Consider the following 1,153,433-nt stretch of genomic DNA (forward strand, 5'->3'; position numbering starts at 1 on the left):
TGGGACTCCTTCTGGAGGGCACGGACATCTGTTGACGTACCATCGTCAGCAGCACCGTGGCTACCGGAAAGGGCTGTCCTTACCTTGGTCAGAGCAGGACCTGCAAGAATCGAGGTCGTCCTTCTGTTCCAGCTGACAAAGGCCACAAGCGAAGTATGGACCGTGACAGATTCTGGGTCTAAGGCAGCTATTTCATCATCTTCCTCCTCCAGGACCACCAGCCACCGATATTTGGCCTGGATGTTCTCCACCCTTTGCCACCACAGATGGGCCTCTATCTTCTACCTGATTGGTGGTCATCTGCCTGGACTAGCTATATCAAGAAAAACATATAAAAAGCAAAACAAATTGTAAGCAATGCTCTGAACAAAAACGTCTTGAAAAGTAGGTAGTGGGTGGCACAGTAGCACTACATTGCTGGTTCCCTAGGGACATTGAAATTTGATGTGATTATGATTAGGAGAGTCACAGGACCAATTGTATTTGTTTACCCACACATGCCTCAAATTAAAAGCACTGACTGTGTGGTAGAAAAGAATGAAGGCAGAATAACACCAAATAAAAAAAACTGTGGTTTCGTTTTTTTTCTTTTAAAGGTTTTTCTAGTAACTAAACAGACACGTTTATTGGAAAAATAGAAATGAATTACCTTTCATTTATGAGTAAGGCATTATGCACTATGGAGTATAAGTTGTTGTGCCAAATTAATGGAGGCGTGCTAGCCAGTGCTTCATGAACTTTGCTACTGTCTGCAGTTGGGGCAACTGTAGTTATCTATCTTTAATTCCAATAGACCTGCTATTCTCCAAATGCCTTTAACATCATTTCTACCCTGACTCCAAAGAGGCAGATTAATGAATAAGATACGACACACATGTCATGTATAAAATGTGGATATATTTATCCTGTCTGTTGTAAGTGAACAGTGTGGAAACGATGCACTGTACTACAGGGAAAGGAATGGGGTGCAAAGATTGTATTTGGCATGTGTTTTCACAGAGTATCCCTTACACCATAAAGTCAGGCACTTACTAGTTCTACTTTACATACTGGCCTCGCCCACCACCACAAATTATTTCCAACAAAGTAATTCAAGGGAAATTAAACTTGACTTACTCTAATGCAGAGTAAGACAGAGGGATTGTGTGGGTAGGTAGCACTTTTGCTATAGAAGAGAGGGGTGTCACTGATCATCGAATCATTGTGTGCCTAAGCTTTGGCTTATTCAGTCACTGTATAGACTAAAGTATAAAGGGATGAATTTGAATAGTTTTAAAATAAATCTGTTCTGGGAAACCATGAAATATATTTTGGAAACACTTCACATAGCCATAAAAATGTGGCACATGCCAAGAATGGATTTTTCAATTTCTGTAGTAGGCTGTGATGGAAGAACTTAGGAAAGAATAAAGGAGTGAAGTACTAAGTGATGATTGAGTAAGCGAATGGAAAACAACACACCATGCGTGTTTGGTTTGAAAATGAATTAAAAACTTTGCAAATGCCACTGAAGCAGACACACATTGCATGTCCAAAACTGATGTTTCATGTATCATTTGAGTAGTATGTGAGATTGTGTGCAGTGCTGTTGTGCCCCAGGGGTAGGGTGTGTGTTGTGTGATAGGTATGTGTGTGTAGCTGAAATATTAGTGTCATGGTACTGTGTCTGTGGTGTTGTGACTGGAGGTCCCGTGGCCAGAAGCTTCCCCACTCGGCTGTGCCCCCTCTCCGTCACCTGCTGGTGCTGATGCTGAAAACAGATAGTCATCACATTTGCAAGATAGCATTTCCATCATAAATCAGACACCCACCCACCCAGCCACAGCACTATAAAACACCCACCCACATTAAACACAACACTTTACGAACATGAAAAATAGCCAAGAGATAGCCACACAAATCATAGCAACAACTACACACACCACGAACACTCATCCATACATGACGCACCCCACACCCCACCACATTATACAACACCCACTGCACAACACACACCACACAACACCCATGTCCCCACAAAGGCACTCTTGTTTCACAGATAAGGACTTGCGGGTCATGGTGGAGGGAAGAAATAGTCAGGGTAGAGCCACAACTGTTTGGAGCACAGGTACAGCAAATCGTCATTGCAAGGAAGATGGAGCTATGGTGGAGAATCGTGGACAGGGTGAACACCGTGGGACAGCATTCAAGAACAAAGGACGACATCAGGAAGAGGTGGAATGACCTACGGGGGAAGGTACATTCCATGGCAGCATGGCACCAGCTTGCCATCCATAGAATTGGTGGTGGACCCCTACCTCCTCCTCCACAGCTGACAGCATGGGAGGAACAAGTCTTGGCAATACTGCATCATGAGGGACTTACTGGAGTAGCCGGAGGAGTGGACACTGGTGAGTCAAAATGTATTACCTATCCCCCCAGATACCTGCATGCTACCACCACCCCTCACCCTGACACCCACCACTCCACTCCATTCCACACAGTGCACCACCACAATTGACTAACCTCAATGCCAAGCCCTACATTCCATACCCACTGCATGAACATTCCTTCCAGCCCTGCATGTACACACACCACCAATGCATGCACAGCATGGAGAACGAACAATCCCACAATACATCACCATACACAAACAAAGGTGGCAGGGCAATAGCAACGATATAGGGGAAGCTAGGGATGTCGAAAATGTCACAGACATGTAGCATAATATACCACTTACAGCCCCACAGGTGCCCCAGCCAATCGCAGTGATGAGGAGGTGCCACGGCTACCCAGTTTCTCAACAAAAGATGCCCCCAGTGATGACAGTAACTCTGGACTTCTGGATCTGGATGAACTACCGGGCCCATCAGGGACCACTGGTTAGTCGGCAACCCCAGCCCACACCCACTTCACCACAGAGCCCCCCTCTTCAGTATCCAACACCACAGCAGCCACCCAACGTCCCCAAACCTATATCCCCAGGACACCTCAATCAGCAGTGTGCCCCCCCTGTACAGGGACCCCAGTCCACACCTCACAGCCAAGACAATCAGGGTCCTGGGGTCAGTGGCAGTGGGAACACTGTTCAGGGGACACAGCACAGGGGGCCAGGGATGGTCCTGGGGCAGCTGTGCACCAGGGGGAGGACAGGCCCAGGGAACCGACTGGCCAGGAGTCACTCACCAATTTCCTGGGGCCTTACCAACAATCCCAGGACAAGATGGGTCAGATTCTTAACATCATGCAGGAGAGCCAGTGGCTGCAGAAGGTACACCATCAGGAGATCAGGAAAGATTTGCATGCCATCAACACCACCATGGTCTCCATAGCAGGGGTACTGGCAGAAATGGCCAACTTCATGAGGGACTACACAGCACACCAGCAGGCCCCTTCCACTATCCATTCAACTGAACAGCCCTCCACATCTGCTTCAGCTAGTGGACAGGAGGCTCTGCCACAGGACCCACAGGCCACCAGCACCCCTCCCCCTGCAGAAGGTGAACCACCCCACAAACTTTCCCTGCAACTCAGATGCCAGAGACACTTGCCAAGACTAACACCACTGCCAGGAAATGAGACCCTCCTGAATGTCCCCCTTGTGTTCCACTCTGTCAGTCAGTCAGTCAGTCAGTCAAATAACTTTATTCGGCAATTGCCATAAAAGTACAAACCAAGACACATTTCCCAATCTATAAATAGTAAAATAAAACTTTAAAACCATTACTGGAAGCACCAGATGAACATCCAATCTGAAACCCCTTGACATACATAGATAAATATACTAGACATGATTAAAAATCACAAAGTCAGAAAAGTACAAATGTTAGCGTTAAAAAGATATACTATACGTACATAAAATATTTAAAAAGGAGTAGGCCTTTTCCTAATACGTAAAGAAGCTGTGACAAAGTCTAATACATGGTGACAAATTTGGATATTAGGCAATCTCTGAAGGTATAGCAGGGCTTCCTTATAATGAATAGGTCTAAAAAGACGTAACGTGGGTAAAATAAAGGCCCCTCTAGGTGCAGCATATAAAGGGCAAAGAAGAAAAAAATGCAAAGTGCTCTGGGTTGATTTGGAGTCACAGGGACAAAGCGGTAAATCCTTTTTCCAGAAACATGGTTCAGGGAAAGCTACCTTAAAATGAATTAGATTAAGTCTAAAAAGTGTTAAAAAGGAAATTATTTTAAAACTTGAAAACCAAGACAAATAGGGTTCAAGGCATGGAACAGTCACAATCCGAGAATAAGAATCAAAAGATTTCAATTTCAGGGAACTATAAAATCTCAGCTCTGATATGTGCTTGGAATAAGTAGACTTCAAAACAGACCTAGAGTTTGTGGTTAATAGATGGGGATCATCAAACATATATCTAAGCCCTAGGTTCTCAAAGGAGTTTTGCAGAAACATAAGCCAGGGAATCCTATTTGAGTATTCCAATTGAAGACAATCAGTGATACAGTCTTGGACCAAACTTGCCATAGGGTTTGACCGACATTTGATCCACAGCAGTACGGGAGCCATAAAGACCCTGTCCTCCAAAAAGCACTGACCCAGTTCTTCATGGCAGATTATGTTTGCGGTGCATTTTGGAACCAACAATAATCTGCGCAGGAATTTATTTTCTACACTCTGAAGAGACGGTATTTTATTATAGCCCCAGACGCCTGCCCCATAAAGGACTGATGCAGTGCATTTGGAATTATAAAGAGTTTTCAACTGAGCAGGGGGTCTGTGACCTAGTTTATTTGAAAAGCGAAAAATTGCTTCATTGTTCCTTATCAACTGTTGGAGCTTAAAATTAATGTGTGTCTTCCAGGACAAAAAAGAACTCATGTACATGCCTAGATAACAAAATTCTTTGACCTTATTAAGAGTGTGCCCTCCCATAGAAAATAGTTTAGACTTTGTATTGCGTGGGCCACAAGTCATAACAAAAGTCTTTCGGTAATTTACTTTCAGATCCAGATTCAGCATAAAATCGTAAAATACATCCAGTAGTCCCTGTAAACCGTTTGCAGTACGGGCAATTAAAACTGCATCGTCAGCGTATAATAAAACTGGAAGGTGTCTCTGACCCATCTTCGGTATGTCCTTTGCATGTTTTAAAAGTGAATCATAGAGCCCATTTATATAAATCAAAAAGAGAAAAGGGGCTAAGATACATCCCTGCCTTACGCCCCTAGTTGACGGGATGGGGGAGGTTCTCTGCCCATGTGAGCCGACCTGAACAGAAATTGTTAGGTCTGTGTGTAGGCGTTTAATAAGCTCCAATAGAGGCAGATCACAGCCTAAGGCTTCCAAAATTTGCCATAACTTTGACCTATTAACCATATCAAAGGCACTGGTTAGATCAATGAAAGCCATGTGAATAGACTCTTTTTTGACTGTCACATATTTGCTGAGTATCAGCTGCAAGTTTAAAACTTGCTCAACTGTGCCTACACCAGGTCTAAAACCAAATTGAATAGGGGATCAAATCTGGGCCTCGGACACCCAGTCTTCTAACCGGGACAAGATCACACTACCTAAAATCTTTGCCGTCTAATCAATAAGAGAGATTGGTCTGTAACAGGAAGGATCTTGTCTATTACCTTTTTTAAAGATAGGAACAATAATGGCCGATTTCCATGAAAGGGGCACGTTACTGTTTACCACACTATTCAAAACATTTGTAACTAGCGGACCCAAAGATCAATTTCTGATTTAAAAAGATCAGCGGGAACCCCATCGGGCCGGGAGCTTTTCCCTGCCTTGATCTATTAATAGCATTTTTGACCTCGTGGAGGTCAAAAATAATGTTTGGGGCCTTAGTTTTGGAATCTAAATTGAAAAGTGCAGGAGGATTTACATGCGAATTCTCATAGATTCCTGAACAGAAGACTTTCCTAAAATGAGTTAACCAGACATCCTCAGTAATAAGACAGTCATCGGCCAAAGAGTGGTGACCAGAAAAGTATGAGTGATTAATCACTTTCCAAAATTTAGAAGTGTCCTTCTGCTCAGATGCAGCCAAAAGATCGCCCCAGACCCTGGACCTAATTTCTGATTTCCGTTTGTCAATGGCAGCCTTATAATCAACTCTGGCTAATTTAACTAATTGACGGGAGATAGGAACTGCTTTAAGTGCATCTTTGAGTTTTTTGTGGGCAGATGAACACGCGGAGTCGAACCATCTGTGGGCCGCCGGCCCCTTCGCAGGCCTGTCCACCGCCAAGGCGCGTGAAATGTCAGTGCTTAAAAATTAAAATTCACGCACTATGCGGTCAGAATCTAACTGCTGGGAGAGACACATCTGAATCGAGTCCGACCTACTTCTTACAATTTCCTGGTTAAAAAGTTTTGGATCTATTTTGTCCCATTTTAAACGTATGCCACAGTTTGGATTATAAACAGTAGCAGCGCTCAAGCTTTTATTTTTGGGTGCCTGAATAATTTTTAGGTCCAATATAATACTAAGGGGGTTATGATCACTCGCACAGTGGGGCGTAATCTTGAATTCTTGAATTACGTAAAAATCAGAGGAGCTGATAAGTATGAAATCGATAATACTCCCCCTCAAATTCCCTGTAAAGGTTGGTATTTTGCAGGCGTCAGGGGCCAATTTCTCGGTAACATGGACCAAGTCAAATTTACAAGTAAAAAGGTTTAAGGCATCTCCTTCAGATGTATGGTTAAAATGAAATACTGACTCTCTGCCCTCAGCAGGAAAGGCACACAGGTCCATGTGTTCTTTGCTGCACAGAGGAGTGTTGAAATCGCCCACCCATAAAATAATTAGGTCACTATTCTGCAAAGCATGTGAAGAATCTATAAAATCCGTTACCTCTTCCAAATGACCCATAAGGAGGCCCCGAGGGATATTGTTATAAAAGTTTAAAATAAGGATATCCTTTTGGCCGCAAATAGAGACTAGGACAACCATAAAATAAAGGGAAGACCAGATTAAAGACACTTTTAAAAGCGGGAGATGTATGGAAACGAGAACTAAGAGGCCGCCACTAGCTCTCCCCATCTGGGAGGTTAATGCCGGCTTACACAAAGAGGTGAAACCGTTCAGGAGGAACGTATCTTTGGACCAGGTCTCCTGTAGACAGATTATATCGTAGGAGGAAATGAAGCTCTTCCAGTCCGAATTGTCAGATTTAGATCGCAACCCTGCTATGTTCCAGCTAAGCAGAGTTAATGGTCTAGACACAGGACATGGCATTAGAACTTTAGTATTTATAGGAGCTTTTAGGTCCAAATCAGGCTTTCCTGTGTCCCAGATACATTCAGCGTGGACATTCCCAGCCTTTGGTCTCTCCTTTTTAGAAGAACAGGGGTGGGTCACCGATAGTCAATCGTTCACGTCAAGGTGACTGAGAGTCGAGAACCGGTTGCTAGAGGGTACATTTACCTGTAAATGAAGCCTTTCAAAATCTGGTCTGCGAATACTAGAATTAGTGACAATGCGGTTTGGTAGGAGCACAGGGTCGTAAAAATGATACAGGGGATGTATTTGAATCCTGTTAGTTGACATTTTACAGTAGTCCAAATTGGTCAAAAAATTGTCTACTGAACGAGGATTAGCAAAATTTAAATCAACATAGTCTCCCTCCTCCAATACTTTGGAGTGTCCTACCCTCCTCACTCTTCGGGCCATGAGAATCTTATCATTGTGGAAACAATTGGATTTGAAATTGAAGTTCAACCAGTGACCAGCTTTTCTAATTAGGGAGTGGGTATCTTCTTGTTTGGAGCACTCCAGAGGAGGAACATTTGAGAGAACCAGAACGTACGGGTTGCAGGCAGGTGGTAAATGTAAAGAGTCTGCATGGTTAGTAAGTTTAGTAGGATCTTTGTCATGCGTTCTAGAGGAATAAACTTCCCTTACCGGCCCTGATGCAGGGTTGTCAGCGAAAGGTCCTTGACCAGAGACGGTTCGTGGATCAGGCAAAAAATTACTTACTCCTTGGGGTACCAAAGTAGGGGGAGGAGTAGACTGATGTGCTGGTTCGGGGCTATGAAGTATTCCGGTGCATAAAGGACCTGGTTTTAAAAAACTAGATAAAAGCCTGGTCACATCGTTACAAAAGCAATCGAGCTTCCTAGCGATCAAGGTGGAAATTTTTGCCTCAAGAGTTGCGCAAAAGGATTTGAGTGTCAAGTCAATAAAACTAGAAAGATCTTCAGGAGCATCCTTACTCGGAGGGCATTCGGGGAAGGAGACCAGGGGGATTGGGGGTTGGTCACTATGGGCCAGGTAGGTAGGTAGATTCTTATTGGAGCCCAGGGCCTTTTTTGTATTTTTCAGCTTTTTCCCGGCTCTCCTCTTCTTCAAAGGGGGAGAATCGGCCTGAGAGCAAGAGCTTTCAGGAGGAGGAATAGCTAAAAGGAGAGAAGAATTAATTTGGTCAGTAGTGGGGAGTATATCGGCGCCCAACTGGCTGGTATTCAGAGGCGAGATCAGTGATGAAGGACCAGTCCTTGGAAAAGTGGAAATATGGATGGTAGGTTCCAAGGGGGGGTGTTGAACAGTACTTTGGACAGCCCCAATCCTTTCTTCTACATGTTCAAGTTCGGATTCAATGGCCCCCATCACAGAAGATAAATAACTAGTAATGGAGGACTGAAGGGAGCTGGACCCGGCTTCCCCCTTCTGAACATTAGACTTTCTTTTCCCCATATTTGGTAACAAACTCACACAGTATCTGAAACAGCACCCCGATGGAGATTCCACAGGCAGAAGAAGTAGACGTTAGGGGGGGGGCCCAGCCCGGCCTCTTCCGGTTGATGACGGGCGAAGGACGGGCCCGCCCTTGGCCCGGGCTTCGCCCGGGCGCCGCCCGCGCGCTTCCCGCGCAGCGGGAGTGCGGTACAGATTTAAAGGGCTCCTGCCCCTCCTCCGGTCACAGCGCTTCCCGCGACGGCGGGAGCGCGATTTACAAAATTAAAGGGCTCCTGCCCCTCCTCCGGTCACAGCGCTTCCCGCGACGGCGGGAGCGCGATTTACAAAATTAAAGGGCTCCTGCCCCTCCTCCGGTCACAGCGCTTCCCGCGACTGCGGGAGCGCGGTACAGATTTAAAGGGCTCCTGCCCCTCCTCCGGTCACAGCGCTTCCCGCGACGGCGGGAGCGCGATTTACAAAATTAAAGGGCTCCTGCCCCTCCTCCGGTCACAGCGCTTCCCGCGACGGCGGGAGCGCGATTTACAAAATTAAAGGGCTCCTGCCCCTCCTCCGGTCACAGCGCTTCCCGCGACGGCGGGAGCGCGGTACAGATTTAAAGGGCTCCTGCCCCTCCTCCGGTCACAGCGCTTCCCGCGACGGCGGGAGCGCGATTTACAAAATTAAAGGGCTCCTGCCCCTCCTCCGGTCACAGCGCTTCCACTGATGGTTTTGTCCCCACGAGCTGTGAACACCGAACAAGCTATAAATGCTTACGGCCTCATAGCACTCAAAAATTAAATGTATCCCCCTAAACTGTTACCCCACACCCTTTTAGAGGCAGATGACGGACAGCACACCGATCATGTAACTGTGCAACAGGTCCGCATGTGACAAGCTCCTTGACTCCGACCTTCCAAAGATGGCTTCCTTCGGTGTCCACTCTGTCACTTTGTCCACTTTGAACTGCCATTGCTCCCCTTCCTATGGCCCCTTGGACACTAGACCTGTACTACAAACAGACTGGACCACTACCCTGGACTTTCTTCTACCATCACCCCATTCCATTGTACTATTCCTTCTATATTTTTCACTTCAATAAACACCCTTGAACACAACTTGAGCGACAGTGATTTATGTGACAAAAATGTGCAATAATATCAATAGTAACATCTTGTTCAATTGTACTGAACTTTGTGATTGCATACAAATATTGGCCTGTAGCTGTCTGTAGTCATCATATCAGTACACAGTTGTAATAACACCAACATCTGCAAAATGAGAAGGCATAGGTGTCAGTCAGTTGAGATTTAAAGGACGTGACTAACATCATGCTACAGCCTCTGAAAAGATAAATAATCAGAGGAATGGTCAGTTTCACTGTCTTATCTTTGTGTCATTGGAAGTATTGCCGTATTACTGATGTCCTGTTGTCCACATCCCCATCCTCTGCCTCCTCGTCCTCACTGTCTTCAGGGTCCACTGCTGCCAAAAGAACATTTTCACCCTTCTGTAGATAGGGCACATGTCGTCTGACAGCAAGGTTGTGCAACATGCACAATACAATAGCTATCTGGCAGACCTTCTCAGGGGAGTAACACAGGATCCACTTGTCAGATGGAGGCATCTGAACCTGGCCTTCAGGAGGCCGAAGATTCGCTCAATTATCTGCCTGGTTCGCCTATGAGCATCATTAGAACTATTCTCAACCCCTGTCCTGGCATGCCTCACAGGGGTCAGAAGCCAGGACAGGTTTGAGTAGCCGGAGTCACCTGCAAGAATTGAGGTATGTTAAAAATTGGGTCTTTGGTTGACAGTTTGGTTACCCCCGTTCAAGCAAGGACCCTTACTCTAGTCAGAGTAAAAGAGAATCACCCTCAGCAAACCCCTGCTCACCCCTTGGTAGCTTGGCAAAGCAGTAGGCTTAACTTCAGAGTGCTAGGTGTAAAGTATTTGTACCAACACACACAGTAACTTAATGAAAACACTACAAAATGACACAACACAGGTTTAGAAAAATAGGAAATATTTATCTAAACAAAACAAGACCAGAATGACGAAAATGCACAATACACAAGTCAAGTTATCAATAAAAATGCGAAGAGTCTAGTTTTAAACACACACTAACACTGTTAGCGTAAAACAGTACCTTGGGTGCATCAAAAATAACCCTGCACGGCTGAGTGAGCGTCAAAAAGGGCTTGCAATGCGTTGATTGCACTCACAAGTGGGACCTTGCGTTGTTTCTCTTTCGCCGGGTCCGGGTGCGTCGTTTCTTCTCTCAGCAGGAGAGCGATGAGTTGATCCGGTCAGCACTCTCCGGTCCGGGCAGGCCTTGCGTTGTTTTTACACGCCCAGCTGTTTTTACACGCCCAGCGGTGCTTGAGTCGGAAATCCAACCGCACGATGATCTGAAAACCACGCAGCGCAGGTTGAGATCTCTCAACCTCCGTCAGCGATGCTGCGCGTCATTTCTCCTGCTCCGTGCACCGATTCTTCAGTCACGTTTAAGGCAAGCAGCGATTCTTAGTTGCGGAGCCGGCAGCGCATCATTTCTTCAGCCGCAGATCAGAGTCGCGTCGATCTTTTCCCCGCACAGCACTCTGCGCATGGATTTGTTTTTCTTTAGGCTGCCAGCTTCTCCTCTCAGGGACCCAGGAACTGGATGGGCACCACAGGGCAGAGTAGGAGTCTCTCCAGAGACTCCAGGTGCTGGCAGAGGGAAGTCTTTGCTGTCCCTGAGACTTCAAACAACAGGAGGGAAGCTCTAAATCAAGCCCTTGGAGAGTTCTTCTCAAGATGGAAGGCACACAAAGTCCAGTCTTTGCCCTCTTACTCTGGCAGAAGCAGCAACTGCAGGATAGCTCCACAAAGCACAGTCACAGGCAGGGCAGCTCTTCTTCCTCAGCTCTTCTCCAGGCAGAGATTCCTCTTGATTTCCAGAAGTGATCTAAAGTCTGTGGTTTTGGGTGTCCTTCTTCTACCCATGTTGTCCTTTGTAGTTGACTTACTTCAAAGAAAAGTCTCTCTTGTTTGTGAAATCCTGACCAGGCCAGGCCCCAGACACACCAGGAGGTTGGAGACTGCATTGTGTGAGGGAAAGCACAGCCCTTTCAGGTGTGAGTGACCACTCCTCCTCTCTCTCCTAGCACAGAGGGCTCATCAGGATATGCAGGCTAGACTCCACATGTCTATCCGCTCCTAAAGGGAATGTACACTTTAATCATATATAAAAGCAACCCCCATGTTATCCTATGAGAGGGATAGGCCTTGCAACAGTGAAAACCGAATTTAGCAGTATTTAATTGTTAGGACATATAAAACACATTAGTATATGTCCTAACTTAACCATACTCTGCACCCTGCCCAAGGGGATACCTAGGGCCTACCTTAGGGGTGTCTGATATGTAAGAAAAGGGAAAGGTTAGGCCTGGCAAGTGGGTACACTTGCCAAGTCGAATTTGCAGTTTAAAACTGCACACACAGACACTGCAGTGGCAGGTCTGAGACCTGATTACAGGGCTACTCATGTGGGTGGCACATCCAGTGCTGCAGGCCCACTAGTAGCATTTGATTTACAGGCCCTGGGCACCTCTAGTGCACTGTACTAGGGACTTACCAGTAAATCAAATATGCCAATCATGGAGAACCAATTACATACACATTGTATATAGGAGCACTTGCACTTTAGCACTGGATGGCAGTGGTAAAGTGTCCAGAGTAACGAAAACAGCAAAAACAGAGTCCAGCACACATCAACAACCTGGAAAACAGAGACAAAAAGTTAGGGGAGACCACGTCTAGGATGACAAGTCTAACAATCATGGATCTCTGTCGTAAGTTGGAGCCAGATCTGATGCCTGTCATTCATCATCCCAATGGAATACCACCCATTGTCCAAGTCTTGTCAGTGCTGAGCTTTCTGGCCACGGGCTCCTTCCAAAATACAGTGGCCCTACTGCAGAGATGTCCCAGCCTATGTTCAGTCTTGTTTTAAAGGCTGTACTGTCTGTATTGTTAAAACACCTGGACATCTACATCCGATTTCCACAACGTGAACATTTGTCTCATGTGAAGGCTGATTTCCATGGTTTGGCACTTATCCCACAAGTAGTGGGAGCCTTTGATGGTACTCATTTAGCCTTGGTTCCCCCACATGGCAATGAACAGGTCTATCGGAACAGGAAGAACTTCCACTCCATAAATGTCCAAGTAGTCTGTTTGGCGGACCTCTACATTTCCCAAGTATGTGCACGGTACCCAGGTTCAGTCTATGATGCCTTCATCATGTGGAACAGAACTATCACACAGCTGATGACACAACAGTACCCAGAGAAGGCCTGGCTGGTTGGTATGTCACATATGTAATTTGTGTTAGTATGCTATGTCTTCTGCCAAATGTAATTATGCCCTATACTAATGTTTGCACACATGTAACGATTACTTACGGGGGACTCTGGCTACCCAAACTATCCCTGGTTGTTGACACCAGTGAGGTACCCAACCACGCCAGGGGAATTCCACTTCAACAGGGCCCATGGAAGGACCCGGCGTGTCATGGAGTGGGCTTTTGGGCTCCTGAAAGCAAGATTCTGTAGTATTGATAAGTCTAGTGGAGCCCTCCTCTAACCCACCACCAAAGTGTGTCAGATCATTGTGGCCTGCTGCATGCTCCACAACCTCGCCCTGAGGCATCAGATCCCATTCATCCTAGACGAGGGGGAGCAAGCAGAAATGCCAAGTGAGGATAACAGTGATGAGGATGAAGGTGGAGACAGCCGGGCAGATCTCATCAATCAAATCTTCACCTTAGTTTAAGTATGTGATGGTCCTTAATTTGACTGACTCAGCAGGGTAGTGTGGGGGTCAGGAATGTTTGAGAAGGATCTTGTGTGACCATCAGACAGGTTATTTGTTGCTTAGCAGTATACAGCTCAGGTTTTCAGGCAAATTAGGACATGGAGTTGTGACTTTTGTGATAATCTTTGTTATGGGCAGTCAAAATGCACATTCTGAGTAACCATTGTGTTTGGAACATGTATTTCTAGGTCATGTTTGCCTTTACCTGGCTAAACTCTTTGTTCAGGACTATTTCCAACCACATCTCTCGCAATGCCGTCCTTATGTTGACATTTCCGAATTGTGTGATTGGCAGGTGGGTTTAGCTGGTCTGACATGTCATTGACCCAGGAACTGTGTAATATAATTTTGGTGGTGTATGAGTCCAACAACCAGGCTGTCAGGACAGTGGGATGTCAGTGTTGTGTTCTACACAATAGACCTGCTTGCATTGTTATCTGGATCCAATGGTGTCATGCGTATGATCATTTATCTTTCAAACATGTCTTCCAGAGCAGTCCATTCACTCATCCTTATCATTGTTTTGGTAATGATACTATTTGACTTCTATGAAGCTGTCAATGTGTTTCCTTATTGCAGGCCACTGTGCATGTGTATCAAGACTGACATGCGTGAGTAGCATGCCTACAGATACCTGACCATGGTAAGTGGAAGGTTCCCTGACTGGGGATAGTTGTACTGAACTCTCTCTGTATTATGGGGTACGTTGATTTGGTAGGCGTGTATAGGTATGTAATAAGGGTTTAGCTAATGACAATTTCCAATAAACTGTTTGCCTATTCAGATGGACAAAGCTGACATGCCCCTTTCTTCAGTGGTCTATGGGATGTTAGTTACTGACACCTATGCAGACGTAAAAAGGTGTAAAGACTTTCTTTACTATGAGACCCCTGATATTTGACCAGCCCATGTGCAGTACAGTGCAATAAATGGGAATTGATGATTCTCCAGTTGTGTCATTGTGTTTGTATTGATCCCAGGCATGACCGTGCCACCGTACGGTGGGTGTGTTGTGCGGGTGTGGGATGAGTGTTGTGTGAAGTGTGGAGGGCGGCCTAATCTATGGTACTATGTATCTCTGCTTTTTGGCTCTGGCTTCTATGTATTCTTGTTGGAAAGGACAGTGGTGTATGAAGGGGTGTATTTTATAGTGCAGTTTGTAGGTGTGTCAGGTGTGTGGATGTGTGTCAGCTGTGTGGAATTTGAGCTATCCAATGTAGTGTTGTGTATCACTGTGCTGACTGCCGACAGCTGCAGTTTGTACCCTCATTGGTTGTCCACCATGGAAGAACCGCTTTTGTGATTTATGAGTCGTAATAGGTTTGATGGTTGTTTGACGGGCTGGCGGTGCTGGTGGTGGGACCTCATTCCCACCTTCCAGAGTCCTGGCTTTGTTGTTTTTTTGGATGGGTTTTGGCAGTCCTGTCTGTGTAACCCATAATACGGCAGTCTATATGACCGCCAACATGGTGGTCTTTTAGTGGCACTACCATGTCAGTCTGGCTGTCAGACTGCCAAACCTGGAATGAGGCCCTATATGTTTTTTAGATGCCAGGTACACCTTCCCTTAATTTGTTGAATGAAAATAATGCAACCGCAATACATTGTTACAGTTTGGTTACCACTGCAGTATCTTCTATCAAAAATATCACTCTGGGCATTTTGTTGGTTCACAATGTTGAAAAAGCCAGGTAGTCAAGCCAAACAAAAACTTTGTGTAATGGAGGGGCAGAGCTATAGCCTATGATGATGATGACTCAGAATCATTGAAGCTCAATGAAGGGGTGGGATACAAATGGTTAACGAAAGGCAGAAAAAAAGATAATGCAAAGATGACAGGAATTAAACATAAATTGGATAGGGAAGGGAGACAGTATAAAATAAGCATTTCTAATGCAAAAGGTCTTGCATTTATTTTGAGTTAGCGCTATTGGCATTGTAAATTCAGAACTGGACGTTTCTTGCCACATAGATTGGTCAACCCTGTCTCATAATTTCATCTTTTCCTGCCATGTTTTGGTGGTCACTTGTGGCTACTGACATCAGAAATCACAAGCCCTTGAAGAGAGACGAGATTACTGCACTACATCTCGTTGTGTAAACTTCTGAACAGAAATTTGAAAATAAGGCTGGAAAAGTATTTTATTTTTATTTTAACAGAATAAAAAGTCTTGCAAGCATTCTTGCCTCACATTCCAATGAGCTGAGAAGATTTCTGGCCCCAATAAAGGAGATAATCAATGCCTTCTGTGTGATGTCGTGAGTGCTTGCAGGGAGGGACACTGGAGACTCGAGATGGGATGAGAGCCTAAGGAAGTTTCACATCATTGCTTCTAGGTTTAGCTACATTCTACCAGAAGGGGCTTAATGTGGCTTTTGTGAGCAGTGAGCCAGAGGTAAACGAGGACAGGACTGGAATAAAGCTAAAATAAATGTCATTTACATGGGGGAGATGGGAGGAACGGAATGCTGCAATAAAACACATGCAGCTACCATCCTAAAACACTCACAGTGAAAGGGGAGCACTAGAGACATAGTAAAAATAGTCTCACACAGCAACAGAAAAAGAAACCAAAGTGGAATAATACAGTAGTTAGTCACTGCTCTGAAACTGAGAAAGGAGGGAGAAAAAGGCAGAACTGACCACTAGCGAGCAAGAATTTTTAAAGGACACTGCAACCAACAAATTAAATTGCTTTAACCCATAAGAGGTATACTAAAAGTATACATGAGGTTGAATGCTTACGTGTGACCTAAAAAGTAAACAAAGCAAAACTAAAAGTAGTATTATAGTGGGCAGAGGTAAAAGTTAGGGAAATTATAATAATATTAAATAGTAGGACTTACTGGGACGCGCATAGCTCTCAGCATTGGTGCTGGTGTTTGGCGCCTCCTCAGCTCCTTCGGACGCACCTCTGTGTTGCCTCTCTTCTTGCCTTTGAGTGCTGATGTAAGAATTAAAAAAGATAAAAGAAAATAGATTGGTGGTACCTGTAATCTCCACTAAATTATTATATAATAGGCAAATGCAGTAACATTGTACTTAGATCAGATCACCTATGGTACTAGTATGATCGATTTTCGTTGAGTTAGCTATACTCCTAAAATCCCTATTCCAAGTTTCCTTAACAAAAACTTAGGCCCTCATTACAACCCTGGTGGTAAATCCCACTTACCGCCGTGCTGAAGGCCGCCAACATACTGTGGCCGCGGCGGAAATCCGCTACAGGTATTAAGAACTACATCTCGTAATACGCCACAATACAGACACCCACACAAGTCCGCCACACCAAAGGTCAGTGATAAACTGGCAATAGCAAAACACACATCATCACGCCAACAGGAATACGCCCACAGTATCACGACCCACAAATTAATGCAGCGGTCTTTCAACCGCGGTAAACCATTGGCGGTACACACCGCAGCGCTCAAAATACACACACACTTACAAAACACAACCACATTAGACAATTCGAAATACACACACCTGATGCACATACACACACCACACCCACACACTCACACCACTATAAAACACACACCCACATTACCCACAACCCCTTACAAAGACATTTTTCTGAAGAAGCAGAGAGACAGAATAGCAAACTCAACACCAGCATCCACAAGCACACAACACCATCACTCATACAATATCCACGCACCTCAAACAACACACCCCAATACAACACATCACACAGCACAACAAAGATCACCTCACACATTACCCACGCCACATCATGGCACCTCAAAGACACCCCAGGTTTTCTGAGGAGGAGCTCAGGGTCATAGTGGAGGAAATCATCCCAGTAGAGCCACAGCTTTTCGGATCACAGGTACAGCACACCTCCATTGCTAGGAAGATGGAGCCATGACGGAGAATCGTCAACAGGGTCAAACCAGTGGGACAGCACCCCAGAACACGGGATGACATCTGGAAGAGGTGGAATGACCTACGGGGGAAGATGCTTTCTGTGGTATCCAGACGCCAGGTAGCAGTACAGAGTACTGGCGGTGGATCCCCACCTCCTCCCCCACAACTAACAACATGGGAGGAGCAAGTCTTGGCAATACTGCATCCTGAGGGCCTCACAGGAGTAGCAGGAGGACTGGACTCTGGTAAGTAATATCTTTACTACCATATCCCCACCTGCATGCCATCACATACCCCCACCCTCACCCTCCACCATCACAACCCACCCATCCCAATACCAAGCCCTGCATGCACCACCTATGCATGGACACCCATCACCAAAGCATGTCCACTACAGATACCCACACAGCCCCCAAAACACTAATCACACAAGGGCAAACACAATAATGCAAGCACAGGAGTAGAGGGTAACTCACCCATGGCACAAGATGGCACACACAGATACAATAACTATGCATTTACCCCCAACAGGACCCATACCCAACGTCACCTGACAGGAGGTGCCAAACATATCCAGTCCCCCCACAGAAGAGGCCCACAGTGACGACAGCAGCTCTGCACGCCTGGATCTAGATGACCAGCACAGCCCATCAGGGACCTCTGGACAGTCGGTTCCCCTGCCACTGTCACAAACCATCACAGAGCCTCCCCCTCAGGAAACACCACCACAGCACCCACCCAGCGGGCCCATAGCTCTGTCCCCAGGACATGTCAATCAGCAGTGTGTCCACCACTAGAGGGACCCCAGCCAAACCCACCAACCCAAGACAATCAGGGACCTGGGGTCAGTGGGCACACAGTTCAGGGGACAGAGGCATAGGATAACAGGGAAGCTGGGAGGACTGCTGTGCGACAGGGGCAGGACAGGCCCAGGGAACCCACTCTCCACGAGGCACTCTCCAACATCATGGGACCATACAATCATTCCCAGGACACCATGGGCACGGTACTGGCCAAGTTTCAGGAGACCTAGCGGCTGCAGGAGGAACACTACCTGGGGATCAGGGAGGACTTGAAGTCCATCAACAGCACCCTGGTCACCATTGCAGGGGTGCTAGCAGACCTGGCCAACGCCATGAGGGACACAGTGGCATACAAACGGGCCCCTGACACTAGCCTGAACGATGAACAGCCCTCCACTTCCGCTGGCGCTAGTGGACAGGAGGTCCCACCACAGGACCAGCAGGCCACCAGCACCCCACCCCCTGCAAAAGAAGAACCACCCCGCAAATGGTCCCTGAGATCCAGGGAACAGAGAACATTGCCAAGACCCCGCCAGGAAATAACACTCTCCTGATTGTCACCCTTTTGTCCCACTTTGTCGCCCTGACAACTTTGAACTGGCATTACTCCACTTTCTATGCTCCCTTGGACAATGCACCTGTGAGACCAAGAGACTGGACTCTACCATGGACATTCCTCCACCATCACTCCAGCCCATTGCACACACCCCTCCACTTATTTTCATAGAAATAAACACTCTTGAATCACAAATCAATCTGGAGTCAGTCTGTACTTTCACAAATGTGTAATTGCAACCTCTCAGAAATACAGCAATGTCAATGTTCATGTTCACATACCAATGTTACACAGTTGTTGGGCAGCAGTAAACATAGCAGAGGGGACAACGTGGGACGCAGATCTGTGAAATGGAAAGGCAAAGTGACATGCCAGGGTCCATACACAGAGATAAAAAGGCAGATTTATGCAATGTCCTATAGTAGTATTATATGTGAGAAGCAGTGCCTTCCTCTTACCTGTGTCTCACTGGAAGTATTGCACAATGATGTTGTTTCGGTTGTCTATATCTTCTTCTTCTGCCTCCTCTTCTTCACTGTCCACAGGCTCCACAGCTGCCACAAGACCATGATCAGGCCCATCCTCCTGCAGAAAAGACACCTGGTGTCGCAAAGCTAGGTTGTGCAATATACAGCATGCCACGATGATCTGGCACACCTTCTTCGGTGAGTAGTATAGGGAGCCACCTGTCAGATGGAGGCACTGGAATCTGGCCTTCAGGAGGCCGAAGGTGCGCTCTATTATTCTCCTAGTTCGCCCATGTGCCTCATTGTAGAGTTCCTCTGCCCTTGTCCTGGGATTTCTCACTGGGGTCAGTAGCCACGACAGTTTGGGGTAACCAGAGTCACCTGCAAATATCAAGGGAGAACTGTTAGACATCCTCCAACCCTTAGGGACTCTCCCATACCCAGACACCTATGTCAACTGTGTTGGGACCTTGAGATCACCTATTAGCCACACACGGTGCCTCTGGAGTTGCCCCATCACATTACGGATGCTGCTATTCCTCAAAATGTAAGCGTCATGCACTGAGCCAGGATACTTGACATTCAAATGGGAGATGTACTGGTCTGCCAAACACACCATCTGCACATTCAAAGAATGGTAGCTTTTGCGGTTTCTGTACACCTGTTCATTCCTGTGGGGTGGGACAAATGCCACATGTGTCCCATCAATGGCACCAATGATGCTGGGGATATGTCCCAGGGCATAAAAGTCACCTTTCACTGTGGGTAAATCCTCCACCTGAGGGAAAACGATGTAGCTGTGCATGTGTTTCAGCAGGGCATACAACACTCTGGACAACACGTTAGAGAATATTGGCTGTGCCATCCCTGATGCCATGGCCACAGTTGTTTTGAAAGGACCCACTGGTCAGGAAATGGAGTACTGACAGGACCTGCACTAGAGGGGGGATTCCTGTGGGATGGCGGATAGCTGACATCAGGTCTGGCTCCAACTGGGCACACAGTTCCTGGATTGTGGCACGATCAAGTCTGTAGGTGATAGTGATGTGTCTGTCTTTCTTTGTCGACAGGTCCACCACGGGTCTGTACACCGGATGATAACGCCAGCTCATCACTTGCCCCAGCCAACGTGCCATATGGAGGAAAAGGGTGAGCAGAGGGTTATACACCACATCGGTTTCACAAGGGTGTTTAGCAAAATCGTGATATAATCGGTGTGTGGCGCTGTCTGTCTGTATTCCTGGCCAAAAGTCCTCTGAAGCAGTTAGTTGCCCTGCCATGTGCCCCCCTGAAATGGCAGCTGCCCGCCCTGTAAGGAGGAACAAGGGGAAATGAGGTAACTGCGCTGGCATTGTGCAGCGTCGCAGTAGGCGGTCAAAGACTGCGGTGCAATTCAGCATTGGTTATCATTGGGCCCTATGGGTTTCAGGAGCCAATGACAGTGTATGCCGCCGGTGAAGGTACACACCTCCGCGGACGTGACCGCTATTTTCTATCTGTTCACTCACTTGATACCTGACCTTCAACTTGAAGAGGACCTACACTGCAAGTGCTGCTGTGACCTGTGTCTGGAAGCGAAAATGGCTACAGTGTCTGGGGAAAAGGCCCCTGCCTTCACTGCGGAGGAGTTGGAGAAACTGGTGGATGGGGTCCTCCCCCAGTACACGCTACTCTATGGTCCTCCAGACAAACAGGTGAGTAAACTGTGTGCATGGTGGATGGCACATGAATGTATGGAGTGTCGTGGATGGAAGAGACGGGGGCAGAGACCAGCATGTGAGGATGGTGAGTGCATGTTTTTCTGGGCCAGGGTCGGAGGTTTGTGGCAATGAGTAAGAAGAACCAGACAGGGGAGTAACATCCATTCTTACTTCACTATTCCTCTAAGTCAGCGCCCACCAGAAGGAGGGGATTTGGCATGCCATCACCAAGGAAGTGCAGACCCGGGGGGTCTACCATAAACGGAGCACCCACTGCCGCAAAATGTGGGAGGACCTGCGCCCCTGGACCAAGAAGACGGCGAAGGCCCAGCTGGGGATGGCCTCCCAACGTGGAAGGGGTGCCCGTCGCACCATGACCACCCTGATGTACCGGATCCTGGCGGTGGCATATCCTGAGTTGAATGGGCGCTTGAGGGTATCACAGCAGCCACAAGGGGTTGAGTACAGTCTCATTCAGCTGACTCTGCGCGCTTCATGAGGTTCCCGTAGGTCAGGGCAGACGCGCCAAGGTAGATCCATTGTTTTGCAGGCTCACTGCCACTTCAACCCCAAAAGTGGTAGTGGCCCTCTACACCTAGTCAGGCTCCTGTGGGTTCCAGCTGTGCATCAAATGGGTCTAGGCACAGTCCCCCAGGGGCATGTGCTTTTCCCCTGAACTGTTAGTGCCTAGGCTAGTGCCTAGGGCTGCTCCCTGTGTTTGTCACCCTGTCCTTGTGTGCATTAGCATCCTCTGGCGTAGAAGCATTGGCACTGGAGCAGGAGAGAGCTGCAACCCACATGGCCCTGGAGGGTGAATTTATGGAGTCTGAAGGCACCAGTGGGACGGAGGGCGAGGGGAGCTCCATGACGGGGATAGGAGCAGACACCAGCGACAGCGACTCCTCCTCTGGTGGGAGATCCCTTGCGGTGGCGGGCACCTCTGTGCCCACCGCATCAACAGGCACTGCCACCATCCCCCCTATCAGCACGGCCCTCCCAGCAGCCCCTCAGCGTGTTCCCCGAGCTCGCTCACCCAGGAGGGTGGACATTTCCTTCGCCCCAGCAACTCACGCCCTGCCCCAGTCATTCCTGCTGCCCTCAGTGAGGAGGCTATTGACCTCCTGAGATCCCTCACTGTTGGACAATCAACCATTTTGAATGCCATCCAGGGTGTCGAGATGCATTTGCAGCAAACAAATGCATACCTGGAGGGCATTCATTCTGGCATGGCAGCCCATCAGAGAGCATTTCAGGCTCTGGCCTCAGCACTGATGGCAGCCATTGTCTCTGTGTCCAGCCTCCCCCCTCGAACTTCCACTACCCAGACCCAATCCCCTGTACCTCAGCCTATCCCAAGCACACCATCAGACCAGCATGCACACTCATCAACACAGAAGAGTGGACATGGCAAACATAAGCACCACACATCCCACATGCACTTGCACAAGCACTAGACCCATGCAGACACACCATCATCCACTGCCTCCACTGTGTCCCCCTCCTCCACATCCTTCTCCTCCCTCCCAGTCTCGTCTCCATTCACACCTGCATGCACTACATCCTCAGCTACTACCTCCATCCCCAGCACGCCCATCACCACACACCGCTCATGTGCACTCTCCACCCCCACTACCATGCACATGTCCCCTGTCCTCTCCCAGTGTGTCTGTGAGCCCTCCTCCAAAAATTACACAAACGAAGGCACACAGCCACTCAACAGCCATCCACCTCACAATAGAATCCGGCCCATGCACCTTCACCCAAATTCAGCAGATGTACACCTCCTACAACTACTACTTCTTCCTCCACTCCCAAACCCACTCCATCTTCCCGTCCCAGTGTGTCTAAGAAACTTTTCCTGGCTAACATTGACCTCTTCCCTACACCTACCCCCCATCCTTCCCCTACGGCCAGGATGTCCAGATCCCAGCCCAGCACCTCAGCCACCAAATCCTCCAGCACTGTGGCCCCTGCAAGTTCTGTAACCCATCAGGGCTGCCAGTGTGCCACCTAGCAAGGCCAAGGATCAGCCCATTCCGCCACCTGCTATGGTCAAGAATGGGCCCACATGCCATAGAGCAAAGCCGCACCAACCAGCCAGCAAGGCCTCCTCCAAGCCAAAAGGGGACAGTGCCAAGGGCCCAGCAGCGACATCCAAGGTGGGGAAGGTACACAAGGCTAAGGGGAAGTCAGCACAGGGCATGGACCCTCCGACTGAGGGACTGGTGTCACCCCTTCTGGCAAACAGAACAGCAACCTGTACGGCGGTGGACACCGCCACCTGCACGTTTGCTGCCTCAGCAACAGCCCCCAGCATCATCCCCAGTGGGTAGCCATCTGAGGCTGCAGGAGACGTCTTGCTGTCTCCCTCCACAGGTGTTGACACATGCACCACCGGCAGCATCTCCGCCACAGACACCGCCGCAACCCCTGCCACCAGCCCCGCGACGTGCACAGACAGTGCCACCACAGCCGACATGGACAGCATTCCCAGCGGACAGCCGTCCAAGGCTGCAGGGGACGTCCTCGACCCTGCACAGCGTACATGAGGCACCACACCCAGCACTGTTAGTACCAGCAGGCGACAGGCAAAGTCGCAGCAGGGTGGAGTGTATCTCTGATTCCATGGAGTATCATGCTACATGTTCCCAGGCAATCTCTTGGCATGCACACCCAGGTGAGGGAATGGGACCTGACACACAGTATGTGTAGCACTCTAGGGACAAAGCCTCCTCCAGAACCAGTGGAGGAAAGCATCCACTACCCCAGTCCTTGGCAGGATGAAGCACTCTGGGCACAAAGCCCCCTCCAGAAACAGTGGAGAAAAGCATCCACTACCCCAGTCCTTGGCAGGATGAAGCACTTTGGGCACAAAGCCCCCACCAGAACCAGTGGAGAAAAGAATCCACTACCCAGTCCTTGGCAGCATGAAGCACTCTGGGCACAAAACCCCCTCCAGAACCAGTGGAGAAAAGCATCCACTAGCCCAGTCCTTGGCAGCATGAAGCACTCTGGACACAAAGCCCCCTCCAGAACCAGTGGAGAAGAGCATCCACTACCCCAGTCCTTGGCAGGATGAAGCACTATGAGCACAAAGCCTATTCCAGAACCAGTGGAGAAAAGCATCCACTACCCCAGTCCTTGGCAGGATGAAGCACACTGGTCACAAAGCCCACTCCAGAACCAGTCGAAAACCGGCACCCACTAGAGAGTCTGTGGCTTTGTACTCCCAGGACCAAGCAGTGGGCAAACCACCCACTTGAGAGACTGTGGCTTTGCACTCCCCAGGACCAAGAGTGGGCGAACCACCCACTTGAGAGACTTGAGAGACTGTGGCTTTGCACTCCCCAGGATAAAGCAGTGGGCAACCCACCCACTTGAGAGACTGTGGCTTTGCACTCCCGAGGATAAAGCAGTGGGCAAACCACCCATTTGAGAGACTTGAGAGATTGTGGCTTTGCATTCCCCAGGATAAAGCAGTGGGCAAACCACCCACTTGAGAGACTTGAGAGACTGTGACTTTACACTCCCCAGGACCAATCAGTGGGCATGGAGCCCCCTCGTGGAGCAGTGGCGTCGTCCCTTCATCGGGCTGAGGTCTCCCCTCCTCCCCTTCCCCCTGAGGTGCCTGTTTATTTTCAAGCTGATGCCCCAGCGATGTTCTCTCCGTTTAGAGTCAGGTATCATGTGTGGGCTTCGCCCATGCATTTTGGGACCACTGGTCCACGGACAATGATTGGAACACTATCTGGACTTGTGTAGTTACTGTACATATTTGAATATAATGATCAGTTACAGAGCTGTTTCCATATCTTATTTTTCAATGATTACACTTGTTACAATCATTTCATTTTGTACTTGCGTTCTTCCAGGGGGTGACGGGGTGTAAATGTAATGTTGATGCATGTATCTGTGTGTATGTTGTAGGTGAGGGTGGGGTGGGGGTGTTGCGTGTTGCGTGTGTGTGTCAATCTCTCTTTCCTACCCCCTCCCCTGTGTGCTAGGTGCAGTACTCACCGTGGTCATCGCCGCCGTCTTTGCTGCTCCTGGTAGAAGAGGAGGTAAACCAACATTGGTAGCACCTGAAGTTCGGGTTCCATGGCATCCTGGTTCCTCGTTGGGTGTTGAGAGGTGAGTGGTTTCCATTCCATGCTTTTGATGGCATTGGTACCGCCTCGGAAAAGGTGGCGGGTTGGTGCCTTGTAATACAGTGGACGGTACATTGTCTTCCGCCTGTCTTTTGGCGGTTACCGCCGTGGTGTTTGTTTCTGCCCCCGTGGTAGTCGGAGTGTTAAAGTGGCTGTCTGTGTTGGCGGTTTCCGCCATGGTCGTGATTCCCGCCATATGTTTTCCCACCGTATTACCGCCGCTTTAACACCGACCGCCAGGGTTGTAATGAGGGCCTTAATTTGAACTATGCATTGCAATTAATGCTCTTTGATTTTATTCTCATTTCTCAACCCCATAGATGGACCAACTCAGTCTTCCTTTTTTGCAGAGTATAGATGCATACTGGTACTACACATCACTGTAAAATAGTTTGGGACTGTAGAACTACATAAAGAATGTCACAGAAAACACTAAGGGCCAGATGTAGGAACCAGTTTGCGACTCGCAAACAGCAAAAATTGCCGTTTGTGAGTCGCAAACCGGAGTTTCCTATGCAGAAATGCATTTTGTGAGTCAGGACCGACTCGCAAAGTGCATTTCTGACTCGCAAATAGGAAGGGGTGTTCCCTTCCTATTTGCGACTCGCAGTGGTATGCAATTCCATTTGCGACCGCGTATGCGGTTGCAAATGGAGTCGCAGTTACCATCCACTTGAAGTGGATGGTAACCCACTCGCAAATTGGAAGGGGTCCCCATGGGACCCCTTCCCCTTTGTGAATGGACCCCAAAATATTTTTTCAGGGCAGTTAGTGGTCCAAGGGACCACTACCTGCCCTGAAAAAATTCTGAAATAAAAGGTTTTGGATTTTTTTTTAAGTGCAGCTCGTTTTCCTTTAAGGAAAACGGGCTACACTTGAAAAAAAAAAAAACTGCTTTATTTACAAGCAGTCACGGACATGGAGGTCTGCTGACTACAGCAGGCCTCCATGTCAGTGAGTGCCCTGAGTCGCTATGGGGCCGCAATTTGCGACCCACCTCATTAATATTAATGAGGTGGGTCTTTGCGACCCCATAGCGACTCGCAGACGGTGTCTGAGACACCGTTCTGCATAGCAAATTGCGAGTTGCAATTTGCGAGTCGCTCGGACTCGCAAATTGCAAGTCGCAATTTGCTTTGTACCTACATCTGGCCCTAACTCACTGATATCACTAATTCATTATGACAGGAAGACAGGGGAGTCTGCAATTCAAGGGCTTGTTATATTCAGCCAAAGTGAGTGTCTACGAGTATGATGATGTACCACCGAGCACCTGCCTAACTTTAACTGAATCACATAATAAATAATACTCTTAATGTAAGCTAAATATAACTAATCTCTGAAAGTGAGCAGTGTGCTAATCGGAAAAAAAAGTTAGCATTGTTGAACACAAATACAAATAATATAGTTACTACTCATTGAGCCCCGGAATCTCCGTGCCTAGTATGTCAAGCAAGTGCTGCTTGCAGTCGATGACATCCACCCAGCAGTGCGTCAGCTGCTGGGTGCCGATGGGGTGGGGATGCACATAGAAAACCAGTGCTGCCACCTCCTCCTCACAAAAGATGGGCCAGGGATGCACCCCTTGGCAGTGCTACATTCAACAAGCTAGACAGCTGCTGCTGGTTGCCCGGGGGGGCCTGTCATTTCTGTTCCCATGTTCGACGGCGCTGCCCTGCTGTGCCATGGTGCTGGGTGGTGGGTTAAAGTAAAGAAGCATGAGAAGGAGGAAGGAAGGAAGAAATAACTAAGGAAGTAAAGAGCAACTAAACAAAAATACAAAAAATCACTAAAAGCATGACAAAAATGAAAAAAATGTAAAAATGCACAGGCACAAAAAGACACCCTACTTGAATAAATTAAAATGAGTGGTGGGGGGTAAGAGGTGGAGGATTGAAAAGATTATTAAGGGATAAAAAAATAGGCACACCACCATAAACAGAGTGAAAAACAAGATGGGAATACCTATGTGAACCATGTGGTCCTGCATGTGAGCAATTTTGAACGCAAGTACGTACTTCGCATAGTGTTTGACCGAAAACACAATGTGAATGGGTGCAACAAGGAACTCTACTCACCTGCAGAACTCTGTGTAGCGCAGGGGAGTTTTTTTGCCACTCCACAGAGTTTCGCAAAGGGGACCCCAAGCATTCCTCCCAAGCCTACTTTTGGCAAAGGCTTGCATGTACTTTTGGTTCTCCATGCCTCCTTGCTTGCTCTTATTGTTTGTAGGACGATGTGGCCAGCAGCCATTTTGCCATCTAGCCAGTGTCCCTCGTTGTTCGCTGTTGGTGTTTGATTTTTCCATAGGCTTGCATGGATGTGATATTAGTTTAATATTATGCTTGAGTATCATTGTAGTATATGAATATTATGAATATGATTATGATGAACATTGTTTTATATTACATTACATGCATTTGTTTGCCTTTTTCAATTAAACATTCTTGCCTCACAATAGGTTTCTCATACTCTCACACAAACATCAGCAATTAATTATTGTTTTGAAAAAAAAAATGTATTTACATTTTTTAATTTCAATTTTCTATCTTAATTTTATATTTTATTTTACTTTTTGAAAATGTTTATTTTTGAATTACTTTAAATTTATTTTTACATGTATTTACATTTTTGTTCCATTTTCTGTTCTTTCTTTTTTTTGCAGTTTGCTTTGGTCCATCAATCCACCATAAGGGCACAGCTGCACAACAGCATTCATCTTTTTTAGGTTTAATTTATTTTCCTCCTGGACACCCTGCTTGCCATAGAGTAGGTGCACTGCAGACACATTATTCATTTTTTATAACGATTATTCCATTCCCCACCGGACCACTTTATCTGCCATTGGTGCATACTAACCTTCAATTTTTTAGGGATTATTCTATTTACCCTTGCACCTCCCTGACTTCTGACTACCACAGGTGTCTCCTTTAGAAAAGATGCAATAAAGCAAAGGGCTAAATCTGTATGTTAAGTTATCCTGATTGAAAATGAAATTTTTGGTATGGCTATGAAGTTTGACTTTAAAATGGTTGGGTAAATTGTAATTTATTACCTAGGTAGCCAACCACACTAAATTATATTGCCTTTGTCAGTAGTAATTCAAACTGCAACAATGTCACATTTCACTAAATGTTTTTCTTTTGCTTGTTTGCTTTCAGGTGCACAGGGGAAGAAGAGACATCACCCAAAGTACTACTAAACAGAAGGCTTGTGCAAAAAAATGAGACATCACATCAGTCATCCAATCCCTTCCACTTATGCAGCTTAGTGAGAGCTTTAAGTTGGCACCAGAGGAATTTGCTGCTTAGAATGTGGTCAGTGAGAATAAGCTGCTTTCCATCACTGGCATGCCAACTACAACCTTTTTTGGGAGACCTGGGTCTGCCGCACCGGCCTCCAGGAAGCAGCACTCCTGCATTAACAGTACCACCCCAGCCTGAGCCATAGCCCATGTCTGTTAGCGAGGCAGCAACTGCAATCATGGCGATACCAACAAGCACTGACGTTGAATTGTATTTCTCCTTTTCCCAAAGTTGTACCCAAATGTTTCAGGAAACAGAGCAAAGTGGACGGCAGCCACAGCCGGAAATAATAAATATTCCTGAAGATGGAGCTGAACAGGAGGTTGAGCTTCATGCTGAGCAAGAATCTCCTCTTTTAGAATGATTGGCTCCCAGATATCCAGCAAGCAATAAAGAAGGGTACTCCACTATCTTCCCCAAAAACCAATGCTGATGATCGCGACATGGAGTCGATCCCAGAAGACTCTGGGAGACACCAGGAGAGGCAAAGGAAAATAAAAGTTCCTGAAAGCCTTAGAATCATGGAAGGGGTTGATGATGAGGATGACGACGACAAGCCAGTCATTGTGGGAGCTGGCACAAAGGAGTATGACATTACTCCTCCTATTCAACCTTCTCCAAGGGCTGTGACACAGGTAGCACCGCCTGCATTTCAGGAAGGCAATTAACAACACACCCGCCTACCTCCAATTTTTCTTCAGGCATTAGAACTGGCCCACTAAGAATGTACTACACCCCAGTTTGGGACTTTTTTACACTTAGCAAACAGGAGGAGTACATTGCAGTACATTGCAGAACATGAGTGTTCATCGAAGTAAGCCTGGTTAACGTTATGGTACTGGAGGCCAAACAACCCATATAAAAAACATCGTGCAATCCAGTGGGAGGAGCATCTTTAAGAAATTGCTGAACGTGGTGAAGGTGAGGAGCGCTGGGAAACATAAGCTAAAAGTCTAATCACAGTGGGAGGTCATGAGGAAGAAGAGGGTGACTTCTTCATCCAAAGCAGCCCTGACCCAGCAAGGCACCAGAATCACCTGCCTCGGAGACCTCAAAATGGCACAAGACTCAGAGTCATATGGAGACTCCACAGCATACAGTGACTGCCCCAAGACGCACATTGAGTCTACCACCACTTATTTTTTTGAAAGTCACCTCCGTCAGTGCCCCAGAAAAGGAGAAAATCCAGACTACTATTGCAGGCATGTTTAGAAAGGGAGGCATACAACCACAATCACCTAATGGCACCTTTGTACAATGGGAAGATGCAACAATTTAGCACTGGACTTACTCCCTTTTTCTTTTGTGGAAGGAGTGGGATTTTCAGTATTTGTGATAGCCATCTGCCCAAAAGGGAAGGTTCCAAGTCAGACCTATTTTACCAGAGTTGCTATTCGAGCGCTGCATCACAATGTGCTGCAATTGGTTGTACAAGCTTTGCAGCAAAGTGCTGTTCACAGTATACACCTGATGAAGAGACTTGAAGATTACTTGTGCATCACTGTGCACTGGATCTCTTTTGTGTGGGTAAGGCAACAGCTATCTACATCTCTTCGCCCTGAGGAATGTTTTAAGAGTGTTCAGTGACATGCAACAGTAGCCATGTTCGCCATGGAGAAACCACATATAGCTGCAAACATCCTGGACGAATTTAACAGCAAGGTGTCTGAGTGGCTGTGACCCAAAGGTCTCCAAACTGGATTTGTGCCATGAACAAATATATAGTTAAGCAACAGAAAAGCATGATGGACAGAGTGCTGAAATTTTTCAAACACTCACCCCCAGTCACAGATCTGGGTTAAATCCATTGTTGTTTTGCTGACCATGTCACCCCAGTTTAGACACAGCCATGTGAAAATCAAGCTTGATCCTGCTCCATTTGGGAACAGTCCAGCCTGAAGTGCCAGGCCAGGTACTCCATGGGATCAGTTTGGGGGTGTCACCACTCATCAGCCAGGCTAACTTAAATCCAGTGGCATAGCAAGCAAGGGACCCACATCTGGGCATCACCTAGTCACTTAGGGCATTTTTTAAAAACACAAAAGGATGATGGACGGAGTGTTCAAACATTTCAAACACTCACCCCCAGTCACAGATCTGGGTTAAATCCATAATCCTTTTGCTCACAATGCCACGTCCAGTTTGGACCCAGATGTTTCAAATCAGTCCTGACCCAGCTTCTCATGGGAACAGTCCAGCCCGAACTGCCAGGCCTGTCAATAGCCAGACTAGCTTCAATCTAGTGGCACTGTGAGCAAGGGACCCACATCTGGCATACCATAGCCACAGCTAATTTTAGCAACACAAAAGGATGAAGGATTGAAAGCTGAAACTGTTCAAACACTCACCCCCAGTCACAGATCTGAGTTAAGTCCATTGTTCTTTTGCTCAACATGCTGCCCCAGTTTGGACCCAGCCATATACAAATCAGTCCTAACCCTGCCCCCCCCCCCCAGGGAAACAGTCCAGCCTGAACTACCAGGCCAGGTCCTCTCTGGATTGTAAACAAGCATCCTGGGACCTTTTTCAGGGTACCACTTCTCATCAGTCAGGCTAGCTTAAATCTAGAGACACAGTTAGCAAGGGACCCCACGTCTGAGCATACCCTAGCCACTTAGGGCAATTTTAGCAACACAAACAGACCCAGCAATACGCATATCAGTTTTGACTTTCCTCTCCTTGGGAAGAGTTAAGCCCGAAATGCCAGCCCAGGTCCTCCCTGGACCAGAAACAAGCATCATGGGACTAGGCTAGCTTGAACCAAGTGGTACAGAGAGCAACAGACCCACATCTGGGCATATCCTGGCCATTTACAGCACCTTTAGCCCAGAACTTTCCTATTGTGTGACACTCCAGTTGATCATGTCTTATTTAAATGAGGCCTGATGTATGCAACTCTGTACATCTGTACATGGACACTTTCATTAGTGTGGAAATGCAAATCCACACCTGAAGCACAGCTTCTTCTTGCTTAGATATCACTTTGTGTCCTGAAGTCTTTTGTTTCAATTACTCTTCACACTCATGACAAACTCGCTATCGGCACCTGTGGCCTCCATGATGCCAGCTTGAATCTCTGCTCGCTCCTCAGATCTGGCAGCCATCGACACTCACTGCATACTAAGGGCCTCATTAAGAGTTTAGCCATCCTGAGACCACCAAACTCTCAGTGGTGGTCCGATCACCGCAATCCTGGGGGTCCGATTGCCAGATTAGGATCCTGGTGTTCGGACTGCCAGGAGACCGCTGCCTGCTCACGGGATCCTGACGAGTTGGCGGTGGTGAAAGTCGTAGTCAACCACGGTGGTGCTGAGTTCGGAAGTGCAGTGCTGATTAGGACTTTCCTTTCTACCAACATTTCATGGTGGGGTCCCCTCCATGAAAAGGTTGACAGAAAGGTAGAGTTGGGGGCCACTGTGTCTCCGACATTCACAGAAACATACATATCCTTAAATGGGGACCTTTTCTTAGAACATCAACCATTTTATTATAAAAACACTTCTCTGTTCCATACATATTAGAGGGAGATTCCAGTCAGATTCCAGTCAGATGACCACGGATGCATGCTGACCGTTGAGGGTCTTCACTACAGCTGCTTGCTTAGACTGCTGAATCCCTGGCCTACATGGGACAACAGTCTTCCTTGCTCAGGTATGGGGGTTGGTGTCTTCCAAGGGGAGAAACCTGAAGGGCAGATTAGGGCTTATCACGCTGTGCTCTAACATAGCTTATGTAGGAAACAAAATATTATTCCTAGTGATAGTGTGGTAGGACTGTTTTTGTGTTTTACTCTCCTTGTCACAATTTTGATTCTAGTGTTTTTCATCATCCTAGTTATTGCAGTACATGCCATTTTATCTAAGATGCAGTTACTTCAATAAACATTGTTGAACTATACTCTGCTTCTGTTTGTCTTTGTCTGTGTGAGACTAATGTAACTGAGAGAAAGGGATGAGATCACGATTCCCCTAAGGAGTCCTCAAAGTCATGCGCCTGGTTGTCACAATCATCCCCACTCGTGGGTGGAGATGAGGCACTGCTAGTTGGTCAGAAAACCCGGATTAGGCCGACAAGTGTCACATGGTGTGGGATTGTACTCAGTACTCCACAATTCAGGTGATTCTGCCACCCAACACAGTAGTTTTATTAGGATAATGGGAAGCTATGCAAGATTCCGGAGTGCTGGTGTTGTGGGGGGCCTCAGCATTCTCAGACTGCACACTGTCTGCTATGGCAGACAGTGCGCATTCCTAGGGTGCTGAGTCTGAGGGCATTGGCCTTGGCTCCGTGAGGGAGCTGAGGCCAATGCCGCTGCACTATGTCCGCCGGGCTGACCGGCTGGAATCTTGTAATATGACGGTGGTGAGGCTGCCAGCTTGACAGCTGCCTCACCTGTCACTACCATATTAGAGTTCAGCGGTTCAGCCGCTGAACTCATAATTGGCCCCTAAACGTTTCACTCACCATTCTTCATCTGAACGAATTAGACAAGCATCCATCGATCACTCTAAGCCTCATGGCTTCTCCATCATTAAATGCATTGAACCTACACAGTTTGATATGTGAGACAAGCCTTTCCACAAATTCATCAATTATTTTGCCATCTCTTTGATGTTCTTGCCTGAAAACATATTGTTGGATTAAACGTGATATTTAAAGCAATCTTACTCTGACAGTATGTGACTTCTTCATCTGCTCTTGGCATTTTCTTGACTTCTTTCACACCAAGGTTTTTTAGATATTTGATAATCTTCCAGTTATCAGTCTCTTGAAGTGCATTTATGAAATCTTTAAGTGTCTCTATCCATGTAGTCCATCTATTACCAATATTTTGCTTTGTGGCAGTGCTGAATGGCAATGGTGGTTTGAGACAGCATTGTAACTGCTCATGGGAGTGGCTGACATCAAGGGTGGTGCTCTGTCAAACTCTGTCTACTGTCCCTGGGAATTGGCATCATCACTGAGGCCCGATGATGTTTCAGCCTCCAGGTCATCTAAGACAGTCTTTGAAGTTCATCACATATGGAGACCTCTGAAATTGCTCTGAGCCGCCACCGGCAGCTTTGATGGTATGCCGCTTCAGGTATCAGACAGCTCAGTATGAACAATCCAAGTATTTCTTCTTGGGCCCCCCTGCCCGGTGCTGAGTTCATAATGCTCCACTTATTACGACTCAGGTAAGAGTGATAACAGTATGTGCGTTTTTTACTTGTTTTGTCAGACAGCACTATTTGATATCTGATAATTGTCTTTAACTGTGCTTTGTATACCTGATTGAGTTCTCCTTCAGCATTACTGTACTGTATATTGTATAACTTTATTTTGCATGGCAGTGCGGTACACTTTTGTAGGACCTTTGTAGTACTTTCTTGACTAACAATGAATATACTTTTCTGTGAAGCTTTCTTTCCAGTCACTCACCTCACACCAGCTGGAGTTGTGCTTTGACTCCACATAACCCAACCATCGACTTGGCACTTTGACAAAGGCACACGTGGCACGCATGAGCAGTTTGCCTTCACCAATGAAAATGCACCATTAAAGTACTTTCTTCTTTGGTTTACTTGTCCCCTATCTCATCGGCAGTGTCTTCCTCAGCCTGGTACCTACTGAATAACTAGGCCAAACACATAGCTATAAATCACACATCTTTATTCCTCTGCATGTACCTGTGAAATTCCATTCTAAACCAAGCTTTCGCACACTGATATGGAGTCCTTGGGAACCAGAAAGGTTACGTTCTAAATCAGGAAAGACACTAAAGCCCTGACATGCAAGGAGGTTTTTCCTTGGCCCTGGGCCCATTGATAGATTTCCCCTGCCATCACAGCATGGCAGTCATTGGCAGGGGAATTCAATAATGGTCACCCTATCCTACATTGGACAGGGTGACGGACACTATGATCTGGAGTTTCAGTGATGGACAGGCTGCCAGATCAAGGGTTTCCACTGGCAGATACACCTGAGGTTCTAATAGCTTAAACTGATTGTACGACGAAACAACGACTTCAAAAACAACTACTGCCTTAACACCGAGGTCGGAACACCGACCTCGTTGCTACTACTAATGATTTTACCACGAATGCCTTAACAAAGATATTTCGTTGTAAAGGCATTCCTGATAAAATCATTAGCAATAGGCACCATTCACCCTACATCCCTCACCCCACCCCCCCAACCCCACCCCAAAACCTAAAACCACCTGACCCCCCACCCACTACCCAAAACCAAAAACGCCCCACCCCCCCAACCCCACCCTAAAACCTAAAACCCCCTGACCCCCCACCCACTCCCCAAAACCAAAAACGCCACACCCCCCAACCCCACCCTAAAACCTAAAACCCCCTGACCCCCCACCCACTCCCCAAAACCCAAAACGCCCCACCCCCCCAACCCCACCCCAAAACCTAAAACCCCCTGACCCCCCACCCACTCCCCAAAACCAAAAACGCCCCACCCCCCCAACCCCACCCTAAAACCTAAAACCCCCTGACCCCCCACCCACTCCCCAAAACCAAAAACGCCCCATCCCCCCAAACCCCACTCTAAAACCCCCTGACCCCCCACCCACTCCCCAAAACCAAAAACGCCCCACCCTCCCAACCCCACCCCACCCCAAAACCTAAAACCCCCTGACCCCCCACCCCCTCCCCAAAACCTAAACCCACCACTTACCTTCGCCAACTCCCTTCTTTGTACCTTAACCACGCATGTTTGTTGTTCAGAACATACGTAGTTAAGGCACAAAAAACTAGAGTCGTGGTTAAAAAAAGCATTGTTGCGCTTTCGTTAACCACGACTTTCGGAAAAAAAAAGTCGTTAAAAAGGATGTTTCCCGCTTAAACTCACTGCTCTGCCCACTTTTAAATGAGGTAAGTAAACCAAGAGGCAGTTTAGAGGTGGACAGCACTTGGCCAAATTCTAGATGACCCCCTAAATGTCCAATAAAGGATCTTAAGGCAGTATGCTAATATTCTTGTATTGTCCGCAGTAGATGCACAACAATAATGACAATTTTATATATTCAATGCAAAATACAGGCATATACTACATGCATAAGGAGATACATTTGATGGATTTATTGCCTATGTATCAAAGGCTTGCATCACTCTGGCACTTTTTCTCACATAATAATTATACAAAGGGATTTACCCATCTGGTGTAGTTCTGCATAAAAGTGGCTTTACAGAGTTAATGAAGCAGTCTTTTTAGCCTAAAGTAAAAACAAGGGAATGAGGTAATTCTTACTGACAGCTCATAGAGTGAGTTAGGTGAGTTATTGCTTATTAATGGGAGTAATTGCTCCTCATCCTACACTACAGTCCAGAAGAAACACATCCTAAATCGCAGTTTAAATTCTCTAGGAGCTAGTATAAAAATGTTTATGTTTTGAATGTGATTATAGTGATTCTTATTTAGTAAATTGAAGATGTATGCAGCCAGTTTCCTGCAAAAAGGAAAAAAGAGTTTTTGATACGTTCTTTCAGAGAGTTTAAACTTTTTTCATCACCAATCACATTACTATATTGTGGATTCAACTGAAGAAAATGACGAACGGGCTGGAACAGAGTCAATGAATATGGGCGAGAAAGAACCGCTGAAGAAAAACATATGCAGTGTAGAAAAGATAGGAATCAGAGCACCTCAGACAAACTGAAGGTTAAAGGCACTAAGGGCCAGATGTCCGACCGTATGCTTTGCAACTCACAATTTGCGATTCATTTGCCAGTCGCAAATTTCGAGTTGCAAAACCAAATGTACAACAGTGTCAACAACACTGTTTACGATTCCTAATTGGGTCGCAAATGACCTACCTCATCAATATTCATGCGGTAGAGCCCAATTTGTAACCCCATTGGGAATGGCCAAGCTCACAGGGATAGTGGCCTGCTGGGGACAGCAGACAACCATCTCTTTGACTGCTTTTGAAATAAAGCAGTCTTTTTTTTAATACATCCCATCTTCCTTAAAGGAGAACAGTATGTATTTTAAAAAAAAAAAGAAAAGTTTTCTATTCATTTTTTTAACAGTAGGCAGTGGTCTGTGGGACCATTACCTGCTCTGAAAAAATATTTTCTCTTCCATTCGCAAAGGGGAAAGGGTCCCATGGGGACCACTTCCCATTTGGGAATGATTTACCACCAATTTGAAATTTATGGTAACTGCAATTGTTTTGCGACCGCAATCGCGGCCACAAAGCAATCATACATGCCACTGCACATCTCAATTAGGAAGGAGCACCCTTGGAACGTCCCTTCCTAATTGTGAATCACAATCCCTATTTAGCAAGTCAGTATTTGCATGCCGGCTCTCAAAATAGTGATGGCGCATTAGAAAAGACTATTTTGTGGTTGCACAAGACAAAATTTGCATTTTGTGACCGCAATATCATGTCGTACATCAGGCCCTAAATCAGTGAAATACTCATAAAAGGAAAGGGTAGGGAAGAGCGAGAATCAGACGCAAAAAAAGAGAATATGTAAGGATAGTGTGAGAGAAGAAAGAGAAAGAAAAAGGGAAAAATAATCCCTGGAGTTGATAAACAGGATGTGGTGATTAGCGCTAAGTGAGAAGAGAAATAGTGAAAGGGGAGGGCATGTTCAATAAGGACTAAGAGAAGGTAAAGTAAAATAAAAGAAAATAAAGGAGTAGTGTTTGAAAGGCTGACTAGAGAAAACGGGTGACTGTTTGGAAGACTGTGAAAGAAAGAAGGCAATATGGATTTAAAAGAGGAATAAAATCTTTGTAAAATCAGTGAAAAATGTCAGCATGAGAAGGACACTGTCATGAGAGGTGATAGGGAAAAATGAGTGATAGGTAGCAGAGAGAGAGAAATGAATATTTGTTCACATTAATTTCTACTTCAAGTTCGTATTTCAGAACAATTTAGATGCCTCTAGTCAAAAGTACCCCTAGATCACTGACCTAGTGCATTATTAGAGAATCCTTGCTGACCCTAAAGATAGGAAGACCCTAAAATGATCTTTTCGATCCTAGTAACCCCTAAACCTGCTTAGTGACTGGTGGTAGAATATTTATGGTTTTATGGTGACTTTGATGTAGAAAGAGCTCATGACTCATGATCCCCATGTAAATCAGGCCTTGTGACCTCTGATAAAATTGACTCTTTTATTGAAAATTCTATAATCAATGGTAACATCTAGCTTCAGTGAAGCTAGTGCTAGAGTATCTATGCTTGTTCATAAACAACTTATTGTTATATGAAGAGCAAAACAATTATGTCAGAGAATCGCCATATCATCTCAGGCTGCTGGAGTAGGATACAGAAGATTTCATGTGAGGATAGCTCTCTAGATTGTGAACAAATGCCACTTTTTGTTCTGGCTGAATTTTGTTGCTGGTTTCGGACTGCACACTGGGACATTGCTGACCCATGCCCAATGTATGTGCTTTGGCCCCAAAACAGATCAGAATTGGCTTAACCCTAATTGGCCTTTCTTATAACACAATAGTACATGGCGTCCCACAACACTCCCTTGCCATAGAAATATAAATGCCACCTATGAATCATAGCACTGCAGTGCCAATCACTAATGTGACCAGGCATACCTCACTTCGGGCCTGCCACTGCAATCTGGCAACTGCTGTTTAAAAACGGCAGCCTATCCTATCAAAATAAACTCTTTTTGAAAAGAGAAAACCTTTCTTTTAAATTTTGATGACACCTTTATGTAGGCCTTGTAGTCCACAAAGCAGGATACATAGAATTTAAAAGTAGCATTCCCTCATAGTTACAAGCTTCTAAAAGCTATTTTCACTGTACCAAGGATGGATGTCCCAAAAGGAAACTGTGGGATGCATTATTACATTTATTAATGCTATCCTCGGCTAGAAAACACCTGGAAAATGTAATTCATTAACTCATTGTGATATTTATTGAAAGGCCAATTCACTAACGAAGTTGGGTTTTTAAAAATAATAGGGTAAAGGTACTTTTAGGAAGTTACTTTTTCCCTACCTAAAGCCTCTGGAGTCTAATTAGCATTATAATCCAGCTTTAGCCCTTTGAGTGCTACAGATCTGAATGAGGAGTGAATACTGCTCCCAGAGCAGAAACAATGGCCTGTGTGTGGGTAGATGATACTGTTCATAATACAGGATGAGCATTTGAGCAGTGCCCAGGAACTTCAAAAAATGCCTCCACTGTCACAGGTAAATGTTAGCTGACATGTAGGCACATCATTTCAGGCTGGTGGAGTAGGATATACAAGATTTCATCTGAGGACAGCTCTCTGGATTGAGAGAAAACTCTCCTTTTTGTTTTGGCTGAATTTTGTTGCTGGTTGTAGACTGCACACTGGGACATTGCTGACCCGTGCCCAATGCATGTGCTTTGACCGCAAAACAGATCATAATTGGTTTAACCCTAATTGACCTTTCTTTTAACACAAGGTACATGGTGTCGCACTACACTCCCATGCCATGGAAAGGTAAATGCCACCTATGGATCATATCACTACAGTGCCAATCACTAATGTGACCAGGCATACCTCACTTCAGGCCTGACACTGCAAGCTGGCAACTGCTGTTTAAAACGGCAGCCTATCCCATCAAAATAAATTATTTTGACAGGAGAAAACCCAGTCAGGCAAACTTCAGTCTTAGTAGTCCACAAATGAAGGGTTGCTCACTTTTCCTGGCCACAATTATGTGGTAGGCACACATGTTCTGCACAAGGGGAAAACGGTTTCACTAGTTTTGGATTTAGACACAGAGGGGCACAGTGAGATAGTTTAAAGTAGAGCACACAGGAAAAGCTGTAAAACTGGGTATGATAACCCACAGGAAAATATACCCTATTAGTTAGGGAGGAGCCAGGAGTTACCCCATCAACAAGCTGGTGTCAGGCAGGCATAAATTTAGAATCCCTAGTGCCCTCCTCACAACACTCTGGAACTGTGGCACAAGAGAAGATCTGCACATGCTGTTTGAGTCCTGAGAGGAGAACTGAAGTACTGGACCTGCTACCACATGTACCCAGGACAAAGAAGTGAACTCCAAAACTCAGTTGGCTGACCTCCTGTTAAGCTACAGAAACACAAAAAGCTGCAAGAACCTTTTCTTGAAGCAGCCCAGTTGACCAGCTGCAACTGGACCTGCCTGCGCTCTGCTGGTGGCTTCAGCTGGAATGGGTCTTGACCCCAGCTGTTGTCCCTCAGGGCCTAGGAACTTCTGGCATTCTGTAAAACCTGGGATTTAAAAACATTTTGACACAAATGACCTCCGACAGACCAGGACTACCCCCTAAGTCAATCCAAGCAAGGTGCTTTGCCATTGCTCAGAAGATTCAGGTTTCCACCACTCAGCTATTCCAGCAAATGGGTTTCAGCAGGACCTCACAAAGAAGGTATTGGGCCTTGTGGAGGACTCTTCATCTACAGCTTTCAAACTTTCCCTGTTTAAGGAAGCTGAGCTTTATAAAAGTGACTTGACAAGGCGAAGGTAGCAAAAACATCTGTCTGCAAAGAAGACTTTCCTAGGAGCACATTTTGAATTTTCCCTCTCAGAACATTTCCCACATAACCAGTGGCTTCACAAGGACCTCGTCCAATGCTTCTAAAATCGTGGAGCCCTTCTTGATACAGCCTGCTGCCTTGTCCCCCAGATGAACTTTGAATTCTATTTTCAAGACTCAGTCGAAGGGTAAACTACAACCTGGTCAAACCTGGTTGATGTACACAACCCTGGCTCCATCCCGATCAAATCACACATAGGACTTGGTCTACCATGAAAAATTGACCCACATTGGCGTGTAATGATTTTTAGTGCTATGAAACAATGATCTAAAAGTTTAAAAATTAATTATTTGGTTTTTCCTTATTGGAGTTTTGTTGTTCTAGTGTAATTTTGCTCATTCAATATTTCTGTGTTTTCTGAATTGGAGTGGGATTTTTATTGTGTTGTGTTTGCAACGTTTTGAGTGATTTGGTACTTTTAAATGGTTTAAACATGTTTTTTAAGTTAAGCCTGTCTGCTCTGTGCCAGTGTTACCAGCGTTTGAGCTCAGGTTTAAATACTAACATTTCTTGTTACAACCTATTGGTATTGACATCAAAAAACTGGATCAGGAAGTACATATCATGCCACTTGAGTGGTGATACTGAGCTCCAATGCTTTGTGTATTCGTGTGATCCTGGTCCTAACAAAGTAGTCACAATAATAACTGTGGTGGACTCCAATCCACCTCAACTAATAATCCACTTTCTCACACAGTAGTTTTTCTTTGCATGATGAAGTATTAGCACCATTTGCTACAATGCATATTTGAAATAGTACAAGCCTGTTGTCCAGAGTCATCTATATCTCACCAGCAAATGGAATGTGATCCAACCTGAGTCATAAGAATTACAAACTTGAAAGGTGCAACTAAACTGATTAGCAGTCATTTATCACCTAGGCCCCACCACCAGCACTAATAGCCCATCAACTAACCACTGAACCTATTACAAGTTCAAAATTACAGTGGCAGTCATGCTGTGGCGGTCCTTCAATGGCAGTCCGAACCACGGCGGTCCACGGCCACCACAGTAATACACAAGACCGCATTGTATGGTTTTAAAGCAACACTGCTGGCACACATTCACACCCCTGATGCACCTGCAAAAGACACTATAAAACACACCCTTTCACACACCACAATCCTTTGCAACTCGTATGCAAAATACACCATCCAGAGCACCTAAAAAAAGAAAATTTCCAATTTAATTGGCACCCCTCCATCTCTCACTGAGCAAATATCCCACACCCTCAACACACCCACATCACACCTATTTGCACCCCTCCACTCCATTTACTACCTGTCACCTTCTCAATTCCTAGCGCTAATCTTTATTATTGATGATTTCATTTCACCACCATGTCACCCCAGAAAAATTCCCATTGCTCCAAAGATGAGTTAAGAGTCATGGTGGATGAAATCATTAGAGTAGAGCCACATCTATTTTGACCCCAAGTCCAGCACACTACTACCGCAAGGAAAATGGGAATGTGGCAATGGATAGTTGACAGAGTGAATTGTGTAGGCCCCACTCTGCGCACAAATGACAACATCAGGAAGAGGTAGAAAAACCTCAGGGGGAAGGTCCATTCCTTGGCATCCAGGCATCAGGTGCATGTCCAGAAGATTTACAATGGCCCCCACCTCCTCCTTTATAACTCACATCCTGGGAGGAAAAGGTCTTGGCCATCCTGCATCCAGAGGGCTTGAAAGGGAATACCTGGGAGAAAGGAGTCGGATAAGTCACAACAATAAAAATGGCACCAACATGTATTGGCATGCATGCTCACTGCTCACCTTTTGCCACCCTTACTGTCGCCCCACTCAACAGTCCAGTGTCTACCTGTCCGCAGACCCGTCTGTCCTCCAACATGTAAACTAGACTCACCTGGGGGAACTACATCTCGGTATATTGGATTTAGTTCAGGGATTGACAGCGTTACAAATTCCAGCAGGCACTGTTCCAACGTTACTAAAACCAGAACAGTGCAGCTTACTCAAATTTAACAGTTAGTACAAACTCTGCATTGGAGTGTACTCACCTGAGAGGATGGCATCTCTATAGTTTGTGTGTAGGAAAGGCACTGACAGCAATGCTAAGGCCAGTAGGCCCTGCTACTCTCACTCTATTCAGCCACAACACTGTCCTCTGCACTATGACCATTCTCCCTCTACACACCCATTAATCTGTACTCACCTGAGAGGATGTCATCTGTATTGTCTGTGCGTAGGACAGGCACTGAAAGCAATGCTAAGGCCAAGAGACCCTGCTACACTCACTCTACTCAGCCACTATGACCCTTCTCCCTCTACTCAACCATTAAACTGTACTCACCTGAGAGGATCGCTTCTATATAGTCTGTGTGTTGGACAAGTATTGACAGCAATGCTAAGGCCAGGAGGCCCTGCTTCTCTCACTCTACTCAGCCACAACACTGTCCTCTACCACTATGACCCTTCTCCCTCTACTCAACCATTAAACTGTACTCACCTGAGAGGATGGCATCTGTATAGCCTGTGTGTAAGACAGGCAATGCCAAGGTCAGGAGGCACTGTATACCCTAATCCAAAAATCAGCCCACTGTGCATCTTTTCAAGCATCCCTGTACGTGTAATTGCAATGGAACTGTACTCACCTGAGAGTATGACTCACGTATATTGTGTGTATGTCTTGAAGTAACATGACTGTATCTCCAAGTAGGGCCTGTCCCTCTAACTCCAAGAACAAGGCCAGTGTCCATATTACAGTGTGCATCTGCCTGTGAACTCACAGATGAATTATACCCACCTGGGAGGAATTAAGGTACAGATCAGCGTGCACTATATGTTGTGACTAACCACCTAGATCCATCTTGAGCAGCTATGCCAAGATGCCAAAAATGTGGACAGGAAGGACAGCTCAAACTGTGTTCCAAAAACATTAAAGACAGATCAAAGCACCACAATGCATCATCTGAATGGTATTAGCAGTAGACATATTCCAAAACCACTGACCACATGATGACAACTATCACATAAACAACAAGGTTCTGGATCTGCCTGCATGACAGTCAACTAGGTCTTAAGCTGACCTAAATCACATCCTGCCAAGCCACGGTTTTCACTGCAATGCTGGCTAGATATAAATCTATGACCATCCCTCCAAGTGCTAATAAACTCAGACATCCTGAAGTTAGTTGACTGTCATGCAGGCAGACCCACAATAGCAACATGGCCTCTGTAATAGGGGTGCTGAGAGACATCAACATCACCGTGAGCAGGGATTGCCAAAATCAGACCCCTTCCATATGCCAGTCAATTCGAGCCCCTTCTACATCTGTGGCAGCCACTGGAAGGGAGGCTCTGCCAGGGGAAGGGCCTGCCTCAGAAACCCCTGCGTCTGTAGCTGAAGAACCCCCCGCAAGCGGGGACATCCACCCAAGCATCCAGGAGGTATGGATGGCAAGTCACAAGCTACTGACAGGAAGTGAGCCGTTCCTGATGAAATTCTTTGTGTGACACTGATTCACTCTGTTGACTATTCTCCAAACACTTTCCATTTTCCATGCTAGTAGGACACTGGACTTCAAATCTTTTGGCATCTGCTATAATGATTATATCTACTATGACTGTTTCTTTCACTGTCAATTTATTTTTCAGAGTTTCACCTTTATTTCGTGTGCACATGTAAATAAACACACCTAACATTAAAACAATGCCTATTAGTAATTTGACATCATTGTGAGAATGTGAATGTTAAATTCATGTGATGTCAATGATGAATACATAAGTTGCTAATTGAAGGAGGGATATGTCACGGGTAGTGGCATGCAGAGGATTAGTCCCAAAACAATGACACAAGTGACTTAGTCATACCAAACATTTTTATTGCACTGGAAATGACTGGACTGTCATAGCCAAGAATAGCACAACTATGTTAAGTCAGGCTAGATATCTCAAGGTACCGTCCACAGACCACAGAAGAAAGGGATCTGTCAGACCTTGTCCTGTAGAATAGGCTAACAAATTACTGGATGTTTTCACCATCTTGAGTCATACCGCATACCACCATCACACAGACAGAGGATAGTACAACAGTCCCTAATCATAGGACCATACTATTACAATGAACAAGCATCTGGTAGTATGGTGGCACAGACACTTTGGCCTGCAATGAGGAAACACTTCGACAGCTCCATACAGGTCATACAGATCAGAAGATCGCAGAGGCTGGGGCTGTCCTCCCATCATGGGTGGGGTACCCGTTGGACCATGACCACCCTATTGGCTCGCATTCTGCGGTGGCATAACCGAGGCTAGATGGGCTTTTGGGAGCAGAACAGAAGCCTCAAGGGGTAAATTCCCAGAGAATTACTGCTTGTCCTATTGCCAGGCAATTGTGTGGGGTACTGACTGCTCCCCCTTACAATAAGAGATCAGCCATTTGTCACACAGTGTTTGAGAGATTATTGGTATTGACATGCCATGTGCATCTGACTGGTGTGCCTTGCCTTCTGAGCAAGGGACCTAGTACAAACCTCGGGGGAATTCACAAACCACTTACTCTGCAGGGTCCAAAAATGGCTGTGTCCACTCCTCGTTCATGTTATATTTGTTGTTGTAGTGGATGTTAATTGTGAGCCAATAATCACTTCCCCTAAATGTCACAGACAAAAGTTAATTGTATTATGGGTAACTGTCCTCTGCCATGTGGCTGGGCAAATGTGTATGTAGACATCTGACGCTCAACAGCAAGTTATCCTCAGTATATGATGGGTACTGGTGCCTCACTGCACTCTGCTCTGTGCCCATCATATATGTGACATGCCTTACCCAGAGAATTGTTTGCAGATGTAGCAAACCATTTTCCCTTTGTAAGTGGGAAATGTCCATTGGCATGAATCTTGTACTAGGACTGTTGCCCACATTCATTGTGCTTACATGTCAGCAGGTGTCCTTTTCCCTTTAGGAACCATTCATTATCTTAAATGTCAGGCATGTCCTAGCCATATTGATGGTCTGATGTCTGTATTCCCTTACATACATGTGCTATAAAAAATGTTAGTGGAATGGTACATTTACAATGGCGGTACATCCCATGTTGTGTCACAGACAGAAGTGTGTTGTATTGTGTATTGTTTGAAAGATACCTTCATACATCATAGTATATCATTTGGCTTGTAGAACTGCTGTAGTAATGATGGATGAGAGTTGACCCAATCTGTCTTTATCTATGTCCTTGATGTGGCATTATGTTGAAGAGTTTACTGCGCATTGTGTATTGATTGAGGATTGTTCCCTGACTGTTGTCATGCATCATGGAGTGCCTTGCAATGAAGTTGACATCCCATGTGTTTGGGTTGATGCATTCATTCAGAGATAGTTACCATGTTCGGCATGTCCAAGATGTGCGTAGTGATCTTGCTTCTCATTGCACAACAGGATGGAGTCCCTCCATTTGTGACTGTGAGTTATGTGTCTCTACAACATTAAGGGACAGATGAGTATTACTGACACACTCAGATGTTGCCACTATCATGAGTGTCAGACATTAGTGGTGACTATCCTGGGGATTACTGATTCTTTATTGTCTATATCCTTGAGACATTACTCCCTGACATATTGAACCTGATATCAGTGGTGTTCCTTTCATTGACACATGTAAGGCTTCTCTGTGTGACACTGATAGTACCTCCTTGACTCTATTATGACAGGTGTCCCTTGTAGAGCTGTACATTGTTGACATGTCCATTATGACATGTGTATTTCCATTTCAAATACTCTAGGACATTGCACTTTTGTATCAGAGTCACCAGGGTGTCATTGGCTTCATCCCAAATTGTTGGTACATCATGAAAGTGCAAAATGGATGTGTGCACAGACTTGTGTGTGAAAATTGGGTGTGTACTTTCCAATAGGATACTTTTGTTAGCTACAAGTTAACTGCAGTCTGCTGCATGTGGCACTGTATTGGGGATGGAGAGGTCACCTAGTTCAGTATGGTGAAGGGTTTGCCCGACTTCATCCATGCAATTGTAGTAGTCTGACATTCTGATTTTCTTGTGGGTAACTTTGGGAAATCCAGATGGCATGCAGGCATATGTTATGGCATATGTATTTGCCACTTAGGTGTAAGTTGTTGCTGAGTCCTACTTGACCTGCTAGTATTCTTTGTCACTCAGAGTTGTGGTTGAAGTGTTCTCAGGTACATGTTGTGACCCTATTTCTCTTTATTGTTGCAGCAAAGAACACGAAAACAAGCAGAATAAAAACATGAACACATTGTATAATGTGAGCATGGGAAATTACTCACAGCTTTTAAAGTGGCAGTGGCTAATGCTAAACTAAATCCAAGAGGCAAAAAGAAGTTGGTGGTCACTAATGTGACTGTGTGCTGCTAGGCTAAGTGCAACGTGGAGTCAGTGGTCAAAACACAAATATCATTGCACTCCACCCTTTTGACCAATGGCTCATATACACTATACTCCTAAAATCAACTTATTTTTTTTCTTTTAAAACATTACAAGCAAATTAGGTATGCATTGTACACAACAACATAATGAAATGACAAGAGCACATTCAGATATTATAAACATCTAAACCAGGCACACCTACAATAAAAAGACTTAAGCCTAGATACTCTGATTGGGATAATAATTGAATCACAGTCTTCACTTAATTGAATAGTGTCTCTAAGAAAACGAGTTGGTATAGAGTTGGATGGAAACATCATGAGTCCTAATCATGTAAAGGTAAACGGTCCACCTGTAATGTTTGCTGGAATGTAAGTAAAAGTGAGGTTCTCATATGAGAATAGTCAGCCAACTGGCAACTTAAACATGATTAATGTGACTGGCAGCAGTCACCAGGTGATAACAAGCCATGTTATTGGTTCCATTAGAATTGCAATCAAACAGGTTGATAGGACATCCATGGTGCTCTTCATTATTCCAATCAATCAATCAATCAATCAATCACAACATTTGGAAAGCGCACTACGTACCCGTTAGGGTTTCAAGGTGCTGAAAAGGGGGGGGGTGTTGCTACTGGTCGAAGAGCCAGGTCTTAAGAAGTCTCCTGTAGGTGAGAAGGTCCTGGGTCTGTCGCAGGGAGGTCGGGAGGGTGTTGCAGGTCTTGGCGGCGAGGTAGGAGAAGGATCTGCCACCGGAGGTATTGCGCTGGATGCGGGGGACGATGGCAAGGGCGAGGTTGGCGGAGCAGAGTTGGCGGGTGGGGGCGTAAAAGTTGAGTCTGCTGTTCAGGGAGGCTGGTCCGGTGTTGTGGAGTGTCTTGTGGGCGTGGGTGAGGAGTTTGAAGGTGAGCCAGTGGAGGTCTCTCAGGTGGTGGGAGATGTGGCAGCGGTGGGGTACGTTGAGGACCAGTCTGGCGGAGGCGTTTTGGATGCGTTGGAGGCGTTGGATGTCTTTTGCTGGGATGCCTGTGTAGAGTATTCTAGCCGTAGTCTAGTCTGCTGCTGACGAGGGCCTGGGTCACCGTTCTGGTTTCCGATGGGATCCATTTGTAGATTCTGCGGAGCATGCGGAGTGTGTTGTAGCAGGAGGAGGAAACAGCGTTGACCTGCTTGGACATGGTGAGGGCGGAGTCGAGGACGAAGCCCAGGTTGCGTGCGTGGTTGGCTGGCGTTGGCGGGGCTCCCAGCGCGGTGGGCCTCCAGGAGTCGTCCCAGGCGAAGGGGGTGTGTCCGAGGATGAGGACCTCCGTCTTGTCGGAGTTCAACTTCAGGCGGCTGTGTCTCATCCACTCGGCGATGGACTTCATTCCCTCGTGGAGGTTGGCTTTGGCGGTGTGGGGGGCTTTGGTGAGGGAGAGGATGAGCAGGGTGTGGTCGGTGTAAGAGAGAATGTTGAGGTTGTTCTGACGGGCCAGTTGTGCGAGGGGGGCCATGTAGATGTTGACCAGCGTCGGACTCAGTGAGGAGCCTTGGGGTACGCCGCAGATGATGTTGGTGGCTTTGGAGTGGAAAGGAGGGAGGCGGACTCTCTGGGTTCTGCCGGAGAGGAATGAGGAAATCCAGTTGAGGGCTTTTTCTTGTATTCCGGCTTCGTGGAGGCGTGTTAATAGGGTGCGATGGTAGACCGTGTCAAAGGCTGCGGAAAGGTCCAGGAGGATGAGGGCTGATGTTTCGCCGTTGTCCATTTGCTGTCTGATGTCATCTTTGGCGGCGAGGAGTGCTGTCTCGGTGCTGTGGTTGCGTCTGAAACCGGATTGGGAGGGGTCCAGGATGGAGTTGTCCTCGAGGTGGTGGGTAAGCTGGGCGTTGACGATCTTCTCGGTGACCTTCGCCGGGAAAGGGAGCAGGGAAATCGGTCAGAGGTTTTTGAGGTCGTTGGTGTCTGCCTTGGGCTTCTTAAGGAGGGCGTGGATTTCGGCGTGCTTCCAGCTTTCCGGGAAAGTTGCGGTTTCGAAGGATAAGTTGATGACCTTTCGAAGTTGGGGGGCATGATTCCCATGCGTAACCTTGATCTGTGAAGCACAACTTGCACCAAATAGATCCATAGGTATTGCCCTTTCAAAACCAGCATAAGTGTTGCGCAACGTGATTTATCAATCAGGTTCAGGTTGGGAGTGCTGGCCCTCCCGACCGCACACACACACGCCCGATTGGAGACCACTTAGCACACTCATGGTCATAGGCAAATCATAGTATGATCTGTAAAAGAAACAATTATGATCTTTCTTGTAAATAACATTTGTCAGCTGAAATGTGCTGCCATTTTCCTTTCCTAGTTTCATGATCAGCAGGACATTATTAGGGCTCTTGGCTATAATGTCTGCAGGTTCTGGAAGGCCATTTGGGGGATTCCACCCATACCTTAGCACCAGGGTTTTTGTTAGTTGAACCAAAACCTCCCTTTCCTTGTACTGTCACAAGGGCTGGTGAAGTCCCCTTCCAGCCCTCCATACACTGGACTTATGACAAGTTGGGCAATTTTGAAAGCATGTAGGTAATGACTTGCAGATTCTGGTGTGGCTCTGTAAGGAGCTGAAGCTCTAAATTTTATTTCCCAGTACACAATGGTGTTGGTGGCCACGCAAAGTTGTATCAGGAGAGTTTCACAATTTTGTAATGGTCTGTTATTCAGAATGTGGAGGGCTTCATTTAAATGCTCTCTTCTGTTTTTCAGAGTCCCATCAGATAATATTTTAGTCCAGAACCCCAGGGACACTCCTGTTCTTCTCTGCTTTTGCCACCCTCTCCAATCTACACATTGTCCCTGGATAGTTACATACAACACAATGTCTCCTTCCTGCACTGTCCACAAGTCTAAAACCTGTTTAATTATTTATTTTGCTAAATCAAAAGCACACTGCAGCTCTTCACCCCATTTAAACTCATGTTTTTTTCTTGATACTTTGTACCAAAGGGTTAAGATTTTTCTCAGATTAGGGTCATGCTGTCTCCAAAAATCAAACAATCTGAATCGCTGTGTCTCTTGCTTAGTGCGAGGAGTAGCAAACTTCAAAATCTTTTGTTTTACCTGTAGCAACATCTCTCAATGTCCTGGCCACATTTTACTCTGCAAAAGCTCAGTTAACATATAGTTAACATCCTTAACTTCTTGCTAGGTGTAATCTTTTAAAGAATGCATTTCAACTCCTGCCAAAATCTGTGGGCTACTCTGTATTTTTTATCTAAATATTGGCTGAGCACAAACTATGTTCTGCTCATGTAGCTCACACTGGCCTCCACCTTTTATAACCTTCTCATTACTGGAATGTGAAAAATCAGCTTTCCCTGTGATGGCTTGGTAGATATCAGCCTTATCTTGTAATAACTTATTCTGACAAGACAGCATAGCTACAGTATTTATTGTGTCAATAAATTGTTCCTCTAATTTCTTTTTTTCAGCTTCTGTTTACATCTCTCATGCATTTTTCTGTAAGCAGACAAAAGTATCCAAACCCTCCTTCTAAGAACAAAAGGGACATCATTCCATTCAAAACGCACCTATTTAAAACATGTAAAAACATTCAATAATTTTGTTTTATCCAAACACTGATCCCAAGATGTAGAAAGTCTTGATAAACAAGTAAACACATTTGCCAAGACATCATAAGGCATTTTAATTTCACATGCATTAACAGAGAAGGTTTGCGGTGCTTCCTTTAACTCTCTGAATAAAAACGTATTTTCACTTTTAAATCATACACTTTTAACCGCCAACCTCCCTTGTACGACTACCGCAAAATGTTTTGCTTCACTTATGACCAAGATGAAACACTCATGCACTGACAAAAATTCACTTCGCAAGGTTCGTAAAGGAAATTAGCATGCTAAAAGCACACGGTTAAAAATTTTCACAGCAATGAAATGAAAACATGTACAGATGATTCTCCACTGCAGTATACACAGAAAATCTATGTATCACCATGTGTGTGTATATATATATATATATATATATATCCATATATATATATATATATATATATATATGTCACAATGAAAAGCAGATAACCAGAATAAAAAAATATGCATCACCCTGAGGCAAGGGCACATCTGCTTCATCTCCCTCCTCATCAGATCACCAGATCCCAGAATCGATCATGGAGAGAGAGAGATTAATTATCCTCACGGGAAGGATGACACACCTCAGCGTCCTGAGCATGTCTGAGATCTGAATCACTCACTGTCCATCTGGTCTCAGTAGGTCTTATACTTTGAACAAACAAGAGAGGAGCATTCTAGAAACTCCCTCTCATAAGTTTAGCATTAAAAAAATGCTGATTACTTTACGTCAGCTTTGAACAGAACAAGTCAGGACTTGGCCAAAATTCCAAGGTGCCCGGAATCAAAACAAAACCGTTCCCTGCTGTCCTAGTACATTCTTACCAGCCTAAGCCCTTGGTGGGAAAAGAACACGAACAAGCAGCATAAAAACATGAGCACATTGTATAACATGAGCATGGTAATTACTTACAGCTTTTAACGTGGTGGTGGCTAATGCTAAAATAAAGTCAATAGGCAAAATGAAGTTGGTGGTCACTGATGTGATGGTGTGCTGCTAGGCTAAGTGCAACATGGAGTCAGTGGTCAAAACACAAATATCATTCCATGCTCCCATCCCAACTGTTTATGTATTGTTGGTATGATGTACTTTGTCTATTTTATCTATTTGTCTCTGTCTTTTGTGTATGATATTGTGCTTCCATTGTGGTGTGATGTGTGTCCCCAATGCAGGGTTGTTTCATGGTGGTGTTGTATGTATTCAGTGCAACATCAAGTGTGGCCAGTCCCTGGCCAGTGTTGAATGTGCGTGTGTGATTTGTATATGTGCTTTAGGTGCGTTGTTGTTGCTGTGTGGGACTATGTTGTGTGGCCTTCATTGTCTCTGTGTCTCAGCTGTGTGGCCATGTGTATTTGTGTATTGTTGCAGTGCCCTGCGAGTGTGCCTCCCAAAGTGTGCGTATGTAGATAGTGTGTAGATGTCCATGTTGCTGTTTGTCAGTGAGTGTGGGTTACATAAGACGTGTATCTGCTGCCTGTGGCACCCCCTATGATGTGTTTGCCAGCGCTACAAGCTGTTTTCAATGTTAAAGATACCAGTAGGTGCTGTCATCCACGGCGGTGTTGATTTTGTTGTCTTTCGACGAGCATGAGTGGCGGCATAACGTTTCCGAAGGGCTCCATGGTGGCTCCAGATTTGTGAAGCTGTCTTCAGGTGAGTGTATGCCTTTATACTGTCAGTTTCCGCCAGCTTCTTCATGGTAGTTGGACTGCCATGGTTATATTCGGAGGTGTGCAACCTCATTATGACTCCAGCGGAAACATAGGTTACGGTGGCCTGTTTGTACTTCCGGGTGACTGTGGTGGTCTGTGCTGGATGACGGTGCTGGTGGACCGCGGGCAGTCTTCTATTTCTAAGACCATCACTGCCAAAATGGCAGTCACGGGACCGCTAAACTCATAATGAGGCCCTAAGTTTGTTAAAACCACAAGTTAATCTATCTTGACCTTACCAAATGGATGGATAGGCACAGCATAGAAGTAGATTGCCAGCAAGTCAGATCCAGGATGTGAATACATTCCTGTGTTCCTTTAGCTGTCCCTCTGACTTTGTGGGCTCTAGCTAAAGTCCCAGTATGAACACTCAATTAAGGCCTTGGTGTCAAAGTATAGAAACAGAAGCAGTACATTCATCATGTTCCAGTTAGATAACCTCAAATAGTTTGAATAAAAGGAAAAGAGGAAAACAGAGAAAAATAATATATTAGTAATTCCCAAGGTCAAGGTTGTCGATCTTGTCAGAGAAGAGGATACAGTAAAAGCAACTCCATTTACTCGTCCATACGTACCCCAACAGAAAGTGCCACATATGGAAAATATAGGCCTCAGGTAGTCTCCAAACATCTTTAATGCGTATCAGTATCATACGAGTATGTGCTTCAGATCTCCTTGAAGAAGTAAACTTGATTTCAAAATGTGTACATTTTCCATAATAAATGGCCATAGTCCCTTTGTTTCTGTCCATTCCTGCATTGTCAGGGAGAAAAAGACTTCCAGTGCCTCAGTATGCATAGATACGAACTGCAAGGGCCAAATCCAGCCACTTTTTTCCTGTGATTGTTGATGCCCATCACTAGGAATGGGTGGTGAGCTCCAATGGCAGAGTTCATGGAGTTTTTGGCACTCCGTGCTTCTCTTGGAGCATGGAGTTTGGCAAAAACTACTAACCAGGCCTGACCCTGCTTAGCACTTCAGCGATCAGGTGCATTCTGCGCCAGGGTGGTAGGGCAGGTGGCACTCCACACACAGAACACCATGGGATTCCACAGAGTTTTCACCCAATTCCGCCGAATTCCACTGTATAGAGCTCTGTGCGCTCCTCCCACCACTATCAATCACATCTCCAATGTCATGTGAGTTCTAAAGAGGGAGCCTGATCACTTGTTAACCTTAATTGGGACCATATATCATCCCAGAATTTCTTCAGGATTGAGTAGAACCATACGATATGACCCATGCCTCCGATTGGTTGGTTCCATCTCTAGCATCGCAAAGTAGGGGAGAGTTTGGCTCTGTGAAGTTTGTATGGTGATCAGTGCCAGTGTTGGATAGTTTTATAGTAGCTGAATTTTAAGTGGGTCTCTCTCACATTGTTTATGAAATAAATAAGACCATTCATCTTTTGTACATATATTTTTTTTTTTTACTTTGGCTGTCATTTAAGCCATTCCAGCTTCATGGTTGATTTTGAAATAGCCTCATAAAGTCCTGATACAGGTTTGTTTGTCTACCACTCACCTTTTTCCAACTCGGGGGACAACACTGGAGCTGATGTTGGACCTCCACTCCCTCTTAGGAAGACGCAGGACCCAGAGACAGTATACCTAGATCAAGGAGACTTCCAGAGAGGGAAGGTGGAAAGGGACAAAATATTAAAAGAAAACTTGCAGAACAGGTTCTGCTCAGCAATGGTATTTCTCTGCTTAACAGGATTGTGACTCCTGTGACCTTCTGGGTATGCTAAAGTGGACGTTTTAGGGACCAGCACCTCTGGTTTCGTGCAGACACAATGCACTAGGAACCACAAGAAGAGGCAATTACTGTCAATACATCAACATGCCTTCTATGCAGCTTACAATGTAATGCTTCAATAATCAACACTTACAAGTTTCTTCATAATCACAGCATAAGAGCAGAATAACAAGGTACTCAGATGAGAATCTTCTGAGATTCTTGAGGGAGAACTTGAAGTACTAATTGGAATCTATGGCGTTCCCGGGGTAAACTCAGAACAAAGAATAAAGTTACTGGCACTCCCAAGGTTATACTTGATACATGGATTGGAGTCTGGGACACTCCCAGGGGATACTAGAAACAAGGTTGCTCTAGATACATAGGTTAGAATTTACACAAACTCTCAGTTTGAGCTAGAGGCTTAGAACAAGGTTACTCTCAGCACAAGGTCAGAGTTACTGGCACTCTCAAGGTTGTACTCAAAAAATAGTTGGAGTTTGGGACACTTCCAATGTATGCTAGAAACAAGGTTACACTTAATGCACAGGTTGGAGTCAGGGACACTCTCAAGGTATGTTAGAAAACAAAGTTACACTTGGTACATAGGTAGAAGTTACATTATTCATTCAGAATTCAGTCTTTAGTTCATGAGCAACACAGTTCAACCCGCAAGGTATGGAGAGAGGGCTCAAAGCCGGGAGAAGCTAGGAACACTGAAGGAAAATACAGAGAAGGAGCTGGAGCAAAGTCTAGAGTCTTGAAGGGGTTGACAGACAAGTCTGCAACTACCATGAAGGATTAGTGTGCACTAACCTGAAGGGAAAGTAATTAGCCTTGTCTAGTACTTTAACTGGAGTTCAAAGGCAGTAGGCAAGCCGGCATTAAAAGCTCAAGAAGAGGAGGAATCATAGCTCATTCATAAAGGGAGACACTAGAAAAATCGCAGAAGTCAGGATCCCGGAGTCATCAGAAAGGCTTGAAAGACTAGAGCTCTGGGAGTTTCTGGGTGACCGAGGAGATGAATGCAAGGAAGAGGCTTGCGAAGGACTGGAGTGCTGACAGTCTGGATGACTTAGGAGATGAGTTCAGGGGCAAAACTTGTGCTGGACTGGAATGCAAAAAGATCCTTGTGACTCACGAGATGAGTGCAGTGACTTTGATACATAGAACTTTGCTAAGCAGCTACCAAGGGATTTTTTTATACGGGGAACCAAGAGTATTCCAGTAAGGCATGTGTCCCATGTGGAATCATGGAATCTCCCAATAAACCTGGGGAAAATCATGTGTTTCATAGAACAGATTTGAAGCCTAGCAGGCAGCAGGTACAAACAGTAATTGACAACAATAACAAGTACAACGGAAGCCAAGTGCATGATGGTACAATCCAATGGTTCACAGTGGAAACATGACTATCCTAAATAGGCCTGTGATATCTGCAGGTGCTAACAAGCCTAAACATCCATAGCAACAGCACAGAAAGGTCAATGGTTCAGGCTTTCTGGGAGAGGGGAGCCATAGTGTATTAGAGACAGAAAGGTGACAGAGGAGAAGGAATGACATTAGGCCAATGAGTATTACCGACCTCACATAGAGCACAAGATTGGGTTGTGACATTGTATTGCCTTCTCACATCATTAAATAGATGTTTCAGGTAGAGCTCATCAGGTTGGCTATACATCTGCCTACTTTGCTGCACAAGCAATATTTAAAAAGAATACTCTGGCCATGTTGGGATGATCAAGGGCAAATTTTTCTTGCCGCTTTATACAGATTTTAAAAACACCTTCTGAAACTAACTGCTTAAGAGACTTAGGCCCTCATTACAACCCTGGCAGTCGGTGTTAAAGCAGCGGTAAAACCGCCGACAGGCCGGCGGCAAAAAAAAATGGAATCACAACCATGGTGGAAACTGCCAACATAGACAGGCACTTTAACACTCCGACCACCACGGCGGTAGAAACAAACACCGCATCGGTCACCGCCAACAAACAGGCGGAACACAAGGTTCCACCCACTGTAGTACAACACGCATATCCGCCACGTGGTGGTACCAAAGACATCAAGAGCAAAGCGGAAACAGGACTTGGAATGGAAACCACTCACCTTTCAACACTTTACAAACAACCAGGACGCCATGGTGCCCGAACTACAGGTCCTGCCCATGCTGGTCTATCTCCTCTTGTATCAGGAGCAGGAAAGACGCCAGCGACGACCATGGTGAGTAGTGCACCTAGCACACAAGGGAGGGGGGAGGGAAAAGAGAGTGACACATACACGCAACACACCACCCCCACACCCCTCCACCCTCACCCACAACACCATAAACACAAATATATGGAGCAACATTACATATACACCCCGTCACCCCCTGGAAGAACGCAAGGACAAAAGGAAATGATTGTAACAAGTATAATCAATTAAATATCAGATAGGCCAAAATCAAAAATCAGTATATACAAATATGTACACCAACTACACCTGTCCGGATATTAATTAAATAATTGTCCATGGATCAGTGTCCCAAAATGCATGGGCGAAGCCCACACAAGATACCTGACTCCAAACGGAGAGAACGCTGCAGGGGCATCAGATGGAAAATAAACGGGCACCCCAGGGGGTTGGGGGCACCTCAGCCAGATGAAAGGACGATGCCACTGCTCCACGAGGGGGCTCCATGCCCACTGATTGGTCCTGGGGAGTGCAAAGCCACAGTCTCTCAAGTCATTCCAGTGGGTGGTTTGCCCACTGCTTTATCCTGGGGAGTGCAAAGCCACATTCTCTCAAGTATTTCCAGTGGGTGGTTTGCCCACTGCTGTATCCTGGGGAGCGCAAAGTCATGGACTCTCAAGTCTCTCCAGTGGGTGGTTTGCCAACTGCTTTATCCTGGGGAGTGCAAAGCCACAGTCTCTCAAATCTTTCCAGTGGGTGGTTTGCCCACTGCTTTATCCTGGGGAGTGCAAAGCCACAGTCTCTCAAGTCTCTCCAGTGGGTGGTTTACCCACTGCTTTGTCCTGGGGAGTGCAAAGCCACAGTCTCTCAAGTCTTTCTAGTGGATGGGTTGCCCACTGCTTTATCCTGGGGAGTGCGAAGCCACAGTCTCTCAAGTGGATTACAATCTCCACTGGTGTTGGGGGGGGGGCTGTGTGCCCAGTGTACCTCATCCTGCCAAGGACTGAGGTAGTGGATGCCTTTCTACACTGGTTCTGGAGGGGGCTTTGTGCCCAGAGTGCTTCATCCTGCCAAGGACTGGGGTAGTGGATGCTGTTCTCCACTGGTTCTAGAGGGGGCTTTGTGCCCAGAGTGCTTCATCCCGCCAAGGACTGAGGTAGTGGATGCCTTTCTCCACTGGTTCTGGAGGGGGCTTTGTGCCCAGAGTGCTTCATCCTGCCAAGGACTGGGGTAGTGGATGCCTTTCTCCACTGGTTCTGGAGGGGGCTTTGTGCCCAGAGTGCTTCATCCTGCCAAGGACTGAGGTAGTGGATTTGAATCTCCACTGGTTCTGGAGGGGGCTTTGTTCCCAGAGTGCTTCATCCTGCCAAGGACTGGGGTAGTGGATGCCTTTCTCCACTGGTTCTGGAGGGGGCTTTGTGCCCAGAGTGCTTCATCCTGCCAAGGACTGAGGTAGTGGTTGTGAATCTCCACTGGGTCTGGAGGGGGCATTGTGCCCAGAGTGCTTCATCCTGACAAGGACTGAGGTAGTGGATGTGAATCTCCACTGGTTCTGGAGGGGGCATTGTGCCCAGAGTGCATCACACGCAGTGTGGCAGGTCCCATTCCCTCACCTGGGTGTGTGTGTCATGAGATTGCCTGGGAACAGGTTGCATGATACTCCATGGAGGAAGAGACACACTCCACCCTGCTGCGACTTTGCCTGCCACCTGCAGGTACAAACAGTGCTGTGAGTCATGCCTCATGTATGCTGGGCAGGGTCCAGGACGTCTCCTGCAGCCTTGGATGGCTTGCCACTGGTGATCATTGCCATGTCAGCTGTGGTGCGACTGTCTGAGCACGTCGCAGTGCTGGTGGCAGTGCTTGCGGCAGTGTCTGTGGCGGAGGTGCTGGTGGTGGTGCATGTGTCTGCACCTGTTGAGGGACACAGCAGGACGTCTCCTGCAGCCTCGGACGGCTGCCCACTGGGGCTGATGCTGGGGACTGTTGGTGAGACAGCAGACGTGCAGGTGGCGGTGCTGGTGGTTCTGCTGGTGGCGGTGCTGGTGACAGTGCAGGTGGCGGTGCTAGTGGCGGTGTCCACTGCCGTACAGGTTGATGTTCTGGTTGAAAGAAGGGGTGCCTCTGGTCCCTCAGCCGGAGCCACTGTGCCTTCTCCTGACCTGCTCTTCGGCTTGTGTCCCTTCCCCACCTTTGATTTCGCTGCTGGTGCCTTGCCACTGTCCCCTTTTGGCTTGGAGGAGACCTAGCTTGCTGGAAGGTGTGGCTTCTCCCTCCTTCATGTGGGCACCTTCTTCACCTTGGCAGGTGGCCGAATGGCCTGCTCCTTGGCCTCAGTAGGTGACACACTGGCAGCCCTGATGGGTGGCAGCCATGATGTGTGAATGGTAGTGAGGGTGGTGAGTGCACGTGAGCGGTGTGTGGTGATGGGCATGCTGGTGATGGAGGTAATGGATGAAGATGTAGTGCATGCAGATGTGAGTGGAGACGAGACAGGGAGAGAGGAGGAGGACGCGGAGGAGGGGGACACAGTGGAGGCAGTGGATGTGGATGGAGGTAGTGGATGAAGATGTAGTGCATGCAGATGTGAGTGGAGCAAAGGCAGGGAGAGAGGAGGAGGACGCGGAGGAGGGGGACACAGTGGAGGCAGTGGATGTTGGTGTGTCTGCATGGGGATGGTGCTTGTGTGAGTGCCTGTGTGGTGAAGTGTGGTGCTTGTGTTTGCCTGAGCCACTTCTGTGTGTTGATTTGGGTGATTGTTGGTCTGAAGGAGTGCTTGGGATAGGCTGGGGTTGAGGGGATTGGGACTGGGTAGAGGAAGTTGGAGGGGGGAGGCTAGACACAGGGACAATGGCTGCCATCAGTGCTGAGGCCGGAGCCTGAAATGCTCTCTGTTGGGCCGCCTGGACAGAATGAATGCCCTGCAGGTATGCATTTGTTTGCTGCAAATGTCTCTCAACACCCTGGATGGCATTCAAAATGGTAGGTTGCCCAACAGTGAGTGATCTCAGGAGGTCAATAGCCTCCTCACTGAGGGCAGCAGGGCTGACTGGGGCAGGGGCTGAGGTACCTCGGGCGAAAGAGATGCCCACCCTCCTGGGTGAGCGAACACGGAAAACTCAATGAGGGGCCAATGGGAGGGCAGTGCTGGTAGGGGGGGTGACGGCTGTACCTGTTGATGGAGTGGGCACAGAGGTGCCCGCAACCGCAAGGGAGCTCCCATCAGAGGAGGAGTCGCTGTGGGACTATGCCTAACCCCATTTGCTGCACACCTGGAACCCACAGGAGCCTGACTGGTTGTAGATGGGCACTACCACTATTGGGGTTGGAGTGCCACAGAGCCCTCCTAACAAGGGACCTACCCTACCAAGATCGCTCTGGCCCAGGGGAACCCACAGCCCACATCCCCCACCCAGACACCACGTAAAGCGCTCAGAGTCAGCTGAATTAGACTGTACTCACCCCCTTGTGGCCACTGTGATGCCCTCAAGCGCCCATCCAACTCTGGATATGCCACCACCAGGATCCGGTACATCAGGGGGGTCATGGTGCAACGGGCACCCCTTCCGCTTTGGGAGGCCATCCCCAGCTGGGCCTGTAGGAAAGTACCATCTTGCCTGGCATGTTACCCCCATATTTCACTGTATATATGTTGTTTTAGTTGTATGTGTCACTGGGACCCTGCCAGCCAGAGCCCCAGTGCTCATAAGTGTGCCCTGTATGTGTTACCTGTGTTATGACTAACTGTCTCACTGAGGCTCGGCTATCCAGAACCTCAGTGGTTATACTCTCTCATATCTTTCCAAATTGTCACTAACAGGCTAGTGACCAATTTCACCAATTTACATTGGCATACTGGAACACCCTTATAATTCCCTAGTATATGGTACTGAGGTACCCAGGGTATTGGGGTTCCAGGAGATCCCTATGGGCTGCAGCATTTCTTGTGCCACCCATAGGGAGATCTGACAAGTCTTACGCAGGCCTGCCAGTGCAGCCTGAGTGAAATAACGTCCACGTTATTTCACAACCATTTACCACTGCACTTAAGTAACTTATAAGTCACCTATATGTCTAACCTTTACCTGGTAAAGGTTGGGTGCTAAGTTACTTAGTGTGTGGGCACCCTGGCACTAGCCAGGGTGCTCCCACATTGTTCAGGGCAAATTCCCCTGACTTTGTGAGTGCGGGGACACCATTACACGCGTGCACTATACATATGTCACGACATATGTATAGCGTCACAATGGTAACTCCGAACATGGCCATGTAACATGTCTAAGATCATGGAATTGTCACCCCAATGCCATTCTGGCATTGGGGAGACAATTCCATGATCCCCGAGTCTCTAGCTCAGACCCGGGTACTGCCAAACTACCTTTCCCGGGGTTTCACTGCAGCTGCTGCTGCTGCCAACCCCTCAGACAGGTTTCTGCCCTCCTGGGGTCCAGCCAGGCTTGGCCCAGGAAGGCAGAACAAAGGACATCCTCAGAGAAAGGGTGTTACACCCTCTCCCTTTGGAAAAAGGTGTCAGGGCTGGGGAGGAGTAGCCTCCCCCAGCCTCTGGAAATGCTTTGATGGGCACAGATGGTGCCCATCTCTGCATAAGCCAGTCTACACCGGTTCAGGGATCCCCCAGCCCTGCTCTGGCACGAAACTGGACAAAGGAAAGGGGAGTGACCACTCCCCTGACCTGCACCTCCCCTGGTAGGTGCCCAGAGCTCCTCCAGTGTGCTCCAGACCTCTGCCATCTTGGAAACAGAGGTGCTGCTGACACACTGGACTGCTCTGAGTGGCCAGTGCCAGCAGGTGACGTCAAAGACTCCTTCTGATAGGCTCCTTCAAGTGTTGCTAGCCTATCCTCTCTCCTAAGTAGCCAAACCTCCTTTTCTGGCTATTTAGGGTCTCTGCTTTGGGGAATTCTGGAGATAACGAATGCAAGAGCTCATCAGAGTTCCTCTGCATCTCTCTCTTCACCTTCTGCCAAGGAATCGACTGCTGACCGCGCTGGAAGCCTGCAAAACTGCAACAAAGTAGCAAAGACGACTACTGCGACCTTGTAACGCTGATCCTGCCGCCTTCTCAACTGTTTTCCTGGTGGTGCATGCTGTGGGGGTAGTCTGCCTCCTCTCTGCACTAGAAGCTCCGAAGAAATCTCCCGTGGGTCGACGGAATCTTCCCCCTGCAACCACAGGCACCAAAGAACTGCATCAACGGTCCTCTGGGTCTCCTCTCAGCATGACGAGCGAGGTCCCTGGAACTCAGCAACTCTGTCCAAGTGACTCCCACAGTCCAGTGACTCTTCAGTCCAAGTTTGGTGGAGGTAAGTCCTTACCTCACCACGCTAGACTGCATTGCTGGGAACCACGTGTTTTGCAGCTACTCTGGCTCCTGTGCACTCTTCCAGGATTTCCTTTGTGCACAGCCAAGCCTGGGTCCCCGGCACTCTAACCTGCAGTGCACAACCTCCTGAGTTGTCCTCCGGCGTCGGGGGACCCTCTTTTGTGACTTCGGGTGAGCTCCAGTTCACTCCACTTCATAGTGCCTGTTCCGGCACTTCTGCGGGTGCTGCTTGCTTCTGAGTGGGCTCCTTGACTTCCTGGGCGCCCCCTCTGTCTCCTCACGCAATTGGCGACATCCTGGTCCCTCCTGGGCCACAGCAGCATCAAAAAACCCTAACCGCGACCCTTGCAGCTAGCAAGGCTTGTTTGCGGTCTTTCTGCACGGAAACACCTCTGCACAACTCTTCACGACGTGTGACATCCATCCTCCAAAGGGGAAGTTTCTGGCCCTTGTCGTTCTTGCAGAATCCACAGCTTCTACCATCCAGTGGCAGCTTCTTTGCACCCACAGCTGCCATTTCCTGGGCATCTGCCAACTCCCGTCTGATTGTGACTTTTGGACTTGGTCCCCTTGTTCCACAGGTACTCTCGTCAGGAAATCCATTGTTGTTGCATTGCTGGTGTTGGTCTTCCTTGCAGAATTCCCCTATCACGACTTCTGTGCTCTCTGGGGAACTAAGGTGCACTTTGCACCCACTTTTCAGGGTCTTGGGGTGGGCTATTTTTCTAACCCTCACTGTTTTCTTACAGTCCCAGCGACCCTCTACAAGGTCACATAGGTTTGGGGTCCATTCGTGGTTCGCATTCCACTTCTAGAGTATATGGTTTGTGTTGCCCCTATCCCTATGTGCCCCCATTGCATTCTATTGTGACTATACATTGTTTGCACTGTTTTCTATTGCTATTACTGCATATTTTGGTATTGTGTACATATATCTTGTGTATATTTGCTATCCTCATACTGAGGGTGCTCACTGAGATACTTTGGCATATTGTCATAAAAATAAAGTACCTTTATTTTTAGTATATCTGTGTATTGTGTTTTCTTATGATATTGTGCATATGACACTAGTGGTGCTGTAGGAGCTTCACTCGTCTCCTAGTTCAGCCTAACCTGCTCTGCTAAGCTTCCTTTTCTATCAGCCTAAGCTGCTAGACAACCCTCTACACTAATAAGGGATACCTGGACCTGGTGCAAGGTGTAAGTACCCCTTGGTACCCACTACAAGCCAGGCCAGCCTCCTACAGGGCCTCTGCTGTCTTCTTGCTCCAGCGGCACAGGTCCTCCCATCTTTTCCGGCAGTGGGTGCTCCGTCTATGGTAGACCCCAGGGTCCGCACTCCCTTGGCGATGGCACGCCAAATCCCCTTCTTCTGGTGGGCCCTGACCTACAGGAAAAGTGAAGTTATAATGGATGTTACTCTCTTGTACATTTTTTCTCATACATTGCCCACAAACCTCCCACCATGGCCCAGACATACATACACACACCATCCACACATGCTGGCCTGTCCCCCCGTCTCTTCCATCCACAACACTCCATACCATCATGCGCCATCCACCATGCACACAGTGTACTCACCTGTTTGTCTGGAGGACAGTACCGTGGCGTGTACTGGGGGAGGAACCCATCCACCAGTTTCTCCAACTCCTCCGCAGTGAAGGCAGGGGCCCTTTCCCCAGACACTGTTGCCATTGTCGCTTCGAGACACAGGTCACAGCAGCACTTGCAGTGTAGGTCCTCTCCTGTTGAAGGTCAGGTAACAAGTGAGGGAACTGATAGAAAATGGCAGTCACGTCCGCAGCGGTGTGTACCGTCACCACCGGTGTACATCGTCATTGGCTCCTGGAACCCATAGGGCCCAATGATAACCAATGCGGAATTGCGCCGCGGTCTTCGACTGCCTACCGCAGTGTACAACGCCAGCGCAGTTACCTCATTTCCCCTAGTCCCACTTTACAGGTTAGGCAGCCGCCATTTCAGGGGGCCACATGGCAGGCCAAATAACTGCGTCACACCTATTTAGGCCATGAATACGGACAGACAAAGGCACATAGAGAAATTTTAATGTTTGTGCTAAACAGCCTTGTGAAACCTATGTGTTGTATGACCCTCTGCTCACTGTTCTCCTCCATAGGGCACGTCCGCTGGGGCAGGTGATGAGATGGCGGCATCCTCCGGTGTACAGACCCCTGGTGGACCTGTCGACAATGGAAGACATACACATTATTATCACTTACAGACCGGATCGTGCAACAATCCAGGAACTGTGTGCCCAGTTGGAGCCTGACCTGATGTCAGCTATCCGCCATCCCACACGAATACTCCCTCTAGTGCAGGTCCTGTCAGTACTCCATTTCCTGCCCAGTGGGTCTTTTCAAACAACAGTGGCCATGGCATCAGGGATGTCCCAGCCAATGTTCTCTAACGTGTTGTCCAGAGTGTTATCTGCCCTGCTGAAACACATGTGCAGCTACATCATCGTTTTCCCTCAGGTGGAGGATTTGCCCACAGTGAAAGGTGACTTACATGTCCTGGGACATATCCCCAACATCATTGGTGCCATTGATGGTACACATGTGGCATTTGTCCCCCGCCGCAGGAATGAACAGGTATACAGAAACTGGAAAAGCTACTATTCAATGGATGTGCAGATGGTGTGTTTGGCAGACCAGTACATCTCTCATGTGAATGCCAAGTATCCTGGCTCAGTGCATGACGCTTACATTTTGAGGAATAGCAGCATCCCTTATGTGATGGGGCAACTCCAGACGCACTGTGTGTGCCTAATAGGTGAGCCTAAAGTCCCAACACGGTTTCAATTGCTATCTGGGTATGGGAGATTCCCTAATTTTGGGAGGATGTCTAACTGTTGTCCCTTGATATTTGCAGGTGACTGTGGTTACCCCAACCTGTCATGGCTACTGTCCCCAGTGAGGAATCCCAGGACAAGGGCAGAGGAATGCTACAATGAGGAACATGGGCGAAATAGGAGGACAATAGAGCGCACCTTCGGCCTCCTGAAGGCCAGATTCCGGTGCCTCCATTTGACAGGTGGATCCCTATACTACTCACCGAAGAAGGTGTGCCAGATCATCGTGGCCTGCTATGTTTTTACCAGGTGCCTTTTTTGCAGGAGGATGGGCCTGATGGTGGTCTTGCGGCAGCTGTGGAGCCTGTGGACAGTGAAGAAGAGGAGGCAGAAGAAGAAGATTTAGACAACCGAAACAACATCATCATGCAATACTTCCAGTGAGACACAGGTAAGAGGATGGAACTGCTTCCCACATCTCATTCTGTTGTAGGACCTAGCATAAATCTGCCTTTTTACCTCTCTGTATTGACCCTGACTTGTCACGTTGCCCTTCCATTTCACAGATCTGGGTCCCAATTTGTGCCCTCTGCTAAGTTTACTGCTGGCCTACAGCTGTGTAACATTGGTATGTGAACAAGTACATTGACATTGCTATATTTCAGAGATGTTGCAATTACACATTTGTGAAAGCACAGACTGACTCCAGATTGTTTGGTGATTTAAGGGTGTTTATTTCTGTGCTAATAAGTGGAGGGGTGTGTGCAATTGGCTGGGGTGATGGTGGAGGAATGTCCATGGCAGAGTCCAGCATCTTGGTCTCACAGGTGCATTGTCCAATGGGGCGTAGGAAGGGGAGCAATGGCAGTTTAAGGTGGACAGGGTGACAAAGTGGGACAGAAGGGTGACATTCAGGAAGGTCTTATTTCCTGGCGGGGGTCTTGGCAATGTTCTCTGTCTTGTTCCTGGATGTCAGGGACCGTTTGCGGGGTGGTTCTCCTTCTGCAGCGGGTGGGATTCTGGTGGCCTGTTGGTCCTGTGGCGGTGCCTCTTGTCCACTAGTGCTGGTGGAGGTGGAGGGCTGTTCATCGTCCAGGCTAGTGTCAGGGGCCCGTTTGTGTCCCACTGTGTCCCTCTTGGTGATGACAAGGTCTGCCAGCACCCCTGCAATGGTGACCAGGTTGTTGTTAATGGACTTCAAGTCCTCCCTGATCCCCAGGAAGTATTTCTCCAGCAGCCGCTGGGTCTCCTGAAACTTGGCCAGTACCGTGCCCATGGTCTCCTGGGAATGGTGGTATGCTCCCATGATGTTGGAGAGTGCCTCGTGGAGAGTGGGTTCCCTAGGCCTGTCCTCCCCCTGTCGCACAGCAGTCCTCCCAGTTTCCCTGTTCTCGTGTGCCTCTGTCCCCTGAACCGTGTGCCCACTGCCACTGACCCCAGGTCCCTTATTTTCTTGGGTTGGTGGGTTTGCCTGGGTTCCCCGTAGTGGTGGACACACTGCTGATTGACATGTCCTGGGGACAGAGGGATGGACCCGCTGGGTGGGTGCTGTGCTGGTTTTTCCTGAGGGGGAGGTTCTGTGGTGGCTTGTGAAAGTAGCAGGGGAACTGACTGTCCAGAGGTCCCTGATGGGCCGGGTTGGTCATCTTGATCCAGGCATGCAGAGCTGTTGTCATCACTGTGGGCCTCTTCTGTGGGGGGGCTGGATATGTCTGGCACCTCCTGTCTGATGACGTTGGGTATGAGTCCTGTTGGGGTGTAAATGCATAGTTTTAGTATCTGTGTGCCATCTTCTGCTTTGGGTGAGGTACCCTCTATTCCTGTGCTTGCATCATTGTATTTGCCCTTTTGTGATAGTTGGTTTGGGATCTGTGTGGGTATCTGTACTGGACATGCTTTGGTGACGGTGCTCCATGCATAGGTGTTGCATGCAGGGCCTTGGTATTGAGATGTGTGGGTTGTGATAGTGGGACATATGTGAGATGATGGAGTGATGGGAGTTAGGGTGGGGGTATGTGATGGCATGCAGGTGGGGTGAGGGGGTATGGTAATATAGATATGACTTACCAGAGTCCAGTCCTCCTGCTACTCCTGCGAGGCCCTCAGGATGCAGTATTGCCAAGACTTGCTCCTCCCATGTTGTTAGTCGTGGTGGAGGAGGTGGGGGTCCACCGCCAGTCCTCTGTACAGCAATCTGGTGTCTTGAAACCACTGAACGCACCTTCCCCGTAGGTCGTTCCACCTCTTCCTGATGTCATCCAGTGTTCTTGGATGCTGTCCCACTGCGTTGACCCTGTCAACGATTCTCCGCCATAGCTCCATCTTCCTAGCAATGGAGGTATGCTGCACCTGTGATCCGAAAAGCTATGGCTCTACCAGGATGATTTCCTCCACCATGAAAACCTGGGGTGTCTTTGAGGTGCTGTGGGTGATGTGTGAGGTGCTGTCTGTTGTGATGTGCGGGGGGATGTGTAGGTGTGTGTTGTTTGAGGTGCGTGGATGTTGTTTGGGTGAAGGTGTTGTGTACCTGTGGATGCTGGTGTTGTGTTTGTTAATCTCTCTCTTTGGGCTTCTTCAAAAATTGTTTGTTGTAAGGGTTTGTGGGTAATGTGGGTGGGTGTTTTATAGTGGTGTGGGTGTGGTGTGTGTATGTGTGTCAGGTGTGTGTATTTGGAATTGTCCTATGTAGTTGTGTTTTGTAAGTGTGTGTGTGTATTTTGAGCGCGGCAGTGTGTACTACCAATGGATTACCGCGGTTGAAAGACCGCTGCGCTGATTCGTGGCTCGTGATAATGTGGGCGTATTCTTGTTGGCGTGACGGTGTAGGTTTTGCTATCGCCAGTTTATCACTGAACTTTGGTGTGGCGGACTTGTATGGGTGTCTGTATTGTAGCGGACTTCCGAGACGTGGGTCGTAATACGTGTAGCGGAATTCCACCGCCGCCACAGTATGTTGGCGGTCTTCAGCACGGCGGAAAGCGTGATTTACCGCCAGGGTTGTAATGAGGGCCTTAATACTCTTTAGTTCCCAAAAGGACAATTAAGCAGTTCAATTCTGATGCTGAGGTCAATCATTAAGCCATAAGGCAGCTTGCATATACAGATAACCATTTTGTTTTATCGCTATATGGCAATCAAACCAAATCCTGATATAACTGATGCATTTTCCTCAGTTAGAAGTTTGTAAATTGTATGAGAGGCATTTTCACTAGAGGGCAATATTATATATCCAATGGTGAACAGAAATTGCTGTCCTGTTCTGGCCATTTGAGCTAAGGGTTCCACTGCTACTGCAAAGAGGAGGGGAGATAATAGGCAACCCTGTCTGGTGCCCCTACCAACCTGGAAAGGGTCAGACACAGTACTGCCTGTCCTCACTCTCACGGTAGGGTTAGTATACAGCAGTTTTTTCCAGCTTACAAATCCCTCTCCCAGTCCCAACTTTAGCATGACCTATTCCAGATAGTCCCACCTCAGGCTGTCAAAGGCTTTCTCAATGTCTGCTGATATAATCACTGTTTGTGCCATTGTGGGGATATGGAGTGTAGTACTGAAACCAAGCGCCTAATATTTTGAGCTGTACTACGTTGTGGGATGAAGCCTGATTGGTCTTGATGGATTAATGAGGGCATATGAAATAGAAATCTATTAGCTAGTATCCGTTTTAAGATTTTATAATCCATATTAAGCATGGATAGTGGTCGGTAGAAGCAGACATCTGTAGGTGGTCTGTCTGGTTTCAGGAGAGGTACCATGATGGCTTCGTTAGTGGACGGAGGTAGGCTCTTGTTGTTCTATGCTTCTGCGTATAATGCGCAGAGATGTGGGGCTAGTAGATCCTGGTATAGGTTATAGAACTCTAAAGGGAGTCCATCAGCACCCGGGACCTTGCCCTGTGCCATACTTTGAATCGAGGCCTTGATCTCCGCGATTGATATTGGTACAGCCGTGGTCAAAGTCTCCTCATGTCCCAGTTTAGGGAGGGCAAGTTCCTCCAGCTAGTGCAACTGGGAGTTAGTTAGGGTTTCAGAGGGAGGCGCATATAACATAGAATAGTATCTAGCAAACCAAGTGTTTATCTCTTTCTGACTATAGATGCCATTACCTGGGGTTTCTTCAATTTTGACTATGACTGTTTGTTGTTTCGGTGGGTTAGCGAGCCAGGCTAGCAAAGTGTCTGCCTTGTCTCCCTCTGATTGTTGTTTGATTAAGTACTGCTTGTATTCGAAGCGAGTTAGTCTTGTGTTTGTTTCAGTAATTTTAGCTTTGGTTTCAGTTAACAGAGAGGCCACGTCTGGTTGTTCAGGGCACCTACGTTCGATTTCTCTAAGGGAGACTCCAGTCTCCGGAGCTCCAACTCCAGTGACTTTCGAACTCCTATATTCTCGTTAATGCATGTGCCTATGATTACTGTTTTGAACGTTTCCCACTCAATGGATCTAGAGGACGGCGTCTCTGTATTTATTTAAAAAAATTCAACAATGGTTGTATGTAGGAGGTGTTTAAATGCTTCATCATCCAACATTTCCGTCCTAAGGCGTCATGTTGGAATTGTTGGTCTCTCTCTTCCCCAGGTCAGCGAGACTATTAGAGGGTTATGGTCTGAGATTGTGCGGCAAAGGTATTCGGCTGCTATCACATCACTTTGTATTTCTGGGGATGCTAAAACAGTGTCAAGTCTAACATATAAATCGTGTACTGATGAGTAGTATGAGTAATCCCGTGTGTTCGGGTTAAGTTTCCTCCAGCTGTCTCCAAGCTACCAATATTGCTGCCAGTCTGCGAATGATTTGGCAGTTTTTGGGGTCTGGGACTGAGCTAAAGGAGGGTGAGATCTGTCCAGATTACCATTTGCTATGCAATTGAAGACCCCCCAATTAAGTTTGGACCTGCCAAGAGTGGGCCTATTTCCAGGGATAGCTTGTCAAAAAAATTCCCTTGTTCTTGATTTGGTGCGTATATGCCTCCTATAGCTACATCATTTCCCTCCAGTCTCCCAGCTACTATTACGTATCTCCCCTCTTTGTCTACAGTCTTGTGTAGTTTTTGGAAGGACCACTAGGGCGGATCCATAGCATCACTCTAGCGAATGTTGAGTAATTAGTGGCAATAATTTGGCCTCTCCATCTTTTTTTAAGGGCGCTGACTTCCTGCTCCACCAGATGGGTTTCTTGCAATAGAGGTATTTGTATTCCCCTGCGCTTCAATTGGCTATACACCTTGTACCGTTTAGACATATTGTTTAAGCCCCTGACATTCCAGGGGATTATTTTATACTTCGTGGTCATAATCCTGGTTTCGTTGTATGTAGCGGCTGTGGTAAGTGCCCATTCTGGGGTGTTTAGACGTGTGTTTCGTCAGTGTATTTCGAATGCGAGAGCTATCGGTTTCAATAATGGCAAGTGCATGAGCTATTCCCTTTTCTAATTTAATAAACTGAACTCCCAACTCCCTCTCCCCAGGACCGGTGACCAGAACTATCCCCGTCCTAACCATTGTATTATTTCCTAGTGACCTATAGGTGAGAGGCGTGTCAGAGACCAAGAGCAACGCTCTGGGCCATTCCCGGGACCCAGCTCATCTATATTAGCTGCCCATAGAGTCATTATTCCAGTTATGTTGCGTTCAGCAGTTCAAGTGTTTTCTTTTCCTCCCTGTCTTAGCAAGTTGGTGGGGTTCGTATCACAATTCACATGTTTCCAGCTTTACTTTTAACAGGTCATATAATGTCTTCCAATTATCCTGGGGTAACTTCAGGCAGACTGGTGAGGGTATCCCTTGAGGAGATTGAGGAGTTTCCGCAGCTTGAGTCATGGTCCGAGGTATTTCCAGATGCTTGGGACAAGGGAAAGGCTCCTCCGCTCAGTGCTGCCGCATCATCCACTGCTTCGCGCTTTTCTTGGAGGGTTTGGTGCCTCGGGGGCGACCTCCGTGCACCGTTTAGTGGATCTGCTGCGTTTCCTGACGGAAGTGCAAGGAGTTTTGCGATAAGGGTTGGAGGTGGTAAAATTCGAGGAGTCCAGCCATTCCTCGGCTAATTGCGGTGATGTGAAAAAGTGTGTTTTGCTTTCATACTCTACTCTAAGTTTGGCTGGGAAAAACATTGCGTATTTTATTCCATTTTCGCGAAGTATGCATTTGGGGTTGTTGAAAGAGGCCCTTAGTGTTTGCGTTTCTCTTGTGAAATCTGGGAAGATCATGACTCACTGTTTTTTTTAGTGTGATTTCGCCTTTTAAACAGGTTTGAGATAGGATATACTCTCTGTCTTTGAAATGAAGTAGTTTCGCCACTATCGGGCGTGGTCTCATTACAGGGGGAGGGGGTCTGCTGGGTACTCCATGGGCTCTTTCTATTGTAAAGAACGGTGAGAGGCCCTCAGGGACCACAGTTTCTTTGAGCCAGTTTTCCAAGAAAGATTCCATATTTGCTGCCGATATCTCCACCCCCTCCGGGAAGCCGATCAGTCTAAGATTACTCCTGCGGGCGCGGTTTTCGGCGTCCTCAGATCAGGCCTCCAGAGTTTTTACCCGGGAGGTAAGTTCTATGAGTTCGGTGATGGAGGAATTCTGCATTGAAGTTATTTGTTCAAGAGTCTTCTCGTTCATTCCTACTTTTTCCTTAAGTCTACGGTGGTCATCATGCAGCAATGAAAGGTCCACAGTCAGGTTGTCTATTTTTTGCTCGAGGGCTTCGCGTGATTGCCTGATGGCTTGAAGGACCATGTCTAGTGCCGTCTCCCGGTGTGTTGAGCTGTCCTGGGAGGTTAGTGTAGTGGATTGCTCAGGCAGCCTGGTTATTGTAGTTTCTTCCAGGTCTTGCCCATCACGTTTTTTCAGCTTTCCCATTGCTCTGATCTAGTGGGTAATTATAAAGGGAGGTGTATTTGTTTTTACACCAAAGTTTTTCTGCTGGGAGGGCCCCTCTGTTATCCCCGGAATGCACTGCAAGACTCCTAGATGGGAGAGGTTAAAATGCTGCGAGGGTGAACTAGGTGTCTACTTCCCATCCACTTCAGTTGAGTTTCTCTCACAGGTTTGGAGCCCTCAGGTGGGGGGAGAAATATTCAGGGATCCCCAGGGACTCATGTTTCCAGCAGACCGGATGGGGGCAGATCCTCGGTTAACTGGTAGTCGCGCTCCCCCCTCACCCTTATCGGAAGTCTGTATTCCTTAAGATTGCTTTTATTTGAGGGATATGCACGGGAAGGGCGTGGTTTTCGAAGCAGGGCAAGCCTTTTCTCGGGGGCCCCCGCTTATGTTCATGTGGGGAGGGCTGTTCATGGCACTCTCAGTGCTTCATCAACTTGGGATTGCTGGCCATGGTTTTGGCGGTGGTCGGTTAGGTTTTGACTGGGTGGGTCATCCCGCTCCTTCCCGCACGCACCGCCGCCCCCTTCTCTTACCCTGCTCCTCTGTCGTTTTCTCCAGGGGAGGTGAGGGGGCTCGCCGTCAGCGCGGGTCTGCTCCGGTGAACGGGTGCGAGTTCTCCGCGCCCTCAGGTCCTCCGCGCTTGCCTCCCCAGGTACAGCGCTCCGTAAAGCCGGTGCCCAGAAGCAGCCGCCATCTTGTTTTCTCGCAGTCATGGGGAAGATTTCAGATTTCTCCCCGGCCGCAGGTCGATTCTTTTGGGCGTCTTCCCCTCAGGATCTATGGGATTTCCTGGAGCTGGGATGCTGTTGTGAGGCCGGTTCCGGGCTTTTTAATGCTCTTAATTTAGCTGGGCCCCGTTCACCACCTCGGAGCGTTGCGATAGGCGTGCGGCTTCATCGGCTGCAGGCCACACCCCCCATGCACGCATGTACATACAGTCAATCTATGCTGTACGTGTTTGTGGGCCCTTTGCTACTAACTTTATTTTCCAAAATGAACTAGCAGTTTACAGAGTAATTTGAGCAGCTGTAACTTGGATGATGTCATCAATAATATCATCAGCGATGTCATCAATGTCATTTTACATAACATGACATTTGTAGTATGAGAGGTCATAAGTAGTGCATGGGAGGGGTATAAGTTATACTTAGCTCACTGAACTATAGCTGTCAGCTGGTGAATTTCAGTGTTGTCTTGTTTTTGTAAACATTAGATTTCACATTATAACAAGACCTAATTATAATGTTACTTTAACCTTAGTTTTCTTCAGTGAATTTCAAGTTTTTTTTTTAACAAAAAGTAATCTTCTATTGCTATACGTAATGCCAACCCTCACCACAGTGGAGGATTGTCCACAGGTCCTGGGGTCTAGGAAGTAAACCCCATATTGCGCACGGCCTTTGGTTGTGCACAACAGGGGATTGGCAACAGTACCTGCGCTATACGAAGGTCTGTGGCCAACCTTCCTAGAGCCAGCAATGTTTCATACTACTAACATGGAAGAAGCGGGGCCAAACAAGCACAGTTTCTAGGTGATTTTGTGCCTTTGCATAATCAGCAGCAATTAAAAGGGAAAACTGTGTAATTGTAATATTTCTAAAGCATGTTTAAGCAGAAGGCATCTAAGTGCAGAGCTGAAAGAGACTGGGTGAAATATTAATACCCAGAGGAGAGAGAACCAACACAGTCCACCAACTCATAGGACGGGCTAATTAGAGAATAACCAGGTTTTAAAGTGTTTACGGGATATCAGGGATGTCTTTAAGGACCTGATAAGTTTTGGAAGGGAATTTCACAGCCTGGTGGCCACCACTGTGAAAGTGGGTCTCCCCACCTAGCTTTCCTGCACCTAGGAACCACCACCTTCCATTGACCCGCAGATCACAGAGGCCTCCTAGGAAAATACCAATTAAAGGCCTTTCTGAGATAAGACAGCCCCTGCAAGTGAAGAGCCTTGTAGACCAAGCAGAGAACTTTAAAAACCACCTGCTTCTGAACTGGCAGCCAGTGTAGAGACCTCAAACCCTCCTTGACTGAACAATGTTTAGGTACTGCAAGGACCAAGCAAGTGGTTGCATTTTGGATGATTTGAAGCTTGTTTATGGAGAACTGGTTAATATTTAAATACAGGGCATTGTAGTAGTCTAGGCACGAGGTGATAAGCATAATGACCACTGGCACCCTAAGCTCTTTTGGGAGAAACAGCAGAATCTTTCTCAAGATCTTGATCATCCAGAAGCAAGAACTCACAGTTCTATTCATCTGGGTGTCAAAGGTCAAGGTGTTATCAAAAATTATAGCAACACAAATTACCCTCAGGTTTCTGGCCATAGACACCAGGGTAGGTATGGTATCACACAGTTCTAGTCAGCATCTGCTATTCCAAATTAAACTATACCTTCTGAAGACAAAGATCTTGGTTTTCTCCAATTCATTTTAAGCCAGTTCTCCCTCATCCATCTGCTGATCTCCATCATGCAAGTCCTGAACTTGTCCACCATCTCTTCGCAGTTGTCAGAGATGTGAACAATAATCCGAGTGTCATCAGCAGTTAAAGACACCAGAAAACCAAAAGATCAATTTAGCTTCGCCAAGGAGGGTGACATATCAATTAAAACAGATCAGGCTTAAAGAAGACCCTTGTGGGATCCCAGTGTAGCTCTGAAATTCCCATGGTTGACTATAAGCATCGTATCTGACAAGAAGGATTCCAACAAAGTAGGTGCCTTGTCCTTCAACCCAGCCTGACGCAGCCTGATGCACTAACAAAGATGGAGATAAGGAGTCAAAGGCTGCAGACAGGTCTAGCAGCACAAAGATAGCTGCACTACCCTGGTCAACTTTCCTGCAAATAGAGTCAGCAGTTGCTATAAGCGCCAATTCAGTGCTGCGATTTCTCTGTGAGAGTGGTCCAGGAGTTCTTGATCCAGGAGAAACTTGGCTAATTCCAGATTTATGTGCTTCTCTAAGATTTTAGCTCGAGCATGCAGCAACGAAATAGGGTGCAAGTTTTTTAGGTTGCTAGGGTCTCCCCCTGTTTTCCTCTTCAGAGCGATAACAACTGCCTCCTTCCAACCATGCGGGTAAACTCTGGACTCCAGAACCTGCGAATAGACCTTCTTCAGGGACTGGCTGCAGGACACTGGGTGGACAGGCATCGTTCGGTATCCCCGAAGTAGAACCCCTCACCAGAGTCTTATTTTAGGAGCAAGAAGCAGGACAAAACTGGTTAAACATCTGGGGTTAGGTGGTTCAGGAATCACACCTTCCTCTTAGAGAGCTGAGGCCCTCTCCTCACCCTCTTCCAACCTGAGTTACTGGCAGTATCCAGAGGCGAATTCCCAGGACTATCCACAGACTCTGGAAAAGCTGCAAAGATCTTCAAGATCTTACCTTTAAAGAACTCCACAACCTTCTTACAAAAAGCCTGAAGGTTCTCCACTGCCTGGTGGGTGGGAGGCACTATGAGGGCACACATGGTGCTAAAAAGTTATTTTGGGATGTTAATAGCCAACCTGATCCTCTGGGAGAAATACACAGCTTTTGCCTTCTTGATCGCCTGTTTATATTTGATAATGAGCTTCCTATGTTTTGATTAGAAGCCAATCTCCAACTGCATTTCTGCTTCTACACTGTCTTTGAAGCTCTTTCAGCCCGTCAGAGAACTTAGGAGCAGAGGGTTTCTTCCTACCTTTAGGTCAGATTTTGGCTAGAGGGGCAACCTCCTCAATGGTTGACCTCACCAAATTGTTAAACTTCTCTGCCAGTAAACCTGGACACTCAAGGGCTTTCTCTTTACATTTTCACATGTCATATGAGAAATTGCCAGCCATAGTTTTCACCCAATGTCCCATGTGTGCTTGTAACTTACACATACTCTGATCTGACCAACTTAAATGCACAGAATCGCCAAAAGTCAGGGCCCCATGATTACAAAAGATTCTATCCAGCATATATCTGGCTTTGTGATTCAGGGTATTAACCTGCTGACTAAAGCCAAAACTAAGCATGAGGTCAAGTAGTACCCTAGTATCACGGTCACTCTCTTCTTCTAAATGGAAATTGAAATCCCCCAATATGGTAAAACTACCACAGGAGACAAAAGGCTCACATATTTGATGCCAGTTCAAAATGAACTGCTTTTGGGACCTGGCGGATGAAAGAACGCCAAAAACACAGAATGTTTATTTTTAATACTAAATTGCACCACCTCACAATTCGCCCCTGATATTGACATGCTGTAAAGTACAGCTCAAATGTTCCCTAAAAATAATGGCCAAACCTCCACCCCTCCAAACCCTTCTCCCCAGTCTCACCACTGCCAAAACCTGGTGGAGTAGTAACTGCTAAATCCGGGCCAGAATATTCCTTGGTCCATGTCTTTGTAACAAAGAGGTAGTCTAGCTGCTCTGTCCCAGTTCACTACTAATCTCTAGACTATGCATTAATTAATGCACAACGTATGGCCTCTTCTGTCCTCCTTATTCCCCATAATACCCCTCTGTCCTATTTCCTGGGGTAGCCACCTCAGAGGACACCATCTGCCCAAATTTAGCCCTCCCAGCAGTCCAATTACACAAAGGACAATCCCATAGTCCCACCATCCTAGGATCTAACACTTCCCTTTCACCACACCTCACCTTCTGTTTCAAAGTCATAGGAGTCAACATTATGTAGCTCAGCCAATGTTTAGCTGTTCTCAAATCGGCAGCATCCTTGGCCCCTGGTCCCATTCGGGCATGGACGGGCGCAGACCGGCTTGCCTTTGGTGCACCTTTGGTACACAATTGGTGCGCCTGATGTGTGCGTACACTGCACATCTGAGCATCGGGTGTTTAAATCCCTGAGGACAGCACATATTGCAATAGGGAACGTCAAAGAACTAGAACATTTCCTTCTGCAGAACAAAATAGGGTGGTGGCAAACAGAGACGGTTGCCTGAAAAACTAGTGAACCCAGAAGGTGGGCTCTAACAGACCCAATCATATGCTGCCCTAAAAAAGTACAATTGAAAGACAATGGCACAATAAATTTAACTGAGTGAAAATGAAATCTGGTGCTAGCCTGCACTGGCCAACATTGACACCACAGACTCACCATCCATGTGTCTGCACATACGAGCATCAGGGCATATAAATCCCGGAGGCTGGCACATACTGCAAGAGGGAGCTTCAAACAACTAGAACACTTCCTTCTGCAGAACGAAGTAGCATAGTGGCAAACAGAGATGGCCACCAAAGAAACAGTGAACCAAGAAGGTGGGCTTTATCAGACCAGATCCTATGCTGCCCCCTGAAAATACAATTAAAAGACAATGGCCCAGTAAATCATAACAAATGTAGTAACTGACTTCAACTGAGCTAAAATGAAATCTGGTGCTAGTCTGCACTGACCAACACCACAGACTCTCCAGCCATGCATCCGCACATCAGGGTGTTTAAATCCCTGAGGCCAGCACATACTGTAAGAGGGAGCGTCAAAAAACTAGAACGCTTCCCTCTGCAGAATGAATTAGTCTGGTGGCAAACAAATATGGCCACCAGAAAAACAGCAAACCCAGAGGGTGGGCTCTAACAGACCCAAACCCATACTGCTCCCACAAAATACAATTAAAAGACAGTGGCCCTGTAAATAAAAACAAATGCAGTAACTGAAATCAACTGAGTTAAAACTAAATCTGGTGCTGGCTTCCACTGGCTGACACTGACAAAAACAGACTCACAGTGGATTCTGCCCTCTGACCAAGAGACAACAAGAAATAACCCACTCATCTTGGACAGTGACTACTGAAGAGATTGCACTCCAATAACTCAATGATGCATTCACCTCTATCATGGATTTCAGATTGCTTTTTGATGTAAAATTGTAAGGAAAGCATACTGTCCATCAGCCTGAAAAATTATGGGAACATCGTTGCACACTACTAACGTGAATGGTGCCAAATGGAAGAAGTTTGTAGGTTATTTGGCACTTTATTGTTAAAGGGGAGAGGAACCATGCAGCCTCTCTCCCCAAGCCTTCAAAAGGCCCTGGAGACCCTATGCGCTTGGGCTGTTTTTTTTTAGGGGAGGGTAGCAGCAAGGCCCTCTCCCGAGTCTATTATGGTCCTGGTGACCACATCGCCCAGGGCCTCTATTTTAAATTGGTGTGTAACATGGAGCCCACCCAGGGCACCCACCATGCACAACATTGGGAGGACCAGTGACCGCATGGCCCCAGCCAGCTCCCGCCCGCATGGAGCGGCTATTTATGCTGCTTTCTCCAAGTGGAAACAATACATTGATCTGTTTCCCTACCCGTATCAGTGCAGGCAGATAAACACATCAAGAGCTAGCTTCCAGCTGGCAGGAGCATTTTTAAAGCTGGGAGCAGACTTTGGGCCTCATTATGAGTCTGGCCATCTTAGGACCGCCATGTTGGCAGTGACGGTAGTACTGCCAACAGGCTGGCGGAGAAGACCGCCAAATTATGACCATGGCGGTATTCACAACAGAATACAGCTCAACCACTGCCGGCACCGACAGTGCGGTCTAGCCACCACGAATGATGGTAGCCACCTGCAGGCCAGCGGAGACCATGATTCCGCCTGACATATTAAGAGGTTGCACATCGCCAAAGGTTCTTGTGTGATCCACCACCAAGGAAACCCAGGCGGAAACCAACTGTATAAAAGGAGATACTCACCTTCAAGAAGTCATACTCACCCAGAGCTGCCATGGAACCAGAACTACACGTTTTCCCACTGCTTCTGGTCACCCAATACGGAATCTGCGACGACGAAAGCTACCGTGAGTGCACACACTTACTTGTCACTGTTGTAAAATGTCAAAGTACCTACTCACTCACCACAAAACAATCGGGAACGGGGGGACGAGGGCGACACACACAAGTAACCACACACTGACACGCACACTCACAGATAGCCACAAACACACATGCATAAACACAGTAAACACACTACGGCCATCACACACACACACGTCAATAACACACAACTACCCCCCAAAAACACAGCACCAGCACAGTCACACACAACACACAACACCACCAGATGACACTGCAACACCATCAAAGCACTAGCAAGCACCCATAACAGACACTATCCATTGACAAATCACATAGACAATACAACGTACCACGAACAGGGAACGAACACATACTATCACGCAACCAAACAACACAGCATTCGACATACCCTTACACACACAAATCACAATGTATCTGAGATACTATTCACCATACCATATTCACGCACACAGTCCAAGCACACAAAGGCACTCAACACTGCAACAAACACACGTCAACAAAAACACCACTCAATACATCACAACATGTCTCCAACATACACATGGCCGTCACACAACACTCACCCATCACGGGGGGGCAAATGCACTGCACACAACCTCACATGCTACCTAGACAAAACAGGTAGCACAACCACTACTTACACACAAATACTCACACATAATATTAGCCAGGAACAGATATGCCCTAACAAAAGAAATGCAGGACAAAGATGTAACTTCGAAACAACAACTGGTTGATCCAGTTACATAATAAAGGAATAAATCATTTGAAAATGTCCAAGGCTTGAGGCCAGTCAAAAACAGCAATGTGCAACATGCACACAATGCCCATTTGTATGCTCCCAATTTGACTCCTGACTGCCATGTAACCTCCACAGGTAGGGGCATCAAGGGGACAGGCAGGCACCTCAGGGATTGGGGAGGAGCAGGAGAGGGGGTTTGGGCTTTGGTTTGGGAGGGGGACATTTGAGTTGTGGCTTGGGAGGGGGGTGTTTAGGCCTAGGCTTAGGGGACGGTTGGGTACTCTTGGGAGGGGTAGACTGCTTGGTGGGGGGCATGGGTACTTGCAGGGGCGGCAGGGGAGGTCTTGGAGGTGGAAGGGATGGTTCGGGGGGGAAACAGACCCTTTAGGGGTCTCATGGGGAAAGAGGAGTAGAGAAAAGGTCAAAACATGAAAGGAACACTCTTTTACATACACGGGGATGGTCATCAGAAGGGGGTTTGAGAGTGGAGGGTGAGGGTGAGGGAGTGGTTGTCTGAAGCATCGATGTGGGTGTCGTGAGTGCGTGTATATGGGAGGTATGCTTGTGGGTGTCGGTTGGGTGGGTGAGTGACGGCATTTATGTGTACAGGACTGACAGGGTGGAGGTGCTGGGGGATGCTGTGGTGAGTGGGTGACTGTATGTTGGGGTTTTGACTGACGGTATGGTGGATGTGCTGCATGTAGACATGTTAGTGGTTGTGGTATCTGCGGATGTGGTGACTGGGGTGGATGTACCAGGGTCTGCTGTTTTGTGGTCTGTGTGTAAGATAGGTGTAGTGGATGGATCTGTGAAGGATGCTGTGGTGCCCATAGGTGTGTCTGGTGTACCGTCTGTGATGCTGTGGGTGCTGGGGATGTCAGGGCAGGTTGTGACTGTTTCTGTGTCTGCAGGTGTATGCTGTTTATGTACATGTGGTTGTCTTATGCTGCTTGTGATTATCTGAGATACCTTTTAATGTTGAGTTTGATGTATGCTTGTCTGTATGCTTTAGCTGGGCCAGGGAAAATGGGTTTGGGATTGAGAAGAGGAAGATTGGGGGGTGGAAGACAAAGGGTGACTGGCTGCCATCAGTGTGGAGGTCAGAGCCTGAAAGGATCTCTGTAGGTCAGCTAGTGCGCTGTGAATGCCCTCCAGAAATGCATTACTCTTTTGGACTTGAGTTGCTAATCTCTGGATGGCATTCATGATGGTCGACTGACCCACAGAGATTGACCTCATGAGGTTAAAAGCATCCTCACTGAGGGAAGCAGGGTTGACAGAGGCAAGAGTAGAGGTGCCTGCGACAAAGGAGATGCCCACCCTCTTGGGAGAGCGGGCACAAGCCAACAGGGTGGGGAGTTACAGGGAGGGCAGTGGTAGAAAGGGGGTGGCAGACCAGATGGTACTGAGGTGTTCCCAGGTGGGTCCACCACTACCAGGGAGTGTCCACTCGTATGATGTTGATTCTGTCTCCACAGTGGCACTTCCCTTGCCCTTCAGGCCACTGGGTCCCTCGCTGTCAGTGGTCTCAGCACTCCGAGTCCCATGGTCAGCAGCTTCCCCACTCACCTGTGCCTGTCTCCTTTGCCTGCTGATGCTGATGGAGCAGAGAGAGAGGAAAAGAGAGTGAGAGGGTAATTACATTCTTCACACACACAAACATTACAACATGCACAACAGTAGCTATACATCTCCTGCTAGGAAAGGCCCAGTCAAATACCCTTCATAGCCTACATCATGTCACAAGAAGATACTTCCAAATTTCCCATTTGAGAACAGTCTCACCGACAATAGAAGCCAACCATCTGACCACTACTTGACCATCCCATCAAATTACCTGTTACTCAAAATCATCATGCACTAGACGGATTGGCTAAACCAAAACATTTATCCCCATACAGCTTATCACTGTCCATCATAACACCAGTCTAAGGAAATGCATGTAACTGATAACACAATATCATGCCTACTCCGACTCCACACCTGCCCAGTCCAACACCAGAAGTAATGTTCCATGAAAGGTAAGTCATCATACTTCACATACGACACAGCATCTTGTCTTCAATCAAATGTTTAACTGATCATTCTGTGCATTACTTACACAATGGCATACATTTCTGAGGAATACACATGTGTCATTTCCATGCAGTGGGCATCACTAATTCACAGTACATGTCTGGGAAACATCAATCCCAATACTAGCTACAGAAATATCAGGAGTTTCTGCACCCTTTAATCAGATGGAATGTCACATATACAACAACTCAATGTACTGCAATTAGGGGCTACCTAGCACACAGGATACATCCACAAACAACCACAGGGAACATAGTTGCACCAACAAAACTATGGACATCATATATTGTTCTTAAAGGACTTATATCATTCCACCAGACACGCTGAATAGAAGCCTCTATGATAACATAAGAATACCTATATCACTAACAACTGTCCTGTCGTGATCCTCACTACCAAAATACAGAGTTTACACTTACACAACTGATTACTAGTGTACCCAAGAAAGACACATGCACCTAGTGTTGTAAGTATTATTTCACTTACAACATATCCCACAACACCTACAGGTGTATGTGATATGGAACATCTGCTACTCCATTATGTCAGGCAGAAATAAGCATAACCATAACAATGACTATCCAAACAGCCTCAGACCAGCTTAGGTAAGTCTGGGAAAAAGTAGACAACAAAATATAATCAGACACAAAGTATCACTTGCACTCATATAGGTGTGTATTGGAAAATGGGTTATTGGTAAGGGAAGGTAAGTACCTACATTTAGCGATAGGCCACTAAACTTCACTTAGGTCCAGTCAAGTCTCAGTATATTAAACCTAGCTCAACCCTTGGTTAGCTTGACAACGAGCGACAAGACTCAACTTAGGAGACAAAGCGTAAAGCATTCAAATATCACAAAACAGTAATTAAATAAAACACAGGAAACAGTTTAAAATTCCACAATCAATTTATAAAAACAGGAAATATTTTCAGCTTTCAAATGACACCAAAACGAATAAAATCAGATAAGGGAAAAGGAGATATGAATTTGTAAAGAATTATTGTTTTCTAGCGCATAGAAACACAAAGCGCCTATCTGGTCATCTGGTTGCACCTCGATCGGGGCAAAGTCAAAGTTTAAGGCCGACCGCGATGGAGCCTGGCTCGGCAATAGCCAGCGGGAGGCCTTGGTCAAAAGTTTACCTTAGGACTTAGAGGTTTTTCTGAAGATTTTCTTCAATCCAATCCGACCTCCTGGAACTCTTCTTCTGATACACGTCGCGGTAGCCCTCAGTGGAGTTTTTTACCTACGGACTAAGTCATTTTTTTGAGGTAAAAATCTCTCAACCGGGGCAAACCTGAATCTTGATCTGACATCCTTGGAGCCCTCATTGGATATGCTGGCTAGGAGGTCCCGGTCAACTTCCTCCGTTCAGACTTAGGGCCTCATTCTGAGGCCGGCGGGCGGCGGTCGCCGCCCGCCTGGCGGGAACCGCCATATGGCCGCTCCGCGGTCGAAAGACCGCGGAGGCCATTCTGGCTTTCCCGCTGGGCTGGCAGAAGGCCGCCCGCCAGCCCAGTGGGAAACCCCTTCCCACGAGGAAGCCGGCTCCGCATGGAGCCGGCGGAGTGGGAAGGTGCGACGGGTGCAGTTGCACCCGTCGCGAATTTCAGTGTCTGCTAAGCAGACACTGAAATTCTTTGTGGGGCCCTCTTACGGGGGCCCCTGCAGTGCCCATGCCATTGGCATGGGCACAGCAGGGGCCCGCAGGGGCCCCACGACACCCCATACCGCCATCCTGTTCCTGGCGGGCGAACCGCCAGGAACAGGATGGCGGTATGGGGTGTCGGAATCCCCATGGCGGCGCAGCAAGCTGCGCCGCCATGGAGGATTCCTGAGGGCAGTGGAAAACCGGCGGGAGACCGCCGGTTTTCCCTTTCTGACCGCGGCCAAACCGCCGCGGTCAGAATGCCCTTGAGAGCACCGCCAGCCTGTTGGCGGTGCTCTCGTGGTCGTTGACCCTGGCGGTCAATGACCGCCAGGGTCAGAATGACCCCCTTAGTCTCTTTTTTGGAGATTTTCTTCACCAGGACGAACCTGCAAGTCTGGCCGGGTCACGGTTGAGGCAAGCTGGCTACAGTTCCCACGGCAGGTCGGTCCCTCTATGGAGCTTTTTTCAAAAAGTTCTCCAAACTTCTGGATCTTCTTCCAGATGTTCTTTTAAGGTTCTTTTGAGGTCCACAGCTCACCCTAAGGTTCCAGAAGCTCTGAGATGCTCATTGAGGGTGTGTACTACAACTTCCAGAATGCACCTGGCGCAAACTCCTTTTTGGCCACTGGACAGTGGTCAGCTGGTTGGTTTCTTCAGGAGTTGGTGCAGGGTAATCTGGTTTTCAATTTGTCACCTGTAGCAAACAGGGAGTCCCTCCTCGAACCAGTTGAAGCCAGGCAAAGTCCTTCTAGTGGTGAAGCCCAAGTGTGCAGCTGGTGCAGTCCTTTAGAGTGCAGTGTACAGGTGCAAGTCAGGGGTCCAGCAGGGCAGTCCTTCTTCTGTAGTTCTTCGTGGTAGGGATCTGATAGGGAACTGAGGTGTGGGTGCAGGTCTGACAGTTTTATCATTGCTCCTGGGTGAAAAACAGGGGGGTCCAGGTTCTCCAATCAGGGGTATGGTCCTTCTCCCTGTGATGACCACTTCCTGGGAAGTGTGGCAAAAATCAATCCCAGGGAGCAACATTCCTCAAAAATCCATCATGGCTGGAAGTGATTTTTGAAGGTTACATCTGGCTGAGCCCATCCACTGGTGTGGCTAAAAATCCTAAACATACCCCTCTCCTGCCCTTTCCTAATCTAATCAATGGGGCACCTAATTGTGTTTGCAGGATGTGAGGGTGTTGCTGTGTTGCTCCAAATGTCCTTCTCTGCCTTTGAAGACCATTTTGGCAGCCCTCCCTCTTCCTGCTTCCCCATCTGCTGTGGGGAGATCTCCTCCCCCAGGCACATCTCTTTGTGCTGAGCCAGGCCACTTCACATCTCATCAAGGGAGCCTGGCCAGGCTGTCAGAGGCTGGCCAATCAGAGCACAGCAGCAAAAACACTGCAGGTCTGAAGATGGCAACTTTTCAAGTAAAGTTTAAAACTCTTTACCTGAACAAGTTATATTAAATCCAACAACTGGAAGTTGTGGGATTTATTATAACAATTAATTTGAAACCAAACATATGGTATCTGTTACTTAAGGGGACTTTGAAAATTAAAATAAAGTCTCCCCATTCTAGCCTATGGAGGCCATTCACTACAATGAGGGAAAAACGGATTTGGCAGTTTTACCTCACCAGGGCTTACAAAACTATTTGTATAAGGTTCCTGCTTATAGTTACATGGCACCCAGCCCTAGTGGCACATAGGGCACACCTTAGGGGTGACGTATATGAAAAAAATAAGGTAGTTTAAGACTTTGGAACTACTTTTAATTCCAATGTCGAATTTGCATGTAACTTTAATTTAAAAGCAGCCAGCAAGGCAGGCCTGCCTTTAAAATGACACTGGGCATCTTAGCAGTGCACCTGTTGGTGCACTACCTATGCTAGGGTCCCTAAACCTACATGCCCTATCATGTACTAGGGACTTATAGGTAGGTTGACTTAGCCAATTATAATTTGCCAAATTTGCATACTGATTTTACACAGAGCACAGGCCCTAGGACTGGTTAGCAGTACCCAGGGCTCCATCAGAGTCAGGAAAACACCAGCAAAAAGTAGAAAATTGGGGCAAAAAGTTAGGGGGCCTCTGCAATCAGCCCTGTTCTCTCACAGTATGGCATTGGCCTATCTAGAATGGACAATACACATTGGCTGAGAGTTAGGCAGCCTAGCTACATGCCACTACAACAAACACATTGGGATACACGTTCATTTTTAAACATGTTAATGCAATACCTTGAAATGTGAAGGTCTAATGGACTATATGAGGTCCACATTGTAGGATATTCACCCTTATCAAACTTAACATTTCCCTTTGTATGAATATAACATGAAGATGAGGACACCTCAAATCTCATATGGACAGGACTAAGTTGGCCATAACAAAAGCCAGATTTGAATGAAAGCCTCACATGAAGTGTACTAATATTTCAGGACCCAGGATTACTCTGCCCTGTAACTCATCTGTCAGACTCAATGTTGCACATAGAGCAGATCCGGTGAAATAGGAATGGTGAGACACCTTAGAGCAACATGACTTACCATTTGGATGAATGACCCTGGGACCACTAGGTGGGAAGGATGACACAGCAGGGAAGAATTATATATGGCTGAATAGTCACACATATAACTCAGTCACATGTGCATCTCCACATGCAGTCATACCATTTGCTACATACAGGTGATCAACATGTTTCTATGGACATTACAATGGCCACAACTGTGTCTCCATATTGGCTAATCGAGTACCATGTATTCCCAGTAGTCCACATACCTGTAGCACCTACAACATCTTCACAGCTGCAATACTTAGACAGCATACAGTAAAATATCAGTGGAAAGTACATGGGTTCTGTCAGTACTTTCCCCCTTGTGGCTGCTGTGCTGCCCTCAAATACCCATTCACCTCAAGGTAGGCTACCACCAAAATGCGAGCCATTAGGGGGGATCAAGGTCCGACAGGCACCCCTCCCTCATTGGAAGGACATCCCAGCTGGGCCTCAGCAGTATTCTGGGCTCAGCGCCTCAGGTCCTACCACTGCTTCCTACAGTGGGTGCTCCGCTGGCTCTGGACCCCCAGGGTCCGTACTTGATTGGTGAGGGCACACCAGATTCCCTTCTCCTGAGGGGTGTTGACCTGCATGGATGACACAGACAAAAGCAGAAAGCCATGTTCACATGCACCATACCAATAGTAGTGGACAGAACACATCAGTAAAAGCAAGTAGGCACACAACCTAATCCTTTCAGCTCACACTCCCTCTCGAAAGACCATCTGCATACATCAACACCTTCACTCATTTACATAAACAGTACACGTTCATTCACCACACCTATCATACATTTGTATGACATTGGACTCACCTTCTCCTCTGGTGCAGCATATTGCTGTTCATACAGGGGTAGGACCTCCTCTACTAGCTTGTCTAGCACTTCATGGGTAAAGGCAGTGGCCCTGAAAGCTTCCAGAGGCAGTACACAGCAGTTCAGGTAGTGGAGGTCTTGCAGGGAGTAGTGTCAGAAGTGAAGTGAGCAATGCTGCAGAAGATGGCGGTCACACCCCGATGTACATGCAGGTCACCGTCGGCGGACATTGCCACTGGCCCAAATCCGCCAAAGGCAGCAATGTGTTCCAATGGCAAATAACAGCGTGGTTGTGACTTGTAACTGCCTACCACCATGACAACTTCTGCTTACGGACTTAGGTCACTTCCATATGTCCAGCACAGTAGGTCAGGTGACTGCCATTTTGAAAACATTTCATGTATGAAAGTATATATTGATCTGCGTCATTAACTATGACCCATATTGTGCAGTACATCTGTAAGTCCTGCTCTCATGTCTAGGTGACTTTTTGTGCATCTGTGCTATCAATGAAGTGTTGTTGGAGGACATGTGGTGACAGTACTACTCAGAGGTCCCTATGTGTTTCAAAATTGTCGATAATGTCCCAAAATATGTGTGACACATGCCTAAACAATTCGTATTACAAACATGTCCAATACCAGGTGAATTATTAAGTGTAATCCCATATTTAGTTGAGGCAATGTGGACCAAGGAGGGTGTCATCGGATGCATAGCTATGTGCTGTACTGTATATGTCAGAGGTAGTAGCCATACTCGGCAGCTGTTATGTGTGAGTAATGTATTAAACTGTACTTGATGTGTGCATGCAGCATGTCACATACTATGTTTACATGTTTTCCCATAGTTACCCTGCCATGAGGAGAGGTAGATGACCACCACTGTACCGTCCACTAGTAGACCTACACACCATGGAGGAAAGACATTGTATTTAGACATATCTTCTGAATCGTCCTACTATCATGGATCTTTGTAAACAGATGGAGCCAGATCTGTTGCCTACCATTTGCAATCCCAGTAGCATACCTGCCATCATTCAGGTCTTGTCAGTGCTACACCTCCTGGCCACTGGCTCCTTTCAGAATACAGTGGCTCTAACTGCAGGGATGACTCAGCCCATGTTCAGTCTGGTTTTGAAGGATGTACTGTATACATTGTTAAAACGCCTGGACAGCTATATCAGGTTTCTCCAACATGCAGATTTGGCCTATGTGAAGACTGACTTTTATGCAATGGGACACATTTCACATGTGGTTGGAGCCATTAATGGCACGCATGTAGCCTTGGGTCCCCCCAGTGCCAATGAACAGGTATATAAGAACAGGAAAAACTACCACTCCATCAACGTTCAGGTGGTGTGTCTGGCAGACCAGTACATTATACAAGTCACAGCAAAGAATCCAGGATCAGTCCATGTTTCCTTCAACATATGGAATAGCAATGTCCCCCTGCTAATGAGACAACCCTACCCAGAGAGGGCCTGGCTGGTTGCTAAGTTAGAATTGAAATGTGTGTTTGCAATGTGTGTTTCCTGCCACCACAATGTAGCATGTCCTACATACATGCTTGTGTTGTTCTACCATTTTGTTCACTGGGGACTAAGGCTATACACATCTTTCTTGGCTGTTGACACCAGTAAGGTACCCAACCACGCCAGGGGAAGTCTGCTACAATGAGGCCTGCAGGAGGATAAAGCTTGTAATTGAGCAGACGTGTGGGGTCCTGAAGGCAAGATTTAGGTGCTTTGACTTATCAGGAGAAGCCCTCCTCTATTCACCCTCTAAGGTATGTCAAATAATAGCTGCCTGTTGCATGCTCCACAATCTTGCCCTGAGATGTCCGTCCCCATTTATACCAGTTGAAGGGGAGGCAGCAGAACCTGTGGGTGGAAATGTAGGAATGTCAAGTGATGAAGAGCCAGAGGAAGATGAAGCAGGAGACTCTAGGGCAGATCTCATCAATCATTACTTCAACTGACTAATAGGTATGTGAAGTTGACATAATGTTTTGATGTAATTGTGCAAGCAGATGTTGATGGGTAGCACGTCATTTCCTTTCTTGCATCATCTGTGGGGTGCAGTGAGTTCCAATTCCTATGAGTGCGTTGTGAATGCAGACTGAATGTTTGTATCCTGTACAGGACAGAGTGAGCTACAATATCATATTGTAACAGCAGATGCAAATTTACACTTCTGGACATGCCTTCTTTGATGTGAGGATTGTATTGTGCTATGTCCTGTCCCTTTTTCCTTTCACTCACAGATTGCCCTAGATCCAGTTTGCCTCTGCAACCTTGGCTAATGTAAGACAGTGTCAGGAGCAGATAAGAACTGGTGATATTAGTGTTGTGTAAGTGGGGCGTAACCAAGATTGTTATACTGTCCAGACACTGGAATTTCTTTCACCTGTTAGGTACAGGAGGTTGTCAAATGATGTATTTTGTGTCTGGAGGTTTCCTGGTCTGTTGAGGCCCCATCCCCTGGCCCACAGCATTCTTCCCACACACCATACCGCCACGTGCCTATGCCCGTGGCACAGTGTGACCACAGTAAATGGTGACCCAGGTTCATCATTGTCAGAGTGGCATGTTAGACTCAGGTACCTGTACTGTGGGGCACACAATAGTTAATACAGTTCTTGGGACACAGGTTCGAGGAAGAATGGTTGCCTGTGATGTCAATGCAACAGGGCTGGGAAGAGTTATTGTAGGCAGGGTGAGGCTGAGAGTGGTTGATTGACCAGGTGTCCCAGAGCGGCCAGGTTGTTCGTCAGTGTCCAGACATCCAAAGGTGTTGTCCTCACTGGGGCCTTCATCTAGAGCGGGAGTGACAGTCTTTGGTATCCTCTCCATGGTGGCAATGGCAAGGTTACCTGTGGAAAGAGTGAGACACAGAGTTCAAGTTAAAATGGCTGTATTGTTGAATTTGTGTGAGATGTTAAGCATACTTTAGTTGTACATACAGCTCTGTGACTTGATTTCCATACTCCATACTCCATGTAAAGAGTTTGGTAGTGATGGTACTGTAGATATTGTCTGATTATGGATGTGACTGTTCACCTCTGTTACTAGTGAACAGTCAGGCATGCTAGATGGCACAAATAAGAGCTGTACAGTGCAGAATGGTGTCATTGTAGGGCCACAGTATATGAGTAAGCAAGGGACATTGACCTGTATCTGAATGTACTGCATGTGCATGGACTCAGACATCTGACTTTCTAATTCAGGTGAGTCTATCTATAGCTGGGGATCTTTAATCTGTGGCCATTATTAATGGGTATACAGCTATAGCTGTGTTGTGCCTGGGATGCAGGTGTGAGTGAGCCATAGCATTTCTGTCATTGTCATGTACTATTCCACACTAGCACAATCAAGATGGTGTGGATGTTAAATTAGTTATACATGCAGGACATGTGATATTTTGTGCACATTACAGGCGTTCACTATGATAGAATGGTACATTCTGGGAGTTTTAGTGATACGACTGGCCAGTAGTTCACATGCCATTTCCAAAGGTTGTGAGGCCATATGATTTCAGTCGAGAGATGGCATGACAGAAAGGGGTATTAGGTGATTGGACAGAGGTGTAGTGGGTGGATGTTAACTGGAGTGGGTTTAGGTGGTGAGGGAGCATGCAGGAGAGAGAACTATGTGACATGATTGTTGGGGGTACTTACCAGACTCCTCTCAGGCCCTCAGGATGCAAGATGTTCAAGACCTTCTACTCTCATGATGTGAAAGTAGGGGGAGGAGTTGGCAGCCCACCGCCAGTCTTCTGTATGGCTAGCTGGTGCCTGGATGCCATGCAGCAAACCTTCCCCCTGAGGTAATTCCACCTCTTCCTGATGTCCTCCCCTGTGCATGAATGACTGCCTACAGAATTGACCCTGTGGAATATTCCTTGCCACAACTCCATTTTCCTGGCAATAGATGTGTGTTGGACCTGTGCTCTGAACAGGTCTGGCTCTACCTTTACAATTTCATCCACAATGGCCCTCAACTCATCTGTAAAATGTGGGTGTTTTTGTGAGGACATGGTAGTGGCTGTGGAGACGAGGTGTGGGGGTGTTGTAAGTGAAAGGGCGTAGTGTTTGGTAAATGGTGAGGTGTAGGTGCTGTGGTGTGAGTGGGTGAAGGTTGTAGCAGATTGTGTGTGCTAGTGATGCGTGTAATATGATTGTTGTGCTGATGTGGGGTGAGTGCTGACTGATACGTGTATGTGTGCCTATGGTGTAAAAGGCCAAAATCTATATTTTTTCACTTCTCAGTGTATGTGAATGGCGTTCTGGATGCAAAGGATTGTGGGTTGGTTAGGGGTGTGTTTTTATAGTGCAGTGAGTAGGTGTGTCAGGAGTGTGGATGCGTGTCAGGTGTGGGGTATTCAAACTATCCAATATGGTGTTGCCTTCTGACTGAAGTGAGTTGAGTCCGCCGTGGTTCACTCCACCAATGGTTTTCCACCATGGAAGAACCGCTGTTGTGTGTTGTGGATCGTAATTTGATGGGAGGATTTTTTTCAGGCTGGTGGTGCTTGTAGTGGAACTGCCTCTTTTCCATCCTCCAGTGTCCTGGAGGTTTCTGCAGTGTGGCTGTTTTGTGGCAGTGTTCATACTGTGACTCGTAAAATGGCGGTTGTATGACCACTAAGTTGGCAGCCGCCACCACAGCGGTCTTACAGTCAGACCATCAAACTGGTAATGAGGCCCTTTGTGTTTGCTCCTGTTTGAAAGGAATTTTAACATGATTCAGCAAAGCAGGACCAAACACCAGTTTCCCTGCCTGTACCATTGTGAGAAGGGAAACTGCTGTGTCCCGGGTGTGGCCACCCTCCCTTTTAATGTAAATGGTGACCCTGGAGGATGGGGCCCTCAAGGCCTTTTAAAGGCTGAGGGAGAGAGGTCCCCCTCTTATTTTAGAAGTTTGGCCCCAGCTGTGAGCTCTCTCAGGCCTGTATTGGCTTTGGGGGGAGGTGTGCACCCACCTCCTTTTATAAAAGGAGGCCTCAGAGTTGGGCTTCCTAGGGCATTTAATAACTAAGGGAGGTGGGACGTGCCTTCCTCCCCTTATGAAAGGCAGCCCTGAGGTGACCTCTTCAGGGTGCGTGCAATGGCTTGCAAAGCTGTATCCCCCCTTAACTAATGTGGAATAAATATTGTGTTAAAAACTCCCATGGAACATGGGAAACACATGTTTTTAGAACCCCCCTTTTTCTTGGGCACTGGTTGACGGATCACCCCAAAAGTTCCCATGCACAACAAGAATCACAACACTTTTTTGGGAAAATTTCGTGACGATTCATCAAACAGTGCCAATAAGATAGGCAATGGAAACATGGCTGTAACTATGATTACTTATTGGCGAGTAAATTCAGAACCTAACTATAACGTACCTGTAACGTTTGCTTTTCTGTAAATTTCTATCCATACGCTAATCCAACCACTGCTGTGGTTGGCCGCAGGCCCTACACTCAACACCTATAACAACCCGACCCCATGCTGTGCACAGCTGAGTTGGCATCAGGGCCTCACCCGCAGACAGGCCAGTGCAGCCAACTCCTATGATGAGCAGACCCCACACTACACACGCCTATTGGCTGTGCACAGCGGGCATTGGCTGCCAGGCCTGGCCTTTGCACCCACCGCCAAGCTGCACACTGCCTTCAGCCATGTGCAGTATGAGCTCAGATGTAGTGGGTGTTTTTTTTCCCTTTTTTTCTTGATCCGTGGATCCAACTGTGGATTCGCAGATCCACTGATCCAGCCATAGATCCGCAAATCCACAAATTGGGTGGAAAAAAAACAATTGGGCACTTTTTTGCCCACAACCTCTATGTTTCCTTTGTGGTCAGGATTCCTGCATGCTGACCTCCTGTGCATTTTTTCTCTGATCATTTCCCACCCCCAAGCCAATGCAATAAAAGAAAATGGCAGCCGCAACTTTTCAATAACTACCTAGTGGCAACATCCCGCCATTAGGATATATATATATATATATTAGTGGCGGTCACAGCTAGGTAGTTATGGTTAAGTTAAGTTTCTATATAAAAAGCATTTTTTTACTTGCCTATATTTTTGGTGCTGTTTGACAAATCTTGACAAAACTTTCCAATAAATGTGCCAGTCAGCTGCTGCCTGGAAAGTTTCAGGGTGATCCGTCCAGGAAAAGCCGAGAAAAAATGTAGGGTCCAAAACACGTTTTCCCCATTCATTTTTCCATAGGGATTTTGAACAGCGAAAGCACAAAAACTACTGGACGGAAGGTAGGACCTGGTCCAGAAAGAGTGTTTTTTTTTTTGTTTTGGTATAATTCCGTTCAATAGTTTTTGCGAAATTAAGGGGGAAACAAATTTGGATATCTAAGGACGCTAATGATCTTGTGCTGAGATCTGATTGGATGATAACACTTCAACAACAGAAGCTGTTGAAGTGTTGGCAGCCATTTTGGGATTTGGCTTCAGCCAAGTCCCCAAAAAAAGTTTTTAAAAAAACCAAAAGGGACCAGGGTACGAACATCCTCACCCCTTAGCTCTGATGGCGGGGTCCCAAAGCGACCTCCTCAGGGATAAAAAGCCTTTTATTTTTTACTTTACGAGCGGAAACGCGTTAGATCTGCGATTCCACTCGCAAAGTTTTTTAAAAAACAAAGCGTGCTCTCCCACGCTTCTTTAGTCTAATTCCCCTGCGTTGACCAAGTCCTGGGGGCTTTTAAAAAAAAAGCAGGGGGGGCCCTCCTTGCCCCGTCCTGATGCCCCTGGTACTGCCACCTCCTCTGGGATTTTTTTTTTGTATGCAGGGAGGCCTGTGGCCCCCCCGTGCCTTAGGGACTGACACCTCCCCAGGGCTCTCGTAGTGTACGTGAGAGGGCCTCCCAGCCCAAGCCCGCTGCCCCCGGGAACCACCTTCTCCCTGGGGCAAGCTCGTAATTTATGAGGAGGGGTCCCATGTGGCTCACCTGCTGCCCTGGGGACCACCACTCCCAGGGCAACTCTATATTTGGATTGGGGGGCTGCGTAGCCCCCCACTGCCCCGGGGACCACCCCGAGGCAAATGTTTACAAAAACAAAGGGGGTCCCTATACGACCCCGTGCCCGGGGACCACCACTTCCCGGGTCCAAGGTCTTTTTGGAGGGGGCCGTGTGTGAAGGTGACAGACTATGGGGGTTCCATTCAAGATGGAGTCATTGCTTTTTTTTTTATAAAAAAAATAATACTTTAAAAAATATATTAAATACATTTTTTTGTTAAATCCAACAAAAATATCTCACTCTAAGTTTATGAGATATTAAAGCCTAAAACATCTCTCTTTCTCTCTCACTTTCTTTTTGTCTTTCTTTCTCTCTTTCAATCACTTTCTCCCACTCACACACCCACTTAGACACTTACGCACCCATTTACAGACCTACTCAGACATTCACACACCCACTCAGACACTCACTCACTCACAGACCCACTGACACCCTCATGCAGCCACTCACAGACCTGTACACACACACTGAAGCACCTCCTAAAACACTGATGTACACACTCTCACATCCAGACAGACAATCTGACAGCCACTCTCACCCCAAAAACACCCTCTCACATCTATTTTCACACCCAGAGGAGGCGCGGCTAACTCCCGCCATGCACAGCGCTGTGTGCAGAGTGGGTTTGGGAGGAAAGGGGGTGTTGGCCGCAGGGTCTGGCTGCAGGCCAGGTCTTGCGGGCAAACTCCCTGTGCATGGGTGAAGGAAGAGCACGGTTGGGTGCTTATAGGAGGTTGGCCTCAGGCCCTGTGGCCAACCGACACCGTGCACAGCCAAGGGCTGTGAACGGCGGTGGTTGGATTAATGTTTAGTAATAAAAATTACTATTCATTAAAAAAACATAGAAATTCACTTTAAAAACCATAGGTTACAGAGACGTTATAGTTAGGCTCACATTTTAAATGTACAAAACCATAGAAATTCACCAGTTATAGTTATAGTTACCTCAAGTAATTATAAGTCACGCCCTAAGGTAACTATAACTCATGCCTTCGCCATACGATAAATTACACAACCAGTTTAAATTACACACCTGAAAACTTCCAAAAAGCAAGTAAAGAGATGTCCTGAAAAGAACAATATTATTTAGAAAGCGTACATAAAATATTTCAAACATATAACACAACACAGTAGAGAGGAGAAATTAAGACTAATTAGAACTAATATGCAACTTAGAAAGATAAATAGCATTAGTCAACATATAAACATTGCAAACTACATTTACTATCGATACAGCGTATGTTCATCATATAACATTTCTCAAAATCTTTAATTTACAAAGAGTCCTCAGCATCAAGTCCTGCATGAAGAGCCCAGCTGACCAGTGCCCAATGGGAGTAATGACAGTTACTAGTAGGTAATTCAGGCATTATCAACTTTTAGGTCATTCCCCATCTGGCTTCAGTGTGTTCCAATATACTGATTTTTGTCTCCAGTGGATCTTTATTGAGTTTTGTAACAAGATATCACACATTCACTGCATACACCTACATGAGATTCATTACATTTGTGAGAGATTGTCACCATATTGCGTGCCATTTGCCATTTGTTTTCCCATTGTATTCTAATATTGGTGTAAAACAGAAAAAAATATACTGAACCATTATTACAGTGTACCTATTTCTTTCCAAATGAGGAGGTTCTAAAGCAGTTTGTCTTCAAGAGTCTCAATGTGTGAGGAGGGAGGACGCAGGGTAGCCATGTGTACATCCGTTCCAGTATACTGATGTCACCTAATCCTATACATATAAACTGCAAACACAGATTTGATTTAACTAGCATGGTCATTTAAATGAGCTTCTATTTACATTTATTAATGTCACCTGGAGGGTACAGAGTACCACATGTACAAGAATTCTGTTTGCAACTTTCTAATTGCGAATCTTTGAAGGAAGTCACAAAAAGCAATGTACTAAAGTGTAACAGAGAGATTTAGCAATTCCCAGTGTGTCTCAAATGGACCTACCCAATCAATACTCATGAGGTAGTTTGCAATTTTCGACCCATTGGGAATGACCTAAAATCACAGGGCTGGTGGCCTGCTTCAGTCAGGAGACCACCATGTCTGTGAATACATTTTAAATAAAGCATTTTAAAAAAAAATCATTTTTTGAGAGTAGCCTGTAGTTCGTGGGAACACTGCCTGCTCTTTAAAAGTCTTTGTATACACATTCACAAAGGGGAAAGGGTCTCTTGGTGACCACTTCCCGTTTGTAAATGGGTAATCACCAACTTGAAGTTGTGGTAAACTGCAAATGGTTTTCAACTGCATTCCTGTCGCAAAATATTTATACATCCCCCTGCATGTCTCCATCAGGATGGAACACTCTTAAAAGCCCCCCTACTAACAATTAATCGTAATCCCTATTTTGCTATTCGGTTATGGATTACTGAATCACAAAATAGAGTTGGTACATCCAATATTGGTTTTTAGCAGTCACAAGTTGCCTGATTCTGGGAATTAGCAGTACATGGCGAGGACTTGAGTTAATATTACCATAGGGCATGATTTATAGTTACTTGCAATAAATCTAACTACACAAGGGAATCTCTATGGTTTTGTACGTTTAAAATGCGGACCTAACTATAACGGCCCTGTAACCTTTGGTTTTTCAAGTTAATTTCTATGTTTTTTATATTCTATTTCCTAACTATAACGTCCCTGTAACCTTTGTTTTTTTCAGTGAATTTCTAGGTTTTCTTTCAACACAAAGAAATGTTCACTTCTATACATTGATCCAACTATCAACTGCGGCCAGGCACTGTGGCTAAAGTGTTGTAACCACCCTACATTGAGCCATGCAAGGCCTTCAGCCATGTGCAGTGGGGTTGGCCACAGAGCCTGGCCTGTGACCAGACCTTGTGGCCAACACCCCTAACCATCCAACCCCACACTACGCATGGCCTTTGGCTATGTGCAGCGGGAGTTGGCTGCAAGTCAGCATGGCCCCCACCTGGCCTAAACATTTTATTATTTGGAGGGGAGGGGGACTGCAGGCCCCCTCCCCATGCTGATCTCAGCCCTGTGGACCCCATCCCAAAAGGCCTGGTCATGTTCCTGGGTGGCCCCAGGACACCCAGTCACCACCATTGGGGACCACAGGGGGAGAATGAAGGCCCCCGCAGTCCCAGCCGCCCCCCCCTCCTGGTGGAGAAGGTATTGCTGTCACAGACAGGAAGCCGCTAAACATGCAGCTCCCTGTTTGTGAGAGCAACAGTTGATGGTGGGTGGGTGGTGGTCCCCAGGGCTGTGGGTCAGCAATGGACACCCTATCTTATTTAAATTTAGCCCAGGACAGGTGGTGGTTACTGGGACTGTGGAGGGCCCACTTGCATGTTATTATATATTCTGCACTACTGAGGAGGTGGTCCCCGGAGCTGTGGGGGGGGGCTGGGTAGCCCCCCACATTTAATGAAATGTTAGCCACGGGAAGGTGGCGGTCCCTGGGGCTACATGGGGGCTGGGTGGTCCCACGCATTTGATTACATATCCTGTCCTGGGGCAGGGGGTCCCCATATTTAATGCTGTGTTTGGCCCTGGGGAGGTGGCGGTCCCTGGGATTGTGGGGGGAGCCCTAAAACTGTTTGGTCCCAGGAAAGTGGCAGTTCCAGAGGCTGCATCCACCCCATGTTCAAAATTTCAATGTCAATGCCCCTGAGACCTGGTCTATCCGGGGGCTGTTTAAAAAAAAAATGCTTGAGCCTGTTTTTTTTTTTTTGTTTAATTTTTGCCAGATCCACAGATCTGCTGTGACTTCTACTGACATTTTTTTTTTTAAAGCTTTTTTGCTGGGGGGAAAGGTGTACCTACTCCGGTGCATGTTCTTTTTTTAATCTTTTTTTCCTGCATTATGGCTGTCAACACTTCCTTTTTAAAGTGTTGTCAGCCAATCAGATCTCAGCACGAGACTAGGAGAGTTTCTAGTTTATGTCCCTATATATAAAAAAATGTTTTTTCTTTAATTTCTCAAAAAAAAACTGATTTACACCGAATAACTAAAAGAGTGCTTTCTGGACCAAGAGCTACCTTTCAGCCAATTTTGGTGTATTTCCGTCCAGTGGTTTGAGCGCTATTCCTGTTTAAAATCCCTATGAAAAAATGCATGGAGAAACCCCCCTTTTTTCTCAGTCCCTGCTTGATGGATCACCATCTGTCCAGCTTCCAGACAGCTGTTGAAGTAAGTGTCATTTTTTTTAATCTAGAAAAAATCATGAAGACTCATCAAACAGCACCAAAGTTATTAGCAAAATACAAATGCTTTCCATACAAACTAGGACCTAATGATATATATATATATATATATATGTATATATTATATAAAAATATATATAAATATATATATATTATTTTTCATATATATGTGTATATATATACATATATGTATATGATATATAGATTTATATATATATATATATACGTGTGTGTGTTTGTGTGTATATATACAGTATATATATGATATATATTTATATATGTGTGTGTGTGTGTGTAGGGTCATTCCACTCGATATATATAGAGTGAATGACAGATTAGCTACATAGGGAGGGAGGAGAACGAGGACCCTGGGAAGAATGGAAGATCGATTGTTGCAAGATGGGGTAAACATTACTTGAACAGGAATGGAAAGAAGAAGCTGGTCCAAAGAGCATTAGAAATGGTCATAAAAAAACGTACATGCTTGGTGTTCAGAGAGCAGCTCAGGTGGATAAATGGGAGAAAATTATTTAAAGTGGCTGGATAAAAGACTGCATAGAAAAGCAAACATTTTCAATGCAACAGGTCTTGCATGAGCTCGAGTTAGAGCTATTAGCATTGTAAACTCCGAACCGGATTTTTTCTTGCCACATAAATTAAAAGGAAAAAAATGCAGCACGATCGTGCTGGGGTCTACACAGTGCGATCGCACTCGGTTTTTCCGTTTTAAATTTCAGCACGATCGTGCTGCATTTTTTTCCTTTTAATTTATGTGGCAAGAAAAATCCGGTTCAGAGAGATAGAGTAGTCCGGAAACCAGCCTGAGAACATCGAGCCTCATATGTTTTTAGTAGTTTACCGGTGCTGTGTAGATGGGCTAAACACCGGAAAAGGCATGACGTATGCATGCCTTCCACAAATGAAAGCAAGTGGATTTTAAAAGGCAAGCCCACAAACCAATGAAAGTGACTGACGTGACATAGGCGTGGTTGGAAGCCCAAAGAGCGATTACTACAGGGGACGGAGTGCTTTGCGCTCACCCCTAATAAGGGCACAGAGGTATATGATGTGAATTAAAACATAAGCATTGGAAAAGTGCTCTGCATTTTAAAAATGGGGTAGCATTTATAATTAACAATAAAACTTGGGGACAGTTGCTTTGATCAGATCATAAGTTGTTATTCAAGGTATCAAACGTAATTCATGGAAAGGTCACTCCTAAGGCCACTGTAAACATGATTACAGCCCTGTTGTCAGCCCTGTTATATTTACAGACTTACTGCTATTCAACACCATCAAGCTTCATTATCTAGTTCCACCTACTATGCCAAAGGAAGTAATCTATGTTTTTTTGCCACATCATCTAACAAAGATTTACATTTGGAATGTGATGCAATTTTATCAAAAGACTATTGCAGCCATACAGGTATGAAATATATCAGAACAATGTAATCTGCATAAAGGATGTTATGTATCTGGTGTGTTACACACTGGTGGGAATATGTTACCCTTTGAGGTCAATATTCAGGGCACCAACAAATTAGTTGCTTACGAAGGGCTTTATAAAAAAACGGCAGGAACCTCTCTGGAGATACCTTTTAACTTAAGTTATTTCCACAATATGACTGCGCCAAAAACCTGGGAAAATCCATGTATGAAGAGTGCAGTAGCCATCTTTGGTTGTTTTTTATTTTGCTTTAATAAAAATCATTACCAAGTAGCTTCTGTGAACGTGTGCCTGGGCACAGCAGCTAATTTTGACTCATTTCTATTAAGGATTTCCTTAAATGTAACTCAGAATAACAATACTTTTGAAACTACTGTACATTTATGAAGGGAAACGTAACTACTGGCAATAAGGAAAAGGTAAAAATAAAAATGTAAATGTACAAACATTTCCTTTGGAAAGTCTCACTACCCATTGTAAAACAAATGTAGTACTTTTAAATATGAGATCTGTCTGTTAAATGCTTCCTGCACCTCTAAAAACCTACTCAAATACATTTGAATGGAAGATTAGAAACTTTTTTGAGATCTATCAATATGTTGCTATTATAAAATTAGGGAGGTTTTAAGTGACAGGGAAGTTGGGTATGCTGAGTAAATTGAAAGAGATGGTGAACTTAGGTAAGAATCTCTCCCCTTAACCATTTCTAATTACATTGAAAATATATCATGCCTCAAACGACTTCACAGGTTTTTAACCAGCTGATTCATTTATGCATTAAAACCTCAATACTCATTTACTGTAGCCTGTTCAACAGGAAAGGTTTTAAATACAGCCACTCCTTTTCTGAAAAATGGCACTTAGGAGTGACTCCTTTTTGTCTTGAATGCTTTGGTTGTTTATTAGAAATTTGTGGAGAATCTACAGTAGATGGCTGAGAAGTCAACTGAGACTTCTGCTGGTGCTGGATGTGTGTTACACCTTAATTTCTATGCAAAAAGAACCCAACAATGCTGTTCTCTTACTGCTGTCTCTTGCAAACACTCCCGCTTCCGATTCCAACATTGTGACATTCAGGTGTGCCTAATGTTTGTCATGAATGTAACATTTTAGTGCCCTACTTGTTCATTAGTACTCTCTACTAAAGCTACAATCAAATAGTAGGGAATGTCAGTTCTTAAAGCTAAGAATGTAAATAGAGTAATGATTGTACTGAAGACAAGGAAGCCAGCATTAAACAAGGAAGCCAGCATTAAACATTCTTTCTTTTATTTACCACTTTGCAGCTATTCAAAGAGCAATGTAGTGTAGAATCTTCCATGAATGCTCAATAAAACCTGAACACTTCAGCTCCACATAAGACCCTTGTCCTCCATCTTCTTTCTTTTTTTGGTGCTGCTCACAATATATTATGTCATACCGCTTTATACTGCACATGGTTGCCTGGACAAGGTCTTCCAAGTGCTCCTGATGTATTAGTCAATGAACAACGTTCTCCTGCCTAAAACAGCCAGGTCCTTAGTTGTTTTTAAAAACTGAGGTGATTAAATACATTCCTAAGGTGAATCAGAAGATTGTTCCAATGATTAGGTGCCAATACACGAAAGGATGACCTCCCTGTCTATCCAGCTTAAAGCTAGGGGGAGATCAGTGGATCTCAACAGTCTAGATGGGCAGTAAGGGTGAAGCAGTGAAGACAGGCTAGGCACAGTTGCCTTACTGAAGATTCGAAGATCCACGCATAGCACCTTAAATTGGGTACCGTTCTCCAATGGGAGCCAATGTAAGTTGCTGGGTTGCTGAGACACAGAGCAGGTTCTTGGTATCTGTCATAGCAGTCTGGCTGCCTCATTCTGGATAATCTACAGTCTCTTTTTCACATAGCCAGAAGTGCCCAGATACAGAATTTTACAGTAGTTTAGCTGTGAGATGATTAAAGAGTGAATGATCATCTTCTTCATTTATAGGATGAAGAAGCCCAGGATCGTTCTCAAGCTTGTTAAAAAGCCAAAACAGCAAGATGCTAAAGCTTTAACGTGTTGCTCAAAAGAAAGCATACTGTTAGAAATTGGGTGTCTGGTTGGCAGAAGTATATGCCCTGCCCAAGCAGGAACCACAATCCCAGTCAGGGTGAGTCAGACACAAACCATAAATTAACCTGTGCTCACCTTCTGGCAGCTTGGCACAGAGCAGCCAGGCTTAACTTAAGAGGCAATGTATAAAGTGTTTGTGCAACACTTCAAACAGTAACACAAGGAAAACACCACAGAAAGACTCTACACCACGTTAGAATAATAGATTATATTCATATGAATAGAATAAGACCAATACAACAAAAACCCAATAAGTAGAAGTTGAGATATTAATTTTTGAAGAATAGATGTAGTGCTTAAAAGCATAAAAGCGTCAACCGGAGCTATCTGGATGTCCTAGACCTGGTCAAATCTGAAAATTGAGGCGGATCACAATGGAGCAGGATACAGGGACCAGTCTTGACCAGCTGAAACTGTACCTTCATTGAGATTTGAGTCTATGTCGAGAACAAGATGTGAGCAGCAAAGGAGGTGACCCGTCGTCGTTGATCCTTGGATGGAGGTGATGCATCGGCTCCATGTCAGGCAAATTAGGAGATACTTTGGAAATGGAAGTGATGCTCCGTGCATTCAGTGATGAAATGTTCCTGATCCTTGAAGAAGCAACGATGCATTGATGTTGTTTAAGATACACTTGTTCCGAGAAGAGCAGAGGCATCAATACTATGGTTTTGAACTGAGGCAGCACTTTATACCCACTTCCAAGGGCCCAGACTGGAATTACACCATTTGGCAGGCTAGACTCGCAATTGGCAGAGTCCGGGTGCTATAGGTGATGAGTTGGAAGTTTTTTGTGCCCTGAGACTTCAGAAGAACAGGAGGCAAGCTAGCAAGCCCTGGAGTCACTGTGGTTTTGGGATCAAGTGTTGTGGATCCAGTCCTTCTGACCCAGGCAAGTAAAGCAGCAGGTCAGCCCAGCATGAAATCAGTTCAGCCTGAGCAGCAGAGCAGCAATATACCAGTCCCTGTAGAAGCATAGCAGTCCTTCTGCCTGGCAGAGTAAGCACACGACCAGAAGGGTACTGAAGTTGTGGTATTTAAGGTCAAGTATTTATACTTTGGTGCCCTAGCTGTGGAAGGTGGGAGAAGATTCTAGACGGCACCAATGCATCGATGCTTCTTGAAGTACAAGGAATCTATTTCTGCCCTTGCCCTCACACCAAGCTGGCTGGAGTGACAATACAGGGTTGATATTGTGAGGAGACAAGGCACAGCCTATTCAGGTGCAAGTGAGTCTGTGCTTAGCTCCACCCCCAATCAAGCTAGTTAATGGCCCATCAGGGCCCATTAAGTCACACCTAAGTTTCTTTATATGTGGCTGTCTAGAGGGAATGAACAAAGCCCAGCTGTCAACCCACTCTAGACCTGTACTGGGGTCTGGCTGCAGGCACACAGGGCTAAGAGCGGGAAAATGCTCACTTTATCAAAGGGGCATTTTCAAAATTGTAACAGAAAATCTGACTTTACAACAGAAGAGGATTTATCATTACAATTCCTTAGGTACTAAACATGACAGATCTATCCGTTTTTAATAAGGACTCACAGCATAATATATAAAATCCCCAATGTTATCCTATGAGAGTGGTAGGCCTCATAGTAGTGAAAAATGAATTTGGGAGTTTTCATTACCTGGACATGTAAAACGTAAAAGTATATGTCCTCACTTTAAATTACACTGCACCCTGCCCTATGGGCAATGTAGGGCCTAACTTAGGGGTGACATATATATATAATAAAAGGGGTGCTTAATGCTTGGCAAGAGCTTTTAAATGCCAAGTCAACATGGTAGTATAACACTGCATCCAAGCTGCAATAGCAGGCCTGGGACATGTTTTAAAGTGATACTTACATGGGTGGGACACACAGTGCTGCAGACCAACTAGTAGCATTTAATTTACAGGCCCTGGGCACATGTAGTGGATTTTACTAGGGACTGATAAGTAAATAAAATTTGCCAATTGGGTATATTCCAATCAAACCATGTTTTAGGGAGAGAGTACACGCACATTAGCACTGGTTAGCAGTGGAAAAGTGCACAGAGTCCTAAGGCCAACAAAAACGAATTCAACAAAAAGTGGACGTAAAATGCAAAATGTTTGGAGAGGACCCTGCAGAGAGGACAATTTTCAACAGGCAGTTTAGACTAATCATGCAATAGTTGGATAGCTTACTCCCTCTCACCCTTTGGTCCGATCTATTCAATAGGTTAATGTAAAAGCCACAGACAGAAGTGGGAATGTGGGGCATAAGTTAAATAGCTGAGAGGTGGTGTAGTGAAGGCTTTGCATGCCTACACAGGTACAGCCCCTCTCTCCGGGTGCTTTCCGGGCAGGAATTGTCACTGATGATCTTGCTTTTGGTGTGCCTTTGGCTTGGCATCAGAGCATCCATGCAACAACCCATTTATTGATGGCGTATGGGGCTTGTTCATGAGGTTATGTGACAGCACATTAGAGCGCACACCACCAAAACACTCCCATCTCCAGTGGTCCAATCGAAATGGCTTAAATCAGGTAATCTGCCTCTGCAAATGACCGCGGACTGGGGAGAGTTCTATATTACACAAAAATTCTCCAACAGTATAATTTCCTCAGAGCCAGTTAAACAGAAATTCAGTTCAAGTAAAAAAAAAACACTTAAAATTGCCTTTAGACCATAGAAGAATGACTAACACTGAATTAAGCTGAAGCATCTGCCCAATATGAAACATTCAACACATCTTAACCCACTTGTGTTAAGTTACTCGCTTGAAACAATTAATCACTGATTGTCCGAAGCAAACAACCATTACAAAAATTACCCAAGAAACTGATTTTGAAACCACACTCAATGAGAGTGTCCTCATTTTCAAAACATTCATCTTATTGTATTCATCACATTGCAGTTCAAACAAATTCAATAAATATAATTAATACCAGCACTCACCGATTTAACACGCCAAAGGAGAGAGGGTGGGTGAGATAATGACAGCCTTCTTGTCTAGTAATAAAATCAACATTCATTTTACACTGCGAGCTTTGAGAATCAGCATTTCATTGCAAGACATGAGGCCAGAATGGTACATGTTAAAGGTTTTCAAAACAAAGCCTTCCACATCATCCACATGATTCAAATAAAACATTTTAAATAATCTAGCATTTGACCAATCATCTGCCTTCATGTTTTCCAGCCTACCCATGTACAGAAACAATTACTAGCAACAGTGCCTTTTACTGACTGAGCCTTAAACATAGACAAATGTATGCCTGGTTCCTGCATCATTGACATAGCCCATTTTTCAATAGTTGCTGTTGAAATAGGTGTGAATAGCCTTAAATAAAAAGTTAAAGGCCGATGCACTCCTACTCCCCTATTTTCCTTAATTTAACTTTCATGTTCCTTAATACAGCTCACTAGACTCAATTTGGATTCTCGTCAAAACTAGGTTAGAAGACTAACTTTAACATGGTCGTCATCCTCCTTAAAAAACACACAATTTGGTTTGTAATACCTACTTCTTAATTCCGGTGCCTTTACATCAGAAACCTTTTTAAAGGAAAGCAAACAGAGTGTTGCGTTAGAGCCAAATATTAATTTATAAGCCACTCCTTAAACAATCTGAAAATCAATCAATCAAACAAACAATCAGTTTTTGTAAAGTGCGGCTATTCATCCGTGAGGGTCTCAAGGCCCTGGGGGCGGGATGGGGGGGTCAAAGGATAGATCCTCATCCGAAGAGCCATGTCTTGAGGGTCTTCCTGAAGATGGTGAGCGATGAGCTTTGTCAGAGGTATAGGCGCAGGTTGTTCCAGCTCTGTGCTGCGATCTAGGTGTCCTTCAGTGCTGGTTTTTCGAGGGTTGTGGCCAGAGCCAGTTGAGTGTAGCGGAAGGATCTGGTGGGGGTGTGGAAGGAGACGCAGTAGTTCAGGTAGGCTGGTCCGACGCTGTGTGTGGCTTTATCAGTGTGAGTGAGTAGCTTGAAGGTGATTTCTTTTTCTATCGGGAGCCAGTGGAGGGTCCCCAGGTGGTGGGAGATACGTTCTTGGTGTGGGAGGTTTAGTACATGTATGGTGGCGGTGTTCTGCATAAGTTGCAGCTTTTTGATGATTCTCGTCATGGTGCCAGTGTAGAGAGCGTTGCCGTAGCCACGCTTGCTTGTGACTAAGGCGTGGGTGACTGTCCTCCAGCAGTCTGATGGGATCCATTTGAAAATTTTCTAGAGTTTGCAGATGGTGTGCCAGCAGGAGGAGGTGACTGAGTTTATCTGTCAGGTCATAGATAGGGAGGAGTCGATAATGATGCCTAGATTGCGGGCATGCTCAGTCGGTGAAAGCGGGGTGCTCAGAGATGTGGGCCACCTGGAGTCGTCCCATGCTGAGGTGGCGTTTCTGAAAATGATGATCTCTGTCTTGTCAGAGCTGAGCTTGAGGCAGCTTTCTCTAATCCAGGTGGTGACGGCTTCCATTCCTGAGTGGAAATGATGAGTTGTGTGTCATCAGCGTATGACACGATGACCATTTCGTGGCTTCTGACGATGGCAACGAGTTGGGTCATGTATATGTTGAAAAGAGTTGGCCTCAGAGAGGATCCATGGGGGACCCAGGAGCTGACTCCTGTGATGTGTAGGGAGGGAGCCTGACCCTCTGAGTCCTTCCAGAGACGAAGGAGTGGATCCATTTCAGGGCTATTCCGTGGATTCCTATGTCATGGAATCTGGTGCATAGTATGCTGTGAGATACTGTGTTGAGGCCGCTGAGAGGTTGAGGAATATAAATGCTGCTGTGTGGCTGCAGTTTAGAAGTGATCGGATGTCATTGGTGGCTGCAAGAAGAGCTGTCTCTGTGCTGTGGTTGCTGCGAACCCTGGACTGGGATCTGTCCAGAGAGTTATTGACCTCAATGAAATGTCATAGTTGTGTGTTGATGGCTTTCTCCAGTTCTTTGGCTAAGTAGGGTAGCAGCAAGATGGGCCAGAAGTACTTTAGTTCTGATAGGTCAGCCGAGGGTTTCTTCAGGAGGAGGCGTACTTCGTGTGTTTCCAGTCCTCAGGGGAGGTGCCAGTGTTTATTGAGTGGTTTATTGTGTTCCGGAGCTCGGCCAATGGATGTGCTGGCTCTGACATAGATGTGGTGCGAGAAAGGGTTCCTGGGGGCTAAGTAGTGGGTGCTGTTCATGATGCTTTCTGTTTCCTCCATGGTGAGCGTGGACATGCTGAGGATGGTCTGGGTGGGTTCTAGGGGGTGGGGTTGGTTGTAGTTTCTGGTGTTGGGTTGGTTTTCTAGGAGGAAGCTGTTGTAGATGTCTTAGCTCTTGTGGTGGAAGAAGGCAGAGAGTTTGTCGCAGAGATCTTGCAACAGGGGATGCTTGTGGCTTCGGAGGTCGTATTAGTGAATGCGTTGATGACTGAGAAAAGTTCCTTTGTGTTGTGTGTGGAGGAGCTGATGCATTCCCGAAGTGCGTTCTTTCTTGCGTTCTTCATGTGTTTGCGGTAGATGGCGGTTGCGGCTCTGAAGGAGGTGAGGTCTTCACTGGTTTGGCTATGCCTCAATTTTTTCTCTAGGCACCTGTGGGTGCGTTTGGATTCTTGGAGTTCGGTGGCGAACCAGCTGGCTTTGGTTGGTACGCGTTTGGCCGATGTCAGACAAGGAGGCTAGAGTGCCGGCGCATTTGTTGATCCATCTGTTGAGATTGCGTGCTGCGGTGTTGGCATCATCGAGGGAGACGGGAGGGATTTGGCGAGAGTTGTGGTGAGTTGCTCTGTGGGAAGCAAAATTAACATATTCTGATTAACATTAAAATGTACATTTTCTACCAAAGTTCCTGTTATGCACAACTGAGACTCCACTAAACATGCTTCCTGACTCACCATCAAAATATCACGTAAGCAAATTATCAGACTTAATCCACATTCCCATAGATAACCTACCTCAAAACCTGGTCTCAAAAGTTTGGCAAAACACCATGGTGCTAACGGCCAAATGATAAACCATGAAATTCATACAACTGCCCTTTTCACCTGCATTTTATGAACTCCTGATTTGGGCAATTGAAACCATAAAGTAAGCTTCCTTGTGATACAATTTTACCATTCCGTCGACTTCCTGTACAAAATATCTTAGAGGAACACCCTCTATCTTGAAATGGTTTTGAACATAACTTTAACTGCGTTATATGAAGCTTTCGGGTGTAGGGAGTACATTCTGCTTATTGTGGCTGGCACTGAAGTTGCAGTTCCTGCATGAAAAAAGGTCCGTGGGTATCGTTGGGGGATGTGGTGCAGCAGCTGCTGAGATGTCTGGTGTTGAGGCGGTGGAGGGTTACGGTGTCGTAATGGATGATGGCCAGGGGATGGCTCAATGAAGATCCAGAGTTCCTGGTGCTGGGCGCGGTCAGGGGATGGACGGTCGCAGACGGGCTTGCCTTTGGCATGCCAGTGGTGCACCCGCTGCGCACAGCCAAGCTGCGGCCGCCATTAAGAAGGGGAGGGGGCCGGTTAACTGGGAGGCAGGTGGGCGCGAAAGGTGCTTCATGGGGGGACAAGGGCAGGGCCGCAGGGGAGGAACGATGCAGGAGGGTTAAGGAAAGGACAGAAAAAGAGAAAACAAGCCAAAAGTAAAAATAAGTGAAAGATAAGGCAGAAGTATAGAAGCAGGAGTAAAGGAGAGATAGAGAGAGATACTTAATTGTCAATGGCCACTAGACCACCAGGGATGAGACGCAGGCAGGAGCCTGTGGGTTGACGAGTGCCTCGAACTGAGAGTCAGTCAGGCTCTCAGGTTATTCCCAGGCAAGGCAGAGGCAGCAGCAGCCAGAGGAGCTGGGGAGGGCAGCAGACACTAACTTTAACTGCGTTATATGAAGCCCACAACCCTTGCCTTTCTTTTCCCATAAAAACAGTACACTGACAAAACCCTTGCCATTGTTTCTCACCTTGACAACAGCATCCTAGTCTAAATTAATTTTTAATCACCTTCTCCTCTACAATGTACTTCAATTCTTCCCTGAACTCCGAGGTTCTTTTGCTTGCAATGTGATAAATTTGAAGTCTGTCTTGTGATCTTTTACTCCCGTTTTTTCTACCAATTTTCCAGAAATGTCCTCAATCTTCCTCCCACCTTTCCATGGGAAGAACGGAAAATTAGCTTGATACTAACTTCGCCCTTTATTTCTCTGCTTTTCTTACCCTCTAGAAACTTTACTGCTTCCTCTTCTGCCTCTTTGTGGAATGAAATCAGCAGTGTTTTGGAAGCCTCTATAGGAGCATCTCCCTTGGCTGTTCTGGGATTTATAGTATAAGTGGTCAAAAGGTTGCCCTCAAAAAACATTGTTACGGGAGTCCTTCCGCTTCACCTTTTGGGCTTTATCAAGAGTGGCAAATGTTGCTACATATTTCGCATGGGATTTTCCCATCCCTCTCCCCAACTAAGGACCTTTAGCCTCTTTGTCTCCTTGTTCATCTATTTGTTGTCCGAATCACCCAATTTTGGACTTAATCTTAAAAGAATCTACCTTTTTGCGATGTGACCGGCATTAGGGTTACCTATCAAAAATAGCACTCTTTGATGCCACCCTCTTAGTAATAGCAAATCTAGTTTCTCTGCTTTGATATTTGACTCTTCTACCAAGTATACAAGGCAGGCCAACCGTCGAAAGACATCTAAATGTTTATGTTCACATTCTTTTAGTGAAGTTCTGAACCTTTTATAGGACTCCTTCCTAGGTTAAAAAAAGTTATTAATTCTGGATCCAAATTTGTAGTCATATAATCCATGTCTCCAATCACAGGGCATGACCATTTAGCTTTCATCACACCCCTCACTTCCTTTTGCAAATAGATATATTCCATGCTACGAGAATGCCTTATATCGTTTTAATCAAACAAAGCTCTTCCAAAGGATCTGTTACATATTATTGTATTATTATTACCTCATTATCCTTAAATTAGTTCTAGAAGAGGTTTTTTTTAAATGTAAGTCTAAAGCATTATCATCCATTTCTAAATTCAAATAATCTCACACAAAAGCTATCAGAGAAGAAAGATTTTGAATAGTTTTATCCTGCCTTTGAATTTCACTTTGGACAGCCATCCCCATTGAGCCATTAAAGACTCTTCTTTTTCTTCCCTGAAACATCAGGAAAATCCAGATGTTTCCTCTTACTTGAACACTTTTTTCCACAAATCTTCTGTAACCTACCCTCGCCCTTCAATACGGATGAGAACTCCTCATCTTTCTCATTAACCTCTCCCTACTGTTAAAAAGAGTGTTTACCATAGCTTGTACTGATTCTTTAATCCCTTTACTGATTAGTGTCTTAATAATTTTTTTCCAGCACATTTTCCAGAAATAAGACCGTACTACCCTGACACATTTGTATGTATCTTGTAAACCACTGGTCATAAACAATTGAACCATGTCAAAGTGGTTAATGTAGATAATTATAATAATAAATTGGCCACCATAAACTACTCCAATATCACAATAAAAACTATGCTTATTTATGTAAAATATTTAAGAAATCTAATTAGAAAATAACACTGTCTCTAAAGGGCATGGGTTGACGCTAGTAAAGCAGATTGACAACTGACAGTCGTGTGCACCTGCACCCAAACACCGTTGGGAACAAATACTCAACTCCATGCACAACTTGTAAGTGATTACGAACGCCCCGTAATCAAATTAGCGCCTATGGCTTCCCCTGCTGTGCTTAACCAACCCAAAGTGGCAAGACTGGTAGCTGCATGCGAACCTGTGAGCTCCAAATTCAAAATGAGCCCCTCCCTACCAACAGCTGCACCATAGATGCATATAGGAACTTTTACTTTAAAGAAGTATGCACCACACCCCAGGTACACACTCATTCTTAAAGAGTAAATACATCTATTTTGCAGAAATTCTCAAGGTCATTCACATAAACAATGTCTAACTAGTTCACATGCTATAATGCCTCTTAAAGAAGGCATCCTAGCACACGTAAACAACCTTTAAATTGGACGTTTCAACTAATAACGAAAATATTAACAAACTTAAACATACTGTAGATCATTCCAAATAAAACTAGTGGAGGTAAAGTCAAGTGCATACTTATCTTGTTCAGAGTAGCAAACATAAGAGGAATAAGGTATAGGCTAGGGGGATTATGTGGTGCTGCAGTGTTCTGTTTTAATTGTATATTCATTGAAGGTTCTCCATTCCAATGCTCGTTGAACTGCTACAGAATGTTAAATAAAATAAAGTATGCATAATACCAGCTTCCTGTCTTCCCATACAATGAAATGACAGGCTGCTGACTGCTTTTGGAAGTACACGTTTAACTCCGAATGTTCACAGAAGTCAGAATAAGATATTTTGGCATGTATAGAAAACATGTTCTCATTTAAACTTTCAGAGCACCTTTCGCAACTTCTGTGACAAAATGGTTCATTCAATCCTATCAAAGGGTCAGCATTTTGACATGGTAAAAGCACTTGAGCATGATACCAGCATCAAATGATTTATATTGTAACTAATGTCTGTTCTCTTTTTTGTGACCCTCAAAACAAAGCATTAAGTGCATTACAATGGGATAAAAATGATAGAGCCTTATCACAAAAAAATCCAGTAGGTATATTTTACGGTGTGTTCGCCTCAGTAGTTCCATGAAAAATACAGCATCCAACAAATCATTTTTGTGATTTTCATCCCAAATTTTAAGCATCTGTTCTTACAATAGCAATATCATCCAACGGGGAAGTAACTTCCTGGTAGTTATTGACTAGGGTGGAGTATGGACTTTGGCTTCACCTTGAAATTTTCTGACTCTACCCTAGTCAATAACAATGCCGCCCCCCTGGATAATATTGTTAAAATAAAAAGAGTGCACTCAGTCAACAACATTCCAATTTGATTCTAAGTCCCACCTTCTCCAATGAAATATTCAAATTTTAAAAAACAGGTCGACACAAACAGAACCATTTCCTACATGCTAATAAATGCAAATATTTAATTTACATTAAAAAATTGACATTATTTGTAGAATAAAAATACTTCATCCATCTGCACGGGAAGTGACAATACTGGATTTTGCATCATCTATCTGCACAGGAAGTGACATCATGGGTTTCCCATTAAAACGGTCTTTAAAAGAAATCAAGGAAGAGGACTAATTTCCTTTATCTATCTGCACAGAAATTGATATCACCGTGGTGGCCCTAAACTTACAACTTTCACCTTGTTTCGCATGATCCATTCGCACAAGATGTTACATCACTGGATTTCCTTTCTACTTTTGCAGCACAGTCTGCTTGCCTTACTACAAACCATCCTAAAATGTAAGGTTCTGAGTAAAATTCAACATGGCAGCACCCTTGCTTTATTAGATGTTTCTGCAGACTCAGCCAGGGTTGCGTTTGGAGAAACCATACTAAACTAGCTCTAGGGCCAGCTTCAGCTCCCACTGAGCTTATGGCAAACTGGCTATAGTTAGCATAGGAAACAAAGGCATCCCTTCCCCATGTCTCCTTTTACACTTATCTATGAATGAGCATGTCCCACCCTTGTCACTTTAAAACTACTGAAGTTCCTGAACCCTTCCCAACTCCCTTTCCTAGGGTGAGAGGAGTCACAAACACCCAGGTCTTCCTGCCAAAAAGCAAATTACATTACCTCTGTTCTTGGAGCACTGTTACAGATCATTAAGGGGAAGCCCTGACATGGGCCAGTAGATGGCAAGTTAAAGATAGCTAGCCTACTGGAGGTTCATGCAGACAAAAACGTTTCTATTACTAAATATTATTCAAAGGCATGGCTTTTCCAGTGGATTGAACTTCTAATAAATTTAATTTTAATGGTATAATCATCTTTGTAGCTTACCCCAAACCAAAGATATCAGAATTATTATTGTATCTGAACTTTAGTTTTCTTTACATGAGCAGCTATACCTATGCACAGTGAAATAGATTTGGGAGGCTAATATCTATAAGTACACAAGAAAACTATATTCTTGTACGCAAACTGGTTTCCGGAAGGGTTATGGCACAGTGATTAATATCGTCATGTTAAGTGACATCGCCAACCAAGCAAAATACTTAAAGAAAAAGCTACATCTATGCTTCGTGGACTTCAAAAGGGCCTTTGATCAGGTGGACAGAGCAATTCTTTGGAGCAAACTTCAAAGTTAGGGCTTGCAAGAACGGATCCTTAGGAGCATCGAAATGTTATATGACAAAACTTGGGTGCAGGTCAAGGTGGCAGATGGCTCATAAATTTCGTGGAGGATACCAACAAATATAGGTTTAAAACAAGGCTGCGTTCTGGCCCCCGCACCTCTTCAACCTCTTCATGGCGGATCTCTCCCCAAAGCTGGACGCAACCAACTCAAACTCTCTAAGGATGGGAAGTTTGTCTACATCGCATCTTTCGTATGCTGATGATATCATTTTATTGAGCCACACGAAAATAGGGCTGCAGCGACTGGTCAGTACCCTGGGCGACTTTGCAAATACAAATAAACGAGAAATCAACACCATAAAGACTAAAACTATGTCTATAGGATGCCCTTTTAATTTTGCAAACAAAATAAAGTTGAGCGGCATTACTCTTGAAATGACTCGCTGCTACAAATACTTGGGTTTTACTATAGACAACAAAGCCAACCTCGTGCCGCAAAAGCAGTACATTGCACAGAAGTGTAAAGCCCTGGCGTTCGCCTTTTGCGCTCTAGCCAAAAGACTAAAAGGGCATTCGTACAAACCATTACTGTCTGTTATGTCGGCCAAATTCTTTCCAGCTATTAAAAATGGAAGCGCAGCCCTATACAGGAAAGACGCCTTGCTTCTGGATCAAAAACAAATAAAAACTTACAAGCAAGTCTTTAATCTTCCTCATACTGCTTCCCAAGCACAGGTCAGGTTAGAATTTGGTCCCAAACAACAGCAGCTGGACAGGAAATCTCATACATGAAAGACCTGGTATAAAATAAGCAGAAACACAGCTAGCCCTCTAGTTATGGCATTATGGAATTCAGTGAGTAATAACCCAAAGTCAGTATATAATAGGTATCTGCAAAAGTCCCTACAAGAGACACAAATGATGCACCTAAGGGACTCTAATATCTCATATCCCCTCGTGTGCCATGTGTTAAAAAAGGAAATAGACCTGCAATCATTTTTAGACGCTAATACTAAATTTGCGCACCGCTCGCACGTCTGGTTTCTTATGCACACTTATACTACCCTGGCACCATCGCAATACTTGACCTTAACTTTTGCAGTTCACATCAAACATCGCCTGCTAGCGCTTCGTTTAGGCACTTTATCATCTAGAGCGCATCAACCGTCGTGGAAGAATGAAGGTGAGACGTCTTGTAGGTTATGCAATGGTGCCAAGGAGGATATGGTCCACCTGATCTGTATTTGCCCGGCCTTAAAAGAAGCTCGTCGACAACTGTTAAAACCAGTTTTAAGAGGAATGGGATTCATTCTTGTCAGCCAGCAGTGATGTCAATGTTTGACTCAATCGATCCCCAAACAATCTGCAGACTTGTCAAACTTTTGACTGCACATACTACAAGCGTAAATTTGCTATCTGGGATACATATTTAATTGACAAGATCGAAGAGTTTTTTCACTTTAGTTATTTTACTAATTGCTTTATTAATGTTTTAAAATGTTATTTAAAAAAAATATATTATTACAATATTATTGTTCTTTTTTTTGCTAAGATTTTAACCCCTTAGCTGCTGGGCCTTTTCCCCCCCCTAGTGCTGAGCCCTTTTTTGGCTATTTGGGGTAGTTCGCGCTTAGGGCTTCATAACTTTTTGTCCACATAAGCTAACCACGCCAAATTTGCGTCCTTTTTTTCCAACATCCTAGGGATTCTAATGGTACCCAGAGTTTGTGGTTTCCCCTGGAGGAGACCAAGAAAATAACCAAAATACAGTGAAAATTTCGTTTTTTCCCAAAAAATGGGAAAAAAGGGCTGCCGAAGAAGGCTTGTGGTTTTTTCCCTGAAAATGCCATCAACAAAGGGTTTCTGGTGCTGAAATCACTATCTTTCCACCTTTCAGGAACGGGCAGACTTGAATCAGAAAACCACATTTTCCAACACAAATTTGGCATTTTACTGGGACATACCCCATTTTTACTATTTTTGGTGCTTTCAACCTACTTCCAGTTAGTGACAGGAATGGGTGTGAAACCAATGCTGGATCCCGGCAAGCTAAACATTTCTGGAAACTAGACAAAATTCTGAATTCAGCAAGGGGTCATTTGTGTAGATCCTACAAGGTTTTCCTACAGAAAATAACAACTGAAATAAAAAAATATTGAAATTGAGCTGAAAACAACAGCCATTTTTCTTTATGTTTTACTCTGTAACTTTTTCCTGCAATGTCAGATTTCTGAAAGCAATATACTGTTTTGTCTGCTGGACTCTTCTGGTTGCGGGTATATAAAGGGCTTGTAGGTTCATCAAGAACCCTAGGTACCCAGAGCCAATAAATGAGCTGCACCCTGGAGTTGGTTTTCATTCTATACTGGGTATACAGCAATTCATTTGCTGAAATATGAAGAGGGAAAAAGAGATATCAAGAAAACCTTTGCATTTCCAAAATGGGATCAAGATAAGGTTTTGAGGAGCAGTGGTTATTTGCACATCTCTGAATTCCGAGGTGCCCATGCTAGCATGTGAATTGCAGGGCATTTCTCAAATAGACGTCTTTTTTACACACTCTCTTATATTTGGAAGGAAAAAATGTAGAGAAAGATAAGGGGCCCGCTCCAAGGCCTTACATTTGACGGGGGATGATAAAGCACCATCATTAGACATTCGTAGTAATGACCCGAGCGCGGTAGATGCTGGATGCACAACCGTGGTGATAAACCAAGATAAATGTACGTTAGAACTTATGTCATGGAACGTTGCCGGCCTGGCAAAGAAATTAGATGATGGTGAATGGGCCTCTTTTATTAAAAAAATAGACATATGTCTGTTTCAGGAAACTTGGGCGGAGGATGCTACTAATATAGATGGATTTCTATCATTTAGCGCACCTGCTATACCTCCAGAGAAGGGGAGGGGCCGGGCAAAAGGTGGGCTCTTATTACTTGTTAACAAGAATCTGCAGTGTGACTATAAGCTTTTTGAAATTGATTCTGTAGATCTAAAAGCCATGTGTATTACGTTCAACAGAAGATAATCAATTGTTATTGTTAATGCTTATATACGATCGGTCCCATATGGCTCTGAGTCCCATACCCTGGCTATTCTGTCCGAATTTGTAGGAAGCCTCCACCCCTCAACTATTCTAATCATAGCTGGAGATTTTAACTGTACCTTCGAGCCTTCTATTCTCATAAGTGGTTTAACTGATGAAGAAGATGAGCAGTGGGGGATCCCACAATTATCCACTACCCGGCCTTGCAAAAAATCTCGGGTGGCCATGCAATTAGCCACATTATGTTTAAACCATGGGCTTAGGGCCTGTAATGGTAGAACTCCATCTGATATGAACAGCGCACCAACTTTTAAAAGGGGCATGTCTATAAGCACTATTGATTACTTCTTGGTCGATGTTAGGTTCTGGCCCCATTTGGTAGATATGAAAGTAGAAGTGAGATATGATAGTGACCATTTCCCCTTGCTCCCTACCCTTTCTGGAGAAATGTTCAGGAGAACACTTAACAACTATGCTACAATAATTCCGCCACCTTGCTGGAACAACAAATTCACTAAGATTACTTGGCCAAAAGTGATGTCCAACCCTCACCATATTAGAGCAATATATCAAATGTTCTTAAATAGTTTGGCTGAGTACGAAGATCAGGCTGTGGGGAATATTCCGATTCTCAAAATACATGACAGCATGACTACTCAGCTACGGGGGTTCTTTTATAAAACAAGGCGGTCAAAGCCACATGAAGGGAAAGGGGCACGCAAGGGATGGTTTGATGAGAGGTGCTCAAAGGCTAAGTCTGGGTTAAGAGTAGCAGTAATGTCTGGTTCCCAGGGGGAAATTAAACAAGCTAGGTCCTTATACAAAGTAACTTTGTCTAATGCAAAAAAGCGGTGGGAGGATTCCCTGTGGCAGGAATTATTAGATGCTTCCAGAGGGAAGAATAACAAGCGTTTTTGGGAACTTCTGTCTGAAAGAGAAAATGGAGGTGGGAGTTGTCCCAGCAACCAAATTCAACCAGAAAGCTGGGTAGAGCATTTTACTACTCTTTATGCCCTACCAGAGGGCCCAATGGACACCAATGTGGTCCACTCTCCAACAAAACTGTTGGAATCAAATTCCAGCATGGCCCTCCAAGTGGAGGCCCAGTGTGTCCCTGAGGGTTGCCTCATCTTTAAAGTAGAAGAGACCCTTGAGGCTATAAATAGCCTAAAACCTGGCAAAGCACCTGGACCAGACAAGCTTCCTGGAGATCTTTATAGATCGGAACCATATATCTGGTCCTGGTATATTAATGCCATCTCAAATAGCATAGCTGCAGGGGGGCAAATTCCAGGTACATGGAAGGGGGCAGAGATCATACCCATTTACAAAAAAGGAAATGCTAATCTTCCAGCTAACTATAGGCCAATTAGCCTTATAGACAACCTACAAAAGATCTTTGCTAAACAAATTTTTCAGAGGCTAATCAATTGGGTTGAGGAGTACCAAATCCTTTCCCATTTACAGGCAGGGTTTCGTGCAAAAACTAGCACGATAGACCAGGTCTTTCGATTGGCCATATTGCATTGGAAATATGTTCTTGTTGCCAAGCAGTGCTTGTATGTGGTATTTATAGACCTGCGATCGGCTTTTGATCTGGTCCCAAGAGCCAAACTGTGGGAAGTACTGGGTAGATTGGGAGTCCCAGAGGATCTATTACTCCTGTTAAAACGACTACATGAGAACACTTATGCCCAAGTGAGGTGGGGTGAACAAGGCGAACTGACAGAACAGATCCCAATTAGAAGGGGAGTTCGCCAAGGTTGTGTGCTAGCCCCCCTACTGTTTACCATATTTATCAACGAAGTAGTAAAGGCTGTGTCCATAGGCCAGAATGATGCCCCTTCCCTGAATACACAAAAAATCCCCATCCTGCTCTTTGCCGATGATTCACTTCTCATTTCTAAGACACCAATGGGGTTGCAAACCCTTGTTGACCGGTTTAACCAATTTTGTAGCGATCATGGGTTGGAGGTTAATATTAACAAAACAAAACTGATGGTGTTATCCAAGGAACCTAGGAAAAAATGTTCCATTCATATTGAGGGAGTACCGTTGAAGGAAGTAAGCTCTATAGATTACCTGGGAGTTAGGCTAACTAGCAAACTATTATGGGAAGAGCAGATTACAAAAAGTGCAGGGCTCCTACAACACAGAGCCTCATCTATATTGCGTTTCTATCAAAGCACCTCTACAAAAGTTGTTTCCCCAGCAATAAAAATGTATACAGCTAAGGCTCAAAGTGCAGCCCTGTACGGAGCGGAGGTATGGGGTTACGTTAACTGTAACAAGATCAGTGTGGGGGAAAACAATTTTGCAAGGGGTTTAACTGCATGTCCACGCACCACACCCCTGCTTCCATTATTTCTAGATCTGGGGTTAAGCCGAGTAGCAGATCTAGCTACTCTAAGACCTCTCCTTTATTGGATCAGGTTATGGATAACCCCCGAACTAGATATATATAAGACCTCATTACTCGATCTATTGAAATGCCAAAACGCTATTACTCTTCCCTGGATTCGCCATGTGGCCCACTGGCTTCGGCTATTGGGTCTGGGTGATTATTGGGAAAATCCCCATAAATTAGAGAGACGGCATAAAAACGTTTTAAAGTTAACCTATTGGTCTTATGTTAAGGATAACTACATAACCCACAAATCCCATGGTCGCTTTATTAATTCCTTCATTGATATTAAATGGTCCCCAAAGTTTGAATCCTATCTGGATGTTATACCGGATTTGCAGGGCAAGAGCTTATATGCAAGGTTTCGTTTTGGCTCTTTGCCCTTGATGTCATTGATCCATAGCTGGGGGTCGATTAATCTTCCCGATATATGCCCTGCCTGTGGCAGTACTTTCAAAACCATTGAGCATTTCATGTTCTTCTGCCCAGCCTATGCGATTCCGCGATTAAAATGGATTCGCAATATTTGCAGGGACATGGGATTCAAGAACTGCTCTTTGGCTCTACGGGTTCTAAAAAGCCATAATTCAGCCTACGTAATTCTTTCAGTAAGCAAGTATTTAGCAACAGCTTGGCGCATACGATGCCATCTTCAAAAAGTAATTTAAGGTCTCATTTCTTTTATAGATAAGTTTTAGAGTCATATGTGTAATTCAAGTTATTGTTTTAATGTTTTTACACCAATTTATAGATGTGTATTTATTTATTTACTTAGGAATTATTTATTATCTTGTTTTTATGTGCTTTTATGGTCATTGATCGAATAAAGCTGATGATGATGATGATGATGATAAGGGGCAATAACACTTGTTTTGCTATTCTATGTTCCCCCAAGTCTCCCGATAAAAATGATACCTCACTTGTGTGGGTAGGCCTAGCCCCCGCGACAGGAAATGCCCCAAAACACAACGTTGACACATCCAATTTTTTGACAAAATACAGAGCTGTTTTTTGCAAAGTGCCTACCTGTAGATTTTGGCCTCTAGCTCAGCCGGCACATAGGGAAACCTACCAAACCTGTGCATTTTTGAAAACTAGAGACCTAGGGGAATCCAAGATGGGGTGACTCGTGGGGCTCTGACCAGGTTCTGTTACCCAGAATCCTTTGCAAACCTCAAAAAGTGGCTAAAAAAACAAGTTTTCCTCAAATTTCGGTGACAGAAAGTTCTGGAATCTGAGAGGAGTCACAAATTTCCTTCCACCCAGCGTTCCCCCAAGTCTCCTGATAAAAATGATACCTCACTTGTGTGGGTAGGCCTAGCGCCCGCGACAGGAAATGCCCCAAAACACAACGTGGACACATCACATTTTTTCATAGAAAACAGTGCCTAACTGTGGATTTTGGCCTCTAGCTCAGCCGGCACCTGGGGAAACCTAGCAAACCAGCACATTTTTAAAAACTAGAAACCCAGGGGAATCCAAGATGAGGTGACTTGTGGGGCTCTGACCAGGTTCTGTTACCCAGAATCCTTTGCAAACCTCAAAATGTGGCTAAAATAACACGTTTTCCTCACATTTCGTGACAGAAAGTTCTGGAATCTGAGAGGAGCCACAAATTTCCTTCCACCCAGCGTTCCCCCAAGTCTCCCGATAAATATGATACCTCACTTGTGTGGTTAGGCCTGCTGCCCGCGACAGGAATAGATCACACAACGGTCAATGTTGGTCCTTACGTGAGGCAGCTGTTGACCCTGGGGTGATCCATTCCTGACACAGGCACTAGGTGTAGGCACTCAAGTGGGGTAGTGTTTTCATCAGGACAGGTGGGGAGTCACTGGGTGGTAGGAATGTTGTGGATCCCAGCATATTCCTGTAGTTTGTGTGACAGAAATGCAAGAAAAATTGAGTTTTTTTCCAACATTTCAGCTTTGCAGGGAATTCTGGGTAAGAAAACTTTGGGGAATCCACACAAGCCACACCTCTGTGGACTCCCCCGAATGTCTAGTTTCCAGAAATGTTTGGGTTTAGTGTGTTTCTCTATATGACCACCGAATCCAGGACCAAAAACACAGGTGCCTGCCTTACAAAACCAGTTTGTTTTGCCATAGATAATTTTGATGTCTCCACAATATGATTTGGGTAGTGGAATTTGGGGCTGAACTAAATTGGGGAGCTCCCAAGACAGCACTCTCTCTCTCTCTCTCTCTCTCTGCTTGCCGCCGCATTCACCTGCTCTCTGGGTTGGCCTAACCCACTATTACCCAGTTGCACGAACAGCTTGCGAAGGGACAGCAGGACTGTCTTCATCACCTCCCTCATAATGTACTGGAAGAGGAGTTATCGAATGGGACTCCTCTGACTGAAAAATCACTCCCAGAGTCTGCGCCATTGTCCTATCCCTCAGATACTGTCTCAGTATCTGATGTCTCAGTCTCTGATCCTATGTCAGAGCGGTCCTCTATAACCCGAGTGCAGGCAGCAGTCACCAATCAAGATGCCATCTCTGCTATTGGCTAAACTGTTGCTCTAAAACACTAGCCTACGTAGACAGTCACAAAATCAATGGCATGTGTGAGATACGTGCAACAGTAGAGGCCACCTTATCTGCGCTTCTTCCCTCAATCAGCACGTACTTTCAAGACACTCAAAAAACACCTTGTCACATACCATTCGTCACAGTCTTTAGCACCTCCTGCGCCCAGTCCAACAATCATTATTGGTGCTCCCACTCCCTCCTCCTCGGATTCCCTCATTACCACCCAGCAAAAGTGCCCTTCATCTCTCCATAGCCGCCCTCCACCCCGCACATACATTTCATTGGTATTATAGCGCAGGTAATGGCTGACTTTACTAATGTACTCAGCTATTTACATAAAATACAGATTTGCTCTTTGCAGTAGGCATATAAACCTTCTGCGCTTCTTTATGGCACTAAAACTGCCACTAGACAAGTCGGACCCTTTTCCCCCCAGTGAAACCACACACATATTGACAAAAGTGATATATATATGACAGCCAACCACCTGAAACTCAACTCAAGCAAAACCGAAATAATCCTCTTTGGCCCACAAAAAAACACCTGGGACCCCTCATGGTGGCCCACCACGCTAGGCCCTGCACCCACCCCCGCCAACCACGCACGCAACCTCAGCATCATCCTAGACTCCTCCCTCTCAATGACCCAACAAATCAACGCTCTCACCTCCTCATGCTTCAACACACTCCGTATACTGAAAAACATTCAAATGGATCCCCACAGAGACCAGAAAAACTGTCACTCACGCACACATCAGCAGCAGGCTTGATTATGGAAACACCCTCTACGCCGGCACCACTCTAAAACTCAAGCGCAAACTACGCGCATCCAGAACTCAGCAGCACGACTCATCCTCGACCTCCCCCGACACGAACACATCTCTCCACACCTCAAATCCCTCCACTGGCTCCCCACTGACAAAAGGATCACCTTCAAGATCCTCATCCTCGCACACAAATCACTCCACAACACAGGCCCTGCCTACCTCAACAAGAGTCACCTTCCACACCCCCACACGAAACGTCCGCTCAGCTGACCTCTCTCTCGCCTCTGTCCCCCGCATCAAACACACCACCACCGGGGGCAGATCCTTCTCCTACCTTGCACCCAAAACCTGGAACGCCCTCACAACCCACCTTCACAAGACCCAAAACCTACTTCTTTTCAGGAAGGGCCTCAAAACCTGGCTTTTCGAACAGTGAACCTCCTAGCCCCTTTCCCTCCCCCCATCCCCCCTCCAGTGCCTTGAGACCCTCACGGGTGAGTAGCGCGCTTTATAAATCTTTGATTGATATATATAGATCTACCTCTATATATATATATATATCTATCTACATAGATATATCTATAGATATATATCAATGTACATAGATATATCTATCTACATAGATATATATATATAGATCTATATATACATCTATTTTTTTTAGTTGTTGTATGGTTTCCTTGGGGGCCAAAATGGCCCCCAGGGAAACCCTACAACATCTAAAAAAAAAGATATTGCCCCCACAGGGGGTCACCCTGCCCACGGGCGACCCCCTGTCATTTTATTTTTATTTTAGGGGGCACTTACCTTTTTTTTTAATAAAAAATATGCCGGGGGGGGCGGCCCGTTTTCCAAGGGGGCCGCCCCCCAAAGTGAAATCCCTGGCGTCTAGTGGTGTTTCCTGGCCCCCGATCGCAGCTGTGCTGCGATCGGGGGCCAGGAAACACTTTCAGAAGGCCTCGTAAGAAAGGGGAGACTCTCCCCTTTCTTACGAGGCCTTCTGAAACGGAAACCTGAAAGTGTTTCCTGGCCCCCGATCGCAGCACAGCTGCGACCGGGGGCCAGGAAACACTTTCAGGAAGGCCTCGTAAGAAAGGGGAGACTCTCCCCTTTCTTACGAGGCATTCCCGAATGTGGGAAAGGCCGTTTTCCCCATCAAAGCAGGAAGCGGCTGCAAGGCTGCTTCCTGCTTTGATGGGGAAAAGACCTTTGAAACGTCAGCGCGCCTCGCGGCGCGCTGACGTCACAAAGGGGCGGGTGGGGGGTGGGGGGGAGACACGGAAGCTTCCGTGTCTCCCGGTGGAAGGTCAAAAAAAAAAATAATCCTCGGGTGTGACGCACCCGAGGATTTATTAATACCCTTCCTGGTGTCGCCCACTGGTCGTGACCCGCACCAGGGAGGGTGTGTGGGCGTCGGCCACTGGCCAACGCCCGTATCAAAAAGGTTAATTAATCATGCAAATAAACAAATAATTAAGAATTAATTATATACTTTTATGCACCACTTTTAAATACTAGGCACCCTACCTTGTAGGCTGCAATGCTACAGCGTCTTGAGACCCTCACTGGTGAGTAGCCACACTTTACAAATATTGATTGATTGATTGATTGAATGCTTGTTTAAGGGAGACATGTTATATGTTAAAAGGGTTATTTTGACAGGTCGGCTTACATGTGTAAAAGTTGCATCAATCAGGATATATATATATATATATAGGCCTAAAGCCATGATTTGTCAGTTAGGTAGACAGCACAACAGGTGCAGTCCACAGTTAACATTTAGTTTCCAATGCCAGTAGAGTAACTTCCTATACCACTTACTGTGGCATTAATTAAAATCACATTTCTTAATTGGGAGTTAGCAAATGATGTTGTTTTAGGAGTCTGAGCTTTATATACAATGAGTTCTGGATAGCAGTACCACAATATTAGATCGAAAACTAGGAGCATATATCCACATTACACGGGGGTGACCACGTTAAAATAGGTACTTCTCACCACTGCACTGAAAACATATTATTCATTTTTAAGCACTGCAATTACATTTTTGCCACAGACCTTGTTATGTTGTGTTGTGTTGTTTTTCTATGCAGATTCATAGAACACACTCTCACTCAGGAGATAATCCTGGTGCAGAGTAGCTGTGAGTCTAGCCAAACCTGGGGCCTCATGAGACTACTCTAAAAAATATGTCTTCAACTTCTTCTGGTGGCATTCAAGAAGTGAGTGTGTATTAGCAGGCTGCTACATGCTCTAGTACTGATGCAGCAGAAGGCTTGCCCACCTGATCAGGATTTGCATATGCTATGCATGGGATGTATTTAAGTAGGAGCCCGGATTGGCACAGGTGACTTGAAGGTCTGTGAAAGCAGATGTGATTGAGGTATGCTGGACTAGGTTTATGTACTGCCTTAAAAGTGTGGGTGAGGAGTTTGAAATGTGCTCTTTTATGTATGGGGAGCCAGCAGAGCTCTTTCAGGTGTGGTGTGATGTGAGGGTGGTGTGGGAAGTTGTAACTGATTCTGGCTGCTGAGTTCTGAAGGAAAAAGAAAATTGTTGCCCACCTCTACTCTGTACACTTTACCCTTGCTAACTAGTGGTAAAGTGATTATGCTTCCCCTTCAAACATGATGACATTTGTATGCAATGATTGGCATGTTCAACATACTCATATGTCACTAGTATGTATTACAAAATATACGCAGAGCCTTTAAGTTAAATGTCACCAGTGGACTGCAGCACACAGTGTGCCACCCACTGCAGTAGCCCAAGAAACCCAGCCCCAAACTTAACCTTGTAGCTCGTCAAAGCAACATTGAAACTGCAAATTTGACCTGTGACAATAAACCCTGTTCACAGGTCTAAAGATTTCCATTTAAATAATAATAAGTCACTGTGACAAATTGGGTTTTTGGTGGAGGGAGTTGAAACCCTATGCAAGCAACAACAAAATCCTTGTCAGCATGAACCACTAAAAGTACTAAATTAACATGCGTCTCACCCACTGGTAGCCTGGCACAAAAGCAATCAGGCTAAATGTGCAGGCAATTTGTAAAGCACTAATGCAGCACACAAACAATAATAGCATGAAAACACAACATAAGAAAAATCCCAAAACTATTTAGAAAAATAGAGTCAAACCTAGTAAATTATTTGACATAAAAATTACAAAAATCCAATTGGTTCAACTGGAGATATGCAATTGGAAAGATTTAAGGTATGCATAGTGCTACTTGAGGCTATCTAGTCATGCGAGACCAGGTGAAAGTTACAAGTTCAGAGAACCATGATTGAGTGCAGGCTGGATACAGGGACCAGGTTAGTCCTCCTGAAAGAGTTGCCTTCTAAAGTCCAGCACAAAGAGTTTAATTCATGGTGAATGAGCCCGCGAGGAGCAGGGACAGTGTTACAGTTCATTATCACTGGAGAGAGACCATCCTAGAGGGCATTGTGGACGTTGTTGCTGGATATTTGCATTGGCAGTCACCAGGGCTGTTGATGATGTAGCACATAGTGCAGATCTTGTGTTGCTAGTTGTGTTCACCGGAGTTTCATGTTGGTGGTTAGCATAGGCTCAAAGATCTAGGCCTGAACTCGCTAGTTCATGGTAACAAAGAGCCCAAAATTTCAGGATTTCTTCTTTTCTTTCAGGAGGAGCTCAACTGATGCCACAGCATGAGTCCAGGAACTGTGAGGCACCTCTTGGGGATCAGGAACTCACTCCAGCAGAGGCCAGCAGGGCTCGGGGAGGTCCAGGCAGGTCCAGTTACAGCAGTTCAGCTGGCCAGTTGCAGAGAGGCCTCTGGAGCGTGTTGTCTCCATGTAGCTCAGAACAGGAGGTCAGTCATCTGACCCTTAAAGTCAATTCAGCCTGGGATGAAGGGTGCAGGTCCAGTTTTCCTTCTTAGCAAGCATGGCAGGCTTAAGCAGCAGTGCAGCATGCCGTCCTTCTTCTGCAGTATTCACAGATCCAGGAGTGTACTGAAGAGTGGGTCTGAGGGTACCTTTTTTATGCCTGGTGCCAACTTTAAAGTGGGAGAAGCGTCCTGAATTTCCCTTTACAGAGATGTCTGGAATTTCCTGCTCTGCTCCCAGTCTGTCTGGGGCCACAGTAGGCTTGTGTGAAGTCCTTTGTGTGTGAGATGAGCCAGTGTCTTTGAAGTGCAAGTATGGTTGGTGACTGCTCTGTTCCATCCTGCCAGAGATGGCTCATCCAGCCAACTCCTACTCCCCCTATTGTGATACTGAGTGGGAGGAATGCACAAAGGCAAACTGCCAACTACACCTAATCATATGACCCAGGAACAGGCAGCAGGCACCAAAAGTGGCATTTTCAGAATTGTGACTTAATATCCAACTTTACCATTAAAGAGGGTTTTCAATTACAATTCCTCAGACACCAAACACAACTTCTCTACCGGCTCCCAATCAAATGTCATCACTTATTAATTGAAATAAGATAACTCCAATGTTATTCTATGGAAGAAGCAGGCTTTGCAATATTTTATGAATTTGAGAGTTTTTACTACCAGGTCACGTAAAACCTAAAACTGCATGTATTAATGTTTAAATACACAACACCTTGTGCCTTGTTTTGGCATACCCTAGAGGTGACATATATATTAAAAAGGAAGGTTTGGACCTGGAATAAGGTTTAGTTTGCTAGGTTAAATGGCAGTTTAAATTTGCATGCACTGGCTGAGAAGACAGGCCTAGGACATGCTTCAAAAGCCTACTTAAGTGGGTGGCACAATAAGTGCTGCAGGTCCACTAGGGGCATTTAATTTACAGGCAATGGGTACCTGTAGTAGCAATTAGTAAGGGTGTACCAGTAAATTAAATGTGCCAATTGGTTGTAAGCCAATGTCATCATGTTTAAAGCACAAGCATGCAAAATTAAATATTAATACTGTAACTCTGAATTGAGACTAGCTTAAAAAACAACTTTTTAAAAATAGTTATAAAAAATCTAACTCAATGGTGAATTCAGATTTTTCAAGATATTACGGGCAAGTTACTTTTAAAAAGTTACCTTTGCCCTGCCTGAAGTTGGTGGAAGCTAAATCTACACTTTGCTGTCAGGCTTCTAGCAGCTAGTAATTAGCATTTCAATAGGCATGAATAAGGCATTAACTTACCCCAGCCAGGAATGAAAGGCTTGACTGTTGGAAGATGTTGTGCCCTTGACACGATGGCCTGTGGACTGGAACCAAGGACTTGAACTTAAAAGAGTCCTATCCTGTCAGAAGCAGATGTGGTTAACACCCTGGCCAGCATCCTTATTTTATCCCCCCATGCCAGACTGACCTCCCTCATAGTGGGTCTCTTGTTGATATAACAGTGACAGATCCTGCTGCAGGGTCAAGACCAGCTTGACAGGTCTGCTGGGATTTTTCATATGACATTTGGTGTGCACTTTAAATGAGGGAAAAAGAATGGCAAAAGCATGTGTCTATCCACTGTCAGGTTACTGGCAGCTCAGCTTTGGTTTGTCAAACCTTTGTCCCTGAGCTGATTAGAGGTAGAGAAGCTGCCTGTAACTGGATTTTAGAGCTCCATGAAGGAATAAACTAGGAATATCCTAATACACCCCCACACACCCATATCCTCAGATCCCAAGTTTAATGTGGCTGAAGACTTTGGCCATTTTAAAAATACCCAAAGTGGCTAGGGTTAGTCCTGGGAACTTCACCCCATTGGTTTGGATGACATCAGTGGTCACTCCTACCTACAAGCTTATATCAGGCATCAATGTGGTATCTCAAGGCACCAAAATATGAACACTCTTGAACCTGTTGGAGATTATGAGAGAAGTAAAGCTGCTGTCTGAGACCAGAGAAGAGCCTGGAAGAATGGACCTGCTCTCCACCTTGTACCCAGGACAAGGAATTGTCAATGTTTCATTAGGCTACCCCCTGTAACAGTGTTAGGGACACCATAAGCTACAAAAGGCCTTTTCCTTCAACTCTGCAGCTACCCAGGGCAACTGGACCCTCTCATGTGCCACTGTGAGTATCTCTAAGTGCCTTCTGTGAGGTCCTCAGGATCTTTATTGTAATCCTGTGTTTGATTGGGACTTGAAAGACTAACTTTTGAAGGTAAATTGATTGACCACAATGAAGCTGGTTTGTGTATTCAAGCTTGGCCCATCGTGGTCATCCTCAAATTGTGGCTAGGTTCCAGGCGACGATGACCATTGACTATGATTTTCACTTCATAATTGTTGGTGCTGGTACTACTTGAGACTTTAAAAATTCATATCTCTGGTTCCCCTTATAGGAATTCTGTCATTTTGGCATAATTTCAATTATAACATTTTGCACTATTTTAAAAAAATTGTTTTGATATTTGTATTGTTTCGCATTTTGGCTCAAGTACTGTTTTAGCACTGTATAAATGCTTTATATACTGCCTCTACATTAAGCCTGTCTGTTCTGTGCCATTGTTGCACATGGGTGGATTTCAGATTTATTTAGGGATTGTGATTATTTCTTGAGGTGGGGACTTATCTCTTTAACTGCAACCCAATTTCGTACCCAGAAATCAGAGGCCAGGACAGCTTTTATGCTTTTTAATGTCCTCTTGTTCCATGGTGCTCTCTTTGCACTCTATGGACCTTTATTTTGTACGAGCAGAAGCACTGAATATGCCATACTGCTATCATGCTGCACCAAAACCTCATGAACCCCTGCCAGGGTAATCTGCATTAAAATCTGTTTCTTAGAAAAAGTCCAACTTGCATATGAATGACAAACAAGTAAAACTTTACCAATTGTGCCTCAACTGTGAGGTGATGGGTTCTGCCCATCAAGTCCACCCAGAGTGTTTGCATTTTGAACACTCAGTTTCTGAATGTTTTACTATGGATTAGCCTCACGACTGCTGACTTACCCATGGTGAACTTACAGTCAATTGATTGCTCATGTTATGTTGCCTCCAATGTCTGCCTTTTAAGAGAAGGCTTCTGCATAATCATTGTATGAGGCGAGATTTATTTGAACGTTTTACTTTTAATGTGCCTTGCTTAGAAAATCTACCACAAACTCGGAAAAAAATATATCTGCATTTGAGTTTAATTGTTGCTCATTGTTAGACTGCATCGCCCCAATAGTAAATATAACTCCTTCCAGTGGGGGGAATGCTACACACCTTCATACCCCATGTTCTACATCTAGCTGTCTAGCTTCAGTCATGATTATATAATTGTTAGGAAATCGGCCATAATTTGTATGTCCTGCACAAGTAATGTATCCAAGTTTGCCATCCACTGGGAACCAAACACCGTATTGTAGTGCTTGACTCTCACAGGGTAACAGAGCAGTGCAGTCCAAGGCCTACTCAAGGGAGGAGGTATTGGCTAGTAATCACATTTCACTGCCACTCTACTCAATAATAACACTCAATAAATAATTGCCCAGTCTGTGCTTTTTCTTTTGAAAAAGAAAAAGTACATTTATTACACACACAATTCAATATTATGCAGTAATTTACAAATATATATATATATATATATATATATATATGTATATATATATATATATATATATATATATAGTCAACCATGACCCTCAATGGGCAATATAAACACATCAGATAAGTCTATATTGATCAACAAACCATATATCAAACATCCTTGTTTTAGAAGGAATTGCAGTAATCAGTAATACCCATGTGTAAATGTGCTTAATAATGTTAATTGTATGACAAAAACCCCTTGAGGGGGAAGATGCAATGCCTTTGCAGCCACCCTGCATTCTTTTTTATGTCATTAGTGGTGGCCCCTCTCTCCTAGGGCTACCACAAGCAACAGAAATGGGACTGGCCTGCCACAGATGGTGGGACTGTGGTAGCACTCCCCCTTCCTCCTTTTACTTGTCATGGCCCAGAGTTGGGGATCCTGGGCCCCTCCTCCAATCCTCAGGGGGCACAATGGCACACCCTGCATTCAGTACAGTGGTGAGGACCCAGAATTAGAGGACCAGGTCCCTGTGTGTGTAATCTGACCCAGGGTTTGGGATCCACTTGTCCTTTGAAGTCTGGAGAGCGGGCCTTATGCGCATACCCTCCCAGGATTAGCGTCAACACCCGAGGCCTGGCTGGGCAGTGGAGCTCTATGCACTTTGGGATCACACTGGGGGACAAAGGTCAAAACCTTCTCCTCCTTACATCTCGGGCCCTATTGGGCTGTTTTCTGTATTCCTGGGCTGATTTCTATCTTTGTAGTGAGCCCTTGATGCCTGAATTGGTTTCCTCAGGTCTTCTGGCCTCTAAGGTAGCAAACTGGGAAGGGACCTGGTTCCAGTGGGTCACTGAACCAGCCTTTTTCTGGAACCTCTCTCCTCCTTGGGGCAAAGGTCTAGACTTTCCTCGAGCTAGTCCTTGGTGGGTGACCAGCTTCCCTTGTCATGGGGCGAGACACAATGGTCCTGTGGTCAACTGCCATCAGAGTCCTTATTCTAGTAGGGCATCAGGGGGTTACTTCGTCCAGTTGTCCATGGCTGCTGCCTCCAGTCCAAGTGTCCACCAGATAAACACAATCAGGAGAAAGCATGCCCCCTTGTGCAAGACCTTTTAAGTGGGGGCAAAAGGTTCTAGAAGCTAGGCACCTCTGGCCTATCCTGGGGTGCCACATCACCTCACCGCCCCGTCCCATTCCTTTTGCATGTCATGCTGGGGCAAGTCAAATCGCCTCTGTGCACCTCAACTTTGCCCCTCACTGACACTACTCACAGTGCCTTTCCCCCTAAGACTTCAAAGGGAAGCCCCCTACTGGGTTGGACATAGGCTGGCCCATTCATGGTTCAGAGTGACAGTTGATTGATTGATGCAGATCCTTCATTCACACCCCCTTGTTTCTCAGGACCTGAGCAAAGCAATAGAGCACCCTTTGTTCCAGGCTTCCTGTGTGCAGTTGCCAGGCTGTGCACGACAGACATGTAGCCCTCATACTTGCTCACATGTAACCAGACATGTTCCCCTTACTTTTGCTGTGTCACAGTGGCCTTATCTTAAAAGGAATGCACTGGTGGTAACGTGCAGTCACTTAATGTAAATGTACTGTGGACGAATCACCAGTTATGAGGCTAATCCACAGTAAAATCTGGGCAGAACCTCACAGGTTTGTCATGATAAGTGTATTTGTATAGTGCATTGCCACCATTTTTATGATTCCATCATGTTTGCAGAAGTTGGAGCCCTTTGCTGTTTTCGGATTCTTACTCACTAGACACAAAGTTGACTGTTGAACTTGTGTTTGTATATGTAGGAAGTTGCCTCTGTATATACTATTTCAAAGTAAGAGATAGTGTGCACAGAGTCCAAGAGTTCCCATTAGAGGTAAGATAGTGGCAAAATTAGATAATTCTAATGCTCTATTTTGTGGTAGTGTGGTTGAGCAGTAGGCTTATCAGAGGGTAGTGTTAAGCATTTGTTGTACACACACATGCAATAAATGAGGAACACACACTGAAAGACTTAACTCAAGGTAAATCATTTTTGTGGTAGTGTGGTCGAGCAGTAGGCTTATCAGAGGGTAGTGTTAAGCATTTGTTGTACACACACATGCAATAAATGAGGAACACACACTGAAAGACTTAACTCAAGGTAAATAGTTTTTATATAGAAAGATGTATTTTCTTAATTTGTTTTAGAACCACAAGATTCAAGATTTGAAGTAAAGACATAAAATGCAAGGTACTCCACACAGGTAAGTAAGGAACTTTGAATTAGAGCAGTATCATACACAGTTTTAGTTAAAATGGCAATAAGCTATTTTAAAAGTGGACACACTGCAAAAACCAACAGTTCCTGGGGGAGGTAAGTATTGGTTAGTTTTTCAGGTAAGTAAGTCACTTACAAGTTCAAGTTCCTGGGCATAGGCAGCCCACTGTTGGGGGTTCAAGGCAACCCCAAAGTCACTGCACCAGCAACACAGGGCTGGTCAGGTGCAGAGGTCAAAGGAGGACCCAAAACACACAGGTGCCTATGAAGAACAGGTATGCTCCGGTTCCAGTCTGCCAACAGGAAAGTACCTATGTCTTCGGAGGGCAGACCAGGGGGGTTTGTAGAGCATTGGGGGGTAAACAAGTAGGCACACAAAATACACCCTCAATGGCACAGGGGCAGCCGGGTGCAGTGTGCAAAGCAGGCGTCTGGTTTTGAAGAGGAATCAATGGAGAGACCTGGGGGTCACTCTAGCGGTGCAGGCAGGGCACAGGGGGGCTTTTTGGGCCAGCCACCGAATGGGCTAAGCAGAGGGTCACCTGGGGGTCACTCCTGCACTGAAGTTTGGTTCCTTCTGGTCCTGGGGGCTGCGGCCGGAGTGCTTCGTCCAGGCCTTGGGTTCCTTGGTTCAGGTAGTCGCGGTAAGGGGGAGCCTCTGGATTCTCTCAGCATGCGTCGCTGTGGGGGTCCAGGGAGGTCATCTCACGTTCCTCACGAGGTTGCAGTCCCCTGGGTGTCCTCCCTGTAGTGTTGGTTCTCTAGATCTCGAGCCGGCGGCGTCTGGTGTAGAGTGTGAAGTCTCACGCCTCCAGTGGGAAAAGTGAGTTCTTTCAAAGTTGCAGGAAAGTTGCAAAGTTGTTGCTGTTTCTGAACAGTGCTGCTGTTCTCTGGAGTTGCTTGGTCCTTCGGGTTCAGGGCAGTCCTCTGAGGCTTCAGAGGTTGCTGGTCCCTGTTGAATGCATCGCTGTGCAGGTTCTTTGAGTCTGGAGACAGGCCGGTAGGCTGTGGCCAAGTCAGTTGTCGTCTCCGTTGTCTCTGCAGGGCTTTTAGGTCAGCAGTCCTTCTTCATGCTTGTAGGTTGCAGGAACCTGATTTCCTGGGTTCTGGGTTGCCCTTAAATACTCAATTAAGGGGTGTGTTTAGGTCTGGGGGACAGTAGTCTGGGGTCCTGGCTACTATCCTGGAGGGTGGCTACATCCTTTATGTGCCCCCTCCCTGAGGGGAGGTGGGCACATCCCTAATCCTATTGGGGGAATCCTCCAAAATCAAGATGGAGGATTTCTAAAGTCAGGGGTCACCTCAGCTCAGGACAGCTTAGGGGCTGTCCTGACTGGTGGGTGACTCCTCCATGTTTTTCTCAATATCCTATCCTGCCTTGCCGCCAAAAGTGGGGGCAGTGGCCAGAGGGGCAGACATCTCCAGCAGCTGGGCTGCCCTGGGGTGCTGTAACAAAAGGCATGAGCCTTTGAGGATCACCGCCAGGTGTTACAGTTCCTGCAGGGGGAGGTGAGAAGCACCTCCACCCAGTGCAGGCTTTGTTTCTGTCCTCAGAGAGCACAAAGGCTTTCACCCCAGGGGGGCAGAAACTCATCTCAGTGGCAGGCTGGCACGGACCAGTCAGTCCTGCACTGAAGGACTGGATAAAATACAGGGGGCATCTTCTAAGATGCCCTCTGTGTGCTTTTTGTAATAAATCCAAAACTGGAACAGTGTGGGTTTATTATTCTGAGAAGTTTGATACCAAACTTCCCAGTATTCAGTTTAGCCATTATGGAGCTGTGGAGTTTGTTTTGACAAACTTCCAGACCATATACTTTATATGGCTACACTGTAAACAATGTCTAACAATAGACTTAGACACTGTAGGGGCATATTGCTCATGCAGCTATGCCCTCACCTGTGGTATAGGGCACCCTTCCTTAGGGCTGTAAGGCCTGCTAGAGGGGTGACTTACCTATGCCACAGGCAGTATTTTGTGTGTATGGCATCCTGAGGGGGATGCCATGTCGACTTTGCCTTTTTCTCCCCACCAACACACACAATCAACAATGGCAGTGTTATGTGTAGGTGAGGGGTATCGTAGGGTGGCACAACATGTGCTGCAGCCCTTAGTGACCGTCATTGGTCACAGGGCCCTTGGTACCACTGGTACCTTTTACAAGGGACTTATCTGTGTGCCAGGGATGTGCCAATTGTGGAAACAATGGTACATATTTAGAGAAAGAACACTGGTGCTGGGGCCTGGTTAGTAGGGTCCCAGCACACTTCTCAGTCAAGTCAGCATCAATATCAGGCCAAATGTGGGGGGTAACTGCAACAGGGAGCCATTTTCCTACACAAGCGCCTCCCCCCCAGCCCACAGGCCAGGAGACTCAGCCAAAGCTAGGGGAATCTTCCTAGTCTGTCAGGTGAGGAAGAATAGGGAAAAGAGGCTGGTTTGTTGCAGGACCTGCTCTGCCTTACATCCTCCTGTTCAGGTAATTCCCTCCGGGGAACTGACCTACTTCCAGTGATAGGACCTAGTCTGAATTGCCCCTTGTCTGTGTTTTTAATGTCTTCACCCGTTCTCTCTATTTTGGGGTTAGAGGTATCCACCTCTGCTAATCTTTTCTTAGCCGGGGTCACCCCTAGCTTACCCAAAGAGGTTACCCATAGCTGGAGTAACCCCACCATGACCAACAGGGTCAGGGGGCCTAACTTTCTATTTGGCATGGGGTCAGACCACCATGCCAAGGACAGTGCAGCCATAAAGGCTAACACCCAGCAGAGGCCACTGACAGCTGTCAGTGCCCAGAACCACATCTTTAGCTCTTCACCTACAAGTGAAGGGGCTAAATACAGGCTTGTTTGGGTTTAGGGTGCCTGTCTGCTGTGTTAGAGTGGGGGGTTACTACATCTTGTAGTAAACATCCTCCTTCTACTATTTCTTCTGTTAGCTGAGGAGCCAACCACTCATGCTTAACAGATACCTGACTAGCCAGGACTTCTTGTGGGTCAGGTTGGACTTTACCAGGGCCACTTTTGGAGTTCCCCATTCTGGAACAGGATCTCCCTGGCTTGCTGGAACCTTGGCTAAAGGTTGTCCACCTGCCCTGCTCTGTTTCTTTTCTTTTTCTTCTGGGGCCTACTTGCAGTTACTGCAGGGGTAGCACCTCCAGAATCCTTGGGAGAGGACTGGCACTGGACCAGTTCCTCTCTTGGGCTCTGACTAACCTCTGGCTAGTCATTTCCAAGGAGACAATCAAGGGGGAGGTCTGTACTGACTACCTTCTCCAGCTAAAAGTCCCACCCACGTCTAAGGCACAAAAGCAATAGGACTATCAGTGACCCTGTCTGGGCTAACTCTTACTCTGGCAGTCTCACCTGGGATGTACTGGTTTGAGAACTCCAGCCTGTCATTCACAATAGTGTGACTGGCATAAGTGTCTCTCAGGGCAGTGGCTGGGATTCCATTCACCAGTAGGTGGTGAAAGTGTCTTCTTCCCTTTGGAATCTCCAACTCACCTGTTGGGCCCTTTTTCCAGTTGAAGGCTATGAAGTCCTCCTCATCTGAGGAGTCATCCCCAATGGCTACACTGGTCACCCCTGGGATTTTGCTAGGGGGTTTGTTTTTGGGACAAGACGTGTCCTTGGTGTGGTGCCCTGTCTGTCTACAGTTTTGGCACCATGTCTTAGTGGCATCCCAGTTCTTACCCTGGTACCCACCTTTGTTTGGGGGTTTGTCTTGGGGCCAGCCCACCTGGTCTGGTTTTTGGGGGCCTACAGAGGACTCTTTTTCTTTGTTTATAGTGCCACCCACTTTCTCCTGGGGAGGCTTTGTAACCCCTTTCTTCTGGTCACCCCAGTGGGAGTTTTGGTTACCCTAGTCTTGACCCAGTGGTCTGCCTTCTTTCCCAATTCTTGGAGAGAAATTGGACCTAGGTCTACCAGATATTGATGCAACCTTTCATTGAAGCAGTTACTTAAAATGTGTTCCTTCATAAACCAATTATAAAGCCCATTATAGTCATGCACTTCATTTCAAGTTACCCAACCATCCAGTGCTTTTACTGAGTAGTCTACAAAATCAACCAAGGTCTGGCTCGAGGATTTTTGAGCCCCCTGAACCTAATCCTGTACTCTTCAGTTGAGAATCCAAAGCCCTCAATCAGGGTAGCCTTCATGAGCTCATAGGATTCTGCATCTTTACCAGATAATGAGGAGTCTATCCCTACACTTTCCAGTGGCATTTCCCAAAGGAGAGCACCCCAGTGAGGTTTCTTTACTTTTCTGGTTGCACAAGCCCTCTCAAAAGCTGTGAACCATTTGGTGATGTCATTACCATCTTCATATTTTGTTACAATCCCTTTGGGGATTTTTAGGATGTCAGTATTCTCTCTGACCCTATTTAAGTTGCTGCCACCATAGATGGGAGCTAAACCCATCTTTTGTCTTTCCCTTTCTATGGCCAGGAGCTGTCTCTCCAAAGCCAATCTTTTTGCCATCCTGGCTAACATGAGGTAATCTTCATTTAGGCTGCCCTCAATGCTTCCAGGTCTCCCCTGTGGAAGAACCAGTCTCCCTGGCCTATGCTTGTGGAGTCAGGGTTTGAGAGACCCTGTTCTCCCTAATTAGGACAGGAGGGAGGGAATCATCCTCCTGGTCACTAATTTCCCCATCTGTAGGAATATCCTCAGAGGGGTGGTCCTTTGCAAACTCTGCCAAAACCTCCTGGAGCTTTACCTTGGTAGGGTTGGGTCCAGTTTTTATATTTTTGAGCTTACAGAGAGTCCTTAACTCTGACATCCCTAGATGCAGGTAAGGGGTGAGGTTGAGTTCCACCACCAGCTCATCTGTGCTAGACATTATTTCTCTAAAAGATGGTATAACTTCTTAAGAATCTAAAAACGACTTCTAGAACTTAAACCCAAACTTTAGCAAACTTTTAAACTCTAAAAGAAATGCTAACAGGGACTTACAGAAGAAGACCCTAGCAGGACTTTTAAAATTTTAGAAAAATAGCTCACATTTAAAAAATCTGTTTCTAATGACAATCTTTGGAATTTAGTTGTGTGATCAGGTATTGGCTGAGTAGTCCAGCAAATGCAAAGTCTTAGACCCCACCGCTGATCCACCAATTTAGGAAGTTGGCTCTGTATATACTATCTCAAAGTAAGAGATAGTGTGCACAGACTACTAGAGTTCCCCTTAGAGGTAAGATAGTGGCAAAATTAGATAATTCTAATGCTCTATTTTGTGGTAATGTGGTAGTGTGGTCGAACAGTAGGCTTATCAGAGGGTAGTGTTAAGCATTTTTTGTACACACACAGGCAATAAATGAGGAACACACACTGAAAGACTTAACTCCAGGCCAATAGTTTTTATTTAGAAAAATATACTTTCTTAATTTATTTTAGAACCCCAAGTTTCAGGTTTGAAGTAAATACATAAAATGCAAGGTACTCCACACAGGTAAGTAAGGAATTTTGAATTAGAGCAGTAACATACACAGTTTTAGTTAAAATGGCAATAAGCTATTTCAAAAGTGGACACAGTGCAAAAATCAACAGTTCCTGAGGGAGGTAAGTATTGGTTATTTTTTCAGGTAAGTAAGGCACTTACAAGGTCAAGTTCCTGGGCATAGGCAGCCCACTATTGGAGGTTCAAGGAAACCCCAAAGTCAATGCACCAGCAACACAGGGCCAGTCAGTTGCAGAGGTCAAAGGAGGGCCCAAAACACATAGGCGCCTATGAAGAACAGGGGTGCTCCGGTTCCAGTCTGCCAACAGGTAAGTACCTGCGTCTTCGGAGGGCAGACCAGGGGGGGTTTGTAGAGCACAGGGGGGGACACAAGTAGGCACACAAAACACATCCTCAGTGACATAGGGGCGGCCGGGTGCAGTGTGCAAAGCAGGTGTTGGGTTTTGAAAAGGAATCAATGGCGGGACACAGGGGTCACTCTAGTGGTGCATGCAGGGCACAAGGGGGCTTCTCTGGCCAGCCACCGACCGGGCTAGGCAGAGGGTCACCAGAGGGTCACTCCTGCACTGGAGTTCGGTTCCTTCTGGTCCTGGGGGCTGCAGGTGCAGTCCTTGGTCCAGGCGTCGAGTTCCTTGGTCACGGTTGGGGGAGCCTCTGGATTCTCTCTGCAGGCGTCGCTGTGGGGGTCCACGGGGGTCGTCTCAGGTTACTCACGAGGTCACAGTCACCTGGGAGTCCTCCATGTAGTGTTGGTTCTCTGGATCTCGAGCCGGGGGCGTCTGGTGCAGTGAATGAAGTCTCACGCTTCCGGCAGGAAGAGTGAGTTCTTTCAAAGTTGCAGGAAATTTGCAAGGTTGTTGCTGTTTTTGGACAGTGCCGCTATTCTCTGGAGTTTCTTGGTCCTTTGGGTTCAGGGCAGTCCTCTGAGGCTTCAGAGGTCGCTGGTCCCTGTCGGATGCGTCGCTGTGCAGTTTCTTTGAGTCTGTTGACAGGCCGGTAGGGCTGGGGCCAAGTCAGTTGTCGTCTACGTTGTCTCTGCAGGGCTTTCAGGTCAGAAGTCCTTCTTCTTGTTGTAGGTTGCAGGAATCTGATTTCCTTGGTTCTGGGTCACCCCTAAATACTCAATTAAGGGGTGTGTTTAGGTCTGGTGGGCAGTAGCCAATGGCTACTGCCCTGGAGGGTGGCTACACCCTCTTTGTGCCTCCTCCCTGAGGGGAGGGGGGGCACATCCCTAATCCTATTGGGGGAATCCTCCAAAACCAAGATGGAGGATTTCTAAGGCAGGGGTCACCTCAGTTCAGGCCACCTTAGGGGCTGTCCTTACTGTTGGGTGACTCCTCCTTGTTTTTCTCATTATCCTCTCCTGCCTTTCAGCCAAGAGTGGGGGCAGTGGCCAGAGGGGCGGACATCTCCACCAGCTGGGATGTCCTGGGGTGCTGTAACAAAAGGCATGAGCCTTTGAGGCTCACCTCCAGGTGTTACAGTTCCTGCAGGGGGAGATGAGAAGCACCTCCACCCAGTGCAGGCTTTGTTTCTGTCCTCAGAGAGCACAAAGGCTCGCACCCCAGGGGGACAGAAACTCATCTCAGTGGCAGACTGGCACAGACCAGTCAATCCTGCACTGATTGACTGGATATAATACAGGGTGCATCTTCTGAGATGCCCTCTGTGTGCATTTTGTAATAAATCCAACACTGGCATCAGTGTGGGTTTATTATTCTGAGAAGTTTGATACCAAACTTCCCAGTATTCAGTGTAGCTCCCAGACCATATACTTAATACACTGTACTTACAATGTCTAACAATAGACTTAGTGGGTCATACCGACCCCGGCGGGCGAAAAGGCCGCCCGCCGGGCCAGCGGGAAAGACCCAGCAACGATGAAGCCGGCTCCGAATGGAGCCGGCGGAGTTGCTGGGGTGCGACGGGTGCAGTGGCACCCGTCGCGATTTTCAGTGTCTGCCAAGCAGACACTGAAAATCTTGCTGGGGCCCTGTTAGGGGGCCCCACGACACCCGTTCCCGTCAGCCTCTTCCTGGCGGGAAGGGGGTCGGAATCCCCATGGCGGCGCTGCTTGCAGCGCCGCCATGGAGGATTCCTTTGGCCAGGGGAAAACCGGCGGTAAACCACTGGTTTCCCTTTTCTGACCGTGGCTTTACCGCCGCGGTCAGAGTTGGCCAGGAAGCACCGCCAGCCTGTTGGCGGTGCTTCCGTGGTCGTTGGTCAGAATGACCCCCTTAGACACTGTAGGGGCATATTGCTCATACAGCTATGCCCTCACCTGTGGTATAGGGCACCCTGCCTTAGGGCTGTAAGGTCTGCTAGGGGGGTGACTTACCTATTCCACAGGCGGTATTTTGTGTGTATGGCATCCTGAGGGGAATGACATGTCGACTTTGCCTTTTTCTCCCCACCAACACACACAATCTACAATGGCAGTGTGCATGTGTTAGGTGAGGGGTCTCTTAGGGTAGCACAACATGTGCTGCAGCCCTTCTGGATCTTCCTTGGTCACAGGGTCCTTGGTACCACTGGTACCTTTTACAAGGGACTTATCAGGGATATGCCAATTGTGGAAACATTGGCACATTTTTAGTGAAAGAGCACTGGTGCTGGGGCCTGGTTAGCAGGGTCCCAGCACACTTCTCAGTCAAGTCAGCATCAGTATCAGGCAAAAAGTGGGGTGTAACTGCAACAGGGAGCCATTTTCCTACAGTATATCATACTTTTTTAATGGTAACTGATATTAGACAGTAGTCCACAAGTTAAAGGTAGATAAATATATATTTTTAGTGATTGATTGGAATAGATAGAGGCAGTACAGGTCTTGTTATTGTTCTATATGGAGTGTTATGTGAATTGCTATGCATACAAAAGATGGAAACAATACCAAATTATACCAAAGTCATATTTCCTTTTTCTGCTAGAGTATTTGGTTGTCTACTGCTTGGATTCAGATAACTGAGAAGTTTGAAGGCATTCTTGCACATTGCATACCATTCCATATGCATGTGTGTTTGGTAGGTTTCTATCTTCTTAAGGATAGTTAATATGTTGTCAGGATTAGCATAATTAAGTTTCTATCTCCTTATTGATAGTTAATATGTTGTCAGTATTAGCAAATTTATGCTGAATTCTCATTATGAATTCCAAAAATTCAGTTCACACTATAATACTCCAGCGGCATAAGACAACCTGCACAGTGAGGAAATTGTTTTTCAGTTTATATTCTTGTAATACTAGTATATAAAATGCAATTTTACACATAAACCCTCATATATAAACAAAAGTATTATAATTGCAAACAAAATTAATTTCATATGATGTAAAGAAGTGAAGGAATTAACGTGTTTTAGTTAGGCAACATGTCTGTATTAATCTTCATTTTGAACAAGATGGATTCTATCTCTGTCCTTGCCCACTTCTACACACATATCTCCCCACAGGCTTTGCAGAGCACGCAATTTTGCTGATGATGTGATTGTTTATTTCTCTTGCACTTGTTGCTTTCCTAGTGTTAAAGTTGTTATGGTGAAGGTGTACTTTTTCAGCAAGTATCTATCTCATTCATTTTCTTCACTGGGTTCATTCACTTCGAGAACTTTATATTGTGTGAATGTTTCATATCTATTTAAACATCTCTGAATGAAATTAGCTTAGAGAGTGTTGAATAGGTTTTTTAGAATTGTGATGGTGCTTGTGTGTTGAGGTAATGATGTGTATTATTCCTGTGTTTTGATTTGCTGATGAAATTACAGTAGACTTTTACTCACACCATGATGGGCCTGCAGTATTGCTAATATTCTATGAAAGAACTGTGTATAAAAACCCTTTGTTTTGGGGGTGAGCCAGAGATTTTCCTGAGCTCTTCCATGCTGCTAAGGATACTGCTTGATTCTCCTATGATTTTGCTGCCCTTTGAAACTTTGAATATTTTGTGATTTTTACACACTCTGTATAACTTTGCATCTGAGAGCCTCGATGGCATTGACCCGGTACCGATTATTTTGAATTTTTGTAAAAAAACAACAACTCTTGAACACTCTTTGATCTAGAACTCAATTATTGAGTGTACCCGTTAACTTACTGAACTGTGTTGCTCATCTAATAGATGTTTGGGGAAGGCCCTTAACGCAGGGGTACATTGCCTCATGAAATTAAGGTTTATCACTATCTCTGATACAGTAAAGTCTGGGAGAAATGAATGAGGCAAATTTTAGGGTAGCCCAAATACCGGATACAATTTTGCTCCTACAACAGGGTATGGCAAGCAGGGAAGAATTAGAAATTGGGTAGCAAAAACACTAATCGCTGGAAAAGGTATTAGCCAGCCCATAATATGTGCTACTAATAAGCACCTTGAAACCATGGCTAAATACTGAATATTGATCCTCATTCCATTCCCCAAGAAAGGCAGGGTATGTTATAGGTTTGACCAACTGTGCCTCTTGCTGGCTATCTCCTACTGTACCCATGATCTTGGCATGGACAAGGGACCTAGTAGAATGGGCCCGGGCGCAACTGAGACATATGAGAGAAGTTTGTATGGACCAGCAGCTGGAGGATGATTACATCAAGAGTACGACAGTATGGTGCATGAAGCAGCTGAAGGAAAGGAGAAGGTGCCGACAGCTGAGGCACCAGATAAAGCGCTACAAGCCCTGTAACAGGGCTAGTAGAGGCATCCATTGTAGTGTCATAAAAGAGTTCATGACAGAACTCTTTTGGCTCCTGAAAGACCTGGTAAAGTAATGACACGTGCTAGATCGTGGTGAAGTTAATGCAGGTTTAGAATGCTGAGTTTGTGGTCAAAAGCAGATGAATAAAGACATGTAATGCATAGCTCCATGTGTGGCCTATTCATTGGTGGGTACCCATGCAGGGGAGGACACTACAAATTGGTGATGAGATAGGGGATAAGTAACCTGAAGATCGACATTGCTCTACCAGAGAGTTAGCAGTAGTCCAAGCAAACTGCTCGTACGTGCCATGTATGTCTTCGTCAAAGTGCAGAAGATTAATAGCTGGTGCATGTGGAGTCAAAGCACAAATCCAGCTGGTGTGAAGCATTTGAAGATGAAGAAGGCTTTACTGAGAAGCCTACGTGTTGATGGGCAAGAAAATAATCGCAAGGCCATACAGAAAGGCACCACGCAACTAAGCAATATAAAGCTATTCAGTGCATGGAGTGATAACAAAAAGGCGTCCATAACCAGATAAAGAAAATAGCACTAGCTGACTGAACAACAGATAATCAAGCATACTGTTGACACAATTACTAGAGCCTCAAGCAGAAGAACTCCACAACCTCAGTGGCAGGTGAGAAGACCCAAGAAGAAGCACAGGGGTTGTGCTTACTGCGTTGTCTAATACCTAAGGAGACACACCACCATTACTACTGGATGGTGACTCAGCACAACTCCAAAAGTCTCCAGAATGTAAAGGGTTTCAATTGAGACCAAGAAAGAGGTTACATTTATATGGTTTGTTCAAGATGATCTAGCCACCAGTATGTCACAAGGCCTTAGAAACCGTGTGCACCAACCAATTCACCAAAAACACCAGGTGGAGCTGGAGAGAGGTCAGGTTGCAGTGTCAACCAATCCAAGGAACAGTTATAATACTGCCGCCTTCCTGAAATCACCACCACCCTTTGATACTGCAAAAAGCAAAATATTGGTGAGAGATGGAAGGCCTGTTTAGAGATGTATGATGATTTCAGTGACGCACAAGAAGAAACAGCTAAAACAAAGATTATCATATACCTCAAGAATCTTGCTTGTGATGGTGTAAAAAAGTCATAAAGAAAATGCTGCAAGCTGATGACGTTACCTACTGTCAACTGTCAAATTAAAGAAGCCATGAATCTTGAATTCAATCCAATGCTGAATGGAGATTACGAAAGATGCATTTTCAGTCAACAATGACAAAGAGTTGTTGAAATCATAGATGAATTTGTTGAGAGACTGGATACACTCATAAAACACTGAAGATTCAATTAATTTAATGACGAAGAAGCAATACGTCTTGGATGTATTGGGGGATGCCTGTCAGGTTCATGCAGATGACGAATGCTGAGAGAAACTCTTATGGCCTGATTTAGAGTTTGGTGGAGGGTTGGCTCCATCACAACAGTGATTGATATCACTCCTATCAAAATTTAAATCCCATAGGATATAATGTGATTTATATTTTGGTGAATGTGATATCCATCACCGTTGTGACGGAGTAATGCCTCTGCCAAAGTCTAAATCAAGCCCTTAGTCTGGAGCGAGCTCTCATGGCTGCTAAAGAGCGTACCGATCGACAAGCTGCTGACGTGGCAGCATGAGGTACCCAAAGGAAGTCAGTCATGAACATGAAAAGCAATCAAAAATGCAAACCTGAGGGACACAAGGTGATGTCTCCACAGAAAAATAAGTTGTGTTTCAGATGTGGGTTCTCATTTCCACATCAAGGTAAATGTCCTACCATTGGAAAGATATGCAAAGGCTGTGGTAAAGAGAAGCAGTTTGTGATGGTTTGCAAGGCAAAGAAATAAGTAAGTGTGTCACAGGGAGAAGACAAAATGGCTGACCGAATATTCCAGAAACTATGCTTGACGTGCACCAATATGGCCAAGCAACAACATCAGTTGAGACAAATTGACACAAAACGAATCCGATCATCATGTAAATCATAGCCAATAAGTTAATTTGTATCAATATCAAGTGAAAGTGAAGACGATGGTTGCGCAATGTCTATGTTTACCTCAGAAAATGTGCACATGTTGGACTAGCTGCATGCAAAGAAAAACACCAGACAGAGACAAGTTGTCATGAAAAAGCATCAGTCATTCCAACATTGTCCAGAGATTAAGCTGAAAATAAATGGTTGTTCCATACCTTTCATCGTAGACAGTGGTGCATCAATAAATATTATGCGTGAGGAGAAATATATTTCTATTACAACGACTGACGCCAAAGAAAACCAAGGTATACGCATGGACTACATCAATACCCTTGAAAAGTGAAGGTTCATTCGTAGCGACTATGAAACACAAGAAAATAAAAAAAGTGCAAGTGCCCATTCATGTACTTCAGGGTACAACGTCATGTGCCTGTTTACTCTAATATCAGTGATCTACAATATGAATGCTCATCAAAAAATATTAAGTCAGTTCACTTCATTATTTAATGGATCCGGAAAACTTAAGACTCAGAAAGTATAATTGAATATCAGTGAGGATGTTCATCCTGTTGCTCAAAGACACAGATGAATTGTGTTTCATTACCAAAAGCCATTGAAAAGGAATTTGAATCATTACATAAGTATGATACCATTGAGCGTTCTACTGGTTTGACGCCATGGGTTTCTCCAACAGTGGTAGTACCAATAAAGGACAGTTCTGGAGCTGTATGCATCTGCATGAATAAGCATTAAACAAACAAGGCAATTGAAAAAGAACAACATACAGGTCCACACATTGCTGACATGATAACACAATTGACTAGTGCGAAGATCTTATCTCACCTTGATTTAAATAAATGATATTGTCCATCGGAACACAAGAAGAGAATTGTAGGCACATTACAACCTTTCCTACACATATTGGTATGTTTCAATACAAAACACTATGTTTCATTGTGTCATCAGCTGCAGAGATTTTTCTAGTTGTCATCAGACCTATCATACATCCTATTGTTAAATGCTTTCAACTATAGCGATGACATATTAGTTTTTGGAGCTCCACAGTAGGAACAAGACAAAGCTCTCAGGAAAGTGTGTTGTTCACTTGTTGGTACAGGTTTTTCGTTAAATGCTGAGAAACGATCATTCAATAAGAGAAAACTAAAATTCTTTGGCCATGTCTTTTCTGATGGAGGCATGACACCAGATCCAGCCAAAGTTCAAGTGCTGTCAACTGCCAGCCACCCACAAGATGTTTCTGTGTTACATTCATTCCTTGGCATGAACAGTTACTGTTCCAGATGTATACAAGATTTTGCTGCTGTGAATACTCCATTGAGAGAGTTGCCGAAAAATAATGTTTCATTTCACTGGCCACATGAACGGGATCACAATTTTAAGAGAATCAAACAAGCTGTTGGAAATGCTATTGAAATGTCATATTTCAATTCAAAGCTACATACAGAAGTTAGGCGCAATCCTTGCACAGCACAGTGGTCATTCAAATACTCTGACATATTGTGGCTTATGCAATAAAAGGTTTGTTTGAGACTGATTGTGCTTACTCACAACCTAAAAAATAAAGTTTAGCAGTGGTTTGGGCTTATGAACATTTCCACATGCTCCTGTACAGAAAACTTTACACGTTTGTGATAGATTATCATGCATTGCTGACCATCTTTGGCCAGCTAATGGCCAAGATGCCTCCACGCATTGAAAGGTGGGGCTCTATGATTACAAGAATACAAATGCACAGATGTACATCATCCAGGAAAAGATCAAAGCCTTGCCAACTACTTCTCTAGAGTGCCTATATAGTGTCAAGGTACCAAATCTAAGACAACTGAGGCCTAAATAAACTTCACTGTGAAGTCAAACACATTAGATGCAATTTTGTTGGAAAATATTGTCACTGCCATGAGTCACGATAGTGACATATTAAAACTGAAAGACATTATCACACATCAGTCATGGAACCAACATACTCAACCTCTTACCAATGACAGCCAGTACCAGAAGTATAAAAATGTCAAAGATGAACTGTCTGTAACACAAGAAGGAATTATCCTGATGGGTTCAAGAATTGTTATTCCAGAGAGTCTGCGACAACAGATAATCAAAGTAGCCTATGAAGGACATCGTAGAATTGCTGCCGCTAAACTAGATCTCAGAGATCGAGTCTGGTTTCCTCATCTCTATGAATGCATTGAAAGACATTTAAAGGCCTGTCAGCTATGCAACTGCCTGTCATCAACAACCACTCAGCACCCCTTAAATATGTCAGAGTTGCCAAAGCATGCATCGAAAAGAATAAATTTTGACTTTTTTCAGTCCACTTGACAATGGACCTCACCTGATGGTGATTGTGAATGAACACTCTTGATTCCTATTAACTGAAGATCTCTCATCTATCACTTAGGAAAGAATCATTGAGAGATTAGATGGCATCTTTGTGACATGGGGCATTCCTACAATTTTAAAATCTGACAATGGCCCACCTTTCAATAGTCAAGAATTCAAGACTTTGGGGGTCATTCCAACTCTGGCGGGCGGCGGAGGCCGCCCGCCAGAGTTCCCCCGACAGAACACCGCTCCGCGGTCTAAAGACCGCTGCAGTGATTCTGTGATTCCCGCTGGGCTGGCGGGCGACCGCCAGAAGGCCGCCCGCCAGCCCAGCGGGAAACCCCTTCCCACGAGGAAGCCGGCTCCGAATGGAGCCGGTGGAGTGGGAAGGTGCGACGGGTGCAGTTGCACCCGTCGCGAATTTCAGTGTCTGCTAGGCAGACACTGAAATTCTTTGTGGGGCCCTCTTACGGGGGCCCCTGTCAATCTGCTTACTGTGAAGTATCAGAAGGACACACCTCTTTAGCCACAGGCTGGGGAGGATGCTACATCCATTCTAGTGAGACAATGCCAGAACTGTGGAGTATAAGACTACAGATATGGGGAGAGCCATACGATTGGTGATGGCGCTGGATGGAGCCCTGTCCATGGGCCTGAAGCAGGAGATTGAGACACTGGGGGCCTGATTTAAGAAAAGGGGTGCTGCATTCATAGAAGCACCACTTTTCTTGCGCCCCTTAGCGCCCCCTAACGGCACCATGTGTGCACTGTATTTCACATATGGCGGTAGTTAGGGAACTAGCATCAAAATCTTTGAAGCTAGTTTGTCGCTTTGCAAGATTAGCGTCAAAAATGTTGACGCTAATCCTGCAAAGCACATTGAGGCTCATTGTACACAATGGTGTGCATCCTTTAAATACCTGCTCTGTGCAGGCATTAAAAATGCTGCAAAAAATGTCACAAAGAAATATTTTAGATTTCTTTGCTCCATTTTTTCCAGCCCCTCTAAAGGGGAAACTCCCCCTCGCATATATAATGCCTGGCACAGGCATAATGTGGCACAAGGGGTTACAAAGTGGCACTATGCATGCATTGCACCACTTTGTAAATCTGGTGCTGCAATTTTGTCCTCGTTTGGCCACATTAATGTAAAAGAAAATTACGTTAATGTGGTGCAAGGAGGCGCTAGGCCCTTTTAAATCTGGGCTGATGTGCCCCGCTGGGGATGTGATGGACAAGGGACAGTGACCAAGACCTATAAGACCATATTATGGGAGTAGAGAATCCAACCGCTCCCCCTGGTAAAAATATGAAGGTGGCTGGAAATAATGGCACTACACATACATTGGCACGGCTGATAGTTATATGTTATTGTGTTATTAACAGTGATTATTTAAGTTCAGATGCATATGTGTGTTACATGATTAACCTTAAAAATAAAGGTGTTAAACATTTGCTGCATTTACTTACATTAGGCATCATTCAAAATAGTACAGGCACTTGCCAATATCCTTCAGTTGTGGGTTCAAGTGAAACATGATTCATTAGCCTTCCAAGTGCATTATGGTTACTGTGGTCCATTGATCAGTATAGGGAAAGGTGTGGAAGACATTGTGACGCGAAGGGTTAATTAGCTTGAGCAGTGTAGATGAGTGTAAGGCCTGTTGAAACCCCCCCGCCAAACATTGTGGAAAAGTTCATGATATTATTTTCAAGCTTGTTTGTGTAGAAGACTCTGTCTCAACCTTGAGAACGAGAGTACAGGGCGAAGATGGAATGAAAACAAAGGCTGGAGAAGGGCAGAGCAGCCAAGTGCTGATAACATAGCTAGAAACTGCCAGAAAGAGATAGAATCCAAGCTTCGAGTTATTTAAGCACTGAAGTGTGGGTGAGGGATTTGAAGATCGATGATGGAGTTGTGAAAGCTCCCATGGCCCAGAGCTGCCTCCCTGTTTGCTGACCGTGATGCTTGAGGGGGAGAGAGGACCAAGCAGGCGGTAGAGGGCTTCCCAGCATTACGTGGACTAAGTTAAGTTCCACACAGGGATGAAAGGCCTTTGTTTCTCTGCTCTATTATTATGACTGATTATTTATGCTTGCACTGTGTTTATAACCTGAAGTATTCAGCTCGTTTAAATTTTTCCTTTCTAAACCTCGTAGTGTGAACCTGCTATAATAACTGAAACATGCATTTTGGTGTGCAGTAAATTAAAGCTTATCTGAAGTATTCAACTCATTTATATTCTGCTTCCTGAATATCTTAGTGTGATGCATTTTGGTATACAGTTAATCAAAACTTATATCTGTCAATGAACTCTTTGCTTATATATATATATATATATATATATATATATATATATATATATATATATATATATATATGCATAGATGCTCTTTGTAGTGTACTTATATATATATATAGATGCTTTTCATTGCTATTCTTATTCTACTATTGTTAATGTGCTAAATGCCTACATTTACCTGCACTTCTAGTAAAGCTAAATTGTATTTATAATTGGTGTGTGGTCCTTCATTGAGCGTCCTTATTGACTTATACTGAATAGGTGTCAACCAGTCACCTGGATAAGACATTTGGTACCAGAAGTGGGGCAAAAGTCAATAATGCCTCTTTGGGGATGTAAGAAAAGTGAGGCAGAGAGCGGAAGGCAACATGGGGCAGAAGCCGGATCCATTCCCGGGTGGTTAGCAACTGACCCGTTCTCTGGTGTGGCAGGACTCCTGAACCGGTGGGCAGCGCCGGTGTTATGGGAGACATTAGATGAGAAAGTGACTCCTCTCTTAGTGGAAAATGCGGTTGAGAGTGTGAAGCTAAGAGGGGCGAAGCTGGAGCTGAAAGCAGCAGGGCAAGTGGGATGGCTTTTCCTGTCTGTGCTCCGTACGGTATACAGGAAAACATTAACACAAGATGCAGAGATAAGAAAACTGCGGGATGAGGTTGCAGCCTTACAGGAAAGGCAGTTACTTATGAAAGAGACCATAGAAAGTGCAGTGACCCGGGGTGATCAAATGGAGGCAAGGTGCACGGCATTAGCAGTACGAGTAGCAAAACAGAAGAGTAGGCAGAAGCCTAAAATGCCCTCAACTGTGCAAGTGAGGGCGCTGATACGCAAACAGAAGAGTAGGCAGAAGCCTAAAATACCCTCAACTGTACAAGTAAGGGCATTGGTACGCAAAGAAAATTGGGAACCATATACTTGGGATGAAACAGTCTTAGATAATGATGACTGGAATTGGGAGGATGAGGTGGAAGTATGTGTAACAGAACTAGGTGGAGTTGAAAGTGGAGAACGATGTGTAGGTGAAATTGAAGGTGAAAAGGGAGTGAATGGTGGGCAAATACAGAATTCTCGTTTGGTAAGAGATTATACGCAGAGCGAGTTGTTGGAAAGAACCCGTATGTTTAGGCAGATGCCTTCAGAGCCTTTGTTTAAATGGTTGGTGAGACCGTGGGACATTGGAGCAAAAGATGCACTACAGAATCCTTTTACGGTAGGTCCCATCACAGAAGGAGACCCGTTTGAGCTGGACATGATAGTACAGGATGATGTAGATGATGTAGTGATGTGGAGCCTATGGCAGAGGCAGGGAAAAAAGAGGGTGCCACAAGATTGGGCCTTATTGGAAATAGAACGCATAACTGATGATCGGCCGGTCACTTTAAAAACATGGGTCCCCTTACTAGGTTGGACAAGAGAAGGAGGGGTTGGCAATAAAGTAGGCAGAGCGCAGGAGTTTGCCATTGTGAAGTGGAAATGGTATCTGCAGCAGAGGGCAAAACCAGGACCAGCAGGAGTGTCGAAGTTACAAGAAGATAAGCTGGGGGCAGTGGACTTGCGGGCAATGGCCCCTGCGCCAGATCCCTCTGAAATGGAATCCTCACCATTTAAGACAGTCCCGCCTTTTGAACAACTCACCAAAGAAGAACGGCAAAATGCAAGGGTCACAGATGGTACCGCCCGGTACTACCGGTACTATCAAGGAAAAAGACAATGACAAACAGTCATCTGCTGCGAGGAGGGGATAATGAATCAAGCCAGCTTGCAGAACTGCAGGGGGTAGCAGCAGTGATCGAACAAGTCCCCATCGGAGAGAAAACATTTGTGTACACTGACAATCGGGCCACTTACCAAGGACTAGTAAGCTGGGCCCGACTTGGTGCAAGGATGGATGGAAAATTAAAGGCACCCCCATTTAGGGAGGCGAGCAGCTATGGGAAGAAATGTGGGAGAAAGGGCAAAAATGTCAAATCTATGTGGGACATGTGGATACCCATTGCCCATCGGACACCTCACTTGCATCTCTATTCGACAACACCGCAGATCAGATGGCCAAAACACGAACAGTGGTCATCAATGAGGAGGCTGAAGCTGCTCTAGCAAACTGGGCCCATGCAACATCTGGACATCTAGGAGAGAATGGCACTTATGCATGGGTACAGCAACAACAGATTCCAGTTACTAAAGAACAGGTACAACAAGCAGTAAAAGAGTGCCCCACATGCAACCAGATAAGACAAATGCCCCTGCAAAAGAAGCCTAGCGACCATATCAGAAGAGGAACCACAGCTGCTACAGTGTGGCAATTGGACTATATTGGGCCGCTACCAAAGGAAGGAGGAAACAACTACGTATTGACCATGGTGGACACCTACTCTGGCCTTATGTTGGGTATGCCCTGTAAGTCTGCAGACAAAAAGTCTACTTTGCAAGGGCTAAACTACCTGATAAAACATTATGGGGTACCTGATGAAATCCAAACAGATAGGGGCACACACTTTTCAGATAAAACAGTGCAGGATTGGGCACAGGAACAGGGAATTCTGTGGATTTTACACCTTAGTTATTATCCACAAGCTGCAGGCATGATTGAGAGATATAACGGATTGTTGAAAGAACAGCTAACAAAGTTATCTGCACATCAGACTCTAAAAGGATGGAGTAGTAATTTAGACAAAGCCTTGTTCGAATTGAACAATAGACCAGTTGGGCAGCAGACTCCTTTCATTCGGATGACAGGGCATGATAAAGAAATCACCCACACAATGATTTTCTGGAAAACAGACCCTCGAGCTTGATTACCTTTACAGGCTACTTCTGGCAGTATAGGACTGGACCTGTTTGCTCCAGAGGATGGAGAAATTCCCGAAGGACAGGTGAAAACTGTTCCATTAGGAATAGGAGTAAGAGTAACACCTGGAACATATGGTAGAATTGCCCCTCGATCCAGCCTAGCCATCAAGGGAGTGTCGGTGCTAGGGGGAGTCATAGACCCAGATTTTAGAGGAGAGGTTGAAGTAGTATTACTGAACCAAGGAGATGTTACTGTATCTTATCAAGCACATGACAGACTTGCTCAATTGATTTGTGAACAAGCATATACCCCCCACATTGAAGAAAGATCTGCCCCCGATAACACCCAGAGAGGTGAGGGAGGATTTGGAAGCACAGGAAGAAGAGTATGGGTGCATCATCCAGGGAAAAAGCCAGAGGCAGGAGAGATATTGAGTCAAGGGGTGGGGAGTACGTATATTGTACTTTTAAAGAACTCTAATGTACCTGTATTTGTACCTTCAGTGAGACTTACCCCACGGTCATAAACGATGACATCTGCATTGATGATAGCAGAGAATGCCGTTACGGACCTTCATGTCACTTGTGCACCTCAAGCCGCTAACGTAACTGATGACCGGGGAAATGTTTCACTTTGCAACGTGGAGGTACCTGGAGGCAAGTGGATGGCTGCCAAAGCTGTGACCTGGAAGGTAACTGGACAGCAAATCTGACATGCCAACGGACTGAACAAGGTGAAGGAGACGCCAGCAACAGTACAGGCTTTGAGTTATATGCTAAACCTGATATGTAAATATTGTGATACCAGGACACATGGCGGTTGTTACAATGAACAATAGAACACCAGCCTTCATGTTTTATGTAACCGAAAGACGCATGGTTAACAACTTAAGCAACGTTTCTATAGTGCGATATAGAATAGGATGTAAGCAAGTTCTGCATGCAAGCATAATTAATCGTATTGTGTTACAGATAAATATTGCCAAGGGGAATGTCTCAAAGTATGGTCCATTATGTGCACCATGGATACCACAGTTATGGCCCTTGCCAAAGTTACGCAATAGAAGTGATCTAGGGTCCTTGATAGCTGGGGCCACCGGAATCGGGGTAGGAGCCCTGAATTCTTTTGATGTTGAAGCCATTAGGAATAAGCTATCTTCTACGGGATATAGTACAGGAGAGGCCATAAAAGTAATTTCTCAATGGGGGCCCACACACTCACAAGAAGTATGGAAAGTCCTGCGTGGGTTGTATCGCGATTGGCAATGGCATAATTTCACTTATGAACAATTCAAAAAAAAAAAAAAAGATTTTAAAACCGACAAGCAGCGTCCAAGGGCATCCAGTGCATACTATGGCAAAGCATTGTTAATCTACAGTATTGTCAACACCGGAGCAGTGCGCGTGCTGTTGGCGACAGAAATGCAGAGACCCAGCAATCTCAAAACAAAGTAGTTTATGCATTGTGCTGATATGTTGTGGTTTAGCCTTTTGCATTGCAGAGTTCGATCCTGAGAACTTATTTTTATTATGCTTGCAAGTGCTGTTCCTTTGCAATGTATTGCTGCAGGTTTTCAGAGTGTGTTGGGGTGTGGCCCCTTTCCGGGGCCTTCCGGGGACTTTCCCTGCAGCGTGCCTGGGCTTGGTTCTGGGCTGGGCCAAGACTCTGTGGGGGGGGGGGGCGGCCCTGCTCCCGGTGCTCGTTGTTCAGAGGTCCCGGTGCAGAGCAGCAGCTTCTTCTCGAGCTCCTGTCCCTGCGGCCTATTTGGATCTTCCAGTCTTCTGCCCTTAATCCTTCATTGGTGATCATTGTTCCAGGCGGTAAGATGGTTGTTGCACTGTCCGGACACCGTTATTGAGAATTTTCATATTCTTGATTTAATTCTTAAATGAGTAACAGATTACTTGCGCGCTACCATTTCTTGACATTTATATGGTAGTTTACAAATAGACAAGACGCGCGATTTGTTTCATAAATGTTTGACTTTGTTATTCATTGCGTGCTACCATTTCTTGACATTGGCATGGTGGCTTAAGAATCGGCAAGACACGCAATTCGTTTTATGGTGTTTAAACATTGTTGTCCATTGAGCGCTACTATTTCTTGACATTTAGATGATGTTTAATGAATTGGTAAGAGGCGCAACTTGTTTCATGAGGATTTAACTTTGTTGTTCATTGCGTGCTACCATTTCTTGACATTTACATGGTGGCTTAAGAATCGGCAAAAGAAGCGCGATTCGTTTCATTGCACTTTGATCTTGTTATTTATTGTGAGCTGTTATTTCTTGACATTTACATTGTGTTTTACGAATCGGCAAGATGCGCAATTCGATTAATGATGATTTGACTTTGATATTCATTGCATGCTATCATTTCTTGGTATTTTACATGGTAACACTCGAATCGGCAAGACGTATGATTCTCTCCTCAAGTTTATTTCATGTTGTTTATTGTATGCCACTATTCTAAGATATTTATTATGTAATATTCCAGTTGACAAGTTATGTGATTTGTTTCCTGAATCCATATTGTGTTATTCATGGTGCTTACTATATATATATATATGTATATATATATATATATATATATCTGCAATATGCGCAATTTGTGTTGAAACATTTTAAGAGTACAGAGAAGGCCAGAGTTTCTAGATGCAATATTGTATGGTCCTAGTATACATTCTCAAAACAGGATTTATATGACTGGTTTAAAATTTAGTCAGAATGTTTTTCTGATTCTCATGTAAAGGAAAATACTTGAATAAGAAAGTTTTCATTTAATTCATCTTGATTCCCCTACAGGTATCCGGCCATCTTAAAACTTAGTAATTTTAAACTTAACTCTTATATTGTTCACGTTTTCAGACTGACTAGGCTTAGAATCATAGTCTAATATTGATTTCAGGAGATATAATTTTCATATTGTGTGTTCTAACCTTTTTCTTACTACAGGTCTCCTTCCCAGCTGTTCCCTTCCTAATTCCCTCTTCCCCTCTTGAACTCTCTCAGTCTCTGTGATTTATCTATCAGAGTCTTGGAGCTGTTCAATGGTGGACGTGTTGGGAACGTGCACAGACCCCGAGGATCTGGTGACTCTGACAGAATAGTGAGCCCACGAATTAATGTCCTCCTGGCTTGTGTATGTTCTCAGCATGGCCACAGTAGACGAGTTAGTCAAGGCTATCACCCAGCTCCAAGGAGAGGTGGTATCATCCAAAGAATTGACAACTAGCTTAGCAAAGAGAGTGAGTCAGTTGCAAGATAAGGTAGAGAAGAAGGAACAAAGTCCCACAGGTGTGTCTTGGCCAGTTACTTCTTCTCAAGCATCTGGAAGTAATCTGATTTCCCTAAATGTTCCTTCTGCAATTCCTTTAGCTCCCCCAGAATGTTTCTTAGGTGACCCTTTGAAAGCACAATCTTTCCTGGTTCAAGTGGAACTACACTTCACCTGCAGACCAAATACTTTCCCCGATGCCCAGTCCAAAGTAGCTTTCTTGTTATCATATCTGTCTGGGGATGCAGCTACTTGGGCAATTCCTCTTGTGCGTAAAAATAGTCCCTTGTTGTACAACTGGAGAAATTTTGTTCGTGAATTTGAGAGAGTTTTTGATTGTAGAACTGTAACATAGTCAGCAGATCGTGAATTATTAGATTTACGCCAAGGGAATCAAGACCTAGTGTTGTATTTAGCCAACTTTAACCGGCTGGTTGCTGAGACATCCTGGCCTGAAGAAAAGCAAGTGGCCTCCTTTTCAAAGGCCTCAAAGAGGAACTAAAAGATATCTTAGCGCAAATCGACCCACAACCTACAGACTGTCAAGAATTAACAAATCTTGTCTTGAGACTTGATCATCGTTTAGCAGAACGTAAAGGAACGCGCAAAAAGATTGAAAAATATTCATGGCGCGTTCATGATAACAGAGACTCAAGAACTCTGAAAGAAAGAACGCCGAACCAATGGAAATTGGAACCATCAGAAGACCTTTGACCGAAGATGAAAAGGACCTATGCAGAAAAAATGGACAATGTCTTTATTGTGGGCGAAAAGGTCATTTTGCCAAAAATTGTCCAATCAAATCAAAGAACAAGCAAGGTCCAGTTCAGAAGGTCGCAGCCAAAGCACCAGTCGAGTTGGAAAACTAAAACACCCAAGATGCAGAGAAGGGTTGCTCTTGGGTGTCACCGTGGACCCTTCACAATCTAGACATCTTAAACTGGAAATAAAAGTTCAGGTCAAGAAAAAGATCTATTTCAAGAAGGCTCTAGTCGATTCTGGGGCTAGTGGGAACTTTGTTGATGTCCAATTGGTTCGTGCATGGGGGATCCCATGTATTGAAAAGAAGACCCCAGAAATCATCCAGGCAGTCGATGGAAAACTCTTGACTGGAGGTCCGGTAACTCTTCAGACTATCCCCTTGTCAATGATTTGTGAAGATAAGAATCAAAGAAAGAAACATAAAGAGAAAATCATCCTTGACGTGATCCATGCTCCCCAATATGGGATTATCCTCGGCTTGCCATGGTTAACTCATCAAAATCCGGAGATCAGTTGGGCAGAATGAAAAATTGTGTTCTCATCTGCGCTATGTAACGAACAATGTCTCCAAAAGATTCAAGTACCAAAAGTTTGCAACTCTTACATAGCTACTGCCGCGGAGAAAGAACTTCAGCTGCCCAAACAATATTCATCTTACAAAGATGTATTTGATGAGAAAGGAGCAGAGACTCTAACTCCTCATAGATCCTATGACTGTCGAATTGATATAGCCCCAGGTGCGATACTTCCCAACTGTCGTGTATATGCCCTGTCAGAACATGAAAATCAACATTTACGTAAATACCTAGATCAATGTTTGGAGAATGGCTTCATTCGCCCCTCTAAGTCTCCTGCAGGTTCGCCTTTGTTTTTTGTTCCAAAAGCTAATGGAGAACTTTGAACTTGCATCGACTATAGGTGTTTGAACAAAGTCACCATCAAGAATAAATATCCTTTACCCCTAATTCCGGTCTTATTGGAACAAGTAAAGAGAGCAAAAATCTACACGAAGCTTGACCTTCGAGGTGCTTCTCATTTGGTCAGAATGAGAGAGGGTGACAAATGGAAAACAGCGTTTAAGACAAGATATGGCCTTTTTTAATACACTGTCATGCCTTTTGGTCTGTGTAATGCTCCGGCAGCATTTACATTTTTCTTGAATGACGTTCTTAGAGAGTACCTCGACATATTTGCCACAGTGTACATCGATGACATTTTGATCTACTCAGACAATGAAAATGAACATGTCCAATATGTCAAGAAAATTCTTGCTGCCCTTCGAAAACATCATTTATATTGTAAACTAACCAAGTGTGAGTTTCATGTTACCACAGTTGATTTGTTAGAGGTTATTCTTACCCCTCAAGGTATGGTGATGACAGAAAAGAAAGTAAAAGCCGTATCTGATTGGCCCACCCCAAAGACTGTTTGTGATGTACAATGTTTCCTGGGGTTTGCAAATTTTTACCGGAGGTTCATAAATCATTTCTCCCAGACAGTGGCTCCAATCACTAAGCTACTAAGAAAGAAAGAAAAGCTTGTATGGTCCCCAGAAGCTGATCAAGCCTTCTCGACTTTGAAGGAAGCTTTCTCCACTGCCCCAGTCTTGACCCATCCTGATGTGAATCAACCTTTCATAGTGGAAGCTGATGCTTCAGATGTAGCAATAGGAGCCGTCTTATCACAACGAAATAAAGACACTGGTCAACTTCATCCTGTAGCTTATATGTCTTGGAAGTTGAACGAAGCTGAACAGAACTATGTCATTGCTGAAAAAGAGCTTCTGGCAATTCGTGACGCCTTTAAAGAATGGAGACATCATTTGTTGGGTGCCAAATACACTGTCACAGTATATACTGATCATCGTAATCTTCAATTCATGAGTTCCGCCAGACTTTTGACCCCTCGGCAATTACGCTGGATGCTTTTTTTTGCCAAATTTTATTTTGTAGTAAACTTCTGGCCTGGTAAAGATAATTGCAAGGCTGACGCCTTGTCCCGTCAAGAGTCTACCACGTTGCCTGCATTTCAAGCCTCCAGAGCTATCATTGCTCCTGACAAGGTTCTATGTATCATAAAAACTGAAGATTTCTTTGAAGAAATTTGCAACTCTTTTACTGTTGAAAAATGGCAAACATGGGCCCAAGCAGATCCCAAAAGGTCAGTCAATCAAGGTTTACCCTTTCATGACGCTCGTTTGTTCGTACCCACTACCTAAACTTTGCAAGATAGTGTTTCATTGGTTGCATGTTATACCTACGGCAGGTCACCCAGGTGCTCCTAAAACTCTTGAACTGATCCAACGCTATTTTTGGTGGCCTACCCTAACAAAAGATGTAAAAACAATGGTAAACAACTGTGAAGTTTGTGCTCGCATTAAAACAAGTCATTCAAAACCAAAAGGGTTGTTACATCCACTTCCAACCCAAAGTCGTCCATGGGAGCACATTTCTTTAGAATTTATTACCGGTCTGCCAGTGGTTCAACAGCATTCAGTAATTCTGGTGGTAGTAGTTAGTCTCACGAAATATGGACATTTCATCGCCTGTAAAAAATTTCCCACTTCTAGTGAATTGGCAACTATTTTACTGAACAGAGTGGTTCGTTATCATGGACTGCCAAAGGTTATCCTCTCCGATCGGGGTCACAATTTTCTGCCAATTTCTGGAAGACATGGTGTAAAACACTCCAAGTGACATCTACGCTATCTACTAGTCACCATCCTCAAACAGATGGTCAAACGGAGAGACTAAGGGGGTCATTACAACCCTGGCTGACGGTGTTAAAGCAGCGGTAATACCGCAAACAGGCCGGCGGACAAAAAAAGGGAATTATGACTCTGGCGGAAACCGCCAACATAGACAGCCACTTTAACACTCCGACCGCCACGGCGGTACAGACAAGCAGCGCAGCGGTCACCGCCAACAGACAGGCGGGAGACAATGTACCGCCCATAGTATCACAACACGCCAATCCGCCACCTTTTCGGGGGCGGATTCTCCGTGGATAAAAACACGGCGGAAACAATTGCTGCAATGGGAAAATGCTCACCTGAACACATCCCACGAGGAAGGAGGATAGCATGGAGCCGGAACTCCAAATCCTACCGGCCCTTGTATTCCTACTCATATACGAAGACCAATGGCTGCGCCGGCGACGACAACGGTGAGTACTGCACCTATGACATAGGGGAGGGGGGAGGCAAAAGTTAGGGACACACACACGCAACACCCCCACCCCCACCCTCGCATATTACAACACACACCCCAATGCATTCACAAAAATCACAGTAACAACCCACAACCCCCCCGGAAGAATGCAAAGACAAAACAAAATCAGTCCAAACATTGTAATGTATCAATATACATGTCTCAAAAATATACAGATATATTAAAAAATCATACAAAAGTATATACAGTACGAGAAGTAGTTCAGATATGCACATAGAAATGTCAGTGCACCACAAGTCCAAAAATGCATGGGCGAGGCCCACAATAGATACCTGTCCACACACGGAGAGAACACTGCCGGGGCATCAGATAGAAATACTACAGGCACCTCAGGGGGAAGGGAAGGGGGGGCACCTCAGCCGGAGGAGTGCAAAGCCAGATCCACGACGGGGCTCCATGCCCATTGATGTATCCTGGGGAGTGCAAAGCCACAGTCTCTCAAGTCTCTACAGTGGGTGGGTTGCCCACTGTACCATCCTGGGGAGTGCAAAGCCACAGTCTCTCAAGTCTCTACAGTGGGTGGGTTGCCCACTGTACCATCCTTGGGAGTGCAAAACCACAGTCTCTCAAGTCTCTACAGTGGGTTGTTTGCCCACTGTACCATCCTGGGGAGTGCAAAGCCACAGTCTCTCAAGTCTCTACAGTGGGTGGTTTGCCCACTGTACCATCCTGGGGAGTGCAAAGCCGCAGTCTCTCAAGTCTCTACAGTGGGTGGGTTGCCCACTGTTCCATCCTGGGGAGTGCAAAGCCACAGTCTCTCAAGTCTCTACAGTGGGTGGGTTGCAAACTGTACCATCCTGGGGAGTGCAAAGCCACAGTCTCTCAAGTCTCTACAGTGGGTGGGTTGCCCACTGTTCCATCCTGGGGAGTGCAAAGCCACAGTTTCGCAAGTAGATAACAGCCTCCACTGGTTCTGGAGGGGGACTGGTGCCCAGACTGGATTAGTCTCCCCGTGGAAGTTCCTGTCCCGTCACTGTCTCACCTGCACATGGGATAACGATGCTTGATGTGGCGGCCTTTTCATTCTTACCCGGTGCATACCCTGTTTAGCGGTGCTTTGCCATGGCGGTGCATGCCCTGTTCAGCGGTGCTTTGCCATGGCGGTCTCTGGTCTCTTCAGCGGTGCTTTGCCTTGGCGGTTCAGGACTCTTCAGCGGTGCTTTGCCATGGCGGTCTCTGGTTTCTTTAGCGGTGCTTTACCTTGGCGGTTCAGGACTCTTCAGCGGTGCTTTGCCATGGCGGTCCAGGACTCTTCAGCGGTGCTTTGCCTTGGCGGTTCAGGACTCTTCAGCAGTGCTTTGCTATGGCGGTCTCTGGTCTCTTCAGCGGTGCTTTGCCTTGGCCGTTCAGGACTCTTCAGCGGTGCTTTGCCATGGCGGTTCAGGACTCTTCAGCGGTGCTTTGCCATGGCGGTTCAGGACTCTTCTACGGTGCTTTGCCATGGCGGTGCATACCCTGTTCAGCGGTGCTTTGCCATGGCGTTCTCTGGTCTCTTCAGCGGTGCTTTGCCATGGCGGTTCAGGACTCTTCAGCGGTGCTTTGCAATGGTGGTGTCTGGACTGGGCATTGGTGTGTGGCATGATGTTCTCTGGACTGGGCATTGGTGTGTGGCATGACGTTCCCTCATTGCCCAGCAGGGCTGTGGCAGCCGGGGCCCTCCAGGGCACTGACTCCGGTGGTGGTCTCCTGACCAGTGATGATACTTGGGCCGTCCTGGGCACTGACTCTGGCGGTGGTCTCCTGACCAGTGACGATACTTGGGCCCTCCTGGGCAATGACTCTGGCGGTGGCCTCCTGACCAGTGACGATACTTGGGCCCTCCTGGGCAATGACTCCGGCGGTGGTCTCCTGGCCAGTGACGATACTTGGGCCCTCCTGGGCACTGACTTCCTGGGCACTGACTCTGGCGGTGGTCTCCTGACCAGTGACGATACTTGGGCCCTCCTGGGCACTGACTCCGGCGGTGGTCTCCTGACCAGTGACGATACTTGGGCCCTCCTGGGCACTGACTCCGGCGGTGGTCTCCTGACCAGTGACGATACTTGGGCCCTCCTGGGCACTGACCCTGGCGGTGGTCTCCTGACCAGTGACGATACTTGGGCCCTCCTCGGCAATGACTCCGGCAGTGGTCTCCTGACTAGTGACGATAATTGGGCCCTCCTGGGCAATGACTCCGGCGGTGGTCTCCTGACCAGTGACGATACTTGGGCCCTCCTGGGCACTGACTCTGGCGGTGGTCTCCTGACCAGTGACAATACTTGGGCCCTCCTGGGCAATGACTCCGGCGGTGGCCTCCTGACCAGTGACAATACTGGGGCCCTCCTGGGCAATGACTCTGCCGATGGTCTCCTGACCAGTGACGACGGTGCTGGCGGTGGCGTCCCGACCGCCGGGAAGTATACCCCTCTTCTCCGCCGTGCTGCTCACACTAGGCTGTGCAGACTTCCTCTGGCCCTTCCCCACCTTTGGAGGAGTCACAGCTGACTCTGCAATCCCCCTGGAACCCCTGTGAGTTGTTTTGCCTCCAGGAGTCTTCACAGGGTCACGTCGGCCACTTTCCAATTTCAGAGCCTTTACAAGGGGTGAGCTGCCAGTGCATTGGCTCCGGGTCACACTGCCTGCCCTGGTGGCCGGTGCAGTCCACACACCTTGAACAGGCACCACTGGTTTTGGTGGCTTTTTGGCTGAGGCGCTACAACAGGACTGATGAATTGGAGGGGGTGGCAAAAAGGTCAACTTTACACAGGGACAGTTTCTGACGAACACTGGGGTGGGTAGTTGGAGGGGGTCTGGGAGTGGAGGAAGAGGAGGTGGTTGTAGGAGATGTCACTTTAGGTGTTTTGGGTGCAGGTGCAGGTACTGGAGGCTGTCGTGAGGTGGATGGCTGTTGGGTGTGTGGGTGCCCGCGTTTGTGTACTTTCGGAGGGGGCGTCACAGACACACTGGGAGAGGACACAGGGGAAGTGTAAATGGGAGTGGAGGTGGTGAGTGCAGGTGAGCGGGGTGTGGTGCTGGGTGTACTGCTGCAAGTCCTAGTGCCTGTAGATGTAGTGCATGCAGGTGAGGGTGTAGACGACACTGGAAGGGAGGAGGGAGACGACGAGGAGGGGGACACAGTGGAGGCAGTGGATGTTGCAGTGTCTTCATGTGGGTGATGCTTGCGTGTGTGCCTGTGGGTTGTGTGGTACCTATGTTTGCCTGAGCTACTTTTGTGTGTTGAGGTGTGTGCATGCTGGTCTGTAGGTGTGCTTGGGATAGGCTGAGGTACAGGGGATTGGGTCTGGGTGGAGGCTAGATACAGGGACAATGGCTGCCATCAGTGCTGAGGCCAGAGATTGCAGGGTTTGCTGAAGGACAGCCTGACCAGAATGAATGCCCTCCAGGAATGCATTACCGTGTTGCAACTCACTTTCTACACCCTGGATGGCATTCACAATGGTAGACTTCCCAACAGTGAGTGACCTGAGGAGGTCAATGGCCTTCTCACTGAGGGCAGCAGGGGTGACTGGGGCAGGGCCTGAGGTGCCTGGGGCGAAGGTGATACCCACCCTCCTGGGTGAGCGGGCACGGGGCAAACGCTGAGGGGCTGCTGGGAGGGCGATGCTGGTAGGGGAGGTGGCGGCTGTACCTGTAGAAGTGGTGCGCACAGATGGTGCCGCCACCACAAGGGAGCTCCCATCGTCGGACGAGTCCCTGTCGCTGGTTGCTGATCCGGTGGCCGACGTGAAGCTCCCCTCGCCCTCCGTCCCACTGGTGCATTCTGAGTCCTTGGTGTGGCCCTCCATGGCCATGTGGGATGCAGCTCCCTCGTGCTCCGGTGCCACTGTACCTCCGCCTGATGATGCTAATGAACAAAAGAACAAGGAGAGCACAAAAAGGAGGGGGGAAGACAGAAGAAAGACAGGTTGAGTGCATGGCATACCGTGACAGTTGGCGGACAATACAGACACAGCAGCCCCCTGCACTACGCCGTGCTCCTGGCCTCTACAGATGCAATTCCTGGGATATGGCCTACATGGCTATGGTGGACATCTGCACACATGGATGCCACAGGGGCATCTATACCTGTACTTGCAACTCTACTGAGGTGGGGTAGGGTGCCACATGGCCTGCATTATGGAGGGGCCTAGTCTACCTATTTCTGCCTGGCCTAGGTACACCCACAGGCCTCCTCCCCCACCCAGACCCCTCCACTGCATGCAAAGTCAGCAGAATGAGAGTGTACTCACCCCCTTGTGTCTGCTGTGATGCCCTCAAGAACCCATCCAACTCGGGGTAGGCCACCGCCAGGATCCTGAACATCAGGGGGGGTCATGGGGCGACAGACACCTCTCCCACGTTGGGAGGCCATCCCCAGCTGAGCCTCCGCCGTATTCTTGCTCCAGCGGTGAATGTCCTCCCATCGTTTACGGCAGTGGGTGCCCCGTCTCGTGTAGACCCCCAGGGTCCGGACGTCCTTTGCTATGGCACGCCAAATGTCCTTCTTCTGGTGGGCGCTGACCTACATGACATGCACAAGGGAAGAAGAGAAGTCATTAACAACTGCACCGTCAATGTGCGTGGCCCCCCTCCCTACCCTAGCCATGTGGCACATACATTAACATGCATTAATGTTGCCTGAACTCTGCCCCCTTCCCTTTTCCAACCAGCTCTCTCCACCCAGGCCTTCCCCATACAACGTGCTCCCTGTGTACTAACCTGTTGGTCTAGAGGACCGTAGAGTAGCGTGTACTGGGGGAGGACCCCATCTACCAGTTTCTCCAACTCCTGAGCAGTGAAGGCAGGGGCCCTTTCCACAGACACAGCAGCCATCGTCGCTTCCACACTGAGGTCACAGCAGCACTTGCAGTGTAGGTCCTCTCCTGTCGAAGGTCAGGTATCTAGTGATTGAACAGATAGAAAATGGCGGTGACGTCCGTGGCGGTGAAATCCACGTCGGGACGTATCATCACCGCAGGCACACTTCCTCATTGGCTCCTGGGACCCATAGGGTCCAATGTTAACCAATGCAGCATTGCGCCGCGGTCTACGACCGCCTACCGCAACGTGTACAACGCCAGCGCAGTTACCCCACAATCCCATTGCCCCAGTTTAGAGGTCAGGCAGCCGCCATTTCAGGGGACCACATGGCTCCATTTACTTCTGCATCACACATAGCTAGGCCTACACTCAACACACATACAGGAAGGGTTTTGTGTCTGGTGTCGTGTTCTATGTAACTGTGGGTACATACCTGGAAAAAAGTTGACTCGATCCTCGCTGTTGTCCTTCCTAGGCGCCGTCAGCTGGGACATTTGAGACGATGGTGGAATCCTCCGGTGTACCGACCGCTGGTGGACCTGTTGACAATGGAAGAGCGACATTTAATCGTCACTTACAGGTTTGACCGTGCCACAATCCAGGAACTATGTACCCAGTTGGAGCCAGACCTGATGTCACCAATCCGTCATCCCACTGGAATCCCCCCTGACGTGCAGGTGCTGTCAGTGCTCCATTTCCTTGCTAGTGGGTCTTTTCAGACAACAGTGGCCATGGTATCAGGGATGTCCCAGCCTATGTTTTCCAACGTGCTGTCCAGAGTGTTGTCTGCCCTGCTGAAACACGTAAGGAGATACATCATTTTCCCTGAGGTTGAAGATTTGGCTACAGTGAAAGGTGACTTCTATGCCCTTGGACATATCCCCAACATCATAGGTGCTATTGATGGGACCCATGTAGCTCTGCCTCCCCCCACAGGAGTGAACAGCTGTACAGGAACCGGAAGAGTTATCATTCTATGAATGTACAGATGGTATGTTTGGCAGACCAGTACATCTCGCAGGTAAATGCAATGTTCCCTGGCTCAGTGCATGACGCCTACATCCTGCGGAATAGCAGCATCCCTGATATGATGGGTGAACTCCAGAGGCACCGTGTGTGGCTATTAGGGGACTCTGGTTACCCCAACCTTTCCTGGCTATTGACCCGAGTGAGGAATCCCAGGACCAGGGCAGAGGAACGCTACAATGAGGCCCATGGGCGGACTAGGAGGGTGATCGAACGCACCTTCGGCCTCCTGAAGGCCAGGTTCAGGTGCCTCCATATGACAGGTGGATCCCTATTCTACTCACCGAAGAAGGTGTGCCAGATCATCATCGCCTGCTCGATGCTTCACAATCTTGCTTTGCGATGCCAGGTGCCTTTTCTGCAGGAGGATGGTCCAGATGACGATGTTGTGGCAGCTGTGGAGCCTGTGGAGCCTGTGGACAGTGATGAGAAGGAAGCTGAGGAAGAAGACAACGACAACAAGGAGTCAGTCATACAGCAATATTTCCAGTGACACACAGGTGAGAACATTTTCATTTTTAACATTACATTCACTGTCACACGTCTTACTCTATCCTGTGTGTAATTTACTGGGATTATTTTGTAACTGAGTTGTTTCTTTCCATTACGGTTTCACAGGTGTGGTTACCAACGTGTGTCATCTACAAGCATCCTTCAAGGACTTGTGATGTGTGACATTGGTATGTTGTCTTAACAACTATAAACGCTTTTTGACACTGTCATTGTTAATATATTTTACAAAAACAGAGACTGACTCCAGAATGTTTTGTGGTTCAAGGGTGTTTATTTAAGTGCTCAATATTGAAGGGGGGTTGTAAAATGGTGAGGGGTGATGGTGGAGGAATGTCCATGGCAGAGTCCAATCTATTAGTCTCACAGGTGCACTGCCCATCTGGGCATAGGAAGTGGAGCAGGGGAAGTTAAAGTATGGACAGGGTAACAAAGTGGGATGGTGGGGGGACAATCAGGGTGGTCTCATTTCCTGGCGGGGTCTTGCCATCTTGCTCTGTCCTGTTCCTGGATCTCAGGGACCGCTTGCGTGGTGGTTGTCCATCTGCAGGGGGTGGGGTGCTGGTGTGGTGGTCCTGTGGCGTGGCATCCTGTCCACTAGCGCCGGTGGATATGGTGGGCAGTTTATCGTCCATGCTAGTGCCATGGGCCCCTTGGAGTGCCACGGTGTCCCTCAAGGTCTGCTGTATGTCCTTCAGCACCCCTACGATGGTGCCCAGGGCAGAGCTGATGGTCCTGAGCTCCTCCCTGAATCCCAAATACTGTTCCTCCTGCAGGTGCTGGGTCTCCTGAAACTTGACCAGGACCGTCGCCATCGTCTCCTGGGAGTGGTGGTATGCTCCCATGATGGAGGATAGGGCCTCGTGGAGAGTGGGTTCCCTTGGCCTGTCCGCCCCCTGTCGCACAGCATCCCTCCCAGTTCCCCTGTGTTCCTGTGCCTTCGTCCCCTGGACCGTGTGCCCACTACCACTGCCCCCAGGTCCCTGTTGTTGTTGGGGTGGTGGGTTCTCCTGGGTTCCCTGTAGTGGTGGACACACAGCTGATTGACCTGTCCTGGGTACGGAGGTTTGGGCCCGCTGGGTGGGTGCTGTGCTGGTGTTACCAGAGGGTGGAAGGTCAGTGTTGGGCTGTGCCTGTGCAAGGGGAACCGACTGTCCCGAGGCCCACGATGGTCCGGGCTGGTCATCAGGCTTTAGTAGGGCAGAGCTGCTATCGTCACTGTGGGCCTCTTCTGTGGGTGGAGTGGAGATGTCTGGACCCTCCGGTGTGGTGATGGTCCTTCGTGATCCTGCAGGGGCATAGGAGCATGATTATTGCATGTGTGTGTATCATGGTGTGCAATGGTTGGGTGTTTGTGTACCCCAGTGCTAGCATTCCTGTGTGGGGGCTTGTATGATGATGGTTAGGGGGTTGTTCTGGGTATGTGCAGTGAGCATGCTTTGGTGAGGGGTGACCATGCTTAGTTGAGTCATGCAGGGCTTGGTGTTAGGATGAGTGGTTTGTGTTATTAGTACATTAGTGAGGATTTGGGGTGATAGGGGAGGGGGTGAGGGTGGGTGTGTGTGATATCATGCAGGTAGGGTGGGGGATATGATAGTTAAGATTTGACTTACCAGTGTCCATTCCTCCACCGACTCCTCCGAGGCCCTCAGGATGCATGATGGTCAAGACTTGCTCCTCCCATGTTGTTAGTTGTGGGGGAGGAGGTGGGGGTCCGCCGCCAGTCCGCTGTACCGCGATGTTGTGCCTGGAGACCGCTGAACGCACCTTCCCCTGTAGGTCGTTCCACCTCTTCCTGATTTCCTCCCTATTTCTTGGGTCCTGTCCCACAGCGTTGACCCTGTCGACTATTCTGCGCCATAGCTCCATCTTCCTGGCTATGGATGTGTGCTGCACCTGTGAGCCAAATAGCTGTGGCTCTACCCGTACAATTTCCTCCACCTTGACCCTGAGCTCCTCTTTGGAAAAGCGGGTGTGTCTTTGGCGTGCCATGGGGTGGTGTGTGTGATGTGTGAGGTGGTGTATGTGGTGATGAGTGTAGTGATGTGTAGTGGTGTGTGGTGTTTTGTGCGTGGATGTTGTGTGGGTGATGGTGTTGCGTGCCTCTGTGTGGTGGGATTGTCTAATCAGTGCTGTCTCTCTGGCCTTCTTTCAAAATTGTTGTTGTAGGGGTTTGTGGGTGATGTGGGTGTGTGTTTTATATTGTATTGGGTGTGTGGGAGTGGTGTTTGTATGTGTATCAGGTGTGTGTATTTGGAATTGTCCAATGTGGCAGTGTTTTGGAGATGTGTGTGTATTTTGAGCACGGCGGTGTGTACCGCCAATGGAATACCGCGGATGAAAGACCGCCACGTGGATTCGTGGGTCGTAATAGCATGGGCGTGTTTCTGTTGGCGTGGAGGTGGAGGTTTTGTTTTCGCCATTTTAACACTGACCTTTGGTGTGGCGGACTTGTGTGGGTGACTGAATTTCGGCGGATTCCGAAATATGGGTCATAATAGCTGTGGCGGAATTCCGCGGTTGCGGCGGTGTATTGCGGTCTTCTGCACGGTGGTAAGCGGCTTTTACCGCCAATGTTGTAATGACCCCCTAAATCAGACTTTGAAACAATACCTACGTGCCTACGCTGAAAAGGCACTTCATTCTTGGACATCTATGCTCTGGTTAGCTGAGTTAGCTTACAATAACTCATTCCACACTTCTATTGGCGTTACACCCTTTTTTGGTTTATTTAGCTATCATCCTGACACCTTCCCCATCACAATTCCTCAAGAAAGTTCTCTTCCTCCAGCTATGTCAGAACCCATTCAGCATTTACATCAAACCCAGAAACTGATTCAACAGCATTTAGAAAAAGCCAAACAAAAATATAAAAGGCATAATGACAAGAAACATTGTGAGGGACCACAATATCAACCAGGTAACAACGTGTGGCTTTCCACAAAACATATAGACTTCAAGAAGAAGCACATGTTTAACCCCAAATTCATAGGCCCTTATACTGTCCTTCAGCAAATCAATCTGGTGACCTATAAACTACAATTGCCCAGATCCTTACGGATTCATTCAGTGTTCCTCACTTCCCTCTTGAAAAAGGCAGTCCAAAAGGTTCACCCTCATCCAGCTCCTGTTCTAGTACAAGGGGAAGAAGAATACGAAGTCAAGAAAGTGTTGGATTCTAAACTGAGAGGGCGTAATCTATGGTACTTAATCTCATGGAAAGGTTATGGTCCTGAAAGTAACTCATGGGTTTCCGCATCTGATGTTCATGCTCCAGTACTTGTGAGATGCTTTCATCGTCTTAATCCAAGCAAACCAGGCCCTAGAGCGCGTCTGGGAGAGGGGAGTACTGTCAACACCGGAGCAGTGCGCGCTCTGTTGGCGACAGAAACGCAGAGACCCAGCACTCTCAAAACAAAGTAGTTTATGCATTGTGCTGATATGTTGTGGTTTAGCCTTTTGCATTGCAGAGTTCGATCCTGAGAACTTATTTTTAATATGCTTGCAAGTACTGTTCCTTTTCAATGTATTGCTGCGGGTTTTCGGAGTGTGTTAGGGTGTGGCCCCTTTCCGGGGCCTTCTGGGGACTTTCCCTGCAGCGTGCCTGGGCGTGGTTCTGGACTGGGCCAAGACTCTATGGGGGGGGGCGGCCCAACTCCCGGTGCTCGCTGTTCAGAGGTCCCGGTGCAGAGCAGCAGCTTCTTCCTGAACTCCTGTCCCGGCGGCCTATTTGGATCTTCCAGTCTTCTGCCCTTAATCCTTCATTGGTGATCATTGTTCCAGGTGGTAAGACGGTGGTTGGACTGTCCCGACACCGTTATTAAGAATTTTCATATTATTGATTTAATTCTTACATGAGTAACAGATTACTTGCGTGCTATCATTTCTTGACATTTATATGGTAGTTTACAAATAGGCAAGACGTGCGATTTGTTTCATAAATGTTTGACTTTGTTATTCATTGCATGCTACCATTTCTTGACATTGGCATGGTGGCTTAAGAATCAGCAAGACGCACAATTTGTTTTATGGTGTTTAAACATTGTTGTCCATTGCGCACTACTATTTCTTGACATTTAGATGATGTTTTATGAATTGGTAAGACGCGCAACTCATTTCATGAGGATTTAACTTTGTTGTTCATTGCGTGCTACCATTTCTTGACATTTACATGGTGGCTTAAGAATCGGCAAAAGAAGCGTGATTCGTTTCATTGTACTTTGATCTTGTTATTTATTGTGAGCTGTTATTTCTTGACATTTACATCGTGTTTTACGAATCGGCAAGACGCGCAATTCGATTAATGATGATTTGACTTTGATATTCATTGCGTGCTACCATTTCTTGGTATTTTACATGGTGACACTTGAATCGGCAAGACGTATGATTCTCTCCTCGAGTTTATTTCATGTTGTTTATTGTATGCCACTATTCTATATATAAGATATTTATTATGTAATATTCCAGTTGACAAGTTATGTGATTTGTTTCCTGAATCCATATTGTGTTATTCATGGTGCACAATCCTTTGATGGTTTTTACTGTATGTATATATATATATATATATATATATATATGCAATATGCGCAATTTGTGTTGAAACATTTTAGGAGTACACAGAAGGCCAGAGTTTCTAGATTCAATATTGTATGGTCCTAGTAAACATTCTCAAAACAGGATTTATATGACTGGTTTAAAATTTAGTCAGAATGTTTTTATGATTCTCATGTAAAGGAAAATACTTGAATAAGAAAGTTTTCATTTAATTCATCTTGATTCCCCTACAGGTATCCGGCCATCTTAAAACTTAGAAATTTTAAACTTAACTCTTAGATTGTTCATGTTTTCAGAGTGATTAGGCTTAGAATCATAGTCTAGTATTGATTTCAGGAGATATAATTTTCATATTGTGTATTCTAACCTTTTTCTTACTACAGGTCTCCTTCCCAGCTGTTCCCTTCCTAATCCCCTCTTCCCCTCTTGAACTCTCTCAGTCTCTGTGATTTATCTATCAGAGTCTTGGAGCTGTTCAGTGGTGGACGTGTTGGGAACGTGCACAGACCCCGAGGATCTGGTGACTCTGACAAGTATGCTGACTTTAATGCAGAATGGGGACAGCCTCAGGGTGAATATTGGAGACAACAATTGCAGTTGCCTGAAGAAATATAAGTAAAGCCCATACAGTTTCACAGTGAGGAAGAAATGTGTTATGCTCTTTTTGATATAGTAAGAAGTGATTTTCCACCTGACATATGGTGCCCCTTTATATTGCTCCCCGTAGTGATAAGTAAAAGAATAGTGGATACCTCACACTGACAAAAAGTAGATTGATTAAACAAATCACACTGTAGATCCCACTAGATGTGCAGATTGGTCTAAGGGGTGGGTATGTACCCACACTGGACGGGTGCTAGATCCATGTCTTCACACAATACCGGGAGAATGTGAATGGTTACCATATCCTATTAAATGGCACAGACTTATATCAGATAGGGACAGAGAGTATATGTTATGTCATTAATCATCCCTTACTTATTAACTGATTTATACAAACCACCGGAGAGCAAGTAATGTGTATGCGCAATATTACCAGCATTATTGACATAAGCACTCACATCTTGTACCGATCGACTAAGTACACCATAATCACATTACAGATGCAAATGCGTGCGCAGTTAGAGTTGAACATCTCGCTTGTTGTTAAGCTACCCAGTTTAGAGGCAATCAGGCACTACGCACAAGTTACTTTTAGTAAATTTGATATGGCAGATAAATACACCAAGGATACAGCCATACTGATGACCATAAACGCTAAACAGCTTATGCACACTGCTTCATGCATCCAGCAAATAACTGAGCATCATTGGTATGACATCATCTTAGGCTGGCTGGGCACTAGGAGCTATGAAGACGCTAAATATACAACAGCTAATTTGGTTATTGATTGTTTGTGTTACGCTAATGACTATACTATGTAGACTATGGGGGTGATTCCGACCCTGGCGGAGCACCGCCAACAGGCTGGCGGTGCTCCTTTGGGCATTCTGACCGCGGCGGTACAGCCGCTGCTAGAAATGGAAAGTCGGCGGTGTACCGCCGACTTTCCGCTGCCCAGGGGAATCCCCCATGGCGGCGCAGCTTGCTGCGCCGCCATGGGGGATTCCGACCCCCACACCGCCATCCTGTTCCTGGCAGTTTCGACCGCCAGGAACAGGATGGCGGTGAGGGGTGTCGTGGGGCCCCTGGGGGCCCCTGCAGTGCCCATGCCAATGGCATGGGCACTACAGGGGCCCCCGTAAGAGGGCCCCACTTTGAATTTCAGTGTCTGCTTAGCAGACACTGAAATTCACGACGGGTGCTACTGCACCCGTTGCACACCTTCCACTCTGCCGGCTCCCCTCGTGGAAGGGTGTTTCCCACTGGGCTGGCGGGCGGCCTTTTGGCGGTCGCCCGCCAGCCCAGTGGGAAACCCAGAATGACCGCTGCGGTCTTTTGACCGTGGTACGGTCTTCTGGCGGTTCCCGCTTGGCGGGCGGCTCCTGCCGCCCGCCAAGCCTGGAATGACCCCCTATATGTATACACAAAACAGCTTCATACTAAAGATGCAGGCGCTTAGAATAATGCTGACCAGTATTAGTAGCAACCTAGCTAGCGGAATGTCAAAGTAAATGATATCCGTTTCAACATGCATCACGCTCATCTAAGGGGTGGAGTGATCAGCATAGGGAAAGGTGCGGGATACATTGTGACGCGAAGGGTTAATTAGCTTGAGCAGTGTAGATGAGTGTAATGCCTGTTGAAACCCCCCCACTCAAACATCATGGAAAAGTTCATGATATTATTTTCAAGCTTGTTTGTGTAGAAGACTCCGTCTCAACCATGAGAACGAGAGTACAGGGAGAGGATGGAATGAAAACAAAGGCTGGAGAAGGGCAGAGCAGCCAAGTGCTGATAACATAGCTAGAAACTGCCAGATAGAGATAGAATCCAAGCTTCGAGTTATTTAAGCACTGAAGTGTGGGTGAGGGATTTGAAGCTCGCAGATGGAGTTTTGATAGCTCCCATGGCCCAGCGCTGCCTCCCTGTTTGCTGACTGTGATGCTTGAGGGGGAGAGAGGTCCAAGCAGGCGGTAGAGGGCTTCCCAGCATTTCGTGGACTAAATTAAGTTCCACACAGCGATGAAAGGCCTTTGTTTCTCTGCTCTATTATTATGACTGATTATTTATGCTTGCACTGTGTTTATAACCTGAAGTATTCAGCTCGTTTATATTTTTGCTTTCTAAACCTCATAGTGTGAACCTGCTATAATAACTGAAACATGCATTTTAGTGTACAGTAAATCAAAGCTTATCTGAAGTATTCAGTTTGTTTATATTTTGCCTCCTGAACATGGTAGTGAGAGCCTGCTGCAGTAATTGAAACGTGCATTTTGGTGTGCAGTAAATCAAAGCTTATCTGAAGTATTCAACTCATTTATATTCTGCTTACTGAATATCGTAGTGGGATGCATTTTGGTATACAGTTAATCAAAACTTATATCTGTCAATGAACTCTTTGCTTATATATATATATGCATAGATGCTCTTTGTAGTGTACTTATATATAAAAGATGCTTTTCATTGCTATTCTTATTCTACTATTGTTAATGTGCTAAATGCCTACATTTACCTGCAATTCTAGTAAAGCTAAATTGTATTTATAATTGGCGTGTGGTCCTTCATTGAGCGTCCTTATTGACTTATACTGAACAGGTGTCAACCAGTCACCTAGATAAGACATCCATCTATTGCAAAGTTGCAGTTCATCCACTGAAGTAAAGCTTGATAAATATTCATTTATTTCAATATTTTTATTTCTTAACTTGAAAGCTATTCATTTTTAAAAATCTTTAATTTTCTTAGCCCCAGAAACATGTTTCTCTTTTTTGTGGCTCTTTGTTGGAGCACCCCAGGTACTGAGTACCAAAATGATGGCAGCATAACATTTAAAAACCAATGCCTTCTTAGCATTACTTCAAGGGACATATTCCTATTTTTCTACATTGGCAGGAACTGCCATGATGGCTGTCCCTGTCAATGTACAGGATTGTCCACAATGCCAGTGAACAGCATAATCTTTGGCAGTCTGAGCTGTTTTGGGATGACAGACCTATAGTCCTATGCCTTCCGGATTGACATACCTCTTTACTCACAATTGGGTGCTAACATTCGTATTCCCTTAAAATCATCTTCTATTTCACTATCCTCAAAAATTCCTGATAGTGAGATTCAAAAAGTTCTATTATATATACAATAATAATAATATTGTAGAAAGATGGGTTTCTCTATGTAATTGTGCATTTAAAGGTCCTGATATTGGAAAATTAGCCTATTCGAACAGACTGTACCAGTAAAATGGCCAATGTGTAATGTTATGATCTATTTGAATTTGATTCAATTGCTTCACCTAAATATTCAGTTATTTTTTATATGGCCTGCTTGACCACTCACAATCCATACCTCAATTTTACTGCCAAGACATTATTTTTAGGGCCAGAGTATTTCATGCAAAATTGTAATTCAGAAATTTTCACCTTGAAGCACAATCATGATCCATCCTTCCTTTTACAGTAAAAACTAAAGCACAATTATCTTCAATTCTAGGTAAATATCAGGAATTTTATGATTTATTCTCAAAACCAAACAACTCTTTTTACCACCTCATGGGGACTTTGGGCCTTGTCTAGGGTTTGGCGGACTGTTTTTTTGTCCATCAGGATGACAGAGTACTTTTCTCAGGCACACTGACAGGCATTCCATCCACCAAGTTTTGAGAAGCCCATTTGTCCCATGGACATCTCTATCTATTGGCAGGAAACGCCTTCACAACAATTCCTATCAATGTCAGAAAAGTTTATGAATGGCTTCATCAGCATGACAGCCATCTGTCAAACCTTTCCAAAGCTTTACATTTTTCAAAAACAAGCTTCCTTTTGAACAATGTAAAAACGAATGGCCCCCACATCATGGGAGTTTTCACCCAAGTAGTGGGAGTCATATTTTCTTTCTCACTTTCCTAAGATGGTCACCAAAAAAAGCAATTGGACCACCCAGTCGAAATCAAGTGGACAGTTGGATGGCTTGCCTCTGACAGCCCATACTCTGTTGGGCTTTTGGAGGAGTATGTCAGCAATGAAGCCAGAGTTGGTGGATCATCAAGCACTAAATTAGAAAGTCAGACCAAATGTTTGGGAGTGGGGAACTTTGTTACAGTCCCTTTAAATTTAAATTTCAATTAATTCTGGAGATACATGGAAAAAAGCTTACATTATGAATTAAGAGCAACACCATTATGACTCTGCAAAGCCCTAGCATGGATTCATTTCTTCCAATCTACTTTTGCATTCTTTCATAGCTTTTCAAAATTATGTTTTAATGTTCCCTTAATATCCAGTGGATAAGGACAAGAAGGATAAGAAGACTCCAATTTCAAATAAATGACAATGCGCCTTTAGGTTACCAAACACAATTACACAAACTTTGTGATCTCGATTGTTAATTTACTAATGGAAGGGAACACATTTCATATGACTTCAGAAGCCCCTAAAGCTGTTAAAGAACTAAAAGAGAACTTATCCAAGGCACAGGTTTTCCTTCAGCTTGATGCATCCTACCCCTTCTCCACAGGAAAAGATTATTCTAACTAAGCCACAGAAGCAGATCTTGTTTGAAATGATAGAAAATATAAAAGCCTATAGTCTCCTAGTCATGAAAACTCGTTAAATATTAAAGAAACTATTGGGTTTTCAGAATAACAGCTCCTGGCAATGAAAGATCAATTCAAAGAGTGGAGACACTTTTCTTCAGAACACAACGTAGGTAAAGTTCAGAACAGATTAGAGAACTCTTGAATTTCCCTTGCAATAGGAGTGTAGGAGCAATTGGCAGGCCAGAGGGCCTTTCTTTTTCCAAAATTGTTTCGACTATACCCTATTTGAGAGACACCTATTCTTCCATCATCATCTTTAATTACTATTATATTAACATCTGCTCAAGAAAGAAACCCTCCACATGAATAACTATTTCTGTTTTTCTAAAAAATATTTATGAAATTAAATTCAGATTATTTTTGTGAAGATTAAATTACAAAATACATTTCCACCTAAAGTAATGAAACCATTCTTTATTATGCATTAGTATTTATTAGATAGATAGAATTACTTTATTCAGACAATCAAGTCCATCAAAGTGAATGTGAGCAATTTAAGGGAAAAGATGTACAGAACTAACACCTGATTCTTAATTAATTAAAATACGGTAAAAGCTAAATAGGGCTCAATTTAATCACCAATGTAAAGTGTAAATGTCAGTTTGCAGAATCCTGATTGTTTGCATTGAAATATGCCAAAACATATAGGCCCTCATTACAACATTGGCGGTAAATGCTGCTTACTGCCGTGCTGACGGCCGCCAACAGACCATGACCATGGCGGTATACCACTACAGGTATTATGACCCACAAAGAGAAATCCGCCACTATACAGACACCCACACCAGTCCGCCAGACTAAAGGTCAGTGATAAAGTGGCGGTAGCAAAATCCACACCGTTACGCCAACAGAAATACACCCACATCATCATGACCCACGAATCACTGCTGCAGACATTCAACCGCGATAAACCATTGGCGGTACAGACCGCTGCACTCAAAATACACATACACTAACAAAACTACACCACATTGGACAATTCAAACTACACACACCTGACAAACATATGCACATCACACCCACACACCCAATCCGATATAAAACACACACCCACAATACCCACAACCCCTTACAACTAAAATAAATATTGCCAACTGAGAGAGAGACAAGCCAGGAGCACCCACTGAATCTGATCCACATAACACCATCACTCATACACCATTCACGCACCTCACAGCACACACCCCAACACAGCACCCCACAGACCCTCACAAAGCCACTCACACTACACCCATTGCACCACAAAGACACCCCAGGTTCTCAGAGGAGGAGCTAAGGGTCATGGTGGAGGAAATCATCCGGGTAGAGCCAGAGCTATTTGGATCACAGGTGCAGCAGACGTTCATTGCTAGGAAGATGGAGCTATGGCGGAGAGTCATGGACAGGGTCAATGCCGTGGGATAGCACCCAAGAACAAGAGATGACATCAGGAAGAGGTGGAACGACCTACGAGGGAAGGTGCGTTCCGTGGTAGCAAGACACCAGGTAGCTGTACAGAGGACTGGCAGTGAACCCCCACCTCCTCCCCCACAACTAACAATATGGGAGGAGCAAGTCTTGGTGATCATGCATCCTGAGGGCCTCTCAGGAGTAGCAGGAGGACTGGACTCTGGTAAGTCAAACCTTGACTACTTTACCCCCCCACCCTACCTGCATGCCATCACAAACTCATACCCCTACCCTCACCCCCTTTACCACACCACCTCACAAATATCCCACCATCACAACCCACCCATCCCAATACCATGCCGTGCATGCAACACCAATGCATGGACCCCCATCACAGACCTGCATGGACACCCATCACCACAACATGCACACTAGTGACAATCACTTTGACAAACCAAGCATAACTCACACAAGCCAAAGCTGCCTTGCTAATAACAACCATAGAGGGAAACATATCCACGCACAAGTGGCACACGCAGATAAATTAACACTGCATTTACAATCCCACAGGACCCCCACTCAATGTCACTGGAGAGGAGGTGCAAGCCACATCCAGCCCACCCCCCCCGAAGAGGCCCACAATGATGACAGCAGCTCTGCACGCCTGGATCACGATGACCAACGTAGCCCATCAGGGACCTCTGGACAGTAGGTGACCCAGCCACAGTCCCAAACCACCACAGAGCCTCCCCCCTCAGGAAACACCACCACAGCACCCACCCAGCGGGCCCATTCCGCTGTCCCCAGGACACGTGAATCAGCAGTGTGTCCACCACTACAGGGACCCCAGGCAACCCCACAAACACAGGACTATCATGGACCTGGGGTCAGTGGCAGTGGGCACATGGTTCAGGGCACAGAGGCACAGGACAACTGGGAAGCTGAGAGGACTGCTGTGCGACAGGGGGAGGACAGCCCCAGGGAACCAACTCTCCACTAGGCACTCACCAACATCTTAGGAGCATACCACCATTCCCAGCAGACCATGGGCTAGATATTGTACAAGTTGCAGGAGACCCAGCAGCTACAGGAGGAACAGCACCTGGGGATCAGGGAGGACATGAAAGACATCCACACCACCCTGGTCACATTGCAGGGGTGCTGGCAGACATGGCCAACACCATGAGGGAGGCAGTGGCACACCAACGGGCCCCTAACTCTAACAAAACTGAAGAACCGCCCTCCACCTCCGCCAGCGCTAGTGGACAGGAGGCCCGCCACAGGACCAACAGGCCACCAGCACCCCACCCCTGCAGAAGGAGAACCACCCCGCAAACGGTCCCTGTGATCCAGGCAGAAGCCAGAGAACATTGCCAAGACCCCCCCAGGAAATAGGACTCTCCTGATTGTCACCCTTCCGTCTTACTCTGTCACCCTGTCCACCTTGAACTGCCACTGCTCCACTTCCTATGCCCCTTAGGCCAATGCACCTGTGATACAAATAGAATGGACTCTATCTTGGACTTTCCTCCATCAGCAACCCAGCCCATTGAAATACCCCCTACTCCTATTAGCACATAAATAAACACCCTTTGAACAAATTCAAGTATGGAGACTGTGAATTCTATGACAAATGTATTAGTTTCACAAACTGTAAACATTGCAGTGGGCAGCAGTAAACACACCAGGAACCAGAGTGAGCACAGAGATCTGAAAATAGAGATGCCAAAGGGTACAGTAAGTGGCCATGGAAATAGGGAAATTAGGATGCCATGTTCAATGTCAAACACAATACTGCAATGGAAGTTGAAGTTACAGTTTCTTACCTGTGTGCCACTGGAAGTACTGTTGAATGTACTTCTATTGTCCACATCTTCTTCCTCTGCCTCCTCTTTGTCACTGTCCACAGGCTCCATCGCTGCCAGATGACCATCTCCAGGCTCATCCACCTGCAGAAAAGGCACCTGGCGTCTCAAGGGCCAGATTGTGCAACATGTAACATGCAGCGATGATCTGACACACTTTCTTGGGTGAGTAGTACAGGGATCCACCTGTCAGATGGAGGCACCAAAATCTGGCTTTCAGGAGGCCAAAGGTTCTCTCAATGATCCTCCTTGTTCGCCCATGTGCCTCATTGTAACGTTCCTCTGCCCTTGTCCTGGCATTCCTCACTGAGTTCAGTAGCCATGAGAGGTTGGGGTAACCAGAGTCACCTGCAAATATTCAAGGGATACCTGTTAGTCACACACTCACCCTTAGGGCCAAACCCACACCAATATACCGACTGGGTGGGGACCATGGGCTCACCTATTAGCCACACCCGGTGTCTCTGGAGTTGAGACATCACATATGGAATGCTGCTATTTCTCAAGATAGAGGCATCATGCACAGACCCAGAATACTTGGCATTGACATGTGAGATGTACTTGTCCGCCAAACACACCATCTGCACGTTCAGAGAGTAAAAGCTTTTTCTATTTCTAAATCACTTGTTCATTTCTCAGGGGAGGGACAAATGCAATATGTGTACCATCCATGGCACCAATAATGTTGGGGATATGTCCCAGGGCATAAAAGTCAGCCTTCACTGTGGCAAAATCTTCCACCTGGGGGAATACGATGTAGCTGCGCATGTGCTTCAGCAGAGCAGACAACACTCTGGTCAACACGTTTGAGAACATTGGCCATGGCCTGTGCCCCCCTGAAATGGCAGTTGCCTGACCTGTGAGGAGAGACAAGTGGAAATTAGGTAATTCCGCTGGCGTTGTGCCCTATGGGTTCCAGGAGCCAATGGCGATGTACGCCAGCAGTGACGGTACGCACCGCCGCGGACGTGACCGCCATTTTCTATCTGTTCACTCACTTGCTACCTGACCTTCAACAGGAGACGACCTAAACTGCAAGTGCTGCTGTGACCTGTGTCTGGAAGTGACAATGGCTCGAGGTTCTGGGGAAAGGGCCCCCACCTTCACTTTGAAGGAGTTGGAGAGACTGGTGGATTAGGTCCTACCCCAGTACACTGAACTGTATGTTCCTCCAGACAAACAGGTGAGTACACTGTGAGCATGATGTGTGGGTCATGAACGTATGGATTTCTGTGTAAGCCCGTGTAGGGCGGGTATCTGAGGGGTCCAGGGCAGAGTGCTGCATGTATGGTGGGGAATGTATGTGCGTAAGGGGATGGGAGGGATATGGTGGGACATGAGTATGACAGTCCGGACAGTATGACTAATCCCTTTTCTGCTGTATTTTTATTGCAGGTCAGTGCCCATCAGAAAAAGGGTATTGGGCGTGCCATCACCAAGGAGGTGCGGACCCTAGGGGTCTTTGACAGGCAGAGCACCCACTGCTGCAAATGGTGGGAGGACCTGCGCCGCTGGACAAGGAAGACAGCGGAGGCCAAGCTGGGGCTTGCCTCCCAACGAGGAAGGGGTGCCCATCGTACCCTGCCCCCCCTAATGTTCTGCTTCCTGGCAGTGGCCTATCTGGAGTTGGATGGGTGTTTGAAGGCACCACAGCAGCCACAAGGGGGTGAGTAGAGATTCAGAATCATGACTTTGTGCTCGTTAAGGTTTTACCTGGGTGGGGGATGTGGGCTGTGGGTGCCCCTAGGCCAGGGTGAACATGGCAGGGTATGTTCAATGATGGTCAATATCTGATGCATTCCAACCCCAATAGTGTTAGTGGGCATCTACTACTGGACTTGGTCCTGTGGGTTTCAGGTGTGCAGATAATGGCATTAGGCATTGTACCCCATGGGCTGGTGACTAGCATTGTAACTGGTAGTGCATGGCCTAGTGCGTAGGGCTGATCCTGTGTGTTGTGTACGCCAACGGTAGTGTTGTTGCTGGCAGTGACCAAGTGTATCCTCTGTCTCTCCCCCCCTTTTTGTTTTGTCACCCTGTCCTTGTGTGCATTAGCATCATCTGGCAGAGGAGCAGAGGCACCGGCGATGGAGAGAGCTGCATCCCACATGGGCCTGGAGGCTGAATTCATCGATGGTGAGGGCACCAGTGGGACGAAGGGCGAAGGGAGCACCACGATGGAGACAGGAGGGAACACTATCATCAGTGACTCCTCCTCCGAAGGAAGCTCCCTGGCGGTGGCGGACACCTCTGTTCCCACCCCAACAACTTGTATAGCCACCACCCTCCGAACCAGCACCGCCCTCCCAGCAGCCCCTCAGCGTGTTTCATGTGCCCGCTCACCCAGGATGTTGGGCATCTCCTTCGCTCCAGGCACCTCAGGCCTTGCCCCAGTCAGCCCTGCTGCCCTCAGTGAGGAGGCTATTGACCTCCTGAGATCCCTCTCTGTTGGGCAGTCAACCATACTGAATGCCATCCAGGGTGTAGCAGGGCATTTGCAACAAACAAATGCATACCTGAAGGGCATTCACTCTGGTGTGGCGGCCCATCAGAGAGCATTCCAGGCTCTGGCCTCCGCACTGATGGTAGCCATTTTCCCTGTCTCCAGCCTCCCCCCTCCAACCTCCTCTACCCAGTCCCAATACCCACAACCTCAGCCAATCCCAAGCACACCTTCAGACCAGCAATAACCCAAATCAACACACAGAAGTGGTTCAGGCAAACACAAGCACCACACTTCATCTCACAGGCACTCACAAAAGCACCATCCCCATGCAGACAAACCAACATCCACTGCCTCCACTGTATCCCTCTCTTCCACGTCATCCTCCCCCCTCCCAGTAGTGTCTCCACTCATACCTGCATGCACTACATCCTCATCCACTACCTCCATCACCAGCACGCATATCACTACACGCCCCTCACTGGTAGTCACCACCCCCACATCCATGCACACATCCCCTGTGTCCTCTCCCACTGTGTCTGTGACCCCTCATCCCAAAGTACACAGACGCAAGCACACACACACCCAACAGCCATCCACCTCACAACAGCATCCAGCCCATGCACCTGCACCTAAACACAGCAGACTGACACCTTCTACCAACACTCCCTCTTCCTCCACTCCCAAACCTTCACCCTCTTCCAGCCCCAGTGTCCCTGAAAAACTTTTCCTTGCCAACATTGACCTAGGGGCCAGATGTAGCAAGCATTTTGCATGGTGCAAACTGAGAAAATCGCAGTTTGTGCCATGCAAAATGCGAATGCGATGCTCATTCACAATTTGCGAGTCGGTACCGACTCGCAAATTGTGAATGTGACTCGCAAATAGGAAGGGGTGTTCCCTTCCTATTTGCGACTCGCATCGCTATGCTAAATTGTTTTGTGACCGCGAATGCTGTCGCAAAGCAATTCGCAGTTACCACCAGTGTCACACTGGTGGTAACCCATTCGCAAAAGGGAAGGGGTCCCTATGGGACCCCTTCCCCTTTGTGAATGTTGCCAAAAATGGGTTTTCAGAGCAGGTAGTGGTCCAATGGACCACTGCCTACTCTGAAAAACTGAAACCAAATGGTTTCGTTATTTTTTTTATTTTGCAACTAATTTTCCTTTAAAAAAAAAAAAGCTCTATTTAAAAAGCAGTCACAGACATGGAGGTCTGCTGTCTTCAGCTGGCCACCATCCCTGTGAGTGCAGGGACTCGCTATGGGGTCGCAAAATGTGACCCACCTCATTAATATTAATGAGGTGGGTCTTTGCGACCTCATAGCGACTCGCAGACGGTGTCTGAGATACCGTTCTGCATCTGAATCGCAAATTCAGATAATGCTACATCTGGCCCCTATTCCCTACCCCTCCCCCGTCCTGAACCCAGCTCAGCACCTCAGCCACCCAGTCCACGGCCACTGTGGTTTCTGCAGCTGTGAGAGGCTCCAAGGAGGCACCCGTCAGCCCAGCCAGTGTGCCAGTGTAGGAAGGTCCTCCTTTTTGCCCTGGTCACCCGCACACTTTTTGGACAGGTACTGCTGGTTACTGACTCTTGGCTGTGCCCTGGGTACTGCTCACCAGTCCAAGGGCCAGTGCTCTGTGTAAAGTGGATATGCAAATTAGGCTAATTATAATTGGCTAAGTCAGCCTACCTATAAGTCCCTAGTATATGGTAGGGCATGTAGGTTTAGGCACCAGACCGTAGGCAGTGCACCCATAGGTGCACTGCTGAGGTGCCCAGTGTCATTTTAAAGGCAGACCTGCCTCGCTGGCTGCTTTTAAATTAAAGATATATTCAAATTTGGCTTTGGAATTAAAAGTAGTTCCAAAGTCTTAAACTACCTTATATTTACATATAAATCACCCCTAAGGTGTGCCCTATGTGCCCCTAGGGCTGAGTGCCATGTAATTATAAGCAGGGACCTTATCAAAATAGTTTTTAAGCCCTGGTGAGGTAAAAACAGCCAAATTCGTTTTTCCCTCATTGCCCTTCTTAGGCTAGAATGGGGAGACTTTATTTTAATTTTAAAAGTCCCCTTAAGTGACAGATAATAAGAGTTTGGTATCTCATTAATTGTTATAATAAATCCCACAACTTCGAGTTGTTGGATTTAATATAACTTGTTCAGGTAAAGAGTTTTAAACTTTACCTGAAATGTTGCCAACTTCAGTCCTGCATTGTTTTTGCTGCTGTGCTCTGATTGGCCAGCCTCTGGCAGCCTGGCCAGACTGCCTTGATGAGGTGTGAAGTGGCCTGGCTTCGCACAAAGAGATGTGCCTGTGGGAGGAGATCTCCCCTCAGCAAAGGGTGAGGCAGGAAGGGGGAGGGCTGCCAAACTGGTCTTCAAAGGCAGAGAAGGACATTTGGAGCAACCAGCAACACCCCCACATCCTGCAAACCCAGACAACTAGGTGCCCCCTTGATTAGATTAGGAGAGGGCAGGAGAGGGGTGAGTTTAGGATTTTTAGCCACACCAGTGGGTGGGCTCAGCCAGATGTAACCTCCAAAAATCACTTTCAGCCATGATGGATTTTTGAGGAATGTTGCCTCCTGGGATTGAATTTTGCCACACTTCCCAGGAAGTGGTCATCACAGGGGGAAGGACCCTGCACCTGACTGGAGAATCAGGACCCCCTGTTTTTCACCCAGGAGCAAGGATAAAACAGGCAAACCTGCACCCACACCTCAGATCCCCATCAGATTCCAACAAGGAAGAACCAAAGGAGAAGAAGGGCTGCCTGCTGGACCCGTGGCCTGCACCTGGACCCTGCACACTGAAGGACTGCACCAGCTGCATACTTGGGCTTCACCACAAGAAGAACTTTGCCTGGCTTCATCGGGTTCAAGGAGGGACTCCCTGTTTGCTACAGCTGAAAAATTGCTAACCAGAGTCCCCTGCACCAACTCCTGAAGAAATCAACCAGCTGACCACTGCCAGTGGCCAAAAAGGAATTTGCGCCAGGTGAATTCTGGGAGTTGTAGTCCTCACCCCCCAAGGATCATCTGAGAGCTTCTGGAGCCTTGGGGTGAGCTGTGGACCCCAAAAGAACCTTAAAGAACATCTGGGAGAAGACCCAGAAGTTCTGAGAAGTATGGACAACTTTTGAAAAAAAGCTCCATAGAGGGACCGACCTGCCATGGCAACTCTAGCCGGCTTGCCTCAACCGCGACCGGCCTGATTTGCAGGTTCGTCCCAGTGAAGAAAATCTCCAAAAAAGAGACTAAGTCAGAACGTACTAAGTTGACCTGGACCTCCCAGCCAGAGTGTCCGAGGAGGGCTCCAAGGACATCGGATCAAGATCCAGGTTTAACCCAGTCGAAGGATTTTCACCTCGAAAAAACAACTAAGTCCAAAGGTAAAAATCTCCACGAGGGCTCCCGCGATGCGTATCCGGAGAAGAGTTCCAGGAGGTCGGATTGGACTAGCAGGTTTGTCCCGATGAAAAAAATCTTCAGAAAAACGACTAAGTGCGAAGGTAAATGTTTGACCGAGGCCTCCCACTGGCTGTAGCCGAGCCAGGCTCCATTGCAGCCGGCCTTAAACTTTGACTTTGCCCCGGTCGAGGTGCAACCAGATGACCTAATTGGCGCTTTTTGTTTCTAGGCGCTAAAAAATCGATAGTTCTTTAAAAATTCATATCTCTGGTTCCCCTTATCCGATTTTATTCATTTTTGTTTCATTTTAAAAATAAAAATAGAATCTATTTATATAAATTGATTTTGTATTTTTAAACTGTTTCCTGTGTTTTATTTAATTACTGTTTTGTGATATTTGAATGCTTTACACTGTGTCTCCTAAGTTAAGCCTAGTCGCTCATTACCACAGCTACCAAGGGTTGAGCTGGGTTTAATTTACTGAGACCTAACTGGACCTAAGTAGAGGTTAGTGGCCTATTGCTAAGTGTAGGTACTTACCTGCCCTTACCAATAACCCATTTTCCAACATTTTTGGTGCGTAGTGGTGGGATCCTGTACTTGTGTTCAGTATCACATAACAGTTTTAAGTAAAACAAATTAAAAATCCTTAAAATTGTACTAGTGCAAAAATTGTTTTTATTTTTGGATTAATTTCAATTATTGAATTTTTGTGATTTTTTTAAAATTCTTGTTTCCAATTTTTACAAAAAGTTTTTGTTGACACAAAACTAGGGAACCATGAAGCTTGATCTGGCTAGCCTACCCACACTGACAGTAGTCCAGCTTAGGGGGTTGTGTACTGCAACCACTGACCTCAGGAAGCATGTCCTGATCAAATCCCTGACAGCATGGGCTGAGGCCCAAGAGGTAGACTCAGAGGTAGCTCCTGAGGAGGAAGAAGCAGGGGAGGATGCTAGCTCCAACCACTCAGCCTAAGTGAGGAGGAGGAAGACAGGTCCCCACTGAACACAGTTACTAGGGTCATACCCAAAGCTATTTGGGGGAAGGGGGTCCCTTCAGGAGGAGAGACCCTGTCCCTCAAGGAAAGAGAGGTGGAGGCCCAGCTAGCATTTATAGCTTTGGAAGCACAGAAGCTGGCCCTAGAAGAAAAAAAGTGGGCAAGGGAAGAGAAAAGAGATGGTGGCAGCGACAGAGAAGCTGAGGTGTCTATGGGTGGGTTTTTTTACCCAGATTACCCAAGGGGTGGTTCCTGCCTATGTAGAGGGGGATGACATAGATAAATGGCTGGGGGCCTTTGAGAGGGCCCTCAAGAATAGGAGAGTCAAGCCTCAGTACTTGGGTTCACTTATTTGGGAGTTGGTCCCCAACTCTGGGAGGGATAGGCTCCTAACCTTGAGGGGGGAGGTGGCAGATTCATACCCCAGTATGAAGAGATGCTTGGTTAAAAAGTTTGGTCTGACCCCAGAGCAGTAGAGGCTCAAGTTTAGGGACACCCAAAAGACAAGCACCCAGTCCTGGGTGGACTTTGTGGACATCTCAGTTAAAGCACTAAAGGGCTGGATACAGGGCAACAAGGAAAGTACCTTTGAGGGGCTCTAACCAATTGTGTCCAGGAGAAGCTCTGCCAGTATCTAGTTGACTGTAAGTTGACCAACCCCAGAATTAAATGTGGGATGAGTGTGGTGTTACTTATAAGAGAGCTGGGGGAGGCAGCAGATGACTGGTTAAGAACTAGGGTTAACCAGAAACCCTCAGGGGGTGATCAGAAAAAGGGAGGACATGGTTCTTCTCAGGGGAAGAACCAAGGGAAAGATGACAAAAAGCCCAAGGAGTCCTCAAAAGAGTCCCCAAAAACTTCTCAGGGTGGGGGAGCCCGAGCCATTCCACTTCTAAGGGGAAAGGGTATCAGAGGAAGCATTATGATCCTGTTAAAGCAGGAAAGTTTCAGGAGCTTGCTAAAGCCGGCAAGTGTTTTGAATGCCATCAACCTGGACACAAAAGAGGAGACGCTATCTGCTCCAATAAGCACCCCACTGGTGGGCAATCCCAGGGGATTGCTAGCGTAGGGATGGGGTTGGAAGTTGGCCCAGGGCTGGGATCAGGGTACACAGAGGTCACCTTAGTATCCGTGGGTGGGGTGTACATTGCAGCTATGGCCACCTTATCTCCCAGCATGGAGAGGTATAGGCAGAGGCCTAAAGTCAATAGGACTGAGGTGAAAGCTCTGAGAGATACAGGAGCCAGTGTGACAATGGTCACAAAGAAGCTGGTTTCTCCAGAACAGGTCTTACCTGGTGTTTTCCACCAAGTGACTTATGCAGATAGCAGAACCCAACTCCATCCCATGGCCATGGTGAGCCTGGAATGGGGAGGTGTGACTGGCCCTAAGAAGGTAGCTGTAGCTCCTGCCCTCCCAGTAGAGTGTCTGCTGGGAAATGATCTTGAAGCATCTGAGTGGTCAGAGGTGGAGAGAAGGGTCCATGCACAGATGCTGGACCTCCCTGAATGGGTGTGTGCTGTGACCAGGTCACAGGCAGCACAACAGGGAAGTGCTGGACACTTGGACCCTGGAACAATGGGCCAAGCCTCCAAGAAGAAGAGAAAGGGCACTGGGTCTGGTTTGCCAGCCCCCACAAGTACAGAGGATCAGGAGGAATTCAAACCTGAGGGGGAGGATCTGACCTCTGAGGGAGGGCCACTTCCCCTGCAAGCTCTGCTGACTTGGCAGAACTGAAAGGGACAGGTGGGCCCACCAGAGAAGAGTTGTGCCTGGGACAAAGAGAGTGTCTCACTCTTGAGGGCCTAAGGCAGACTGCTGCCAGGGAAGAACAAGGGGATAACAGTGGTACCCATAAGGTTTACTGGGAGGATGGCGTTCTCTACACTGAGGCAAGGGACCCCAAACCAGGGGCAACCAGGAGAGTAGTGGTCCCCAGAGGTATAGAGAATTCCTCCTTACTTTAAGCCATGATATTCCCTTAGCTGGACATTTGGAACAGACCAAGACCTGGAACAGGCTGGTCAACCATTTTTATTGGCCCCAAATGTCAGAAAAAGTCAGGGGGTTTTGCAGCTCCTGTGATACCTTCCAAGCCAGTGGCAAGGCAGGGGCAAGCCAAAGGATCCCTTTATACCACTGCCAGTGTTAGGGACTCCCTTTGAGAGGGTGGGGATTGACATTGTTGGTCCCCTAGATCTACCAACTGCCTCAGGCAACAGGTACATTTTGGTGGTTGTGGACCATGCCACCAGGTACCCTGAGGCAATACCCCTCCGAACAGTCACTGCTCCCACAGTGGCTAGGGCCCTACTTGGTGTGTTCACCAGAGTAGGATTCCCAAAGGAGGTGGTTTCAGATAGGGGCACAAATTTGATGTCTGCCTATCTGAAAGCCATGTGGGATGAGGCTGGTGTTACTTATAAGTTCACAACCCCCTATCATCCACAGACCAATGGTCTGGTGGAAAGATTTAATATGACCCTGAAGGGCATGATCATGGGTTTGTCTGATAAACTCAGGAGGAGATGGGATGTTCTCCTCCCATACCTACTGTTTGCCTACAAAGAGGTGCCACAGAAGGGGGTTGGATCCAGCACCTTAGAGTTACTGTGTGGGCACCCTGTAAGAGGCCCATTGTGCTTGGTGAGAGAGTCTTGGGAGAAGCTTCTCAAAGAGTCCAAGGACAATGTGCTAGATTATGTGCTGGGCCTGCGGTCAGGCATGGATGAGTACATGAAGAAGGCAAGCAGAAACCTGGAGGCCAGCCAAGAGCTCATGAAGCTCTGGCATGATCAGAAGGCTACCATGCCTGAGTATCACCCAGTACAGCTGATGTGGGTTTAGGAGCCCATGGCTCCTAGGGCACTTCAGGCCAAATGGACTGGGCCCTATCCAATTGTGGAGAAAAAGGGTGAGGTCACCTACTTGGTGGACCTTGGCACCCCCAGGAATCCTCATAGGATCCTGCATGTCAACAGATTGAAAACCCATCAGGACAGGGCATACATGACCATGCTGATGGTCACTGATGAAGGGAAGGAGGAGGAGAGTGATACCTCTGCCAGACCTCCTGTCCTCAAATGAACAAGATGGGTCAGTGGAGGGAGTGGAACTCTCTCCCAAGTTGACAGACCAGCAACAAAAAGACTGCAGACAAGTTTTGGAGCACTCTGCTAGTCTGTTCTCCCTGACCCCTGGGCTCACCAATTGGTGTGTCCATGACATTGACACTGGTGACAGCCTACCTGTCAAAAACAAGCTGTACAGGCTGTCTGAGCAAGTCAAGGCCAACATCAAAGCTGAAGTGGCTAGGATGCTGGAGCTCAAGGTAATTGAGCCCTCTGACATTCCTTGGTCCAGTCCAGTGGTATTGGTGTCCAAACCTAATCCCCAAGGTGGGAAGAAGGAATTGAGATTTTGTGTGGACTACAGAGGTCTAAATGCAGTCACTAGGACTGATGCTTACCCCATACCTAGTGCTGATGAGCTCATTGATAGGTTGGGGGCTGCCAAATTCCTGAGCACGTTTGATCTGACCTCAGGATACTGGCAGATTGCCTTGAGTCCAGGAGGTAAGGAGAGGTCAGCATTTTCCACACCAGAGGGCCACTTTCAGTTCAAGGTGATGCCCTTTGGCCTGAAAAATGCTCCTGCCACCTTCCAACTGTTGGTGAATAGAGTCATGTCTGGTTTGGAATCTTTCAGTGCAGCTTATCTGGATGATATAGCTGTATTTAGTTCCACCTGGGAGGACCACCTGGTCCACCTGAAGGAAGTGCTTCAGGGCCTGCTCCAAGCAGGCCTGACTATCAAGGTAAGCAAGTGCCAGATAGGGCAAAGCTCAGTTGTGTACCTGGGCCACCTTGTTGGTGGAGGCCATGTACAACCTCTCCAGCCCAAGATCCAGACTATCCTAGATTGGGAGGCTCCTAAAACCCAGACTCAGGTCATGGCCTTTCTTGGCCTGACTGGGTACTACAGGAGGTTTGTTCAGAATTATGGGACCATAGTGGCCCCTCTGACTGAGCTTACCTCCAAGAAACAGCCCAAGAAGGTCATTTGGACCCCAGAATGTCAGAAAGCTTTTGACACCCTAAAACAGGCTATGTGTTCAGCACCAGTGTTACTGGCCCCTGATTATAGCAAGGAGTTTATAGTGCAAACAGATGCTTCAGAGGACGGGATTGGGGAAGTGTTAGCACAAGTTAATGAAGAGGGCCAAGATCAACCAGTTGCCTTCATCAGCAGGCGACTACTCCCCAGAGAGAAAAGATGGAGTGCCATTGAGAGGGAGGCCTTTGCTGTGGTATGGTCCCTGAAGAAATTGAGGCCATACCTGTTTGGCACTCACTTCCGTGTACAAACTGACCACAGACCTCTCAGATGGTTGATGCAGATGAGGGGGAGAACCCAAAACTGTTAAGGTGGTCCATTTCCCTACAGGGGATGGGCTTCACAGTGGAGCACAGACCTGAGACTGCCCATGCCAATGCAGATGGCCTTTCCAGGTTTTTCCACTTAGCTGATGAGGACTACCAGGGTGTAGGTTAGTATCCATCACCTTTCATCTGGGGGGGGCAGTGTAGGAAAGTGCTCCTTTTTGCCCTGGTCACCCCCACACTTTTTGAACAGGTACTGGTGGTTACTGGCTCTTGGCTGTGCCCTGGGTACTGCTTACCAGTCCCAGGGCCAGTGCTCTGTGTAAAGTGGATATGCAAATTAGGCTAATTATAATTGGCTAAGTCAACCTACTTATAAGTCCCTAGTATATGGTAGGGCATGTAGGTTTAGAGACCACAGCATAGGCAGTGCACCAATAGGTGCAATGCTGAGGTGCCCATTGTCATTTTAAAGGCAGGCCTGCCTTGCTGGCTGCTTTTAAATTAAAGTTATATGCAAATTCGACTTTGGAATTAAAAGTAGTTCCAAAGTCTTAAACTGTCTTTTTTATATATATAAGTCACCCCTAAGGTGTGCCCTATGTGCCCCTAGGGCTGGGTGCCATGTAACTATAAGCAGGAACCTTATAAAAATAGTTTTATAAGCCCTGGTGAGGTAAAAACAGCCAAATGTGTTTTTCCCTCATTGTAGTGAATGGCCTTCACAGGCTAGAATGCAGGGACTTTATTTTAATTTTAAAAGTCCCCTTAAGTGACAGATACAAAGAGTTTTGTATCAAATGAATTGTTATAATAAATCCCACAACTTCCAGTTGTGGGATTTAATTTAACTTGTTCAGGTAAAGAGTTTTAAACTTTACCTGAAAAGTTGCCTACTTCAGCCCTGCATTGTTTTTACTGCTGTGCTCTGATTGGCCAGCCTCTGGCAGCCTGGCCAGGCTGCCTTGAAGAGGTGTGAAGTGGCCTTGCTTCACACAAAGAGATGTGCCTGTGGGAGGAGATCTCCCCTCAGCAGATGGTGAGGCAGGAAAGAGGAGGGCTGCCAAACTGGTCTTCAAAGGCAGAGAAGGACATTTGGAGCAACCCAGCAACACCCCCACATCCTGCAAACCCAGACAACTAGGTGCCCCCTTGATTAGGGTAGGAGAAGGCAGAAGAGGGATGTGTTTAGGATTTTTAGCCACACCAGTGGGTGGGCTCAGCCAGATGTAACCTCCAAAAATCACTTTCAGCCATGATGGATTTTTGAGGAATGTTGCCTCCTGGGATTGAATTTTGCCACACTTCCCAGGAAGTGGTCATCACAGGGGGAAGGACCCTGCACCTGACTGGAGAATCAGGACCCCCTGTTTTTCACCCAGGAGCAAGGATAAAACAGGCAAACCTGCACCCACACCTCAGATCCCCATCAGATTCCAACAAGGAAGAACCAAAGGAGAAGAAGGGCTGCCTGCTGGACCCGTGGCCTGCACCTGGACCCTGCACACTGAAGGACTGCACCAGCTGCATACTTGGGCTTCACCACAAGAAGAACTTTGCCTGGCTTCATCGGGTTCAAGGAGGGACTCCCTGTTTGCTACAGGTGAAAAATTGCTAACCAGAGTCCCCTGCACCAACTCCTGAAGAAATCAACCAGCTGACCACTGCCAGTGGCCAAAAAGGAATTTGCGCCAGGTGAATTCTGGGAGTTGTAGTCCTCACCCCCCAAGGATCATCTGAGAGCTTCTGGAGCCTTGGGGTGAGCTGTGGACCCCAAAAGAACCTTAAAGAACATCTGGGAGAAGACCCAGAAGTTCTGAGAAGTATGGACAACTTTTGAAAAAAAGCTCCATAGAGGGACCGACCTGCCATGGCAACTCTAGCCGGCTTGCCTCAACCGCGACCGGCCTGATTTGCAGGTTCGTCCCAGTGAAGAAAATCTCCAAAAAAGAGACTAAGTCAGAACGTACTAAGTTGACCTGGACCTCCCAGCCAGAGTGTCCGAGGAGGGCTCCAAGGACATCGGATCAAGATCCAGGTTTAACCCAGTCGAAGGATTTTCACCTCGAAAAAACAACTAAGTCCAAAGGTAAAAATCTCCACGAGGGCTCCCGCGATGCGTATCCGGAGAAGAGTTCCAGGAGGTCGGATTGGACTAGCAGGTTTGTCCCGATGAAAAAAATCTTCAGAAAAACGACTAAGTGCGAAGGTAAATCTTTGACCGAGGCCTCCCACTGGCTGTAGCCGAGCCAGGCTCCATTGCAGCCGGCCTTAAACTTTGACTTTGCCCCGGTCGAGGTGCAACCAGATGACCTAATTGGCGCTTTTTGTTTCTAGGCGCTAAAAAATCGATAGTTCTTTAAAAATTCATATCTCTGGTTCCCCTTATCCGATTTTATTCATTTTTGTTTCATTTTAAAAATAAAAATAGAATCTATTTATATAAATTGATTTTGTATTTTTAAACTGTTTCCTGTGTTTTATTTAATTACTGTTTTGTGATATTTGAATGCTTTACACTGTGTCTCCTAAGTTAAGCCTAGTCGCTCATTACCACAGCTACCAAGGGTTGAGCTGGGTTTAATTTACTGAGACCTAACTGGACCTAAGTAGAGGTTAGTGGCCTATTGCTAAGTGTAGGTACTTACCTGCCCTTACCAATAACCCATTTTCCAACATTTTTGGTGCGTAGTGGTGGGATCCTGTACTTGTGTTCAGTATCACATAACAGTTTTAAGTAAAACAAATTAAAAATCCTTAAAATTGTACTAGTGCAAAAATTGTTTTTATTTTTGGATTAATTTCAATTATTGAATTTTTGTGATTTTTTTAAAATTCTTGTTTCCAATTTTTACAAAAAGTTTTTGTTGACACAAAACTAGGGAACCATGAAGCTTGATCTGGCTAGCCTACCCACACTGACAGTAGTCCAGCTTAGGGGGTTGTGTACTGCAACCACTGACCTCAGGAAGCATGTCCTGATCAAATCCCTGACAGCATGGGCTGAGGCCCAAGAGGTAGACTCAGAGGTAGCTCCTGAGGAGGAAGAAGCAGGGGAGGATGCTAGCTCCAACCACTCAGCCTAAGTGAGGAGGAGGAAGACAGGTCCCCACTGAACACAGTTACTAGGGTCATACCCAAAGCTATTTGGGGGAAGGGGGTCCCTTCAGGAGGAGAGACCCTGTCCCTCAAGGAAAGAGAGGTGGAGGCCCAGCTAGCATTTATAGCTTTGGAAGCACAGAAGCTGGCCCTAGAAGAAAAAAAGTGGGCAAGGGAAGAGAAAAGAGATGGTGGCAGCGACAGAGAAGCTGAGGTGTCTATGGGTGGTTTTTTTTACCCAGATTACCCAAGGGGTGGTTCCTGCCTATGTAGAGGGGGATGACATAGATAAATGGCTGGGGGCCTTTGAGAGGGCCCTCAAGAATAGGAGAGTCAAGCCTCAGTACTTGGGTTCACTTATTTGGGAGTTGGTCCCCAACTCTGGGAGGGATAGGCTCCTAACCTTGAGGGGGGAGGTGGCAGATTCATACCCCAGTATGAAGAGATGCTTGGTTAAAAAGTTTGGTCTGACCCCAGAGCAGTAGAGGCTCAAGTTTAGGGACACCCAAAAGACAAGCACCCAGTCCTGGGTGGACTTTGTGGACATCTCAGTTAAAGCACTAAAGGGCTGGATACAGGGCAACAAGGAAAGTACCTTTGAGGGGCTCTAACCAATTGTGTCCAAGAGAAGCTCTGCCAGTATCTAGTTGACTGTAAGTTGACCAACCCCAGAATTAAATGTGGGATGAGTGTGGTGTTACTTATAAGAGAGCTGGGGGAGGCAGCAGATGACTGGTTAAGAACTAGGGTTAACCAGAAACCCTCAGGGGGTGATCAGAAAAAGGGAGGACATGGTTCTTCTCAGGGGAAGAACCAAGGGAAAGATGACAAAAAGCCCAAGGAGTCCTCAAAAGAGTCCCCAAAAACTTCTCAGGGTGGGGGAGCCCGAGCCATTCCACTTCTAAGGGGAAAGGGTATCAGAGGAAGCATTATGATCCTGTTAAAGCAGGAAAGTTTCAGGAGCTTGCTAAAGCCGGCAAGTGTTTTGAATGCCATCAACCTGGACACAAAAGAGGAGACGCTATCTGCTCCAATAAGCACCCCACTGGTGGGCAATCCCAGGGGATTGCTAGCGTAGGGATGGGGTTGGAAGTTGGCCCAGGGCTGGGATCAGGGTACACAGAGGTCACCTTAGTATCCGTGGGTGGGGTGTACATTGCAGCTATGGCCACCTTATCTCCCAGCATGGAGAGGTATAGGCAGAGGCCTAAAGTCAATAGGACTGAGGTGAAAGCTCTGAGAGATACAGGAGCCAGTGTGACAATGGTCACAAAGAAGCTGGTTTCTCCAGAACAGGTCTTACCTGGTGTTTTCCACCAAGTGACTTATGCAGATAGCAGAACCCAACTCCATCCCATGGCCATGGTGAGCCTGGAATGGGGAGGTGTGACTGGCCCTAAGAAGGTAGCTGTAGCTCCTGCCCTCCCAGTAGAGTGTCTGCTGGGAAATGATCTTGAAGCATCTGAGTGGTCAGAGGTGGAGAGAAGGGTCCATGCACAGATGCTGGACCTCCCTGAATGGGTGTGTGCTGTGACCAGGTCACAGGCAGCACAACAGGGAAGTGCTGGACACTTGGACCCTGGAACAATGGGCCAAGCCTCCAAGAAGAAGAGAAAGGGCACTGGGTCTGGTTTGCCAGCCCCCACAAGTACAGAGGATCAGGAGGAATTCAAACCTGAGGGGGAGGATCTGACCTCTGAGGGAGGGCCACTTCCCCTGCAAGCTCTGCTGACTTGGCAGAACTGAAAGGGACAGGTGGGCCCACCAGAGAAGAGTTGTGCCTGGGACAAAGAGAGTGTCTCACTCTTGAGGGCCTAAGGCAGACTGCTGCCAGGGAAGAACAAGGGGATAACAGTGGTACCCATAAGGTTTACTGGGAGGATGGCGTTCTCTACACTGAGGCAAGGGACCCCAAACCAGGGGCAACCAGGAGAGTAGTGGTCCCCAGAGGTATAGAGAATTCCTCCTTACTTTAAGCCATGATATTCCCTTAGCTGGACATTTGGAACAGACCAAGACCTGGAACAGGCTGGTCAACCATTTTTATTGGCCCCAAATGTCAGAAAAAGTCAGGGGGTTTTGCAGCTCCTGTGATACCTTCCAAGCCAGTGGCAAGGCAGGGGCAATCCAAAGGATCCCTTTATACCACTGCCAGTGTTAGGGACTCCCTTTGAGAGGGTGGGGATTGACATTGTTGGTCCCCTAGATCTACCAACTGCCTCAGGCAACAGGTACATTTTGGTGGTTGTGGACCATGCCACCAGGTACCCTGAGGCAATACCCCTCCGAACAGTCACTGCTCCCACAGTGGCTAGGGCCCTACTTGGTGTGTTCACCAGAGTAGGATTCCCAAAGGAGGTGGTTTCAGATAGGGGCACAAATTTGATGTCTGCCTATCTGAAAGCCATGTGGGATGAGGCTGGTGTTACTTATAAGTTCACAACCCCCTATCATCCACAGACCAATGGTCTGGTGGAAAGATTTAATATGACCCTGAAGGGCATGATCATGGGTTTGTCTGATAAACTCAGGAGGAGATGGGATGTTCTCCTCCCATACCTACTGTTTGCCTACAAAGAGGTGCCACAGAAGGGGGTTGGATCCAGCACCTTAGAGTTACTGTGTGGGCACCCTGTAAGAGGCCCATTGTGCTTGGTGAGAGAGTCTTGGGAGAAGCTTCTCAAAGAGTCCAAGGAGAATGTGCTAGATTATGTGCTGGGCCTGCGGTCAGGCATGGATGAGTACATGAAGAAGGCAAGCAGAAACCTGGAGGCCAGCCAAGAGCTCATGAAGCTCTGGCATGATCAGAAGGCTACCATGCCTGAGTATCACCCAGTACAGCTGATGTGGGTTTAGGAGCCCATGGCTCCTAGGGCACTTCAGGCCAAATGGACTGGGCCCTATCCAATTGTGGAGAAAAAGGGTGAGGTCACCTACTTGGTGGACCTTGGCACCCCCAGGAATCCTCATAGGATCCTGCATGTCAACAGATTGAAAACCCATCAGGACAGGGCATACATGACCATGCTGATGGTCACTGATGAAGGGAAGGAGGAGGAGAGTGATACCTCTGCCAGACCTCCTGTCCTCAAATGAACAAGATGGGTCAGTGGAGGGAGTGGAACTCTCTCCCAAGTTGACAGACCAGCAACAAAAAGACTGCAGACAAGTTTTGGAGCACTCTGCTAGTCTGTTCTCCCTGACCCCTGGGCTCACCAATTGGTGTGTCCATGACATTGACACTGGTGACAGCCTACCTGTCAAAAACAAGCTGTACAGGCTGTCTGAGCAAGTCAAGGCCAACATCAAAGCTGAAGTGGCTAGGATGCTGGAGCTCAAGGTAATTGAGCCCTCTGACATTCCTTGGTCCAGTCCAGTGGTATTGGTGTCCAAACCTAATCCCCAAGGTGGGAAGAAGGAATTGAGATTTTGTGTGGACTACAGAGGTCTAAATGCAGTCACTAGGACTGATGCTTACCCCATACCTAGTGCTGATGAGCTCATTGATAGGTTGGGGGCTGCCAAATTCCTGAGCACGTTTGATCTGACCTCAGGATACTGGCAGATTGCCTTGAGTCCAGGAGGTAAGGAGAGGTCAGCATTTTCCACACCAGAGGGCCACTTTCAGTTCAAGGTGATGCCCTTTGGCCTGAAAAATGCTCCTGCCACCTTCCAACTGTTGGTGAATAGAGTCATGTCTGGTTTGGAATCTTTCAGTGCAGCTTATCTGGATGATATAGCTGTATTTAGTTCCACCTGGGAGGACCACCTGGTCCACCTGAAGGAAGTGCTTCAGGGCCTGCTCCAAGCAGGCCTGACTATCAAGGTAAGCAAGTGCCAGATAGGGCAAAGCTCAGTTGTGTACCTGGGCCACCTTGTTGGTGGAGGCCATGTACAACCTCTCCAGCCCAAGATCCAGACTATCCTAGATTGGGAGGCTCCTAAAACCCAGACTCAGGTCATGGCCTTTCTTGGCCTGACTGGGTACTACAGGAGGTTTGTTCAGAATTATGGGACCATAGTGGCCCCTCTGACTGAGCTTACCTCCAAGAAACAGCCCAAGAAGGTCATTTGGACCCCAGAATGTCAGAAAGCTTTTGACACCCTAAAACAGGCTATGTGTTCAGCACCAGTGTTACTGGCCCCTGATTATAGCAAGAAGTTTATAGTGCAAACAGATGCTTCAGAGGACGGGATTGGGGAAGTGTTAGCACAAGTTAATGAAGAGGGCCAAGATCAACCAGTTGCCTTCATCAGCAGGCGACTACTCCCCAGAGAGAAAAGATGGAGTGCCATTGAGAGGGAGGCCTTTGCTGTGGTATGGTCCCTGAAGAAATTGAGGCCATACCTGTTTGGCACTCACTTCCGTGTACAAACTGACCACAGACCTCTCAGATGGTTGATGCAGATGAGGGGGAGAACCCAAAACTGTTAAGGTGGTCCATTTCCCTACAGGGGATGGGCTTCACAGTGGAGCACAGACCTGAGACTGCCCATGCCAATGCAGATGGCCTTTCCAGGTTTTTCCACTTAGCTGATGAGGACTACCAGGGTGTAGGTTAGTATCCATCACCTTTCATCTGGGGGGGGGCAGTGTAGGAAAGTGCTCCTTTTGTGCCCTGGTCACCCCCACACTTTTTGAACAGGTACTGGTGGTTACTGGCTCTTGGCTGTGCCCTGGGTACTGCTTACCAGGCCCAGGGCCAGTGCTCTGTGTAAAGTGGATATGCAAATTAGGCTAATTATAATTGGCTAAGTCAACCTACTTATAAGTCCCTAGTATATGGTAGGGCATGTAGGTTTAGAGACCACAGCATAGGTAGTGCACCAATAGGTGCACTGCTGAGGTGCCCATTGTCATTTTAAAGGCAGGCCTGCCTTGCTGGCTGCTTTTAAATTAAAGTTATATGCAAATTCGACTTTGGAATTAAAAGTAGTTCCAAAGTCTTAAACTGTCTTTTTTATATATATAAGTCACCCCTAAGGTGTGCCCTATGTGCCCCTAGGGCTGGGTGCCATGTAACTATAAGCAGGAACCTTATAAAAATAGTTTTATAAGCCCTGGTGAGGTAAAAACAGCCAAATGTGTTTTTCCCTCATTGTAGTGAATGGCCTTCACAGGCTAGAATGCGGGGACTTTATTTTAATTTTAAAAGTCCCCTTAAGTGACAGATACAAAGAGTTTTGTATCAAATGAATTGTTATAATAAATCCCACAACTTCCAGTTGTGGGATTTAATTTAACTTGTTCAGGTAAAGAGTTTTAAACTTTACCTGAAAAGTTGCCTACTTCAGCCCTGCATTGTTTTTACTGCTGTGCTCTGATTGGCCAGCCTCTGGCAGCCTGGCCAGGCTGCATTGAAGAGGTGTGAAGTGGCCTTGCTTCACACAAAGAGATGTGCCTGTGGGAGGAGATCTCCCCTCAGCAGATGGTGAGGCAGGAAAGGGGAGGGCTGCCAAACTGGTCTTCAAAGGCAGAGAAGGACATTTGGAGCAACCCAGCAACACCCCCACATCCTGCAAACCCAGACAACTAGGTGCCCCCTTGATTAGGGTAGGAGAAGGCAGAAGAGGGATGTGTTTAGGATTTTTAGCCACACCAGTGGGTGGGCTCAGCCAGATGTAACCTCCAATAATCACTTTCAGCCATGATGGATTTTTGAGGAATGTTGCCTCCTGGGATTGACTTTTGCCACACTTCCCAGGTAGTGGTCATCACAGGGGGAAGGACCCTGCACCTGATTGGAAAATCAGGACCCCCCTTTTTTTCACCCAGGAGCAAGGATAAAACTGGCAGACCTGCACCCACACCTCAAATCCCCATCAGATTGCAACAAGGAAGAACCAAAGGAGAAGAAGGACTGCACCAGCTGCACACTTGGGCTTCATCACAAGAAAGACTTTGCCTGGCTTCAACTGGTTCAAGGAGGGACTCCCTGTTTGCTACAGGTGAAAAATTGCTAACCAGAGTCCCCTGCAGCAACTCCTGAAGAAATTAACCAGCTGACCACTGCCCATTGGGCAAAAAGGAATTTGCGCCAGGTGCATTCTGGGAGTTGTAGTCCACCCCCCCAAGGGTCATCTCAGAGCATCTGGAGCCTCGGGGTGAGCTGTGGACCCCAAAAGAACCTTAAAAGAACATCTGGGAGAAGATCCAGAAGTTTGGAGAAGTTTGGAGAACTTTTGAAAAAAAGCTCCATAGAGGGACTGACCCGCCGCGGCAACTCTAGCCAGCTTGCCTCAACCGCGACCCGGCCACATTTGCAGGTTCGTCCCGGTGAAGAAAAACTCCAAAAAAAGAGACTACGTCCGAACGTACTAAGTTGCCCGGGACTTCCCAGCCAGCGTGTCCGAGGAGGGCTCCAAGGACGTCGGATCAAGATCCAGGTTTACCCCAGTCGAAGGATTTTCACCTGGAAAAAACAACTAAGTCCGAAGGTAAAAATCTCCACGAGGGCTCCCGCGATGCGTATCCGGAGAAGAGTTCCAGGAGGTCGGATTGGACTAGCAGGTTTGTCCCGATGAAAAAAATCTTCAGAAAAACGACTAAGTGCGAAGTTAAACCTTTGACCGAGGCCTCCCACTGGCTGTAGCCGAGCCAGGCTCCATTGCAGTCGGCCTTAAACTTTGACTTTGCCCCGGTCGAGGTGCAACCAGATGACCTAATTGGCGCTTTTTGTTTCTAGGCGCTAAAAAATCGATAGGTCTTTAAAAATTCATATCTCTGGTTCCCCTTATCCAATTTTATTCATTTTTGTTTCATTTTAAAAATAAAAATAGAAGCTATTTATATAAATTGATTTTGTATTTTTAAACTGTTTCCTGTGTTTTATTTAATTACTGTTTTGTGATATTTGAATGCTTTACACTGTGTCTCCTAAGTTAAGCCTAGTCGCTCATTACCAAGCTACCAAGGGTTGAGCTGGGTTTAATTTACTGAGACCTAACTGGCCCAAAGTAGAGGTTAGTGGCCTATTGCTAAGTGTAGGTACTTACCTGCCCTTACCAATAACCCATTTTCCAACATTTTTGGTGCGTAGTGGTGGGATCCTGTACTTGTATTCAGTATCACATTACAGTTTTAAGTAAAACAAATAAAAAATCCTTAAAATTGTACTAGTGCAAAAATTGTTTTTATTTTTGGATTAATTTCAATTATTGAATTTTTGTGATTTTTTTAAAATTCTTGTTTCCAATTTTTACAAAAAGTTTTTGTTGACACAAAACTAGGGAACCATGAAGCTTGATCTGGCTAGCCTACCCACACTGACAGTAGTCCAGCTTAGGGGGTTGTGTACTGCAACCACTGACCTCAGGAAGCATGTCCTGATCAAATCCCTGACAGCATGGGCTGAGGCCCAAGAGGTAGACTCAGAGGTAGCTCCTGAGGAGGAAGAAGCAGGGGAGGATGCTAGCTCCAACCACTCAGCCTAAGTGAGGAGGAGGAAGACAGGTCCCCACTGAACACAGTTACTAGGGTCATACCCAAAGCTATTTGGGGGAAGGGGGTCCCTTCAGGAGGAGAGACCCTGTCCCTCAAGGAAAGAGAGGTGGAGGCCCAGCTAGCATTTATAGCTTTGGAAGCACAGAAGCTGGCACTAGAAGAAAAAAAGTGGGCAAGGGAAGAGAAAAGAGATGGTGGCAGCGACAGAGAAGCTGAGGTGTCTATGGGTGGTTTTTTTTACCCAGATTACCCAAGGGGTGGTTCCTGCCTATGTAGAGGGGGATGACATAGATAAATGGCTGGGGGCCTTTGAGAGGGCCCTCAAGAATAGGAGAGTCAAGCCTCAGTACTTGGGTTCACTTATTTGGGAGTTGGTCCCCAACTCTGGGAGGGATAGGCTCCTAACCTTGATGGGGGAGGTGGCAGATTCATACCCCAGTATGAAGAGATGCTTGGTTAAAAAGTTTGGTCTGACCCCAGAGCAGTAGAGGCTCAAGTTTAGGGACACCCAAAAGACAAGCACCCAGTCCTGGGTGGACTTTGTGGACATCTCAGTTAAAGCACTAAAGGGCTGGATACAGGGCAACAAGGAAAGTACCTTTGAGGGGCTCTAACCAATTGTGTCCAAGAGAAGCTCTGCCAGTATCTAGTTGACTGTAAGTTGACCAACCCCAGAATTAAATGTGGGATGAGTGTGGTGTTACTTATAAGAGAGCTGGGGGAGGCAGCAGATGACTGGTTAAGAACTAGGGTTAACCAGAAACCCTCAGGGGGTGATCAGAAAAAGGGAGGACATGGTTCTTCTCAGGGGAAGAACCAAGGGAAAGATGACAAAAAGCCCAAGGAGTCCTCAAAAGAGTCCCCAAAAACTTCTCAGGGTGGGGGAGCCCGAGCCATTCCACTTCTAAGGGGAAAGGGTATCAGAGGAAGCATTATGATCCTGTTAAAGCAGGAAAGTTTCAGGAGCTTGCTAAAGCCGGCAAGTGTTTTGAATGCCATCAACCTGGACACAAAAGAGGAGACGCTATCTGCTCCAATAAGCACCCCACTGGTGGGCAATCCCAGGGGATTGCTAGCGTAGGGATGGGGTTGGAAGTTGGCCCAGGGCTGGGATCAGGGTACACAGAGGTCACCTTAGTATCCGTGGGTGGGGTGTACATTGCAGCTATGGCCACCTTATCTCCCAGCATGGAGAGGTATAGGCAGAGGCCTAAAGTCAATAGGACTGAGGTGAAAGCTCTGAGAGATACAGGAGCCAGTGTGACAATGGTCACAAAGAAGCTGGTTTCTCCAGAACAGGTCTTACCTGGTGTCTTCCACCAAGTGACTTATGCAGATAGCAGAACCCAACTCCATCCCATGGCCATGGTGAGCCTGGAATGGGGAGGTGTGACTGGCCCTAAGAAGGTAGCTGTAGCTCCTGCCCTCCCAGTAGAGTGTCTGCTGGGAAATGATCTTGAAGCATCTGAGTGGTCAGAGGTGGAGAGAAGGGTCCATGCACAGATGCTGGACCTCCCTGAATGGGTGTGTGCTGTGACCAGGTCACAGGCAGCACAACAGGGAAGTGCTGGACACTTGGACCCTGGAACAATGGGCCAAGCCTCCAAGAAGAAGAGAAAGGGCACTGGGTCTGGTTTGCCAGCCCCCACAAGTACAGAGGATCAGGAGGAATCCAAACCTGAGGGGGAGGATCTGACCTCTGAGGGAGGGCCACTTCCCCTGCAAGCTCTGCCTGACTTGGCAGAACTGAAAGGGACAGGTGGGCCCACCAGAGAAGAGTTGTGCCTGGGACAAAGAGAGTGTCTCACTCTTGAGGGCCTAAGGCAGACTGCTGCCAGAGAAGAACAAGGGGATAACAGTGGTACCCATAAGGTTTACAGGGAGGATGGCGTTCTCTACACTGAGGCAAGGGACCCCAAACCAGGGGCAACCAGGAGAGTAGTGGTCCCCAGAAGTATAGAGAATTCCTCCTTACTTTAAGCCATGATATTCCCTTAGCTGGACATTTGGAACAGACCAAGACCTGGAACAGGCTGGTCAACCATTTTTATTGGCCCCAAATGTCAGAAAAAGTCAGGGGGTTTTGCAGCTCCTGTGATACCTTCCAAGCCAGTGGCAAGGCAGGGGCAAGCCAAAGGATCCCTTTATACCACTGCCAGTGTTAGGGACTCCCTTTGAGAGGGTGGGGATTGACATTGTTGGTCCCGTAGATCCACCAACTGCCTCAGGCAACAGGTACATTTTGGTGGTTGTGGACCATGCCACCAGGTACCCTGAGGCAATACCCCTCCGAACAGTCACTGCTCCCACAGTGGCTAGGGCCCTACTTGGTGTGTTCACCAGAGTAGGATTCCCAAAGGAGGTGGTCTCAGATAGGGGCACAAATTTGATGTCTGCCTATCTGAAAGCCATGTGGGATGAGGCTGGTGTTACTTATAAGTTCACAACCCCCTATCATCCACAGACCAATGGTCTGGTGGAAAGATTTAATATGACCCTGAAGGGCATGATCATGGGTTTGTCTGATAAACTCAGGAGGAGATGGGATGTTCTCCTCCCATACCTACTGTTTGCCTACAAAGAGGTGCCACAGAAGGGGGTTGGATCCAGCACCTTAGAGTTACTGTGTGGGCACCCTGTAAGAGGCCCATTGTGCTTGGTGAGAGAGTCTTGGGAGAAGCTTCTCAAAGAGTCCAAGGAGAATGTGCTAGATTATGTGCTGGGCCTGCGGTCAAGCATGGATGAGTACATGAAGAAGGCAAGCAGAAACCTGGAGGCCAGCCAAGAGCTCATGAATCTCTGGCATGATCAGAAGGCTACCATGCCTGAGTATCACCCAGTACAGCTGATGTGGGTTTAGGAGCCCATGGCTCCTAGGGCACTTCAGGCCAAATGGACTGGGCCCTATCCAATTGTGGAGAAAAAGGGTGAGGTCACCTACTTGGTGGACCTTGGCACCCCCAGGAATCCTCATAGGATCCTGCATGTCAACAGATTGAAAACCCATCAGGACAGGGCATACATGACCATGCTGATGGTCACTGATGAAGGGAAGGAGGAGGAGAGTGATACCTCTGCCAGACCTCCTGTCCTCAAATGAACAAGATGGGTCAGTGGAGGGAGTGGAACTCTCTCCCAAGTTGACAGACCAGCAACAAAAAGACTGCAGACAAGTTTTGGAGCACTCTGCTAGTCTGTTCTCCCTGACCCCTGGGCTCACCAATTGGTGTGTCCATGACATTGACACTGGTGACAGCCTACCTGTCAAAAACAAGCTGTACAGGCTGTCTGAGCAAGTCAAGGCCAACATCAAAGCTGAAGTGGCTAGGATGCTGGAGCTCAAGGTAATTGAGCCCTCTGACATTCCTTGGTCCAGTCCAGTGGTATTGGTGTCCAAACCTAATCCCCAAGGTGGGAAGAAGGAATTGAGATTTTGTGTGGACTACAGAGGTCTAAATGCAGTCACTAGGACTGATGCTTACCCCATACCTAGTGCTGATGAGCTCATTGATAGGTTGGGGGCTGCCAAATTCCTGAGCACGTTTGATCTGACCTCAGGATACTGGCAGATTGCCTTGAGTCCTGGAGGTAAGGAGAGGTCAGCATTTTCCACACCAGAGGGCCACTTTCAGTTCAAGGTGATGCCCTTTGGCCTGAAAAATGCTCCTGCCACCTTCCAACTGTTGGTGAATAGAGTCATGTCTGGTTTGGAATCTTTCAGTGCAGCTTATCTGGATGATATAGCTGTATTTAGTTCCACCTGGGAGGACCACCTGGTCCACCTGAAGGAAGTGCTTCAGGGCCTGCTCCAAGCAGGCCTGACTATCAAGGTAAGCAAGTGCCAGATAGGGCAAAGCTCAGTTGTGTACCTGGGCCACCTTGTTGGTGGAGGCCATGTACAACCTCTCCAGCCCAAGATCCAGACTATCCTAGATTGGGAGGCTCCTAAAACCCAGACTCAGGTCAGGGCCTTTCTTGGCCTGACTGGGTACTACAGGAGGTTTGTTCAGAATTATGGGACCATAGTGGCCCCTCTGACTGAGCTTACCTCCAAGAAACAGCCCAAGAAGGTAATTTGGACCCCAGAATGTCAGAAAGCTTTTGACACCCTAAAACAGGCTATGTGTTCAGCACCAGAGTTACTGGCCCCTGATTATAGCAAGGAGTTTATAGTGCAAACAGATGCTTCAGAGGACGGGATTGGGGAAGTGTTAGCACAAGTTAATGAAGAGGGCCAAGATCAACCAGTTGCCTTCATCAGCAGGCGACTACTCCCCAGAGAGAAAAGATGGAGTGCCATTGAGAGGGAGGCCTTTGCTGTGGTATGGTCCCTGAAGAAATTGAGGCCATACCTGTTTGGCACTCACTTCCGTGTACAAACTGACCACAGACCTCTCAGATGGTTGATGCAGATGAGGGGGAGAACCCAAAACTGTTAAGGTGGTCCATTTCCCTACAGGGGATGGGCTTCACAGTGGAGCACAGACCTGAGACTGCCCATGCCAATGCAGATGGCCTTTCCAGGTTTTTCCACTTAGCTGATGAGGACTACCAGGGTGTAGGTTAGTATCCATCACCTTTCATCTGGGGGGGGCAGTGTAGGAAAGTGCTCCTTTTTGCCCTGGTCACCCCCACACTTTTTGAACAGGTACTGGTGGTTACTGGCTCTTGGCTGTGCCCTGGGTACTGCTTACCAGTCCCAGGGCCAGTGCTCTGTGTAAAGTGGATATGCAAATTAGGCTAATTATAATTGGCTAAGTCAACCTACTTATAAGTCCCTAGTATATGGTAGGGCATGTAGGTTTAGAGACCACAGCATAGGCAGTGCACCAATAGGTGCAATGCTGAGGTGCCCATTGTCATTTTAAAGGCAGGCCTGCCTTGCTGGCTGCTTTTAAATTAAAGTTATAAGCAAATTCGACTTTGGAATTAAAAGTAGTTCCAAAGTCTTAAACTGTCTTTTTTTTTATATATAAGTCACCCCTAAGGTGTGCCCTATGTGCCCCTAGGGCTGGGTGCCATGTAACTATACTGTAAGCAGGAACCTTATAAAAATAGTTTTATAAGCCCTGGTGAGGTAAAAACAGCCAAATGTGTTTTTCCCTCATTGTTGTGAATGGCCTTCACAGGCTAGAATGCGGGGACTTTATTTTAATTTTAAAAGTCCCCTTAAGTGACAGATACAAAGAGTTTTGTATCAAATGAATTGTTATAATAAATCCCACAACTTCCAGTTGTGGGATTTAATTGAACTTGTTCAGGTAAAGAGTTTTAAACTTTACCTGAAAAGTTGCCTACTTCAGCCCTGCATTGTTTTTACTGCTGTGCTCTGATTGGCCAGCCTCTGGCAGCCTGGCCAGGCTGCCTTGAAGAGGTGTGAAGTGGCCTTGCTTCACACAAAGAGATGTGCCTGTGGGAGGAGATCTCCCCTCAGCAGATGGTGAGGCAGGAAAGAGGAGGGCTGCCAAACTGGTCTTCAAAGGCAGAGAAGGACATTTGGAGCAACCCAGCAACACCCCCACATCCTGCAAACCCAGACAACTAGGTGCCCCCTTGATTAGGGTAGGAGAAGGCAGAAGAGGGATGTGTTTAGGATTTTTAGCCACACCAGTGGGTGGGCTCAGCCAGATGTAACCTCCAATAATCACTTTCAGCCATGATGGATTTTTGAGGAATGTTGCCTCCTGGGATTGACTTTTGCCACACTTCCCAGGTAGTGGTCATCACAGGGGGAAGGACCCTGCACCTGATTGGAGAATCAGGACCCCCCTTTTTTCACCCAGGAGCAAGGATAAAACTGGCAGACCTGCACCCACACCTCAAATCCCCATCAGATTGCAACAAGGAAGAACCAAAGGAGAAGAAGGACTGCACCAGCTGCACACTTGGGCTTCATCACAAGAAAGACTTTGCCTGGCTTCAACTGGTTCAAGGAGGGACTCCCTGTTTGCTACAGGTGAAAAATTGCTAACCAGAGTCCCCTGCACCAACTCCTGAAGAAATTAACCAGTTGACCACTGCCCATTGGGCAAAAAGGAATTTGCGCCAGGTGCATTCTGGGAGTTGTAGTCCACCCCCCCCAAGGGTCATCTCAGAGCATCTGGAGCCTCGGGGTGAGCTGTGGACCCCAAAAGAACCTTAAAAGAACATCTGGGAGAAGATCCAGAAGTTTGGAGAAGTTTGGAGAACTTTTGAAAAAAAGCTCCATAGAGGGACTGACCCACCGCGGCAACTCTAGCCATCTTGCCTCAACCGCGATCCGGCCACATTTGCAGGTTCGTCCCGGTGAAGAAAAACTCCAAAAAAAGAGACTACGTCCGAACGTACTAAGTTGCCCGGGACTTCCCAGCCAGCGTGTCCGAGGAGGGCTCCAAGGACGTCGGATCAAGATCCAGGTTTACCCCAGTCGAAGGATTTTCACCTCGAAAAAACAACTAAGTCCGAAGGTAAAAATCTCCACGAGGGCTCCCGCGATGCGTATCCGGAGAAGAGTTCCAGGAGGTCGGATTGGACTAGCAGGTTTGTCCCGATGAAAAAAATCTTCAGAAAAACGACTAAGTGCGAAGGTAAACCTTTGACCGAGGCCTCCCACTGGCTGTAGCCGAGCCAGGCTCCATTGCAGTCGGCCTTAAACTTTGACTTTGCCCCGGTCGAGGTGCAACCAGATGACCTAATTGGCGCTTTTTGTTTCTAGGCGCTAAAAAATCGATAGTTCTTTAAAAATTCATATCTCTGGTTCCCCTTATCCGATTTTATTCGTTTTTGTGTCATTTTAAAGATAGAAAATAATATCTATTATATATAAATTGGTTTTGGATTTTTAAACTGTTTCCTGTGTTTTATTTAATAAGCCTTGTCGCTCGTTGCCAAGCTACCAAGGGTTGAGCTGGGTTTAATTTACTGAGACCTAACTGGACCTAAGTGTAGGTTAGTGGCCTATTGCTAAGTGTAGGTATTTACCTGCCCTTACCAATAACCCATTTTCCAACAGCCAGCAACAACTGTGAAGGCCAAGAAGGGTCCACCACCTGGCAAGGGCAAGAAGGGGACAGCAGCTAGCAAGGGGAAGGAGGCAGAACCAGCCAGCAAGGGCAAGTCAAAGACTCCAGCTGGCAGAAGCAAGGAGGCACCACCATCTGCCAAGGGCAGGAAGGCGCACAGAACACTAGCCATGGCACTTCAGCCGTCCGAGGCTACATGTGAAGGCCTGGAGGCTACCACCACCACTGCCAGCACCGCCACCTGCACCGTAGCCAGCACCGCCACCTGCACTCCCGCCAGCAGCACCACTGCCAGCAGCAGCAGCCCCGGGCAGCCATCCGAGGCTACAGGTAAAGGCCTGGAGGCTACCACCACCACTGCCTGCACCAACACCTGCACCGCGGCCAGCACCGCGGCCAGCACTGCTGCCAGCAGCACCACTGCCAGCAGCAGCAGCCCCAGTGGGCAGCCGTCCGAGGATGCAGGTGAAGGCCTGGAGGCTACTACCACCACTGCCCGCACCGCCACCTGCAGCGCAACTGGCATACACTGAGCAGCCGTCACCACTTGAGAGCAGTGTGTAGAGGTGATTACATGGGCTGGAGTGCGTTCTGGCCCCTGCAACACCTGTCAGTGTGACACCCAGGTGAGAGACTGTGACCTTGCCCCATCCAGGATGAAGCACACTGGGCAAAAGGCCCCCTCCAGAACCAGTGGAAGAATGTATCCACTCACTGCATCCTTCCCAGGATGAAGCACACTGGGCACCAGGCCCCCTCCATAACCAGTGGGCAAACCACCCACTTGAGAGACTGTGGCTTTGCACTCCCCAGGACCAATCAGTGGGCAAACCACCCACTTGAGAGACAGTGGCTTTGCACTCCCCAGGACCAAGCAGTGGGCAAACTACCCACTTGAGAGACTGTGGCTTTGCACTCCCCAGGACAAGCAGTGGGCAAACCACCCTCATGAGAGACTGTGGTTTTGCACTCCCCAGGACAAGCAGTGGGCATGGAGCCCCCTCCAGGCCAGTGGATTTGTACTATCTTCCTGCAGAGGTGCCCCCCATTCCCCGTCCCCCTGAGGTGCCTGTGTGTTTTTGACCTGATGCCCCTGCATTGTTCTCTGCGTATTGAGGCAGGAGTCAAGTGTGGCCTTGGCCTATGTGTTTTGGCCCAGTGGACCACGGACATTTTGGAGTGGGAATTGCCCCTCCTTTTGTATATATTGTATATATTGTACATACTGTTTATTTCTTTATGAACGTATTTCTAAAAATTACTAATAGTACATTCATTTTACTCCATTCCTTTTGTCCTTACGTTATTCCAGAGGGTTACAGGGTGTAAATGTAATGTTTTTGCATGTGTTTTTGTGTATAGTGTTGGGGGTGAGGGTGGGGGTGTGTGTGTTGCATGTGTGTCACTCTTTTTTTCCTCCCCCCTCCCCTGCGTGCTAGGTGCAGTACTCACTGTGGTCGTCTTCGCTGGCATCATGTTCCTGGTGTATGAGAAGGTACACCAGCATGGGGAATATCTGCAGTTCGGGCTCTGTGGCACCTCTCGACACTTCCTTGAGTGTCGAGAGGTGAGTCGTTTCCCTACAGAGTACTCTTTCTGCTGTGCTTTTGAGGGCGTTAGTACCACCCCGGAAAAGCTGGCGGACAGGCGTGTTGTAATGCAGAGGATGGTACATTGTCTTCTGCCTTGCTGTTGGTGGTTACTGCTGCGGTGTATGTTGCTACCGCCGTGGCAGTCGGAGTGTTAAAGTGGCTGTCTGTGTTCGTGGTTTCCACCATGGTCATGATTCAATTTTTTTTACCACCGGCCTGTTGGCGGTATTACCACCACTTTATCACCGACCACCAGGGTTGTAATGAGGGCCATAGTCCTTGATATAATTACCAGTATAAAGTGCAAACGAATTTACAGAATTGTAATTATTATAAATCAATAATCAGTGGAAAATTAAGGGGATCCAGTTTTGGCCTATTGTTTCTACTACTGAATGACAACCTTTAAATACTTTTGTCAGCACCTACAAGAAAAAAGCCTGTATAAATGAGCCCTAGGTGTTTAAAATACCACAATGGTATATGAAGTGCTGTGCTGTAAGAGGGTAAAGTGCTACATCTAGTGCCAATATGTAGTATAGTTATGTTTTTTGCAGGACAAGTGACAGCTCTGCATACATAAAGGCTGGAGAATTTAAGAAATTAGATAAATATGTCTTCACAGTGAACAAAATATCTATGCCCTATCCACCACTGATATTGTATAAATAAGAATACTAAATAATTTACACTTAAACAATCTGTGATCATAGCAGAGCGAGGTGGGCTTTTACTACAAAGCGAGAACCAAAAATGTGAAACCTTACAGCTCTAACACAAGCAAACTCAAGGAATGATAATTGGACATACTGCAATAATCAGTTACTAGTCATTATATTCCTAATGGTGTCAGGACAGCATAAGTTGTCCATTTAATACAATCATCAAATGCTGATCAGGATAAAAATGACAACCTTCCTCTAGCAACCTGACCGATGTGTCTGTCAATAGTCCTTTATTCTACAAATGACATCCACACTGGGTGAGCTAGGTTCCTAGGGATACAGCTGATTAAGCTTTGTTCCTTAATGCTTTATCACCTGTGTTCAGGTATTTTATGAGACTTGCACTTACTTGCCCATGTGCCACTCTCAGGAGGAAAACAACAGCTGTCTGAACAGACCATAACCCATGATTAATCAGGGGCCTTCAAAGGTGTATGCAGGTCCTTGATTGTGGAGGGCTTTGTAGGTGTGGATCAGCATCTTAAATTGCCATATTTTCTGAATGGGAAGCCAGTGGAGTTTCTTGTGGTGTGGGGAGGTGTGGGCCTGTTTGGGGAGGTTGAGGATAAGTCTGGTAGATGAATGTTGTATGGTCTGTAATCTTTTCTAGAGGTGAGTGGTGATTCCCATGCAGAATGTGTTGCTGTAGACCAGCTGAACTATATTTTATAAAAATATTATTGTACTTTAACATTTAATGCAACAAAGGTTCAAAAGGTATTTTATTACTGATAAATATCTATGTTTCTACAAAGTTACATTAAATATATTATTCATATTTGTATCTAGCGGGCCCAAAAAGACCATCATGTTGGCGGTATTCCGCCTGTCATATTTAGATGTTACAGTTCTGCATGTGGACTGAATGACAGCGGTTTACTGATAGCAGATGTCGACGAGACTCAATAGACATTGCACAATGGCAGGGGCTATGCAAGGGAGGAAAGTGACACACACATACTATCCCTTAGCTTAGGGGTACCCCGGCTCTACACATTACACAACACAGACACACAATTACCCATTGCCAGTCCGACACATCATAACCCGTACACGCTGAAAACACACATTGAGAAACTTCTGTGCCACAACATACACACACCATTGACACTTCACCCACACACCACACAAACACAACAAACAACACAATTTCACACTGAGCTATGCAAACATACTCAAACACTCATACAACTATAAACATCACAACAATGACCACCACACAACAACACTCACCTGAGTGTAATTCACAGCAACACAACATGCACAACAATATCAGTGACATACATACAGACACAATCACATCACACACACCCGCTCCCCTACCTTAACCAGCCAATTGCATAGCATACAAAAATACATGTCCTGACTAACACACGCAACTCACAGCACAACATGCCAGGTAAAGTTCTCCTGGCAACGTGTACAGATGGACACAGTTGACTGGTGTGACTGTACCATCATTATGGTGACGCATTCATTTGGCAATAAATAATGGCCCCATATTGACAGCTGTGTTTGTGATCTGTGTTGTGTACCAGTGTGTCCCCACCCACGTCTGACCCACTTGAGTCCCCGACATATGGATGCCACAGTGATTAAAGAAAAATTATTGTGACATGTATATGCCTCTTGGGTCCCTTCCGTCGTACAGTGCTCACCCAACATACCCTGGCAATGCGGTATCCCAACTTTTAAGTCCATCGAAGGATAGGTTGTGTTTTCTCCATGGATCAGCAACAGCAGTGATCAATCAATCAATCAATCACAGACATTTATAAAGCGCGCTACTTACCCGTTAGGGTTCCAAGGCGCTGAGGGAGGGGGGGGAGGGGGAGACTGCTACTGCTCGAAGAGCCAGGTCTTGAGGAGTCTTCTGAAGGCGAGTAGGTCTTGAGTCTGTCGGAGGTAGGTAGGGAGCGTGTTCCAGGTCTTGGCAGCGAGGTGGGAGAAGGATCTGCCGCCGGAGGTGGTTCGTTGGATGCGGGGGATGGTGGCGAGGGCGAGGCTCGCGGATCGCAGTTGGCGGGTCGGTGTGTAGAAGTTGAGTCTGTCGTTGAGGTAGGAGGAGCCGGCGTTGTGGAGTGCTTTGTGTGCGTGGGTGAGGACCTTGAAGGTGACCCTTTTGTCGACGGGAAGCCAGTGGAGCTCTTTGAGGTGAGGGGTGATGTGGCTGTGGCGGGGTGCGTTGGTGATGAGTCGGGCTGAGGCGTTTTGGATGCGTTGGAGGTGTTTTGCGGGGATTCCTGCATAGAGTGCGTTGCCGTAGTCCAGTCTGCTGCTGACGAGGGCGTGGATCACTGTCTTCCTGGTGTCGGTCGGGATCCACTTGTAGATCCTGCGGAGGGTGTTGTAGCAGGAGGCGGTGACAGCGCTGACTTGTCTGTCTATGGAGAGTGCGGAGTCGAGGATGAATCCCAAGTTGCGGGCGTGGTCGGTGGGCGTCGGGGCAGTTCCAAGGGTGGTGGGCCACCACGAGTCGTCCCAGGCGGAGGGGGATGTCCCGAGGATGAGGATTTCTGTCTTGTCGGTGTTGAGTTTCAGGCGGCTATTTCTCATCCAGTCGGCGACTGCTTTCATTCCCTCGTGGAGGTTGGCTTTGGCGGTGGCAGGGTCGTTGGTGAGGGAGAGTATGAGCTGGGTGTCGTCGGCGTAGGTGATGATGTTGAGGTCGTAACGGCGGGCCACTTGTGCGAGGGGGGCCATGTAAATGTTGAACAGCTTTGGGCTCAGGGAGGAGCCCTGGGGGACGCCGCAGATGATGTTGTTGGCTTCTGAGCGGAAGGGTGGGAGGCGGATGGTCTGTGTCCTGCCGGAGAGGAAGGATGAGGTCCAGGCTAGGGCTTTTTCCTTGATGCCGGCTTCTTGGAGGCGTGATAGTAGGGTGCGGTGGCAGACCGTGTCGAAGGCCGCGGAGAGGTCTAGGAGAATGAGGGCGGAGGTCTCGCCGCGGTCGAGTTGGCGTCTGATGTCATCTGTGGCAGCGATGAGTGCGGTCTCGGTGCTGTGATTGCGTCTAAATCCGGTTTGTGAGGGGTCGAGGACATTGTTGTCTTCGATGTGGCATGTCAGTTGAAGGTTGACGATCTTTTCTGTGACTTTAGCTGGGTAGGGGAGGAGGGAGATGGGGCGGAAGTTCTTGAGGTCCTTGGGGGTCAGCTTTGGGTTTCTTGAGGAGGGCGTTGATGTCTGCGTGCTTCCAGCTTTCCGGGAAGGTGCCTGTTTCGAAGGAGGAGTTGATGATTTAGCAGAGTTGGGGCGCGATGATAGAGTCAGCTTTGTTGAAGATGTGGTGGGGGCAGGGGTCAGTCGGTGATCCGGAGTGGATGGAGTTCATGATTTTGCGTGTTGCGTCGACGTTGGACCAGGCAGTGATGGGGTTGGCGATGCTTGGGTTCGGGGTGGTGACGGAGGTGGGTGTGGTCGGGGTGTTGAAGCTGCTGTGGATGTCGGCGATCTTGCTGTGGAAAAAAGCGGCGAGGGAGTCGCAAAGTTCCTGAGAGGGCGGGATGTCGTTGACGTTGGCGCTGGGGGTGGATAGTTCCTTCACGATGCGGAAGAGTTCTTTGCTGTCGTGTGCGTTGTTGTCTAGGCGGTCTTTGAAGGAGGACCTCTTGGTGGTCTTGATGAGGTGGTGGTGTCGGCGGGTTGCGTCTTTGAGGGCTGCGTGGTTGTCCGGTGTGCGTTCTTGGAGCCATTTCTTTTCCAGTTTCCTGCAGGCGCGTTTGGAGGCCAGGAGTTCGTCGGTGAACCAGGAGGCTTTCTTGCTGGCGAGGTTGCTGGGGGGTTTCTTCAGTGGGGCGAGGATGTTGGCGCAGTTGTTGATCCATTGTCTGAAGTTGCAGGCCGCGGTGTCTGGATCGGTGGGTTCGTTCGGTGGGTTCTGGGAGAGGGTGCTGAGAAGTTGTTCTTCTGTGACTTTGCCCCAGTTGCGGCGGGGGAGTTGGCGGCTGTGGTGGTGTGCAGTGTTTTTTTTGTAGGTGAAGTGGATGCAGTGGTGGTCGGTCCAGTAGGGTTCGGTGGTGTCGTTGAAGGTAACGTGGTCGCTGGTGGAGAAGATGGCGTCCAGTGTGTGTCTGGCGGCGTGGGTAGGTGACGTGACGAGTTGTCTGAGTCCGAAGTTCGTGAGGTTGCTGATTAGCGTGGTGGAGTTGTGGTCGTTGTTCTCGAGGTGAAAATTTAGGTCCCCGAGGAGGATGTAGTCCGTGGAGGCGAGTGCGTGGGTGCTTGCAAAGTCAGCGATGGCGTCGCAGAACTGGGCTCGTGGTCCGGGGGGTCTGTAGACGAGCGTTCCTCTGAGGGTGGTGTTGGGGTCGGTGTGGATCCGGAAGTGTAGAAGCTCTGCGGTGATGGCAGGTGTTGTCCAGTTATGTCCAGTGGAAGACAGGGATGGAAAGTGGGGAAAAGGTGAGTTTTGGCCCCCTTCTCCCAGTACGCCAACTAAGAAGTGGCGAACGGACCACCACTTTTTTCATGGGAAGGCCCATCAAAATCTGCATGATGGGAAGGCTGGCTGCGGTCCCGCTGACATCTCCTTTTACCTTTCCCGCTGTTCATGGGGGTGGTATATCTTGATGAAACAGTGGTTCGAATGCGGTCTTTTGTCTATGGGACCAACAACATTTAAAGACGGCGGGTGGACTGTGGCGGACGGGTTTCCAGATCTAAATCAGACATCTATACGTTTGTGGGTTGGTACACAACCCTCCCTCAATCACTCCCTAGAACCCTCCCTAAATCCTTCCTTAATCCTTCCCTAACCCTCTGTAACCCCTGCCCAGTCCTCCATTAACCCTCCAAATTAGTGGTGAGTATTCACTATAGTCCAGCAACTCCCCCATCCTTCCACATTTACAATTAAAACATTAACTTAGATGTGTAGAGACTAAGCAGTTGGGGTGGTGATCGCCACACAGAAAAAGATAGGAGAGGCGGCTGTGGAAACGTTTCACGTTTGTTTGTGACTTGCATTTTCTAGAACATTTGTGGAATTGCACAGCATTACAAACCATACTACAAAATTGAGTTTATGAATACCTCCTGTATTTAACCATGTATCATATTTCTATCACGTATTAGATTTTTATCACTCTACCCAAGATATACTTAATAGAGACACCGCCTGACATCCTCATGCGAACAAACTAACACCCTATAATAAGCATAGAAACTCAATAGCACATCCTTACTATCACACAGACCCAACATCTTAGAATCGCTCAGGACAAGCTAGCTTAGGCATACCACACCTGCACAGCATTGCATCAATCCTCTATAGTTGCCTAACAGTGTCAATCAAGGGAATAATTCAATCTGGCTGCGAAATTGCCTGTAGTTTACTGCAGTGAAATGGTTGTTTTCAATGCGTTTTCAATTACATATGTTTTTAGCCATCAATGCATTGGAAGTTATATGAATTGTTTTGATAATCATTTCAAAGCCAATATTGGCATCTTAAGTACTTTAAATAAACTATTGGGGAATATTTATAAGCCCATAGCACAACCTTTGCCACATAACCATCATTTTTTTAACACTGATGTGGCCCAACGAGGCCAAAATCCTCACGCCATATTTACAAAGTGGCACAATGCATGCATTGTTCCACTTTGTAACCCTTTGTGTTACATTATGCCTGCGCCAGGCATAATGTATGGAAAGGGGGAGTTCCCCTGTTGGGGGGGTGTGGTCGAAAAAATGGTGCACGGAAACCTAAAAGATTTCCTTGCTTCATTTTTTACGGCACTTTTAACACCTGCTCTGAGCTGGCATTGAAAGGGGGATTCCATTATTCATAATGTGCCCCTATGTACTCTGCAGGAGTAGCACCAATATTTTGGTGCTACTCATGCAGAGTTCATCAATAGTGTCAATAAAAATGATGCTTTTGCCCCCTACTGTGCGCCATGATGCACAGTATCTTAGAAACGGGGCACACATGGTGGTGGTAGGGGGCCACTGAGGGGCACAAGGAAGGTGGCGCTGTACTAGGTGTAGCGCCACTTTTCTTAAATATGCCCCAGAATGATTTGCTGTCGTACCACACCTGCCTATTCTTGATGATGTAATATCTGGTTTACATTTCACATTTTCTAGGTACAGGAACCATTCAACAGTGCAGATAAACAACTTTTCATTAAAAAAACAATTTACTCCTAGAGCTAACATTAGCTTATTTGTATTTGCTTGAAATTCTACCTAAATTCAGTGATTCACACTGCAGTTGATTTTGTAACATATTTGCTGTCATTGATGTGGGTAGCAAATACCCACTGTTCTAAATTGAATTTTAGTAGACTTTTTCATCAAAGATTCCGACCCCCTTCACCCTATCGCTCCCTCCTGCAAGGACGTGTCTAATCAGCAACTGTTTTCACTGGCCACTCCACATTACTGTACCTGCTGAGTGGATTTGCTGATGTACTTACTTAGAGTTCCTAATTGACATACAGGTTCACTTTGCTGTTGCCTTTTAGGAACATGTCTAGACAGTATCCAAGATCTAAGGGCAAGATTAATTCATTAGGCTAACTGAATAATTTATATCCATTTAAAAAGCAAATGAATGCAAAGGTGTTCTTGTATGATTATTGCTTTCATGGATTTTTCAGTAAGAACCAAGGCATACATTAATAACGGACCAAGTACCTTTAATGACATTTCCAGTGGCTGCCCTGTGGCTATTAAGGCATGCTCCCATTATAAGAAGTATAGATTTTTCCATTGGACAAATTTGTTGGTTAAGTTGTTCGCTACAGCTAGGGTCCACTCAGGGCAGAAAATGGCCATTAATATTATGAATGGTGTGGTCAAACAATTTCGGAGCAGACTGAAAATTCATTGTACCTTGCCTATTGCATTTAAGAAAAACAAATACTTTCAAAGTTGAGCTATTTCAGTTTCAGTTTAAAATGCATAGAAGTTTGTCACACTATACATTTTCAAATATCTTCAATGTCATTTTGTTGCATGTCACTTTTGAAAAAAAAGGTGCTAATATGCTGGTACTAATTTTCTGCCTTCATTTTGATTTGCTTCTCTCAGGACTTTAGCCGAGTGATAGAAATTGTGCCTCTTTCCTGCTGAAACATCTTGTTCCTCCAGCGGCTTTCAATATAATCAACCATGATTTTTTTTTTTTTTGTGTGTGAAATTTTATATACTGCACAGCTTTGTCAAACAAATTCTTCTTCTTATTATTATTAGTATCATTATTATTATTATTATTATTATTATTATTATTAATATTATTAATATTATTATTATTTGAACTCTAAATACCTGTTGTGCGTTTTGCATGCCCTTTGGGTGCCTAGTTAGATATGTTTTATATGTTAGATATGTTTTATGCCTCCTTTTTTAGCCCTGGTGTTAGCCAAGATCTCCTGATTTTACTGATATATGTATACTGCACTTACATAAATGCTCTTTCAGCCACCTCTTTTCATCCATTGGTATGTTGCTGTGTCATTCACATTTTGCTCCCATCCACTGCAGCATACATCATGGGGCAATGGGTCAGCCTACTTCAGCCACTGGTTAACTATACTTTGAATGACAGCATTTTGCTTGTTCACAATGAGCTCATCCACACACAAGATAGTTCCCTTCAGTGCCAGTGCATGTCTTTTACTTTATAATTACTATACTGCTGCCTTGGTGTTTAGAGCCTGAGGTGAAAGTAGGACCTTTCTACCAGATGTGATCATAGGCCCCACTCCATGATTTATCAGCTCCTGTCTCCTGCCAACTCTGTTGTAAACTCCTTTTGAATTGTCCTTTATTTGCATGACTACAGGTATTTCACAGCATAACATATTACTTCCATTTGAAACTGTTCTGTATAAATTTATTGGCCCTCATTACAACCCTGGCAGTAAATGCCACCTACCGCAGTGCAGACGGCCGCCAACATACTGTGACCCCAGCGGTATTCCGCCACTGGTATTATGATCCACATTGAGAATTCCGTCACTATAGAGACACCCACAAAAGTCCACCAGCCCAAGGTCAGTGATAAACTGGCAATAGCAAAACCCACACCGTTACACCAACAGGAATACGCCCGCAGTATCAGGAACCACGAATCCCCGTGGCAGTCTTTCAATCACGGTAAACCATTGGCGGTACACACCGCTGCGCTCAAAATACACACACAGTAACAAAACTATACCACAATGAGCAATTCAAACTACACATACCTGACACACATACACACGCCACACCCACAAACACCCCATCTAATATAAAACACACACCCATATTACCCACAACCCCTTACAGCGAAAAAATAGACAACAGGCAGAGGGAAACAAACCAGAAGCACCCACTCAATCAGAGCCACAGAACACCATCACCCATACACCATTCACGCACATCACAGCATACACCCCAACATATCACCCCACACATCACCCCACACATCCTCACACATATCACACACACCACATCCATGGCACCCCAAAGACACCACCGGTTGTCTGAGGAAGAGTTAAGGGTCATGGTGGAGGAAATCATCCGGGTAGAGCCACAGCTATTCGGATCACAGGTGCAGCAGACGTCCATTGCAAGGAAGATGGAGCTATGGCGGAGGATCGTGGAAAGGGTCAACGCCGTGGGACAGCACCTAAGAATGCGGGATGACATCAGGAAGAGGTGGAACAACCTACGGGGGAAGGTGCGTTCCGTGTTTGAAAGACACCAGGTAGCAGTACAGAGGACTGGCGGTGGACCCCCACCTCCTCCCCCACAACTAACAACATGGGAGGATCAAGTCTTGGCGATCATGCATCTGAGGGCCTCGCAGGAGTAGCAGGAGGATTGGACTCTGGTAAGTCAAATCTTAACTACTTTATCCCCCACACCCTACCTGCATGCCATCACAAACGCATACCCCTACCCTCACCCCATCACTCCACCACCTCACATATACCCCACCATCACAACCCACCCATCCCAATACCAAGCCATGCATGCAACAACAATGCATGGACACCCATCACAGACCTGTATGGACACCCATCACCCTAGCATTGCCAGTAGAGAGACTCACCGAGCCCACAAAATCACCACTCACACAAGGCCAAGCTGACAGGGAAATCACAATCATACAGGGAAACACACCCATGCACAAGATGGCACACGCAGACACATTAACAATGCAGTTGCATTCCCACAGGACCCATACTCCACATCACCGGAGAGGAGGTGCCAGCTACATCCAGTCCCCCACCTGAAGAGGCCCACAATGACGACAGCAGCTCTGCAAGCCTGGATCAGGATGACCAACCCGGCCCCTCTGGAAACTCGGGACAGTCGGTTCCCCTGCCACAGTCCCAACCCACCACAGACCCTCCCCCCTCAGGAAACACCAGCACAGCACCAACCCAACGGGCCCATGCCACTGTCCCCAGGGCACATCAATCAGAAGTGTGACCACCACTACATGGATGTACGCCGGCGGTGACGGTACGCACCGCCGCGGACGTGACCGCCATTTTCTATCTGTTCACTCACTTGCTACCTGACCTTCAACAGGAGAGGACCTACACTGCAAGTTCTGCTGTGACCTGTGTCTGGAAGTGACAATGGCTCATGTGTCCGGGGAAAGGGCCCCTGCCTTCACTGTGGAGGAGTTGGAGAAACTGGTGGATGGGTACACATTACTCTACGGTCCTCCAGACAAACAGGTGAGTACACTGTGAGCATGATGCGTGGGACATGAATGTATGGAATGCTGTGGATGTAAGTCACATGTTGGGGGGTGCTGAGGTGGCCTGGCCAGAGTGCAGCATGTAAGGGGGTCACTGTCTGTGCGTCAGGGGATGGGTGGGAACTGGTGGGCAATGAGTCTGATTGTTCCGGACGGGTGAATAATTCCCTTTTCTGCTGTCTTTTCCCTCCAGTTCAGCACCCACCAGAAAAAGGGTATTTGGCGTGCCATCGCCAAAGAGGTGTGGACGCTGGGGGTCTTTGACAGCCGGAGCACCCGCTGCCGCAAGAGATGGGAGGACCTGCGCCGCTGGGCAAAGAAGATGGCGGAGGCCCCCCTGATGTTCCGCATCCTGCCGGTGGCCTATCCGGAGTTGGATGGGCACTTGAAGGCATCACAGCAGCCACAAGGGGGTGAGTACAGATTCTGAAAGCTGACTTTGCGCGCGTTAGGAGGTACTTGGGTGAGGGATGTGGGCTGTGAGTTCTCCAAGGCCAGGGTGAACATGGACGGGTAGGTCCCTTGTTGGGCAGGCTCTAGAGCACTCCTACCCCATTATGTAAGTGGCCATCTACTACTGGGCAAGGACCTGTGGGTTTCTGGTGTGCAGATGCTGGCATTAGGCATTGTACCCCATGAGCTGGTGACTGTCTTAGTAAATGGTTGGGCATGGCCTAGTGCATAGGGCTGCACCCTGTGTGTTGTATACGCCAACGGTAGTGGTGTTGCTGGCATTGACCAAGTGTGTCTTCTGTCTCTTCCCCCCTTTTTAGGGTAGAGCCTGCGTTGCATGTGCCCGCGCATGCGTATCGCAGCGAGACTCTTTAGAATGCAGAAAAGGGCTCGGACCCTGTCAATGTCACGTCAGTGTTTTTTATTGGTTCGTGGGCTTGCCTAATAAAATCTGCTTGCTTTCATTAGTCGAAGGCACGCATATGTCATGCCTTTTCCGGTGGTTAGCCCTCCTCGAGCGCAGCGACCAAGTACAGAAAACATGCGAGGCTCGCTGTTTTCCATCGGGCTCGTGAACTTCTTTTTCTCTAATTTACGAGCGCGATCTCACTTGGCAGAAGTCGAGCGCTTTACATAGTTAATTGCACTTTTTCGGGTTACGTATATAAATGCACTTTTGCCCGATAGGTGAAAAGTCGGGTTAGTAGTTTACAACGCTATCAGCTCTAACATGAGCAAACGCGAGACCCTTTGCATTGCAAATGCTTGTTTGTTTTGTCACCCTTTCCTTGTTTGCATTAGGATCATCTGGAAGAGGAGCAGAGGCACCGGCAACGGAGGGAGCTGCATCCCACATGGGCCTGGAGGCCGAAACCACCGAGGGTGAGGGCACCAGTGGGACAGAGAGCGAGGGGAGCACCTCGACGGGGACAGGAGGGGAGACCACAGACAGCGACCCCTCCTCTGATGGATGCTCCCTGGCAGTGGCGGACACCTCTGTGCCCACCCCAACAAGAGATACAGCTGCCACCCCCCTGCCAGCATCACCCTCCCAGCAGCCCCTCAGCATGTTTCCCATGCCCGCTCACCCAGGAGGGTGGGCATCTCCTTCGCCCCAGGCACCTCAGGCCCTTCCACAGTCAGCCCTGCTGCCCTCAGTGAGGAGGCTATTGACTGCCTGAGATCCCTCTCTGTTGGGCAGTCAACCATACTGAATGCCATCCATGGTGTAGCAGGGCATTTGCAACAAACAAATGCATACCTGGAGGGCATTCACTCTGGCGTGGTGGCCCAACAGAGAGCATTTCAGGTTCTAGCCTCAGCACTGATGGCAGCCCTTGTCCCTGTGTCTAGCCTCCCCATCCAAATTCCTCTACCCAGACCCAATCCCCTCAACCCCAGCCTATCCCAAGCACACCTTCAGACCAGTATTCACCCAAATCACCACACAAAAGTGGCTCAGGCAAACATAAGAACCACACCCATGCAAACACACCAATGTCCACTGCCTCCACTGTGTCCCCCTCCTCCTCATTGTCCACCTCCCTCCCAGTAGCATCTACACTCGCACCTGCATCCACTACCTCCATCACCAGCACGCCCATCACAAAATGCCCCACACAAGCAGTCACCACCCCCACAACCATGTTGCAGAGAAGCTCAGGGGTCCAGACGGAAAACTTCCTATAAGAAATGCCGTTTTATAAGGCTGTGGGAACTTGTCACCAGAGGGCCTGGGCCCCAGCCCTCCTCAAGCAGAGATACTGTACTATAAGTTGGTGAGATCCCACTTAAACAGTGTCATAAGTCAAGTTCATCATATTGTTTATTATGAAATAAAGAACTTTGGAGTAAATACGAGAATCGTAGTATAATCTTTAATTCAGCCAATGTTCATCGAAGTATCAGCCAACACGTGTTTCGCCCTTTGTTGCGAATACGCCAGGGCTTTCTCAAGGCAAGTCACATAAGGTAGAAAATTCCTCTGATACAAATACCACAAATGTTGATGATAATCTTTTAGAGCACACGCCTTGGAATATCAGTGTTCTCGTATCTTTAAAAGACCCTGGTTTATTCCGGAGAAGTAGTGATATTACAGCTTCATAGGCACCGAGTTGTGTAACACAACGTCAGTTCTCCAAAATCCACCCCCACAACCATGCACACATCCCCTGTGTCCTCTCCCAGTGTGTCTGTGACCCCTCCTCCCAAAGTACACAAACGCAATCACCCACCCACCCAACAGCCATCCACCTCACAACAGCATCCAGCCAGGGTGCCCAGATCCCAGGCCAACACCTCAGCCAACAAGTCTGCGTCCATTGTGGTACCTGCAACTCTCAGAGGATCAAAAGGGGCACCCGTCAGGCCAGGCAGTGTGCCACCGACCCCTGCAAAGGACCAAACCATTCCGCCACCTGCCAAGGTGAAGAAGGGGACAGCATGCAGCAAGGGCAAGGGCAATGAGCACGACCCACCCATCAAGGCCTCCTCCAAAACTCCATCTGCCAGAGCCAAGGTCCCAGCAGCATCTGCCAAGGTGAGGAAGGGTCAGAAAAGCCCAGGCAAGGCACTTTAAGCCTCGGAGGCTCCAGGTGAGGGTCTGGTGCTCACCATCAGAACCGACAGCCCCGCCACCTGTACCGCGGCCAGCACTGCCACAAGCACCGCCACCTGCACCGCCACCTGCCCCTCCACTGCCAAAACTACTGTCAGGAGCAGCATCCCCAGTGGTCAGCCGTCCAAGGCTGCAGGAGACCATCTGGTGCCTCCCTCCACCACTGGCAGCACCGGCACCTGCACCACGGCCAGCACAGCCAGCATCCCCACCGCAAGCACCGCTGCAGGCACCACCACCTGCACCGTTGACAGTAGGACCACTACCAGCAGCAGCAGCCCCAGTGTTCATCCGTCCGAGGCTCCAGGAGATTGCCTGGAGCCTCCCACCACTACTGGAAGGACCCCCACCAGCACCGGCACTACCAGCAATTTGCAGCCTTAGTCGCCGCAGGATGGAGTTCGGCCCTGCCTCCATGGAGTATCATGCTACCTCGTCCATGCAAATCTCGTGCCTCAGACACCCAGGTGAGGGAAGGTGAACTGCCACACCCCAAGTGCTGCATCACTGGGCACAAAGCCCCCTCCAGAACCAGTGGAGAAATGCATCCTCTCACCCTATCCTTGGTAGGATGAAGCACACTGGACACAAAGCCCTCTCTAGAACCAGTGGAGAAATACATCCACTCACCCTATCCTTGGCAGGATGAATCACACTGGGCACAAGGCCCCCTCCAGAACCAGTGGAGAAATGCATCCACTCACCCTATCTTTGACAGGATGAAGCACACTGGGCACAAAGCCCCCTCCAGAACCAGTGGAGAAATGCATCAACTGTACCTATCCTTGGCAGGATGAACCACACTGGGCACAGAGCCCCCTCCAGAACCAGTGGAGAAGCCATCCACTTGATAGACTGTGGCTTTGCACTCCCCAGGACCTAGCAGTGGGCATGGAGCCCCCTCGAGGAGCAGTGGAGTTATTCCATCTTCCGGCTGAGGTGCCCCCCCTTCCCCGTCCTCCTGAGGTGCCTGTGTGTTTTCGACCTGATGCCCCTGTAATGTTCCCTCTGTATTCAGGCAGGAGTCAAGTGTGGGCTTGGCCCATGATTTTTGGACCAGTGGGCCACAGACATTAGCAAAGGATAATGTACGGCCTTCTTTAAAAAAAGAAAAAAAAATGATAAGAGAATATAGGGTGGTACAGAGTATATTTGAACATATCTTCTGGGTGTCACAGTAGATATATAGGTGTGTTTAAACTAAAGAATATTCTGCTAAATAAGCTATGGGATCATGGGTGAATGAATGGAGGGGAGATAGAGAGAGGGGGGTGGGAGAAAAAATTATTCATATGGGGTGTAGAGGAGAAGGAAAAAGGGTGGGGCAAGGGGGAGAGAGAGATTGGGAAGAAGACGGGGTGGGCAGTTTGGGGTCAACACGTCAAGGTTATTAAGGGAGTATATCGATTACTTCCTGTCTGGTGTGAGTTATCATGTAGAGTTGCGTAATGATGTTTGCATGCCTAAGTAGTTTTAGTGGTTTTAGTTTTAGTGTGAGGTATAGGGTCTAGTGTGTAGAGAGGGGTAGAACAGGGGAGGGGGAATCAAGGGGTGTCTGAGTAAGTATCCTTAATGAGTTTTTAATGTTCTAGGGACGAATCCTTCATTTCTGCACTGGGTAGTCAGGAACAAGTTGGATGGGGGAAGGAGAGAATTATTCGGTACGTGATTAAGCATTCTGGGGTGGAGGGTGCTTTCCGAGGCGGATAGTCTGGGAAATGGAGGGGAGGGAAAGAAAGAGAGAGCGGGAGGGAAGAGGGGAAGAGGGGAAGAGGGGAAGAGGGGGGAGAGGGTTCTGGGATAACAGCTGCCGTCTGCCGACTATCCACCAGCTGCCTTATGGTCCTGTCAAGAAAGGGCTCCATACCTCTGTGAACAGAGCTGCTTAATCCTGTAGATTGTAGATTACTCGTTCATGGGTAGCAGTTTGGAACATAGCTGTCATCCATTCTGCCGGGGTTGGGGCGATACTAGAACTCCAGTGTCAGAGTATGCAGATTTTAGCTATAGCAATTGCTGTATGGAGCAGTCGTTTCAGGGGTCGTGTCAGGGAGGGGTATGGGCGCGTGTCGTGAAAAAGGATGAGTGATGGCGGAGTCAGATGTGGTAACTCTATGGAGTCCGCCAGTGTGTGGCACACAGCTTCCCATAGGGGCTGGATTGTTGGGCAGTGGCATAAAATATGTAGTAGGTCGCAATGGAGGTCTGCGCATCGCCAGCACTTCGCATGTGGCATCAGGCCTGCCCTGAAGAGTTTTATGGGGGTCCAATACCAATCTTGGAGAACTTTAAATAGGCAGAATTTCAGTCGGGCCTCACGGATACCCCTATCAGGGGCATCTATTATGTCCGACCATTCTTCTTCAGTGTAAGTGACCTCAAGTCGATCCTGCCACTTTAAGCGCAACCGTTCAAGGAGGGGCTGCGAGTAAAGATGGTTTGTTAGCTCTGCGTATAGGCAGGCCATAACGCCTCTGTGACGACCCCAAGTCTGTAGGTAGGTGACAATGGGCGAGGCTTTGATCGTCCACAGGGGGGTTCCCAGGGCTTTGCGCATGCAATGCTTGAGCTGTATGTATCACCACTCTTGATGTTGTGAATGTCAAACTCTTCCCGTAGAGTGTTGAAGGGTCGGCATCAGTCGCCATCTGTGATTTGGGCTATATTGCGGCTACCGGCGTTGTTCTATTGGGGCCATCTGAGGGTGTTTCCCCCTATTTTTATACTTTTGTTTCCTTCTATAGGGGCCCGGGCGTGTAAGAAGGGGTGTATGCACAAAAGGCGGTGAGCTCTGCACCTTGCTGTGTTTGTTACCATAAGGATAGGGTTGGACAGGTGGGGACAGTCAGCGTATATCCCTCCTAGCTCTAGTTTCTCCATGGCTACCCACTGTGGGGGATCCGGGGTTCCTGGGAGTGTGTAGGCTAGTTGCGATAGTTGCAGGGCTAGTGCGTATTGTTCTACTGAGGGGAGTCCTAAGCCTCCATAGGATTGTCGTGCCAGTATTGTTGCAGGTTTCAACCTTGGGTGTGTAGAGCCCCAGACGAAAGTCCTTATTGAGGCATCGATCATTCGGAGAGAAGAAAGAGGCACTTGTAGAGGGAGCATGTGCGGGAGGGTGACCATCCTGACCACCTGTGTCCTACCCCACATGGATAGGCCCAGTAGTGACAACTTGCCGAAGTCCTGTTTCATCCAGGATATAAGAGGGTTTAGATTATCCTTCACCAGGCCTCGGTTGACATATGTTCCCAAATTTGAGGTGAGCCGGGGTCCATTTGAATGGGAGGCCATGAATTGCGGCTCTCGTTTTTACGCGGGAGAGGGGTAGTGACTCGCTCTTGACCCAGTTTACCCGATATCCGGATAGGGACGCAAAGCGCTCTATGATGGAGAGCAGTAATGACAAGGATCTTTCTTGGTTGGACAGGGTTAGCAAGATGTCGTCAGCGTAAAGGTAGATTTTGGAGGAACCCACAGTTAAAGGGATATCTTTTATCTGTTGGGAGTTCCGTATAGTAGCTGCCAGAGGTTCCATTGCTAGCAGGAATAGGAGCGGTGATGGGGGACAACCCTGTCTTGTGCCTCTTCCAATGGGAATGGATCTGATAGAAAGTCCCCGCAGTTAACTTGCACCGTAGGATGGTCATACAGTAATCGGACTTTGGCGATAAATTGTTCTCTGAGACCAAAATGTTTCATGGTAGCAAACAGGTAGGGCCATTCGATGCGGTCAAATGCTTTCTCTGCGTCGAGGGATAGGGCCAGGGCTTCCTCTGGTAGGTGTAATGATTCAAATAGGGTATAACAGAGAGTGCGCATATGATTTCTGGAGGTGCAGCCTGGTACGAATCCTACCGGAGTGTTATGAATCAGGGACGGTATCACTTTACGTAGCTGTGCCGCTAGGATGCTGACTAGAAGTTTGACATCTCCGTTCAAAAGGGAGATAGGGCGATAGCTGCCACAGAGTAGGGGGTCTCTCCCTGGTTTGGGCAGGACAACAATTGTAGCCTTGTTGGACAGAGCGCCCATGGAGCCTTCCTGACATGCCTCCGTGAGTGCCTCCTGCACTGCAGTGGTTGCCTCTTCCCCTGCCTATCTATAAAATTCCACAGGGAATCCATCCTCTCCCGGGGACTTGTGGTAGGGGAGGTTCGCAATGGCTTGCGTTATTTCTTCCCTGCTTATGTCGCCCTCTACAAGAGCTCGGCCTGCCTCCGAGAGACAGGGTAGATTGGCCGTGGTAAGAAATGCCTCAGTCTGTACGTGGTCGGTCGTTGTTTCAGGGGTATAAAGATGTTGGTAATAAGCGGCAAATTTGTTTACAATGTCTTGCGGGCGGGTTAGTTAGTTAGTACTGCTCCTGAAGAGGACGTTATGGCCAGGATGGCGGAGGCAGCTTCTCTCTGTCGGAGTTGTGCCGCTAGAAGGCGTCCTGCCTTCTCGCCTTGCTCATAGTGGCGACCGCGTAGTCTTTGTAGCGCGGATTCCGCCTGCGATGTATAGAGCTCGTTATGTGCCATTCAGGCCTGTTCGAGGGAGTGACGTAGTGCGGAGGACTGCTGGGCGGTGTATTGTTTGGTGAGGCTCTGGATCGTGTCTTCGAGCTTACGTTGGTGAGTCTCCCTGTCTTTGTTAGCTAGTTCTGCATCACACATCATATTCCCTCTCAAAGTTGACTTTGCCGCTGCTCATAGGACACGTTTGGAAGCCACAGTACCGTTTTTTCGGCCATGTATGTAGACACATGAGTACTAATTTGTTCTTTCCCTTGGGGAGAGCGGTGTCTATGCACCGCAAAGCGCCATGGTTTGCGACCGGGAGAGGCTAGACCTGCTTGGATCAAAAGTAGGATCGGGGAATTATCTGAAAGTCCACTGTCCAGTATGCTGTTGTTTTGTATTTGGGGGATTATGGTGTGTGATACGAAGAAATGGTCCAGGCGAGACTGGGTACCGTGGACAGACGATAGGAAAGTATATTTCTTATCTTTTGGGTGTGTTAGTCTCCAGCAGTCGACTATGCCTGCATCAGTGGTTAGGTCCATCAGCAGTGCTCTATCGTGATTATTACCCGTATCAATGGGGCCTGTCCTGTCAAGTATGGCATCTCGGGAGAGGTTCCAGTCTCCCCCGATAATGTAGCGGGTGGTCCCGATTTCGGTCAGGAGACAATTTAATTGTAGGAAAAAGGAGGGCTTGGTGCCAGTTGGCGCATAAACGGAACCCACACATAGAAAAGTATCTCCTAGCTTTAGTTTGGCGAATATATATCTCCCCTCCGCATCGTTCCATGTTTTAATGATTGTAACCAGGAGGGATTTACGTAGCAGTATCGCTACTCCGTATTTGCGAGGTGTGCCACCGCCGGGCTCCTGGGCTGTTGGGCAGCAGCTAAAGGAGACCCTTCCCACCCAGTCCCGTCTAAGTTTGCTGGACTCCGGGTTGTCAAGGTGTTTCTCTTGGATCAGAGCTGTGTCCGCTCTTTTAGATTGGAGATAGGACAGCAGCTTTTTCCGTTTAATGTAGCTTGTCATGCCGTGCACATTCCAGGAGAGGATTCGTAGTGGGTGTGTCGTGTCATTCCCTGACATGCTTAATGGTAGGGTGAGGTCTCATCGATTCCGAGAGTAGTAGCAGTAGGGAGGGGGGCAGCTTCAGCCGTTGGGGTGGGGGCTATACCTGCTGCGATGTGGTGGCTTGGGAGGAGGGCAGCTGGTGGGGGTCATGTGTTCCTACGGAAGAGAAAGTGGGAATAGGAAAGGTTGAGAGAGAAGGGGGGAGAGAGAAGAGGGGGACAGAGAGGGAGGATAGAGGGGAGGAGAGAGGTTGTTGCCGGTAATATATGGAGTAAAGTAAAATAAAGTAAAGTAAAGAAAGAAAAGAAAGAAAAGAGGGGGAAGGCTAGGGGTCCGATGTCCCCTGAGGATAGATCTGTAAACGGCGAGTCCGATTCCTTTCGGAGCTGCTCCCGGCACCGCCGGTGGGATCTCGCCCGCGGAGGCGGGGGGGGGAAGAGGGTCAGCCACCATCGGCTTATGACAAAAGGTTTCACTAACTCCGGAGGGAAGGGGAAAGCCACGGATATGTTGCAGGGGGAGCTTAAGGGGGGGTAATAGTGATGATAGTAATGATGATCGGGGTTTGTTATCCTGGGTGAAAGTCGGGGGGTGGTGCAAGAGCAGTGGGGACGGCTTAGTGTATAGGGTATCTATGTTTTGCTGGGTGGGTAACATCTTGTTATTATGATGGTAGGTGGGGGGCTGGTGTTCGTATGGGGGGACGTACGGTGTCTAGCACGGTTTGCATGCTCTCAATGGTGGGGTAGTGGGAAATCGTTATACTTGGTTAGTGTTGTCATGTCGGGTCCTGCACCATAGGAATGATTTGATGGGGAGGGGGTGGGGGATGATGTTTATGGGGAAGGGGAGGGGGAAGTTTATGATGATGGGGGAGGGGCAAGAAGAAGGGGGGGTTTGGGGGTATAGGACAGTGTTGGGCCAGGAGGAGGCTTTGAAGTATACTTATGTATAACAGCTTAAATACTTCCAAACTTACATAAAATCACTATAACATGTCGCACAATATCTCAGTAACATGATATAACATAATATCATACCATACTATCGCATTTTCGTCTGTTAGGCTTTGTATCATAAGACATATTTTATCTTATCTTTGGCCTATGGGTAAATAGTGGGAGTTAATAGGTCCTGGTCTAAGTACAGACAGTGTGAACTTCGTGATAGGCTGGATATAACGTGTTGTATTATTGCATCATAATACTGTGCAGTACATTAAAGGGTCGCCAGTTTGTAAGCTAGACATTTGATAATATCATGATAGGGCGGGGCCCTGTCCCATGTGTGAGCTGCGGGTGTCATTGGAGTCTAGTCTGAGTGCAGATATGTGTGCTCGGTATTAGTCTATGAATAATTTATATTATGTTATTGCAGTTTATAGCAGTACATTGTAGGGGGTATGAGTGTGTTAGTCGTCTGTTGGCAAAGGATTTGACAGCTATGAGGAGAACGCAAGTGTGAAGTTCGGGTAAGTATTCATCTATCCGTGAAGTTGATTGCAGTCGTATTCCATAGGACAGTGTTGTGCCAGAAGGCGTCTTTAAGGTATACTTATTTGTGTTATCTTATATTTTATGCTTTCTGTCTTATGTAATATCTTTGTGATATATAACATGATGTATCTTTGACATGGTATCTCTTGTAACAGAGTTTCGTACCGTGCTATCGTACTGTCATGTGTTAGGCTTTGTGTTGCAGAGCATGTTTTAGTTTTGGCCTATGGGTGAGTAGTGGGAGTTAGCAGGTCCTGGCCTAAGTGCTAACAGTATAGACTTCGTGCTAGGTTAGATATAACTTGTGTTGTATCATTGCGGTATAATGCTTTGCAGTACGATAAAGGGGTTTCAGTTTGTTTATTAGATGTTCAGTAACATCGTTATAGAGCAGAGCCCTGTCCTATGTGTAAACTGTGGGTGTCAGCAAGGTCTAGTCTGGGTAATGATATGTGTACTCTGTATTATGCTAGAGGTGGTTTGCGTTACGTTGTTACGATATATAACCTTATATTATATTGTGGAGGGTATCGGTATGCTAGCCGTCTATTGACAATGGTATCAACAGCAATAAGGAAGACACAGATGCAAAGTCCGGGTTAGTACTCATCCATCCGTGGAGTTGTCGGCGATCGTGCTTCGGTGTTCTCGCAGTTGTCTCGCATATGTGCTGCATCAGGTAACCATCTCAGGGGGATGCAGTTGTCGGTTTTAGAGGTGAACAAGATTTGTCTCTTTCCGATAGCTGGGTGTGAACTGCCACAGCGTGCAGGACCTGACCCCTGTCATTGTGCGATCTGGCTGGTCTCTCCAAGTCCCTGCCCCTAGGGCAGTTTCTCCAGTCCTGGGGGAGAGATTCCACTATCATTGTCATCCCCTGAGGTATCTTGTGGTCGGTTTGTGCTAGCAGAGTCCATGGCCTGATGCTGGAAGGAGTCCAGAAAAAGTCTCAGTTCTTCAGGGTTGTAGAAGTCTTTGGATACCCCGTTTTAGGTGACCCACATTCTCGCGGGGTCAAAAAGGCTGTATTTCATCTCCAGTTGGCGAAGCCGGGGTCTTAAGGCTAGAAAGGTCTTTCTGCGTTCGTTTGTGTCTTTAGAATAATCGGCCATTATTCGGATGTCATGTTGGCCTATTCGAAAGGGTCCATGACTTCGTGCCTGGAGTATTTGCCGGGTCTGGTTATGGCGTAGTAGGCATGCGATGATTGGTTGAGGTCTTATCGGGGCGTTTCGGGCCTACTCTATGTGCTCATTGGAATTCCAACGGTGAGTCAAAGGTCAATGAGGTCAGTTTGGGAAGGGTAGTAGCCCAGAAAGGCCTGTATATCTGTTCCCTCTTCGTTTTCCGGAATCCCTCACAGGCGGATGTTGTCTCTTCGGCTTCTGTCCTCCATATCTGTTATTTTGCTCCTGAGGTAGAGGAGATCATGATCTTTGTCCTGGGACGTGGCTACCTGCGTTTCAAGTGTCCCCATACAATGTTCCAATCCTGTCACCTAAGATTGGAAGCCTGCAATGTCTGATCGCATGGATTTGGTCTCCAGGGTCAGTGAAGATATGGAAGCGTCCATCCCCTCTATCCGGCGGCTAACGGCGGTGATCCCCTGTAGTATCCGTTCCATGGTTGTGGACTGTTCTTTGACGGACATCGCAGTGGGCTGGGTTGGGGGTAATGATGCGTGGGGTCCTGTCGTAGTGGAGGTTGGGCGTTTATGGTGGAGTGCCTCTGAAAATAATAGTTGCTGTGCCGGCTTACCAGTAGGTTTATGATTTGGCTTGCCACTGGGCATTGCAGTGCCAGCCTGCAAGAATTGCCCGGTTGAGTCCAAGACCCTCCTCGGGATCCGGTGGGAGTAGGGGTGCAAGGATCAGTCAACACTCATCTCTCCCCTTTTCTTTTTTTTTCTTTTTTTTTCCTCTGTCTTTTCTTTTCTTTTCTTTTCTTTTTTCTTTTCCTCCTTTATTTGTACTGAACTAGTGGACGCTGCGGCATACAGCCATCATCTGTTGTCACCAGGCAGGAGGGTTATGGCGATAAGGGCGCAGGGATGATTAAGCAGGTGTGGGGCCCGGAATAATCCGGGTGTTGAGATGGCATTATCTAGTGCTTGTTGCGCGGCTTTGGAGGGTGCGAGGCATTAATAGGGCAGTGTCCACTGTTTACCTTCGTTGTTAAGCTTCGTTAAGCTTTGGTTTGGCTTGCTGTTGCAGAGCTAGCCTCCAGTTAGGATGCGGGGGGAGTATTGGAGATAGGACGGACAAGTCCCTCTTTATGTTACATTATCACCGGCCCATCTCAGCCAACGGCGTGTACTCCTGGATGTCTTTTCCGATGTTGGAGCCCAGTTGATGCCTGTGGGTGCTGGGGGCCCTTGATGCTGCTCTGGTATCTGGGTAGCCTGGGAGGGGGAGGAAAGCGGCGTTGGTCCCCGCCCCTCTTTGCTTGCTTTTTTCCTCTTCCTTTTTTTTTTTTCCTCTTCTTCTCCCCTCTTGCCTTTTGGGGGGGGGTGCGTAGTGCCTGTCTCTACCCGGTAGCTGGTTTCTCCCTTTTCTTTCTTGTTTTTGTTGGTATATTATTTTTTTGTCCTTTCATTTTTCCCCTCAGAGGAAGGGGGGGAGCGCGATGGTCAGGTGATGGGGTGGCGCAGCGCCTCTTGCCAGTGCTGGGGCGCGAGGGTCAGTACCTGTGGAGCCGGGTGATGCTGTGCCGGTCGAGCCGATCTGCCTCAGGATCTGAGGATGCGACTCCGCCCCCTCGACAGGGCCTCTGATACCGAGACGTGCTGCGGACCCTCTGGTGCACCGCAGCGGGTCTCCTCTGTAGGGGTCGGGGGCTCGACGCACTGGGAAGGTCTCCGAGGCCCTCCGTGTTGGTTTTTCTTTCTCTCAGCGAATCAGCCGCTCCAATCCACCTGGGGCTGCAGAGATGCGACTCCACCCCCCAGTTAGGCCTCCGTTGTCGAGGCGTGCTGCGAGCTGTCGGGTTCATAATGTCGGGCCTCCTTAGCAGGAATCGGGGTCTCGGTGCTTCAGGAAGGGCTCAGGGGTCATTTGAAATGTTTGTTCGGCGGCCGCTAAGCCCCCGCCGCCTCCCCGGGATCGCCCCAGCACGGAGCTCTCGGCTTAGGCGGCCATCTTTCCTCGTGGCCAGGCCACGCCCCAATGTACAGCCTTCAGTACATATTGTCAATATTTGTATATACTGTTTTTCTATTCGTTAGGTATATCTGCCTATTCCTAAAATATCACTGATTTCACTCAATTCCTTTTGTCCTTGCGTTCTTCCAGGGGGTCACGGGGTGTAAATGTACTGTTGTTGCATGTGTTTGTGTGTATGGTGTTGTAGATGAGGGTGAGGATGCGGGTGGGGTGTTGCGTGTGTGTGTCACTCTCTTCCCCCCCCTCCCCTGTGTGATAGGTGCAGTACTCACTGTGGTCGTTGCCGCCGTCTTTGATATTCCTCGTGTATGAGGAGGTAGACCATCGTGGGCATGACCTGTAACTCGGGCTCCATGGCATCCTGGTTCTTCGTTGAGTGTCGAGAGGTGAGTGGTTTCCCTTCCAAACACTGTTTCCGCCGAGCTTTTGATGGCGTTGGTACCACCCCGGAAAAGCTGGCAGATTGGCGGGTTGTAATGGGGTGGGCGGTACATTGTCTTCCGTCTGTCTGTTGGCGGTTACCACCACAGTGTTTGTTGCCACCGCCGTGGCGGTCGGTGTGTTGAAGTGGTTGCCTGTGTTGTCGGTTTCCGCTCTGGTTGTGATCCCATTTTTTTTTACCGCCAGCCTGTTGGCGGTATTACCGCTTTAACACCGACCGCCAAGTTTGTAAAGAGGGCCATTGTCTTTATACTTTGCATGCAGTAAACAAACAGAGTTTCAGTATTATATGTGTGAATTAATAAGAAGTCAATTATTCAGAAAAGGTATACTTTGGACTGAATGTCACCAATTGTTTTTTTAATAAACTTAGCTCAGAAGAACCTACCTGTATAGTGTGTAAATTGCAGTACTTTTTTGAATTATTTACTTCTTACTTTTTTCTTTGTTCTCCTCTTCCTTTGATTCTAGTGTCATTCTTTCTTTGTTTCTTTCTTCTATCCTCTTGCCTTCTTTCGTGCCTTCTACCCTGCCTTCTTCATCTTTCTTTCCTTCTATTCATCCTTCGTCATCTGTCTTTCTTCTTTTCTTTCTTTCTTTCTTTCTTCCTGTCTTTCTTTCTTTCTTTGTTTCTTTCTTTCTTAAACTATGTTACTTATCAAGATTCTCAGCCACATTTTATCCATTTGCCTGTGGTTGTGTCATTCACATTTTTTCCAACTCACTCAAGCATGTATCAAGAGTGTCAGCCCACTTTAGCCATTGCCTAAATTCACCATAATTTACGGCATGGTGTCCATTTAAAATGAGCACATCCACACACAAAGTAGTTCACTTCACTGTCACCGAGTACTATGGTAATGTGTTGGAGTTTTTAGACCAAAAACCATATTTGCCTTTAGTCAATGTTTTTCTTTAGATTGACAAACACCCAACAACTTCCTGAAATAAAAGTTTTGCAAAAGTCAAGACAAAACAAAACAAGATTTGCCAAAACTCAGGCGGACGACATGCAACCTTTTGGCTTTGCCAAAACATGTTACCAAGCTGGTTTAATTGAAGTGGCATCGTGACATTGTAGTTGCCTGCAATTGAGTGTTAGGCCTATAATTTTTCTTGTAATGATAACCATAATAATAATAATAATAATAATAATAATAATAATAATAATAATAATAATAACAAAATGCATTCCACAACTGAAAAGCTGTTATTTTGCATATATGATTAGGAAACAGCCTCATCTGTGAACATTGTATGCAATTCAAATTTGTATTCTGAGAATATGCCTGGCACTTTTAGCTGGCACATGTTTTCTACTTATTTTTGTGACATATGATATTAAAAAAAAATGAATAAACAATCATTGCACCAACTAATTCTCCAAGGCCAAATCTTTTTGCATAGACACGTTTTGATCCTGTACATATGGACATCAAAAAAGAGTCACGCTGTTAGATTCACATGTGTCCATTCCTTCAGTACAGGGAAAATAAAGTCAGAGAATTCGAAAGGCTTTGCACGAGGTCATGGACAAAATGAATGTCAACCATTATTCACAAATAATTTACATTTGAAGTAAGCTTCCAATTTTCAACCCAGGTTTGTTGGTCTATGTGCTCAGTCAGTGCGGCGGGGAGCTGAGGGATGTGGGCCACCAGAAGTTATCCCAAGCTGAGGTGGCGTATCTGAAGATGATGAGCTCAATCTTGTTAGAGTTGAGCTTGAGGCAGCTTTCTCTCATCCAGGTTGCTTCTATTCCTCAGTGGAAGTTCCTTTTGGCCGTGTCTGGGTCTTCACTGAGGGAAATTATGAGTTGTGCGTCATCAGCATATGACACAATGTTCATACCGTGGTTTCTGATGATGGCTGCAGGAGGGGCCATGTATACATTGAACAGTGTGGGACTCAGTGAGGATCCTTGGGGGACTCCACAGATGACGTCTGTTGGTCTGGATGTGTAGGGCAGGAGTCTGACACTGTGGGGGTCATTCTGACCTCAGCGGTAAAAGGCGCTTACCGCCGGTCAGAAGACCGCCATAACACCGCTGCGGTAAACCGCCACGGTCATTCTGACCCGCAACTGGCAAACCGCCAAAAACCCAACATCAACAAAATTCCGCCACAGCAACGGCCAGCGAAAAACTGGCGATGACCAAACCTCCACCGTCACGCCAACAGAAATACGCCCATGCCATTCCGACCCACAAATCCCCGCAGCGGTCTTTCAACCGCGGTATTCCATTGGCGGTACACACCGCCGCGCTCAAAATACACACACCTTTCCAAAACACTACCACATTGGACAATTCAAAATACACACACCTGAGACACATACACACACCACTCCCACACACCCAATACAATATAAAACACACACCCACATCACCCACAAACACTTACGACCACAATTGCGACTGAAGGACAGAGAGAGACAGCACAGAATAGAGTAGACCATCACACAGAGGCAAATCACAACATCACCCACACAATATCCACGCACAAAACACCATACACCACCACACTCACCACACTCTACAACACATACACCACCCCTCACCTCATCCACACCACCCCATGGCACCCCAAAGACACACCAGGTTCTCTGACGCAGAACTCAGGGTCATGGCGGAGGAAATAGTTCGGGTAGAGCCCCAGCTCTTCGGGACACAGGTGCAGCACACCACCATTGCCAGGAAGATGGAGCTATGGCAAAGAATAGTGGACAGGATCAACGCTGTGGGACAGCATCCACGAAATCGGGACGACATCAGGAAGCAGTGGAACGACCTACGGGGGAAGGTGCGTTCCATGGTATCAAGGCACAACATCGCGGTACAGCGGACTGGCGGCGGACCCCCACCTACTCCCCCAGAATTCACAGCATGGGAGGAGGAAGTCTTGCACATCCTGCATCCTGAGGGCCTCGCAGGAGTAGGCGGAGGAATGGACTCTGGTAAGTCAAATCTTCACTACTTCATTCCCCCCACCCCACCTGCATGCCAAATCATACCCCCACCCCCATCACACCAACTCCTTGCAAATGGCTCACCATCACAACCCACCCATCCCAAAACCTAGCCCTGCATGCGTCCCCAAAGCATGGACACCCATCACCAAAGCATGCCCACTGCACATACCCATCTCCCCCACAAGCAACTGTCACAAAAGCCCCCACAAGGGAATGCCAGCACTGGAGACAGTCGGTTCCCCACAGACAGCCACAGGCTACAGCAGACCTAACCCCCTCTGGGAACACCAGCACAGCTCCCACCCAGCGGGCCCATGCCTCTGTCTCCAGGACACGTCAATCAGCGGTGTGTCAACCACTACAGGGCACCCAGGTTGACCCACCACCCCAACAACAGGGACCTGGGGGCAGTGGTAGTGGGCACACGGTCCAGGGGACAGAGGCCCAGGGAAACAGGGGAACTGGGAGGGCTGCTGTGCGACAGGGGGGGACAGGCCCAGGGAACCGACTCTCCAAGAGGCCCTCTCCTCCATCATGGGAGCATACCACCGCTCCCAGGAGACGATGGCTATGGTACTGGCCAGGTTCCAGGAGATCCAGGTACTGCAGGAGGAACAGTACATGGGGTTCAGAGAGGAACTGAGAAACATTAGTTCCGCAATGGGGACCATTGTCGTGGCCCTTAACCAGATAGTCACCACATTGCGGGACCATGTGGCACCACAAAGGGCCCCTGTCACTAGCATGGACCCAGACCAGGCTACCACCTCCGCCTGCGCTAGTGGACAGGAGGCCCCCACACACCGACAGGCCACCAGAACCCCACCTCCTGCAGAAGAAGAACCACCCCGCAAGCGGTACCTGAGATCTCACAAGAAGACAGAGTAGGATGCCAAGACCCCCGCCAGCAAACGATACCCCCTGATGTCATCCCACTGTCCCACATTGTCACCCTGTCCAAACTTAAACTGCCCCTGCTCCATCCTTCCACAGGCATATGGACAATGCACCTGTGAGACTGAAAACTGGACTCTGCCATGGACATTACTCCACCATCACCCATCACCGTTTTACAATCATGTCCCTAAATTTAGCACTTTAATAAAATCACTTATTGCACTTAAAAAATCTGGAGTCTGCTTGTATTTTGAACAAATGTATTAGACATAACGGTGCCAAAATGTTCAGTTACATTGTGATGACAACATACCACTGTCACACAGCTGTAGTCCATGGGCAAACAAAGCAGAGGTCAAGCAGAGGTCACGCAGTGGGGCCCACAGCTCTGAAAACGGAAGGGAAAGTCACAACTCAGTTAACAGGAACTGGGGGGAAACACAGACAGTAGAGAGGCAGGAGACTTTAAGTAAATGTAAAATGGCGGGGTTGATTCGTACCTGTGTGCTACTGAAAATACTGTTGTATCACTGTGTCCCTGTTGTCTGTGTCGTCCCCGTCGTCTTCCTCCTCTTCACTCTCCACAGGCTCCACAGCTGCTACAACACCACCATCTGGACCATCCTCCTGCAGGAAAGGCACCTGGCGTCGCAAAGCCAGGTTGTGAAGCATACAGCAGGCCACGATGATATGGCACACCTTCTTTGGTGAGTACATTAGTGATACACCTGTCATATGCAGGCACCTAAACCTGGCCTTCAGGAGGCCAAAGGTCCGCTCAATCACCCTCCTAGTACGCCCATGGGCCTCATTGTACCGTTCCTCTGCCCTTGTCCTGGGATTCCTCACTGGGGTCAGTAGCCACGACAGGTTGGGGTAACCAGAGTCACCAATTAGCCACACACAGTGTCTCTGTAGCTGTTCCATCACATAAGGGATGCTGCTATTTCGCATGATGTACGCGTCATGCACTGACCCAGGGAACTTGGCAGTTACATGGGAGATGTACTGGTCAGCCAAACAGACCACCTGGACATTCATCGAATGATAACTTTTTCTGTTCCTGTACACCTGCTCACTTTCACTGGGGGGAACCAAAGCCACATGGGTCTCATCAATGGTACCAATGATGTTGGGGATATGTCCAAGGGCATAGAAATCACCCTTCACTGTAGCCAAATCGCCCACCTCAGGGAAAACAATGTAGCTCCGCATGTATTTCATCAGGGCAGACAACACTCTGGACAAAACCTTAGAAAACATAGGCTGAGACATCCCTGATGATATGGCCACTGTTGTTTGGAATGATCCACTTGCCAAAAAATGGAGTACTGACAGAACCTGCACCAGAGGGGGAAACCCTGTGGGTTGGCGAATGGGGGACATCAGGTCTGGCTCCAGCTGGGCACACAGGGGGTCATTCTGACTTTGACGGGCGGCGGAGGCCGCCCGCCAAAGTCCCGCCGGCAGAATACAGCTGCGCGATCAAAAGACCGCCGCGGTAATTCTGAGTTTCCCGCTGGGCTGGCGGGCGACCGCCAGAAGGCCGCCCGCCAGCCCAGCGGGAAACCCCCTTCCATGAGGATGCCGGCTCCGAATTGAGCAGGCGGAGTGGAAGGGGTGCGACGGGTGCAGTTGCACCCATCGCTATTTTCAGTGTCTGCTTGGCAGACACTGAAAATCTTGGTGGGGCCCTGTTAGGGGGCCCCACGACACCTGTTCCCGCCAGCCAGGTTCTGGCCGTCAAAACCGCCAGAGCCAGGCTGGCGGTAAGGGGGTCGGAATCCCCATGGCGGCGCTGCCCGCAGCGCCGCCATGGAGGATTCCCCAGGGCAGCGGGAAACCGGCGGGACAGCGCCAGTTTTCCATTTCTGACCACGGCTGTACCGCCGCGGTCAGAATGCCGATGGGAGCACCGCCAGCCTGTTGGCGGTTCTCCCGCGGTCGTTGGCCCTGGCGGTCCATGACCGCCAGGGTCAGAATGACCCCCACAGTTCCTGTATAGTGGCTCGGTCAAGTCTGTATGTCAGTATGACATGTCTTTCTTCCATTGTCGACAGGTCCACCAGCGGTCTGTACACGGGAACATTCCTCCATCTCCTCGCAAGTCCCAGCGGACGGTGCCTAGGAAGGACAACATGGAGCACAGAGTCAAGCAACCCACAGGTACGTAACCACAGCTTGCACATTACACGATTCGCTATGCATTGAATGGCTTGTATGAGTGGCAATGCAACGCCTAGGCCTGTGTGACGCAGTAGAAATTAAGCCATGTGGGCCCTTGAAATGGCAGCTGCCTGACCTGTGAAGTGTGACAATGGGATGTGAGGTCAATGTGCTGGCGTGGTACACCGTGGTAGTAGGCGGTCGAAGACCGCGGCGCAAAGCAGCATTGGTTAACATTGAACCCTATGGGTCTCAGGAGCCAAAGACGATGTGCGCCGGCGGTCGCGGTACGCACCGCCGCGGTACGCACCGCCGCGGGCGTGACCGCCATTTTCTATCTGCTTAATCACTCGAGACCTGATCATCCACAGGAGAGGACCTATACTGCAAGTGCTGCTGTGACGTCGGTCTGGAAGATACAATGGCTGCTGCGACTGGGGAAAGGGCCCCTGCCTTCACATCTGAGGAATTGGAGAAACTTGTTGATGGGGTCCTCCCCCAGTATGCGCTACTCTACGGTCCTCCAGACCAACAGGTAAGTACACTGGGACCATGCTTTGTGGGCAATGCCTGTGTTGAGTGGGGTGGATGAAAGATGGTGGGCAGGGGAGCGAATGAGGCATGCATCGCACGACAGATGAGAGCATGTGCTATATGGCAAGGTTGGGGAGGGGGGCCACTCACATCGACCATGCAGAAAATGATGATATTTATTTTTCCACCCTGTCCATGTCACATAGGTCAGCGCCCATCAGAAGATCGACATTTGGCGTGCCATCGCCAAGGACGTCCGGACCCTGGGGGTCAACAACAGACGGGGCACCCACTTCCGCAAGAGGTGGGAGGACATCCGCCGCGGGAGCAGGAAGACCGTGGAGGCTCTGCTGGGGATGGCCTCCCAACGTAGGAGGGGTGGCTCCCGTCAATTGACCCCCCTGATGTCCCGGATCCTGGCGGTGGCCTACCCCGATTTGGATGGGCGCGTGAAGACATCACAGCAGACACAAGGGGGTGAGTACCAGCACATTCTGCTATGTTAGCGCACAGTGGAGGTGTCTGGGTGGGGGAGGAGGGCTGTGGGTATCTCTAGGCCAGGGCGATTTCTGTAGGCTGGGCCCCTCCGTAAGGCATGGCCCTGTGCCCCCGCCCCCCACCTCTGTAGGGTGCTAAGTACAGCTATCCATGGCCCTGGGTCACCTATGTGTGCAGTTGTCGTCCATAGGCTTGTAGGCAAAGTCACAATAATTGAGTAGTGTACACCGAGTGCGCGGCGTAGTGCAGGGGGCTTCTGTGTCTGTCCTCTCCGCCAACGGTGTCGCCAATGCATGCACTCAACATGTCATTTTTTCTCCCCCACCCCCCTTTTTTTTGGTCTTCCTGTTCATGTGGCGGAGGAGAAGTGGCATCGGAGCACGAGGGAGCTGCATCTCACATGGCCCCGGAGGGCCATGCAACCGACTCCGAGTTCACCAGTGAGACGGAGGGCGAGGGGAGCTCCACAACGGGGACCCATGGAGACGTCAGCGACACAGACACGTCCTCGGAAAGGAGCTCCCTTGTGGTGGCGGCAACATCCGTGCCCACCGCTACAACAGGTACAGCCGCCACCCAGCACACCAGCTCCGCCCTCCAAGCAGCCCCTCAGCGTTCGCCCCGTGCCCACTCGGCCAGGAAGGCGGGCATCTCCTTCGCCCCAGGCACCTCAGGCCCTGCCCCAGTTACCCCTGCTGCCCTCAGTGAGGAGATCATTGACCTCCTCCAGACACTCATTGTTGGGCAGTCTACCCTTTTGAATGCCATCCAGGGTGTAGAAAGGGAGGTGCACCGGAGCAATGCATACCTGGAGGGCATTCATTCGGGTCAGGCTGCCCATCAGCGATCGTTCAACGCTCTGGCGTCAGCACTGACGGCAGCCATTGTCCATGTCTCCTGCCTCCCCCCTCCAATTTCCTCATCCCAGTCCCACTCCCCTGTTCCTCTGCCTATCCCAGCCACACCTACAGACCAGCCTGCACACACATCAACACCCAAGGGCAGCTCATCCAGACATAAGCACCACAGATCACACAAGCATTCACACATGGAACATCCACATGCAGACATGCCAACAGCCACTGCCTCCTATGTGTCCCCCTCCTCCTCGTCTCCCTCCTCCCTCCCTGTGACGTCTCCACTCACACCTGCATGCACACCACCATCAGCCAGTACGTCCATCACCAGCACACCCACCAGAACACTCCGCACACGTGCAGTCACCACCCCCCCTGCCATTTACACGTCCCCTGTGTCCTCTCCCAGTGTGTCTGTCACCCCCTCCTCCAAACCACACAAACGCATGCAGCCACCCACCCAACAGCCATCCACCTCACGACAGCCTCCGTCACAAGCACCTGCACCCAAAGACAGCACACTTGACTCTCCTACAACCACATCCTCTTCCTCCACTCCCATACCCACTGCACCTACCCTTCCCACTGCTCCTAAAAAGTTTTTCCTCTCCAAAATTAACCTCTTTGCATCACCTGACCCACCCCCTCCATCTCGTAAGAGTCCAAACAGCACCTCAGCCACCACAAGCCCTGCACCTACAAGGACCATAGTCCAGGGTATTGGAGTCCACCAGCTTCTAGGGCAGCAACATCGGCCAGCAGCAAGGGGACAGCCAGCCCACCCCCTGGGAAAAAAACTAAAAAAGGGAAGGGCCGGCGCGAGAGGCCAGAGATGGCAGCCCCCAAAGGCACTACCCTGGCACCGTCACCTGGCACATCCACAAAGGGAGGCAAGGGCCCCAGAGAATCGGCGAAGGAGGGCAAGGGCAGCAGGGCGGACAAGTCCGGCAGCAGGCGAGCTGCCCAGGAGGGCCCCACCAGCCCCATTTCGGGTGTGAAGGAGGACACCCACGGGCCCAGGACTCCAGCACAGGAGGGCCCCGCAAGCGAAAGGTCGGATGGCGACTGATCGGAAAATATTGGCCCAATCTGGTTCCCTGGGAACACATGTCAAGCACCGCTGAACAGGGCCCCGCCGTGACAAGCACCGCCGAACAGGGCCCCGCCGTGACAAGCACCGCCGAGCAGGGCACCGCTGTGACAAGCACCGCCGAACAGGGCCCCCGTGACAAGCACCGCCGAACAGGGCCCCGCCGTGACAAACTCCGCCGAACAGGGCCCCGCCGTGACAAGCACCGCCGAACAGGGCCCCACCGTGACAAGCACTGCTGAACAGGGCCCTTCCTGTCAAGCACCGCTCCGCTGGGCCCTTCCTGTCAAGCACCACTCCGCTGGCCCCTTCCTGTCAAGCACCGCTCAGCTGGGACCTTCCTGTCAAGCACTGCTCCGCTGGGCCCTTCATCTCAAGCACCGCTGCGCTGGGCCCTTCCTGTCAAGCACCACTCCTCTGGGCCCTTCCTGTCAAGCACCGCTCCGCTGGTCCCTTCCTGTCAAGCACCGCTCCGCTGGGCCCTTCCTGTCAAGCACCGCTCCGCTGGGACCTTCATCTCAAGCACCGCTCCGCTGGGCCCTTCCTGTCAAGCACCGCGCCGCTGGGCCCTTCATCTCAAGCACCGCTCCGCTGGGCCCTTCCTGTCAAGCACCGCTCCGCTGGGCCCTTCCTGTCAAGCACGGCTCCGCTGGGCCCTTCATCTCAAGCACCGCTCTGCTGGGCCCTTCCTGTCAAGCACCGCTCCGCTGGGCCCTTCATCTCAAGCACCGCTCCGCTGGGCCCTTCCTGTCAAGCACCGCTCCGCTGGGCCCTTCATCTCAAGCACCGCTCGCCCATTGGCAGGGCCGGATCTGTGTCGGCCAGGGCTTCACAAAGCACTCTGGGCACCATGCCTCCTCCAGAACCAGTGGAGTCTGTAATCCACTTGATGGACTCTGGCTTTGCACTCCCCAGGATGGATCAGTGGGCAACCCACCCACTGTAGAGACTTGTGAGACTGTGGCTTTGCACTCCCCAGGATGGTACAGTGGGCATGGAGGCCCCTCGTGGATCTGGCGTCGTGGACTCAACTGGCTGAGGTGCCCCCCCTTCCCTTCCCCCTGAGGTGCCTGTAGTTTTACTATCTGATGCCCCTGCAGTGTTCTCTCCAATGGAATCGGGTCTCGTGTGTGGGCTTTGCCCATGTGCTTAGGCCCATTGGCCCACGAACAATGGATGATAGCCAATATGGGCCGGACTTTTGACCTATGTATATATTGTTCATGATGTAATATATTTTATTTATGTATTTCATATTTCACTTAACTTCAATTATGCTATAATATACTTCATTTTTAATGATCATTTTATTTTGTCTTTGCATTCTTCCGGGGGGGCTGGGGGGTGTCACTCCGACTTGCTGCTCTGCATTGATGTGTGTGTTGTAGTGGGTGAGGGTGGGGGTGGGTGTGTGGCATATGTGTGTCCCCGTAATTTTTTGCCTCCCCCCTCCCCTGTGTTGTAGGTGCAGTACTCACTGTTGTCTTCTGCGCCGGCGTTCGTGCTCCTGGTAGAGGAGCAGGTAGACAATAGCTGGTAGGAATTGTAGTTCTGATTCCATGCTGTCCAGATTCCTCGTGGAGTGTGTAGAGGTGAGCGTTTTCCCGTTCGTAGTCTGTTTCCACCGTGTTTTTATTGGGGGGCTCCCGCCCTGGAAAAGGGGGAGGATTGGTGAGTTGTGATAGGGTGGGCGGTACATGGTCTGCCGCCTGTCTGTTGACGGTGACCGCCGCGCTGCTTGTCTTTACCGCCGTGGCGGTCGGAGTGTTAAAGTGGCAGGCTGTGTTGGCGGTTCCCGCCAGGGTCGGAATTCCATTTTTTGGGCCGCCTGCCTGTTTGCGGGTTGGCCGCCGCTTTTACACCGACCGCCAGGGTTGGAATGACCCCCTGTGAGTCCTACCAGAGAGGAAGGAGTGGATCTATTCCAGAGCTCTTCCCTGGATTACTATGTTGTGGGGTCTGGTGCGTAGAGTGCTGTGGGAGACCATGTCGAAGGCTGCTGAGAGTTCGAGGAGTATAAGTGCTGCAGTGTGGTCACGGTCTAGGAGTAATCGGATGTCGTCGGTGGCTGCCAGGTGGGCTTTCTTTGTGCTGTGGTAACTGCAGAAACCAGACAGGGAGCTGTCCAGGGAGTTGCTTGCCTCAATGAAGTTCCATAGTTGTGCGTTAATTGCTATCTCAAGTACTTTTGCGGGGTAGGGTAGCAGCGAGATGGGCCGGAAATGCTTTACTTCTGATGGGTCAGCCAAAGGTTTCCTCAGGAGAGGCCATATTTAGGAGTGTTTCCAGTCTTCGGGGACAGTACCAGTGTTATGGGGCATGTCATTGTGTTTCAGAGCTCGGGGGCAATGGATGAGATGGCTCTGATGTACAAGTGGTATGGGCAGGGTTCCATGGGGGCTCCAGAGTGGGTGCTGTTCTTGATGCTGATTGCTCACATGGTGAGCGTGGACCAGCTGTGGATGGCCTGGGTGGGTTCTGAGGGGTGGGATGGTCGCAAGTTCCTGTGCCAAGATTTTCTGAGAGGAAGCTTTTGTATATGTCTTGGATTTTGCAGTAGAAAATGGTTGTGTGTTTGTCGCAGAGGTCCTGCAACGTTGGGATGCTGGTGGCTTTGGAAGGGGAATTTGTGAACTCGTTGATGACTGAGAAGAGTTCCTTAGAGTTGTGAGCAGAAGAGTTGATACAATCGCGGAGTGTGTCATTCCTTGCGCTCTTGATGTGTCGGTGGTGGGTGGCGGTTGTGGCCCTGAAGGAGGTTAGGTCTTTGCTGGTTTGGCTGTTCCTCCATTTTTTCTCTAAGCGTCTGCGGGTATGCTTTGATCCTTGGATTTTGGTGGTGAACCAGCTGGCGTTCCTAGGTACGCGTTTGGCCGATGTCAGCCAGAGGGGGCTAGAGTGTTGGTGCATACGGTGATCCATGCGTTGAGATTGTGCGCGGCTCTGTTGGTGACATCATAGGGAGGGATTTGGTGAGAGATGAGGTGAATTGCTCGTTGGTGATTTTGTTCCATTTCCTGTGATGGGTCCTCGGGGTGAGGCTGCTGGGTGCGGTGATTGTGAAGTGTATGCAACGGTGGTCTGTCCAGTCTGGGGTGGAGATGGTCTCGATGGTGATCTGGTTGCTTGAGGTGAAGATGGGGTCCAGTGTGTATCCTGCGATGTGTGTGGGTGCAGAGATCAACTGTCTGAGGCCGAGGGTGTTGAGGCTGTCGAGTAGATTGGTGGTGAAGTCGAAAAAAGGGGCAATTTGTGGAGCACACGTATATACAGAATTTCTAGCTGTCAAACATACTGGATTCAATAATCTATACACACTGGCAAAAACATATGAAATTACAGTACACACATAAAATTCACACAAAAGACAAAAGCAAATTATCAATTGGTATGTGGTGAATATATATAAATCTATTTAATATACATAGTTGTATCCATTGCAAAATACAATTCTTGACACCCACAGTTCAGCTTATGGTAGTTCAGCTACGAAGCTTGCACTACCCTAACCCCACGAAGAAAACACTACTATTGATGCAGTGAGTAAGGGAACTTGCTCTTTGGATTCAAAGGCTTTTGGAGCAGGATTGCCCTTTGACTTCTCTTAGGCCTAAGGGGGGCTTGAGCAAAGCTATAGAGGCTCTGAGCACTGCTTGTATGTGGGAATGGGCCTGGAGATTCACTCTTTGCTGGACCAAATGAAAATACTACTGACTGTCTTGCCATCATCAGGACCATTAGTGCCACAAAGGGTTGCTGGTGTTACGAAGAGTGGACTGCCCCCCAGAAAAAATAGAAGCTAGTCTCAGCTACACACAACGGGAGGTGCCACATTTGAAGACACCGTGCAAGGCTTCATTTACAGTCCCTTTCTATTTTGAGATGAAAGCATTGGTGTAAAATCCATTTCTGTAAATTTAAATGGAATGGGGTTAAAATTAGTTCAAATATCATGTTGAACTGACTCCATAGACACACAGGAGCAGCCTTACTAAGGCTCATACAGTGCTGCATTGTGTACAGTGCTTAATTTGTAAATAAAAACGTACGGCTGCTGCAATTAAATGTGTGAACACAGAATACTGAGGCAGTAAGCCATCTCGAGCCTCTTCAATCCATTTAAAGCCACTCTCTGCCCATTCAGCTCACTCTTGCAGCGTTCGGCTTCCTCCCATTGTGACGTTTTTCATTTTTCTCTTCGTTTTTCCCACAGCTGCTTTTGCTCGCAGTAAATGCTTGAGGCAGAAAAATAAGTGCCGGTTCTATAAGTGCCGGTGCTCCCCACTAGAACCAACAAGCGAAAATTAAGCACTGATTGTGTAGCATTGCATGAGAAAACGCTGTACTACGTTATGTTGCTTTCGTGCTGCATAGATGCACTCTATTTACAATATGGTACACCAAGACACAAAGACGACGATACCATGACTCAGCATGACACAAAGTTGTTTTTGCGCAACGAGACAGAAAGCAATTCCTATGTGTGTGATGCAAATTTAACCTATGTGCTGCACATCACATTTCTGTGTTGGAAATCAGCTTTCAGACGTGCAAGATCCAATTGAGTCATGCATGACTGTAAACTTCCACCCATTTTCATGCATTAGTTTGTTCATTGTTTCATGGCAAATGTAGAAGGTGCTATCTGTAAGAACTGTCAAAAGAAGGATGAAAGGTCTGTCCTGGAGAGGAGAAGAAAATGGAAATTAACTTACATTAAGAGAAAAGGCAGATTTGATATCCGAAGTTATCAAAAATGAAAAAAAAATGTTTATGACCTCAAAATTTCGATTACCTAAAAATGATGCTTTATAGCAAACAAAAGTGGACAAAATAAATTGTGAAGCACCAACCGGGGGACTGTAGTTGAATGTTAAAAAAGGTGGCATGATCATAAATGCAGGGCTGTAGAGAAACTGGGCAGGAATTTGAAATGACAACCGGAGGTTATTACACCTCTGTTGGATAGGTGCATCCTTTTGACACAAACTCAGGTTTATAAGTCTTTTTAAAATCTGTGTTTGCTTCAAATTAAATGCTGGATGCATGGGCACGCCCATACCTCACCAATGTAATGCTTTATTGATGCAAAGTAGTTCAAGGCAGCGCTATGTGGCATCAAGTGGCACTGTGTGACTTACTAAATGTGAAAAAATATTTTTCACCATGGCTGCCCCATACAGTTGATGCAACCCTCATGCAAAAGCACATTATGTCTCGCCCACAATTATTACCCATAATTTATATTATAAACTGTGTTGCAATTACTATATTTCTGCTCAGATTTAAAGTTTCAGACAATGCACTCCTGTACCCACTGATACTGTGATGTGTTCCATGACCAGTGGGTGGAGGGAAACTGCTGTATTCTCTAAGATATGGGAGTATTCTAATTTCTCCCTATTGCTGCAGCAGAGTTAGACTGCTGTGCACTATATACCCCCACTGCACCATAGTGCAAAGATGTCTGCATGAGTGTAGCATATGTGTTGTCCAACAAGGGTACCCTTCCAGTGCAAAATTGTATTGTTGGCCAAACTTTAGAACTTTTGACACATCGTATGTGTGCTGTATAAGGCAGAACACATCTACATTGTGAAAAGTTCTGAGAACTAAAAGCATTTAATGTATAATTTCAAGTGGTATTAATTATTGTTTAAAAAACTTGTCCACTATTGTTGATAGACAGGGTTTAGCCTAAAACAACATGAATGGTTGCCTGTGAACATCCATGTACCACCCATGGAATAGACTCTTCATGCAGAGTAATGCAAAGCTGCACTTTGCACTGCTTTTCTTCACCTTTTTCTTTCAAATACAATATTTGTAAGTGTCAGGCATTTTCATCTCTCTACCTCTTTAAACATGTCTCAAGCCTGGCATTGAAGCCTGAATGCAGTGTCACACTCCCATGTCGACTTGGCGTTCAATATCCCTTGCTAAGAGTTACACTCTCTTTTATTACATATGAGTCAACCCTAAGGTAGGCCCTAGATAGTCCATATGGCAGGGTGCTATGCAATTAAAAGGTAGGACATGTGCCTTTCAGTTCTATATGTCATGATTGTGAAAAACTCAGAAATGTGTTTTTTCACTATTGTGAAACCTACATCTCTCATATGATAACATTGGGGATTTCTTATTATATTTACTAAGCTGTAATTTCTGATTGGGTGGGGTAGATATGTAATGTTTTGTACCTATTTAATTGTAATGATAAATCTTCTTTAATGGCAAAGTCAGATTTATTATTACAATTTTGGTGACGTGATGAGGAAGAAGAGGAGAATGAACCTCACCCTGACCTCCTGGCCTCCAAGGAGATGGATAAATGAGTGAAAGGTGTAAACCTCTCTCCTACCCTGTCTTAGGAACAGCCGAGGGACTGTTACCCCTTGATGGGACAGTTACCTTCTCTATTTTCTCTCACTCCAGAGTTACACATCTGTGAACCAACAACATTGATACAGGGGACAGCCCCCCTGTCACAAACAAAAGGAAACAGGCTGTCTGACAAAGTGACAGCCAGCATCAAGGAAGAAGTCTCCAAGATGTTAAAGCTATGGGTGATTGAGCCTTCCAGTAGCCCTTTGGTGCTGGTACCAATAGCTGCCCCACCTGGCACTACCCCAGAACTCCAGTTCAGTGTGGATTACAGAGGGCTCAACTGAGCAAGCAAGACTGATACTCATCCCATTTCCCAGGCTGAAGAGCTCATTGATAGGTTAGGGGCTGCCCAATTCCTGAGTACCTTTGATCTGACTTCAGGGTATTGGTAGACTGCGCCAACTGAAGGAGACAAGGGGAGGTCAGCCTTCTCAACTCCAGAGGGCCATTACCAATTCAAAGTGATGCACCTTGGATTAAAGCATGGCCCTGCCACCTTCTAGAGGCTGGTGAACCAGTTTTTGGCTGGCATGGAGGCCATCTGTGCTGCTTACTTGGATGACATAGCTGTTCTGAGTAACAGCTGGATGGACTACCTATTTTACCTTTAAGAAATGCTTCAGGCCTTGTGAAATACAGGTCTGAGTATCAAGGTCAGTAAGTGCCAGGTAAGGCAATGGTTTATGGTGTACTTAGGATTCTAGGTGGGCAGGGGTAAGGTGCAGTCCCTCCAGGTACCCCCAAAGACTTAAAGTGAGGTGAGCTCCTTCCCTGGCCTCACAGGATATTACAGAAAGTTTGTCAAGGGATATGGCACAATTGTTGCCCCCTTGACTGAGCTAACTTCTAAGAAGAAGCCAAGAAATGTGATTTTAACAAAGGCTTGCCAGAAAGAATTTGACTCTCTGAAGCAAGGCATGTGCAGAGCTCATGTGCTCAAGACCCCTGACTTCTCAATTTTTTCAGTACTGGTTTTCATACTATGCAATAAATTCAATTCATACCTTAGACAAAAATCATTTGACAGTCTCTTAAAACCAACCTTTAAGTCACTTTATAACTTTAAGCCTGATTTAGATCTTGGTGGTGAAGGTTCCGCCGTTTACTTTTCAATTGAAAACCCATCTGCCACTGTGACAGTTTGCCAGCTGAATTTAGATGTTGGCAGTCCCATAGTCGAAATACTGCATTTGAACCATCGCCTCTGCCAAGAAACACCACCCACATTGCAGGCAGAAAGGGGAAAAGTGGGTGCTGGTTGGACCCCACCCTTACATTTGGATGTAACTTACTATCAAGTAAAAAGTGGTGGTCCAACCTCAACTTCTGAGTTGGCAGATTGGGGGTAAAAAGAGGTGAAAATGCACCTTTTTTTCCCATTCCGCCTCCATCTTCGACTGGAACAACAGGACAATACCTGCCGACACTGTAGCCACAACCCATGAACAAAGCACAACCTTCCATTGCTGGACTCCAAAGTAGGAATGCTACATTGCCAGGGTGCGTTGGGTGGGCACTACATGGAAGGTCAGGAACACTGAAGGCATTTACATGTTACAGTAATTTCTTAAAATCACTGTGACATGCATATGTCAGGGAGGATGTTGTGTCACACATGTATGGGGTCACACTGGCAAAACACACACATCACACACATACACAACTGTCATTGTGGTGTCATCAGTCATTGCAAAACACTCACACTGGACAATGGTGTTCATGTTTGCGCATTTCAAGTGGACCTGTATGGGTATATTTGTGCTATCTGTTGTGTATGTGAGACAGTATGTATGTGTGAGTGTATGTGTGTGTGTGTGGATTGTCTGTTTGAGAGGGATGTAGCTGGAGTGGGTGGTGTGATTGTGTCTGTATGTGTGTCACTTGCATGTGAGACTAATGTTGCTGTGTATGTTGTGTTGGTGTGTGACACATTCGGGTGAGTGTTGCTGTTGTGTGGTTGATGTTTTTGAGATGTGTGGTTGTGTGTGAATGTTTGTGTAGCTGAGTGTTAAGTTGTGTTGGTTGTTGGGGTTGTGTTATGTGTGGGTGCAGTGTCAATGGTTTGTATATGCTGTGTCTTGGATGTAGGTCAATGTGAGTTTTTGGCATGTATGGGTTGTGTTGTGTTGGAATAGCAATGGACATAAGTGTGTATGTAATGTGCTGTGCAGTGTGTAGTGCAGGAGTACACATATAGATAAGGTACAGTGTGTATGTGTGTTACTTACCTCTGTTCCATAGCCCCTGCCATTGTACGAAGTCAATTGGGTTCTGCCGCCATCTTCCCCTGTCAGCAATTAATCATCAGTCCACCGTTTGCAAACCTGTAATATCTAGATATGGAGGGTGGAATTCAGTTGGTAAAAATCAGGCCCTCTGTAGTGTTCTTGGGGTAGGGCTCAATGTAAGTTTCCAACCACAAAATTGGATCAATGCATGCCAATTGCCTCAAATAGCATAAACATTCATCCAATGTTAGGGTTCTAGTGTTCAACATTCAGATTTGTATCTGCTTTGTAGTTCAAATATGCTTTGTTTACACAATGTTGTTACCCATTTCCTAAAATGAGCATGAAACTGGAATGGTGATTCTGTTATTTTGGACAGAAAGTAGCATGAATCTGCCTAATGTTGTCCAAAAACACCTTCTTTACCAGACTGCCATTGGTAGTGTTTGTCTAGTACTCATTTTTGTCTTTAGTATTATGGAAGTGTTTGACCAATACAGACTCACAAATACAAGAAATAGCCAACAACTGTAAGAAACAAAAACTCTAACATATGTAATGTATCCTCAGACTAATGGTAAATATGTACCTATAAATAAAAATAGTATTCTGAAACACCACAACCTACATATTAGTTCTTCAGAAGGCTGTCAAACTAATGTTTCTTGCTCAGTTCTTCAGTTGAAAGACACTCAGTGAAGAATGTGGTCAATCTACATTGCTGTGAGCTAACATCCAAGCTATGACACACTAGCGTTGGCAGGTTCTCAATGTTATTCAGTGGACTTGTGACATGCAAGTTGGTTCAGTGCTGTAGTGAGCTACTCAGACTCACTTACCCTAAAGCCACATCCGTATATTGGCCAGTCTTACTTGTTTTCAATGAAGTTCATGAACAATATTGTTGGTACTGTGTCAGTTGCTCTCCAGTGAACAAAGTGTGTATGGTATGCCAGAGATGGGGTGCAACTACAGTGATCCTCTTGTCATGTGTGATTTGTTTTCTATAGTCCTGGGCCTAGGAGTCATATTTTATGCCAGGCTACTCCACAGTGATATACAGCTAAAGTTTCTTCACCTCTAGCTCCTCATTGTATAATACATTTTAAGGTACACTTGTGATTTCTTGTTCCTTTCTTTGAAATTTCTCTTTTGATGGTTGTGTACTTTGAAGTGCTTCCTCTTGGGCATGCTCTTCAACAAGACAGCAGTGTGTCACACCAGGGAAGTCTACAAACTGGATATTCCCATCACAGACCATTGTAGTTAGTATAGGTTGATACACGGATGCCCAACTCAGTGACATGTGCACCGCTATATGAATCCCTTACTATCCCATTCCCTTACTTACATGACCCACACAGTTTCACCAGTGACATTCTTGCAGAAACAATGACGTAGAGTGATGGCCATCGCTCTTCTTTCCTCTAGTGTCTGTCATACACATAATTCCACAATGCATCCATTGTCAATTCAGTGTGTTGACCTTATACAAATTGAGATGGAGCTCCACCTACACCCTGAGTGATAGTACATTGGTCACACATGCATCTATTGCATTTAACCTCATAAAGCAATGTAAGTGTCCTAAACCAAGGAGCACCACAAGAGATCCCCAACAGCACATTTACTGATCAAAATATTCACAAAAAGGAGACAACCGCCCAGGACAATGAGATCATCACGGTCAATACATCATGTAATCAATACATCCCCCATTATATATGACAGTGCAATCTTTACCCAACTTAACCTTCATCACCATATAGATGTCCTATCCCTAATTTTCACCAAATGTATCACAATCCAAACTGATCCCAAAAAACATAATGCTTCATTACAAATAATTAGCAACAATATCAAAACTCAAATACTCTATCCCTTTCGTCACTATGTAAGTCACATTCCCTAATCTACGTCCCATGTTGTAACAGGCATTTCACATTTCTACTGGCAAAAGGAGTCTCAGTTGCAAAGCATCCTCTGTGTAAGGGACATCCCTCCCTCTCAAATTCAGTGTGATCAAATCTCCTCTTTTTTCAAAGAGAAAATATTAGCTATCCAATGGGACTTCATAAATATTGTACCCCCATGAATGATACTGTTCTGAATACCTCCTCCAAAGTAGAGACTGAAACTTTGACAGCCCTTCAGGAATTCATATTAGCCCTGTCACTCCAGGCCATTCTGTCCTATAAATCACGATCCCCCAATGACTCCTTTTTCCTTCTCATTTTTCACAAAGTTGTGGACATTGTCAACCTTGTGATTAACAAAATTCTGAATACCTCACTAGCTACCACTGAGGACCCACCAGACTGGAATTTGGCAGTTGTTAAAACTCTCCAAAAAAACCCTGAGCAGACCCCACAATACTGTCCAATTTTTGCCCCATCTCTCTACTTACCGCATTGAGGAAAATGCTTGAAAAATTGGTTAATGGCCAATTAGTTGCCTTTTTAGAAGACATGAATGTACTTCATCCATGACAGTCTGACTTTTGTCCAAGCCATTCCACAAAATCAGCCATGCTGGAATTAGCAGACACCTTAAATTTGACTTTGAATGTGGGAAATAATGCAGTGTTGATTTTATTAGATTTATCTGCTGGATTTGACACCATCTCACACGACATGCTGCTCTAACGTAGAAAGGCCTGTGAGATCTCTCAAATCAGCCAGTCCCAGATTAAAGTCTTCCTAATGGATCATAAACAAGCTGCTTCGTTAGGACCTTTTTTATCCCCAGAAGGAACTGTGACATCAGAATCAGTGATTCCATAGGGCTAATCTCTTAGCCCTGCAATATTTAATATAGATATGACCTCCCTGATTTCTTTGGTCACTTCCTTTGAAATAGAAACCACCTTTTACGCTGGTGATATGCAGCTGATTTTATCTCTGAACAAAGCTTCCATTGGCTCTGTGCTCAATTTTAAAAACTGCCAAAGGTAAGGTTTGGGACCCATTTGCGAATGGGTTACCGTCAATTTGAAATTGGTGGTAACTGCAAATGTTTTGCGACCACATTCATGGTCACAAAACAATCATACATACCTCTATGATTCGATCATAGGAATGGACACCCTTGACACGCCCCTTCCTAATACCGAATCAGTATGTAGTCGTAAATCCAAGTTACCGAATCGCAAATTGGATTTGTTACATACCAAAATGCAGTTTTTGAGATCGCAAAAGGCCCTTTGGGGCATTTGGTATAGCAAAACAGTTTGATACCTCTGGCCCATAGATTCTTCTTTACAGGATATGCAGTGTTGCCTCTGGAAGTTTCTTGACACAAAGCAATTGATAGAAACTCGGGTGCAGTTTAAGTAGGCTACCACACCCAAGATGGCCACCGAGAAACTTGTCTCCATGACTGCACATGGTGTCAAGGGGACAAATACATCACAGCAACAACACAAATGATACAGTATATCTACCATCAATAACAGCTTATACCACTCATAAATCCATAAGCACAAAACATATGTACATAAGTGCGGGTGCATTGGTTGGCGGGTGGTGTTTTACAATGTAATCATAAGCCATGCTTGAATAGGTAGGGCTAGGCAAGTTGAGAACAATGACATTCACACATATTGCATCACTACACATAAAAAAGGCCAAAGGTTTTAATGGCATCCAAGTCTCATGTCCTGGAGTGGAGGTCACACAGCTAGGACACAGTAGATCCTTCAGGGACCTACCCTTCCTAAAGATCGCTCCGGGGTTCCTAAAGATATAATTTTTTTAACCAGGGACTCTTAATAAAAGATGCCAATGCACCTTAAGAATCCTACAAATGTCATATTTATCCATGGTCTATTTAGTAATGAAGGGTGTCCCCCAATGCTTTGAATTCCTACTACCCTCCTTCATTTTCAGTGCCCTCCTTAAAGATCTTCTGTATTTTCCTCTCATCTGCTCTCAGTGTTCTCAGTAGAGCTTGATTGAACTCGCAGAGCTATATAAAGACCAAGCAAGATAATGTGCAGTTCTAACTAAAGAGGTAGCAGTTAATAGCACAAAGACTTCTTCGGCATCTCTCTATACATGTCACTCTCCCTCACACTTCCCTCCTCTCTTGCCGCCCCTGTCTCATATTCATGGCTCCCTGGTTTCCCCCGCCTTCTTCCACAGCTTCTCCTTCCCCTCCACCCTTGTTCTGAATGTGACAGCTCAGCTGATTATGGAGACAGAGGCCCGAGAAGTCTCAACCATGGCATAGGGGTGGCCTTGTCATGCAAAGCAACCATATTTTCAGTTTCTCACCTGTCGTCCACTCCATCAGACAGACCCGTGCCTCAGGCGGCACTGGCAGGTCCCTGGAGAAATGTTAACCACATACAATACAGCCTGCATTCAATAGCCCACCCACATGGGGCCTGCAAGTACTGATGGCTTGTAATAGGAGATGGCAGGGCATCTCAGAAAGCCAAAGCCCAAGTCAACTAAGTGCCGGTTTTGAGTTTGAGCCACATCACAGGCAAGTGACATTGGATCGCCTTAATTATCAAACTCTCATGAAAGGTGAGTGCACTAGTATTGTTGCAATCCCTTCAGTATTACAGTGTCCCCTCAAAAGACTGTTGAAACAAATACAATTCCTGGCAAAAGAAACCTAAAACAAGCCCAACCACACAAAACAGAAAATGGGTTACAAAAATACACAAAAAACATTAGAATTAAAAAATATTCAGCAAGTACAATTTTTATTTCAAGGAATCTGTGGCAGGTGCAGATCACTTAATTGCAGGGTGAGCAACTGTGCATATCACCGAGAAGAGTAGAGCACCCCTTGGGTGACGCTTCACATGGCAGAAGGTGGAGTTTTTGCTAAACTCTGCACTCCATGAGGAAAACTCCACCGGCAGAGAGAAGTTCACCGCCCACTCCTACTCCTACACATCATATCCTCATTTTATGAACATGCACTTGGCACTCATTTTATTGGTCTCAAACCTGATCTGCTCACTGAACTTCTGTCCAATATGGACCATTTTCCCATATGGGATATAGTTGACAAGAGATTTTGGATGGGCACTAGAACCATGCAGAATACTATTGCACCCAGTTGTCTTTCTAAACATCTGGCTGTGCACAACACCATCCTTTACATAGAATTGTAAGTCAAGGAAGTACATTTTTTCTTTATTAAAATTGATTGTTAGTTTGTTATTGAAAGGAGTGTCATTGAGATCCCCAAATTATGTGTATAATTGATCAACCAAATCTGTCCTTAACACAATGATATCATCAATATACCTCCCTAAAAAACTATGGGCCTCATTATGACATTGGTGGTAAATGCCACCTACTGCCACGGCGACGGCTGCCAACATACCGTCGCCATGGCTACCAGCCACCAACCACATTATAACCATAAACGGAATACCACCAGAAGGCTGGGGGTATGCGTCGACAGTCATGGCGGCAGATAGCGGTAAGGTGGTGCTGCTGCCAGCAGCAGCGCCATGCCAGAAAAACACCTCCTACCATATCATGAACGATGATACAGCCTGGCAGTGTTTTGCTGGCGGACAAGGAATTCCCTGGCGCTGATAGTGCCTACCGCCATGGTTTTTGTGGCAGTAAGATTGCAAATGAAAACCATGGCGGTAGGCAGGGTCATAATCCAGAGGGTGGGATTGTGACGGCCGCAGGGCTGGAGAACTAAGTATCTAGCCTGGCAGCTGTTACCACCCTGGCGGACGGAATGGTACATTGGTGGTTTGGTTTGAGCCAAGCCACCAATGTCATAATTTGGGAAAAGGTATCGCCAGCCTGTTGGATGTACCTTTACCTAAATTACCGCTGTCTGCCAGGGTCGTAATGACTTCCTATATACTTAGTCCAGGGGGAGTCCCATCGACTCCATCGACTCCAGGTGCACTCCCGCTCATACCAGCCCATAAAAAGGCTGGCATAATAGGCAGCAAACCTGAAGCCCATCTCCTTACTCTGTAATTGATGGTACCAATGGCTATCATGCATGTTAAGAATCTCCATGATCATCAAATTCTGTTCATAGCAGTCAGCTTTACTGATTATCAAGAATGTATTGACCGACAAAAGTCAAATCTTTCTGAATACATGTATATAGGCTGATTACATCAAATGCCATGAACTTAAAATTTTCATTCCATGACGTGTTGTTAAATTTGTTAAAAATATCCTTTCCATCCTGAGTATAAGAATGAAGGTTACTGACAAAGCCCTGGAGATAAATAGCTACATATTTTGATAACCTTTTAGCTGGAGATCCAGTGCCTAATAAAAATGAATCTTCCAGGTGGAAGCCCCCTCAGTTTTGGGAACTTTGGGGAGTATGCAGTTCCATGGGAATCAGGAACTTCTTACATGTCAGTATTTAAAATCCTTCTCTGATTGCAAACATCTGCCTTTCCAATCACTCAACTTCATATTGGCAAATACAATCAGATCCTTCATTGGTTTGAACTCAATTAATTCATAATACTGTTTGTCATCTAACTGTCTATCCATTTAATTCAAGCAATCCTATTTTTTTAAATCAACAACATTGACTTCCTTCTCAGCCTTGATTGTGTCCACTACCCTCATCAACATTCTCAGCAACATCTAATCTGTTCAATAATGTTTTCATAGTAACACTTTCATCATCCTCTAATAAGAGTAACAATTGCAGATCATGAACAGAACATTAGGAACAGTTTGCACTGGAGGTGGCATTTTAGCAATAACAGAAGGTGGTTTATTGGGACATTGTAGAATTCATTTAATTTTAAAGAACAAGTAAACTTAAAAAGGTCTACATGTATATCAACAGGGTCCCACACTTGCATGTTGCCAGATAGCGTTCTGCCGTGGAGTGCGTTACATGCTGTAACCGTAAGCCCTGAAGAAGTCCGTTAGGATGAAACGCGTTGGCTATGGCTATGGATTAGTTATTATTATTGTGGATGAATAAAGAACAAAAGTTTTTATAAGAACTTTACTGAATTATGTGATTTGTGAAGTTTTGTGGACATTAATGGACACATGGATGTGCTGGGTATTCCTTTCAATGTTATGAGCCTTTGGCTATTTTGAGGTCTAGGTGGATGGCCCTCATGACCCGTGCACCAAAAGTGCCATAAATCGTACACAACGAATATAAGAAGAAGGTGTGGTATCAATTCACCTTGACCCCTAATTTTTTCATTTTAAAGGGTCCCATTCTTGGTAAAGACAAAAACTCCAACCCATACTGATTTCATTTTTTTCATCCTTATCTAAAACTCTGAGGGCCCAAGTCACAATGGTAAACTTAGACTTTTAGTCTACGTTTAGACCATAAGTCTAAGTTTACAACTTTTCAGTATTCACAAAGGTAAGTTGCTAGTAGTATCTTTATGTCCGCACTGAGGGTGGAATCTCTGCACTCAGGCAGAATCTCCGTCCCGAGTGTGGAGATTCCACTCCCCACCTGGATTTTAATCCTTGCACCTGGATTGTACTCTCCACACCTGGAGTGGAATCGCTGCACTCAGGGCAGATATCTGCCCGAAGTGTGGAGATTCCGCCCCAAGTGGAGAAGGAAAAATACTACTGTTACCTTTGTGAATATCAAAAAGTCGTAAACTTAGACTTTTGGTCTAAACATAGACCAAAAGTCTAAATTTACCTTTGTGAATCGGGCCCTGAGAGATTAATAATCCCAAATCTCTTCACGACTTTCAACAACAATGTCTGAGAGATTGAATACATTTGGATTACAGATATCACCATGTGTTTGCACTGCATTGAAACCCAATTCTGTATTTAGGTTTATAGGAGTGGCTTTGAACTCCTGGTTTCACTATTCTTTTCCCCTATCAACCTTCTTTCACATCATCTGGTTTTGTGTCTTTTGTGTGCTGCTTGTTCCCTCTGTGTAAACTCTCTAATTCCCTTAAAAAATAGGAAGGACCTTGTGATGTAGCAGTGTCCTGAGTTTTATTATTTGATGCAACACTATCAGCTGAAGTTAAGGACCTGCTACTTGCTGAACATAGTTCAGTACTTTCGTCATGTCCTCTTTTCCTATCACCAACCACATTGACATCATATTTTCTTGCAAAAGTGTAAATCCTACCCTACCTATAATCACAATCATCTTGTTGTACCTTTCTTAACTTGTTGTCATTCAAACACTCCTGAAGGCCCTGTATTGTCCTTTTCAAAATGTCATAATTCTTATCAATTTCATACTTCAAGTCCGTTTACTCTATGTTGTTTTCCAATTTTTCAATTTCAGACTTTAATTTGGCTATTTGTTTAATTAATAAGCACATCATAGAAAACAAAGCATTTTGTAAATTATTTTCCAGGACATCTAAAAGATCTTCATCAAGATCTTCAAATGTTGGGAAAAACAATACCCGTAAGACCCTCTGGGTCTTTTTATTATCAAAATAATACTGCAATGTAATCCCATCCCGCCATCTTTCAGGCTCCAGTTTCTTTAAAAGTTCTAGTTTCTGAAATGTCACTTTCAGTCCTTCTTTATGATTACCTCTGGTTACTACTGAAGTTGATGTAGTCCCCATTGCAAAATATGTGGTAATTCCTCTTGTGTGCTTAATCTTAGACATGGTAGTGAACCATTCTCACAGTATCAGTGTGATAATCCAGGGAAAGCAAGTGCAATACCACCTGCAGAATTTGCAAACATCCAAGATCAGAGGCCATGCAAACTAGATCGAACTTCCCAAAGCATTCCCTAATGGTAAATTCAGTACACAAATTCCATAGTATCGGAAGCCAAATTATACTACTGCAAAGCATGTCAATATAGAATTGCAAAATTGACGATGCACCCAAAACAAAGAAGTTAAAAGTTCTTATGACTTTAATATATTTCCTCTAACATATTTAATTCCAGATAATTAAAAATGGTTACAGCCAACGCATTTAGTTCAAAATGCAAACTTCTTCAAAGCTGCATTACAATATATAAAACCACATATATAATCATTTATCTCCAAAAACATGGATACACATTAAAAAGAACAAAGATGTTACACTTCATACCCCAACACCACACAACCCCCAAATGTGTGTTATTAGTTAAAAATATTCAGTTAAATTTCTAAAAATTAAGATTTTATACAAAAAACAGTAACATATGAAACATTTAATCCTGTTAATATGATATATATATTACCAAGAACAACAACATTGCATGTCTGACAGACAGAGGACAATATTTCCCTCGTACCCTTGCCTTTCCCTCAAATAAAAAATTGCATAAGGGGGCATCCTTTATTGTAAACCTCACCAGTTGTTTCTTTCAAATAATCATGTCTTCATTAGCCAGTGTAATGCAAAGAATATACTAATCATGCAGTCACATATCAAATTCACTTGCCAATATCTTCAATCTTCTTAATATAATTATGATCTCTATTTTGTGTGGTAGTACTCTGTTTACATCCATATTTTGCAGGTTAATTGTACCCCATGTCAACACCTGATGATTAAAATATGATTTAATTATTTATCAAGATTAAAATTGAATAACTAATCATTAGAAACATGTCCTCATACATTAAACTCCTTACACCATACAGTCCAACTTTGATGTCCCAATAAAAAACACAAAATCCAACGCCTAACCATCATGTTCAATATACCATATTCTCATCAATCGCGTCTAACTCCAAACCCAAGATGAAGCATAAATATAGCAAAGCAAGAGGGCAACACATCTCTACCAGTACATCCACAGCAAGTAGGCAACAGTACAGGACAATATGATCATCAAGGTAAATACATTGCTTAACCCCAAAAAAATCATCCTAAAACATACAACCTGTAGAACACAATCCACACAGGGTCAACCCACCACAACTCCCACATAACTATATGCGCCATATGGGAATGGCCACAAAATAAAACACATACAACCCTTTGGAGCATGTCTGTGAAAATCATGTGTACAGCTGTAGAAGTAGCTGCAATCTCACCATCTGACAAGATAGAGGCCCTCATTATGATCCCGCCATTGATGGTGGTGTGAACCGCCAGACGCCATACTGGCAGGTGGTGGCGGAGGTGGATGCTGCTCCACCCTCACCGCCACATCAGCCAGACACCGCCACGCCTATTATGATGCAGTAATAGGCATGGCGGTGTATGGAGACGAAGCGCTGCCAGGTGAGCAGCATCCAGGGAGCCCGTTCCCTTCCGGAGCAGCGCCACGGGAAAGGGAAGTGCTGTCCGAGAGGGAAGGGGAGTTGGGGTGTGTGTGGATTGATTGAGTGCCTGCATGGGGGTGTGCCTGTGTGTGTGTCTGCATGTATGTATGCGTGTGTGTCTGTCGTGAATGGGTGCATGTGTGATTGTGGGTAGTGGTGCACATGTGTGCATGTGTTCAGATTTGTGCATGTATGCTTGGGGGGGGTGGAGAACGTGTGGGAATGTCAGTATGTGTGTGAATCAGTGTGTGCATGTGTGGATGCTTGCATGTTTTTTGGGGGGAAGGGGTGAGGGGGTCCTGAACTGAGGTGAGGGGTGGGGAATGGTGAGGGGGGTTGGAGAGGGCCTACAGGGAGATCGGGGAGAGGAGGGGTGGGGGTAGGCCTAGAGGTGTGGGGGGATGGGTGGGGGTTGTGGCAGTAGGGGGGCTTGCATGTCACATTCTGGTGACAAGACTGAAAATCCCTGTCACCAGTATGCTTTACAACAGGGATTACCTAGTGGGTTATCCCGCCAGGAAATCCCTTGTGGAAATGGGATCATTATCGCACAGGTGGTCTATGGTCGACCGCCGGGTCGACCTGGCTACCTTCGGCCCAGCGGTCGACTCAGCCCTGGCGGTGGGTGGTAGTGAACTGGCTGCTTGGCTTTTCTGTTAAAGGATGACATTGTTTAAAATCAACTTGGCAGGCTGAGTGAGCAACTCAACCTAGTGGTAGATCAGACCAACTGTCAAACATCTATGACCAGTCAATCACACAAGGGCCCTCATTACAACCCTGGCGGTCAATGGTAAAGCGGCGGCAATACCGCCAACAGGCCGGCGGTTAAAAAAAATGGAATCACGACCATTGCGGAAACCACCAACACAGACAGCCACTTTAACATTCCGACCACCACGGCGGTAGCAACAAACACCGCAGCGGTAACCGCCAACAGACAGGCAGAAGACAATGTACCACCCACACAATTACAAGGCACCAATTCGCCAACTTTTCTGGAGTGGTACTGTTGGAAAATGGGTTATTGGTAAGGGCAGGTAGGTACCTACACTTAGCAATAGGCCACTGATCTCCACTTAGGTCCAGTTAGGTCTCAGTAAATTAAACCCAGCCCAACCCTTGGTAGCTTGGCAACGAACTACAAGGCTTAACTTAGTAGACAGAGTGCAAAGCATTCAAATATCACAAAACAGTAATTAAATAAAACTCAGGAAACAGTTTAAAAATCCATAACCAATTTCATAAAAATAGATTATATTTTTATCTTTAAAATGACTCAAAAACGAATAAAATCGGATAAGGGGAACCGGAGATATGAATTTTTAAAGAATTATTGTTTTCTAGCTCGTAGAAACAAAAAGCGCCCCGGTCGCACCTCGACCGGGGCAAAGTGAAAGTTTAGGGCCGACCGCGATGGAGCCCAGCTCGGCTACAGCCCACAGGAGCCCTCGGTCAAAAGTTTACCTTCGCACTTAGTCCTTTTTCTGAAGATTTTCTTCAGCGGGACGAACCTGCCAGTCCAATCCGACCTCCTGGAACTCTTCTCTGGATACGCGTCACGGGAACCCTCAGTAGATATTTCTACCTTCGGACTTAGTCATTTTTTTGGAGGTGAAAATCCTTCGACCGGGGTAAACCTGGATCTTGATCCGACGTCCTTGGATCCTTCCTCGGATACGCTGGCTGGGAAGTCCCGGTCAACTTCCTACGTTCGGACTTAGGCCCTCATTCTGACCCTGGCGGTCGGTGATAAAGCGGCGGCCAAGCCGCCAACAGGCCGGCGGTCTAAAATATGCAATTCTGACCCTGGCGGGAACCGCCAACACAGCCCGCCGTATTAACACTCCGCCCGCCACGGCGGTACAAACAAACAGCGCGGCGGTCCCCGCCAACAGCCAGGCGGCAGACAATGTACCGCCCACCCTATCACGACCCACCAATCCGCCACCTTTTCCGGGGCGGGAGCACCGCCGATAAGAACACGGCGGAAACAGACTACGAACGGGAAAACGCTCACCTCTACGCACTCCACGCGAGATTCCGGCAGTATGGAACCAGAGTTGCAGGTCATCCCCGCACTCCTATACCTGCTCATATACCAGGAGCACGCCCGGCGGCGCGGAAGACATCGGTGAGTACTGCACCTACGACACAGGGGAGGGAAAAGATTACCGGCACACACCCACCCACCCACACCCACTACAACACACACATCAATGCATTCCCACAGATCACTGTCACAACCCACAAACCCCCCCCCTCCGAAATAATGCAAAGACCAAAAGAAGAGATCATAAACGGGCAGATATATTGAAATATGTACACCAGTAATCCCAATAAATAAATAAACTATGTACAAAATATACACAGCTACTAAATGTAGTCCAACCACTGTCCGTGGATCACAGGGGTCCTGTGCAAAGGGGCAAGGCCCAGTCCCACGACAAGAACTCCACGGAGAGAACACTGCAGGGGCATCAGAAAGAAAATAGGACAGGCACCTCAGGGGGAAGGGAAGGGGGGGCACCTCAGCCACTTGAGTACACGACGCCAGATCCACGAGGGGACTCCATGACCACTGGGCCATCCTGGGGAGTGCAAAGCCACAGTCCAAACAGTCCATACAGTGGGTGGCCTGCCCACTGGGCCATTCTGGGGAGTGCAAAGCCACAGTCCATACAGTCCATACAGTGGGTGGCCTGCCCACTGGGCCATCCTGGGGAGTGCAAAGCCACAGTCCATACAGTCGATACAGTGGGTGGCCTGCCCACTGGGCCATCCTGGGGAGTGCAAAGCCACAGTCCATACAGTCCATACAGTGGGTGGCCTGCCCACTGGGCCATCCTGGGGAGTGCAAAGCCACAGTCCATACAGTCCATACAGTGGGTGGCCTGCCCACTGGGCCATCCTGGGGAGTGCAAAGCCACAGTCCATACAGTCCATACAGTGGGTGGCCTGCCCACTGGGCCATCCTGGGGAGTGCAAAGCCACGGTCCATACAGTCCATACAGTGGGTGGCCTGCCCACTGGGCCATCCTGGGGAGTGCAAAGCCACGGTCCATACAGTCCATAACAGACCCCACTGCCACTGGATGAGGCAAGTTGGCCAGAGGACATCCTGCAGCCCTGCCCGAGATAGATCCTGCCCTGCCACGTCTGCCAAAGGGCCAGCGGTTCTTGCCTTGAAGGGCCCAGTTCAGCGGTTCTTGAGACGGCGGGGCCCAGCGGAGCGGTGCTTGAGACGGCGGGGCCCAGCGGAGCGGTTCTTGAGACGGCGGGGCCCAGTACAGCGGTTCTTGAGACGGCGGGGCCCAGCGGAGCGGTGCTTGAGACGGTGGGGCCCAGTTCAGCGGTCCTTGCCTTGAAGGGCCCAGTTCAGCGGTTCTTGAGACGGCGGGGCCCAGCAGAGCGGTTCTTGAGACGGCGGGGCCCAGCGGAGCGGTTCTTGAGACGGCGGGGCCCAGTACAGCGGTTCTTGAGACGGCGGGGCCCAGCGGAGCGGTGCTTGAGACGGCGGGGCCCAGTTCAGCGGTCCTTGCCTTGAAGGGCCCAATTCAGCGGTTCTTGAGACGGCGGGGCCCAGCGGAGCGGTTCTTGAGACGGCGGGGCCCAGCGGAGCGGTTCTTGAGACGGCGGGGCCCAGTACAGCGATTCTTGAGACGGCGGGGCCCAGCGGAGCGGTGCTTGAGACGGCGGGGCCCAGTTCAGCGGTCCTTGCCTTGAAGGGCCCAGTTCAGCGGGTCTTGAGACGGCGGGGCCCAGCGGAGCGGTGCTTGAGACGGCGGGGCCCAGCGGAGCGGTTCTTGAGACGGCGGGGCCCAGTACAGCGGTTTTTGAGACGGCGGGGCCCAGCGGAGCGGTGCTTGAGACGGCAGGGCCCAGTTCAGCGGTCCTTGCCTTGAAGGGCCCAGTTCAGCGGTTCTTGAGACGGCGGGGCCCAGCGGAGCGGTTCTTGAGACGGCGGGGCCCAGCGGAGCGGTTCTTGAGACGGCGGGGCCCAGTACAGCGGTTCTTGAGACGGCGGGGCCCAGCGGAGCGGTGCTTGAGACGGCGGGGCCCAGTTCAGCGGTCCTTGCCTTGAAGGGCCCAGTTCAGCGGTTCTTGAGACGGCGGGGCCCAGCGGAGCGGTTCTTGAGACGGCGGGGCCCAGCGGAGCGGTTCTTGAGACGGCGGGCCCAGTACAGCGGTTCTTGAGACGGCGGGGCCCAGCGGAGCGGTGCTTGAGACGGCGGGCCCAGTTCAGCGGTCCTTGCCTTGAAGGGCCCAGTTCAGCGGTTCTTGAGACGGCGGGGCCCAGCGGAGCGGTTCTTGAGACGGCGGGGCCCGGCGGGGCCCAGCGGAGCGGTTCTTGAGACGGCGGGGCCCAGTACAGCGGTTCTTGAGACGGCAGGGCCCAGCGGAGCGGTGCTTGAGACGGCGGGGCCCAGTTCAGCGGTCCTTGCCTTGAAGGGCCCAGTTCAGCGGTTCTTGAGACGGCGGGGCCCAGCGGAGCGGTGCTTGAGACGGCGGGGCCCAGCGGAGCGGTTCTTGAGACGGCGGGGCCCAGTACAGCGGTTCTTGAGACGGCGGGGCCCAGCGGAGCGGTGCTTGAGACGGCGGGGCCCAGTTCAGCGGTCCTTGCCTTGAAGGGCCCAGTTCAGCGGTTCTTGAGACGGCGGGGCCCAGTTCAGCGGTCCTTGCCTTGAAGGGCCGAGTTCAGCGGTTCTTGAGACGGCGGGGCCCAGTTCAGCGGTCCTTGCCTTGAAGGGCCCAGTTCAGCGGTTCTTGAGACGGCGGGGCCCAGTTCAGCGGTCCTTGCCTTGAAGGGCCCAGTTCAGCGGTTCTTGAGACGGCGGGGCCCAGCGGAGCGGTTCTTGAGACGGCGGGGCCCAGTTCAGCGGTTCTGGAGACGGCGGCCGGTCTATGGCCAACTGCTCATTGCCTGGTGGTGCCCTCCTGGGCAGCGGGGATGGTGCTCCTTCAATGCCCACCTGGGCTGTGGGTGGTGGGGCCCTCCTGGCCAGCTGGGCTGGGTCCTCCCTGGGCAGCGGCTATGGGGGTGGTGGGCTCTCCCGGGGCAGCTGTGCCGGTTCCTCCCGGGGCAGCGGCCTGCTGCCTGACCTCTCCGACTTGCTGCCCTTGCCCTCCTTAGTCGTGGGCCTGTGGCCCTTTCCTCCCTTTGGAGCTGTGGCTGGTGACTGTCTCTGGGTGGTGTCCGGGGGGGATGTAGAAGGCGGGCTCCTGCGGCGCCCCTTCCGCCTTCTGCTCCTCTTCCCAGGGGGTGGGCTGGCTGTCCCCTTGCTGCTGGGCGAAGATCCAGACATGCGGGCTGGCGGGCTCCAATACCCCTGCACCCTTGTCAAGGGGGCTGCAGGGCTGGTGGTGGCTGAGGTGCTCTTCTTACCCCGACGAGAAGGAGGGGGGGGCTCAGGGTCAGGAAAGAAGTTAGTAGTGGCGAGGAAGAGTTTCTTGGGACAATGGAGAGTGGTAGGTACAGTGGGAATGGGAGTGGAGGGAGAGGATGTGGTTGTAGGTGAGTCACGTTTGCTGTCTTTGGGTGCAGGTGCAGGAGGGATAGGCTGTCGTGAGGTGGATGGCTGTTCGGTGGGTGGGTGGCTGCGTTTGTGTGGTGTGGAAGAGGGGGTGACAGACACAGTGGGAGAGGACACAGGGGACGTGTAAATGGCAGTGGGGGTGGTGACTGCACGTGTGCGGACTGGAGTGGAGGGTGTGCTGGTGATGGAAACACTGGCTGATGGTGAGGTGAATGGAGGTGTGAGTGTAGACGTCACAGGGAGGGAGGAGGGAGACGAGGAGGTGGGGGTCACAGAGGTGGTAGTGACTGTTGGCATGTCTGCATCGGAATGTTGCGTGTGTGAATGTCTGCGTGATCTGTGGTGCTTATGTTTGGATGAGCTTCTCTTGGGTGTTGAGGTGTGTGCAGGCTGGTCTGATGGTGTGGGTGGGACAGGCAGAGGAACAGGAGACTGGGAGGAGGGAGTTAGTAGAGGGAGGCAGGAGACAGGGACAATGGCTGCCGTCAGTGCTGAGGCCAGAGCCTGGAACGATCGCTGATGGGCAGCCTGACCCGAATGAATGCCCTCCAGGTACGCATTGCTGCGATGAACCTCCCTCTCCACCCCCTGGATGGCATTCAAAAGGGTAGTCTGCCCAACAATGAGCGTTCGGAGGAGGTCAATGACCTCCTCACTGAGGGCAGCGGGGGTAACAGGGGCAGGGCCTGAGGTGCCTGGGGCGAAGGAGATGCCCGGCTTCCTGGCAGAGCGGGCACGGGGCGAACGCTGAGGGGCTGCTGGGAGGGCGGAGATGGTGCGCTGGGTGGCGGCTGTACCTGTAATGGCGGGGGCACGGATGGTGCCACCCCCGCAAGGGAGCCCCCTTCCGAGGACGTGTCCGTGTCGCTGCAGGGTCCAGTCGTCCCCGTCGTGGAGCTCCCCTCGCCCTCCGTCTCACTGGTCCAGTCTGACTCTGTGGCATGGCCCTCCTGGGCCATGTGAGATGCAGCTCCCTCCTGCCCCGATGCCACTTCTCCTCCGCCTGATGATGCTGATGCACACAAGCACAGAAAGACAAACAAAAAGGGGGGGGGAGAGAGAAATAAAGGGATATTGAGTACATGGATCTCCGGTACAGTTAGCGGACATGACAGACACAGATGCCCCCTGCACTAAGTTGCGCACTTGGGGTCCGCTACGCATTCCGTGGAACATGCCCTACACGCCTAGAGTTGACAACTGCACCCATGGATGACACGGCCCAGGGATGGCTGTACTGACAAACTACTGAGGGTGGTGGCTGGGGACACAGGGGCTTACGGGGGTGCCCAGCCTACAGATATCGCCCTGGCCTAGGGGGACCCCCAGCCCTCCTCCCCCACCCAGACACCTCCACTGCGCGACAACAGAGTAGATAATGCTTGTACTCACCCCCTTGTGTCTGCTGTGCTGCCCTCACGCGCCCATCCAAATCAGGGTAGGCCACCGCCAGGATCCGGAACATCAGGGGGCTCAGTTGACGGCAGGCACCCCGCCTACGTTGGGAGGCCATCCCCAGCAGAGACTCGGCGGTCTTCTTGGTCCCGCGGCGGATGTCCTCCCACCTCTTGCGGCAGTGGGTGCCCCGTCGATGGTGGACCCCCAGGGTCCGGACTTCCTTGGCGATGGCACGCCAAATCCCGATCTTCTCATGGGCGCGGACCTATGTGACACGTACAGGGAGGGAGAAATACCACGTTCAAGTTTGTCAGCATTTTCCTTGCCAGTGGCCCAACGCCCCCCATCCCCGCCAGGCACCAAGCCAGGCCCCCCGCCATGCCCAACATGCCCCCCATCCCCGCCATGCCCCCCGCCATGCCCCCCGCCAGGCCCAACATGCCCCCCATCCCCGCCATGCCCCCCGCCATGCCCCCCGCCAGGCCCAACATGCCCCCCATCCCCGCCAGGCCCCCCGCCATGCCCCCCGCCAGGCCCAACATGCCCCCCATCCCCGCCATGCCCCCCGCCATGCCCCCCGCCAGGCCCAACATGCCCCCCATCCCCGCCATGCCCCCCGCCAGGCCCAACATGCCCCCCATCCCCGCCATGCCCCCCGCCAGGCCCAACATGCCCCCCATCCCCGCCAGGCCCCCCGCCATGCCCCCCGCCAGGCCCAACATGCCCCCCATCCCCGCCATGCCCCCCGCCATGCCCCCCGCCAGGCCCAACATGCCCCCCATCCCCGCCAGGCCACCCGCCATGCCCCCCGCCAGGCCCAACATGCCCCCCATCCCCGCCAGGCCCCCCGCCAGGCCCCCAAGCCAGCCAGTGGCCCCAAATCCAGATTGAATTAAACTCACTTGTTGGTCTGGAGGACTGTAGAGTAGCGCATACTGGGGGAGGACCCCATCCACAAGTTTCTCCAACTCCTCTCCAGTGAAGGCAGGGGCCCTTTCCCCAGGCGCAGCAGCCATTGTCCCTTCCAGACCGAGGTCACAGCAACACTTGCAGTATAGGTCCTCTCCTGTGAAAGTTCAAGTCGCAAGTGGATAAGTAGATAGAAAATGGCGGTCACGTCCGCAGCGGTGCGTACCGCGGCGGTGCGTCCCGCCACCGCCGGCGCCCTTCGCCATTGGCTCCTGAAACCCATAGGCTTCAATGTTAACCAATGCGGCTTCGCGCCGCGGTCTTCGCCCGCCGCCCGCCGCGGTGTGCCACGCCAGCGCATTGACCTCACATCCCATTGTCACACTTCACAGGTCAGGCAGCCGCCATTTCCAGGGCCCACATGGCTCAATTTAAACTGCGTCACACAGGCCTAGGCCTTGCATAGCCACTCAGACACGCCATTCACTGCATAGAGAATCGTTTACTGTGCTAGCTGTGAGTACGTACCTGTGGGTTGCTTGACTGTGTGCTCCATGTTGTCCTTCCTAGGCACCGTCCGCTGGGTTGGGCGAGGAGACGAATGAATCCTCCCGTGTACCGACCGCTGGTGGACCTGTCGACAATGGAAGAACGCCACATTATCCTGACCTACCGTCTTAACCGTGCCACTATCCATGAACTGTGTGCCCAGCTGGAGCCCGACCTGATGTCCCCCATCCGCCAACCCACAGGGATTCCCCCTCTGGTGCAGGTCATGTCAGTACTCCATTTCTTGGCAAGTGGGTCATTTCAGACAACAGTGGGAATTGCTTCTGGGATGTCTCAGCCCATGTTTTCGAAGGTGTTATCCAGAGTGTTGTCTGCCCTGATGAAATCCGTGAGGAGCTACATCATTTTCCCTGAGGTGGGCGAATTGGCTACAGTGAAGGGTGATTTCTACGCCCTTGGACATATTCCCAACGTCATTGGTGCCATTGATGGGACCCATGTGGCTTTGGTTCCCCCAAGAGACAGGGAGCAGGTGTACAGGAACAGAAAAAGTTACCATTCAATGAACATCCAGGTGGTGTGTTTGGCTGACCAGTACATCTCGCATGTAAATGCCAAATTCCCAGGGTCAGTGCATGACGCCTACATCCTAAGGAATAGCAGCAACCCTTACGTGATGGAACAGCTACAGAGACACCGTGTATGGCTAGTGGGGGACTCTGGGTACCCCAACCTGTCGTGGCTACTGACCCCAGTAAGGAATCCCCAGACCAGGGCAGAGGAACGGTACAATGAGGCCCATGGGCGTACTAGGAGGGTGATCGAACGCACCTTTGGCCTCCTAAAGGCCAGGTTTCGGTGCCTGCATATGACAGGTGGATCCCTAATGTACTCACCTAAGAAGGTGTGTCACATCATCGTGGCCTGCTGCATGCTTCACAACCTGGCTTTGCGCCGCCAGGTGCCTTTCCTGCAGGAGGATGGTCGAGACGGTGGTGTTGTGGCAGCTGTGGAACCTGAGGAGAGTGACGAGGAGGAAGACGACGGGGCTGAAACAGACAACAGGGACAGAATCATTGAACAGTACTTCCAATAGGACACAGGTAACATTTCAAAGATAATTTAGTAAATGTGAACTACTCTCCTGCATCTCTGCTGCCTGTCTATTTGCCCCAGTGTATGATGACTGAGTTGTGGCTTTTCCCTCCCTATTTCAGATCTGGGGTCCCCACTACGAGTCCTGTGCTTCGTTTCCCCATGGACTACAGCTTTGTGGCAGCTGTTTGTTGACTTCACCATGTACAAGGACATTTTTGCACTGTCATGTCAATTACAATATATTGAAATCACAGCCAGACTCCAGATAGTTTTGTGCAAAATAGGTGTTTATTTAAGTGCTCAAAATGGGATGGGTGGTTTCAAGTGGGTGGGGGCTATGGTGAAGGAATGTCCATGGCAGAGTCCAGAGTAACAGTCACACAGGTGCATTGTCCAGAGGCCTGTGGAGAGATGGAGCATGGGCAGTTCAAGGATGGACAGGGTGACAATGTGGGACAGTGGGATGACATCAGGTGGTATCCCTTGCTGGCGGGGGTCTTGACATCCTACTCTGTCTTCTTGCGAGATCTCAGGGCCCTCTTGCGGGGTGGTTCTTCTCCTGCAGGAGGTGGGGGTCTGGTGGGCTGCTGCTGTGCGGGGGCCTCCTGTCCACTAGCGCCGGCGGAGGTGGTTGGCTGTTCTTGGTCCAGGCTAGTGGCAGGGGCCCTTGGGTGTTGTTGAGTGTCCGCCCTGGTGTTGACGAGGTCCTGCAGCAGCCCTACCATGGTAACCAGGGTGGTGTTGAGGGCTCTGATGTCCTCCCTGTACCCCCGATAGTGTTCCTCCTGCAGTACCTGGATCTCCTGGAACCGGGCCAGTACCGTCGCCATCGTCTCCTGGGAGCGGTTGTATGCTCCCATGATGGTGGTGAGGACCTCGTGGAGAGTGGGTTCCCTGGGCCCGTCCCCCCCCTGTCGCACAGCTGCCCTCCGAGTTGCCCTGTTTCCCTGGGCCTCTGCCCCCTGGCCGGTGTGCCCACTACCACTGCCCCCAGGTCCCTGTTGTTGTTGGGGTGGTGGGTTATCCTGGGTGCCCTGTAGTGGTAGACACACCGCAGATTGACGCGCCCTGGAGACAGAGGCATGGGCCTGCTGGGTGGGAGCTGTGCTGGTGTTCCCAGAGGGGTTTGGGTCTGTAGTGGCCTGGGCCTGTGTGAGGGGAACCGACTGTCCAGAGGTCCCCGATGGTCCGGGCTGGTCATCGGTGTCCAGGTCGACAGAGCTGCTGTCATCGCTGACGGCCTCTTGGGTGGGGGGTGTGGAGAATTCTGGCCCCTCCGCCGCGGTGTGTTGACGGTCGGGTCCTGCAGGGGTATAGAGGTATGGTTATAGTTTCAATGTGTGGCATATGGGTGTATCTATGGGTTCTCGTGTCCCCAAGTGCTGGCATTCGTGTGTGGGGGCTTTGGTGAGGGTGGCTTGTGGGGGGGATGTGTATATGCATTGGGCATGCTTTGGTGATGGGTGTCCATGCTTAGTGGACGCATGCAGGCCTAGGTTTTGGGATGTGTGGGTTGTGATGGTGAGACATTGGCGGGGAATAGGTGTGCTGGGGGTGGGGGTGAGGATGGTGGTGGGGGTGAGGATGGTGGTGGGGGTGGGGGTGAGGGTGGGGTTCGAGGATGGGGTTGAGGGTTGGGGTATGATTTGGCATGCAGGTGGGGGGGAAGCAGTAGTGAAGCTTCAACTTACCAGTATCCATTCCTCCGCCGACTCCTGCGAGGCCGTCAGGATGCCGGATGTTCAAGACTTCCTCCTCCCATGATGTGAATTGTGGGGGTTGAGGTGGGGGTCCTCCGCCAGTCTTCTGCACGGCGATGTTGTGCCTGGATACCATGGAACGCACCTTCCCCCGTAGGTCGTTCCATCGCTTCCTGGTGTCTTCCCGATTTCTGGGGTGCTGTCCCACAGCATTGACCCTGTCGACAATCCTCTGCCATAGCTCCGTCCTCCGGGCAATGCTGGTGTATTGTATCTGTGTGCCGAACAGCTGGGGCTCTACCCGAACGATTTCCTCCACCATGACCCTGAGTTCTTCGTCTGTGAAGCGGGGTTGTCTTTGGGGTGCCATGGGGTGGTGTGTATGATGTGTGGGGTGGAGTATGTGTAGTTAAGTGTGTTGAGTGTGGTGGTGTGTGTTGTTTTGTGTGTGGATAGTGTGTGGGTGATGGTGTTGAGTGGCTGTGGCTGCTAGTTTGTGGATGCTGGTGTCTCGCTCAGGCCTTCTTTCAGAATTTTTTGGCATAGGGGTTTGTGGGTGATGTGGGTGTGTGTTTTATATTGTGGGATTCAAATCGTCCAATGTGGCTGAGTTTTGTTCGTTTGTGTGTATTCTGACCGCGGCGGTGTGTCCCGCCAATGGAATACCGCGTTTGAATGACCGCCGCGTGGATTCGTGGGTCGTAATGGCATGGGCGTATTTCTGTTGGCGTGGCGGTGGAGGTTTTGTCACCTCCACCTTTCCGCCGACCGCTGGTCTGGCGGTCGGTTGTGGCTATCGGATTTTCGGAGGTTTGCCTTCTGCGGGTCAGAATGACCGTGGCGGGTTTCCGCGGCCGCGGCGGTGTTATGGCGGTCTTCTGACCGGCGGTAAGTGCATTTTACCGCCGGGGTCAGAATGACCACCCATGTCTCTTTTTTGGAGATTTTCTTCACCGGGATGAACCTGCAAGTCAGGCCAGGTTGCGGTTGAGGCAAGCCGGCTAGAGTTGCTGCGTGAGTCTGTCCCTCTATGGAGCATTTTTTCAAAAGTTCTCCAAACTTCTCCAAACTTCTGGATCTTCTCCCAGATGTTCCTTTAAGGTTCTTTTGGGGTCCACAGCTCACCCCAAGGTTCCAGAAGCTCTGAGATGATCCTTGGGGGTGTGGACTACAACTCCCAGAATGCTCCTGGTGCAAACTCCTTTTTGGCCACTGGACAGTGATCAGCTGGTTGATTTCTTCAGGAGTTGGTGCAGGTGACTCTGGTTAGCAATTTTTCACCTGTAGCAAACAGGGAGTCCCTACTTGAACCAGTTGAAGCCAGGAAAAGTCCGTCTAGTGGTGAAGCCCAAGTGTACAGCTGGTGCAGTCCTTCAAAGTGCAGGGTCCAGGTGCAGGCCAGGGGCCCAGCAGGGCAGTCCTTCTTCTTCTGTGGTTCTTCCTTGTTGGAATCTGATGGGGATCTGAGGTGTGGGTGCAGGTCAGACAGTTTTATCCTTGCTCCTGGGTGAAAAAAAGGGGGGTCCTGATTCTCCAATCAGGTGCATGGTCCTTCCCCTGTGATGACCACTTCCTGGGAAGTGTGGCAAATATCAATCCCAGGGGGCAACATTCCTCAAAAATCCATCATGGCTGAAAGTGATTTTTGGAGGTTACATCTGGCTGAGCCCACCCACTAGTGTGGCTAAAAATCCTAAACACACCCCTCTCCTGCCCTCTCCTAATGTAATCAAGGAGACACCTAGTTGTCTGGGGTTGCAGGATGTGGGGGTGTTTCTGGGTTGCTCCAAATGTCCTTCTCTGCCTTTGAAGACCAGTTTGACAGCCCTCCCCCTTCCTGCCTCACCATCTGTTGAGGGGGGATCCCCTCCCACAGGCACATCTCTTTGTGTGAAGCAAGGACACTTCACACCTCATCAACGCAGCCTGTCCAGGCTGCCAGAGGCTGGGCAATCAGAGCACAGCAGAAAAAATAATGCAGGGCTGAAGTTGGCAACATTTTAGGGAAAGTTTAAAACTCTTTACCTGAACAATTTATATTAAATCCCACAACTGGAAGCTGTGGGATTTATTATAACAATTAATTTGATACTAAACTCTGTGTATCTGTCACTTAAGGGGACTTTTAAAATTAAAATAAAGTCTCCCCATTCTAGCCTATGAAGGCCATTCACTACAATGAGGGAAAAACGAATTTGGCAGTTTTGACCTCACCAGGGCTTATACAACTATTTTATAAGGTCCCTGCTTATAGTTACATGGCACCCAGTCCTAGGGGCACATAGGGCACACCTTAGGGGTGACCTATATGTAAAAATAAGGTTGTTTAAGACTTTGGAACTACTTTTAATTTCAAAGTCAAATTTGCATATAACTTTAATTTAAAAGCAGCCAGGATGGCAGGCCTGCCTTTAAAATGACACTGGACACCTCAGCAGTGCACCTACCTATGCTGTGGTCCCTAAACCTACATGCCCTACCATATACTAGGGACTTATAGGTAGGTTGACTTAGCTAATTATAATTAGCCTAATTTGCATTTCCACTTTACACAGAGCACCAGCCCTGGGACCGGTGAGCAGTACCCAGGGCACAGCCAAGAGTCAGTAACCACTAGCACCCAGCTTCCAAAAAGTGTGGGGGTGATCAGGGCAAAAAGGAGGACTTCCCTACAGGTACCAACGCCATCAAAAGCACGGCGGAAACAGTCTTTGGAATGGAAACCACTCACCTCACGACACTCAACGAGGAACCAGGACGCCATGGAGCCCGAGTTACAGGTCCTGCCCATGTTGGTCTACCTCCTCATCTACCAGGAAAATCAAAGACGGTGGCGACGACCACGGTGAGTACTACACCTAGCACACATGGGAGGGGGGAGGAAAAAGAGAGTGGCACACACTCGCAACACGCAACACCCCCACACTCACCCACAACAGCATACACACTAACAGATCCAACAACATTACACATACACCCCATAAGCTCCTGGAAGAACGCAAGGACCAAATTAAATGAGTTCAATGAGTGTAATAATCAAAAATTCAGATAGTGCAAGATAACTTGAAATAATCAATATATACAAATATTTACAGCAAGTACACAAGTCCGTATACTGTTCCATTAAATATCCGTGGACCAGTGGTCCCAAAAAGCGTGGGCGAAGCCCACACAAGACACCTGCCTCAAAACGGAGAGAACACTGCAGGGGCATCAGGTTGAAAAAAACACAGGCACCTCAGGGGGAAGGGGAGGGGGGCAACTTAGCCGGATGATGGGACGACGCCACTGGTCCTCGAGGGGGCTCCATGCCCACTGCCTGGTCCTGGGGAATGCAAAGCCACAGTCTCTCAAGTGGATGCCCTGCCCACTGCTTGGTTCTGGGGAGTGCAAGGCCACAGTCTCTCAAGTGGGTGGCTTCTCCACTGGTTCTGGACGGGGCTTGGTGCCCAGAGTGCTTCATCCTGCCAAGGACTGGGGTTGTGGATGCTTTTCTCCACTGGTTCTGGAGGGGGCTTGGTGCCCAGAGTGCTTCAACCTGCCAAGGACTGGGGTTGTGGATGCTTTTCTCCACGGGTTCTGGAGGGGGCTTGGTACCCAGTGATGCTGCACCTGGGGTGTGGCAGTTCCCATTCCCTCACCCGGGTGTCTGAGCCATGAGATTTTCAGGGAACAGGTAACATGATAGTCCATGGAGGCAGAGACACACTCCACCCTGCGGCGACTTAGCCTGCCAACTGCTGGTAGTGCCAGTGCTGGTTGTGGTGCCAAATGCAGTGTGTGCAGGGTCCAGTACATCTCCAGCAGCCTTGGACTGCTGCCCACTGGGGATGCTGCTGATGTCCGCTGTAGTGGCACTGGCTGGGCACATCACGGGGAGGTGGCTGCAGCGGTGTCTGCAGCGGAGATGCTGCCGGTGGTGCAGGTGCCTGCACTTGTGGAGGGAGACTCCACGCCATCTCTTGCACTCTCAGAAGGGTGCCCTCTGGGGATCATGCTAGTGACTGTAGTAGAGGCGAAGACATGCAGGTGGCGGTGCAGGTGGCTGTCGTTGCGGCGGTGGCAACCGCCGTACAGGGTGCTGGTCTGTCTAGCAGAAAGGGTGACACCAGTCCCTCACCCGGATGCTCCTTGCCCTGGGCTGACTTCCCTTTGCCCTTGTGTCCCTTCCCCACCTTGGAAGTCGATGCTGGGACCTTGGCATTGTCCTCTTTGGTCCGGGAAGAGGCCTTGCTGGGTGGTTGGTGCAGCTTTTCTCTTTCGGGCCCTTTCTTTACCTTGGCAGGTGGCGGAATAGGGTGGTCCTTGGCCTCACTAGGTGGCACACTGGCAGCCCTGATGGGTGCCGCCTTCGATGTTCCCAGACTTGCAAGGGCCACACTGAACGAGGATTTTGCGGCTGAGGTGCTCAGCTGGGATCTGGACATCCTGGCCCTAGGGGAAGGACTGGGGGAGGTGTAGGGAAGAGGTCAATGGAAGCTAGGAAAAGTTTTTTTGACACACTGGGACAGGAAGATGGAGGGGGTTTGGGAGTGGAGGAAGAGGTAGTTGTTGTAGGAGGTGTACGTCTGCTGAGTTTGGGTGAAGGTGCATGGGCTAAAGGCTGTTGTGAGTTGGGTGGCTGTTGAGTGGGTGTGTTTGCCTGCGTTTGTGTACTTTGGGAGGAGGGCTCACAGACACACTGGGTGGTGATTGCACGTGAGCGGACTGTGGTGATGGGTCTGCTGGTAATGGAGGTAGTGGCTGAAGATGTAGAGTATGCAGGTGTGAGTAGAGACAATACTGGGAGGGAGGTGGAGGACGTGGAGGAGGAGGACACAGTGGAGGCAGTGGATGTTGGTGTGTCTGCATGGGTATGGTGCTTGTGTGAGTGCCTGTGGGATGTGTGTTTGCCAGAGCCACTTTTGTGTGTTGATGTGTGTGCGTGCTGGTCTGATGGTGTGCTTGGGATAGGCTGAGGTAGAGGGGATTGGGTCTGGGTAGTGAAAGTTGGAGGGGAGAGGCTGGACACAGGGACAATGCCTGCCATCAGTGCTGAGGCCAGAACCTGAAATGCTCTCTGTTGGGCCGCCACTCCAGAGTGAATGCCCTCCAGGTATGCATTTGTTTGTTGCAAATGCCTCTCGACACCCTGGATGGCATTCAAAATGGTTGACTGCCCAACAGTGAGGGATCTCAGGAGGTCAATAGCCTCCTCACTGAGGGCAGCAGGACTGACTGGGGCAGGGCCTAAGGTGCCTGGGGCAAAAGAGATGCCCACCCTCCTGGGTGAGCGGGCATGGGCAACACGCTGAGGGGCTGCTGGGAGGGCAGTGTTGGTAGGGGGGTGGTGGCTGTATATGTTGTTGCGGTGGGCACAGAGGTGCCTGCCACCACAAGGGAGCTCCATCAGAGGAGGAGTTGCTGTCGCTGGTGTCACCTCCTGTCCCTGTTGTAGAGCTCCCCTCGCCCTCCATCCCACTGGTGCCTTCAGACTCTGTACATTCACCCTCCTGGGCCATGTGGGTTGCAGCTCACTCCTGCTCCGGTGCCACTGATCGTCCGCCAGATGATGCTAATGCACACAAGGACAGGATGACAAAACAAAAAGGGGGGGAAGACAGAGGAGAAACATGGTCAATGCCAGCAACAATACCACTTATGCCTAAGCCCATTTGCTGCACACCTGGAACCCACAGGAGGCTGATTAGTTGTAGATAGCCACTACCACTATTGGGGTTGGAGTGCCACAGAGCCTGCCTAACAAGGGACCTACCCTACCAAGTTCGCCCAGTCCGATGGGAACCCACAGCCACTTCCCCCACCCAGACACCTCGTAAAGCGTGCAGAGTCTGCTGAATGAGACTGTACTCACCCCCTTGTGGCTGCTGTGATGCCCTCAAGCGCCCATCGAACTCCGGATATGCCACCACCAGGATCCGGTACATCAGGGGGTCATGGTGCGACGGGCACCCCTTCCACGTTGCGGCAGTGGGTGCTCCGTCTATGATAGACCCCCAGGGTCCATACATTAATGTCACATCCACCATGCACACAGTGTACTCACCTGTTAGTCTGGAGGACCGTAGAGTAACGTGTACTGGGGGAGGACCCCATCCACCAGGTTGTCCAACTCCTCCGAAGTGAAGGCAGGGGCCCTTTCACCAGACACTGTTGCCATTGTTCCAGACTCAGGTCACAGCAGCACTTGCAGTGTAGGTCCTCTTCTGTTGAAGGTCAGGTATCAAGTGAGTAAACACACAGAAAATGGCGGTCACGTCCGAGGCGGTGCGGACCGTCACCGCCGGCGTACATCGTCATTGGCTCCTGGAACCCATAGGGCCCAATGATAACCAATGCTGAATTGCGCAGCGGTCTTCGTCTGCCTACCGCAACGCTGCACAGCGCCAGCACAGTTACCTCATTTCCCCTTGTCCCTCCTTACAGGCCAGGCAGCCGCCATTTCAGGGGGGCACATGGCAGGGCACCTAACTGCGTCACAGGAATACGGACAGACAGTGCCACACTCTGATTTAATCACAATAGTGCAAAACACCCTTGTGCTACCTGTTTGGTATATGACCCTCTGCTCACCCTCCTCTTCCATAGGGCACATCCGCTGGGACAGATGATGAGATGGTGTCATCCTCCGGTGTACAGACCCCTGGTGAACCTGTCGACAATAGAAGACAGACACATCATTATCACCTACAGACTTGATCGTGCCACAATCCAAGAACTGTGTGCCCAGTTGGAGCCAGACCTGATGTCAGATATCTGCCAACCCACAGGAATCCCCCCTCTAGTGCAGGTCCTGTCAGTGCTCCATTTCCTGGCCAGTGGTTCCTTTCAAACAACAGTGGCCATGGCATCAGGGATGTCTCAGCCAATGTTCTCTAATGTGTTGTCCAGAGTGTTGTCTGCCCTGCTGAAACACATGCACAGATATATCGTTTTCCCCCAGGTGGAGGATTTGCCCACAATGAAAGGTGACTTCTATGCCCTGGGATATATCCCCAACATCATTGGTGCCATTGATGGAACACTTGTGGCATTTGTCCCACCCCGCAGGGATGAACAGGTGTACAGAAACCTCAAAAGCTACCATTCCATGATTGTGCAGATTTTGAGGAATAGCAGCATCCCTTATGTGATGGGCCAACTCCGGAGGCACTGTGTGTGGCTAATAGGTGAGGCCAAGGTCCCCACACAGTTTGAATAGGTGTCTGTGTATGGAGTAGTCCCTAAGGGTTTGTGTATGTCTAACAGATGCCCCTCGATATTTGCAGGTGACTCTGGTTACCCCAGCCTCTCATGGCTACTGACCCCAGTGAGGAATCCCAGGACAAGGGCAGAGGAATGCTACAATGAGGCGCATGGATGAACTAGGAGGATTATAGAGCGGATTTTCGGCCTCCTGAAGGCCAGGTTCTTGAGCCTCCATCTGACAGTTGGCTCCCTATACTACTCACCGAAGAAGGTGTGCCAGATAATCGTGGCATGCTGTATGTTGCACAACTTGGCTTTGCGATGCAAGGTGCCTTTTCTGCCGGATGATGGGCCTGATGTTGGTCTTGTGGCAGCTGTGGAGCCTGGGGACAGTGAAGAAGAGGAGGCAGAAGAAGAAGATATAGACAACAGAAACAACATCATCATGCAATACTTCCAGGGAGACACAGGTAAGAGACTGGCACTGCTCCTCTCATATCAGACTACCGTATGACATTGCCTAATTCTGCCTTTTACCTCTGTGTATGGACCCTGACAGTTCACTTTGGCTTTCCTTTTCACAGATCTGGGTACCACATTCTGCCTTCTGCTATGTTTACTGCTGCCCAACAACTGTCATTCTTTGGTATGTGAAAATGAACATTGCCATTGATATTTGTTGAAGAAGTTGTAATAAAACATTTGTGAAAGTACAGACTGACTCCAGATTGTTTTGTGATTCAAGGGTGTTTAATTCAGTGCTAATCTGTGGAGGGGTATGTGCAATGGGCTGGGGTGATGGTGGAGGAATGCCCATGGTAGATTCCAGTTTCTTTGTATCACAGGTACATTGTCCAAGGGGGCATAAGAAGTGGAGTAATGGAAGTTCAATTAGGACAGGATGACATAGTGGGACTGAAGGGTGACAATCAGGAGAGTCTTTTTTCCTGGCGGGGGTCTTGGCAATGTTCTCTGTCTTGTGCCTGAATCACAGGGACCATTTGCGGGGTGGTTCTCCTTCTGCAGGGGTGGGGTGCTGGTGGCCTATTGGTCCTGTGGCGGGACCTCCTGTCCACTAGCGCCGGCGGACATGGAGGGCTGTCCATCGTTTGGGCTAGTGTCAGGGGCCCGGTGGTGTGCCACTGTCTCCCTCATGGTGTTGGCCATGTGTGCCAGCGCCCCTGCAATGGTGACCAGGCTGGTGTTAATGGACTTCAAGTCCTCCCTGATCCCCAGGTACTGTTCCTCCTGCAGCCACTGGGTCTCCTGAAACTTGGCCAGTACCGTGCCCATGGTCTCCTGGGAATGGTGGTATGGTCCCATTATGTTGGAGAGTGCCTCATGAAGAGTGGGTTGCCTGTGCCTGTCCTCCCCCTGTCGCACAGCAGTCCTCCGAGTTTCCCTGTTGTCCTGTACCTCTGTCCCCTGAACCGTGTGCCTACTGCCCCTGACCCCAGTTCCCTGATTGTCTTGGATAATGGGTTTGCCTGGCGTCCCTGTAGTGGACACACTGCTGGGGACAGAGGGATGGGCCCGCTGGTTGGGTGCTGTACTGGTGTTTCCGGAGGGGGGAGGTTCAGTGGTGGTTTGGGACTGTGGCAGGAGAACCGACTGTCCAGAGGTCCCTGATGGCCGGGCTGGTCATCTTGACCCAGGCGTGCAGAGCTGCTGTGGTCACTGTGGGCCTCTTCAGTGGGGGGACTGGATATGGCTGGCACCTCCTGTCCAGTGACGTTGGGTAGGGGCCCTGTTGGGGTGTAAATGCATTGTTATTTTATCTGTGTGGGCCATCTCCCTTGGACATGCTTTGGTGATGGGTGTCCATGCAGGTCTGTAATGGGTATCCATGCATTGGCGTTACATGCAGGGCTTGGTATTGGGATGGGTGGGTTGTGATAGTGGGGTAGCTGTGAGGTGTTGGGGTGATGGGTGTGAGGGTAGGGGTAGGAGTTTGTGATGGCATGCAGGTAGGGTGGGGGGATATAGTGGTAAAGATATGCCTTACCAGAGTCCAGGCTTCCTGCTACTCCTGCGAGGCCCTCAAGATGCATGATCGCCGAGACTTGCTCCTCCCATGTGGTTAGTTGTGGGGGAGGAGGTGAGGGTCCACTGCTAGTCCTCTGTACGGCTACCTGTTGTTTGGATACCACGGAACGCACCTTCCCCCGTAGGTCGTTCCACCTTTTCCTGATGCCATCCCGTGTTCTTGGATGCTGTCCCACTGCACTGACCCTGTTGACAATTCTCCACCATAGCTCCATTTTCCTAGCAGTGGATGTCTGCTGCACCTGTGACCCGAATAGCTGTGGCTCTACCCGGATGATTTTCTCCACCATGACCCTGAGCTCCTCCTCAGAAAACCTGGGGTGTCTTTGAGGTGCCATAATGTGGTGTGGGTGATGTGTGAGTTGATGTTTGTTGTGCTGTGTGATGTGTTGTGTTGGGGTGTGTTCTTTGAGGTGCGTGGATGTTGTATGAGTGATGGTGTTGTGTGCCTGTGGATGCTGGTGTTGTGTTTGCTATTCTCTTTATCCCTGCTTCTTCCAAAAAAGTTGTTGTAAGGGGTTGTGGGTAATGTGGGTGTGTGTTTTATAGTGGTGTGAGTGTGTGGGTGTGGTGTGTGTATGTATATCAGGTGTGTGTATTGTGAATTGTCCAATGTGGTTGGGTTTTGTAAATGTGTGTGTATTTTGATCGCGGCAGTGTGTACTGCCAATGGTTTACCACAGTTGAATGACCGCTTCGTTGATTCGTGAGTTGTGATAGTGTGGGCGTATTCCTGTTGGCGTAACGGTGTAGGTTTTGCTATCGCCAGTTTATCACTGACCTTTGGTGTGGCGGACTTGTGTGGGTGTCTGTATGGTGGCGGATTCCGAGATGTTGGTCGTAATACCTGTTGCGGAATTCCACCACGGCCACGGTATGTTGGCGGCTTTCAGCACCACGGTAAGCGGGATTTACTGCCAGGGTTGTAATAAGGGCCATAGTCTCAGATACTGGAGACCCTGGCACCTACAAACCATCACTTTCACAGACATTCCTGTGCTGCTTTTCACTGCACTATATATACATGGCATTGTCATGCATGTGTATTTTAGCTTTACATCTCCATGAACATATGGGACTGCATTACACTGTATACTGCATCTGAGGGCCATGCAATGGTTGTTGCAGTGGTCATCCCATTGTGACAGCCACAGCTTTTGAGCCTGCCCCAGTTGTTGAGGACATCTACCTCATTGTTACCGCAAATAAGCGAAGAACTGCCCAGTGGTTTTGTGAGTTTTCCTGAGTGTTGAGGAATGCTTTGATACATCCTTGTTTGTAACTACTAATATGTGTGTGCCGTAACAAGGCGCACACACGAACAATAATGCCATGGGAGTTTACTTATGTTCATTCAGTTGTACCTACCTGTACACTAACTGATTGAAATTATGGATGTATTAACAATACTGTGTGGCCAACCATTGTTGGCATGGTATCCCAGTATTTGTCCAGTAAGTGATTAGAACATGCACATAGACATATGCCTCAACACAGGCACACTTGTCCTGTGGTCCAAGGATGCGTGTGTTGGTGCAGGTTACTGAGTAGTGTGCCAGTGATGGTGCAGATGCAGGGGAGACCCATACTGTCAGTACGATGTGGCAGGCCCTTGGTACAAAATCAGCACGTGTGTGGGGGTAATAGACAAAGTTAGGAATGTATGTGACACCCAATGTACAGGAAGAAGAAAAGTGCATATTCAAGCTCCCTTACATGGCCTTGGTCAATTACACAAAGGGATGGATTCAAGGAAAATGGTGCTGTACCAAGTGCATTACTACGGTCCTTGTGGCTCTTAGTGCACCCCTTTCCCCCGTCAAGTGTGCACCTATTGAGAAATAAGGCACAGCATGAGGCAGGTAGGGTCCAACTGCATCTATTGCATATGGAGGCAAATTATGTACTCAGCAGCAGTAGCAGCAAAACTGACCATCACGACTTCTGCTAAGTACATAGGGGCCCATCATATACATTGATATGCCCTCTTACAACACCTGCTCTCAGCAGCCACTCAAAGTGGATGAAAAATGTCATTAAGTTATTTCTCATAGTTTCCAGAGACTTGTACATTTTCCCCCCAAACCAGTGCTGGGCCCCCCTCCCGTACATGATTCATGGCGCAGGCCTCATGCTGTGCTGCTCAAAACAGAGGTGCGCTATGCATGCATCACAACACCTTGTTATGGTTGTACAGGGAAGATGGCACTTCTGCCCTGCCTCTGCTTCATAAATGTATATTACAATGGCAGCGCTTATGTGGCGCAGGGGCTCATAATACAGGCAGCATACGACATGTCCAGATCCTTAGACAAAACATGCAGCACTCAACTCTATCAGCACCTGTCATGCACATGCAAATAATGGTGTTGGTATGGAAATGGGATACTTACCAACTGCTCCACCAATCTTAATCCCCAGGTGATCCAGTAAATCTTGCTCCTTAGCGAAAGGGTCAGCCAAATGGTGTTTTAGTTGGTGGTCATTGCATCCGGTGCCAAAAACTCAGGTCAGGTACCTTGTCCCACTGCAGCTTCCTGGCCTCTCTGAGGGAGCCCTGGATTACATGGCCACCAAGGACAAGCATCATAGGGAGGTAATGTTGGACAAGCTAAATGAAGCCGTCCATCTCATCTGCAAATATCTTGCCCATCCTCCTTTTCCCTGACATCATGCAGTGCAAAATAACTGCAAATTAAGTTGCAGGAAAAATAAGAAAACCTAATACTACCCCAACTACCCAAAAAAATATCATACCCCTAGACAAACAGCCAACAATAAAGTGACAGATACGGAACAAATACAACAAAAAAATGATTAGAAGACTAAAAATACACAGCAGCAACAGGACACAGCACAAAAACACTCCAATAGCTCCAAATCCCCAACAGCACCAGCTCCAAACAGCCTAACACAGTTTTTTCATGTGTGCTACTTCTCGCCTTGGTATGTCTTTCCTGTTTTTAGTGTGTGACTATAAGGGGACACTCCTCCTCCCATAGACCTGGGGCAATTAGCCCAGCAGGAATAGGGTAAAATAATTATTTTCCCTCCCCCGCATCTGGGCTTTATACCCCACATATAGTGTAATTTATTTGCATTGTCATTGCATGTTCTTGTGTTTGTTTAAGCATGCTGTGTCACTTTCTCATGTGCTGTGGTTTGCCGTGTTACACCTTGATGAAACTTTATAATTAGTATCGTTTTGTTTTGGTTTTATTTAGTCCCCCATGTTTGAGCTTTCCACATGTAGGATTTCCTCTTTATTAATATTAGAGCACCTCCTAATGAGATAGCCCTACAATACACCTTCCCTCTACAGTTGCATATTTAGGGGCATATTTATACTCTGTTTGCGCCGGAATTGCGTCGTTTTTTTTTACGCAATTCCGACGCAAAACTAACTCCATATTTATACTTTGGAGTTAGACGCGTCTAGCGCCAAAGTCCATGGAGTTTGCGTTATTTTTTAGCGTGGACACCTACTTTGCGTTAATGATATGCAAGGTAGGCGTTCCTGTCTAAAAAATGGACTCCGAGGCATGTGCGCCGTATTTACACTCCCGGGCAAAATTCACGCCCGGGAGTGGGCGGGTCAAAAAAAATGACATCCAGCCTCTTTTGTGCCGTTTTTTAGTGCCTGGTCAGGGCAGGCGTTAAGGGACCTGTGGGCTCGGAAGGAGCCCAGAGGTGCCCTCCCATGCCCCCAGGGACACCCCCTGCCACCCTTGCCCACCCCAGGAGGACACCCAAGGCTGGAGGGACCCATCCCAGGGACATTAAGGTAAGTTCAGGTAAGTATTTTTTTAATTTATTTTTGTGTGGCATAGGGGGGCCTGATTTGTGCCCCCCTACATGCCACTATGCCCAATGACCATGCCCAGGGGACAGAAGTCCCCTGGGCATGGCCATTGGGCAAGGGGGCATGACTCCTGTCTTTGCTAAGACAGGAGTCATTTCAATGGGGGTTGGGAGTCGGAAAAAATGGCGCAAATCGGGTTGAGGCGAAAAATCAGCCTGACTTGCCCCATTTTTTGGCGCCCAAGCTCCATATCCCCCTACGCCGGCGCTGCCTGGTGTACGTCATTTTTTTTCACGCACACCAGGCAGCGCCGGCGGCTAATGCCGGCTAACGTCATTGAATAAATATGGCACCCGCATGGCGCTTCTGAATGGCGTTAGCCGGCACTAATTTTTTTGACGCAAAACTGCGTTAGCGCAGTTTTGCGTCAAAAAGTATAAATATGGCCCTTAGTGTATAAATTTAGGGATCCTATGCCCTGAAGAATGCACCTAGACCTACTTTGGCTCTTGGTAGTAGGCAGAAACATCTTGGCCATTAATTAATAAATAGGTGGCCCTTCGAGCCATTATCCTCAATAGGTGTCCCATCCCTTGTTTTTAGTCTCACCAGCAGTCACCACGAATAAAGGTGTACTATCACACAGGTGACTGACTAGGTGTTTTTATTCTTTCTGTAGCACAACTGGATCCCTTGTTTATCCAGATAACTTTAATCTCAGCACTCCCTCCGAGTTCTATTAACGGTGAGGTTGAGTCCTTCCAGGTGGCATTGCTCTACCCGGAAGGGGCTAGGTGGTCATATGATGAAGCAAGACACTATGGTGGTCATTACAACCCTGGTGGACGGTGTTAAAGCGTCGGTACAACCGCCAACAGGCCGGTGGTAAAAAAATTGGAATTACGACCGTGGCGGAAACTGCCTCCAAAGACAGCCACTTTAACACTCCGACCGCCACGGCGGTACAGACAAACAGCTTGGCGGTCACCGCCAACAGACAGTCGGAAGACAAAGTACTGCCCACAGTATCACAACCTACCAATCCGCCACCTTTTTCAGGGTGGATTCACTGCGGACAAAAACACGGCGGAAACAGGACTTCGAAAGGAAAACGCTCACCTCTACACACCCCACGAGGAATCCAACGCCATGGAACCCGAGCTGCACATCCTGCCAGCCCTCATCTTCTTGCTCGTCTACCAGGAGCACGAACGCCGGCGGCGAAGACAACGGTGAGTACTGCACCTACGACACAGGGGAGGGGGAGGGAAAAAACAGACACACACACACGCAACACCCCCACCCCCACCCTCACCCACTACAACACACACACTAATACATATTTATACATTATAGTTACGCCCCCCGAACCCCCCGGAAGAATGGAAAGACAAAAGGAAATGAGTATCCCCATTGTAATATATTAAAATCAAGTACGCAAAAATATATATATACACCATAAACAAAATATACACCAAGCTTAGTAGTCCAGGTAGTGCTCCAATGAAGTCCGTGGAACACTGGGCCCACACGGTATGGGCGAGGCCCACACAAGATCCCCGACCATGACGGAGAGAACACTGCAGGGGCATCAGACAGCAAGTAAACAGGCACCTCAGGGGGAGGGAAAGGGGGGGCACCTCAGTCGGTTGAGTGCACGACGCCAAATCCACAAGGGGGCCACATGCCCACTGTTCAATCCTGGGGAGGGCAAAGCCAGAGTCTCTCAAGTCTATACAGTGGGTGGGTTGCCCACTGTTCAATCCTGGGGAGTGCAAAGCCACAGTCTCTCAAGTCTAAACAGTGGGTGGGTTGCCCACTGTTCCATCCTGGGAAGTGCAAAGCCACAGTCTCTCAAGTCTATACAGTGGGTGGTTTTCCCACTGTTCAATCCTGGGGAGTGCAAAGCCACAGTTTCTCAAGTCTATACAGTGGATGGCTTGGCCACTGTGCAATCCTGGGGAGTGCAAAGCCACAGTCCCCCAAGTCTCTACAGTGGGTGGTTTGGCCACTGTGCAATCCTGGGGAGTGCAAAGCCACAGTCTCTACAGTGGGTGGTTTGCCCACTGTGCAATCCTGGGGAGTGCAAAGCCACAGTCTCTCAAGTCTCTACAGTGATGGTTTGCCCACTGTTCAAACCTGGGGAGTGCAAAGCCACAGTCTCTCAAGTCTCTACAGTGGGTGGGTTGCCCACTGTGCCATCCTGGGGAGTGCAAAGCCACAGTCTCTCAAGTGGATGACAGTCTACACTGGTTCTGGAGGGGGCATGGTGCCCAGAGTGCTTCATCCTGCTAAGGACAGAGGTAGTGGATGTATCTCTCCACTGGTTCTGGAGGGGGCATGGTGCCTAGAGTGCTTCATCCTGCTAAGGACAGAGGTAGTGGATGGGAATATCCACTGGTTCTGGAGGGGGCTCTGTGCCCAGAGTGCTTCATCCTGCTCGTGACGGACTCAGTAGCGTCAGTGCCCTTGGCGCTCATGGGTCAGCGGTGCTTGTGGCGGCGGTGCCCTGTTCAGCGGTGCTTGTGGTGCCCTGTTCAGCGGTGCTTGAGGCGGCGGTGCCCTGTTCAGCGGTGCTTGAGGCGGTGGTGCCCTGTTCAGCGGACCTTGAGGCGGCGGTGCCCTGTTCAGCGGTGCTTGTAGCGGCGGTGCCCTGTTCAGCAGTGCTTGAGGCGGCGGTGCCCTGTTCAGCGGTACTTGAGGCGGCGGGCTCCTTTGCAGTGACTCAGCTGCTGGCGGTCCTCTCTGTCCCAGCGGGGCTAGTGCTGGAGGTCCTCTATGGCCCAGTGGGGCTGGTGCTGGCGGTTGCCTCCTGGGCAGCGGGGATGATGGTGGTGGCCTCCTGGGCAGCGGGGATGATGGCGGTGGCCTCCTGGGCAGCGGGGATGATGGCAGTCTCCTCCGCCGTGCTGCTCTTCCCAGACTTTCCGGGTTTCTTGTGGCCCTTCCCCACCTTGTAAGGTGTCGCAGCTGACTCCACACTCCCACTGGGACCCCTGGGAGCAGCTTTGGTGGCTGGAGTCTTCCCGCCGGGCACTAGCCAACTTTTGATGCTTGACAGGTGGGGGGCTGTCCGTGCTGTGGCTCCGTGCCACACTGGCTGCCCTGGTGGCCGGTGCACTCCAGATTCCGGTGACTACAGGCACCACTGGTCCCGGAGATGTTGTGGCTGAGGTGCTAGGTTGGGACCTGGAGAGTCGGGCCCTAGGGGACGGACGGGGTGGGGGAGGTGTGGGAAAGAGGTCAAGGTTGGACAGGAAAACTTTTTGGGAGACACTGGGACGGGTAGCTGGAGGGGATTTGGGAGTGGAGGAAGAGGTTGTGGTTGTAGGAGGTGTTCATTTGGTGACTTTGGGTGAAGGTGCATGCGCTGGAGGCTGTCGTGAGGTGGATGGGTGGATGGCTGTCGGGTGGGTGTGTGTATGCATTTGTGTATCTTGGGAGGTGGGTCACCGACACACTGGGAGAAGACACAGGGGACGTGTGAATGGTAGTGGGGGTGGTGTGTGTGCATGCTGGTCTGAAGGTGTGCTTGGGATAGGCTGGGGTACAGGGGATTGGGTCTGGGTGGAGGACGTTGGAGGGGGAGGCTAGACACAGGGACAATGGCTGCCATCAGTGCAGAGGCCAGAGTCTGAAAAGCTTGCTGAAGGGCCACCTGACCAGAATGAATGCCCTCCAGGAATGCATTAGTTTGTTGCAACTGCCTTTCAACACCCTGGATGGCATTCAAAATGGTAGACTTCCCAACAGTGAGGGACCTGAGGAGGTCAATGGCCTCCTCACTGAGGGCAGCAGGGGTGACTGGGGCAGGGCCTGAGGTGCCTGGGGCAAAGGTGATGCCCACCCTTCTGGGTGAGCGGGCACAGGGCAAAGGCTGAGGAGCTGCTGGGACGGCGGTGCTGGTGGGGGGGGGGCGGCTGTACATGTAGATGCGGGGGCCCAGATGTTGCCAAGGGAGCTCCCATCAGAGGACGAGTCCGTGTTGCTTGTGTCAGCTCCTGTCCCCGCCGTGGAGCTCCCCTCGTCCTCCGTCCCACTGGTGAACTCCGAGTCCGTAGTGTCACCCTCCAGGGCCATGTGGGATGCAGCTCCCTCGTGCTCCGATGCCACTGCTCCTCCGCCTGATGATGCTAATGCACACAAGAACAGGGAGAGCACAAAAAGTAGGGGGGAACAGAAGAAAGACATATTCAGTGCATGCATTACCGCTACCGTTGGCGGACACGACAGACACAGAAGCCCCCTGCACTACGCTGCGCTCTTGGGCTCCACTGTTCAATCCCTAGGAAATGGCCTACTAGGCTATGGACGACATCTGCACACATGGATGACACAGGGGCATGACTAGGTGTACTTGCCACTCTACAGAGGTTGGGTGGGGTGCCACATGGCCTGCCTTACGGAGGGACCTTGCCTACTAAACTCGCCCTGGCCTAGGGAAACCCACAGCCCTCCTCCCCCACCCAGACACCTCCACTGCGCGCAAAATCATCAGGATGAGAGTGTACTCACCCCCTTGTGGCTGCTGTGATGCCCTTCCAATGTGAAGGCAGGGGCCCTTTCCCCAGACACTCGAGCCATTGTCTCTTCCAGACCGAGGTCACAGCAGCACTTGCAGTGTAGGTCCTCTCCTGTCGAAGATCAGGTATCGAGTGATTGAACATATAGAAAATGGCGGTCACGTCCGCGGCAGTGCGTACCGTCACCACCGGCGTACATCGTCATTGGCTCCTGGGACCCATGGGGTCCAATGTTAACCAATGCAGCATTGCGCCGTGGTCTTCGACCGCCTACCGCAGCGGTGTACAATGCCGGCACAGTTACCTCACATCCCATTGTCCCACTTTAGAGGTCAGGCAGCCGCCATTTCGGGGGCCCACATGGCTTCATTTTTAACTACATCACACATACCTAGGCCTTGACTCAACACATATACAGGCCACTTTTCGGATTGGGATTTGTGTTCTGTGTAAGATGTGGGTACGTACCTCTGAGTTGTTTGACTCTGTGCTCTCTGTTGTCCTTCATAGGCACCGTCCGCTGGGACATGTGAGGAGATGGTGGCATCATCCGGTGTACAGACCTGTCGACAATGGAGGAAAGACATGTGATCATCACATACACGCTTGACCGTGCCACAATCCAGGAACTATGTACCCAGCTGGAGCCAGACCTGATGTCAGCTATCAGACATCCCACAGGATTCCCCCCTCAAGTGCAGGTGCTGTCAGTGCTCCATTTCCTTGCAAGTGGGTCATTTCAAACAACAGTGGCCATAGCATCAGGGATGTCCCAGCCTATGTTTTCCAACGTGTTGTCCAGAGTGTTGTCTGCCCTGCTGAAACACATGAGGAGCTACATCATTTTCCCTTAGGTGGAGGATTTGCCTACAGCGAAAGGTGATTGCTATGCCCTGGGACATATCCCCAACATCATAGGTGCCATTTATGGGACCAATGTGGCTTTGGTCCCCCCCGCAGGAGTGAACAGGTGTACAGAAACCAGAAGAGTTATCATTCGATGAATTTGCAGATGGTATGTTTGGCAGACCAGTACATCTCCCATGTGAATGCCAAGTTCCCTGGCTCAGTGCATGACGCCTACATCCTGCGGAATAGCAGCATCCCTTATGTGATGGGTCAACTCCAGAGGCACCGTGTGTGGCTATTAGGTAAGCACCTGGAAGCAAGACAGTGGAAATGGTTGTCTGGGTCTGGGGTTATCCCTACAGGTTAGTGTGTATAACAGTTGTCCCTCGCCATTTGCAGGTGACTCTGGTTACCCCAACCAGTCATGGCTACTGACCCCAGTGAGGAATTCCAGGACAAGGGCAGAGGAACGCTACAATGAGGCCCATGGGTGAACAATGCGGATAATCGAGCGGACCCTCGGCCTCCTGAAGGCCAGGTTCAGGTGCCTCCATATGACTGGTGGATCCCTATTTTACTCACTAAAGAAGGTGTGCCAGATCATCGTGGCCTGCTGTATGCTTCACAACTTGGCTTTGCGACGACAGGTGCCTTTTCTGCAGGAGGATGGTCCAGTTGGCGGTGTTGTTGCAGCTGTGGAGCCTGTGGACAGTGAAGAAGAGGAAGCAGAAGAAGAGGACATGGACAACCGGGACTCGGTGATCCTGCAATATTTCCAGTGAGACACAGGTAGGAACACAAACCTGCCTACTACATGTACTTTAACACTACTACCTCTCTACTGTCTGTTGTTTTCACCCAGTGCAGGGTCACTGAGTTGTCACTTTCCCTTATGATTTCACAGATGTGGGTCCCACTGTGTGACATCTGCTTTGATTCCTCATGGACTAGAGCTGTGTGACATAGGTATGTTGACATTACAATTGAAAGAGCTTTTTGCCACAGTAATTGCTAACACACTATTCCGAAATCACAGACTGACTCCAGATTGTTTTGTGCTTTAAGGGTGTTTATTTAAGTGCAAAATATTGGAGGGGGTTGCAAAATGGTGAGGGGTGATGGTGGAGGAATGTCCATGGCAGAGTCCAGTCTATTAGTCTCACAGGTGCATTGCCCAAATGGGCATGAGAAGTGGAGCTGGGGCAGTTTAAGGATGGACAGGGTGACAAAGTGGGACAGAAGGATGACATTCAGGGTGGTCTCATTTCTTGGCGGGGGTCTTGGCATCGTTCTCTGTCTTTGTCCTGGATCTCAGGGACCGTTCGCGGGGTGGTTCTCCCTCTGCAGGGGGTGGGGTGCTGGTGTGGTGGTCCTGTGGCAGTGCCTACTGTCCACTAGTGGTGGGCAGTTCATCGTCCAGGCTAGTGTCAGGGGCCCCTTGATGTGCCACAGTGTCCCTCCTGGTGTTGACTACTTCCTTCAGCACACCTACGATGGTGCCCAGGGTGGAATTGATGGATCTGAGTTCCTCCCTGAAGCCCAAATACTGTTTCACCTGCAGGCGCTGGGTCTCCTGAAACTTGGCCAGTACCGTTGCCATTGTCTCCAATGATGGAGGAGAGGGCCTCGTGGAGAGTGGGTTCCCTTGGCCTGTCCTCCCCCTGTCGCACAGCAGCCCTCCCAGTTCCCCTGTGTTCCTGGGCCTCCGGCCCCTGGACCGTGTGCCCACTACCACTGCCCCCAGGTCCCTGTTGTTGTTGGGGTGGTGGGTTAGCCTGGGTTCCCTGTAGTGGTGGACACACTGCTGATTGACATGTCCTGGGGACAGAGGTATGGGCCCGCTGGGTGGGTGCTGTGCTGGTATGACTGTCACATACAATGGCATACCACTGTGTAGCAGTGTTGCAGTCTGGCATAGATGGCAGCCTAATCTTCATCACTACTGTGGGATTTTTTATGCCAACACAAACCCATGGTTGCATGTGAAGGGGAAGGCTTCAGATTACTCAGTCCACTGTGCACATGCATCAGCCACATACCAATGTCATAAGTTTATGCAGCCAGAGCATTGGTGTTAGGGTGTTTTGAGCAGGGATCTAACCTCTTCATGATTGTTAATCAGCAAAGAAATGCACAGTCCCCTGCATACAGACACATGCACAATTGTGATTTTTTCCTCTGTGGTTCTTGATATCAGCCTTCCCCTATCACGTACAGAGGACTGGCTTCTTGTATGTGTGAGACATGACTCATCATGTGATGTCCTTGGTAATTTCCATAGTCAGCTTGGTTAGGGGTTGTATATTTGTTGTGACTTCTTTTTTGGGAACGTGCCAGGGGACAGATGGTGCTATCATGCCTGTCATGTTGGCATGCAATGGGCAACTACCAGGTGATGGATGTGGCAAAAATGACTGGGTTATGTACTGACCGAGCCACCCTCTCTGTATATATGTTGTATGTTCACATGTAGACATTGATGTGTTGCACAGTCGTTATTGGTCTGTGTGTGTTCCTTCTCCACATTTTCCCGCATTACTTGTAAGGTATATTTTGTGTCCTACATTGCTGCCATTCTGTAGGCTGCTTACACTTTGTACACATCTTCTCCAGCAACATTGTCTGGCCAGACATGGACAGGATGCAACGTGTGACTTGTGTAAATGTTAGATGAACACATCTTCCACTACTGGCGACATGATTGTTACCGTCCCATTGCCGGTATTTTACTGGTGTAATACATGATATTACACCAGCCTCAGGATTTGTGTCGTCTCACAGTGACCCCATGTTGTATTTCAAAGTATCTGTGTGTATCTCTCAGCTGTCCATCCACATTGTCCATTGAACATGGGTATGCATTGACATTTTTGGACATTGCTGGACATAGTTGCACATCCCACCTGATTTCCATGTTGGATCCCAAACCATGTTTGGAATAATTTGTTACTGTTGGTACCTTGCTCTTGGTCTGGCATGTGAGTGACAAAGAGTGGTGTGTATTAGTAAGTGCTGTGTGACGTTGTTATACAGAGCTTACTAGGTAATCATGCTGACACATGTCAACCATTGTTGATACTAGGAAACCCTTTGCTACTTAGGACATACACCACATATCGATCTTCACATGTATATCTGGAATTGCTGTAGACGTGAGTAAAGGCAGCAGATTTGTGTGACAAGTTTGCATCTTATGTTCATAGAGAGTGTAACACACTCTGCCTGCATTCCACCCAGACAATAATTTGGTGGTGCATTGTCCCATTTTATTATTTGATTCTGACAATGGGTCATAGGTTTGGATAGTGAATCAGCACACACTGCTGTTTCATTTGTCTGGCAACCCATTGCGCACTCCACAGCCAACGTATGTGTGGCATTAGTGAGGTACTGCCCAGCATGTGTCAGGGTTGTGCCCAATGGCAGCACCAGGACATAATCCCATAGATACACAGTGCAGGCTCTGCCTCTAACATTGGTTACAAACCGTGTACAGTTACTGAAGGTCCATAGTTACCAATGATGTTCCACCCTTGTCACATATTCACAGTGCAGGCGAAGCAGCAATCCCCCTGAGATGTAACAGTGTTCAGTTCCCACATTACTTAAACACCATTTGATCACTGCCCCTACCTTATGTATGCCTCCTTTGCATACATACCGGAAGGCATGGTGATGATGTGGGGTTAAGGCTAGGAATTAGCACATTGGCCACTTGACGGTACATTATGGGGGTCATTCTGACCTCGGCGGTAAAAGCCGCTTACCGCCGGTCAGAAGGCCGCCACAATACCGCCGCGGCCGCGGTCAGCCGCCACGGACATTCTGACCCACAACTGCAAAACCTCCGAAAATCCGCCCTCCACTGCAGTCCGCCACATCAGCTGCCAGCGGTAAACTGGAGAAGACCAAACCTCCACCGCCATGCCAACAGAAATACGCCCATCCCATTATGACCGGCAAATCGACGCAGCGGTCATTCAACCGCGGTATTCCATTGGCGGTACACACCGCAGCGGTCAAAATACACACACCTTTACAAACCCCTACCACATTGGACAATTTGAAAGGCACACACCTGAAACACATACACACACCACTCCCACACATCCAATACCATATAAAACACACACCCACATCACCCACAAACCCCTACCAACAAAAACCAGAGACGAAGGAGAGAGAGAGACACATCAGAGAATAGAAAGCCAGACACACAGAGGCACACCGCAACATCACACACACCACATAGAAGCACAAAGCACCACACACCAACACACACATCATCACATACACCACCCCACACCTCATACACACCACCCCATGGCACCACAAAGGCACCCACGCTTTTCGGACCAAGAACTCCGGGTCATGGTAGAGGAGATCATAAGAGTGGAACCCCAGCTCTTCGGCTCACAGGTCCAGCACACCACCATAGCAAGGAAGGCGGAGCTCTGGCAGCGGATCGTGGACAGGGTCAACGCGGTGGGACAGCATCCCAGAAATCGAGAGGACATCCGCAAACGATGGAACGACCTACGGGGGAAGGTGCGCTCGATGGTCTCGCGACACAACATCGCAGTGCAGAAGACTGGTGGGGGACCCCCACCCACTCCACCCAAATTCACAACATGGGAGCAAGAGGTACTCAACATCCTGCATCCTGATGGCCTCGCTGGAGTACACGGAGGAATGGACTCTGGTAAGTACAAGGCCAACCACTTCACCCCCCCCCAGCATGCTAACCCCCACCCTCACCCCCAACCCCCCAGCACACATCCTCCCTGAGAATGTCTCCCCAGCACAACCCACCCAACACCAACCCCTGCATGCCACCCCCAAACTATGGACACCCATCACCTAAGCATGACCACTGCACATACCCATCACCCCCCCCAAAAAAAACACCCTCACAACACCTCCCCCAAGGGAATGCCAGCACTGGGGGACAAGGGCACCCATAAAACGCAAGCTAATGCACACACAGAAACAATAACCATACCCTCTTACCCCATGCAGGACCCGAACGACAACACACCGGTCAGGAGGGACCAGAAATGTCCATCCCACCCCCGGAACAGGCCCCTAGTGATGACAGCAGCTCTGTCGACCTGGAACCTGACGACCAGCCCGGACCATCGGGGACCTCTGGGCAGTCGGTTCCCCTCACACAGACACACGCCACTGCAGACCCAACCCCCTCTGGGAACAACAGCACAGCTCCCACCCAGCGGGCCCATGCCTCTGTCTCTAGGACAGGTCAAGCAGCGGTGTGTCTACCACTACAGGGCCCCCAGGGCAACCCACCAACCCAACAACAACAGGGACCTGGGGGCAGTGGGAGTGGGCACACCGTCCAGGGGACAGAGGCCCAGGGAAACAGGGCAACTCGGAGGGCTGCTGTGCGACAGGGGGGGGAGGAGAGGCCCAGGGAACCCACTCTCCAAGAGGCCCTCACCACCATCATGGCTGCCTACCACCACTCACAAGAGACGATGGCGACGGTACTGGCCAGGTTCCAGGAGATCCAGGCACAGCAGGAGCAACGCTACATGGGGTTCAGCGACCAACTCAGCAACATCTCAACCGCTATGGGGAGCATAGTCCAGGTCCTGAACCGCATAGAGGACACGTTTCGGGACCATGTGGCATCACACAGGGCCCCTGTCACTAGCCAGGAACAGGAACAGCCTACCACCTCCGCCGGCGCTAGTGGACAGGAGGCCCCACCACAACGACAGCCCACCAGAACCCCACCTCCTGCTGAACAACAACCGCCCCGCAAAAGGAGCCTGAGATAAAAAAAAACGACAGAGTAGGATGTCAAGTCCCCCGCCAGCATCACATACCCCCTGAAGTCCTCCCACTGTCCCACATTGCCACCCTGTCAAACCTTGAACTGCCCCTGCTCCATCCTGCCACAGGCATATGGACAATGCACCTGTGAGACTGAGAACTGGACTCCGCCATGGACATTACTCCACCCCCACCCATCACTGTTTCACTATCATGTACCAATATCTATGCACTAATAATAAATCACACATTGCACTGAAATCAATCAGGACTCAGCCTGTCTTATTTACAAATGTATGACACATTACATATCAATTACGTATTGTGAACATTGTGAATTACACATACCGAGGTAACTTAGCATTAGTCCATGGGCCAACCAAGCCGAGGTCACGCAGTGGCTCATACAGCACAGAAAAGGGAAGGGAAAATCAAACATCATGTTCATAGGTCTGGGGGGAAACCGACAAAGTTGAGATGCAGGAGGCTTTCAGGAAATGTAAAATGGCATGGGTGATTATTACCTGTGTGCTACTGGAAATACTGTTCTATTACTCTGTCCCTGTTGTCTGTGTCGTCCTCTGAGTCTTCCTCCTCTTCACTCTCCGCAGGCTCCACAGCTACTTCAACACCACCATCTGCACCATCCTCCTGCAGGAAAGGAACCTGACGTCGCAATGCCAGATTGTGAAGCATACAGCAGGCCACGATGATGTGGCACACCTTCTTTGGTGAGTACATCAGGGATCCCCCAGTCATATGCAGGCACCTAAACCTGGCCTTCAGGAGGCCAAAGGTCCTTTCGATGATCCTCCTAGTTCGCCCATGGGCCTCATTGTACCGTTCCTCTGCCCTGGTCCGGGGATTCCTTACTGGGGTCAGTAGCCAAGGCAGGTTGGGGTAACCAGAGTCACCTATTAGCCACACACGTTGTCTCTGTAGCTGCTCCATCACATAGAGGATGCTGCTATTTCGCATCACATACGCGTCATGCACTGACCCTGGGAACTTGGCATTTACATGGGAGATGTACTGGTCAGCCAAACAGACCACCTGGACATTCATCGAATGATAACTTTTTCTGTTTCGGTACACCTGCTCATCGTCTTTTGGGGGTACCAAAGCCACATGGGTCCCATCAATGGCACCAATGATGTTGGGGATATGTCTAAGGGCATAGAAATCACCCTTCACTGTAGGCAAGTCACCCTCCTCTGGGAAAATGATGTAGCTCTGCATGAGTTTCATCAGGGCAGACAACACTCAAAATCTTTGAAAACATAGGCTGAGACATTCCAGATGACATGGCCACTGTGGTCTGGAATGACCCACTTGCCAAAAAATGGAGGACTGACAAAACCTGCACCAGAGGGGGAATCCCTGTGGGTTGGCGGATGGGGGACATCAGGGCTGGCTCCAGCTGGGCACACAGTTCATGGATAGTGGCACGGTCAAGTCTGTATCGAAGTATTATATGGCGTTCTTCCATTGTCGACAGGTCCACCAGCGGTCGGTACACGCGAGGATTCCTCCTTCTCATCCCAAGTCCCAGCGGACGGTGCCTAGGAAGGACAACATGGAGTACAGAGTCAGCCAAACCACAGGTACGTACAGACAGCTTGCACAGTTAAAGAATGGCAATGGGTTGAAAGGCGTGTATGTGTGGCAATGCAAGGCCTAGGCCTGTGTGTCACAGTCAAAATTAAGCCATGTAGGCCCTTGAAATGGCGGCTGCCTGACCTGTGAAGTGGGACAATGGGATGTGAGGTCAATGCGCTGGCGGGGCACACCGTGGCGGTAGGCGGTCGAAGACCGCGGCGCAAAGCCGCATTGGTTAACATTGAAGCCTATGGGTTTCAGGAGCCAATGACGAAGTGCGCCGGCGGTCGCGGTACGCACCGCCGCGGTACGCATCGCCGCGGGCATGACCGCCATTTTCTATCTGCTTAATCACTCGAGACCTGATCCTCCACAGGAGAGGACCTATACTGCAAGTGCTGCTGTGACCTCGGTCTGGAAGATACAATGGCTGCTGCGACTGGGGAAAGGGCCCCTGCCTTCACGTCTGAAGAGTTGGAGAAGCTCGTGGATGGGGTCCTCCCCCAGTATGCGCTACTCTATGGTCCACATGGAATGGGCTATGCCTGTGTGGATTGGGGTGGATGTAAGTTGGTGGGGTGGGGGGCGAATGAGGAGTGCAACGCCCGACAGATGAGAGCATGTGCCATATGGCAAAGTTGGTGGGGGGGCCAATCACATCTAACATGCAGGTCATTGATGATTTCCTCCTTTCCACCCTGTACATGTCAAATAGGTCAGCGCCCATCAGAAGATCGAGATTTGGCGTGCCATCGCCAAGGAAGTCCGGAACTTGGGGGTCCACAACAGACGGGGCACCCACTGCCGCAAGAGGTGGGAGGACATCCGCCGCGGAACAAGGAAGACCGCAGAAACACTGCTGGGGATGGCCTCCCAACCTAGGAGGGGTGCCAGTCGCACCATGACCCCCCTGATGTCCCGGATCCTGGCGGTGGCCTATTCAGAATTGGATGGGCGCTTTAAGACATCACAGCAGACACAAGGGGGTGAGTATCAGCACATTCTCCTATCTTTCTGCGCAGTGGAGGCATCTGGGTGGGGGAGGAGGGCTGTGGGTGACATTAGGCCAGGGCGCTTTCTGTAGTGTAGTCCTCTCCCTTAGGCATGGCCCTGTGCCCCCGGCCCCCACCTCGGTAGGGTGACAAGTACAGCCATTGAAGGTCCAGCATCTCCCATGTGCGCGTTTGACGTCTCTTGGCCTGTTGTCCTAGTCAGTAGTACTGAGTAGTGTACCCTGAATGCGCGGCTTAGTGCATTAGGCTCCTGTGTCTGTCCTCTCCGCCAACGGTGTTGACATTGCATGCACTCAACCTGGTCTTCTTTTTTCTCCCCCACCCTTTTTCTTCATCTTCTTGTGCATGTGTGCATTAGCATCATCAGGCGGAGGAGATTTGGCATCGGAGCACGAGGGAGCTGCAGGACACAAGGCCCCGGTGGGCCCAGGAACAGACACCGAGGGCACCAGTGATCCAGAGGGCGAGGGGAGCACCACGACGGGGACCGCTGGTGAGAGCAGCGAAAGCGACACGTCCTCGGATGGGAGCTCCCTAGCGGTGGCGACAACATCCGTGCCCCCCGCCTCTACAGGTACAGCCGCCACCCAGCGCACCAGCCCCGCCCTCCCAGCAGCCCCTCAGTCTTCGCTCCGTGCCCGTTCGCCCAGGAAGGCGCGCGTCTCCTTCGCCCCAGGCACCTCAGCCCCTGCCCCTGTTGCCCCTGCTGCCCTCAGTGCGGAGCTCATTGACCTGGTAAGGACGCTCATTGTTGGGCAGACGACCCTTTTGAATGCCATCCAGGGTGTGCAAAGGGAGGTGCAACAGAGCAATGCGTACCTGGAAGGCATTCATTCGGGTCAGGCTGCCCATCAACGAGCGTTCACTGCTCTGGCCTCAGCACTGACGGCAGCCATTGTCCCTGTTTCCAGCCTCCCTCTTCTTACTGCCTCCAGCCTTTCTCTGTCTCCTGTTCCTCAGCCTATCCCATCCACACCATCAGACCAGCCTGCACACACCTCAACACCCAAGAGCAGCTCATCCAAACACAAGCACCACAGATCCCACAAACACTCACCCAAGCAACACCCAGATGCAGACATACCAACAGCCACTGCCACCCCTGTGTCCCCCTCCTCCTCGTCTCCCTCCTCCCGCCCTGTGACGTCTACACTCACACCTGCATGCACCCCAACATCAGCCAGTGCTTCCATCACCACCTCACCCTCCAGTACAGTCCACACTCGTGCAGTCACCACCCCCACTGCCATTTACACGTCCCCTGTGTCCTCTCCCACTGTGTCTGTCACCCCTCTTCCAAGACACACAAACGCAGGCAGCCACCCACCCAACAGCCATCCACCTCACGACAGCCTACAGCACCAGCACCTTCACCCAATGACAGCACACCTGACTCTCCTACAACCACCTCCTCTACCTCCACTTCCATCTCCACTTCTCCTACCCTTTACCTTGGCCCTAAAAAACTTTTCATGGCTAACCTTGACCTCTTTCCCCCCGATGAGCTCCCCCATCCATCTTCAAAGAGTCCCAAGAGCACCGCAGCCACCACCAGCCCAGCTTCGGGTGTCACTGTTGTGCATGGGTTTTGGAGCCCACCCTTTGCCAGCAGTGACACATCGATCAGCAGCAAGGACACGTCCAGCCCCCCCCCCGGCAAGAGGACCCGCAAACACAAGGGCCGCCGTGCGAGGACCGACAGGGCTGCCCCCAAGGAGCAATGTGCAGCCACTTCACCACCCACACCATCTAGGGGAGGCAAGGGCCCGAGAGCCCCATCAAAGGAGCGGAAGGGCAGCAGGAGCGCGGAGAAGGTGGACCCCACATGCCACATCCCAGCTGGGAAGGAGGACACTAAGGAGGCCAGGAGTCCGTCCCCGAAGGGTCCAGAAACGTCACGGTCCGAGGGCGACTGAGCAGGGAGTCCAGGCCTGGTCTGGCTCCCTTGACCTGCTGGATGAGCACCGCTGAACAGGGCCCGCGGGGCAGAAGAGCACCGCTGAACAGGGCCCGCCGTGGAGAAGAGCACTGCTGAACAGGGCCCGTGGTGAAGAAGAGCACCGCTGAACTGGGCCCCGCCGTGAAGATAGGCACCGCTGAACAGGGCCCGCCGTGAAGATAGGCACCGCTGAACAGGGCCCCGCCGCGGAGAAGAGCACCGCTGAACAGGGCCCTGCCGTGCAGAAGAGCACCGCTGAACAGGGCCCGCCGTGAAGATAGGCACCGCTGAACAGGGCCCGCGGGGCAGAAGAGCACCGCTGAACAGGGCCCGCCGTGGAGAAAGGCACCGCTGAACAGGGCCCGTGGTGAAGAAAAGCACCGCTGAACAGGGCCCCGCCGTCAAGATAGGCACCGCTGAACAGGGCCCGCCGTGAAGATAGGCACCGCTGAACAGGGCCCCGCCATGCAGAAGAGCACCGCTGAACAGGGCCCGCCGTGAAGATATGCACCGCTGAACAGGGCCCGCGGTGCAGAAGAGCACCGCTGAACAGGGCCCCGCCGTCTCAAGCACTGCTCCGCTGGGCCCTTCTTCTCAAGCACCGCTCCGCTGGGCCCTCCGTCTCAAGCACTGCTCCGCTGGGCCCTTCATCTCAAGCACCGCTCCGCTGGGAACTGCCGTTTCAAGCACTGCTCCGCTGGGCACCGCCGTCTCAAGCACCGCTCCGCTGGGCCCTTCTTCTCAAGCACCGCTCCGCTGGGCCCTTCTTCTCAAGCACCGCTCCGCTGGGCCCTTCTTCTCAAGCACCGCTCCGCTGGGCCCTTCTTCTCAAGCACCGCTCCGCTGGGCACCGCCGTCTCAAACACCGCTCCGCTGGGCCCTTCATCTCAAGCACTGCTCCGCTGGGCACCGCTGTCTCTCCACCTCTCCGCTGGGCCCTTCCTCTCAAGCACCGCTCCGCTGGGCCCTTCTTCTCAAGCACCGCTCCGCTGGGCCCTTCCTCTCAAGCACCGCTCCGCTGGGCCCTTCTTCTCAAGCACCGCTCCGCTGGGCACTGCCGTCTCAAGCACCGCTCCGCTGGGCCCTTCATCTCAAGCACAGCTCCGCTGGGCCCCGCTGTCTCTCCACCTCTCCGCTGGACCCTTCTTCTCAAGCACCGCTCCGCTGGGCCCTTCTTCTCAAGCACCGCTCCGCTGGGCACCGCCATCTCAAGCACCGCACCGCTGGGCACCGCTGTCTCTCCACCTCTCCGCTGGGCCCTTCCTCTCAAGCACCGCTCCGCTGGGCCCTTCTTCTCAAGCACCGCTCCGCTGGGCCCTTCCTCTCAAGCACCGCTCCGCTGGGCTCTTCTTCTCAAGCACCGCTCTGCTGGGCCCTTCTTCTCAAGCACCGCTCCGCTGGGCCCTTCTTCTCAAGCACCGCTCCGCTGGGCACCGCCGTCTCAAACACCGCTCCGCTGGGCCCTTCATCTCAAGCACTGCTCCGCTGGGCACCGCTGTCTCTCCACCTCTCCGCTGGGCCCTTCCTCTCAAGCACCGCTCCGCTGGGCCCTTCTTCTCAAGCACCGCTCCGCTGGGCCCTTCCTCTCAAGCACCGCTCCGCTGGGCCCTTCTCCTCAAGCACCGCTCCGCTGGGCACCGCCGTCTCAAGCACCGCTCCGCTGGGCCCTTCATCTCAAGCACCGCTCCGCTGGGCCCCGATGTCTCTCCACCTCTCCGCTGGGCCCTTCTTCTCAAGCACCGCTCCGCTGGGCCCTTCTTCTCAAGCACCGCTCCGCTGGGCACCGCCATCTCAAGCACCGCTCCGCTGGGCACCGCTGTCTCTCCACCTCTCCGCTGGGCCCTTCCTCTCAAGCACCGCTCCGCTGGGCCCTTCTTCTCAAGCACCGCTCCGCTGGGCCCTTCCTCTCAAGCACCGCTCCGCTGGGCCCTTCCTCTCAAGCACCGCTCCGCTGGGCCCTTCTTCTCAAGCACCGCTCCGCTGGGCCCTTCTTCTCAAGCACCGCTCCGCTGGGCACCGCCGTCTCAAACACCGCTCCGCTGGGCCCTTCATCTCAAGCACTGCTCCGCTGGGCACCGCTGTCTCTCCACCTCTCCGCTGGGCCCTTCCTCTCAAGCACCGCTCCGCTGGGCCCTTCTTCTCAAGCACCGCTCCGCTGGGCCCTTCCTCTCAAGCACCGCTCCGCTGGGCCCTTCTTCTCAAGCACCGCTCCGCTGAGCCCTTCTTCTCAAGCACCGCTCCGCTGGGCCCTTCTTCTCAAGCACCGCTCCGCTGGGCACCGCCGTCTCAAACACCGCTCCGCTGGGCTCTTCATCTCAAGCACTGCTCCGCTGGGCACCGCTGTCTCTCCACCTCTCTGCTGGGCCTTTCCTCTCAAGCACCGCTCCGCTGGGCCCTTCTTCTCAAGCACCGCTCCGCTGGGCCCTTCCTCTCAAGCACCGCTCCTCTGGGCCCTTCTTCTCAAGCACCGCTCCGCTGGGCACCGCCGTCTCAAGCACCACTCCGCTGGGCCCTTCATCTCAAGCACTGCTCCGCTGGGCCCCGCTGTCTCTCCACCTCTCCGCTGGGCCCTTCCTGTCAAGCACCGCTCCGCTGGGCCCTTCCTGTCAAGCACCGCTCCGCTGGGCACCGCCGTCTCAATCACTGTTTATGGTTCACTGTGCCCACCATGCCTCCTCCTTGACCAGTGGAGACTGTCATCCACCTGATGGACTGTGGCTTTGCACTCCCCAGGATGGTACAGTGGGCAGCCCACCCACTGTAGAGACATTGAGAGACTGTGGCTTTGCACTCCCCAGGATGGTACAGTGGGCAGCCCACCCACTGTAGTGACATTGAGGGACTGTGGCTTTGCACTCCCCAGGATGGTACAGTGGGCAGCCCACCCACTGTAGAGACATTGAGAGACTGTGGCTTTGCACTCCCCAGGATGGTACAGTGGGCAGCCCACCCACTGTAGAGACATTGAGAGACTGTGGCTTTGCACTCCCCAGGATGGTACAGTGGGCAGCCCACCCACTGTAGAGACATTGAGAGACTGTGGCTTTGCACTCCCCAGGATGGTACAGTGGGCATGGTGGCTCCTCGTGGATCTGGCGTCGTGGACTCATGTGGCTGTGGTGCCCCCCCCTTCCCTTCCCCCTGAGGTGCCTGTAGTTTTTACATCTGATGCCCCTGCAGTGTTCTCTCCAAAGGACTCAGGTCTCCTGTGTGGGCTTTGCCCTTGTTTCTCAAAACTTTGGCCCACGGACATGATGAATTCGTAGGATGTGCAGGACTTGTTACTTCAGTTATACACTGATGTGTATGTCATTAGTTTTCTTGTGAATATCTTTCATGGTTGTACGATAATTTTCAGGAGCTTTTTGGTACATAAATATTTATTCCAAATTTGATTATGTCCTAGCATTTTTCTGGGGTGTTTGGGTGGTGTCACTGTGACTTGTTGCTCTGCATTGGTGTGTACATAGTTGGGGGGGGGGGTCGCATATGTGTGTGCCCGTAACCTTTCGTCCTCCCCCTTCCCGTGTGTCGTAGGTGCAGTACTCACCGTTGTCGTCTGCGCCGGACTTCGTACTCGTGGTAGATGAGAAGGTAGACGAGAGCAGGTAGGATGTTTAATTCGGGTTCCATGCTGTCCTCCTTCCTCCTGGAGTGCGTAGTGGTGAGCGTTTTCCCGTCCGTAGTCTGTTTCCGCCGTGATTTTATCGGCGGTCCTCCCGCCCCGGAAAAGGTGGCGGATTGGTGAGTTGTGATAGTGTGGGCGGTACATTGTCTGCCACCTGGCTGTTGGCGGTGACCGCCGCGCTGTTTGTTTGTACCGCCGTGGCGGTCGGAGTGTTAAAGTGGCTGTCTGTGTTGGCGGTTCCCGCCAGGGTCAGAATCCCATATTTTTTACCGCCAGCCTGTTGGCGGGTTGGCCGCCGCTTTAACACCGACCGCCAGGGTTAGAATCACCCCCTATATGTTGTGGTGCATGGATCTAGGCCTTTAACAGTCACACGCCTATGAATTGGGTGTCACTGATTTGTGAAATGGAGGCAGTAGACCTTCTTACATCACAAACAATGTTGCTACTATACTTGTAACTATTGTGATTCTTTCCTGCTCTCTGAGGTTTGAGTTACATTCCAATGGTATATGTAGTGGAAAATGAGTAGAACAAGGAGATTCAGGTGCAAAGTATTTTATTGATGCTATTTCAGTGTGATGATGATTGTACAGTCGCTATGTGTAAATGTTCTGCACTATGTGGAGTCTCCTGCAGAAGTGTTATGTAGTTCCCCCTCCAAATGTGCTGCAGCATTGTCATCATTCTCCTCGTTGGGGACTTCACCGAGTTCATCCCAGGAAACATTTGTCCGTATACAGATATTATGCAGGATTGCAAGTCAGTATGATCTTACATACCGGTGGTGGAGCATACAACAGGCTTCCTTCTGTCACGGCCATGCACCTGAGCCTTGACTTCAGAATCCCAAATGTCCCCTCCACCACATTGGGTCTTCTTCTGTGCTTTTCATTATATGCATGCTTTTCCACCGTTGTGAGATTAGCCAATGGAGTCATAACCCATGGCTGTATGCTGCAACTTTTACGGGCTGCAAAGGAATGAGAGAAGATGTGTTGGTAAAGCTTGATAGTGATTTGGAAAATACCATGTCAGTTGTTAGTTCTAAGTGGAGTGGTGACTCAAACTTGCTTCTGGTATGGTGAATGCCCCTGTTTTGTGGAATAATGTAATAGGTCTGTGTTGATGGACATGGCAATCTTGGGCTGTGTCTCAGGGACCTGGGAATTGTCAAATTAAATCCAAACTGATGGTTAAACCATTGCAAAGATGTGTTGTTTGGACTGTATTTGAGGCAGTGTCCTATTGTTGGATGGAACCTACCACCTCCTCACACCACAGTGGTGTCATATGTAGAGACACCATGGTAGCTCTACAATGCCAACCTCTGGCCTCCATGTTACCATGTGGCACTACGCATGCAGTACAAAATTGTGACCCTTTGTGGCAGATGATGGCTGTGCCAGCCATTAAGTGTACAAGGGTGTGAATCACACATTCATAGGATGATCAAATTTGGTGCAGTGGAATCTCCTAGCTTCCAATACATGATTTCCCACAGACTCTTTCAACACATGCATAGTGCAGGCTTTGGGAGGGGAACCCCATTTTTTTTACACGGGTCCCAATGTATGGTGTATAAAAGGTCTAGTATGTCCTCTATACTCCTACAGAGTCCTACTATGGCATCCATTATCTTTACAGTATTGCACAAACTCTGCACCATGGTGGACTGTTTCTTGTATATGGAACACACACTCTGGTGTTAGGTGGTGCTAAGGGGGGTATGTGAGGTGGCACTGGAGTAGGTGCTGCACCATTTCTCATGATTCTGTCCCATGGTTTTTCATGGCAGGTTAATTTGTTTTCCCATGTGACACAATGCAGCAGACAGGTGAATGTGTACACTACAGATATGTCAGGTATGTGTAGGTGATATGTACTTGGTAATGGCACCACTTGGATGGCATTTGATATTGGTGGAGCCAAAGGCTTACCATGATTAATGTGGGACTGTGCCTATATGTGACTTTCTTTACATGGCCATGGCCTATGCTATTCACATAGCTGAGCTATTCATTGTCTGGTGTAATGTGTGTGGGATCTGTACTTAGTTGCCAACCAGTGGACACTTGTAGTGTTTTGTGGCCAGCTTCTGTACGCAAAGGGGACAGAGCTCCACCTGTCCTCACTTGTTGTGCCAGTCATGTTGTGGCTGTGTTATGTACATGTGGGTGTATGTGTGTGTGATGCGCAATGATTGTGGGGTAGTATGGAATGTTCAATATGTGGTGTTGTCTGTACATCTGTGTTCCCCCTGCTCATGTGTATTTAATTTGGTGTATATCTTGTTTGTCCTACATGGTTGTTGTGATATGTGTCTGTATGCGTGTTGTGTGCACTGATTGGTATGGTGGCTTACCTACGAGTAGACCATTGCCATATTGCCCATCCTGGAACCACTCATTGATAGTGGAATGGTGGAATATGTAGGCATCATGGACGCTGCCAGGATATTTAGCTAGGATATAATTGAAGAGGCCACGGTGGCCCACAATGGCCTGCACTTTGATCGTATGGGTGTGCTTGCGGTTCCTGTTTAGATGTTCAGTTGCTGCAAGTGGCATCAGTTCAACATGGGTGCACCCAGCACATGTGGTAACCCAGAAATTAGGTAGAAACAGAAGCAGATGTGGTGGGGTGTGAGGTATATGATTCCGTCTGGACCTTAGAAAGGAAGACCGAGAAGGATGGCTGGGAGATACAACCCACTTGTGCACCCATTGTCTGAGAAGATCCAGACGTCAGCATATGGAGGATAGTGAGGAGTCTGGTCATGGGTGGAAAGGTTCTTGGAGTTTCCACCCTTGCAGTGATGTCTGGTGCAATGTGGTGCAGCAGGCGTACAATGGACTACCGGTTCAGTCAGTAAGTCCTGACCACATCTTGTTCCCAGAGCCCAAGGATGGCTGTACGCTGTGTGAAGATCCTCTCTCACCTTCTGTGCTGCCTTTGTGGCTGTTGTGGTGGTGTTTGGGGTTGCTCCGGTGGTGGGGGCGGGAACTTCTGTCTTCGCTAATGTCTGCGGTGTGTGCTAAGCTTAAGTAGTACCACTTCCATGTTGTCCTGGAGGTTGCAAATGCTCCTTCTAGGTGTTTTCCTTAAGTGGTGGTGTGTGGGGCTCTTTTTAATGTCTGGTTTGACCAGGCACTACATTTTGACGCTAATCGGCCCTTGGCATCGTTTTTGAGGTCCGCTCCCTTGGTGTACATCGTTTTTGCATCTGGAGGTAAATATTTATTTTTTTGACGGAACGCCTGCCTTGCAAATCATTGTCGCAATGTGACGCAAGGTGGGTTGGTGTTTCCAGAAAATGAGCTAACTTATATATTTTGACACTAGACAGGTCTAGCGTCAAAATATAAATGTAGCACCACTTTAGCGTACAAAAATGACACCAAGACGGCACTAACTTTCCATAAATATGGCCCATATTTTTGAGATATATATTCGCTGTAGACATTAGCGAGTTTTAGATGAGGACATTTTGAGGCTCAGTATTATTTGGTTGATGAACTCTACTCCATCAGGGTGGCAGAGTTCAATAGTAATAATCTTTATTGTATATGTTAATTAAAACCTTTAAGCTGTACAGTAATGACAAAAACATTGAGGTTTATATTAGAAAGCAGAGTGCTGGAACATTATAAGAGAAGCGTAGTAAAAAATAATATATGTGTAAATGCAAAATTATCAAAAAGTGCCTTCAAATGCTCACAACACAATAATTTGATCTGGCACATTTAGTAAAGTGTGGGTGCAAACAAATTGCAGCTATCTGCTCATGAAAATAAGTGACATTAACATTATTAAGCACCAAAGTTGCGAAAAGCAACAAACTGGGTATAGATGGGACCTTCACAAAGACAAACATCAGAGCTTTAACCAATAAGTGAGCACACAAGAGACAGCTTTCAGGGTGGCTTCCATGGGAAAAAGGCTTTAAATGTGCTGGTACAGATCATGAGTAACGAGCTGGGTGGCTGCAGGTTATCCGTGAGCCATAATACATGGTACTGCAGAACCACCCGGTAAGCTCTCTGGGCCTTTAAACCTTTTATATGCAAGGATGACAATTTAGTCTCCTGGATATTTGAGGTGGTATTGTCGGGGTTGAGGGCTGCTATCATGCCCTGACGGCAGGTTCATACTCCTAGACTGTTCCACTCGCCCATGGTCTAGTTTTATTCTCATTCAAAAGGGCTCAGCAAAGGTACAGGACATGCTCGAAGGATTCGTCAGGGTGGCCGCAGCCCCTGCATTTGAACCCCTGCTTTGGATGTCAGCAGCGAGATAGATGATTCACAAATAGCCACTCACCTAGCCTGAGAGCCATGAATCTTAGTTTCAGATGGTTAGCATATGTGCAGGCGAGGTCTGGGGAGGGGAATACGGGCTGAAAATGAGTTGATAACTGCCCATGCCTCCTTGCATTTGGGTAATATTGCTCTGTCTGAATGGTAGGACAAGAGGCAGGCATGTTTTGTAATACTCAGTTTAAACACTGATTGACTCTGAGTTATGTCCCAGAGATTGTTTGCAATCAGAACCTGCTTACAGTCCTTTAAAAACTGGTTGTATGATCCACCTGGCCCACTGGTGCTGATGTAGGCCCATAACAGGGCCTCAAGAGAATCAGCTCTGACCCCCACAGCTTGTGCCACAGATTAAACAAGGCTCCAGTGCCAACAGTTGGTTGGTCAAGAAGGCCAAGTTCCAGCCTTATCTTGGCGCCGATGAAGACTTCGGCAGCTTCAGAACACATACTGTATATAAATCCTTGTGATGAGCCTGTTCTGTAAGCTGCTGTCCTTGCCCAAAATTATTTCAGTGCCAAAGGTTAATGTGGGAGAAACCTTTGCTCACATGACTTCTAACAGGGGGAGAAGCTTGGCCCTAACAACAATTTTGAAAGTTTAGATAGAGTCCTCCTGAAGGGTCACTGCCTTTGTTTAGTGAACATATTGAATAGTAAGGGGGCTAGCACACATCCCTGTTTAACATCCTGTGATGTTGGAATTTCCTGGACAAATGAAAACCATCCCCTAACTTGACTCCTAGAGGTTCGAGGGGATTCCCCACTTTTTTAGTTTCACCCAAAGAGCTACTATTTGTACACAGTCCAATGCCACCTTGAAGTTCACAAAGCAGCAATGTAGCAGTGAGTGCAAGGAATTTGCATTTTCTGACAGAATTGATTTAGCTAGCAGGTTAGTTAGTGTACCAGACCTGGCTTTGAAACCTGTTTGATTTTTTGGGACAAGCCCTTGCAGCTCCATCCACAGTTTCAAGTCCTCCAGGAGCAGGCTGGCACAGTACTTGGCCTTGTTGTTGAGTAGCTTAATCAGCTTGTAGTTGCTGGAATGGATTATTGCCCCACGCCACAAGTTGATATGGTTGAGCTCTGCAAGCAGTAGTCAAGGAGCTTGGTTAACCACCCATCCCAAAACAGCGTGTTCAGTTTAAAAAGGCCCTGTGGCAAGCCATTGGGCCAAGAGGCCACATTTGCTACTGCCTTCAATATGACAGAATTCAACCTACTGGTCAAAAGGTGTATTTTGGAAGCAGAAGCGGGATGATGGTCTTGCCCTTGAGACAGATGCTCAGTGGGATTTACAGATGGACTTGCTGTGCCACGAATGGAAGAACAGTCTTTAACTTTGCATGAAAGGAAATGTCTCATAAGAAACGTAGCCTATTCTGACTGTCATGTTCACACTGCCCATCCCACGCATTCCATTCATTTGTTTGTTCACCAGAGCCCAGAAGTTTTTGGAATTGGGCTGTCTATTTGTGCATAAGAGAGTAAATCAATAGTTTTGTAATCGTTTTTGTTTCTCTACATAAATTGCCTGTCTGTAGCTTCTCTGTGCCAACTTGAATGCGTCCATTAACTCTGTGGCCCTTGGTCTCTTCCAAGCATCCCTCAGGGCCTTGTTATGTGCTTTCTTTAGGGCCTGTGTCAGTTCAGAGACAGCGCTTGGTTTTGGGTGAACATGACAGTAGGCTGCCCATTGAAATTTAGCAAGCAATTGTGTAAAGAGACTCGACCATTCCTCTGTAGAGGATCCGGAACATGACTTGGCTCAGACAGTGAACTGTACACACCCTTCCACGATTGTGTTACTGATATAGGAACTCCAACTAGATGTTTTAGGTTTTGGGAGCGAACTCCATCATGCATAACCCTGGATGTGATGTGGTATGCTAGCTTGGGGGCAATGGTGATTATCTAAGGGTGATGCTCACTCTCTGTACAAGGGACAATACAGTAACTTTCAATGAATGTGAGCATTTCCGTATTGCAGATGATGTAGTCTAACTAGCAGCATGTTTTCCTGTCAGTTCTTGTCCAGTTTGATGGCATGTCATGTGGAAACTGGCTGTTCAACACTATGTAGCCAAGACTGTTGAGTTGCAGAACTAAGAATTCAATAAATGCGCTTTGAGAGTGGCCCCTTGGCCCTGATTTCTCCATGGTGTCCTGAGGGTACCCCAATTCGGTACCCGTCAAGGTCCTCAAAGCTCTCCTGAAAGAGATTATTGGTATTGAAGTTCCCCGTAATCAAACTATCAGCTTGGGGGAAGACTCCAACAAGGGCACCTAAAACTGTTATTAAGTGGTTGAGCTTTGACCACTTTTTTTTATTACTGAGGTTGATATAAATGATGATTATCAAGAGGGGCCCTGCAGTCTCCAAGTGGTGATTTGGATTCCTAACAACCAGCTATCTTGAAATCTTAATAAGTCAATGTTGCTTTGAAGATTACATGAGAAGTATAAAGATGGACAACGTTTTGGTCTGCCACACTTGTGCTCTAATTCCAATATTCAATGAAGCCATTTATGGCAAGACACTGCTTGGCCCATGTTTCCTGCAGTGCCAGGATGCTGTGGACTGTTCAAAAAGTGAGTAGATGAGGAGACTACATTTTCTGCAGGAGTCCATTGATTTCCAGGAGCACTATGTTGACGAGACCAACATAGAATGCTTGGATACCAAATCTTCAGGTCAGTCCAAGCATCTGCTGGACAAAGCTGTGAGCAACCAGTTCCAATCATTCTCAAGTAGAGAAGTGGCTGTCGCATTTCATGTTCTGCCATTTGTGACATCCTGGCCTTGGGCACTTTTTAAGACTGAAAATTGTTTTTTTTTACAGCACTCAAGGATGGACTGCAGTTTAACCAACACAACTGGGTAACCAATAATTTTAACCAGGCAGATTCTAATGCCCCATGCAGTAAGAGTCTCTGAACAGGTAAAATAGTTTGGGCCCAGGTAGGTGGGATAAATGTTACAAAGGTGGCTTCTGAAGTTTGAGAAATTCAATTGACATGATGTTGCACGATTCCAGTCCGTCCAACACAGGAGTTACATTTAGTAGTCTTAAAATGTTTTCCCTATTAAAGATGTTGTTGGTCTATGTGCCTAGTCGGTCCTGCAGGTATTTCAAGATTTTGCAGGGTAGTAGCCTGCCTTTGCTCCTTGTCCAGATGCCTTCTGAGGGGAGCCGAGGACAGGGGGCATAAAATGATGTAGGTGGTTTCAGATGCTCCTATGAGTACCTGCTAACCACTCGTTGTCTCACCCTTCTCGCTGGCTACCTATCTTCCTTCTGTGGCAAGCTGCAGCCTCTGTCCTACTTCCTGATGCACTCACTAGCACAGTGTCAGGTGTTGGGCTGCAACGTTGAGCCATAGATGCAGTCGTGGTCACAGATGCAGACAGGGCAGTCGAGGCAGCAATCCAGCAGTGGAGGACTGGAGCCATGGGGCAGACGAGGCACAGACAAGACATGTAAGGTACATGGGGCTGAAGCCAGAGCCGAATGGGGCCTGGCAATAGCACAGCTGACCTGCTCTGAAGACAACTAATTAATTCCCTGGCTCATGAGCTTCAAAGCAATTATCAGTGACAGAGTAAATTACACTGACATCCTGATGGAGTACTCTTCTACCAGATTTAGAAATGCTGTCAGCATGATGGACATCCAGGCAGTTTCTGTGAAGGTTTTGGAACTTTGCTGTATGGTTCTGTACGGCAGGGATTCAGTTTCTTTTATTTTTCAAAAACAAAAACAAAGCCAAAAGTGTGTTTTTGTTTTTGAAAGTAAATGTCAATGGCCTATTCACTATGGGAGCCATCTCCCATGGTGAGAGGGCCTGTTTAGGTGTTTTACTGGCCGTTAAAGCCAGGATTTTCCTGGTGGGGAAGGCAGTAAAAAAACAGCCATATGTCTAAATTGTTGGGAGGACATATAGGGGGTCATTACAACATTGGCGGTAAAAGGCGCTTACCGCCGTTCAGAAAACCGCCAATACACCGGCGCGGCGGCGGTAGTCCGCCACAGCTATTATGAAACACATCTGGGAATCCGCTGAAATTCACACACCCACACAACTCCGCCACACCAAAGGTCAGTGTTAAACTGGCGATAACAAAACCTCCACCTCCATGCCAACAGAAACACACCCATGCTATTACGACCCACGAATCCACGCGGCGGTCTTTCAACTGCGGTATTCCATTGGCGGTACACACCGCCGCGCTCAAAATAAACACACATCTCCAAAACACCGCCACATTGGACAATTCCAAATACACATACCTGATACACATACAAACACCACTCCCACACACCAAACACAATATAAAACACACACCCACATCACCCACAAACCCCTACGACCACAATTTCGAGACGAAGGCCAGAGAGACAGCACAGATTAGACAACACCACCATACAGAGGCACACAACACCATCACCCACACCACATCCACGCACAAAACACCACACACCACTACATATCACTACACACAACAACACTCACACCGCCCCACACATCACACACACCGCCCCATGTCACGCCAAAGACACCCCCGCTTCTCCGAGGAGGAGCTCAGGGTCATGGTGGAGGAAATCATCCAGGTAGAGCCACAGCTATTTGGCTCACAGGTACAGCACACCTCCATAGCCAGGAAGATGGAGCTATGGTGAAGAATAGTCAACAGGGTCAACGCCTTGGGACAGCACCCAAGAAATAGGGAGGACATCAGGAAGAGGTGGAATGACCTATGGGGGAAGGTGCGTTCAACGGTCTCCAGGCACAACATCGCGGTTCAGCGGACTGGCAGCGGACCCCCACCTCCTCCCCCACAACTAACAACATGGGAGGAGCAAGTATTGACCATCATGCATCCAGAGGGCCTTGGAGGAGTCGGTGGAGGATGGGACACTGGTAAGTCAAATCTTAACTATCATATCCACCACCCTACCTGCATGCTCTCACACACCCCCTCCCTCACCCTCTCCCCTATCACTACAACTCCTCACTAATGTACTCATAACACAAACCACACATCCCAACACCAAGCCCTGCATGACACAACTAAGCATGGTCACCCCTCACCAAAGCATGCTCACTGCACATACCAATAAAACCACCCTCAACCATCATCACACAAGCCCCCACACAGGAATGCTTGCACTGGGGTACACGCTCACCCACCCATTGCACACCATTACACACACACATGCAATAATCATGCTCTTATGCCCCTGCAGGAACCCAAAGGACCGTCACCACACCAGAGGGTCCAGACAACACCACTCCACCCCCAGAAGAGGCCCACAGTGACGAGAGCAGCTCTGCCCTACTGGATCCTGATGACCAGCCCGGACCATCGTGGGCCTCGGGACAGTCGGTTCCCCTTGCACAGGCACAGACCAACACCGACCTTCCACCCTCTGGTAACACCAGCACAGCACCCACCCAGCGGGCCCAAACCTCCCTACCCAGGACAGGTCAATCAGCTGTGTGTCCACCACTACAGGGAACCCAGGATAACCCACCACCCCAACAACAACAGGGACCTGGGGGCAGTGGTAGTGGGCACACGTCCTGGGGACGGAGGCACAGGAACACAGGGGAACTGGGAGGGCTGCTGTGCGAAAGGGGGCGGACAGGCCAAGGGAACCCACTCTCCACGAGGCCCTATCCTCCATCATGGGAGCATACCACCACTCCCAGGAGACAATGGCGACGGTCCTGGACAAGTTGCAGGAGTCCCTGCACCTGCAGGAGGAACAGTATTTGGGGTTCAGGGAGGAGCTCAGGACCATCAGCTCCGCCCTGGGCACCATCGTAGGGGTGCTGAAGGACATACAGCACACCTTGAGAGACACCGTGGCACTCCAAGGGGCCCCTCACACTAGCCAGGATGATGAAATGCCCACCACCTCCGCCGGCGCTAGTGCACAGGACACCCGGCCACAGGACCACCACACCAGCACCCCACCCCCTGCAGACGGACAACCACCACGCAAGAGGTCCCTGAGATCCAGGAACAGGACAGAGCAAGATGGCAAGACCCCCGCCAGGAAATGAGACCACCCTCTTTGTCCTTCCACTGTCCCACTTTGTTACCCTGTTCATACTTAAACTGCCCCAGCTCCACTTCCTATGCCCAGATGGGCAGTGCACCTGTGAGACTAATAGACTGGACTTGGACATTCCTCCGCCATCACCCCTCACCATTTTACCACCCCCTCCAATATTTAGCACTTCAATAAACACCCTTGAAACACAAAACAATCTGGAGGAGTCAGTCTGTGATTTAGTAAATATGTATTATCAATGACAGTGTCACAATGCGTTTCCTATTGTAAGGCTAACATACCTATGTCACACATCACAAGTCCTCGAAGGATGCAAGCAGATGACACGTTGGTAACCACACCTGTGAAACCGTAATGGAAAGGTACAACTCAGTTACCAAATACTGCTTGGAATCGACAGACAGGATAGAGGTAGACGTGTGAAAGTTAATGTAATGTAACAAATGAAAATGTTCTCACCTGTGTGTCACTGGAAATATTGCTGTATGACTGACTCCCTGTTGTCGTTGTCTTCTTCCTCAGCTTCCTCCTCATCACTGTCCATAGGCTCCACAGGCTCCACAGATGCTACAACACCGTCATCTGGATCATCCTCCTGCAGAAAAGGCACCTGACGTCGCAAAGCCAAATTATGAAGCATCGAGCAGGCGATGATGATCTGGCACACCTTCTTCGGTGAGTAGAATAGGGAACCACCTGTCATATGGAGGCACCTGAACCTGGCCTTCAGGAGGCCGAAGGTGCGTTTGATCACCCTCCTAGTCCACCCATGGGCCTCATTGTAGCGTTCCTCTGCCCTGGTCCTGGGATTCCTCACTGGGGTCAATAGCCAGGACAGGCTGGGGTAACCAGAGTCCCCCAATAGCCATACACGGTGCCTCTGGAGTTGACCCATCAGATCAGGGACGCTGCTATTCTGCAGGATGTAGGTGTCATGCACTGAGCTAGGGAACATAGCATTAACCTGGGAGATGTACTGGTCTGCCAAACATACCATCTGAACATTCATAGAATGATAATTCTTCCTGTTCCTGTACACCTTTTCACTCCTGTGGGGGGGGAACCAGAGCTACATGGGTCCCATCAATGGCACCTATGACGTTGGGGATATGTCCAAGGGCATAGAAGTCACCTTTAAATGTAGGCAAATCTGCCACCTCAGGGAAAATGATGTATCTCCTTACGTGTTTCAGCAGGGCAGCCAACACTCTGGACAGCACGTTGGAAAACATAGGCTGGGACATCCCTGATGCCATGGCCACTGTTGTCTGAAAAGACCCACTAGCAAGGAAATGGAGCACTGACAGCACCTGCACGTCAGGGGGATTCCAGTCGGATGGCGGATTGGTGACATCAGGTCTGGCTCCAACTGGGTACATAGTTCTTGGATTGTGGCACGGTCAAACTGGTAGGTGACGATGACATGTCGCTCTTCCATTGTCAACAGGTCCACCAGCGGTCGGTACACCGGAGGATTCCGCCATTTTCTCACATGTCCCAGCTGACGGTGCCTACGAAGGACAACAGCGACAAATCAGTCAGTATTCCTCCAGGTATGTACCCACAGTTACACACAAGACTACACCACTCACAAAACCCTTCCTGTATGTGTGTAATGAGTGTAGGCCTAGCTATGTGTGACGCAGAGGTAAATTAAGCCATGTGGGCCCCTGAAATGGCGGCTGCCTGACCTCTAAACTGGGACAATTGGATTGTGGGGTAACTGCGCTGGCGTTGCACACCGTCGCGGTAGGTGGTCGTAGACCGCGGCGCAATGCTGCATTGGTTGACATAGGACCCTATGGGTCCCAGGAGCCAATGAACAGGTGCGCCGGTGGTGATGATGCGCACCGCCGCAGACGTCACCGCCGCGGACGTCACCGCCATTTTCTATCTGTTCACTCACTAGATACCTGACCTTCGACAGGAAAGGACCTACACTGCAAGTGCTGCTGTGACCTCGGTCTGGAAGCGACGATGGCCGCTGCGTCTGGGGAAAGGGCCCCTGCCTTCACTGCACAGGAGTTGGAGAAACTCCTAGACGGGGTCCTCCCCCAGTACACGCTACTCTACGGTCCTCCAGACCAACAGGTTAGTACACAGGGAGCACGTTGTATGGGCTAGACCTGGGTGAAGAGGGCTGGTTGGAAGAGGGAAGGGGGCCGAGTTCATAGAACATTAATGCATGGGAATGAATGGGCCACATGGCCAAAGTAGGGAGGGGGCCACTCACATTGACGGTGCAGTTGGTAATGACTGTTCCTCTTCCCTTGTGCATGTCATGTAGGTCAGCGCCCACCAGAAGAGGGACATCTGGCGTGCCATCGCCAAGGAGGTTCGGACCCTGGGGGCCCACCAGAGATGGGGCACCCACTGCCGGAAGAAATTGGAGGACATTCGCCGCTGCAGCAAGAAGACGGCGGAGGCTCAGCTGGGCATGGCCTCCCAACGTGGGAGGGGTGCCCGTCGCACCATGACCCCCCTGATGTTCCAGATCCTGGCGGTGGCCTACCCAGAGTTGGATGGGCGCTTGAGGGCATCACAGCAGACACAAGGGGGTGAGTACACTCTCATTCTGCTGACGTTGGGTGCAGTGGAGGTGTCTGGGTGGGGGAGGTGGGCTGTGGGTTTCCCTAGGCCAGGGTGAGTTCGGTAGGCAAGGCCCCTCCATAATGCAGGCCATGTGGCACTCTACCCCACCTCAGCAGAGTGACAAGTACAGGTATAGTTGCCCCTGTGGCATCCATGTGTGCAGATGTCCACCATTGCCATGTAGGCCATATCCCAGAAATAACATATGCAGAGGGCAGGAGCACGGCGTAATGCAGGGGGCTGCTGTGTCTGTCTTGTCCGCCAACGGTATCTGTATGCCATGCACTCAAACTCTCTTTCTTCTGTCTCCCCCCCCTTTTTCTGCTCTCCCTGTCCTTCTGTACATCAGCATCATCAGGCGGAGGTACAGTGGCACCAGAGCACGAGGGAGCTGCATCCCACATGGCCATGGAGGGCCACACCACGGACTCTGAATGCAACAGTGGGAGGGAGGGAGAGTGGAACTTCACGTCAGCCACCGGATCACCAAGCAGCGACTCGGACTCGTTCGCCAATGGGGGCTCCCTTGTGGTGGCGGCACCATCTGTGCGCCCCACTTCTACAGGTACAGCCGCCACCTCCCCTACCAGCACCGCCCTCCCAGCAGCCCCTCAGCGTTCGCCCCGTGCCCGCTCACCCAGGAGGGTGGGCATCACCTTCACCCCAGGCACCTCAGGCCCTGCCCCAGTCACCCCTGCTGCCCTCAGTGAGGAGGCCATTGACCTTCTCAGGTCACTCACTGTTGGGCAGTCTACCATTGTGAATGCCATCCAGGGTGTAGAATGCATTCCTGGAGGGCATTCATTCTGGTCAGGCTGTCCTTCAGCGAACCCTGCAATCTCTGGCCTCAGCACTGATGGCAGCCATTGTCCCTGTGTCCAGCCTCCCCCCTCCAACCTCCTCCACCCAGACCCAATCTCCTGTACCCCAGCCCATCCCAAGTACACCTACAGACCAGCATGCACAAAAGTCAGCACACACAAGTAGCTCAAGCAAACATAGGCACCACACAACCCACAGGCACTCACGCAAGCCTCACCCACATACAGACACAGCAACATCCACTGCCTGCACTGTGTCCCCCTCCTTCTCTTCTCCCTCCTCCCTCCCAGTCTCGCCTACACACACACCTGCATGCACCACATCTACAGGCACCATGAATCGCACAAGGAGACCCAGCACCCCAAGCCGCTCACCTGCACTCACCACCTCCACTGCCATTTACACGTCCCCTGTGTCCTCTCCCAGTGTGTCTGTGACGCCCCCTTCACAAACTACACAAACGCCGGCAACCACACACCCAACATCCATCCACCTCACGACAGCCACCAGTACCTGCACCTGCACCCAAAACACCTAAAGTGACACCTCCGACAACCACCTCCTCTTCCTCCACTCCCAGACCCCCTCCAACTACCCATCCCAGTGTACGTCAGAAACTGTCCCTCTGTAAAGTTGACCTTTTTTCCCCCACCACCCCCTCCAATTCATCAGTCCTGTCGTAGCACCTCAGCAAAAAAGCCTCCAATACCAGTGGTGCCTGTTCAAGGTTTGTGGAGTGCACCGGCCACCAGGGCAGGCAGTATCACCCGGAGGCAAGGCACTGGCAGCCCACCCCCTGCAAAGGCTCTAAAATTGGAGAGTGGACGACGGGACCGCGTCAAGACTCCTGGTGGGAAAAAAACTGACATGGGTTCCAAGGGGATTGGAAAGTCAGCTGTGACTCCACCAAAGGTGGGGAAGGGCCAGAGGAAGTCTGCCCAGCCTGTTGTGAGTGTCACGGCGGAGAAGGGCGGCATCATTCCCGGCAGTCGAGACACAACCGCCAGCACCGTCGTCACTGGTCAGGAGACTACCGCCACCGCCAGAGTCATAGCCCAGGAGGGCCCAAGTATCGTCACTGGTCCGGAGACCACCAACACCGCCAGAGTCACAGCCCAGGAGGGCCCAAGTATCGTCACTGGTCCGGAGACCACCGCCAGAGTCACAGCCCAGGAGGGCCCACGTATCGTCACTGGTCAGGAGACCACCGCCATAGTCACAGCCCCGGAGGGCCCAAGTATCGTCAATGGTCCGGAGACCACCGCCGGAGTCAGTGCCCAGGAGGGCCCCGCCAGCCACAGCCCAGGTGGGCTATGGTGGAACGTCATGCCACACACCAATGCCTAGTGTAGGGAACGTCATGCCACACACCAATGTCCGTACCAGAACTGCCATGGTAAAGCACCGCTGAACAGTCCAGGACCGCCATGGCAAAGCACCGCTGAACAGTGCAAAGACCGCCATGGCAAAGCACCGCTGAACAGGGCCAAGACCGCCATGGCAAAGCACCGCTGAACAGGGCAAAGACCGCCATGGCAAAGCACCGCTGAACAGTCCAGAACCGCCATGGCAAAGCACCGCTAAACAGGGCCAAGACCGCCATGGCAAATCACCGCTGAACAGCAAAGACCGCCATGGCAAAGCACCACTGAACAGTCCAGAACCGCCATGGCAAAGCACCACTGAACAGGGCAAAGACCGCCATGGCAAAGCACCGCTGAACAGGGCCAAGACCGCCATGGTGAAGAACGCTGAACAGGGCAATCACCGTGTGGGAATGAATAGACCGCCACATCAGGCATCCTTATCCCATGGGCAGCTGGGACAGTGACAGGACAGGAACTTTCACGGGGAGACTCATCCAGTCTGGGCACCAGTCCACCTCCAGAACCAGTGGAGACATGCATCCACTACCTCAGTCCTGCACAGGATGAAGCACTCTGGGCACCAGTCCCCCCCAGAACCAGTGGAGAATGTTATCCACTTATGAGACTGTGGCTTTGCACTCCCCAGGATGGCACAGTGGGCACCCCACCCACTGTAGAGACTTGAGAGACTGTGGCTTTGCACTCCCCAGGATGGCACAGTGGGCACCCCACCCAATGTAGAGACTTGAGAGACTGTGGCTTTGCACTCCCCAGGATACATCAATGGGCATGGAGCCCCTTCGTGGATCTGTCTTTGCAGTCATCCGACTGAGGTGTCCCCCCTTCTCTTCCCCCTGAGGTGCCTGTAGTATTTCTATCTGATGCCCCGGCAGTGTTCTCTCCGATTGTGGTCAGGTATCTTTTGTGGGCCTCGCCCATGCATTTTTGGACTAGTGGTGCACGGACATTGTTATGTATATATCTGCACTACTTCTCGTAATGTATATATTTCTGACTGAATTTCGTATTTATCTGTATATTTTTGAAAGACATGTATATTGCAACATTACAATGTTTGAACGGATTTCGCTTTGTCTTTTCATTCTTCTGGGGGGATTGTGGGTTTTTACTGTGATTTTTGTGGATGCATTGGTGTGTATGTTGTAATATGCGAGGGTGGGGGCGTTTGGTGGGTGTCCCCCTAACTTTTGCCTCTCCCCTACCCCATGTCGTAGGTGCAGTACTCACCGTTGTCTTCGGCGCCTACGTAGATGGTGGTCGTAGAGGAGCAGAAAGACAAGGGCAGGGAGTATTTGGAGTTCCGGCTCCATGTAGTCCTCGTTCCTCGTGTGATGTGTTGAGGTGAGCATTTTCCCATTGCAGAAACTGTTTCCGCCGTGTTTTTATCCACGGTGAATCCGCCCCGGAAAAGGTGGCGGATTGGCGGGTTGTAATAGGGTGGGCGGTACATTGTCTTCCACCTGTCTGTTGGCGGTGACCGCCACGCTGCTTGTCTGTACCGCCGTGGCGGGCGGTGTGTTAAAGTGGCTGTCTTTGTTGGCGGTTTCCGCCTGGGTCATAATTCCCTTTTTTCATCCGCCGGCCTGTTGGCTTTATTACCGCAGCTTTAACGCCGTCCGCCAGGGTTGTAATGACCCCCATAGTCATTTATCTGACAGCCCTTACTCCCTCGGACAAACAGAGAAGTTTGCAAATGGTGGAGCCAGAGTAGTCTGCCAATGACAAACTATCTTCTGCCTGTGTATAATTTCGGTGGGCAGACCATTATGTTGGTGGTAAGGATACTCCATCACCATTGTGACGGGGTATGCTTACCGCCAACATATGAATCAGGTACTTGGTTTTTATAGATGTGTCTATTAATAGGTAGGGTGTTAGTGTTGTTATGTGTATAAAAAATATGTATGTGTTAATTATAAAGTTAGTTGTTAAATGTGTAGACATCTTTATATGTTTATAGAAACATTTTGAGTGGGTCATAAGTGTGCTCCGGTTGTGAGATTTATTGTTATAAGTAAGATTATTAGATAATGAAGTATTAGTTCGATGTAGTTTAGATTAGGATAGTATTTTGGAAGTGTTTTTGGTGTTAATATTTGATATTTAAGGTTCATATGTTAATAAATGTGAATTCAAACATGTATTGCTTTATTTCAGATTCATTGATGGCATGATTTTACATGATTTTTTAAATTCTTAAAATATACATATATTTGTGTTCTCAGAATTGATACATACAATGTAAGTGACTTGTTATTTAAGACTGGAACATAGCTTGACATGTTAAAGATATTACATCCACATTACCCAATGCTGAATTTTAAGATCTACTATTTTAAAACACACATTGCACACATTTTAAAACACATGGCATATTCACTACATTTTATTATTGATGTCACAGGAGTTTTTTGAGCCTCCACAATTGTAAAATTCAATTTTAATTTACAAAGCCATGCAAACTAATTTAGTAAACCTTTGTGTGAATTGATAAATTAAATGTGACACAACTCAGCACATATGCACCATGTAGTAGTTTCATAGGTGGCACACGTCCATTCACGTGTATACATATCTCAGTTTGACCCGGCACAGCAAACTCAAGCGCTTCAAAATAACTGTGTGCATGTTATAATATGTACAAAATAAGCTATTTAGAATTTACATTTTGACAAATGAATATACCACACACTATGGACATTATGAGGGATAACAGCTAACTACAATACTGAGTCCAAGAATAAAGCACTTTACTATGAACATTTGGTTTTGAAAGGATACATTTAATTGACAACTCATTTTACAAAAAAATATGGAACCACAGCAAACAAGCAAATGTACATCAAATTCTTAATTGTTGTAAAATATATTATAATGAAGAACATAACAAGTTACAAATAATATTGAGCAACATTTTGAAAAACAAATCACAGCATTTGTTATTGAACATTTAGGTTGGCTAAATTAACATTATTACTAATCAAAAAATAAAAATTACTCAGGCACTGACACCGGCTGCAACTCCAGCGGATAGACCAGGTATAGAGAACATGCTGTAACACAGATCACAAAAAAACGGTGAGGGACACACCTATGGGAACCAGGGGGTGTCCTACAAAGTGAGAACAACTGCTTGGCGCAGGAGACCCCAATTGCTACACCTTTCCAGTCATCGAACCCCCAAGTCAAACTGGACTTAATCCTAGGCACAGTGAGTACTTCCCATCAAATAATAGAGAGTAAGATAAATAAAGTCTACATGGACTTGGGTATACTTTGGGATGACCTTCATAAACTAGCGGACAGATTGAAGTGCAATGAGGATATTGAATATGCCGCACAACCTCATCCTCGGAGAGTGCAAACTCTGACAACACAGTACAGGGCTTAACACTTGGGTCCCAGACTGGTTGACCTCTCAGGCTTGGTGGGAATGAGTCGCTACCACCTACGGGATGACACTGCAGTGGAGGTGCATTGAAAGCGCAAAAGGCCATTAATGACTGCCTATGGGCCGGAAGGCGTACCTTCCTGCACAGAAACAATCATTAAATAATGACGATTTACCTCTTTGATGTGTGCTGCATTCTGCAATACACATAGGAGTAACAATTCACTAATATTGATTGTTTATGTGCAGAAAGGAACACCTTCCTGCACATGGACAATCATCCCTGCAACGCAGGCACCCTTGCACTATGGTGCAAGGTTGCCTGCACTGGCGCTAGGAAGCTAAAGTTAGTGTCAGTACTAGGGGAAATACAGGGATGTGCCACATTTTGTAAATACAGTGCATCCCTGTGTTTCTGAAGTGACACATCGCAGCACTGCCAATTTTGATACAACGTTATGCTGTGCCTCTTCCTTGTAAATATACCTTTAAATGTGCTGCTCTGGGAATTGGCATAGAAGAAAACTGTGCATTTCTGCGCACACTTCGGGAGCCTACTAACAAAGGTGGACTAGGAGTCCCAAATTATGAGCTTTATTATTCTGCAGTGCAGCTTCAGTGGTTGGCCAGATGGATGGTAAGATCAGGTTTAGATAAACTGGGATAATTCAGAGAAGCATGCAGGCAGGTTGCGCTTCTGGCGCTGGTCATGGGGTGGTTAAACTTGCCCCAACTTGTAAGGTAAAGCTCCTTCACATTGCTCTCAGCTGCTTGTGGTGGGCACTCCATCGTGTTGGGTCCACCCCCCCCTGTATACCTAGGCAATTGCAGTAGTGGGCCTGCCAGTTCGCAGGTTGTTTTTTTTTGTTGATGATTCAGTTACTTGCGGCCTGGATGGCTGCAGATAAAGTGACCCTGAGCAACTCCTTCTTGAAGGACTCATTCTGCACACTGGAGGAAATTCAAGTTCCTACCCTAAGCACTGTTTGATGCAGACATTGCCCCATCTTTTTGGAGCTCTTTATCCTTAAGTCACATGTTTAAGAAAAATATACATCTTTCTTAGACATGTGAGACTAAAGTCTGACATTCTCAGTAAAACATTTACTTTCAACAGGACCAGCCTGTTAGTTGATTCCCTTGTGTTCTACTCAGTCTCCCAGAGTGATCTAAAGAACAGAGGTAACAGTCTTATTTATGACAAAAATGTAGCTCACGTGAATCCATCTTGATTGAATCAAACTGGTAAAATGTAAAACATTTAATTTAGAAAGGAACAAACTGAGGGGGTCCATTTTGTCAAAGAAATTATGGTCAGTGCCGTAGAAAGAAAAATTAGGACAAGTTTTGCATGAGTTCTCAAATATCTTCAACTTCTAATTCAATCAAACATTTTGACATGAAGACTGAAACATGCACTTCCAAACCAGCAGCAGACTACCAGTAAACTTCTTGATGATCAGCAGCTTTACTACAGTGTCCATAGGAGCCATTAGAGTGCTAACATTCTGAATTTATGTAAAAGGTGTGGCACATCTGAACGCCAACTTGATGGAATCAAAGTGGAAAACTGAAAGCATTTTCTACTAAGGGTACTGCAGTAAATGAGGACATTAAGGAGCTTCACAACAAACAGCTATGAGTAAAAAGAGCCCGAATGTAGCCCAAATATCACCCAAATGTAGCCCAAGTATAACCTAATGACAGAAAAGTGCAAAAGACTTATTTGTTTTTTGTTTTTTTTGCAGTTTTATATGGCGCAGACTTGACCGAAGGTATTGTAGTGCTTTACATGAGCATCAGTTACATTACACAAGAACACATTCATTTTGGTTTTAGACATGGGAAGATTAAGTGATTTGCCCAGAATCACGGGATGTCGAGCCAAAAACGAACCTGGTTCCCTAGTTGCAAAGTCTGCAGCTATGGCCATAACACCCTATCCTCTCCCCTTCCTCTCACTTAAGTGTACCAAATAATCAAGTGATCAGCTGGATAAAAAACATAAAGATGTAAATAATTTAAAAGTGCTTTGTCGCTATTTGAGAACTCAGAAAATGCATGCTAATTTTAGAGCACTAACCATAATTCCTATGGGAATAAGACCCTCTAATTTTTTATTTTCTAAATGAAGTGCTTTAGGTATTACTGTTTTGATGATGATTGCATCATTATGTGAGGTGTGCCACACTTTTGTAACACAAATGTTAAGAATCTAGTTGTTCATTAGACTACTGTGGAGAGGCTGATAGCAGGGGCACGGACTCGGATAATCGAGAGCAGGGAGGAGACTGCAGAGAGGCAAGTTGAGCATGCTGGGTAGAGGCAGCACAAGGGACTATGGATGTCAGGGGAAAGAGGGACAAGGGCATCAAACCCACCATGCAGGGCAGGCAAGAGAGGCTATGGCAATATAGCAGACCACTGGGAGCAAAAGCAAGAGGCTATGGCAGTACAGCCATACATGCCAGCAGAACCGATTCAGGCAGGAGACTCCTAATGTTTTTAAGCCCAAAAGGGCTTTAATTTATCTGTCTCCTACCTAAAATCTCCTATTTTTCAATGGAAGTCAATGCAGAAAATCAATTCCCCAGTTGTTTTTCAAAATCTTTCTTTTATCTGGTTCAAAATGCTAGCAAGTATGGTTATTGGATCACGGATGGCAGGAGGAATGGGGTAGGGACATGGACGTGGATAACAGAGGGCAGGAGGGAGAAGGACTGGGGCACTAAACTGACCCCACAGGGCAGGCGTCAGGTGTTGCAGCAGCACAATACACCACATAGGACAAGCAGAACGGCAGTGCAACACAATGGACCATGCAGTGCAATAGGGAGGGGACAGGGTCATGCACATGGACAACAGAGAGTAAAGGGGAAAGAGTCAAGGGTAGCAAGCTGACCATACTGGACAGACAGGAGTGGACAGTTGCAGCATAACAGATCATGAGGGGCAGAAGGGAGGGGACAGGGGCATGACAAAAGACCAGAAAAGGCAGAAGAAGGGGTTAGGGGCCTGCACATTGGAAACAGAGGGCAGGGGGCAGGAGGGCAGGGCAGGAGCAGCAAGCTGACCATGGAGGCAGACAGGATGGTCAATGGAAGCACAACAAACCATGAAGGGCAAAAGGGAGACTATATTGACATACACCCCCACAATGGAGGGAAGGTGGGAGGATTTCTGGGGCAGCAAACTGACCACACAGGGCAGGTGGGAGGGGCTGCAGCAACACAAAAGACCATATATGGCAAGCAGGAGTTTTATTTGCAGCACAACAGCCATGGTGGGCAAGAGGAAGGGGGCAGGGGCATGCACAAAGAACCATGAAGGACAGGAGGGAGGGGTAGGGGACAAGATAGGCAAGGGAAGTAGCTTCACAACAGGCCAGGAAGGGCAGGTAGGGGGAGCAGTTGCAGAACAGCAGAGCATGGGGGGCAGAAGGAAGTGGCTGCAAAATTGGCCATTGAGGACACGAGGGAGGAGAGAGGGGCAATGAACCCAGGCAGGGTGGAGGTGGCAGGGATAATCAGCCATCTGACCATGCTGGGCAGGTGGGAGGGCAGTGGCAGCCCTACAGAACACTCAGAGTAGATAGGATAGGCAGTGGCAGGCCCATGGACCATGGTGAGCAAAAAGGAGGGAGCAGGGACATGCACACAGACATCAGAGGGCAGGGGAAGGAGGTTAGGGGCAGCATGCTAAGCACAGAGGCTAAGCAGGAGGCTAACTATGGGGAATAGAATAGGGCAACAGTGGGCAAGAGGAGTGGACAGAAACATCAAGCTAAATGGATGGAAGTTGCAGCACATCGGACTAGGAAGGGCAGGAGAAATGGGACTGGTGCATGGAGTCAGACAACAGAGAGTAGGGAGAAGGTGGATGGAGTAGAAAGCTAACTGTTTAGGATGTCAGGAATGGCAGTAGCAGAACAACAGCCAGACAGGACTGCAATGAGAGAGCAGGGGCATGGATTTGGACAATAGATGGCAAGGAGGAAGGGGGAGGAGAGGTAGACTTGGGTGGGAGCAGCAGAATGCCAGGCCAGGCCCTGAGTCCAGCCCTCCACACCACGAATTGTGATGGGCATCGTACCTATCAATAAAAGCCCCAGAAATTCACTGAAAAAAAAACAAAGTATGGAGAGACTTTCTAGTTAGGAAATAGAATTAAAAAACTTAGAAATTCACTAAAAAGTCAGACGTTACAGGGATGTTATAGCTAGGCTCACAATTTACAGGCACAAAAACATTTAAATTCAGCTGTTATAGTTAGAGTTATTACCCCAGATATTACATCACTCAAGACATGTTCTATGACATCATTGATAATGTCACTGTAACATTTGCAGTAATATTTTTTATAAGAAAACTGTATGTGTATATATATATATATATATAAATATATTTATATATATAGCTGTATAAATATATATATATGTATATATATGCACTTAAAAGAAACTGAGGTAACAGGGATGTTATACATTTTAAACGTACAAAACCATTGACACCAGTGATAGTTACTTGAGGTAACTCTAACTATAACTGGTGAATTTCTATGTTTTTGTACATTTAAAATGTGAGCCTAACTATAAAGTCCCCGTCACCTTAGTTTTTTTAAGTGAATTTCTGCTTTTTTTAAATTCTATTTACTAACTATAACGTCCCTGTAACCTCTGTTTTTTTCAGTGAATTGCTGTTTTTTTTTAACGTATAGTAATTTTCATTACTATACGTTAATCCAACCACTGTGGCTAGGCCCTGAGGCCAGTATCCTAGCAATCAAACAATGAAAAAGTGATAAATAAGGCACAGGTGTTCAGGACACTTCTACATTTAGAAGCAAGACCCCTCACACATCCACTGCATGTCATGCCTCCTAGCACCTAACTTTGCACTGTGCACAGCCTTCGCCCATGCACAGCAGAGGTTTCCCGCCAGACCCTGCAGCCAATCCCCCTAATCACCCAACCCCATGCTGTGCATGGCCATTTTGCCATGCACGGCAGGAGTAGGCCGCTGCCTCTCTGTTTGTGAGAATAGGTGTGAGGGAGTGTATCTGGGGGTGAGAGTGGCTGTGAAACTGTATGTCTAGTTGTCAGAGTGCAAACATCAGTGTTTCAGTAGGTGCATGCATATGTGTGTGGGTCTGTGAATAGGTGCATGAGGGTGTCAGTGTATCTGTGAGTGGGTGTGTGAGAGTCTGAGTGGATCTGTGAGTGTGTGCATAACTCCCTGAGTGGGTGTGTGAGTGCGTGCATGAGGGTCTGACTGCGGCTGTGAGTGGATGCACAAGGGTTTGAGTGGGTCTATGAGTGGCTGTGTGAGTGGGAGAAAGAGACTGAAAGAGAAAGATAGAGAGAGAGAGAAAGAGAAAGACAGTGAGAGGAAATAAGATAGAGAGCTTTTTTAGGCTTTAATGGATTACATACTTAGAATGAGATATTTCGGCACAAATTGAAAGCACAAATCTATTTGTCAACCAAAAAGAGTAAGATCACCTTTCAGTATGAACCTTAAACAGTTGAACAGAAAAAAAGAGGGAAACAACCAGGGAGACACCTGGATTCAAACCCTCAATGCTCAGTGTGAAAGTCTGAGACCTTCACACTTGAGCTATTTCGTTTTTTTTTCCTTTTGTTTTAGCCCTTAATAGGTTTCCTTTATTTTGTAATATGTCCTTACGGACTATCAGGGACCATGGGGGAAGCCTCAAGACCTCCCCTGCGGTTCCTCACTATTTAAAAAAAAGTTTTACACTAAGCCCTTTACGGGCTATCTGGGACTGTGAGTGGAGCCTCAAGGCCTCCCCGCTGGTCCCATTGCTCCAGGATTTGTCAAACGTCGCCAAAGATATAGGCCAGTAAAAAAAAACAATTTAATATGAAAATTAGGTCCTAACTATAACTACCTAGTGGTGACCTCCACTAGGTATATATATATGTATATATATAAATATATGTGTATATATATATATATATATATATATATATATATATATATATATATATATATATATATAACTGTCAATACTAACTGGTCAAAACTGAAAAGTACATGTCTTACCTTTAAAGAGAGAATCCCATACCTTTGTTTTTTGTCACTTCTTCGGGGTGAGGTTGAGGTTGGTGTCCAGTGTAAATCTGAGTGATTTGGCATTATGTGAACATTTGGGTTTGAAGCTGTTAAGGTTCATGCCATTGAGCCAGGTTTGTACTGTTTCTTTTTTCTTGTTCTTGGCAAATAACAAAAAATCTGTCTTGGTTGGATTGAGCTACAGGTAGGAGCTGGACATTCAGGTCTGGAAGATTTGTCAGCAGTTTTTGAGGCACCAGCTTGTCTGAAGCAGAAGAGACTTTCAAGTGGAGTAGCTAATATTGGAAAACACGTACAAGAATGGGACATTAATTGGTAGCCTAACATGCGGCAGCTACCTCTGAGCCCACATCAACAATTAAATATTGCGTGTGTGGTTAGATGATTAACTATTCTTTAAGCTAGATATGAAAGCGCGTCGTGTGGAGACTGGTGAGGGCAGGAGCCCTTTAAATTTCAATCGCGCTCCCGCCGTCGCGGGAAGCGTGTCGTGTGGAGACTGGTGAGGGCAGGAGCCCTTTAAATTTCAATCGCGTTCCCGCCGTCACGGGAAGCGCGTCGTGTGGAGACAGGTGAGGGCAGGAGCCCTTTAAATTTCAATCGCGCTCCCGCCGTCTTGGGACACGCGCGGGCGGCGCCCGGGCAAAGCCCGGGCCAAGGGCGGGCCCGTCCTTGCCCGTCATTGCCAGGAAGAGGCAGGGCAGGGCCACCCCCCTGACATTTTTCCTAAAAGACCTTTGGATTTCTGGACTAGGCACCTACAAGCGTAGGGCTGCCTGAAGATACTGTGTTGATTTGTTTGCTCTCCTTTCTTTTTAACCTTCTCTTCCAACTGTCGCGCTGTGTTTTGCTGAGGGGGCAGGAGCCCTCTAAATTTTATCATCTCGATCGGACTGGCCGTGAGGCCTATTTCACGAAGGAAGCTTTTGTCCTTCGCCTGCCATCGACGGGAAGAGGCTGGGCTGGGCCCCCCCTCTCTAACTTCGTGCCCTAAGCTGGTCCCCTAGTGACTAGAACCCCTTTCTTCTTTTGTATTAAGGAAAATGGTTTCATACATACGAATACAGCTCCCTGAGCTACCGGCCATTACGTAAAACATGGGTAGAAGGAAACACTCAAAATTAAATAACTCAACAAATTTAAAAGACAGTTCATCTATATTAAAATACATCTCTGGGGCGATGGGAATGATAGATAAGCAAATCGCCACCGTTGAAGGTAAAATGTCATTATCTAAAGAGCAATCTCGTGATTCATTAGGGTCTGTACCACCGCAACATAACTCCCCATCTAGTGAACTTGGGGATGGACATTCAAAAGTAAGGCTTACAAATGGCTGTATCAAAGACTCTTCGAACTTAATCTATTCCATGGATGAAATATCCCCTGTTGCTAAGCGACCAAGGAAACCGGAGACGGGCCTGGTGGACAAGACCTAAAAAAAACTAGAAACACCAGTGATAGACTTAATAACTACTCCAATTAAAAAACATTCAAAAAAACTAACACGGAAGAAACCCTCAACCTTAGCAGGAGACACTATTCGATCACTCCTTATAAACCTCCACGAGATAGTAAATTCATTGAAATTATCTATCGGAGCCACTCTGGACTCAATGTCGGAGCGCCTAAAGGGGGTGGAGTGTAGTCATGAGGCAGGCCTTGAAACAATAAAGTCCTTACAACGGGAAGACACGCACTTTACAAACAAGGATCCCAGAAATACATTACAGTCCTCAGAACATGAGAATAACACACAATCCATCCCGTACAATAGGCCAATCAGTATACATCGGAACGTTAACTTCCAGAATGAGTCCCAATCTCAACCAATAGCTCCTTCTTTGAACCAATATAACCAACCCTCTTTTTCATCTATTACACCACATAATCTTTCTCCAGATAAAAAAGTTCTAAATCCCACTCTATGTAAGACAGCAAGTAGTGTCATGCGTAGGGCAGTGAATACCTATCCCTATTTAAATCCAGGGAGAAATTCAACTATCAGGCCTAGATCCCCGAATCTCGCTTACCTCCCTAGTGACCTGTTACATCTTCCTCCGGAGGCTACACCATATGTTGTGGGCTTGGCCAATGTCCCACCGATAGATGGTCAACAACGAGAAACATGGACGGCCTTGAGAAACAAGGCCCTCAATTGGATCGGGGCCCGAATGGGCCCTGGAACGGTGAGGACTCTTTTTGATGATATAAAAATGGTCAGAAGAATTAAATGGATAGGAAACAGCAGGAAAGCGCTGACTGGAGATTGTGTGGTCCTTTCTTTTGGTTCACCGAATCTAGTGAATAGGATTATTCATGACTTAGGAGCCAGACAAGTTACCTTACAAGGAATCTCGCTACTACCCCTGGGTTATTTCTATCAAAGACCAGAGGGGAATAACTCCATCTATTCACAGCGAGCTGTAGCACCCTCATCCAGCCCAGACTCATCTATAACGTGCAACAGATTCTATCCTCTTTCAACGCTGGAAAATATAGATTGACTCAATATGAAACAGTTAGCTCTCCATGATAGAGTAGCACAGATAATACATATACCAGGGACGGACCTACAAAAGGAAGGTACACCACATACAACGGTTCCCATAAGGAATGAGATATTACCTCATCTAAGGCAGTGCGATGATGATTCCAGAAATATACCAAATACAACTCATGGCGATATCCCCCCTCCTTCCCCAAAGGACCAGCCCTGCAACTTTAAACAGAATCTTAATCAGAAATCTGAAATAGTCTTACTATTTTGGAATATTGCAGGTCTAGCAAATAAGTTAGGCAATGTTAGGCATGAGTCATTATTAACTTTTATAATAATGTTGCTCCAGGAGAATTCTCCAACATTCTCGTGGAAATGGGAAATGACCTAAAAAAATATATGTGAAAAAAACAACCGCGAGATCCTATTGGTTTGGGGTGGTGATTTTAACGTCCATCCGTGTAAAGAAACTTCAGATAAGATATGTGGTTGGGTCTCGGAAGATGTAGATGCAAGCCTCCATTTTTCTCACAACACTCAAGGAGATTGAATTAATCTATTGGCTCAAACCTATAACCTATCCTTTGTAAATGAATTATTTCTGGATGAACCACAGTTTAAACCAACGTATAATGGAAGGGGCGTAAATACTGTGATCGATTATGTCCTAATGTCAATCCACTTCGCACACTATCTTACAAACTACACCTTGCATGACATCGCAGTTAGTGATCACTACCCCCAGAGTATGAATCTCCTACTATCCCACCTTTTAGCAGCTAGGGAAGATAGTATTACACTGGTAGACGATATTGAACTGGTGCCGCGCAATGGATACACTATGAAGTGGTCACAGACAGACCCCAAGTCTTTGTTGAAACAGAAAATATGCCAATGTAAACACGCTTTCGCAGACTGTTTAAGAGAGAACCCACAACCAGGGCAATGTCTAAGTGCGTTTACGATGATTACTCAAACCATAAAAGAAGCCCTCACTATCAGAAGTGGCAAGATAGGGAAAAAAAGAACGTGCGGATGGTTTGACCATAATTGCACCCAAGCACATAAGAGACTGAAACAGGCTTTAAATGCCCAGAAAAGGTGCTTAAGTGATATCCGTAAACGCAGACAGGAATATAAGACAGCAATAAAGGAAAGGAAACTGACTATGAAAACAACCTTGTGGGAAGCTCTGCATATAGCAAGTCTTAAGAAAGATAACATACTCTTTTGGCAGACAATAAATTCCCCCGTGTAAGGGGAGAAAGACATTCCCAGAATGGAAATCGCCATCTCTGAAGAAGACTTGGTTGCATATTTCTCCAAAATATACTCATTGGCGAGTGATATAACAGACCGTACACATGATCATGATTCACAGGAAGGGCCGCGCCTGGTTATAACCCCCCAATTTAGCCTTCAGGAGGTAGAGGAAGCTATAATAATAAGCAAATCAGGGAAAGCGCCGGGCCCTGATGGTGTTCCGATTGACATATTCAAGGCCAATATAGAGCTGTGGGGGCCTGTACTGACGCAGACATTGAGGGCTATCTGCATATGCGGACCCCTACCATCTTGGAGAGATTCCAACATTATCCCAATATACAAAAAGGGTGACCGCCTTAATCCAGCCTGCTATAGGCCAATCTCCCTGCTGGACACAACAGCTAAATTAGCAGGGAGAATAATACTGAATAGGCTGCAAAAATGGGCGGAAGAAAAGAACGTTTTATCCCCGGTCCAGTATGGATTCAGGAAAGGAATCGGAACAGTGGAGCAAAGTTTAAATTTAAGTCTCATTATTGGAAAGTATACTAAGATCAGAGCAGGCAATCTCCACCTGGCCTTTATTGATTTATCATCAGCTTTCGACTGTGTAATTCATGACAAATTATGGGACATTTTAAATAGCATGGGGGTAGAACCGGCCTTAATTCAATTTATTCGTCAAATGTATACAGGGTGCAGAGCAAGAGTGAGGTATGGCTTAAAAGGGGAATGTACTCGCCCCTTTGGTCTATACAGAGGAGTGCGCCAAGGCTGCGTTCTCGCTCCGCTCCTATTTTCAATATATATAAATAATCTAGATAAAGAATTGGCCACTAAGTGTAAAGATCTACCCCAAATAGACAACCGACCCGTTCCGGCATTACTCTACGCAAACGACGCAGTATTAATGGCCAGGACCCCAATAGATCTCCAGAAACTCCTAATTACCTGCATCACATATATGTCACAGCTGGGTCTTACTGTCAATCGCTCCAAAACTTTTATCATGAACTGTGGAGGGAAGCGCGGTAAGACTTATAACATCACTATTGCAGAAAGCAAGGTCGAAACCGCGCAAACCTTTTCGTACTTGGGCATAATGTTCGATAAGCTGGGTTCCTGGGCCAACTGCAGGAAGACGAAGAGAGTGCACCTGATCAAAACAACGATGGCATTACGACTCTTCTCCAAAAGGCTTGGGGGATTACACCGTCAAACATGATAAAGATTTATAAAGCTAAGTGTATTCCGGCAGCCACGTATGGGGCAGGAATTTTGGGGACATACAAATTGTGATTTAATGCAGACAGTGGGAAACGATTTTTTTAGACACCTGCTGAGGGTACCAAATGGCACTGCATCGTATGTCATTCATTCGGAACTCGGGGTTCCCTTTATTGTAGACTTGATAAAGATCCAGCCACTGTTATTATGGCATAAAGTTTGGACCTCGGAACATACCAGTTTTAATAAGGTTATTGTGACTGATTGTACGAAGTCATTATATACATCAAGGGTACCATGGTTAAAATACATTATGACCTTTTTTGAAAAAATGGGCAATAAAGACTACTACACAAACCCACTTCCGCTGGGGAAGATATCTAGGAAGGACCTGAGTATTCTGGCATTAAAGTATCTAGAAGACATACGTTGGAGGGCTGAATAAAAATTCAGGCTAGATACGTTTCATCGTCTAGTTTCATTTCCAATTATGAACGATTGGTCTACCTCATTAAAAGCATGCCCCTGTGATGCAAAGACACCTCAATCCACAATTCATGTGATTTTATTCTGCAATTTCTATGCCCACCAGAGGAAGCACCTAGTAGTTCCACTTTTAAGGTCAATCAATCTCCCCCAATGTCGCACAGCCTATGCCTGCCTTCAGTCACTATCTTCTTTAGAGATCTGTGGAACTTTGGCTAACTTTTTATGTACTGTATTAAAGATAAGGAAATCTATGGGGACTGTAATGTAATTGTAATTTATTGTAACAGGGCTTTTTATCGATCCACCAGACAGTTTATTGTTGTGTGCTTTTTATTCTTTTACTATTTTTTTTTATACATATTGAAATGTATTATAATTGGAGATTGTTTATGACTTGTAGTACTTTTATGACTTGTTGAAAGTCGAATAAAGTTTTTGTAATAATAATAATAATAGATATGAAAGCCTAGGCATCTGGCTGTTTTGGCATACTGAGAAGCTTGAAAATTATTGTAGGCCTCTTCTGCTCACCAGTGTGGAACATGATTATTTAGGCCTTAATCATCTTGTGCCTTGACTACTACAGCATCTTATTTCTGCATACCTTTGGATATATGAAAAAGAGAGTGAACATTATCCAGAGCATGGCAGCAAGACTGTTATGCCAGTTGCTGAGATTCCATTCAGTTTCTCAGCAACACCACAATTTACATTGGCTCCCTGTGGAGAAGAATACACAGTTAAAGGCAATTAAATACATGGCCCATTATATCTTTACTAAGATGAGTGTACCAAACCTGTTTCCTTGCTTCAGCCTTATCACTCAACTAGGATGTTAAGATCAGCCAACCACATTCTGGCAGTTATCCCATGCTTTATGCTGGCTAGAAAGAGGCCGGGTCTTTTTATGTCATGGACCACATGTTATGAAATAAATTACCTATTCACTTAATGAAGTTGTCCAATCATTTTACTTTTGGGCATTTGCTTAGGCATACTGTTTCTCTTGTAGAACTTTCAAAAGGGGTGCAGGAAAAGCCCTTGTTTGGGCAGCCAAGTGCAGTATAAATCATAGTGACATAAAGTAACATATTAGTGACTCTTGGTGCTGATGTGTGTGAACACTGATCATCAACTCCATGTTGAGATCGAAGATGACAGAGGACAAGTTTGGAACTCTAGGGTCCTCCACAGGTGACAGCCATCTTTTGAGACCTGGAAGTGCCCATGTGAACAAACTGATGTTGGTTGGAAAGGCAGGAGAAGAGCCAGTGAATGGCCTTACTGGTCAATCACAACACCGGACTACAGAATATGTTTATGGGTTGGATGGTCTGCTATGTCAAAGGCAGGTGAGAGGTCCAGTAACAAATAAAAGGCAGGGGTCATCTTCATCTAAAGGTCAGACTCTTGTTTACAAAAATCTATAGTCTGTCTGGAAGATACTATTCTTTGCAAAAGTCAGATTAAGGACAGGTTCTCGGCACCTGGTGGATCAAGTAGAGAAATATACATTTCTGCACAATGGCCATCAAAAGAGAAACTGCATGCCCCACTGAACATCAATAAAGAACTTGGTAACAGGACATAATTTTCCCATATAGAATCATCATTCTCACCTTATTTGTGGTCTCTGTTATGGCTGATCACATGTTATTTGTCATTTGGCTTAAATGATATACAGGAATGTTTTATATTGTCTGCATTAGTATAAGTAACACACGAGAATAGAGACTTAGTTATCCACCAGATCCAAGACTACCATCATGCAGTTCATCCCTTTTTTTTAGTACTTTTTTAATGTAGAAGTGAAACCACTAATTTGACCTTGGCCCTAACTTCACACGTTCACATGGAGCATTACTTATGACCACACCTTCCTCTAGATAGTACTACCAAAGGATTATGGGGGTCATTATGTTCTTGGCGGGATGCCCCGCTGCCAATTGTGCCGGCGGTCAATGAAAGAATGTGCCATGCTGGTGGTCTGTGGCGGGGATGGATGTTGCTCCACCCTCACTGCCACATCACGCCATACACTACCACACCTATAATGAAGCAGTTATGGGTGTGGCGGTATATGGAGAGGCGGTGATGGTGGGGGAACAGCATCAAGGGAGCCCGTTCCCTCCTGGAGCAGCACGACGGAAGAGGTAAGTGCTGTCCGAGAGGGAAGGGGGGAGGGGTGTGTGTGAGTTCATGACGGTGTGCATGAGTGTATGTGGAGGGGATGTGTGTCTGAGTGCATGTATGCATGTGTGCATGCACATGAATGGGTTCATGTGGTTGTGGGGGGTTGGGGTTTTGGGGGACCTGTATATAGGGGTTAGGGGGATGGTGAGGGTCGGGGTGGGGGGACCAACATGGGGTTTTGGGGAGGAGGGATGGGGGGTTGGTTTTTGGGTTTGGAGGTGGGGCTTTTCTAGAGGTGTGGGGGGTGGGTAGGGATACTGGAAAGGGGAGGGGCCTGGCATGTCACATAATTATTCCTGTCACCCGTATGCTTTCTGCCAAGGATTACCTGGTGGGGGATTTCCCCAGGAATCCCTGGTGGAAATGGGATCATAAGCCCACTGCCTGTCTGGCCTCCACCGCCGGGTCGAATGTGCTCACAGTCGGCCTGACGGTCGATTCTGGCCTGGCGGTGGGTGGTAGTGAACTGGCTGCTTTGCTCAGAACTATGTTCAGAAGATAGTGGTCTGGAACTCCATGCCGTTGGTAGTAATGACCACCACCGCCGGCGTGGCGGTCCAGCACCGCCATGTTCATAATGACCACCTATGTACCAATTCAGACGACTTTGTGAGAACACAATAAGGAATTTTGAGTCTAAATCTGACACCGTTGAATACTCTTACTACTATGTGGAAAAGCAGATTACACTATTATTGGCACTGTGACTTTTTTCTAATCCTTGGACTGTCTAACTCAGAAACCCATACTGCAAACTGTAGAAGGGGTCTATTTACTTCTTTTTTCATGGATTCATTGACATACAGGAGATTCTACTTACGATGACGTATGCTAATAGTTGTCCAACAACCTTGAATTCAGAAGATTCTATAAGAAGCAGCAGATAACTGCGAAATCATGTGACTGTGTCAGGAAGAGTTAGTTGATGTATGAAAAATAAAACATGATATCCTTACACATAGATTTTAACGTTGCTAGACACATAGAAAATAGAGGATTTTAATTGCAGTGGGATGGGGTGGATTATAATTATTGTTGATATTGGTAGAGTCCTGCAGTATTCATTCATGATTACAATCAAAGAATCATTGTAGCTACTTAAGTGCTAATAAGTTATACAAGTTTCAGTAATTAAATAGAAAATTATAATTTTTTACTAAGTTAGTTCATTGTGAATTTTCATAAAGTTTACTGGTTCATTCATACTTCCTGTAGCTGTAGCTGACTTGTGATAGCTATTGGTCAGAGAAAGGATGGGGTCCATAACAGTGGCACATTTTGGTCTCCTACTTAAAAGCTGTTATTGGGCTCAACATTCCTCATCAGGGGCAACCTGGTGGCTATTTCCTATTTGAATTTCACAAGACCAGATAGACAAAAAGAAAAGCAAATCAAAGGCTTAAACTGCCTTGGGCAGGCATTGAAAATGACGGAAAAAATGGCAACGTGAAATCTCGTACATTTGACTGTGCTATTTTTCAGGGCCTCCTAACAGGCGAACGCCCCTCTTGCATACATTTTGCCTAGCACAGGCATAATGAGGCACAAGTGGTTACACCCAGGCGTAATGTTTGAATTGCGCCACTTTGTGAGTCTGGAATGGGGAAAAGGCCTCCTTGTTGCTGCCTTAGCGTTAAAAAACAATTACGCCAGGTAGGCACAAAGAGGTGCTACGGGCTTGTAAATATGTCCCTTTAGCTCTTAACCTTGTATATTTGGAAGTAAAAGGTGCCACTGTATTCCCTTTTGGGAACCAAGTACACATAGACCACGTTTTCTTTTTTACGACTGATTGAATGATTATAGTCCTTCTCAAGATTTAAAAATTCCAATTGACTAGGAAACTCAAACCATTTATAATCTTCCTCTGGACTCAAGAAACCTTCACAAGAACAAAGCTCTAAAAAAATGATCCACCATGGACGCAGGACTCAGACTCTTCGGAGGTCCAGTTTAAGAGGCTATAGTTACATCCATAGTGCACGTCCTTTCACACATGTGAAATCAGTTGCCAAATCTAGATAATTACCAACTATCACCATACTTGCAAAGGAATCACATTTACCTATTTGACTGCACTTCAATCTTTAAACAGCTGAAAATGTCTGTATTTTCCTTCTGTTGAAAAATCAATCACTGTCATTGGATAGGGACTGTTTAGCCAATACTATATTATTTGCTATGCGAGGCACAAATACCTTTACGTCAAAAGTAAATACTGAATGAGCTGTGGGATATATTTTCCATCTATTTAAACCCAACTGAGATTATTGGGTCAGCGTCAGTACTCTAGCATGTAAGATAAAACACACTTTTTTCCTTAGAGTACCCATGCTTCTCACTTTAAGAGGTTGTTTGGTACAGCTTAGCTTTTTCTTATAAAAACATTCAATACCCTGTCAGTTTTCTTCCTTACACTTTCTATTATAGCCGTGCCATATTCATCAACCTGTGTAATAGTTTATTTTCAAACTATGGTGGTCATTATGAACATGGGGGGAAAGACGCACCACCGGTGGTGGCAGTAACTACACCAACAGGCTGGCTGTCCGGACTGCCAAATAATGAAGCACCTGAGAAACAGCAAGCAAGCACCTGAGAAACCGCCAGCATAGGAGTGCAACATCGACGGAAGAGGCCACCCACAAGCCGACAGAAAGGCCCCACCCGCCCAACAAATAATGAAGCACAAGACTGCTGTCAGTTCTGGGGCGGGAACCACTGCAACACAAAGCCTGGCGGAAACAAACCAAATAAAAGGAAACACTCACTGTAGACACACATAACACGCCGAAGCTGAGATGGAGAGAGAATTGGAAATCATGCCAGTGCTGCTCCTTGCCATCTGCCTCCACAGCCGTGACCGCCGACGAAGATGACGACGGTAAGTGCCACAACCTACTAAACAAGAGAAGAAAGGGCACAGTTACACACACATGCAACACACCCCCAACCCCTCACACCATCACAAGCCATACACACCAGAACAAGAGGTACTTACCAAACAAAAGGCCAATACAACCTGCCTAAAGTACACACATGTGCACGTCACCCCCCCACAATAAAACGATGAACCACGTCTCCAGATTGTGCCAACAGCAACACTGGGCACTCAAACTTGAATAAATAATGAAAAATGTAATGTCCAAATAAGGCCATTGGCCAGTCCAACTGTAAAAGGCTGAAGGGCCCAAATGGCCCGATCTTGACTCCCACATGTGCACATGGTACTCCACCACAAAGGGACATCAATGGGGCAGCCAGGCACCTCGGGGAACAGGGGAAGGGGGTGGCGGGGGTGGGGACTTATGTCTTGGAGGGGGGGCGTGGGCTCATGTTTGGGAGGTGAAGGGGGCTTGGGTTTGCTCTTGGAAGGTGGGGGAGCGGGCTTGGAATGCGGGGTGTCAGATGGACCTGGGCCAGCATGGGGCTTCTTGCTCACTGGGAAGGGGCACTGGAATGGGAACAGCGGGCTAGGGTGGACTTCGACGTGAAAGAAGTGGACAGGACAAGGAGGTGGGCACGTTTAGGGATGAGACAGGGTGGGCCAGTGGGTTCGAACAGGTCAACACGGCACAGGAAAAGTTTTTAGCGGCAGTTGGGGTAGACATTGAGGAAAGTGTGGGAGTGGAGATAGAGGGAGTGCTTGTAAGTAGTGTAGGTGTGCTTGACGTGGATGCCGGTGCCTGTACAGTATGTTGAGGTGTGGTGGACATGTGTTGGGTGGGTGTCTGGGAACGTTTGAGTGTTTTGGGAGGAGGGTGTTGAACACAATGGGACAAGACAGGCTGCCGGTGTACATGGATGTTGTCTGGGTGTCTGCAGGTCTGGTCAGTGTGCTGCATGTGTCAGTCAATGTCATTGTGGTGACTGCAGGTGTGGTGTCTGGGATGCATGAATGGATGTCCGATGTTTCTGGTGACTTCAAGAATGGGGCCAGCAGCAGTGACTGAGGGTACAGTGCTTGTGGGTGTGCATGTCGATGTGACAGACAGGGAGGCAGGAGAGGTGGACACACTGGGGGAAGTAGATGTTGTAGTGTGTGCTTTGGTATGTTGGCTGTGTGTATGCCTGTGGTGGGAAGTGTGGTGCTTGTGTTTCTGTCTGTGCTTCTTGTGTGTTGAGGTGTGTGCAAGGATTCTGGAAGGGGCAGAGGTGGTTGAAGGGGGGATGGAAAGACCAGGGACACTGGCTGCCGTCAAAGAAGAGGCCAGAGCCTGAAAAGATCTCTGTAGGCCAGACATGGTACAGTGAATGCCTTCCAGGTATGCATTGCATTGCTGCATCTGGGATGCTAGCCCCTGGATGGCATTCACAATGGGTGTCTGCACAACAGAGATTGTCCTCAGGAGGGCAACAGAGCTGACTGGGGCAGGGGACAAGGTGCCTGGGGCGAGTGGGCACGTACAACTGGGTGGGGAACAACTGGGAGGGTGGTGATGGCATGGGGGTTGACTGAAGATGACACAGAATGGATGGGCCCACTAGGGTCCGCCACCACCAGGGAGCTCCCGTTCGAGGAGGTATCCGAGTCACTACCTCCAGTGGTAGTAGCCTCCCCCGTGGTACTCCCCTCGCCCTCCAACCCACTGGTCCCCTTGGCGTCAGCAGACTCTGCCTCCTTGGAACTGTGGGCCGCTGCATCCCCACTCACTGGTGCCACTGTTCCCTCACCAGATGATGCTGATGTACACAGACAACACAAGAGTACAAGGGTGGGGAGAAAAAAAGTGAGCGATATCTGTAAATACATGAATGGATGAACAAACTTGGTGCACACACACTCCCACCAGCTTATACACCTACACATAGCACCTAGTTATGCCTATGCCCCTGACTACTGGTCACAACCCTAGCATACAACTCTTCTCCCACATGACACAAGGACCTGATGAACTGCAGACCTGCCCCTAAGCATCTAATTGCCTATGGGGGCAGGACTGCTGGCAGACACCTGTCAGAGCACCTGGCACTAGACAGCATACATACTACAGCACCCTCAGACATTAATCAAAGAGGGATGAAATGGTGTTGGTACTCACCCCTTTGTGGCTGCTGGGCAGCCTTCGAGCACCCATCCAAATCTGGATATGCCACCGCCAGAATGCAGCACAATAGGGGGTCAGGGCCTGACGGGGACCCCTTCCTCGTTGGGGGGACTTCCCTAGCTGACCCTTGCAGGTCTTCCTGGCCCAGCGCTGAGGTCCTCCACCGCTTCCTGCAGTGGGTGCTCCGACGGTTGTAGACCCCCAGGGTCCTCACCTCCCTGGCGATGGCCTACCAGAGTGCCCTCTTCTGATGGTATGGGACACACAGAAAAGAAACACAGAGTTCAGGATATTGCCATGTGATACCGCTAACTATACGTCCAGGACTGTGTGATGGACCAGGGTATTCCTCACTGTCCACACTTCCCTCTCCAGTGTCTTGAGTGTGGCCTCTGTCTCCATGTGGGGCACTCCCACTCCTTGGCCTTTCCATCAGGGTGGCATGGGTGGTGGTACTTGTTGAGGGGAATGGACAAGTATGTTACATATACTAATTTGAATGGGGATGCTCTGCTCTGCCCTTTTTTGTGCAGTTTATTCCCCTGTTGGGCCATGCAGGGTTGGGGTTGCTATTGCATTTTGCATGGGATATGGAGATGCATTGTGGGTGGTGTAGTGCCATTCTGATTCCTTGCAGGGGTAGGGGGCTGTGCACAGGGGGAGGGATGTGGGCCTGTTAGTGGGTTTGTGGGCATGCAGGGTGACTGGATGTAGTGATTGTGACCTGGGCACCAGACAGACCCCAACTACTCAGCCACCACCAACAGATGTGGCCCAATGCCCCCAAACCAGTGTCCCTCAAGCCCACCTATACAGTGACCGGAGTCACCACCTGTTACCAGGCAAGACAATGAAGGTCCTGGTGCAAGTGGGAGTGGGCACACTGTGACAGGGTCACAGGCACGGGGCCCGGGCCAGTAGGAGGGCATATGTGGGATAAGCAGGGAACCAAACCAGGGTAGCAACTGGCCAGGAGGCAATTTCTCAAATCCTGGCAGCATACCAGCACTCCCAGGATGGGATGGACCAGATCTTGCCCACTTTGCAGGAGATTCAGAGGCTGCAGAGTGAACACCATCAGGAGGCCATAGAGAAATGGCAGGCCCACAATGCCACCATGGCCTCCATCAAAGGGGAACTGCAGGACATGACTGTATTCCTCAGTGAGATCTCCACCCACAAACAGGCCCTGTCCACAAGACACGAGACACCCTAGCCCTCCACATCTACTGCTGGTAGTGGACTGGTGGCCCAGCCAGGGGATTCGCAGGACACCAGCACCTCTTCCTCTGCTGCCCAAGAACCCCCTTGCAAATGTGTCCGGCCAACCAGACATATCTCAGACACTGTAGCCATGACCAAACCCACTGCCAGGAAGAGATCTTTTCCTGAACTGTCTCCCTTGTGTGCCAGTGGCATACCTTGTTGACTATCTACTATCCATGCTCCATTTCCCAATGGCCTCATAGACTCTGGACCTGTGCTACCAACAGTTGTAAACATCAAACTGACTATTTTGTCCACCATCTGCCCACCCCTTGTATTTCCCCATCCCTTATTTTGCTGCACTTAATAAACACTGTACATTCACACCCAATGTTTATGTGCTTTATTCACAATGCATGCATTTGATTAATTACTTTCTCAATGTAAAATGTTGAAACAGTACAAGAAATTGGCTAGGGTGAATGTCTGCAGGCATGTAACATTCTAAATCTTAGAAAAATCTAAGAAATGGTTTCCTGACACTTGCACCAGGAATGCCCTAATCCTCCTTGTACACGGCATAGAAAAGGCTATCCCACCATAGGAAGACCTGTGAGGAACAGATATGTAGCATACATTAAGGTACGGTTTGTTCAATGACACATGTACCTGCTTTGTGTCCAAACTTGCACATCATTGCCAGAGTACTCTCACTTCTTGACTGACCAGTATTACCATTTGTCAGTTGCACTACACACCAGTTATGAACTCAAATATGCATCTTTATACATAGATTAGTACAATTGTAGGGCCATCTGCTTCAGCTGAGGTGACCTCAACCCACATTGTGAGGGACACTAGGTTGGTGTGTAAGTACTGAGGAGATGTTCTGTCACAAGTACTGTCAGCAAAACTGGCCCACACCCTCTATTCATGCAGCATGTCCAAACAGTCCATACATGTTAAGGCAGGGAACACATCCACGAAAACAAAACGTCTGTGTGTGAACAACCTTTGAGAGTCATAAAACACACGAAGCAGTAAGGGGTATGTGACAGTAAATACATTGCACCACACACGCACTGCTGTGTTTCCAGCATTAGTTGTACATTCTTACAATTGTACACAAATCTACATAGGCAATGTTGTGGGAAGCATTAGTCAAAATGTACCTTCAACTCCTTGCAAGTATAGGTGAATGAGCAGAGTTCTCAAGTCCACATCATCCTCCCCTTCTTCATCTGTCCTCTGTACCCTCAGCTGCCACTGGTGGATCAGGTCCTTCCTTCTCTTCTAGTAGGGGTACAGGTCTCCTTAGTGCCAAGTTGTGAAGCATAGAGCAGGCCACTATGAGCTGGCAAACCTTGTTTGGGGAGTAGCACAGGGGTTCGTCTGTCAAATGCAGGCACCGGAATCTTGCCTTCAGTAGGCCGAAGGTCCTCTCAATGATACTTCCTGTCCTGCCATATGCCTCTTTGTAGCAAATGTCACCCCCTGACTTGGGATACCTCACTGGTGTCAACAGTCAGGACAGGTTTGGATAGCCAGAATCACCTGGGAAGAGTAGGAATACATAGTACATGTCATCATTGTGCAGAGGGTAAAGAGTAAGAAAGGCAGGTTGTTAGCTACTGCACTCTCACATCTCACTCACCCACAAGCCAGACTCTCTCTCCTTGTCATTGTGCCATCAGGTATGGGACACTGCTGTTCCTCAAAATGTAAGAGTCATTCACAGATACAGGGAATTTGACAATCACTTGGGAGATGTTCTGGTCTGCAAGACACACCACCTATACATTAATGGAATGATAACTTTTCCTATTCCTGTACACTTGTTCATTTACCCTAGGAGGAATCAAGGGAATATGGGTGCCATCTATGGCCCCAATCACATGTGGAATGCGTGCAATGGCATACAAATCAGATTTTACAGTGGGCAAGTCACCAGTTTGGTGAAATTTGATGTAGCTGTGGAGGTGTTTCAGCAAGGCAGTGAGAACATCCCTTAAGATGTTACTGAACATTGGCTGTGACACATCTGCTGCTAAAGCGACTGTCGACTGAAATGATCCAGTGGCCAACAAATATAGCACAGATAGTACCTGCACAGTAGGGGGAAGAGCATAGGGATTACATAGAGCTGGCAGTAGATCTGGCTCCAATTGGGTGCACAGTTCACGTATGGTCATCCGTTTTAGACTGTAGGTCAGTATGATGTGTCTTTTGTCCATGATTGCGAGGTCAACTAGGGGCCGATACACCGGTGCATTTCTCAGTCTCTGCATGAGTCGATACTTAGGAAGGGCCAACACACATATGTCAACACACCAACACATTACGAATGATGTCAACACACACACACAACTGCACAAATGTAGCCTTCATATAATGGAAGGGTAGTTACAGCTAACATTGTGACAATCAACTTGTGATCACGGTGCTATGCAACCTACAAATGCAGCTAACTGATGCCACACATCACATATGGCATGTATTGCTATGTATGAGTGATGTGCCTAATATGTACAAGAAGATATGACATCATGGAGGGCGCATAGAGACTGCACTCTATAACATTTTACACTTCAAATGGACTTCATCTGTCCTACATGCTGAGGACAGATGGAAGTGACATGACTCTGCTGGTGTAAGTCGTCATGGAGTTAGGCGTGCAATTCTTCATTGGTTAACATTAGTGTCTTTGGGGAATAGGGACCAATCATGATCGCCGCCGGAGTTGACAGTGAGTACCGTTGCGGTCGTCACCCGCCATTTTTATTTCCCATTGCCACTTGACTCCTGCACTCACCACAACTCCACTGCGTGTGCTGCTGTGTCCTGCATCTGGTCATGAATATGGCATGTGCTACAGGGAGGAGCTGACCAGGCTTGTGGATGGGGTCCTACACCTGTATGCCAAATTCTATGGGCAACCAGAGGAGCAGGTGAGTGGATTAACAGTGTCCTAGCAATGAGTATGATTGCTTTGGTGCCTGTGTGTGTGAATGTTAGATTACCAAGCAAATAGGAGTAGTGGAGTAGGCCATTAATGTGTACCTGAAGGAAGATGATGGAATTTATGGTGGCCTACTGTCAGTACGATTGTACCGTATGTCAGCATGCGTGGGGTAAGTCTACAGTAATGTGTATTCCTATGTGTGTCCCATGCAGGTCAGTGCCCATCAGAAGAAGGGTTTATGGCAAGCCATCGCAAAGGACATGCAGACCCTGGGGGTCTATAGCCGGTGGAGTACTCACTGCAGGAAATGGTGGAGGACCTGAGACCCGAGCCCAGAAGCATGTGGAGGCCCAGCTGGGGACAGCCTCCCAACGAGGGAGGGGTGTACGTCGGACACTAACCCCCCTAATGGCCCGCATACTGGTGGTGGCCTACCCATCCTTGGATGGGAACTTGAAGGCATCACAGCAGCCACAAGGGGGTGAGTTCTTACACTGTCCTGCATACCAACTGTATTGGAGGGATGGGAGGCAGTGTGGGAAAATTATGCTGTTACAGTGACTCATAGGTGTCAGGGCATGCAGGTGTTCAGCTTCTTGACTGGGTTATATTACCTTGTTGTGTAGGGGGCATTTGTATACAGGTAAGGTGGTAACTGGGTATTACAGTTAGTCAGGTAGTGTTCCTGTTGTCTTGCTAAGTGACGTAGTGGTACTCAGAATACCTGCATATTAAATGAATACCTCAGTTGGAGTTGCAGGACATATACAATTAATCTGTAGAGCACCACTGTAAGTGTAGTGCACTCCAAAGAGGCAGGTGTAATCGCTATCAGTGGTTCATTCCTTTAGTGCAAAGACTATGGTAAGGTGAGGTCTGAGACTGAAGTGTACTGCATGTGTGCCTACCTGCATTATAGTGGAGTTGCTCACATCCTGCATCCCTTTCTTTGTCTCCCCCTCCCTCTCTGTTTTCTTGTGTCCTTGTGTGCATCAGCATCATCAGGCAAAGAAGCAGAGGCACCAGTGAGTGGGGATGCTGCAGCCCATGGAACCCAGGAGGCACAGTCCACCGATGCCGAGCGAACCAGTGGATTGGAGGGTGAGGGGAGCTCCATGGAAAGCCTACTACCACTGCAACATCAGACTCTGATTCCTCCTCCGATGGTAGCTCCCTGGTGGTGGCCGACCCCTTTGGGATCACCCCGACATCTTTGTCCACCAACCCCCCCAGCACTGCCCTCCTAGTAGCTCCCCACCAAGTTGCCTTTGCCCCCTCACCCAGGAGGGTGGGCGTCTCCTTCGCCGCAGGCAGCTCAGCCCCTGCCCCAGTCAGCCTTGCTTCCCTCAATAGGGATGGTATTGACCTCCTGAGAACCCTCTCCGTGGGACAGACAACCATTGTGAATGCCCTCCAGGGGCTGGCATCCCAGATGCAGCAAACCAATGCCTACCTGGAAGGCATTCACAGTGCCTTGTCTGGACTCCAGAGATTGTTTCAGGCTCTGGCCTCCTCTTTGATGGCAGCCAGTGTCCCTGGTACCTCCGTCCTCTCTCCAACCAACTGTGCCCCATCCAGCACCCCTCTCCCCTCACCCATCCCAAGCACACAAGCCAAACAGCATGCACACAGAAAAACACACATGCCACACAACGACATACACAGACACCACAAGTCACAGAGCAGCCATGCACACACTAAACATACAGATGCAAACACAACAACAGCCAAGTCCTCCACTGTCTCCCCCACCTCGTCCTCCCTCACAGTGACCTCACCACACACACCCACAAGCACTGCATCCTCACTCTCAGATCCTACCACCGTTGACACCGTCACTACAACAGCAGTCACCCAGTCATGCACCCCAGACACTACACCCGCACACGCCATTTTTTTTTAAACATCTTTTTATTGTTTTCTGCACATCAAACAACAGCAATTACAGTTTGTCATGATAGAATTTAGTTGATCCAACATAACATAAAACGTAAATAACAATAACAACTCAGGTCTAATCTCGTTCCATTGTACATGTTTTGCATCTTGCAGTTAAATCACATGCTATAACTAGTATCATACTTAGCAGCTGGTGTACACCCTCCTGTCTTTTACATCTTGTTTACAGGTGAGTCGGGGCTCAGATCGCAGTATCGCCTATTTGTGTATGTGTGCACCAATTATGCATGTTACATCCGTGTAAGTTATCCTTGTTCCATGCGTGGTTATATGTGGTCTGTACCCTGTATACCTTTCCAAGTTTCTACCAGGTTTCATGGTGGGCGCTCATCGTTTTTAACCTCCAATTTGGCAACAAATGTTTCCAAAGCATCGCACCCAGTGTGTTTCTGACCTTCATCTAATAGCTGACGTAGTACCTGATATTCTGTGCGTGCCCAGTGCATTGCTAAGGCGCGCCACGTTTTCAAGTCCGGTGCTTTAGGGGCTTTCCAATTCATAGCAATCAACCTTTTATACATTATGAAAGCTAGGTCTGCAAACCTGTGTATGCATTTATGCTTTTTATGCCTTTTCCTGACTCCCAGTAAACAGGAGCCGGGATCTAGTATGAAAATAAAGTCTGTGATATCTGAAATATCAGCCACTACCCACGCCATTCCTGGGGACCGCACTCCCAGACCATATGGTAAAAGTTGACTGATGGGGAACTACATCGAGGGCATTGGAAGTTCGCCCAAGGAAACATGCGCTTAAGCCGCGCAGGTGCGAGGTATGTTTGATGTGTGTAGTTAAATTGAGTGTATCTAAACCTGGGGTTTCTTGACACACTGCGAGTATGATTTAAAGCCTTGGACCAATCTTCAGCTGTCAAGTAGTTTGGTAACACAGTGTTCCATCGATTTCTAACATTTTTTAATCCATTTATAGGGAATGTGTTTAAGACTTTGTACGTGTTTGTTATAACTTTGTTTTGATTATCGTATGATAGCATGTGGTATAACGCTGGGGAAGTAATAGGTTCCTGGTCCCCCGATGTCCACGCCTTCTTGACTAAATGGCAAATAGAATAATATGCTGTAAATTGGCCTGTTCCTACTGAGGTGAGGTCTCTCATGGATTCAAATGACATTAGCTTTTCTTCCTCGAAGCAGTCTCCCACCGTTAGTATGCCTGCCTCTGCCCAGGTTGCGGCGGAGTACATGCCAGCTATGTTCCCCTTTACTGGGAAATGTCCCAGTGGGATAAGGGGGGAGTATGGGATCCCCTTTCGACCCTTTTGGACGTATCTTGTCCAGCATTCGTGTGCGGCTATCATTAATAGATTACCGGTTGTCCCTTTTGCCAAGGTATTTGACAGCCATGTAAGCAATGGTTTGCCATGTAGCTGCTTCATGATCCATGAAGTTTCAGCCGATTCGGGTCTGTGTATCCAGTTTAGGATCCACTGCAGCTGTGCAGAGGCAAAGTACAGTTCAAAGTTTGGGGCTCCCAGTCCTCCCTCGCTTAGTGGGCGCTGTAGTGTGGCGAGAGCCACTCGAGTCCTACCCCCCCATATGAGTCTCAGTAGGGCTGCGTTCAATTCTCGGAAAAAGCTTTTAGGCACTGTAACCGGCAATGCTGCAAAGAAGTATAGAATTCGGGGGAGTAGTAACATATTCGCTATTGCCACTCTGCCTAGTGGCGATAGTGGGACCCACAAACACCATAACAACCATTACAGACACCTGCAGCACACACACCAGACATGCAGACATCACCACAACTTACATTCACACAAACTATTTGCCCTCTCCCACCCTTTTTCACCCACCTCCTCCCAAAACAGGTAAATGCACCCACTCAGGAACCCCACATTCATCCACCACACACAAGCAGACTGAGCATCCACCTGCATCCATGTCCAGCACGCCTACATGTTCTACGAACACTCCCTCTACCTCTACTCCCACATCTGTTTCCACTGCCCCTCTTGTGCTCCTAAAAAATAATTTCCTTTCCCAAGTTGACCTGTTTGAACCACCTGGCCCACCCCGTTTTATCCCTGCGCGTTCCCATGGCCTCCTCAAACCCACTATCCTCCACTTCAGAATCTTCCCTAGACCTTCCTTACTATTCCCATGTCCCATCCCCCTCCAAGAAAACACCTGTCAAGAGGCCTGATCCCGCTCCAAACCACCGATCTAAACCCACAGCCCCTCCATCAAAAGCTAAGGCCAAGCCCCTCCCTCCCAAGCTGAAGCAAGCCCCCCCTCCCAAGCCAAAGCCCAAGCGCCCACCTCCCACGCAGGAGCTCAAGCTCCCCCTTCCTAACCTGATCCCCACCAGTAACCCCTCCCCATGCACCTTGAGGTGCCCTGTCCCATTAATGCCCCTGCCCTGTGTAGACCATGGTCGTGTCAGAAGTCAAGTTGGGGGCCTTGTTCGGACTGTTTGGCTACATGGTCATGGACCTCAGAACAGCCCAATGGGTCCATTTGTAAATAGTTCCCGTTTCCCCTTTTGTTTTGCACAATAATATATCTGGCCAACCTGCACAGTTGGTGCACTTTAATCAAGTTGTCCTGCATTTTACTTTGGCTGCCTCGTGCGCATCTGTGCATGTGTACTGTGCTTGTGTGGGAACATCACTTCTATTTTTCACTTTTGCCCCTCTCAGTATTTGTTTGTGCAATGATGTTTGTGTGGTGATGGGTTTGGAAGTTGGTGTGGATGGTATGTGTGTGGGCAATTGATTGTGATGTGTGTTCAGTTTTTGTGCATGATGTGGCTGGAGTGAGTGGTATGGACGATGATGTCATGGTATGGTACCAGTGTAGGTGTGGAGGGCACTTGTGGTTGTGTGCCGTATGTGTGTCTGATATGCTGTCTTCTGTCTGGTGTCTGTGTTGGCAGTGGTTTTGTGTTTGGTTTGTGTGTGGCTGGGTCTGAGGGTCATGACGTTTATGGTTGGTGTTGTTTGGTGTGTGAGTGTCGTTTATGGTGGACGTGGTGTGTGCTCTGGTTGTGCGTGAATGTATTGTCAGTGCTCATGCATGTGTGTATGTATGTTTGTATATGGGTAGAGGTGTTGCTGCGGGTGTATTTGTGTGTGGGCGTGGCAGTCGGTGTCGGTGTGTGTGTGGCATGTGGGATTGTCCCCTTCCTTTCTTTGCGTGGTAGGTGGGGTACTCACCGGTGTCATCTTCGTGGGTGCTGTATGTCCTGGAGGTAGATTGCAAGTACCAGCATCGGGAAGATCTCCAGTTCACGCTCCATGTTGTCGCCAGCCTCCTTTATATTCCTACTGTGAGTATCTCCTTATGTACTGTTCCTTTCCACCAGGCTTTGAGTGAAGGTTGGTCCTACCCGGAAATCATGGTGGTGTGCTTATCCTTAATACGGTGGGCAGTAAGGTCCTTTCCGCCACCCTGTAGATGGCATCTGCCGTCGTCATCGGTCAGCCCGCACTGGCGGTACAGGCAGTGTACTGGGAGTGTACTGGCCTGTTCACCGCCACAGTCATAATGAGGCGGTCTGCATCACCAGCCTGTTGGCAGTTGGATCGCCACCGTCGGCGTAGCAGACTTGTTTCTGCCAGACTCCTAATGAGGGCCTAAATGTCGTATGGGACTATGGTGTGTATTTATATTTCCCATATATATGAGAAAGATACAGCTGCCAGGACGACCAGTGTCCTCTGCCTGCCCTGCAATATAAACTCACTGCAACACATGGCAAGGAAAAGTACTTTCACCATATAGGACACCTATTTTTTCATATGGATCTCACCTCTAAAGTGAACCATGTAAGGCCAGAAGGTGAGGTTTATGATATATATATATGAAAGTGGCAATTATATATTTAAAATGTGTAAACTCCCAGTGTCTGAGACTGTAAAAGATTTTTAACTGTATATGTCCAGCTACATTTTATAAATGACAGGCCTAGGCGAAATTGAAATATTTAAATGCACATTTCCACCTAGGAAAATGCTAGCATACTCCTTTAAAGCTCTTCATTACCTTAATGTTCAAAATCTGATTTAATGATGGAATTGGATTTTTTATAAATGATTAGGATACGTAACGTTGCTGACCTAAAGATGACAGGAACAGCTCTCCTATTTTTTCACAAGGCTCTCCTAAAATGCTGCACTCTGATCACAGTATGAGAGATTACCAATACTGTGGGAGGAGAGGTAATCTTTAATGACGTGACTAAGTAGCTAAATAGAGACCGGTCTGATGTCAGAAGGACTGTGCCATATTGAAGCAAAGGCTGTGGATAATTTTGCAGTAAGGTAAAGATGAAGTGTTGCAAAAGGAGGTCAGGTACTGCAAGAAAATATTTAAGAATGGGATGCAGAATTTCTCCAACTATTAAAATGCTTAGGATAAATTTGGATCCTCAGCCACCACAGCCTCAGAGCACTACTGGACACGCAAAGTCTGCAGCATAAGAAGAAAAAGCCCTGCTGGAAAAAGAAGATCCCAGACTTCTGACTGCTACTGCTACTCAGGGACAGGAACTGCTTTCCAAGGGTCAGATGACTGATCTCCAGGCTGTATGCTTCAACACTCAAAAAATAGAAAGAATCCTGACTACAAAAGGACTCAGCTGACTATGGAGAACTGGACCCTGCAGCAAGACCTGGGGCCTTATTTATACTTTTGGGTGCACTGCACTAATGCAGCTTTGCACCAAAACGTTTTGCACCGGCTTGCACCATTTGTTAGCACCAGCTGGGCACCATATTTATGGAATGATGAAAGCAGGTGCAAAGGGTAGGCTAGCATAAAAAGAAATGATGGTAGGCAGGTTAGAGTCAAAATAAATGACTCTAACCAGATTAGCGTACGTTTTTGAAGCTAAGGGGTATATTTATACTCTGTTTGCACTAAATTAGAATCATTTTTCTTTACTCTAATTCGGTGCAAAACTAACTCCATATTTATACTTTGGTGCTAGACCCGTCTAGCGCCAAATTTATTGAGTTAAAGTCATTGTTTTGGAAGTGGAAACCTACCTTGCCTTAATGAGATGCAAAGTAGGCGTTCCTGTGCAAAAAATGACTCTATGGCCTTAACGCCATATTTATAATCCCACGCAAAAATGGGAGGAGGGGTCAAGAAATGGTGCAAAGCTTGCTTTGCCCCATTTTTTAAAGCCTGGGCCAGGGCAGGCTTTAGGGGACCTGTTGGTCTATTTCCATGGTGGAACACCATAGAATAAGCCCACAGGTGCCTTCCCCAAACCCCAGGGGCACCCCCACCCACACCAGAGGGACTGCGGGGGATGGGAGACCCCAACCCAGGTAAGTACAGTTAAGGATTGCATTTTATTTTTTAAAGTGCCATAGGGGGCCCTGAAATGGGCCCCCATACATGGCACAGGCTGCAATGACCATGCCCAGGGGACCCTTGTCCTGAGCTGGCCATTGGGGTGGTGGGCAGGAGTCATGTGGCATGGTAGGTTTAGCACCATAAAATGATGCTACGCTGGTTAGAGTCTTTTTTTTTTTACTGTAACCTACCTAAAGTCATTTTTTGGTGCTAAACCCTCTTTTTTTATACCGCCAGCCCCACCCGACTAAAGTCATTTCTTTTTACTCTAGCCTACCCTTTGCACCGGCTTGGACCATTCCATAAATATGGTGCCCGGCTGGTGCACTGAAATGGTGCAAGCCGATGCTAAACTTTTTGGTGCAAAATTGAGTTAGTGCAGTTTTGCAGCAAAAAGTATAAATAAGGGCCAATATTTTGTAAGTTTGCGCCACTTTTGCGTAAAAAAATCCTACATTAATGTGGCGCAAAAAAAGTATAAATCAGGGCCTTGGTGCTAGACGGGTCTAGCACCAAAGTATAAATATGGAGTTAGTTTTGTACCGAATTAGAGTAAACAAAATGACGCTAATTCGGTGCAAACAGAGTATAAATATGCCCCAGAGTATTAATATGCCCCTAAATATGGCATTAAGGCCATAGAGTCATTTTTTGCACTGGAACGCCTACCTTGCATCTCATTAAGGCGAGGTAGGTCTCCACTTCCAGAAAATGACTTTAACTCCATAAATGTGGCGCTAGACGGGTCTAACACCAAAGTATAAATGTGGAGTTAGTTTTGCACCTAATTAGAATAAACAAAAATGACGTTAATTCAGTGCAAACAGAGTATAAATATGCCCCCTGGTGTCTAGAGGTTGACCTTATGGGTAAAAGCTGCAGGACAGACCAGAAGTTGTAGTGTGATTTAGTATTGTTTTTTTCATCTCTGGAGGATCAGACAAGGTTGTGAGGCTTGCCCAGGAAGGTCGCTCCCAGGGCCAGCAGCAAAGCCAGTTGTTTTTTTGCCATGTGGAAAATAGACTCAAGGAGACCTCTCAATAAGGTATGCTGTGTCCAGAATCTGTGCTAGCTACAGCATCCAGTCTTGTCAAGCTTTCACTTCTAAAAAAGTGAGAACGTCCGAAGGCAAACCATGATGAGGTGGTAAATCTATCCAACAAAGCATCATCTGTGGGCACAAAATCTATCTTTGACCTATGTGGATCTTTTGCAAAAACAACCAGATGATGGATGGAATGCTTGAATTAATCTCAGCCAAAAGGGATTGCTCAGGGCTGCATCCCAATCCATCATTTTTTGCCCACCATGCCACCTCAGTTTGGAGCCAGCCATATGAAAATCAGTCTTGACTCAGATCCTCATAGGAACAGTCCAGCCTGAACTGCCAGGCCACGTCCTCCCTGAATGTGACAACAAACAACCTAGGACCGTTTTTGACCTAGTTAGGCCAGGCAAAGCTTGGTTCCAGTGACACAGTCAGCCCAGGACCCACGCCTGGACATAAATGGCAATCTTAGGATGGCAAATACAAAAACAACAAGGGGATAAATGTAATGCTTGATTTAATCTCAGACACTGGTGATCACTCGGGCTTCATCCCAATCCATTGTCTTTTGCCCACCATGCCACCTCAGTGTCCGCCCAGCCATATGCAAATAAGTCTTGACTCTGTTCCTCATGGGAACAGTCTAGCCCAAACTGCCAGACAAGGTCTTTCCTGAACTGGAACACAAGCAATGTAGGACCAGTTTTGCCCTAGTTAGGGCCTTTCATAAAGATATAGCTTGGTTCCGGTGGCACAGTGGGCCTGGACCCATGCCTGGGTATACCCAGCGCACTTAGGTGGCAAGTGCAACAACAACAAGGAGATGGATGAATGGAATGCTTGAATCAATCTCAGATACTAGCGATCACTATGGGGCATAACCCAATCCACAGTTTTTTGCCCACTGTGCCACGTTACTCTGGAACCAGCCACATGCAAATCAGTCTTTACCCTTCTCCTTATGGGAACAGTCCAGCCCAAACTACCAGGCCAGGTCCTTCCTAAACAAGAACACAGCAGCCTAGGAACGTCTTTGCCCTAGTTAGGGCTCTTGAGCTAGGTATAGTTTGGTTCCAGTGGCACATTGAGCCTGGAACCCACATCTGGGCATACTTGGAGCACTTAGGGTGGCAAATGCAAAACAACAAGGTGATGGATGGAGTGCTTGAATTAATCTCAGCCACTAGGGATTGCTTTGGACCACATCCCACTTCATTATGTTTGGCCCACCGTACCACCTCAGTTTGGACCTAGCCATATGGAGGTTTGTCTTGATCCTGCTCCTCATGGGAACAGTCCAGCCTGAACTGTCAGGCCAGGCCCTCCCTGAACCAGGACACAAGCAACATAGGACCTATTTTGCTCTATTTAGGGTTCTTCAGCCAGGTATAGTTTGATTCCAGTGGCACAGTGATTTGGGGCCCCCATGCCTGGGCATGCCCAGCACACTTACGGAGGCAAATGCAAAACCAACAAAGTGATGAATGGATAGAATGCTTGAATTAATCTCAGCCACTGGTGATTGCTGAGGCCATATCCCAACCTACTAATGGATTGGAATGTGGACCGAATGATTGGCAATGGCTGAGATTAACTTAAACATTCCATCCATCACCTTGCTGTTTTTAGTTGGAGCTTTTGGTGCCAGAATGAATGGCTTTAGCTGGAGCCTGCGTATAATACAAACAAAGTAAGGGACCCTCACCAGCCACAGTCTTAGACCTTGATGTTCTGGAAGATTTTCAGTTTTGTTTCAGAGCCTAAGTCTGAAGGTAAAAAAACAGACAGGGATGACTTGCTTGGTGTCTCAAACCATCACAGTTGGCCTAGATTAGAGTCCAGGTCGCATTCATCTATGGACTATTGTTCTCAATGGTGCTTTTTTTGTCTAGATGATTTTGTTTTAGAACCTTCATAACCCTAGTTTCCTATAGCCTATTTAGTGATCTTTAGGTCAGATGCATTAATGAATTTTGCTTTTCGAATCCTGCAGCTCACAAAATCATACCTCCTCTTTTTCTTGTGTACTACCTCAATTTTGCGATTTGGAAAACATTTTCCAAATTGAAAAATGGGATTAGTGACCTATAACAAATCACAATTTGAAAGGGGTGTTAAAGGAGCATTCCTTTCAAATTTATTGAGAGTCGGTATGATGTAAATGGATTGCTTTACAGTTCCCATCGCAAAGCATTGATCAGTTACCGACCCTCAAGTTATGTTAGTAACTGAGTTTCAAAGGATTCCTTCCACTGTGTATATTAGGGTTTCAATCTAAAGGGAAGGAAACTGCATGGTCCATCGGACCACTGCATGCTCACACTGAAGTTTTTGATACAGAAAACTTTCTTGTTGTTAAAAAAAAGCAGTCCCAGATCTTTTAAGCAACATGGGCTGCTTTAGAAAAATTAGGGGCCTGTTAAGAAGAGCCCTGCTGGAGCATAACTTTTTCAAATTCTTCGGTGGCACAGGCCTCTCAATCATATCTGTGAGGCGGCCAAAGCCACCCTGCGTGGCTTTGCATGGCCTCATATATATGGAGTAAGACAAGGAGGCCCAAAGCACTGCCCTGCCTTAATCTACGTCAAGGAGGCAATCCATGGGCATTGCGGTGGGTGTTCCACACAACACCCATGGATTTTGATGCTGCCCCAGATTTACAAAATCATGTAAACCTGAGGCAATGCCAAAACCTTATGCCTCCCCGCAGCAATTGTAACAAATAGGAGTCAGAACCACGGATGCTGGAACCACGCACGCCTAAACAATGAGGTCGGAACAACAACTGCATTGGTACCACAAATGCCTTTCCCACAAATGCCTTAACAATGTTTTCTTGTTGTAAAGGCATTCCTGGTAAAGGCATGCGTGGAACGGTATGCGTAGTTCCAGCATACGACTCTCCACACCCCAACCCCTCACCCCTAAAACAAAGGTACCTCAACCCACCACCCCTACCCTCAAAAACAATTCTACCACAACCCCGACCCCACCCCTAAAACTAACCTGCTCCTAAAATAACCGCGACACTCAACCCCCCTAAAAATTAAAAATACCCCACTCCCCCACCCATGCCCCTAAAACTACCACCACCCTGCTGCTAAAAACTAAAAATACCCAGACCTCCCCACCCCGCCCCTAAAACCACCACAACCACCCACCCCCCAAAATCTAAACTACCCGACCTCCCACCTCGCCCCTAAAAACTAAAAATGCCTTGACCCCTCCACCCCACCCCTAAAACTACAGTGACCTCCCACCCCTAAAATCTAAACAACCACCACCTCCCACCTGCCCTTAAAACTAAAAATACCCTGACCCCCCACTCCTGCCCCTAAAACCACAGTGATCCCCGCCCCTAAAAATACCCCATTCCCTCTAAAACCTAAACTACCCCGACCCCCCACCCCTGCCCCTAAAAAATAAAAATACCCCAACCCCCTCACCCCTGCCCCTAAAACTACTGCGACCCGACCCCCCTAAAACCTAAACTACCCGGCCCGCCCTTAAAAACTAAAAATGCCCGACCCCCCACTCTGCCCCTAAAAAAAAAACACTTACCTGATCGCGTCCTCCAACGATGAAGAAGCCGACTCCCTTCTTCTGTGCCTTAACACAGTTCAGCACAAGTGTGGTTAAGGCACAAAACAACAAAGTTGTGATTAACGAAAGCGTTGTTCCGCTTTCGTTGTTCACGACTTTGTTGTTCCGGAGTCGTGGTTGGGGATGTTTTCCAGTTGTAACAAGGAAACATGCTTTTATTTCACCTTGTTTTTCCTCTTTCCATGTGTGCTGCATTCTGCATTCTGCAGCACACATAGAACGAGTTGAAAAGCCTCCATGGACTGTTTTTGTGCAGGAAGGTGTCCCTTCCTGCACAAAAACAATCCTGCGAACAATGCAGACACTAGGAACCAAATTGTGCTCCTGCACTGGCAGAAAGGACAGGAATGCACTGTGTCTTGTAAATACACTGCATTCCTGCCCTTTCGATTTGGCATAGAGCAGTGCAGCAAAAAGACTTGTGGCGCTGCCTATGCGAAAACTTTGTTAATAAGGCCATTCGTTTTGGAATGCAGTCAGAGGTATGGCGACCATTTTTGACCACTTTTTTCAAATCAAATCTTAGTACTTCTTAGTGTCTATCTGTTCATTTAAATTTTCTCTATGTTTCTAAATTGGGTTTACAATTTCATTGTTCTATTTCTTTAGTCATAATGCTTAAACTTGATACAGATTTTTCACTAAATTACTAGCAGCTTGTTCCATAGATACAATAGGTTGAGCATGATTTACCTCTGAGATGTGTCTAAACCAGCTAGATTGTGTTCAATAAGTTGGCATGGGTTACAACATCCTAAATAATTAATGTAATTATTGTAATATCTAACAATATTTGCATACTTTTTGCTAAGCCACAATAGGGCATATTTACAAGAAAGTGGTGTATCATGGCAGACGTTAGCACAATAGTGTCAAAACATTTGACGCTATTGTGGCACTTTGCTACACTAGCATCAAAAAGCTTGATGTTAGTAGGCCTATTGAACATAACGGTTGCGTCATTTTAACACCTGCTCTGAGCAGGCGTTAAAATGACTGAAAAAATGGTGCAGTGAAATGTTGTAAATTTCACTGCGCCATTTCTTTGGGCCTCCCTGCACCGCAACACCCTTGTTGCATGCATTATGCCTGACGCATGCATAATATGGCGCAAAGGGGTCGCAAAGTGGTCTAATGCAAGCATTGGGCCACTTTGTTAATATGGCATGGCAGAAAAGCCACCTTAGTGTCAAATAAATGATGCTATGGCGGCATTAAGGGGGTGCAAGGGCATGTAAATATGCCTCTTTATGTGAAGAACAGGTTTTATAGCTCAGACCTAGGGGAAACAGGGGAGAAGGGAAGGAGAGGTAGACACACTTTTACAGCCAGAGGCAATAACACCACCTGATAGAATATATGCACAGATATAAGTTAATATGGCTTTTATATGATGTAAACATATGTATAAACCGATTATAGCTGATACAATATTATATTCACTGATGCAGGTTACAGGGACCTTTGAGACACGGTGTGAGCCGAATTAGACTTCAGGTGGTACTGACAAGAAGGTGAAGAGAAGCAGCTAGAAGATAAGTATTTGCACATGTAGGAACAAATGGGGACAACCAGGAAGAGAACCAGAAAGAAAGTAATAAAAAAGCCAATTATTCTCTCGGATGTGACGCTGGTGACAATGAACTAATGGCAGAAACCCAACAAAACGCACAGCTGCGAGACAACTTGGTGCCGTGTGTGTTTATTCTCCCAAGGCTGAGCTGCCACTTCTGACCCAGTAGTTTCAGTACAGGTCACTGGACTTCATATATGTTTCGGAACCCATGTTCTGAGCATTCAGGAAGTGCACCATCTTGGATTGGGTTGAACAACAATACATAGTCCACGGTTAAGAACCTGGATACCACAGAATTAACTGACTTGATATGTAATTTATTTGGCCTCTTTGACCTTGATACAAAGATCGCTTTGCAATCCTGTAAGACTGATTTTTGACACTAGGTGGCCCCTATGCTCCCTGTTTTTAATTTAAGATTGCTCTTCTGAGCAAGTTCAGTACAGGTACACAGGTTGACCGCCAGTGTGAATCAATGGCTAAATAAGAGTGTGGATTTCAAGATGCATAAGTAATAGGACCCTAATCCTACTTTAGGTTAGCCCTGCCACTTCCCCATGTGTGATTATCAACATCTTAACCCCTAGCTCCAGGACAGAACTACTTGCATCCTTTGAAGAACTTCTGGTTGGTCAGGGACAATACTATTTTGATTAAGTTCCTGATGCTAAGTGTAGGTCCTATTGACAGATTTCTATGCTGTAGTTTGTTTTTTGATTCTATGCAATCTTACCTTTGCTCCCTCAAGACATTCCTGGTCTTGCACAAGTTTTAAGTTTATTTGTAAATGTGTCCCCATCTTGACAATGACTGGACTACAAACAATTCATTATTTCTAAAGGTCGCCTTTTCTTTGTATTAAGTGCTAACCCTGAATGGATATCTAGATCCCAAACTTCTTTCCTTTCTTGCGAGTGGATAAAATCCAAACTCCACTGTCTGCCTAATGACCTGACCTGCATAATGGAAAAATGAGAAAGAGAAAGTGAGAGTGCTAATTATAATTAATATTTGTTAGAAATGGGGTCTTTGGTTGATAGTCAGGTTACCCCCTGTTCAAGCAAGGAACCTCACTCTAGTCAGGGTAAAAGAGAATCACCCTCAGCTAACCCCTGCTTACTTGGTACCTTGGTAGCTTGGCAGAGCAGTAGGTTTAACTTCAGAGTGCTGGGTGTAAAGTATTTGTACCAACACACACAGTAACTTAATGAAAACACTGCAAAATGACACAACACAGGTTTAGAAAATAGGAAATATTTATCTAAACAAAACAAGACCAAAACGACAAAAATCCACAATACACAAGTCAAGTTATAAATTAAAAAGCAAAAAGAGTCTTTATGTAGTTTAAAACACACACTAACACTGTTAGAGTGAAAATGTACCTTGGGTGGGTCAAAAATAACCCCACACGGGCGATTGCACTGGGGTCAGGGGTGAGTCTCTCTCTCCCCTGCCCCTTCTCTCAGGGTTCTGCACCCTCCGCTCAGGGACAGCAGGGGGGGTGATTGGGCAAACCGCCCCCCCCCCTTCAGGTCAGGGTTTACCCCTGCATCTGATCCTTCAGTCAAGGTTCTGAACCCACAGACAAGACCACTGCCTGGCAACCCAGGACTTCCTGGGGGGCATACCTACCCCCCACCAGGTCAGAGTTGACCTTCTAAACCTGGTCATCCAACCCATAGTCACCACCCTGCGGTTGAACCACTGTTGGCACACCAGGACTTCCTTGGGAGCACACCTACCCTCCATCAGGTCAGAGTTTTCCTCCTGAACCTGATCATTCCACCCAGAGTCACCACCCTGTGGTTGAACAATTGCCTGGCACACCATAACTTCTAGGGGGGCACACTTAACCCCCTCAAGGGACTTACCGTCCCCAAGGTCCAGAAAAGAGTCTGGCTGGCACAGGTCTCCTGACCTCTGCCCATCTGACAGAGTCTGGACTCCCCCCAACCCAGAAATGGTCTCACCAAGGTCATTCCTGGGAGGCTCTGCTCTCAGAGCTGACCCCTGACACTCCAGGTTCTCGACTGGGGTCTGCAACCACCCCCCAATCCTCTGTCTGGACTTCTGCACCCCCTCAATAGGAGTGGTGCTGCAAGACACCAGAACTGGTGGGACGCTAGCTACAGCCGCCTCCCCCCCCCCATTCCAAGTCCCCAAGTTCTCCTGACACTGTGGGGTCACCCTCAGCAGATGGCCCTACGGTACAGGCTAGGGTCCCCTCCTGGTGTTCCCTCATGGAACCCTCCAGGACCTGCGACCGGATCTCGGGCACCTTGGGCCTCAGCCCATCCCCATTCCCTCTCCTCTGAGATTGGACATGGGTTCCCTCACCCATCCCACTACACCGGGACCTACCTGAGACACTACAATCCTTCCCTACCTCACCTGGTTGGGAAATACCTAGACCTCTTCCTTCAGGAGCACCCCCAAATGCCTCTGCAGACTTTCTTCTACTCACCCAGAAGTCTGCCTCCATTGTAAGCTCTCTGGGGTCAGAGAACTCACACTCCACCTGGTGTTGGCGTAGCTCTGGAAAATAAGGACTAGACCTATGCTCTCCAGCAATTACATCACTCAGCCCCTCACATGAATTAACCAAAGTACCCTTCACCCAACCATCCAGTGACTTGGCTCTGAAAAAACACTCCACATCACCCTCCTGAGACTGGTGAGACAGTACCTTACTGTCCATGACACTCAACCCACACTCTTCTGGGATGTCTTCACGCTCCATAACCAGGACTTCTATCTGGGGGGAACCCCTCTCCCTGTCACTCTCACCTAGAGTCAATAGAGTGTCCCTCCCACTAGTAGAAATGTGACTCCCTGTGCCAGTTCCCCAATCCACCTCAGGGACCCTGTGCATCACTGGAGTTACCTCATACCCCTGAACCTCCTGGGTTGTGTTAACTCCCTCCTTCAAGTAGGGCACCACATCTCTGGGCATGTGCACTTCTTCAGCAGTACTGGATACAAGATTTTTGCTGCCACCATCTGAACTGGACTCAGCCCTCATGGCTTCCAGCTTCAGCTCTTCACAGCTCAGCTCTTGAGCTGCCAACCTTTCTTTTTTCAGGGCTAAGGCTCTCTTCTCCTCAGCCCTTTCAAGCTCTGCATCTAGCTCTTCCAGACTCCAGATTTGAGCTAGAAGCCATTCATCTCTTTCTGTTTCCTCCTCCTCAGAGTAGTCTTCCTTCTCAGACTCATTTGGTGGCGTTGCCTGACAACGTTTCAACTCATACAGAAACAGGGCTGACTCAAGATCCTTCCTTCTGGATTTCTTGTTCACAGCCAGTCCCCTTTCCATGCAGAATGCTTTAGGCTGCCACTTTTTATAGGTAAATAGGTGCCAGAAATTAACTTCCATTCAGCAAAGGCTTCACAACCAAAAACCAGAGTACCAAATATTAGCAATATTTCCAGGAGGACATCAGAGAACAAAAAGCAGGATGACAACAAAAGTAGTACGTGGTCACGGAGTGGTCTGAACTCAAAACATTAGTGTACACTTAATTTCTGTATTTCAAGTACAAAAACAAGTCCAAATCCCAACCGCTGATCACCAATGTTAGAAATGGGGTCTTTGGTTGACAGTCAGGTTACCCCCTGTTCAAACAAGGACCCTCAATATAGTCAGGGTAAAAAAGAATAACGCTCAGCTAAGCCCTGCTTACCTCCCTTGGTAGCTTGGCAGAGCAGTAGGCTTAACTTCAGAGTGCTAGGTGTAAAGTATTTGTACCAAACTGCACAGTAACTTAATGAAAACACTACAAAATGACACAACACTGGCTTAGAAAAATAGGAAATATTTATCTAAACAAAACAAGACCAAAACGACACAAATCCACAATACACAAGTCAAGTTATCAATTAAAATGAAAAAGAGTCTTTATGTAGTTTAAAACACACACTAACACTGTTAGCGTGGTAATGTACCTTGGGTGAATCAAAAATAACCCCGCACGGGCGAGTGTGCATCAAAAAGGGCTTGCGATGCGTCGATTTCACTCACGAGCGAGACCTTGCATTGTTTCTTCTTTCCTCGGGTCGGGGTGCATTGTTTCTTCTCTCCGCACGAGAGCGATGCATCGATCCATTCAGCACTCTCGGGTCCGGGCAGGCCTTGCGTTGTTTTTACACGCCCAGTGGTGTTTGTGTCGGAAATCCAGCCGCACGACGGTCCAAAAACCATGCAGCATGGGTTGCATTCTCCCAGCCTCCGTCAGCGATGATGCGCATTGTTTCTCCTGCTCTGTGCATCGATTCTTCGGTCGCGTTTAGTGCGAGCATCAATTTTCAGCCGCGGAGCTGGCAGCGCGTCGTTTCTTCAGCTGCATATCAGAGTCACACAGATCTCTACCCCGCACAGCGCTCTGTGTGTGGTTTTTCTTTTCTTTAGGCTGCCAGCTTCTCCTTTCAGGGTCCCAGGAACTGGATGGGCACTACAGGGCAGAGCAGGAGTCTCTCCAGAGACTCCAGGTGCTGGCAGAGAGAAGTGTTTGCTGTCCCTGAGACATCAAACAACAGGAAGCAAGCTCTAAATCAAGTCCTTGGAGATTTCTTCTCAAGATGGAAGGCACACAAAGTCCAGTCGTTGCCCTCTTACTCTTGCAGAAGCAGCAACTGCAGGATAGCTCCACAAAGCACAGTCACAGGCAGGGCAGCTCTTCTTCCTCGGCTCTTCAGCTCTTCTCCAGGCAGAGGTTCCTCTTGTTTCCAGAAGTGTTCTAAAGTCTGTGGTTTGGGTGCCCTTCTTAAACCCAATTTCTCCTTTGTAGTAGGCCTACTTCAAAGTAAAGTCTCTTTTGAATGTGAAATCCTGCCCTTCCCAGGCCAAGCTCCAGACACTCACCAGGGAGTTGGAGACTGCATTGTGTGAGGACAGGCACGGCCCTTTCAGGTGTAAGCGACCACTCCTCCTCTCCCTCCTAGCAGAGATGGCTCATCAGGAAATGCAGACTACACCCCAGCTCCTTTTGTGTCACTGTCTAGTGTGAGGTGCAACCAGCCCAACTGTCAAACTGACCCAGACAGGGAATCCACAAATAGGCAGAGTCACAGAAATGGTATAAGCAAGAAAATGCTCACTTTCTAAAAGTGGCAATTTCAAACGCACAATCTTAAAATCAACTTTACTAAAAGATGTATTTTTAAATTGTGAGCTCAGAGACCCCAAACATCACATGTCCATCTGCTCCCAAAGGGAATCTACATTTTAATCAGATTTAAACGTAGCCCCCATGTTAACCTATGAGAGGGACAGGCCTTGCAACAGTGAAAAACGAATTTAGCAATATTTCACTGTCAGGACATAAAAAACACATACACATTACTATATGTCCTACCTTAACCATACACTGCACCCTGCCCTTGGGGCTACCTAGGGCCTACCCTAGGGGTGCCTTACATGTAAGAAAAGGGAAGGTTTTGGCCTGGCAAGTGGGTACACTTTACAGTTAAAACTGCACACACAGACACTGCAATGGCAGGTCTGAGACATGATTACAGAGCTACTTATGTGGGTGGCACAACCAGTGCTACAGGCCCACTAGTAGCATTTGATTTACAGGCCCTGGCACCTCTAGTGCACTTTACTAGGGACTTACTAGTAAATCAAATATGCCAATCATGGCGTAACCAATTACATACAATTGATACAGAGAGCACATGCACTTTAGCACTGGTTAGCAGTGGTAAAGTGCTCAGAGTCATAAAGCCATCAGCAATAGGTCAGAAAAATGGGAGGCAGGAGGCAAAAAGACTGGGGATGACCCTGCTGCAAAAAGGGCAATTTCCAACAGTCACACTTTGAGACCCACTAGGAATCACAACCATCAATATGATGGTGGTCTGCTGAGGTCAGCAAACCACCATATCTGTGACTGCTTTTCAATAAAGTCATGTTTTTTTTTAAATGTAACCCATTTCCTTAAAGGAAAACAATGTGCGTTTAAAAAGAAAAAATGAAACCTTTAAGTTTTTATTAAGAGTAGGCAATGTTCGATGGGACCACTGCCTCCTCTTAAAAAATATTATTATTTGCATTCTCAAAGGGGAAGGTGTCTCAAATGGGTTACCACCAGTTTTAAACTGGTGGTAAAGTATTACTGTTTTACGACCGGAAATCGGTCGCAAAACAGTAATACATATACCGATTCGATATATAGAAGGGATTCCCTAAACACGCCCCTTCCAAATAACAAATCAAAAATGCAAAATGCGATTTGGTAACAAGTTACAAAATAACCTCCGTGCATGTGTCGTAGGCCATGTCATAGTGGTCCTATGTGGGTGAAGTGAACAGTGGGTGAAGATGGTGGTCTCATTTTATTCCAGGGCTACACACCATTGTCAGGAATCCTTGCAGCCCCCCCAGTAGGGACCACAACAGCCCATTAATCTCTAACATGAAACAGCTATGTTGGGCACACCCCATTTCCACCTCCCGCCCACTCGTTTACTTGATAGTAATTTGTATATCAGTTTGAACCCAAAAAAATGTGATGGGATTTTTGAGTTGTTAGGTTGAAACACTACAGTGACAGTACACCTGGAATGAGTGATATTGCATACTCATTGCCATTACTACTGAGCTCATAGAAACTCCCGCATTGTAATACAGTATTGCAGAATTCTCGGTGCTGTGAGTACGGTAATTTCAGGTGAAGCATCACTACACCATTAAGTGTTTTTAAGCATGTTACAGAGAATACCTTGGAGAAAGATACTGGTGCACTGCTTACTGTACATATCCCCACATTCTGTGCACTTTCAAAACTTTTTGTTGGTGAATTACATCATTGGAAATTTCGGAGGATGAGGGTTTTAAATGAGGAACTCAATCCTAATTCATCAAGTGAATTGTGATTTTCTCATAATTGAAGAGAATTTAAGGTGAATAATGCCAACATTAAATACCTATTGCTATGTACTGTACATGCCTGCGAGGCTAGGAATGAAGACAATTGTAGCCATGAATACCAGGGTGAAACCATGGGGAATAACAGGATGTTTGAATATCTCTTCAAGGTCTTAAGGAGAAATGTTCTGACATGCGAATTGTTATCAGTTTGTATGGAATTATCCAAGCACGACAGGAAACAACTAACAAGGATTGATCGGGGGCAATTATGATCTCAGTTCCCATTTTCTGTATTCTGGTACTGTATACTCTGACTGTCACTGTTTTCATATTGTTACAATGTATAAGGTAGTACCTTATGTATGTATATGTTTCTTCAGGAGTGAACTAATAATTTAGGATAAGATAAAAGCAAAAGGTACATCTTATAATACAACCGTTTTTACAAACGCAACGCTTTTAAGCCCTGATTTATACTTTTTGGTGCAAAACTGCACTAATGCTGTTTTGCACCGAAAGGCTTAGAACCGGCTTGCACTATTTCTGTGCGCCAGCTGGGCACCATATTTATGGAATGGTGCAAGCCGGTACAAAGTGTAGGCTAGTGAAAAATAAAATGACATTAGTCGGTGGGGCTGTCGGTATGGAAGAAGGGGGCTTTGCACCAAAAAATGACGGTAGGCAGTTTAGGGGCAGAATTATACTTTTTGAAGCAAAACTGCGTTAGCACAGTTTTTTGTGAAAAAGTATAGCACAGACTAGCACCATTCCAAGATGCTGTCCGGGCCCAATATATATGGAATGGCGCTAGCCAGCACTAATGCCCTGTCAGCATCCATGGAAAGGACGTTAACAGGGCTGGGGATGCATAGGGGAATCCGGGGCTTGTGCGCCAAATTATGGCGCTACACTGTTCAGAGGCAGAAAAATCACCTCTAAGCAGTGTAGTGCCATTATTTAAGGTCCCCATCCCCCTGTGCTGGATTTTAGCACGGGGGATAAATATGGCGCAAAGGCCATATCGTCCTTTACTGGACGGGACCGCCTACCTTGCATCTCATTGATGCAAGGTAGGTTTTCCCGTCCAGAAAATTTAGATAACTCCATAACTTTGGTGCTAGACCTGTCTAGTGCCAAAGTATAAATATGGAGTTAGGTTTGCGCTGAGTTAATGTAAAAAAATGACGCTAATTCAGCGCAAACCAAGTATAAATATGGGCCTTAGAGTAAAAAAAATGACTCTAACCTGCCTAGAGTCATTTTCTGGTGCAAAACAATCCATACTATATGACTCCTATCTTAGAAAAGACAGTAGTCATGCCCACCACCCCAATGGCCAGCACAGGGGACCAGGGACCCCTGGGCATGGCCTTGGCACCCAGTGCCATGTGGGGGGCCTTTTCAGAACCCCCAATGGCAGTAAAAAAATAATAATAATACTTACCTGTACTTACCTATACTTACCCGGGATGGGGTCCCCCATCCTGCGCTGTCCCTCCGGTGTGGGTTGGGGTGTCCCTGGGGCCTGAGGAGGACACCTGTGGCCTTATTCCATGGTGTTCCACCATGGTAATAGCCCCACAAGTTCCCCAATGCCTGCCCTGACCCAGGCGTGAGAAAATGGTGCACAGCAAGCTTTGCACCATTTCTTGACCCCTCCTCCCCGTGCATATTTTTTGCACAGGATGATAAATAAGGCGCTAGGGCCTTAGAGTCATTTTTTGCCTGGGAACGCCTACCTTGCATCTCATTGACACAAGGTAACTTTCGGCACGCAAAAAATGACTTTAACTCCAATATTTTGGCGCTAGACATGTCTAGCGCCAAAATATAAATATGTAGTTAAGTTTGCACCTGATTTGCATAAAAAACATGACACAAATCCGGCGCAGAGTATAAATATGCCCCTTAATGCCTACATTTCTTCATACCTTCAAAAATTCAAGAGTTTTTCGAAAAGGTTTAAACGTTAATTTAAAATTTTTGGTTTGCTCTCATTTGTTGCTTGTTGCCTTGTGCCAATGTGTTTGCCTTGTCAAAGTTATGTTCATAGCTCTATGATTGGGCATGGTCAAACAACTTATAAAAAAAAAAGGTTTGAAAATGCAAATATTGCAATGACTGTTAATGTTAGCCTTTCATGCCTTTTAAGTCTAGATACGCAGGGCTTCAACTGGAGAGGGTGTAAATGGAAAATCCACCCAAAAAGTTGATTTCTTGTTCACTCTCTTCTTTCTTCTCCTGCCTCATGTAATGGATGCCAGGAAGAATGCCATGTTTCTTCTTCTGCTCTGCCATCAGAATTACTCTCTTTGTTGCGCTGACACCAATGGAAATGGTATCTGTGGGTGAAACAATTTAAGGCGCCTCATCACTGCCACTTTCACCAGCGTCCTTTCTGCCCTACGCACTGGGATAAGGCACCCGGACAAAAGGGATGCTTGTTACGTGTTTCTGAACATTAAAGCCCACTTTAATTATTTTTCCAGGAGGCTTGTAATTGACAATAGATGCCAGCATGTTATGGTGGAGCTACCCTCATCGTTCACATAGTTAAGGGTGGGCAAACATGCGATTTGTTTAGAGGGGACAATATCCACTATACCATTGGTACTCGCAAACATTTTCCCAGGGGCCAAACAGTTTGGTCTGTGATGTGACCGAGGGCCGCATGAATGCCAGCGGAACGGCGGTCCGGGGAGGGGGTTGGGAGGACTGGCGGTTAAGTATTGGTAGGTGAAGTGAAGGGTAAACATCTAGAGGCTGAATTGAGCAATATGAAACTAGAAAACCTGGGATTATTATTAGCTTCCCCACTTTTCCAAATTGTGTGATCCTAGGCAATTGCTTAATTTTAGGTTCAGGGTCTGCAACGTACAAATCTGCTTCCCTGTTTGATTTAATAAACTATAATTTTGTTCATCTATAATAGGAAACCAGGCCACTCAAAAAGTGCACATAACATCTGACTTGCTTGTTTAATTCACTATCGGCATATTTGTCTGGGTAGAAGTGAAAATTAATGTTTCTAAATTTTTGTTTGAAAACTATCATAATCAAATTAATACTTCTCATTGCACTTATACAATAAATTATACTTAGGTGAAATGGACTGCTTGCTTCATACACCTTTTGAATTTTGAAGTGACATTTATATTTGTAAATTTTTGCCACAATATGTCTTTATAAATGAACTTGCTGCTAAAGTGAAGCTTAGAATTCCCTGGTTACTTTTTTTCCTTAACACCAGTTAACCTTAAAATAAACAATTGCCTCTATATTTACGATCGAGTGAACAGCAGCCCTGTACTTCTTTTGTCCAGGGGGGCGCATGTAAAGGTCAAGTGGGCTGCATGCGGCCCACGGGCCGTACTTAGAGTATCCATGCACTATACCAATGTACAAGTTATAATTAAGCTGCATTTGAGTTACTACAACAGTTTGGCGACGACATCTACCTGGAATTTATGCAGGTTCGTTTAATCCTTTTTAGCAATATATGGCATCCCGCTCCATTTGATTTAAGTTTGTAGTTTCACTTTATTAGATGATATCCATTTTTGTTTCAGTCTTTTTTTTAAAACATTAAAAAAACAAGGCGCCCAAAGGAAATGACGTACTAATGTTTATGTCAACATAAATGAATAGTTTAGAGCCCCTGAATTCAATTCAATTACTACGTGATGAAACTTACATTCTACTAACATGGGGCCAGAGAGAGCCAGGCATAGAAACAACATATTTGATTAAACAAAAAGATAGTTAGCTTGTAAGTGTAGATTTAGTATTCATTCAATTTAAGGAAACGTTGGGATTTTGCTTACTGTTCTTCCACAAATGAGATTCATTGGAAGGGTATTTACAAGGATTGACCCTGGTTAGAGATTCACTAAGTATGTATCATTTCAGCATGTCACGCTCAGCTTAGTACTGGAAAATGAGTTGAGAGGAGTATGGCAGTTGCTGGACAATTCTGACTCTTCAAACATCCACACTTGTTAGACTTATCAGCCTTAGAGTGGCCTTCCCTTATCATCCTATTTTTCTAAATTCTTTGTTGATGGCATTAGGACTCTGTGCACTTAACCACTGCTAACCAATGATATGTGCTTGTGTTCATTCACTAAAGAATGGTTATATTTTGCCTGATTGGGATATTTAATTTACTTACAAGTTCCTAGTAAAGTGGCATACCATATGCTCAGCACCTGTAAATTAAATGCTGCTAGTGATCCCACAGCACTTATTGTGACACCCACTTAAGTAGCTCCTTAAAACATGCCCCACGCCTGCCATTGCAGCATAGACTACAACCTGACAATAAAACTCCCTTGACAAGCATTTGACTCATCAAAGTCACCCTTAAAGTAGGCCATAGCGTAGCTTATATAATCTATATTAACATGAAATGTTTATGAATTAATGTGTGATAATGCCACATAGAAACTGCAATAGTAATTTTGTTTAAATGTGCACCTGAAATATGACCACAGGGAGTGCCCGCCAAAGTATACGTGGACTAATAATAATGACTAAAATGTTTATGTATTATTATATTGACTAAGTTATACTCATTATTAATAATTGTATCATTGAATTTGTGCATTGCTGGACATGTACCTATACGTTTTTTTATGTCCTGGTAGCAAATATTCCAACGCTTGTTTTTTACTACTGCGATGCCTACCTCTCCCATAGGATAACATTGGGTTGCCCTATTACATTTATTAAGTGCTAACCTTTGATGGGGAACAAGTTAACATTTCAAGTGGCTGATAAACTGTAATTAAAATCCTCTTTAGTAGTAAAGTTTGTTTAACTTACAAGTTTAAAAATGCCACTTTTAGAAAGTTGGTATTTTAATGTCCTAACTATTCGGTGCCTGCAGCCTGTTCTGAGACACATATCTGGGTGTAGTTGGCAGTTGGACTATGTTTATTCCTCCCAAACAGTCACACAAGAGAGGGATTAAGGCCCGTATTTATACTCCGTTTGCGCCGAATTAGCGTCGTTTTTTTCGACGCAAATTCGGCGCAAAACTAACGCCATATTTATACTTTGGCGTTAGACGCGTCTAGCGCCAAAGTATGGGCAAATAGCGTCATTTTTTTGCGTGAACGCCTTCCTTGCGTTAATGAGATGCAAGGAAGGCGTTCCCGTCTAAAAAAATGACGACGACGCAAATGCGTCGTATTTATACTCCCGGGCAAAAATCACGCCCGGGAGGTGGCGGGTCAAAAAACCCCGCATTTGCGCCACTATTTAACGCCTGGGTCAGGGTAGGCGTTAAGGGGAAGGTGGGCTCAAAATGAGCCCACAGGTGCCCTCCCCTGCCCCCAGGGACCCCCCTGCCACCCCTGCCCACCCCAGGAGGACACCCAAGGATGGAGGGACCCACCCCAGGGACATTCAGGTAAGTTCAGGTAAGTATAATTTTTTATATTTTTAATTTTTTTTGGGTGGCATAGGGGGGCCTTATTTGTGCCCCCCTACATGCCACTATGCCCAATGACCATGCCCAGGGGACATAAGTCTCCTGGGCATGGCCATTGGGCAAGGGGGCATGACTCCTGTCTTTACTAAGACAGGAGTCATTTCAATGGCGTCTGGGCGTCGAAAATAATGGCGCAAATCGGGTTGAGGCGTTTTTTTTGCCTCAACCTGACTTGCCCCATTTTAAGACGCCCTAACGCCATTTTCCCCCTACGCCGGCGCTGCCTGGTCTACGTGGTTTTTTTCCACGCACACCAGGCAGCGCCGGTCTGCTAGCGCCGGCTAACGCCATTCCATAAATACGGCGCCCGCATGGCGCTTCAGAATGGCGTTAGACGGCGCTAAATGTTTTGACGCTAAACTGCGTTAGCGCAGTTTAGCGTCAAAAAGTATAAATATGGGCCTAAGTGTGCCTGGATGGGCAATCACTGACAGGATGGTAGGGCAGAGCTGGGCAAAGCTCCATTTGCAACTGAATAGGCCGTGCCCTTCCTTCACACAAAGATCACGTCACCACTGCATTGTTTATGCAGTTAGCTTGGAGCCAGAGCAGGGGAGGCAGGACATTTCAGGTACTTAAAAGAGAATTCTCTAGAAATGTCTACTTCAAAAAGGCACCATGGAAATTATAGGGCCCTCAAACCAACTCTTCAGTTCACTTTCTGGACCTGCAGAAGGACTCTCAGAGGACTGCCTGCTGCTGTGGCCTGTTTTGTTCATCAGTAGTCTGCTTGGCTGTACTTGGAAGTACGGTTCTGCTGCCTGAAACCTGCCTTGAACCCTCAGAGGCTTAACCTGCTGCATTACACAATGGCACTTTTCCATAGGAAATAGATTTTTCGATATGCTAGATCTTTAGTGCTATTTGGCAAATCTTCATGAAACTATCCACAAAAAAAGGTTACCACAACTTAGCTCCTTCTGGAGAAGTTTCAGGGTGGTCTGTCAAGCAGGGGCCAAGGAAAAAGAGGGAGTTCCAAAATGCATTTTTACCCTGCAATTTCCCATAGCTAAATGGAACAGTGCTGGGGCAAAAGTAGCTGGATAAAATTACACCAAATTTGTCAGAAAGCTATATATTCATATAAAAGGCATGCATTTTGTGCTTTGGGGTATATCTGTCAAGTAGTTTTTGAGAAATTGTTAGGTAGCTAGCGATGTGGTGCTCCGTTAGTACTACCACCGAGGACCACAAGCTCAGAACATGTGATCTGATTGACTGGCTTCAACATGAAGAGAAAATTGCAGCTGCCATTTAATGCCTCAGAGTCCCGATCCTTGTTTTGTGGAAAATAAATGAAAATAAGGAATAAGAGGGCAGGGTAGGAGTAGCCTGACACCCTGTCCCTTGTGTAGTGTAGGGGTTCCAGAGGAACACCTCATAGGGTCAACTTAAAGATTTTTTGTGGTGCCACTGTACTGTTGTACTGTAAATTTGCTATAGTACTATGCACCACCAAACAGGAGTGTGGCACCTTGGGATGCTGGCCAGTAATAGGGTCTTGGCTGCCTGTGAGGGGGTTGTGGCATTGCCCTCCAGCCAACCACATTCTGAACATGATTGAAGGCCATTGAGATACCTTAAGTAACTATAACTCACACCCTCATCATGAACTGTTTATTACCTCACATATTACACCACTCATGACATGTTCTATGACATTATTGATTACATCAGTGCAACATCTAAAATTACATTGCTAAAGACAACACTATAGTCACTTGAGTAAATAAAACTGAAGAATTTCAGTGTTTTTTTAGTGTAAAATGTAAAGTTTTATCTGACATTTTCAACTCTATGTCAAATTTACCTTTGATTATTGTGTGAATATGTATACATAGGAAATGAGGAGGAGAAGGACAGTCACATTACCTGTGTGGTGTGGCTCCTTTCGATTATCTTCTGCCATCTCTTCATCTATTTGAGGTGCAGTGTGAAATTGTTGACTAAAAGTGTGTACAGCTTTATTTTGACAGTAGTGAAAATGTATGTAGCTAGTGGAGGAGCAATATCATTTGTAGGTAATAATTGTTTGGACAGGGAACTATTTTTAGGGCTAATGTTATGCAAGAATAGAATTAGTTACTTAAGGAGTATGTTTTGTTGCCTGTAAATTATTGTGGGCACGATCCCCGCATGGCACAATCTCTGCCATGTGCCGTCACAAATGTGGAGATTTCACCACAAGTGCGGAGACTCCACACTCATAACTTTTCCACACTTAAGTCCCTTTGGGATTGTCTTTCCTTCATTTAGCATAACTAAAAAAGATGGCCAGGAAGGCCAAGACTGTAGCTCAAGATACTCAAGAGATGCTACATCTGGGTGTGGTAAGTCAGGTTTTTATCTGTTTCATCTTACTGGAGTTAACATACATGTAATCTTAACTGATGTAACATGTATCATGGACTTTCTATATTTTTTCTATTTTACCTCACATCCCCTCATCTAATTTAATCTTCATTAAGAACACACTTCTCTGTATTTTTTACTATTGCTCTCTGATTCTGCAGCCTTCTTGGTCCTGTTTTGTTAGCTTTTTCTTTCTTTACCCTCTTGTTTGACTATGGCATCAACTTGTCCCTTATTCCTTGTTTACATTTCTTATCTACACTCTCTTCTACTACTAATTTCCCCGGCAGTAATTTCTGATTTGTTAAGTGTTGTTTTTTACCTTGTACAAACACTGTAGTTGGTAATGATATTGCTAAGTGTCTTTTGTGTTTGTCCAAAACCTACACAGGCCAACACAGTGGAGAAGGGCTATGAATACTGAGATGAACATCATGTAGACGCTACTTAAATGACTGCTGCTGGCATGAGTGGTATGTCTTTCTAAATGACAACTACTGTTTTTGTTAACATATTTTTTCCTTCCTTAATTCCAAATCCAGTCTGCAACTGTCCACCTTCCCCTGGGTTTCTGTCAATACCTGTCTACCATTTAAGTAATGTATTGGGTAAGGTGTGTGTTGCTGAGACCTCCTGGCATTCATAATTACTATTGTGTCCCATCCTAGTACATGGCACATTTCTTCCACAACCTTTTCCTGAATTTCTTTTTATCTTATGCCATCTCCTTCACTGAAATGTCTTCTACCCTCCTTTAACCACATGATGTGTGAATCAAATGACCCAACCTCAACATAGTAAACCTAAACCTAGACCAAGCCCTGGCATTTTTGACCTTACTTAACACTGACTTTCTTCCTAACCCAGGAATAATATATTTTTGGCACTCTAATGATTTCTCAGGAGTAGGATGAGAGAAGGGTGAGGGAAATAATTATTGCTGTTATATAATGTATCTGCCAATAGTTGTCCAAAAACATGTCATCTGCCTAGGTTAGCTCAGTTAATATTATATGATACAAATAGTTTAGTCACCTCATAAATTGATTTAATTTACACTTTTCATCACTTTTAATAAAAATAAAACATTGTTTAGCTATGCTTATTCATTAATGAATGACACATAATGCATTGCAAATAGTAGAATATGATCACAGAATCACAAAACATCCATTGGCCCTAGAAAACTGATTATACAAACAACTCCTTGCAGTGTGTACTACAAGTCATGTTCTTTTCTTCCTCCTCAGGCAATCCAACTATTGACACTGCCATTGGTTAGAGGTGGTGGCTCAGCTGCATCTTCAAAAAAACGCGGCCATAGCGACTGTCTTCTGCAAGCTAGTGCTACTCGAGGAGGAGGCAGTGGCAGCCATTGCCTCAAGGCTCCCTCAGGCTGAGAAGAGGAAGCTCTACTGCCAAGGCACTGCCGGATTATGATTTCAGCATCCAGCAGCACCTGCACCCCAGAGGAGCCCACCCCACTTCACAGATGTTTGCTTCCTTCTACATATAATAAAATGCCTGGGGGATGTCAAGGCTTAGCAAACCAAAATGTTCAAAAGACTTAATCAAATAGAGGGCGAAGTGGTAGCTTTTAGGATTTTTGATAATTTAGGGAGGGTGTGGGCTTATAGTGAGTTGAGAGAGTGACAGTTGGGGAAAGGGTAGTTTTTATCAGGAGGATCCTTTGTGATGTTTTAGGAAGGGTGTGAGCTGTTGTGGGTGGTGAGAGTTTTTTTTATTTTTTCTTAAAAATCAATACTTACTTTTTTACTTTTTATTAATTATTATGGTTACTTTTATTAATTATTATGGTTGCTTATTATTAGTATGGTTATTTGTATCATTTGTTATACTTTTTACTATAATATCTGCAAAACAGGATGCTCCACTTACCACAGTCAGAACAGATGATGAGCCCCAAACTAGGCCCATCACAAATAAATTGTCCAATAGTTCTTACCCCATGCCTTCTTGCTAGCCTACTCTGTCTGCTTGATTTAAACTCTCTTACCTATGGTTAGCCTCAGTGCATGCCTCCAGTCCACTGTCTTTCAATCATCATTGGAAAACTGATGATGCATTGCCCTCTCTTCATGACGATATAATCTCAGCGCCTACCTTTCAAACAGATGGTAGTAATAATATCCGTGCAGTGTCCTATCCTCTGCACCTAGGACCATATTTATGGGCAATTGGTGCAGGGCAGCTCTGCAAGTCATCTTGCTGTGCTGCCCTATGCCAATATGAAAGGGCAAGAATGCACAGTATTTGTGAAATACTGTGCATTCCTGTCCTTTCTCTATGCAATGGTGCACAATTAGCTACTTAGTGGCAACACAGAAACCCTTGCACTATGGAGCCAGGGTGTCTGCGTTGCATGGAAGATTGTTTTTATGGAGGAAAAGGCATCATCCTGCATCTCCAGAAATAAAAATATGTCTCCTCGTTACGCCACCCATGGGGACGCTCAAGGTTAATGTAAATCCATGAGTGTTGAAGAGAAAACCCGCCAAAACATTAATGGAATGCCCCCTGGTGCAGAGTAAGGCAACACAGAGCCTTAACCTGCTCTGCCTTACTCCATATCTATGAGGCCATGTAAAGCCACACCCAGTGGCTTTGTCTGGTCTCATAGATATGGCTGAGAGGCTTGCGCTGCTGGAGCATCAAGCAAAGCGACTCCCCGGGGGTACAAGCCTCTCGTAAATATGCCACCTAGTCACCACTCAATGCTATGACTGAATAATACAAAAATCAACTACAGGACACATATTTATAAATAAAATGCATTCTGCTATTTCCTGTCCAACCCAGAGCTCAAATACTTCTGCCTTTCAGTTCTTCTTACCTGAGCAAAAATGTATTGCCTGCCACCTCCCTCAACTTCCTGATGATGCAGGTATTTCAGGTTTCTCTAAAGGCACTAATGGTCACATGTACAAATGATTGGAATTTCGATTTACTAATTGTGATTCCATGCAAATCGCAATTAGGGAATTGCAGTTCCAAATGTACAATTCTCCATTGAGTTTCTTTGCGATTTCCAGTGGGTCGTAAATAGACCTACCTCATTATTTTAAATGAGGTAGGTCACAATTTGCGACTCACTGGGAATCGCAAAAATCACAGGGATGGTGGTCTACTGGGGACAGCAGACCACCATGTCTGTGATTGTTTTTTAATAGAGCAACTTGTTTTTATAAACGCTGCCCATTTCCCTTTAAAAAAAACAGGATGCATTTAAAAAGCAAAAAATGAAACGTTTCTGTTTTACTTTTTAAGAGTAGGCAGTGGTCTGTGGGAACACTGCTATCTCTCTTAAAAAACGTTTTTGCATGCATTCACAAAGGAGAAGGGGTCCCTTGGGATAATGGGTTACCACCAATTTGCAACTGGTGGTAACTGTGATTGTTTGGGGGCCACATTCACAGTCACAAAACAATCATACATACCACAGCAAGTCGCTATTAGGAAGGGACACCCTTGGCACGCCCCTTCCTAATTGCGAGTTTCAAACCCATTTTGCGATTTGGTAAATAGATTACTGAAACACAAATTTGGGTTTGTACATAAGGAAATGCTTTTTCTGCAAATTGGGCTATTTGCAACCAAGAAAACATTATGAACATCCGGCCCCCAACTGCTGGTGGCCCTAACAGGCCCAAACAGGGAATCACATGAAAAATAAGGTTCTCTATGGAGTAGGTGAATCAGCATAGAAGGATTCTGATTCTGCAACATCAAACAAAAATTTTAAATAAGTGGAAAATTAAAGACAGAGACCACCGTACATCAACACTGTGTACAGGTGGACTCATTTACTATAACCATAATGAACATTCAAGTCAAGGAAGGAGGTTAGGTTTGGTAGGCTCATGAGGTAGATTGAATCTGAGTGTGGCATAGATTGTGGAATAAAACTGATATACTGCCTATCCTTGGGTTACCATTTTTATTTTTCATTCTGTGCAGTATGAGGCCTCTCTCTGGCCTGGATAAGGGGATGATGTAGGCAAATTAACATGTTCTGCACCAAGGTCCCCCTAGATGTCTGCATTGGGGTCCCCCGGCTAGATTCATTGGAAAAAGGACATTTCTTCTGTTCCTGTGCTGCCCCGAGCTGAAGTTGCAATTTGGAGTCTAAAGCAAAGCTCCAAAACCTGGCACACAAGATGGCGGCACCCAACCTGCTGCAACCTCGCTTCCTGTGAGGCCTGCAACCAGGGAATAGGGCATAAAGACTGCACACCAGGTGTGGGACGTCGACTGAGACCCCCCCTGCACTAACAAAGGGATTCCTGTTGGTGGTTTGGATCCTGCGGATGGGTGGATACCCTGAGTCCCTGACCAAGGGTAGCAGGACCTCCAGACGCATGTGGACGCAGCAGTGAACAGTGGCTTAAGACAATGCTATCCCGGGTGAGAAGAAAGCTGCTGGTATGAATGTTGGCCTCTGCGGGCCTTATTACAAACCGCCTGAGTGTGAGATGTGCGCAGAGAAAGTAACGGAGGAACTGTACACCGTTCCCTGCTCCTGACTTGCTTCTGCAGGCGGCTTGAGGGCTTTGGTCCTAGTGAAAAAACCCAGAGACACAAAGCAGCTGCTGCAGTGACCCCCCTCCCTCCCTGTGCAGCTTGGGCCAACTCTCACTATAAACATGCTGTGAAGTGACAGGATTGGGTCTGTTCCTGTTAACCAGTGCCTCGCTTAGTGAATGGAAGGCTTTATTTTGCTGGGCGCCAACCACCCTTCTGGCAGTGACATCAGTGCTTTTGTACTTGTAGCTTGCAATACCTGGAGAAGCAGATAGATAAAAGGGATAATATCAGGCTCATAGCAAGACATAGGGATTACTTGAACATTGGGGAGAGACTGCCTGAACTATCTCTCTGTGCCATAATAGTGGTGGACTAAGATAGCATGGTGGAAGGTGATCTGCAGACCACCACTGCCTAGCATCTCCCCTGTAACTGAGTACAGCACCTGCCTGCTCATACTACAAGGCACCTTGGGAGTTGAAACAATTGTTCTCCAACCATCACAGGGCATTACATGAGTCCAGAGCCTCTGATGCAAGATGAAGCCTCACATTCCAATAGCTACTCACAAGGTGACCCTGGACACCATCCTGCAAGCTACTGCAGCATTCCACGAAGCCCTAGAACTTAAAATAAATACAATGGTTAATCATATAGGTTTATAAAGGAATGATCACCAGCGTGTGGCGGACAGGGTCTCCACCAATGAATGAACACTAGAGGAGATACCCCCTAAGTTATCGCAAATGGTTAAGAATATGTCCACCATGGGGGTAAATAGTGAGGGCACCGGAGGCTCTTATAGAGGATGAACAAAACATGGACAGAAGGAGTATCATATGGGTTATTGGGCTCCCAGAATGTGTTGATGGCCTAGGAGTTAACATGACTGATTTCCTGGAACAGCGGCTCCGCGATAATGTGACCCCAAAAGGACTCTGCCCAGATTATATGCTGGGACGTGCCCACAGGGTGCCTTCCAGACTTCCCATACCTGTAGCGGCCCCCCGACCAGTGGTTGCCAAGTTGTTACATTTCAAGGACTGGGACTACATCCTCGCACAGGCAAGACTTAGGGGAGACATAATGGTAGATAACCACACTGTCATTTTATTTCCTAATTTTACACATAAAGTCCAGAAACAGAGAGATTAATTAGCAGATGCCAAAAAGAGACTGAGAACCCTTTGGATTAAATATGCTATGTTCTTCTCTGCTAAACTCAGACTCACGTACAACGATGGAGTGCATTTTTCTCATGTCCTCCGCAACTCTGGGACTGGATCGAGACACTTCCTCAATGGGTAGACATGGGAATCTTGTGGCTCCTAGAAAAAATCAACAAAACCATCACGAGAGGACACATGCTAGAGAGCTAGAGCTGCTCCCTCCCGCATCCAGGTGTTACAGGAATGCCATAAGGTGGTGAAAATATAGGTGGATCGCAGTGGAGCAAACTCTGACTCAGGCCTAGATTTGGACAAAGATGCAGGGAGAGACGTGGATTCTGACGGTACATCGGTCTCTTCCTTTGATCCTGCACACTCACACCAAGTGATAACTCTTGCAACTTCAGATGGAATCATTACGACTGGTACTATTTCCCAGGTGTTTGACACAGCAAGTAAATTGAGAGAGGCTGATTTGCGACAATGTACTTGATGCATGCGGGGAACTCGAGGGGCATTGGTTTGGATGTCTTAGACATAGCTTCTTTACACAACTGAGCAAACTAATGTGATGTATCTGGCCTGATCAGATGACCTTTATTCTGAATTATTCGAACCTGTGTGAGGCCTGGGAAGTAGAATTTGGGTCATTTCACTTTACCAACATTATAGGTGGCATGACGTGATACTGGGAGGAGATTAGTTGAGTGTTTCCCCCAACTTTGAAGTTGTGCATTGTAAGAGTGCGCAAACGTTACAGGTTTGCTTGACAGCTTGGATGGGTAGGTTTTATTTCCTTGTCCTGGGGTTAAGGAGTTGGGGTGTTTTTGTGGTTCTTGGGAATTTGTGTTGGATGGCCTTCGTCAGTTTACCACCATAAAAACAACCAGGAGCTATCCCCTTGGACCTGCATGGATCTCAGGCTCACTGGGCCTCACAAAGGCATCCTAACTAACCTATAACTTTGTCAGCTGGAATGTCAAAAGAGCTACTTCCACTTGAAAAGGAGGGGGGACATGTGGCCTTACTCAAGGAAACACACTTTACAGCCCCAAACTTGACACAATAAGGTCACAGTTGCCAAAATGTTGGCTCTGCCACTTCTACTCTATTTTTTCTACCCTGCGAGTTTATATTTCCTGATTCATGTTCCATGAACTAGATTCGTTCTTACTTAAGCTTATCTGGAGGTCAGTCAGACGGAGAGTGACATTAAGTAAACTATAGCACCCAACTCTGGAAGGAGGCCTGGTGGCACCTGATATGGAACCTACTACTTGGCAGCTCAGCTCCAGTAGTTCACCCAATGGCATAATGCACAAATCCTTCTTGTGGGTGAGGTTCCTCATGGAATCCCAGCTTTTGGCACCATGTTTCATATCCTACTAGCACGCAGCGGGCCAACCCGGACGTGGTCCATGGACCGATAGGTTAAATGGTGCTGCTGGCTGTGCGGCCTGCAGCTAACCTGAACTACCTCACCATATTCCCCAGATTTTCCTCTAAAGTGTCTGTCCTTGTTGCCTGGAGGAAGAGCCCTACAGGGCCTGACAGAATGGGCAGCTTAAGACATTGCTCAGGTGGGAGACTTGTACAGAAACAGGTAGCTACTATTCTTTAAGTAACTCATTGAGGAATTTTGATTACCGCAAGGGCTATTTCTCCTACTTTGGACAATGGTAGATACAATTAGGGAGCCCTGGGGGCAGGACACAGTGGAACCCACTACTGACAATGCTGTCAGGTGCTTTGCACTACGATCAGCAGAATTGAAGCTGTCACACTACTGTGCCAGGCACTACGTGTAGACATGCTAAACTCCCTGGAGAGTCTCTGCCTCAAATGGGAGGAAGATGTAGGCTCCCCTGTCACGGAGGTACAATGGGCTTCTATTCTGTCTCACACCTATGCAGTATCAAGGAACTCCAGGTTTAAACTAATACATTTCTAAATTTGCACAGGGCATGCCTTACTAGGTAAAATAACTAGAATGTTTGGAACTGTGGAGGCCTGTTGCTCGTGATATAGCGAGCAGGGGACTGAACTACTTCATATGCCATGGTCCTGCCCGGCCTTGCTTGAGTTCTGAGAGGGGGTGTTTACCTGAGTCACAGAGGTTACTGATAGAATGGTTCCTTGTGCACCACTGGCTAGTCTCGTGAAGGGATTTCCTTGCCCTGGCAAACTTAAGATCATTGATTTTGCCCTCTTGTTAGCAAAGCGGGAAATTATATCACATTGGAAAGCACCCAGAGGTCCTCGTATAGATAAATGGAACGAAAGCCTGCTCCTATGGGTGGGCCTTGACTGGCAGATGTTGTTCTGGGAGGTAACAAGAGGGCAGTGCACTATAGATAAAGCTTGCACATGGGACCACTTAGTTGATTGTCTAAAAGCATAATTGCAGATGACTTCACTGACACTTCCCTCATGACCCCACATGACTCTGAGGTAGAGGATACCCTGGCTTCTTAATTTATTATCCTCGGGTGCTGAGCACCTGCAACTGTTACCACACAATGTGAGAACAGGGTACTAACCATGGTAGGCGGCAGGCAGAGGCTTGGGGTGGGAGGGATTGGGGTTGCCTTATTTGTTTATTACAAGTAGTGTAGAAAATACAGTGGGTTGCCGTATAGAGCTATCAAATAAATCACTAGTTAAAACAAACTGTCCAAATTGTCAATGAAACAACACGGTGCATAGAGTTTAACTTGCTTTCTGTCATTTGCATGACTTGTACAGCTATTGACTGCCTGTATGTTGAAAATAACAAAATCTGTTAACAAACAAAAACATGTTTGCAACCTTCCCTTATAAAAGTTTAACTATTTGAGATCTGATGAGGCTGAAGATAGGTAGCAACATGACAGAAATAGCAATGCTTGGGGATAGATTATTGTCATAGCAGCTGGCGTTAACCACAGAGCAGGAGTATTACAGGGGTTCTATTTCCTTACCGAAGAGAAGATCTGGAGATTGAGAAAAGAAAATGACAACATTCGTGAGTCAAGGAAGGTGTGCAAGCCAGTGCTTAATTTGTAAATAAAAAGGTGCCGGTGCCCAAAGACGACCTCTTAAACACACAGCTGCTGCAATTAAATGTGCGAACAGGGAATACTGAGGCAGCGTAATCCTGAAGCCATCTCGGGCCTCTTCAATCCATTTAAAGCCACTCTCTGCCCCTTTAGCTCACTCTTGCAGCTTTCTACTTTCTCTCTTTGGGACGATTTTTCAGTTGTCTCTACCTCCGTCTTTTCCAAATGTGTCTTTTGCTCGCAGCAAATACTTCAGGCAGAAGACTAAGCGCCGGCCCTCAAAAATAAGTGCTATGCACAGCACCAGAAACGACAAGCACAAATTAAGCACCGGTGCAAGCACGCATTTAGCTAAGTAATCTACAATCAACTGGTACAACTGATCCCAGACAACTAGCTGCGATTACACTGAATGACTGTTCACCCAACAATTAAAAAGTTATTTCTGAGCCAATCGTCGCCATGATTGGTGTTCACTACTTTATTTTTTTCACTCGAGCCACTAGTTTGCATTAATATGTATAACAAATACTCGGGCGTGAAAAAAAGGACAACCGGGTCAGAAGCACTTTGCTGAGCTCGGCCTGCCAAAATTCCTTCAAATATCGTCTGGATTCATGCTGCCTGTACCCTCGGCACTGCTGGGGGAATTCTCCTGATGCACTGGGGTCCATTACAGTAGCTCTGTGTGTGCAGGCCGCCTGGGACTCATTGGACGGGTGGAGAGCATGGGCGTAGGAAGTGTGGGGGACGCGGGGGATGTATGCCCCCCAGATTTTGGAGGGTGGGGGACATGGGGGACGAAGGTGGGGGGGACAAGGGGACACAATAATTTCCCCTCTCACATCTGTCATTCAGAGGGCCATTAGCGCACAAAAGCGCTACTTACGATTGCCCTGTACAGACAAATCCTCCAAGCTGATGGTAACCAAATGAAGGTGAGTCAGGAGGCCCCATGCGCCCTCTGCCCTTTTGTCCTGTTCTAAGGGTGCTCATAAGAACAAAGGGCACAGGAGGAGAAAAGAGTTTTGGATGATTACTGTCACCTGCTGCCTTGAAGAGGAGCACTGCAGGATGCCTTCAAGAGGAGCTGCAAAACAATGAGGAAGATCTAAAGAGAGAACAGAGTACCACTCACCGTGATGCCTGCAGGCTAGAAAGGAGACTCTGTGAAACACAATATTTGTATTTACCTAAGATCACACCAGTTGGTGAAACAGTGAAGTCGACACTGAGCCCAGATTTTACATTTTTACACAACAATTTAGCTATTAGAAGGGTATATTTTTCTAACATTTATGTTTAATGTTTTGTTTTCTAGGTAATGAAGTGCTTCATTACAGCGTGGCTAACAGGGAGAAGCCATATTTCATTTTGGGCCGTTATGCCTAGCGTTATTATTTATGTTGTTATCGTTACATACTTCAGCATATTGAAGTATATTATCTTTTCTCTATCTTTTCTTCACTCTACTCCGAAACAATCTACCCTATGCCACTGCACCCTACACCACTTTTCTCCACTCTGTGCCACTCTACGCCACTGCAATCTATGCTGTACCACTCCACACCACTGCAATCTATGGTATTCTACTCTAACCATTGTACACCACACCCCTGCACTCTGCCAGTGCACTATTCACCACTTTACTCAAAACCAATGCACTCTATCCCACTGCCAATCTACTCTGCACCACAGCACTCTATTCCACTGTACTCTGCACCACAGCACTCTATGCAACTGCACTCTATGTCACTCTACAATACACCTCTGTACTCTGCGACCCTCTAATCTGCAACATTGCACTTTCTGCCACTGAACTCCACGCCACTCTACTCTGCACCACTGCACTCAATGCCACTGTGCTCTGTCCCACTGCACTCTTTTCTGCACCACTGCACTGTAATCTACTTTACACCACTCCACAGTAGGGCACTTCACTCTACTTTGAAATCATCTCCTCCATGCCACTGCAATCTACGCAACTCTACTCTATGCTATGCCAGTCTAATCTATCTTGCACCACGCCAATGTACCCTGCACCACTCCAATCTGCTCTGCACCGCTCTATGCTACTGCACTCTACATCACTATGCTCCACTCTGCAACAATCTACTCTTCACCACTATACTGTACTCTGCAGCAATCTACTCTATGCCACGGCACTCTATGCAACTCTAATCTACTCTGCACCTCTGTACTCTAAGCCACTCTTCTCTACTCTGCATCACTGCAGTCTACACCAATGCATTCTATGCCACTCTACTCTACACCACTGCCCTTTATGACACTCTACTCTGCAACACTGCACTCTGCCACTGAACTATACTCCTCTCTACTCTGCACCACGGCACTCTACTCTGCACCGCTCAACTATATGCCACTCTACTGCACTCTAAACCAGCGTACTATATGCCACTACACTCTATGCCACTCTACTCTGCATCACTGCACTCCACCACTGCACTCTACACTAGTCTACTCTACCTTGCACCACTCCACTCTACCATGCACCGCATCACTCTGACACAGTACTCTGAACCACTGCAATCTATTCTGTGCTCCCCTCTACTCTTCACCACTCCACGCTACTGCACTGTACGCTAAACCAGTGCAGTATTCGCCAATGCACTCTACACCACTTTACTCAAAACCAATGCACTCTATACCACTACACTCTACACCAATCTAGTTTGCACCACTGTACTCTATGTCACTTCACTCTAGACCACCCAACTCCACTCTATGACACTTCACTATGACATTACACTCCATGATATTAGACTCTGACACTCTATTCCATTAAACTCTAACACTTTCTCCACTCTGTAACTCCCTACACAACTCCCTATACGCCACTCCATTCCACTTTACTCCACTGTATGCCACTCCACACCACTCTATGCCACTTCAATCTACGATACTCTGCTCAATGCCACTGCACAACCCTCTACGCCACTCCAATATACAACAATGTACTGTGCTCAACAACACTCTACCCAACTTTCTCTATGCTAGTTCACGTTACTTTACTTCACTCTACTCCAGTTCACTCTTCTTTATGCCTTTCCACTCTACGACACTCTGCCACTCCACTCTATGACACTCTATTACACTGTGACACTACTCCACTCTAATACTACTTTATGGCATTGGCGCTTGATTAGAGATTCAGATCTCCATTGATTGCCTTCTCACTCATATGAGACGTGAGTCCTATTTATCTTCGCCGTTATGGTTACAAGCACTCTGTAACCCTTTTAACTCAAGCTTAACGAAGGCTTAGGATGATCCTGATACTTGTCTAGGGGATCAAAATATTGTCGGCCAAAGTACCTTGACTTGAATTTGTGATATTGTACATAAGTTGGCATTAGCATAGGCACTATGAGCTAATGACTTCTTGATTCACTATTTGAGTCATTCATGTAAAAGTCAGTGTATAAAAGCTTGTAAATCATTGTTGTGGATGCTAACCTTGTAGGAAAGTAGCCTCTTTCTAGCTCGGTTACCCCCACATTTGGCCTGTTTGCCAGTGTGTTTGCGTGTGTTTACTGGGATCCTGCTAATCAGGACCTCAGTAGTTATGCTCTCTCCCTTAAATTATGGTTTTTGCATACTGGTAACCCAGTATTTCACCCAAAATTGGCATATTGGTGCCCCCTTATAAGTCCCTAGTATATGGTACTTAGGTACCCAGGGCATTGGGGTTCGGTGAGATCCATATGGGCTGCAGCATTTCTTTTGCCACCCACAGGGAGCCCATGCAAAGGCTTCTGCAGGACTGCTATTGCAGCCTGCGTGAAAAGGTGCATGCACCCTTTCACTGCCAGTTGCACTGCACCAGGTCACTTATAAGTCACCCCTATAGCAGGCCCTCCAGCCCTGTGGGCAGGGTGCAGAGTAACTGTGTGTGAGGGCACCCCTGCACTAGCAGAGGTGCCCCCACGACCTCCAGGACCATTTTCCCAGACTTCCTGTATGCGGGATGCCATTTTACACATGTACTTGAAATAGGTCACTACCTATTCCCAGCTACATAATGGTAACTCGGAACATAGGTATGTTTAGTATCAAACATGTTGGAATCATAACCCAAGGCTTTTGCAAGCATTGGTTGTATGATTTTATGCACTCTGGGGGCTCCTTAGAGGACCCCCAGTATTGCCATTCCAGCCTTCTGAGGTTTTCCAGGCAGGCCCAGCTGCTGCCACCTCTCGGACAAGTTTCTGCCCTCCTGTTGCTTGAGAAGCTCAAGCCCATGAAGGCAGAACAAAGGATTTCCTTTGGGAGAGGGGTGTTACACCCTCTCCCTTTGGAAATAGGAGTTACAGGCTTGGGAGGGGTAGCTTCCTTCCCCAGGCCACTGGAAATGCTTTGAAGGGCACATTTGGTGCCCTCCTTGCATAATCCAGTCTACACCGGTTCAGGTACCCCCTGTCCCTGCTCTGGGACGAAACTGGACAAAGGAAAGGGGAGTGACCACTCCCCTGACCATCACCACCCCAGGTGTGGTGCTCAGAGCTCCTCCAGAGGGTCCCTGTGTTTTGCCATCTTGGATTCCAAGTTGGCAGCAAACTCTGGGAGCATCTGAGTGGGCAGTGCCAGCAGGTGGTGTCTGAGCCGTCCCCTGATAGGTGCTTACCTGTTTAGCTGACCAATCCCCCTTTCATGGCTATTTAGGGTCTCTCCTTTGGGAGGTTCTTCAGATTCGGATTGCAAGACTCCAGCAGGAATCCTCTGCATCCTTTACTTCACCTTCTCACTGAAGAAACTGCATCTGGACCCTCCAGGAACTCCACAAACTGCAACAACGAAGCAAAGACGACTTCTGCAACATTGTATCTTCAGCTCTTGCCAGCATATGCAACTGTTTCCCGGTCGTGCATCCTCAGAGGACAGCCTGTCTTCAGCCTGCACCAGAAGAATGAATGAATCTCCCTTGGAGTGAAGGAGTCACTCCCCTGCTTCAGCAGGCACCTCTCTTCAATGACGACCATCTGCTTAGGTCCCCTCTCCTGTTGAGTTGCATGGATCCTACATCATGGGTGGTGGACTGAAGTGGTCCCGATGGTCCTGACGTCCTACTGACCAACTTTGGTGGAGGTAAGAGCTTGCCTTCCCACGCAAGACAGTAACTCTGTTCACCACGTGTTTTTCAGTTGCCAAGGCTTGTTGGCATCCTTCTATGAAATTCCTTGTGCACAATGTAATTCTGGCCCCCAGCACTCCTTCCGGCAATGCACAGCTTCCTGAGCGGTTCTCTGGCGGTGTGGGATCCTTTGTTTTTGTGCTGCGTGGGCCTCCTTTTGCATCTCCTTTGTCCCTGTGCTGGAGGACTCCTGTGTGCACTGGCTGGTCTTCTGTGGGCTCTCTGAGTTGCTGAGAGCCCCTTCTGACTCCTCCTCCTGGGTAGAGTCCACCAGGTACCTCCTGGTCCCAGGTAGTGCAATTTTTCGCTAACCGTGAGCTTTGCGTGTGCCAAGGTTTGTTGGCAGAATCCAGCGACGCAACCAGACTGCAATCATCCATCCGGTGTGGGATATCATCTGCACCAACCAGGAACCCGCATCCATCTTCTTGGGTGCAGTACTGACTGTTGTTCTTCACCAGTGGTTCTTCTTTTGCACCTTGATTCAGGTTAGCAGGGGCTCCTGTCCTCCCTGGACTCTTCTGTGCTTCTTGGACCTAGTCCCATTCTTCCACAGGTCTTTAGGTCTAGGAATCCACCCTTTGTGTCTTGAAGTATCTTCTGGTTCTTGAATTATCTTCTTTCTCGTGTTCATGTGTGTTCTAGGAAAGTTACTGTCATTTACTCCTGCTTTCCTTGGCTCTGAGGTGGGTTCTATTACTTACCTTTGGTGTTTTCTAATACTCCCAGCGCCCCTCTACACACCACACTTGTCTAGGTGGGAAACCAACATTCGCATTCTACTTTCTTAGTATATGGTTTGTGTTTACCCTAGGCCCATTTCTAACCATTGTGATTTTCACTAATTGCACTTTTCTAACTTTTTATTGCTATTGCTGCATACTAGTGTATATAATTGGTGTATTACTTACCTCCTAAGGGAGTATAGTCTCTATGGTATTTTTGGCATTTGTGTCACTAAAATAAAGTACCTTTATTTTTGTAACACTGAGTATTTTCTTTCATGTGTGTGAGTGCTGTGTGACTACAGTGGTATTGCATGAGCTTTGCACGTCTCCTAGATAAGCCTTGGCTACAGCTACCCCTAGAGAGCCTGGCTTCTAGACACTGCCTACATTTCACTAATAAGGGATAACTGGACCTGGTATAAGGTGTAAGTACCATAGGTACCCAATACAAACCAGGCCAGCCTCCTCTAAACCACTGTACTATATAGGTTACTTTTTACATTTTTCTTGTAATTGGTGACATTGGGTCATCCAGATAACTTGTGTAATGCCCGAATACCAGTCTTTCTCGATTTCCCCTGTTGATGTTTTCCCACTACATTTGATCTTTTATATTGTGATTGAATAAATGTATGAAACAATCCATTTGCATACTACTTTAATATCATTGTTTATGGGAGTGGTGTTGCATTTTATTCAAGGGACCACTGTTCCTTTAAAGTTAGTTTACTGCTCCATTTTAGGACACCCTACTTACTCCATGACACTACACCACACCAGTCGATGACACATCATTCTCCTTTATGCCATTAACTTTGAGCCATGCTGAATAGTAGTCTCACTAGTGTACAGCATGGCTAAAACACATTGGCAAAGGCAATAGAACTTGCATAGGCGAGACCTATTGGCTTTGCCAATGCTTGTTTATAAGGTATGAACTTCAAGGTGACTTGCAATATCCTTATGTACGCAGGGGGTATTCTACCCCATATAATACATGGTCACACCACCAACTTTCCCACAAACCACTTAAAACCTTAGTGCATAGCTTCTGGCATTCAAAGCTATGAAAGTAGAGCAGAAGAAAGAAAAGCAACATTCCATTTTTTGCTTTAAACAGCTGCATTAATTATGCTCTGTGACCTGGTCTGCCTTTTACCTTGGCTGCTAGCTCTGGCAGAAGGCATTGTAATGTCAGAACTCGACTGTAATAACCCTATCATAGTCATTTTCCGATGTCTTTTCTTTATAATCAGTGAATGTCTTTTCTTTACAAGCAGTGACTTGGTGCATCCCAAACAGCCGTTTCTAGAGAAATTAGTGACTGCAGTTTATACAGAGATTAGAGAATCCATGTTTATACAGCCTGTAACTGCAAGAGCTTCTTTAGTTGAAATGCTTCTAGTTATGACTGATGTGGAGCTGAGCTTCCCAAGATCACACACAGGAGTAGAAGTGTTATTAGAACTATGGTTTCCGAGCACAGTTTACAACTCTTGTACGTAATCGCTTTTGATATCTCCAGTGCGGTTCCAATTGGCATGAGGCAAAGAGCATGGTGGGTGTGGGGCGCAAAGGGTATGTTCTTCCTTTTTACCCTCCTACCTTTATTTGCTTGGTGCATGAAGATGCAAGGTTAATCAACATGTTATTTTCACATTTTAGCTAATTACTTTGTGAATGTAAATAACAATTAAAGATACTTTCAGACTGTGAAAACATGCCTTCCTTTCTCCCTATTTCACTTCCAATATATATGATTGTGTATATTTATTGGAGCCTGCAGTTCGTAAACAACGAGCGATTTGTATAGGGTTGATTGAAAGTCCCCAAGGCTGTCCCTGCCCCCCCCAGAAATGTATTGTCTCCTACGCCCCTGGTGGAGAGTGCAGGGAGCTGGCTATAACATGAGACAGCGCCGGCAGCACGGCTGTGGGAGCAAGGGCCCACGGCGTGTTAGGGAATGCAGCACACTTGGATACAGAGGTGCTGTGGAGCTCCCTGGACAACCAGATCATCAGGGGATTACAGGAGCCACTAATCATAGCACACAGTGGCCCTGTTAAGGACACAAATCGAGTGGTGTGGCCTACGTGCGACCCCCGGAGGGCTCTTGCAGGCCACTATAAACGAGAGCTCGCTGAGCAGAGGAGCTCAGGAGCTGACCGAAGGACTGGAGGTGCCTCCTCCTGGGTGCCCAGATCTCCAAATAGTGGACACAAGAATAACAAGACACGTAGGAGCACATGCTGGAGCACTGTGAAGGGGCCTTTGCGAGTGCACAGGAGCTCCGAGCTGTGAAGGGCAGAAGTGTTCTTAATCCAGAAATGGCAATGCTGCAAGGGAGGTGAGGCCCTGTTACCAGCCATAGGGCCAGATATAGGAAGATTCCAAATTGCGAGTTGCAATTTGCGAGTCCCAGCGACTCGCAAATTGCAACTCGCAATTTGGAATGCAGAAAGGTGTCTCAGACACCTTCTGCGAGTCGCTATGGGGTCGCAAAGACCCACCTCATTAATAATAATGAGGTGGGTCGCAATTTGCGACCCCAAAGCGAGTCAGGGCACTCACGGGGATGGTGGCCTGCTGGAGACAGCAGACCACCATGTTCGTGACTGCTTTTAAATAAAGCAGTCTGTTTTTTTCAAAGTGCAACCCGTTTTCCTTAAAGGAAAACGAGCTGCACTTTGAAAAAAAAACTGAAACCTTTAGTTTCGGTATTTTTCAGGGCAGGTAGTGGTCCATTGGACCGCTGCCTGCCCTGATTTTTTTTTTTTTTCCAGACACAAAGGGGAAGGGGTCCCCGTTTGCGCCTGGGTTACCATCCACTTCAAGTGGATGGTAACTGCGCTTTCATTTGCGACCCCAATCGCGGTCACAAATGAAAATGCATAGCATTGCGAGTCGCAAATAGGAAGGGAACACCCCTTCCTATTTGCGAGTCGGAAATGCATTTTGCGAGTCGGATCCGACTCGCAAAATGCATTTCTACATAGCAAGGTGGCTTTTGCGACTCGCAAACGGCGATTTTCTCCGTTTGCGACTCGCAAATCCCTTGCTACATCTGGCCCATAGTCCCTTCATTAACCTAGACAGACAGGTGCTTTGTCCCTGAGGTGGGGTGTTAAGTTGTGGACTACTTGTGGCCCCCAGGGACATTGCCATCTTAATCTGATGGAGAGACAGTCTACAACATATGCCTACATACTGGATCTGCCAATCGGGCTGATCATGCATTGCTGCTTACTTAGTGAGTTGGAGGCTGCCCCCCTGGGACTGGATCTGGTGCATCTGGTGGATTAGGACTGCAGGGGATATCTGCGGGATGAGGAGTGAGTGCTGAAGTTGATAAATGATGTTGGATAGTTAGCGGAAGAGGGGCCCTAAGGTAGATAAAATATACTGAGATCTTTCCAGTTGACCCCTCCCACCCACTGTGAGACTTACTAGGTGGACTATGCCCTAGCTCCCTAAATAGAGGGTGGAATCCTACTTAGCGACAGCTATTGGCACAGATCAGCAGGGAGCAAAAGGAGAGTAGCGACCTGGAGCTGAGGCATTCAGACTGCAACATTGTACTAACCAGTGGCATAAGAAAACTGGAGAGGGCCCCCCTGCAAAGAGCATGGAGGGGTTCCCCTCCACACTCACTCTTCAGCTGTCAGGCCAGAGTGCTGTTCTGAAGGGGGCCCCCTGGAGCTTGGGATCCCCCCGGCACTGCAGAGGCTGTGGCAGCCTTTGTTACACCACTAGTACTAACTCGCAGAACCAGGGACTGGTGGACAGATTGCAAAGACATCTGGAGCTCCACTGCATTTCTGTGAATTGCTGGGTTAAGGAGCTGATTAGTAGACGTGATAGTGTGACCCAAGGCACCCAAATTCCTGGGATAATACTCTTCAAATGCAACAAAACAAGCATCCCACATGGATCTGTTGGAGGACCCCATGACCAGGCTGCCTGTTACCCTCCGCAATCTTTCTGTGGAGTTTGACAGAACCCTACAGGCCATATCCGACATGACGGCCACCCTGAGGGCCAAGATCGACACAGTCTCAGAGTAGACTATCACAAACTGATGGAGAGGTTCGACCAATCGGAGTCAGCCCTCACCAGCATGTGCCCTACCTTCCAGACTCTCCAGACACAAGTACACGACCTGTATTTCCTGTGGGAACAGTCCCTTCCCTAAACCTAATTGGCTATTTTCCTTCTATCTAAGATGGAGGAAAATAAAGTGGAATGTCCACTTTGCAGGCAAAACCCTGTGGGTGGTGCATGCCAGGTGGGGCCACTCCTCCTACCCTTTGTGTGGTTTTCTACCTTTGCTCCCACCAAAAGTGGGTGTTTGCAAAGGGGCAGGCCATCTGCTGCTAGCAGCAAGACTGGGGTTCAAGTTTGCAGGGCAGTAAGCCCTTTGAAGCTCACTGCCAGAGCAGTGCACATTCCTGAGGGAGGGTGTGTTAGCTCCTCCACCCAGGAAGGGCATTGTTTTACAAACCAGAGAGACAGGGCTCTCCCCCAAGGTTTGTATATTGGCTGTCTGGAGGTGACAGGCTGGATAGAACCAGTCAGCAACCATGCAAGGGTAGTTAGCTTTTTCAGGGGGCACCTCTAAGTTGACCCTTGGGTACATTTAGGGATACATCTAATACTGGTACCACTTTGGATTTATTATTCTGAGGTGTTTGATAGCAAACAGCACAGGGTTCAAAGTGGCCATCCTGTAGCTGGGAAACTCATGTTTACCAGTGTCCAGCACATGTATTGAAATGGCTGCTCTGTTCACGCACTAGGTTCCATACACATAACACATGGGTGAACAACAGAACACCTCTGCATCTCACTACAAGATGCTGACATGGAACATATGCGGCATGGCTACAATCACAAAGCACTGTGAGATACACGCATATCTTAAATATCATCATATACACGTGACAATCCTACAAGAGACACACTTTACACAACCAGTACTTGATGGGATGAGAACTAGATAGAGGGGGCAGGTGTATGGCACCACTTTGTCTTGCTGAGTAAAAGGTGTACTGGTGTGGGTCGCACCAGGAGTTCCCTATGTGGTGGAGTCGCATAAGATTGATACAGAGGACAAACTTTTGATTCTCGAAGGACAATTGGATCGCCTTCCATTGGAGATAGTGGAGATATAGTCCTCAAACTTTGGTCAACTGGTGTTCCTCTGCCCTCTTCCCCCTGCACTACTGTGAGATCCCTAATCACTGTGAATCTGGGGTAGATAATATAATTGTGTGCCTGACGTGCTCAAGGACAGATCGATCTCTCCTTTGGAGTGCATGCGTGTATTCGGGTGATGCGCCACCTTCAGGATTGGATAGCCCAACATTGCTTGTGTGATGTCTGACACTTACACAAACCCACAAGTGAATACTCTTATTACTCACAGGTCTATGATACTCACACCAAATTGGATCTCTTTCTCATCAGTGAGTCTCGGGCGGGTGGGTCAGAGGCGGAGAATACTTTCAAATCACTCCACACTTCTATTTACTATTACACAGGGGAGGAAACGATTAAAGATTCCTGTATGGAGGCTCCAGACTGAGGCCCTTCTTGACCCTCCGTATAGGGACGACCTCTTTAACTTGATCCTTACCAATTTTGAACCAAATACCAAAACAGTGACATTGAGGACACTAGAATGGGAAGCTCTTAAGGTAGTGGTGCAAAGTAATTGTCTGGGAGCGTCCTGAGGGGTCCGTAAGGTTCTGACAGTCAAGCTCTCCAGAATGGAGGAAAAGAAGAGAGAACTGGAAAGGGAGGAGATATGCCAGCCTAACTATATGGAACAACTTTGTTCCCTGGTGGGGGGGGGGGGATAAAGAGACACGACTAGGGAGACATGAATATAGGCAAAGTCTGGCCATCGTGCACGCTGAGGGAGACCGGTCTGGCAGGCTACTAGCCTGGCAAGTTAAGGAAAACATATTAGCAGTCAATAGGAGCCCTACAACTGCCAAATGGTAGGGTGGTTAACACACAGGCAACCACCAAGACTGCACTCAAGGAATACTACAAGTCATTATACACAGCAATACCTATGCCTCACGTTGACCAAGTTGCGGACATATTTTCGCAGCCTGGCACTGCCCACTTTATCATTGACACACAGGGAGGAATCGAAAGCACCCCTACAGCTGGTCGAGATCAAACTAAACATAGGACAGATTGCCAGGAGCAAGACCCCAGGCACCGATGGGCTCCCCATCAAATACTATGCGCAGTATGCAGCCTCACTGACACCTAAATTGCTAGAGGTCTTTAATAAGGCTTGACAAATGGGCCATCCATCAGAAATCCTCAGAGAGGCACTAATAGTAGTGCTACTCAGACCTGATCAGGATCCTCTGAATATCCGTTCCTACTGCCTACTATCCCTATTGAACCTAGATTGTAAAGTGTTGGAGAAATTATTGGCTAACAGGCTGCTCTCAGTAATTGATATTCTAGTGCACACAGACCAATCAGGCTTTTTCTCTGGTGCTAACACTTTATCAACATTCACCAACTACTCCGGTTAATTGATATGGCCCCTGAAAACGGCAAAGGATTATGTTCAGTATCACTGGACATAGAGGAGGCCTTTTATACTTTAGGATGGGAATTCATCATGGCCACATTTGTGCAAATTGTTTTTTGCCCCATTATTGTGAGTTGGAGCAGGTCCTTATACGGGACCCAGACTGCAGGAGTGCGTACAGGCATTACTATCTTAGGCGCCTTCGATATTCACAGGGACACCAGGCAGGACTGCCCATTATCACCTCTACTATTCACCCTGGCAATGTAACCCCTGGCATGTGAACTGTGTCTTCAAGCATGACAGTGAGGTATACCAGTTCAGTAGGAACACCATGTTGTCTCACTATATGCTGTTGACACGTTGTTGTTTCTATGAGACACATCCTCCACACTCCCAATCTTGTTGAACCTGATGGATAACTTGAGGGAGATATCAGGATTGTGGGTGAACTGGGACAAATCATGCATATATCAGTTGATACCGGTGCCTGCACCAGAACGAGGTCTCCTCCTGGGATGTCGACTGAAGTGGTGCTACGACATCTTCAGATGCTTAGGAGTACAGATTTACCATAATCCTGAAGACCTTAGAGATTAATTACAATCTTAGTAGGACCCTGAGGAGGGTCTGCAAGTCTGTTCCTTTCTGGACCTCCCTTCCGCTGTCCCCAGTGGGACCGGTGGTGAGACCAAAGATGCTGGTATTGCCTCAGCTCCTATGTTATGTTTCTACTCTCCCACTATACCTCACCAAGGCTTTCTTCAAGGAAGTACACAGTATGCTAATTAAGTTTATCTGTAGCGTGTGACCCTATCAGTGCTACAGAAACTGCAACTAGAGGGGGGACTAGGCGCACCCAATTTAGAATGGTACTCTGCAGAAGCCAAGCTTCAATGGCCAATGTGGTAGCTAAGCACAGGTGCCTGTCTCGAAAGACTACCGACTTTGAGTGCGCTCAGTGGTGCCAAGATATATACATCACCACAATCCAGACACATAGCAGAAAGCAGACAGATGAGGGTGGCCTGACAGTGATGGGCGCGATTTGTGATGGGACACGTGGGTTACCCTATTCTCCCCTCAGTCCAATATGGCAGATAACGGTTTTAGAAACTATAATCAGCAGAATAGATGTGACTGCCTGGAAACCACAGGTATCTTGACTTTGGGTGACCTATATAGGGAGGGAGACCTTAAGACTTTCCAGGACCTCAGTGATGGGTGTGGGATACCAGTAGGGCACCTTTTTACATATCACGTAATTCAGCATAAAGAACTAGCTGCATGGGGGTGGAGGAAAGAGAGCCTTCCTGCTCCCAGATACTACACACTTTGCTTCCACATGGGGGCTCACAGCATGCTAAGCTTTTACATAGCCCTACAAATTGCAGCATCTGAAGAGCTAATACAGGCATGGGTAAGGTGGGGCATGGTATTGTCATATCCATTAACCAATAAACAATGGACACAGGCAATGAGAGAGCTTAAGGAAACGTTTCAGAACCCACGATTTCGACTACACATTTCAGTTACATACACCAAGGCATATCTGTCTCCATAAAGAATTCAGCGTATGTACCAGGAAGTGGCACCAGGCGGGCTTTTATCACATGACGTGGGAATCACACATGGGAAAAGGTCACAGAGATCACAAGTGGCATAGTAGACCACACACTACCATTCACTCCAGAGTCCTGTATGTTAGGAATGCAAACATGAACATCCTCAGGCAAACACCAGCATTCATTCTTTTTAAGCGCCAAACAGGAATGTACTGGAACGCACTGGGTGCTCCTGACACTGTAGATTGGTGGAGATCATTCCTACTGTGGACTCAAAGCTGACTATTATACAAAAAGGAGGCTGCAGGACATAACCACAGGAGCAGGGGATTGCCAGGATGTATACTTGGTGAAGGTGGAGGCAAAAAATGATGAACGTCCTGCTTGAAACAGGGGCCTAGACTGGAGAATATTAATATGCCAGTTGCGGACATATACTGAATGAACTGCTCATAAATGCTTCCATGGACTTGATAAAACTGTGATAACTTGGGTCCAGGGACAGGTCTTAGACCTTCTAGACTGTGTCTCCACTTGTGTACCATCTCCACGAGTAATCCTATACATTGATACCCTTACTGCGCGCCATTTATTAATGTAAATATTGCTGCTAATAATTAAATGTCAATTGAGAGAACTATCTCCTTTTCTTTTTGTCCTTCACTTCCATGTTTCTCTATTGGTTCAACCTCTCCTTTTAATTACTCTTATTCTTGCTTACTTAACTGTTGGTACTGCTATATTTATCTTGAAGAGATATGTTATATTGGATGTGTTATATTGGATGCCCTTTTGGCTAGTACTATGTTATGACTTTAAAATTAATCAATATATATATATATATATATATATATGTATCCTAGTGACAGTAGGAATAATTGAATAGCGGAATTACACCAAATTTGGTAGAATGGTACCTCTTGTTAGAGAAAGAGCCCTTTTTGTTATTTGAAGTGAATCCGTTCAGCAGTTTTTGAGAAATGTAAGCAAATCCAAACTTGTATATTTAGGGACACAAAGGATATGCAACCCCTCCCGATCTTGTGCAGAGATCTGATTGGCTGATAATACTTCAACAACAGTGTTGTCAGCCATCTTGGGACTCGGCTGTAGCAGAGTCCCAGAAAAAATATTAAAATATACAAAGTGGGCCAGGTTATGAACACCCTGACCCCTTAGCTCTGGTGGTTGGGGTCCAAAAAGACCCCCCTGGGCTAAAAAGCATTTTCTTTGATTTTAAGATCGGATCCGCGGATCCACTGTAAAATAAAAAAACAAACCTCGGCCTCCCATGCTTCCTTATTATAAAGCCTCTGGGTGGGCGCCGCATGCCCCTGGGTTGCCCTGGGGACACCACCTCCCCAGGGCTGTAATGATATGCGGGGGAGGGCCCACCCCTCCTGCTCCCCCGGGGCCCACCACCTCGATGGGGCATTTAAGAAATGATATGCGGGAACCACCAGCCCCTGGGGGAATTAAATCAAAGAAAGGGGGTCCCTTTAGGATCCCCATTAGCCCAGGGCACCACCACACTCTGGGGCTACACTGAATTTTGAGCAAGAGGGCCATGCGGCCGCTGCGCCCCGGGAACCACCACCTTGGGGCAAATCTTTAAAAGAAAAAACGGAGTCTCTATGGGGCCCCAAAGCCCAGGGGACCACCACCCCCTGTGTCTTCTATATAGATATATGCAGGGGGGCCCATGCTCCTCCAGGCCCTGGGGACCACCACTTCTTGGTGCTGTGCAAACATTGGAGGGGGGGCCACACACCCTCCCTCTTGAAGTCATTGATGGCCCTGGGGACAGCCACCCCCCAGGGCCTGCTCCTGCTATGTCCCAGGAGTGCCAACCCCAGGACATAGCTGTTTAATGTGGCTTGGCTGCAGCTCTGCAGCTGCAGCCAAGCCACAGCAAACGCTTTGGGTTTTGGCAGCGGACCTTTAAAGCAGGTCCCGCTCTCAAAATCCGAAGCTTTCATAAAGAGATTAAGGGGGTCATTCTGACCCCGGCGGTCTGAGACCGCCGGGGCCAGGGTCGGCGGGAGCACCGCCGACAGGCCGGCGGTGCCCCGCAGGGCATTCTGACCGCAGCGCTTCGGCCGCGGTCAGAAGAGGCAAACCGGCGGTCTCCCGCCGGTTTACCGCTGCCCTTTGAATCCCCCATGGCGGCGCAGCTTGCCGCGCCGCCATGGGGGATTCTGACACCCCCTACCGCCATCCTGTTCCTGGCGGTTCGCCCGCCAGGAACAGGATGGCGGTAGGGGGTGCCGCGGTGCCGTGCCCATGCCAGTGGGCACGGCAGGGGCCCCCGTAAGAGGGCCCCGCAAAGTATTTCAGTGTCTGCTAAGCAGACACTGAAATACGCGACGGGTGCAAACTGCACCCGTCGCACCCCTGCAACTCCGCCGGCGGTGCGGTCATTCAGCGGCGGTAGCTTGGCGGGCGGCTCCCGCCGCCCGCCAACATTAGAATCAGGCCCTAAATGCTTTAGCAAGCATGGAGCTGTTTTCAATGAGTGGGTGAGTCAGTGCATGGATGATGTCATCAGTGATGTCATTTGAGATGTCATCAGTAATGTCACCAGTGATGTCACTGACCATTTCATGAGTTATGGAATCTTTGAGTCATAAGCAATGCATAAGGGAAGTGCAAGTTATAGTAACCTAACATAACTATAACTGCTGAATTTCTATGATTTTTTTATTCTTGAAATGAGAGCATAACTATAACTTCCCTCAACCTTTGTTGTTTTTTTACTCCCTTTAATTTGCAGTTTATAAGGGGAGATATCTTCTTTTGTTTCCCGTAGAAGTAGATAGATGTTCCTTATTCCGCTTGTTCTTACTAAGACTTGCAGATTTTATTTCTTCCTTCAAAAACAAATAGGCCTATGAAGCAAGAAAATAAAAAGTATTCCAGTCTTAGTGCCTGATTTAGAGTTTTGCAGGTGGGTTACTCCATCACAAACGGGACAGATATTCAGTGGATCTTATTACGTTTTCCATCGTATGTAATGGAATCACAATACAATGGACCGGATATTTGTCTCATCTTTGACAGAGTAACCTGATCTAACAAACTCTAAATTGGGCCCTAAGCCTAGGTAAACAGAGAAGTGTTAGAAGAATCAAGAGATGCTGACATGCAAGGCACCAAAATGCTTATTAAGTAACAGTGCCAGCTTTCATACTGAATCAAATGATCACCCATGCGTGAAATACCAAGTTTTCGTAAGCTAGGTACCTCACATATATAAAAGTAATCCTTGTTTGACATACATTGATTGAAGTCACCTGTTACTAGTGTGGTATCCATCTGTCTATCAAGGCTTCATTTTTTCCTAAGGAAGCTATGCATATGAACTGTGCAGTACAGGCTTTTCCATTCTCACTTATATTGTAGCATGCGAATACAGGTTTAAACAAAGGAGGCAGGCAACTGTGTTTTTCAGGAAAGTGTCTGGAGGCTTCCATTGCTAACGTAGACATCATTAATTGCACATTACCTAGCCTATGGTTGATTCTAAGATTGTATTCTTTTTTATTTGTTGTCACCACTAATCATGATTTAGTAACAATCAGGCCAAATGATTATGGGCCAGATGTAGCAAAGGGTTTTACCCATTCTGTGTCTATGGGAAAATTTGTTGATACATATGGGCCTATGTCACCTGCGGTTGTTTACCTCTGTAGTGAACACTTTTCCAAGTTTATTTATATTAGCTGTGCACAAAATCTATGAATTTTTATTTTTGTTCCATTTTGTTTGTTTTTTTGTTTTCGACTAAAGCCTGTTCTGTTAGGTTATTGATCATTTTTTTAATTTGGAAAGTCCTCTAATTCAGAGGAGGCATCTGGAGAATGATCACTCGTCACACTTATAATGTACAAGAAACTTCACTCGCTCATAGTTGACCAAAGCAGCTGCTTCTACATTAACAATGGTAGATATTTGACTTTTTCCAAATGTTTCTACATAATGTGCAGCAACGGGATCACTTGGCTCATAACCCTGTCCCCCTTGTGTGAGAAAGTAGCCTCTTTCTAGCCTTATTACCCCCACTTTTGGCCTGTTTGTGAGTGTATGTCAGGGTGTTTTCACTGTCTCACTGGGATCCTGCCAGCCAGGGCCCAGTGCTCATAGTGAAAACCCTATGTTTTCAGTATGTTTTGTTATGTGTCACTGGGACCCTGCTAGCCAGGACCCCAGTGCTCATAAGTTTGTGACCTATATGTACGTGCTAACCAGAACCTCAGTGGTTATGCTCTCTCATTTCTTTCCAAATTGTCACTAACAGGCAAGTGACCAATTTTACCAATTTAAATTGGCATACTGGAACACCCTTATAATTCCCTAGCATATGGTACTGAGGTACCCAGGGTATTGGGGTTCCAGGAGATCCCTATGGGCTGCAGCATTTCTTTTGCCACCCATAGGGAGCTATGACAATTCTTACACAGGCCTGCCACTGCAGCCTGAGTGAAATAACGTCCACGTTATTTCACAGCCATTTTACACTGCACTTAAGTAACTTATAAGTCACCTATATGTCTAACCTTTACCTGGTAAAGGTTGGGTGCTAAGTTACTCAGTGTGTGGGCACCCTGGCACTAGCCAAGGTGCCCCCACATTGTTCAGGGCCAATTCCCCGGACTTTGTGAGTGCGGGGACACCATTACACGCGTGCACTATAAATAGGTCACTACCTATGTATAGCTTCACAATGGTAACTCCGAATATGGCCATGTAACATGTCTAAGATCATGGAATTGCCCCACCAATGCCATCCTGGTATTGGGGAGACAATCCCATGATTCCCCGGGTCTCTAGCACAGACCCGGGTACTGCCAAACTGCCTTTCCCGGGGTTTCACTGCAGCTGCTGCTGCTGCTGCTGCCAACCCCTCAGACAGGTTTCTGCCCTCCTGGGGTCCAGCCAGGCTTGGCCCAGGAAGGCAGAACAAAGAACTTCCTCAGAGAGAGGGTGTTACACCCTCTCCCTTTGGAATAAGGTGTCAGGGCTGGGGAGGAGTAGCCTCCCCCAGCCTCTGGAAATGCTTCGATGGGCACAGATGGTGCCCATCTCTGCATAAGCCAGTCTACACCGGTTCAGGGATCCCTCAGCCCTGCTCTGGCGCGAAACTGGACAAAGGAAAGGGGAGTGACCACTCCCCTGACCTGAACCTCCCCTGGGAGGTGCCCAGAGCTCCTCCAGTGTGCTCCAGACCTCTGCCATCTTGGAAACAGAGGTGCTGCTGGCACACTGGACTGCTCTGAGTGGCCAGGGCCAGCAGGTGACGTCAGAGACTCCTTCTGATAGGCTCCTTCAGGTGTTGCTAGCCTATCCTCTCTCCTAGGTAGCCAAACCTACTTTTCTGGCTATTTAGGGTCTCTGCTTTGGGGAATTCCTTAGATAACGAATGCAAGAGCTCATCAGAGTTCCTCTGCATCTCTCTCTTCACCTTCTGCCAAGGAATCGACTGCTGACCGCGCTGGAAGCCTGGAACACTGCAACAAAGTAGCAAAGACGACTACTGCGACCTTGTAACGCTGATCCTGCCGCCTTCTCGACTGTTTTCCTGGTGGTGCATGCTGTGGGGGTAGTCTGCCTCCTCTCTGCACTAGAAGCTCCGAAGAAATCTCCCGTGGGTCGACGGCATCTTCCCCCTGCAACCACAGGCACCAAAGAACTGCATCACTGGTCCTCTGGGTCTCCTCTCAGCACGACGAGCGAGGTCCCTTGAACTCAGCAACTCTGTCCAAGTGACTCCCACAGTCCAGTGACTCTTCAGTCCAAGTTTGGTGGAGGTAAGTCCTTGCCTCCCCACGCTAGACTGCATTGCTGGGAACCGCGTGTTTTGCAGCTACTCCGGCTCCTGTGCACTCACTGAGGATTTCCTTTGTGCACAGCCAAGCCTGGGTCCCCAGCACTCTAACCTGCATTGCACGACCTCCTGAGTTGTCCTCCGGCTTCGTGGGACCCTCTTGTGCAACTTCGGGTGAGCTCCGGTTCACTCCACTTTGTAGTGCCTGTTCTGGCACTTCTGCAGGTGCTGCTTGCTTCTGAGTGGGCTCCTTCTCTTGCTGGGTGCCCCCTCTGTCTCCTCACGCAATTGGCAACATCCTGGTCCCTCCTGGCCCACAGCAGCATCCAAAAACCCTAACTGCAACCCTTGCAGCTAGCAAGGCTTGTTTGCGGTCTTTCTGCACGAAAACACTTCTGCACGACTCTTCACAAGGTGCGACATCCATTCTCCAAAGGGGAAGTTTCTAGCCCTTGTTGTTCCTGCAGAATCCTCAGCTTCTACCATCCAGTGGCAGCTTCTTTGCACCCACAGCTGGCATTTCCTGGGCATCTGCCCACTCCCGACTTGATCGTGACTCTTGGACTTGGTCCCCTTGTTCCACAGGTACTCTCGTCAGGAAATCCATCGTTGTTGCATTGCTGGTGTTGTTGTTTCTGGCAGAATTCCCCTATCACGACTTCTGTGCTCTTTGGGGAACTTAGGTGCACTTTGCACCCACTTTTCAGGGTCTTGGGGTGGGCTATTTTTCTAACCCTCACTGTTTTCTTACAGTCCCAGCGACCCTCTACAAGATCACATAGGTTTGGGGTCCATTCGTGGTTCGCATTCCACTTCTAGAGTATATGGTTTGTGTTGCCCCTATCCCTATGTGCCCCCATTGCATTCTATTGTGACTATACATTGTTTGCACTGTTTTCTATTGCTATTACTGCATATTTTGGGATTGTGTACATATATCTTGTGTATATTTGCTATCCTCATACTGAGGGTACTAACTGAGATACTTTTGGCATATTGTCATAAAAATAAAGTTCCTTTATTTTTAGTATATCTGTGTATTGTGTTTTCTTATGATATTGTGCATATGACACTAGTGGTACTGTAGGAGCTTCACTCATCTCCTAGTTCAGCCTAAGCTGCTCTGCTAAGCTACCTTTTCTATCAGCCTAAGCTGCTATACACCCCTCTACACTAATAAGGGATACCTGGGCCTGGTGCAAGGTGTAAGTTCCCCTTGGTACTCACTACAAGCCAGTCCAGCCTCCTACACCTTGTCAACTTCATGTGTCAAATCTCAAACATCACTAGCATTTGGATCAAGGACTCGACAATTCCCCATTTGTCAACATCTGTCATTATGGCTTTGACACTTTCATCCCATTCCTTTGTAGTTTCCGATCATTACTAGACCGATACTGCTCAATCAGGCATTCACAATGTTACTGCCATGTCCGTGGCAGCAACTCCAATACTGAGTCTTCTGGCTTGAAACCATTCATAGACTTTAGTTTTAAAATCTCCCATGGTATAGACAGCTATATGGAATTTCTCCATGGAGAACATTGCAAGTGAAACATGGCGCCAAATTCTTTGAAAAGCATCCTAAATGTTGAGGTCAGTGATAATTCTTTGGTGAATGCCCTTGAAGGAGACCCAGTATGATGTGATGCACATGTAGCCTGTGGCCTGACCACTGGCCAAATGGTTGTTGTGAGGTAGTTACACTGAATAGTTATCTCTCCTTCATTGCTTTGTCAACCAATTCCACCACTTGATGATGCAGCACTGGCACAGCAAACAGTGGAAACATGAGTTTGGCCTCAAATCTTCCATTTTAGGCAACTATCACTAACATTTTGGCCAGTTTCCCATTGCATATTGGTTTGGTGGCATGGATACTTCTTGCTGAGCCTAGATTTGATAGTTGGGTGTTATGACTATTCCCTTTTGCAGATACTTGTTATGATCCCAGCCAGATCCTGGCCTCATGCCGCTCAGACACCCTCCATCCTTCCTGACCTCATATTTCTTAGCCCCCCTCGAACCCATATCTCATGCTTCCACATCACTACTTGATATACTATAGGGCATGTGGGATGTTTTCTTAACATGCCCCTGTCTGTATAATTGACACGTTTATCAGTCATAATTTGACACGATATGGGACATCCATATCCCTTGTGGAAGTGTAGGACCTATGTACACGTGCCTCTCGTAGTGTGAAAAACCTCATATCACTGCAATTAGTGGAGGACCCGTATGCATGTGTCTCACATAATGCAAAAAACACATTTTCACCAAGTGCAGCAAGATCCTGCAAGATCAAGCAGGCATGTGTTTTGGCAACCATCTTGGACCTCGTGGTATAAAGATTGCACCAGATAGTGCTTAGTCTCATCTAGAAGAACTCACCTGTGCCTCTGATGCTTGATGGTGTCTCCCAGCGGCACTCCTGGTTTCCTTGGATCCACAACAGTACCACTTCATCTGAACGTGAAGAAAAACAGAAAAAAAAGAGATTACTAACATAGGTGCCAACGTACGTTCTCAGTGTGGCATGCTAGTCATTCTAAAGTAACACTGGCCGGTGATTCTAACCACTTACAGATTTCATTGCGTTCTTCAGGGCTGTTTAACTCAAAGAAAATTCTATACTACTAACAGTGCATTACCCCTGGAATAATTCTCAAAAGTCAAACTTTTGTGCTGTGAATTTCAAAAACTTGATTGCACAACCTCAATGACTTAAGCGGATAGCTTACAACATTGATCAGAGTGGGAGCTCACATTGTTTCAGCTCCTCTTCTATGTTTTCAGTTAGTGTGTTTTATGTTATTCTTTTGAGTCTACCACAAGTGAGAATGCATGTGTACGGAAAATGTGACTAGTGCTTCCAGAAGACTGTTAAGACGTTTTGTTTTGGTTATTCAGTGCAAGCCAGATGTACAAGTGTCAAGGTGAGCACTAATTGTTTGTAGCAGGTCCTCCTGAATGCATAAACTGCAACATAATATTCCAATTTGCAACATAGCAATCCAGTGAGGAGGAAACAGCAGTGACTAGGAGAGGCATCCAGACCGCAGTGCATACTATCTTTCTATCTGTCACTCCCAACCTCCCTTCCCTTTGGAGACTGCCACCAGTGGGGGGTTCCACTGGCTGTTACTGAGGGAAGGAGGTGCAACGTCACCCCATCCAAACTAGCTGCAGTACAGTTGAGTGGCTTTGTGACAAACTTGAGAATACCCTTACAAGTGATTTACCGGTTGGAGCAGATTATCTGCTTGGATGCTTGTGGGGTGTCTGTATCAGTCTTTTCTTTGAACCAATGCTGAGGTTGCTGTAGCTGATGACTGCACATTATGTGCAAAAGTCACAAGTCTGATTTGCATGGACTCTTCTTCCTCACCACCACCTATTTCTGTCAGCTCAACTTCTTCTCTATCACGATTTGCTATCTTTTTGAGGTGCTCTTCCAATAATATTGTGTGTTGATTTTTCAGATAGGCCACTGGGTCAACCTGGTTTACCATGACTCACTGAGGAACAAGCCAATGCCTGAGGAACATGTTGTTGCAGATCTAGCCAGTTTTATTTGCCTTTTTCTTGGTAGGGCTATGCCCATGGCAGGAGTGGTGGTTGATGCAGGTTCTTGGCCTCTCAAAAAGATGGAAGCAGGTGATGTTGGTTGTACTGCATACCTGAGAGCAGTATGAATTGAGGTGACCTGCACATAGACTGTGACATGCTAAAGACGAACAATCACTTTGCTCATCATCTTTCTTACATCCCAGGCTTTTGAGAACCTTCCTTTACACTTGTTTCATGTGGGTCTCAATCTAGTTTGAATTCATGCTAAAGTCATCAGAGGGGGGCTTGCTGAAGATTGGGGAGTGCTGTTTCTTTAAGTTGTATTAGACTGTGAAGCACCCATATCTATTGGAAGAGCAGTCACAACAACATCTTGCTCAGCAGCAAGCTCATGATAACGTATAGCAGGCTCTGGTTGCTGTTGAGTTTCCTGTGAAGATTCCATTTGATGGTAGGATAGTTCAATTTCTGATTCCTTTCTCTCAGCTGTGATTACATTCACTGCAGCGCTGAGAAACATATGTATCGGTCCAGGGATGATATTCCTCCCAGCCTCCTCCTGCCTTGAGAAGAGAGAAGGTAGTATATTGCATTTCCAGGAAAAGGACGAGGCCTTGATATCATTGGTGGCACAGGCTTCTTCTGCTCCTCACTGGTCACTCTTTTGGCAGGAACCTCCTTCATTGGGGCCATCTTTTTTACTTCTTGTATGTATCAGCAACAAGAACTAAAGCACTTAGCAGAAAGATCTTGTAGAGGTCTGGGAAATAACAAATAAGGAAGAGAGGGAGGTTTGGCAATATTTGTAAATGTAATACAGGTCATAAATAATAACCCTTATTATTATAATAATATTATAAAAAATTATTCAATAAAAATACCAGGTGTCCCTCCATGGTCATGGAGGGACATGCAAAAATGTAATAAATTGTGTTCCCCGTAATTGTGTTCCTCCAGAATCCATGGAAGCCCAATAGGAGGCAATTATTTAATAAATAGTTGGTGCCTTTCCAGAGCCCATGGCATCTCTATGTGAAGTGGAGAGGAGGCAAGTGTCAAATGCAAATCAAATAAACAAATTAATAAATAGCTGGTGTCCTCCAGGGCGGATGGGACCCTCATGGGAGGTGCGGTGCAGGTACAAATTGAATGAAGTAATCAAAGACAATCACTGTGTTCTATGGCTTACCACAATCACCTACAATCACAAATAAATCTATCAGGAAACACACATTAGAAAAAAGCAAAACATGAAAAAAACATAATGGGCTTCTTCTTATATCAATATGCCTTGGAAATGGAATATAATGATAATAATGTAATTATACCACTGACTATTTATTTGGAGTGGGCAACTGCCCACTTTAGGAAATAATTACATCTGTTGTCAGGGTGAAGTCTTAAATCACTTAATTAGCCAGAGCTTGATTCCCTGGTGATTATGGCACAGAGCAGATAAACTTAAATTAGGGCAATGTATAAAGTGTTTTTGCAGTATCAAAACAGTTAGAAATGGGGTTTCTGGTTTACCAGGGTATGCACCTCATTAAGGCAGAACCTACCACTCTACTCAGGGCAAGAGAGCTACACTCCCAAGACAGCCCCTGCTCACCCCCTTGGTAGGCTGGCATGAGCAGTCAGGCTTATCCCAGAGGCAATGTGTAAAGTGTTTGCACAACACACACAACACTAGTGACACAATAAATACACCACAAAGGATACTCCACAACAAGTTATATAAAAATAAACTGTATTGCACAAAAATCATTAGGCCAAACACGACATGTATCGGTAATACCATCTTATCCAAGCAGTTGTCAGAACATCACGCAGGTTACTAGTACTTTGCGAACACAAGCAGTAGTCAGATAAACACATAGGTTACTACTATTCTGAAACACAAGCAGTATTCAGGTCATCATTTTCACAAAAATGCACATGTCATAACAAACACATTATCATGAGGGCCAACACATCATCCTGAATATACATATCATGGAAACATTCTTATATGGTAGGTCATAAACTCATTTGGTAATACTCCTCCTGCAAATATACACTCCCCTTCTAACAGGTTAATCATTTCATGCCCCCATCCAGGCGCTCCTGCACTCCTCTTGGGGGTAATGTGGTAACTAGAGGTGGCTGGGCAGGCACGGGACCTCCGTCGAGGGTCTTCTCTTGTCCTGCTAGCCATAATGTGCTGCCAACTAACAGTGTTCTGAGGGCTACCTTCTCCAGAGTCAAGGCCTCCCCTCACAGTATGGGCAACATTGGGGGTGGGGAGGGGCCCCTGCACCTACTCCCTTGGCTGGGGAGACCCCTCTTCATCTTCCCACATAGGGAACAAGGAGACTTTCCTTACACAAGGCCCCCGCCGGTGGCACCCAAGGCCATGCAGTTCCCAGCTGCATAGATCATCAGAGCATTGGTGCTCCTAAACTGATGTCCCACCTGGAGGAGGGCCCCCAAACCTCTGGCATTGGCAGGGAGGCTACCGTCGGTCCTGCCTTCTATCAAGTATCCCCACTCACCAGTGAGGGCGGCCCACGGGCATGCAGCACTGCTTCCAACTGCTGGGGGACTGCCCAGCGAATCGTTCTATCTCAGGCTCCCCCGTCAGTCTCTCAGGGGCCCAGGGGCCGGGGGATAGGGGGCAGCACTTCTCTCATGCCCGGCTGGCTCCTACGTTGGCAAGGGTACGGCAGTCTCCTGGAATCAGCAGAAGGGTCGCAATGCTCTTCCTGGTGGTGCAGCCGGGCCACAGCAGTGAGAGCACCAAAGCAGGTGCCTGTCTGTGCCCTGGGGGGCACCTCCAAGAGCACGCCTCATCTGTGCCAAGGCCTTCACTGCCGGTGGCTTCTCTTCACCTCTACAGCGTCGCATAGTCAGGAGCCCTAACAACACTGCCCTTCCCTGCGCCTCCAAGACAGTGGGATGCAAAACAAAAGCGCACTCCATGCACTGGAGGGACGTGCTCTTCAAATACTTTAAATCCAAGGGAATAAAGTGCTTTCCTTGTGCTGAAATAGGGAAACACACAGCACTCTCCCTCACTGAAGCAGGGAAACACCAAAGCGCTCCTTCCTTATTGAACTTCTCTGGCAGGTTCACGAGGTGTCTAAAGATGTGGTGGACAGCCCCCTGTACATATGCTCATTTTGTGTAGCTTCCACAAAAGGGGGATGGGGGCTCCAACCAGCACTTCCCAGTTCCAGGAATGTCACCTTTCTACGCCAGCTCTGGCTCCAGCTATCAGTAGGGGGTAAACAAGCCTTTTGTGTGAGGCCAAGGCACAGCCTTTACAGATGTAGGTGTGTCCTGCTTCTACCTCTCTCCGCCCAGGAAGATCATTCAGTATGCAGATGTTCTCTTGTTAAACTTCCATCCTCCCTGTGTTCAGGCTGTCTGAAAAGTATGCACAAAGCCCAGCTGTCACTCTGCCCCAGACGTGGATTTGAGTCAAGTTGTAAAACACCAGGGCCATAAGCACAGAGAAATGCCCAATGCCCACTTTCTAAATGTGTCATTTCTACAATGGGAATAAAAAAAATCCACCCACACCAGTAAGCAGCATTTCTCACTACCATTCGAACCATACAAAACATGCCCATTCCACCCCTCATAGATCAGACAATATCACTTAGACATCTGTTAGGGCATTTCCAATGCATTCCTATGAGAGGGGCAGTGATCACAGTAGTGAGAAACTAAATAAGTGGTTGTCACTACTAGGACAAGTAGTACAGAAAGACATATGCCCTACCTTTTACATGCACATCACCCTACCCAGAGGGCTAGGTATGGCCTATCTTAGGGGTGACTTACATGTAGTAAAAAGGGAGTATATAATCATAAGGGGGACAGGGAATTTAGATGGTCCAGTGTACAGTATCCCTAATTATAATATTTGAAACAAGTAAGAGTACACTGTTCCAAAAAGGAAGAAATGAAATTTAGATATACCATCAGGCACTTCTATAAATCGAAGCAAGAGTCCTCACACATCTTGTTAGATGTCATGCTTCATCATAGGGCTCGCTCCTCATCAGACTGGCGCTGCAATGTCTGACGAGCCCCACAAGGGGGCTCTTTGCCGGAGATCTTAATTGGTGATATGTGCCATAGTAAAGAGCATGGAGGAGTAAATTTAAACCCACTGGCAAAGATCGAGAAACAAAAAACAGGAGAGGGAAAAGTTTAAAATTGGCTCAGGAACATCCAAAACCAGCTTTATTAATTGTAGCGGGGTCCCGGTCAATGTTAAAAACACTGTGGAGTAAAAGGGAAATAATGTTCCGGCACTCCACCTTAATAGTAGTGGACGAAACCTGCTTCAACCACTAAATAAAGGGAGTTCAGCAGTGATAAAGTGCCCAGAGTCCTACAGCCAACAAAACGAGGTCAAAAGACTAGGAGAAGAGAGGCAAAAAGTTTGGGGATGACCCAGCAAAAAGGGCCAGGTCCAACAAAAGTTAAAACACTAAGCAACAAAAATCACAAACTGAATAAGAACAACAGAGTACAATTTAATAAACACGTCAACAAAAGTACAAAAATACATTAAGAGAACCAGAGAGATGATTTTTTAAAAGTTTTTAGTAGAAATAGTGCCAAAGAACACAAAGCACCAATAATAGTCCATGGCCACAGTAGACCGGGATCTAATCGTGTTACAAGATGATATAAGGCTGACCGCAATGGAACCCTGATTAGATACACAAATGGACTAGTCCACTGGTAAAAAAGCTGAAAGTTTAAATTCGATAATTTTCTTAAGTCCTAATTCCAAAAAGGACTTTGTCACTTTTGTTAGTTGAAAATCGTCTCCACGCTGAATGAATCTGAAGTTGTAGCTGTCACCATGGAATTGCAGGTCAGATATTATACACAGGTTGGTCCTGTTAATGCTCTGGAGCTTTTCAACTTTGTTTTGAAAATCTTCCCAACACAGAAATTAACTTTGTCATTTTTTGGAGGTTCAGAGATCTCTGCATGGGTCAAAGTTGAAATTAAATTTGATGCAGTGGTATTCCGAGTTGGATACATTTCGCAGTGGGTACTACTGAGGCTCTGAAGTTTCCAAACTTTGGACCAGATGTAGGAAAAAAGCAATTTGCGACTTGCAAATTGCGAGTCCCTGCGACTCGCAATTTGCAAGTCGCAAATTGCTATGCAGTACGGTGTCTAAGACACCGACTGCAACTCGCAATGGGGTCGCAATGACCCACCTCATGAATATTCATGAGGTGGGTCGCAAATTGCGGCCCCATTACGAGTATAGGCACTCGCTAACATGGAGGCCTGCTGACGTCAGCAGACCTCCATGTTAGCGACCTGCTTTTAAATAAAGCAGTTTTTTTTTTTTTGAAGTGTAGCCCGTTTTCCCTAAGGGAAAACGAGCTGCACTTTAAAAAAAAACGAAATCTTTAGTTTCGTTTTTTTTCAGGGCAGGGAGTGGTCCGTTGGACCACTCCCTGCCCTGAAAAAATATTTTGGGCTCCAGTCACAAACTGGAAGGGGTCCCATGGGGACCCCTTCCAATTTGCGATTGGGTTACCATCCACTTGAAGTGGATGGTAACTGCGATGCCATTTGCGACCGCATATGCGGTCGCAAATGGTATTGCATCCCAATGCGACTCGCAAATAGGAAAGGAACACCCCTTCCTATTTGCGAGTCTGAAATGCATTTTGCGAGTCGGTAACGACTCGCAAAATGCATTTCTGCATTGGGATACGCGTTTTGCGACTCGTAAACGGCAAATTTTGCCGTTTGCGAGTCGCAAAACGTTTGCTACATCTGGCCCTATGTTCTAAACTTTAGAAACCACTGCATACCACTTGGCACCCTTACATACTCTGCAGTGATTAAAAGCTTAATCATTGCAGAGTATGCAAGGGCATCAAGGCCCATATTAATACTTTTTAGCACCACATTTGTGTCATTTTTTTTATGCAAAAGCGGCGCAAACTTCAAAAATATAATTATATTTTGTAAGAGTGCATCGCTTTTGAGTCAAATGCAGCACTAAAAAAGTATGAGCCTAAGTGATATCGGGCCCCACTCTTTTCTTAGGCAATATGCATCCTCACACCCATTTTTGGATGCCCTCTGCATCCATCGAGGTATTCCGTGGATTCTGGAATGATCTTCATGTAATTCTGCATGTCTCTAGAGGTCAAATGGTGTGTGAGTGTGCTTCCTTTATTCCCAAAGTTGTGCTGAAGCAACAACTGTGACGCCATTCACGAAGAAACCAGATTTCAACTTAAAATATCTAACCCTTACTTAAACCCTGACCTTTACAGGCCAAATGCATTGATCTTTGCAGGCCAGTGGAGGTGACACTAGTAGGAGTGATCTGCTGGTGCAAGTAGCAGTCAGTTAAAAGTAGACAGGTCTTCTGTCTTCTATGTTCTGTATATCTTCAGTTGTAGTGAGGGTTCACTTCCTTTTGATGAGCTATTTGATTCATGCACTGCGTATAAGTTTTTGTGTTGGTTGAATGGTTGACTTCTTTGGACTGTAGTCAAAAATGTTGATTATTTTGTTGTTCTGTATGTACACCATGTTGGCTATGGAGAGGAAACATCCTTAACTATCCCTCATGATGTGGAGGAAAATCACTGCATGTAGCAGCATATTTTGTGGGTTTTTTTCTGAAGCATCTGAAGAAGGTAGCGTCTGTTTTTGGAGAAAACCAAAATTCCAATAGGTCTGCAAGGGTTTTTCAGGACATTGACATGAAAGCCACTTCATGTTTGCACCAATAATATATCCCATGACATACCAGGAGATTAATGAAATCCCAGATCTTATACCCAGATAGTCAAGTTAAGGCACAGATTACAAATAAAATATGAATCAATTTACAATCTAGAAGGCACAATCATTCCAACATGTCACTTCACTTTGAAAGCGTTTACGACAGCTAAGCTTTAAACGTGCACACAGATATTGAATGTGCTTACAGATTCAGGGTAAACCTAGTCTCATTGTGTAATATGTAGACAGAACAAAAGGAAATAAATTAATATTTTATCTTAACGACCTCAACATGTTAGTGCTCTGCGACAGCTAACAGATGAACTTAATGCATTTTAACTTTAAACAAATTAATAGCATAGGTGAAAATGTTGTTTTGTTACTGATTGAGTACATACCATTTGTGAAAGGTAAAGGGATAATAGTGTAAATATCTAAGTATACCTTGGCATTTCCAGCCTTTCTCAATGCAATTATTTTAGACTGGAAGAGTGAATGAGAAACTAAATGTATCTCCTTTCATATTCTCCCAGGATACTTCCTCATAGAATATACCTGATAGATAGTCCATTAAGACGTCAGTGAGATGCCAGTGACTCGAAATGGGGAATGCTATTGTTTTCGGAATAGCTGGTAAAGGCAGAGGTACATATGGCCCTCTTCTGCTGATACGCAAACATTGCTGCCCAGGCAAAGGCATGAAGTCTTGTTGGAACTGAAACGAACCTTGGCACATGGATATGCATATCAGATTAAATATTTTGAAAATGGGAATGTTAGGCTGCTGGACCACAAGTAGCAACTTAAGGAAAGACTTGAAAATGAGCCAATCAGCTTGTCATCATTTCCTTTAAAAATGTCTGTATTTTCAAACACAATAAATTCGTGTTTCTCTTGAAAAGACACAGAAGAGATATCCTCGATGTTCAAGTGCCATTCCTATTGTGAAAACGTAGCCAACAAAAACGAGAGAGGCAATTCCATGATTTATCCTCATGCATTGTGTGTTAATTGCCTAATGTGTGTGCCTAACTATTTTTAAAAAAATGCCAGGGATTATAATAAAGTGTCTGGTATTTCCTCATTCAAGAATTAAAGATAAAGCCAAGACGCTTATTTGGAGGAGATGGTTGAATCTGAATGATTGGTGCTCAATGACATGTTCCTAATAGCCTAAGGAGGAACTGGGACTTGGTAAAGGGCATTGCTTTTGCAGAATACCAGATCCATAGAAAAACTGGGTGTGATTTCACTGCTACAGTGGAAGACTTGGAAGTCTTGCCAAACTCTAATATGACTGAAGCTTTGGAGATTTAAGCTTAAAGGTATTTTGTCCACGGAGCCAATCCCCGATGCTCAGATAGCCTCATCTCCTTCCTTCTTGGCCTAATCTGTTACACTGGTATCCCACAAAAGTCCCAGAGTGAAAGTTTACTTTTTTTACTGTTTCCCTTGGAGTAACACAGTTTTCTATTGACAATATGTTACTGACTGTCCTCAATGATATATATTGAAAATTGTTAGTTATGTATGTATCTGGTATTTATATAGTGCAAACCAGCCAAAGGGCAGTGGAGCATAGTACAGAATCAAAAGCAAATATACAGTCAATGTGTGATAGAACGATTACCTGGTTTGCAGACCGTTACTACATCATGATGTACTGTTGTTTATAGAAGTGCATCATCAGCTTCTTCTTATATTGGAGCAGGGTTGCAGCAGTACTGATGGATTTTTAACAGTGTTTTCTGAACCTAATATCAAACTGAATATTAGCTTGAATGTAAAAAGAAGAGGTTTAAACAGTAATGTTGGGATAAAGGTATTCTTCTTGGTCGCTATGATAACTTCCATATGCTCTTAAAGACACATGATTCTACACACAAGACAATTCTATGGTCTATTATGAATTGAAGAGAGAATCGTTCAATAACTGATAGAAGACATTTAAATATCAGCCTCCTATGGTTACTTGACTCAATTTGAAACACATTTGGATGTCAGGGGTAATTATATGAATTAATGTACCAGTGGCATTCCAAAAAATAGACAAGAACAACATTGGATTTTGCTTCATAGAGTTTAAGAGCATAAATATTTTTCTGCCCTGCATTTGACAAATACTTTTAAAGATCAAGGCAAGGTATATTTGCTTTATGACTATCCCCAGGATGCGTCCAAAGTATTGGGTTCCATTGAAGTACCGCCTTCACATACAGAGTTTCCTTTATTCTTACAGTCTTTATTTTTACTTTTAAAAAATTGATTTTTAGGCTGTGAATTATTGGCACAATCTTCTACTTTCATTAGTTGACTTAGGAGCTCAGTTAAAGTCTGGTTAATTATTATGGTGCTGTCTTCATATTTTAACTTCTCCTTTGATCTAAAGGGACATGTAGATACCCTTGGAATAATTACTGAAGATTTAATATTGTGCCTTAGGACTTATACAGTGTAACATTTTGACTTGGAAGCAATAGACTTGTCATTCAATTTTATGAGTGACCCTCTAGTGGTACATCCATAATACTTTTATATTAATTTATGCCAACCATTTTTTAGGCTTCGAGTTTATTACCTCTTGACTTTATTGTATTGTATTTGTTCATTCCATAATCCCCAGCATCTTTGGTAGGTTAACGTCTCATAGCTGGCTCATGTAACCAAAGGCGGCTGGAAGGGCATTTAATGCAAACTTTGTGCCACTTTTGTTTAGGGTGCTGTATAGACATATCTGTAGTGAATTAATATTATACGCGATCTCCAACTGCTGTTATGAGACTGTTTCTTTCATAAGTGTTTTTAGGAAATCTGGATGATGTGTCTTGTAGGCTTAAATAATTACCAAGGTTTGGAACCTTACCTAATAATAAATTACCATCTAGTCACCATGCAAAAACGGCATATGACTACTTACTCTCAGCAAAGGTTAAAGCCTTTAGGTCACATTTAAAATTGGGTAATAATGTGACATCCTCTGATTGCTAGAAGATTTCTTCCACCAGAAGAACATGGTGGTCAATCCAGTGGTCAATTTAGCAATTCCATCAGAAATCACAGTGTTTTCCATTACACTCCAACTCTTTATCATACCCTAGACCTGCTGCTCACAGCTGTTCAGAGCCTTGTTTACGCTCATATTATTGCTAAGTAAAGTGAGTTCTGCTTTTAGTCTCAATAGTAAACCATCAATCTACTGAATTCAATGCATGAAAGCTAAACCAAATCAAACTACATAGTTGTTGCTTTCTTTTTGATGTACTGCTTTCTGACCACTGCCCAATGCAATCTTCTTCCCTCTGTGCTCTCCTAGTGGTCATGGTACAGAGTTATCAGCAAATGATGAAGTGTCTTACTAAAATTCGTAAGTGGGCGACATGACATCCACTTATGTGAAAAAATCCAAGCAGAAGCAATAAAAGGCCTTCCTACACAACAGAGTGATATTTCTGCTCAAATTTCCTTCCTCACCCTACAAATTCCACCATCCCTTCTTCACCTGAATCTTTGGGGTACATGTTTAACCTTGCCCATGTAAACTTCCTCAATATCTCTGAGATTTGCTCTAGCCCCTCCTTTAACTAAGTTTTTGGTCACTTGCGTGTGAATAGCAAACTATAGTACTGCAAGACTCACCTAACTGATCTTCCACACTAGTTGTAACTGCTCGGGAAAGCCTTTAATTGAGTCACATGGGGCCTCTTAAAGCTCCCTAGATTTCCAAACCCCTCCTCTTTCACTAGGTTGAATGGCTATGAGTGTACAAAGAGCCCTATACAGATGTATGATTCTTGTCCACTACCAGGTACAAGAAAACTTTGACCGTACTACTCACCCCAAAAGCAGACACTGCCTCGCAACCTCTAAATTCCATTATGCCAACTGCATATTCAGTTCATTTTCCCACCTGGCACGTATTCAATGAAAACATTTCAACCTAGACCTAAGGCTACCTACCTAATGCTCTATTCCTCGAAATTGCTTTTTCTCATATTTGAAGATATCTATGACTGGACAATTCTGTCCCACTTATGGAGTGATTGTCTCTGCTTTTTAATGTGCTCAGTGGGCACGTCTACTCTCTCGTTTGCTTCCCCTTGTTCTCTCTGCTACAGGGTACGTGATTGATGTCTGTTTGCCATTAAATGCATATCTTTCTTTCCCTCTGCTTCCGATTACTCGAATCGGTGGCTCCGTTGTTCTTAAGTGAAATAAATACAACCGAAACATTAGGTCTAAACAAATTGTACACTCACACTGGAAACTTATTTTAGAAAATGTGTTCTGTTCCTCGAGGAAATGCTGGAGGTATCTCATTCCACTGATATTTTACATAAATACGAGGCTCCATTAACTAAACCTCACGCAGTAGGTAGATAATATCTTGCAAAAATTCCATCAACTCAGTCTTGAGAACATTAAAATAATTATTTCATATCCAATCATTAAACCCTCAGCACTGCATTACTGCTTTCATCTCTGACTTTTAGATCTAAATGGCATGTGATAATGGCCGCATTTCTATTTTTCCTTCATCACCCCATTTACATGTATAATCTCTAATCTCCTTAATGAAAGGAGCACCATTGATACTGGACAGAAAGGTAAGTACCAGAGAAGAGACACAGTTATGAGGTTTTGTAGAGTTGGAAAGGTGCGTTTGTCCAATGAACAGTAAAAAGGAAGCTTAAAAAGTTATTCACATCTTTTTATATACACAAATGTCTATTTTTTCTGAATTTATCCCAATTGAAATGAATAATGCCAGCGTCACGAGAGTATGAACAGTACTATTGTCTACCCAAACTGCCAACTCCTGGTTAATCGGGGATTCGAGTCAAGGGAGTGCTGTGTTTCTAATGGCAAATAACAAGTAATTACAGCTGGACCGGGGTCTCACTTGAGACCTGCCATCGCCAACCTAATTACATCCCAGGAAGACAAAGGGATTCTGTTCAGCTGTTATCCTCAATGGCTGAGCGAGCAGAATAGGGACGCTAGCTGCACACTCCTCGCCAGCAGAACACGAGCCTCAACTTCAGCATAAAAGACTGGCGAGAGGTGTTTGCCCTGAGCCAAAGTAGAAACTACAGAAACGAAATATAATATTTTCCCAACATCAAAATGCAAAACAAACATTCCTGGTATGTTGGATTGTTTGTCAAATCTCTAAGGGCCAGATGTTACATTTTTCACAATAGCGATTACCTAATTGCGATTTTTAAATCGACTTACCTCATCAATATTCATGAGGTATGTCCCAATTTGCGAGCCATTGCGAATGGCTACAATCACAGGGATGGTGGCCTGCTGGGCTCAGCAGACCACCATGTCTGGGACTGTTTTTCAATAAAGCAATCTTTTTTTTTTTTTAAATGCAGACCGTTTTCCTTAAAGGAAAACTGGATGCATTTAAAAATGAAAAATGAAAAGTTTTCTTTTCATTTTTTAAGAGTAAATAGTGATCCATAGGGCCACTGATTGATCTTAAAAAAGTTTTTGCATGGATTCACGAAGGGAATGGGTTACCACCTACTTGAAGTAGGTGATAACTGCGATTGTTTTGTGACCGCATTTACGGTCACAAAACAATCATACATACCTCTGCGATTCGGTATTAGGAAGGGACGCCCTTGACACGCCCCTTCCTAATTCCGAATCAGTATGTAGTCGCAAATCCAATTTGCAATTCGGTAACAAGTTACCGAATAGCAAATTGGACTTGTTACATACCAAAACGCATTTTTGCGATCGCAAACGGCCCAACAGGCCTGTTGGCTCTCCAGCTGCCTAGGTTCCAAAAAATGTTTGAGACATCTGGCCCTAAATTCCTATTTTCACTCCCAGATGCCCACATTCACAGTTGATATTAAAAATATTGTTGTTTGCAATAAAAGAAAACATTTGGGCTTCAATTTGGTCTACATTTTATTTATTTTTATATACTTTAGGCCCTATTATCGAAAGGAATTGTAAAAATACAGCATGAGATACATATTTCCCCCTACATATTTTTTCATGTTTTCCTGTTCACAAATATTGCCAGAAGTTGCCCTCAAAAACTGCCCAAGGTGCAGGTTTCCAGACATACTATTGGGAGGACCATATGATATCTCCCAAGGGTTACTATTACCCCCTGTGTTGAATTCTACATAGCATATGCTTCCAAAATGGAGTCATGGAACCTTGTGACTTTAGTGTCATTTTTCTTTTGGGAACCACCAGACGGGGGCTTGGCTCTTTTTAACCAATTAATTAATTCAGGACATTAATATATTTACTTTAAAGGTTTGGAAGAGACACGCCAGCTCCCCCTAATGTATCGCCAGCAGGCAAACCAGCACTGTGTGAATCTCAGCCTACATTCATCCTTTCTGAATAAACTTAAATATTATATTTTTATAGAGTAAACAAAGCCCGGAGGTATCAGAGCGCTTAACATATGAGTAGAATACCAGGATTCTACTCATATAACGAATACTGCAACATTTTGTGCACAGTTGAGTAAATCACAAATTGCCAATAAGTAGTCCTGACAAAAAAGGGATGAAGTTAAAGATGAAACAAAGAGGGGACTAAAATGGAAAACATACTAGCAATACATACGTGCATCACATCACACATCAGGCCACATATTTTGGGGGCACATTTAGAGTTGCAGCGGTCCAATCTTTGTGGACCACTGTCCACTTGTTTGCTACAGAAGGTATTAATTAAGTTCAGTAGCAGAACACTGCAAAGCAGAAACTCATTTACCCTATAAGAGGCATTTGGTAAGTCAATGACAATGCAGTGGCACTGCTCCCCTTTCACTGGACTTCGTAGGCCACTTACCTAGTGCTGCTGCATTTTGAATCATGTTATTCTCTTTTTAACTTATTTGATGGTATTGCTCATTTCTGGAGCCTAACCAAAATTCTGTTAATAAATCTTCCCTGTAGTACTCAGTGTATCTATGTGGCGAAAGTTCCTTTAATTATTTATTAGACCCATCCTTGTGGATTGCTTCCACTAAAGCATCCCTTCGTAGATATCCGGCATATATTTATTTTCCATACAGGTATGATTGCCAGAATTGAACAGAATTGTCTGCATCCTAGTGATATGATTCTATAAATGACAGGAAAATCTACCTGAGTCGAATACTGTGGAAGCTTGAAGTACATTTATAATCCATTTCTTGACTGTGGAGTCCTTAATTTCATCTGTATCCATTACATCAACTAAAGCAGGTTTCAGTTAGACCTGTCAGCCTTAGGGCGATCAACCCCCAAACCTTTTGCCTTCTCCCTACCTATTTCGCTGAATTCATTTTTGTTGGCCATAGGACTCTGTGCAATTTGTCACTGCTAACCAGTGCTATTTACTTGTACTCACTCCCTAAAATATGGTAAAATTAACTTACACCCAATTGACACATTTAATGTAGATTTTTCTAGTAAATTGAGAAGGAAAGTCAGTTTTAATAAATACACAGAGGCAAGTATTATGCGTCTCTATTCTTGATTAATTAAAATAGCACTAGTCAAGAACGTAAAAAGAGCTCCAAATTTAATCAGGCTTGGGAACAGTAAGCCAATGGGAAGCAAACAGTAGTATTACAATATACAAATCAGGGCCAAGGGAACACCTATAATATCTAACTTGACTGTAAACAGCCCTGTTTTCTGGCGCAAGTAGTTAAAAGTAGGTATTTAGCAGAGGACATTGAGCAACACAATGAAAATAGCCAAGACAAATATAAATATATCTTGAACAACGTCTAGAAAACCGGGAACAAACAGTAGAGAAGATGCCATGGGAGAAGTGTGGAACAGGATAGGAGAGTTTCCCGCGGCAGGATCCAAGGATGTAGAGTGGAGGCAATCTGAATGCTTCTTATGTGGATGCAGGTGTTGGAGTAGATGATACTCTTAGGGCAGGAAACAAACACTGGATTAATAAAGTGTTGCAGCAGGATAGCACTTGCCCCTGTGTCTTTAATAAAATTAAGACTTTCCTTAATAATTTACTAGTAAAACCTACATTTAATGGCATATTATGCTTATTTAAAGCATATTAATTACTACAGAAGAGGCAGTGTTAACAGCTTTACAGTAGAAAGTGTGAAAAGTAACATAATTAAACCAGTCAGCCGAAAGTCCTCTAAGCGTGAACCGACCCAGAAGGCTTTGGAAGCCAAAGCTCCCCAGGGCAATTGGCACCGAAAATGGGGGTATCAGTCCCAGCAATGGACATGTCCCATTTAACCCAACAGGTGAGTGTTGGAGGGGAGACTGGTTTGTAGGGGACCCTGAAGGAAATAAGGAGTTGAGAATCACAGGATGTTCTGAGATGTATGTTTTTATTTTTGTTTATACGTTTTGAGACAATTAGTTTTTGTACGTTTGTGATGTTGAAGAGAATGCCTGTTGGAGTAAAATGATGAGAAGAAATATCTAATGTTTTTAACTGGGCTGAGAGCATTTTAAAAGAGAGAGAAACATTTTCAGACCCAGAAATGAAAATTTGCATATCACATTGGCATCCCATAATTGACTGTAGTTTGGAATAGGAGTATTGGATTTTTCCCTTTTCCAGGGTCATCCCCAATCTGTTTGCCTCCTGCCTCCTATTTTTTTCTGACCTGTTGCTGTTGGCTTTTGAACTCTGAGCACTTTACCACTGCTAACCAGTGCTAAAGTGCACATGTTCTCTGTGTAAATTGTATGGTTGATTGGTTTATCCATGATTGGCATATTTGATTTACTGGTAAGTCCCTAGTGCAGTGCACTAGAGGTGCCCATGGCCTGCAAATCAAATGCTACTAGCGGGCCTGCAGCAGTGGTTGTGCCATATACATTAGTAACTCTGTAAACATGGCTCAGGCCTGCCACTGCAGTGTCTGTGTGGGCAGTGTTAAACTGTAAATTGGACTTGGCAAGTGTACCCATTTGCCAGGCCTAGACCTTCCCTTTTCTTACATATAAGACACCCCTAAGTTAGGCCCTAGGTATCCCCAAGGGCAGGGTGCAGTGTATGGTTAAGGTAGACCATATAGGAATGTGTTTTATATGTTCTGAAATACTGCTAAATTTGTTTTACACTGTTGCAAGGCCTGTCCCTCTCATAGGTTAATATGAGGGCTACCTTTAAATATGACTAAAGTGTAGATTACCTTTGGGAGTGGATAGACAGGTGGAATTTGGGGTCTCTGAGCTCACAATTTAACAAGACATCTTTTAGTAAAGTTAACTTTTAGATTGTGTGTTTGAAAATGCCACTTTAAAAAAGTGGACATATTCTTGCTTAAACCATTTCTGTGACTCTTCCTGTTTGTGGATGCCCTGTCTGGGTCAGTTTGACAGTTGACAGTTGGGCTGGGTGCACCTCTCTAGACAGTGACACAAAGGGAGCTGGGGTGTAGTCTGCATTTCCTGGTCAGCCATCTGTGCTAGGAGGGTGGGGAGGAGTGGTCACTCACACCTGAAAGGGCTGTGCCTGCCCTCATACAATGCACTTTCCAACCCCCTGGTGTGTGTCTGGGGCCTGGCCTGGGCAAGGCAGGATTTCACAAACAAGAGAGACTTTCCCTTGAAGTAAGCCTATTTCAAAGGGCAAAATGGGTATAAGAAGGGCACCCAAATCCACAGACTTTAGAACACTTCTGGAAACCAAGAGGAACCTCTGCCTGGAGAAGAGCTGAATAGCTGAGGAAGAAGAGCTGCACTGCCTGTGACTGTGCTTTGTGGAGCTATTCTGCAGGTGTTGCTTCTGCCTGTGCTAGAGGACAAAGACTGAACTTTGTGTGCCTTCCTTCTTATGAAGAACTCTCTAAGGGCTTGATTTAGAGCTTGCCTCCTGTTATCGAAGTTTCAGGGACAGCAAAGACTTCTCTCTGCCAGCACCTGGACCCTCTGCTGAGACTCCTACCCTGCAAAGTGGTGCCCATCCAGTTCCTGGGGCCCTGAAAGGAGAAGCTGGCAGGCCAAGAGTGAGAAATCCACGCACAGACTGCCATGCGGGGAAAAGATCGATGCAACTCCGATCCGTGGCTCAAAACTCGGCGCGCCACCGGCTTAGTGGCTGAAAATCGACACTCGCCTGCAATGCAACTGAAAGATCAATGCACATGGCCAGATAAATGACGCGCAACATTGCTGACTGAGGCTGGTGAGATCGCATAATTGGTTGTCTTAGACCAATCCTGTAGAAAAGCATCCATTGCTAAGTCTAATGGATCCTGACACCAGCTGAAAAGCAGAGGAAGATGAGAATTTGGAAAGGCCCCCATCTGTGATATAGCAGATTGAAAATATAAAAATGGAGTCTCCAGTCGCTGTAGTAGTGAAGAAAATGAGAATGCTTGTCTGCAACATTGTTGAGGCTGCTTGACAAAAAGTCTGTGCAAACAGATAACTTCCTTCTTATGAAGAACTCTCTAAGGGCTTGATTTAGAGCTTGCCTCCTGTTATTGAAGTTTCAGGGACAGCAAAGACTTCTCTCTGCCAGCACCTGGACCCTCTGCTGAGACTCCTACCCTGCAAAGTGGTGCCCATCCAGTTCCTGGGGCCCTGAAAGGAGAAGCTGGCAGGCCAAGAGTGAGAAATCCACGCACAGACTGCCATGCGGGGAAAAGATCGATGCAACTCCGATCCGTGGCTCAAAACTCGGCGCGCCACCGGCTTAGTGGCTGAAAATCGACACTCGCCTGCAATGCAACTGAAAGATCAATGCACATGGCCAGATAAATGACGCGCAACATTGCTGACTGAGGCTGGTGAGATCGCATAATTGGTTGTCTTAGACCAATCCTGTAGAAAAGCATCCATTGCTAAGTCTAATGGATCCTGACACCAGCTGAAAAGCTGAGGAAGATGAGAATTTGGAAAGGCCCCCATCTGTGATACAGCACATTGAAAATATAAAAATGGAGTCTCCAGTCGCTGTAGTAGTGAAGAAAATGAGAATGCTTGTCTGCAACATTGTTGAGGCTGCTTGACAAAAAGTCTGTGCAAACAGATAACTTCCTTCTTATGAAGAACTCTCTAAGGGCTTGATTTAGAGCTTGCCTCCTGTTATTGAAGTTTCAGGGACAGCAAAGTCTTCTCTCTGCCAGCACCTGGACCCTCTGCTGAGACTCCTACCCTGCAAAGTGGTGCCCATCCAGTTCCTGGGGCCCTGAAAGGAGAAGCTGGCAGGCCAAGAGTGAGAAATCCACGCACAGACTGCCATGCGGGGAAAAGATCGATGCAACTCCGATCCGTGGCTCAAAACTCGGCGCGCCACCGGCTTAGTGGCTGAAAATCGACACTCGCCTGCAATGCAACTGAAAGATCAATGCACATGGCCAGATAAATGACGCGCAACATTGCTGACTGAGGCTGGTGAGATCGCATAATTGGTTGTCTTAGACCAATCCTGTAGAAAAGCATCCATTGCTAAGTCTAATGGATCCTGACACCAGCTGAAAAGCTGAGGAAGATGAGAATTTGGAAAGGCCCCCATCTGTGATACAGCACATTGAAAATATAAAAATGGAGTCTCCAGTCGCTGTAGTAGTGAAGAAAATGAGAATGCTTGTCTGCAACATTGTTGAGGCTGCTTGACAAAAAGTCTGTGCAAACAGATAACTTGTGAAGCAGAAAGGATTCTCTTAAGCTTTTTGTGAGTTTTTGCCAGGTGTTTGGATCTTGTACCACCGAGATCGTGGATGTATCTTACCAATGAAAGATTGTCCATTCAAATAAGAATATAACATTGCACTCTGGTTTTTACAAAACATTTGATCACAAAGGAGCCTGTAAGCATCTCCAAACTGGCTCTGTGTCCCCATGGGCAGATCTTCAGCATCAACGGAGGCACTATCCAAACTGGCTGACTCAGCTGTATCGAGGATACGCGACAGAGGACAAACATTGCCCAGCATTTTGTCTTGACACATAAACCTGGCCTTATCTACTCCCTTCCATGGAGCTTTGCCACATTTTGATAAAAAGGTTCATGTATTGGGATCAAATGTTGTGGTAGACTTCATCTGAAAAGGGAGGGAAGGACTGGGACTTTGGATTTTAGTTTGTCTCTGGTTTGTTTATCTCAAGATAAATTGAATTTGGCAGAAATATATTCCTCCACATGGGTGAACAAGAGCCACTCTGTAGAGCTAGGGAGGTGAATTAAGTTCGAGTCACACATAGGTTGACCTTCGCATCCTAAGTTGTTGTGGAGTTAAAGGTATCCTTAGAGGTGGAAGCCTTTTTTCGTTTCTTTGCCTGATAACCTGACCAGAAGTCACAGTAATCCACCTCATCATGGTCATCATCAGTTTTGGGGTAACCCATATCATCATCGGCATCAGGGGTATCAGATATTACAATTTTTTAATTTCTGTTCTTGACATTTTTTGTTTTGTTTTTGTGCTTGGCAATTGAAGTATTCCCCTCCTTAGGAGGAAGCCTTGAAGGAGCTTTGCCCTTAATCCCATGTGAGGAATTCTCACTAGTCAATAGTGCATATTTTGTTTCAAAATTCCACTTTAATTTGGCTGAGCCGATGGTTGAATAACCAGGCTTCGCATTTTCTGCTTTCCCAGACTGGGCCAACATAGTCTGAGACATTAAATTGAGCACAGTATGTTCACCTTTTCTTGTGACCTTATTTATAGAAGTTGAAACAGCTTGAGCCATAGAGAATTGTATGAAGCCATTTAAGTTATTTTTTAAATCCTCCCCATCATCATTACTGTAATAAAAAATGGAAGAATTGCCCACTTGCATTAATTAGAATGTGTAATAAACAAAGTAAATGGGCCAAATAGGTTAAGAACAGTGTGGGAGTGAAGGGGTTAACAGGGAATTTGAAGGAGAGTTTCATGGAGAAATCTCCACAAGAGGGAGGAGCTGCTAAATGAATATTATTTCCAAAAACAAATGCTGTAATATTTAAAATACTATAATAATTGGGGCCGAAAATGATAATAATACTTATCTTGACTGTGAGCAGGAAGAAAAGATGGTTGTTTGCAGTCATTAGGTGGCCCTGATTAATAGATTGTAATACTAGTGTTTTCTGCCTATTAGCTTATTGTTACCAAGCCTGATGGGTTTTGTAGTTCTTTTTACATTCTTGACTGCTGCTATTTAAATGAAGCTACAATAGAGAAGCATAATATGATCCTGCAGGCTTGCCATTACACTTACTTGTAAGTTTATAGTAAAGTGATGCTACCTGTATGCAAAGCCTGTAAATGAAATGCTACTGATGGGCCTGCAGCACTTATTGTGTCGCCCACTTCAGAAGCCTCTTAAAACAAGTCTCAGGCCTGAAGTTGCAACCTGCATGCAGTTTTAAATTGCCAATTTGACGTGGCAGAATAACCCCTTTGCCAAGCCTAAAACTCTCTTTTTCTTTCATATAGGTCACGCTAAGTTAGGCCTTAAACACTCTGTAGGGCAGGGGGCATTGTATTTAAAAATGTGGACGTTGATTTTTAAGTTTACATGTCCTAGCAGTGAAATATTCCTAAATTTGTTTTTCACTACTGTGAATCCTATCTCTCCCATAGGGTAACATTAGGTTACCTTATTATATTTAATAAGTGATGCCTTTTGTTAGGGAGAGGTAGGAATGTTATGCTTGGTCAATTATACTTCAAAACCATCTTTAATGATAATGTCAGATTTTAAGTCACCAGTTCCGAAAATGCAACATTTAGAAAGTTAGCATTCTCTTGTTGTAACCATTTGGTGCCTGCAAGCTGTTTTCTGGATTGCATAGCCAGGTGCAGTTGGCAGTTGGCTTTTGTATAGTCCTCCCAGACAGTATCACAACATATGGTCTAAGTGTTGGCAGGATTGGCCATCCTGGTTTGATGGGGGGTGGAGCTGTCAAACCACACATGCACTTTAAAGGCACTGGCCCAGCTCACACAAAAAGCACTTCACAATAGTCTGTTGTGCCCTCATACATTCGAGGATAATGGCAGGGAGGCAGAAAATTTCAGACAGTTCTTTGAGGGGAGAACTCCAGAAGCTTCTCCGACTTCAAAAGGGGCACCAGGTATAAAAGTTGGTCCCTCTACTGATCACATCTGGACTTGTGGAAGACTCAGAAGAAGGAACAATCTGCTGCCCTGCTGCAGGAAGGACTGCCCTGCTACCCTTACTGCAAAAGGACTGCCCTGCTGCCTGAGGGAAGAAGCCTGGACCTGCTCCTTGAATCCATACCCCCAGATTCACTCCCACGACCAGCTCACTGGCCTCCTGTTCTGAGATACAGGGACATAATAAGCTCCAGAGACATGTCCTGATCCCAAAAAAGTGCCTGCCTGGTCTGGACCCTTGGCTGGCATCAAAGTGTACTCTTTCTGACCCAACTGTAAGTTCCCTCAGAACTGAAGCAGCATGACACAACTCGATGCAGGACCTCAATCTCTGCCTTCGCAGCTCCTCATCAGAACAATACAGCATGATGCAACTGAATGCAGGATCTTGCATTACAGCCTTCGCAGCTCATCATCAGAAATGACGCAGCGTGGTGCAGTGCTCCACATCAAGGACTTAAGGTATAATTCTCAGTGGGACTAACCTAGTCCCTGTATCTGGCCTGTACTCCATTGTGATCAGCCTGAATTTGTGCCTTTATCGACTGAAAACCCAAGTGTGACCTTTGTGCTTTTAGGCGCTATGCTTACTTTGGAATTGCATATCCACTGTTCTACTTATGGGGCTTTTGTCATTTTGTTGTAAAATTATTTATTGAAAGTTACACTATTCTTCAAAAGTGATGTAGGATGTTATTTTGTTTTATGTTTTCACTTTCTTGCTGTTTCTGTGGTGCATAGATACTTTAGACATTGCTTCAAAGTTACGTATGACTGCTTTTGTTCCACGCCACAAGAGGGTTAAACACGGGTTAATTTAGTGACTTTTTGTGGTTCAACCTGGCAAGGATTGTGGCTATTGCTTGAGTAGGATTCCCCCCACTTTGCCAACAACCCAATTTCTCACAGTTTCCAAGTAGTTTGTCCACACTTCACTATTAATGCAGTCACATCATTATAGTTATATTTCTGCACTGCTTTCAAGGCAAGTTTCCAAAAATGTACACTATCTTTCGAAAATAGTCGTGTCTAACATATTATGTTCCCAGTTGTTGCCTAAGTTTAGTCTTTTCTTATTTCGAATATTTTTCTCATTGTACTACAAAACGTGTTTACATAATAGGCCACTTCATAAGAAATATCCCCTAGTTTTTGCATTTTCCAAATCACTGCTGCGATTAAGCACCTCTTAGCTCCAGCTTTGGGGATGTACCACTCAGGTGTATTAATTTTTGTTCTGACCATAGCTAGCTTTGGCCATTTTGTTTGGAGTAAGTTGATAACTCTCCCTGACAATCTTTCATGAAAAGTCATCTCCTCTTTAATAAATTATGTTTTTGTGTTTAAATATGTCGCAATGGCTTTCAGAGTACCAAGCATAGTTACTGAGCTCAACTTCTTAGCCATTTCATTAGGCTATTTTACCACTTCAAACCTTTTCTCATCAATCTTCATAACCCAATTAATGATAATAGTAAATGTCTGTCTTCTTGACAGAAAGAAGCACTGGATTCTGTGATCACTCTTAAATCTCTCACAATCAGGACGTGTCATTATGAACTGCAAAGTTGACAACACCAAGAGCTCCTTCATTGCCAAACTGGACTTCCATAATTGCAAAGATGAAAACAGAACAGAGGTCATTATTCTCTGTGAATTCTTCAAAACTGGATTTTCTACCCCCTCAACATAAGTGTGGCTTCCTACAACGTGTTTTTCTTAAGAAGCTCAGGAGCTTTGGATTGGTTTCACCAATAAATGCAAGAAAATACATTTTGCAAACAACCACAAAGTGAGTAAAATTAAAACATCATCAATAAATAAAAAGATCAGCACATGTTGTCACACCACCAATGTATATCTTCACTTCCATCAAGTATCGTATTGACAACATCATAAAAAGCCAGTATGAGTACATAGGTGAACCATAATCTTAGATCCCGGCCTGGATTGTTATCTCCATCTGTGAAGGAAGGTGAATTTGGGCTCTCCAGAATGCTACAGTAATGCACTCTTCACAAACATTTTATGCAATGACTCTTTCCTAATTTTAATTACTTTTGGAGCATTCTGTTGATTATCATTTATCTCTATCAGCTGTCATATATTTGACACAAAATGAATAAACTGCAATGGTTTCCTGGCCATTATATTTCAAACTCGTTAATGTATGTTAACATCCATAGTATTTACCGTTGAGTCAATAATTTTTGTTAGGTTTATGCTGTTATAAAACTTCATTATTAGTTAAAAAAATTCCTGAAACAAAGTAATTATGTAAACTCATTGTTAAGCCTACAGAACACAGAGATGGAGAAATCCAAGGTGGCAAAATGTTACTTTCCTTTACTGAAGCATTTTTCCACATTGTGGGATCAGATGGGAAAGGCTTCACCAAAATTCACGTAAGAATTTCATTGGAATCGAATAATTTAAATATTTATAAAATTTAGGATTGCAGAAATACATGATTATTAATACCCTTAGAATTGCAGAAATACAAGATTGTTAGTACCGTTGCACGTTCAGGCATGCATCATTATATACAGAAATATCCAATTTTCCCCAATTTTACTAATTCCTTAAGATAGTTGAGGAACCTAAATAGACTGTGTATCTTTGAAGTATATTAACAAGTAATCTGCTCCTTAAAGCAGATTGACATTTACCCTGTTTAAAAAAAAACCAAAATTATTCATTTTACTAAAGGTAGGCTCCAATACCCTTTTAACTACACAATTTTAACTCAAATTATACTTTATTTTTTGTTCACTAAAGTTAAGCTTTTTGCCATAAACTTAAGTCTAATCAGTTTCCATATATCCTTCAATAGCAAGACCTCAAGCAGAAATACTTTTTTGGATGCTTTATATGATTAAAGAAGGTTTATTTGTTACTACTGCCTCCATTTCAATAGTATAGGTCTTTGGAAAATGTACAGGGGCTGGGAAATGTGTGGCAGCATCTTGGATGGTAACATAAGAAAGATAGACCTGAAGGTAAAGTTATGGATAACATTCACTTCATATTTGAAAGATATGGTGATTGACTTGTGTATTTCTTGGCAAGGCATTTTTATTAAATGATAGGGAAATGGGGAAAGATCAGTATCTTTGCTAACTGATGACAAGGAGCAAAGCAGATAAACTGATGATTTATTAAATATATAGATTTTTTTAACTACATGAATTTATATTTTTATATCATTTTTATTAACCTAAACATTTATTCATATTGGATGGATTTCTTCCATATTTTAACACAAGAATATCTCACAATGATCCCTTTTATGGAGCTAAAGTACTTTCCCATTGCAGAACTCAAATACTTTATGCGGTCTCTAAAAAACGTGGTTTCATATAATCCGATTCATTAAATGACACTATATTAGGTGATAAAGATCAGCTCATTACCTACTAACATTTACAGACGTCTCTCTTCTATTAACTTATCTATGAGATATCATGGAATATTATACATCATGACGCCATTCCTGCTTCAAGTTACATGAGAAGTAGTTTAATGCACTGCTTCTTTCATCTGGGCTAAACACTCTTATGTGTTTATCAACATGATACTGTTTACAAAAAGCACACAATTACTTTTAAGTATCATAAAGACTTTTTAAGACTGTCAAGACCTTAGTAGCATGGGCCAAGCTAAAGCATTATTTTGAGGGAGGTTCTGAGTTACTGGGATGTACATGTTAAGTAAGCAGTACATTTAAAATATTAAGGAATGTATTATTGAAACCATCAAATCAAGTCAAATCATTAACATTTATAAAGCGCGCTACTCACCCGTGCGGGTCTCAAGGCGCTAGGGTGAAGGGGGGTTACTGCTGCTCGAAAAGCCAGGTCTTGAGGAGTCTCCGGAATGTGGAGTGGTCCTGGGTGGTCCTGAGGCTGGTGGGGAGGGTGTTCCAGGTCTTGGCTGCCAGGTAGGAGAAGGACCTCCCACCCACTGTGGAGCGGCGGATGCGAGGGACGGCAGCGAGCGCGAGGCCAGTGGAACGGAGGAGACGGGTGGGGGCATAGAAGCTGAGGCGACGGTTGAGGTATTCAGGTCCCTTGTCGTGGAGGGCTTTGTGTGCGTGGGTAAGAAGTCGGAAGGTGATCCTTTTGCTGACTGGGAGCCAATGCAGGTGTCTCAGGTGTGCAGAGATGTGGCTGTTGCGGGGTACGTCAAGGATGAGGCGGGCGCAGGCGTTTTGAATACGTTGCAGACGTTTTTGGAGTTTAGCGGTGGTCCCAGCATAGAGGGTGTTGCCGTAGTCCAGGCGGCTGGTGACCAGGACGTGGGTCACGGTTTTTCTGGTGTCGGTGGGGATCCAGCGGAAGATCTTGCGGAGCATGAGGAGGGTGAGCGAGCAGGCGGAGGACACGGCGTTGACTTGTTTGGTCATGGTGAGAAGAGGGTCCAAGATGAAGCCGAGGTTGCGGGCGTGGTCTGAGGGGGTCGGTGTGGTGCCAAGGGCCGTGGGCCACCAGGAGTCGTCCCATGCGGTCGGGGTGTTGCCGAGGATGAGGACTTCCGTTTTGTCAGAGTTCAGTTTTAGACGGCTGAGCCTCATCCAATCTGCGACGTCCTTCATGCCATCTTGTAGGTTGGTCTTAGCGCTGGTGGGGTCCTTGGTGAGGGAAAGTATAAGTTGAGTGTCGTCGGCGTAGGAGGTGATGCGTACGATGTCGGCGAGGGGGCTCATGTAGACATTGAAGAGGGTCGGACTGAGCGAGGAGCCTTGAGGTACGCCGCAGATGATCTCGGTGGGGTCTGAGCGAAAAGGTGGGAGGTAGACTCTTTGAGAGCGGTTGGAGAGGAAGGAGGCGATCCAGTCCAGGGCCTGGCCTTGGATCCCGGTGGAGCGGAGGCGGGTTATTAGGGTGCGGTGACAGACAGTGTCGAAGGCAGCCGAGAGGTCGAGGAGGATGAGGGCGACTGTTTCACCGTTGTCCATCAGGGTTCTGATGTCGTCTGTGACTGAGATGAGGGCGGTTTCAGTGCTGTGGTTGGTTGGGAATCCGGATTGTGACAGGTCGAGAAGGTTGTTGTCTTCCAGGAAGTTGGTAAGCTGTTTGTTGACGGTCTTCTCTATTACCTTGGCAGGGAAGGGGAGGAGCGAGATTGGGCGGAAGTTTTTCAGGTCGCTTGGGTCAGCCGTAGGTTTCTCTAGTAGGGCGTTGACTTCGGCGTGTTTCCAGCTTTCGGGGAAGGTAGCAGAAGAAAATGAGGAGATGATGATGGTCTGGAGGTGCGGGCGATGATGTCGTCGGCTTTATTAAAGAGGAAGTGAGGGCAGGAGTCCGAGGGGGCGCCGGAGTGGATAGAGTTCATGGTGGTTTTGGTTTCTTCAGTGTTGATGTGGGTCCAGGCGTTGAGGGTGATGGCCGGGGGTGTGGGTTCGGTGATGCTTGGTTGGGTCTGGTGTCCGAAGCTGTCGTGGAGGTCGGTGATCTTGCGATGGAAGAAGTTGGTGAGGGAGTTGCACAGGTCTTGTGAGGGCGTGATGGCGTTGGCGTTGGGGTTGCAGAACTCTTTAACGATGCTGAAGAGTTCTCTGCTGTTGTGGCTGTTTTTGTCCAGTCTGTCGGTGAAGAAATTCCTTTTGGCTGCGCGGATCAGGTGGTGGTGTTCGCGGGTTGCGTTTTTGAGGGCGGTCATGTTGTCAGCGGTGTGGTCCTTGCGCTAGGCTTTCTCGAGGGTGTGACAGGTTTTCTTCGATTCCTTAAGGGTGTCAGAGAACCAGAGAGGTTTTTTGGTGATGGCCTGTCGATGCATGTGTCTGAGGGGAGCAAGGTTGTCTGCGCAGTTGGAGATCCAGTTCGTGAGGCTGAGGGCTGTGTCGCTGGGGTCGGTGGTGAGGGTAGGTTGGTTGACGGTGAGCGCGGAGAAGAGCTGTTCTTCGGGGATTTTGTTCCACTGTCGACGAGGGGTGGGTTGAGTGTGGAGGTGGCGGGTCTCGCGTCGGAATGTGAAGTGGAACAGCTGTGGTCGGTCCAGTGTAGAGCGGAGGTGTGGATGAAGGAGACGTGTTTGCTGGCGGAGAAGATGGGGTCAAGCGTGTTTCCGGCGATGTGGGTGGAGGTGTTCACCAGTTGCTTGAGGCCGAGGTTGGCGAGGTTGGCGAGGTTGTCGAGCAGAGCGGTGGTGTTGGGGTCGTTGTTCTGTTCCAGATGGAAGTTGAGGTCGCCTAGAAGGATGTAGTCCGGCGAGGCGAGGGCGTGCGGGGAGACGAAGTCGGTGATGGAGTCGCTGAAAGGGGCGCGCGGTCCGGGGGGACGGTAGATGAGGGATCTTCTGAGGGTGGTCCTGGAGTCGGTGCGAATCTGGAAATGCAGGTGTTCAGCAGCGAGGGGGGTGTCTTCGGTGGAGGTGGTGACGCTGATGGAGTCTTTGAAGACGATGGCGATTCCTCCTCCTACTTGGTTGGTGCGGTCTTTCCTGGATATCTTGTAGCCTTCGGGGATGGCAGTGGCAATGTCTGGGGCCGAAGAGGCGTTCATCCAGGTCTCCGTGATGAAGGCGACGTCCGGTGCTGTGGAGTCCAGGAGGTCCCAGAGTTCAACGGCGTGCTTGTGGACGGAACGAGCGTTGACCAGGATGCATTTGAGGTGGTTGATGGCGCGTGGGCTGGTGGTCATGGTAGTTGTGTGGTGGAAGATACGTTTGCAGGAGTGGCAGGCGAAAGGTCCATGGGTGCGTTTAGGGTTGAGGGCGTGGAGGGTGGTGGGGTCGTAGCGGAGCAGAGGGGTTTGGGAGAGCTGAGGACCAGGGGTCGTGGCGCTGGGCGCGGGCCAGGTGCGGACGGGCACAGACGGGCTTGCCTCTGGCGCGCCAGCGGCACTGTGGTGCAGCGGCCGCCATAAGAGGGGGGGGGAGGGGTCAGCTGGGGGCGAATGGGAGCTGGGGGCGGGGGCGTGCAGGAGGTGGCGGCGGGAAAGCGGAATGGAGGGGGGGACAGTTAGAGGGGAGAAGAACTGGGGGAGGGGGGTTTAAGGGTGGTGGGGGGTGAGTTTTAGGAAGTTTAGGAGTTTTGGGAGAGAGATAGGAGTAAGATTGGGAAGATAGGGGAGGGGGGTTGTAGAGGTGGGTGAGGGTGAGAGGTAGAGTGAAAGGATAGGGAGATAAGGGTGGTAACAGAGGGGTAGGCGAATTATAGTTAATATAGTGTGACTATTTAGTTGAAGACACTGTGGCCCTCATTCTGACCTCGGCGGTCTTTTCGCAAGACCGCCGAGTTACCGCCACGGTGAAGACCGCCGACCGCGGCGGTATGCCGCTGCGCGCATTCCGACCGCTGGGAGCGTTCCGCCGGGAAACCGCCGGCAGCCAGACTGGCGGTCGGCGGGAAAGTGGAGACTGGTCAACCTCCACCGCCACGCCAGCAGAACACCGCCCCCAGAATTACGACCCACATTTCTGTGTGGCGGTCTTCTGTTGGCGGTGTGCTGTCGGCAGTCACGTCCCTATGGCTCCCGTCGCCTCCCGGAGGACCAACGCACAAGGTAAGTTGATCGTCCGTGAGGGGAGGGGGTGGGGGGGTGTTGTGTGATGTGTGCGTGCATGGGGGTGTGCAGATGTGCATGTTGGGGTGCGTGCATGTCGGGGTGCGTGTATGTGCATTTCGGGGTGGGGGTGGGGAGGGGGTTCGTACCACCTCTGGGGGGTGGCAGGGGGGTGGAGGGGGTGGGGGGAGGACTCGGGGGGGCAGTGGGGGGTGGGGGGGGGACCCCTATCAGTGCCAGGGAAGGGATTCCCGGGCCCCGATAGTGCCTACCGCCATGGTTCGCATGGCGGTTCCCGACCGCCAGAAACCGCGGCGGTAAGCAGGGTCATGATACGGGTGGCGGTCTTGGGGCGACCGCCGGGCCGGAGTGCGCAAACTCCAGCCCGTCGGTCATGACCGCCGTGGCGGTCGGAGTGGGGAAGTGGCGGTCGATCGCGGCGGTGACCGCCGCGGTCAGAATGCCATTTTTTGGACCGCCGGTCTGTTCGCGGTCCGACCGCCGCCTCTCTGCCGACCGCCAAGGTCAGAATGAGGGCCTGTGTGTGGATGTGCTCGAGTTATAATAACTTGAAGATGTTGCATCCATTTTAAATAGAAGGTATAAGATTAAGTTTAGACATTTACATTTTAGTGTGCTTTACCTTTTGTTTGTAGCTAAAGAAATAATAAGGTTATATAAATTTAAAGCTGGCCCATATATGCATATATACACCAAAATAAGAAGCACTTAATGAGTGGCATGGGGTAGGCCTCAAGCCAGGCCCTGCCACCAAGTTCCGCCATGCAGGTCTTCGATCTGTGCATGGTGTGGGGTTGGGTGAATATAGCAGATATGCTGCAGGGCCTTGCCGATGGCCATGGCCGGCACACATCCCCCACCTCACATGGCCAAAAGGGCAAGTGTGGCATGGAGTTGGGTGGCTATAGGGAGTTGGCCATTGGTCCTGGCTGCAGGGGGTGGTCAGATTAACTTAAAGTAACTACATTTACTTTACTTTAAAAAAAAATAATAGAAATTCACAGAAAAATGTTACAAGGAAGCTATAGTTAGGAAATTTACTTTTTTTAAAACATAGTAATTCACTTAATAAACCAAAGATTACAGAGACGTTATGGTTAGGCTCACATTTCAGACTTACAAAACAATAGAATTTCAGCTGTGATATGTAGAGTTATTTCAAGTAACTGTAACTCATACCCTGAGGTATGAGGTGAGCGAAACTCTGCTGATTACAACCTTGTTCTCCACCAGCCTCCTCATGATGGTACCACAGCCATGAAAAGGCTGGCAGAAAACAAGTGCAAGGGGATTCAGGGGTGGCCCCTGCACTGCCCAGGCCCACGGCATGGGCAGTACAGGGGCCCCCCTGCCCAGCACCCTCAAAATGCACACTGTCTGCTGTGCAGACAGTGCGCAATTCAAGAGTGCTGGTGCCATCCGCGTACGGCAGCACTGCCGCCGGTTCTATTATGTGTTGGCGGCAATGCTGCAGCACCTTTCCCACTAGGCTATTGGGTGGGAATCTTGTTTTCCCAATCGTCTGCCCCATGGTAAAGTCGTAATAGGGCCTGTGGGGAGACCGCCACCTCGAGAGCCATCTCCTCACCACGGGTCGGCAAAGCAGACCCCCAAACTCATAATCAGGCCCAAAGTCTTTGTGGAAAAGTTTTAATTATTTTTGAAGGATGATTTTGACTCCAACACTACTCCTGATCTTCCAATTCATATTATTTGGGATGCCTTTAAGGCAATGTCTAGAAGATAGATTATGGGCTATGTTGCTGCCAAAAAGAAAAAAGCTCTCAAGGAGTCCTCACTCTTGCTTTCATCTAACAAACAACTTGAACATGAATATGATACATCCAATAATGATGCCACCCTGAAGTGCCTTATTTAAGCTAAGTTGGATTTCAATAAAAGATCGACTGATGAGGCATCTTTTACATTACATTACATCAAACATGAATGCTCAGTTTTGCAGAGGGTGCAATACAGCTAGCAATCTGCTTGCTGATTATCTCAAGGTTGAATCACAAAAGTCCAAAATAGTTAGCATTACAGATGACAATGGTATCAAGCGTTTTAGGGATGCTAAACTTTTTAAATCTTTTACAGATTTGTATAAAACTTTATACACACCAGAACATTCCTCTTCAGATGTAGCACTAGACTTTTTCTTTGATTCTGTTCCACCATGTCACCATCAGTCACAGGACTTTTCTGTTCTAGATAAAGACGTATATATCTCCAAATTAAAGATGGCGCTAACTAAATTACTCAAAATCTAAGCCCCTGGATCAGACGGTTTCACAGCTAAATTTTACTCACGTTTCACGCACATTTTGCTCCCTCATTTGCTCTCTCTGTACGAATACTTTCTCTCCAATAATGAGGCTCATGGCACTTGTTTGGAAGCATGCTGTGTTGGATCCCAAAAGAAGACAAAGATTTCTCCTCTTGTGCAAACTATAGACCCATTTCTCTCATAAATTTAGACTGCAAACTTTTTGGAAAACTTTTAGCCCTTCAAATCAATCAATTTATCTGAGATTTTATTGTTCTGAAACAAACCAGCTTTGCAAATGGGCAGATATGTAACTGATAATTCTAGAGCTCTTGTGTACATTTTACACCTTGCACCAAAAGGTTCTACACCTATGGCCGCTATTACATTAGATGGAAAAGGCATTTGACATTGTGCACTGGCATTTCATGATGCATGCGCTCAAATGGCATGGTTTTGGTCCTAGTATTTTAAAATATATTAGCCTTGCTCAACTCTTCTCCAAAAACCTCAATGGTCATAAATGGCATTCAATCCTCATACTTTTCTCTCTTACTTGATACCTGACAAGGGGGTGTCCACTATCATCTTTACTTTTTATATTGTCCTTGAAACCTTTTTTTCATACGTTATGTCATTCGCCTTCCTTTCAAGGTGTTACACACAAATCACTAAATCAAATTCACTGCTTATGCTGACGATATTGTCCTATATGTATCTGATCCACAAACGTTCATACCTGCCTTTGCAGATCTTTTAACTGCCTTTCCAACTTATCCAGATACAAATTAAACTTCACTAAGTCTGAGGTTCTTCCGATAAATAAATATTGTTTTAAGGAAATGTTTGTGGATAATTGTTTTAAGTGGAATTCTAAGTATATGATAAACATAAATATATTCCATTTCAATCATAAAAATTATATAAATTTGGCTGATGCTCACCAAAGAATTATTCAAATGTCAGAGAAGGGGTTACCTCTGTACTTGTCTTTGCGGGGCAGGAAAGACACGATCAAAATGATGACGCTACCGGTTATTCATTTTTATCTATCTTGTCAAAGCAAATATGGCCTCTCCTCTGCTTCCGCTCTTAAATATGAATCTCTGAAAAACGTTCTTGCACAACACATATCCGCCCTCACACAGGAACTTTCTCCCACTCCCACTCTATTTCCGGAGCAGATTAACCTTTCCTTAGCTTTCAAAGCCGCCTATATCCACTAACATCTTCACTATACTCGTTCAACTTGTCCTAAATCTAAAATAGAGTTATTATGGGAATAAGAATAACAACACTAATTTTCCTAAAAAACCTGGAATTTTATTTGGCCTAAAATCCATCACACCTCTTGTAATGCCATCACTAAGCAAACCCTATATTACTTCTACAATATGTTGTTTTTAACCCCAACCTCTCTTCATAAATACAGTCCAAACATAGAGAACACATGTTGGACGTGCAAAATAACATATATGCATCAGTTTTTCACTGCCCATCAATTAAATCCCTTTGGCTGAAGGTCTGTGAAACAATTTTTACAATTTGTTCCATTATTTTTCTTTTTGAGATTCAATCTATTATTTTGGGAAGTTCTTCTCATAATTGGATTGACATTCGCCAACTGGGTACATTTGAGGACTTACTTTTTGCCATTACTTTACAAATAATTACAGCCATTTGAAAGGATGGTATTAAAGTTACTTTTAACAGATGGTGACATTTACTCTGCCATCATCATAGACTCCATAGAGCCTTTGCTACTCCTACGCAACAACTTAATCAGAAGAATACTTTTTGGTTACCTCTTTCCACATACTTATCTAGTAAGTCTGCTTAGATCCATGATAGAAGTAATGTATTCCAGCCGCCTTGACTTTCTTTTATTTTGTACAGAACTGCAATCCCTTATACTTCCATCAATTATTTGACAACCACATTAATAACTGATACCTTTAAGGTTGTATAACTTTACTGTCCCCTTTCTCTCTTTCTCTCTCTCTTCCTTTTTCTCTCTTATTCATTTCTTTTAGTTTCTCATCCCACACAAAATACAAAATATAAATTACGGTATCACTAAGGGACTCTTTTGCGTAGTTCTTTTTATTAGTCTATAATTTTACAGTGTATTACATTTTCTGTTTATTACTGCTTAAGCTGTATTTTATATTATTGCATTAATTTTGTATAATTTTTGCCATAAACAATAGACACGTTTATTATGATGCACTCTTTGTTCACAAAGTTTAAATAGAGCTTCTTTAAAACTAAAAAAGGATGTCAAAACAAGCCTAAAAATATAATCGAAAAACGCTCTTGCTACTCTTGTTGAATTAAGTGCACCGAAAACGTGAATACTCGCCTAAGATCAAATGAAAATTCTCATGACTAATCCAATGAGGTCTTTTTGTTTGATGAATGTCACGAAAGCTTCGAGCCCTGCTCCGGTTTCTCCACACATGAGCTGACAGATTCGGATTGACAGCTGCAAGTGTGCTGCCTTTTCTGCTCTGAACTTGTTACTCATCTTGGGCAATAAGAGAGCAAAACGTGAGCAATGTCCGCCCCACAGCTCACTTAAACTTTTAATAGTCTTGTCAGACACAATAATCTTCCAGATATGAATTTAAATAGCATTGATTTTATATTTAATGAAAAAAACAAATCCTATAATTGTAGTAATTAACCGTTCTCTTTCATAAAACTGACAAGCATTTTTGAGCACCAGAGCTACGGGCTTCCTTCAATAAAAGAATTATAAATGACCTAGGAAATTACCCAATTATCATCATCTATTATTTTCTGTTCTGTTCTGAAAACATATTTTCCCTTCTATTTTTACCTATTTCAGTAAAATATTCTACTACTTGCTGCTCTTGTATTTTAGATTTTGAACACATTAACAGCATACAAAAAAGGCATTTAGCTAACCATGGTGGATAAGACGGTTAGCGAGTTTTTTGTTTAGTTCTATTGAATATAGAATAGAAAAATACTGTTCCCTAAACGCTTATGCAACGTTTTTGGTTTTTAGAAGCGAAAAGGGGGTTGGCCATTTATGTTAAAGAAAACGTATAGATCTTATAGTAGGAATCAGGTGAAACACTTCTACATAAGCAGCTGTGGAGATTCATACACATATCGGGGTGGTACCCCATAAGCCTTCATAAAAAAGCTAATCTTCACCAATACATGAGGATTGGTAGATTTGCAATTGAAAGCATGCGAGCCAGCCATTCACCAAGCTAATGGATGGATGGATGGACGGATGGATAAAAATCATCATAATTTCTTATTAATCTATGTGCATAAAAAGAGGAAATCACCTATTGTACATCAGTCAATAAAAGTACAACAACAAAGGTGCAGAATAAATTGCTTGTGCTTTAGTAGAAAAAAGGACAAAATGTATTTGTGGCTGCTGCCCATGTTGCTCATAATTAAAGTAATGGACTGTGCAAAAAGTGTTTAAGGTTTGAGCTGGAGCCTGTTATCATGTTACACCTGCCTTGATGATAATATGTAACTACATTATAGTTGCTCTTGACTCAGTTCTTTGATGGCCTTTTTAATTAATTTTAGAATGCGTCCTGTGTTGGTTTGTGCCTTTTAATAGTAATATTAATGCGAAAAAGCTTGCAATATATTGTGTGATGAAGCGGGATAGAAAATGTGTTAACATAGAAAATAATGCATGCGTTTGAAATGTGCCCAGGGGGAGTGGTTACCAACATATACAAAGACTAATGAAAAGGCTTGTTAATTCTGAATTATTATGCAATAATGTTTGAATTTGTATTAGTATATCATAATTAGGGTTGTGTGTTAAGAATTTGCTTTATTAACTTAGCGAGGGCTTGGGTCTAGCTGCCTGGCCTCATATTGAATTGTATTTTCTAAATGTGTAGTGTGCTGCTTTTCCTGAAGGACACAAAGCTGTATTTTTCCAGGAGTTATATGTGTGTGTGGCCGTAGTAAATTCTTTCTCATGAGAACCGGCTTGCTCAAGGCGATGTTCTTGCTAGATGCAACAGAGTAATTTGTAACAGGTGCAAGGTTACCCGTACTAGGAGAAGACAATGAAGACACTGACTGGAGCGCAACCTGTAACATTTTTTAACTGACATTCCAACTGTTGAAGACGTCAATAACGTGGACCAATCCATGACATGGGAACTGCGAACTGTGGAAAATTCTAGCAAGGTGCTTACCAAATAATTGGTCAGAGATAATGATTCACCAAACTTTATCCAATGAGGAATTATGGAATAGTTAGACAGTTTTGATTTAACGGCGTAACCCGAGAAAAACGGGATCACACTTTCACTTACATTTTGACTCTTACCCTTGCCATTTTGCCATTCCTTTTGCTATGAGACTTTTGCTAAAGGACTTTTGCTAGTTGCCATATAATAGTTTAGTTACTCTGTCATCTTAAACCATCCTCTACTCCATTCTTGCCTGATGCTAACTTCCCCTCCATCTGAGGGAAGTAATTGTTACTTAGCTATGCTATCTTGAGACTTTGCTCCGTCCTATCTCTGCTGATGGTGAATCGACTGATGTCCTGAGGAAGAAGACTGATGCTGCTTGCTGATCTGTTGGGTTGGTAACTATCTGATGCAAATTGTGATTGTCTGTTTGCCTTTTCTTTCTAGCCACCAACTGCTATTTTGATAGAGGCCTTAGTTTAGATGTTTTCCAAATTCGTGTTCACTAAATGTTTTGCATGAAGCCCAACATGCTAATGCTAATTCGTGGTTAGATAAGGCATTCACTAATACTTCGTACAAATAGACAAATAATTGAGATCTTGCTTTGTTGATTCAAGTACTAATGAGACGCTGCTAAGTTTGATTCATATTCATGATGTGCATAAATACTGAATTAATATAGCCGATGCATTGATTAAGTTGTGCTCTGATTACTAATCGGTATTGTTTTCTGATGAGTTTATTACTATTGAGACTAATTGATATGATATTAGATTGTAACTAATAGGGAAATAAATATCCTAACACTAATTATAACTGGTGTGTTTATTCCTGACTAAAAGGTCATGGTGTGTTCTAATTTTCTATTCCTACTGATTGTTCATTGATTATTGATTGTCATTATTGATTAATTATTGATATTGTTGGTTGATGATTTATGAGGAAAATACTTCGTACTGGGAAGTCTCCAAATGTGGTCCAAAGGTTTGTCGACTGAGACGCGTCTCCTTGTAAGTTTACTTATTAAGGCTCTGACGTGCAAAAAGTTTTTGGTAGCAGAGGATGGTTTGGCCCTTTGGGGCCCCAGTACGAAGGATCACGGGGTGCGAGAATTAACAGTTTTGTAGCAGTATGGCCCCGGTACGAAAGATCAACAGTTTGGTAGAGGTTGATGGGGTTGGTCCTTTGAGGTCCTGGTACGGAGGGTTTGGTGGTAGCCAAGGTGTACCGAATAAATTGGGTTTTGTGGGGTTTTCTTTTTCAATGATGCAAATTGGAGGGATGATGTGTCCCTAAGTCCCAAATGACTTTCCCGGAATCTCGGAGCTTGCTGAAGGGAGTTTGAGTATGTTCTCGGCGTTCTAGTGACAGTGTGAATGAAGTAGTTTTTGCTCTTGCACAGCTTATGCATATAGCAGGTGAATTGTGATGTTTGTGAGGATTTTAGGCCAGATGATGATGTTTTAGTAGGAGTGGGCGTACTCCGCAGTATGAGAGTAGGTTAATCATCGAACTTCATGTGAGTGTGGTGCTTTGTGCTAAAAAATTATCCACATGGTTGTTGATGATGTACGGACCCTGCGTGGTCTAAGGCTCCGGAGTATATTGATAAGTGTATGAGACACTTGGTTTATGTTGTAATTTGTGCGGTTTAATAGGTCGATAGTGAAGTTGATGAGTCAAGTTTGAGTCAAAGTGAGTGAATCAAAACTTCGATGGAGATTTGTTGAGTTCTAAAGTGAACTAGAACAATAATCCATTGACAAGTCGAGAGAAGGATTTGTGGGTCAAATTTTGCTTGCGAGTGCGGGATCTGAGAAGGAGAGAGTAGCGGCAGAGGCTAAGGGAAATCTCTGTAAAGTTCTGAAGCAAATGTGTTACCCTTCCTGTAGTAAACTGGCAAATCTGAGTTTTATTTTGGTTGGTGCTCGCAATATATTGCATTAGTTTTGTGTGAATCGAGAGTGAGGAGACAAGCCGCAAGACTTTGTCAGCCGCAGTGCGTGTGAGTGTAATGTCATTGGAGCCGCGCTGGGATAGGTTGGTTAGTGAGAAGGGTCGCGCACGGATTGGCAGCTGTCCGTGAGAGGCAATTGGTTGAGAAGGTAGGCGAAGAGAGTTCTGGAAATTAAAGTCACTTCCTGATCTGATTGTGAACAAAATAAAAGACGTAAAGTTGAAATTTTTCAAGGCTTTAAAGAGCGCTTTGAGGGGAGATGTATATATTACCCCGAGTGTAGGGGAGGTTCCACCGCCCGAGGGTACACCGGCTTATATTGTAATGGAGGATAGCCCAAGAGGGTGAAGGCAAAGGGAGGAAAGCTACTCGTAAGACTGACAAACGTCCTTCCAGAGACAAAGAGGCTAGAAAATCCTCGATAGGGACAGAGGATTCAGATGATGATGAATTCCTTAATCAGTTACTAAATGATCGTCCACCACCATATGTGGCAGACGAAAATGGCCCGAGTACCAGTGTATGTCCTACAGGTTCGATACAAGAGAAGGCGACAATGAATCCGACACAGGTTAGTCCTGTTTCAACACAAGTTCCGATGCAGAGTAGTTTTGGCATGCCCGCCCCCTAGGTTATGCAACATCAGTTGCAACCGCCACAGGTTCAGAGGCTTTACCCTGATGTACCCATTTTGGAGACTGCCACTAATCTGATGGTGCTGACAGAGTCGGTATGTGCGAAACCAAATTTGATTCAGACTGAACCGACTCCACTTTTACTGCCCCAGGTGCCTCCGCAAATGATCCTGAGATACACTTCGGTCACAGGACAGCAGTCAGACATAACGGCAGTGATGAGCCAGAATATGGGAGTTAGTCTTCCACAGGTTTTGGGAAATAGACAGACACTAGATGCCATATCTTTGCCTATTACAGTTGGTCCACCAGTACCATTGTATGCGCAGGCAAAGCCTAGAGTATGCGATCAAGGAGTAATGACACAAGATGTGACAAGAGGAGGGTTTGTAGGAAGCTCCCAAGGGACAATTCCAGTGGAACCGACATTTGAAGGATCTAGATCTTTGTTAGATTTCAGTCCGATTCGAGACTGTTGACACCGCAGATCTTGAATGTGAATGTACCACAGACACCTTTAGTGCAAGCTGGGAATATTTCAATGCAAGGTTTAACAGCACAGCAGCTGACCGACTGGTTAGACAAGCTTAATACTCCACAGACTGCTCCTGTAGCAGCAGGGAAAGCGGATGGAGAGGAGTACCTGAACCATATGAGGCTGGGTATGGAAGCCAATGAACTTGTTAAAGGGAGCATGGGTGTGAACAGGCATACACGGAAGCAGAGTTGAGGTACTTGTGCCCAAAGATAACTAGAGAAGTGAGCAAAGTGCACCAGAGGTTGGCAAACTTAGCAGACATGTACAGTATAGACTTAGAGAATACCAAACATTTGAAGAGTGTTGGACCTGACATGCCTTAGGGTGGTCACCCCTAACTTTTTGCCTGCCTCCCTCCACTTTTTGGACTCTGTTTGGCTGGCTTTTAGACTCTGCGCACTTTACCACTGCTAACCAGTGCTAAAGCGCATATGCTCTCTCCCTTTAAACATGATAACTTTGGATCATACCCAATTGGACTATTTAATATACTTATAAGTCCCTAGTAATGTGCACTGTATGTGCCTAGGGCATGTAGATTAAATACTACTATTGGGCATGCAGCACTGGTTGTGCCACCCACTCAAGTAGCCCCTTTACCTTGTCCCAGGCCTGCCAGGGCAAGGCCTGTGTATGCATTTTCACTGCCACTTCGACTTGGCATTTAAAAGTACTTGCCAAGCCTAAAGCTCCCCTTTTTCTACACATAAGTCATCTGTAATATGTACCCTAGGTAACCCCTAGAGCAGGGTGCTGTGTGGGTAAAAGGCAGGACATGTACCTGTGTAGTTTACATGTCCTGGTCGTGTAAAACTCCTAAATTCGTTTTTACACTACTGTGAGGCCTGCTTCCTTCATAGGTTAACATTGGGGCTGCCCTCATACATTGTTGAAGTGGCAGCTGCTGATCTGAAGGGAGTAGGAAGGTCATATTTAGTATGGCCGGAATGGTAATACAAAATCCTGCTGACTGGTGAAGTTGGATTTAATATTACTATTTTAGAAATGTCACTTTTAGAAAGTGAGCATTTCTCTGCACTTAAATCTTTCTGTGCCTTACAATCCACATCTGACTAGGCTCAGTTGACAGCTCCTTGTGCATTCACTCAGACACACCCCAAACACAGGGTACTCAGCCTTACTTGCATACATCTGCATTTTGAATGGGTCTTCCTGGGCTGGGAGGGTGGAGGGCCTGCTCTGACACAAAGGACTGCCACACCCCCTACTGGGACCCAGCAGACAGGATTGAACTGAAAGGGGACCTGGTGCACTTCTAAACCACTCTTTGAAGTCTCCCCCACTTCAAAGGCACATTTGGGTATAAAACAGGGCCTCTGCCCTACCACCTCAGACACTTGCTGGAGAAGAAACCTGAACCAGAACCTGCATACTGCCAAGAAGAACTGCCTGGCTGCTCAAAGGACTCACCTGTCTGCTTTCTACAAAGGACTGCTGCCTTGCTGTTGGCCTGCTGCCTTGCTGAACTCTTGTCTGGCTGCCAAAGTGCTCTCCAAGGGCTTGGATAGAGCTTGCCTCCTGTTCCCTGAAGTCTCAGGACCAAAAAGGCTTCTCTTTTTCGTTTGGACTCCTCATGCGCCGAAAAATTTGACGCACAGCTTGCTCCGCGGTGAGAAAATCACTGCACGCCGACGCTGCCCGACGCGACGCCTATGGGGCGACCGGAACTTCGATGCACGGCCTCGCATGGACAACGCCGCCCGGCTTCCAGAGAGGAAATCGACGCAACGCCTGCCATGAGAAAGAAAATTCCATGCAGAGCCACCCTGAACGATGCGCAGCGGGATAACAAGCCGAGGAATCCACGCACAGACCCTGGGACATCTGGTAATCCCGCGAACCATAGAAGGAGTCAGCCCGCGTGCCGGAAAACGACGCACGTCTTCCCCGAGTGAAAAATAATGACGCAAGTCCGTGTGTGAAGGGGCGAAACCGATGCACACACCATTTTTCTTCCCGCAGAACAACGCACGTCTCCCCGCGTGAAAAATAACGACGCAAGTCCGCGTGTGAAGGGGCGAAACCGACACACACGCCATTTTTCCACGCATCTCCTCCTCTGCGGCCCTCTGCGGAGATTTTCCACTCCAAACCAGGTACTTTGTGCTTGAAAGAGACTTTGTTTGCTTTTTAAAGACTTAAGACACTTTATATCACTTTTCAGTGATATTCCTACAAATTCTTATTGCATCTTTTATTGTGTTGATCTACAAACATCCAGATAAATATTCTATATTTTTCTAAACACTGTGTGGTGTATTTTTGTGGTGCTATGTGGTGTTATTGTATGATTTATTGCACAAATACTTTACACATTGCCTTCTAAGTTAAGCCTGACTGCTCGTGCCAAGCTACCAGAAGGTGGGCACAGGATAATTTGGATTGTGTGTGACTTACCCTGACTAGAGTGAGGGTTCTTGCTTGGACAGAGGGTAACCTGACTGCCAACCAAAAACCCCATTTCTAACAAAGAGGAGTTACAGATTAGATTTTGAGCCAAAGGATTTTGAACACATGAGGACTACTGGAATGAAAGCGCACTTCAAGGAAATACTGCAAAGTGCACAAGTTTGGGGAGCCTTAGAGAAGTGGGAAGGCAGATGGGCAAAGAAAAGAGATAAGAGGAAGAGTGATTGTATAGAACAGTCAGCTAAAACAGTACCGGATACAACTACGGTAAAGATGTTACCAATGAGAGAGACTGCCAGAGGGGTTCTTGTCCATGTACCGTGGACTAGAGGTGATATTCTGTCATTTACGAATGATTTCCCCAGGGAGAAACCAATAGAGCGGTATCAGCAGACAGACAGGTTTGTGAAGCTTGTGAAGTGTCTTTGGGAATACCTGAATACTCTCTCTGAGATCATCGTTCTAGCTGATTTGTGGATTGAGTGCAAAAGGAGCGTAGATTGGCCGACTGAGGAATCAGCAAGGGACAGAAGCACAGGTGCGCCGTCTCCTGATGTGATGAAGTATTATTATAAGGTGATTGAGTTTCTGAAAACGAGGGTTTCGACGAAGAATATTGATTGGCAAAGGATTGATCGAATGGGTCAGGAAGTCAAGGAGTCGATACATGCCTATTATGAGAGGTTGTTGAAGGTGTTTAAACATTACAGAGGCACAGAGGTGATTGAGGCGAAGGGCATGAACCATCTTGTGTTCAGATTCGTGGAAGGGTTGAGACCTGAGATTGGCCAAATGATTAAGAATCATTTGATTTGCTGGCAAGCAAAGCCGCTTGATGAGGTGTTGCAGTATGCAAAGTACTGCAGCGATGAGATTGAGTTGAAGCAGAGAAAGTTGAAGGAGAAAGCGATGGTGATACAAATTAGGGCAGCACAGACAGGGATGCAGGGAGGTATTCTACAGCAGGTGATACAGCAGCCGCAGGGAAACAGGATATTTCAGGCACAGGTGAGAGGTGGAAGTTGCGGAGGTATTGTGAACCGTGGTCCAGACTTGAATACTGCAGTAGTTCAAAACGATGCACAGGGAATGAAGAAGCTGTTACCTTGTCATGCTTGCGGGGTCTTTGGACACTGGAAGTGGGAGTGACCAATGATGGTGAAGATGGGTGTTGTTCAACAAAGCAATGATGTCAGTTCATTCCTAAATATGAGAGGAGCAAGATCCAAATCTAAATTTTCAGAATAATGCAAATCAAATGCAAGGTTTCCAATCCATGCAGCAGGTGCAGATGCCACATATACAGCCAATACAGTTACAACAGGTGCAACAGCAGGTACCCATGGTACCTAGACAGCAAATGCAAGTGCCTTTACCTCCAATGGAACAGCAACAGGTGATGCTTCCTCAACAGGTCACGGGTAAGAGAATGAGTCAGAATCGCACAGTGCAACAATACCCATTGCATGGTGAGAATGGAATAAACGATGAATGGTCGGATGAGAGTTCAGACGGAGAAGAGTGCAGGCTTGCAGCGTCCTTAGAGGTAGATCAGAGAGGACCCTATGTTCAGAGGAAGGTTATGGGTCATAAGGTTTCATTCTTGGTTGACACAGGAGCTACTCACTCCACAGTGAGAAGTGCAGAGGTTCTGAAACTGCCCCTTTCGGGACGGACAGTTAAGGTAGTAGGAGTAGCAAACCAACTCCTGACTAACCAATCTGGTTCAGGTTGAGCTTGGCACTTTCCAAGGATTACACAGATTTGTGGTTTACGATTCAAGTCCCGTATCCCTATTGGGAAGAGACTTATTATGCAAGACGTGGTGTTCAATCACCTATTCCAATGAGGGAATTGAGGTCCAGACAAACAGTGATGATGAAAGGGAGGAACAGGTTTCAGAGCCTGAAATTGAGACTACAGATGAGGAATATCCTCTGATTAACTTCTTTCCGATGTTCACAGTGGCTGGTCTCCCGGCAGACTTACAGGGAACAGTTCAAGAAAAGGTGTGGGATTTGACAGGGAAAGAAATAGGGTTGATAAAAGGAGTAGAGCCAGTCAAAGTCAGTGTGAAGCCAAACGCTGTGTTCCCCCAGATACTGCAGTATCATATGGCGCAAGATGTCCTTGTAAAGGTTGCGCAAATCATTGCAGAATTTGTGAAACAGGGAGTTTTGAAAGAGCTGCTGAGCAGTCCATGTAAGTCACCAATAATGGGACTGAGAAATCCTTGTGGGAAGATCCGGATTGTCCAAGATTTGAGAAAGATAAATGACATCATGGTGAACTGTTGCCCAGTTGGTGCCAAATCCAGCTGTGATTATGTTTTAGATTCCATGTGATGCAGAATGGTTCACAGTAATTGATCTGTCTCAAGTGTTCTTTTCCGTGCCTCTTCATGAGGACAGCCAATTTCTCTTCTGTTTTAAATTCTTGGACAAGGTTTACAGTTGGTGCCGAATTCCTCAAGGGTTTTCGGAATCAGCTACCATATTCAATCAGATACTGAAGAAAAGTTTGGAGTCATTGGAGCTGCCTTTCCAATCAACTCTAGTGCAGTACATTGATGATCTGTTGATTGCATCCAAAACAAGGGACAAGTGCAAGTATGATTCGATTGCCTTCCTGAATCACTTGGGGAAGAATGGGCACAAGGTGTCCCCCAAGAAATTGCAAAATCGTCAGAAAGAAGTGAAGTATTTGGGTCATCAAATTGAGAAAGGGTCAAGAAAGTTATCCAGAGAAAGAATAACTGCAGTATTACTGATGAATCCCCAGATGACACAGAGAGATGTTAGGATGTTTCTAGGAATGGTGGGTTACTGTTGCCAGTGGATCCCGAATTTCTCAGTTGTTTCCAAGCCATCGCAGAGGCTGATGGTCAAAGAGGGTCAGGATGCTATAGTTTTGGGAGAGAAGGAAATGAGAGCATTTACTGAGTTAAGGGAGAGAATGTGTAGGGCTCCAGCTTTAGGTATGCCTGATTACACGAAGTCTTTTGTTCTGTCATGAACGTGATGCATGTTCTTTGTCTGTCTTGACACAGGTCCATGGAGGTGTAAACCGACCAGTAGCATATTTTTCAGCTACTTTGGACCCAGTTGCAGCAGCCTTACCGGGTTGTCTGCATGCAGTCGCAGCAGTTGGACAAAGCCTCACACAGTGTGAAGGCATAGTGATGGGACATCCTTTAACTGTCATGGTCCCTCACTCAGTCGAAATCCTCCTAACCCGAAAGAAGACACAGCATATGACTAATAAGAGATTGACCAAATATAAAACGATTATATTGGGGTCACCAAATGTAACGTTAAAGAGATGTACAGTGTTGAACCCAGCAACTTTGCTTCCAAGTGAAAAAATAGTAGTTGAGAATGTGGAAGATGTAGAACATGATTGTCTTGAGGTAACAGAAATGTGCACCAAACCGAGACCTGATATTAAAGATACCCAATTGGAAGAAAATGACCAAATTATCTTTGTCGATGGCTCATGTTTGAGAGACTCAGTAGGAGTGCTGAGAGCCGGATATGCTGTATGCACGATTTCCGCTATCCTGGAAGCGTCCTGGCTTCAAGGAGTGTATTCCGCTCAAGTAGCTGAGTTGGTAGCTCTTACCAGGGCTTGCCATGTCTCTGCTCAGATGAGGGTCACTATTTATATGGATAGTCGAGTTGGATTTCGGATTGTTAATGATTTTGGCCAACTGTGGTCACAGAGGGGTTATTTGACCTCTTCTGGTTCGCCAGTGAAAAATGGTGAAAGAATAAAGGAGTTGTTGCATGCGATTCAGTTACCTCATGAAATTGCCGTGGTGAAATGCAGTGCACACCTGAAGTTCTAAGACTTTGTTTCAATGGGAAATGGATATGCAGATCAAGTCGCAAGGTTTTGCGCATTGAACTATATATCATTTAAGGATCAATGGGAATTGTTACCTGAAAAAGAAAATGAGACGTGCATAGGCTATACATTGAGGATGATTGACATGTTAGAAGAGTTGAAATTGTTTCAGGACCGTGCCAACAAAGATGAGAAACGCTCTTGAGTTAGGATGCAATGCATACAAAGGCCAGATGATTTGTGGGTTTCAGAGGAAGGGAAAATGGTCTTGCCGAACAGTCTTTTGTCACAGTTTGCGAGATTTTATCATGACCAAGCACACATTGGGAAGGATGCCATGATCAGGTTGCTCAAGATTAACTGGTTTAACCCAAAGTTTAGACAAGCTGCAGAAGTGATTTGCCACCGTTGCGTCATCTGCCAACAGATGAACGCAGGGAAAGGGACAGTGGTGAATTTGAGCCACATTGGAAGAGCTGGAGGTTCATTTAGCAGAATGCAATTGGATTTCATTGAGATGTCTGTATGTGGAGGTTTGAGGTATGTGTTGGTGATTGTATGTGTCTTTAGCTATTGGATTGAAGCTTACCCTACACGTCGAAATGACAGCCTCACAGTAGCGAAGTTGTTGCTTAGGGAACTGATACCGCATTTCGGTTTCCCGATCTCTTTAGAATCAGATAGGGGAAGTCACTTCAACAATGAGGTGGTTAGGTTACTGTGTGCAGCATTGAACATTGAGCAGAAGTTGCATTGCAGCTACCGCCCTGAGGCATCAGGACTAGTGGAACAGATGAATGGTACTCTGAAGTCGAGAATGGCGAAAATGTGTGCAGCCACGAATTTGAAATGGCCCCACGCACTACCTTTTGTGTTAATGTCAATGAGAAATACACCTAACAAGAAGACAGGACTGTCTCCGCATGAGATTCTCATAGGTCGAGCTATGAGACTGCCCGCAGCACCTGCGAATGCTCTTGTGAATATCACAGATGATATGGTGTTGGACTACTGAAAGGGTCTGGCTGATGTGGTCCCCTCTTTTTCTCACCAGGTGGAAGTTACCACCCTGCCACCGATTCATGATCCCAGACACAACCTGAAAGCTGGTGACTGGGTTGTCATCAAGAAACACGTAAGAAAGACTTGCTTGGAGCCACGTTGGAAGGGACCTTACCAAGTGATACTAACAACTACCACTGCTGTGAAGTGTGCAGGAGTTCCAACCTGGATCCATGCCAGTCATACGAAAAAGGTGACGTGTCCAACTGATGAGGAAGTTGAGTTGTTGAAAGTACCAACAACTGACAGGGAAGTCTAAGGGCCAGTGAGTGATCGAAGGGGAACTGAGAAAGAAGGAGAGCCCGTTGAGGACAGCTTGGTCACTCCAGTAAGAGACAAGGGAGAAGAGATCCAGAGGGGTGACGGTGAGCCTATCTCAACTGAGGCAGCAGGGGAGCCTAGTCAAATGAAGGTTCTCCCAAAAGTAGATGATTATGAGAATGAGCTAGAGCACTTGACAGACCCAGAAAGTGAAGGAGTTGAGGCGGAGGAGAGTCAGAGTGTCCAGACTCCTCCTGAGCAGATTGCAGGTCCATCAAGCAAAAACACCATAGAGCAACGAGAGAAAGAAGGGGTGCACAGGAAAGACCAAAGACTAAAGAGTCACTGAAAGGAGACAAGTGGCCAGAGTTACAAGTGAAGAGGAGAGAAGTGATTGTCAAAGATGCCATAGAGGAAGAAGTAGATACGACAAGGAGAGAAGATCTAAGTGAAGGAGAGTTGCAAGGTGATCGCAAGTTGAAAAGGAAGAGAGTAGCAAATAGAAGGTACGCAGGTCCTGAATGGGCGTATGCAACTACAGCCGAATGGCAACATGAGTTCTTGGTGTTTTGTTTTGATAGAGAAGTCCCAGGTCAATACTCTGGCACCTGAGTCTGGCAGATGGAAAACTGAAATTGGTGTAAAGATTCGAGACAAGATTGAAATTGAGAAAAGGGACTAAGGAATTTACCGGATGAGACTTTGAAAACTTGAATTGACTTTTGGAAACCAATTTTGACAAGCTGCTAACCTGAATTGACAAGAGATCCTGGGAGTGAGATTGAAAGCTGTAAATAATTGCTGAAAGAAGATTTTGCTTGTTTTGACTTTGATGCTGAAGACATTTTTTAACTATCCTCTGTTGTTGTTTTAAATAACCATTCTTCACTTTCTGATTCTTTACAAATCATGGATAATACTAGCAGGAGAATAGAGGGAGTAGGCGTTGTAAATACTTGGGTGTTGGTCTAGGCGTTGTGTGTGTGGTTTTCATTGTGGTTGTGATTGTGGGTGTGACGCTAATGGATAAGAGTGGGACTAACAATGCTTCATTTCCTGAAACAACTACTGCACTAACAGCTTGGGAGAGGTTTGAGCTGGATGAGAGATACTTACATGAGGGAACTAATGCAAAAGGGGAACTTTCTACCAACGTTTTCTATCACCTGCTGAGTGAATATGTCAATACAATGGATGCAAAGGATTGCTTTGTGTGTACACAGATTCCTATCTCGGTACAAGAAGGGGTTACCTATCATAGCTTACCACTAACCTATGGGATAAGTTGTAGTCTGTTACTAGCTAAGATTTTACAACCAAGAGGAGATCCAGTACTTTTTTTCTAATCATGACTTTGTGTTTTCTTATGTGCCTATAATAGAGGATTGAGTGACGTAGCTAAATACTACAGAATAAAATTAGTTAAAGGATTCTTTGAGCCGACACTGGAAATTAGTACATCTTATGCCCACCTCAATAACTTGACATGCTTGTTCACACCGGTAGAGAAAAGCTTTGTAGATCACACGGATGACAGAAGAAGGGCATTAAAGGGAAAATTAGAAAAAGGATTACAGCAGCAAGCTTTTGCTAGTAGTGAAGGTTATGGCACAGTTAGAGAGCAAGGGAAGTTAGCTTTAGATGCATTACACATAGGGAAGCTTTGTATATCTAGGCCGAAATCATATTATGACAACATGTTTGTGGGAATGAGTGAATGTAAGCATGTGTTTTTGTTTCAGAGTAAATGGAAGTTCATGTTAAATAGACAGAATCCGGCGATCCCAGGGATCGACTGTATATGTGGGCTTAATGCTTATTACTGTCTTCCAAAGGGATGGTATGGGACATGTTATTTGGGGATAGTTTTCCCAAAGCTATACCAATTAGATGACTTAAAGAAGTTTCCGAGATTGTCTGAATTACATCGTACTAGACAGATGAGAGAGACCGCTTCTGGTGTAGTGGGAGACATATTTGGGGTGATAATTCCTTCAGTGGGAGTTATTTTAAACTCAATAAAGATTCGAAAGTTGTCTACTATTGTGGATAACATGCTGACAAATTTTTCAGGAGCTATACTCCTAATGGATACTGAACTTGCTGCAGAGAGGGCTATGACTCTTCAAAACAGGCTGGCTTGCGACATTCTTTTAGCGCAATATGGCAGAGTTTGTAAGATGCTTAATGAGAATCATTGTTGTGCATATATACCAGATAATAGTAATCAGATTAGAAGTATGCTTACTAATTTGACTAAGGGGTAGTACAGACTTGAAGGAATTGAAAGAACCTGGTGTTTGGGAAAACGTTGGAAAGGGTTTTGCTTCAGTGGGGAATTGGCTTAGTAACATTTGGCATGGGATATTGTCTAAAATAATACAGGGGATATTGATTGTTATAGCTTGCCTATTTGGATTGTGGATAGAATGTAAAATTAGCAAAAGTATAAAATTGAATAAGGAGAAAAATAATAAGAGGAGGGAAGAAAAGGAAAGGGAAAAATTGTTTAGGGAAAAATTCAAGGGGAAGCCAATAAGGGAAGAGATTGAAATGACGGAATTTTAACTGATGTAAAATTTGTGGGGAAAGGTTTGTGTGATGGCAAGAGTCATCAGAGGAGGGATTGTTGGAGTGTGCCTTTTAAAAGCAATATTAATGCGAAAAAGCTTGCAATATATTGTGTGATGAAGCTGCATAGAAAATGTGCTAACATAGAAAATAATGCACACGTTTGAAATGTGCCCACGGGGAGTGGTCACCAATGTATACAAAGACTAATGAAAAGGCTTGTTAATTCTGAATTATTATGCAATAATGTTTGAATTTGTATTAGTCATAATTAGGGTTGTGTGTTAAGAATTTGCTTTATTAACTTAGCGAGGGCTTGGGCCTAGCTGCCTGGCCTCATATTGAATTGCATTTTCTAAATGTGTAGTGTGCTGTTTTTCCTGAAGGACACAAAGCTGTATTTTTCCAGGAGTTATATGTGTGTGTAGCCATAGTAAATTCTTTCTCATGAGAACCGGCTTGCTCAAGGCGATGTTCTTGCTAGATGCAACAGTGTAATTAGTAACAGGTGCAAGGTTAACTGTACTAGGAGAAGACAATGAAGACACTGACTGGAGCGCAAACTGTAACATTTTCTACCTGACATTCCAACCGTTGAAGACGTCAATAACGTGGACCAATCCGTGACATGGGAACTGTGAACTGTGGAAAATTCTAGCAAGGTGCTTACCAAATTATTGGTCAGAGATAATGATGCACAAAACTTTATCCAGTGAGGAATTAGGGAATAGTTAGACAGTTTTGATTTAACGGTGTAACCCAATGAAAATGGGATCACACTTCCATTTACATTTTGACTCTTACCCTTGCCATTTTGCCATTCCTTTTGCTATGAGACTTTTGCTATAGGACTTTTTCTAGTTGACATATAATAGTTTAGTTATTCTGTCACCTCAAACCATCCTCTACCCCATTCTTGCCTGATGCTAACTTCTCCTCCATCTGAGGGAAGTAATCGTTCCTTAGCTATGCTATCTTGAGACTTTGCCCCGTCCTATCTCTGCTGATGGTGAATCAACTGATGTCCTGAGGACCAAGACAGACGCTGCTTGCTGATCTGTTGGATTGGTAACTATCTGATGCAAATTGTGATTGTCTGTTTGCCTTTTCCTTCTAGGTACCAACTGCTATTTTGATAGAGGCCTTAGTTTAGATGTTTTCCAAATTTGTGTTCACTAAATGTTTTGCATGAAGCCCAACATGCTAATGCTAATTCGTGGTTAGATAAGGCATTCACTAATAGACAAATGATTGAGATCTTGCTTTGTTGATTCATGTACTAATGAGACGCTGCTAAGTTTGATTCATATTAATGATGTGCATAAATACTGAATGAATAAAGCTGATGCATTGATTAAGTTGTGCTCTGATTACTAATCGGTAGTGTTTTCTGATGAGTTTATTACTATTGAGACTAATTGATATGATATTAGATTGTAACTAATAGGGAAATAAATATCCTAACACTAAATTTAACTGGTGTGGTTATTCATGACTGAAAGGTCATGGTGTGTTCTAATTTTCGATTCCTATTGATTGTTCATTGATTATTGATTGTCATTATTGATTATTTATTGATATTGTTGGTTGATGATTTATGAGGAAAATACTTCCTACTGAGAAGTCTCCAAACGTGGTCCAAAGGTTTGTCGACCTAGACCCGTCTCCTTGTTAGTTTACTTATTAAGGCTCTGACGCGCTAACACCTGTCAGCTGGCTAGAGGACCCACTGAGACAACATATGACCACCTCATTTCAAGATCCTATATTCAGTTGGCAGAATATCATCGGAGCTAATATTTTCAGAGTAAAAAACGTTTCTAGCAGATGGTTCATAAAGTTTAAACAAGAGGGCTGAATTTGCTTTCTTTTTAGTCTAATGCGGTAGATGGTAATTTTTTTTGCTTCACTAGCACTTTTGTCGGGCCTTTTCTTGAAGACTGGTTTCCCAAAACTAGTTTTTCCTCAATAATTTAAAGCGACAACTTGAGCTGTTTGTTCCACGTGTTTGACTCATATTTTATTACCTGCCATAAGAGGAGTTTCATCGATTTTGGGAGTGTTCAGAATAGGAAATGAACTTGGAGTGGAGAGCAGGCTCTAGCCTTGTTAGATTAAATTCCAAGTGGATTTGAGATTTTATTACAAGATCAGAGGCTCATATTATGCAGTTTTTTCTTACTTTAATTTTAACAGCGGCCAAGAACAAAACTACATTTCCCAAGAAAAAATGAAAACTACAAAGTGACAGCACAATGAGAAAACAACCAAGGGGACGCATCAAGAAAAGAGGACTTGTTGTTGCCAGTCAATATATTAGTAGCTGTACTCGATGTCCCATTAGTTGTTTTCCCATTGTGATCTCACTTTGTAGTTTTCATTTTTTCTTGGGAAATGTAGTTTTATTCTTGGCTGCTGTTAAAATTAAAGCAAGAAAAAACTGCATAATACTAGCCTCCGTGTCTTTAATAAAATCTAGCCTTTCAGACACCAAGGCTAGGAAGATCTCAATTGCGCCGTGGAATCTGGAAGAAGAAGAAGACATTGGTAGTGACTACATTGTGCCCTTTCCAGACAGCTGCTAATCTGGTTCCTAAATGTTATCAGTCCATAGGTCAGCGTCAGTATTAGTTTACTCCCTATAATGTGAGACAACATTGTTGTGTCTAGGGCAGTCATATTTTACAGACATTTTTGGAAAGCAGAATTCAATACCTGAGCCGAGATCGTCAATAATTTCAGATGTGCCTTTTTACACCCTCTTTCATCAATCTATATTCCTAGATATTTATAAGAAGTTATCCTTTCAACCTTGCTTCTTGCGGAAACCAAACACTCTTTTTGCTCAGCCTCTGGTCAAAGATTATAACCTTAAGTTTAGAGCTGTTGATTTTCTAAGCTGCTGGTATTGCAATAGAAGGTGACTGCATCTAATGTTCTTTGAAGCCCTCTGGATGTTTGATGTAGTATTATTATTGTAAGAAATTGGGTTGTTGTTTGACTGAGGTGAAGGCCCTGGTCAAGCAGCAACCACAATTCTTCTCAGGATGAAGTCACAAGCAATCCTTTAATTAACCGGTGCTCAACCCTTGGGTAGCTAGGCACAGAGCAGTCAGGATTAACTCAAAGGGAATGTGTAGAGTACTTATGCAACACTTCAAACAGTAACACAATGAAAACACACCACAGAAGGATCCCACACCAGTTTAGGTGAATAATTTTAATAAATAAAATAAGGTCAAATCAACAGAAATTAAATCAGTAGAACTTGAGATATTATATTTTAAAGATTTTAGCAAAAATAGCTCCAAAAGGTGTAAAGCAGCAACTGTAAATATCTAATTGCACTGCACTGCACTGGACTAAGTCACAAGATCAGACTGACCTCAATGGAGTACGGGCTGGCATAAGAACCCAGTTAGACCAGCAGAACAAAGTACCTTCAATTCTGGTTTGTGGAACATGGAGAGGATCCATGTGAAAATGCGTCATGGGGCCTGCGCAATGTGTCGGTTCCGAGGTGAGGCTGCAGTGTGAGGTCCTGCATCATCATTGAAGATCCCGCCGATGAGGGAATGCAATGCAAAGTCCGGCATAGAGGATGTGGTGCACACAAGGAGTGCAAGGGATTGCACCAAGGATCCATGTGCAGCAGTGGTTCTAATGAGGTGACGGGCTATGGTGCATGGGATGCCCTGCACAGCAGAGGAGATTGGCCAGTTATGCTGGGTCCATACAAGCTGACAGAACACTTTAGACCCACTTTCAAGGGTCAAGGACTGGGGTGGTACTATTTGGCAGGGAAGACTCACAAATGGCAGAGTCCAGGTGCAAGGTTGTTGGAAGCCTCTTGTATTTGATCTAGGTACAAGAGATGCAGGTCCAGTCCTTCTCACCCAAGCAAGAGGGCAGCCGGTCAGCATTGCAGGGCAGCAGTACTTTCAGAGTAGCAGTCCAGCAAAGTGGCAGTCCTTTCAGCAGCACAACAGTACTTCTTCCTGGCAGAGTATCCACAGGTTCAGAAGTGTACTGAAGAGGTGGTTACTGTGGTCCAATATTTATAGCCAGTTGTGTCTTTGAAGTGGGGAGAAACATCTAGAGGCATGCCTTTGAACTGCACAAGTGCCCTGCCTTTCTTGCCCTGTCTTCAGGCTAGCTACTGAGGGAATGCATCCCTTTGTTTGAACGTAGGACACATTCTATACAACTGTAAGTGGGTCTGGGTCCAGCTCCCCCTCCCATCCTGCCACTGATGTCCCATCCAGCCCCACCTAGGCTCCCTACTGTGTGGGGTTGTGTAGGAGGAATACACAAAGCCTAACTGTCAACAACACTTAGGGCCTCATTACGACCCTGGTGGCCGTCGGTAAGCTGGCGGTGTTCTGCCAGCTATTATGACTATAGCGAAATGGGCACGGCCATACCACCGGCCCCTCCATTATACAAGCTGGGAATTATGAGTCCCTGACCGGCAGCCTGGCCATGGCGGTAAACACCGCCATGGAAAGGCTGGCAATAAGGGGGACTTGGAGTGCCCCTGGGGGCCCCTGCACTGCCTATGCACTTGGCATGGGCAGTGCAGGGGCCCCCGGACATAGCCCCATCGCACATTTCACTGCCCGAATTTTGGGCAGTGAAATGCACGACGGGTGCTACTGCACCCGCCGCACATCAGCATTGCCACTGGCTCTATTGCGAGCCCGCAGCAATGTTGATGCGACTTTCCTCTGTGCCAGCGAACGGTAACACTGTTACCGTCCGCCGGCCCAGCAGAAAGGTCAAAATAGGGAGCCAGAAATACCGCCAGCACTGGCGGTATTATGGCACCCGTTGCCTCGGTGGTCTTCTGAGAAGACCGCTGAGGTTGTAATGAGGGCTCTAGTCATGTGACCCAGAGTCAGGCTGCACGTTCCAAATAGCTAAGACAGGAAAATGAAAACTTTCTAAAAGTGACATTTTCAAAATGGAAATTTAAAATCTGAATTATCATAAGTTAGTATTTTTAATTACAATTCTAACAACACCAATCATGAAGATTTACCTGTTATAGTTTGGAAGTTGCAGATTATTACATGTAATAAGGTAACTCCAATGTTATTCTATGGGAGAAGTAAGCCTTGAAGTAGTGAAAAATAAATTTAAGAGGTTTTCACTACCAGGGCATAGAAAACTTAAAAAGACCACCAGAGTGACTCCAAGGGCTCATTGGCTGGCCTCCTCACCTGAGCCTCAGGGACAGAAGGCTCCAACAACCTCACTCCCTGGGACCTGGAGCCTGCCATTTGTGAGTCTACCCTCCCAAGTAGTGCAACCCCAGGTTGGACCCTTGGAAGTGGGCCTAAGGTGCTCTGTCAGTATCTGTGAGCATCTGTGATGCAGGCCTTCACAAACCTCTTTGATGGCAGCCTTGACGACAATGCCGAACTCCACATCGCAGACTCACAGCTCCCTGGAACTTATGCATGACCCTGACTGCATTACACATCCTTGATGCCAGACTTTGCATCTCAAGCCCTCAGCGACAGGATCCTCAATGGAGACACAGGACCTCGTATTGCAGCCTCACCGCAACTCGGAACTATTGCATCACATCGGTTTGGCACATCAACGCAGATCCTCGCAATGCTCCTCAAACCTGGATTGTTCAGCTTGCCTAACTGTGTACATCTAGCCGGCCGGCGCTCCATCATGGTCGGCCTGAACTTATGACTTTGTCCCGGTTTGGTGCAACCAGATATCCACAATTGACACTTTGTGCTTTTTGGTGCTATTTTACCTGAAATCTTCAAACTTGCATATCTCCAGTTCTACTGATGAGTTTTTGTTACTTTGGTCTTGTTTCATTTATTAAAGATACCTTTATTTTTCTAATATGGTATAGAATCATTTTTGTGCATTGTATTTAGTTTATTCTTGTTTAAAGTGTTGCACACATAATTTACACATTGCCTCTAGGTTAAGACTGACTGTTCAGTGTCCAACTACCAGATGGTTTAGCACAGAATAATTTAGAGTTGGCTTGTGGCTCACCTTGACAAGGATTGTGGTTGCTGCTTAACCAGGGCTCACACCCCAGTCAACCAACAACCCCATTTCTTAAAACACTAATTTGGAAGGTTGAGTTTACCATGATGTATGTCTAACTCATGGCCAAAGGATCACTGTAGATGACACTGGTTAATGAACTGAGGCACCTGATTGTTTTGTTAACTCAGTTAGTCAGTGTAGCTTATATCAGGTATTGCTTTGATCCAATTTAATGGTATTACATATTAGGTCAACCAATCATGAAGATTTACCTGTTATAGTTTGGAAGTTGCAGATTATTACATGTAATAAGGTAACTCCAATGTTATTCTATGGGAGAAGTAAGCCTTGAAGTAGTGAAAAATAAATTTAAGAGGTTTTCACTACCAGGGCATAGAAAACTTAAAAAGACCACCAGAGTGACTCCAAGGGCTCATTGACTGGCCTCCTCACCTGAGCCTCAGGGACAGAAGGCTCCAACAACCTCACTCCCTGGGACCTGGAGCCTGCCATTTGTGAGTCTACCCTCCCAAGTAGTGCAACCCCAGGTTGGACCCTTGGAAGTGGGCCTAAGGTGCTCTGTCAGTATCTGTGAGCATCTGTGATGCAGGCCTTCACAAACCTCTTTGATGGCAGCCTTGACGACAATGCCGAACTCCACATCACAGACTCACAGCGCCCTGGAACTTATGCATGACCCTGACTGCATTACACATCCTTGATGCCAGATTTTGCATCTCAAGCCCTCAGCGACAGGATCCTCAATGGAGACACAGGACATCGTATTGCAGCCTCACCGCAACTCGGAACTATTGCATCACATCGGTTTGGCACATCAACGCAGATCCTCGCAATGCTCCTCAAACCTGGATTGTTCAGCTTGCCTAACTGTGTACATCTAGCCGGCCGGCGCTCCATCATGGTCGGCCTGAACTTATGACTTTGTCCCGGTTTGGTGCAACCAGATATCCACAATTGACACTTTGTGCTTTTTGGTGCTATTTTACCTGAAATCTTCAAACTTGCATATCTCCAGTTCTACTGATGAGTTTTTGTTACTTTGGTCTTGTTTCATTTATTAAAGATACCTTTATTTTTCTAATATGGTATAGAATCATTTTTGTGCGTTGTATTTAGTTTATTCTTGTTTAAAGTGTTGCACACATAATTTACACATTGCCTCTAGGTTAAGACTGACTGTTCAGTGTCCAACTACCAGATGGTTTAGCACAGAATAATTTAGAGTTGGCTTGTGGCTCACCTTGACAAGGATTGTGGTTGCTGCTTAACCAGGGCTCACACCCCAGTCAACCAACAACCCCATTTCTTAAAACACTAATTTGGAAGGTTGAGTTTACCATGATGTATGTCTAACTCATGGCCAAAGGATCATTGTAGATGACACTGGTTAATGAACTGAGGCACCTGATTGTTTTGTTAACTCAGTTAGTCAGTGTAGCTTATATCAGGTATTACTTTGATCCAATTTAATGGTATTACATATTAGGTCAACCATGATCCATTGTAATGACACTCAGTTTAACATCCTAAGATGAAGGTAGGCTGAGCTGTCTGTGCCTGGATTTGAATCTCCAACTCACAGGGTACAGTGCCACACATTAACTCCCAGAGTCTTCTTATATGGTTAGGTAGTCAATGAAAGGCCCACACTCATTCACTTGCTCACTCACCTGACATTTCACAGTCCTTATGATACCATATTGAGTTTAGAAATGGGCTGGGTGCATAGCAAGACCCACATGGTTTATTTATATACCCCTGGCATCTTTCATTCACTTTGACCAAGAGACGACTTACCCAGTGGCTTGGTGTTACTCAATTGATATTGGTGCCTTGCAGAGTGGGAGGGTAATGGACATGGCAATGCTCCGCCAAAGTTACACTAATGAAAATACCCTGCAGAACACTAATTCGATTTTATATCCTTAATCTACTACCACTAAAGACGATGCATGCATTTAATTGACAATATTTTCTTCTCATTAGTGCTGCATTGCAATGGACCAAATTTTTCCATTAGGAATATGGATAAACCAATAGTTGGAACAACGTTTCCACTGGCATTTTATGCTGAGCCTTCTTCTACAGTGAGATGTGTCTGCAGTAGCACACATGCCCTTTAGGGGAGAACTGCTGGGTGAACAAAACTGCTGCCATCAGTGCAACAAGAGGATTAAGTAGCTGTTGTGCCCAACCTGTCTTCAAGTATCCAAACTACTCATTGGCTCCTCTTAAGAGACCCCCCTACTAATTTATACTGTACTAGCAGACATAAAATAGCTTATTCAACAATCACTTATATAGACATGCTTCACATCAAATTAGTTTATAGATTTCTTTTACTTAGAAGCAGAAAAAAGAAAATTGTCATCTATACAGGCAGACACACAGTGCTTTTCGCATCATCTCTGAAAAGCATTAGAATTGTAATTACTATTTCAAACTTCAGTTATATGGGGAAATATCAAGCACCAAACAACGCCTACTTAACCTTAGCACTGGCTTGAAGGAAGGTATCATGCAAATGGCAACAAATGGATATCACTCACATATGTGAGTGACTCAACCATTAAAGTGTGAATTATCTCAACACAACAATACAAGTCCTGCATGACAAGTGTTGATGAGTTCTATAGCGGTGGAATTAAACTTCTTGTTTTACATGCACAATGGTCAGGACTCAACCTCAACATTTCTAAAGCAACCATATGTTGTACAAAAAGTCTACTAGCCCTGTAGAACTTATAACATGCACATATACTGTGAAGTCATTGAGACAAAGCCAAACGGATTAAAAATTACTATTCAAACACACACATTGAAATCCTAAAAGTAGGACAGTGATGAACTATGGGGCTAACAGAGTCCCTGGCTGGTGGCTGCTCCAAAAGACATCAGCCGTGGACAGAAGATGGCAACCTAACAGACCCAGAATTAGCTGGCATACGAAAACCTAAAATTTCAAGCATAACTGTTTATGCTTTGTTCTGAGTTTTTTAAAATGCTGCATGACTATTGGCTCTGCACATTGTATGTTATAACATGTAATGTGCCTTTCCGTGCCCTTAATTGTTGGTGCACTCAGAAAAGCAATGCCTTTTGTGCCCTCTCTATTTGCTAAGTAACTTCACTGCTGTCCACTTGAAGACAGACTCAGATCAATGTAGGTGTTTTGGTTGTAGAGCTATGACCTTCCTGTGCTTCCCCTTCTCCTTCTCACTGCTGCAAGCTTTACTTGGGATGAGTGAGGACACCAGGCCTGTCTCAATTTTGTTATCCAGGGAATCTGTATCGGCAACATGCCCTGGTAGGCTGTGAAGGGAAAACACACCACTTGGGCCTGTGACCTTTATCTGTGCACCATAGTCTGTGTGCAGATAATGAACATTGCCACTGTTGGGTGTTGTTTTTTTTTTAGGCTTGTCAGCACAATCAAGCATTGGACATGAAGCATTGTCACTGTATGTTGGTTAAAAAGACTAAAATCACCATGAATTGCCTTTGTTTATAACCCCAATATCCAGTTCACTAAGTTGCAACCCGGCACATCCCTAACACATAAATGCAGAGCCAAAGCTTCTACTGAACCTAGAGTAATATGTGATGAATTCAACCTCTTCTTGCTTTAAAAAAATGATCCATGCTAGGATATGTATTTGTTTAGCAGCAGTCTGTCCTATTGGGCACAGTGGCCTATTGGGCAGAGGGGCCAAACCCCTCATCTTTTACTGGGGTGGATTGGTGGGCAAAAACTGTGCATTAAACCCAGATCTTTGTGACTGAAGGTGAATGTTTTGCATTATTCAGCATTCTGTCCATTGTCTGTTCTTTATGCTTTTGTCACTCTAAGTGGGAGGGGATTTCCCAGATGTGGGTTATGTGCTCACTGCACCACTGAATTCAAGCTAGCCTGGCTGATGAGGGGTGTTACCCCTGAACAGGTCCCAGGAAGCTTGCTTCCAGTCCAGGAGGACCTGGCCTGCTGTTCATGCTAGACTGCTCCCATGGAGAGCAGGGTCAATACTAATTTGCATATGCCTGCATCCAAACTGGGGTGGTGTGGTAGGCAAAAAAACAATGGATTAAGCCCACACCTTCTTGACTAGGGGTGAATGTTTGCATTGTTCAGCATTCCTTCCATTGTTTGTTATTTTTGGAATAATTATATCCAGCAAGCAACACTTCTTTCTTGATGCCCAGGCCTGGCTTGCAAATCAGCAAAGACAGCTCTCTGTTACATGGTCAATACTCTACATGTCAAAGGAGCAAAATGTAGCACCGCTTGACGTATGTTCCATCGGCTGGAAAGGAGCACAAGTCAGTGTGTAAGCCATATGCAAAGACTCCTACATATCTTCACATTGTAAAATAGCACATCAGTTAGAAAGCACACAATATATGCAAATTTTGTTATCACGCTTTGTACCGGGAATGCTGTAATTTTCAAGTTGCATGTTAGACCTGTTAGCCTTAGGGTGGTCTTCCCCCAAAATATTTGCCTGTTTGCCTATCATTTTTGTCCTATCTTTTTGTTGGCCTTAGGACACTGAACACTTTACCACTGCTGACCACTGCTGAAGCACATGTGTTTCTCCCCTAAACATGGAAAACTGGTGTATCCACAACTGGCATATTTAATTTTCTTCTAAGTACCTTGTAGAGTTGTATACCATATACCCAGGGCCCATACATTTAGTGTTACTAGGGGGCCTGGAGCACTGATTGTGCCACCCACTTAACTAACCCTTTAAACATGTCTCAGGCCTGCCACAGCAGAGCTTGTGTGTGCAATTTTACTGCTACTTCAACTTGGAGTTTAAAACCCCTTGATAAGCCTTAAACTGCCCTTTTATTACATATAAGTCACGCTGAGGTAGGCCCTAGGTAGCCCATACAGAAGGGTGCTATATAAGTAAAAGGCAGGACATGTACCTTTAAGTCTTACATGTTCTGGTAGTGGAAAAACTACCAAAGTATTGTTTTACGATTGTGAGACCTTTTCCATTCATAGGCCAGCGCTGAGAATTACTTAATATGCTTTTAAGCTGTAATTCTTGTTCAGAAAGGAGTAGCTGCTCATGTTTCATATCATTGGAATGGTAATGATAAGTTCTCTTTACTGGGAAAGTTGGCTTTAACATTACTTTTCAAGAAATGCCACTTTTAGAAAGTTCTGGTGTACATGACAGCTGCACTTTGTGCATCCTCGGTGGAAAGCCACAAACACAGGAAGGTTAGGTGTGCCTGAGTACTCATTTGTATTCATCTGCATTCTGACGGCTCTTTCTGGCTAGGAAGGGAGGAGGGGTCTGACACTTAAACCTGAATAGGGAGTGTCTGTCCCCACACAAAGGGCTAAATATCCCCTACTGATGGTAGGAGCCAGGGCTGAAGACTAAAGGACCTCTGTGCATATCAAAGACTGTTCTTTGAAATCACCTACAGTACTGGATCTGTAAAGAACTCTTCCAGGAGTAAGGATTGTTGTGCTGCAAGGAGTGCCACTCTGCTGGACTGCTTTTCAAAGAGGACTGCTCTCTGCTTTGATGAGTTACCCAGCAGCCTGGTGATCTCTGTCCTGCTAAAGAAGGACTGGAGCCCTCTCATCTGAACCCAGAATGTCTCCTAGGGCTTGCTGCTTTGCCTCCTGTTCTCCTGCAGTCTGAGGGACATCAAAGACAGACTGCAACCTGCAGCCAGCACCTGGGCTTTGCCTGCTGTGGGTCCTACTCTGCCAAGTGGTGCCAATCCTGTTCCACGACCTTGGAAGCGAGTATCTGTGCTGCTACCTAAGGAAATTCATGTGTTGATGTCGCTGTACTTATCCAAACCAGTGCATTTCCACTCGACTCCAACGCATTGCTGCTGTTGCCCGAGCTGTGGACACTGCCTTGCTGACTGCTCAACACATCGTCCCTTGATTTCGCCACACCTTTGACCTGCGTGGCTCAACACCTAACATTGCCTGATCTTTGACGCAGCCTTGATGCTGCAGCAGCTCGGAACCGACGCATCACCTACATCTCCTAGATCGACAGCAACGCATCTCCTCCTCTGCTGAACGCATTGAGTACTCGACTTCGATGCTTCTTCCATCCAAGATACTTTCTCAGTAGACCCTGTGCGGGTTCTGTAGCCAGCCTGCCCTCCATCACGCTCTGCCTGAACTTTGGATTTACCTGGTCTAGCATGACCTCAAGTAACCTTTAGTGCTACTGACTTCTAAGCATTATTTTGGGTTTATTCTTTAAAAATTCATAACTCGATTTCTATTTATTGGATTCTTCTCTTTTTGGCCTTGTTTTACTCATAAAAATATAATTTATTTGTGTGGAGTACTTTCTGTGGTGTGTTTAGGGGATTAGTGTGTCTGTGTATTGCCCAAATACTTTATAACTTGCCTCTTTAGATAAGCTTGACCGCTCTGTGCCGAGCTTACAGAGTGTGAGCAAAGGTTATCTCTAAGTGTGTATATAGCTTACCTTGGCTTGAAATGGCAATTCCTGCTTGTTCATGGTGCATACTCTGAGAACTAGAAACCACAGTTCTAACACTGTCATGAACATGCTTCAAAATGAATGCAGTTGTACATATGAGATGCAACGTGTTGTATTTGTGAAATGCTTGTTTACCCACCGTTTGGGGCATCTTGTGACCGAATAACAAATGTCTATTGTTATGTAATTCAATTAGACTCATTTTATTCAACTCAGATGGATGAAAGCTTGAGTGGACCTGCAAGAATTTGAACCTGTGGCCATGAGATCAAACTAAAATTGCTGAAATGGATGCATTAGTCCACAGAGTCATCAGATCCATCATGTACAGCTCAAAATAAAAACAAAGAAATTCATACAAGAGCACAATCCGTAGACTATCAGAGCATGAGATACAAATCTACTAGTGCACTATTTATGAATATGTGTTTATGTAAAATTATAAATGGTCAGCAATCACAAACCCCCCATATAAAAATGTAATCAGTGTGTTTTGAACATTATGCAAATCAGAAACACATGATATTATCATAAATACTTTTTTCCATGCTTGTCTTAGACTTTGGTGAAATTCCACGCATGTGGATAGTGTGATATTTTACATCAACAATGCACCAGTGTAATTTCACTCAAACGGCTCCCAGCCTTGAATTGACACTCCAATGTTTCTGACGTGATTTGTGATGTATTGTCTTGGTATGATTCTGTCTACATAGAAAACAAAAATGTAATGTGGCACATCAGAATCTTAGGATATATTGCCATCCACACATCTTCATATATACATGCCACAGTGTTGCATATCCCTCAGAAGAAAGGTCTCTGCAAATTCTGACAATGTGATAAGTGTACTTCACAGACTGTCAGATCTTTTGTATCACTTGATGCTGACAGCTACACTGATGCATGGTTGTCATGCATCAGGTTCTTTGAACACTGATTTGTTTAATATATATATATAGACCTATTTGAAAAGTGTCAAATGTGGATCTTTGATAGGGAAAATGGCCATGGATAGGCATTATAGGTGCTTAACTAATGTGTTGCAGACATTTGCTGACAGTTGAGGTCAATCTACTGGAACTGCAAATTAATCATATATTACAAGGACATACATGATTTTTTTAAACAACCATATTCAATTGACACTGTTTAACATTTGCCTGACATACTAAATTGCATGACTTCAACATTGCAGATCATCAATACAGTGGTAAATGAAGATAAATCGAAGGGGGAATGAATAATTGGATGTGAAAGATAAGTACAGTGTTATTTGAATCACAATTTTTCCTTATGTTTGTAAGGAAGAAGGTTCTGACTGCCCTAATCCCCTGAGATTGTTTTTTATTTCGGTCTGCCTGCTTTTGTACCTCTTCTGTGAATGAAACACGAAAATGAAGTCTCACCTACTCTAAGCGCCTGCTAAAATGGGTTATAGTGATCGCACCAGCGCCTGCCTTTAAAGTTAAGGCCCACTGCTGTGCAGCTGAGATAAGAGGTTCAGCACTAATTACATGTGAACTTGTGTGCACATACATGCAGAGCTGTGCAGGCTGAGTGAAGGAGATTGTTGTTTGACTCAGACTGGTACACGCGCACAGGTAGCCTGATGCAGATGAAAGCCAGGATAAATATGTTAGGGTCTGCACAGGCCTTCTACCTAGATTGGGTATCCAAACAGAAATGTCTCCTTTATTTTTGACTAATGTGTAAGTCTGCAGTGCTTCACTGAAATTCCAATTATAATATAGGTGAAAACTGAACAAAGCATAACTTTGCATTGGGTTAACCTAGGAAAATAAGCAATGTGACTTTCTCTATGCTTTTTGTTTTTTGCAATATTTTCTGAGTCAGCCCTAACACATTTGTGGCTTTTAAGTAACCTGCTGGACCATTTTAATTACTGGCAGTTCAAAGCTGCGTCTAGAAAATAGGCCTGTTTGAATCGGTTTCGTCTCCACCTAGCAGATGAAGAGGAGGGGTGGGAAATCTGCATAGGGAGTTAGCTCACTTTCATTGTGAAGTCTCGGCATGACCTTCTCATAGTGACAAAGGGGAACTCACATAACTCTGGCACCAGTCACACCAGGGTTCCTTTTGAAGTATTTAAGTGGGCAAGCAATAAAGGGTAGAACTTAGTTGCAGGGGCAGGTCTTGTGGACCACAACTTAATTTATCTACCTTATAAAATCAAACTATGTTGTAATAGGGACTTACCAGACTGTGGGCTGATTCCAAGATGTGCCTGATGAGGCTGGGGGTGGGGGGAGTGACATCTCTGGATTCAACTGAGGCACCCACCTTCTATAACTCTCATGTTTCACTTTTAAACCTCTGCACAAGAAAGAGACTGATAAAAAGAGGAAACTACAGGAGGAGAAAGACAGACTCATGATGTGGATACACCCTTGCCTGGCAAGTACTCATGGCTGTACCTCTCGGGACTCTGTCGACTCTTTCTCCAGGACAGTGGCACTGGTGATCTCGTCACTTCCTTTGTGTGACAGTAGAGGGAGGACTTGCTATGGATCTTGAAGAAAATGGTTTCCTTGGAGATCTGTGTACCAATTCTGCCTGGAGATGTCCTCGGAAGGAGTAGTACATACTCCTAAAAGGCACACAGGTGATCTTTAAGTGCTCAACATTCCTTGAGACCTGGAAAGAGCAGGCAGGCACTGTAGCCTGTCTTGAAAGGCAGTGGGTGCTTGTGCTGCTGTAGGACATTTTTGAAAAAAGAGTTATAGTAGTTCAGGGCAGGTGGGTAGATTTCTGTAAATCTTCCTCTTCTGAAGAACAGCAGACTGTAAATAAAGCTCCAGCAGGAAGCCATGAGCTGGGGAAAGGCGTTTGAAAAACTAGAAAGCAACCATAGAAGGATGTAGAGGCCACAAATCCCTACTTTGATGGTCCTGATGGCAAGAACATGTCACCACCAGTACTGGGAGGAGACAAACAAAACAAACACAAAAAACGCTGATATTTTTATCCTTTGTCTGCCATACTTGGGCACGGCTTTCCTGAAGGGTCCTGAACTCATTGAGCTGAGAAAATCACTAGGAGCATCCCAGAGGAGGGTAGAGGGGCATCCCAGATGCTTTTGGGCCTTTAAGGAGGATTGCATGAGAAGGCCGTCAGGTATTTGGGGCTACAAGAAGAGTGTTGGATCTCCACATGTATCCTCACATTATTTGAGAAAACAACTCAATCTGAGTGTCCTTGGTTCCAAAAGGAATGGCCCAAGAGACATTTTCATCCAAAACAAACACTCCTGGAGCTGGAGCCTTTGTCGCAAAGCTCTGGAGTACATTGACCTTAAGTGTTAGGACAACTGAGGATGCAAGCTGACCAGGTTAATATAAAATAAGACATTTATTTGACATGGTTACTATTTAATATTTCAGTGTTACATTACGTGCACATGAGTTTTAAGGTCAATCTATTTTGTTGGTACAGAAATGACAGTGGTAGCTAGTTCATAGTTCTAATAACATAAAATGTTCCATAATATTGAAATGCATGATGGTTGAAGGGCATAAGATCTGCAATTGACTAATATGGTGGCACACTGATGAAGCCAATAAGTCTGACTTTTGATAATTGCATCCCCATGTTTTATGTTGGGCACGTGGGGGGTATGGTGTTTTTAGGGATTATGGCGTGCTAGTGTGCAGACTGATAAAGGAGCCTCTGCCACAGGGTATTGCTTGACATTTGTGACCTTTCTTTGCTGTGCGAACCCTTGAGGTTGTTAGGCCCCTTAGAGGGTGCACATATGCAGATTCACCTGCCAGTTTGTATAGAATTGTTAATTTATGATAAGTATTTAAAAGTGTGTTTACTTTTTATTTTTAACAGATAAAGTACTGATTGGACAGCGATTTACGAATGTATGATGGAACAACGAATGCTGGAACATGCATGCCTGAACAACCCAGTCGGAACAACGACTGCGTTGTTACCATGAATGTGTTTACCACAAATGCCTTTACAATTTTTCGCTGTAAAAACATGCCTGGTAAAGGCATGTGTGGGAACGGCATGTGTGTTTCTAGCATGCAACCACCCACCTGCCCTAAGCCTCAGACGTACCCCACCCCTAATACTAAAACTACCTTGACCCCCCACTTCTGAAACAAAACTACCCTGGATACCATTCACCCACCCTGTGCCCAAAACCCTTCCCCGAGCCCCCATCTGCTCTAAAAACAACCAACCCTGCACCCCACACACAAAAACCAAACCACTCTGATCACCCCACTCCTCCCCCTTAAAACCAAAGTACCCCGATCTCCCACCCCCTAAAAATTTAACTACCTCGATCCCCACCCCCAAAAACCAAACTACCCTCACCCCACACCCTGAAAAACCAAACTACACCGACCTCCACCCCCAAAAACCAAACTACCCCGATCCCCCACCCCCAAAAACCTAACTACCCTGACCCCCCACCCTGAAAACTCAAACGACCCCGACCCCACCACCCCAAAAAAGTACCCTGACCCCCATCCCCAAAAACCTAACTACCCCGATCCCCCACCTCCACCCCTAAAAACCACTCTACCCGATTCCCCACCCCCAAAAAACCAAACTACCCTGATCCCCCACCCCAAAAACTAAATGACCCTGATCCCCCCACACCCATAAACCAAACTATCCCACCCCCGGCCCAAAAACAAAAGTACCCCACCACCCTGGAGACCTTCCACCCATGCTGAGCCCTAAACCCTTCCCCGACCCCCCATCTGCCCTAAAAACAACCAATCCCCCACCCCACATCCAAAAACCATACTATTCCGATCCCCCACCCCCAAAAACCAAACTACCCTGATACCACACCCTGAAAAACCAAACTACACCGACCCCCACACCAAAAAAACAAATTACCCCGATCCCCCACCCCCAAAAACCTAACTACCCTGACCTCCGCACCCTAAACACCCAAACTACCCCGATCTCCCACCCCAAATACCAAACTACCCAAATCCCCACCTCAAAAACCAAACTACCCGACCCCGCCCCAAAAACCAAACTACCCCGACCCCACCACCCCCCAAAAACAAGTACCCTGACCCCCTACCCCAAAAAACCAAACTACCCCGGCCCCCACCCTGAAAACGCAATCTACCCGATCCCCCACCCCAAAAACCAAACTACCCCAAATCCCCTCCCAGAAACAAAACTACCACGACCCCCGCCCCAAAAACACAACAACCCCAACCCCTCCACCCCCCCAAAAAAGTACCCTGACCCCCACCCAAAAAACCTAACTACCGATCTATCCTTATCCCCACCCACAAAAAACAAACTACCCTGATCCTCCACACCCAAAAACCAAACTACCCCGATCCCCCCACCCCTATTAACCAAACTACTCCGCCTCACCCCAAAAACAAAAGTACCCCACTACCCTGGATACCTCCCACCCACACTGAGCCCTAAACCCTTCCCCGACCACCCATCTGCCCTAAAAACAACCCACCCCCCTCCCCCACACCCTCAAAAACCAAACTACTCTGACCCCCACCCCAAAAACCAAACTACCCTGACCCCACACCCTGAAAAACCAAACTACCCCACCCCAAAAACCAAACTACCCCGATCCCCCACCCCAAAAACCAAACTACCCCAAATCCCCATCCCAAAAACAAAACTACCCCGACCCAAAAACAAAACTACCTTGACCACACCCCCCAAAAAAAGTACCTAACCCCCCACCCCCAAAAATCTAACTACCCCAGTCCCCCCACCTCCCCCTAAAAACCACTCTACCCCAATCCCTCACCCCCAAAAAACCAAACTACCCTGATCTCCAACCTCCAAAAACCAAACTACCCCACCCCACCCCAAAAAGAAAAGTACCCCACCTCCAAAACAAAACTTCCCAGACCCCCACCCCTAAAAACCAGAACTACCCCAATCCCCATACCCCCACCCTTAAAAAACCAAACTACCCCAACCCCCCACCCCTGCCCCAATCCCTTAATCCACCGCCACCCCCAAAAACAACCCCCCAACCCTGCCTCAGCCCTACTTACCTGACCGCATCCTCTCCCGATGTACTTTCCCTTTTTCTCTGCCTTAACCACGCATGTGTGTTGTTGAGCACATGCGTGGTTAAGGCACAGAAAAAGGGAGTCGCTGTTAATGCAAGCATGGTTCCGCTTGCATTAACAATGTAATCGTTGTTTGGGAGTCGTTGTTCTGGACGTTCCCCACGATTTACTAATGGTTGTTTGTTCTGTTGCAAAGTTCTGAGTCTGTAGCCCAAACCACCTCCCGTTAGGCTATACTAATGCCAGCTGCCCAGCATAGTATTATGGCAGGATACATTTATCAATTGATGACATCCTCAACTAAATACTACACATGTGGACTCGCTTCAATTGAGCGAATGCTCGTATCTGGTAGTTTGCTTTGGTTTAAAATACAGAAGGTCCAAGATGAATCAAACAGTATGCGTTTGCAACTCCACAAAGCAGTCTCCTCACATAGTTGCCTGATTAATCCTAAACAGTTTTACATTTGTGCCTCAATTCATGGGAGCTGTATGTTGACAGCCACAACAGCAGCTCCTGTGGGCTTTACACCTGTCTAAGTTAAAAAGGTAGGAAAGTGAGAATCATTTTGTTTGGGAAAATGGTTTGATCCGTGCGTGATTTAAGTTGGTAGCTGGTTGCAAAATTTAGCAGCATCCATTTTTCAAACTATTATTGCCATTTGTTTTTTGACCCAGGACTCAGTCAAGGCTGGTGGCTCAGAGATTCATGTTGCGAACTGGTTGTGATGGTTTCCTTCTTAGGATATCAGCTGTCAGTAGGTTGAATGCAAGGGTATGTCATCTGAAGAAAGTGTTGTATGTAATAATCCCCAGGGAGTGAGACATTCTTGTTGGTCTTGCAATTAATGGATAACACTACGAAAACATAGGTTAGGTAATGAGTGGAAATACTGTAATTAGTGTTTTTGGCACACTAGCATCTCTTTATCTGGCTGCACTCTCAGTTACTCTAAGGTGATTTGTTACTCAATTTGTTTTGTAACTCTGCAAACACAATGAAAAGAATGCAACCACGCATTTTACATAAAAAGCGAAAAGGTTCTGGTTTGTCCGAACAGTAGGACATTTATTTATATATAAAAACATGCCAAACACAATATTTGGCAATGGTCTATTAGCCTATAAAATAGTACATAATTGAATTCAAATATGCAATATAACCTTAAAAAAACAAAGGAAAATATTTAAAAAACGTGACCCGGATTAATTTGAATGATATAAACAATGAAATACGTTTAGGAAAGACGAAACAATGGATTTGATTGCTGCTAGAATATATGTAAAGGCCTCTTAATGCAAGAGTTGTTTTTCTGTTGGATCAAATAGAGTTCTTATCAACAAGAAATAGCAGCCTTGCATCAACAAAGAACGTTTAGCGCCTGGACAGTCGTAGATGAACATTTCGGCTTTTCTTAAATATGCAGCATCCTGTTATAGGACAAGAGAATAATTATGAATGGAAGCACTTGCATCTCCAAACAAACAAATATTCGTAAACACTAAAATGTACAGCAAATGTTCTTAGAAGAAAGTAAATTAACTCTCTTTATAATATAGAAAGTAAAAAATCTGTGTTCATTTTAAATGGAGCTGTGAAAAGAATAAATGCATTAATTAATTGATCGTATTAAATATATGTATACATTACATTGACAAAAATGACACATAATTAATTCAAAATACAAATGTTTAAGTAATTGGATCGGACCCCTGGTTAATTAAGATGAGCGAAGTAGAATCATTAGCAATTGATTTTGTAACTTACAAAAAGTCAAACTATCAATATATTGTATTCTAAAATGGAACATTCCTGTATTGATCACTCAGTGAGTGAGTGACAGTTTTTCTAGTGTTGCTTGGGAGCCATGTAAAGGTCTTCCTCAACATCTTCAAGGTGTGGAAGCAGGAGGATGTGACAGCACTCACTTGTGCGGTCATGTCCAGTTTCCTTTCAAGGTGATACTGAGATTTCTGGCACAGGTGGTAGTGGTGGGTGTGAGTCTCACATTGGCTGGCTACCAGGTGGAGTCCTATGGTAAAAGGTTCTTGCCAAAGACCACTACTTCTGTCTTGACAGCGTTGAGCTTGAGACTGTTCGATTTAGAGGCAATGTATAAAATATTTATGCAGTACTTAAACACTAATAAGATGAAAATACAACACAAGGAAAATCACAAACCAATTTAGAAAAAAAGAGAGTATTTTAATAAATAACATGACAAAAATCTAGTATGAATTATAAAAGATTGTATTTAAAAATAGGGCAAAAAAGTAGTAAGCGCCAGCCGCATTCAACTGGTCACTCTAGACCAGTAAAAAGGTAAGATTTAAGGCTGATCGCAGTGGAGCGTGGGTCGGGCAAAGACAAGGTTTGTCACAGTCATAAAGTTACCTTCTAACTTAGAAACTGTTATGGAAGTTGAAAGTCTTCAATGGGGCCAGGCAGCCAACTGGATCAGAGAAATAGCTCAATGGTGATGGAAAACTTCTGTGGGGGATCTTGGAGTTGATCATAGGTTGCTTGACATTGTGTCCTGTGAAGCTGCTGATCAGGTGCTGCTCCACATGCAATCCGGCAAAGCAATCTAAGATGGTTTTCAGCATCTATGCTCAATGTGGAGACCAGTGAAGCGTTCAGTTAGGAGGGGCACACTCTGATCACTACCAAAGATCCAGTACCTTTGAAACAGTACTTGGGGATTAGGTCTCACTCCCACAGTGGTCAGCAGAGGGGACCAGGTAAGGTCCAGTTGGGTCTGGTCAGCTAGAAAGGAAGAAAAGGCCTCTGTAAGCTTGTTGAAGGCCTGTAGCTCAAACAGAGAGTCAGCCAATTGCCCCTTGGGATGCACTTCTGGGGTTCTGTGTTTAAAGCATACGGGTTCTTCAGAAAGTAAGGTAGTCCTTCTTATTCTTCTCAGAAGTGCTCCTCAGGGCACAAGGGATGTTACATTTATATCCAGTACCAGCCTGTGGGTGGGAGCAACCCGGGACAAACTCGAGTCAATGAGGTCAGAGTTACCAGCGGTGACCCTACCTACTTTTAAACTGCTTCTTGAGGGATTTACTGCAAACTATTCCACTGTGTCCCTCTATCCCTAAAGCCAAGATTGCAAGATCTTTCAGAGCTCCCTGGGCACAGCCAGACTTGTGGTTATCATAATAGGCAAACACTCTCTTCTGGTCAGTCTGAACCATTTCAGGGGCATCTCACCCATCCCCTGGGTTTGGTGCTAAGCTTACTAGAGGGACAAAGAAAGGAGCCAGGCCTGGTGATAGTGTAGACCGCTTTGAAGTTCAACTAGTCCTGGGGCACAAACCCCCAGACCATCATCTCAGAGAAAGACAAATACATCTCCACACCCAAGCACTTTATCCTCAGTTTGTGACCATTGCACATCTGACCACAGGGGAGATATAAGCAGTGAGGTGACAGTTGAATGTTGGCAGAAATGCCTCCAGAGGGTCAGGTAGGGACAGACAATGTTTCTAAAAAATACCTTTTACAGTATAGTTATCCAAAATTAAATTCCAGCATTAATTTGGATTTTGATTAGCTGTTAGGATGAGTCTTTGAATTATATTTTTAGCTGATTCCAAGCCAAGACAAAGTTATCAGTATATGGTGTTTTAAATTATTCCAATGTTTTCTTAAGGGGCAGCTAACCTTACCAGATTGAAAAGGGCTTTTGGGACATTTTCACTGTCAGGACACATACAACATTAATTTCAACATGTCCTACTTTTAAATACAGCACGCACTGCCTTACTGGGCAATACGACTTACCAGGTGGTTTTATATATATATATATTAAGATTTACAAAGAAGGATTAGGCCTGTCATAAGGGGGGTTTTAACACGTGGAACTGACAGTTTAAAAAATCTGCACAGAACGGCTGCAGTGGCATGCTTGTAGATATGCTTTACAATGCTACTGTATTAGGTGGCACAATGAGTGCTACAGTAGCATTTAATTTACATGTACATTTAGTACTATATACTAGGGACTTATAAGTAAATTAAATGTGACAATCAGGTACATGACAATTTCGGCTCTTTTTTAAGGGAAAACACATTGCATTGCTCTTGGTTAGTGTGTTGAGTCCCAAACTCATCCAAAACAGCTCAGGCAAACATCTGGGCGAATACCACACAAAACATGGTCATTTCCAACAATGAGCTTCTCTAAGACCTTGACTGGGCATGGTAGAAGGGAGATCAGTCTGTAGTTAGTGAGCAGGGCTTGGGCTCGCAGAGGGATTATTCAGAAGGGGAGTGATTGTTGCGTGGTTCTAGGCATCCAGGAAGGTGGCTGAGATGATGGAGGCATTCAGGACGGGTGTTAGTGCTTTGCTGATGGCTAGCATTCCTTTGGAAAAGCATTGTGGAGGCAAGGGTTTGATTGGGCCTTGGAATGGTTGGACTTCATGGTACACATGGGCTAATTCATGGTGACAGTGGGCCATAAATACTGCAAATCTTGAAAGTCTGTGTTTATACAATACTACTTTTCTTCTCATATTATTATTCCCATTATTATATTCCTTGCACACAAATTCCCTTACTATGTATTTGCCTATCTAGTTATTTCTCTAGCCTTACTGTACTAGAGAAAAATAAATTGAAAATAAATAAAATAAAATCTATAAATAAAATTCAAATAATAATTAAATTAAATTAAAATAACTAATAATAAATAAATAAATAAAAAAATTCTATATATATGTAAAATAAAATAATAAATACATAAAAAATACTATACATTTTACTGTCTTTTGCGCTTTACTCTGTCTACCCATCACCCTATGTTTCTATCAATCTATTGTCCATCCTGATTCTGATTCATCCCAAACCCATTCTACAACTTTCAACTCCAAATTAACCCTGCCTAAGCTCTTCCCTCCTCTCCCGCATCTAGCTCACCCCAAACCTCAGTTTATGCCATGCTCTCCCAAACAACCCTACTAAATTCTCCTTCATTTATCTCACCTTTGACTCATCCAAAACCCTTCCTGCTACTATGTTCTCCCTAACCCTTTCCACAGACTCTTCTCTCCTCCATCTCTCCTTCACTCATCATAAGCCTCATCCTATTACTATAAACTACCAATTAACACTTCTGGATTCTTCACTCCTCTATTGCTCCATTACTCTAGTCAATCCAACTAACAAACTCACATATCCTCTGCTCAAATTAACTCATAATAAAACTAATACTGTACTCATATTTCCCCATACTAATCCACCACTAATTTCTCTTGGGTTCCAGAGTATCTTCCTACTCACTGAAAAGTGATTTGACACCTTGTCAGGGATTGTAAGGCCTATATAAATACAATTACAATTACAATAAGGTCAGAGTTATTTGTCTGGGTGAGACGCGAAGTTGAGTAGCAAGGTACACTGATTCAGTTGAGGATCGAAGCTGCAGTATGTAGTGGCAATCTTGTTGCAGAAGAATTCAAAGGGCTTGTTGCAGAGGTCATGTAAGGGGTTAATGCTGCTGGAGGTGGCCGTGGGTGGAGAGAAATCTTTAATGATGGACAAGATTTCCTTGCTGCTGTTAGTGCTGTTATCGATGTGGTCTGTTAATTCTGTGTGCTTGTTGCTCCAGATTTGTTGGTGGTAGTCTCTCAGAGTTGATATGAAGATTTCTTTGACTGTGGTATTTTGGCTCATTCTCCACTTGCACTCTAGTTGCTTGTGGTGATGTTTCGTCAGCCTGAGTTCCTTTGTCCACTAGCTGCCTTGTAGTCAGATGGTAACAATTGTGTTGCACTGAGTGTAACCAGTGTGTTGGTGCATGCAGTGATCCATCTTGTAAGAAATTGGGCATTGGTTTAGGGGGTGGAAGCCCCATTCTGGCAATAACCCAGTCCTTTTCAGGGTGATCCATAAAAGTACCTAAATTAACCAGTGCTTAACTCTCTGGTTGCTTGGCACAAAAGCAATGCATAAAGTATTTTTGCAGCACACAAACAGCAATAAATTGTAAAATGTAATGAATAGAATGACACCAATTAATTAAATCAGTAGAGCAAGACTAATGAATTTTTAAACTTTTTAGCACAAAAAAGAGCTTAAAAGATCAAAATGCCAACCTGAGTTATGTGATTGTGCAAGACTCAGGCAAAATCAAAAGATAAGGCAAACCTTGATGGAGTGTGGATTGGACACAAAGGGTGGATTGAGCCTGGTCTCAGCTTTTTTCAGGACCTGGAAGAAATTTTGAAGAAAAGTTCCTGAGAAGGTAGGTGGTGATCGAGAAGGAGCAGTCATCATCGGGAACCACTGGAAAAGGTTGTGTTGAAGATTTTTACCTTTGGACTTTCTCACTGTTTTGGAAGTAAAAAATCTCCAAAGCTGTAAGCTGTTGCCAACAAGGGTTCCATGAGGCAGGAAACCTTTGCCGAGAGGTCCTGCTAAACATGATTTCCTGCTGCTAAGAACATAGCGGGAGCTACTATGAAATCAGGCTGACTGATGATGTATCTTGCATGGATCTGCTGGCAGGTAGATCCCAGTCTTCTGTTGTTTCTCAAGTCCCAAGTTATAAAATTAGACAGAAGCAGGACCTCTAACACCACTTCCAATGATCCAGGACCTTTGCTGCAACACTTGGAGGGCTAAGACTCACTCAAGCAGAGGCCAGGTATGGGGTTCAAGGCCGCAAGAGCTTGTTTAGTCCCAGTAGCTTACACAGGATGCCAGACTAATAGCCTTTGGAGTCACATCTGGTGGTTCTGGGCTTATGGCAATGTTCAAGTTCTCTTTTAAGCAGCAAGACAGACCTTCAAGCAGCAGCAGAGTCCTCTGATAGCAGCAGGCCAGTCCTCTATGGGTTCAGGCAGTCCTCTGAAGTTTTCCACAGGCCAAAGAGTGTACTGGTCAGAGGATCCAATATTTATACCTAGTGCCAGCCTTTAAAGTGGGGGCTTCGCTATAGTACCTCTACAACTGGATCTGGAAAGTTCTTCCTTATGCTGTCAACGCTACAAGATGTCTGGGATGACAAATGACTGGTGTCAGGTTCTTTTGTGTATGCTGGAAGCAAGCCACAATGAAGTGTAAGTGGGGCAGGAAACAGCTTTGCCCTCAGTCATCCTGGCAGCATGACTCATCTTGCTCACACAAAGTTTTTTATTGTCTTACTGAATGGGTGGAATACGCAGAACCCAAGAGCTATTTGCAGTCATGTGACCCAGGACACTTGCAGAAGCATTAATGGTTAGGACACAAAGATGTCCACTTTCAAAAAGTGCTATTTTCAGAGTACTGACTTAAATGTGACATTTCATTAAAGAGGGTATTAAATTGCAATTCAATTGAGTTTAAACATAGCATTACTACCTGTGCCCAATCAAATATTTACATTTATAAAATGTAATGAGATAATCCAGTGTTATCCAATTGGTGAGATAGGTCTTACAATAGTGAAAAACAAATTTAGGAGTTTTTCTACTACCAGGACTTATAAAACATAGATCCACATGTCCTACTCCTTAAATACAATGTAAACAGCCTTATGGGCCTTTAGGGTTTACTGAATCTGATCAATGACACTGTGGTAAACAATATCATTAAGAAAAATATTGTTTCAAATTTATTGTTTACCATAATATTGAGTTTCTATACTTATAATGGAAAGTACCAAAATATCAGAAAAAATCGGTTGCCACTAATATTGTCCAAAAACATTCACAAAAATATTTTTTTCAATATAACTAGAAAGAAAAGTAGTAATTGTTAATATATACCTTTAATATATTGTAAATTAAATAAATTCCACTACTATTCAATATTATATATATATATATATATATATATAATAGATATAGATAGATAGATACATATATACATATCTATCTATCTATCTATCTATCTATCTTTCTATATCCCTCTATCTATCTATTTATATATATATATATATATATATATTTGAACACAAACGTAAATGTGTATTTATATATCTATTAATTTCTATATGTATACACATATTAAAGAGTAGCACTAGTGGGTAGTTATGGTTCGGATTGTGTTTCCATAGGAAATTGCTTTTTTGTTTTGCTAATAACTTTGGTCTTGTTTGATGACTCTCTACAAGATTCTCTCTCTTTCTCTTTTTTACCTAATTTGTGCATGGAAAGTTTCAAAGTGATACTTTAAGTGGGAGCTGAGGAAAAAGGGGGCTCCCAAAAAACAAATTTCCCAATGCATTTTCCATAGACTTTTTTAGGCAGCACTATTGCAAAAGGTACTGAATTACACCCAATTTGACATTAAGCTAGATCTTTACTCCAAAAGCATGCGTTTTGTGATTTGGTGTAAACATGTTCAGTAGTAGTTGAGAAATTAAAGTAGCAAAATATTTGCATATCTGGACAATTATAAAAAAAAGAGCATTCTGATTGGCCCAGGGAGTTTTTTCCCCCTTGGTCTAATTTGCTTCTGTGGGAGTCAGGCTCCCGTTGGAGCGCCCACTCTGACTGGCTGGTCAGAACCAAGAGAAAAATGTTGTTGGCAGCCATTTCAGGACTCAGGGACTTAGGGCCTGATTTAGAGTTTGGCGGGTGTGTTACTGACTTACAAATGTGGTGACCTTTGTGACGGAGTAATCCCCTCTGCCAAACTCTAAATCCTGCCATTAGTCCTGTCCTGAATTTTTAAAACAAATATGAACTAAGGGGGTAGGAAAGGGATACCCCATATCCCTAGGCCTTGTGGGGGTCTCAGAGGGAATCCTGTGAGATTGAACCACTTATCATAATCTCCTACAAACCCAGTAACCCACAACTAATAAAATAACTTACATAAATCAGTATTTAATTATTTGCATAATTAACAATCAATTAATTTTTAATTCTTGAAAACATTAATAAAATTCCCAATCAATCCACCTACAAACCAAACAACCCACTACTAATGTATAAGTTAAATACATAGGTAATAGACTAGTACATAATTGACAATAAATGATATAATGAATTAACAATTAAAAACTAATTGACATTTTTCTAACCTAATTAAATTCACACCCTATACCCTACAAGCCCAACAAACAACTACTAGAATACAACTTAGTACAACTAATATTAAAACTAAATTAAACATTTTAATTTTAAATATTTAATACATAAAAATATTAAAAATAAATAACAATAAATTAAAGCTATTTATAATTGAAATAACTTCCCACCCAACCACTATGACACTACAAATTACAGATAAAATTAAAATAAAAAACAATTATAATTACATACTAAATTTTTGAAAAATAATAACAAATATATGAACAATACTAACATCTATGATACTAAAACTTATCAAAACACTTTTTACAAATATTTTTATAAAAAATATTACTCACCAAAAAATATATATTCTTTACAATAATATTCCATACCGCATCACCATATTTTTCTGCCATATTTTTAAGTTCCAATATTTCATCCTCAATATGTTTTCATAACACTGGACCAAATTTAGGAGTGACTGATATTTATTAAAAAGGAACATTTAGGCCTGGCAAAAGGTTTAATTTGCCAGGTCAAAATGGCAGTTTAATACTGCACAACAAGCTGCATTGGCAGGCCTGTCTCAAGTGGGTGGCTCAAGGTGTGCAGACCCACCTGCAGCATGTAAATAACAGGTCCTGGGTACCATGTAGTACCATATAGTAGGGACTTAATTAAATGTGTCAATCTAGTGTAAGCCAGTTATTCCATGTTTCAGAGAGAGAACACAAACATTGGTTAGCAGTGGCAACATGTCCTAATGCCTTCAAACTAAATTCAGAAAAACAGAAGCGGTGAAGGCAAAACATTTGGAGGAACAACACACCAAGGTTGTCAGGTCTCACACTTCTGTTGATGGCTTCTGGTAAGCTGTTTGTATGAATGGTCAGTGCTCAGCGACAGCGGAAGTCCAGTCCTCCTCTGTGATGTTTTTCCAGCTACAATAAATAAAAAGCAAGGACAATTTAGCTTTCAATGGGAAAAGCTGCAGTAAATAGCACTGCCACAAATATGTTAAATACCACCCTAGAACAAATACCATATAACAATTATTTACACCTGTGCACACATATAACAACTACAACACAGGAAATTTGAATCAACTGCTTACAAAAAAACTGCATGCAAACCAGCTTTTGCTGTAACACCATTACTGATGTAGTTCTTATAAGACACATCATGATGCTGCCCCAGACACAAATACTACAGCTACATGCCAAGCATCAGAGCACACAGAACTGGGCTGCACTGTAATAACCAAGGAGGCTAAACTATATGAGGGCACACAGGTTTGAGATGTCATAGCTAGATCATCTTCCCATTACACTAGCTAAGGTACTTATCACCCACAGACTTGACATGGACACCATATGTTTGCTGAATTTACTAGTATATGCTCTGGATCCTCATTATCTCTACTCCTTAAATTGTTCAAGTTCTTGAATTCCTAGCAATAAGCAATACATAGCAAACCGTGTCACTGGTGGATGGAGTTCACAATCCATGTTTCTCAAAATACTCAACCAGGTCACGTCAGCTTTGCCCAATGAAAGAGGAATGCACATGGCATTTCCCTTAACTAACATGCTACGAGTGTGTTAGAGGCCCTGGATTGCACACTTGTTGGACAAGCAGTACCAAAAACACATGAACAGGTGTACTGTAATACGTATAATTAAAATTTAAATGGTTTGTGGTGCTGCTTTTTTACCCACTATTGTGCCAGGTTCCCTGGCTCAACTCAAGATGCCAAGGTGCTTCATCAAAGCTGTCTTCCAAATACCATGAAAAGATGCTACCCCCATTTCGTACCTTGCTACTTCGTAGGTGTATATTATTATTAAGTAACTAAAATGGCAGTAAAAAAGAAGTGTTTTTCACCATAGTTGCCAATTAGATACATTATTGTTCTACACACATGTATGAGTGTATGTTGAATTGGCATTAGAAGCAGTGTGAAAAATAGGTATTAAAAAGGAAGCTCTGCACTAAAAATCAAAGCACAGCAATTCTGATACGTCTGTACTGTCCCTTTGCGTGTCTGAAATCATGGCTAATGACACCTGTCTGAGAAACAGTCACAGTTGAAGACCAAATATTACAATCATGCGCATGGTAGAATTCAAAATAAAAAAGAATGATCATTTGGTCTGTTAAAGGCACAGGTCAGGAGCTGAAGGTGTCCTAGAGTACATGCCTTATAAGGTATTCTTTAAGATTTTAATTTGCACCACGCTAGATAGTGTGATCTTAAGGTGACAAATTTCCATGCCAGATGACATGCATAAAAATGTCAGCAGCATTGATGATGACGATTCAGAAAAGGAAAAACTAAACCAACAGAAAGGCAGTGTCCAGGACACCAGAGATAGCTTTATTGTTAATTATTTGTTTTAAATCCTCATATATATTTGACTCATTATACAATAAAGTAAGGCTTCACTTGCAGAACTACTTTTATCTTCATGAAAAAAATATTTTGAAGTCTTCAGCTTTAGTCCCAATTTATAAAGAAAATATTTTTCTGGCAAGTTCACATCACTATCTAATGTAAAATGTGGTTTATGTCTTATGCGACAACACATCATCAGCGACTCAGAGGTTTAAAGTGTTTTGTTGAACACCATACATGCAAAGGAAAATTAAAATATCCAGAAAATGGTTCATGAAAATGCTATTGATATATAACTCTTTTTATTCTATTGTTGGCTCACACAAGGGTGCACCAGATTGGGCCTATCCTGCAGATTACATAATGGAGGAGAAGAATGTGTGAATGGTAGTATTGATGAAGTAATAGGCAGACTTGATAGTGTCCATAAGCATGCCCTGTGGTTTGCTGAGTAATATCAAATTCTTCTGCATTAGAAAATCCAACGCTTTCATGTTCTTCAGTCACATGTAGGGACCTCAGGTCAACTTGTGTTTATGATGGAGCCACTAATTCTGTGTCATTTTCATCCTAGTGGACTATATGTAAACACATCCCTGGGAATCCACTATGTCGTTGGACCTAATGTTCACTTCTATGTCAGCATTGTTTTCCAGTGGAATTACTGTTTGTGCTTGTTGACTACAAGGAACAGTTCTGACTGATTTGGTCACTGATGGTGTGTACTTCAAGGGTGTATCTATTGAAGATGGACAGGTTAGAATCATCATGTTTTCAGTGGTTAGGACCTTCATGATCTGTGATGATTCAAGGATAACATTTGTCCCACAACTGCCTTTTTCTTCAATATGTAACAGCACTGTCATGGTGGATTTACTACCTGTTATGTCAGCTTGTTTCTTATGTCCGAGTAAATGTATCTTGATGGTACTTGAAGCCTTTAGCAGCACAGAAAGATGTGCCTTGCTGGAGGGTTTTGGCATGGACACTACAGAATGTTGTATCATGCTTGAATTCCTCCAAAGTCCAACGTGTTCCCCTGTGTGGCTAGGTTTGGAGTGGAAATATTAAATCTAACCACTTCTGAGTCCAACACATTTCCTAATGGGATTAAGTGTGTAGTGGGAATAGTAAATCTGATCCCCATCAAAGTCCAAAACATTCCTACTGTAAGTATATTTGGAGAGGGCCAGTAACTCCAGCACATCCAGTGATAATTTTTGGAGTTAAAATTGTAAATTTGATACCTCTACAGTCAAACAAATTACCTTGCTGTAGCTACATTTGGAATTCGAACAGTAAATCTAATATCTCCAAATTGCAACACTTTCCCCACTGTGGAAAATGGAAGTAGTTTGAAGTGGGAATAGTAAATGGAACTCCTCCAGAGCCCAACGTACTTTCCAAAGTGATTAGATGTGGAGTGGGAATAGTAACTCTGACACCCAGAAAGGCCAACATTTTCCCCAGTGTGGCAAATGTTGGAGTGAGAATAGAAACACTAACACCCCCAAAGTACAAAATATTCCCCAATATAGCTAGTCTTGCAGTGGGAATAGTAAATCTAACTCCTCCAGAGACCAACACTTTTACCAGTGCAATTAATTTGCAGAAGACATAGTAAATATTATACCCACAAAGTTCAAAGGTTTCTCCAGTGTGTCTATGTTTGGAGTGACAATATTTAACCTCTTAGCTGCTTGGCCTCCCCCCACCCCCATTGCTCAGCCCTTTGTTGGCTATTTGGGGTAGTTTGCGCTTAGACCCTCATAACGTTTTGTCCACATAAGCTATCCACACCAAGTTTGCGCACTTTTTTTCCAACATCCTAGGGATTCTAAAGTTACCCAGAGCTTGTGGGTTCCCCTGGAGGATATCAAGAAATTAGCCAAAATACAGCTTGTGATTTTTTCCCTGAAAATGGCATCAAGAAAGAATTTGAAGTGCTAAAATCACCATCTTCCCAGCTTTCAGGAACAGGCAGACTGGAATCAGAAAACCACCTTTTGCAACACAATATCCCATTTTTACTAATTTTTGTGCTTTCAGCCTCCTTCCAGTTAGTGACAGGAATGGGTGTGAAGCCAATGGTGGATCCTGTAAAGCTAAACATTTCTGAAAAGTAGACAGAATTCTGAAATCAGCAAGGGGTCATTTGGGTAGATCCTACAAGGTTTTCCTACAGAAAATAACAGCTGAAATAAAAAATATTGAAATTGAGCTGAAAAAAACAGCCATTTTTCTCCACTTTTTCCTGCAATGTCAGATGTTTTTAAAGCAATATACGATTACATCTGCTATACTCTTCTGGTTGCGGGGATATATGGGGCTTGTAGATTCATCAAGATCCCTAGGTACCCAGAGCCAGTAAATCAGCTGCACCTTGCAGTTGTCTCACTTCATACAGTCCCTATAAGGCAACTTCCTTAGTACAGGCTCCACCCTTACACTTGAGTGACACTGAAGGGGGTGGCATGGTGGGTACAGAAGTGTTTTCACTCCGCATGTGTGGACATGTGTCCTACCAAATTCAGACTCATGCCACTTTGGGGGGGTGGCTGTGGTATGTATCTGTACTACAGAACACTCCTTTGGACATATGTGTCTAAACTACAGAGGTGGCATCCAACATACAAAGGTTTGCATCGCAAAATTTCTGCTATGTAACCAAGCTACTGAGTTGCATGTCATGGCCTCCCAGGAATCTACACACTGTCTGCACTGTGGATCTGTCATTTGTGCAATAAGCCTGTACAGGACCAATATGACTTTTGTGAAAGTGACAATATAGTTGTGGAGTAAGGGCCCTGTCATGAGCCAAAGACACACATTGACACCTGCTGGACATGGCATGATTGATCCAGAGGTGGCACACAGCAGTTCAAGTACTGGAGGTGTTGCTGGCAGCAGTGTCAGGAGTCAAGTGACTGATTTTGCGTGGTCAACACCCCTGATGGACACAGCCATTGTGCTGTGACCGCCACAGGCAATAATGTTAGCCTATGGCTATGTCCACTGTGGATGGGACTGCCTACTGTGCAGACAACCTCTGCCGGAGGTCGTGGACAGTTTCTAGTGTCCAGCAGAGTAGTTCAGACATCCGCCATTTTGGTAGTCTGAAATACTGTATGAGGCTTCGTAAACTGTGTCACTCCTACAATATATGTGTTGGATCACCACAAACATCCTTATTTGATCTTGTTATGTAGGTCCTACTACAGAACCACAAGTGTAGTGTGTTGCAGGGCACAGATGTCATATGATGGCGGAGCACGGTCCATCACCACCAACAGTATTTTTGGTGGTCGGAAAATACAGTCACATTTCAAGGGGCAATTGTGTAGCAGATAGTTGGGTTTTGCCCAAATCCATGTTGTGGACACATGTGTTGATAACCATAGGGGTCAAATGTGACCCTTGAATAATTGCCAGCTGGGATGTGTATAATGTGTCATGTCTATCCAGCCAGAAATGCTTTGTCACATGATATTGTTGGCATGTATTATATGCGTTGCTATGGTCATACTGACTAATGTTACAGATTATGGGGGTTATTCCAACTTTGGAGGAGGTGGTAATCCGTCCCAAATGTGACGGATTTACCACCAGCCGTATTACGAGTTCCATAGGATATAATGGACTCGTAATACGGCTGGTGGTATATCCGTCACTTTACCGTCACTTTTGGGACGGATTACCACTTCCTCCAAAGTTGGAATAACCCCCTATGTCTTGTCACACATAGGTACCCTGGGAGAGTGAGGATGTTACAACCTCCTTTGGGCTGTGGTGGGCCTGATGCATCATGTATGTCATCATACGATCATAAAATATGTAGTCCTAGCCTACGACCAAGTCAATTTTCCTTCACATTTGCTACACACTCTTTTTATATGGCCTGTATGTAGCAGTAGATGTATTTCGTCATTGTAGGCCACAGTGTCTGCGACACAACACTGACATATGTTTGTGTCATACCACCAGATGCATGAGCATTGGATTTTGCTAGCTCTGTGATCAGGGACTATTGAACTGCCATCTGTCTGTAACTTAGATTATGTGATGTTGAATTACTCTGGTGTGGTACGTGATAAGGCCAAGCTGGTGACATCAGCCACATCAATGTTCATCTATTCTACATGTCAGTGTATGACAAATTCCTTCCTTCCATGGTCTGGGGGTCTGTACCTATCAATTTGTTCATTTATTAAGTATGGGTCAGTCATTCATGATTTTCAATTGTTCAGGCATACTGACCACCTATGTGCTGAACACTGTAATATAGGTTTTATTTTGAGCAGACACTTGTATGCATGTGTTTGTGTGGGAGGGTTATTATCCTGAGCTGGGCCCTGTGTACATGCAACATATCCCATCTTAAGCAAGTTCCTTGGATCTTCATTGTATGGTTCACATGGTCTGACATATCTACATGGTGAAATCTGAAATCAAAATCAGGGGACAATGAGTCAGTGAAGGGTGATTTTATTGGACATCTAGATAGAATATACATGACATGACTCAACAAAAATTCAAATGTGAAGGGATCAGTCATGTGAATTAAATCATTGGAGTAGATGCCACACCACTGAGAGTCCAGAGTGCTTCTCCCACTGGAAATGATAGGTGGCACAGGATTAGTACAGAATGAATTTGCAACACATAAAGGAGGTCCTTAAGGAAGAGGGTTATTACCGGCAGTGGTGGGTGTCTTGCCATCTGCACTACCTGGATTCTTTGCTGGTAGTCCCCACTTACATGGGGGATCTGCTGCTACAGTGGTAGGGGTGTCTAGGCTTGTTGTTCGTTTGACAGGACCTCCCTTCCAGTGGCTGGCACCGATGTTAATGGGCATGCTGTTGATGAGCCAAAGGAAGAGGTAGTCTTAAGTTGAAACGCCCTGTTCAGGGTGGTGTGTATGTCCCTCAATACCCCTGTTAGGGAGGCCATGCTTGTATTGTGGTCCTCCATCGGATAGGCAGACTGCATTTATGTTTGAGCATGCATTTGTATTTTGGAACACACCATGGATTCTGATTTTTTTTTTATATTTTACCATTTCTAGGCCCCATTTGCACATGTGGAATGTGATGGGCCTTGGTGACTGTGATGTTGGGTCCAATGATATAACTTGGGAGTGCTAAAACTAGGATACTCTGGGTATTGAATGTTGGTGGGGTGCATGAACAAGACAGTGGCAAAGGGTGAACTGTGCACATTCATGACATTGCAATTTTGTGAAAGTTTTTGTGTTGTAACTTGCCAGCCCCACTCCCCCAGATATTCCTGTGAAGCCCGCAGGATGCAGGATGGTCAAGACCTTCTCCTCCCAGAAAAAGAGTATTAATAGGGCAGTAGGTTGGCCACCGCCAGTCTTCTTGGCTGCTGCTGGTGCCTGGAGACCAAGGAAGGGACCTTGTCCCTGAGGTCGTTCCACCTCTTCCTATTGTCCTCCCTGGTGAGCAGGGTGGGGCATACAGCATTTACTCTGTTGATGATCCTGTCCCACATTTAAATTTTCCTACTGAGAGGAGTATGATGGACTTTGTGCTCCAAACAATTGTGACTCTACTTTTTTAAAGTGACATGATGGCAAAAAAAAGAAAAAGAGTGACAGGGACTTACTTAAAAGGGGAAGTGCAATAGTGTGTGAATGGACAAAAGTCTGTGTGTACATGGTGTTCTATGGAATGGTGAAAAAAGGGGTGCCTAATGTATGTACTCAACACAAAAACATGCTTGGGCTTTTTTCCAGTGGAAATTCAAAGGATTGTGGTTTGTGAAAGGGTGTGTTTTATAGTGTCCTTTGCCGGTGTGTCCACTTGGCCAATGTGTGTCAGCTGTCATTTTTCAATTCATCCAATGTGCAGTTGTCTGTTACTTGTTGATCACAAACGATGGTGGTCAACCACCATTGGCTGACCGCCACTAGGGGACTGCCACTGTGGAACTGTAATATGCTCTGTGGTTGGCTGTGGGGTTGACGGCGCTGGAGGTCAGATGACCTATATCAAGGCCACTGCACTGCTGGCTGTCTGTCTTTTTTGCTTGACTGTTGGAGGTCCTGACTGTATAACTCATTGTACAAATTTATAATGAGGCCCTAAGTCTTATCCCTCTGCAGCCCACCATTTTCACCTATGGAGGTATGTTTGGAGTTGAGATAGTAAATTTGACATCTCTAGAACAACGTTTGTTTTTTGTAGCAACCTTTGGAGTGGGAATAGTACATCTGAGACTCTACAGTCCAGCACTTCCCCCGTGTAGTTTAGTTTGAAATTTCAGTACTTAGTATTATTTACTTAAAGTCATACAGTAATTAAAAATATTGTATTACAATTTTATTATTTTGCATTTATTGTAATGATACTTTAGACAGTATATTTTAATAATCTCAATTTATAAGCAGAATAATCAATATTATACTGAATAGAGGTTCTTTTTCACTTTTCACTTTGCATGACTTAAAAGTATTAATATATAGATATAAAGTAACATATAGTTATTTGTTCTGCTCAACATTGTATTAGCAAATAGGTTTAAAAAGATTTTGATGTACACTTAAGACATATTTTAATTGAGTGTAATTTTTTTATATTTATAAATAAAGTACAGACATTACGTTTTATTTATCAATATTTTAATGCATATCTGTGTGTGTGTGTTTGTGTGTGTGTGCGTGTGTATGTGTGTACAAAACCAAAGGTTCCAGTGCTGTTATACTTAGGTATAATAAAAGATCTGTTTTCATTCTTTTTTTAAAACCCTTAAATGATCACTGGAAAAACAAAGGTTATAGGGACATTCTACTTAGGAAATAGAATTGAAAAAACCCACAGAAATTCACTTAAAAAACCAAAGGCTATAGGGACATTATAGTTAGGCTCACATTTTAAATGTAAGGAACCATAGAAATTCATCAGCTATAGTTGAGTGGGTGTGAGAGTGGGTGCGTGAGTGGCTGAGTGGGTCTGTGAGTGGGTGTGGGAGGGTCTGAGAGGGGCTGTGAGTGGGTGTACGAGGGTTCAAGTGGGTCTGTGAGTGGGTGCGTGAGTGTCTGAGTGGGTCTGTGAGTGGCTGCTTAAGGGTCTCAGTGGGTGTGTGAGTAGGAGAAAGAGACTGAAAGAGAGAGAGTGAAAGAGAGTGAGAGGAAGAAAGACAGAGAATTTTTCCGGCTTTGATGTGTGATATACTTAGCATGAGATATTTCTGCACAATTAGAAAAGAAGAATGTATTTGTCATTTAAAAATAGTAAGATCACCTTTCAGTATGATCCTTAAAGATACGCAGGTGAAAAGAAATTAAAGTAGGGAAATAACTCCTGATACACCTGGAGTCGAATCCTGAACTATCAGTATGAAGGTCTGTTACCTTCACTGTTAGGCCACATTTGGATTTTTTTTAAATTATTATTTTCTTTGCCCTTTATGGGCTATCTGGGCTTACAGGGGGAGTCCCAAGGCCTCCCATGCGGTCCCATTTATTTATTTATTAATTGCGACCCTTTATGGGGTATCTGGGGCTGTGGGGGATCCTCAAGGCCTACCCCGCAGTCCCACCCCTTTTTTATTTTTTTATAATCTTCATGCCCTTTATGGGCCATATGGGATCACGGGGGATCCTCAAGGCCTCCCCGTGGTCCCTACTCATTATTTTTTTTGCATTATATTTGGCTCTTTATGGGCTATCTGGAACTGCAGGGGAGCCTCAAGGTCTCCCCCGGGGCCCCATTGCTCCAGCAACCAAGGAGCTGCCTTAAGTAGCAGCTCAGTGCTTGCTGAAGCAAAGCTTTCATCTCTCTTCCCTGCATGTATATATGCAGGAAACAGAGATGAAAACTCTGCTTTTTGACAGCAGTACCTGTTTGACAAAGCTTGAGCCAAGCTACAACAATCAGCTATGCCCCGGCGTTGATCGCCACTGGACATAGCAGGAGATTGCCCTGGGGGTGGTGGTCACTAGGGCCATCAGTGGCTCCTCGAGGGGGGGCACACAGCCCTTCTCCAACGTGATAGCCCCAGAGAGTTGGTGGTCCAGAGGGCTTGGGGGTCCAAAACAGACCCCCTTTGCAAAGTTTACTATTTGTCCACAGAGAGGTGGTGGTCCCTGGGGCTGACTAAATCTAATTAATGCCATGGGGAGGTGGTGGTGGTTCACGGGGATGTGGGGGGTTGGTGCCCCCCCTAGTTTAAATATTTAAAGCCAGGGGAGGTGGTGATTCCCAGGGCTACGGAGGGGCCATGCAGCTCCCCTGCACACTATTTAAATATAGCCTCAGGGAGGTGCAGCCACTGGGGCTTGGGTGGGATGGGCAGCTTCCTGTTACAAGTAAACGTTGCCCTTTGGACTTGGCCCATTCGGGGGCTTGTTAAAGACGAAGTGCTTCATTTTTAAAAAAACCAATTGCTGGATATGCAACGAATCGCAGCAATTACAAAAAAACAAACTGCTTTTTAGCCCTGGGGGTGGTCTCTTTGGGACCCAAGCACCAGAGCTAAGGGGTCAGGATTCTCGTACCCTGGCTCCTTTTGTATTTTGTATTCTTTTTTTCTGGGACTCGGCTGAAGCAGCATGGCTGACAACACATCTTTGTTAGAGTGTTGTCAGCCAATCAGATCTCCGCACAAGATCGGGAGAGTTCGCAAATCCTTCGCATCCCTAAATATACAAATTTGGATTTTCTTCAATTTCTCAAAAACTACTGAACGGATTTACACCAAATAACAAAAAGGGTTCATTCTGGACCATGAGCTACCTTTCTGCCAAATTTAGTGTAATTACATCCACTGGTTTTGGTGCTATCGCTGTTCAAAATCCCTATAGAGAATTGAATGCGGAAAATGTGTTTTGGGACCCCCACCTTTATATATATATATATATATATATATATATATATATATATATATATATATATAGAGAGAGAGAGAGAGAGAGAGAGATGTTATCAGTGATGTCACTGACCATGTCATGAGTGATGTAATATGAGGGGTCATAAGCAGTGCATTGCAGGGGCTTAAGTTACAGCTGGCTCAGGTAAGTGTAACTGCTGAATTTCACTGGTTTTGTACAACGGAAATGTGAGCCTAACTATAACGTCCCTGTACCCTTTGTTTCTTTCAGTGAGTTGTTATGTTTTTTCAAAATTGCATTTCCTAACTATAACATCCCTGAAACCCTTGTTTTTTTCAGTTAACCTATAATATTCCAGATTGGCTTTGTGAGTGGTTGTATAGGTAGGTGAGCAGGTGTACGTGTGGCTGTATGGGTCTGAGAGTGGGTATGTTATTGGCTCTGTGACTGGGTGCATCAGTACCTCAGTGGGTATGTGAGTGGGTGCATGAGTGCCAGATTGAGTCTGTGAGAAAGTGCATGAGAATCTGGGAGGGTCTGTGAGTGAGTGCATCACTCTCTGAGTGGGTCTATGAGTGGTTGTGTGACCTTGTGTGGGTTTATCAGTGGGTGAATGAATGTCTGAGATGTTGTGTTAGTAGATGTGTGAATGTCTGAGTGGGTCTCTGAGTGTGTGTATGATTGTCTCAGTGGGTGTATGAGTCGGAGCATGATTTTATGAGTGGGACTGAGTTTGAGTCTGCGACTAGCCGTATGAATGTCTGACTGATTGTCTGAGTGCATTTGAGAGTGTGTGTGATTGTCTGTGTGAGTATGTAGGTAGGTCTATAAGTGACTTGGCAATAAAGAAACTGCATCTGCCCATTTATTCAACAAGTGTCCACTGTTTTGCACAAAATCTCCATGCAACTGAAGTACTTTCTACTGGTTAGTTAGTAACAGATACTTTGTTCAATATATGTTCAGTTGACATTCTACAGTGCAGTTGTGTAATTGACCACGAGGAAATGTGGTCAGCAACCTTGTGTGCATTTAGCAATGTGGTTCTGGCCAGGAGTCCATTCTTGGCTCCACCAGCCTGCCTCCGTGACCCTGACCCCGCCGTCTGCTGCTGGTAGCAGTTCGAGGCCCTCCACCACCCGCAGGCACCCACATGCGCCTCATCCCTGGTGCCTAGTGGTAGGCTCACGGTATCTTTGCTTTGTTCCTGCTTATTCGTTTTTATAAATCTGTTTTTCGTTCACCGTACCACCGAAAAATCTTTTGTGCCTTTGTAATTGCCCTTTTTCATTTTCTGTGCCTTTTTTTCATTCCCGACCCGCTCAGCCAGCTCTTCCTGCTCTCCCGCCCCTGCCGCTGCATCCCCGCCCCCTCACGCACCCATTGGTCCCTCGCCTCCCACCTCCCAGCTGCTCCTCCCTCCCACCTCCCCCTCTTAATGGTAGCCTCTGTGCGGCCTTGCCACTGGCACGCCGGAGGCGCACCAGAGGCAAACCTGTCTGCGCATGTCCGCGCCTGGACCGCGCCCAGCCCCGGTCCCCCTGGTCCTCGCAACTCTAAGCCCCCCAGACAACACTACTCAGCCACCACACTACACGCCCTCAAACCAGGTCTACACCCCACCTGTGCCCAAGCCAGCACCAGGCACACACATGGACCTTTTACATGCTATACCTGCCGGTTCTACAGCAGCCCCACAAACATCTTAAACACCCACACGCCCCACACCAACCCCTACACTCCTCACAACAATGCCAGTGCGCTCACCAGCAACAACAATACCACTACCCATGACACCTACACCCCCCACAACAACACCATCATGCACCACAACAACAACACCAAAAACACCCATTCGCCCCACGCCACCCCCAACAAGCCCCACAACAACGCTAGCACGCTCCACAACAACACTACCACAACACACATCAACACCCCCCCACAACACCAACGTGCACCACTACAACATCAGCAGTCGCAACCACCTCAACTGCATACTCCTAAACACACGCTCCATACACAAACATGACATCGAACTCTGGGACCTGATCACATCACACTCCCCGGACATTGCCTTCCTCACAGAAGCTTGGATGAATCCTCATCCGAGCCCGACATAGCCTTAGCCATCCCAGAAGGCTACAAAATCCATCATTGAGATCGTCTAAACAAACCAGGAGGTGGCATCGCCATTGTACATAAAAACACCATAAAGATCACCACCAACACACTTGACAACCTTGACAGCACAGAACACCTACACTTCCTCATTCACATAAACACCAACACCACCCTCAGAGGTACCCTCATTTACAGACCACTGGAACCTCGCCCCTTCTTCTGTGACACCATCGCTGACACCATCAGCCCCCACGCCCTCACCTCCACAGACTACATCCTCCTTGGTGACATCAACTTCCACCTGGAGAACCACCATGACCACAACTCCACATCCCTTCTAGACAACTTCACAAACCTAGGACTCAAGCAAATAGTCACATCACCCACCCACTCAGCAGGACACATGCTAGATGCGATCTTCACTTCCAGCAACCACATAACCTTCACACACACCACTGAACTCCACTGGACCGACCACCACTGCATCCACTTCTCCTTCTCAAAACCCACCACACACCACCACCACCAAACCACACCCTAGTTCATGTGGGACAAGATCCCCCCAGAACACCTGAACGCCCAGCTTGCACAAAACGCTCCCCCTAACTATAACGACCCCAACATTGCTGCCCATAACCTCACACAATGGAGAACAACCTGCACAGACTCCCTCGCCCCTCTTAGAAGAAACATTTCCACTTGCACCATCAAGTACGCCCCTTGGTTCACCACTAAACTCCAAGCGTGAATGTCACAAAACAGAAAAAGCTTGGCACCAGGAACCCTCCATGAACAACTTCTCCACCCTCAAAACCACCATGCGCAAACACCACCAACTCATAAGGACCACCAAAAGGGCTTACTACAAGGAACGCATAGACAGTAATTCACAAAACAGCAAAAAACTCTTTACCCCACTCACAAACAGAACTTCTGCAGCTCCCTCTCCAACCACTTCCACTCCAAAATCCTAGACATACACAACAGTTTCACGCCACCAGCACCCACCACATCCAACACCGACATGGCCAACAACAACACACCTCCCCTCCTCAACATACTACACACCTGGGCCCCCACCAGTGATGAAGAAACCGAAGCAACAATTAACTCCATCCACTCAGGCTCCCCCTCGGACCCCTGCCCTCACCGCATTTTCAACAAGGCCAGCCCAAGCATCGCTCCCAAACTTTGCGCCATAATCAACAGCTCCTTCAACGCCGCCACCTTCCCTGACTCATGGAAGCACGCATAAGTAACTGCTCTCCTGAAAAAACCCAAAGCAAACCCTGATGACCTCACAAACTACTGCCCTATCTCCCTTCTCCCCTTCCCCGCCAAGGTTGTTGAGAGGTTAGTGAACGCCCGCCTGTCTCACTTCATAGAGGATAATAATGCACTCAACGCCTACCAGTCTGGGTTCCGCAAGAACCACCGCACCGAGACCGCCCTCATCGCCTGCACCAACGACATCAGAACCAGAGTCGACAAAGGCGAGACCGTCGCACTCATCCTCCTGGACCTCTCCGCAGCCTATCTGCCACCAAATACTCTGCACATGCCTCTACAACGCAGGAATCAGCCACAAGGCCCTGGACTGGCTCGCATCCTTCCTCGCCAAAAGGACCCAGAGTGTCCGCCTCCCTCCCTTCCAATCTCCAGCAACCAAGATCATCTGCGGAGTTCCCCAAGGGTCTTCCCTCAGCCCCACCCTCTTCAACATTTACTTGGAACCGTTCGCCAACATCCTCCGCCCACACAGAATCACCATCATATCCTACACAGACGACACCCAGCTCGTCATCTCCCACACCAGGAACCCCACCACCGCCAAGACCAACCTCCATGCTCGACTCCTAGACACCGCCAACTGGATGACAGCAAGCTACCTCAAATAAACTCCAACAAGACCGGAATCATCATCTTTGGCCCCAACAAATCAATATGGGATGACTCCTGGTAGCCCACCAGCCTAGGACCTCCTCCAACACCCGCCACCCACGTACGCAACCTCTGAGTCATCTTAGAATCTTCTCTCTCCATGACCCAGCAAATCAACTCGATCACCTCCTCCTGCTTCAACGCCCTCCGCATACTGCGAAAAACCTTAAAATGGACAGCCATAGAAACTAGAAAGACAGTCACCCAGGCACTCACCAGCAGCCGGCTAGACTACAGAAATGCCCTCTACACCGGCACCACAATCAAGCTTCAGCGGAAACTCCAGAGGATCCAAAACGCAGCCGCACGCCTCATCCTGAACCTCCCACGCTATGAACACATCTCTGCCCACCTCAGATCCCTCCACTGGCTTCCTATCGACAAAAGGGTCATCTTCAAAGTCCTCATCCACGCACACAAATCCCTCCAGCAGGCTTCAGCCAACCCACCAATGTCATAATATGGCGGTAAGTACCGCCTGTTGGCAGTGCTTACCACCATATTATCGCCGACCGCTGGGGTCGTAATCACCCCCTTAGTACATAGAAGCATGTTTGCACAATGCACAAACGTGCATATCACCAAATGATCGGAGAGAGAGAAGCAAGAGATATGTCTGCTGAACTTGGCTCATCTTCATCAGGCCATGTCCCTCCTGGAAACATCACTGTTGAAGCCACATGCATGGAATTAGGTTGAATGGTAATATCCTGTGCCATATGCCATAATCTTGTTGTCGCAAAAAGTAAAGATGTAAGTGATTGTTTTACATAGGTGAAGAAGCACCGCTGCTAATATTTTTCACAATTTTATTGTTTGAAGTACTTGCTATACAGCACCATTGTGCTTTGAAAATGAAAACTTCTGCTTTTAGGTTTGCTCTAACGATTTCATATGTTTTTTTAAAATAAATAAAAAAATGAAAATATCTTTTTTCAAAACATTTCTAAAAAAAGGTTCTTATTAGAACCACCATTGAATCAAATAAAGAGCTGTGCTTGAATCGTTATTATCTTTTGTTTTTTGTGTATATATATATATATATATATATATATATATATATATATATTTATATATATATAAAAAACTTTGGGGGTCATTCTGACCCTGGCGGTCGGTGATAAAGCGGCGCCCAACCCGCAAACAGGCCGGCGGTCAAAAAAATGGAATTCTAACCCTGGCGGGAACCGCCGACACAGGCCGCCACTTTAACACTCCGACCGCCACGGCGGGACCGACAAACAGCGCGACGGTCACCGCCAACAGACAGGCGGCAGACAATGTACCGCCCACCCTATCACAACTTACCAATCCGCCACCTTTTACGGGGCGGGAGCCCCGCCGATAAAAACACGGCGGAAACAGACTACGAACGGGAAAACACTCACCTATACACACTCCTCGAGGACGGAAGACAGCATGGAGCCCGAATTACACATCCTACCAGCTATTGTCTACCTGCTCATCTACCAGGAGTACGAACGCCGGCGCAGACGACAACGGTGAGTACTGCACCTATGACACAGGGGAGGGGGGAGGAGAAAAGCTTACGGGCACACACATGCGCCATACACCCACCCCCCCACCACAAATACCTACACCCCAATGCCGAGCAACAAGTCAGAGTGACACCACACAAACCCCCCGGAATAATGCAAAGACACAATTTAAATTATCTATAAAATATATGTATAAATAGCTCCATTGAAGGAATGGCAAATATGCCATATAAAAGATACAAAAATAAGGAATGAACATACTCAACAATATATCCATAGGCAAAAAGTCCTGCACATTCCGTCAAAGTTCCATAGTCCGTGGGCCAATGTACACAAACACATGGGCAAAGCCCACACAGGAGACCAGATACCATTGGAGAGAACACTGCAGGGGCATCAGATGATAAAACTACAGGCACCTCAGGGGGAAGGGAAGAGGGGGCACCTCAGCCACATGAGTCCACGACGCCAGCTCCACGAGGGGCCTCCATGCCCACTGTCCCATCCTGGGGAGTGCAAAGCCACAGTCTCACAAGTCCCTACAGTGGGAGGCTTGCCCACTGGACCATCCTGGGGAGTGCAAAGCCACAGTCCATCAGATGGATTACCGACTCCACTGTTATTGGAGGAGGCATGGTGCCCCGAGTGCTTCCTGAAGCCCTGCTCGACACAGAACCGGCACTGTCAATGGGCCAGCGGTGCTTGAGATTAAGGGCTCAGCGGAGCGGTGCTTGAGACGGCGGGGCCCAGCAGAGCGGTGCTTGCGATGAAGGGCCCAGCGGTGCTTGAGATGAAGGGCCCAGCGGAGCGGAGCTTGAGATGAAGGGCCCAGCGGAGTGGTGCTTGAGATGGCGGTGCCCAGCGGAGCGGTGCTTGAGATGAAGGGCCCAGCGGAGCGGTGCTTGAGATGAAGGGCCCAGCGGAGCGGAGCTTGAGATGAAGGGCCCAGCGGAGCGGTGCTTGAGATGAAGGGCCCAGCGGAGCGGTGCTTGAGATGAAGGGCCCAGCGGAGCGGTGCTTGAGATGGCGGGGCCCAGCGGAGCGGAGCTTGAGATGAATGGCCCAGCGGAGCGGTGCTTGAGATGAAGGGCCCAGCGGATCGGTTTTTGAGATGAAGGGCCCAGCGGAGCGGTGCTTGAGATGAAGGGCCCAGCGGAGCGGTGCTTGAGATGGCGGGGCCCAGCGGAGCGGAGCTTGAGATGAAGGGCCCAGCGGTTCTTGTCCCGGCGAGGCCCGTTCAGCGGTGCTTGTCCTGTGTGTCTAGGGAGCCAGACCTGGGCAAGACTTCCCGCTCATTCACCATCCGAACTTGCGGTCGCGGCGCCCTCCTGTGATGGAGTCCTGGGCCCGTGGGTGTCGTCCGTCACACCCGGAATGGGGCTGGTGGGGCCCTCCTGTGCAGCTCGCCTGCTGCCTGACTTCTCCGCCCTGCTGCCCTTGCCCTCCTTCGCTGGAGCTCTGTGGCCCTTGCCTCCCTTGGATGATGTGGCAGGTGACGCGGCAAGGCTACTGTCCTTGGTGGCAGCCGTATCAGGCTTGTCGCGCCAGGCCTTTTTCTTTTTTGTCCTCTTCCCAGGGGGGGGCTGGCTGTCCCCTTGCTGCTGGCCGATGTTCCTGCCCTAGGATCTGGTGGACTCCAATAGCCCTGCACTATGGTCACAGTAGATGCAGGGCTGGTGGTGGCTGAGGTGCTTTTTTTAGTCTTACCAGATGGAGGGGGTGGGTCAGTGATTGGAACGAGCTCAAGGTTGGAAAGGAAAAGGACTTGGGGAGGACAGGGACTGGTAGGTGTAGTGGGTTTGGGAGTGGAGGAAGAGGATGTGGTTGTAGGAGAGTCAAGTGTGCTGTCTTTGGGTGCAGGTGCTTGTGACGGAGGCTGTCATGAGGTGGATGGCTGTTGGGTGGGTGGCTGCCTGCGGTTGTGTGCTTTGGAAGAGGGGGTGACGGACACACTGGGAGAGGACACAGGGGACGTGTAAATGGCAGTGGGGGTGGTGTCTGCACGTGTGCGGACTGTAATGGAGGGTGTGCTGGTGATGGAAGTACTGGCTGATGGTGGTGTGCATGCAGGTGTGAGTGGAGACGTCACAGGGAGGGAGGAGGGAGATGAGGAGGTGGGGGACACAGAGGTGGTAGTGACTGTTGGCATGTCTGCATCTGGATGTTGCTTGGGTGAATGCTTGTGGGATCTGTGGTGCTTATGTCTGGATGAGCTGCCCTTGGGTGTAGATGTGTGTGCAGGCTGGTCTGATGGTGTGGATGGGATAGGCAGAGGAACAGGAGACTGGGACTGGGTGGAGGGAGTCAGAAGAGGGAGGCAGGAGGCAGGGACAATGGCTGCCGTCAGTGCTGAGGCCAGAGCGTTGAACGATCGCTGATGGGCAGCCTGACCCGAATGAATGCCCTCCAGGTATGCATTGCTCTGATGCACCTCCCTTTCTACACCCTGGATGGCATTCAAAAGGGTAGACTGCCCAACAATGAGTGTCCTGAGGAGGTCAATGACCTCCTCACTGAGGGCAGCAGGGGTAACTGGGGCAGGGCCTGAGGTGCCTGGGGCGAAGGAGATGCCCGCCTTCCTGGGCGAGCGGGCACGGAGCGAAGGCTGAGGGGCAGCTGGGAGGGTGGGGCTGGTGCGCTGGGTGGCGGCTGTACCTGTTGTGGTGGTGGGCAGGTATGTTGCCGCCACCGCTAGGGAGCTCCCTTCCGAGGACATGTCGGTGTCGCTGACGTCTCCACGGGTCCCCGTTGTGGAGCTCCACTCGCCCTCCGTCTCACTGGTGTACTCGGAGTCTGTTGTATGGCTCTCCGGGGCCATGTGAGATGCAGCTCCCTCGTGCGCCGAGGCCACTTCTCCTCCGCCTGATGATGCTAATGCACACATGAACAGGAAGACAAAGAAAATGGGGGGGGGAGAAATGAAGACAGGTTGAGTGCATGCATTGGCAACACCGTTGTCGGAGAGGACAGACACAGAAGTCCCCTGAACTAGGCCGCTCAATTGGGGTACACTACTCAGTTATTGTGACTAGGCCTACAGGTCTATGGACGACAAATGCACACATGGGTGAGGCCGGACCATGGATAGCTGTACTTGGCACCCTACAGAGGTGGGGGACGGGGCACAGGGCCGTGTCTAACGGAGGGGCCTAGCCTACAGAATGCGCCCTGGCCTGGAGATAGCCACAGCCCTCCTCCCCCACCCAGACACCTTCACTGTGCGCAAAGATAGCAGAATGTGCTGATACTCACCCCCTTGTGTCTGCTGTGATGTCCTCACGCGCCCATCCAAATCGGGGTAGGCCACCGCCAGGATCCGGGACATCAGGGGGGTCAATTGGCGGCTGGCACCCCTCCTACATTGGGAGGCCATCCCCAGCAGAGACTCGGCGGTCTTTCTGGTCCCGTGGCGGATGTCCTCCCACCTCTTTCGGCAGTGGGTGCCCCGTCTGTTGTGGACCCCCAGGGCCCGGACATCCTTGGCGATGGCACGCCAAATGTCTATCTTCTGATGGGCGCTGACCTATGTGACATGTACAGGGTGGTAAAGGAAATCGCATCAGTTTTCTGCCTGGTCAATGTGAGTGGACCCCCCTCCCCAACCTTGCCATGTGGCACATGCTCTCATCTTTCGTGCGTTGCACTCCTCATTCGCTCCCCTCCCCACCATCTTACATACACCCCACTCAACACAGGCATAGCCCATTCAACGTGCACCCTGTGTACTAACCTGTTGGTCTGGAGGACCGTAGAGTAGCGCATACTGGGGGAGGACCCCATCAACAAGTTCCTCCAATTCTTCGGCAGTGAAGGCAGGGGCCCTTTCCCCAGTCGCAGAAGCCATTGTATCTCCCAGACCGAGGTCACAGCAGCACTTGCAGTATAGGTCCTCTCCTGTGGATGATCAGGTCTTGAGAGATTAATCAGATAGAAAATGGCGGTCACACCCGCGGAGGTGCGTACCGCGCCCGCCGGCGCACATCGTCATTGGCTCCTGAGACCCATAGGGTTCAATGTTAACCAATGGTGCTTTGCGCCGCGGTCTTCGACCGCCTACCGCCACGGTGTGCCACGCCAGCGCAGTGACCTCACATCCCACTGTCACACTTCACAGGTCAGGCAGCCGCCATTTCAAGGGCCCACATGGCATGATTTCTACTGCGTCACACAGGCCTAGGCCTTGCATAGCCACTCATACAAGCCGTTCCATGCATAGCGATTCGTGTACTGTGCAAGCTGTGTGAATTAACCTGTGGGTTGCTTGACTCTGTGCCCCATGTTGTCCTTCCTAGGCACCGTCCGCTGGGACTTGCGAGACGAAGGATGAATCCTCCCGTGTACCGACCGCTGGTGGACCTGTCGACAATGGAAGAACGACATATCATACTTACATACCGGCTTGACAGAGCAACTATACATGAACTATGTGCCCAGCTGGAGCCAGACCTGATGTCCCCCATCCGCCAACCCACGGGGATTCCCCCTCTGGTGCAGGTTCTGTCAGTACTCCATTTTTTGGCAAGTGGGTCTTTTCAGACAACAGTGGCCATATCATCTGGGATGTCTCAGCCTATGTTTTCTAAGGTTTTGTCCAGAGTGTTGTCTGCCCTGATGAAATACATGCAGAGCTACATTATTTTCCCTGAGGTGGGCGAATTGGCTACAGTGAAGGGTGATTTCTATGCCCTTGGACATATCCCCAACATCATTGGTGCCATTGATGGGACCCATGTGGCTTTGCTTCCCCCCAAAGACAGTGAGCAGGTGTACAGAAACAGAAAAAGTTATCATTCGATGAATGTCCAGGTGGTCTGTTTGGCTGACCAGTACATCTCCTATGTGAATGCCAAGTTCCCTGGGTCAGTGCATGACGCGTATGTCATGCGAAATAGCAGCATCCCTTATGTGATGGAACAGCTACAGAGACACCGTGTGTGGCTAATTGGTGACTCTGGTTACCCCAACCTGTCGTGGCTACTGACCCCAGTGAGGAATCCCCGGACCAGGGCAGAGGAACGGTACAATGAAGCCCATGGGCGATCTAGGAGGATCATAGAAAGGACCTTCGGGGTCCTGAAGGCCAGGTTTAGGTGCCTGCATATGACAGGGGGATCCCTCATGTACTCACCAAACAAGGTGTGCCAGATCATCGTGGCCTGCTGTATGCTTCACAATCTTGCATTGCGAAGCCTGGTGCCTTTTCTGCAGGAGGATGGTCCAGATGGTGGTGTTGTTGCAGCTGTGGAGCCTGTGGAGAGTGAAGAGGAGGAAGACGACGGGGACGACACGGACAACAGGGATACAGTCATACAACAATACTTTCACTAGCACACAGGTAAGAAACAGCCACCCCAATTTACATTTACTTGAGGCCTCATGCGTCTCCACTGTCTGTGTTTCCCCCAGTTCCTGTTAACTGATTTGTGGCTTTCCCTTCCCTTTTCAGAGCTGTATGACCCACAGCCTGACTTCAGCTTTGTTTGCCCATGGACTAAAGCTTATTGAAATTGGTATGTTGTCATCACAAAGTAACTGCCCATTATTGCACCGTTATGTGTAATACATTTGTTAAGAATACAAGCACACTCCTGTTTTTTTAAGTGGAATAAGTGATTTATTTTAAGTGCTACATATAGGTAAATGATTGGGAAGCGGGGATGGGTGGGGGTGGAGTAATGTCCATGGCAGAGTCCAGTTCTCAGTCGCACAGGTGCATTGTCCATATGCCTGTGGAAGGATGGAGCAAGGGCAGTTCAAGGTTGGACAGGGTGACAATGTGGGACAGTGGGATGACATCAGGGGGTATCTTAGGCTGTCGGGGTCTTGCAATCCTACTCTCTCTTCTTGTGAGATCTCAGGTTCCGCTTGCGGGGTGGTTTTTCTTCTGCAGGAGGTGGGGTTCTGGTGGCCTGTCGTTGTGTGGGGGCCTCCTGTCCACTAGCGCCGGCGGAGGTGGTAGGCTGTTCCTGGCCTGGGCTAGTGACAGGGGCCCTTTGGGGTGCCACATGGTCCCGCAATGTGGTGACGAGCTGGGTAAGGGCCAGGACGATGGTCCCCATTGCGGAACCGATGTTCCTCAGTTCCTCCCTGAACCCCATGTACCGTTCCTCCTGCAGTTCCTGGATCTCCTGGAACCGGGCCAGTACCGTCGCCATCGTCTCCTGGGAGCGGTGGTATGCTCCCATGATGGTGGAGAGGGCCTCTTGGAGAGTCGGTTCCTCGGGCCTGTCCCCCCCCTGTCGCAGAGCAGCCCTCCCAGTTCCCCTGTGTTCCTGGGCCTCTGTCCCCTGGACGGTGTGCCCACTACCACTGCCCCCAGGTCCCTGTTGTTGTTGGGGTGGTGGGTCAACCTGGGTGCCCTGTAGTGGAGGACACACCACTGATTTACGTGTCCTGGAGACGGAGGCATGGGCCCGCTGGGTGGGAGCTGTGCTGGTGTTCCCAGAGGGGGTTGGGTCTGGTGTAGCCTGTGGCTGTCTGTGGGGAACCGACTGTCCAGAGGTCCCCGATGGGCCAGGCTGGTCGTCTGGCTCCAGGGAGACAGAGCTGCTGTCATTGCTGGGGGCCTCTTCTGGGGGTGGGATGGACATCTCTGGACCCTCCGTGGCGGTGTGGTGGCGTTCGGGTCCTGCAGGGGTATAAAGGTATGGTTATTGCTTCTGTGTGTGGCATTTTGTGTGATGGGTGGGTGTCCGTGTACCCATGTGCAGGCATTTCCTTGTGGGGGCTTTTGTGAGGGTGGCTTGTGGGGGTGATGTGTGTGTGCAGTGGGCATGCTTTGGTTATGGGTGTCCATGCTTTGTGGTCGCATGCAGGGCTTGGTGTTGGGATGGGTGGGTTGTGATGGTGAGCCTTTTGCTAGGGGTTGGTGTGATGGGGGAGGGGGTGAGGGTGGGGGTATGATTTGGCATGCAGGTGGGGTGGGGGTGGGAAGCAGTAGTGAAGATTTGCCTTACCAGAGTCCATTCCTCCGGCTACTCCTGCGAGGCCCTCAGGATGCAGGATGTGCAAGACTTCCTCCTCCCACGCGTTAAATTCTGGGGGAGTAGGTGGGGGTCCGCCGCCAGTCTTCTGCACCGCAATGTTGTGCCTTGATACCATGGAACGCACCTTCCCCCGTAGGTCGTTCCATCTCTTCCTGATGTCCTCCCGATTGCGTGGATGCTGTCCCACCGCGTTAACCCTGTCCACTATCCTTTGCCATAGCTCCATCTTCCTGGCAATTGTGGTGTGCTGCACCTGTGCCCCGAAGAGCTGGGGCTCTACACGGACTATTTCCTCCACCATGACCCTGAGTTCGGCGTCACTGAACCTGGGGTGTCTTTGGGGTGCCATGGGGTGGTGTGGTTGAGGTGTGGGGTGGCGTTTGTGGTGATGAGTGTGGTGCGTGTGGTGGTGTGTGGTGTTTGGTGCGTGGATTCTGTGTGGGTGATGGTGTTGTGTGCCTCTGTGTTGTGGGATTCTCTATTCTGTGCTCTGTCTCTAGCCTTCATCAATGATTTCGGGTCGTAGGGGCTTGTGGGTGATGTGGGTGTGTGTTTTATATTGTGTTGGGTGTGTGGGAGTGGTGTTAGTATGTGTATCAGGTGTGCGTATTTCGAACTGACCAATGTTGCTGAGTTTTCTATGTGTGTGTGTATTTTGACCGCGGCGGTGTGTACCGCCAATGGAATACCGCGTTTGAAAGACCGCCGCGTGGATTTGTGGGTCGGAATGGTATGGGCATTTTTCTGTTGGCGTGACGGTGGAGGTTTGGTCAGCCCCATTTTTTCGCTGACCTTTGGCGTGGCGGATTTTTGTGGTTGTCGGGTTTTTGGAGCTTTGCCAGTTGCGGGTCAGAATGACCGTGGCGGTTTACCGCGCCCGCGACGGTGTAATGGCGGCCTTCTGGCCGGCGGTAAGCGACTTTTAACGCCGAGGTCAGAATGACCCCCTTTGTCTGTAGGTGTGTTAATGTATGCATTAATCCCTATCAGGCTGTATTAGTGTGTATATGAGTGACTGTGTGAGTGAGTCAGTGAATGCATCAGTGTGTTCCTGGGTGTGATAGTTTATGTATCCGTGTGTACCTGGGTGCATCAATGTATTCATCAGCATGTGCCTGTGTGTGTCAGTGTGTGCCTGGGTGTATCATTGTAGCATCAGTGTGTACCAGGGTGTCTCAGTTTATGCATCAGTATGTGCATGGGTGTCTCAGTGTATACATGAGTTTGCACTTAGGTGTATCATTGTATACATCAGTATGTGTCTGGATGGCTCAGTGTATGCATGAGCATGTGCCTGGCTGTATCAGTGTGTGCTTGAAAGTATCAGTGTATACATCTGGGCGTGTTAGTGTATGCAATAGTGTGTGCCTGGGTGTGTCAGTGTATGCATCAGTGAACACCTCGGTGCCTCAGTGTATGGATCAGTGTGTGCCTAGGTATGTCAGTGTATGCATAAGAGTGAGCATGGGTGTGTCAGTGTATATATCAGTGTGGGTCTGGGTGTGTCAGTGTATTCATCAGTGTGTGCCTGGGTGTGTCAGTGTACATATTATTGTATGCATGGGTGTCTCAGTGTATGCATCAGTTTATGCCTAGATATGTTAGTGTATGCTTCAGTATATACCTGAGAGTGTTAATGTGTGTCAGTGTATGCATCAGTGAATGCCTCAGTGTTTTATTGTATGTCTCACTGTGAGCTTGGGTGTGTTATGAATAAGTGTATACCTGGGTATGTTAGTGTATGCATTACTGTGTCCCTGGGTGTGTCAATTAATGCATCACTGTGTGCCTTGGCTTGTCAGTGTATGCATCAGTGTGTTCCTGCATATGTCAGTGTATGCCCAAGAGTGTGCCTGGGTGTGTTCATGTATGGATCAGTATGTGACTGGATGAATCAGTGTATACATAAGTGTGTATCTGGGTGTATTAGTGTATGCAATAGTGTGTTTCTGGGTGGGTCAGTGTATGCATCAGTGTGTACCTTGGTGTATCAGTGTGTGCATCAGTGTGTACCTTGGCATCTCAGTGTGTGCATCAGTGTGTGCCTAGGTGTGTCAGTTAATGCACCAGAGTGAGCCTGGATGTGTCAGTGTATATATCAATGTGGGTCTGGGTATGTCAGTGTATAGATCAGTGCATGCCTGGGTTTTCAGTCTACATATCAGTGTGTGGGTGTCTCAGTGTATGTAGCAGTTTGTCCCTGGTTATGTCATTGTATGCTTCACCATGTGCCTGGGTGTGCTAAGGTGTGTCAGTGTATGCTTCAGTGTGTGCCTGGGTGTGTCATTGTATGCACCACTTTGAGCCTGGGTGTGTCAGTGTATATATAAGCGTATACCTGGGTATGTTAGTGTATGCATCAGTATGCATCAGTGTTTCTGTGGGTGTGTCACTGAATGCATCACTGTGTGCCTGGGTGTGTCAGTGCATGCATAAGTGCCTGCCTCTGCATCTCAGTGTACGCATGAAAGTGTGTCCGGTTATGTTAGTGTATGCTCAGTGTCTGTCTGGATGTCTAAGTGTATGGATCAGCATGTGTTTGCGTGTATCAGTGAATGTATCAGTGTCTTCCTAGGTATGTCAGTAAATGCATCAGTGTATGCCTGGGTGTCTCATTGTATGTATGAGTGTGTGACATGATATGTCAGTGTTTGTGTCAGTGTGTGGTGGTATATTCATTACTGTTTGGCTGGGTATATGATTTTATGAATCAGTGTTTCTGAGTGTGTTAATGTATGCTTATCTGTATACATAGCTGAACTGAGATTAGTGTTTGTATATCAGTATAACTAACTATATGTACTTGAGTATGTTTACAAATTGTCTTTTAATGAAGAAATATGTAATTAGTTACCTACATTACTGCAATAAATAGCTCCTTCAATCTGTCTAAAAAGAGAGGAAACATAATTAAAAGTTACACTTTTATATTATTAACATATCTATCAAAAGTTCACAATCTGTAATAACAATAATGTTGTTGATTAGAAGATACGACACATGTATATTATGAGGTGTGTATTGATACTCATCCTTGAACAGTATGGGCTTTTATTTAAAAAAATAAAATAATTACAGAGCACTTTTTTTAAAATTAACATTACTAAATGTGGCACTTACTACAAATATTAACCAAATTATTGTTCCTATACTTTTCACATTACATAAATATTATTATAGCTTTATAATAGAATTTATGTGTATGAATAATAATAGTACTAGCTAAAAACGTGTTTAAAGACATCACCCTTAGTAGGCCACATGATGTCATAAAGTCCAGTAATTCATTGAAGAGGAGTATAGTATATCAGCTGTTGTAGGAACAAAAGTTTGCCAGTCTTTCGTCCTATCTTTTGTAGATGTATTTTGTAGTTCAAAGTTTCTGATCTCCAGTTCCAGTTTATCACTATACCTGTGGTTTCCATCCAAGACTAAGAATATTTAAAGATCCACAATCCCTGACAAAGACATCACCCTTTTTAGGCTGTATGATGTCTTATGTTGTTGAATTAAAAATCCCACAGATGTATTATTGCATTTCTCCAATAGTAATCCTCCTTAGAACTTTGATTCAAGAAACAGAAACATAACCGTTCTAACAAGCTCAAGAGGGTAGAGCATAATTGTTTTTCCTTTCCCTGTTTTAGTTCATGAACCAGAGTTGTTAAACAGAATAGTGAATTGAGGACTACGCTAGCATAGCAGTTGACTCCATAGATATTTGAGAACTGGTAACCTAAAATATCAACGTCAGTTTTACTCGTTCTTTTCTACTATACTTCTTTCCTTACTTTTTTCTTCTTTTTCTCTGGAATATGGGTTTGATCCTTTGAAACTTTTCATTTTGGTAAGATTTTAGGTCTTTTGTAAACCAGCTAGGGTCCTAGATGTGGAGTATAAAGACTTCTGAAACAGTTGTGCTCCAGTACACAAGCGGAATCAGCATTTACTTGACTGTTATGAAAGTCCATCAGATACAAAGCAGGCAAAGTTCTAACCCAAGACAATGCCACATGTGGCATACCTTCCTTGAACACAGTGCTACCAATATTAATAAGTGCTGCACTGACACTTAAACCAAGAGACTTATGTATTGTCACATCATATGCTAAAGATATTGGAAACTGTTTTTCATTAACATACAAGCCTTTTACAAGTAGGAAACATGCAACAGATGTTGCTATCTGTTTTACACCTTCAAGAGCATCAAATTGAATTGCTGGATATTGAACCTCATTTCTGTTTGGTTACAAAATAAAATCAATTATTTTACATATAGCTCCATTAACTAATTCTTCTTCAACATTCAAATTACACCGTAAAATCGCCCTAAAGTTCTTACAAACATGTAAACACTTTTCTAATCCTGCAGTTTTGGAAACAGGCTTTTCCAGAGTTGAGGTTTGATTGTAGTTTTTCACTCAACAGTATTGTCACTCCCTGGTGTTCCTTTTTATCAATTGATGCGAGCTCCAAAATCTTCATTCAAAAAGTTACATTCTTTCAGAGTAGGCATTAGACACACAATGGATTTTACCTGTTGAATGAATTCATACATTAACTGTGCTGCAGATGTTTATGAAGAAAATATCTTCTTTATGAGTCGGGTTTACAAGCAACGCTTCACTTCTTTTGACAGTATTCCTACTTTGATTTTGTTTACAATATCTAGTGCATATTAGATGCTTGGAACATGTTTATAATTAGTTCTTTGTAGTCGAAATTCAAGCAAATGTTGACATTTCCAAAACTTCCTAAAGAATTGCAAGTTTGTTCATGCAAGAGTGTTTTGAGTACAGGCTGTCCTTTCACTGGGGTAAATTGTAACAAATCACCAAAAACAGTTACATGTTGTTCACCAAAAAGGACATCATAATCTGTCTTCAATATCTGTTGCATTCTTAAATGTACAAAAGCGAGCATTATGTTTGAGACCATGCTCACCTCATCAATGATCAAAAGATTCAATTTCTTCAAAGCTTTTGGAAACTTTGTTGTAATCTTCTCCAGATAAAATCTGGTACTCCAGTTTATTGCTGTGTTCAACAGGCAGCATAAGCAGACGATGTAAGGAAATTCATTTGGTAAGTGTGCAGTCAATCCAGTAGGAGCCATTACTACACATGATTGTAGTCTTATGCAGATAAGTGGTAAGAACTTGAATTAAAAAAACATTTTCCGGTGCCAGCTTGTCTGCTTACATACAAAATAATGGACTTAAAACATGAATATTTACATCAATTCTTTTCATGGAGGAATCCATGTTCTATTTTTTTTTAACGTCCATGTATATTTATTTCTGCTCTTCATTGAGATGTTCTACCAACTTTTCCAAGTCAACATTTTCTTCTCTTGCTTGTTGCATTGCTATCACCACTTCGTTCATCGCTATGGTAGCTTCATTTTCAATTATTGGCTATCCAAGGGGATCTTGACTGAGAGGTCCAGAACTCTGGCTGCTTTGTGAGCTGCCTTTTGCTATGTCAGGTCAGTAGCAATTGTCTCCTCTTGTTCAACTTCTTCATTCAAAATTCTTAGATAGTTCAGAATTATTGGAAACTGAATGCTGTCTTTTACAGCATGGAAGGAGTCTTCATATGAGTCGTATTGTCCAAGTACCTCTGTTTCAGAACACCAAGGCTTAAATAGCTGGAGAAGTGCTAAGTAGAACAAATATTTTTTCACAGTAACTTTGACAAGTATGTTTTCTATGGTTTATTAAGTTACTTTTTTGATGCCAAACTAAACAACCATTGCATCCAGCTACACCCTATTTTTGTTTATCAATTTGTTCTGAAACATTATTTTTGTACCTATGGTGCTGCAGAATTTCATAAAGATGCATATTTTCTATCTGTGGACTTCCCCTTGGGTAGTAAGTATCCAGCATATTTGTGTTTACAATATCTGTACTGTCCGGATCAAACTCTGATAAGCACTGGATTTCCAGATACGATTTAAAGACTCATCCCCTCATTACGAGTTTGGCAGTGGAAAAGGACACCTGTCAAACTCCCGCTGGCAGGTCACCACCAGTGCGGGGACCTTCCTGGGGCCCCTATTGAGGGTTTCCCGCTGGGTCAGCAGGAAACAGCCCACAACATTGACGCAGGCTCATCTAAGCAGATAGTGAAAAGCGTGACGCGGCTGTCTATGGGGGCCCCTGCACTGCCCATGCCAAGAGCATGGGCAGTGCAGGGGCCCTCATGGGGCCCCATCCACCCTGTCTCCACCAGCATTTACATGGTGGTATGACCACCATGCAAAAGCTGGCGGAGAGGGGACTCATAATCCCCAGGGCGCACTGCATGCAGCGCGGCCCTCGCAGATTAGGACCACAGGCACTGGCAGCCCCTCCTGTGGAGGGAAACTGCCAGTGCCCGTGGTCCGACCGTGACGCTTTCATCATGGCCATAATGTGGCAGTCTGATCACCACCAAAGAGGTGGGGCCACAGCTTTGGCAGCTGTCAGACCGCCACCGTGAGTCTGGTGGTCCTAGGACTGCCAGACTCATGATGAGGACCTCTGTTTCACATGTTGGCAAGGCCTAGACTAACCCAAACAATTCCTCTACATTTTGAGAACAAAAGTAGCTGAACTTAATCTATCACAGCACTCATGAGAGTTTATCTCTCTATGTGAAGCTGAAACCGTTTAATTTGTTTTTATAGAGCTTTTTCTGTAGAAATCTCTTCCCATGTTTCCTTTATCTCAGTTTTTTCTGATTTTGTAATGTTTGAAGTGACATAGCAAGCAACAGCAAGGGAATTGTCAGCAACAAACTGCATATCCATGTTTACATTCCACAATTTTAGGATTTTATTTATATACATATTTGGAGGCCTCTGATCTTTTTAGATTGTATGAATTTTTTGGTGATTTTCTTTCAATGTGTGTCTCACTGCAGATAAAAAAGCTGTTGACTCTTCCTTTTGAAATGATAGGCCATGGAAATCCAAAATGACACCTTGTATAAAACTTTCCTTGAGATCTGTAGCTTCATTGGCAATACTTGCTACATCTGTGTGTTTGAAACACTCATTGGAGCTCATCTAGCTTGTTTGATTTGAAACAGATCAATGGTGTCCCCAATAACTTATTTTGAAAGTATTGGATGAATACTATAGTGCTCATACATTTCTGCGTATCCACCTTCTCTATTTGTCCACTTAATTGTAGTGAAATGTAGCAGTATCTGTAGTGTCCATCAGTAATCAATTGATAAATTAAAAAGCTTTCTAAAAGAAGTTTCATGGAGGAGTCTGAAACAGAAAATTAAGATACTTCAAGAATTACATCCATGCAAAGTTAGAAAATACACAAACTTACAAGCTCGTTTATTGGCATGTCTTAAAAAAAGTGTGTAAAAGTACTTTTCACCACTTTAGAATGCTACTGTGTATCTTTCAAAAATGCTCAATCTAGTTAGGAGACATTATTCAGTAAAAAGTCCAGCTTTATGTTTAGGACATTTGGATATAGCTCTGTTGCATTGTAGTGTGGTAGAAGTTGAGAAAGTTTCAGAAGATATTCAATTTAGTTTCTTTGGCTGATTGGATGTGTCAGCAGCTCTATCGTTTTGTTATTAGCAATATGAGTTCAATATGACTTGAACACTGCATATATAAGTAAGCATAAGACTCTGCAACTGCTCATCTAACTCACTGAAACTTAGGACATCTTTTAAATATGAAACTCCCTGCTCTATGCCCTACCTACAGCCCACCTGAGAAATGAACTTTCAACACTAAAATGACAATTTAAGGACAGATAAGCATCCTTTCTAATGGCAAGTGCAGCTGACAATAAGACTGCATACTCAGGGTCTACAGTAGTAGAGTACTTGTGTGGATAGCTGAGCAGGTTGTGTTAGTATTTGGCACATATCTGACTGAGTGTGTCAGTACCTCTGTGACCATCCCACCAGATATTTAAGTATATATGGTAAGTAAATGAGTATTTAACTGTGTGTGAGAGTATCTCTGTTGATGTGCAAGTGGGTGTGAGAGTGTCTTTTTGGATGTGAGAGTGGGTCTGAGAGTGTCTGTCTTGGTATGAGAGAGGGTGTGAGAGTGTATGTATGTGAGATTGAGACTATAAATGGCTGTCTGAATGTGAGAGTGAGTGTGAGAGTTTCGGTCTTAGTTTGATGGGGTGTAAGAGTTTCTGTGTGTGAGAGTGAGTGTCAAGAGTGTTTCTCTGGGTGTGAGAACAGATGTGTGAGGGTATGTTTACTGTGAGAGTGGGTGTGAGAGTGTCTCTGTTTCTTATGGAAGTGGCTGTGACAGTGTCTGTCCGGATGTTAGAGTGGATGTGAGTCTGTCTGGGTGTGAGAGTGGGTGTAACAGGCTATGTCTTGGTGTGAGAGTGGGTGTGAGGGTGTATGTCTGAATGCCTGAGTGTGTGCACTAGTATTTCATATTGTTTTTTATGGTTTCCGAGATCCGCAGATCCATCAGCGGGGCTCATTGTGGCCCTTCAGGTGAATCTGTGGTTGGATCAGTGGATTTAAAAAAAGGTGTAAAAAATACATTTTACACCTTTTTTGCTAATTATTGACACTTAAGCCACATTTTCCTGAACCCTGTGGGGTCAGGGAACTCCTATCCAGACTCCGTCATAACAATTGCAGCCCACATTTCAGCCCTGGGGACCGTTCCCCGATAAAACAAAATGGGGGCCGCAACTTCCCTGTCAGGTTGCGGCCAGCCAAACAAAAGCTTCCTAATGCTTGTGGATCCGCTGAAGATTTGCATCCCTATATATCTATATTTTTTGCCCTTAAATATCTCTTAAACTACTTGAACTGATTTACACCAAATCCCCAAAAACATACTTGTTGTACCAAGAGCTAGCTTTCTCCCAAATTTGGTGAAATTCCATCCAGGCGTTCAAGCTGTAGTAGTGTTCAAATGTGAAAAATCCCATTGACTTAAAATGGGGAAAATGTATTTTGGGACAACCCCAAAATTCTAAAGACAGCAGCTGAACTGACCAAAGTGTAACTTTCAACAATTTCATGAAGATTCGTCAAGCAGTGCCAAAGTTATTGTCAAAACAAAAAACGCTCAGTCTGTGGTAAAAAATTGTCCTAACTATAACGATCTATTTTTTTGGTGAACTATTATGTTAAGTTTGGATATTCAATTGTGGGTGGAGGACGTCTGATACAACATTATAAATACATACTTTTTTATTATTTTAGTATTAGGTGAGATTGCTATTTTGTAAAAAAAATTCTGTAATGTTTTTCTAACAGTATGGGAAAACCTATTTTACTCTGGGTTTGCATCACAAAGTCATATTGTAATACGCGTTGCCGCCGGGCTTGACCTGTGGGAAGTGTGATGCAATTTTTCGCCTCGGCTCCTTCAAGGAAGCCGAGACCAATATCATAGCTCACAGTACTCTTGGCAAAGCAGACAGTGTGCATTCCGATGGTGCTGGGCAGGGCGGCCTTGCACTGCCCATGCCATGGGCATAGGCAGTGCAAGGCCACCTGTGGTTCCCAGCTCACCCTTACTGCCAGCCTTTTCATGTTGGGGTGACTGCCATAAAAAAGCTGGCAGTAAGGTGAGTTGTGATCAGCCAGGCAGTGCTGTTTGACCATCGCCGCAAGGCTGGGGGTCCTTGGACTGCCAGCCTCGTAATGATGCCAATAGTGTCTGTCCTTGAAGAGTCTCCTTCCAGTGCAAAACTTGTGCCTGACAGATTGCATACAGCTTTGCACTTTATTGTGAAGGGTTTGCTTGTTCTCTCATGGAAGCCTAACCTCTGCCAAAGCAAAGGGGTATAGAAACAGTGCCATGTAGCTAGAGCACTGCTTTTTTCTCACCCATTGACACAACACAGCACCACAATATTTGTTGCTGTGCTGAGCTGCATGAGAAGTTAATAAATCTTCATTTGAGTTGTGTTTTATTGATATGTGTAGTACATTTGTTTAATTTGGAGTGTGTTTTAATATGCATTTTTGTTTATACATAATGCCAATTTAAATGTGTTTTTATCATTCTAATTTTATTTTGCCACAAAATTGTAATTATTGGGTTCAAAGTGATAGCAAAAAAAATTATATTTGTTCTGGAGGTTACTTTTTAGGTAAAATTTGGATATTAACTGTTATTTTGAGGATTATTGTCTCTGATGTGTTTATAGTAGTGTACTAGTTATTGTTTCAAGGTAGGGTAAGTCATGATCGTTAGGAAATAAAAGCACTTTGCTTGCTAACATTTGATGCTTATATATAGGTTGCTTTGATATTTTTGGTTTAATATGAATTATTAATTTGCAGCTTCTGGTAGGTTTGTTCTTTTTTAACATTTCAGCTGATGGGTATTGGTTAGGGATGTGGAAAATTGTGTAATTTGCTTTTGTTTGATTACAAGGAATTATGGTAAAATTATGTGAAAGTACACGTCATTATGTGAAATGAAAATCCATAATTTTATTCTTCAGTTTAACATGAAATGCATCCTCAAGTAAAATGTTGGCATGAGAATGCAGTTAAACAAGAATACTACAAATACCGGCTGTTATTCTTGTGCATTTTACTAATTACTATGAATTGCACTGTTCACTGTAATTTTTTATTGAGAATGGTGCACAATTACGCAAACTGTTGTAATGTCAGAATTTCAGGTAGTGCAACACGAAATTTCGAAAATGATACTAATTACATCAGTGTCATTTAAATTTCATCCAAGCCACCTATTGATAAAGTGTGGGAAGGCTTCTTCAAAGTGTTCTTTTAAAATAATGATGTCACCATTCCCCTGAATTGTTGGACTTTGTCTCTTGTGACATTAAACTATCATAGACGTTAATGCATCAATTTTGAAACTTGGGATGAAGTCTTGATGGTGCACATGACCAAGCAATTTTCTTCAAAATAGTCCATGTGAGCATGTCATAATGTTTTGTACCTTCAGTGATAGACACATCGACCAAAAGCTATTAACTTATTCATTTTTCTAGCAAATGTAAGGTTTGTAGCATAATCTATCATGACGGCCTAATTACGAGGCTGGCGTTCAGGCTGCCACAACTCACCGACTACCACATTACAAACCGAAGATTGTTCTTGACGTCGTGACAGCAGTCAGAGTTGTAATCAACTAGGACGGCGCTGAACTCAAGCCACCTGGATGGTTACAACACTACTTTCCGCTAGCCCCTTCATGGCAGGGACCCCGCCTTGAAAAGGCTGGCGGAAAGACAGTGCGGAGGGCAGTGGGGGCCCATGCAAAGCCCATGCCCATGGCATGGGCAGTTCAGGGGCCCACTGCCCAGCACCGTCAGGATGTGCACTGTCTGCTATGCAGACTCTGTGCATTCTGAGGGTTCTGGAGTGATAAGATATTGGCCTTGGCTCCCTTAAATGAGTCAAGGCCAATATTCTAGCACTGTTACCACCAACCAGCCCGGAAAATGCATATTACAATGCCCCTACCGGTCAGCCTCTCGGGGGGTGCCACTGCTATGACGGTGGCGTCCACCCCAGGACTTTGGCAGTTCGCTTTTAGGACCACCAAAGTCATAATGAGGCCCTTAGTGTTGATTATGGTAGTACTGGCCATATGTGGCTGAGTGTGAGTAGACATTTAGGGGTCATTACAACATTGGCGGTAAAAGGCGCTTACCGCCGTGCAGAAGACCGCCAATACACCGCCGCGGCCGCGGAATTCCGCCACAGCTATTATGACTCACATCTCGGAATCCGCCGAAATTCAGTCACCCACACAAGTCCGCCACACCAAAGGTCAGTGGTAAAATGGCTAAAACAAAACCTCCACCTCAACGCCAACAGAAACACGCCCATGCTATTATTACCCACGAATCCACGCGGCGGTCTTTCAACCGCGGTATTCCATTGGCGGTACACACTGCCGCGCTCAAAATGCACACACATCTCCAAAACACCGCCACATTGGACAATTACAAATACACACACCTGATACACATAAAAACACCACTCCCACACACCCAACACAATATAAAACACACACCCACATCACCCACAAACCCGTACGACCAAAAATTCTGAAAGAAGGCCAGAGAGACAGCACTGATTAGACAATCCCACCACACAAAGGCACACAACACCATCACCCACACAACATCCATGCACAAAACTCCACACACCACTACACATCACTACACTCATCACCACATACACCACCTCAAACATCACACACACCACCCCATGGCACGCCAAAGACACCCCCGCTTTTCCGAAGAGGAGCTCAGGGTCATGGTGGAGGAAATCGTACGGGTAGAGCCACAGCTATTTGGCTCACAGGTGCAGCACACCTCCATAGCCAGGAAGATGGAGCTATGACGCAGAATAGTCGAGAGGGTCAACGCTGTGGGACAACACCCAAGAAATCGGGAGGACATCAGGAAGAGGTGGGGAAGGTGCGTTCAGCGGTCTCCAGGCACAACATTGCAGTACAGCGGACTGGCGGCAGACCCCCACCTCGTCCCCCACAACTAACAACATGGGAGGAGCAAGTCTTGACCATCATGCATACAGAGGGCCTCGGAGGAGTCGGTGGAGGAATGGACACTGGTAAGTCAAATCTTAACTATCATATCCCCCACCCTACCTGCATGCTATCGCACACCCCTACCCTCACCCCCTCCCCTATCACTCCAACTCCTCACTAATGAACTAATCACACAAACCACCCATCCCTACACCAAGCCCTGCATGACACAACAAAGCATGGACACCCATCACTAAAGCATGCCCACTGCACATACCCATAACATCCCCCAACCATCATCACACAAGCCGCCACACAGGAATGCTAGCACTGGGGTACACAAACACCCACCCATTGCACACCATTACACAAACAGATGCAATAATCATGCTCTTATGCCCCTGCAGGGTCACAAAGGACCGTCACCACACCGGAGGGTCCAGACATCTCCACTCCACCCACAGAAGAGGCCCACAGTGACGATAGCAGCTCTGCCCTACTGGAGCCTGATGACCAGCCCGGACCATCGTGGGCCTCGGGACAGTCGGTTCCCCTTGCACAGGCACAGCCCAACACTGACCTTCCACCCTCTGGTAATACCAGCACAGCACCCACCTAGCGGGCCCAAACCTCTGTACTCAGGACAGGTCAATCAGCTGTGTGTCCACCACTACAGGGAACCCAGGAGAACCCACCACCCCAACAACAACAGGGACCTGGGGGCAGTGGTAGTGAGCACACGGTCCAGTGGACAGAGGCACAGGAACACAGGGGAACTGGGAGGGCTGCTGTGCGACAGGGGGCGGACAGGCCAAGGGAACCCATTTTCCACGAGGCTCTCTCCTCCATCATGGGAGCATACCACCACTCCCAGGAGACAATGGCGACGGTCCTGGTCAAGTTTCAGGAGACCCAGCGCCTGCAGGAGGAACAGTATTTGGGCTTCAGGGAGGAGCTCAGGACCATCAGCTCCGCCTTGGGCACCATTGTAGGGGTGCTGAAGGACATACAGCAGACCTTGAGGGACACCGTGGCACTCCAAGGGGCCCCTGACACTAGCCAGGATGATGAACTGCCCACCACCTCCACTGGCGCTAGTGGACAGGACGCCCCGACACAGGACCACCACACCAGCACCCCACCCCCTGCAGATGGAGAACCACCCCGCAAGCGGTCCCTGAGATCCAGGAACAGGACAGAGCAAGATGGCAAAACCCCCGCCAGGAAATGAGACCACCCTGATTGTCCCCCCACCATCTCACTTTGTTACCCTGTCCATACTTTAACTGCCCCAGCTCCACTTCCTATGCCCATATGGGCAATGCACCTATGAGACAAATAGACTGGACTCTGCCATGGACACTCCTCCGCCATCACCCCTCACCATTTAACTTCCCCCTACAATATTTGTTATGTAAATAAACACACCTAAAACACCAAAAGATCTGGAGTCTGTCTGTGATTTCAAAATAGTGTATTTGCAATTACAGTGACAACATTTCCAGGAAATAGTAATGTCAATATACCGTTGTCACACAGCTCTAGTCCATGAGGAATCTAAGCAGATGACACACGTTGGGACCCACACCTGTGAAACCGTAAGGGAAAGTGACAACTCAGTGACCATACACTGGGTGAAATCGACAGACAGGAGAGAGGTAGAAGTGTAAAAGTACTTGTAGTAGGCAGGAATGTATTCTCACCTGTGTCTCACTGGAAATATTGCTGGATGACTGAGTCCCTGTTGTCAATGTCTTCTTCCTCTGCTTCCTCCTCATCACTGTCCACAGGCTCCACAGCTGCCACAACACCACCATCTGGACCATCCTCCTGCAGAAAAGGCACCTGTCGTTGCAAAGCCAAGTTATGAGGCATACAGCAGGCCACGATGATCTGGCACACCTTCTTTGGTGAGTAGAATAGGGATCCACCTGTCATATGGAAGCACCTAAACCTGGCCTTCAGAAGGCCGAAGGTGCGTTCGATCACCCTCCTAGTTCGCCCAAGTGCCTCATTGTAGCATTCCTCTGCCCTGGTCCTGGGATTCCTCACTGGGGTCAGTAGCCATGACAGGTTGGGGTAACCAGAGTCACCTAATAGCCACACCCGGTGCCTCTGCAGTTGACCCATCACATAAGGGATGCTGCTATTCTGCATGATGTAGGCATCATGCACTGAGCCAGGGAACATGGCATTCACATGGGAGATGTACTGGTCTGCCAAACACACAATATGTACATTCATGGAATGATAACTCTTCCTGTACACGGTTCCTGTACACCTGTTCACTCCTGTGGGGGGGGGGCCAAAGCCACTTGGGTCCCATCAATAGCACCTATGATGTTGGGGATATGTCCAAGGGCATAGAAATCACCTTTCACTGTAGGCAAGTCCTCCACCTGAGGAAAAACGATGTAGCTCCTCATGTGTTTCAGCAGGGCAGACAACACTCTGGACAACAGGTTGGAAAACATAGGCTGGGACATCTCTGATGCTATGGCCACAGTTGTTTGAAAAGACCCACTTGCAAGGAAATGGAGCACTGACAGCACCTGCACTTGAGGGGGGATTCCTGTGGGATGGCGGGTTGCTGACATCAGGTCTGGCTCCAACTGGGCACATAGTTCCTGGATTGTGGTACGGTCAAACCTGTAGGTGATGATCAAATTTCTTTCCTCCATTGTCGACAGGTCCACCAGCAGTCGGTACACCGGAGGATTCCACCATCTCCTCACATGTCCCAGTGGACGGTGCCTATGAAGGACAACAGCGAGCACAGAGTCAAACAACTCAGAGGTATGTACCCACAGTCTAAACACAACACGATTCATACACAAATTCTGGCCTGTATGTGTGTTGAGAGTAGGCCTAGGTATGTGTGACGCAGTTGGTAATTAGGCCATGTGGGCTCCTGAAATGGTGGCTGTCTGACCTCTAAAGCGGGACAATGTGATGTGAGGTAACAGCGCTGTCGTTGTACACCGTCGCAGTAGGCGGTAGAAGACTGTAGCGCGATGCTGCATTGGTTAACATTGGACCCTATGGTTCCCAGGAGCCAATGACGATGTACGCCGGCGGTGATGGTACGCACCGCCGCGGACATGACCGCCGCGGACGTGACCGCCATTTTCTAGCTGTTGAATCACTCGATACCTGATCTTCGACAGGAGAGGACCTACGCTGCAAGTGCTGCTGTGACCTCGGTCTGGAAGAGACAATGGCTCGTGCGTCTGGGGAAAGGGCCCCTGCCTTCACTGCGGAGGAGTTGGAGAAGCTTGTCGACGGGGTCCTTCCCCAGTACACGCTACTCTACGGTCCTCCAGACCAACAGGTAAGTGCACAGGGAGCATGCTGTATGGGCTATGCATGTGTGGAGAGGGCTGGTTGTAAGAAGGAAGGGGGCAGAGTTCTGCGTGCATGAAAGACGGTGGGTGCATGTGCCACATGGCAAGGGTAGGGATGGGGGCCACTCACTTTGACGTTGCAGTTGGTAATGACTTCTCTTCTTCCCCTGTCCATTTCATGTAGGTCAGTGCCCACCAGAAGATGGATATTTGGCGTGCCATCGCCAAGGACGTCCGGACCCTGGGGGTCCACCACAGACGGAGCACCCACTGCCGGAAGAGATGGGAGGACATTTGCCGCTGGAGCAAGAAGACGGCGGAGGCTCAGCTGGGGATGGCCTCCCAATGTGGAAGGGGTGCCCGTCGAACCATGACCCCCCCTGATGTTCAGGATCCTGGTGGTGGCCTACCCTGATTTGGATGGGTGCTTGAGGGCATCACAGCAGACACAAGGGGGTGAGTACACTCTCATTCTGCTGACATTGCGCGCAGTGGATGTGTCTGGGTGGGGGAGGAGGGCTGTGGGTTTCCCTAGGACAGGGCGAGTTCCGTAGGCTAGGCCCCTTCGTAAGGCATGGCCCTGTGGCCCCCCACCTCTGTAGAGTGCCAAGCACAGGTATTCATGCCCCTGTGTCATCTATGTGTGCAGATGTCGTACATAGCCTTGTAGACCATTTCCCAGGAATTGCAGTGTAGAGCCCAACAGCGCGACGTAGTGCAGGGGGCTGCTGTGTCTGTCTTGTCTGCCAACGTTAGCGGTAATGCATGCACTCAACACGTCTTTTTTCTGTTTCCCCCCCTTTTTTTTGCGGTCTCCCTGCTCTTGTGTGCATTTGCATCATCAGGCGGAGGTGCATCCCACATGGGCATGGAGTCCCACTCTACGGACTCAGAATACACCAGTGGGACGGAGGGCGAGGGGAACACCACGGCGGTCACAGGATCTGCAACCTGCGACACGGACTCGTCCTCCGATGGGAGCTCCCTTGTGGTGGCGGCAACATCTGTGCCCCCCACTTCAACAAGTACAGCCTCCACCCCCCCTACCAGCACCGCCCTCCCAGCAGGCCCTCAGCCTTCAGCGGGAGAGGGGGAAGACTCCAGCCACTCAAGCCAATCACAGGGGTCACGGGGGAGTGTGGACTCTGCTGTGACTCCTCCCAAGGTGGGGAAGGGGCAGAAGAAACCCACAAAGTCTGGGAGGAGCAGCACGGCGGAGAAGACCACCATCATCCCCGCTACCCAGGAGGGTCCCGCCAGCCACAGCCCAGCTGCCCAGGACGGTCCCGCCAGCCACTGCCCAGCTGCCGAGGAGGGCCCCGCCAGCCACAGCTCAGCTGCCCAGGAGGGCCCCGCCAGCCACAGCCCAGCTGCCCAGGAGGGCCCCGCCAGCCACAGCTCAGCTGGGCAATGAAGGACCGCCAGCCCCAGCACAGCTGGGCAATGAAGGACAGCCAATGCAAGCACCGCTGAACAGGGCAAGCACCGCTGAACAGGGCAAGGACCGCTGAACAGGGCAAGGACCGCCAAGGCAAGCACCGCTGAACATAGCAAGCACCGCTGAACAGGGCAAGGACCGCCAAGGCAAGCACCGCTGAACCGGGCAAGGACCGCTGAACAGGGCAAGGACCTCCAAGGCAAGCACCGCTGAACAGGGCAAGGACCTAGCGGAGACATGCATCCACTCCGTCTGTCCTGCACAGGATGAGGCACTCTGGGCACCAGTCCACCTCCAGAACCAGTGGAGACTGTTATCCACTTGAGAGACTGTGGCTTTGCACTCCCCAGGATAGTACAGTGGGCAACCCACCCACTGTAGAGACTTGAGAGACTGTGGCTTTGCACTCCCCAGGATGGTACAGTGGGCAAACCACCCACTGTAGAGACTTGAGAGACTGTGGCTTTGCACTCCCCAGGATAAAGCAGTGGGCAACCCACCCACTGGTGAGACTTGAGAGACTGTGGCTTTGCACTCCCCAGGATGGTACAGTGGGCAAACCACCCACTGGGGAGACTTGAGAGACTGTGGCTTTGCACTCCCCAGGATAAAGCAGTGGGCAAACCACCCACTGGAGAGGCTTGAGAGACTGTGCCTTTGCACTCCCCAGGATAAAGCAGTGGGCAAACCACCTACTGGAGAGGCTTGAGAGACTGTGGCTTTGCACTCCCAGGATAAAGCAGTGGGCATACCACCCACTGGAGGGACTTGAGAGACTGTGGCTTTGTACTCCCCAGGATGGTACAGTGGGCAAACCACCCACTGGAGAGACTTGAGAGACTGTGGCTTTGCACTCCCCAGGATGGTACAGTGGGCAAACCACCCACTGTACAGACTTGAGAGACTGTGGCTTTGCACTTCCCAGGATGGTACAGTGGGCAAACCACCCACTGGAGAGACTTGAGAGACTGTGGTTTTGCACTCGCAGGATAAAGCAGTGGGCAAACCACCCACTGGAGAGACTTGAGAGACTGTGGCTTTGCACTCCCCAGGATGGTACAGTGGGCAAACCACCCACTGGAGAGACTTGAGAGACTGTGGCTTTGCACTCCCCAGGATGGTACAGTGGGCAAACCACCCACTGGAGAGACTTGAGAGACTGTGGCTTTGCACTCCCCAGGATACATCAATGGGCATGGAGGCCCCTCGTGGATCTGGCGTCGTGCACTCATCCGACTAAGGTGCCCACCCCTTTCCCTTCCCCCTGAGGTGCCTGTTGTATTTCTATATGATGCCCCTGCAGTGTTCTCTCCGTCATGTTCGGGTATCTTGTGTGGGCTTCGCCCATGCATTTTGGGCCCAGTGGTCCACGGACTATGAATAGTGCAATACCTGGACTACTATTTGTGGTGTATATTTTGTTAATAGTGTATTTTATTTATTTTTATTTTTAAGAGTTTTCTATAGCGCTAGCAAGACCGAGAGGGTAACAGAGCGCTTTACAGCATGACAGGAAGTAAACATAAGAATAAACATGATAAACATAAGAATAAACATAAGAAACACAACAAGACAAGAGTCATTTTGTACAATGGGGGTACAAGTGGGTTCTCACAGATAGAAGGGTGGCAGTTCGGGGAAGGGTGGGTGGTGAGGGAGAGACCCTTATTACTGAGAGGGGTGGTTTAGGAGGAATTCTTTCAGTAGTTTCTTAAAGGACAGGTGGGAGGTGTTAGATCTGATGTGGATGGGTAAGGAGTTCCATATTCTCGGAGCGTTGTTAGAGAATGAGCATGATCGAGTTTTTTGCTTGTTGGGTTTCGGAAGGAGGAGGAGGAGAGAGTTTGTGCTTCTCAGAGATCTGGTTTGACCAGCTTTCACTAGCTTGTTAGCGAGGTATTCAGGTTTTCCAGTGTGAAGGGCTTTGTGTGTCAGGCAGGCAGTGCGGAACAGGCAGCGGGCCTCAATCGAGAGCCATTTCAGGTTCTTCAGGGCTGGGGAGATATGGTCAAATTTGTTAGTTCCTGTCACTAGTCTAGCTGCTGCATGAAGAGTGGACCTCATAGGGGCGAGTCGGGATTTGGCCGTGCCAGTGAGGATAGAGATCCCATAGTCGAGTCTTGAGAGTGCCAGTGCTTGAGTGGCCTGTTTGAGGTCATCGTGGGGTATGAAGGATTTGATTTTGTGAAGAAGTTTAAGGCTGCGGAAGGCATTATTAGCGTTTGACTTAATATGGTCCTGCAAGGTCAGGTTAGAGTCCAGAGAGATTCCCAGGGATTTGACCATGGTAGATGGGGAGAGAGTGCAATTAAGGGCGTCAATAGATTTTAGCCATTCTTGCAGTTGAGGAAGCTGGTTAGATTTCGAGAGGAGGAGTATTTCCGTCTTTTCATGATTGAGTTTGAGGTGGTTATGAGAGAGCCAGCAAAGGGCTTCTTTAAGGGTATTGTTCAGGTGGTGGATGTCATCTAAGGAAGATAGTTCAATATAGAGTTGCGTGTCATCCGCATAGAGGTGGAAGGGGATATTAGCTCGGGTGAGGATAGTGGTAAGAGGGTCCATGTAGATGTTGAAGAGGGTTGGAGAGAGGACAGAACCCTGGGAGACCCCTCTGGTAATGGGGGAGGTGGGCGAGGTCGAGTTTAGAAGCTTTACTAGTTGTGTACGGTTTTGTAGGAAGGAGGAAAACCAGCGGAGGACAGTGCCTTCAATGCCTACTCTCTTTTGGAGGGAGTCGAGAAGGAGTTTATGGTCGACAGTGTCAAAGGCTGCTGTAAGATCAAGGAGAATGAGTAGGCAGGGTCTGTCAGAGTCAAGAGAGATGAGGAGGTCATCTACAATGTTGAGGATGGCGGATTCAGTGCTGCAGCCTTTCCTGAAGCCAGATTGAAGAGGGTTTAGGAGGCTGTTGGAGTCAATATGTTGGGTTAATTGTTGGAGAGCACATTTTTCGAGAATTTTGGCCAGGAAGGGAAGGTTGGAGACAGGTCTGTAGTTGTGGAGGTTGTTCGGGTCTGCTCCTGGTTTCTTCAAAATTGGCGTGATTTGGCCTAGTTTTAGGCAGTCAGGGAACACGCCAGTCTGAAGGGAGCTATTGATGATCATTGTCCAAGTAGGGGAGAGGGACTGGTGGAGTTTTTTTGCCAAGGAGGAAGGGAGGGGGTCAGCTAGGTGGGAGGAGGTTTTGGAGGAGGACATGAGTTTGGAGATGTCCGATACCAGGAGGGGTTGGAAAGAACTCCAGTTGGCAGGGGCCGGCCGATGCGACCGGATGGGGAGAGTGATCTCGGTTAGGGGGGAAGAGTTGTCAGAGGGGTATAGAGTGGGGGTAAGATTGACAGTGGATGGGAGGAGGGGCACAATGTTGGGGGGAGAGTCCCTTGCTAAAGAACGTTCAATCTCAGTGATTTTATCGTTGAAGAAGTTGGCAAAGTTAACGCAGGTGGTCTCAGTGGTGGGTAAGGGGTTGGGAGTAGGTTTGGTCGTTTGTTGTTTAATGATGTTAAAGAGCTCTTTCGGACGGTTTTTGGCTCTGTCAAGGGTATTCTGGAAGAAGGATCTTTTTTCATTATATATGTGTTTTTTGTACCTTCTCCGTGCACATCTGAGCTGATCTAAGTGGGTGGAGGAGGGGTCAGATCTCCAAAGTCTTTCCGTGGCTCTGAGTTGTCTTCTCTCAGAGTTGAGATCATTGTTGAACCAAGCTCTAGATGGGATATTTCGCAGTTTTTTCAGTTTTAGAGGGGCAAGCTGATCCAATATGGTAGTTATAGTTGAATTGTAGTGGGTGGTTAAGTCCGTCGTGGAGAGGATGGTCGAGGGGGGGGGAAGAAGAGAGGTGATTTTTTCTTCAAGGGTAGATAAGGGGATTTGGCTGACATTTCTTTTCCAACTAAAGGATTTTTGGGGATGGGGAGTGGGTTGGGGGATAAAGTTGAGATGGAAAAGGATGATGTGATGATCTGACCAGTCGACAGGAAGGATGTCAACGACCTTGAGGGAATCTTTATGTGCTATGATCGCATCTAGTATAGCACCTTTGCTGTGGGTTTGGCCCTTGCAGTGTTGAGAAAGGTTGTTGCTGTGAAGGAGGTCATGTAGGGATTGAATGAGTGCATTGTTCTCATCATTCCAGCGAAGGTTGAGATCGCCCAAGATGATAAAGTTGGGGTCAGAGAGGGAGCAGTGAGTTATTAGGTCAGCTAGGTGATCCGCAAAAGGTTGGGTATTACCCGGGGGTGGTAGAGAAGGTGGAAGGACACCTTAGAGTTGGCGTTGGTCTTCAAGGAGGCGTTCAAGTGTTCACAGGAATTGAAAATGAGAGTTTCTTTGAAATCAATTTCTATGGTATTTTTGTGAATGATGGCAATGCCTCCCCCCCCGTCGGTTCTTTCTCTCTTTGTTGTAGATAGAGTAGCCGGGAGGGACAAGGGTGTCCAGGATTGGTTGAGAGAGTTCGGTTAGCCAGGTCTCTGTGATGAAGGCAATGTCAATGTTATGGCTGAGGATAGCGTCAGCAAGATCCGTAGCGTGCTTGACTGCTGATCTACAGTTGATGAGCATGCAGTTGGTGCGAGGATGGATCTTAGGCTCGGGATTGGAAGGGAGAGGGGGGATAATGACGAGTTGGGCAGGGAGTCTGGGAGAGGGAGGTTGTATATGCTGTCTCCTGAGACCGGTGATGACTGGAATGTTGGAGGGGGGGGGCGGTGTGGGGAGGGGGGGGTTATAGGAGAGAGCGAGAATGGTGGCTTCCTTATGGGATAGAGGAGGGCTGGTTCTTCTAGGTCTCGGGGTGTTACGAGGAAGGGGAATAGAGGGCCAGTGGATGTACTGGGAAGAGTTGTTGGCCGATAGAAGCAAGAGTGACTGGGTCGGCACAGGGGGGAACAGTGAGTCAAGGCTTCTCGCTAGTTTGTTAATGCCTTGAGTGATGAGTTTTAGTTGGGATTCAAGGATGGAGAGCCGTGAATTAATGTTGGTGGAGGGAGAGAAATTAGGGGTGAAGGAGTGGGAGGAAAAATTATTCTTAGGAAGGGGCTGGGGGGATTGATTACGATGGGATATAGGATCATTGGGCAGAAGGTTAAGGGAGGCTGTTGAGGAGTGGGAGGAGTTAGAGTCAGAGTAAGGGTAAGGTGGGAAAGGGGAGGCAGGCTTGGTAAGAAAGTTACTACAGGTCAACAAGTTGGGTCTAGAGGAGATCCGGGGGAGAGGGTGGGAATGAGGGGCGATAGAGGGGGGGGAGTCGAAGGGGGGTTCGGGGAGAGGAGAGGTGATGTGGGGGAGGATCAGGGGAGTAGAGGAGGAGGAGACAGGGAGGGCGTAGTAACTGGGGGTATTGAGGTTGCGGGAGTAAGAGGCATGATTAAGGTGAGAGGGGAAAGTGGGGATGGATGGGACAGACAGGGTGGGGTTGACGGCACTGGGAGCCGGGGGGGTGCAAGGGGTGGTGGTAAGGGGAGTAATGGGGGTGGGGAGGGGTGTCAAAGGGCTGGGGGTGGATTGGGGGGGAAGGAGTGTGGACTTAAGGGCAGGGAATAAGGATTCAAAGGCACGGAGGTTGGAGTCATTTGCTTGAATCATGATGGTTCCATTTCTGAAGATGGAGATGATGAGATTTCCCTGGAAAGCCGGGGAGCTGGAGATAGAGAGTTTTCAACCGTAAGGGATATTAGTAGACTTGAAGGGGTGGAGGTGAGTAGTGAGGAGGGTGTTCCATTTAGCCGGGCGTCTAGTGAAGAAGATGAGATCAGTCTTTTTCGGGCCTTTATGAGCAGTAAAATAGGTGTCCACGAGAAGCAGCTCCGGATATTGCCTGGAAAGTTTGCGTTTGAAGTTTTTCAGCGCAGAGGGGGAGAGGTGATTAGGGGGGGAAATGGAGAAGGAGTTGGGCCCATGGGGTTTGAGGAAGGGGGAAATGGAAGAGGAGTTGTATCCTGTGGGGGGCGACATCAGGAGGATGAGGACAACAGGAGGGCTACCCCAGGTTAGGGGTCTTCAGCGTCGGCACAGATGGTTGATGGGCAGCTCCTCATGGGTGAAGACCGGAGATGGGGGCACCTCCAAGGCTGGGCCAGGGAAGGGCCTTTAGTAGACCAGCCCAGGTTGGGGGCCTTTAGGGGCGGTGTAGTCAGGCGGCTCTTCGCGGGTCTGAGTCGGGGGAGGAGATTCCTTAACCGTTGGAGCCAGAGATGAGACTCCGGGAGGTGGGAGTCCGGTCCTGCCTTAGACCCAGGCTGTTCAGGGCGGGCAGAACGCCCGTAGCCCGGCAGTGGGATCAGGGACGCAGAAGAATGCCCAATTGCCGTCTCAGTACATAAGGCGGTCGGGTAGGATCCCACGAGCATGAGCTGGCGAAAACAGCTCCTCAGAGGACGGGGCGAGAGCGGAGACTTAGACCAGTCTGACTCACCCGGCGGGACCAAAGACACTGAAAAGGATGCCCTCAGCTGCCAAAGAGCAAAGACAGATCAACTGCGGAGGGAGGCAAGGCTCTGGGAGAGCGGAGATCAGGTCCAGCATCAGTCTCATCCAGTGGGAGCAAAGATGGTGAGAAATGGTCACCAGAGGGAAGGAGGAGAATCAAGACTTACATAAAACAAGAATGATCCCAACCCTCAAGAGCTTCTCGAGGTGCGTCCGTCGTGGCGGCCATCTTGTTAAAGCTGCCAGGATCAGCAATGAAAATCATATACCCAGGGGGGGGGCACCCCAAAGGGCAAGGGGCTGACAGAGGGCCGGAAGGAGAGGCAGCTCGAAGTTGAAGGGAAACAGCGCCAGGGCGATATCGAGATTACAAGCCCGAAGGAGCAGCCTTCCTCTCTGGCTGCCAGGAGAAGATGCAGAGCACTCCTCCGCCCTCCCCTGAATGGCGGCTCACGGAGACCCGCGGCGGGTCTTCCACACTACCAGGACTCAGGGCCAGCAACAGCTTCAGTGCCCTTCTGGATCCAGGGACCTACGGCCCCAAGCAAAGGGGTGCCACCCCAGGACTGAAATGACTGGAGATCCGGAGAGGCTTTCCCAGAAAACCCAGCCCTCCCTCTGGCCGTACCAGGGACAAAGGACTGTACCTGAATCACTCCCCGATGTTCAACTGTGTCTGGTGCCTACCTCGGCCAGATGGATGGAGGCTGCGTGCGAATGTCGGGTCCCGGCACAATCCCGGATGACCGACTGCTCCAGGAGAGGACGCTTCCTCACGTTTCCTCTGATGCGATCCGAAACTTCGGAACGGCGCACGAGGACCAGGCTCAACGTCGGGGGCGCTGCTCTCTTCGCTGCAGGAGACCGGGCTCTCCGTCGGGAGCGCTGCTCCCCTTGTCACAGGAGACCGGGCTCTCTGTCGGGAGCGCTGTTCCCCACGTCACGGGGACCGGGCTCACCGTCGGGAGCGCTGTTCCCCTCGTCGCGGGAGACCGGGCTCACTGTCTGGAGCACTGCTCCCTTCGCCGCGGGGACCGGGCTCACCGTCGGGAGCGCTGTTCGCCTCGTCGCGGGGACCGGGCTCACCGTCGGGAGCGCTGTTCCCCTCGTCGCGGGAGACCGGGCTCTATATATGTAGATATTTGCTTACTCTATTTTGATATATTACAATTTTTCCTCTAATTTCCTTTTGTCTTTGCATTCTTCCAGGGCGGTTGGGGGTGTTACTGTAATGTTTGGATATGCATTGGTGTGCGTGTTGTAGTGGGTGAGGGTGGGGGTGGGGGTGTTGCATGTGTGTGTCCCTCTGTTTTGCCTCCCCTGTATCGTAGGTGCAGTACTCACCGTGGACTTCGCCGCCGCCGTTGGTGCTCCTGGTACAGGAGCAGGAAGACTAGTGCAGGAAGAATATGGAGTTCCGGCTCCATGGTGTCGTCGTTCCTCGCGAAGTGTATAGAGGTGAGCGTTTTCCCTTTTAAATTGCTGTTTCCGCCGTGTTTTTATCCGCGGTGAATCCTCCCCGGAAAAGGTGGCGGATTGGCCTGTCATAATAGTGTGGGCAGTACATTGTCTCCCGCCTGTCTGTTGCCGGTGACCGCCACGCTGTATGTTTGTACCGCCGTGGTGGTCTGAGTGTTAAAGTGGCTGTCTTTGTTGGTGGTTTCCGCCACGGTTGTAATTGCAAACTGTTTACCGCCAGCCTGTTGGCGGTCTTACCACCGCTTTAACACCGTCCGCCAGGGTTGTAATGACCACCTATGTTTTCATTTTGTAAATGCATCCTGTTGTCCTTTAAGGAAAATGGGTTGCATTTAAAATGTTTCTTTATTGAAAAGAAGTCATAAACATGATGGTCTGCTGACCCCAGTAGGCCACCATCCCTGTAACTGCTATCATTCCCAATGGGTCGCAAACTGCAACCTACTTCATTAAAATTCATGAGGGAGGTTGATTTACAACCTACTAGCAATTGCAATTTAATAGTTGTAAGCTCTTTTTTATATTAGGAATTGTGGTTTCCTAATTGCAATTCAGTAAGAAACACAATTCAGAAACTGCAGTTCCTACGTAGGGGTGAGGCAGCAGGCTATATCCTGAAGAGGGCTCCAAAACCTTGAATAAGATTAAGATGAAATCCCAGTGAAGCTGATAGTTTTGGATGAAACAGCTGAGCACAGAAATTGTAATTTTACACCAAAGGAATACTACACACTAGTCTGACATTTTTGTGCCTTTGCCCAATCAATATTTTTATTTTCAGACTTAGGGCCTCATTACGAGTTTGGTAGTCCGTGCACCGCCATGGTGGCGGCGGTCTGAATGCCATCGGCTTGGCAGTCGGACCACTGTGTTACGAGGCAGGCAGGCTGATAGAGGAAATACTGCCATAGTTCTGCCTGTACCGCCAGGCAGCGCTGAGTGTCACGGTGGAGAGGAAGGCCAAACAGGCCAACAGAGCAAGTTTTTCTGCTGGACTCATCATGATGTCGCACAACGCCAATGTGGCTGTGGCGGTCAAGCCACCATGTCCCAGCAGGCGGAAACGGAGAGCATAAAGGAAGCAACTCACCTGCAGGCAGCATCACAATTACTGTGCTGCCATGGAGCTCATCACACATGCCCTACCTCTGCTGCTCGTCAATGGAGCGCAAGATCCATGTTGCCGTGGAGGCAACCGATCGTAAGAACACACACCTACCTGTGTCATGAGGCTCAAGAACAGATTGTCACACCATCATCGACATGATATGGGGCTCACATGCCATTGTGTCCACTGTCTGAGTCATTCACAATGAATGACACATTCACAACTATCAAACGCCCTCTCTGGGAAGGTCACTGACACTGCACTGCCAGGCTCCACAAAAATACACATCTGCCAATCACAGACACAGGGACAGTGAAGAGTACAGAACATCATGTCACACAACAGCAACATCAAATCTACCAATTTAACTGACACCCTCACATTCCTCACATGCCTTAGACTGTCATCACATTGAAGGTACATGTGTGTGGTTGTGAAATGAAACCCAAATACCCCTCACATGAAACATGCCTGTAATGGACTCACACATCACCCACATTGCAACACAATGGAAGGTCAATGGGATGCCCAATAATTTGTGAGACAAATAGCCTAAGCTCACTATGCAAAATATACCTGAACAATAGGGAGGAGGGCATCAGGAGCACTCATGGAAGGATGCTGCCCTGGGACACACTTCACTTTGCACATGCCCCTAAAACAACATGTGCACAGGAACTGGCCCTTCATGTATCTCAGGGACAAACAAAATTTGAGCCAAGTGACTCTAGCTTCCACACATAAAACACATGTACAATCCATATCGGGGGGCACTTCTAACACCATACATGCTGACATTGGCCAACACAAGATTAAATACTTACAATAGCAAACAGAACACAATTCAGTGACACCCCAATTGGATTAACAAACATTTATCCATACAGTGAACATCTAGCCTTCTCTTGGGTGACACCAGCACTGCCCGCAAAGTCAGGCTATTGCAAATGACAGCAAATGGATCAGCAATCAGGGTGAATAACACAACTGTAGGCATACAACACAAGTTACTCAGGAACAACATAAAGGTAGAAAAGTAATTGTAGGACAAATGTGTACCCAACAAAACAACAACTTGGGTTTATTGAATTCAAATGCTGAAGAGCAAAGGTAATTGACCAGTCCACATTGGTTCATGCCTGTTACTGTGCCCAACCTTGACTCCAATCGCAGCCAGGAAAATTACACAGGAAGGGGCATCAAGTGGGCAGGCAGGCTTATCAGGGATCATCCTTGGGTGGGGTGGAGTCAGATTTGGGCTGGGTGGGTTTGGGTTTGGGAGGGGGGTCTTGTTCTTTGGAGGGGTGGGCTTCTTCTTTGGGGAGGGGTATGGGTACTTATAGGGGGAGCAGGTGTGACAGAAAGGATGTAGATGTGGAAGAGATGGTTTGGGATTTGGGGGACCTCTTGGGCTCTTGGGAGGAGGATTTGGAGGTAACAGGTGAAAAGGCAAGGTCGAAGAAACTCTCTTTTGGAAAACTGGTAGGGTCATCAGAAGGGTGCGGAGATTTGAAGGTTGAGGGAGTGGAGGGGTTGTTTGTCGGTATAGATGACTTGGGTGTGTGTGTGTGAGGTATGCTTGTGTTTGGGTGGTGTCTGTTGTGTGTTAGTGTGGGTGTTTGTGTGTCTTGGGAGGCTGGGAGGTGGAGGTGCTTAGGTATGATGGATGTGGATGTGTCTGTGTATGTTGGGGTGGTGTATGTGGGTATGGTGGATGTGGTGGATGTGTCTGTGTGTGTTGGGATGGTGCCTGAGGAGATGGTTGATGTGGTGGATGTGCCTGTGGGTGTTGTGTCTGAGGCGTGCGGGTTCATGGGTTATGAGCTATTATATGGGTGTATGGTGGGTGTGGTGGACGTATCACTGGTTGTTGTTGTGGTATCTATGGGTATGCTGGATGTGGCTTATGGGTCGGTGGGGATGATAGGATCGTGGAGGTAGTACTAATGTTGCTCAGATATACTACACATTTGGCATGGAAATGTACACTGTCAACAAAATGCGCAAATTGTCAGGGAGATAGGTCTCTAAAATCTACAGCACAATCCACAACATCCGCTAGCCCGAGGGAAATTACCAACACTGTCTGACACCCCTTACAATGATATACTCTGATTCTATGAGTAGAAGCCATAACACCTTTGCATGTTGGAGAGGGCCAGAGATTTGCAAGTACTTGTGTAAGAACCTCAACATGTTGCCCAGTGTAAAGCTACATCACTGTCTCAATTTTAGTCCTGCAAACCCAGATGTCTGTGAATGAATTAATGTACCCAACCACATGTGATTCCAACATAACTGCAAGACACTCCATGATGCATGCCAACAGTCAGGTAACAAATCTTCCCCCTTACACATGCGCAGTGCACTTTTCCACATGATGCCACATCAGTGGCATGGAAATGCACATTGTATGTAAAAACTCTAGTCCTCCCCCCTCATGTCTCACATTACTTGCACATTACTTGCAGTTGTACATGACAAATGACATACAATGATGGGTGAGGCTATGTGTGAGCCAACAATCAATGGTGATAGACTCCTGTGCGTGTTACCACATGAAATGTCGCCCCATTGCATAAGTCCAAATCAAAACACAGGTTGGCATGCACATATATGTGAGGGAATACAGAAATCATCCCATGAACACAGGTAGACCATGAAGGAAACAGCAGTGTACACATTTTGTCAAAAGAGAAAAGGACTCATGTTAACATGTCGGCACAAGAAATGTTGGCAGCAGTGTTGGCACATAAATGATGCCAATGGTCATTCCCCACTTACTAAAGGAAAGTTTTGATCTGTAGCTACACCCAAAGAACCATGTATGCTTTGTCACATGTATGATAGCCACCTTCACATTACAGCACTCATCACGTACTGAAGACAAGTGGCCTCTGGGGAGCAGATGCCAATTTACTCACTTGACCAGACACATGGTTAAGGACAGTGATCCATATTTCTTTTTCTTTGGCCTATAACACTGAAGAGTAGTTGTTGCCTAATTTACACACATTACAACAACAAACATTCCTTGATTGATCAACGGACACAGCCATAGATTGTCCCTGTAGAGCAAATTGTTTGTGGATTGTACTCAGTGGTTTACTAGATCCCTGGACTAATAGGCAAGGCACATCAGTATGTATCACATTACATGTCTGCGCAAACAGTTATTCATCTTGTGTGTCACACATGCCCCATCCCCAATCATCGGGGGAAATGTCAGAACTTAACCCATCAAATTGGCTATGTGACAGGCAGGAATATGCCCTGTACTCAACACCTTGTGGCTGCTGTGCTCCCCTCAAATGCCCATCAAGTTCCAGGTATGCCACCACAAGCTTGCAGGCCTTTAGGGTGGGTCATGCTCTGACATGCACCTACCCACATTAAGAGGACAGACCCAGCTGGACCTCCTCAGTCTTCCGGGACCAGCGTCTGTAATGACATCTGTATTTAACCACCGGCTCCATCTTGACCACTGACTCCATTTTGTGCTTAGCTTCAAACACTGTCACATTGGTGGTGCAGGTATTTTTCGGCGCACAGCTTGTTAATGTGTTTTCACTTTTTCTCACCGGGCAAGGGAGCATAACATGGGGGAGGCAATACAGAAAGGATGTACCAGGCTAAGAATATTTATGGTAGAGCAGGTTACAGCTCGGTCTTGGAAGCACACCGTGAGATCTGGCCAGTCTCTATTGTGTTTTTTCAACATTGACCTGTACACCCAGCTCTTGAATTTCACAACTTACTCAAAGGGAGGGGGGTTTCTAGACATTCCTTTTATGTTTGTTTAAAGTATATAAGGTGTGGAAGTTTGACATTGAGGAGAAAGTTACTCATCTCTGGGGGTGGACGCATTGCTCAGAGTAAATCCCTTTTGGGGTTGTTCTCTTTTGTCTCAGTTGTCAAGGGTTCCACAACTTGAAGTTGGCCGACAGAGGATGATGTTGGATTCAAGCCCCATTCTGATGCATTTTTAATTCTTATATCTAGCTTTGCTGTGTGCATGCATGAATACATAGTCACTGCCTATTTATATTACATTCATTGTTGATGTATTGCATTTTATTTGATTATTAATATTCCACTGCTATGATTTTTTTAGGAGTTGCACATGTGTTGCTGCATTTACATTAAGGCCCATATTTATACTTTTTAGCACCGCATTTGCGTCTTTTTGTACGCAAAATCGGCACAAACTTACACAATACAATTGTATTTTGTAAGTTTGCGCCACTTTTGTGTCAAAAAATTATGCAAATGCGGCACTAAAAAAGTATAAATATGGGCCTAAGTGCTTACGTTATTATTTTCCTGTAACCTGGGAAGTGCCTTAATAAATTCATTACTCAGACTAAGAGTGCTGCATTCTTTCCATTCCTTTCATTTCATTCCCTCTGAGTCTGAAGCAAAGCAGAACAGATTGGCATAGTCTGCAGTATGAGGGTAGAAGGTTGAAAAGTGTAAGAATTAAAAGTGAAAAATGTTTGGCAAGAAGTCAAAAGCAGCTTTCCAGACAGGTTCCCAGGTTTCACATGACATTCCGGGGTGGGATAAAGAACCTCACAATGTTTTTGGGAACAAATGGTCTTCTGGTACTGGTTTATGGGAGAGCTTGGATGGATGTCTTAGCGATGCTGAGCAAAAAAATGTTTTACTATGTTTACAAAAAATGTCTTTGGAACGGGGATGTGATCTATCTATTTTAGGCAGAAGAGGCTGGATCCTGTTATCTTCTTATAGAAAAATGCATGAAAAATGTAGGTAGCTGGAACATGAAAACCAGCAATTAGAGAGGCAGCTAGTTGAAGCTAAAAATAATGTAACTATGCTGTCTTGTCAGAATACGTTTTTGAAAGATAAGGCAGACTGTTAAAGTTACTCAACACAGGTATCGGAAAAGAAGGGGTAAAATCAATCAAAAGAAAGTTAATTTAGCTATTTCTAAAGCAGGGTTAAATTGGGACCCCGAAAAATGGGATTTAAATATCTGGGGCTCTATTGATTTTCAAATTCTAGTGATGAAGAAGTTAAAAAAGTGGAGGGCCAGTTTGAGCCAGGTGAGCCGAAAGTGGTTCGCACACAGCCAATATTTCAACGAAAAATACAGGGCACTCCACAGAATCCAGCAGGAATTGAGATGCACTCCCTAGAAGATTACACCCAGCAAAAAGTTAATGATATTATAGACAGATTCGCAAAGATCTGTGGAAACATTACTTACATGGATGGTGCGATTATTTGACCCAGGAGCCTCTAAAGTACTGTTAGATATAGGAGACACTCCTATGTTTTGCACTCTTAGCACTGACCCCATAATACAGGAGCAGTTCAGGGGTCATCAGGGTAACCAACAGATCACCTTACTGCAGCTAGCAGTCGTGAGGTGCAATCGTAAGCATCCTACAGAATCAGATTGGCCACAAAATGACGAGCCCTGGTACACTTTAAGAGATGCAATGCAAAGAATTAAGGAAGAGGGAATACAAACTACTTATTTCCTGGGTGATGCTCACAGTCTGTTAAATGGGCCGCTCTCTGTGTCAGTGCGAAATAAAATCATTTGCCTTGCTCCTCCAGCTGAAAAGCAAGTAATAATGCCTCTCTTAATTAGTCAGGCAGGGCAGGCAATGAAAGATGTGCTGGAGGGAGTTTGCGAGTTAGGAGGACTTGGAGACTGGATAAAACCTGAGACAGCCTCGAGGTCTGAGGGTCGCACAAATAATAACAGAGTATCTAGGAGAGACATGTTAATGGCATTACTGAAGGATGGTGTCAATAAGGAGCAGATTGAGGGGCTGGATACCAAAAGCTTGTGGGAGATGTACCGCAAGAGAGGGCTGGACAGAAAGGAAGGCAGCAGGAAAGTTAACAAGCAAGATAATAAATGAGTGAATCAGGGCTAGTCACAGATGCAGAAGGACAGAAAAGAGAGGTGGAAAAAAAAATTATTTGCGAGGGAAAGAGGAGGAAGATTTTGACAGCGAGTGGTTAACTGCTGAGAAGAGGGAAAAGGGTGAATCTGCTTGCAAATATGAAAACATATATCCAGACCTGACTTGGGCAAAAGTTGACAGGTTCAAATAAGATTAGGAAACAGGCCAAGCTCCGGTACAGGGATGGGCTCATAAAGATAACAGACCCTATGTTGATTTAGGAATACACTGGAAGCACAAAAATGTTTAAAATGTTTGAGCATTAGTCAACACTGGAGCGGAGGCCCCTTTATTTTATGGAAATCGAAAACAATTTACAGGTCAGCACTACACCATCAAAGGGCTGGGGGGAACAAACCCCTGCCAGGCAGACTGCTGTTCAAATGAAAATAGGGAGAACTTAAAAAAGAAAAAAATCTGTTTTGATTGTGCCCCTCTTGGAATATGTACTGGGAATTGACATTCTAAAGGAGATTACTTTATACTTGGTTAATGGTTGTTATCAATTTGGATCAAATAGGTAAATTTCAGAGGCAGCAATGAGGATGAGGCATTTGAATCCTTGTCCCATGAGGATAGGAAGCATGTATGGTTTATCGATGGTCCAGCCAAGTATGTGGGGGCAAAAGACATTGAAAAACAGTGTCATATAACCCAGTCACCAAGAAGTTGTTATCCACTACAGGAGAAGGGAAGAGTAGGCAATATACAGAATGTTATGCTGTGTATCAGTCACTGAAACAAGAATTACCTGGGACTTGTCACATTTATACTAATTCTTGGTCTACCCCAATAGGTTAGCCACTTGGCTTCCCACATGGCATGCATATAACTGGCAAATGCATTCTAAGGAGGTTTGAGGCAAACAGTTGTGGCAAGAAATTTGGGAAATGCTAGTGCAAAGTACCATTACTATGTATCATATAGATGCTCACTGTCCCACTGAACTAGAATGATTGTTTGAATTCGTTTGCAGACGACAAAGCAAACATTTCAGAGGCAGAAGTGGCAACACAGGATTCTGACTTGGTGGGGATGGCTAAGTGGGTGCACCAAAAATTAGGACATCTGGGAGAGAAAACCACTTACAGGTGGGCAGAGATCAGAGGGATGCACATTCCCTTATTCTTGATAAAAACTGTGATCATGCAATGTCTCATTTGTCGACACACACAACGGAGATCTGACCCACAAACAGTCCAAGGCCAGTTGGGGAGAGGGAAATTGCCAGGGCAGATATGGCAAATTGTTTACATTGGGCCACTACCAGCTACTAGGGGGTGTCAATACGCTTGCACAGTTGTGGACACTTAGGGCCAATGTAGCAAACCATTTTACCCATTCTGTGTCTATGGGAAAAATGTGTTTGTACATATGGCCCTTACTCTGTTTACCTGATTGTCATCTCTTGTAAACGTGCCACCCAGTACAACACCATCATTACTCTGGACTTGCTAATGTTATATTACAGAGTCCCACTCCAAGTCCAGAGGGACCATGGGTCACATTTCAAAAGAAAATTGGCACAAGACTATTGTTTACAATGCAATATTGAGTAACTTTATCACATTCCATATTATCTACAAGCAGCAGGACTGATTGAGAGAATGAACGGCTTGCTGAAAGCCCAATCATGAAAACTATCAGATGGAACTTTGAAAAACTGGGGAGAGCATTTAAATGAAGCCCTCAATATTTTGAATAACAGACCACTGACAAATGCCGAAACTCCGCTTATGCGGATGTTAATCCCAGCATTACAGGTACAACCCCATGTAGTGGCTAATACCATCATGTATTGAAAAATAAAACCAGGAGCCTTACCTTCTTACTGAGCCACACCAGAATCTGCAGGTCTTGATCTACATGCCTTAAAGGCCTGCACATTGAAACCAAGAGACATGGCATTCTGTGAAACAGGCGTTGGAATACAGATTCCCCCGGAGCATTTCAGATTGATTGCTCCCAGATCTGGGTGGGCACTCAAAGGTATTCAAATCTTGGGGTGCATGATCGATGCAGACTACCAAGGAGAAATCAAAACAATTCTCCTGAATAGTGGAGACACTGACTTGATAATACAATCTGGATAAAGAATTGCACATATTGTGATTATCCCAGTGCATGGAGGAATAGTGTAAAGGTGGACTTCCCCATCCCTTCTTACAGTGTGTGAAGAGGGAGGGTTTGGCTCAACTGACAAAATCCATGGTGCTAAGGTGTGGGTAGAATCTCCATATCATCCTCAAGAACCAGCAGAAATCATAGCTAAGGGAAATGACAATATTCCGTTGATCATGAAACCTGGGAAGTAGAGGTAGGCGCATATGCCAACTGATAAATGTTATTTGCGAGAATGATAATGTTTGTCTTTTTTACAGATCATACTATGAGGTGCCTGTGTGCAAACTGTGCCACGTGGTCTCTCTTTGGGCATGTGCGTGTGGAGTCGGGAGGGGCTAAAAGCCCCCGGCTCAGACATGATTGACCAACCATGCCAATCGGCACCTTTACTGCACTTGACCAAAAATATTTGGAAACATCTGGCATTCCTCGTACTCAACAGGTCGGATTTCTGCATGGCCCCCATGCAAAATAGGGTGAATGTCATTTCCACCTGTCTGGTGGCCATTCCTACTCCTGCAAAAGTTTTACTTCAAATTTGTATGCCATTTACAAAGAGGGAGACGTTCGGGGGGGGTGTGGTCTGGCCACGATCAACAATGGCCGCCTAGGTGCCGAGGTCTGCTAGACAGCAGGCTGCGGTGCCGGGGGCGCACGGAAAGCCCCCCCTGGCCATCATTATACCAGGCATTGAGGACCAGCACTGAACGGAGGACTGGGGGAGAGACGGGAGATGCGCTCCCTTGCCCAAGCGTCCCAGGGAGAGTAGACAAAGACGCTGAGGCCCGTGGCGAGGCCTGAAGCAGCAGCCTCACGTGACGGAGGACCCGAACCGGGTGGCGTGCCTCTCTGCGCTGAGGCCCCGGAGACAGTGGTTCCCCCGGAGCCCCCCCTCACCGCTCACTCATCCTCGCTGCCCTCTCCTTCCTCCCCTCGCCCGGAGGCTTGGGGAGTGCCGGTGGGGGCCCAGCGGTCTGCAGGGAGCGGCAGGGAAGCCGGAGACCCCTCGCCTCACCCGACCAAAGGATTGAGATCCTCAGAGCCTTTCCCCAGGGAAACACATTTGGCCTACCGCCTCCAGGTGGATGGGGGCATCGTTGGAGGCCACGTCGACCCCAACCTGCCTGCAGTGAAAAATACAGCTGCGGCCTGGGACATAGGAGAGGCCCCATCCAAGAGGCACACCTTATTTTCACTTCTCCAAGGAGGGCTATCGGACGGGCACCGGCGGCGACGAGGGTTGGTGAGTCGCTCCACTTACTCCCAATACCCCCCCTATCGCTTGGACTTTGGTGAGAACTCGCCCTGGAGGGGGCGACGGACAAACACAGACAGCCTAAGTGGACTTCCACCCTCCCGACCAACGTGGAACAGGGACCGGCGGGAACCCCCATCCCCACCTCCATCCTTTTTCTTCTCTTGTTGGGGATTCAAGGCACGCTACGATCTCTAGGTGGGGGTGGATTGTCGCCGATGGCCACAATGGGGCCTTCTCCCGCCCCCCCCACGCCAATAGTCAACCGCGCTGACCTCCTTCTTCCCCCTGGAAAACCGGAAGATTGCATGAGGTAGCATCTGCGCCGGGTCTCCCGCTCTGCACGGGAGACTGGAGGCCCGCTCCTCGAGACCCTCTTATGCATCAGTGAAACAACCACCTGAAGCTGGTGATTACCTATCTCTCCTTCCACCTGCCCCCCTCCATTCCCTTCCACATTTTTTGTGTCTGCTGAGCGAAAGGTAAATAGCTCTTGGATCCCTACCTGCGCGGGGGAATGCACAATGCCCAGGGGCAAGACGGTGGGCAAAACACAGGGTAAACCAGTCCGCCAACTACTTTTCCCTGAAGCCCTGCGCCAACAGAACCCCTCCCCTGAGGAGGTCCCCCTACCTTCCCCTCCGTAGCAGCATAGCAGATGACACACAAGGTGCGACAATGGACCGTATACTGCAGGACATATCGGCGGTGAGTCGTAAACTGGAGGGCATGGACAGTGCCATGGTGGCGCTGACAGCGGAGACAAGATCTATGCGCCTGGATATAGCGGGCTTCCAGTCGCAAATCTCCGGGCTTGATCAACGAGTGGCAACAGTGGAGACGCAGGTGGCCTCATGGACCGACAAAGATCAAGAACTCCTGCACCTTCGTAGTAGGCTGATCGACTTGGAAGACAGGAGCCGCAGGAACAACGTCCGCCTCCTTGGGTTTCCGGAAGGCATTGAGGGCACAGATATGTTCTCATACCTGTGGGAAACGCTACCCAAACTAACGGAGATAACGTTCCATCCCCCTCTGGAATTTCAAAGGGCACATAGATTGGGCCCCAAAAGACAAAATGGAAACGGCCGTCCCCATCCCATCATAGTCTGTTTGCTGAGGCACATGCAGGCTCGCCAACTGCTTCAGGCAGCCAGAATGCAAGGCCCATTTAGATCGGGCGCCCTGGAAATCCGACTTTCAGCTGATTTCTCCAAAGAGACTGCCTAACGAAGGAAAGCCTTCCTATCCTTCCTATCCCTCCGTACCCGCCTCCGTTACTTAGACGTGAAATATGGCCTGTTCGAGCCAGCCAGAATGTGGATTACCAAGAACGGGGAGTCACAGAACTTCTACGACCCGGAGGATCTGAGAGTGTTTTTAGATGGGCTACATGACCAGTCCCAAACCATGGAAATGACAATCCAGTCCCCCCTGGACACACGGGACCTACCCGCAGGAGCCGGCCATCCGGTACCAGCAACCACATCTGAAGGAAGAGCCACCACTGATCCCCAAACCAGGGGAAGGGACCTAGACAGACTCACAAAAACCTATGATGACAGGGGTCAAGTGATCCAGGCAGTGGAGATGTATACACAGATATCGGACAGAGACAAATCCTGCTCCCCTTTGAAGCCCACGGTGGCCTCTACCTGAGGAAAAGACAGCATTGGACTATGGGGGGTGCTCACTGCTGCTGCCCTCGGGCTGCCCCGGACATGCCGGCGGGACCTGGCGGCGGAGAGGACGAACCGGGGTGATGAGTATCTGATTTTGTGAACTAACATATATTGTTACGAGGGGCTTTCACTCCTGACTGCCCTTGTTTGTTTTTTCTCATTGCTTGCCCCTGCCTCTTATAATCCTGCTGCAATCTGGTTACAATCCGGTTATAATTCTGTCTTAATTCTGCTATAACCACCCATAATTACGAATGTCCGTACATCTCTCGTACTTGTAATTTCTCCTTCTAGACGCCGAGAAATTGGGTTGCCTCTAGCAACACAGCCCCGCTCAATGTATTTGTCAATTTATTTGTTTATTTGTTTAAAAGCAAACATTAGACACCTCCTTAGAACTGTTGCACTGTTCTCACTTGTTAATAATCTGCCTTATTCTGGATTGCTTTTCATGATTGTTGTTGATTGTCCTTTATCGGCGGTATCGTATAATTGCAGCAGGCTACCACATGGCAGCGGCACAACCCTCCCCCCTCTTCCCCACTGCTCTCAATCCGCCCGCCTTGACCTCCCCGCCCCTTCCCCTTATTAGCTAAAAGCAGAAAACACACTGCACATAGGAACTTTTGCTACATTTTCTCAGGCGCGACCCAGGCGCTGACCTAACTTTGCAAAATCCTTGCAGGTCCACTCAACACCTCGCCCATGTCCTTTACCCCTTTCCTCCCCCCTTCCCATTCCCCTCCTTTCCCCCTCCACCCTCCCTTTTGCCTGCGGTACCGCGCCACCCGACTCTGGATCTTTGAACTTTTTTACATGGGTCGCCACAACAGCCGCATACAATGTGCATACAGTCCTCCCCTCACATCCTTCGGTCCACCCCCTAAGTCATATAGACTTGCATGCAACAGGGAGAACCAGACCAGGGGGGACTGGGGCGCCGCATGGCATCGCCCCCCTCGGCCTGGGGTCTGCTGGTCGGGCACTGGAGCTCAATAGGCTTGGGTTTTAGACCCGCAGGAAATAGAGTTTGTGAACGCCGGGACTTTTGTCCCGATTTTCTTTCTCTCTTTTTTCTTATTTCCTATTTCTTACTTTCTATTTTTTCCTTTTTTTGGTTGCCTCTTATCTCTCTCCTCTCCCTCAGCCTTGCTCACTTGATTATTTCTTATACACCTACCCCTCTTCCCTCCCTTTCTGTCTTCTTCACTTATTTACCCTTGTCTTCCTCCTTCTCCCCCTTCCTTTTTGTTTTTAAAGCCGCACCAAGCCTCTACTTCCCTCCTCTTCCTCGCCCCATCCCCCCACCTACGTAGGTGCCCATAAGGCACAGGGATGTCTAACCCGAACTCAGCACCAACAGTGCCTCTACGGATTGTATCATGGAACATAAATGGCCTTACCCACTTCTTAAAGTGGAAAACAATCCTATCCTATCTCAACTCTAAATGCGCTGACAGTTTGGCTGTAACCCAATATCACCCAATACGGACAGCACCCCAAGGAAATGCGGGGTAGCACTATTGCTTCGAAAAACCCTGCCCCACACAGTTATTAAATCATGGACGGACCCTGAGGGTCATTATGTATTTGCTAAATTAAAGATAGGCAGCACTTTACTGTGTGTGGGCTCTGTTTATGCACCAACTGGCCCGAAACGCCTCTTTTTCCTACAACTCAACCGACTCTTGACTGAGATAGGAGCATCTCGATATGTAATAGGGGGTGACTGGAACCTAGTCAGAGATGCAGTACTGGATAGAACAGGACCTTTGGACATAAGTAATAATGCAGATAGAGCCCTACAAACCGATATACTATCGGACAATGGCCTGGTGGACCACTGGCGACTTATGCACCCGACTGACAGGGAATTTACATTTCTCTCACCGGTACATGGTACCCAATCCCGCCTTGACTATTTTCTCCTATCCCATAACCTAGTGGCTCACATTCAGGACAACTGTATACTAGAAGGTGGCCTGTCGGACCATTCCCCAATCAGCGTAGACAAACAACTGGGTCCCGTATCCCCGGGTCGTAAACCCTGGAGACTTGCAGTCCATCGCTATCATTCTCCCCAAGGAAAGTTACAGTTACAGGACCATGCAGCCACTTACGGCCAAGACAACCTAGGCACCGTTGACTCTAGTCGAATCATGTGGGCCGCAGCCAAGGCAGCGATACGGGGACAATTAATGAGAGACGCAGCACTCGCAAACAAGGACAGAAAGGAACAACAAGCGACACTAGAACTCGACATTCGCCGACTTACTAGACAATACACTGAGCACCCCTCTCTCTCAGGACGCCGCAACCTAGAGCGTGCCCAAATGGCCCTAAATGAGCTATACACATCCCAGGCCGAATATGCCCTCCAGAGGCTACAAGGCAGACACTACGAGCAGGGCAGGAAGGCAGGGCGCCTGCTAGCAGCCCAACTTCGCCAAAGGACAGCTCTAGCAATCCTGGCCATCCGCACCTCCTCTGGAGAAATACTGACACACCCGCAAGCAATTGCAAATGAGTTTGCAACCTTCTGTAGACACCTTAATACTCCACATCTAGTCCCGCCCAGATCACAGCCTTCCTGGAGGGCCTTGACCTACCCTCCTTGTCAGAAGAGGGGCGCGACCTTTTAGAAGGGGAAATAAGCAGTCAGGAAATAGAAAGGGTTATCTCAGACCTTCCATACCACAAATCACCCAGAGAGGAGGGATTTCCGGTGGAATTTTATAAATGGGTAGGGAAAGAGGTGACTGACATCCTACATGCGGCCTTAAACGAAGCCTGTTTGATGCAGGCCCTAGGGGCTAGCTCCAACAATGCCACGATAGCCATTATACCTAAACCCGGACGGGACCCCCTACTGTGTGGCAGTTACCGACCTATATCTCTTCTAAACAGTGACATCAAAATACTAGCAAGCATCCTAGCAAATAGACTACGCAAAGTTATACCGTCCCTGATCCATCACACTCAAGTGGAGTTCGTACCGGGTCGCACCTCTAGGAACCACTTGCGCACCCTATGCCATACCGTATGGACCTCGAGGGACTTACCGGAGGTGGCGCTAGCTCTGTCCTTGGACCCCGAAAAGGCCTTCGATCGCATAGAGTGGCCTTATTTGTTTGCGACACTGGAGAGATTTGGTCTAGGAAGTGGATTCATATCAATGGTGAGGCTATTGTATGATCAACCTACGGCGAGAGTTAATTGTGGAGGCTTCCTCTCAGACCCTTTTCCGATCTGTAGAGGCACACAACAGGGTTGCCCCCTCTCGCCCCTATTATTCCTGCTGGCAATGGAGCCCCTTGCTGCAGCTATTCGATCTTTCCCTTCCATAATAGGCCTCCCACTGCCAGAAGGCATTTCTGAAATCTATTTATATGCTGATGACGTTCTACTAACTCTCATGGATCTAGAATGATCCATCCCAGCGTTACTGGAGATCATAGATGGGTTTGCAGCCCTCTCCGGCAACTGCATTAACTGGGACAAGAGTGAGGCGCGCCCCCTCTCGCGGATGACTACGAGAGCGGCCCTCCTAGGCTTCCCATTCCGCTGGACACCGAAACGCCTCAAATATTTGGGGGTGCTAGTCAATCCGGGACTGGTGCACATGGTGGCGGACAACATTGATCCTCTCATTGCACATACGAAACTTGACTTCGCAAAATGGAACCAACTAGGCCTTTCTATGTGGGGCCGAGTATAGGCGGTCAGGATGGTTACGATTCCCCGCTTCACTTATATTCTGGGACTTCTTCCCCTGCAGGTGCCCCTCCACATGCTACGAAATATAGATGCACTTATCAGAGCATTTGTATGGGGCTCAATGCGGCCACGCTTATCGCCTGCCAAACTCATAGCCCGTCGCTCCCACGGGGGTATGGGGCTCCCGTCGGTGGAGCATTATTCATTGGCACTGCATCTGTCCCAGTTGTCTCACGCCCTGACCAAGGAGCCGGACCCGCTCAATGGGTTGCCGTGGAAAGGTTGTTGCTAGCCACGAATGAGGGACTCGTAGGGCCCTACCGTGACGACCTACCATCCGCCAACCCGGTGAATCCTATTTTGAAGGCATCCCGGGCACCCTGGCAAAGGGCTCATCGCTTGCTTGGGATCCACCCTCTCCTCCACGCTCAAGCACCCCTGTGGCGCAACAGTGGACTCCGGATAGGCGGCGAAGTGCTCAATTGGCCACAGTGTAAGAGGGCTGGCATTCACGCCCTCTCCCAGATCCTGGAAAATGACACACTCAAATTTTTTCTTAGACTACAGGAAGAATTCGATCTTCAGCCGAGCCAGGAGTGGAGATACATGCAACTCAAGCACTGCATTAGTCATGGGACCGATGTTGCCCGACGGGGGTCCCAGTCCTCACCCGTGGTGGCCTACCTTCAACAATGCAGACAACTCAGAGGAATTATGGCAGGTCTATACGACAGACTAACCTGAAAACTCTACTCCCAACCCCTCCTAGACAAACTACGCTTGCAGTGGCAAACCCGACTACAACAGACATTTGACCCAGATGACTGGGAGGACATTTTAGAAGCCCTGAACAGAGGTACCCGGGAAGCGCGCTTAAAGGTTTGCCTCTTCAAGATCCTGCACAATTGGTATTGGTCCCCTGCGAAATTGCATAGAACAGGACTGCTCCCACATGCGAAATGCTGGCGATGCCCTGAGACACACTGAGACCTAAAACATATCTTAACCGACTGCCCAACAATCCGACCAATATGGAACGTGATGGGCTCCACTCTAGCTGACTCCATGCCTCTTCCATCACCACTCCCTCCCTCTCTCATACTTATACATGACACGACTTCCCTCCCGGACCTCTCTAGACCTCGCAAAAGGTTGCTGCACACAGCAATAGCCACCACAAAAATCTGCATCATCCGCCACTGGAGGTCGGTGCTCCCCCCAGCCCCAGAAGAATGGATTATAACCATGACCTGTATTGCTACGCATGAAAGAATTTGCCAAGAAGTAATGGATGAAAAGTGGGATAACTTGACCCAAGTGATTACTTACAATATTACCACGGGCGATGTATGTTATAATATGACCTGTGATTCACACAAAATCGGAAAATGTGCTCAACTGCACCTAGAGGCAACAACGGGGGTCTCCTCAGGAGATCCCATGGGAACAACAAACTCTATGCCTTAATAAATTCATTACTCATACTAAGAATGCTGCATTCTTTGCATTCCTTTCCCTCTCGGTCTGAAGCAAAGCAGAACAGGGTCTCAGGTCCTCCCACCTCTTGCGACAGTGGGCCTTCCCCAAGCTATGAACTCCCAGGGACCACACCTATCAGGCAGTGAAATCTCCTTCTTCTGATGGCAGTTTACCTGTATGGATGCAAGAAACAAACTAAGCAATTACAAAATCATGTTCTTGCCCAAATAGTGGTGACACACATATGTCAGAAACACCAAGCATAAAATGGGCAGTTTGTCAACATAGCACAAGTGTAAAGCACAATAAGTACAGGGACAGGACTACACACTTTTGTCTTCATCTGAAGACTAACCCACTAACCTGCTGATCGCCAACAATGACTAAGCAAGCCTACTGACATCAGTTTGCCATGCTCCAGCAACATGCACTGTGATGTGAGCCACAATGAAACACTACATGCCACTGTGGCTTCTGAAGGGTAAGCTCATTTGGCCTGACTGAAGAAACACAACAACATTCTATGAGATTGACTCACTGCATGCAGTCCCTACAGGAAGCTACCATAGTAGAGACTTCACCCTTACACTTGAGTGACAATGAAAGGGCTGGTATGGTGGGTACAGAAAGTGTCTTTCCTGTGCATTTGTGGACATGTGGCCTACCAAAGGCAGACTCATGCCACTTCAGGGTAGGTTTCTGTGGAATGTATGTAATACTCCTTTGGACAAATGTTTATAACCTACAGAGATTGCATCTAACATACAAAGTTATGTATTGTACAATTTCTGTTATGTAACCAAGTTACTGAGTCACATGTCATGGCCTCCTCCCAGGAATCTACACACTGTCTGCACTGTGGGTCTGTCATGTGTGCAATACGCCTGTACAGGACAAATATGACTTCTGTGAAGGTGATAGCAGAACTGTGGGAGTATGGGGCCTGTCATAAGTCAAAGACCTACATTGACAATGATGCAAAATGCACATATAAACTAGTTCAGGGATTTACCTCCGTACACATACCTAATTTAGTCAATGGACTGAGGCATTCAGGGCAAGTTTTGCCACTAAAGCCTCATATTGCCCAATTGACAGGATCTGCAGGTCTACAGGGATCGGGCACAGTGACACAGGTGCATTGCCACAGTGACTCTCCCACAGCCTGGACCATGTCCCATACTGGGAGATAAATTAGACAGGCCCTGGTCTTTGCAGGCTGAGCATACAGACCCTACATGACACTGGCATTTTCATCACTTCCATGCATGACAGTACATCATATGGCCATCATCAATGTGGCTTGTGTGGCAACCTGAAGGGAACAGTGAGTCATGATATGACTTCCAGACAACAGTTTGGCAAGGCCAGGTGTGGGGTGAAAGGTCTGTGGCACAATACACATTGCTTACAAGATCCACAAATGACGCAGACAAGATGCATACACAGTTCATGCTATCATGCACATACATGTGGTGTAACATTTACAACCATCATAAACAAAGAAATGTCATTGGATGGCAGTAAGGTCTCCTTGCCTAGTTATGTGCATCCAACACAAGGAGGATCTAGGAACCCAAAAAACATCACACAACACAATGTGAATGAACACAACATATAGTACTGGTCACTAATACTTGCACCTTATACATCCCATTGATGTCACACAGACTGCAGCAACAGGTACATAAGAAATATAACTGGCACACGGGCACATTGTAGCCTGTGAGGAGGGAAAGGATGGTGTTAACCAGAGTCACTTGTGCCTATGAGGTACTTACCTGCTCCTCTGGTGAGCAATAGAGCTAAACAACAGGTACACAAGAAGTCTAACTGGCACACAGGGGCACACTGTAGCCTGTAAGGAGGGAAAGGATGGTGTTAACCAGAGTCAATTGTGACTATGAGGTACTTACCTGCTCCTCTGGTGAGCAATAGAGCTACCCATAGAGCTCACAAACCTCTCCAGCTCCTCTGGAGAGAAGGCAGGGGCCCTTTCAGATGCTGGATGTGGCTTGATTTCTCCCAGAAACGGCATACAGCATCTGAAGTGGTGGAGGTATTGCTGGCAGCAGTGTCAGGAATCAAGTGACTTATTTTGCACAATGCGGCGTACACGTGTGCCATATACTCAGTCACCACCACCGATGGACACAGTCATTGAGCTGCAATCACCGCTGGCAACAATGTTAGCCTATGGCTGTGTCCACCGCGGTTATAATCTCCTACCGTGCGGATGGCTTCCTGATGTCCTGTGGAGTAGGTCAGGCATTCACCATTTTGGCAGCTGAAAGACTGTATGTGGCCATGTGAATGCATCATAAAAACAAAATAAGTTTTATATCCTCACAAACATCCTGAATCTGTCTTGTTGTGTAGGTCCAACTTCACAACCACCAGTGTGATGTGTTGCAGCGCACAGATGGCATATGACAGTGGTGCACGGACAACCACCGCTGACAGTATTTTTGGCAGTCAGAAAAAACAGTCACATTTCAAGGGGCAATTGTGTAGCAGATAGTTGGGTGTCGCCAGAATCCATGTTGTTGACATATAAGTTCACAACCACAGGGGTCACACTTGACGCTTGGGTAGTTGCCAGCTGTGATGTGTACTGAGTGTCATGTCTATCCAGTCAGACATGCTTTGTCTCATGATATTCTTGGCATGAGTCATGTATATTGCTGTGGACACAGTGGCTAATGTTCCAAATCATGTCTTTTCATAAATAGGTACTGTGGGAGGAGGAGGATGTGACAATCTCCTTTCTACCATCCATTGCCAGACCTTCAGACCATGGAGGAACGCCACTTCATCAAGATGTACCATCTGAAAAGGTGAACAATAGTGGATTTGTGCCATCAATTGGAGCCAGATCTAATGCCAGCTAACAGCAATCCATACTGCGAACCACCAATGTACAAGTCATGTCACTATTGCACTTTCTGGCCACAGTGTCCTTCTAAGATACACTGGCCCTATATTGTGGTATGTCCCAATCTCTAAGTCTGGTGGTGAAAGATTTCCTATCAGCAATGTTGAAACACATTGACAGCTATGTCAGGCTCCCTCGACATGACAAGTTAGCCACTGTGGTACAATCATGAAGTGAGTGACTCATTAAGGCACTTATGCCCCATTCCTATTATGCTATTCCTATTAGGCACTTATGCCCCAGGGTACTCAGCATATCCAAACCATCCTTAGTAATTGACACAGGTGAGGAATCCAACTATACCCGGGGAAGTCTGCTTCAGCATTGCCCTGTGAAGGAATATACATTACATTCCAGAGGAGGGAGAGCCTGCAGTGCCACCAGGTGTGAATCCTGAAATGCCAACTGAAGATGACAGTGGTAAAGAGGAAGGAGCTGATTTCCAACATCATCTCATTCACAGCTACTTCTCATGAGTGTAAGTATGTCATGTGATGTTATGACTGTGATTATGCAATGAATTATAGTTGTGAAAATGCATGGACTTTAGTGCTTTCGAAACAGCTAGGGAGCTGATATTTTGCAAAAATGAGCCAAAGGCTGATTAATAAGGTTTTGACACATCCGCACCTTGATTATGTTGTTTTGTTTGTGTCAGAATTATTGCAATGTACTTTGTTTTCCAGATGCTTGCTATGTGACTTGTGTCATACATATGGTTTCAAGCCTGTACTCCTTGTTTTGTTCTTTGTACACGTACCTTCACCATGACATTGCCTGGTATGTGATGCTGTTCTGACAAGCGAAGTGGACATGGATTGTTCCAGATAACATGGGTCACATAGTTTGGGTATATGATACCTGTGCCATGACAGCTTGCATAGTGTTTAGAAGAAAGTTCCAAAGTGCCCATTGGGCTTGTTGTGTTGTGTCATGTGGTGGTCCTGATGTGTCATGTGTGTCATCATGTGGTCATAAACAATGTAGTCCTAGCTTACGACAAAGTCATTTTCCATTCACATTGGCTAAACACTCTTTTTGTATGACAATGCCTGACAATGCCTGTGCCACAACACTGACGTATTTTTGTGCAATACCACCTGATGCATGAGTATTGGATTCTAATTTTCCTGTGATCAGGGACTGTTGTATTGCCATCTGTCTGAATCCTGGATAATGAGATGTTGGCTTACTTTGGTGTGGTATGTGATAAGGATTAAGCTGAAGACATCAACCACTTCAATGTATGCCTATTCTAAAGGACAAAGTCTGATGAATCCCTTCCTTCAGTGATATGTTCATTTACTCAGTATGAGTAGATCATTTATTTCTTCCAATAGTTCATATTGACCGCCTATGTGCTGAACACTAATATTTGTTTTTAGTTTGACCAGACACTTACATGCATGTGTTTGTGTGTAATGGTTGTACTCCTTCGCTGGAAACTATGTACATGCAACGTATCCCATGTTAAACAAGTACATTGGAACATCATAGTATGGTTCACATGGTTAAAATCAGCAGACAATGAATCAGTGATTGGTGATTTTATTGTGAAGCTACGACTAACAGAAAATATACGTGACATGAATCAAACCAAAAAAATATGTGAAGGGTTCAGTAATGGTGACTGATTTAATTCGGAGTCAATGCCATACCAATGGAAGGTCAAAGTCCAGAGTTCTCTCCTCATTGGAAATGGAAGGTGGTTCAGGATTAGTCAACAAAGTGAATGTGTAACACACAAAGGAGGTCTTTAAGGAAGTGGGTTATTGCAGGCAGTGGAGGGTGTTTTGCCATCTGCACCTCCTGGATTCTTTGTTGGACATCCCCGCTTGCCGGGGGATGGGGGGATGGGATCGACTGCTAGAGAGGCAGGGGTATCTGTGGCTGGTTGTTCTTCTGGCAGGGACTCCCTTCCCTGTGGCTGCTACCAATTTTGATGGGCCTGCTGTTGATGAGCCAAAGGAAGGCGTAGACTGGTTTTGAAAAGCCCTGTTAAGGGTGGTCTGTATGTCCCACAATACCCCTGTTAGAGAGGCTATGTTGGAAGTGTGGGCCTCCACCTGTTCCCTCATGTCCCTGTGCATGTCCCTCTGTAACTGCTTGATTTCCCAGAGTTCGGTCACCACCTGGCCCATCTCGTCTTGGCACTCCTGATAGACTCCCAAGATGTGGCTGATGGTGTCCTGGCTAAGAGCAGCCCAAGTGGCCTCACCCCGCTGGCCAGCAGCATCCCTCCCATGTACCCTACCCCCACCAGCCTGTGCCTTTTCCACAAGGTGCCCTCTTCAACTTGTTCTTGGACCATCACTGTACGAAGTGTTGCACTGCAACTCAGGATCCAGGACTGGGGGGGAACAAGATGGTAGACACTGTGCCAGGAACACAGGTTTGGGGGTGAATGGTTGCCTGTGATGTTGAGGCAACTGGGCTGGGAGGTGAAGTTTTGGGTACAGTGAGACTCACTGTTGCCCTCTGACCAGGTTGCCCAGATGGGCCAGAACTGTCCTCCACGTCCAGACATCCAGGAGTGTCTTCTTCACTGAGGGCTTCATCCAAGAGATTAGTGGCAATCTCTTCTGTGACCTCTGTGTGCCCAGTGGCAGTTCGACCTGTTGATGTGAAAGATACATTGTTACTCATTGAATTGTGGCATTTACCAAAAAGGTTTTGAGTTACAGTTAGCAGAAACCTTGGACAAAGTTAAGATGTAGGTAATCCAGTTGTGCCAAGTAACCATGGTATTGGGTGATTTGACAGTACATGTATGCAACCCAATTTGACTCAAGCAGCTGATGAGAAGACCAGATCATTTGCACTTTGGAAGATGGCCTGAAAATGACATTTTACCGCCAGTGCAGGCAACACAGTGGAGAGGCAAGATATGGCTTTGGCCATTTATAGGCCTAGTTGAGTGGGATGCAGGCAAACCCAGGACTTGGTTGTATATGTGACTGCCATCATCGTGTTCACAGTGTGGTGTCAGTGTGTCTGCTACCAATACCAATCTGGTGATGCAGCTTTAGGTCTTAAGAATGCAGGTTGCACACACTGGGTAAGGTGTCATTCCTATTCTCAATAGTTTCATCTTTGGTTAGTAAGTCAAGGTGGAGCTAGATAGACAGACACACCTCTGATTTGAGCATGATCTGTGTCTTGATCACTCCCAGGTGAGTACACTTCAGTTGTGAGTTCAGTACCAAGGGTAGTTGGGCAAGTGACTACTGGGCTGGTGTTTGGAATTACAGAAACAGGGCCTGCTCGGAGTTGCAGTCAGGTCACTCTCTATACTATACACACTATACAAATGGTATCCTGCAAGGTAAGTACTCTTCATTTGGGAGCTCACAAACAGTGGTATTTGAACATGTGACCACTGTGCTGGTGGTTGGAGTTACTGAAACCGAGCCTGCTGGAAGTTGCAGTCAGGACACTCTCTTTACTTCCCAACACTATACAAATGGTACCCTCCCAGATTAACACACTTCATTTGTGAGTTCACAAACAGAGGTATTTGGAGAAGTGACCACTGTGCTGATGGCTGGAGTTACTGAAACAGGGGCTGATGGGAGTTACAGTCAGGTCACACTCTCTACTCCCCAAACCCTGGCAAATGGTATCCTCCCAGGTGAGATTCCTTCATTTGGGAGTTCACAAACAGGGGTATTTGGACAAGTGACCACTGTGCTAGTGGTTGGAGTTACTGAACCAGAGGCTGCTGGGAGTTGCACCCAGGCCACACTCTCTACTCTCCAACACTTGTCAAATGTTTTGCATTGCATAACTGAATGTAGGTTGCATTTCGGTTTGAGCATGAGATTACATTTTGGGACATACCATGAATCCTGGAACATGTTTTGGTTATTGTGAGATTTACAGGCACCATTTGGACATATGTCATGTGATGGACCTTGGCAGCTGTGATGTTAGATCCAATTATGCAGATTGACAGTGTTGAATTTCAGATACTCTGGGTATTGAATGTTGGTGAAGTACATGAACAAGACAGTGGCAAAATCAGAGCTATGGGTATGCACGACATGGAATTTTTGTGACAGGTTTTGTGTTGTAACTTACCAGACCACACTCCCCCTTGTATTCCTGTCAAGCCTTCAGGTTGAAGGATGGCCAAGACCTTCTCCTCCTATAGGAAGATTTGTAATGGGGGCACTGAGAGGACTACTGCCAGTCTTCTTGGTCTGCAGCTGATGCCTGGAGACCAGGAAACAGACTTTGCCCCTGAGATCATTCCATCTCTTCCCAATGTCCTGCTTTGTGCTAAGGGTGGTGCCTACAGCTTTCACTCTGTTGGCTATCCTATTACCACAAGATGTGTGGTCTGTCTGGCTGGGCTGCAGTAGAAATGCAGAGGATTGTGGTCTATGAAAGGGTGTGTTTATAATGTGCTTTGCAGGTGTATCCACTTGGCCAATGTGTGTCAGCTGTGCTGTTTTTGAAGTCATCCAATGTGCACTTGTCCGTTACTTTACCGACAGCAAACCACAGTGGTCAACCACCATTGACTGCCCGCCACAAGGGGACCATCACGGTGACTGTGTGTTTGTAATATGCTCGGTGGTTGGCCGCGGCTCTGACAGCACTGGAGGTCAGACCGCCTATATCCAAGCCGCCGTGCCACTGGCAGAATGCCTTTTTGCTTGGCAGATGGTGGTTCTGCCTGTACAACTTGTAACACGGTGGTCTGGGGACCACTGGCGCGGCGGGCTTTTTCGTTTTTTAGGACCGCCATCTGGCGTTCTGGTGGTCCAACTGCTAAACTTGTAATCAGGTGCTTAGTCTATTTTTTGGAGCTTTAAGTCCTGCAGCAGGGCAAGTCTGCTTGCTGTGTCCAACGCGGGTTCCACGAGGTCAGATACCTTCTCATCAAGGTCCTGCTGAAATGTATTTGCTTATTCAGAGATGTTCTGAGTGGGGAAAAGCATGTTTCTTAAGCCCAGCAAGGTTGTGCTTTGTGCAAATCAGCTTGGCAGGTTTGTCCCAGTCATGTGGAGGTCTTGAAGGTCAAAAATGTTCTAAGTCCCAGGTTTTCAGAGTTGATAGGAGAAGTCCATTAATGCACAGCTCAAGGGTCCCAGGACCTCAGGAACAGCACTTGGCAGTCAGGACTCACTGCTTCAGAGGCCACCAGTAGTGTCAAATTGGTACTGGTTAGCTTGGCAGAAGGCCTCTTGCAGCTTACTGTGTCCCTATAGCCACACAAGAGGTCCACTTCTTTGACATGGGTACAAGTGAAAGCAGGTCCATTCCCTTCAGTCTCCTCGCAGGTCACAACCAGAAGGTGCAGTCCCTAATCTGTTCTTCCACCTGTGCAGAGGGCTCCAAAGAAGGAGTCATGGGCTGTTACATATAGGCCTGTCAATAGCTTGTGGGTGGGTGGGGGGAAAAATTACTCCTGGCCTCTCAACAACTAATAGAGTAAAAGTTCAAAAGGGTAACCAAGCCACTCTCACAGTAGCTCATGTGAGGTGAAATATGTTCCCAGCCCAACTGGTATTCCTGCCAGTGGAATAAAAACACCCCTCCCCACTCCCAAGCCAGTATCCCTGTTCTGGGAGGAGTTTTCCTGCCTCATCAAGACCATTCACCAGCTAAGTGACAATTGAATGCTAATGCAAATTAGACGCCAAGAGCTTAAGGCAGGGAAAAGGTAACTTTCTGAAAGTGCACTTTCCTTAACACATAATAAAGTCTGACTTCACCATTAAGTTATACTTTTAAGAAATACTCTAGCCCGATATAGCATAATGAATATTTAATATTGCTTCTTCCCAATGTTTCTCAATGGACTAGCCAGCCTTGCTACAGTGAAGATTGATTTTGGGTGAAAGACACTGTAAGAACATGTTAACTTTAAGTTTCTACATGCCATAATATTAAATACCATGCACCCTGACTTGTGGGCTGCAGAGCCTACATGTGGGTGACTATTCAATATTAAACAGTTTTCTCCTGTCAAAAAGATCATTTTGACAGCTTTATTTGCAATTTCAAAACTGCAGCATCCAGGCTACACTAGTAGGCTTAGAGTTATGTTTTTCATGTCACACTAGTGGATGGCACAGTAGGCAAGGGTCACTCCCCTGGGGGGGAAATTTATTTTAGGACATTTCTGCAGGTCAGCCTATTTTAATTAGGCCGAACTGCCCCCAGGTGAGGCAGAAACCACTAGGCACCAGGGATTTTTTGTTGTTGTTGTTTTATAGACGGGGAGCGACCCCTTAGGCAAGGGTCGCTCCCCTGGGGGGGGGGGTCAAATTGTATTTAGGCCATTTCTACACTCTTTGAGGGGAGATCGGCTGATTTTTGCTATGCCAATCTGCCCCCAAGGGGGGCAGAAACCACCAGACACCAGGGATCTTTATTTTTTTGCGTCAATGTCACACAAGGGGAGCAACCGTTAGGCAAGGGTCGTTCCCCTGGGGGGAAAATGTATTTTAGGCCATTACTGCCCCCCTTGTGGGTAGATCGGCCTATTTCTATTAGGCCGATCTGCCCCCGGGGGCCAGAAACCACTTAGGCACCAGGGATTGGTATGTGTGTATGTTTGTGTTTTGTTTGGGGAGGCAGCCCCTTGGGCAAGGGTCGCTCCCCATGGGGGCACATTACTGTTGGGCATATCTGCCCCCTTGGGGACAGATTGGTTTATTTTTGGATGGCCCATCTGCCCCCAAGGGGGGGAGAAAACCCACCAGAGACCAGGGAAGATTTTTTTTTCAAAATAAGAGGGTGGGGGTATGGCCATACCCCCACCCCAAATAAATGTGGACAAAGTTGTTCTGCCCACCAGTGAGCAGATGGGGCAATTACCCCCGATCCACACCCTTGGGGGCAGAAAGTCTACTAGATGCCAGGGAATAAAAAAAAAAAATAGAGGGGTGGTGGCTACAAACCAGTATGGGCCTGCTTATGCCCCCACCCCAACTGAAGGGGTTAACAGTCTTTCAGCTCTCCCCCGCACACTAAAACATCTTATCCCAGAGCAAGCAAGAGGATATTTGATTATTTTGGGTGTTCGTTTTACATTTGGGCCATGAGAGCTTGGCTAACTCTCAAAATCGTCCCACTTGGAATGGTGAGGGCTGTACTTTATGGACTTTGGGACGCTGCCATGTAGAAAAATACACAAGACCTAGACACATCTGAAAACTAAACATCTAGGTGATTCAAGGGTGGTGTGCTTCACAGGCACCCGCACTATTTTCATCCCCACTATGCCCTGCAAACCTCCAACTTTGCTGGAAATCACACATTTTTCCCACATTTTTGTGATGGAACCTTCACCTGCCACCCAGCATTGTCTTATCTATACTGATAAAAATTCTGCTGCACTTGTCAGCCTAAAAATGTTTTTTTTTCAAACTGCCCTTTTGGACCCGCTTTGGTTCCTCCTCAATTTCAACATGTTTTTGGCTCTTCCCTGTCACAAGCACTTGGCCCACCTACACAAGTGAGGACCCATTTTTATCAGGAGACTTGGGGGAACGCTGGGTGGAAGGAATTTGTGGCTCCTCTCAGATTCCAGAAATTTCTGTCGCCGAAATATGAGGAAAAAGTGCTTTTTTGCCCATATTTTGAGGTTTGCAAAGGATTCTGGGTAACAGAACCTCGTGAGAGCCCCACAAGTCACCCCATCTTGGATTCCCCTAGGTGTCTAGTTTTCAAAAATGCACAGGTTTGGTAGGTTTCCCTAGGTGCCGACTGAGCTAGAGGCCAAAATCCACAGCTAGGCACTTTGCAAAAAACAGATCTGTTTTCTTTGGGAAAATGTGATTTGTCCATGTTGTGGTTTGGGGCATATCCTGTCGCAGGCGCTAGCCCTACCCACACAAGTGAGGTACCATTTTTATCGGGAGACTTAGGGGAACTCTGGGTGGAAGGAAATTTGTGGCTCCTCTCAGAGTCAAGAACTTTCTGTCACCGAAATGTGAGGAAAAAGTGTTTTTTGGGCCAACTTTTGAGGTTTGCAAAGGATTCTGGGTAACAGAACCTGGTGAGGGCCCCACAAGTCACCCCATCTTGTATTCCCCTAGGTGTCTAGTTTTAAAAAATGCACAGGTTTGGTAGGTTTCCGTAGGTGCCCGCTGAGCTAGAGGCCAAAATCTACAACTAGGCACTTTGCAAGAAACACATCAGATTTCAATGTAAAAATGTGATGTGTCCATGTTGCATTTCCTGTCGCGAGCATTAGGCCTACCAATGCAACTGAGGTATAATTTGTATCGGGAGACTTGGGGGAACACAGAATAGTAAAACAAGTGTTATTGCCCCTTGTCTTTCTCTACATTTTTTCCTTCCAAATGTAAGACAGTGTGTGAAAATGCCCTGTAATTCACATGCTAGTATGGGCACCCTGGAATTCAGAGATGTGCAAATAACCTCTGCTTCCCAACACCTTATCTTGTGCCCATATTGGAAAGAAATACAAAGGTTTTCTTGATACCTATTTCTCACTTTTTATATTTCACCAAATTAATTGCTGTGTGCCCGGTATACAATGAAAACCTGTTGCAAGGTGCAGCTCCTTTATTGGCTCTGGGTACGTAGAGTTCTTGATGAACCTACAAGCCCTATATATCCCGCAACCAGAAGAGTCCAGCAGACGTAACGGTATATTGCTTTTGAAAATATGACATTGCAGGAAAAAGTTACAGAGTAAAATGTGGAGAAAAATTGCTGTTTTTTTCACCTCAATTTCAATATCTTTTTATTTCAGCTGTTATTTTCTGTAGGAAGCCCTTGTAGGATCTACACAAATGGCCTCTTGTTGAATTCAGAATTTCGTCTACTTTTCAGAGCTGTTTAGCTGTCTGGGATCCAGCATTGGTTTCACACCCATTTCTGTCACTAACTGGAAGGAGGCTCAAAGTACAACAAATAGTAAAAATGGGGTATGTCCCAGTAAAATTGTGTTGAAAAATGGGGTTTTGTGATTCAAGTCTGCCTGTTCCTGAAAGCTGGGAAGATGGTGATTTTAGCACCGCAAACCCTTTGTTTATGCCATTCTCAGGGAAAAAGCCATAAGCCTTCTTCTGCAGCCCTTTTTCCTATTTATTTTTTAAAAAACTAAATTTTCACTGTATTTTGGCTAATTTCTTGGTGTCCTTCAGAGGAACCCACAAAGTCTAGGTACCTCTAGAATCCCTAGGATGTTGGAAAAAAGGATGCAAATTTGGCATGGGTAGCTGATGTGGAGAAAAAGTTATCAGGGTCTAAGCGCGTACTGCCCCAAATAGCCAAAAAAAAGGCTCGGCACAAGAGGGGGAAAGGCCTGGCAGCGAAGGGGTTAACGATTTGTTTCTCTGCAGGAATTTGAAGAGACACACAGGCTCAATTCCTGCACTTTAAATTGTCTGGTAGACGCAGCTTCTAGCCCCTAGCCCCCACCTTCTGATGCCTAATTCTGGCAGCCCTTTCTGTTTATTTTTTTGGGTATCTTTTTTCTCATTGGAATAATCTGATTTGTATTGCTCTGGACTGACCCCTAGCCTCTTAAACATATGATTATATAATCATTTTTTTATGTATACTTTCTCAGATGATTACTTCATTAGCAATCTTCAGGTGCTTACTTTCACCTACAATACAGGTACCTTATGTTTTTATTTTTATTTTTTCAGTTTTCCTTTATTGTGATATATGTTGTTGGGCTACTTGAGTTATAGCTTTGTGATCTCATGTATAGTCTGCATTGTGAACCCTTGGGAAATGGTGCGATGTTGTACTGGTACATATTCTAACACAGCTTGAGGCATTTCCACTGCTGATAGACCATGATCTGTGAATTCATGTGACCACATGCTCACGTTCTAATTTATAATACACCACAATATCAGCATTTATTATGCAAAATGAAAATGAGGTATGAGGTACATGTTAATCTCTGTTCTTTACCGTAAATGAGAATTGGCAGTTGTTTTCTTTGTTTAGTTTTTGGTGGCAATGAACCGTCTTTCTTTTTTTCTTTCTCTTCCTTTTCTTTCTGCCAATGTTTGTTTTGTTTGTACGGATTTACATGGTTGGATCCCAGGCACTGAATGTAAAATATCCTGATGATGATCCCTACATTTGGAAACCTTCAAAACGTCGCCAATCCCGCAGACTGGTCCTTTACTGTATATATAATTCGGCATGGACGGTTTGTGGCTTTGTGTACTATGACATACATAGAGTATTTTCTATAAATGTCACTTGGATATTGCCTGAGTATACTTATTTGTGTTTTGTTGGCGCTACTCACCACTTTTGTCAAAAAATATGTTTTTAAATTTTAAATTAAGACATTGAGTCATAATTCATTGATGTATTTTAAGAACTGAGCTTCTGTAGGGACCTTTGATCCTTAAAATATCATGTGGCCCTCGTCCCTACGTACCCTTGGCTTTCCATTGTTTTTGTTAAATTTTACAGTTTAACGTCATACTTCCTATTAGCTCCTAAAACACATGATAACCCATTTCCTTGTCCGCTCTTCCAAAACATTTTTCACAATTAACGGCTCACTACAATCTCACGTTCTTGTTTGAGCCTGTCCAGACATTTATCTAGCTACATAAGGAACTATTAGCACTTTTGTGGAATGACTTTATATTTCAAAATGTCATGTGAAACACACATGGGCGTAGATTAAGTTCCTGAAGACCACATGGCATTAGATGGTAGTATTGTCCATTTACTCATTTCAAAAATTTAGAAAAGCTATCCAGGTGACGCACGGAACACTAAGCAAGTTGGAAAACTCTGCAAATTATTTTTTTTGCATGCAAAAATATTCACAATTATTTTATCGAACGGAGCAAAACTTTTGACATGGAATTCATTTTGCCCTAAGTAGAAATCCCTTTCCCTAAACACAAAGGGGCTGAGTTAAGAAAAGTGGTGAACCACTTTCCTTGCGCCCCTTAGCGCCCCCCTACCACCACCATTTGTGCACCATATTTAAAATACGGCACACCAATGCATAAGGTAGGGGCCAATAGCATCAGAATTCCTGACTCTATTGATGTACTAAGCAGGGGTAGCGCCAAAGTTTTGGCGCTACTCCTGCAGAATATATAGGGGTCCATTGTATACATAGGGCATGCCCCCTTTTAACTCCTTGAGCGGGTTTTAAAATTGCCAAAAAAATGGCAGAAGGAAATCTTTTAGATTTCCTTGTCCATTCTTTTGCCTCTCCCTAACAGGGGAACGCTCCCTTGCATAAATTTTGCCTTGCGCAGGCATAATATGGCACAAGGGTTTACAAAGTGGCGCATGCATTGCGCCACTTTGTAATTATGGCATGTGTAAAAAGGCACTTTAGCCTACAAGAATGACACTATGGTGGTGCTAAGGTGGCGCTAGCGCCTCTTAAATCAGGCCCAAAACATTTTGGGAGGTACTATTCCCAACCAGGAAATTGATTTTATCCTGTCCTTGACCGGTGTAAATCTTTGACCATTTTCAAGATGGAAAGGGACAATAATATTGTTTGAATACCCCAAAATGTGCACATTTGGGAGTATGCACAAATTTTCAATGCTTTTCCACCCTGTAATCTTCACTCAGTACCTGTAGGAGTAGATCTGCTCACAAGGACAAGTCTGTGTGAGTAAATCTATAGATAACAACAGCTTTCCTGATTTCAAGAGTGGGTTTGAATTCTTAAAGCAAGTTATCTGTAAACGTGTGTCTGCCTTGCTTTAAAAACTTTTCCAGAAACTGCGACTATAAAATTAAAAAAATATAAAAATTAAGTATGGACAATATCGATTTTGTAGTGGGAAAAATTTACAAAACTAATATATCAATAACATACAATCTTAATTTATTAATGCAAAAAGCACTGTGATAAAATTACAATGAAGGGAAGTTGGAGAATTATTGTCATTAGGATTCATCAGATCTTGGTTTATTGTCATGTAGGCGTCTAGTGTCAATGGACAGTTCGTTCAACAAAGAAAATGTTGATGGCTCAGAGACCGACCTCCAAATAGAAGCTGCTTGATATTTAGGATTTCTATGAGAGATTGACTAGTTCTTCCGCAGATCTTTGAAAGGTATCTGGGCACTCAAACTTCATTGCATGCCAGCTATTTGCCCGGGATTACAGTTATATGCGGCTGCTCCATTGGGGACAAATATATTGCACTGGAAATACATATACATCTGGGACATTTCATTTTAGTGACTAGCATAAATCACAACCATCGTACCTATAAATCTGTACACACTGATTGTATTCCTGAATAGAATATATGGATCATTTTATTCCGATCTATTGTATCTCAGTGTTTCATTGTTGCATTGCAGGTGACACAACATATGGCGTTTTCCCCTGTTTTCATACCCTCAACACCCAATCGTTGTGCCTCACCAGAGGTACAACAGAGAACCTGCAGGCACAAGACATCATAGAGCACACATTTGGCATCTACAAGTTGTACTTCAGGTGCCTCAAGTAATGTGCACGATTGTTGTAACCTATTGGGTGTCACACAATATAATCTAGCATTAAGTATAGACCAAACTTCTGCTCCCTGGCTCCATCAAGGTCCCCGGACTAAGCCTGTGCAGAGAGGTCAAGGTTTGCATGTGTTTAACCAACTTCTGATGTCACATTTCATCTAAGCTGTAACTGTCTGACGACTACATCTTCAGATACTATTCTGGCACGACCACAATGCTAAACCCAAACTTGTCAAATGTGAATGCACAAGTAGGAGCAGATATAATTTTTCATGTCATGTACATATGTCACGTTGATCCAACATATCATGCTTACATACACTAGTTTTCAGCCCCCATAATATAATACGTTGTAGTTTTGTAGATCAATACTCATCCATTTAAGTGTCTTTGAAAAAAAATATGCTAAATTGATGCTACTAGTGATTTGTGTCCCTAGTAAGTGATGTGTGGTACTACTAGGAATCATTCCATTAATACACTTTGTTCGATCCTACCTCTTTTTTTCTGCTCTTCTGAACCTATGCATTTTACATGTACATAGGAGCGGTGACATTTTTAGCCAGCTGCCCTAGTCGGAATATTGGGATTGGAAGTTCGAAAGCAGTCATTTCAGATCAAATACTCATTAAGAGAAGAACCACCTTCATCCTTCATCCTGCTGCTCTGTAGACCTTCTTACTTACTAAAGTGGCTGAAGAGAGATCCAAGAGGCTCCTCTCATCGAGGATGAAGTGGACGTAATTGTGAAAGGGGTTCCAAAGCACTATTCTCAACTCTGTGGGTGTGTCATGCACCCAAATGGCTAAACATTCACACCTAACAATTTGGCCCGAAATCATCAGTATGTGCACTGGGTGGTCATTACCAGGGGCTGCAAAAAGCACTAGGAGGACTGGAGGCCTGTAGTCAGATTTCCCATCCCTCTATCTGCCACTGATTGTGCCTGCCCATAGAATCTGCAGCAAGTGAGGGTGCACTTTGTTTGAGAACCTCCTGGCCCCTAGGTGTGTTCCTTCTACCATGCCATCCATATTTGCCCCATGAAGGGATCAACAGCTGGTCAATGGACATCGCCATGAATGCATGGATCTATCATTTTCCATTGGTTATTCTGTGTATGGTTTACTCCTGGAAGTTTGCAATATGAAGACTGATTAATGGAATAAACCTTTTCCCTACCTGGAGATCCCTCTCTGTGTGATGATGGAGTGGATATTGAAATTTCACATGATGGGAGCTTTGGGCATGGTACTCAACTGGAGCACCTACATGGTATATAGTAGTGTAGATGAGTCTTTAATAGCTGGGATGAGCATCTGTGGCCTTGGTTCTTATACTTAGAGACTTACACTCTGGAAGTCTAATGATGGTGCCTCTTGACCAGCAGTGATGTGATGGTAAATTAGCCACCCTTCTGGGACTAACAATATCCTAATTTTCTGCAATGTTGTTGGTCAGCGAGATGATGAACTGCAGAAGCAGTGGTATTGTGCATTGCCCTCCTCTCATTCTTCATCATTATCTTCAGGTAAGATTATAAAGGGATGTCTGGGAGACCCTATGTGAATGCGGGCTATAAAAATGAACTTTACTCATTAACGCTTCTTTATAGGGATTGATTTTCCAAAACGTATTTCAATCACCTATTGCGGGATTAGTCCCTATTGGAAACATGTAATCATCCTCTAATGCACCCAAATACCTAATAGATATTCTTCTCACAAGGTATTACCTCAGAGCTATGACTACTATCATCAAACAGCCAGGTCAATAAAATTAAAGCAAAACATTTTTCATATTAACTTTTTAACAAACAGAAAACATTTATTATCTACTTACGTTCATCTTCTTAATACAAAAGAAACGTTGATACACATGGACTATATAAGTCTATCCATCTATCTATATATCTATCTATCTATCTGTTTATCTATCTATCTATCTATGGTCACTTAAAAAAACAAAGGTGACAGGGATGGTAAAGTTAGGAAATAAAACTAAAAATAATAGAGAAAATAAAAACATAGAAATTCACTTAAAAAACCCAAGGTTACAGGGACATTATAGTTATATCCCTAAGGTAACTATAACTTGGGCCATCCTCCTGCAATGCTAATTACCCCACTTATTACATCACTCATGAGATCTTTGATAACATCACTGATAATATCAATGTAACATTTGCAGTAAAATTATTGTGGAGAAAACTGTGCATGGTGAGGCGTGAGTTATAGTTACCTTAGGCTACCTGAGATAACCATAACTCTAACTACTGAATTTCTATTGTTTTGTGTGGATAAAATGTGAACCTAACTATAGTGTCCCTGTAGCCTTTTGATCTTTAGTTTAAAACAATATATATTTATGTATGTATGTATATATATATATATATATATATATATATATATATATATATATATATATATATTTACTTTAAAAAAACAAAGGCCCCGAGGCCGCACCCTATAATGACCCAACTCCGTGCCATGCACAGCCTTCGGCCGTATGTAGCTGGGGTTGGCATAACCACCCAACCCCGGGCCATGGATGGCCTTGGGCCAACCCCCTATAACCACTCAACCAAAATCTATGCACGCCCTTTGGCCGTGTTCAGTGGGGGTAGGCCACAGGGCCTGGCTATATTTTAAAATTATGCAGAGGGGCCGCATGGACCTCCCCAGCCCCTGGTAGCACCATCTCACCGGAGCTACATAATTTAAAAGAATAGGGGGATGCTGCGCGGACCACCCTGGGTTCCGTGGACCACCGCCTCTCTGGGGCTACATAATTAAAAAAAGTTAGAAGGGCTGTGCAGACTCCTCAGGGTCCCAGGGAGCACCACATCCCAGGGACAACATTTAAAAAAAAATTGGGGTGGTCGCACAGACCTCCCAGGGCAACAACTTTGTACTTTTGAGGGGGGGGCAGACAGATGCCTGCAGGCCCTTGGGACTACCACCTCCCCAGGGCCACAATAACCAAACGAAGCGGGACTGTGCGCCCCCCCCTCCGGGACCACCACTTGCCAGGGGCTATATTTAAAAAAATGCAGTGAGCTGTGTGGAACCCCCCCCAGATCCCAGGGACCACCACCTCACTATATGAATATAAAGGGGTGCTACATGGACCCCCAGGGCCCTGGGAAAAACCACCTACCCAGGGCCAAAAAAATACAGTAAAAAAGGAGGGGGGCCACATGGTCCCCCTTCCTAGGCTGATTTCAGGCCCTGGATCCCATCCCCAGGGGCCCGACCACATGTTCATTGGTGCTCTGGCCCCACCTGGGGCACCCTGTTAAGACTTAATGGGACAGCAGGGGGAGCCTCAGGGCCCCTGCAGACCCACCAGCTCCTGTCTTCTGCGGGAATCGGCATTGTTCCTGCATGAAAGAGCTGCTGCAAATAGCAGGTCCCTGCAGGCAAAAGCAATCATTTAATCTCTTTTCCTGCCTGCATGCCAGGGTTCAGGGAAAGAGATGAAAACTCCGCTTTCAGTAAGTAGACCATTTTTAAAGCTCCTACTTGCTGAAAATGGCATCCATGCAAAAGCAAACAGCTAAGCTAGTCCTGGGAGGTAGCAGTGCTCAGGGATATTGTGGCTCCAAGAAGGGGGCTGTGCCGCCCACCTCCTTTTTTAAAATTTGGCCCCAGGGAGGTGGTGGTCCCCAGGGCCAAGAGTCCGTGACGGACCCCCTTCTTAAATGTATTTATAGCTCTGGGGAGGTGGCGCTCCCCGGGGCATGTTTTTTGTTTTCAGGTGTTGCCCCTGAGAGGTGGTGGTCACCCACATATTTGTAACACATTGTCCCAAGGAGGTGGCAGTCCCCAGTGCCAGGGGGTTAGCAGAAACCCCCTATTAAATTTATTGGTTGACCCGGGGAGGTGGTGGTCCCCAGGGTGCGGTGGGACCACACGGCCCCCTGCATATTTTATAAACATATCACAGGTGAGGTGGTGGTCACCGGGGCCTAGGGGATCTCCAGGACAATTATATAGGATGTTGCCCTGGGAGGAAATAGTCCTAGGTGTGTGGGTGGTTTCCTGGCCCCCCTGCATACATTGAAAACATAGCCCTGAGGAAGGTGATGGTCTCTGAGGCTCAGGAGGTCATGCAGCACCACCGTATATTTATTAGGCCTCAACATCAGGAAGTGGTTGTCCCCAGGGCATGTAAAAACCCTAGGAAGGGGGCCCCATGCACTTCTTCCTTTTTTAAACCCATAATGCCCCCAGGACCCGGCCCACCCAAGCATTTTTAAAAGCGGGAGACCATGTTTATTTTTTAATTTACAGTGAAATAGTCACAGATTTTGCTGTGAATTAAAAAAAAATGCTTGTTTGCCCTGACGGTGTCCCAGGGTGACCCCTGCGCAAAGGCTAGGGGTTTAGGGTAAACGTACCCTGCCCACTTTTCCTCTTTTCTTTTCTTTATGTTTGTTTTTGAGACTCGGCTGAAGCTGAGTCTCAAAATGGCTGCCAACATTTACTTGTTGATGTGTTGGCAGCCAATTAGATCTCTACACGAGATCGGGAGGATTAGCGAAGTGTTTGCGCCTCTAGATATACAAAGTTGGATTTTCTTTAATTTCTCTTAAACTACTGAACAGATTTACACCAAATAACAAAAAGTGTAATACCTTTCTGCCATTTTTGGTGTAATTCCATTCAGTGGTTCTGACTGTAGTCGTGTTCAAACAACCTATGGGAATTAATATGTGACATGAACGTTTTTGACCCCTCCCTTTTTTGACCCCCTCTTTTTTCTTTGTCCCCATTTTCCGGATCACCCAGAAATTTTCAATACACAACAAGATTCTTGGGCACACTTTTTTGGGAAAATGTTGTGAAGATTCCCCAAACGGTGCCAAACATATTGACAAGTGAATTTTTTTTTTTTAATGGAAACTAGGTCCTAAAAATAACTACATACTGGTGATCGCCAATATGTAATATAGATAGATAGATAGATAGATAGATAGATAGATAGATAGATAGATAGATAGATAGATAGATAGATAGATAGATAGATAGATAGATATTTAAAAGCATTGGCTAAAGTGAGAACATCGTAGTCATGTACATCATAGAGTTACTAAGTGTACACATGTTAAAATTAGCTATTAAGCCACTGAGAAGATGGGAAGTCTGAGTAAACATGAAGAAAGTGGATGTTGTACAAAAGGCTTTAAAGTCAACAGCTCCTATTCCCACAAAATGGTTTCTGTAGTGTTTCACTTTTGGCTTGCATGCTAAATGCTTAGCAACATAGTTGTGTATCAGAACTCTGTGGTATCATTACCATGGAGTTAACTAACAAACTGCTGCTGGTGTTGGAAGTACATGTTAGAATCTGTATGTCAGAATGTTTTACTGAAATAGATGTGTTGTGAACTCAGCTTCTACTATTTTTATCCTGTGCTTCCTTTTAGATTGCTTTATCTCTCCCTAGAAAGTATGAACTTTTCAGACACACAGAGAAATGTGGCATCATGTATGCTTACTATCGTGGATGATATATTTTGTCATTTTTAGTTATGGACACTGCTCTAACATCATGGACACTCACTGTGTTAGCTGACTTTCTTTTATAGTTTATAGTTATAGTAGTATACCATCAATATGTGAATCAAGGTGACACATTTCTCACCATGTTTGTTTAGTCTTGATAATACTTTAAGTTCTGCAAGTGCTGTTTTATTTTATAAACATAAGATAAGATTGGCAATTAGATACTGTAAAAACTCAGGTATCTGACATTAGGGCGGAGGGATTTCATGCTATGAATGTCAGGTAAGAGGTCACGCCACCTGCAGCACAAAACAGCCTCAGTCAGAGGCGACAGAGGGAGCAGTGTAGAGAAGTGACCTTCAGCCTAGCAGGTTTTTTCATTTTCAAGCAAAACTGTAATAGATAATAGCTGATGTGCAATTTTCTTAACAGGGACAACCCCCAAAAGTGATTTTCGCTCTGGAAGACCCTGGCTGTACTATGAGTAAACTAGAGTACAGACTAACATATTATTTGCTTCCTGTCTCCCATGTGCAGGAACAGTGTTGACCCACATCTGCATTCCCCTGGGTCTTAAGATTGTAGTAGTATCAGACATATTCAGAGTTTATGTAGGTTCAGGTAATGAAAGGCGACAAACAGGATTGATTGCTTTAGAGAAATTTGGAAAGCAGCATAAAGCTAAATAAGAATTTAGAGTACCTGTCTTTTGGTCACAAGTATCACCCCTGGGCAGTATAGAAATATACCACATATTTTCAACATCTACAACATCCTAATGTTCTATTTCTAGATGCCACAACTACCTTGCCTATATTGGCTGGCCAAGAAAACATGCTGAGTACGAAGTTTTTTAGATTTTTCAAATTTCTTTTAAAAAACATGCTCATTTCCTTCAGTCACCTTTGTGGAGGAAGCTATCACTGTCAAGGCTTAAACTACATCTGTATTCTCCTAGGTCTCCTGAGTATTGGGGTATTAGACAAAAATGGAGTTCCTACGGGTTTGGGGTGACCACAGGTGATAAACTGGTGATAAACTGAGTGTAGTGCCTTCAGGATCTGAAAAAACATCTGAAAGAGAAATGCCAGTATATAGTACCTTGATTTTAACTGCATCCCTGGACAATATGGAAACATACCATAACCATACATTTTTAACATGTAAACATCCTATGTCATCTACCACTGTGTGACTGTGTGACAGACTTCCCTTGCCCTGATTGGCTGTCTAGGAAAATGCACTCAACATATTTGTAAGTTTTATTTCTAAGACATGGTAGTTCTTTCTAGTCTCCCTGTGAGAAACCAGGAGTGGGTCGATCGGTGTTGACCCACACAAAACCATGACTTGTGCTGTCTCTGCCACTGACAGCACAGAAGTAGCCCACATGGCCAGCCTGCCCATTGGAAGGGAGGGCTGTAAAAGGAGGGGCTCTACCACCTGGATGTCGACGATCGGAAGGAGTATCCTGATTGAGCTGACCGGAGAGATGACTGACGCGGGAAGGATCCGCCACGGAGTAGAAGACGCGGGAGACACCTGGAAACCCTGGGAGGCGAGAGGACCAGAACCAACACCTCCACAGTCCCAACCCAGGGACGAAGACTGCTGGCCCCGGGAAGCCCACGCATGAGCCGCCACACTTCTGGAGAAGCGTGGCCAAACCAGGTACGGGCTTTTAAACAGGAAAAGGGGCGGGAGGTGGGCGGAGGAAGGGAATCACGGGCACTCACACAAACACGCACGAGAGGGTGGGAAAACAGGGTAGGAAACGGGTAGAGAGGAAGAAACCGAATGCAGTGGATTAGAAAGGCAACCTAAGAGAGAGAAAAGGAATAAAGAATCAGACCAGGCGGTAAGGAAGAGGGCAAACAGTGAGAAGTAAATAAACCCCGGACAGTAAGAAGTAAAGAGAAGGAAGAAAAGGAGAAGAGACGAGAAAACCACGGATAGCGGTGAGAAGAATATAAACAAAGAGAAAAGAGAGAAAAGAGAAGCCCTACCTGCAGAAATCAGGGAAAAACGAGTGAGACAAGGAAAGCAGGCTGAAGGAGAAACAGCATGATAAGACCATATTAGAGCAAAGGAAAGGAAGAGAGCCAAAGAAAGAAATTGTTGAGACAGGAGACAGGAAAAGAAAAGAGAGAGAGAGAGAGAGTGTTATATACAAGCACTTACCATCCCTAATCTTCTTCTGTTCCCACACGCTTCCCGAGAAGCCTATGGAAAGAGAAGACAGAAGAAGACGAAATTAGCGTCCAGAAGAGAGAAGGCGGCTATTGAACCCTACTGTAGATCAACCCACAGAAACAAAAAGTACTCTGTAAAAAGAACCAATAAACCATACTTACTTAAAGAGACAAGCAGTCTGTTGTACTTGAACGGCCACCCTACGACAGTCCCCCACTTTTCCCACAATTTGTGACCACTAGATGATGCTTTTCTGACTCTGTGGGTGCCCTTGGTTCTGCTAACCAGACCCAGGGCCTCTGCTCTGATTAAAAGGTATAGGCAAATTAGGAATATTTATATTTGGCATGACAACCTACCTGTAAGTCCCTAGTAAATGGTAGGGCATGTAGGTTTATAGGCTCAGCACACTTAATGCACTTAAGGGTGCTGTACTGTGAGGCCTGCTCTTAATTTAACAACTAGCCCTGTGTTGCAGGTTGCTTTTAAATTAAATGTATGTCACCCTTAAGATCCCCCACCCCAAGTCGCCTAGGGATAGGGTGCCTTGTAACTATAATTACGGACATTATAAAATATGGTTTATATGCCATGGTGAGAGAAAAACTGCCAATTTCGTTTGTCCACATTGTTGTGCATTAGCGCTATTGGCAAACATGGGAATACTTTATTAAATTATAAAGTTTGTTAGGAACAAGCAAATAATGTCATTCATGGACTTAAAGTCATAGTTAAAATAAATCCAACAACTTGCCACTGTTATTGTAACTATCAGAAAAAAAAGTTATTGAACTTGCTTTTCTGTTGAGCCAAAATCCATCCTCCAGCACCTCTTCTCTGATTGGCCAACCTCTGCCAGGCTGAGCCAAGCTGCCTTAATGGGGTGTGAAGTGGTCTGCAATGAGACAATGGGACATCTGGTGGGTTGAGATCTGCAAGCTGCAGAGCAAAAGGCAGGAAGGGGGCTGGGTAGGCAAACTGGTCTTCAAAAGGGGAATTACATTTAGGACAGGACACAGGCTCACCCCCATTTCCTGCCACCCTAAGCAAAGGGGAGCCCCATTGATTATATTAGCAGAGGGTCTGGAACGGGAGTGTTAAGGGAAATTAGCCACACCAGTGTGATGGCTCAACCAGATCTTCACCTCCAGGAGAAAGATTGTCCATTTTGGATTTTGGAAGAATAGTGCTTTCTGGGATTCTTTTTTGCCACCCAAGAGGGTGGCACCCTTCACCCCATTGGTCAGTGGTGCCCCTATCTTGGCCGCCCAGGAACATGAAATAAATATGGGACTGTTGCCCAGCAACTCAGATAACTGCCTGAAACTGCAAAGAGAAGAAGGACTACCCTGCTGGAACCCTGGTCTGCACCACATGTGACTGGACTCTGCATGACTGCACCAGCTCACCTGTGCACACTGAAGGACTACAGCTCTAAGAACTTTGCCTGGCTTCAAGAAGTGAAGGAGTGCACTCCCTGACAGCAACAGGTTAACAGAGCTTCACTTGCACCATTTTATCAAGAAGACCCCAGCTGGACAGCCTACAGTGGCCTTTGATGGAATTGGCCTGGGGTGTTTTGGGAAACGTAGCCTCAACATCCCAAGGAGCATCTCAGAGCTTTAGACGCTTGGATTGGTGTTGTGGATGCCCAAAGATCCCTGCCTAGAAACAAGAAGAAGAACTGCCCTGATGAACTCCTGATCTGCACTAAGAAGGGCTGCACAAACAAAGACTGCACCCACTGCACAAGCTGGGCTTCACAAAAGAGGATTTAGCCTGGCTTCTAATGGATTCAGGAGTGGACTCCCTGTAAGGGACAGGTAAAAAGGAGCTGTCAAGAGTCACCTGTATCAACTTCTTCCAGCTGGACAGTGTTCAGTGAACTTTCAAGTATAAGGATTTGACCAGGTGTATTGCTGGAATTGTAGTACCAACGTCCCAAGGAGCAACTCAGAGATTCTGTAACCTTGAATTGCTGTTATGGACAACTTTCCTGCATCAAGAAACACTACTGGAAGTAAGTGTGAACATGTTACATCAAGGGCTGCTAAAACTCTTGACTTTGGTCCGGTCCAGCGTGACCTTTTTTAACCCTTTCAGTGCTATTTTCTTTGAAGTGCTAGTTTAATGGTTTTACTTGTAATCTTTAAAAAAATCATATATCTGGTTCCCTTCATTGGATTTTTGTCATTTTGGTGTAATTCTAAAGAAAAAAATATTTCCTATTGTTATAAAGTGGTGTTGGATTTATATTGTGTGGTGTGTTGTTTTTAAATGCTTTACACACCTGCCTCCTAAGTTAGTCCTGCCTGCTCGTGGCCAGCTACAGAGATTGAGCAAGGGTTAAATTTACTGAGACCTTTACTTTGTCATTGTGGCCTTATTATTAGTGGTGGGTACCTACGAATCCCTTCTAATAAACCACCTTCCATCACTTCCTCACACAGAAACCTAAGGCATAAACTACATCTGTATTGCTGAGGTAGTCCCAAAGATGGACTCACTAGACATGTATAACTTTATTATGGGTTGGGGGGCCCAGCGGAGATAAACTGGTTGCAGTGTAGTCAAGGAATTTGGTAAGCAACTGAAATCAAACTGCCTGTTTAAGTTACTTGATATTTTTTTGCAAATATCACCATTGAGCCATATGGAAACCATATGTTTTCAGCATTTAAACATAAAGTTTTTATTTCTGAATGTCAGACCATCCGTGCCCTGGCTTGACATTTTGCTGAACATGAGCTTTGTCAGATTTTACTCACTGGTTGTGCCAGACATGATTGTGTTTTAAGCAGGGTTTTCTGATGGGGGTCGTTCCATGTGAGGTGCCTGCTGTGTTTAGGCCAAGATCCCACCCACATCCAGGTAAAACAACCTACCCTGGACTCCTTTGAAAACTAGAGACCCAGGGAAATCTGGGTTTAAGTGGCTTAGATGAATCCCAGCTCACTTTATAACACAGAATTCTCTACAAATATCTAATTATGCTTACAAAAAAATCATAATTTATTTACTTCTTTGGGAAAAACCTGCAGAACTCCTGACTAATGGCAAAGGTCCTACCATTCAACTTTGCTACAGGTCTCCTAATCAAAACAGTATGCCAAATGAAGCTTTCAGCGTGTAACGATCAATGCATTGAATAAACAGTTATGACCTGTTCCTCTTATTACTATAGGCCCACCCACACATATATGCTGATCTGCTTTTATCAAGACCGAAACACTGTGTGGTAGACTTTTGCCGTTTCCCTAAAATTATGTAACTTTCTATGACAGAAATTGTGTTATTTGTAGCGCATTCTGGGGAATAAAAGGTGGTGCCATCAATACAGGCCTCTCCCCATAGGTTGCCTCTAGAATCTAGCTATCAGAAATTTCTGGGTTTGGTAGATTTTCCTGAGTGCTGGATGAGCCCTGGCCGAAACATGATAGACACTCATATCACATTAATGAATCTAATTCCACAATTCTTTCTTTCTTTCTCTCTCCATGATCACATTCTTGGTTCTTTCCTGTTCCTGGCAATTGCATCACTCACACTTGGGAGGTACAGTTTTAGTTGAGAAAACTGTGGGAATGCTGGATAGACTCAAAAAAGAGAGCTGTGTGTCTATCCCCTTGGGGAGCAGGATTATATTTGTATTTTTTCTTAGCTGTTGTCTGTGCCATTATAAGGATCTATGCACCGTTTATGTTTTTTTTTTAGCCTAAGCACAAATACAAACAGCTTCTCTCTCCTTCTTGGGGCCCAGACACATCTCCTTCTTTTCCCCATGCTTCTCAACCAGAACAAAGGGTTGTCAGGAGAAGGAGGTGTATGTTTATGAGTAAGAAAAAATCAGGAATGTGTCAAGCTCCTTGCCAGGGCACACAGTTATGTAACTTTTCCTCAGAATGAATCCAAACGCTGTTTGCTAATTTTTTTGTTGGCTAATAAAGAATCCAAACATCAGCATGCTCCCTTATGGGGCTTAAAACTATGTGGCTGTGCACAAATAGAGACCAAACGATGTTTGCATTTTTTAGGCTAAGCAAAAATGTAAACATCATCTGGCTTCTTGCTGGAGCATAAACACATTGGTTCTTCCTTTCAAAAGTTTTCTCATGGAGAGACAATATATTTATAGTACATACACACGTGTTAAGTGCAATGTGCAGTTTATTAATACCATTGTATGTGGAGAGATACTTGGACTTAGAAGAGGTGAAGGCTTGAGTGGGTCATAATGTCCCTCACCTCTTCAACAATATTAATCAATTGCATATCGCACTCTGTGCATTTGCATATATTGTCAATGCCATGAAATTGATCATCTGTGTTTGATTTTTAAATAAAAAGTACGAAACTAAACAAGAATCCAAGTTGTTCAATTCGTGCAACAATATAAACCACTTTAGAGAGTTATTTCCCTGAGAAAAATAATTGTAATGTTCAATTTGTGAGGCAGGTAACAATGTTTTTCTCATGTAACCATCACTGCACTGTAAGAATAAACTTTATGTCTGTTATTGGGTATCTTTCATTTTTCTGTCTAGGCATAACTTGTATGTATATATGCTCCTGCAAAAAAATCACCACGCTCGGAAGGAACAGCACGGGCTCTAGATGATTGTACATTTTTTATAAAATCTGTTTCACAAGTGTGTGTGTGTGAGAGAGAGAGAGAGAATATGTGTTGTGTGTGTGTGTGAGAGAGAGAGAGAATATTTTTTGTAAAAAATGCAAGTGTTTGTTTATTTCCTTGCTCTTTTTGGTTCAGTATATGCTAAATTTACCACTCAATTCTCAACTAGTAAAACAAATAGTAGATTTTCGGGCAAAGTGAAATATTTGCTCGCAAAGTCAGTGATTTATTGCTCGTCATCAGAATAATAGGGTATGTGGGAAACTGTCTGTACCTAGAAGCCATCTTTGCAGGTGCCTAATGTGCATACTTATCTTGATCCTGAGGAGAAATAGGATATGAGGAGTGACATTCACTGCAATTTATCAGATTGCGCGTGATTTACGCAGCTCAGATGTATGTGTAACCCTGTGTGTGGGATAGGTACATCCGCACTGACAGGTCTTGACTCAACTGCGACGGGCCGGCTTCAGGGGATGGAAATTGAGCGAAAGTTGTTCTCACGGTATTAGAGCTGAACAGAGCTGTTTAGGCACAGGAACGAACGCGCTCCTTCTCTTCCTTAATCTGTATCATTTGTTTCCATTACCCATTTAAAAGGTTTTCACACAGTGAAACTGGTTTCTGCAGTCACGTTTGTGACATCCAGCAGATTTATGTTCATTCTGAGAAAGAATTATGTGAAAAGTGAGAGCAAATGGCTTGTAGGCAAAAGAGCACTGAACAACCTGCTTACCGAAAGCGGCATGACAAAGATCATCTGGAAAGGCTAACATTTCAGATTGTGACACAGAAGCATGATGACACCGTCTAAGCGCGGCACCTATAGCCCTATATTTAGCGTGTAACAATAAATGCACATATACAGATACCTATGTACACTTAGGTCAGGGTCTCCATGAAGAAATTAGGCCCAGATTTTAAAGGGCCTAGCGCTTTCCTGTGCCACATAAGCATCATTTTTTATGACGCTAATGTGGCCCAACGAGGCCAAATTTGCGGCGTCATATTTATGAAGTGGTGCAATGCATGCATTGCAACACTTTGTTACCCCTTGCACCACCCACTTTGTTAACCCTTGCTCCACATTATGCCTGTGCCAGGCATAATCAATGAAAGGGGGCGTTACCCCGTTAGAGGGACTGCAAAAATGGTGAAGTGGAATCTAAACTGCGCCATTTGTAGCAGCTACTTTTAACGTCTGCTCAGAGCAGGCGTTAAAAGGGCCATGTCATTGTTTTCAATGGGCCCCTATGTACTCTGTGGGATTAGAGCCAAAATATTGGCAGTAATCGTGCACAGTACATCAATAACATAAAAAATGTTTACGCTACTGCCAATACCCTGCGCCATAGTGCACAGTATATTAAATATAGCGCACACATGGTGGTGGTAGGGGGGGTGGCAAGGGGGCGCAAGAAAAGTGATTGGATGCAGTGCCACTGTTCTTAAAAATTCGGCCCATTTTTTTTTCTTAATACCTTTTGCACCATTTGAAGGACAGTAAGTCACAGGCTAAATACAAGGCTTACAACCTCTCAATATTTCTACAACTAAATAAATTTAAAAGTGCATTGTAATTAAATAATAACAGGTTCCCAAACCAATAAATATTATTACAGTCATCTCATTCATAGCTTTAAAGGTCACAAGTATGTAATCTCATCCATTTGTACCTTTACCTGTTACATCAACAGATGGGCAGTGATCATTATGTGTGTGAGTTATGGTTTGAAAGGCTGTTGCATGCTGATGCGTGAGTTTTGAGTTGCAGTTTTTCAGTTGTAATAAGTGTGGGGTTTTTAGGCTCTAATAAGAAGCAATAACTCAACTTTAACAGAGATCTATTTAGCTAAATATCTGAGGTTTTTTTTAAACCTACGTTTAGATGTCCTAACTAAAGATAACCATAAGTTCATCTGGCTTTTTCAGTGAAGAGATGATACACTGAGTGGGTCTCGATGCTGCTCCCCCACCCCTTTACAGTGAAGAACAGCATAATATACTCTGCACAATTGCAGATACGGCTTATGCCATGGCACCTTTTGACACGCATTTGCTTTAACAGAAGGTATTTAACCAAGCTGGTATTCAAGATGTTAAACTTGTGCAATAAGTCAAAATTACACTGAAGATTTCTGACTAACAGGAGAGTTTTTTCCTTAGCTGAAGTAATTCCCACTTGCAATCCATACAGAGGTAAATGTGTTTTTTCTGCTGTAAATTTATTTTGTTGTACCATGGTAATAAACCCAAATTTGACCTTGGCACTTTAGTACTAACTACAGCAATAAAAGATGTGCAAATATATATATATATATATATATATATATATATATATATATATATATATATATATATATATATATATAGGTCCAGTTGAAGGCGGCGTAGCCGAAACACGTAGGCTGTTTAATTTTGTTTAATGCACTTCACACTTTATTTAATTTAATATTATGATGCCAAAAGAGAAAATAATAAAACAAATCAAATAAATATCTGGAACTGGACCGGGAGTCGTCTGCTCTTGTGCCACTGTGTAACTGGTCCGGGGGAGTGGCTGAAAAGAGACCTTTATTTATATATATGTATATATATATATGTGTGTGTGTGTGTGTGTGTATAATGGCAGTAAAAATTAATGTGGAGTTTTAGGGATTGCTGTCAAAGGACTTTGAGCCTCATTATGAGTTTGGTGGTCCCACCATGGGACCTACAAGCTCACGGGGAGGATGCCACTACCAAGGCGGTGACGTTCCCCACAAGTGTATTACAATGTTCCATCCGGGCTGACCAGCAGAAACATTGCAACACGTGTTTCCGCCGGGCTGCCCGGCCAGACCAGTGTTAGGAGAAGAGGCCAATAGCCTAACACTCCGGCATCCTCGGAATATGCACTGCCTGCAAAGCAGACAGCGCGCATTCTGACAGTGCTGGGCAGGTGGGGCCCTGTGGTTCCCGGCACTGGCTTTCTGCCAGCCTTTTCATGCCAGGCTCCCCGCCATGAAAAAGCTGGGGGAAAGAGGGGTTCTAAACAGCCAGGTCATGCTGAGTTCATCGCTGCCACAAGCCCCACCACCGTCACCCCATCGGGATCTTTGATCCTGGCGGAGTCGGCGGTCTTTAGGCAAGTCTGCTCACCAATGTTGTAATGTCCTAGGACCACCAGCCTTTTAATGAGGCCATTTGTCAGAGAAGGGGGCTTTGCTCCAGATATTCTAGTTCTGAGTGTTTCGAGCAGGGGGGAAGAGAAGTGCAGGTCTAGAGCATCCACTGCCAAGAAGAGCCCTTTTGTTTCAAACTACAGCAAAGCGATATTACATCTCCATTTCTGTGGAAGTGTTGCTCTTCACAAAGCTTTCTAAATTTAAAGACATACGGATGTAAGGAATGAGATTATTATTTTAGGTGGATTAGGGCCCAACACAAGGAATACAGCCACAAATTTATTAAGGTAAAGCACAGTGTCATTAATTTAATCCTCAATACTACCTCTAGCCACAGATGTTTAACTTAGGAAAATGTGTAAAGTATTCAGCAGTACCAAAAAAGTTACATAGCCTAAGCAGATCACAATCACAAACAACACAAGGAATGTAGAAAAATAAAGAAAAGTTTAATGAGCAAAATTTCTCAAAGTCTTCCAGTGGGTACAGTTGCAGACTGTATCTGCTAAAGTCCTTTCCAGATAGTAGCTGGATGAGGTTAATCTGAAGATGTTGGCTTTGGTTGGAAAAGCACAAAGAATGAGAAATTCAAATTCCACAGCCAACAAAGTCCTGGCATCAGGCAGAACCTTTTCACCGTTTGCCCAGTCTAGATTTTTACATTAGGTCTTAGAGCCTCATTACGAGTTTGGTGGTCTCAGCCTGGTGGTCGGACAGACAGGGGACTGCACCACCACTAGGATCACGGATCCTGATGAGGTGGTGGCGGACAGAGTCATGGTAAGCCATGGAGGTGCCCATGGCAGCTCACTCAGCTGATCACGAGTCCACTTTCTGCCAGCATTTCTATGGTGGTTTCACTGCCATGGAAATGCTGGTGGAAAGTCAGTGCTGAGGGCCACAGGATATCCCTGCACTGCCTATGCCTATGGCATGGGTAGTACAGGGGCCCCCTTGCCAGCACCCTTGGAATGCCCAATTTCTGACATTGCGCATTCCAAGGGTGCTATTGGGCGACAGCATTGGCCTCGGCTCCCATAATGCCATGGCACTGCTTCTGCCATTCAGATTGGCGGAAACATTGTAATAGGACGGGGGTGAGGCCGCCAGTATGATGACACCCTCACTCCCACAGGTTTGGCGGTCCGACTTTCAGACCGACAAACTCGAAATGAGCCTCTAGGTCTTTCTTATGGAACTTGAAATTTTCAGCGGGCAAGCCTGAAGCTGTGTTCAACAAAGTCACACAGAAATCAGACACCTTTGCCCCAAGGTCCCGCTGACAATCCTGAGGTATGGAAGTTGAAACGTTTTGTAATTCTCAGCTGGTCAGATTTTTTAGAGAAGTTTCTCTTGAATACTTCCAGGGCTCCCAGGATGTCCAGCACATATGAAGCTGGACTCATTCTAGGAGGGGCCACCAGCAGGGTGTAGTCCATTTCCAGTTGCTACTGTTCAGTGCTTGAACTTCTGGAAAAAGGACTCTTGCAGCTTGTTACTTTCCCTAGCCACAAGGGAACTCAGTCAACTGACCCTTGGGGACCACTTCTTACTCCTATGTAACGTAGTAGGAGGTTCAGTCCATCAGACCAGAGAGTGTTCTTGTAATCTGTTGGTGAAGTCTCAGCCATTGCATGCATGTGTGTGAATCCTGGACACTCTCTAACCTATGAGAACCCTCCTCACTTTGCCACACAACCTTTTTGTTGTACTGCAAACCGTCCCACAAAGCACTATTCTAAGACAAATCCAACATGGCAGAATATTTCTGCCCCTGAAGGAAGCCAGTGGTATGTTTAAGCAAATAAGCAGTAAGAGCTTCTTCTGCTACACAAAAGTGGTTTTGAGACTGTCTCTCTCTCCAAATGAGTTGGCGCCTACTTGGCTACACAGGGCCTGAGGGGCACAAGGCTTCTCCATGTAAACTCAACTATGAATGGGCAGGCCTCTTTCAAGTTAATGAAGTTCCTGGACCCTTTCTAGCTGTCTTTCCTAAGCTGATATCTTTCACCAGAGAGTGCTCTTGTGAGCTGTTGGTGAAGTCTCAGCCAGTGCATGCATGTGTGTGACTCCTGCACACTCCCTAACCTATGAGAACCCTCCTCACTTTGCCACACAACCATTTTGCTGTACTGCAAACTATCTCACAAAGCACTATTCTAAGACAAATTCAACATGGCAGAATATTTCTGCCCCTGAAGGAAGCCAGTGGTATGTTTAAGCAAATAAGCAGTAAGAGTTTCTTCTGCTACACAAAAGTGGTTTTGAGACTGTCTCTCTCTCCCAATGAGTTGGCACCTACTTTGGCTACAGAGGGCCTCTGGGGCACAAGGCTTCTTCATTTAAACTGAACTATAAATGGGCAGGCCTCTTACAAATTAATTAAGTTCCTGGACCATTTCCAGCTGTCTTTCCTAAGCTGATATCTTTCATACACCTCACACTTGAGAATGCCTAAGGCCTTGCTCCTGTTTTGGGAAAGATTTTTACACCGCATTAAGGAGAAACACTGGCAGAGCCACCTGCCAGTAGGCTAATATTAATTAACCTCCTGAAGGCTCAGGGAGGTATAATATGCCTGATCCTTCAGTATATGAGGAGGGTGAATACCCACTTCAATTATTAACCACAACACTTGTCTGAGTAGAACACTAATGTCACTAAATAAACCTAAGTTCATTCCCCTAGTAGCCATGGCACAAGACAGACAGGCCCAACTTAGAGGCAATATGTAAAGCATTTATGCAGTCAAACAGTAAGAAAGCCAGAAAAAAAACACAAGAATAATCCCAAACCAATTTAGGAAAATAGAGTACATTTTAATAAATAAAGCAGCAAAAAACCAATACCAGAGATATGACATTTTAAAGATTAAGGCCCATATTTATACTTTTTGACGCTAAACTGCGCTAACGCAGTTTAGCGTCAAAAAGTTTTGCGCCGTCTAACGCCATTCTGAAGCGCCATGCGGGCGCCGTATTTATGGAATGGCGTTAGACGGCGCAATCAGACCGGCGCTGCCTGGTGTGCGTGGGAAAAAACCACGTAGACCAGACAGCGCCGGCGTAGGGGGAAAATGGCGCATGGGCGTATTAAAATGGGGCAAGTCAGGTTACGTCGAAAAAATCGTCTTAACCCGACTTGCGCCATTTTTTAACGACGCCCATCCCCCATCAACATGACTCCTATCATTGTAAAGATAGGAGTCATGCCCCCTTGCCCAATGGCCATGCCCAGGGGACTTCTGTCCCCTGGGCATGGTCATTGGGCATAGTGGCATGTAGGGGGGCACAAATCAGGCCCCCCTATGCCACAAAATATTATTAAAAAAAAAAAAAAAAAACTTACCTGAACTTACCTGAATGTCCCTGGGGTGGGTCCCTCCAGCCTTGGGTGTCCTCCTGGGGTGGGCAAGGGTGGCAGGGGGGGTCCCTGGGGGCAGGGGAGGGCACTCTGGGCTGATTTTGAGCCCACTTGTCCCTTAACGCCATGCCTGACCCAGGCGTTAAAAAGCGGCGCAAATGCGCTGTTTTTAGCCACGCCCACTCCCGGGCGTCGCTTTTGCCCGGGAGTATAAATACCACGTAAAGGCCTGGGAGTCATTTTTTAGACGGGAACGCCTCCCTTGCATATCATTAACGCAAGGAAGGGGTTCACGCTAAAAAATGACGCACATTCCGGGAACTTTGGCGCTATTCGCCTCTAACGCCATAGTATAAATATGGCGTTAGTTGGCGTTAGTTTTGCGTCGAAATTACGTCAAAAAAAACGACGCAATTTCGGCGCAAACGGAGTATAAATATGGCCCTAAATGTAAAGTAGCATGAAAAAGCTTTAAGCACAGGTGCAGCCCTCTGGTTGCACTTAACAAGTACCTAGACATAAGTTAAAACTGACCAAAATAGTGTTCTGAGATACAGAAACCAGTTCTACCTGGTTGGATGTTTTACCTTCAGACTTTGGGCCTTACTATGAGTGTTGTAATCCAAGGACCGCCAAACTCCCTGTGACTGCCGTATTTCAGGCGGTCCGACCGCCACATTATAACTGTTGTGGGTGGACCCGCCAGGGGACTGCCGTCTCTGCTAGCAACATTGTTCCAAATGGGCTGACCGCAGTCTGACTTGTTCTCAGCCACGGTGATGCTGAGCTCAGCGCTGGCGGGCTGAATACAACTCAACTTTTCACCAGACTTTACATGGTGATACCCAGCCATGGAAAGGATAGTGGAAAGGCAGTACTGGGGGCCACAGAGGGGGCCCTGCACTGCCCATGACAGGGGCAGTGCGGGGCCCCTCTGCCGAACACCATCAGAATTTGCACTGTCTGCTTTGCAGACAGTGTGTATTCTGTTGGTGTGGTGTACTACACTATTGGCCTCGGCTCCCTTAAGGGAGATGAGACCAATATTGTAGCACAGTTTTTGCCGGTCAGCCCGGTGGGAACATGTAATACAATGTTCCTGCTGGAAAGCCTGGCAAGAACATTGTAATATGTTTGGGGGTACGCCACTGGTAAGATGGTGGCATCCTCCCCGCAAGTTTGGTAGTCGGCTCGTCTGACCGCCAAACTCATAATGAGGCCCTCTGTCTCACAAATGGAAGTGAAAAGTACTCAACTGGACAAGATAGCAGGTTGTAGCAAAAAGAGTTCCATGACATCAGATAGCTGCTGGCCACGGTCCCAGTGAAAGTGTTGAATTTTGACAGGAAAGCTCAGAGCAAGATAAATTTGAATTTCACACTAAAGGAAGGTTCCTCACTGGACAGATACTTTTGTCACTATCAACTGGAAAAGATTTCTACCTTTGGACTTGGTGACTTTTTAAACTCAAATTATTCAAGCAGAGTAAGGCTGCAGGTTGTAGCCGAAGAGCAGGGAGCATTACATTGGACCTCTACTAAGGGTGTACGAAGCCCAAGATCGCAGACAGCAGGGAGGGGGGTGGAGCAAGGACATGCCCCTTTTCCCTCATGCTCTCAAGTGCTTGAGGGGTCCCACAGTGCAGGAAGTGCTACATTGGACTCCTGCTAAGGGACTATGAACTCCAGGATCACAGCAGAGGGGGCAGGCAAAGCAAGAACACATCCGTTTTTACTTGCTCTAATAAGTGCTTGAGGGGCCCCGCCGAACTTTTATTGGAACTCGGAGGATGCTGGGCTGAGCCACCCCCTAACATTTGATTTTTTAGGCTCTTTCACGCAACAAGCAGGAGTGTAGCTTTCCATTTAGCAATTTCTTGTTCCTTGACACCTTGCTGGGGGTCCTTCCAAAAGCATTACTGTGTCATCTTACTGTTTTAAGTTTTTATTGTACTTTGCAACTGATCCTTTTCTGTTGCAGCCTGTCTACTACTGTTGTTAGCGCTTCAGTGATTCGTTATAGTCTTGGGATATGGGCAAGAGCAAGTTGTCTCCAGTGAATTGTGCTAAAAAAACCTGTGTAATGGTACCAACATATTAACTGACTTGACCGCTACTGTCGGAGCTACAGCTGTTGAGATTAGACTAGGAGAAGAATTTTGTCGCTGGGCTCAAAAGTTGCCAATCCTTGTAACCATGCTATTGATCTCAGCATATCATCAGAGAAGGCTGTTTCTAGAGTTAGGTCTGACCCTAATCTGCCTGCAGCTACTAATTCAAGTATGGTAGAAGTTACAGTGCACCAACTTCCAGAAGCACATCTGATTGTTTCACTTAAGCCCTCTCGGAAATCAAAGAAGGCAGTGGCATCCCTTGGGTCTACATAGGGTACAGCTCCTACATCTGACGCTGTGGATGAATTACTAACTAGACATTTTAACAAGTTGGAACCTAATGATTTCTTCCTTTTCTGCTTATATTGATAGGCTTAGCAAACTTGAAGATGCCCTCACCAAGCTTGACAATATCCCTCTGCCTATCTACTTGACTTTTTGTGGGAGGAACCCTTGGAACCACACCAATTTGACCCATCCTTGCAGGGCTCTACTTTTGAAGGCCCGTCTGATCCTTTGTGTTCTACCAGAGGATCCTTACCATGTTGACTCCAGATCTGAATCATTTACTGTAAGTAAACCTAGGCTTCAACCAGTTGTTGTGTGGATATACATGCTTCTCCAGACCATCTTCAGCCACAACAGCTGCCTTCCGCAGGACCTAATGCGAGTGCGAAGCCCACTAACTCTGCCACAAGAGGTAGTGATCATAGTTCCAATAATCATAATTTTGATTTGCCATCAGCAGCTACACCTTTTGTTATTGTTCTTGGCAATGCCTCCCTTTAAAATCTGGGGTTGTTACACATTACTCACAGCTCAAACGTGAGATGATCAATTGGTTTGAGGGGTGACTTGGCACTAACATGAATTTGTTAAATAATGTTAGTATGGTGTGAAGGGTCAACTGGGTAGGCAAGCTGGCAAAAACTATAGAAGGTGGTTGTATCATTGTGAACTTTAACAATCCCCACACAGCTGGCTACTAGCTACCTTGCCACTCTGTGTGCACCTTTTCATGGTGTTGTGACTTTTCCTTTGCTATTTTTATTGGCCTCTCACTATTCTCAAAAACACCCTAGTGCCTCATCAACAGTCTTCATTCATCTGCTCTGAAAACCTAGATAAGGGTTTTACCTCTGGTATCTCATCCAGAAACAGGTTTGGACCCCTGAGTTCCCTTAATGACAATGACTGGCTGCTCCAAGGACCTTGCACCAATAATAGACTGTCATCATTAATGGAATCTGGAATTCATTTGACCGGGAATATTTATCATTTCATGTTGGAATGTAGCAGGGTGTAGCTAGAAACAAAGATGATATAGGGTGTTTTTCATTTTTGAAAACAACATATTGTGATCTGTCTGCAAGAAACATGGGACACATGCAACAGTGTGTTTCTGAAGTGCTATAAAGGTTTTTATGTCCTGACAGTAGGATCAAGTTTAGATAGATTGAAGGGGGGCCTTTTAGTCTAAACTTCTGTAAACTGAAATTGTGGCCTCATGCATAAGGACACATGTACTCCCAATTTACTTGCTATTTGTTTCTCCTTTTGAAATCTGTGTAGTGTTTTGCTTATCAATTTTTATAATGCTAATCTAGTCTGGTTTTGGAACTTGAAGTTCTCCTTTAAGAAGTTTGTTGGAAAAACAGGCATATCTCAATAAAGGAATTGTTTTTGTTGAATAACTAGGTGACTTTAATTCTCATCCATGCAACACCTTCCCAGTACAGGAGGCCTAAAACTGATTTCCTTTACCACCAGTTGAGCAACATTTTAGACATGCTGCCCAAGGGAAATCGCTTAATGCTGTACTGAGCAATATGTTTGGTCCTTATTGAGCCACTTAGCGCAGATAAGAATTGTACCCCAACTAGACCTACTTTTTCTAGGAGAGGTTGTTCTACCACAATTGGTTTTATATTTGTTTCTCCTGGCTTAGCTGCTTCTCTCCTAAACTTTGATGTACTCTAGGATCCTAGTAGTGATCATAATCTGTATGTGCTACCTTCTACTAACTGGGCAATCCTGTACCCAATACTTATGCTTTGTGTGGTCTGGCATTTACTAAAGATCAGGGCTGCAGAATTCCCTAGGATAAGGTTATACCATAGACAATTTTGTTTTGAAATTTTCAGTGCCTGCTCCAATGAGTTTTTTTGCTTGCCTCTATGATGGAGACCTAGTAGCTTCCATTAGTAGAGTAGTAGTAGTATTGAAATGTTGTGTTGCTTTCTGCAGTTAAGCAAAGTGTATTCTTAATACTACAAACTCTAGTGCCCCATATTTATGCTGATGATTTCATTATCGTGCACCATTTTTCACAAAAGGCTTCTGAAAGCTCTAAACGAGGAGCCTTGGGGCAGATATAGGGTCAATTCCTGCCGCTGAGGTTATAACAAAGCCGCCAAGAAAAGGATATCTGAACTGAAGCTATAGGCCTGGGAGGATCTAATGTATTCTTACTCTTTTAGGGATAGCTCCAAATTTTGGGAAATTATTAATCATCCAGTTTTTGTGCTTCTTATCACAAAACCTTACCCCAGAATCTTGGCTTGAGTATACTGCGGTCATTTATGACATCTCCTATCCAAACCGTTCCCTCAGTATTCAACTGAACAGCTTTCTGTCCTCCTGCTTGATTCTTCCATTACTGTTGGTTGGGTGGAGGTCAGGGACACCCAAGAATGAAGCCCTGGCCCAGAGGCTGTCCACCCTGACTTCTTTAAGTCCAGTGTTGATCTATGGGCCCCACTCTTAACCCTTTACACCAATAATGCCATTAGACATCAAATTTCATCTTCATGGTCCAATTCTATATTTGTTCCAGTCTTTCAAAGGGACGTAAAGTTGACCTTTGTTGCTGTCTCCACATCTCCTTGATTGACTCTAAGGTCAAGGTGATAGGGAGATTGATACTGAATAGATTGATTATATGGGTCAATGACCACCATGTTCTGACTGACGTCTAATATGGTTTTCCACATGGGAAGCAGATAGTGGACCAAGGTTTGAATCTCTATCTGTTCATTGCCAAATATGCCAAGACAAAGGATGGCTAACTCCATTTGGGGTTCATGGATCTGAGATCTGCTTTTGACAGGGTAAATAAGGCCAAGCTTTGGAAAAAACTTCTAGGCATGGAACCAGACCCATTAATCACTGCTTTTTTACATGACTTACATTTGGACCTCACTGCTTCTGTTCATTATGGGCTTAAGGGGGTGTATGTGTATGACGAAGTTTGCTTTGTAGAGAGCTGTCAGATAGGACTGCATACTAGCTCCTTTTTATTTACATTGTATCGTAATACTTAATAATCTGGACAAGGTTTTATAAGCAGCAGGGCATGATCTGCCTTTGGTTAGTGGTTGTGTAATGCCTGTGTTATTTTTTATTGATGCTCCTCTCTTGGGGCCTGATTTCAATCTCAAGATCTCCAGACTCACAGTGGCAGTTTGACCACTGTGGCTGTGGCACCTTGCCTTGTGGGCAGTAAGGCCTACTTAGGGGTGAGTTACTAATATTTAGATGGAAGGGTTTGGCCTATCAAAAGGGGTTATTTTGAAAGGTTGAACTTGTAGTTTAAAATCTGCACAGCAAGTGTACAAATGTTAGGCCTGAAGTCACATTTACACTCTCACTGCAGTGGGTGGCTAAAGCGTGCTATATTGCATGAGTGACATTTAACTAATAGGCCTTAGGTACACTCTGTACCATATACTAAAGATGTATAAGTGAGTTAAATGTACCAGAGATTTGCCAATTTCATCCTGTTGAAAGGGGGAGGATAGGCACTTTACCCGTGGTTAGCAACTTCCCACCGACGTGAAGGTGGCGGTCCAACCACCACATCTGAGCTGGGGAAAAGGGAGGGATTTAAGGCTGAAACTCACCTCTACTCATTTTCACACATCCCGTGCCACCATAGAGCCGATTGTACATGTACTTCTGCTGCTTGTGCTGCTTGATGATGCCGAAAAACGACACCGTCGTAGACACAACCAACAGTAAGCTAAACACTTTCCCATTTCCATCAACTCCACAGCAAATAGATGCCCTGCCACGGTCCAAACATGTTTGTGGGCCCCTGTTTGGAGTTATTCTCAATGTATGAACTAATCACAGCTCTATATTGCCCTCTTTGGCCAGGTCACTGATACTGCACATCCACACTCTACAAAAGTTCATATGTGTGCACATCCCATAATCAGGGATAGTGATGAATATTATGAATTCTGTCATGCAATAGCACCTCCTAATCAAAATCACACCTATTAGTCTAAATGACACCCTTACATTGCTCACATGCTATGGCCTGTTGTGATATCAAAGTTACATCTGTATGGATGTGTCATGAAACTGAAACACACCTTCTCTGTTAAATCTCTGTAATGGACTCTCACATATCACCTATATTTAAAGGTAATGTTAGGTTAAAAAAAAAGAAGAAAAAAAAAATCAGCGTGAGAAACATTCAAAGGTCACAATGTAAAGACTCCCTGCAGAATAGGTATGCCTCCACCAGGAGGGGCCCTAGAAGGCTGGTTCCGTGGGCCAAAATTTACAAATATCCAATCTACATGATAGGGAGAAAAGCAAGCCAAGTTAAGAAATACTTTCCACATGAAATACCACCCAAAGCAATGTCAGCCCCAATTGGATTACATCCCACATATCCATCCAGTAAACATTTCCCCTTGTCCCGGTTGAGTCCAGCACTGGCTCCAAGGTTAGATCATACCAACCACATCAAATGGATCATCAGTCAGGGTGAAACAAACACAACTGTAGTCAAATATCCGACAGTATCCTTTAACATCAAAATGGTGGAAAAGTAACAGCTGGACTAATGTATAATAAAAGTAGTGCATTATTTTTCATTGAAAACAATAAACACATGTAGTAAAAGCCAATGGCCAGTCGAATAGTACAATATGTCGTCCAGCACACAGCGATGCCTCTAAACTTGCCTCTCAGAACACTGCCATGTGAACCTCCCCAGGAAGGGTCATCTAGTGGACATTCCAGACACCTCAATGATGTCATTTGGTAGGGGTGGGGTCGGTTCTGGGATGGGTGGGTTTGGTTTTTAAAGGGTGGGCCTGACATGTAAGGGTGTGTCCTAGGTTTCTGGGAGGGGTTTTGGTTTTTTGGGGGGTATAGCTTGGTTTAGTATTTGAGATTCAGGTTTCACAGGGGAGAATTTGGATGTGGAAGGGACAGGTTGGGGTGCGTAAGGGGTCTCTTTGTCTTTTGGGGGGGTGGTTTTGACAGGGGTAATGGTAAGGGCAAATAATAAACTTTCCTTGGAAAAATAGGTAGGATGTTCAGAAGGGAATACGGTTTGGGAAGTTGAGGGAGTGGAAGTGTCAGGTGTGGCTGGGTGTGTTTTTGGTGCTGCTGTGTGTCTAAAGTATCTGAAGTATCATGTTTGTGTTGTGTAGATGTCTGTTGTATGAGTAAGTATGGGTGTTTGCATTTTTGGTGCTGTGTGATGTGGACATGCTGGGTATGCTGGGGTGGTGAATGGATCTGTCAGTGTGGGTGTGATGTCTGGGGGAATGTTGGGGATGGTGGATGGGTATGTGGGTGTGGGTGTGGTGTCTGAGAGTATGTTTGGGATGGTGGATGGGTATGTGGGTATGGGTGTGGTGCCTTGGGGCATATTGGGATTGGTGGATGAGTCAGTGGGTGTGGTGTTAATGGGTATGTTGGTGGTGGTGGTGAGAGGGTTAGTGTCTGCTGAGTGGTTACGTGCGCATGTGTTTTGTGGTGTTTATGTTTGCGTGTGCTGCTTGGGGCTGGTGAGGTGTGTGCATGCTGATGTTTGAGTGTGCTTGGGACAGGTATGGGAATAGGGAAATGGGATGGGGAAGAGGCAGGAGGTAGGGCGGAAGTTAGGGATGGGTGTAAGGCTGCCATGAGGGAGGAGGCCAGAGCCTGAAAAGATCTCTGTGGGGCAGAGATAGCACTGTGGATGCCCTACAGGTAGGCCGCCATCTGTTGCTGATGGCTACCTTGCACCTGGATGGCAGTCAGTAGTGCCACCTGACTCACAGAGATATTTCTCAGGACGTCAATAGCCTTCTCACTCAGGGCAGCAGGGGCAAAAGGGGCAGAGGGTGAGATGTCTGGAGCAAAGGAGACAGCTCCTCTTTCAGGTGAGCAGGCCCAGCATACTAATAAACAGAGGGATAGGGAGGAATATTGGTCCAGTGTACAGCCTCCCTAGAGGTATGCAAATCAAGAAAAGTACACTGTTCCAGTGAGGGAGAAAGTCAGTAACAATGGGAGGGTCCTATTTTTGGAGCAAAAACCTCACACACCCAAATAGGTGTCATGCTTCATCATCGGAGTTGCTCCTCGTCAGACTGGCGCTGCAATGTCTGACGGGCTCCACCCCAGATGGGGGGGCTCTTTGCCGGAGTTCTTATCTGAGATGATGCCCAGACCCTAATTGTGTGCATAAAGAAAGGAGATCAAGAAAGAGGAATCTAAAATTGGCTCACTGAACCATAAAGAAAAATCTATTTAATCAGAATATATAGGTCAGAGGCCAAGGTTAAAACTAATCATAAGAGTGAAACAGAGTTAATGGTCAATCACTCTAGAACGGGGTGGGGAATTTCTACGCCATCCCCCATTAAGGTCAACATGTTTTGCGTCTAACAGAGGCCCAAACGGGTCCAGTGACGCTTCTTCAGGACCAAAAAAATTGGACGTCAATAGCCTTCTCACTCAGGGCAGCAGGGGCAAAAGGGGCAGAGGGTGAGATGTCTGGAGCAAAGGAGACAGCTCCTCTTTCAGGTGAGCAGGCCCAGCAAACTAGGTGGGGAGCAACAGGGAAGGTGGAGATGGTAATGTAGGTGGCAGACAAGGATCGTGCAGGAACTGGTCCTGCGTGTTCCGCAACCACTAGGGAGTGTCCACTGCAGAATAACTCTGATGACAAAGACAATGAGCCTGTGTCCTTCATGGTACTTCCCTCACCCTCTGGGCCACTGGGTCCCTCAATGTCTGTAGTGTCACAACTGGAGATACTGTGGCCAGCTGTTTCCCCACAGATGTCGGCCCTGTCTCCTCCACTTGGCTGGGATGATGCTGAAATGAAAAATACAAATAGGTTTAGTGTATGTGCCAGAACACACTTGACCAATAGCTTTGATCACAGGACATTACTAAACTGAGAAGTAGACCCCCAGCCACAAGGTCCACTAAAGTGGCCTTAACATTAGCAAGACCATATGAGGGCACGCTACATTACTTGGAAACAGTTGCTCACAGTAGATGCATAATCTCGGAAAGCTCCAATTGCATGAGGGAAGTTGTCCTATCACAATACCCATGTATCAATTACGAGATCTCATCACCTTGAATGGTTCAGCGCTTGTAGCATACTTCAGTAACCTGAACTTATAAAATAGTATGGCAATGCCAAATTAATTCCTCAGCACTGAAACTGCCCTAATCGCAGCCACCAACAGCATCTGAGCCCTCCTCGACTGAGGACAAACAGCAGCAGCAGCATCATTTCTTACACAGATGACACCCAACTCATCCTGTCACTGACCGACAACCCCTCCACCACCAGAACCAGCTTCCACAGATGCATGTCAAGCTGTGCTGATTAGATGAAAAACAACTGCCTGCAGCTGAACACAGACAAGATGGAAGTACTGATCTTTGTCAACAGCGGCAACACATGGAACGACTCCTGGTGGCCAGCAGACCTAGGACCCACTCCCTTCTACTATGCCAGAAACCTTTGAATCACCATTGACAACAAGCACACAATGAAATCAAAGACCAACAATGCCTCTTCCGCCCGCTTCCTCACTTTGCGCATGCTACGTAAGATCTTCAAGTGGCTACCTCTACACATGAGGTGCACCATGAAACAGGCCTTCATCACCAGCTGACTGGAATATGGCAACGCCCTCTACATAGGAATCACTGCACGACCTATAGAGACTCAGACCATACAGAACTCCACAGCCAGACTCATCCTTGGCCTTCCCCGACCAACCCACATCACACCCCACCTAAGGCAACTCCACTGGCTTCCTATACAGAAAAGATGCCAATTCAAGCTGCTGACCCATGTCAGAAGGCTCTACACAACCAAGGACCCGCATATATTAACCATTGTCTGAACTAATACTAACCGTCAAGAAGACTAAAGTCTGCCTCCTTTCACTTTCCCATACTCCCCGCATCTACCGTTGCATAAGTGGAGGGCACTCCTCTCACGTTGCAGCAAAAACCTGGAACAGCCTCCACACACTCCTTTGGACCATCCCCTCACTTCCGGAATTCCGAAGGGCCCTCAAGACCTGGTTGTTTTAAAAGCCTCTGGGATCTGCAAGCACCTGGATACCCTTTTGGGTGATTAGTTGCGTTTTATAAATCCAAATTGATGAATAGATTGATTGATTGATTGATTGATTCCTACAGATTCCACACAAGGCCCTACAATCAGCAAATGTTCATAAACCTAATACCACATCATGATGACATGATGGTCAACTAATGCAGTTATGTTGCTGCAATATGTACAGTAGCAGAAATAAGATGACATGGAAAAACCCTTGTCACACTGTTGAAATTTACCAGTGATAACTTCCTAATATGTACGTTGTCAGAATAGTCTCATGAAAGTTGTACTCGTGTAGTTTGACTATGTAACACATGTCACACAGAAAAGTAGACAGAAGACAATCTGTCACGGAGATTTGTCTACAAATATCCACAGCATATGTATCAGTTAGGCCTGGAGAATTCACAAGTCCAGATTTGTACTGGTGAGAACATCATTCTAACATTGCACAACTAAAATCTGACAGTCCATTGAATGTTTTTGAGGCACAGGCAATCTCCATTACCTGAAGAGGTGGTTTAATCTGTTTCCTAAAGGGAAGGCACATTACTGTACCTTTTGTCAAGCACACATAAATGCAATTGTATTACTGAGTGTACACACTCACATATGATTTCCACATTGCTGCAAGTCACTCCCTGATCCATGTCAGGATTCAGTTAATTAACCTTCACCAATAAACATGTGCACATCACTTCGCTGAATAATTCCACATCAATTGCATGGAAATTCACATTGTGAGAAGTTACTGTAGGTCCATCTGTCGTCCTTCATTACTTCAGCAATTGGACATGTGTAATGGCTCAGGGTATGTGTGACCCAGCAAACAAGGTTTAGATACTCAAGACTGTGGCAACACATGAACTGTTTACCCATCACATATAACTATTTTTGAATACAGTTTGGCTCACACACACATATGTGATGGAATCAGACATCATCCTATGAAGACATGTTGATGATGTGTGAAACAATAGTATACATGATACTACAAAAGTGAAAGGTACACATGCAGGCACAAATGCTGATGGCACAAGTTATGTTTTCTAACTCATGTAACTTTATATTCATCACTTACCAAGGGGATGTATTGCTCAGTGACTCCACCCAAAAAGCAATGTATGCTATGTCACATGTAAGAGGGCTTTCCTCACATGAGAAACAGTAGTGAGTTAGCATCACTCTTGACACTCTAAAGACAACTGGCCTGAGGGATAAAAATGTCACCCACAACATCACACAACATAAGATGATTAATCACTGCACTCAACCATGTGTCTGCTCAAGAAGGTAATTTGTTAGTGGACTGCACTCTGCTGTGTTCCTGATCATAAGGCAATAGGCAAAGCACATCAACATGCACTTACTACCAAATCTACACAATTATTCTTCTGGTGCATCCCACATTGGCCAGCCCCAATATCGATGGGGAGATGCCTGCCTACAGCACACAGAGTTGGCAATGTAACGTGTGATTCTGGCAAAGACTCACCCCATTTTAGCTGCTGTGAGTCCCTCAACTGCCCATCAAGCACCGGGTAGGAAACTGCCATTATGTGGGTCATTAGGGAGTCAGGATCACGCGCGTGCCCAGTCCATGTTGGGAGGACAGCCCCAGCTGGACCTCCATGATCTTCCAGGCCTAGCTTCTCAGGTTCTGCCACCTTTTTCAGCAATGGATGCTACACCGGCAATCGACCCTCCCAGGGTCCTCACATGCCAGGCAATGGCTCTCCAAATGGCTTGCTTCTGAAGAGCCTTGACCTGTATGGATGCAATAGATGAATAAAGAAAACATAATTGCATATGTTTGGATATATGTTTGGTTAACACACATTTTGTATACACCTAGCACAAGTATTTTTGTTAACACAAAAGTACAGGGACACAAACACACACTTTTTTAGTCATCTGCTGATTATCCTCAACCCTGGACATGGCCTACACTGACTAACCCAGCTCACTAACATCATGTAGCTTAAGGCAAACTGACATGTACTGTGATGTGAGCTACTATGAAACACACACACCATTGTGACCTTCTAAAGGGTAAACTACTCATGTATGACTTTACAGACACCTTTACAGCCAAGCCCAGTCACTTGTTGCATATGGTCCATACAGGCCACTACCATAGTATAGACTACATCCTAAGACTTAAGTCACAATGAAAGGGCTGGCATGTGTGCCACTGAGAGCTTCCTCTCTGGGGATGTGTGGACATGTGAATTACTTAATGGAATTTCATACTATGTCGGATTGAGTTTGTGTGGGATGTACTGGTATCACAGGACACACCTTTTACCATATGTGGCACTGTTACAGAGGTGACATTCAACATACCCTGGTATGTTTTGTTTGATTGGTTGAATGTAAAAAAGCTAGTGATTCACATGGAATGATCTCTTCAGAATTAACCAACTACCTGCACTGTACGTTTGACACTTGTGCAAAAGGCCTGTACAGTGCAAACATGACTTATGGAAATGTGACAACAGACCTGTGAAGTAAGGGGCCTGTCATTGGTAAATTCACACATTGACAATGTGGTTCAATGGAAAGATGTACCAGGTCAGAGGGTTACCTCAATCACCATTCCAAATGTAGTCTATGTAAAAGCATTTGGGGCTACTATTCCTTCAGCAGGCTCATTTTAGGAACATCCAAGGATCTGCAGGTCTACAGGGAGATTACCCTTAGCATCAGTTGTATTTCCACAGTAGCTGGGCCCCAAGCCTGAGCCATGGCCCACAATGGGCAAAAAACTATTTATCAGGCCTTGCTCTCTGCAGGCTTACCATAACGAAACAATTTGAACATCACATTTCCATCACTGCAATATATAACAGTACAATATTCTGGCCATCCTATATGTGAGCTTAAGGTACAGTAATATAAAAATTGCTCTGGAACTCAGAGGCATATGTAGCCTGTGAGAAAAGAAAGGGTAGTGCTGAACAGAGTAAAATATGCATTTGAGATAGTTGCCTGTTTCTCTGGAGAGCCATATAGTTGATCATACAGGGGAAGGACCTCTTCAACTAGTTTATCCAGCTCCTCTGGAGAGAAGGCAATGGCCTTCCCAACTGTCTGGCATGGCATGATTGCTCCCAGAGGTGGCAGATAGCAGCTAACGTGGAGGAGGTGTTGACGGCAGCAGTATTAGGAGGCAAGTGAGTTATTTTTCAAACCACAGCGCACATGTATTCCACATACAGGGTCATCATCGTAGAAGGTAACAGCCATTGGCCCACGACCATCACAGTGAACAACATTAGCATATGCCTTTGTCTGCTGTGGATGAAACCGCCCACCATGCGGTTGACATCTGCCAGCGGTGGTAGCTTCCAAAAGTCCAATGTATGAGGTCAGGCATCCACCATTTTAGCAGTTGAAACTACAGTATTGGTGATATGTAAATGCGTCACCACCACTACAAATGTGTTGTAACATGTTTATATATGTACTACTCCATTGATCTGTAATTTCTTTTGCACAATCATCAGTGTAGCGAGTTACTAGACATAAATGCCAGATAACCACAGTGCACTGCACACCGCCAGTGATGGTATTTTGGAAGAACAAATCAAATTTTACAATTTCAAGGTGCTCATGAGAAACATTTAGGTGCATGATGTGCACATATATATTGTAGACATGTGTGGACCACAACAGGGATTATATCTGGATTTTGGGTAGTAGAAAATTGTAATGTGAAATATGTGTAATGTTTTCTGAGCCAGTTATTTTTTGTCACATAACGTTTGGCTTACTCATCATATATATTGCTCTGGACATTGACCAATGCTCCAATGTATTTCATTCCATACATAGGTACCTTGGGAAAGGGAGGAGATGACAATCTCCAGTGTACCGCCCATTTCCAGACCGTCAGACCATGGAAGAAAGGGTATTTATAAAGAAGTTTCATCTGAATAGGCAAACAATACAAGATTTATGTCATCCGCTGGAGCCAGATCTCATGCCTCAAAACACTAATCCAACAGGTATACCACCTATTGTGAGACTCATGGCAGTATTACATTTTCTGGCCACAGGACCCTTACAAAATATAGTAGCTATATCTTGTGTCAAGTCACAACCAATGTTCTGTGGTGCATTAAAAGAGGTGCTATGAGCAATTATGAAACACATTGACAGATATATCAGGTTCCACAGACATGAGAATTTAGCAAATGTAAAGGTTAACTTCTATGGACTTCTGTGGTCGCCTCCCAAATGTGGATGGAGCCATTGATGGCACCCATATTGCATTAGTACCAGCACAAGCCAGTGAACAAGTCTATTGAAACAGGAAGCACTTCCATTCTATCAATGTGCAAGCTGTCTGCATGCCAGATTTTTATATTTTAAACATCTGTGCCCAGTTGCCAGATTCAGCCCATGATTCCTTTGTTATGTGGAACAGCACCATTACCCAGCTGATGTCACAACTACAACTGGAGAGGGCCAGGCTTGTTGGTACATAAGATCTGTCCTAACTTTGTGTCTGCAATGTCAGGTGCTATAATCAGAAAGTGTATGACTCATTGTAGCGCTTCTGTCTTATTACAAAAGAGGATCCTCAGCATATCCCAAATGTCCATAGTTGCTAACACAATAGAGGAATCCAACTACGCCAGGGGCAGTCCACTTCGATGAATCCCATGGAAGAATACGGCAGCCAATGGACCTGGATTTTGAAGACCAGATTTCTTTGTCTGGACAAGACTGGTTGAGCCCTCCTCTTCTCACCCAAAAAGTTGTGTCAAATCACCATGGCCTGCTGCATGCTCCAGAACATCGCCCTGAGACGGAACAACCCTTACATGGCAGAGGAGGGAGAGCGTGAAGGTCCACTGGGTGAGAATCCTGAAATGCCAAATAATGATAGTGGTGAAGAGGAACGAGCTGACTTGAGACAAGATCTCATTACCAGCTTCTTCTCATGAATATAAGTATGTAATGAGATGTCATGACTTTGACTATTCAGTCAACTCTTATTATGATGATATGAAGAGTATCTTTGTTGAGAATGTTAGCTGAAGCTCTGGCAAAAGGGTGTTTGGTGAGGAAGGTTTTGAGGCATTCTCATTTTTTCAAAGTTGCTTTGTTTATGTCAGATTTTTGTCACGGACTGCGTTCTCCAGAAATTTGCTATGTGAATTGTGTCACATATATGGTTTCATAGCTAATCTTTTTGTTTTGGTATTTTTAGGTACCGTCACCATGGCATCTTCATTTGTGCATTTCAGAGTTGTGACATTACCAGGTATATGATGCTGTTGGGACAAGCGAAGTGGACATAGATTATTCCTGGGAATATATGTCACAGACTTTGGGTGTAAAAACCCTGTGCCAAGACAGCTTGAACAGTGATAGGATGGAAGTTAAGGAGACTCCATTGGACTTGTTACTTGTCCTGTGGTGGCCATAATGTATTATGTGTGTCATCATGTGTTCAGACAATATGTAGTTGTAGGCCCAAATCATGTCAGTTTCCCTTTACATTGGCTAACTACTCATTTTGAATGAACTATATGTAGCTGTTGATGTGTTTCATCATTGTAGGCTAAAGTACTTGTGGCACATCACTGACATTTGTGTATGACATACCACCAGATGCAGAAGAACTGGACTGTAATGGCACTGTGATCAAAAATTGCTGTGCTGCCATCTGTCTGAGTCTTGCTTTACATGATGTAGGATTCCTTTTGTGAGATAGGTGATATGGCTCTAGCCGATTACATCAATCAATTTCATTTTTGCCTAATCTACAGGACAATGTCTGATATATCCCCTCTTTCCATGTTCTGGATGTCTGTGCCTGTAGATGCGATCACCTACTCAATATAATTAAGTCATATATGATTTGCTGTGTTTCTGACTTCTTGCCAGCCTATGATTGGAAGAATATAATAAAAATGTTATAGGACAAGACACTTGTATTTATGTGCTGTCAGAGTCACCAGATCCTCGGGGTCTCTGCACGTTCCCAACACTTCCACCACTAGACAGCTCCAATACTCTGATTAGACTTATCACAGAGTCTAAGAGAGTCCAAGTGGGGAAAAGGGGATTAGGACAGGAACAGCTGGAAAGGAGAACTGTAGGAAGCAAAAGGTTAAAACACAACATCAAAATTACATCTCATGAAATCAGTACCCTGCTACAACTCTAAGCTTTGTCTTTTCCGAAAAACATAAACAACCCTAGAATAGTCCTAAAACTGACTAGGCTTTAGATGACCGAATACCTGAGGAGGAAACAGGAAAAGTTAAATAAGACTTTCAGATTTGAGTGCTTTCTTTAGCATGAGAATCAGGAAACACTCTGAGCAATTTCTAAACAACCATATGAATCTCCTTTTAAGAATACATATCAGGAACACACAGCATTATATCTAGAACTCTGGTATTGTTGTGTTCATCTCAGAAAAAACATTGGGAAGTGAATTGCGCACATTGCAGATTTTTATATGAGTATTAAACACCACAAAGGATTGTGCACCATGAAATCACACAACGTAGATTTAAGGAATAAATCACGCAACGTGTCAACTTGAAATGCTACCAAGAAAATGTCTTAGAATAGTAGCGCACAGTAATTTACATTATTTATACACGAGGAAAGAATTGTGTGTCTTGCCGATTCAAATGCCACCATACAAATGCCAAGAAATGGTAGTGCACAATGAACAACATGAAAAGCACTCAGGGAAAGAATCACGCGTCTTGTTGATTCAAATGCCACCATGCAAATGCCAAGAAATGGTAGTGCACAATAAATAACATGAAAAAACACTCAAGGAAAGAATCGCACGTGTTTCCTATTCAAATGCCACCATGTAAATGCCAGAAAATGGTAGCGCACAATGAACAGCATGAATTACACACGAGAAGTGAATCACGCGTTTCGCCGATTCAAATGCCACCATGTAAATGTCAAGAAAAGGTAGCAAGGAACAACAAAGTTAAATGCTCATGAAACGAGTTGCACGTCTTGCCAACTCGTAAAACATCATGTAAATGTCAAGAAATATAAGTGCGCAATGAACAACAATGTAATAACGAAGTCAAATCTTTATGGAATAAATTGCGCGTCCTCCCTAATTGCAAACCACCATACAAATGTCAAAAAATGGCAGCGCACAAGTAATCTGTTATTCATTTAAGAATTAAAATCAAGAATATGAACATTCTCAATTACGGTGTTGGGAAATGTCCAAACACCGTCTTACCGCCTGGACACAGTGATCACCAATGAGAGAAGAATGCAGAAGACTGGAAAATCCAAATAGGCCGCCGGGACAGGAGCTCAGGAAGAAGCTGCTGCTCTGCACCGGGACCTCTGAATAGTGAGCACTGGAAGTTGAACTGACTCTCTTTTATAGAGTCTTGGCCCAGCCTAGAACCACGCCCAGGCATGTTGCAGGGAAAGTCTCTAGAAGGCCCTGGAAAGGGACCACACCCTAACACACTCTGAATGTCTGCAGCAATACATTGCAAATGTACAGTATTTATAAGCACCTTAAAAATGAATCTTTTGGATGGAATTCTGCAATGCAAAAGGTTAAACAATAACATATCATCACAATGCATAAATTACATTATCTTGCGAGTGTTGGGTTTTTGCATTCTAGATGCCCGTAGAGCGCACTCTGTCCTGGTGTTGACAGTGCTGGTGTGGCATGGTTGCGATCCTGAGGTAAACACTGTGTACATGCAACATATCCATGCTTACACAAGTGATTTTTTGTCATTGTGTAGTTCACATGGTATTACATATCTGCATTTCTAAATTTGAGATTTACTATAGCAGACAATGAGTTTGTGACTTGTGAATTTATTGAAGTGGTAAAGGTGACGACATATTTAGTGCAAAAACAAACGTAAAAGAAAAGTGAAATAGTCAGTAATGGTGAAAGGAACCATAGATGTAGATGTCAAATTATCTGAAATCCAAAGTCCAGAATACTCTTCCCATCATAAATGGAAAAGTGTTCAGAATTAGCCCACAGAGTGAATGTGTGACACACATTGGAGGAAATTAAGTTAAAATATCTTGCTGGAAGTGGTGGGTGTCTTGCTATCCACACCTTCTGCATATTTACATGGATGTCCCCATTTGCGGGGATGGGGGGGTTTAGCTGCTGCAGAGGCAGGGGTGTCTGAAGATGTTTCTTCCACTGACAGGGTCTCCCTTCCTGTAACTGCTGCAGAGGTAGATGCATCTGATCTAGGCCCATCACAGAAAGAGGTACATGGTGGTGGAAAAGCCCTGCTCAAGGTTGTACGGATATCGATCAGCACCCCATTTAGGGAGCCCATGTTGGAGTTCTGGGCCTCCATCTGTTGGTACATGTCCCTCTGCAGCTTATTGGTTTTCCCAGAGTTCAGTAAGTACCTGGCCCATCACGCCTTGGGACTCCTGATAGACATCCAAGAATTGGCTGATGGTGTCCTGGTCGTGAGTGGCCCCAGTGGCCTCAATCTGCTGGCCCACAGCATCACTTCCACAGACCCTACAACCCCCTCGTCCCCCTGCTGAGCCTGTGCCTTTGGCCCAAGGTGCCTTCTCCAACTGGGACTTGGTCCTTCTGTGTTAGGCCTTGTAATTTGCACTTCAGGATCCAGGACTGGGGGGCACAAGATTTGACTAACACACAGGTACACAGATTGGTAGGAATGTTGTTGGCTAAGATGGTGCAACTGGGGTGGGAGGTGCTGGTGTGGGCACAGTGAGTCCCAGTGTTGCCATTTGCCCAGGCTAACCAGATATGTCAGGTCCGTCATCCATGTCCATATGTCCAGGACTGTTGTCATCACTGAGGGCTTCATCCGAGGGTGAGCTGGGAGTCTGTTCAGTGGACAATCTCTGCCCTGGTGCTGTGCCAGATTGACCTGCTGTAAAATAGAGTACATTGTCATTGGTGGACGTGTGAAATTTACACTCGATTGTTTCATGCCACAGTAAGTAGAGACCTAAGAAAATCTTAATAGGTAGGATTTCCTATTGTGATAAATTTCCACAGTATTGAACTTGTTGATAAGACATTTGTAGACGTTTAAAAAATGTATAGGAATTGAACAGTTCGTTAGATGTGCTGATAAGTTGCATTTCAGATGAAGGAATGAACATGACAAATTACAAGCAGTTAAGCCAACACAGTGGAGAACTAATGTGTATTTGGCCATTCCAAGGCCTAATTGTGTATGATACAGATGAACATACAACTTGGTTGTATATGTAGCATTAGTGATCATGTGTGCAGTGCAGAGTCTATAGACTACCTGCCACTTCCAATTGGCTGAAGCAGCTTAATGCCTCACAGATAATTGATGTACACACGTGGTAAGGTGTCATTCATGCCGTCAGTAGCTTCACTTAAGGAGACCAGGACAACATCAAGCTAGGTAGGCCGACATTTCTCTGAGTAGTCCATAAGAAGGAAACATCAGTTGTGACATGACAAACAAGTGAAAATGGGCAAGACCCCCCTAACCTCCTGTTTTGAGTTACAGAAACAAGGATTCTTGGTAGTTCTCCTACGCAGATGACACCCAACTCATCCTCTCCCTCACCCGCATACCCACCACCGCCAAAACCAACCTACACGCAGCTCTCCTCGACACCGCCAACTGGATGACAACTAACCACCTAAAGCTTAACTCCAACAAAACCGAGATCATCATCTTCGGCCCCAACAAAACCATATGGGACGAATCCTGGTGGCCCACCGCCCTGGGAACTGCACCCACCCCCGCAAACCACGCACGCAACCTCAGCATCATCCTGGACCCCTCCGTCTCCATGACACAGCAAATTAATGCTCTTACCTCCTCCTGCTTCCTCACACTCCGCACTCTAAAAAAATCCTTCAAATGGATTCCCCCAGATACCAGGAAGACAGTCACCCATGCACTCATCAGCAGCAGACTAGACTACGGTAACGCCCTCTACGCCGGCACCACACTCAAACTCACATGCAAACTCCAGAGAATCTAGAACACAGCCGCGCGCCTTGTCCTTGGCCTTCCCCGCCACAAAAGAATCTCACCACACCTCAAAACCCTTCACTGGCTCCCCATAAACAAGAGAATCACATTCAAGATCTTCATCAACGCACACAAACCCCTCCACAACACCGGCCCAACATACCTCAACAAAAGAGTGAACTTTCACATTCCCACCCGCAACCTCCGATCAGCCAACCTCGCCCTAGCCACAGTCCCCTGCATCCAACACACCACCACAGGAGGCAGGTCCTTCTCCTACCTCGCCCCCAAAACCTGGAGCTCCCTCCCCACCCACCTCCACAAAACCAAAGACCTCCTGCTCTTCAGAAAAAACCTCAAAACATGGCTGTTCGAACTGTGACCCTCCTGCCCCCCCACCCCCACCAAGCGCCTTGAGACCCTCACGGGTGAGTAGCGCGCTATGTACATTTTTTTGATTGATTGATAGTTGTAGTCATGACACTTTCTAACTCCCAACACTAGTCAAATGGTAAACTCCATGATACGTGACTATCAGCTGTAGCATGGGAAAAAAGTGAAAATGGGCAAGATCACAATGACCCCTCTTGTTTTGAGTTACAGAAACAGGGCCTCATGCTAGTTGTAAGCATGTCACTTTCTCACTCCCACCACTAGACACATGGTGAGTCTTAAGTACCTTTTGCCAAACTAAAGTTAAGGTGGACCATACTTTTACCTATTGACACATATCATGGGTCATGGGATGATATTTTAATAGTAACACACTTATGGCACATAATGGAGCTTGATACCTATGGTGTCATATACAACAATACACACTGACAATCTAACGTCTCTGATACTTTGGATATTGCATGTGAGGAAAGTAGATGGACAACACAATGGCAAAAGATAAGATGAGAGCATACAGGACATTGAAGATTTGTGACAGGTATTGTGGTGTAACGTAAAAGACTCTACTCCCCCATCTATTCCTGTCAAGCCCTCAGGATGCAGGATGGCCAAGACCTTCTCCTCCCAGGGAAAGAGTTGTAATGGGGTGCTGGGAGGACCACCACCAGACTTCTTGGCCTCCATGTGTTGCTTGGAGGCCAGGGAACACACCTTCCCCCTCAGGTCATTCCACCTCTTCCTAATATCCTCCTTTGTGTGCAAGGTGGTACCTACAGCAGTCACTCTGTCGACTATCCTTTGACACATTTCCATTTTCCTACTGAGAGGAGTATATTGAACTTTGGCTCCAAACAATTGTGGCTCTACTCTTATGATTTCATCCACCATCACTGTTAATTCAGTCACAGAAAAATGTGGATTTTTAGAACGTGACATCACTGTAAATTAAAGTGGGTGACAAGGCCTAAAAAAACAAGACAAGTGATATTGGGGAAAAAAAAGTGAAGAAGTGTGTGGAAAGTGTTAAATGAGATGGGGAAAATGGGCTGCCTTATCTCACAAAAAAATTATTTGTGGTCTCTGTCTTGCTCTGCTGCAGTGGAGAGGTAAAGGATCATTGGCCCTCATTCTGACCTTGGCGGTCTTTTCGCGAGACCGCCGAGTTACCGCCGCGGTGAAGACCGCCGACCGCGGCGGTATGCCGCTGTGCGCATTCCGACCGCTGGGAGCGTTCCGCCGGGAAACCGCCAGCAGCCACACTGGCGGTCGGCGGAAAAGTGGAGACTGGTCAACCTCCAGCGCCACGCCAGGAGAACACCGCAGCATATCTGTGTGGCGGTCTTCTGTTGGCGGTGTTCTGGTGGCGGTCACCTCCCCATGGCTCCCGTCGCCTCCCGGAGGACCAACGCACAAGGTAAGTGAGGGGAGGGGGAGGGGGGGTGTTGTGTGATGTGGGCGTGCATGGGGGTGTGCGTGTGAGTGTGTAGAGGGGGTGTGTGAGTGCGTGTATGCGGGCGGGGGGTGCTGCTGTGTCTATGGGTAATGTGTGCTGTTCGGCAGGTGCGCATGTCTGCATGTATGTGTGTGGGTATGTGTCCCCGTTGTGTATGTGTGTGTAGGGGGTGTGTATATGTGCATGTTGGGGGTGTGTGCATGTCGGGGTGCATGTATGTGCATGTCGGGGTGGGGGTGGGGAGGGGGTTCGTACCACCTCTGGGGGGTGGCAGGGGGGTGGAGGGTGTGGGGGGAGGACTCGGGAGACCCCTATCAGTGCTTACCGCCATGGTTCGCATGGCGGTTCCCGACTGCCAGAAACCGCGGCGGTAGGCAGGGTCATGATACCGTTGGCGGTCTTGGGACGACCGCCGGGCCGGAGTGCGCAAACTCCAGCCCGGCGGTCATGACCGCCGTGGCGGTCGGAGTGGGGAAGTGGCGGTCGATCGCGGCAGTGACCGCCGCGGTCAGAATGCCATTTTTCCGACCGCCGGTCTGTTCGCGGTCCGACCGTCGCCTCTCCGCCGACCGCCAAGGTCAGAATGAGGGCCATAATCTGGGATGGGGTGTCTTTTATAGTGTGATTTACAGGTGTGTCGACTTGGCTAATGGAAGTCAGCTGTGTTGTTTTTGAATCCATCCAATGGCCATTGTTCTGATGCTTTGCTGAGAGAGTACCATGACAGCCTACTGCTGTTATGTAACCCCTGCAAGGGGACAGCCAGTACAATTGTGTTTTCACAATCAGCTTGGCGATTAGCCACTGCCAGGACAGTGACAGAGTATGCACCGTCAAAATTCAAGCCCACCGGTTCAGGCTGCATACATCATAGTACGGAGGATGGGAGACTGCCCGTGCAGTGGTCTTCTTGGGACCACCCCCATGATGGACTGGCGGACCGACCATCAAACTCATAATCAGGCCCTTAGTAGTCTATTAATGGTATTTTGGGTTGTTTTTGCAAGGAAGAGGTCGTGGTTCGGCGCTGTAGATGAGCGGTAAAGGTAAGTTAATTTTTGGTGTTTTTTTTTAGGTATTTCTAAGGTTGGGGTGATATAGCATACTTGTATGTATAGTGTGTGTGTGTTTTTATTGTTAATAGTTTTGTGTGTTTTAATGCGTTTTAATGCTATTTGGGATTGTTGTGTTATAAGTTTTACTTGTAGAGTCATTTGTAGTGTAAGTTATTATTAAGGTTGATGTTGCTAACTAGTTTAGTATAGTTTAATTGTTTATATGTTTGTACTTGTAGATCTGGCATCCTTGGTGTGGTCTCCCTTGTCTTTTTGCCTCTGCTTCCCATGTTTTGATAGTGTGCTGGACTCTTTTTGCTTTTTTTGGAACTCTGGGCACTTTACCCCTGCTGATCACTGCTAAAGTGCAAGTGCTCCTGTGTAAATTATATGGCTTTTCCATGATTGGCATATTTGATTTACTAGTAGGTCCCTAGTAAAGTGCACCAGAGGTACCCAGGGCTTGTAAATCAAATGCTACTAGTGGGCCTGCAGCACTGGTTGTACCACCCACATTAGTAGCCTTGTCAACATGGCTCAGGCCTGCCACTGCAGTGTCTGTGTGCAGTTTTGAACTGCCAATTCGACTTGCCAAGTGTACCTACTTGCCAGGCCTAAACCTTCCCTTTTTATATATGTAAGGCACCCCTAAGGTAGGCCCTAGGTAACCCCAATGGGCAGGGTGCAGTGTAAGCTAAAGGTGTGACATGTACTGATGTGTTTTACATGTCCTAACAGTGAAATACTGCCACATTTGTTTTTCACTATTGCAAGGCCTCAATCTCTCAGAGGTTAACATTGAGGCTGACTTAAATATTGTTAAGGTGCAGATTCCCTTTGAGAGTGGATAGAAATGAGGAGTTTGGTGCCTCTGAACTCACAATTTAAAAATTGCATATTTTTGTGAAGTTGTTTTTTAGATTGTTAGTTTGAAATGCCACTTTTAGAAAGTAGCCATTTTTTTGCTTAAACCATTCTGTGACTCTGCCTGTTTGTGGATTCCCTGTCTGGGTCAGACTGACAGTAGGGCTGTTTGTGAATCTCCTCTTGACAGTGACACAGAGAGAGCTGGGGTGTAGCCTGCATATCCTTATGAGCAATCTGAGCTGGAGTGGAGGGAGGTGTGGTCATTTACACCTGAATGGGCTGTGCCTGCCCTCACACAATGCAGTCTCCAACCCCTGGTGTATGTCTGGGTCCTGGCATGGGCAAGGCAGGATTTTGTAAACAACAGACCCAAAACCCCAGACTTCAGTTCACCTCAAGATCACTTCTGGAATCAAGAGGAACCTCTGCCAAGGAGAAAAGCTGAAGAGCTGAGGAGAAGTGCTGCCCCGGACTGTGACTGTGCTTTGTTGGGCTGTCTTGCAGTTGCTGCTTCTGCCTGTGAAAGGGGACAAGGTCTGGACTTTGCGGTATATTCCTTCTTGAGAAGAATCCCCCAGGGCTTGGAGTAGAGCTTGCCTCCTGTTTTGAAGCCTCAGGGGCAGTAAAGGCTTCACCATCCAGTTTTGAGTCTACATGCTGCGGATTCTAGCTTGCCAGAGGGTGCCACTCCAGTTCCTGGGCCCCAAAAAGTGAATTTCTGGAACAAACCTGTCTAATGACTCCTGATGATGCTGTGCAACTTCACTAAGGATGCTGCTGCACGGAAACCGCAACTCTACCTGCCCCGAAGCCGGGGACCTCGCAGAAGCACGAAAACCCCAACAACTTTGCAGGCCCCGCATTGCCGCCGATCCCGCACAACCTCACTGAGATCAGAGTGTCATAAGTCTGACGTCCGTGACGTCCAACGCCATCGCAGGGCCTGCAGCCCTGGGACATCATCGGGCCCCGTGAGGTAGCCCCGCAGCATTGTGACTTCGCCGTACTTTGTATCTGCCGGAGGTACCAAGGGACCTATATCTCGCAACCGACGCTGCCTCACCTCCACCGCTCTGCTTAAGGACCCAATGCTACTGGGTGATGCCTCTGCGCCCCTGCCCTGTAGCACCGGAACCGACACCGCATCTAATCCAGCAATGCCTCACTCCCAGACTCCATGCACCGGCTTGGTTTCTACTTGTTTTACAAAGGTGCTGTACCTGGGGGACCGCACGACTCCGTAAACGGTGGCAGTGGCGTTGCATTGTAGGAAGCGACTCCGTCACGATGCCGCTTAATATCAGATTGCAGCATTTGTGCCTCTAGGCACTATTTATGTGTTTTTAAGTGCTAAGATCCTATTTTTAATTGTGGATTTTTATCATATTTGGTCTTGTTTACATAAAATATTTACTATTTTTCTAAACCTGTGTTTTGTCATTTTGTAGTGGTTCACTGTATTACTGTGTGTGTTGGTACAAATACTTAACACTTTGTCTCTGAGTTAAGCCTGCCTGCTCGTGCCAAGCTACCAAGGGGGTGAGCGGGTTTTAACTGAGTGTGATTCTCCTTTACCCTGACTAGAGTGAGGGTCCTTGCTTGGACAGGGGGCAACCTGACCGCCAGCCAAAGACCCATTTCTAACAGCACTTGGGAATGCAATTGTTTGTATGGGAGGGTGTTTTCTTTATTTATTACAGTTTTGCTACTCGTGGTTGTGTTCCTGAGGGAAGTTGGACCTGTTGGTTTTTTTCTTATGAAATATGTATTGGCTTTTTTAACAAAATTTTATATATATATTCCTTGTTTCTTTAATTTCCTCGAGTGCTTCTTTTTAAAAGCCAAAGACTGTGGATTGTATTGAGGGAATATTGTAACTTTTTTCATTTTTGAATTTTTGGGGGGATTTATTACAGTTTTAAGGAGTTAATTTATTAATAATTTTTCTATCTGAATTTGGATGCAGATCTGCAGCTACAAAATCGTAAGCTAAATTTATTTATTTTTTGAGGGTGAGAAATGATATATGCTATCTAAAATGTTTTGTTGATGTATTTAACGTGTTGCTTTGTGAAAGATATGTGTTGTATTTAAATTACTATCTGTATTAAGTTTTTTAGTTATTTCATGTGTTTAATACTTTTATATATTTCTAGTATTAATATTTCTATTAGGATGTTGTAATGGTTGGTTACTTTTGTGATAGGGATGGAGGCTCGTGCAATATTTATTTTTTTTGTACTTCAAAGGTAAATTGTCTCTTGGTGGGGTGTCCACGCTTAGGGCTTGCTTACGAGTTTGGTGGTCGCATAGCCAGTATACCGTATCAGTGATCCCAAGTACACAGTTGAGTTGGTGGTCTTTCGCATTCCCAATTAAGATGCATGCACCCTGAACTGCTGCCCGCGTCAATGGAGTGGGTGCCTCCAGCGAAGCTGCAAACTGCAATGTTGGCAATACATACTCCATCACCATCAGAGCAGAGTGTTCCCCCATAGCTGGTTACAAAAACACAGTGGCACTGATGGTCCCCTGGTGACAGTCACTGGTGGCGATCGACTGCCGCAGTACGGGCTCAGCATAGCACCATAACAGTAGGCATTGAATGGAGACAGACACAACATACCTGATGTACATCTGCAAAGTGGATTCATCTGCAAATCACACTATAAACCACTTCCCATTCCAGACCATGATCCTTTGCCAGTCCACTGCAGCATAGGCATTTGGACACAGCATTTTGGTGAGAGAAGGCAGGCCTATTATTATTACCCATCCCTACTACTACTCACGACACACCTTGCCATCACTCTTTTTTCCCATCCCTTTGTGTAGTATTTTGTTGCACTGTCATTGCCTTTAATTTGGGGATATGTCACAGCTCAAAAACCCACACTTTTCAGAGGAAGAGTTAAAAGCCATGGTGGATGAAATCATAATGGTAAAGACACATTTGTTTGGAGCCCAATTACAAAGTACTACTGTCAGTCAGAAAAGGGAAATGTGGACTAGAATAGTAGACAGGGTGAATGCAGTAGGCACCTCCTTGCACACACCAGAGGAAATTAGGAAGCGGTGGAACGGCCTAAGGGGTTCCCCAGACTGTAAGCAACACCCGGAGGCCAATATGACTGGTGGTGGTCCTCCCAGCAGCCCAATAAGATGGTTCTTGTGGGACTAGAAGGTTTTGGCCATCCTGCATCCTGAAGGGGGATCTGATGCTGGTAAGTTACTTCTCACTAACTGTCACCAAAGCTCAATGACCTGTCTGCTCCCAATCCAGTTTTTGCCATTGTGTTGTCTGCCTAGTTTCATAACGTGCAATCCACAAAGTAGCAGAGATCTTGTCTCATCATTGTCAATGTGTGTTGCTGCAGATAAGATCAAATGTATCAAATACCATCACATGCCGCTTGTTGCAATGGCGTCTGTAAGTGTAGTCCCACCAACAATCTCATTTTGGGACCATTTATATGTGTCAATTGGTAACTCGATGGTCCATTCCAAATGCAGTTTGTGAACAAGTATAGTACACCAACCATTTTGTAAGTGTTGGCAAGAAGGTATTGGAATGACACAAAGACCATGAGGCCTTGTTGTTTTATCAAATCAAAACATAATAAAAAATGAGATTTTGTCCATTCTCACTTGTCTGACATCTCACAACTGATGTCCTTTTCACATGGAGTTAGCAATCAGCATAGAATGTTCTACTCAGAGACATTTCTGCATACTTTATGTTGCCCTGGCCTCCCCAACTGAAACAGTTAATGGAATGGGAGACCTCATACCAAGTGTGTGTGCCAAAGTTTTTCAAGGCATGAAGTTAACTTGGCTATCTAGAAATTGCTGGAAAACCATTGTCTTTGCACCCATCATATGATGACCAATGGAAATATTTAACTAAGTTGTCTGATTGCCTGTACTGTACACAGCTAGGCCTTTGAAATGGTCATATATACATGTTAATTTTCCACAGTGTTGGCTAGAATGTTGGGTAGATGTCATGTTCATCCCTCAATCCAAAAGTTAAACACCTCAGGACATCTAATAAGCTGCATAATTCAAGTATACGTATTTTACGTCTACAAATGTCTTGTCGACAATTTTAAGGCCACTGAAATATATCACAATTGTATCCTCTGTCTACTTTTTCTTCTAATAGGTCTCTACTTATTGTGCCACAAATGTTTAGGAGGTAGATAACACACTTCCACCAAACATATTGTTCTCTATTTCACAACAGGTCTATCTGGCAGGACACCTTGCCAGAGCTTGCAGACAGAGGAGACACACACACCACCCCAGGACCAAGTCTTCAGGGATGACAACACTCCTAGTGATCTGGATGAGGAGGACAGTGCAGGTCCATTTGGTCAGCCTGGGCAGACATTAACTGTGAGTGTCACTGGGTCCACAACAACACGTCCCACCCCAGCCACAACACATCAGCAAACATCATCCACCTCAACCTGTGTACCTAGCACAGTAACCACCATCTTGGTGCCGCACTCCTGGATCCTGATGTGACAATCACCGCACCAGTTACAGAGGAACCAGGAACCAATGGGAATGGGCACCCTGGACCAAGGACACAGGCTAGTGGTCCTAAGAGTCATGGGAGGGTAACTGTGGGCAGGCAGAGTGAGGCCACTGGGAACACTCACACCCAGAACATCATTGGCCATGTTTTGTGTGTCTATCAGGAGTCCCGAGGCGTGGTGGGTCAGGTACTCACTGAACTGAGGGAGCTGATGCTTCTGCATAGGGACATACACAATCGGTTGGAGGCCTATAACTCTAACATGGGCTCACAAATAGTAGTGCTGATGGACATCCATACCTACCTGCACAGGTCTTTCCAAGCACCATTTACCTCTTCCTGTGGTCCAAGTACATCTGGACCATCAACATTCGCTGCAGCCACAGGTGGGGAGGCCCTGCCAGAGGAATACACACCTTCAGACTCCCTTGTCCACACTGCCAATCGTGGACGTCCACGCAAATTATCAGAAGATGAGGATGGCAAGACCTCCACCATCAAGAAACCTCAAACCTAATTTCCTCCAATGTGTGTTTCACATTCACCTTGTGGACTATTTCTGGGCACATCTATCTTTCTGTCAGCACATGTATTTTGGACTCCAAATAATGTTGCTACTCCAAATATGGTTTCATTCACCATGATTGACTTCTTTACTTTTAATTTTTCCTGTTTGTATTACTCAATGTTTTTTTTATCCTTGTTCACTAAAATAAGTCCAGCAGTTTTGAACTCATTGCCTGCTGTTGTACATCTCACATCTAGCAATGTATGCACGTAATTCAACATTAATTTTACAATGGCACAAACATCTACTTGTGTAAGTATGGATATGTTGGATATGTACAATGTTCAGCTCAGGACAACAACCATCTCTCATACATACAAGTTCATATTCATATACCAGCTTAAGTAAATTGCAGAACCAATAGCCAGACATCATGTCAGAAACTGAGCAATTCAAACATGACACCAATAATTTTGAACAGTGCTCACAATTTATTGTGCAAACATCCACATCACGGAAGGAGGGAATACATCTGCCAAATTCATTGCCCATAGGAAAACTTTCAATGGTCTTCGTCACCAGCTGGAGCCAACTCACCTAGACCCTAATACCTCAGCAATAACACCAATAGACATACACATAGCAGTACTGCATTGTCACAGGATAATTCCAAACCAGATTCCCAATATCTGGTGGAATGTCAACAACAAATATTTGTGTTGTGCTACAAGCAACTTACCCTATGATGATGATACACATCAACAGCTACATACACATCACACACAATGAAGAATTAGTCATTCTGGAGGTAAAATAGCATGCTTTGCCTCCACCACAACATTTTGCCGTACCACATGATGGCACACATATTGCATTAGGACGGCCATATCACAAGGAACAAGTCCAAGGAGTTAATCATTACTTACACCCTATCACTGTACAAGCTCACCTGGTACAGGATTTGTATACCAAAGGTCTGTGTATGTCATACTCAGAAACAAGCATTGTCCCCATTGTATATCCAAACAGCACTATATATTCACAAAGGTTATAACTCTGAAATGTCTAAAAGATTATGCAATGGTGAAGGCAGCTGGAACAGATAAGAAATTAAAATTAGCTGTCAATCCACACAGGTGAGACAATTAAGATAGTCAATTCCTGGAGTAAATATCAGGCCACAACAAAGCAACACGAACATCATCACCATGTGTCATAACTCTATTCCACAAACACCTTCCACCTAGGTTAACCAGAGCTTGCCCTCCATGATTTTTTCCCATAACATACTCCGCTCAGCATCACAACAAGAGTTGTTGTTATAGTACAAGTGATGACATTTGGCCAAAATACTTACACTCATGAGTAGAAGTTGCTGATGAGACCTTGCCACAAGTCAGCTCCTTCCTTTTCACCACTATCATCATCATCTGGCATTCCAGGATCCTCACCTGGTGTTACTTGAGTCACTGTCTTCTGTGATGTATAGGATGTCCAGTCGCGGGGCTAGGTCTTGGCGCATGTAGCAGGCCATGGTGATATGACACACCTTCCCGAGGGAGTAGAGGAGGGCTACTCCAGTATAGTCCAGATAGCGGAATCTTGCCATCAGGAGCCCAAAAGCTCACTCCATTGGCTGTCTTGTCCTTCCATGGGCCTCAGTGAAGCAGACTTCTCCAAGTGTTGTAGGATTTCTCAGCCGGACCAACAACCATGGCTGGTTGGGATAGGCTGAGTCTCGTAGATGCACAGTGAGAGGTGTAACAATAAGTTACATAGTTCCTGTTTATACTACCTGACATCCCCCCTCCCTCAAAGTTAGCTCATATCACGCCTACCAACAAGGCAGGCCCTCTCCGGTTGGAGGTATGACATCAGCTGGGGTACAGTGCTGTACCTCATGACATTGGAAATATAAAAATCTGCCAAGCAGACAACTTGGACATTGATAGAATGGAAGTTTTTCATGTTTCTGTAAACTTGTTCTCTGTTACGCGGTGGTACTAAGGCAATATGTGTGCAACCATGGCTCCAACAACATGTGGTATCATAGCAACTCCATAGCATCCAGCATTCATCTGGGCTAACTCCTCACACCTGGGGAACCGGATGTAGCTGCCCAGGTGCCTCATCATTGCTGAAAGCACACCTCTTAGCACACAACAGAACATTGGTGGAGACAGACTACCACATATTGCTACTGTGTACTGAAATGAACTTGTTGCCAGGATATACAATACTGCCATCACTTTCACCATTGGTGTTACTTGTGTGTGGTTTCTGTGTTGAGGCAGGAGATATTGATATTGATAGTTATTTGTAGAGTGCACGAATACCCAAAGGCGTCTTGGCGCTAAAAAGAGCACTACCACCGGCCCATAAAGCTGAAGGAACATAACCAGAACCAGCCAGGTCCTAACTCCCTTTGGCTGAACTGGAAAAAAGCCTGGTTTTAAGCAGCTTTCTTAAACCCAGGAGACTTGCTTGGCCTCTCAGTTGCCCGGGCTGGCTATTCCACAGTTGGGCTGACAATAACATGAATCTTCTGCCTCCCAAGCTAAATTTCCTGAATTTACAAAGCCTGACCAAGCTGGCACTAGAGGATCTTAACGATCTACTGGGAATGTACCAGACAAGATTTTCCTTAAAGTATTTTGGAGCAGTTCTATACAGAGTTTTATGAGCAAGGCAAAGGGCCTTGAACTTGATCCTTTTCCTTACTGTCAGCCAGTAAAGCTCAATTAAAGTGTCCGAGACAGTTTGAAATTTGGGTATCTTTTTCAGAAGTCTGGCAGCTGCATTTCGTAAACATTGCAGTTTTTTTAAAGAATACTGATGAATACCTAAATATAAGGCATTACGATAGTCCAATCTGGACAGAATCAATGCTGTGACCAATGTTTTCTGTAATTCAAAGGCAATATAGCTCAGGATTTTCTTAATGTTAATCAACAGATAAAAGCTGGACAATACTAGTTGATTTATTTGTGCATTTAAAGGCAAACTCGCTCAAATAGGATAGCTACATTTTTCACCATAGATACTGGAGTAGCAGGATGATCCAAGAATTTAGGCCACCAACCCTGATTCCATGCTGGTGGATCTTTTCCAAACATAATTACCTTGGTTTTAATTGAGTTAATCATCAAACTGTTTTGAGTCATCCAATTTACAATACCCTTCATACAGTTGTAGAATCTATGTGCTGTGTCTTCTATATTGTTGGCAATGGAAACAACAAGCTGAGTATCATCAGCATAAGAAATGGGGATAAAGCCAAACAAGCGAATAAGCAATGACAAAGGTGCCACATAGATATTAAAAAGAGTCTGGATCAAAGGTGAACCCTGTGCCACTCCACACGGCACTGGAAAAAATTTAGATTTGGAGTCTCCCACAGCTACAAATTGTTCTCTCTGAGAAAGGAAGGAGCGAAACAGCTGTAGGGTAGATCCTTCAATCCCCGTTTCTTCCTGTCGCATGATAAGGATCTCATGCTCGACGGTATCAAACGTTGCAGCCAGATCTAATAAGATCAGAGCTGCCTTCCCTCCATTATCCAGAATACTTCCCACTTGATCAATTGTCACCACCAGGACCGATTCTGTGCTACGATTGGGCCTAAAACCAAATTGTACTCTATATAACACTTGATGTTCTTCTACATATGTAGACAGAATGGCATTCAGGTACCCATTGATGACATAGATCCAGTATGGTTCGTCTACTCAATCAAAACTTGCAAATGATGTCGCCTTCTTCCATTGTGGGTAGGCCTGGAAATAGTGGTACATAGGAGGCTGTTGTCTTCTCCCTCTCCAAAAGTACCTACGTGAGAATTGAAAACAGTATGTGAACATTGGTCACAATGTCCTCAGTAACATATGTGAAGAGTATGTCAAAACTCAAGTGACAGTACATAACTGTTTTAGATTTCAAAATAGACATTTCCATCTAAGTAGTGTATTGTGCTATCTCCATTACAAATTCATATTGTTGCCTTGACATGTCGTTTGTCCATTGGTGTATAAATTGTACTTCACTGATGTATTACTCGCACCTTTTCATCTTATAAAAATTTGGTATTGGAGAAAATACCATCAACCGCAGTATACAGTGTGACGCACTAATCAAGTCTAAAAGCACAATAACACACCATACAGATGAAAAATTCAATTAAAATATTTGTCTATGGTCATTTACATGTTAAGAGATGTGACCCCTAATTTGTAGTGGTGGTGATGCAGTTAACAGTCTCCTTACAGCATTTTCAGCCACTAAAATGGTCTCTGTCTGACCTCACATATTGGACATTGTGCATCTGAAGCAGCCAACAAAAGTCGATAGTGCAGTGGGTGGATGAGTGCACGACTGGCACAGCCATAGGCTAACGTTGGTGACTGTGGCTGTCAAGGGCCAATGGCTGCGTCCATATATTCTGACAACCACCTACATCACGTACATGTGTGCCACAGTTTTGGAAAAAAAAAACTCTTTGCCTTCTGACACTGCTGCTATCAAGACCTCCTCCATTTTAGCTGCTGTTTGTCATCTCTGGGAGCAATCAAGCAGGTGAGAGAGCCCATGCCTTCTCAGCAGAGGAGTTGGAGCTGCTGGCAACTGAGGTCCTTTCCCTGTATAGCCAGATCTATGACTCACCAGAGGAACAGATAACTTTCTCACATGCATATTTTTCAATGTTTTACTCCATAATGTTCCTTCTTGCAGGTAACATTGTGCCTCTGAGTTCAATTGTACAGTCTGAATAATTGGTAAAGTATTGTGCTTCCAATATAGGGAAATAATGTCAGGGGTTAGCCAGCACTATACACTGTGTAGTGAATATCATCATTGAGGTGTCTGAAGTGTATTAAGCCCTATATTCCATTTGGGGTGTATGTAGACATATATGCATGAATAGCTTTCATGCAACCTTTAACAAATTTAGCATTCACAGTATGCTAACTCTGCCCTTACTGCATGAGCTGGGAACGTATCCTGGACTAAACTGCTTAAAGTGAAGTTAGGTCGTTGTAAGTTCTCACCTATCCCTCAGTGCAGATCATGTCTCCAAAAATATGTATGTAGTCTGTGAAATACCAGTGGCTCAAAGACACATTCAGAGTGCCACACAGTCTTGATCACACATATGGAACTGCCTCGAGTTGCAAAATGATATTTGGAAATGCTTGAAATGCTATGCTCAGGTGGGATTAGTATGCTCTGCCTGCAGTTAGCAAGGCATGGGATTAAGTTGTGCCCAGTCATTACCACAGCCAGACTGGGTCAGAGTTTGTGTGGCACTACAACTGATGCCAGGAATATTTTCCCAGTAAATCTATGAATCTTTGGATGTGCCCTGAAAGAGTTTGAACAAACATTAGAAGCCATAATTGGTTTTATAGTGAATACATTTGAAATGGTGACTGAGGTAACCCCTTTGACCTGATACCTCATTCCACTGACCTGCATTGGCAATGTGTCACATGTCATGATGACAGGCCCCTTAGACCTACAGGTTTGGATTCTATTTTCCATAAGTAATGACTACAATGAACAGGCCTTTTGAACATGTTACACTGTAACAATTCAGATATTTTCTGGTTTAGAAGTGGTTTGATGTATGTATCAACAATTTATTAACATCCATCCACACCAAAGACAACGGAATTTTGATACATACTACACACACTCAAACAGGCGTCCAATGATATTATGTTAAGTTGTCCATATCAGCATAGAGCAAACTATCACTGGTCATAACTGAAGGGCTGTCGTGAGTGTCCAAGTCTTAGGATGTTGTCTGTACTATGCTTCCAAGCTGTATGGACCATATGCATCAAGTCAATGGGCCAGGCTGTGAAGGTGCTTATACAATAAAGCAGATGTAGGGGATTCATTACAAACCAGTGGTAAAACCGCCTACCTTTGTGGCCACAGTGCCCAAAAGACCGTCATGGCGGCTACCAGCCATCAGCCGGATTTTGACCACAGACGGATTTCCGCCAGAATGATGGCGGAAATCCAGCTGTGGCCATGCCAGCGGATGACGGTAAGGCAGCAGTGCCACGCCAGTAGACCACTGTAGACCACAACATGACCCACGATAGGGCCTGGCGGTGTACTGCTGGTGGATGCTGCTGCTAGCCTGCCGGAGGGCCCCCTGACATCAGGTAAGTCAGGTGCTCTGACAGGGGAGAGGGGTGGGGGGGTGTTGTGTTGGGATGTGGGGGTATGTCTGTGCGTGCGTGTATGTGGGGATGTGTGTGCATGTATGGATGTGTGAGTGCATGTATGTTGTGTTGTGTGAATGCGTGTGTGTTTGTATGTCAGTGTGTGTGGATGTGTGTGTGAATGGATATATGCATGCGTGGATGAATGTGGGTATAAGTGTATGTATGCGTGTGTTCGTGTGTGCATGAAGGTGCGTGTATGTAGTCGGAGGTCTGGGGAGGAGGGGCAGTGGGGTGAATCCGGGTAAGGGGACAGGTAAGACCTCTATCAGTGACAGGGAACGAATTCCCTGTCACTGATAGTGCCTACTGCCATGGTATGTGTGGCAGTAAGGTTGCCATGAAAACCATGGAGGTAGGTGGGGTCATAATCCCGCAGGCGGGCAAGTGACGGCAGCCAGGCTGGAGGCTGAAGTCTCCAGCCTGGCGGTCGTTACCGCCGTGGCAGTCGGTGTGGTACATTGGCGATTTGGCTTGAGCCAAACCGCCAATGTCTTCATATGGAGAAAAGTACCGCTAGCCTGTTGGCAGTACTTTTCTCCATATTAACACCGTCCGCCGGGGTCATAATGACCCCCATAGTGTGCTGTTCTTAAGCTCAGAATGATGTGTCTTTTTTCATACTGATCAGCAACACAGTATATGTATGATGTCCAGGGCTACATGATGTTAGTGTGCTGGCTTCTGCAGTGTAAGACATGACTAGGGATGAGGTTGATCAGCAAATTACTACACAAGTGTTTATACATACTTTTGTAGTGCTCAACATGTGAAACCAAACGTGTAATGTATTCACATGCAAAAACCATAGCCAAAAATTGAAGCAACTTACTGTTCTTTCCTGCCTTGTGTCCATACACGTCAACGACCATCAGAAGCATACCATCTGGAAAACCATTGTCTGGAAGGTTCAGGTCCTGGAGTTCAACAATCAGCGTAGCATCCATTGCAGGAAGCGGTGAGAGGAGCTGAGGCGCTGGACCAGGAAGATCACTGAGGTCCAGCTGGGAAAGTCCTCTCAATGGTCCCCTCTCAGTCACATGCATTCACACACCACATACAACCACACCCACATTCACCATCACATCAACATCCACCACGCCCACACCCACACCCACCACTACCACAGCAGCAAGCAGCACTGACACAACATTCACCTCATACACACCAAAAAAGCATTGATATACACAAGCAAGCACCCAACACATACCACGTTTAGTAGACACACCCATACTTGCAGCACATTTACCAGATACCTGTGCACCTGCACCCACAACAGACCCAAGCACTTCAGACTCAGTCACCGCCTCTCCCTCCAAAAGCCTACCCCTTTCAAAACTTACTTTCAAGTTCCCTATTGAGGATCCTTCCTTTCCCTGGCTGTAAACCCTCCAAAACCTCAAACCCCTACTCCCAAAATAGTTCCTGCACCTCACACACCCTTAGATCACCTTTCTCACCTCCCAAACTACCCCTAATATACCTGCAACCACCCCTTCCAGGTCCCAAGATACCCCATCCAAAGGAGTTTCTACCCCCCACTTCCGAGAACCCCTCCTAAGCGTCGATCCACCCCTTCCTCCTCCCAACTCACCACTTCACATACCAAGTCCACCCCCAAACCCAAACGTCCCCCACCTAAGTGAGATCTTAATAGGTGCCAGCCCTACCCAATGGATGTCCCTTTGAGAGGAGGTTACCTTGCAGTCTCTGATGAGGCAAGTTTTGTGGCCCAGCACTGTGCACACAACATTCTGTTTGGACCGGCCATTGGCCTTTGTATCATGTGTTCATTTTTGTTTAATTCACAATTATAAAGAGTTTTTTGCTGGAACACATTGGTCCTTGTTCTACTTTTCCCTAGCTACTTTGGGGAATATCCTAATGTGAGAACAGTTTGATTGTAACACAATGTCATGGTATCTACACATTAAGGCAGGTAATGCTGCACATTTGTTTATGGTGTGCTTTGTTATGGACATGCACATATTGTAATGGTATGTGTTGGGGCTGGACTTTCTGGATAGGCATTCATCATGGTGGTGAGCCGTTGCCCACCTAATTTCTATGCTTTGTGAAATTGGGATGTAGGGCTGCAGGTATGTTATTATCCCCCTTAATGGTGAAAAATGTGACCAGGTTTCTATATTTTGATTTTGTAACCAGCATAAGACTTACATAAGTTAAGGGGCACTGTTGCATTGATGTATGTGTAATGTCTCTAAGTTGGGTCAGACATTGTTTTGTGTGGTATTTCAAATGGTAAAGGGTTCAGCAAGACTTGTGCTTTGTCAACCTCATTTGTCTTGCACTTTTTCCTTAGATGTGGGTTGGATATGTGGCTTAATGTATGCAAGTTAGTCATTTATTTATTCACATCTGGAGGATGGTTGGTTGACATGTTTTTCGTCTTCTTTTTGTGACGTGTCCATTGTTTCAGTGCAGCGTATACCAGCTTTGGTTGAAATTGAGGAATGCAGTTACTGATATGTTTGTTCAAATATCTTGCACTTCCACAATGAAGACATATGCATGGCACTTGGTGATGCTATTAGTGTCCATGCTATACTTTAAGCCAGGGGGCCTGTGCACAAAGACATTTTGGGGCATGGGCAAAGTGGTCTGTGGGACCCAGACTTTCAGGGTGCCCCGTGATAGAGACGACCCTGATATGCAGAGTGTGTTTCCAGGGTGGGCTTACACTACATCTTATGTGTATTATTTAGGATAGCATTTTACTAATGGGATTGTTTGGTGTGCCTGATGCGTGAGATTCTTTTGCAGTAATGTAGCATAGAAGGTGTGTTTCAGTTTCATGCAACATCTCTACTTAAGATTCTTGTCTATCAGTACTGGACCAAGTCTGTGAGAAGTTAGAGCGTGTCACTGTGATTATGTGCTGTGATGTTTGTGTGGACCTGCTGTTGTTTTACTGCATTATGGACACACATCGCTATCCCTGTCAATTTTTGGGGTACACATTTAAATTTTGAGGGAGTGTCTCTGTGCAGTGTCAGTGAGTTGGCCAAACAGGGCATCAGAGAGGTGACTTGGGAGCATGCATTATCAGAGACCTACAGAATAGTTTTGCCTTAAGGCCCCCTCAACCTTATCTTGGACCTGTCTGTGCATCTGTACATATGAAATAAAAGGGAAATGTGTGAGCTGAGGATTTTCCATTGGTTGCTTCCACAAAAGTGTGGGTTTTGGCGGTCAACATGCAACACCAGCAGAGGCAGGTCATGTGCGTTCAGCTCCATGATGGTAGAGGACACATGCAGGTGAGTGAAGGTGTGTTTCTGCCTTTTATCCCTCCTTTTCTGCCAGCTCAGGTTTGGAGGTTTAGCCACCACAGTCACGTCGGCAGCAAGGTGCATTGTGATTGGATTGGTGGTGGAACTAGCAGTCTGCCCTCAGACATACTCATTAACCTCTACCGCTACTGGTGTGGTCTGAATTTCATGGCAGTGCAGGCAGTGCTGCTGCAGTCTTTCGTATATGCACCCGCTTAACTCATAATTGGGTGGTTGGACCACCAATTTGTCAGTCAGGTAAAACCACGTCATTTCCACAGTAGGTGCCTTGTAGTCAAACTCATAATCAGGCTCTTAATGTAGATTTTTGCAGATGACGCAATACACATTGATTAAAATGGTAGTAGCGTCCTTTTATGGCTGTGTGTGGGTAGGTTTTTAGGAAAGATTGAATCATATCTTATTCAAAATCAATTACACTTTTTTGGGGTAAGAGGTAATTTCCTTGTTGTTCAATTTGGTTGAACAGTTCCATGTAGGTAATGCCTTGTTTGTTAAGGAGTAGAGCATAAACAAAAGGAATACTGGTGCATTGAAATTCACCATGAATGGTATATAGTTGGTGGAATGGTTTGGGACACATATTAATGCTAGGGGGTCTTTGAATGTCTATTTCTTTGTATGTTTTAGGAGATGGTGGGGTGTCACTTGTGACCCTTTTAGTGCATGTTATCAGGCCGTGTAATTTTGAAATTGATGGTAATTGGTCTGTTATATGTTCGGGTATTTGGGGTACTATATTTTTGAGAATTTGTGTTGTGGGTTCTTGAGTACTAGTGCTTGTTTCTCTAATATTTTCTAACACTTCTCTACCTTCTTTTTCTGTTATATTGGGGGCTCTTTAACATTTATAACTACAGTTTCTTTAGTAGTTGCTCTCCCATAACAGGCACTGGAATAATATTTTATGGATTTCCAATTTATAGGTTTATTAGAAGCATTTTCTTGGGAGTAGGTATGTCCCATGTAACATGATAATAGTTTTCCTTTCTGTGATGTTATAAATTTTGCTCCTTCTGTCATTATTAATTTATTTACATAATAATAGAAATGTAAAAACCTTAGATATTTATTCTGTTTTCTTTCATATATAGCTAAATATTCATTTCTTATTTGTTGTCTAAGCTTAATTATACAATGTTTAGAGAGGTTTTCTGTTGTTGCATTGTTTTGTTTTAGGAGGCTTCCTTGTGTAACAGGTTGTTTCTATTGGGAAGAAAAATCTGTTTTATTTGTTGCATGTGGTTTACCTTTAGTGTTTGATGATGGTTAACTTATTAGTACATTTTTGTCTTGTTTTTGCAACAATTTTAAAGTAGGTATTTAAATATTAAATATAGTTACCTTAATGTGGTCTTTGTTGTGTAGGTTTTGTTGGGTTGTAGTAGAAAGTTGGATTATCTATTTAAAATACAAACATTTAAATATTGTTTTATAATTATATTTTGTAGGTAAATTGTTTTTAGCTTAAATATAAATTATACTTACTTCAAAACTTTGTTGACACGTTGTATATTTTGTAGTCTGCAGGGAAAATCTGGCAGAGTTTCCTCCTCATCAAATATGTGGAATTTTGTAAGACTTTTTATATAATTTGTTTGGCTTTTATATTGTTTGTTTGGCTAAGCTATTTTATTGTTTATAGTTATAAATAGTTTAATGTTATTGGTTGCTTTAGCGTATTTCATTTTTTTATATTGAGTTTGTGTTTGATATAGTTTATTATATTACATGTTAACAGTGTTGAAATGTATTATAAATATTTGTAAAATATAGTTTGGAGGTTTATAATGCAAATATTGTTGAGGGTTACATTTCTATTGAATTAAAATAGTATTATGTAAGTGTACTTTTTCATATTTTAGATACATTAATTGTTGTTTGTTTGTTTGAATAATGTATTTTGGGTAATTTTTAATTGTATTTATTCGTTGTTGCAATGATATTTATGTGTTTTCGATATTTTTTGACATAGGCCCTCATTACAACCTTGGCGGGCGGCGAAGGCCGCCCGCCAAGGTTTAACCGCCGAGCAGCCGCCAATGCGGCCACAATCCCGCCGGCCGCATTATGAGATACCCGCTGGGCCGGCGGGCAGAAACAGAGTTTACGCCCGCCTGCCCAGCGGGGATGTCGGCCGTAACATGGGAGCCGGCTCCTAATGGAGCCGGCGGTGTTGTGGCCGTGTGACGGGTGCAGCTGCACCCGTCGTGCTTTTCACTGTCTGCTGTGCAGACAGTGAAAAGCAGAGTGGGGCTGTGCCTGGGGCCCCTGCACTGCCCATGCCGAGTGAATGGGCAGTGCAGGGGCCCCCAGGGGCCACGCGACTCCCCTTGCCGCCAGCCTTTCCTTGGCTGTCTCTACTGCCATGGACAGGCTGGTGGGAAGGGGACTGGTAATCCCCTGGGCTGCCCTGGCGGATTAAAACCACTGGGACAACCATGGCGGGAAACCGCTGTTCCCGGCGGTGCGACCGCGGCGCTACTGCCGCAGTCGTAATTCGTCAGATTGTACCGCCAGCCTGTTGGGTGTACAATCGCCAAAACAGCCCTGGCGGTCTTTGACCGCCAGGGTATTAATGAGGCCCATAATGTATGTTTATTTATAAGTGACGATATTTTTCTCACTGATATTTTTCATTTTGCTATATGTAGATTTAGATATGTTTTATCTTGATATTTATGTGTTTGATATGAATACCTTTTATAGTTATGTATCGGGTTTCAATATTTTTGTTAGCAATATTACATTTTAGATATTTTTGTGCATCGATATTTAATGTCTCGATATAATGTCACTGAACAAACAGTTAATTAATCACTAGATTATTGGAGATTATTGGAGCTCTCACAGAAAGTAAACAAAAACTCAATATGGGCCTTGTGCCTACATTCTATTAGTCAAGTCTTCATGCCACTGGGAAAATACCCAACCCTCTCATGTCTGGATGTGTGAATGTAGTTTCCTGAACCTGTAACTAACCTAGCAGGTTGTTATGCCTGAGACTTAAGGAAGCATAGGTATTCAACACTGAATAAATGACCAGAAAGCAAGCTTCCATCAGAAAGAAAATCCCATCAGTCGAGTTAATCTACCAAAACATATTAGCTTGCGCATTAATGTTTTAGTCCAGTGAAGAATCGCTTAGGAAAAAGACTAGGAAGGTCTGAAAAAATAACAACAGTTGAAGTTTTAGTTTGAGTGTGGCATACCCATGTACACTTGGAGCTGTTTTCCATTTTCTCTAATTATTTTACAATTTTGAGTATGTCTCTCTTCTAGAAGAGACCAAGTTCGCATACAGATGTATCTTTGTACTTAAGATTCTAAGGAGATAATCTTCAGTTTAAAGTTACCATTTTCACTTATCCAAAGTAGTTCTTTTGGATCAAAACCAAAGCACAAACATGTAAAAAAATTACTTACCAATTGAGACAAGTGTGTACAGGATTACAATTTTGATAATGCAAATTTTAAAAATGAATTGACTGATGGATTTTCCAAAGCCTGCAAATGCCCAAAAGAAAGCCAAAAATAGATATATGTAGGAAAGGGAATTGATGCACAAACTCACTTTATACTTTTTTTTTTCTGGAAGCCAAAATGTTTGTTAATTTCAGAAGAGAGGCAGGGGGATTTTTTCAAGTGCCTATGGCCAGCTCTTTAGGATCTTAGGAACTACAAAAATGTTTTCAGATGAAGATCTGTGCTGGAATGTGATTTATTAGCAGGGGTTGGTAGATACCCTAGTAAGAAGGCCACAAACACAATATAACGTCCAGTCACGGTCTCATTAAATTAATTCCTTGCTCAGTCCTTGGTAGTTAGCAACGACCAGGCAGGCTTATCTTTGGAGACGTGTGTAAAGCATTTAATAATACCAATACATTAAATAAGTAAGACATAACACACAATAAATATCCAACACCAATTTATAAAAATAGAAAATACTTTTATGATTAAATTGACACCAAAATGACAAACATCCAATGTAGGGAACCAGCAATATGAATTTTTAAAGATTGAAAGTAAATCTAGCACTTAAAAGCAAATAGCACTCAAAGGGTTAAAAATATTTGCGTTTGGCTGGAACAAAGTCAAGAGTTCTGGCCCCCCTGATGTAATACATTTACACTTACTTCCAATAGTGTTTCTTGATGCAGGAAAGTGGTCCACAGCACCAATTCAAGATTCCCAAATCTCTGAGTTGCTCCTTGGGACTTTGGGACTACAATTATCACAATTCACCTGGCCAAATCCTTCAAAGGCCGCTGGATGAGGTCCTGCTGGGGCCCTCTTGATGGAGATGGTGCAGGTGAAGCTCTGTTACCCTGTTGCTGTCAGGCAGTCCACTCCTACACTTCTTGAAGCCAGACAAAGCCCTTAGACCTGTAGTTCCTCAATGTGCAGGAGGTTCAGTCATCAAGAGTGCAGTCCTTTGGGATGCAGACCAGGGTTCCAACAGGGCAGTGCTTCTTCTCTGTTTAGTTTCAGACAGGGATCTGAGTTACTGGGCAATTCTCCTATATTTATTCAGTGTTCCTGGGCTAGCAAGCAGGAGGGTACCCCTTACTAATGGGGTACAGGGTGCCAACCTCTGGAGTGACCACTTCCTGCAAAATCTGCCAAAAATCAATCCCCGAAATCACGATTCCTTCTAAATCCAAAATGGAGAAACTTTCTCCTGGAGGTTAAAATCTGGCTAAGCCATCCCACTAGTTTGTCTAAGTTTCCTTAAAACTCCCCCTCCAGCCCCTCGGCTAATCTAAGTATTGGGGCTCCCATCTGGCTGGTGTGGCAGGAAGTAGGGATGAGCCTGTATCCTGTCCTAACTGTCATTTTCACAGTTTGGTTACCCAGCCCCTTCTTGCCTGCTCTGCAAGTTTGCAAATCTCCACACACAAGATGTGCCATTGTCTCAATGCAAGCCAATGCATACCTCATTAAAGTGGCTTGGCTCATTCTAGCAGAGGCTGGCCAATCAGAGAAAAGCTGCTGGAAGGCTGAATTTTGGCTCATTAGAAAAGCACATCCTGTAACTTATTTCCTTTGAAAGTTGTAATAAATCTAACAGTGGCAGGTTGTTGGATTTATTCTAACAATCATTTTAAGTCCAGGAATGACATTTTAGCTCTTTGCTAGCAATAGTTATACTTTAATAAACTATTCCCACGTTAGCCTATGGAGTTAATGCACTACCATTTGGAAACATAAAGTTTGAAGTTTTTTCCTCACCAGGGCAAACATCTTTTATAATGTTCCTGCTTATACTAATGAGGCACCATACCTCGTGGGCACCTAGGGGAGACCTTAGGTGTGAATTATATGTAAATATGAGGTAGGTTAAGACTTTAGTTCCAAAGTCAAATTTACATTTAGATGTAATTGAAAAGTAGCCTGCAAGGCAGGGATGGCTTTTAAATTGACAGCAGGCCACACAGTAGTGCATACTTAAATACATTAAATCTGCTGGGCCTCTAAACCTACATGCCCTACCACATATTAGGGACTTACAGGTAGGTTGTCATGCCAGTTATAATTATGCCTCTTATGCATTTACCTTTATTCAGAACACAGGCCCTGGATCCGGTTAGCAGAGCACAGGGCACCCTCAGAGTCAGAAAACCAGAGTCTAGTGGTCAGAAATGGGGGCAAATAGTGGGAGGGCACTGCAAAGAGTCCTGGTTTCTCACAATCTTACATTGTGCTGGAGTGTAACTCATTAATTTGTGTTGGATGTAGAAAACCCTATGACAAAAATAAAGGATTTTGAAGACGTTTTTTCACTGGTGAAGCCCAGTCTGTAAGAGAGATTTAGAAACAGATAATACAATTGTAGAAACAGATGTGCAACAGCTTCAACTTTACCTGGAGTTGTCTAACCAGGTAGCAAGGATGCCCTGAGTAAAGAGAGTTCACATTGTCCAGACATGACAAAATGAAAACCTATGCCACAATTTCCTTACAACCAAAAGGTGCAGAATTGTACCGGACCTCAAGATTCTTAACAGTGTCAGAAGGATTGGGGAAGGCTCCTAAATTGGCAGGCCACCAAGCAGAGGGCCACAGAGATGAAAGCCCCTTGACCAGCAAGAACTAAGATTTCTCAGAGTAGTATTTTAGCCAGTTGTTACCCATTGAAGTGGTTACCTTGTAAAAAAAACAGGCATGCAGCCAAAGTTGATAAGATGTTATATCTTCATTAAGTTGTTTAATAAATTGGATGTCACCTAACATTGAATTAACATTAAATTGAAACACTCAAAGTATATATAATGCAATGACTGGGTTATATCAATATTAAAAAGAGTGGCGATCTAAGAAGATTGCTAAGTAATCCCATATGATGGAAATTCAAATTCAGAATGGACAGTGAACAGCCTCCTGAGAAAGTGACTTTTCTTGTCTGCTGTAAGCTCTGAGACATGTCTGTAGAATTCAATAAGACACTGTATCAAAAGAATGGCCAGGTCAGGGAGGATCGAGGTGGTACAGCTATCCTGATCTGCCAGCACACTGAGATCAGCAAAAGTGTCACAGAGAGCATAATCTATGCTATTACAAGGGTGGAACACAGATTAAATGGGATCCAAAAGTAATCGGGAAAGTATGTAGCAGATAACTTATTGTTAATGTCAGGTTAATAGGCCGCATAAGGATGTAAGAAGGTTACAAGTTGGCAAGGACTGAGGTGCATCTTCCAAATATCTGGAACAGTAGCTTTTGTGATAGATATGTTGCCTAGGTTTGATAAAACACAACTAACTACTGAGGCCTGTAAGAAAGTGGAGTATTAGTTGGGTTAGATGTTAATCCACCTCGAGTACTAAAGGACCAGATGTATCAAAACTTTTTGCATTTGCAAACAGTGCGAATCGCAAAATTCCACCATTTGCGAATGCAAAAATACCTTTCAGAGTGCATAAAAGGCATTCGCAGTGCAATTTCAAGGAATCACTAAAATAGCGATTCCCTGAAATTGTGACTACATTTAGGGAATTGCAAATTGCGATTCCCTAAATAGGTAATCGTAAATAGGAAATAATTATTTTCAATTACTAGTGCACATGTATCATGCATTTCCTAAATGCAAATTTGGCATTTAGGAAATGCAATTACCACGAACTGAAGTTTGGTGGTAAGCATGTAATTTTTTTTAAAAATTCATTTTTAAAAATGACATGTAGCGCACACATGCCCCTGGGGCATGTCTGTGCTTTACATGTCCACATATATTTTTGTGGGGTGCATCAAAGGGGGCCTTAGGCCCCCAGAACCCTGGGATTTGCATTACCTAATTTGCTAACAGGAACTCGCAAATTCGGAAATGCAAAAACATTTGCACCCATAGGCCTTCAGGCCCACAGAGATGATTGGAGTCCCATTCTCTAATTGCGATTCACTAATAGCGATTGTGATTTTTAAGAAATCGCTATTACCGGATCGCAATTTTCATGCATCCCATTTTACGTTTCTCAAATAGTGATTTCTTAAAATCGCGATTTAAGAAATTTAAACCAGGAGCTTGATACATCTGGCCCAAAGTCACTATTCTTGTTGAGGCAAGTAATGGTTTCAGTAATTTAAAACTGAGCTCGACCCCTGTTTGCTATGGCACAGAGCAGATAGGCTTCACTTAAAAAGAATTGTTAAGTATTCAGAATTACTAAAACACAATAAAAATTCCACTCCAATTTAAAAACATAGAGTATAATTTACTGAACAAAATGACACCAAAACCCACACAAGCCAAAACCGGGATTAGTGATGTGACTTTTTAAATGTTTAAATGTAAAAATAATGCTAGAAATCAGTCATCTAGCTGCACTTGACCAGTACCTAGGCAAGATTTAAGGCCAACCATGATGTAGCACATGGCATACTCTGTCACAAATGTGACTGTTATTCTGTTTGCTGTATTCCAATTTCTAGAGGATGTAATGGAATAGTAATATGGTGGAGGGGATATCTATCAGATTTATGACAGAGTGATCCCGTCCGCCAAGATCTAAACCAGGCCCTTAGTCCCTTAGTGCAAAAATGGAAGTCAAAAATCCTCAGTACAGTAAGGCAACAAACTGCAGCTGAAAAGGGCTACACAAAGCCTGATATCTGCCAGATGAGTGCCTGGTGAAGCTTGTGACTTTTGGTGGGAAAGCTCAGAGCAGGAGAATTCTTTTGGCACCTTCATCCTCGGTTAACATAAACAGGGTTCTGAAAGAGTTTGGAATCTGCACTGATCCTTCTGCGTGTATATTTTAAATCTAAAGCTAAATTTGCCCCCCAAACATCTAAGGACAATATTCATGTGTTTGGTGGTTTGATTACTAAGGATTTTTTAATGCTTCTGTGTGAGACAAATCATAAAATCAAAAGCAAACATAATTTGACCTTTGAACAGCATCAAACCTAATTTCAGTACAAAATGATAATAATATATTGATAAAACTCACATAATGTATTGAGGGACCAATATGTCACAAAAGCATTATAACAATTTAACACGTATGGTTGTTGTGAGAAAATGGACAAACAGTACTTTTTAAATTTATAGATGATGTGAATACACAAAATCACTGACTGATACAATCAAGCCATTATTAAATGGAAGGAATTTCAAATCCATAAAAATGAAACACCTGTGATCTCTATTTTATATATTTTACCAAAGATACATAAGGAGTCAATAAATCCCCCAGGGCAACCCATCACATTATCCAAAAATAGTCTACTAGAAATCACATCTAGTTATGTGGATCATTTTCTTTTCCCCTATGTTCAAAATCTCCCTTGACATGTAAAAGACATTAAGGATTTAGGGCCGAATTTAAGAAAAGTGGTGCTGCATCCAATGTAGCGCCACTTCTCTTGTGCTCCCCTACGCCCATCAAATGCCACCATGTGCGCGCCTTACTTAAGATATGCTGCACCATGGCAGTAGTTAGAATAAAAGCATCAACGTTGTTTATGCTATTGTGGCGGTTTTCTACACTAGTGTCAAAAATGTTGACGATAGTGTAGCAAAGTGCAAGGAGGCCCATTGATTTAACGGAGTGTGTCATTTTAACGCGTGCTCTGTGCAGGCATTAAAAATGATAGAAAAAATGGCACAGTGAAATCTTTTACATTTCACTGTGCCATTTGTTTCGCGCCTCCTAACTGGGGAACGCCCCCATTGCATACATCATGCTTGGCGCAGGAATAATGTGGCGCAAGGAGTTATAAAGTGGTGCAATGCATGCATTGGCCCCTTTGTGAATATGGTGCAGGGGAAAGGCAACCTTAGCACTGCCTTAGCATAACAAAAATGACATTAAGGCGTTGCTTAAGTGGCTCAAGGTGCTCCTAAATCTGCCCCTTAATTTCCGGAACATTGAGAGGGAACCAACATACCATCTGGTAACCCTACATGCTACTGCATATAAGCCATGTAGATGGTATTTTTGCATGCAAGCACTATCTAAGAGGCAGAGGTTTCAAAATACTAGAACACATACGCATGATTGTAGAAATGATCACCATGTGCTTGAATGAAAATGGGGTCTTGTTTGAAAATCAACCCCATAATATATAGAATAATGTACTGCAATAGGCACCTACTTCTCTTCCAGCGTTATTAATCTAGTCATGGGATAGTGGGGGGATCAGGTGCTCTAGGCAGCGGAGATGGAAAACATGACCAACCACATTGTGGTAAAAATCACCTCAAAATGTCTATTCCACCATAAACATTAATTACCTTCATCTACAATTCACCATGAATTAAAGCAAAGTCCAGATAGAGCTCCTAGTTATGAAACTGAGTATAGCGAACTGTGGCATCAAAACTTGTTTGATTAGGAGAGAAAGGATGGATAATACCACATTACGTGCCACAACCAATTGTCCACCAAATTTCCACTTGATTATTCCCTATAGTTAGTTCTTGAGGGCCAAACATAGCTGCAGCTCACATGAAATATACATCAACACACATAATGAGATGCTGGAGCATTTTAAAGCCATGAAATGCACAAACAAAAAACTAAAGCATTCATGAATCAAATCTGATAAGGTAACTAGGGAAAGCTTAGAACAACCAACACAAAGAGCATCCATATAGATGAGAATACTGAACCTTTTTGCTTTAGCACTACCTACAATACCCATGCCAAAATGTTCAAGAGTACCCTGAAGAAACACTAGATTGTATCAGGAATGATGATTTATTAAAAGATATAGTAGGTACCCTAACTTACAGGTGGAGTTCCTCTATCAATGATAAGCTTGTCCACAGCCATTTTACTAGGTTCACATATAAATGCTTGAATTCCCATGTGGGTTTTATATTTGTGGCCATTGCAAGGCATGCAAACATAGTTGTGAAGTTAAGTAGCATGAACTTCTTTATTCAAAACAAATCATACCATTTATGTCATTGTTTGCTTGTGCCCCAAGTAGTACATTGGAAGTTTAATTTTCCCAGTAAAGAAACAGATAGTGAAGCACATATTGACAATTTCTGGCCAACATATGACATATAGCACAACACGTCATTTTTGGAAAGCACATGGAGGGAACTGGAACACATGCAGTATTTTGGAATTGACAATGTGCTAAAAAAAAAAACTGTGGTGGAGATAGAGCAATGGTTTTGCACAAATATCAATAAATCTTGATGTATAGCCACTAGGGAAATGAATTTGGACAAAGGAACTGTACGTACAGTTGTGAATGTAATACAACTAATTCAAGGGATAGTGTCATTGTCTTATAATTGAGTTCCTTATTTTAACTTGCAATTTTTTTTAAAGGAAATTAGGGTTATATAAATCATGCTTTAACACTTGCACGAATCCACATACTTAAACTTGATTTATTTTTCTTTTACTTTGTAGGTAGTTTTTGCTGTATTGCTAAAATGTCCGACCTGGCAGATCTACCAACTAACACAACACTTTGTATGACCAGGAAAATGGGTAGTACCAACTAGTTAAAGTTACTGCTGTTGTTTGAACAATGCTGAATCATCCTAAAGTGCAGATTAAACTTAAGAGACCATATTTGAAGAGTAAACCATTACGTGCTTTGAAACTGACTTTGTCATATTAAACTCTATATTAAATAAATAATTATTTGCAATTTACAGTTCTGTCTAATGGATTTGTTTTGATAGATAACAGCCGTGGAATACTTGAGCCACAATATATGTTTTTAGTATGTTGTAACATGTAGAACCACTAATAAAGTATCTTTTAAAGTGCAGGTCTAACTTAAGAGATCATAATAGTGGTCAAAAGTCATATGCGTTGAAGATGAATTAATCACAGTTGAATTTGTGTATTGATTACGAAAAAAAAATTGAGCTCTTTCAGATCCATCAAATCAATTAGGTCAATTATGTCAGTTAGCATGACATCCTTAGCTACTTTGGCAACTGTGTGGGTATCTATGATGTTTCATGGACTTTTCTAAATATAACTAATATGAATCCATGAGTATTTGAGCTATAAATTAGAATTATCTCAACATAGAAAGTGTCTAATTAAATAATTAAATAGGCCCATAATTCTCAAGCAATGATTATTTTACACAAGCTGTGGTATAAGTATGAGCTCTGATGAAACAATTAATATCTACAGTTTTGCATTATTATGTTGAATTAATTTTATCTCAGTCTGCCCAATCACAGACAGACAGTGAATCTAATCATTTAGAAAACCAAGATACTAACAATGAAGTATGCGGCCCATTACTTTCACTGTCTATTTTTGGTGTGTTTCTAGGGGTGGATGGTAGAACCCACTCAGCCAATGGAGTTTGCGGAGTTTAGCCACTCTGCGTATAGCACAGAGTTCAGCAATAACTTCACCAACTGCTGTGTGGTGGAGTTACCGGCTCCCACTCTAGAGGTAAGCAGGGAAAAGAACTTGTTTTACCTTTTTCAAGATTTCTTTTTAAATATTTCAGTTTAGAAAAGCAGAAATTCAGCATTTTTTGTTAGAACATTCTATAATTTGTATGGATAATATGACTGTCCTCCTCCGTAATACAATACTTTAAAATACATGTGTCACCAAACACCGCCCACTGATGGAAGATGCAGTGCACTGAACTACATTTCTATGAGTCTGTGTACAGGGACTCACAGCTGATAATCAACTGATAGGAGCTCCCCCAGCCAATCCTGGGTGAGGATGCACTCTTGTAGTATCACCACCAATTAGAGCAACCCTCTGAGAGTGATCAGTGGTGGACTTACACTGCACACCACAGCTACCCCCTTGAAAGAGAAGGGACAGGCCCATTCTGCAGGCAGCACTTCCCTTGCTGTTCACCATCCCCAGCACTGCCATGGGACTCTTCAAATGCAATAAGAAGGAACCCAAGGACCAGGAGAGGACACCTGCGGACCCACCCCTGGAGATCAGTTCAGAGAGCGAGATGACAGAGGGAGACTCCAGCTACTATAGCAAGGAGATAGAGTCCCCTGGGGAGGAGAGTGGGCAAGAGGCTCCTTGGCATCCTGAAAAGTAAGTACTCCGAGTCTAGAGTTTTTATTGATGGTTTAGAATGCATTCACTTAAGCTATTTTTGTAAGTATTTTAAAGTGTCTCCGGTTCTACTGATTCAATTTTGACGTTAATGTAAAGAAGGACGGTAACACTGAGGGTCGGGCAGAACTCCGCGAAATCATGCAGAATTTTTTAACCACTCTTCGGAATTCCACGTAGCAGAACTCTGCGAGTTTCGCCCACCCCTGGACCACCTTCCGTTGTCTATAGCTGTCCCTTTATATTGTATTTGTGTTTTTTTATTGCACTATGTGATTAAGACCCTGGTGTGTCAAAACGCATGATTTTTTTCGTCACTAATAAATTAGATGACGCAATAAGGAGCTCTGGTAGTCTATGTTTTAGTGAAAGGAAGTTTTATTTTACCTGGATGAATGGATAGATGAATGAATGGATTGACTGACTGATTCCTCGGAGAAATGTAGCGGTTCTCTCCTACTTTTGGAGAGAATGATGACTCGTTTAGTTTTTAGAAGAAGTTGTAAAGGAGAAATGTAAAAAACATGACATGAGGCCTTATTTGAAGTCAATAGCAAGTTTTTGCATTTGAAAATACAGCAGCTTCTTAGCTAAGTGCTATGTTAGCACAGCACCTTAAATGTCCGAAAAAGACTTAGAGATTTCTGACGTTCTCACAGATAGATAATATATAGTGACCTTTACACTTTAAACCGATTGTGTTATCCACTTAACTCGCTATAATACGCACAGCTCTGTCACTGCCAGCCACGCTGCAGGTAAGGCCTTCTTTAAGTGGCTGATCTGTTCACCTAATCTGTCATTCTAGATCCATTAAGCTCCGCTTCTGCTTTTGCACAAACAAGATTTGTCACAGATGACTGATTCAAACAAGACGTCTAAATGAAGTGCCTCAAATTAAGTTTGAATTGATTTACATCCTGAACCAACGAACCTTCAACATTTCTTGTGTGCAAGTGTGTGCGAAAAAAGTACATCATAGGAGCTGTCATTCAGGCAATGAGTCTTTCATAAATACTTCAGCCTTAGTCCTAAATAAATTCATCACAGCTGTCTCACGTAGATGGATTTCTTTTCTTCCTGTCTGCATAGGTGATACACAGTAATTCGATACATAAAAATGTTTGCATTTTGAAATAAAGGCAGGCATGAGAACACCTAGCTTTATTACTGGGAAAAGCTGGTAAGAGTATATGCAGATAAATATCATTTAAATATGACTACTAGTTAAATGTCACTAACTAAAAAAACAATGTGAAATAAGGCTTGCTGCCAGGAACTCTGTGTCATTCTTCAGTTCCAATAGCGTTAAGAATTTGGGGTCAGATGTTCTAACTTTCTGGTCACGAAAAGCAGTCACAATTTGAGAATAAAAGCTTTTTTTGCAGAGCGAACAATGTACTCTATAGGTCGGTTCACAAAATAAGGATTTAGATTGAGTTGTGAATCGAGCTTACTAATTAATATTTAAAACGTAGGTGGCATATTGAAACATAGCCCGATTGTCCACAATCACAAGGATGGTAATCTGCAAGAATCAGCAGACCACCACCTCTGTGATTTTCTTTAAAAATAAAAAGTTAAAATTTTTGTTGCCACCCAGCCTGTTTTCTTTAAAGGAAACGCTGCTGTGTTTAAAAAAGAAAAGTTTTTTTTTTTTGTTTGCTTGATAGTTTTTAGTTGTCACAGGGACCACTGACTACTCCACAACATACTTTTTTTTTTAAACTCACAACGAGAAAGCGGTCCTTTTGTTTTTTCTAATGGTTTACCATCCCAACCGGTGAGTGAGTACATTTTCAATGTTCACAACCAGATTATGGCACCAAAACTGTGACACTCATGATACCAAATTAGTAATTGAAAGAGACTCCTACAACACTCCCCTTCTAGATACAGAATCAGTCTCCATTCAGAATCTCTTTTTAGGAGTCTGAAAGGGTTTTCCAAATCCTAAAATGGGATTAGTGCAAAGCAAAAACATTTTAACAGTTTGAAACGCCAAAGAGGAGCATTTGCAGCCGCTAAAACACTTCATCCATCTGGCTTGTAGTCCTTCATGGGGAAATCTGAACTTCACAAACTTCTAGCGCTAAATATTTCCATTTCTTTCATAGCACAAGTTTGTGCCTGAGAAGATCGTTAAAAAATATAACTCCAAAAGTGCAAAATAATCAGATTTTAAAGTTTTTGTTTTAAAAAATAAAAATGTACTTAAGAATAACAACATTCTCGGGAGGTAATGAACAGCATACCACATGGAAACGTGCAAGCATTTAAAAAAAATGAAAAAAATAGAAACACCGAAAAGCAGACCACCAGAAAGACATATCATCCTATTTCATCCTAGTTCCCCAATACTAAATAATTTGCTGCATTTATTCTATTTATTTTCTAATCTTATTATCAAGGTTTAATGAGAACAACTTGACAACATATAGGGACAGATTTAAGAGCCACTTGCACCACTTTAGTGCCACCTTACCATAATTTTTTTACACTAATGCGACTCTAAGGTGGCCATTTACCTGAGCCATATTTACAAAGTGGCGCAATACATGCATTTAGCCACTTTGTAACCCTTTGCCCCACATTATGCATGCGCCATGCATAACGTATGCAAAGGGGACATCCTTGCACAATGAGGGCCGCAAAAATGACGCAATGAAATCCTCAAGATTTCATTGCACCATTTTTGGCATCATTTTTTAAAACACCTGCTGAAAGCAGGCTTAAAAAGCATGCACACATTGAATCAATGGGCTTCCTTGCACTTTATTCCACTAGCATCAAAATGTTGACACTATTGTTCCTTATACCGCCATGGTGTGCTGTATCATAAATACGGCACACACATGGTGGCGTTAGGGGAGCACAGGGAAGGGCAAGAAAAGTGGCACTGCCTTCGATGCAGCACCACTTTTCCTAAATTCAGTGGTTTAGAGACACAGATACGAAAAAGAACAGATGATTACAAATGCATTTATAGAGATCAAACAACAACAGAATGAATAATCATGATAATAGCCAAATTTGGATTTATGAGTATAACATAAATTATAAACGTAATCTACCAGAGTTCTTCATCCATTGACAGGATAGCAGTCCTCCCATTATCTTGGCCAGAAGAAGGGCCGGGCCTCGGCCCTGCCACACATCAAGATCTAGGTCCTTGCTTAGACCCAAGAGAAGAGTCTAATATGGAACCCAAGGCCCACACCTCAGCATCACTCAGACACAATATGTACTCCTGAAAAGGACCCCAAATATCTTTAGGTCTCATTCCTGGGTTCTGTAATGACCATAGGTTTCACCCTGCTCGTTACACAATGTAACACATTGCAATCAAACTTGAAGCCTGAGTATGGGACTCCTCATCCACGCCCCAGCCTTCCTTTGTTTGGCAAGGAGCAAAAGTAGGACCACCAACCTCCTCCTCGAGGAAGGGATATTGATTGCACAGCCAAAGAGCAGTGGAATAGCACACATGTGAGGTGGGGGTGGGATATATCCCAAGGCGTAAGAGCTAGCTCAGATCAAAAGGAATTAATTTGGGGACAGGGACAGGCCAAATGCATGAAATCAGCAGGGTTAGTAGAGAAGTGAGCACACAATGAAGCTTTGGATGGACAAATTTGATGGAGTCACGTTGGGGTGTAGTACATTTGGTTAATGAAGTTGAAAAGTATTAACCTATGTTTTTGGTTGATAGAGAACTCCATGCTGTTCTGGAGAGGATAATTTCCTGACAGTAATCAAAGTAGCACGGAACAGGCTTTTGGTGATCCTATGAAGCCATGATACCCAGCCCTTCGTATTGGCAGAGAGATACATTTGTGTAGGGGGTTGAAATCCTGGGGTTAACGGGAGAAGTCACTCCAGCAAGTCTCTGCAGCCAGAAATACGTAAAGCGATCCAGCCTGCTGATCTCCCCTAGTGCCTTCAACTGCTCTAGTATGAGGAAACAGCCATCATGGAATAGCCGCCCCGTTGTGGAAATACTAGTGGGTTATTCACTAATATTTTGCATCAGTGTTGTATCACTTTTGTGGCACAGCCCTAACGTAAAATCATTTTTGGTATTTACTACGCCATGATAAACCACTTTGTGTGGCTTTGTGTTGCTAAGTAAATGCAAAGTAATGCAAGATAGTGCATAGCAATGCCTTGCTTTACCTTGTGCTGGGAATTTGTTCCAAGGGTGGAGCATGGCCATTCAAATGCACCAACCCATAGATTTTGGTGCATTACCAGATTTATAAAGACTTGTAATCCAGTGAGGCGTAACAAAGAGAAATATCTTTATTTCTCCTCATTATTTTATCTTTCCACATGTGCTGTATTTTGCAGCAAATATAGAAGGAGGAAAACAATGTTAGGGATTGTTTTTGTGCAATAAGGTGTCCCTTCCTGCCCAGAAAATAATCTTGCCTCTAACACAGACACCCTTGAACCATGGTGCAAGAGTGGCTGCGATGGTACTAGGCAGCACACACGAACCAGCTCTAGGAGGCAGCAGAAATGCACCATATCTTGGATGATATGGTGCATTTCTGCTGCCTCCCTTCCACCTACAGCAGTGTATTAGCCTTGCCTGCTGCCTTGCATTAAATGAAATGCTAGCAGGAATGCTCCCAATCTCTTCAGCATGGTGCATGTGTACTTATCCAGTGTAGGGGAAAGAGCAGGGCTCCCAAAAGCTGGCATTGCAGGGGTGTAGATCATGGATAGACCAATGCGCCTCGCTAGAGTCAACATTGCCCACCCAGAGAAATTAACTGTTTTAATATATCTGCCCGGTTGGCTGTGTTTTTTTCAAACACACAAATACCAATGCAAGTCGGCGTGAAACCTTTCCTTCTGCCACCCCCTTCACGTTGACTACACTTAAATTTGTTAAAAACTTGTGTGAAGGTTCGTCTGCACATGGAGTGGTAGTTTGTCTTCAAAGATTCATGTTCAGTGGCCAAAGGGAGGAAAACTATAGGTGAATGTCAAATTGATTTAATAATAAAAGAAAATGAACTACAGTGCCATATCATCATTACATACATAAACTCTCCATAAGTCCCAACTTTACAATTTTTTCTGCTGTTGCTTGGTAAATGTGTATTATTATTATTATAATTATTATTATTATTATTATTATTATTATTATCATCATCATCATCATCATCGATAATGATTTACTACTAATGCCACTAATACTACTGTTACTTTTACTATTCATAATAATAATATTAATCATCATAATCTTTTTCATCACATTTTATGATTCAGTCAGTTATTATATAGTTCGAGTTAGGTAACTAAATATACACAAACATGCATTCATGTGTAGAGAGTGGTGGCAGATATCGACTACCATGCTATTTGTTTGTCAGTATTTCTACTTCATCCTAGAATTGACTATGTTGTCAAAGATTTGTTTACCCTTAATCCATAACCACTCCCCTGCGGTGCTCCATACCGCATTTCATTTATTTTAATTGCACCCATGGACATTGTTTTACTTGAATGATACAAAGAAAGTGGTGAACGGCACCGAGAAGTTGCATGAACACTACTAGTTCTAGGACTAGAAATGGTGGGGATCAATGGCACAGTACATATCACAGCTAGAAACCCTAAAGTGCCAGGAAAAAGATTCTTCTTGGCCTTCTTCTTGGCAGTGCCAGGGAGCATGTGCCAGTTCTGTAATCAGACACAGAATAACACGTTTGTGGAGGGTGTTCTCGGGATAGATATGATTAACAGCACCCGATCACAAGGCGCTATGTGGGCAGTAAGAACAGCACCATTGTACCTTCCGTGGCAATATCATGCACCAACACTTTTCCGCTTATCTTTAGGGACCTGTCTTCATATACATTCCTTTATGCAGGAGCGAAAATGCTGAGCTGACAATTTGTAACACAGAGATGCTCAAAATACTTCCTGATAACGGCTCAAATTAGAACAGTGGTGTAACACAAAATGATGGAGGCCCCCTTGCAAAATGGAATGGGGAGCTCCTGAGCCCCCACATCTCGTAGTTAGTCATTGACTTTGGGATGAAAGGGACCCCGTTCGAGGGGTTGGAGGCCTTAGACGGTCTGTAGCCCACCTACGCCGCATTAGATGAAGGGATCTGTGTTTCACCTCTGAATTAGAATCATACCTATGTTTGATAATTTTCATGGTTGAATAGTATCTGTTGTTATTTCAGGCTTTACCAAATGGTGATGACATTTCAATTGATGACATTCCAGACTTGTGGCAGATAATTTATTACAGGTCTCCGTTGTATAAAACCATTATTTAAACTCATACACTTTTATACAATTATGACGGTTTCATGAAATAATGTATTTGGTAAAACATAAGGCAATTACTTTTTAACATGGAGATACGCCTTAGCAAGAGGAAAGACAATATCAATAACGAATACATCTCCACATACTGGAATATATATTTTTGCAAATATGTCTCAGTCATGTTTCCTATCTTTCAGTCGTGCAAGCACCAAACTTCAACTGTGCATTTTAACATTGTCTGCCATTCATTTGACGGTTTAAGTGCAAAATCCGTTCATGCACTGGTATATTGCTCTTGCAAGCATAATAATTATACGTAACATTTGAGAGAAATGTCCTTCAACTGATTTGTAGACATAAAACAGAAGGAAATATTACAGGCTTTTTGTGCCCAATATATTCCAAGCAGTAGATTTGCCCTTAATTGAATAATAAAACACAAATGATGAAGCAGCTGTTAAACATGACATAAATATTGCTGGGAGCTGTGAAGCCTGGTGGAAATAGCTTTTTGACAAGCTTTGCATTCCTGTGACAATAATTAATATTCCAGTTTCCACCAAAAGGCTTTATAGCCAGAAGGGATTGTAAATCAATGGTAAACGGTTTTATCTCAAACTCAAACTCAGAATTAATTATTCAGTGTTGAACATGTTTCATAGCATTAATTGCACTAAAGTTTTGCTTCCATTCTTCTTCTTGCGGGAAGACAGTATGTGTTTGTTTTCGGTATTTTTTTTCCAAAAATAAATATCTACTTTTGTTTAATATGGAGAGGATCCGTCTGAAGCCTCCTACAAGTACAATTGTATAGCTTATTTGTAAAACACCGCCAAGGCTATTTTATACTTGCTGCTAAAATCCTTTCAACTATATAGGGACTATTTTTCTTTTTGTTTTTATTCAGAGGAAACATTTAAGCATTTAATGGAAAACGTGCTGTTGCTTGTCTGGAATCAAGAATATGAAACAAACACCCCTTGTGTTTATATACGGATCAATTGTCCTGATATCTATATATAGTGGATGTGGTACTGCAGCCTCCCTAATAAAATTAATTACCGATACATATATGTCATACTAGTGAGTGCAATTACAGTGTTCTTGATAGTCTATATGGACTGCTATTAAAATAACACAATTACTGCTTTAACTGGGGACACCACATGTCTTGTCAACACTGACATCGTTATTGAAAGAAAGGAAACTCCAAATTATTGTTCCTGTGCAGAGTTGTTTGCGAACATTGCCAGCGCCGCTCTGTTTCTAGACCCTACACACGTATCCTACTATTCTTAAAAAATCCAAGCGAAAAGGAGCTTGGGGCAAGAAGATCTGCCAACAGATGTTGATCAAGTCCATGCCTATGGATTGGAGTCTGCCGGTGATACTCAGCATACTTTTTAGCAGGGAGCGGGTCGTAGCTGAAAACCATACCGTGCAGCCAGGCCTGAAAATCATGCCAGTCAGCTCCTTTGCTCCAGCGATGGGATAAAACACAAGCCCAGGTTCTCCTATTACTTAGGCCTGAGCCAAACACGTGGAATTCTGCTCTGCGGAATTTCACGGAGTGCTAAAAATTCTCTGCACGACTATACAGAACTCCATGAGTGGGCAGAACCCCTCTTCTGTCCGTGTCCACCCATTTGCACTGATTCTTTACATGTTAGTAGCGCAATGTGTGCTTCCTCACTGCAAAAGCAGAGTGTACAGCACCATGCGGTCTGCATAGGTGCAGCCATTTTGTTGTACCTGCTTTCCTGTTCTAAGTATGTGCTGGACATGATTTTCTAATCCTAATTACATCTGCGCGATCCTCCCCCTATCCCACTCACCCACCCCTCATTTACCCTAATTTTATTATTGTGTGTCTTTTGGTTTGTGTATTTTATGTTTTTTTGTGACTTTTTTGTACCTTTTTGTTTTTCCCTTAATTCCTTATTTCTTCAGTTCTTCTTCTCAGTTCTTCCTTTTCCTATTTATTTTTTCCCCACCCAGCACCATGGCAGAGCAGGGCAGTGGCATCAAGACAAAGAGCAGCAGCGCCAGTGTGTTTGCTATCCAAGGGGTGCAGCCCTGTGCCATTTTTTTCTGAGGAGGAGGTGGCAACACTTATTTTTTATGCGCAGCGGCACCTTCCCTCCATGCTGGCAGCAGGCGGCCGGCCTGGGAGTGGCTATGCCCTGTGGGAGTGTCGACTGCTGTGGGGGAGATTGCGTCGGTGTGTGTTCACTGGCACAGTGGGGTCCAGGGCACCCAACAGCAGTTAACGCACTGCTGGGTGGACATACTGGATGGCAAGCAGGACCCGCTCGACCTGCTGGGCACCAAGGTGTCAGGGCTCAGTGAGTAATTTATCTGTTATGTTCTACAATGCTATTTGTTTTCAAATAGCATGCTGTTCACACTAAGAGGTAAGTTAGGTTTATGTTGAATATTATGTGATGTAGTTGTAGCCAGATACTTGATGCTACCTAATCATACTCCTCGGCGCTCCCTTGGGCTGATTATTTAAGAAGCCATGCAGATTCCTCTGTCCTGTCACAAAGATAGTGGTAGTACTAGTAATATCAGTGAGTTAGCATTCTCTGTGCCTTTCTTTGCGGTGCTCAGACAGTCCCAATCGCAGTCTCCCAGTGACGTGTAGTATCCTGCTATGCATTGAAAAGGGAGACTAAGTTGGCCTATCAAAGGTGGTTGGGAAGCAATGATCATTTGTTGCAATGCATCAGTAGTGCCAAATGTAATTTAGGTGTAAGACATTTGGAATAGGGTTTAGGATTTGGAAAATAAGAATAGGTCAACTTGATCTAGTACTATAGGCAATCTGCTTTAGAAAAGTACAATGTTACTGCATTTTCCTTTGCCAGTCAATATATTTTTGGGGATATTAACTGTAACACTAATCTATTTGTTTATCTTCTTTATTTCTTACCTCAACACCTAAGGGCAAAAAGAGGACTAATTCGGAGGTTGGCCAGAGAGCCGGGGTGCTGCCACCAGTGCTGCAGCTGATGGATCTGTGGGCCCCAGTAAGTCCTCCTGTTATATTATTATTTCCCTAACATTTACCTCTCCCTATTTACATAATGTTTCTTCTTTTTTTATGGTGCATGTTTCCTTTTTTTCCTATTCATCTTTATTCTATCTAAGTTTTGTTAAATTCTTGTTATCCCCGCACTATCCTGGTGTTTTTCTATATCTCATGTTTCTGTAGCTGTCCTCCTCTTTGTGAGTAAGCTTATCCCCCACCTTATATATCTTGCATACTGGTACTGTAAGACTAAGAAACCAGATTTTAGGGCAGGTACTCTACCCAGAAGATTGCATGCCCAAGAAAGCTTTTCTATACATGTTTGTTGAGGTTTTCTTTTTCTTGCTCAAACAGTAAAACGAGAGAGCGACCACAGTCATGATGGACCCCCCCAAAGTTGTGTTGTATGTATTATCATTCATTTATACAGGAGTATACCATACCAGCAGTTTCGATGCCAGTGCAGCATGGCTGGAAAGTAATATAAGGACAGTCCCATTGCATTTGCCAACCAAAACCTCACCATATGTCCTTTGTTGACCAATTATTGAACCCCGTCATTGGGCTGCAGTGACTCCGAGTCATCATAGATCTGCCCCTCAATTACAAAACGTTTTTTGGTTGGCTTGACTACCTTGCTTTTCTAACATGATAAATGATAGAAGAAGATAGAACTGTAATGATCTATTGTGGTTGTATTTTGTTCAACAAATTAAAAAGAATCATAATGGGAGGTATATCTGGCATCAAATGTGTAATATTTGTTTCATACACACAGATTACCAGTGCCTGGGCCAGCAGCAGCACCAGAGCACCAGATGCACCTGTGGCTGCGGTTGGAGGGGGAGAACCAGTGGCAGCAGGGACGGGTTGGTAAGTCACATTGCTTGTTTACTGAAAATCATAGTATACTCACTGCAAGGGCATCGTGATCTCCCTGCTTGAGCAGCCAAAATGCTGTGGAGTTCTTAATGGCATCTTCTATCTGCAACTCAGGAGACAAAAGCTCATAATGAATGCTAAAAATGGGCTGATGGACAAGGGAAAGAAGGATGGACGGTTAAAAGAAAGGATGGGTGAAATGGTATATGAGTGAAAGGATGTGTGGGTGAAATGATGCATAGGAGATGCCTGGTGGGTTAACGCTGGATAGGTAAAAGGATGCTCAGGTATATTAACAGATGGGTGGATGGGTAAAATGATATGTGGATAAATGAATGGGTGGGTAAACAGATGATTGTACTGGTGGGAATGTGAGTGGATGGATGGATGGGTGGATATATGGAGGATGGATTGGAATAGTGAAAGACTGGATGATAGAATGTAAAGCTTAAATGGTTGGTATGAAAGGGTAAACAGAACAATGAAAGAACGAATGGATAGTTGCTAGGATAAAGAAACAAGGAGCTCTTCTGGAGAGTGAGGTGTTCACCTACTTTGCTTGCTTATCAAAGCTTTGGTACAAAGTGGGGGGCATTTACATTTTCTGTCTATCCCCTTAACTCACTGTATTTGTTAGGCAAGGCAGGTGTGTATCCTCCCACTCACCATTATTCATCACCTCCCCACCCAGGGCATTTAGTCACCCATGAAGTAATTGCAGCATGGCTCAATTCAACAGTACAACAGTGTTTTCTGTGCAATGTGCATCTGCTTCAGTTAATGCACCATTTACAAACTTTTCAACAGATTGCAAACCACTAGTACTTTTCTACTTTATTCTTCCCTAAATTCAATGCAAGTCCATCAAAAAAATTGTGAAATCAATTTTCGCCACATTTTTCTGGACAAGAGATTACCATATTTTCTTGCTTCCATAAAGGATTCATGTCTGTTCAAAGTTTTCTTTTTTGACATTCACCAGCTACACTGACAGACTAAGTGAAAGCTTAGGCACATGATGATGATCAGTGACACCCTACTATTTTATAGCAAACCCTTTACTTACCTGGCCAAATCCCTCTAACTTACCCTGCACTACAGTACAGAGTTTTGCGGATGGGATACTCTGTGAAAAACACACCCATCAAATACAATCTATATATTCAGTTCCTTTCCCTGTAATGCAGTGCATGGTTTTTCCCATCATCTACTTACCACAGAGTAAAACGATGTCTGTATTTTTATACATGATGTGTGTGATGAACTATAATTATTATTTATCTGCCTCCTTGGAGTGAGGGTAGAGTATGAAAGGTATTTGGAAAAGAGCAGGGCCATTGGAAAGTAAAATAATTGTCCATTACAGCTGCCCCAGATGCAGAATGCAGAGGAAAGTACCCAAATGCACTAGCTAGCATGCCTCCATTAATTTAGCACAACACAAATACTTGTACTCCAGAGTATATAATGCCTTGCTCATTAATTTATTTCCACACAAAGTATCTGTATATTTTTTTACTTGGGAGTAAAAAGAAATCACTGTTTTTTTTCTTCTGGTGTACTGTAATACTGTTATTCTGCCTTAATTCCTTTTAGGCAGTGAATGCTTTTATGCGAGGCATGTGTGGGTAAAAAAATGGCCCTGTGACTCATAATCAGTCACATCAAATTCCAGTGACCCTAGTGGAGCAGCAACCTACTGCTACTGTGCCACTATAATTTTAAACAAGTCTTTGCACAGAGCACTACTTACAATTTGTCTTTTGTCCTCTGGTCTACCTAAATGCCAGAAGATAGCTACCTGGCTGTGTTGGCAGAGGCTGGAGGCCATATGTTTACAGAATCTGTGGCTTGTGGGTCGGCAGGAGGATGAGGAAGCTGACTTTAATCCGGGTGCCACTTCCTCCAGTCGACGGACAGCATCTCCCCCTTCCCAGCGGCAACAGCATCACCAGTGCCACCACCAGCTTGCAGCCACCCATCCTTGTCAAACCACTGTTGCCCTCCCTCCCGCTTAGACCACATTTTACAGCGTTGTGTCATGCAAGGTCTGGAGCGCCTGGACCGCAGTGTGGCACACATCAAGGGAAACTTTGAAGATTTTCAGGCCTGCATGTAGAACACTTTTTTATTTTGGTGGGAGGGCCATTGTTGTGGGTAGAGAGGTTGGAATTGAGAAGGCAGTTGGGGGGTTACTTTGGACATTTTCGAGTTGAAAATTGGTTGAGATAGGGTCATTTGTTTGGGGAAAGAGGTAGGCCTGTTGTGGATGGAGAGGGTGGGTTTTTTATGTTTTAGTTTCACTTTTAATTTGCACTGTTGCACTTTTATGCAGCCTGTTTTTTTAATCTGCTCTCTTATCAAAGTATATGAATAGAACTAGTTATAGTTATTTTAGTTGTTCCTACGTCATATTACCCTCCTTATCTATATTATTGACCATTAGGAGGGCAGGGCATTGCCATTGCCTGTATTGCCTACAACAACTTAGATAAACAAGGAAGGAAAGTCAATTCTGCCAGAGAGGTTAGTTACTTACTAACCTGCATCATTCACTTCACTCCATAGTTCTCTTACTTGAATGGATAAAGTGATTGCTGCTGCCTCTCATTATTTTCACAAACTCACAGCAGGGTTTCTCAAGGTACCTTCTTAATGGTGGTGGTAGTATTAACAGACTAGTACATTAACAGAGAAGGCATCACAACCAGCAATGTCAGCCTAGGTGAGCTCCAACTGAAGGATTAATCAAAAGGATTATCCTTCAGAGGAAACTAAATTGGAAGAAAAACACAGAGTTAGTGAGTGATATATTTGTTTAATATCTTTAGAAAGACTGTGATCACACTACTTCCACCATGAAGCAACAAAGAAAAGACTACCTGATAATATAACCAAAACCAGAAATAATAAATTATTCTGAGCAATGGGGAGCTGTTTGATTAAAACTAAAGTTACAAAATCCTCAAGTCAGGAAAAGTGAACTCAGAGTCAGGAATATAGTTGACAAAGTTAAGTTTTTATGAAACACAAGGCCTGAATGATGATGTTGTTGAATAATGTTCTAGAACTAAATCCCTTTTATGCATGGGTGGTCAAGTGTGGTTGCTGTGGGTTATTGCTCAGGTAATAGAAGATCACACAGTGAGTTGGTGTCTCTTTCACTAAATCCATCCACCAAGTGTGTTACCCATTTATAGTGTAAATAAATTAAGTCACCTTAATAAATCACATAGCCCAGGGGAAGAGGGTTAGGGGTTTGATGAATGGATGTGAAAGGGAATTGTAAAAAATGGGCGACAAAGACAAACACTACACACCAACAATATTCATCTGAGTGACAATGACCAGCACATCAACATCAATCTGTTGAGGAAAGGAGAAAGGCCTGCTGATTGTAAAACAGAAACTGTATTGTAGAGTCAAGGAGAAGGACAGAAGGAAGGCAAACTTCATGAGAAGACTCAGAGGCAGAGCAAGAATATAAGAGGAGTTTTGTGATTGAGCCAGCAGTGCAGCACACACACTCAGTTTGAAAGGGCCAATCACTTTCAGGATAAATGATCACCTATCAGGCCCCAAAAATTGCAAATTATCAAAATCAAAATTACCAATAAGTTGAACACCTCGCTCACAATCACTTAACAATATATCATCACTTATTGATGCTATATTTACCTCTTCCAATCCAACCACAGTGGTAGGTACATAATTGTATCTTCTCTTTGATGCAAGCAACACATTGGCATCTGGCAGTCTTATAAATCAATGGTCTTCTAGGGCAGCTGCTAGGTGATGGAAAAAGGGATGCAGGCATTATCTCCAAGGTCCTGAAGGGAAAGGGGTGGCTTCTTTTCTGCAAACTGGTCCATCTCTGATCCACCTCCTTCTCCTGAGATATTTCAGGAGCAGTGTAATTGTGTGGTATGAAGTGTTGGCTCATTTTTATCATGGTCAATCTCCCCACATTTTGAGGTGAGAGACTGGTCTGTCTCACTGTGACAACTGCACCAGCTGCACTGAACACACATTCAGCAGACCCACTAGCTACCAGAAAAGCCAGAAACTTTTATGCCAGACTACTGAGCTCTAGCCATTGGTGCATCTTTGCATACCAGTACACCAATGGATCTTGATCCACATAGTCGTCTTTTGAGTCATCCAAGTAGTCCTGGAACATCCTCTAAATGGTCATTACTGCTGCTACTTGCTTGACCTCTTTTGCCTTCACCTCTGAACTGGACTTAAGCCCTCCTACCTGAAACCAAACCATTGTAGAGGTTGGGGACAATTCTTTAGTTCCTGTTGGTGTGGTTTATGTTAGTATTGGCTGCTCAGGGACAATACTTCCCTCTCTGGGAGTTGAAAGCAGCACCCCAGAACTTCATAGTGGGAACTTCAGAGTGGGACTTCTTCTTCCAGGTCTCTGGCTTGCTCAACAAGCCACATCTTTTATTTTGAATCATCCCCTTCAGAAAAAAGAATGAAAGTGGCCAGAATATTTTGTACCGTGTATCAAGTAGTGTGGCACAGATGTACTGATGGATGAACATGATGTCTCTTTGCAGCCTTGTATTAACAGCCAAGTGAAAGATTGAGCTCTCAACCATAGCATGCCTTTCTGCTTTATCAGTTACACCTGCTAGTGTAAATCTTTCTGTCATCTTTGTTAACTGGTACTGTAGCAGATGCAACAACAAGATTGATTGGCCCGTTGTACTCTCCTCCTTTCTGATTTCCTGTGTAAAAACCTCAGTAGGAAGTAGTATCTATGTCAAACATTTGATTAGGCCCCATTTGTCTGCATCCATGTTCATGCTTTTCCCAAATGCATCCTTTCTTCTTTGAATGACATAGTCATCAGTCTGCCAGCACTGCTCAATCAGATGTTGCAACATGTAATAGGTCAGGTTCCAACATGTTGCACCTCCTGTATGAGGGCTTTAACTGGTACTCTAATAGCATGCTAACTGATCCTCAACTGCTTACTGGCTTTCAAAGAATGGCTAAAATGAGTGCAGATTCTTCTGCAGGAGGTCACTAGGTGGCTGATTGTGTCTTCTTTTTTGAGAAATTCCTGCACAACCAGGTTGATGCAATGCACCACACATAGGACCTTGAATCAGCCACTATCTGCCATGGCCGTGGCTATATTACTACCATTGTCTGTGATAACACATCCAATTCTGAGACCTCTGGGTGGCAGCCATTCACAGACCTTGCTGTTAAAGTCTTCCAAGATGTGTATAACTGTATGGGATTTCTCCATGGCAAACATGGCCACTGTTGCGTGCCGCCAAAAGCCCTTAAAAGTATCTTCAGTGCTGATACCTTAGATAGTTGTTGCCTATCTCCCACAAAAGAGATCCAGTGTGCTGTGATACACAGTTAATCATTTGCTTGACAAATCTTCCACATGTATGTCTTCAGGTGAATGTTGTGAACAGCCCTTTGCTGTAAAGCTTGTGCAACCAATTGCAGCACATCCTGATGGAGTGCTGGAACAGCAACTCTGACAAAATAGGCCAGACAAGAAACCTTCCATTTCAGGAAGATGGCCGCAACAAATTCTAAAAATCCCACCCCTTCCACAAAAGAAAAAGTGAGGACGTCCAGAGCTAACATTTTAGTAAGCTTCCCATTGTACAAATGTGACATTGAGTGGTTGTGGTCTAAGGGCCCTTCCTGCCTAAACATGCCCATAATAGTAGTCTGGAATTCTTTCTTTTCTGGGGCCACTGAGGCAGGGGACTTCTGAGAAGCAGGAGATGGTAGACTTAATGTGAGTCTTGGGGTAGTCACTGTATTATTTTTCTGTAGTGTCTCCATCTGACTCTTGTGCCATTTCAAGGTTGCTGAGGCAGGGGATACTGGTTCCTTTGCATAAATATGTCACCCTTTTCTTCCTCATCACCTTCCACTGTGATTAGAGCTGATTTCCTGCTCTCCTCACCTTCACAACCAGGCTTACCTCATTAAACACTCATGTGGCAAATGGAGCATAATGCAATGTTATCCTCCTGCTTGCTAATTGTAAAAAAAGTGTATACTTCTACTGAGGTATGGGTTGATACAGGTCTCAGTTGGGGCCTTAAAAACATGGGGCCTGGCACTGACAGTTGTACCAGTGCCACCTCCCTTGAAGTAGGTTGAATAGGTGGTGGAATGTCGATCTCCTCAGGGTCAGCTACCATGACAATGACTGCTTCATCATCTTCCCTATCCCCTTCCATAATTCTAAGGCTTTCAGGAACACTTCTTTCCCCTTGTCTCTCCTGGCATGTCTTGGACTCTGCCTGGGTCCAATCCATGTCCAAAATATCAAAAGGGGTGCTTAGAGAAAATGGTGGAGTACTCTTCCTTTTTCTAGCTGGAGATCTGGGAGTCAATGATTCTAAAAGAGGAAGTTTTTTGCTTAGCAGAAAAGCCCAACCACCTGTTCTGCTCCAACTTCAGGAAGATCTACAGTTTCTGGTCTGTGACTGCTGTCCACTTCACTCTGTTTCCCAAAATGATGTGGTACAAATCCAATTCAGCATTGCTGCTCATGTCACCATGATTGCAGTGGCTGCCTCACTGATAGACATGGGCTTGGGCTTAGGTTGAGGTGGTGCTGTTGATGTGGGAGTGCTGATCCCAGCTTCAACGGAGGCTGATGCAGCAGGCATACGTTTCCAGAAAAAGGTTGAGGTCAGTCCGCCAGTGGTGGAAAGCAGCTTCTTCTCACTGGCCACTTTCTTGGCAGCACCTTTCCTTAGAGCCATCTTTAAGCTGTCAGTTGGCAGTGGCACTGAGCTGCACAATTGAAGAGATTGGAGGACAGACCTCATGTTTTGTGTGGTCACGCTCCTTTGTACAGGCCTTCTGTCTGGCAGTACTGTGGGTGATATCTCTTCTCTTGTACACCTAAACAAAACTATAGTTTAGTGTGTTTCGTTACTTATGTTATTACACTAAATATTTAACAACAATATATCCAACCATTTTAAAGACAAACCACACCACTATAACATAAAATGTCATTTCCAATTAGGATAACAAAATGCAGATGTAACTCTTAACTTTATGAGTATCTATTCTAAGGCAGACACCTGGGGCAGTCAGGGGGGGTGCATTGGAAAATAGAATAATCCTTAAAAATGAAGGCTGGTGTGCACCTATGGCAGGTAAGGGAGTCTAGGGGGAGATGAAAAAATCCTTTAAAAACATGGTTTGTGTGCAGCGTACCTACTATGGCAGGCAGGGGGTCTAAAGGGAAATGAAATAATTCCAAAAAATGTATATGAATGCTGTTGTGTGGCTGTACACCTATGGCAGTCATGGGTGGATGGGTGGAAGAATGTAAAATAATAATGTTAAAGCATTAAAAAAAAAAAGAAAATACATAACACTGTAAAATTAAAATTGAGAATAATAAAAAAAGGATTTTTTATTGCTGATGTACTACAGGAGTATGAGAAAGTCATTGGGAGGCAGGGAGGTGCAGGTGATAAAAGCAAAAAAAAACATGTAATATAAAGCATTGTTCATCATAATCATATTCATAATAATATACATATACTACAATGATCCTCAATCATATTATTAAACTGATATCAGGGGTAAGTAAAAAAATGAACAAACACAAAATGTCATAGCCCTCTCCTATAAATCTCCCTATAAAATGGCCTTGAAAACTGAAATAAATAAAGGGTGGCTGCACAAAACGGCTGCTGGACACATGGTCAAAAAACAACAGCAAACAAGGAAGTAAAGAACACATGGAAGCCTATGGCAAAGCACACTGGATGGCTAGCTACATAAAATGGCCACTGGCGACACGGTCAAATAACAACTGCAAGCAAGGAGGCATAGAGAACAAAGAACACATATAAGCCTATGGCAAAAGCACACTGGATGACTACACAAAATGGCCACCACACACAATGTAAACCAACAAGCAAGGAGGCGTATAAAGAAAGAACACATTCACGCCTATGGACACCAACTACACAAAATGGCTCCTGGCCACAAGGCATGAAGAACAAAGACAAATGATGGCCTATGGCAAGCACACTCACCCACACACTGGCCGGACAAAGGAGGCACAGTAACACTGAAGAAAACACTACCATTAATTCAGCAATGCCAAATACAAAAATTAAATGAGCTATAAACATTTTACATCAACACACATCCTTCTATGGCATCAAATATTACCCCACGTATACATTTTTTGCAGAAATAAATGTGAAATACAAAAAATAACCCACATGTTTAGTTTAATCCAATGCCATCCAAGCCCTAAATTATATTTTTGTAATTAAAAAACATGTAGCACAGAAACAGTTCTTTCATGCACTGATGACTAGTACTCGGTCTACTGACTGGATGGCCCATTGGCAGACTAGGCAATATAGTAAAAAAAACTGAATATTGCAAATGTAACAAACATGGAGAAAATGTACTGACTTGTACAATATTTTTCCTTTACAAGAGAAAAAAAATGAAATGCAGTAAAAGAACTAGGCCCCTACTGAACCTCTGGTCCACCTACCAAAATGAAATTTAAGCATCAAATAAAAGTACAAAAAAAGTACAGAAAAGTAGTTGTGCATGCCCTAGAAAACAACAACACTCGTATACAATAGTTTTTTAACTCACTTGTGATATCATAAAATGAAGGACCTGATTTAGATCTCATTGGCGGGATTACTCTGTCACAACGATGATGTATATACCGTCCACCAAAATCTAAAGAAAACCTATCTGCTGAGATCTAAATGAGGCCCAAAGCCTTTAAATTCAGTGGTATATATGCAACAAAGAGAGTGATCTTTCCACCTTGAAATCTAAGTGAAAAGTTGCCAGAAGATTGACAAAGCACTGGGAGGAGCCTGCTGGACAGAAACAAGAAGTTGGAGTCCCTGGAGCACTTACTTGAAAACAAACTAAAAAGAAAAGGCTTCTTATACTGAAAAGTAACTTGGATAGTCTGTTGGTGTAGAATTTCCACTTCTCGATAAGAGAATCTGCTTGAGGTGCAGCTGTGGTTGCTGACCATTGCTCACCAGCAGCACAATAAAGGTGCCATTGTGGCTGTTAGCTGCGGTAGTGGGTGAGAAATTTCATGCGGGCTCACAAGCACCTTCAAGGTATTGTAGCGCTCACCAGCACACCAAGTCTCTCACATGTTAATAAAATACAAATTCTGCCATGCACCAGATGGTGGAATTTATCGGGGACTCTGCATTACACTTGCAGAGTTCCTGAATTCTCCCAACTCTGCAAGTGGAGTGATTTTTCCATCCAGCCCACTATAAGTAATTCTAATAGAACCAGAGCTTAGTAGTTGGACCTCAGACCCTTGGTGTTAATAACAGAAGCGCTTGTCTCTAGTGGCCAGCCGAGTTAGTCATTGAAGACTGGATAGCAGTCACCAACTCGGGCCTTCCTATTCCCAGTTTAATTGGTCTTGTCTCCCATTAATCATGGATTAAGCAGGCTGAGACATATGCCTCTCGCACACAGGAGTAATCCTCTATGGGCCTTCCTTTTCCTGACAAATAAAGTGGGAGAAGAAGAGTGTCCCACTCCTACTTCTAATAGCCCAGTGTGAAAAGAAAAAAAACAGAGCATCAAAATACTATGGAGACCTGCCCTTCTACATAATAGTTTCGTAAAAACACTCTGCTGTGTGGCTTTCTAACAAACAAATTGTCTACAAAGACCATCATTTTAAAATAAGAGAATTGTATTATCCAAATATTTCCAGTGTTCATGATTATTGGGGGAGGTGAGATGGGCTAAACTACAGAAGCACCCCAATTTCAGGTTGTGAATCAGGAGCTGCAAAACTGACCCGCAACTGGCTAATATTTTAAAGAGATTCTAATCTCTTTAAAATGATGTCTGAAGTTGCATATGGATTAATCCTGTGCATAGCCGTCCATGGTCTGGGGCAGTGGGGCTTGCTGCTGGAGGTGGCTGAAGGCTGTGCTCTCTTCCAGAAACCACTACACATGGCTGAAAGTACTCCACAGCTGGCTCTAGCCTAGGGGCTTGGGAACTTTTTATAGCCATAAAACTGCACGTCTCATCTGACGACCCACTTTTCTGCAAGTAAGTCGGATGGGAAATCATTGAAAGTGGGGGCTTATAGCCCTAATTCCGCTCTGTCTAAGATGTGTTCCATGCCCTTTGGGTCACCAACTCCAATACAGGGGGTGAAGAAGTCCTTTCAATTAGGCCTTCCTCATATTATCTCGAGGGCTAAGCAATTTGGAGCTCCAGGCCCCAAAGGTCTCCCACACGCACTGTTCAAACAGGATCCTCTCTTTTGGGCTAACTATCTTGCCCATCTGTTTGAGCACTGCCTTTTGAGTTCAACAATTCCTAAGTCTTGGCGGGGTGTCATTCTTCATTCCTTACATAAAAGTGGTTCAAGGTCAGATCCCGCTAATTTTAGGATGATAGCCATGCTGGATAATGAGGCAAAGATGTACGCCAGTCTTTTGTTGCAAGAGCTTTGTGCCTGGGCTGACTCAAAGGCCCCAATTCCTGCTGTTCAAACAGGGTTTTCTGCTGGCTCAGGTACTTCGACAAATTTGCTAGCACTCTCTATTTTGATCGTCAGGACGAATTTATCAGGCTTAATGCTGAATTGCTGTTTTGTTGATTTTAAGGTGGCCTTCGACCAGGTTCCCCGGCGCACTTTGTGGGCTAAATTGCAGAACTGGGGAATCCCCCCAGTACTCCTTGATACCATCATAGATCTTCATACAAATACTTGGGTTCGTATTAAGCTCGGTGATGGGTGTTATCTTTCTAGAAAAATCCCCACCTTTTGTGGTGTGAAACGGGCTGTGTGCTTGCTCCTCTTGTTTTTAATTTGTTTATTGCAGATCTATCATCGTTTCTTAATGTTGTTAATTCTCATTCCCCTAAGATTGGTGGCCTTAGGCTCAGTCATCTGCTTTATGCCGATGACCTTGTACTATTTAGTTATACTAAGATTGGCCTTCAACGGCTGCTTAATCAACTTGCATCTTATACTTCAGAGAATCAACTGGAAGTTAATTTGCTTAAAACCAAAGTGGTTTCCTTTGGAAGGAAAAAACATTCATGTTTCAATTGGTACTATAAAAGCTGTAAACTTGTCTCCGACCAGTCTTACAAATATTTAGGGGTGCATTTTGACCCTAGGGGCAGTTTTGTTAAACACAAGAAGGAGATCAAACTCAAAGCTGTGGCATTGCAGGTGGCCTTATCCAAATTATCCTAAGCTTTAAGGGGGCCGACCTTTCTTCCCTTAATGGAAGTTATGATAGTAAAGATTATCCCTTCATTGGTCTATGGTCAAGAAATTCTGTTGGGCAAAGGTTCCTGCCTATTAAATAGGCTGGTTAATAAAATCTATAAGAGTGTCGTCTATGTTCCGCGCCTTGCTTCACCTGCGCAGGTACGGTTGGAATTTGGGCTTCCAGATTTGGTGGCAGTTGGTGCCGGTGCTTTTCTGAAGCTCTGTCATAAGCTGTGCAGTGCCACAGATGGCTGTTTAGAGGCAGGCCTGTGGCAGGAAATCAGTGAGTCCAAATCCAAGGGATCATACTTCAATTTTTTGGCCGAATGCAAATGTCGACTGGGTGTTGATGATCTCTGGGAAAGTAACCCCTCCTATTCTGTGTTCAAATTTGGCGTAAAATGGCTTGTTCAACAGTGTTCATATCACTCAGATCGTTCCCTCCTTGTTCAACGGAAGCATGCCTGGTCAGTAATTAATTCCTTTAAGCCAGGTATGCCTTCTAGGTTTTTTTCCTGTTCTTATGAGTTTTGGTTGAAAATTGACTTTTTGGCCCTAAGGATGGGTGATTGTTTTTTTTTTAAACATCTACCTCAATGGCGGCTATCCTCTGGGGAAGGGGTGATATGCAGAGGCTGTAATAATGTGGAAATGTGGAGGAGACTTTAGATCATTTGGTCTGTCCCAGTCCAGCTTTACTTAATGAGCTTAGATCTTTGCTTCAATGCAAATGGAATGAATTGGGAATTCGCTCCTGTCGACAGGCTATTATTCAGTCTCTGGACCCTGCTAACTCAATGCTGAATGTGTTACTGATTAAATTTGTGAAAATTGCTCAATCTAAATTTAGTGGCACTGCGAGCAAAGGATAGGCAGGATTGGAATTTGCTCTTGCCACGCCATTGCTGATGGTTAAGTTGTGGATTTTAATGGCATATGCTGGCACTCATTGTACTCTTTTTTAATGTACTTTGCACTTTAGGGCCTGAGCTTATGTATTTTATTTTGTTATACATTATGTAGAGTTCCGGCTTGGTGGTTTATTCTATTTTTATATTTAGGACTGTTTTTATATTTTTAGGTAGGAATGCTTTCTTATTATTATTATCTGTGTTCTAATTATGATGTGTTTTAGTATGTATTTAGCTTCCGCTTGTATTTGCATTTATTTTTCCTTCTGTCCAATTGTATTGGATTTTATTATCTGTACCTTAAATATGTTTACTGCACCCTGGTTTTGGAACAACATAGACTGACTGCAGGATGTGTATGAAAGCCAGATCCCGCTCTACAGCCCTGATTTAAGAGTGCCTAGCCCCACTTTGGCTCTGCCTTAGCGTCATTTTTTTATGCTAAGGCGGCACTAAGGTGGCCTTTTCCCTGCACCAGATTTACAAAGTGGAGATAGGCATGCATTGCTCCACTTTTTAACCCATTGCGCTACATTATGCTAAGAATAATGTATACAAAGAAGGTGATTTCTTTGTGTCATTTTTTCGGCACTTTTAACGACTGCTCAGAGCAGGCGTTAAAAGGGGGAACACCATTTCTTACAATGGGCCTCTATGTACTGTTCAGGGATAGCGCCCAAATTTTGGCACTAACACTGAACAGTACAGCAATAGCATAACATTTTTTTATGCTATTGCCCACTACCCTGTACCATGCTGCTCCTTAGATGCGGCGCATACATGGTGGCATTAGGGGGCGCTAAGAGGCGCAAGGAAAGTGGCGCTGCACTGGGTACAGCATCACTTCCCTTAAATCTTCCCCTAAGTGCCCACTGCTAGCAGAATGTGTCCTAGGAGAGGGTGACCAGTCACAGTATGGCACATTTGCCTTACACTGTATCCACAGACCCTGCAACTAATGGTCCCACAGTCCCTGCAACTAATGGTGGTTGCACATTACGTACATTTTCAATCAATGGGCTCGATTTACAAAGGTAACTTATGAGTAGTAAATTTACGAGTGCAGAGTCTCACTTCGGCAGAATTTGCGCACTTCAGTGAGTAAATAGTGAGGAGATTCTGCTTAAAGTGCGGAGACTTCACACCGGTAAATTTGCTACCCATAATTTACCTTTTTGAATCACGCCAGGTGTTTGTATTTTATAAAGTCAAAATATGGACAATGAGTTTTTGCCACTGCATGGTAGCCACCATTAAAGAAATGCCACAAACAGGACTCCCTAAGGATATGCCATATTGTGCTAAATGGTGTTAGTCAGAAAGCTTATACCATTCGGTGCCATTAAAGAGTCCATGCCTCAGGGCTTCTGCCTCCTTTCTTTTTGTTGAGCTTATTAAACTTTTGTTAGGCTCGCTAGCCGTATGGTCAACACATTGTAGTGAGAGTGCATCCCACACTCCCCACAAAAGGTTTTAAAGGGGTTAAAGCGAAACATATGAGTATTTTTAGATCGTTTTAGTCAACGAAATATTATATTCGCATCATGGCAGACTTCGGTGTGTCTCAGCGTGGTATGGCTCGCGCAAATAAGACACCACAAGGGAAAAGAAGAATCTTCTATAACTTAATCCAACCTAAGGCGTACTTAAAAAGCTTAGTATAACAAATATATGTAAAGTAATATGTTCATAATGGTTTGGTTCAATATTTCAATGTTTTTCTACTTTTGTCTTACAATACGAAATCTTTTAAGTGTAATTATAGATCACTTACACAATATTTAACTAAGATAGACGCTATTAAAACGTTTTATATTCTGAAAATGAAATGTGATTACATTAGAGTTATTCAATTGCATATCATACAACATTTATTTGCTGCAGTAAATAACGAGATTTGGCAAAGTCAGCAATGGTCTTTGTGCACTGCATGAACACAGACACACATTATTCAGACACGCATTGACTTATGTCAAACATACACTAATGCAGACAGACGCACTTAATTTTCACACATAAACTGGACATTTACCCGTGCACACAGATCAACAGACTTAAGGCTACTTTAATAGACAGTTCAAAGCAAAAAAAAAGCCAAACACACACCCTTAAAAAATACCGTTTGAAAAAGAAAACTGAATAAACCCAATGTTTTAACAAATGCAAACTTTTATTCAATTCTAATTAAAAATGTTAAATCATCCTTTTAATCATTTAAAGTACTATTTTAATTTAAAAAATACTACACCACTGTCCATGCTACCCTCAAAATAACCCTCCACCTTTAAAAAAGTAAAGAGTATGAATAAAATAAAATGGCATCATAAAAAATAACATATCAAAACAATTATTTAATTAATATATCTTCATATTCAACGTTAAAATTACAGCATTAAAGATAACGGAATCGAATACAGCCATATTTCAGTAAATAATATCAATATAAAGGAAATAAAATAAAAACAATATACCTACCTTCAAAATAATTCCCCTCCATATTTTATAGGCATGAAAGTTTGACCACAATACCCAGCTACTAAAAGTGTAAAATAAAAGTTAACTGCAACAGGAACAGGGTTTAGAGCTACATCAGAGTTGCTGTGTCTGTTGCAGAGACCCCATCAGTTTTATTCAGCGGATACTCTCTGACCTGCCTGGAGGAATTATTAATGATGGTTGGTAGATATGTGTACTTTCTGTGATGGAGTACACATCTGAGCATGCACAGGTGATTACTGAGCTAATGGCACAACATGGAGTCTGAATTCCACTGCTACATTAGACAGCACACTATGGAAATAATGTATATTACCTTCCCAGACGCCTTACTCGTCCAGTTCTTATTTGTCAGGAAGCCCCACCTTCCAGACAGACACTTCTGTAGCTGCAAACATTTCTTCTCCTTTGTCCTTCCTGTCAGGCCCCATAAACGAGAACACAATTCCGAAACCCATCAGTGTTTTGTCTGCCCGGGGAAGATTCTGTTGATCTTCAGTTATGGAGAATTCTAGGAGTGTTGGGTTCTGGTGGATGAGCTTGGCAGTCTCCAAAGTTGGCTTCACCTATGTCCCCCAACATGTATCATGCAGTAATGACTGAATGCTGGAGGAAACTGAGTTAGTACTAGGTCCAGACAGAATTTCAATTACTGCATAATAATCAAGATCATTTTAGTAATTCTGTGTTAGTCTTTGACGCAGATTTACTGAAAATACGTGATTACTCCTGCTTGCATAATTAAGAGTACTAAGAAAGTAGCAGAAATGCTGGGAGTAAGTTGGGAGAAAATCCTACCACAAGAGCACATTTAAAGAGCATGAGCTGCTGTTTGCACTTGCTATTTGGTTGCATTTAGCGCTGTTCATTAGCACAAAATGCATTCTTGTGCACATTTGGGACATGAAGGGGCATGGGAAAGGAAACAGGGAAAGGTTCTCTCTGCATGCCAGCTCTAGACTTGGTGAAAAACTCGATAACGTTGATGCAATTGTGGTCAATATCATTACTATCTGGGTCGTTCTTCAGGAGAAGCAAAAGCGTAGCAAACTTTAAAACATTGCACCATCTGTGAAAAGCATTTTCTGCTACCAAAATCACCTGTTCATATTTAGTGAGCCTCCTCCTTGTCATATGCTGAGTTCCAGTGTGGGCCAGTAAGATCTTGACTGAATGTGGGACCATCACAATAAGTGAGTAGCATATAACTATGTCCTCAAACTGTTGTATGCTAACATCTTCTGTGGCTACATCTTTAAGGAGTCCAGTAGTTCAGTGGCCACTGGATCAAGTGTGGCACAGAGACCAATCACTGGCTGTTTTATGTCTCCATGAGTCAGTGTCAATTCGTATAGAGCACATCCTTTTCTCTCAAGCAAAGGACAAAGTGGATGTCATATTCCAAGCACTTGTGCATGGCAGAGTTTCTTTCTAAGCTCTATGAAGGCCCTCATGCATTCATGCTCCAGGGTAGTGGATCAGCCACATAATTGTGTTAAGTTTTATATGGTCTTAGCCACTGGGAAAAAGTTAAGAATCCACTGACAACAGTAGCCTACCATTTGCAGGAATAATGACTGGCTTCTCTCTATGTTGTGGGAGGATTTATCTGCAGGATTGTGAAGCACGTTATTTGGACACTCTCCTAGCTCCTTTCTCATTGTGGTGTCCCAAGTAGAGAACCTCTCTCTTATTGTACTGATGCTTTGCAAGGTGATTCATCAAAGCAATTGGGTCTTGCTTACAGGCATCTTGAGAGATAGATGCCACCAATAGGTTGTCTATGTACTGACTACAACCGAGCTTCAATTCAGCTGTGTGGTCTTTAGATTTTATTTTAATATCCAACAAAGATTCAGAGACCCTTCATACCCCTGTAGGACTGAACAGCACACAAAGACTTTCCTTAAAAATTGGAAAGCAAAAATAAATTGACTATCCTCATGTAAGGGAATGGAAAAGAATGCTTGACCTAGATCAATGACTGAGAAGCACTCTGTATACCATAGAATCAGGAAGAGTATGACTGTAGGATTCATTACTATGGGAACAAATCAAATTACTTTTGATTCATCTTTATGAAGTTCTGATCTGTCCTACATTTCTTAATCAGTTTCTGCAAACCCATCACTGGTGAGTTGCAGGAACTTTCTACCACTTCCTTCAAGCTGCCCTGTTCTAACATAGATTGAATGACAGACATAATTCCTTCCACTACTTCAGATGTGAGGTTATATTGATGCATTTAGGGATAGACTGTATTAGCTCTTACAGTGATTCTGACTTGTTTTACATTCTTCATCAATCCGGTGTCTTTGCCTGTAAAGTCCCAGACTTCCTGCCTTCCCATACTTCTTAAGTCAGGAGATAAATATTCCTGTGTTAGGACAGGGAACAACTCAACTTCTGCTTCTCACAATTTTAACTTAAAGCCTATCTCCTCTTTGGGTCATACATACGGTGTGCAATAGATCACACATTTCATTTCATAGAGCAAGTTCCGCACCAAATGACTGATGAAACTTGAAACACATATTACAAATTGATGGTCATTTTCAGTGGAACCTATCTTTACAGGAACCTTAGCTGAAGCTGTGTTTGTACTCTATTGGAGATTACTACAACTTAAACTTGTTTTCCCAAGAAAGGCTGGTTAGGGATCTATACTGTACTCACAGTGGTTGCTCCAGTATTGTTTAGAAATGATACAGGGAGGCCAGTCGCCTCTAGATTCACATATGGGAACTTTAAGCTACTTTTAGAACTGCGTCAGATGCACAATTCTCGTCCTCTCACAAGATCTGTCATTGTGAATGATCAGGGTCCAGTCCAACGGGACTGTAAAAAACAAAGAAATGTTGGAGGTTGGCAGCAGTTATCAAAGGGTTCTGCTGAATATTGGAGTTGGGATTTAAACTGTAACTTCTGTTTACCATGTTTTGTTTTGCATCACTAGGAATTGTGGCACAATAGCATTATACAAGTTCTGAACTTACATATTCTGCTTTGGCATTGCATTCAGATTTGACATTTAAACATCATGTTACACTTGATTTATAGTCAATCTACAATCTAGCTTCCAATGGCCCACCTTGTTACAAATATGACATGAAGAATCTTCTTCAACATGTTTATGTCAATATCTACATTTGAGTTGGCAGCCATCTCTCGGTCTCTGTCTTGTGGATCAAAATTCCATGCTTGTACCAGCTGACTACCACCTTGAAAACCAACTCACTACATTTTGCACAAACACCAGGAACTTATTAAACCATAAATTGCCATATTCAGACCAATATGACATACTTTTTGCACAACCTAGTATGTTCCAACATGAATTACTCCTTAATCTTCTGCTTTGCTTCCAGGTTGACAGTACAATTTTTTTTATCATCCAAAGACTCTGACCTTTCTACATTTTTTACACCACTAAACCCTTTGAAAACTGCATCAATCTCTCATAATAAGCATGTAACGAGTCTTTGTACTCTTAGGCAGTTTTGGTTATTGTTAGACAATCTACTTCTTTTGCGTGACCGTCTTTTCCAAATGAGCAACTACCTGGTTATACTTGTCCATGAAGGGGAAGGGGGTTGAGTAATGTATCTGACCATCTCTTTCCTGCTCAACGTCAGGCTAACCCATTCTTTCCACAAATCCTGCGGGTCCATAAATTCAAGAAATGTATTCAAGTCTATCCAAAAAACTTTCAAGGGTTTTCACAATCCTGTCAATCTCAGTATACCATTTGTCAGGGTTATTTCTTAATTTAAAAAACTAATTTGTGAATGAAAAACAAAGCAGCTCCAGTCCACATGAACGTACACACCTCCAGTCACATCTCTCAATGAGAACTCTCCCGTTCCATTTGTGTCCTTTTTCTTTTTCTTCCTATTCCCTTCATGCTTCACCCATAGGTTCTTATATTTTTGTACTTTCCCTCACTCTCTAGTACAGTCCACCAACTCCTTGACATGCACTTTTAAACTTAACATTCTTATTTTCTTTAACTCATCATCCTTCCTCACCATCCATCTATTCCAATCTGACACACTCCTCGCAAGCAAATCTTGCAGCCTCTCTACTCAGAAACAGGTGTTCAGCCTTATTGTATGCATTTACAGATTGTAGATAGATCAAGAGTGCCCTTTACAATCGCCTCAAATTTTGATCAGACTTTTACAATTTTGACCTCTTTGAAGGAAACCTCTTCTGAGTGAGACTGTAATTCTGATGCTAAAACTATAATGGCAACAGAGGTACTAAGGACTTCCAAAGATGGACCAGAAGAGGCAAAGTGTAGACATACCTCTTTGGGCCCTCACTTAAAAGGTGCACTCACACTTTCTACAGGGTCTCTTGCCTCTTCCTGCTTACCCCAATTACAGTAAAGGTCACTCTCCAAGTTGAGTAGAGGTAATAGGGAATTCAGCCAATCCAATGCAACCAAAAGCTCATCATCCGTATCACTGTGACTCTCAGCCTTTCTGATGTAATTCCCTCTTCCCTCTTGTAACTTTTTCACCACTGTTTCCTCCTTTACAATCACAGAGTAAGCCCCCACACCTTCACTCTCTCACTACCACTGTTGTCTTGTGTTCCATTTTGGCTCCATCCAAGGATTAATTTTGTTTATCATTTGTGATTTATATTTCTGCCTTGTGTTTCTGAGCAAAGCATGTTCCCATGCATTCAATGCTACAAACTGTACAGGTTTCAGCTGAGGGTTCATCTCGTATATCATTCTTCTAAAATTTTCAATTTTTCTCACAAAAACTTGCAATGCAGAGAAAATTGCAAACACCATCTTTCACTTTGCTCCTTTTCCACTATTTGTCCTAAACACTAATGTGAAGGCTGACATGAGTGATCCTTTCATATGTGGCTGTGCCCTCGGGAGGAGCTTACTCACTCTAACAAACAGGCACATCATCGGTTCTCAACATAGCTCTAATTTCCTTAAAAGAACGTACTTTTTGTTACTTCTGAAAAATAAACACAGAACTTGTAAATCCCAAATTAAATAACTAACGGTCCCTAGCAAATCACCAGGCATTACTCACTGATGCAAACATTTGATCCCAGCTCAACTACACAGAACCAATCAATTGTTGCTGTAAATCCGGATGATATAATAACTAATCCCAGTGAGGCACTCAGAGCTGAACAAACAACATAAGTATGACACCTAATGACCCAGCATACAACACATCACACAGTGATGTTCACTTCACTCTGATCTGCTTTACATAATCAAAATAGAAATAGCTCAACAATCCTTGTCTGCCTTACCTAAAGAAAAATAGAGTTGACTCTTTCTGAGGGAAATAGAGAATAGCGCCCTCTTAGTAGTACCAGTGAGGTTTCAACCTGTGGCAACCTACACTGTCTTGGATAGTCGACTCATGTACAAATGGTCTACTGTAAGAAATTGGGTTACAGGTTGAGAGAGGTGAAACCCTACTCAAACAGCAGCCACAATCCTTGTCAGGCTGAGGCACAAGCAATACTTTAATTAATCTGTGCCTGACCTTCAGGTAGCTTGGCATATAGCAGTCAAGTGTAACTCAGAGGCAATGTGTAAATTATCTGTGTAACTCTTCAAACAGCAACATGGTGAAAACACACCACAATAGGATCCCACACCAGTATACAAATAGAGTAGTTTTCAATAAAAAAAACAAGAGCAAAATGACAAAAATATAATGAGTAGAACTGGAGATATATTCAGGTTTAAAGATTTCAGTAAAAATAGCGCCAAAAAGTACGAAGCACCAATTGTGGATATCTGGTCACACCGGACTGGAACGGGATGGCTTCAGGGACCTAGTTAGGTCATCTGAACAAAGTACCCTAAATCCTGAGTTGCGAAGCATTGAGCAGGTCTGTGTCAAAAATGCATTGTGAGGCTGAAGCAATGTGTCAGTTCCCAGATGAAGCAAGGCTGTGGTGCAAGGAACTGTCACTGAGGATCCAGTTGATGAGGGCTTGCAATGCAAAGTCCGGTGTCAAGGTTGCATCTCACAGTCAGGACAATGTGTTTGTTCCAAGGCTGCGATGCGGAGCCCGGCATCATTGTTGAGTCTGCCTCCGACGAGGAATGAGAGGGCCTGCGCTGACAATTCGTCATGCATCGGTGATTTTGATGAGGCAATGGGCTGCAGTGTTGGTCTTTTGATGAAACCAACCGAAGCAGAAGTGTTTGATGAGTAGTTTCTACTTTGGGTTGTGCTACTCAGCAGGGGAGATGCATCCGTTCAGCTGTATGCACAGAGGCTGGCAGAGCACCTTAGGCTCACTTCCATGGGTCCAGGACTGGGGTGGCACCACTTGGCAGAGTAGACATACAGATGGCAAAGTCCAGAAGCTAGGTTCAGGGTTGTTGGAGCCTCCTGTCCCTCAGGCTCTAGTCAGGAGGCCAGCCAATTTGCCCTTGGAGTGACTTTGAAGTCCTGAGTTCATTAGATGCAGGCCCAAACCTTCTCACCCAGTGAAGAGGACAGCATGCAGTAGGCAGAATGTCAGTACAGCAGGGCAGTGGTTCTTCGGAGCAACAGTCCAGCAGATTGGCAGTCCTTTCAGCAGCACAGCAGTCCATCTTTCTGGCAGAGTAGCCACAGGTCCAGAAGTGTGCTGAAGTGATGGTGCTGAGATCCAATATTTATTCTTGGTGCCCTTCCTCTAGAAGGTAGGAGAAGCGTATAGACATTTCCTTTGAAGTCCCCAGGCATCCTGCCTTCCCTGTCCTGGTTCCGGACCAACTACAGGGGGATATGCAGCTCTTTGTGTGGAGGCAGGGCACAGCCTATTCAAGTGTAAGTAGGGCTGTGCCGAGCTCCATCCTCTCATCCTGCTAATGATGGACTATTCATGCAGACCAAAGCTCTCTGTTGTGTGTGTCTGTCATGTATGAATACACAAATCCTAGCTGTTAGCTACACCCAGTCATGTGATCCAAGGAAAGTCAACATGCACTGATTGGCTACATTCTAAAAGGGACATTTTCAAAATTGTAATTTAAATTCTAACTTTATCATGAGAGAGAATGTTTTGTTACCCTTCCAAAGACAATAAACATGACCTGGTTACCTACTCCCATATGGAGATTACAGATTATCACGTGTAAAAAGGTAACTGCAATGTTGTCCTATAGGAGAGGTAGGTCTTGCAGTAGTGAAAAATGAATTTAAGGTTTTTCACTACCAGGACATGTAAAACTTAAAACTACATGTCCTACTTTTTAAATACACTGCACTCTGCCCTCTAGGCTGTCCAGGGTATACCTTAATGGGGACTACTATGTACTGAAAAGGAAGTTTTGAGCCTGGAATAAGGTTTGTTTTGCCAGGTCAAAATGGCAGTTTTAAAAATGCGCACACGGGCTGCAATAGAAGGCCTAAGGTATGTTTAAAGGGCTACTTAAGAGGATGGCACAATGAGTGCTGCAGGCCAACTAGTAGCATTTAATTTACAGGCCCTGAACACATGTGGCTCCACCTGACTAGGGACTTAGAAGTAAATTAAATATGCCAGTTTTGGTTAAGCTAATGTTACCATGATTTAAGAAGTGAGCACATGCACTTTAGCACTGGTGCATAGAGTCCTAAGGCCAGCAAAAACGAGATCATCAAAAAGAGAGGAGGAAGGGAAAATGTTGGGGGTAGACCACGCTAAGGCTGACATGTCTAACATCTACCAAACACCAACCTCAGTTATTACAATTTCAAATTAGAAATGTAATATGTCTCAAACGTTTGTGCAGCTGTGGCACCTTGCAGTCAGACACCTCAACCTTAACAGGCAAGTCAAATACCATTTAAATATATCTATGAGACCTAAACCTCCGCTCTCAACAATCAGCATACTAATCACAATAAGCACAATACACATGAAAGGGCACTAAAATACACAGCCGAGGGCTAATTTTAAATGTTTATCTGCAAAAATGTGTGCTCCACCTCCGGAAACGGAACTTTTGCTTTTCATCACTTTTATCTTTTGATGCCCAAGTTCACATTCTTGCAGGCCATACCTTTTGGCTTTGTGAATGCATGTTTAGTTTGTTGTTATGTCCTTTAAACGATTTCATTTTCTAAGGTATAGTTATAACATGGTTTTTTTTTTTTCCAATGGGTTTGCGTCGTAATATTTTTCTCATTTTAAGTGTTCAATTGAACTTGCATTTAGTTAGATGAGATGCTCCTTTATACAGTTTATCTCATCAATGTGCATCTGCAGCATGGGTTCTCACTGTTTTGTGAAGTCAATGAGATCCAACAGGGCTGAAGAGTGAAGGGAGACATGCTCTTCCGCTGTGATGAATGCAGGATTTGCTAGACGATTTTTTTTGTTTAAACATGTCAAAGGTTGCTTGCTTAAGAAATCTCGCAGTAATAGAGGGAACATCACTTTAAAAAAATGAATTAGATACATTGAGAGCTATGGTATGTGTGCCACATTCTAGGACCACATAAAATGAAACAGCCCTGTCCACACCTCCATTGTATTTTGAGAGACATTATTTTTTCTTAGATTGCTGTTGCATCAGCATCATAATATGATGGCCGTCTTGGATGAGGGGAGTCATGTCCCATTGTAATGAGTTTCTCTAGCTGGACCTTGACTTTGATAAGCCTACAGGGCACATGCGGCAATCTTCAACATTAACAATGATTGTTTTTAGTGCAATTACAGGCAACAATGAAACTCCCAGACACATGCTTCCCAGCGAATCAGCTGCAATGCCTTAAGTGAGATGTGGATATGGAGACCTTTCTTCATTCAGTGAGCCATCATCTTCAAAACACCCTTGTGTGCTCATGCAAACGTAAAGGACATTTCAATGAAGCAATATTAAGATAGTTGACCCAAAGCCTCTCTCTCTACGTATGTTTTAGTTGTTGTTGACATGAACTCTAGCAGACAGCCGAAGCTGTACTTATCTAGAGCTTAGAAAAGTAGTGGAATAGAGTGACGATGAGTGGACCTCATGAAAGTAGTGGAATGGAATAATGACGAGTTAATCAGTTCTTGGGTGGTAGAACTTTAGCAAAGAGGTTTATCGTGAGTTCTTTCCTGAAACACTTCAGGGAAGGAGACAGTGTCAGGTGTAATGGAATAAAATGAGAGAATAAAATTTGTTTCCAAGAGCACTCATTTATGGGGGTTTACATTTTGATTCATCCAGGCATAAAAGAGTGTTCTATTCAATAATTTGTGATAGAATAGCATTCTGCGAAATGTTCGTCGAAAAAACGTCTTAAAGGAGCAATTCAGTGTAAACGCTAAAGCATTTGTCTTTACCAAGTTCCTTCAATTCTAATAATTACCGAAAGTAGGTCTTTGAGAAAGTTCAATTGTTCAATGATGTCAGTTTGCGTTTTGAGACATATTGTTACGTTCACCAAGTGGCCTCTTATATTCTGCATATTGGCTGAGTTGGTGTCAGATGAGACTTATTTTTCTCATGATCCTTAATGGAGCATAATTCAATGAAAAAACATACCGATTTAGTGAAAGACAATGAATTTGAGGTTCATACTGTGGAGCCATGGCTGGTTTTGAGATTGGAGTGTGCCACTATTTATGAAGACAATATCAGACTTGGAATGGCTATATTGGTGGAAAACCTTGGGCATTCAGGATTGAATCGTGTCCAGAAAAGGTCTGAACGTAAGTTTACAGCAGCACCTTTAGAAAGTGACTGCTCCAAACCAAGAGTGCGCCCGCAGACAGAAACGGCGCAGAAGACGGAAACGGCGAGGAAGAAGGAAGCGAAGCGGGCGACGCTGGAAAAGGGAAGAAGACTGCAGCTGTCCCAGCCAAGCTGCAACTGTGAAAAACGGACGCAAGTGCCACGTGAGGTACGAAGAGAGCGCGCATGGTCTGCGCAGCCCCTGGCGGCCAGCTGCCGCCACCGCCGAAAGAACGCCACATGCCCCAGCAGTGATGGACATCACCGCAGGACAAGAAAGGGACATGCCAGGCGTTGCCACAGGACGCCCAGAAAAAAAAGAGACTGTCACGTGTGCAGCATGGACAGAGAGCTGCGCCAGAGAATGTGACGACATGGGTAAAGTCCGTGAAGATGGAGAGAGTACCCGAGAGCGTGACGTAACGCACGGGACAAGAGGCCATGTCAGCTGGCCGCACAGCGATGGAAGATGGCCACTGTTGGCCCATCAGTGAGCAGGTCATTTGAACTGACCAACCCTGCCAGAGCAGATGGCAGGAGTGAGCGCCACAACAGCACAGCCTCGAGGCGCAAGAGCGGCGCCCTCGAGTGAAGAGAAGGAGGAAGAGAGCGGGGACCCTCCTGCCAGAGAGAGGTCCACCAAGAGGATCCGGGAACGGACCAGACCGGGAGAGGTCTGCCTGAAGAGCAGATCATGTCCTACCCTCAGGACTCAGCCCGTGAGAGGCTGCAATCGAGCAAGATGCACCAGAGGAGGTGCAGTGATAGGTCCATGTGAGGCAGCATGCGACCTGTGGCACAACGCCACATTGAGGACGAAGAGCAAGATGCACCAGCGAAGGTGCAGTGAGAGGTCCGTGTGAAGCAGCATGCGACCCGTGGCACAACGCCACGTTGAGGACGAAGAGGACGATGTACCAGCAGAGGTGCAGCGCAAGGTCCATGTGCCGCAACATGTGACCTGTGGCACGATGCCACAGCAAGGAGAAGAGAGAGAGTGGCACGATGCCAACAAGAAAGGAGGAGAGGAGTGTGACAGACCGGTCACACCACAGATCAACTCCATCGCAGGTGTGAAAGTGGAAGGAAGTAGAGTGACACAACTGAGGACTTGTGCGAGCAGATGAGGAGGTACCCATCAGTACAAGACAGTCACCGGGGTGAGCAGAAGTCACTGAAGACAGCGATGTGGGTGGTCCCCCACGCTTCCCAGTACGACCGACCTGTCACCTGTCACCGGCTGCTTGGCTGTGATGGCATCCCTGACGCCGACTGCACAGGCCACACAAGACCCGCCGTGGCCCCTATGTCCATCAAGTGGTCCTTCCGCTGACGAAGCCGCCGCCACCTGTTTGATCTGCAACAGGATGAAAAAAAAACATCATCATCATGATGTGGTGCATCGCCCAATCATCGAAGGAGGAGCACAGCACCACCTGAGTGGAGACAGTCAGCAACAAGAACCGACGCTGACAAGGCATGTCTGGCAACGTAGAAACTTATCATCTGAACACTTGCCATGAGCTCCGTGAACCAGACGCCTGCCGGTGAGAGCAGACCAGATCATTTGGACCATCCACCCTTGGGGTCACACAAGACTAGGACGTGGCCCTGTTGGGAGTTCAGAGAGACTCCTTTGGCGTGGCCGACGTTGGCCCGCACAGCCCACGCAGTCCCGTCGCAATCCAGGGACAAGGGCCTCCAATGAATTCCTGTGAGAGCGGAATCTCACTGGGAGAGAATGCATCTGAGACAGCTCCACATCAGGCATCCGGAAGCACGGAGGTCTCATATCGAGAGACTGGTCACCTGAAGACTTTGCACTATGGCCAGAGCACCTGAATCCGGATGGCTCGAGCAAGCGGACCCTGCATTAACAACCCTTGTGGCTCCATGCGAGACTAGGATGTGGTCCTGTAGGCTGTTCCTCTGAGACGTCTTTGCTGGGCCTGAGATAGGCAAGCACAGTCCACACAGTCCTGTGGAAGCCCGCGAAAGGGCCTCGAGGAGACTCCTGCTTGATGGAGATCTGGCACGAGAGGGAAGACTGCCGCTTCTCTGCCGCTGGACTTCCAGGCGCCCCAGGCCGTCACGTCATCTGCAGTTTTAGGAGGTAGACAATCTCCAGGGTCAGAATGCCGTCCAGAACTGTGTACAGTGGACTCCCCACTGCTCCAGATGCACTCGCATCAGAAGCTGTAAATAGACTTTGACCACATGAGCCCAGGCAGGACCGGATCGACAATATCCAGCGAACTGTGAAGTCGTGGACAAGCGACTGAAGTATCTGGACTTCATCCACACTGTGTTCGTGCCCAGCTGTACCTGGTTAAATTATGGACTCGTGCGGAGGTGTCCGGGTGCTCCCAGCTGCACCATGTCCACTGCAATTCTGCAGTCTGCCTTTTCGAGGCCGAGAGACTGATTGTGGTGCTTTGTTATTGTTTCTTTTACAGGTTGGACTTTTGTTTGGTTCCTCAATAAAGTTTGGGAGGGATGTAGAGTCCAGCTGGACTCATTCTAGTGTTTCTGTCAGCCACTCTGCTGAGGGCTGATCTTACTTGTATAACCCACACCCACCCAACACAGGCGTCACCAGTCAGGTGACCCTGCCAATAAAAGGGGCCGGGCGCACGTGCCTGAGGCCAGTTCAGTACTACCCTACCACCGTGTCTGGGTCCCCTTTACTTACCAGCATGAGGGCCTAAGGCCCCACATTACAGATGGCAACTTAAATTAGATACAGTTGTGACAAATTGTACATGTTGGTGTGGGGTGGTCTGTAGGTGGCAAAGCAGCGCTCCAACTGGCTCCATACAAATACTAATGTACGTGGAGACGAACACGAACTTAATTTAGGCGTCACTAGGGGAAGGTGCTCTTTGCTTTTCCTTTGTAAACCAGGCTCTGTCTTTGTAGCCCCTGACCTCAGAGGTTACAGAGTAAATACCTGAATCAGAAGTCAAACGTGACTCTCTAAGAGCTGATTTCACTTTCTGGAGTGCCCACCCGTCGTTACTTCATTATTCTTTCAGCAGCCATGACGTGTGTACAGGGCTGAGAGCACTAACACTGGGGGATCATTAAGAGATTACAGCTGTACCGCTCAAGCATTATGTAGTGAGGCAATCTGGCCTGGCTCGTTAAAAATCATGACATGCGTGTCAATGAACAACTCCATCCCATGTACAAGTCTTTGGACACAAAATTGGAAAAGGCCATTCTTCCCCAGAACAATGACCCAAGACAGAACAGTCTAACAGGCTAACTGGAACCTAGATTGTTAGTCTGTATATTAATAAGCAACGAGGGCCCAAATAGAAGTACTGAAGGTATGTCTGCTAATGGGAGGTAAGACCATCTCTCAATGTGGGGCATGCTTATCACTAGGTCCGCTCCTCGTCCTAACACTGATATTGTCTGGGCTCAAAAATAGGAACTCAAAGAAGAAACCTTTTCTTATATAATTTTTGACAGACAAACAAGGGGATCCACAGAGATTTAATGTTAGTTATAGGTCAACAAGTGAATTATTATTATGTTTGCCTGCAGTGCGGTTAAAAACAGGATTTTTGGGGGGATGTGGAGAATAATTAACCATATTGTGAAGAATACATTCATTCTCCAAGTTTCACGTCCTTTGAATTAATCTCCCTTTTTTAAGTTGTTTTTTTTCTGAAAAGTGTATAACTGCTCGGTTCTGGGATTCGAAAATTCTGATTGGTAGCTATGCACTTACATAGGGCAGATGAGGCATCTGCTGCATTTTTGGCAGATGCTATCGATTTTGTAACACTCTAATGCCCGTATTTATACTTTTTTTAGCGCCGCATTTGCGCCGCTTTTTGACGCAGAACGGCGCAAACCTACAAAATACAATGGCATTTTGCAAGTTTGCGCCGTTTTTGCGTCAAAAAACGACGCAAATGCGGCGCAAAAAAAGTATAAATACGGGCCTAAATCCGCCTTTCTTTTGCTTGCATTCAAAAGAAATACGTGCTAAAAGTAAACAGATACTTGCAGTGAGCATCAGTATTTTGAAGACCTGAAATGAGCAGCTTTTGGCCTTTCAGAGGTATTTCTGTTCCTGGGTGAAAATCCTGTTGAGGGGCCAATGAATGCTTCTTCCATGTTCGCCAAGTGCCATAAGCACATGATTTTAAGGCTCTCGGCACCGCAGTCATTCCAGTTCTGATGATATCCAACCATGAGATCTGCAGAACATTGTGATTCTGTTCATTTATAAAAATAATCCGGGGGGAAATGAGAAATGACCTGGGGACTCGGAGCTAGAAATAAAAATGTACTAATTTCTTATTTCCTTTTAATCCCTCTGCAACTACCTCCCTCTGATAACTCTCGAGGGGCCGATATAATCGGAGGAGTAATGAGACACTTTTAGGCCCATATTTATACTTTTTTTTGCGTCGTTTTTTTACGCAAAATTGGCGCAAACTTACAAAATACAATTATAGTTTGTAAGTTTGCACCGCTTTTCCGTCAAAAAGCGGCGCAAATGCGGTGCTAAAAAAGTATAAATATGGGCCTTAATGAGTCCAAAGTATAAATAAAGTATGTTCTTCAAAAAAACAGGTGCTGCATCTGCCATTGTCCTGTGGAACGGACACGTAACCTACATCATTAGTGCTAGAGAAGGCATGCTTCGGCCAAATTAAAAATCTAGTAATATATTTGCAGTAGGAACGCGGAACCATTAAAAGCACCGGGCCTGGGTAACAATGCCCTCCCTCCCCCACCCCGCCTGTTCTACGGATCCTCCATTGATAAATCAATACGTGTGAATTAAGAACATATTTTAAACTAGTAAGAGCAGCACATGATGTAAGTTAGGTGATTGTTAAAGCTCTGTTTTGGATCTCCTTTTAAAAGCTCCACATGCTAGTTGCAGGTGCTAAGCAAGATAACCCCGTGAGTTAAACACTCATAGCTATCATTTGGTGTATATCGCACAATTTACAAATGCAAATCCCTGCAAGACCTACTCACGGGTTTATCCTTCTGAGGTCGAGAAATTAAACGCTTCAAGGTTCGGTAATATGGGCACATACCACTTACATTAGTAATATATACCCTAACCTTGTTTTGAAGCACTACTTGTAAATTGTTGTTATTACAATGTATAAGAGGGTACTGAGCATAGCATTACTAAATGTATGTTACTGTAACAATTGCAACATATAGATCACATTGTGAGGTTTATCTAAGGTAATTTGGGCATGGTGTACGATAAAGGCCTAATCAGAACAGATGCAAACCATTAAAGACTATTTTACAAAGTGGTCACATTTATCCTGGTGGAGAATGGCATAATGCAAGGAGGTGTGGCTAAGCTTTGCTTTGCATGTTCATTAGCTGTATATGTTTCATTGATCGTATTGCAACTGAAATTGTTATTATGTGCTTTAAAAAGGCAGTTTTATTTGTACTTTAAAAATGCATATCTCACAATCATTCAATGAACTATCGTTTAGCAAGACTTCCATTGCTTACATGCAAGCTGTGAAATGTGTTTTTAGTTGTAATATTGATGAACGGCAACTGTGTGAAATGAACTTCCCAACTAAGAATGACAACACGCTAACAGCTAATCTAATACCGAATTGACTCCGACAAAAAGCCATGGTTGTAAATGTGAAATTTTAATTTGTGTGCACAGAGTATATGATAAAATACAGAATGATGTTGCTTTTGTATATTCATTGTTTTGATCGTATATATTTTAGAGATGTTGTGAAGTGCACATCGCTAATTGACAAGCCAGCACGTATACATATAAGCAGGCATGTATATTTACTTTTGCTTCTAAAGATTCGCTATTTTTCTTTCAAGAAATGTTTCAAGCAAATTAAAAAAGTAAAGGAAACTTCTTATTCTGATGTTTAAAATGTGAGCTTTCGACAAAATACACCATCCTACAAAGTGATGTCCGCTGTTCCTTGTGGTTGCATGTGGCCCAGTCAATATTACTCCATTAACCATGGACAAATGTCACCGTGACCTACTGGCCTTTGTTTCACAGAGTGGCCTGGTCTTAGCTGTCCATATTTGTACAAATGTTGGACCCTTGGTCTGTCACTTTAATTCTCCCTCCATTAGTCTCATATTTCTATTTTATCAGCTTGTACTATTGATTTAAAGAACATGTACAGTCAATTTGCACACATACAGTTGCAAAGGTCAACAGAGGACACCGGTTTGCAACTTCTGTTATGAGTCCACAGGGTCCTCCTTTGTAATGATTTTTCTAATCTTTCCTTCTGCACATGATATCTTTTAACATGTGTATGGATGAAAAGAAAATGTAGGATTAAAGAGTGCATCCATCTACTTAGCACCTTTTGTAATATGAGCTAAATCTTCAGTTTGCGCGATTACGCACACATGATAGCAAATTCAATGCAATTTATACAATATCGCAATAAATATGACATGTTTCAATTATGCAAACTATAGCATCTTTAATTCTTTCTCCTTTAAAAAAAGAATACGGAAACATTTACTCAGAAACTGTCAACTGTTAGATTTACACGTCAGTTGGGGGAACATTTTTAAAAACGTTTTTTAATTTAATGTATTATGTAGCAGCCGAATGTGAGGTAGAGAGCTATCCATGGTACGCGCTAATGCACTGTTAGCAGCAAAGTGAATATGATGTGTATACATTCATATCTATTTATGGGTGTGTGTGTTTGTGTATATATATATATCCAACAAGCAATCCTCTTCCAGATTCAAAGAGTTAAAGCGCACTCCAACGGAGTGGATGAAATATGTTTTATTCAATTAATCCAGGCATCATTAATAGCATACGGAATAGAGACACACCCTATTCATTTTGGCGTACCAGATGCCTTGATCAAGGGTGACATACTGTTTTTTAATATCTAATTTTAAAACACACCGCCCAGATTTATTTAAGAGGGTCTAGCATCTCCTTGCGTCGCTTTATCTTAATTTTTTTACGCCAATGTGGCCCAACAAAGCTAAAATCGCATCACAAGATTTACAAAGTGGCACAATGCATGCGTTGTGCCACTTTGTAACCCCTTGCGCCACATTACGCCTGTACCAGGAAGAATGTATGCAAGGGGGGGGCCTTCCCCCATTGGGGGGGCAAACAAATGGGGCAAAGAAATCTAAAAGATTTAATTGCACCATTTTTTGCACCATTTTTAATGCCTGCACAGATCAGGCATTAAAAGAAGGCACAACATTATACATAATGGGCCTCAATGTGCTTTGCAGGATTACCTTCAACATTTTGGATGCTAATCCTGCAAAACACCAAACTAGAGTCAACATTTTTCATCCTAGTTCACTAACTACCGCTATGGTGCGCCGTATATTAAATAAGGCGCACACAAGGTGGCGTTAGGGGGCAGTAAGGGTCGCAAGAAAAGTGGCGCTGAGGTGGATGCAACACCACCTTTCTAAAATCAGGCCCACCATGTGATAACATGAACAAAGGACTTGTAGGGTTAACAGATCCAAAGGTTTCTGTGGAGGCTATCTAAACATTATATTGCACTGAATGACGGTGATAGAAAATACCAACAAGTAAATGAATAATCCATGCAAGCAATGTCAAAGGAATTTTACATAATTACCGGCCTATAACAGGTACAATTTTTTTTTTGATAAGTACAAAATTCGTACTGAGCATAACATTGTGAGTGACATAAGTGATATGAATAACAACTGATATGGATAACATCGGCATACCTAAGCGCAAAGGGCCATATAAACTACTGTCTGGCACAACGTCTGATAACCATCTTCTTGGCCAAATACTAAGTCTCAATCATACCTGGGACCCAAAAATTTATTTTTACATTTTGCCACAAATTTGATGTGGAATTGTGGCATTTGAAAAATAAATAAATACACAAGGTCTCCCGCACGTGTGTTTTTTTAAAGCCACCCCCGGGTTGGCCGGGTCCCAGGGACAACAAATATATATAAGAGGAGTAGGGTGTGTGTGGCCCCCTCCCCAGGCTGCTTTTGGCCCCAAGGATCCCATAACCGCGAGCTCAGCAATGTTGTTAAGGGGAAGGGGGCATGCACCACGCCTCCTGGGCAGATTTCAGGCCCAAGGGCCCCATGCTGTAGGGCCTGGCTGCTTTTCAAAAGGGGGAGTGGTACATGCGGCCACCCTCCCTTGGCCAATTTTGACCCTGGGACCCATCACCTGGAGCCTAGCTATAATTCAAAAGGGGGAGAGGGCAACGTCAACCCCCTCCCCAGGCCTAATTCAGCCCCAGGACCTAATCACCTGGGACCTTGCTGCATCTACAAAGGGGTGGAGGGTCATGTGGCCCCCCACTCTCAGATCCATTAATTGGCCTAGGGACCCCACTCCCAGGGCCTGCTCATATGCTATGTCCTGGGGTGCCTATCCCCGGGACATAGTGGTTTCCCTGCCTGCACTCACATAGGCAAGGAAACCTGTGTTTACTCTTGCATGGCAAGAGCAATTTTAAATATCCTGCCAAGCGGGAGCAAACACAACATTTGCTCTCAGCGGACGGGAGCTTGAAAAATGCTCCAACCTGCTGGGAATCGAATTTTCATTTTTTTTCCTGCTCGCAATGATGCAAGCAGGGAAACAGATGAAAAGTTTGCATTTTTAGCAGACGGGAGCAATGTCAGTGCCTTATGGATGCGGGGAGCCAGCTGCAGAGACCTTGGGACTCATCCAAAAGCTTCCAACGATAGTGTGGTGGATGCCCTGGGTGTGCAACAGGGCACCCACCCATTGGTGGCTGGGCCCCAGGGCTGGAGTCACCTGGGCCAAAATCAGCCTTGGGTGGAGGAGCAGGTGGCACCCTAAACAATGGTCCAGGCCCCCGGTATTGGGGACCCTGGGGCTGAATTAGGCCCAGGAAGTGGTATGTGTACCCCTCTCCCCTTTAATTTTCATTAGTGGCCCTGGGGGAAGAGGTCCCTACGGACATTCAATGATGGGGAGGTGGGCTACAAGGCTCCCTCTCCTTTATTTTTAAAAATGGCCTTAGGGGATGGGGTCCCCAGGTCCTAATAAGGCCCAGGAAGGGGGCTGTGTGGCACCCACTCCCTTAATATAATAAAGGCCTTTGGGATGGGGGCCACAGGATCTAACATATTTTAGTGAGAGGAACAAGTAGTCACCCCTCACCTTTATAAAAACGAAAGTGGGGGATGGGGTCCCTTTTGCCGTTATAGTTTGGAGAGGGGGACATGCAGCCTCTCTCCTCTTTAAAAAAAAACAACCTTATGCCTTTGCCATGTACTGCTAATTACTCCACACGGTTGTGATGTCTTCTATGACATCATTGCTAACATCACTGCAATATTTGTAGTGACATTATTGATTAGAAATCTGAGTATGGCAGTTGCACGAGTTATAGTTACCTTAGGGCACACGTTATTGTTACTTGAGATAATTATAACTGCTGAATTTCTAGGGTTTTGTGTGTGTAAAATCCGAACCTCCCACAACATCCCGGAAACCTTTGGTTTCTTCAGTGAAACTCTAAGTTCGGTTTAATACTATTGCCTAACTATAACATCCATGTAACCTCTGTTTTTCTCAAAGAAAAAAAAAATATATATAGATTACCTACTGGGAGTCGCCAGAAGTTAATTATAGTTAGGTCTGCTTTTTCCACAGACAGAGCATGTTTTTGTTTGTTGATAATGTTGGCCCCATTTGATGAATCTACACGAAACCTTCCCCCAAAAAAGTTCATCCACTTCAGCTCCTTCCTATCAAGGGCAGAGTGAGAAAAAATGGGGGGTCCCAAAACTTAAAATCACCAAACATTTTCCATGGGCTTCCTTAGATACAGCTATAGCAAAAACTGCTGAATATAATTACACCAAATTCAGCGGGAAGCTGAATCTTGGTCCGCAAATTGTGCTTTTTGTGATTTGGTGCAAATCCATTTAGTAGTTTTTGAGAAATCAAGGGTTAGAAATAATTTTATATTTGGATGGTTAGATTCCTGAGAGTCCTGCGGGACTCCCTTGAGAGCGCACATTCAAAAATGGAGGCCTGTGATTGGTCGGCAGGCCCATTTTTCCTGTGAGCCTTCATGCTCTCACTGGAGTGAGAGGCTGCCATGAGTCTCACAAGAGCGAGTGATCTGATTGGCTGGCTGTTAGAATGTTAGAACTGAAATGGCTGGCATTACTGTTTCCTGTGAAAAATTGAAGGTGTTGTTGAAATGAAACAAAAAATCTATTTAAGGGTGGAGCCGAAAGGCATGCTGTCCTCCTATGTTTAGAGAGGATGTGTCTAAGGGATAACTACTGTGAAGGTAATAAATGTATGTTGTTTTTAACTCATTTTTGTGATCTCACACACCTCTCTCAGATCTCTTGCAGGATTGAAAATAGTAAAAAGGAGTAGATTTGTTATGAAAACACTCCATTAGTGGGAATGCATATTGTGGTGATTGTTTTTGAGAGGAAGTGTGTAAGGGATACGTACTGTTATGAGTAGTTTGTTAATTCTTTTCCAAAGAAAGTTACAATCTTGTGAGACTCTCGCAGGATCGTCAACAGTCGAAAGAAGTAGGTGATCTGTGAATACATTGTAGTATGCACACTTGTTAGAGTAGGAAGGAGTATTTCTGGAGAGGTGCTTGTCAGAATGTATTATTTACACCCAATGGATTTGTAACAGTTGTGAGTAGAATATAGTCTCTTCCCATAGTCCTTCTATACACACATATTATCAGAGAGAGGGGTGTTAGCAGGAAGGATAGTCTTTGGACAGAGCATACTATGCACAACTGTAAGAGAGAGGTCTCAGCAGATAAACCAATCCCTCTCCATACATCCTCCTACACACACCTGTTATCTGAGAGAGAGGCCTGGAAGTAGATGCTAGTCTATGTATACACCCTGCTACTCACACCCATTATCCAAGAAAGAGGTGTGACAGAAGAAGCTAGTCCATGTACACAACCTAATATGCACGTCCACCATCTGATAGACAGGTTTGAGAGGAGAAGGCAGTTCATAAACACATTCTAAAATGTACACCCATTATCTCAGAGAGATGTTTGAGCACAGAGGCCAGTATCTCTTCTCACATCCTACTATAGATGCCTGTCATCTGAAACAGAGTTGTCACTAGAGTGGCAGTCTCTCTCCACATACGTTTCCATGCACATCTGTCATCTAAGAGAGAGGTCCAGAAGATAAGGATAGTCAATGTTCCACCCTTCTAAGCACAACCATCATCTGAGAGAGGGGTCTGGCAGGAGAGACCAGTCCATGTACAGACATTAATACACCTCCGCCATCTGAGAGAAAGGTCTGACAGGAGAGGCAAGACCCTGTACACATTCTAATACACATACCTGTTGTCTCAGAGAGATGTCTCAACAGAGAGAACAGTCTCTCTTAGCATACCCTACTAAGTACACCTGTTATCTGATAGAGCGGTCTGGAAGGAGAAGACACTCCATTTGAGCACTCTACTACACAGACCCACCACCTGAGTGAGAGGTCTGAGAGGAAAGGTAAATTCCCAACTCACACCACTACACACACATGTCATCTGAGAGAAATGTGTCAGCAGAGAAATCTGTTTTTCTCCACACAACATGCTACAAACCTGTAATATGAGACATAGGTCTCAGTAGAGCGGCCAGTCTCTCTCCACACACCGTACTATGCACAGCTGACATTTGAGAGGGGGGTCTCAGTGGAAAGGGCAGTCCGTCAAAACACACTACCTTGCACACCTGTCATCTGAGAAAGAGGTTTGTGTAGAGGCCAGTCTCTCCCAACACCCTACTACACGTACCTGTCATGTAAGAGATGGGTCTCAGTGGAGAGGATACTCGATCCTATATACTACTATTTGCCAACAATTTTGTCTCAATCTCGCAAGACTCTCACAAGTGTGGCACACAAGCTTCAGGGAGTGAAGCTTGCAGCATGGACAAGTGCACACCCACAAGAAGATTGCAAGACCGTGATAGAAAATTATTGAGCCTGCCACAAGAGATTATGTGATCACGCAAGAGTCTTGCAAGATCGTAATGGGGAGAAGTAGAAAAAAAAGGCCAAGGCTCAACCAATAGTTACCATTTTTATTACATGGTTGAGGAAATGCTGTGATGTGATTGGGTGCAGAATCAGAGATAGTTCAGATTTTTCTTGGTGATTTGGAGGAGAAGGAAGCCTGTCTGAGTTGTTCTTTACAGAAGTGACTGAATTTGGAACTGAGACGGACTGGTTTCTTCAGGTGCAAATAAGAAACTGCTCTAAGTTCAGGTAATTAAAAGTATACTTTATGAACTTTGTTGAGAAGTGTTAGTAAGTGCACTAATGTTGTTAAAGTTATTCTATTCAAAGTTTACTGAGTGAAAAGTTGTTTCCAGAAGTGTATTCTTGTGAATACAGCTTCCGAGAGGTAGAGATCAAAATGTAGAGAGCTATCACAAAGCTTTGCAACTTAAATTAATTTTCAAGTTAAATGTAGTTCTTAGAGTATTCATATCTTACCCCTATGAGATGTTTATGATACATATAGGTATTTGTAGAATAAAACACTATGGGGGTCATTCTGACCCCGGCCGGCGGCGGAAGCCGGCGGCCTGGCTGGAACCTCCAGAATACCGCTGCGCGGTCAAAAGACTGCCGCGGGTATTCTGAGTTTCCCGCTGGGCGGGCAGGCGACCGCCAGAAGGCCGCCCGCCCGCCCAGCAGGAAACACCCTTCCATGAGGATGCCGGCTCCGAATGGAGCCGGCGGAGTGGAAGAGATGCGACGGGTGCAGTTGCACCCGTCGCGATTTTCAGTGTCTGCGTGGCAGACACTGAAAATCTTGGTGGGGCCCTGTTAGGGGGCCCCTGCAGTGCCCATGCCATTGGCATTTGCATGGGCACTGCAGGGGCCCCACGACACCCCTTACCGCCATCCTGTTCCTGGCGGCCAAAGCCGCCAGGAACAGGATGGCGGTAAGGGGGTCGGAATCCCCATGGCGGCGCAGCAAGCTGCGCCGCCGTGGAGGATTCCCCTGGGCAGCGGGAAACCGGCGGTACACCGCCGGTTTCCCATATCTGACCGCGGCTGTACCGCCGCGGTCAGAATTGGCCATGTAGCACCGCCAGCCTGTTGGCGGTGCTACCCCCGGCCTCCACCCTGGCGGTCATAGACCGCCAGGGTCAGAATCAGGCCCTATGTTCACTATTAGAAAAAGGTGGGTGCAGAAGAATACGTTACTTTACAAACTGTTCTAGAACCATTTTTGAAGACATGTTATAATTGAATTGTGGAAAAATAAAGCAGGGTTTGATGGTGTGGATTTTTTTAAAGAGAGGAATATGGAGGTAGTGGTACAGTACAAATGAAAATGTGATTGGGGTGAAAAATGTAGAAATCTTTAGAGGATATAGTAATGTATCACTGTTATTAATTATTGATCAGTATGTAACTTTACATTTGGTGGTCATTTTGTCTTTTTAAGAGGAAAGTGGAAAACAGAAGTCCTGAAAAACAGATGTGCCACATCACAGAATTTATGGAGGAGGAAAACAAAAAGTATTTACTTTGGAACAAAGAGGGAACAGCAACTCTGTGGAAAGGCAAGAAAAAATGCAATTGTGCAATTTTATTTTTCTTACTGCCTATGGCAACATTTGAACCCTTGGAGAAGCTAGTTCTGAGCATCTCTACGTGTTATTGATGTCAAAATGATCTGCTTACTAAAACAACAAAAACATGCATTATTTGCATAAGGAGGGTTGTTATCTGCTTGAGCAGTAAGTACTTGGGGAGAGGTAGTATCTGCCAGTTGAAAGGCAGGTAAAGAACAGTCTAGTTTGGCTGCATGGACTAAGTTTGTCTTAGCTATCCGTTCAGAATAATTGCATTTACAATACTTCTGCATTCCTGTAATGGATGCAGCACACTGGTTGTTTCAACATTCCTGGCTGAGCTCCTTTTTGCAAATTTTATAAAACTGTAATTTTAAATAAGACTCTATTGCCACCTTTCCTGCTATACAAAGACTACTAAAGGAGATACAGTTTGGCAGGCTAAGGTAGCAGAAACCAAGAAAGAGAAGATCTACATACATCAAAATTCAGTAGACAAATGAAGCAAAAGGAGAGGAGATGTCAGTGTCTGATAAAGAGAGAGAGGAAAACATGTTAAAATTGCTAAAGTTTGTTGTTTTGTTTGTTTTACAGTTGTTGATGTAGTTTGTTAATGTAGTTGCTTGTAATGTTGTTAAATTGTTTTTTCCCCAACAAAATGTTTAAACTTACTACTGATTTCTTTCCTTAATAGCTTTAAAAGACATCAGTATAATTACAGAGTTGTAGTGTTTACCAGAATGTGGCAGTTCCATCTTCAAGATCTGTAACTGTGCTGCTGCCTGCATATGAATGAATATGATAGTATAGAGAGATTACTACTTCTTTACATTCACAGGGCAGTCTCTCTATATATTCTAGTGACTATGCTTGTAATCCAACACAAACTTGTGAGTATAGTGGTCATTTCCTCCTGCCTGGACCCCAGGAGGGCAGAAACCTGTCTGAGGGGTTGGCAGCAGCAGCAGCTGTAGCTGAGACCCCGGAAAGGCAGTTTGGCAGTACCCGGGTTCTGTGCTAGAGACACAGGGGATCATGGAATTGTCCCCCCAATGCCAGAATGGCATTGGGGTGACAATTCCATGATCCTAGACATGTTACATGGCCATGTTCGGAGTTACCATTGTGAGGCTGTACATAGGTAGTGACCTATGTGCAGTGCACGCGTGTAATGGTGTCCCCGCACTCACAAAGTCCAGGGAATTTGCCCTGAACGATGTGGGGGCACCTTGGCTAGTGTCAGGGTGCCCACACACTAAGTAACTTTGCACCCAACCTTCACCAGGTGAAGGTTAGACATATAGGTGACTTATAAGTTACTTAAGTGCAGTGGTAAATGGCTGTGAAATAACGTAGACGTTATTTCACTCAGGCTGCACTGGCAGGCCTGTGTAAGAATTGTCAGAGCTCCCCATGGGAGGCAAAAGAAATGCTGCAGCCCATAGGGATCTCCTGGAACCCCAATACCCTGGGTACGCACCCTCTCCCAGAACCCACCGATCGAGCCCACCGACCCAGACACCATGGCCTGCAACTTCAGACAATGGATCAAAAACTGCGCCAACATCCTCGCCCCACTGAAGAAACCCCCCAGCAACCTCGCCAGCAAGAAAGCCTCCTGGTTCACCGACGAACTCCTGGCCTCCAAACACGCCTGCAGGAAACTGGAAAAGAAATGGCTCCAAGAACGCACACCGGACAACCACGTAACCCTCAAAGACGCCACCCGCCGACACCACCACCTCATCAGGACCACCAAGAGGTCCTCCTTCAAAGACCGCCTAGACAATAACGCACACAACAGCAAAGAGCTCTTCTGCATCGTAAAGGAACTGTCCACTCCCAGTGCCAACGACATCCCGCCCTCTCAGGAACTTTGCGACTCCCTCGCCGCTTTTTTCCACAGCAAGATCGCCGACATCCACAGCAGCTTCAACACCCCGACCACACCCACCTCCGTCACCACCTCGAACCCAAGCATCGCCAACCCCATCACCGCCTGGTCCAACGTCGATGACGACGCAACACGCAAAATCATGAACTCCATCCACTCCGGATCACCAACTGACCCCTGCCCCCACCACATCTTCAACAAAGCCGACTCTATCATCGCGCACCAACTCCGCAATCATCAACGCCTCCTTCGAAACAGGCACCTTCCCGGAAAGCTGGAAACACGCAGACATCAATGCCCTCCTCAAGAAACCCAAAGCCGACCCCAAGGACCTCAAGAACTTCCGCCCCATCTCCCTCCTCCCCTACCCAGCAAAAGTTGCAGAAAAGATCGCCAACCTTCAACTGACACGCCACATCGAAGACAACAACATCCTCGACCCCTCACAAACTGGATTTAGACGCAACCACAGCACCGAGTCCGCCCTCATCGCCGCCACAGATGACATCAGACGCCAACTCGACCACGGCGAGACCTCCGCCCTCATCTTCCTAGACCTCTTAGCGGCCTTCGACACAGTCTGCCACTGCACCCTACTATCACGCCTCCAAGAAGCCGGCATCCAAGAAAAAGCCCTAGCCTGGACCTCATCCTTCCTCTCCGGCAGAACACAGACCGTCCGCCTCCCACCCTTCCGCTCAGAAGCCAACAACATCATCTGCGGCGTCCCCCAGGGCTCCTCCCTGAGCCCAACGCTGTTCAACATTTACATGGCCCCCTCACACAAGTGGCCCGCCGTCACGACCTCAACATCATCACCTACGCCGACGACACCCAGCTCATCCTCTCCCTCACCAACGACCCCGCCAAAGCCAACCTCCACGAAGGAATGAAAGCAGTCGCCGACTGGATGAGAAATAGCCGCCTGAAACTCAACACCGACAAGACAGAAATCCTCATCCTCGGGACATCCCCCTCTGCCTGGGACGACTCATGGTGGCCCACCACCCTTGGAACGGCTCCGACGCCCACCGACCACGCCCGCAATTTGGGATTCATCCTCGACTCCGCACTCTCCATGGACAGACAAGTCAGCGCCGTCACCTCCTCCTGCTACAACACCCTCCGCACCCTCCGCAGGATCTACAAGTGGATCCCGACCAACACCAGAAAGACAGTGACCCACGCCCTCGTCATCAGCAGATTGGACTATGGCAATGCACTCTATGCAGGAATCCCAGCAAAACACCTCCAACGGCTCCAACGCATCCAAAACGCCTCAGCCCGACTCATCACCAACGCACCCCGCCACAGCCACATCACCCCTCACCTCAAAGAGCTCCACTGGCTTCCCGTCGACAAAAGGGTCACCTTCAAGCTCCTCACCCACGCACACAAAGCACTCCACAACGCCGGCCCCACCTACCTCAACGACAGACTCAATTTCTATACACCGACCCGCCAACTGCGATCCGTGAGCCTCTCCCTCGCCACCGTCCCCCGCATCCAACAAACCACCTCCGGCGGCAGTTCCTTCTCCTAACTCGCAGCCAAGACCTGGAACACGCTCCCTACCTACCTCCGACAGACTGAAGACCTACTCGCCTTCAGAAGATTCCTCAAGACCTGGCTCTTCGAGCAGTAGCAGTCTCCACCCCCGACCCCCCTCAGCGCCTTGGAACCCTAACCGGTAAATAGCACGCTCTATAAATGTCTGTGATTGATTGATTGATTGATTGAACATATACTAGGGAATTATACGGGTGTACCAGTATGCCAATGTGAATTGGTAAATTTAGTCACTTGCCTGTTAGTGACAAATTTGGAAAGCAGAGAGAGCATAACCACTGAGGTTCTGGTTAGCAGAGCCTCAGTGAGACAGTTAGGCATCACACAGGGAACACATACATATAGGCCACAAACTTATGAGCACTGGGGTCCTGGCTAGCAGGGTCCCAGTGACACATAACAAACATACTGACAACATAGGGTTTTCACTATGAGCACTGGGCCCTGGCTAGCATGATCCCAGTGAGACAGTGAAAACACCCTGACATATACTCACAAACAGACCAAAAGTGGGGCTAACAAGGCTAGAAAGAGGCTACTTTCTCACAACTATGCATACCCATCATCCAGCAGAAAGTTGTGAGTACAGGGGCCAGTCTCTCCCCACACCCTAATATATGCACCCATGATTGCAGAGAGATGTCTCAGTAGAGAGGCCAGTCCTTCACCACACCCTGCTATGCACCTCTGTTATCTGGGAGAGATCTCAGTGGAGAGGCCCATTTCTCTCCATATCCTAAGGACACCCATCATCTGAGAGAGGGATCAGAGTGGAGAGGCCAGACTCTCATCATACCATACTAAGCTATCTATCAATGAAGACAGAGACCTCAGTGGAGAGACAAATCCCTGAAGACATTCTACTGCACAGTTTTGTCATCTGAGACAGAGGTCTTACCAGACAGGCTCATTTTCCTCTCTACAGCCTACTTTGTACACCCGTCATCAGAGACAGAGTTCTCAGGGGAGAGGCTGGTCCCCCTGCCTATTATATTATGCATGAGTGTCATGCAAGAGATAGATGTCAGAAAAGAGATCAGACTGTGTTCATATGTCAGCAGTGACATCTGTAATTCTAGAGAGACATCTGTGTGAACAGGACAGTACCTTCCCATAATCTATTATGCACAGGTGTCATCCAAGAAGAACTGTTGGCAGAAAGGGCAGGCGTTTCCTACATCCTACTATGCACACCCGTCAAGCAAGACAGAGATGTCAATGTAGAAGTCATTCTCTCCCACACTTTTCTTTGCACACCCATCATCCAAGAGAGAGGTCTCAGTGTAAACGCCAGTTTCTTCCTACACCTTACTACATAAACTCTTCATTCAAGAGAGAGTTGTCAATGCAAAGGCATGTCCTTCTGCATATGGTATTGGAGATCCTTGTCATCCTGGTGAGATGTCTCAGTGGAGATGCCAGTCCCTACCATATTCTGCTATGCAGACTGGTTATCCTGTGGTGAGGTGTAATTGCGGAGGCCAGTCTCTTCTCACTCATTATATAGTGCTGCCATACTGTGGAAAGCTGTGACTGAAGTGGCCACTTTTTGCTAAAGTCCTAGGAGATGGAAGTAAAAGCTACAAGTACTGTGAAGGAGAATTCTTGACCTTAAAACAACTTTACGATCTTGCAAGTGTCTCGAGGGATCATAAAAAAGGCACAGGATGTTAGAGAAACTTGTTATAGAGAAAGCTGCCAGTGCACAGGATTAGGTGTTTGAATACTCTATCATCCACACTGTTCATGAGAAATACAATAAATGTTCGAGCTTGTGAGACTCCTGCGAGATTTGGAGAAATACATGGGAAGCAGAGATTTAAGTCCTCCCACACACATGGGAGTCTTGCGGGATCGTATATAAAAAAAGAAGTAGTGGGGTACAGAAAATTTGTCCCAAAAGAGAGGTTTCAGTGCAGAGTGCTGTGTGTGTGCAAACTATCACTGGAACTCTATTATAAGCACCTATTATCGATGAAGTATATGTTAAATCTTTGTGCTTGCAAGTTTCTTGTGAGAGTCAGGCAAATACATGAGTGTAAAAAGGCATTTGGGTGCTCCTACTCTCGCAACAGTCTTGCAGGTGTCAGTATTTCAGAAGAAGAAGGAGTTACAGTATGTGGTGGACCTGACTAGAGCTGTTATGTTTATAGTGTACAGTGTTCAGCTACACATACAACAGGATGCATTCCTTCGTGTTATTGAAGGAGATCCTGTTCCCTTCATCAGTGCAGTGCACTCCATCTCTCCTACAGAAACCTGGCATATCAAACTGGAAGTTGTTGTAATACATAGAGCCCATGTCATAGTCACGAAGAAATTCAGAAACATTTTATTTACGTTTATTTCTGGGACTTCTCAACCTTATGACAAACCTCTCTTGACCATTTCTGCTTTTGACATATATTAGAATATGCAAAGGCAGTCTGAGGAAAGAGAGACATAAATTGTGAAAAGGTCTCCTTCGTTAGGATTTCAAGCACAACACCTGTGATTTTGCCTAGGTCATTGCTACCACAGTACATTATCATCGGGTATGGATGCTCACAATCCAAAATGCTCTCAGCCATTGTTAACAATTGATGCCACTTCATACCACTATGGCCAACCCAAGTTATATTAAAGTTTAGAAATCAAAGGTTCTTGTCAATACCACAACTAATGGCATATTCTCTAGTGGATGAAGCTGTGTCCCAAAATCTAGAGGCAGACCAAGGTGCAGTATGGAGATCTCAGTCACAAGAGAAGTGCTCAGCAGAATGAATTAGCTTCAGCAGGAACATAGAATTATATTAGAAGAAAACAAAATGAGTGGGTGCGGGGTGGTGACAAAATTATATAGGTAATTGGCAGATTTTTGGTAGTTACAAAGGAAGGTTAGGTTGTGGGTAACTGCTGTTTGTATGGTGCACAGTTACTTGATAAACAGTGAGGGGTATTCTGTTGGCTGATTCTCAAATTTTGGTATGATCCTGAAATTGTCTTGCAAGAGTAATTGTTGAGCTTCCACAGCTGAAGCTTGCTTGGGGGTGTCGTACAATCCTGCAAGACTCTCAGAAGAGTCATTTAGAACTTGACCGAGTGACCCTGGAATACGTTTTTTTTTTTATATTGCAAGAGTCTCTTGAGACGGATTGTACCCGGAGAGAAAGAAGCTGTATTGCTCCAGTACAAAAGCCATAAACTAGTTAAAGCAAGCATAAAGTAAAAGAAGGAAAGCAGGGTTAGCCTACAATACTTATTAAGTTAAAATAAAAGGTTATAAAAACTATTAAAGGGGATTATGGTACATGTAGTACATGTATTGTGAACCGGATACATATTTCTGTGCAGAATGCAAGATTGAGGTTGTATTAAGGTGAATCAATAGCTGATTTTCCATCTACAGAATTTTAAAAAAGCTGCAATGTGACTGACCGCAAGGCATTCCTGCTCAGATATTAATATCTGGAGCATAATCTCAGACACCTGGGCTTCCCTTTGGTGGTTTTGAGGTATAGAAAGTGTAATTTCTTTAACTCAGCAGAGGTTATTTGACTTTTGACAAAAAATGATTGGTGTATTCATCCTCCTTCAAGACACAGCATCTATTCAAGTAACTAAAAATATAGGCCCTCATTACAACCCTGGCGGTAAATCCTGCTTTCCGCCGTGCTGAAGACCGCCAACATACTGTTGCGGTGGCGGAAATCCGCTAAAGGTATTACTGCCCACAGCTCGGAATCCCCCACATTACAGACACCCACACAAGTCCGCCACACCAAAGGTCAGTGATAAACTGGCGATACCAAAACCCACACCATCACGCCAACAAGAAGACGCCCACACTATCATGATCCACGAATATACGCAGCGGTCTTTCAACCGCGGTAATCCATTGGCGGTACGCACCGCTGCGCTCAAAATACACACACATTTAAAAAACACAACTACATTGGACAATTCGAAATGCACACACCTGACACACATACACACACCACACCCACACACCCAAACCAATATAAAGCACACACCCACATTACCCACAAACCCTTACAACCCAAAATTTGAAAGAATGCCAGAGAGAGAAAGATTAGCTAACACAACACCAGCATTCACAGACACACAACACCATCACTTATACAACATCCACGCACCTCAAACAACACACACCAACACATCCCCCCACACATCACAACAGACAGCACCTCACACATCACCACACCACATCATGGCACCTCAAAGACACCCCAGGTTTTCTGAGGAGGAGCTAAGGGTCATGGCGGAGGAAATGATCCGGGTAGAGCCACAGCTATTCGGATCACAGGTGCAGCAGACATCTATTGCAAGGAAGATGGAGCTATGGCGGAAAATTGTCGACAGGGTCAATGCAGTGGGACAGCATCCAAGAACACGGGATGACATCAGGAAGAGGTGGAACGACCTACGGGGGAAGGTACATTCCGTGGTATCCAGACACCAGATTGCTGTACAGAGAACTGGCGGTGGACCCCCTCCTCCTCCCCCACAACTAACAACATGGGATGAGCAAGTCTTGGCAATAATGCATCCTGAGGGCCTCGCAGGAGTAGCAGGAGGACTGGACTCTGGTAAGTCATATCTTTACTACTATGTCCCCCCAACCCCACCTGCATGTCATCACATACTCCCACTCCTACTCTCACCCCCATGTCCCACTATCACAACCCACACATCTCAATACCAAGGCCCTGCATGCAACACCTACGCATGGACCACCATCACCAAAGCATGTCCAGTACAGAAACCCACAGAGACCCCAAACCAACTATCACAAAAGGGCTAACACAATGACACAAGCACATGAGTAGAGGGTACCTCACCCAATGTACACAATGGCACACACAGATACTACAATTATTATGCATTTACACCCCAACAGGACCCATACTCAACCTCACCAGACTGGAGGTGCCAGACATATCCAGTCCCCCCACAGAAGAGGCCCACAGTGATGACAGCAGCTCTGCACGCCTGGATCAAGATGACCAGCCCGGCCCATCAGGGACCTCGGGACAGTCGGTTCCCCTGACACAGTCCCAAACCACCACAGAGCCTCCCCCCTCAGGAAACACCAGCACAGCACCCACCCAGCGGGCCCATCCCTCTGTCCCTAGGACATGTCAATCAGCAGTGTGTCCACCACTACAGGGACCCCAGGCAACCCCACAAACCCAAGTAAATCAAGTACCTGGGGTCAGTGGCTGTGGGCTCAAGGTTCAGGGGACAGAGGCACAGGATAACAAGGAAGCTGGGAGGACTGGTGCGACAGTGGGAGGACAGGCCCAGGGAACCAACTCTCCACGAGGCACTCTCCAACATCATGGGAGCATACCACCATTCCCAGGAGACCGTGGGCACGGTACTGGCCAAGTTTCAGGAGACCCAGCGGCTGCAGGAGGAACACTACCTGGGGATCAGGGAGGACTTGAAGTCCATCAACACCACCCTGGTCACCATTGCAGGGGTGCTGGCAGACCTTATCAACACCATGAGGGACACAGTGGCACACAAACGGGCCCCTGACACTAGCCTGGATGATGAACAGCCCTCCAACTCTGCCGGCGCTAGTGGACAGGAGGCACCGCCACAGGACCAATAGGCCAAAAGCACCCCACCCCCTGCAGAAGGAGAACCACCACGCAAACGGTCCCTGAGATCCAGGAACAAGACAGAGATCATTGCCAAGACCCCTGCCCGGAAATGAGACCCTCCTGAATGTCTCCCTTCTGTCCCACTTTGTCATCCTGTCCACCTTAAAATGCCAGAGCTCCACTTCCTATGCCACATTGGCCAATGCACGTGTGAAACCAACAGACTGGATTCTGCCATGGACATTCCTCCACCATCACCCCAGCCCATTTCACACACCCCTCCACTTATTTGCACAGAAATAAACAGCCTTGAATCACAAAACAATCTGGACTCAGTCTGTGCATTCATAAATGTGTAATTGCTAAATCTCTGGAATATAGCAATGTCAATGTACTTGTTCACATACCAATGTTACACAGCTGTAGGTCAGGAGGAAACATAGCAGAGGGCACAAATTGGGACCCAGATCTGTGAAATGGAAAGCCAAAGTGAAAAGTCAGGGTCCATCCACAGAGTAAAACAGGCAGACTTATGCTAGCTCGTACAATAGTATGAGATGTGGGAAGCAGTTCCATCTTCTTACCTGTGTCTCACTGGAAGTATTGCATGATGATGTTGTTTCGGATGTCTACATCTTCTTCTTCTGCCTCCTCTTCTTCACTGTCCACAGCCTCCACAGCTGCCACAAGACCAACATCAGGCCCATCCTCCTGCAGAAAAGGCACCTGGTGTCGCAAAGCCAGGTTGTGCAATATATATAGCAGGCCAAGATGATCTGGCACACCTTCTTTGGTGAGTAGTATAGGGATCCACCTGTAAGATGGAGGCACCGGAATCTGGCCTTCAGGAGGCCGAAGGTGCGCTCGATTATCCTCCTAGTTCGTCCATGTGCCTCATTGTAGTGTTCCTCTGCCCTTGTCCTGGGATTCCTCACTGGGGTCAGTAGCCATGACAGGTTAGGGTAACCAGAGTCACCTGCAAATATCGAGGGACAACTGTTAGACATCCTCCAAACATTAGGGAATCTCCCATATCCAGACACCAAATGAAACTGTGTGGGGACTTTAGGCTCACCTATTAGCCACGCACGGTGCCTCTGGAGTTGCCCCATCACATAAGGGATGCTGCTATTTCTCAAAATGTAAACGTAATACACTGAGCCAGGATACGTGGAATTCACATGGGAGATGTACTGGTCTGCCATACACACCAGCTACACCTTCATTGAATGGTAGCTTTTCCGGTTTCTGTATATCTGTTCATTCCTGCGGGGGGGGACAAATGCCACATGTGTACCATCAATGGCACCAATGACATTGGGGATATGTATTAGGGCATAAAAGTCACCTTTCACTGTGGGCAAATCCTCCACTTGAGGGGAAAAAATGTAGCTGCGCATGTGCTTCAGCAGGGCAAACAACACTCTGGACAACACGTTAGAGAACATTGGCTGGGACATCCCTGATCCCATGGCCACTGTTGTTTGAAAAGACCCAATGGCCAGGAAATGGAGTACATACAGGACCTGCACTAGAGGGGCTATTCCTGTGGGATGGCGGATAGCTGAAATCAGGTCTGGCTCCAACTGGGCACACAGTTCCTGGATCGTTGCACGATCAGGTCTGTAAATGATAATTATGTGTCTCTCTTCTATTGTCGACAGGTCCACCAGGGGTCTGTACACCAGAGGATGCCGCCATCTCATCACCTGCCCCAGAGGATGTGCCCTATGGAGGAGAACGGTGAGCAGAGGGTTATACAACACTTAGGTATCACAATGTTTTTTTGCAAAAACGTTACAATTTCTCCATGTGCCTCTGTCTGTCCATATTCCTGGCCTAAATAGGTGTGACGCAGTTATTTGGCCTGCCATGTGGCCCCCTGAAATGGCGGCTGCCTGACCTGTAAGGTGGGGCAAGGGGAAATGAGGTAACTGCGCTGGCGTTGTACACCGTTGCGGTAGGCGGTCGAAGACCGTGGCACAATTCAGCATTGGTTAACATTGGGCCCTATGGGTTCCTGGAGCCATTGATGATGTACGCCGGCTGTGACGGTACGCACCGCCGCGGATGTGGTTGCCATTTTCTAACTGTTCACTCGCTTGATACCTGACCTTCAACAGGAGAGGACCTACACTGCAAGTGCTGCTGTGACCTGTGTCTGGAAGCGACAATGGCTACAGTGTCTGGGGAAAGGGCCCCTACCTTCACTTCAAAGGAGTTGGAGAAACTAGTGGATGGGGTCCTCCCCCAGTACACACAACTGTATGGTCCTCCAGACAAACAGGTGAGTACACTGTGAGCATGGTGGATAGCACATGATTGTATGAAGTGTCATGTATGGAAGAGGGAGGGGAGGGGGACAGGCCAGCATGTGAGGATAGTGTGTGTGTATGTATGTCTGGGCCAGGGTGGGAGGTTTTTAGTTAATGAGTGAGAAGAACTGTACAGGATAGTAACAGCCTTTCTTACTTCACTTTTCCTCTAGGTCAGTGCCCACCAGAAGAAGGGTATTTGGCGTGCCATCAGCAAGAAAGTGCGGACCCTGGGGGTCTACCATAGACGGAGAACCCACTGCCGGAAAAGATGGGAGGACCTGCGCTGCTGGAGCAAGATGATGGTGGAGTCCCAGCTGGGGATGGCCTCCCAACGTGGAAGGGGTGCCCATCGTACCATGACCCCCCTGATGTACCGGATCCTGGCGGTGGCATATCCAGAGTTGGATGGGCGCTTGAGGGCATCACCGCAGCCACAAGGGGGTGAGTACACTCTCATTCAGCTGACTCTGCGTGCTTGATGAGGTGTCTGGGTGGGGACGGTCACCTGTGGATTCCCCTAGGCAAGGGCATACTAGCAAAGGTAGATCCATTGTTTTGCAGCCTCATTCCCAGTCCAACCCCAATGGTGGTATTTGTCCTCTACACCTAGTCAGGCTCCCATGGGTGCCAGCTGTGCCTGAAATGGGTCTGGACAGAGTCCCCCTTGGGCATGTGCTTTTCCCCTAGTGCATGGCTTAGTGCATAGGGCTGCTCCCTGTGTGTTGTGCCAACGGTAGTGGTGTTGCATGCACTGACCATGTGTCTCTTCTGTCTTCCCCCCCCTTTTTGTTTTGTGACCCTGTTCTTGTTCATCTAGCGGAGGAGCAGTGGCACCGGAGTAGGAGGGAGCTCCATCCCACATGGCCCTGGAGGGTTAAGTAATGGAGTCAGAAGGCACCAGTGAGATGGAGGGCGAGGGGAGCTCCATGACGGGGACAGGAGCATACACCAGCGACAGCGACTCCTCCTCTGATGGGAGCTCACTTGCGGTGGCGGGCACCTCTGTGCCCACCCCATCAACAGGTACAGCCGCCACCCCCCCTACCAGCACCGCCCTCCCAGCAGCCCCTCAGCATGTGTCCCGTGCCTGCTCACCCAGGAGGGTGGGCATCTCCTTCGCCCCAGGCACCTCAACCACTGCCCCAGTCAGCCCTGCTGCCCTCATTGAGGAGGCTGTTGACCCCCTGAGATCCCTCACTGTTGGGCAATCTACCATTTTGAATGCCATCCAGGGTGTTGAGAGGCATTTGCAGCAAACAAATGCATACCTGTAGGGCATTCATTCTGGGCAGGCGGACCAACTGAGAGCATTTCAGGCTCTATCCTCAGCACTGATGGCAGCCATTGTACCTGTATCTAGCCTCCCCCTCCAACTTCCTCCACCCAGACCCAATCCCATGTACCTCAGCCTATCCCAAGCACACCAACAGACCAGCATGCAGACTCATCAACACACAAGAGTGGACATGGCAAACATAAGCACCACACATCCCACAGGCACTCACACAAGCACCATACCCATGCAGACACAGCAACATCCACAGCCTCCATTGTGTCCCCCTCCTCCACGTCCTGCTCCTCCCTCCCTGTTTCGTCTCCACTCACACCTGCATGCACTACATCCTCAGCCACTACCTCCATCACCAGCACGCCCATCACCACACACCGCTCATGTGCACTCACCACCCCCACTACCATTCACACATCCCCTGGGTCCCCTCCCAGTGTGTCTGTGAGCCCGCCTCCCAAAGTACACAAACGCAGGCACAAACCCACCCAACAGCCATCCACCTCACAACAGCCTCCAGCCCATGCACCTTCACCCAAATTCAGCAAACGTACACGTCCTACAACCACTACCTCTTTCTCAACTCCCAAACCCCCTCCATCTTCCCATCCCAGTGTATCTAAGAAACTTTTCCTGGCTAACATTGACCTCTTCCCTTCACCTTCTCCCATCCTTCCCCTAGGGCCAGGCTTTCCAAGTCCCAGCCCAGCACTTCAGCCACCAAATCCCCAAGCACAGTGGTGCCAGCATCTCCGGGCTCATTGTGGGCGCCACCCATCAGGGCTGCCAGTGTGCCACCTAACGAGGCCAAGGAGCAGGCCGTTCTGCCACCTGCCAAGGTGAAGAAGGTGCCCACATGCCGGAGGAAGAAGCTGCACCTACCAGCAAGCAAGGGCTCCTCCAAACCAAAAGGGGACAGTGGCAAGATACCAGCAGCAACATCAAAGGTGGGGAAGGGACACAAGCTGAAGAGCAGGTCAGGACAGGGCACAGTGGCTCCGACTGAGGGACCAGAGTCACCCCTTCTGTCAACCACTGCACCAACCGGCTGTGGACACTGCCACCAGCACCGCCACCAGCACCACCGCCTGCACGTCTGCTGCCTCAGCAACAGTCCCCAGCATCATCCCCAGTTGGCAGCCGTCCGAGGCTGCAGGAGACGTCCTGCTGTGTCCCTCAACAGGTGCAGACACATGCATCAGTGCCAGCACCTCTGCCACAGACATTGCCGCAACCAACGCCACCAGCCCCGCGACGTGCTCAGACAGTGCCACCACAGCTGACATGGCAATCATCCCCAGTGGGCAGCTGTCCGAGGCTGCAGGAGATGTCCTGGACCCTGCCCAGCGTCCATGCGGCAAGACTCTCAGCACTGTTTGTACCTGCAGGTGGCAGGCGAAGTCGCCATGGCGTATCATGCTACCTGTTCCCAGGCAATCTCATGGCACACTCACCCATGTGAGGGAATGGGACCGGCCACACTGCATGTGAAGCACTCTGATCACAAAGCACCCTCCAGAACCAGTGGAGAATCACATCCACTACCTCAGTCCTTGGCAGGATGAAGCACTCTGGGACAAAGCCCCCCCAGAACCAGTGGAGAGATACATTCACTTCCTCAGTCCTTGGCAGGATGAAGCACTATGGGCACAAAGCCCCCTCCAGAACCAGTGGAGACTGACATCCACTTGTGAGACTGTGGCTTTGCACTCCGCAGGATAGAGCAGTGGGCAAACCACCCACTGGAAAGACTTGTGAGACTGTGGCTTTGCACTCCCCAGGATACAGCAGTGGGCAAACCACCCACTGGAGAGACTTGTGAGACTGTGGCTTTGCACTCCCCAGGATAAAGTGGTGGGCATGGAGCCCCCTCATGGAGCAGTGGCATTGTGCGTTCATCCGGCTGAGGTGCCCCCTCCCCCTCCCCCTGAGGTGCCTGTTTCATTTCGATCTGATGCCCCTGCAGTGTTCTCTCCATTTCGAGTCAGGTATCTTGTGTGGGCTTTGCCCATGCATTTTTGGACACTGATCCACGGACGATGTTTGAGTAATATCCAGACTTGTGTAGTTGGTGTACATATTTGTATATACTGATTTTTGAACTTGCACTATATGATTTTTCTTGATTACAATCTCTACAATAATTTCCTTTTGTCCTTGCGTTCTTCCGGGGGTGTATATGTAATGTTGCTGCATGTATTTGTGTGTATGGTGTTGTGAGTGAGGGTGGGGGCATTGCGTGTTGCATTTGTGTGCCACTCTCTTTTCTCTCCCACCCTCCCCTGTGTTGTAGGTGCAGTACTCACTGTGGTCATCAACAGAGTTTTTCCTGCTCCTGATACAGAAGGAGGAAGACCAGCATGGGCAGGACGTGTAGTTCGGGCTCCATGACGTCCTGGTTCCTCGTTGGGTGTCGAGAGGTGAGTGGTTTCCCTTCTGTGTACTGTTTCCCCGGTACTTTTGATAGCGTTGGCACTGTCCCGGAAAAGGTGGCGGATAGGCCTCTTGTAATAGTGTGGGCGGTACTTTGTCCTCCGCCTGTCTGTTGGCAGTTACCGCCGCGGTGTTTGTTTCTATCGCTGTGGCGGTCGGAGTGTTAAAGTGGCTGTCTATGTTGGCAGTTTCCGCCATGGTCGTGATTCCATTTTTTTTTCAGCCGGGCTTTTGGCGGTATTACCGCTGCTTTATCACCGACTGCCAGGGTTGTAATGAGGGCCATAGTGTTATATAATTTGGAAGTCTATCTAAAGATTAAAATAAGATAATGTATTTAGAAACAATTTTTGATTTGTTTGTTTACTATGCCAGTAATACTAATATGGTTGTTTGAAAAACCATATAGAAATCAAAAGTGGTTCTTATTGAAAGTTAACTGATGTTAACACACATATATATATATATATATATATATATATATATATATATATATATATATATATATATATATATATATTTGATTCTAACAAGGCAACAAAGTCTAACATTCATCCAGGGCAAGGGGCTTTGCTCTGCGCATCTCCATCAGTGAAAACTCCATTCCTATCATCAGACAAGTGTAAAAAAAATTGAAATACTATTAATGTCTTGACCTGGGATGTGGCAGGTGTGAGGTACAAGCTAGGCGCCTCTGCATGGGGCTTAAATAATAGCCTAGTTTGACATATGCTTGTTCCAAGAAGCATGGAGTCTCGATCCTGTATAAAGCCCGGGGCTATGTAAATTTACTTCTCCAGCTAATTATAATGTGAAAGGTGATCTTCCAATTTAGATATGAATTTCACTAATCATCAAATTGTGTGTCCTTGATATCTCCTCGTCTGATATTCCAAGGTTGATAGTCACACGTTTTATCAATATATTATGTATAATCATGTGATTAAAGGGGGAGCTGAAACACCTGCATTGAAATCACTTATGGCCACAGGGAAGAATTTGACACACATAATACTCTAATTATTGCAGGTGAGTTTAACGCCACTTTTGAAGCACTTGATATTGGTTATTCTGTTAGAGATGTAGAGGATGAGGAATTAGGGTTCCTGCACTAGACATTGATCCCATGAAGTGGTGTACAGAGACAGTCTACCAATTACTTTTATTAACTCTTTCATATGGATTAAGGCCATGCAATGGTCACACAAAGTCTCATTTACAAGCACTTCTCACCTTCAATTGCCTGGTCCAAACGAGTAGGATTGAGTACATACTGAATGCGATCCCCTTGAGGAAATCTGTAGTGGAGATGAAGAGTGTCACAAGGAATGACAGTGACCATAATGCAACCAATTGCACATTGCCTGCCATAATTAATGATTTGGAGGTCGTTTCACTTTCACTATCTACTAGTTTGATTCCTTCAAATAATAGGCGTAGACTTTGGTGGGCCAAAATAGCGGCAAAACCGGCAGTCCTTTGTCACAGCAGGATAAAAATACAGTGGTCCCTATTATGCATGGGAAACATTTTAAAATCATAGGTCAATGCTTCCTAGGTAACTCCCCCTAGAGAACACTTCCAGAATAGTCATCCAGTACATGGTACAATACGCACTGTAGGATAGCGTAAAATGAGCAATGCCAAGCCCTGGTAAGTGCTAATGTGGACGATATCAGACAAAAAAGGAAGCAGTGTAATCTGGTCCGGGCACAAGCACGGAGTAGCAGGGATACTCACATCTGGGAAGAAAAATATGATGCAGCAAAATCCAAGGGTGCCAGGAACTTCTGGCACCTGGAAGCTAATGGGGAGGGAGTGGTAAGTGACACTTAATAAGCCTGTGACTTGGCACAATACTTTTTCCAATCTATAGGGTCCATTTCCAGGCTCAGATGTGGATGCCTGTGCTACTCTGTATTTTGGACTACAAGGTTCTATCCCACTTTATTCATAGAGCTAAATGAAACTGAGTGTGAAATTAAGAGCACTGCCCTTGGTAAGGCAGCTGGGCCCGATGGGATCCATGTGGACCTATTCCATACAGACTTAGGGCATTGGACCATCTATATGAACAAACTGCCCAATGCAATACTTCAGGGTGTAGATATTCCTATCAGCTGGAAAGCACAAAAGGGATCTAGGGATTCAACCCTTAACTACAGACGAATATGTCTCATGGATGTTACACAAAAGGATTTTTTGCAGGCAGATACTGACCAAACTTTACATCTGGATAAAAGAGCATGACGCTCTATCAAATCTCTAAGTTGTTTTTTGAAAGACAAAAGTACCAATGACCATAAGTTTAGATTTCTTACTATTTACTGGAAGAAGGTTATCCTGCAGAAATTCCATATATATTTAGTATTTGTGGACTTGAATTCTGCATTCACCCTGTTTCCCCATCACAAACTTTGGGAGGTACTGAAGTTGAATTAGGTCCCCTCTGATCTAGTGAGTATTCTTCTGTGCCTGCATCAAGACGCATATGCACAGGTACCCTGGTGACCACTGGGTGAGTTAATGGAACATATAGAGATACACAAAGGAGTACGCCAGTGATTTGTACTTGCACAGATTTTGTTTTTTCTCTACCTTCATGATGTGGTAGCTTACCTAGAAGACTGTGAGAGCGATGCACCAAGGATTGCAAGTCGAATGGTTCCTCTGCTTTTATTTGGAGATGATACCTTGTTGGAGTCTAAGACTCCAGTCGGCTTGCAGACCTCTTTGAATATTTTTGCTGTTTTTTTGTGCTGATTGTGAGTTAATGAGAAATCATATAAAGACTAAAATTCATGACTATTAACCCCCACTGATGATTTAGAGGTTCTATTATTCTTGAGGGAAGCAGTCTAGATAGAGGAAATTTGCATGCCTATATCGGAATAAGATTAACTCAGAATATGCTATGGTCTCTCCAAGTCAAGAAAAGCAGTAGGAATTTATGCCATCATGTGTCTGGAATTTGGAGGTTGTATTGGACCTCAAAAGAGAGATGGGGTTTACTAGCTCTAAAGGTTTATAGCTCCAGGGCAGAGGGTAGCACTTTATATGGTGCTGAACTATGGGGTTCCTCAGACTCAACAAGGACCTTAAGAAATTGTTCTCGGCTACCTCCAGCTGCCAAATTTGATGCAGCGCCGCACTCCGTAATTTTCTGGGCCTAAATATTTTCTAGCACCTAGAATTCAAAAGCGACAATCTGAACATCTGGTCGCACTTGCCCGGGGCAAAGTCAAAATTTGAGGCCAATTTCATACCTCGCTGGAGCCCTCTTCGGATATGCTGCATGGGAGGCCTCAGTCAAGTTTTCTACGTTCGGACATAGAAACATTTTTGGGATGGAATCCTTTGTCCGGGTCTAAGTCAAAAGTTGAAGCCGACCTCGATGGATCCCTCCTCAGGTACACTGCATGGGAGACCTCGATCAAACTTTTACTTTTGGACTTATAAACTTTTCTTGGAGCTTTTCTTCCCCAATGTCAAATGACCCTCCTCAGCAAGTCGATTTCCATGCAATGTCAATGCAATGAGTCCCCTGTCAACCCCTGGAAGTCTGGGGCTCCAGAGCTTTTCTGCGGGACGAACCTGCATGTCAGACTGGGACACTGTCGACGGTGGCTGGCTTGACTCTTGCCATCGGGTTTGTCCACTTATGGAGCTTTTTTCCAAAGTTGCTCCAAACATCTCGAAACCTCTGAATCTTCTTCCAGAAGTACTTTCAATGTCCTTCAGGTATCCACAACTCACCTCAAGGTTCCGGAAGTTCTGAATGTTAAGGCTCGCACTCACACACGCACGCTTCTAGCTGCACTCTCACAAAATAAATCAGCATGTATGAAGAATAATGAAACATGTCATGAATGTGTTTACAGCACAGCACGTCCCTGTAACTTGTGAGGAACACTACATTGCATGTTTGATTATATTGATGAAAGCAAGTGTTGTTCCATTTGTGAACTGTGTGTCAAGTGGTTTATGAAGGCATTGAATTCTTTCATATGAATCATCAGAAGTGTTATGTGAGTTCTCACTAGCATGTGTCTGATGACTCATCACCAGAATTCCTTCATATGAATCATCAGAAGTGATTGATGACTTATCACAAGCATATGTCTGATGACTCATCACCAGTCTATAAATGTTTTCTGTTCTTTGTTTCGAGTCTTCCTTTGCTCGCGGGTGTTCCCTGTTGGGGTGGAGTTTCCGTGATTCTTTCTGGAGTCGCCGTTTCAGTGTGAGAATTTTGTCAGAGCTTCCTTCTCTGGAGTGAATTACTTTTGCAGCGGTTGGAGAATTTGCAAACAGTATTCCATCTCCCTCAAATAATCGAAAGCATTCCAGGAGAAGTTGGTTTGTGAGTAATCCCCCTCTCGTTCCCCTGTTTTCAACCTTCTCGAGTTTAGTGATCTTTTGGAGCATTATGAAAAACATTTGTCGATGTTGAGAAAACCGTGATACAAGACCATTTTCCAAAGACAGCTTCAGAAGTATTTTTAAAGGCTGCACTGAAGTTAAGTGTTGTGAACTCTTGAAAGCATCGCTCGATATCTATGCAAAATTAGACGTTTATTCTGATTGTTTTTGGAGCGAGTCTATTGTGTGAAAACGAATAACAAAAGACAAATTCATAGGTTTGATTTTATAACAATTTTGTTGTGAGTTACAAAAGCGTGTTTAATAGTTGAGCATTCAAGTGCTACTAATTATTGTGATTTTGCTGAAAGGCTCGGTGATTGCTCAATCATATGATAATAATTATTGTTATGTTGCTGAAAGACTCTGGCACTCATTAAAACCCTGGCAGTCGGTGATAAAGTGGCAGTAATACCGCCAACAGGCTGGCGGTAACTACCACCAAATTATGACCATGACGGTGAGAACTCAGATAAACAGCCACTTTACCACAATGACCGCCAGGGCGGATACAACAGCCACCACAGCTGTAGCCACCTACAGCAAGGCAGAAGTCAATGTTCTGCCCACCATATTATGAGACAGGAAACCGCCACCTTTTCCAGGGCAGTACCACCAACATCAACATTCTGGCGGAAACACTACACAGAAGGAAAAGGACTCACCTTTGGAGAGACAGGGAAGAACCACACCACCATGGAGCCGGAACTGCAAATATTTCCAATGATTTTCTCTGTCCTGCTCTACTACAAACACCAACACTGGCAAAGACAACCACGGTGAGTACAGCTGCCTAGCACACAAGGGGGAGAGGAACGAGAGTGACACACACAAGCAACACACCCCTCCACCCCAACACCATACACACAATCAGCTGCAGTAATAAAACGTATTTACCCCGTTTCCCTGAGGAAAAATGCAAATACTACAGGCATGTGATAAAGTGACTGTAATAATACCAACATAGTAGAAATATGAAAAGTCAATCTCATGGTATGTACACATGTGCAGTTCAAGGGACACTGCCCAGTCCTCATTGTGCTTGGGCCACAGTGCAACAGGCCAAAGTCCAAGGCCCCACTTGTCACCTGCACCAACACAAAGAGAACACTGCAGAGGCATCAGTTGGAAAATAGGCCGGCACCTGAGGGGGATGGGGAACAGGGGGCACCTCTGCCGGCAGATGGAACAAAACCACTGGTTCTGGAGGGGGCATCATGCCCTGTGCTCTTCATCCTGGGGAAGCTGGGGGTTGGTGGGTGTCTTACCCATTGGTTCTGGAGGGATCATCATGCCCTGTGCTCTTCATCCTGGGGAGTACAAGGTCACAGTCTTTCAGGTGGGTGCCATATCCCCAGGATGTGCAGGGGGTAGGATGCACAGCAGCCCATGGAGGCAGGGCTACATACTGTCCGCCGGCGGTGATGGCTGCTCAGTGGTGGTGCTGCTGCTGGTGGTGGTGGGGGGAGTCTCAGTCCATCCCCTGCAGCCTCGGATGGCTGCCCATTGCTGGTGGTGGTACTGCTGCTTGTGGTGGTGGGAGGAGGCTCCAGCCCATCCCTTGCAGCTTCGGATGGCTGCACAACCATGGTTGGTGGTGGGGGCTCCATCTGAGTCCCTGCACCAGGCCCCTTGTCCTTCCTGCCTGCTGGTGCAGACCCCTAGCCCTTCCTTGCAGCACTTGGGGCAGGCTCTTTGCCCTTCCAGGCAGCAGCTGGGGCAGGCTTCTTGCCCTTCCGGGCAGCAGCTGGTGGCAGGCTCCTTTCTCTTCCGACAGCAGCTGGGCCAGGCACCTTGCCCTTCCGGGCAGCAGCTGGGGTAGGCTCCTTGCCCTTCTGGACAGCAGCTTGGGCAGGCACACTTTCTTTGAGGCTGGCTGGTGCCCTGGATCCTTTCCCACCACGAGTGGGTGTGGAGACTACTGGGCCCGTGGACTGGGTGGCTGAGGTGCTTGCCTGGGTTTTTGCCACCCTGGCCAGACATGAAGGATGGGGGGTGGGAGGGTTAGGGGTAGGAAGAGGTCAATGGTGGAGAGAAAAAGCTTCTTAGGGACATTGGGACGGGACAAGGGAGAAGGTTTTGGAGTGGAGGAAGAGAGAGTAGTTGTAGGAGGTGTCTGTTTGCAGTGTTTGGGTGCAGGTGCATGGGCTGGATGCTGTTGTGAGGTGGATGGCTGTTGGGTGTCTGAGTGCTTGCGTTGTGTACCTTTGGAAGGGGGGTGGCAGACACAGGGGGAGAGGACACAGGGGAGGTGTGCATGGCTGTTGTAGAGGTATCTGCAAGTGATGTGTGTGTTCTGCTCGGTGTGGTGGTGATGCTGGTAGTGGATGAGGATGTAGTACATGCAGGTGTGAGTTTAGACACACCTGGGAGCGAGGTGGAGGAGGAGGAGGAGGGGCTCACAGTGGAGGCAGTGGATGTTGGTATATCTGCATCTGGATGGTGTTTGTGTGACTGCCTGTGGGATGAAGTGTGGTGCTTGTGTTTGCCTTAGCCACTCTTGTGTGTTGTCCTGTGTGCATGCTCATCTGCCTATGTACTTGGGATAGGTTGGTGTTGAGGGGAATGGGATTGGGAAGATAAAGTTGGAGGGGGGACGGTGGAAACAGGGACAATGGCTACCATCAGAGAGGAGGCCAGAGCCTGGATTGATATCTGTTGGGCCGCCAAGCCAATGTGAATGCTCGTCAGAAATGCATTTGTCTGTTGCAGTTGGGCTACCAGCCCCTGGATGGCATTCACAATGGTTGACTGCCCAATAGAGATGGATCTCAGGAGGTCAATACCTTCCTCACTCAGGGCAGCTGGACCAACTGGGGCAGGGCCTGAGGTGCCTGGGGCGAAGGAGATGCCCACCCTCATGTGTAAGCGGGCAACTCACTGAGGGGATGCTGGGAGGGCGGTGCTGGTACTGGGGGGGCAGCTGTACCTGTAGCCACCACCAGGAAGCTTCTATCGGAGGAGGTATCTGTGTCAGAACTGTCCCCTCCAGTCCCCACCGTGGTGCTCCCCTCGCCCTCCGTCCCACTGGTGCCCTCAGCATTGGTGGACTCTGCCTTCTGGGTCCTGTGGGATGCAGCTTCCTCCCTCACTGGTGCCTCTGCTCCTCCGCCAGATGATGCTAATGCACATAAGGACAGGGTGACAAAACAAAAAGGGGGGAGAGACAAAGGATACACTTGGTCTTTGGCTGCAGCAACACCAACGTTGGTGTACATACCACCGTCACACCCAGGGAACAGCCCTATGCACTATGCAAAGTACTACCTGTGATGATGCTAGCAACCAAGGCATGGGGAGGAGCACATACCGCCAAATGCAACCACCTTGGACCCACACATCCCTGACCAGTTGTGGATGCCTACAAGCTGGGTAGCAGGATTTTCACTTCAGAACCCTGGCCACCATGGGACCTACTATGCAATGTCAGGCCTGGCCTAGGGGCAACCACTGACACACATCCCTCACCCGGATACCCCCCTATCATGCGTAAGTAGTGATGATGGGCACTGTACCCACCCCCTTGTGGCTGCTGTGATGCCCTCAAGCGCCCATCCATCTCAGCATATGCCACCGCCAGTATGCGGGCTATCAAGGGGGTCAGTGTTCAACGGGCACCCCTTTCCTCACTGGGAGGCCTTCCCCAGCTGGGCCTCTGCCATCTTCTGTGCCCAGCGTCTCAGGTCCTCCCACCGTTTTCGACAGTGGGTGCTCTGCCTGCCATAGACCCGCAGAGTCCGCACGTCCTTGGCGATGGCACACCATATACCCTTCTTTTAATGGGCACTGATCTGCAGAGAAATACACACAGAAAATGGTATCAGTCAGACCATCCTGCCTGTTACACTTATGGCCCACCATACCCCTTCACATCACCATTTGCACACACAGGGCCCAGCACCGAAGCTGCACCTGCCCCTACCCCACCTACACGAGGCCTTCACACACACCATTCCATGCATTCATGCCACATGCATCGTGCTCACGGTGTACTCACCTGTTGGTCTGGAGACCCATACAGCAGTCCGTACTTGGGTAAGACCCCATCCACCAGTCGCTCCAACTCTGCTAAGGTGAAGGCAGGGGCCCTTTCCCCAGTCACATGAGCCATGGTAGGTTCCAGACAGAGGTCACAGCAGCACATGCAGTGTAGGTCCTTTCCTGTTGAAGGTCAGATAGCAAATGAGTGATCAGATAGAAAATGTCGGTCACGTCTGCAGTGGTGCATACCGTCACCGCCAGCGTACATCACCATTGGCCACTGTACCCCATAGGGCCCAATGTTATCCAATGAGGAGTTGCACGGCGGTTCAAGATCTCCTCCCACAATGGCACAGAACTTCAGCGGAATTTCCTCACTTTCACCTGTCCCTCCACACAGAACAGGTGAAAGCCTTTCGGGGGGCAGGCCCTGGATAACAACTGCATCTCAGTTCAAAATAGGAAATATAGGACAAATACCACTTACCCATTACAAAGTAACATCATGCATTGTACTGTTGTGGCTACAATGTTCAGTTTGTGACCGTCTCCTCACTCTTTTGCCCCATAGATTGCTACAGCTGTGGATGAATAGGAGACGGAGACATACCCCCATGTACAGACCCCTGGTGGACTTGGCAACAATGGAGGACAGGCACATTATCCTCACCCATAGACTTGACAGGGCCACAATCACTGAGCTGTGTGCTCAACTGGAGCCTGACCTGATATCTGCTATCCATCACCCCACTGGGATCCCCCCTCTTGTGCAAGTCCTATCTGTGCTCCATTTCCTGGCAACTGGTTCTTTCCAAGTGACAGTGGGCTTGGCAGCAGGAATGACACAGCCAATGTTCTCAATAGTGCTGACAAGAGTGTTGTCTGCCATGATTAAACACATGTGCAGCTACATTGTTTTCCCTCAGGTTGAAGAATTGGCCACAGTGAAGGCTGACTTATATGCAATGGGACATATCCCCAACATAATTGGGGCAATTGATGAAATACATATTGCATTTGTCCCTCCCCCGGAAAAATGAACAGGTGTTCAGAAATCGAAAGAGTTTTCACTCCATGAATGTGCAGATGGTGTGCTTGGCGGACCAGTACATCTCCCACGTCACTGCCTAGTATCCTGGGTCAGTGCATGATGCCTTTGTCCTGAGGAATAGCAGCATCCCAAATATGATGGCCCAACTACAGAGGCACAGGGTGTGGCTAATAGGTGAGCCAGAGTCCCCGCCCACTGTATGTCAGTGTATGCCTTCAGGGGTTATCCCCATGGGGTGGTGTAAGGCTACAGTTTGTCCCTCACTATTTGAAGGTGACTCTGGCTACTCCAACCTATCTTGGCTCCTTACCCCTGGGAGGAATGCCAGGACAGGGGCTGGGAACCATTATAATGAGGCACATGGGTGAACCAGAAGAACAACTGAAATGACCTTTGGCCTCCTGAGGGCCAGGTTCAGGTGCCTCCATCTGACAGGTGGATCCCTGTGCTACTCACCAGGAAGGTCTGCCAGATAGTAGTGGCATGCTGCATGTTGCACAACCTGTCCCTCAGATAGCATGTGCCTTTTCCGGAGGAGAAGGAGACTAGTGATGCCCCTGTGACAGCAGTGGACCCTGAGGACAGTGAGGATGAGGAGGCAGAGGATGAGGATGAGGATGTGGACAACAGAACATCAGTTATACATCAATTCTTCCAATGACACACAGGTGAGACAGTGGAACTGATCATTGTTCTGAATATTGATTTCAGCTATGTGACCGTGGCATGATGGCATTCACTTCCTTTGCATCTAAACCTACTGTCACCTATGGCTTGTCATTTAACAGATGTTGGTGATATTACAACAGTGTGCTGATGTGATTACTACAGACAGTTACAGGTCATTAATTGTATGCTATCACAGTGTCCATATCATTTGCACCAGATGTGACTGTTCACCTAAATGCACATTTTCAACACATAAAATTCTATCAGACAAGTTGTGCTCAAGGGTGTTTATTGTGGTGCTTTAAAATGTGAGGTAAAGTCAATGGAATGGGTATGGTATGGGAATGGGTATGGATCCAGTGTATTGTTCCAGTCTATTTGTAGCACAGGTGCAGTATCCAAGGGGCCATAGGAAGTGGAGCAAAGGCAGTTCAAAGTGGACAAGGTGACAGGGTGGGACACAATGGGGACAATCAGGAGAGTGCCATTTCCTGGCATTGGTCTTGGGAACGTTTACAGGGTGGTTCAACTTCTGCAGGGGGAGGGGTGCTGGTGGCCTGTAGGTGCTGTGGCGGGGGCTCCTGCCCACTATCTGCAACAGAGGTGGTGGGCTGGTCAATAGACTCGCTAGTGGTAGGGGCCGCTGGTGGGCTGTCCATTCCCTCATGATGTTGGACATGTTTGCCAGCACCCCTGCTGTAGCCAGCAGCCCTGGCGGTTTTGAGAGCCTGCAAGTCCTCCCTGATCTCCTGATGGTGTTCCTCCTGCAGCCGCTTGTTCTCCTGCATGTTGTCAAGGATCTGGCCCATCATGTCCTGGGATTGCTGGTAGGCACCCATGATCTTGGTGAGTGCCTCCTGCAGAATCGGTTGCCTGGGCCTGTCCTCCCCCTGACGTACAGCGGTCCTCCTAGTGTACCTGTTGCCCGGTGCCTGTGTCTCCTGAATGGAGTGCCCACTGCCACTGACCCCAGGTCCCTGATTGTCATGGGTGTGACATGTGGACTGGGGTCACTGTATAGGTGGGCACACTGCTGATTGACGAGTCCTGGGGACAGAGGTGTGGGGATGCTGGGTGGGTGCTGTGGTGTTGGAAACTGATGGGGGAGGCTCTGTGGTAGACTGTGAGGGGGCTGGGGTGACCGACTGTCCAGTGGTCCCTGATGGGCAGGTTGTTGATCCTGATCCTGAAGTCCAGAGTTACTGTCATCACTGGGGGCATCTTCTGTTGCGGGACTGGTTTGTTGTGGCACCTCCTCTCCACTGGCATTGGCTGGGGCACCTGCGGGGATGTAAGTGATGCATTATGCTTCATGCCTGTGACATATTGTACATTCCTATTTCCCTCTCTATCGCTGCTTTTGCCCTGCCACCTTTGTTTGTGTATGTTGATGTTTTGTGGGATTGTTAATTCCCCCATGCTGTACATACTTTAGTGATGGGTGTCCATGCAGGACTGGGAGGGCTGTCCATGCATTGGTATAGCATGCAGGGCTGGGCATTGGGGTTAGTCATATGTGTAGGTGCAGTGTGTGGGATGAAGTGGAGCGATGGGAGTGAGGGTGAGGGGGTGTGATGGCATGCAGGTGTGGTGGTTGATAAGTTATAAATATTGACTCACCAGTGTCCAGTCCTCCGGCAACTCCAGTGAGTCCCTCAGGATGCAGTAATGTCAAGACTTGCTCCTCCCATGCTGTGAGCTGTGGGGGAGGAGGCGGGGGACAACTGCCAGTCCTCTGGATAGCAAGCTGGTGCCTTGCTGCTATGGAATGTACCTTCCCCAGTAGGTCATTCCACCTCTTCCTGATGTCGTCCCTTGTTCTTGGATGCTGTCCCATGATGTTCACCCTGGACAAGATTCTCCGCCATAGCTCCATCTTTCTTGTAATGGATATTCACTGTACCTGTGCTCCAACCAGCAGTGGCTCTACCCTGACTATTTCCTCACCATGACCCTCAACTCCTAATCAGTGAAACAGGGGTGCCTTTGTTGGGACATGGGTGTTGTGTGGTGTGTGTGGTTGTTGGGTACTGTGGTTGGGTGTGCGTAGTAGGGTGCGTGAGAGATGTATGGGCGTATGTTGTGTGTGTGTCTAGTTGTCACAGTGGTCTTGGTGTCAGTCTGATGCAATGACTTGTATTTATGAAGGGTTGTGTGTGATGTGGGTGTTTGTTTTATAGTGCTGTGGGTGGGTGTGGTGTGTGTATGAGTGTCAGGTGTGTGTTTTTGGTATTGGCCAATGTAGTGTTGTTTTGTATTTGGGTAACCATTCTGAGAGCGCCAGTGTATACTGCCAATAGTTTACTGCTGTTGAATGTCTGCTGTGGTGATTCGTGAGTCATGATGTAGTAGGCATTGTTTTGTTGGCGTAAGGGTATGGGTGTTGGTACCCCCACTTTAGCACTGACCTTTGGTCTGGCAGATTTGTGCATGTGGCAGTATTCTTTCGGACTGGTGTGTGTGTGTCAAAATATGGAGAACGGATATTCACCACCGTGGCTGTATAATGGTGGCCATCATCGTGGCGGTAAACGGCATTTACCGCCAATGTCATAATGAGGGTCTAAGTGTTGTTTTGTGTTCGCTAGGCCTACAAACACAAAAGGAAGTGTAAACAGTTTTATGTCTGCAGTCAGCCACCAGAAATATAATCAGAAAGGAAGCAAGGCTTCAAAATGTATCAATGATTGCAATTCTGTATTCCTGCCCATGTGGAGCGCAAACATGGATATTCATTTTGTAGCAGATAGTTCTGTTGCTCTAACTCAGTATGTCACTTCGTATATAACAAAGTCAGAAATGACAGAGATGAAGGATGTATGGGAAGAGATTAGAAGCAAGGTGTCAAAGTAAAAGGCTTTACAGTTTCAGTTTAAAAATGCTCTCACACAGAGAAATTAGATCATATGAAAGTTATGAAAGACTTGGAGTCTGAGTTAGAGTTTGACGGAGGGGTTACTCCATTACAACAGTCAGCCAAAAATAAATCCCATTATATCCTATGCAATGTATATTTCAGCCGACGGGATATCCATCAATGTTGTGACAGAGTAACTCCTCCGCTAAACTCCAAGTCAGGCTCTTAGTTCTCCTAGCTTATATGGGAAGTCCAAATCAACAATTTGGGCTAGTTTAGATCTGGCAGCAACACTAAAACTTGTTTTGAGAGCTTTTCCGGAAATTGAGTATGTTACTCAGGTTGACCCAGAAAGTACTGAGCTTCCTAAAACAAATATGATGGACACTTATTGTCTCAATCAAAGTGTCCATCTAGAAAACATATGTTTGTATGAAGTGCAGCGGTGCTATATGTGCAGAAATAATTTAGATGAGACCATTGAGCAAGGAACTTTAGCAGTTTCTGACAGTAAAGGATGTTTAGTGAGACATGCCAAACCAAGGGCCTGATTATGACCTTGGCGGAGGGTATTACTCCATCACAAACATGATGGATATCTGTTCCACTGTATTACAAGTTCCATAGGAAATAATGGAACTTGTAATACGGATGGTTGGGATATCGGTCACGTTTGTGACAGAGTAATCCCCTCCGCCAAGGTTGTAATCAGGCCCCAAGTCTCATTAACCATTGTAGACTGAGCTGTTACCACCAGAGAAAAGAGAGTTCATGTAGCTTACTCTCTTGCTACGTTGTAAATCTTAGTATTCCGAGACTGAACTACTAAATGATTACGACTTCTATGAAGATGCTTTCAATGAAGTCAGCATCCAATGTGAATTGTTTCCTACAAATCAGAAAATGTTAAATGATGAAACCCAACAGAAATAAACAATTGCTATAGAAGTAGCAAAGGACAGCTTACAAGGCAGCCTGAGCTCAGGGCCTAATATTCAAGAAAATGGGACATTCATAGCTATAAATAAAGTAGAAAATGCTATGAGTCATGGGAGGAGTGCGAGCATTGATTTAGAAAGTTTGATTTGACAAATAAATGAAGAATAACTAAAGATTTCACAGCAAATAGCAAAATCTGTAGAGCATGGACTATTACATAATAAGTCTAAATGTACTTGCAAAACATTCAAGGTTAGATGTCTGTATGTTAGAGGTCAGGCAGGTACATGGAAATGTTTTTTGATACAAGTACTCACAGCATTTGTTCTGGGACAAACTAGTTCTGATCATTCATATGTTGTGACTGCTCCTACTGGACTAGCTGCCCACAACATTAAAGGAATCACATTGCACAGATTACTAATGCTGCCTGTGGAACATGACAACAAACTAGAATACCTAAAGTTATTTGGTGATGCTTTTCATGAGGTGTCCAGAGTTCTCAAGAAATTGAAATTCTCATTATTGATGAAGGTAGCATGATATCAAACCTTACGGTAGATTTTATTCATCTATGAATTCAAGGGTCCTCAGTATTGACTATGATGTTTTTTTTGTAGGAAAACATGTCAGTTTTTCGTGACCTTTTAGAGTTGAATCTGGTCAAAGGTCAACACAATTTTTTAAAACTCAAAGGTCTTTAGGCAGTTTTGGGAATGCAAACATTTGGTTACATTTCCAGAACACACTGAGTTAACACAAAATATAAGATCTAGCGTATGGGGAAATATTAAAAGACATCAGAATATGTATAATTAGGAAAGAAGCTAAAAACTATTGTTTCTTGCATGGTTACATCTCTATTCCCCCACATGAAGTCACCAGCTTCTATAATGTAACATTTATTGAAAATTCAGAAACATATTGTGTGTTGAATGCCAACATTGGATGAGCCCACACAGTTTAACTTAGAAATGTTTCATTTGGAGAAACAGGGAATAGTGGCTGTAACGCACCTGGCGATAGGAATTCCCATTCCTGTCACCAGCACAAGCACCCCACACGTCAACACACTTGCAAACACCGCTCCAACAATCCACACACTTGCAAACACCCCCCACCCATCCACACACTTGCAAACACATACCCCAATCCAACCGCACACTTGCAAACACCCCCCACCTGACTGCACACTTTCAAACACACCCCCTCACCCGAACGCACACTTTCAAACACCCCGCCACCTGACAGCACACATACATACAAACACCCCAACTGAGTCACACACTGACATACACACACCCCCACTCATCAACACACTCGCCCTCACAATGACATATACACACCCCCACTCATCAATACACTTGCTCTCAAACTGACATACACTCGCTTTCACACTGATATACAAACCCCCACTCATCCGCACACCTTCATACATGCACCCCCACTCATCAACATATTCCCTGACAAACACCCCTACTCGCATGCATCCCAATACACACGCCTACTCACTCGCACCTTGATGCACCCCTCTCCCCTCCACTTCCATTCAGACACACACACCCTCCACGTACACATACATTCACACACGCACTCACGCACACCCATACTGCTACACATACACATACATGCACACACCACACACATGCACACAACACCCCTTTCGGACCGTCCACCTACCTATCTGGGTGAGGTGGTCATCGAGGAGGGGATGGGTGTCGGCTTTCCACCAGCAGTGCTGCACCGCTGTGCAGGAACTATTGTGCTATATGACATCTTGTAATATGGTGGGAGGGGTACTTTTGGCGTGGCTCCTTCTGACTGGTCCCCTCTGCTTCACTGGATTCAGCCTCCTGGTTCCCGTGGGCTGCAGCTACCCCACTTACCAGTGTGTCTTCTCCTTCGCCAGATGATGCTGATGCACACAAAGACAGAGAAGGAGAGGGAGGAACAGATGTTGGGAGGGAGAGAGATAGGGTGCAATGGGTCAATGCCAGCCCAATAGTTGCATGGAGTAACATCATCATCATCTACTGCCATGCCATCACATGCTATGCCCTCATCTATACATGCTACAACAGTGGGACTCCATGGGGGAAACTACAGCTATGCTGATGTCAAATGATGATGGTGGTACAATTGCACCCATGTTCTTGAAGTGAGTCATACTAGTGACACTTGCACAGTACTTGGCAACTACACATGGGTATTTAAGTAAACAATTCCTGCACTCCTGAATCAACTGAATCCTGCATGGGTAGGTAGCATACCAACTAAGCCATGGACAGTTAGCACAGTGACATCTTTGCCCATTCTGCCTCACTACAGATGCAGTACATGTTAACAGATTTTGCTCTCACTGATATCCCCTGGCACAGTGGTAGGAAAATACATATGACAATGCCCTGACACCTCAGGTGTCATGATGACGTAGCCAGGATCTGGGTTCCCATACTAGTTTAAGGGAGACACCACATATTACACAATGGAAGTAATTGCCCTCATAAATGACTGTCTGCATGGTATGGGTACACATCTGTGAAACCAATCCTGCCAGCGTGGGTAATACCCATAGTGGACAGGCATCATCCTAGTTCCTACACTACAGCTACCCATCTGTACTCAACTCAAACCCAACTAAGCAACACAGTAATGAGGTGAGAGTGTGTATTTACCCCCTTGTGGCTGTTGTGCTGCTCTCAAGCGCCCATCCAACTTAGGGTAGGCCACTGCCAAAAAGCGGGCCATTAAGGGGGTCAGGATTTGATGGGAACCCCTCCCTCATTGGTAGGACATCCCCAGCAGGGCCTCAGCAGTCTTCCGGGCTCAGCGTCTCAGGTTCATCCACCTGTTTCTGCAGTGGGTGCTCCGCCGGGCACGGACCCACAGAGTCTGCACTTGTTGGCAATAGCCCACCAAATCCCCTTCTTGTGCTAGGTGCTGACCTGCATCTTTGTCACAGACAGAAGGAGAAAGTCATATAGAGTGGCATCACATCTACAGCAGTGAACTTCACACATCTCTCACCTCTCATGCCCACACTTACATGCCTTCACATCTCTTACGCTCAGACTCCTGACCAATATCCATGCATCTACACTATCTACCACATCCCAAAGCCTTTCATCCACATACACATAACTATCAGTCAGGACAGTGATATTTGATTCACCTGTGCTCTGGTGCCCCATACAACTGTCCTTACAGGGGTAGGACCCCGTCCACTAGCTTCTCTAACTCCTCCAGGGTGAAGGCTGGGGCCCTATCCCCTGCAGGTTGCGGCATCTTGGCTACCAGAGTCAGAACACAGCAGCAAACGCAGTGGAGATCTTGTGTGAAGGAGTGTCAGGAGTCAAGTGAGTAGTGCCACATGAAATGGCGGTCACGCCTGCCGTGGACATCACCATCACCATTGTCGTAGATCACCATTGGCTCCAGTTTCCCATTGACAACAATGTTAACCAATGAGGTTTGCATGGCCGGCGGTATGAGGTCACTTCCATTTGTCCTGCGCATGCAGGACCGGCGGCTACCATTTTACATGTATCTAGTGAATAGTGGCAGAATATTAGGTGCGTCATGGGTGACATAATGGGAATATTGCACTACTGTACTGTGTCCACACTGTCAAATCAGCTTCTTGTGACTTCTACCTCTGCCATTCTCAGATTTGGTGCAATGCTGAGTGTAGGAAGTTGGCTCTGTATGTGCTATTTCAAAGTAAGGAATAGCATGCACAGAGTCCAAGGGTTCCCCTTAGAGGTAAAATAGTGGTAAAAATAGATAATACCAATGCTCTCTTTTGTAGTAGTGTGGTCGAGCAGTAGGCTTATCCAAGGAGTAGTGTTAAGCATTTGTTGTACATACACATAGACAATAAATGAGGTACACACACTCAGAGACAAATCCAGCCAATAGGTTTTTGAATAGAAAAATATCTTTTCTTAGTTTATTTTAAGAACCACAGGTTCAAATTCTACATGTAATATCTCATTCGAAAGGTATTGCAGGTAAGTACTTTAGGAACTTCAAATCATCAAAATTGCATGTATACTTGTCAAGTTATTGACAAATAGCTATTTCAAAAGTGGACACAGTGCAATTTTCACAGTTCCTGGGGGAGGTAAGTTTTTGTTAGGTTAACCAGGTAAGTAAGACACTTACAGGGCTTAGTTCTTGGTCCAAGGTAGCCCACCGTTGGGGGTTCAGAGCAACCCCAAAGTCACCACACCAGCAGCTCAGGGCCGGTCAGGTGCAGAGTTCAAAGTGGTGCCCAAAACACATAGGCTAGAATGGAGAGAAGGGGGTGCCCCGGTTCCGGTCTGCTTGCAGGTAAGTACCCGCGTCTTCGGAGGGCAGACCAGAGGGGTTTTGTAGGGCACCGGGGGGGACACAAGCCCACACAGAAATTTCACCCTCAGCGGCGCGGGGGCGGCCGGGTGCAGTGTAGGAACAAGCGTCGGGTTCGCAATGTTAGTCTATGAGAGATCTCGGGATCTCTTCAGCGCTGCAGGCAGGCAAGGGGGGGGTTCCTCGGGGAAACCTCCACTTGGGCAAGGGAGAGGGACTCCTGGGGGTCACTTCTCCAGTGAAAGTCCGGTCCTTCAGGTCCTGGGGGCTGCGGGTGCAGGGTCTCTCCCAGGCGTCGGGACTTTAGGTTCAAAGAGTCGCGGTCAGGGGAAGCCTCGGGATTCCCTCTGCAGGCGGCGCTGTGGGGGCTCAGGGGGGACAGGTTTTGGTACTCACAGTATCAGAGTAGTCCTGGGGTCCCTCCTGAGGTGTTGGATCGCCACCAGCCGAGTCGGGGTCGCCGGGTGCAGTGTTGCAAGTCTCACGCTTCTTGCGGGGAGCTTGCAGGGTTCTTTAAAGCTGCTGGAAACAAAGTTGCAGCTTTTCTTGGAGCAGGTCCGCTGTCCTCGGGAGTTTCTTGTCTTTTCGAAGCAGGAGCAGTCCTCAGAGGATGTCGAGGTCGCTGGTCCCTTTGGAAGGCGTCGCTGGAGCAGGGTCTTTGGAAGGCAGGAGACAGGCCGGTGAGTTTCTGGAGCCAAGGCAGTTGTCGTCTTCTGGTCTTCCTCTGCAGGGGTTTTTCAGCTAGGCAGTCCTTCTTCTTGTAGTTGCAGGAATCTAATTTTCTAGGGTTCAGGGTAGCCCTTAAATACTAAATTTAAGGGCGTGTTTAGGTCTGGGGGGTTAGTAGCCAATGGCTACTAGCCCTGAGGGTGGGTACACCCTCTTTGTGCCTCCTCCCAAGGGGAGGGGGTCACAATCCTAACCCTATTGGGGGAATCCTCCATCTGCAAGATGGAGGATTTCTAAAAGTTAGAGTCACTTCAGCTCAGGACACCTTAGGGGCTGTCCTGACTGGCCAGTGACTCCTCCTTGTTTTTCTCATTATTTTCTCCGGCCTTGCCGCCAAAAGTGGGGCCTGGCCGGAGGGGGCGGGCAACTCCACTAGCTGGAGTGTCCTGCTGGGTTGGCACAAAGGAGGTGAGCCTTTGAGGCTCACCGCCAGGTGTGACAATTCCTGCCTGGGGGAGGTGTTAGCATCTCCACCCAGTGCAGGCTTTGTTACTGGCCTCAGAGTGACAAAGGCACTCTCCCCATGGGGCCAGCAACATGTCTCGGTTTGTGGCAGGCTGCTAAAACTAGTCAGCCTACACAGATAGTCGGTTAAGTTTCAGGGGGCACCTCTAAGGTGCCCTCTGTGGTGTATTTTACAATAAAATGTACACTGGCATCAGTGTGCATTTATTGTGCTGAGAAGTTTGATACCAAACTTCCCAGTTTTCAGTGTAGCCATTATGGTGCTGTGGAGTTCGTGTTTGACAGACTCCCAGACCATATACTCTTATGGCTACCCTGCACTTACAATGTCTAAGGTTTTGTTTAGACACTGTAGGGGTACCATGCTCATGCACTGGTACCCTCACCTATGGTATAGTGCACCCTGCCTTAGGGCTGTAAGGCCTGCTAGAGGGGTGTCTTACCTATACTGCATAGGCAGTGAGAGGCTGGCATGGCACCCTGAGGGGAGTGCCATGTCGACTTACTCGTTTTGTCCTCACTAGCACACACAAGCTGGCAAGCAGTGTGTCTGTGCTGAGTGAGAGGTCTCCAGGGTGGCATAAGACATGCTGCAGCCCTTAGAGACCTTCCTTGGCATCAGGGCCCTTGGTACTAGAAGTACCAGTTACAAGGGACTTATCTGGATGCCAGGGTCTGCCAATTGTGGATACAAAAGTACAGGTTAGGGAAAGAACACTGGTGCTGGGGCCTGGTTAGCAGGCCTCAGCACACTTTCAATTGTAAACATAGCATCAGCAAAGGCAAAAAGTCAGGGGGCAACCATGCCAAGGAGGCATTTCCTTACACAACCCCCCCCAAACGAAAGAGGATGAGACTAACCTTTCCCAAGAGAGTCTTCATTTTCTAAGTGGAAGAACCTGGAAAGGCCATCTGCATTGGCATGGGCAGTCCCAGGTCTGTGTTCCACTATAAAGTCCATTCCCTGTAGGGAGATGGACCACCTCAACAGTTTAGGATTTTCACCTTTCATTTGCATCAGCCATTTGAGAGGTCTGTGGTCAGTTTGAACTAGGAAGTGAGTCCCAAAGAGGTATGGTCTCAGCTTCTTCAGGGACCAAACCACAGCAAAGGCCTCCCTCTCAATGGCACTCCAACGCTGCTCCCTGGGGAGTAACCTCCTGCTAATGAAAGCAACAGGCTGGTCAAGGCCATCATCATTTGTTTGGGACAAAACTGCCCCTATCCCATGTTCAGAGGCATCAGTCTGCACAATGAACTGCTTAGAATAATCTGGAGCTTTTAGAACTGGTGCTGAGCACATTGCTTGTTTCAGGGTGTCAAAGGCCTGTTGGCATTCCACAGTCCAGTTCACTTTCTTGGGCATTTTCTTGGAGGTGAGTTCAGTGAGGGCTGTCACAATGGATCCATATCCCTTCACAAACCTCCTGTAATACCCAGTCAAGCCAAGGAATGCCCTGACTTGAGTCTGGGTTTTTGGAGCTACCCAGTCCAGAATAGTCTGGATCTTGGGTTGGAGTGGCTGAACTTGGCCTCCACCTACAAGGTGGCCCAAGTAAACCACAGTTCCCTGCCCTATCTGGCATTTGGATGCCTTGATAGAGAGGCCTGCAGATTGCAGAGCCTTCAAAACCTTCCTCAGGTGGACCAGGTGATCCTGCCAGGTGGAGCTAAAGACAGCAATATCATCAAGATAAGCTGTGCTAAAGGACTCCAAGCCAGCAAGGACTTGATTCACCAACCTTTGGAAGGTGGCAGGGGCATTCTTTAAACCAAAGGGCATAACAGTAAACTGATAATGCCCATCAGGTGTGGAGAATGCTGTCTTTTCTTTTGCTCCAGGTGCCATTTTTATTTGCCAGTACCCTGCTGTCAAGTCAAAGGTACTTAGAAATTTGGCAGCACCTAATTTATCAATGAGCTCATCAGCTCTTGGAATTGGATGGGCATCTGTCTTGGTGACAGAATTGAGCCCTCTGTAGTCCACACAAAACCTCATCTCTTTCTTTCCATCTTTGGTGTGAGGTTTGGGGACTAAGACCACTGGGCTAGCCCAGGGGCTGTCAGAGCGCTCAATTACTCCCAATTCCAGCATCTTGTGGACTTCCACCTTGATGCTTTCCTTAACATGGTCAGACTGTCTAAAGATTTTGTTTTTGACAGGCATGCTGTCTCCTGTGTCCACATCATGGGTACACAGGTGTGTCTGACCAGGGGTTAAGGAGAAGAGTTCAGGAAACTGTTGTAGGACTCTCCTACAATCAGCTTGCTGTTGGCCAGAGAGGGTGTCTGAGTAGATCACTCCATCTACTGTGCCATCTTTTGGGTCTGATGACAGAAGATCAGGGAGAGGTTCACTCTCTGCCTCCTGATCCTCATCTGTTACCATCAACAGATTGACATCAGCCCTGTCATGGAAGAGCTTAAGGCGGTTCACATGGATCACCCTCTTGGGGCTCCTGCTTGTGCCCAGGTCCACCAGGTAGGTGACCTGACTCTTCCTTTCTAGTACCGGGTAAGGGCCACTCCATTTGTCCTGGAGTGCCCTGGGAGCCACAGGCTCCAGAACCCAGACTTTCTGCCCTGGTTGGAACTCAACCAGTGCAGCCTTTTGGTCATACCAAAACTTCTGGAGCTGTTGGCTGGCCTCAAGGTTTTTGGTTGCCTTTTCCATGTACTCTGCCATTCTAGAGCGAAGGCCAAGTACATAGTCCACTATGTCCTGTTTAGGCTCATGGAGAGGTCTCTCCCAGCCTTCTTTAACAAGGGCAAGTGGTCCCCTTACAGGATGACCAAACAGAAGTTCAAAGGGTGAGAATCCTACTCCCTTCTGTGGCACCTCTCTGTAAGCGAAAAGCAGACATGGCAAGAGGACATCCCATCTCCTTTTGAGCTTTTCTGGGAGCCCCATGATCATGCCTTTTAATGTCTTGTTGAATCTCTCAACCAAGCCATTAGTTTGTGGATGGTATGGTGTAGTGAATTTATAAGTCACTCCACACTCATTCCACATGTGCTTTAGGTATGCTGACATGAAGTTGGTACCTCTGTCAGACACCACCTCCTTAGGGAAACCCACTCTGGTAAAGATACCAATGAGGGCCTTGGCTACTGCAGGGGCAGTAGTCGACCTAAGGGGAATAGCTTCAGGATACCTGGTAGCATGATCCACTACTACCAGGATATACATATTTCCTGAGGCTGTGGGAGGTTCCAGTGGACCAACTATGTCCACACCCACTCTTTCAAAGGGAACCCCCACCACTGGAAGTGGAATGAGGGGGGCCTTTGGGTGCCCACCTGTCTTACCACTGGCTTGACAGGTGGGGCAGGAGAGGCAAAACTCCTTAACCATGTTGGACATATTGGGCCAGTAGAAGTGGTTGACTAACCTCTCCCACGTCTTGGTTTGTCCCAAATGTCCAGCAAGGGGAATGTCATGGGCCAATGTTAGGATGAACTTCCTGAACAGCTGAGGCACTACCACTCTCCTAGTGGCACCAGGTTTGGGGTCTCTGGCCTCAGTGTACAGGAGTCCATCTTCCCAATAGACCCTATGTGTTCCATTTTTCTTGCCTTTGGACTCTTCAGCAGCTTGCTGCCTAAGGCCTTCAAGAGAGGGACAGGTTTCTTGTCCCTTACACAGCTCCTCCCTTGAGGGTCCCCCTGGGCCTAAGAGCTCAACCTGATAAGGTTCAAGCTCCAAAGGCTCAGTTCCCTCAGAGGGCAGAACTTCTTCCTGAGAAGAGAGGTTCCCTTTCTTTTGCTGTGTTGCAGTTGGTTTCCCAACTGACTTTCCTGTTCTCTTGGTAGGCTGGGCCATTCTTCCAGACTCCAGCTCTACTTGTTCACCCTGTGCCTTGCACTGTGCTCTTGTTTTCACACACACCAGTTCAGGGATACCCAGCATTGCTGCATGGGTTTTTAGTTCTACCTCAGCCCATGCTGAGGACTCCAGGTCATTTCCAAGCAGACAGTCCACTGGGATATTTGAGGAGACCACCACCTGTTTTAGGCCATTGACCCCTCCCCATTCTAAAGTAACCATTGCCATGGGATGTACTTTTCTCTGATTGTCAGCGTTGGTGACTGTGTAAGTTTTTCCAGTCAGGTATTGGCCAGGGGAAACCAGGTTCTCTGTCACCATGGTGACACTGGCACCTGTATCCCTCAGGCCCTCTATTCTAATCCCATTAATTAAGAGTTGCTGTCTGTATTTTTGCATGTTAGGCGGCCAGACAGCTAGTGTGGCTAAATCCACCCCACCCTCAGAAACTAGAGTAGCTTCAGTGTGGACCCTGATTTGCTCTGGGCACACTGTTGATCCCACTTGGAGACTAGCCATACCAGTGTTACCTGGATGGGAGTTTGGAGTGGAACCTTTCTTGGGACAGGCCTTGTCTCCAGTTTGGTGTCCATGCGGTTTACAGCTATGACACCAGGCCTTTTTGGGATCAAAGTTTTTACCCTTGTACCCATTGTTTTGTGAAGAGGCTCTGGGCCCACCCTCCTGTGCAGGTTTTTGGGGGCCTGTAGAAGACTCTTTACTATTTTTAGTTTTGGTTGTCTCATCACCCTTCCCCTGGGGAGTCTTTGTGACCCCTTTCTTTTGGTCACCCCCTGTTGAAGTCTTGGACACCCTTGTCTTGACCCAATGGTCCGCCTTCTTTCCCAATTCTTGGGGAGAAATTGGTCCTAGGTCTACCAGATGCTGATGCAGTTTATCATTGAAACAATTACTTAACAGGTGTTCTTTCACAAATAAATTGTACAGCCCATCATAATTACTTACACCACTGCCTTGAATCCAACCATCTAGTGTTTTCACTGAGTAGTCTACAAAGTCAACCCAGGTCTGGCTCGAGGATTTTTGAGCCCCCCTGAATCTAATCCTATACTCCTCAGTGGAGAATCCAAAGCCCTCAATCAGGGTACCCTTCATGAGGTCATAAGATTCTGCATCTTGTCCAGAGAGTGTGAGGAGTCTATCCCTACACTTTCCTGTGAACATTTCCCAAAGGAGAGCACCCCAGTGAGATCTGTTCACTTTTCTGGTTACACAAGCCCTCTCAAAAGCTGTGAACCATTTGGTGATGTCATCACCATCTTCATATTTAGTTACAATCCCTTTAGGGATTTTCAACATGTCAGGAGAATCTCTGACCCTATTTATGTTGCTGCCACCATTGATGGGTCCTAGGCCCATCTCTTGTCTTTCCCTCTCTATGGCTAGGATCTGTCTTTCCAAAGCCAATCTTTTGGCCATCCTGGCTAACTGGATGTCCTCTTCACTGGGGCTATCCTCAGTGATTTCAAAGGTGTTGGTCTCTCCTGTGAGGGAACCAGCATCTCTGACTATTATTTTAGGAGTCAGGGTTTGAGGGACCCTGTCCTCCCTAGATAGGACTGGTAGGGGGGAATTTTCCTCCAAGTCACTATCCTCTTCCTCTGAGTTGCCACCCTCAGAGGGGTTGGCCTTTTCAAACTCTGCCAAAAGCTCCTGGAGCTGTATTTTGGTAGGTTTGGGGCCCATTGTTATTTTCTTTATTTTACAGAGTGACCTTAGCTCCCTCATCTTAAGATGGAGGTAAGGTGTGGTGTCGAGTTCCACCACAGTCACATCTGTGCTAGACATTTTGCTTCTAAAAGTTGGAATACTTTTTAAGAATCTACAACTGGTTCTAGAATCTAATTCAAACTTTTACAAACTTTTAAACTCTAAAAGAAATGCTAAACAGGATCTAACACAAGGCCCTAGCAGGTCTTTTAAGAATTTAGAAAACTTTTCAAATTGCAAAAATGAATTTCTAATGACAATTTTGGAATTTGTCGTGTGATCAGGTATTGGCTGAGTAGTCCAGCAAATGCAAAGTCTTGTACCCCACCGCTGATCCACCAATGTAGGAAGTTGGCTCTGTATGTGCTATTTCAAAGTAAGGAATAGCATGCACAGAGTCCAAGGGTTCCCCTTAGAGGTAAAATAGTGGTAAAAATAGATAATACCAATGCTCTATTTTGTGGTAGTGTGGTCGAGCAGTAGGCTTATCCAAGGAGTAGTGTTAAGCATTTGTTGTACATACACATAGACAATAAATGAGGTACACACACTCAGAGACAAATCCAGCCAATAGGTTTTTGTATAGAAAAATATCTTTTCTTAGTTTATTTTAAGAACCACAGGTTAAAATTCTACATGTAACATCTCATTCGAAAGGTATTGCAGGTAAGTACTTTAGGAACTTCAAATCATCAAAATTGCATGTATACTTTTCAAGTTATTGACAAATAGCTATTTCAAAAGTGGACACAGTGCAATTTTCACAGTTCCTGGGGGAGGTAAGTTTTTGTTAGGTTAACCAGGTAAGTAAGACACTTACAGGGCTTAGTTCTTGGTCCAAGGTAGCCCACCGTTGGGGGTTCAGAGCAACCCCAAAGTCACCACACCAGCAGCTCAGGGCCGGTCAGGTGCAGAGTTCAAAGTGGTGCCCAAAACACATAGGCTAGAATGGAGAGAAGGGGGTGCCCCGGTTCCGGTCTGCTTGCAGGTAAGTACCCGCGTCTTCGGAGGGCAGACCAGGGGGGGTTTGTAGGGCACCGGGGGGGACACAAGCCCACACAGAAATTTCACCCTCAGCGGCGCGGGGGCGGCCGGGTGCAGTGTAGGAACAAGCGTCGGGTTCGCAATGTTAGTCTATGAGAGATCTCGGGATCTCTTCAGCGCTGCAGGCAGGCAAGGGGGGGGTTCCTCGGGGAAACCTCCACTTGGGCAAGGGAGAGGGACTCCTGGGGGTCACTTCTCCAGTGAAAGTCCGGTCCTTCAGGTCCTGGGGGCTGCGGGTGCAGGGTCTCTCCCAGGCGTCGGGACTTTAGGTTCAAAGAGTCGCGGTCAGGGGAAGCCTCGGGATTCCCTCTGCAGGCGGCGCTGTGGGGGCTCAGGGGGGACAGGTTTTGGTACTCACAGTATCAGAGTAGTCCTGGGGTCCCTCCTGAGGTGTTGGATCGCCACCAGCCGAGTCGGGGTCGCCGGGTGCAGTGTTGCAAGTCTCACGCTTCTTGCGGGGAGCTTGCAGGGTTCTTTAAAGCTGCTGGAAACAAAGTTGCAGCTTTTCTTGGAGCAGGTCCGCTGTCCTCGGGAGTTTCTTGTCTTTTCGAAGCAGGAGCAGTCCTCAGAGGATGTCGAGGTCGCTGGTCCCTTTGGAAGGCGTCGCTGGAGCAGGGTCTTTGGAAGGCAGGAGACAGGCCGGTGAGTTTCTGGAGCCAAGGCAGTTGTCGTCTTCTGGTCTTCCTCTGCAGGGGTTTTTCAGCTAGGCAGTCCTTCTTCTTGTAGTTGCAGGAATCTAATTTTCTAGGGTTCAGGGTAGCCCTTAAATACTAAATTTAAGGGCGTGTTTAGGTCTGGGGGGTTAGTAGCCAATGGCTACTAGCCCTGAGGGTGGGTACACCCTCTTTGTGCCTCCTCCCAAGGGGAGGGGGTCACAATCCTAACCCAATTGGGGGAATCCTCCATCTGCAAGATGGAGGATTTCTAAAAGTTAGAGTCACTTCAGCTCAGGACACCTTAGGGGCTGTCCTGACTGGCCAGTGACTCCTCCTTGTTTTTCTCATTATTTTCTCCGGCCTTGCCGCCAAAAGTGGGGCCTGGCCGGAGGGGGCGGGCAACTCCACTAGCTGGAGTGTCCTGCTGGGTTGGCACAAAGGAGGTGAGCCTTTGAGGCTCACCGCCAGGTGTGACAATTCCTGCCTGGGGGAGGTGTTAGCATCTCCACCCAGTGCAGGCTTTGTTACTGGCCTCAGAGTGACAAAGGCACTCTCCCCATGGGGCCAGCAACATGTCTCGGTTTGTGGCAGGCTGCTAAAACTAGTCAGCCTACACAGATAGTCGGTTAAGTTTCAGGGGGCACCTCTAAGGTGCCCTCTGTGGTGTATTTTACAATAAAATGTACACTGGCATCAGTGTGCATTTATTGTGCTGAGAAGTTTGATACCAAACTTCCCAGTTTTCAGTGTAGCCATTATGGTGCTGTGGAGTTCGTGTTTGACAGACTCCCAGACCATATACTCTTATGGCTACCCTGCACTTACAATGTCTAAGGTTTTGTTTAGACACTGTAGGGGTACCATGCTCATGCACTGGTACCCTCACCTATGGTATAGTGCACCCTGCCTTAGGGCTGTAAGGCCTGCTAGAGGGGTGTCTTACCTATACTGCATAGGCAGTGAGAGGCTGGCATGGCACCCTGAGGGGAGTGCCATGTCGACTTACTCGTTTTGTCCTCACTAGCACACACAAGCTGGCAAGCAGTGTGTCTGTGCTGAGTGAGAGGTCTCCAGGGTGGCATAAGACATGCTGCAGCCCTTAGAGACCTTCCTTGGCATCAGGGCCCTTGGTACTAGAAGTACCAGTTACAAGGGACTTATCTGGATGCCAGGGTCTGCCAATTGTGGATACAAAAGTACAGGTTAGGGAAAGAACACTGGTGCTGGGGCCTGGTTAGCAGGCCTCAGCACACTTTCAATTGTAAACATAGCATCAGCAAAGGCAAAAAGTCAGGGGGCAACCATGCCAAGGAGGCATTTCCTTACACTGAGGATGAGGAATGATCCTGTGAACCGGCCCCTAGTCGACGTTGCCACCCTGGAAGAGCCACACGTCATTCAGATGTAAAGTCTGAACCGTCAGACCATCATGGTGCTGGTGACCCAGTTGGAGCTTGATCTGTTGCCTGCTATACGCCATCCAAATGCCATTCCTCACACAGTACAGGTGCTGTCAGTTCTCCACTTTTTTGCCACAGGGTTTTCCACTCTACAGTGGGCTTGGCAGCAGGGATGTCATAGGCGATGTTCAGTAACGTCTTGAGGGATGTACTATGTGCCCTGCTAAGAGACCTGCCCTGCTATATCAGGTCCCTCCAACGTGCAGATTTTGCCACTGTCAAAGCTGTTTTCTATGATTTGGCACATGTCCCTCATGTGATCGGGGCTATAGATGGCCCACACATTGCCTTGGTGCTATCGAGGATAAATGAGCAAGTGTTCAGGAACCCAAAAAAAAAAAAAACGATCAATATGCAGGTGGTGTGTTCTCTGACCAATGTATCTCCCAAGTGATGGCCATGTTCCCTGGTTCTGTGCATGACTCCTTCATTCCACAGACCAGAAATGTCCCACACATGATGGCACAACTACAGAGTGACTGGGCCTGGCTTATCGGTATGTATCCATTTGTATGTCTGCCCCTGTACATAAACTCTCTTCCTACCTTGCCCTATCACCCTCCTAGTCTTGACATGTGTCCTATCTCTGTGCACACAGGTGACTCTGGCTATCCCAACCTTGCCTGGCTACTGACACTTGTGAGGCATCCGACTACAGATGCTGAAAACAGTTTCAATGTGGCCCACAGTAGGACAAGGCGAGTGACCGAGAGAACCTTTGGGCTACTAAAGGCCAGATTCCGGTGTATACACATCTCTGGAGGTGCACTAGTCTACAAACCACTGAAGGTGTGCCAGATCATTGTTGCCTGCTGCATGCTACACAATCTGACCCTGAGACATCACATCCCATTGCTGGATGCAGAGGAGGTGGCAGCTGGACCAGTGGCTGACAAAGTGGACATAGGGAGTGATGAGTAGGAAGATGATGAGGATTCAGCTGACTCCAGAGCAAAGTTGATACGACGATACTTCCACTGATCTATAGGTATGTGTCAGATGTTTGGCATGCAAGCTATATTCCTTGTTGCCTTTTGACATAGATCCTCCTAGTGTCTGTTAGCACTGGTGGAATTGGATGCATCTCTGCCTCTGAGTAGATTTGGGGGGTCATATTTGCCCATCACTAGAGTAGTTACTGTGCACATTTCAGTGCACTACTCACCCTGCTGTAGTGTTGCTTCACTTGTGACATGTCTGTGCATCTACACTATGGGGGTCATTACGACATTGGCGGGTGGCTACCGCCGCCCGCCAAGCGGTAACCGCCATGCGGCCGCACTCCCGCGGCCCCCATTACGACATTTCCGCTTGTCCGGCGGGCGCAAACCAAGTTTGGAGCCCGCCGGCCCAGCGGGGATGAGGCCACAACATAGGAGCCGGCTCCTAATGGAGCCGGCGGTGTTGCAGCCGTGCCCCTGTTAGGGGGCCCCTGGACACCCCTTACCGCCAGCCTCTTCCTGGCGGTGCAAACCGCCAGAAACAGGCTGGGGGTAGGGGTGTCATAATCATCAGGGCAGCGCTGCTTGCAGCGCTGCCCTGGCGGATTATCACCGCCGGGGCTAAAACGGCGCGACCGCGGTAATAAGGGCCTCCGTACCGCCAGCCTGTTGGCGGTACGGACGCTACATTACCCCTGGCGGTCGTAATGACCCCCTATGTTCCCTGTACTGCCAGGGCATCTGCTATATGTGTGCCAAACATTGTGGTGTCAACAGTATTGCTACCTATCCTAAGATTCCACATTGGGAGGCATTGCAACACTACTGTTTCTGACTGTGGAACATGCCTCAAGTTTTGCTGTGGCTGCTGTGATGGTAGGATCATAGGGGTTGGTTGTCTTGGCAGTGTGAGTCTGACATGGGCATATGGTTATGGCTGACACATGTCATCTCACCCTAGGGACTTTGTAATTGTAGTGCATGTGTGTTGTGTGGGCTATTTGACACTCATAGTGATTGTTGTCCCTGTCTTTTTCTACTTGCACGGCATGTGTGTGGTGCACATTGGTACCTGCATATGCTGCTGCCTCCCATGAACCATGTCTCCAGTCTCTTCCTGCTCCACTAACATACTTGCTGCATATTGCTCCCCCTTCTGTCACTCTCACAAAATTTTGCAGGACAATGGGTTGACAGTTAAACATGTGATGCTGCAGTAAAGGGTACTTCTTACAATGAAACACAGACAGTAGCTGTGCTCAGTTGTGTTTATTTGTGACTGACACATGCAAGGGGTGATGAGTAGGGTCATGGTGGGTGAAATCATTAGGCTAGTTGGGCCAGCTGTGGGGAGTCCAGGTCCAGTTTAGGGGGCCATTGGAGACCGGAGAGATGACAGTGGACAGTCAACAGTGTCTCTCAGTGGCACACAAGGGAGAATGTTCAGGGGAGTGTCACTTCCAGGTGGTGGTGTTGGTCTTGGTATCAGTTCCTGCAGGATGTCTGATTGGACGTCCTCGTTTACACAGGGGTCCTTCAGCTACAGGGAGAGGGGTGCTGGTAGTCTGCGGGTCCTCTGGCAGGGCCTCCGTTCCACTAGCTGCCGCTAAAGTGAAGGGCTCAGTTGGGATGTGACCACTGGTAGGGGCCTGCTCGTGGGTGGAGGAATCACATAGGATGCTGGTAAGTTCCTTCAGCACCCCTGCAATGGCGATCATGGTGGGGTTGAGGGTCTGCCATTGCTGCATGGACTCCTGGTGGTATTCCTCCTGAAGACTCTGGGTATCTGGCACAGTCGCAAGGATCTGGGCCATTGTGTCCTGGGTTTGGTTGTATGAACACAGGACTTGAGAGAGGGCCATCTGGGCAGTTGTTTGTTGTGGCTGCCCCATCCCCCATCCCTTGTACCACAGGTCCCCTCCCACTACCCCTGGGCCCCTGTGGCTGTGCCCCTAGCACAGTGTGCCCACTCCCAGTAACAGCAAGACCTTCATTGTCTTGGGTTTGTGCCCTTGACTCTGGCCCCTGTACTGTGGGGCACACTTCTGATTGAACTGTACCTAGGTCAGTGGTTTGGGGACGAGGTGCTGGTGGCGGTGTGGTTCCACATGGGAGGGGGAGTCTAGTGTGTCCAGGGTGGGGCTGCTGGGTGTGAACTGCCTAGTCATCCCAGATGGGCTAGGCATGTCGTCACTGTCCAGACATCCACTGGGTCCTTCATCCTGGGGAGGGCTATATGACCCTGGCATCCGCTGGGGGTTGGCAGTGGCAGCAGAACCTGGTGAGAGAGTTCCATTTTGGAGATGTACTTGGCACATGGTGTGATGCATGGTGTGGCCTGCCTTGCTTCCCAGTGATCCCAATGACAGCTGCAGTAATGCAGACAATGTTTGGGGGATGCAGATTATGCCCTTTTTACAATGTGCTATTGAGGGATGAGGATAGTGGATACCATTGCTGTCATTGCCATATTTTGGGATGCAGTCGAGCCAACCAGTTGGTGTGGCATGTGGTGTGCTTTAACATGCAGATATTCCACTGTGAGGTGGGACTGTGATAAACTGATGTGTAGGGAGTGATGCATTGTGGGAGTTGTGGTGTTTGGCATTGTGTTTGGTATCCGTGCATTAGGGGGTGGCTGTGTGGGGATGGTGGGAGTGGGGTGGTATGGCATGCAGGTGAGGGGCGTGGGGTGCCTGCGGGGTTGCAGGAGTGTGGGATGGGGTGGATTGGGGAGTGATGGGTGGTGGGGACGCATGCTAGGCAGGAGTGGTTGGTCCCTGGGGGGGTGTTGTTGACTTACCAGAGTCGAACCCCGCCAATGATTCCAGTCAGGCCCTCTGGGTGCATTTTGTCCAAGACCTTCTCCTCCCAGGATGTTAACTCAAGCGGAGGACGTGTGGCCCCACCGCCAGTCTTGTTCAGGGCGGTCTAGTGCCTGGACACCATGGAAAGCACCTTCCCCCGTAGGTTGTTCCACCTCTTCCAGATGTAGTCCCTCATGTGTAGATGTGTGCCCACTGAGTTGACCCAGCCATAGCTCCGTTTTCCTGGCCAATGATGTTTGCTGTACCTGGGCTCTGAACAGGTGTGGCTCTACCCTTTTGAGGTGCCATGGTGGGTGGGGGTATGTAGTGCATGTAGGGTGCAGTGTGGAGTGGTTGGTGGGTTGGGTGTGTTTGGATGTGGGTGCAGGTGGGTTGTGGTGTTGGTGTGTGAGGGTGATGTGTGCTTAGTGCAATACGTACAGTTGTGTAGTGTGTGCTGAGTGTGCAGTTTAAGGTTGCCTGTGGTGTATTAGATCTGTGTGAACCGCTTGTTGCGAAGTGTGGTGTTAAATTAAATCACAAGGGATTGTGTGGGGGGGTGCTTTATAGTGCCATGAGCAGGGGTGTGTGGTTTGTGTATGTATGTCAGGTGTGGGATATTCGAACTGTCTAATGTGGTGTTGCCTACTATTGGCGGTGCCTTTTCAAACCGCGGCAGTGTGCAACACCAGTGGTGTTCCTCCGTGCTTGGACCACTGGGCAGAGAACTGACACATTATTGGGCGGATGGATTGGTGCCGTCCTGGCCTTATTGGATTTGTGGCTGTATTTGGGTGGCTTGCACTTTGTGACTCGTAATACGGCGTTCACTATCGCGCCAGCACTGACGGTATGGTGGCTGTATTCTGCACGGCAGTCTTGCCCGGAAACCGCCAAAGTCTTAATGAGGGTCTCAGTCAACTCTGGTCACTACAAAGTCTACCTTAAAAACACAGTGGTGGGACTGAATGTGATGATGCTTCATTTACAGTAAAGCAGAGATTACCCTGGAAACTTCCATTGTTCACAAACGATTCTGTAGATATAAATTGGCAGAAAAACATGAAAGTTAATTTTCATTGTTGTTATGTGGCCTGCCATGGATAATGACTATCTCATGATTTAACTTTTTCTAATAACAAAAGTAAAAGTATCAATGTATGCTATGTACCAATGTTGGTGTAATGTAAATAAACCATCTTAGCTTTTTTTAATAAATCAAAGGGATTTATTTTCCCCACAATTACATAATATATTGCATTTAATTAAACTAACCACACTGTTACTACTCTGGTATGTAAACATTATAAATGCTACATTAGGATATATATTCAGCGTAAAATCAAATTCCATTATAAAAAGTATGATCTCACAAGAGGCGAGCAACAGCAAGCCAGGAAGCACTGCTCCTCCCTCCTGCCCCAAGCACTATCCCCCCAGGACACCACATGACAACATTATAAGTAGGTGTAATTTGTTTTCAATCAACTCTTTGCATGTGTCGGACAGCTGGGAGTAGTCTGAAGCTGCAGTGCTCATGTGCGTCAGACGGCTCCCAGCCATCAACACACATGAAATCTCTCTAGTGCCAGGCACCAGAGGGATTTCATTTGGATATTTCTAGCCTTGGTTGCCGGGAAAGAGCTGCCCCAGCAACCAAAGCTAAAAACATCCCCTCCCTATAATGATGATCAGCATGCCGTGCATGCCAACATCATTGAAGGGGAAAATTGAAAGTAAATTTTCTTCAGTGCACAGGGGCATATCTCAGCCCCCTTAACTCTGATTTCAATGGGAGAGGTGGCATTGGAAAGGGGGTCATCTCTCCTGTCTAAAGGTACCTTTCTATAGAGAATCGCTGCTTGGGGATCACTTCAGGAGGGGGATCCCCAAGCAGGGATCCACTCCACTAGGCCACTAGGGAGAGTAGAGCAGCCCCTTGGGCAAGGGTTTTTGCCCTCCCTTAATGATACAGTCTTTCTGCCCTCCCCAGGAGGCAAATGGGGGGAATAGCTCCTAATATGCCCCCAAGTATGGGCAGAAAGCCCACTAGTCACCAGGAACTTTTTTTAATTTGGTGAAAGGTGGGGGCTGCCAAGAATGAGCAAGGAAATGCCCCCATCCACCTCAAAAATAGAAACAGTCTTTCTGCCCCCTCCCCCCGGGAGCCGCTGGGGGTTATTACCCCCTTCCTAATGTGCCCACCCCAGGGGACAGAAAGCCCACTAGACACCAGGGATTTTTTTTTATATATAAAAGAGGGGTGAGGGCTGCCCAGAATGGGCAAGGCAATGCCCGCGCCCAAAAGTAGGCACAATCTTTCTAGCCCCCTGGGGGCAGATGGGGGTTACTACCCCCAATCTGCCCACCAGAGTGTGCAGAAAGCCCACTAGACACCAGGGATTTTTTTTTTAAATAAAATTGTGATGAAGGCTGCCCGCCCTGGGCAGTGCCATGACCCCACCCCAAATAAATAGGTGCCAAAGTCTTTATGCACACCCCTCGGGGCAGATGGGTTAATCACCCCCAATCTGCCCCTCAGGGAGTAGAAAGCCCACTAGACATCAGGGAATACTTCTTTTAAAACAAAAAGAGGGACAGGGACTTTTCACCATAGGCATAACCATTCCACCACCCCAAATAAAGGGGACTCAGTCTTTCTTCCCCCCTGGGGGACAGATGAAGGAAATTACCCCCAGTCAGCCTCCCCGAGTGGCAGACAGCCCACTGTACACCAGGGAATAAAAACAAAATAGAGGGGTGGGCATGGTTATGCCTTCACCGCAACTGAAGGGGGAAATACTCCTTCTACCCCCTGTAGACTAAAGCATCTCCTCCTAATGGCAAACTAGAGGATATTTGACCCTTTTGGGAGTTGATTTTATATATGGGCTAGGAGAGCTTGGCTAACTCCCAAAATGGTCCCACTTGCAATGGTGAGTGGCTGCACGTTTTGGACTTGGATACACTGCCACCAGGAAAAACTTACCAGACTCAGACACTTCTGAAAACTAAACATTTGGGGGAGTCCAGGGTGGTGTGCTTCATATGCATCCACACCATTTTCTTAAACACAACCCCCTGCAAACCTCCAACTTTGCCTCAATTCATGCATTTTTCCTACATTTCTGCTATGGAAAGTTCCAGAATCCGCAGGCATCCACAAAATTCCTACCACCCAGCATTGAATTATCAGTACTGACAAAAACTGTGCCCCACTTGTGTGGATGCCCAAAGTAGAGTCAGCCTAAACATGCATTAAAAAAAACCTTCCCTTTTGAACCCACTTTGGTTCCACCACTATTTCTACACATTTTTGGCCCTTCCCTGTCGCAGGCCCTTGGTCCACCTACACAAGTAAAGTATCGTTTTTATTGAGAGACCAAGGGGAACGCTAGGTGGTAAGAACTTTTCATCACAGAAATGTGAGGAAAATGTGTGGGTTTTTGTTTTTACACATTTTGAGGTTTGTAAGGGATTCTGGGTTACAAAACCTGGTGAAAGCCACACAAGTTATTCCATTCTGGATTCCCCTTGGTGTCTAGTTTAAAAAAATGTACAGGTTGGCTAGATTTCTCTAGGTTCTAGCTGAGCTAGGGTCAAATATCTACAGACATGCACATTGCAAAAAAAAGGGTCAGTTTTCAGTGGAGAAATGTTACGTATCCATGTTGCATTTTGGGACATTTACTGTTGTGGACTTTAGGCCTACCTACACAAATGAGGAACCATTTTTATCGAGAGACTTAGGGAAACACAGAATAGTAGAATAAGTGTTATTACCAATTGTCTTCCTCTGCATCTGTGCATTCCAAATGTAAGACAGCGTGTACAAAAGAAGAAGTCATTTTGAGAAATGTCCTCTATTTCTCATGCTAGTATGGGTATCTCCAAATACAGAAATATACAAATAACTACTGCTTCTAAACTACATATCTTGTGCCCATTTTGGAAATACAGAAGTTTCCTTGACACCTATTTTTCACTCTTTATATTTTACCAAATTAATTATTGTATACCAGGCACACAATGAAAAACTATTGCAAGGTGCAGCTCTAAAGCCCTATATATCCCCGCAACCAGAAGGGTCTAGCAGACGTAACAATATATTGCTTTAAAAAATCTGCCATAGTTAGAAGAAGTTTCCGATGAAAACGTAGACACAAATGGCTGTTTTTTCCCAACTCATTTTCAATAATTTTTTATACTTTCAAGAAGAAAATCTTCAAGGATTTACAGAAATGACCCCTTGCTGGAATGAAATTTGTCTAATATTCAGAAGTGTATAGCTTTCTGGAATCCACCACTAGTTTCACACCCATTTATACCACTAACTTGAAGGAGGTTGAAAGCACACAAAAAATAGGAAAAATGGGCAACGTCCAAGTAAAATGCCAACACTGTGTTGAAAATGTAGGTTTTTCTGATTAAGGTCTGCATGTTTCTGAAAGCTGGGTAGATGGCGATTTTAGCACCACAAACCCTTTGCTGATTCCATTTGCAGGGAAAAAAACAGATGCTTTCTTCTGCAGCACTTTTTTCACACTTTTCCCCCAAAAATGTCCAAATTCAGCTATATTGAGGCTAATTTCTTGGTCCTCTCCTCGGGAATCCTCAAACCCTTGGTTCCTTTAGAATCCTCAGGATGTTGGACAAAAGGACACAAAGTCAACATGGATACCTTAAGTGGACAAAAAGTTATGATAGCCTAAGTTTAAGCTACCCAAAATAGCCAGAAAAAGGCTTAGCAGTGGGGGTGGAGGGTAGGCCTAGCAGTAAAAGTTTTTAAAAAAAGAACCATAGAAATTTGCTGAAAAAACAAAGGGTAAAGTAATGGTGAATTTCTCAGTGAGAAATGTTTTGAACTAAAAAAACACAGAACTTCACCATTTATATTTAGAAGCATTATCTATAACTTGTGACCCTGCCATGCACCATTTATGACCTCACTCATGACATATTCTATAAGGCCATATATGACATCACTGATGGTATCTCAAATTACATATTTGATGAAATGTGGCGAATCCTCGCCATGCACAGCCGAAGGTGGTGTTGCATTAACTTATAGTAATTAAAATTACTTTACACTAAAAAATAATAAAACAAACATAGAAATTCACTAAAAAAATAAAGGTTACAGGGACGTTATAGTTAGGATATGAATTTACTCACACAAAACCATAAAAATTCAGCAGTTATAGTTCTGATTAGCTGAAGTAACTATAACCTGTGGCCTAAGGTAGCTATAACTCACACCCTAACCATGCACTAATTTCTCCAAATATTGCATCACTCATGACATCTCTGATAACAGCATTGATAATATCAATGTAACATTTGCAGTAAAATTAATTAGCAGAAAACTGGCACTACTGGCTGCAGTGGTAGGCCTGAGACAGCTACTTTAGTGGTTAGCACAATGAGTGCATTACATCTTAACATGGGTGAAAATAAGTATTTCGTCTGACTGGAACTGTAGCAACATATCAAGTAATCCATGCTTTAACCTCTTTGCAATCGCTATTGAGGAAACATGTTGTAAGGTTGCATTTTATCTTCTATATAATTTCTGAAGACATTTAGGGGGTCATTCTGACCTTGGCGGTAAAAGGCCCTTTCCGCCGGTCAGAAGTCCGCCATTCTACCGCCGCGGCCGCGGTAAACCGCCACGGTCATTCTGACCTCCAACTGGCAAACCGCCAAAAACCCGACATCCACGGAAGGCCACCTCATCAGCGGTCAGCGATAAACTGGAGATGGCCAAACCTCCACCGTCACGCCAACACAAACACGCCCATGCCATTACGACCCACGAATCCACGCGGCGGTCTTTCAACCGCGGTATTCCATTGGCGGTACACACCGCCGCGGTCAAAATACACACCCAGCTCCAAAACACAGCCACATTGGACAATTTGAAATACACACACCTGATACACATACAAACACCACTCCCACACATCCAATCAACTATAAAACACACACCCACATCACCCACAAACCCCCACTACTAGAAATTCGGAGAGAAGGCGAGAGAGAGAGAGAGAGAGAGAGCACAGCTATCAAAAACCCCAACACACACAGAAACACAGCATCATCACCCACACTACATCCACGCACAAAACACCACACACCACCACACACACCACACTCATCACCACAAACACCACCCCACACCACCCCATGGCACCCCAAAGACACCCCAGGTTCTCGGACCAAGAACTCAGGGTCATGGTGGAGGAAATAATTAGGGTAGAGCCCCAGCTATTCGGCACACAGGTGCAGCACACCACAATAGCCAGGAAGGCGGATCTATGGCAAAGGATCGTCGACAGGGTCAACGCTGTGGGACAGCATCCCAGAAACCGGGAAGACATCCGAAAGCGCTGGAACGACCTACGGGGGAAAGTGCGGTCGATGGTGTCAAGACACAACATCGCTGTGCAGAAGACTGGCGGCGGACCCCCACCCACTCCACCCGAATTCACAGCATGGGAGCAAGAGGTCTTGAACATCCTGCATCCTGAGGGCCTCGCTGGAGTAGGCGGAGGAATGGACTCTGGTAAGTCTAATCCCAACTACTTCACCCCCCCAACCACCAGCATGCCAACCCACACACCCACCCTCACCCCCAACCCCCCAGCACACATCCTCCCTGCCAATGTCTCACCAGCACAACCCACCCAACACAACACCAATCCCTGAATGCCAACACAAACCATGGACACCCATCACCCAAGCATGACCACTGCACATACCCATCCCCCCCCCACAAACCACCCTCACAACTCCTCCCACAAGGGAATGCCAGCACTGGGGGACAAGGGCACCCACAAATCGCACGCCATGGCACACACTGAAGCAATAACCATACTCCTTTACCCCTGCAGGGCCCGAACGCCAACACACCGGCCAGGAGGGTCCAGATTTGTCCATCCCGCCCCCAGAACAGGCCCCCAGTGATGACAGCAGCTCTGTCGACCTAGAACCTGATGACCAGCCTGGACCATCGGGGACCTCTGGACAGTCGGTTCCCCACACACAGACACAGGCTACAGCAGACCCAACCCCCTCTGGGAATACCAGCACAGCTCCCACCCAGCGGGCCCATGCCTCTGTTTCCAGGACGCATCAATCAGCGGTGTGTCCGCCACTACAGGGCACCCAGGCTGACCCACCACCCCAACAACAACAGGGACCTGGGGGCAGTGGTAGTGGGCACACCGTCCAGGGGACAGAGGCCTGGGGAAACAGGGCAACTGGGAGGGCTGCTGTGCGAGAGGGGGTTGACCGGCCCAGGGAACCCACTCTCCAAGAGGCCCTCACCACCATCATGGGAGCATACCACCACTCCCAGCAGACGATGGCGACGGTACTGGCCAGGTTCCAGGAGATCCAGGCACAGCAGGAGGAACGGTACATGGGGTTCAGAGACGAACTCAGGAACATCAGTACTGTAATGGGGACCATCGTCCTGGCCCTCAACCAGATAGTCACCACATTGCGGGACCATGTGGCACCCCAAAGGGCCCCTGTCACCAGCCCGGATGACGAACAGCCTACCACCTCCGCCGGTGCTAGTGGACAGGAGGCCCCCACACCACGAGAGGCCACCAGAACCCCACCTCCTGCTGAAGATCAACCACCCCGCAAGCGGAACCTGAGATCACACAGGAAGACAGAGTAGGATGCCAAGACCCCCGCCAGCAAACGATACCCCCTGATGTCATCCCACTGTCCCACATTGTCACCCTGTCCAACCTTGAACTGCCCCTGCTCCATCCTTCCACAGGCATATGGGCAATGCACCTGTGCTACTGAGAACTGGACTCTGCCATGGACATTACTCCACCCCCACCCATCACCGTTTTACTATCATGGACCTATACGCAGCACTTAAAATAAATCACCAATTGCACTTCAAATGTCAGGAGTCTGCTTGTATTCTTTACAAATGTATTATACATAACGGTGCAATAATGTTCATTTACATTGTGATGACAACATACCAGTGTCAATAAGCATTAGTCCATGGGCAAACAAAGCAGAAGTCACGCTGTGGGTCATACAGCTCTGAAAAGGGAAGGGAAAGTCAAAAATCAGTGAAAAGGAACTGGGGGAAACACAGAAAGTAGAGATGCAGGAGGCCAGAAGTACATGTAAAATGGCATGGGTGATTCTTACCTGTGTGCTACTGAAAGTACTGTTGTATAACTGTGTCCCTGTTGTCCGTGTCGTCCCCGTCGTCTTCCTCCTCTTCACTCTCCACAGGCTCCACAGCTGCTACAACACCACCATCTGGACCATCCTCCTGCAGGAAAGGCACCTGGCATCGCAATGCAAGATTGTGAAGCATACAGCAGGCCACGATGATATGACACACCTTCTTTGGTGAGTACATTAGGGATCCACCTGTCATATGCAGGCACCTAAACCTGGCCTTCAGGAGGCCGAAGGTCCGTTCTATAATCCTCCTAGTTCGCCCATGGGCCTCATTGTACCGTTCCTCTGCCCTGGTCCGGGGATTCCTCACTGGGGTCAATAGCCAAGGCAGGTTGGGGTAACCAGAGTCACCTATTAGCCACACACGTTGTCTCTGTAGCTGTTCCATCACATAAGGGATGCTGCTATTTCGCATAACATACGCGTCATGCACTGACCCAGGGAACTTGCCATTTACATGGGAGATGTACTGGTCAGCCAAACAGACCACCTGGACATTCATCGAATGGTAATTTTTTCTGTTTCTGTACACCTGCTCATCGTCTTTTGGGGGTACTAAAGCCACATGGGTCCATTCAATGGCACCAATGATGTTGGGGATATGTCCAAGGGCATAGAAATCACCCTTCACAGTGGCCAAATCACCCTCCTCAGGGAAAACGATGTAGCTCTGCATGTATTTCATCAGGGCAGACAACACTCTGGACAAAATCTTAGAAAACATAGGCTGAGACATCCCTGATGACATGGCCACTGTTGTCTGAAAAGACCCACTTGCCAAAAAATGGAGGACTGACAGAACCTGCACCAGAGGGGGAATTCCTGTGGGTTGCCGGATGGGGGACATCAGGTCTGGCTCCAGCTGGGCGCACAGTTCATGTATAGTGGCTCGGTCAAGTCGGTATCGAAGTATAATATATCGTTCTTCCATTGTCGACAGGTCCACCAGCGGTCGGTACACGGGAGGATTCCTCCTTCTCCTCGCAAGTCCCAGCGGACGGTGCCTAGGAAGGACAACATGGAGTACAGAATCAAGCAACCCACAGGTACGTAACCACAGCTTGCACAGTACACGAATCGCTATGCATTGAATGCCTTGTATGAGTGGCAATGCAAGGCCTAGGCCTGTGTGACGCAGCAGAAATTAAGCCATGTGGGCCCTTGAAATGGCGGCTGCCTGACCTGAGAAGTGTGACAGTGGGATGTGAGGTCAATGTGCTGGCGTGGCACACCGTGGCGGTAGGCGGTCGAAGACCGCTGTGCGAAGCCGCATTGGTTAACATTGAACCCTATAGGTTTCAGGAGCCAATGGCGATGTGCGCCGGCGGTCTCGGTACGCACCGCCGCGGTACGCACCGCCGCGGGCGTGACCGCCATTTTCTATCTGCTTAATCACTCGAGACCTGATCATCCACAGGAGAGGACCTATACTGCAAGTGCTGCTGTGACCTCGGTCTGGAAGAGACAATGGCTGCTGCGACTGGGGAAAGGGCCCCTGCCTTCACTTCTGAAGAGTTGGAGAAACTTGTGGATGGGGTCCTCCCCCAGTATGCGCTACTCTACGGTCCTCCAGACCAACAGGTAAGTACACTGGGTGCTCGTTGAATGGGCTGGGTTGTGTATGGTGGATGTAAGATGTTGGGGTGGGGAGAGAATGAGTAGTGCAAGGCACGACAGATGAGAGCATGTGCCACATGGCAAGGTTGGGGAGGGGGGGGTCAATCACAGCTAACATGCAGAAAAAATGATGATATTTCCTATTCCACCCTGTACATGTCAAATAGGTCAGAGCCCATCAGAAAGTCGACATTTGGCGTGCCATCGCCAAGGAAGTCCGGGCCCTGGGGGTCCACAACAGACGGGGCACACACTGCCGAAAGAGGTGGGAGGACATCCGCCGCGGGACCAGGAAGACCGCCGAGTCACTGCTGGGGATGGCCTCCCAACCTAGGAGGGGTGCCAGTCGTACCCTGACCCCCCTGATGTCCCGGATCCTGGCGGTGGCCTACCCCGATTTGGATGGGCGCGTGAGGACATCACAGCAGACACAAGGGGGTGAGTACCAGCACATTCTGCTATCTTTACGCGCAGTGGAGGCGTCTGGGTGGGGGAGGAGGGCTGTGGGTGACATTAGGCCAGGGCGCTTTCTGTAGTGTAGTCCCCTCCTTTAGGCATGTCCCTGTGCCCCCGCCCCCCACCTCTGTAGGGTGCCAAGTACAGCAATCGATGGTCCAGCATCACCCATGTGCGCAATTGTTGTCCATAGACCTGTTGGCCTAGTCACAAGTACTGAGTAATGTACCCCGATTGCGCAGCGTAGTGCATGAGGCTCCTGTGTCTGTACTCTCCGCCAATGGTGTTAACAATGCATGCACTCAACCTGTTTTTATTTCCCCCCCCCTTTTTCTTTATCTTCTTGTGCATGTGTGCATTAGCATCATCAGGCGGAGGAGAAGTGGCATCAGAGCACGAGGGAGCTGCAACTCACAAGGCCCCGGTGGGCCATGGTACAGACACCGAGGTCACCAGTGATACGGAGGGCGAGGGGAGCACCACAACGGGGACCCATGGTGACACCAGCGACACCGACACGTCCTCGGAAGGGAGCTCCCTAGCGGTGGCGGCAACATCCGGGCCCCCTGCCTCTACAGGTACAGCCGCCACCCAGCGCACCAGCTCCGCCCTCCCAGCAGCCCCTCAGCCTTCGCTCCGTGCCCGCTCGCCCAAGAAGGCGGGCATCTCCTTCGCCCCAGGCACCTCAGGCCCTGCCCCTGTTACCCCTGCTGCCCTCAGTGAGGAGGTCATTGACCTCCTACAGACCATCATTGTTGGGCAGTCTACCCTTTTGAATGCCATCCAGGGGGTAGAGAGGGAGGTGCATCGGAGCAATGCGTACCTGGAGGGCATTCATTCGGGTCAGGCTGCCCATCAACAATCGTTCAATGCTCTGGCCTCAGCACTGACGGCAGCCATTGTCCCTGTTTCCAGCCTCCCTCCTCTAACTGCCTCCACCCTGTCTCTGTCTCCTGTTCCTCAGCCTATCCCATCCACACCATCAGACCAGCCTGCACACACCTCAACACCCAAGGGCAGCTCATCCAGACATAAGCACCACAGATCACACAAGCATTCACCCAAGCAACACCCAGATGCAGACATGCCAACAGTCACTACCACCTCTGTGTCCCCCTCCTCCTCGTCTCCCTCCTCCCTCCCTGTGATGTCTCCACTCACACCTGCATGCACACCACCATCAGCCAGTACTTCCATCACCAGCACACCCTCCAGTACAGTCCGCACACGTGCAGTCACCACCCCCACTGCCATTTACACGTCCCCTGTGTCCTCTCCCACTGTGTCTGTCACACCCTCTTCCAAGACACACAAACGCAGGCAGCCACCCACCCAACAGCCAACCACCTCACCACAGCCTACGTCACAAGCACCTGCACCCAAAGACAGCACACCTGACTCTCCTACAACCACATCCTCTTCCTCCACTCCCCTACCCACTACACCTACCCTTTACATTGGTCATAAAAAACTTTACCTCTCCAAACTTAACCTCTTTGCCCCACCTGACCCACCCCCTCCATCTGCTAAGAGTCCCAAGAGCACCTCAGCCACCACCAGCCCTGCTTCAAGTGTCAGCATTGTGCACGGGTTTTGGAGTCCACCCTTTCCCAGCACTGATACATCGGCCAGCAGCAAGGGGACAGCCAGCCCCCCCCTGGAAAGAGGACCCGTAAAATCAAGGGCCGCCGTGAGAAGACTGACACGGCTGCCCCCAAGGAGCAAAGTCCTGGGCCGTCACCTGCCACAACATCCAGGGGAGGCAAGGGCCAGAGAGCCTCATCGAAGGAGGGCAAGGGCAGCAGGGCGGAGAAGTCAGCCAGCAGGGGCGCGGACCAGGAGGGCCCCACAAGCCCCATCCCGGGTTTGAGGGAGGACACCCACGGGCCCAGGACTCCGTCACAGAAGGGTCCAGCAACTGCACGGTCGGAGGGCGACTAAGCAGGGAGTCCTGGCCAGGTCTGGCTCCCTTGAATGACTGGACAAGCACCGCTGAAGAGGGCCCCGCCGTGAAGACAGGCACCGCTGAAGAGGGCCCTGCCGTGAAGACAGGCACCGCTGAACAGGGCCCCGCCGTGAAGACAGGCACCGCTGAAGAGGGCCCCGCCATGCAGAAAGGCACCGCTGAAGAGGGCCCCGCCGTGAAGACAGGCACCGCTGAAGAGGGCCCCGCCGTGAAGACAGGCACCGCTGAACAGTGCCCCGCCGTGAAGACAGGCACCGCTGAACAGGGCCCCGCCGTGAAGACAGGCACCGCTGAACAGGGCCCCGCCGCGCAGAAAGGCACCGCTGAACAGGGCCCCGCCGTCTCAAGCACCGCTCCGCTGGGCCCCGCCGTCTCAAGCACCGCTCCGCTGGGCCCTTCCTGTCAAGCACCGCACCGCTGGGTCCCGCCGTCTCAAGCACCGCTCTGCTGGGCCCTTCCTGTCAAGCACCGCACCGCTGGGCCCCGCCGTCTCAAGCACCGCTCCGCTGGGCCCTTCCTGTCAAGCACCGTTCCGCTGGGCCCTTCCTGTCAAGCACCGCACCGCTGGGCCCCGCCGTCTCAAGCACCGCTCCGCTGGGCCCTTCCTGTCAAGCACCGCACCGCTGGGCCCCGCCGTCTCAAGCACCGCTCCGCTGGGCCCTTCCTGTCAAGCACCGCACCGCTGGGCCCCGCCGTCTTAAGCACCACTCCGCTGGGCCCTTCCTGTCAAGCACCACTCCGCTGGGCCCTTCATCTCAAGCACCGCACCGCTGGGCCCCGCCGTCTCAAGCACTGCTCCGCTGGGCCCTTCCTGTCAAGCACCGCACCGCTGGGCCCCGCCGTCTCAAGCACCGCTACGCTGGGCCCTTCCTGTCAAGCACTGCACCGCTGGGCCCCGCCGTCTCAAGCACCGCTCCGCTGGGCCCTTCCTGTCAAGCACCGCTGGGCCCCGCCGTCTTAAGCACCACTATGCTGGGCCCTTCCTGTCAAGCACCACTCCGCTGGGCCCTTCATCTCAAGCACCGCACCGCTGGGCCCCGCCGTCTCAAGCACCGCTCTGCTGGGCCCTTCCTGTCAAGCACCGCTCCGCTGGGCCCTTCCTGTCAAGCACCGCACCGCTGGGCCCCGCCGTCTCAAGCACTGCTCCGCTGGGCCCTTCCTCTCAAGCACCGCACCGCTGGGCCCCGCCGTCTCAAGCACCGCTCCGCTGGGCCCTTCTTGTCAAGCACCGCTCCGCTGGGCCCTTCCTGTCAAGCACCACACCGCTGGACCCCGCTGTCTCAAGCACCGCTCCGCTGGGCCCTTCCTGTCAAGCACCGCATCACTGGGCCCTGCCGTCTCAAGCACCGCTCCGCTGGGCCCTTCCTGTCAAGCACCGCTCCGCTGGGCCCTTCCTGTCAAGCACCGCACCGCTGGGCCCCGCCGTCTCAAGCACCGCTCCGCTGGGCCCTTCCTGTCAAGCACCGCTCCGCTGGGCCCTTCCTGTGAAGCACCGCACTGATGGGCCCCGCCGTCTCAAGCACCGCTCCGCTGGGCCCTTCCTGTCAAGCACCGCTCCGCTGGGCCCTTCCTGTCAAGCACCGCTCCGCTGGGCCCTTCCTGTCAAGCACCGCACCGCTGGGCCCCGCCGTCTCAAGCACCGCTCCGCTGGGCCCTTCCTGTCAAGCACCGCACCGCTGGGCCCCGCCGCCTCAAGCACCGCTCCGCTGGGCCCTTCCTGTCAAGCACCGCTCCGCTGGGCCCTTCCTGTCAAGCACCGCACCGATGGGCCCCGCCGTCTCAAGCACCGCTCCGCTGGGCCCTTCCTGTCAAGCACCGCACCGCTGGGCCCCGCCGTCTCAAGCACCGCTCCGCTGGGCCCTTCCTGTCAAGCACCGCTGGCCCATTGACAGTGCCGGTTCTGTGTCGAGCTAGTGTTCACGCTGCACTCGGGGCACCCTGCCTCCTCCATTACCTGTGGAGTCTGTAATCCACCTGATGGCCTGTGTCTCTGCACTCCCCAGGATGGCACAGTGGGCAGACCACCCACTGTATAGACTTGTGAGACTGTGGCTTTGCACTCCCCAGGATGGCACAGTGGGCAGACCACCCACTGTAGAGACTTGTGAGACTGTGGCTTTGCACTCCCCAGGATGGCACAGTGGGTATGGCGGACCCTTCGTGGATCTGGCGTCGTGGACTCCTGTGGCTGAGGTGCCCCCCTTCCCTTCCCCCTGAGGTGCCTGTATTTTTGTCATCTGATGCCCCAGCAGTGTTCTCTCCAACGGACTCAGGTCTCCTGTGTGGGCTTTGCCCATGTGTTGATACACTTTGGCCCACGGACAGTGGAAATTTAAGTGACTGTGCAGGACTTATTGCCTATGTTTATCGGTTTCGCAATGTTCTTACTTGATTTTTTACAATTCATATTGCTATTTTACCATGACTTCCAAGTACCTATTTTATACATAAATTTTGTTTCTCACTTTAATTATGTCTTTGCATTATTCCAGGGGGTTTGGGTGGTGTCACTGTGACTTGGTGCTCTGCATTGGTGTGTAGATAGTTGGGGGAGGGGGGGTCGCATATGTGTGTGCCCGTAACCTTTCGCCCTCCCCTGTGTCGTAGGTGCAGTACTCACCGTTGTCGTCTGTGCCGGCGTTCGTACTCGTGGTAGATGAGCAGGTAGACAATAGCTGGTAGGATGTTTAATTCGGGTTCCATGCTGTTCTCCGTCCTCGTGGAGTGTGTATAGGTGAGCGTTTTCCCGTTCGTAGTCTGTTTCCGCCGTGTTTTTATCGGCGGGGCTCCCGCCCCGGAAAAGGTGGCGGATTGGTGAGTTGTGATAGTGTGGGCGGTACATTGTCAGCCGCCTGCCTGTTGGCGGTGACCGCCGCGCTGTTTGTGTGTCCCGCCGTGGCGGTCGGAGTGTTAAAGTGGCTGTATATGTTGGCGGTTCCCACCAGGGTCAAAATTCAATTTTTTGGACCGCCTGCCTGTTGGTGGGTTGGCCGCCGCTTTATCACCGACCGCCAGGGTTGGAATCACCCCCTTAGTTGCTGACCATTATTGTTATTTGATTGTTTATCCTCTCACCACTTGACAGGTGAAATTTAAATTATGCACTCTTAGTCACCAGTGATGTCATGATGATGTTATATAGGAGATCAAGAACAATCCATACAAATGGATTGGAGCTGTGTAATTAACCATAACCTTGCAATTTCCTTATTTTACATTGCATCCAAATATACCAACATCAAGACTTCAATTGATAGCTTTTTATGGAGTCTTTAAGGTGTCAAGGTTTTATTAAACAGATTAACAACTTCTCGTAGTAGACAACTATAACTTTTAAAATATATATATTTTTTAATTTTCAGACGTCACTGAGAGCATAAGTTATTAGAAGCAGAACTGAGTGAGGTGGATTTAGGTCGGAAACCCTAGGGGTATCAGGGTGTATGAAAGCATAGTGGATGGAGTTTGGCATAACTAAACTCAGATGAAGCTCCCCACTCTTGAAATGTAGCAGATGAAAGCTTGGTGCTTCTGCATTTTATGGGTTTCTAATATGAAACAGATGTTATTTTTTGCCCTTGCCACCGCAGGTCTTAATGTTGGTACACTGTGGTGCTCAAGATGGCTGTATTTTAGAAGATTGGACTTTAGTTAGTAAAATCATGAAGGTCTAGATCTGGCTTCTCAGGGAGAGGCAGGATTGATTGGATTTTGAGAGCATCCTTGTGCCTTGTACAAAGAATGCATTGATATGCAGTAAATGTGAAAGGGCTCCACCAGGGTACATTGTCAGTCTTGTGGATTAGACAATAGGATTTTATATGGTATAGCTTTCAGAGATTTGAGGAGCTGTGCCTTTTCTGTAGAGGAGAAGTTGAGATGTATGTATATTGCATCTATGTATGTATGGTGTGTGTGTATGTATGTGTGCATGTATGTATATATCTGTTATTTCAATAGTGTGAATCTAGCCAAAAGGCAGCGGAGCACTATACAGGGTGAAAAACAAGTATAAAGTCAGCATGTGATAGGAGATGTTGCTGGTTTGTGCATGATTAATGCATGGTTCTGAAGTGCTCTTTGAAGAGGTTACTACAGCTCTTTCCTAGTCTGGAGCAATGGCGAGGAAGCTCTGATGGATAGGGGTTTGTTGTTCCTGATCCTGGGTGCAAAGATGGAAAAGACCTGTTACCTTGTTTTTTTGGTTTCACACTTTTTAGTCTGATGGTGTCCTGGCTGCATGTGTGCCAAAAACCAACAACATAGTGAGCTTGTCTGTAAGAAAAATCAGTGGTGCTAGTCAGATTTATGAATGATGCAGCAGGTTTTAAAGATGGAGCAGGATTGCAAGGGGAGCCAATAGAGTTCCATGAGTATGAGAGTGATGTGATCTTATTTCTACAGGCTTGGGAAGGGACATAATGGGGTTGTAAAATCCCCTTAACATACATTGTTTTTAATAAAGTGGCCAATTAATGGTAGGTGAGTGATAGGTCGATAGTTGGTGAGGTCGTCAGGGAAAGGTACAATTTGGTACACTGCAGGGTGGGCTTGTAGTGGTGAATTAAAGAATGGCTGTGTTTTCATTGGGTTGTCTAATTTGGTTGATTTTGTCCTTAAAGTATTTGCTGCTCTGTATTTCCCATTTGAGTCAGTGAGCAGTGGGTTAAATGCAGGGTTTCTGCAGTGCTTAATTTACTTTCAAAGCGTCTTAATTATACTGGAATTTTAATGAATATGATCATACCTACCTGGTATTACATTTAATCTACCACAAAAAGGAGTAAATGCATGCCTAATCCGAATAAACAAAAATAACTCTGAATGAATCACTAACCATGGGTTCCAGAGTAACATTCTACTCACCATACATCAATTCAATGCCTCATGAGAGGTAGTAAGCATCAAATATAATAGCTTGTACAATAGCAAACATACAAAAAGCAGCATTTGGTTTCTATGACGAAGGTGCAGAAATAGTTTAGTGTCAATAGACCTACTTACATCTGTGTTTGTTTAAATGTTTGTATTGCCATCTAACACAGTGTTTTTCTGCAGGTTCCTTGTTGAAGCTCAATGTTTTATTAGGGAACCTGAAAGGGGCACAGGAGTCTGATATCTTCTGGATGGTGGGATTACAGTCTTGGGTGAGAAACTCTTCATCAGTGCTGGAGTCAGCTGTTTCACCAGGAATGTCAAGCTGATAAGAGGTGCATTTATGGCATTTTTGGGGGGAATTAGATTAAATTTGCTGGCATTGGTTAACCTCAGTGGATGGAGATGAACAGAGAAGGCTAACACCAATGCTAGTATGGTCAATGTGAGAAACTGGGTTGTTGGTTGAGGGGGTGTGAGTGCTTTTTAAGAAAAAAACACAGTCCTTCAGTCAGGGTAAACCGCAAACAGTCACTAAATTAGCCTATGTTTAACCCTCTGGTAGCTTGGCACAAAAGTAGGCACGCTTAACTTGGAGGCAACGTGTAATGTATTTATGCAGCACTAAAACAGTAGCAAAGGGAAAATGCATTACAAGGAAAATCCAACACCAATTTATATAAATAGAGTAACATTTAATAAATTATGTTAGACCAAAATGACAAAAACCCAATCAGTAGAACTGGAGATATGCAATTTTAAACATTTAGGGCCTGATTGCAACTTTGGAGGAGGTGTTAATTAGTCACAAAAGTGACGGTAAAGTGACGGATATACCACCAGCCGTATTACGAGTCCATTATATCCTATGGAACTCGTAATACGGCTGGTGGTATATCCGTCACTTTACCGTCACTTTTGGGACGGATTAACACCTCCTCCAAAGTTGTAACCAGGCCCTTAGATAGAAGTAGTGCCAAAAGTTGCAAAGTCCCACTGAGAGTATCTGGTTGCACTGTCCTGGGACAAAGTCCGAGACAAGTTCAGTCTGATCGTGATGGAGTGCAGACTGGGTACGGGATCAACTTTGGCCCGCTGACGATTGTATTGTTTCTTTGCAAGGCTCTGGGTTGTTCGGCATAGGCTCTGATGATCCTATGTGTTTGGGGCTGATGTAAATGTTTGTTGATTACACACAATGGGAGCTCTTGAACCTACCTGCTTTAACAAGACATAATAATAAATATGCCACATGCATTGCTTGTGACAAAACCATTGAAGGCGCAGATTTTTTTTTCATATAATGTCAGTGGACCCATTATCTGTAAAATAAAACATTTTATGGGATTTTATGCCTGAATGAAAGAATGTGTGTGGAAAAGAGAAACCAAAAAGTGCGACAGAGATTAAGTGAACATAAATCATGTATTTGACGCAAAGCTACATTATCCCCATTCGACGATCATTTTCTTGTGCACCGCCACACTGAAAATTATTTTTAAAGGACAGGTTTGTCAGTTATCCAACCTCATCTCAGAGAAGCGTCTTTGAGCAAAGACTGATGAGAAAAGAGGCAACATTAATCCTATATTTCAGCACAACTATTGCTAGATGAAATTAGGTTTTGGAACCTAGCAATTTATAAAGGAATTTCCTAAATTATTATCTCCAAAATTCTTTCCTTTCATTTTGAGAACCCAATTTCTTTTTTTTTTAAACTAATTTTCTTTCGTTAAATTTGCCTCTCATCTACAAAAACCCATTTTTTTTCACTTTTTGAAAATATCTAAATTTTTCCTCTATGCAGTTGAAGTTTATTTTGAAATGTTAGCAGGCGGCTCAGTTTCTACTACAACTCCTGTCATTCCCTTTCAATGCTGCCAATATGTTCATGAGTCTTGCCTATTTCTGGCCAACTGAAGAGACGCCACAGACTCCGAATGAGTGACTGCAAATGAGAACTTGGCCCATGCCTGGACAAATAACCTTCTAAAGAATCTTTAGGGTAAGAGACTTATTGCACTTGTGTAGCTTTGATGATTTCTGTTCCTACATCGATCCGGCAAGTTTAGATGTGATTTCTTTCAACATAGGATACATCAGCCCCCGCCAGCCTTATTAACACTAAAGTATCCCTGCTGTGGATTAATCAAGTCATAACTTGATCTAACCAGATCACTATTAAGGTCATATGGTACTGTTTGTGGCACAGATATTTGTACAAATATATGAAAAAATTAGCCCAGCAACTACTAATTTTGAGTCTTATTGTACTTTAAATTTCTAACTTTAGGATAAAGTACTTCTGACTACAATGGTCTGAGATAATCAACATATTTGATTGACTCACTGGTGTGGCACCATTTTTAACATTTTGTCTTGCAAATGTTAACACTGTTTCATGATTCCTACAACATAAACTTGATTTTTCGTTAGCCAACAGTCCATCCAGTTCTATGTCCTGAGGATACCCCAAATTCAAGAGGGTAAAAAAACATCGACAATTGGGACTAGGTTAGTGAACAAGAGATACTTTGAGAGGAGTAGATTCCTGAAAAAGAGGGCCTCTCTCAGATAAAGGAACTGCCACAGCCCCTGATTTGATATCAAGGATAATGTACGGAACTCGAGTTATTGGACTATGGGCATTTGACCATACTATGATTCTGAAATTAGCAGAACTGGACTCAGTGGTTTTTCATGTTATTGTAATTTGTTTTTATCTAAGCAAACATTTCTTACGCAAAGTGGTGTTGGGATACCACAATTTAGTATGCTATCTTTTTGTGCCCGTTAAGACTATTTGGTTTTATGTGTTCCTAGAAATGGAAAATGATGTGCACAAATTATCTGTTTCTTTGTTTGAAATGTTTTGCAATGAATTCAATGAAACAGGAATAAGCAGTGTGATCTTGAAATTCAGGGCCTTTTTTTAAGTCTGGTGGTCAACAGACCACCACGGCTGTGGCGGTAGGACTGCCACATTGTCAGCTTGGCTGACAGACCCGCCAACATCCTGTGATCCCCACCAAGATCTCAGATCCCGACGGGCTGATGGCGGTGCAGGTTGCAATCAGCCACCACCAAGAAAAGGCTGGCAGAGGCTGGTGGAGACTGCTCATGCCCAGGCTTTTTATTTGCGGTCTAATGTTGCCTTGATATAAGGACCCAAACCCCTTGTCCCACTAACTTTCTAAAAGTGGCACTTTCAAAACTGTGACTTAAAATCTGACTTTACCAATAAAAGGGGTTTAGAATTACAATTCCTCAAACACCAAATATGACTTTCTACTTGTCCCTAGCTAAATATTATCACTTGTTAAATGTAACAAGGTTACCCAATGTTATCTTATGGGAGAAGTAGGTCTTGCAACAGTAAACAATGAATTTTAGAGTTTTCACTACCAGGACATGTAAAACATAACAGTACGGGTCCAACTTTTTAAATGCAGTGCACCCTGCCTTAGAGCATACAGGCTGCAATGCCAGACCTGAGAGGTGTTTCAAAAGACTAATGAAGTGGGTGATACAATCAATGCTGCAGAACCAAAAGTAGCATTTACTTTACAGGACTTGATACATGGAATATACCACTTTACTAGAGACTTACAGTGAATGAAATGTGCCAGTTGGGTGCACACCAATTTTACTAGGTTTAAAGGAGAGAGCATAAGCACTTTAGCACTGGTTAGCAGCGGTACAGTGCACAGAGTCCTAAAGCCATCAGCGGGTCCAACAGTCAGTCTATTCTATGAATTGTGACAGGTGGGAGCTGAAGTTGGACAAAGTGGTGCAGATGAAGTCCAAGAGATTTGCTTCAGTATGTTCAGACAGTGTGGCTAGTGGCCAAAATGTTAAAAAAGGGTACTCTTCTTTGTCCTGGTTTACATGTTGTTTAGAAAGATGAAGGCATTGAGGATGCTATTTTAGTATGAATGTTAGAGGCTGCTCTGAGGGCGAGTATTTCTTGGGGCTCAGTGTTTGGTTGGTGCTGGGTTGTTGGTCACAAGACATAATGTGAATGTCCAATGTGGCAATAACATACACTATCAGGAGACTAATGTAAAGGTGTCAAAGGTTTGTTGCACCTGGCGTGTGCATGCCCACAAAGAACAATGAATAAATGTATTAGTCAAGGTGCAACATGTTTTCTTGTAGCACTAGGGTGTCGAGGACTTGGGTGGAGGTCAATGTGAACAAAATGTCTTAAATAGAGATTGCACCAGGTTATTAGGTCAAAAAAAGTGATTATATCTGCTGCATACATGTCTGCAGAGCTGTCATTGATGGCAGTAAGCATTTTGCTTCAGGGATTTTATTTATTAAATTTATGTGTAGCTCACCATTACAGGAGAATTTCATTGTATTTTTATTAGGGTTTTGGAATGTGCGCATAACATCAGTCCTTTTTCTATTTTTCCATATTATTGAAAATCTACTGCTCTTAGCATCGAATTTTCTCAGATATGTATTCCTTACGTTTTTTACTTACATTTATTTTATTTTCATTAGTAAAACGACTTTACTTAAAAAACAAAATACCAAACTCAGAAAATGCCAAGTTTATATTCAGGTAACAATTTTAGTCCAATTTGTCAAACTCAAATTTCTGAATTAGTCATTTTTTGTCCGAATAAAGAGAACATTTTGAGTGTTGCCAAAAGTCAGAATTTTTTGCAAAGTTTCAGGAAACATCTAAAAGAAGATGCTGTATTTCGGTACACTCTTGAATAAAGTAATAAAATGCTCATGAAAATAGGAACGAGTCTGAGGCAGCTCCGAACACTTGAAATAGCGTTGATAGAGCAGCAACTTCCCTTTGAGATTAGCCTATGTAATGCACCGCGAGAGCCTGAGAGAATGTAATGCTGATACAAAGCATAATCTGACAACTATTAAGGTTATAGGTGGTAAAGAAGAAAGGAAAATCCCTTTCACTGCATTAAGTGGAGAGGAAATGAAGCTTTGCCTTCAGCTATTTGGGAACAACATCCTGCGCTCTGCATCTCTCCCGGCATGCACATGCAACCTGACTCTAAAGAATGCACACGTATTTATTTCAGACTCTAAAACGTGGCCAGTGGTCCGTATTTTCTTAAGATCATTTGAACGCAATATCCTGCCACAACTACCATGTTTCATGGTTTTCATCTCATTGATAATATGATCATGGACCAGCTGCACACCTGCATGTAGTTTCTCAAGGGGACATGTACGTATATAAAAGTATAGCATGTCACATCATCGACACTGCAAGTCATACATTGTCTTGAGGTTTGTGCAGTGCATACCGCACCGAATTATGTATTGGGGTGTATTGACAATCCCCGTTTTCAGTCTTCAGAGACCGGCTTCCAGGCTAGATGCAAATATTTCAGAACAAATGCAAATGCAACAATGACCCAGTTGTGGAATTGTTCCATGTGCCAAGTGTCTCTGGAATATTTTCCACAACTTCATGGAAGTTACTTTGCAGCTGGTGCTCAGCTCTTTCACTTTAGAATTCATAAAGTAGTTCTGCTTCTGGAAGAAATGTCTAGTTTGCATGTTGAAGTGGGTTTCTTTTTACCAAACGAACACTAAAAATATTATACAGGACTGTCAGCAAGCAGAGTGCCCTTTAATCTGTAAAGTTTCCCGTTTTCTAGCAATGTTTGTAGAATAGTAGGAATAAGAAAGGAAATATACAATTGAGAGGCATTTTTACAAGCCACTAGTAGCACCAGAGTGTCACTTTTTTGACGCTCTGGTGGCGCAGTGTGCCGGCTCACATTCACAAGGCCTCGCAAAGCCACAGTGCGTGGTTTTTCATGGCCTCCTAAATATGCCCCCTTTCATGTATTACTCCTGGTCAAGAGGGCATTCTATGGGTTTTGCTTTGGGTGTTTCCATGCAACACCCATGGAATTTGATGCATTCCCAGATTTACATGGCTTGAAATGCGTCAGATTCCCACGTCACCACAGGGGTGGCGTAAAAGTGGCACACCAAGTAGAAGTATCTTTATTTCTTCTTGTTTTTTCCTCTTTCTATGTGTGCTTCATTCTCAAGCACACATAGAAGGAGAGAAACAACATTAATGATTGTTTATGTACAGAAAGGTGTCACTACCTGCACATAAACAATCATCCCTGTGAATGGTGCAAGGTGCCTGCATTGGTGCTAGGCTGCCAATTGTATGCCACTAAGGAAAGTAAAGGGATACATTGTATTTCTGTAAATACTACGCATCCCTGCACTTTCAAAATGGCGCAGCAAGGTGCAGCAAGCTGGCCTCCAGTGCCATGCTGTGTCATTTTCTGGTAAATGAGGCTCTGAGAGTTTGCAAGAGGTATGTGTGTATTTTTTCACCGGTTGTCTGCAGAATGCCCAAACCAAGAACCTCTGCAAGCTTATGGTTAGTTAAAATGTGAAATATCACATATGTATCCACCTTAAAACCTGGAGATCAGAGTCACAAAAAATCACAATCTATTCTTGTAGATGTCCATATACTTTCAGAGTTTATTCATGATTTTTCTTTTATTTAGAAAGGTTCTAAGGACAGTAACTAGGTAGCTATGACTGTAGTACGCTTGAAATCCCTTTCTAATTTGCATTTTCACATGAGCATAGACAGTAGTGTATATCTCAAATCAGGTTTATAGAGCATAACTACTCACCCATAAAGGTCTCAAGGCACTGAGGGTTCTTTCCTCTGAGCTTCAGTTGAAGAGTCAGGTTTTAAGGTCCTTCCTGAATTGGGGTAGTGATGGTGGCTGCCTGAGGTGCAGGGGCAGGGTGTTCCAGCTCTTTGTCGCAAGGTAGGTGAAGGATCTTTCACCAGCTGAGGTCTTCTGTATGTGGGGTACAATGGCTAGTGCTTGTTGAGCGGAGAGGTCTTGTGGGGAAGTAGAAGGTGATGCGGTGGTTGAGGTAGGCGGGTCCTGGGTCGTGGAGGACCTTGTATGCGTGGACGAGGAGTTTGAAGTTATATTTGATCAAATCTCTTTGGGAGACAGCTTGCAAGCTTTTTCTTTTCTGTTTTTTCTCTGCTGGGAAAATTTGTTTCCCTTTCCCATGAAGAAGACCTCTTTCTTTACACCACAAGCAATGTTGCTATTTATGGTGTTGAGGGAACCTATTCCTTATCTGTAAAGAGCTTTACACCATCACTGATATGAATAAATCTCTTATCATTACATATATCGGCTGTGCACACAGTTTTAGGGCTTTTCAACTCCAAAACTGTCACTGCCTATTTGTGGCAGATTTACTTACAGAAAAAAATATTTGTGTGAGTAAAAACATTTTTAAAAGTTAAAAAAAAGTTTTCAAATGTCAAATGTAGTTTTATACATAGAATAAAACTATGTGGCTATGTAAACTAAATTTACTAATTCAAATAGCTTTTTGACTCTGGGGCGGTGTAATGTCTTTCCCACACTCTCAGCGTCACATGTTCTATCCTGTTTCTTACAGGTAACAAAAAGTATGAAAAGTTACACTTGTGGCTGAATGGTTGCTGCTCTAACTGGAAACACTGCACAGAGAAATTTGAAAACACTGAATTTCCTGACTGAAGAATAGACTTTTGCATAGGAAATTTGAAACTTTCTTCCACAATTCGACTAAAATTAAAAATGTTTTAAGAATTGGGCACTAGTAGTACATTCGTCATAAGCTGCTTATAGTAAAACAAAAACATAATGTCCCTAATCCCTTTATTAATATTTATGTACAGATTTAAATTACATCCTACCGATCAGTAATGAAACTGAAGAAGAAATATAACCAAGCAAACACTAACATTTGAGTTTTATTTAAAAATCTGGAGCAAAACAAATAATGCCATTCATCTGTAAGGATATGCAAAATACTCACGTAAAGGTTATGCTACAAAGTCAAATGATCCTTCAATTATAAAAGCAAAAATACACGCTGTTCCGTAATAAAAATCATCAGGAGGAAGACATTTTTACAAAAGATCATACATTCTTAAACAATTCCTCTACACTGAAACCCGATCCACACCAAAAGAGTATCTTTACGAACTTGCCACTTCACGTTCAGTCAGAGACCTTCAAAATTAGTACAAAAATGAGGTGAAAATTATTTTTAATAAATTAATATGTTTGGAGATGTGGCCAGCTTTCCGTTTTTGCAAACAGTTGCACTGCTTCTTATGATATTTTAAGTCGCATTTTACTTTAAATAGTGATATTACAGAACTGGGTGCCTAAGACAGATTGATCAAGAAGATTGCTATTATTTTACGACTTAAGAGCAATCTTTAATGGTTTTTAGATAGTTCACATTTTTGTGAACTTTAGCACCCTTTTAATTCCAGGGAGGCTATTTTCCTTCTGATAATACCAACCATCTTCTTTAAATCCTGAATGTGTCCTTGTAAACCACAACCCAAATTGACTTAAATGAGAGCTACCTTCGATTTTGGCTAGTCTCTGGCCTTTTCACCTTTTGTGTTACATGATTCATGAATGGCAGCATGCCTCCCTTAATGGCAACGTATGGTTACAAGTTAAGACTCTGGCCCTCACTTCAACCAAGGCTGAACCGCGAGTTGGCCGCCCATGCAGCCGGAAACCCGCCAGCTGCATTTGGACATCCTCGCTGGGCTGGCGGGCAGAAACAGTTTTTCTGCCCGCCAGCCCAGTGGGGATGTTGGGTGTAACATTGCAGCCGGCTGCTAATAGACCCGATGGCAGTGTGGCAGTGCGGCGGGTGAAGCAGCTCCTGTCGTGCTTTTCACTGTCTGCCAGGCAGACAGTGAAAATTGCAACAGGGCTGTGCCTGGTGGCCCCTGCACTGCCCATGCCAAGTGCATGGGCAGTGCATGGTCCCGCAGGGGCCTCGCGACTCCCCTTACCGCCAGCCTAAAATCCCCACGGCAGCGCTGCAAGCAGTACTGCACTGACAGATTCTGACCGCCGGGACATCCATGGCGGTAAACCGCTGGTCCCGGCGGTGTGACCGCGGCGCTACCGCCGCGGTCACAATATGGTGATTCATACCGCCAGCCTGTTGGCGGTACGAACACCACTTCAACCCTGAAGGTCGGTGACCGCCAGGGTTGTAATTAGGCCCGTAATGTATTTTGCCTTGCTAATCCTTTGTTTGCAAACAATATAAATTTCTGCATAGGTCGTCTGTCAAATGAGATATATGTCATGAAAATGCAAAATAGAATGAAAGTTTAAAAATATGTTTACTGATTTTCAAAATCATTCTAGACTTCATCTGGCATTTTTAATTATTGATTTAATTATTTTTTTTATCTTCTTTTATATATTTCCATGATGCTGTAGCTTCTCATCCAACAGCCTACTGAATGCTGATCCTGAGTTGTAACAGCAAGATAACAATTCTCCTTATTATATAGTATGTTTGTTGAGATTTACTTTTGTCTGTTACAGCATACATGACAAATAATAACATAGGATCAAATATATTGTTTCTACCCTTTCCATTGCATTTGCTTTGTAAGCTATTAATGAGAAACAAACTTTTCAGTAGGTGAATCTTTTCAAGTTAAATACAGGCTAGAATTCAAATTGATATAATTTTAGTTGTAAAGTGCGTGTAGCCTAAACATTATTATGTCCATGAGAACACTTAATAAGCATTTGCAATGCACTGGGTCTCGCGTTTGCACGAGTTAGAGCTATCTGCGTTTCGAACTCCTAACCGGACTTTTCTTGCCACATAAACTGAAAAGTAGAACAGTTTGACATAAGAGAGCCCACGGCCACCAAGAAGCGTGACAGAGACACACAAAAGGAAACAGAAGTTCGCTCGCAGTCAAACCTAGGGGAAAGAGTGCAATTATCCATGTAACCAGCAAAAGTGCAAATATCAATGTAAAAGGGTTGATGTCATAGAAGGCGTTTTACTATAGCCCAATGAGATTGCTCTGCCTGCGAAATAAAGAGAAAAGGTAGTCCAGAAACCATACGGAAAACATGGAGCCTCATATGTTTTCAGTACTTTACAGGTGTGCTCGAGGAGAGCTAAACAGCGGAAAAGACATGACGTATGCATGCCTTTCACTTAATGAAATCAAGCAAATTGTAAAAGGCAAGCCCACGAACCAACCAAACTGATGGGCCTGCAGTGGGCGTGGTTAAAAGCCCACAGTGAGATTACTCCAGGGACGGAGCTCTTTGCGCTCGACCCTAAAAACTAGCCACCATAGCACAAATGTAACAGTACCTTTTGGTTTTCACAGCCTTCTTTAAGGTGTATAGTTCTCAATTTTTATTCTGAATACCCAAAGCAGTTAGAGCCCAATTTTGTTTTTGGTACCTGATGGTTAAAGCAGCCTCTAAGGGCCTTTGTGGGAACAATCAGGCTCGTTTGAGAGCGCATGCAGGTCTGGAATAGTGTGGCATTGCTTGATTTTATTTTCAATCAGAAGCAGATGTGCCTTACAGGTATCACATATAAGAAATGTTGCCCATCCATGAATTAATTCACTTTAATAAATTATTAAGTATGAACGCAGAGTAGACAGCATCCATAATCACCCTAATATTGACTTGTGAGTCATCAGCATGTGATAGTGCTCATTAGCCATGTTGCCTAGTATGGTCAAACAAAGGATGAATGTAGGTATTGAAACGTATGGTTAAAGGATTTGCCAAACAGGATGTTGGCTCGAAAATTGTAGTTCTAGTGGCAGGTCATCTCCTGGTGATTCAGTTCTCATTCCATCATAAACATTTTTTCAACCTTCAAAATAAAATATTTAGCTGAGTTTTTGCAGAGCTCTTGAAAAGCAGTGATGTTACTAGAAAGACATGAAATAAATAAAAGACTTTAGGTTGGCGAACAATGTCCTACTAGGATACTTTGTGAGAGAAATATATGCTTGGATACAATGACATTTTTTTGTAAACCTTTAACTTAGCCTCAAAGTCAGTCTTATTGGCCTTAAAATATGGTTTATACCTTCCTAAAACCTAATGTCATGGATTGTTTGGTGTCAGAAAACCACTGTAGTGGATGTTTAATTGTCTGACTAATCATTTATTGCTTTCTTGCGTGGATACTAAATTTACTAGTATCTTACTTGGACAGTCAAAGTTGTCTGTGTACTTTACCAGCTGTCAAAATCTGACTTAAAAGTCCCCAAATACACTTTCCGCATGATAAGAAGCCCAAGCAGTGTTAAACTTGGGGATCACTGATGCAGATGTGAAAATTGTACAGTTTATCAAATAGAGGTCACTCCAGTCTAATGCAGTGGAGCTGTCTACTGTTACTATGCTATTCCAAACAATCACAATGTTAGTTCACTAGATATGGCCTGCATTATGTGTAGGTTAATTCACCAGTAAGGAGAATCCCAATTGCTCAGTGTCGTCTAGAAATTCATAGGCAATATGATTGTTTGCATTATTAAAAGTAGACATTCTTCGAACTATTAAAAACAGTCATTCTTAGTACTTCACCACATGCAGCCTATTGAACTTTGATCTCTAAATATAATGGAAACACCCTTGAATACCCATTTTGCTGATTATGTAGATGGCTGCTTGTGATACTGGTAGTGCTGTTCCTGAACTTAGTATAAAACAAACTGCATTATAGGACACATTCATTAATTCATTGCCATTACTGAATTTGTCTTTTATTCTGAGATTAGATCTTTAGAATCCATTGTTGTCTATCTATTGCTGTCTATCCTAATCAAACAGTAGATGTGACGAATACATTAGTCACATTAATCATATTAGAAAATAAAAGGAATTGAGGGCACCCTTTCCAACTTTGATGGGAGCTTTGGAATGTAAATAATCTGTGTTTCTTTGAGTGTCCAGTTTCATTATACGAAGATAACATCTCTTCAAATGAGGGTTTAAAATTGGGGAGAGTTTTGCTAAAACTGCATTGGAGATGTTGAATTGTCATTTAAAAAAAGTCCAATCTGAAGTAAGCCCCCCTGTATAAGAGTAGATGTATATCGACTAATAATCAGTTTGCAGTTGATAGTTATGAGGTAGAATGATGGCACTTTTCATTCCAAATTGATGTGGAAATAAGTTGGAAAGAAAAGGGCAAACATTTTTAATCTCTGGTTTGACAGAGAATGTAAACCAAAGCCAATATTGGAAGCATTACAGACTTACAAAATGATCTATAAGAATGATCGATAAGAAATATAAGACCTTGATAAATCATAAAATAGTAGAGAATATGAAAAGGGTTGGGAAATAATGGTGAAAATAATTAACTTCTAGACCATCACTCACCTAGGGTTTATCAGGCCAATCATTAAAAAACAGGCTTTTTTAAACTCAAAGTTCATATTAATTAACCATCTCCCACAAGACTACCAATCTGACTTCAGGTCATACTGCTACATGGAGACCACAAGCTTATACATCATATGTGATGCCTTCATGCCGTAGAGGAAGATAACCTGTGCATTCTGATATTGCGGATCCTCTCAGCAGCCTCTCAACCATCCTACCCTTACATGAACCCTGGTATCTCAAATAAATTCACCTCCACCTTTCCGTCACAGGTCCTCCTACTTTTCCAATTACCACCAGTAGATTCACATCGGCCCCTCTGGACCACAAAAAATCCCTTTAACCTGTGGAGTTTTTAGGGGTTCCATTCTGTCTCCTGTCATCTTCAACTTTACATGGAGCCACATAGTGCTCTAAACACTTATAAGAGCATCAAGATTCACCAATATGCCAATGGTATATAACTCTGATTGAAATTCTACTTCAGACATCAAAGCCTCAGACCTTGCTGCACATCATCCGAACCTGGATGTCCATTGCCAAGCTGAAACTCAAAACAGCCTGTTATTTGCCAAGAACAGCAAGCAAGAAACCAAACAAATCTAGCTCAATGACCAAAACCTTCCACCGCCATGCAAAGGCTGTCAGAGATGGGGTGCTGGGGGCCCCCATGGGCAGCCCCGTCGCCCTTTTCACTGCCTGAATTATAGGCAATGAAAAGCGCGATGGGTGCTGTCGCACCTGGCGCATTGCAACATTGCCACTGGTTCGATTACAAGCTGGCATCAATGTTGGGGCCAGTTTCCCGCTCGCCCAGCAGGAAACTCATAATAGGGCCAGCGAGTGGAAGACCGAAATGGCGGTCTTCTGACCTAACTAGTTTGGTGGACGGCCTCTGCTGGCAGCTAAACTTGTAATGAGGCCCTAAGTCGCTTGGATTTATCCTGGACTCCAACTTCAGTCTTAGGGAACATTTTGATTAAAAAGAAAAATGTCCGGGTACAAAATCTCTCTTCAAAAGGATGTGCAACCATTTCTTACAGTAACTGACTTCGGAACTACTATTCAATTCCTTCTACTCACCCCACCCCATGGTCTCCCAGATTTCACAATGGCACCTCTTAAGGCCATCCAACTTGCATGCTTCAGCACAGCACTTCCATGACCTGAAGAAATATATTCACATTAGCCCAATCCTGCTGGAACTTCATTGGCTCTCCTTTCTGGCACAACACCATCTTCAAAAACATCTACATCATTCACAAAGCCATCATAACCACCACCCCTGCATATCTTGCAGACAAGCTCATCATATCTGGTGGATTTCTGCACCCTCAAGATCTACATTTGACAGAGTGAGCCCAAAATGTAATGTTGACAGAATGTATTCATTCCTGAAGGTTTTCCATCTATTTTAATTGTTTTCCCTTCAGAAATGTGAGCTCAGATCCATATGTAAGTGGGAATAGAAGCAATAAAGACCCTCATTACGACCCTGGTGGTCTACAGACGGCCACAGTGACGGTCTCACCACTGTCAAAGCGGTGGTCCAACGGTCATGGCGGCGGTCAGACCGCTGCATTATGACCATGGTGGTTCGGCCATGATCAGGACACCAGCACCACCAGTTTTCCTCCACTGGAGGAACTGGCGGTACTCACAGTCCTAATCTGCCAGGGCAGCGCTGCATGCAGAGCCACCATGGGGATTACGATGCCCCTCTCTGCCAGCTTTTACATGACAGTTGCATTTGGCACAAGCAGTGCAGGGGCCTCCATGGACAGCCCATTGCGCTATCGTCCGACGGGTGCTGTTGCACCCTAAGCACCCCTACATTGGTGTTGTGGGCTGTTTCCCGCTAGGCCAGTGGGCAGGATCTCTGTTTCCCCCCTCTGACCCAGCGGGGAACTCGTGATGGCCAGCGGGAAGGCAGCCATACTGGTGGTAACCAGGAATTTGGAGGGCGGGCTTTTCTGCCCACCAAACTCAAAATGACCCCCAAAGTGTCTACTGAGAATGGGCTGAGATAGAAGTGAGATTTTGCCCCGTGCTTATCTGTTTCAAGTGATCTTCCTAAGAGGTTGAGTAATTCTAGAGGTCTTCTCCCAAAAGTTGAGCCAATTTAGTATCTTATATGGGCCACTTAGTAATTTATATAAAAAACCTAGAGGGTTGCAGAAACAAAGTAGCAGTTTGAATTCATATTTTAAGACAAAAAAGCTAGTTGTCAATTTTAGTTAAACACATGTAATAGGTATGGATATTGATGCTGGATAACATTACACTTCTAAGAATGCAGTTGTATAAGTGCTTAGGCATTTTATCATGTAATATTTCATTATTTAGAGACCACATGTTCATGAATTTTAAAATTGAAATGAAAGCAATGCTGTGTCTATGTCACCTTAACTGTAAGTCCAAGGTATATTTTTTTACAACCTCTTTTAAAAGTATGGAAGTAAATCGACTCCCACTGTGACATATGATCTAGTTAGTCCTAAGATTGGGAAGAGAGCATTTTCAAATTTTAAATGATTTTTCAAGTAGGCCTTTAAAATTAAATTCCAAATGCATTTGAAGTAGAGGCTACACACTTGGATACACAACTGCAGTCTTTAAAATGTGCATTAGTAACCCAAAATATTACGTTTTTATTGGTTCAATGAGAAAAAGTTTTAAAGTAGCGGCAGATGGATGTATGATGGAGTTGCTCTCTGAATTTGTGTTTAATGAGTTGTGAGATTTTTGTAGTCTGTTTCAAAGAAATAATTTAGACTAATTTTCAAAAGGGAACAGATTGGGAGTCTTTAATTATCTCAAAAGGGCACGTTAGGGAGATGTTATATGAACCATCCTTATAGGCAGACTCATTTAAGTATTCATTCAGTGTAAACAAATCTTTAGTTGATTTTTTAAAATTAAACTCTGAAGAAGTTTCAGCTTGTTATTTCATGTTCACTAAGAAACCAGGTTGGGGCTTACGTCTTCAAGTGTGGTTCTTTGGACAGGAGAGGTATATTAATAGCTATTAGCAAACATTTTGTTCATGTGTGCAAATAATCCCAAAGGACTTAGTACAAATGTGCTTGATTGGCTGGGGTTTCTTAAATGAAAAGGGAACAGATATCTGAAACCCTTGTTCAATGATGATGGTATCCAATACCTTTGCATATCTTTTTGCTTTAAAGACACCTAGGGTTGCAACTGCAGTTGTGTTATTTTTTAAAAGAGGAGTACTTTAGAAGAATAATGTAATTATTGAATCTTATTCAGTCATATCCACACTTTTATTTGCCGAAATTGGAATAAAAACAAAATACTATTCAATCTGTCTACAAAAAGCTACAAACAGAATGTATGTGACTATAATAGGATGGCACGGTAAAAATAAGCTGCAGAGTTCTTAGGCAACACCCATATTGGACCACAAAATTAGAGCTCTTCCATAAAATCATATTTCTTTCCAACGCAGCTTTAATTAGATTTTATAGATTTATAGAATTGCTTACCTCTTAAGACCACACTTGGTAGTTGAAGAATTATGGGCTCACTAAAGGCCCATTTCACATTATTGGAGGAAATATAGGCCCTCATTACAACATTGGCGGTATTGATCACCTACCGCCATGGTGACGGCCGCCAACATACCGCCGCCATGGCTACCAGCCGGCAACGCGTATCATGACTGCCGATGGTATCCCGCCAGAAATCTGGCAGAACACAGCTGACGGTCATAGCTGACAGCAGCACTGCCACGCCAGCAAAACACCGCTGACCATATCATGAGCAATGATATGGCCTGGCAGTGTTTTGCTGCGGACGCTGCTGCTGACAGCAGCCCAGCGGACCACCTCCAGCCGGAGGACCCCCTGCAAGCAGGTAAGTTGGGTTCTCTGACCAGACAGGGGGGTGGGGGTTGTTGTGTGTATGTGGGGGTGTGTGTATGTTTTGGGATGCGTGCATGCGGGTGTGAGTCGCATTGGATGCATGCGTGAAAGAGTGATTGTGAGTGTTGTGGATGCATGTGTGTGACAAGGTATGTTGGTATGTGTTGTGGTGTGTGGGTATGTATGTGTGCATGCGTGGGTGGAGGTGGGTATGCGTGTGTGCATGTGTGTATATGGGTGCGCATGTGGGTGTGTATATGTGCGGGGGCAGGAGCGGGTGGGAAACGGTGGGGGAAGACTCTGGGCAGGGGGTGAGGGGCGGGAGAGACCCCTATCAGTGCCAGGGAAGGAATTCTCTGGCACTGATAGTGCCTACCGCCATGGTTTTCATGGCAGTACAAAAACCATGAAAACCAAGGCAGTAGGCTGGGTCGTAATCCCGAGGGTGGGAATGTGATGGCTGCCAGGCTGGAGACCAAAGTCTCCAGCCCAGCGGCTGTTACAACCCTGGCGTTCGGTGTGTTAAAGTGGCGGTGTTACGCCAGGGTCCAAATCCCATTTTTTTTACCGCCGGCCTGTTGGCGGTATTACCGACGCTTTAACACCGACCACCAGGGTTGTAATGAGGGCCTTAGTACTCAGTTGCACCCGTTCACCAACTGTAATGTCAAATCTCTGATGTTTATATGTATTGTATGCCACGCTGTGTTAAATAAAAAAAAAGAATTAAATTCTAAAGAGATTGTCATACTTAAGACAGTAAGGGCCATATTTATACTCCGTTTGCATCGAATGTGTGTCAAAAAGTTTGACCCACATTCCGCGCTAACCTTACACCATATTTATACTATGATGCCTGACCCCGCAAATGTCAAAATTCCTCTGTGTGTGTCATTTTCTGTATGCGGGAAACCACCTTGCGTTAATGACATGCAAGGTAGGCGTTCCCATCAAAAAATGACTTTAAGGCCTGTGTACCTTATTTATAATCCTGCGTCATTTTGACTCACAGGAGGGGGCGGCTCTTAAAAAATGCGACCAGCCTGATGTGAGCCGTTTTGTAATGCCTGGATGAGGGCAGCCGTTAAGGGACCTGTGGGCTCATTTCTATGGTCTCCGACCATGGAAGCAGTCCACAGGTGCCCTTCCCTGCCCCCAGGGACACCCCCTGCCACCCCCACCCACCCCTGGAGGACACCCATGGATGGGGGGACCCATCCCAGGTAAGTACAGGTAAGTTGAGGTAAGTATTATTTGAATATTTGTTTTTGTGGCATGGGGGGTGCTAACTTGGGCACCCCTATATGCCACTGTGCCCAATGGCCATGGCCAGGGGACAGAAGTCCCCTGGGCATGGTCATTGAGCAGGGGGGCATGACTCCTGTCTTTGCTAAAACAGGAGTAATTTCAGTGGGGGTTGTGCATCAAAAAATGGCGTAAGTCCGGTTAGAGCCATGATTTTTTATTCTAACCTGATTTGCACCATTTTTTGATGCACAACCCCCATTTTCCCCTACACCAGCGCTGCCTGGTTAGAGTAATTTTTTTTACTCTGACCAGCCCGCAGTGCCAGCTAACGTCAATCCATAAATAAGGCGGCCGTCTGGTGCGTTGGAATAGCATTAGCTGGCGGTAAATATTTTGACGCAAACCAGCACCGGCGCTGATTTGCGTTAAAAATTATAAATGTGGGCCTAAGTCAGCAGTCGCACAGCAACTTCCATAGAACACGATTGATGGACGAAAGCTTTTAGGGGCGGGGTGGAGACTTGGGTTATTTTTAGTTTTTGTAGTGAGGTGTGGGGCTGGGGGTGATTAGGGTTTAGGGGGGTCAGGGTTTAGGTTTAAGGGGTGGGATGGGGGGCTGGGGTGGAAGCATGCTGGGTCGTGCATGCTGATTGCTAATGGCTTTACCAGGAATGTGTTTACAATGGTAAAATCGTTGTAAACGCATTTGTGGTAAAGGCATTAGTGGTTAGAACGAGGTAGTTGCTCCGACCTCGTTGTTGAGCCACGGGTGGTTTAGGCATCCGTGGTTCCGAGATATAACCCAAGAGATATAAAGAGAGGGAGAAAAGAGATAGACGGACACAGCCAGAGGGAGAGAAGTGATAGAGCGGAACGTGGTAACAATTTACCTACGTTTGGACGCTCTTTAGGCCGATGAATCTTTTGACTAAGTGGGAACTCTCTGTACTATTAATCGATCACTCACCTTATATCGTTAATCAATAACGTACATAAGCAACACCTTGAACAACATAACACTTAACAATTAATCCAGAATACATTTCGGCGAACCCTGACCTTTCAGCCAGGAATGACCACACCAGTTTATTGCAAAATTAATGAGTTTATTTCCCTATATTAACAAAGCTAGCACAATATAGATGTGTCTCAACACCAAATGATAAACATAAATGAACATTAATAGCTGTCCATATCGTCGGAACAAGTGTAATCTATGTAGCATTTGAATCACAAGGCATTCGATAGTGGCAATGCAAAGCACTAATACGATAATCTGTAATGGGCTAATTGCGTACATTTAGTCAGCATAACAAGATCTCAAACTGCGACATGTGGAATCCTCACCTAACCTCAAATTAGCATCGGCATGTGGGACTTCATGCAAAAACAATTTGGCAACATCAATTTAGAAAACTCCTAGCTAGGGTCCTTATCAAAATCAGCAGTTGGTTACCTAAAGGAAACACAATGCAATTTTACAATTTCCTTTCATAATTACCAATTCCAATCAGCAATCAATGAAGTCTTCGTCTCACAGGTATCGTTTCTCGATCAGCATAGGACGGGACAAAGGGGCAGGGGTGAACGGGGCAATTGCCTCACGGCGGCAAAGTAAGGCTACTACTTCATGCAAAGGGGCAAATCAAAGTTAAAGTCTCTAGGGCAAGAATCATTAAAGTCTCTTTCTCTCGATTAGAGAAAGTATCAAAGTCTCTCAAAATGGCATCGCAGCAAAATGGGTCATACTAGCTACGAAGTCAAAATGGCGGGATGTCCGAAGATAGAGAGAGCTTCTCTCTCGTGCACCTGATTTTTATAGACAACAGTTCAAGTCCTGTAGGGTCTCCATTGGTGGGTTCATAGGTTAGCTTCAAATTGACCAATCAAAAACGTCAGTTCTCAAGCTTTTACTTGAGCATACATTATCCTTGGAGATGGGTACGCAAGTTGCAACATTGTTTCTCCATTAGCTTACTCTCAGAGCCTCCATTGTCCGCACCTGCAAGCCGACCTTGAATTTAAGAGAAAATATGCCATGCTGGCACCAACTTTAAGATAAGCATGTGAGCAGTCTCTGTGGAAAAGTACAGCTTCAAGCAGAAATACACGTTTAATAGCACAGTGGAAAAATACGAACATTTAAACCGTGAGACCAGGCAACTAGGCCAAAGCCTCCGCTAAAGTAATGCTAAGCTAAGGCATTTCAAATAAGCAAATCGTAGCACACGTTTATGATTATGTCGGATTAGTGCAATTCTAATACACCACATTATATAAAGCACGCATATAAATGATGGCAAACTACTCTGAGGGCACATTTTGTCCCCGTACAATCTTTATTAATTCGGTTAATGTCACACACGATTATGTCAGCACTACGTTTATGCGTTAATAAATCAAAACCTTCATTTTCTGCTTCATCAGAGGCAAAGAGAAAAAGTACAAATAGTTTGAGTCAGAGTTTGCATGGGAGAAGCAGCCCAATCATGAATTGGACATTGTGGACTCAGAGTAGGTAACTCACGTGCAAATTTCTGCTTGAAAGTTAAACATCTAGGTCGAGCTTTATAAATATCCTTGGGGCAAACTTCGATTAACTGGGCTGACCCAGGGACTAGAATTGCACTGCACTGTGGTGAGGGTCCTTTTGTGAAGCTTCCGTTATTCTTACCTTCGAAGAAACACTGATCAGACAAAAAGCGAATTAATTTCCTATCAGTTTGCTCATGATTTTCTATTTTTAAGCTTTATTTGATACGGCAGATTATACAGTAATGTGGCTCTTCCCATAAATAAATAAAAAACGGAAAATAAATCAACAAACAGTCAACTATTGTAAAAAATATTTTGGTGGGACCAACCTCAGTATAGAACTGTTCACTTTAGTTTTTTTTTTATTCTTTTTTTTTTACTTTATTTGCATAGATTCACGCTGTTTGTCGTCCCCGTCATAAAAAGCTGTTGTGTTGCTTCTTGAAATAATGCTAACACTCACTGTAAAAAACAAACAAAAATAATAAACTCGTTTTTTAAAAACGTATGCACTCTTGTTGTTCTTCTTCAAACGTCACTCCTGTCGTGAGTTTTTGAGCAGTAATTTGAAAGTTAAATAGTAAAAACAGTCAGTTCCATACAGAATCCTTTCATATTAGTTAACTGAGGCCCTACCCCGGTGAACACATAAACAATACCCACTGGTGCTACACTTGATCCTTACTAAAGGGCCCACGAGTGACTGCCCTTTGTAAATACATTCGCCTATGGCTCTTGCACATAAAGGAGACACGAAGCGCTCTTGGACATGGTTTTTGAGGCCCACATACACGTGAACCTCTGAACTGTAACCTTAGTAAGGATGGGTTCACTGCCTTGTAAAGGCTTCAATGCACAAGAAATCCTTTCGCCTTTGTGTATGTTTCAAAGGAGCTGCAGGGCTTTGAGCCTGGATATCTGACAGTGCGTATCATGTTGTGGCCTGCAGACAAAGGAATGAAGACATTAGTCATTAATGTCCACAATTAGTCAAACATAATAAAACAATGGGACCTCTTCTTGCACCATTTGCAACGTGCCGACTGATTTGACATGAAGGTGGGTTAACCTGCTAGTTTCTAAAACTCTGAATCAACGAAAAACAAATGAACACAAATCTATTTTGTAATAATGTTCCTAATCTATATGTAAATTTGTTGTTTGGACTCAGTGGTTTAACTGACTCATGGACAGCATAATAATAAAATATACCCATTTCAGCTGATTTATTTTCTTGGAAATTGTCTGTGACCATCGTTTCATATAGGTTGTAGGCAACACAGTATTTTTCATGCTAAATTTTAATGAGCCTGAAGAAATGCAAACATTCATTTTGGTGTCAAACTGTCATAGATTGGGTCAATAACATGAGAAAGAAATGTAACGAATGCAACATAAGCCACCATGGTTTGCTATTGTGCTTTACATTACTTTAAGCGTTTTATGTCTCTGTTTGAAATTGGGTTACTAGTTGACTTGGGTGTGAGCCCTGGTCAAGCTGCAACTAAAATCCTAGTCAGGGCATGGCACAAGCAAACACCAAATTAACCTGTGCCCAATCCTCTGGTAGCCCTCTCTGGCACAGAGCAATCAGGCTTAACTTAAAGGCAATGTATAAAGTATGTGTGCAGCATGTCAAACAGTAAAACAGTGAAAACACAGCACAAAAGATTTATGGGGTGAGTGGTGCGGTTCTGGTGTGAATGGAGCAGTTTGTGGTCACGAAGAGCCCAAAAGCTTGATTTCAAGAGCTCCAGAGCAACAGCAAACCCCCAGGACTTGGGTTCAGGAACCTGTTGAAGACAGGCTCAGGAGTTGTTGGGGAGCCTTGTATGTCCTTGAAGGTCAGATCAGTTGGCCAGTAGCCTATCCCTTGGAATTACCATGGGTTCCTGGGTTCAAGCTGAAGTTGCAGGTTTGGTTCTTCTTCCCCAGGCAACAAGGCAGCAGGCAGCAGTTCAGCACAGTGGGGCAACAGTTCCTTTAGAGCAGCAGTCCAGCAGTGCAACAGCCTTTGCAGCAGGACAGTAGTCTTTCTTCCTGGTGGATCCACTGGGCCAAAATTGTACTGAAGAGCTGGTGTCTAGGGTCCTTCTTTTATGCACTGGTGCCTTGTTTCTGGAATGTGGGGGAAGTTTCTAGACAGTGGCTTTGAAGTGCATGGAATTTTCAGCCTCCCCTGCCCTGGCTCCAGGCTGGCTGACAACCCAAAAGGACAACCCAATAAGCCCTTGAAGGCTTGGGTTTAAAAATGTAACAGTAAGAGGGTGCAAACAAGGGACTCTTTATAAAAATGATATCACTAAACAAGTTTATATGTAGCATATGGTGTTGTTATAACATCAAGTCAATAAATGACATATCTCAGACCAATGATGACTCACATAAATTGAGAACGCAGGTGTATAAATGCACAAATCAATATATTGAATGAAGAAACACAAATTAACATTCTTCAGGGTAGAAGAAAAGAATCTTCATCAACACATATACAAGGCAGGCAGTCCAAATGTCTGTTTAATAGTCCACTCAGATGTTGATAAATCCACAATTTTCAAAGCAGGAGTTATCCACTGTTCAACCAGAAAGAATACTGATATGGGTTTAGTGCAGACGTTTTGATGCAAACCTTTTCTTCTACCCAGAAGAATGTTGATTTGTGTTTATTCATTGAATATATTCATTTGTGCGTTTATACACCTGCCTTCTCAATTTATTTGAGTCATTGTTGGTCTGAGATATGTCATTTATTGACTTGATGTTATGACTTAACAAATAAATGTGTTCAGTGATATCATTTTTCCAAATAGGTCCCTTGTTGGAACCTTCTTGTGATCAAAAATCTGACTTCACCACTAACTAGGGCTTCTCACCTCAATTTCAAAGACACCAAGGGGCATATTTATAATGCCTTAGCACCACCTTGCACCACATTAACGTCATTATTTTTTACATTAATGTGGCCCAACAAGGCCGAAATCCCTGCACCGTATTTACAGGGTGGCCAATGCAGGCATTGCGCCACCCTGTAACCCTTTGCGCTACATTATGCCTGCGCCAGGCATTATGTATGCAAAGGGGGAACTCCCCTGTTAGGGGAGCTGGAAAAATAGCATAAGGAAATCTATGAGATTTCCTCGTGCCATATTTTACGGCACTTTTAACGCCTGCCCAAGAGCAGGCGTTAAAAGGGAGCTTCCATTCTTTAAAATGGAGCCCTATGTATTCTGCAGGAGTAGTGCCAATGTTTTGGCACTACTCCCGCAGAGTACATCAATAGCATCATGTGAAATGACGCTATTGCCCCCTACCCAGCGCCATGGTGTGCCATATTTTAAATATGGCGCACACATGGTGGCGGTAGGAGGGTGCTAAGGGGCGCAGGGAGAGTGGCGCTGCACTCGGTGCAGCGCCACCTTCCATAAAACTGCCCCAATTATATACTGTTTATCTTTTCCTATTTGGAAATTACACTTATATAATGTAATTGTGCAACTTCTGTGTTATCCTATGGAAGAGATATACCTTGCAGTAGAGCATAAAATAATTTAAGAGTTTCTCACCACCATGACATATAAAACTTAAACATGCATGTCCAACTTTTTTAAATACACAGTACACTGCCCTTGGAGCTGTCCAGGGCCTATTTTAGGGGTTACATATGTATTAAAAACAAAGGTTTGGGCTTGGCAAAAAGTTTATTTTGCAAAGTTGACATGGCGTGGCAGGCTAAAACTACACACACATGCTGTGAAATGGCAGGCCTGATACAAGGTTAAAGAGATAATTAAGTGAGTGAAACCATCACTGCTGCAGGCCCTCTAGTACCATTTAATTTGCTGGACTTGGGAACGTATAGTGTACTTTACTAGAGACTTACAAGTAAACGTAATATGCTAACTGGGTATAAGCCAACTCTACTGTGATTTAAGGAGAGAACACTTTAGCACTGGTTAGCAGTAGGAAAGTGCAAGGAGTACTAAGACCAACAAAAACAAATGCAGTAAAGATGGGAGGAACGGCTAAACGTTTGGAGATGACCCTGCAGAGAGAGCCAGGTCCAACAGTCTCCTAAGTGCAGGCAGATACAATGATTCATTTGTGTTGATTTTTTTCTCTTAGGCATTCATGGTTTAACATTTCAAAACAGTATAGAACATGATTTGTAAATATGTGATAAGATCAATTGTGAGCTCATTCTCTCTGAGCTCTAAGCTATATAAAGGGCAAATATGCAAAAAACAGTACCAAAACACCTGGGCTTTTTTAGTAGATATCCATTTTATTAGAAGAGCTGCTATGCATCTGTCTGTAATCCAATAATGTCATTAACATTTCAACTATTGGCAACCTTTCTCAACAACTATGCTGGATACTCAGGAAAAACTTTTGTTTTTAAGAACATCATCTTTTTTCATATTTATGTCTTATTTGGGATTTCAACAAATACAAAAAAAAGAACAGAACATCACGTCGTCAGCTTGTATCGCAGTACATACCATCAAAGAAGGGAGACAGTAGGAGCGATAGAGTACACACATACAATTCAATGCAGTATTTACTATCGTATAGATTTTGGTGCGTATTTTTTAGTCCCACTTTCATGGCATGTGTGGCACAGATTCCTGTCTATTTAGCAAATAACTTGTAAAGGGGGTCCACATGTTCTTGGGGCAAGATGCCATAGGCAGTTCCTCCGCTTAATTTTCTAGAACATTCTTACAAAAAGTCACTTATTTCAGCCATTTTACTTTAGTGGGATGTGCTCTTTTCCTCCATTGCATGGCCTCTTGACGTTTGGCCAGTAGTAGTGTTATTGCTGTGAATTGATGCGGCAACAACTGCAATGATTTTACCATACCCAGCAGACATATCTGAATCATGCATTGCACTGGTTCTTCGATTAGGTCACACAAGGTGTCTACCACTTCTGCCCTGAATTCCCCTATTGTGGGGCACTCCCATGCCAAGTGTACAAATCCCACCCCTGTCACCCCACATTGAGTGCATCGTGTGTCTGCTCATAGCCCGTATTGTGGCTTTTGAAGAGGTGTGTAGTACATCTAGTGCAGATATCTGTAGTGTATGATGCGAAAGTTGCTGGTAGATGGGAGGCAGCTAGTTAGTGAGCAGCAATATTTCCAGTCATCCTGTGTCAGGGGAGCTGAGAGGGAGGCATTCCAGCGTGCTAGTGCTTTGTCAGTCGATAATGGGATGTCCGTCTGTGTGGCTTCGTATAAGTTAGTGTCTAATTGTCTCCTACCCGTGCTCGTGAGTAGTATTTGTAATGCTCTCAGTGTTGGGGACCCAGCCGGGAATGTCGGGTATAAGGCCTTTATGGCATGTGTGAGGCGGTGATAGTAGATAATAAAGAGTACTGTGACATTGTGTATGTGTTGCAAATCTGCTGCAAATCTGCCAGGCCCACAAAGGTCCCATCCGAGTAGAGATCTCTCATGGTGGCAATTCCTACTGTTTTCAGCAGAGTCTGTATCCCTGGCTCATGTGTGACCAACAGCACCGGGTGGCACTCTAGGGGTAGTACTGGGTCATACAAGGGCAGTAATCCTGCCTGTGCCCCTAGTGCATGTCAGGCCTCAATTGTGCAGTCTACTGTGCTAGTCTATGTATGAGGAGCGTCTCTACGTACTCGTGGTATTACATGTCACAATAGCATGGGGTGTACTTCTGCCTCCATAGCCAGGTATGGTATACATTTGGGCATGTGTGCATGTTGTGCTTGTGCACATAGGTACTGTAAGTGCAGGGTTGGCACTGTGAAGCCACTTTTTTCATGTGGCAAAGTCAGGCTTTCACATCTCAGCCTTGGCTGCTTCCCTTCCCATATTAGCTTGACCAATTGTGCTCTGAGGAGCCTGAAGAACCCGCCAGTTAGGGTGATAGGAATATTGTTGAATAGGAACAAGAAGAAGGGTAGCACTACCATCTTTATGATCGCCACTCTATCCGCAAAGGACAGTGGCATTTTTTTCCAGTGCTCCACCAGGTCCTCAAGCTTTGACAGAGCAGTGCCGTAATTAGACTGCCACACCACTTTAGGGTCTTTATGTATCCATATGCTTAAATATTTCACAGCATCTGTGCACCATTTGAGCAGGTATTCCAGGGGTATTGTCTTCGCCTGAGTCGTCAGTGGCAGGATCAATGATTTCTCCCCATTGATGCTGAGCTCAGAATATCATTTGAATCTTATATATTCCCTGAGTATAGGTGTCAGCCGGGTTGAAGTGTTTCTCACATACACTACCATGTCATCAGCATAGAGCGACACCCCTCTCGGTGCTGCATAAATCGAAGTGCCACATCTGAATGCCTCTGTCGTATGATGCAAGCCAGTGGCTCCACCATGAGAGCAAACAACAGTGGAGACAACGGGCATCCCTGTCTTGTCCCACATTGTATTGACACCGGATTCGACGCATTCCCATTTACTTGTACTTGCCACTATATAATAGTTGGATCCATCAAAGACACGCATCATGCAGACCAATTCACTTCAATATCGTGAACATGTAAGGCCATTCTATAGAGTCGAAGGCCTTGGCGGCATCCAAGAGTACTGCCGCTGCCTTCAATTGAGGAATCAAGAGATGTAATAGTGCAAACAAGGTACGCAAATTGTGGGTGGTGGAGCGATTTTGGATGAAGCCCGATTGGTCAGGGAGAACAAGATTAGGCATGAGGGGCTGCAGGCGATTTGCTATTATCTTTGCTAATATTTTCGCAATGTTATTTATTAGGGACAGAGGGTGATATGATCCACACTGCTCTGGTTCCTTGTCTTTTTTAAGGAGCACTACAATAAGGGCCTCTCTCAGTGTAGCAGGGAGTACCCCCTTTGTGTAAGCTTTGTCATACATGTTATAAAGATGGGGGCTCACTTGTGCAGCATATGCCTTGTAGAATTCCCTGGTCAGCCCATCAGGGTCTGGTGATTTTCCATTTGGTAGTGTCTGTATCGCATTGCGCACCTCATCCATGTCTATAGGCCTCAAGAGATACTAGGTACCTAGATCCTGCTAGGTGTCTGATGCCACGCCAGGGCTACATCTTTCAGGTACTCCGCAATATCGGACTTATCTGCACTGTCAGAACAGGCGTTCATTGACCCACAGTAGGCTGGAAAGACTTTCAAGATCCCTTTTTCAGTCAAGTGTTCCTGGCCTATCCCATCTTTTATTTTGATTACTTGCTGAGGACTCCTGGCTGGAAGTAGTTTGGCTGCCAATGTGCGCCCTCGGCGCCCCCCTTAGCCATGTTCTCTAGATACGTACCGACAGGACATATAGAATTTCTCCCGATCGGCAGTGTCCTGATATTCAATATTATGGCCCCGGATGTGCGCTAACGTTGTGAGATCCCCTGTGTGTTCGTATTCCTGCTCCATCTGCTAGATAGTATTCTCCGTCCTACCCAGCTGGGTGCATATATCCCTGAGCATCCCCAATTTCGTACCGATGCAGACCCCACGGATTGTAGCCTTAAAGGCTTCCCAGAGGGTGGCTGCGCTTGTCCCTGAGTCTTTCTTAGAGTCAAAATACTCTCATATGGCATGTCCTAGTGTGTCTTTGTACACCTGGTATAGTAGCGCGGTATTTTGAAAACGGCATGTGAATGGTCTAGGTGTCATCATGGGAATTGTGACATCCAGCCTCACTGGTTTGTGATTGGCCAGCATCCAAGCTAGGTGCTGGACCTCTGTAACCCACAGGCCTGCTTCCTCCGATACCAGCCAGTAGTCAAGGTGGGCCCAAGTAGCATGCACCGTGGATGTATATATGCCCTCCCGTGCCTCTTCGTTGCACAGCCTCCAGTCTACCATATTGAAGTCTGCCATAGTTTCTTTGAGTATTTTCGCAGAGCGACGGTCGTGTCTCGTTACCCCCATCGACCTGTCATTTTGTGTGTCTAATGTTGTCTTCAAATCTCCTCTCCAAAGGATCACCGCTGGCAGCATGGTGCTCAAGATATTCCAGAGTAGTGTAGAATGTTGGGTTGTCAATGTTCAGACTGTGAACATTCACCAGTGTGACCATGTTTCCCTCCAGGGTCCCCTGTAGGATGACATATCTTCCCTGCTCATCTGTGATAGTGTGCACTGAGGTGAATGGTGTGTTTCTTTTTATCAGTATCATCACTCCCCGAGAAGATGAGGAGTATGACGAAGCTGCTTTCACTCCCACCCATCGCGTACCTATTGCTTTCTCCGATGTGCGTATCAGATGTGTTTTCTATAGGAAGACAATCTGTATGGGGTGTCTATCGAGGTATGCTAGAACCTGCCAAGTTTTGCAGGGTTTATTGAGTCCCCGTACATTCCAGGTCAGGAGAAATATAGCAGCCAAACTGTGGGACTGTTGATTTGGTGTTTCACAAGTAGAGTCTATCGTAGTAAAGTGTATATGTGCATGATCATCATACAATATCTCCTTATATGGTACATCTGCAGCTGCAACATAACGAGCCCCAACCTTTCCTCACACCCACTTCAGCATCCCAATTATGCTAAAGAAAGCTTCATCAACTTGCGAAGAATGTGTCCTCCGCATTTTGAATATCTCTCAGAATTTTGTCACTAACATTACACACTACAAAATAAGCCATAGATCAGTTCTGTTCGGGGTGCACCCTCTGTGGGGCGCTCAGAGATCTGATATCCCCCGTCTAGCAGGGTGGTCATGATGACTCACATGAATGGCTCAGGTTGTCTATCTTTCTTTATACATTGATGAGCATTTATGGAAGGCCTGTACCACCTATCGCAGCTGTCACTGTGGCGCTCTTCATGCCACTCTTTAACGTGTCCACTGCATTGGATTTGCAGCTTTCGGTATGGTCTTGTCCAGTTGGTTCAGCATGTGGTGGAGGCACTGTGTCTCATCATCCATAATGAACTGGTCAGGGCCTCAATCGGAGTCCGCATCGGTTTTGACTTCTGGAGAGCGGCATTGTTTGTATTTCCTCAGCAGTTTGTTGGTGGCCTCCATTCCAGCTTGTGGCGAGTTGAAAATTCTTGTTTTATCCAAGTGGTCAATTCGCAATCTTTCCGGGTAGAGCATGGCATAAGTGATTCCAGCTTGTTGTAGTTTCCATTTTACTGGTAAACATTCTTTGTGAGCAATTTGTACAGTGGTTGTGAAATCGGCGTAAAAAGATAGATGATTTCCTTGGTGGGTGATTTCTTTTTTCTCGTGGGCCAGTCTTAGGATCATGTCCCAGTCTCTGTAGTTCAGTAGCTTGACCGGGACCAGAAGCGGTGAAGCCCTGGGAGGGGGCTTCGAGGCTAGGGAACTGTGTGCTCTCTCCACCACAAATATTTGGGACAGGGCCTCAGATCTGAAGACTTCAATAATGAGGCGTTCTATATAGGATCCATGTTTCCTGTGTTCGTCCACTACAGGAGCCCTGTTATGCGCACCTTGTTGCGCCTCAAGCGTGCCTCCAGGTCTTAATTTTTTGTTTTAATTACCACCAATACCCTCTCCATGTCCAACATTTTTTCCCCAGTCTTTAAGGCTTCGTCTTCTACGTTGGATACTCTTTGCTCGACATGTATGAGACGGGAGTCATGCTGCCTCAACTTGCTGGAGAGGTTGTCCATGCAGATGTCTAGTCTATCTATCTTACTATCAATCATCTGTAGACTTTGCTGCATGGCAAGTAGTGTATTTTCTATGGTACTTTCAGGTTGGCTGGGTGCTTTTTTATCTGCCTCAGTGTCTGGCGGCTCACAGGAGCTTTTTTTGGCTCTGAATGTTAATCAGGTTTGCGATTTGTATGATTTGCCCATTGTCACTTCGGCCTATCACCAGGCAGTCTGTATGTTGTTTCTGTTGCATCTCGTTTGGGAGAGGTCTCTGGGAGCGTCAGTTCCAGGCCATGCGCTTCTTGGTCCCCGGCCCGGTGTCAAGTACCTAATGGGATTTGCACGCTCTGCCTTCTCTGCAGGGTCAGTAGGCTGCCCACTCTGCCCGCAATGCTGGGTGTGCTGGTGCCACGCCTATCTTCCTGGCTCTGGGCTTGGGCATATACAGTTTGTGACCAGTGTTGTCCGCTCTTCGCCTTTGTCTGCATTAGTGCTCAAGGCTTCGTAGCGGTTGGGGGAGTGAACACGGTCCTGATCTCCCCTCGGGCCCCGCAGGTATTGATCTGGCACGGATACTTGTGCCTGTGAACCATCAGTTGGTGTCCCGCCATCTGCCCCAGCGAGTCCCTCGTGCCCTTCTCGGCCTCCCGGGCACACCACTCCGCCCCTCACGGGCACTCTGTTTCCCTGTCGCTCTGGTCCCAATGAAGTGCTGCTCTCCTTCCCACCTTCGGTGTTAGTCCTTTGGGCCTCCCATTGCTGTCACCGCGACCTCAGCCACCACTTCTCCTCTATACTAGTCATGTGGCCTCCGGCCCCAGCAACCATCTGCGAGGTCCGCCCGATTGAGGTGCTTGCTCTGTTTGTGTTCCACTGCCAGGGCGGGTTTCTCCATCAGCGAGCCGGTGTTGCAGGCAGCATTTTGATTTTGAGGCCCGCAGGTGGGCCCATCAAAGAGTCTTCTTGAGGTGCACCGACAGTCACCCAGCCTGTAAATCACTTCGGTAGTGATCTAGCACCCCATCTATATCACTGGCTCCGATGTGGCGTGCATAGTATGTACCTCGGCCAGGATTTTGTTGGATAATTTGCTCATGCCCGGCGGAGCTGCATTATAGTGTTGCCATCTTGCCGTGGGCTCTCTAGCACTCCCGAAGTACAAGATCTTTGTGATTGTTTAGATTTTCTCTTTTTTAGAAATGGCATGGTAAGCATAGTCAGTAAGTGAAAATAGCCAACATGAATAGGGTCATCAATATGCCACGGGTTAATCCAGCTTTATGGAATAACACAAACTTCTCAATTGCCCAAATAAGAGTAAGGAACATTGGATAACTTACTCCAGCCTCCTAGAGTGCATCAAGAGTTATGCTAAAATGCATTTGTCTTCCATTTGCCTTAATCCTTAATTCAACGTAGTAAAGGAAGTCACTCAAGCCATTCCCAGCTTTAAAGAATTCAGTATCCCTCTTGACAATTAAGTTTTAGTTTGCAGAAACTTTAACTTTCAACTGACTGCTATTTTGCCAGTCAAAAGCATGATTCTGGCAAAGTCACAATTGACAAAAACCTTGTTAAAATATTTGTCCATCAGTCAAAACTTCCAAACTCCACTATAAATATACAAAGGGGACCAACATCAAATTGAATAAGTAATGCATGAAAGGGGAGACTAATTCTAGAGAAGATCAACACTTTTATCTGATTCACTTAAATCATCACACCTAAAGACTCTAAACTCAATTAAAGGAGTGATTAGAACACTGACCCCCACCATCACCCTCTGTCCTCATCCATGTACAGATCCACAGTGGATTTCACCTGCACATTGTGCATCGTAGGCATAGTGCCCTCTATTGATGAATATATGATGTTCACATACCTGGTGTGATCGAGAGATGCACATATGAATCAGGGAGCCTGACAACAGTATTACAGCACAGTGCCTATGTTATAATTGCAATGAGCCTAGGTGGTATTCCTGACAGTGAACGCAATGGCACCATTTGAGTAATTATTGCTGACACCACTCTTTGAGCCAAAAATGGTTAGTGACAATTAGAAAGATGTGATGCAGTACCTATTCTTTCCTCTTACTTCATGATGCCTGAATGTAGGAGGCCTCAATTGGTTGTCAAAGTTGCTGTAAGCAGATGAAATGAACATTTCAGTTTTGCAAATATTCTTTACTGCATACGTCATGTCGTCCTGCACAGACAGACACGAACAATACTTCTTGTCTTTGATGGAAACAGGAGAGAACTTTCAGTCTGTATAAATCACAATTTCCATGCACACATTCAGTTTGGGTATCTGGGAAATTCTTATACCACAGTCATATCCCAGACAATTCAGTAGATGGTGCTTAAGGGACATCTTTTAATAAGAATTTGAAATCTCCTTCCTTTGACTATTCTTCATATACTTGCTGTGCGTTGCTGTTGATGATGGATATTTCCTGTCACTCTCTCTTTTTTTACTTTCATTCTTCACTTCATTCTACAAGTAGGTAAAGTGAGACATACCTTATATTTGTGCCAGTACTCACCTTGTTGGTCCAAGTCATAGTGATTCTTCTAAAATGCTTCCTCCTGCATGTGGATGCGGTTTTATTGATACTGGACACTTCCTATGGGGTGCCAATGGTCATCATCCAAGTCTTTGTCTGTTCTTACCTGCCACTTGACAGGGAGTCTCACATGGTGATATTCTTGGTGATAGTCTTCAAGTGTGCAGTCGTGTCTATGCTGAGTTTGGGAACAGAATGGACCACAGAAAACCATCTGCTGCATCATTGAGGCTTCAGCGATTGGTAGCCAAAATTGTGTGTACTGTTCGTAGTATGAGAAGCAGAGTCCAAATCACTGCTCCATAGTATACAGGGTAGTTCCTCTCTATTGGAATAACTGTGGACCTGTGGATAGTACCAGCCTGCATCTCCAAGTGATTTGCAGCTTCAGCAGGATTTTGCATTTTCCGACGACCTTCCACTGCCTATTCATGAGACGGTGGTCTTCAAATGCAGTACAAACCTAGTTATTGTCTTGCTATTCTTTTATGGATGGTGCGCTGCTGAGCGGAATAATTTAAGCACACAGAGTAGCAGGTGCAGTACATCTTGGCTCAAGATGGCAATTGCAATTTAGTTAGGGATTGCTCTTTCAAGAATGGCTGTGCAACAATTTTGGGTGCATAACCTGGGTGTTACATTCCATTAAATTAGGGTATGACATGCAACCATATACCTGTACAGAAATGTCATTGTATAGTGTAAAATGTGGGTCATTTTAGTGTGCAATGGATTGAGGTCTTTGTTCCCACTGTGTTAATTTAGGCTCTTTTACAGAAGCCGAGATATTTATTGACTTGCTTGTTGTGGAAGTGTAGTGCCTTGCAATCTACAGATCAGCATGGTACCACAAGAAAGTGACTGTTGGAATTCTGCTGCAATGCACAGGACAGGCTGTAGCAGTACTATAGTTACATCTGCCACTGTGTGACACTTTATGGTTTGTCTCCAGCCAGTCTGTGTATGTGCTTCATGGTGGAAGTTCATGCACCCATTTGTGTAATTGAAGTCAGGGCTGATGCAGTAGGGGGAAGCACCCATTTGTTTGTTTTATAATTTCTGGATATTTGTCCATACTGTGGTAATGTTCTTCTTGTATGAAAGAACTGTTATTTCTAGCTTTATTGCCAAACCATGTGTGGGGTGCTACTTGAATCTGTCACCCTGTTGCTTTTTTCCCCATGCTCGTGGTAAATTTCACTTTGACCTGAAGTCATTTTGAGCTAATGTACAAATGATGTTTGTACAATTAATTTCAGTCAATACTGTTTTTGTGATTATGTGATTAATCAACACATTTTCTTTTCTTCTTTGTAATCCTTAACAAGTGACCATTTAGTGCCCTATTCACATATAAAAGCATATATAGGGGGTCATTCTGACTTTGCTCCAAAGTAACCCCGTCGAAAGACCGCGGGGGTCATTTTGACTTTCACGCTGGGCCGGCGGGTGACCGCCAAAAGGGCGCCCGCCGGCCCAGCGGGAAAGACCCTGCAACAATGAAGCCGGCTCCGAATGGAGCCGTCGGAGTTGCAGGGGTGCGACGGGTGCAGTTGCACCCGTCGCGATTTTCACTGTCTGTTAGGGGGCCCCTGTTAGGGGGCCCCTGCACTGCCCATGCCAGTGGCATGGGCAGTGCAGGGGCCCCCAGGGGCCCCACGACACCCGTTCCCGCCATCCTGTTTCTGGCGGTGTAAACCGCCAGAAACAGGCTGGCGGGAAGGGGGTCGGAATCCCCATGGTGGTGCTGCAAGCAGCGCCGCCATGGAGGATTCTCCGGGCCAGGGGAAATCGGCCGGAAACTGCTGGATCCCCTTTTCTGACCGCGCCTTTACCGCCGCGGTCGGAATGGCCCTGGAAGCACCGCCAGCCTGTTGGCGGTGCTTCCGTGTCCCTCCACCCTGGCGGTCCATGACCGCCAGGGTTGGAATGAGGGCCAGAATGTTATATTATTTGCCAGGTACAACAAGCATGACACAATGAAAACCTAGTTCAATGACGTGAACCTTGACGGTTTCGAACCCCAACTCTCACCAAATGGCAGGTCACTTGCCACCCTGGACACCAACCTCTCCATCAAGGAACACATTACCAAAAAAGCAAAGCCATCATAGTACCAGCTCTCTCTTCCAAAGGAAGTCAAACTGTTTCTTCCAGAAAGTGACTTCGGACTGTTGTTCAAGCCCTTGTACTCTTGCATTTCGATGCACAGTCCTATTCCTTTCAAGCACTCTGTCTCTGTGATACTCCATCTTTCAGAGAATCTTACATTATGCGGTACCCATCTACACATTAGGACAATGAAGTACCCCATCTTGAGTTATGCCTGTTTAGCCTGAGGTGTGACTTCAAGTCCATTCCACAAGTACCAACATTCTGGATGAATGCAAAAATGTGTAACTTCCTACTCTACTGCTTGAGTACTTAGTTCTGAAGAGCCTCACGCTCATGTTAGAGTCAGTAATTGGTCTCCTGGTGATAAGTAATTTCCACCCTGTAACGCACTTGCGGTTACAGGTTATTTTTCACTGGGTTTGACACAACACTTCCTAATGCATGATCCCCTTGCCTCTAACCAGAATCCCCTCAATTCTAACAATACTGATTGTTCTCCTGTGGCACCCAGGCATTATGATCAGAGCCCTAACTGAAAATGATAGGCCCGCTGCAGGAAGTGATGCAGTGCCTTTGAACCTCCCATATCTCAAAAATATTAATTGGTCTTCGGCTCCATGGAGGCCGCTGAAGAGTTGCTAATCGCCCCCCCCCCCTCCTTAGGAGTTTGTCTAGCTTTTCAACTATCTCTCTTCGGCACATACCAGTGCATCCTGTGACATTTTCAGCATTTCTATGTTGCATATCTTCTTGTGTAACTGTAAAATAATGGTTCAGCTAATGGCGTAAAGAAAATAAGCATTGCAAAGTTTTGTAAAATGTACATTTACATAAACATATCCTGTCTACGTTTTAAAGCATAACTTTTTGCCGCAAATATGTAAACAACGAGATTCTCAAACGCCAGATCAAGTTTCAGTGGCCTGGGTTCTTGGTGTGAAATGGGCCTTCCCATGCAGAGTAAAATCTAAACGGGAGAGGTAGAGGAAGGTGGGTAAACACTATAGCAGGGGAGCGTGGAAAACAATGCGGTGGTCAAAAGCACATGCACAGTCCGACTTCTATTGCAAATGAATTTAGAGGTCTCACCTACAATCCACCTGAACAGTTGCCCTCTCGTAAATGTTGAGTGTGATAGAGCGGAACGTGGTAACAATTTACCTGTATTCGGACGCTCTTTAGGCCGATGAATCTTTTGACTTAGTGGGAACTCTCTGTACTCTTGATCGATCAATCACATCAAATCGATAATCAATAACGAACATAGGCAACCCCTTGAACAACATAACACTTAACAATTAATCCAGAATACATTTCGGCGAACCCTGACCTTTCAGTCAGGAATAACCACACCAGTTTATTGCAAAGTTAGTGAATTTATTTCCCTATATTAACAAAGCTAGCACAATATAAATGTGTCTCAACACTAAATGATAAACATAAATGAACATTAATAGCTGTCCATATCGTCGAAACAAGTGCAATCTATGTAGCATTTGAATCACAAGGCATTCGATAATGGCAATGCAAAGCACTAATACGATAATCTGTAATGAACTAATTGCGTACATTTAGTCAGCATAACAAGATCTCAAATTGCATCGTGCGACATATGGAATCCTCGTCTAACCTCAAATTAGCATCAGCATGTGGGACTTCATGCAAAAACAATTTAGCAACATCAATTTAGAAAACTCCTAGCTGGGGCTCTTATCAAAGTCAGCAGTTGGTTACCTAAAAGAAACACAATGCAATTTTACGATTTCCTTTCATAATTACCAATTCCGATCAGCAATCAATGAAATCTTCGTCTCACAGGTATCGTTTCTCGATCAGCATAGGACGGGACAAAGGGACAGGGGTGAACGGGGCAATTGCCTCACGGCGGCAAGTTAAGGCTGCTACTTCATGCAAAGGGGCAAATCAAAGTTAAAGTCTCTAGGGCAAGAATCATTAAAGTCTCTTTCTCTCGACTAGAGAAAGCATCAAAGTCTCTCAAAATGGCGTCGCAGCAAAGTGGGCCATAATAGCTACGAAGTCTGCAAAATGGCGGGTTGTCCAAAAATGGAGAGAGGTTTCCTCTCGTGCACCTGGGTTTTATAGACAACAGTTCAAGTCCAGTAGGGTCTCCATTGGAGGGTTCATAGGTTAGCTTCAAATTGTCCAATCAAAAACGACAGTTCTCAAGCTTTTACTTAAGCATACATTATCCTTGGAGATGGGTACGCAAATCGCAACATTGTCTCCCAATTAGCTCACTTTCAGAGCCTCCATTGTCCGCACCTGCAAGTCGACCTTGAATTAAAGAGAAAATATGCCAAGCTGGCACGAAACTTTAAGATAAGCATGTGAACAGTTTCTGTGGAAAAGTACAGCTTCAAGCAGAAATACACGTTTAATAGCACATTGGAAAATACGAACATCTAAACCGTGAGACCAGGCCACTAGGCCAAAGCCTCCGCTAAAGTAATGCTAAGCTAAAGCATTTCAAACAAGCAAATCGTAGCATACGTTTATGATTATGTCGGATTAGTGCAATTCTAATACACCACGTTAGATAAAGCATGCGTATAAATGTTGGCAAACTACTCTGAGGGCACATTTTGTCCCCGTACAATCTTAATTAGTTCGGTTAAAGTCACACAAGATTATTTGAGCACTACGTTTAAGCGTTAATAAACCAAAACCTTCATTTTCTGCTTCATCAATCCCTCCTCTGATGACTAATTGTCATCACACAAATCTAGCCCACAAATTTTATTCCATTAAAATTCTGTCAGTTCCCTTTTCCTTTTAGTACCCCTAGTTTGCGCTTTGTATTCTTCTGCCATTCTTTTCATAATTTTCTCCTCCTTTCTTCTTTTAATTCTTTCCATAATCATTATTATTCCCCTTTTTATTCCCCAAATTCCAGATACACAAATTATTACTATTAATATTCCTTCTATTATTTTCAATAATATTCCATTCCAAATTCCCCCAATCCAATGTCCCACTGAAGCTAGTCCCTTTCCAACCTTCTCCCACACTCCTGGTTCTTTCAGTTCTTTCAAATCTGCACTTTCTTTTGTTAGATTAGCAAGCATAGTTTTAATTTTCACACTATTATCCGGTATATAGGTACAACAGTGACGTGCACCAATCATTTTGCAAACGCCTCCATCCTTTGCTAAAAGAATGTCTAAAGCAAGCCTATTTTGAAGAGTCATAGCTCTTTCCGCTGCAAGCTCAGCATCTATCAGGATTATGGCACCTGAAAACTTTGTCAACATGTTATCCACTATAGTAGACAACTTTCTTATTTTGATGGAATTCAGCACAACTCCCAATGAAGGAATCATGGCTCCAAATATATCACCTACCACAGCAGCTGCGGTCTCTCTTTTCTGGATACGATGGGATCCAGATGTCTTTTGAATCATCGATACGTCATCCAGCCGATAAACCTTTGGAAACACTATACCCAAATAACATCTTCCCCACCATCCCTTTGGAAGACGATAATAGGCATTATGCCCACAAATGTAATACACCCCTGGAATGACAGGGTCAAGTCCGTTCATCATGAATGTCCATTTGGCCTTAAAGATAAACGTATGTTTGCATTCACTCGCTCCTACAAAAATATTGTCATAATAAGATTCTCCTCGATATATACAAAACTTCCCTACATGCCAAGCATCTAAAGCAATTTTCCCTTGCGTCTTTATAGCAGCAAAATCATAATTATCTACTGAAGTCCTTTTATGTAGCTCCTTTTCTAATTTCGCTTTCATTTGAGCCCTTCTATCATCTGTGCGATCTAAAAAGCTTATTTCTACAGCAGAGACGGAGCAAGTAAGGTTCTCCCTATGAGCATGGGCCGTCTCAAAAGGTAGCATTGGCTCGAAAAATTCCCTCATAATTTTAAAATCCCAATCTTTTGCAGTCTGGCTTAGCTGCGCTATTATAGGAACATAAGCAAAGGTAACATCATAATTCGAGTAAAAATACTGTATGTTAGATTGACCATAAAACCTAGACATTACTATACTACATGTAATCCCATATGTAAGAGGCATGTGGTGATAAGTTACCCCTTCCTTTACTGATGTCGGTATCTGGGTACACACATAACAATCTTTCGCATCCATAGTCTCAACATACTCTGTTAATAAGCGATAGAAAACGTTATACGAAAGCTCTTTCTTATCGTGCAAGAGCCTCTCATCCAGTGCTAGTCTTTTCAATGGTGTTAATTCAGTGACAGTAACAGGAGCAATAGTAGAAGCAGCAATAGTCTCATTCTCACCCTTTCCATGCATTCCAAACACAATTGCCATTATTATTAGTACACATGTTACTACCAATCCTATACACACGTATTTACAATATTTCTTTCTATTGTTTTGCGTCGTGATCTGTATAGAATCAGAGAGCTAGAAGCACTTATAAATGAAACTAATTAGCAATTCAGTTACAAAGTTGAACGAGCACAATGTTCACACCGTCTTCTTCAAAAGGCCAGTCACTTATCGGTTAGCAGCATTTGTCTCAATTCGGTTTAGCAATGTCTCAACTGGTTGTTTGTCTCACGTTAGATTGCAGCAAGCAATACCATTTACTACCGTTTCAATCGACAGAGTCTATGAAACTTTTCTTTTCTATTGGTATCTCTTCTTCTTCTTCGTTCTCGATGCTTAGAGATACAAACTCATCAGTCCAATCATAATTTACTGCATATGCCCATTCAGGACCGGAATACCTCCTGTTTGGTATCCTTTTCCTTTTCAATTTTGCTTCTCTTTTCGATTCTGCTTCGCTGGTACTCTCCTCTTTTGTCAAGTCTTTTTCTTCACTTGACGATTGTTCCACAACAGTCACTTCCTTTCTTTTCTCTTTCACTTTTGGTCTTCCTCCCTCGTTCAAACCTTCTTTACCCTTTTCTTTTATCGGTGAGATACTTAGTCTTCTTTTTGCACCTTGTCCGTTTGATGGACCTGCGATCTTTTCTGTAGAGGTTTGAACTCTTTCGTTCTGCTCTTCCTTGTCCCCACCTTCAGGGGAATCGGTCACGTTTTCTTTTTCTTTTTCTGTATCGTCTGTTTCTGGGAAAGCCCCCTTCTGATCAGGCTCTCCTGCCTTTTCACCTTTTTCAAGCCCTTCGTCACCGTTACTTTCTTCAGGCTCTGTATCACTTTCAGCTGCTTCAGGTTCTTTGTCACCTTCAGCTGCTTCAGGCTTTTTGCTACCCTCAGCTGCTTCAGGTTCTTTGTCACCTGCAGCTTCTTCGTCGCTATCTGAACTTTCTCCTTGGCCTTCCCCAAGTGAGTCAGACTCTTCGCCCTCCAATAATATTTCCTTCTCTCCTGCTTCTGCTTGTTCGCTTTCAGTTCGCTTCTATTCTTTCTCAGCACTCGGCACTGTTTTGTCAGGCACTGGTAGTTTCAGCGCTTCAACTTCCTCATCTGTGGGACACAACACCTTCTTTGTGTGACTGGCGTGAATCCAGTTGGGAACCCCCGCGCACTTCACAGCGGTAGTTGTCGTCAGGATCACTTGAAAAGGGCCTTTCCAACGGGGTTCCAGACACGATTTTCTCACGTGCTTCTTTATCACGACCCAGTCACCTGCTTTCAGTGCGTGTCCTGGACCTTGGATCGGTGGCAAGGTGGTCGCTTCCACCTGGTGAGAGAAAGAGCGAACCACGTCAGCCAGTCCTTTGCAGTAGTCTAACACCATATCATCTGTAATATTCAAAAGCATGTTTGCGGGAACTGCAGGAAGTCTCATAGCCCTGCCCATGAGAATTTCGTGCGGAGACAATCCAGTTTTTCTATCAGGAGTGTTTCTCATTGACATTAGCACTAAGGGCAATGCGTCAGGCCATTTCAAATTTGTCGATGCACATATTTTTGCCATTCTCGACTTCAGCGTACCATTCATCTGCTCCACCAGTCCTGATGCTTCAGGGCGATAGCTACAGTGCAGCTTTTGCTCAATGTTCAGTGCTTCGCAAAGTAACTTTATCACCTCGTTATTGAAGTGACTTCCCCTATCTGATTCTAAAGAGATCGGGAATCCGAAACGTGGTATTAACTCCCTCAATAATAGCTTGGCAACTGTAAGGCTGTCGTTTCTACGTGTGGGGTATGCCTCAATCCAGTGACTAAAAATGCACACAATCACCAACACATATCTTAAACCTCCATGCACAGGCATCTCAATGAAGTCCATCTGCATACGACTAAAAGGTCCGCTTGCCCTACCAATGTGACTCGCATTCACAACTGTTCCCTTTCCTGTTTTCATCTGCTGGCAAGTGACACATCGATGGCAAACTGCTTCTGCAGCTTGACGAAATCTGGGGTTAAACCAATCAGTTTTGAACAATCTTATCATGGCATCTCTCCCTAGGTGAGCCTGCCCATGATAGAACCGCGCAAGCTGCGATAAGAGACCATTTGGCAAAACAAATTTTCCCTCATGTGAAACCCATAGCTCGTCTTGTCTCTTTATCCATTGTGATTTAATCCAGGAATCTCTTTCATCCTCCCTGACATTATTCTGTAGTGCTTTTAGTTCCTCTATTGTATCTACGACCTTCAAGGCAAATGCTTCAGCTGGTTCGAGTTCTGGTTCACTTATTGTATTCCAATCATCCCTTAGCAATATACAGTTCAAAGCACAAAATCTTGCGATCTGCATATGCATTTCCCAGAGACACATAGTCCTGTCCTTTCGTGTGAGCACTGCACTTTACCACTGCAACTTCAGCTGGCACTTGAATGGCATGTAACAATTCCCTTATTCTTTCCCCGTTCTTCACTGGGGATCCTGAAGAAGTCAGGAAACCTCTCTGTGACCATAGTTGTCCAAAGTCATGCACAATCCCAAACCCGTATTGACTATCAGTGTAAATGGTGACTTTCATCAATGCAGACAATTGACATGCTCTAGTAAGGGCTACAAGTTCTGCTACTTGTGCAGAATAGACTCCTTGAAGCCATCCCGCTTCCAAGACCCCTGTTACAGTACATACAGCATATCCTGCTTTCAAAATCCCCATCCCATCTCTTAGACATGAACCATCAACAAAGAGAATTTGGTCATTTTCATCAAGTTTAGTATCCTTGATGTCCGGTCGGTGTTTTGTGCAAAATTCAGTCACCTGAAGGCAGTCATGCTCGACGTCTTCAGCGTTCTCAATTTCAGCATTTTCTCCAGGAAGCAAGGTAGCTGGATTCAACGTAGTGCACCTTTTCAGCTGCACATTCGGTGAGCCCAGAATAATCGTTTCATACCTTGTGAGTCTTGCTCCAGTCATGTGCTGCGTTCGGGAGCGGGTCAAAAGTATCTCAACTGAGTGAGGGACCATGACTGTTACTGGGTGTCCCATCACTATTCCTTCACTCTGAGTGAGGCTGATACCAACTGCTGCTACGGCGCGCAAACACCCTGGGAGTGCTGCTGCAACCGGATCCAAAGTAGCTGAAAAATACGCTACTGGTCTGTTTACGCCACCATGGGCTTGAGTCAAGACAGACAAAGAACATGCATCACGTTCATGACAAAACAATGTGAAAGTCTTTGTGTAGTCAGGCATACCTAAAGCTGGAGCCCTGCACATGCATTCTTTCAGTTCAACAAAAGCATCCATCTCGTCTCCTTTCAGCTCAATTTCATCCAAGGCATCCTTTTGGGTCAATTTCAGTAGGGGCTTTGCTAGAGACGAAAAGTTGGGAATCCACTGGCGACAATATCCCACCATTCCCAAAAACTTCCTCACCTCCTTCCTTGTCTTAGGTGGACTCATTTGGAGTATACTTGTAATTCTTTCCTTCATTATTCTCCGTGACCCTTTCTCTACTTGGTGACCCAAGTATTTCACTTTCTTCTGACAGAACTGTAATTTGGAAGGGGACACTTTATGTCCATTCCTTCCCAAATGATTCAACAGAGCAATGGTATCGGCTGTGCAGCCATTTTCCGTTTTGGATGCAACCAGTAAGTCATCAATGTACTGTACTAGAATTGACTCGTATGGCAATTCTAATTCTTCCAAATCTTTCTTTAGAACTTGATTGAATATTGACGGTGACTCAGAAAACCCTTGAGGAATTCGACACCAACTGTACACTCTGTCTAGGAATTTGAAACAAAAGAGGAATTGGCTGTCCTCATGAAGAGGCACAGAAAAGAATGCCTGTGACAAATCGATGACTGAGAACCATTCAGCATCGCAAGGGACTTGAAACATTATCACAGCTGGATTCGGCACGACAGGGCAGCACTTTATTATGATGTCATTTATTTTCCTCAAATCCTGCACGAGTCGGACTTTCCCACTTGGCTTTATTAGTCCCATTATCGGTGAATTACATGGGCTGCTTAACACTTCTTTCAGTACTCCCTGCTTTACGAATTCGTCAATAAGTTGGGCAACTTTCATGAGGGTATCTTGTGGCATGTGGTATTGTGGGGTCTGGGGAAAGATCGCATTGGGCTTTACCATCACTTTTACTGGTTCCACTCCTTTCATCAATCCCACCTCTTTCCCTGTCATGTCCCACACTTCCTTTCCGACTGTTTCCCGTAATTCTGCTGGGATATCTTCTTCAGTTATCATCGGGAAAAGACAAATCAGAGGATACTCTTCGTCGACTGTTTCCATCTCATCCCCCTCTACACTGTCCTCTTCTTCCCCATCATTGCTCGTCTGTATTGTTATTCCTTTGTTTGAACACATTATCGAACAACCCAATTTACACAAAAGGTCTCTTCCTAACAGTGCTATCGGGCTTGAGTCACACACCACAAACTGATGTACCCCTTGATAGTTACCAATGTTGACTGGTACCAGATCTGTAATTGGGTTCGTCAGATGTCTGTTTGCTACTCCCACCACTTGAACTGTCCTCCCTGAGAGTGGCAAGTTTGGTACTTCACTGCTCTTAACAGTTGAACGTGTGGCTCCCGTGTCAACCAAGAATGAGACACGATGACCCATTACTCTTCCTTCTACGTACGGACCCCTTTGATCAACTTCTAGGGATGCCGCAAGCACACAATCTCCTTCCTCTTCTGAGCTTTCACTCTCCCATACATTGTTTATTCCACTCTCACTGTGTAATGGGAACTGTTGTACTGTGCCGTTTGTACTCATTACCTGACCCGTTACCTGTGGAGGAACCATCACTTGCTGCTGACTCATTGGTGCCAAAGGTATTTGCATTTGCTGATTAGGTACCATAGGTAACTGCTGTTGCATCGGCTGCATTTGCGTCATCTGCATACGGGGCATCTGCATCTGCTGCGGCTGCATAGGTTGTAATCCCTGCAATTGATTTATGGTCTGAAAATTTGGGTTTGGACCTCTCATTTTCGGTCCTCTCATTGTCTGAAATGCATTGACATCATTGTTTTGCTGACCAACACCTACACCTGTACCTGCACCTTCCTGCACCACCATCGGGCACTCGCGCTTCCAATGACCTACAATTCCACACGCGTGACACGGCATCACCTTCTTCATTGCCTGCACACCCGTCACAACAGTGTTCAAATCCGGACCATTATTCACAAAACCTCCTCTGCCTCTGCCTCTGGCCTGTGGTTGAAACGCCATGTTTCCCTGCAACTGTGGCTGCGGTTGCGATACCTGCTGTTGGAACCCTTGCATCCCTTGCAAACCTTGCAGACCTTGCAAACCTGTCTGGGCTGCCTTAAGCTGCATCATCATCACCTTCTCTTTCAGCTTTTTCTGTTTCACTTCAATTTCGTCGCTACAGTATTTCGCATAAGTCAAGACCTCATCAATCGGTTTCGACTGCCAGCAAATCAAATGCGATTTTATCATCTGACTTATCTCTGGTCTCAGCCCTTCCACAAATCTGAACACAAAATGAAGCATATCTTTTGCCTCGATTGCTTCCGTGCCACTGTAATTCTTGAACGCCTTCAACAACCTTTCATAGTAACTATGAATCGATTCTTTAGCCTCTTGGGCAGTTCGATCAATTTTCTGCCAATCCACATTTTTCGCGGCAACCTTCGTCTTCAAATGCTCAATCACCTTATAGTACAAGCTCATCACCATAGGTGACGGTGCACCCGTCTCTCTGTCTCTCTCTGGTTCACTTGTCGGCCAACCTACAGCTCATTTGCAATCCTCCCACAAATCTGCCGGAACCACAATCTCGAATAGAGTGTTCAGGTCTTCCCAGAGACATTTCGCAAGCTTCACAAACCTATCAGTCTGTTGATACCATTCAATCGGCTTCTCTCTCAGTTTGGGAAAATCATTCGTAAAAGACTGAATGTCGCTTCTGTGCCATGGTACATGTACTAATTTTCCCCCTGCTGTCTCCCTCATTGGTAACATTGTTACTGTATCACTACTCTGCGGTCCTTTCTCATTGTGCTCTGTAGCACTGTCCCTCCTCTTATCCTTCCTCTTTACCCACCTGCTTTCCCACTTGTCTAAGCACCTCCACACTTGTGCACTCTGCAACAATTCTCTAAGGTGTGCCTTCATGCCTGCTGATCTCATGTGTTCAAAATCTGTGGTCCCAAAATCCAACCTATAGCTCCTGCTCAAGTGTTTCGTCTTGCCTATGTCAATCCCGTTTCTGTCCGCTACTTCCTGCAAACTTTTATGTACCTTGTTTACTTCTTTCGTGATCTTTGGACATAGATACCTCAGCTCCTCTTCCGTGTAGGACTCTAACCTGTTCACACCCATATTCCCTTCCACCAATTCTTGTGCTTCCATGTTCAGCCTCATCCTATTCAGGTACTCTTCTCCTTTCCCACTGCCTGAACTTTGTGTGGAATTTAGACTGTTGAACCACTGGGTTAGCTGTTGCGCATTTACCCCCATCAGTGTAGCATTCACATCGACTGCCATCGATGGTTGCGGCAACTTTTCAGTGTTCGATGTTAATGGTATTATCAGTGGGGGGCTCGACCTCACCAGTGTTGACTGAGCACATATGGGACTAAACTCCATCAGGGACCCAGACCCAGTTGGCTGAGCCGCTATCGGAGTTATCCCTGGAGTGTTTTCTATGCACCTTCTTTCTGTCCCATTCTGCAGCATTGATCCCTGACTGCTCAGACCTGAATTAGGCTGACTATACAGAGGTACCGCTGGACCTACGGTAATGGGTAAGGATATCGCGTCTGGGTTCTGTCCATTCCCCATGTTCTGTGGCATGTTCATTCCCACACCATGGGTCGTCATTGCCGGCATGCCCATCTGGCTCCCCGTCATTTGAGCATATGCGTTTCCTCCCTGCATCTGCTTTTGAGGCATCATAAACTGAGTTGATTCAGCTTGTGCTATTGTTGGGTTGTAACCATTCTGTACGCCCCTTACGGTTGGATCTAGGATCATTCCTCCACTATTTTCACTGCTGTAGTACCCTGGCATCTGCGGCTGATAATTTTCTGCTGGTTTCAACACGGGCACATCTGGATATATTCTCCTAACCTGCGGTATCTGCGGGGTGAACAGCAGACTCGGGTCCTTAGATCCCGATGGTGCTCCTGAACTCTGGGTTTCACTGTTCTGTACTAGTGTCGGAGGGGCAGAACTGGTACTTGGACCTTGTCCATTTTCTGCATAAGGTGGTGGACGGTCGTTCAGCAATTGCATTATTAACTCCTCATCCTCTAACTCCTCTTCTCTTCTCAACTTTTCCTCATCCTCTCTATCCTTCGAACACTTCCTGTCTGTTTTACAGGTAGCTTTCTTACCTGTCTCCTCTTCATCCTTAGTAATTGCGGGAAACAATTTTATTCCCTGCAATACATCTGACCTCCACACCTTCTGCGCATTATCCCACCTAGCATCCGCTAGTGTCTTTTCTACCTTCCTCATCCTTGTTTCAAACTTGTTCTTCTGTTGCTGTCTAGCCATTAATTCCCAGATTGCTAGAGCCTCAAACTGTGCTGGCCTTGGAGGCACCTTCATGTCGTACATCGCGAATCTCAAATTCTCTAGGATCCTTATATTGAATGTCCCATGTATCGGGAACGCTACGCTCCCATGTTTCTCTGTCAGTTTGTGCCATTGCTTTAGCCAAAGACACGGAGCTACCCCTTTTTCCTCCATTACAATGTAAGCTGGTGTACCTTCGGGTGGCGTCTCCTCTCCTACGCTCGCTTTAATGTAAGACTCCCCCTTCATCGCACTCCTAAATGCTTTAAGGAATTTCATTTTCTCGTCTTTTATTTCACCAAGTTTATAGTCAATAGGTCACTTTTATTCCACAAAGTTTGTAATCAATAGGTGACTTTAATTCCCGGAATACTCTTCACCTGCCTTTTCCCTTCCAATCGAGTCCCACGGACTGCATCCAATCCGTGCGCGACCCTTCTCTCCAACCAACCTATCCCAGCGCGGCTTCTAGTGACGTCACACTCACACACACTGCGGCTGACAAAGCCTCGCGGCTAGTCCTCCTTCACTCAGTTCCTCCCGTAACAACTTTTTGCATGTATCGCGAGCTACCAAAAACTAAAACAGATCTGTCGGTTTACTACAGGAAGGGTAACACAATCGCTTCAGGACCTTAGGGACCTTTCACTAGCCTCGGGACTTTTCACTAGCCTCTGGCCGCTATTCCGTCTTTCTCAGTCCCCACATTCGCAAGCAAATCTGACCTGCAGACCTACTCTCAACTTGTCAATGATCTGTTCTAGTGCACTTAGAATCTTGTCAGAGCCCGAAGTCGAAGTTTCTTTCACTCCCTAACACACGTACTCGACTCGTTGACCACGCCCGATCAACCTACTAAACCGCCCAGACCACAACATGGATCAACATACTCCGGAGTCTCTTGACCTCGCAGGGCCCGTCTCAACAACAACAACCACGTGGACCTTTTTATGCACAAAGCGCCAGACGCACATGAAGTTCGACGACTTCCCTACTCTCACACTCGGAGCCGCACCTCCGATATCTCTATGAAGTTCGACGACTTCTCTACTTCTACACTCGGAGTCGCACCTCCGCTATCCTTAAAAAGAAAATCCTCGCAACCTTTTCACACACCCTGCGGCAATAAGCTGTGCAAGCGCAAAACCCTAACTTCACTCATACCATCACTAGTACCGCCAACGCTGTTTCCACATCTCCTTTCTCTCCATTCGCAAGCTTCGAGATCCCGGGAAAGTCGCGGTGGACCTAGCCCATCATCATTCTGTCAATCTGTTTTACCCAAGAAAAATCTAATTCAACTTCTCGAGTGGGGTCTCAAAAATGCGTAACCGCTAATCCAACACCATGTACTCTACTAGTACAGGGTCCCAAAAGACGTAACCGTCCTCTGCTACCATCTACTGATAGAGCGGAACGTGGTAACAATTTACCTGTATTCGGACTCTCTTTAGGCCGATGAATCTTTTGACTTAGTGGGAACTCTCTGTACTCTTGATCGATCAATCACATCAAATCGATAATCAATAACGAACATAGGCAACCCCTTGAACAACATAACACTTAACAATTAATCCAGAATACATTTCGGCGAACCCTGACCTTTCAGTCAGGAATAACCACACCAGTTTATTGCAAAGTTAGTGAATTTATTTCCCTATATTAACAAAGCTAGCACAATATAAATGTGTCTCAACACTAAATGATAAACATAAATGAACTTTAATAGCTGTCCATATCGTCGAAACAAGTGCAATCTATGTAGCATTTGAATCACAAGGCATTCGATAATGGCAATGCAAAGCAGTAATACGATAATCTGTAATGAACTAATTGCGTACATTTAGTCAGCATAACAAGATCTCAAATTGCATCGTGCGACATATGGAATCCTCGTCTAACCTCAAATTAGCATCAGCATGTGGGACTTCATGCAAAAACAATTTAGCAACATCAATTTAGAAAACTCCTAGCTGGGGCTCTTATCAAAGTCAGCAGTTGGTTACCTAAAAGAAACACAATGCAATTTTGCGATTTCCTTTCATAATTACCAATTCCGATCAGCAATCAATGAAATCTTCGTCTCACAGGTATCGTTTCTCGATCAGCATAGGACGGGACAAAGGGACAGGGGTGAACGGGGCAATTGCCTCACAGCGGCAAGTTAAGGCTGCTACTTCATGCAAAGGGGCAAATCAAAGTTAAAGTCTCTAGGGCAAGAATCATTAAAGTCTCTTTCTCTCGACTAGAGAAAGCATCAAAGTCTCTCAAAATGGCGTCGCAGCAAAGTGGGCCATAATAGCTACGAAGTCTGCAAAATGGCGGGTTGTCCAAAAATGGAGAGAGGTTTCCTCTCGTGCACCTGGGTTTTATAGACAACAGTTCAAGTCCAGTAGGGTCTCCATTGGAGGGTTCATAGGTTAGCTTCAAATTGTCCAATCAAAAACGACAGTTCTCAAGCTTTTACTTAAGCATACATTATCCTTGGAGATGGGTACGCAAATCGCAACATTGTCTCCCAATTAGCTCACTTTCAGAGCCTCCATTGTCCGCACCTGCAAGTCGACCTTGAATTAAAGAGAAAATATGCCAAGCTGGCACAAACTTTAAGATAAGCATGTGAACAGTTTCTGTGGAAAAGTACAGCTTCAAGCAGAAATACAAGTTTAATAGCACATTGGAAAATACGAACATCTAAACCGTGAGACCAGGCCACTAGGCCAAAGCCTCCGCTAAAGTAATGCTAAGCTAAAGCATTTCAAACAAGCAAATCGTAGCATACGTTTATGATTATGTCGGATTAGTGCAATTCTAATACACCACGTTATATAAAGCATGCGTATAAATGTTGGCAAACTACTCTGAGGGCACATTTTGTCCCCGTACAATCTTAATTAGTTCGGTTAAAGTCACACAAGATTATTTCAGCACTACGTTTAAGCGTTAATAAACCAAAACCTTCATTTTCTGCTTCATCAAGTGTCACCTTAACTCTGCTCTTCAAAATAATTTCTTTCTATTTAGTTCCTACTACTTCTGTTTCCATTTTGATGCACATCTCCTTTTACATTATTAGTCTGACAATCATTGGATATGCCTGGCGCACACACACGATACCCTTGAAACACGAATAAAGGCAAACACAAAACGCAAGTAGTCATTGAAAGAAGTTACGCACCGAAGAAGCCCACTCAAATGGGCTCCTCAAAAATACCAAAATAAGAAAATATTTTTCCTTTATTAAATAAGCTCAGAAGAAAATTGCAGATATTGCCAGAGTACGGCACCACTTAAAACTTGAACTAAATACAGGGAAACACGAGAAAAAGCGAAACAATTTGAGTCTAAGTCATTGATTCTGACAAGTTTTGGCAACATAAATTATGCTTGATCACACATTTATGTAAAATGACCTCTGCTATATTTTCTCCACCATTAAACTTTTTTTTCTTTAATAGCTCATAGTATGGCTCATCTTCTGACGGTTATCTCAGTAACAGAGCAGCACTCACTTTGACCACTAACGTTTTGAAATCAATTGATCAATAAGCCATTTGAACCTCCCATGGGGCTCTCGAAATACGCGTCGCTGCTCTCAGATTGCAGAGCTAAACGAATAGCTTGTTGTTTGTGTTGTAATGGGCAGTGTAATCGAGTTCCTGTTACAAGCTTATTACCGAGCCTATGGCACAGAAGAGGACTGTCAGCCTCTTTCTGCTGAGCCCTTGGATCCGAGCTCTAGGACTCCACACTCACCCTCATGGGCTCTTGGAAAGAAAATTTCAAAGAAACAGAAAGAGGTTACATTTCTCTGCTAAAGTTTTGCACTTCACCTCCGTGCTCAAAACGGGCGTCTTTTTCGACAAAACGGCGGAACCAGAAACTCTGTTGGCTTTCCTCACACTCTTTATTAAAGCCTTCATTTAATCATTTCATAGTAATAGGATTTTTTTTTTATAATTTGAGTTTTGTTTCTTTATAACAAATAGTAATAGGATTATTTTTTATAATTTGGGTTTTGTTTCTTTATAACAAATATACAACGTAAGATTTTATATATTCTCCCATTAGTTATCTAGATATTGTGTATTATTTGCTACTGACAGCATTAGTTTGAGAAACAAATGAGAAACTTAATTATAAAACAGCGGCACGTGTAATAGATAGATTGTTTGCAAAGTACTGTGAAAGAGGATAAACAGACATCCAATGCATATTTTCTATGGCCAAGAGTTCAAAATTGGGTGAGGCAGAGCAAAAGGTTTCCTTACCCGATTCTGCACTGAAAAGTGACCCATTCTCCCTCGAGACTCGCTCGGTGTTCACGAAGTCCAGGGTGGAAGTAGGCAGCATGATTGTCACAGATCTCTCTGACCTTAAACCCCCAGCAAGCGACCTTAAAGCAGCAACTCCTGGCAGGTCAGGGCAGTACCTTTGGTTACCGAACATAGCTGCATCCCCTGGGTTAGCCCTGTCTTAGTTATCTACAAATGTGATATTTTTAATTGCTCACTCGTGACTACAAAGCTAAAGTTAAGAGTCTACATTCTGTGTTAAACGCATACTTCAGTTCTCTTTAACTTTAAGCATGCACCCATGAATGTAAACTTGGGAAGCTAGGCAGTTTCTAAAAATGTGCTTAATTTGATCGAATTCTTTACTGAACTGCAAACCCTAAAGGGCATTGGATAACGTTTTTCAGATGCAACGTTTTTTACTAGGTGCGGCAAAGGAGAACGTAAAGGCATAGATTTTCAAAGATTTTACATCGGGTTTGCGTCACTTTTTGATGCAGACCCAATGAAAAATCCATTATGGTATTTTAGAAAGTAACACAAATGTCGATTTGTGATGCTTTGTTAATAAATAAAAAAAAGTAACGCACAAACGTATTGAGCTGCGTTACTTTGCATCAAGTAAGTGTACCATGGGTTGGGCCTGGGTGTTATTGGGCATCCACCCATGGATTTTGATGCTGACCCATATTTACAAGGCGGTGTTGACATGGGTGTGCACTTAAATGGTGCGACTGCCTGAGGGTGGGATAACGAGGAGAAATATCTTTATTTCACCTTTTAATTTCCTTTTGGCATGTGTGCTGCATTCTGCTGCACACATAGAGGAAAAGCCTCAAGGATTTTTTCGTGCAGTAAGTCACTCTTTCCTGCACAAAAACAATCCGGACCATAATGCAGGAACCCTTGCACTATGGTGCAAGAGTGCCTGTGTTGGCACTAGGCAGCCTACTGTGCCTCAGCATAGAAGAGAGCAAAAAAGAGCCATTTCTTTGAATGCTCTCTCGTTTCCACCAAAAAAGCCTCTGCACTGCTGACATAGTGGGTTCCATGCATGTGAAGGAGGCCTCACAATATCTTTGTTTCACCAAGCCAAGAGTCGCGCACTCAAGAGAGATTCCACATAATGTATTGTGCCATACAACAAAACAAAACAGGCTTTGACAAACGCATTTCGGCATAAAGCCTTCCTCAATGTCAAAAAATGACCGTGTTACAGTCATTTAAATAAAAGAGGCAGTCACTTTCTCCCAGCAGTTTTTGATGGAAATGGAAGACGCACTCATATACAAAACTACTGCTGCCCTGCAATCACACTATGGTGGCCATATTGTAACATATTAAGATAAAGCACCTGTATTATATCATTTCACTCCAATACTTCATCACCAAAGACATTAAATAAAAACTGTACAGTCACCACTTGTTGCATCATTCCCATCTTCATTGTCAATGAATACAAGTCTAAAGTCTGAGCTTCCATAGCGAAATGTTCCAATGTACAAATAAACACTCCCAACACCCAATATGCATCAGAAATGAATTAATCAAAATACACATTCTATTGCCCCATAAGGTAGTATATTTATTTCATCCAATGTACTAAAATTTGTCATGAAAAATGAATTGATGCTCCTCTCAGAATATATATATATCATATACTCTTCACCAGAAGGTTAAAGCGGACTGAGAAAAATAAAGAAAGAGAGAAATGAACGATGGGAGAAAGCTGAAAACGAACATGAAAAGAAACAAATTAAATAGACAGAAGGAAGAAGAGGGTGAGAAAGAGAGTAAAGAAAGATTAAGTATGACAAAGACAAATGGGAGAAGCTTACACCACTGTATGATGTGTCTCTTTAGTAAGAGCTCATGAATGTCTGTGGGTTTATGTATGGGTTGTAGGAGTGAGCTGGATTGAGTGAATCTATATCTCTAGAACAGTTAAATATTATGTTTCATACCCAGTGCCTAATCCAGGGCCCAAAAATTATTTCAGAAGCCTGTAACCAGGGCTACAAATCGGTGATGCCAAGTTCCAAGTCTACATAGTTCTATTTCCACCCCATGCCCCTTTAAGCTACCACCAGATACTCAGTGCATCTTTATCTCAGTCTTCCAGGTTATTTTTATCCCTGATTTCGTCCTCTGTTGCTGTTTTCCCTATTTCTCTTACTCTTTCTTACCCCTGAATCAAAGTCTGGTCAGCTAAAAGTCACCCAGTTCCCCAAATGTGAGTGCCAGTGGGCTCCACCTGTAACCACCGTCGCAGGTTGAGCGGTGTTCGTACCACATTTATGCCTCTTTCACTCTCTGTGGAAGGTAGTGGCCTCCTTCCTCCAATCTTGATTAAACTGTGTTCTGAAAGTGAGGAGTTGGCAGAGGAATAAACTTAAGAGATGTCATATCGTCAAGTCATAACAGATGAAGTCTGACTTTCAAGTATAAAATGCAGTTCAATGCAATAATGCTTAATTGTACAGCATTCCTATTAAATTATTAATTAGAGGGCCCTTCTCTCTTCATTATAATGTGCTTCTATTCTGTAATACAGTGAAAAAAGGAAGGGCAATGCATGTTGGGACACTTAGGGGGTCATTTTGACCTCGGCGGTCTCTTTTAAAGACCGCCAAGGGATCGCCGTGCGGAAGACAGCCAGTGGTGGCGGTTTGCCGCTCGGCCTATTATGACCGTTGGCAGCTCTCCGTCCTTTTACGGACGGAGAGCCGCCAACAGCCATACTGGCGGGAGGCGGGGAAGTAGAGGTTGCTCCACCTCCACCGCCACACCAACAGAATACCGCCCAGCGAATCACGTCCTGTGATTCGCCGTGGCGGTGTTTTGTTGGCGGTGTGGTGTCGGCGGATCTGCCCCCATGGCTCCCGTCCCCTCCCGGAGGATCGTCAGACCAGGTAAGTCGATCGTCCGTGGGGAGGGGTGTTGTGTGGGTGCATGGGGGTGTGCGTGTGAGTATGTAGAGGGGGTGTGTGAGTGCGTGTATGCCTGCGGGGGTGTTGTGTGTATGGGAATGAGTGCGTGTATGTCTGTGGGTATGTCTGTATGGATGTGTGCGTGTATGTTTGAATGTGGGTGTGCGTGTATGACTGTGTGTGTGGATGTAGGAATATATGTCAGCGTGTGTGCGTGTAAGTATGTAGGTGGTGCCTGCGTGCGTGTCGTGTGGGTATGGGTGAAGTGATGTTGGGAGTCGGGGTGGGGAGGGGGGCCCTGCCACCTTCACCTTTGGGGGGTGGCAGGGGTGGTGGGGGGGTAGGGGAGGGAGTTGGGATGGGGAGACCCCTATCAGTGCCAGGGAAGTAATTCCCTGGCAATGATAGTGCTTACCGCCATGGATTTCATGGCGGTTCAAACCGCTGGAAATCCACGGCGGTAAGCCGGGTCCAAATACCGCCGGCGGTATAGTGACGGCCGCCGGGCTGGAGACCCAGATCTCCAGCACGGCGGTCGTCTCCGCCCTGGCGGGTGGAACGGAGAACCGGCGGTAACCGCCATGGCCATAATTCCACAAAGTAGGACCGCCAGGGTGTTGGCGGTCTTACCGCCGGTTCTTCGCCTTCCGCCAGGGTCATAATGACCCCCTTAATGCCTGATTCAGCTTTAATCGATGTTCCAAGATGTAGCAGCATCTATTCCAAATGACAGTTGATTGTGATGATGGAGGTGAGGGAACATGTAGAGTATATCATTTACAGAAGTGTACCGTGAATAAGCAAGTGAGACAGACAAAGCCATCTAGTTATGAGCACGGTTCAGACCCAAAGCCCACTTTATGTTTAATGAATACAATAGATCTGCGTAGCAGACATCCACAGCTGTTTGTAAGGTGAGACCTAAATATGGTAGCAATCTAAACATAAGTTGCAAATGTGAGACTGTTGGGATAGAGAAGTCCCTCACATGGCGATGGACTTGCATTCCTGCCAACTGTACTGATGTTTTGATCCCTAATCAGTTTTTTGTTGTTGTGGGTAAACACCGATCATGCACGTGTACTATGACATAGGCCTTTCTCCTGGACTGCCGTATTTTTGAACAGGAAGGTATTCCCAAAATGCTACCCTCATAGTGGTGAAAGGCCACTGGCCTTTGACAGGAGTTAAGCAACATGAGTGTGCTGGTGGCAGCATACTGTGTAGTAACCACTAGGCGTGAACAGGTTCTTTTTGTATGTGTCACTGGAGTGAGGGCTACTGGCTCACTCATTTAATGTTCCGTTGTTGTGTGCTTAACTCACCCTTGTACTAAATCAGTTTGGCTTGTAGTGCTGCACAGTGCGTGTGACGTACATGTGCTGGGTGTATCTGTACCTGTGCATTGTACAATACAGGGATAACGCAGTGCTGTGAAGTGCATGTATATTATATGCATGTGCTGGGTGTATGTGTGGCTAGGGAGGTTACAATACATAAAGGATGCAGTGCTCTGCAGAGCGTGTGTGCTACATGCATGTGCTGGGTGTATAAGTGCCTGTGAATGGTACAATGCATGGAAGTCTCTGGGATCCATTTTGGGAGACCTAGGACTGACTGGAGGAATATGAGGGGGGGAGGTAGGGTAATCCCCCAGTCAGAGTTGTGTACTGCTACATTCCCTTAAGCTGGTGGAACACAGTGGATGAAAGGAGAAGTAGGCTCTTCGTATATGTTGGATCTGGCCCTTGTGGCAGGTTCATCCCCTGACTTTTTGCCTACTTCCTCCTATTTTTTCTGACCTCTCGCTGTTGGCTCTAAGACTCTTAGCACTTTATCACTGCTGATCAGTGCTAAAGAGCAGTCATTCTCTCTTCTAAAATTGGTATAATTGGCATATTTAATTTACCTGTAAGTCCCTTGTTCAGTGGTACCTCTATACGCAGGACCTGTAAATTAAATGCTACTAGTGGGCTTGCAGCGCTGCTTGCTCCACACAATGAAGTTGCCTTTCAAATCTGTCTCAAGCATGCTAGCACAGGTCCTGTGTGTGCAGTTTTCTGCCACAGGGACCTGGCATATAAATTTACTTGCCAGGCCCAGAACTCCCCTTTTACTACATGCAAGTCATCCCCTAAGGTAGGCCCTAACTAGCCCTATGTGCAGGGTGCTATGTATAGAAGACAGGGCATGTGCCAAATTGTGTGGCCTGTCCTGATAGTGACAAACAGCCTAACATAGTGTCTCACTGCTGTGAGTGCTGCCTTCTCATGGGATTGCATTAGAAATGCCCTGCCTTATGTGTAAGGGGTATTGTCTGATTTATGAGGGGTAGTGTAGGCATGTTTGGTATGGTTGTAATGGTGGTAAGAAATGCTGCTTACTGGTGTAAGTGGATTTTTTATTACTATCACATAAATGCCACTTGTAGAAAGTGAGCATTTCTCTGTGCTTATGACTGGTGTTTTGCAGCTTGGCTCCAGTCCACGTCTGGGCAGAGTCACAGTTGGCCTTTGTGCATACTTTTCAGAGAGCCTGTACACAGGGAGGGTGGAGGTGTCACAGAGGTGCATCTGCATGCTGAATAGTCTACCTGGGCTGAGAGAAGGGAGAGGCGGGGCAAACCTGCATTTGTAAAGGCTGTGCCCTAGCCTCACGCAATTGGGTCATTTACCCCCCAACTGATGTTTGAAGCCTGTGCTGGAGGAGAGAGGGGGCACTCCCAGAACCAGTTGTAACTGGTTGGAACTTCCTATCCCCTCCTTTGTGGACACACTGTAAAACTGAGTATAAGTACATGGGAATTTTCCCCACAGTTTGGGAACTCTTGGAGCTTACCTGTAACTGGATGCAGACTGCTGGAGGGACACACCAGGAACCGCCATGGACTGTTGCTGCTGTGCTGACATGTGACTTACCTGGTCACTTGGAGGAACTGCCACTGTCTTCAACCCTTTGTGCTGGCCTGCTGCTGGACCCTGCTACCCTGTGCTCCTTCTGTTGTGTCCCCCAGGGGCTGGGTGCTGTGGCCCCTGACCCCTGCCATCTCCTGCTGCAGCCTGGAGAAGCGCCCAATGTGATTATTAAAAGCACATGGGGAGCGCTAGCGTTTTCCTCTGGTTCCACGCTGGAAATCGCTCTGCAGCTGTGGATATCACTGCCGCGACCCAGGCTCTTTCAATTGCCACCCAGCGCTTTGGAAAGCGCGTTGCCATTGAGTGGAATTCACTGCTGCGACCCGGGTGTTCTAGACTTCAAGATCGTGAGTGACGCGCTGCTTCTGTGCCCCCGGGGCACCATCGATTGGAGAAAATGAGCGAGCGTGCTCCTACCGTGCCCACGGCGCAAAGCGCTCTTAGTGGATCGGCCCCGGGGCACAAGCAGGCACCTACTCTGGTGCTTGCCATCTTCTACAACCTGGGTGGGCCGCAACCTGCATTGGGGAGCTGGGCGGGAGAGGGAAGCCTCATCGGAGGTTACCCCGCCCTACTGGAGCCCTCTTTGTTCAGGACAGGAGGGGGGAACGAAGCCTCATTGGAGGCTCTCTCCGGCCCCACGAGGCCCTGATTATTCGTCACAGAGACCGCGGGTGGGGCGGAAGCCTCGCTGGATGCCCCCCACGCCGCAGGTCTCCCTTGGGGGCCCCCACGAGAGTCAGGTGAGGCCTCCCATCAGTGGCCCCACTGGTTGTTTCTTGGCTTTGGGCCCCCCTGTTATTTGAGGGCCAGTTGAGGCCCAGGGAGGACCCCAGAGATCGTGGGCCCCAGGAGGGGCCGATACAATTATCCTTGTGAGGGGCGGGCGGGGTGAAAGCCTCATCGGAGGCTCCCTGTGCCACCAGGCCCCCTATCATCGTTTTGGGGCATTGTTGTGGCCCCCCCCCCCTCATTGGAGGGCCAGTGGAGGCTTGGGGGGACTAACAGAGATCACAGGCCTCAGGAGGGGGCATTATAAAACCAGATGAGGTGCGTGTCACACCTCTCCTCCCCTAATCATCGCAAGGCCCCCCTTTTCATGGAGAGGAGCGCTGGGGGCCCCCTTTGTTCGCTGCTAGGCACTGTAAGTGCCTTTTCATCAGGACAAAAGGTACTTTAAAATGCATCCCTACTTTTTAGGTTCCTAATATGGACTTTATGGATTTATATGCTAACCTGTTTGGTTTATGAGCTGTTACATATATGTGTGCTAATGTTCCTTTTATGGACCTGCTCTGCTAATATGTTTTCATGACTTGCCATACGTTTTATAATGTTCCTGATATGGGCGTTTATGATATTTCTATGACAAATGCATTTGAGTAGTAACGTGATTCCTGACTACTGCTTATGTTGCAGAATACTAAGGAAGCTGCATGTTATATGTGACTACTGCTGGTTCTGCAGAGTAACTAACGTGTAACATTCTGACAACTGCCAAGGTAGTTGGATATTACTGACATGTTTTGTTTGTTCTAATAATTGTGTTGTGTACAATACAGTATATTTTCATACAACTTGGTGTTGTGTTTCCTTTGTGGTGGGGATAGTGCATACGTGTGTTGTGTGTATTGTGCAAATGCTTTACACATTGCCTCCGGGATAGGCCTGACTGCTCGTGCCAAGGGGGTGAGCAGAGGTTATCTTGGACGTGTAACTCCCTTGCCCTAATTAGAGTGGGTGGGTTCTGCCTGGCTTAGGTGCATATCCTAGCCAACCAGAAACCCCATTTCTGACAGTATACTTCAAGGGTGCTCTTTGATTCTGAGAGAGGTCATTGGGAAGGGGCCTGTGCACATCTCAAGAAGGAGATGGGGCTGACAAGAGAGTCATAAGGAGTAGGGCTGAGGCCTGGATTAACCTTTTGATACACATATCACTGTGACTGATGTCTGTGACTGAACCTCTAGTCACTCCATGGCCTATGTTTTGGGGCTATCAGATTTAGAATAGCTCTGCTGTGGGAGACTGCTTTCTAACAGAGGAGATAAGAGAGGAGTCTGGAAAGGGACGAAAGGAAGGGGAGCTGCTTGCGACCCCTGATGAAGGTAGATTATTAGTAGGGGTAAGTATGCACCTACCACTAGCAATAAGGCCTCCAATACAATATAAGGTCCAGTCAAGGTCTCAATTCATTAGCCCCTGGCTCAGCCTTTGGTAGCTGGCTGCAAGTAGGCAGGCTTAACTGAGGAGACAGGTATGTAAAGCATTTAAAAACACCAACACATTAAATAAGTAAGACACACCACACAATAAAAATCTCACAGCAATTCATAACAATAGGAACTTGTCTTAGCTTTAAAATGGCACCATAACAACAAAAATCTACTATAGGGAACTGGAGAAATTAGTTTTAAAAGCTCAACACTTTCTAGTGCTTAAAATCCTATAGCTTCATCTTGGGACATTTGGTCGTGCTTGACCAGCACTAAGTCAAAGTTTGAGGGTGACTGTTTTGGAGCCCTGGTTGGATACACTAAGCTGGAGGCCTTCGTCAAAATTTTACCTTCTGACATAAAAACGTTTTTGGAGGATTTTCTCTCATTGTCGTGCAGTCTCCTCCAGCAGGCCAATTTCAATGAAATACCATTTGATTGCTTCTCTGTCAGGCTCTGGTCAAATCCTGGAAGTCTGGAGCTCCTGCGCTTTCAGCAGGATGAACCTGAAATCCAGACCAGGTCTAGGTTGAAGGTAGTCGGCTTGACTCTTGACGTCAGGTTGTTCTACTTATTTAGCTTTTTCCAAAAGTTACTCTACACTTCTCCGAACTTCTGGAACTTCTTCCGGAAGTTCTCCTTGAGTATTCAAATTGTCCAAAACACAAATCCAAGGGCCTAGAAGCTCTGACATGGTCCTTGGAAGTTTGGAACTACAATTCCCATAATGCACCTGGCCAACTCCTTAAAAGTCCACTGGACACACTCCAGGCTGGGGACATATTATGGGAGATGGTACAAGGAAGCTTTGTCAAAATGTTGCTCTCAGGGAGTCCACTCCTTAATCCTTTTGGAAGCAACTCAAAGTCCTCAAAGCTCTAGTTCCCAGAGTGCAGCAGGAGCAGTCCTTCAGAGTGCAATCCTTTGGTGTGCCAACTAGTGTTCCAGCAGGGCAGTCCTTCTTATCCTCATAGATTCAGTCAGCAGATCTGAGTTGCTATGCAGCTCTCACATATTTATTCAATGATCTGGGGTGACAAGCAGGGGGCATCCCCTCCAATGAGGTACAGGATGCCACCCAAAAGCATGACAGCTTCCTCCAAAGTGTGACATATTCTTTGTCCCACAAAGCACTGCTCTCAAGATGGGGGATTCCTTTCCAGGGGAGTAAGACCTTGCTAAACCAACCTACTGGTATTGATCCTTTCTTGCCCCTCCATTTTGGCTCACAGAAAAGAAAGTTCTAGAAATTATCTTCTCTATTAGTTATGACAAATAGTGGCAAGGATTTATCACAGCCAATCCTTTAAGTCCTTGAATGACATTTTAGCTCCTCCCTAGTAATATTTATACATAAATAAAATATTCCAATGTTAGTCTATTGAGCTAAGTATCTACAATGGGGAAAAACAAAGTGGACAGTTTTTCCCTCACTAGGGCATATAAAACATCTTTTATAATGCCCCTATTTATCATTACATGGCACCCCACCCCTGGGGCACGTAGGGAAGACCTTAGAGGTGACATATGTAAAAATAAGGTAGATGACCACTTTGGAAGTACCTTTATTTCCGAAGTCAAATTTCATATATTTTACTTTTAAAGACAGTCTGCAAAGCAGGGGCTGACTTTAAAATGACAGCAGGCAAAGCAGCAGTGCACATTCCAGTGCAGGAAATCTACTGGGCCTCTAAACCTCCCTGCCATATTATATACTAGGGACCTACAGGGGTTTGTCATTGCCAATTGTAATTATACCTAATTACCATATACCTTCTTAATCAGAGCACTGGCCCTGGACCTGGTTAGCAGAGCCCAGGGCACAGTCAGAATCAGTTACCACCAGTATTAGAAAACAAAATGGTGGTGAACAGGGTTAAAAGGATGAATTTCTCACAACCCCAAAAAGTTTCACTTGCCAAGAGGAGAGAAGCTCTGCAAAGTTTCTGCCTGTGATCAGGACTGGGGCCCAAGGCTTGCTAGTCTCCCAGCTGGGTAAGAGAACATCCACCCAGGGAATCCAAAACCATCTACCCTTAGAGCCTGGACCACCAGCGTCTGCCTGCATACCAAGACCAGTGTACTCTCTGAAGGAAAGGAGAGCATTTGAGGGAGTGAGGTCCACTGAAGAGATCCTAGCCAAGTGGTTCCAGATAGGGAGGTGTAAGGAGATAGCTATTTCACTGATTGGGTTGTTGCCCAAGTGCATGGAAAAGTCAGCGACCCCTATATGATAGAGGAGGACCTCCATGAAGTGAGCTGTGACCTTTACTGCACGTACAGCTCATCACCCGTGTGCAGTCCCAAGTCAGTGCCCCTGTTGATCACGTCATTTCCCGCTTGCACTATAAGGTCAGCAACCCCGTTTGCCAGGTGGGGTCAGGGTGAAAATTGCTGCTATGCAAATTGAGATGTAGCCCTGTGCAATATTAAAACACAGACTCCATATTCTAGGTGGGGCTGTCATCAAGTTTGCTGCTGTTCCGATCAGTCTGTAGCCAATGCACCGAGGTGAAACATGATCCTATCTGCCAGATAGGCCATCAGGACAAAGCAAGAAGCATGGTCTAGTCAAAACTGTCAACTGAGGAAGGAGGCCACCCTGGTGACCCAAGTGGGCCCAAGCCATGACTGAGCACCAGCACATGATCATTGCACCCTTCCATCCTTATGGAGGAATTAGGCTCTTACCAATGGTCAGAGGAGCATTGAGACCCCCCGACCACTACAGGATCACGTGTGAGGAATCTGACCAAAGCCCTCCTAAGCAGCATGTAAAAAAATTACCAGCAGAGGCCAGTGCTGCTTCAGCATCATTGAAAGAGGTACTCTCAGAGACTCCAGTCACTGGGGAACCTGCTGGTGTGGGTAAGACAGATTTTTTGGCCAGACAGCACCGTGGAAATGGGGATTTGGAGCAATCTCCCGGGGCTGAAGTAGAATTGGGGACCCATGCAGCCATGCTTCGGCTCCCAGAATGGGGTTGTGTCAAGACCAGGGCACAGAGAAAACTCCAGCTAGAGCAAGAGGTGTTGGATTCTGGAAGAATGGACCAACCCTCCAAGAGAAAAGACAAGAAGACTTGGGAACCAGCTTCTGAACAGACCACAAGTCAGAATACCTCGTACCCAGAAGAGGACTTGTTAACCCCAGAAGGAACTGCACCTGCAGAGCTTGGGCCTTTTTGCCCACAGCTTTTAGGACCAGGGAGACCTGCTAGGGAGGATTTGTGCCAGGGAGAAAAAAACCTGTCCTACTCTTGAAAGCCTGAGGCAGCAAGCTGCACAGGAAGGAATGGGTTGTGTCAGTGGTACCCACATGGTTTATTGGGAGGATGGACCCCTGTTTACAGAGGCCAGAGGCCTCAAGCCTGGTGTAACCAGGAGGGCGGTAGCGTCCCAGCAATACAGAGAGTTTCTTCTCTCTCTAGCCCATGACTTTCCCCTAGCTGGGGATCTGGGCCAAAACAAAACCCGGAACAGGCTAGTTAATCATTTTTACTGGCCTGGAATGTCCCAGAAGGTGAAGGACTTTGGTCAGTCCTGTGTCACCTGCCAAGCCAGTGGCTAGGCAGGAGGACACCTGAAGGCCCCCTTAATCCCACTACCTGTGTTTGGGGTGCCTTTCAAAAGAGTAGAAGTTGACATTGTTGGTGCCCTTGGCCCTCAAACCACTTCTGGAAACAGGTCAATTTGAGTGGTAGTAGATCATGCCACTAGGTACCCATTAAACGTAGTACCATCACTGCCCCTGCAGTGGCCAAGGCACTCTTGGGCATTTTTACAAGGGTTTGCTTTCCTAAGAAGGTAGTATTAGTCAGGGGTTCAAACTTCATGTCTGCATACTTAAAACACATGTGGCAGGAATGTGGAGTGCCATAAGTTCACTACCCCCATACCATCCACAGACCAATGGACTGGTTGAAAGATTTAAAAAGACATTGAAAGACATGATTGGAGGACTCCCTGATTAACTCAGAAGGAGATAGGATGCCTTACTTCCATGTCTGCTTTTTGCCTACAAGGAAGTACCACAAAAGGAAGTAGGGTTTTCCACCTTTGAACTTTTGTTCTTAGGAGTCCATTAAGTCTTGTGAGGAAAGGCTGGGAGAGGCCTCTCAAAGAGCCTAAACAGGTCATTGTGTACTATGTACTTGGCCTTCGCTCCAGGATGGCTGAGTCTTTTGGAGTGCTGCAAATATTTTTGGAAGAAATATATATATATATATATATATATATATATATATATATATATATATATATATATATATATATATATATATATATATATATATATATATTTGCCACCAGTTGTCTTACAGTTGCAGCTTGCGTCTTCAAAGCAATGCACATACTTCAACTGACACGTTTCAACTGTAGCCTTTAGGCAGCAATAAAAAAGTCAACTAAGTATTGTGATTATGTTTCTGCTACAAAAGGATCAGACTTTTGTCTAGTGGCAGTTTTGGTGCCATAAAGAAGCACAGCAGGTTTATATGCCTTCTGCAAAGAGCAAATCTGTATTTTATGTAAATAGCTAAGTAGAGTAGTAAAGTCGCCCATTACCTGTGCTATAATACAAATGAAATGTACGTGCGGGGCGGCTATGGAGAGATGAAGGGCACTTGCTGGGTGGTAGTGAGGGAATCCGAGGAGGAGGACTTGGGAGCACCAATAATGATTGTTGGACTGGGCGCTAGAGGCGCTAAAGATTGTGACGACTGGTATGTGACAAGGTGTTTTTTGAGTGTCTTTGAGGGAAGAAGCGCAGGTAAGGTGACCCCTACTGGTGACCCCTGCTGTATCACACATACACCAGCAATTTTGTGACTGTCTACATAGGCTAGTGTTTTAGAGCAACAGTTTAGCCAGTAGCAGAGATGGCATCTCGTTGGATGACTGCTGCTCATGCCCTCACTCGGTTTATGGAGGACAGCTCTGACATAGGATCAGAGACTGAGACAGCAGATACTGAGACATCATCTGAGGGATAGGACAATGGCACAGACCCTTGGAGTGATTTTTCTGTCGTCGGACTCCATTCGATAACTCCTCTTCCAGTAATTATGAGGGAGACGATGAGGACAGTCCTGCTGTCCCTTCCCAAGCACAATCTGTGCAACGGGACAATAGCGGGTTAGCCCAACCAGGAGAGCAGGTGAATGTGGCAGCAAGCACAGAGAGAGAGTGCTCTCTTGGGAGCACCAATTTAATTCAGCCCCAAATTCCACCGCCCAAATCGTATTGTAGAGACATCAAAATTATATATCACATTTTGTAAAGCAGGCACCTGTGTTTTTGGTCCTGGGTGCAGCGGCCAAATAGGGAAACATACTAAACCCAGACATTTCTGGAAACTAGACATCCAGGGGAGTCCACAGAGGAGTGACTTGTGTGGATTCCCCAAAGTTTTCTTACCCAGAATACCCTGCACAGCTGAAATGTTGAATAAAAACTCAATTTTTTCTTGCATTTCTGTCACACAAACTACAGGAATATGCTGGGATCCACAAAATTCCTCCCACCCAGTGATTCTTCACCTGTCCTAATAAAAACACTACCCCACTTGAGTGCCTGTACCTAGTGCCTGCGTCAGGAATGGATCACTCCAGGGTCAACAGTTACCTCATGTAAGGACCAACATTGACCATTGTGTGATCTATTCCTGTCGCGGGCACTAGGCCTACTCACACAAGTGAGGTACCAGATTCCAGAAATTTCTATCACCGAAATGTGAGGAAAAAGTGTTTTTTTTTTGTAAAGTATGAGGTTTGCAAATGATTCTGGGTAACAGAACCTGGTGAGACCCCCACAAGTCACCCTATCGTGGATTTCCTGAGGTGTCTAGTTTTAAAAAATGCACAGGTTTGGTAGGTTTCCCTAGGTGCCGGCTGAGCTAGAGGCCAAAATCCACAGCTGGGCACTTTGTAAAAAACAGGTCTGTTGTCTTTGGGAAAATGTGATGTGTCCACGTTGTGTTTTGGGGCATTTCCTGCCGCGAGTGCCAGGGCTACTCACACAAGTGAGGTACCATTTTTATTGGGAGACTTGGGGAAACACTGTGTGGAATGAAATTTGTGGCTCCTCTCGGATTCCAGAACTATCTGTCACCAAAATGTGAGGAAAAAGTGGTTTTCTGATTGGAGTTTGCCTGTTCCTAAAATCTGAGACGCTGGTGATTTTAGCACCACAAACCCTTTGTTGATGGCATTTTCAGGGAAAAAAGCCCAAGCCTTCTTCTGCAGCCCTTTTTTCCCATTTCTTAAAAAACAACAACATTTTTGCTGTATTTTGGCTAATTTCTTGGTCTTCTCCAGTGGAAACCACAAACTCTGGGTACCTTTAGAATCCCTATGATGTTGGAAAAAAAGGATGCAAACTTGGTGTGGATAGCTTATGTGGACAAAAAGTTATGAAGGTCTAAGTGCGAACTACCCCAAACAGCCAAAAGAAGGGCTCAGCATGGGCAGGGAGTATGGGGGGGGGAGGGGCGGGGGGATATGGGGGAGGAGGCCCAGCAGCTAAGAGGTTAAAAATGTTATACAAATCTGAAGTATTTTTGCAAATTGGTCTCAAGTTATTGTTTTGAGTGTGTCTCCAGATTTATTGATAATGTGAGTACAACAAATGCTTAGCACATCTCCAAGATAAGCCTAACTGCTTGCCCACACTACCACAAAAACAGAACATTAGGTGGTCTGCTTTTTACCTCTGGATACCAAAGTGAGGTTGCTTGGACTCTCTCGAAAGTGCATGTCTTTTTTGTGCACCATACAGAGTGCCAGCCTCCTACATGGTATCTTACATTTGCCAAAGATAAATGTGGCAATAGTCAACCCAATTGTGTCCACAAATAGAAAAATCCAGGAAACAAGTCAATAAGGCTGCTTCTGCATTTTTCCAAAACCACAACATTGGCTCTAAATAACATAACAACTTACGCTTTGACATGGACATAATGTATTGAAAAGACAAGGTCCATTTCATAGACAGAGGCAACAGGCTGTTCCTCAACAACTTAAAAGATTTGTTTTTGTTCCATGTCTAATTATCATCTACACCCTATAAGCAAAAAGACTTGTTTCAAAGCCAGCCCTTTTCCCAAACACTAGTTACTTTTGTTCCCATATCCTTTTTGCTAATTTCATACTCAGTTCTGCCATGGATCCCAAGCCAAATAAGGGGTCTGCTGGCTATGTTCCTGTGGGATCTGCAACAAATCTACTACTCTGTTCCCAACCAAAAGCTCACGTTCAACACTAAACAAAAACACATTTAATAAAAACATATCTTACTGCGATTTATGTAACTGTATCATTGCCTGTGTATAGGTGTGTGAGGGGTTATGTAAGTGACTGTGTGGGTATGAGAAGCTGCCTTGTGGGTTTTGTGAGTGGCTGATGCATCTGTGAGTGGGTGTGTAAGTGGCTGTATAGGTATGTGAGTATGTGTGTGACTGGTTGTATGGATGTGTAAGTGGTTCTGTGAGTGGGTATGTGTGTGTGTGTGTGTCACTGGCCATGTGGGTCTGCAAGTGGGTCTATAAGTGGCTGTATAGGTGTGTGAGTGGGTGTGCGAGTGGTTGTGTGAGTGCAGACCTGAGGGGGTCATTCTAACCCTGGCGGTCGGTGATAAAGCGGCGGCCAACCCGCCAACAGGCAGGCTGTGCAAAAAATGCAATTCTGACCCTGGCGGGAACCGCCAACACAGCCCGCCACTTTAACACTCGCACCGCCACGGCGGGACCGACAAACAGCGCAGCGGTCACCGCCAACAGGCAGGCGGCAGACAATGTACCGCCCACCCTATCACAACTCACCAATCCGCCACCTTTTCCGGGGCGGGAGCCCCGCCGATAAAAACACGGCGGAAACACACTACGAACGGGAAAACGCTCACCTATACACACTCCACGAGAAAGGAGGACAGCATGGAACCCGAATTACACATCCTACCGGCTATTGTCTACCTGCTCATCTACCAGGAGTACGAACGCCGGCGCAGACGACAACGGTGAGTACTGCACCTACGACACAGGCGAGGGGGGAGGAGGAAAGGTTACGTGCACACACATACGCGATACACCCACCCCCCAACCCACCCCCCCAATACCTACACACCAATGCAGAGCAACAAGTCAGAGTGACACCCCCCAAACCCCCCGGAAGAATGCAAAGACATAATTAAAATGAAGTTTCAAATTTATGTATAAAATAGGTTCATTGAAGTCATGGTAAATATGCCATATGAAATATACAAAAGAAATAATGAACATAGTGCAAAGTATAAACATAGTCAATAAGTCCTGCACAGTCCGTTAAATATCCATAGTCCGTGGGCCAATGTGTACAAACACATGGGCAAAGCCCACACAGGAGACCGGATACCATTGGAGAGAACACTGCAGGGGCATCAGATGATAAAACAACAGGCACCTCAGGGGGAAGGGAAAGGGGGGCACCTCAGCCACATGAGTCCACGACGACCAGATCCACGAGGGGCCTCCATGCCCACTGTACCATCCTGGGGAGTGCAAAGCCACAGTCCATCAGATGGATAACCGACTCCACTGGTATTGGAGGAGGCATGGTGCCCAGAGTGCTTTGTGAACACCTGCTCGACACAGAACCGGCACTGTCAATGGACCAGCGCCGATTGAGACGGCGGTGCCCAGCGGAGCGGTGCTTGAGACGGCGGTGCCCAGCGGAGCGGTGCTTGAGAGGAAGGCCCCAGCGGAGCGGTGCTTGAGATGAAGGGCCCAGCGGAGCTGGGCTTGACAGGAAGGGCCCAGCGGAGCGGTGCTTGACAGGAAGGGCCCAGCGGAGCGGTGCTTGAGTTGAAGGGCCCAGCGGAGCGGTGCTTGAGATGAAGGGCCCAGCGGAGTGGGGCTTGACAGGAAGGGCCCAGTGGAGCGGTGCTTGACAGGAAGGGCCCAGCAGAGCGGTGCTTGAGATGAAGGGCCCAGTGGAGCGGTGCTTGAGATGAAGAGCCCAGCGGAGCGGTGCATGAGAGGAAGGCCCCAGCGGAGCGGTGCTTGACAGGAAGGGCCCAGCGGAGCGGTGCTTGAGATGAAGGGCCCAGCGGAGCGGTGCTTGAGATGAAGGGCCCAGCGGAGCGGTGCTTGAGATGAAGGGCCCAGCGGAGCGGTGCTTGAGATGAAGGGCCCAGCAGAGCGGTGCTTGAGATGAAGGACCCAGCGGAGCGGTGCTTGACAGGAAGGGCCCAGCGGAGCGGTGCTTGAGATGAAGGGCCCAGCGGAGCGGTGCTTGAGATGAAGGGCCCAGCGGAGCGGTGCTTGACATGAAGGGCCCAGCGGAGCGGTGCTTGACAGGAAGGGCCCAGCGGAGCGGTGCTTGAGATGAAGGGCGGAGCGGTGCTTGAGATGAAGGGCCCAGCGGAGCGGTGCTTGACAGGAAGGGCCCAGCGGAGCGGTGCTTGACATGAAGGGCCCAGCAGAGCGGTGCTTGAGATGAAGGGCCCAGCGGAGCGGTGCTTGAGAGGAAGGCCCCAGCGGAGCGGTGCTTGACAGGAAGGGCCCAGCGGAGCAGTGCTCTTCACGGCGGGGCCCTGTTCAGCGGTGCCTGTCGTGGCGGGGCCCTGTTCAGCGGTGCTCTTCACGGCGGGGCCCTGTTCAGCGGTGCCTGTCTTGGCGGGGCCCTGTTCAGCGGTGCTCTTCACGGCGGGGCCCTGTTCAGCGGTGCCTGTCTTGGCAGGGCCCAGTTCAGCGGTGCTCTTCACGGCGGGGCCCTGTTCAGCGGTGCCTGTCTTGGCGGGGCCCTGTTCAGCGGTGCTTGTCCTGTCTTTCAAGGGAGCCAGACCTGGCCAAGACTCCCCGCTTAGTCGCCCTCCGACCTTGCGGTAGCGGGGCCCTCCTGTGATGGAGTCTTGGGCCCGTGGGTGTCGTCCGTCACACCCGGTATGGGGCTGGTGGGGCCCTCCTGGTGCGCTCGCCTGCTGCATGTCTTCTCCGCCCTGCTGCCCTTGCCCTCCTTCGCTGCAGCTCTCTGGCCCTTGCCTCCCTTAGATGATGTGGCAGGTGACGGGGCAAGGCCACTCTCCTTGGTGGCAGCCGTCTCAGGCTTTTCGTGCCGGCCCTTAATTTTTCTTGTCCTCTTCCCAGGGGGTGGGCTGGCTGTCCCCTTGCTGCTGGCCGATGTTCCTTCCCTAGGAGCTGGTGGACTCCAATAGCCCTGCACTATGGTGATACTAGATGCAGGGCTGGTGGTGGCTGAGGTGCTCTTTGGACTCTTACCAGATGGAGGGGGTGGGTCAGGTGATGCAAAGAGGTTAATTTTGGAGAGGAAAAGTTTTTTAGGAGCAAAGGGAAGGTTAGGTGCAGTGGGTATGGGAGTGGAGGAAGAGGATGTGGTTGTAGGAGAGTCAAGTGTGCTGTCTTTGGGTGCAGGTGCTTGGGCTGGAGGCTGTCGTGAGGTGGATGGCTGTTGGGTGGGTGGCTGCCTGCGTTTGTGTGGTTTGGAAGAGGGGGTGACAGACACAGTGGGAGAGGACACAGGGGACGTGTAAATGGCAGTGGGGGTGGTGACTGCATGTGTGCTGACTGTAATGGAGGGTGTGCTGGTGATGGAAGTACTGGCTGATGGTGGTGTGCATGCAGGTGTGAGTGGAGACGTCACAGGGAGGGAGGAGGGAGACGAGGAGGAGGGGGACACAGAGGTGGTAGTGACTGTTGGCATGTCTGCATCTGGATGTTGTTTGTGTGAATGCTTGTGGGATCTGTGGTGCTTATGTCTGGATGAGCTGCCCTTGGGTGTTGAGGTGTGTGCAGGCTGGTCTGATGGTGTGGATGGGATAGGCTGAGGAACAGGAGACTGGGACTGGGTGGAGGGAGTTAGAAGAGGGAGGCTGGAGACAGGGACAATGGCTGCCGTCAGTGCTGAGGCCAGAGCGTTGAACGATCGCTGATGGGCAGCCTGACCCGAATGAATGCCCTCCAGGTATGCATTGCTCCGATGCACCTCCCTTTCTACACCCTGGATGGCATTCAAAAGGGTAGACTGCCCAACAATGATGGTCTGGAGGAGGTCAATGACCTCCTCACTGAGGGCAGCAGGGGTAACTGGGGCAGGGCCTGAGGTGCCTGGGGCGAAGGAGATGCCCACCTTCCTGGGTGAGCGGGCACGGAGCGAAGGCTGAGGGGCTGCTGGGAGGGCGGGGCTGGTGCGCTGGGTGGTGGCTGTACCTGTTGTGGCGGTGGGCACGGATGTTGCCGCCACCGCAAGGGAGCTCCCTTCCGAGGATGTGTCGGTGTCGCTGACGTCTCCACGGGTCCCCGTTGTGGAGCTCCCCTCGCCCTCCATCTCACTGGTGAACTCGGAGTCGGTTGCATGGCCCTCCGGGGCCATGTGAGATGCAGCTCCCTCGTGCGCCGATGCCACTTCTCCTCCGCCTGATGATGCTAATGCACACAGGAAGAAAAAGAAAATGGGTGGGGGGAGAAATGAAGACAGGTTGAGTGCATGCATTGGCAACACCGTTGGCGGAGAGGACAGACACAGAAGCCCCCTGCACTACGCTGCGCAATCAGGGTACACTACTCAGTTCTTGTGACTAGGCCTACAGGTCTATGGACGACAAATGCACACATGGGTGATGCAGGACCATGGATAGCTGTACTTGGCACCCTACAGAGGTGGGGGGCGGGGGCACAGGGCCATGCCTAACGGAGGGGACTAGCCTACAGAAAGCGCCCTGGCCTTGAGTTACCCACAGCCCTCTTCCCCAACCCAGACACCTCCACTGTGCAAAGATAGCAGAATGTGCTGATACTCACCCCCTTGTGTCTGCTGTGATGTCCTCCCGCGCCCATCCAAATCGGGGTAGGCCACCGCCAGGATCCGGGACATCAGGGGGGTCAATTGGCGGCTGGCACCCCTCCTACGTTGGGAGGCCATCCCCAGCAGAGACTCGGCGGTCTTTCTGGTCCCGCGGCGGATGTCCTCCCACCTCTTTCGGCAGTGGGTGCCCCGTCTGTTGTGGACCCCCAGGGCCCGGACGTCCTTGGTGATGGCACTCCCAATGTCGATCTTCTGATGGGCGCTGACCTATTTGACATGTACAGGGTGGGAAAGGAAATATCATCACTTTTCTGCATGGTCGATGTGAGTGGCCCCCCCTCCCCAACCTTGCCATGTGGCACATGTTCCCATCTGTCGTGCGTTGCACTCCTCATTCGCTCCCCTCCCCACCATCTTACATACACCCCACTCAACACAGGCATAGCCCATTCAGCGTGTACCCTGTGTACTAACCTGTTGGTCTGGAGGACCGTAGAGTAGAGCATACTGGGGGAGGACCCCATCAACAAGTTTCTCCAATTCCTCAGATGTGAAGGCAGGGGCCCTTTCCCCAGTCGCAGCAGCCATAGTATCTCACAGACCGAGGTCACAGCAGCACTTGCAGTATAGGTCCTCTCCTGTGGATGATCAGGTCTCGAGTGATTAATCAGATAGAAAATGGCGGTCACGCCCGCGGCGGTGCGTACCGCGGCGGTGCGTACCGCGACCGCCGGCGCACATCGTCATTGGCTCATGAAACTCATAGGGTGCAATGTTAACCAATGCGGCTTCGCAACGCGGTCTTCGACCGCCTACCGCCACGGTGTGCCACGCCAGCGCAGTGACCTCACATCCCACTGTCACACTTCACAGGTCAGGCAGCCTCCATTTCCAGGGCCCACATGGCATAATTTCAACTGCGTCACACAGGCCTAGGCCGTGCATTGCCACTCATACAAGCCTTTCAATGCATTGCGATTCTTTTAATGTGCAAGCTGTGTGAACGAACCTGTGGTTTGCTTGACTTTCTGCTTCATGTTGTCCTTCCTAGGCACCGTCCGCTGGGACTTGCGAGGAGAAGGATGAATCCTCCCGTGTACCGACCGCTGGTGGACCTGTCGACAATGGAAGAACGACATATCATACTTACATACCGGCTTGACAGAGCAACTATACATGAACTATGTGCCCAGCTGGAGCCAGACCTGATGTCCCCCATCCGCCAACCCACAGGGATTCCCCCTCTGGTGCAGGTTCTGTCAGTACTCCATTTTTTGGCAAGTAGGTCGTTTCAGACAACAGTGGCCATATCATCTGGGATGTCTCAGCCTATGTTTTCTAAGGTTTTATCCAGAGTGTTGTCTGCCCTGATGAAATACATGCGGAGCTACATTATTTTTCCTGAGGTGGGCGAATTGGCTACAGTGAAGGGTGATTTCTATGCCCTTGGACATATCCCCAACATCATTGAGGCCATTGATGGGACCCATGTGGCTTTGGTTCCCCCCAAAGACAGTGAGCAGGTGTACCGAAACAGAAAAAGTTATCATTCGATGAATGTCCAGGTGGTCTGTTTGACTGACCAGTACATCTCCCATGTAAATGCCAAGTTCCCTGGGTCAGTGCATGACGCGTATGTCATGCGAAATAGCAGCATCCCTTATGTGATGGAACAGCTACAGAGACACCGTGTGTGGCTAATTGGTGACTCTGGTTACCCCAACCTGTCGTGGCTACTGACCCCAGTGAGGAATCCCCGGACGAGGGCAGAGGAACGGTACAATGAGGCCCATGGGCGATCTATGGGGATCATAGAAAGGACCTTCGGGTTCCTGAAGGCCAGGTTTAGGTGCCTACATATGACAGGGGGATCCCTCATGTACTCACCAAAGAAGGTGTGCCAGATCATCGTGGCCTGCTGTATGCTTCACAATCTTGCATTGCGACGCCAGGTGCCTTTTCTGCAGGAGGATGGTCCAGATGGTGGTGTTGTAGCAGCTGTGGAGCCTGTGGGGAGTGAAGAGGAGGAAGACAACGGGGACGACACGGACAACAGGGATACAGTCATACAACAATACTTTCAGTAGCACACAGGTAAGAAACAGCCACCCCAATTTACATTTACTTAAGGCCTCATGCGTCTCCACTGTCTGTGTTTCCCCCCAGTTCCTGTTAACTGATTTGTGACTTTCCCTTCCCTTTTCAGAGCTGTATGACCCACTGCCTGACTTCAGCTTTGTTTGCCCATGGACTAAAGCTTATTGAAATTGGTATGTTGTCATCAGAAAGTAACTGGACATTATTGAACCGTTATGTGTAATACATTTGTTAAGAATACAAACAGACTCCTGTTTATTTAGGTGGAATAAGTGATTTATTTTAAGTGCTAGATATAGGTAAATGATTGGGAAGCGGGGATGGGTGGGGGTGGAGTAATGTCCATGGCAGAGTCCAGTTCTCAGTGGCACAGGTGCATTGTCCATATGCCTGTGGAAGGATGGAGCAGGGGCAGTTCAAGGTTGGACAGGGTGACAATGTGGGACAGTGGGATGACATCAGGGGGTATCTTAGGCTGGCGGGGGGCTTGCAATCCTACTCTGTCTTCTTGTGAGATCTCAGGTTCTGCTTGCGGGGTGGTTCTTCTTCTGCAGGAGGTGGGGTTCTGGTGGCCTGTCGTTGTGTGGGGGCCTCCTGTCCACTGGCGCCGGCGGAGGTGGTAGGCTGTTCCTGGCCTGGGCTAGTGACAGGGGCCCTTTGGGGTGCCACATGGTCCCGCAATGTGGTGACGATCTGGGTAAGGGCCAGGACGATGGTCCCCATTGCGGAACCGATGTTCCTCAGTTTCTCCCTGAACCCCATGTACCGTTCCTCCTGCAGTTCCTGGATCTCCTGGAACCGGGCCAGTACCGTCGCCATCGTCTCCTGGGAGCGGTGGTATGCTCCCATGATGGAGGAGAGGGCCTCTTGGAGAGTCGGTTCCCCGGGCCTGTCCCCCCCCCTGTCGCACAGCTGCCCTCCCAGTTCCCCTGTGTTCCTGGGCCTCTGTCCCCTGGCTGGTGTGCCCACTACCACTGCCCCCAGGTCCCTGTTGTTGTTGGGGTGGTGGGTCAACCTGGGTGCCCTGTAGTGGTGGACACACCGCTGATTTACGTGCCCTGGAGACAGAGGCATGGGCCCGCTGGGTGGGAGCTGTGCTGGTGTTCCCAGAGGGGGTTGGGTCTGGTGTTGCCTGTGGCTGTCTGTGGGGAACCGACTGTCCAGAGGCCCCCTATGGGCCGGGCTGGTCGTCTGGCTCCAGGGAGACAGAGCTGCTGTCATCGCTGGGGGCCTCTTCTGGGGGTGGGATGGACATCTCTGGACCCTCCGTGGCGGTGTGGTGGCGTTCGGGTCCTGCAGGGGTATAAAGGTATGGTTTTTGCTTCTGTGTGTGGCATTTCGTGTGATGGGTGGGTGTCCGTGTACCCATGTGCAGGCATTTCCTTGTGGGGGCTTTTGTGAGGGTGGCTTGTGGGGGTGATGTGTCTGTGCAGTGGGCATACTTTGGTGATGGGTGTCCATGCTTTGGGGTCGCATGCAGGGCTTGGTGTTGGGATGGGTGGGTTGTGATGGTGAGGCTTTTGCTAGGGGTTGGTGTGATGGGGAGGGGGTGAGGGTGGGGGTATGATTTGGCATTCAGGTGGGGTGGGGGTGGGAAGCAGTAGTGAAGATTTGCCTTACCAGAGTCCATTCCTCCGCCTACTCCAGTGAGGCCCTCAGGATGCAGGATGTGCAAGACTTCCTCCTCCCACGCGGTAAATTCTGGGGGAGTAGGTTGGGGGTCCGCCGCCAGTCTTCTGCACCGTTATGTTGTGCCTTGATACCATGGAACGCACCTTCCCCCGTAGGTCGTTCCATCTCTTCCTGATGTCCTCCCGATTGCGTGGATGCTGTCCCACCGCGTTGACCCTGTCCACTATCCTTTGTCATAGCTCCATCTTCCTGGCAATTGTGGTGTGCTGCACCTGTGCCCCGAAGAGCTGGGGCTCTACACGGACTATTTCCTCCACCATGACCCTGAGTTCGGCGTCACTGAACCTGGGGTGTCTTTGGGGTGCCATGGGGTGGTGTGGTTGAGGTGTGGGGTGGCGTTTGTGGTGATGAGTGTGGTGCGTGTGGTGGTGTGTGGTGTTTGGTGCGTGGATTCTGTGTGGGTGATGGTGTTGTGTGCCTCTGTGTTGTGGGATTCTCGATTCTGTGCTCTGTCTCTAGCCTTTGTCAATGATTTCGGGTCATAGGGGCTTGTGGGTGATGTGAGTGTGTGTTTTATATTGTGTTGGGTGTGTGGGAGTGGTGTTAGTATGTGTATCAGGTGTGTGTATTTCGAACTGACCATTGTGGCTGAGTTTTATATGGGTGTGTGTATTTTGACCGCGGCGGTGTGTACCGCCAATGGAATACCGCGTTTGAAAGACCGCCGCGTGGATTTGTGGGTCGGAATGGTATGGGCGTATTTCAGTTGGCGTGACGGTGGAGGTTTGGTCAGGGCCATTTTTTCGCTGACCTTTGGTGTGGCGGATTATTGAGGATGTCGGGTTTTCGGCGGTTTGGCAGTTGCGGGTCAGAATGACCGTGGCGGTTTACCGCGGCGGTGTAATGGCAGCCTTCTGGCCGGCGGTAAGCGCCATTTACCGCCGAGGTCAGAATGACCCCCTGAGTGTGTGGTGGGTGTGTGAGTGGATGTGTTAGTGTGTTTGTGGGTCTGTCCATTAGTGAGATTGGTTTACTAGGTCTGCAAGTGGCTGTATGGGTATTTGATTAGGTATTCAAGTGTTTTTCTGGGTGTCTGAATGGGTGTGACTGGTTGTATGGGTGTATGAGTGACTATGTGAGTGGCTATGTGAGTGTGTGACTGGGTGTGTGAGTACCAGTTTGGGCCTATTAGTGGGTATGTGAATGACTGTGTGGGTATGTAAGTGGACAAGTAAGTGTGTGGTGTCTTTATGAGTCAGTGTGTAAGTGGCTGTATGGGCCACTCAGTAATGTGTCAGTGGTTGTATGGATGTGTGGGCATGTCTGTGGTTTTGCTGTATAGATGTGTGAGTGGGTGTATAATTGGTTGTCTGGGTCTGTGAGTGGGTGTGTAAGTAGCTGTATGTGTGAGTGTGTAAGTGGTTATGTGGGTGTGTAAGTGGAATAGTGGGTGTTTGAGTGCCTGTTTGGGTCTGTGAGTGGGTGAGTAAATGGTTCTCTGGGACTTTGAGTGGATGTATCAGTGACAGTATGGGTATCTGAGTGCCTGTGTGGGGCTGTGAGTGGGTGTGAGTGGGAATGTGCATGAGTCTTTGGGTATCTGAGTGGTTGAATCAATGACTGTGTAGGTGTGTGAGTGGTTGTGTGGGTGTGTGAGTGGGTGTGTGATTGGCTGTATGGATGTGTGAGTGGGTGTCTGAGGGGTTGTGTGGGTATGGGAGTCAGTGTGTGAGTGGGCATGCCTGTATGGGCAGATGACTGTGTGTGTGGTTGTGTGGGTGTGTGAGCGTTTGTGTAGCTGTGTGGGTCTTTGAGTGGGTGTGTGAGTAGCTTTTGTGGGTATGTCAGTGGCTGTGTGAGTGGCTGCATGGGTGTGTGAGTGGTTGTTTGGGTGTATAAGTAGGTGTGTGAGTGGGTGTATGAGTGGTTGTGTAGGTCTGTGAGTGGGTGTGTGAGTGGTTTTGTGGGTCTATGAGTGGGTGTGTGAGTGTCTGTATGGGTGTGTGAGTTGTTTGGGTGTGTAAGTGGGCATGTAAGTGGGTGTATGAGTGGCTGTGTAGGTCTGTTACTCGGAGTAGTAATGGTTTTGTGGGTCTGTGAGTGGGTCTAAGTGTGAGTGTGTGAGTGAGTGGGTGTAGGATTGACATTTTGGGTCAGTGAGTGGGTGTGCAAGTGGTTTTTTGGGTCTGTGAGTGGGTGTGTGAGTGGCTGTATGGGTGTGTGAGTGGGTGTGTGATTGGTTGGTTGAGTGGGTGTGTGACTGTGTGAGTGGGTGTGTAAGTCAGTGTGTGAGTGGTTGTGTGGGTCTGTGACTGGGTGTGGTAGTGGTTTTGTGGGTATGTGAGTGGAAGTGTGAGTAGGTTAGTGGGTGTGTGAGTATATGCATGGCTGTGTGGGTCTGTGACTGTGTGTGTGAGTCATTTTGTGTGGCTGTGAATGGGCGCATGAGTGGCTGTATAGGTGTGTGAGTGGTTGTGTGAGTATGTAAGTAGGTATGTGAATGCTGTGTGGGTCTATGAGTGGGCGTGGCAGTGGTTTTGTCAGGCTGTGAGTGGGTGTGTGAGTGGCTGTATAGGTGTGTCAGTGGGAGTCTGAGTGATTGTGTGTAAGTGTCAGTGTGAGTGTGTTAGTTCTGTGTGGGTTTGTGAGTGGATGTGGGAGTGGTTTCCTGGTTCTGTGGTTAGGTGTTTGAGTGGCTGTATAGGTGTGTGAGTAGATGTGTGTATGGTTGTGTGGGTGTATATCGTAGTTTAGTGTGTATGACAGAACTCTCTTGGCTCCGGAATTACTCCATAAAATGATGACGTACGTGTTAGAACATGATGAAATGAACACAGGTTTGGGATGGTGATTTTGCAATCACACGCAGACAAATAAAGATGAGTAGTCCATAGCTCCGTGTGTGGTGAATTCATTTGTGGTACCCAGGCTGGGGAGGATGGTAGAACTGGTGATGAGATAGGGCATGAGTAACCCAAAGATCAACAGTGCTCTCCTAGGGAGTTTTCCAATCCTCGAAGCAAACTGCTGTGTGTGCCACATCTGCCTTCATCGAAGAACTGAGATTTGGTGTATGTGGGTCAAAGCACAAAACCAGCTGGTGTAAAGAGTTTGAAGATAAAGAAAGTTTCACTGAGAAGTCTACCTATCATTGGTCAAGAAAATACCAGTAAAGCCATGCAAAAAGGCACAGCACTACTACACAATATACAGCCATACAGTAGAAGGAGTGCTACTGTTAATGCAGATAAAAACATGTTTTGAAAGGGCAACAAATAGCGAAGCAAATTAGATGATAACGCTGCAATGAGAAGCACTGCAATGCAGAGATCAACTAGCTGTGAAAAGTGCAAAAGAACACCTGAAAAAGAAGCATATCAGGCACAAGGAAAGGTCATCTGCTTACCAGAACTGATTAAAGATAGTTATCATACTGCTGCCGAAAGTGGCTACAAGAGAAGTGCCTGTTGTTGTGGTTATGGAGCAGTCCGAACCTGCAGCAACAAGAAGCCCAGTAGAAGGCCATTCTTCCAATGAAGACCGATAAAGAGGCCACATTTCCAGCAGGGCATAAAAGATGACCCGAGGCCAGCAATTCATAGGGCCAGTCTGATGGGATGAACGGAACAGATCCTAATTTTTGGCAGATGGAGTCGGAGAGAACTACAGTTGCAGTGTCAGCCAATTCTGTGGACAGTCATAATGCTGCTGCCTTCCTGACAACACCACCATCCATCGATACTGCCAGAAAGCAAAATATTGGTGCTAGATGGACAGCTTGAATAGAGACATTTGATGATTTCATTGACACACTAGAAGAAACAGATAGCAAAAAGTATATCAAATACCTAAAGAATCTTGCTGGTGAAGGTGTAAAGGAAGTCACAAAGAGAATGCCACGAGCTGATAAAGTTACATACTATCAAATTAAAGAAGCTTCAAATCTCAAATTCAATCTAATGCTGAATGTAGATTACGAAAGATACATTTTCAGTCAAGAACGGCAAAGCGTTGATGAAACCATAGATGAATTTGTTGAGAGAATTGATACGCTCATAAAATACTGAAGATTCAATGAGTTAAAAACAAAGCAGCAATACATCTCAGATTTATTCAGACAAACTCTAAGGGCCTGATCTAGAGTTTGGCAAAGGAGTTACTCCATCATAACGATGACGGAAATCCTGTCTGCTAAAATATAAATCCCATTATATCCCATGGGATTTATGTTTCGGAATAAACATCAAAACTCTGCGGACTAGTTCTCCAGAGTGCCTATACGGTGTAAAGGTAACCCATTTAAGACAGCTGAGGCCTACATAAACTTCATTGTGAAATCCAACACACCTGCTTCTAGTTCGTTGGAACAAATGTTCACTGCCGTGAGTTCAGATGGTGACATGTTAAAGCTGAAAGACATCAGTCATGGAACCAACATTTTTGACCTCTTACCAGTGATAGTGAATGCCAGAAGTATAAAAATGTCAAAGGTGAACTGTCCCTTACACAAGAATACATTATCCTGAGGAATTCAAGAATTGTTACTCCAGAGAGTCTGCAACAACAGATAATTTAAGTAAGCCATGAAGGACATTGTGGAATCGTTGCCTCTAAATGAGCTTTCCTCATCTCTATGAACAAGTGGAAAGAGAGTGGATGGCCTGTCATCTATGCAACTGCCTGTCTTTGAAAATCACTCAACACTCCTTAAATATGTCAGAGTTGGCAATGCATGCATGCAAAAGAATTACTTTTGATGTTTTTGGTCCACTTGACAATGGACATCACCTGATGGTGATTGTGAACGAATACTCTTGCTTTCTATTATTTGAAGACCTCCTGTCTACTACTCTGGAAAGAGTTATTTTGAGATTAGATGGCATCTTTGTGAAATGGGTCCTTCCTACAATTTAAAATCTAACAATGGCCCACCTTTCAAACGTTGAGAATTCAGAGACTATCTTAATCTGCTTAATGTGAAGCACCATGGTGCAAGTGCCTGTGTTGGGTCTAGGGTTCCAAAAGGGCACCAGTGCAGGGCAAAGGACAGGGATTCACCGTATTGGATAAATACAGCACATTCCTGCTCTTTCCCTGTGATGCTGGGCAGCACAGAAAGGTGACTTGTTGGGCTGCTCTGCGCCACAGAGCCCATAAATATGGACCCTGGGTTGTAAAAAGAAAATGATGTCCCTTGTCAACAAGAACGACAGGCAAAGGACATTGTTTATACAAGAGAAGATTGAGTGTTTATCTGTCAGCCAAGAAAACATACATCTGATGCTCCCTTTGATGCTGAGCCATTCTATGTTGTAACCAGCAAGGGGCACATGGTGACTGCCCAATGTCCTGGGAATTTCATTAGGTGGGAATTCTCACAGTTTAAATATGTGGCTCAATGCTCATCAGATACTGTTGTGAACGTAGATACTGGTTCAGAAAGGAAAACTGAAGAATCCCAGAGTGCTGTCTCTTCTGCATCACCAATTCAGATCATGGACATTCCTGTTGCTGATTCCCAGTTTATGAAGACACGATCAAGATGAGTCATCACACACCAAGAAGTCTTATTGAAGAGCTTTGATTGTTTAGAAGTTTCTAAAAAATCATATTTATTTAATTTAACAGAGAGGGAGATGCAGTGTTGTGTGAGTGTGTATGACGGAAACCTCTTGACTTCTGAATGACTCGGTAGAATGATGATATAAGTGTTAGAATGCGGTGAAATTAATGTATGTTTAGAATGTTGAGTTTGGGGTTACACACAGATAAATACCGATGTGTAACACATAGCTCCATGTGTGGTGTATTCATTAGCAGGTACCCAGGCTGGAAAGGATGCTCCCTATAAGAGGGTGTGTGAGTTTGTAAATGAGTATGCAAGTAGGTTTGTGGGTCTGTGAATGGGTGTATGTGTTTTTTTTTTAATTGGGGTCTGGATCCACGGATCCACCTGAATCTGTGAGTTTACGGATTAATCTGTGGATTGTCACAGGCTAAAGAATAATTTTTGGACAATTTCTTGTCCATACAGTGTCCCTCACAGACCCCTCCATCAGTCCCAGTCCTGATTAACAGAATGGTAGCCACAACTCACCTTTCAGGTTGTGGCCAACCAATTATAGCATTGCTGCTCATGCATGGATCTGTGTATCCCGCTGGATCCACAGAGGATTCTCAGCAGATCTGCATCTCTAGATATAAATACATCTTTTTATTTTACAAACTCTAAAAGTAATGGACAGATTTACACCAAATTACAAACAACACTCTTTCTGGACTAAGATCTAGCTTTCTGACAAATTTGGTGTAATTTTGTTCTATAATTTAGGTTGTAGTTGTGTCTAAAATCCCTATGAAAAATTGCATGGGGAAAACTTGTTTTTGAACTCCCCTATTCCTTGGCCCCCGCTTGAAAGATCACCCTAAAACCTGATTGACACCAGCTAAAGTGACTGGCACACTAGTTTTGAAAATTTTGTGCAGATTTGTCAAACCTTGCCTATGGAAGCTAGGTCCTAACTATAACTAACTACTGGTGACAGCCAGTAGGTAATATTATTTTATGCTTAACATGTATATAGAGCACTGCATAGTTTACATATGAGTTATTTGATTATATGCTTATGTGTCTCTGTTTTTTGCATCTATCACAGTGTGTAAATATGATCACAACAACGGTATACTTAAGTGCTTCACTACTGAAATATTATTGGACAAATATAACATAAAAATAAATATAAATAAATAAATATACAAAAATATACAAAAATCAGGTTTACTTACAGCAACTTTTGAAAGTCTGAGTTTCTAAATGTTTTGAGTTTTAAAATATTTATCCAAACATGTACTTATGGGACTTTACATAATACAACTTAGTATGTTTTCAGTATTTTCCATATACATGTATACCTTTTCATGTTGTTAATCGTCTATAAATTTATTACTATACTCCTATTGTAGAAAATACCTTCAACTCTCCAGCTCACTACTCTATGTCTCACCCTATACCTCTTGTACTGTATCCTCTACCTCCACTCTCTGATTTATCCAAACCTCATTTTGCTACTATGTTCTCCCAAATAACCCTTTCTAGACTTTTACCTGCTCTATCCCTCCTCTGGCTCATCCCAAATATCACTTTTCTACTATGATCTCCCAAATAACACCTTCTAGACCCTTCTCTCCTCTGTCTCTCCTTCAGCCTATTCAATCCAATTAACAGACACATATGTCCACAGCTCCAATTAACAACTTATATTACCCTCTACTAATCCACCACTGATCCACTTAGGGTTCCAGATTAGCATGATACTCTCTGAAAAGTGGTTTAAGGCCTTGTCAAGTGTAGTATGCACTATAAAAATACAACTGGAGTATTGGGAGTAACCATGATAGTAAAAGGCTACTGGATCTGTATTGCTTTGTATGTTCTGTTTTGATACACGTTTTTTGGATGTGTTTAGTAACAGCTTTTGGGCATGCAAACATAGCTGATTTTTCATCTTCAACTAAGAGTGGCTCAATTTAAATTTTAAGAAACCTGAGAACAATTGGCTGTCTTTAAGTTTTGTTTTATTATCTTTTTTAACATTTAATGTTTATCTTTGTGTGCTTTATGTGTGTTTTCTGTTTTATTCTGGTAAAGTTTTAGAAATGAAAATGGTGTAAAGCTTCATGGTGATGTCTCACTGACAGCTGGCTAGTGGTCTGAGTTTGCAGGACACTGTGCGTTAGATAAAGTCAGGGGAACCACACAAAGCACATTTCTATAGACTTCCCCTAGTGTCTATTTTTCAGAAATGTTTGTGTTTGGTAGTTTGCCCTGGTACTGGCTGAACAAGGGCCCAAATTCCATTGCCATTAACATTGTTAAAAAGGGTGAGTTGTGAGTAGAAAAATTTGATTTGAGTGAATTGCCTTTCCTGTCACAGGTACAAGGCCCACCCACACAGGTGAAGTAACATTTTTATCAGGGGACATGAAAGAGTGCTGGGTGATAAGAAATTAGTGTCTCCCTGCAAATTCCAGAACAGTCCCTCACAGAAATGCAAGAGCAATGTATGTTTGTAGAACAGGTTTGGAGTTTTCAAGGGCTTATGGGTAAGAAAACCTGAAAGTCACATACAAGCCACACCCCTTTGGGATACCATCGGGTGCCTAGTTTTCAGAAATATCTGGGTTTGGTAGGTTTTCCTGGGAGCCAGCTGAGCTAGTGCCCAAAACATAAAGGCCCTCATTCTGACCCTGGCGGATTGAATCCGCCAGGGCCGAGGGCAGCGAATGCACCGCCAACAGGCTGGCGGTGCATTCATGGGCATTCTGACCGTGGCGGTAACGCCGCGGTCAGAAACGGGAAACCAGCGGTCTCCCGCCGGTTTCCCGCTGCCCATGGGAATCCTCCATGGCGGCGCAGCAAGCTGCGCCGCCATGGGGATTCCGACCCCCTTCCCGCCAGCCTGGTTCTGGCGGTTTACACCGCCAGAACCTGGCTGGCGGGAACGGGTGTCGTGGGGCCCCTGGGGGCCCCTGCAGTGCCCATGCCAATGGCATGGGCACTGCAGGGGCCCCCTAACAGGGCCCCACATTGCTTTTCAGTGTCTGCTTAGCAGACACTGAAAAGCGCGACGGGTGCCACAGCACCCGTCGCACACCTTCCACTCCGCCGGCTCCATTCGGAGCCGGCATCCTCGTGGAAGGCGCTTTCCCGCTGGGCCGGCGGGCGATCTTTTGCAGATCGCCCGCCGGCCCAGCGGGAAAGTTGAAATGCCCCCCGCGGTCTTCTGACCGCGGGGCGGTGTTTGGGCGGTTTCCGCCCGGCGGGCGGCGTCCGCCGCCCGTCCGGGTCGGAATGAGGCCCATAGTAACTCAAATTGGAAAAAAATTGTCTGTTTTGAATGGAACAAAATGTATCTGTCCATGTTACATTTTGGGTCCTTTCCTATCACAGTAAACTGGACCCACTCACAAAATTGACGTACCATCTTTATTGGCAGACATGGGGCGAATGTTTGGTGGTAGGGAATTTGTGGGATCCCACAGATTCCAGAACAGCCCTCGGTGTCTAGTTTTCAGAAATGTCTGGGTATTGTAGGTTTCTCTGGGTGGCAGCTGAGTTTGAGCCCAAAATCTACAGATAGTCATACTGTAACACTATAGTAACTGTAAATCATGCTCATGCCAGGCACTAGTTGTACCCTCATATACTTCATCACTCCTGACATGTTCAGGAGTGCCTTGATAACACTCCTAATGACATTTTAAATGACAACATTGATAACAACATAGTGCATGGCATGGGTGGGAGTTACAGTTATTTTAGGGCATGAGTTATGGTTACATGAGTTAACTGTAACTAGTGAAATTTAAAGGGTTAATTAGTTTAAAACATTGTGGGTTGTTTGGAACAGACTTTATTAGGTTTTATACCATTGCAAGACGTTGGGGGTCCTGAACGACCCAATATAGAATGGATACATAATATCATGCATGTGGAAGTGAAAAACACATATAAAGTCAAAACAATTGAGATAACAACTTGCACAAGCCAGACCTCCATCCACCCCACCAATTGTCCACTTGTCAGCCAATACATAGATACCTGCGGGTGGGCCCCCAAATCCCCTGTGCAAACCATGGTCTTGGATGTCTTCATCAGCCCCTGGGTCCTAAGGGCACATTGGTTCCAAAACTATTCCCCAGTAATCTGCCCAACTTTGCCAGATCTTATAGTGTTTCTGAGGGCAGCTCCGAGACTGATAAACAACCACCTCAGGCTCCATACAGTGGTCCATACCCCTCTACAAGGTTACGAGCAGGGTCTTGGCCTTCCAAATGCTTTGCTATCTCAAGTTTTGCTAGGTTAAGGCCCAGGAATAAAAGTACACCTATTTCCCCCGATGCCCTCTGTAATATGTAGAATGACCACATTAGGATCTCGTGTTAGGCTCCAAGAGAGAACCTTACCTAGACAAGAGAGCACCCTGCACCAAAACACATCTAATGCCAAACAGATCCACACAGAATGTAGGAACATACCCTCAGAACCTCAACAGCAGAGACACTGAGGTGAAGCCACCAGACCCATGCACCACAGGCAATGATGTGTATAATAGGACCTGAGTAAGTATTTAAATTGGATAAGATGGTGGTAGATTGAGACTGCAACCTCCCTGGGGGCCCTTAGACCATCCGTCCAGTGATCACTGTCTATTGGTTCGAAGTCCTGTTCCCAAGCCGCCGGAAGGGCAGGGAGTGTATTTGTGCTATTAGCAACTAGGGTCTGGTAGATTTTAGTAATTTTGTGTGACTTGAGGTCTCCAAGGAGGAGCTTGCCCTCTAGGGGGTTGAATTCTAGAAGGTTCATTATGGGAACCAGGCACTGTATCTGATGTTTGGGGTCTCATCACAGCAGCCTTTGTGCTTCCCAGTGTCTCCTCCACTGACTGTTCTAGGGATAGATGCCGGCCAACGCAGCACCGCACCACTCTCGGGTCTGCTGGCCCACACAAACATGAGGAGCCCAGATCTATGGGTCCCTCCTGCAGTTCAATTGGGTATGGACGAGGCACACCTCTGGCAAGGTGGCGGGATGCTGTCAAACCCGGGCTAATCAACACCACCAAGCCCAGCCGCAGGCCCCGCAGACTGTCTCTCAAACTCATCGGTGCTGACTAGAGCGGGCGCAGGAACTAGGCCTCTCATGCCTCAATTGGCACTCCCAGCTACCGCAGCTTTTCACTGCTCCTCAGCAGATGTCAGGCAATGGGGGTCACCTCCACAGAGCAGCCACCAGAGCCCCTGAGTCGTCGGGTCCTTGCTGCAGCCACGCACTTTGCAGTCAACCCAGCAGGATCCCACACCATTTGCTCTGGCCCTCACCCGTCCCAGCACTCCTCAGGTTTCAGCTGCAGAAAAAAGATGACCCTGGGCCCCAGGGACAGTTTATTATGTGGGGGGGGGGTCACAGAAGTATATGTGGGTGCAGTGTGGGCCCGAGGATGATGTCAGATACTTAGGCCACTGCTGGAAGCTCACTCTGGATGCAGCCACCTTGTTTGCCAACCAGGCCACACACCCTTAAACGTTGTGCTTTAGGTGATATTTTCATCTAACTATAATGTAAAGCAGCATATTCTTACTGCCAGTACGTAGTTATAGGTAGGACCATTTTTTCCATAGAGAGTGTTTTTTGTTTGGCCAGTAACTTTGATGTATCTTCAGGAAATTTTCAAAATGTATACTTTGGTCAGTTCAGCTGCTGCTTTGACTTTTTCTCCATTCTGTGTCGATTGGGATTTTGCATTTTTTAGACACACCTACAGCCCGAACCGCTGAACGTCATTACACCAAATTTGGCACAAGGCTAGATTTTGTTCCACAGATTACGCTTTTTGTGGTGTGGTGTAAATCTGTTCTGTAGTTTCTGAGATATTAGAGTTTTAAAAATATAGGTATCTAGAGCTGCAGATTCAGATTGGCGTACTGGGGGGAAAAGCAAGGTCCTGATTGACTAGCCACAACCTGACAGAAAACTTGCGGCTGCTAGTATGTTTGTCACATCAGCTTGCGTGTTGGAGAATATGAGTGAAAAAACACATATGGGGTCAGGATACAGGTAGCCCTAGGGTCCCCTAGTAGGCAAAATATTGCCTAATTATTTTTTTTCATCCAATCTGCAGATCCATGGGTGGAAAAAAAGTTACAGGGAGTTAGTTCAAGTAACTATAACTTGCGCCCTAAGATAACTATAACTTGCATCCTCGCCACACACTGCTTATTACCTCAGATAATAAGGCATTCGTAACAACTTCTGTCACATCATTATAAATATAACTGAAACATTAGCAGTCAAAATATTGAAAAAACTGTACTTCAAACAACTATAACTATAACTGCTGAAGTTCCCGGTTTTTGTGTGAGTAGATTGAGAACCTTTGGCTTTTTCAGTGAATATATATATATATATATATATATATATATATATATATATATATATATATATAGTTTATTCACTTAAAAACCTAAAGGTTACAGGGCACTCATGACATCTCTGATAATATAATTGATAATGATAGTTTTTTCATCAAAACTTTTACTACATATGTTCCATTGATATTATCAATGATGTTATCAAAGATGTCATGAGTGCCGTAATTTTTGGTGTAATTAGCAGTGCATAGTGAGGGTTATAGTTACCTTAAGGCACGAGCTATAGTTACTTGAGATAAGTCTAACTATAACAGGTGAATTTCTTTGGTTTTGTACGTTTAAAATGTGAACCTAACTATAACCTTTTTTTTCAGTGAATTTCTAAGTTTTTTCAACATAAAATAATTTTCATCACCATAAGTTTATCCAACCACTACTGCGGATGGCAAAAGGTGTTCGCCGTAGGGCCTGGTCTTTGGCCAGTCCCAGCAGCCAACCCCCATAACTACCCAACCCTTATAACAACCCAAACCTGCATGCCCCCCCCCCCCGGCTGACCTCAGCCCTTGAAACCCCATCCCCTGGGGCCAAATGTATATAATTAATTTTTTGGGAGTAGTTAGGGCTGCGTGCCCCCCCAGGATAATACCAGCTCCAGGGACCTTATACCCCAGGGCCTGGACTAAATATTTGTTTTGTTTGGGTGGCCCCCCTCCCCAGGCTGATCTCACTCCAGACACCACATCCACCAGAGTCTGGCCTAAACATTTATCTTTTTGGGTGGAGGTGGGCCACGTGGCTCTCATCCCAGGGCAATCTCAGCTCAGAGGGACCCCATCCCCTGGGGCTCGGCCATGTGACCTGGGTGCCTGAGTGCACCCAGTCACAATGTTGGGGACCATTGGGGGAGCCTGAAGGCCCCACGGTCCCAGCTGGTTCCCCTTCTCCTGCAGGAGCCACCATTGCTGTCAGAGAGAGGGTGCTGCTAAAGCTAATTCCTTGACGAATTATTTAAAATAGGATTATGGCTTGAGTTTTGGAGGAGTTTGTTTTGCACCCTTGTCAATACGGGTTCAGGTGTAAAGTTGGAACCATCAAGCAATGTCTCAACCTTAACCTGGTTCTAAGCAAGTATACAGTGGTGAAACAGTTTAGCATTCATGGACCTCTCATCAGCATTTGATTGTGTGAATTGGGTGAAATTATGGCAATGATTTGCTGTGTGTGGTCTGAATATTGTCCTAGCTCACTTTCTTGCTCACTTACATAAAGACATGAGGGCTCAGATCTGCATCAGCATGCAGGGAGATGTGTCAGGGGACATTGAAATCCATTGAGGGGTGAGGCAGGGGTGTGTTTTGGCCCCTTTTCTGTTTATTCTCTATATTAATGATCTGCAATCACAATTGATACAGGCCGCTACTGATGTAGCAGTTATACAGGGTAAACCACTCCCTATGTTACTTTATGCGGACAATGTGATGCTCATGGCACGCACCACCAGGGATCCATGACAGTTAGTGCATGCATTTGTTGATTTTATGACCACTTTGGATCTTCGAACTAATTTAAAAAAGCTCCCATTTTATAGCCTGTGGCCCTAAGTGTTCATCTCTCCTGAACATGCCATTTGGTAATCAGTACCTGAGTAGTATTAATAGTTTTCCTTACTGGGGCATTATTTTTTCTGCCCAGGGTTCTTGGACACGCAATATTGCTCAGCCTATCACCAAATTCTAATCAACAAATGGGACGCTATGCAGCATTCCTCATCCTAAGGATGGGAGTCTCCCAGGTCCAATGCTAAAAAATACACATTCTCAGTGTGTTCCAATTGTTATGTATGGGTCTGAGGTGTGGGGAATTGCTAACTTTACGGCCATTCAGCAGGAAGAGAACAGATGTTGTAGAAGGCTATTTTCAGTCCCTATCTCAGCCTTGCATTTGATTTGCCATAACGAATTATGACTTCCCTGTATTGTGGACTTGATAAGGGTGCAGCCGATTACGTTATGGCTTGCTGTCTCACAAAATTCAGAGGCTCTTTTAACCAAAGAGATAATATGTGACTGCTGGTCCCTTGATAAGGGTCTGTCTATCCCATGGATTGCGCTTGTAAAGAGTTAACTTACCAAAATTGGGATGCAAACCTTATTCTCTGATCCGTCTTTCTGTTTAGGTGTAAACAAGAAAGTTGTAGCCAAAGTACTCCTTCATGACAAGGAACTAAAGCATCTCCGAGAAATGAGGGAGAAGTTTAGTGTGGGCATATATTTTTGTCTGAAGGAATTGAACTCTTCAACTAATCATATTTGGCTTGTTCGCACACATTCAAAGTGTTCTTTGCTCTTTTGTTTCAGTTCTGGCACTGTAAATATTTGCTTTGTTTTCTCTTGGGATTTGTACATAACCTTGAGTGTATGCCTTGCCTTTGTGACAACGTATCTGGTCAATCTAACTTGCATTTTATGTTTTTTGCAAATATTATATCAGATATAGAAAAACACTTTCTTATCCCACTTTTAAAGAAATACTGTAAAGATGTTGGTCAATGCAGACCTGCTTTCAGATTTATATTGGTACTTATTAATGAGGAAGTTTATTTTTAAGTCTGTTGTACAAGCTTGCAAATATTTATTGTTTTAATCATTGTATATTGCTTTAATTATTGTATTGTTTTAACAACTCAGTTTTGGCTTACTTTCTGCTGTCATGATCGTTATTTGTATGTTTTTCTTCTGTATACTTTCATGGATGTCAAAATGCATCCAAATAAAGTTCATTGATTGATTGATTGATTGAGTCTGTAAATATTTACATTTTTTCAGCATGTGCGATATACACGAACTTTTCACAAATATTCTCCAATATTCTTGAATAATTAGCAAATATCATGCATGGTGAAAATTTTTTTTTAAAACCCATAATTTGACCTCAAACACCCCTATATCACACCTCTGGTACCTCCACCCTGACCCAGTATGCTACTTTTCATTTTATTTTACAGCCCTGTGGACCATGTCACGGGGCATTACAAAAGCAGCCCCAACTTTCTGTTCAGGTTGTGACCAGCCAATTACAGCACTTCTATTTGCACTCGCATTCATGAATATTCCCAAATTATTTGCGAATCCTTCGTGCCTCTAGATATCTATATTTCTTTTACTATCTCAAAAACTACTGAACGGATTTACGCCAAACTAGGAAAAGGCTTCTTTCCGGACCAAAAGCTACATTTCTGCCAAATTTGGTGTCATTCCGTTCAGCAGTTCGGGCTGTAGTCGTGTTCACAATCCCTACGGGAATTAACAGGGGAAACCCTATTTCTTGGCTCCCGCAGGATGGGTCACCCAGAAACTTCCCATGCATAACAACAAAAGATTCTCAGGAACACTTTTTTTGGAAGATTTTGCGAAGACTCGTAAAATTGTGCAAAAGATATAGGCATGTCAAAAAACTATTTTTCTAAGGAAACATGGTCCTAACTATAACTACCAACTGGCGACTGCCAGTAGGTAAATATATATAAAAATATATACATATATATATATACATGTATGTATATATATATATATATTTACACGTATGTATGTATGTATATATATATATATGTATAATATATATATATATATATATATTTATATATATATACATATATATATATATATATATATATATATATATATATGCACACACACACTCATATAACTTTGAAGCATGTATCTCTCTAGTGAAGCAGAATATTTTTTGCTACATACTAAATTACAGTCTCAGGCATCCTGCCCTTTTTTTTACTGTTTCGCTTTGTATGGTTTTGTTTAAAATACGATGCCAATTTAATGCTATGTTTATAATGAGATTATACAGTATAATTGACTAAGATTAATTATTATATTTTTTTCTACATTCTGATTATGACTGATCATGAAAGCGTGTATTTCACTAAGCGAAGAGAAATATAATTTGATATATCGCAAATAACAGTTACAGGCTACTTGGCTGTTTTTTGTGTTCCGCTTTGCAAAATTTAGTTTACAATATTATTGCACCTTAATGATATGTCCACAATGAAACTTTACATTGCCACTAATGAATTATTAGCATTGTACTTTTTTCTGCATATCGAATATGTTCAATAATGAGAGTCTGTCCTTTGACCTCTGAGGAAGGTGTTTACTTGTATGTTAATGAAGTTACTACAACAGTCCGTGAGCAAGAATATTAGGCTGAAACACATTGCCAATAAATTTTGTCTTTTTGAAAGCTTATTTCTGGAGTGCAAGCCTTTTGTGTCATGTCCGACAGACACAGTGCATTGGGACACACATACAGTGACACCCATCATTGGTGTAACAGGTCATTTATTTAGGACAGGATTTAGACATGAACATCAATAAACTTCAAACTGTATCCCCCATTTAACAAACCGTAACTCTTAAAGATTCCCTTGATCCTCTTTCTCTCTTCCAAAACCTCCCTTCAATTCTCCTCCCCTAGACACTCCCCTATTCCTCTCATGCCCTCCTTGCTTGTAACATACCCCCCCACTCTGATCCTTCACCTCCTTGTTTTTCCCCTTGGAAGGGTGGGCAATCCCACATCTGGCTTCCACCCTCCCCCATCTTCTGCTGAACCCTATAGAATCACCTGCCCTAACTGACTTCAAACCCCCTCTTTTCACCCCCCGTTCCTACGCCCCCTAATGTCATTTTTTCTTTCTCACCCTCTTTAAAATGCCGGGTGGGTGGTCAAACCTCCGCCCCTCCTAGAACGGTCGGCACGGAAAAGAGGCCGAACCACCCTCCCAGCCCCCTTACAAACCCTCGTTAAAAACCCACCCCCACTTACCTTTGTCCAATCCGGCGCCCATGCGCCACTTCCTGTCCTCCCGAAAGTGCCCGCGGAGAGACTAGAACGAGTCTCTCTCTCCGCGGGCCCCTCCATCGGGACACACATACAGTGACACCCATCATTGGTGTAAAATACATTTATTTAGGACAGGATTTAGAAATGAACATCAATATACTTCAAACTGTAAAGATTCCCTTGATCCTCTTTCTCTTTTCCAAAACCTCCCTTCAATTCACCTCCCCTAAACACTCCCCTATTCCTCTCATGCCCTCCTTGCTTGTAACATACCCCCCCACTCTGATCCTTCACCTCCTTGTTTTTCCCCTTGGAAGGGTGGACAAGCCCGCATCTGGCTTCCACCCTCCCCCATCTTCTGCCATCCAGCAAAACCCGCTTGGCATTTTGCTGCCCCACCCTGGGAAAAACAACCGTCCTCAGGTGTTTTTTTTTTTTTGTTCTACTCCTAAAAATATCCCTAAACCACAGCTTCTCTCCCCAAAAATCCCCTAACATCAACCTTAACTCTGTCAAATAGTATGCATTTCCCAATTGTGACAAATGCACCCCATCCGCTCTGAACAATGTCTCATCTTGTTCTTTAATGTCCTCATGCCTCAGGACCTTGATCCCCTGAGCCCAGCAAAATACCTTCATCGCCTTGTTCAGTTTTTTGCGAGCCCACTCGTTGGCTCCATGATTAACTGCCCCTCACCACACTCGTCTGGGCACAAATTCTGTCCACACCAAACATGTCCCGCATATCTTCTGTTTCAAACGTTCCAAGTCTCTCTGCATAAGTTGTATCAATGTGAGCCTCACTAGCTTCACCAAGTCATTTTCCCCCAGATGAATCAGCAATAAATCAGGACATCCCCATTGCGGCATGTTACCAGTGATAAATGTAAGCAAACTTCCCCACCTCATGCCACTCTTCCCCCACCAACAAACTTCGTGGTGTCTGCTAGGCAGTCCCATCGACCTGCCGTAAATTTGTTTCTCCGCAAACTTCGCCGCCCAGTGAACGAAGGAATGGCCGACCAGCCATGTCACCATCTTGTCTTTCTGTGGCCCAGCCACACATCCTGCAAAGAAAAAACACTGTAAAGGCTGTCATGAGAATCTAACCCCCCCCAATATGTCTTCGTTCAGTGGACCACCCTCCTGACGCCTTAAACCCATCACGGCCTGACATAGCGCTCGTAGCATCTAGATTTCCATACACCTATGCCTTAATCTTAGCCCAGTCCCAACCTAAATGAGCTGCCGCTGTAGCTGTGCCAATCCTGAACGAATTTGTGCCAAAATCCACTGGACGTCGACCTGTCCGCCCAAGCGCCATCCTCAAAACCTACAACAGCTGATAGCTAGTAAGCTTCCTCCCTGACCCATGTACAAACACCCCACTTTCTCCCGTCATACGCAGCTTTTGCTTAAAAGCCATCCATTCTTTTTCTGGGCACGCCAACTCGTCCCCCCCTATCCAGCCATACCCATTTTCCTTTCCCCAACTGATCCGTCTTTGAACGCCTGAGCCAAATACCTAACCTGGCCCTATGCATGCAAATCTCCTTAACCTTCACCCCCATCTCTTTCCCTACACCCAACAATTCAGATACTCGAAAAGCGCCAAAAAACATCCAAACCATACATAGGCGAAATAAACCCACTTCGTACTCATCCGCTCAACATACTGGCACCACATGCAATAACTCCAGCAGTATTTCAAAAGTAATGGGTTATCTTGCTGGTTTAACTGCACTAGCCCTGACCCTGCCCCAACCTTTCAACATCCTTCCTAACAAATCATTACGCGCTGGATCAGAACCAAAGAAAAGTTTCCCATAAAATGAAACCCCTGCCAGCTTCCCACCTATTGTAGCTGGTGACAAACCCTCCTCAGTCAGAAAAAGCACAAAGCGTAATGCCCGTGCATCGAGGGCCTGTGGACCTTGTGCCCAAAAATTGCCCAAGAACAACTCAAAAGATTGAAACTCCAACCATGCAAGCCTGTTACTCCGCCGCGTGGATACCGCTAAAGACATCTCCACCAGCCCTGTGATCATCACGCCCCCCACTCCCAAATGTCTGTCGGGACTGCGGTCTTGCTCCATTCCGCTCCTGGCGCCAACTCGCGGAAACGCCGCCACTGTGAACGAGACAGGGAATCTGCAATCTCGTTGTAAACCCCGGGTATGTGTGCAGCTTTAAAAAGAACATTTAGAGATAAACATCTAAGCATAAACTGGCGAAATAAGCGCAAAACTATGAGATCCCTAGCCCTCTGTCTGTTGACTAACTCCACTACTGTCATGTTGTCCACCTGAAAAACCACTGTCCTGTTGGCCAATTCCTGACCCAGACTGCCAGTGCCACTAATAGTGGAAAAATCTCAAGAAAGCAATGCTCCTCCCTTGTTGCAGCCATTGTGGTGGCCATGCCTCGGCGCACCACCTCCCGTCCCAGTAAACACCGAAACCCGAAGCTCCCGCTGCATCAGAAAAAATTTGAACCTGCCATCCTGTGTCAAGGTCACGAAAAGACATGGGTACCCCATTGTATTTTTTAAGAAAGATTTCCCATACTTTGATGTCCTCTCTCAAGGCCAACGAAACCCTTATCCTGTGGTGTGGTAGCACTTCTCCTGACATGGACAGTCCCAATCGCCTGCAAAACGTCCGTCCTCCCCTCACCACCCTGCATGCAAAATAAGGGATCCCAACAATTTTTGAGCCGTTCGCAAATCCATCTTGCGAAGTGTTCGCACCACCGCCAAAAATTCAATTATCTCTGTCACTTTTGTCGCTGGTAATCTGGCCACTAGTGCGTCTGCATCTAATTCAATGCCCAAAAAGGTCAAAACTGATAGCGGCCCCTCTGTCTTTTCAGGGGCCAATGGCACTCCTGAATGCTGAGCTAGTCTCTGAAAATCTGCCAGCGCCCGACCACAGGCCCCGGATGTGGCTGACCCTACAAATAAGAAATCGTCCAGGTAGTGAGTCAACGTCCGGTGGCCACTTATTCTGACAAAAACACACTGCAAGAAAGTGCTGAAGGTTTCAAATAGAGCGCATGATATTGCACAGCCCATGGGTAACACCCTGTCCACATAAATGGCTCCGTCCAGCTGCATAACCAGGAGGTCAAAATCTGCTGGATGAATGGGTAACAGCCTAAAGGCAGATTGTATGTCACATTTTGCCATTTCTGCCTTCCGCACGCACCTCAAAACTAACTTCACTGCATCATCCACTGAGGCATAAATCACTTTGGTGTCTTCTTGCGCAATAAAGTCATTGACTGATGCACCCTCAGGTCATGATAAATGGTGAATCAAGCGGAACTCGCCCGGTGCTTTTTTGGGTACAACTCCCAAAGGGGATATCATCAATTGATTGCTTGGCCAGTCATAAAACGGCCCTAATATTCTCCACAGTGCCACCTCTTTTGCCAATTTGTCACTCACTATCTGAGGCTGCTCCTTAGCAGACCGCAAGTTGTCTGCCCACCTCCTCTTTCGGGGACCTTGATAACCCACCCGGAAACCTTCTCGAAACCCCCACTCCAACTGACGAGCCTTATCCGCATCTGGATAGATGCGTAACCAAGGCAGCAGAATCTCCAGTCTAACTGGCGTAGGACCCCTTTGGCGCAGTAGCACCTTGTGTGCCCCTTCCTCTAGACGCCCTCCATTGTTCCGCCGGGCTGGAAAGGGAAAAACATTGAGTGACTGGGTGGCGGCCCCCGCACTTGGAGCAGTCATGTTTAAACCTACACTGTGGTCGTGAGCAAAAAACCTTTGTTGAAGTTCCAACAAGCCCCTGTGGTGGACACCAGTGTTTTGGTAGCCGCGCCCGCCCCTCCCGGAGCGGGGCGTGACTGAAAAGGCTTATAGACTACCGGCAGCCCACTTGCCGTATGCGTGGACGCCGAAGATTGCGCCAATGCCATCCATTGCATCCATAACTGTGGATCTACATCCCCCCAAGGCTTCTCCGGATTTACACTCACCCGAGCGCTAAACTCTTCATCATAACTCAGCCACGCAAAGCCCCCATAATGCATCTGTGCCTTCCTTATGATGTCCATGTACTTGAAAAGTGCTATGGCCCTGTCCGGATACTTCTCACAATATATACTGGTGAATATCAGAAAAGCGGACGTCCAATTGTCCATTGTGATAGGAACCCTGGGCCTGCGTGCCAATTCCCATTCTTCCTCCTTAGATCCCTCCTTGGCCTGTATGTCCCTATCGAGAAGCTTAAAGACGTCTACATACTCATGCTTCCATATCCTCGTCTTTATTTTGTCAGACACATTAGACCCCAGGGGAATGGCCAAACCCATGTACGGGAGTTGTTTCCTATGACTTCCCCCTTCCTTGTCCTCTGTGCCCATGTCGTCCCCTGTCGTCTGACTACATGCTGCTGTAACTGCTGTGGAAGAGGCCTCATTGTCCTTTTTCACTTCTCCCTTCTGTCCTGAAACCAACCCTGTTGTCTCCAACACTGACCCATCCCCCACGCCAATGGATTTGCTTGTGCATGCCACCTTAGCGACCCCCCCGTCGCCCCAGACTGACCACCATCTCCCCTTACCTCCGTCCGTTTCCCCAAATTGCGCGGCGTTCTCCTCATTGATCTACCACGTGACATCGTTTGCCGTACTCCTGGTGGCCCTTCAGCCAAACCGGTGTCCTGTAAAACAAAAGCAGAGGAAGAGGTTGCGCCGCACTTGCGCCCTCGCCCCCCCTTCTTGACACCGCTCACCTCCTCATCCCGAATCTCTCCGTCTTCCCAATCATCCCCATCTTCCTCATAATCCAATTCCAACTCTTCATCGCCTACCCACTCACACCTGACTTCAACATACCCCCGTGGCTTTGTTGGCATTGCAGCTGTTGTTTCCTGACCCACATGGCGCAAACCATCATTGTGGTACCCACGCTCCAGCGGTGTAGAGAAGGCCGCCGCACACCCCTCTAGTGCTTCGGACCAACGTGTTTGAGCCGTGTTGCGCCCCGTTGGCATCGCCCTTCTTCTGCCAACCTCAGCTGTTGTCATTGACTTACTTCTTCCCACGTGGCCGTGTGCGCCACTGGGGCTTCCAGCGCCGAGCAGCCCTTCGGCCGCACTAGCCTCCTGACCCCGTCCCACCTCAGTCTGTGGTACCCAGACCCAACTCCCCACACCTGAACTAGATGGCTGTGACCCCCTGGCGTCCGGGACCTCTCTAGCCCTTTTGATTGCATCACCACGTGTACCCGATTCTTCCTGGTCCTTGCACAACTGAGTCCACCTGGCCTCAGTTTCCACCACAACCCTGCGCTGCTCTCGAATCCCGGGTTCCAGGTCCCATGCCTCCACATGGTCCCAGGCTCCATGCACGAAAGGGCCTGGGGCCCCAAGAGCCCCTGCCTCCCCGCCTACCTTGGGTTTTGCTGATCTGGCCTGTCTCGGGCTGCCCTGGGTCTGGCCGTCCCCCCCTGGTTTTTCCTGTGTACTTCCCTCGCTTTTTGGCTGGGACCCGGGGCCCCCTGACCTGTTGGGCCCTCCTTTGGGCAGAACAGGTCTAAGGGGGCCCACCCACCATTGGGCCCAGGCAAGGGCTGTTCACTCTTCTCTGCCTGTAAAACAGGGACCTCGCCCTTCGCAATGTCCCCTTCTGCCCCTGGGGCCCCCTCCAATATTGTGCCTGAGCTACCCTCTCCTATGGCCCCTGGACTTGACACCTGTGTGCCCTGAGTCTCCCCACTGAAAATTAAAGGGCGCGTTAAGCATCCCCACCCCATGTCTGATTCCTGTTCCTTGCCCCCCCCACCTCCCAGTCTCCATCTGAGTCCTGGGACTCGCACGCGGCAATTGCAGCCGCTACCCGGCTCGACGCAGCCCGCGTCGGCTGTGTCATTCCAACGCAGGCATGGTCCAAGACCCCAGGCCTGAGTAGGTCGGAATGGCCGGCGTCGCCCAAAATGCGAAGCGCGGCCCTTACCGCCTCAGCATCATGGCTGGTTGCCATGGCGCTGTGCGGTCCGCGCGCCGAGAGCCACGTGAATATAAAACAGTTGTGGGGCCCTCCTGATCCCGTGCGCAAGCAGACACCCCTGGGGCACCTGTCGCTAAAGCGCTGAGGCCGCAGAGCCCGCGCTTCAAATATATGGAAATGTACACCAATGCGGGGCCCACCTGGCCCAGTGCGCAAAATGACCCCCTGGGGCCCTACCACTAAAGCGCTGAGGCCGCCGACCCTCGCGCTACAAAAATACTGAAACCGGAAACGATCTCGGGGCCCACCTGGCCCAGCGCGCAAGCCAACGCCCCTGGGGCACCTGCTTTTAACGCGCCAAGGCTGCCGAGCCTCGCGCTTCTATAATTGCCAAAATTAAAACACTCACGGGACCCGCCTGGCCTCACCCGTAAACTGACCCCTAGGACCCCCGGTTCTAAAGCGCTGAGGCCGCTGAGCCTCGCGCTTCAAAATACCAAGAATTGGAAAAGCAGTTGCAGGGCCCGCCTGGCCTCGCGCGCCAGCCAACACCCTTGAGGCACCTGCTGTTAACACGCTGAGGCCGCAGAGCCTCGCGTTTCATATCAAAGGAAAACCACAATCGGAGGAAAATTAAAAAGTCCTGACCGACCCTTAAATCTATGTACCCTCTCACTCGCCTGATCCACGGACCTCAAACCTCCGCCCCTCCTAATACGGTGGGAGCAGAAAAGAGGCTGACCCACCCTCCCACCCCCCTTATAAACCCTCATTGAAAACCAACCCCCACTTACCTTCGTCCAATCCGGCGCCCCTGCGCCACTTCCTGTCCTCCCGAACGTGCCCGCAGAGAGACTAGAACGAGTCTCTCTCTCCGCAGGCCCCTGCATTTTGGATTATAAGGCAAGACATGCACAGACTACTCGCACCAATGCAGACAAGTGGTTGTGACCAGACTTTGCAAAGGTTGCACTTTGATATTGGAGTCTGGTTCCTCCCGCCATCCCAACGGAAACACTGAGAGGACATTTGAGGCTGTGCTTGGCTCATCTGGAGGGCAACTGGCAGAGCGTTGGCTCTCGATAGACCTGAGAGCGCACGATGGCGAGCTAACTCTCACCCCAACAACCAGTGTGTTTTCTTGGCATATACGCAGATGTAACAAGGATCCTCTTCGTCATTTACATGGTGAGGGGCATGGAATGCAACGATTCTCTGCGTATTTTGGTAGTTGTGGGATACTTCACTGTTAAACTTTCAAAATGAGTAATGCGCCTCCGAAGAGGACGGAGGCAGAGTGCAGTTTATTTCATGAATATGACATGTATACTTTGGTAGATGCAAAATGTGGTGGCAGATAAACAGGTAAAAAGTTAAATTAACATTTGTAGCATCATGAGCAACTGTTAAGAAAGGAGGAGAACAAATGGTGGGAGGTCACGTCACTGGACAATTACATAAAGTTGGGTAAAGACCCAAGTGGTTTACCTATTCTCATCACTCCCACCTATTAAAATCCACATGGAGTCGGAACAGACTTCTGAGGAGATTGCAAAGTAGAAAGAAGTTTTGGCTAAACATCTAGAACAAGAAAAGTTTCAAAATTTTCTGACACAAATGGATCAGAGGCTCAATAAGTACAAAGGGGAGATCAAATTATAGAAGAGGTGTAAAGAATTTTCGCGACATACGAGATTATTTGAAGGGTTGTATTTTGACCTCTGGGAGGAAGACCGATGAAGCAGTGAAGCAATTTAAACAACTTGCAGCTTTGAGACAACAGGAATTGGCCATATCCGAATGTGGCTTGGATGTCTACTCGGATCTGGATGAACAACCTGGTCCATACAATAAGGATGCTGTACCTTTCATCTCCTTGTGTGAACACCATTTTTTACAGATGAACAAAGGTCCACACAAAAACCAATACAGGGGAAAAGATGCAAACAACAGTAAAGGAAGAAAACCCAAAGAAGTGGGGGGCACAGACAAGAACACTTTGCCACATGGGAAAGCAATGAGGCAAACCCAAAAAAAATAATGGGTGAGAACGATTTGACTGTTACTAATTTATTGACACACAAACTTAACAGGAATGAACAGTCTCTTCTAGACTTAGGCCCTCATTACAACCCTGGCGGTTGGAGGAGAAGTGGAGGTCTTACCGCCAACAGGCTGGCGGTAAAAAAATTGGAATTATGACCATGGCAGTTACCGCCATGGTCATCCGCCACTTCTCCGAACCGACCGCCATGGCGGAGATGACCGCTGGGCTGGAGACTTGGGTCTCCAGCCTGGTGGCCGTCACAAGACCGCCGCGGTATCATGACCCGGCTGACCGCCATGGATTTCATGGGGTTGGGCACCGTCATGAAATCCATGGTGGTAAGTACTATGAGTGCCAGGGAATCCCTTCCCTGGCACTGATAGGGGTCTCCCTCACCCCACACCCCTCCCCCCACACCCCCACCACATTGCCACCCCCCAAAGGTGGCAGGAAACCCCTCCCCACCCCTACTCCCAACATCGCAACCCAGACACACACTGTACACCCATGCGTACACCACCAACAAAAATATCACCAAACATGCCAACAGCCACACACACAGTCATACACGCACACCCACATACAGACATACACGCACACATCCATTCAGACATACAGACAGACACGCACACATTTTTAAACACAACACCCCCCCGCATGCATACACGCACTCACACACCCCCTCTACATACTCACATGCACACCTCCATTCAGGCACACAACACACCCCCACACCCTCCCCTAATGGGCGATCGACTTACCTTGTCCGTTGATCCTCCGGGAAGGGACGGGATCCATGGGGGTTGCTCCACCACCAGCACCCCGTCAACAGAACACTGCCACGTGGTGTTCTGTTGACGTGGCAGTGGAGGTGGAGCAACCTCCATTTCCCCGCCGACCGCCAGTATGGCTGCTGGCGGCTCTCCGTCCGGAAAAGGACGGAGGGCTGCCAGCAGTCATTATTCGGCGAGCAGAAAACCGCCTGCACTGGTGGTCTTCAGCACGGCGGTCCCTCAGTGGTCTTGCAAAAAGACCGCCGAGGTTGTAATGACCACCATATTGATTTATTTTTATTTATTTACATGTATGACCATTCCATGATGTTACTGGAGATGTTAAACCTCTGTCTACTGAATAATTTATTTCTTTTCAATGATGTGTCCTACAGATAATTGGTTGGCATAGCAATGGGCAGTTGCTTTGCTCGCTTCTAGTTATTCTGGGATCTTCATGGGCTAGTGGGAGGAACTGCATGTGTGGACAGAAACGAATGAAGAATGGACTTAATACATAGCATTTTGGACCCGATATATAGAAGATCTTTTTATCACCTGGGATGGTCCCAAAAATAAACTTCTCAAGTTCCTAACACAAATCTCAGGAAACAGTGTTAATATTGCATTTACACACAAGATACATAGGAATGATATAGTGTTCCTTCATGTATGTTTGAAGATCATAGACGGGTCCATACATAATAACCTTTTCCACAAGAGGTCTGCTGGAAACAAAACTGTGTCCGTCATGCTTGCAGCCACCACCCCAAAAAACTCAAGTGGCGTATTCCATTTGGAGAATTTTTAAGGGCAAAACACAACTGCAGCACATTACAGACCTACCACGAGGAAGAAAAGAGGATGACAAAAAGATTCAGAGCTAGATGTTACCAGTTGAAGGTTCTCAAGACAGCTAGTGATAAAGCAAGCAAACTGCCTAGAGACAGTTTCCTTGTTACGAAGTGTGAGAAAAAGGGCAATTCCAACCAAGTGAGATTCATCACCACTTACAACTTTGAATCCCCCAATATCAAATGCATACTTACTAAAAATTGACATCTTGTCAAATCAGACCCTTTGATAGAAGGAAAAATGACACCTTACCCCCTTTGACATATCAAAAATCTAGTTTCATTAGGGATATACTGGTCCACAGTTACATGGGCAAGCAGAGTGGAAAGGAGGGATGGTTGAAAGAACAACATGGCTTCTATAAATATGAGAAATGCAAAGTTTGCAGAGGGAGTAAAAACAGAAAGGCATATCAGTTTCGCACAAAGAGAACAATAAACATCAGTAAATTCATTACCTGCAGTAGTGATTATTGTTATTGTATATTTTAACATGCCCATGGGTTCTACAATACATTGGCAGTACTATTTTTACAGTGAAGAAGAGGATATTGGAACACCTCAGGGCTATAAAAGTCTGTGATCACAAGAACCCTGTAGTGAGACATTGGTCTAAGGAACTTAATAAGAACCCTTAAACTTGGTAATTTTTGGGAATTGATCGGATTGCCATGACCTCACGAGGAGGCGACAGAGAAAAGAAGCTTAGACTCCTAGAGTCAGAGTACATCATTCTCCTCAATAATAAATCGTCTGGAGTCCTGAATGTGGATGAGGAGCTCTTTTTACACATTGGCTGATTTCATTGGTCTTAGAATGAGGCTTTGGGAAGTAGCCGACCTGGGGGAGGTCTCCCCCCAGAATTATTGGGGCAATGGAGCAGTCCATGACAGCTCGGGCTATGTTTGGGCTTCTTTTTGGGCTTCCATGTCGCCGTCTATTTAAACGGCCATTTTATGATTTTTGTCACCATTTTGGTTTTGGGTGACACAGTGGCAGGCATTCTCAGCAGTAGCAAAAAATGTAATAATTCGGATTAAGCAAGTTTGTCTTAATTGTGTGTGACAAGTAGGTTAATGACTGCACGGGTGATATTACTTACGTACTTTGAGGGTGGCTTATTTGTCATGTCAGAGGATCTCATCCAGCAGGCTTTGGTCCTGCTTGAGGAGGCGGGCAGGCTGGATTTGCTGACACAAGGCGCGCGTCCTCATGCACGACCGGCGAGAAGAGCGTCAGCGGGTGTGGTGGCGGCTGTGGCAGCCTGCTCGCCGCCACGTCGTGATAGAAGATTGAGGTAAGTCTGAGAGGCCGCTCGCATACACGGGAGCAGCCCGGGAGTAGGGATGGGCGGTAGGGATGGGCGGGCAAAAGGAAACTTGGCTCGTGCCAGGAGACCGCATATTGAAGAGCGGATCTCTGGAGGTGCTGCAAGGTGACGGGGTGAAGGGAACGTGCTGCAATTTGGGAGTGGGAGTGTTGAGCGTCATAAGCGACGGGGCGGGGCCTCGCTGAGTGCTCGGGCTGGAGCTGTAAAAGGCCGAGGATTGTGAGGTGGGGGGAATTTAAGGGCGAGAAGGGTGAGTCAATTTGTTGGGGAAGGTATGGCTAATACTAAAAAACAAATAAAGACGGGAAAATAAAGAAGAAGGTGAGGGGGATAGTTTGGATCAATTTGATCTATTTACAACACATTTGGAGGGGTTTCAAGCTGTGTGAGGCAAGGAGAGCTTCAAGAGACGGAGCAGCAAGACGCTTTAATGTGGTATAAGTATTTTCAGGCTGGGCAGTCCATTGATATGAGCAGAGGTATAGTGGAGAGCGAGAAAGGCGAGATTTTTGGCGAGCATAGTCTTGAAGCTTGGGCGGCTGGCTAGACCTACGAGGGATCAAGGAGGTCGTCTGGCGTTGGTGACAGTGAGGTGGTAAGGGTGCCTTGGTATGGCAGGTCGGGTACACCTGCTGACGTCTTGAGGCATCGACAGTCTGCAGAAAAGGTGGCTTGGTGGGAGAGTGGGTTCTCAGGGGCCCCTTGATGCCCACGAACGGCTATCCAACATACAACAGAGGAACCACATACTTATGCTGAGGAACAACCAGGGCCATTCGGTATGGCCACACAGGTTTTTAGCGATCACACTGTACTTGATTTTGATGATGAAAGTCTGGAAGAAGGGGAGGTGTGCGAGAAATGTAGGGGTAAGTAAAGTGAAGCTGAATGGTGGCACAAAGAAAGGAGCCAAAAGGTGAGGGTGGGGGGGGGATGATCCTGTTGTTCATATTTTACAGGGGTCAAGTCCCGGGGTCAGAGTGTGTGGCGAGGCACTGGGAAAAGGGAAGACCTGGCAAGGCAGAAGAGTCATGAGCGGCCACTGACCTTGGCAAGGTAAGCAAGCACAGAAGAAAAAAGCAATGGTGTCTGTGGCAGTGGAAACCACTAAAGCAGGTAGAAGTGGGACACGCTTGTGGAAAGGGGTGTGTATGACGGACATGGCAGTGTGTACGGAAGAGAGTTTGGAGTTGGAAGGGGACCCAGTTGGTAAAAAAGACACAGATGGGCAGTGCATTCAAAGAAAAGTGGACACGGAGGTGAGTGTTGAAGACGAACAGGTAGTCACAGTCTTAGGTGCCAATAAGAAAGAAGATTTGGAGAGCAAGGAAGTTAAGGTTAAAAAAATCCCGTATATGGGAACTTCTAAACCATTGGGGGCCCACTTAATGATCACTACAAAAGAAAAGATATGGAAAGGTGACTATGTTGAGATGTTGAAACTGTTACATAGAGAATTAAGAGCAAAGGAAGGATCACAGGAAAAAGAAACTGAATTGGCAAAATGGTCCAGGGTACCTGTAACAATCAAGAATTGGACTGCAGCCTTTTTGATCTTCGCTTGTGTGTACTGTGAAAAGTACCCTGAGCAGTCAGTGTCACTTCTTAAATATATGGAAGTGATTAGGAAAGCACAATTGAACTATAGCGATTTTGCCTGGGTCCAATATGTTGAGGAATTCAGGGCCCATATGGCAGTAGATCCTGAAATTCAGTGGGGAGAAATTGCCGGGGACCTATGGCAGCACAATATGTGCCCGGCGAAATGTGGGAAGACTGTGTTTACAGCTAGTGGTCTTCCTATATCATATCATCCCTTTCGGGACTGTCCCACCCGGGGTGGGTGTTACCAGAGGACAGGCCAGTGGTATTGGTAGTGGACAAACAGGAGCTTGCTTGGACTTTAATAAAGGATTATGTACAGGAGAATATTGCCGTTTTCGGCATGAATGTTCCTGATGCGGGGGAAAGCATGCCTTGGTTAGCTGCTGGGGGGACAACAAGCGGTGGCTCATGAGGGCAGTGGCAACCGTTGCAGGGCAGTGGAGGTTCTCAACAGTTCCATACAAATACAACAAGAGGAGAAAGAGGATCTCATGGCTCGATGGGTAAAAGCTCCTACTCCAATTGAATTGGAGAAGCTGGAATTTTGGTTGCAGAAATTTCACAGGCAGGAAGATGCTCACACGCTACGAGAAGGTTTCACATTGGGTTTCCGGTTGGGAGACACAGGTCAGAGGGAGCGTAGATAGGCAGAGAATCTGAAATCAGTTACAGCAAACAAACAAGTGGTGAGGGAGGAGTTAAGAAAGGAGATTTTGGAAGGACGCATGGCAGGCCCTTTTATTGATTGGCCAATGCAAAACTTGATTATTTCTCCTATTGGGATTGTTCCTAAAAAAGAGGTAGGTCAATTTCATCTGATTCAACATCTGTCATGGCCGGAGGGAGTTTCGGTCAATGATTTTATTCCAGAAGAACAAGTATCTGTGTCGTATGCGTCTCTGGATGTAGCATTTGATTTGGTGGAGCAAGTCAGACAGGGGGCTATGTAGGCCAAGAGTGATATTAAGTCAGCTTTTAGGCTCCTGCCAGTACCCCCTGATGATTTTGAACTTTTAGGTATCCAGTTTGAGGAGCACTGGTATGTTGATAAAGCATTGCCAATGGGTTGTTCCTTATCATGTGCACATTTTTGTAACGGGTTTTTCAGCAGAGCACAGGGCATAATGATATAACACGATATTTAGATGATTTTGTTCTTGGTAGGGAAACTGCAGTCAAATCAGTGTAGTGAGATGTCGAAGGCTTTCCAGGAGCTTATGAGCAATGGCGCAATTATTACTTCACATGTTGAATAAAGAGAAAGTGACAGTAAGGGAGATACAGGTGCTTTTGGGTCATTTGAATTTTGCCTGCAAGGTAGTCAGAGCCAGAACGTTTTTTTGTAGGCGATTGGGGTTGTCCTTGTCAGGGAACCGGCTGCCTCCTCACCATATTCGCTAATCAGCAGAAGTGAAGGAAGATTTAAGAATGTGGTTGAAATTTTTGCAAGCGTTCAATGGAGTTCCTCTGCATCAATGGCGTGAGATAGAATGGGATGCACACATTTTTTCAGATGCAGCAGGGGGTACTGGTTTTGGAGTCTATTGGCAGGGCAGGTGGCGCGCAGATGAGTGGCCGCAAGCATGGAAACAAGGAGTCAGAAGTATTCCTTTTTTGGAGTTGTTCCCCTTGGTGGTAGCCGTGTTCTTATGGGGGCGGAGAGCTGGAGCACAAGAAAGTTCTGTTTAGGGTGGACAACATGGCAGTGGTACATGTTGTCAACCGTCAATCCGCAAGAGATGCTCAGGTTGTAAAATTGCTGCGTGTTTTGTACTGCTTTGTCTAAGGTACGATCTTGCTTTCAGAGCACGACATGTTCCTGGAGTGGACAATGACATTGCGGATGCTTTGTCTCATTCGCAGTGGGGGAGGTTCCTTGGTCTGGTCACGGATGCGGAAATCAGGAAAGTGCAGATGCCTCTGGAATAATGTACTCCGGGAGAAAAGGGATGCTTCAACTGGTTTTAAATTAATTAGCAATGTCAACACGCCAAGCATACTTGCAAGCCTGGTAGGAGTTTGAGCAATGTGGGGCCTGCAGACGGAGAGATCAGTGGGAGATGGTGGAGGATGTTGTGCAATTTATTCTAAGGCTGATTCAAAGAGGGCAATCCAGAGTGACTATTTCAGGCAAATTGGCAGGCATTGCCTTCATGGGCAAGTTACTGTGGGGTTACGCTCCTACAGCTGGCGAGGGGAGAAAAAGAATGTTGGAAGGTTGGGCAGAGAACTGGGGCAGAGGAGGAATGTCAGAAGACCAGTGACAATTCCAGTTTTGAAGGCTTTGGTACGCAAATTGTTAGAAATTTGTTGGGATGAGAACAAAACATTGCTTTTCAGCACGCTTATGGTGTGGATGTTTTTGGGGACGTTTCGGGTGTCAGAGATGGTAGGGGGAAGGTCACAAGCAGGGATATGGTGGTTCAATGTGCAAGTGAAGGAGGACTCAGTCTCCATTTGGGTTAGGAAATCAGAGGCAGACCAAAGAAGTAGAGGAAGCATGGTTCAGTTGGCGCTCTACCCAGATGCCATCATATGCCCAGTAAAGTGGGGTAAACAGTTGCAGGCGAGGAGGGGTTCTGGTGCTGGGCTCATCTTTCTACATATGGACAAGCGTCCAGCGACGGCTTTTCAATTGTTGTCACTATTAAGAAAAGCGGTTTTAGCTAAAGGACTCATTCCTTCGGAGTTCGGGACCCACTCTTTTAGAATAGGCATGGCAACTGAGGCAGCCAGTAAGGGGTGGGAAAGCAAGACATTGGGGGTCCTAAACGACCCAATATAGAATGGATACATAACATCATGCACGTGGAAGTGAAAAACACATGTAAAGTCAAAACAATTGAGATAACAACTTGCACAAGCCAGCTCTCCATCCACCCCACCAATTGTCCACTTGTCAGCCAATACATAGATACTTGCGGGTGGGCCCCCGAACCCCCTGTGCAAGCCATGGTCTTGGATGTCTTCATAAGCCCCAGGGTCCTAAGGGCACATTGGTTCTAAAACTATTCCCCAGTAATCTGCCCAACTTTGCCAGATCTTATAGTGTTTCTGAGGGCAGACCCGAGACTGATAAACAACCACCTCAAGCTCCATACAGTGGTCCATACCCCTCTTGGGGTACGGTTACGAGCAGGGTCTTTGCCTTCCATATGCTTTGCTATCTCACGTTTTGCTAGGTTGAGGATCAGGAATAAAAGTGCACATATTTCCCCCGATGCCCTCTGTAATATGTAGAATGACCACATTAGGATCTTGTGTTAGGGTCCAAGGGAGAACCTTACCTAGACAAGAGAGCACCCTGCACCAAAACACATCTAATGCCAAACAGATCTACACAGAATGTAGGAAAATAGCCTCAGAACCTCAACAGCAGAGACACTGAGGTGAAGCCACTAGACCCATGCACCACATGCAATGTTGTGTATAATAGGACCTGTGTAAGTATTTAAATTGGATAAGATGGTGGTAGAATGTGACTGCAGCCTTCCTGGGGTCCCCCAGACCATCCGTCCAGTGATCACTGTCTATTGGTTCCAAGTCCTGTTCCCAAGCCGCCGGAAGGGCAGGGAGGGTATTTGTGCTATTAGTAACTAGGGTCTGGTGGATTTTTTGTAACTTGAGGTCTCCAAGGAGGAGCTTGCCCTCTAGGGAGTTGAATTCTGTAAGGTTCATTATGGGAACCAGGCACTGTATTGGATGTTTGGGGTCTCATCACAGCAGCCTTTGTGCTTCCCAATGTCTCCTCCACTGACTGTTCTAGGGGTAGATGCGGGCCAACGCAGCACCGCACCACTCTCGGGTCCGCTGGCCCACACAAACATGAGGAGCCCAGATCTATGGGTCCCTCCTGCATATCAATTGGGCAGGGATGAGGCACACCTCTGGCAAGGTGTCGGGAAGCTGTCAAGCCTGGGCTAATCAAAAACACCAAGCCCCAGCCGCAGGCCCCGCAGGCTGTGTCTCAAACTCATCGGTGCTGACTAGAGCAGGTGCAGGAACTAGGCCTCTCATGCCTCAATTGGCACTCCCAGCTACCGCAGCTTTTCACTGCTCCTCAGCAGATGTCAGGCAATGGGGGGTCACCTCCACACAGCAGCCACCAGAGCCCCTGAGTCGTCGGGTCCTGGCTGCAGCCACGCACTTTGCAGTCAGCCCAGAAGGATCCCATACCATTTGATCTGTCCCTCATCCGTCTCAGCACTCCTCAGGCTTCAGCTGCAGACAAAATATGACCCTGGGCCCCAGGGACAGCTTATTATGTGGGGGGAGTCACAGAAGTGTATGTGGGTGCAGTGTGGGACCGAGGATGATGTCAGATACTTAGGCCACTGCCGGAAGCTCACTCAGGACGCAGCCACCTTGTTTGCCGGCCAGGCCACACACCCTAAAATGTTGTGCTTTATCTGATATTTTCATCTAACTATAATGTAAAGCAAAATATTCTTACTGCCAGTACATACTTATAGTTATGACCATATTTTCCATAGGCGGAGTGTTTTTTGTTTGGCCAGTAACTTTGATGTATGTTCATGAAATTTTCAAAACTTATACTTTGGTCAGTTCAGCTGCTGCTTTGAAAGTTTCTGGGTGATCAGTGATGCGGGGGCTGAAATAAAGGGGGGGTCCCAAAACACTTTTTCTCCATTCTGTGTCTATTGGGATTTTGCATTTTTTAGAGACACCTACAGCCCGAACTGCTGAACGTCATTACACCAAATTTGGCACAAGGCTAGATTTTGTTCCACAGATTATGCTTTTAGTGGTGTGGTGTAAATCTGTCCTGTAGTTTCTGAGATATTAGAGTTGAAAAAAAATATAGGTATCTAGAGCTGCAGATTCGGATTGGCGTATCGGAGGAAAAGCAAGGTCCTGATTGGCTAGCCACCACCTGACGGAAATCTTGCGACTGCCAGTATGTTTGTCAAATCAGCTTGCGGGTTGGAAAAGATGAGTGAAAAAACACATATGGGGTCAGGATACAGGTAGCCCTAGGGTCCCCTAGTGGGCAAAAAATTGCCTAATTATTTCTTTTCATCCAATCTGCAGATCCATGGGTGGAAAAAAAGTTACAGGGAGTTAGTTCAAGTAACAACAACTTGCACCCTAAGGTAACTATAACTCGCATCCTCACCATACACTACTAATTACCTCAGATAATACGGGATTCATGACAACTTCTGTCACATCATTTTATAAATATAACAGAAACATTAGCAGTCAATAGATTGAAAAAACTGTACATGGGGGAGCGAGTTATAGTTACCTTAGGGCGTGACTAGTAACTTGAAACAACTCTAACTACTGCTGAATTTCTCGGTTTTTGTGTGAGTAAATTGAGAATATAATGTCCCTTTGGCTTTTTCAGTGAATATATATATATATATATATATATATATATATATATATATATATATATATATATATATAGTATATTCACTTAAAAACCTAAAGGTTACAGGGCACTCATGACATCTTTGATAATATCATTGATAATGATAGTTTTTTCATGAAAACTTTTACTACATATGTTCCATTAATATTATCAATGATGTTATCAAAGATGTCATGAGTGCCGTCATTTGTGGGGTACTTAGCAGTGCATAGTGAGGGTTATAGTTACCTTAAGGCACGAGTTATAGTTACTTGAGATAACTCTAACTATAACAGATTAATTTCTTTGGTTTTGTACGTTTAAAATGTGAACCTAACTATATATAACCTTTGTTTTTTTCAGTGAATTTCTAAGTTTTTTTCAACATAAAATAATTTTCATTACTATAAATTAATCCAACCACCACTGCGGATGGCCGAAGGTGTTGGCCGTAGGGCCTGGCGTTCGGCCAGTCCCAGCAGCCAACCCCCATAACTACCCAACCCTTATAACAACCCAAACCTGCATGTCACCCGGCTGACCTCTGCCCTGGAAACCCCATCCCCTGGAGCCAAATAGGGCAGGGCAGCGTGCCCCCCCAGGATGATACCAGCTCCAGGGACCTCATACCCCAGGGACTGGACTAAACATTTGTTTTGTTTTGAGCGGCCCCCCTCCCCAGACTGATCACACTCCTGTTAGCGCGTCAGATCCTGATAAGTAAACTTACCAGGAGACACGTTTAGGCCGAAAAACCTTTGGACCACGTTTGGAGACTTCCCAGTACGAAATATTTTCTTGTCATCACCAATCAATAGATCAATAATCAGTCAATAACAACAATCACTAGTCAATAAACATTCAATAAGAATTCAATAATTGAACCCACCATTGATTTCTCAGTCACAAATAACCACACCAGTTTAGTCAAAGTTAAGATATTTATTTCCCTGTTGGTTACAATCTAATATCATGTCTGTTAGTCTCATTAGCAATAAACCCACACCAGAACGCATTACCTAACCTCAAATTAGCATTAGCATGTTGGGCTTCATGCAAAACATTTAGTGAACACAAATTTGTAAAACACCTAAACTAAGGCCTCTATCAAAATAGCAGTTGGTACCTAGAAAGAAAAGGCAAACAGACAATTACAATGTGCATCAGATAGTTACCAATCCAACAGATCAGCAAACAGCGTCAGTCTTCGTCCTCAGGACATCAGTCGATTCATCATCAGCAGAGATAGGACGGGCAGAGTCTCAATATAGCACACGTACAGAACCGGATTACTTCCCTCAGATAGAGGAGAAGTTAGCATCAAGCAAAGAATGGGCAAAGGCTGGTTCAAGGTGACAGGACAACTAAACTAAGTTATGGCAACTGGCAAAAGTCCTCTAGCAAAAGTCTCATAGCAAAGGAGTGTCAAATGGCAAGGGTAAGAGTCCCTGTTAAAGTAAAAGAAGAAGAGAGGACTGTTTTCCTCGGGTTACCCCGTTAAATCAAAACTGTCTAACTATTCCCTAATTCCTCATTGGATGAAGTTTGGTGCATTATTCTCTCTATCCAATAATTCGATAAGCACCTTACTAGAACTTTCCACAATTTGCGGTTCCCATGTCATGGACTGGTCCAAGTTATTGACGTCTTCAACAGTTGGAATGTCAGGTAGAGAATGTTTCACTTTGCGCTCCAGTCAGTGTCTTCATTGTCTTCTCCTAGTACGGTTAACCTTGCACCTGTTACAAATTACACTGTTGTATCTAACAAGAACGTCACCTTGAGCAAGCCGGTTCTCATGAGAAGGAATTTACTACGGCTACACACACATAACTCCTGGAAAAATACAGCTTCCTGTCCTTCAGGAAAACAGCACATTAAACGTTAGAAAATACAATTCAACATGAGGACAGGCAGCTAGGCCCAAACCCTCGCTAAGCTAAGGCCCTCTGATTTAATAAAGCAAACTCTTAATACACAACTCTAAGTACGATATACTAATACAAATTCAAACATTATTGCATATAAAATTTAAGAATTAATAAGCTTTTTCATTAGTCTTCGTATACTTTGGTAGCCACTCCCCGTGGGCACATTTCAACGCGTGCATTATTTTCTACGTTAACACATTTTCTATGCAGCTTCATCACACAATATATTGAAAAGTTTTTCATATTAATATTGATTAAAAAACACACTCCAACAATCCCTCCTCTGATGACACTTGTCATCACAAAGAACCTTCCCCACAATTTCTTTTTCATTAATCAGAACTCTTTCATTTCAATCTCTTCACTTATTGGCTTCCTCTTTAATTTTTCCCTAAACAGTTTTTCCCTTTCTTTTTCTTCCCTCCTCTTATTAATTTTCACCTTATTCAATTTTATCGTTTTGCTAATTTTACATGCCACCCATAATCCAAATAGGCAAGCTATAACCAACAATATCCCTTGTATTATTTTAGACAATATCCCATGCTAAATGTTGCTAAGCCAATTCTCCATTGAAGCAAAACCCCTCCCAACCTTTTCCAAAACACCAGGTTCTTTCAGTTCTTTCAAATCTGTACTATCCCTAGTCAATTTAGTAAGCATACTTCTAATCTCATTACTATTATCTGGTATATATGCACAACAATGACGCTCATTAAGCATCCTACAAACTCCTCCATTTTTCGCTAAAAGAATGTCTAAAGCAAGCCTGTTTTGAAGAGTCATTGCCCTCTCCGCAGCAAGTTCAGTATCCATTAGGAGTATAGCTCCTAAATTTGTCAGCATGTTATCCACAATAGTAGACAACTTTCGAATCTTTATGGAATTCAAAATAACTCCCACTGAAGGAATTATTGCCCCAAATATGTCTCCCACTACGCCAGCAGCAGTTTCTCTCATCGGTCTAGTACGATGTAAATCAGACAATTTCGGAAACCTTTTCAAATCGTCAAGTTGGTATATCTTTGGGATAACTATCCCCAAGTAACATGTCCCATACCATCCCTTTGGAAAACGGTAATAGGCATAAAGCCCACATATATATAATAGATCCCTGGAATCGCCGGATCATGTCCATTTAACATAAACGTCCATTTACTCGGAAACAAAAACACATGCTTACATTCACTCATTCCCACAAACACACTGTCGTAGTATGATTTTGGCCTAGATATACAAAGCTTCCCCATGTGTAACGCATCTAAAGCTAGCTTCCCTTGTTCCCTAATTGCACCATAACCTTCACTACTAGCAAAAGCTTGCTGCTGTAATCCTTTTTCTAATTTACCCTTTAATGCCTTCCTTCTATCCTCCGTTTGATCTAAAAAGCTTTTCTCTACAGGCGTAAGCAAGCATGTCAAATTATTACGATGTGCATAAGATGTACTAATTGTCAATGTCGGTTCAAAGAATCCTTTAATTAAGTTTATACTATAGTATCTAGCTACCCCACTCAAATCCTTTATTATAGGTACATATGAAAACACCAAATCATGATTTGAGCAAAAATATTGGATCTCCTCTTGGTTATAAAATCTTGTTAGTAGCAGACTACAACTTATCCCATAAGTTAATGGCAAGCTATGATAGGTAACCCCGTCTTGTACCGAAACAGGAATCTGTGTAGACAAAAAGCAATCATTTGCTTCGATTTTCTCAACATACTCACTCAGCAAGCAATAGAAAACGTTAGTAGATAGTTCCCTTTTTGCATTAGTTCCCTCATGCTAATATCTCTCATCCAGCTCAAACCTCTCCCAAGCTGTTAGTGCAGTGGTAGTCTCAAGAACTGTAGCATTGCTAGTCCCACTCTTATCCATTAGTGTTATACTCACAATCACAACCACAATGAATATTACACACATGCCTAAACTAACACCTAAGAATTTACAACTCCTACTCTCTACATTTTCCTGCCTAATGTTAGCCATGATCTGTAAAGAATGAGAAAGTGAAGAATAGCGAATTCACAACAACAACAAAGGAATGGTTAGTAATTCTCTCCTGCAGCAAAAGTCAAAACAAGAAAATCTTCTTTCTGCAATTATTTACAGCTTCAATTTCGCTCCCAGGATCCTTTGTCAATTCTGGTTAGCAGCTTGTCAAAAATCAGTTTTCAAAAAAGTCAACTCAGGTTCCCAAAGTCTCATCCGGTAATTTCTCATTCTCTTTTATCAAGTTCGATAGCAGCTTAAGTCTTTACACCCTTTCAGATCCTTTCGCCAAACTCAAGTCCCAAAGTATTGACCTGGGACTTCTCAATCAAAACAGAATGCCAAGAACTCCAGTTGCCATTCAGCTGTCGTTGCATACGCCCATTCAGGACCTGTGTACCTTTTATTTGCTACTCTCTTCCTTTTCAATTTGTGATCACCTTGCAGCTCTCCTTCACTTAGGTCTTCTCTCCTTGTGGTGTCTACCTCTTCCTCTATTGCATCTTCAACAACCACTTTTCCCCTCTTCACTTGTAACTCCGACCACTTGTCTCCTTTCTGTAACTCTTTAGTCTTTGATCTTTCCTATGGCAACCCTTCTTCCTCTCAAGTGTATTTTCCCTTGAAGGACCTGCAATCTGCTCAGGAGGAGTCTGGACCCTCTGACTCTCTTCCATCTCAACTCCTTTGCCTTCTGGGTCTGTCAAGTGCTCTGGCTCATTCTCATAATCGTCTGCTTCTGGGAGAACCTCTCCTTGACTAGGCTCCCCATCGCCCCAGTTGAGATAGGCTCACCAACACCCCTCTGGATCTCTTCTCCTTCGTCTCTTACTGGAGTGACCAAGCCGTCCTCAGCGGGATCTCAGTTCCCCTTTGATCACTCTCCGGCCCTGAGACTTCCTTGTCTGTTGTTGGTACTTTCAACAACTCAACTTCCTCATCAGTTGGACACATCACCTTTTTCGTGTGACTGGCATGGATCCAGTTCGGAACTCCTGCACACTTCACAGCAGTGGTAATCGTTAGTATCACTTGGTAAGGTCCCTTCCAACGTGGCTCCAAACACGTCTTCCTTGCATGTTTCTTGATGACAACCCAGTCACCAGCTTTCAGGTTGTGTCCTGGATCATTAATCAGTAGCAGGGTGGTAGCTTCCACCTGGTGAGAAAAGGAGCGGACCACATCAGCCAGACCCTTGCAGTAGTCCAACACCATATCATCTGTGATATTCACAAGAGTTTTTGCAGGCACTGCGGGCAGTCTCATAGCTCGACCCATGAGAATCTCATGCGGAGACAGTCCCGTCTTCTTGTTAGTTGTATTTCTCATTGACATTAACACTAAAAGTAATGCGTCGGGCCATTTCAAATTCGTAGCTGCACACATTTTTGCCAGTCTCGATTTCAGGGTACCATTCATCTGTTCCACTAGTCCTGATACTTCAGGGCGGTAACTACCATGAAACCTCTGCTCAGTGTTCAATGCTGCACACAGTAACCTAACCACCTCATTGTTGAAGTGACTTCCCCTATCTGATTCTAAAGATATCGAAAAACCGAAACGCGGTATCAATTCCCTAAGCGACAACTTCGCTACTGTGAGACTGTCATTTCTACATGTAGGGGAAGCTTCAATCCAATGACTAAAGATACACAATCACCAACACATATCTCAACCCTCCACACACAGGCATCTCAATGAAATCCAATTGCATTCTGCTAAATGGACCTCCAGCTCTCCCAATGTGGCTCAAATTTACCACTGTCCCTTTTCCCGCATTGATCTGCTGGCAATTGATACAACAATGGCATATTACCTCTGCAGCTTGTCTAGATTTTGGATTAAACCAGTCAATCTTGAACAACCTGATCATGGCATCCCTGCCAATGTGTGCTTGGCCATGATAAAACCTTGCAAACTGTGACACAAGACTGTTCGGCAAAACAATTTTCCCTTCATCTGAAACCCACAAATCATCTGTTCTTTGTACGCATTGCATTCTAACCCAAGAACGCTTCTCATCTTTGCTGGCACGACCCTGCAACAATCTCAGCTCTTCTAACGTGTCAATCACCCTCAATGCATAGCCTGTACATGTCTTATTTTCTTTTTCAGGCAACAATTCCCATTGATTTTTAAACAATATACAGTTCAATGCGCAAAACCTTGCAACTTGATCCGCATATCCATTTCCCATTGAAACAAAGTCTTGTGACTTCAGGTGTGCACTGCATTTCACCACGGCAATTTCATGAGGTAACTGAATCGCGTGCAACAACTCCTTTATCCTTTCACCATTTTTCACTGGCGAGCCAGAAGATGTCAAATAACCCCTCTGTGGCCATAGTTGGCCAAAATCATGAACAATTCTAAATCCATATTGACTATCGGTGTAGATATTCACTCTCATCTGGGTAGAGACGTGGCAAGCTCTGGTAAGAGCTACCAGTTCAGCTACCTGAGCGGAATACATTCCTTGAAGCCAGGACGCTTCCAGAATACCAGAAATCTTGCATACAGCATATCCAGCTCTCAGCACGCCTACTGAGTCTCTCAAACATGAGCCATCGACAAAGATAATTTGGCTATTTTCCTTCAATTGGGTATCTTTAATACCAGGTCTTGGTTTGGTGCACATTTCAGTTTCCTCAAGACAATTATGTTCTACATCTTCCAGATTTTCAACCTCAGTATTTTCACTTGGAAGCAAAGTTGCCGGGTTCAACACTGTACATCTCTTACGTTACATTTGGTGACCCCAATATAATCGTTTCATATTTTGTCAACCTTGCATTTGTCATGTGCTGATTTTTTGTTCGCGTTATGAGGATCTCAACAGAGTGAGGGACCATGACTGTTAGAGGATGTCCCATCACTATGCCTTCACACTGTGTGAGGCTCTGTCCAACTGCTGCTATTGCACGCAGACAACCCGGTAAGGCTGCTGCAACTGGGTCCAAAGAAGCTGAAAAATATGATACTGGTCGGTTTACACCTCCATGGACCTGTGTCAAGACAGACAAAGAACGTGCATCATGTTCATGACAAAACAGAACAAAAGACTTCGTGTAATCAGGCATACCCAAAGCTGGAGCCCTACACACGTTCTCTCTTAACTCAGTGAACGCTCTCATTTCCTTCTCTCCCAACACTATGGCGTCCTGATTCTCCTTGACCGTCAGACTCTGCAACGGCTTAGAAATGATTGAGAAATTCGGGATCCACTGACGACAGTAACCCACCATTCCTAGAAACATCCTGACATCTCTCCGCGTCATTGGGGGATTCATCTGTAACACTGCAGTTACTCTGTCTCTGGATAACTTCCTCGACCCTTTCTCAATTTGATGACCCAAATACTTCACCTCTCTGACAATATTGCAATTTCTTTGGGGACACCTTGTGCCCATTCTTTCCCAGGTGATTCAGTAAGGCAATCGAATCGTACTTGCACTCGTCCCTTGTTTTAGATGCAATCAACAAATCATCAATGTACTGCACTAGAGTCGATTGGAAAGACAGTTCCAATGACTCCAAATTCTTCTTCAGTATCTGATTGAATATGGAAGGTGACTCCGAAAACCCTTTAGGAATTCAACACCAACTGTAGACTTTGTCCAAGAATTTAAAACTGAGGAGAAATTGGCTGTCCTCATGAAGAGGCACAGAAAAGAACGCTTGGGACAGGTTAATTACTGTGAACCATTCTGCATCACATGGAATCTGAAACATAATCACAGCTGAATTTGGCACCACTGGGCAACATTACACCACTATGTCATTTATCTTCCTCAAATTTTGAACAATCCGAACCTTCCCACAAGGCATTCTCAACCCCATTACAGGTGAGTTACACAGACTACTCAACACCTCCTTCAGGACTCCCTGTTTCACAAAATCTGCAATGATTTGCGCAACCTTTATAAGGACATCTTGCACCATATGATACTGTGGTATCTGGGGGAACGCAGCATTAGGCTTCACATTGACTTTGACTGGTTCTATTCCTTTTATCAACCCTACTCCTTTCCCTGTCAAGTCCCACAACTTTTCTTGAACTGTTCCCTGTAAGTCCGCCGGGAGATCAGCCACGGTGAACATCGGGAAGAAGTTATTCAGAGGATATCCCTCATCTGTTGTCTCCGTTTCAGGATCTGAACCCTGTTCCTCCCCTTCATCATCACTGTTTGTCTGTACCTCAATTCCCTCACTGGAACAGGAGATTGAACGCCTCGTCTTGCACAATAAGTCTCTTCCTAGTAAGGATACAAGACTTGAATCACAAACCACAAATCTGTGCAATCCTTGGAAAGTGCCAAGCTCAACCTGAACCGGATCTGTGATCGGGTTAGTCAGGAGTTGGTTTGCTACTCCCATTACCTTAACTGTCTGTCCCGAAAGGGGCAGTTTCGGAACCTCTGCACTTCTGACTGTAGAGCATGTAGCTCCTGTATCAACCAAGAATGAAACCTTGTGAACCATTACATCCCCCTGACCATATGGTCCTCTCTGATCTACCTCTAAGGACGCTGCAAGCCTACACTCCGCACTCCTCATATATTCATTCTATTTGGACCGGCAGCGCGTGCGGCCACACATTGATTGTATTATCGCATTACTTTCGGTTTACTCTTTTGGTATTGGCTGTTTGTTGACAGTTATGACCCAAAAATTGCCAGAATGTGAGGAGAAATTAAGTAACATTTATGCATAAGCCCTGAAGAAGTCCTTTGGTAAGGACGAAACGCATTGGCTGTTTTGTTTTCACATTCATGGAAAACCTAATAAAGAGAAGATATTCTTTGTGATGATATGGACTAAGTGGACTTAATTGTTCTACTCTCAGTGGTGTACGTTCAAAATTTCTACTATTACATCTCTCTTTGAGTTGGTACCTTGGTGGCAGGTACTGTGATCTGTGCACACATTCAACCATTAATATTTGTTTGTCTATGAGGACTATACACAAGTTGGTGATAGGAATAGGTGCATTTTCTTCTTTTGAACCAACCGCCAATCATTTTAATACATTCTTACACTCCTCACTGTCTGAACTCTCATCCGACCATTCATCGTTTATTCCATTCTCACCACGCAATGGGTACTGTTGCACTGTGTGATTTTGACTCACTCTTTGACCTGTGACCTGTTGAGGAAGCATCACCTGTTGCTGTTCCATTGGGGCTAAAGGCACTTGCATTTGCTGTATAGGTACCATGGGGACCTGCTGTTGTGCTTGTTGTAGCTGTATTGGCTGTATACGTGGCATCTGCAACTGCTGCATAGATTGAAAACCCTGCCTTTGATTCACATTATTCTGAAAATTTGGATTTGGACCTCTCAATCTTGGCCCTCTCATATTTTGAAACAAACTTACATCATTGCTTTGTTGAGTAACACCATCCTGCACCATCATTGGGCACTCCTGCTTCCAGTGTCCAACGACCCCGCAAGCATGACAAGGTAACATCTTCTTCATTCCCTGTGCATTGTTTTGAATCACTACGGTGTTCAAGTCTGGACTACGGTTCACAAGACCTCCTCGACCTCTACCTCTCACTTGTGGCTGCTGCACCATCTGCTGTAGAAAACCTCCCTGCCTCCCTGTTTGCGGCGAAACTCTAGTTTTTTGGCGAAACTCTCGTTTTCAGAAACTCAATCACCTTATAAAAATACTTCATCACATCAGGAGACGGTGCCCCTGTGTTTCTGTCCCTTGCCGGTTCCTCAGTCGGCCAATCTACACTCCTTTTGCACTCAATCCACAAATCCGCTGGAACTATGATCTCAAAGAGAGTATTCAGATCTTCCCAGAGACACTTCGCGAGTTTCACAAACCTGTCCGTCTGTTGATACCACTCTATTGGTTTCGCCCTCAGCCTGGGGAAATCATTCGTGAATGACAGAATATCCCCTCTAGTCCAAGGTACATGGACGAGAACCCCTCCGGCAGTCTCTCTCATTGGTAACATCTTTACCGTGCGTGTATCTGTTAATGTTTTAGCTGACTGTTCTATGCAATCACTCTTTCTCTTGTCTCTTTTCTTCGCCCATCTGCCTTCCCACTTCTCTAAGGCTCCCCAAACTTGTGCACTTTGCAGTATCTCCTTGAGGTGCGCTTTCATCCCAGTAGACCTCATGTGTTCGAAATCCTTTGGCTCAAAATCTAACCTGTAACTCCTCTTCAGATGCTTGGTATTTTCTAAATCTACACAGTACTTACATACTAAATTTGCCAACCTCTGGTGCACCCTACTCACTTCTCTAGTTATCTTTGGACACAAGTACCTCAATTCTGCTTCTGTGTATGACTCTAGACTGTTCACACCCGTGCTTCCTTCAACAAGTTCATTGGCTTCCATACCCAACCTCATATGGTTCAGGTACTCCTCTCCTCCCGCTCTCCCTGCTGCTACAGGAGTAGTCTGTGGAGTATTAAGCTTGTCTAACCAATCGGTCAGCTGTTGTGCTGTTAGACCTTGCAACAAGATATTCCTAGCCTGCACTAAAGGTGTCTGTGGTATATTCACACTCAAGATCTGCGGAGTTAACAGTCTCGAACCTGTCTGTCTCATGCCTTCTGGAGGAGCCCCAATCGGACTGATATCTAACAGGGACCTAGATCCTTCAAATGTCAGTTCCACTGGAGTCGTTCCTTGGGAGCTTCCTACAGACCCTCCTCTGCAATGGCACTGGTGGACCAACCGTAATAGGCAAAGGTATGGCATCTGGTGTCTGTCTGTTTCCCAACTTCTGTCTGTGGACTAACTCCCATATTCTGGCTCATCACTGGTTTCATGTCTGACTGCGGTCCTGCGACCGAAGTATATCTCGGAATCACTTGCTGCGGTACCTGGGGCAGTAAAGGTGGAGTTGGCTCAGTCTGTATCAACTTTGGTCTCCCACATACTGGCTCTGTTGGCACCATCAAATTAGTGGTAGTCTCTAAAATGGGTACATGAGGGTAAAGCCTCTGAACCTGCGGCGGTTGCAACTGAGGTTGCATAGCCTGGGCAGTGGACATAACAAAACTACTCTGCACCGGGGCTTGTGTTGAGACAGGACTAACCTATGTCAGATTTATTGTCACCTTCCCTTGTATCGAACCTGAAGGACATGCACTGGTGCTCGGTCTATTTTCGTCTATCACATATGGCTGTGGTCGATCATTAAGTAACTGATTAAGGAATTTGTCATCATCTGAGTCATCTACCTCTGACCAGGGCTTCCTACCCTCTTTGCCTTGGGAAGGACTTTTGTCAGTCTTACAAGTAGCTTTCCTCCCATGTCTTCACCCTCTTAAACTATCGCTGGAAACAGCCTGACTCCATCTACTGTCTCTCTCCTCCAAACTCTCTGTGCACTATCCCACCTAGCCTCCGCTAGTGTCTTTTCTGCTTTCCTCATTCTCCTCTCAAACTTCTGTTGCTGTTGCCGTATTGCCATTAGTTCCCAAATTGCTAACGCCTCAAACTGTGCTTGTCTCGGAGGTGGCTTCAGATCATTCAACACCCTGTGCAAATTTTCTAAAACCCTCAAATTGAACGTTCCGTTTTCAGGAAACGCTAAGCACCCCTCTTTCTCTGTGACTTTGCACCATTGCTTTAACCAAAGACATGGCGTGACACCCTTTTCTTCCATTACAAGGTAAGCCGGTGTATCCTCTGGTGGTGTAACCTCCCCTACACTCGCAGTAATATATACGTCTCCCCTCAAAGCACTCTTTAAAGCTTTGAAAAATTTCATCTTTACGTCTATTATTTTGTTCACAATCAAATCAGGAAGTGACTTTAATTCCCAGAACTCTCTTCGCCTACCTTCTCAACCAATTGCCTCACACGGGTGGCTGCCAATCCGTGCGCGACCCCTCTCACTAACCAACCTATCCCAGCGCAGCTCCAATGACGTCACACTCACACACTGCGGCTGACAAAGTCTTGTGGCTTGTCTTCCCACTCTCGATTCACACAAACTAATGCAATATATTGCGAGCACCAACCAAATAAACTCAAATTTGCTGGTTTACTACAGGAAAGGGTAACACCATCGCTTCAGAACTTTACAGAGATTTCGCTTAGCCTCGGCCGCCACCCTCTCCTTCTCAGATCTCACACTCGCAAGCAAATTCTACTCTCGACTTGTCAATGGATTATTGTTCTAGTGCACTTTAGAACTCACCAAATCTCCATCGAAGTTTTAATTCACTCACCTTGACTCATACTCGACTCGTCGACTTCACCATCCACTTATTAAACTGCGCAAATTACAACATAAACCAAGTGTCTCATACACTTATCAATATACTCTGAAATCTTAGACCACGCAGTGTCCGTGCATCATCAACAACCACATGGACAATTTTTTAGCACAAAGCGCCATACTCACATGAAGTTCTCCGACTTCCCTACTCCCACTCCTACTAAAACATCATCATCTGGCCTAACTCTCTCAAACCTCACAATTCACCTGCGACATGCATAAGCTGTGCAAGCGCAAACCCCTACGTCATTCACACTGTCCCTAGAACGCTGAGAACATACTCAAACTCCCTTCAGCAAGCTCCAAGATTCCGGGAAAGTCATTTGGGGCTTAGGGACCCATCATCCCTCCAATTTGCATCATTGAAAAATACAAGTCCACGAAACCCAATTTATTCGGTACACCTTGCCTACTACCAAACCCTAAGGACCTCAAAGGACCAACCCCATTAATCTCCAACTCTATCAAACCATGAGCTTTCGTACTGGGGCCCTAAAGGGCCAAACCATCCTCTGCTACCAAAAACTGTTAGCGCGTCAGAGCCTGGATAAGTAAACTTACCAGGAGACCCATTTCGGCCGACAAACCTTTGGACCACGTTTGGAGACTTCCCAGTACGAAATATTTTCTTGTCATCACCAATCAATAGATCAATGATCAGTCAATAACAACAATCGCTAGTCAATAAACATTCAATAAGAATTCAATAATTGAACCCACCATTGATTTCTCAGTCACAAATAACCACACCAGTTTAGTCAAAGTTAAGATATTTATTTCCCTAATGGTTACAATCTAATATCATGTCTGTTAGTCTCATTAGCAATAAACCCACACCAAAACAATCCAACCAATAATCAAAATGCGATTTTAATCAATACATCTACTAATTTCATTTAGCATCTAAGCACATCATTATACGAATCAACTTAGCAGAGTCTCATTAGTATATGAGTCAACAAAGCAAAAACTCAGTCATTTGTCTATTTGCACAAATTATTAGTGAACCCCTTAACTAACCTCAAATTAGCATTAGCATGTTGGGCTTCATGCAAAACATTTAGTGAACACGAATTTGGAAAACATATAAACTAAGGCCTCTATCAAATTAGCAGTTGGTATCTAGAAAGAAAAGACAAACAGACAATTACAATGTGCATCAGATAGTTACTAATCCAACAGATCAGCAAACAGCGTCATTCTTCGTCCTCAGGACATCAGTCGATTCATCATCAGCAGCGATATGATGGGGCAGAGTCTCAATATAGCACAGCTACAGAACCAGATTACTTCCCTCAGATAGAGGAGAAGTTAGCATCAAGCAAAGAATGGGCAAAGGATGGTTCAAGGTGACAGGACAACTATACTAAATTATGGCAACTGGCAGAAGTCCTCTAGCAAAAGTCTCATAGCAAAGGAATGGCAAATGGCAAGGGTAAGAGTCCCCATTAAAGTAAAAGAAGAAGAGAGGACCGTTTTCCTCGGGTAACCCCGTTAAATCAAAACTGTCTAACTATTCCCTAATTCCTCATTGGATGAAGCTTGGTGCATTATTCTCTCTATCCAATAATTCGGTAAGCACCTTACTAGAACTTTCCACAATTTGCAGTTCCCATGTCACGGATTGGTCCAAGTTATTGACGTCTTCAACAGTTGGAATGTCGGGTAGAGAATGTTACACTTTGCGCTCCAGTCAGTGTCTTCATTGTCTTCTCCTAGTACGGTTAACCTTGCACTTGTTACAAATTACACTGTTGCATCTAGCAAGAATGTCGCCTTGAGCAAGCCGGTTCTCATGAGAAAGAATTTACTACGGCTACACACACATAACTCCATGTAACTAAATACAGCTTCGTGTCCTTCAGGAAAACAGCACATTACACGTTAGAAAATACAATTCAATATGAGGACAGGCAGCTAGGCCCAAACCCACGCTAAGCTAAGGCCCTCTGATTTAATAAAGCAAACTCTTAATACACAACCCTAACTATGATATACTAATACCAATTCAAACATTATTGCATATAACATTTCAGAATTAATAAGCTTTTTCATTAGTCTTCGTATACATTGGTAGCCACTCCCCATTGGCACATTTCAACGTGTGCATTATTTTCTACGTTAACACATTTTCTATGCAGTAATATATTGCAAGCTTTTCATATTAATATTGATTAAAAAACACACTCCAACACTCCAGACACACCATCCACCAGAGTCTGGCCTAAACATTTATCTTTTTGGGGGGAGGTGGGCCACGTGGCTCTCGTCCCAGGGTAATCTCAGCTCAGAGGGACCCCATCCACTGGGACTCGGCCATGTGACCTGGGTGCCCCGAGGGCACCCAGTCACAATGTTGGGGACCATTGGGGGAGCCTGAAGGCCTGATGGTCCCAGCTGGCTCCCCTCCTCCTGCAGGAGCCACCATTGCTGTCAGAGAGAGGGTGCTGCTAAAGCATATTCTTGGCCGAATTATTTAAAATAGGATTGTGGCCTGAGTTTTGGAGGAGGTTGTTTTGTACCCTTGTCAATACGGGTTCAGGTGTAAAGTTGGAACCATCAAGCAATGTCTCAACCTTAACCTGGTTCTAAGCAAGTATACAGTGGTGAAACGGTCCATGATTTATTTAGCATTCATGGACCTCTCATCAGCATTTGATTGTGTGAATAGGGTGAAATTATGGCACTGATTTGCTGTGCGTGGTCTGGATATTGTCCTAGTTCACTTTCTTGCTCACTTACATAAAGACATGAGGGCTCAGATCTGCATCAGCATGCAGGGAGATGTGTCAGGGGACATTGAAATCCATTGAGGAGTGGTGTGTTTTGGCCCCTCTTCTGTTTATTCTCTATATTAATGATCTGCAATCACAATTGATACAGGCCACTCCTGATATAGCAGCTTACAGGGTAAACCACCCCCTATGTTACTTTATGCGGACAATGTGATGCACCTGGCACGCACCTCCAGGGCTCCATGACGGTTAGTCCATGCCTTTGTTGATTTTATGACCACTTTAGATCTTCGAACTAATTTTAAAAAGCTCCCATATTATAGCCTGTGGCCCTAAGTGTTCATCTCTCCTGAACATGCCATTTGGTAATCAGTACCTGAGTAGTATTAATAGTTTTCCTTACTTGGGCATTATTTTTTCTGTCCAGGGTTCTTGGACACTCAATATTGCTCAGCCTATCACCAAATTCTAATGAACAAATGGGATGCTATGCAGCATTCCTCAGCCTAAGGCTGGGGGTCTCCCAGCTCCAATGCTAAAAAATATACACTCTCAGTGTGTTCCAATTGCTATGTATGGGTCTGAGGTGTGGGGAATTGCTAACTGTATGGCCATTCAGCGGAAAGAGAACAGATTTTGTAGAAGGCTATTATCAGTCCCTATCTCTGTCTCGCATTTTATTTGCCATAACAAATTATGACTTCCGTGTATTGTGGACTTGATAAGGGTGCAGACGATTATGTTATGGCTTGCTGTCTCGCAAAATTCAGAGGCTCTTTCAACCAAAGAGACAATATGTGACTGCTTGTCCCTTGATAAGGGTCTGTCTATCCCATGGATTGTTCTTGTAAAGAGTCAACTTACCAAAATTGGGATGCAAACTTTATTCTCTGATCCGTCTTTCTGTTTAGGTGTAAACAAGAAAGTTGTAGCCAAAGTACTCCTTGATGACAAGGAACTAAAGCATCTTCGAGAAATGAGGGAGAAGTTTAGTGTGGGCATATATTTTTGTCTGAGGGAATTGAACTCTTCAACTAATTATATTTGGCTTGTTCGCACATATTCAAAGTGTTCTTTGCTCTTTTGTTTCAGATCTGGCACTGTAAATATTTGTTTGTTTTCTCTTGGGATTTGTACATAACCTTGAGTCCATGCCTTGCCTTTGTGACAACGTATCTGGTCAATCTATGTTGCATTTTATGTTGTTTGCACATTTTATGCCAGATATGGAAAAACACTTTCTAATATCACTTTTAAAGAAATACTGTAAATATGTTGGTCAATGCAGACCCGCTTTTAGATTTTTATTGTTACTTATTAATGAGGAAGCTGATTTTTATGTTTTTTTTTTTTTAAGTCTGTTGTTCAAGCTTGCAGATCTTTATTGTTTTAATCATTGTATATTGCTATAATTATTGTATTGTTTTAACAACTCAGTTTTTGCTTACTTTCTGCTGTCATAGTCGTTATTTTGTATGTTTTTCTACTGTGTACTTTCATGGATGACAAAATGCATCCAAATAAAGATGATTGATTGATTGAGTCTAAAAATATTTTTTTTTTTCAGCATGTGCAATATTCACTAAATTTTCACAAATATTCTCTAATATTCTTGAATAATTAGCGAATATCACGCATGGTGAAGAAAAATATTTTAAAACCCATAATTTGACCCTCAAACACCCCTATATCACACCTCTGGGTCAGGGTACCTCCACCCTGACCCATTATGCTACTTCTCATTTTATTTTTCAGCCCTGCGGACCATGTCCCGGGACATTACAAAAGCAGCCCCAACTTTCTGTTCAGGTTGTGACCAGCCAATTACAGCACTTCTATTTGCACGCGCATTCATGAATATTCCCAAATTATTTTGAATCCTTCGTGCCTCTGGATATCTATATTTCTTTTTCTTTTACTATCTCTAAAACTACTGAACGGATTTACACCAAACTAGGAAAAGGCTTCTTTCCGGACCAAAGGCTACCTTTCTGCCAAATTTGGTGTCATTCAGTTCAGCAGTTCGGGCTGTAGTCGTGTTCACAATCCCTATGGGAATTAATAGGGGAAACCCTATTTCTGGCTCCCGCTTGATGGGTCACCCAGAATCTTCCCATGCATAACTACATAGGATTCTCGGAAACACTTTTTTTGGAAGATTTTGCGAAGACTCGTCAAATCGTGCAAAAGATATAGGCATGTCAAAAAAATATTTTTCCAAGGGAACATGGTCCTAACTATAACTACCAACTGGCGACTGCCAGTAGGTAAATATATATGAAAATATATAATATATACATATATATATATATATTATTTCTTCAACAGATGGACTGATAGCCATCTGACGGCTGCACCGATCCCATCATGTATCTCCCAAATCTCGAAATCAATTAATTCCAGAGCGCTCGTATTTAGTTCATGAATTTATTTTCTTATACAGGTAATCCAGAGTCCCGAGTAAGATGTCTGTCTATATATACGTATGTATGTGTATATATATATATATATATATACATATATATATATATATGTATAAAAAATATATATATATAAAAAATATATATATATATATAAATATATATGCACACACACTCATATAACTATAACTTTGAAGCATGTATCTCTCTAGTGAAGCAGAATATTTTTTGCTACATACTATATTACAGTCTCAGGAAACCTGCCCTTTTTTTACTGTTTCGCTTTGTATGGTTTTGTTTACAATACAATGCCAATTTAATGCTATGGTTATAATGAGATTTTACAGTATAATTGACTAAGATGAATTATTATATTTTTTTCTACATTCTGATTATGACTGATCATGAAAGCGTGTATTTCACAAAGCGAAGCAAAATATAATTTGATTTATCACAATTAACAGTGACAGGCCACTTGGCTGTTTTTTCTGTTTCGCTTTGCACAATTTAGTTTACAATATGATTGCACCTTAATGATATGTCCACAATGAAACTTTACATTGCCATTGATGAATTATTAGCATTGTATTTTTTTCTGCATATCGAATATGGTCAATAATGAGAGTCTGTCCTTTGAAGTCTGAGGAAGGTGTTTACTTGTATTTTAATTAAGTTACTACGACAGTCTGTGAGCAAGAATATTAGGCTGAAACACATTGCCAATAAATTTTGTCTTTTTGAAAGCTTATTTCTGGAGTGCGAGCCTTTTGTGTCATATCCGAAGGACATTGTGCATTTTGGATTATAGAGCAAGACATGCACAAACTACTCACACCAATGCAGACAAGTGGTTGTGACCGGACTTTGCAAAGGTTGCACTTTGATATTGGAGTCTGGTTCCTCCCGCCATCCCAACAGAAACACTGAGAGGACATTTGGGGCTGTGCTTAGCTCATCTGGAGGGCGACTGGCAGAGCGTTGGCTCCCGACTGGGCCGGAGAGCGCACGAGGGCCAGCTGACTCTCACCCCAACAACCAGTGTGTTTTCTTGGCATATACGCGGATGTACGAAGGATCCCCTTCATCATTTACACAGTGAGGGGCATGGAATGCAAGTTTCTCTGCAAATTTTGGTAGTTGTGGGATACTTCACTGTTAAACTTTTAAAATGATTAATGCGCCTCCAAAGAGGATGGAGGCAGAGCGCAGTTTATTTCATGAAAATGACGTGTATACTTTGGTAGATGCAAAACGTGGTGGCAGAGAAACGGGTAAAAAGTTGAATTAAAATTTGTAGCTTCATGAGCAACTGTTAAGAAAGGAGGAGAACAGATGTGGGAGGTCACGTCACTGGACATTTCAATAAAGGAGGATAAAGACCCAAGTGGTTTACCTATTCTCATCACTCCCACCTATTAAAATCAACATGGAGTCGGAACAGACTTTTGAGGAGATTGCAAAGTAGAAAGAGGTTTTGGCTAAACATCTAGAACAAGAAAAGTTTCGAAATTTTCTGATACAAATGGATCAGAGACTCAATTAGTATGAAGGGGAGATCAAATTATAGAAGAGGTGTAAAGTTTTTTTGCGACATTCAAGATTATTTGAAGGGTTGTATTTTGACCTCTGGGAGGAAGACTAATGAAGTAGTGAAGCAATTTAAACAACCTGTGGCTTTGAGACAACAGGAATTGGCAGTATCCGAATGTGACTTGGATGTCTACTCGGATCTGGCTGAACAACCTGATCCGTACAATAAGGATGCTGTATCTTTCACCTCCTTGTGTGAACACCATTTTTTACAGATGAACAAAGGTCCACGCAAAAACCAATAAGTTTTTGCGTGGGAAAAGACGCAAACAACAGTAAAGGAAGAAAACCCAAAGAGGTGGGGGGCACAGACAAGAACACTTTGCCACATGGGAAAGCAATGAGGCAAACCAAGAAAAAATAATGGGTGAGAACGATTACTAATTTATTGACACACAAACTGAACAGGAATGAACAGTCTCTTCTAGACTTAGGGGGTCATTCTGACCCTGGCGGTCATCGACCGCCAAGGTCGACGACCACGGAAGCACCGCCAACAGGCTGGCGGTGCTTCCTTTTGTATTCCGACCGTGGCTGTGAAGCCGCGGTCGCCCAGCCGGGTCCGGCGGTTTCCCGCCGGATTACCCCCGGCTTGGCGAATCCTCAAGCAGCGCCGCCATGGGGATTCCGACCCCCTTCCCGCCAGACTGTTTCTGGCGGTTTTCACCGCCAGAACCAGGATGGCGTGAACGGGTGTCGTGGGGCCCCTGGGGGCCCCTGCACTGCCCATGCCACTGGCATGGGCAGTGCAGGGGCCCCCTAACAGGGCCCCAGAAAGATTTTCACTGTCTGCACTGCAGACAGTGAAAATCGCGGCGGGTGCAACTGCACCCGTCGCACCCCTGCAACTCCGCCGGCTCCATTCGGAGCCGGCTTCATTGTTGCAGGGCCTTTCCCGCTGGGCCGGCGGGCGCTCCTTTGGCGGGCGCCCGCCGGCCCAGCGGGAAAGCCAGAATGGCCTCCGCGGTCTTTTGACCGCAGAGCGGCCAAGTGGCGGTTCACGTTTGGCTGGCTACCGCCGCCAGCCAAACTCAGAATGAGGGCCTTAGTCTTATCCTATTGCCCCGTTTTGAACCTGGACTATTGTAGAACACATATTGATTTATTTTTATTTATTTACACGTATGACCATTCCATTATATATTTTTTTTTTTTTTTTTTTTAAAGTTTCAAAAGTTTTATTAAGAATATATAAGGCGGTACATACAGCATATAAACAAACTGTTTAGCTTTCAAAACATTGTTTTTGTTCGTTTACCACAATTATTTCCATTGTAAGCATATATACATGTACTGTCAGGTAAGTAAAAATTCCCAGTTGCATAGTTGAGTTGTGTACCCTTATTTTGAAGAAGAGTGGAAAACAGGTGGGGGGGGGTGGTAAGGGGAGGGGGAGCGAGGATAGGGTTGTGTAGGAGGGGTTGGTCTTGGTATAGGGTAGAGACAAAATAGTCATATGAAATGGGGAGGGGAGAGAAGGGAAAGAAAGAGGGAGAAAGAGGAAGGGTAATCACGGGGGAGTGTAGAATGAAGAGACTCGACGTAGGCAGGGGGTCTTTGTATCCTGAGACTAGCTTGTTCAGGCCTAAGAGTAGATCGTTCTGTACTTCTCCGTCTGTAGCAAGTTATTATCTAGGGGTAGATGATATGTATGATAGATATGGTAAGGTCGGTTAGAGAGTGTCTACGTCTTATATGAGTTGATTTCTCAGTCCTTGTTTGTGTTAGGAAGCGACTTGTATTACTATGTTGGGTAGTTCAGGGTCTCGGGCATGTGACAAAATTAGAGGCCTGTGGATTGATAGAGAGAGAGAAAAAAGAGAGAGAGAAGAGAGGATAGCGTAGCTAGGGAGAGAGAGAGGGGGCAGTAGGAGATTAAATGTGTTTCCGGAGTCTAGGATTCTCAGAGGGTGATTGGTAATTAATATTCCCTAATCATTGATCATTGAACATTGATCATCCGTTGGTCATCCACCAGCCGCTTCATGGTCTCTTCAAGAATGGGCGCCAGACCTCCTCAAATTGTTCTGCTTGGTCCTGTAGGTTATAAATCACTCGTTCATGGGTAGCCGTTTGATACATGGCCGTCATCCATTCCATGGGTGTGGGGGCAATGCTAGATCTCCAGTGCCGGAGTATGCATCTTTTGGCCGTGGCTAGCGCCGTGTGGATTAATCGTTTATGTGCCCGCGATAGGGAGGGATACGGGCGAATGTCATGTAGGATGATAAATGCTGGTGGGGTCGGTTTTGGTATCTGTATGAAGTCCGATAAGGCGAGGCGTACCGCGTCCCATAGTGACTGTACCGTGGGGCAGTGGCATAAAATATGAAGTTGATCGCAATATGGCTCTGTGCATCTCCAACAGTTCGCGTGAGGTATCAGCCCTGCCCTGAAGAGTTTAACGGGGGTCCAGTACCATCCCTGAAGGATTTTAAATAGGCAAAATTTCAGGCGTGCTTCACGTACGCCCCTGTCGAGGGCTTCTAGTATGTCTGGCCATTCTTCGTCCGTGTAGGTTATCTCTAGTATGTCCTGCCACTTTAAGCGTAGTCGTTCAAGTAAAGGCTGAGAGTAAAGGTGGTTAGTTAATTCGGCATAGAGGCCAGCCAAGACGCCTTTTTGTCGGCCCCATTTCTGAAGATAGGTGACAATGGGTGAGGTTTTGAGCAGCCACGGGGGGGGTTCCTAATGTTCTCCGCATACAGTGTTTGAGCTGTAGATATCGCCACTCCTGGTTACTTTGGATACCGAATTCTTCCTGGAGGGAGGCGAATGTGCGGAAGCTATCTCCATCTATTATGTGAGATATATTGTGGATACCTGCCTCGGACCATTGGGGCCATCTGAGAATAGTCCCTCCTATTTTAATGCTTTTATTCCCTGCTATGGGAGCCTGAGTATGCAGGGAGGGGTGTACTCCTAGTAGTCGATGGGCTCTGCACCACGCTGTGTTTGTAGCCTTGAGGATGGGGTTAGTTAAGGGAACGTGGTCGGCGTATGTTCCTCCCATCTCCGTATACTGTCCATATAGGAGTTTCTCTGTGATCACCCATTGCGGTGGATCGGCTATATCCGGAAGCGTATATATTAGCTGTGAGAGTTGTAGGGCCAGAGAGTATTGTTCTACCGAGGGTAGTCCTAATCCTCTGTAGAGCCGTCGTGCCAGTATTATTGCAGGTTTCAGTCTTGGGCGTGAGGAGCCCCAGACGAAGGCCCTTATGGATGCGTCTATTAATCGGAGTGAGGAAAGAGGTATCTGTAGGGGAAGCATGCCTAACACGTATGTGAAGCGTGGTAAGGTGACCATTCTGACCGCCTGTGTCCTGCCCCACATGGACAGGCCTAGTAGGGACCATTTGGCAAAGTCTTGTTTCATTTTAGATATAAGGAGGTCTATGTTGTCCCTGACCATATGTTCTAGACCTCTGTTAATAAACGTTCCTAAATATTTAAGGCGGGTCGGGGTCCATTTGAATTGAAGGCCATGTATCGCTGCCCTCGTCGTTATGCGGGATAATGGGAGTGCCTCACTTTTATCCCAGTTTACCCGATATCCGGATAGGGATGCAAAGTCTTCTATAGTGGAAAGTAATGCTGGGAGCGAGGTTTCTAGATCGGACATTGTTAACAGAATGTCGTCTGCGTAGAGATATATTTTGGATATGCCCCCGGTGATAGGGATCCCTTTTATTTGGTGAAAATTTCGTATGGTGGCAGCTAGGGGTTCCATGGCCAATAAAAATAGAAGTGGCGACAAAGGGCATCCCTGGCGTGTGCCCCTTCCGATAGGGAATGGGTCTGACATGATGCCCCCACAGTTAACCTGTGCTGTGGGGTGGTCATATAATAAACGTACTTTAGAGATAAATTGTTCCCCCAGGCCAAAATGCTTCATGGTTGTGAATAGGTAGGGCCACTCAATGCGGTCGAATGCTTTCTCCGCGTCTACGGACAGGGCTAGGGCTTCGTCAGGTATGTATGGATTCTAACAGTGTATGGCAAAGAGTTCGCATATGATTTCTGGAGGTACGGCCTGGTACAAATCCAACTTGGGTATTGTGAATCAATGATGGTATCACCTTGCGGAGCCGCGCTGCTAGAACACTGGCTAGGAGTTTGACATCCCCATTCAAAAGGGAGATAGGACGGTAACTGCCGCAAAGAAGGGGGTCTCTCCCTGGCTTAGGCAAGATGACAATCGTGGCTTTATTGGATAGAGCGCCCAGGGAGCCTTCTTGACATGCTTCCGTCAGTGCTTCATGTACTGCGGTTATTGCCTCCTCCCCAGCCCATTTATAGAATTCCGCAGGGAATCCGTCCTCTCCTGGTGATTTATGGTAGGGGAGGCTTGTTATAACTTGGGTTATCTCTTCTTTGCTTATGTTACCGTCCAAGAGGGCCCTGCCTGCCTCAGACAGACGGGGTAGATTGGCCGCGGCAAGAAATGTCTCCATTTGTGTTTGATTTGTTGTTGTTTCAGGAGTGTACAAATGTCGGTAGTACTTGGCGAACTCGTTTACAATGTCTTGTGGGCGAGTTAGCACTGCTCCTGAAGAAGATGTTATGGCCGCAATGGCAGAGGCTGCCTCTCTTTGTCGGAGCTGCGCCGCTAGGAGGCGACCTGCTTTTTCCCCTTGTTCGTAATGGCGGCCTCGCAATTTTTGCAGTGCGTATTCCGCCTGAGATGTATAGAGTTCATTGTGTGCCATGCGGGCCTGTTCTAAGGCGTGTCGCAGCCTAGGGGATGGTTGGGCGGTATATTGTTTAGTGAGATCCTGTATCGTGGTCTCTAAGGTGGTTTGGCGGGCTATTCTGTCTTTGTTGGCCAGTGCTGCATCTCGCATCATATTCCCTCTTAGGGTTGCTTTTGCTGCCGCCCATAGGATCCTTTTTGAGGATACAGTGCCTGAATTCTCGGCCATGTATGTGGTTACATGAGCTTTTAATTGTTCCTTCCCTTGTGGAGAGCGATATCTGTGTACAGCCAGTCGCCATGGTTTACGACCAGTGAAGGAGAGTCCCACCTGGATCCGGATTAGTATTGGGGAGTGATCTGAGAGCCCGCTGTCTAGGATACAGGTGTCTTGTATATGAGGGATTACAGTGTGTGATACTAAGAAATAATCCAGACGCGATTGGGTGCCATGGACGGTGGATAAGAAAGTATATTCCTTATCTTTCGGGTGTTGTATTCTCCAGCAGTCCACCAGACCGACGTCAGTGGTCAGGTCTGTCAGAAGCGCTCTGTCGTGATTGTTACATACATCGACAGGGCCTGTCCTATCCATTATGGCGTCTTGGACGAGATTCCAGTCTCCCCCAATTATGTATCGAGTAGTTCCGATTTCTGTCAGGAGGCGATTTAGCTGTAGAAGGAATGGGCGTTTTGGGCCGGTTGGTGCGTAAACGGATCCCACGCATAAAACAGTGTCCCCTAGTTTTAATTTAGCAAATATATACCTTCCTTCCGTATCATTCCAGGTTTTAATGATAGTGACCGGGAGGGATTTACGCACTAGTATCGCCACTCCACATTTGCGGGGTCCGTTACTTCCAGATTCCTGACTCGTTGGACGGCAGCTGAAGGCAACCCTCCCTACCCAATCCCGTTTAAGTTTACTGGATTCCAGAGTGTCAAGGTGAGTCTCTTGAATCAGAGCTATATCTGTTTTTTTGGATTGAAGATAGGACAGTATCTTTTTCCGCTTAACATAGCTCGTCATGCCGTGTACATTCTAAGAGAGTATGCGTAATGGTTGCGTCGCTTGAGGGTGGGGCTTCAACATATTGGATAATTGTGAGTAAGTAAGCACCCTCGATCCGGGGTTGGTGTTGGTGGGGGGGGGGAGGGAGGGTGGGAGATATTGACTTAGTAGTTAGAGTGGGAGTTGTGTTTCGATATGATACGGTGTTTTATTTTATTTTGTTTTATACGGGGGTTAGTAGCTGGTGGAGGCCAAGGGAATCCTCTGGAGAAGAAAGAGAAGAGAGAGGAGAGGGTGAAGGAAGAGAGGTAATGTAAGTAGGACGAGAGCCAGATGGAGGGGAAATATGAGGGAAAAAGAAGGCAAGGAGAAATGAGAGGGAGAAGAAAAGAGGGAGAAGGGGGGGAAGGGATGGATGCGTGTGCTGAAGTTGAGATTGAGAGTATAGCAAGAGAGCGTGCAATTTGGGGGAAGAAGTGGAGAAGGGTAGGGATGAGGGAGGTTAGGAGTCCAACCTCCTTCGTTCGTTAGGTCTGTAAACGGCGGGACCGATTTCTCTCAGAGCTCTCGTGCCGTCGGGCGGTCTCGATCGGGGGGGGCGAAGGGGGGAAACAGCAGACAGCCAGTCATCGATATGTCGGTGATAAGGAGGGGTGGGGGGGGGGCACACAGCAGTGCTTATGTTTATGTATCGGGAAGTGGGTCTGTTCATCGGTGGTTAGTGGCTAGTGTATTAGTTATATAACTAAAGTGTATATTGACAGAAGTAATGATCGGTTAATAACTATAGTACCTGAGCGGCGCTGGAGAGGAGGAAGGGGGGTGTCGGGTGTTGATGGGGTATGGTGTTTAGGATGTTGTGCCTAGTACTTGATGTTGTATGATATCGTAGGGTGTTTAGGAGTTCATAAGATAGGGTCGTAAATTAAAGTAGGGACTGGGCAGACAGAAAGACCGAGACCGGCTGGTGAGGGGAGGGGGGGGGCAGGGCAGAGGAGGGGGGGGAGAGAGCTCAAACAGAGTATTATAGTTCTCGCGTATGCATGGGTACATAAAGATACCAATATACAGTATAATATAATACTTCCTGAGCATTTCTTTTCAACTATAACACAGCCTCGTCTCGTCTCGCCTTACAACTGTTCAATGACATATTAGGTTGATCGACATAACATATCCTGGCATCTTATCACATTATCATGTTAGGAGCCATTATGCCAAACGTCTCTCTATTAATCGTAGGATAGGTAATGAGTGTAGCTGAGCCCCGGGTTACGCGAGGATAGTGCGTTTCTCATCCTATTACTAGCTCCTTGCCGTGTATTATTACATCATAATACTGACCTACTAAGGTCTTACTTGGTATGTGCCACCATCATAGTCGTTCTGTTGTTGATGATAATTTAAGATAGTAATAATGATTAGGATGGGGGTAGGTACGAACATCTGGGGAAAAGAATAGCTAATAGTTTATAATTTACATTGTGATGTTATAATGTGGTGTGGAGTGGCAGTGTAGAATGTCATAATATTTCGCTTTGTTATGCGGTATTATGTTGTATTATGTCCTCGTGTTCTATTTTTTATTTATTTTTTCCCCAGTTTCTTATTGTAGAATAAGGTAAAGTCAAGTAGTGGGAGCTTTGATATGTTTCAGGTTATATCGTATTGTGTGTCCCTGTATTGGAATTAATTTATCTTTGCGTGGTCTAGTCCCATCCCTTGGGGTGATAATGGGGGCTAAACGGTTCTAATGTCGGCGCTGGTCGAGTGTGGTGTGTATTAAGAAAGTTTCACATACTTTGTTGTTTACTACCATGAGATACTTTGTAGTGTGTGGAATGTAAGGTAAGTTCCATGATAGTTAATTAGTGTTTATTTTTTGTTATCTGTTTAATGCCCCTGTTACCTTGTTACCTTGTTATAGGGTTATAGGGTCGGGACCGGGCCCTTATTCAACATACAGTGAGTTGGTGGGGTCTGATCCCTGTTCTAGTAATCATCATCTGTTGTGTACTGAGGGCAAATAACGATTTACTGGTAGTTTCCATTATAGGGTCTCGGCTCTAGTCATAAAGAGCATAGATTTTTCATGTATCTGGTTTTAACATTGATACTAGCAGTCTTAGACAATTACAATAGTAATACACATATGATCTGGAAAGGTACTCATCCTTCCGCGGAGTCTATAGTTGTTATTTTCGACTCTCTGGCGATAGTCCCATAAGTCGTCTTGTCACGTTACCTTCTCAAGAAGACCCAGTTGTAGGCTTTAAAGGAGAGCGGGATTTGTCTCTTTCCGATAATTGGGTGTGGGTTACTACTGCGTGTAAAATCTGACCCCTGTCATCATATGATCTAGTTAGTCTCTCCATGTCTCTACCTCTATGACTGGCTCCGGTGTCGTGTAGAGCCGTCTTCACCTTTTCTATTCCCGAGTGGGGGGTTTCGGCCCTATCACTGCCTCCTACAATGTCATGCTCACTGTCTGTGTTGTAAGAGTCCATAGGCTGGGATTGGAAAGAGTCAAGGAAGAGTCTCAATTCGTCGGGGTTATAAAAGTCCTTGGATACTCCATTTTTTGTAACCCACATTCTTGCAGGGTCAAAGAGACCGTATTTCATCTCTAGTTTGCGAAGCCGGGGTCGTAGGGCTAGGAAAGCCTTTCTACGTTCGTTGGTTTCCTTGGAGTAATCGGCGGTTATTCGGATCTCGTGCTGGTCTATTCGGAAAGGGCCGTGGTTGCGTGCTACTTGGAGTATTTGTCGGGTTTGATTATGCCGCAGCAAGCATGCGATGATTGGGCGGGGCCTTGAGGAGTTGTCAGAGCGTTTTGGGCCCATCCTGTGTGCCCGTTGGAATTCTAGCGGCGGGTCAAAGTCCAATGAAATCATTTTTGGAACAGTGGAGGTCAGAAAAGTCTGCATATCCGAGCCTTCTTCGTTTTCCGGGATCCCAAGTATGCGGATATTGTCTCTCCGGCTCCTGTCCTCCATGTCCGTTAGTTTGCTCCTGAGGTAGATGAAGTCTTGTTCTCGCACCTGAGACGTGTTGATCTGCGTCTCTAGTGATCCCATGCGTTGTTCTAGCCCTGTCACTCTAGATTGAAAGCCGGCAATGTCAGATCGCATGGATTTGGTTTCTAGTGTCAATGAAGTTATAGAGGCGTCCATCCCCTCTATGCGGCGGCTGACGGTGGTGATCTCTTGTAGTATCCTGTCCATAGTCGTGGATTGATCTTTATCAGGCATCGTGGTGGACTCGTTTAAAGGTGGCGATGTTTGAGGGTTTATCTTCGTGGGGGTTAGGCGTTTGTGTTGTAGCGCTTCTGAGAATAATAGTTGTCGTGCAGGCTTGCTGACAGGTTTATGGTTCGGTTTGTTGCCGGGCATCGCCTCAATTGTCTACAGAGTCTGACCACGTGGGGCCCGAGATTCCCTCCGTAGATTCCGATAAGGATATAGATGTTCGGTGGCTTACACTGGTGTCAGTCCACTCCCTTCTCCTGTATCTCTGTTCTCTTGGCTCCCTCTGGCTCTCCTCATCTCCGGTGCCCCCCCAGTCGCTCACCCCTCTCGTCCCCTCGCCTCCACGTGCCTCCCGTCGTGCCCCTCTGCCCTCCTCAGTATTAGTTGTCTGGAGGGGGGGGGGAGAAAGTTTATTATCTCAGCGGGAGGGTTTTTGTTGTCCCTCTGTATTGGAAAAGAGGGGAGAAGTCGTGCCTCTGCCTCCGGCGATGCCGTTTTTACTTTGAAGAGATTCGATCCTACCTCTCTTTGGGTTTCTCTCCCGGCTGTCGAAGGGGCCGCACCCCTTTGCTGCGTCTTCCCGTCTCCCTGTGGGGGGGGGGGAAGGTCCACGGGTGTTTGTTGGCGTTGTAGGGAGATGGATGCGGGTCGTCACGGCTCCCGCAGTCCCTGCGGCCTGTTCAGCTTGCTCCTTGCCGCTACGGGCACGCCGTCCGCGGTCTTCCGAAGACGCGACTCCACCCCTTTCTCCAGGCCTTATCGGCCTGGGGCGAGTCGCGAGTTTCCTGCCTTGCGTCCCGCTCCTACGGGGTCCCCAGACATGGTTCCGTGTCGCTGCTGTTGTAGGGGTGGAGGGGCACCGAACCCGGTGTGTTGTCCGGCTGTCTTCTCGCCCCCGTCGCCCCTCCGGGACCGCCTCGGCACGGAGCTCTCGCTCTAAGCGGCCATCTTGTTTCGTGGCCCGGCCACGCCCCTGACCATTCCATTATGTTACTGGAGATGTTAAGCCTCTGTCGACAGAATAATTTCTTTCTATTCAATGATGTGTCCTACAGATAATTGGTTGGCATGGCAATGGGCAGTTGCTTTGCTCGCTCCTAGTTTTGCTGGGATCTTCATGGGCTAGTGGTAGGAACAGCATATGTGGACATAAACAAATGAAGAATGGACTTAATACATAGTATTTTGGACCCAATATATAGAAGATCTTTTTATCACCTGGGATGGTCCCAAAAATAAACTTCTCAAGTTCCTAACACAAATCTCAGGAAACAATGTTAATATTGCATTTACACACAAGATACATAGGAATGAGATAGAGTTCCTTCATGTATGATTGAAGATCATAGACGGGTCCATAAACAATAACCTTTTCCACAAGAGGACTGCTGGAAACTGTGTCCGTCATGCTTGCAGCCACCACCCCAAAAAACTCAAGTGGAGTATTCCATTTGGGGAATTTTTAAGGGCAAAGCACAACTGCAGCACATTACAGACCTACCACGAGGAAGAAGAGAGGATGACTAAAAGATTCAGAGCTAGATGTTACTAGTTGAAGGTTCTCAAGACAGCTAGTGATAAAGCAAGCAAACTGCCTAGAGACAGTCTCCTTGCTAAGAAGTGTGAGAAAAAGGGCAATTCCAACCAAGTGAGATTCATCACCACTTACAACCTTAAATCCCCCAATATCAAATGCATACTTAATAAAAATTGACATCTTGTCAAATCAGACCCTTTGATAGAAGGAAAAATGGCACCTTACCCCCTTTGACATATCAAAAATCTAGTTCCATTAGGGATATACTGGTCCACAGTTACATGGGCAAGCAGAGTGGAAAGGAGGGATGGTTGAAGGAACAACATGGCTTCTATAAATGTGGGAAATGCAATGTTTGCAGAGGGAGTAAAAACAGAAAGGCATATCAGTTTCCCACAAAGAGAACAATAAACATCAGCAAATTCATCACCTGCAGTAGTGATTATTGTTATTGTATATTTTAACATGACCATGGTTTCACCAATACATTGGTATTGCTATTTTTACAGTGAAGAAGAGGATATTGGAACACCTCAGGGCTTTAAAAGTCTGTGATCACAAGTACCCTGCAGCGAGACTTTGGTCTAAGGAACTTAATAAGAACCCTTACACTGTGTCATTTTTTGGAATTGACAGGATTGCCATGACCTCACGAGGAGGCGTCAGAGAAAAGAAGCTTAGACTCCTAGGCCCATATTTATACTTTTTGACGCTAAACTGCACTAACGCAGTTTAGCGTAAAAAAATTTAGCGCCGTCTAACGCCATTCTGAAGCGCCATGCGGGCGCCGTATTTATGGAATGGCGTTAGCCGGCGCTAGCAGACCGGCGCTGCCTGGTGTGCGTGGAAAAAAACCACGTAGACCAGGCAGCGCCGGCGTAGGGGGAAAATGGCGTTAGGGCGTCTTAAAATGGGGCAAGTCAGGTTGAGGCAAAAAAATCGCCTCAACCCGATTTGCGCCATTATTTTCGACGCCCAGACGCCATTTAAATGACTCCTGTCTTAGTAAAGACAGGAGTCATGCCCCCTTGCCCAATGGCCATGCCCAGGGGACTTATGTCCCCTGGGCATGGTCATTGGGCATAGTGGCATGTAGGGGGGCACAAATAAGGCCCCCCTATGCCACAATTTTTTTAAAAAAAATATACAAAATTATACTTACCTGAACTTACCTGAATGTCCCTGGGGTGGGTCCCTCCATCCTTGGGTGTCCTCCTGGGGTGGGCAGGGGTGGCAGGGGGGGGGTCTCTGGGGGCAGGGGAGGGCACCTGTGGGCTCATTTTGAGCCCACAGGCCCCTTAACGCCTACCCTGACTCAGGCGTTAAATAGTGGCGCAAATGCGGGGTTTTTTGACCCGCCACCTCCCGGGCGTGATTTTTGCCCAGGAGTATAAATACGACGCATTTGCGTCGCCGTCATTTTTTTAGACGGGAACGCCTTCCTTGCATCTCATTAACGCAAGGAAGGCGTTCACGCAAAAAAATGACGCTATTTGCCCATACTTTGGCGCTAGACGCGTCTAACGCCAAAGTATAAATATGGCGTTAGTTTTGCGCCGAATTTGCGTTGAAAAAAACGACGCTAATTTGGCGCAAACGGAGTATAAATACGGGCCCTAGAGTCGGAGTACATAATTGTCCTCAATAATAAATCGTCTGGAGTCCTGAATGTGGATGAGGAGCTCTTTTTACACATTGGCTGATTTCATTGGTCTTAGAATGAGGCTTTGGGAAGTAGCCGGCCTGGGGGAGGTCTCCCCCCGGAATTATTGGGGCAATGGAGCAGTCCATGACTAGTCGGGCTATGTTCGGGCATCTTTTTGGGCTTCCATGTCGCCATCTATTTAAATTTTTATGATTTTTGTCACCATTTTGGTTTTAGGCGACACGGTGGCTGGCATTCTCAGTAGAAGCAAAAAATGTAATAATTTGAATTTAGCAATTGTCTTAACTGTGTGTGACAAGTAGGTTATTGGCCGCGTGCGTTATATTACTTACGTACTTTGAGGGTGGGTTATGTGTCATGTCAGAGTATCTCATCCAGCAGGCTTCGGCCCTGCTTGAGGAGGCGGGCAGGCTGGATTTGCTGACACCGGAAGCGCATCCTCATGCGCGACCGGCGAGAAGAGCCTCAGCGGTTGTGGCAGTGGCTGTGGCAGCCTGCTCGCCGCCACGTCGTGATGCAGACAGGAAGATTGAGGTAAGTCTGAGCGGCCGCTCGCATACACGGCGAGCGGCCTCAATAGGGGTGGGCGGGCAAAAGGCAACTCGGCTCGCGCCAGGAGACCGCATATTGAAGAGGGGATCTCTGGAGGTTTTTCAAGGTGACGGGTGTGAAGGGAACGTGCTGCAATTTGGGAGTGGGAGTGTTGAGCATCATAAGCGACAGGGCAGGGCCGCGCTGATTGCTCGGGCTGGAGCTGTAAAAGGCCGAGGATTGGGAGGTGGGGGGGATTTAAGGGCGAGAAGGGCGAGTCAGTTTGTTGGGGAAGGTATAGCTAATACTAAAAAATGAATAAAGACAGGGGAAGATAAAGAAGAAGGTGATGGGGATAGTTTGGATCAATTTGATCTATTTACAACACATTTGGAGGGGGTTTCAAGCTGTGTGAGGCAAGGAGAGCTTCGAGAGACAGAGCAGCAAGATGCTTTAATGTGGGATGAGTATTATCAGGCTGGGTAGTCCATTCATATGAGCAGAGGTATAGTGGAGAGCGAGAAAGGCGAGGTTTATTGCGAGCATAGTTTTGAAAGAGAGGAGGACCCAGCATCGGGGCTGGTAGCTGCCCTTTTGGAATGGAGTGAGGATGAGGATGAGTGGCTCTGTAGGCCCCCCACAAAGGTTTACACTAGAGGTAGTGGAATTAAGGAGGCTGTTGGGAAGGCAAAGCAGTGGCACGACAAAGGGTGCCAAAGAGTACTAGGTTGTACGAGGATGCGACACTGTGGGGAGGAGAGTTGTCAGAAGTAAAGAGAGACAGCATAGAAGTTTGTGAGACAGGTAAGGTCAGCACACCTGGCCCGTTGTTTTTTTCTTTTTCGCAGCAGGGTTTAGCAGGCACATTTCAGAGTTCGAGGGTCCTTAGGGGGGATCAGGACACTCGAGGAGAAGAGAAGGCTGAGCTCCGGGCGGCCGGCTGGACCTACGAGGGATCGAGGAGGTCACCTGGCTTTGGTGACAGTGAGGTGGTAAGGGTGCCTTGGTATGGCACGTCGGGTACACCTGCCGATGTCTTGAGGCATCGACAGCCTGCAGAAAAGGTGGCTTGGTGGGAGAGTGGGTTCCCAGGAGCCCCTTGATGCTCATCAACGGCTATCAAACATACAACAGAGGAACCATCTACTTATGCTGAGGAACAACCAGGGCCATTCGGTATGGCCACGCAGGTTTTTAGCAATCACACGGTACTTGATTTTGATGAGGAAAGTCTGGAAGAAGGGGAGGTGTGGGAGGAATATAGGGTTAAGAAAAGTGAAGCTGAATGGTGGCACAAATAAAGGAGCCAAAAGGTGAGGGTGGGGGGGGGAAGGATGATCCTGTTGTTCATATTTTACAGGGGTCAAGTTCCGGGGGTCAGAGTGTGTGGCGAGGCGCCGGGATAAAGGGAAGACCTGGCAAGGCAGAAGAGTCATGAGCGGCCACTGACCTTGGCAAGGTAAGCAAGCACAGAAGAAAAAAGCAATGGTGTCTGTGGCAGTGGAAACCACTAAAGCAGGTAGCAGTGGGACGCTCTTGTGGAAAGGGGTGTATATGACTGACATGGCAGTGTGTACGGAAGAGTCACTATCAAGGAAACGGTTTTAGCTATAGGACTCATTCCTTCAGAGTTCGGGACCCACTCTTTTAGAATAGGCGTGGCAACTGAGGCAGCCAGTAAAGGGTGGGATAGGGATCAGATCATGAAGTTGGGAAGGTGGTGCTCCGAGGCTTTCAGTAGTTACATGCACGTTGATCAAGACCAAGTTATATGAAGTGTCTTAAGTCTCTTGTGTTTGTTCTTTTTGCAGGTTCAGTGGCTGGTACAGCGAGCGAATTGGCTTGTGGGGCATTCATTCATAGACTGGCACACATGCAAGCGCACCGGGGCAGTCAGGGTCTGAATTTGGGGCTTAATCCATCAGAATTCGAATTAAAGTGGCACGGAAAAGGGGGCATGAAGTGGCCAGAGTTACTGCTGTTATTGAATAAGTTAGTGGTTCAAGGACAATGTCCAGATGTTTGGTACTCCACTTTTGGGAGAACGATTTAGTGGCAGCGAAACGGTTGCAGTTTTAAAAACTATGAAAAGAGACCTAAAAGAGATCCAGCTGCAATGGGCTGGATGCCATATAGTATGGACAGCATTTGTTCCATGGTTGGCATGGAGGTGTGCAAGGAGACCGGGAGCCATTGAAAGAAGATTAATAAGGAGATGAAGAAATTTTGTGAGGAGAGAGGTATTACTTATGTGGAACATTCAAATTTGCAACTGAAGGATGATGTTCTCTTTCGAGGGGATGGTGTCCATTTATTATTCATGGGTAATTAAATGTATTTGTTACGTATCAAAGGGGCATTGCAGGATCTTTTTAGGATATGTTAAAAAATGGTAGGGGGGCATAAAGAATCCATTTATGGACCCTTTGTGGGTGGCGAGGGGCAGGGCCAATTGGCACGGTTTTCACAGTTTTAGGCTTGAAAGCGGCAGTCCAGGTGGGAAAGGAGAGGGGAGACTGGACTTCGCAGGGTTGAGCCACGTTGTTAAATTGTTCGGCAGGAAGTTAGAGTTGTTATAGTTGCAGATTAATAGCATCTAGAAGGAGTTTTGAATATAGCTATTGCAACGAGAAAAACAAGAGGACAGGATTGCAATACTGTTGTTGGGAGGGGGAAGGGTAGGGTAGGGGTGGGGGGAGTGGTGTAGTTGAAGGGCATGTATAGTGAGGTGGTTAGTTTTGTAAGGCAAAGGCCAGGTTATAATGTTATAATGTTAAGGGCACCTGTCTTCAATCAAGTGGCCTTTTCCACACAATTCAGTGTCAGTCTTGGTTATGCCCCCATTTTCCCCAGTGCAGCTTTGGGGGGTAGCCGACCGGGGGGAGGTCTCCCCCTGGAATTATTGGGGCAATGGAGCAGTCCATGACTGCTAGGGCTATGTTTGGGGTTCTTTTTGGGCTTCCATGTCGCCGTCTATTTAAAGGGCCATTTTATGATTTTTGTCACCATTTTGGTATTAGGCGACACAGTGGCTGGCATTCTTAGTAGTAGCAAAAAATGTAATCCCTCCCTTAGATTTTTAAGGAATATACAAAAGGTTTTTTTTTCTGCAGCATCAGTGGGATGAGTAATACAGGATGGAGCTTTTCTAGAGGACAGGTGTTTCTGTTACAAGATAAGCTATTATGTTGAATTGTTGTCGCTTGGAGGCAGCTTCTATGGCGGGGGGCAGGGCCAGTTGGCACGGTTTGCACAATTTTAGGCTTGAAAGCGGCAGCCCAGGTGGGAAAGGAGAGGGGAGACTGGACTTTGCAGGGTCGTGCCGCATTGTTAAAATGTTCGGCAGGAAGTTAGAGTTGTTATAGTTGCAGAGTAATAGCATCTTGAAAGGGGTTTTGAATATAGCTATTGCAATGAGAAAAACAAGAGGGCAGGATTGCAATACTGTTGTTGGGAGGGGGAGGGTAGGGTAGGAGTGGGGGGAGTGGAGTAGTTGAAGTGCATTTATAGTGAGGCAGTTAGTTTTGTAAGGCAAAGGCCAGGTTATAATGTTAAGGGCATCTGTCTTCAACAAAGTGGCCTTTTCCACACAATTCGGTGTCAGTCTTGGTTATGCCCCCATTTACCCCAATTGAAAAATGTGGGGTCTCTTTTTGTCCTTTCTTTTCCATTTCTTTGGCTGGATTGGTTTGTTTGAGCTGTGTTACTTTTTGTTTTCTTTGTTCTCTGCTGCCACTCTCCACAATCATGTGTTTTGTCTGAGGTACAGACAGAATTAAAAATTCAATATTCATGATTTAGCTAGAATGTAAAGGAATTTCCAAAGCTATTTACAACGTTTGGTGCACTATGATTTTTCATTTTATAGTTCTTTTGTTTATTGGGGAACAGCGTTTACAAAAGGGTTTGGTGACAATTTAATGCTTCAAGTGTATGAATGTGTTTTGCACATTTAAGGGCATTGAGATGAATTTAAATTATATGAAGGCTCATGCTCATTCTATTATTGAGTTAATGTGTTTGCATTGATTATTGCTTACAGTCATATCAGAGTACATTGCAAACAGCCACTTGGCCATGTACTAATCATAACTTTGAAGCATGTATCTCAATAATGAAGTGGAATATTATTTGGCACATGCTAAATTACAGTCTCAGGCCACTTGGCCCCTTTTTTGTGTTTACCTTTGTTTAGTTTTGTTTACCATACAATGGCACTTTAATACTGTATTTATAATGAAGTTTTACAGTATAATTGACTAAGATTATTTGTTATAATTTTTATGCATAATGATTATGACGGATCATGAAACTGTGTATTTCACTAAGTGAAGCAAAATATGATTTGGTATATAGCAAATCACAGTATCAGGCCACTTGGCCAATTTTTTGTGTTTTTCTTTGCACAGTTTTGTTTAAAATACAGTGGCATATTTATATGTTGATGCTAGACCTGTCTAGCATCAGAATATTGGAGTTTGCACCATTTTTTGGATGCGTGAACCCACTCTGCGTCAATGAAATGCAAGGTAGGTGTTCCCATCAAAAATATTACGCTTTCCCATAGCGCCATATTTATCCCTCCTTGCTAAAATGACACACGGGTCGGAGGCAGACTCAAATAATGGCGCTATGCTTGTTTAGCACCATTATTTAACACCTGGGTCAGACCAGGCGTTAGGGGGCCGGTGGACCCATTTCCATGGTCAAACATCAAGGAATGGGTCCACAGGTGCCCACCCCAAGCCCCAGGATCACCTCCACCCACACTAGAGGGACACAACAAGATGGGGGACCCCATCCCACCTAAGTGGGGAAAGTATAGGTAGGCTTTTCTTTAAAATAAATCTAAGTCCCATTGGGGGCCCTTGTAGTGAATTCTATCTTATTTTAATGGCAAGCAGGAGTTAGCTTAGCCTTCTGGCTTGCAGACTTGTGCGCCCGTCACCCAGTGACTTTTACCCTACTTAGTTTGCTCTGCTTTAGAGCAATTATTTATGCTATCAGTGCCACTCTGCTAAGGCGTCACTATCAGCGCCAGAGATAGATAAGATGTAGGTATTCACATTAGGTGCTTTCCCACTTTGCGCTTTCAAGGGAATTGTTTATGTAATTGCCACCCCAAGCATGTCTTGTTATGTATTGTTTGGGAACAGTCCTACGTCAGGGCTCTGACCAGATCTGTATAAATGCACCTCATACAGACAGATAGTAAGAGGGATTCTGACCAGATGCCATCAACGCTATCTATGCTCCACGTGGCCTTGACATGGCCCAGTATTTGTGTCCCAACGGAGTCTGATCCAGAGACCTCATTCCAAGGTAGCGAGGGTTGGGGGGGCTCTTCTCATGGACATGGTACTGGCAGATTAGATTAATCAAACCTAGCACTCTTTAGGTTAAGAGTTAGGCTCATTATGCAAGGGTATTAGGACATATTTCATATCTCATGTAATTTTATGCTATTGCAGGATAGTGGGGGTCTTTGTACTAATAACTCTTGTTTTCACAATTCTGTTTCTTGCATTGTTCATTATCCTAATCATTGCAGCCCATGCAACTTATCGTAGATTGCAGTCTTGTTAATAAAACCTATTGAAAACTTACTGCATCGCCTTCATTGCCTGTGTGTTTGACTGAGACATGTTGTTTATGTGAGAAAGGGTTAATCTCCGTTTAACCACAAAAGTTCCTGAGATGTCGCACTCTTGAGTCCATGCGTACAGGCTGCCACAAATCACCTTTTACTGTTTGGGTTTTTGGTGATGTGCTACTTGTGAGTCGGGAGTGTTGGGGCGACAGTTGTGACTTGTTGTAGGACTGGCATAGCCACCTACAAACATAAATGCTGTCCTCCCTAAACCAGTAGTCTTGCCTAGAGCAAGAATCAAACTATGACATGGCGCCACCAACGATACCTTGATTATCACTGTCTCACATAAAACAGGCACACTAAGTACCATTATACGGAGATATCCGTGGTCTAGGGGAGAATCCTCCTCAGCTGAACAGGGAGCACCTAATTAGGCTATAGGTTTTTCGAGCTAGAACCATTAAAAGGGCTTTTTCTCCCCACTTGGTGTTCCATCTCTTTGGCCATTGCTCAGTATGGCTAACGCCATAGAAATTCCTGAGAATGCTAAACAAGCATTAATATTACACCTAGTAGCACATGGCTTAACAGGTGAGGGTGGGGATGTCACATTCATAGTAGAAGCTAGTGAAGCTTACCAAACAGAAACATTCTACTTTTGGGTCACCTTTCCTGAGGAAGACCAAAGATCATTCACATTCCATGCATACAGAATTGCGTACGTACCTCAACAGTACCAAGCATACCAGCATCTTGAAATTCCGATTACTTATCAAGGACATCAGAACTGGTTTAATGGCGCCCTACCACACATAATACAACCCATGAGATTAGGTCCCATTGGTAATGAACCTCATCCCGGTGTACAAAACATGCAGGCAGCTGATCTGCGCAATCTATACCTTGAGCTAGTAACACTACATAGACAACTCATTCAGTGCGAAAACTGAACACTACACCAGTGTGTCAAGCACCACCAACACCTGATGGATATCAGTTGGCTACTACTGAGATTAATCCACAAGCAGTACATTCTATCATGGGTAAAGTGGCCACAGAACAAGAGAAAATCCTGTTCTGGATAGCCCTGAAAACAAATTGGAAGCTGTGTTTCCCCATACGAGACCATAGGTTAAACATGGAATTCTCACAATGTGTTTGCCTTTCAGGTTGGTTCCCTTGGTGGATGACTGTGCCACATGAGGTACAGTCTTTGCTGCAATATACATGGTACCCGACACTTGTCAATTCACCGGAAGTGTTGAAACAAATTCACAATGTCATGGGGCTGCACCAGCCCTAGACTTGGGGATTAAACTAATGCGTAATTTTCATGCAGTCTCCTCAATCATAATCAGTAACATTAAAGGGGTAGCGGTAGCACTGGCTATACGCCAGCAGCTCTGGGAGATTCCACATTTTGAACGGGAGAAACAGTTACTGAAAATCATTTCAACACTTATACCGGTATAGGTCGGGATAGATTGGGAGCCAAGACGAAGAAACTTGTAATACAGAGTACTACCCCTAAGGAAGGTACTAAACAAGCACAGGAGGGTTCTAAAAAGCGCTGGGATAAACAAAAACAATTTAAAGACAGACAAAATCTGAGAGTAGATTCTCCACACCCGGAGAACTCCGACAGGAGATATACTCTCAGTAATAGAGAAAATATAAAAGCTCCTGACAGATATACTGATTCACGTCCCTCTTGTTCCTTTCAGGGTGCGCCGGATAGACATAGCGAGAGAAGGGGTCATCCAGACCGACGTCCTCAATACTTGAAACTGAAAAAAGACTCACCATAGTCTTCAGACAAAAAAGAAGACAAGTTCCCACAATGGAAGCCACAATTTAAAAAGAAAAATGTGGCAGCACTGTCAATTAAAAAAATGAAAAATGCGAGTACACTTGAGAACATTGCTGAAGAATAAGGCGTGGGCAGTGACACTGTTAGACAGTGCAGCAGAGGCCATGATATGTCGCCAGAGTCTGAAAGATCATTTCAATGCGACAACTAGCAATTTTATTGCAGTTGAGACTGCGGACAGGCGCGTCCTCCCACCCAAGATGGTTTATGATTTAAATATCCAAATTGAGGGAGACGTAGAGTGCACCATTAGTGTGATATTCTGGGATTACCTTAGTTGTGATATCCTGCTAGCTGAGAGGGACTGGCCACCCAAACACGTCCATAAGCTCCCACATGGGAAAGATGTAATTTTGCCTTCTTTCTCTGATCTTGTTCCAGAGTGGTAAAAGTAAAAGAAGCCTATGCTGTCAATTGGGCTTTAGCTCAAGCACCTGCATTATACAGTAATCATGTAGGTTGGGACAAGAATTCTCCTGCCATGTAATACCTATTAGGTCTACACCCCAGCCTCAGCCATAATATCCTGTTAAACATAAAGCAAAAGCTCCAGTGAGGGAGATCCTCATTCAGCTTGAGTACCAGGGCGCAATTGAGTCCTGTGCCTCTGCAATGAATAACCCGTTATTCCCTGTTGCAAAACCAGACCATTCCTACAGAATACTCTTAGATTACAGACATTTAAACAGTCATACACGCACATACGCTATACAAAATTCACATAGCACAGCACTAATAAACAACATAGTGCGCAAAAAATATAAAACAACCTTGGATATCTCCAATGTTTTTTTCTGCCAAAACCTAACACACGAAAGTCGGGACCTGAGTGCATGCTCATTTGGGTCACAAAAACGCTTCTGCCATTTGCTCCAAGGCTACAAGAACAGCCCAGGACTGTTTTTAGTCAATGTAACATCAATTTTGCATGATATTGACCCCAAGACGTTGTCTTTCGTTAATAACATTTATCTCACAGATGACGACTTCAGCATTCATCTTACCAGGGCCAATCAGATTGTTCTAGGATTCGCAGCCCTCAGTTACAAATTTAACTTTAGGAAAACTAAAATAGCCTTTCTCAGCATATTGCTCCTGAGATACGAGCTATCAAACGAGGGCAAGAGCCTGGACCCACACATTTTTGAAAAATGTGCTCAACTCCAGCCACCAAATACAATTAAGAAACTACAGTCCTTGGTTGGTTTCTTCAGCTTTCGCAGAACATACATTCCTGATTATGCACTAAGTATCAAGCCACTTTATGACTTAATATGCCCTGATTTTTCCAGCAGACACTTGACAGTTGAACACACATGCATCCTTAGGGAATTGCAACAATCCATGCTAGAAGCAAAACACTTACAAAAAGAATTTGGTCATCAGAATATTTGCTGGTGCCATCGTGTTCACTTATCTCACCTTTAACAATGGCAACACAGTACCCATAGCACATAAATCACACTTATACTCTAATGTAGAACAACATTTCGCACCTACAGAAACAATTCTCACTGGAGCATACTTACTTTTAAACTATCTTTAACAGGTGCGGTGAAGCTTTCATAGCAAAATTTATCACAGGCAGTAATACTGTTTTTCAATTTTCGTAAAGCCAATCCAACATTCACTTACTATCCACATAACCTCACTACCAAATTCACCAACAAACATATCAAAAGATCCAATTAAATCTGTTCTTTCACATCCTACCTTGTACCCTCCATTTCAACTTACTTTAATTTCATACCAGCCTCATTCAGCTGCAGCCATCTCCTGTGTGTTTCTCCAGAGTACCTCCGAGATGCTCAGAGTTTTGATTGTGGGACACAGCTTTGTGTTTGGGCCAGAGTGAGTGCAAAAAGAAATAGTATTGACAGTGTCCTGGGTTTATCTAATGAAGATATTACTTGGGATGGGAATAGAGGGTTAAAGTGGATTCAATTACTCCCTTTGGTTGAAACCCTTAAGGATTGCCAACATCCAGACCTTATGATTGTGCACTGTTGTGGCAAATACCTAGGCACAGTTACAGGGGTTGGTTTGGAAATCCTAATGAAGGGTACCCTTGAAAAATCAATGACACTTTTCCCACACACTATCTGTGTATTTTCAAACATTTGCCAAAGACAGAAGTGGAACTGATCAACTCAATTTTGCCCACAAATAGACAAATCCAGGAAACATGTGAATAAAACTGTATCTGCATTCCTCAGGGACCATAACATGGGCTCTATATATCACAACAACTTACAATTTGACATGGAGGGCATGTACAGAAATGATGGAGTTCACCTAACAAACAAAGGCAACAAGGTGTTCCTGCATAACTTGAGAGACTGCATCCTCTATCATCAGTAGCAGTCATCTAAACAACATTAAACACAAAGGCTCTTCTCAGAGCCAATACATTAACCATGCATAATTAAAAAAAAAATGAACTACTTATTTTTTTGCAATGTCATTGGTATCCGAGGATCAACCAGAAAATCCCCAAATAAAAAAAAATATATTTCTAACATCCTGTATACATTTTCTTTAATGTGCCATATTAATTTAAATGTATTTAGTAATGGAACCCGTACCCTAACTGATTCATATGCATCACTGCCCACATATTGGCCCCAGGACCCTTTTGTACTGACAGTCTGTCTGGACAATGGATTTTACAGCATCTCTCTAGCTGTGAGACGGCTGTGACAGTGTCTCTCCTTCTGTGAGAGTGAATGTGATAGTGTATGTCTCCATGTGAGGGTGAGTGTCAGACTGTGTCTCTGGTTGTGAGACTAAGAGCCTCATTTTGAGTTTGGTGCATGGAAAAGCCTGTCCGTCAAACTCGCAACAGGGTGACCGCCACCTATGCGTAGACCTCCCCTGCCGGAGCCATTACGAGTTTCCGGCTTGGTCAATGGGTGGGAAACAGGCTACAGCATTGTCTCTGGCTTGTAATCGACAGTGAGCAAGAAAGTGTCTGTGTGACAGTGAGTGTTAGAAGGTGTCTCTAGGTGTCACACTATGTGTGAGAGTGTCTGTCTAGGTGCGAGATTAAGTGTGACAGTCTCAGTCTTGGTGTAAGAGGGAGAGTGACAGTCTCTGCCTCAATCTGAGGGTGGGTGCAAGAGTATCTTTCTCTGAGTGTCAGAGTGGGTAAGAGAGTGTCTACATGAGACTGCGAGTGGGTATGAGACTGTCTGTCTGGGTGTGAGAGTAAGTATGAGAGACTTGGTCTTGGTGTGAGAGTGAGTGTGACGGTCTCTACCTCAATGTGAGAGTGGGTGTAAGAGTATTGTTAGAAATGGGGTTTCTGGTTGGCTAGGGTATGCACCTCAGCCAGGCAGAACTTACCCACTCTAGTCAGGGCAAGGGAGTTACACGTCCAAGATAACCGCTGCTCACCCCCTTGGTAGCTTGGCACGAGCAGTCAGGCTTAACCCAGAGGCAATGTGTAAAGCATTTGCACAACACACACAACACATGTGACGCAATAGCCCCACCACAAAGGAACCACAACACCAGATTATATGAAAATATACTGTATTGTACACAAAGCAATTATCAGACCAAACATCACATATCAGTACTATCCTGCTACCTTAGCAGTTGTCAGAACGGTACACATTAGTTACTCTGCAAACTAGCAGTAGTCACACATAACACACAGGTTACTTAGTATTCTGCAACATAAGCAGTAGTCAGGAAACACGTTATCACATTAGAACACTTGTCATAAGAATATCATAAAACGCCCATAGTAGGAACACTAGAAAACATATGGCAAGTTAGGGAAACATATTAGCAAGCAAGCATGTCCATAAAGGAACATTTGTATACACATATGTAAAAACATCAAACGCAGGTAGGTAATATATGAATCAAACAAAAGTCTGTAGAAAGAACTTTGGATTGCAACTATATTGGTCCTTTAAATCCTGGTTGGAGGAAGGCACATCCAGTGCCTAGAAGGCGAACAATGTGGCCCCCGGCACTCCTATGGGCAAAACAGGGGCCTCCCTTATACTCTGGGGTTGGAGGAGGGCGACATGCACCTCCTCTCCTTTATAGACAGGCCCCTCTGGGGACCGTGATTACTGGGGGCCCCCCAGGGCCTCAACCAGCCCTCACGAGGTGGGCCAAAGCCAGCAAAAACAACTTAGGGCAGGAGAGGGGCACCACGCACCCCCTCTGGTTTAATGACAGGCCCCTCCCGGGACCCGTGATCTCTGGGGGCCCCCCCGGGCCTCCACTGGCCCTTCCACCAAGGGGGGGGCCCACAATAATGCCCGTTTTACCTAACAGCAGAAATGGAGCGTCCTGCTCCCAACGCAGAGGCCAGGGGGAAGGGAGCACTCCCTGCGCCTTCCCCTGATCCTGCCGTGAAGCCACAAGAAGATCTGACTCCTCCTGGGGCCCGAGTAGACACTCGCCTGCACCCGATGCGGTGCGCGAGTGTTCTTCCAGCTTCCCGGGCCACTGCGGTGATCTTATTTAAAGGGGCACAATGCAGCAAGGAGCCCACGCGCTCCCAAGGCTCCATAAGTGCGCTGCAATCAGCGCTATGGCAGCCGCAACCACGGAGAAGCACCCCTCGTGAAGAAATGGATGCAGGGGTCAGGGGCCACAGCACTCTGCCCCTGGGGAGCAGAATCTTAAGACAAGGTCCTCAGGTGGAGGGCCCAGCTACAGGCCAGCACAAGGGAAAGGCAGCAAGTGGCAAGTCCTTCACAGTGACCAGGCAGGTCACAGGTCAGCACAGGAGCAGCAGTCCATGGCGGTTCCTGGTGAGTCCTTTCAGCCTTTGCTGTCCAGTTCCAAGATGATTCCAAGAGTCTCCAAATTGTGGGGAAAATTCCCCTGTACTTATAGTCAGTTCTTACAGTGTTTTACAATGGTAGGGAGAGGAGGTTCCAGCCAGTTACAACTGGTTCTGGGAGTGCCCCCTCTCTCCTTTCAGCACAGGCTCCAAACATCAGTGGGGGGTTAACGACCCTATTGTGTGAGGCCAGGGCACAGTCTTTACAAATGCAGGTGTGCCCCGCCTCTCCCTTCTCTCAGCCCAGGAAGACTATTCAGTATGCAGATGCACCTCTGTGACACCTCCACCCTCCCTGTGTACAGGCTGTCTGAAAAGTATGCACAAAGCCCCAACTGTCACTCTGTCCAGACGTGGATTGGAGTCAAGCTGCAAAACACCAGAGTCATAAGCACAGATAAATGCGCACTTTCTAGCAGTGGCATTTCTGTGATAGTAATAAAAAATACACCCACACCAGTAAGCAGCATTTATTATCACCATCACAACCATACCAAACACGCCTACGCTACCCCTCATAAATCAGACAATACCCCTTACACATAAGGCAGGACATTTCTAATGCAATCCTATGAGAAGGCAGCACTCACAGCAGTGAGACACCTAGTTAGGCTGTTTGTCACTTCTAGGACAGGCCATGCAATATGACACATGTCCTGCCTTTCTACGTACATGGCACCCTGCCCATAGGGCTAGCTACGGTGTACCTTAGAGGTGACTTACATGTAGTAAAAGGGGAGTTCTGGGCCTGGCAAGTAAATTTAGATGCCAGGTCCCTGTGGTAGAAAACTGCGCACACAGGCCCTGCGCTAGCATGCCTGAGACAGGTTTGAAAGTCTACTTCAGTGGGTGGCGCAAGCAGCGCTGCAGGCCCACTAGTAGTATTTAATTTAAAGGCCCTGGGTATAGAGATACCACTGTATAAGGGACTTATAGGTAAATTAAATATGCCATTAAGGTATAAGCCAATCATACCAACTTTAGATGGGAGAGCACCTGCACTTTAGCACTGGTCAGCAGTGATAAAGTGCTCAGAGTCCTAGAGCCAACAGCGAGAGGCCAGAAAAACCAGGAGGAAGGAGGCAAAAAGACTGGGGATGACCCTGCATAAGGCAAAACGTCCAAAAAGTATCTATCTCTGAGTGTGACAGTCAGTGTGAGAGTGTCTGCATGGGTGTGAGAGTGGGTGTGACAGTGGCCATCTTGCTGTAAGATTGTATCTGAAAATCTCTGTCTGGGTGTCTGACTGAGTGTCAGAGTGTGTTTGTGGGTGTTAGAGTGTCTGTCTGGGTGTGAGTGAGTTTCAGAGTGTGTTGCTGAGTGTGAGACTACATGACACAATGTCTCACTGAGTGTGAGAGTCTCTGTCTGGGTGTGAGAGAGATTGACAGTGTGTGCTTGGATGTGAAAATAGGTGTAAGAGTGTCTTTCTGAGTGTGAACGTGAACCTGAGACTGTGTGGGTGAGAGAGTGAGTGTCAGAGTGTGTCTCTGGGTGTGAGACTATGTGTGACAAGGTCTGACTGGGTGTGAGAGTAAGTGTGAGGGAGGGTCTCAGTTGTGGTGTGAGAAGGAGTGTGACAGTGTGTGCCTCAATCTGAGACTGAGTGTAGGAGTATCTCTCTCTGAGTCTAAGTGTGAGAGTGTCATCATGGGTGTGAGAGTGGGTGTGACAGTGTCTGGGGGGGTGTGAGAGTGGATGTGACAGTGTCTATCTGGGTGTGAGAGTGCTTGATAGGATGTTTGTCTGGATGTTTGAATAGGTGTATGAATTTATGTCTATTTTTTTTTTTTTGTTTGGCGAAATCCGCAAATCCACTTGCAGATTTACATGGGCCATGAGTGCCATGGATCGATCCTCGGATTTTGAAACCATCAAAAAAATATGTTTTAAGGCATTTGAAGACGATTTTTACTTATTTAACCCTGTCAGGGAACCTATACCCTATCCCTGCCATCTACATTCAGCCAAGATTACAGCCCCGGGGACCATTTTCCGATGGCTTAAAATGACAGCTGCAACATTCCTGTGAGGTTGCGACCAGCCAATCAAATCCTCTCTGTGGCACATGAATCTGTAGATCAATCTGTGAAAATACGCGGAGAATCTGTGGAGCTAGATATCTACATTTTGTGGCCTTAAATTACTCCAAAACTACTGAATGGATCTACACCAAACCAAAAAAAAAAGCGTGATCTGTGGAACAGGATCCAGCTTCCTGCCAAATTTGGTGTAATTCCATACAGCGGTTCGAGGTCTAGGTGTGTCTAAAGAATTGAAAATCACCATAGACACAGAATGGGAAAAAAAAGTGGTTTGGGACACCCCCTTTATTTAGGTCCCTGCTTCACAGATCACCCCAAGACTTTCAAGACAGCAGCTGAACTAACCAAAATATATGTTTTTACAATTTGTGAAGATTCGTCAAGCAATACCAAAGTTATTGCCAAAACAAAAACGAAAAAACGCTCCACCAATGGAAAAAATGGTCCTAACGATAACTACCTAGTAGCTACTGCCATTAGGTAATAAATAGTATATATATATAGAAGATATACTGAATACATATATATATACATAGATAGATAGATAGATAGATAGATAGATAGATAGATAGATAGATAGATAGATAGATAGATAATACATATATACACATATATACACACACACATATATATTTAAATACATATATTTCCCACACCTCTTTGCTCCGTGAGAGGCCTTGTTTTAAAGAAGAGCTGGCAAAAAATAGGAAGTGAGCCACATAATTTGTTTGATTTCTTTTGTATTATGCTACAATACATCCACCATCTGCGGAAAGAAATATGCACATGATGGCCAGATATATATTCATTGAAAAAACAAAGGTTGAAGTGATATAGTTCAATTAATATGTCAATGGCAACATTAAGATTTTGAACTCAAAAAACCCACAGAAATTCACTAGTTCCCATCTTCTGTACTACACATGCATTATAGATTGTGGCACTTTTAATAGAGTGAACAGTATATTCAACCATGTTTTGGAAGAATACCCCATCTGCAAATCTTTAAATAAGGCTCCTAATGTTCTACAGTGAAAGGCCGAACTAACACACCACCTAAGCACTGTTACTCACAGCATGCCAGATTCCAAGCCACCTCAAAGTTTCACTCATACTAAAACACAGGCCTTCCATCACACAACACAAAAGTATTGACAATGATACTGAAAAGCATATACACAGAAAGGAAAATTGCAACAATTTACGATGTTCTGAAAATGGTTGTTTGTGATCTATTTCAGTATCATTAATAATCCTGTAACCTGGATTTCTTTCCAAAACTGCGTGCTCATTGTCTACTACAATTTCCTTACTTTCACTGTCACAAAATGCAAACAGGGGCATATTTATAGTGCCTAGTGCCACCAAGCGCCACATTAACGTCATTGTTTTTGACGTTAATGTGGCCCAACAAGGCCGAAATCACCACGCCTTATTTACAGGGTGGCGCAATGCAATTGCACCACTCCGTAACCCTTTTAGCTCCATTATGCCTACGTCAGGCATAATGTATGCAAAGGGGGCGTTTCCCCATTAGGGGAGCCGGAAAGATGGCATAAGGAAATCTATGAGATTTCTTTCATTAGGCCATTTTTTATGGTACTTTTAACGCCTGCCCAAGAGCAGGCATTAAAAGGGGCCTTCCATTCTTTAGCATGGCGCCCTATGTACTCTGCAGGAGTAGCGCCAATATTTCCTGCAGAGTACATCAATAGCGTCATGAATAATGACACTATTGCCCCCTACCCTGCGTCATGGTGCGTCATATTTTAAATACGGCGCACACACAATGGAGGTAGGGGGGTGCTAATGCGGGCAGGTTAAGTGAAAGAGAAAACTTTCCATACTCTGCTCGGTCTCAATTCTGAATACAAATTCAACTTGCTGGAAGGCTCCTCAGACTTTGGAATAACATCATCCGGAGTTTTGATTATCTCTTTATATAAATGTCCATTGAAATGTAAAATTTTGGAAAGGCTTGAAGACTCCTGAGAATGTAATTGTCAAAATTGAAAATCAGATTTTCGATCACAAGAAGCAAACCCCAACCAATCATCACATACACTACCTCTTCATGAGCTATCACTGATAATTAGTTGTCTCACCACCATTCTAGTTGATACACTACCATCCTCATTATCATTCGATTGTAACTCCTTGCGCTTTCCAACAAAATTTGTCTAAAACTCAGAATTTACAACACCCACTTGTCACAAATTCCAAATATTCCCATCACTCTATTCAACAAGACTTAAACAACATCCTTTGGCTCATAAGACATACTTTACCCCTTACAAAATGTGCCTGGTTACTTCACTCTTAGCCATTGATCCACTCTAATATTCACAGGTTTAACTCTGTCCTTAAAGTCATAATATATATTTGCTTTGTCATGGCAATTCTTACATTTGTTCCTTATCTCATCAATTGTCACTAGTGCAACCCCTGATTTAAACAACCTACAACGACTGCTTTTAATTATTTTAACTCTTGGATTTTTTTCCCCTCATTATCACAAAAGGTGAACATCTGATCACACCATTGTCTGTCTTTCTAGAAGCCCACATGATCTGAGCTAATTGCATTTACCAAGCCAAATGAGCACCCATCGCAAGTTTGGACAGCATCTTTCAATGCCCAAGTAAATTTCTAAATCATTCCATTTCCACTAGAATTATAGAATGAGGTGGTTTTATGATTCATCTCTCAAAATAAACAGTCCCTTTCCTGGACACACATTCTACACTATTATCGGAACTGAAATAAAATTTTCTGTAAATACATTATCAAATGACTCCAGGACTGCTTCATTAACAACACTGTTCATAGGTGTAACAAAATAGTTGTTAGTTCAGAGGGGTTGAAGCCTTACTCAAGCAACAACCACAATCCTTGCAGGGTAAACCAGAGAAAGTCACTAAATTAATATGTGTTTAACGCTCTGGTAGCTTGGCACAAAACCACTCAGGCTTAACAGAGAGAACGTGTAAAGTTCTTATGCAGCACAAAAACAGTAATAAAGTGAAAACACAACACAGAAAATCCCAAGCCAGTCTAGAAAAATAGAGTAATTTTTAATTAATAGATTGACACAAAACAATTTAAATCCAATCAGCAGAACCGGAGTCATGATTTTTAAGGTTTTTTTTTGTGAAAAATAGCTCCAAAAAGATTGATGCAACAACTGTGGGAATCTGGTCGTGCAAGACTGGATCAAAGTAAAAATTTAAGGTGGACCATAATGGAGTGCAGATTGGATAAATGAGGTGCATTTGGCCTGGTCTTGGCTTACCTTCAACCAAAAAAGTTATTGAAGAAGTTCTTGAGAAGGTAGAGTTTCAGCGGGCAACACACCAGGCTGTATCCGAGGATGAGTCTTCAATGTCAGGGAGCTGCTGGATGACATCTCAGTGAAGTTATTGATAAGGTTATTGATGAGGCAGGAAAAGCTCAGAACAGGATAAGCTGCATTGTCAAGCTGAGGAGGTTGTCGGCGTCTATGGGGAGCTAATCGTTATCAAACCTAGTGAAGATTTCTACCTTTAGACTTAGATTTTTTCTGGAGCTTGGTTTCACCCAGCAAAACAAGGCTGCAATATGGAGACGAAGAGGGCTCCATGAGCCGGATAGGTGACCCCACTGAAGAGGATTTGCTTGTGCAGAGAGGAACGTAGCGGGAACTGCAGCGAAGTCAAGCCCACCGGTGATGCACCTTTGTCACATTGGCCTCCAGGTAGGTAATGGTCTCATGTCAGTTTTTACAGTCGTATTTGCTGAAAAATTGTTGTAGTACCAGATTTTGGTAGTAGGAGGTCGCTTTAACACCACACCAAGGGTCCAGAACCTGAGGGGCACGAGACTGCTAGGACTCCATCTAGCTGGGATCAGAAGCAGCAGGCAGGCATGTTTCAGAGTTTCTGGAGCTTATTGTGTACCTGTAGCTCACACAGGCCAGCTAGCTAGTCCTTGGCGTCACTCTAGGGGTTCTGGGTTCACATTGTTCCTTCCTGAGGCAGCAGGGAAGTCCTTCTAGCAGCAAGCAGTCCTTCTTCTGAGTCTCCAAAAAGTTCAGAAATATTCAAAACAAAAAAATCCTGGCAGACTAAATAAGTGAAAACCATTTGCAACAACAGTTCAATGAGAACAACTATGTATTTCTGTGAAACACCTACCGGTCCTAATGTATTAATTGCAACAGAATCGCAGGAAGTCCTAACCACAATAATGCTTGACATAGGAGGTCTTAACTTTTTTAACGTTGTGGCTGGCATAGAAATATGTATGCACTCACTCACATTCATTTCAACAGCCAGATGTATGCATGGCCATCAATACTTTTTCTTCATAGCTTGCTTAGTATGTATGATCCCAAAATGTCCTTTGAAACCCAGACCCAGCTCTCCCTTGTGCTGCTGCATCGCTCTTTCCCCAGTAGTCTACTTTCTCTCCCACTTTTCCATTACTTTTCCCCTTGTTAATCTGCTTTTTCTCCTGTTTTCCTTCCTGCTTTTCCCATTATTATTGCTTTTCTCCTTGTTAATCTCCTTTCTCTCCCGCTTTGCAATTGCTTTTTCCCTTATGAATCTGCTTCCTTTCCTGTTTTACTTGCGACTTTTCTCATCAATATGGCTTTTCTCCTTGCTAATCTGCTTTCTCTCCTCCTTGTTTCTGCCTGTCCTCTTGTTAATCTACTTTATCTTCTGTTTTCTATTGCTCTTCTCCTGCTGCTCCTCTGCCACCTATTTTCTTGCCTGCCACCTATTTCCCTCCTCCTGCCAAGCCCCGACCACCACCTCCCAGCACCCCTCCCTTCTCCCAGTATCTACCTAATGGCGGTCGCAGCATGACCCCGTTGAGCAGGTCCCACACCATTCTCTCCTTCATGCTGCTCCATCGCTCATGCTCTGGTTGTCTGCTTTTTCTCCCACTTTTTAATTTATTTTCCCTTTGTTAATCTACTTTTCTCCCACTTCATCATCACTTTGCCCCAGCTTAATCTGCTTTTTCTCCCATTTTCCTTCCCGCTTTTCTCAGTGCTATTGCTTTTTTCCTTGTTAGTCTGCTTTCTCTCCCATTTTTCCATTACTTTCCCCTTGTAAATCTGTTTTTCACCTGCTTTGATTCCCGCATTTCTCATTGATCGTTAAAGCTTTTCTCCTTGTTAATCTGCTTTCTCTCACCCTTTTCCAATACTTTTCTCCTTGTTAGGTGCCAAGAATTCTTTTGGCTGTTTGCGGCAGTTCGCACTTAGGCCCTCATAACTTTTTGTCCACAGAAGCTACCCACGTCAAATTTGCGTCCTTTTTTTCCAACATCCTAGGGATTCTAGAGGTACCCAGAGTTTGTGGGTTTGTGGGTTCCCCTGAAGGAGACCAATAAATTAGCCAAAATACAGCAATTTTTTTTTTTTTTTAAAACAAAAAAGGGCTGCAGAAGAAGGCTTGTGGTTTTGTCCCTGACAATGCTACCAACAAAGTGTTTTAAGTGCTAAAATCACCCTCTTCCCTGCCTTCAGGAACAGCCAAACTTGAATCAGAAAACCCAACTTTTCAACCGAATTTTGTCATTTTACTGGGACAAACCCCATTTTTACTATTTTCTGTGAAACCAATGATGGATCTCGGAAAGCTAAACGTTTCTGAAAAGTAGAAAAAATTCAAAATTCAGCAAGGGGTTATTTGTGTAGATTCTACAAGGGTTTCCTACAGAAAAAAACAGCTCAAATGAACAAATATTGAAATTGGGGTAAAAAAACTGTCCTTTTTCTCCACATTTTACTCTGTAACTTTTTCCTGTGATGTCAGATTTTTTAAAGCAATATAGCGTTATGTCTACTGGACGCTTCTGGTTGCGGGGATATATAGGGCTTGTAGGTTCATGAAGATCCCTAGGTACCCAGAGCCAATAAATGAGCTGCACCTTGCAATGGGTTTTCCTTCTATACTGGGTATACAGCAATTCATTTGCTGAAATATAAAGAGTGAAAAATAGGTATCAAGAAAACCTTTGTATTTCCAAAATGGGCACAAGATAAGGTGTTGAGAAGCAGTGGTTAATTTCACATCTCTGAATTCCGGGGTGCCCATACTAGCATGTGAATTACAGGGCATTTCTAAAATAGATGTCTTTTTTACCCACTGTTTTACATTTGGAAGGAAAAAATGTAGAGAAAGGCAAGGGGCAATAACACTTGTTTTGCTATCCTGTGTTCCCCCAAGTCTTCCAATAAAAATGGTACCTCACTTGCATGTGTAGGCCTAATGCTCACAACAGGAAACGCAACATGGACACATCACATTTTTACATTGAAATCAGTTTTTTGCAAAGTGCCTAGCTGTGGATTTTGGCCTCTAGCTCAGCCGGAACCTAGGTAAGCCTACCAAACCTGCGCATTTTTTAAAACTATACACCTAGATAAATCCAAGATGGGGTGACTTGTGAGGCTCTCACCAGATTCTGTTACCCAGAATCCTTTGTAAACCTCAAAATTTGGTCAAACAAACACTTTTTCCTCACATTTCGGTGACAGAAAGTTCTGGAATCTGAGGGGAGCCACAAATTTTCTTCCATCCAGCGTTCCCCCAAGTCTTCTGATACAAATAGTACCTCACTTTTGTGTGTAGGCCTAGTGCTCGTGACAGGAAATGCTCCAAAACAATATCTGGACACATCAAAATTATCAAATTCAAAACTACCTGTTTTTGCGGGGGAGGGCACCTGCGTTTTTGGTCCTGGGCTCAGCACCCATCTAAGGAAACCTACCAAACCCAGGCATTTCTGTAAACTAGACACCAGAGGGAGTCCAGGGCAGTGCGACTTGCTTGGATCCCCCGATGTTTTCTTACCCAGAATCCTCAGCAAACCTCAAATTTAGCTTACAAAATCACATTTTTCCTGCATTTCTGTGTGGCATCACCACACCGGGACACATTTCCTACCACCCAACATTCCCCTCAGTCTCCCGATAAAAATGATACCTCACTTTTGTAGGGGGGCCAAGTGCCTGTGACAGGGAAGAGCCAAAACCATGTCGAAATTGAGGGGGAACCAAAGCAGGTCCAAAAGGGCAGTTTGAAAAAATTACATTTTTAGACTGACAAGTGCAGCTGAATTTTTATGAGTATAGATGAGACAATGTTGGGTGGTAGGAATTTTGTGGATTCCTGCAGATTCCGGAAGGTTCCATCACAAAAATGTGGGCAAAATTTGTGATTTCCATCAAAGTTGGAAGTTTGCAGGGCATTGTGGGTAGGAAAATGATGTGGGGTGCATGTGAATCTCACCACCCTGGAATCAACCAGATGTTTAGTTTTCAGATGTGTCTAGGTCTTGTGGATTTTTCTGCATGGCAGCGTCCCAAAGTAAAAAAAGTGCTGCCCTCACCTTTCCAAGTGGGACGATTTTGAGAGTTACCAAGCTCTCATGTCCCAAATGTAAAACCAAAACCAAAAATAATCAAATGTCCTCTTGCTTGCCGGGGGATAGGATGTTTTAGTGTGCGGGGGGAGCGCTCAAAAGACTGTTACCCCCTTTAGTTGGTATGGGGCATAACCAGGCCCATACTGGTTGGTAGCCACCACCCCACTATTTTTTTTTTAGTTCCCCGGCATCTAGTACACTTTCTGTCCCCCCGGGGTGTGGATCGGAGGTAATTGACCATTCTGCCCACTGGTGGGCAGAACAACTTTGGCCCCATTAATTTGGAGTGGGGGTACGGCCTTAACCCCAACCTCTTATTTTGAAAAAAAAATCTTCCCTGGTCTCTGGTGGGCTTTCTGCCCTTGGGGGCAGATGGACCTTCTAAAAATGGGCCGATCTGCCAGGCAACAGTAATGTGCCCCCATCGGGAGCGACCCTTGCCCAAGGGGCTGCCCCCCAAACAAAACACACACATACATACACAACAATCTTTTGTGTCTGGTGGTTTCTGCCCCACTTGGGGGCAGATTGGCCTAACAAAAACAGGCCAATCGCTTGGGGGTAGAAATGGCCTAAATACAATTTGCCCCCCAGGGGAGCGACCCTTGCCTAAGGGGTTGCTCCCCATACATAAAAACATAAAGTAAATGAAAAAATATATATATCCCTGGTGTCTAGAGGTTCCACCCCCTCCTGGGGGGAAATCTGCCTAATTATATTAGGGCGATCTGCTTCCGGGGGGGGGGGCAGAAAAGGCCTAAAAATATTTCCCCCCCCCTCCCCGGGAGCGGCCCTTGCCCAATTTACCATTCCCCTTATGCGTTAGTATAAAAAACAAATCCCTGGTGTCTAGTGGTTTCTGCCCCCCCTCAATGGGGGCAGAAATGGCCTAAAATTTATTTGCCCCCCCTGGTGAGCGACCCTTGCCTAAGGGGTTGCTCCCCACATATGAAAAAATAAAATAAACAAAAAAAATTAGCCCTGGTGTCTAGGGGTTTTCTGCCCTCAGGGGGGGCATAAATGGCCTACAAATGATTTGCCCCCCTAGGGAGCGGCCCTTGCCCAAGGGGCCACTCCTCTCTTGACAATTACCTATAAAAAAAAAATCCCTGGTGTCTAGTGGGCTATTTCTGGTGCCCGATCGCATTGCGATTGGGCAGCAGAAATGCTTGCAGAGACATGAAAGAAAAGGAAAGGCCTTTCCTTTCCATTTTCATGCCTCTGCTGGCCCCTCCTCCCAAGCAGAAGAGAAATGCTAAGCATGCTTCCAGAGCGATGGGAGGTGACCTCTGATGAGGTCAGCACGCGATTGCGTGCCGACGTCATCAGACATCACTGGGGGGCTCGGGGTGGAAGGGGAAGCGATTCCCCTTTCAGCCCTGCCCTGGCGAGGTGGGGAGTCGGCCCTCGGGGGAGCTTGAGCAATTCCCCCGAGGGCCGGTATCTGGACGTAATGGTTATGTCCGTAGCGCCTGAGAGGCGCAGCAACGGACGTAACTATTACGTCCATGGCGGGCAAGGGGTTAAGGACTTCTGCCACCTGGCTGCCAACAAAAACATCACACCCTCAGAAAAGCTGTGCGACAACCTTGTTGACTTCTTTCATGACAAGGTCGCACCTGACACAAAACACAGACTGACTACCTGGACCCACCTCTCCACCCAGGACACCACCTCCATTATTAAAACCAACCAAAGTATTGGCCAGGAACTCACCACCTCAATCTCCACTCCAACATTTCCTAAAAACTGAAAACATGCCAAAGTCAAACCACTACTCAAAATATCCCCTGCCAGCAGTAGCAAACTCAAAAACTTCTGTTCAATGTCCCTGATCCCATTTCCAATCAAGGTACTGAAGAAGACTATCAATAAGCAACTCACGACAAACTCTTGAACAGACCAACTACTCAATGCCTCCCAATCGGGCTTCTGCTGCAACCAAAGCACGAAGACAGCCCTAGTCGTAGCCACCAATGGCATCAGAATCCTCCTCGACAAAGGAGAAAAGGCAGCTCTGATATTCTTAACTTCTGACAAGCTTTCAACACCGTATTCCACCATACCCTGATTGAAAGACTCCACCACATCAGCTTCCAAGGGGACCCCCTCAGATGGATCACTTCCTTCCTCACCTGTAGAACACGGAGGGTCCACATACCACATTTCACATCTGAACCAAAATAATAACCTACGCAGATGACACCAAACTTATCATCTCATTCATCGATGACCCTGCCACCACAAGGACTAACTTCCACAGATGCATTACAAATCAACGCCGATAGAATGAAGAACAAAGTCTGAAGCTGAACACAGACAAGATGGCCGTCCTGATCTCCAGCAACAACAACAACACATGAAATGACACCTGGTGGCCATCAAACCTAGGCCTTCCGGGGCCTGCAAGCACCTGGATAGCCTATGGGATGTTTAGCAGCACTTTATAAATCCTGATCAATTGATTAGTTCCTCATAACTTCTGGTGGTACTGCCATTTTCCACAGACAAATTAGACCTAACTTCCAAAAATGTTCAAACCTATTCTCAAGTAATTTTTATGGGGCCAACAAATGGCAGTAATCCATTAATCAATTTCAAGGTTGCAACATTCTTCAAACACCCATCATCGCCAAAACCAGTATGATATTCATTACACATATCATATTTTCATTCCTCTAACTGCTAGGTATGTGGGAAATAAAATCTGCAAATATGTTTTCCTTAACTGACACATTCATCAAATTCTAATCAATATCCTGCACATGCACTGAAAATCTAGCTATCCTAGCAGACACATTAGTCTATTCTTCAATGGTCACGATTTTTACTAATGGGCTATAATCACACTTCAGAGTGATTGCCCCACGTATAACTCTGAAATTTTTCAAAGCCAAAACAGAGAAAAGTGTCCCCTCTCGTTTTTTGAATATTTTTTTCACACAATGATCTACAGGAATGAGCAATTATAAACTCTCTTCCACCAGTTGAGTGGAAACATGGATTAAATCCCCTGAGTGCATTAGACTGTACCATGACCATTTAAATATCCTCAAAGTAATTTCCATAATCCTTACAACTCAAACCTGATTCTATTCCCCACCAATTGCATTATGTGGTAAATTTTATCACTTAAATTGTCAAAATCCCTTGAAAAAATTAGGCCAACCCTTAAAATTATGTAACTTCATCCTCATAATGTAGTGCAGGTGCCTTGTGGATCCCTTCCACCAAATTTGGCTTTGGCTTAGAACCATCTTCACTTAAAACGTGCTAATTAAGGAACACCACTTTTCAGAAAATCAACATTTCTAAAACTCTTCATTAAGATCCTGCTCTAGAGCACTCAAAACCCTTCTCAGCCTTGAATCATGCCACTCTTTAGTTTTGTCAAAAAGTAAAATATCATACTGAAAACTATTGATACCTCTTTCCTTTCCAAAAGGGTAGAACATTGACCTCTGAAACACAGCAGCAGCCAAAGGCTAAAACTAAAGGCATTGTTTTAAACTGGAATAACCCCTTGAGAATAATGAAGGCTGGGTGTTCTTTGTAGTCAGGATCATGCTAAATCTGATGATGCATGGATGATAAATCCACAGTTGAAAACCATTTGGTTTCTTTTACCATACCTAGCATTTGATTGATGTCAGTAAATAAAAACCTATCCATAATAGTACTTTGGTTTAAATGGTACAAATCGACATAGTTAAATTGTGCCATGATGTGTCATGTTATGAATAATGGACAAGATCAGTCTGATGCCTTATTTGGTTCAATATTAGCATAACATTTTATCTAATTTACATGAAAGTTTGTCTCGCAATATCATAGGAAAACTCCTAGCATTATGAGTTTTTAGCTTTGCATCTGCCTTTAATATAATCTTATTTTCAAACAGTGCCAGGAAACCCCATTCGGGTAGCTGCACAGTTTATAGGACTATATATTAATAATATTGACAACAACAATAATAGTAATAATAAGGATAATCCCATGTAGTTTTCCGATTGCATAAAAAAATTATTAGGGATCTTCCTCAACATACATGTCCCAAGCAGACTCTCCTTCATCCGCAAACAATACTTGTTCTTTGTTGTTGGGATTTAATACAATGTGCATATTTCTCTGATGATGCCAACCCAGCATAAATAGCCTCCTTAAAGCTACATACAACTTCCCAATAGTCTGCAGTTTTTTTAAACCTGAAAACTAAAGTTCTATTTACAAAGCTATCAATCTGTCACCTGCTTACCCTTTGGTATGTATATCAGTCTCAAATATTGTTTCTCCAAGAATGCTTAAAAAAATTATTTCTCAAGGCAGTCTCATTAATGATCATAAAAAGTGAGCCAGAATAAGCATGAACCTTTAAAAGAACATCTCAAAATAAAATCATGCACTGAGGCTTATTCTTCAATATTCTGTAATTCCCTAGATTCAAAACAAAATACCCTCTTACATTCATTACACTCTCTCTTGATCTACTGACACATTAAGTTTGGCCACAGTCTTCCTCGATATCCCCATCAACACACAAAACTCTGCAATATTTTCTTTTCTGCCAAAATGTCACAAATCCCGCCCTACACTGCATTTCTGTTTCAAAGCAGGGCAGGTTTTGCTAACAGTGAGATGTTCTAAAGTATCAAGACGATAACATTTTGGAAGGCTTCTTCCTATAGCCTTCCCTTTTTTAAAGTGACTTCTAGTCTTGTAATCTGAGGTATCATTCACTCTCCCCACCAGAACATTGCAATAGTCTTCCAAATCTTGTTTAAGCTTACTAGCACACCCCTTTGACATTTCAGCTTGATGCATAATAGGCAATTGTCATCTAGTGAAGAATTCTCATTCATCCACAAATGTTTTTGAATAGATGAACTGCTCACATGCATGACAACTTGGAGTAGGGCAGATGGGGGTTACTCCAGCACAAATGTGACAGATATCCCATCCGCCCTAATACGGTTCCATTATATCCCACGGACATCATAACGAGCGGATGGGATATCCATCACGTTCCAAACTTGCAATGAATAGTAAATTTCTTCGAAGCTGTAACAATAATGTTAATTAACTCATCTTTTCCTTGTTTTCTTTAAATAAATGTATGCGTTTTAGAAACTGGGTTCCTGTTTGGCAGGGGTATGCACCCTGTCCAGACAGGAAACAAAGTACATCACTAGCACACCCTAAATTAACCTCTGCTCACTTCCTGGTAACTTTGCACAGAGAAGTCAGGCTTAACCTAATAGGCAATATGCTAAGCATTTGGTCAACACTTCAACAGGAAAAGAGTGAAAACACTACACAAAAAGATACCACATATGGTTATAACACTAGAGTGTAATTTAATGAACAAAACAAGACCAAAACAACAAATATCCAATAAGTAGAAGTTGAGATACAATAACTTTTTTTAAAGAATAAACTTAGTTGTAGTGCTTAGAGGCATAAAGCGCCAACCAGGGCTCTCTAGTCGTGCTAGACTGGGTCAAATCTGGAAAGTCAGGCCAACTGTGATAAAGCACTGTTTGGATACAGGGACCACTAATAACAGTACCGTGGTTCGGAGTAGTGTCAACGTCAAGGACAAGATACGAGGAGCAAAGGAGGCGATGTGTTAGTGTGTCAATCCGGCAGGTGTAGGTGATGCGTAGGCTCCGGGGATGCATCGGAATGGAGGTGATGCACCCCACAGTCGGTAATGTGGTGTTCCTGATCCTTGCAGCAGGGGCGATGAGCCAGCGTTAACAACAATGCAATGTCCTAGATCCTCGCAGCAGCGGCGATGCATCGGTGTTGATGGAGATGCACCAGTTCCGATCAGCACAATGGCATCAATGGGCAAGTTCTGGCAGCACTTTATACCCACTTCTAAGGGCCCAGAACTGGATTGACACCACTTAGCAGGGAAAGGCTTGCAGCAAGCAAAGTCCAGGTGCTGTGGCAGGATGAAGAGATTTCTTTGATGTCCCTGAAACTTCTGAAGAACAGGAAGCAAGCAAGCACGCCCCAAAGTTACTTTGGTTCTGGGTTGGAGAGATACAGAGCTAGTGCTTCACACTTCCAGGAAAGAAGGGGAGCAGGAAGTGGGTCAGCAAAGCAGAGAAAGAGTTTAGCAGAGTCCAACAGAGTGACAGTCCTTTCAGCAACACAGCAGACCTTCTTCCTCGCAGAGTATCGACAGGTCCAGAAGTGTACTGAGTTGGTGGTGTCTGTGGCCTAGTTCTCTATCCAGTGGTGCCTTTGAAGAGGGGGAGACTTCTAAGAGGGGCCCTTCCTGCCCAGCCTCGGAGCGGTATTTTGTCGGGGGAAGACTGGCGGGCGGCCTCCGCCACCCGCCAGTCTCAGAATCACCCCCATAGTCATTTACTCATCTATCTCAGAAATATAGTTGAAGAGGAACTCATTCCATCCAGTCTACTTCATTAGCGTCACCTCAACACTAGGCCAAAAAGATTGAGAAAGACTTATTGGAAAACCTTGGTTACTCATGACAGTGCTGAGGTGGAATTGTACAGTGCCCTTCTTTTACGAGCAATCCAGCCTAGTCCACTATACACTCTCCACCACCAACCCCTCAGTACTGTGGAAATTTACTTTAAGGAATTCCACTCCTCAGTTTTACAATCTTTACACATTTTCCATGAATTGAACATCTTGCAACAACAAGTGGATGTCTTAGAAAATCTGTAAAAAAATGGTCTTAGATGCACACTCAACATAATGCTTAAACTCAGTATTATTCAAATAAATTCTGTCAAAAACTACCTTCTAAAAGGACACCATCAGAGAGTATTATAAGCCTGCACCAGCTCCTTCAAGTTATTTTTTCTACAAAGATGATAGTTTCTTATTGCACAGTGAACTACTCCAGACTCGGTACAGACTTAAATGGATTACGCCAAGCCAGATAAATGAAAGGCAAAAGCACACTGTGTAACCCCCACTTACACACCTCACTTCTTGATGATTAGTCACACACCTCCAAGGCATCACAGTTTGCATATATTTTCTCCTCATGGCCACGTAGGTGCGTAGACCCTGGTGATGAATGCTAAGTGGAGCTTTGGCAAGCAACTTGAAATAATGGTAAGGTTCCTCTCATGCTAATCCAACATGCAGTCTTAACTGATATGTACTATATGTGACCTAGTTGTTCCCGATTTCCTCCATGTCTGGGATCCATGTAAACCAAGGAAGAATTGAGCTCCACAGCTACAAATTCCACTAATTTCAGTTGATGGCAGTCTTTACAATCCTCTAATTTATGGTTGCTCCTCCGGTTATTATGCTCAGCACTACACTTGTCATGTAGTTCTTCAGTTCACCTTCAATAATCATACAGCAATGGATGCCAGTTCTCCAACTAGAGATGCAAAGATAACACATGAGCATCAGCAATATATCTCTGTTCTTCAATCACCAAACTAAGACATTACACAGCACTTAAGCACTGTTAGTCCCAGCACTCCAGATTCTTTGCCACCTCAACAAATTTACTTCATGGAATTAATGTATTTTTCCTAAAAAAACAATTAATATGTCCATTGTACTTACCACTTAATTGGGGACAGGAAAACTATTTTTTTATTTACACATTGAAATTGACACCCGCCACAGTATGAAGGGCTAAAAAGACTTCCTCGCAGACACCGCTCTGGAGAGATGCATTGGTGCTTTCAATTGCCAGGCAGAAGGAGAACCATGGAATCAAGCACACATTGAGTGGATGTTGGGCCTGACACTTTCTGCAGAGTCACCCCTGATTTTTGCCTTTCCTTTCTGAACCTGTTTTTGCTGGTCATTTGCTCTTTTTTCCTGCTGATCATTGCTAAATTGCTTATGCTCTTTCAATACAAAATGGTAAAACTGGCCTACTCCTAACTGGCACATTTAATCTATTTATAAGGCCCACACCTAATAATAAATATGTGGGCCTATAAGTTAAATGCTACTAGTAGGCAGCATCACCCATTGTGCCACCCACTAAAGTAGCTTGTGTTTGCCACTCGTGTTTGCCACTGCAGCCTATAGTGCAGTTTTAAACTGCCATTTTGACCCAGTACAACAAATCTTTTACCAGGCCTAAACCTTTCTTTTTAACACTTATAAAATAGCCCTAAGTTAGCCCCTAAAGGCTTATAGGGCAAGGCGAATAGTATTTAAATGTAGAAAATGGTTAATTAAGTGTTACATGTACTGGCAGTGAAGAAATACTAAAGTCAATTTTCACTGTTGTAGGGTTACCTTTCCCACACACTAACATTTTGTTACCTTATTACCCTAAATAAGTAAAATCTTCTGTTTGGGAACAGATAGAGAAATGCTGTTTCCACTCACACTAATTGGAATTTAGCATCCTCTTTAATGGATTTTAAGTTGCTATTCTTTTAAACGCCACTTTTAGAATGGCTCTTCTGTTAGAAGTTGTGGATTGCTACCAGACATGGTGACAAAGGGACCTTGGGTGTGGGATAGGGTATTTCTTTCCTGAGCAGGAAGTCCTGGGGGGTTATACTCAACCTTTCCTGTGCTTCAAAGGGTAGTTTTAGGGCTTATCCACTTTCTTCATGAATTCTAAGCGCTGACTGCCCCACTGTTGATGTACTTCACACACTAGCCTTGCCTCTGTTTGTTAACTCAAAGAGTTTGGAACCAAACCCAGGATAGGGAGAAGGTTAGAGAAAAAGGGCATCCTGCACCTTCACACTGGCACTGGGGATAAAAGTGGCACTTTTAGAAACTCTTGTCAACAATTCTGGACCATTGAAAAATTAGGAAGAAAGAATGCCCTGCTGTGTGAAGAAGGAAGATGGCACTTGCTTGCCTTTATCCCAAGCTCCCCAGAAAAATGACCTCAAGGGTCAGTTGGCTGACCTCCTGTTTGAGCTACAGGAACACAGCAAGCTTTCTGAGGCTGGCACTGCAACTGCTCAGTTGGTCAGTGCCAACTGGACTTGCCTGGACCTGCCTGAGTCCTGCAAATAGTCTCTATCAGAATGATTTCTGATGCCCAAGGTGTGTTCCCAGGCCCTGGACCCATGGCTGGCATCAGAGTGTACATGTCCTGAAGAAAAGGGGAAGACAAAGAGGTTTTTGCCCTCTTGGGACCGCAAAGTAACTTCTTTGTGTTGAGAAGAACTACTCCTAACCCCTACTCCAGCAGGACCTGCCCTTCGTGCTGAAAGCAACCATCTGTGATGGTCAGCAAAGCAAGGCTCTAGTAGGAGCTGCACTTCACGCCAACAGAGACAGCCCACATCAACTTGTAGAAGCCTAATTATTCAGCACCCATCCAGGATACAAACGACCGTTAGCCAGCTCTTCTAGGTAAACATAAAGAATTTATTAGAGATAGAAAGACATGTACATGGAGGATGCTCTGTACTAGTTGTACATGAACAGCCCAATTAAAGGAAGTAATACACGATCTTTTATAGTATTAAACCACAAACATAATTAGACGTTCTATTGGTTCTTTTGACATTGACGTATGATTGGCGCATGATTATTTCTTCATTATGGCTGAAGGTGGTGTTTCCTATCACACCATATATAGTAATAAAAGAAACATAGACAAGGATTTTACACAAGGTGGCCTACATGCCTAATATCACATGGTCCATCTTGTGACAGAACTTGAGAACATCACGTACTCAGACTGGTACTTTCCAGAAGGGAGATTGCTTCAGCTAGCATGCAATGACAATGATATTTCATGATAGCTGTTCAGAGAGCAAGCCTTGCAACATAATGCGTTCCTAGCAGTAGCGAATTACATTTTTAGGCCTCTTTACTTAATGATAGGCCTGTGCAGAGATTGTCAATGTGTATAACAGGGGCCACCAGGCATAGCATACCTAAGAACTGTAAAATGTGATTCCACATTCCGCCCTCTGATACTCAATGACAAATCTAAGGGTCATGGTGTATTGCTCTCATTTCTACCTCTTGCTCGTCCCTGTTGTCATCCTTATATCTTTTTCTTCGGCAATGTGTGTGTTTCTGGTGACAGGTTTTTTTCAAGAGTAGAGCCAGGAAGGATGGACAAACTGGTATGAGCACACATAGAGTTATCAGTGCCACGATCCCTATCACTAGTACCGCTACCAACCAGGTACCCCAACCCCTGAACCATGCTGCTATTCCATCCAGCATTCCTCCAACGTCTGTCCCATCTGCCACTTTCCAAGCTCCTTCTTCTACCTTCTTTATGTCCTCTATTTCCTTTCTTATATTCCCACTGTTATCCGGTATATACACGCAGCATTCCTGATGGATCACTGCACAGACCCCTCCCTCTTTTGCCAGGATGGTGTCTAGTGCAAGCCTATTCTGGATTACAACTGCCCTCATGTCTGTGAGTTCCTCAGTGATGTTCCCTAAGGCTGCTGCGGTGTTGCTGGCTAGCCCTTCCACTAATTCGGCCAATCTGTGAATTTCATATTGTGAGTGTGCTATCCCTAATGGCATCACTAAGATCCCCTCTATTGCTATTACCTCATCCACCCATGTTGGTGTCCTCTTCCTGCGCACCCCATCAAGTGTTCTCTTTTCCCTCTTCTGTAATTCTGTTCTATGCGCCATTTTTGGTAGCACGAATGCTAGGTAGCAGGTACCTTGCCATCCTGCTGGCAATTTAAAAAATGCTGATGTCCCACATATAATAAATATTCCTTTGGGAGGTGTCAGGCCTATGGACAAGCCTGTTGTGTCATTTCTTTTGTAGTCCAGGCTCAATGTTGTATTGCAAATACTATGTCCCACATCAATTCCGTTTTTGCTAGTGTCTATGTTACCTCTTGTGTATTTGAAACACCCTGGTGCCTTTATTTCTGTATCTATGGCCAGGCATGGTATTCGTTGTTCTGAGCCATGATCCCTTTCAGTGTAACCCTTCCATCTTTCTGTTGTAAATGCATTCAATAAATTCTCTTCTCCTTTCTTCTGATCTAATCTCCTACACTTCTTTCTTCTCCTTCTATCTTCTTCCTTCAATTTATTTGACACTCTTTCTACCAATTTTTCTTGCATATTTCCTACATAAGGTTCGTCTTCCAAACCATAGTCATCCCTTTTTCTCCTCATTTCTCCTATGTTTATATTTTCTCTTATTCTCTCCTTTTCCTTGTTCTCATTTCTTTTAAATTTCCCCCTAACATATTATCTAATATGTTACATGCCACGAATTCTGTGAGGGGCATCTGAGTGTCATTTATTTTCTCCTGGCTAGTGGTCGGTAGGTGGGTACATATATAACAATCAGACACATTTGCTAGTTCTTTGTACATTGATACCATTTGCACAAATGTATTTTCCTTATAATCTGCTCCATCTTCTTTCCATTTTGTATATTTCACCCATTTTGTTTTATCCTCCACCCTCTCATGTTGTTTTGAGTTATTCTTGTTCTCACCACTGGTTGCTCCTTCACCTTGGCCACTTTTGGGGATGTAGTGTTCCTGGTCGAGCCATGGAATATGTATGTCGTCTTTATATATTATCAGGATTGTTGTTAGTACTATAGCTGGTACCGGGGTGAGTAATGCAGTTTCCACCACGGGCCACTTCTTCTGCTCCTTTTTCTTACGTTGTAATCTGAAATCCATGTCGCCTTATGGGGTGTGGTCGGATGTGGCTAACACTTGAAACCAGTTCTATTGGTATGTAACCTTTGGTACCTCCTTATTCCTGTAGGAGTGCCACACGAGTAGTCTATTCCTTCGGTATATTTTCGGGGCGACGTCGAATGCTATTTGACACTTGTAGTTATGCAGAGTATAAAGGGATGAATCCCAATGTCCAGTTCTAAGGGAGTTGGGTGCGATAGTCCACTGACCAGAGGGATGGCCCTTTTGTCCAATTTTTGCTGTATTCCTAATTGGGAGAGGCACCTCCCAATGGGGCTACAAGCCACACCGATCCTAGTGACCGGCCGCTTCCGTAGGACTGGGATCTGTACCTCTTGGTGCAAATTTTTCTTGCAGACTTTTAGTATTCTGTTTGTTTATATCCTGATGTCTTCAATACTTAAGTGGGCTTGCTTGACTCTCCGACTCCTGTGGAGAGTAGCACGAGCAGTTCTGAAAGAGTATCCTGGTGTCTTGAAGGACCCGCTTGCACCCTCTGACTCCTGTGGGATTGCAGCACGAGCAGTCCAAAAACAATGTTCTGGTGTACTGGGGAACCCGCTTACACTCTCCGACTCCTGTGGGAGTGTAGCACGAGCTGTTCCGTCAGTGTTGGCTGGTGGCGCTTGTTGAACGAAGGTTGTACCGCTGTGGTGAAGGTGGCATTACTCTCGTCGGCAACTTTGTTGGCGGCCGGTCGTCTTTTGGTCCAGCGGCCTTCTTGGTGTGTGAGGTATGGACCCAGGATGTGATGCCCTAACACTTGACTGCTGTGGCTGTTGTCAACAGGACTTGGTGTGGTCTCTTCCACCGTGATTGAAGGCGGTGACGTCTGGTGTGAGCCTTTACCCACACCCAGTCTCCAGAATGCAGTCCGTGTTCTGATGGTGTACCTTCTTCTGGTAAGGCCTGCAACACCTGGCGGTGAAGATAACGGAGTGTCTCAGTTATTTTTTTACAGTATTGTAACAAGAGATCATCAGTTATAGCCAATGGGGCAACTGACATGTGTCCTGGTATGTTCATGGGGCGACCAAAAATAAATTCATGGGGGCTCAGTTTTGTGATGCCGTCAGGTGTGCTCCTCATGGCAAGGAGTGCCAATGGGAGTGCGTCTATCCATGATAACTCTGTCACTGCGCATATCTTCCCTATCCTATTCTTCAGTACCCCGTTCCTTCTTTCTACAGCTCCCGCTGCCGGTGGGTGATTTGCACAATGTAACTTTTGAGTTATTCCCAGGCCTTTGCAAAGGCCCTGAATAACCTGGGAGATTAATCCTGGTCCATTGTCAGAACTTAAAAGAGTCGGCACCCCAAAACGCGGTACCAGCTCTTTTAATAAACACTTTGCGACAGTTTGTGCATCACAATTTTTTGTTGGGTATGCCTCCACCCATTTGCTGAACATGCACACTATTACCAGAACATATCTTATTTTATTCACCTGAGGCATTTCAATGAAATCCATTTGGAGACTTTCGAAGGGTCCGTGTGGTGGTGGAAAGTGGCCTGGTGCTGTTGGGGTGCCCTTTCCTGTGTTATATTGTGCACACACGGTACACCTTTTACACAACTGTTCTGCACATTGTCTGAATTTTTGGTTGAACCAGCACTGTGAAAGCAGTCGTATCATTCCATCCCTTCCCACATGTGTGGGGCCATGGAAGAGCCGTGCCATGGAGGTCAGGAACAGGGAGGGCAAGCATATCTTCCCATTTGGTCCCACCCAAATGCCTTCTTCCTTTTTCTTACAACCTGCCCCCTCCCATTCTTTACATTCCTTTCCTTGTGCCTGTAGCTGTACGCTTTTTGGGTCAAAGTGTGTGTTTTCCTCTTTACTTCTTATGTCAGGCGTTACCTGAACCATTTCATATTCACACCCACTAAGTGCAATTTTTCATACTTCCTTGTCAATAAATGCGTTTCCCATTGAAACGTAATCCTTTGCTGAGGTGTGTGCTGCGCATTTTATAATCGCCACTTTCTTGGGCATCAGTAAAGCTTGTAGCAAGTCAACTATCAGTGATGCATGTTGTATCCGTTGGCCTGCTGAGGTGAGGAACCCCCTCATTGCCCACAGCTGACCAAAGTCATGTGTGACACCAAACGCATATTGACTGTCTGTGTAGATGTTTGCTGTCCGTCCCGCTGCCAATCTGCATGCTCTAGTCAGTGCTATCAGTTCTGCCGCTTGAGCGCTTGTTACTGATGGTAACCTCCCTCCTTTTAGTAACCTCCTAGCCGTTCCTACAGCATAGGTGGACTGTACTGTTCCAGTGTGGTCTCTGATGCATGAACCATCAACAAATAGATCGCCTTCTGCCTCGGGGAATGGGGTGTCTCTCAAATCTGGCCTAACTTTGGTATGTCTCTCTGTTGCTGCAACACTATCATGGAAGGAATTGTCTATTGTCGGGTCATTGTGATCTCTTTCAGTTGGTAGCAGGCAGGAGGGGTTCAGAGTAGTGTACCTCTTTATTTTAATATGTGGCGCAAGCAGTGTTAGCTCATAGCGTGAGAGGCGGGCATTTGTCAGGTGCTGCGTCTTGGTGGTGGTAAGTAACGTGTCCACTGCGTGGGGAAGGTGTAATATTAATGTGTGTGCTAAGACAATGTTCTCTGATTGTTCTACTGCTAGGGCCGCTGCTGCTACCGCTCTTAAACATGGGGGAAGGCCTGCTGCCACTGGATCTAGGGTGGCTGAATAGTAAGCCACCGGGCGGTAGTAGGTACTGTGTTTCTGTGCTGGGACCCCTAGTGAGCAGCCCCCCTTTTCATGACAGAACAAGTGAAAGTCCTTGGTGTAGTCAGGGAGACCTAGTGCTGGTGCGGCACACAATTCTCTCTTCAACTCCTGGAAGGCCTCCTCACATTGTTCCGGCCAGGGTACCTTGTCTGGCACATCTTTGTGAGTTAAGTTTAACAGTGGTCTTGCAATCAGGGAGAAGTTTGGTATCCAGTGTCTACAGTAGCCTGCCACCCCCAGGAATGCACGAACCTCTGTTTGTGTCTTTGGTCTTGGGTGTTGTGTTATGGTGGCTATCCTATCAGGCAGCAATTTCCTAACTCCCTGGGATAGCTCGTGTCCCAGGTACTTTACTTTTGTTTGACAGAACTGCAACTTCTTTTGGGAGACCTTATGTCCTTTCCTTGCTAGGTGGCACAGTAGAGCCACCGTGTCTTGGACGCAAGCCGTCCGCGATGGTGAGGCCAATAACAAGTCATCAATGTACTGTATCAGGGTAGATCCTCCCTGTAGATGTAGTGATGCAAGGTCTGACCTCAGAGCGTCCGAGAAGACTGAAGGGGAATCACATAAGCCTTGAGGCAACCGTGTCCACTTGAGTCTTCTCGATCTGAATGAGAACGCAAAAAGATCTTGGGAATCCTCGTGTAGAGGCACTGAGAAGAACACATTGCTGAGATCTAGGACGTTGAAGTGGGTGGCTGTACTTGGAATATTTGACAATATGGTCGCTGGGTTTGGAACTACTGGGTATGATGGTACTACTGCCTTGTTAAGTTCTCTAAGGTCCTGAGTAAACCTGTATATCGGGGCTCCATTGGGCCCTGTTGCTGCCTTTTTCACAGGGAGTATCGGAGTGTTGCATGGGCTACTTCTAGTTTCCCGCAATATTCCTTGTCTCAAGTGATCTTCTATTACTGGAGCTATACCCTCCTCTCCTTCCTTTGCCAATTTGTATTGTGGTACCTGTAGTAACTTTGCACCAGGTCACAGCAACACTTTTACTGGTGGGTAGTCCAGAATTCCTCCTACATCATTCGGTCCCTTTGCCCATACCTCATTGGGGACCACTTCTTGTAGTTCAGGGGGAAGAGTGTGTGACTGTTCCTGCTTGACTGTGGTGCAATGGGTGAATGCCTGTAATGTTATCCCATTCTCATTACTTTCCAGGAAGATGCCTTCCGGTGAGCACCTAATGGTACACTGTAGCTTGCATAGGAGGTCCCTACCTAGCAAATTTACAGGGCAGTATCTAGTGAAGATGAATTGGTGGTTAACGGTGATAGGACCTACCATGAGTGTTAATGGCTGTGTAAGAAATTCATCCATGGGTTGCCCTGTCATCCCCACTGCTGTAATTTGTACTTCTGAAAGTGGTGCATTTGGTATATCGGAGGCTCTCAGCATTGATCTAGTGGCCCCAGTATCTACTAGGAATGGCACTGTTTTGCTCATCACCGTCCCCTCCACGTAGGGGCCGGCTTGATCTACTGATAATACTGGTCCCATGAAGTTTGCCTCTGGGGGAGGAGGAGGAAACCCGTGTCCTCTTTGTGGTGCTTGTGGTGTGTCTTGATGCGTGCCCCACCCAGCGCATGCCTGTTCATAGGGGTAGGCATCGTATGCGTTGTTGGTGTAGGGTGGGGGTGGTAGTGCTATTTTCTGCTGCTGCCTCTGTTGCCCTCTGCCCCCTTGTCCTCCAGCTAGCCGTGGGCAATCTGCTTTCCAGTGTCCTTGTTGGTTGCAGTGGAAACAAGTAGTGCCTGGCGGGGGCGTGAAAGGTACCCTTTCCCCTCGTACCCTGCCCCTTCCTCTTCCTCTACCCCTTCCCTGGCTTTTGTTGTAAAACCTTTCCTGTGCCACCATAAGTTTCACCTTATCCTTTTTTACCTTTTTCTTTCTCCTTTTTTTTCCTTTTTTTCCTGGTAATCAGCGCAGTACCTAGCGGCTGCTAACACTTTGTCAATTGGTTCTTGTTGCCAGCACATAAGTGAAGTTTGTAAGTGACTCTGTATGGGTTGCTGTAATCCATACACAAAGTCAGTTACAAATGCTGGCATCGCCTCTCCTAGTGGGTTCTTCATCCCACTGCTCTGTTGGTACACCTGGAGTAACCGGTCATAGTAACTTGTTACACTTTCATTCTTTTCTTGTTTTGTATGTATTGTTTTTGACCAGTTTGTCTTTTCCTCTGGTACCTTTTCTTTGATGTATTTAATTACCCTCTCTCTTGCTTTCTCCACTGCTTTTCCTGGTGCCCCTCCTTTACCCCTTTCTGGTTCCTCTGTTGGCTATTGTACCACTTTCTTACAATCCTCCCAGAGATCCCGTGGTATTATTATGCTGAACAGCATGTTTAAATCCTTCCACAGAAATTCCCCCATTGCCACTATCCTGTTCAACTCTGTGTACCATTTCTGTGGCTCTTCACGTAGTTTCGGGTAGTCCTTGGTGAAGGCATACAGGTCACTGCGAAGCCATGATACGTAGACGTATGTTGTTACGTGGCCTTCCTCCCCTATTGTAGCTGTGGGCACCTCTCTCAGAGGCATCTGGTGCACTATCTTTTTCTGTTCCTCTAATTCTTGTAGTACCTGCGCTGTATTTAGCCCTTGTAGAAGTGTGTCCCAATTTTGTAACTTTAGTATAGCATTTTGTAATGTTTCGTACAATTTTTCATCCTCCCACCCTTGAAGTTCCTCATTAGTAAAGCTCATTCGCGAGGTGTCCCAATGGTGTTCTGTGGGCAGATCTTTTGCCATTTGTTGTGTATATTTCTGGTGTACTTGTGGGCCCCTGGTCATTAATTCTGTGTGTGCTAAGGTCACCAGTTCTTCCCTGTATGCCCTAGTCAGTTCGTCCTTTAAGTCCACCAACTTTTGCCTCCCATCTACCAGGTCTTTCATTAAAGACTTACACAATTTCCCATCTGATTTAAAAAAATTAATATTTTCTTTGCATACCAGGGGAACTACTGGGTGTTTTTCTTGACATTCTGGGGGAGCAACTAGACATCCCTCCTTGTGACATGTTTCCTGATAATCTATTTTTCTCCTTCCTCCATTTGTCTCCTCATTTTACGCTGCTTCTAACATTTTGGAGTTGTGTTTGGTTTTGTGAGTGAAAACACATATATCCCATTTTATTTCCTGCAGGTCTGTTACGCTTCTAACCTCATCTAGCGTTGTATCCTGAAACTGCTGTTTCCATTGTGTCTTCAGTAAATTAATCTTTTTATTTCTCTTTTCTACTTTTTCTTTAGTTTTTCATTTTCTTTATCCAATTTTAATGCCATATGTACCACTTCATTTTTCACTTCCTCCAACATTTCATGCTCATTTAACCCATCTAATTCTACTCTTGTAATTTCCTCTCTTATCAACCTCAGTGCCACTTGGCGTGCCTCATTTGTCTGTGCCTTTTTCTGTGCCAGTGATAGTTCCTGGGGTTGTGTTACTGTTATTTTTGTTGCTGTCTGCGCTGGCTCCTCCGCCCGCGCTTCTGTTCTACTTAGTCTCCCTGTTAGGAGGTCTTCAATGAGTGGGTCTTCAACCTCCTCCTCTGTCATTCCCTTTTCCCTTTCTTTTTTTGGTTGTGCACTTACCACAGGAACACATGGGAATGTACCGAACACCTCCATTCTTTTCTCTCTCCACTCTTCCCTTTTTCACTCCTCTTACTCTTCTCACATCCCTCATTCTTCCATTCCAACATTATTTTATGTACTTTATTTTTCACATCGCTGGTCATCCGTAATTCTTTTAAATAGGAGGTCCATGCGAAAAAAGCGTCCCATTCTAAACCCCTTGTCTTACGTCCCTTGAGAGTCAACATCTGCCTCAGGTATGTTATTTTATTCATGTCATAGGTGCCAGTAATGGGAAACTGCAAGTCTGGTCTTTTAGCTGTCAATTTATGCAATTTTTCTAAGAAAAATAGTGCATGTAGACATTCTTTAGTAGCTACTTGATATGCTGGACTGTCCCTAGGGGGGCTTGGTTGCTGTGTGTCCAGTTTGTCTTTACTGCGAGGGTTCCCCATGACTGTCTTACCCTAGCCTTTTGTTTCATAACACGAAGACAATTACAATCGCTCCAGAAAACAGTAGGATGTCGGTGTGTTCTTTACACCGCTCATACCCCGTGACACAGAAGGGATATCAATGGGTGCATTCACGCACAGAGCTTCTCTCTGCCAACAACAATCATTTATTAGTAAAAGCAGGAAGCCGGTCTGCATTCATGCCACAATTCAGCCAGCCATGTCCACCTTAGCTCACACAAAGTTTGAAAAAAGACAGTACCCAAGGTGCTAGTGACGGCGTCCACACTGGCGTCCTTTGGGGCGAATCAAGAGATGACAGAATAGTCAGGAGGGAAAGATAAGAATATCACACCCTTGCTTTCCTGCCCTGGGGCAGGGTGAGGCTGTATGATATTGGAAACTGGACCAGATCCGTGGCCAGTGACACACAGAAAATGCAATAGCAGTGAACAAGTCAGGCAACCACATGTGACGGAAGAACCATAGACAAGGGTCACAGTACAACTTGCCCTGTGGGGTGATCGTACTCCCACCTCTTGTATCAATATGTAGTGAGTGCAGGGTGGTGTTTGTACTGTGTGATGTTTGCAGATTAAATCAGTCAATTGTCATAAAAATCTGTATTATGTTGCCCAGGAGTCCACCCACCTAGTCTTATATTTTCAAAAAATTCTTATCCTAAAGCGCAAATGAATGCAGTCAAAATAAATCACAGTACACCACCTTGTGGTGAACCCTTCCTTCATGAATCAAAAACAACTTTCGCACACACACGTATTCATAGCTCAAAAACCACTTCCACACACACACGTAATCAAATCAGCATCTATAGCTCACACTATTTTTACATGAGTAGCCGATAGTTCAATATGTCATAGGCATAGTTCAAAGAGCTGCAATATCACAGGAAACAGATAACATAACAATTCGCCAACACGACAAACAGAGCCTGGCACTGCCTGCCTGCTCCACTGGAATGAACCACTATTGTTCCGATAATGGAATGAATCACTATCATTCCGATACACACGGACGATGACAACACCTGCCAGTTCCTCTTAAATGGACCACTACCATTCTCATACACATAGACACATAGACCCTGGCACCACCTGCCAGTTGTTCTGGAATGGACCACTACCATTCCACATCTGGGCAACGCCCTTTTAACCTGGGGTTGGCTTGGCGCCTACAACACCCCCTCCGGCTGGCGACTGCAAACAGCGACTCGCGCTGTGTTCTGAAGCAACACCGCTAGTTGCCTCTATTCCTCGGACTTCGTTTTTAACAGTATCAAGCTACATGAAATACAGGAAGCTAATCTAAGTATACAGCTGCAGCGCAGGGAGGAAGGAAATGGTGTAATTCAATGGAAGGACTGAATTAACACAGAATGCTAGCAGCCCGCGGACGGCTATAGTTAACCATCTAAATGTTTTCACGAGGTGTATTAGAGGAGCCCGTAATAGATGAAGAAATGCCCTTGGCATGCCACTGGAGACAGAGAAAAAATGCTATGATAAAGAAAAGCAGGCTAAGGGGTGCGGTATATATATATATATATATATATATATATATATTAACCATAAATCCATCACCAACACTATGCAGGAAACACATTAACGAAACAACTCAGTTACCTTCCCGTCTCGTGATATTTACACTTAATATACAAGAAAGCAAACAGCGAGAGCAGGATCATGAGGCAGCAATAGATATTCACGACAGCCCAAGCCTGCGTCACAGGAGGGGCCTTGTTCAATTGTTCAGTAGTAGGCCCGACCGAAGCTGGAGCTGGGCTGAAGGGAGTCATCCGCTGGATGGAGGATGCTCAGTACTAGTTGTACACGAACAGCCCAATTAAAGGAAGTAATACACGATCTTTTATAGTATAAAACCACAAACATAATTCGACGTTCTATTGGTTCTTTTGACATTGACATATGATTGACGCATGATTATTTCTCCATTATGGCTGAAGGTGGTGTTTCCTATCACACCATATATAGTAATAAAAGAAACATAGACAAAGATTTTACACAAGGTGGCCTACGTGCCTAATATCACATGGTCGATCTTGTGACAGAACTTGAGAACATCACGTACTCAGACTGGTACTTTCCAGAAGGGAGATTGCTTCAGCTAGCATGCAATGACGATGATATTTCATGATGGCATGCTTTCATCCCCAAATCCAGGGCTGGTGCAGCCCCATGCTCATTTTGTATTTGTTTTAACACTTCCGGCAAGTTGGCAAGTGTCGGGGTACCATATGTGGTAGTATATATGGCAGCGAAGACTGTACCCCATGTGGCATAGTCATCCACCGAGGGAACCATCCCAAAAGGCAAGCACATAGTGAGCAATCTATGTTTTTCCTGTGGTCCCGTATGGGGAAACACAGCTTCCAGCTGATTCATTTTCTGGGCAATCCAGAACGGTATTTTTTCCCGTTCCATGGGCACTTTACCCATAATAGTATGCACTGTTTGTAGATTAATCCCAGTAGCCAATTGATAACCATCAGCTACTGGCGGTGCTGGACACACCAGTGTTGTGTTCAATGTTCGCATTACGAACTGGACTAATCATCTATATAATGCCACTAATTCATTATATAAAACTCGTGAATCTGCTATCGGCATATTTTGTAAGCCTGGGTGAGGTGTGTATGTGGCAAACATAGGCCACGTAGGTCCATCATTACTTAAGGGACCTAACCTCACTCTTTGTAGTACATGTGGTAGGGCGCCTTCAAACCAGTTCTGATGCTCTTGGTATGTGAGCGATATTTCATGATACTGGTATGCTTGGTACCGTAAAGGTACGTTCGCAACTTCATATGTGTGAAATGTATGCGTTCTTTCGTTAACCTCAGGAAAAGTGACCCAACAGTAAAATGTTTCTGTTTGGTATGCTTCATTAGCTTCTATTATCAGAGTAACATCCCCGCCCTCATCTGTAAGGCCATGCGTTAATAAATGTTGTGTTAGTGCATGTCTATCATTTTCAGGACTGTTTATGGCATCAGCCATATTTGTTTAGAGAAATGGATCACCAGATAGGGAAAGTAATTTCCTTTTATTAGTTTGAGCTTGAGCAACCTACAGCTTAATCAGGTGTTACCTTTTCAGCTGAGGAGGATTCTCCCAAAGACCACGGACGTCTCCATATAATGGTACTTAGGGTACCTGTTGTCTGTGAGACAGTGATAGTCGGGGTATCCGTAAATTAGTGCCTAAACACCATCGTTGGTGGCGCCATGTCGTAGTTTGGACTTTTGCTCTGAGCAAGACTGTTGGTTTAAGGATGACAGTACTTTTGTTTGTAGGCGACTACGTCTTTCCTACAACAAGTCGCAACTGTTGTCCCAACCTTACCGGCTCACTAGCAGCACCTCACCAGAAACACAATAGTAAAAGGTGATTTATGGCAGCCGTTACGCATGGACTCGAGAATAAGATATCTCAGGGAGTGTCGTGGTTAAACGGAGATTACCCTTTTCTCACAGATATATTAAGTCTCATATAAACACAGGCAATGACACAGATGCAGTAGAGTTACAATAGTTTTTATTTAACATAACTGCAATTTGCGATATGTTGCATGGGCTGCAATGATTAGGATAATGAATAATGCAAGAAACAGAATTGTGAAGACAAGAGTCATTATTATAAAGACCCCCCACCATCTTGCAATATGTAGGAAAACTATATGAGTTGTAATATGCCCTATTACCCTAATGTGAAAAGGCCTAACCTCCTACCTAAAGGAGAGCTGGGTTTGTTAAACCTAATCTGCCAAAGCCATGTCCATGAGAGGAGCCCCCAACCCTCGTTACCTTGTCTCTATCAGTTATGCAGTTATGTTAAATAAAAACACCTGATTTGATCGTGTAAGCATCTTTTAAAATTTTAAGAAACAAATGTTTTTAAATTGTTTGTTGGGCATTTTAACCTCTGAAGGTCATTTTTTGGCTTTCACTCTTTTTTTGGGGGGAAATTCTTTTTAAAATATAAGGGACTGGAAAAAACGAATATTTCCTTCTTTGCTGGATTCACATGTATTGGGGGCACATCCTTGTTTCTGTGTGTGTCTCTGGGGGTATAACTTGGTTTTCTACCTCATAGCAACCTCGGGGCCCGTGTTCAGTGGTCCCCGGTTGCTTGTTTTTTTCTCTCCTCCCTACTCCCTGGTTGGGACCGACTAGACCGCCATTTTTGTTAGCGGTCTAGTTGTTTTTAGGCTCCTGAGCCTCGTTCGGCTCCCCCGGCTCATTTAATGCCGGAAGGACGCCGGCCGCGCAGCGGACGCGCGCAGCGGGCGCGCCAAAGGCAAGCCCGTCTGCGCCCGTCCGCGCCCTGAAGCGCCCAGAGCCCAGAAATGCTGCTCTTTTTACTACAGACAGGTTAGTCTACTCTCCCTTGCAGCTTTACGCACTCAGAAGGGCAGGATCTGGCCCACCTCTCTCAGTACCCCCTGGGTCCTATGCCTCTTCTTTCTGCCCGGCCTGCCCTAGTTCCTCTAAGGCTGTTTCACCCCCATTCTCCCCCCCATCCCAAACGAGCAACATATTGCTCCTCAACTGTCGTTCTTTACCAGCGCACTCCCTTCACATATATACCCTCATAGAAGATCTTTCCCCTGACGTCTTGTTTCTTGCAGAAACCTGGTTGGGCAATGACTCAGCAGTAGATATCTGCAATTCTCTTCCCTCCACCTACTCTATGGCGCATGTAGATCAACTCCATGGAAGAGGTGGTGGTATAGCCATTATCTACAAAAATACCTTTCGGTGTACCACCTTCCCCTCTGATATCTCGGAGTGTGAAAGCTTAATTTTCTCTCTCTATCTCTCCCCCACTTTTACCTTTTCCGGTATGCTTCTCTACCGACCCCCAGGACCTTGCACTCGTTTTTTAGATTCCTTGCCGGAAGTCGCAGCTAGTCTTATCTGTAAATCCCCTAACTTTACTATTCTTGGGGATTTTAACATCCACCTTGATAATGAAAACTGTCCGCACGCCAGGTCTCTACTTGCGTCCCTCTCTGCGCTTGATTTAACTCAACACGTAATAGGACCTACCCATACCAAAGGCCATACGCTGGACCTCCTATTCAGTAATCTCCCTGTTCTTACCACCCTGCCGTCCCAGCCCCTAACCTGGACGGATCATTGCCTTTTATCTTTCTCTTTCCCTTATAAGGTTACTCCAGATGTGCCGTCTACCTCCTTAACCTTTGGTCGCATTTGGTCAAAATTGGCTCTTGTGGAATGGCGCGCTGCTCTCCAGACCTCCTTTGGGGTCAGCAGCCCCTCCACCTCCGCAGATTTATTTAATGAGTGGATCTCCTCCTCTTTGGATAGTATTCTGCCCATCAAATTAAGATCTAACAAGCCCCCCCATAAGGCTAAACCTTGGTTCTCACCTTGTCTGTTAGAATTAAGAAAAAAGTGCAAAAGGTTAGAAAGATCTTGGAGAAAGAATTACAGTCCCACCGAAAGAGAAATATATAGGCAATCTGTCAGACTCTACCACCAAAACATTAAAGCCGCCCAGTCCTCTTACTACGGAATAAGAATAGAAAACTCCTCCTGTTCACAAAAGGACATTTTTCAGATTTTTAAGGAATTAACCATAACCCCTATGCCCTCTCCTCCCACAGAGCCCTCCACTGAATACAGTAATCTTCTGGCATCTCACTTCAATGACAAAGTCATCAAGATATACTCTGGGTTCCCTTCTTCTCCTCCCCCAGGTACAGTAGAGTACCAAACGATGGATCCCTCCCTCTCCGGAAGCACATTAACCGCTTTTGTACCTCTCACTGACACCGCTACTACCAACCTTCTTCTTCAAATTAAATCGGGCTCCCCCCTAGACCCCGCCCCTCCTTCCATCCTCTCGCGAGTTTCAGATATTATTGTACCTCCCCTTACAAAAATACTGAATCATTCCCTATTCTTAGGTTTCCTCCCCCCTCTTTTTAAGCATGCCATCATTAAGCCTCTTTTAAAAAAAACGAAACTGAACCCATCTCTGTTAGAGAATTATAGACCCATTGCTCTCCTTCCCATTTCAACAAAAATTCTGGAGAAACATGTTAACCACCAATTAACCAGCTACTTAGAGAGCCATGAACTCCTTCACCCCACTCAAATGGGTTTCAGAGCCCATCATAGCACGGAGTCAGCCCTCCTTACAGTGACGGAGTCAGCCCGGCAACTTCTGGACCAAGGGTCTCATGTAGCCGTGATTCTACTTGATCTCAGCGCAGCTTTTGATACGGTGGATCACAACCTTCTCTGCTGTAGGCTCTCTGAATTAGGGATAGGAGGCCTAGCATTGTCCTGGCTGTCCGCTTTCGTCAAAGGTAGATCTTTTCAAGTCCTGGACCGAGCCTACTTCTCTGATATCTTTCCATTGACTTGTAGAGTTCCTCAGGGCTCCTCCCTGAGTCCAACTCTTTTTAATGTTTATCTATCCCCGCTGGCTAAAGTGATCGCTCCCTACAATCTGTCTTTGGTCACCTATGCCGACAATACTCAACTTGTGGTGTCACTATCTAGATCTGGGGATTCGTCGGCGGCCAACCTTTCGTGTTGTATGAAAGACATTGGAGTTTGGATGATCCAGTCTAAGCTTAAATTTAATGATGGAAAGTCAGAAGTCATTGTACTAGGCAATGCCCCCCCAGCCCCTCCCCTTTCACTATACTCTGAGGCCTTCAACAATCTTCCTCCTCCCACGGACCAGGTAAAAAGCCTTGGTTTTTGGGTGGATTCTCGCCTGACCATGGATTATCAAGCAAAAAGAGTTTCCTCTACATGCTTTGGCATTTTAAGAGTCCTTAGGAAAATCTTTAATCTTCTTCCCCCTATGGCCAGAAGAATCCTTGTTCAAACTCTGATCCTTTCCCGTCTGGACTATGGGAACTCACTTTTTCTCAGCGCCCCGGCTTATGTCATAAAAAGGCTGCAAACAGTCCAGAACGCAGCTGCCAGGCTTCTTGTCAATCTTCCCAGACATTTATCCGCTAAGCCTGCTTTTTCCATACTTCACTGGCTCCCTATTAAGCAGCGTATTTATTTCAAGACCCTATGCATTGTTCACAGAGCCCTGCAAGATAAGGGTCCAATGTTCTTCAGAAAGCGGCTATATCTTTATGTCCCCTCTCGAAGTCTAAGGTCCTCCTCCTCTCGACTTGTGACCATCTTGCGGTCTAAGAGAGCATGGGGGGCCAACTCCTTCTCCACCAAGGCCGCTCGTCTCTGGAATGATCTTCCCTCTGAACTCCGTCATGAACACTCAGAACTGCTTTTTAGAAAAAAACTTAAGACCATTCTTTTCTGTAGGTAGCTCTCTGAATTCTCCTATTGCTAGCACTGGTCAGGTTAGGTTTAGCGCTGGGATGCCTTCGGGTCACTACGCGCTTTATAAATCCTTAAAACTAAACTATCTCAGACTCCGCAGGGACACAAAGACTGGGTCAGCGTCGGTATCAGCGATGGTGGCGATGCCCTCTGATCGGAATCCCTCTGATTATCTGTCTAAAGTGTGATGTATTTACACAGATCTACACGGTCCCCTGACGTAGGTGTGTTTCTAAACAATAGATAACAGACATGCTTGGGACGGCAATTAATATCAACAATCCCTCGAAAGTATAGAGAGGGAAAATCCCTAAGTGTGAACACCTACTGTTTGTTTGTCTTTGGTGCTTGATCTTGACGCCTTGGCGCGGTGACACTGATAATGTTACCCATAACAAGTGGCCTAACTATAAACAAGGCAGCCATCTTAGAAGAAATAAAAAATTAAATGGGCTAAGACAGATCAAGCTAAGTAGGTTAAAAGTCACTAGGTGACGGGAGCACAAGTCTACAAGCCGGAGGCTAAGCTAACTCCTGTTCTCCCATTAAAACGAAATAGGATTTACTACACACTCTGGCTTTTTCTTCAATACACTGTCATTCCCTACATTCAATACAAAATTCCCTCTAACATTCATTACACTCTCTCGATTTATCCACACATTCATTTTGACCACAGCCTTCCTCAATATCATCTTCAACACACAAATCTCTGCTATATTTTTTTCTTTCAAAATTTCACAAAATTCCTCACACACTGCATTTCTGTTTCAAAGCAGGGCAGGATTTGCTAACAGTGAATTGGTCTAAATCATCAAGATGATAACATTTTAGGAGACTTCTTCCTATATCCTTCCCTTTTTTTAAGTTATCTTTAGTCTTGTAACCTGAGGTATCCTTCACTCTCCCTACTAGGATATTACAATAGGCTTCCAAATCTGGTTTTAGCACACCACTTTGACATTTCAGCTTGACGCACAATAGGCAATAGTCATCTAGTGAAAAATTCTCATTCATCTATTAGCGTTGGTAAATAGATGAGCTGCTAACATGTATGACAACGTAATCTCTAATTAGGTCATCATGAAGTGCTCTGAATATGCAATTAATAGTTAATTTCGTCAAAGCTGTAACAATATTGTCAATAGGCTCATATTGTCCTTGTTTTTTTTTTTTAAAGAAAGGCACGACAAGTGTTGGAAATTGGGTTCCTGTTTGGCAGAGGTATGCACCAGTCTAGGCAGGAACCACAGTCCTAGTCATGGCAAGTTACCAACACATCCTAAATTAATCTGTGTTCACTTCCTGGTAGCTTGGCACAGAGCAGTCAGCCTTAACTTAAGAGGCAATGTGCTAAGTATTTGTGCAACACTTCAACAGTAAAACTGTGAAAACACTAAACAAAAAGATCTGCATATATAGGGTAACATCAAACTGGGAGCTGATAAGAGTGTGGTGACATCACAATAAAATCTGCCTGTTCTGGAATGACAGTACACTCGGAGATGTCTTTTACTGATTGACCATCACACAGGAGGCTGCCCTCAGCTCAGTAACAGTTCATTGTCAATTAGATTTACTGCAGCAATACCACACTTGCTTTGACGTGTAGAAAGAAACATAACATTAGATGCCATCCATACTTCAGTAACATCACACTGATTGCAAGTCCTACATCAGTAAGAGCACATCAAGAGCAATCCATTACTTTGCTGATGTCACATAGTGTGTTGCCTTTATTGCAAGATTTGTATTATAAAAACATACATCTGCCTTATGTCTTTTCTTTAGTGATATCATACTGTGAGTTGGCCTTACGGTTATGACATTATACTCTAAGCTATCCTTTCTGATGCAACATCATCCTGGAAATGATCCTTTACAGTAGTGATATCACGCAGTGAAAATCCTTCACTTCAATCATACAGCACTGTGTGATATCATAATGCACTGACATCAAACTGAGTGATGCTCTTCACACTACGTGCTGCCCTTACTACATTGGGGTCTACATCACTGCTTCAGTGTCACATGTGGAGGTTCTGTAAACACAGTGATAAAGCACTGCGACCTGCACTTAGACATTAGACTGATCTACTTGATAAGTCTCGCTGTCAAAATGTTCTGACTGGCTAATTTGTATCCTCCCACTGTGTACTTAAGGTGACTCTTGTTTTTAAGCACTGTATAGGAGTGTATATATTTCCTGGCTCTTTTTCCTTTTGACTCTCCCTTCCCTGTACTGTTGTGTGACTATGAATGACGTAACTCTTTTGGTTCCTGAAGGACTCCGGAGAGCTGTGATGTAAGTGTTAGAAGATGGTGAAGTAAATGCAGGTTTAGAATGTTGAGTTTGCGATTACATGCAGATGAATAAAGACATGTAATGCATATCTCCATGTGTGGCGTATTCATTGGCACTTACACAGGATGAGAAAGATGCTACATTCCCCATGCCCACTAAACTCTGGTTTCACCCTTTCCCCAATGCTCACCACTCCCTATCCTTCTCCTCATCATGTACCACATGTTTTCAATTTTTATTTCTCACTTTTTTTTATCATGGCTGTATAGTTGCAAAGTGGTTTAGGCGACTCATGTCTTTTTTTTTTTTTTACACTTTTTTACTATTTTATTTTCTTTTTCCTTGGTATTTTAATGTACTGTTTACAATAGAAGAAAGATGAAATGCCTTATTTTTTATTTTTTATTTATTGGCATTTTATTTGAGATCATAAAATCATATACACACAGGAGCAATGTAAAGGCATTTGATATTATTAGGGGTAGTTGCACATAGGGGACTGTATGACCACTGTGTAACTATATAATCGCAGGATAAGCCAGTAGACATTGGAACATAACAGACTGTTGCAACATAATATTAACATTACTCTTTTTTGCAGCAAGAGAAACTGTCTGGACAGTGTGGTAGAATGCATATGTTATAATTATGATATGGTCTAAAATGAGTTGGAGACGCAGGGGTTCCTGCACGCGGGAGAGGGACTCCCAGGATGAGGGATGTGTCACTGGGTGAAGGGTCGCCCATGTCAGGAAGCTATAGGTATTTATCTCAGTAGCTGCTCGAGATGTGTCAAAGGAGGATGTTCAGAGCCATCTAAGTGTATGCAATGTCAGCCTTGCGACAATGTCAAGCATCTGCAGGAGGATGCAAATTATTGTGTAAGCGAAGAACATACAGATCCCATGTCGTAATGGTAGTATTCCCATCTCGAGAACGAAGTTTCTGAGTCATGACCTCACCTTCAGCTAGAACCCATTTATGGGTTACTCTAAGCCAGTTGTCTATTGTAGGGGGTGAGGTGCCTTCTATTGCATGGCAATCAGATTTTTATGAAGCACAGTTGCTAGATCAACAAATTTAAGTTAGTGTGTATTTAGTTTTGCACGTGGCAGTATTCTGAGAAGGCTACTGAGTGGGGTTGGAGGAATCTGGACCTCCACAATCTCAGATATCCGTTCCATAACCTCGGTCCAGGTCTGCAGCAGTGGGGGACACTCCCAAACCATATATACAAACGTGGCTTGCTCAAAGTTGCATCTGGGGCATCTGGGACGTGTTCCCAGAAACATTTTGCTGAGCCGATAAGGTGTAAGGTAAGCCTGATGTACATAGTTAAACTGTGTATATTTCAAAAGTGCGTTGCGGGTGACACGTTTGACCTGCATGAGGGCCACATCCCATTGTGTAGTAGTGAGTTTCATGCTTAGGGAGTCTTCCCACTGTACTTTGCTCTGAGGCGGTGGACCACCTTTCCCATGAAAAAGTGCCCTGTAGAGGGTCGATACACCTCTACGACCCAAGCCATGAGTAAGAATGCATTGTAGCCCTACATGTGTCAGAGGTTCAGATGTTCCCTGGGGTCAAATGCATGCAAGCCTGTCTCTAATGGCCAAGTAGAGGAGAAAAAGGCTCCACCCCAATGTCATGTTGCTCCTGTAGGTCAGAACAGGAGAGTAGGGTGCCTTCTCGATATAAATCACCCAGATGTATCAACCCAGCCTCCCTCCAAGGGGTGGAATCTTGTGTATCCAGGAAGCCACTCATGGCCGACAAGTCCCACATAGGTAGTTCAGGTGAATATGGGAGCGATGCCTGCTTGACGCTAATGTATCGGGTTCAACGGAGCTTGGCTGTGTGCAGCAGCAGTCCTGGCTTACAATCCCACCCATCTGGAGAGAAAAGCCATTTCAGAAGGCTGTTATTCCCCAGGGCAGCCTCTATCAGGCTCTTCTCTCCCATTTCAGCACTGAAGCTTTGCCGCACCGAAATATAATTCTAAATCAGGAACACCTAGACCACCTTCTGAACAAGGCTGTTGTAGGATCAACAAAGAGGTGCTTCTGCATGTCAGCCCCCACACTAGGGCCATCTCCGAACTACATAGGGAGTGGAAGAAAGCTCTTGTCAGCAGCACTGGTAGGGTAGCAAAAAGGTACAACAATTGTTGAAGGGCCAGCATCTTGACTATCGATGCCCTGCCCATGGACAATAGAGGGAATTGCATCCAAAATTGCATAGCGTGATGTATAGAGGTCAATATTCATTCGTGGTTGCCTCCTAGTAAGTCCTTGGTTGTATGGTAAACATTTACCCCTAAGTAGTGGAAGGTATCAAAGGCCCAGGGGAGGCCCCCCGCAACAGGTCGCAGTGTTCTTGTACTACCTTCCTCAATGGAAATATACATGAATTCCCCCAGTTTACCTCAAGGCCTGCAGCCTCTCCGAAACACGTAAGTCATATAAATGCGGCATTGTACGGCCGTGATTCCGTGAGTGTATGAGGATCTCATCAGCATATTATGAAAAGACATGACAAGTGGGACACACCCTAATGTCCCATTCCGGACCCCATGATCGTAACGCAATAGCCAGGGATACCATGCCAAGGCAAACAGAACCAGTGACAAGGAGCAGCCTTGATGGGTGCCCTGTCCAATAGAAAAGAGCGTGAGATGCAGTGACCAGTACAGACTTGTGCTCTTGGCACCGTGTACAAAAGCTTGATTCATCTTAGAAAATTAGGTCCTAATTTGAAGGCTTGCCGGGCTTGTACCAAATAGGCCTAGCCTAGTGCGTTGAACGCTTCAGCAGCCATGCTAATATACACCCTGGCTTGTCCCGGTCTGCGTGTTGGTAGGGCCACATAAGATCTGTAATCTAGATCTTCCAGCCTTTTGATCTCCTCCCAGTACTGGCGGCGCTGGGTTACCAGTTTCAGACATGCCCTTGGGAGTGAGATTGCTTGTAGTTCCAGTGAGTGCACAAGCTTCTCTGAATCGAGTATATTGCAGATAAGAGTGGAATGAGTGCCCCATGTCGTGGAGATACAATGCCCTCGCATGACTACCTTTAAGGCTTCCCACTCCACCTCCCTAGATGTCTCTGTTCCCGCATTTTCCTTGAAATAAGTGGAGATGGATGTGGCTAATGTGGTGCGATATACTGTGTCCAGTAGGGCCTCGACTCTGAGGCTCCAGGAAGGAATAACTGGACATAGCCTCCCCCACTGAAATGTGACCTTAAGCTGGTTATGATCTGAGAGAGTTCTATTCAGGTATTCAGAACTGTGCATTAGCGTCCAGCATTCGGAATTGCAGAGGAGATAATCGAGGCTCATGTGCACTTGATGGCCTGGTGCATAGTAGGAGTATTCCCTTTCTTCGGGGTGACCTAGTCTCCAAATGTCATATAAGTCTAGGACCTTAGTCCATTGATGAAAATATTTTTTTTGCATGGATTCCGGCTGTGCCTGTCATGGGGGGCAGTGACCGATCGCAATCTCAATTGTATGTACAATTAAAATCACTCCCCCATATCTCCTGAGCATGCAGTTGCGACAACACAGTGGGGGACAAAGTATCCAGGAAGGCAGCTTGGGCAGTATTGCGGGCATATAAGGAGACTAAATATAGAGAGCGGCCATCCAAGGTATCCTCCACTATTACATATTGGTCTTAAGCGTCTATCAGTACCCTATTTTTTACAAATGGGACCTCAGGGGCTACCCAAATTAGGACACCTCAGGCATAGGCTGAGTAGCCTGTACCATAAGTTTGACCACCTCATCTTTTACAGACTTTAATCATCTCACCTTTGGTAAGGTGAATCTCCTGAAGATAGGCAAAGTGAATATGGCAGTGTCAGAGATACATACAGATTTTATGTCTCTGGGTCGCAGTGGCTATACCCGAACATTCCATGTGAGTGCGTTATAGGTGGCAGCTATGAGAGCCATGTGTAAATGTCCAAATGCATGTCTTTGCCACCGTCCCACTCCTGGCAACCCCCTCTATGCCCGTACACCTACATTGAGTTTTCCAGACAGTAATGTATAACATTTTAATACAAACATCATGAACAACTCCCATTCCCCAGGCCTGAGTGCTTAACAACACCATGCCACCCTAGTGAAGTTAAACAACAAATATCTAATCAATGCCCAGTGGGCATATACGTCCCTGCAGAACAGTTCTCTGGGGGTGGGGTCAAGGAAGGAGTAGAAGTGAGCATGGTGTGGGTCCACGTAAGATAACAAGATATAACTGCTTGGTCCTTGGCCCTATCAATCTTCTCTCTCTCCTAGGCGGAGTCAGGATCCATCAGTCAAGCGCTCTCCAGATGCGTGATTATTAGCTGCGTAATAGAGAAACAGTTTCACAGGTCATCTGTGGATCTTGAAGTAAACTGTGGCCCTTTGTGGAGTGCCAGATGAGAGCGAGCCACCAGTGGCAGAGCTGGAGTCAGACGCTCGCTCAGCACGCAGGATTGCGAATGAGTTTGTATTAAAGAAAGAGGCCTCTGTGGGGGGTCGCCCTTGTTCAGCCGCTGCTTGATCTGAAATTGGTTTTGTTCCGAGCGATCTCTTTTTGCAAATCCTGGATTTGGGTGTTAGCCAGTCTGCCGGTTCTTGAGTTTCCAACGATGCCAAGTTCTTGGCTTGGAGCCAGGTCCATATGTCCTCCAGAGAGTGGAAGACATGACTTACTTTGCTGTCTATCACACAAAGCTTTGCCGGAAACAGAAAGGCATATTTGAGGTTCGCCTCCCAGAGACATTGTATTACTTTAAGGTAAGAGTTTCTTTGTTGCTATACCACCATAGTGAAGTCAGGATATGCTGTGATCTGAATATTTTCATACTGCCAGGGTCCTTTTGTTCGGAACCACTACAGGAGCAAGTCTTTATCCCGGTAATTGAGCAACCGGGCTATTATTGGTCATGGTGGGGCACCTGGCACTGAAGGGTGACCCGGAATGCCGTGTGCTCTCTCAATGGAAAAGAATTTCGGTGTCTTGCCTTCCAGCACTGTTTCTGTGAGCCAGGTTTGGAGGAAAAGTTCTATGCTAGGGCCCTCAGTGTGCTCGAGGAAACCCAGGAGACGAATATTGTTGCATCTGGAGCACCCTTCCGCATCTTCAGCTCTACGTTGCAGTGTAGCCACTTCACCTTCCACTTGCTGTAGACGGGTTTGAACATCTTGCACTTTTGGCCATACCGTGGCAAGAGTTGACTCGGTTTCCTCCACACGTTCTACTAGTTTGCGATGCTCAGCGCATAGTAGAGTAACTTCTACAGAGATTGTATCAATCCGAGACTCAAGAGAGGTTTTTGTATCTAGGATGATTTGCAGTACCTTGTCAAATTTCACAGAGTCTGTTTGAAGCGTTGCCTCGAAGTGTTGAAGGCTCTCCAAGGTACTGTCTGGGGGATTGGTAGATTGTAACACATCACTTGTCCCCGCAGACGGCAGTTTGAGAAATTTAGACTTTTCCATCATGTTAGGCCTGAGCCAGGCATAGGACAGGGTGACAGGACACTAAATTTAACGAAAAGCCTCACTCAGATCAGACAAAAAGCAGTACTTTCCACACAGAGGTGTATACTGCCCACAAGGTTCTAATAGTCACAGTGGCCAGCAGAAGGTGTGGCAGAGTACCCAAGATGTTATCCCGCAGATCTCTATTGCCGGCAATCAGTACACAAGCTTTCCTCTTGGCCCTCCCTTACTGCTGAGGGGTACCCGGGCCACCGTTCTGAGCTCCGCTCACAGAAGGGCAGCAAATCCATAAAAATTACTCGCATGTGGCCGGAGGGCTTTATGGAATCTGTTCACCAGATACACCATGCAATGATATGAGAGGTCCAGTGGTGCCTAGCGCTTTGCCAGGGCCAAGACATATACAGCAAGTCACCACCTGGGCTCATAATACCTGCTCCCATGGTTAATAATGTCCTGTCAGTGGAGGCTCAAGCTGCAAAATTAATTATAGTTACAGACATCGAGTCTTGTTGATGAATGCAGTGCCGAAATCGGAGCATTTCCGTTGTCACCGGAGTCTTCACTGCTGCAGTCTCCCACTTCTGTGGGTTTTTTTTACCCCTCTCACAGCGGGGATAGCAGGGGGGCAACTCAAGTGGTGGCCACCCACACAACTGCATCTTCACCTGGTCATGATGACCGGCCCTGCGACGGTCTGGCCTAACCCATCAGCCGAGTCCCACCTGGCCAAGTCTCCTCTATAGCATCGAGGGGTGAAGAGCGAGGCCCTGATGTTCAGACGTGGGTATTTCATGCGCCTGCCACTGCGGCACGTCCGTCTCCAGCTTCAGGCCCTGTTAGTGTGCGCGCTCCAGGGCCCCAGACCAAAGCAGACCTAGTAGCATCCTGCCTTGGAGCGCCAACAGCTCACCAGCTGCACTCACCTCTGCTTCTCGAGCAACCAGGTTCAGCTCTCTTGGTCTGGCAGAAGCTCCATCGTGCGGCAACAATGAATGTTGGGCACCCAGGATCCTTCACTGCAGGATAATTACCAGGCCCACCCGGAACCCTGGTCTCACACATCTAATGCGGTCACCATCTTGGCCACACCCTGAAATGACATGCCTTATGATGCATGCACACACATGCGTCATGTTGTATCCACATGCAGACATTGGGACTTGTGTATGCACGCATAATGACATATGTCAGGAATTTTTGAATTTGTTAACTTGAATAGGAAACCCATTCCAAGTTTGGCAGTCATACGTGCACATTTATTCCAAAACATGCACTAACATGGCAGTGCCGACAAGGATAGGCAAAGCCAATAGCTTGGCTATGGCTTGGTTAATGTTTGTAAATTTAGGGCATCAAATAGGGGCATACAGTTAATGCAGAAGTATCATCCTTAGAGCTTTTTCTGCAGAGAAACCACACAGAGAGCAACATCCACCTTAGAAGCAAGACATAATGAGGCCTTCCCATTGTAGTTACTATACAGTGGGAACTATTCCTATTTCTCTGGGTGCAGCTCCTTGATTGATGCCATTGAAAGTAATGACAAAACCTCCAGTATAATGCCTTGTCAGCAACAGCATGCACCAATTTGCTCTCCTAAGGCATACATCAAGATCTCTTTATCTCTTTCAAACAGACTAGCTTACTCCCAGAGCCCATGCAACCTCTAGCATATCACTGCACTGTCCCATGGTACATTGCAGTCCACGGGCCTCATTGTCAAAGGTAAATTTACACGTTTGTGTAAGTTTACTTTTTTTCAGTTTCACAAAACTGCAATTTAACAGTAAGGTTACCAGTACAGAGACACCTCACATAAACAGATATATGGGCCTGTCCTATCTTTTTATGTGCTGAGATCTCCTCCCTGGCTGTGGAGTTCTGCACGCGATTAAAATTCACTATTAAATTACCATTTTGTGAATGCTGAAAAAGATTAAACTTATGCAAACTTGTAAGCATGCCTTTGAGAGTCAGGCCCCACATGACTCTCTTCTCTGACCACAGCTTTCAAATTATACCCTCAGGACACAATTCAATCCTAGCAGATATTTCACTGAGACCAGGTCTCACCCTCTGAAGATCTATCTCACAGGATGCATTTCCCCCTGTTTCATCCATGATACTTGACATCCTGAAGCCCTAATTCCTCAAGGACATTACACATTCTTCCATAGTTCTCTTTTCTCTATCTCTATCTCTCTGTCTCTCTCTATCGCTCTCCGTCTCTCTCTGTTTCTCTGAGAAGGTCATCAATGCAAAATATCTGTTTCCAGACATGCTTCCCTCCTGCCAAGCTCTCTTCCCAAGTAGCTCTCACCACCTGAACATATTTACTGCAGAGTTTCTATCACCATCATCTTCTGTTTCTCACGTGCTACATTTTATCCCTTCATGTATGTCTTACAGTGCACATCTCACCTAAATCTCTCTCATAGGTTTTTTCATGCCCTGTGGAATGCACTCCCTTTGAATAAGTAATCGTACTTTGTTCCTCGGCACATCATCCAGGGCAGAGCTCACAGGCAAGGGACATCATTCCCATAGCTCGGTTTACCAGGGTAAAAACCAACTGCAGATGTCTGTCCCTTGTGTCATATGTCATTCCTTGTTCACATTCTCCACCAAAGACTAAATTATCTCATTCCTCCTTTACATGTCTCGTCCTACTGCTGCCAGTGTTCTATTGTCCATATTTCAGTGCACTGCTTTGATTACACAATTATCCTTCACTCTGTCCACTTGAAATACCTTTTCTTCTCCCTCTATGCCCTACTACACATTTAATTGTAATTGCAATGTATTTATATAGTGCTTACTACCCCTGACAAGGCTTCAAAGCATTTTTTGGTGAGTACCATGCTTCTCCGGAACCCTAAACTAATTAGTGGCGGATTAATATTGGGAAATATGTGTTAATTTGAGTGGTGTTTGTTAGTTGGATTGAATAAGATAATGGAGGGAAGAGTCTGGAAAGTGTTCTTTGGGAAATCATATTAGCAAGATGAGGCATGGGATGAGTAAAAGAAGAGATGGAGGAGGAAAGAGTCCCCATAAATAGATTAAGGAGATCATACAAGTAAAATTAGGTTTGGGATGAGTCCAAGGAGGGATGGCTGGTGGAAGAGTCTAGAAAGGATTATTTTGGAGATCGTAGTAGTAGAATGAGGTTTGGGATGAGTCAGGTAGTGGGGCAGGGTATATATTGAGAGAGGTATATGGTGAGTCACAGTAGAGCACTGGAGAAAGTTAAAGGCGTTTTTCCTTCTATAGTAGGAGTAGAGTAATAAATATATTAGTACATAGAGAGGTTATACAGTTATAAGGAAGACAATATATTGAGATTTAAAGTACTACTATATGAACTCAGACTTTCAAGTGTTGCTGTATTTTTGTGAATTTTTATAACAATTGTTTTTTAAATATAATATTTTTCTCAATATTTATATAGCGATGCACTTGTAGAAAAAATATTTATACTATTTGCATATTGAGACAGATATATAAAACCCTAAGCATCTATGCAAATAACTTATACGAAAACTAAGCATACACAGACAATAGATGTATATATATATATATATATATATATTTCAACATCAAAATTATTTTCTAATAGCCGCACACTCAGGAAGTCAGAATAGAGTTAGTTTATTTAACACAACGCGTTTCGGCTGACTAGCAGCCTTGGTCACGTGTATAATTCAGCCAATACATACAGCATTAAATACCCAACAATCATGGCCACAGAAACAGGACTAAATTTTCTTCTCTCAAAATTACCGTTTTCTTTCTTATCTAAATATAAATATAAATACACATGTTAACCTAAACAGGATGGGCACAAGGCTGAATAAATAGAAAATATGTATCAATTTCATCTATATACATACACATATCACCATATACAAATATATTTATCGTTAGAATATCAAGGAATGCTCATATACCAATGGATAGTATCAATATAAATACATAAATAAATATATAATCATATAAATATATAAATATATAAATATACATATAAATATAAATATGAATCAAAACATAACTCCGGCTCATATATATCATATAGAATGATTCGCTTAAATAAACTGTTTTTCATAAATATATATAAGACCAGTATCATAATTCTAAAATCGCCTTCCTATTTATCCAAGATGTTACAATTTAGATGTCATGTATATAATGTAATGATTAGACCATCTTCCTTCAGCCAAAGACCCCAATTATTAAGTGACATAAATGTTATTCTTGTTCTAGAAAAATTTAAATTCATTTTCCCTTTTTAATCTTTTACACAATTTGTAAAGAAAGTACTTATCACTATTTCTATAAGGCCAATACCCATCACCATGTGGAGAAATAAGCAATAATCAAGAATAGGATAATCAATTCACGAATCAGGAATCCATCCGGACCCCATCATTCTGAAAAGACATAAATGAAAAAAACACATTATACTAAGAAACTATTAGAAAAATGGATTACAGAAAACTCATAACAATTAATTAAAATAACTAAAATAACCCTGCTACTCATAATACAAGTGCCTTAAAGTCATAACTGCAGAATCACCAATTCCTTATATCTAATACTTAATCATATTAATTATTTCAATTATGAAATAGGTGGGTATTCAGCTCTTCACCAATATTCAATCCATTCGGTATTTTAGTTTCTAAATCCACAATGTACCAGGATTCTTTTTTCCTTAAAACCAACTCTCTATTGCCACCTCTATGATGTAATGGTACATGTTCAACACCATAGTAAGATAACAAAGTGGAATCAGAGTTGTGATTTTCCTGAAAGTGTCTTGCTACAGGATAATGTGAATCCCTTGTTGTAATAGCACTCATATGTTCTAAAATACGTTTTTTTACTGCATGTTTCGTACTTCCCACATACCTGAGATGACAGGGACATTCCAATACATATATAGTAAACGGAGTACTACATGTCAAGAACTGCTTAATTTGTCTGTTTGTTCCTGGTTTACTTGTAGGATACTCCTTTCTAGACACACTATTACGGCATGCTTTACAATGGCCACATGGAAAGAATCCCTGCAAATTATGTTCTTTTATTTTAGAGGTAGATGTAATATCCTTTGATCTCAATCTATCATGAAGATTACGGCCTCTTCTATAGGTAATTAGGGGCCACCTCTGAATCTCTTTACCAATAATGGGATCACATTTCAAAAAATTCCAATGTTTCGAAATGATCTTTTTAATCTGTGCAATATCCTCATTATAGGTTAGAACCAATCTAATATCATAATTCTTCTCATTTTCTCTCTTCCCAGTATTGTCAAAAAGTGTCTGTATTCTTTCCACTTTCTTGATTTTATCTATAGCCTTTTTGATTACCCAATTCGGGTAACACCTTTGTTTAAACCTCCTAGTCATGTCTTTCTGTTCTCATAAGTTTATTGGGATGTCCACTAGTGGCATGCAGTAAGCTATTACCTGCTGTGATTTTACGAAAAAGTTCAGTGTGGATCATCCTATCCTTGATCTTAATCCTTGTATCCAAAAAATCAATCGAAGAGCAACTAATATTACATGTCAGTCTAATATTGCACTCATTCTCATTAAGTTTCTCAATGAAACACTTAGCCCCATTCTCAGAACGTTTCCAAATTATAAAGAGATCATCAATATATCTAAGCCATAATATGACCTGGTTGGTTTCTGGATACTTTTCTTCATCTTTGAAGATCCCTTCTTCCCATAAGCCCATAAATAAACAGGCACAACTGGGAGCAAAGCAAGTTCCCCTTGCAGTTCCGAGAACCTGTTTATACAACTTGCCATTGAATAGAAAAATATTGTTCGTCAGACAATATCTTATCATATCAATTAGCATATCAGTATGTGCCAGATATCTTAAGGATCTTGTCTGCAAAAAATGTCTACATGCTTGTATGCCTTTCTCGTGATCAATAATCGTATACAATGAATTCACATCTAGAGAGACAAGTAAGAAATCATCTTCCCAAATAATACCTTCTAGTTTACCTAGGAAATCTTTGGTGTCACGAACATAAGAGGGTAAGCTCATAACAAATTCCCTCAGGAAAAAGTCTACATATTTGGATACATTTTCCAACACATTCCCACACTAGGAGACAATTGGTCTCCCAGGAGGATTGTCTCTATCTTTGTGAATCTTGGGAAGAATATATAAGATGGGTAACTTTGGATAATCCCTTTTCAAAAAACAATATTCTTCCCATAGTAAAAGGCCCTTGTCCTTCCATTCTGTCAAAAGGTCCCAAATTCCCGTAATGCTTTTCATGTATGTATCTTTAGTTACAACCATATAGAATTGGGAATTGCTCAATTGGCGCATAACCTCTTCAATATATCTTTGTTTTTTCCAAAGTACTATATTACCTCCTTTATCCGCAGGGCAGATGATAGTATCACTATCCTCTGCTAACAATCTAATAGTTTCACTTTGACTATATGTCATGTTACTACTACATCTAGGTTTGAACCATGTGCGATGTCGAAAATGTTAAAACTTTGAACTGCCATATCATAGAAAGTGTCAATATTGTCATGGTTCATATTCGGGAAGAATGTAGACTTGGGTTTAAAGCCAGACGGAGCTGCCAAATCATATATAATATCCAAATCATCTAAGGTTTGATATAGATCTTTTTCATTAGTCTGTACCAGTTGATCTTGTTCTAATTCATGAAGAGTTAACGTGTCAACATCACCAATGGATAAAACATGTTCATCACTATCTGTAATCATGCGAGATTCTGAACAATTACCAACATTTCCTTTCAGTTTAAACCATTTTTTTAGTTTCAATTTCCTTATAAATTTAAACAGATCTATACGGGTTTCAGCATAATTGAATCGTACCGTAGGATTGAAGGAAAGACCTAGACATAATGTTTTTTTATCATCCTCTGTTAGCTGATGATCTGATAAATTAATAATAGTCTTATTCACTGTTTCACTGTCCATTATGTCGATAATGTTGAGCAGCCATTTTTCTCTGGTTATCAATGTCATCATCCATAATGATTACCCTGTTACTAAATCCAAATGTGCAAAGAAGAATTATACAAAACAAAAGTAAGACAAAATAAAATAAACCACTCACACTTGACATCCCCTGGGTAAAATACCCAGTTCCCCTTGCCTTCGCATGTCACGCCTATTATATGTTTTTTAAAAGGATTTTTTTCATAGTCCGATTAGAGATAAACCTGAATTAATATACAGGTTAGAGTTATTTATTTAAAGTTATTGCCGTATTTTCCGTAACTCCTTGGTTGTAAATATCATCCCAAAAACCTACCCGCTCCCGGGTAATAGTTAAATATCAGAAGGGAAAGGCGGGAATTCGGAAATAACGAGGGCTATCCTCTGTCAGTGAGATGTTCCAATTATCCTGCTGCTCGTATACACTATTTACTTCAGGTGTCAATGTAACAGTTCACACTAGTAGGCCGTCATATTTAATTTGGTAGTAATTGCATAGTTGTTCCTCGCGTGTATCCACACGTTTCAGTAAGCAAGTTCAAACACATTTTTAAAACACATTTTTTCGGAGCTTCAGATAACTTGTTATCACGTGAGCTCCGTTGCTACAATGTTACCAATTGAGTTTTATGCTTGAAAACAGACTCAACTCCTTCGCGTCTGACTCACGTAATTCTCACCGCGAGGTCAATGGCGTCTCCGAATCAATGTCAACAAACAGAACTCTCACCGTTACCAAATATGCGATCGTCAATCTCACTCTCGATCGCACGAACTCCACAGTGTCAAGGTTCCACTGGGTCAGCGGCACGAAATCCAACTAGACACCTCGAAGCATACGACGAGCAGTCAAGAAACCTCGGATAATCTCCCAGCAACACACAAGTCTCTAACTGGTTCATGCACCAGTATATGTAGTTACAGTTAGGACCTAGTTTCTATGGAAAAAGCAGCTTTTTACTTGCCTATCTCTTTGGCTCCGCTTGATAAATCCTCTTAAAAATGTCCCCAAAAATTCAACAGTTACTGTCTAGAAAGTTTCCGGGTGATCTGTCAAGCAGGGGCTTGGATAATGGGGGGTGAAATTTAGAGCTTTTCCAATGTTAATCCCCATAGGAAAAAATGCACAGAGATAGCGCCAAAACCACTGGACGGAATTACACCAAATTTGGCCAAAAGGTAGCTCTTGGTCCAGAAAGAGCCCTTTTTGTTATTTGGTGTAAATCTGTTCAGTAGTTTTTGAGAAATTTAAGGAAATCCAAATTTGTATATATAGGGATGTAAAGGATTCACAACCCCTCCTGATCATGTTCTAGATCTGATTGGTGGCCAACACTTCCATAAGGAAGTGTTGGCAGCCATGATGGGACTCAGCTTCAGATGAGTCTCAGAAGAAAAAAAAAAAACTGTTCTGGTGCTGGGGTCCCAGAGGGCCCTCCCCCCCAGGGCTAGAAAGCATTTTTTTAACCATTTTTACCTCAACTTTGCGACGGGGTCGCAAATCCTTGGTAAATTATTGTTTTTAAAAACAAGCGTGGGCTTCCGCTCTTGTTTTTTAATAAGCCCCCAGGTGGGCCAGGTCCCTGGGGCAGTGTTTTGTTTTTAATAGTGTGTGCCTCTTGGCCCCCCATCACAGCCCCGGGAACCACCACGTTTGCAGGGTGATTACTGAAAATGTGCGGGGGCAGCATGACCCCCGCTCCCCAATGGACCAACACCTCCCCGGGGTGAAATGCTTTTATAATGGGCTGAGGCACAATGGCCTCCACCACAGCCCCGGGGACCACCACCTCCCCAGGGTGATATATCCACACATGTGTGGAGGGGCCGCAGGTCCCCTCCGCACCCTGGGGACCACCACCCCAGGGCAATTAACCAATATGGTGCAGGGAGCCCCATGGCCCCCGGCAGCCCCAGGGACCACCACCTCCCCAGGGCAAATAGTAGAATATGTAAAGGGGGTTCGTTTCAGGCCCCCTGCCCCCCTTAGCCCCAGGGACCACAACCACCCCGGAGCTATACATGTTGTAGGGGAGGACTGTGTGGCCATCCTCATGGAGCCACTGCTGGACTTGGGGACTGCCACCCCCCTGGGCCAGCTACTGCTATGTTCCTGGGTGCCCACCCCCAGGACATAGCTGTTTGTTGTGGCTTAGCTGCAGCTCTGACAGCTCCAGCCAAGTCCCACCAAACACTCTTGTTTTTGAGAGCGGGACCTGTCAAACAGATCTGGCTGTCAAAAAGCAGAGTTTTCATCTCTGTGACCTGCATGCAGGGAACAAAGATGAATGGTTTGCTCCAACAACCATGGAGCTGCTATCTAAAGCAGCTGCCTGCTTGCTGGAGCAATGGTAGCCTTGAGGCTCCCCCGCGATCCTAGATAGCCCATAAAGGGCATAGTATAAAATAGTCAGGGACCGTGCCCTTGCCGTGCTCTGCCCCACAAATTACAACACTCATGACATCTTTGATAACAGCACTAATCATATCAATTTGATATTTGCAGTAATATTTTTGATGAACAAACTGCATGGAGGGGTGCGAGTTATAGTTACCTTAGGGCATGAGTTTTAGTTACTTGCGATAACTCTAACAATAACTGGTTAATTTCTATGGTTGTTTACAATTAAACTGTGAGCCTAACTATACTGCCCGTGTAACCTTTGTTTCTTACAGTGTATATATATATATATATATATATATATATATATTTATATATTTATATATATATATATATTTATATATATATTTCCTACTGACAGTCACCAGTAGGTAGTTATAGTTAGGCCCATGTTTCCATAGAAAAAGTGTTTTTTGACTTGGCTATATCTTTGGCACCTTTTCACGAATTTGCACAAAGCTTTCCAAGAAAAGTGTGCCGTTGATTCTTGTTGCACACAGAAAGTTTGGGAGTGAACTGTCAAGCAGGGACTGAGAAAAAGGGGGATCAAAATGGTTGTGTTTCCCGTGTTAGTTGCAGCAGGACCATTAGACACGACTGCACCCAATTTGGTAGAAATTTAGATTTTGGTATGCAGATTGTGCTTTACTTATCTGGTGTAAATCCATCCAGTAGTTTTGGAGATATTAAAGGGAAAATAAATTTGTATATCTCTGGCTGTGAATAAATCGTTAATAGTCACGGATTTCCATGAACGCATGCGCAGTTTAGAAGAGCTGTAATTGGCTGGCCACAACCTGACTATAAAGTTGCAGCTGCCATTTTATGTTATCAGAGAGGGTCCCCGGGGCTGAAAATAGAAATGATAAATGGTTTTAGGAGTCAGGGTGGAGATACCCTGACCTCAGGGGTGTGATATAGGGGTGTTCTAGGGTCAAATTGTGGGTTTACAATGATTTTTCTTCACCATGTGCAATATTCGCAAATATCCTCAAATAACCTCATATATCCTAGAATATTCGAAGATATCCTTGAATTTTCAAGGATACTCGAGGATATGCAAAAAAGTTTTTTTTAAAACATTCACAGACTCATTCTTACACTAAGGGGGTCATTACGATCCTGGCAGTCGGTGGAAAAGCGGTGGTAAGACCGCAAACAGGCCGGAGGCAAAAAAATTGAATTATGACCGTGGCGGTTACAGCCGCGGTCATCCGCCACTTCACCATTCCGACCGCCATGGCGGTGAATACCGCTGGGCTGGAGATTGCGGTCTCCAGCCCAGCGGCCGTCACTAGACCGCCGATGGTATCAGGACCCTGCATACCGCCATGGATCTCGGGTGGTTGGGAACCCCCATGAGATCCATGGCGGTAGGCACTATCAGTGCCAGGGAACTCCTTCCCTGGCACTGATAGGGGTCTCCTCCACCCCCAGCTACCCCCCACAAATCCTCCCCCAACACCCCCCACCTCCCTTCCACCCCCCAAAGGTGGCACAACCCCCCTCCCCACCCCGACCACGAACATGCACATATACACACCCCTACACGTACACACCCCCAACATGCACATATACACACCCCTACACGCACACATACACCCCAACAACACATACCCGCACACATACAAACAGACATGCACACGGTCTGACCCGCACACATTTACCATACACACAGCACCCCCTGCACGCATACACTCACTCACTCACCCCCTCTACACTCTCACACGCACACCCCATGCACGCACACAACACCCCCCCACCCCATTCCCTAACGGATGATCAACTTACCTTGTCCGTTGATCCTCCGGGAGGGGATGGGATCCATGGGGGCAGCTCCGCCACCAGAACACCGTCACCAGAACACCGCTACACCAAATCATGGGATGTGATTCAGTGGGCGGTGTTCTGTTGACGTGGCGGTGAGCAACCTCCACTTTCCCGCCGTCCGCCAGTATGGCTGTGTGCGGCTTTCTGTACAAAAAAAGACGCAGCCTGCCAGCGGTCATAATACGTGGCGGTCTTCAGCACGGCGGTACCTCGGCGGTCTTACGAAAAGACCGCCGAGGTCGTAATGACCCCCTAATTCATTAACTCATACATGCACTCAGAAACTCATGCACCCACTCAGACACTCAGTCACTCATGAACCCACTCAGACCCACTCGTAGACTAATACACCCACTTTCATACCCACTCAGACACTCACACACCCAATCACAGATTCACTGACAGAAACAGGCCCTGCAGCCAACCCCCGCTGCACATGGCCAAAGGCTATGCACAGCGGTGGTTGGATTAATTAAAATTACTTTACGTTAAAAGAACATACAAATGTACTGAAAAAAACAAAGGTTACAGGGTTGTTATAGTTAGGTTCTGAATTTACTTATGTAAAACCACATAAAGGCAGTTGATATAGTTGGAGTTATTTCAAGTAACTATAACTTGCAACCTAAGGTAACTATAACTTGCGCCTTTGCCATGCGCAGCTATTCACTCCACATATTACATCATTGATGGCACCTGCTATGGTATCTTTGATATTATCACTGCAACATTTCCAATGAAATTATTGATAAGAAAACTGTGCATGCCAAGTGAGCGAGTTATAGTTACCTTAGGGCTGAATTCTAGTTACTTAAAATAACTTTAACTATAACTGCTGAATTTCGCTTGTTCTTTACAAGTAAATTCGGAACCTCACTATAATGACCCTGTAACCTTTGTTTTTTTTCAGTGAAGATATATATATATATATATATATATATATATTTTAACAATAAGTAATATGTACGTATAATTGTACATATACATATTTGTCAAAAGAAATACACCTATCTAGATATATGCATATAATCAAATGATAAATGTTTATACAACAGGAATATGCTGTACATTAGTGTTTGTGTATGGTAATTATGAATGAAAGAGCCATCTCTTGAGTAGTCTTCTGAAAATAAGATAGTTATCCAAGGATCTTATGTTTTAAGGTAATGAGTTCCATAGTTTGGCTGCTTGGATGAGGAAGGATGTGACACTTACCTTTTTTTTCTTCTAAGGTGGGATTTTGAGGCGAGGTGCCTATCTGGAGCAAAGCTTCATGTGTTTCATGTTTTTGGTGATTTTATTCCAGATGAAAAGCAGTCCTGTTCCATGTATTGCTTTGTGGGTGATAAAAACCAGCTTGAAGGTGGATCTTCTAGCAACCGTTAACCAATGTAAGGACCTCAAGGCAGGGGAAATGTGGGCTTGTGGCTTTACATATAGGAGTAATCTGGCAGTAGAGTTCTGAATCCGTTTTTGTCTCTTTATAGTTGATAAAGGTGATCTTTGGTAGAAGCCATTGGCATAATCCACTTTAGACAGTACAAGAGAGATAGTGGGCTGGACCTTGTGTGGAAATCCCAGGTGGGGTAAGATGTGCTGAAGAGTTTTCACAATAATGAAGCTTGATCTTTCTAGTTTGTCCACTTGGGCATTCATTGCTAGCTTGGAGTCCATGGTAATTCCAAGGTTTCTTACATCCTTACATACTTTAGGAGGTGGTCCCAGATCATCAGACAAGATGCAGTGTCTCATACGTTTTCAAATAGCCATATGTTAGTATTTCAGTTTTAGAGGCATTCAATTTAAGATGGCTCCATGTCATCCACTGAACGGCTCTGAAACAACTGAATATTTTTGAGCTTCCAATGTCTTCGGGGCTTTCCAGTTTGAGAAGTATTTGTGGGTCATTTGCATAGTTATAGCATGTGAGCTGAAATTAATTGATCATTGTCGGGAATGACTTCATGTTTATGTTGAAGAGCATGGATGAGAGGTACCCCTGCTTTTGTGAAGTATGGTTTGGAGGAGAAAGGGGTAGCATAGATGCCATTTGTTCAGTTTTTAAGGCAGAATGTGATCCAGTCAAGAGCAGTCCTCTCTTCGTAGAGTCTAGGTATTAGTGTGCCATTGTCAACTATGTTGAAGGCAGCCGAGAGGTCTAAGAACCTTAGTGCATCATCCACCTGCGGTCTACTGTGTTTTTAAGGTCTTCCCAGAAGGCAATGAGGGTAGATTCTGTGCCTCTTTCTGGGTGGAATCCTGTCTGGTATTCTGAAAGTATGGAAATATCCTCAATGATTATGATATTTGGGCAAATGCTGCTCTTTCTTTCAGTTTGCCCAGGAAAAGCCTGTTTGTGACTGATCTGTAGGTGTTCGGGTCATGCAGGTCCAGGTATGTTTTCTTTAATAATGGGCATGTAGGTCTTCAGGAAAGATTCCCATAGTTAAATAATTATTTATGATTTTTCCTAGTGGTGTGGAGCAGAAGTAGTTGAAAGCATGTTCTTGAAGATTTGTGGTGGACAACAGTCGGATGGGCAGCCGGGGGGCCTGCTTGCCTTGACCACATCCATAAATTCACTTTGTGATATTTGTTCGGAGGAATGCAGAGGCTGGGTCAGCCTACTCTTGGAGGGGATTTTTGGAGATAGGTTGGTGCTGGTGAATTTCCTTTGTTTCAACTAGGATTCCAACATGTCTGCTTTGGTTGTGTAATGATTTGCTAGTTTGTCAGTGAATTCTTGAATAATATAATGAGTTCCTTTTGTGCATTAAGGTTTACGAAATTCAGTGACAATTTTATAAAATTATTTATTTGCACATTTAGAATTTTGAAGTCTGTCGGAATGGTACATTGTTTTAGCTTTTTTGATTGTTGACTTGTATATGCTATTAAGTTTCTATAGGTGACATTTGTCTTCATTACTGTTTGTTTCAAGACAGGTCTGTTTCAGCTTTCTAATATGTTGTTTTAACTCTTTAGTGCTGTATTTCACTAAGGTGCTTGTTATCTTTTTCTGTTTTGCTGCTCGTAGTGGTTTTAGGATAGCAAACGCTTCCTGTAGCCACTTAAAGCTTTTGAACAGAATTTATTGTGTCTATATGTGTTTTGGATGTTAGTTGTGTTTCTAAGGATTCAAAATTGATAATGTTCCACCGTTAATAGGTGAATGCATGTAGGGTGGTTTTAGGTGTGTTGATTTGTTGTGTTTTATGTTGGAAAGCTGGCGAATGATGGTCTGACCATGTGACTGGAGTAACCTTTTGAAAGGTAACTAGTTAACTAGTTGTGAATTAGTAAAAATGATATATAGGATGTATTTAGTGACATGTGTGGGTTTGTGTAAGATCTGATGTACTTTCAGTTTGACTAGGCCAGCGATGATGGTTTTTGGTTGGGGCATATTGTCAATCCAAATGTTTAGGTCACCAAGAATGCATAGGTTGCAGTGTAGTGTTGTAAGGTTTGAAACTGTCCGGGAATGGTGCACTGAAAGCTGGTGGTCTCTAAAGGGAGCTACAGGAGGAAGTTGGGGTTAGGTTGCATCTGGTGATGAGGTTCTCACTACCTTGTATGGAAACATCCTCAGCTTTTGTTTGCTTGAATATTACAGCTAGTCCAACTCCACTTTTTCCTATACAATTTTGTGTGATAGTTTGATAGCCTGGAGGAAAAGCTTCATGCAATACTGGGGCCATGTCATCTCCCAGCCACGACTCAATTATGAAGATTAAGTCAGGTTGTGTGTCAATTAGTGAGTTGGAGATGTGGTGCTTGTTTTCGGAGAGTGATCAAGCATTTATTAGTAGGCAGTTTAGAGCCTGTGCTTTGGTGGTGGTGTAACTTTTTTGTAAAACAGTGAGCAGTATTGTTTGAACTTGTGGCAGTTCTGTCATTAGTGCTGGTGTTAGCTGTATGAGAATGGCAATAGTTGTGGTTTTCTACATCATATTACTCATTCAGCAGGCATAGAAGGCTCTTTGAAGGGCCTGTGGTTGTAGGTGGTGGAGATGGTGATTGAGAGTGAGTTGGTGAGCTGAATAGCCTTGTTGGTTAATAGACATGGGCATGCGAAGTTGTGAAGAGTGGCATGTTTCCTTTGTTTGTGTCTGTTTAGGGTGGAAGGTGTATGGATTGGGGTGGTGGTGGAGCATGTGAGTCATGTTTAAAGGCTCTAAATTGTGTAATGGATGAGAGCTGGGTGTATGAGACGTGCTGGAATATTTGTGTTAGGTGTTGGTGAAGAAAGAAAATTTGGGAGTAAAGATGGCTTAGGATGTGTCTTATTTGTGCAGTCAGGAGGGCGGGAGTGGGTGTATGTTTCCAATTTTTGGTGAAATTCATTGTGAAATTGTGTGTGAGAGATTTTGATGTGTTAGTGTGTGTGTGTGTTATGTTTTGTTTTTGTGGGGTAGTGAGAGGAGATAATGATGTAGAGGTTTTCTGAGAAGGATTTGTTTGTAAAGTGAGGGGAAGTTGAATGGTAAAGGGGTGGTGATGTGTTTTGGAGAAGAGAGTATGTGGTGTATGAGAGGGATAAGAGTTATGAGTGTTTGATTTGATAGCTGGAAGAGGTGGTATGTATGGTGGATTGAAGTGTAAGGATTATTTGGTTGTGTTTTTTGGAAAAAGAGGAGGAGGGTGTTGGTGGATGATATGATGGAAGGTTAAGTATAAGTCTGGTGGTGACAGAAAGGGATCTGTTAGGAGCAGGTTGAGGGTAGAGCTGGTGTTTTATAAGAACAGAGAGTATGTGTGTGGATGTATTAAAGTTATGTATAATGTGCCTTTGTGTTGTGTTGATGATATGTGGATTTGATAGTAGTATAGTAGTATAGGACAGAGTGGTGTTTTGTGTGCGAGTGAAGATGCTATTATGTGGTAGATGAGGTAGGAGGTTGTATAGCTGTGGTTGGTGGGGTTTTGTAGTGGTTGTTGAGACATTGAAATGTGGGTAGGGTTTGTTTGTAGTAAATAAGTAGCTTTCATTTGTTGAGAGTGTGTTATTTTGGGGGGTTTTGATGAGTTAAGGTGATGGCTGGTGAGTGATAAAGAGGGTAGCATTTCTGTTCCTAGGGCTGGAGAGGCCCAAACAGGCAACTGCCCTTGTGCTCTCCACCCTTAGCCTCGACGCCCGGGCTGAGACACCCTGTGCCCTAAGGTTAAATAACCCTAGGTCAGGTGACACCTATGAACAATGGGAACTCTAGCTTTAACCATAACCAATCAGAGCCCTAGCCCTAAGCCCTAGGACCAATGGGAGACCTGGGACTTTCAACAAATCACAGCCCTAGCCCTGCCAACAAATTCAAAGCTAAACCCTAATCCCTATATCTGATCACAACCCTAGCCCCAGGAACTAAACAGAACCCCAGACCTATCAGCCAATCAGAACTCTAACCCTACGCCCTAACTCCAATAGAAACCGTAGCCTAGGAACCTATCAGAACCCTAGACCGCCAATCAGAACTGTGACCCTGAGCTCTAACTCCATTAGAATACCTAGCCCTAGGAACCAATCAGAGCACAGATGCAACAACCAGTAAGAATTTTATATAAAAGGTATGTGACTTTAAGCACAGGCTGGTGGGCAGGGAGCTGCTCTTCAAGTCAGAATCTCCTTGGATACTGACAGGCTTAACCCACACATTGCAGGTCCTGGTCAACCTTGCAGATAATGCCTAAATCTAAAGCCAATACAAATACTGCTTTTAGCTCACTTAAACAAAACACTTTCTTGCCAAAAGCGAGTGCTACATACACTTTCCAAACACAGATTAAACCATGTAGCAGATGAGGCAGTCCCTTAAAAACATTCTGCTTAGCCTCTGAGATTTAGTTTGTCTTTTTATATTTTAAAACCACAAGCCTTGGCAGAGTACAGTAGAAAGCTAGGAGAGAGATTTAAACAGTCACAGGTTGAAATAAACAGTACAAATGGCACAGAAACTGAGAGTTCAATCTAAACAGTCACAGGTGGAGAAAAAAGCAGTTTTAAAGTTTTAAAAATACACTGCAAGGTGTTTGTTCTTACCTTCTTTGTCCTTTTGCTTACTGGGCTGTTTAGGGCACAGAGAAAGTGGGGCTACAAAATGGCACCACACAAGAAAGTGCACATACATGCATTTTTATAGTTAAAGATTTTTACTGCATCACTCAAATGTAACCTGTTGGCTGATAAATTGCAGTACAGTACACCTCAATAAATCACAGTGCTAGCTATCATTCAACTCAAAATGTGTGTTCCCACATAGCTCTTCAATGATGAACTGCTATTTCTATCTACATTAGATTTCACAGGTTAACAACTGCTTGGACTCCCAATGTCTGTTGGCCTTAGTATCAGCTGGACGATGGCGGTGAAGGGGACATGTTCGGACACCGATTTGCTGCTTGTAAGGAAATGCCTCTTTTTTGTTTTTGCATGATCACAGCCAATGTTTTGGACTGATGCTGCTGGTTTTTGACTCAGAGTGTACAGAGGCCCGCCTACCAGATCCCAGTGCCAGCGCTCCAACCCTTTCGGAACACTTGTTGAATTGGCTACCCCCAAATGGTACAAGTTAACTTACTTGTAAGTCCCAAGTATATGGCACAAAGGTATCCAAAGTATGTATGTTCAAGTGTTCACTCAGGACGGCAGCAATGATTGTGGCAAGCTACAAGATGATTCTCAGCCTGCCACTGCAGCCTGGAAACTGCTAGTTTGATGTTGCCATTTAAACCAACGGCAAAGCCCACACTTCCCTTAATGTAAGCCTCTCCCAGAGTAGGCCTATCGAGCTCTAAGGCAGGAATCTGTATGTTTTTAAGTAGGATATATATTTTCTTATGTTCTAGCAGTAAAAACAAATTGTAACTTGAGCTGTGTATAAACCGGTAGCCCCACTGACTAGTACAGAGTATTCAGTTACACACTGACCCTTCAGCTGTGCTAACTTCTGAATGGAACCCCCAAAATGGGTACTTCCTGGTATCAAATTAACCGAGGCATTAAACCCAAGCCAAATTTAATGTCAGTGTTAGGGAAAAGCAATTTTTAGAAATGTGCAACTCTATTGGCCAGTTTTTCCAGTGGCCACTCACAGTTGCTGTCCACAAAATAGCCTTCTGCTCTCCTGAGGAGTTGTGTGCATGTCTCCTCAGACTTTGAACTATAGAGGCCTGCCTCAGAGGGAGGTGTTACCACCGCCTCGCAGGAAGCCACACATGGTCTTCGCATAAAAAGAGATCTTCTAAGGAGAAGCCATCACTGATGTGCAATGACAAGAATATTTGCTTTTCAGCCAAAATATTTGGAAACTCATGTCCCTCTATCTCCATCTGTCTTGTGCTACACTATCTTTATTCCACTTCTTTTACAGCCTCTTTACTCCAGGGATTACTATGTTGTCACACGTGTCACTATAAAAAGGCTAGAACTACTGACTTTGTCAATGTTTATTCCAATATCTGTTACATTGAAATGTTCCTGAGTACAACTGTTACTATGAAGGACATAGACTGAAATGTAAATGAGATGCGCTTTCATTCTTCCTCTAATGACGAAATAGTACTAAGTATAAAAATCAGTGGCTCTACTTTTAAATAACAACAGCATTCATAATAGAGCACCAAATTCGCTGTATTGTAGTCTACAGTTAGCGCAGGAACGTTCAGGCACAAGTATCTGAAAACACTTGAAACATTTAAGGGTTATTGCTCAGTGTTTGAAGGTTATAATTATCTAATAGGGTTTTAGCTTTGCTGTTTCCTTCAAAGTGTCGCCTTTTGCTTTCAGACAGAGATTAATTGAAGGGTTTTAAAAGTAACACTCAACTGGATAACCTGAAATCAATACTAAATTCCATTAATGATCTCTCGAGCTACCGTACAGAGTTCCAGAGAGAAACCAAGAAAATGTATTGTCATTAGATGCTTTTTCACAGTGTGACAGGATATTGATTCAAACTGTATATTTCCATTAAGTGTCGTTAGCACTTCGTGTTTGATTCCTTGTCACACAGTACTTCAGTGGCTAATATTAGCTGATATTCCCCTTAAACGGGTATGTCGGAGATAAACTAACTTTTGGCATATCTTTAAAATAAATCATGAATGTTCACACTCATCGACTTTGCAATCTCATTGGCAAAATCTTTAGAGCATAGCGGTTAGGGTTGATTACTGGACCTAGAAAGTAGCTTCTTACGTCATCTTACTTTGCATTAAACCTGTTTCTGTCCCATGTATTTAACTCAATCTAAATCTGAATCTTAACGCAAAAGTATGAAGCAAACTATCTAGGAAATCAGTAGTTTTAAAGCTACTTTGGTTTATGATAAGCAATTACTACCTATTTTTAAGAAGTATTTTATAGCATTTTGGTATAACAGGTAAGAGGAGACAAAAGTAATGTCAAATGCACTTTGCACTTTTTTCTGAAAATTAGCATTTTTAAAAGCTATTACGGTATGATGACACATTATAACAGTACGGTGCACTTTTTAAGTATTCTAGACTTTGACAACATTTTTTTCATTTGCGGCAAAATAAGGTATGATTGATGGAATTTACCTGGTAATCATGGCTGTAACACAATTTTTTATTGATGATTTTATAGAGTAAATGTCCATGTGTGTGTTCTTTGGCCAGCTAATGTGTTTCTTAAGAAGGATGATTGTAAGAATACACATTCAAGTCATCAGATTTATTCAAATATATTTTTACTCTGTGTTTTAGTGACAAAGGGCCAGGGGCCAGATGTAGGTACAAAAAAATTAGCGACTCGCAATTTGCGACTATGTGCGACTCGCAAATTGCGTGTCGCTAATAGGAATGCAGGTACAATGTCCGTGTACAATTTGCGACTCGCACCCGGAGTCGCAACGCAGATAGCGAGTCTGCTGTCTGCGAGGTCGCTCTTTGCGACCGCGCAAAAAACGAACTCGCAATTTGCGAGTGGGTGTCGCAAATTGCGAGTACTATGTAAATTGATTGCAGGTGCTGCAGAACACTCCAGAAACCACTCCAGAACACTCTGGAAACACTTCCTGGCACATGATGATGACATCACAGCCAGGAAGTCTACTAATACACCTGGGAGGAGGGAGGACCACACCCATTTTAAACTGCTGCACAGCCAACAGGAGGAACAGCAGCTACAATGGCTGAAACACCAAGAAAAAGAAAACTCAAATTGGCAGACTGGCAGTTAACACCACTGGCCTGTCGAGAAGGACAGTTGGCCTCCAAGTAGAAATGGCCACTTTGCAGGGGATGTGGCTAGAGGCCTGGGCCGGATCACACATGTGATCGATTTAATGAAGGCACAGCATCTGTCCAGGGGCACAGGGGACACACCCCAGGACAGCGAAGAGGACTCTACAGTGAGCAGTGTCTCTGCCACTGACACTAGGGTGCTCCGGAGTGGGAGTACCAGGCAGAGCACTGCAGAACAACCTGGGACCAGCCAGGCTGGCAGAGGCCGCCGTAGGACATAGACTGGACCCTGTCCCTGATGTAGGGGCACATGACACAAATGTGCCCCATGCATGGTTTGCTTTTTGATGTTCATGAACAGTTAGTAATTGTAAATAGTTGAATTTCTGCACATATTAAATAGTTTTTTTTGTTCCACTTAACAAATGGAGTGTTTGGTCAATAGGTGAGTATGTTTGAAATTGACACGTATCTTCCAAAGTATTGGGTTGCGATGTGTTCCTGTCTTAGTCTGCCTTGATTTGCTATACTCCGATCCCCATGATGCCGATGTGGTTGCTCCTGCTCATCATCCTCTGAATCAGGGTCTGCAGGGGTGAGAGGTAGCCCACGTCGGGTGGCAATATTGTGCAGGATGGCGCATGCAACAGCAATTTTGAATGCTGTAATAGGGGTATACTGGAGGGCACCTCCACTGCGGTGGAGGCATCTGAACCTTGCTTTCAGCAATCCAAAGGTGCGTTCTATTATGTTCCTGGTCCTCTTATGTGCACTGTTGTATCGCCTCTCAGAATCATTGCTGGGTGTTAAGTACGGAGTCATAATCCATGGCCGTAGAGCATATACACTGTCACCTGTTGGGCACAAACATTACACTGTTAGAAAGTCCTGGCTGGTGTGCACAGTGACCTGTGTGTATGTCTACGAGGTGTATGCAGCTCTACCTAGGAGGTATCCGTCTCCAAACTCCCCACGTTCCATGCGTTGGTGTATCCCACTGTGCCTAAAAATGTAGGAGTCATGGGTACTGCCTGGAAATTTCGCTACAATGTCGGTGATGACATAGTGGGCGTCACAAACAACCTGAATATTGAGTGAGTGGGTACACTTTCTGTTGCGGAACAGATGTTCCAGGTTTGCAGGGGGGCATATTTGAATATGTGTCACATCTACACACCCTATGACATGGGGAAAGTTGGCAATCCGGTAAAATTGCAGCTCGGTGCTCTTAATTTCTGCCTCATTCCTGTGTAGGTATATGAAGTGAGACATGTGTGTGAGTATGGCATCTAGGAATGCCCTGAGGAACCTTGACAGTGCACTTTGAAATACCCCACCTGCCACAGCAATGACCCCCTGATAGCTCCCAGAGGCCAAGAGGTGCCGTGAGCATAGCACTTGCACATGCGTAGGGATGGCGCAGCCGCGCAGCGTCTGGCATTCTAGCTGTGATTTTAGTAATTCAATTAATTCTAGTATGGCTGCGCTGCAAAGGCGGTATTTGTCGTATATCTCTTCCTCAGTTTGCTGGAAGAGTGTCTGCCTTGTTCTGTAAATCTTCTCCTGTCTCTGGCTCCTCCTCCTCCTCTGCTGGGCTGCGTGGACTCTCCTCCTCACTGCTATTAGGTATATCTCCGCCATCTTGAGTAACCCAGATGCCTTCTGGGTCTCCTTTTATACTTTGGTAATGGTTACCACCTGCTCTGAGTTGGTGGTAAATGGGACATGCAAACTGGGCTTTTTGCGACCATATGCAATTGCATATGGTTTGCGACTCGCAAATTGCGGCTTCCTATTTGCGGGTCGCAAAATGGGGTTGCAATCTTTGCGAGTTGCTAACGGATTGCATCGCTTTTTGCGAGTCGGAAATTGGATTTTTGCATCCCATTTCCGATTTTGCACAGTCGCAAATAGCGATTCGGGCCATTTGCGACTCGCAAAACTTTGCTACATCTGGCCCTTGATGTAGCAAGGCATTAGCGCCTCGCAAACGGCAAAAAACGCCGTTTGCGAGGCGCTAATGCCTGCACGTGATGCAGAAACACATTTTGCGAGTCGGAACCAACTCGCAAAATGTGTTTCCGACTCGCAAATAGGAAGGGGTGTTCCCACTTGAAGTGGATGGTAACTCATTCACAAACGGGAAGGGGTCCCCATGGGACCCCTTCCCCTTTGTGAATGATCACAAAATTATTTTTTCAGAGCAGGCATTGGTCCTATGGACCACTGCCTGCTCTGAAAAAAACCGAAACAAAAGGTTTCGGTATTTTTTTCTATTTGCAGCTCGTTTTCATTTAAGGAAAACGGGCTGCAGATGGAAAAAAAACTGCTTTATTTAAAAGCAGTCACGGACATGGTGGTCTGCTGTCTCCAGCAGGCCACCATCCCCGTGAGTGCCTAGACTCGCTTTGGGGTCGCAAACTGCGACCCACCTCATAATGTGAGACACCTTTCTGCATAGCAAATTGCGAGTTGCAAATTGCTCATCGGAAGGACTCGCAATTTGCAACTCGCAATTTGCTTTGAACCGGTTTGCATGTCGCAAACTGTGAAAAACGCAGTTTGCAACATGCAAAACGGCCATCGCGATGCTGATTCACATTTTGCGAGTCGGTACATACTCGCAAAATGTGAATCCGACTCGCAAATAGGAAGGGGTGTTCCCTTCCTATTTGCGACTCGCACTGCGATGTAGAATTGCTTTGTGAGTGCGAAAGCGGTCGCAAAGCAATTCGCAGTTAACACCCACTTGAAGTGGGTGGTAACTCATTCGCAAACGGGAAGGGGTCCCCATGGGACCCCTTCCCCTTTGTGAATGTCGCTGAAAATATTTTTTCAGAGCAGGCAGTGGTCCAATGGACCATGCCTACTCTGACAAAATGAAACCAAATGGTTTCATTATTTTTTTGAATTGCAACTCGTTTTCCTTTAAGGAAAACGGGTTGCACTTTAAATAAAAAAAAACTGCTTTATTAAAAAAGCAGTCACAGACATGGAGGTCTGCTGTCTCCAGCAGGCCACCATCCCTGTGAGTGCAGGGACTCGCTATGGGGTCGCAATTTGCGACCCACCTCATTAATATTCATGAGGTGGGTCTTTGCGACCCCATAGCGAGTCGCAGAAGGTGTCTGAGACACCTTTCTGCATAATATTTTGCGAGTTGCAAATTGCAAGTCGGTATGATTCGCAATTTGCAACTCGCAAAATTTTCTGTACCTACATCTGGCCCTAAGTTTTAAGTAACTGAACAATACAAGATTTACCTTTAAAAAAACTCAATCTAAATGCTTGAAATATAATTTCCATAACATTCGAGCCTTGCAAATATGATTCAATTATTAAAATAATGCCTTGTCCGTGTTTGTGTTCCTTCTGAAATATATGCCAGTGCAAGATTAAAAATGTTCCAGAATCTTAAACTTAAAGCTGGTGAACGCATGAAAAATAAATATAAGGTGTAATGTTCAAAATCAAGCTATAACCCAAAGAATGTGCAACATGCAAATATTCCAAAGCATTAAGATGAACCAAAAACAAATATACATACCTGGCATACATCATCAATATGTTTATGTTGGTAGGGAGAGGCCGATTTCAATTGTATTCACACATACTTATTAACTTGGTGCTACAGTGAAGTGTGTTTTCTGTTCAATAACAATTTGACTGGAAATTGCAATGTGCAACAAATAGGTTTTCATTTTACACTAGTTTATGAGCACTAATTGATGCGTAAAAAAGAAATGTGTGAACGATGTAGTGGCATTTGATGGTTAAAGGCAAATTACTGCCCACGATTCATGGCAGCTGCAATCGCTGCCTCATTAAATGCACAGCTAGTAAACTATAATTATAATAATGTAACATTGTGTGGTGCTTTTCAGTACCTCTGCAAAACTCCTGACCCATTGTTGTTAGAGAACTTTTGCCCAAGCCAGTGTAATCTATCTCAGAGTTATAACTGATATAGAATCAGTAAAGCTTGAAATTTATACTAGTACTAGGGAAAGACACACCTTCCAGTCCTAGTGTTCAAAAACAAAGCCGCTATGGGGTTCTGGCCTTGCTCTGCTGGAAGGAAAGCTAGTGCACTTTTTATAGTCAGTAATAAGGCTTATGAACACAACCAAGTTGGCTTGACATGCCTTGACTTCTGAATGGTTTAGCTAGACTATCTCATTCCAAGGCAACATCACATAAAACCAATATCCTTTCTATAGGCCTTCTTTTCAAGGGGACACTCATTAGTAAAAAGTAGGTGACATTAACTTATCTTCCATTCCATTTATTTCCACTGGGAAGAGAAGTCTGAACTTGCTCAGATTGTAGGTTACTCACTGCAGCTATAGTATGTTTTGGATTTATACAACACAAACCGATCTGCAAGCAATGGAGCACAGCAAAATGTGAGGATTTAGGAGAGGAGTACATAGACAGGTTTTGAGGGAGGGTAAAGAAGGCAGGACTAGAGAAATGAACAGCTGTCATCCATAGTCTGAAGGGTTGTATATCTGTGAGGTGTATCAAGAATGAAGTATGTTAGAGAAGCTGGTGGGGGTGAGGGCTCCTAATTCCACAAGCACAGCAACAGAAGGCTGGCTGTCCCAAGCTCTCCTTCAGGTATTATTTGACTTGAGTATGTTCAGGTTGCTGGTGCAGGTGTTAAGTAGCCCACGAGTGATATTAATCTTCCTTGGCAAATGCGGTTGAGTGTTTGACTACATAGGTAGTGCAGCAGACTTTGAAAGTGGTGTGGGCTGGCATAGGGAACCAGTGGATTATTTTTTTGGGAGTGCTTACTGAGACCCTTGATCAATTACACAGTAGTATGAGGAACACTGCTGCAGGTAGCCTTCTGTGATTCTTGCATGTCAATGAGTAGAAGTTGCATCTGTGAAACTACAATAGTAACTGTACTTGTAAGCCTGTTTTGACATTTTGCTTCTGCAAGAAAAGCTTTCACATTGCAAAGCATGATGAGCAGGTGTGAATGGACATGTGGCGTTTTTACAATATCTTTTGAAACTTAATGTGGAGTAAGTTTGGAATTCTAGGGATTTAATATAGTTGACCAGTTCTAGGGATAAGCTGGAAAAGTCAGTTGCTGAGGTGCATTCCTGTCTACATTCCTGTTGGTTGTGATTCCTGAGCACCATAAATTCTGTTTGCAGGAGGTTGAGCTAATAGGGTAACTTTGACATCTAGGCCTGGGCTGAAAAATATTCGTTTTTATTCTCCAATAAGCATTCTGGCTAGGCAAAACAAAAGGATACACAGCTGAAACATTCCGGGATCAGTATCCATGATATGACTGGACAACTAAGTGTATTTTTCTTAAATTGTCAGTACATACTCCCATAAAATATTTATGTTCAATCTTCTACAAATAAGGGACTTTTATCAGGAACTCTAGGATCGACCTAGTTTCCGAATATACTAATTTGTTACAAACTGTTCATCTATAATAAGCATTCCTTGGAGCACATTTTAAACTTTCTGCAATAAGTTATAAATAGCTTCATCATCATATTCAACTACTATAAGGGTATTTTACTTATCCAACTCAATGATCAACCATCTTCTATTGGTAATGTTATCAAATTCACCATGCAACATTTTCAGTCTCCTCTGACACAATCCAACCCCCACCACAAAAGTGGGGCTGGTGAGAGGCTGAAATGTTTCCTCCCTAGAAAACATAGTAACATAAGTATTGAATCTGCTGTGAATTTTGAAGAAGGAAAAAACTGCCCGAGAGAACTGACCCTGCATGCTCATAATTTGCTCAAGACTATCTCTGTGTCATGTTCAGAAACAAAACATGCAAAATCCTCAGACTCATCTTCATCATTTGGTCTGTTCCTCACTTTTGTTGGAAGCTTCATTACTTCCACTTTTATGGACAACCATCCAGTCTTTGTGGGGGAAATACCATGCCTGCTTAATACCTATAATCATAGTAATTAAGGCTGTCCATGGTGTTGCCACAAACAAACACAAGTTTGATTTGCTGCCTCCTGCAACCCATAATCTATCTGCATTAAACTTCTTGCTGTGCTACAACCACCTTGTGGAGTCTAATGCATCATTCCGGTACACCTCTTTCACAGTAACAAGCACCACCAAAGCACAGTTCACCAACTGCTTGAGCAACATCGCTGGTTGGATGAAAAACAACTGCCTCCAGCTCAACACAGACAAAACTGAAGTCCTTATCTTTGGCAACATCCACTCCCCCCTGGGATGCCTCCTGGTGGCCCACAGAAGTTGGCCCACCCATCAACCCCTACGGACCATGCCAAGAACCTCTGGATCATCCTGGACACCAACCTCTCCATGAGCAGACACATCAATACCTTACCTCATCATGCGTCCACATCCTGCAAATGTCACACAAGATTTTCAAGTGGATTCCACTTAACACCAGACGAACAGTCACCCAGGCTCTTATTGCAAGTAGACTTGACTACGAAAATGCCCTCTACTTTAGAATCCCAGCCCATGTTCTGTGCCAACTCCAAACCACCCAGAATGCTATTGCCAGACTCATCCTGAACATCCTGCAAAATAACCAGATCACTCCACACTTCAATAATCTCCACTGACTCCCAGTCCAGCAAAGAAGCAAGTTCAAGCTACTCACCCACACAGACAAATTACTGGACAACATTGGTCCAGTGTATCTCAACCACCTCCTCAACTTCTACTAACCCAGTAGACACCAGCAATCTGTGTACAGGCAAAAGCACACCTCTTTCTCATACTTCACGGCCGAGACTTGGAACAGCCTCTGCAACACCTTAGAACCTCGCCCTCCCTCATGAACTTCAGAAGGAGCCTTATGATATTGCTCTTCCAAATGAAATAAGCATGCATGCTCTCCTCCTCCTACCAGAGCCTGCACTGCTTAGCACCGGTTTACCCTCACGGGTGATTAACTACACTCTACTAACCACTCAACATAACATAACACTGCTGGCTTTCTCTCTCTCATAATTCAATATAGCCTTAAAAACCTATCTGATGTATGTGGTGCCACTATTGCTGTCTCAACATTCATCCAAAGTTTCATCAAACTCCATATTTAAATACTCAAAATGTAAATAAACCCAAGGACCCTGCATATAGAACTTTTTTTAAAAGACCACTAAATGAACTGTAATTGTATTTTACAACTCTTTCACACATGACCTCTTTGATCTGTCAAGGTTTGTATTTAACAATTCCTGCATGCTATGGATGTGCACATAAAGGAACTATCCAGGAGAAGGATGTTTTATACAAAAAAGTTTACTTTTTCATTTAGTACCTTTTACGAAGTGGATGGAACTAGTTGTGCAATGTTTAAACCTCAAACAGTTTTCTTTTTCTGGAGACATATTATTTGGTCAAAATATGTTTGTCGTGGTGTTTAGTTTTTTCATATAAATTACCTAGTGCATAGAATGGTCTGCATTCAGTGGCAGGGGTGGTGGGAAGAGTTATCATCAGTTTAATTGATACATGTTTACTGTATCAGATACCAAGGAGAGAATATCATAGTGCTCTCAGAAGTCATATTTTGAAAGTTTCAACTGAATTGGGTCAGATCCATATTTGTCCTCATTCATGTAGTTGATTTAGATTGAAATATTATCCTACATTGTGTTTAAAGAGACATTTCAGATTTAGTATATTAAACTGCATACATAGAAATTAGTCTGACAAAGAAGTACATTTTATTAATATAATCTGCATTAAGAAAGGAAGTTCTTTCTCAAGGCCTGACTTGCAAAGTAAATGACTACATGGTTCACTTTTGAAACTTCTGGGGGGTGTAACATGAATGCTGTGTTGTTCTAAATGTATCATGAGAGGCTCAATCTAAGCTGTTAAGGAACATTCACACCAACATGCTGGTGTCAGAAATAGCACAAATGTTGCAAGATATCCCATCAGCCTAAAAACACAACACGATGACCAAAGGAGAGAGATCCTGCACATGAGTCACAAAAGCACTGAAAATCTAACATAGTAGGATCAGCTCATAAGTTTTCTAAAGAACTGAACGAGGGTAGATAAACTGTAAGAATATCTGTACAAATCTAGTTTCAAAATTCAATCTTCAAAATATTAACACAACCTCTCATGGAAAGAGATTAATGTAAAAACTTAACTTCACAGCTAAATTTCCTAAATAAAGAATGTGGCTGTTCAAGCAAAAACAAACACAAAACAGCACAACAAAACAACTGAAAAACTCATGATAATAAGATTGTGAAAGAACACATGGTCCAAAACCAGATACAACCCTCACAATCCCCAAAAAGTATGTGACGAGTTCTCCGGCTTTTTCGATGAAAAAGATAAAAACTCTCCCTAACTCACCTACTGAAGCTGCATAAATGCAAAACCACTTCACAGAAGCGAGTACCACCAGATCCTCCTTCAAAGAATTTCCTCTATCAGAATTGCTCAAAAATGCTAAAACTAAACACCCCTCCCATTACACTGAGGCCATTCTCACCACTCTCCTCAAGAAGCGTAGCCTGTCCATTACACTTTCTATATATGTTTTGATCATATTGTACTAGTAAGTAGTCTTTACTGGTACAATCCGCTCCTTACATCTTTTCTCCAAGGTACTACTAAGATCCATGACTGTTTAAAAATAGTCTGGGCCTTGACTCAAACCTTTATTTGATGTCACGGGTTCTAGAGAGATGGCTCGAGACCCGCTTAAGATTTTTTTTAAAGAGGACAATAACTTTCTTTACAAGGTCTAATCAAGACTCATGTCAAGCTGTAGTACTGACACAGCAATTTTAAAAGATGGTTAATCATACCCTCCACTTCCTAAGAGTGGCAGCTGACTCAATGTTCCTCAAACTAAGAGCAGCATTTGACGCTGAAAGTCATGATATTATCCTGAAAATTCTCAAAGAAAGAATGGGGATTAATATTTCAAATCACTTATATTGTATGCTGTCGGCATGCTGATGATGCTTTGCTATATCTGAATGTCACAGTCCCTAACAAAGTTGAATTTAAAGTGAACGTTTAGGCGGATGTTCAAGATTGGATGTCCCAACACCATCCCAGTCAAAACAGAATTCTTCCTAGAATTCCCATCGTATTCACTAATCCTGAGTCAATACTGCCTATATTAATTTACAGTAGTAAAACATAGCCTGGCAATTGTGGACTCAACTAATACTTTACTTTTTTTTGGACAAAATATAAGTGCAATGGAAAAGGGAGTTCAATTTCAACTCAGACTTTGATGTGGTATCAAATCTTTTATTCAAGAACCAGACTTTGTTAGTCATCAACTCTCTACACATAAGTATTTCCAAACTGCATCTTGCCATCCTTAAAGAAGGGCACCATGCTGCTGCCAGACTGGCCATGAAAACAACAAAATTAGATTAGATATCATCTCTTCTACGCTTGTTCGGATCACAGACAACCCAGTTTTTTGAGACATGGAAACATCCTTGTGTGAAAATTGAAAATATCTATTAGGCAATTCCAAGATTCAAAAACAAAAGTCCCTACAACAATTCTTCTCAGGGAGAGCACTTGGGGTGTGAATCCTCAATTCTTTCAGCTGATGGTGCTCTGGACCCATATTCTTAGTTCTCTTGTTTCTGGTTAACCTTTTTAGGATGCCTGACAGGTAACAAAGAATTAGAATTTACCTTTCAATCAATTAACAGAGTAACCTATTTGGTCACACATTAAATTCCAGAGACATAGGATAAAGTTCAAAAGTTTATTACAAATTAAGGGCCAAACTAATGTAAATTAATCTAAAAGACATGCTATATAAGTATAAAATGACCAAAGCAGAGGTAAAGATTTAAATGAGATTAAATTGTACAAGCATAAATTATACAAGAATTTAAGTTGAGGCAATTCAAAAGATGAGAAACGAAATCTGATGATCAGTATTTAAATTTCAGTCTTCTTGCCCAATCATTGGAGAAACTAAATTAATCTAAATGTCCTAAACTGAACTAAAGGAAATCCCAATTAAGTCTCAAATAATATAGGGAATATAGGAAAGTTTCAGCATAACAGAATCCTCAGTAGAAGTTCTAATAAAGAGGTGTTGAACAGCATAAAGTCACACAATGGAGTAAAGAGTGTAGAGGTCTGTTCCCCTCCAAGTCTCAAAGGAATCTTCCCTTGTCTAAGAAGGTGAATACTGATTAAACCTACAGAATCTTCGAGAAAGCCATGTCACCTAAGCCAGTAGTTTTCCACCTTTTTGACACAGTTCAAATTTAATGCACATTTGAAATATGTGATTATAACGTCATCTTTCAATTATGAATGAAAATATGAGCTATACTTGAAATGTGATTATATGCACATCGTACCATAGTACCATAATTATAATACATGAATATAAATGTGCATGAGTACTACAATTCAGCATGTTAAAGTCAAACTTTAGAAAACACATATACATGAACTAACAATTTTCTATTGTGAATGTACCTTCAGTAGTACGATTTAGGTGCTCCTTTTTACATTAGTAACTTTAAGGCACACAATATATGTATTGTTGATTACATTATTTTGTAGCTCCTGTAACGGAGGATGGTATACCCAATTAAAGGGAAATCATTATGAGATTTCTTCAAATAACAGTTGACAAATTTGTTGTTTCAACAGTACTTCCTATCAAAAAAGATTGCCATTTTTAACTGTGATTTAGGGAAACGTAATGTTAATAATGTTGCATCTACATTTTATGCTGCATTCCTCCCAAACATTCAACTCGCAATATAATGTAGTTGCTGTTGTTGTATTTGACACATTTTATAATTGTCTTCTACTGTATTTTACACCATCAATGATATTTTTATATACTACATGATAATAATATAAAGGATACTACCCATTTTATAGTACTTATTTGAAAAACATTCTTTCGTAAAGCACTTTGATCACTTTTGGTATATGTCCACGCTGTCCAAAACTGCTACTAAACAAGTATACAAATAAGGGAGTGAGAGGACTTAATTAGGGAAACCCCCACAAGGTGTCTCTACTTAGACTAAAGGCATTAGTTTTCAGTCCATTCACTAGGATAGAGGCAGTAGTTGGCTAACAAAGATTGGAATTAAGCCATACACTTATAATCAGGGCCGTTATCTCCTTACGCCTGTAATAAAAGAGCAACAAAAATAATCTGACCTTGTGTAATGTAATCTTCTGCTCATATAAAGTGTTTGTATGCCTTTCGGACATGTGTACACTATATAAAATAAAATAAAAAATCTATAAACCTAGTGTTGGAATTTACCCTTTTTGCAGGGTCATCCCCAATCTTTTTGCCTCCTCTTTCTTCTGACCTGTTTGTGTTGGCTTTAGCACTCTGAGCACTAAAGTACTGAAGTGTATATGCTCTCTGTGTAAATTGTATTGTTGATTGCTTTCTCCATGATTGGCATATTTGATTTACTAGGAAGTCCCTAGTAAAGTGCACTAGAGGTGCCCAGGTCCTGTAAATCAAATGCTACTAGTGGGCCTGCAGCACTGGTTGTGCCACCCACATTAATAGCCCTGTAATCATGTCTCCGACCTGCCACTTCAGTGTCTGTGTGTGAAGTTTTAAAATGCCAATTCGACTTGGCAAGTGTACTCACTTGTCAGGCCTAAGCCTTCCCTTTTCTTACATGTAAGACACCCCTAAGGTAGGCCCTAGGTAGCCCCAAGAGCAGGGTGCAGTGTCTGGGTAAGGTAGGACATATAGTAATATGTTTTATATGTCCTAACAGTGAAATACTGCTAAATTAAATTTTCACTGTTGCAAGGCCTATCCCTCTCATAGGTTAACATGGGGGCTACTTTTAAATATGATTAAAGTGTAGATTCCCTTTGGGAGCGGATGGACATGTGGAGTTTGGGGTCTCTGAGCTCACAATTTAAAAATACATCTTTTAGTAAAGTTGATTTTAAGATTGTGTGTTTGAAAATGCCACTTTTAGAAAGTGAGCATTTTCTTGCTTAAACCATTTCTGTGACTCTGCCTGTTTGTGGATTCCCTGTCTGGGTCAGTTTGACAGTTGGGCTGTTTGCACCTCTATCTAGATAGAGACACAAAGGAGCTGGGGTGTAGTCTGCATTTCCTGATGAGCCATCTGTGCTAGGAGGGAGGGTAGGAGTGGTCATTCACACCTGAAAGGGCTGTGCCTGCCCACACACAATGCAGTCTCCAACCCCCTGGTGTGTGTCTGGGGCCTGGCCTGGGCAAGGCAGGATTTCACAAGCAAGAGAGACTTTTAGAGTGAGGGTCCTTGCTTGGACAGGGGGTAACCTGACTGCCAACCAAAGACACCATGTCTAACACCTAGCCTTTATTATGATATGTAGAAGAGGGATAGAAGGTGTGTTTGTTTTTGTTGATTAAGTGCCATAGGTTTTGCACTTTGTCTGAAGTGAGCATATTGAGAGATTATCTGCTTGATTCTGTGGCTAAATTTAATTGCTGATTTCTAGCCCAAACAAAATGAGACTACAGTGAGGGGCAGAAATTGTGGATGTGTTACACCTGCGATTTTCTGCAGGTGAAACCTTATACACATCCCAGGGTCAGCTAGTGAACATTTAAATGGGGAATGACATGTACTTTTAGCATGTTGTTCTGTATTCCAAGGTAGAGTACATAGTCTGATGAAAGATGTGCACCAGTTAAAGTGTGAACCCCACAAAGTCACAAATTAGAGGATGTTCAATTTGCACTAAATTTAGTTTGTGGATTCTGATGAGGACCTTGCAGTTCACGCATTTAGTGGCATACTCTCCCTATAAGAAAGTGGAATAAAGGTAATAGCCAATTAAAGCCACTCGCCTGTGTGGTGCTTACCTGCATGATAAAGAGTATGGGGCAAAGGTCATGTGAGAGTAAAGACTGCTGGGTAAATGTTACATACCTCTCCACCCTGATCTCTCCTGTTCTCTCCTCACTGGTCTTCCCCGTGACAGAGCAGTAAGTTCAGCTTCCTCCAATACCATCTCTTTCCGGCCACAGATTTTCCCTGCATTCAGCAAGAGGAGCACTCTCCAGCTCCTTCCTCCTTTATAGTTGTAAATCTTCTCCCTGCCAGGTCAGTGAGGGCGGAATCACCCTCTCTCCTAATGATATGTTGATTTGTATAGTGCTCTAATCACCCCACAGGGGTTCAGACGCTTAATGATCCCACCTCTTATCTCACCTCTTCCTATGCCTACTCATCCTCTTCCATGCTCCGCATGCCTCCCCCTCCATTGTCAAAGTCTACTATTGGCTTTTACCTGTCAGCATAATTTCTGATCGTTACCATCATTCCGCATCATTCTTAATTTTAGTCACACTTGACTAGAATACTTCACTTTGAGGTACATGACAAAAGGTGTTTGTCTTTCCTCAGAAGAAACCTAAATTTACAAGTTAGGCTTTATTTTTATTTTTATTCTTGCCATACATAAACAGTGCAGGATCTTTGAATGCACTAGGAATGTCTGTTTTTTGTTTTGCAAAAGACAGGGGACATGCAAATATCAAGCACCACAAGACTGAACCTTCCGTGAATTATATTTACATAACCAGTCCTTTGCAAATTCACATTTTTTTTCTTGGGGAGTATCAAATGTGCCCAAACTATTTATGTACAGCAGGTTAACCTGCCCATCTGATGTAACACTTTTACACTTACTTCCAGAAGTGTTGCTTACTGCAGGAAAGTGGCCCACAGCACCAGCCAAGGGTTCCAAATCTCTGGTTTGCCAGGGCTACAATTTCCACAATGCACATGGTCAATCCAAGTAAAATCCTGGTGAAGCTTGTCAGCTGGAGTTGTCGTTGTTGTTGATGTTGCAAGTAACCCTTCTAGCACTTTTCTACCTGTTGCTGATCAGGGAGTCCACTCCTTATCCTCTAAGACAGGCAAAGTCCTTTTGATGTGAAGCCTTGTGAGCGCACCAGGTACAGTTCTTATGAGTGCAGTCCTCTCTTGTGTAGCACAAGGGTCCAGCAGAACAGTCCTTTTCCTCTAGATGTTTCTTTTGGGTCTTTGAGGGTCCACAACACCAGCCTAGGGTCCAGAAGCTCTGATTTGCTCCTTCTCCTTGGAGAGGTGGGACTACAATTCCCACAATGCATCTAGTCAAATCCTTAAAAGTCCACTGGATGCTGGTCAGCTGGGCTCTTCTTGCAGGAGTTGGTGTAGGTGACTTCTTGTAGCTCTTTTATCCCTGTAGCTTTTAGGGAGTCCACTCCTTAAACTTTAAACCAAGGCAAAGCCCTCTTTTGTGTAGCCCAGAGTGTGCAGCAAGTGCAGTCCTTGTGAGTGCAGTCCTTTGTGGTGCAGACCAGGGGTTCAACATGGCAGTCCTTCTTCTTCTTCTTAATTCCAGGCAGGGATTGTAGCAGCTGGGCGGCTCTTCCACTTTTATCCAGGTTTCTGGGCTGACAAGCAGTGGGGCACCCCTTACCAATAGCGTGTTGGATGCCACCCTCTCTGAGGACTACTTTCTTAGTAGTGTGCCATATTTATGTCCCAGAAAGCACTGCTCCACAAAAACCCAAAATGGAAAATATCTCCTCTGGAGGTTCAGATCTGGTTACGCCCACCCATAGGTGTGGCTATCTTTCCCCTACACTTCCCTTCCAGTCTCTTTCCTAAGCTAATTACTGGGGCTCCCGTCTGGCTGGGGGTGCAGGAAATGGGGTAGGTCTTGCCCCCCTTTAAAAACCAGTTTGGTTAATCAGCACCGGTTCTACTTTGGCAACTGCTGCTGGAGATCTCCTCCCACCAGATATTTCCTTTTCTCAGCATAGGCCACTTCACACCTCATTAAGGGAGCTTGGTTCAGCCTCTCAAAGGCTGAGCAATCAGGAAAGGCAACTTAAGGGCTGATTTTAGGTAACTGTAGGAAATAGCTCTAAAACTCTTTCCTTGTAATACTTTTGATATATCTGTGGCAAGTTGTTGGATTTAACTTCACTATTAATTTGAAACCTTGAATGGCATTTTTAGCTCACTCATATCAAACGTAAGACTTTAACAATGATAAATAAAGCCTTCCCATGTTAGCCTATTGAGCTACGTCCTACCATGAAGAAATTTAAATTGGCTGTTTTTCTCTCTCCAGTGCTTATAAAACAACTTTTATATTACCCCTGCATATTATTTCACTGCACCCTACCGTTGGGACACCTAGGGTAGACCTTAGGGGTGACTTATATGTACAAATAAGGTAATTTAAGACTTTGGAAATACTTTTAATTCCATACTCAAATTTGAACATAGTTTTGTTTTAAAAGCAACCTGTAAGACAGGGCTGGCTTTGAAAATGACAGCAGGCATCCCAGCAGTGCACACTTGTGTGCATTAAATCTACTGGGCCTCTAAACATACATCCCCTACCATATACTAGGGACTTACAGGTAGGTTGTCAGTACCAATTGTAATCATTCCTAATTACCATTATAGGTTTTTAACACAGAGCACTGGCCATGGTCATGGGAAACAGAGCCCAGGGCACAATCAGAATCAGAAAACACCACTATCAGTCAAAATGGGGGCAAAAAGTTAGGGGACTTCTGCAAAAAGCCCATTGTTCTCACCCCTGGCAAGAGGTTTATCTTGTCAGGTTGAGTGTCAGTTTAAAACTGCACACAGAGGCTGTAATGGCAGGTCAGAGACATGGTTAAAAGGCTACTCAAGTTGTTTGCACAATCAGTGCTGCAGTCCCACTAGTATCATTTAATTTACAGGTACTTGGCACATGTAGTACCTCTTTACCAGGGACTGTCAAGTAAATTCAGTGTGCCAATGAGTTGTAAGCCAATTCTACCATGTTTAAAGGAAAAAGCATAAGCACTTTAACACTGGGTAAGGGTGGTAAAGTGTGCAGAATCCTAAAAGCCAACGAACACAGGTTCAAAAAACAGGTGGGTGAAGGCAAAATGTTTGGGGATGACCCTGCAGAAAGGGATAAGTCCAACAAGTATGTTTCATACCTCATATGTGAAACTCTTGTTTGTGTCTGTGGGCTTCCTCAGACCAGTTTAGGGAGATTGGCCATTAATATGTATCAATTGTTTTTTTTAGTCTTTTTGAGAGATTATGCAAGTGTTCTTTGAAAAAAATACTTTTCTCTGGAAATTACTTTTTCTGATCCTAGTTTGTGAGTCCAAGAACCTGTTCTTTGTATTGTAAATACGGCACACCAATGGTGTTGTTAGGTGGAGGTGGGGGCGCAAGAAATCTGGTGTATTGGTACTGATGCGCCAGATTCTTGTAAATCTGGGCCTTCATTCAGAAATACCAGTTCCTAATGTTGATGTATTTGGGCCCAAATGATTACATATAAAAGGTTACCCGCTGGCTCCACATTAGTTTCTAGCCCTAGGGTTTCCATTAACATCCCAAATACATTATGGGAGGTACACAATAGTTTTATTTCAATTCAACCAACACATCTGAAACAGTGTTTTCTGCAAGAAAAGCCCCATACTACAGCACAGTGTCCCTGTTGGTATGGAAACCCTATATGTGTATAAAGTGCAAACATATTAAAACACCTTATTAAGGGCTTCCATAAAGATGATGTATCTTAAGCATCATACTTTACACAGAATTGTGATACTTTATGTATTGATGCATGAGACTTTGGTGAAGGTTGTTTTTTCTCATGTTGCTATAAATATTTACTGTTTATAAAAGTTTGTCATTGTGTGTGTTCGCGAGGGCCGAATGTAGGACTAACATCTCCTCTATCATTATTTATAAAATGTAATCACCAGCTGTCACATCTGCCCCACCACCCCTTTTCTTTCTTAGTAAAGTGTGCACATCTGCTGCGGCATCTCAAAAGTCCACCATCAAAAACAAGATAAACTTTTGTATAACTATTCAATGTCACTAAAATAAAGTGCCACAATAAGGCTTGTGCTGCAACATTTCTTAATTCATGCTACAGTATCCTGATACAATTGTTTTTGCCCAGTCCACTTTAAGGATTGTCACCATTTAAGACAAAGTGACACTGTATGACTCCTCAAGTGGTAAAGAAGGGCATAGCTCACATTTCCGGGTTGCAAGAAGGTGTCCTCTTTTCAAAGTTCCTCTTTTCACTGGCTTTGGATTGCTTTTGATAGCACTGGGGCAGTTGCTATGATCATATTTTGACTCTGGGGTTAGTGGCAACAACAGACTTTCCAACATCATTATTCTATGGCAGTGATGCTCAAATGTCTTCACATTCAGAAATGTGTTAAATAAAAGGGCAACCTTTTTTACAGGTTAACTGAAGTTAAGGGAAGGAAGTAATAAGGTGTCTTGCAACACTTAACTTTAGTAACACCTTCATTTCTTACATCAAGCATGTTAAAATATGAGAAAGTGTCTTCAAAACTCCAAAAAGTGTATTTCATTAACATGAGGGAACGTTTCATCTCAATACATCAGATTATATCAGGGCACTGAGAAGTATTTTTTAAAGTGATGTTTCAAACAGGAACTTACCCTGACAACAATGCCAATAGTGAACTAAGTGAAGTGATAACTCAATTGGTATGTGCACCCTCTGGGTTGCTATTATACATGCTATTATACATGAACAACATTATAGTTTACTAAATCAAACACAAGAGAGGGTTTTCTACAGAATACTTCCTGAAGTCATGTATTTCTATGTCCTGTTATATGTGTTAACGAAGAAAAAGGATGGAGAATGAAATAAAAAAATTGCCTTGACTCACACAATTTGGTCAAGTGGGGAATCCAGGACTGATCCCAGGTTTTCAAGATTCACATTGCGCAATTCAGCCTTTAGATGTACATGTTTTGTGTCTCCTATGCTCACCTTATATAGATAGCCCCCCCGCCCCCACCTTGCGGCGCTGGCCACAACGAAGACCAAGTTTTTGGCTCCAGGGAAAATGTTTGCGAGTACCCATGGTCTATGGCCCTAATTCTGAGTTGGCCAAAGTAGGAGCTATTTATCACATCTGATGTAATTTAGTGTTCGGGATTCATGAGATGCGATAAATAGCTCCTCTTCAGAGTTTTGGGGGAACCTATGAGGATTTTGGTGTTTAACGCACAAGAATACATTTTACAGTAAATAGCTAATTGTTTTGCACTTTTACATTCTGGGAGGTTTTACGTGAGGAAATGTAACGCAAGGTGGGATATGTAGCACACCCAGCAATTACTGAGCCCGGTAAATACCACTCAACTCGGAAGTCTAACCCCTCAAAACATGGATTGGATAAGGGGTGAAGACAGCACTGACCCACTATATGTGTTGCTAGTAAAATCATCCATTCCTGACCGCACGCTGGGGGAAGTTTTATTTTCATGTGCTTACAAACAAGTGACTTAATTGTTTTGCCCGAAGGCAAACCATTTTGAAAACTGCCCCCATTAATTAAACCACAGAACAAAAGGGCGTTTACACCGTATACGATGAACCTCTAAGGGCGTAGGTATACCAGCTACAGTGATATGTTTTAGTAACTGGCAACGACCCTCCAGCTTCCTACTATACATTTACATCTGCCGGTAATAGGCATGCCCACGACCATCAGTACACAGGTTTCAGTACTGCTCTGTGGCCTTAGACCTCAAACACACAAACCATCAATTCTTACATGTCAGCCAACAGAGCCACAACCTCACTCCACTTACCTGTCTCTGTAAACCGAGTATGACCCTGGGATGTTTTGGAAATGACATAACGGATTTAGAAAAATTGAACCTGGTCTTTAGAAATGCGCTGCGATGCCCTACTCATGGTAGATCGTGCACTACTTAAATACTAAAAAAATATAACAGTAATACTTATTAGTTGACCTATGTGTTCACGGTGCAGTGGAAATTCACTGCTTTCAATCCTCAAATGCCGTGGGCGGAAAAGGGGAGGAGGGCTCTGAAGCGTGGGGGCAACCCCTTGCACCGCAGGGGCATGAGATACAGCCCTGAACGGATGGGCATTTATGAATCTTCGGAACATTTAATAAGAGTTAGTTTTTAGTGATTCCTAACTATACGTGTATAAGTATTTTTCATCCCTTAACGTTCCTTCTACATCATTATTGCACAGTTATATGGAAAAGCGTCTTTGCAAAGGAAGAAACTTTTTTTGAAGAAATGAAACTTGGCAACATGTTTTTTTTCCTTTTTTTACTGTTCAACAACATAATAAATCACCAGGCTATAGGGAAATATTTTACACTCATTACCTAGTTGGATAACATTAACTATCTAGTTAATCGACTTGCAATGAACTAATGTTTTAGGGACTCATGCCATTGCATGGGATTATGTCTTCTTGGCTAATTGCCTGCCTGGGTAGCTTCAGTATTCTCATTAGATGCACTGCCTTGAGGCATGACCAGCTGCTGTCGTGAACTCTCCGGAAAGGTCAAAGGTATTTTGCCATTATTAGTCTTCTGAGTGTGTGCTTATGGATTGTTTGTTTACAACAGTTGTTATAGAATTTGTCATGGCAATTTACTGACAGGAAGCTATTGCAAATTAGGGCGATTCGAATGCTCTGTGTGTATTTACCACGTGGAATAAGGAGACCTTACTACAGTGTGCCAGACGCTACAGCCAGATTGCAGGGCTATTCAGCCTAACTCTGACTAACAAACGCCTTTTAATGTTTATGGTAGAATGAATACCCTTTACAATAATTCCCTTTAAAATTGTTCTATCGGTCTTTTCCTCTTACCTTTTAGCCCGTCCAATTTAAGTGACCTGTATAAAAGATTTTACAGATAAGTAAACTAGTGGTTGTATACATTTGCTGTTGCGTTTAGATGATATATTTCATTTTGGATAATGCATATTTATCCATATATCCCGCTGTTCTTTACAAGTATCCCAGCATGTAAGTGAACCACTCACTACATGTTCTTTCATTACACAGAATTGCTTCGTAGTTCTAGTTAATATTCTAATGTCCTTTGCATCATAACTAGGGGAATCTGGAGTACTACCTAATACAAAATATAGTTTTACAAAGTTCTTTCCCTTCCCATCCGTCTAAACAGTTTGTCTCCAAACTTACTCGTGTAGTATATGATTATTCTTCACACAGGGGACCTGATTCATAAATGTTCATAGGCACCTCTATACTTACTCACTTATATATTTACTACTAAACCTACAAAACTTTGTAATGTTTTGCTGTTCACCATTTCAGAATACAGATTAACACTTTGGTGTAGAATGTCTTGTCTCCACTCATTTCAAATGAGGGGTTAAAGCCTCCTAAAAATGAATTTATGAGAGCAAAATTACTATTATCTCTTCAACTGTTGGATGACGATTTGAAATATTTTTTTAAAAGTTTAAAAGCTTAGTTTTTTAATCAATTTATTATACATGCATACAAATCATTTACTACACACACAAATAATTAATTTTACATACTTATTACAGATATGCATGTAAGTGTAATATATAGATATATATATATATATATATATATATATATATATATATATATATATATATATATATAAAGAGAGAGAGATTTTATTATTTAAAAAAAGTTAAAGTAATGTTATATTTAGGTGAAATGTTCAGTAACAATGTAACATTTTAAAATAAAAAAACACAGAAATTATCCAGATATAGTTACTGAAAGTATTTATAACTCATGCCCTAAGGCAACTATAACTCGCACCATCACCATGCACAGTTTTCTCACCAACAATGTAGTTGGAAATGTTGCATTGGTATTAACAATGTAACAGTAACAATGTAACATTAACAATGTAACATGTAAAGCTAAAAAACACAGAAATCAACCAATTATTGCAAGTACATATAACTCATGCCCTAAGGTAAGTATAACTCACATCAGCACCACACCGTTTTCTCACCAATAATGTAATTGCATAGAAGATGTCATGAGCGATGTAATATGTTGTGAAATTAGAAGTGCATAGCAAGGGAGTGAGTTCCTGGAGCCTTTAAAGGTTCAAGGTGGGTGTGCCGCCCTGCCTTTTAATTAGATTCATGGGCTAAAGGATGGGATCCCTAGGACCTTTTTAACTCTTGGGGATGGGTCACTGGGGCCTTTTTAGGCTCAGGATGGGGTCCCCAATGCCTTTTCTTGGATCAGGAGGGGTGTCGTGCAGTCTCCTTCCTCTTTTAAATGCATTTTAGCCCAGTAGATAGGGGCTTAATTGGACTCCGTGAGGGGGGCCCACACACCCCTCCCTTCTTTTCCACCTTGGCCTCAGGGGATAGGATCCTTGGGGCCTCTCAGAATCTTGAGGATTCTTAGCCTCCGCCACAAAATAAAATTGCTTCAACCCCTGTGCCCTGAACCACTCTAATAAAATTAAAAAGAAAGTTTGGCCCCAGGCTTAGGGGGCAGGTTATCCGTACCCTGCCCCTCTTTTGTTTGTTTTGCAATTGTCACGACAATTTTGAGCCCCAAGTCCTAAAATGGCTGCCACCACTTCCTGGTTGAGGTGGTGACAGCCAATCATATCTCAGCAGCAGATCTGTTGGATCCGTGGAAATTCTGCATCGCTAGATATAGGAAGATTTTTTAGCATTAATTGCTCAGAAACTAATGAACTGATTTACACCAAATTATGAAAATCACTCTTTCGGGCCAAAATCTAGATTTCTGGCAAATTTGATGTAAATACATTCATAGGTTTGGGCTATAGCTGTGTCTAAAGTAGCTATGGCGAAATGAATGGGGAAAATGCATTTTGGGACCCCCACCTTTTTCTCAGCCCTTGTTTGACTGATTTCCTCAACATTTTCTGTGCACAAACAAGTTGAAAAGTCGAATTTGGTTGGAAACTTTGTGGTGATTCGTCAAATGGAGCCAAAGTTATTAGCAACACAAAAATAGGCAAATGGGGATTTCCTATGGAAACATGATCCTAACTATAACCACCTAGTGTTATATATATATATATATATATATATATATATATATATATATATATATATATATATATATATATATATATATAGTTTATTTACCAGTCCAAGATGGATATGGAGATATATGTATATACACACACACACACATTATAAGCATTACAAATACGTGTATGTAAATGTGTGTGTGTGTGTGTGTATATATATATACACACACATATATATATATATATAAATATATATATATATATATATATATATATATATAGAGCAGTGTGAAAGTGCTTTTATTTGCAAGTGGAATTCCTGGGAGCATTGGTGCCTGGCTCTCCAAAAAAAAACCACACAAATATTAGGACTACATGGAGGGAGAGAGGGGTAATCGAGTAAGGGGTCCGAGTAGCAGTTAGCAGGTCGGGGAAAGGAAGGGAAAGCAGGGAGAGAGCAATAACAATGATGTGGAGACACACACAAGGGAGAGAACAAAACAGGGTAAAGGGAGAAGCACAAGGGTAAGAGCAACACAGAAACCGGGAGGAAGAAAAAAATATGGGTGAGAAAGAGTAACACAGAGCACTTGAAGAGAGAAGCCCACAAAACAACTGGAAAATACATGCAATCTGAGGGAGAGCTTATGCAAAACGTAGTTCTCTAAAAGTGAGTAGTGGAAGGACACAAGCAAAGAGACTGGGATGGGACAAACACAAGATGGTCAAGACAAGTCATCAAATAAGAAGCAAGCAAATGAGAGTGGCTATAAAGACTGCCACTGGTAATCAATGGATAGGTTTTAAGCCCACTGTAAGTTTGCTGTAATTTGACATTAGATCCTTAGATTATGCTGGCTGGTAGACTTAACCTAAAAAGGGGCTGAAATTGAAATTATTTAATTTTCCAATGACTTGCCTCAACCTTCCAATTTGCTTTAAAGTCAACCCCAGGCAGAGTTTGCACTACATAAAGTAGTGTGTACAAAATAAGAGAAAGGGAGCGATCCTAATCACATAGAAACTAACTCCACAAAATACCAAGCTTGGTGCAAGTGAAGTGACATCACACACCGATTTACCTTACCTTGAAATGCAATGCTAAAGCATTCACTTGCTTCTTAGGTGCCTTGAGAGGGCATACTGCCTTGTTTTTCTCTTTTTTACACTTCTTCATTTGAAATAAGATGCAGTCATGGCTGCAGGTTTGCCTTGAGAAATTGTGAGCATTTCTACAAGATCATTAGTGGCAGGTCATGATGACTGCATGATGATACAGCTGGTGTTCATGATGGTGGTGGTAGGGTAGGAAATGGAATGTCATCAGGGTAGACGTGATGGGAGCATATTCCTTGAGGCCCTTGATGAGATGTGCTGCTGTGAGCAGTATGCCCCTAGACATTGAGAGTATAGTGCCTGCGTGGGAGTGGAGCACGGCCTTGCCACTATGCAGGTGCACAAGTACAAGGCCTTGGCCAGCAGTTCTGAATTTGCTTTCTGAGAGTTATGTTAGCCCTTTCTTTAGCAGAGAGAGCTGATAGCATGCCATATTTGTTTTCTTAGTGATTTGTGTCATGAGAGTGTAGTATGTGAATCTAGTGGAAATTAATGAGTTGGCAACGGGTAAAAAATGGGGATCTAATCCATCCAGGTTCATGGTTTTGAGAAGGTTTGGACTAGTTGCTGCCAGGTTCATGGTTTTGAGAAGGTTTGGACTAGTTGCTGCTTGTTCTTGTTAGTGGGGTTGGGCTTTGGATAGGTGTTAGACATTGAAGTCTGCATGGGGAGCAAGCAGTGTTTGAAATATTGGCAGTCTAGTGCAGAGTAAACTTTAATGTAGAGTTGTGTTTGTATAATCAGACTTTTGGTCAACTTTTATCGATGTAATCCTCCAGGTATGTGAAGGCTGATTTTTCAGTGATGTTGCAGATGAAGGGTAAAAACAAACCTTCCAAAAACTCAACTCCCATCATGAAAACAACCCAGTTAATATTCAAGCTCAAGACATTGACGCCTTATACAACTGGAACTCCTCTACATTGACAAACAGGTACCAATAAAGATCACATCCAAAGTCAACAAAAAAAGTACACCACATGAAATAAAGACATCATGAAAAGAATGAAAACACAAATCAACATATGGCAAAACAAGTAGAGGAAGTCAAGAGATGGAAAGGGCATAATCTCACAACGTCAGCATAACAATGCCTACAGAAGAGCCACTAGAACTACAAAAAGTCAACATTACTCCACATGCGTAACTGAAGCCGACTGCCCTTCTAAGGAATTTTCACAAGACTCTAGCAGAATTCTGAAATCCCGAATGCCAACACACAGAAACACCACAATTGCAAGCCTTTGGTGACAAAATCCCCAGGGAATTGATCTCCAGAATCAAAAGGAAATTTACCTTAAGGATAACCCAGCCAGTACTACTCCAACACATGACCCACCTACTATAGCAAGAGACAAAAGCAATTTTGTACCACTGAGCACTTTCAATACCCTCTCTTGAAAGGATTTCCTTGACATTATTGTTGCAAGTAGACCACCATGATCACCCTGCAGACCTGACACCTCCAAAATTCTTTAAAGGTATCATTTGCACAACCTGTGAATCGGAGGTACCTAGATGCTTACCCAATAGGTACCTGAACCTAGGTTCATTCCTATCGATCCACCTGACTCACCACACTGCAACATACATCAAATGAACCCTTCATAGGTGAACTATTTGGAGGAGTAGCATTTACCTAACTGTCAAAAACTACAGAAGAAAATTAACTAATGTCAAACAACCAGGTTTCTGAATATGCAGAGCACAGAGTCAGTCATCATATCCATTTGGAATACCCTAACACTCACAGTGAACAAGAACAGAGTGGTGGCTCTATTTCTTATGGACCTAACATCTGCATTTAGCACTGCCTGACATGGCTATTTCAAAAGTAACAACATCATCCCAAAACCCTGGGATGGAACCCACAAAAGGTAATTGCACTTTCAATTACAATCTATAGTTTGCATCTCATAGATATGAAACAGCCCAACAGCACACTGCTTTTTATATCTAGCTAAATTAGGAAGGGCTGACCTATGGCTATCCTGGGTATTATATATTAATCTCAATTGATACATAACCCTTCTAGCCCACACTAATACTAATACCATAACACTCAGCTGAATACCTGAATAACTCAATAATAACTTATTTTTACTGCTTAATGCCCTTACATTCACATAAAGCATATCTGCTATGGGTCTTGTCCATCACCCAGTCCTGTACCAGCCCATAAACCAGCCATCACAAACTGAACAGGCATGGAATAACTAAAGAGATCTTCTATATAGTACAGGCAACTCAGAGGACTCTAAACTAGTACACTACTGCAGGTTCCAACTAGCTATGTACCATGACTGCTTTTTAGATCTCCCAATGACATTCACATTTGGGATGATAGTAACACGTCCATTCCAGCAGATCTCTCCACCACGTCTCTCTCTAAAGCTGCCTTCCCAAGACCATACATTTTAATCAAAATATCAGGTTGAATATCCAAGTCTGTTAACCAGCTAGAACAACTGCAAACCTAAAATGTCTTCCTAAGATATTGAGCATGTGTGCCAAACAAAACCTGGCCACCAAGTTGCTGAAGACCCCAGTGCCATTCGGACTGCTGCTGTTGTGTTCGCACCAGTGCCCAGAATTACCCAGTCATTGAGCCCATGTCTGCTGAACAGGACTGCTGAACCAGTTCCACCCATAAGGCTTAAATGTTACTGACTGTAGAAAGGCTGACAGCTGATGCTGGTTTACACGCTTACATTTAATAAGTTTTAAATTCAGTTTAGGAGAAGCTAGAAAAATGGTTCAAGGGCTGATTTAAATAGTAATTTGAAATCCAACTTAATGGGCAAGTTCGATTTTATATTGCTACTTTGGAAGTGACACTTCCAAAGTTATAATTTTCCTGCCCTGCTTAAAATTAAAAGGCTTTCCTGACAATGTCCAGACCGCTGTGTCTTCATTGTGGTGAGATGTTTATTTCTCCCAGACAGTGGACAAAGAGCATAGGTGTGGGGAGCTGTTTTTCTTCCTTGAACAGGATGGCTTGAGGGATGTGGCAACACAAAAGGATGATGGACGGAGTGCTGAAACTTTTCAGACACTCACCCCCAGCGACAGAGCTGTGTTAAATCCATCGTTCTTTTGCTGTCCAGGCCACCCCAGTTTGGACTCAGCTATATGCAAATCAGTCTTGACCCTGCTCCCCATGAGAGCAGACCAGCCCGAACTGCCAGGCCAGGACCCTCCTAGCACCAGAAACAAGTATCCTGGGACCGGTTTCGGGGTCTCACCCCTCATCAGCAAGGCTAGCTTGAATCCAGTGGCACAGTGAGCAAGGGACTCACGTCTAGGCATACCCTGACTACTTAGGGCAACTTTACCAATACAAAAATATGATGGACGGAATGCTGAGCTTTTCAAACGCTCACCCCCAGTCACAGAGAACACAGTGCTCTGGAAGAAAAGGACTACTATGTTAGAGTTAAGTAGGGAGGGGCACTGTGGGATAGTGTACAGTAAAACACACAGGAAGTGCTGCAAAAGTGGGTAGTGTCAAGCCCAGGAACCTTTACCCCATTTGTTAGGGAGTAGCCAGGAGTTTCCCATACCAGTAGTCTGGCACTGAGCATAAACGTTCCTTCCCCAGAACCATCCTTAGAATACTCCTGGACATGTGGAGAATCAGAAGAAGGACTGCCCTGCTGGTCCACTCCTTGCAACTGCAAAACTATCAAGTTACAACTGGACTTTCCCTGGGCACTGCTGCTGGCCTCTATTGGAGAGAGTGCAAACGCTAAGTGGTGCCTGACAGGTCCAGGACCCTTGGCTGGTGCTAGAGAGTACTCATCCTGTTTACATTGCAAAAACGTACTCCTCCTGTTTACATTGCAAAAACTTGGATGTAGAAACTTGTTGCTATCTTTCTGCCTGGTGAACTGACTCAGACCAGGATTACCATCAAAGCAGCAGCCGTTGACATTGAATTGCCTGTCAGCCACAGCATGCTAATTTGCCCTGCTGAAGGAGATCTGACTTCCAGAAACAGTTCTAAGTCTGAACATATAGGGCTTCATCGGGATTGATGTCAGACAGCAACCATCAAAGCCTTATGCAGCACAGACCATGAACTTCTCCTGCTTGGAGAGTCCCAGCCTTCATCGATTAGTGCTCCGGGATCCAGTTTTCCAACAAGCCACCATAGTCAAGTCTCACTTTGGATGAAGCTTGCACCTATCCCTGGCAATGAGCTGTTGCAAGCATTTTCCTCCATAAAAGTTACCATGTCTGAAGGTGAATTTTCCACCACAATAAACCTGGACCTTTGTATTCAACCACAAACCATCACAGTCGGCCTTCACTTTTGACTTTGACCCGGTCTAGTGTGACCAGAAAACCCTGGTTTGCCCTTTGCACTGCTATTTTAACTTTAACAAAATCACATCTTAGATTCCACTTTTGGATTTTTGTTGTTTTGGTGTCATTTTATTCATTGAAATTTACTCTATTTTTTAATTGGTTTGGGATTTTTCTTGTGTTGTATTTTCACTCTATTACTGTTTGAGTACTGCATAAAAACTTTACACATTTCCTCTCTGTTAAGCATTGCTGGTTTAGTTAGTGACTTTTGTGGCATTAGGCAGAGGGGACACATCTGCTGAAGTATTGGCCTAGGGGCCATGACCAACAAACCCACTGAGCAGTCTGCTCGGTGCCCATGATCCTTAAAGGATGCGAGACAGCCATCCATGGTGTCTTGCACTGGTGCCAAAGTATGAAAGTGTGATGCCGCTGACTACAGTGGCCCATGCTATAGACAGGGGTCCCAGAGAGAGTAACTCTGTACTGGGGGTGTACAAACTGAAAGACTGTGCCTAACATGAGCAAAGAATAACTGTTGCTTGTCCAAATGCTATACTTTGATGGAATGAGCATTCTGGGACAAAAGGCTATTGAGCTGTCCTGTGCTCCATTCTGGGTAATAACTTATGACTTGCATCTGAGCCTAGTTTATTGCCAGGGCTGGCTTTAGGGCAATGTGAGCGGTGGAGCCGCACGGGTGCTGACCTGGTTTGGGGGTGCGGACCTCATGGGGGTGCTGTGTTTAGCAATAACATCAGAAACCTGTTCTTTAAAAGCATCTGCTGAAATGTTCCATGGGCATCCAGCCTTCAGGACGCAATTAAAATGTCAAGATAACACTTGTGATTAATATTCCTGCTAAGGAGAGAGACAGGAGATTTGCCCAGCGACAGCTTCAACGCACCATAAAGTAGTGCAGAGGGTTAATAGGCCTGCTCCAAAGGGCAGAATTATATTTTGCATGGATAGCTCAGTGGGTTAGTAAAGTCACCTTTACAGGCGCTTTAAAACTAATTAATGTATGTGAAAGGGGGGATATTGAGAGATGAGGGACACATTTGGCACGTAGTAGTGAGGCAATCCGAGGAGGTGGTCATGGGGTGGGGGACGCCAAAATAGACTGTCGCACTTGGTGCCACCAGCGCTAAAGCCGGCCCTGTTTATGGCTATATGTATATCTTTGCCTGAGTTGTGTGAGTGAAAAAGAGAGGGCACACCAGATATCCTCATTTCAGTACTTCGTATAGCTGGTTACAACCCTGGTGCTTAATCAGGTTTTGGGTGTGTAGTATTTCATTTTGCTGTACAATTAAAGTACTTTCTATTTAACAAGCGATGAGCACCTAGCTGAATAGGATGCTATTGTAACAGTTGGTTGACTGTTGAATTTTGAGAGCTGGTCCCCACACTATCTCCATGACAAGCCTTTGACTATTTGCACCACAAATCAGGAGCTGAGATCGGGGACACACGTTTAAGTACTTGGATTTATTACAAAGTAATCTTGTAATTAATCACCCAAGTGCACACCAAGCTCCTCAACTGTCCTTTGCTCCACTCATTTCACAGTTCGACAATAGAATCTTAAAGAATGTGACATCACATAAGTTAACAAGTAGACAGACTACTGTACAAGACATTACAAATGACCAAATGCACAAATGACTAGTGATAATTTTAGCATGAGAATACTACACTAGTTTTTTCTCTTTTTTTGTTGAAACAAGATACATGCAAAAACATCTAGTATAAAAAAAAGATAACAGCAATAAAAAAAAAGAAATGCATCAGAACCACTTCACATTGCGTATGTAAATTTCGCAAAATTGAAATGTACTAACACTATCTCACAGTGCCATCTACCTGGCATTCCTTTTAACTGGTGCATCAAATAAAGCAGTATTAGCCGTTCTATTTCCATCTGCCCTTAGCTCACTGAGCAGCTGAGAATTTCTGAATCCTGGTGCAGACACAATTTGTTTACTGGGTGTAAGTTGGTCAACTAAAAACATGTCTTTACTCCCTGTCGTGATCTTGGCTACTTTTCCTTCATTCCACCAGTTACGTCCATTCACTCGTATGGCATTTCCATACACTCTATCAACTTTTACTGGTTCAGAATATTTTGGGTCACATTTTTTGACAACACTTGGTATTTTGGTACCAACCCAATCACCTACTGCTAAGTGAGCGTTCTTGACATTTCTGTTCTTGTCATAATACATTTTTTGTTTGCATCAAGCTTTCTCAACATTAGATCAAATACTGGAATCAATATCTTCCTTAGATGCTTGGCACTTCAAAAATCTGGGTATCCAAGCAGGTCTACATTGAGTGGCTGGTTTCCTTCCTTTAAGAGCTTCAAATGGAGATATTCCTGTACTCGAATGTGGTGTAGTTCTGTAGAACCGCAACATACTCTGTACAGCAGCTTCAGCCACACACCCTTCAGCTAAAAGCTAAAACCCATTGTACACATTTACCTAAGACACGATTGAAGGGTTCAACTAAACCATTGGTTTTTGGTTGGTAAAGAGAACTCTTCAAATGTTTGATTGCACTTTCCTTCAAGAAATCTTTCACCGCAATGGATACAAATTGCACCCCATTATCAGAGACTAGTTGTTTAGGAAAACCTTCATACATAAAAACACCTTTGAGAAAAGTCACCACAGATTTAAAATTGGGTTTACTTATAAACAATTACATGTGGCCATTTTGAATGATAATCCACCATAACATATGCATACCTTAACGTTTGTGGAAATGAATTAAATGGTCCCACCAGATCAATCCCATCCTTTCCCCAAGGATGCAAGGGACACTCAATAGGCTTCATTGGAGGTATGCATATGTTCATAGACTTGTCGCATGTGGCACAGATTGGCCATTCTTTAACCAAAGAATCTATGTCCTTATCCATTTGTGGCCACGAAAAGTACTCCCTTACCCTTCTTTTGGTGAGAGTGGAACCCTGGTGTCCTTCATGTGTGTTTTCAAAATGGCATATCTAATGACCAATGGAGGTACTAATTTATCACTTCTCATTAGTACACCATCTTCAATAGTTAATTCATCAGATACCTTAAAAAATGGTTGAAAATTTGAATCCAAAGCCTTTTCATGGGGCCAACCTTTCATAACATTACACAACAGTGCATCATTTTCTTAAGCTTCCTTCCATTCCATTTCTGAGATAGCACTAGTATGCCCAATCTCTACAGCTGTAATAAAACAATTCACATCTACTATGTTGTCATTTTCCTCATCTTTTTCCTTAAAAGGAAATCTAGGTAGGGAATTGTCTCTCACATTCTTCCCACCCAAAATATTGTCAACAGTAAAATGAAACTGTAACAGTTTAGCAGCAAAACTAGCAATCCTTGGAGTGCTACTCTTAATATTAATATTAATACCATTGAGAATAGTCACTAGTGGTTTATGGTCCGTTTGTAGAATAAAGTGTCAGCCCCAAAGATAGCATATACATTTTTTGATGGCCCACCAGCATGCCAAGAGTTCTTTTTCTATTACAGAATAGTGTATTTCATTGTCTCTGTTCCTGTTCACCACACATTTCATTGTCTCTGTTTGTGTGCACTACACATTTGCGTTAATATGCCTCCACACCACATTTGCTAGCATCAACAGTTAAATAACATTTAATATGGTCATAAGACTGCAAAACATTCACATTAGATAATTGATGTTTATTATTGTTGAAAGCATACTCACAGTCAGAATCCCACAAAAATTCTGTTTTACTTTTCAACAAATTTTAAATGGGTCTAACCACCATAGAAACTTTTGAACGAACCCTGAACAGAGTCCAAGAAACAATTTGACACCCATTCTATCCTTAGGGGAAGGTGCTTTCTGCATAGCCTCTACTAGGGCAGTCCTAGGATACACAACTTCTGCAGAAATTATATGACCAAGATATTCAACCAATGGCTTTAAAAAGGGGCATTTCTCTCTTTTTAGTACAACTCCAACAGTATCAAAAATGTTTAGAACTTGACGTAAAATCACATCATGTTCATAACGGTCACATGAATTAATTAATACGTCATCTTGAAAAACTCATAGTTTTTGAATACCTTTTAGTGAAGTACACATTTTTCTCTGAAAAACTGATACTGCTGAAGCAAGACCAAAAGGCATGCAGCAATATTGATATGTACCCACTGGGGGACACAAACACTGTGATATACTAGATAGCATTTTGTTAATCTTTGTTAGAGGATGCAAATCTACCCAAATTACTCTATTGAGAGCTTTAAGGTCAACACACACCTTTAGTTCTCCATTTTCCTTCTTTGCTATAACCAAGGGAGAAAGCCACAATGAGGATTCCCCAGGTTCAATAATGTCTTTCATGCGCAAACTCTCCAACTCTTTCTTTAAAGTATCCCTCTCAATTTGTGCTTGATCATGACAGCATTTTCTTTCACTTTTATTTTGTGATTGAAGCCATTTATTTTGCCTAATTCTAATTCTAAATCTTCTGGAACTCATTTACTAAATTCTCAATATCAGTAAAATCTCTTATTACTGACACCTGTTCACTCGTATCAGGACGTAGTCCCATCTCAAACAAACCTTGGTGGAACCAACCCAATATATTCAGAACTTTGACTGCTACATATATTTTTCCATAATTCCATCACCCTTTAAATACTAGAATGTCTTCGAAAAAACCTTGGAAATCAATCCTCCTTCCCTCATAGGAAACAGGTGACCTATCAGGGGGATTCAATGTACATACCCAACAATTTTGTTGTTGAAACAATTCATGTGTTATCATAGTTATCCTAGCCCCAGAGTCAACCAATAACCTTATTTGTTTATCGATAATCTGAACAAAAACATATGGATACACACACTGTTCAGGACTTCCCCTTTTTATATCTGCATCCTCAACAATACCATGTCTTGCATTTCACCCATTCGATCATCCATCTTGAACTCACACTCATTCATCACTGCTGTCACATTACTGTTCTTGCGTTTGACACTTTGACAAACTTTTGCAAAACGGCCAATTTTGCCACAAAGTCTACATTGAACCTTCTTCACTGGGAATGTTTTACCTCCTTTCTGATATGGTGGATATCCACGCCTGAAGCATGCATTAGTTCATTTGAAAAATTAATTTTGACTGTTTTGTTCCATGTTATCAGACGTTGTTTAAATAGTTTTATGTTTATCATCTTTATGTTGAACCACATTGTGTTGGTCACCATGTTTCTCTTCCAACTCTTTTGCAGATTTAATTGCTGTGTCAATGCTCCTGGTGACCCTAATCTTATCAGTTAATGATGGATCTCCCATGGATGATAACTTTTGTTTGATGGATTTATCAGTACAGTGACAAATGAATTGATCACATATTAGCTGGTCTCCAAATGTTTCAAAATGACACTCTGAGGAAAGCTTTCTTAGCACGGATATGTATGTATTCACATCTTCATCACTTTTCTGTTCCCTTCTAAAAAACGTATGTCTCACGACTACCAGACTTGGTGGTTTATCAAATATGGTAATTAATTTTTGCAAGGCATCTTCATATTCATCTGATTCTTCACTCTCCTCCAGTTGAATATCCAGTAACTGTTTAAAGTTTGATCTGCCTTCAAATCCCAACAAATTCAAAAGTAAAAATTTCTTAATTTCATGTCTGAACCTTGATGCTTCAATAGCTCCTAAGTGCGTCTCGAACCATCATGCCATTGCTTCCATGGTATTGGTGGCTCTCCTGGTGCTGATAAAAATGGTGGCGGCAGATTTACAAATTGCATTTCTAATTATATCAGTAAGGTGACAGTTATTTCCCAATTTATAAGAATAAATGACCAGAAAGAAAAAAATTACGTTGTAGACAATAGTAACATTTTTTAAACTGTTGACACGTTGTAAACAAAATTGTGGAAAATAAAAAATAAATACACAAATTCTCTGTTCTTTAATAATAACCAGTATCAATTTTGCTGGTAAATAGCGAACATATAATTTATGTTGTGTAAATTGCACTGAAAAGCTTTACAAATATTGTTAATGTGGCTGGTGCACAGCGAACACCACGTTCAGGTCATGTCAGTGCACTGATGAAGCATTTAATTCAAGATGCAATACTATAAGATGGCCTCCACGACTCTAAGATGGCTGACACGATTTATACCCCATTTGTAAAGTCAGCCTTATCATTGTGAGGAGACAGCCTTTTCCGTCAGGTGGTGAAAGCTGTGTGCAGGTCCACTACATCGCTCACTGAATTAACACATAAGAAAACTGCCTGAATAAAAGCGTGTTCAGCACCTACTTTATGCGCTATGTGTTCATCCAACGTGCTCCACTGCTATGTGATTGCTTTCGTCACAGTCTCGATCGCTTGATCATTGCCTATTTGTCCGTGGGTTCTCGCCTGGAGTGAATCAACTTGTCACCACGTAAAGTGAGCTGAGATTGGACACACAAGTTTAAACAGTTGAATTTATTATACGAAGTAATCTAGTCATTATTCACCCCAGTGCATGCCGAGCTCCTCAACTGCCCTTCGCTCCGCTGCGCTCATTTCACAGTTTGACTAAAGAATCTTAAAGAATGTGACATCACATAACTTAACAAGTAGACAGACTACTGTACAAGACTTTCAAATGCCCAAATCAAGAAAATAAGTATGACTGGTGATAATTGTATTATGAGAATACTACCCTATCTGAGAGTCAAGTGCAGAAAAGATTGTTCTTGGCTAAGTTTTTTAACCATAGTAGGCCAGGCCGCAGCAGCAGACAACCTCAGCCACCATGCTTGAGGCATAGTAGCCCCTGTATGCTGCTGACTGCCCGTCCAGAGTCTGACACCCTGTCAAGCTTAGTGGCAAATAAGAATTAAATCCAGGATTGCATTGCAATTAGTAATTATTGATGAAAAATGTGTGAGCCATTAACCCACTACACAAGTTCAGATATCATTGCAATCATATGCACCTTAACTCTTACCACTAATGTTGAATGTTGAAGCTTTTTACCTATGGCTAGAGCCAGCTTTTACATTTTACATTTACTTGCAATCACCTTCGTAAAATAATAGGTAGCATGTGACAGCACTAATCATGCTGGTACTGAGAAACCTTGAAAGGTGAATGAATGTTTGCTGAATTAAATCTAAATAGAAAACCACATATTAATCCAAAATTGTCTACACTATTGAATAATGAATCACAGGAATTATTCAGCATGAAATGCCCAACAACATCTGCTAATTTACAGATTATCTGTTTTACTACACTTGCATTTAGCAGGATGAATAAAATGTCAATCTTTATTAGACAAATTTTCATTCATGCATGTTCTTTACAGCAAGGTTTTAAAGCAGTAATACAGATAGAGTTTTTAATTCTTTGAGATTGCATGAGTTTCTAATGCAGAAAAATCTGCACCTTGTTTTGTGTGTGGAACATTTTTAATCTCACCCGATAATGGCACCACGCTCACCAGGATGCAAACTCTGAACGCAGTGAAAACTCTCACCAGGAGGATGGGCTCTGACAGTAAGAGGTGCCCCAGTCACCTAAAGCGTGGACTGCTAAGATTCTAAAAGCCTTTCCATTATTTTCACTTGAAGAGCATCCCATTCCAAGATAGCCATTTCAAATGTATTTCCCTTGAAAAAAAACATATTTCCAAGATTTTCAAATGATTGGTTATGTTATGTTATTGGAACTTGCAGAGAGCACTATACTCTAAAGTGTCAAAGTAGCCAATACCAAATACCAAACAGAAAACAAAGGGGGCCACTAAGGGAGGGGAAGACTAAAAAGCCAAGGGGCATATTTACAAGCCCCTTGCCCTACCTTAGCACTGCCTTAGCGTAATTTTATTTATGCTAAGGTGGTCTTTTCCTCATGCCATGTTTACAAAGTTGGAAAATAGGCAGGCATCTCATGGGGAGGGGTGGCACCTCAGCTGGGAGTGGAAACAAGACCACTGGTTCTGGAGGGGGCAACATGCCCTGTGCTTGGTCCTGGGGAGTGCAAGAGCACAGTCTCTCAAGTGGGTGACTTGCCCACTGGTTCTGGAGGGGGCAACATGCTGTGTGCTTGATCCTGGGAGTGCAAGGCCACAGTCTCTTGCGTGGGTGAATACCCCACTGGTTCTGGAGGGGGCAACATGCCATGTGCTTGGTCATGGGGAGTGCAGGGCCACAGTCTCTCGAGTGGGTGAATGCCGCACTGGTTTTTGGAGTGGACAGGCTGCACAGCAGCCCATGGAGGCAGGATTACATTGCGTCCGCCGGCGGTGACGGCTGCACTGTGGAGGTGCTGGTGGCGGTGGTGGGAGGCTCCTGCACATCCCCTGCACTCTCAGATGGATGCACTGTGGTGGTGCTGGTGCTGGTGGGGGAGGCTCCTGCACATCCCCTGCACCCTCGGATGGATGCACAACCATGGTTGGTGGTGGGGGCTCCATGACAGCTGCTGGTGCAGGCTCTTGGCACTTCTTGCCTGCTTGTTCAGGCTCCTTGCCCTTTTGGGTGGCAGTGAAGGCTGCTTCCCCTGAGTGCCTGCTAGGGCATCTTGCCCTTTCGGATGGCAGGTGCAGACCCCTTGTCCTTCTTGCCTGCCGGTGCAGGCTCCTTCCCCTTCATTGATCGTGGCCTGGATTCCTGTCCACCACAAGTAGGTGCTGTTGGAACTGGGCCCGTGGACTCCGTGGCTGAGGTGCCTGGATGGGTTTGTGATACCCTGGCCATATGTGCAGCACAGGGGGGGAGATGTAGGGAAGAGGTCAATGGTGGATAGGAAAGGTTTCTTAGGGATATTGGGGCAGGAAGAGGGAGAAGGAACGGGAGTGGAGGATGAGGGAGTGGTTGTTGGAGGTGTTTGTCTGCTGGATTTGGGTGCAGGTGCATGGGTTCTATGCTGTTGTGAGGTGGATGGCTGTTGGGTGTCTGAGTGCTTGCGTGTGTGTACTTTAGGAGAGGGGGACATACACAGTGGGAGAGGACACAGGGGACGTGTGCATTGCTGTTGTGGAGGTGTCTGCCAGTGAGGTGTGTGTTCTACTTGGTGTGGTGCTGATGCTGGTAGTGGATGATGATGTAGTGCATGCAGGGTTGAGTGAGGAAGTGGCTGGGAGGGAGGTGATGGAGGAGGGGGAAGACAGTGGAAATAGTGGATGTTTTCGTGTCTGCAAATGAATGGTGTGTGTGTGAGTGCCTGTGGGATGAAGTTTGGTGCTTGTGTTTGCCTGTGACACTCTTGAGTGTTGTCTTGTGTGCATGCTCATCTGTATGTGTGCCTGGGATGGGTTGAGGAGAATGGGCCTGGGAAGTGGAAGATGGAGGGGGGGGGGTAGAAACAGGGACAATGGCTGCCTTCAGAGAGGAGGCCAGTGCCTGTATCGATCTCTGTTGGTCCACCAATCTAGTGTGAATGCCCACCAGGAATGAATTAGATTGTTGCATCTGGGCTGTCAGCCCCTGGATAGCATTCACAATGGTTGACTGCCCTACAGAAATGGATCTCAGGAGGTCAATAGCTTCCTCCCTCAGGGCAGCAGAGCTCACTGGGGCAGGGCCTGAGGTGCCTAGGGCAAAGGAGATGCCCACCCTCCTTGGTGAGTGGGCACGGGCAACTCAATGAGGGGCTGTTTGGAGGGCGATGCTGTTACGGGGGTCGTGGCTGCACCTGTAGCTGGAGTGATCACAGAGGTGTCTGCAACCACCAGGGAGCTTCCATCAGGGGAGGTATCTGTGTCTGAAGTGTCCCCTCCAGTCTCCGCCATGGAGCTCCCCTCACCCTCTTTCTCACTGGTGCCCTCAACGTCGGTGGACTCAGCCTCCTGGGTCCTGTGGGATGCAGCTCCCTCCGTCGCCGGTGCCTCTGCACCTCGACCAGATGATGTTAATGCACATAAGGACAGGATGACAAAACAAGAAAGGTGGGGAGAGAGACAAAGGATGCACTGGTTCAATGGCTGCACCAACACCACAGTTGGTGTACATTGCACCCTCACACACAGGGAACAGGCCTACGCACTATGCATTGCACCACCACTGATATCGCTAGCCAGCAAGGTAAGAGGAGGGGCACACACCGCCAACTGCAGCACACCCGGGACCCACGCAGCCCTGACCAGCAGTAGATGCTTACAAGCTAGGGAGGCAGGATTATTCCTTCAGAACCGTAGCCACCAGAGGACCTCCACTGCTATGTCAGGCCTGGCCTAGGTGCATACACTGATACACATCCACCACCCGGATACCACCCCACCAGGTGTAAATTGGAATGAATGGCACTGTACTCACCTTCTTGTGGCTGCTGTGATGCCCTCAAGTGCCCATCCAGCTCTGAATGGGCCTCCAGCAGTACGCGGCCATCAGTGGGGTCAGGGTTCGACAGGCACCCCTTCCTCGTTGGGAGGCCATCCCCAGCTGAGCCTCCACCGTCTCCGTGCCCAGCGTCTCAGGTCTTCCCACCGTTTGCGACAGTGGGTGCTCCGCCTGCCATAGACCCCCAAGGTCCGCACCTCCTTGCCGATAGCACACCATTACCCTTCTTTTGATGGGTGCTGACCTGCAAAGGCAATACACACAGGAAAATACCATTAGACAAACAGTCCAGCCTGTTACACATATGGCCCCCCATACCCATTGCCATCACCATTGGTACACACATAGCCCAGCACACAAGCTGTATGCCCCAAAGAGGACATCCACCCACCCCCCCTTACACAAGGCATTCACACACACCACTCCATGCATTCATGCCACATGCATCGTGCCCACAGTGTACTCATCTATTTTTCTGGAGGCCCATACAGCAGTCCATATTGGGGGTAGGACCCCATCCACCAGTCTCTCCAGTCCCTCTGAAATGAAGGCTGGGGCCCTTTCCCGGGTCACACAGGCCATGGTAGGTTCCAAACTCAGGTCAAAGCAGCACATGCAGCGTAGGTCCTCTCCTATGGAAGGTCAGGTAGCAAGTGAGGAATATGATAGAAGATGGTGGTCACATCTGCGGCGGTGCATACCGTCACCCCCGGTGTAGATCTCCATTGGCCACTGTACCCCATAGGGGCCAATATTAACCAATGAGGAGTTGCACGGCTGTTCCCGACCGCCTCCCACCACAGCGCACAATGTCAGCAGAATTACCTCACTTTCACCTGTCCCTCCACACATGACAGGCGGACGCCATTTCGGGGGGGGCAGCACTATGGATTCATGCTACGTCACAGGAGGAATAGGCACAAAATGGATAAATCACACTGACCCATTACAAATTTACAGATTGAAAACTCCTGTTGTGGCTCAAACGTTCAATTTGTGACAGCCTCCTCACTATTGTGTCCCTCAGATACGTACCACTGTGGATGAATGGGAGATGGAGACATACCCCAGTGTACAGACCCCTGGTGGACTTGGCAACACTGGAGGACAGGCACATTATCCTCACCTATAGACTGGACAGGGCCACAATCACAGAGCTGTGTGCCCAATTGGAGCCAGACCTGATATCTGCTATCCGTCACCCCACTGGGTTCCACTCTCTTGTGCAAGTGCTATGAGTACTGCATCTCCTGGCTTGGCAGCAGGAACGTCACAGCCAATGTTCTCAATAGTGCTGACAAGAGTGTTTCTGCCCTAATAAAACACATGTGCAGCTACATTGTTTTCCCCCAGGATGAGGATTTGGCCACAGTGAAGGCTGAGTTTTATGCAATGGGACATAGCCCCAACATAATTGGGGCGATTGATGGAACACATATTGCATTTGTCCCCCTCACCCCCCCTGGCAGATTGAACAAGTTTTCAGGAATCGTAAGAGTTTCCACTCTATGAATGTGCAGATGGTGTGCTTGGCGGACCAGTACATCTCCCACGTCAAAGCTAAGCATCCTGGGTCGGTGCATGATGCCTTTGTCCTGAGAAATAGCAACATCCCAAATGTGATGGGCCAACTAAAGAAGCACAGGGTATGGCTAATAGGTGAGCTCGGGTTCCCACCCAGTATATGTTGGTGTATGGGTATGATGTGGGACATATAGGATAGTGTGTGGCTAAATGTTATACTTGCAGGTGACTCTGGTTACCCAAACCTATCATGGCTGCTTACCCCTGTGAGGAATGCCAGGACAAAGGCAGAAGAACGTTACAATGAGGCACATGAGCGAACAAGGAGGATAATTGAAAGGACCTTTGGCGTCCTGAAGACCAGGTTCTGGTGCCTCTATCTAACAGGTGGATCCCTGTGCTACTCACCCAAGAAGGTCTGCCAGATAGTGGTGGCATGCTGCATGTTGCACAACCTGACCCTCAGAAGCCATGTCCCTTTTATGCAGGAGGAGGAGCCCGGTGTGACAGCAGTAGACCCCGTGGACAGTGAGGATGAGGAGGCAGAGGATGAGGATGAGGACAATAGCACATCAGTTATTCAACAATACTTCCAATGACACACAGGTAGGACAGTGTAATTTTACATTTCCATGCCTTTCGTTGTAATCTGTATGGCAATTGCATGCTAATATTTCCCACTTCTGTGTCCACTTATTGTTCCCTCTGGCAATTCATTTTGCAGATGTTGGTGACTTGACATATACTCCTGGTGTGATCACTACTGCCAGCTACAGGTCATTAATCTATGCTCATTCTATGTACAGTTAAATTGCAATGTTTGGACCTGTTTCAATCAATACATATTTGATATACATGACATACTCCAGATGGATTTTTTTCAAAGGGTGTTTATTGACGTGCTAACATATAGGGGGCAAGTGCAATGGGATGGGGTGATGATGGAGGAAAGTCTGGGGTATTGTTCCAGTCTATTTGTAGCACAGGTGCATTGTCCAAGGGGACATAGGAAGGGGAGCAATGGCAGTTCAAGGTGGACAGGGTGACTGAGTGGGACACATGGGTGTCTCTGGCTTCTGTCTGGATCGCAGGGAAAGTTTGCGGGGTGGTTCACCTTTTGCAGGGGGAGGGGTGCTGGTGGCCTGTGAGTTTTGTGGCGGGACCTCCTGGCTACTAGCGGCAGCAGAAGTCAAAGGCTGTTCAGATGACTGGCTAGTGGCAGGGCCGCGCTAGTATGATACTGTCTCCCTCATAATGTTGGCCACATCTGCCAGCACCCCTGCTATGGAGATCAGGGTGTTGTTGATGGCCTGCAAGTCCTCCCTGATACCCTGGTACTGTCCCTCCTGCAGCCGCTTGTTCTCCTGCAGGTTGTCCAGGATCTGGCCCATCATTTCCTAGGAATGTTGATGGGCCCCCAGGATCTCGGCGAGTGCCACCTGCAGAGTCGGTTCTCTGGGCCTGTCCTCCCCCTGGCACACAGCAGTCCTCCCAGTTTCCCTGTTGGCCTGTGCCTCTGTCCCCTGAACCGTGTGCCCACTGCCACTGACCCCAGGTCCCTGTTTGTCTTGGGTGCAAGGTGTGGCCTGGGGTCCCTGTAGAGGTGGACACACTGCTGATTGACGTGTCCTGGGGACAGAGGTGTGTGTACGCTGCGTGGGTTCAGTGGTGGTGTTTCCAGATGGAGGAGGCTCTGTGGTGGTGTGTGACTGGGCCTGGGTAACCGGCTGTTCAGTGGTCCCTGATGGGCCAGGTAGGTCATCCAGATCCTGGAGACTAGAGTTGCTGTCATCACTGTGGGCCTCTTCAGTTAGGGGACTGGCTAGTGCTGGCACCTCTTCTCCGCTGACATTAGCTGGGGTACCTGTGTGAATGTAAATGATGTGTTATGGTTAATGTGTCTGACATATTGTTCTTCCGTGGCTTCCCCTCTATGGTTTGATGTTCCCTGTCAGCTTCACTTGTGTATGTTGGTGTATGGTGGGAATGTTAGTTTTCCCTGCTATGCATGCTTTAGTGATGAGTGTCCATGCAGGGCTGTGAGGGGTGCCCATGCATTGGCACAGCATGCAGGGCTTGGCATTGGGATGAGTGAGATGTGATGGTGGGGTGTGTGGGATGTAGTGGAGTGATGGGGGTGAAGGTGAGGTATGTGATGGCATGCAGGTAGAGGGGTGATAATAGTAGAGAGTTGACTTACCAGAGCCCAGTCCTCCTCCGACTCCAGCCAGGCCCTCAGGATGCAATATTGCAAAGACTTGCTCCTCCCATGGTGTGAGCTGTGGGGGAGGAGGTGGGGGTCCACCACCAGTCCTTTGTATAGCGAGCTGGTGTCTTGCTGCTATGGAACGTACCATCCCCGGTAGGTTGTTCCACCTCTTCCTGATGTCATCCCTAGTTCTGGGGTGCTGTCCCACGGTGTTGACCCTGTCCACGATTCTCCGCCATAGCTCCATCTTCCTGGCTATTGATTTCTGCTGCACCTGTGCTCCAAATAGCTGTGGCTCTACCCTGATGATTTCCTCCATCATGACCCTTAACTCCTCCTCTGTGAAACAGGGGTGTCTTTGTGGTACCATGGGTGTTATGTGTGGTGTGTTGGGTAATGTGTTGGGGTGTGTGATGTGGAGTGCGTGAGTGGTGTATAGGTGTGAGTAGTGTCTGGCTCTAGTTATGTTAGTGGTCTTGCTGCCTGTCTGGTGGCAATGCTTTGTATTTGTAAAGGATTGTGGGTAACGTGGATGTGCGTTTTATAGTGGTGTGGGTGTGTGTGTGTGTTTGTGGTGTGTATGAGTATCAGGTCTGTGTTGTTTGAGTTGTCCAATGTAGTGTTGTTTTGTATGCGGGTGTCCATTCTGAGTGCGGCGGTATGTACAGCCAATGGTTTACCATTGTTGAATGTCTGCCATGGTGATTCATGGGTCATAATGTGGTGGGCGTTGTTCTGTTGGCGTAACGGTGTGGGTTTTGAAACCGCCACTTTATCACTGACCTTTGGACTGGCGGATTTGTGTATGTGGCTGAATTCTGTCTGATTGGTGTGTGTGTCATAATATGGCCCTGGGCACCGCACCAACCCCCTCAGACCACGCATGCAACCTCGGATTCATCCTGGACCCGCTTCTCACCATGACCAAACAAGTCAACGCCGTCTCATCTTCCTGCTTCCTCACTCTCCGCATGCTCCGAAAGATCTTCCGCTGGATCCCGCCGACACAAGAAAAACTGTGACCCACGCCCTCGTCACAAGCCTCCTGGACTACGGAAACACCCTATACGCAGGAACCACCGCAAAACTCCAGAAACGTCTTCAACTAATACAAAACGCCTCCGCTCGCCTCATCCTCGACATACCCCGCAACAGCCACATCTCCGCCCAGCTGAGACACCTGCACTGACTACCCATCAACAAAAGGATCACCTTCAGGCTCCTCACCCACGCACACAAAGCCCTCCACAACAAGGGACCCGAATACCTCAACCGTCGCCTCAGTTTCTACACGCCCACCCGTCAACTTCGCTCCGCCAGCCTCGCACTCGCCGCCGTCCCTCGCATCCACCGCACTACAGCAGGTGGGAAATCCTTCTCCTACCTGGCGGCCAAGACATGGAACTCCCTCCCCGCCAACCTCAGGACCACCCAGGACCACCTCACCTTCCGGAGGCAGCTCAAAACCTGGCTCTTCGAGCAGCAGTAACCCCCTCCCCTAGCGCCTTGAGACCCTCACGGGTGAGTAGCGCGCTTTATAAATATTATTGATTGATTGATTGATTTTAATTTGCAGCTAGGACGTATGATTTGTGTATGAAACTTGTATTTACTGACTAAAAAGTCCCCTTTAGTCAACTGGCATTGCCTCGAAAGCCATCTGTTAGAAATTGTGTTTCTGGTTTGCAGAGGAACCACAATCCTAGTCCGGGTAAGTCAGATACACACCATAAATAAATCTGTGTTCACCCACTGGCACTTCGGCAACTACAGTGATGGGTCAATTCTGTTGAGCGAAGTGCCAGTTCTGAGTGCAACGGTTCCGAATGAGATGCCTGGGGTTAATCTAGGCTGGAGGCAGCGATGCATTGATCTTCTCCGTGGACTGGCAGGGATGCATTGGATCCAAAGCAGTGGCTCTGGGGCGATGCAGTGGTTCTGAGTGCGATGCATATGGTTTTTCAATGCAACAGTGAAGATATGTGGGTTTTGATGTAGGTGTGTGGGTTCTGGCAGTTGGAACACTTCCAAGGGCCCTTGACAGAGCAAAACGTACAGCAAGCAAAGTCCAGGTGTTGTTTGTAGATTTAAGAGAAGTATTTGATGCCCCTGAGACTTCAGAACAAGATGCAAGTCAGCAAGACCTTGGAGCCACTCTGGGTTCAAGTGAGATGGGTCTAGCTTTTTGTAGGAAGCTGGCTCCCTATATGGTGCACTAAAAAGAAGAACTCCCAGGCAATAAGTCCAGTGGATCACCAATTGGCTTGGAGAGGCAAATGTAGAAAGGACTAATGCTCTATTTTGTGGTTGTGTGGGTGAGCTGTTAGGCTTATTAGAGGGTAGTGCTGAGCATTTGTTGTACTCACAAAGTCAATAAATGAAACACACACTCAAAAATAAATCAGAAACCAATTTTGAAAAATAACAGTTTGAACCCAAAAACTTTGCTATAAGGTAAGTACGTTTTTAAGCATAAATTCTTTCCACTTGCAAAAACCAACACTTAGTGCAATTTCAGATTTCTTCAATGTTAGTCTATGGAAGGAAACACATTCAGCAAACATGCACTTTACAGCGACTCACAGGACCAATTTTGTAGACTTAAGGTGAGCACTGGGCAATGGTCAGGACCACAGCACCAGGTCACTCCGGGAATCACTGGGGTTGCCAGGTGCAGAGGTGTAGTACAGTGTTGAGTGCCCAATGTATTTCAATGGGGATTGGTCCCTATGGATTTAGGCTGCAAGCTCTGGCTAGGGCGGCAAGTCGGGGACAACCAACTGGTAGGTCTCAAATATGGGGTGCTCGGGGACGTAGGTGCACCTTTGGTCCTCTTAGCCAGGGCCCAGGCGCAATGGATGCGGGGGTGTCATTTGGCCTCTGGTTTCCTCATCCAAGAGCACTCGTGGTTGGGGGTTCCTGTGGTCTGAGGCTTCAGGCATCATCCAGGAGGGGTGAAATCACAGTAGACTCGAGTTCATGAGAACTAGGGGATGTCGTTGACACCAAGAGTCCACTTCAATCCAGCCCGGCGACGACAGGTGCAGTGGTTGCTTGAGGCGTTGGTTTTCTCTCAACACAGAAGATGTGGGCGACTTGAGGGAGTTCAGGAGGGAGTGAAACCACAATGGACTCAGAATCTGGACAGCTGGGGAACCATGTTGGCACCAGTGGTCTGCTTCACCCTGGGTGGTGGACACCAGATGCAGTGGTGACTTCAAGTGTCAGATCTTTGCAGTTCCTGGAGGCTGTAGAGTCCTTTCTTTGGGAGGTGGTTGGGGAGCAGATCCGTTGCTCGCGAGCGTCTTGAGTTTTTTTTTTAAGGCAGACAGTCCTTCTGGGTTTCTGGAGGCTCAGCTGCAGGACGAGACATCTTCTGGTGCAGAGTTCACCGAGGAGTGCAGGTAGAAAACCGAAGGGGTTCCCTGACTTAATCAATGTAGTTCATACAGGGAAATAGAGACTGTAGAGTAAATCTAAATTATGAGCTACAAAAAATACAACTGGATGGATATTCCTCAAAACCCATATCACAATTTGTGTCAATAGACATGAGTATGTATGTCACACAGATATAGAACTCTTAAATGCACGGTTTGGGCTGAATGTCAATCTGAATATAAAATTTCGGGATAAGAGTTATGTCAACAATACATAGTTTTATTTAATTCATTCACAAAATACTGGAGGCATAAAACCAAATACAAAAATGACATTCACCTAACTCAGTCATCCCACATTCACAACATACTAAAACATCCATAAAATACAATACAAAAAACTTAATGATCCTAATATCATACAATTCTAACCACTACAGGAATAGATACAAAAAAAGTACATTCTAATATATATCACTAAAGGTTTTTGATTGATGAAGATCTAATGATGTTGGTACAACAATCTTGAACTCAAATACAATAGGGACCTATGACCAAGTAAAGTGATAATGATACAACAATCTCAAGGAGTTCAGACAGGCCGGCAGGGTGCTTATTTTTCTCCTCTTCTGCAGGTGCATCTCTTCTTTGTCTTTTTTGTTCTTAGGTCATCAGGATCTGAGTTCTGGAGTTCAGGTGTGCCACCTAAATACTCAATTTAGGGGTGTTACAGGGAGTGCAAGGTTGCAGCCATCCCATGGGTCACCCTGAAGATGGGCTGCCCATCTTCAGGGTGACTACACCCTTTCTGTGACCACTTCCGTTGGGGAGTGGGCATAATACTGACCCTAAAGGCTTAATTCCTTCTGAACCAAGATGGAGGAATTTAAAACGTTGTGTCCAATTCAGGTTGTCCACCTTATGGTTGGGACTAACATAGAGTTAGCATCCCTCCCAGTCTGCCTAATTTTCCCGCCTGTCTTGCTGCCAAAAGTGTGGGTTGGTCACCTCCTCTAATTGGAGAGACATGAGCCCCATCACAAAGGTGGGTAGGCCTTGGAAGCTTCCCATTCTGGAATGTCCGTCCTGCCTGTAGGAGATGTCAACGCCCCCACCCAGTGCAGGCTTTTGTCTCTGGACCCAGAGAGCGCTGGCTCTCACCTTATGGGGTCAGAAACGTGGCTAAGGTGGCTGAACTGGTCAGGACCAGTTAGTTAACACACTAGTAGCTGGTACGTTTTCAGGGGTCACGTCTAAGGTGCCCTCTGGATGCATGTATTGGTAAATCCAAAACTGGCATCAGTGTGGGTTCAACAATATGAGATGTTTGATACCACACATCCCTATCTTCAGTGAAGCCATCATGTAGCTGAGAACTCATAGTGGCCAGTGTCCAGCACATGTGTTTAAAATGGCTTCCCTGGACACTTACAATGTCTGGGAATTGACAAAGACACTGCGAGGGCATATTTCCTCATGCAGATATGCCCTCTCATGTAATATAATTCACCCTGCCTAAGGACTGTAAGGCCTGCTAGAGGGGTGACATACATATATTATATGCAGTGTTAGGGGACATGTTTTCACTTTTATATGCACCAAGACACACAGCCTGAAATGGCAGCCTGTCATGTGCTCGATGAGGGGTCCCTTAAGGTGGCACAATTCATGGTGTAGTTCTTAGGCCCTAGGTACCATGGGTACCATTTACTAGGTGATTAGTGAGGCTTCTGAAGGTTTTGCCAATTGGAAAAATGATTGTGCAGTTTTAGGGGAAAGAGGTTTGGCATTGGGGACCTAGTTATCAGGAACCAAGTACACTTTCAGTCAAAATTACATGAGATCCCAGGCAAACAGTGGGGGCTAACCATGCCAAAAGGATGCTTTACTATACTTTTCCTCAGCAGGGCAAAAGGCAGCACATCAGCAAAGCATATCTTCCAGAGCAGCAGTCGTGAGTGGCAGTGATTGTGGCTGTCCAGCAGTCCTCCTTCCTAGCAGAGCTCTTCCCAGGTCAAACAGTATACTGATTTGTTAGTGTCAGAGGTCCAGTACTCATACCCAGCTATGCCTTTGAAGTGGGGGTAAGTTCAAAGAAGGATCTTTGAAGTGCACAGAGATCCTTTCTACTCTGGCTCCAAACACACTGCAGGGAGTTATACAGCCCTTCATGTTGAAGCAGGACACTGCCTATTCAGGTGTAAGTGGCGGCTCTTATAAGAAACCCGCCATATAAAGATGCCAAAAACAGAATCCACCAAAATTTCTGTTACCACCAGCCACCGCCAGGTCCTTGTCGGCAAAAAAGCTGCACATCCCACCCCACCACCACCGAGCATACAAATCCCGCCCTCCAAATAATGATGCACAAATCACAGCAGCGGTCAGTGGATGCCGAACGACCAATGGCGGTACAGGCCGCCACAGCCAGCAATGGGACCCAACAGCAATAAATGCACACATTAGCAAGTTTGAAACCCACACACCTGACATACATCCACAACACTATAAAACATGCACAGACACACCCCACAATCCTTTGCATCGCCAATAGGAGAAGCCAGACTGGCACCACTACAAGCAGATACTGAATGCAACAACACACAACTCACACACCCAACCACACAACAACACCCTCACCAATATCCACACAACACAACACCCACAACACACACCATGGCACCCCTTAAGCACCCACGCTTCACAGAAAGGGAGCTAAGAACAATGGTGGACGAGATACTCAAGGTCGAGCCGTAAATATTCGGGGCACAGTTCCAGCAAACACCTATAGCCAGGAAGATGGAGTTATTGCAGACAATAGTCAACAAGGTAAATGCAGTGGGAAACCATCCACTCACGAGGGACGACATCTGCAAGAGATGGAACGACCTGCGCAGGAAGGTGAGGTCCATGGCATACAGGCACCACATTGCTGTCCAGAAGACTGGTGGAGGACCCCCAACTACACCCCCCTGAATACACCGACTGGGAGGAAAAGGTACTGGCCATCCTGCACCCTGAGAGTCTCACTGGACTCATTGAAGGAATGGACTCGGGTAAGTCATCTACAATTACCCTATATCCACCACACCTGTAATGCAAGCACCCCCACACCCCTCCAACTACCACCAGTACCACTACCACACGTAGGCCACAATCACTACATCCAGTCACCCTGCATGCCCAAAAAGCCACCAACAGGCCCACATCCCTCCCCTATGCACAGCCACCTACCCCTGCAAGGAATCCCAATGGCTCTACACCACCCACAATGCACCTTCACATCCCATGCTAAATGCAATGGCAACCCCACAGTAGGTCCCTCCATGGCCCAACAGGGAAAAACCTGCACAAAATAGTCCTGCCTTGTGCACCCCATTCGAATATGAAAATGTAACATACATGTCCATTCCCCCCCATAGGCACCACCACCCATGCCACCCTGACGGAAAGGACAAAAGGACAAGGGGTTTCTGCGCCCCATATGGAGACAGAGGCACCACTCAGGACACCTGTGAGGGTAGTATGGAAAGTGAGGAATACCCTGGCCCATCACACAGACTTGGACTGTCACCATCCAGCAGCCCCACCCAGGACAACACTGACACCCCTACCACCTAGCCACCAACATCAGCTCTTGCCAAATGACCCCACACCAGTGTATTCAGGCCACAGACTGGTGGAACACAAGGACAAAGGCCACAGTCACCACCGACCAACAGGCAGGATGACGATGGCCCCAGTACAAGTGGTACTGCCAGACCTGTGCAGGGGACACAGGGGCTAGGCCCAGTGGGAGGGCATCAGTGTCCCAGGGGGGAGGCCAAAGGATGGATGCTGCAGCCCAGGAGGTGATCTCTGAGGTCCTGGGAGCATACCACCATACCCAGGACAGGGTGGGCCAGATTGTGGCCATCCTGGAGCAGAATCAAAGGCTGCAGATAGCACACCACCAAGAGGACATGGAGCAGTGGAAACAGCTCAATGCCACCATGGCCACCATTGCAGGGGCGCTGCTGCACCACTTCCCAACCCAGCCTGAGACCCCCAACAAACCAGGAAGCCCCTACCACAGACCACGATACGGATCACCCATCAACACCAGCAGCAGCAACTGGACTGGTGCAACTATCTAAGGACACACAGGAGACCAGCACCCCTACCCGTACAGTCTAAACAACAGGCCCTCAAAAGGTCCCTCAGGCCCAGATATGGTACTGGTACACCAGCCAGGACCAAGGCCCCATCAAAGAAGTGACTCTGACATGAACAGTCCCCCAAGTGTGCCACTGAACCACCATCCCCACCGGCCAATACCAACTCCACAACCTGCAAGGCACATTACCACAACCACCAATCGCTGGGACCATATAGCTAGTATGGACATCAGCCCACTGCCAACATTGTAAAGAGCACCATGGCATCCCTGACTCCTGACTCCTGTTAAAACACATGTACACCAATGTCAATGTCCCCTGTCATTATGTTGAATCAAATTGAAGTGTGCATTTGCCATTGAAATCAAATAATCAAACATTTATTGCAGGAATGGCACCCCACGCACAACATGGTGTGGAGTTAACAGAAATGTCTAACTAGTTGTTCATCATGTCACATAGCAATTGATTACCTTGTTACAGTGTAAATGGCTACAGACTCAACACCCCCATCGAGAATAAGTGAGACCAACAGTATGCAGTACAGACAACAACATTAGCAAACAGTACCTCTTAGTCACTGGATAGTCGGATCAGTTGGTTCCTGGAGTGTACCTCTTCCCTCTCTTCATCATCACCATCACTCTCATCCCCTCTCAAAGGAAGCTGGTCTGGATATACAGCACCCTCCTCCTCCAAGAGGGGAATAGATTTCCTAACAGACACGTTGTGCAGCATGCAGCATGCAGCAGGCCACCACTACTCGACACACCTTCTCAGGGCCATAACACAGGGAACCCCCAGAGATATGGAGGCAATGGAATCTAGCCTTCAGGAGACCTATAGTGCATTCAATCACCCTCCTAGTACAACCATGGGCCTCATTGTAATTCATCTCAGCATCTGTTCTAGGATTCCTCACTGGTGTCAGTAGTCAATGCATGTTGGGGTAGCCAGAATCTCATGGAAAAGTGGGAAAAACATGACTGTAACTAACTACCCTCAGTTGCAGACAGCCTGGCTGTCAGCAATGTACAGTAAAATTGTTAGCCACGCTCACCTATGATCCATCCTCTTTCCTCTTGTAGTTCTTCCATCATATCTGACACACTGCTGTTCCTCAGCACAAATGAATCAAGGACTGATACAGGGAACATGGCATTCACATGGGAGATGTACTGGTCAGCAGTACACACCAATTGAATGTTCATAGAGTGAAAGTTCTTCCTGTTTCTGTACACCTGCTCACTTATTCTTGGGGGGCATGAGAGCTATGTGAGTGCCATCGATGGCACCTATCACATGGGGAATGTTGGCAAAGGCATAAAAGTCAGACTTGATGGCAGGTAGTTCAGCACTTTGGGGAAACCTCACATATGACTGCAGGTGCTGTACAAATGCATCCAGGAATCTAGACAGGATGAGGCAAAATATTGGCTGTAAAAAGCCTGCACCCATGCCCACTGTCACCTTAAATGAACCCGTGGCCAGGAAATGGAGTACAGAGAGCACATGCACTTCAGTAGGGATGGCATGCTGATTCCGATTAGCCGGTCTCAGTGCTGGATCCAGTAATGCACAAAGTTCATGAATTGTAGCACGAGTGAGTCTGTAATTGATTATGATGTGATGTTCCACCATGGTCTCCAAATCAACAAGTGGTCTGTACACAGATGGGGCCCTCCCTTGCCAAATGGGTCTGTACCTAGGAGGAGTGGAGAACACATGTGAGGTACACAAATTCATTTGCACAACACGTTTTGTAGATAACACCGCTGGCATACAAGTAGGTGACACATAAGCATTGTAGGATGTTAAACTGTAGTGACATGTCCTAACTGATACATCTGGACTGTTGTGGTGAGTAAATTTTCTTTTTGCTATGTGTTTGGGGGCTGGGGTCCATAGGGCCAGCATGAGGCCAATGACCAAATAATAACTGCGTAGTAGTTAGCAAAATGTCAGCCCTCTGTCTTCCAGATATGTAGCAGTTGATGTGACCTCATACCGCTAGCGGTTGTCGTAATGGCGTATGGCGGTGTTCACCGCCGTGCACCCATTCATTGGTTAACATGGCTGTCAATGGGGAATATGGGCCTATCATGATCGCCAGCGGCGATGACGGTGCACACCGCCGCAGAGCATACGCTATTTCGTCACCCCAGATTTACTTGACTCAGGATTCCGTGCATGCAAGTACTCCATTGAGTGTGCTGCTGTGTCCTGACTCTGGTCCTGGAAATGGCATGAGTCACCGGGGAAAGGGCCCAGGATAAGCTGGTGGACGGGGTCCTACCCCTGTATGCCAAGCTATATGGTCGACCAGAGATGCAGGTGAGTAGGCTGATTGGGGGGGCATGGATGTGTGTGATGGTGGTGGATGCCTGTAAACATGTGTGCACGATTTGTACCTGCACAGCCGTTTAATGAATGACAACCTGCGTGAGTGAGGTGCTGTAATGCTGTTTCAGGTGTCTGTCCCATAAGGGATATATGGCCAGCAGTATCACATGTGCTTATTCTGACCTCAGTGTTTCTTTCCTGTGTGTCTACTACAGATCAGCGTCCATCAGAAGAGGGGACTCTGGCACGCCATCGCCAGGGAGGTGCGGACCCTGGGGGTCTACAACCGGCGGAGCACAAACGGCAGGAAGTGGTGGGAGGACCTGCAGCGCTGGGCAAGGAAGACCTGCGAGGCCCAGCTGGGGAAGTTCTCCCAATGAGGAAGGGGTGCCCTTCGGGCCCTGACCCCCCTCATGTGCCACATTCTGGCGGTGGCATATCTAGACTTGGATGGGCGCTTGAAGGCTGCACAGCAGATACACGGGGTGAGTACCAAGACTATTGTATGCCTCCTTGATGAATGTCTGAGGGTGCTGTGATACATATGCTGTCTAGTGGCAGGGACTCTGACTGATGTCATTTAGCATAATGGCCCTCATGGGCAGTTAGATGATAAGGGGCAGGTCTGCAGTTCTTCAGGTCCTTCTGTAATGTTGGAGATAGATGTATACCAGGGTTGTGGCCACTAGTCAGGGGCATAGCCATGAGTATAGCTGTAGGTGCTGCATGTTGGTATATTTGCTTGTTGGGAGTATGTGGGAACCAGTTATGTACATCCATTCAGCTATTTACAGATTTTGTTCCTGTTTTGTCCCCCCACCCATGTACTCTTGTGTTGTCTGTGTACATCAGCATCATCTGGTGAGGGAGCAGTGGCACCGGCGAGTGGGGATGCAGCGGCCCTCGGTTCCAAGGAGGCAGAGTCAAGCTATGCTAAGAGGACCAGTGGGTTGGAGAGCGAGTGGAGTACCACGGTGGAGGCAACTATCACAGAAGGTAGTGATTCTGATAACTCCTCTTATGGGAGCTCACTGGTGATGGTGTACCCTAGTGGGCCCACCCATTCTTTGTCATCTTCTGCCACCCCCATACCATCACCACCCTCCCAGTTGCGCCCCACCCAGTTGCCCGTGCCCCCTCAACCAGAAGGGTGGGCATCTCCTTCATCCCAGGCACCTCATCGCCTGCCCCAGTCAGCCCTGCTGCCCTCACGGAGGAGGCTCTGTAGGGCAGACAACCATTGTTAATGCCATTCAGGGGCTAGCATCCCAGATGCATCAGACCAATGCATACCTGGATTGCATTCACAGTACCGTGTCTGGCCTACAGAGATCTTTTCAGGCTCTGGCCTCCTCTTTGATGGCAGCCAGTGTCCCTAGTCGTTCCATCCCCCCTCAAACCACCTCTACCCATTCCAGCACCCCACTCCCTTCACCCATCCCAAACACACGTTCAGACAGCCATGCTCACACCTCAACACACAAGAAGCACACACAGATACACAAGCACCACACTTCCCACCACAGGCATACACAGAGCCAACATACAAAGGCACACACAAAAACATCCACTTCCCCCACTGTGTGCACCTCTTCTGCCTCCCTGTCTGTCACCTCTACATGCATACTCACAGGCACTGCACCATCATTCACTGTTTCTGGCCCCATTCTTGCAGTCACCACAACATCAGACATCCAGTCATGCATCTCAGACACCACACCTGCACTCACCACAACTAATCTGACTACCACTTGCAGCACACTCAGCAAACTTGCACACACCCAGACAACACTGGGTTACACTGGCAGCATGTCTTGTCCCACTGTGTCCATCCCCCTGCTCCCAAGACACTCAAACGTTCCCAGACACCTACCCAACACACATCCACCACACCTCAGCATACTTTACTGTCACCTGCATCCACGTCACGCACACCTATACTTGTTACGACCACTCCCTCTACCTCCATTCCCACACTTTCCTCCAGGTCCACCCGACTGCCCCTAAGAAACTTTTCCTATCCCGTGTAGACCTTTTTGAACCCACTGGCCCACCCCATCTCATCCCTAAACGTGTCCACCTCCTTGCCCTATCCACTCCTCCCACGTCCAAGTCCACCCCTGTCCACCCTTCCCATGTGAGCAAGAGGCCCTGTGCTGGCCCAGGTATATCTGCCACCCCCCCAGTCCAAGTCCGCTACCCCACCTTCCAAGGCTAAACCCAAACCCCCTCCACCTCCCAAAGGTAAGCCCAAGCCCCCCCTCCCAGACATAAGTCCCCACCCCGCCACCCCCTGCCTCTGTTCCCTGAGGTGCCTGGCTGTCCCATTGATGCCCCTTTATGGTGGGGTACCATGTGCACATGTGGGAGTCAAGTTCAGGCCATTTGGGCTCATCCGCCTTTTTGCTATGGACTGGCCATTGGCCTAATGAGGACAATCTGTTGCTCCTGGAGATTTATTAAAGTTTGTGTGGCCAGTGTTGGTGTTGGTACACTCTGGATCCGTGGTTCCTCGTTTCATTGTGGGGGGGTGTTGTGCACATGTGGGTACTTTGGGCAGGTTGTCTTTTGCCTGTGTCGGGTAAGTATCTCTTGCTCAGGTGTGTATGGCTTGTGATGTTGTGAGGGGTTGTGGGTGTTTTGCGGGGTGGGTGGAGTGGGTGGGTATGTAACTGTGTCCTTTCTTCCCTTGTTTAGTAGGTTTCGGTACTTACCGTCGTCATCTTTATTGGTGGTCTCGGTCATGGAGGTATATGGCAAGGAGCAGCACTTGCATGATTTGCAACTCCCTCTCCATGTCTGCTTCGGCATGTTGTGTGAGCCTCCAGTGAGTGTTTCCTTTTATTTGGTTTGTTTCTGCCAGGTTTTGCGTGGTGGTGGTTCCCGCCCCGGAACTGACGGCGGTCTAGTGCTTCATTATTAGTTGGGCGGGTATGTCCTTTCCGTCGGCCTGTGGGCGGCTTCTTCCAATGTTGTCGACACTCCTCTGCTGGCAGTGGGTGTTTTTCAGGCTGCCTATTTTTCATGTGCTTCAGTATTTGACGGCCCAGACTGCCTGACTGTTGGCGGTAGTTACCGCCACTGCCGTCGGTGCGGTCTTTCCTGCCGTGTTCATAATGAGGGGCTAAGTCTGGTGCGTGAGGACTTGAGTCACACCAGACAATCCCAGTCACACACGAAGAGTTACCAGTTCCGTTCCTCCCAGAAAGGAGGCACAACATTTGGTGTGCAATAACTTAAGTCTTACCAGACAATGCAGGTCACAAATGAAGAGCTATCATTCCTGTACCTCCTGGGAATAAGGCAAAACTTCTGGTGCACCATGACTTGAGTTGCACCAGACAATTCCGGTCTCACATGAAGAGTTACTAATTCCATACCTCCACGTCTGGTGCATGATGACTTGGGTCACAATAGACATTTCTGGTTATACACAGAGGCCCAAATTCAGCGGCGCCACAGGAAGTAGAATGCAGTAGTGTTACGGGTATGCCCCCATCACTGAGGGCTGCAATCTGTGAATCAGACACCACATGCAATGAGCATGTAGTCTGCATGTCGCAGGAGAGAAATGCTTCATGACCGACAGAGTGGTCCTACAACTGGTGAATTTGCTTAATGCCAACAAGACGCTTATGCGTGTCGAGGCCCCACAATGAAGGGCCACTCCTTTAATGCTGGTGGTACTTTAAGGGCTCGACATGAGGCAATCAGGTCTCCAGGCACAATACATTGTTCCACACTCACACTGCTGCTACCAGATGGAATCCAGCACATGATGTGGACACTTAGGAGGGCACCAGTCTCCAGATGTCACAGTTAGAAGGTGTAGGTTCATCGCAGGAGGTCTTTGATGTGTCAGAGACCAACAACAGATAACAGGTGCCAATCCAACAAAAACTTGGAGAGCACATTTCAGAGTGTCTCACAGCAGCAGGCAATCAGCCCAGGCCAGCCACGATTCAGGAAGGGTGCACTGTCCCTTCCAAGGGCAGTAATACCTTCTTGTGCAAAACAGAGTCCTCTGGCAGTGTGCAGCATGCAGTCCAAGATCTCCGGTCCTGCATCCCCACAAGTGTATTTCTTGCTTGCTGCAGTGTGGCAGCAGTAGTTATTCTGTAGTGTGCCTTTAAAGTTGGGGATGATTCAGAGGGTTCCAGTTTGAACCACAGATGTCTCCCCTAAACTTCAGTCCTGTCTGCCATGAGGCAGTGGAATGCAGATCTTAATATTTAGTGGGGCCATGATCTGACCCGAGAGGCCAAGTGTCAAAACCTTAAATCTATCCAGCCAGGCCCCCAAATAGCAGAAGTCTGTTGTTCGACTTGTGTGCCCAAGGTCTACAGCTGTGGCTGAGGAATGCACATTTGTGCTCCCGCGGCCTCCAATGTGGACTTGAGTCAAATTTAAAAAGGCACACAAAAAACATTTTAGAGCATATAAGTGCCTGCTTTCTAGAAGTGGATTTCTATGTTATTACTGACAAAACTACCTTTACCATAGGAAGGGGTTTGTCAGGACGAATCTAATGTTAGGAAACATTATGAAACTGCTCCATTGCAATCCACTATTGTAGCTAGGAGTACCTTTAAAGTTCCCCCATGTTAGTCTATGGGCAGAGAAGCTCTTACAGGTAGTGAAAACACACATTGATATTCTTCACTCCCTGGCCATATGTCTCCTAGCTCACACACAAGCCTTCATTGGTAGGCTGGACAGATGTTTCAGAACACCATAGGTGCAAGTGCACAACACAGGCCTGCTATGACAGCCTGGACACATGTTTAAGGACACCCTAGGTGCAAGTGTGCACGCACAGACCCACTGCGACAGGCTCAACACATATGTGAAACACCAGTGGGCACGCATGTACACACTTGCCTGTGCCAGTTCCTAATATAGGTAGGAATGGCACATGCACTTTCCCACTGTACTTAGACTGAGAAAGTACACAAGCCTTAAGGTCACTAGACAGAGAATCAGCAAAATCTAGAGGAAGAGCCAATCCCCTGGGAAGGGAAACGCATGTGGGGGTTATTCACTACCAGGGCTTGGGACACCTATGTGTACCTGCCCAGCCATCGATCTACCACCAGCTCTGCCCTTCAAGGGGTGCCCTAGGGGTAGCAGAGGGCCCACTCAGGATTGGCTATGGAGTTAGAATTGCCAACCTGAACATAAGTGTAACTGCACCTCTACAGGCCTGCATTGTCAGGCCAGATACATGCTTGACAGGCTATCCTGATGGGTGGCACTCTCAGTGCAACGTCTCACTAGTAGCCAGGGCTGTACCTACCCCAGGTATGTGGTGTACCTTGTAACATGGCACTCCTGGGTACAGCACCTGAACCAATCATGAAAATGCATCTTCCCGGCATGTGTAGGAACGGTGCCTGCACTTCCCCACTACAATACAGTGGGAAAGTGCCCAGAGTCCTAAGGCCACACAAAGACAGTTAGCAAAAAAAGGGAAGGTAAAGCAAAATATTTCAGGGAGATCCCCTAAGAAGGGCCATGTCCAACAGCCACCCATTTTTCCCCGGGGAAAAACGGGGACTCCCCAGAGTCAGGGGGCTTGATATGAGAGAATGACCACCCCCTCATTGAGATCTTCTGACCCTGGGAACTTGGAGCAGATAGGCGGCAGAAGATCTGAGAGATATACCAGGAGTGTTTGGGATAGCTAGCAAGTGCCTTAAATTGAATACGCTGTTCAACTGGCAGCCAATGGAGGTCTCTTAAAGCCATCTTTGCAGATTGACACCTAAGGAGATTTAGAAGGAGCTGAGCAGTGGCATTCTGGATTGTCTGGAGCCTATTTATCACATATCAGGTAAAACGGAGGTAAAGGGCATTACCATAGTCCAGGTAGAAATGACAAGGGCCCGAACAATAAGTCTTCTGGCTAAGAAAGGTAAAAGACTAAGAATCTTTCTCAGATGTCTTAGGACACCAATGCAAGTAGCTGCTAGTTTGTTGACCTGGTGCTCCATGGTCAGGCTGGAATCCAACCACACACCAAAACTCTATATCACCTCTTTCGGGTTGGTAAGTCGTGCCAGACAATTAGGTAGAAGAGTTGGGGCATTCTTGGTGAGGATATTGCTTAGTACTGTGACCTTGGTTTTGTCCTCATTGAGCTTAAGTTTACATTTAGCCGACCAACTGCCAACTGGCCACTTCTTGATGGCAGAGGGCCAGATTAAGATGGTTAGAGCTGGAATCGGGAGCAATGTAGAGCATCAGCTGAAGGTCATCTGCATAAGATACCAGAGACAACACAAATGAACAAACAATTTCAGCTATGGAGAGCATATAAATATTGAAGAGAGTGGGGCTCTGCGAGGAGACGTATGGCAACCCACAACTGTCCGAGTACCAGGACTTGTGATGCACCTGGAAGGTTCATTCTTCAAGAAAGAAGAAAGCCATTTTAGGGCTTGGCCTTCGATTCCAACTTTGGATATCGTATGGATAAGTATTGGATGATTTACCGTATCGAAGGCCGTGCTAAGGTCTAATAAGATGATGGGTGCTGAGACTCCTTGGTCCAGGATGTTTTTAAGTTTCTTGACCACAGCCAGCAAAGCTGTTTCTGTGCTATGCATAAGTCTTATCACCATTTGGGAGGGGTGCAGAATTTCATTGGTCTCCAGGAAGGCTGAAAGATGTTTATTGGCATATTTCTCAAGGAGTTTGGCCGATCCATGTTTAAAAGAGATTGGCATGTAATTACTGAGACAGAGAGTATCAATTTTCTGTATGTTTTACTGAAGGTTTCACTATTGCATGTTTCCATGGTGACGGGACCTCTCCACTGGAGAGAGAAAGATTCAAAAACTCAACTAAGGTGAGAGCAATGCACTCAGATCCCTGGCCTATGATATGTAGAGAACTCCGGTTGAGGGCGGGAGATTAATTTACTAATAGTAGGAGCTCTATAAGCGTACTCTACGTTGAGTTGGAAAGTTCATGAGATGTTAACTTGGGTGGGGAAGGGCAAGCTCAATTTCTGAGAGATGTTCTGCATCAAGGAGGAAGAGGAATAAATGTCCAAAGTCTCTCTCGCTGCAAAAAATGCAGTCAGGTTATTGCTAAACTCAGGTTAAGCTTCAGAGGCAGGTCTACTGACTTTGGGCTCTGTGATACCCTTCAAAATTCAGAGGATCTCTTTAGGAGAGCTAGCTGAATGCTCAATGTTAGAAAATGGGGGCCTCATTTACGAGGACCTGGTGGCACACTGAGCCACTGGAGCGTCATTTTTTTATGATCCAGTGGCGCAGTGTCCCTGCCCATATTTACAAGGCCACACAGCGCCACCTTGGATGGCTTTTAATTGCCTTGTAAATATAGACCCCTTTCATGCATTCCTACATTCTGCAGCATACATAGAAAGAGGAAAACATCTCTTGTGATTGTTTTTGTGCAGGAAGGTGCCCCTTCCTGCACAAAAACAATCATCCCCTGTAGGAAGCTCACTCTGCATATATTATATAAAAATGAGATATAGGTGGTCATTACAACCCTGGCAGTGTTAAATCGGCGGTAAAACCGGCAACAGGCCGGCGGTAAAAAAAATGGAATCACGACCATGGCAGAAACCGCCAACATAGACAGCCACTTTAAAACTCCGACCACCACCACGGTACAGACAAACACCGTGGCGGTAACCGCCAACAGACAGGCGGAAGACAATGTACCACCCACAGTATTACAACAGGCCATCCGCCACCTTTTCCGGGGCGGATTCACCGCGAACAAAAACACGGTGGAAACAGGACTTGGAAGGGAAAACGCTCACCTCTACACACCTCACGAGGAACCAGGACACTTTTGAACCGGAAGTCCAGATTCTCCCTGCCTTTGTCTTCCTGCTCCTCTACCAGGAGCACGAATGCCGGCGGCGACGACCACGGTGTGTACTGCACCTACAAAACAGGGGAGGGGGGAGGGAAAAAAGAGTGACATACACACGCAACACCCCCACCCACACCCCCACCCTCACCCACTACAACACACACACTAATACATATTGATACATTACAGTTACATCCCCCAAACCCCCAGAAGAATGCAAAGACAAAAGGAAATGATTTGAAAGTTTGTAATCTATTAAAATCCAGTACTCAAAAATAAATATACTACAAACAAATATATACACCATGAATACAAGTCCAGATATTGCACCATTAAAGTCCGTGGACCACTGGGCCCAAAATACATGGGCGAGGCCCACACAAGATACCCGATCAAAAAGGAGAGAGCACTGCAGGGGCATCAGATAGAAATACAACAGGCAACTCAGGGGGAAGGTAAGGGGGGGCACCTCAGCCGGATGAGTGCACGACGCCAGTTCCACGAGGGGGCTCCATGCCCACTGCTGTATCCTGGGGAGTGCAAAGCCACAGTCTCACAAGTCTCTCCAGTGGGTGGGTTGCCCACTGCTTTATCCTGGTGAGTGCAAAGCCACAGTCTCACAAGTCTTTCCAGTGGGTGGTTTGCCCACTGCTTTATCCTGGGGAGTGCAAAGCCACAGTCTCACAAGTCTTTTCAGTGGGTGGTTTGCCCACTGCTTTATTCTGGGGAGTGCAAAGCCACAGTCTCACAAGTCATTCCAGTGGGTGGTTTGCCCACTGCTTTATCCTGGGGAGTGCAAAGCCACAGTCTCACAAGTCTTTTCAGTGGGTGGTTTGCCCACTGCCTTATCCTGGGGGGTGCAAAGCCACAGTCTCTCAAGTGGATAACAGTCTCCACTGGTTCTGGAGGGGGCTTTGTGCCCAGAATGCTTCATCCTGCCAAGGACAGAGGCAGTGGATGTCTTTCTCCACTGGTTCTGGAGGGGGCTTTGTGCCCAGAGTGCTTCATCCTGCCAAGGACAGAGGCAGTGGATGTCTTTCTCCACTGGTTCTGGAGGGGGCTTTGTGCCCAGAGTGCTTCATCCTGCCAAGGACTGAGGTAGTGGATGTCTTTCTCCACTGCTTCTGGAGGGGGCTTTGTGCCCAGAGTGCTCCAACCTGCTCGTGGCGGACTCAGTAGCTTTGGTGTGAATGGTAGTGGGGGTGGTGAGTGCACTTGAGCGGGGTGTACTGGTGATGGACGTAGTGGCTGAAGATGTAGTGCATGCAGGTGTGAGTGGAGATGAGTCAGGGAGGGAGGAGGGAGACGTGGAGGAGGGGGACACAGTGGAGGCAGTGGATGTTGGTATGTGTGCATGGGTATGATGCTTGTGTGAGTGCCTGTGGGATGTGTGGTGCTTATGTTTGCCAGTGCTTCCATTGTGTGTTGAGGTGTGTGCATGCTGGTCTGATGGTGTGCTTGGGATAGGCTGAGGTACAGGGGATTGGGGCTGGGTGGAGGAAGTTGGAGGGGGGAGGCTGGACACAGGGACAATGGCTGCCATCAGTGCTGAGGCCAGAGTCTGAAAAGCTGGCTGTTGGGCTGCCTGACCAGAATGAATGCCCTCCAGGTATGCATTGGTCTGTTGCAGACTGTGCCTCTCTACACCCTGGATGGCATTCAAATTGGTAGACTGCCCAACAGTGAGGGATCTGAGGAGGTCAATGGCCTCCTCACTGAGGGAAGCAGGGCTGACAGGGGCAGGGGCTGAGGTGCCTGGGGCGAAGGAGATGCCCACCCTCTTGGGTGAGCGACCACGGGGCACACGCTGAGGGGCTGCTGGGAGGGCGGTGCTGGTAGGGGGCCCGCCACTGCAAGGGAGCTCCCATCAGAGGAGGAGTCTGTGTCACTGGTCTCAGCTCCCGTCCCCGCTGTGGAGCTCCCCTCACCCTCCGTCCCACTGGTGGCTTCTGACTCTGTTGTGTCACCCTCCAGGGCCATGTGGGATGCAGCTCCCTCCTGCTCCGGTGGCACAGCTCCTCCGCCTGATGATGCTAATGTACACAAGAACAGGGAGACCACAAAAAGGGGGGAAAGACAGAAGAAAGACATGTTCAGTGCATGTAATACCGCTACCGTCGGCAGACACTACAGACAGAGAAGCCCCCTGCACTACGCCGTGCAGTTTGAGTACCCTAATTAATCACAGGGAGATGGGTTACAAGGCCTATGCCCGATTGCTGCACACATAGAAGTCACAGGAGCCTGACTAGGTGTAGTTGCCTCTGAACACAGGTGGGGGGGTGCCACATGGCCTGCCTTACAAAGGGACCTTGCCTACTAAACATGCCCTGGCCTAGGGGAACCCACAGCCCACCTCCCCCACACAGAAGCCTCCAATGCGTGCTGAATCAGCTGAATGAGAGTGTACTCACCCCCTTGTGGCTGCTGTGATGCCCTCAAGCGCCCATCCAACTCCGGATACACCACCGCCAGGATCCGGAACATCAGGGGGGTCATGGTGCGACGGGCACCCCTCCTACGTTGGGAGGCCATCTCCAGCTGGGCCTCCGCCGTCTTCTTGCTCCAGCGGTGAATGTCCTCCCATCTTTTCCGGCAGTGGGTTCTCCGTTTGTGGTGGACCCCCAGGCTCCGGACTTCCTTGGCGATGGCACGTCAAACATCCTTCTTCTGTTGGGTGCTGACCTACAGGAATAGTACAGGGGAAAAGGAGAAGATATAACCGTCCGCACCGTCACAGTCATTGGCCCGCATCCCTACCCTTGCCATGACGCACATCCACTCACCGTTGTTTCATGCACACCTCATTCTCCCCCCCTATCTTCCCTCCACACCACTCCACACAGGCATTGCCCATACAGCATGCTTACAGTGTACTTACCTGTTTGTCTGGAGGATCGTAGAGTAGCGTGTACTGGGGTAGGTCCCCATCCACTAGTTTCTCCAACTCCTCCGTGGTGAAGGCAGGGGCCCTTTCCCCAGACACATGAGCCATTGTCTCTTCCAGACTGAGGTCACAGCAGCACTTGCAGTGTAGGTCCTCTCCTGTCGCAGATCAGGTATCAAGTGAGTGAACAGAGAGAAAATGGTGGTGACGTCTGCTGCGGTGTGTACCGTCACTGCCGGCATACATCGTCATTGGCTCCTGGGACCCATAGGGTCTAATGTTAACCAATGCAGGATTGCGCCGCGGTCTTTGACCGCCTACCGCGGTCTTTGACCGCCTACCGCGACGGTGTACAATGCCAGCACAGTTACCTCATATCCCCTTGTCCCACATTACAGGTCAGGCAGCCGCCATTTCAGGGGGCCACATGGCATTAATTTTAAATGCATCACACATATCTAGGCCTTGCATACACACTAAGACAGGCACATAGCGGATTTAAAAATTTGTGGAATAAAGTTGTGTTTTCATACCTCAGTGTTGGCTGACTCTCTGCTCGCTGTTCTCCTCCATAGAGCACGTCCGCTGGGGCAGGTGAGGAGATAGCGGCATCCTCCGGTGTACAGACCGCTGGTGGACCTGTCGAAAATGGAAGAGCAACATGTAATTGTCACCTACAGACTGGACCGTGCCACAATCCAGGAACTTTGTGCCCAGTTGGAGCCAGACCTGATGTCAGCAACCCGCCATCCCACAGGAATCCCCCCTCTAGTGCAGGTCCTGTCAGTACTCCATTTCCTGGCAAGTGGGTCTTTTCAAATGACAGTGGCCATAGCATCAGGGATGTCCCAGCCTATGTTCTCCAAAGTGTTGTCCAGAGTGTTGTCTGCCCTGCTGAAACACATGCGCAGCTACATCGTTTTCCCTCAGGTGGAGGATTTGCCTACAGTGAAAGGTGACTTCTATGCCCTGGGACATATCCCCAACATCATTGGTGCCATTGATGGGACACATGTGGCCTTGGTCCCCCCGCAGGAGTGAACAGGTGTACAGAAACCGGAAGAGTTACCATTCAATGAATGTGCAGATGGTGTGTTTGGCCGACCAGTACATCTCCCATGTGAATGCCAAGTTTCCTGGCTCAGTGCATGATGCTTACATTCTGAGGAATAGCAGCATCCCTTATGTGATGGGGCAACTCCAGAGGCACCGTGTGTGGCTATTAGGTGAGGACATGGACCCTATACAGTGTGACTAGGTGTCTGGGGATATCCCTAAGAGTTTGTGTGTGTCTAACAGATTTCCCTCGACATTTGCAGGTGACTCTGGTTACCCCAACCTGTCATGGCTACTGACCCCAGTGAGGAATCCCAGGACAAGGGCAGAGGAACGCTACAATGAGGCCCATGGGTGAACTAGGAGGGTTATAGAGAGGACATTCGGCCTCCTGAAGGCCAGGTTCAGGTGCCTCCATCTGACAGGTGGTTCCCTATTCTACTCACCAAAGAAGGTGTGCCAGATCATCGTGGCCTGCTGTATGCTTCACAATTTGGCTTTGCGATGACAGGTGCCTTTTCTGCAGGAGGATGGTCCAGTTGCAGCTGTGGAGCCTGTGGACAGTGAAGACGAGGAAGCAGAAGAAGAGGATATCAACAACAGAAACACGGTGATTCATCAATACTTCCAGTGAGACACAGGTAAGAAGACATCACTGCCTGCTACCTCTGATACACTTGTTCTATCTCTCATCTGTCTGTCACTTTCACCCAGTGTAAGGACCCTGAGTTGTCACTTTCCCTTTCGATTTCACAGATGTTGGTCCCACTGTGTGACATCTGCTTTGTTTCCTCATGGACTAGAGCTGTGTGACATACGTATGTTGACAATACAATGGATATAGCAGTTTTCCACAGTTATTGCAAATACACATTTTCGAAAGCACAGACTGACTCCAGATAGTTTTGTGGTTCAAGGGTGTTTATTTAAGTGCTAAATAGTGGAGGGGGTTGTAAAATGGTCAGGGTTGATGGTGGAGGAATGTCCATGGCAGAGACCAGTCTATTAGTCTCACAGGTGCATTGTCCAAAGGGGCATAGGAAGGGGAGCTGGGGCAGTTTAAGGATGGACAGGGTGACAAAGTGGGACAGAAGGATGACAATCAGGGTGGTCTCATTTTTTGGCGGGGGTCTTGGCATTGTTCTCTGTCTTTTTCCTGGATCTCAGGGACCGCTTGCGGGGTGGTTCTCCATCTGCAGGGGGTGGGGTGCTGATGTCGTGGTCCTGTGGCGGTGCCTCCTGTCCACTAGCGCCAGCGGAGGTGGTGGGCAGTTCATCATCCAGGCTAGTGTCAGGGGCCCCTTGTTGTGCCACAGTGTCCCTCCTGGTGTTCACAAGTTCCTTCCGCACCCCTACAATGGTGCCCAGGGTGGTATTGATGGATTTGGGTTCCTCCCTGAACCTCAAAAACTGTTCCTCCTGCAGCCGCTGGGTCTCCTGAAACTTGGCCAGTACCGTTGCCATTGTCTCCTGGGAATGGTGGTAGGCTCCCATGATGTTGGAGAGGGCCTCGTGAAGAGTGGGTTTCCTGGACCTGGCTTCCCCCTGTCGCACAGCAGCCCTCCCAGTTCCCCTGTGTTCCTGTGCCTCTGTCCCCTGAACCGTGTGCTCACTGCCACTGCCCCCAGGTCCCTGGTGTTGTTGGGGTGGTGGGTTATCCTGGGTTCCCTGTAGTGGTGGACACACTGTGCTTGACGTGTCCAGGGGACAGAGGTATGGGCCCGCTGGGTGGGTGCTGTGCTGCTGTTTCCAGAGGGGGGAGCCTCTGTTGTGGCTTGTGCCAGTGTGAGGGGAACCGACTGTCCTGAGGTCCCAGATGGGCCGGACTGGTCATCTAGATCTAGTAGGACAGAGCTGCTGTCATCACTGTGGGCCTCTTCTGAGGGTGGAGTGGACATGTCTGGAACCTCCTGTCCGGTGACGTTGGGTAGGGGTCCTGCAGGGGTGTAAGGGCATGATTATTACATCTGTGTGTGCCATGGTGTGCAATGGGTGGGTGACCCTTTACCCCAGTGCTTGCATTCTTGTGTAGGACCTTGTGTGCTAATTGTTTAGGGGTCTGTGTGGGTATGTGAAGTAGCCATGCATTGATGATGGGTGTCCATGCTTTGTTGTTGCATGCAGGGCTTGGTGTTGGGATGTGTGGTTTGTGATAGTGGGACATGTGTGAGGAGATGGAGTAATGGGGGTGAGGGCGAGGCGGAGGTATGTGATAGCATGCAGGTAGGGTGGGGGATGAAGTATTTAAAGATTTGCCTTACCAGAGTCCATTCCTCCAGCTACTCCTGCGAGGCCCTCAGGATGCAGTATAGCCAAGACCTGCTCCTCCCATGTTGTTAGTTGTGGGGGAGGAGGTGGGTGTTTGCCACCAGTTCTCTGAACTGCAATCTGGTGTCTTGAGACCACGGAACGTACCTTCCCCCGTAGATCATTCCACCTCTTCCTGATGTCATCCCGTGTTCTTGGGTGCTGTCCCACTACGTTGACCCTGTCCACGATTCTGCGCAATAGCTCCATCTTCCTAGCTATGGTGGGGTGCTGCACCTGTGATCCGAATAGCTGTGGCTCTACCTGGATGATTTCCTCCACCATGACCCTGAGCTCCTCCTCAGAAAACCTGGGGTGTCTTTGCGGTGCCATGGGGTGGTGTGGGTGATGTGTGGGGTGGTTTGTGTTGTGATGTGTGGGGTGATGTTTAGGGGTGTGTGTTGTTTTGTGCGTGGATGTTGTGTGAGTGATGGTGTTGAGTGCCTGTGGATGCTAGTTTGTAGATGGTGGTGTCTCTCTCTGGCCTTCAGTTGCAATTGTGGTCGTAAGGATTTGTAGGTGATGTGGGTGTGTGTTTTATGTTGTATTGTGTGTGGGTGAGTTGTGTGTGTATGTGTATCAGGTGTGTGTATTTCGATTTGTCCAATGTGGTTGTGTTTTGTAAATGTGTGTGTATTTTGAGCGCAGCAGTGTGTACCGCCAATGGAATACCGCGGTTGAAAGACCGCCGTGTGGATTTGTGGGTCGTGATAGTGTGGGCGTATTCCTGTTGGCGTGACGGTGGAGGTTTTGTTACCGGCAATTTATCACTGACCTTTGGTGTGGCGGACTTGTGTGGGTGTCTACATTTTGGTCAGATTCTGAGCTGTGGGTCGTAATAGCTGTGGCGGAATTCCACGGCGGTGTGTTGGCTGTCTTCTGCACAGCGGTAAGCGGCATTTACCGCCAATGTTGTGATGACCCCCATAGTGTGCTCAAAGTCTAAGGGTTCCCCAGAGGCTTAACAGAGGCTAAAGTAGATAATACTAATGTTCTCTCTTATGGTAGTGTGGGCAAGCAGTTAGGCTTATCAGAGGGTAGTGCAAAGCATTTGTTGCACACAAGGAGACAATTGAAGAAGCACACTCTCAATGACTTAACTCCAGACCAATTGTTTTTATATATCAAAATATCTTTTGTTAACTTATTTCTAGAACCACAAGATTCTATTTGCAGGTAGGTACATCAATAAGTATTCCACATATGTATCAATACCACTTTTTTAAAATCAGCAAATTGTACAGTTTTTGAATAAATGGCAATAATCTGTTTTAAAAGTTGACACAGTGCGATTTTCAGAAACAGTTCTTGGGAGAAAGAAAAGTTAGTACATTTTGCATGTAAGTACAAGACTTACAGTTCCAGTCTCTGGGGGTTAGGAAGTCCACAGGTTGGGATTCAAGTTCACCCCAAACACCCAACACCAGCAACACGGGCCAGACGGGTGCAGAGCCCAAAGATGAGGCAAATTTAACATGGGCCCTTATGGAGACTGGTGACAATTGGATTCAGATCTGCTTGCAGGTAAGTACACGTGTCTTCAGAGGGCAGACCTGGGGGGTTTAGAGGAGCACCGGGGGGCACAGGTAAGCACCACAAAAACACCCTCAGGGGCAGCCGGGTGCAGGGTGCAAATACAGCATCGGGCTCCCAATGCTTTCCTATTAGGGGACCCTGGAGGTCACTTAGATGCTGCAGGCTGGGTCCAGGGGGTCGATTACAGAAAACCACAGGCTGGACAAGTAGGAGGGCTGCCTGCTGAACATTGCTGTGCTGGAGGTCGGGTTCCCCAAGGTCAGGGGGCTGCGAGTGCAGTGTACCTTTTGGCAATGGGTATCTTCGTCAAGTGCTGTCACGGTCAGGGGGGTCTGGATTCACACTGAAGGTATCATCGTAGAGGACAGGAGAGGTCAACCCATGGTGGGCACTTGCTCGTAATTGCCTGGGAATCCGTTTTAGTTGGTTGGGCTACCTAGACACCGGTCATGGGTGCCGGGTGCAGAATGGTCAGAACTCGCAGATCCGGGGAGACTCTGTAGTCCTTAGATGTAAATTCTTCTTGGACAGGGCCGCTGTCCACGGGAGTTCTTGGTCCTCTGTGATGCAGGCAATCATCTGGAGGCTTGGCAGAGGTTGCTGGAGCCGGCGGATGCATTTCTTTCTTTTTCAAGGCTTTTGAAGCTGGAGACAGGCCAGAGGGCCTCGGCCAAGTCAGTTTTCCTCTTCCGTCCTCTCTACTGTGGTTTCAGCTAAGCAGTCCTTCTTCTTTCTTCTTGTGAGGTCATCAGGAATCTGATAAACTGGGTTCAGGGGAGCCCTTAAATCCTGGATTTAGGGTGTTACAGGGGGTCAGAGGGTGGTAGCCAATGGCTACTGTCCCTGAGGGTGGCTAAATCCTTCTTGTGTCCACACAAAACGAACCCTATTGGTCCTTGGCCTTCAAACTAAGATGGAGGATTCTGCAGGGAGGGTGTCACCTCAGCTCTAAACACCGCAGGGGTGGTCCCAAATGGGGAGGTCACTTTTCCCTGCTTTCCCTCATTTTCCCACTTGATTTGGCACCAAACGTAGGGCTTTGTCCGGGGGGGGCGGGCATTTCCACTAGCTGGAGTGCCCTGGGGGACTGTAACAAGAGGTCTGAGCCTTTGAGGCTCACCACCAGGGGGGGGGAGTGTGAAGCACCTCCACCTAGGGCAGGCTTTGTTTCTGGCCACCGAGAGCACAAAGGCTGTCACTCCATGTGGTGAGAAACTTTTCTGAAAGTGGCAGGCTGGCACAGACTGGTCAGTCCTGCACTAGCATTTTGGCTAACATACAGGGGGATCACTCAGATGCCCTCTGGGTGCATTTTTCAATAAATCACACACTGTGGGTTTACTGTGCTGAGAAGTTTGATACCAAACTTCGCAGTATTCAGTGAAGCCATTATGGAGCTGTGGAGTTTGTCATTACAAACTCCACAGCTCCATAATGGCTTCACTGAATACTGCGAAGTTTGGTATCAAACTCCCAGACCATATATTCAATATAGCTACACTGTACTTACAATGTCTAAGAATAGACTTAGACACTGTGGGGGCATATTGCTCTTTCAGCTATGCCCTCCTCTGTGTTATAGTGCACCCTGCCTTAGGGCTTTATGGCCTGCTAGAGGGGTGACTTACCTCTGCCACAAGCTGTGGTTTGGGGGCATTGCACCCTGAGAGGGGTGCCATGTCAACTATGCCTTTTTCTCCTCACCAGCACACACAAGCTGCAAAGGCAGTGGGCATGTGCTTGGTAAGGGGTCCCCCAGGGTGGCATAATACATGCTGCAGCCCTTGGGGACCGTCCCTGGTCACAGGGCCCATGGTACCATGGGTACCATTTACAAGGGACTTAACTGTGTGCCAATTGTGGAAACAAAGGTACAGGTTGTGGGAAAGAATACTGGTGCTGGGGCCTGGTTAGCAGGATCCGAGCACACTCTAAATTAAAGTTGGCATTGATATCAGGCAAAAAGTGGGGAAGTAACCATGCCAACAAGGGCCCTATCATACATGCCCAGAACACAGGCATTGTTGCACCATGGTGCAAGGATGCTTGAATTGGCGCTAGGCAGCAATTTGTGCACCTGCTCAGGGGGAGAAGACAGAAATGCTCTGTATCTTTTAGATATGGTGCATTTCTTCCCTTTCCCGGTGGTGCAGCGCAGCAAGGCACTTGCTGCTCCACCATGCACCACAGGCAGAGGTATGCACCCTGTCCAAGTAGGGACCACAATCCTAGTCAGAGTAAGTCACAACACACCCTAAATTATCCAGTGCTCATCCTCCGGTAGCTTGGCACAGAGCACGCAGGCTTAACTTAGAAGGCAATGTGTATAGTATTTGTGCAATAACTCATACAGTAACACAGTGAAAACACCACAAAAAGTACTGCACACCAGTTAGCAAAATAGATAATATTTATCTGAATAAAACAAGACCAAAGAGACAAAGGACCAGTATACACGTATATCACTTTTTAGATGTTTAAGTAAATCTTAATCCATAGGAATCAATAGATGTATATCTTTAGCACAAAGTACCTGGGATGCGTCAGAAACAAAGCATTGCGACAATTCCTTACTGCACAGAGGAGTGATGCGTTGATTCTTTCCACGCGGGTGAGATGATGAGTTTGTTCCTTAATGGGATGGGAGGTTATGCGTCAATTCTTTCTTCACAGGAAGGGTAATGCGTGGATTTCTGGACACGCTGCCTCGCGTCCGCAGTGCGGTGTGGAGACGATGAAGAATTGACATCATGGGACAGTGCGTGGAAAATCCAGATGTGCTGTGGTGATGGAACCACAGTGAAACAGGCACTTTGGCAATCCTGCATGTGATGTGTCGAATTTTCAGCCATGAGACAGGCGTTGCATCGATTTGTGTAGAGCATTGAAGCATGGATTTTCCCTTTTAGGTGAAGCCTTTGATGGCCCTTAGACTTCTTAACAAAAGGCAACCTGACATGCCATTGGAGATCACTTGTGGGGGAAGGGATTGTCCTTCCAGCAGAGTCACGGAGCAGCAGGCCTCGGGGCAACAAGCAGGCAAGCAGTCCTTCCAGAAAAGCAGTCCAGACGAGTCCTTTGGGCAGCACTGCAGTCCTTCTGACAGAGTCCAGTTGTAGGTCCAGAAGTGTCTTTAAATCCAACTTCACCAGTAAGCAGGATTTCTTCCTTCTATTCCAATTATACCAAACATTACAATGTCACTTCTTTCAGAGCTGACATTACCACATAGAAGTATATAAGGAAATTTCCAATGCTGGCCTAAGAGTGGAGTAGGCTTCACAATAGTGAAAAATGACTTTAGGAGTTTTTCACTACCAGGACATGTAAGACTTACATGTGCATGTCCTTCCTTTTACCTAAATACCACCCTGCCCCATGGGCTAACTAGGGCCTACCTTAGGAGTGACATTTGTAATAAAAGGGGAGTTAAAGGCTTGGCAAGTAGTTGTGATTGTAAAGTCGAAGTGGCAGTGAAAGTGCACCAGGTTTAGGGGAGAGAGGACAAGCGCTTTAGCACAGGTCAACAGTGGTAAGGTGCGCACAGCCCTAAAAACAGCAAAAGCAAGATCAGAAAGTGGAAGAAGGCAGGCAAAAGGTTTGGGAAGCCCACCATAAGGCTGTCAGGTCTATCAGTGTGATAATGTTTGATGGTGCTCCTACATTTCAGTTTGCTTCAATATCTTTCAACCATCTACACTCCTTTTTCAGTGCATAAAGGTTGGAATTAAACCAGGGGGATTTCTTTTCCCTTTCAGTAGCTTTAGACCTTGACACTAGAAGAACTTTATCCAATGAAGTTGTGATCCAATCATTAAAGCAAAGGGTGGACAAAGTAAATGAGTCAGTTGGGACAGGTTTAGTGATTGTAGGACAGTAGACCAATCCTTAATATTAAGCTTAAACCAATGATGTTCCCATATCGTAACCTGCATCAGAGTTCGGGAAGCCAATTGATCTCTCAGAAAGAGTGGGAGTAAAAAGTGGTCAGACCAGATTAAAGGGATGGGGGTCTGCACTTGGAGGAAACCCAAGTTGCTAAACACAAGATCTGGAGTGTGGCCTTTTTCATGGGTAGGTTATTTTACTAATTGCTTCATTTCAGGGATGCTAAACCCAATAACAAGTTATTGGATGCCGCATTATAAGCTACCTCAGAGTGTAAATTGAAATCTCCAAGAATGGTAAAATTAGCCCTATTTACAGCTAAATCTGCAACCAAGTTTTGAAAAGCCTGCAAAAACTGTGTGTGAAAGCCCGGTGGCCTGTGCATTAAAAATACCAGAAAAAGTAAAGGTAGGTGTTAAAGTCAATGTGAAGAGAAGACCTTCACAGTTCGCCCCTTCAAGGTGGGAGAAAGTGCCCTTTATATTGTTTCTGCAAATGATCACAAATTCCCCACTCGCTTTCCCAGACCGATCGAGTTTTACAATAAAGCAACCCGGAGAAAGAGCTTGCACCACATCAGGAGTGGAGCCTTCTTGTAACTCGGTCTCAGTGAGCAAGAGAAGATCTAGGGCAGAGCCAATTAATAATGAGAAGATATCTAGTTTGTGCCCTGCCAAATAGTGACAATCATTCAAAGACATGCATATTCTGAGACAGAGGATCGCCTTTCCTCCAAGAGAGGACAAAAGACACAGCAATCACAGATTAAGGAAGGAAGACTAGGGTCAATAGAGTGAGAGCAGGAGATGGCTTCAGAAGCTTGAAGGTCTAGTAGTTGACTGGTAGTGTAGCATGCTTTCATTGAGGAGGAAGGGGCATTATTCCTGGCCCTGGACAGACATCGACGGGCACAGATGGGCTTGCCTTTGCCATACCTTTGGTGCACCAGAGGCATGCCCACTGCACACGTGTGCTGCTCTTTTGTGCTGCTTCTTTCATATATGGAAGGTCAGCCGGAACACTAGAGTGCGTTACAGAGTAAAAATGGCATCCAACAATATCACAAATGGCCCAACAAGATGCGGCTAATATAACTTCCCATTCCTAATGTGCAAAATTCGCCCAACAATTAAATATGTAAGCTAAACATTTTCATCAAAAACACACTTTGAGCAGCAGTTGTTCCCGATTTTCACCTGCCCTGTGTCGCCTATTCAAACGCAAATCCGTGCTGCATCCTTTATTTATAGAAGGCCAACCGGAACCCCAGATCGTGTTACAAAGTAAAAATGGTGGCCAAATATATCCCAAACAGCCTGGCATGGACTGAAAGTTTTTGCAGACTCACGTCTTATGTTTAATATGTTTTTTTCTGTCCAGGTGGTCTGTCTGATATGCTGTCCTCAAAATGTGTAGTAGAATGAATGTCATTATTTAAAAGAGTTGTTTTCATTTTATAACAAAAAATTATCTAAGGTTCCTGTATTATATCTTAGTACATTGGATCTGGCTTATGTTCATGTTACTCATTTCATAGAACCTGATTTAAAATGAGGGACATTATACTGTTAAATGCTCATGGCACATAAAGGACATCTTTACGACCCTGGTGGTCTTGAGACAGTCAGGCTGGCAGTCGGACAACTGCCAGCGTGTCTATCTGGCAGCCACATTACGAATATGGCAGTCGCGCCACGGTTGGACCGCCAGCACCACCAGATAACGACTTTTCGTCAGTTTGGCGGTGCTGGCGGTCCTAATCTGCCAGGGTCGCAGTGTAAGCAGCGCAGCCCTGGGGATTACGAGTCACTTCTCTGCCGTTGAATACATGGGGGTAGCCCTGCCATGTAAAGGCTGGCATAGACGGGGTGCAGGGTACCCCAGGGGGGGCCCTGCACTGCCCAAGCACTTGGCATGGAGAGTGCAGGGGCCCTCCTAGCCAGCCCCATTGCAATTTTCACTGCCTTTGCAGACAGTGAAAATCACGACGGGTGCTGGTGCACCCTAAACACTACAGGATTTACGCTCTATTATGAGCTGACGTCAATGTTGTAGGCTGTTTCCCACTGGGCCAGCCCACGGAAAACTCTTAATGGGGCCTGTGGGAAGGGGACCACACTGGCGGTAACCTGAGCGCAGAAGTTTGGCGGACAGAAAAAGCCTTTTCCATCTGCCAAACTCACAATGACCCCCCATAATCTAGGTTTATGAGGCATGTCATGGATAGTGTGAAATGCGTCTCTAAGATTTTGATCCAGTCACAAAGACTGTATGGTCATTGCAAATCATACATACAATGTAGACTTGGAAGTATTTGCTTTCACAATGTTGGCTAATAGCCATTCCTGTTGCAAATCATTTTACATTTCCGTTTGCTATCATAAAGAACTGTAAATGTGCCATTGCCTATATAAATCAGGGCATCCCATGTGCTAAGATGACATTTCTGTGCAGATTTCTAACAAAGGATAATGTTTGAGAAAGTAACGTGATTCTTTGCACTTTTGTAATCCGTTAATGCCCTTAACCTGAGACCGTAGTGAGGCAACACTGTTTAGACTGGTGGACAGACTTTAGTTTTCTGTCAGTCATTAACCCTGGCTATATTTTAACTACACCAGAGTACTTGACACAATTAGGGAGGTCTTATATTATCCTTATAACACAAAGTTACAAAATGATGCCATTATGTAACGTTGGATAATTATGCATAAGTTGCGGCAAAACTTTACGGTAAACATACCATTCCCAGTTTACCATAAATGCATGCAAACAACAGAAATCGAGTGGCTGCTGTTCATGGTGTTTTTGCATTTTGCACTATATTTTAGCACAAATAGCATCCTTACATGAAAAATTGACAGAGGACTCTTTTGCCCTAAGATATAGTGCTAACTGCTGCATTTGTATTTTGTATAATTACGTGTAGTTTTACAAATCTTCACCAAAATGTAACATAATTCTTTGAAACCAAATTAGAACAATTTGGCACACCCCTTAACTTTTGTGTTGTAAATTAACTTTACATTGGGACCATGGACTCTTATTTGGACAATTGATTTTGATAAACCTGATTTTGTGCATTATCCCCATTGGAAAGTGTAATTAGACTTAGCACCGTGATTGGCCCATGGGTTTTTGTCCACTGCCCACCTCCTTCCAAGTTGAGTTTCCTTTACTCACCTCAGCAGCTATTTTTGTTCTTTCTCATCTTTCCAGAGACAGACTTCATGTTTAATGATCTTATTGTTTTTGAAAAACCTATAGAAGATTTCATAGAAAGGCATAAGAATGGCTGTTAACTGTGTTGCTGTTAGGGAAATGTAAAATAATACATAGTCTGTACTACATTACAATACTGCCAAATAACCGTTTTGTTGGACCTGGCCTTTTTTGTAGGGTCATCCCCAAACCTTTTGCGTTCCTCCTCCTATTTTTTCTGACCTCTTTTTGTTGGCTCTAGGACTCTTGGCACTTTCACACTGCTTTCAGTGCTAAAGTGCACGTGCCCTCCATTCTAACATTGATATGATTGACATACACCTGATTGGCTTATTTAATTCACCTGTAAGTCCCTTATGCAGTGGTATCCCTTCTACCCAGAGCCTGTAACTTAAATGCTACTAGTGGGCCTGCATCGCAGCTTGCGCAACCCACAGAAGTAGCCTTGCAAACCTGCCTCAGGCCTGCCACTGCAAGACCTGCATGCACACTTTACTGCCACATGGACCTGGCATCTAAATTGACTTGCCAGGCAAGGCCTGGAACTCCCCTTCTACCAAATATAAGTCACCCCAAGGTAGGCCCTAAGTAGCCGTATGGGCAGGGTGCTACTGAGTGGGTGATCAGGGGTTATATTGTGTGTGTAGCTCCATTGCCCTGACTAAAGTGGGGGGCCCTCCCTAGTTGAGGTGCCTACCCTAGCCAACCAGGAACCCCATTTCTAACTCATCTCCAATGTCCAGTTACATATGAAGGTGAAAGGTGAAAGGTGAAAGGAAGTGTTTCTATACACCTTCAATATTTGGGTGGTTGAATATAGGTGTTGGTGTGTGTTGTGTGAGGATGAAGAATGAATTGTCCGTAAATTATTATTTGGGGTAGTGGTTTCAATGCACTTCCACATGGGCATCTTCCGTGAGCATGGCTACACAATACTGGGTCCATATAGGCTTGAAGATCTGGTTGTTAAGTGGGAGTGGGTGGTTTTATGGGTGTGCATGTGGGTCTTCTGAAGAGTCTGTGTATGGTGTGGGCCATGCATGTTGTAGGCATGTTGTTTAAGGTCATCCCCCATTTGATGAATAACCCACCACACAAAGGATTGTTGTGAGGAAAACTGATCCTACCAGAGGAGAGGATTTACCCATGCCAATCACCGCATGCATTGCCATCAGACAATGCCAGCAGGCTTCACATCATGTAGAGGGTTAACATTTGGGACAGTGTGGAAAACTGATTGCTGAATGGGGGAGAAGTCCTCCACACCCAAGGGGTATCTGTCCCTCAAAAGATGAGGAGAAGTCCAGAGAAAAGTGGAACGAGGTAACTGTAAGACAAGAGCTGGTTGGACAGGCGTCCTGAGCAGTCAGTACGAACATGGTTTCTCAACGGTTGTATGGGGACTTGCAATCAGAAGAACTCTTGGAGGATGTTTTCTGTCTGGTCAAGAGGCGTTTTCAGAGTTGTTCTTTTGTTTGGGACAAAGAGTCACTTTTTCCTCTTCAGCAGTATAGGCCAGAGATTGTGGATTGAAGGTGCATTGGTGTTTTTTCCCTGGATTGCCTATCATGTTCCACTCATGGATAGTACAGGCTCATTGTCAGGCTCTTTGTCCCCGCGAGCTGCAAGAGAATGATCATGTTAATTATAACTCAGGCATTAAACATTCTGCAAAGGCCAAAACTAGTCATGTTGTACTTTAGCTTTTAGCAACAGATGGCACTCCAGCATAAATAACTGAAACGGATACTCTAGGTGATTTGATAACGGTACTAGTTGTTTGCGATGTGCACATTTAAATGACATGTAACAGCACCTTACATGCTACTGTCGCAGATGCTTCCTCTGTGGACAAACCCTTAGATGTTTGCTTCTGAACCAGTAAACTCAAAGGCGGTGGTGGAAATATGTCCCTTGATCCAGTGCCTAGTGTAAAAGTGAAGATAAACTCCAGAATAGTGACACTGGAGCTAAGGAGAACTGTGACAGATGAGAGAAACGGTATAAAATGTAAAATGCTGAAAAAAGCAATAGAAAGGCCATATTCATTTCATCGAGAGAAAGAATTCAATGGGTAGAAATTTATTACAACTGGAAATGGAGAAAATAAGTTACAAATGGATATCGGAAGCAGTACAGGTATTCTGGTTACAGACATACCTGACCAATGGATGGTAGAGGGAATATGTGCTGCTTATAGATGTTCCCTGAGGTCTGAGGTGGACATACTGATGCCTGAGGTGGACATACTGATGTCTGAGGTAGACATACTGTGCACACTAGGGGTAGCTGTATCACCGAAGCTTTTGAAAGATATGTACACAGAGTTACAAAGTATCCTTCCACAAATAGTATGAGGGGATGGTAACCTGTTAATGGTACACAGTAAATAACTATCCACAGAGTCCATTCCAAGGTGACATACTATAGAGAAGGAAGGTAATATTTTATAAAGGTATTATTTTTAAGGAGACAGTGACATGATCTGAGACAGTCTTATTAACTATGAAAAAGGATATATCACTCAACAGCTGGCTGCAGTGGGGACATCGATGGTTAGACTGGGTGACAACAGACGTTCTTTCCAATAACATAGCAAAATTAAAAGATGCACTTGTTTGGACAAAGGGCACAAACATATAACTTCAATCACTGTTATTTAGACATGCTGAACATAGGCTCCTTATTTTGTTATTAAATAATAATTAAATTATCCTGACACTTATGCAGAGAGAGCAACGGCTGGACAAATCACAATTGGGTAACCTGCAGACTTGCAAAGTAAATGATGACATGAAAAGACTATTTGAGACATATTCAATTAAAATATATATATGTATTGAGTGCATTGTCTCATTATATATTAAGAAGCTTTGTTAATGTTAAAATTGCAGTATGACAAACAAAGATGTACTATTTTCAAGAGTTTGAGTGCCGTATTAATAATAGTGTGGCATGACAGTGTTGGTGGTTGGTATGTGTTTAGACACGGGGCCTGTTTTGTTGTCCCTTCTACAGCAGAGGTTGCTCCTGCTCCAGCTGTTGCTCTCAATAAACTGTATATGAGGGATGTTTAAATGATAGTTAGATTGTGGGCTGATTAGTGTATTAAATTTACATTCTAAAAAGAGGGAAAGATGAGTATGAGTGACGCGTGATGCGTGTGTCTGTCTGTGACTTTGTAAGTAGGGTAATATAATGGAAAGATAGATGGTTTTGATTCTTAGTTGGATTGGTATTAGGATTTCCTAAAATAGGCAAGTCATACAGCAGGTTAAACTGAGGAGAGAATACATTAATCAGAGACAATGGCAGGCTCTATGTCTATCTCTTAGAGGGACATTTGCACCTATGTTTTGGAAAGCATCATTTACCCGCCTACTCTCATCTTGCCATTTTCAGATCTTACACAGTGCACACAGAGACCTCAACTCGTTGACCGAGTCCGTCAACTTTTGCCCCAGGGCCATCTTCTCCACTTCACCTAGGAAGTATAAGGTAGTCCATGTAGTTCTCTGTAGTGGTTTACAACAAAGGTTCTATCAGGTTCTAACAGGTTCTATCTGTTCCTCAGTGAAGTTTATCTTCTTGAGGGTGTGGACTATATCTTGAAAGCTATTGCGAGTTTCAAGCATTTCCAGCATCACATGGTACAAAGGGAAATCACACATTCTAGGGTGTGGGCTGCATTCATGGTCTTGACAGGTTACTATTTGCCAAATTAGTGCAATTTAGGTCAGCTGAATACTATTTCCTTGTACTCTCTTCCCTTTTGCTCTCTGTATATGATTTTTTCTTACACTATATCATTCAAAGGGGCATATTTAAGAAACGTGGTGCTGCACACAGTGCAGCATCCCTTTTCTTGCACCCCTTTGTCCCCTACCACCCCTAGCTCCACCATGTGTGTGCCATATTTAAAATTTGGCACACCCTGGTGGTAGTTAGGGAACTAGCGTCAGAATTTTTTACACTAGTCCAGCACTTTGCAGGAATAGCGTCAAATATTTTGACGCTAATCTTGCAAAGCACCCAGAGGCCCATTGTAACCAATGAAAGCCTTCTTTTAATGCCTGCTGTAAAGAAATGTTGCTGTTGCAGTTACCCCCCACTTTTTGCCTGATACTGATGCTGACTTGACTGAGAAGTGTGCTGGGACCCTGCTAACCAGGCCCCAGCATCAGTGTTCTTTCACCTAAAATGTACCATTGTCTCCACAATTGGCACAACCCTGGCACCCAGGTAAGTCCCTTGTAACTGGTACCCCTGGTACCAAGGGCCCTGATGCCAGGGAAGGTCTCTAAGGGCTGCAGCATGACTTATTCCACCCTAGGGACCCCTCACTCAGCACAGACACACTGCTTGCCAGCTTGTGTGTGCTGGTGGGGAGAAAATGACTAAGTCGACATGGCACTCCCCTCAGGGTGCCATGCCAACCTCACACTGCCTGTGGCATAGGTAAGTCACCCCTCTAGCAGGCCTTACAGCCCTAAGGCAGGGTGCACTATACCACAGGTGAGGGCATATGTGCATGAGCACTATGCCCCTACAGTGTCTAAACAAAACATTAGACATTGTAAGTGCAGGGTAGCCATAAGAGTATATGGTCTGGGAGTCTGTCAAAAACGAACTCCACAGCTCCATAATGGCTACATTGAATACTGGGAAGTTTAGTATCAAACTTCTCAGAATAATAAACCCACACTGATGCCAGTGTTGGATTTATTAAAAAATGCACACAGAGTGCATCTTAGAGATGCCCCCTGTATTTTACCCAATTGTTCAGTGCAGGACTGACTGGTCTCTGCCAGCCTGCTGCTGAGAGACGAGTTTCTGACCTCATGCGGTGAGAGCCTTTGTGCTCTCTGAGGACAGAAACAAAGCCTGCTCTGGGTGGAGGTGCTTCACACCTCCCCCCTGCAGGAACTGTAACACCTAGCAGTGAGCTTCAAAGGCTCAAGCTTCGTGTTACAATGCCCCAGGGCACTCCAGCTAGTGGAGATGCCCGCCCCCTGGACCCAGCCCCCACTTTTGGCGGCAAGTCCAGGAGAGATAATAAGAAAAACAAGGAGGAGTCACTGGCCAGTCCGGACAGCCCCTAAGGTGTCCTGAGCTGAGGTGACTCTGACTTTTAGAAATCCTCCATCTTGTAGAAGGAGGATTCCCCCAATAGGGATAGGAATGTGACCCCCTCCCCTTGGGAGGAGGCACAAAGAGGGTGTACCCACCCTCAGGGCTAGTAGCCATTGGCTACTAACCCCCCAGACCTAAACACGCCCTAAATTTAGTATTTAAGGGCTCCCCTGAACCTAAGAATTTAGATTCCTGCAACTTACCGAAGAAGAAGACTGCTGAGCTGAAAACCCCTGCAGAAGAAGAAAGAAGACACCAACTGCTTTGGCCCCAGTCTTACCGGCCTGTCTCCTGCCTTCTAAAGAAACCTGCTCCAGCGACGCTTTCTCCAGGACCAGCGACCTCTGAATCCTCAGAGGACTGCCCTGCTTCAAGAGGAACAAGAAACTCCCGAGGACAGCGGACCTGCTCCAAAAAGACTGCAACTTTGTTACAGAGGAGCAGATTTAAAGACCCCTGCAATCCCCACAAGAAGCGTGAGACTTGCAACACTGCACCCGGCGACCCCGACTCGACTGGTGGAGAAACAACACCTCAGGGAGGACCCTCCGGCGACTCCGAGACTGTGAGTAACCAAAGTTGTCCCCCCTGAGCCCCCACAGCGACGCCTGCAGAGGGAATCCCGAGGCTCCCCCTGACCGCGACTGCCTGACTCTAAAAATCCCGATGGCTGGAAAAGACCCTGCACCCGCAGCCCCCAGCACCTGAAGGATCGGAACTTCAGTGCAGGAGTGACCCCCAGGAGGCCCTCTCCCTTGCCCAGGTGGTGGCTACCCCGAGGAGCCCCCCCCATGCCTGCCTGCACCGCTGAAGAGACCCCCTTGGTCTCCCATTGATTTACATTGCGAACCCGACGCTTGTTTGCACACTGCACCCGGCCGCCCCAGCGCTGCTGAGGGTGTACTTTCTGTGTGGACTTGTGTCCCCCCCGGTGCCCTACAAAACCCCCCTGGTCTGCCCTCTGAAGACGCGGGTACTTACCTGCTGGCAGACCGGAACCGGGGCACCCCCTTCTCTCCATTGAAGCATATGCGTTTTGGGCACCACTTTGAACTCTGCACCTGACCAGCCCTGAGCTGCTGGTGTGGTGACTTTGGGGTTGCTCTGAACCCCCAACGGTGGGCTACCTTGGACCCCAATTTGAACCTCGTAGGTGGTTTACTTACCTGCAAGAACTAACATTACTTTACCTCCCCTAGGAACTGTGAAAATTGCAGTGTCCACTTTTAAAACAGCTAAATGTGTTTTATGTAAAAAGTATATATGCTATTGTGATTATCAAGGTTCCTAAAGTACTTACCTGCAATACCTTTCAAATGAGATATTACATGTAGAATTTGAACCTGTGGTTCTCAAAATAAACTAAGGAAAGATATTTTTCTATAACAAAACCTATTGGCTGGATTTGTCTCTGAGTGTGTGTTCCTCATTTATTGCCTGTGTGTATGTACAACAAATGCTTAACACTACTCCTTTGATAAGCCTACTGCTCGACCACACTACCACAAAATAGAGCATTAGTATTATCTCTTTTTGCCACTATCTTACCTCTAAGGGGAACCCTTGGACTCTGTGCATACTATTCCTTACTTTGAAATAGTGCATACAGAGCCAACTTCCTACACCTGCTCTGAGCAGGCATTAAAAGTGCCGAAACAAATTACACAAATAGATCTCTTAGATTTCTTTGCAACATTTTTTTGGCCCTCCTAACGGGAGAATGCCTGCCACAGGCATAATGTAGCTCAAAGGGTTACAAAGTGGCGCACTGCATGCATTGCAACACTTTGTAAATATGGAGCGGCGTTTATGGCCTTCTAACCCTACATTAGCGCCATAAAAATGATTCTAATGTGGCATTAGAATGGTGCTAGGGGCTCTTAAATATGCACCAAAGTTTCCACTAGCAATGGCGTAGATTTGTCCTCTGCTGAGTAGAGCTCCACCTATATGCTTACTCCTGAAATAATGTCATAAACTTATTAGTAATTATTGTCGTCATTTTAGTCGTAAGAGTCTTCGCCCTCACGGGTGGCTATTCTTAGCGGGAATCGATAGGCCCCATATTGCCTCTATAAAATGCATCAATTAGTCATGAAATTCTATAATTCTAGTTTACAGGTATGAAAATCTTTGAAGCAATTTAAACTTGCAATATTCATTGGTTAAAACAACAACACCAAGCTCTAAAGCCAGTAGATGTGGCAAATGCATTAATTATATCTTTAAAATTGCTGGGCAAGCCCCATTCCTTTCACATAAAAAGGGTACCTGTGCTTTCTGAGGCAGGGCCAGAGCCTTCTTACCAGCTCCTCATCCCCTCTTTGTCCTGGGGATGCAACTTGTAGCTCAGCCAGCTTGAGGCATAGCTCTGCAGAAGAATGTCAGCCGTGACCAGACCGTTAAATTTCAATTTTGTACCATGACACAGCCATGAAATGCATTACAAATCCCCATGGTGAGCCCGTGCCCCTTCCCGCACGCCTCTTCCGTTACTTTGCACAAGCAGTGTGACAGATTGTTAACAGCTAATTAATAATACCGAAAACCACGTGACAGAAAGAGACCCAGAGCCCCAGGACACATGAATTCTGCATGCCGAATATGGGTACCATTAAACCTGAATTGATTAAAGAGCTACCAGGCCTGAGACTTATTTGATTCTACAGTAAAAAAACAATCAAGACTATTGTGAAAACTATATTTAGGATATCTGGCTACTGCATCTGTAATGAATGCTCTTTCTATTTAGAACCTAGTCTGATGCAGATCAGAAGAGACATGTTATATTTAGTCCACATGCTTCACAGGATGCCTATCGATCTGTAATCGTACGGACTATCAGTAAAAATATCAGTTATTACTTATGTAGGAAATAGTAATGCAGAGCAGACACTGCTTCAATAATGGATACTAATTCATCAATAATTTAAAAACACAACTACCCAAGGACTTGTGCGGTTCAGCAGCACACACAAATGACATGACAAATGATGGCATTAAGCAGTTTTTCATCACATTTCATTGCATCCAGAAACATTATGCAATTAGATAATATCGATGCACCCAAATCTCGGGGGGAAAACCGAATCCCACTCTGCCAGGCCCATTTTAAACATGTAGGGTGGGGAAAGAGCCGTCAGTTTTTGTATCTACATGCTTTTCTTCAGCGAGATCTTTTTAAAACATATTTGTAAAATACTAGAAATATCGAAGAACCTGGCAATTTATTTCTGTGAAATGCTGAGAAAATCTGTTTGGGAAAAGAGATTTGATATGCAAATTTTAACAAACATGTTTTTTTTATTTTTTTTTATGTACTTGTATTTCTGTATTGCTCAAATGTAACCAGTCTTCACTTGCACATTACTGCACACTACACTAAATCACTAAAATATATTCGGGCTCGATATTAAGCAATATTTTCATTTCGTTCATATTCTTTGATGATTATCATTAATGAAAACAGACTCTGTCTGTCCGGACATTAAATGCTAAACTTCATTTTTGATTTTAGCTACTTATGGCAATCACAGAGTGCCACAAATCATAGAATACAAAAAGAACAGATGATGGACAGAATGCTGAACAAAGTCAAACATTCACGCCCGCTCAAAGATCTGGGCCAAAATCCATGCCCATCATGCCACCCCAGTTTGGGCCCATCCACATGCAAATCAGTTTTGACCCTGCTCCCCCTGGGAACAGTCCAGGCTGAACTGCCAGGTCAGGTCCTCCCTGGACAGGAAACAAGCATTCCGTCCATCATCTGTACTTTTTCCACACATTAAAGAATACTCATGCATATGACATGGAAAAATGGAGATAAAAGTACCAAAGATGGGGACATGTGCTCCCATATTTTGATCCAAAGAGGGACGCAGTCACTAGATTAAAAGGTGAATTTTGGAGCTGAGAATGGGAATTTGAAGCTGATTATGGTGATGACTGGGAGTCAAAGCAGGTTTCAGAAGAAGAGTTGAGTTAGAGTTCATTATGTGGCATGCAACCAGAAGCAAGGTCACTGCATTTGGTAAGTTTTCTATGAGGCACCTTTTAGGTACCCATGATGGGGCATTTGAATGTTATTTTCAAGTGGACTTAGTTGCTGGATTAGTCAGAGGTGAGGATGGGTGACAGAGATGAAGTAGTACAGTATTTATTAATGGGTCTAGTTGCAGCACAGAATTCTGAACCGCTGAAGAGGGAGGTGCATTTGCTTGTTTAGTGTTTTGTGTGGGTGTTACGTGGGAGTGGATACAATCTTATCTAGATTTGGCTTAGCAGATGACGATTCACGGCATCAATGACTTGCAATGCGTTATTTTAAACGTTGGGTCTATTCAGAATCAGATCCTCAAGGATGTTGCAATGTCATGATTTGCAAAAAAAAGTGCTAAATTGGGAAATTGTAAAAATCTTGTGAGCTTTAGGTCTCACCTGAGGCAGTGCATGCTCTGTTTCTTGCAAAACATTTTGCTTACTTACAGTGTGTTTTGAGCCCCGCCAATTGCCTATCATTAGTTAGCTTCACTGTCACTCTCATTTCCGTTGCTCTCTTTGGTCAGAACATGCCAGCTTTCCTTTCTCTTCCTTTGTTTGGCCTTCCTTTGGGACATGGCCCAAGTACTTCTTCCACGCTCAATGCTCTTCCGCTGCTCACGCTCTCTGAGCTACTTTTTTCTTTGCACTGTCCGTCGGCTTGCTTGCCCCCTCCCTTCTCCTACTGTCTGGGTTGGCTTCACCCCATCTGCCATTACAGAAACAAACACGCTATGATGCTGCCAGTGCTGGCCACATTGTAGTGATTTTTTTCCTACTTTTCATTTTTTTTGCCAGTCCTAAATATTAAATATGCAAATATATTTATATTGCTTGGTATTTGATAGTGTTGGTGATATCAAAACATCAAAATCCCATCAACATATTTTTATGGGAAACCATTTTTTGAATTACTGTATTTTCCGTACGAAACAAAAGTAATCGACCTTTTTCTAAGACTGGCCCTTTGTCACAGATGACTTTGCAATTGCATTAGTCTGCTGTTGAAGGTTGGATGTTAGAGCAAACAACTTAAGGGAATAGGCAGGCTTCATGCTGCACCTTCAATGCATTTGTCCATTCCAGGAATTTAGCAAGGATTGGCAAAGTCAATCAGTCTCACCTACGTGAGAGCTATTGGCTCCTCTATGTTTTTCTGCCATGCTGTACAGCAGCACAGCTGCTGCGCAGCATGACTTTTTCAGCCATGCTGCTGTATATGACTAAAAAATATTGACAAAGCCAATAGCTCTATTGTAGATGAGACCTATTGGGTTTGTCAATGCTTGCTACAAAAGCCTCTGTAAAATCTTTAAAAAAAACTTGGAGGCTTAATTGGCCCTCCTTACATTGACTCGGTCCTGCTTAAAAAGGGTGTCCAGAAGATAGATACGTTCATTCTCTCTTACCCCTGCTCCGTGACTACTGCTGTAGACCGGAATACTACATGTATGTGAGCATCCCGGACTCATTTGGCAGTCTTTCTCCTGGTCCCCACACTATTCGTTTTTTCCTACTTTGTCCCCCCCACCACCCTACCTGGCAGGTATATTGCCCTCCACCACACATCCTGCCCCTCGCAGTTATCCTCGTTTTCTTTTTGGTCCCCTCACCTCGCCGCCTTTTTTCCGGTCTCTCTACCCTTACAAGGTAGTTTAGTTTTCCCGCACCTTCCCTGTCACCTTACCACCTCCACTCCCCCTCCGAGCATCAGCATCTTTCAATGTGTAGCGTGAAAGGCAGGCTGCTGCAGGGAGCTGTTTCAGTAGCCCCCTCCACCCTCCTCCCACCTCATATTAAGTTAGGCGGAGTCTGCAGGCGGAGTCTGCAGGGGGTACCTTAGCAGTTCCCTCCAGCGGCGTGTATGTCACGCTGGGAAGCGAAGTCTCAGGTTACTGCCAGGGAGAGAGAGCGTCAGTATTAAACTGTATTTTGCTCTCTCTGGCATCAGACATCCCGTTCCTCAGCTCAGCCTTGCTGTGTGATGCTTGTTTGCTGGCTGGGCCACAGTTACAAAAATACTGCAAATTTAGCTTTTTGGACGGCAATTTTCTTCTTTTGTAGCGGCAAAAATCGACAAATCAGGCAGCAATGTGCTGGTGGGTGTGCATAATGACCTCTGCCTTTAGCTGTGTGTGGCTACTTGACTCTAGTTTTCTTTGAATAATTAGAACTTCTGTCACAAAGTTTCTCTCTCTATTTTTGGTACTTTTTCTTTGGTAACTACTGCACTTTCTAATAAAACTGTCCATTGATCTTAATCCTGTCAGTACAATTTAGTCATTCAAAAAAGAGGTCAGTATATCAGAAACCACTGTGGCGCTAAAGACACACAAATCTACTGTAGCAAGTGACTTACAAAATCATAATTCAATTACCATACACATGGCGACCTTCTGTCTTGATTGATTGTTCACTTTGAAAGTAATGCCATATCAGTTTCATCATAGAACATGTAATATTGTCAATGTGGAGGGCCAATAATTTTTCAGATATTGATTTATTTTATATAATAAGAAAGAAGACCAACAAAAGCAATATTTCCAGTAAATCTAAGTTGCTTGAACTAATGTAATTTTTAATAAACTGAAACAATTTGTTTGAAGATGGTATCTGTCGCAAACTATGTTTCCTTCAAAACAATCCCTTTGTGGTTTAGTTCTTTTAATTACATTCAAGCACTTTGAGACATCTGGGTTTTGTCGTGATGTATATCTGAAAACAGTAATGTAGCTTTGTCTTCTTTGATTTGATTTATTTTATGTTTATAGTACACTTTGCGGTGCACTGTAAGATACTCTGCTTAAAGGAAGCAAAATTATACACCCTTACTGAACTGCAGGAAATGTGCCTGTGGTCCCTCAACTGCTGCTTGCCCAAGAGAACAGATATCATGTACACCCCAGGCGCAGCTTCCATTGGTGCAGCAGGTGCAGTCACACTGGGCAACACTGAACCCTGATTATTGCTGTATTTCAAATAGAAGCAGTGGGGCTAATTTTCTTTGTTGAACAAGGACCCATGACACTCTGTCTACACTACTGTGTACCTCAATACTGTTGTTCTCCTGTGGAGCTGGGCACAGGGGCCCTCACTTGTTAACCTTTGTGTAGGAGATCGGGCGATGTAACTTAGAGCTCTGCACTTACATTTACGCTATATTTTGTAATTTCATTGCATCTCGTGACCACCCTCATGATCGTTGGTAAATGAAGACCTGAATCTATTACCTAACAGTACAAAGAAATTGGAACTACTTTGAGGTAAAATAGGTTATTTTTATAATATGTGTAGTGTATGGTCCATAAAGAGTACTACCATATGCCAACAAACTGAATCTTTTCCCACATACGCAGCGGCGGCTCCTCCGCTATGGCAGAGGAGTGTCACCCCTCTGCCAGCAGCAGCAGCTGCAAACTGAAAAATAAAAACGATAATAAACAATGTTTATTCTAATTTTTATTTTTCAAGGGTTGTGGCCATAGGGATGACGAGCACCGAGGGGGGTGGTGTGCATTCCCCTCAGTAAGCATGTGTGTTTGGCCGGCCGTCTTAGGCTGGGCAAACACACATGCGCACTGTGCGCTCTCCAATCTGTCACTGTGTTGCCGGGTTGGAGTCAGCAGGCAGAGGCTTCCAGTCTGCCTCACAGTGCCAAGCTAAGGTGCTCTGGACAATGCTAACGCTGCTTTCATGCTGCCAGCAACATGAGAGCAGCATTAGGATTGGCCGCAAGGCAGGCTGGAATCCTGTGCCTGCTGTGAGTGAGAACCGAGGAGGGGTGCGGCAGAGGTGGCGAGAAAAGTAAGGGCTTTTTTCATTATTTTTTAATTTGTAATGTTTTTGTGTGACCCCCACCCCGCCGCTTTGCCCAGACTGGAGCCACCCCTGCACATACGCTTTCCTACCTCTTATGATGTCTCTTCCCTTGTGATTCATAAGAGACAGGCAGGAGAGGAGGCATATGCAATGAAGGTACTTGATACTTTGTCTGAATGATGGCGTGATGCAGGCTACAGTTTGTTGTGGTTTGTAAAAAATGGTAAGGTGAAATAATCATCTTTGTGGGAGGAAATTTAAAAGTAGTGGGGGGTGGGAGGGGTGCGGGGGGAGTCACGTGGAGGGATTAGTAATAATTTGCAAAACAACTTACCTGGTGCTGCCGGCTGCCTCACGCTCCTCTTCCTGGTCACAGTCCTAGCAGATTCAGAGACTCCCTTGCAATCCCCGTGCCACTCTCATGCTATTACCAAGCATGAGAGCAGTGCAGGGATTGGTGTAAGTGGGCTGGTTTACCACTCGCACAGGCACAGGGAGTCCGAGCTGTTTATCCAACCCACCTGTGCAATACAGCTGAGTTAGAGAAACCTGAGTGAGCAGGTCTGTTTGGCCGGCATAAGACAGCTGGCTAAGTGCAGACATGCTCACTTAAGTGCAGGGGGAGAGGTTCACTCCCTACACATACCCATCCTTCTCTCCAGCAGACAGGAGGTCAGGAAGAGGCTCACTCTCCTCCTCCACCCTGTCATCTGTTGCTAGGAGCATGTACAATTCAGTCTGCTCAAAGTGTGGCTTAAGCTGGTTCACATGCAAGACCCTCAAAGGATTCCTGGGAGTCAAGGTCTACCAGTTAGGTGACTTCACTCTTGCGCTCCACAACCTCAATTGGCCCAGTCCACTTATCCTGGAGCTCCCTAGGTTCCACTGGCGCCATCACCCACACTTTCAGAACAGGTTGAAACTCGACCAGAGTGACATTCGGGTCATACCAGTGTTTCATGTCTTCGTGGCTTGCTTCCAGGTTCGCCTGTGCGGGTGTCCTTAAGCGGGCAGTCTGGTTTTTCAGAGCAAGCATGTAACTGAATACAACCTGGGGGGGTTACTAGGGGTTTTCTCCAAAGCCTCCTTTACCAGACTCAAAGGCCCCCTCAGAGAGAGGCCATAGAACAGCTCAAAAGGACTAAAGCCAAGCCCATTTTGAGGCACCTCCCTGTAGGAGAGCAAAAGTCAGGGGAAGAGGACGTCCCACTTCCGCCTCAGGGGCTCTGACAGGGCCATTATCATGCCAATCAAGGTGCGGTTGAATCTCTCAACCATACCATTGCTTTGGGGGTGGTAAGGTGTGGTGAACTTGTATGTTACCCCACACACCTTCCACAGAGACTTCACATACGTTGATATGAAGTTGGTACCCCTATCGGACACCACCTCCTTGGGGAACCCCATGCGGGTAAAAACCCCATCACTGCTTCGCCCACCACAGGGGCAGTGATCGATCTCAGAATGGCTTTGAGGTACCGGGTGGCATAGTCCACCAAGACCAGAATAAATCTGTTGCCCATGGCTGTCTTGGGATCCAGAGGCCCCACAATGTCAATACCAACCCTTTCAAGGGGGTACTAACCACAGGGAAAGGTTGGAGGGAAGCTTTACATTTCCCCCCACTCTTGCCACTTGCCTGACAAGTTGGGCAAGACCTTCAATGAGCATCAGAGTGCCTGTACATTTGGGGCCAATAGAAGTGGATGACAAGCTGCTCAAAGGTCTTGTCCTGCCCTAAATAGTTAAAGGCACGTCATGAGCCACACCCAGTAGGAAGGTTCTGAAGCATTGGGTACCACCAGCATACAGGCTGATCTAGGAGGCCATCCTCCAAGTAAATCAGATGTGATCCCGGGTCCTTGCCAGATGCCTGGTCTGCAGCCTGCTGCCGCAAACCCTCCAGAGTACGGCATGTTTTCTGTGCCTGACAGAATGCTTCCATGGTGCCCCTGCTTCCTGCTGCCACTGTAACAGCTCGGAGACCTTGCCCAGTTCAGCCACCTGTTCCCCGGTAGGCTCCAGTGCCCCCCCACCAGGTTCAGCCTACTCCTGGACTGTGGAAACTTCTGGGGCCAGTTTCCCGTGCTCTTTGCCCTTCTTCCTTCTGGCAGACACCTGGGTCACTCTTTCAGGCTTCATGGTCTCCTGATCACCCTGATCAAGGGCTGCCATAGACTGGGTAGACACACACACCCACCCAGGCAGACCCAACATCTCCAAGTGTGACCTGCATTCCACCTCCTGCCAAGGGGAATCCTCCAGGTCATTGCCAAGCAAACAATCTACAGGCATGATTGGACTCATAGCTACCGTCAAGGAACCTGAGACCCCCGCATTCAAAGGGAACCTGTGCCACTCTGCACAGACGCTCTGACTTGTCTACTGCAACTACGTGGTGAAGTACACAGGGATCTATCTGCTCTTCAGACACCAGTTGACTCCTCACTGTAGTCACACTGGCTCCTGTGTTTCTCAGAGCCTCCACCATCTGTCCATTGATGGTCACCCACCACCTGTACTTCTTAGTATTATCAGGTACGAGGGTCCTCTGCACAATCGCACTGTCCCCTTGTGAGACAAGGGTCATCTCAGCTGGCTCTCTCCCACCTGGAACCATCTCCTCCCCAAGCACTACACTGGCCACACCCTGTGACTGAGCACCAGTCACAGGGCCGGTGTTCACTTGGGACATTTGGGGTCCCCCCTCATGTGACCCTCCTGATCACATGAAAAGCACTTGTGGGACCCCTTCTCTGCAGGTTTCCCTGTAGAGACCCATGGATTCTTTTCTACTGGGGGCTGGGATTCTTCAACTGGGAACTAGGTTGGGACCCTTTAGAGACCTCCCTCTGTTTAAACTTACCCCCCCACTTCTTCTGACAGGGACCCAGCCCACCCTTGGCATGGTCTCCCCCATACCTCTTCTGCACCCTGGTGCTCTCTCAATGGTCTGCTTCCTGTGCAAGCTTCCTGGGGTCAGTAAGCTTGCTCTCAATTTGGTGCTGGCGCAGCTCTGGAAAACATGAACTGTACAAGTGATCCCAAGCAATCAAATTGTAAAGCCCCTCATATGTTGTTACCTTAGTGCCCTTCACCCAACCATCCAGTGACCTGCAAAATGAATCAACACATTCCAGCCATGTTTGGGATTCCTTCTTCTTATAGGACCTAAACTTGTCCTTATACTGATCAGGGGTGAGACCTTACCTTGTGATCAGGGCATCCTTCATGATAGGGTAAGTCAGCCCCTGTGGATCCCCTAAGGATGTCAGAGTATCCCTTCCCTCTACCTCAGAGTGCTTACACAGACCCACCCCCAATGAGCTTCCAGGACCAGATTCATTTGGAGTGCAGACTCATACCCCTTGAACCACGGCAGTATGTCATCCTCCCTTTTTTAATCCTTCACAACGTCCTTAGGAATGTGCACCCTTCTCTCAGGCTGCACTGTGCTATTGCTGCCACCATCCCTGCTAGACTGGCTCCTCTGATCCAGCCCCCCCCCACGCTGAGCTCATAAGCCAGCAATATCTTCTTCTCCTCTTTGGACATCCTTCTCTCTGCCATTTCCCTTTGCATCCTAAACTTTTCTAACTCCAACTGGTGAACCCTCTCTGGCTGTCTGTCCTGTATCTTCATGAGTCAGGCGCTTGGATGACACACTGCTACCTGCCCTGGAGACCATCTCCCTGACATAACAGGCCCACCCACTATACCATTGTGAATGGATTGCTTTTCCTTCTCCTCATCTTCCTCCTCTTCTGTGTGCCCCTCAACTTCCTTGGCTGTTACCCAGGCCCCCAGTTCCTTCTGCAGCTCCTCCTTCCTGGTGGAGCCCTTAATGGGACAAGCAAGGTTTTTGCAAAACTGCCTCAACTGGGCAACTGTATAGCTCTCCAGTTTCCCTAAATCAGAAGCAGCTCCAGCCGATGCAGCTCCAGATTGAGACATAATGAAGAGTTAATGTGCAAAGTTCCAAAGGCAGAACAACGAGTTCCCAATGAACTTCAAATGTCAATCAGGGGATCAGTAAAATATAGAAGCAAAACAGAAAGAGTCCAAAAAGACCAAAAAGCAAAAATCACAAAGACAAGTAGTATGTGCTCATGTAATGGTCTGCACTGAAAACAGTAGTGTACACTTAATCACTGTATGTCAAGTACAAATACAAGTCCAACCCCAACCCCAACCGCTGATCACCAATGTTAGAAATTGGATCTTCGGTTGGCAGTTAGGTTACCCCCTGTCCAAGCAAGGACCCTCACTCTAGTCAGGGTAAAGGAGAATCACCCTCAGTTAACCCCCACTCACCCTCTTGGTAGTTTGGTAGTTTGGCATGAGCAGGCAGGCTTAACTTCAGAAGCAATGTATAAAGTATTTGTACCAACACACAGTAACTCAGGGAAAACACTACAAAATGACACAACACAGGTTTAGAAAAATAGATAATATTTATCTAAACAAAACAAGACCAAAACGACAAAAAATCCGACATACACAAGTCAAGTTATGAATTTAAAAAAAGCAAGAGAGTCTTAAATCCTTTAGAAAAGAGTGAGAATTATGTTAGCGTACAAAAGAACCTGGGTAGCGTCAAAAATAAAGCCGCACAGGCGAGCATGCGTTAGAAAAGGACAGCAATGCTTCATTTTCTCACTTGCAAGCGACAACGTGCGTCATTCCTCCTCTGGTCCTGTCGGCGTGCGTTGTTTCTTCTGTCTTGCAAAAGAGTGATGTGTCGATTCTGGGCAGGCTCCTCAGGTCCAGGCAGGCTTTGCATTGATTTTCAGCACCCAGCGATGTTGCGTGGAAATCCGGTCGCAAGGTGTCAAGAAACTGCGCTGCATGGGGGCTTGCGTCGTTAACAGCAGCTGCTGCGGGTGTTGCGCGACGTTTCTCCAGCTGCGTTGCATCGATCTCCCAGCCATGATGCAGGTGGAGTGTCAATTTTAGCCGCGAGGCTGGTGGCGCGTTATTTAGCAGCCGCAAGGTGGGTGATGCGTCAAAAGTTTCCCTGCACAGCAGTCTTTGCATGGATTTCTGTCCTATTCAACAAGATGCACCTTTCAAGGGCCTAGAGACTGGTTAGGGCACCACTTGGAAGGCAGGACTCTGAGCAGAAAGCCCAAATTCTGGCAGAGGGAAGTCTTTGATGTCCCTGAGACTTCAACAACAGGAGGCAAACTCAATTCAAATCCTTGGAGATTCTTCCAGTGGGAAGTCACACAAAATCAGTCTTTGTCCTCTCTCAGGTGGAAGCAGCTACTGCAGGCCAACCTAGCAATGCACATTCACAGGCAAAGGGGCAGTACTCCTCCTCCAGCTTATCCAGCTCTTCTCCTCGGCAGAGGTTCCTCTTGGTTCCAGAAGTAATCTGCTTTTCAGGGGGTTTGGGTGCTCTTCTTATACCCCTTTCTGCCTTTAAAGTAGTCCTACTTCAAAGAGAAGTCTCTGTTGTTTTCAAGATCCTGCCTTGCCTAGGCCAGGCCCCAGACACACACCAGGGTGTTGGAGACTGCATTGTGTGAGGGCAGGCACAGCCCTTTCAGGTGTAATTGACTACTCCTCCCCTCCCCTCAGCCCAAATGGCCCATCAGAATATGGAGGCTACACCCCAGCTCCCTTTTTATCACTGTGGAGAGGTGCAAACAGCCCAACTGTCAAACTGACCCAGACAGGGAATCCACAAACAAGCAGAGTCACGGGATGGTTTAATCAAGAAAATGCCTACTTTCTAAAAGTAGCATTTTCAAACACACACCCTAAAAAACAACTTCACTAAAATATGTATTTTTAAATTGTGAGTTCAGAGACCCCAAACTCCACATGTCCATCTGCTCCCAAAGGGAATCTATGCTGTAATAATATTTAAAGGCAGCCCCCTGTTAACCTATGAGAGTTAGGCCTTGCAACAGTGAAAAACGAATTTGGCAGTATTTCACTGTCAGGACATGTAAGACACATAAGTACATGCCCTACCTTTAACATTGACTGCACCCTGCCCATGGGGCTACCGAGGGCCTACCTTAGGGGTGCCTTACATACATAAAAATGGAAGATTTTGGCCTGGCAAGTGGGTACACTTGCAAAGTCGATTTGGCAGTTTAGAACTGCACACACAGACACTGCAGTGGCAGGCCTGAGACATGTTTACAGGGCTACTAATGTGCGTGGCACAACCAGTGCTGCAGGCCAAATAGTAACATTTGATTAACAGGCCCTGGGCACTTCTAGTGCACTTTACTATGGACTTAGTAGTAAATCAAATATGCTGATCATGGATATGCCAATGTACACATCCAATTTACACAGCAAACACTTAAACTTTAGCACTGGTCAGCTGTGGTAAAGGGTCCAGAGCAAACAAAAACAGCAAAAACAGAGTCCAGCACACAGAAACAACCTGGGAAGGAGAGGCAAAAAGTTAGGGGCGACCATGCCAATGATGCCAAGTCTAACAATCATCATCAATGATGCTGCCGATGGAGGCTTGCTATGCAAAGTCCTTCATTGGAGATGCATTGCACAGCATTGCTTCTGATGTGGGGCTACAAGGAGATGTGTTGCACTCCATCTGTTCTGTGCAGAGTCCACAGCTGGGCTGGTAGTGCTCCTTCAGAACCCCTTTCCAAGGTTCCGGGACTGGAGTGGCACCACTTGGGGGTCAAGACTCACAACAGACAGAGTCCACATGCTGGGTTCGAAGTGATTGGAAACTTTTCTTTCACTGAGGCTGTGATCAGGTCATCTGACTAGCCATTGAAGTCTATCTGGCCGTTCAGGGTTCAAAATACAGATGCAGACCTTCTCACTCAGTCAGTAGGCCTTAGACAGGTGCTGAGTACATGCAGTACCACTTTACAAGGGAGTAATAATGTAATAATTGTGCCAATTGAGTGTAAGCCAATTTTACCATTTTTCAGGGTATGAGCACACACACTTTAGCACTGGGTAACAGTGGTAAAATGCACAGAACCTTAAAGCAAACAAAAAAAGCAAAAATTGAGGAGTAAGGCAAAAGGTTTGGGGGAAGACCACCCTGGGGCTGATAGGTCGACAAATGGGTAATGGGTCAGGTTGCATTAGTCTTTGGCTCTTTTGCCTTGCGAGGGCTGTACTTTTCTGATTACATGTGTACATCCACCTGAAAATGAGTGTGCTTCTTTATTAGGGTTGGTTGGCCAGATCTTTCATTTTGAATAGACTGCTTTTATGGGTCCCCTCTAATTTCTTTGCTTCTCCTCTTTTTATTTCAGTGTTTCTTAGAATACTACAGCTCTGCAGGCAGTGTTAAAGGGTTAAAGGGTTGTTTGCTGCCCGATCAGTTCTTTTGCAGTGTTCTGCATTCCACATGGCTACTTCCTCTAAACCAGGACATCATTATGAAAAACTATAGGGTATCATTGTTTTACTATTTTCAAAATGGCCAACACGTTGGTTCTAAATGTGGCAGCCATGGCACCTTTGCAAGACGAACACCTCATGCTATGTTTAGTTTTGTTGTTGCAAACATATGCCCATCATCTTTTTCTGCTTCTATTCTTTTTGATTATTTTATATATGTTGTTGAGTTAGTATATGTTTTATTATGGTGTGTCAGAGGGTGAATGGAATGGAAGGATGAGTCAGTGTATTGGTGAATGGATGCATGAGTGCAACGATGAGTGACAGTGTGCACATCATAACTTATTGACTATCTGCAGCCATCACTGACACAAAAGTCTCTTTCTTTGATAGAACAGATGTATTGGCATAGCGAATGCTTGTTAAAACTATTGAACACACAGGGCATTGTGTGCATTGCCAACACTTTTTAAAGCGATTTAACCCACAGGCAATTTGTGTAGGGACAACAGATTTAATTGCAGTCAAATGTAAGTGTCACAAGCCGGCCCCAACCCTTGCACTAATACAGACTTTATTTGCTAGATCACCACAGTGCAAGACTTTCCACCATCAGGGAGACAACCCTTTCCATGGTCACCCTGCAATGGGTAATTCTCTGTCCATTTATCTACAAAAAGAAAACTCTGCGCTGGAGTTTCCCACCTCAATCTAAAGTCTGGTAGACTACATCACGCTAATGATGTCTCTATACCAACAGTCTGCATAATACATATTTTATTATGCTATTTTTTCTCTCTCTAGAGATAATGTATGCTCTTCACTTCCCTTTGCTGTGTTTCATTCAGCCCAAGAAATGTCTGCACTGGTGTGCTAAACAAGTACAATTAACATCACACAGCATTTCTCTTAAAATACGTACTTCAACCAGTCCACAGCTACAACATGCAAATTATGCACAGTTGGTAGGATATATCAATTGAGGCCCCTTGGAGAGAAATATAGACCCTTTGTTGAAAATGTGCGTGGTGGGGCATTGGTTAGTGGGACAGGCCATGGTGGAGAGTGTGGCTACTTTTACTGCACCCAGTGGACATCTGCCTGGGCCGAGACTTTGCAGACGAGAGTAATAGAAAAAATTATCAATGAATTCTCATCTTTTGCCTTCACGTGTTATAAAGAGCTCCAGCATCACAATGGAATTTGTGACAATTATGTACAACAAAGTAAAACTGCATCTACATGACAGTTTAGTATATCCTGTAGCGGGCGGCCTTCTGCTTCTGGCCGAGTGTAACACACGCACTCAGTAAAGATGCCACATACTCATCTAGGGGATACCGCCACACTGCCAGGGTCACTGGCTCTGCTATTTATTTATAATCTCCAGGAGAGCCCGACCCACTTGACCTACACTGGCAACAAAGTATTGGAGACTTTAAAGGCCTTGCATAACACACAAAAGTTTTAAATGGGGTGCCCTCTCCTTCAGACTTCAGATGTCAAATAAAATATTATTTTTTCTTTATGGCGAACGGCGAACATTTGGTACTTCAGGCGATGTTAAGTGGGCTGAATAAACTGACCTCTGAAATTTTTAGGGTGGAGCGCGAACGCTCTGTCCCTGGTGTAATCTCTCTGTGGGCTTTTAACCATGCCCATGTCAAGCCTATCAGTTTGGTTGGTTCGTGGGCTTGCCTTTTAAAATTTGCTTGATTTCATTAGTGAAAGGCATGCACACGTCATGCCCTAGCCAGTCATTAGTCCGCCTCTAGCACACCGGTCAACTACTGAAAACATACAAGGCACCAAGTTTTACGTATGGTTTCTGGACAGACTCTCGTCTGCAGTCTCGGCCCATCTTGCTAGGCAGTAGTAGAACACTTTGCATGACACAGACCCAGATACATTGATATTTGCACTTTTGCCGGTTACATGGATAATTGCTCTTTTGCCCATAGGTTTCACCGCTAGCGAGCTCATGACAGCCGCCAGCTCGCTTATGTGAAACTGTTTTACTTTTCAGTTTATGTGGCAAGAAAAATCCGGTTAGTTATGTGAAACTGTTCTACTTTTCATTTTCAGTGCATGTGGCAAAAAAAGTTCGGTTAGGAGTTTACAACGGTAATACCTTTAACTCGCGCAAACGCGAGACCCATTGTATTGCAAATGCTTGTTTTTATTACAATTAGAAAAACCCGTATTTTGGGGCGCACATAAAATATACTCGCAAAAGGTCAACTCATGAGACTGTTCATGTTCAAGTCCATCTTTACATATTATTTTTTTTCAAACAATTGCTCAACACAATGACCGGCAACTTCTGGCGGCAACATGACACTGCTCGCACTCCCCATCTGTCAATTTAGTGCACAATTTAAATGGATCGTGTAATTTACACCCTGAAAGCCATACAAGATGAAAGAGCGGGCTGTCCTTTGCAAAAATCTATGATCTCCACAAATGTGTCAATCAGGCGTCTGGGCGTAATTGGCATCTTTTACGTGAAGATGACATAGTTTCTTTACACTTAAAGCAATTCCTCGAGTCCTAAAGTGACAGAACTGTGGTGAAACCATAGACATATAATAAGAGTTCGGTGTTAATTAAAAATCTTCCAATTTCTATCCAAAACTGTAATTATAGACCATAGCCTCAATATTGTTCCTGTGATGAAATACTTCCCGGGGAAGCTGGCGAATTTTCAGTTTCCTATGAACTCTAAATTGGACCCTCTGTGAAAATGTAGAATTCTGAAGTTTTTCCAGATTCATATGTGCGCTCTTGCCAATTTCATTTTGCTGCCTGTAAATAGGCACACACTTTCCCAGCCTTCATGAAGGATTAATGCATTTAAAATAACATTTGATTACAAATGTGCTAATACTGCATTGCTGTAGTTCAGTAGACTGCGACAAATATGTAGTAATCCAATTACGGCACATTAAACGATTTTTTTTTTAGATTCTCTTAGAAGGTATCCACAGTTACCGGACCTACCTAATCAAATGCTGGGTATGTTTTCCGCTGTTTCTACATTCTTATTTTTGGACGATGGCACATTGTACGGAAAAATAAGGACATGCTCATTCGACGATGAAATGATTCATAAATAGCAAAGCTTTTTTCTTCCTTTCATTGTGGCTTTTTCCTGGTTTAAAACTTGTAAGTAGAAAGCTAAGCAAAAAGTAATACGCACATATTGAGTTTCAACTTCAGCGACACACTTCACGCCTTTATTTGGTTTATTTTTATTGTCTCCCCAAAACGTCTATTCTGTTCTGTGCACAGAAATAACTGCAATAGGCAGAAAAACAGAATTTAATAGCAATGACTATGTCGATGTTTGTTTTCAAGTTACTACTTACCAACCTTTGTTGTCACAGCACAGTAGTACCTCAACCGTGTATTACCAACAGGGGTTATCGGTAATTTCAGTGATTACAACAGTGATTAGGTATTACCAGTGACACATTATCCTCAATTGACCACTACATAATGTGCAATGACACACAGATATCTGCTGTACTGCACCACTTTCCACGTCATTATGTAATGTCAGGTCTTTGGTGGGGGTGATAGAGCGGTCCGTACTAACAATTTTACCTGTTTCGGACGCTCTTTAGGCCGATGAATCTTTTGACTTAGTGGGAACTCTCTGTACTCTTAATCGATCAATTGCATCAAATCAATAATCAATAACGAACATAAGCAATACTTTGATCAACATAACACTTAACAATTAATCCAGAATACATTTCGGCGAACCCTGACCTTTCAGTCAGGAATAACCACACCAGTTTATTCAAAGTTAGTGAATTTTATTTCCCTATATTAACAAAGCTAGCACAATATAGATGTGTCTCAACACCAAATGATAAACATATATGAACATTAATAGCTGTCCATAACGGCGAAACAAGTGCAATCTATGTAGCATTTGAATCACAAGGCATTCGATAATAGCAATGCAAATCACTAATACGATAATCTGTAATGAACTAATTGCATACATTTAGTCAGCATAACAAGATCTCAAATTGCATCGTGCGACATATGGAATCCTCGTCTAACCTCAAATTAGCATCGGCATGTGGGACTCCATGCAAAAAAAATTTAGCAACATTAATTTAGAAAACTCCTAACTAGGGCTCTTATCAAAATCAGCAGTTGGTTACCTAAAAGAAACACAATGCAATTTTAGAATTTCCTTTCATATTTACCAATTACGATCAGCATACAAGGAAGTCTTCGTCTCACAGGTACCGTTCTTCGGTCAGCATGGGTACCGTTTCGATCGGCATGGGATGGGGCAAAAGGGGCAGGGGTGGACGGGGCAATTGCCTCACGGCGGCAAGGTAAACTACTACTTCATGCAAAGGGATCAAAGTTAAAGTCTCTAGGGCAAGAATCATTTGAAGTCTCTTTCTCTCGATTAGAGAAAGAATCAAAGTCTCTCAAAATGGCGTCGCAGCAAAGTGGGCCATAATAGCTACGAAGTCTACAAAATGGCGGGATGTCCAATAATGGCAAATGATAGCGCAATGGCAATCATAGCGCGTAATGGCTGTAATGGCTACCTTCTTCTCGTGCACCTGGTTTTTATAGACAACAGTTCAAATCCAGTAGGGTCTTCCATTGGAGGGTTCATAGGTTAGCTTCAAATTGTCCAATCAAAAACGACAGTTCTCAAGCTTTTACTTAAGCATACATTATCCTTGGAGATGGGTACGCAAGTTGCAACATTGTATACCAATTAGCTTACTTTCAGAGCTTCCATTGTCCGCACCTGCAAATCGACCTTGGAGTAAAGAGAAAATATGCCAGGCTGGCACGAAACCTTAAGATAAGCATGTGAACGGTTTCTGTGGAAAAGTACAGCTTCAAGCAAAATACACGTTTATTAACACAGTGGAAAAATACGAGCATCTAAACCGTGAGACCAGGCAACTAGGCCAAAGCCTCCGCTAAAGTCATGCTAAGCTAAAGCATTTCAAACAAGCAAATCATAGCACACGTTTACGATTATGTCGGATTAGTGCAATTCTAATACACCACGTTATATAAAGCACGCATATAAATGTTGGCAAACTACTCTGAGGGCACATTTTGTCCCCGTACAATCTTTATTAGTTCGGTTAAAGTCACACATGATTATTTCACACTACGTTTACGCGTTAATAAAAGTAAAACCTTCATTTTCTGCTTCATCAGGGGCAGCTTCCACCAGCGTTGACCTGGCGGATTTGTCTTGCCGTCCGCTATGGCAGTACGTTGACTCCCCTAATGCTGAGTTAGGTGAAAGTTCTATAGTCTACCCCAGTCAGTAATATGATTCCTCTAATAAAATGTGAGTTTTAATGGTTACTTTCACTTTTTTTGTTACGTTCATGATGATAAAATGTCTCACTTTTATGGTTGCTTTCTAAATCAGCCTTACATTCGCTATTCAACAGTTTATCTGCACTCTGCAAAAGAGGGACTGTTTCCGATTTTATGAGCATTATTAGATCATCATCATTTCGATACATATTGTATTATTATGATTATTAATAGTCGTAATTTGAGTATTAGTAGTAGCACCAAGACAGGGATTCTCACAAGCCCCAGCGTTACCTGCAGTGCAAGGGGACTCCAACCCTTCATGGGGCCCTTTGCTACTTCAGGGGGCTCCTTTTAGTTCGAGGCTAATTTGTGAGCTATGGAAGTCCTAGGGGCCCCTCAACGCATTCTCTAGAGGGGCCACATTATATCGTGTTACGCCACTGCACTAGTAGTAAGAGTCTCATCCCTCAGCATGTGTCAAGCCCTACCAGAACTCCTGGAATGTATTCCTCACAGCAAGTACAGCACAGTTTTGACTCTGTGGGTGTGACTTTTGTTTTATCTTTACTTTACTATTGTACTTACACTGACTATATACTTTACTTTAGATTAGTGTCATTTCATTTTGCCTTTGAGGTATTTTTGACTCTTTTATTGAACATTGAACTTTGCATATAGCACTGCTTTATTTTGTTTATTTCTATAAAAGGTTCCTTTGATTGCATCTTTTTTTTACTGCACTCACCCAAGCACCTTCTCACAACACATCCTATTTTAAATATACCCCTCAACTTTCCACCAATTGTTTTAGATTGTAATACATGAATATTGATTAGTAATCCTTTTATTGAGCCTGGTTGAGAATGCATGATTATGTAAGGGTTGATGTTGTCGTTGTAATTGCTGTAAGATTAGCCCATATCTGTTGCACACATCACACAACACGCTACATTTGTTTCAGTGATATAATTGCAGTGCACAACACATTAATAGAGGCAGTTTCTACAGTGTAAACATTTTTCTTGTGACATACAGTGGGCATAGGGAAAGAGCACACTTCTACAATTGTGTGAAGTTCACATAATTGATCAGAACTATGTGTGTGAAAGAAGGACTTGCCAGTAACTAGAGACATGTCCCCAAAGTGATGTGGGTGGTGTCATCAATGTCCCCTGTTATGAAATATTGTCCTGAGCTGGGTTTAGAAGCTAGTTCTTCACTGGTAATGTTGGGTTTGGGAGGCACTGCAGGGTTGCCGACATATGCACTGGGTGCTTGAGTGGCAGCATTACTGTCTACTGAAAGTGTGACTGATAAACTATTAGCCAGGGCCTCAAAAAGATGCAGGGACTCTTTATGCAACCTTCCACCTCACCATCTACATATAATGTCAAGCACTCACCTGGTTCCGACCGCGGAGAAGATGATGGACCTCTTATCCCCTGGAGGGTAGCCTACAATCAAGAAACCCTAAACCCTTAAATCATACACTGCCTTCGAAGCGAATGGGATTGGGACAGAATAAGAAACAACAGACTTTCGGTACTAGTTCTGCTCTGCTGCCTTGCAACATTGCGTCATAGGTTTTGCACTCCCTGGAGCTTTGCTGTTGGTGTGTATGTAGTGACCTGGAAATAACAGAAACATAGTTCACCAACAGTTCTCAGCATACATTGACTCTGTGGGTGTGACTTTTGTTTTATCTTTACTTTACTATTGTACTTACACTGGATATATACTTTACTTTAGGTTAGTGTCATTTCATTTTGCCTTTATTGTATTTTTGACTCTTTTATTGAAAATTGAACTTTGCACATAGCACTGCTTTATTTTATTTATTTCTATAAAACGTTCCTTTGATTGCATTTTTTTTACTGCACTCACCCACGCAACTTCTCACAACACATACTATTTTAAAGTTACCCCTCACCTTTCCACCAATTTTTTTAGATTGTTATACATGAATATTGATTAGTAATCCTTTTATTGAGCCTGGTTGAGAATGCATGATTATGTAAGGGTTGATGTTGTCGTTGTAATTGCTGTAAGATTAGCCCATATATGTTGCACACATCACACGACACGCTACGTTTGTTTCAGTGATATCATTGCAGTGCACAACACATTAATAGAGGCAGTTTCCACAGTGTAAACATTTTTCCTGTGACATACAGTAGGCGAGGGGAAAGAGTACAATTCTACAATTGTGTGACGTTCACATAATTGATCAGAACTATGTGTGTGAAAGAAGGACTTGTCAGAAATTAGAGACATGTCCCCAAGGTGATGTGGGTGGCGTCATCCTTGTCCACTGTTATGAAATATTGTCCTGAACTGGGTTTAGAAGCTAATTCTTCACTGGTAATGTTGGGTTTGAGAAGCACTGCGGGTTTGCGGACAGATGTACTGGGTGCTTGAGTGGCAGCATTACTGACCCCTGAAAGTGTGACTGATAGGTGACTGTGACTAGCCAGGGCCACAAAAAGATGCAGAGACTCTTTATGCCACCCTCTCCCTCAGCATCTACATATAATGTCAAGCACTCACCCAGTTACGACTGCGGAGAAGATGCTGGACCTCTTATCCACTGGAGGGTAGTCTACGAGCAAGGAACCCTAAACCCTTAAATCATACACTGCCTTCGAATGGAACAGGGTTGGGACAAAATAAGAAACAATAGACATTTGGTACTGGTCCTGCTCTGCTGCCTTGCAACATTGTGTAATAGGTTTTGCACTCCCTGGACCCTTGGTGTTGGTGTGTATGTAGTGACCTGGAAATAACAGAAACATAGTTCACCAACAGTTCTCAGCTTACAAATATTACATATCTATTCACAATATTGTACACTTACAGGCTTCACCACAAGTACTGCATGAGAGCAGGTGCAAATCAAGATTTAAAGCTGGAGTTTCTGGAACTCCCAAGAATCATTTTACATTCAGTTCTCTGTACAAGTTTGTATATAAAGTGCACTCTAATAAGTCCTCTCTCATCCTTATTGTTAGACCTGACATCTTTGGTGTAATTTCTCCTGTCTTTTTGCCTCTGCTTCCTGTATTTCCTGTATTTCTTGACTGTGGGCCGAATTTAGTTTTTGCTGGTTTTTGGTGCTCTATGCACTTTACCACTGCTGACCTGTGCTAAAGTGCAAGTGCTCCCTGTGCAAATTGTGATTATGATTGGTTATCTGTGGTTGGTATATTTGATTTACCAGTAAGTCCCTAGTAAAGTGTACTAGAGGAGCCCAGGGCCGGTAAATCAAATGCTACTAGTGGGCCTGCAGCATTGATTGTGCCACCCACATGAGTAACCATGTAAACGTGTCTCAGACCTGCCACTGCAGTGTCTGTGTGTGCACTTTTGCTTTGCCAATTCTACCCAAACCTTCCCTTTTACTACATCTAAGTCACTCCTAAGGTAGGCCCTAGGAGTTCCCATGGGAAGAGTGCTGTGTATTTTCAGAATGTAACACATGTACTGGTGTGTTTTGCATGTCCTGACATCAATATTGCAAGGCCTATCCTTCCCATACGTTAACTTGGGGCTTGCCTTTAAATATCTTTTAAGTGCAGTTCCCCATTCGGAGCAGAGTGAGATTAGGAGTTTGGGGTCTCTGAACTCACAATTTAAAAATACATATTTTGGTAAAGTTGGTTTTTAGATTGTCTGTTTGAAAATGCCCCTTTTGGAAAGTGGGCATTTTCTTACTTAACCATTCTGTGCCTCTGCTTGGTTGCTGAATCCATGGATGGATCAGACTGACAGTGAGGTTGTGTGTGAATTCAAGTTAGACAGTGACACAAAGGAAGCTAAGGTGTCCTGCATATCCTGATGAGTCTTCCTCGGCTTGAGTGGGAGGGAGGAGCTGACACCTGCACTTGAAAGGGCTGTGCCTATCCTCTCACGTTAGACTCCAACCCCCTAGTGTGTGTCCCGGGACAGGGAAAGGTAGATACCGGGTGTTGTGAACTACAAAGACTTTCCTTTGACGTTTGCCTACTAAACAACATAAAAAAATAAACATAACAAAACATTTGTGTTTAGTGCTCAAGAAAATGAATGTGAGACTGTATATAAGAAATAGAACAAAACCAACGCAGTAAAGGATGTAGATGACCTGGCTGAACACAGCCTGGTACCTCAATTATACTAATTAATACATTTTTAGACTTGTCAGCAGCACTTTGACCACTTTGTGGCTAGATTGTCATCATCAGAACAAAAGACTATTTGAAGCCCAGATATTTAATAAGGTTCAGTATGGGCCAATGAGTCCCATGTCCATGCCAAAGTATCACATTCTCGAGACAGGTGGTACCAAGAATTCAACTATGGTCATGCCATTCAAAATAAGAAAAAGTCTCATATGCTTCACTTCAGTGCATTGCACAACACCATGTCCAGTCACACACGGAGCTCCTTCACCACTGAATCTGCTCCACTACTTAATCACTCATAATGACAGAGTACATTCCCATGGGTTCCAGGTAGCACAGGCTGTGACAGATAGATTTCAGAATATAATGTTGAATACTTTATTTCAGAAAGGGGATTCTTCTTCAAGCATGGGCAATTTGCTTCCTTATTTTTCATTGAACTAAACACCCAATTGTTATTCATTTTTGTCCCTGAGATTGGATAATGTTCTTCATGGGTCTTTCCTTTGTTATACTTCTGCTACTTGGTTCTTTTCTCTTTTCTAAAGCAAGGAGGAGTGTTGTTGTGTTGCTGTTTTTATCAATGGTATCTTCATCTTTAATCAAGACTTACCATGGCTGCTTATTTCTGTTTTGTGGGTTTTGCCTTCAAACTGTGACCATCTGAGCATGACACGAGTCTCCTCTTGGGTATATTATTCTATGCAGGACGTGGCTGTCGTGAGGCATTGCCCTCTCCTCGGGTAATCAAGAAGGGCACTCAACAGACCTTCTCAGCATTCAGTTCACAATAAAATCATTTAGGCAAATGGAAAAGGGTCACCTAGGCCCCAAATTTCTCAAAGATCAGAAGAAAGGGATTGACAGTATTGAGGATTACTCTAGAGACAGAAGATCCCTGGAAAAGTGTGACAGATCTTGCTAATAAACACTTAAATGCCTGATTAGTACAATATTTGCATACATATATTTATGTTAAACATCAATGTCCGGGTTCAGGAAAATGGAAGACTCAGATTTGGACATAAACGTTTTTAAAAGACACATAAGGATGGAAGAGGTACAGTGTTTACAATAAGCAAGGCCTTGCAATTTCACCAAGTGCTGTCCTCGTTGACTGGTACTGGAACACGTATGCTACATTCAATTGTTTTGGTAGATGTGGCATATCACAGTGGTACGTTTGCAGACATGGCACTCTTTGTATCTTCAGTGACTGTACTGATTTTGCAAGTCATATTATGCACGCCGATATTGATCATGCCTACTTACCAAAAACCCAGAGTCTGAGACATGACGTTTGAACAATATTGACTATTAAAGAATAGATATCAATAGCAACGTCCACTGGACTCACTAAAAGTTGCTATGCTGTCAATATTACTTTGGGAACATTTGGAGACAGTATGATTTATTGAGTGCCTGACAAAGGAATGGTGGCACTATTGCTTGCCAGGACAAGGGTGCAAGTTGAGAATAACTATAAGTACAACTATGACACAGCTGTGTTTGAAGTGCATTGCTTATGATGTTGTATTTGCACATTCAGTTGGACATGTAGGGAACCATGTTCTATACCAGACACATGATGGAATCTGTTTTTTTTTCATGTGGAAGAACACCTCCCAGGCTCTGTCAACTATGTAGTCTTTGATCAGCCAGATGGAAATGCAAGAAGAGCAATATAGAAGCACTTTCCACCCTGGTCGTGCAAACGTGATGTGAATGGGCAAAGTGTGGCTCTAGGAGAGGATGTTTTTATGAGACAGTGTGAAATATGCAGCATTTCTCATAAGTAGATTTTGATTTGTAATTTCTTCCTCTAAGGAACTAATTAGTGCACACAATGGCTAGCTGAAAGCCTGAACTGTACAGTATATTATTTCACATCCTGTTCCCAAAACTGGCTGGGGGTTTCAAGATTATGCACGTTACAAAAAGACCTAATTATAGCACAGGCAGAGGGGAGGGAGAGGGGTTGGGAGGCCAAAAATAAGCAACTGATGAATTTCCAGGTGATTTCACTCAGGAAGCTGGTTGACTGAGTGTGATAGACTGTTTGACCTGTCCTGATTGCACCAAATATGTGTGCTGGTGTTGTTCCTTTACACGGTTCACATTCTGGGTCTGTGTAAAGGAAAGGGGGTATTAGGTGACACTAATAATTAGTACATCTATGTGCAGATGTGGTTTTACAGGTAGGTATGTTGCTACATTTGTTGTGATATGTATATTTTGTTCTCCTTGTGGCACATTGCCACATATGTTTCATTGGGACACCTACTGTTTGTGGGGCTTCTGAGAGTTGCTGAGGTTAAAATATCTTGGCACCTACACTCATGAGTGATCCTTTCCTGACCTGTTACTGTTTTTCTCTTACACTGTCAGATCATGCATCTACTAGGGGAGCATAGTGTTGAGAATAGGCTGTTCTATCGGGGGGGACATATAAGTGTCTGTGGTCTGTCAACAGGAAGTATAACTGACTCATGAGCCCTGACGTACATGCCCTTCCTCTCATTCTGACACCGCTTTACCATTTCTCCCATGCTGTGTACCTCCTTACTCATATTAATTACCTCATCAACTGCTTCCTGCGACATGGCCAATTTCTCTGCTCCTCTGAAGAGTGGATGCAGACCACAGAGTTGTCCATAGTGGTCTACTAAAAAGTTTATGACAATGCGTGCCTTTTCTGTAGTTTTCTCTTGAGTGGTATGGTCTGCATGTACAGTGGTTTGACTCCAAGGTAGCAGGCAGTGATGTGTGAGTTGGTTGCATCTATGTGATTTAAGTTGCTTTTGCTCCCTGGTGTGTGTGATTGTGGTCAGGTGTGACTGTTTACCTATTTACCCCATTTGGGAAGGTTGCACAGAATTTGTCACGTTTGCAGATGTATGCAGCAGCTGCTTAGTTTTACTTGTTGTTGAATGGAGTGGTACATCAACAAAAAGATTTTTCGAATTGCAATACCAAGAATGTGGTTTATTGTATTAAGTGCCCATGTGATCAGGTGTATATTGGAAAAACATCACAACCAGTCAAGATGAGAATTTTGCAACGCAGATCAAGGATTAAATGCGCAATTCAAGGTGCACCATTGGTGAACATTTTTGTGAACTAAATCATAAACCAGACGACATCTGGTGGACTGTACTGTTAGTGGCACATCCAAAAGGAGATGGACGTTCAATATCCAGCAACTTGCTCAGAATGGAGGCAAGACTTATTGAGAAATATGTAACAACGAGACAAGGCTTGAATGATTTGGATGAAATTTGGTTTTTGATCTAGAGACATTTTTGTATTAAAGAAAATGTATGGATTTGTGGATGTTGCATATAATATTCCATGTATAAAGAGGTCTTTCAAAACATTGATCAAGCGACAACTATAGGAGTCAATTTAGGAAAGGTCAGGTGTATAGCATTTATGGACAATGCAGTGATTGTGTTACATAGACAATGTTAAGTAGGGTCATTTCACAAGGTTATAATACTATTCAACAGATAGCCATCTGTTTAATAGAAACATGCAAACACATAATTTGTATTGTGTCAGATAATTGATATCCAAGAAGTAATCTGAATGAATGGTGTGGACAAGCACTTGTCAAGATGATAGATTAAAAATATTTATGTAAATCGAGCGTAAGAAGATTACAGACTTACTGTTAAGGCTTTGGGGGATTTGTGCCAGCACTTTGTTTATATAACTGTAGATGTATTAGGATTCTAATACGAAAGCTTGGTTAGGAAAGATGCGTTAGACTAATATAGTTGTAACTGCACCATTTTTTAAATATAATGATTTAATCATCTCATGAGGTTGATAAAATAGGTGATAAAATATGTGATCAGAAACACATTGAGTTTTCTGACACAATGACCAGTCTCCCTTTTTCAACCTGGCGGCTGTAATCTTTAGTTCTAGCGATATGTAACACGATTAAGTAGTTATTAATAGAAGCGAGACAAGTATAAATGATAAGCTTGGTAAATCGCTTTCGTTGAGTAAGAGGGACAGAATGAACAGTTTTTGACTGTAGAGTATATATTTTTCACTGTATGGTCATTCAAAAGCCTTGCAACAAAACTAGTGCCAATATGGCGGCCAAGTTTAGTTACGCATTTACTATAACTTCCTCTGTAAAATGGCCGTCATTTTAGTATGATTATGTACTAACGCTATCAGGCTCAACATCCGCGAATGGCTGCTAAAAAAAAATCTCCTGTAATGGTGTGTGGAACAAGGAATAGTGGCTAACAAGTAAGCCAGCCGTGTCAACTTGGAACGAATACGCCCGAGTTCAGCATCTGCAAACAACAGTTAAATAAAGCTCCCATAATCGTTTGCAAAACAAGAACCAGTGGCTGATAAGTAAGTAACCAAAGCTATGAGAAATGCTACAGAATACTATAACTTTGAGGTTTTTATTTATGTTTTGATTTATTGACACATATTTTTTGACCCAATTGTAGAATTTAAAAGTACAGATTGCGGATGTTTGTTGAGCCGAGAATAAAAGGTACAGATAATAGAGTTTTCAAGCATGAATGAATTAAGTTTAGCTACTATATAGTTTATTTTACAGATACAAGGGATAATTAATTATAGAAAGGGTGTTCATAACTGCACCTAAATAAATAGAGCTTGAAAACCACTATGACATTAATGTGGTGTGGTGGTTGTGACATTTCATAATGGTGATTCTTTTCAAGCTAGCACCTGAATGGTGGAGGAATAAAACAATTTCAAGCTTACGCGTTGAGAATTTTCAATTCTATTAAGGACACGGAGGCGAGGATTATGCTTCTCTTTCTAGCTTTATTTTCCACAGCAGCCAATGAGAGAAGAACAATATCAAAACTACATATCCCATAAGTCCAAACATACAAAATGATCATAGAGACCATACTATAAAACATCCAGAGGCCATAACACTTCCTCTTTCTTTGCGATAATAGAGTCAGTAAAAGTCACTAAAAACAACTTGATCCAATCGAAAAACAATCCAAAATCCACCGAAGAATCTCCGGAACTGGATAGGTGCAGCCATTCTGCTCTGAACCTCCTTAGAGCGAAGAATTTCAATTCTGATACCCTCCTAAGAGGAAAAAACAAATAAAACTAATAATAGTATGTGTTAAAGAAACATTGAATACACTATTACAAGTATTCATAAAATTACAGGGTGGGCAAACAATGAGACATCAAATGAAAAGAGTACTTAACTCATAAGCAGAAGTCTTATTGCCTTGGGAGGGATAATCCTCGCCTCCGTGTCCTTAATAGAATTGAAAATTCTCAACGCGTAAGCTTGATTTTTTTTTATTCTATGTCAGGACCGGAGGCTCAGATTATGCTCGTTCAAAGCTGATCCACCACAATTGATGCAATGTCAACAATGGGTTTATGATAGAAGGTCTTAAACGTAGATTCAGACGACCAGTCTGCCGCCCTCTTAATATCCTCCAACCTCATGCCCAAACTAAAGGATTTTGAAGCCAGAGCACCCCGAACTGAATGAGCTCCGAACCTGGAGACATCAATTCCCGCTTCAGAGAGAAGCCACCTGATCCATCTGGCTAGAGTAGCGGATGACACAGGTTTAAAGGGTTTTTGAATAGCAATCAGCAATTGACCTGCCCGGTCTGCACGCAATCTCTCTGTAGCCGATTCGTAGGCTTTCAAACATTGCACCACGCACAGTTTGGGGTTATGCGGGAAAGCCGGATACAAAGCTGACCTGGTACCCGTCTTTGTCCGTTTGGAGATAGAAAAACTGACTCCCGAAGGAGAAAACATCCTGCCTTGCAAATCAAGGGAACGAACATCCGAAACTCTTTTGCATGAGATGAGGCATAACAAGAGGGTGAGTTTGGCCGAGAGTTGCTTACGAGAAAGCAATTCGTTATCTGGCCAAGAGGCAATGAATGTAAGAACCACATTGACGTCCCACAAAGAAGTATACCTGGGACGCGGAGGATTCAACAGTCGAATGCCCCTCATGAGTTTACAGACAATATTGTGCTCACCAATCGGTTTTCCTTGAACCGGGAAATGACCGGCGGAAATGGCAGATCTATAATTATTGATAGACCTGAAAGCTAGGCCTGAAGCCGCCAGAGAAGCCAGGAAATTGACGACTAGACTGACATCCGCACTAAAGGGATCGGAACTCCGTTCCGCACACCAATGACTCCATCGTTTCCAAGCCGAAGCATATCGTTTGAGGGTCCCAGGGGACCAGGCTTGGAGGATGAATTTTGCAGCTTGTTCTGAAATGCCTGTCAGGAACCAAAGACGCCTGAGATTTTCCAAGCTACAAGACGAAGCTTGCCCTGTGCTATCAATGGATGTGGAGACCCCAGAGGGTCCCGGAGAAGATCCTGAAGAGGAGGAATTAGAAGAGGGAAATCGCACAGGAGATCGAGCGCCAAAGGAAACCATGCCTGAGCCCTCCAAAGAGGAGCGATCAACACAATCTCTATTCCCAAGCGTCGCACCTGGGCAAGAACTCGAGGTATCATGCTGAACGGTGGGAACACATATGCTCGATGGGGAGACCAGTCCTGGAGGAAGGCGTCGGTGGCCATCGCTTCCGGATCTGGTCTCCAACTGAAGAATAGAGGAAGCTGCCGATTCAATCTCGAAGCAAAGAGGTCTATCGACAGAGGGCCCCATCTGAGGTTGAGAGAGGCAAACACTTTGGGGAGCAGCATCCAGTCGCTGGAATCCCGGAGAAATCTGGAATTCCAATCGGCCACTGTGTTGCGAGTTCCAGGTAGGTACTCCGCAATCACCGATATCCGATGCTGAAGACAATACTGCCAGAAATCCTTGGCGATGCGGGCTAAGGTCGGAGACCTGGTACCCCCCAGCTTGTTTACATACCTGACCGCGGAAATGTTGTCCATCCTCAGAAGAATGCAACAATCCGCTTTCAGAGGGGACACACTGCGAATTGCAAAGGAACCGGCCAGAAGTTCCAGGCAGTTGATGTGGAGGTGAAGCTCCTCCTCCGACCAACGGCCCCCGGTGGTCACTTCCCCGCATCAGGCTCCCCAGCCCCATCTGCTGGCATCTGATTCCAGAATGACATCTGGTGCAGAACCGAAGATGGCTCGACCATTCCAAGCCTCCATGTGCTCTAACCACCAGGTTATCTCTGAGCGAGCTTCCGGATTCAGGGGAACCAGATCTGTGTAAGATAATCCCTTCTGAAGATGAGAGATCTTGAGCCGTTGAAGGGCTCTGTAGTGCAGGGGACCCGGGAAAATAGCCTGGATCGACGATGATAAGAGACCCACCATCCTGGCTAAGCTCCTCAAGGACACCATCTGTCTGGCCAGAAGGAGGCGCAACTCCTTCTTGATATTGCGTATTTTCTGTGGAGGAAGGAATAACTGAGCTGACACCGAGTCGATCCTGGACCTGAGAAACTCGATCTGTTGGGAAGGATGGAGACAAGATTTGGGTTGATTGATTATGAACCCCAGATCTTGGAGTAACTGAATCGTCCAGGATAAGTGGACCTGCAGGCGAAGGGGGTCCTGCGCCATAATTATCAGGTCGTCGAGGTATACTATTAAGCGCACACCTCTTGCTCGAAGGGATTCCACCACAGGCCTCATAACCTTGGTGAAGCACCACGGAGCGGAGGAAAGCCCGAAGGGAAGAACCTGAAATTCGAAACACTGGTCTTGCCACAGAAACTGAAGGAAACGCCGATGAGGGGGAAAAATAGGGATACTTAGGTAAGCGTCCTTTAAATCTAGACGCACTAACCAATCCGCTTCCTGCAGGATGTCCCTGAGAAGATGGATACCCTCCATCTTGAAGTGTCTGTAAACTAACCAGGCGTTGAATTCCTTGAGGTTCAGGACTAACCGCGAACCTCCCCCTTTCTTGTCTACCAGGAAGATAGGACTCAGGAAACCCCTGGGATGGGGAACAGTTCTGCAAATAGCCCCTTTTTTGAGGAGAGCTTGAACCTCGGAGTCTATGATGCCGATATCTTGATGGGAAAAAACGGGGAAGGAGAGGGGGACTGTCTTGAATAGGGGTCTGGTAAAATTCCAATCGAAACCCTTGCACGGTCTGCAACAGCCACGGGTCTCTGGATAACTTTTGCCATTCTGTTAAGCAAGATTGAACCCTGCCCCCAAGAACTACTTCTGACGGTTGTATTAGCCTCACCTGAAGTGGCGTGATCCTGAGCGTCTCCCGGTTGGGCCCTGGAGAAAGACTTGCGGAAGCGAACTCTACCTCCACGGGGACGCGTGGGGTAGAAGGTAGAGCTTGTTTGTTGCTCCCTGTAGAAACCACGCCCTCTGGAGAGGGCCTCGCGTCGAGGGCCCTGAATGAAGGATCGGCCAGACGAACGCCCCCGCAGGCGCCCGGCCCTCCGAAAAAGAGCCTCTTTAAACACCTTTTTTAACGACAACTGGGCTTTGTCCATGGTGTTGAAAGTCGCCGCAAATTTGGCCAGATCTTTGATGAAAGGGGCCCCAAACAGAAGTCCCTGGGCCACCGAACCCGCCTCTGAGGATGCGAGCTCCGTAAGTTGAGGGTCAATCCGCATGAGGATAGAGCGCCTCCTCTCTGTAGACAAAGCCACATTGGCGTTACCCAAGTGGCAGATGGCCCGTTGGGCCCATCCAACTAGAATGTCCGGGTCAATCGGTGACTGCGACTCCTTGGCCACATAAGCCATCTCCAAAATTTTGGCTAGAGGGCCCGAGAGGTCGAGAAGCTTGTCCTGACAAGCGCGCCACGCTCGGTCAAGCCCCTTCTTTGGATCTTTCGCCCATTTTTTTAAAAAGGTGACCATCGTAGGGTCCACCTCCGGCGTATCCGTAACCCTTCCCTCCAGATCAGGGAGAGGGCATTCCGACCGAAGCCGGGATCTTACCTCCTTGTCGAAACTAGCCCTGATATGTTTCTGGAGATATTCAGCCACCTCGGGCGGAGGGACCCAGCTCGAAGAGCGAGGATGGACTATCTCTTCCGGGCTGAAAGTCAACACTTTAGGAGCCTTGGAAGGAGGTGCGCTGGAAGACTCAGACTTTTTGCGCTTACCCGCGCTAGACTTGGGACCAAGATCCTCCTCAGAGTCAGATCCCGAAGATTTTGCAGGAGACCGTTCGGAATCCGAACTGAAAGCTTCTTGAGCCTGGGAAAAACTATACCCATGGTCTTCATGAATGGACGACGCCAATTTCTTGAAAATCTCAGAATGAGGCCAAGATTTTGCCTTCGCCTTACCCTTAGAGGTAGAAGGTTGGTCTGAGAGGGCCTCCTCAGATGACGCAATAGGGGGCAACCAGCCCTTCTGGCGCGCAAACTTCTCAAAATGCACCGAGAGGGGGCCCAACGTCCTCTCCAAAGCATTATTTATGGACATCTGGACCGTATTGCCCAAAGCGCTAGCCAGCGTTTCATCAAACAAGGGAAACTGGTCCCCAAAATATTCTTCCTCTTCATACTCATATGAATGAGCCATCTTTACTCTGCCACGCCGGGAACGTGGATTCAATGAAAAAATTCACACACGTAAAACACGTGAAATAAGGGTAGCCAAAGACTACAGTAAGGGGGAGTGCGCACCCCAGCAGGCTGAAAGCAGTAGAGAAATCTTTCAAAACTGCTGAAATTTAATTTGTTTGAGTGTGGAGGGAGCCAGCCTGCAGCACTCTAGGCAGCGCCTAATTTAATTGTACAGCCCTGGTCCGGGGATCGCAGGGCGTCAGGGAGTATATAAATGGTGCTCCGGCAGGGCGAGGCGGCAATAAAAGGAAGAAAAAACGAGCGCAGGATAAGTCCGAAGACACTCGCTCGATCGCGTCTTTCCGTTGTACCGACAGCGCGTCCAATGAGGACGGTCGTCAGGACAACCAGAAAAACGCGGGCGCGTGAGGGAAAAACGAGCGCAAAGGGCAACGAGCGCGCAAAGCGGCTGCCTACAACAACGCCTCACCGGAGCCCCCAAAAGTCGGGCGAGCCGACACTCCCGCTCCCGCTCCACTGAGACGATCAATAAGCGGCGCGCGCTGAGACTAATAACAGTAATAACAATCAGAAATAAATCACAGTATCAAGGACACAAAAGAGTACTTAGCTGACTGCGGAAGCAGCAAAGAAAGAGGAAGTGTTATGGCCTCTGGATGTTTTATAGTATGGTCTCTATGATCATTTTGTATGTTTGGACTTATGGGATATGTAGTTTTGATATTGTTCTTCTCTCATTGGCTGCTGTGGAAAATAAAGATAGAAAGAGAAGCATAATCTGAGCCTCCGGTCCTGACATAGAATTAGAGACTGCTTTGTTTTAGAACTAATTAAAATTATAATTTTTATTGTTTATGTTTAATAGGCATTGTTCTCTCCAATAGTCCTGACAAGGCCCAAATGTTAAGGGACCAAAACGCGTCGACGTTGTGATACATTGAGAGGTTGTAAGGAAGATTTATTTTACCTTTAAGGATTGTGGAACACATCTCTCTAGGAACAAGGATGGAAAGTTGATAGCATTGAAATGTGTTATGGGGTACAACCATCGCATAAATGTGGATTATTATATAATTTTTGTATATAACTACATTGTCTTCAAATCAGGAGAGCAATGAGGATATACTTGATATAATGGTTTTAATAGCATGTGTTTGAATAGTTTTGTTTATATGTATTCATGATGATTTTTTATCAATGATTTTTGTCCTTTTTTGGAAACAACTTAATTAATAAATACTGAAATTAATTTTCATTGTCAATGATTGACTAATAGTCTCATTGTGTGTAAATCAAGTTTAGAGATTCTTTCCTACTATTAGACCATTCGTTTATATATTTGGTGTATTTTCTACTGGGGTATAGTAGGGTTATATGGGTAGATCCCTATTCGTTACCTTCTTTTAGTTTTACCTGTAGCAGCAAAAGTATATAGTGGCACAACAGTATATGTCTACGTGTACAGATTGTTACAAGCCTATGTTTTGTGAATTGACAAAAGTCATAATAGTGTGTGCATTCATTGATAGACGTTTGCGCACATTTAGAACTATGTTTGAATTTCCCCCTCGGTTTTCCAAAGCAGATGCGATAAAGTTTGAGTTCAAGAGAATGGAGACTGTGACTGTGTGCTCCCTGATTGCTTCCCATAAATGTATTCACATCCATTTAGTATAACAGAATGAATAGTTTAGCGTTAAGCATGTGCCAAACAAATTTATTCATGCTGGGACTGGAGATCAGCAGAACCACATTTATCACACTTGCATCAGAGTCCTTCCACAACATGCGAGCATCATTTGTGAATCGGAGATTTGCATAAAGGGGAAGCCCCTGTTATAAAGCTGTGATGGACACTGGACAAAGTTCAAGTCTGACAGGGACCCTATGACTTAGACATAATAAATTAGTTGACATTAAATATATATATATAAAAATCAGTGTGCTTTTGTACTTCTGCCGGCAGCCTGAGCCTCAAGCATTGCAGCTAATTAAACGGTTTCAGTAGCCAGACATCTAAATCTTTTCAGCAAGGTGAAGCTGTGGATTATGGCAATATAATGTTTTTTGAGCCCCCAGACAAGACACATGTTGGGGGGCCTTCTTGAGAACAAACCTGCATTTCATTACCTCTTTTTGGATAAATCAAGCCAGCATGATGCCAAACAAAATTATGCGTAAACATTCACACAAAAACGTTCGAAATATGTATTTTCTAGGGCCCATAAAACATTGAAATGACACCATGGAGAGACAAAGTCGGAGGTAAATACAGGTAGACAGAAAGCGTTTTGATAGAGAAATAAATAAAAGTGAAACTGAGAATGATCACTTTATCAGGGTGGTCTTTAGAAAGTGGGGCCCCTGAAAATTGCTCATGTTACCCATGCCTTAAAATGTCTCTGGCTGTGGAGTACACATGCTAATCTGTATAAATAGTTATCATAAAGCCGAGGATGATGAGAAAGCATATACTTGGTTACATTAGAGACCAAACGCCTGTCTGAAATGAGATTTCGTATTTATAGATTTAGTGGCAGATTTATGAAATGCACCCCTTAGCGCCCCCCTAACATCACCATGTGTGCGCCGTATCTAAAATATGCCGCATCATGGCCTTAGTTAGGGGTACTAGCGTCATCATTTTTTACGCTAGTCCGCCGCTTTGCAGGATTAGTTTAAAAAATGGACACTAATCCTGCAAAGTATCCTGAGGTCCATTGAAAACAATGGGAGCGTCCTTTTAACGCTTGTTCTTAGCAGGTGTCACAAATGCCGATAAAAATGACAAAGAAATCTCTTAGATTTCTTAGCGCCATTTTTTCAACCTCCCTAGCGCCAGAACCCCCCCTTGCATACATTATGTCTGGCACAGGCATAATGTGGCGTAAAGGGTTACAAAGTGGCGCATTGCAAGCATTGCCCCACTTTGTAAATATGGCGTGGCGTTTTTGCTGTTCGTGAGGTTTACATTTGGTATAAGAAGTTGGCTATCCATGTGTTCTATTGAGCAACCTTCAGCGCTTTTGTTATCTTCAAGGATTGTTCTCCAGAGTCAAATATGATGTTTGTTCACTTTCAACAGTCTGTGATAGGCAGCGTTTTTGCTGTGGAACGGCAAGTTTTCCCAGAGTTGGAGTGGTAGAGGATGTGGCTGGATTAAAAGATTGCCACTTTGCTTATTAAATTTATCCTACACCCAAAAAAAACAATCCCTTAAAGAGATGTAGGGGCAAATTTATGAAAAGTGGCACTGCACATAGTACAGCGCCACTTTTCTTGTGCCCCTTAGCGCCCCCCTTACACCACCAAGTGCACACTGTATTTAAAATACGGCGCACCATGGCAGTAGTCAGGGGTACTAGCATCCTAATTTTTTACGCTAGTCCGGTACTTTGCAGGATTAGCATCAAAAAGTTTGACGCTAATCCTGGACAGCACCTAGAGGCCCATTGAAAACCTAGGGAGCCTCTCTTTAACGCCTGCTCATAGCTCATTATTATAGCTAAAATGCCGATAAAAATGACGCAAAGGCATCTCTTAGATTTCTTTGAGGGCACGCTACATGTGGAGTTCCTGAGGAGACGCTGCCTAGAGAAACAGTCACACACACCGCAATGAAACGATGGCTTTAAACTCAGGTTGCCATTAAATGTGTAGACCACAATATTGTCGATGAATTCTAAACGTATTCAAGGTCAATCGCAGTTGACAAAAGGTGAACGGAAGAAAAGCGGTGTTGTTGCTAAAAGATAGAATGCCATGTACAATCACTTTATTATTTCCTGTAGACTGACACGAAATGTCATCACTGTAAAATGAATGTTAAAACCTTATTAGGAGGCCGAACTTGTCTTATGTTTCATGAAAATGAACAGCTCTGTTCTGAAAGTCACTCACTATCATGCCTCAGACAATGACTCCTGTCAAAAGATTTACCGAAGTTCAGAGGTCAATGCAGTAGGAGTACTCAAGGCTGCCTTCCCCTTTAGTAATAGCCTATCCATGCAGAAAACAAAGATTTAAGTGTTAAGCATTTAGTCTATGAAATCCATGCCTTTTGACCCCAAACGAAGAAACAGAGGCTCAACATGGTTTAGTCCAGCTTAAACCAGCATTAAATATCTAATCATATCTGTTTGGCTGTGATTTCCTATATTGAAAATAACATTGTCAAGTAAACTCCAGAAAATATGCAGCAGCAGAGAGTTTTGAAACAAGCACACGCTGCAGGTTAGAACAGTTCAGCATTTCACTGAGTTATGAGGCTACTTATGCAGAGAACAACCTACAGAACATAAATATCGCCAAACTTTTTTACTCTGAAAAGCTTGTGAGCTAAAAACTAATACATCACTTACTTACCAACTAAAGAAGGGTGAGGAAGTATCCTTTTTGAATACATATAGTTAACTGGGTCAACTAGGTGGATGTGAGGCTGATTTTTAAAGACAACTTTCTAGTTAGCTCCCTCATAATATCATGGAAGCATATAAGAACACAAACTTAGCAGGGATGTTTTCAAGATAATTTCAATGTCTGATCCATAGCAGTGCGCGGAGAGTCTCACAACTTCACATTTAATATTCCCACTCACTGATCTTCCTAGACTGAGCCATGTAAAAAGTGTGGCTTTCAAGGAAAAAAATCAATCTCATCAAGATATTTCGTCATGGCTGCTGCCACACTAAATGTTAGTCTTGAGGCTACATAAAACACCTTGTTGATGCCAGAAGCTCTAAAGAGGATGCTAAAAGCACAAGGCAAACGATTATCAAGAGAACAGGATATCAGACAAATTAAAAGTAGCCATGGGTTTGATGGCCATATGAAGCCAGCCACCTACAACCATATTTTAAAGTTGCCCTGGGGATACAAGCTTTTAGGAATATACTAATGACACAGCTATTAACCTTGCTCGTAAATGAATATAGGGCACACTGGAAAAATATTCCCAATGCAAGCAAAATCTGTCTTCTTTGTGCTACCTCAAAAGAAACTGCTACCCATGTGATATGTTGCTGCCATGCATTGCTTGCTCAGACAGACGGATTTATCTCAGACCTGTTTTTCTATATAATGGAATAAAAAACTGCAGTGAGGCCATGACATCTATTCACCCAGCAGTGACTGTAAAGGACCTGTCCTAGATTAGTAAATTTATGATCATGGGTGGTTAGAGCCTGTATGATGGCACTCAGATTAAAGCCACTGAAGGGTGGTACGTTTTCCCGTGTATGTCAGTTTTTTATGTCTTACCGCCTTCGACCCTATGCATAAGTAAGCACATAGTTAGAGGGAGCTAATGCGAGTAGGATATTGCTTGCAATATTGCACTCTGTCAGTGGATGTTTGATTTTCAATACGATGATTACACTTTGAACTGTAGGGTATTGTTCAGTTAACATGACCTCTATGACACCGGCTTCGTAATTTACTTGCTGGCACTGTTAACATGTCCATTGATGTCTTCATCACTGTTCTTAACTTAAGTCTCAAGGTTATATCGCTGGTATTATAATTTTAGAGGTTGTAATCTAATTTTAGCCCAGGGGTATTTTGTATCTCAAACTGCGCTTTCGTTCTAGGCTCCGCCAACATGATTGTTAACACTTGCTTTTTAATTCCTGACTACATTTTAACGTAACACCTTCTGTTACAGTTTTAAACACCGTCGTGCATTTTGGGCTTTTTCTTTTCTTTTGAGTTCACACGTGCTGATGTTACTGCTTTTATTCTGCATATTTAGATCTTTTTAATTGTGCTATTTCTTTTATTTTGCATATATCTTGAGCTTTTGTAATGGTTTTACGTAATTACATGATAAATTGTTCATTCATTCATTCACTCTACCAGCCCCCCGAGACTTGTCCGTCATTCTTAAAGGTTTACAGGAGAAACCATTTGAACCTTTGGATTTAGCAGAGATGCCATTGGTTGCAGCAAAAGCGTATTTTTTGTTGCTTAGAAACTCAGCTAAGAGATAGGGATAGCCAGGACTTTGGAAATAAATTACCATCATTCAAAGTACCTGCCAGACTGAACATTTCTCAGGCTGAATTTTAAGTTCGGACCTAAGGTCTATACACAGATTCATTTTTCCTAGGAAATTGTTCTTCCAGTTGTGACTGCTGTTTTAGTTTCAGGGATTCTTGGCTCATTAGCAGTGAAAAAAGATTTATTGATTTATTTAAAGTGCACTATGAAATTTAGTTTGTCGAATGATTTATTTTTGGCCTCTGGGGTGGCACATAAAGGAAAGAAAGTGGCATCAGTGACTTCGAGCACATAGGTAAAGCAAGCCATCACTCAAGCTTACATTGTTTCAGTGAGGTTTTAAGGTCTCACTCCTAGGACCTTAATCTCCAGGAGATATGTGGGGCAGACACTTGGTCCACTTCTAACACTTTGATAGCACATTACTGTTTATGTTAAATAATGATGATTGTATGCAAACTCTGATATGTACAATGAATATAAATGTTAGTAAGCATAAAGATAGATGAAGTATTATCTTTGAGTGGGAGGCTTTTGTATAGTCTCAGAGATGAGGACTGGTACAATGAGCAGGATGAGGAGGTAATAGAACTATGGTCCAAATTTTTTAAGAGGGCCTAGTGCCTCCGTGTGCCACATTAGCGTCATTTTTTTTTACGCTAATGTGGCCTAACGAGGCCAAAAAAACTGCTCCAGATTTACAAAGTGGTGCAATACTTGCCTTGTGCCACTTTGTAACCCTTTGCACCACTTTATGCTTGCAATAGGCATAATTTATGCAAGGGGGGCGTTCTCCCATTAGGGTGTCCCAAAAAAATGGCGCATAGAAATCTAGATTTCTTTGTGCCTTTTTTTGGCATTTTTAACACCTGTACAGATCAGGCGTTAAAAGGGGGCACATTATTGGCTACAATAGGCCCCTATGTACTGTGTAGGGTTAGCTCCAACGTTTTGGCGCTAACCCTGAACAGTACATCAATAGCATAAAAAATGTTGATGCTATTGCCAGCTACCCCAATGCCATGGTACGCCGTATTTAAATGCCACTCTTGGCGGCGGTAGGGGGGGGGGGCTAAGGGGTGCAAGAAAAGTGGCGCTACACGGAGTGCATCACCACTTTTCTTAAATCTGCCCCTATATTTTACCATTAATCTTCATTATGCAATAGTCCAGGAAAGAAAAGACAAACTATTTTTCCTTCATGATAAGCACGCGGGGAGGCATTGACAGGGAACAGGGCCTCACAGGTGGTGGTGACGGTGACAAGAAGATCCCTATTTTAATGAGGAGTACCAGTAAGTAATAGGTTCATTTTCCGTGCTTGCATTAATGGCCGTGCACCATTGCCACACAACTATAGATAATACTTGTAATAGCTAAACACAAGAAGATGATGAAGATTCCAGGAACATTTATACAAGAAATAGGAATCTTTTCAGATGCCAAACTAAAGATGATGGGAAATGTTCACAGCTACTTTCCATGCACATATCTATCTATATGTCTATATGTGTTCACATCTCTCCCCACCCTGTGTGCCATGCAAATTGTAGCTGCTGTTCTAAAATGCAACACAAGAATATTTAAAAAAATAGATATTTGAAACTACTTAAAGAGGTCATTAAACATGCAGCCAATCAATCAATCAGTACTATAAGCTGTGCAGTCTTCATACCGACAGAACAGTTTTTTGAGCTCATACGGATGTTTGGCTACTGCTGTCAATAGGCCCAGGACAGACAGACTGAAATGTTCATTTTGAGCAGACTCGGAGACAGCAAGGAAAGCAAAATGAACTTTTTTGCAAAGGTCTTGTAGGTGGAACTAAAAAAGGCTTACCCTAGACACCCGCCAGACAAATGTCTAGCAAGTAAGCATGAAGAAAGAGCCGGAAAAGCTTTTAATGGATCTACTGACAATCAATGAAAGGAAAGTAATCTTCTCAGTCAAGGTTGAGATCCTGGGTGTTATATTGATTACCTTCTGTCATTAAAACCACCAATTTAAGTTCTGACGATTGTAGAATGTTTATTGTTGCTACATAATTGTAAGCGGCACTCACTATTTAACAGGGGAAAATTAACAGAATACACATTCTGAAAAGGAGTAACTATAAACCCTCCATCTTGTATGATTGAAGAAAGGGCATATGCTCTCTTGATGTAAAAGTAGCACCATATAAATCGTTAATCAATGTAATAATGTTTTTTAGCTCCTTACTGTCTCTGCCAAGCGCTAAGCTGCCCTTGCAGTGAGGTTGGCGCTTAAAAACTTTAGTACATAAATGTATAAATAAACATTTAAAAGACCATGGGCCACATGTATGAACATTTGGGATTGTGATTTCCTAATTACAAATATAAGAAACTCCATTGAGTTTCTTTGGTGATTCCAGTGGGTCGCAAATAGACCTGCTTCATTAATATAAATGAGGTAGGTCGCACTTTGCGACTCACTGGGAATCGCAAAAATCACAGGGATGGTGGCCTGCTGGCAATCTATTTTTTTCACCGCAGCCCGTTTTCCTTAAAGGAAAACAGGCTGTGTTTAAAAAGACAAAAATGAAACGTTTCAGTTTCATTTTTTTAAGAGTAGGCAGTGGTCCATGGGACCACTGCCTGCTCTTATAAAAAGTGTTTGCATCCATTCACAAAGGTGAAGGGGTCCCTTCCCCTTTGCGAAGGGGTTAGCACCAATGTGAAATTGGTGCTAATTGCAACTGTTTTGCAACCGCATTCACGGTCACAAAACAATTATACATACTGTTAGAAATGGGGCCTTTGGTTGGCAGTCAGGTTACTCCCTGTCCAAAGAAGGACCCTCACTCTAGTCAGGGTAAAGGAGAATCACCCTCAGCTAACCGCCGCTGACCCCTTGGTAGCTTGGCATAAGCAAGCAGGCTTAACTTCATAGTCTAGGTGTAAAGTATTTGTACCAACACACACAGTAACTTAATGAAAACACTACAAAATGACACATCACAGGTTTAGAAAAATAGAAAATATTTATCTAAACAAACCAAGACAAAAAAATCAATATACACATGTCAATTTAATAATTTTAAAAGCAAAAGAGTCTTTTAGTATTGGTCTGTCAGCTTCACCTATCAAGGCCCCAGGAACTGGATAGGGCACCACTTGGCAGGGCAGGAGTCTCAGCAGAGAGTCCAGGTGCTGGCAGAAGTCTTTGATGGCCCTGAGACTTCAACACTTGGAGGCAAGCTCAGGACATGCCCTTGGAGATTTCTTCACAGGCAGGAATGCACAACAAAGTCCAGTCTTCATCCCCTTGCACGGGCAGAAGCAGAAACTGAAGAATAGCTCCACAAAGCACAGTGACAAGTGGGGCAGCACTTCTCAGCTCTTCAGCTCTTCTCCAGACAGAGGTTCCTCTTGATGTCAAGAGGTGATCTAAAGCCTGTAGTTTTGGGTGCCCTTCTTATACCCATTTTGGCATTTGAAGTAGGCTTACTTCAAAGGAAATTCTCTCTTGTTTGTGAAATCCTGCCTTGCCCAGGCCAGGCCCGAGACACACACCAGGGGGTCGGAGACTGCATGGTGTGAGGGCAGGCACAGCCCTTTCAGGTGTAAGTGACCACTCCTCAACTCCCTCCTAGCACAGGTGGCTCACCATTTAGATTCGGTATTAGGAAGGGACACCCTGAACACGCCCCTTCCTAATACCGAATCGCAAAACCCAAATTGCAATTCGGTAACAAGTTACAGAATCGCAGTTTGGGCTTTGTACATTTCAAAAAGCATGTGAATCAGCCCGTTTGTGACTAGAAAAGTACTTTGTACATGTGGCCCCATATGTGTTATGGCACTCATACTGAGGTGTTAACAAAGCTCTCGAAAACGATAATGTGCCTCTCCATGATCAACCGAAAAATTCAAGAACGTTCGAAAACTCTTAGCAGAGGTAATTTTTCCTCCTGCAGCTAAGTCTGTGCAAGCATGGGAACATAAAAGTGTGCCAACAGGTGTCTCCGTTGTTATTCATTGAGTGTTATGACCCCTCAAGTGTGTTTTTTTGATTCCAAAACCCGTACTTTGAAAAAAGGGGTTGGGGCTGTAAAACACCTTTTTTAAATGGATCAAAGTTCTTTCACAGGCTGTATTGCTGACTCAGAAAAGAGTTATTCCCATCTGTTAAGAAGCACAAAGAGGGGGACGTGAATTGGGATTCCCTACTCTCTTCTGTAAACCATAGCTCTCTTGCAATAAAAAAGTTGGGGTGGAAACTGATTTGCAAAGTAGAGGCTGTATCCGTTCTTCAGATTCCACTATTGGAATCATCTCTGGGTCTTATAGGGAGCAGGCATTGGTCCTACAGATGTTTTCCTACAAGAGCCGCTAAAATGTTTGCAGCTGGGGAATGTAAATGCAGGGAGCAAGGCTGCTATGTAAGAACTTGTGTGATGGTTGAGAATCCTGTTGATGCGGCTTGATTTGGAAAGCCCAGCATCGAGGATGCTGCATGCAGTCAGAACGATGCGTCAGGTCCGAAGAGCTACGAAACTGTGATGTGGCATCTGGCATCTTCACAGAGGATGCCATCGGTGAGGGATGCGAAGGCCTGCACTTAGGATGTGACGCCCAGTGGTTCTGATGGGCTGCTGCTGATGGCCCAACCAGTCACACCTAAGATTTCTGTTGTATGTAAATGTCTAGGAGAAATACACAAAGCCCAAATGTCACCCACACCCAGTCATGTGACCCAGAGACAGGCTGTGGGCACCAAATAGCTAAGGCAGGAAAATGCCAACTTTCTAAAAGTGATATTTTACAACTTACAACCTAACTTCACCATAGGTTAGGGTTTTAAATTTTGATTCTAGAGACACTAGTGTTACCCTGCAATAGTGCAAAACAAATGTATGTGTTCTTTACTCCCAGGACAGGTAAAACTTGAAATTGCATGTCCTACTTTTTAACTACATTACACCCTGCCCTCTGGGCTGTCCAGGGCCTCCTTCATGGAGACTTATGAATGAAAAAGGATGGTTCAGGCCTGGTTTATTTTTCAGGTCGAAATGGCAGTTTGAAACTGCACACACACTTTGCAATGGCAGGCCTGTGAAATGTTTAAAGTGCTACTTAAGTGGGTGGCACAATTAGTGCTTTAAGCCACTTGTAGCATTTAATTCACAGGCCCTGGGAACAGGAAGGGCCACTTTTCTAGGGACTTACAAGTAAACTAAATAGGCCAATTGGGTATTATACAATCTTACCATGCTGTGAGGAGAGCGTACTTTAGCACTGGTTAGCAGTGGTAAACAGTGCAGAGTCCTAAGGCCAAAAAAATTAAGTCAGCAGAAACAGGAGGTCTGAAGGCAAATAGTTAAGGGAAAACATGCCAAGGATGTGAGATCTAAAACCCATGGATTTTATGAAGTGTAGCAAGCAAGAGACTGGAATGGGAAGGAAACTAGAGAATGGTTAAAGGAGAAACAAAACGAACACAATAAATAATACAATAATAAGCAAAGGGAAAAAATTAGCAGAAACAGAAGGAACAAATCAGGAACAAATTAGAAAGGGAGTAGCCCAGGGACTGCATCTAACAGACAAAGGAGTAAAACAAAAGAAATGCCAGGGTAGGAGAAAACTGAAGCAAGTTGTTGTTGGACAGGACACAGACTAATGCAGATGTTATACAGGAATTGGTCAGGAAAACAGGCAGCAAAACTTCTGGTACACAGAGTTAGAAAATCTATGCATGATCAAGGAGTTTCAGGTAGTGGCATCTTAAAGCAGTTTCAGCCAGCAGCAAACCCATGGTGGAGTCACATAATGGGATGTACAAGGTTAGTCATACGTGTGCAATTCCATGCTCTCACATGTTCTGAAATAAATAATCCAGTGCTAAGGCACAGCAGGACTAGTCCCATTTACATTGACAGCATTGCACAGTGGATGCTAGGTCTTTGTCAACACTTAGCAATGTATCATGCGATCTGCAGATCATGGAAGTGAATGTAGTTTTTCCAAAGTGTCTGAGATTGAAATGGCATACAGACAAAAGTCATACTAGAATGTGTTCTGGGGCAGAGAAGTCAGGCTTACCTCAGAGGCAATGTGTAAAGTATTTGTGCAGCACTTAAAAGAGTAACACAGTGAAAACGCACCACAAAAAGATCCCACACCAGATTAGAAAAACAGTGTAATTTATAATAAATAAAACAAGACCAAAATGACAAACATCCAATCAGTAGGAACGGAGATATGCAGGTTTAAAGATTTCAGTAAAAATAGAGCCCAAACCCCCCAAAATGTAGATATCTAGTCATGATGGACTGGGACAAAGTCACAAGATCATGCTGACTGCGATGAACTGTGGGTCCGCTACAGGTACCCAGTTAGGCCTGATGATTAAAGTACCTTAAATTCTGGAGTACTGTGAGGGTCTGCATCAAAGATGCCTTGTGCTACCAAAGTAATGTGTCGGTTTGGAGATCTGGCCAGGCTGCAGTGCGAGGTCCTGCATCATTGTCGAGGATCCCGTTGGTGAGGGCTTGTGTCCAGCGTCAAGGATGCACCACACAGTTAGGGCAATGCATAGGTTCTGAAGAGCTGCAAGGCTGTGATGCTGACTTTGTCGTTATCAAAGCTGCTGTCAATGAGGGAATTCGAGGGCCTCCACCGAGGATGCAATGCGCAGCAGTGGTTCTGATGAGGCAAAAATCTGCAGTGCAATGCAGGCCTTTGCGATGAAACCAGTCCATGCAGCAGCAGCGATGCATCGGTTCTGCTCAGGGTTGCATCGCGAAGCAGAGGAGATATATCAGTGCTGCTAGATCCAGAGAGGCTGACAGAGCACCTTGAGCCCACTTCCAAGGGTTCTGTACTGGGGATGGCACCACTTGGCAGGGTAGACTCAAAGAGGGCAGAGTCCAGGTGTTGGGTTCAAGGTTGTTGGAGCCTCCTGTCCGTGAGGATCTAGTCAGGAGGCCAGCCATTTCAAGTCTTTCTCACACAGGCAAGAAGGCAGGAATCAGCAGGTAAGAGCAGCAAGACAACAATCCTTCAGACCAGCAGTCCAGTAGAATTGGAGTCCTTTAAGCAGCAAAGCAGTCCTTCTTCCTGGCAGAATATCCACAAGTCCCGAAGTGTACTGAAGAGGTAGTATCCGAGGTCCAATATTTATACTGGTGCCCTTCCTTTGGAAGGTGAGAGAAGCTCCTAGAGGTTTCCCATTGAAGTGCCTGGGCATCCTGCCTTCCCTGTCCTGGCTCCAGATTAAATGCACGGTGTATGTAGCTCTTTCTGTAGAGGCAGGAGACAGCCTATCCAGGTGTAAGCAGGCTGGGCCCTCCATCCTGCCAGCAATGCAGCCTTAAGGCATGTTTAAAGGGCTACGTAAGTGGGTGGACAATCAGTGCTGCAGGCCCACTAAAAGCATTTATTTACAGGCCCTAGAGCAATGTAGTATCAATTTACTACAGAACCATGCATGCATTTACCACACATGCCTTTACAACGTGGGCACTACAAAGCATGCGTCATTATCACGCATGCATTTATATAAAAAGTTTTTACCACGCATATGTCTTCACCACTAATGCCTTTACCATGAAAATGTAGTTGTAGAGGCATGGTTGGTAAAGGCATATTCGTGGCAAAAACTAAAGTGGTAAGTATAACCCATATATATACAAAATCACATTGACACCCAAAAACCCATATCCACCCTAAGCCCTAAAATCCCCTTACCACCAAAAAACCCATACTCACCCTAAACTCTAAAAACCCATTACCACCCAAAAACCCATACCCACCCCAAAACCTAAAATTGTCCTTACCACCCAAAACCCATACCCACCCTAAAACTTAAAAATGCCCTTGCCACCCAAAAACCCATACCCACCCTAAAACCTAAAAAACCCTTATAGCCCAAATACCCAAACCCACCCTAAAACCTAAAGTGCCTTTACCACCCACAAAACCCAAATCCACCCTAAAACCTAAAAATGTCCTTTAGACCAACATTTGTAGTTAAGGAATGCGTGGTAAAGGTATATTCGTAGTAAAGGCATGCATGGTAAAGGCATGCGTGGTAAAGTGGTAAAAGCATATGCATTCTAATGATTTTGTTGTAGTCGTCATGAGTGGTAATGACCGCGTTGTAATGGCTGTTTCCCCCTTACTAGGGACTTATAAGTAAATTAAACATGTCAATTGGTGATTAGCCATTGTTTCCATGTTTTAAAGAGTGAGAACATGCACTTTAGCACTAGTCAGAATTGGTAACTTGCGCAGAGTCCTAAGGCCAACAAAAACGAGATCAGCAAAAAGTGGAGGAGGAAGACAAAAGGCTGACAGGTCTAACAAAACTGAGTACAATCTATTTAAAATGTATGTCATGTTAGTAAGCATTGTAGTGTTATATATGTAATACGCTGCCTATGTGTTATTTCAAGTACAGTCTTTATGCACAAGTCTCGATGGAAAGTACACTTTTTAATTTAACTAGGATAGGGCAGGTTGGGGTGCATCCTGAAAATATGCTTGAAAGTGTATTTAATATAAAGACGAAATAACAGATGAATAGCTGCAGTCAATGCTTGTTTCTCACACATGGGAACTTTTTCACTGCGGTTTCAATCATGCAGTACCATCCTCTGTGTGAGGACGTCCGTGCTGCCGCCATCTGTCTTCCAATAGCTTTTTTTTTAAAGGAATGCTTGCACTGTTGATGTCGGTGCTACATCTAGTTTGTATTGTATTGACGTTTCTTAAACCCCTTTGCACTAGTAAAAAGTGTACCTTATGATCACTGTGAAGGGGAGGCAGACCTATGTGCAAAGGATTGGTTGAAGCACAAGGTGCATTGGGGAACTAAAGGTATTAAGGCGAAAGTGCAGGATGCAAGAGAACATGGAAGGTGTGAGGGTGTAAAAACTTCCATTGCACACATAGAAAAGGCACACCATGTGCAGCAATAGTGCATGATTTGTCCATACGAATAACAGTTTCAGCTCTGGTAGCAGCAGCTTCCCTTCCTAAATACACAGAACTGGTACCATGTAGACATCAGCAGGCAGTGGAATTCGAAGTGCCCCACTCACATTCACACACAGGTAGTGCATGAGTGTCTGTACCTATGTTGTTTGTCCTGTACCTGTGTTGCCTGCAATGTTTGTGTGCTGTCTTAGTATATATTTGCCTGAATGTGTGTTGATCTTTGTGAGCACATAGTAGCTTGCACCTGAATTCATGAACTCTTTCAAAAACACAACCTACTGCCATTCATTCTGTGTGTTACATGATGGCACTGATAAACACAAATAAATAATGGGAAGAGTGCTTGAAGTAATAGCAGCCACAGGTAATTACTTGTGGCTGTTTCCCAGTCCATTGATTTTTGTTCACAATGCAAAGAGGAACCAATAACATGTAAATCAATCTTGTTTCTACATCAGTAGAAACTGTCTAGACAGAATAATCATACCAGGTTCCCAGTGAATGGGAACACAAGCAACCCCAGACTGTCTTTATCCTATTTAGGTTTCATCATTCAAGTACAGTTTGAGGCCTGTGACACAGTGATTATGGAATCCACATTTCTGCATATTGATCACGCTTACGGTGTCACAAATTGGCAAAGAAAAAGGTAATGGTGAAATGAATAAATTAATCTCAGCCACTGGCCACATCCCAATCCATGATTAGTTTTGTCTACCATGCCTTCTCAACAAGCACCAGACATATTCAAATTAGCCTCTGCCCTACTCAAGTGGGAAGAGAGCCTCCTTTCAATGACATCACATGCAACCCCAAATTGATATTGGCCTGTTTAGGCTTTATCAGTTAGGTATAGCTTAAGCCTGTGGCACGGTATGCACGAGAACCACATCTGAGCATTCCTGTCACTCTTAGGGAATCACACTGAAGAAAACCAAGAAGTGATGAACTTGAAATAATTTCAGCAATTGGTAATTACTCTGGGATGCACCCCAGTCCACTTCTTTTACCCAGTAAGTGACATCAGACCCAAACCAGTCTTGGTTCTACTCCAGTAGGAGCAGTCTAGCTTAACCTGCCAGGCCAGATCCTCTCTGAATGGAAACACAAGCAATCCGAGACTATTTTTAGATTATTTAGGCTGTGTCAGTGGCGGTTAGCTTGATTCCTGTAGCACACTGAGCACAGGATCTATTGTACCTAGGGCGTTGCACTGAGGAAAATAAAAAAGTAATTGTAGAGTTCTTGAATTATCGTGAGCAACTGATAGTCTTGAAACCACATCTTATGCAATTATTATTTTAGTCTGCTATGCTGCCTTACACAGGTACTAGACATGTACATATCAGCCATTGATTCTACTCCAGGAGGAATAGCGCCCCTTCTGAATAGAACACAAGCAACCTTTGACTGGTCTCAGCTTATGTAGGCTTCCTCACTAAGGAATATCTTGAATGTTTGGCAAACTGAGCAGAAACTCACACCTGGACTTACCTGCCACACTTAAGGTGCTGCACTGGGTAAAACGAAAAACTGATAGGTGGAATTCTTGAACTAAATGTCAGTCACTAATAGTTACTCAGGCAACATCACAATCAATTGTTTTTTTGCCCAACAAAGGCAGAAACCAGCTTTATGCAAATCATCCTTGTTCCTTCTCCAATACGAAGAGTCTAGTCTGAACTGCCATGTCAGGTCCCTTCTAAATGGAAACACAAGAAACCCCGACCAGTTTTGTCTTACTTTGGCTTAGTCAGTACGCACAGCAAATACGACATGTCCTCAAAAATTGACCAAACGTGACCAATTTGTCATTTGTGCGCTTGGTATTTAGCTAACTCTGCTTTAACCCTCAGGCCCTGTTAGTAGTACATCTTACTTGTGACTGAGTTGACCCTGGACATACCGGACTATAGAAACTGACTTTGCCACCATTCCATAGGCTTGACCAAATTCCACATATATGTATTGTCTTTGCCATGGATTTCTGTAGTTTTATTAAAAATAATTTGCTGCAGGAGCACACCTGATGCATATATTATATGAAGGGTGTTTTAGTTTTTGCAGCTCTGGAAGAAGAAAAATGCGCACAACCAGTGTAGCTGTGCCACCACCTTTGTCCCTGAAACTTCCTCTGACATTTTCCTTCTAGGAAACAGTTCATGAGGATGCTTATCCAGAGTGATCACTTACACTGCAGTTTGGTATTCCCCAGGGGCTCTCTTTTAATGAATTATACAAGTGAAGACCTTCACTTGGTCTCTGCAAGGGTGAAGAAACTTTTTGGACCCTTTATGAATAGCACTTGCTAGTGGCTGGCTATTTTTGGGGGGTGGACAGCTATTACTGTGCAGAGTTTCATCTCCTTAGAGGTCACTTCATATCACCAGACTGCTGCATCTTTCCATTCAGGATCTAAAACCTGACCTGAAACAGTTGTATGCCCCTCAACTGTAGACTGCTCACATGAATATTACGTGTATGGGCATATAAAAGGCACACATGCTAGGCCTTGAACTCGTCTATAATAATTCCTCTGCAGGAATATCTAGTTGGGTGAGCAATTTACTAAACTTACCTTGGCTCCTTGTGGGTACCTCCCTAGGCGGGCACATCCAAACAGCTCCCTACATGTTGTTTGGCATGCTTTTCAAAGACCATGATCTAGTTATCATGATTCTCAGAGGATATTACTCTCGAATGCATCTGGATTTTCATCACCTGAAGGGGAGTATTTAAAAGGGTAGTTAGTACAACCACCACACTTCAGGACAAGAAATCAGTATGTAGTTATGCATTATTCGACCAGCTGGCTTATAGTGAAACAAAGTGTGTGGCTTCTCAAAATTTACTACAAAGAACTGGTCTGCACACAAATGTGCATCAGCTGAAAAAACGTGTTGTCTCACAGCTACTTAAAGACCCAGGAGTAAATATGACTCATTCGAATCCATCAGACAATCTGTGAGAGCTGGGTAATGAAACAAATGCTCCCTAAAGTATTTGTAACAACAAGCACATTTAACTTTAACAGCAGTAAGGGTTAACATTCTGAGTATATTTGAATAGTTGGTATGTTCTTCTTTATTGTTTTCCACTTTTCACTGCATAGCAAAGCTTTACACTCTGTGTAAATGAGTGTTGAAACCTAATGATTCAGGAGGTAAAAGACAGTAAGCATACAAATGCCAAAAGTATAGGGTATCAAATGAAAAAATAAGGGTGATGTCAAACAACTTGTGCACTTATCATCAACATCCTGCTCCTGTTCTTATTGTTTTTCCATCTTAGGTTCATGTGCAACTTCAGTACTTCAGATCGTGTTAAATCTGGCAATATTGAAACAGACACAAACTTCTGCTTCAGAACATGGATGCCCTCTTGCCCCCACTATCCCACAGAGGCACTGTGATTCTAGAGAATCAACCTGAAAACAAAGGTTACAGTTTGCAGGCTCTAGCAACAGCTGCATACTAGACTACTTATGTATGCAAGTGAAGTCCAGAGGCTTGGGCTAAGCTTCATTCATTGTTATTTCTTCCACCTCTGTGATACTACCCCTTCTGTGAAAGAGTCTGAGGTGGTTATAAGAGGCATGTGTAGCTCGGCAGCAATGGGGCTAGATGAAATCCCTATTTTAGTTTTAAAACATGACTCCCTTAATTGGAGTATAAGTTTGTTTCAGGTATTTCAGTGTTGTTATGAAATTAGGGAAATTCCTCCATCTTGAATGTGCAGTATTATTGTTCCATTATTTAAGAAGGGAGATTGTAGTTGTCCTGGGAACTATTGCCAGATTGCCCTGCGGAACTAATGCCAGATTGAAGCGGTTGGCAAAGTATTTGCTAAATGCTTGCTGTCTCAGATTACCGAATGGACAGAAGGAAACAAAACTATCACTCTGGAGAAATCTGGGTTCAGGAAGCACAGAACAATTGATACCATCTCGACCCTTGAGTTAATTAATGAAAAATATGTTTATATGATAGGGGAGCTGACTTAAGCAGCCAAAACAATCTTAGGCAAGCAACTTGGTCCGTAAGCTTTTGCTTGCATAGAAAAGCCTGTTCACACAGGAGGGGTTTCTAACCTGCATTAGATTCTGTGTTACTGAAGAAAGTGCAACCCTATCTCAATTGGAACCTGCTGCACAGGATTAGATGATTTTGGCTCCTGTTATGGCAGGAGATGCTTCCACACAATGTATTGTGGGCAAGATGGTATGGGTTCTCGGGGATATGTAATTTTTTTCAGAATGATATCCAAGATCTGAACCATGTTCTTTTTACATTTTTATTTGCCCTTCTTTGTTATTAGATTGTCAAAGATGGTTATGCCCAATCTGCCTTCAACTCTCTCCTCTCTATCAGAAGTATTGCTGGCTCTCTATGCCCCACCAAATAAATTGTTTTGCTATGGAATTTTTAACTTTTTAAAGTGTTTTTTAAAATTGTCTTAATTATTTAAATTAACTTGTTAGAATTGGGGTTGGTATACTGTTTGCTTGGCTTGTAGGTCATATATTTCATGGTTTCTTTTTTCCTGTAATTTATATTGTGCTTTATGGGGATCTCTTTGTAAGTTCCATATCATAAATATATACAATATACACAATGTGACCACAGCACACCGATTAATGGTCCAATAAAAAATGCACAGATAGGATCCCTGATAGAATGTAGAAGTTGGAGAAAGAAAACTCGAGTATTCCAAGTCCGTAGGGGAAAGTGTCTTTAATTGGAGGCACAGTTAGCCTTAAAGCAGATATCGAGTTCTTCCAAATACAGCCAACACGTGTTTCGTCACTCAGGTGACTTCATCAAGACTAGCCATCCGGCCAGCTAAAAATTGTTGGAATGCCTGTAGATTAGGCTAGTAGATATAGATCTGGTAAGGTCTGTAAGTGGTAGTGACTCTTCAACCTCGAGGTACATAAATTTGCAGGAGTGACTGCGAAGACTGAAGAGGCCCTGATAAGCCTCCAAATAATACAACCGCGTCCACGTGCGGAGCCGGAAAGCGTCGTCTGGTCAGACCAGACATGTGGACGTGGCACCTGCTCTGCACAGACACAGCGAGCACCAACGATATCCCACTAAAAAGAAAAAACATAATAAAATTACACATAAGACAACACAATACACATCATGCACAGATCCAAGTAGATTTTCACACACAATAAAATGTAAGTTAAATATGCTGCTATTATTGCACCATTTACAAAAAAAACTCATGCATGCATGGTAATGATACTCATTTGAAGACAACAGTACAAAAAAGTTTTTGTTACCAAACACATGCAACTACACAAACTGCAGCTCTCACTGCCAAAACCGCAAGCAGCAGTCACAGCAAAAGAATCAAAAGCTATGCACTAGAATAAAAAGGAGAAATAAAACACTTTGATCACAAATGCAATAATGCACCAAATCACACACACCCCACCAGGCAAGCGCCACTCTACACACACAGCCACCCAAATATTCAGAAACTTTCCCTGGTGTCTAGTGGTTTTCTGCCCCCCCTTGATGGGCCAAAGACAAATTACTGAAGAGAGGCTGTACAACCAAAACAATTGCCCTCCAAAGGTTAGTGACCCTTGCCCAGGGGGCCACTCCGTAAAATGGCCAAAATTTAAATACCTGGTAGCATTGGAGGCAGATTGGCCTAAAGAAATGGGCAATCTGCCCCAAAAGGGCCAGAAATGGCCACAACACTTGCACCCTCAATGCTTTCTCGCTGGTGCCTCTTTGAAGCCCTACACCCCCCACCAGGAGGAGGAGCACCTCCTTCTTCTGATTAGTGCTGGAAGCGAATGGTTTCCAGCTCCTCTGGTCTGCTCTGATAACACCGGTCGTGCAAATTGCACGCTGATGTAATCAGATTGCTGGCGGAGGGGTGGCAGCGGAAGTGCTTCCACAACCATCCATGCAGGGGGGTGTACACTGGTGGCCTATGGGGGGAGCACCAGTGCTTCCACCGTGGGTGGGTACACATACCCACTGCAGTGTCCTATGGCTCCTAGCCATCCAACACATGCAAGAGCTTAAAACCCACTTGGTGTAAACAAAATAAATCTTTCACAGACTGTTGTAATGCAATAATGAGCACAAGGTCACTGGATATGATTTTACTAATTGTGGAAGAACTGTCTCACGTCATAAACACATTAGAAGATAAGTCAGAATTATCCAAACAACTAGAAGAGAGTAAATGTAAAGAAACTTTGGAAGACATCAATGCAACAATAGACTTATCCATCTGGGTGCTCTACCTGTGAAGTCTCGGCTCTAGAGTTATGAACTTTAAATCCCCAGTAGCCTTGGACCAGCTGGTTCCAACTGAGATGCTATCTGCACTTCCCCAAGAGATCTTTGAATTCTGGCAAGCACTCTATGATAAATGTACACTGCCTTCCTGGTCCTCATTTCAATAGTGGAGGTTGTTTTTATTGTCTTTACACACACCTTTTGGGATACTTTCAGGCACCTGATGGTACATGCATCCGTCACAACCTACCAAGCACTTTTGGGTCATGATGCAGGTACACACAACCCCCATGTTTTTAACTGGTGTGGGCTGTGTCATCATTTCTCACACACAGATTACAGTACACCTTGGGCACCTAAGTGCACTATTTTGGTTTCACAGTTTATTTTCTTTCAGTTAGACTCTACAACATTTCTTTCTAGATACTTAGTGGTGTTCTGTTGACATCTCCCTTTTCCTAGCTCTGATGATCCTCTGACCAGGGGTCTTCCTTGCTGCCATCAAAAGGTGCTTCATCATAAACCATTCTCCATGACTGCACTATACGAGCCACCCAGGCCTTGTTTCCATTGAAGTGTAACGGCAGTGCTTACTGGTAGAGAAATGCAAGATAAGTCTAGAGGACCCACTACTATATCCTCCCTCTATAGTGCAGCAAGAGGCATCTGGATTGCAGCCTGGGGCTAAAAGGCTTCCCACTGGAAGACTCTGGGATGCCCCACACATGGTGCAGCCAGTGTTGCCTGCCTTTACTGGTGTTGTGGGGTCTAGAGTGAATATTGAAATCTTTTTGCCTACAAATTTCTTTCAGTTGTTTATGGGCGATGTATTTTCGGGTGAGATTGTTGAGCAGACTAATTTGAATGCTGAACAGTATTTGAGGGACAACAGTGCCAAACATAAGCCCCACTCTAGAGCTACCCGATGGACTCCCACAAATCTGGATGATTTTAAGAAGTTATTGGGGTTCCCTTTTTTGATGGGCTTGTATGAAAGTAGTACAGGATATGTCTATACTTTCCGGGTGTACACTGGTAGGAATTACACTGTTGACCCCCATGGTTGTCTGTTCACTTTCAGAGTTAGTGAGAAAATAGTGTGGAATCTTGGTTAGGAATTTTTAGCAAAGGTCACCATTTATACGCAAGTACAATAGTGAGCAATTGTTCAGGGAATTGTTCAAAGTGGAAACTGTTGCTGTAGCACAGTCCACTCTAACCGTAAAGGTTATCCAAAGGAACTTGTTTGTAAAACACTTGAGAGAGGATAGTGCAGTGCCTTGTGCTAGTGAGGAACTGCTAACTGTGAAATTTGCAGACGGGAGGGATGTCTACATGCTGACTACCACCATGATGAAAGTACTTCACCAGTGACTGTTTAGGGTCAGGTTGCTGAAGTGTGCAAACCTTTGTGCATTTTAGACTACAATAAGTACATGGGTGGTGCAGATAAAGTAGATCAGAGGTCGGAACCTTACAGTGCTGTTCGTAAGGCTTACATTTGGTATAAGAAGTTGGCTACTCATGTGTTTCATTAAGCAACCTTCAATGCTTTTGTTATCTTCAAGGATTGTTCTCCAGAGTCAAAGATGATGTTTGTTCACTTTCAGCAGTCTGTGATAGGCAGTCTTGTTGCCGTGGAACAGGCAAGGGTTCCTAGAGTTGGAGTGGTAGGGGATGTGGCTAGACTGAAAGATTGCCACTTTGTTTATTATATGCATACCACACCCAAAAAAGCAATCCCTTTAAGAGATGTAGAGGAAGATTTATGAAAAGTGGCGCTGTACCTTGTGCAGGGCCACTTTTCTTGCACCCCTTAGCGCCTCCATGTATGCGATGTATTTCAAAGACGACACACCATGGCAGTAGTCAGGGGTACTAGTGTCATAATTTTTTATGCTAGTCTGGCACTTAGCCGGATTAGCATTTAAAATTGTGATGCTAATCCTGCAAAGCACCCAGAGACCCATTGAAAAAAATGTGAGCCTCCCTTTAATGCCTGCTCTTAGCAGGCATTAAAAATGGTGATAAAAATGATGCAAAGAAATCTCTTAGATTTCTTTGCACCATTCTTTGGGCCCCCCTAGTGCTGGAATGCCCTTGCATACATTATGCCTGGCGCAGGCATAATGTGGAGCAAGGGGTTACAAAGTGGCGAAATGCAAGCATTACGTCACTTTGTAAATATGGCACAGCATTTTTTTCCTTCCAATGCCACGTTAGCGTAAAAGAATTATGCCAATGCAGCATTTGAATGGCACAAGGCCCTCTTAAATCTGGGTTGCAGGGTCTGTTTGTTAAGAGGCATGCGGAATGAGAGTTATGTGCACTACCCTGAGTGTTCTTTTAAAACTAGAGTGTGTGCACCTTTATGCTTTAGATTGTTTCACATGCAAAAGAGTTTTTGGGAGCAACCGTGAGCGTAAAAGTGAACGGCCTGGTCTGTAGAATTTTTAATTTTTTGTTCAGTTAGTGTCATGTAATTAGTTAGAGCTGTTGTGGTTGTAGTTTTGTATTTAATTACAATTGGTTTGTGTTTTCTTTTTTGTTAAAAAAATGAGTTGGCGGTGTGCTTGGTTGGCAGTATGTGTGCACTGGCGCTTGGCTGGCGGCGTGCATGGACTTGCACTTGCCTAGCTGTGTGCGTGGACTGGCCATTAGCTGGCGGCATGTTTGAACTGGCATTTGGCTGGTGGTGTGTGTGAAGCAACTTGCTGCTGGTCACCACACTAATTGCTGGCCAAACGTCAGTTTACACACTCTGTCAGCCAGTGTTATTGTTGTGTCAGCCATATGGGTATATGAAAGTGATGGACCATTGAATGGCGCTGTCTGTTGATATGAGTGTTGTAATGTGCTGGGCCTGCGGCTTGCAACGTGAATAGTCTTACGGGCGTCATGTATGAAAGGTGTGTGAATGGACTGTAAAGTGGTTGGTGCCTTGACACAGGTTTACAGCTCATTAGCTGTGAGTCATTAGTTCAGTTTTCTAACCTTTCATTTATTAACAGTGTATTTCATTTTAGTGAAATCTCTTGCTAATAAAATGTTATATATTGACTCATCATTCACTCACATGCTAAATCCAACCAGTATGTGAGTGTACCTAATGAACAGATAGTTGTGCAGTACTAATTGTCTTTTCTGTCTTTCTCTGCCAAGGCGTACATTGTCTCTACATTGTCTCTTGATGTGAGTGTTGTAATGTGCTGGGCACGCGGCTGGCGGTGCGAATGGTCTTGTATGTGTCACACATAAAAGGTGTATGTATGACCTTTAACACGGTTGGTGCCTTGTCGGGGCTTTACAGCTCAGGAGCTGCAAGTCATTGGTTCAGTTTTTTGTCCTTTCAGTTATTAACGGTGCATTTCATTTTTGATGAAATATTTTGTTAATAAGTAAATCACAGTTTTTAACTTTTGTCCAAGGTTACCACAATTAAAAACACACCATATTGATGGGTAACCACTAGACAATTTTATTGCACTTCTCCTCTCAGTTGGGAATTCAACTCACAAAAAAAAAAACACTCTGCTGTAATCAGGTGTCGATATACACCCCTGACACGCTAGGTGACTCGGGTAGGACCCCAATGATGAAGCATGCCACAAACTAGGTTGGTGGGAGAGTGTTTTTTTTAACAAAACCAAAGGGCATTTTTTTCACAGTGTTTGGTACAAAACAGAAGTAAGAGACTTAGGGCCTCATTACAACATTGGTGGGCGGCAACCGCCGCCCGCCAAGTTGTAACCGCTGTGCGGCCGCCAATGCAGCCGCACTCCCGCGGTGCCCATTATGACATCCCCGCATCTCCCATAAAAATGATACCTCATTTGTATGGGTGTCCAAATCAGAGTCAGTCTAAAATTTATAAAAAAACTGCCATTTGGACCCGTTTTGGTTCCCCTCAATGTTGTTGGGCCTTCCGTGTCACAGATGCTTAGCCCACTCACACAAGTGAGATATCATTTTTATCACCAGAACAAGGGGAATGTTGAGTGGTATCAAACTTTTTTACTTTTGTCAGATTCCAGAGCTTTCCACCACAGATATGTGGTGAAAATTTGTTTTTTAGACAAATTTTGAGGGTTGCAATTAATTTTGTGTGACAGAACCTGGTGAGAGCCAAACAAGGCACCCCATCTTGAATTCACCCTAGGTGTCAAGTTTTCAAAAACGTACAGGTTTGCTAGGTTTCCCTAGGTGCCATTTGAGCTAGGGCCTAAAATCCACAGCTAAGCACATTGCACAAAAAAGGGTTGCAAGCCGCAGGCACATTTTGAGGTTTGCAAAGGTATCTGTGTGACAGAATCAAGTGAGAGCCACACAGTTCACCCCATCCTGTATTCCCCTAGGTGTCTAGTTGTCACAAATGTACATGTTTGCTAGGTTTTCCTAGCAACCTGCTGAGCTAGGGCCCAAAATTCACCACTAGGTACATAACAAAAAAAGGGTCAGTTTTCAGTTGAGAAATGTGATGTGTCCACATTGTATTTTATGCTGTTTCCTGTCACGAGCACCAGGCCTACCCACACAATTGAGGAACCATTTTTATCGGGAGACTTGGGGAATGCAGGGAGGTGAAAGGTTTGTGGCTCACCTCCGATTCCAGAGCTTTCCACCACAGAAATTTGAGGAAAATTAGCTTTTTTTTAGACAAAGTTTGAGGTTTGCAAGGGATTCTGGGTGACAGACCCTGGTGAGAGCAACACAAGTCACTGCATCTTGGATTCCCTTATGCATCATCTACTTTAAAAAATGTACAGGTTTGCTAGGTTTCCCTAAGTGCCAGCCATGCTACTGCCCAAAATCCACAGGTAGGCACATTGCAAAAAAAAGGTCAGTTTTCATTTAAGAAATGTAATGTGTCCATGCTGCCTTTTTTGCTGTTTCCTGTTGCGGGCACTAGGCATACCCACACAAGTGAGGTACCATTTTTATTGGGAGACTTGAAGGAATGCTGAGTATAAGGAGGTTTTGGCTTCTCTCAGATTCCAGAACTTTACACCACAGAAATATGAGGACAGTTTGTTTTTGGACACAATTTGGGGTTTGAAAAGGATTCTAGGTGACAGAACCTGGTGAGAGTCACACAAGTCACCCCATCCTGGATTTCCTTAAGTGTCTAGTTGTCAGGAATGTACAGGTTTCTAGGTTTCCCTAGGTGCCGGTTGAACTAGGGCCCTAAATCCATAGCTAGGCACTTTACAAAAAAGTGTCAGTTTTCAGTTGAGAAATGTGAAGTGTCCGCGTTGCGTTTTGGGCTGTTTACTGTCATGGACCTTAGACCTACCCACACAAGTGAGGTACCATTTTTATTGAGAGACTTGAAGGAATGCTGAGTAGAAGGGATTTTTGGCTTCTCTCAGATTCCAGAACTTTCCACCACAGAAATATGAGGACAATTTGTTTTTCGACACAGTTTGGGGTTTGCAAGGGATTTTAGTTGACAGAACCTGGTGAGAGTCACACAAGTCACCCCATCCTGGATCCCTTAGGTGTCTAGTTGTCCAGAATGTACATGTTTGCTAGGTTTCCCTAAGTGCCGCTTGAACTAGGGCACTAAATCCATAGCTAGGCACATTGCAAAAAAAGGTTCAGTTTTCTGTTGAGAAATGTCCACATTGCCTTTTAGGCTGTTTCCTGTTGTGAGCACCAGGGGAGACTTGGGAGAATGCTGGGTAGGAAGAAGTGTGAGGTTCCCCTCAGATTCCATAACTTTCCACCACAGAACTGTGCGGAAAATGTGTTTTTCAGACAAATTGTGAAGTTTGCAAGGGATTCTGGGTGACAGAACCTGGGGAGAGCCATACAAGTCACCCCATCCTGGATTTCCCTATGTATCTAGTTTTCAGAAATGTACAGGTTTGCAAGGTTTCCCTGGGTGCCAGCTGAGCTAGCACCCAAATTCTACAGCCAGGCACATTGCAAAAAAGTGTCTATTTTCAGTGGGAAAATGTGATGTGTCCATTTGCATTTTAGGCATCAGGGGCACTAGGCCTACCCACACAAGGGGGATACCATTTTTATTGGGAGACTTGGGGAAATGCTAAGTGGAAAGAAGTTTGTGCCTCCTCTCAGAGTCCAGAAATTGCCACCACACAAATATGAGGAAAGTGTGATTTTTAGAAACATTTTGAGGTTTGCAAAGGATTCTGGGTAATAAAACCTGGTGAGAACCACACAGGACACCCCATCATGGGTGCCCCTAGGAGTCTAGTGTTCTCAAATGTACACGTTTGCTAGGTTTCCCTAGGTGCTGGCTGAGCTAGGGCACAAAATCCACAGCTAGGCACATTGCAAAAAAAGGTTCATTTTTCAATGGAGAATTCTGATGTGCCCATATTGCGCTTTGGGCAGTTTCCTGTTGTGGGCACTAGACCTACCCACACAAGTGAGGTACCATTTACCAATTGTTTTTCTCTGCATTTGCGCCTTCCAAATGTAAGACAGTGTGTAATTGAAAAGTCATTTCGAGAAATGCCTTCTAATTCACTTGTTAGTATGGGTACCCACAAATTCAAAGATGTGCAAATAACCACTGCTTTTGAACTCCATTATCTTGTGCCCATTTCGGAAATAGATAGGTTTCCTTGATACCTATTTTTCAGTCTTTATATGTTAACAAATGAATTGCTCAATACCCAGTACACAATGAAAAAGCATTGCAAGGCAGAGCTCAGTTATTGGCCCTGAGTACCTGGGGTTCTTGGTGAACCTACAAGCCTTATTTATAACCACAATCAGAAAGGTCCAGCGTATGTAACGTATATTGCTTTTGAAAATCTGCCATAGTTAGGAAATTTACAGATGAAAACATAGACACAAACGGCTGTTTTTTTAAAATTCAATTTCAATATTTCTTTTGTTTCATCTGTTACTTTTTATATGAGAACCTTAAAGGATCTACACAGCTGACACCTTGCTGAATTTAGAATTGTATCTACTTTTCATAAATGTGTAATATTCCGGGATCCACCATTGGTTTCACACCCATTTCTACCTATTTTTTCGTTTCCTTCTAAGAGAATCCACAAACCCTGGGTAACTTTATAATCAAAAGAATGTTGGAAAAAAGGGATGCAAATTTGGCATGAATAGCTTATGTGGACAAAATGTTATGGGGGCCTAAGCGTGAACTACCCCAAATAGCCAAAAGGAGGCTTAGCACGGTTGGAGGGGTAGCAGGGTGGGGACGAAGGCCTAGAAGCAAAGAACTTAAGGAAATCCTCAAACCATATGATATCTGCTTCTATTTATAATATTGAATGTGTAGTGACAAGGAACCTTTGATTGATTACACAATGACGTAGACACTCGAGATGTTTAAGATTATTTGACTGCATTTCTAGGTGGCATTGATGTTAACTTACCTCCTTCATATCATAGGTGGCAACGAAGAACACACCAAGCAAGTCCACTGACGCCTGAAGCTGAAATGCCATGGGGCAGCTGACTCCTTGTATTTTGTGGCCAGAACTGGTTGCTAGGCAACCTAGTAAAAAATGACAATGTTTCAATTCTGCCTGTGATTTTCTTTAGAGCTCCTTAGGCACAGAGCTTGATGTCAAAGTCAATAAGCTTATGATCTTTCAATGTGAAGCTTTTTGTTAGAATCTGTAAGTCTTTGCTTGTGACATTGTAAACTGCGCTGTCAAAGGCACTAGGCCTTGATTTTACAACTCTATGGCATAGCTAATAGGCCAAATCCTGCTTTAAAGTGAAACGTCTGATGTGTTGTAATAGGCTTATGTAGGGGTATTGCTGTTTGTTTGGGTTAGGACCCTCCTGGTGTGCAAATGTTCACATGACACCTTTCAGATAATGGAAATGTGAGAACATTTATGAGGCTTAATGCAGCCAATGACATTTCTATAAGGTGTGCGATTTTCACCCTGATTGTTCTGTGAGGACCATTTACGATGGCTCCAACTCGTAATTTGTAATTCCCCCTGATAACTTGTAAATATTTGCATTTAGTTTTTTGTATTTGCTTTCATTTTTGAGTAAATTAAAATAGGTTTCATTTTAAAGTAAATGCACTGCCTGGACATTGATAGTTTTAATGGTTGCATTTCTCAGTTCTGAGTATTTTGCCCACAACACCTCTCTAAGTCAACTTTTGAATGTTCTGCCTCATTATCCTGAGAGTGAAATGCGAAAATGGGTACATGATCTCCAGCTTGTGTGTTGAAGGTATGGAGACCTCACAATAGCAGAAGTGAAAGCATCCACTTGAAACAGTGGAGGCACAGAAACTTCTGATTGCCTTGAGACCTTTTGAATTGGATTTCTTATAGTCATGAACCTATATGGTGCTCCTGTTGACTACCCACCCTCCTAGGAAGCGAGGGAAGAGAAAGTGCTCATTTTGCCAGAAAACTCTAAACTTTAGGTAAGTAAATACTTCAATTTGGCAACAGAACAAACAATAGAATTAGAAACAATCTAATTCATCAAATTATAAAACAAGATCAGATCACAGGAGAAATCCCACATCTCCTTTAAGAGTCAACTTAGAACACTGAGCTATTAATGTAACATTATTTTTAGACAGATTATCAGTTAATGGGGAGAAATTATACAAGCCAAGGGCTTTCATAAAAAGAAACTTGGTATGCTTTTTTCAAATTGCATAAAATCAAAAAATAAGATTATGCATTAATGTTATAATGACAGGAAAGGGAAACATCTCCACAAACGATAAAATAATAATTCAAACAATCAAGGACCCCTTCAAATGCTCTTCAACACCAAATGGGCATGATTACCTAAATAAACCAAACTTGCCCAAAGTTTCACAAGACAAAAATATTTACTCAACACACCACTTACAATCAAAGAAATTCTAGCATCCAAAACCCAACTCCAACTAAGCAAGCCTCAATCCAGATGACTTATCAAATATCGAGCCTGATTATGACTTTGGAGGTCGGACTGAGTTGACTGCCAAAGCCACGGAGAGGAGGCTGTCATTTTACCGGTGCCCCCGTCATATCAAAATGTTTTCACCGGGCTAACCGGCAGAAACACTGTATTATGACACTTCCGCCAGTCAGACTGGCGGAAACAGTGTAACAGCCGAGGCACAACAGCACCCTCGGAATGCACAATGTCTGCAGTGCAGACAGTGTGCATTCCGAGGATGCTGGCTGGGGCCCGAGTGTGGCCTGCAGCACTGGCTTTCTGCCAACCTTTTCATTGAGGAGACCCTGCCATGAGATCAGTACGGCGGGGCTGAACTCAGCACGGCCGTAGCTGATCACACCTCTGATCGCTGCTACCCCATTGGGAACCATTTTCCTGGTGGTGGCGGCAGTCAACAGTACGTCCGACTACTACAGTCGTATTCAAGTGTGGTGGTCTGACCCCCACTGGGAGTCTGGAGGTCTTAAGACCGCCAGACTTGTAATGAGGCTTTAACTCTTCAAAACCTTGTATATACCTCTTATTAAAAGAGTATTTATTACTATTGAGCAGTGTCTTCAGCAGCATGAGAGGCCTTGAATAGCTTTGAGTGAACTCCTATGCAAAAAGTAACTTTGGCTCAAAAAAAGTCAGAGTAAAGGCTTTGCCTATCCTCATCTCTATAAACAGTTAATTCCTGCTTTCTTGTAATACTTGTTCAACCTGTAACAGAACTAAATTTATCACTGAAATTCTCCTGAGTAGAGATGACTAATTACAGTAACAGATTTTTCTGTTTTTTTTCTTAGTTCTATTTGTTATAATCAATAACAGATAGGTTGTAAATTATGGGTTTTCGGCTACAGTCTTTGAAATGAATGCAGTCATTGCTGTTGCCATTTCCTGTTGCTAGTGACTGTACAATCTATTCTTTATTTGTTCGTGTTGTGAAAGACAATCATCATCAGTTCAATGAAACAGCCACGGGATGCGTCTAGTGCACCAACCTTGAAATTGAATGCTCAATTGCCATTGAAGATTGAAAGAACATCTGGTGTGACTACTATGGAAAAAGAGAGGCACATCACTCTCAAAATTAAAACACGTGATTTTCTGTGATTTGTCAGTTAAATAGCCAAATGATAAATGTGCCATGTCAGGTGACATTTCATATTGTCAGGTGTGTCACATATATTTATATTTTGGTGGCCAAACTTTTGAACTCTCTGCCAGGCCCAAGTTACCTCTTAATTCCAACCATTTTGCTGTCAGAAAAACTCTGAAAACGTTGCTGTTTTAGACTTCTTCTTTGATTATTGATAGTTGGGTTAATTAATGATGGTGTAGTGCCAGTATGACCTAACAGTAGTAGTGTTTGTAGTATTAATAGTGGTAGTAGAAATATTTTATTGCGGCACTGGGCCTTCAAAGTATAAAAACATTTAAAAAATATATTTACATAAATAACATGTCAAATCAGCACAGTAACAATACAGTCGAATAAACTTTGTATCACCTATTGAATGAAAGGTGAAAACGAGTACATAAATAATTAAAACCAATGGTTAAAACTGTATAAACATTAGCCCCTACGCATTCACACATACTTTTCCTTGTGCTCCAGACCGCAAATAGATATTTCGAGACAGCAAAAACAATTGGCGAGCGGTATCTCTTTTCAGAACTATGAGTGCCACCTGGTGCTGCCGTATTCCAAGATTCCTGGAAAGCATCACCAACCATTTGGACCGCTGTATCCCTTATGCCTGACAGAAAAAAATATGTGCCTCTGTTTCCTTAGCCAGACCGCAGACAGAGCAGTTCGGGCCGATCTGGATACCCCTGCTCCTCCACTGCTCAGTGAGCACACGCAAGGGCAAAGAGCCATGCCGGAACTGCAAGTATGGTCTACGAGTTAACACAAGATTTACCTCATCTAAGGATCCAATTTGTTAAATGTCCTGGTGTTCTAAAAATCTTAGGCCCAGATTTATACTTTTTGTATTTTGTAAGTTTGTGCCGCTTTTGCGTCAAAAAATGATGCTAATGCTGCGTTAAAAAAGTATAAATATGGGCTTTAAAGTCATTGCACCAAGTGGCGGATTACTTTGATAGGATGGCTGATTATACATATGATATCGCTTAGCAAGATCGCTCTTAGAGTGCGATGAATAGGCCTTCAGTGGTTGGTCCCACATGTTACCTATACCCAATCTTTTAAAAGTATCTCTGATGTACCGAACCCAGGGCAACCTCCCAACACCTAGAAGCATCAAAACTTCCTCCAGACCCCTTCTATAATCCACCAATTCTGGAATAACCCAAATTCGTCTTCAAAACAACAGTGGCCCGAGGCCAATTACCTCCTAAATTGGCCTAAGGCCCAGATCTACCCTTGGATGAATCAATGGTGTACTGGAAGGTAAATTCACTAGTTGCCTTAGGAATGCGTTTTCTAGGGGCTGGATGTTATTAGCCACTTTGCCCCCTCACAATTCTGCCCCATACATTGCAGTCCCCAGGGCTCGCACTTTATAAATCTCAATAACCGGCCCAGTGGGTCTGAGAAAGGACCCCCTAGACTGCTTTGCAAGGCCTCCAGTGAATTGTGCCAATTTCAATCTTTGCTTGTCCACGTGAAATGACCAATGCATAAGACTCCAACCCTTTCTAGAGGCAATCCATTAACTTTATAGCAGGGCCGAGTAGAAGAAATTGGATTTAATACCAAGTATTTAGTTCTGCTTACATTGATTTCAATGCCCATAGCCTCACAGAAATCATTGAAACTATCCAGTAACGTTTGAATGCCCACCGCGGTCTTTGAAAGAAGGAGTGTGTCATCAGCGAACATTAACGCTGGGACATTGATTTGTGCCAGCTTAGGCGCATCACTTACTACGTGGCTCAAGATTTCAATGAGCCTGATGATGTATAAAATAAATAACAATGGTGCCAACAGACAGCCCTGCCTGACCCCTTTTCCGACTGGAAAGGCCACAGTGAGTTCCCCTATCTTACCGTAATGCACAACAATTGAGGAGGTTGAATGCTTATTGTTGAATAAATGTAATTTCTCTTTCATGACAAATGTGCCAGCGATGCTGGATCCATTTGTGCAACTATTGTCACAGTCTATTTCCGTGCTCAGCACTTGCATTCAATCATCTTTTGCTCCATAACGCTCTTCCCACTGAATGTGAGATTTGTTTGTTATCTCTTTCCAGTATCAATGATCTCACAGTAGGCATAAGAAAGGTGGAGTAAACAATAGAAAAATCTGTACAGGATGTCTCCCTGTCCTTTTACAGCCCTTACTGCCCCCCTTACCTGGTTACCGCAGGAGACGTGCAGGCTCTGATGACAATCTTCAGAATACGTTTATTTCAGTTAATCAAACCATAGTCATTTACATGCAATAAAACAATTAATAGTGTAAAACCTCTATAAAATCATGTGCCATATAAAAATAGTTACATCTTAATTACAAGCATTGGCAAAGCCAATAGGTCTTGCCTATGCAAGAGCTATTGCCTTTGCCAATGTGTTTTACCAATGTTGTTCACTGACGTGGCTGCTGTTCAGCATGGCTAAAAGTTAGTTACATAGAGGAGAGTGGTGTGGAGTGTTTTAGAGTGGAATGGTGAAGAGTGGAGTAGAGTGTTGTACAGCGGAGTGGCAGAGAGTGTTGTGTATTGGAGTGTGTTAGACCTGACATGCCTTAGGGAGGTCACCCCTAACTTTTTGCCTGCCTCCCTCCACTTTTTGGACCCTGTTTTGCTGGCTTTTAGACTCTGCGCACTTTTCCACTGCTAACCAGTGCTAAAGTGCATATGCTCTCTCCCTTTTTAAAAATGGTAACTTTGGATCATACCTGATTGGGCTATTTAATTTACTTATCAGTCCCTAGTAGTGTGCACTATATGTGCCTAGGGCCTGTAGATTAAATGCTACTAGTGGACCTGCAGCACTGGTTGTGCCACCCACTTAAGTAGCCCCCTTAACCTTTTCTCAGGCTTGCCATTGCAAGGCCTGTGTGTGCAGTTTCACTGCCACTTCGACTTGGCATTTAAAAGTACTTGCCAAACCTAGAACTCCCCTTTTTTTACAGATAAGTCACCCCTAATGTGTGCCCTAGGTAACCCCTAGAGCAGGGTGCTGTGTGGGCAAAAGACAGGACATGTACCTGTGTAGTTTACATGTCCTGGTAGTGTAAAACTCCTAAATTCGTTTTTACACTACTGTGATGCCTGCTCCCTTCATAGGCTAACATTGGGGCTGCCCTCATACATTGTTGAAGTGGCAGCTGCTGATCTGAAAGGAGCAGGAAGGTCATATTTAGTATGGCCAGAATGGTAATACAAAATCCTGCTGACTGGTGAAGTTGGATTTAATATTACTATTCTAGAAATGCCACTTTTAGAAAGTGAGCATTTTTTTGCACTTAAATCTTTCTGTGCCTTACAATCCACGTCTGGCTGGGCTTGGTTGACAGCTCCTTGTGCATTCACTCAGACACACCCCAAACACAGGGTACTCAGCCTCACTTGCATACATCTGCATTTTGAATGGGTCTTCCTGGGCTGGGAGGGTGGAGGGCCTGCTCTCACACAAAGGACTGCCACTCCCCCTACTGGGACCCTGGCAGACAGGATTGAACTGAAAGGGGACCTGGTGCACTTCTTAGCCACTCTTTGAAGTCTCCCCCACTTCAAAGGCACATCTGGGTATAAAACAGGGCCTCTGCCCTACCTCATCAGACACTTGCTGGAGAAGAAACCTGAACCAGAAACTACATCCTGACAAGAAGACCTGCCTGGCTGCTCAAAGGACTCACCTGTCTGCTTTCTACAAAGGACTGCTGCCTTGCTGTTGGCCTGCTGCCTTGCTGACCTCTTGCCTGGCTATGAAAGTGCTCTCCAAGGGCTTGGATAGAGCTTGCCTCCTGTTCGCTGAAGTCTCAGGACCAAAAAGACTTCTCTTTTTCACTTGGACGCTTCGTGCGCCGAAATTTTCGACGCATAGCTTGTTCCGCAGCGAGAAAAATGCTGCACACCGACACTGATCGACGCAACGCCTTCGGGACGACCGGAACTTCGACACACGGCCTTGCAAGGACAACGCCGCCTGACCTCCAGAGGAGAAATCGACGCGACGCCTGCCGTGAGAGCGAAACTTCGACGCGCAGCCCCACAGAACGACGCGCAGCCGGAAAACAAGCAGGAGAATCCAAGCACAGACCCGGGACATCTGGCAATCCCCGCGATCCACAGAAAGAGACTGTCCGCGCGCGGGAAAACGACGCACGACTTCCCCGCGTGAAAAATAACGACGCAAGTCCGTGTGTGCTGGGGAGAAATCGACGCACTCACCATTTTTCCACATATCTCTTCTCTTTCTTTCCACTCCAAACCAGGTACTTTGTGCTTGAAAGAGACTTTGTTTGCTTTTTAAAGACTTAAGACACTATGGGGGTCATTCCAACCCTGGCGTTCGGTGTTAAACCTGCGGCTAAACCGCCAACAGGCTGGCGGTAAAAAATATGGAATTCCGACCCTGGCGGAAACCGCCAACAGAGACCACCACTTCAACACACCGGCCGCCATGGTGGGACAAACAAACAGTGCGGCGGTCACCGCCAACAGACAGGCGAGAGTCAATGTACCGCCCACCCCATCACAACCTACCAATCAGCCACCTTTTCCGGGGCGGTAGCCCTGCCGATAAAAACACGGCGGAAACAGCCATCTCGAATGGAAAACGCTCACCTCCATACACCCCACGAGGAATCTGAACAGCATGGAACCCGAACGCCACATCCTCCCAGCGATTGTCTACCTGATCCTCTACCAGGAGCACGTACGCCGGCGCAGAAGACAACGGTGAGTACTGCACCTACGACACAGGGGAGGGGGGAGGAAAAAAATTACGTGGACACACATACGCGACACACCCACCCCCACCCTCACCCACTGCAACACACACATCAATGCATAGCAACACATCACAGTTACCCCCCCCAAGCCCCCTGGAAGAATGCAAAGACAAAAGGAAATGATTCTAAACATTGGAATATATTGTATCACTGTCTTAAAAATATATCACACATCTAAAACCTTTATATACATAAATTTTAAAGTCCGATCATTTTAGCAGGCATTGTCCGTGGACCACTGGGCCCAAATCACATGGGCAAAGCCCACACAGGATACCTGACTCCAACAGAGAGAACACTGCAGGGGCATCAGATAGCAAAACTACAGGCACCTCAGGGGGAAGGGAAGGGGGGGCACCTCAGCCAGATGAGTCCACGACGCCAGATCCACGATGGGCCTCCATGGCCACTGTTCCATCCTGGGGAGTGCAAAGCCACAGTCTCTCAAGTCTCTACAGTGGGTGGGTTGCCCACTGTTACATCCTAGGGAGTGCAAAGCCACAGTCTCTCAAGTCTCTACAGTGGGTGGCTTGCCCACTGCTCCATCCTGGGGAGTGCAAAGCCACAGTCTCTCAAGTCTCTACAGTCGGTGGGTTGCCCACTGTTACATCCTGGGGAGTGCAAAGCCACAGTCTCTCAAGTCTCTACAGTGGGTGATTTGCCCACTGTTCGATCCTGGGGAGTGCAAAGCCACAGTCTCACAAGTGGATAACAGTCTCCACTGGTTCTGGAGGGGGACTGGTGCCCAGAGTGCTTCGTGCAGCCCTGCCCGACACAGAGGCGGGCCTGCCCTTTCCGCCAATGGGCCAGCGGTGCTTGAGACGGCGGTGCCCAGTTCAGCGGTGCTTGAGATGAAGGGCCCTGTTCAGCGGTGCTTGAGACGGCGGTGCCCTGTTCAGCGGTGCTTGAGACGGCGGTGCCCAGTTCAGCGGTGCTTGAGATGAAGGGCCCTGTTCAGCGGTGCTTGAGACGGCGGTGCCCTGTTCAGCGGTGCTTGAGATGAAGTGCCCTGTTCAGCGGTGCTTGAGATGAAGGGCCCTGTTCAGCGGTGCTTGAGACGGCGGTGCCCTGTTCAGCAGTGCTTGAGACGGCAGTGCCCAGTTCAGCGGTGCTTGAGATGAAGGGCCCTGTTCAGCGGTGCTTGAGACGGCGGTGCCCTGTTCAGCGATGCATCGGATGAGTGTCCAGCTCAGCGGATCCGGCCATGGCATGGAGGTCATTCGCCACCTGACCTGTGGCTGGTGGTGCCTTCCTGCCCATCTGTCGTGTGGCTGGCGGGGCCCTCCTGGGCTGCAGTACCGGGCCTGTGGGTGTCCTCCTGCCCACCTGGGATGGGGCAGGTGGGGCCCTCCTGTTCAGCTGGGCTGCTGGCGGACTTGTCGGGCGTGCTGCCCTTCCCAGCCTTCCCTGTTCGCCTGTGGCCCTTCCCCACCTTTGGCGGTGTGCCAGGTGGCACCACACTTCCTGCCTGAGCCATGGTCGGGATTTTGGTCCCTGGTGTCTTTGGCCTCTCGTGCCGGCCACTGACAATCTTTGGATGTTTTACCGGGGGTGGGCTGGCCGTGCCTTGGCTCCTTCCTGAACTGGCTGCCCGTGAGGGTGGGGGACTCCACAGTCCATGGCACACTGTCATTCCAGGTCCCGCTTTTGTGGTGGCTGAGGTGCTGACTGGAGTCCTATGAGATGGACGGCGTGGGGGAGTTGTAGGAAAGAGGTCAAGTTTGGAAAGGAAAACCAATTTAGGAACAGAGGGACGGGTAGGTGTAGTGGGTATGGGAGTGGAGGAAGAGGTTGTGGTTGTAGGAGTCTTCAGTCTGGTGTCTTTGGGTGCAGGTGCTTGGGCTGGAGGCTGTCGTGAGGTGGATGGCTGTTGGGTGGGTGGCTGCCTGCGTTTGTGTAGCTTGGAAGAGGGGGTCACAGACACAGCGGGAGAGGACACAGGGGACGTGTAAATGGTCGTGGGGTGGTGACTGCACGTGTGTGGGGGGTTCTTGTGGGTGTGCTGGTGATGGACGTAGTGGCTGAAGATGTTGTGCATGCAGGTGTGAGTGGAGACGTGACAGGGAGGGAGGAGGGAGACGAGGAGGAGGGGGACACAGTGGAGGCAGTGGGTGTTGGTATGTCTGTATGTGGATGTTGCTTGTGTGAATGCTTGTGTGATGTGTGGTGCTTATGTCTGGATGAGCTTCCCTTGGGTGTTGAGGTGTGTGCAGGCTGGTCTGATGGTGTGTCCGGGATAGGCAGAGGTACAGGTGATAGGGTATGGGTGGAGGAAGTTGGAGGGGGGAGGCTAGAGACAGGGACAATTGCTGCCATCAGTGCTGAGGCCAGAGTGTTGAACGATCGCTGGTGGGCAGCCTGACCCGAATGAATGCCCTCCAGGTATGCATTACTCTGGTGCTCCTCCCTTTCTACACCCTGGATGGCATTCACAAGGGTAGACTGCCCAACAATGAGCGTCCTCAGGAGGTCAATGACCTCCTCACTGAGGGCAGCAGGGGTGACAGGGGCAGGGCCTGAGGTGCCTGGGGCGAAGGAGATGCCCACCTTCCTGGGTGAGCGGGCACGGGGCAAACGCTGAGGGGCTGCTGGGAGGGCGGTGCTGGTGCGCTGGGTGGTGGCTGTACCTGTTGTTGCGGGGGGCGCGGATGTTACCGCCACCACAAGGGAGCTCCCTTCAGAGGACGAGTCCGTGTCACTAATGTCTGCACGAGTCCCCGCTGAGGAGCTCCCCTCGCCCTCCGTCCCACTGGTGTACTCGGAATCCGATGCATGGCCCTCCAGGGCCATGTGGGATGCAGCTCCCTCGTGCTCCGATGCCACTTCTCCTCCGCCTGATGATGCTAATGCACACATGAACAGGAAGACCACAAAAAAGGGGGGCGGGAAATAAAGACATGTTGAGTGCATGCATTGGCGACACAGTTGGCGGAGAGGACAGACACAGAAGCCCCCTGTACTACGCCGCGCACTTGGGGTCCACTACTCAATCCGTGGGACATGGCCTACAAGCCTATGGACGACAACTGCACACATAGATGACACTGGGCCATGGATAACTGTACTTGGCACCCTACAGAGGTGGGGGGCGGGGGCACAGGGCCATGCCTTACGGAGAGGCCTAGCCTACAGAAATCGCCCTGGCCTAGGGATACCCACAGCCCTGCTCCCCCACCCAGACACCTCCACTGCGCGCATAGTCAGCAGAATGAGGTTGTACTCACCCCCTTGTGTCTGCTGTGATGTCCTCACGCGCCCATCCAAATCGGGGTAGGCCACCGCCAGGATCCGGGACATCAGGGGGGTCAAAGTACTACTGGCACCCCTCCCACGTTGGGAGGCCATCCCAGCTGAGCCTCCGCCGTCTTCCTGCTCCAGCGTCGGATGTCCTCCCATCTCTTCTGGCAGTGGGTGCCCCGTCTGTGGTGGACCCCCAGGGCCCGGACGTCCTTGGCGATGGCACGCCAAATGGCTATCTTCTGGTGGGCGCTGACCTATGTGTAATGTACAGGGTGAGAAAAAGAGTCATCACCTTCTGCACCCTCAATGTGAGTGGCCCCCCATCCCTACCCTTGCCATATGGCACATCCTGTCATCCGTCGTCTGATGCATGCCTCAATCGCTCCCCTCCCCACCATCTTTCATCCACCCGACTCAACACAGGCATTGCCCACAAAGCATGGTCCCAGTGTACTTACCTGTTGGTCTGGAGGACCGTAGAGTAGCGCATACTGGGGGAGGACCCCATCCACGAGTTTCTCCAATTCCTGAGCAGTGAAGGCAGGGGCCCTTTCCCCAGTCGCATGAGCCATTGTCTCTTCCAGACCGAGGTCACAGCAGCACTTGCAGTGTAGGTCCTCTCCTGTTGAAGATCAGGTATCGAGTGATTAAGCCGATAGAAAATGGCGGTTACGCCCGCGGCGGTGCGTACCGCGGCGGTGCGTACCGCGACCGCCGGCGCACATCATCATTGGCTCCTGAGACCCATAGGGTTCAATGTTAACCAATGCTGCTTTACGCCGCGGTCTTCGACCGCCTACCGCCACGGTGTGCCACGCCAGCGCATTGACCTCACATCCCATTGTCACACTTCACAGGTCTGGCAGCCACCATTTCAAGGGCCCACATGGCTTACTTTTTAACTGTGTCACACATACCTAGGCCTTGCATCAACACTCATACAAACCATTCAATGCATTGGGAATTGTGTTTGGTGCAAACTGTGGTAACGTACCTGTGGGCTGATTGACTCTGTGTTCGATGTTGTCCTACATAGGCAGCGTCCGCTGGGACATGCGAGGAGATGGAGGAATCTTCCCGTGTACAGACCGCTGGTAGACCTGTCGACAATGGAGGAAAGACATGTCATGCTGACATACAGGCTTGACCGAGCCACGATTCAGGAACTGTGTGCCCAGCTGGAGCCAGACCTGATGTCACCCATCCGCCAACCCACAGGGATCCCACCTCTAGTGCAGGTGCTGTCAGTACTCCTGTGCCTCTGTCCCCTGGACTGTGTGCCCACTACCACTGCCCCCAGGTCCCTGTTGTTGTTGGGGTGGTGGGTTAACCTGGGTGCCCTGTAGTGGTGGACACACCGCTGATTGACGTGTCCTGGGGACTGAGGTATGGGCCCGCTGGGTGGGTGCTGTGCTGGTATTGCCAGATGGGGGAAGGTCTGCTATGGGCTGTGGCTGTCTGAGGGGAACCGACTGTCCCGAGGTCCCTGATGGGCCAGGCTGGTCATCTAGATCCAGGTCGACAGAGGTGCTGTCCTCACTGTGGGCCTCTTCTGGGGGTGGAGTGGACATTTGTGGACCCTCCTGCGCAGTGACGTGGAGTTCGGGTCCTGCAGGGGTATAATAGTATGGTTATTGCATTTGTGTGTGCCATAGCGTGTAATGGGTGGGTGCCCTTGTACCCCAGTGCTGGTATTCCCGTGTGGGGGCTTTTGTGACGGTGATTTGGTGGGGGATGGGTATGTGCAGTGGGCATGCTTTGGTGATGGGTGTCCATGCTTTGTGGTTGCATGCAGGGCTTGGTGTTGGGATGGGTGGGCTGTGATGTGGAGACATTTGCAAGGAGCAGGATGTGATGGGGGTGAGAGTGAGGGTGGGGGTATGAGTTGGCATGCTAGTGGGGTGGGGGGGATGAAGTAGTGAAGATGAGACTTACCACAGTCCATTCCTCCGCCTACTCCTGCGAGGCCCTCAGGATGCAGGATCGCCAAGACTTGCTCCTCCCATGTTGTAAATTCTGGGGGAGGAGGTGGGGGTCCGCCGCCAGTCCGCTGCACCGCAATGTTGTGCCTGGATACCATTGAACGCACCTTCCCCCGTAGGTCGTTCCACCGCTTCCTGATGTTGTCCCTATTTCTTGGGTGCTGTCCCACAGCGTTGACCCTATCGACTATTCTGCTCCATAGCTCCATCTTCCTGGCAATGGTGGTGTGCTGCACCTGTGTCCCGAAGAGCTGTGGCTCTACCCGTACAATTTCCTCCACCATGACCCTGAGTTCATCCTCGGAGAACCTGGGGTGTCTTTGCGGTGCCATGGGGTGGGGTGGTGTGGGTGATGTGTGGGGTGGATTGTGTGGTGATGTGTATTGGTGTGTTGTGTGAAGTGCGTGGAAATATTGCTGGGTGAAAGTTAAATGCGCGTCTGGGTGCTCAGTTCTCTTTTTCTCAGTGCGTGGTCCCGATTCTGTAGAAGTGGGTGATGTGGGTGTGTGTTTTATATTGTGTTTGGTGTGTGGGAGTGGTGTGTGTATGTGTATCAGGTGTGTGTATTTGTAATTGTCCAATGTGGATGTGTTTTGTAAATGTGTGTGTATTTTGAGTGCGGCGGTGTGTACCGCCAATGGAATACCGCGGTTGAAAGACCGCCGCGTGGATTCGTGTGTCGTGATAGTGTGGGTGTATTTCTGTTGGTGTGACGGTGGAGGTTTGGTCATCGCCAGTTTCTCGCTGGCCTTTGGTGTGGCGGACTTTTGTGGATGTCTGTATTTTGGCGGTTTGCCTGTTGTGGGTCAGAATGACCGTGGCGGTTTACTGCGGCCGCGGCGGTATGGTGGCGGTCTTCTGACAGCGGTAAGCGGCTTTTACCGCCAAGGTTGGAATGACTCCCTATATATCACTTTTCAGTAATATCTCTACAAATTCACTTTGCAACTTTATTCGTTTTGACCTACAAATATCCTGATAAATATTATATTTTTCTAAACACTGTATGGTGTATTTTTGTGGTGCTATATGGTGGTATTGTATGATTTATTGCACAAATACTTTACACATTGCCTTCTAAGTTAAGCCTGACTGCTCGTGCCAAGCTACCAGAGGGTGGGCGCAGGCTAATTTTGGATTGTGTGGGACTTACCCTGACTAGAGTGAGGGTTCTTGCTTGGACAGAGGGTAACCTGACTGCCAACCAAAAACCCCATTTCTAACAGAGTGGCATAGTGTGGAGTCGTGCAGAGTGGCATACACTGGAATGGCATAGAGTGGACCATTCTAGTTTGCATTGGCATATAGGGGGTTATTCTAACTTTAGAGGAGGTGTTAATCCGTCCCAAAAGTGACGGAAAAGTGACGGATTTACCACCAGCCGTATTACGAGTCCATTATATCCTATGGAACTCGTAATACGGCTGGTGGTATATCCTTCACTTTACCGTCACTTTTGGGACGGATTAACACTCCTCCAAAGTTAGAATAACCCCCATAGTGTTGCAGAGTATAGTGGCATAGCATGCAGTGACATTGAGTGCAGTGCAATGAATTCAGCAGCTTACAATGCAGCATCGTAGAATGCAGTGGCGGAAATTTTAATGGTGCATAGTAGAGTGAGTGGTGCAGAGTAGAGTGGCACAGATTGGAGTAGTGCAAAATAGAGAGCAGAGAAGAGTGGGGCAGAGTACTGTGGTGCAGAATAGAGTGATGTAGAGAGCAGTAACATTGAGTGCAGAGTAAAGTCAAGTGGCATAGAGTGGAGTAGAGCAGAGTAGAGTGGCACAGAGTTCAGTGGTGGAGAGTGCAGTGTTGAAGAGTAGAATGTCAGTGCAGTGGTGTTGAGTGGAGTAGAGTGGTGTGGAAAGCAGTGACAGCGTACAGTGATGCAAAGCAGAGCACAGTGGTGTACAGTGCAGTGACATAGAGTGCAGTTGTATAGAGTGGTTGACGTAGAGTGCAGTGGTTAAGAGTAGAATGGCTTACAGTGTAGTGGCATAGAGTATAGTGTTGCAGAGTGGAGTAGAGTGGTTAGAGTGTAGTGGCATTGAGTAGATTGTTTCAGAGTAGAGTGAAGTGGCATAGAAATGAGTGGGGAGGGGTAGAGTGCAGTTGCATAGAGTGGCATAGAGTGTAATGACATAGACTAAAGTTGTGTTGAATGCAGTGGTATAGAGTGCAGTGGTGCAGAGTAGATTAGCGTGGCATACAGTGGATTGGTGTAGAGTGTTGAGGCACAGAGTTGAGTGTTACAGAGTAAATTACATTGGCATAGAGTGTATTAGCATTGAGTGCAGTGGGGTAAAGTGCAGTGTTGTAGAGTGGCATACAGTACGGAGGCATGGAGTGGAGTTGTGCAGAGTAGATTGGTTTGAGCTACACTGGTGTGGTGTGGATTGCAGTGGTAAAGAGTGCAGTGGTGTAGAGTAGAGTGACAAAGAGGTCATTAGCATAGAGTAGAGAGTACAGAGTAGAGAGGCATAGAGTGAAGTGGCATATAATGCAATGGTGTAGAGTGCAGTGGTACATAATGCAGTGGCCTGGAGTTATGTAACATGGATTGGTGCAGAGTAGAGTGAAGTGGTGTGGAGAGGTGCAGAGTAGAGTGGAGTGGCGTAGAGTGGAGTATTTATGTCTGTTAGTACACTGCCATTACAGACAATACATTTTCAATTGTTATAACCATTACATTTCCACAGACATACAGGTTTACTAATAAAATTATACAATGCACTGACAAAAATGTGTGGAAATTGCATCACTTAGTTTAATGGTTCGTTTTGATCATATTAAGTATTTGTTTCCAACACGCTTCAGAAAAAACAAAAAATGTGCACAGTTTAATTAAACATTGTCATGTGCTAGAAAAAAACTCTTTCCACCCCCAGTGCCAGCAAGATTGTCACATAAATCCTCTCATTTTGAAATCAGAGAAAGAAAGGTAAAAAAGTGCCCTTGGACGACAGTACCTGACATACCTCGGTCTTTGAATGCATAGCAAACATGATGACATAAGAACCAGATTTAAAGGCCTGTTAAATGTTAAAAGAAAGTGAGTTTGTGGAAGGGTACAGAAAACACAGTTTTGACAATAGGAGGGATGGTCTGAACCGGGAGAGCCTAAAGCAAATAAAGCCAGCAAATGGAAAGGCAGAAAGTGTGAGTTACAAACCCCAAAGCCAATGGTAATCAACAAGGGGAATGCATTTGTAGGTCAACTTTCTGAAAGAACCCAAGATGTCATTAGCAAATCAGACAGCTGTCTGGTAGGCTGCAACCTAAAAAGGACACCTCAAGGAGGACTGGCCAACTGAATGTGCTGAGCATAAAAGGAGGAGCAGAATAAACTGCAATTCAATTGTTGCAATTTAAGTTAGTTCTCATTGTATTCAAGCAATGTGCAAGGCGGGAATCTCAAACAGGCATTGTCTTAGAGCAGCTATTTAGTTATTTAGAAGAACAGTCTACTGCTAGCTATTATGTTAATTTAACTCTCCCAAGCAGAAGAGTTATGTCAATATGCAGCAGAGGCAACTATTCTTGTAATGTTAGTTAACTACTGGAATTACTTTCTACCAGCTTCTTAGAAATGTAGTGCTTACAATCCATTCTTAAGAAGGCATTATTGCATCTATCCGCTGCATTTCCTATATGACTGGTGAAAGAAAAACATTAGTTTACGGTTCTTCTTTTATGCTGGATAAGATTCACTATTGGCAAATTTGTCAAACAGCTGTCTCTCTGCCATATACATATAAATATACATTTAACAAAGTGCACACGTATATGGATGGGCAAGTTCCCCTCTCATGAAAAAACTGGTTGCTTGGCATCAAGTTCTGATTCCATATGCCAAGTGCATGGGCAGTGCAGGGGCTACATGGGGCCCCCGGCACCCCGTCTCCGTGGACCGCCATGCAAAAGATGGTGTACACAGGAGTCGTAATCCCCATGGAAGCGCTGCTTCCAGCGCTGCCCTGGTGGATTAGGACCGCCAGTGCCGCCAGGCTGCCGGCTGGCAAAATGTGGCGGTGCCGTTGATCGGACCATAGTGCTTTTACCACGGTCATAATGTGGCTGTCAGACTGGCACTTTGGCAGCGGTCCAACCGCCACCGCGAGTCTGGAAGTCCTAGGACCGCCAGGCTCGTAATCAGGGCCTAAATGTTTTTAGGATATGTGGACCTCAGAGTCCTTTAAAACAGATAACATTTTAACTGTTTTTTTGCCACAGTTTTAAAGTTCTCCACTGATGTGAATAAATTGTAAAGGGCTTGCAATTGTAGCGGGTTCATCAAAGTTGAAGTTTACGTAAACTGACCAAGGCTCAGTGCTTTCTTGGCCTATTGAGAGAGCAGAACATATGACAGCTTTAAGAGACTTGTCCCTGACGTTCTTCATCCTGAGGCCACTGACTAGGCACTGGAGCAGAGGTTTTAGTGATGGCGGCTGCAGATTAAATTCTAATGTAGTGTGAGAGTGATTGCTTTACATAGATAATGGGGAGAGGAAAAGTTTCTGATTGTCACAGCATCAGTTTCCCTGGGAACATCACCAAATCATAGTCGATGGAAGGGAGGAATTTTGCTTTTATGACGGATAGTAAGGGTGTTATCAAAGGAGTTCCCACATTGTGTTTAAGATGTCTGATGGCATAAAATACTGAGGCAGTTTCGAGCTTAATGCTCCTAATGTTCATTTGGAGAGCCATGGCCACCAATCCAAACTCCGAGAAAGCAATTTTCTTTTTTTTGTCTACCATCGTCTCTCCAGCTTGTAGTGTTTGCTACAATCTAACACAGCAGCTTTGTTTGGAGTAACTTTCAGTTTGTGAGCGCTATATAAGCTGCTTAGGGCCAGATGTACCAAAGGATTTTCCCCATTCTGTGTCTATGGGAAAAAGCTTTCGTACATATGGCCCTTATAGAGATTTGGGATATTTCTGCAGATCAGCGACCGTGTCCTCTAGGATGATTGTTTCATCTGCGTATTGCTCATGATAACATTTTTTGGATAACCGAATTCTATGATTTCGAGAATTGCCATGCTTTGTTATTTATCTTGTATTCACTTTTTCACATGCACTGCGCCGTTTGTTCTTTGGAGAGTCCTTGCACTGATTGGTTCATAGTATGTACAATTAACAAAGTACACCAATTGTTGAACCATGTTGACTGCAGCTTAGTATTAGTCATCATATAAATGAACTATAAGGGGCGTTTATTTCTTGACTTCTGATGAGTAGCTAAATGTATTTGTGAGTGACCACGAAGCTACTGTTATAGTTGTTGCATGTTATACCCATGTTCATTAAATTACCGGGTTGTCTTACTTTGCGTGAGGAGTGATTAGAAGCATGGATTGCTGGTACACATTTCACACACCTGTTTTGGGCGTTCAAGTACAACACAGAAATATTGCTGACCAGCTGTCATTACAAGGCCAAAGGCCCGCGTTCAGTTTTGTGTAAAATACTTTTGCCTACAATGATAGCACTTTCAGTAAAAAAAAATCCTTCCAACACTCAGTAATATCTTAGTATGCTTGGAGGTTTTCTGCCACCTCCCAAATTCTAAATGAGCCCACTATTTTTTATATTGATGACATTATGTCTGCCCATCATTTCCAAACAGTAATTTCATTGCCATCGTTTTAATTATTATACTACCTGCTCCACAGGGATGCAGTACCGAAGGTCATTACTTCAGGTCTCTCTACTTTTCCCAGAAGCGGTTCATTATCTCAGGTATTTACTAGAGGCCCCGTTAAAGTCAGGAGCAAGCATGCAGAACCGCAGTTTGTTACAAGATGTCCTTCATACGTAGGACCAACCCAGGTGCCCTCTATATTCTCAGAAACCTTTCCTCTTACCCCACATAAAGAAAACTACCTATGTGTTTTCTTTTTCCTCCCATATTGTATCATTTGACTACATTAAATTGTATCACAGCCCAGTAAACATGCAACTTGCAAATACTAACAAAAAGTGGATGTAAAAGTAATGATTGTAAGCAACAGTAACTGTGAGTATGCTCTGAATTCTTGTAATGCTCAACATGCCTGTCTTATTTAAAACAGACCCTTGGTTCTTTAGATGGGTGTTTGAAATGGGGTGTTTGGTTGGCAGTCAGATTACCCCCTGTCCAATCAAGGACCCTCACTCTGGTCAGGGTAAAGGAGAATCACCCTCAGCTAACCCCCGCTCAGCTCGTGGGTAGCTTGACACAAGCAGTAGGCTTAACTTCAGAGTGCTAGGTGTAAAGTACTTGTACCAACACACACAGTAACTTAATGAAAACACTACAAAATGACACAACATAGGCTTAGAAGAATATAAAAAATATTTCTAAACAAAACAAGACCAAAACAACAAAAATCTACAATACACAGGTCAAGTTATCAATTAAAAACCAAAAAGAGTCTTCAGGTAATTTTAAACACAAGGCTAACGCTGTTAGTGTGAAAATGTACCCTAGGTGCATCAAAAATCACATCGCATGGGCAAGTGGGTGTCAAAAAGGGCTTGTGATGCGTCGATTTCTCTCATGAGCGAGACTTTGCATTGTTTCTCCTTTAGTCGGGCCAGCGTGCATCATTTCTTCTCTCCGCAGGAGAGCGATGCATCGATCCAGTCAGCACTCTCGGGTCCGTGCATGCCTTGCGTTGTTTTTACACGCCCAGCGGTGTTTACATCAGAAATTCAGCCGCACGATGGTCTGAAAACCAAGCAGCGTGGGTTGTGATCTCCCCAGCCTCCGTCAGCGATGCTGCGCATTGTTTCTCAAGCGGAGGGCGTCGATCTTCCGGTCGCATTGCAGACAAGTGTCGGTTTTCAGCCGCAAATCTGGCGGTGTGTTGATTTTTCAGCTGCAGATCAGAGTTACGTCAATCTTTTCCCCGCACAGCGGTCTGTGCGTGGATTTCTCACTCTTGGGCTGCCAGGTTCTCCTTTCAGGGTCCCAAGAAGGAGAAGCAGAGTAGGAGTCTCTCCAGAGTAGGAGTCTCTCCAGATACTCCAGGTGCTGGCAGAGAGAAGTCTTTGCTGTCCCTGAGACTTCAAACAACAGGAGGCAAGCTCTAAATCAAGCCCTTGGAGAGTTCTTCAAAAGAAGGAAGGCAACACAAAGTCCAGTCTTTGTCCTCTACCACAGGCAGAAGCAGAAACTGCAGGGGGACTCAACAAAGTACAGTCACAGGCAGGGCAGCTCTTCTTCCTCAGCTCTTCAGCTCTTCTCCAGGCAGAGGTTCCTCTTGGTTTCCAGATGGGTTCTAAAGTCTGTGGTTTTGGGTGCCCTTCTTACACCCATTTCAAAGCAAAGTCTCTCTTGCCCAGGCCAGGCTCCAGACACACACCAGGGGGTTGGAGACAGCCTTGTGTGAGGGCAGGCACAGCCCTTTCAGGTGTGAGTGACCACTCCCCCCCCCCTCTTAGCACAGATGGCTCATCAGGAAATGCAGACTACAACCCAGCTCCCTTTGTGTCACTATGTATTGAGAGGTGCAACCAGCCCAACTGTCAAACTGACCCAGACAGGGAATCCACAAGCAGGCAGAGTCACAAAAATGGTATAAGCAAGAAAATGCCCACTTTCTAAAAGTGTAATTTTCAAACACACAATCTTAAAATCAACTTTACTAAAAGATGTGTTTTTAAATTGGGAGCTCAGAGACCCCAAACTCCACATATCCATCCCCTCCCAAAAGGAATCTATACCGTAATCATATTTAAAGGTAGCCCCCATGTTAACCTATGAGAGGGATAGGCCTTGTAACAGTGAAAAGCGAATTTAGCAGTATTTCACTGTCAGGCAAACACCTTACTACATGTCCTATCTTAACCATACACTGCACCCTGCCCTTGGGGCTACCTAGGGCCTACTTTAGGGGTGTCTTGCATGTAAGAATAGGGAAGGTTTAGGCCTGGCAAGTGGGTACACTTGCCAAGTCGGATTCACAGTTTAAAACTGTACTCACAGACAATGCAGTGGCAGGTCTGAGCCATTTCTACAGAACTACTAATGTGAGTGGCACAACCAGCGCAGCAGGCCCACTAGTAGCATTTGATTTACAGGCCCTGGGCACCTCTAGTGCACAGTACTAGGGACTTACCAGTAAATCAAATATGCCAATCATGGATGAACCAATTACATACACATTTTGTATAGGAGGACTTGCACTTTAGCACTGCTTAGCAGTGGTAAAGTGCTCAGAGTAACAAACATAGCAAAAACAAAGTCTAGCACACATCAACAACCTGGGGAACAGACGCAAAAAGTTATGGCAGACCATGCCAAGGATGAAAAGTCTAACAATGGGTAACCACCACAGTGGTGTTGCTAGAGGGGGACCGGGCACAGTCCATTCCTCACCACTATTTGTTTTGCCCCTCTCCCCTCTTTGGGTCTCACCATTAAACAAACTGTTAAAAGTGCCTAGAGGTACCCTTTCACGCACATTTATTTATCCATCTACCTTTCACTGCAAGTCATTGTTTTTATTAAAATGTTTAAATCTCACTTTCTATGTATCGGTCTATGCAAAAATCAGAGTTAAACATTTAAACAAACAAGAATACATACATATTTACACACACAAACAGATGCACACAGAATCTCTACAATTGCAGGTGACCCCACACATTTTATCTGTAGCCCCATATGTGCCCCAAACTTAAAAATTAAAATCCAATTCTAGAGATGCCACTGGACCACCATGGCTTTCTTCCATTGATGAGGGATACTGGTTACCGCTACAGAGGTTTTACAAAGAGACTTGAGCACAAGGTCAAACATATTGATCACTTTGGTGATGTGCATGGAACTAGGATCTCTAGGGGACTCATATTTAATAGAGTGGACATAGAAAGTCATGGTACCCAGGGAAAGAACGGTGAAGCTGGGAAGCACAAGCTACCTTTGGCAAAATATATATTTTTTTATTTTGCTGCATCTGTCACCGGGCTTTCAAAAATGTTGATTCTACAGTTATTGACATTTATTATATGCTGAGTAATACTTTGCATTTGCTGATGCCTTTCTTGCTAATATCCTTCACATCATGTGGATGGATGTTCTATCTCCTACATTGACCCAAACTATTTGAATGCTCTACCTTTCATCTAGCCACTTACACTCATTATCTCCATTTCTGAAAATGGCTGAAAACCTGGATATTCAGCATGGACGTATGTTGGAAATGGCCCTTTTTGCCATGTCATCCCTAAACATTTTGCCTCCTTCCTCCTAGTTGTTCTGACCTGTTTTCGTTGACTTTAGGACTCTGGGCACTTTGCCACTGCTAACCAGTGCTAAAGTACATACGCTCTCTGTGTGAACTGTGTTGTTGATTGGCACAATTTATTTGCTAGTAAGTCCCTAGTGCACTAGAGGTGCCCTTGGCCAGTAAATCAAATTCTACTATTGGTCCTGTAGCACTGATTGTGCCACCCAGATAAGTAGCCCTGTACACATGGCTCCGACCAGCCACTGCAGTGTCTGTGTGTGCAGTCTTGCATTGCCAATTCGACCTGGCAAGTGTACCCATTTGCCAGACCTAGACCTTCCATTATTATACATTTCGGGCACCCCTAAGGTAGGCCCTAGGTAGCCCTGTTGGCAGGGTGCAGTGTATGTTAAAGGTGGGACATGTACTGATGTGTGTTAAATGTCCTAATAGTCTAATGTTGCTAAATTTAGTCTTCACTGTTGCAAGGCCTATCTCTCTCATAAGTTAACATGGGGGCTGCCATTAAATATTATTAAAGTGAAGATTCCCTTTAAGAGCAGATAGAAATATGGAGTTTGTGGTCTCTGAACGTACAATTTAAAAATACATCTGTGAGTGAAGTTGGTTTTTAGATTGTTAGTTTGAAAATGCCATTTTTAGAAAATAGGCATTTTCTTACATACACCATTCCGTGACTCTCCCTGTTTGTGGATTACCTCTCTGGGTCAGTTTTGACAGGTGGGCTGTTTATGAATCCCCTCTAGACAGTGACACAAATGGAGCTGGTGTGTAGCCTGCATATCCTGATGAGCCATCTGTGCTCGAGTGGAGGGAAGTATGGTCACTTACACCTGAATGGGCTGTGCCTGCCCTCTCACAATGCAGTCTCCAAGCCCCTGGTGTGTGTCTGGGGCCTGCCCTGGACCAGGTAGGATCTTGTGAACAACATATACTTTCCTTAGAAGTTTGTCTACTTCAACGGCATAAAGGGGTATACATATTGGACTCAAACCCCTGAAAATTAGATCACTTCTGGATTCAAGAGGAACCTCTGCCAAGGAGAGGAGCTGAAGAGCTGAGGAGAAGTGCTGCCCCTGCCTGTGACTGTGCTTTATTGGGCTATCCTGCAGTTGCTGCTTCTTCCTGTGAAAGGGTACAACAACTGGAATTGTGGTATATTCCTGCTTGTGAAGAATCTCCAAGGGCTTGAACTGAGCTTGCCTTCTGTTTTGAAGTCGCAGGGCCATCAAAGACTTTCTCTGCCAACATCTGGACTCTCTGCTGAGACTCCTGCCCTGCCAAGTGATGCCCTATCCAGTCCCTGGGCCCTTGAAAGGTGAAGTTGGCAGAGCAAGAGCTGAAATCCACACACAGAACGCTGTGCATAGAAATTTTTGATGCATTATCTGCAACGCGGCTGATAAATGATGCTCCGCCGGCTTCACGGCTGAAATCAATGCTCCACCTGCATCACAGCTGGGAGATCGACACATCTCGGCTGGAGAAACAACGCGCAACACCCGCTTGTGGATGCTGATAATGACGCAAACCTCACGCAGCGTGGTTTTCTAACACCGTGCGACTGGATTTTCCACGCATCGTCAGTGGGTGTCAAAGTCAACCAAACTCTGTGCGGATCTGAGGTGCCCGGTCCGGAAATTGATGCGTCGCTCTCTTGCGAAGGAGAAAAACGATGCCTCGCTGACCCGATCGGAAAAGAAACAATGCATGTCCTCCCTTGCGAGGAAGGAATCGCTGCATCGCTACCCTCTACTGACACCTGCTTGGCAGTGCGGCTTTATTTTTTACGCTAACCAGGTACTTGGCGTAAGAGCAACGTTCACATTGATTTAAAACTCTTATTCTATTACCTATTTTTCTAAACTGGTGTGGTGCACATTTTGTAGTGTTTTCATTGTATTACTGTGTGTGGTGGTACAAATACTTTACACTTTGCTTCTAACGCTAAGCCTGCCTGCTCGTGTCAAGCTACCAAGGGGGTGAGCTGAATTAACTGAGTGTGAATGTCCTTTACCCTGACTAGAGTAAGGGGTTAACCTGACTGCCAACCAAAGACCCCATTTCTAACAATGTCACTTAGAGGTCAATGGAGATCAAAGATGCAACTCTTGACGTGCCCCTCACGGCCCCTGGCACTGCCTTTATGCCCCATGCCCTCAGAGGTGCAAAGTTAGTGCTAAGAACACAGGGTTGGCTTGCACTCCTTATTTTCTGCATATTGTTCATAACACTACTAATGAATATTAGTCTATTATTCACTATTAAAGGAATAACAGTTTAAGTAAGAAAAATAAAATGCTTTTAAATATATGTTGCATGCATTTATGGGAGTGAGAGTGTGCTTGTGGGAGAGAGTGCGTGTATATGTGAACATGTGTCTGTATTTGTGAGCATGTGTGTTAGTGAAATTGACTGGTGGTGAGTGAGAATGTCAGAGTGTTAGTGAGTTAGAGTAAGAATGAGTTAGAGAAAGAGTGACTGTGCGAGTTAAAATAAATCAGAATGAGTGTGAAGCAATGTTAAAGAGTGTGACGGAGCATGCGTGACAGTGAGTGATTGTAACTGAGAATAAGAATGAACGTCAGAGTGAATGAGAATAAGTGAGAATGAGTAAGACCAAGAGTGAGTGAAAGTGAGAGAGTAAGTATGAATGAGTCAGAGCAAAAGTGACTGAGAGTGTGAATGAGTGAGAGTAAGAATGAATGTAAGCATGAAAATGAATGAGTGCAAGTACATCAGAGTGAGTGGGCGAGTGTGAGTAAAAGAATGTAGGGGGCCATGAGTGAGAATGTGTTGTTATGCTTGTGAGTCTGACAATGGGCCTGACATACTTAAAATAATTCCTGGTTTAGAGAATTATATAATATGCTGGCACTGACATATTGGAGTTAATATTTGCATATGTAATACTCATGGCAAAATACTGGTGCAGGCCCACTGGAGGTAAACCTTGACATGGGCCACCTGTGAAAAAAGTCTGGTTTTGTTATGCTGGAGGAAATTCATGGCATCAATGGCACATGTGCAAAATGCAACAGCAGGCACATTGGAGGAAGATTTTGCCATAAGAGAAGACAAGTGTGATATATTGGTATGAGGCACTGTTGTGTTGTACAGTGGAATGTTCGTCCTGAGTTCTGGATGAGTGTTTTATATCATGATAGTTGCTGCGGCATTTGGCACAGTCAACCAGGATTACCATGTGCTGTCCATGTACTTCACCTAAAAAAACACTCTTCAAGATTATGGACTTCTGACTGTGTTATTCTTCATAACACGTTTTGGCGATGAGTTAGAGAATCCAACCCAAGCTATTCCACGGACCACACCAGCATGGCACTTTATACTATAGGAGAGCCACCCTTTTTGGAGATCGAAAACTTTCCTAGCTACCGAAATGGAAAGTTTCAATTCTATTAAGGACTCAGAGGCAAGGATTCTGCCTTCTTTCTCCAATTTATTAAACAGCAGCCGATATTATATAAAAACTACTATTCCCATGAGAACTTGAGAATCTGAGGACAAAACAAACCAATCAAAATACAACATTAAAATCAATCAGGAACAGGCAGTCCGAATATATAGTCAATTATCTTTTTCCAGGATTCCTCTTTCTTCGCGCGAGTCAGGCTGTCATCCATGGTTAAGCATCCTATTTTGCTGTTTCAATTCCAACGAAAAAAGGATAATCTTAAAGCAAGGTATTCGGAACTTTGAAGAAAAGGGACTGAAAGGGAGAGACATCTGAAAGAATCTAAACAATTCATTACATTTTAAAGGTTTAAATACAATAACTCCAAATGTATAAATAGAAATTACTTACTACATACAGGAAGGGTTCATGTAAGTTTGAAAAGGTTTCCCTGAAAATATCTTTTATGATCAGGAGGGATAATCCTCGCCTCAGAGTCCTTAATAGAATTGAAACTTTCCATTAGGGTAGCTAGGAAATTTTTCATTCTATGTCAGGACCAGAGGTGAGGATTATGCTAGTTCAAAGCTTGTTTACCACTAATTGAGCCATATTCAAAACTGGTTTGAAATAGCATCTCTCGAAAGTTGAGTCCAAAGACCAGTCTGCTGCATTCATGATATCCTCTAGACGAGCACCCAAAGAAAAAGCTTTAGAAGCCATAGCTCCATGAGTGGAATGGGCACCAAAAAGGGAAAGGCTGATACCAGCCTCCTGCATTGCCTAACAAACCCACCAAGCATTGGCAGGTGAGGAAACTCTTTATGTGGCCTACGCAGTGCAATAAGAAGTTGATGCTCTCCAGGAAGGCAAATATCTGCAGTCATCTCTTCATAAGCTTTGATGCAATGAACAACACACAACTTTGGAATGCCTGTGAAAGCAGGATAAGAGATTATTCTGGAATTAGCTTTTGTTTGTCTACTTTCCGTGAAGGATACTCAAGAAGGAGAGAAAATTCTATCGGATACGTCCAAGGCAAGGACATCAGAAACTCAGGTGGTAAGGAAAATCTAATGCCTCGAAGGAGAAGACATACTAACTTGTGTTCCCCTAGTGGAACACCATCGACCATACAGTGTCCAGCTGAAATAGCTGACCTGAAAGTATTAATGGATCGATATGCCATTCCTCTAGAAGCAAGATAAGCCAAAAAATTAAGAACATGTACTACATCAGCTTCCACAGGATTGTAACTCCTTCCCAAACACCAATGGGCCCATCGATCCGAGGCTGATTTGTAACGCTTAGACGTGCTGGTAGTCCAAGCCTATGAGAATAGGTCCTCAGCTTGTTGAGAAAGACCTGGGACCGACCATTGTCCCTGGAAATTCACCACCCCATCAATGAGAGAAAGCCTTCCAGAACCATCTGATGAGGCATATTGTCCGGATTGAGAAGCAGCGAGGGAAATAGGGGGAGTCAGATTGGAGAATCCTAAGAAAGTTCCAGAAGAACCGGAAACCAGACTTGCAACTTCCAAATTGGTGTGATCAGAACTATGGCCCTCATTACAACCCTGGTGGTCGGTGTTAAAGCGGTGGTAACACCGCCAACAGGCCGGCGGTAAAAAAATTTAATCATGACCACGGTGGAAACCGCCAACACATACAGCCACTTTAACACTCTGACCGCCACGGCGGTAGCAACAAACACCGCGACTGTAACCGCCAACAGCCAGGCGGAAGACAAGGTTCCGCCAACTGTATTACAAGAGGCCTATCCGCCACCTTTTCCAGGGCGGTACCAACGCCATCAAAAGCACAGCGGAAACAGTGTTCTGAAGGGAAATTACTCACCTCAACACTCAAGGAAGAACCAGGACGCCATGGAGCCCGAGCTGCAGGTCTTCTCCATGATGGTGTATCTGCTCCTACACCAGGAGCACCAACGCCGGCGACGATGACCACAGTGAGTACTGCAGCTAACACACAAGGGAGGGGGGAGGAAAAAGAGAGTGACACACACACACAACATGCAACACCCCCACCCCCAACACCATGCACACAAACACATGCAACAACATTACATATGCACCCCGTAAACCCTCAGGAATAACGCAAGGACAAAAGGAATGGAGTCAAATTAGTGTAATGTTAGAAATACTTGGAAATACGATCAGAAATCAAAAACAGTATTTATAATATATACAATATATACAAAAGGCGGGACAATGCCCACTCAAAAATTGTCCGTGGCCCACTGGACCAAAACACATAGGCCAAGCCCACACTTGACTCCTGCCTCAATACGGAAAGAACACTGCAGGGGCATCAGGTCGAAAACACACAGGCACCTCAGGGAGACGGGTAAGGGGGAGCATCTGAGCCGGAAGATGGTACAATGCCACTGCTCCTGGAGGGGGCTCCATGCCCTGGCTTTGTCCTGGGGAGTGCAAAGCCACAGTCTCTCAAGTGGGTGGTTTGCCCACTGATTGCTCCTTGGGAGTGCAAAGCCACAGTCTCTAAAGTGGGTGGCTTCTCCAGTGGTTCTGGAGGGGGCTTTGTGCCCAGTGTGCTTCATCCTGGCAAGGATAGGGTGAGTGGATGCCTTCTTCCACTGGTTCTGGAGGGGGCTTTGTGCCCAGTGTGCTTCATCCTGGCAAGGATAGGGTGAGTGGATGCCTTCTTCAACTGGTTCTGGATTGGGCTTTGTGCCCTGGGATGCAGCACATGGGGAGTGCAAGGTCACAGTCACTCACCTGGGTGTCAGACCCACATGATTTTCTGTGGGCAGGATGCATGACACTCCATGGAGGCAGGACTACAGTCCATCCGCCGGCGGGGACGGCTATACAGTGGTGGCAGTGCTGGTGTCGGTGCTGCCAGTGGTAGGGGGAGGCTCCAGCCCTTCCCCTGCAGCCTCGGACGGCTTCCCACTGGGCTGCTGCCAGTGGTGCTGCTTACGGTGGTGCAGATGGCAGTGCTTGCGGCGGTGCAGACGACGGTGCTGGCCAGGGTGCAGGTGCTGCCAGTGCTGGGGGGAGGCTCCAGCCCTTCCCCTACAGCCTCGAACGGCTGCCCACTGGTGCTGCATGGGGCGGTGCAGGTGGCGATGCTGCCCGCGGTGCAAGTGCTGGTGCTGGCGGTTGTTGTGGTAGCCTCCAGGCCTTTACCTGCAGCCTTGGGCGGCTGAAGTGCCCTGGCTTGTGTTCTGTGCCCCTTCCTGCCCATGGCAGATGGTGGTGCGTCCTTGCTTCTACCAGCTGGAGTCTTGGCCTTGCTGGCTGGATGTGCCTCCTTCTCCTTGCTGGATGCTGTCCCCTTTTTGCCCTTGCCAGGTGGCACACTGGCTGGGCTGACGGGTGCCTCCTTAGAGCCTCTCACAGCTGCAGAAACCACAGCGGACGTGGACTTGGTAACTAAGGTGCTGGGCTGGGTTCTGGCCACCCTGGCCTGAGGTGAAGGACTGGGGGGAGGAGTAGGGAAGAGGTCAATGTTGGCTAGGAAAATCTTCTTAGGGACATTGGGGTGGGAAGAGGGTGAAGGCTTGGGAGTGGAGGAAGAAGGAGTACTTGTAGGAGGTGTCAGTCTGCTGTGTTTGGGTGCAGGTGCATGCATTGGATGCTGTTGTGAGGTGGATGGCTGTTGGGTGGGTGTGTGCTTGCGTTTGTGTACTTTTGGAGGAGGGGTCACAGACACAGTGGGAGAGGACACAGGAGATGTGTGCATGGATGTGGGGGTGGTGACTGCCAGTGAGGGGCGTGTAGTGATAGGCGTGCTGGTAATGGAGGAAGTGGATGAGGCTGTAGTGCATGCTGGTGTGAGTGGAGACGCTACTGGAGGAGGAGGAGGACACAGTGGAGGCAGTGGATGTTGATGTGTCTGCATGGGGATGGTGCTTGTGTGAGTGCCTGTGAGAAAAAGTGTGGTGCTTGTGTTTGCCTGAGCCACTTCTGTGTGTTGATTTGGGTGAATGCTGGTCTGAAGATGTGCTTGGGATAGGTTGGTATTGAGGGGATTGGGACTGGGTAGAGCACGTTGGAGGGGGGAGGCTGGAGACAGGGACAATGGTTGCCATCAGTGCAGAGGCCAGAGCCTGAATTTCTCTCTGTTGGGCCGCCACGCTAAAGTGAATGCCCTCCAGGTATGCATTTGTTTGTTGCAAATGCCTTTCAACACCCTGGATGGCATTCAGTATGGTTGACTGCCCAACAGTGAGGGATCTCAGGAGGTCAATAGCCTCCATACTGATGGCAGCAGGGCTGACCGGGGCAGGGCCTGAGGTGCCTGGGTCGAAGGAGATGCCCACCCTACTGGGTGAGCAAGCACTGGAAACACGCTGAGGGGCTGCTGGGAGGGCAGTGCTGATACGGGGGTGGCGGCTGTATCTGTTGTTGGTGTGGGCAAAGAGGTGTCCGCCAGGGAGCTTCCATCGGAGGAGGAGTCGCTGTCTGTAGTGTCCCCTCCTGTCTCCGTCGTGGTGCTCCCCTCGCCCTCCGTCGCACTGGTTCCCTCACCGTTGGTGGATTCGGCCTCCAGGCCCATGTGGGATGCAGCTCCCTCTGTCGCCGGTGCCTCTGCTCCTCGGCCAGATGATGCTAATGCACACAAGGACAGGGTGACAAAACAAGAAGGGGGGAGAGAGACAGAGGATACACTTGGTCAATGCCAGCAACAACACTACCGTTGGCGTACACAACACACAGGGATCAGCCCTATGCACTAGGCCATGCACTACCAGTTACAAAGCTAGTCACCAGCCCATGGGGTACATTGCCCAACGCCATTGGCTGCACAGCTGAAACCAACAGGACCCTGCCCAGTATTAGATGCCCACTAACACTATTGGGGTTGGAGTGCTTCAGAGCCTGCCCAAAAAGAGACCTACCCTGCCAGTTCGCCCTGGCCTACGGGCACCCAAAGCCCACATCCCCCAACCAGGTACTACCTTAACACGCGCAAAGTCATGATTCAGAATCTGTACTCACCCCCTTGTGGCTGCTGTAATGCCTTCAAGTGCCCATTTAACTCCGGATAGGCCACTGTCAGGATGCGGAACATCAGGGGGGTCAGGGTACGACGGGCACCCCTTCCTCGTTGGGAGGCCAGCCCCAGCTGGGCCTCCACCATCTTCCTTGCCCAGCGGCGCAGGTCCTCCCACCGTTTGAGACAGTGGATGCTCCGCCTGTCAAAGACCCCGATGATCCGCACCTCCTTGGCGATGGCACGCCATATAGCCTTTTTCTGATGGGCGCTGACCTGCAGGAAAATATGCATAGAAAAAAGGGATTTGTCATTCCGTCTGGATTGTTACACTCATGGCCCACCATATCCATCCCACCCCCTTACGCACAGACATTGACCACCAGACATACAGCACTCTGCCCAGGACCCCTCAGCCCCCCCTACACGAGGCTTACACACACAGCAACCCATACATTCATGGCCTACGCATCATGCTCACAGTGTACTCACATGTTTGTCTGGAGGACCAGAGAGTAAAGTGTACTGGGGTAGGACCCCTTCCACCAGTCTCTCCAACTCCTCCGAAGTGAAGGCGGGGGTCCTTTCCCTAGACATTCGAGCCATTGTCGCTTCCAGACACAGGTCTCAGCAGCACTTCCCGTGCAGGTCCTTTCCTGTTGAAGGTCAGGTAGCAAGTAAGTGAACAGATTGAAAATGGCGGGCACGTCCGCGACGTTGCGTACCGTCACCGCCAGCGTACATTGCCATTGGCTCCTGGAACCCATATGGCCCAATGATAACCAATGCAAAGTTGCGCAGCGGTCGTTGACCGCCGACCGCAACGGCGCACAATGCCAGTGGAATTACCTTATTTCCACTTGTCTCTCCTCACAGGTCAGGCAGCCGCCATTTCAGGGGGGCACAGGCCATGGCACCTAACTGCATCACAGCAGACATTGGCACATCAACTGACTCGTATTCACATGCTGTTTCTGTAAAGGGAAAAATGCATTTTTTATTTCACATATGTGTGAATATGACCTTCTGCTCACTGTTTTCCACCCTAGTGTTCAACCGCTGAGCATGAATAGGAGATGGAGACATCCTCCCGTGTACAGACCCCTGGTAGACCTGGCGACAATGGAGGACAGACACATTATCCTTACCTACAGACTTGATAGCGCACAATCCAAGAACTGTGTGCCCAATTGTAGCCAGACCTGATTTCAGCTATCTGCCAGCCCACAGGTATCCCCCTTCTAATGCAGGTCCTGTCAATGCTCCATTTCCTGGCAAGTGGTTCCTTCCAAGCAACTGTGGCCATGGCATCAGGGATGTCTTTGCCAACGTTCTCCAACGTGTTGACCAGAGTGTTGTCTGCCCTGCTGAAACACTTGCACAGCTACATCATATTCCCCCAGGTGGAGGATTTGGCCACAGTGAAGGCTGACTTTTATGCCCTGGGACATATCCCCAACATCATTGGTGCCCTTGATGGTACACAAATAGCATTTGTGCCCCCCCCGGAGAAATGAACAAGTGTTCAGGAATAGAAAAAGCTTTCGCTCTTTGAATGTGCAGATGGTGTGTTGGGCGGGCCAGTACATCTCCCATGTGAATGCCAAGTATCCTGGCTCTGTGCATGATGTCTTTATCTTAAGGAATAGCAGCATTCCATATGTGATGTCTCAAATCCAGAGGCAGCGGGTGTGGCTAATAGGTGAGCCCTCTGTCCCCACCCTGTTGATGTAAGTATATGGGTGAGGGGTTTTCCCTAAGGGTGAGTGTGTGTCTAACAGGTATCCATCAATATTTGCAGGTGACTCTGATTACCCCAACCACTCATAGCTACTGACCCCAGTGAGGAATGCCAGGACAAGGGCAGAGGAATGTTACAATGAGGCACAGGGGCGAACAGGGAGGATAATTGAGAGAACCTTTGGCCTCCAGAAGGCCAGATTCCGGTGCCTCCATCTGACAGGTGGATCCTTGTACTACTCACCCAAGAAGGTGTGCCAGATCATCGTTGCATGTTGCACAACCTTGCCTTGAGACGCCAGGTGCCTTTTCTGCAGGAGGATGAGCCTGGAGATGGTCTTGTGGCAGCAGTGGAGCCTGTGGACAGTGAGGAAGAGAAGGCAGAGGAAGAAGATGTGAACAATAGAAGTCCACTCATTCAACAGTACTTCCAGTGACACACAGGTAAGACACTGTAACTTCACTTTCCATTGCAGTTTTGTGTTAGACTTTGGGCATGGCAGCCTGATTTCCCTGTGTCTATGGCCAATTACTGTACCCTTTGGCATCTCTATTTTCAGATCTCTGTGCCCCACTCTGGCTCCCGGTGTGTTTACTGCTGCCCCCTACAGGTCATACCTTTATATATATGTAACTGTACATATGAATTGCAATGTTTACAGCTTGTTAAACTAATACATACTTCAATCATTTGACAGACTCCATACTTGTATTTGTTCCAAGGGTGTTTTTTTTTTTAAGTGCTAATAAGTAGAGGGGGACGTGCAATGGGCTGGGGTGATGGTGGAGGAATGTCCAGGATAGAGTCCAGTCTATTTGTAACACAGGTGCATTGTCCAAGGGGGCATAGGAAGGGGAGCAATGGCAGTACAAGGTGGACAGGGTGACAGAGTGGGATGCAAGGGTGACATTCAGGAGAGTCTTATTTCCTGGAAGGGGTCTTGGCAATGTTCTCTGGCTTCTACCTGGATCGCAGGGACCAATTGAGGGGTGGTTCTCCTTCTGCAGGGGGTGGGGTGCTGGTGGCCTGTTGGTCCTGTGGTGGGGCCTCCTGTCCACTAGTGCCGGCAGAGGTGGAGTGCTCTTCTTCGGTGTGGCTAGTGTCAGGGGCTCATTGTTGTGCCACTGCCTCCCTCATATCTGCCAGCAGCCCTGCAATAGTGACCAGGGTGGTGTGGATGTCTTTCAGGTCCTCCCTGATCCCCAGGTACTGTCCCTCCTGCAGCCGCTGGGTCTCCTGCAACTTGTACAGTATCTGGCCCATGGTCTCCTGGGAATGGTGGTATGCTCCCAGGATCCATGCAAGTGCTTCATGGAGAGTCGGTTCCCTGTGCCTGTCCTCCCCCTGTCGCACAGCAGTCCACCCAGCTTCCCTGTTGTCCTGTGCCTCTGTCCCCTGAACCGTATGCCCACTGACCCCAGGTATATGATTGTCTTGGGTTTGTGGGGTTGCCTGGGATCCCCGTAGTGGTGGACACACTGCTGATTGAGGTGTCCTGGGGACAAAGGGATGGGCCCGCTGGGTGGGTGCTGTGCTGGTGTTTCCTGAGGGGGAAGGCTCTGTGGTGGGTTGGGACTGCGGCAGGGTAACCGACTGTCCAGAGGTCCCTGATGGGTCAGGTTGGTCATCATGATCCAATCGTGCAGAGCTGCTGTCGTCACTGTGGGACTCTCCTGTGGGGGGACTTGATGTTGGTGGCACGTCCTCTCTGGTGACGTTGAGTGGGGATCCTGTGGGGATGTAAATTCAGTGTTATTGTATCTGCGTGTGCTATCTTGTGCATGGATATGTTTCCCTCTATGGTTGTTATTAGCAAGGCACGTTTTGGTTGTGAGAGATGTTATTGGTTTGGCTAGTCACTAGTGTGCATGCTGTGGTGATGGGTGTCCATGCAGGTCTGTGATGGGTGTCCATGCATTGGTGTTGCATGCAGGGCTTGGTATTGTGATGGGTGGGTTGTGATAGTGGGGTATATGTGAGGTGGTGGAGTGATGGGGGTGAGAGTAGGGGTAGGAGTTTGTGATCTCATGCAGGTAGGGTGGGGGATCAAGTAGTAAAGATTTGACTTACCAGAGTCCAGTCCCCTGCTACTCCTGCGAGGCCCACAGGATGCATGATCGCCAAGACTTGCTTCTCCCATGTTGTTAGTTGTGGGGGAAGAGGTGGGGGTCCACCGCTAGTCCTCTGTATGGCTACCTGGTGTCTTGCTACCACGGAACGCACCTTCCCCCGTAGGCCACTCTACCTCTTCCTGATGTCATCCCTTGTTCTGGGGTGCTGTCCCACAGCGTTGACCCTGTCCACAACTCGCCCGCCATAGCTCCATCTTCCTTGCAATGGACGTCTGCTGCACATGTGATCCGAATAGCTGTGGCTCTACCCGGATGATTTCCTCCACCATGACCCTTAGCTCCTTCTCAGGGAACCTGGGGTGTCATTGTGGTGCCATGGGTGTAGTATGAGTGGTATGTGTGAGGGTGTGTGGGGTGATGTGTTGGGGTGTGTGCTGTGAGGTACCTGTATGGTGTATAGGTGATGATGTTATGTGGCTCCGATTCAGGGGATGCTCCTGGCTTGTCTCTATCTCAGTGTGGGGTGTGTTTTAAATTGGATTGGATGTGTGGGTGTGGTGTGTGTATGTGTGTCAGGTGTGTATAGTTTGAATTGTCCAATGTGGTGTAGTTTTGTTAGTGTGTGTGTATTTTGAGTGCAGCGGTGTGTAACGCCAATGGTTTACCACGATTGATTGACCGTCATGGTGATTCGTGGGTCATGTCGCTGTGGGCGTATTTCTGTTGGCATAACGGTGTGGGTTTTGGTACCGCCAGTTTATCACTGACCTTTGGGCTGGCGGACTTGTGAGGGTGTCTGTATAGTGGCAGATTTCTCTGTGTGGGCCATAATACCCGTAACAGTATACTGCCGCGGTCATGGTATGTTGGTGGCTGACTGCACGGCGGTTGGTGGCCCCATAAATCCTGAAGGTTAAAAAACACCTCCAGATGAAGTTTCCAAAGGCTGGAGTCTCTGAAATGTCTGGGATGAAAATCTGCAATTTGATTTTGAGCACCCGGGAGGTTTAGAGCAGTAACTGAAATGTGATGATCCAGGCAGAATTGCCAAAAACTGTTTGCCAAATTGGAAAGAGCTTTGGAACGAGTGCCCCCTAGATCGTTGATATAACAGACCGCTGAGATATTGCCCATCTTCAGGAGAACACACAAGTGGATCGAGCCTTTGGTCCTGCAAATGAACCAGCTAAAAGCTCCAGACAATATATATGTAAATTCTGTTCCTCCGGAGACCATGTCCCCCCAATGGAAAAATCTCTGCATCGAGTTCTCCAGCCTGATCTGCTGGCGTCTGACTCGATTTTGAGATCTGGAGCAGAACCAAAGATTGCCCTCCCATTCCAGGCCTCCATATGTGATAGCCACCAACATATTTCTTCTATTGATTCTTCAGAGAGAAGAACTTTCTGAGAGTAGGTTAGACCCTTGAGAAGATGATATGCCCTTAGGTGTTGAAGAGCCCGATAATGGAGAGGACTGGAAAAGATTGCTTGTAAAGAAGAGGAAAGGAGTCCCACTATGTGAGCAATAAGATGAAGTGAAACCCTTTGCTTGGTGAGAGTACGTCGCAGTTAATGACAAATCTTTGCCATCATTCGTGATGGAAGACTTAAGGTAGCGGAGGTGGAGTCTATGGTGAAACCTAGGAAGACTGCCAATAGAGTTTTGGACTCGTTTATGACATAAACAAGGTCTTGTAATAAGTTGACAGTTATCGGAAGATGGGCAGAGAGTGTTCTGGGACACTGAGCCAAGAGTAAGATGTCATCGAGATAAATGATTAATTGAATGCCCTGAGATGTTCCACAACTGCCCTGAGAACTTTTATGAAGCACCATGGTGCTGAGGAGAGACCGAATGGAAGGGTTGTGAACTCGAAAGTCTCATTCCTCCAGATGAACTGAACAAAACACCTGTGCTGCAGAAAAATGGGAAGGGTCATATAAGCGTCCTTTAGATCTAGACGGGCTAACCAATCCATAGGATGCAAGACGTCTCAAAGAAGATAGATTTCCTCTATTTCTAAATGGCGATAAATCAGCCACTTGTTGAAATCTCTTAGATTGATGACTGGTCGTAGACCTCCATTGGCTTTCTCCACTGGAAACAGATTGCTGATGAACTCCCGAGGATGCGGCATTGTCAGAGAAATAGCTGCTTTGTCTAACAGTGCTGCAACCTCTGCGTCCACCAGAATGGTATCTTGAGAGGAAAACACAAGGGGATTTGGAAGAGAAATTTGTTTGGGAGTACCAACGAACTCTATCTGAAAACACTTGACTGTCCGCAAGACCCATGCATCCTTTGTTAATGACTCCCATGCCTGGATAAAATCCGCCAAGCGGCCCCCTACTGTTAGAAGGGAAGAAGGGATAACACTCACTGAAGTTGGCTGTTGAAGCTCTTCTGCCACCTCAATACCTGAAGCGTCTGCCTCTTGTAGGGTAGAAGTTGGGGAATCTGGAATGGTCCTGAAACTGGTTTTGCCTGAAGCCTTGGCCTCTGAAGGAGGTAGGTGCTAGAGCACGACCGGTCAAGCGCCCCCTACCTCAAGCAGCCCCGTGGAAAAAGCGGGTGGGAAAAACCCTTTTCATTGATGATTGTGCTTTATCCAAGGAAGTGAAAGTGTTCACAAATTTTCCCAGTGCTTTTATGAAGGGTTTGCCAAACAATCCACCATGGGCCACAGCGCCCGCTTCCGAATCAGCTAAATCTCCTAATTTAGGATCCACTTTAATAGTGAGAGAACGGCGCCACACATTACAGAGCGCACAGTTTGCATTGCCTAGAAATATTATAGCACGTTGAGCCCATCCTTAGAGGATATCAGGAGAAATGAGCAAACCTGAGGATTTGGCGCCCTCGGCCATATCGAGAATTTTATTTAAAGAGCCTAAAATATCCAGTTGCTTGTCTTGAGAAGCAGGCTATGACCTATCTATTCCCTTTTTAGGGTCCTTTATAAATTTCTGCAAGAATTTAGACAATCTAGAGTCCAGTTCAGAAGTTACAGCTACTCTATCAGGTAGAGAAGGGTGGGGGCACTCAGCCTTAAGAAAATTATGGGATTCATTCTCCAAAGGTTTCCACATGCGACCCACCACATAATTTGTGACTTTATCAGACGGGGCCCATTCGGAAGTCCTAGGATGAATAATTTTGTCTGGGTCTAACATATCAGAAATGTCTGAAATGGGTTCTTGAGGAGTAGATTAAGAGTTGGAACGAAGTCACGGTCTGGACGGACCAGCGTCATCATCTTGATCTCCAGAGGAGTCAGTATATTGGAGAGATGGAGTGAGAGTTTGAGGATCTGAGGAAAGATAGGGATCAGCAAGGGATAAATGGGAATTTTTAACATGATCAAAAACATTTTGATTAACTCCTGCCTCATGCCAATGCTTTGCTGGAGTTACGGCAGTGGTAGAGGATTGAGAATCGTTAAGGGACATTGGTGGCACTGAGGGAGTTAGATTAGAGGCTGTAAATTTTGCACACTCGTGCAATCTGTTGAATAAGTCTGTCTTCAAGAGGACCAATTGCTTCAGAAACTGCTCTATAAATAGAGGCATCACCAGCATCAAAGAACTCCTTTTCATCTGTTATTTCCATTATAAATGAAATGAAGAAAATTTAAAAACAGGAAGAATTGATCTTTAAAGGTATTCAACAATATAAATGAAAAATGTAATTCTTTATAAGAGGATTAAAAGTGCGAATTCACACTAATGTATTCGCCAAGGACACCTTACCCCAGTGCGCAGAAAAATATTTTAAGGGGCTTAAACCTCTTTATATATATATATATATATTTATATATATATATGCACTATCAGAGGCAAAAAAACTGCCTGGGAGCGTGTCCTAAATAGGGGGCAGAAATGCCCAAATACTGACCCTGCAGGGTGTATAGTGCGGCAACAATACATAGCCCAGTAAAAATGGGGCGTCTAATGGAGGTACAGACCCTTACACAAAAAGGGCATCACTCTCGAAGCTGAAGGAATAAACCTGAGGGAGACGCACGCACAGCTGGAGAAGGACGCACAGCTTCAACTCCAAAATCTGACTGGAATCGAAGTTGCGCGTTCTCCTCAACGCGTCTCCTCGGAGCGAGTGTTCGAACTGGTGCCACCTGGTGGCTTTCAAACACCGCTAGCACACAAAAATAACAGAAAAACGATTGCGAAGGAAACAATACTGTTCCCACGACGTTGGCTAAATAAAATAAATCAATTAATGTCAAACATTGCACACATTAGAAAATACAAATCTTAACAAGAAAAATGAGCAGAAATTAGGAATTCAATTTAGCTCAGCTGCGAGCAGCGAAGAAAGAGGAATCCTGGAAATAGATAATGGACTATATTGGGACTGCCTGTTCCTTATTGGTTTTAATTTTGTATTTTGATTGATTTGTTTTGTACTCCATTTCCTAATTTCTCATGGGAATAGTAGTTTTTATATAATATTGGCTGCTGTTTAATAAAGTGGAGAAAAAAGATATAATCCTCGCCTCCAGTGCTGACATAGAATCTTATTCATTGATGAATAACACCTTCTGGATATTTCTGAATACCTTGGCAAAATGTCCCACTTTTTTGCATTTTAAACATGTTTCCCAGTAACTGGGCATCCCTTGGCATTTGCCAAATGTGAGCTAGAACCACATCCAAAAGGAGGAGCTTGAGTTTGTAGTTGCTCTCCCCACTTTTTTGTTGTCCTTTGCAATACCAGAGTTAAGATTAGCTTTTGAAAATATTGCAATATTTTGTTCCAAATTTGTAAGGTGTCTACACATATTAAATTTGAGGCTATCACTGATTTTTCAATCCCTCCAGCAGTTTCTACAGTTTCCTGTAAATTGGCATTGCGGCACCCCAAAAATATTTCCTAAATGCATTTGTCATGACAGTTAAATGCTATCTGGTCCCTAAAATAATTTTCCCAATTGCCATTAAATTAACACATAGAAACCAGGACACTAAATTCAGCTAGGAAATTGTCTATTGACTCATGTTGTAATTGCCTATGAGTGAAAAATCTACTGCGTTCTACAATTACGTTCTTATGATCCTTAAGGTGTTTGTGAAGTCTGTTAATTATTTCTTAATATGTATCCCACTCTACAGTAAGTGGTTGAGTGACGGGATGCAAATGGTCACAAATTCTCCTGCTTTCTGCACCTAAATGGTTATAAAGTAATGCTAGTTTCAAGGGTCAAGGTTTTTTAACCATTGTTTCCACTTAAACTTGTGCACCCCTGGTTCTGCAAAAAAGGACAAGAGAATATTGGCATTTTACATTTTATTGGAAGGTGGGCTTGAAATAAACTAGTACACTTATTTCTGGCAGAAAATGTCCAGCAAAAGAGTTAAATACCTCCAATGGTTACCAAACCAATGTATTCTAAACTGTTAGAAATGGGGTCTTTGGTTGACAGTCAGGTTACCCCCTGTTCAAGCAAGGACCCTCACTCTAGTCATGTAAAAGAGAATCACCATCTTCTAATCCCTGCTTACACCCTTGGTAGCTTGGCAGAGCAGTAGGCTTAACTTCAGAGTGCTAGGTGTAAAGTATTTGTACCAACACACACAGTAACTTATTAAAAACACTACAAAATGACACAACACAGGTTTAGAAAGATAGAGAATATGTATCTAAACAAAACAAGAACAAAACGACAAAAATCCACCATACACAAGTCAAGTTATCAATTAAAAAGCAGAAAGAGTCTTTATATAGTTTAAAACACACACTAACACTGTTAGCGTGAAAAAGTACCTTGGGTACGTCAAAAATAACCCTGCATGGGCGAGTGCCCGTCAAAAAGGGCTTGCGATGCGTCTATTTTACTCACGAACTAGACCTTGCATCATTTCTCCTTTCGTCGGTTCATTCTCATTGTTTCTTCTCTCCGCAGGAGACCGAGGCGTCGATCCGGTCAGCACTCTCGGGTCCGGGCAGGCCTTGCATTGTTTTTACACGTCAAGCGGTACTTGCATCAGAAATCCAGCTGCACGATGATTCAAAAACCACCCAGCGCGGGTTTCGATCTCCGAGTCTTCATCAGCGATACTGCTCGTCGTTTCTCCAGCTCTGTGCGTCAATTCTTTGATTACGTTTCTGGCGCCCGCTGATTTTCAGCCGCGAAGCCGGCGGCGCATTGTTTCTTCAGCCACAGATAGGAGTTGCGTCGATCTTTTCCCCGCACAGCGCTCTGTGCGTGGATTTCCTCCTCTTAGGCTGCCAGCTTCTCCTTTCAGGGTCCCAGGAACTCCAGGTGCTGAAGAGAGAAGTCTTTGCTGTCCCTGAGCCTTCAAACAACAGGAGGCAAGCTCTAAATCAAGCCCTTGGAGATTTCTTCTCAAGATGGAATGCCCACAAAGTCCAGTCTTTGCCCTTTTACTCTGGCAGAAGCAGCAACTACAGGATAGCTCCAAAAAGCACAGTCACATGCAGGACAGCTCTTCTTCCTCAGCTCCTCAGCTCTTCTCCAGACAGAGGTTCCTCTTGTTTCCAGAAGTGTTCTAAAGTCTGTGGTTTTGGGTGCCCTTCTTATACCCAATTTCTCCTTTGAAGTAGGCCTACTTCAAAGTAAAGTCTCTTTTGAATGTGCAATCCTGCCTTGCCCAGGCCAGGCCACAGTCACTCACCAGGGGATTGGAGACTGCATTGTGTGAGGGCAGGCACAGCCCTTTTAGGTGTGAGTGACCACTCCTCCCTTCCCTCCTAGCACAGATACTTCATCAGGAAATGCAGGCTACACCCCAGCTCCCTTTGTGTCATTGTCTATTGTGAGGTGCAACCAGCCCAACTGTCAAACTGACCCAGACAGGGAATCCACAAACAGGCAAGGTCACAGAAATAGTGTAAGCAAGAAAATGCCCACTTTCTAAAAGTGGCATTTTCAAACATACAATCTTAAAATCAACTATACTAAAAGATGTATTTTTAAATTGTGAGCTCAGAGACCCCAAACTCCACATGTCCATCCGCTCCCAAAGGGAATCTACACTTTAATCAGATTTAAAGGTAGGCCCCATGTTAACCTATGAGAGGGATAGGCCTTGAAAAAGTGAAAAACGAATTTAGCAATATTTTACTGTCAGGACATGTCCTACCTTAACCATACACTGCACCCTGCCCTTGGGGCTACCTAGGGCCTACCTTAGGGGTGTCTGACATGTAAGAAAAGGGAAGGATTCGGCCTGGCAAGTGGGTACACTTGCCAAGTCAAATTTACAGTTAAAACTGCACATACAGACACTTCAGTGGCAGGTCTGAGTCATGATTACAGAGCTACTTATGTGGGTGGCACAACCAGGGCTGCAGGCCCACTAGTAGCATTTGATTTACAGGCCCTGGCACCTCTAGTGCACTTTACTAGGGACTTACTAGTAAATCAAATGTGCTAATCATGGATGAACCAATTACAGACACATTTTGTAAAGGAGCACTTGCACTTTAGCACTGGTTAGCAGTGGTAAAGTTCCCAGAGTAACAAAAACAGTAAAATCAGAGTCCGGCACACGTCAACAACCTGGGGGACAGAGGCAAAAAGTTAAGGGAGACCACGCCAAGGAAGAAAAAGTCTAACATAAACTATCAGCGATAAAATACCATAAGAAATGGAAGATATGCCTGTAAAGAGTTAAATTAGAGCTGCAGTATTGACTAGTTTCATGTGCTTGTAGCAGAGCCAATCAACAGGCAGAATAATTTAAGGATGATGCATCAACTGGTGAGCACCCTGTGTTATTTCAGTCGTGACTGTGGATACTAGTGGCATAGGGTTGAGAGCAGTGGATGGAGAGGAGAGTATGGTAGTTTTCACTTCTAGATGTTTGTCTTCAGTGGAATGGAACTGTAGTATCAATGAGAGGGAAGCTTTAGCGTGCATGTGGGCAACCAAGCACTTCTCTACTTACCAACAAGGAGGAAAATTCCCACTACTCACGGACCATAAACCGTTGGTGTTTTTGTTGTCTGAGAAGAATTTAAGTTGAGCCAGTCCTAGGTTGGTGAGGTTGCTAGTGGCAATGTACGAATTTAATTTTGAAGTTAAACATATTCCTGGGGCAAAGAATCCCAGGGCTGATTTCCTTTCTAAACGCCCCGTGAATGGGTATAAGAGTGAAATAAAAGAAGAATTTGACTGTGTTACGTAAAGTTGATGGCACTGTATTTGCTGTGGCATGATACATTTCAGTAATGGAATGCTTTCTTTTTGTGCGATTCATGCCAGATAGCTTTAAAGAAGTTCATTAACAAGTGCTGGCCTCAGGAGAGAAATTTGGGTGATGTGCGCAGGTCCTACTTAAAGATCAGGGATGAATTGTCAGTGGAAGGGGAGTTGTTTTACGAGGAAATGTGGGGATTCATACAGCAGACTTGAGATTGCAACAGGTGAAGTTACAAGGTCATGGACTCCTGCATGTGTTATTCCTCATAATAGGCATCCATGATAAAATGCCATCCCTCAAATACTAAAGGTAACTTTTCACATAACAGTCATTCATAGTATATTGACATCTGTCAATGGCAAAATTCTGGCATTGGGATTTGGTTGAAAAGAGCACCCACTCACTGCCTTTTGGCTAGGTTTGTGCTACAGAAATGCCACTTACATACATACATTAAGGTGAAACCAATATTAACTCACATATTCATAAACATTTTTGTCAATTGGCCCCTCTGTCTTTTGAATTTGAGTCATTAGAACAAAGGAGTGGTGAGTTTTCACCCATTGCATGCCTTACATTAGTAACTGCACAATTTTGTTTTTGTCACTTTGCATAGTCATTAATACAGACAACCCAGTGCAATATGACGTTTTCACAGGCTGACCCATCAGCAGAGTGATTTATGCACTGGGGACCATATTTTCAAGCGTCTTGCGTTGCCAGTGCATCACTTTTTTTTACGCATCGAAGGCACGTATCGACAAGGCCAAGTAAAGCCACTTTGTGTGGCTTTTCATGCGTTTGTACATATGGAGTAAGGCAATGTAGCGCAAGTCACTGTTTTGCCTTATTCTGTGTCAAAAAGACGTTCCATGGGCGTTGCAGTGAGTGTTGAGCAACTCCCATGGATTTTGATGCATTCCCAGATTTACAAGGATTTGTGAACCTGGGTATGAGTCAAAAGCCTATTCTTTTCTAGGGGAGGAGTAAGGGAGGCGCAACAAGAGTAAATATTTTTATTTATCCTCATTTTTTTCCTCTTTCTATGTGTGCTGCATCCTGCAGCACACATAGAAAAAGGAAAACGCCTCTTGTGATTGTTTTTTGTGCAGGAAGATGTCCTTTCTTGCACAAAGGCAATAATCCCCGCAATACAGGCACCCTTGCTCTATGGTGCAAGTGTGCCTAAAATGGCACATGGCAGCACATTGTGCGCCAGCACAGGGAAGAAGGAAAGGAATGTGCTGTATCTTGTAAATACGGATCATTCCAGCCCTTTTGGGGCCTTTTGAGGCAGCACAGCAAGAAAGGCATGAGGCCTTGCCCTGCATCAAAAGATTGTAATTATGACCCTGGGTATTTAATCCAAACGCAGAGGAAATAATTACCAAGCACCAGTGCAAAATTGCTCATCCGCTCGTGCAAAGCATGTAATGCAGCTCTAATTGTTGCTAAAGATCAGTTTAACCTGTGCAGAATTGTGTTTGGATGGAAAAGGATTCAGCATACGCTGCGCGGACAAAAAGTGAATATACAATAATGTAAGAGGATCTAATTGAGAAACCGGTTCCATGAATACCTCTTTAGTTATTGCCTTGGGTTTCCCGAAACACTGCCCTATAGTAATTTAAGCATATTACTTTGTAACTTACACAATGTGAAAATCAACACCAACTGCACATTCTCTCTGTTTAACCTCTGGGGCCTTTTACAATGAAACTTTGAATTCCGTGTGTGGCTTAACAAAGAGTTTCTTTTAAAATGACGCTGGGTTGATATTACACAAGCTGCGTTATCCATTCTCCAAAAAATGCTGCCGCAGTGTACGGGGATCGCTTATCCAGTGTGATTAAACAGATTTCAAGCAGATACTAATGTGACGAAAGTGGAGAAATGCACCACGGCTCCTCTGGCCCCGCCTTGGGCGAGTGTCATTAGCGGATGACAAGCAGCTAATTAAGAAGTGCCCTGTAATCTCTTCTTGGATTCTTGTCTTGACACTTCTAAGATTACAGCGTGTGACAGGATAGGAGGGCGTTAGCCTTTTTAGCCTGACAGTTAAGTGTACAGAGTGCTGTCTGAGCCAAGGGGCATTCACTGAAAAACATCATCCTCGGAGAACCGGAGAGAATGGACTGAAACGTGAGCTGTCTCTGATGGCTGTTGACTGCCACATCAGAACGTCTTCTACGCACCCAAACAGAGCTGTGGCATTGAGGCCCGGGTTTTTCATCGCAAACGCTACAATGCGATGAAAGGGCTGCGGGTGATATTTCATGCCTGCAGTTTACGGGCATTTTAAAGCAAATACAAACCAATTGACAATGCACAACAATCGACCGTAATGTGTCTTACAAATGCGCTTTCTTTCTCTCGTGAAAGCGTTTGTTCAGGGCGGGAGTGGCATTCCCGCAGCAAGCAGCTGTACACAGTCTCACTTGTTGAACAGTCTTTTTATCTACATTAAAGGATATCTTGCAAGCCGCCAAAACGTCTTGATGGTTTCCATTAAACGACCACCATAGGGTAGTCAATGGGCTCTGTAACTTTACATCCTGAAACTACCGACAGATTGTGGTGTTAATATCCTAAATCCTAATGGGGAGGCAGGGTTAATAAGTGTTCTTCAGTATCTATAATAAACTGCCTTTTCTTAACCTTGATTGTTTTTTATCTAAACTGCTTTCTATCCCCCATGCAAGTAGACCTTCAACACTCTTTGATCTCCAATCTACTGTTAACCAAGAGGTTGGTGTAGGAGTGGTTCCTTCACAAACGTGATGGATATCTTCTCTGCTGTATTACAAGTTCATTATATGTATTTCCAATGGCACTCATAATACTGAAACCTGCCTGTAAAACTCTCAATCAGGCCCTACATGGCTTTAGAGGAATGGTATGCTGTCAAAGACTTGTACAAGGATAGGGGAAAGATCTGGAAAGGGGGTAAGGAGTAATATCATAGAACAGTAGTTGGAAGAATAATTCAGAAGTGAGAATTATTAGTAATTCTTGCTTAAAATGAATGGAGGAAAAAAGGAAATCTTGATTTTAAGTGTTAACAACTCCATTTGGAAAAGTAGCTGGTGGCTGGAGACATGTGGACCACTACTTGTCCCTGTAAAGGAAGCAAAGAACCTTGGAATTGTCTTTGACAATGCACTGACTTTTGAGCGCCAGGCTAGCAAGACTGTGAGGTCTTGTCACTGGATACTCAAGATGTTGAGAAAGGTCCTCCAGTTTATTCAGGGGAAGCTCAAGGTTCCTGTAGTGCTGATGCTCATTACCTTACACCTGGGCTATTGTAATGCCTTGTATTTAAATGCTACGCAACGCTTTTTCAAGAAACTCCAACTGATTCAAAATGATACAGCATCCTTAGTCCTAGGCCTACCCAAAAGCCACTCAGTGAGGAAGGGTTTGAGTCCCTGCGCTGGCTCCCGGTCAAGAAACGGATCAATTTTAAGGCTTTATTCCTGGTGTACAGGGCTCTTCATCAGTCAGGCTGCAGATACCTCAGGTCCGCCTTCTTCCTGGTATGCCTCTAATAGACTACTAAGATCTGTGGGTAAAAAGAAGATAAATGTGCCAAGGTTCAAGTAGGTCGGATTGGGGGAAGAGCCTTCTCAGTGGCAGTGGCCAGGCTCTGAAACAAGCTGCTGTATGACATCGGGGGGGGGAGGGGTGGACTCGCATATCCCGTTTTGAAAGGCAGTTAAAACTTGGCTGTTTTCTGCAGTGTAGTGTGCTCTTGGTCTGCTTTTCCTGTGGGATTGTTCTGTATAGGGCTTCCTTCTTGTTCCTTCTCTTCTGCACCTAGAGCTTTGATACCTGTTTGGGTCTAATGCACTTTATATACACTAATACAAATACAGGTACTAAAGGAGGAGGCATGGGCAACTGTTGCATGAAATGAGAAAAGTTGTGGTTGTAGTGCTGTCTTGTGAATAAAATTATTGTGCTTACCTCTGGGCTCGGTGGAAGTGCTTCTTCAATGTCTTCTAATGTCAGTGCTGCATTTAGAGAAGAGTATGGTAAGTGAGCACATGTTATCAATGGGGACTCCAGGTGAGGCTCCCTTGATAGCTTGCACACACCTCTCTCACACCTTCTTCGGTATTCAATGGTTTGTGCGCAGCAGTACAATGAATTGAAAACTACTACAGTTAACCCATATGATCCAAGGGTGAGGGCACTCCCAGGCCTAGGGCCCAACTCAACCTCAGTAAACAACTGTCAGCAAGTGCCCTCTCTGCTCCCTTAGACAATATTACTATTGCAAATTAGACCCTTACATTTTTGGGTGAAGTTCCCCACACAGTTTATTAAATGGTGTGTTTATCATGGGACTATTTGGGTGGAAGGTACAAAAAAACGTTTCTAATGCTTTTTGCTAGTGATAATGCTCCGTCATGTTTGTCCCATCAAAATGCATTGTAGTCAATGCCTGGTTCTAAGAATCACAAAAAGGAACAACTATAAATGACAATAACAGAGTTTGTCACAGAATAAATCATTTGTTGGTGGTACCATATTTGTTTTAGAAATAAACTGATTTTTACCCTGCAAAAATGTCAGTCCTGTGCCGCGTCTTAAAAAACATTTTTGAGAGAACATGGTATTCTTTCATGATTTTCTCATAGAAATTATGAAAGGTAGTCCATAAGACAAAATGAGTACACATTTTCTATAAATTAAAAAATATCACGTTAGCCATGTGAGACAAATTTCTGACATGCAGAGTAGAACATGTACTTCCAAAAGCTTTAGTAGTTGTAGTGAATCCTAGTTTGTTTTGATGGGATAACAGGAATTAGCTTAGCCTTTGGCTTGCAGACTCGTGCCCCCGTCACCTAGTGACCTTTAACCTACTTAGCTTGCTCTGTGTTAGCCCATTTAATTATTTAATTAATCTAAGATGGCTACCTTGTTTATAGTTAGGCCACTTGTTATGCTTTGCATTATCAGTGCCACCACGCTAAGGCGTCAAGATCAAGTGACAAAGACAAACAAACAGTAGGTTTTCACACTTAGGGACTTTCCCTCTCTATACTTTCGAGGGATTTGTTTATAATAATTGCCTCCCCAAGCATGTCTGTTATCTATTGTTTGGGAACACACCTACGTCAGGGGTCGTGGTAGATCTGTATAACTACATCGCACTTTAGACAGAGAATCAGAGGGATTCCGACCAGAGGGCATCGCCATCATCGCTGATATTGATGCTGCACATCGTCTTGAAGGTGACCCAGTCTTCGTGTCCCTGCAGAGTCTGAGATAGAGACCTCATTCCAAGGTAACGAGGGTTGGGGGCTCCTCTCATGGACATGACATTGGCAGATTAGGTTTAGCAAACCCAGCTCTCCTTTTGGTAGGAGGTTAGGCCTATCATATTAGGGTATTAGGACATATTACAACTATTATGTCTTTTACATGCTATTGAAAGATGGTGTGGGTCTTTGTAATAATGACTCTCGTTTTCACAATTCTCTTTCTTGCACTGTTCATTATCCTAATCATTGCAGCCCATACAACATATCGCAGATTGCAGTTGTGTCAAATAAAAACTATTGAAACTTTACTGCATCTTTGTTATTGCCTTTATTTGGTTGAGACATGATGTATCTGTGAGAAAGGGGTAATCTCCGTTTAACCACGACACTCCCTGAGATGTCTTACTCTCAAGTCTATGCGTAAAGGCTGCCACAAATCACCTTTTACTATTGTGTTTTTGGTGAGGTGCTGCTAGTGAGCCGGAAGGGTTGGGACAACAGTTGCGACTTGTTGTAGGATAGGCATAGTCGCCTACAAACATAAGTACTGTCATTGTTAAACCAGCAGTCTTGCCTAGAGCAAGAGTCCAAACAACAACATTGTCTGTCAGTTCATTTCCCAGTGTTCTACTACTGCTTCACTGCAGAGTTTTAATGGCCAACTAGAACCCTCACTTTCTATGTGCATGAAACATGTTAGGGGATACATGAACGCTGTGTTACTGGAATCAGAGGCACAGAATAGAAAGCATTGTCTATGGAGAAGAAGACTGCAATAAATAAACAAAATGAGGGGTTTCATTTTGCCATAAAATTATGGTTTTTGCTCTATAGAGCTAAAATGAGGACTCATTGCCTAAAAAATTCCTAAATGTTGTTCACATTCATTCCGGAAAAAAAGTCTGACAACTGAGAACAAGGGACTTTGGCCTGGGCTGTTCCTACTGAAGAATGATTTGGTTATGCCTGGGTCCAAACTGAGGTGTCATGGTGGATAAAAGAATGACAGGTTGGAATGCTACCCGAGCAATTACCATCCTCCAATTAATTTTTGTGTGTTTGATGTACCACCTTAAGATACAAGGGTTATCCTAGATGTGGTCCCGTGCTCACTATGCAACTGGAACTAAGCTATACCCAATTGAGAAGCCCCCAATAAGAGCAAAATTGGACTTATGAATACAAAGGACAATGGTTGTGTATAAGGTTCGCGCCTCCTATACATAAGTATATTGTAGTCTAGCAAACAGTGTCTGTATACCCAGCCACTATGGATGCAGTAGTGTCAGTTGAAGATCAAATGACACTTGAAAATTCCATACTGTTGTACCAAGGCACACCATAAAGGTCCATTTGTTCTTGTTGTAGCAGTAAAAGTTCCAATTCAATATGAGTATATGGTAGCGTTTTTATTCATCCAAGTGTTTCATACGGTAACATCCATCATGAATCCAGAGACACAACAGCCAACATGTGTTTCTTCAACAAGACTTCCTCAAGGTTGTAAAGTATACATACAAGAAAAAATAAATGTCTACAGTCAAATCCTACAAAAGATGAACAAGGAGTTCACTTTACATAGATTACCCAAAATAGAGACCCGTGATCGGAATGATGTAACAAGCATGAACCATGCATTCCCAGAAATGACCATATAGAGAGTGCATACCGTCATATGTGAAATAGGTAGAGAAATAAGATACTAATAATACTAGGATCCTATTTTGGTTCTAGTGTCAGGAATCAATTGTGAATAGTGAACGGTGATTAAAACAACCGGTGACATATGAGACACCTGGAGAGTAAAACCTTCTCCCCAGATACCCCATGTGTGTAATGAAGAGGTAAGTAGATGAAACATGACATACCCTAAGGCTAGATACAATTCCAAGTCACCAAATATATTTTTCATGTGTTTCTAAGCAAAGAGAAATCCTGAAGGTGTGGTAGTCAAATCCATGTACATTGATCCTGTATTCTAAGCAACAGACACAACCATGATAAGCCTGAAAAAATAGAGAAAAAGAGAACCACAGAGGATGGTATAAAACAATAGTACCCGATGCTAAGAAACCTCTCTGTGTATTGCGGAATAGCAGAAACAGAGAAAATCGTTCTCCTGCTGCGCAGACAGACGAAGAGTGAAAAACAGAGCCAGATATCCCCAAAACATTTTTATATCCTCAAGAATGGGCAAAATCGTATAGAGAACAGGGTCTATTTTGAAAAAAGAAAAAAGCTAAATTTGTTATCAATACTACAATTATAGTGCAAATATACAGCAGTTACATGCCACCAAGTTTGTAATTCGATGAAAATATGACTAAAACATCTGGGATAAATGGCCATATGTATGTGCTAATATATTTGGTATCAAAACTAAGAACTAAATACAGCAAATTGATCAATAATCTAGCACGGACCTATTCCAAAAATAATCCACTCGCCGATGCAATAAAAATAATAACAATCATGAAGTGGTCCCCTGGGTATGAACACACAGTTAAACACCCGTGCACCTTTGTATAAAACCCTGCTGCACGGTGGTGGTAGTCGTAAGTCGTAAAATATATAACATTACGTGTACTCAAGAGGAGCTATATGACAAACCGCAAATGACAAGACCGCACATGCCCGACATGTAACATCAGTCCATAAGTCCGTATACGACCAATCTGCAATGATACCCCCTTTTTTTTTTAACCAAATGTACATCTAGTAGAACGTTACTGTGAAATAAGACACAGTAATGGCAACCAGTAGAGCCCAAAGCGCCACATTACCTGTCGGACATCATAGAGGTATTCGTATAGTAAGTATCGGCGACGTGGGTGCCGCCATTTTACCCTCTTTTAAACCTTGGAACAATATTCATAGAAAGAGGACTTGCATCAGACGGGGGAACAGATGTTTAGGTAGCTAGTATCGGCTACGCCGGTGCCGCTATTCTGACACGATTAGGGCCTCAGCGCAATAATCATAGAAAAGGGACTACCAATAGTCGAAAGAATGGAGTATATGTACCCAAAGCAAAGTTTCACTGGAGTTAAGGTAAGTACAGAAGAGATCATTGCGTGGCAAATAAATTGTATATTGCATGTAAAAAGAGAAAAACAGAAAGTATGCAAGAAATGCCACCACCAAAAGAGGTGGATAAATATCATATCCATATAGTAGCTAGTCTATTGTGTTGAGAATGCAATCACAGAATCCGGATTAAAGAATAGAAACAGAGACTGCACTTGGAAGAACAACATATCATGTAGCTTGGGTTAAAAATAGAGATCATGCAGTGGAAAATTTTAACCCAGTAAATAAGTATATTTAGGAGCAATTGTCTGGACCAGTCATTGACATCTAATGATAAATCTGGCATTAACGTATTAAATGTACAGTTATATGTAATATACAAGCATTACAAAAAGACATGAAGGTCCTTTTCGGTGTTTAACCCTTCTTCTACTGCTCACAATTTCAAGATCCATTTACTTTCCATATGTCTCAACATCAAAGTCTTATTGCCACCTCGTGGACATATGCCCAATGTGTCAATAACATGCACTGAAATTCCCAAAATTTCTCTTTGGCCATGTATGGAGTTATAATGCGCTGCAAAGGGATAATCTGTATTGTTGTTCCTAATGGCCCTAATGTGTTCCTGGATTCTCTCCTTGAAGGACCTGATTGTACTGCCTACATAGATGAGTTTACAAGTGCATATTATACAATATACAACATATCTAGTATTACAATTCATACATTTAGAAATCTCATAGGATTTTCTAGTATTGTATTGGAAAGTCAATATTTTATCCTGCACATAACTGCAGATATTACTGTGTCCACACTTATGAAAACCACATGGTGGCTTAGATAGCCATGTTTTATGGGCCGTAGAGGGCAAGAAGCTATGGCATAATCGGTCACTTAGTGTTATTCCCCTGCTGTGTATAATTTTAGGTCTGTCTGTAATTCCTTTTTTCAAGGTATTGTCAGCTAGTAAAAAG

Source organism: Pleurodeles waltl, chromosome 1_2 (assembly GCF_031143425.1).
Source record: "Pleurodeles waltl isolate 20211129_DDA chromosome 1_2, aPleWal1.hap1.20221129, whole genome shotgun sequence".
NCBI lineage: Eukaryota > Metazoa > Chordata > Amphibia > Caudata > Salamandridae > Pleurodeles > Pleurodeles waltl.